Source organism: Heterodontus francisci, chromosome 3, assembly GCF_036365525.1.
Source record: "Heterodontus francisci isolate sHetFra1 chromosome 3, sHetFra1.hap1, whole genome shotgun sequence".
Taxonomy (NCBI): Eukaryota; Metazoa; Chordata; class Chondrichthyes; order Heterodontiformes; family Heterodontidae; genus Heterodontus; species Heterodontus francisci.
This window is the reverse complement of record NC_090373.1, coordinates 126,568,702-127,722,134: the sequence shown is the minus strand read 5'-3', so window position 1 is coordinate 127,722,134 and position 1,153,433 is coordinate 126,568,702. Positions and strand designations below refer to the sequence as shown.

The following is a 1,153,433-nucleotide window of genomic DNA, read 5'->3' as shown; positions in this document are numbered from 1 at the left end:
TTCCCTCTTGAATATGGCATCCATGACTTGCCTGATGGTGTGATGAGCTGCCGACTGTGAGACGCCACCTAGGTCCACAGCTGATGCCTAGAATGACCCAGTTGCATAGAATTGCAGGACGACAGCGACCTTGATGGCTACCGGTAACGGACTGCCATGGGGACCACGAGGCCTCAGGTCATTGTGGATCAGAGCACACAGGTCTGCGACCATCTGCCTGTATAGGCATAGGCTCCTACAGCACTGGTGCGCTGTCATTTGCAGGTTTCTGACTCTTGGGCAGTGGACCCAATGTCTTGTGTGGTGCCTTCTTCGCCTTGCAGCTCCCCCCACGCCACCGCTGCTATCCAGGAGGTTGCATCTGCTGAAGCTCATCTTAGCTGCTCTATTCAATGTCAGAGTAGCCTGTTCCCATCTTTGTGCGTTTATCAGGCCTTCCTCTGCCAACCCCAGCTCTCAAGTAATGCCAGTGGTCTCATGTCCATCTCCAGTTTCCTACCACTCACCACTGATAAAAGCAAGTCTTTCAGCTCCAGCAATGGTTACTCTGTGGCACTTTTAAAGCAGCTGAGCTTTATTTTAGACCTCTGCATTATGTTAATCAGCCTTTCCCATAACCCTCATGGTTCTCCTGTCCCCCACCCCCGGTGTTCACGACTTGTACAGACTGCATAGTCCAGACATGAAATTTTTCCTGTGCCCTTCTTTTGAAAATCCCAAACTACTGCTGACAAGCCTGTTAATGAGTTCCTCAATGAGCTCAACAGGCACTTAAGTGGCAGTGTACGGGGTTGCTATTCCCTTCCTCCAGGTGTCCTATTAAAATTGGTGTTGTTTTGCGGAGGCTGCAGGACCCAGTGCCAGCCTCCGAGAATGCCATCTTTAAATCGCATGTGCACCTGCACCCGCCCCCAGTGGGCTGTAAAATTCCAGCTATTGGTTATAGTTTAGACAAGCCTAAATTGTAATCACTGCAACCATGTCAGTTTAGAATTAAAGATAATGTGGGGTTGTTACCATAAACCACATTGGTGCAGGTTAGGGCTAGGGTTAATTGGGGGTGTCATGACTTCAGTTCTGATTTTTGCGCTGCTGGTGAAAATTAAATAAATACCTTAATAATGAATTTTTATTGTATCATAGGACTCAGAAGTGAGGCAAATAGAAAAAAAATGCCCAGCATTTCTGAAATGTCCATGATTTCCACTCAAAAAACAGCACTCTAATCCGCACTGTGGAGTTGCAATCACCAATAGTGATGAAAGCATGAATTTCCTATAAGCACTTAAAATTATAAATATTACAAGATAATTTCAAAATTATACTGTATAGAAGGAGGACTTAACTAATATTTTAAAAATGCTCCATATATTGATCACTTATTCATTGGTTCACAAGTAAAAAGTATAAAGATGCTTGGGGATAAATTTTCATCTTTACCTTCCAGGCAGTAATCTGGCAAAATGGATCGTCTGCCTATTGTTGAATGTGCCTCATTTAATCCTGTTGAAAATCAACAGAAGGATTGTCTGGGAATCACAAAATTAGGATTATTGTTCACCACTAAAGGGGAGAAGACAATTTTTCTGCTTTATACTGAATGGAGTTGCTGAAGCACTAACCTTGAGAAATGTATCTAATACATTGAAGATGAGCTGGAAGTCACCACTGGACAGGAGCGTGGTTTGCTATGTGGATTGTTGAACAAACTCACTAGTGGTCTATGATCAGTTATTACTTTAAATTTGCTTCCATATAGGTAGAGATTAAAATGTAAGATACCCCATGTGATTGAGAGTGCTTCTCTCTCTGTGAATAATGTTGCTCTATAGGCATTAATGATCTGCTTGCCATCACAATAATTGATGTGTTACCTGTCTTGTCTTTCAGTACAAGAACTGCACCTAATCCAACTGGGCTTGCACCCACAACTAGCTGGGTGGTTTTCTCAAGGTCAAAATAGGCATTTGTAAGACAGCCCGCCTATTCCAGGTATTAGTCTAGTAAACCTTCCCTGTACTGCCTCCAAAGCACTTACATCCTTCCTTAAATAAGGAGACCAGTACGGTACACAGTATTCCAGATGTGGTCTCACTAATGCCCTGTACAGCTGAGCATAATCTCCCTACTTTTGTAGGCTGCTGAAATAACTAAGATTTGATGATGACATTGGCCTCATAGTTTAATTAGAAGACTGCAGGACATAATGACAAAGGTGCATTCTCCAACACTTCAACAAGAGCAAATTGAAATAAAAGAAAAATACTGTAAATGCTGGAGATCTGAAACATAAACAAGAAATGCTGGAAATACTCAGCAGGTCTGGCAGCATCTGTGGAGAGAGATTTCAGGTCAGTGACCTTTCTACAGAACAGAGCAAAATGAAGACTTTTAAATTATTTATCTTTGATCTCAGGATATGGATGATACTAGCATTGTAGCATTTATGGACCATCTCTAACTGCCCTTAAAAATTGATGGTAGGCCTTATCCTTGAACCTTTGCAGTCTTTGTGGTTATGGTGCTCCCACAATTTTATTAGTTAAAGAATTCCAGGATATTGACCCAGCAATGATGAATGGGCAGTTTGGGACCCGAAGGGGAACATTGCAGGTGATGGTTTTCCCACAACATTGTTGCTCTTGTCCTTAATGGTAGAGGATATGGGTCTGGAAAGTGTTGTAGGAGTAAATGTGTTGAGTTTCTGCAATGCATCCTATAGCTCACACATTCTGTAACCACAGTGCACCAAAAATGGAAGTGGTGGATATTAAGTCCAATGTTCAGAGTACCAATTGAGTGTATTGTTCTGTTTTCATCTTTTTTGGTCATCCATGGCTCAGTTTGTAGCACTCTTACCTATGAGTCAGAGATTGTGGGTTTAAGTCCCACCCTAGGACTTGAGCACAACAATCTAGGCTTACAATCCAGTGCAATACTCGAGGGAGTACTGTACTATTAGAGGTGCTGTTTTTCAGATGGGATGTTAAACTGAGGCCCTGTCTGCTTCCTCAGGAGTGGATGTAAAAGATCCCATGGCACTATTTCGATGATGAATACAGGAGTTATTGCTGATGTCCTGCCAATATTTATCCCTCTATCAACATCACAAAAGAAAACATTGTCTGGTCATTATCACATTGCTGTTTGTGGGACCATGCTGTGCAAATTGATTGCTGCATTTCCTAAATTCCAAAAGAAAGCCCTTCATTTGCTGTAATGTGCTTTGGGATGTCTGGTGGTTATGAAAAACACAGTATAATTGTAAATCTTTGGGGATTTTTTGGATGATATTAGACTGCTTCAGTGTTGTTGTTGCTGTACCCAGTGGTGAACATTCTTGCAGCTTTGCAGATGATGGAGAAGCTTTGACGGCCCAAGAGATGACCCACCCATGACACAGTACCCAGCCTCTGCCTTGTTCTATTAGCCATTGTGTTGATATGGCTGGTTTGAAGTCGAGTAATTTTAGTATTTAGGCTCCACTAAAAAGCAAACAACTGAGGTTTGCATGATAGAATGTATAATTAATTTGAGTTTGACTGATGCTGGTACAGTAAACAAAGTAATAGAGAACAGAAAAGTCAACCTGTACAGGGTCCCCTCATGTCAGCAATGCTGAGCCCTCGGATACACTGTCAATGATTCAGCTTGGCAATCCTAGTTGGGTATAACAAAGCTTTATTGTAACATTAGCAGAATCAATCATACCAACAGTATTCATGCAACAATTAATAAAATCAAGGCCAGAATTACCAGGTCCAAGTCTCTGGACTGCAGTGTGATAGGTCTTGTTCAAATCTGCAGTATTTTGTTCTGTTCATGCTCTTTAATTTATATATCTTTCCTTGTGGCTCTGTTAAGCAAGCATGCCCCTGCACAGGCTGAAATTCAGTGGATCCACTCTGTCTGGTTTTAACCAATCTTAGAATCATAGAATAGTTCCAGCACAGAAGGAGGCCATTGGGCCTATCATATCCGTGCCAGTTCTCTGCAAGAGTAACTCAGCTAGTCCTATTGCCCCACATTTTCCCCTTAGCCCCGCAAATTTTTTCTGACCAGATAATCATCCAATTCCCTTTTGAAAGCTAGGATTGAATCTGCCTCCACCACACTCTCAGGCAGTGCATTCCAGATCCTAACCACACCCTGTGTAAAAACGTTTTTCCTCATGTCGCCTTTGGTTCTTTTGCCATTCACCTTAAATTGGTGTGCTCTGGTTTTCGACCCTTCCACCAATGGGAACAATTTCTACCTATCTACTGTGGCCAGAACACCTCTATCAAATCTCCTCTCAACCTTCTCTTCTTTAAGGAGATCAGCCTCAGCTTCTCTAATCTATCCTCATAACTGAAGTTCCTCATTCTTGGAATCATTCTTGGCAATCCTTTCTACACCCTCTCCAATACCTTCACATCCTTCCGAAAGTCTATATCTTCATTTCCCAGAATTAGGCATGACCTCCCTCCAAATCAACTGTCAAAGTACATAATCAATAAAATAAAAGCAAAATACTGCGGATGCTGGAAATCTGAAATAAAATAGAGTTCCGAAGGAGGGTCACTGACCCGAAACGTTAACTCTGCTTCTCTTTCCACAGATGCTGCCAGACCTGCTGAGTGGTTCCAGCATTTCTTGTTTTTATTACATAATCAATAAGTTGTTAACAATTAACAAGGTTAAGGCCATCCAATGGTGACTTAAAAAAGTTAGTTAACTATATTCAATGTACAAAAATGTTAAGTTCATCCTATTTCAACACAACCCAAGCTGAGCGATAAAAATCTCTTCCGGTACTTCACTATCGCCATTCCTTTAATAAAGTCACCATTTCATGTCTACCTAAGCCAACAGACTAAAATAAGTGTTACGACCAGGTGAGAAAGGTGTCTAGGGGTCCCTTTCAGCCTTCACCTGGTCTTATTGTAACAGGGTTTTATTTTTAAACACACTGTTTTTTGAGCTCCCACTTGGTGAATCTTCGTTCGCCGCTATCCAATTATAAGGGAAAGAAATGAGCACAAACAGGCTTTCTTAGGTTTAAAGAAGAAAAGTGAAATTTATTAAAATTTAAACTTAAACTCTAATTCGGTTAACGCCTATGGATACACGCCATGCTCCTCGCTAACATATATAGGCGATACGCACATGCAAATAGAGACAGAAAAGAGCAGAAGAAAAATAAGTGGAGAGGTTTGAGGCAATATCTGAAGAGTTTCTTGTTACTGTGCTTCGAGCTCACTGTACAGTCCTTATGTAGGTAGTTCATTCTTGTAGGTAATTCTTGCTTTTTGTTGGGGCCCAGCATTCTTCTTAAAACTTGTTCACTGTAGGAGATTTTTCTCTCGTGGGGTTCATGTGTCTTCAATGGATTCCAAAGCTGGTGAGAAAGAGATGGGAGCAGACAGGAGAGGCTGCAGCGAGCCAGCCATGAGAGGTCTTTTCAGTCCAGGAGCAAACAGCTTTCTGCCAGTTCAAAACTCTGTGGCAAATTCAAATTCCTGCAACAGCCAGTTAGTCATGTGACTAAACTGGTCTGACCATGTCTTCCGTGTATTGGGAGCAGGGACTGGTTTCTTTGTTCCAACACTGGCTGCTAGTATGCACAAAATGTCTTTTCAGAAAGGGGCTTGGCAACCCCTTGGAAAAGGCCTTCTTTTCTTCCCAGAAATGATTTGAAGTTTAATGTCCATGTGGCGAAATTAATGTGCCTCATTCTTGGCAGGTGGAGGCCTGCGTGACATAAGCAAAACCTCCAGTACAACAATCTGAGCGACAATTAAAGATTCAGATGACAAGTAGTACCACAGATGCTGGCCTGCATTATACACTGTCTACCACCATGAGCATTTTAAATTTGTCTCTCAGCTGCCTTATTGTCCTGAAGCATGTATAGGAGTTCTAGACGATATCTTACCGACCTGCCTAAAGAAAGAACTTACATTTATCTCGAGCTTTTCACAACCTCAGCACATCCCACAGCCAATTAAGTACTTTTGAAGTGCAGTGACTTATAGAGTCGGGAAGAATGGCAGCTGATTTGTGCACAACACAGTCCCAGAAAGAGCAATAAATTTTGGTGAGGACATTGGGCAATGATCCTGCTATTTCTCAATCAGTGCAATGGGACCTTTTACATCCACCTGAGGAAACAGATGAGGTCTTGGTTTAACGACTCATCTGAAAGATTGCACCTCTGATAGCATAGCACTTCCTTAGTACTGCAACGTCAACCTGGATTATGCATCTCTGGAATGGGACTATCTAATTCAGAGGCAAGAGCACTATCATTGGGCCAAGGCTGAACACTTCAAAGTAGCATATGAACATATTAAAGGCAATGGCTGGCTCATATTCTTCCATTAGATACAGATTATCCATCTAAGTTTGTGCATCAAAGTACACTTCTGGCCATATGACACCAAGGCAGATCAGGGGTCCAGTAGAGACAAGTGCATTCTTTAGGGAACTGGTTTGCACTGAACTGAAAGAGATAGTGAGAAGGTGTTATGTTTAGTTTGTACTAAGGAAATGGTTTAAGTGACATAGGGGCCCTGCAAATCAGCAAGGATGATGTAGTGCCATAATGTATCCACAAGAAACCTCTGTTGTCGACTCTGGAGACTTTCCAGAGTCAGGGGAGGGTCCCTCATTTTGATAATCTTGACAGCTACATACGCCACCAGCGGCATTTAGGGAACATTGATAATTCTAGTGTGGGGTGTCTGTTTCTATCTACCCTGTGCCATCTTTTCAAAACAATGCACATAGGAACAGGAGTAGGCCATTCCTGCCTCAAGCTTGTTTCGCCATTCAATGAGATCATGGCTGATCTGAAGCCAGAACTTCATCAACCTACCTTGGCTTCATATCCCTTAATACCCTTGGCTAACAAAAATCTATCAATCTCAGATTTTAACTGATTACTTAAGTTAATATCTACTGCTTTTTGTAGGAGAAGGTTCCACAATTCTACCACTCCTTGCCTGAAAAATTGTTTCCTAACTTCTCTCCTGAATGGCCTGGCTTTGATTTTAAGCTTATGTTCCCTTGTCTTAGACTCCCCCACTAGCAGAAAAAGTTTCTCTCTATTGACTCTTATCAATTCCTTTCACAATCCAAAAAACCTCAATCAAATCATCCCTTAATGATCTACATTCCTGAGAATATGTGTATTTTTAAAAATTGCTCCTTATAATGTAACCCTTAGAGCCCTGGTAACATTCAGGTGAATTTGTGCAGCACTCATTCCAGGGCCAATATATTCTAAGGTGCAGTATTCACAACCATACACAGTATTCCCACTTGTGGTTTAACCAGGGCTTTGGATAGTTGAAGCAAAATTTCCTCCTCTTTATATTCTAGCCCTCGACATATAAAGACTAACATTTCATTAGTCTTTTTGACTATTTTTTGTACTTGACCATTACATTTTAGTGAACTGTGGACATGGATCCCTTAATCTCTTTGCACCCCCAACATTCCAGCATTTCACCACTTAAAAAATTGCTTTAATCTATCCTTTTTGAGTCCAAAATGCACAACCTCATACTTATTGATGTTGAAATCCATCTGCCACAGTTTTGTCCACTCACTTAATCTTTTCTTTTTATTCGTTCGTAGGATTTGGCATTGCTGGCTGGGACAGTATCTATTATCCATCCCTAATTGTCCTTGAGAAGGTGGTGGGGAGCTGCCTTCTTGAACCGCTACAGTCCATGTGGGTTAGGTACACCCACAGTGCTGTTAGGAAGGGAGTTCCAGGAATTTAATCCAGCGACGGTGAAGGAACGGCGACATAATTCCAAGTCAGGATTGTGTGCGGCTTGGCGGGGAACTTGCAGGTGTGGTATTCCCATGCATCTGCTGCTCTTGTCCTTCTAGGTGGTAGAGGTCGTGGGTTTGGAAGGTGCTGTCTAAGGAGTCTTGGTGCATTGCTGCAGTGCAACTTGTAGATGGTACACACAGCTGCCACTGTGCGTCGATGGTGAAGGGAGTGAATGCTTGTGGATGGCGTGCCAATCAAGTGGGTTGTTTTGTCCTGGATGTTGTTGGAGCTGTACCCATCCAGGCAAGTGGAGGGTATTCCATCACACTCCTGACCTTGCCTTGTAGATGGTGGACAGGCTTTGGGGAGTCAGGAGACAAATTGCTCGCTGCAGGATTCCGAGCTTCTGACCTGCTCTTGTAGCCACAGTATTTATATGGCTACTCCAGTTCAGTTTCTGGTCAATGGTAACCCCCAGGATGTTGATAGTGGGAGATTCAGCAATCGTAATGCCACTGAATGTCAAGGGGAAATGTTTAGATAGGGGCAGAGAGAGGGAGGGAGATAGGGGGAGAGAAAGGAGAGGGAAAGGAGGGGGAGAGAGAGGAGAGGGAGGAGGGACGGGGTGGGAGGAGAGAGAGGGGAAGGAGGGAGAGAGAGGGGAAGGAAGGGGGGAGAGGGAGAAGGAGTGAGGGAGAGAGAGTGAGGGACAGGGAGAGAGAAGGAGGGAGAGGGAGAGGGAAGGAGAGAATGGGGAGAGAGATGGAGAGTGAGGGATAGAGGGAGAGAGGGAGATGGAGGGGGACAGAGAGGGAGAGGGTAAGGGGGGAGAGACGGAGGGAGATAGGGGGAGAGAGGGAGGAATATAGGGGAAGAGAGGGAGGGGGAGAGAGCGGGACGGAGAAAGATGGAGGGAGGGGGAGGGCCGGAGGGAGGGAGAGGCATGGAGAAAGAGGGAGAGGGAGGAATAGGGAGAGAGGGGGAGAGGGAGAAGCAGGGAGATAGAAAGCGAGAGGAAGGAAGGGATAGAGGGAGGGAGAGAGGGAGAGGAAGGGAGGGGGAAAGGGAGGGAGAGAGACGGAGTCAGAGACAGAGAGTGAGGGGGCAGAGAGAGGAAGGGAGAGAGAGTGAGGGATGGAGAGGGGGCAGAGAGAGGAAGGAAAAAGAGGAGAGCAGGAAGAGAGGCAGGCAGAGAGACAAGGGGGCATAGAGAGAGAGAGGGATGGAGGGAGAGAGAGGGAGGGAGGAAAAGAGAGGGGGCAGAGAGAGAGGGCAGAGAGAGATGAGGGCAGAGAGAAGAGGGGTAGAGAAAGAGAGAAGGGGCAGAGAGAGAGAAGGGGCAGAGAGAGAAGAGTGAGAGAGAAAGGCAGAGAGGGGGCATAGAGAGAGAGAGAAAGGGCAGAGAGTGAGAGAGAAGGGGCAGAGAGAGCGAGAGAGATAAGGGACAGAGAGCGAGAGAGAGAAGGAGCAGAGAGAGAGAGAGAGAAGGAGCAGAGAGAGAGAGAAAATAGGAGCGGGCAAGGGAGGGGGGGGAGGGAGAGAGGGGGGGAAGGAGAGAGGGAGAGGGAGAGAGCATGAGGGAGGGAGGGGAGAGAGGGACAGAGAGAGAATGAGAGAAGAGGGGAAGGGAGAGAGTGAGAGGAGAGGGGGAGGGAGAGGGGAAGGGGGAGAGAGATAGGGGAGAGAGATAGATTGGGAAGAGAGAGACTGGAGAGAGAGGGAGACACGGAAAGAGGGGCGGGCAGAGAAACAGAAAGGGGGCAGAGAGTGAGGGGCAGATGACAGAGAGGGGGGGGGGGATGCACAGAGAGGGAGGGACTGACAGACACAGAGAGAAGTGGGAGAGAGAGCGATCAAGATCACTGCTGACAATGGATATCTGTCCAGAATACTCCACATCGCTACAAGAAGTCTGCAAGCAAACATTGACTACTGTGCAAGCAAAAAAAGCCAGGTGTCTCACGAAATCAGTGTCCAACATGGTGACCAGAAAGTAAGTCAATACATTAGTCTTGTCATTTAAAGCTTCTTCACAAAAATGCACCTTTGTTGTTGTTTTGATTAATAGTAAGATACACTTTTAATGCCTTTATCATCCTGAAATTGTCTCACCGGCCCCCTATGCAAGATAAAAATTATAAGGTGGCCCCCCTCCATGCGAAAAGGTTGGGCACCCTTGCTTCAAACCTTTAACCTTGTGTTTTAAAATAACCTGGCAGCAAAAGTAATTTGCATTGCATACTATTTAGCAATAACCTGCTCAGTGACGCTCAGTTTGGGTTCCGCCAGGGCCACTCAGCTCCTGACCTCATTACAGCCTTGGTTCAAACATGGGCAAAAGAGCTGAACTCAAGAGGTGAGGTGAGAGTGACTGCCCTTGACATCAAGGCAGCATTTCACCGAGTATGGCATCAAGGAACCCTAGAAAAACTGAGGTCAATGGGAATCAGGGGAAAAACAGGGGGCTACCATTGACCAGAAACTGAACTGGAGTAGCCATATAAACACCGTGGCTACAAGAGCAGGTCAGAAGCTAGGAATCCTGAGGCGAGTAACTCACCTCCTGACTCCCCAAAGCCTGTCCACCATCTACAAGGCACAAGTCAGGATTGTGATGGAATACTCTCCACTTGCTTGGATGGGTGCAGCTCCAACAACACTCAAGAAGCTCGACAACATCCAGGACAAAGCAGCCCGCTTGATTGGCACCCCATCTACAAACATTCACTCCCTCCACCACCGACACACAGTGGCAGCAGTGTGTACCATCTACAAGATGCACTGCAGCAATGCACCAAGGCTCCTTAGACAGCACCTTCCAAACCCGCGACCTCTACCAACTAGAACACAAGGGCAGCAAATATATGGGAACACCACCACCTGCAAGTTCCCCTCCAAGTCACACACCATCCTGACTTGGAACTATATCGCCGTTCCTTCACTGTCGCTGGGTCAAAATCCTGGAACTTCCTTCCTAACAGCACTGTGGGTATACCTACCCCAAATGGACTGCAGCGGTTCAAGAAGGCAGCTCACCACCACCTTCTCAAGGGCAATACGGGATGGGCAATAAATGCTGGCCTGGCCAGCGTTGCCCACATCCCATGAATGAATTTAAAAAAAATGTTACTTGCTCGCTAGCTAATACAGTTGTGCTGCTTTTGATATTTGTATGTTAGCTATTTTACTTATCGGAAGAAATGTGTTTCACATTGGACTGTGTTTTGATGGCATTAGATTGGCTATATACTTTATATACAGATTAATCAGTCAAATGTTTTGTTAAATGTCCTTGGTGCAACATGTTGGTGCCTATCCTTGAGTGAGGCCATGGAGGGATTTGAAAATAAGGATGGGTTGGCAACCCTAACTAGCATGATCTGGTGGGATCACAGCCTAAGTTCTGGCATTTTCTTCACTGTTGATTAATATTCATTCAGAAGCTAAATACCTAATACCTGCTCATCAGAACTTTGAGCTTTTGCTCTACTTTTTCGAAATTTCTGGACAGTCCATACGAGTGAATTCTCTGGCGTGTAGCAGTTAGCTGGAAGATGTGTTATTAGGTTTGGGTACCTGTTTGCTGGTGGAGTTATCATTTTGAAAGAATAAAATAAAATGGGCTGGGGACTTTTTCCATGCGATTTATTACATACTACACCAAAAACCTTCCTTATCATCACGTCCATCGTCACAGCAGCTCAAGAACCTCTTTAAAAAAGGTGGGCTAAAAGACAAATCTTTGCAAATTGACGTTCTTTTGATATACATGTTCAAAAGAACAGACTCTCACACACACAAAGAAAATGCCCAGCTTTCAACTGCAGCTCCCCTTCCACTCTGTGCATGGCCAAGACTTCAACTCCCGCCATCCTTCGCCGTTGTTGCACGGAGTTCCCGGATGTAGGTGACATGTTTACATTACGGAGGGAGCAGAAAGCAAAAAAAAAGCAGCAAGTCTTGTGATTGAATAAAACATGGATATAACTTGCTTAATAAACACATCATCTGCTCTGCACGCAGATGCACAGCGTCTGTAATGCTGAGCGACAGGTACAAAGAAGGCGCATCTGTTTTGGGAGGGGGGAATCTGCTGTATTTGTAGCGTACCCCGAAAGGCCCCCAAAGCCTGGCTGCTTTCTTGAGAATATGTTTGGGAGCTGAAGCTGCGGGGGGAGGCGGGCAGACAGGTTAGTGGATGCAGCTGGAGTTTGGAACTCCGCGTTCCTTTTCTAGATTGTTTGCAACAATGGCCGTGTATCAAAGAGCGAGGCCGACATTCCACACAACGATTGTCCTCACAGTCTCTGCATTCTAAAGCGTCAGCTCCTGCACAATTCCTGTGCAGTAAGTAGCATCACGATCATCGGCAATAGATTAAAAAAAGCCACCGCCATTGGATTTTGAAAAGACTTCATTTTTCAGGGAGTCCTACCGATTTGCCAAAGTAAAAAAAAAGTCAGCTGTTTAATGTCCTTTATAAACAGCCTCAAGGCTCTAGTTCTGCCGCAAAAGTGGCAAAAACTAGAGAAGCCACTCAGCGGCCACACCTCCGCTCTTGAGGTGGCACTGTGAAGTATAACACCAGGTTTAATGTCAACGTATGATCGTGACAAGTGCACTTTACTTCTACTCGCGATGTAAGTCAGGTGATTTAAAGTTAGCTTTTATTATTTCCCCATTCGACAAGTTATTTTCATGTTTAAACGCTAGTATATTGTAAATTAAAGTTACTCGGATATTTGTCAATCTGGAGATATTTGGTGTTTTAAGACAATATTTATGTATTATAATTGAAGCTGTGTTAATAATGTTTGGTCAATAATTATACTCAGCAGGTGTGTGTCAGTTGGTAGGACTCGCCTCTGAGTCAGAAGGCTGTGGGTTTAAGTCACATTCCAGGACTTGAGTACAAAGTACAGGCTGACACTCCAATGCTTCTTAGTACTGATGAAGTTCTGATTTAAACTGCTTGATTATTGTGATACTGTAATATGTCATACTGATGGAAAAATGTTGTTATTTGCTTTACAATTTTTCAGTAGTTTCAGCACTTCTTTTAATTTCAGGATCATTTTTCATTTGGAACTGTAAAGGTTTATAGCATTGAAGGAGATCATTTAGCCCATTCTCGTTTTTCCAGATTTTTGCTAATCTCACTATCCTGCTCTTTCGCAGTAACCATGTGTATGCATCTGCTTTAAATATTTATCCAATCTTTCCTTACAAGATGTGATGATTTCTGCCTCAAACTCCCTGTGGCAAAACATTTCATGCTCCAACAATTTTGTTTAGGACATTTCTGGTAAACTCTGTCCTTGCCTCTGTCATAATTTGAAAATGATGACCTCTCATCACTGACATTAAAACCAGTCTTTTTCTATTCACTGCATCAAAACAAACTGTGTTAAATTTCATCATAACCTCTATGCTTCACTATAAATAGTCCCAGTATCTCAAGCGTCTCTTTATAACTGTAGTTTCCCATTCCTGGCATCAGCTTGGTAAATCTATACTGAATACTCTCTATGGCTTTAATGTGCTTTCTATAAAAGGTCACCCAAACTGGTCACTACTCTAATGTGGCCTAACCAATGTTTTGTACAAATTATTTATTACTTCTTTACTCATTTTACTCTGTGGCCAATTTATAAAACTCAAATGCTGTTGGCATTTTTTATGACGTTTACTATCTCCACCTGCACTTTCAGAGAATTACGTATTTGAACCTGTAGGTTTCTATGTTCTTCCACACTCTTCGGAGTTGTTCTATTTTAGAAAAAGTACAGATTATAAACAGTTTATGTAAGGTCATAATTTAATGTCTGGGTTCAGATGATGTCAGTAAAACACCTGAGCTTTGTTCTTGTGACTTATATCATCAGCTACCTATGATTAAATTATAGTTTTAATATTTACTCCAGGTGACCATAATTTTATTTATGGCAGAAGTATTCTATCCTTCTAATTCCAGAGGAAAATTCAGTAATTCAAATTTTCAAGGGTATGATCATTATAAATCGATCTACTTTAAAATTTGTGTATTGTTAACGACCAGGTGAGAAAGGGATCTCGGGTTCCCTCTCAGCTGTCACCTAGTCTTACCATAACAGGGTTTAATTTTAAATACACCGTTTTTTAGCCCCCCCTTAGTGAATCCTTGTTCACTAACTTCCAATTATAAGGCAAAGAAATTAGCCAAACAGGTTTTCTTAGGTTTAAAGAAAAAAGGTTGAACTTTATTAAGCTTAAACTCTAATTTGGTGAATGCCTACGGATATGCGTCGAGCCCACGCTAGTAGGCATACACGATACACACATGCAGACAGAGACAGAAAAGAGCAGAAGAAATAAAGTGGAAAAGTTTGAGGCAATATCTGAAGATGGTTTTAGTTACTGTTCTTCGAGCTCTCTGTAGAGTCCTTGATCGTACGTAGGTCTTGCTTTTTGTTGGGGCCCAGTATTCTTCTTAAACCTTGTTTGACATAGGAGACTTTTCTCTCTTGTGGTTCATGTGTCCTCAGTGGGTCCAGAGGCTTGTGAGAAAGAGATGGGAGCAGACAGGAGAGGTCTTCTCACTCCAGGAGCAAACAGTCTTTCTGAGTTCAAAAACTCTGTGTCTAGTTCAGAAAACCCTGGACCAGCCAGTTAGTGATGTGATCAGTCCTGGCTTTTGTGGATTGTATCATCTTAGCAGTCTTTTGGAATGCTCTTCTTTACACCTTCAACGTCTGGTGATCAAAATCCATTGTGTGTTGAATGTGTCAGGGAATGGTCCTTTTGTCTCCACAAGCACTGTCTGTTAGTATGCAAATGTTTTTCAGCTAAGCGTCTCACAGCACTTGTAACAGGCCTGCTCCTTCCCGGCAAGTTTAAAATCAATGTTCATATGACAAAATTAATATGCCTCATTCTTGGCAGGTGGGGGCCTGCATGACCGTATGCATTTTTTAAACTTACGTTATAGAATCATAGAATGTTTACAGCACAGAAGAAGGTCATTTGGCCTAACATCTCCATGATGGCTTTCTGCAAGAGCAACTCGGCTAGTTCCACTCTCCTGCCCTTTCCCTATAGCCCTGCAAATTTTCTCTCTTTAGGTGCTTATCCAATTCCGTTTTTGAACCCACAATTGAATCTGCTTCCACCAATCCCTCAGGCAGTGCATTCCAGATCCTAAACAGTTGCTGTGTAAAGAAAGTTTTTCCTCATGTCGCTGTTGGTTCTTTTGCCAATCACCTGAAATCAGTGTCCTCTGGCTTTCAACCCTTCCACCAAGGGGAATAATTTCTCTCCATTTGTCTACTCTGTCTAGGCCCTTCATGATTTTGAACACTTCTGTCAAATCTCCTCTAAACCTTCTCTAAGGAGAACAGCACCAGCTTCTCCAGTCTACCCAAGTAACTGAAATCCCTGGAATCATTCTCGTAAATCTCTGCACCCTCTCTAAAGCCTTCACATCCTTCTGAAAGTGCAATACTCAAAAGTGGACACAATACTCCAGATAGGGCAAACCAGTGTTTTATTAAGGTTCAACATAACTTCCTTACTTCCTTGAACCTTTAATTCTTTCCATGACTCTACTAAATGCACTTTGCCTTCTGCTTTATGTGTGTATGCTAATTTTTTTAAAATTTGATCTTGGGATGTGGACAATACTGGCAAGACATTATTGCCCATTCCTATTTGCTCTTAGGGCACCAAGAGTCAACCACATCGTGTATTTGAAGTCGTAAGTAGGATAGACTGGGTATGAGTAGCAGGCCTCCTTCTCTAAAGGACATTATTGAACTAAGAGTGCAAATGAGGTTCACCAGACTAATCCCTGGGATGGCAGGATTGTCTTATGAGGAGAGACTGAGGAAACTGGGCCTGTATTTTTTAGCGTTTTGAAGAATGAGAGGTGATCTCATTGAGCCATACAAAATTGTTACAAGGCGTGACAGAGTGGACGCAGATAGGATGTTTCCCCTGGCTGGTGAGTCTAGAACCAGGGGACTTAGTCTCAGACTAAGGGGCAGGCCCTTAGAGATGAGGAGGAATTTCTTCACTTAGAGGGTGGTGAATCTTTGGAATTCTTTACCCCAGAGGGTTGTGGAAGCTCAATCATTGAGCATGTTCAAAACAGAAATCGATAGATTTCTGGAGACTAAAGACATCAAGGGATATGGAGATACCGCGGGAAAGTATCGTTGAGGTAGATGATCAGCCATGATCTAATTGAATGGCGGAGCAGGCTCGACAGGCTAAATGGCCTACTTCTGTTCCTATGTTTCTACTTGGTTTTTATGACAATCCTGCAGTTTTTGTAGTTATTTTCCTGGTGCCAGGTCACAAATTACCAGATTTCTTGAATTTAATTTCATGGCTTGTTATTGTAAGATTTGAACTCACAAATCTTGTGGGTTGCTTGACTAATACCATAACCACTAGGCGACTGTACTCTTAATAAGTATTAAACTGCTTTTGAAAAGAAAATACTGCGGATAGACTGATGCGACAAGACTAAAAAGCAAAACTACCTTGCAAACAGGTAGTATCAGTTAGGATACTATTGGGGTTCTATTGTACAAGCACTTATTGTTCATGCAGAGAAATCATTGCTGAAACGTGCCTTTAACAGAATCATAGAAAAAGTATCTTTGAGTATATTATCTGTCTCTACGTTAAATTTATTTGCATTTGATTTAAATATTTATTGTGGCAAAATCAAATCAAGGGTTATGCTTTATTTTGTTTTAATTTTGAACATGGTAAGATCATGAGGCTCAACCAGCCTACCCCTTTTTGATACATCATTAACATTTTGTGTAGGACAAAAGTCGATATCGGGCTTGAGCTTGTTGTGGTTGCTCAACAATGTGTTTCACTTGAAAGGATAAAAAAAACATGCACTTTCTGACATGCTGTGCAAGAGGGAATTTTAAGGATAATTCAAGGGATAATCCTTGAAAAGAGTAATGGAATACTAATTATACCACTTTCTACAAATCAGTGGGAATTCTTATGACTCAAAGCAATGTTCTTCCATGTTAAAAGCTCCTGTCTTCAGCAATGATGAAATATGATCCATGCTAAATGTGATCACATTGACCATTATATTTTATGCCCTATAATAAATCATAGTGCCAGTGATTCTTGATTTTGTAGCTTCCTTGTGTCTAATTTGTTTATTTTTGTGTTTATTGGTAGTTAAACCTTAGTAAATAACAAAAACCTTGGTCATATTAAAATTTTTACCTTCTAAGGGGAATGATTAACAATAAAAAAAAATTTCAATGTAAATGTGATCTAAGAAACTTACTTTCTTCATAATTGTGCAAAAATTAACAGGTTGTTCAGTATCTAACTGGCCAGTTCTGCATTTAACACTAAAAGGTTTTATTAGTTGTTTTTCTCTTTTATTGCAGTTCACAAATGTGTAATTCAGTGGCTTCTAGAGTGTGCTCTAAATATAATGTGCATAGAGCTTTCAAATTGCACGTAGTTAGTTACTGTTGGTAACCCATGTGACCCTCGTGTAGCATTGCAAAGATTAAGTAATTACTAAAACAGATGTTCAGAAGATTCTGGACTTCGGGAGAAGAAAACCCAAGCATTGTCTCTGTACAATTTCCCAAACCTGTTTATTTTATGTTGTTCAGATATATTTGTGAAAATAATACTCCCTGTGATCACCTAACTCTGCACAACTGCAGCTCTCAGATTGGCATCAGTCTTAATACTCTTTAATATATTAAAGGAAAAAAGTTACTCAACTGTGCTCGTTCATGGAAGATTTTACATTTGTGATTACACGAATGAGTTTGTATCGAAGGATGAACCATAACTTCACTTCAGAAAACGAGCACAATTTTGCCAATTGTGAACAAAGTGAAAACTCTGTCCCTAGACCTTTGCCAAACAGTGAGAAGATCAGTGACGGGTCAAGTTTCTGGGATGTTGTTTTTCCATAAAGCTATTTAGAAAATATGCAGGACAAAATATGCATGGTCAGTGACTCAGGTGAAAAACGAGTTATCTCATTGTGATGTTCTGAGTGTTTAAGTTAACTAAACAATTAATCTTGTATATTTTTCTGAATATTCTTAAAGAGGAAGATGAATTTTAACTTTTGATTGCCATCCTGACAGCCTTTTTTCTGCTTCATACATACAGGGCTGAGCTTCATTAATCTGAATGAAGAAATAAAACACAGTGCTGAAGAAAAATAAGGCATCTGTCGTGCTGGGAGCACCCAAACTAACCTCAATGTATCCCATGTTAACATTTTTGAGCATGTTTTACTACATTTGCCTGCGACGTAGAGCCAGATCTGGTACAAGAGGAGAAATAATGAACAGTCGACGAGCTATTGAGTCGAGCAACCGCATCCTACCTCTCAGTGTTGAAGTGGTGCAGTATGCCAAAGAAGTGGTGGACTTCAGTTCTCAATATGGCAGTGAGAACAGCTTATCGTACACTATGTGGAATTTGTCTGGACTACCCAACGTTTACCCAAGTTCCGGCGATTTCACACAGACTGCTGTGTTTCGGACGTATGGGAGGTGGTGGGAAAAATGCCCAAGTTCACCTCCGCCATTCAGAAGGACTCCCCGAAGTTTTAATAGCCAGGAATATGTCGAACTGGTATTTGAGGAGCCCGTGTACCCAACAGCTATTGATGTATTGGAAACGTATCACCCTGGGGCCATTGTTAGGATCTTGGCTTGCTCAGCAAATCCTTACTCCCAGACTCCTCCATCAGAAATTAGGTAAAGGTAACTTTAGAAGTTGTGAAACTTGTTGATTATTTAAACTAACATGCGTTTTAATTGTGTGCAATATTTGCCCACAACACTTTTTTTTCCGTTTGGGTGGGCTCGGCCGGCCACATGTAATCTTCTGGCGACTGGCTAGTTAACAGTGGGGAGGTGCGGGAGCTGACCTCTGAAAGTGCGGACGCGGCATCAGGTGAGGCTGCGGCAGGTGCTGGCGCCATCTTTAAAGGGCTGCAGGCACTGCATGTAACGGGGACTGCCTGAAAACCTGAGAAGTTTAAGCAAACGTGCGGCCAGAATGGCCGAAGGAAGATGCTGGGTGGTCCCACGGTTCACCGATGCTTCCCTGCAGGCTTTCCTCCAGTTTGCAAAGGCAAGACGAGAGGTCCTTTTCCCCAGGAATGGGAGGAGGAGACCGGCTTGACTGACAAAGCAAGTCCAGAGGAAGATTGCAGAGGAGGTCAGCAGCCGTGGGGCCTCCACCAGCCTCCCCTTGATCCAGTGCCGCAGGCACATCAGTGACCTTATTCGATCTGCCAAGGTGAGTACTCCTTACTTCTTTTCCCTTTGGAACTTAGATGTGACAGTGAGAGAGGGTGAATTTGGTGGAGACAGAGTGGCCACCCAGTCGTTGGCAAAGGGATCAGACAGTAGTATATCCAGTCAGAGGCATGACTACATCTTGGTGAGAGGCACCTGTCTGTGATTGCTGACCCCCACAAGGTCCCTGGAGAGTGGCTGCTTGCAGGAAGCATTTGTGTGCCCCCATCATGGACCACTGGGATGCCACCAGCATCCTCTCCTTGAGGAGACTAATAGTGTTCTTCTCTCTGCTTGCAGGAGAAGACAGCCCATAACCTCAAGGAAAGGATGAAGACCGGTGGAGGCGTACCATTCATGTCCATCTTGACCCCCATGAAGCAGGAGGCCTTAGAACTGGCTTCATTTGCAGCTGCTCTCACTGCTCCACCCTCCCTGTTCTGTCTTGCTGGCTTTCAATGGCTGCTGGAGAGAGCCAGCACTGAGCTTCCTCTTGCTTGCTGCCTCCTTTTACTGGATGAGGCTGTGAAGCCCCATGGTTCCCGTGTGCTGTGTCCTTACAGGAAGCAGGGTGTAGGAAGTGTAGTCCAGGTAGCCTGGGAGTCAGTGGGCTTATAGTGAATATTTGTTGATTGTCTCCATTTCTGGGGATAGTCTTAAGAACTCAAGGAAGAGTCAGAGATGGACCATGTGAAGGTGAGAGAAGGGTGGAAATTGGAATCAAGGTCAATGAAATTTTCCAGTTCAGGGCAAGGGCAGGAAACAACGCTGATGCAGTCATAAATGTACCGCAGAAAGAGGTGAGGGAGGGGGCCTGAGTAGGACTGAAATAAGGAATGTTGCACATATCCCATAAAAAAGCAGACATAGCTAAGACCCAAGCAGGTACGCATTGCAACACCTTTTGGAGGAAGTGAGTGGAGTTGAAGGAGAAGTGGTTCACTGTGAGAACAAGTTTAGCCAGGCGGAGAATGGTGGTGGATGGCCCTAGATCTCAGTGATGTTTAGTCTCTTTACTGAACTCATGCTCATGTAAGAAATTTTACTTATTAATCGCTTATGGTTATTCCTTCCTATACTATAATTCTATCTCAAGGAGAATACTCTACAAACAACTGTAGCCTACCAACCTCCAGTATAAAATTCCACGATAGTAAATCCAGTTCACAAAGAAATCCTACAGTACATTTGTTACTGGATTTCAGAACTTTGATTCAAGGCTACATGCCACTAATCTCCTTCACCTTTTTCAAATTTAACCTGGCAATTGATATCCATCTTGGTCAGAGCATCAGGTAAAACATAGAGCTAAAATGTCTTAAAAGCACTAGGCCAAAGCAAGCAAAAACAGGCACCTTAATTCTGATGAGATTTCCAAGATACCAAATTCAGGCTCACCCATCATCCACTATCAACCAAAATAGGGTTTGAAATTACTGGTAAGCTACAGACAACAGAACAGTTGTTCAATAAGTGTTGAAGCGGGGGTGGGGGGGTGTGACATGCCATGCCTGTCGCCTACTTGCACACGCTAGTATTCTACCGGAGATGGGGGAGGGGGCAGGTGGTCTGCCCGTCCTTAGGCCAATTAATGGCCACTTCCCGCTGCCACTGGTATTTTACCAGCGGTGGATGGGCATGTCGCCTGGGGAGGCCGCCCAGTAATACTTGGCCACCTTGTGAGCTGTGGGGAGGAGGGCGGGGGGTGCCCTCCTGATCTGGCACCCTGTGCCCATGGAGGAACCCATCCAGTGGCACTGACTGCATCTGCTTGAACACGCCCCCCTCCCCCTCGATCGACAACCTTCCCCTCGCTGGAGCCTGGCTGATTTGCTCCAGTGAGTACTGACCCCACTTACCTTTTCCTCTGGCTCCACGCTGACTGGGTCTGGGGCCTGCTGCAGTTCCAGCAGTGGTCAACAGTCCTGGTGGCGCTACTGGGACTGAAGAACTGCCAGTTCTCTGATTGGCCAGCAGCTCTTGGGAAACAGGACATCTTGTCTCATGGGAGCAGAAGCCACAACTGCAGGCAATTAATTGCCTGAGCCTTGCAAAATGCCTCCTCTGGCCATAGTATATTTCACTTAAGTTTATTGCAGGGAGGATGTTCCCGATGGTGGGGGAGTCCAGAACCAGGGGTCAGAGTGGGAGCAAGGTGGAGAATTAAAATGACAGGCAACTGGAAGTTCGAAACCACGCCTGCAGACTGAATGGAGGTGTTTCACAAAGTGGTCATCTAGTCTGCGTTTGTTTTTTTTTCTCTTGTTTCTTTCGTGTCTCCTTCAATTTGTGTTTGGACGGCAGCGATCCTGCCATTCAAACCTCCTCTAGGCACAACTTTTGTTTCTTTACTTGTCCCATTACCACTCCCTGTGGTCTTGCACCATGAAACCTTTGTCATTAATCTCTCCTGCCCTCCACTCTATCACAGACCTGCCCTTCTGTTCTTCTTTCTATCTTCCCTCTCACTTGCTCAAAACCTATTACATTTCTAACTTTTTTCAGTTCTGATGAAAGGTCACAGACCTGAAATGTTAACCGTTTCTTTCTCCACAGATGCTACCAGACCTGCTGAGCATTTCTAGCATTTTCTGTTCTTTCAGATTTCCTGTATCCACAGTATTTTCCTTTTGTATCATGGGATCTAACCGGAATACAGTTACTCCCTTTGTGAGAAGTGTTTTGAAGTTTTGTTTGTACACCTCTTGTCTCACGGACCATAACTGTCCACCACGTTTGTTGGTAGCAGCAGGAATTCCAGTCTGTCTGCATGAGGTGAAAAGCCACTTTGTGTAAAGAAAATAATTCTACACCATTTAGTTGTACAGTATTAAGGGATTTGTTGGAAGAATTTACTGCCGAGGCCTCTTTACCAATAAATACGTCCACATAGAGATTCTGTCTTACTTGTGTTTTTTTTAAAGTTAAAGATTATTAAATTATAAAGTCGATCATTCTTTTATCTCCAAAAAATGATTCTAAAATGATTTAAAAAGAACTCTAAACTGTAATGAAGACATTTCAACAATGACTGATTGGAAAGAGACACCACTGTTCCTTACTAAATTGTTATACTATTGAATGTATAGATAGAATTTTGTAATCACCAACTGAATCGTAGTTACTCGTCAATTACGAAGAGACTAGGTGCCATTTTCAGGCAATCCAGGGTTAGAGGGTGGGGTGCAGGTATAATTCAAACCCTATTTTAAAGTCATACATTCAGTTATTATATTTCCATTGAAATGATAAATTTTGTATTTATTATGGAAGCTGCCTATGTAAGCTACAATAACACTCCCCCAGTAGAGGCCCATCGGACCAACCTATCCAAACATGGCAGATAATCCACTTGTTTTGGTCAGGAAATGCAAATTCAAGACTAAGTATGAACCTAAACTGCAAACACAGCTCATACAATCTCAAATATACAAGATTGCTGAGTAGTCATGACAAACATTAATGCATCAAAGGTTTGAATATCTATAGGGAGGGAGGGTCAGATGGCGAAAGTTGTATCTGCATCATCGTGCCTATATTTCACCAAAGAGCTACCTTTTTTTTCTATTTAATCAAAATTAAACAAGATGAGATTGGTGAAGAGGGTCAGAAATTTGGGTGGTGGGGGGGGAGGTGGGGAGAGAAACCGTAACGATACTGATTCATGGGCTTCACTGTTCTGGCAACGAGTACATTAGAACATTACAGCACAGTACAGGCCCTTCGGCCCTCGATGTTGCGCCGACCTGTGAAACCATCTGACCTACACTATTCCATTTTCATCCATATGTCTATCCAATGACCACTTAATGCCCTTAAAGTTGGCGAGTCTACTACTGTTGCAGGCAGGGCGTTCCACGCCCCTACTACTCTCTGATAAGAAATACCCTGGGTCTCTTGGTTACTAGTCCAGTGATAATACCACTATGCCACCGCCTACGAATACAAAAGCAAAATATGTGGATGCTGGAAATCAGAAATGAATACAGAAAATGCTGGAAATACTCAGCAGATCTTGGCAGCATCTGTGAGAGAGAAATAGAGGTATGTTTCCGGTCTGTGACCTATCATCGGAACTCGGTGTGCTACAGTATATGTCTAAATTAGCACCAGTGAGATTGGTTCCATTGCCTCGGAGGGTTATCACCCCATCTGTTCAAACAAAGTTGTATTCAGATATGCTGTCATACTTGTTAGCAATATCCAGAGAAAGATTCTGTCCGTGCTGCCAATGCTCTTGGACTAGTTGACAAATCAAAAGAAGTTTGAGGTGTTATTCTGAGAATATATTCCATACAAATTGCAAAACAGTGGGAAAAGTAGTCCGATGCAAGCTAGTTTGGAGCCACACAGACAAGAAAAGTTGCAGGTCTTGGCCCTACTCTGCTTAGTTAGCTCATCTCAGCTAAGGCAACTGTCAGGAGGATAGAGTCATAAGGGGAAAAGAAATAACCAAAGTTTGCACTCCTGATTGATATTCAGTCGCATGTACGAGAATGTATTAGTGGACATTGAGTCAGGTTAGAATTGAGATTGATTTTGATGATATTGGACTGTATGAAGTGGCCAGATAGCCTGATATAATTTCTGTGATGTGCTTCGCATTAGGTTTTATACGTTTCCTGCCCTTTTGTGTTATGGTGAGAGGCACAGGGCAAGGCTAGAATACTTAGAGTACTCTGTATTGGTGTTTACCAAGGAAGAGAAATCTGACAAATCTTTGGTAGAAGCAGAAAGAGTAGAGGCAATGGATAGTGTAAATATTGAGAGGGAGGAGGTACTGAAAAGGCTGGCTGTGCTTAGGGTAGATAAGTCACCTTGTCCAGATGGCTTGCATCCTAAGTTGCTCAAGGAAGTGGGGGTGGACTTAGCAGAGGGGCTTGCCATAATCTTCCAATCTTCCCCAGTTATTGGGGGAGGTGCAAGAGGATTGGAGAGTGGCAAATGTGACACCTTTATTCTTGAAAGGGTGTAAGGACAGTCCTAGCAACTACAGGCCAGTTAGTTTAACCTCAGTGGTGGGTAAGTTTTTAGAAACTGTAATCAGGGGAAAAAAATCAATAGGCACTTGGAGAGGTTTGAGTTAATTAAGGATAGCCAGCATGGATTTGTAAAAGGCAGGTCATGCTTGACTAATCTAATTGAATTTTTTGATGAAGGGAATGTGGTGAATGGATTTTATGGATTTTAAGAAAGAAATTGATAAAGCACCACATAAAAGGCTGGTTAACAAAATTGAGACTCATTCAATAGGAGGGTCAGTGTCCAACTGGATAAAAAAAATTGGCTTAAGGACAGAAAACAGCGAGTCATGGTAAATGGTTGTTTTTCAGACTGGAGGATGGTAGATAGTGGTGTTCCCCAAGGGTCAGTGCTGGGACCACTGCTTCTCTTGATATACATATATGACTTTAATCTTGGAATACAGAGTAAAATTGCAAAATTTGCCAATGATACCCAACTTTGGAGGAGTGGCAATCAGGATGATATGAACCATCTGCAACAGGACATAGATAGGCTAGCAGAATGGGTAGAGAGGTGGCAGATGTAATCTAATACAGACAAGTGCGAGGTGATGCATTTTGGCAGAAGGGATAGGGAGAGGCAATATAAACTTAATGGCACAGTTCTAAAGAGTGTACACGAACAGAGGGACCTGGGGGTGCACGTGCATAGATCTTTGAAGGTGGCAGGACATACTGAGAGAGTGGTTAGCAAAGCATAACGGATCTTGGACTTCATATATGTAGCGGCATAGAGTACAAAAGCAGGGAAATTATGCTGAGCCTTTATCAAGTTCTGGTTAGACCCCAACCAGAGTATGGCATCCACTTCTGGTCACACTGAAGGATGTGCGGGTCCTTCGGAGGGTGTAGAGGAGATTTACCAGAATGGTTCAAGGGCTGGGGGATTTTAGTTACAAGGTTAGGTTGGAAAAACTGGGGTTATTCTTCCTGGAACAATGGTAATTGAGGGGAGATTTGATGGAGGTGTACAAGATTATGACAAACTTGGGTAAGGTAGACAAAATAAAAACTGTTCCTATTAACTGATGGTACAATGACTAGGGGACACAAATTCAAGGTTTTGGGCAAGAGATGCAGGTGAATGTGAGGAAGAACTTTTTTATGCTGCTAGTGGTAATGACCTGGACTCTCTGTCTACAAGGATGGTGGAAGCAGAGATGATCAATAATTTCAAAAAAAATTGGATGGGCACTTGAAGAACAAAGACGTGCAGGGCTACATGGATCGAGTGGGTGAGTGGGACTGACTGGATACCTCCGCAGAGAGCTGGCATGGACTTGATGGGCCGAATGGCCTCCTCCTATGCCGCAAATGATTCTGATTCTCTGACTCTGTTATGATTTTTGTTTGATATGTATATTTTCTGTTTGTTTGTTTCGGTTTGTTTGCACTGGAGTGCTAACTTGGGTTGCATTAGAGTGTTAAAGTGGGAGTTTTGTGACTGAGGGTAATTAAGAGTTAGTTGTATCTAAAATCTAGTCTGTCTTTTAAGTAGCAAATTAACTTAACAGTTGCTGTTTGGGTTGGAGAAGGTGAGTTTTAGACCAGCTTTAAACAGAGTTCACTCAGGCTCTGCTTGCAGTTGCACCTTGTTAATTAGCTTAATTGGCTTAAACCAGTTTTCAGGGGCTATCTTACAGTGCTGATTTCGTTTGCACTGGAGTGCTGACATGGGTTGCATTAGAGTGCTAAAGTGGGAGTTTTGTGACTGAGGGGGTTCGGTGAGGAGGGAGCGAGGAGCTCCTCTCATTTCCTACCTGTCCTCAAAGAGCGTGAGGAGAGCCGAGAATTTCCACAGAGCACAGCTGACTGGGTAGGTCCTGCTGGGTATTTTTCAAAGTAGATTGAATTGTAAGTCATTGTTACAGCAAGACTTAGTTGATTTTTTTTTATTATAATAGTCTTCTAAAATTTTAAATTTAAAGAGTTTAGTCATGGCAGGAGAGCTTAAAGCCGTGGTTTGCTCCTCTTGCTGCATGTGGGAATCCGGGAACATTTCCAGTCCCCGGGACCAGCATGTGTGCAGGAAGTGTGTCCAGCTGCAGCTCCTGGAAGCTTGGGTTTCAGAGTTGGAATGGCAGCTGGAAACACTGTGGAGCATCCGTGAGTTTGAGAGCATCGTGGATAGCACGTATAGAGAGGTGGTCATACCGCAGCTGAAGGGAGTTGAAGGAAGGGAATGGGTGACCACCAGGCAGTCCAAGAGAATCAGGCAGGTAGTTCAGGAGTCCCCTGGGGTCCCACTTGCAAATCGGTATTCTGTTTTGGAGACTGATGAGGCTGGTTCCTCCAGGGAGTGCAGACAGAGCCAAGCTTCTGGGACCACAAGCAGCCTGTTTGCACCGGAAGGGGGAAAGAGAGGAAGAGCAATAGTAATAGGGGATTCTATAGTCAGGAGAACAGATAGGCGCTACTGTGGCCGTCACCGTGACTCCAGGATGGTGTGTTGCCTCCCTGCTGCCAGGATGTCACTGAACGGCTGCAGGGCATCCTGAAGGGGGAGGGTGATAAGGCAGAGGTCATGGCACATGTTGGTACCAATGATATAGGTAGAACGAGGGATGAGGTCTTGCATCAAGAATTCAGGGAGTTAGACAGCAGACTAAAAAGCAGGACCTCTCTGGTTGTAATCTCTGGATTGCTCCCAGTGCCACGTGCAAGGGCACCATCTGCAATTATCCAGATGCCTTACTAGAGAGAATGAATGTTGCAGATCACAGAGCTACAGATTCCCTGAAATTATGCTGTTGGATCTGAGTGTACAAATGTTTAACTTTTTTGTATGAAATTCATGTCTTTCTCATCAGCAGAGCAGCCAGATCCTTTATTTTAATTGAGTTAAAATAGTCAAGGGAGGAATTTTGTGCATGCTTTGCAACACAATTCCAGGGCTGAACTTCCACACAACTACTAGAAATAGCTAAATGAAGTTGCCAGTGGAGATGGTTTCCCTTTGGGCTGACCTCATGTCGCAATATGGTGTTCAAGTGTGCCTCACTGTTGAGTGCTTAAAATAACCTTCTCTCTTTTTGGTGCTTAATGACTGAATCTGAGAATGTTAATGCCCTCTGTCCTTCTCACCTGCTTCATAGCACTCGCTTTCCAGCTGACTATGATGATGTCATGTAGTAAAATATAAATAAAGGAAACTCTGGAAACAAGCACTAGTACAAAAGATTCAGCATGTTCCTGATGCATCATCAGGTCGGTTGTAGCGTTTTTAGCAAATTGAGGTGATGAACTAAAAGTATCACACGAGGCATAATATGGGGACATTAAAAAATTTTTTTGGTTAAAGTACAATGTTTCCCATAGCATATTGTCATGAAAGCCCTATATGCCAAATGGGAAATATTAATTTCATTGGTTGGAACCTTACATTAGACTTTTACTGAAAATTCTTATAAGTAACTTTTTAAAAAGTAAACTGGCAGCCAAGATGGCCACTGCAATTTACATTCGAAACACCAAAAGATCAAACTGGAGACGACAAGTCTGATTCAACCTAGCCAGAACAATGGGGTGCTCTCGGTAATTAAATTACCTGGAATGGCCTGATCAGCACTGACTTTGAAAGAGCTAGCCCTCTTCCTCCCAGTGTAACTGGACAGCTTGAGGTGAAGCACCTTGAATCTCAGAGAAGATTCCAGAAAACCTCATTAAAACAACAAAGGGCCTTGATGGTGTCATGTGACTGCCTGCGCAGCTCTGGAGAGACTGTAAACTTTGTCACACAGAAAGCAGACAGGCGTAACTGAAAAGCCATCAACAAAGCTGGTCTCTCTCTCTCTCTCTCCAGTAAAGATCAAGAAAAGACCTGGCTGCAACTGGAAAAGCCCTTCAAGCCTACAGACCGCCATAGCCGGCAACCAGGGGATAAGAATCAAACCCCTCTTCTGCCTTCAGGAGCCCTGAGAGAAGCAAGCCCACAACCATGCACATGACCCAGCAAGGACTTCAGGAATACACTTTCAACGAAGGACTCTGGGACTGAGATATCGTATTTAAATTCCATTTATTCTGGACTTTAATCTAGCCACCAAATCTGATTTCCCTCTGTAATCTATTTATGTGTGTGACTCTTGCGTGAATGTGTAGCGTATTTTAGTAATTTTAACTAGGTTAGAGTGTTAAGAGTAATAAACTTACATTGTTTTTGTTTAAACTCAAGAAAAACTGTCGGGTTCTTTTGAAATTATATTAGAGGAACAGGAGGTGGTAAGTTCAATCATTATGTTTAAAAAAGGATAAACCCTGTTGCAGTCAAACCAGAGAAGGGGCGAAAGGGGAACCTGAGACCCCTTCCTCACCTGGCTGTAACAGATTGATAATTTACTAAGCAAGCCTAGCATCAACCATTGCATCTTTTATTCTGTTATGCCATCATAGTGAAGAGGAAGCTAAATAAATGACTTCTGTTCTAGGAAACAAAACTATAGAGTTATAACTCTTGTAGGTTTGTTGATCTTGTTGACAAGGAGTCTGCCTTTCCTGTTGATCAATGTTAGTGAAAGACGGGACTGAATTTTACCAGCCTTCTGGAGATGAGTTGGGAGGCAGGAGGGCTCATAAAATGGCGGCGAAAGACATTAGGAGGAAAGTCCGACGTCTTCCTGCTGCCACAGGATATATCCAGGAGCGGGAACAACAGCGGCGCTGTCGCCTGCCAACCAAAGCTGGGCGGCAATTAATTCTATTAAGTAGTCAATTAATGGCCATTTTAGCACGATGCCAGGATTTTACCTGCATCAGCACAGCCTGCAGCTGCATGGGGAGACTGCCAGGTAAACCATGGCGGTCTCCCAGTGGGTCGTGGGGGTTGGGTGGGGTGGTGGTGGGTGAACTTCCTTTCTGGCCGCTCCATGGCCCACAAACGGGTGTCCCAGCGGCAATGACCACCCCCACGGCACCAACACAACTGCTGGACGGTTCATCCCTCCGATCACTGGGGCCGGTTTGATTGGCCCCGGCATGTTGAAAAATTTGTGTACCTGCCCTTTGAGGGTACCTCAATATGGAGGCGCCCTCTCCTCCTCTCTGCAACGTTAGCAGCGGCCACCTCTATCGGTGGTGCTGCCGAGCTGCTGTCTGGGCTGGCAGCTCTGAGAGGCAGGCCACCATCCTGAAATGGATGTCGGTTCCGTCAGTGGCCTCTTAAATGGCTGCCACCAGTAAAATCTCCCCGCAGTCCGCTGTCTGCCCGCGTGGGCACAGGATGTGCTTTTGATCCAGGCGACGGGACTTCCTACCTTGTGGTGAAGTTCAGTCTGCTGTGTTCTAATATTTCCTCAATTCAAAGTGCATTTTGGAAGAGGTATGCATAGCATGTGGAAGAAAAATAATCTAGAAGAAATACAATTTACTCATTGGTGGTCTAATAACTTTCATTTTTTTAAAGAAGTTTTCCTTCCTGCACGAGTCTTTGTGCTGTCTGAGTAGGTGGCTTCTATATAACATATTTATAAAAAAGGAATTCTATGCCTGTAGGGACAAACAGTGCAACTGTGTTCTTGGTAAGATTTGAAAGAGAACTTTTGGTAAGTTGGAGTGCTGATAAATGCAATTTTATTCGAAACAAATTGTTAGATTACAAAACCAGAGATGTCCCATCGAACAGAATTACAGATTTTTATTTTACAGAAGTGTTACAGGGCAGAAGGAGGCCATTCGGCTCATTGTGTCTGCACAGGCTCTCCGAATGAGCGTTTCACCGAGTGCCATTGCTCCACCTTCTCCCAGTAACCCTTCACATTTTCCTTTTCATATAACAATCTCATTCCCTTTTGAGTGTTTTAATTGAACCTGCCTCCACCACACTCTCAGGCAGTGCATTCCAGACATTAACCACTCGCTGTGTAAAAATGTTTTTCCTGTGCCACTGGGTGGCATGGTGGCGCAGTGGTTCGCACCGCAGCCTCACAGCTCCAGCAACCCGGGTTCAGTTCTGGGTACTGCCTGTGTGCAGGTTCTCCCTGTGACTGCGTGGGTTTCCGCCGGGTGCTCCGGTTTTCTCCCACAGCCAAAGACTTGCAGGTTGATAGGTAAATTCGCCATTGTAAAATTGCCCCTAGCGTAGGTAGGAGAATTGAGGGAAGGTGGGGATGTGGTAGGGAATATGGGGTTAATATAGGATTAGCATAAATGGGTGGTTGTTGGTCGGCACAGACTCGGTGGGCCGAAGGGCCTGTTTCAGTGCTGTATCTCTATGACTCATGCTGCTTTTGCTTCTTTTACCAATTACTTTAAATCTGTGCCCTCTCATTCTCGATCCTTTCACGAGTGGAAACAGTTTTTCCCTATCTACTCTGTCCAGACCCCTCTTAATTTTGAATACCTCTATCAAATCTCCTGCCAACCTTCTCTTCTCCAAGGAAGACAGTCCCACCTTATCCAGTCTATCTTCATAACTGAAGTTCCTCATTCCTGGAACCATTCTCGTGAATCTTTTCTGCACCCTGTATAACGCTTTCACATCCTTCCTAAAGCACGGCGCCCAGAAGTGGATGCAATACTCCAGCTGAGGCCAAACTAGTGTCTTATACAAATTCAACACAACCTCCTTGCTCTTGTACTCTATGCCCCTATTAACAAAGCCCAGGATACTATATGCTTTAATAACTGCATTCTCAACCTGTCCTGCCACCTTCAATTATTTATGCACATGTACACCCAGGTCCCTCTGCTCCTGCACCCCTTTTAGATTTGCACCCTTTATTTTATATTGTCTCTCCATGTTCTTCCTACCAAATTGTATCACTTCACATTTCTCCACATTGAACTTCATTTGCCACCTGTCTGCCCATTCCACCAACTTGTCCATGTCCTTTTGCAGTTCTACACTATCTTCCTCAAGGTTCACAATGCTTCCAAGTTTCTTATCATCTGCAAACTTTGAAATTGTGCCCTGTACACCAAGGTCTAGATCATTAATATATATCAGGAAAAGCAAGGATCCCAACACTGACCCTTGGGAAACTCCACTACAAACCTTCCTGCAGCCCAAAAAACATCCATTAACCACTCCTGTTTCTTTCCTGTCACTCTGTCAGTCTATCGTACTGTAACAACATCGTCACGTGGATTGTTCGCTTAGGAAATTACTGAGCAGTTTGTTGCACAATTTTTGTGAGATTCCAGTTAAAGCATCTTTTGTCACAATTTTAGTTAGTTGTATCAAAAAGCCTGGAATTTGAAAATATTGTATGAATAAATGCTTTCAGCTAATAGATTGAAGCTGATTTAATACTGACACCTTTTAATGTTTTGTGTGCCTACAGATGGGAGACACTATGGGCAGGTGACCCTGAGAAAGTGAATGTCTCACAGGCTCGCCAATTTACACCATGCATTAAACAACTTAACTTCATGACAAACTTGATTCGCTTGGAACTGAACAGTTCTCTCCTAGATTACTATACAGAGTTAGATGCTGTCCTGTTACATGGTGTTAGGGACAGGCTTCTTTCCCTGCACAAACCATCTATGTTAGATCTGGAAGATGATGACAAGGATGACCATAGTTTAGAGTTCTTCAATGGGCAATTCACTGGAATAACCTTGCTTGAATGCACCAAGAATGGCTACTTTGAAAAACTGCCTTATGAGGTAAGAAGTTGAATTAAACTGCAATTATTTAATGAAGATTTAATGCAGTATTATGTTAATAGATTTTTATATACATATTTAAATATTACACTTTTTTTGGTCTTTCTTGAGCACTTGAGTCTTGGCCATAAGAATGGATTAGTGACTTACTCCCAGGCCTTTTGCTGTATAATCCATGAGATATGAACTTCTCTGTTGTTGTGGATATGTGCTGTTTTTAATCATCTGCCTGTCACTCTGCATCTAGGTGGTTTAATGTACATCTTGGCTCATTGTGTATGGGATTTTTCCTTCAGCACTGGACATGGTTTCAAGTCACAGAACAGAATTGTCATTCTACCCTTAATGGTGTTTGACTATTGTTTTATTTTTGTAAAGTAGAAACTCCATGGTAATTTTTTAAATGTTTTGAAAAAAACTAGTAAAAGTCTTTGAAATCTCTTCATCAGTATAATAAAAATGAATTGTAATTATACCACTTATTATTATGATAGTATAACATTTACAGTGCCATTTCATTTATAAGTTGTGTGTATCTCTTCATATCTTCAGCTAAGTAGCTATCCATGCATTGGAACCTGGTGTGGGGTGAAAAAGCTGCTATAACTAGATTGTGTACATACCTTTAGGGATGAGTTAGTGCCTTTTTTCAATATTTCCAATCCCCAAACGTTGGAAATTTTCTTGCATGGATATTGCAGCCATCTGACCCCAGGTAAAATTCGACAAACATTTTGAATATGTATGTAAGCCTGTGTTATACACAGTAATTCAAATTGAATGTTTGTAATGCGAAAAGATGGTACAAAATTGTACACAAATAGAAATGTACATTTTGGAATGAGATCAGATTGGCTATTAACAATAATGAGGAAAAATCAGTTACCTTTCTATTTCAATGTTCTTCATTTCTGCTCGCTATCTTCAGGTGATTTCTTGACTGAAGCAGTGGGCAAGTAAGGAATTTTTTCCCTAGATTTTCCCAGTGTCAATCTGTGACTGGTTGATTTGAGGTGCTGTGCCTGACCTACAAGTGCTTGATGCTGATACTGATGAGATGAATTTCCACTCATCTGCCATAACCTCAGCAGAAGAGTCAGGGAAACCCTGGAAAAATAGAAATGCACCCTCTGAATACCCAGAGTGTAGCTGGGGCTGTGTTGATGCGCCCCACCCTGTATTACGAAGGATCATCCTTCAGGCATTTGGTGTCAGCACCAAGCACCCCAGATCAGGTTCAATATAACTGCAGAATCAAGTTTCGACACTGTAACTTAATCTCATCAGGCAGTAACCTGGAACTATATGGGTGCTTCAGGCTGAAGACAGAGGTTCTCAGAATCCTACTGTCAATATTTGTAATACTTTGTGCACAAGCAAAATACTGCAGATGGTGGAAATCTGAAATAAAAACAGAAAATGCTGGAAAGACTCAGCAGGTCTGGCAGCATCTGTGGAGAGACAAACAGAGTTAACGTTTCAGGTCTGTGACCTTTCATCAGAACTTTGATATACTCTTAGTTTGTATATGGGTGGATCAGTTTTAGATAATTTGCATTTGATAGTGAGTTAACTCACTAAAGACATACTACCTGCATATACAAAGTTTCCTGCTTGGCATAGCCTCCCACCAGGAACTGCTCAAACCCATTTAATGTTGGACTTTCTATAAATAGCAAAGAGGAACAACCTTTTCAACCCATCAGTGTAAGCTGCATTTGAACTTGGGAGAAAGGATACAGGCTGTTTCTCTTCCAGCTGTATGACTTTAAAGTTAAAGTTGCTTCCTTTGTTTTAAATCTGATGACTGCACAATTTTGTACAGCTCTGGGGATGAATTGAAGCTTCCTTTTATAGGACCACAGAAATACAATGGAATTTAATTTTAATTGCATCGAATGAGGAACTTGGACTTCACAAACAATTTTATTTTCTGGTCATTGGAGATGCATTCCTGTGAACTGTGACTGCAATACATATGGCTAGCACTGGGTTACAAACTAGTTCTTCCATTTCAGGGATTCACTGGATGCCATGAACTGTAGCAGCAAGCCTTGAGTGTTTACTTAGGTCATCAATCGTCATTTTTTGTAATGAAGTACACAAAATGAAGTATACAAGATTCTGTCTCTCAAAAAGAAAAAGGCATTACTGCTAAAAGTAAGAGTTTTATTTCACAGCCTGGCTGAACTCCATGACCATAAACATGTTAGAATCTGCTGAGTGGCTATAATTTAATCAGATTTCATATTGTGAATCCTTTGAGATATTTGGAAGCTTTTGAAAATGAGCATGCTGGGAACTATATGTGAATTTGTAATTGTGCCTGTTAATGGTAATTACCAGCTCATTCATGTTAAAATGCTGTATGATATTTTAATTGAACTTGATACAAATGTGAATTCTGGAAATCATGTTTGAACTTTTAATTCAGTGTTTACTAACCTGATCCTTGCCCACTGCAACTCTGCATTTTATACCACACATTGGGCTGGATGTTACCTTGACGGTGGGCTTCCTGGTAATGGTCTAGAAGGTAGGGGGTGTCCCTGCCTCGGCTCTGTTTTGGAACCCTGGCCAAATTCCACAACAGGCAGCCAATCAACTGGCAACCGTTGAGGTCCCAGTCCCTTTTAAGGACCCCCAAGAGCTACCGGAAGCTCAACAGTACCAGTAGCACCACTGGGAGCAGTTGCCACTGCTAGTACTATAGGAGGCCCAGGACCAGAAGCAGCACTGGAGCCCCAGACCTCAGGTAAGCGGGGCAAGCTCATTGGGGCTAATCTGGCAGGCCGCAGCGATGGGGGTGGGGGTTTCTTTGCGGAGGGGGGAGCCTTTGCTGCCAGGAACCCACAGATTGCCAACAGAGGAGGGCCCCTCCTACCCACCAGGAGGCCACCTGGTGTCTATGGCGGGACTCCCACCAGCTGCTGGTAAAATACCAGTGGTGGTGGGAAGACTCCCTTAAGTGGCCATTATTTGACCACTTAATAGCTTCAATTTGCCTTTGGGCAGGAAAGCTGTCTTTGGCCTGCCTCGCCCCTGACAAAATCGAAAGGCGTCGGGACAGCGACAGGCACTCCACCCCCCGCTTTCCCTTGCTATTTTATTGGCCCCCCCCAACTCTCCATCCCGCCTCCCAGCCCATCTCCCAAGGGCTGTGAAAATTCAACCCATTGTGTATGTATGGCTTTTCCTAAGATAGCTGGGGGTGGGGTTTCCTGAAGGTTCTCCCAACCTGCCTCTAAGTTCGGGAACCTCAGAGAAATGGTGTAAATGGCCATTTACACCATCAATCTTGCACTAAAGTTATGGCAGGTTATCAGGAGAACATCACAGAAATTCTACTGCCTGGTATTCAAAACATATTCTGAAGCCATTCTTTAATTTCATTCCACCATTAATTATCTTGACAATTGCTTTGATGTTTTATCCTGGCTAATTAACATCTTTGGTTCAGATGGATTTCAAATTTTTTTCTGCTTCCTTAAGGGTCATTTAGAAAGACCCATATTGAAATTTCCTGTTTTTTTAACAAAGTACAGCTTAGAATTTTTTTAATGCCTGCCACCTAGAAAATTCTACATCACCTCCTAACTCTGTTTCAGTGCTATATCTCTCTATGACTCTGGAGAAAACTAGGTACCAGCATTTTTTTAATGTTGTATTTGTTAGTGTTGTGAAATGGGTTTTTTTTCACTGTCACTGTTGCTTTCTTCCATGCTGTTGTTTTATTCTGTTGCATCTGTTTGTTGGCTTTACTGGTTCATTGATTTCAGTGAACATTCGTTTGTTAATTACAAGTTTAATAGTAGTAGTAAATGCTATCGTTCATAATTAAATGCGGATTTTCTTAAGAAAAAGCAACGAGGTGAGAACTTAAATCAGAAGATGTATGAAACGGTACAGGGCTAATTTTAACTTTGGACCACAGTGCTAACTGGGTGATACTGGGTCAACTTCCCATTATACACCTCTTCCTCTTTTTATTTCCATTGACTTCAATGGCCAGTCCAATTTTTGCCCCTTTTTACACAATTGCCAAAGGTCATAATTACCCTGGTACCTGTTATGGCCTCCTTTTGCATTCAGTGCAAAATGTGCTGGCAATGGACTGCTGTATCTCTCCTTCCTTCAACATGAATAAATTACTTTGTATTTCTTTTGTGCATTGTCAGTGGCAAAGAAGCCCAAGGGCATTGATGCAGATGGAGAATAGCGAATCGAGACAAACTGATAAATCAAATTGCCACGTGCCACTCAGTCAGGAGTGAAGATGGTGCGTTTGAGTTCAATGGAAGTGGTCATAGATAACTTGATTGAGATAAACTGAGGAGAAATTGAAAAATATGGAGGTGAAAGACACAAAATAGAAACTTTGAAGGACTGTTCTGTAGGGCGGAAAGTATGGAGTCTTTTCAAGAAGGTTAATATAGTAATCAGGTATAGTGCAGGAGACTGCAAAATATTTCTAAAGAGAGCAAGATTAAATATGAAATCATAAACTCATTGGGCTGAATTTTATGTGCTTGCCACCAATTTCGGCAGCAGGCAAAAGAAAAGGCAGCCGCATGTTGCAGAGCCACCGCAATCAACGTCTGGCGGCTCATTTAAATAGCCTGGGTGGGCTGCCCCCCCCCCCCCGATCACGCGAAGGGGGCGGGCTGTCCTTCCCCAGCAATGGCATCAGCTGCCAGTGCGCAGGTGCTGGTGCCATTTTTAAAGGGCTGTTGGCCCTACCGGGAAATTTAAATATTTGAAGGGAAATGGAATTTAAATAAATAAATACATCTCTTCCTCTCCCACGCCTCCCAATAACAATTAAATTAATTATTTGCCCTTTTTTCCCCCCCAAATCACTTATCTTTACCATCTGACCTTCCCCACCCACCCCACCCAAACTAAACACACTTTCAACGCCAACCTTTCCCACCATCCTCTGCACCCCTGACGTTAACGTGACCCCATTTTCCGTCCCCACTCCCTGGCACTGATAAACTTACCTTCTCCCCCCTCCACCCCAGTGTGGCGCCTCGTTTCCCCAGATGGGGATCTGAAGGTGCTGGAGTGCTGGCCACCGGGCCGAAGATCGCAGCAGGACATCAGACAACGACTGAGTGTCATTAATTCATTCATTTTAATTTATTTTAATATTCAAATTGGGGTCCCGTTGCCAACTGGCGGGGGGGTGCTGCCACGAGGCCTCGCACCCGCAGGTAATATTGGGCCGGGCTCTCCCAGCATCGGGTTCCGTGGCGGCCCTCTCCCAGAGGCATCTTCAGGCCCTTCCTGCCACAGTACCTGACGCCTGGGGGAGAACAGAATCTAGCCCATCGAGTCACTATTTGAAACATTTGTACTTTTAATTCATTTTTTCACAAAAAAAAAAGCTGTGAGCGTGGGCTGAATTCTCTGGGCCCCCGAGACGGGTTCATTTGTGGGGGGGGCCCATAGAATTGCAGCAGGGGGCAGAGGGCTGTTGTAATGCAATTTTGGGGGTGGGATAGACCAAAGGTAGTCTTCATGCCATTAATGCCTTATTTATTTTCCCATGTGTATTTCCTCCCACCTCCCCACCACCATCTTCCTCTCTATTGATCTACATAATGGCTGCCATCTTGCAACGAAGGCCCTCCACAACCGTGTCCTGCAGGAATGTTAAGTCTGCTTGATCAGCAGCTTTTCCACCATCTTAAACATCAGCACACTGTGCTTATCCATTATTTGTGTACTATCTAGGATGCTCTGCAGCAACTTGCCATGGTTTCTTTGATAACACCTCCCAAACCTGAGTCCTGTTTCATCTAAGGGAAGAAGTCGCATTGCAACACCATCACCTCCATGCTCCTCTCCAAGTCACACATCATCCTGACTTGGATATATATTGCCATTCCTTCAGTGTCACGGGGTCAAATTTCTGGAACTCCCTACCTAACAGCATTGTGGGAGTACCTTTACTTCAGTAGTTCAAGAAGAAGGTGGTTCACTACCATCTTCTCAAAGCCAACTAGGGTTGGGCAAAAATGCTGGCCTTGCTAACGATGCCCTTTTCCCAAGAATGAGTAATTTAAAAAAAAGAAATTCTAGACTTCACTAAAACCAGGTTTACCAGATGATTTTTTTTCTCCCTCAACAAGGCCGCCCTTTCCTCGCTTTCTTCATCCTGCTCTTTTCCGCCATCTTTTGCAACACTCTTGAGACATGTCTCTTCACTTGAAGGGGGAGGGTGAACAGCTAGCAGTCGTGGTCCATATCGGAACCAATGATATAGTTAGAAAGAGGGATGTGGTCCTCCAGTCAGAATTTAGGGAGATAAGTAAGAAATTAGCAAGCAGGACCTCAAAAGTAGTAACCCCTGGATTACTCACAATGCCACATGCAAGTGAGTGTAGAAATAGAAGGATAAGACAGATGAATGCGTGGCTGGAAAGATGGTGCAGGAGGGAGGGCTTTAGATTCTTGGGACATTGGGACCAGCTCTAGGGGAGATGGGACCTGTACAGGCCGGATGGGTTGCACCTGAACAGAGCCAGGAGTTAGTTCCTTGCAGGAGTTTTGTTACTGCTGTTGGGGAAGGTTTAAACTAGTTTGGTAGGGGGGTGAGGACCTGAGGGTAGACTCAGTTGGGACAAAATCAGAAATGAAAATGGAAGGCAGAAAATTAATGGATAAGTCAGGAAGACCGAGGAAACAAAGGTTAGACATAAAAATTTGGCAGTGCTCAAGGTTATCTGTTCAATGCAAGGACTATAGCAAATAAAGCAGATGAGCTGAGGGCACAGATAGACACATGATATCATAGCTATTACAGAAACATGGCTTAAGGAGGGACAGGAATGGCAGCTCAACGTTCCTGGTTACAGGGTTTTCAGACGCTATAGGGAGGGGGATAAGAAAGAAGGGGGAGTGGCAATTTTGGTCAAGGAATCTTTTATAGCTGTGAGGAGGGTTGACATGTTGGAAGGTTCATCAAATAAGGCCATATGGATTGAGCTAAGGAACAAAAAAGGGGCAATCACACTGCTGGGAGTGTACAATAGACTGCCAAACAGTCAGAGGGAGATAGAAGAGCAAATATGTAGGCAAATCTCTGAGAAGTGCAAGAACAATAGGGCAGTAATGGTGGGGGATTTTAACTACTGTAATATTAACTGGGATAGTTTGTGTGAAAGGAATTGAGGGAGCAGAATTCTTGAGGTGCATTCAGGAAAACTTTTTTGGCCAGTGTGTAGCAAGTCCAACAAGAGAGGGCACAGTTTTAGACTTAGTTTGAGGAAATGAAGATGGGCAGGTGGAAAGAGTGGCAGTGTGAGAGCATTTTGATGGTAGTGATCATAATTCAGTCAGTTTTGACATAATTATGGAAAAGGAAAAGGATAGAACAGGGGTTAGAGTTCTCAATTGGAGCAAGGCCAATTTTAGTAAACTGAGGAGTGATTTAGTGAAATTGGACTGGAAACAGCTACTTGAAGGTAAGTCCATGTCAGGCATTCAAAGGGCAGATTCAAGGGATTCAGAGTAAACATGTTCCCACAAAGATAAAGGGTGAGATGGCCAAATCGAGAGCCAATGGATGTCAAGGAGCCTACAGGGTAAGATGAGGCAGAAAATGAAAGCTTATGTCCAACACTGAGAACTCAATACTACAGAAAGCCGAGAGGAGTACAGAAAGTAGAGGGGTGAAATCTAAAAGGAAATTAGGAAAGCAGAGAGGGCATGAAAGAATATTGGCAAGGAAAATCAAGGTGAACCCAAAGATGTTTTATCAATGCATTAGGAGTAAAGGGATAACTGAGGAGAGAGTAGGGCCCATAAAAGACCAAAAAGGTAACCTATGTCTAGGGGCGGAAGATGTTGTTATGGTTCTTAATGAATACTTTGCGTCTGTCTTCACAAAAGAGGGGGACGATGACGATATTGTAGTTGAGGAGGAGTGTGAAGTGTTGGACGTGATAAAGATAGGGAGAGAGGAAGTATTAATGGGATTAGCATCCTTGAAAGTTGATAAATCACCTAGGCCAGATGAAATGTACCCTAGGCTGTTAAAAGAGGCAAGAGAGGAAATAGCAGAAGGTCTGACCATCATTTTCCAGTCCTCACTGGATACAGGTGTGGTGCTGGAGGATTGGAGAACTGCTGACATTGTACCTCTGTTTAAAAAGGGAGTGAAGGACAGAACAAATAATTACAGGCCAGTCTGTCCAATCTCAGCAGTGGCAAATTATTGGAATCTGTTCTGAGAGACAGGATAAGCTGTCACTTAGAAAGGCACAGGTTAATCAAGGATAGTCAGCATGGATTTGTTAAGAGAAGATCTTGTTTGACCAACTTGATTGAATTTTTTGAAGAAGTAACAAGGAAGATAGATGAGGGTAGTGCAGTTGATGTGGTCTGCATGGATTTTAGCAAGGCTTTTGACAAGGTCCCACATGGCAGACTGGTTAAAAAGCTAAAATCCCATGGGATCCGGGAAAATGCAGCAAATTGGATACAAAATTGGCTCAGTGGCAGGAAACAAAGGGTAATTGTTGACAGGTGTTTTAGCAACTGGAGGGTTGTTTCCAGTGGTGTTCCGCAGGGCTCAGTACTGGGTCCCCTGCTTTTTGTGGTGTATATTAACAATTTGGATGTAAGTGTGGGGGCATGATCAAGAAGTTTGCAGACGAGGTTATGCTGGAACTGTATAACTCATTGGTTAGGCCACAACTTGAGTACTGTGTGCAGTTCTGGTCACCTCATTACAGAAAGGATGTAATCGCACTGAGAGCGTACAGAGGAGATTTACGAGGCTGTTGCCAGGAAAAATGCAGCTATGATGAAAGATTGGATAGGCTGGTGTTGTTTTCCTTGGAACAGAAAAGACTGAGGGGCGATCTGATTGAAATGTACAAAATATTGAGGGGCCTGGATAGAGTGGAGGTGAAGGGTCAGTTCACCTTTGCAGAGAGGTCAGTGACGAGGGGGCATAGATTTAAAGTGATTGGTCGAAGAAATAGAGGGGAGATGAGGAAAAACTTTTTTCATCCAGAGGCTGGTTGGGGTCTGGAACTCACTGCCTGAAAGGGTAGTTGAGGCAGAAACCCTCAACTCATTCAAAAGGAGTCTGGATATGCACCTCCAGTGCCGTAAGCTGCAGGGCTACGGACCAAATGCTGGAAGGTGGGATTAGAATAGATAGATCGATTTTCGGCTGGCACAGAAATGATGGGCCAAGTGGCCTCTTTCTGTGCGTTAAACTTTCTATGATTCTATTTACCTGAGAAGCTGTGATTCTCGTGAAAAGTGCTAAGTTGCCAGAGCTGGTGGAACCATACCCCAGAATAAGTCAGCACCTTTAAGTGAGGGAAAGGAGACAAGTGTGGAAAATTGACAGGAAAGGTTCTTCCTTACGATAACAAAGAAAAAAAAATCAGGGATTTTAGTCAACACCTGAAGTTACATAATTGTCTTTTGTTAAGTGTCTAATTACTGTTCTGTTCCAGAAAGCCAGACGATGAAGGATCGAACTGAAGCCTAATCATTAAGCACTTTATAAGCACATTGCAAACGAGCATCTCCTAACCCAATCACAGTTTTAGTCTGCTTCACCTAAACAAAATTAAATTCTCAATTACTATACAATGAACAAATACATATTGTAATTGTTCTCCAAACTACAACATGAATCAACTAATTGTTCAGATGGTGACACAAACAATTTTTAAATGAAAACTTGCAAATTGTATTGATCAAGAAGTTCTGATGGAAATTATGAAACTGGCACAGTTTTCTTTTCACTGTTATGCAGAATGTTTTTATTTCCTCTCTGGTGGTGTGTGTGATAGTAGATGTGTGTATCAACTGATGTACCGACCACTCCCTGGTGTGCAGCAAGGTTAGACTCAAACCAAAGAAGCTGCATCACTCCAAGCAGAAGGGCCACCCGTGCATCAACACGAGCAGAATGTATGATGGCATTAAGAGAGATTTTGGGCCAACCATCAAGAAGATCGCCCCCCTCAAATCTAAATCAGGGGACACAATCAGTGACCAACGCAAGCCAACGGACCGCTGGGTTGAGCACTACCTAGAACTGTACTCCAGGGAGAATGTTGTCACTGAGACCACCCTCAATGCAGCCCAGCCTCTGCCAGTCATGGATGAGCTGGACGTACTGCCAACAAAATCGGAACTCAGTGATGCCATTGATTGTCTAGCCAGCGGAAAAGCCCCTGGGAAGGACGGCATTACCCCTGAAATAATCAAGAGTGCCAAGCCTGCTATACTCTCAGCACTCTACGAACTGCTTTGCCTGTGTTGGGACGAGGGAGCAGTACCACAGGACATGCACGATGCCAATATCATCACCCTCTATAAAAACAAAGGTGACCGCGGTGACTGCAACAACTACCGTGGAATCTCCCTGCTCAGCATAGTGGGGAAAGTCTTCGCTCGAGTCGCTTTAAACAGGCGCCAGAAGCTGGCCGAGCGTGTCTACCCTGAGGCACAGTGTGACTTTTGAGCAGAGAAATCGACCATTGAATGCTGTCTCCTTTCGTCAGCTACAGGAGAAATGCCGCGAACAACAGATGCCCCTCTACATTGCTTTCATTGATCTCACCAAAGCCTTTGACCTCGTCAGCAGACGTGGTCTCTTTAGACTACTAGAAGAGATTGGATGTCCACCAAAGCTACTAAGTATCATCACCTCATTCCATGACAATATGAAAGGCACAATTCAGCATAGTGGCGCCTCATCAGACCTCTTTCCTATCCTGAGTGGCATGAAACAGGGCTGTGTTCTCGTACCTACACTGTTTGGAATTTTCTTCCTGCTGCTCTCACACGCATTCAAGTCTTCAGAAAAAGGAATTTTCCTCCACACAAGATCAGATGGCAGGTTGTTCAACCTTGCCCACCTAAGAGCGAAGACCAAAGTACGGAAAGTCCTCATCAGGGAACTCCTCAATGCAGCATCGTCAGCAAAAAGATCTCGCACTGAAGTGTGTCTGCAGAGTCTTATCGACAGGTTTGCGGCTGCCTGCAACAAATTTGGCCCAACCATCAGCCTCAAGAAAATGAACATCATGGGACAGGACGTCAGAAATGATCCATCCATCAATATCGGCGACCACGCTCTGGAAGTGGTTCAAGAGTTCACCTACCTAGGCTCAACTATCACCAGTAACCTGTCTCTAGATGCAGAAATCAACAAGCGCATGGGAAAGGCTTCCACTGCTATGTCCAGACTGGCCAAGAGAGTGTGGAAAAATGGCGCACTGACACGGAACACAAAAGTCCGAGTGCATCAAGCCTGTGTCCTCCAGTACCTTGTTCTACGGCAGTGAAGCCTGGACAATGTATGTCAGCAAAGAGCGACGTCTCAATTCATTCCACCTTCGCTGCCTCCGGAGAATCCTTGGCATCAGGTGGCAGGACCGCATCTCCAACACAGTAGTCCTTGAGGCGGCCAACATCCCCAGCTTATACACACTACTGAGTCAACGGCGCTTGCGATGGCTTGGCCATGTGAGCCACATGGAAGATGGCAGGATCCCCAAGGACGTATTGAACAGCGAGCTCGCCACTGGTATCAGACCTACCGGCCGTCCATGTCTTCGCTTCAAAGACGCCTGCAAACGCGACATGAAGTCCTGTAACATTGATCACAAGTCGTGGGAGTCAGTTGCCAGCGATCGCCAGAGCTGGTGGGCAGCCATAAAGACGGGGCTAAAGTGTGGCGAGTCGAAGAGACTTAGCAGTTGGCAGGAAAAAAGACGGAAGCGCAAGGGGAGAGCCAACTGTGTAACAGCCCCGACAACCAATTTTTTCTGCAGCACCTGTGGAAGAGTCTGTCACTCTAGTATCGGCCTTTATAGCCACTCCAGGCGCTGCTCCACAAACCACTGACCACCTCCAGGCGCTTACACATTGTCTCCCAAGACAAGGAGGCTAAAGAAGACTCAAGTCTTTTTAAATTGTGAAATTTGCATAAATATGCATTTATTACAATTCACCAAACTTCTCTATTATTTTCAGTGGAAGGAGGGGGAGAGCTGTTGCCCAATTTTTCTGTTCCTTGTCAATTTGTATAGAAAACAAGACGAAATTTCTACAACTTTTATTTTTTGTCATCACGTCTTTGAAAGGCCTCATAAAGATCCCTGTCTTCAACAGCTTTCACTCTCATGTTTATATTTCCGGGGTCATCTTTGTGTGATAGACTGAAAATCTGCAGATCCATCATATGCCATGAAGATTCCTTCCTCTCGTGTCAACGATTTCTGATTATTGAAATGTTGCTATTTATTAGTTTCTCCATTTTTAATGCTGAGGATGGAGTTAAATGCAAATTCCATTCCTGGTTCTTGTAAACCAATGGCACTGAGGATCATGACACCAACATCCATGGAGAAGAGCTGCTGCATTTTTCATGGTGAGACCTGTTTCCTGGGGACAAGACTGTATATTGGATTCATAATCTACAGAATGTCTTTCATGTAAGAGTGCCTTTTGATTATGCTGTGATCATGAATCTAGCTCTTTTCATTTCATAATGGTCCGTGATATTTGAGAAAAGTGATAGAATGACATGTTTGACTTGAGGCTGTTGTTACTAGTTCACCGGACTTATTGAACTTCTGCAACCCCATCCAGTTGAAGACTTGTTCTTAGACTTCATAATTGCTTGTTCAGTCTAGCACCTATAGAGGTAAAGAAAAAAAAATCTAAAAACTGCTTTTACAAAAATTCTTGAAGGATTGGAGAAGTTGTTCATAGATTCCTGCTTCTGAATCCATTTCGTGTTGCATCTGGAAGGAGAATTGATCACATTTGCTTCACCTCATTAACACAAAGGGAATAAAAGAATTTTATATTTAGCTTGTGCATGATGAGAACACTTGCAAGTTGTGCAGCATTTATTAGTAATACAGTAACCATATTGTTCATATGCTTCTGGTTTCATATATTGAGATTTAATTTTGTTGTCCCAAGTTTCACTTAGTGATCTGTTTTACTAAGGACGATTTTTTTTAACTTGTTCTCAGGACGTGGGCAACACTGGCAAGGCTACATTTATTGCCCATGCTTCGTTACCCTGAGAGAGTGTTGGTGGGCCTGTTTAAATTGCCATAATCCTTTTATTGGTAGTATTCCTACAATGGTGTTAAGAAGGAAATTCCAAGACAGTGATCCAGTGACAATTAAGAAACTCTATGTCTATGTAAGGATGGTGTGTTACTTGGAGGTGATTGTGTTCCCATAACATTGCGACTCTAGTCTTTCTCCGTGGTAGAGGTCATGAGGAAGGAAGATGCTGTCAAAGTAACCTTGGTGAGTTGCTGCAATGCATCCTATAGGTTGTACTTACTGCAGCCATAGTATCTAAGTGGCGAAGTGTTTGGAAATTGAGTCCAGTGTCAAAGATGCCGATCATCGCTTTGCTACTATGCTAAAAGGTCTTCCTTATGAAGTATAGCAAAGAGACCATTAAGTCTTTCATAGTTGTTGCCTGTCTTTTGCAGGGTGGAAGTTACAGAATTTTCGCCAGTATCAATTTTGTGTTGATGCATAAATTGTCAGATTAGTTAAATTGGTAGTGCTCTTGTTTCTGAATCACAAAGTTTGAATGAAAACCCCAGTTGACTTGAATGCACAATCTAGGCTAACACGCCAATGTTGTACTGAGAGAGTGCCCCATAGTCAGAACTCAAGTCTTTTCATTGCGACATTAAATTGAGGTTTACTTGTTTAGACAGATGCAGAGATCTCATGGCACTATTTGATGAACTGTTGTGGATTTCACAGTGTGTTCTGGTTAACAGTTCTCCCTCAACGAACACATTCAGATGAAACAGATGAACTGGTCATTTTGCTTATTTGTTGTTTGTGGTTTTGTGCTCTCTCCAAATTAACTGCTGTATCTGTCTCTATGTAACAATATTGACTACACTTCCAGATGTCGTTCAGAAAGAGGATGAGAGTGAAGCACTATGTAAATGAAATGTTATTTCCTTCCCTTTTTTTCCTTCCCTCACCAGTTTCGTTCAACAGTTGGTCAGTTTGGGTTTCGCCAGTGCCACTCAGCTCCTGATCTCATTACAGTCTTAGTTCAAACATGGACAAAAGAGCTGAACTCAAGAGATGAGGTGAGAGTGACTGCCCTTGACATCAAGGCAGCATTTGACCAAGTATGGCATCGAGGAGCCCTAGTAAAACTGAAGTCAATAGGAATTGGTGGCAAAACTCTCAGCTGGTTAGAATCATACCTAGCGCAAAGGAAGGTGGTTGTGGTTGTTGGAGGTCAATCATCTCAGCTCCAGGATATCACTGCAGGAGTTTCTTGGGGTAGTGTCCTAGGCCCAACCATCTTCAGCTGCTTCATCAGTGACCTTCCTTCAATCATAAGGTCAGAAGTGGGGATGTTCGTTGATTGTGCAATGTTCAGCAACATTCGCAATTCCTCACATACTGAAGCAGCCCATGTAAAAATGCAGCAAGACCTGGACAATATCCAGGCTTGGGCTGAAAAGTGGCAAGTAATATTCGTGCCACACAAGTGTCCCGCAATAACCATCTCCAGCAGGAGAGAATCTAACCATCTCCCCTTGACATTCAATGGCATTACAATCGCTGAATCCCCCACTATCAACATCCTAGATGTTACCGTTGACCAGAAACTGAACTGGAGTAGCCATATAAATACCGTGGCTACAAGAGCAGGACAGAGGCTAGGAATCCTGCGGCAAGTAACTCGCCACCTGACTCCCCAAAGCCTGTCCACCATCTACAAGGCACAAGTCAGGGGTGTGATGGAATACTCTGCACTTGCCGGCATAGGTGCAGCTCCAACAACACTCAAGAAGCTCGACACCATCCAGGACTAAGCAGCCAGCTTGATTGGCACACCATCCACAAACATTCACTCCCTCCACCACCGACACACAGTGGCAGCAGTGTGCACCATCTGCAAGATGCACTGCAGCAACGCACCGAGACTGCTTAGACCAGTACCTTCCAAACCGCGACCTCTACCAACTAGGAGGACAAGGGCAGCAAATGCATGGAAACACCACCACGTGCAAGTTCCCCTCCAAGTCACACACCATCCTGTCATGGAACTATATCGCCGTTCCTTCACTGTCGCTGGGTCAAAATCCTGGAACTCCCTTCCTAACAGCACTGTGGGTGTGCCTACCCCACATGGACTGCAGCGGTTCAAGAAGGCAGCTCACCACCACCTTCTCAAGGGCAATTAGGGATGGGCAATAAATGCTGGCCTAGCCTGCGACGCCCACATCCCATGAATGAATTTTTAAAAATCTATATAGACCAATTTATCCATTTTAAATAATCCTGCTACAGTGATGGCTATGGTAATTAACCATTGCCCACATAACTGGTATTACTTTTGCTCTAGACCCTATTTCTTTGTCATTAATTTTTTATGATTTGTTCCTTTAAAATATCACAATTAGCATCAAATGATGTAGCATGCAACTAAATTACCTCCTCTCTACAGAAAATCAGCACTCTTCTTTGAAGAGGAAGCACTGTTATCTGTTGCTGTCCTACCAGAGGACAAGGAGGTAAAGGGTGTAATCTTTATTACAGCTGAGCTTTAGAACTAACATTAGCAGTTCTGTAAGGAGGTGTGCCGTCCAGACATGTCTCATGGTAAAAGAAGGTTAGCATAGGTGCACAAAGACTGCAAACAGGAACAAAATCGAGGACAGTGTTTTTTTTTAAAAGGATCAGCTTCACTTTGATTGTCTACATGAGATCTATGAAGTAAAGCTTTAATGATGTCTGAAAGTCTGGTATCATTGGTTTGAAATGTGTACAGAAAATGCAACTCACGTTCTGCACCTATGTTTGAGACTGTTGTGTGCCCTTCAATCCTGTTACGGAAAAAAAAATCATTTGGACTCATTCCTTTCTTTCCTATGACATGAAAGCATAGAATGACTTGTTTTTATTACATTGTGCAAGATGGGTGGTTTAAAACCAGTTTGGATAGTGAAATGCTTATGACCTTTTCCTATTTAAGGTGTCATTTAATGATTCCAGTGATGCTGCTACGACAACGTATCTCTATGAAGTGCATCATATTAATAAAAAATAGTCTGCTTCATGCTTTCTATTTGTCACCACAGCTGTCAAAATAGTCCAATTTAGGAACATAGCATTGAAAATTGGAAGGTGTTGCATTGTTGTAGACTTTGAACTGAAAAGATCAATAACATTACTGGCTGGAAGACTAAATTCTGTGTTTTTTTAAGGTTCTTCTTATATTGAACCATCATTTTATATTAATTTATCTACAAAATATTAATAAAATCTAACAAGATTTATCACACTAATTGGCACTGTAAATGTGAAATGATACACAGCTCTTCTGGCATTGTGGTTTTAAGGTTTGTCATTCTTTTCTTTACTGTAAGTATGACGTATACCTGTCTACCAAATTGTAAAGGTGGGCAAAACACTAGGCTCCCAGTATATATTGACAGGAATAAAGTTTGATTTTCCTTTTGGTACTACATATCTGGTAAGCTGGAAGGGTTGCTGTCATTTCATGTACAGATTGGTTACACCCTTACCCCCTGTTGCTGCACAAGATGGAATGTAGCTTGTGCTGCACAAATTTCAGAATGTGCTACTCCAGTGGAAGATCCTTACAATGCCACTTTGATTAGAATGTGCATTTTGTTTATTATAGTCGTCACAGACTTCTCTGATTTTGCATACTTTGATTTTCATATCTCACTTCTTTAAATTTGCATTTGCAGTAATATTGATGCACGTTGTAACATGTAACAGGGGGATCGGTCCTTTCTTGGTGAGGCTGGAGTGGTTGTTGGGGGGAGGGGGGCGTCTTGGATCCTGGGGGTGGGTTGGGAGGAGGGGGCAGCCCTTAATCGGGCACCCTGTGCCTGATTGCCATGCCCAACCCCCACCCTGGGGCGCAGAAAGGCCAGCAGCTATCGCTGGGTGGCCTTTCACGTCCCCAGCGCGCCCACTTGCCATGGGTAAAATACCCGTGGAGGCGGGCGAGGGCCCTTAAGTGGCTGTTAAGTGGCCACTTAAGGGCCTTGATTGGCCTTGGGCCGTTTCCCATATGTTTCGTATACTTGGCCAGAGGCGGAAGCATGTTTAAAGGAACCTTTGCATCAAATGGAGCAGTACTGATTCATCAGCTGAGGGAGGGCGGTAGGTGGTAATCAGCAGGAGGTTTCCTTGCCCATATTTAACCTGATGCCATGAGACTTCATGGGGTCCGGAGTCGATGTTGAGGACTCCCAGGGCAACTCCCTTCCGACTGTATACTACTGTGTTGCCACCTCTGTTGGGTCTGTCCTGCCAGTGGGGCAGGGCATACCCGAGGATGGTGATGGCGGTGTCTGGGACATTGTCTGTAAGGTATGATTCCGTGAGTATGACTATGTCAGGCTGTTGCTTGACTAGTCTGTGGGGCAGCTCTCCCGACTTTGGCACAAGCCCCCAGATGTTAGTAAGGAGGACTTTGCAGGGTCAACAGGGCTGGGTTTGCCGTTGTCGTTTCCGGTGCCTAGGTCGATGCCGGGTGGTCCGTCCGGTTTCATTTTTTATTGACTTCGTAGCGGTTAGATACAACTGAGTGTCTTGCTAGGCCGTTTCAGAGGGCATATAAGAGTGAACCACATTGCTGTAGGTCAGGAGTCACTTGTAGGCCAGACCAGGGAAGGATAGCAGATATCCTTCTGACCTGAACCAGATGGATTTTTACAACAATCGACATCATTAGACTGACTTTTAATTCCAGATTTATTAATTGAATTCCAATTCCATCTTCTGCTCTGGTGGGATTTGAGTTTATGTCCCCAAAGAAGTACCCTGGGTCTCTGGGTTGCTAGTCTAGTGAGAATACCACTACACCACCGCCACCAAAGGCAAAGCACAAACAAATATAAAAAAAGCATTCTTTTTGTAAACCATTGTGAAGCAGACATCACTATCCTGTTTTACTAATCTGTGTTTCTTTTGTCGTAAAATATTTTAAGTGGATATTCCGTTCTGTCAAAATTATGACAAAATAGCAGTAGTAATTGATTGCATTTGTGAGCATGTAAGTATTGAATTCGCTATTAACTCCTTTAATAATATTTTGTTCTGATTGCACTATATGATTTCTGTCATTTCACAGAATCGCAGAATTGTTCCAGTGCAGAAGGAGGCCATTCGGCCCATCGTGTCTGCACTGGCTCTCTGAAAGAGTAACTTCCTTAGTTCCATTCCCGTGCCGTCTCCCCATAACCCTGCACATTCTTTTCATATTGCAATGCACCTACAATCTGGTTGTTTTCTCCGAAAATGTAACCTGCTGTTATCAGGGTTAAGAGGATGTACTGGGGGAGAAATTGGCCTGTGTTGCACCTGATTTCTGAGAGCTAAATAGGTGTTTGGGGCAAGAACCTGGGGTGACAGTATCCTGTACTCGATCACATTCTTCCACCAGAGGTGTGCCTGCTTTAAGATTGGAAGCTGATGACTTGCAGGGGTCACCTGACACTGGCTTCAGGTTCCTTGAATATGCTAATCAGGGCTGAATGCCTGTTATAAGACTCTGCTCCCAAATTCGACAGAAATTGAGTGGAACATGCCGCACAGTTTTGCTGGTTCAATGCGGCCAAAACACTGGCGGGGACCAATATAAAGGTAAATAATTTTTTGTGTTACTGTTCGACATATGAGTTGTTATCCGTTGTGTTGGATAAAAGCAAAATACTGCGGATGCTGGAAATCTGAAATAAAAACAAGTGCTGGAAATACTCAGCAGGTCTGGCAGCATCTGTGGAGAGAGAAGCAGAGTTAATTTTTCAGGACAGTGACCCATCTTCGGAACAGGAATATCTTCGGAATATTCATTGTGTTGGATATGGGTGTTAAAAATGTATTCGATTTTCTTTTCCCTTCTACACCCAGCCACGCACACACACACACACGCTTGCACGCACGCACGCACACACACACACTCTAATTTCCCAAGTGCTGCCAAGTATTCTGCACTGTACTGGCTAGTGTATTTTCTAGAGTAAGCCCTTTATTCAGAAGTTAACTTGGGAAAAAGTTGTAAAATAAATTTCAAGATTTCTTTCTCCTCCCCAAAAAACGTCATGTTTATAGCTTGGAAATAATTGAAAGTGGTAGTATACATAAACACTAGTCCAAAATCATCTGCCAAAATCAGGAGAGTTGCCCCACAGACTAGTCAAGCAACAGCCTGACTTGGTCATATTCATAGAATCATACCTTGCAGACAATGTCCCAGACACCACCATCACCATCCCTGGGTATGTTCTGTCCCACTGACAGGACAGACTGACCAGAGGTGACAGGACAGACTGACCAGAGGTGGCAGCACAATCTTATCAATCTTGTACAGTCGGGAGGGAGTTACCCTGGGAGTCCTCAACATTGACTCCGGATCTCGTGAAGTCTCGTCTCATGGCATCAGGTCAGACTTGGGCATAGAAACCTCCTGCTGATTACCAACTACTCCCCCCCCCCCCCCTCCCCCACCCCTCCTCAGCTGATGAATCAATGCTTCTCTCTGTTGAACACCACTTGGAAGAAGCACTGAGGGTGGAAAGGGCACGGAATGTACTCTGGGTGGGGGACTTCAATGTCCTTTACCAAGGGTGACTCGATAACACCACTACTGATTGAGCTGGCTGAGTCCTAAAGGACATGGCTGCTCGACTGGGTCTGTGGCAGGTGGTGAGGGAGCCAGCAAGAGGGAACAACCTACTTGACCTCATCCTCACCAATCTACATGTTGTAGTTGCATCAGTCCATGACCGTATTGGCATGAGTACCACAAATTCCTTGTGGAGACGAAGTACCGTCTTCACATTAAGGGTGCCCTCCATCGTGTGGCACTACCACCGTGCGAAATGAGATAGATTTCGAACAGATCTAGCAACTCAAAACTGGGCATCCATGAGATGCTGTGAGCCATCAGCAGCAGAATTGTACTCGACCACACTGTGTAACCTCATGGCCCAGCATATCCCCCACTCTACTGTTAGCATCAAGTCGGGGATCAACTTTGGTTCAGTGAAGAGTGCAGGAGGGCGCGCCAGGAGCAGTACCAGGCACATCTAAAAATGAGGTGTCAACCTGGTGAAGTTACAACTTGCGTGCCAAAAGGCGGAAGCAGCATGTGATAGACAGAGCTAAGCGATCCCATAACCAACGGATCAAATCTAAGCTCTGCAGTCCTGCCATGTCCAGTCGTGAATGGTGGTGGACAATTAAACAACTAACTGGAGGAGGAAGCTCCACAAATATCCCCATCCTCAATGATGGGGGAGCCCAGCACATCAGTGTGAAAGATAAAGCTGAAGCATTTACAACAATCTTCAGTCAGAAGTGCTGAGTTGATGATCCATCTCTGCCTCCTCCTGAAGTCCCCAGCATCAGAGATGCCAGACTTCAGCCAATTCGATTCACTCTGCGTGATATCAAGAAATGACTGAAGGCACTGGATACTGCAAAGGCTATGGGCCCTGACAATATTCAAGCAATAGTACTGAAGACCTGTGCTCCAGAACTTGCAGTGCCCCTAGCCAAGCTGTTGCAGTACAGCTACAACACTGGCATCTACCCTGCAATGTGGAAAATTGTCCAGGTATGTCCTGTACACAAAAAGCAGGACAAGTGCAAACTGGCCAATTACCGCCCCATCAGCCGACTCTCAATCATCAGTAAAGTGATGGAAGGTGTCATCGACAGTGCATTCCAGTGACACTTGCTTAGCAATAACCTGCTCAGTGGCGCTCAGTTTGGGTTCCACCAGGGTCACTCAGCTCCTGACCTCACTACAGCCTTGGTTCAAAAGGACAAAAGAGCTGAACTCAAGAGGTGAGATGAGAGTGACTGCCCTTGACATCAAGGCAGCATTTGATTGAGTATGGCATCAAGGAGCCCTCGCAAAACTGAGGTCAATGGGAATCAGGGGGAAAACCCTCCACTGGCTGGAGTCATACCTAGCGCAAAGGAAGGTGATTGTGGTTGTTGGAGGTCAATCATCTGAGCTCCAGGACATCACTGCAGGAGTTCCTCAGGGTAGAGTCCTCGGCTCAACCATCTTCAGCTGCTTCATCAATGATCTTCCTTCAATCATAAGGTCAGAAGTGGGGATGTTTGCTGATGATTGCACAATGTTCACCATTCGTGACTCATCAGATACTGAAGCAGTCCGTGTAGAAATGCAGCAAGACCTGGACAATATCCAGGCTTGGGCTGAGAAGTGGCAAGTAACATTTGCACCACACAAGTGCCAGGCAATGACCATCTCCAACAAGAGAGAATTTAACCATCTCCCCTTGACATTCAATGGCATTCCCATCGCTGAATCCCCCACTATCAACATCCTCGGGGCTACCATTGACCAGAAACTGAACTGGAGTAGCCATATAAATACCGTGGCTACAAGAACAGGTCAGAGGCTGGGAATTCTGTGATGAGTAACTCACCTCCTGACTCCCCAAAGCCTGTCCACCATCTACAAGGTACGTCTGGAGTTTGATGGAATACTTTCCATTTGCCTTGATGAGTGCAGCTCCAACAACACTCAAGAAACTCGACACCATCCAAGACAAAGCAGCCCGCTTGATTGGCACCCCATCCACCACCTTCAACATTCACTCCCTCCACCACCGATGCACAGTGGCAGCAGTGTGGACCATCTACGAGATGCACTGCAGCAATTCACCAAGGCACCTTCGACAGCACCTTCCAAACCCGTGACTTCTACCACCTCGAAGGACAAGGGCAGCAGATGCATGGGAACACCCACCACCTGCAAGCTGCCCTGTAAGCCACACACCATCCTGTTTTGGAACTATATCGTTCCTTCAATGTCACTGGTTCAAAATCTGGAACTCCCTCCCTAACAGCACTGTAGGTGTACCTACACCACATGGACTGCAACGGTTCAAGAAGGCATCTCACCACCACCTTCTCAAGGGCAGTTAGTGATGGGTAATAAATGCTGTCCTGGCCAGTGATGCCCACAGCCTGTGAAAGAATAAAACCAGTTTGTCATATTTTCTGGGTTTCTGATTTGAGGTGTTTTGAGCTCCCCCATTGGTGAATCCTTGTTCACCGCTTTCCAATTGTAAGAAATGAGCACAAACAAGCTTTCTTAGGTTTAAAGAAGAAAAGTGAAATTTTTTTCAACTCTAATTCGGTTAACGCCTACGAATACATGACGTACCCACGCTAGCATGCATACGCAATACACACATGCAGATAGGGACAGAAAGGAGCAGAAGATAGATAAAGTAGAAAGATTTGAGGAAATATCTGAAGAGTTTGTTATGGTCCTTCGATCTCACTGTGGAGTCCTTTTGTAGGTTGATCTTGCTTTTTGTTGGGGCCCAGTATTCTTCTCGAACCTTGTTCACTGTAGGTGACTTTTCTCTCATTGGGTTTCATGTGTCTTCAGTGGGTTTCAGTCTCGTGAGAAAGAGATGGGAGCAGACAGGAGAGGGATGTTTTCAGTCCAGGAACCAGGAGCTTTCTGACTTTAAACACTGTTTCTCCAATTTAAAACTCTCAGTTTAAAACTCTGCAACAGTCAGTTAGTCATGTGACTAAACTGGTCTGACCACGTCGGTTCTGTGTATTGGGAGCAGCGACTGGTTCATTTGTTCCAACACTGTTTGCTAGTATACAAAAATGTCTTTCCGGCTAGAGTGCCTGGCAATTCCTTGTAACAGGCCCTCTTTTCTTCCCAGCAACAATTTGAAGTTTAGTGTCCATGTGGCAAAATTAATGTGCCTCATTCTTGGCAGGTGGGGGCCTGCATGACACTATTAGTGGATGGCTATTGTTATCTTCATTTTACACTGGTACATATTGCTGTGGATAGAATGTATTCTGTTTAAAATCGAGTAGAATATGCTACACTCGTTTTAATCATGCTATAATTGTATCCATTTTGTATGTAGTTTGCAGTACACTATTTTCATGACTTGCCCTAGTTACTGTGTAACTAAACTTTCATCCATCAGCCAAGGGTACAAAATGCTGCCATAAATTGAGATGACATAACATAAACAAAAGTACAGCAGACAAAATATACATAAAATCTGAGACTGGAAAGGATAATAGGGCTGCAGTTTTGTAGTGAAGGCATGCATGTATATGAAGAGGAAGTACTGTAGTTGGCAAATGAGCTGGGGCAGTATTTACCTCTATTGTGACACCCAGAAGTTAGTTGATGGATTTATGCCTTTTACAAAGAGCTGATATAGTGTTTCTCAAACTGGAGAGGAAATGGTGAATGTCTTTTTAAAACATAAAGACCATAAGGATGTCTGCTCTTTGTTTACTCAGTGAATGGAAGTATTTCAAGCTTTAAAAACTTCCTTCCAAAGTGCAGTAAAAATATGTCGCGTAACAGATCAAAGGCAGAGGGCAGTGTGTTCCTTCTGAGATCCTGCCTATGAACTTGTAGCATTTCATGGTTGCAGCAAAGACATTTATTCATTTCTGCCTACATCTATAGGAATTGAATGAGTCGCTTTGTGGTTAAAAGCTAATGTCACCACACAATCTTCACTTTTTGTTCTACGGAGCTAACGATAGGCAAATAACATTTCTTATCAGATCATCCATTTCATACTTCCATAACTCAAATTCACTCCCCTGTCGTCTCCAAAATGTTATTGATTTTTCTTCCAGTTCAACAGTCTGTGTGCACAAACGTTTTGAAGGGATTGGAAGCAATCCTGGACATACAAGACTGAACTTCTTTTCAATTCCCTTTACTTAGATGACTGTGGCACAAAAATAGTGTAATTGAATTAGTGAGGTCTCGACAATGTAAATTTTCTCGCTATTTCTATTGTCTCATGCCTTGCATTCAATATAGCTTTTCACTTTGTGTTTTTCCCTGATTAAATTCCTGTGAGTTGCTGTGGAAGATTTTGCTATATTTAAAGGTGCTATATGAATGTAAGTTGTTGGTGTATTTCTTTTTGTTGTTATTTCTACATATGAATATGCACTACAAACCTAAGGTGACACAGATGTAATGTCTAAAAAATCTGAGTTTACGTAAAATTACTTGAGATAGGCTGACGCAATTTAAAACTAATGCAGAATCAACAGCCCAAATCTTTCTGCACCTAGCTCTATTTTGTACACCCATGTATTCCAGCAGCAGCTGGTTGGGAGCATCAATTATTGTTATGCTTTATTATATTCTGTTCTTAATTAAACCCTGCTTCTTAATGAATTTTCCACCTGCATTTCATAGCAGCTATTAACAATGCAGGGATAAACAGTTTATTAGTCTGATTATCAAACTAAACTGAAAGTCAGGAGGACCAATATTGAATTATTTGAGTTAATTTGCCAAATACCTGTTTCCAGTAGTTCCCGAAGGGGGGCCCATGGATACAGTGTAAGAGATTTCATAGCAGAGAACAAGAGAATGTTAGATTAGGCTCTTTATCCATTCATGGGATGTGGGCGTCGCTGCTAGGCCAGCATTTATTGCCCATCCCTAATTGTCCTTGAGAAGGTGGTGGTGAGCTGCCTTCTTGAACCGCTGCAGTCCATGTGGGGTAGGCACACCCACAGTGCTGTTAGGAAGGGAGTTCCAGGATTTTGACCCAGCGACAGTGAAGGAACGGCGATATAGTTCCAAGACAAGATGGTGTGTGACTTGGAGGGGAACTTGCACGCGGTGGTGTTCCATGCATTTGCTGCCCTTGTCCTTCTAGTTGGTAGAGGTCGTGGTTTGGAAGGTGCTGTCTAAGGAGTCTTGGTGCAGGCTTGATAGGTGGTGAAAGAAAAGGAGAGTAAGATATGGGAACAGGATGGGTAAATGTGATCAGAACTATTTGCTCATAAGGGTAAATGCCAATATGGACTGGTTGAGATAAATAGGCTGTTTCCATGTTGAAACTTCTATTTTCTATATCTATGTATTAAATGCTGAAATTCCAATCCATTGCTAATATTGGTTAAACCTGCCTCTTTACAAAAATAAAATCCCCAAGATAAATATTCCCCTGAACAGGCTTTGTAGATAGCCCAGCATTGTAGATAACACGGAACTGCATGAATAACTGGATCCACAGACAGAGAAGTAGGTGCAAATTTGTTTTTGTTTTGGTAGTTAACATACTTTGAGTGAAAAAAAACTGATATTAATGGTGACCTGATTCTTGGTAGTTGTTGGAATATTTTAAGATGATTTAAAATGTCAGTCTATCCCAGCATTCCTTTCTTCTAGCATTTTTAATGGTAGAGCAAATGTGGGAGAAATGGAAACCTTTAATCTTGTCTCTCTGTATGAACTACGGACAGTTTGGAAATGCAAGGGCAGAGAATGAAAGCATCCAGGTCTTGGGAACGGGACAAGCATTTGGCTTAAGCACTTGCTGCATTATTAACAAAGCTTGTAGCTCAAAGGCTGAAAAGATTAGAAGCTGGGTAAGCACCTAAAAATGCAGCTTCAACTAAATATGCAGCCTACTTATTATTACCAATGTATTACGTAAGTACAGGCCAAGATTGTATTATAGTTTAAGAGTGGAAACTGTTTCCACTTTAAGGCAGAGTGCTCTCGAGGTGGTCAGAGCCTGGGAACCAGGTTGTATTATTTGCATGTCATTTAATATAAATGGAAGACTGAAGCAGTCAGTGTAATAAACTTGTTATTATAAAAAATGCTTGTGTGTGAATCACACGAGACTAACAACCCTTTGTTGCGACGGTAACCACAAAGAAATTTGCTAACAGTAGTCTAGTAGCTGTGTGTGCATTGATTTTATTTGGTGCTGTTGTTAAACTACTACATTGAGCCAGACCTGCATTCAGTTGCTTTAAAAGTGAACGTAGCCCATATTTTCCTCCGGCTTGTAATCACTGCAAGTGCTGCGGGACAGGGTGTGATGTAACGTCTTCCCACATGGGCACTGCCACCATGGATGTTTCTGGGGTTAGCCTAATTAGAATATTTTTGTGCAGGTTCCCAGTGTTGTTGATGCATTTGATTGGAAGCTCATCCATTTGGCATGCTGCTGCAGGATGTCAATGTCTGCAGTAGTTAAAAACCATGCATTGGCAAAGAAATGGCTTTGATCAAGTTGAATAAATGGGAGTCATGTGAGTTGAAATGCAGATAAATGTGGATAATGACATCTGTTGTACTGAAAAGGCAGAAGATATAGACAAGGCTATTCATGTAGATATAGTAAAAATTCCCACTCTCTGTCAGATTAGCATGCAATAATTTATAGAGAGATTTAGGGATCCAAGTACAGAAATCACTAAAAGGTAGTGGATAGGTACAAAAAAATTGAAATAATTTATAAATGGAATGTTGGTGTTGAATACTAAGAGGTGGAAGTAATGAGACAGCTGAACAGAGCTCTGGTTGGACCTCATCTGGAGTAATACATTCAGTTCTGGGCAAAACACTTCAGGAAGGTTATATTGGAATGGGAGGGTGTCCAGAATGATCACCGGGCTAAAAGGGTTAAATTATGAGGAAAGGTTGCATAGATTTGACTTGTATTCCCTTGAGGAGAGAAGATTAAAAGATAATCTAATTAAGGTATTTAAGATGATTAATAGGGTAGATACAGATAAACTATTTCCTCTGGTGGGTGTTAAAGGTTGCTGAATCAAGATGGAGTTAAAATACAGATCAGCCATGATCTAACTGAGTGGTGGAACAGGCTTGAGGGGCTGAATGGTCTATTCCTGATCCCATGTTCTCCACGTCCTCTTCAACCTGTTGCTGATCCCCTTGCTACCTTTGAGTGCATTCCTCCTCTTATGCTTCTGTGTTGATGCCTTTTGTATAGAAAAATTCTTCAGGTGGGACACCATCACAATACTTACCTGAGACTCCAGTTAGATTTTATAGTAGAACACCCGAAAGCAAAGGAGCTTCCTAAATTTCTACATACTTAAAGATAGCAATAAGCAGTGTGCAGTGATCTAGGAAATACTAACGGCCTATCCAAAAAAAAACTCTGTCAAGTACATGGAAACATCCATTATTTTCACTGCATAGAAGTAACAACAGAAACAATTCTGGAACAAGTAATGGAGGAATGCGCTGAGAATTACATAAATGTTGCTTGGAAGCTGGTGTACTGTTTTTGATTTCTTTTCACTGACAGTATTTTCACTATCCCTTCTTATTAATTTTGTCTGCTTACAAGTGCTTTGCTTCATATCTTATATTGATCTATTTCAGCGTTGTTTTTAAAATTGAAATGCTAAATGTTCTAACCAAGCTCACTAGAAACCTGCTGCAGGTTTCCACGGGCACCTACAGAAATTGTCACTTAGCCTTCCAACCCACTTACCATAATGTGTCAGATTACCATTGTACTCATTAGGCACAGGTAAAACAAGGAACAGTGGCAAATTAATGATAATTCAAGAAAAAAATACTGCTTATTAGATGTATCAAACATTATAAAACACTGCAGATACAATGAAATATTTTGTTATGAAGGAAATCACAGAAACTATTTGTGCACAACAAGATTTCCCAAACTGCATTGCCATTAAATCTGTTTTTGGTGATGGTGATTATCAGAGAACTGTTAGCTTGAAGAACTCCATAATTTCCAAATAGTGACATGGAATATTTAATGTCACTTTAAACCATTAAAACGGGCACATGGGACTTCATATTTTACATCTAGTTTGAAGATGGCATTTCTAGCACTGCAGTACTCAGTCCTGCACTGGAGTGTCAGACTAGATTATATGCTTAAAACTTGGAATGGTGTTTGCACCAATGACTTTCAAACTTCAAAGCCATCAAGTTAAAGCTGCAGGAAGTTAACAACACATATGCAGCTCCCCACTCTGCCTTGATTTCTCATGTGGGAATAAGCACCAAGTCTTTTTTTAAAAATAAAAGTTTTTAAAAATACTTTGTGCTGTTAACAATATACCAATTACAACAATTAAGCATTTCCAGTGCAGACAATTCTATCTTGGCATGACCACTGCTTTTAATTTTAAACTTGTTTAGGTTTTTCTGATATTATCAAGCTAAATCCTTTAATTTCCTAAAATATATAGTAGTGTAACTGTGATAACCTTAGTTTGCCAAGAGTAACCTTGGTAATAAGTGGCTCCCTCATTTAATTAAATTCTTTGGCCTATGGCCTCAGCTGTTAATGAGCTCAGGAGATGTGTACTACTTTGTACACCTGACAAATGGACATTATTGTTTAATTATAAGTGTAGATTGAAATTTTTCATTAAAAGTATTCATTGGTTTTGCAACCGTGCTAAGACTCCGGTGATGTTTTTAAAAGAATATCATTTTTCACTTAAAGGTGTGATTTTTTTTTTTAAGTTAAACATCTTTGCTCAAATCTTTATTTTGAAATGTCAGAAGCCCTATCAAAATTTCTGTTGGGTGATTGGGACTAGTTAATTTAGAGCATGTAGAGTGATACAACCTATTAGTTGACATAGTTAACCATACTGTTAGAAAATTTTGCGTTATTTATTCTCCACATATCAATGCTGCAGACAAATTTGCAATAATTAATTCCTGTGACAAGTTGCGAGTATTTTGAATTGTACTCCCTTTGTCCCATTATTTTCCACCAAGACCTTCTGTTACGGGTAAGCATTATATAGATTTTGTTCTCATTTACCCTGAAGGTGATGACTAAGATTAATGCCCGGGTACAATTCCATGGACTGGAGAGTTCCATCATACGTGACCATTTTTCATTTGTGATATTGGCAGTGAGTGTGGACTGATTATTTTTACCATTGACAAAATCAAAGCAGAGTCTTCACCTCATGTCCTCACAAATTTACTTTCATCAGAGATTACTAAGTATTGTTGGCGATGGGGGAAGTGGTGCTTTCTTGATCCTTGGGGCATTAATTCTGTCTATATTATTCTTGCTGAGATCAGCTAATTCAGTACAGTGGTTAGTTTATCCTAGCTTCAAATATAACAAAATTACCCATAGTCTGGTATGGCCAGTATTCAGAGTTAGTTGGTGCTTTTAAAATATTTTATCCTCTTAATGTATAAATTATTACAAATACTGTGTTTATATTCTCCTGACATTCAAAGACAAATACTCATGTATATGCTGACGGCGGTCAGCTTTACCTCTTCACTACCTCTCTTGACCCTTCTGTTGCCTCTGTGATGTCAGATTGCTTGTCCAACATCCAGTCTTGGATGAGCTGCAATTTCCTCTTTCGGTAAGACTGAAGCTATCGTCTTCAGTCCTCACACAAACTCCTTACCCTTGCCACTAATTCCATCCCCCACCCCGACCACCATTTCAGACTGAACCAATCACATCCTTAGCATTCTTTTCAACCTTGAGCTGAGATTACAACCCCTTATCCTCTCGAACATAAAGAATTCCAACTTCCACCTCCATAGCAGCGCATCTTGCCTCAGCTCATTTGCTGCTGAAATCTTCTCCAGACAGCTATTCCAGAGTTCTCTTGGCTGGTCTTCTATCGTCCTCGCTGCGTAACTTTCAGCTATTCCAAAACTCTTTTGCCTTTATCCTATCCTGCACCAAGTTCTGCCCACTGATAACCTCTGTCCTTGCTGACACACATTGGCTCCTACTTCACCCAAAGCCTCAAATTTTAAATTTTCATCCTTTATGTTTAAATTCCTTTCCCTATCTCCAGCTCTAAGCCCCAGAACTCTATATTCCTCTGACTCTGGCCTCTTGTGCACCTCGCTCCCCTGCCCCACCCCTCTCCCCCAGGCCCCAACCTTCCTCTCGCTGTTGGCAGCCAGGCATTCAGCTGGTTTGCTCTAGAATTTCCTCCCTAAACCCTGCCTCCTCTCCTTATTTAAGACCCTCCTTAAAACCCACTTCATTAACCAATTTTTCAGTCACCCCTCCCAATATCATCATCTTTGGCTCTGTGAAATACATTTTTTCTACGTTAGAGGTACTGTGAGGCAGTCTCTTGGTGATGAGCTGGTATGTGCCATTGTTTCCTGGTCCAGAACATACTCCAACACATTAATCTGGTAAGAAAAGTGTGACTTTACATTGCAGAAAATCCTTCTCTCTGTTCACAAATTCTGTCTCATAGCCAATACAAGCCATTCTGTGTGATACAACAACAGAGTGGAATAAATTGGAAACACAGAGCTTGGGGTGAGACATGTATTGTAAAATATGGAGCTGAATTTTACCATCCCTCTAGGGACAGGCGGGGAGGAGGGTATGTAAGATGGCAAGGGAAGGCATGGGGGTGGAGTGCCTGTCATCTTCCAGATTCCATAGAATTATATCTGTGACGGGGAAGGTTGAGGATGGCCTTCCAGCACAAAGGCCAATTGAAGCCCTTCATTTTCCAATTAAGGGCCACTTAAGGGCCTATTTCTGGCATTATCCCAGCGGCTGGTGGGCCCCGCTCCACAGGAGGGGAGACTGCCCAGTAAAACCTGGTGGCCTTTGTGGGGATGGTGGGGGTCCCTCCTGATCGGGCGTTCTGTGGCCCACAGAGAGGCCCCCGGTGGCAAGGGCTGCCCACCGGGGGAAACTCCCCCCCCCACCTCCCCCACCCCCCCCCCCCCCCCCCCCACAGGCCTACCACCCTCACTGGTGCCTGCTTGATTGACCCTGATGACATCTGACCCCACTTACCTTGTGTGGAGGTCGGTGTACATTTTTGACAGCTGCAGGCCCAGCAGTGGCCACCACTCCTGGTGGCGCTGCTGAGACTGATGAGGTGCCAGCTCTCAGATTGGCTGACAGCTCTTGGGGGCGGGCCTCTGGCTTTTAAAGGGATGGGAGCCCCGGCACCAGGCAGTTAAGTGCCCAAATGGCCGAGGCAGGGTTGCCCCTGGCTTTCCAGCCTGGCGTCGGGATCCCCACCGCACCAACAAAAATTCAGCCCATAGTATGGAGTTTGCACTTTTTGTGGTTGATTATATGCCATTTTGAATATACAGAAGACAGTTTTTTATCAGTTTGATTTATGGGATTAACCAAGATTGCAATTAAAAACAGAGAAGCTAATGCTGCACTGGAGTTTCAATTCAATGATTGGCATCTTCAGCAGTGGTGGTAGCATTATGGCTTGTATCAGTTATTGAGAAGAAAATTAAGCTGATTGTTTGATATTTCTGTGTTGCAGCAGACAAGCCTGTTGCACAACATGTGCACTGATTCTGAAATTGCTTAGCTTGCTTGTGAATTTCACCCATTTTATAGGTCGGCCATTAACCATTGGCAGGAAGAAAAACCCTTGCTTTGTTGTGTCTTGCATCCTGCTCTATAAGTCCCATGAAGATTTGAGCCCAAGGGTAATATTACTGGAATACCAATAAAGAAGATCAGGCAGAACAGGAATGTTTGCTTTTTATATTTATTAAAATTAATAATTACAAACAGTAAGATCTGTAGAACAAGTTATAGACATTACTTGGTTAGTATTGTACCTTTTTTTTTCTCTTCTGGTCATTATATATTGATTGTGCTGAGTATTTTACATAATAGCAAAATTATAACACACTATGTACAGCTTGCCACACTACGAGGAAGTTTAGAACTCAAATTAATCTGCACTTTTCAATAAAAATTGCTGTAGTTAATTTAATATAATCCACTATATAAATCACTAGCCAGTTTATAAAATATGTGAAGTAAATGCATAGCCAATGACCCGAGTGTATAAGTCTGGAGCATACAATGTTGCATAAATACAAGGATATGTCACAGGCCAGCAGTGAAATCTGATAAATATCTCCACAAATGAGGCTGACCAGATAACTCACGAGTGACAAATTTGTAAGTGAGTTATGATCATCCTCCTGAGTGAAGATATTTATCAGATCGCACTGCTAGTCGAGCTGTTTTCTGTCGATACTGAATGTTTTAAAGTAGAATTTTTAAAACTATTTTATGGCACATGTGATGGTGTGAAAAATACCTCATCTTTCTTTGCATGTCTGGTGTAGACATCTATATTACATTGTAGCTTCTGCTTAACCTGTAGTGAAGATTAATCAGAATCAGTGATAGACTCAAACCCTATTTACATTTTAGTTTGAGCATTCATAAATTCACTTTTGAAATTTTCGATTGGGTTCCCTGGAGGGATGGGGATGGAGTTGGGGGATGTGATGGTGGCGGCGGAGGCGGCGAATATGCGGTATCCTGTTCCATTACTTTTTAAACTACTTCATACTGTGGCACTAGTTTGAATAATTAAAGAATTGTAACTGAGGGATAAAGTTTTAAAACTGTACTGTACAGTCCATTGCATGGCATATGCTCGTTTTCAGTACTCTAGTTTGATCTTTAGTCCATCTCTTCGCTATATCTTACTAGTGTGCCATGGATTTTTTTTTTTTGCCAACTCACATCTGTTGCAGTTCTTAAGCTCACATGCTACAATTCTGTTTGCTTGAGCTGAAACAAAACTGCTTCTGTATTTCATTTATGATCTTTAAAAGCCATAATAAGAAGCAATCCTTATGTACGTTATGTTCAAGCTGCAGGGTTTTTTTTTTAAGTAATGTTTACATTTTAGAACTTCATATCTGCACAGTGCACTTTATTTGTTTAGAAATGGGAACTATGAGTAAGGAATTGGAGTCACATAGTAAAAGCTAGATTGATTTTACGGTGTTTTATTTATTGAATTAAAAATACTAGGCAAAGCACTTTTAGATAATTTTCAATGTAGAATTTAAGAGTCCACTGAAACAGTACTGTAAGTTTAAATACCAGATATGTAATTCAACTTCAATCTTCTGTTTTATAAGATACATTGTTTGAAAATATTACTGCTATGATTACTAAACTATTTCCTAATTATTTAGTATTTGCAAAAATTTTAAAAATCCATATTAGTGTGATTATCCTTCTGCAAAATTTGTGGCACTCTAGCATCCAGTACAATATTTTGTTTTCAGTGAACTGAGGAAAAGAGCTTGACAGGTCGAACTGTCAGGTTGTGTTATAGGCTTCTGCATATTTTTAGTGCCCCCTTGAGGTTTGCCCTTTGCCTAGGTCTAATACAAGCTGTTAGTGCTAACAGATCACCCAGTGTGAAAAGACTTAGCCTCTGGGAGCTCAGTTTGACACTTTAGTGACTCGCAGAACGTCACTTCTCAGTGTCACTGATGTGTGAAACTGCAACGCTGTTGAAATGATGAAATGTAGCTAAATTCAGAATGCATTATAGGAAAGGGAGTTACTGGAATGGAAAGAGAATCTGTCAGTAAGACCAGAGTGGTTTTATCTGCATGAGAGTGGACCTCATGCTCAAGTAATGGGTTTTGGTCCATTGCTTTAAATGAATAGGGTCACTATTTAAGCTATCTTCATATCCTGTTACTTCATTTCAGAATAGTGGATTATCTGATACACAGGTACATAGATTAAGAGAAACCTGCACTCATACCTGCAATTACGAATTGAGGTGTTCTAACCTTGGGGTACTTTTGGATATAGAGCAAAATGTACAATAAAGCAACTGCGCATAACATTTGTGATGTATTAGTTAGTTTCCTTCCTCCTGTTCTTGTCATTCTTAATTATAGGTGTGAAGCAGTGGGAAATATGCAATCTATAGCCAGCAATGGGAATTTTCACATTTTAAGTAAAGTTCAGCCTCTTTATTCCTCTTCCCACACACACACCCCTCCCCGCACCTCCCCCCCCCCCCCCCCACCCCAATCCCTGACTGTGAAAATTGATGTCCTTAAGACCACAGGCGTTTTGATTCCTATAAGTCAGTGCCATTGGGTCATTTTGCAAATATTCAGATTCCATGATTGCCACATCTAACATGAAAATGCGCAAGCTTTGTTTTGTATGCCTACTCACCCCCCCACAAAAACTTAAAATATGTTTGTGACATTCTTTTATTAAGCCTAAGAAAAGGGGGAAATGCCATTGTGCAGGACCCTACCACTGCAAGGTGGTGTTCTGGCAGGGTTGGTAGGGTTTCAAATGACTAGAGTTTAGAAGGTAAGGAAGACCAAGTGAGGGAAAGAGGTTAGAAAATCTGCTATTTTGAGTTCAGATAGGCGAGATTATAATGACCCTTAATTTCAACAAAGTGAGCCTGAAGAAGACATAGGATGGTATGTTTGCAATTAAAGAGCAGTGTACCAATAGACAGCCACTATCTTGCCTTCAGGTATTGTATTTCCTTGACACTTTTATTTTTAACCAGTAACCTGTAATTCTAGTACAACAAGAGCACAGACAGGAGTGTTTTCTTAAAACATTTTTTAAAAAACTCAGCAGTTTCTCATAAATGGCCAGATGACCCAGTAGACTGCCTGAGCACTCTTTAAACCTGCTTCATACCTCAGTGGAATTATATTCTGCACAGTGCCAAGCCCATGCAATGTGAGATAGCCTCCACAAAGCAGGGGTGGTGGGGGGAGGTAGGTGGCACACAGGCAGTGGTTCAAAACACTTGGGTTGAGTGCATTACACAGACAGATCTGGAAGTATACACTGCCAGTTATGCATTAATATGTAGCTTGACATTGATAGAAGTGACTATCATTGTAGTTTTAACCTTTCAACTTGTTTTTGATTTCTTTAAAAGCAAATAATGCCTGTCCGTTCAGATATTTTAGAGCACCTCGTGGAATTATGTGATCAAATCATGGTGATCAAGGAAAAAATGAAATCCTTGATGGAAGAGTTGTACAGTAGTTCCTTGTCTCTGTTGGTATGCATTCTGAAATAAAGTTTTAGACTTGGATTTTAAGTTTACAATTGTCATTGCAATTATTATTTTGGACTACTTTACTAATTATTTCCACACCTTTCCTGCTCTTTGTCCTCCTGGATGTATTTAATTCTTGCAATCTTCATTATTTGAAAAAAACCCAATCAGGAGTTTCACCTTTCTACTCAGCAGCACCAATTTGCTTTATACTTGTAAGTGTGAATGAAAAGTCAGTACTATAGTGCTGTAACAAAGCTTCACAGCTTTTGTTCTTAATCAGCAGTAGCTGGGCTCTGATTCCAGAAGGTCCAGTTCACAGCAATTCCAGTAATTCATATGTGTTCACCTCTCTGCTGTTGACAATATTGCTTGTTCTTGGAATCTCTGACCCTTGTGGTGATATTCCTTCCAGGCACAAGATGGCATTCAAATCTTTGGGTGCTCAGTATTCCATGCACCTGAAAGTCCCAAAATTAAACAAAAGTGAGTTGTTTTTCTTTAATTTGCCCTAAGGCTGCTATTATCATATGGATTCTTCTAGGTGAGCCTCACTGTACATCACACTCACACTAGCCTGGAGCGCGCTCTGCACATGCAGTTAGCTTTTTATGTTCTGAGGCAGTATGACAGGGGCACTCAGTTCTCTCAACATTAAAAAGGTTTCTAAGTATAAAATATTCCCTAGAGGTCCATTAGATTTCCTGGCCAGTATTTCAACTTGGCTTTATATCAGACTAAAGTTATACTGCACACAGGGCAAAGTCCAAATGATGTCTGACTACACATTGAAGGCTATCTCTCATCTCCTGCTTAAATGTACTCCGGAATTGGATCGCTGCCCAAGTCCCAAGTTATACTGCCACTTTTGTGTTGAGGCTCATCTAGTAACACTCTACATCAAAGTGAAATTGGTAGTTTAATGGCAATCTGATACATTCAGTACAACCTGCAGTCTGCTGTGTATTCTAAGGAAATCACAGAATTGTTACAGCACAGAAGGAGGCCATTTGGCCCGTCGTGCCTGCGCTGGCTGTCTGAAAGAACTTACCTAGTGCCGCTCTCGTGCCTTCTCCCTGTAGCCCTGCACATTCTTCCTTTTCAGATAACAATGCAATTCCCTCTTGAATGCCTCGATTGAACCTGCTTCCATCACACTCTCAGGCAGTGCATTCCAGATCCTAACCACTCACTGCGTGAAAATGTTTTTCCTCATATCACTATTGCTTCTTCTGCCAATTACCTTAAATCTGTACCCTCTGGTTCTCAATCCTTCCATCAATGGGAACAGTTTTTCCCTATCTGCTCTGTCCAGATCCTTCATGATTCTGAATACCTCTATCAAACGTCCTCTCAACCTTCTACTTCTCAACAGTCCCAACTTCTCCAATCTATCCACGTAACTGAAGTTCCTCATCCCTGGAACCATTCTCGTGAACCTTTTCTGCCCTCACGCCAATGCCCTCACATCTTTCTTAAAGTGTGACCCTTCCCCCAAGAACTGGATACAATACTCCAGTTGAGGCCAAACCAGTGTTCCAAGCAAGTTCAACATAACTTCCTTGCTTTTGTAATCTATCCCCCTATTAATGAAGCCTAAGATGCTGTATGCTCTATTAACCACTCTCTCAATCTGTCCTGCCACCTTTAGTGATTTATGCACAGATACACTCAGGTCCCTCTGCTCCTGCACCCTCTTTAGAATTACACCCTTAATTTTATATTGTCTCTCCGTGTTCTTCTTACCAAAATGAATCACTTCACACTTCTCTGTACTAACTTTCATCTGCCACTTGTCCGTCCATTCCCCCAACCTGTCTGTGAAGGTGGCAGGAAATATCGAGAGAGTAGTTAGCAAGGCATATTGGATCTTGGGTTTCATAAATATAGGCATTGTGTACAAAAGCAGGAAAGTTATGCTGAACCTTTATAAAGCTCTGGCTAGACCCCAACTAGAGTATTGCGTCCAGTTCTGGTCGTCACACTTTAGGAAGGATGTGAGGGCCCTTGAGAGGGTGCAGAAGAAATTTACCACAATGGATCCAGGGATGGGGGATTTTAGTTACAAGGTTAGGTTGGAAAAACTGGGTTTGTTCTCCTTAGAACAAAGGCGATTGAGGGGAGATTTAATAGAAATGTACAAGATTATGACGGGCTTAGATAAATTGGACAAGGAAAATCTATTCCCATTAACTAATGGCACAAGGACTAGGGGACACAGATTGAAGGTTTTGGGCAAGAGATGCAGGGAGAATGTGAGGAAGAAACCTTTTAACACAACGAATGGTAATGACCTGGAACTCACTGCCCACAAGGGTGGTGGAAGCAGAGACAATCAATGACTTCAAGGGGAAATTGGATGGGCACTTGAAGGAAATAAACTTGCAGGGATATGGGGATTGAGCGGGGGAGCGGGACTGACTGGATTATTCCACAGAGAGCCGGCATGGACTTGATGGGCTAAATGGCCTCCTTCTGTGCCATAAATGACTCTGACTCTATGTCCTTTTGATGTTTTGCACTATCCTCCTCACAGTTCACAATATTTCCAAATTTTGTATCATCCACAAATTTTGAAATTGTGTCCTGTACACCAAGGTTTAGGTCATTAATATGTATTAAGAACAACAAGGGTCCTAACACCGACCCTTGGGGATCTCCACTACAAACCTTCCTCCAGTCCGAAAAACATCCATTAACCACTACTCTCTGTTTCCTGTCACTCAGCTAATTTCTACTGGTCCACCGTCCAAAATTCAGCACCTTCGGGACCGAGACCGTGGCGGTTTCCAGATTTTCCAGGATTTTGGACACTAGACTGCCAAAACTAAGCTCCTCTAATCTTGCCCCTGAGTTAATCCCCTTTTGTACTTGGGATCATCTTTGTTGCTGCTCGCTCCTCCAATGCATGAACACCCCTTTTGAAGTCTGACCAGTACATTATACAACCTCAGCATAATCTTGAGAGACTTGTACTGTAATGTGCTGGTTATGTAATCATTTTAGCTTTAGGCTTGATTTAGTTATTCTTCATCAAAAATATGCTACATTTTAGTCTTATAATCACCATTTCTTCTACATGTTAACCCTTTTACATACTTTATGAAAAGTTTAAAAATAACAATTTATTTGAACATAATGGGTTTTGACTATTTTCAAAAATGTACAGTTTTTGGACAATTCCGGTTTTTGGACAGCCGGACTTTGGATGTCCAGCCTGTACTGTCCCTTTTATTCCATGAGCTATAACTTTGCTCATAAGTCTGTTGTGTGGCACTTTATCAAATGCTTTTTGGAATTCCATGTACATCACATCAAAAACATTGCCCTCAACCTTCTCTGTTACCTCATCAAAAAACTCTAGCAAGTTAGTTAAACGCGATTTGCCCTTCACAAATCCGTGCTGCCATTCCTTTATTAACCCGCATTTGCCTAAGTGACTATTAATTTTATCCAAAATTATTGTTTCTCGAAGCTTCCCCACCACTGAAGTTAAACTGACTGGCCTGTAGTTGCTGGGCTTATCTTTACACCCTTTTTTTGAACAAGGGTGTGAGATTTGCAATTCCTCAGTCCTCTGGCAACACCTCTCAGACAAAGGAAGACTGGAAAATTATGGCCAGTGCCTCTGCAATTTCCACTTTCACTTCTCTCAGTATCCTTGGATGCATCTCATTTGGTCCTGGTGTCTTATCAACTTTAAGTACAGCTAGCCTATCCAATATCTCCTCCTGATTAATTTTAAACCCTTCAAGTGTCTGAATTACCTCTTTCACCATGACCTGAGTAGCATCTTCTTGGTAATCACACATCATAGTCTTGAAATGGTCACAAATCATGAGAGCAGAGCATAAACCACTTTTAACATAATTTCACCCAGGAGATGCATCACTGTCTGCAGCCATGCTCCCAGAATGTTCAATACTTCATTGGCTGCGAAGTGCTTTGGGGAACTCTGAGGTTGTGAAAAGCAAGTCTTTGTCTTTCTTTCTTTCTGATAATTTAAAGCTATATAATTTTTGTGAAGTGGTTGGTTTACTAATTTGTTCATGTGTGTGCATTTGGTTTTGCTAGTGAGAGCATCATGATAGACAGTGCAAACAACATGCTTATATGACACATAGGGCGGAATTTTAGCATCTTAGTCTTTGGTGCAACAGTGGGACTATTTTCAGATTGCGGATCCTAGCTCCTGATTAGTGGTATGAAAACAGAAAATGCTGTAAATACTCAGCAGGTCTGGCAGCATCTGTGGAGAGAGAAACAGAATTAACATTTCAGTTGGTGACCCTTCATCAGAACTGGGAAAAGTTAGAAATATAATAGGTTTTAAGTAGGTCAAATGGGGAAGGATAGAAAAAGACAAAAGGGAAGGTCTTTGGTGGGCAGAAGATGGGAGACATTAAATGACAAAAGAATTGGTGGGGCAGAGCCAAAGGGAGTAATAATGGGACTAGTTTTATCTCAATGGCCAGACAATTCACTTGTAAATTATGTCTGTGTTTGATATTAAAAGTAATAATTGGGCCATCTGCTTAGTTTAATTCAGAACAACAACCTGGTTATCTCAGGAAATGGTGAATTCACACTGCAAGGTTAGCAGTGGTGCAAAGCCGTTTTGGCCACACACCGACACTAAATTTCTGGTATATAAATCAGGTATCAAACCCAGAATGAAGTGGAGTGAGACTGCCTCCTCCAGAGCGCTCTGGCTGATTTTTTGCATTGGTGGGGTGAGAACAGGAGCCAGGACTGTTTCCAGGTCCCCAACCTGCCCCCGAGGTGGGGGGCGGTGGTGGTGAGGAGAAGGGGTAAACAGTAACTGACCTGCCATGAGAGCCTGAGCCTCCTGAGGCACTGATACTCAGAGATGTCAAGAGGGCTGGTCCTCTGCTTGTAGATCCTGTGTTGGGGGGTCTTGCCTCCTGCTAGCTGCAACCCGGTGGCCATCCCCTCTGCCCTGTGGTGGGGCATGTGACCAATAAGAAGGCACCTAGTACTGCTGGAGCTGTTGGTTGTGGTAAGCCCCTTGCCCTTGGTCCTCAGCAGAGATGGACAGTGGAGCTGCATAGGCTACTCCTATGCTGCTGTAAAGACTGGCAGCAGGGAAGTGCATCTGAAGGTGGGTGAGGTGTTGGACAAGTAAAGTACCTTCCAAGCAATTGGCAATCACCTGTCAATTAGTGACAGCACTCTGTGACAGAAGAAGTGCTTTGAACAGCAGGCTCTCACCTGGCCATGGCTGGAACTCTTCATTGTGACTGATCAAAGCCTTCACTGCTTGTCAGTTTCATTGAGGAAGTTCTTCCCACTGTGCATTCGCCTTCTCCAAACTGCCGGTTGCAGGCGCAGTTGGGAGAGGGAATCCCTGTGCAAAATTTCTCCTAATTGCCTCCTTAGGTGCTTCAATTGACTTCGCACTTCAGCCACGGGGGTTCCCTGCTGCACTCCCAACCCACCCCTAGGAAAGGCAGAAGGGGGCGGGATCATGTTGGGATCCCGACATGACATCATCTGTACTTTTCCCACCTCCACCCATAGTCACTGCCCAAGCATTCATTTTGGTATTGGGAGTAATTGTTCAGTATAGACAATAACCGTTCTGAACTCTAAAAGATACCAAGAGAAAACATTCTGCTTCAGATTGGTGTTGAAGGTATTATCTTTTAATACAGCAAAAATGATACTGTTTTGGGCAGTATTGTGGTCATTACCAGCGCAGTGGTTTACTACTAATGCAAAGAAATCAAGTAGAGTTAAATGGTTAAGGATGGCCATTGTGTTTGAAAGATTTATTTTGTCATTATTGCAGTAACTTTTGAAACCAGTTTTATCTCAATGTCCAGACAATTCACTTGTAAATTATATCTGTGTTTGATATTAAAAGTAATAATTGGACCATCTGGTTAGTTTAATTCAGAACAACAACCTGGTGTTCTGTACAATTGCGCAGCAGGAATTGCATTTAAATGTGACTTCAAAGAACTTCAAGGACTGTAGGCTTCCACTGACAGGGAGGTATGAGCTATACATTTTACAATCTGATTTACATCTGTGCCATCTAAAACGACAGAACTGTCCAGATATATTCTGTTACACAGCAAGCTGGAGAACAACCTCAACAGCCCTACATCAGGGTGCACCGTAGTTTGTCAGAAGATTCGGGACATGCCAATATCCAATCCTCAGATGATATCAGGCAGAAAGTACTTTGTCATTTAAAAGGATATTCCACCAGAAACCGCACAACTGGTACTGTTTTCGCCGGAGAATTCCCAGCCTCTGACCTGCTCTTGTATCCACAGTATTTATGTGGCTGCTCCAGTTCAGTTTCTGGTCAATGATAACTCGCCAAAATACTCTGTTAAGGTTCAAAATCTAATCTTATTTGGGGCCCAAACTTTATTAAGCCTTAATGTTAAATCGGTCTGGGTGTTGAACACAAAGATTCAGTAGCTGCACTTGAGAACATGGTCAAATGTATTGCTTAGCTGTTTGTCCATGAATTTAGCTAGGACTGATATACTGCACCAACCTTAGAGTCTTTAAAATTTATCATTTATTCTGAAGTTTACAAATTTGGTCAATTTTCTCAAACTGTTTCTCAATAAAGCTCAATGTGGGTGATTTGGTTAACAGTGCTAACCATCAACAGCGTTTACAGCATTTCACCAATGAAAAGTACACTTACAATTAGAAATACATTCTGTAAAATCATTGTTTAAAGGATGGATTGCATAGACCAGCAATCACTAAGAAAATATTAATAATTTGGATTCACCCTTTGAAGTAAAACCAGAAATTAGTGTTTCCAAACCAGACTTGATTTAAGTTTGAACCCACTAATATTCAGATGCTTACCTTTACAGTAAAATTGACTCAGTTGGTGGTACATTTGTTTTTGAGTTTGGAGCTGTGGGTTCAAGCCCTATTCCAGTGTTTCATCACATAATCAAAGATTATAGCTCTAGTGCAATACTGAGGGAGTGCTGCATTGTTGGAGGTACTTCAGTTGAAACTTTAAACTAAGGCCCTATCTGCCTGTTCTAGTTGTTAGGTGGGTGTTACTGATCCCATAAGTCTATTTGAAGAAATGCAAGAAGTTCTCCTAGTGTCCTGGCTAACCTTTCTCCCTTACCCAGCACCATTAAAGACAGGTTAACTGATCATTAATCTCTGCTGTTTGTGTGATCCAGCTATGTACAAAATGGTTTCTGTATTCATCCACACAACAACGATGGCTGTACTTCAAAGTAATTCATTGTACATTGGGCACTTTGAGACATTTCTGAAGGATGTGTTATGATGTATAAAGGCAAGTTTGTTCTGTTTTATTGTTCATATGAAAGATTTTTTTGAGACCATGTATTTTCAGTTTTTGTATGTGGAATAATGTACAATTTTTAAAGTAGTGTTGCAGTCAGAAAGCATCCTTCTGGATCGCAGCCCATGGATTGAGAGTCACTGGTTGATGCCATTCCAGTTAACAGTACTTTTTTTTTCTTTGGCACATTGAAACTCCAGGTGCTGTTATTGAAGAGCAGCTATAATGTATAAAACCCGGCTTTTAGTTCTACCCCATACACCAATGCACTTGCGTAATGAAAATTCACTTAAAATCCTCTTTTGAACTCCAATATAAGAAAGAAGGACTTGCATTTATATAGTGCCTTTCACGATCACAGAATGTCCCAAAGCACTTTACAACCAAGGATGTAGTTTGAAAGAGTCGTCACTGTTGTAGGAAACACAACAGCCAATTTGTGCACAGCAAGCTCCCACAAACAATGTGATAATTACCAGATAATAGGCTGCATTTTATTCTTGCGATGGGGGTCCCGGAGGTGGGCCAGGAGGTGGGTGGAGATCCTGCCTTCTGTCGGACCTCGAAGCGATTTCACAGCGGGCAGCATCCCTTTAAGGGATGAGCTCCTGCCACCAGAGCTGCTGGCCGATCAGAAGCTCTGCGGCGCCAAAGAAGAAGGAGACACCAGGGCCATTCAGGCAGGCCTCAGCGACAGAGTGCGGAGGTGTGGTTGGTGAGGATGGGGAGGGTGACTTTCTGGGGGTGCGGCGATTGCTGCCGCGGTGGGGGTGGGGGCCCTCCGGAGGCCCTGGATTGCCCATAAAGGAGGGATCCCCCCCTCCGACCCCAGTAGGAGGTCGCCAGGTTTTACCTGGCAGCATCTCCCCATGGCGGCGGGCCACTCCCCCTCCCTCAAAACTGAGGACAGTCTTCCCCTCCCCAGACAAAATGGCGGGGGGCCCAGGCATGTTGGGAACGGTGCCCCCTGCCCTCTTGCTTGCCTCCCCTTGCCTCCGTGCCCTCCTTCAAGAATTTTATTCTGCCCAATCTGTTTCTTTGGTGTGGATTGAGGGATAAATATTGGCCAGGACACCAGGGATAACTCCCTGCTCCTCTTCAAAATAGTGCCAAGGGTTTTTTTTACGTCCACCTATGAGGGGCCTCAGTTTAATACCTTGTTTGAAAGACACCATCTCTGACAGTGCAACGCTCCCTCAGTATTGCAGTGCAGTGTCGAACTAGATTTTTGTGCTCAAGTCTTGGAGTGGTATTTGAATTTAGAACCTCCCAGTGCAGCAGGTAGAGTGCTACCAACTAAGCCGTGGCTAACAATGTAGTTCCTAAAGAGTTAATGAAACAGTGGAAGAAAGGAAAAAGAATGAATAAAAATGACATTTCCAGTAGACAACAAGAAAACAAAAGAAAGCCATAATCCAAGTCCCCTACATTTTTCAATTACAAAAGCAGTTTAGAAATGTTTCAGGCATGAAGACTAAGAAAGAAAGGAATTCTCTGTCATCAAAATAATGAACGCTGGGCTCTAATTTAAACATCACGTCCAGTTTTTGTCCCTGTATATTTGGCAAGTCCAGATAAATTGGCGTAGAAACTGGGCGCCACGGGTTGCCTTTGTCGGTGGGAGAGGTCATTGCACCTCACTGGACAGCTACCGCCCGCCTCAAACCGGGCAGCCCCCGGTCAATAAGGTTCTGTCCCGCCACAGTCTGCCTGCTTCAATGGGTGCTTGGAGCTCAGGGTCATTGCCCGAAAGGTGGACTGATACACCGCACCAAACAACATGAAAAAAGGAAAGAAGGTACCAGCCCTTCGCTTTGCAAGCTGGAACGTCAGAACTATGTGTCCTGGCCTGTCGGAAGACCTTACACAAATCAACGATTCTCGGAAGACCGCCATCATTAACAACGAGCTCAGTAGACTCAATGTGGACATTGCAGCACTTCAGGAGACTCGCCTCCCCGCGAGTAGCTCTCTAGCAGAGCAAGACTACACCTTCTTCTGGCAGGGCAGGGATCCTGAAGAACCAAGACAGCATGGAGTGGGCTTCGCCATCAGAAACTCCTTGCTCAGCATGATAGAGCCTCCCTCAAATGGCTCGGAACGCATACTGTCCATCCGACTGCTCACCACCTCTGGTCCAGTACACCTACTCAGCATCTATGCTCCAACACTCTGTTCCGCACCTGAAGCTAAAGACCAGTTCTATGAACAACTCCATAACATCATTAGCAGCATCCCCAACACCGAACACCTATTCCTGCTGGGGGACTTTAATGCCAGGGTTGGGGCCGACCATGACTGATGGCCCTCCTGCCTTGGGCGCTATGGCGTTGGAAGGATGAATGAGAACGGGCAGAGACTGCTTGAGTTGTGTGCCTATCATAACCTCTGCATCACCAACTCATTCTTTCACACTAAACCCTGTCACCAGGTTTCATGGAGGCACCCAAGATCACGTCGTTGGCACCAGCTAGACCTCATTGTCACAAGGCGAGCCGCCTTAAACAGTGTTCAAATCACACGCAGCTTCCACAGTGCGGACTGCGACACCGACCACTCCCTGGTGTGCAGCAAGGTTAGACTCAGACCAAAGAAGTTGCATCATTCCAAGCAGAAGGGCCACCCGCGCATCAACACGAGCAGAATTTCTCACCCACAGCTGTTACAAAAATTTCTAAATTCACTTGTAACAGCCCTTCAAAACACTCCCACAGGGGATGCTGAGACCAAGTGGGCCCACATCAGAGACGCCATCTATGAGTCAGCTTTGACCACCTACGGCAAAAGTGCGAAGAGAAATGCAGACTGGTTTCAATCTCATAATGAAGAGCTGGAACCTGTCATAGCCGCTAAGCGCATTGCACTTTTGAACTACAAGAAAGCCCCCAGCGATTTAACATCCGCAGCACTTAAAGCAGCCAGAAGTACTGCACAAAGAACAGCTAGGCGTTGCGCAAACGACTACTGGCAACACCTATGCAGTCATATTCAGCTGGCCTCAGACACCGGAAACATCAGAGGAATGTATGATGGCATGAAGAGAGCTCTTGGGCCAACCATCAAGAAGATCACCCCCCTCAAATCTAAATCGGGGGACATAATCACTGACCAACGCAAACAGATGGACCGCTGGGTTGAGCACTACCTAGAACTGTACTCCAGGGAGAATGCTGTCACTGAGACTGCCCTCAATGCAGCCCAGCCTCTACCAGTCATGGATGAGCTGGACATACAGCCAACCAAATCGGAACTCAGTGATGCCATTGATTCCCTAGCCAGCGGAAAAGCCCCTGGGAAGGACAGCATTACCCCTGAAATAATCAAGAGTGCCAAGCCTGCTATACTCTCAGCACTACATGAACTGCTATGCCTGTGCTGGGACGAGGGAGCAGTACCCCAGGACATGCGCGATGCCAACATCATCACCCTCTATAAAAACAAAGGTGACCGCGGTGACTGCAACAACTACCGTGGAATCTCCCTGCTCAGCATAGTGGGGAAAGTCTTTGCTCGAGTCGCTCTGAACAGGCTCCAGAAGCTGGCCGAGCGCGTCTACCCTGAGGCACAGTGTGGCTTTCGTGCAGAGAGATCGACTATTGACATGCTGTTCTCCCTTCGTCAGATACAGGAGAAATGCCGTGAACAACAGATGCCCCTCTACATTGCTTTCATTGATCTCACCAAAGCCTTTGACCTCGTCAGCAGACGTGGTCTCTTCAGACTACTAGAAAAGATCGGATGTCCACCAAAGCTACTAAGTATCATCACCTCATTCCATGACAATATGAAAGGCACAATTCAACATGGTGGCTCCTCATCAGAGCCCTTTCCTATCCTGAGTGGTGTGAAACAGGGCTGTGTTCTCGCACCCACACTTTTTGGGATTTTCTTCTCCCTGCTGCTTTCACATGCGTTCAAATCCTCTGAAGAAGGAATTTTCCTCCACACAAGATCAGGGGGCAGGTTGTTCAACCTTGCCCGTCTAAGAGCGAAGTCCAAAGTACGGAAAGTCCTCATCAGAGAACTCCTCTTTGCTGACGATGTTGCTTTAACATCTCACACTGAAGAATGCCTGCAGAGTCTCATCGACAGGTTTGCGTCTGCCTGCAATGAATTTGGCCTAACCATCAGCCTCAAGAAAACGAACATCATGGGGCAGGATGTCAGAAATGCTCCATCCATCAATATTGGCGACCACGCTCTGGAAGTGGTTCAAGAGTTCACCTACCTAGGCTCAACTATCACCAGTAACCTGTCTCTAGATGCAGAAATCAACAAGCGCATGGGTAAGGCTTCCACTGCTATGTTCAGACTGGCCAAGAGAGTGTGGGAAAATGGCGCACTGACACGGAACACAAAAGTCCGAGTGTATCAGGCCTATGTCCTCAGTACCTTGCTCTACGGCAGCGAGGCCTGGACAACGTATGCCAGCCAAGAGCGACGTCTCAATTCATTCCATCTTCGCTGCCTTCGGAGAATACTTGGCATCAGGTGGCAGGACTATATCTCCAACACAGAAGTCCTTGAAGCGGCCAACATCCCCAGCTTATACACACTACTGAGTCAGCGGCGCTTGAGATGGCTTGGCCATGTGAGCCGCATGGAAGATGGCAGGATCCCCAAAGACACATTGTACAGCGAGCTCGCCACTGGTATCAGACCCACCGGCCGTCCATGTCTCCGTTATAAAGACGTCTGCAAACGCGACATGAAATCGTGTGACATTGATCACAAGTCGTGGGAGTCAGTTGCCAGCATTCGCCAGAGCTGGCGGGCAGCCATAAAGACAGGGCTAAATTGTGGCGAGTCGAAGAGACTTAGTAGTTGGCAGGAAAAAAGACAGAGGCGCAAGGGGAGAGCCAACTGTGCAACAGCCCCAACAAACAAATTTCTCTGCAGCACCTGTGGAAGAGCCTGTCACTCCAGAATTGGCCTTTATAGCCACTCCAGGCGCTGCTTCACAAACCACTGACCACCTCCAGGCGCGTATCCATTGTCTCTCGAGATAAGGAGGCCCAAAAGAAAAAAAAGATATTTGGCAAAACATTAACTTAATTGATAATCAAAAAAATGTACAGAAATTGTCTCAATACAAGTCAACTGGATTTTCAGGGTATTTGTGCCAGAATGCAGTAATCACTGTGGTCAAGCCTTAATTCATCTTCTCTTGTAATTAGGATGGTTCCTGGTTAGATTGGAGTTGTTCCATGATAATTGTAGTTTCGACACATTGTCTTCTTCTTTGGCCTCCTTATTTCGAGAGACAATGGATAAGCGCCTGGAGGTGGTCAGTGGTTTGTGAAGCCGCGCCTGGAGTGGCTATAAAGGCCAATTCTAGAGTGACAGGCTCTTCCACAGGTGCTGCAGAGAAATTTGTTTGTCGGGGCTGTTACACAGTTGGCTCTCCCCTTGCCCCTCTGTCTTTTTTCCTGCCAACTACTAAGTCTCTTCGACTCGCCACACTTTGGCCCCGTCTTTATGGCTGCCCGCCAGCTCTGGCGAACGCTGGCAACTAACTCCCACGACTTGTGATCAATGTCACAGGATTTCATGTCGCGTTTGCAGACGTCTTTAAAGCGGAGACATGGACGGCCGGTGGGTCTGATACCAGTGGCGAGCTCTCTGTACAATGTGTCTTTGGGGATCCTGCCATCTTCCATGCGGCTCACATGGCCAAGTATGGTATGTTTAAGAAATCATTGGTTCTTAAAGCTGAGACTAATTCCAATAGTTCTCCTAAAATACTATTTTATGGATTTTCTTTTTTAATGATAATTTGATGTCTTAGTTCAGTTGGTTTTGCAGTCAGGGCATGACACTTTGTTTTCAGAAGATGACCAGAAATCACTGTTGATCTGAGACAGGCAGATAATATAGCATTTCTGGATTTGCAGTCCACATTCGATAACTTGAAGCCTGACTTCTTGTTGAGCAAGCTGAGGTGTTGATGCTAAGACAGTTGCTGGAGGATAAGGATTGATGAGGTGCTGCCCCTGTCAGAATAAGTAGTTAACACAGACTGCACAAAATCCAGTGCTTTTCTTAACTGGCAAGCCTTCCTTCTGATTTTATTTTTGTTCATGTGTCATATATGTGTGTATGTTCAATGTCAATATTTAGTAAACTATACAATCCACGGAAGCTGAAGAATTGACTGAAGAAATAACCTTGCTCATCCAAACAAAAATTGGAGTGCCGTAATGTTTGTAGGGATATAAATTAAATTAAAAGAAATTCATTGGGATAAAGCTTATTTACTGATGCATGGCGAGCCTCAGGAAATACTTTATGAACACAAATGCTCAAAGAATCAACTTATGGCACCCCAGTAGCTCAGTGTGAAAATACACTGAGTTAGATGGATAAGTACGGTCCTAGTTTCATGTTTGGCTTGTTCAGAGTCAGTTGACTTGTCACCGGGGACAAGAGTAGGGCTGCTACATGTGGCTTTAATGTCCCTAGGCTAGATAGAGGAAGAATGAAGCGAAGTTCCCACTCCCGATCATTATTCAGCAACTTCTGTTGGAAAGTGCTTCAGACCAGTTGAGTACTATCAGCACTTGCTGTCTTGGCTCTCAAATGAAAAATAGCCACTTACATAAACTACATCCATTTTTGTATAGATTTTTTTTTTTACACAGAATTGAAAATATTGCACATTTTTGCAAAATAATCCCTGCGGATTCTAACCAACTAATCTGCAGATTTCTTTTTCCCTTCTGGTGACATGTCAGCATTTCCTAATCATCTGAAATTGGGAATAATGGAATAGTTGTCAGAACTAATTATTTTGTAATCTATATTATGTATTATGTTTGATGAAACTTCTATTGATTTCATCACAGTGTTCACCACTTTGTCAATGTTTGGAGTTAATGACTCAATTTAGAACACTTTAAGATACTAGACACAGCAATTACTGTGTTAACTATATATGAATTTTCCACTCAGTAGATTAAAAGTTAACTGGACTTGTCAGAAAAGGGATGGGGGATGGCAAGAGGAGAAGAGACCAGGATAAGGAATCCTTTGCATTGGCCGTAATGGGTTTGTCCAGTGAATCTGGCAAGTTTCCATTGGTGCTACCACTTTTTAAGGCCAGTTTAAAAGCAGCTCATATATTATCTCTGGAAAGTAGCACCAATAACTATATCACATTCTCATTCTACTTTTGGAATTCAAACAGAATATTTCTACATTAATGTGCCTTGTAGGTATGTAATTTTTTTGGGCAGTGGAACCTGCAAGATGCAGTAGTCCTTTGGATGTTCGTTTTTCAGCTCCTTGTGGTTAAATTTGTTCCTGTGCTGCTTAAATGTAACCAAACAAGTTCTGATTTATCTATTTGTTCATCTATTACTTAATGTTCTGCATACAAACATTTTGAGGACGTGAATATTCCTCAATAATAATACATTATTTTTTTAAAAAGCTAATTGCAATTAAAATAAAGGGTTGCATTTTTATAGCACCTTTCATGTTCTCAAGATGTCATAGAGAGTTCACAGCCACTGAATTTGCCACAACTACTGCTCACATCCTATTCACCAGGACATTCTGCTTGCCCGCCCTCACTCACTTCCATCAACTACTTCTTCCACAGAGCCCCTCCCACCACCGATCTCTCCTTTCCTCTGATCATGGCTTCTTGTGTATCTCCCTCTCCTCTATCCCACAGTTGGCTGTGGCTTCAGCCATCTAGGCCTCATAATCTGGAATACCCTCCCTAAATATCTCCTAATACCCACTTCTTTGACCAAGCTTTTGATTATCCCTCCTAATATCACCTTTACCTCTTCAGCTAAGTGTTCATTTATTCCTTATGCCTCTGTGAAGTGCCTTGAGACTTTCCATATTAAAAGCATTGTATAAATGCAAGTTTCTGAAATAGTAGCAGAAGGGATGGACGAATCACTGTTGCTCTGTGGACAAATACAGCAGCCACATTGTATACAACAAAGTCTCACAAATGGTAAATGAACAATTATCTAACCCATTTTTAATGGTGTTGGTTGAGGGATAAATGTTCCCCAGCAAACTAGCAAACTGCCTGCTCTAATTCAAAATGCACAATGAGATTTTTTTTAACCTCCAGTTGAATAGGCAGATGGGGCCAAGATTTACCATCTTGAGGGGAGGTGGTGGCGTAGTGGTATTGTCACTGGACTAGTAATCCAGAGACCCAGGGTATTGCTCTGGGGACATGGGTTCAAATCCCACCACAGCAGAAGGTGGAATTTGAATTCAATTAATGCATCTGGAATTAAAAAGCTCGTTTAATGGTGGCCATGAAACCATTGTCGATTGTTGTAAAAACCCATCTGCTTCACTAATGTCCTTTAGGGAAGGAAATCTGCTGTCCTTATCTGGTCTGGCCTACATGTGACTCCAGACCCACAGCAATGTGGCTGATTCTTACATGCCCTCTGAAATGGCCTAGCAAGCCACTCAGTTGTATCTAACCACTAGCACTGTGGGTGTACCTACCCCACATGGACTGCAGCGGTTCAAGAAGGCAGCCCACCACCACCTTCTCAAGGGCAATTAGGGATGGGCAATAAATGCTGGCCTGGCCAGCGATGCCCACATCCCATGAATGAATTTAAAAAAAAAAATCTCATTTGAAGCCTAGATTATGGGCTCAAGTCCTGGAGCACAACTTGAACCCATGAAATCAGAACTTGCATTTCTACTACTGAGCTAAGCTGACAATTGTAACATATCCACTATCTGTTGCTGTTCGAATGCTCCTTCATAATGCAATGCTGCTGCCAACTGCAGCATAATTTCATGAAGTAGAGCTACTGTCACAAAGAAGAAAGAGAAACCTGCATTTAAATAGCACCTCCCATGATCTCAGGATGTCCCAAAGCGCCTTACAGCCAGTTAAGTCTTTTTGAATTGTGGCCGCTGTTGTACTGTAGGAAATGGGGCAGCCAGTTTGCGCACAGTAAGGTCCCACAAAAAAACAGATAATGACCAGACTCATCTGGAGACACAACTTGCAGATAAAAGTTAGTTCTCAGTCCACCAATATGAGCCAGCACTGCTGTACTGTTGAGGCTGCATTCTGGAAGGTCTGTTCCCAGTACCTTATACTATTATAAGTGCTTTATATTATTTGCTCTTAGGATCTGGACAGTGCTGGCAAAGTTGCAGTGAGAACGTGGTCTAGGCCAGTTCAGAGGGCTTTAAGAGTCAACAGATTGCCATATTTATTGTGTTTATTTGCTATGCTGGGATTTGAACTTATAATTTCTTGGTTACTAGTCCAGTATCATAAGCACTAGGCAACCATATCAGTGCATCATCCTATTGTGACTTTTGAATGGCTGTGGCTACCTGATCTTGTCTATTGGGGCGGCGCAGTGGTTAGTACCGCAGCCTCAAACTCCAGCGACCCGGGTTCGGTTCTGGGTACTGCCTGTGCGGAGTTTGCAAGTTCTCCCTGTGACCGCGTGGGTTTCCGCTGGGTGCACCAGTTTCCTCCCACAGACAAAGACTTGCAGGTTGATAGGTAAATTGGCCATTGTAATTGCCCCTAGTGTAGGTAGGTGGTAGGAGAATGGTGGGGATGTGGTAGGGAAAATGGGATTAATGTAAGATTGGTATAAATGGGTGGTTGTTGATCAGCACAGACTCGGTGGTCCGAAGGCCCTATTTCAGTGCTGTATCTCTCTATGACTATTGTACATTGCCTTTGACAGTTTTGTGGTGTTTCCTGTTATTAATTATGCTCTTTTTGATTTCCAGACTTTGTGAAAGTATGAGTCTTTTAGGTTTTTTAGGAGTAAAGGAATGTGCAGGCCTCAAAAAGGTCTTTCAGTCTTGAGTGCCTCCCCAGCAACCCATTTGGGACTGGAGGCGATTACAGAAAAAAGAAAGGGTGAGGCCATGGAGGGATTTGAAAACAAAGGATGAGAAATTTAAAATCAAAACTTTGCTTGACCGGGATCCACTGTAGATCAGCAAGCACAGGGGTGATAGGGGAATGGGACTTGGTGCGAGTTAAGACATGGGCAGCAGAGTTTTGGATGACCTCAAGTTTACTGAGAGTAGAATGTGGGAGACCAGCCAGCAGTGTGTTGGAATAGTTAAATTTAGAGGTAACAAAGGCATGAATGAGGGTTTCAGCAGCAGATGAGCTGAGACAGGGGTGAAGTCAGGTGATGTTATGGAGGTGGAAGTAGGCGGTCTTGGTGATGGCTTGAATATGAGGTTGGAAGTTCATCTCGGGGTCAAATGTGACAGCAAGCTTGCGAACAGACTAGCTTAATCTCAGGCTGTTGCCATGGAGAGGCAGGGAGTCGATAGCTAGGGAATGGAGTTTGAAGCAGGGACCGAAAACAATGGCTTAGTCTTCCCAATATTTAATTGGAGGAAATTTCTGCTCATCCAGTACTGGATGTCAGATAAGCAGTATGATAATTTAGCAATAGTAGAGGAGTCAAGAGAGGTGGTGGTGAGGTAGAGCTGTGTGTCGCCAGCATACCTGTGGAAGCTAATGCTGTGCTTTCGATGATGTTGCTGAGAGGCAGCATGTAGGGGGCCAAGGATAGATCCTTGGGGACACCAGAGGTAACGGTGTGGGAGCAGGAAGAGAAGGCGTTGCAAGTGATTCTTTGGCTATGATTAGGTAGATAAGAATGGAACCAGGTGAGAGCAGTCCCACCCAGCTGGGCGACAGTGGAGCGGTGTTGGAGGCGGATGCTGTGGTCAACCATGTCAAAGGCTGCAGACAGGTTGAGAAGGACGAGGAGGGAATATTTACCTTTGTCACAGTCACATAGGATGTCATTTGTGACTTTGATAAGAGCAGTTTTGTAACTGTGGCAGGGTTGGAGACCTGATTGGAGGGATTCAAAAATGGAATTCCAGGAATGATTGGATTGATTTGGGAGGCGACAACTTGTTCAAGGACTTTGGAGAGGAAAGACAGATTGGAGATGGGGCGGTAGTTTGCAAGGGCATGGGGTCAGGGGTTTTTTTTTGAGGAGATGGGCTATGACGGCAGATTTAAAGGAGAGAGAGACAACATCTGAAGAGAGAGAACCGTTCACAATATCAGCTAACATGAGGACCAGGAGGGGAAGTTGGGTGATCAGTTTAGTGGGGATAGGATTGAGGAAGCAGGAGGTGGGTCTCATGGGCAAGATGAGCTCAGTGAGGGCATGAGGGGAGATAGGAGAGAAACTGGAGAAAGGTGCGAGTTCAGGGAGCATTTGAGGAAGTTTGGCCAGGTGGGCTAGCGGAAGAGAGGGATGCGGCAGAAGCAGCTGATCGGATGGTCTCAATCTTAGTGACAAAGAAGTCCATGAGTTCCTCGCACTTATTGTTGGAAGTGAGGGTGGAAGGGACAGGAGAGAGGGGTTTAAGAAGACAGTTTGCAGTAGATAAAAGAAGCCGGGAGTTACCTTTGCATTCCAAGATGATCCTGGAATAGTGAGCAGTTTTATTGTTTTATGTGGAACAGCCAGATCTAGTGTGGATGGCAAAACCAGTTGTCTGCCATATCCTTGCAAGTCTGCGTCTCTTGAACATAAGGGAGCAGAGATGAGGGCCGTATCAGGGGAACAGCCAGGGTGAGAGAAACTGATCTCTTTATTGGGGACAAGGGCATCAAATGTTGAAGGTGAAGGTGCAGTTGAGCAAATCAGTAGCTGCAGAAATGTTGTGTCTCATCTAAATGAGGCCCTAAGCCCAACATCGTGTGATCCTCAGGCCTATCCATTCTGATGCAGAGACCATTTTTGAACCTAGTTAGTGCTGGCCTATCCAGGGCAGGGAAACTATTTACTTTGGTGGGGGTATCCAGAAAAAGAGGAAATAAACTTAACATTAGAGCGGGCCTCTTTGGATGAAATCAGGAAGCACCTTTTCAGACAAAGTGGAGCGGAAATCTGGAATTCGCTCCCTGAAGCGCTGTGGATGCTAGGCCAATTTAAGTTTTAAAGATCAATTGATTTTTGCTTGGTAAGGTTATCAAGAAGTATGGAGCAAAGATGGGTAAATGGCATTGTGGTACAGATCAGCCATGATCTAAATGAATGGCGGACACTCCTGAGGGGCTGAATGGTCTGCTTCTATACCTATGCCCTGTGTTCCTAAATGCTTGCTTTAGCTTCTTGTGCTTTGACTGTTGCAAATGGAATATGGTACAAAATGTTATAAGGATGCGAGTTTCCTCTTGACTAAGGCAAAAAAATTAACAATAAAAGAATGAGAAACGGTTTGCTCCAGTTGACTTGCTGTAGCTAACGTTCAAAACTTGTAGCTTCAATCTTTCAGCAGACTGTTGAGTTATGACTGATTATGATCATTCATTGATCGGCTGCTGGCTGTATGAAACAAAGAAAACTTACTACAGTTCCTAAATCTCTGCTGTACAGTTGGGCGACTGAATGTTTATCGACTTTACAGACGGTGCTGAGCGTATGCAAATTCTGAAGATAACCATTTAGTGTTCGTTGATGCCTTGATTCCAGTAGATTTTTTAAAAATGAACTGTTAGATTTTTTTCCCAATGTTTACTCTGATAAGGTTCTTATTTTCACTATTTTGTTTAAATGGGGAGTGTTCCTTGAGCTGGCCTACCAAACAGGTTCTATTACATAGATCAGGAGTGAGTGTACTCTTAACCATCTAGTGTTTTAAAGAAATACTGTTTGGTAGCTATAAATCCCAAGTGTATTTGGAATTGTTCTGTACTACACAATAGATATTGTGATGTAAGGGCTGCATTAAAGTCATGCTATCTAATCCTTTTTAAGGTGAAGACAGTGGGCTGCATTTTACATTTCCGCTGCCGAAATCTGCAGCGACGTAAACAATGGCGGTCCGCCTGCGCATAGCCGCCGTGATATTGAACGCAGTGGCTCATTTAAATAGCCAGGTGGACCGCCCCCCACCCCCCCAAATGACATGGAGGGGGCAGGTGGTCCGTCCCTCGCAATGGCGTCAGCAGTCTTTGCGCAGGCACTGACGCCATTTTTAAAGGGCTTCGAGCCCGAACATTCAATTTAATTATTTAAAGATATAGTGATTTAAAATTGATTCAAAAACATTAAATAAATGTTTCTCGTCCCTCTCCCACCACCCCAATAACCATAGAATTCATTCCTTGCCCTCTTCCCCGACCAAAAAACGTATCTTGTGCAGCTGACCTCCTCCCACCATGGTTCATATAAACTGTGCACTTTATCCCTTCCCACCATCCCCTACACCAATCACATAAGTTTGACCCCACTTTCCCCCTCACCCACCCCACCACCTTGAAGAACTTACCTGCTCCTCCCTTCCTACCAGTGTTCTGCCATGGATCTCCGGACGGGTGTCCAAAGGCGTGGGAGTGCCGGCCACCGGCAGCAATGTTGCTCCGGAACGGACGGCAGGAGCTGGTAGGTAATTTATTTTGTCATTAAAATTATTTTGCATATTTAAATTTTCCTTCTGTCGCCGAGCGGCGGGGGGGCCGCCACGAGGCCTTGCCACTGCCGGCAATATCGGGCCGGGCCTTCCCGGCATTGAAGCCCATGACGGGCCTCTGCCAGAGGCCACCCCTGCCACGACCCCCTACATGGGATGGCGGGGGAGGGGGTGGTGGCGGGCTGTAAAATCCAGCCCAGTAAATTTTGTTTTCATTTGTATTCTTTGTTTTTAGTTAAATAAAGGTGCTTTTACTTCAGAAGCAACTTTGGTCTTATGAGCAATGTTGCCTGAGGTAATGTTTATTTCTCAATGGCCATCACTGATCACAGAAGCTGAAATACAAGAAGTGCCTCATTAAATTAATAACGAATTTAAGATAAAATCTGATTTAAAATGAAATCTGATTCAGTCAGAAAAACAGGTTTTCCTGATCAGAGCCCTAATGGAATCTTATTGCTGCTCCCTTTCAGCGGACAGTAGCAAGATTCTATGTAATCACCATTGCTGCCACAGTGATTGTCTGATGGGGGCGACTGCAGCTCTGTGGAGTAGCAATTCTTCATAGTGAGAGTACCTATTCCATGGCCCAGTGGCACAAGGCCTGTCCAAATGACATTAGAAGCTGAGATAGTAACCAGCAGGCCTTTGAGTTTGGAGCTCGACCATTGGAACTGCTGGGAAAAGAAATATTCTTCAAATGTCTAATTGTAACAGCTAAACTCTAATAAATATTTAGATTTTATATTTCTTGAGGTTTTATGTCGGTTGTAGGGATTATGACAGACGCTGGCCAGCAAACTTCTTAGTTGATGCTCAATATTTTCACCATAGAGTTAACGAATGTGATCCAAAACCTTTGCTAACCATTGATTATGCCACAGCTAAAATATTAGGCGAAATCAAAACCCATTCACTTGCACAGAGTTAAAATTGGGCCCATTACATCCATGCCGATGATATAGAAGATTTACTAAGATTATACGGCAGGAAGAGACTTTAGTCATGAGGAGAGACTAGTTGACAGGTTAACGTTTCAGGCATGAGGTCTGATGAAGGGTTGTGGTGGAACATTTATTTGGCCCTTCTCTGCACAGATGCTTTGCCTGACTTGCTGAGCGTTCCCAGTATTTTGTGCTTTTGTTCCGTTCCTGCATGAATTGGCCGCGCCTGCAGTTGCCTAGGCTCCAAATTCTGGAGTACCTTCCCTAAACCTCTCCACCTCGCTTTCCTCCTTTAAGACACTCATTCAAAAAAACTACCTCTTTGACCAATGTCATGCTAAGCCCCCACTTGCCAAGAATGAGGCACATTAATATTGTCATGAACATTGATTTTAAGCTATTGCTGGAGCGTGGAAATGACTTGTTAAACAGATCAGCCATGTATGAAAAATACATTTGCATATTAACAGACAGTACTTGGAAGGACAAAGGACCATTCCCTGTCACATTCAACCCACAATGGACCTTGATCACCAGGTATTGTGTGTAAGAGGCACATTCAAAGATTGCTAAGGTGATATAATTCAGGACTGGTTAGACCAGCTGGTCACATGACTAACTGGCTGTTCCAGGGTTTTTTGAACTAGCCACAGAGTTTGAACTCAGAAAGACTGTTTGTTCCTGGACTGCGAATACCTCTCCTGTCTGCTCCCATTTCTTTCTGACGGAACTGAATCCACTAAAGACACATGAACCCCAAGAGAGAAAAGTCTCCTACAGCGAACAAGGTTTAAGAAGAATACTGAGCCCCAATGAAAAGTAAGATCTGCCTACAATCAAGGACTCTACAGAGCTTGAAGAACCGTAACAAGAACTCTTCAGCTATTGCCTCGAACACTTCCACTTTATTTTTCTTCTCTTTTCTGTTTCTATTTGCATGTATCGCATGCTAGTGTCGTGTATCTGTAGGCATCAACTGAATTAGAGTTTAAGTTCAAGTTTAAAAAATTTCAACTTTTCTTCTTTAAACCTAAGAAAACCTGTTTGTGCTGTTTTTTTTGCTTTATAATTGGAAAGCGGTGAACAAGGATACACCAAGGGGGAGCTAAAGACACAGTGTGTTTAAAATCAAACCCTGTCATGTAAGACCAGGTGAAGGCTGAGAGGGAACCCTAGGCACCTTTCTCACCTGGTCGTAGCACCAAGCTTTAGGTCATCTGACCTAATATCTCCTTTTGTTGTTCAGTGTCATACTTTGTTTTATAATGCTCCTTTGAGGTGCTTTGGGATGTTTTATTACATTAAAGGTGCTATATAAATATAAGTTGTTGTTGAGTTTTCTTTTAAGCTTAACTGTATATTTTCTCAGATATTTACATTGAAGTTCACAATGACCTACACACCAATGATGTATTGGGATAAGAGGTAAATTAAAGCTATTTTGGTCCCTGAAGTTTGAATTTGTAAGTGCAAAGAAGACAGAATTTTAATACAGCAGAAACCCTATACTGTAGTTAGATATTAGGTTGGAGATCAAACAAGGTATGATGTATGGGAATGGGGTGTGGGGTACGCTCTGGACACCAAATGGGGCATGAAATACTGGAGGCCACTGGAGGGAAAGGGGACAGCTGTGAACAAGAAGGGCAAACCCATCAGTCAATTTAAAAAAAAAAGTCTCATGGGTTGTTTTTCACATGAATAGTTTCTCTTTGGATCTGGACATAGTGAATTTGGATAGTTTTCAAAACCCAATATAGTCAATGCTGGTGTGCTAGAGGAATTGCATTTAAAGGAATCTGAAAAATACTCTTGACTGCTACAGGTGAAAACAAATGTGTTTTTAAGATAATAAAAGAAAGTCCTTGGATAAATCAAATTGCGGAACAGATGCTTGATCCTTGCTGCAGTGCATGTGTGATAACAGGCTTGCACTGACATGGTGTGCACGCCTTCAGTAACTAAGCAGCTGTTCCACATTTTCAGCACTAGGGCAAGCATTACCACAATACACTTTGCATTTGCTCTTGTCAGGGCACTTCCACGCTGTCAGGACTGCATTTTCATGTACAATTGGGTTTTCATTTCCTACCCTTCAGGAGAACAATATTCTCTGAAATTATGTATGACCAAATGATACAAAGTAGACTGAGAATCTGATTTTCTTACCCCTAGCCTCAGCTCAATGTCCCCTCCTCTGCCTTCCCCTCACCAAAAGAACAGGACGGGTTAAATTGGATAGCCCCCAAAAACGAGCATGTTCATTAGCTGCATGCATTGGAATGGGCCCCAAAATCGTAATTTCCTTGCATTGTGGCTAGAACAGGTGCTGAGAGCCATGCACCAAGTGAATCTGACCTGGAACACAGTGAAAAATGGCAAAACATGGGAGAGAGTGGGCTCCAAAGCTATCGGACATTGCACTAGAGGCCTTGGTCAAGGAGGTAGAAAGTAGGAAAGATGTCATCTGTTTGCAGGGAGCCAGGAGGCCCTCCAGACACAAGCTCAAAAAGCATTGGAAGCAGATAGCCATGGAGGTCAATGTCAGGAGTCTAGCCCCGAGGACCTGGATGCAGTGCTGCAAGCAGTTCAATGACCTCACATGAATGGTCAAGGTCATTGAATTCATCTTCCAATTCCATATCTTGCCAACTGCACTACTAGCCTCTGGCACTCCTAAATTCACCACACCACCATCACTCATCTATCAACAATCTCCATCAATCAGAACTCATACCTACATTCATAGCTTCACTTCACCCTCATACACTTAGCACTGCTGCAAACTCACACCCACATGTTACAGCTTTCACACACTGCCAGTTATTCACCCATGGCAGCCACATCACCCAAACAGTTTGCATGACGCTCATTGACATACTTCCCTTTCTCTTGTAGGACAAGATAGCACACAACCAGTTGCAGCAGGAGCTAACCAGAGAGGGACAGGCACGTCCACCCCCCATAGAGAGATGGTTCTGGCCATTATTTTAATGGCAGTTGCTGAGCTTGTGGCCAGCAGCAGGCTGAATCAATTGAAGATGATGGTATCCTCATACCTAGTCCTTCTCTCCACATCTCACTTCCTCCTCACCCCAAAATGTCATGACTTACAAGCTGCAGATGGTGTAAGCATGAATCTCTTTCTTTACCCACCACATCCCCTCACCGAGACCTTGCACTTGTGCCTTTCTTCTTTCACATACACAAGAAGTGCAGCCTGGCCAGGCAGTGAAGGAACGGCAACAAAACAGTGATGATGAAGATGCACCGCCACTCAATCTCATACTCGCAGCCATCAGCTCAGATCCTGACACTGCACATAATTTACAGCATAGCTTCAAGGTGGGATCTGCAGGTGGTGAGACACCGGGTACGAGTGGGCTACAGCCAAGGCAGGGGGCAAAGTTAGTGCCGGTGTCGCACATAAGCTTGGCTGCAGAGGACTCAGGTGAACACTTTGGGGCAGCAGACAGAAGGGCATAGATGGGTATGCACAATGCTCGGTGCATTGCCTGCCAGAAAGCATGTTCAATGTCAAGGAGCACGGAGGAGTCTGGCAACAGTGGGCACTGGACTTTGTCCAGAGCTTGGAGCCCATCCTTTCTAACACGGAAGTGGTGGCCAACTCCATTAGCACACTTGTGAACCCATCCATGATGCAGTGGGTGACAGCCAATGTCTCAGCTTCTACTGAAGCATAAGCAACATCGAGCCAATTTCTGAGTGCTGCAGTGGAAGATCAGACGGAAGTCATGTCGGTTCAGTTTTCTCTCCTGCAAACTCATACTGCCCTCCTGTAAGCTCAGCTTGCTACCATGAAAGGGATTAGGCTGCTGCCACCATAGCTGCGGATACCAGTTGTCAAGAAAACATGCTATGCTGAATGAGGATTTTTAATTCATCGGTTGGAATCCTACACTTAACTTTTAAAAAGCTGACAGCCAAGGTGGCCACCACAATTTGCATCGAAATACCTCACATTCCAGGACCTCTAAATGGAGACGCATGTCTAAAAAGGCTCCCATCCAGGACAATGGCTTGAACAGTTGAGTAAAATATCGAAGATCACCCTCTTTAGCAGGACAGTCAGTGGATCTTGGAGCATTCACTCGTGGAGGTGCACCTCCAGGGGAAAACATGGAAACAATACAACCTGAGAAAGAATTGGGATGCTTAGACTTTGGACCTCATTAAAGGAAAAAAAAGGCCATGTGACAGTTTCCGCCCAGCCCCCTCGCAGTCTGTGTAAACTTGGGAGTTTTTTATTACACACAGCAGACAAGCTTTGGGAGCTAACCTGTGCACGACCCCAGTGGGCTGTTTCTCTCTCTCTCTCTCTCCAGGTAACATCATAAGTTTTGAAATCTGTCTGTGACTGCGGAACAACCAAGTCTACCATTGCTACACTCAGAGACTTTGGGGAGTCACTGTCTCCAAGAAGACCCTGAACCAGGTGGACCAGCTGCACATGCACTTCTACCAGCCAGAGACATCAGAACCACAAATTCATCTGGAAGACAACTGAGTTACCAGACCCCATAGACTGTATATTATTTTTACTTGTTCTGGACTCTAATCCAACCCAAACTATTCTTCATCACTCTGTAACCTATTTGTTTGTGTGTGATTCACGTGTGTATGTGTGTGTGTAGTTTGTCATTTTTCTTAGATCAGGATTTGATTTTAATTGCAATAAACTAACCTCTTTCTTGATTAAACTTAAGAAAACCTGTCCGATTGGTTCTTTTATGATCATAGCACATAAAGGGTTAAATACTCGCTAAATTGGTAAACATATTCACTGTTTAAAAAAGGAATTAAACCCTGTTGCAGTCACACTACGAGAGGGACAAGAGGGGAGCCTTTCAACCCCTCCTCACCTGGATGTAACAGTGTTCAAAGGGGCTTGCAGGGTGCCACAGATTGCTGAGGCGTCACCCGGGGGAATGGCAGTGGTTTCATGGAGTACAAATCTGCTGTCCTCTCTCAGGATGACATAATTTGTGCTCCTGCCACTCTGCCAGTGCCCTTGCTATTGCCTGTCAGCCAGCCAGTCCAGACTGCTGCCCCCCCCCCCCCCCCCCCCCCCGCCATGCTGTGCTGGCGCAGTGTTCTCCAGTGAAATTTAGCAGCCTTCCAGTTGCCATGCTACAGCCACTGGTGTAGTACTGCGTAGGAGCACTAGGATAGGCAAAGGCACATGGAAGACGGGCACTAAAAAAATTACCAAGTGTAATTAGTTTATATTTGTATGCAATATGGTGCAATTACATTTCTAAATTTGGTTTTGAATCTTTATTTTGTGGTGGCTTTTATTTTTGCATTGTGACCAACACTGTGATGGTCAGTGTTGAGGTAGGCATGTGAGAATCTTGGTAAATGGGGAATTAGTGTTTCAGTGTTATGACCAGGTGAGAAAGGTGTTTAGGGGGTCCCTTTCAGCCTTCACCTGGTCTTACCGTAACAGGGTTTAATTTTTAAAACACCGTGTTTTTAGCTTGCCCTTGGTGAGTCCTTGTTCACTGCTTTCCAATTATCAAGCAAAGAAATCTTAGGTTTAAAGAAGAAAAGTTGAAATTTATTAAACTTGAACTTTAATTTGGTAGACGCCTACGGATAAACGACGCGCCCAAGCTAGCATGCATACGTGATACACACATGCAAATGGAGATAGAAAAGAGCAGAAGAAAAATAAAGGGCGGCGCAGTGGCTAGCACCACAGCCTCACAGCTCCAGCGACCCGGGTTCGGTTCTGGGTACTGTCTGTGCGGAGTTTGCAAGTTCTCCCTGTGACCGCGTGGGTTTCCTCCAGGTGCTCCGGTTTCCTCCCACATGCCAAAGACATGCGGGTTGATAGGTAAATTGGTCATTGTAAAAAAATTCCCCTCGTGTAGGTAGGTGGTAGGAGAATTGAGGGAAGGTGGGGATGTGAGAGGGAAAATGGGATTAATGTAGGATTGGTATAAATGAGTGGTTTATGGTCGGCGCGGACTCGGTGGGCTGCAGGGCCTGTTTTGGTGCTGTATCTCTCTATGACTCTAAAGTAGAAAAGATTGAGGCAATATCTGAAGAGTTTTTGTTACGGTTCTTCGAGCTCACTGTAGAGTCCTTGATTGTATGTCGATCTTGCTTTTCATTGGGTCCCAGTATTCTTCTTAAACCTTGTTTGCTGTAGAAGACTTTTCCCTCTTGGGTTTTCAGTGGATTCAGAGGCTTGTGAGAAAGAGTTGGGAGCAGACAGGAGAGATCTTTTCAGTTCAGGAGCAAACAGTCTTTTCTGAGTTCAAACTCTGTGCCTAATTCAAAAGACCCCTGGAACAGCCACGTAGTCATGTGACCAGCTGGTTCAACCAGTCCTGGCCCCTGTGGATTACATCACCCCAGTAGGCCCTGGAATGTGCTCCCCACCCCCTCACTGTCCGGTGATCAACATCCATTGCGGGTTGAATGTATCAGGGAATGGTTCTTTGTCTACGCAAGCATCGTCTGTTTCTCTGCAAATGTCTTTTCCAGCCACAGCTGATATGTTTAACAAGTCATTCCTCGCCCCAGTAACAGTTTAAAATCAATGTTCATGACAAAATTAATGTGCATCATTCTTGGCAGGTGGGGGCCTAGCATCACAATCGGTTACTGGTATTTCACTTGAAATTGTTCTTTGCATACATCCCATGCAGAAGATGCCTGTCTAGGTTCCCTCTGCTTCCTCCTTCTCTTCCTCCTCTCTTTTCCCCCCTCTTTCCCCTCCTTCTCCCCCCTCTTCCAGCAGCTTGTCCTGCTTTGTGTGGCCTCTGCTCATTGTCCTTGTTAGGCTCTATTCCAATGGGAATGCCTACTAGTGCACCCATAACTGGTCGCAGCCGGTTTGTGCGGAAACTTTGAAGTCAGGGAAAAGTCCTTCACTTGCCAGACCCCTCCCTGCAGACTTTTGCAACTTGAAACAAGTATTGAAAGTTCCAAACACTTATGGAATCATACCGACAGCCAGAAGAAATCAATCAGTAACTAACCTGTTAGTAACCTGTGCCTACCCGCTGTGTTTTTTTTTCATGTCTGTGCTTGTAGCTGTTCAGTTTTCAGTCCATTAACACCCTATCTGTACTAATGCTTTGTCTTTCAGCACACCATTAACATATTGTTTGCCTTTGATCCATGACCTTCTGGTCAGCTATTCTGTAACCTTGTCCTGTCAACACCTCTTTTGTTATATCTTCCCCACCTCTGCTTTCCTTGCTAAAAATCTTTTACATTTCTTATATCTGTCAGTTCTGAAGAAGGGTGACCGACCTGAAACGTTATCTCTGCTTCTCTCTCCACAGATGCTGCCAGACCTGCTGAGTATTTCCAGCGTTTCTTGTTTTTATTTCAGATTTCCAGCATCCGCAGTATTTTGCTTTTATATTACTAACCTGTTAGTAGTTGATAATATCATTAAGTAGAGCTGGTGGGGCAATCCTTCCTGCTTCTTAATATGTGCTGCGCTGTGTGAGTTTAAGAGAGGGCACTGGCTGGAGCTTGGAGCTGTAAATTGGCAGAGCTAGCATCAAATCAGCATGGTACACTGATTAATGTGATGATCTGCATACTATGTATACTTCTGCTGGGCGCGTGCTGATGCCTTCACCAATATGGAATAATATGTGCATCCAATGCCATATTGGTCCCCAAACAGCATCCTCGGTGACTAAACAGGCACTACTGAGCCTAATTTCGTGTCCCAGGTACCTTCTCAGCTTGATTGTGTGACCGTCTCAGACTCGGAGGGCAGAGTTCCAGAGCGGTAAGTATAAAAAACTTACCTCGGGGATTCTCGGAGCAGACTCGGAGGGCAGAGTTCCAGAGCGGTAAGTATAAAAAATTTACCTCGGAGATTCTCGGAGCAGACCCGGAGGGCGGAGTTCTAGAGCGGTAAGTTACCTTGGGTGGGGGATAAAAAAACTGAAAAAGTGACGTCACAGGAAAGCTGTGACCTGATTGGCTGGTAGGGAATCTGTACCGAATTTGAAAATAAAACTGATAAAAATTGATTAAAACACTAATTAACTAATTAATGAGCAGAGTAACTAAACCAGAGGGAGGAGATTACTGTATTTATTTAGCATTTAGTATTTATTGCAGAAATCTAGCACCAGGGACCACATAGTTAAGTGTATCATAATTTAGTAAGGATTTAATAAGTATGTATTTATTTTATATTAATTAACTAATTAGTGCTAAGAATGACAGTTAGAGGGGTGAAGTGCTTCACCTGTGAGATGTGGGAGGTCCGTGCCGCTTCCAGCGTTCCGGGCGACTACATCTGCAGGAAGTGTACCCAGTTGCAGCTCCTCACAGACCGCATGGATCGGTTGGAGCAGCAACTGGATGCACTTAGGAGCATGCAGGTGGCGGAAAGCGTCATAGACAGGAGTTTTAGAGAAGTGGTTACACCCAAGGTGCAGGCAGATAGATGGGTGACCGCTAGAAGGGACAGGCAGTCAGTGCAGGAATCCCCTGTGGCTATCCCCCTCTCTAACAAGTATACCGTTTTGGATACTGTTGGGGGGGATGGCCTATCAGGGGAAAATAGCAGCAGCCAGAGCAGTGGCACCACGGCTGGCACTGTTGTTCAGCAGGGAGGGACAAAGCACAGAAGAGCAATAATTATAGGGGACTCTATAGTCAGGGGCACAGATAGGCGCTTCTGTGGACATGAAAGAGACTCCAGGATGGTATGTTGCCTCCCTGGTGCCAGGGTCAAGGATGTCTCTGAACGGACAGGGGGCATTCTGAAGGGGGAGGGTGAACAGCCAGAGGTTGTGGTACACATCGGTACCAACGACATAGGCAGGAAGAGTGATGAGGTCTGCAGGGGGGTTTTAGGGAGTTAGGTAGTAAGTTAAAAGACAGGACCTCTAGGGTTGTAATCTCTGGATTACTCCCTGTGCCACGTGCCAGTGAGGCTAGAAATAGGAAGATAGTGCAGCTAAACACGTGGCTGAGCAGCTGGTGTAGAAGGGAGGGTTTCAAATATCTGGACCATTGGGCTCTCTTCAGGGACAGATGGGAGCTGTACAAGAAGGACGGATCGCATCTAAACTGGAGGGGCACTAATATCCTGGCTGCAAGGTTTGCTAGCGTCACTCGGGAGGGTTTAAATTAGTGTGGCAGGGGGGTGGGAACCATTGCAGTAGGACAGCTAGTGAAATAAATGAGGAGGACATAGTAAATAAGGCCAGTAGGACTAAAAGGAAGAGCAGGCAGGGAGATGTTGCTGAGCACAGCGGGACTGATGGTCTGGAGTGCATTTGTTTCAATGCGAGAAGTATAACAGGTAAGGCAGATGAACGTAGAGCTTGGATTAGTACTTGGAAATATGATGTTGCTATTACAGAGACTTAGTTGAGGGAAGGGCAGGATTGGCAGCTAAATGTTCCAGGCTTTAGAAGCTTCAGGCGGGATAGAGGGGGATGTAAAAGGGGTGGGGGAGTTGCATTACTGGTTAAGGAGAATATCACAGCTGTACTGCGGGAGGACACCTCAGAGGGGTCATGCAGCGAGGCTATGTGGGTGGAGTTCAGGAATAGGAAGGGTGCAGTCACGATGTTGGGGGTTTACTACAGGCCTCCCAACAGCCAGCGGGAGGTAGAGGAGCAGATTTGTAGACAGATTTTGGAAAGATGTAAAGGTAACAGGGTTGTGGCGGTGGGTGATTTTAACTTCCCCAATATTGACTGGGACTCACTTAGTGCTAGGGGCTTGGATGGGGCAGAATTTGTGAGGAGCATCCAGGAGGGCTTCTTGAAACAGTATGTAGATAGTCCAACTAGGGATGGGGCCATTCTGGACCTGGTATTGGGGAATGAGCCCGGCCAGGTGGTCGAAGTTTCAGTGGGGGAGCATTTCAGGAGCAGTGACCATAATTCCATAAGTTTTAAGGTACTTGTGGATAAGGAGAAGAGTAGTCCTCGGGTGAAGGTGCTAAATTGGGGGAAGGCTAATTATAACAATATTAGGCAGGAACTGAAGAATTTAGATTGGGGGCGGCTGTTTGAGGGTAAATCGACATTTGACATGTGGGAGTCTTTCAAACGTCTGCTGATTAGAATCCAGGACCAGCATGTTCCTGTGAGGAAGAAAGACAAGTTTGGCAAGTTTAGGGAAGCTTGGATAACACGGGATATTGTGAGCCGAGTCAAAAAGAAAAAGGAAGCATTTGTAAGGGCTGGAAGGCTAGGAACAGATGAAGCACTTGAGGAATATAAAGACAGTAGGGAGGAACTTAAGCAAGGAGTTAGGAGGGCTAAAAGGGTCATGAAAAGTCATTGGCAAACAGGATTAAGGAAAATCCCAAGGCTTTTTATACATATATAAAGAGCAAGAGGGTAACCAGGGCAAGGGTTGGCTCACTCAAGGACAGAGATGGGAATCTATGTGTGGAGCCAGATGAAATGGGCGAGGTGCTAAATGAGTACTTTGCATCAGTATTCACCAAAGAGAAGGACTTGGTGGATGATGAGCCGAGGGAAGGGAGTGCAGATAGTCTCAGTCATCTCATTATCAAAAAGGAGGAGGTGTTTGGTGTCTTGCAAAGCATTAAGGTAGATAAGTCTCCAGGGCCTCCAGGGCAAGGGAAGAAATTGCTGGGGCCTTGACAGAAATCTTTTCATCCTCATTGGCTACAGGTGAGGTCCCAGAGGACTGGAGAATAGCCAATGTTGTTCCTTTGTTTAAGAAGGGTAGCAAGGATAATCCAGGAAATTATAGGCCGGTGAGCCTTACGTCAGTGGTAGGGAAATTATTAGAGAGGATTCTTCGGGACAGGAATTACTCCCATTTGGAAACAAACAAACTTATTAGCGAGAGACAGCATGGTTTTGTGAAGGGGAGGTCGTGTCTTACTAATTTGATTGAGTTTTTTGAGGAAGTGACGAAGATGATTGATGAAGGAAGGGCAGTGGATGTTATCTATATGGACTTTAGTAAAGCCTTTGACAAGGTCCTGCATGGCAGACTGGTACAAAAGGTGAAGTCACACAGGATCAGAGGTGAGCTGGCAAGATGGATACAGAACTGGCTCGGTCATAGAAGACAGAGGGTATCAGTGGATGGGTGTTTTTCTGAATGGAGGAATGTGACTAGTGGTGTTCCGCAGGGATCAGTGCTGGGACCTTTGCTGTTTGTAGTATATATAAATGATTTGGAGGAAAATGTAGCTTGTCTGATTAGTAAGTTTGCGGACGACACAAAGGTTGGTGCAGTTGCGGAGAATGATGAGGATTGTCAGAGGATACAGCAGGATATCGATCGGTTGGAGACTTGGGCGGAAAAATGGCAGATGGAGTTTAATCCGGACAAATGTGAGGTAATGCATTTTGGAAGGTCTAATGCAGGTGGGAGGTATACAGTAAATGGCAGAACCCTTAGGAGTATTGACAGGCAGAGAGATCTGGGCGTACAGGTCCACGGGTCACTGAAAGTGGCAACGCAGGTGGATAAGGTAGTCAAGAAGGCATATGGCATGCTTGCCTTCATCGGTCGGGGCATAGAGTATAAAAATTGGCAAGTCATGTTGCAGCTGTACAGAACCTTAGTTATGCCACACTTAGAATATTGCGTGCAATTCTGGTCGCCACACTACCAGAAGGACGTGGAGGCTTTGGAGAGGGTACAGAGGAGGTTTACCAGGATGTTGCCTGGTCTGGAGGGCATTAGCTATGAGGGGAGGTTGGAAAAACTCGGATTGTTTTCACTCGAACGACGGAGGTGGAGGGGCGACATGATAGAGGTTTACAAAGTTATGAGCAGCATGGACAGAGTGGATAGTCAGAAGCTTTTTCCCAGGGTGGAAGAGTCAGTTACTAGGGGACATCGGTTTAAGGTGCGAGGGGCAAAGTTTAGAGGGGATGTGCGAGGCAAGTTTTTTACACAGAGGGTGGTGAGTGCCTGGAACTTGCTGCCAGGGGAGGTGGTGGAAGCAGATACGATAGCGACGTTTAAGAGACATCTTGACAAATATATGAAAAGGAAGGGAATAGAGGGATATGGGCCCCGGAAATGCAGAAGGTGTTAGTTTAGGCAGGCATCAAGATCGGCGTAGGCTTGGAGGGCCGAATGGCCTGTTCCTGTGCTGTACTGTTCTTTGTTCTTTGTCTCTATCTGTATTTCTCTCGCACGGATGCCTTAAATTGTATTTTGAAAGTAAGACTAAAAATCTTTTGACCGTTAATGGTAGTAACTTCACATATTTCTCTATAGAGTTCCCTTGATCACTTAGTGCATTTATTCATTTAATTGATAAGCCGCACAGGCTAAGAAGATGCCAGGTTTGATAGTCTGTGCTGAATTCACTAATCTCAACTGGAAAAGTGGTAGGATAGATGATCTAGTTAACCTGACACCCATTATATTGAGGTGTGAAAAATCAGCTGGGATTCCCACTCCTGATTGCTCTACAGTAATCGAGCTGAAAGTGTGGATGTTGAGTGAATACAGGATTGCATCAGACCGCGATGCACCTGCAGTCCAATAGCTACCAAAGTTTCCCAACAATAATAGCCACTTGGGTGATTTATTGGAACAGCGCTCTGAAAGGAATCAAAACCTTGAGATGAGGAAAACAAAGGGGGAAAAAAATTGTTCTCATAGCGCCACTTCACCGCATCACTACGCAAACTCTGTCAATTCCCCAGGGGCAGACAGCACTGCCGGCCATGCACTGTGCGAGCCTTCTCAATAGTATCAATGGTGAATGGCATGTGCGGGCTGTGCAGGTAGCCGCTGGCGGCCCTGCGTGTCCCGGCCAGGTGCGGTAACGTGCATAGTGCTGCTTTGAAACGGTGCTATGCGAGCAAAATCTTTTCCCCCTAAATGTTCAGATTTCCCCATAAGCAGAAATTCTAAAGTAATGTCCTATTTGATGACAGTATCTGTGTCCTCATGTGTAAGTATATATGGGAATAGAATGTTGTACCTGGTTTTCATTCTGTGTTTGTTTTTCCCACAGTTAATCCAGCTGATACTTAGTCACCTGACAGTGCCAGATCTTTGCCAGTTGGCACAGACCTGCAAGTTGCTGTACCAACATTGTTATGATCCTCTTCAGTATGTCCAGCTTAGTTTACAACCTTATTGGGCTGGCCTGGATGACACCTCTCTGGAGCACCTACAGTCACGCTGTGCTCTTGTACAGTGTTTAAATCTATCTTGGACTGGGAATAGGGGATCTATCTCCATGCAAGGATTCAGCAGGTCAGTGTTAATGTAATTCCTGAACAAAATTAATTTACGGCAGACACCAAGTGTGTTAATCATCCCAGTGTGTCATTAATGATCAGACACCATGGAGCTGATAATGTGGGCTTGGTGCAGCGGCTTGTGGTCGCTGAGTTGACCTCATCCGATGATGCATAGCAGCTCATTTAACTACGTTTGTGGTGTTTCTACTGCCTATCCGTGACACACTGGGAATAGCAAGTACCATTAGCTATTGAAAGGCTGCTGGCTGCTCTTAGAGTTTGTTTCTTCAACAGAAAATCAGTTTAGGAGAGGATGGCCCCTTGAGTCTTTAGAGCTCAAATAAGTGAAGTAAAGGAAGGAGATTTGACCCTATTGGGAAGAGAAGGCCACTCAGGAGAAAAAGTGATTTTTTTTTTAAACTGGCCTCCCCGAAAGCACTTATTCAAAATGGGCACTGGACTGCTGGAGCACCACAAAAGCAGTAAAGCTGCATTATGGGGAGCATCCCTGATTAATTAGCCTTGATAGGCCTGGTGCACAGTATGTATTCTGGTTCCCAATGCACTTCACGCTGCTCCAACACATGGACAAGTGCAACACAGATCCGAGGGTGATGGGCCTCAGCTCTCTGTGCTTGATAAAAAGGTGCCTCAAGAACTGAGACATTGCATGTCAGGTCATCAGCCTCCATTCGTTCCCTTTTAAAGTATATGAAGTATATCCTTTATTTAAAATGTATTTACTGTAATTGTTGTTTTAGGAGCTCTTTCCCAGCAAAAGAGTTAACTTTCTTTTAGATCATAAGAACTAGGAGCAGGAGTAGGCCGTCCGGCCCCTCGAGCCTTCTCCGTCATTCAATAAGATCATGGCTGATCTTTTCATGGACTCAGATCCACTTACCCGCGCTCCCACCGTATCCCTTAATTCCTTTATTGTTCAAAAAGATATCTACCTTAGCTTTAAAAACGTTTACTGAAGAAGCATCAACTACTTCACTGGGCAAGGAATTCCATAGATTAACAACCCTCTGGGTGAAGAAGTTCCTTCTTAATTCAGTCCTAAATCTGCTCCCTCTAATCTTGAGGCTATGCCCTCTTGTCCTAGCTTCACCTGCCAGTGGAAACATCCTCTCTACTTGTATCTTATCTATTCCCTTCATAATTTTATATGTTTCTATAAGATCCCCCCTCATTCTTCTGAATTCCAATGAATATAATCCCAATCTACTCAGTCTCTCCTCATAAGCCAACCCCCTCAACTCCGGAATCAACCTAGTGAACCTCCTCTGCACCCTCTCCAGTGCCAGTATATCCTTTCTCAAGTAAGGAGACCAAAACTGCACACACTACTCCAGGTGGGGCCTCACCAGTACCTTATACAGCTGCAACATAACCTCTCTGCTTTTAAACTCAATCCCTTTAGCAATGAAGGACAAAATTCCATTTGCCTTCCTAATTACTTGCTGTACCTGCAGACCAACCTTCTGCGATTCATGCACAAGGACACCCAGGTCCCTCTGCATAGCAGCATGCTGCAACTTTTTACCATTCAAGTAATAATCCTTTTTACTGTTACTCCTACCGAAATGAATGACTTCACATTTATTAACATTGTATTCCATCTGCCAGACCTTTGCCCACTCACTCAATGTATCTATGTTCCTCTGCAAAGTTTCACAGTTATCTGCACACTTTGCTCTGCCACTCATCTTAGTGTCATCTGCAAACTTTGACAACCTACACGTGGTCCCCAACTCCAAATCATCTACATAAATTGTAAATAATTGCGATCCCTGAGGCACATCACTAGTGACTGATTGCCAACCAGAATAGCGCTCATTTATTCCCACTCTCTGCTTCCTGTTAGTCAACCAATCCTCTATCCATGCTAATACTTTACCCCTAACGCCATGCATCCTTCTCTTGTGCGGCACCTTGTCGAAGGCCTTTTGGAAATCCAGGTACACCACATCCACTGGGTCCCCACTTTTGCAGTGCCTCTGACAATGACAGTGCCTTACTTACCTTTTGAGTGCTGGTGAATATTCTATCTACTTGAGTACTGAATATATTTACAATTATTAAATTTAATTTGGCACCTCCTTTTTTAAAATTTTTCCCTGATTTTTAATTTAGGATTTTATATCCCTTTTTATCCCTCTCCCTTTTGATCCCTATAAACAGGCCTTGCCAGGCCACATATCCCTTGTGACGAAGTGGTCAGGTGGGAAAACCAGCCGTTGCTGGTTGCTGTCATGCTCGCTGTTAGAAAAGTACATAACAAACAGTCAGGCTGAATTCTAATGTTCTGCAGTAGGGGGAATCATCTGCACAACCCTTATTAACTCCATTCTATAGTGTACTATGTTGGAGAATGCTGTGCGACCAGACTAACTCATCAAGAATTGTTTTAAAATATTTTTTATTACCAGCTCTTGGCTTCCTCCTTAATCCAAAGTGCACACATCATGATTACAGAGCGTTGATGTAATGGCTACAGAACTTACCATTTTCTAACATAGTATAAAAGCAGAAAATATTCTGATAACTGATTTGCAACTTAAGGGGAATTGGTGGTCAAACATTTGACTGAAAACAGCTTCTGACTTCCTGCAACAAACATTGATTAATACAGTCGTAATGTGTTAATTTTTCAAACTTTTTAAACAGTGGTTCTCTTCCCCTCCTTTCAAAATGTTAGAAAACCCATCAAATAGTGTGTTTTCTCTCAGTATTTTGCTGGTATTTGAATGTTAATATTGGATGCTGCATATTTTAGAGGTCTTGCCAAAATAAAAACTAACTTTTGTTTCATACTTTTTGTTATCTTACATTATGCTTTACAGATCACTTTAACTGTTCTTGTCTATGCTGTTAAAGAATGACGTTGACAGAGCCAGTCTTTCTTATAGTAGTTTGTTTATTTTCCTTCTAAATAAAGTGGTGTTGTGTATTTTACCTTCCATTTTATCTTGAAATAAAAACATGAAATGCAAAAAATGCACAATAGGTCAGTCAGCATCTGAAAGTGAAAGATGGGACAATGTTGCCGGTAGGACCGTTAATCATAATGTGGCATTTGCTTATGTACACCTGTTTTATTTCATATATGAACTGAATTTTCTAATTGACAGGTTAGATAATTTGAAAAAATGATGAGCAGCAGTTTTTGACTTCTTTAATTAAGGTGTCAGTTTACCTACTAGATGAACAATTCTGCAAGCAATAACCCATTTTCAGATCTGTTCCATATATTAATTCAGAGCTTTGCACCTTTTCACTTCCAGTGTAACATCTGCTGTTTTTCTATAGCTTAGTCCTGACGTTGCCTCTTTATGTGATGTCTGGCGCATACGCTCACAGCTTGACGCCTACTATTTTGACAGGATTTAACCCTATGATTGCTGTGCTTCCTGTGCAGATTCATGCAAGTGTGTGGATTTGAGCTGGTGTGTCTGGAGTTGGCCTGTTGCCACTTCCTGAATGAAACTTGCCTCGAGGTTATTGCTCAGATGTGCCCAAACCTCCAGGAGCTGAACCTTTCATCCTGTGATAAACTAAACACTCAGGCTTTCTGCCATATTGCTAAGATCTCAGGTCTCCGACGTCTGGTCGTTTACCGCACAAAAATTGAGGTAGGAACTCCTGTGGTGATTGGCACTGACAGAGAATTGCTTAACACTACTTGTGTATTTTTTAAATGAAAGAAGTACTTGCCTTAGAAATTGTACAACAAATTCAACACAATGTATTTCTGAAAGGATTTTACAGTCTTATTTGAGTGGTTCCATTACTTTTTGATTTTATTTTCTGTTTGATTTAAGACTGTGGATAGTCATACTTGTTTGACCTGTGGACATGCCCCTATTGTTGCAACTCCTCTGGAATCTGGACTGACATGCTAATTTTATTTGACTTCTTGGGATTTAGATGTGTCATTGGTAATAGTTAAGAATTAATAAGTATTTCACAAATGCTCATTGCATGTTCTACTTTTATCACAGGAGTGTAGAAAAGTAATTGAAGTTGTGTTTAAGCTGTGTTACGGGTCTGAGCTGCAGTGAGTGGTCTGCAGTGTGGAAGTTATATTTCTACCTAGCTGTGAATCTGCATTCTCACCATAAAGAGGAAGCTCTGTGCATGCAGATAAATTTTAAAAGTCTTGAGAGCATGTGTCGTGGTGTCCAAACTAAAAACGTTTTAGAAAAAAACTCCTATAGTTTATAAGTACATCAAAGTTGCAGCACATTTTCTCAGCACTTTCTTAACCCAACTTGACATTGTATTGCAGTTCTCTTCTAGGTGGTATGGACCTAATCATGGAGGAAATCCTCTGTTGCAATCTGATTCCTCAGCTGCACATAAGTTTATGACTACCCTTTACTGTAAAACAAAAAAATTGAAGCTGTTGATATAAAAAGGAAAAATCATAAAGTCTACATACATATTTTTATCCACCTGTTCCACAATACCAACCTTTCCCATTCAAAGTATAATTATTAACTTTTTTTTTAGCAAAATGTACCATCTTATACTTACTGACACTTTTTTGCCCAATGCGCTACCTAATCAATACCTTCTTGCAGCTTTCTTTTGTCCTCAGAATTATTTACTATGCCTCGTATTTTATTATTATCTACAAATTTGAAACCAGTCCCTCGAGGGCTATATCCAAATCAATGATATGCTCAGGAACAGAAGCTTTCCCAGAACAGAAGCCTATAGGATAGCGCTACCCACTTTCAACCACTTTGAGAACTGCCCTTTACGCCCACTCTCTGTTTTCTCCTTGTAGCCAGCTTTTAATCCAATTTGTTACTCTTCCCCTAATTCCATACCCCTTAATTCTCCCCAGTGGCTTCCTGTGTGGTACCTTCTCAAAAGCTTTCTCACAGCCCATGTACACCATATCGACTGCATTTCCTCCATCCACCAGAGCTGTCACCTCATCAAAGAACTATATCAAGTTTGTCAAGCACAATCTCCTTTCTGAAATCTGTGTTGACTGTTTCTAATTATTTTCTTTTACTCTTGATATTTAGTAATTTCATCCTTAATTAAAGACTCAAAAATTCAAACAAATGTTATGACCCAGATTAACTCTGTTTCCCATGTTGAAATCAGTGTTACATTGGCCAATCACCAATCCTCTCGCACGCATCTACTCTAAAAAGAATCCTGAAATAGCTTCTGCTATTTCTTTCCCAATTTCCCTCAGGATCTTTGAATGTATCTGTCACATCCTAGCACTTTATCCTCCTTTAGTTTAATTAACTTCGCTAATATTTTCTTTTTATTTATTGTAATATATCTCATTTCACTTGCAATAAATTCACAACTTACTTCCTCCCCAATATCCTTTTCCTCTGTAAATATTGACGCAAAGTACCTGTCATGTGCTCCTGCTAAATTTTGTTTATCTTTTACCCACTCACTATCATCTCCTCTGAGGGGTCTGACTTCACATTTAACAATTCTCTAATTACTGATATGTTTGTAGAATACTTTACTGTGTTTGTTAATATTCTTTGTGATTCTCTGCTCATACTCCTTATTTGATATCCTTATCCCTCTCATAATGACTGTCCTTATATTCATATGTTGGCTTGGAAATTTGGCTATGTGGTCCATGTTTCTCTGGCATTAAACAGCCTCCTAAGTCCCCAATAAGGCAAGTAGGAAATACACAAAGCTATAGACACAACCAATGGATCAGATCAAAGCCCAGCAGTGCTGCCACATCCCGTTATGAATGCTGGTGAACAATTAAACAACTAACTGGAGGAGGAGGCTCCAAAAACATCACCATCATCAATCATGGCAGAGCTTAGCACGTCAGTGCAAAAGACAAGGCTGAGACAGAAGTGCCAAGTGGATGATCCGTCTCTATCTCCTCCTGAAGTCTACACTGTCAAAGATGCAGGTATTCAGTCAATTTGATACGCTCCACGTGATATCAAGAAACGGCTGAAGGCGCTGGATACTGCAAAGGCTGTAGGCCCTGATAACATTCCGGCTGTAGTACTGAAGACCTGTGCTCCAGAACTTGCTGCGCCCCTAACCAAGCTGTTCCAGTACAGCTGCAATGCTGGTATCTACCTGACAATGTGGAAAATTGCCCAGGTATGTCCTGTACACAAAAATCAGGTGAATTCCAATCCAGCCAATTACCATCCCATCAGTCTACTCACAACCATCAGCAAAGTGATGGAAGGTGTCGTCGGCAGTGCTATCAAGCGGCACTTACATAGCAATATAAAACCAGATGGACCACCTGGCATCGACCGAGGCACCGGAAACGACAACAGCAAGCCCAGCCCTGTCGACCCTGCAAAGTCCTCCTTACTAACATCTGGGGGCTTGTGCCAAAATTGGGAGAGTTGTCCCACAGACTAGTCAAGCAGCAGCCTGACATAGTCATACTCACGGAATTACTTCTCTGTGAGATGGGAGGGAAAGTGTTATCCATTCTCAGAAGCAAAGCTGTTTGTTTATGGGTCTCGAAGGCTCCTTCTCAGTGCTTTCCAAGGAGATTCAAGTTATTTTGAGAGTCCTGCCTTGCTTCTCGTGGAGGTGGTCCGGGGTGGCGTGGGGGAGAGTGAACAGTGGCTTCGTTCAAGGAAGAAGTCTAAAGTGTTGCAAGATACAGGTTACAGATTTGATATATGGATGGGAATTTTAACCTGTCATCAAGGGAGGAACAGGCCACTTGGAGTTCACTGTGGCCCCTATCAGGGCTATTCCCAAAACAAGTCAATTGTTGGAAGGTCCTGACACTCAGGCTTGTTGCTACTGAAGTTCAGTTGAGGGAGATGATCACATGGGAGTGAATTTTTTTTTCAGAGCTGGCTGAATGGCATTGAGAGGTACAGGTTGAGATAGAGGAAGGATGAACAAGAGTTTCTAAGCACTGCTGCATGGAGGTCCCAGTCCACCCGCAATTAAATCCTGGTCATCTGGAAGCCTTATTAGCATGGGCAGGCTTTTGTGATAGGTTTTGGCACTGGCACCAGCCACTTCTGAAATGAAATGATCCTCGAGGTTATCAGTTTTCTTTTGCTGGATGGATGAGCAAAGCGGAAAATTTCTTAAGTCTATTCAATGACCCATTTCTCCCAACTTGGACACCAGTGCTCACGTGTTAATGAGAAGGATTTTGCAGGATTGGCAGAGTCCCGTTTTGCTCTGCTGACTGGGCCTTTGCCATTAGGTACATCTGATATTTCTGTTATAATTGTGCTCTGTAGTAACAGCCCCGACAATCACATTTTTCTGCAGCACCTGTGAAAGAGCCTGTCACTCTAGAATTGGCCTTTATAGCCACTCCAGGCACTGCTCTACACACCACTGACCACCTCCAGGCGCTTACCCATTGTCTCTCGAGATAAGGAGGCCAAAGATAAAGAGGGAAAAAGAAAGAAGTTATTTACAACTCAGTGGCTTGCTGCACCACTTCAGACAGCATTAAGACTCAACTACAGATTGTGGGAGTTTAGCTAGGTTCTTTCCTCCAAATAGTCATTTTTATGTGCTAGCTTAGATTATTACGTTCATTTTCACAACTGAGCTCTGAGTTTTTAATCCACTGCCATAACTACTACACTATCACACACTTAACTTCACAGAAGAGATCTTTCTTCACTGAGATTTTAAATACTTCATCTGAATCCAATCCACTTTGTGACCTGCTTAAAATAGAGTCATTCATCCTTGGTGTTGGGGGATTTTTGACAATATTTTACATTGCTCTAGCCTTGTGGTCAGTGAGCACTAATGACAAATTTGAGGTCATTTCACCCATTCTATGGCTGCCCCTAGACACTTTAAATCAGATCAAACAATTTGTTCATTGAGCACTGCTCATTAGGCTTGGTAATATCTTTGGTGGTATGGTCCTGTCAGCTGTTGAAAAAACTTAACTTCAATTCTCCCTTCTTGTTAGTTATACAACTTTTCCATCTGAAGAAGAAAATAGATTATTTATCGTAGACAAATCATCTTCATTCTACCAATAGAGAGATTTTTATCACACCATAATCCCATCCACCTATCCCCACTGGCCTTGATGAAAGATAAGGCATCTAGGTTCAGGGGAAAATCAGCAAGTCAGTTGCTGTAGCCTGGGTCAAATCAGAAATATGTGCAAGCATGGTGTTTGCCTTTTAAAATAAAGGAAACTGTCGATCACATTTCAGCAGTGGTATGGATGACCAGTTCATTGTGTGCCAGCTTGAAAGCATTGTTACAAATAATAGGGCAAAGCAAAAGGAGTAGGAATACACAAAGGGACCTGAGCCAGAAGAACAGAGAGTTTGAGGGGGTAGTTGGTCAGGATGCGATAACAGACCTTATCAATTTAAGTAATCTATCTTTCTGGAGTCCTCTTCACAATGGATGAGTGCTGGATTTTATAATCTTCTATGTGCAGTGATTGATGCTAGAGTTACATGACTAATTCCGCTGAGGTTTTCCAATGACAACAGAAACCACAAGAGCAAAGGTTAAGTGTTTTATGAGTGCCAGATGAATACTAACATTATTGAACTCCCTCCACAGCATCTGTTTATATTTTTATGTACTTTTAACAAATTAAATGTGTTATGTTTTACCATTGTATGCGCAATATGAAGTGAATAATTTTGTTTTGACATCTTCATTGTTTGTCAGCTGTTCAGATTGCATTAATTGTGTTTGTGACAGTTGAGTCTAGTGTCTTCTAACGGGTGTTCAAATGTACTGTGACTATTGCGAGATTGACAATAGAAACTGATTACATAGTGTTCTGCAGTAGGTTACTGGAGAATTTGACATTCAGTGCTTATTATATAGAAATTAATGGATACCTGGGAATCATTACAAGGAAGAAAAGGAATAGTGGAATTCAGATGATATACGAAACTATCAGAGAGAAGCTCGACTGGTTATAACAGCTCACAGAACCCCAAGTTAGCATTAAGGCCTTCACATGACTTCATGGCCTCCATATTTATAAAATGCACTTGTCATGTATGTGTTGTTCCTGTAAATTTATGTTTTAAGGGCTTTTTGTGCCTAACTGTTTGAATGGAAACTGTCAGTGTGCTTTTGGTGGTTGTTGCATGGTAAAATTATCACAGAGGATTCACTAATGCAATGCCATTCAGCTGAATTTTCCCAGGCCCTTGGAGGCAGGTATGGTCGATGAGGGAGAGGAGGTGTGCAAGCAAATTTTCATAAAAGGTATCAGGCACGTAGTTGTTCCATTGTTGGGAACCTCCCGCTACTCTGATTAATGTTTGTCATGGATAGTTCTTCATTGTTGGGTACCATTTCAATACTCCAGGGCTGGAGGGAGAATCTGTGTTTTTAAGTACACAGAAGAGGAACTGTTGGATGGCACCATGAGTCGCTGTCAACTGTTGCCAGTTTATAACCTGGTTCACAAAATTGTAAGTCAGGGTGACAGTGTTTCAGCTCCGAATATTTACTGCTCACTTGCAAGAGCCAGTCGATTCAAAAGAAGCTTTGCTGATCAGATTAATTTGCTTAAATAAAAACAAAAAGTGCTGGAAATACTCAGCAGGCCTGGCAACATCTATGGAGAGAGAAACAGAGATAACGTTTTAGGTCTGTGACCTTTCATCCATCTGATGAAGGGTCACAGAGCTGAAACGTTGAGCTGGATTTTACGTCAGGCGGACGGGAGCTGGCCACTGAGGTAAAAGTCGGCGGCGAACCCACTTCCACCTGGCCCGGGGATCTGACTCGCATTTTACGGGTCCCTGGGCTGTAATTGTTCCGCGGCGGGACTTCCACCCGCTTAAGGGAGGAAGTCCTGCCTCATTAGCTGCCGGCCAATCCGGGCCGGCAGCTCTAAATCCCAGCAGCGGCACCGGGAGCGGTGGCCACTGCTGTGACTGCAGCCCAGCCGAGGACATGGATCCAGGACTACAGGTAAGTTTGGTTTGCCTTGTCGGTGTGATAGGCACGTCCTGGCGAGGCAAGGGTGTTTGTTTGTGGGGGAGGGTGGGCGTCTTGGGTCCTGGGGGTGGTTGGGGAAGCGGGTGCGTCCCTAATTGGGCACCTTGTGCCCGTTCGTCAGGGTTCCCCCCCCGCACTACCCCCACCCCCCTTCCCGGTGTGCTGAGAGGCTGCCAACTTTCACTGGGCGGGCTTTTCACGTCTCCTGGACGCCCACTTGCCATGGGTAAAATATGGCCACTCAAGGGCCTTGATTAGCCTGGGGCGGGAAGCCTGTTTCTCGCCTCCCCCCCCCAGCCCACATAAATTGTGGTGGAGCCGGGAGTGGGCTGGGAAGGCCTCCTCGAACCTCCGACTCAATTTTACGCCAAAAACCCCCCCCTTCCCACCCCGCCACCAAATGGTTCGCTGGGGTGGCATAAAATTCCAGCCGTTAACTCTGTTTCCGTCTCCACAGATGCTGCAGGCCTGATGAATATTTCCAGCACTTGCTGTTTTTATTTCAGATTTCCAGCATCCGCAGTATTTAACTTTGAGATTAATTTGTTTCCCATGCTTCAGTAAAAAGGGAAGACCAAAATGTTAGTGTCAACACTATTGAGAAGAGAGTACCATTAAATTGCACCATTTAGTTTCTATTGCCTCTCCTCATTTTTCCTTCCAAATTGCATCACTTCGCACTTCTCTCCATTAAATTTCATTTGCCATGTGTCTGACAAAAACTTGTCTTTTTGTTTTCTACCAGTTTTATGCAAGAAAAAGGAAATATATCACAGTTTATAAATCTTAAGCTCAATAAGGAATCTCAAAATAAATCACAATTTTAAATGTCTGTGTTATTGATGGAAACCGTGGGAGCTAGCCTCAAGTTGTAAACTTTCATGGAAAATGGTTTGAGGAGTTATTCTGGTCCATTTGTACTTAGTGTGGAATTGAGCTTTGTAAGCTTAGAGATCGCAGGTTTGATCCTTTGCCTGTGTAAAGTTTTCTGATCTCACATGAGTGCTGTAGTAGGCTTTGGTGTCCCAGGGCTGGGGCGGAAAATCAGCCCAGGTTCTCGCACTTGATCGCTATCTAATGACCTTTTGCTGCAAATTGAGAACTTAGAGATTGGATGAAGACAAGATAAGCTCAGTTTTGTTGCTTTCACTTGAAAAATTGACAGTTGGCTGTGGTACTACAGCAGTCATTTGTGGAACTGTACCTTCGCATGAATCAGCACCTTGAAGAGAGAGCACAGACAACTTGCATTTATATAGTGCCTTTAATGCAGTAAAATCCCCCAAGGTGCTTCACAGGAATGTTATCCGATGCATTCTGACACCAAGTCACATAAGTAAATGTTAGAACAGGCAACCAAAAGCTTAGCGAAAGAGCAGCTTAAAAGAGGAGAGAGAGGAAGAGAGGCGGAGAGGTTTAGGGAGAAAATTCCGGAGCTCAGGGCCTCGGCAGCTGAAGGCACGGTTATAAAGGAAATCAGGGATGCAAAAGGGGTCTAAATTGGAGGAACGCAGAGTTCTCGGAGGTTTGTAGGGCTGGAGGAGGTTACAGAGGTAGGAAGGGCGAGGCCATGGAATAAAGAATGAGAAGGATATAAAATTACACAAAAGAAAACTGTTTGTTCTTTTGATATGAAACTAATTAAAGCTTGAAACCTTTTTAATTGATCTGCAAGATGATGTATGTAAAATAATAGAGGGAATTTTTAACTCCTCTTCTGAATTTTAATATAAACCATTCTGCGTTAGCTGGAGGCTGTTTGAGAAGATGTAAGTTCCACATTACGTTATCTCACCTGGTTGTCGGAAGTAGTTGATGTAAATGTTACAACTGAGAGTGTTGTGCTGCACATTAGACATTTGCACTTTAATGAAATGACCATTATCATTAAAAGACTGGAAATGACTACTTTACAGCGCTGTCATCTGCTTAAATAGTCATATTGCACAGGTATGAGCTAAGGGAAGAAGGTACATTGCAAAGGAGACTGGTAAATAACAATTTCTTTAGACTTTGCATGTTGCTTAAGTGAATGATTGGCTTTAAATTTAACTGTAGGTTTTGCTTTTCTTACAGACTAAGTTTACAAATTGATATACATTGAATATGTATTTTTAGATTTTTTGCAAGATGGAAAATACAGCACTTTCTGTGTATTTTTTTAAAAAATTGGAGTTTTGAAATTAATTGAATGGGTGATAATATGTGTGTGGAACTCTTCTGTTGCTGTTGATTTTTTCAAAAACTCTGTGTGGGTTAGATAAGTGTCTGTAATATGTCATTTGTAGGTTTTTCTTGTGAGAGAGGGTGAGAAGAGTGAAGCTATAATGGGAGATGAAAGGCAACCATAGTGTTAAAATGGAATAACAACATATGTGTAATAAGACAGTTACTTTTTCAGTTTTGTCATGGTGATATACATTTTATTATTTCAAAAACAGTCTGGCGAGATAAGATGCTAAACTTGAGAGTGTAGCTACCCGTGCTGCATTATCTCTTGGAATTGCTTACTCCAAAATAAAACATTGTCCCTTCTTTTTCCACGACGGCTAGGTTTGATTTATGTACTCATTTGTTTTATTTCACACAGTAATTTTACACTGTGGCATATCTTCCCAAATTCTGGGAGCTTGATTTTTCATATGAGAATACCTTATAAAGTGGCAGGATTTTTTACATCAGATTAACTAAATAGAGAATGAAAAGGAACCTGAATTGTATCCAGTATTAGGGGAGTTGTTGTTTATCTATTCAGTGATGTGCTTATCCAAGTCAGCCTCTGACACCAAATGAAAGAGATGAACAACCAAATTAAATCCTAATGATTTTGGTTTATTCTGCTGCCAGAAAAAGAAAATTATCAAAACGAGCTTCTTTTCCCACCTCCCTCCCTATCATTAAATAGATGCAAGTAGATAAATGAGTTCAGTGTTAACCCAAGAGAGTGTGAATAGTGAATGAAATTTTAAACCAATACAGAAAGGTACTGTGTGCTATCTAGCCTGGACCTTAACACCATCCATTAGAAATAAAATACAGTGGAATTCTTAGAGTGGAGTTATACTGCAAACCAGCTTTGGATTCTCATCAGTGCAAAAATAGCAGTATAACTAAGGAGACTATTGAATGCAGTAAAACTGTGAGTTGTAAGACCACCATCTCCCAGAAGAGACCATCTCACACCAGTTTGAATTCTCATCAAGTGTGGTAATACTCCAGCATTACTCCTCTTACTGGCTATTTGGTATTTATTGTGATGATGGCTCGTTGTACATGAATGTCGCTGTTAAGCTAATTGGCTAGCAACCTGCTATAAAAAATAGCTTTGTTACTGTATGTCCCTCTGCCAGGAATCTGACAATGTTGATCTGTAGTGATAGTGATCTTGGTGCATCAGTGAGTGACAAGAATAAGATGCATGGCTGCAGTCCTCCTAACCTGGTCAGTTTCTTAACTCAACCAAGCCAACAGAGAGAATTGGTGCGCCTAGCATTAGAATTTCTTTATTGGTCAAAGGCAAAATCTGAAGTTGCGTCACTTAGGGCCGCTCTTGTATAGCTCTCAGTTACTTGCAATGGAGCAGGAGCAGATCGCTTGGGTGATGTGCTGGAATACTTAAAACCCAAGAAAGGAAAAGGAAAAAATTACATTGGCACCAAGTCAGTGTTCACAAACCATAATTGGGTTTACCTGGAATAATATGGAGGGCTTCTTACTGTATATTTCCCTGAATTACACACATTAAGCAAAAATGTGGCAAAAATATAGAAATAAGGTAATTTCTGTGGCTTTTTTCCTAACTACTGAAGTAATATATCTGTTTAATTTTATGACCAATATTTCTTCAGTCTGGCTCATTTGAATGAAGCAGAAGTTCTGAAACTTGGGCAGCCATTTTAGAATGCAGCAGTAAATGGGATCCAGTGCCTCATTTATTCTGCAGTTTTCAATTTTCTATTCCATCTCCAATTTGGAATCCCTGTCGATCTGGGAATATTATAGAAACAAGGAGTAGTTAAGACGGATAGCAGAGAAGCATTTCGGGGAAGCTAGATAAGTACATGAAGGAGAAAAAAATAAGATATGTTGATGGGATTAGCTGAAGAAGAGTGGGAAGAGGCTTATGTATAGCATAAAAATTGGCATAGATCTATTAGGCTGAATGGCCTGTTTCTGTGCTGAGAATGCTTTTTGTAATACTTTGAAAACCGAATAATAATGTCAAGTGAATGTTAAAAACCTGAATATGTAAACAGCTGCTGTGGAGCTACCAATCTCAATTCCTCATTTCAACTTTAAGATTTAGTACACAGCCAATAAGGTTCTGATATTAAATTCTTAGATGATTAATTTTATTCTGTTCTGTATAAACCCAATGCTGTGCGGAAGATGAAATGATGTGACTAATTCTGAGTTCTGTAGCCGTAATCAGCAGTAGTTAATTGAATTGTACCTTTGTAGTTGCTTCCATAGTATACATTACTCTGTATGTTATGCATGCAGACACCCCAGTTAACTGTGACTAGAATCCTTTGACTGACAGTGGTCAGTGCTGTTCGATCCTGCCACTCTATGTGGTTTGCTATTGACAGTTTCTTCAGGTTGTCTGATCTGTGAATGTCACAGTTGCCACTTTATTTCTGGGACACCACTGATCTATTCTGGTGCCACACAGCAGCCTTGCATGTTACTGGAAGGTCTCAGCATTTTCAAGGTTTCTCCCTTAGGGAGAGGTGTTCAGAGGCACAGAGCCCCTGGTAACTGCGGTCTGTGCAGATTCACATCTAGAGGGAACTGCATTTTGAGCCTGTAATGATTTGTTTGGCCATGAGCTAATCGATGGTTTGAATACCTTGGGACTCATTAAACTGCATTTATGGTAGATGTAACCGAAGTTTAGAGCAGTATTTCGAGAAAGGCAGTGACAGGCTTTAATGCCTAATTGACCTCTTTTCCCTTTGTTTCTCTATCCACGTTGTCTCTGATGTGTCCCATAACGGCAGCAAACAGCACTGCTCAGCATTCTGAACTTCTGCTTAGAACTTCAGCACCTCAGCCTCGGCAGCTGTGTCATGGTAAGAACTTGGAGTTGCATGAACTAGTAATTTTCTTTTAAGGTCAAGTATGGTCTTATTTTGAGAGTACTGACATCATAATATCTCCAAAATCCCATTCCATTTCATAACATTTTTAAAAGGAAGCCTATAAAAAATTCATAATCAGACAAATGAAATATAATCACATTTAGAGTGTGCAGTAAAGAAACGTTAGCATAGACGTAGTGTTGTTACCTTAAATAATTTCAAACTGATGATTTTGTTCCAATTATGAATGAGAGGATGGACAATGAGTCAGTTAACTAAGCTTTTAGGCTTTGGTTACCAGCTCCCATATCTAGGTTTCTAATTTGTGTTGAGAAAAGTTGATCTATATTTTGTCAAAGCCAAATAACTCTAAAACTTCCAGGTACAAAGGAGTTCTATTATATGCAATAGGTGGGGGGAGATGTTTTTTAAATTTAACATTTTAATTATAACCTTGCACTTGAGAGAAGTAAATATAAAAAAATAAAAGGAGCTTGCTAAAGATTTGCAGTGATTAAAAATTAGATTTTTCTCAATTTGCATACTAATAGATTTGATAGTAATATATTTCTTTGTGCATTATTGATCATTTAAATGTAAAAGGTGGGTTTAAGTGCCACAAGAAAAGGATACAGGAAAAAATTCTTCATCACTAGAACATAAATTTTGATTTTATTTTTGATATTTAAAATTATAACACTGTCAATATCTTTACTTTTTATTATTCTCTTGCCTGTACCATCTTGTAGCTGCTCCTCTAAGCAAAACTTGTATATTTATACCTTAATAAATCAAGTTACTGTATTGGCCTGAGATCCTGTTGAGATTTTTTTTAAATGCATTATGTCTCATCACCTGTTCAGTGGCAATGATTATTTCAAAGTTAGCTTTTAAACACAACCTCCATGCTCACGAACAATAGCTGTATATGGGAAAAGGGTTGTGAAAATGGCCGACAGTCAGAACAAGTTTATTTACAATTATAGTCAAAGCTTGGTATGACGGAGTCAGCAAAGCAATTCCTTCAACAAATGCTCCTGTCTTCATATGTGCTTTTTCAATGACTATGAAGGAGCTCAATTAGAACAACTGGAAGGTTTGTTTTAACAGGTGTGCTATAATAAGTTTTGACTCCATATCTTTTAGGAATATGCAATACTCACATCTCAGGCAAAGATAGGTGTTGGTGAACTACCATAGTTTTTCTCATGAGGAGAAAATAACCCAAAACATTTTGTATTTGCAGCCGTTTTCTGTGAATATTGTTGACCTTGAGATTAAAATCCTCTCAGGATGAAGTCAGAAGTGTACACTATTTGATTGATGAGTTCACAATTAATTATTTTACTTTTCACGAGGGTAAAATATTATTTTCAGGCATTTTGAAAATAGCAGCAATTCCCTGGACTAAAGTATCTGATTTGCATTTTACCATCTATTCACCTTAATAGAATTTTCAACAAAATACTTTAACTTAACGAAAATAGTTTAGATTTTCAATTGCAATCTGAAGAGTTTTTTAACAGAAATATTTTTGTCACATCCCTGTAAACAGGAATTAGACTATCCTCTACCACCAATAAATAAATCAATTGAATCACTCTTAATACAAATAAAAGAAATTGAGTTTAGTTTAGTTTAGTTTAGTTTAGTTTAGAGATACAGCACTGAAACAGGCCCTTCGGCCCACCGAGTCTGTGCCGACCATCAACCACCCGTTTACACTAATCCTACACTAATCCCATATTCCTATCACATCCCCACCTATCCCTCTTTATATTTCCCTACCACCTACCTATACTAAGGGCAATTTCTAATGGCCAATTTACCTATCAACCTGCAAGTCTTTGGCATGTGGGAGGAAACCGGAGCACCCGGAGGAAACCCACGCAGACACAGGGAGAACTTGCAAACTCCACACAGGCAGTACCCGGAATTGAACCCGGGTCGCTGGAGCTGTGAGGCTGCGGTGCTAACCACTGCGCCACTGTGCCGCCCTAATTGACCTTGGTATTGTTCTGCCCGGAGAACTTCATTTGATTGAAGTTCCTCTTTCTGCTGTTCAGTGGAGATTTTAACATGTTTAAAATAAATGTGTAATGTATCTGCAGAGTGGAATTTCAAACAAATGTGTTAAATGCTTTTAAGTTATTATTCCACAGTGTGATTTCAAGTCTATTGAGTAGTAAACAATTAGACCCATAATTGTGAAAACTGTGTAGCAGCCTACAAAACAAATTTATATATCCTCTTTTTAAGAATATTCAAACATTCTGAGGCTTTTGTGATGTAACTAAGGTGTCAAGTCATGTACAATTAGTTGAGAAGGGATCCTTTTGATCAATATAATACAACAAAGCTTTTCAATTATGCATTTAATTTGGTTGTGGGTGAAAAGTTTGGGTATAAGAAAAGCATTTGCTCTTAATTTATGTAGCTCTGCATTTGTTTTTTAATAACTGCATCAGTTCTGTATTTCATAGACCTGTCCTTTGGATTAAGTCTAAAATATCCATTAACACACAAAATGGTGTTCTTTCGTACCATAATGACAAACAAAATGATGTAAAATATAGTCTTTTTTAAAGGGGAAGGAAAAGGAAGTGGAGGGAGAGTAATTTCTGCTTAAAATGCTCCATGTGTTTGTCTTTTGGGAAAAGAAGACTGTCTATCACAACTTTTTTTCTAGACGTGTGCTGACATTTTGTGTTTCCTACGTTGCAGAACTGTTCTGTTGATGTCACTGGCATTTGTGCCTGGAGCAGTTCCATTCATTGTATTGGGAGCGGCAACTTTGGATCTGCTTGGGAACTGCTGCAGAGCTGCCCAACTCCCACGAAAACGCTCAACTGGCTAAGGGCTGAATTTAATGATCCTGGTGGCTGTGCACAAAAAGATGGTGGTCCCACTTGTGATGTGAGCGGCTGTGCTACCGCGATTACTCAGTGGGTGTCCATTTTGCATAATGGCAGCAGCCGTTTCCCCCCCCCCCAATCATATGGCAGGGCAGCAATGGAGACGCCATTGACGTAATCACCTGATGCTCCCCCCGTTCACACACAAGCCCCTTGCAGAGCTCCCCCCATTCACACAAGTCCCTTGGATAATCAGCATAGCGGCAATGGCCGCTGTAAACCCCACTTCCCCTATGCTACTATGGTTAGGTTACCTACCCTTTCGTGGCACCGTGATCTTTTGCCTTTTCAAAGTGGCAAAACTGAAGGCACTTGAGTGCCACAAGTCAACCACAAAATTGAGAAACCTTCATTGAATCGCAGTGAATTAGATTCAAATTTATTTAAATCAGGATTTCAAACATTTAAATTATGGTGGTGTTGCATCGAGGCGTCAGTACTGCCACGGTACTTCCCCTCTGCGCCGGATTTCGTGGTGGAAGAGATGGGTGTATTATACTATTTGTCTAATGTACACTTTACATAAATCACCAGACTTGTTTTTAATGAAAAAGCATTTATTTTTCAGAATGCCATTCCTAAAGAGCATGAACTGCAGCATGAGATTTGGATCACTATTAATAGTTGACCTTCTCCTGTCTAGGTTGATGACTATGACCTTGTGGCTAGCGTGATTGGTGCCAAGTGTAAAAAGCTACGATCCCTAGATCTATGGAGATGTAAAAATATCACAGAAAATGGCATAGCTGCTATAGTATCAGGCTGTCGGCTCCTGGAAGAACTGGACCTGGGATGGTGCCCGACATTACAGAGCAGTACAGGATGCTTTATAAAGCTCGCTCGCAAACTACCCAACTTGCGCAAGATCTTCCTGACAGCCAATAGATCTGTTTGTGACACAGATATCGAGGAGCTGGCTACAAATTGCCCTCATCTATTCCATGTGGATATATTAGGTAAGAAAATTGTTTAGCAGACTAAGACTTTGCAGTCTGCAATTTTGCAGTCTATTGTGAGGCAAAAAAATGGTTTGTTTTCGAAAGTGTTCACTATTTCCCCTAGCAATCCATATTTTCCAGTTTCTTGGTCACACCTGTTAAATTTTTCACAAAACGTTCTTCTTTCATTTACTAAGCTCAGTATCAGTACTCCATCATGGAAATTGAGCATGTGGTAAACATACGAATTAGGAGCAGAAGTATTCCATTCGGCCCTCAAACCTGCTGCACCATTCAATAAGATCATGGCTGATCTGTTTGTGTCTCGAATTCCACACTCCCATTTACCCCCGATAACCCTTATTCCCTTGCCAAACAAGAATCTATCTATCTCTGCCTTAAAATATTTAATGACCCCGCCTCTGCCTCCTTCTGTGACAGAGTTCCAAAGTCGCACAACCCTCTGAGAGAAAAAAAATTCTCCTCATCTCTGTCCTAAAAGAGTGACCCCTAATTTTAAAACAGTACCCCCTTAGTTCTGGACTCACCCACAAGAGGAAACATCCTCTCCACATCCACCTTGTCTAGACTTTCAGGATCTTATAAACTTCAATCAAGTCTCCCCTCACTCTTCTAAACTCCAGTGAAAACAAGCCCAGTCTGTCTCAACTTCCTTCAATAAGGAGACCAAAACTGCACTCAGTATTTGGGATATGGCGGCGCAGTGGTTAGCACCGCAGCCTCACAGCTCCAGGGACCCGAGTTCAATTCTGGGTACTGCCTGTGCGGAGTTTGCAAGTTCTCCGTGACCGCGTGGGTTTTCGCCGGGTGCTCCGGTTTCCTCCCACCGCCAAAGACTTGCAGGTGATTGGTAAATTGGCCATTGTAAATTGCCCCTAATGTAGGTAGGTGGTAGGGAATATGGGATTGCTGTAGGGTTAGTATAAATGGGTGGTTGTTGGTCGACACAGACTCGGTGGGCCGAAGGGCCTGTTTCAGTGGTGTATCTCTAAAATATTAAAAAATATATTAAAAATATGGTCTTACCAATGCCCGTATGTATAACTGAAGCACAACATCCTTACTTTTATTTTCAATTCCTCTCATAATAAGGGATAGCATTCCATTACCCTTCTTTATTACCTGCTGTACCTGCATACTAACTTTTTGTGACTCCTGCACTAGAACACCTAGCTCCCTCTGCACTTCGGAATTTTGCAGTCATTCTCCATTTAAGTAATATTCTACTTTTTTTATTCTTCCTGCCAAAGTGAAGAACTTCTCATTTTCCCACATTATACTCCATCTGCCATATTTTTGCCCACTCACACAATCTATCTATATTAGTCTGCAACCTCCTTATGTCCTCATCACAACATACTTTCCTACCTATCTTTGTGTCATCTGCAAATTTAACTACCATGCCATTGCTCCCCTCAACTACGTTGTTGATATAAATTGTAAAAAGTTGAGGCCCCAGCACAGACCCCTGTGGGACTCCACTCGCAACATTCTGCCAATCAGAAAAGGACCCATTTATACATACTCTCTGTTTTCTGCTACCCAGCCAATTTTCTATCCATGCTAATTTGTCACCCCCTACACCATGAGCTCCTACTTTGTGCAATAACCTTTTATGTCACACCTTGTCAGATGCCTTCTGGAAATCCAAGTATAGTACGTCAACGGGTTCCCCTTTATCCACAGCACATGTCACTCCTTCAAAGAACTGCAACAAATTGGTTAACCATGATTTCTCTTTCACAAAACCATGCTGACTATTCCCGAATACCTTGAGTTTTTCTAAGTGCCCAACTACAACCTCCTTAATGATTGATTCTAACACCTTCCTCACGACAGACGTCAAGATAACTGGCCTATAGTTACCTGTTTTCTGCCGCTCCAACCCCCACCCCACAGCCTTCTTAAATAGACGGGTTCTTTTACTACTTTCCAGTCTGATGAGCCTTACCAGAATCTAGCGGATTTTCAAAGATTATCACCAACGCATCTACTACCTCATTAGCCACCTGACCCTAGGATGAAATCCATCAGGATCCGGGGACTTGTCAGCCCGCAGCTCCGTCAGTTTGGTCAGTACCGCTTCCCTGGTGATGGTAATTTCACCAAGTTCCTCCCTTCCTTCCACCTCCTGATTTACAGCTATTGCCGGAATGTTTTTTGTATCCTCTGTAGTGAAGACAGAAGCAAAATATTTGTTCATTGCACCCGCCATTTCCTTATTATCTACTATTGGCTCCCCATTCTCATTCTAGAGAACCAACACTCACTTTACTTACTCTTTACTTTTTAACTACCTGAAGAAACTCTTGCTATCCGTTTTTACATTTCTAGCTGTGGTATGGTTTCCAGAAAAAAACAGATTTCCACTTCTAAAATAGTTTTTTTTTAGTTTTTAATCCAACTTCCAGCCTATTTTTATAAATCCTGCATTGGAAAATCAGGAATTCATTATGTCTGATCTTATACCTAATCTCTGTACAATAAAATTAAGCCAGTTTGTATTCTTTGCAGTTTGTGACATTTTGAATAGTGCTTAGAGACTACAGTGTTATTTTAAAGCATTGCAGTTCTTGGTTATAATCCTCCCCTCCCCCATCCCTAATATACTGAGGGAAATAATCTTGTTAATTAAATGAATATTATCAGTAAAACTGATAATCCCCTGCCTCCAAGCACCCTAAGCAGCAGCTGTGTGCCAGTAGGGCAGGGAGAAAACTAATGGTAGTCTTACTAACCTCCATTTCTTGTTAACTTAGTGCTGTGTGACGTGTACACAGCATAATTCAGGAAACTTCCGCCAGTGAGAGAAATGAGCCATGTCCACTTGTGCTCTGTTCAAGCAAGCTGCCTCCGTAAAAAAAAAGTAGGAAAAGGCAAACATGTTAGATTGGAGTGAAGAAGGATGAGACGTGACTTGATAGAGGGGTACAAGATGATGAGAGGCATAGATAGAGTGGATAGTCAGAGACTTTTTCCCAGGGTGGAAAGGGCTATCACCAGGGGGCATAATTTTAAGGTGATTGGAGGAAGGTTTCGGGGAGATGTCAGAGTTAGGTTCTTTACACAGAGTGGTGGGTGCGTGGAATGCACTGCCAGCGGTGGTAGTAGAAGCAGATACATTAGGGGCATTTAAGCGACTCTTGGATAGGTACATGGATGATAGTAGAATGAAGGGTAGGTAGTTAGTTTGATCTTAGAGTAGGTTAAAGGTTCGGCACAACATCGTGGGCCGAAGGGCCTGTACTGTGCTGTACTGTTCTATGTTCTATATCAAACTGTTTTGTCTGCTAATTTCTTGAGCTATGTTGGTCTGTTGTAAGAGGCTTTATTGAACTTCATTGAAGTCAAGCCAGTGGCAAAGCATGTTATTTCTTGACTCTATTTTAAAGCAGCAATTCAACAGGAAGTGCCCCGTTCCTCTTGAGGATGATTTTATTTTAGTTCAATACTCAGTGTAAGAAAAGAAGCAAAAATCAAACCTGACAAAAAAAAAATCCAATTCCAGTTTAGTACTGCAGTATATGTAGTCTACATTAAAAATATGAATTGCCTCTAGACCAACAAAGTCCAGAGCCAGGACAATTTAGAGATCTGTACCAGTGAACTTGAGCATATAATTCAGACCAATGTTGTCCAATACATTAGACACTAGTCACATGAGGCTCATTGGGAATCCAGATGCCACTCATTGCGTTTCTGATTAGTAAGTACAAAAGAGTAATAGACATTGCTCCGGCCATGTGATGAAGGGTATGGGTGGTTCCCACTGTTCAACTCCCACCTGACTGCAGCAAGTGTTTTTGTTATTAAGGTTTTAACCCCTTTGTGTTTTATTTGTCAAATCAACAGACAACGACAGATTTTCTTGTAGGTTTAAAACAGAATATTATTTATTGAGAAATATGCCTTATCCTGAAATTGTTGCAACCGCATCCACTCGGGCATTCACTCGCGCACACAAACAAGAGACAGATAGAGAGGAAAAGGGGTAAGTGGTTTTCAAGTGAGGTAGCGTTTTGAGGTTCAGGGTAAACCTGTTGAATTCTCTCAGAAGTCAAGTTCTCGTTGGTTGCAGGCCTGAGGTGTTTGTAGATTTCTCTTTTGGTTGAAAGTTCAGTTTCAAGACAGAGGATCACTTCCAATTCACTGCTGAACATTTTGAAAATGTAGAATTTATAGCAGGACGCCTTTCTTTCTGGCTTGCTGGATTTTCTCCCAGCTCTTAGCTGGACAAGCTTTTTGGGCAAGCTTCTTTCTGGGTGTCTCTCTTCCTCTGCCTCAAGGCCTGCCTTTTTAAGGTAAAAAGTTTGTCACATCAGATTCTAGTAAGAGACACTTTGGTCTCTTCCCCCATGTTGATCACACAATGGCCCAAGGTGAAAATAATCTGGTTATTATGTTTCCACTTCATACCTTCTTTGTTTCAGTAGAACCCATTCATTTCAGGAATATTTCGGGATGGGTATAATTGACACTTCTCAACTTAGTTAGGCATCCTTTGTTCTAAACAGACAGTGTGGCAATGTTCGAATACAAATGCGGCCATCTTTTGCAGCATTGTCCATTTAAAAAAGGTAAAGTCAATTTTTTCTAACGCTTCAGTTTGTATATTTTCATTGTCGCACTTCTCGTAAGCGTAACATCATCATCCTTAAGCATGCGATCCTAATACCCATATTTGCACAGCATATACATATGTACTTTAACGGTTTTGTGCATTTGTTGGTAAAATGGTAAGATGAAAAGCAGAGTAGACAAGGGTTTTATTTTTGATGTGTCTTTGGTTACTGGTTACCTTCTAAAATGGTACGTAACATGGGTAAAAATGCCAGACTTCAGTACAATGGAAAACCAAAAACTTTATACGTATAAGGGACTGTGGTCATGGTCTACTCAACCAATTAATCCAGGCCACCAGAAGAAAGACAGCACAGCCAATAATAAGCAGCTCCAATGTAGCACATCATGGCAAGGGGCAACCAATATCCAACCATATTCTTGATATAGTGCAGGGCAGGTCTGGCGGGTATTGTACAAGTCAACACTTGCAGTCACTCTGATTAAGTGTTAAAGTACTGCTCACAGCTAATGAACAAAAACCTAGAAGCTGCAACAAGATATTGGGGTAAAGGCCAACATTCCATTGGCATATATGATTACTTTTTGTACTGTGCACTAGCTTTTAGTGATTTATGTACATGGACACCCAAATCCCTTTTGCTCCTTCACAGATACTAGTCGTCATTTAAGAAGTCTACCATTGCCTTATTATCTCTTATATTTTATCTACATCATTTTTTTTCTACATTCCTCTTTACCATTCTCTTCCACTTAAATTATTTCCAAAAGCCTTTTGCTGTTAGCTTTGTATTTTACCTTCTGTATTTTTTCATATTCCTTTTTTTGTATCTCTTGTTACTTTCTTTGTAGTCCTTTGTTGATTTTGATAGCTCTTCTAAAACTAACATGCCAATCATTTGAATTTACAAAAACAAGAGGAAAATAAAGCTGAAATGATTTGCTCTACATACAGCATAATTGACATTAAATAAATTAATTTCCAAATCATTAACTTTTTATAATAGTGCACTGATCCAGCCAGTAACACACAGCTATTGTGTAGCGCCTTCTATAATATAATCATGCGTCATGATACAGTTCAGGTTAAAAGCTGGCAACATTTCTACATTTCATTGCATTTGTGTAAACCTTTTCTTTTAGCTTGGTACTGTCTCTTAGCTCATTTGTTGGCGATGGTTGCTTAACTACACAAGTGAAGCCTTTGCCTCTTAGGGAGTTTTGTATTGTACCAGATATTTTATTTGAACACTTCCATTGCTTGTCTATAGGTTTATCCATTAATAGTTCAGCAGTTAATTTATCTCTCACGTCTCCAAAGTCTGCTTTCTTAAATTTAAAACGTTGGGGCTGGATTTTCGTTCCACGGTCAGGAACCCACCGGAACATTTCCGGTCCCAACCCCGCACCACGTCAGTGCTGTAGAGAGCCTAATTCGCCCAGGGGCGAATCCGGTACCCAATTAGAGGCACCGGAAGTGACCTGCAGGTGGGCTGGGTTACAGAGGCTGATGTTAAAATGCAAATGTCAGCCATGACTGAGCTTGCCATTGCCTGCAGGTATAGAGCAGCAGGGAGATCAGAGGGCTGGTGCTGGTATGGGCATGTATCTCCTGGCGGCACCACGATTTTCTGATGCCTTCCTTTAGGCGTTGATAGATGCAGTGGCAGAGAGGAATGAGGCGTTCTTTTCGGCCCGGAAGGAGAAATGCGCCCAGAGAGACCAAGAGGGCTTAGAGGGAAGTAGGGACAGAGGTCAGCAGCCAGGGACTCAACAGAAGGAAATGGAAGGAAGAGGTTCAATGACCTCTGGTAAGGTGAGAGGCCAGTGGCACCTGGATGATTGGTCACCATCTCTGTAAGCACCAGAATGCAAGTGAGCTGACTTCACAGAATTTCCATAGTTCTCCCTCACATTGTCAAAGTAAGTGAACAATGGCAACTGAGAGGGCAGCCAGCTCCACATTTGAGGCACCATTCAGATTGGGAAATCACTGAGAGGAACAACAGCCCACTGGTATGGCATGCTGGAAGAGATAAGGGAGGGCAGCCTACCCATGAATCATTCTCCTCTCATCCTGCAGGAGAGGAGAGCCCATAACGCTCGAGAGATGGCTGGAACAGGTTGTAGATTGGCCCAATTTCACAGCTTGACCCTGATGGTGGAATCAGTGCTGGAGATTGCCAAGGTGCCCTTGAGGCAGTTGATGGGAATGGTGAGACGGGAGGCTGTGAGCAGCAGGGTCATTGGATAGATCTTTCTTGAGGTGAAGGGCATGGAGGAGACTCCTGTCCAGTGCATGCTGTGGATCTTTGACAACTGTCATCTGAGGGGATGGTTGTGCTGGGGCACTTGCTGAGTAGGACGAGTTGTTATTTCCACTTTTTTGCATTTCCCACAGGGTCAGTTGCAGATGGTCAGATGCACCTGCCCAATTGGCGCTGCTGTCCTCAGCGGGGGTGGACTCCATGGAACCAGCACTATCACATCATTCATCAGCACTTTCCACCAGCACAGACACACTCACCTAGGTTGGGCCCCAGAGTAGTGTAGAAAGGGGAGTGCTGGGTGGACCTCACATCATGAATGAGGAGGAGGGGTGAGGATCAGCTGTACGTAGTTCCCCTCAGAGGATGGAGGACAGACACAGCGATGCTTCGCTGGGTAAAGATGCTGGGTCTTGGGTGTCACAGACAAGGAGGGTCTTCTCGCAAACCAGTAGCAGATAAGTTCCCATTTGTCAGAGTTCCCTGAGGCCTTGAGGAGCAATGGGTAGGCAGTGGGAGAGTCCATGCAGCACATGTGCTCTGTTATGACTCAGGGATTCAGCTGCATGAGCTCCTCCATTGAGAGACTGGGAAACCTCGGAGAGCCATATGCAGCACCACTCTGAGTGGATGCATGAGCAGCACGCTGATATGCAGAGAAAGAGTGAGACTCTCTGTAGCATTGATCGCTCAGTCTCGCTGATGGCTCAGAGATGCTCCGAGTGGATGCGTCCCAGTGGGTGGCCACTTCCAACATCCAAGGGTGCCAGGAAAGGGCTGAGACGGTCGAAGTGGCAGCTGAAGGAGCCACCCCTCGGGGCACTGGCTTCAACCTTTGGCCCCTTGCCCCGTCTGAATCAGGAACCATCTGTGCCATAAGGTCTAGTGACGAGGGGCAGCCCCTGCAATGGCGCAGGTGTGCCAGCCTGTAGAGGAGCTCCTGCAGGAATCTCCAAGACGAGGATGGAAGCCAAGGGCATCTCAGCCGGAAGTAGAGCCAAGGGAGCAGGCTACCTCCACCTCATCCTGTGCCAAAGTAGGAGCACTCTATAGAAGTGTTCTGCAAATTTGTATACTCTTTTGTTATCATCACAATATCACTCGTTTATGTGTCAATCTGATATGTGTGTTAATGATGTTTCACATCAGAAGCGGGAGGTAGTATTATGGGGTGAATGAGGGGGAGGTGGGGCCCTTGAAATGTTATATTCCCATGCCTTGTGATGTTGGATAATGTTGGCAGAGGAACGCTCATTGTCCATGCTCATGGATGGCAATGGGACCTATGGGCATAGGAGTATGATGACTCACTATGCTGTGAGGTGAGTTTTGGGGTCATCAGCCGTAAGTGCTCGGGGGCAATCAGGTGAAACGGTGCTGAATCAGTGTGGCCCTTGCTGCCACACCAGCCTGGCATTCACCCTGAGGTCTGTGATGGCGTCCCTGGGCATCCTCTGCTGGGCGTCCTCTTCATCCTCTCAGACCTCCTCTGAGCTAGAGTGACATTCCAGCTCCTCCTTTCCATCCATCTCCAGGCCTCTTTGCATTGTCATGTTGTGCTGGATGCTGCAGACAACCACGATATGGGACACTGGCTGGATCATATTGGAGGGCACCACCTGACTGGTCAAAACGACAGAAGCACATCTTCAAGATGCCAGTGCAGGTCTGTGTTAGGAGTTGGCTCTGATCGTAGTGCCTCTCTCCATCCATGTCTGGGTTTCAGATGGGTGTCTGAAGCCAAATCTTTAGGGGATAAGCCTTATTCCCCCAGCAGCCACCCATGGAGTCTTAATGTGGGCCTGAAGAGGTGCAGCACCTGGGGCTCTTGCAGGATAAAGGAGTCATGACAGCTGCCTGGGAACTGAGTGGAGACCTGCAAGGTTTGTTTTCTGTGGTCACAGACCAGTTGGACATTCATTGAGTGAAAACCCTTTCTACTGAGGAATCTGACTGGCTGGTCTGTCTGTGCCTTGATGGCTACGTGGGTGCAATCGATGCCCCCCTGGACCTGAGTCCTTGCCACCAATGGTGGCAAAACCCAAAGCCCTCTGTGCCTGCACTAGCCTATCTGCGTCAAAGTGGATGTGGTCCCCTGCCCTCCTGAATATGGCATCTATGACCTGCCTGATGGCGTGATGAGCTGCCAATTGCTAGATGCCACCTAGGTCTGAGCTGATCCCTAGAACAACCTGGTTGCATAGAAGTTTAGGGCAACAGTGATCTTGATGGCTGCAAGTAAGGGACTGCCATGGGCGCCTCGAGGCCTCAGGTCATTGTGGATCAGAGCACAAATGTCTGCGACAGTCAGCCTGAATAGGCGCAGCCTCCTATGGCACTGTGTTATTTGTAGTTAGCTGACTCTTGGGAGGTTTGGGCGCACATTTCTCCTCTTGCAGAATCCACTATGCTCCTCTGGCCTCCTCCTGTCCAGGAGGATGCATTTGCTGAAGTTTATCCTGGCTGGTCTATCCAATGTCAGAGTAGTCTGTTCCCATCTGACCTCCCTCAACTGGCGCACGTTTGCTCACCAGGCCTTCCCCTGCCACCCCCAGCTGCCCAAGTTACGTCCCTCTCCAGATTCCTACTACTCACCACTGAGAATTGCAAGTCTTTCAGCTCCAGCAATGGCTACTCTATGACACATTTGGAGCAGCTGACCTTTATTCTGGGCTTCTGCTTTATGTTAATCAGCCTTTCCAATAGCCCTCATGACACTCTGCATTGTTCACGGCTTCTACACCCTGCCATCTTCCAGACATGGCATTTTCCCCCTGCTCTTCTATTGAAACTCACAAACTGCTCCTGACCAGCTTCTTGATGAGTTTGTCAGTGAGTTCAACAGACAATTAATTGGAGGCATTCGCACTTCCCGGCATCCCTTTAAAAATTACTTTGTGTTCCAGAGGCAGCGAGACCCAGTGCCAACCTCCGAGAACGCGATCTTCCAATCTCGTGCGCACTTAGTCCCGCTCCCACTGGGCTTTTGAAATCCAGCCCTTGATTTGTGACTCTCCCTCTCAAATCTGATATGAGATTCAATCATATTATGGTCACTCTTTGCAAGGTTTTCTCTCCCTGTCACATTGTTAACTAATTCTGGTTTGTTGCTCATCACTAAATCCAGTATTGCCCTGTTCCTTTGTTGGTTCCAAAAAATATTGTTTAGAAAAATGACCTGAATACATTCAAGAAGTTCATTGCCTTTGCTACTTAAGCTGTTCTGATGCTCCCAATCTGTGAAAATTAAAATCTCCCATTATAACCATATCATTTTTTTCTACATGCTTCTCTCTTTTCCATATCTATACATCTAGAAAAGCAAAGGCTTAGGTCTTTAATATTATGAAGGGGTTTAATAGGATCTCTAATAATAGAGAAGATGTTTTCCTTTGTGGGGGAGGGAGGCCAAAATTAGGGTCCATAAGTATGATAGTTACCAATAAATCCAATAGGCAATTCAAGAGATGCCTCTCCAAAGAGTGGTAAGAATGCAGAACTTGCTACTACAAGGACCAGTTGAGGTGAATAGTATAGATTTAATATAATTAAATGTAATAGTATAGATGCTTTTAAGTATAAGTTAGATAAGCACATGAGGGAGAAAGAGATAGAAGGAATTACTGATTGGGGTTAGATGAAGAAGAGTGGCGAAGGCTCATGTGGAGCATAAACGTAGGTCAGTTGGGCTGAATGTACATAGGAACAGGAGTAGGCCATTAAGCCCCTTGAGCCTGTTCTGCCATTCAATAAGATCATGGCTGAACTGTGACCTAACTCCATAAAGCTGCCTTCGCTCAATATCCCTTAATACCTTTGGTTAACAAAAATCTATCAATTTCAAAATTAACAATTGACCTTGCATCAACGGTCATTTATGGAAAGGAGTTCCAAACTTCTTCTGCCCTTTGCTTGTAGGAGTGTTTCCTAACTTCATTCCTGGAGGGTCTGGCTTTGACTTTCAGGCTACGTTTCCTCGATTCTTCAACTTGCGGAAATAGTTTCTATCTACCCTATCAGTTCTCCTTTATATCTTGAAAACTTTGATTAAATCACACCTTAACCTTCGAAATTCCAGGGAATAGTTTGTAATCTCTCCTTGTAATTTAACCCTTGGAGTCCAGCTTTATTCTGCTGAACGATCGCTGCACCCCCTCTAAGGGCAAATCGTCTTTTTTAAGGTGTGGTGTCCAGAACTGTTCTCAGTACTTCAGGTGTGGTCTGACTATGGCTTTGTAGAGCTGTGGTATGACTTCTCCCCCCTTGTATTCTAGTCCTCTAGATATAAAGGCCAGCATTCCATTAGCCTTTTTGATCATCCTCTGTACCTGTCCATGATATTTTAATGATTTATGTACATGGACCTCCGAGTCTCTTTGGACCTCTACTGTTTCCAACTTTTTACCATTTAGAAAGCACTCAGGTCATCCATTTTGGACCTAAAAAGGATAGATCAAACACTTGCTGCACAATCTGTGTTATCATGTCCACTGCATCACCACTATTTGGAGGTCTTTACAGTTCCTTCCAGAGTCCTGTATTGTTTGCTGTTCCTTAGCTGTACCCATACATGGGTAATTTTATGAGCTCATGTTCCCTGGGGAGGGGAGGTTCACCCACCAGGTGCATACACTGCCCACAATTTTCAGGCCATTTATTAAATACTTAGCCTTTGCAATATGTACTTCAGTGGACAAGGCCTCTCACCAGAAGCACAGCTTTGTAAGATTACTCTCAAATGTACCAAAAAAGGCAGTGCAGTCATATATACGAATATGAACCTTACAGTGGTGGCACGAACTTAACTTTAAATTTCTCGAGCTACTTTACCAGCTCTAAAATTTATGTAGCCAAAATCCCTTCCAGCCAGGCACTAGAAAGTTATATATAGCAAAGAAACCAACCAATTAATGAATAGTTTGACTGCGGGACAGTTGTGTGTCGCAGTTCAGTTTAGTCAGGATCTCAACTCTAGTTTTTAAGTATCACTAGCCTTTTTACAGTTCTGTGAATTTATACATTAATCTTTTTCTTACCGCATCCCTTCTGTAATCTATCCCTGGACCATTAACCAAATAAAACAAAGAGCAGACATTTGCCTTCCAACCCCTTGAGAATCCCACTCTTTAGCTGGCTGCAGGAAAGTGCATCATAGTGCCCAAGTTCATCATAGAGACATGGAACAATATAGCTCAGAATGCCCATCGAGTCCACACATATAGCACAGACGGAAGCCATTTGGCCCATCGAGTCTGTGCCTGTTCTTTCAAAGAGCAATCCAGTTAGTCCCAGGCCCCACTCCCTGCAATTCTTTCTCCTTCAAGTATTTATCCAGTTAACTTTTGAATGCTACTATTGAATCTGTGTCCACTACCCTATCAGGCAGTGGATCCCAAATCCTAATCACTTGTTGCATTAAAAAAAATTATTTTCCTCCTGCCAGCTGTAGTTCTACTGTCAATCACCTTAAATCTGTGCCCTCTGGTTATTGACCAGTCATTGGAAACAGTCTCTCTTTATTTACCCTCTCGAAACCCTTCATGATTTTAAACACCTCTGTCAAATCTTCTCTTAGCCTTCTCTACTCAGGGGAGAACAACCCCAGCTTCTCCAGTCCATCCACAGAACTGTAATCCCTCATCCCTGGATCTTGCCCTCTAATTTTTGTATTATATTAAACATAGAGACATGGAAAATAGGAGCAGGAGTAGGCCATTCGGCCCTTCGAGCCTGCTCCGCCATTCATTATGATCATGACTGATCATCCCACTTAGTAGCCTGTTCCTGCTTTCGCCCCATACCCTTTGATCCCTTTAGACCCAAGAACTATATCTAACTCCTTCTTGAAAACATACAATATTTTGGCCTCAACTGCTTTCTGTTGTAGCGAATTCCACAGGATCGCCACTCTCTGGGTGAAGAAATTTCTCCTTGTCTCAGTCCTGAAAGGTTTACCCTGTATCCTTAGACTATGACCCCTGGTTCTGGACTCCCCCACCATTGGGAACATCCTTCCTGCATCTACCCTGTCAAGTCCTGTTAGAATTTTATAGGTTTCTATGAGGTCCCCCCCGCACTCTTCTGAACTCCAGTGAATATAATCCTAACCGACTCAATCTCTCCTCATACGTCGGTCCCGCCATCCCAGGAATCAGTCTGGTAAACCTTCACTGCACTCCCTCTATAGCAAGAACATCCTTGGATAAGGAGACCAAATCTGCACACAATATTCCAGGTGTGGCCTCACCAAGGCCCTGCATAATTGCAGCAAGACATCCCTGCTCCAGTACTCGAATCCTCTCGCTATGAAGACCAACATACCATTTGCCTTTTTTACCGCCTGTTGCACCTACATGCTTACCTTCAGCGACTGGTGTACGAGAACACCCAGGTCTCGCTGCATATTCCCCTCTCTTAGTTTATACCCGTTCAGATAATAATCTGCCTTCCTGTTTTTGCTACCGAAGTGGTTAACTTTACATTTATCCACATTATACTGCATCTGCCATGCATTAGCCCACTCACTCAACTTGTCCAAATCACCCTGAAACCTCTTAGCATCTCTGTATTTCTTGTATAAGCACCTAGCCCTCCAGTTGGTTTCTCCCCATTGATAGGACATATTTTGAGATGCATACCCAAGTCTTACTATTTAGTGGCATGGTACATTAAGACAGCACTACTTTGTCCTTCCAATTGTTTAGTACTTAATTGACGCAGTTCAGATTTTTCACAACGGCCACCTGATTTTGAGATTTTCTCACCTTGTTACAAGCCATTCTTTATTAACAAATATCTCGAATAAATTCTGAATCATTTGCTATTGTTAATATACTATACCTGTAGTTAACTTCTTCAGTGTGTTCAACAAAACTTCCAAAAATCTAAATGAATGGATGGTTATAAAATTTAATATGATTTGCATTTGTAACAGTGTACTTTATTTCAGTTCTGTTATGCTTGAAAGAGCCAATAAATTATTTCCGTAAATTTGTTAGTAGCAGGGTTTGTTCAGTTTGTGTGTGCCTGTGCACATTAATAGCAATATGAGGTCAATGTATTTGCCTGTCTGCATGCATGTGTTAATACCAGTTTGGGGTTGTTTGATGCGTCTGTGCGTATGCTAATAGCATTTTGAGTGTGTGTGAGACAGAGAGAAAGAGAGAGGTTTGGTTGGGTGTAATCCATAGTTTTATCTATTTTCTCATTCTCTTTATGTGAGGATTTAATGCAGCAAGTATTTTGATTGGTAAAATAAAGACAAATTACGATTCTGCCTTAAGAAAAATGTAGATTTTGAGCTAAATGGATTGGAAATATTTTGAATTATTCATATGCGTATCTTTCAAAATTATTAATAATTTGTGATTATAATTGAATAGTGCTTGTCATATTTAACAGGAAGGGAATTGTAAATGTTTTTCATGAACAGCAAATTTAGCTAGCAGCAGAATAACTGTTACCAGAAAGAGAGAAACTTTCTCAAAATCCCTGTTGCAGAAGAGGTATTCCGGTAGAAGATTTTAGAAATCTGTCAGAGGTGACGGATGAATGGAAATAAACACACTGGGCTAAAAATGTGTTTGTGTAGCGCTGCTTCAAAGCATCTTTCCTCAGTGATGTTAATGAGGAACACTGTGTGGCCCATGCAGGTAGCAGCTACATCGCTGCCTGCCCCCGGGGAATCAACGTATTCTATGTAGCACAGATTTTTAGCCTACTAACTTCTCAATATTGCTGCAAATAGAATTGCTTTTTATTTTACAGATTCTAAGATTCATTAGTTGCTTTTTTTCAGTTCTATTGGTGGTAGCATTAAGAAATAGAAAAGTAAACATTTTATCATGCAAAAGTATTGATACAAATGCAGTGATTATATTTTTATTTTTGGTAGTTTGTAAAATATTTAAACAAAGGTGCAAGAGAATTTACTTAACATTTCAGACTTTACATATGATTACATTGAACTGCTAAATTAAAATTATTCTATACTTTAAAAAGATACAAAGCAAATCATTTGGGAAACATTGCATTTTGTATGTGCTTACCAACATCTTCATCTTGTGCACTATCTTGTCAGTAATCTAAATGCAAGATGCTGTTCATCAGATATCGATACTCTATCCAAAGACAAGCGCATATTTCATTGCAGGGCAACCGAAAGGTTATTTGTGATGTTGTGGATTGTCCGTTCCTTACTTGTTATTCCCCTGTGTTCACATGGGTCATAGTATGCATCCTGTTAAGACCATTTTTGTAGTTGTGGAAATGTATTATGATGCTTTCTGAGATTATGGTATTGAAACCTTTAAATTTTGGAAGGCATCAATAAACAAATCATGAGGTTTAAGAAACATTCAATGACAGAAACTTCCTCATTTGTGGTTCTGCCCCACTGGTAACACTTGTTTTGCAATCAATTTCAAAGTGGGTTTTCTTCTCTTTCCTTTTCTGTCTTCTTGCTGTCCTACTTGTGTCCTCACTTTATGAAAAGAAGACTTGTTGCACTGTCTTGAAGGCCAACTCATTTTTTCTCATGTTCTGAAAATTCTATACATCGTCTAACCTTTCCTTTCCCTTAAATTTTCAGACTCTTAAAGCCAGAAATTGGCATCACCTATACACTACTTCCTCATTTCCTTAATTTTCCCCTCTACTTTTTTCCAACTTTACTGGTCATTTGCATTGTTGCCCTGGGCTCGCCCCTTAATTTTCTTAGTAAACATTACGCCGTTATGTTTCTGTTGAATAATAATCCAGAACATTCAAGCATCACCAAAATTGTCAAACAGGGTGTACAGTGTAATTTATTTTTAAAAATGAAAAGAAAGTAAAACAACCAAACCCTGTCTGGCATCAGCTTACTTTATAAATTCTTGCTTATTCAATATATCCAACATGTTTCATAATCATTTCACTTACATAGCATTTCTTCCACCTTTGCAGTTTACAATTATTTATCTAACAGGGAAATAGCATTTAACCAACATCTTGTGAATTTCTGATTCAAAGCATTTCTGAGTTAAGCAAACTAATAATCATGAGAGGATGCCCAACAGTTTCCCAGTATCCCATTTTAATAAAGAATCTTGGAAGCTGGTGGATGAGATTATTTGTTAGGCTTGGTACTGGAAACAAATTTGGTTTTCATGGATGTGCAGTTAGAACATTCCCTCAAATCTCTCTAAGTGTAAGTTCCTTCCACAACTCTAAGCAGACAAATATTTCATCAGATTAGATGCACTCTGCCATTGTTAGTGAATCTCACCAGTTTACTTGTCTACCAGAGAAATTGAAGATTGGCATAGCTTTTCTTCCTGGATGTCAAGCAGTCGTTCTCCTAAAGCATGATTGGGCCTGGGTTTTTGGCGTCTCCATAATCAACCAACAGTAAAAATCTAGTTATCACTGATGTGAACTGAACTCATCTATTGTGGTGAAATGTCAGTTGTAAATGTGTGGTTGGGTTCCCTCAATGGCCTAGTGACAAAAGCAACTACCTATGCCATGCTGAGCCAAGCAAGCCAGAAAATTCCACGTCCACTCTTGGTCTCTGCTAAATCTGTTGATTTTAGCAGGGTAGCAGTTGAAACAGTACAGTTGTCTTCAGTGCCTCTGGCGAGAACGAGGTACAATCAGCAGGGTTCCTGGTCCTTGTCACTATCTAGTGACCCCTGCTGGAAAACTTGCATGCTGACATCTGTTTAGGACATGATCAGGCTTGACTGTGATGTACTCGTGAAAATAGGCCACTTGGGCAAGATCCCCAAAGGCTTCTGGCACCTGTGGAATCAGAGAGGGGAGAACAAAATGATAGATGTGTGGAAAATGTACTTACCAGAAATATCTATTCAGTTGGAAAAATGAAAATAAAAATACTGCTGGATGTTAAATTTGACGAGCACCTTCCTTTTCTGAAGCTTCAAATAAAGGCATGCAGGAATCTGAGACATCGATAAGCACCAGCTTCTCAGCAGGCTTTATTAGGGTGCCACCAAATTCAGTAACTAAAGCCTAGCCAGTATTTTGAACCAACTAACAAGAGTAACTTTTAAAAAAAAAAAAAAGATTTTGACTTGTGTACATACTTTGATTCTTTTGTTTTGAAGCACAGAGGTTCTTGGTATGTACATTTCCCACAGATTTATTATTGTTCCTTCCCTTTCTATCTTCTGTTGCTGGCATGCAGTTTCACAGGTAGGAGCAGCCCTCCAGTACTTCACCCAAGTGATTGTTCTTCATGCCTGAATTCAGGCAGAGAATATTGATGGATGATTTTATTGTAAGGAGCATCATAGCCAAGCCTGATCCTGTTCTTCCTTCAACACTCACATTCTCCAGCAGAGATCACTCAATAAGAATCACGAGCAAGAGCTCTTGCTAATTTTCTTTTTACTCTCCCTATCAAGAAGCACGGAGGCCAATTATAGCATTTTTATTTTTCTATCCCTCTACCTAGACTGAGTTCATTGATATCTATAATATATTAAAAAAATCTTACATATGCATGTGATTCCTGTGAAATAAAATACTGCAGATGCTGGAAATCTGAAATAAAAACAGAAAGTGCTGGAAATACTCAGCAGGTCAGGCAGCATCTGTGGAGAGAGAAGTAGAGTTAACGTTTCAGGTCTGTGACCTTTCATCAGAACTGAGTTCTGCCTGACCTGCTGAGTATTTCCTGCATTTTCTGTTTTTATTTTGCTTCCTGTGAACATTTTTTCCATCATGAATTCCTATGGCCACATTTATATTGGGAACCCCTAGTGAACCCCCTAGTGAAGGTGTTGCAGGGCTGGAATCGCTGGTGGAATATTGTCAGATTGTAACCACATTACGTAGGCAGTTGCCATTATAAATATGTTCATAAGAATCTATAATTGAAATGGAAAAATAAGAATTAAATGTATGATCTTAAAATGGGGACTGAAGCATGTCTGCATGCCCTGGTCCATTTAGCGCCATGACGGGAATCCAACTTTACCTGAAGACTGCACTTTCTCTTGGTTCCCTGTGTGCAATGCCACAGGAGATCAATTTGTAGTATTTGAAATATTCTCAGGAAACCGGTTAGTGCTTTCAGTCTGGTGGCTTCCACCAAAGTCTGGTGGAAGAAGGTGGTTTATCGAGTTTTGAAAAAATTGAATGAAGCGTGTACTAATATTTTTAGATTGCTCTGTTAGGCTCGGCTGTCCAGGCCATGATGTGATAGTTCCTGCCATTTCTAGTCATGTAATCTGATTTAAAGAACACATTTTAAAGTTCAGAATCCTTAACAGATAAAATTAATCCAGAAGGATATGAACAGTTTTGTACCTGCATCCTGCTGCTTTATCTTAGGTTTGGAAAGCAAGTTCAGCCAGCAGGCTATGCTCTTAAGTAGGATACGATTGCTGAGAGTATGGCAGGCTTAGCACTCTTGATTATTTTCCATACTCTCAGCACTCTACGACCTGCTTTGCCTGTGCTGGGACGAGGGAGCAGTACCACAGGACATGCGTGATGCCAGTATCATCACCCTCTATAAAAACAAAGGTGACCGCGGTCACTGCAACAACTACCGTGGAATCTCCCTGCTCAGCATAGTGGGGAAAGTCTTCGCTCGAGTCGCTTTAAACAGGCTCCAGAAGCTGGCCGAGTGTGTCTACCCTGAGGCACAGTGTGGTTTTCAAGCAGAGAGATCGACCATTGACATGCTGTTCTCCCTTCGTCAGCTACAGGAGAAATGCCGCGAACAACAGATGCCCCTCTACATTGCTTCCATTGATCTCACCAAAGCCTTTGACCTCGTCAGCAGACGTGTTCTCTTCAGACTGCTAGAAAAGATCGGATGTCCACCAAAGCTACTAAGTATCATCACCTCATTCCATGACAATATAAAAGGCACAATTCAGCATAGCGGCGCCTCATCAGACCCCTTTCTTATCCTGAGTGGTGTGAAACAGGGCTGTGTTCTCGCACCTACACTGTTTGGGAATTTCTTCTCCCTGCTGCTCTCACACGCGTTCAAGTCTTCAGAAGAAGGAATTTTCCTCCACACAAGATCAGATGGCAGGTTGTTCAACCTTGCCCGTCTAAGAGCGAAGACCAAAGTACGGAAAGTCCTCATCAGGGAACTCTTCTTTGCTGATGATGCTGCATTAACATCTCACACTGAAGAGTGTCTGCAGAGTCTCATCGACAGGTTTGCGGCTGCCTGCAACGAATTTGGCCTAACCATCAGCCTCAAGAAAACGAACATCATGGGACAGGACGTCAGAAATGCTCCATCCATCAATATCGGCGACCACGCTCTGGAAGTGGTTCAAGAGTTCACCTACCTAGGCTCAACTAGCACCAGTAACCTGTCTCTCGATGCAGAAATCAACAAGCGCATGGGAAAGGCTTCCACTGCTATGTCCAGACTGGCCAAGAGAGTGTGGGAAAATGGCACACTGACACGGAACACAAAGTTCCGAGTGTATCAAGCCTGTGTCCTCAGTACCTTGCTCTACGGCAGCGAGGCCTGGACAATGTATGTCAGCCAAGAGCGACGTCTCAATTCATTCCATCTTCGCTGCCTCCGGAGAATCCTTGGCATCAGGTGGCAGGACCGTATCTCCAACACAGAAGTCCTCGAGGCGGCCAACATCCCCAGCTTATACACACTACTGAGTCAGCGGCGCTTGAGATGGCTTGGCCATGTGAGCCGCATGGAAGATGGCAGGATCCCCAAAGACACATTGTACAGCGAGCTCGCCACTGGTATCAGACCCACCATCCATCCATGTCTCCACTTTAAAGACGTCTGCAAACGCGACATGACGTCCTGTGACATTGATCACAAGTCGTGGTAGTCAGTTGCCAGCGATCGCCAGAGCTGGCGGGCAGCCATAAAGGCAGGACTAAAGTATGGCGAGTCGAAGAGACTTAGCAGTTGGCAGGAAAAAAGACAAACGCAAGGGGAGAGCCAACTGTGTAACAGCCCCGACAACCAATTTTTTTTTTCTGCAGCACCTGTGGAAGAGTCTGTCACTCTAGAATTGGCCTTTATAGCCACTCCAGGCACTGCTCCACAAACCACTGACCACCTCCAGGCGCTTACCCATTGTCTCCCGAGACAAGGATGCCAAAGAAGAAGAAGATGGATACGATTGTCATTATTTAGCGATACTCATTGCAGTACGCTATCCAGGTGCTGGGCTGGTGATTAATGAACCGTTTGAGTGTTCGCCCTGAATGGCATTTTCTGTTGAGATTTTTAAAAAATTAAAATTTAAGCTAAAAGGGTTGCATAGACTAGGCTTGTATTCCCTTGAATATAGAAGGTTAAGGGGTGATCTGATTGATGATTAAAGGATTTGGTGGGGTAGATTGAGAGAAGCTACTTCCTCTGATGGAGGAGTCCAGAACAAGGGAGCCTAACCTTAAATTAGAGCTAGGCCATTCAGGGGTGACGTCAGAAAGCACTTATTCATGCAGAGGGTAGTGGAAATCTGGTATCTCCCCTAAACATCTATTGAGACTAGGTCAATTGAAAATTTAAAAACTGAGGCAAATAGATTGTTGTTAGGCAAGAATTACAGAATTAAGAGTAACGGAACCCAGGTAGGTAGATGGAGTAAAGATACAGATCAGCCCTGATCTAGTTGAATGGTGGTACAGGCTCAAGGGGCTGAATGATGTACTCCAGTTCCTATGTTCCTGTAACCTCTCAGGAGTTAATTGCTCCATCATGGTTTTGCCAGAACACTAATTTTCTCATCAATAAATAAATGTTGTTGCAGATTCTAGTTCCAGACATTATACTGGCCTTATTTTTTGCACATCAAATAACTCCTCAAGATTATTTAACCTGTGACTTATTTTCCTTCCCAAATTTTCCTATAGGAACACGAATGGTGAGCCCTGGGGCCCTACGAAAGCTGCTACAGTACTGCAAGGAGCTCTGTCTGCTAGACGTTTCCTTCTGTTCCCAGATTGATAGTCGAGTGGTGCAAGAACTCAGTGCCAACTTCCCAAACGTGTCAATTAAGAAGAGTTACACCCAGTGACCAACCTTGCTGTTTCTCATTGCCCAAATTATTAATTAGCTCTCTTGTCTGTTTTTGGTTTCTGAGATTTAACAAAATGAATCTTAACTCGAAGCTTAATTCCTTCACCATTTGGCAGCATTCCCACGACGGTCCCTCATCCTGGGGAGGTGCCAAAAGGTGTAATTATTGCAATCATGCAGAGTGGATCTGGGCTCTCGCAACTAAATTAGTGATGACGAAATAAAGTGAATGAGTTAAAGTGGAGGCTTGCAAGGAACCAAACAGGTGTCTTTCTAATAACTCAGTAAGTATATAAAGGTAATGTAAGATGAACAACAGATCTGTCCTCAGCTGTATTCCGACTCCAAATTGCTCCAGTAAAAATGAGTAAAATTTCAAACTAGGTAAGGAATCTTTTTCTTCGCCAAACATATTTTTTAAATGCCACAAGGTTTTATACCTCTCCGTTATAGAGCAGCTGACTTTAGTGGAATGGGTGTAAAGCAGAGTTTATATAAAGGATCTTTGGACAGAAGACAGGGGTGCTTTGTTGCAAAGCTTGCATTTAAAATTTGTTTTGCATTCTGATATTTACATTGCTCACTGAGCAATGGGTCTCAAAAGTGGAGCTCCTACTACAAATTAAAACTTTCAGTGCACATTACAGTGCTGAAGGTGAGATGTTTTGATGTATATAGCAGACTTTTAAACAACCTTTGAGGGAAATCTTGGAATTTGGAAATGTCACTACACTGATATTTCTCACATTACTGATACAGTATTTCACATATCACATTATCCCTGTACAAACATCTTTTAGCCATGCTATGGGATGGAAAATTGCTAGAAAAATAAATTTATGCATGATATATTTTTCTTGTTAGTGCTTCAAAATAACTAAGTTTAATTTTCTTTATTTTAATGCAGATATAAAATCTGGTACAGGATTAGACGACAAGGAATTTGAATTAAAGACTTGATATGTTTTCGTAGAACAAGCTGAAATGTTCTTTTGGAAAGTATTTAGCTAATATTTAAAAAGAAGATAGTTTGTATTTTGATTCCCCTCCCCATTTTGATTATTAGTGAAAATGTGTTTTGCAGTGGATAAGAGTTGCTTAAAACCTGACTGCTGTATAAAATTATAGTTATATTAGCACTTGCTGTGTCAGGAACAAACTTTGGCTTTAAAAGAATAGCTTAAATCAGGAGCAAAATACTGCGGATGCTGGAAATCTGAAATGCAACCAGAAAATACTGGAAATACTCAGCAAGTCAGGCAGCATCTGTGCAGAGAGAAATAGAGTTAATGTTTCAAGTCGATGATAACAGGTCATTGACCTGAAACATTAACTCTGGCCGGAATTTTACAGCGGGCGGATGGGAGCCGGACTCTGCCTCGCCTGGAGATCCGTTCCGTATTTTACAGGTCCCCAGGCTTTAATTTTTCTGAGGCGGACTTCCACCCGCTTGAGGGAGAAAGTCCCACCTCATTGAGCCGAGAGTGGTGGCCACTGCTGGGACTGCAACCCAGCCGAAGATAGAAGAAGACGTGGAGCCAGGAGGAAAGGTAAGTTTTGGTTGCCTCACCAGGGGTAATCGGTCGGACCCCGGCAAGGCAAGGATGGTCGGTTCGGTGGAAGGGGGGCGTATTGGATGCTGGGCATAGTTGGGGTGGTGGGGCCGGCCCTCCAGAGCAGACCCCTTTCCCCACCCCCCCCCCCCGGCCTACGTAAAGGGCGGCAGAGGTGGGAGTGGGTTGGGAAAGCCTCCCACTCATTTTACGCACCCACCGCCCCGCCACCATCCCGCTCGTTGGGGTGGCATAAAATTCCGGCCTCTGTTTCTCTTTCCACAGATGCTGCCTGACCTGCTGAGTATTTCCAGAATTTTCTGTTTTTGTTATAGTTTAAATCAGGGATTTACTTATCAGATCTATATATTTCTGTATGTGTGCTTTAAAAAGAATTTCGTTTTCACTGAATATCAGCTTATTTGCACAATAAATGAGAAAAATGTGAAATATTCTTTAATATATGTTTTGGCCAACCTCTGATCTATATAATGCTCAGGTGTAAATTGTCCAATTTTCCATGGGAGTCCTCAAATTGTAGGCAATTACTTAAATGCAGAATCAAGGATACCTCTGAATGAAGACAAAGCAGTAATCCAATTTCAGATCACTTCCTGATATCTGTTTTGTTTACAATCCATGCTGTTGTAGTTCAGGTGGGTTTTTTCTTGCCTGACAGCTATTGTCCATGTGAATAGTAATCTTATTCTCCATGTATTTAATGTCTGTTACTGCTCACACAAGAGAATTAAGACTGTGATAGTGCAACTGCAGGTTTATGAAGAAATAAACTGAAATTGATTTCTGGGAAATTCAAAATCAAGTGCATTGGTATTTAGATGACCCACAAGTCACGTTATAATGACTTTAAATGTAGTGATAAGAGTAAATGTTGACATTTACATGACATCTTTAAATTGCCAGTAACCTTAAACTCTCTCAAAGCAGGTTTAAATGTTTAGATAAAGTTAAGAGATTTATTTTGAACTGCAAAAATAGAACCTTCCTTTCCTATTATCAGTAAATATTTGTACATAGTGCTAATAGGATATTGCCACCAAAATGATTTCTAAGTTACTTGTCATTAAAAACAATGCGAATGAAGAAGGACAGGAAAACTAGATTCTGTTCCCAAACTTTTTATGCATCCACTTGTACTAGCCTTGCTTTCAGTGGAAGTAACCAGTACAGATACTTAAACAACAGTCTTCTGGATCCATTTTGCATAAAACATGTTCCATGTTTTGAAATACTCTGTAAAATAATGTATTGTTCAACTGTTACTGCAATGTATTTTGGAAATCTGTGTAGCTTGTAGAGTGTTAAACTGCAATCTGTTCTCCAAATCAAGATACTACATACCATATTGCTGACAGCTACCATTTTCCTAGAGTGCTATTTGCATTAAGCAAAAAAAACCTTGTTTATAATTGTGGATCTGTACAAATAATCATTAATTTTACTTACTTGATCAACTTAATGTGTTCCCAGCACCGCCCCCCCCCCCCCCGGAAGATGTGTGCGAGTCTTAAAATGTATGGCCTGGCAAAATAATCAATCTATAATTTAATAGGATGCTGATTTTAATCCAACAAATGCACTAGCAATGGGTGTTGAAATGAACAAGCTATATGTTTGTTTTTTATTGGAAGAAAGAGGAGTGTTATGATCATTTGTCCACCCTTGTGAAATCATTGATGCATTGAAGAAGGCTTTTAGAGTGTGCTCTTTTTAAAGTTAATCCACAAGGTAAATGTCTGTAAGAGCAAATATTTTTAATTCTGGCACCTAATTGAGTCCCGTAAGAAATCTATAATGTTCCAAGCTAGAAAATCGTAAGATTTATCTTATATGTTGTCATTTATGTTGTTGCCCTTCCTCTCAAAGGCCACATAGTAAACTAGTTCAGAGTTGTCTCTTTGACCTGACATTTTTTGTTGTTTATTCAGCCTTTTATATGAGCCAGTGAAGTGACTAATTTGAAAAGGAAGGAGAGGATAGTTTTGTCAATTACCTTTGTAGTGTTAGTATTGCTTATCTACAACAACGCTGACCAGTGAGCTCTTGACTTGGAGATTGAAAATTAGCAAATTTGCTTTTCCTAATTAGATGAAGGGAAGGAAATCTGATTGGGAGGTGGATGATAGGAGGGACTATGGTCAGAGGTTATCCTCTGGACTGTTTGAGCATAGGGGCTTATGTTCCTATTGCAAGGAAGTAGACACTGAAAGAAAACCTTTTTAAAAATTAACAAGAATACTGCAGAATTAGACTTTGTAGGCTTTTATTTGTTTTCAGAATTCCAAAACTTTTCTTGTTCCTTTTAAAATTTCTGATACATCTGAGAAACCTGGTAAAAAAGTGATGGAATTAAGACATTTCTTTCACAGCATTGTGATCTAAATCTTCTCAAGACGAGTGACACACTGCAGGAGAATCAGTATGACAGGTGTTAACCGGCCACAGGGTATATTACAGCAGAAAATATGCCTTCTGTCCACCTCATCTTGCTGTCCATCTGCTTTCGGTTGGATGAGCCACAAATTTACATGGTTGTTGGAAATCATACAAGAGGTTGACAACCTGTTTTCTTACCCTCCCAATGCAGAAACAATGCAGAGAGGTGAAGAAAAATGAAGGCGAAAGAAATTCTTTCACTTAAACATTACATAAGTTATCACATCAGATGTATTTTCCAACCATTTTTAACATTAAAATACAGCTTTCTGTTGAATCTTTAGTTTACATGAGATTGCACTATATTGGTGAATGTGTTTTGTAGGAACAATTAATCCATTTTTTGACACAGTGACTTGTGCAGCGTGTTAACAAATATAACCACTTTTTAATGAATTGTATTTTTGAAGGCGTGTTACAATGCAGTACTATAATCTATAATTATTGATGTAAAAGAGAGCTTGTGTTTGATCGTTAAGAAGTCATTATTTTTATAAATGTTTCTTGTGTTAATAAAATCTTTCAGTGCTATCATCTACTTATATGAGTGCTATTTATTATTCCAAGGGTGCATTTTCAAATTCTCCGCTTGCCACTTTGCAGTTGTAATTGTTAATTGTGCCCTTGATTGTAAAGCTTTGTGGCCTAATATTAAGTGCAATAACAGTGTATTTCATTAAATAGGGGGTTTCAAAATAAATATAGCTAGGTGGATATTGGAAAAATGGGTCTGAAGATTGTTAACTTTTGAAGGAGTGTGCCAAGGAGGGGGTGAGGAGGGGGAGTTGCACTATTGATTAGGGAGGACATCACGGCAGTACTTAGAGAGGATATCCCGGGGGGAATGTCTGGCGAGGCCATATGGGTAGAACTTAGAAATAAGAAAGGGGTGATCACTTTGATGGGATTATACTATAGGCCCCCCAATAGTCAGAGGGAAGTGGAGGAGCATATAGGTATGGAAATCACAGATAGGTGTAGGAATTATAGGGTTGTAATAGTAGGTGATTTTAACTTCCCTAATATTGACTGGGACTGCCTTAGTGCTAAGGGATCAGATGGGGAAGAATTTGTTAAGTGTGTCCAGGCCAGTTTTCTGAAGCAGTATGTGGATGGCCCTACTAGAGAAGGGGCTACACTCAACCTCCTTTTAGGAAATGAGGATGGGCAGGTGGTTGATGTGTCAGTGGGGGAGCACTTTGGGACCAGTGACCATACTCTATTAGCTTCAAGATAGTTATGGAAAAGGATAGGACTAGTCCACAGGTTGAAGTCCTAAATTGGGGAAGGTTAATTTCGATGGCATCAGACAGGAACTCTCAGAAGTTGAATGGGAGAGGCTATTTGCAGGTAAAGGGGCGTCTGGCAAGTGGGAGGCTTTTAAAAGTAAGATAGGAGGAGTTCAGGGCCGGCATGTTCCTGTTAGATGGAAAGGCAAGGCTGACAAGTTTAGGGAACCTTGGTTGACAAGGGATATTGAGGGTCTGGTCAGGACAAAGAAGGAGGTATATGTCAGGTATAGGCAGCTGGGATCCTCCCTAGAGGAGTATAGAGGATGTAGGACTACACTTAAGAAGGAAATTGGGAGGGCGGAAAGGGGCCATGAGATTTCCCTGGCAGGTAAGATAAAGGAGAATCCTAAAAGATTCTATAAGTATATTAAGAGTAAAAGGGTAGCAAGGGAGAGAGTAGGTCCCCTTAAGGATCAGTGTGGTAATCTATGTGTGGATCCATGGGCGAGGTCTTAAATGAATACTTCTGATCTGTATTTACCATGGAGAAGGTCATGAAAGCTAGTGAGTTCAAGGGAGGGAACAGCGATATCTTGGAGCATATCAACATTACAAAGGAGGAGGTGTTGAAGTTTTTGAAATGCATTAGGGTGGATAAATCCCCAGGGCCTGACCAGGTGTATCCTAGGATGTTATGGGAAGCAAGGGAGGAGATTGCTGGGGCCCTGGCAGAGATTTTTGTATCATCGTTAGCCACGGGTGAGGTACCGGAAGACTGGAGGATAGCTAATGTTGTGCCTTTATTTAAGAAGGGCAGCAGGGATAAGCCAGGGAACTACAGGCCGGTGAGCCTTACATCAGTGGTGGGAAAGTTACTGGAAGGGATTCTGAGGGACAGGATTTATATGCATTTGGAAAGGCATGGTCTGATTAGGGATAGTCAGCATAGCTTTGTGTGTGGGAAATCATGTCTCACGAATTTATAGAGCATAGAACATTACAGCGCAGTACAGGCCCTTCGGCCCCCGATGTTGCTCCGACCTGTGAAACCATCTGACCTAAACTATTCCATTTTCATCCATATGTCTATCCAATGACCACTTAAACGCCCTTAAAGTTGGCGAGTCAATTTGATTGAGTTTTTCGAGAAGGTGACGAAGAGGATTGATGAGGGCAGGGCGATGGACGTTATCTACATGGACTTTAACAAGGCCTTTGACAAGGTCCCACATAGTAGGCTGGTCCAGAAAGTTCGAACACGTGGGATCCAGGGTGAGCTAGCAAATTGGATACAAAATTGGCTTGGTGATAGGAGGCAGAGGGTGGTAGTGGAGGGTTGTTTTTCAGATTGGAGGCCGGTGACCAGTGGTGTGCCGCAGGGATCGGTGCTGGGCCCTCTGTTGATGTCATATATATTAATGACTTGAATGTGAATGTAGGGGGCGTGATTATAAGTTTGCAGATGACACCAAACTTGGTGGTATCGTGGACAGTGAAGAAGGTTGTCTGAGGTTACAACAAGATATAGATAAAGTGGGCAAGGGATTGTCAAATGTAATTTAACGCAGACAAGTGCAAAGTGATGCATTTTGGGAGGTTAAACCAGGGCAGGACATATACAATGAATGGCAGGGCCCTGGGGAGTGTTGTTGAGCAGAGAGACCTTGGGGTGCAAGTACATAGTTCCCTGAAAGTGGCAACACAGGTAGACAGGGTGGTGAAGAAGGCGTATGGCGTGCTTGCCTTCATCGGCTGAGGTATTGAGTACAAGAGTTGGGACGTCATGTTACAGTTGTACATAACGTTGGTTCGGCCGCATTTGGAGTACTGTGTGCAGTTCTGGTTGCCACACTACAGGAAAGATGTGATTAAGCTAGAGAGGGTGCAGAAAAGATTCACAAGGATGTTGCCTGGTTTGGAGGGCTTGAGTTATAAAGAGAGATTGGATAGGCTGGGTCTGTTTTCCCTTGAGCGAAGGAGGCTGAGAGGGGACATGATAGAGGTATATAAAATTATGAGAGGCATAGATAGGGTAGATAGCCAGAGTCTGTTTCCCATGGTAGGGGTGACCAAACCTAGAGGGCATAGATTTAAGGTGAGAGGGAGGAGGTTTAAAGGGGATCAAAGGAGTAAATTTTTCACACAAAGCATAGTAGGTATCTGGAATGAGCTGCCAGAGGAGGTAGTGGAGGCAGGAACAATAGCAACATTTAAGAGGCATCTGGACAGGTACTTCAACGAGCAAGGCATAGAGGGATATGGTATTAATGCAGGCAGGTGGAATTTGTAGGCATTATGGTCGACATGGACACGGTGGGCCGAAGGGCCTGTTTCTATGCTGTATGATTCTAAAAGGTCTCACTCAAAAGTTGATAGCACCCATGATCAGAAGCTTTAAAATAAGCTTAAAATTAAAGACAGGTACTTTGATGTCAATGCAAATGAATTTCAGACATTCAGTGGCATGAAAGTGACATAACTCTGGAGTCAAGTACTGTCGAAAGTACAGTAAAGTATGAAGCCGGGTTTTAAAATTGGTCAGGCAGTCTCTTGGACCGTCTGAGCAATTTTTAGCCTTGCTATAATGTATTTTAATATTCTGAAAGTGTGGATATTTTTGCTCACAGTCCAAAAAGGTTCAATTTTCCTGCCTCAGCATTGGAAAGGACCAAAGTACCTAAAGGATACTGTGCCCGTAAGACCCACACTTATCAAAATTTCCTGTCCCAAGTTAAGCCCCAGCATTTCCCTGCACAAGGCACTCCTCTGACTGGCCCTGGTACCAGAAACCAGAGCACGAACAGCCATCCTTGGAGTCTTCTGGCTAAACAACAACAGCCTGCATGTCTGAAGACTCACTATGAAAGTTTTTCTTTAAATATTAAACTTACTTTGGGGCTCTTTAGCATGTTACCTTCCGTTGTCAAACCCTCTAACCAACTTTATAAGGTGTTCCACAATCGTAAGTCCAGGTGAAATAAACCAGGAATAGCTCTTCCTATTGTAGTCACAAGATATTGTCGTGCAGAACCCACCCCCACCGCCCCCCCCCCCCCCCCGCCCCTCAACTGCCAAGAATGAGGCACATTAATTTTGTCATATGAACATTGATTTGAAAACTGTTGCTGAAGTGAAGAAAGGACTTGTTTAAAAAAATAAATCACCAGGCCCTTGGCTGGAATGATATTTGCACATTAACAGACAGTTACTTCCCTTGTCCAGTTTACCCACATTGGACTTTGAGCACCAGACATTGAAGGTGAGAGAGCTCAAATTTCAGGATGACGGATGGCCAAATCCACAAACAGAGGTGGTCAGACCAACTGTTCACATGACTAGCCTGCTTGGAAACCTGACTTTTCTGAATTGTACAAAGAGTTTTGAACAGAGAAACTGCAGTATGCTCCTGCACTGAAGAAGACCTCTCCTGTCTGGCTCTCCCTCTCTTTCTCACGGAACTCCAGATCCACATGAACCCCAAGAGAGAAAGGTCTCCTCCAGCAAACGAGGTTTAAGAAGAATACTGGGTTCCAACGAAGAACAAGATCTACCTACAATCAAGCACTCGAAAGTGAGCTCCAAGAACCGTAACAACAACTCTGCAGATACTGCCTCAAACATTTCCACTTTATTTTTCTTCTGCTCTTTTCTGTCTGTATTTGCATGTGTGTATTGCATATGTATGTCAGCATGGTGCATGGCGTGTATCCGTAAGCGTTAACCGAATTAGAGTTTAAGTTTAATAAATATAAACTTTTTTTCTTTAAACCTGAGAGAGCCTGTTTTTGCTGGTTTCTTTGCCTTATAATTGGAAAGTGGTTAACAAGGATTCACCAAGAGTGAGCTAAAAACACAGTGGCCTGAATTTACTGAGTGCGCCACACTTCGCGACGTCACACTCTAAGAACGGCGTGCATCGCGGGCGGATGGGCCGTCCCTGAGCCCCTGCAATATTACTTGTGGGGGCACATTTAAACAGAGGGGGCCGAGCAGCCGCCCCGATGACGTAGAGTGGGCAGCCTCCACGACTCTGACAACGGCATCCGGCACCACCGCGCAGGCGCCAGCGCCATTTTTAAAGGGCTTTAAGCCCACACAAATAAGTTTAATTTTTAAAAGGTATAAAATAAAAGATTTTCAATACATTGAAAGACAAGTGATGGAAGCCCTTCCCCCCTCCCTCACCAATGGTCAATCCAGGCAATGAAATGACCATCAGTTGATTGTTCACATACCCGGACTTTCCCCCTCAACCTTCAATATTTTGCCCTTCAACCCCTTCCCACCATCCCCACAAACAACAAAGATCGATATCCCCGCTCATCCACCCCTCCCACCCTGAAAGTTTTATTACTTCCCCCTCCCCACCAGGTTATCGCCCAGAACTCTGTATGGAGTTCCCAAGGCGCGCGGAGCACCAATGGCGGCCATAATATTGGAGTGGGACGGCCGCCGCCTGCAGATAAGTTTATTCAAATATTTTACATGTTGATTTACATGTGCTGATGAAGGGCCTGCCGCCTCATGGCTGGGTGGGGTGGTGGTGGGTGCCGCACAGAGGTCCCGCTGCAGCCGGTAATATGTGGCAGACCCTTCTCAATGTCGTGGGTCGAGGCAGGCCTCTCCCCGCAGCATTTTACTGGCCGCCGCGTCGTGAACTGCAGCATTGAAGGGCCAGTCAAATTCAGTCCAGTGTGTTTAAAAATAAAACCCTGTTACAGTAAGTCCAGCTGAAAGGGAATCCCAGACCTCTTTTTCACCCTGGTCGTAACAGTCCCTTCTTTACTGAGCGGGTGTGCCCTGATTTTCCCTATAGGTTTTCCCTTTAGTTCCAGCTGTAAGCGCTTAAATGCCCTGCTTTGTTGCAATGGAACCACACAGATCTCTGGGGCTCACTCCTACATATACCACCTTCCTTTTTGGCTGGAGGAGGGCCCCCTGTGTCTCCTGCTTTTCTTCCCCTCCCAGGACTGCTTGAGCTTCTTTCATCTTCCCACCCTCTGTCCTTTTCGGATTTGTGGGGGTGATGAGGAAAGGTTTTCCCCTGGGAAGCTGACTTATAAATGAGAGCAAACTCATCAGCCAGGACTGCTGCCTGCCGGGCTTTATGAGCCTTTTGTTCCTCCACATGTGTCTTTATGGAGAGCGGGGGAGAGTTTTTCAATTCCTCTAACAAAATTACTTCTCTGAGATTCTCATAGCTGAGCTGTACTTTAAGAGCCCTCAGCCACTGGTCAAAAGCCAGCTGCTTATTTTTCTCAAATTCCAGGTAAGTTTGATCAGCTTGCTTGTGGAGGGTTCTAAACTTTTGGCAATGGACTTCCAGTACTAACTCATATGCCCTGAGGATAGCATTTTTTGTCAGTTCATAATTTGATGAACTCTCATCTGGCAACAGGGAATAAACCTCCTGGGTTTTTCCAACCAATATACTCTGTAACAGCAGAGTCCAAGCCTCAGCTGTCCACTTTAACTGCCTTGCCAGTTTTTCAAAAGACACAAAAAATGCTTCCATGTCTCCTTCATTAAATTTTGGGATCAGTTGGGAAAGTTTTAACAATTCTGTACCCAGCCCTGAATTACGCTCCTCCATATTGGCCATGCTTTCACTGGGGTTACTCTGTCACCACCTAGTTAAGTCATCTCAGCTCTCTTCGCATTCTTTCTGGAAGGTTCTTTCTCTTTCTCCCCTCTCACTCTTTCTCTTTCCCTGTCTTCTAATTCCAGCTTCCTCTGTTCCAATTGTATCTTTACTATCAATACCCTGTCAGAGTCTACTTCTAACCCTGTTTCTGCTTCTTCAATTCAAGGGAAAAATGGTTGGCTACTTGACTTAGGAGTTCAGACTTCCTGGCCTTGCCATGTACAATGATCCCACACTGCTCAACCATTTTCTTCAACTCCTCCATAAACAGGGCTTTTAACTTATTCCAAGTTACTTCACCCTGGCTTGGGGAGCTATTAGCTTCAGTCGCAGACATGTTAGTATTGTAGCACACACAACCAAAGAAAACCTGTATTGAAATCTTTTCTCTTTTTGAGTTTGGGATCAATTTGGTTTCCCACTTCCAATTTCCCATTTGTCTGTGGATCAAATCTCAGATGCTAGCCCCCAAATTTCTGTTACGACCAGGTGAGAAGGGGTCTGGGGGGGTTCCCTTTCAGCCATTGCCTGGTTTAATCGTAACAGGGTTTAATTTGAAAACACCGAGTTTTTAGCTCCCCCTTAGTGAATCCTTGTTCACTGCTCCAATTGTAAGGCAAAGAAATCAAACAGGTTTCCTTAGATTTAAACAAGAAAGGTAGAAGTTTATTAATCTTAAACTCTAATCCAGTTAATGATTACGAATATGCGACGCGACCGCGCTAGCATGCATACACGATAAACACACACGCAGATAGAGACAGAAAAGTAGAAGGAATAAAGGAGAAAGGTTTGAGGCAATATCTGGTAGTTACAGTCCTTTGAGTTCAATGTGGAGTCTTTGGTTGCCGGTAAGTCTTGCAATTCGTTGGGGCCCAGTTCATGCTTCAACTTATTCTGATGTAGGAGTCTTTTCTCGCTTGAGGTTTACATGTCTTCCTTGGGTCCGGTGGCTTGGGAGAAAGTGCAAGAGAGACACACAGCCAGGCGAGAGACTTGCTTGTTTCAGTTTCAGTTGCACACTGCCTTCTGAATTCAAACTGTCCTGTGGCTAGTTCAAAAAAACCTGGACCAGCCAGCTAATCATGTGACCAGCTGGTTTAACGAGTCCTGACTTTGTGGATTGTATCATCTTAGCAAGGCCTGGAATGTGCTTCCTTACACCTTCACTGTCTGGTGATCAAAATCCATTTGGGTTAATTGGAGCAGAGAATAGCCCTTTGTCTCCACAAGCAACATCTCTTAGTTTGCAAATGTCCTTCCAGCCCAGTGTCTGGTGATCTTCAAACAAGTAATTTCTTCACTCCAGCCACAGTTTAAAATCAATGTTCATATGGCAAAATTAATATGCCTCATTGTTGGCAGGTGGAGGTCTGCATGACAGGGTGTAAGGATAAACCCAGCAACTACAGGCCAGTCCGTTTAACCTTGGTGGTGGGAAAGCTTTTAGAAGTCAAAATTAACAGTCATTTAGACAAATGAGGATTAATTAAGGAAAGCCAGCGGGGATTTGTGAAAGGCTAATCATGTCTAACTAATTTTCTTGAGTTTTTTGATGAGGTAACAGAGAGGATTAATGGGGGTAATGCGGTTGATGTGGTGGACATGGACTTCCAAAAGGCATTTGATAAAGTGCCATATAATAGACCTGCCAGGAAAATTGAAACTCATAGAATAAAAGGAACAGTGGCAGCATAGATACAAAGTTGGCTGAGTGACAGAAACAGAGTAGTTGTAAATGGTGTTTTTTTTTGGACTGGAGGAAGGTATACAGTGGCATTCCCCAGGGATTGGTAGTAGAACCACTGTTTTTCTTGATTGATATATATATATCAATCAATCAAATAAATGACCTCGACTTGAATGTCCAGAGCATAATTTCAGAATTTGCAGATTACACAAAACTTGAAAGTATTGTGAACTATGAGGAGGATACTGAAAGACCTCAAGAGGGCATAGACAAGCTGGTTGAATGGGCAGGCACATAGTAGATGAAATATAGTGCAGAGAAATATGAAATGATACATTTTGGTAGGAAGAACGAAGAGGGGCAATATAAAATAAAGTGTGCAATTCTAAAGCAGGTGCAGGAACAGAGAGACCTGGGGGTATATGTGCACAAATCATTGAAGGTGGCAGGGCAGAGCTGAGAAAGTGGTTAAAAAGGTACATGGGATCCTGTGTTTTATAAATATAGGCATAGAGTACAATAGCAAGGAAGTTATGATGAACCTTTATAAAATACTGGTTCAGCCTCAACTGGAGTACTGTGTCTAATTTTGGGTATCACACTTTAGGAAGGATGGAAGGATCTGAGGCTTTAGAAAGGGTGCAGAAAAGATTTATGAAAGTTGTTTCAGAGATGAGGGACTTGAGTTACATGGATAGATTGGAGAAGCTGGGGCTGTTTTCCTTAGACAAGGGAAGGTTGAGAGGAGATTTGATAGAAATGTTCAAAATCATGAGTCTCGACAGAGTAGGTAGGGAGAAACTGTTCCCATTGGTGGAAGGGTTGAGAACAAGAGAACACCGAAGTGAATAGCAAAAGAACCAACGGCGACATGAGGAAAAACTTTCTTATGCAATAAATGGTTAGGATCTGGCATGCACTGCCTGGGGGTGTGGTGGAGGCAGATACAATTCTGGCTTTCAAAGGGGAATTGAATAAACACCTGAAGAGAAAAAATTTGCAGGGCTACAGTGAAAAGGCTGGGAGTGGGACTAGCTGATTTACTCTTGCAGAGAGCTGGCATGGACACGATGGGCTAAATAGCCTCCTTCAGTGCTGTAGCCATTGTATGATTCTGTGTGATCAAATACACCATGAACCAAAATTTCTGCCTTTGCTAATTTTAGCATTAAGTAGAGGTCATTAAAAAGTTATAGAATACCAGTTTCTAGGCACTTCTAGTTATCTACTACAATGTACGAAGCCAAGAATTTCTTCTTTCTACAAGGCCTAGTACTAAATCTTTTATAAATGTGTATGTTGATTCTGTCTTCTCTGTTATGATGTTTAACTGTCATCTGTATTGAGCCATTTCAATTTTCTTTTCAGTCCTTTCTAATTGATCTTTCATACAGTACAGCAACACATTTTATACAATCCAAATATAGCAAAATGAATTTTCTAACATGCAGCCACTGTGAAATTTCTGAACTTACTTCATTATATACACAGAAAAATAAAATTTAACACAGAATAAATATTTAAGATTCCAAGAAAGTAAATTTGCTCACAGGCTTTGTTCCCAGAAAGTCCTTTCACTTTGTTCCCATCCACCCTCAATTTAAGCAATGTGATAAAAGCTGTTGGACCATTGAATATCCTGGACACATTGTACGTACTTCCTACCCACCTCCCAAATTATTTACAAACCCTACCTGGGCAGCTGATTCGCATGTTTTGAGTCCATCTGTTGAATGGAATTACAAATTCCACAGGACACTGAATGACTATGGTGGCAGTGACTACATCAACTGGCTTCTGTCTCCTACCATTTGAAGGGCTCCTGATGTTTCCAATACACATAAAAACCAACTAGCTGATTCCTCACAGTGGATGTCTCCAGGTATTTCCAATGCATACATCAACAAGACCAGTCAGCTGACTCCCAATGAGATTACAACTACTAATACTTAAGTAAATCAGCCAGAGGGTTCCCAATGCCACCAGTGCTTAGGCAGGTCTAACAGCTGAATTCAGATGTTTTATTTTATGAAACACATGGTTAGAAAACAAGCTGAAAACAGAGCAGCAAAGCCAGAAATATATCTATAGAGCCAATCAAGCCATGGAGTGGAGAGGAGAAATTCTAAATAACACCAGAAAGGTCCAGAGTATAAGCTCAACAACAACAACTTATATTTATATAGCACTTTTAACGTAATGAAGTGTTCCAAGGCACTTTACAGGAGGATTATAAAACTAAGTTCAACACCGAGGCACTAAAGGAGATATTAGGTCAGATGACCAAAAGTTGCACAAGACCCCAGAATTAGAGGAGCACAGATATCTTGGAGGATGTGGGGCTGGAGGAGATTACAGAGATAGGGAGGGGCGAAGCTGTGGAGGGATTTGTAAATAAGGATGAGAATTTTAAAATCAAGACGTTGCTTGACCGGGAGCCAATGTAGGTCAGCGAGCATAGGGGTGATAGGAGAACAGGACTTGATGCAAGTTAAAACACTGGCAGCAGAGTTTTGGATGACCTCAAGCTTATGGAGAGTAGAATGTGGGAGACCAGCCAGAAGTGTAATGGAATGGTCAAGATTAGAGGTAATGTAGGTATGAATGAGGGTTTCAGCCACAGATGAACTGAGACAGGGGTGAAGTCCGGTGATGTTACAGAGATAAAAATAGGCAGTCTTAGTGATGGCACAAATATGATTTCAAAAGTTCATCTCAGGGTCAAATGTGACACCAAGGTTGTGAACAGACTGGCTTAAGCTCAGAATGTTGCCAGGGAGTGGAATGGTGTCGGTAGCTAGGGAATGGAGTTTGGAGTGGAGACCAAAAACAATGACTTCGGTCTTCCCAATATTTAGTTGGAAGACATTTCTGCTCATCCAGTACTGGATATCGGATAAGTAGTCTGATAATTTAACAACAGTGGAGGAGTCGAGAGAAATGGTGTTAAGGTAGAGCTGAGTGTCATCAGCATACATGTGAAAAATAATGCCATGCTTTTTGATGATGCTCACAAAGGAAAAGTGAAGGTTTGGGTGCTAAGTTTTTGAATAAACTGGGACAGCAAGGAATCCACTTACTGGGCTGGATTTTGTAGTCCCACCGCCGGGAGCGGCAGCAGACGCAGAACATGGTGGCTGTCCTCATGGGACCCACGCTGCCGCGATTACACACGCTATAATGCAGAGTTCACCCCTTTCCCCCACCCCATATCCATCCGAGTCCAGAGTTCACCCCTTTCCACTCCCACCCATCCGAGTCCAGAGTTCACCCCTTCCCATTCCCACCCATCCAAGTCCAGAGTTCACCCCTTCCCATTCCCACCCATCCGAGTCCAGAGTTCACCCCTTTCCACTCCCACCCATCTGAGTCCAGAGTTCACCCCTTCCCATTCCCACCCATCCGAGTCCAGAGTTCATCCCTTTCCACTCCCACCCATCCGAGTCCAGAGTTCACCCCTTTCCACTCCCACCCATCCGAGTCCAGAGTTCACCCCTTCCCACTCCCACCCATCAGAGTGCAGAGTTTACCCCTTCCCATTCCCACCCATCAGAGTGCAGAGTTCACCCCTTCCCACTCCCACCCATCAGAGTGCAGAGTTTACCCCTTCCCATTCCCACCCATCAGAGTGCAGAGTTCACCCCTTCCTCACCTCGGTGGTACCAGCTTTCTCTGGACAGGAAAGTGTGAGTGCCGCACGTCGTGCTGAAGATCAAGAACTGATGGTAAGATCGCTGCATTTTGCATTTTAATACATGCAAATATGTAATTTAAATATGCTAACTCGGGTCCCGTCATTAAGGGGCAGAGGGGCCACCACAGAGCTTCCCCACCGCCGGGAAGATCTGGCCCCGCAATCCCGGCGTCAGGTTCCATGGCGGCCGCTGGTGCTCCGATTCTCTGCCCCCCCCCCCCCCCCCTCCACGGAACCCGACATCAGCCTGGGAACAAAATCCAGTCCTACACTGTGATACATGAAGTACTGCCCACCACCAAGAGTGAAGAGAGGTAAGAGTTAAATTCAAATCTTAGATGAGATGGAAAACTCTGATGGAGAATGTTAATATTCCTGCAGATGCAAATTAATCTAAGCTGCCACATGGGAAGTAGCATTTTGCTGTTTCCTACAATATGCATATTTCCCCAAGGTTTTGTTTTTTTAAGCTTTTAAATGGAACAGTATTTTCCCCCTGAAATAAATAGATATAATTATCTCCATTTGTATCCCTAAAACACCCAGTCAAATTTAACAACTGCTGGCTTATTCTGAATTGCATGTGTGTGTTTGAGTGGGGAGAGGCAAGAGGGCTTCCTGTATAATTAAAAGTAAAACTGAAGTGATCAATTCATGTCCCAATTACAAAGAAACCTAATTGTAATAAAAGCCTTACTATATACTAGATTTGGGGACAAATGAACAAAGTATTGTAATTATTGTAAACAAAATAAAATCAATGTGCTGTCCACAGCCAATTTGGATTTGATCAATTTCTACCATATTTTAAAAGTAAATGAGGACTTGGGGTGATTTTGACATTTATCAGAGTCATTTTAGTGACCACAAGAAAATGAGTTATATTAGCAGCTGTCATAGATTTGGTTTGTTTGGAAAATAATTTTGAAAAATTGCATTAGTGCCTTACCACACCTTCCAAAACATCTTCAAGCATTGCACATGCAATAAAGCAAGTTTAAAGTTCCAAATTTTGTATTGGTAAAATGGATCAGTCATTTTTTGCCAATAATACCCACAAATAAGTTTAATGAAGGATACTGGGAGAAATAACTCTGAATAAATTATATATATATATATATATAAGTTGTTGTTACTCTTTGAAAAGCACCATGGGATCTTTAACATTCACCTGAACTATTGCAACAGACAGACAGGGCTTGGATTAATGTTTTATCCAAAGGATAGCACCTCCAGCAATGTAGTTCTCTGTGCTGTGCTGTGCTGTACTATACTGAATTGTCATTGCATGATGTAATTTATCCTACATGTTCAGCAGTAATGCAAAGCAATTTCTGCTTCATGCTTATGCTAAACGTACAATACACATCCAGAGTCAGGGCCCAACCCAGGAGTAAAGAGGAGGGACTCCCAGAGAAAAGTGGTTGGCACTGCTTGGATTGACACTGCACAGAAATTCAATACAACATCAAACCTGGTTTAAAAAGTACTTTGGGGTCCATTTGATCCATCTCACTTATTAGTCCCACCTGTCATTAATTAAATGCTTAGAGGCTGCTCCTTTATGGAGTCTCACTCGCTTGGTTGGGGAATCAGGTTAGGCCCTGACACTGGATTTAATAATCCTTTTACACGATAACTTCAGTATCCCTGCAAAGCAAAACCATTTTTCACTGATATTTGTGTTGGAGTACTGATGAGCAAACTTAGTCATTTCCACACCATGGCAGATGGAAGAAAGCTGCAGTTCTAACAAGACAAGCAGAAGAAAACCTCAATTCAACCAACACAGCAACTTGTATTTACATAGCTCCTTTAACCTAATAAAATGTCCAAGGTCCTTCAAAGGAGTGTTATAAAGCAAAATTTGATACCGAGACACATAAGGAGCTATTAGGACAGATGGCCAAAAGCTTGGTGAAAAAGGTAGGTTTTAAAGACTATCTTAAAGGAGGAAAGTGAGGCAGAGAGATTTCAAAAAGAAATTCCAGAGCTGAGACTCCAAGCAGTTGAAGGCACAGCCACCAATAGTAGAGCAATTAAAATGGGGATGCTCAAGAAGCCAGAATTGGATGAGTGCAGATATCTCAGAGGATTGAGGGTCTAGAGATTACAGATATTGGGAGGGGCAAGACCATGGAGGGATTTGAAAACCAGGACGAGAATTTTAAAATCGAGGTGTTGCTTGATGAGGAACCAATGTAGGGTGGATTGCCGAGATCAGAGTGCGTCGCCACGATATACTGTATGCTCATAAAATTCAGCCCAATGTTTCAGGCTGGTGACTTTTCACCTTTCTAATAAAAGGTCATCAACCAGCAACATTAATTCTGTTTCTCTCTCTAAAGATGCTGCCTGTACTTAGGATAGATGAATAGTTGGACTCATTTCATTTTTGCTATCGATTCACTGGAGGCTGCTGGAACATTTTCAATTGTAGGAAGAGTACGTTGACAGTCGCTTGGGATCAAGAGGAGTTATGGATTACTAGAGTTTTGGTTGGCTGCTTTAGGAAATCAGAGAGGAACTCCCAGAGATTTTCCTGAACTGGTTGCAGGAATGTCTCTTTTTACCTCTCCCAGTTGATTGCTTGGTGGGTCTACATTGTTGCACTGTGTCTGAATGGGTCAGCTTTAGACCTAATGGTTTTTCCCCACCTGTTTCATATGTTTGCATGTTCCCTCATAACTACCTGAGTGTTTTAAAATTGAATATTATTTATTTGTAATGTTCCTAGTTCATTTTCTCTGCCCCACATTTTTGGAATTAGACCAAAAAAATATATATTTCATGTGGAATTGTTGATGTGTGCAGATTAGACTAATCTTGATGCAATGCTATCTTTTGTCAGGATGGTTTAGCTTTTCCAATTGCCTATACTGTTGTTGGATTGATCAACAGGCAAATGGGCATGCATTCTATAGATGGAGATTTAGCATGCAGTCATACCCTCTGTTCCGAATTCAGATTTGCTCTTTGAAATGTCTTGGGCTGAATTTTACGCCGCTCCAGCAGGTTGGATGGTGGCGTGGGGGCAGCGTAATATTGAGCAGGAGGCTCCAGGAGGCCTATCTGCCCCACCGCCGCCTCCGGCCAAGTTTACGACGTCGGGTGGGGGGTGGGAAATGGCCTGCCTGCCTGAGGCCAATCAAGGCCCTTAAGTGGCCACAATGGCCACTTAAGGGCCCTCGTCTGCCTCCACGGGTATTTTACCAGTGGCAAGTGGGCGTGCTGGGGACATGAAAGGCCGCCCAGCAATAGCTGCTGGCCTTTCCGCGCCCCAGTGGGGGCTGATTGGCTGGCAGCTCACTGAGGTGGGACCTCCTCCCTTAAGCGGGTAGAAGTCCCGCCTTGGGACAATTAAAGCCCGGGGACCCTTAAAATGCGGGACGGATCCCCGGGCTAGGCGGAAGCGGGTTCGCCAACGACTTTCATGTCGGTGGCGAATTCCCATCCGCCTAAGGTAAAATCCAACCCCTTGAGTCCCCAGTGTGGTGGAGACTTATCCCATTTTGCATATTATCATGAAAGTCAAATGAAACATATTGCACTAAGTTTGTATATCTCTTTTTCCCTGTGGAACAACTTTGATATTCACCCTTCCATGTTTGAGTATTGCTGAAAATAGAGTAATGTTGTCAAAGCTTTTCGCCTTGCACTCATCAGGGCATTCCGCAAGAATAACCAACGTAAGGGAAAGCAACAACTTATACTGCATGAGAAGAGAGTGCTGATTGGTTGGCAAATGAACTCTGATTGTTAGAGGCGTTGCCATAGAGAAAGCACCAGTTTACGGTGACTGACCGTTCACAACTAACAGGATGCTGCTGTCAAGCCAAAAAGACGTCCTACCTATCACACAAATAAGTAATGTGATATATGAATTTCAATGCCAGTGTGATGCTAGGTATATAGGCCGTATGTCCCAAAGACTGGCAGATGCTATCAAACAACGTCCCTTCTGCTATTTGGAATGGACAAGGTATGGGTCTTACCCAACCAGCCCGTGCTTGCAAAACGCAAAACACAGTGCCCAACATTAAATGTGATTCTGCAATTGGACAACATTTGCTAAGTAATCCACAGTGTGCTAAGAATTACACTGACAACCAATTTAAGATTGTCAGTAGGGCTCGCAGTGTGGCGCATTTGCGCGTACTGGAAGCTACATATATTAATACAAAGGGCCCTGTTCTTTGCAGACAGAAAGAATATGTACAAAATTGTGCCTGTTTCAGGGCAATACCTTGACCAATCAGAGTCAGGCTGCCTGGTTTAAATTTCAAACAAAGTTTGGCAGTTAACTGTCAGTCACCGTAAACTGTTGCATTCTCCATGGCAATGCCTCTACCAATCAGAGTTCACTTGCCAACCAATCAGCGCTCTCTTGTCATGCAGTATAAGTTGTTGTTTTCCCTTACATTGTTATTCTTGCGGATTGTCCTGATGAGTGCAAGACGAAAAGCTTCGACAGCCTGTCTCTATTTTCAGCAATTCTCATGTTTCATGGCTCTCTCATTTGCTGCAGGCTGACTCAATCAAATCCTTCACTCTCCTATGAACCAAGTATTTTCTTAAAAATTATGACATTATTTTATCAAATTGGCAGATCTGCTGTTTGCTTTCTACACCACAAGCCATGCATTGAGTGTCTAGGCAGAGTTTGAGGCTGCAGTTGTTTTGCATGGATTGATTCCGGAAGGTGAGTTTATTTTAAGCTGTATTCTATTTTACTTTCTGTGGGCATGGTGAGCTTGTTTCACTTTGTTAATATAAAAGCAAAATACTGCAGATGCTGGAAATCTGAAATAAAAACAAGAAACGCTGAAAATACTCAGCAGGTCTGGCAGCATCTGTGGAGAGAGAAGCAGAGTTAACGTTTCGGGTCAGTTCTGATGAAGGGTCACTGAAAAGTTAACTCTATTTCTCTCTCCACAGATGCTGCCAGACCTGCTGAGTATTTCCAGCATTTCTTGTTTCACTTTATGTTTGATGAATGAGGAACTATTTGGGCTGCAATTGTCATATTATTAGCTAACAAATGTCTGTGAAATAAACAATTAAAACTTCTCTATTGTACCTACCTCACACCAGTGTAGTTGTATTGTTGGTCTGAGATTGCAGTTCAGTGTTTGAGAGGGTGCAGCAGAATTCACACCCACTTGTATATATTCTGGACTTGGTCCTTAGTCCATTCATATTCGACATGAAGCTACAGGCAATCAGGTCCACTGCAATTATCTTTATCACACTAAACCAACTGAATTAAGTCTTTGTTCTTCCTGTATATTTCCCATTAGGTTCCATAATAGGATTTTTAATTGACCTGTTTGTTGTTGCTTTCCAGTTCTTTGGGGGCTTCTGGTTATTCCACCTTGCTCAGTGTGAAAGGAGTAATTATAGAAGGTCGCTGAACAGGGAGAATGATGTATTCTTTTCATATACCCCAGATGAAACTTATTTGCAGAAGATCTCCCTTTTTTGATTTATTAAGTATGGAGACAGAGTGGATTGTGCTAGTCCCACTCTTCACAGTTGGTCCTTGGGTCTGTTCTGGCGCTGTAATTGGTGATGCCACAGTTCTAGAGGATTCTGTATTTTTCTGTCTCTTTCTCATTATGCAGTGGGAGGGGATATCTGCCACAAGCATTGTTCTGCTTGTTTTTGTCCCTTCTCCTCACCTCCCTTCCTCTGCCCTTCCCTCTAGATATTGCTATTTGCCCATTTTCCTCAGAATTTCATTCTCACACAGGTGATGCATCCACTTATGTTTCCAAATACTTGATGCCTCTTATTAGACTAGTCCTTTAGATGCCTGAAGATCCCTCCTAAGACATTTTCAAATGTAAATTCCCTGACCTAATGTATGGGTTCTAAGCAATCTGTCACTATCAAGTCTGAATGGATCTCCCAGGTTTCTTCTGAGCTCTCATCCATACTCTCATCATAATGTCTTAGTTTGTGACTTGTAACTTCAACTATGCTGTTGATGTACTTAATTTTGCCTCAGACATTTGATTGTTACTAACTCACAATTAGGCTTGTTATTTTTTAAATATTTATTCTTGGGATGTGAGCCTCACTGGCAAGGCTGGTATTTAATGCCTATCCCTAGTTACCGTGAAACGATGATGGTGGTGGACCGTCTTCTTTAACCATTGTAGTCCATATGATGTAGGTGCTGCCACATTGCTGTTCCAGGATTTTGACACAACAACTATGAAGGAATGCTGATATATATCCGAAATGTAATGGTATGTGACTTGGTGAGGAAATTGGAGGTGATGGTGTTTACAATGCATCTGCTGCCCATGTATTGTAGATTATAGAGGTTGTGTGTTTGGGAGGTGATACCAAAGAAGTCTTGGGGGTGAGTTGCTGCAGTGCATCCTGTAGATAATTAACACTGCAGGTATGATATACTGGCAGTTCATGTTTAGGTTAGTGGATGGGTTGCCAATCAAGTAAGCTACTTTATCCTGGAAGGTGTTGAGCTTCTTGAGTGCTGTTGGAACTGCACCTATCCAAGCAAGTGAAGTGTATTCCATCACCCTCCTGACTTGTGCCCTGTAAATTGGGGAGTGGCTTTGGGGAGTCAGGAAGTGAGTAGTATCAATTGTGTTATTCTGTCGTATATACGATAAGGCTCACTTTCAAAAAAATATTTTATCTTGCTTTATTTGTGTTTTGATTATCCCATCAAGGTGGGATGAATTAAATATCATAACATCCCTCTCTGGTAGATGCAGACGGTAGGCTCCGGTCTGTAAAATTAAACTCACAGTGGAAGGTTTCGTTCTTCTCCAAGAAAAAGGCAACTTGCTTCTTATTCAGATGTTCTGTGAGTATGGTCCAAGCAAAGAATCAAGACACCTGTTTCAATGACCACATGCAATTTTGGGTCAAGGTGCATGCCTAATTTAAAGGGATGGAGGTCTCTCCTCTATTAATAAATTAAATTTGATTAGTTTGGATTTGACATATTCCAATTCGAAAATGGGAACCAAGATCTAATAATGAAACTGAGCCATCATTTTAAGTGGTAACCCTTGACCTATTTTTTGTTTATATTTCAATCAATTGCTCAATCCAACCTCTCGTCAATTTTTCAGTTTTCAAGAACACAACACAAGAAATAGGAGCAGGAGTAGACCATGTGGCCCATCGAGCCTGCTCCACCATTCAAAATGATCATGGCTGATCTTAAGTTTCAACTTCACTTTCCTGCCCACCCACCATATCCCTTGACTCTCCGAGAGACCAAAAATCTATCTATCCCAGCCTTAAATGTATTCAATGATGGAGCATGCACAATCCTCTGGGGTAGAGATTTCCAAAGATTCACAACCCTTTGAATGAAGCAATTTCTCCTCATCTCAGACCTAAATGATCGGCCCCTTATCCTGAGACTGTGTCCCCGTGTTTCAGATTCCCCGACCAGCGGAAACAATCTCTCAGTGTCTACCCTATCCAGCCCCTTTAGCATCTTGTATGTTTCAATGAGATCACATCTCATTCTTCTGAACTCTAGAGAATATAGGCCCAACTTAGTCAGCCTATCATCAGAGGACAACCCCCTCATCCCAGGGACCAATTTACTGAACCTTTGCTGCACTGCCTCCAATGCAAGTATATCCTTTCTTAAATATGGAGACCAAAACTGCATGCAGTACTCCAGATGTGGTCTCACCAAATCCCTGTGCCATTGCAGCAAGACGTCTTTATTCCTGTACACCAATCCCCTTGCAATAAAGGCCAACATGCCTTTTGCCTTCCAAATTGCTTGCTGCACCTGCATGCTAACTTTCTACATTCCTTGTAAAAGTACACCCAAGTCTCTTTGAACATCAACACTTACAAGTTTCACACCTTTTAAAAAATATTCTGCTTTTCTAGTTTTGTGACCAAAGTGAATAACATCACTCTCCCCTGCATTATACTCCATCTGCCATCTTGTTGCCCATTCACTTAACCTGTCTATATTACTTTGCAGCCTCTCTGTGTCCTCCCCACAGCTTGGGCTGGATTTTATTCTCCTGCCACCAGGAGCAGTGGAGGGCAAAAAAAATGCGGGCTGCATGCCATCATGCCACCGCCATCTTACTCGTGGTAGCCCAGGATAATGCGTCGGTCAGGCCACCCCCACTACCCCCCACCCCGCAAACACATGGAAGAGGCGGGCTCTCCAACGCCAGCAATAATGTCAGCTGCCTGTGTGCAGGCACTGCCGCCATTTTTAAAGCACAGCCAGCCCTGCGGGTTATTTAAATTTTTAAAGGGCTAGCCCCACCCAATGTACCACCAATAAATCAATCGCCTCTTGCCCCCAATAACAATTAAATTCAGCATTTGCCCTCTTCCCCCACGCAAAAACACTTACCTTCAACGCTTGACCTTCCCCCCACCACACCACCAAACTGATCAAATTGCAGAGCTGCCCCCTACTCACCCTCCCCTACACTTATAATTTGCATCAGAGCCCATTCCCTCCCCCACTGCACTGATAATCCTATCTCCCCACCGCACCACCCCCCCGCTCCCCCCTCCCCCACCAGTGTGGCACCTCGTTTCCCCGGATGGGGATCCGAAGACACGGGAGTGCTGACCAGTGGCACAATGATCACAGCGGGACAGAAGGTGGTGGTGTAAGTATCATTTATTCATTCATTTTAATTTATTTACATATTCGAATGGGGGTCCCATTGCCAAGCGACGAGGGGCTGCCACAAGGCCTTGCCGCCGCTGGTTGTATCGGGCCGAGCCCTCCCAGCATTGGGGTGCTTGGAGGCCCTCTCCCGGAGGCATCTTCAGGCCTCCCCCCACCACGGACCCTGATGCCTTGGGGAAAACAAAATCCACCCCCTTTTGTGTGGCACCTTATGGAGTGCCTTTTGGAAATCCAGGTATACTACATCAACTGGTTCCCCTTTATCTACCCTACTAATTACATCCTCAAAAATCTCTAATAAATTTGTCAAACACGATTTCCCTTTAGTAAAACCATTTTGACTTGTTGTACTCATGCTGTGCTTTACTAAATGCATTGTTAAGACTATCTTAATAATAGATTCCAGCATTTTTCCAATGACTGATGTTGGGCTAACTGGCCTGTAGTTCACTCTTTTTTCTCTCCCTCCATTCTTGAAAAGTGATGTAACATTTGCCAAATTCCAATCTGATGGGACTGTTCCAAAATCTAAGGAATTTTGGAATATCATAGCTAGCACATCCCCTATCTCCAGAGCTCTCTTTTAGAACTCTAGGATGTAGACCATCAGATCCCTGGGATTTGTCAGATTTTAGTCCTTTAAGTTTCTCCAACACTTTTTCTCTGCTGATATTAATTTCCTTAATTTCCTCACTCCTTTTAGCCCCTAGGTTACTGTCTATTTCTGGTATGAAACTTGTGTCTTCTACTGTGAGGATAGAGACAAAATATTTGTTCAATACCTCTGCCATTTCCTCATTCCCCATGATAATTTCTCCTGTCTCTGCTTCTAAGGGATCAATGTTTACTTTAGCTACTCTCTTCCTTTTTATACACCTATAAAAGCTCTTAAAATCTGTTTTTATATTACTGGCTAGTTTACTCAAAAGACATTTAATTGTAGGGCAAATATATAGACAGTGAAAGAGCTAGCTAGTTAAAACTTAAATATTGTCACAGCCATAATTATGCAACTTATCACAGAGTATTAATCTTAAGAAATATGCCTGCACGGTGCAACACTTCTGTCAGGCGCAGCCTCACATTGCCTGTAACATGAAGATCTATTAAATCTGGAGAGTGCTTCTACATATTATCACATAGGATCTATTTGTTTCATGTATTTCAGCAGAACCTGTAATAAATTATGGAAAGTAACTTAGCGTGCCGTGTTAACCTAACAGGTATAGAATGAAAGCTGCATTTCTCCCAAGGCCAATCGAATGTATTGGGATGAGACTGTTTAATTAAGGCTTTAGCTTAACAGTGTACTTCTTACCAAGATATAAAATAGGACTTTTCATTGTGTCACGTACACCAGAAGTGTGATGATACAACAATCATGGACAAATTCTGAAGAGTTATGAAAATGGACTTTTTCCTGAAACAATAGAACCTTTATTTTAAAAAGTGTAAAATGGTCCAAAATAGCCGCCGAAGAAAAAAAGATTAGTCTTTCATGTATTCAAACTGTCTGACAAAGACAAAGGACCAATCTTCAAAGCTAAGCAGTGTCAATGGAACCCATCCTAAGGGAAGGATGTGATAACACTGGAAAGGGTGCAGAGGAGATTCACCAGGATGTTGCCTGGGCTGGAGCATTTCAGCTATGAAGAGAGACTGAGAAGGCTAGGGTTGTTTTCCTTAGAGCAGAGAAGGCTGAGGGGGAACCTGATTAAGGTATATAAAATTATGAGGGGCATAGATAGGGTAGATAGGAAGAAACCTTTTCCTTTAGCAGACGTGTCAATAACCAGGGGGCATAGATTTAAGGTAAAGGGCAGGAGGTTTAGAAGGGATTTGAGGAAAATTGTTTCACTCAGAGGGTGATTGGAATCTGGAACACACTGCCTGAAGGGGTGGTAGAGGCAGGAACCCTCGCAACATTTAAGAAGTATCTAGATGAGCACTTGAAATGCCATAGCATACAAGGCTACTGGCCAAGTGCTGGAAAATGGGATTAGAATATTTAGGTGCTTGATGGCTGGCATAGACACGATGGCTGAAGGGCCTATTGCTCTGCTGTATAACTCTATGATTGTAACATTGAAGAAGTATTTAGATGAGCACTTGAAATGCCATAGCATACAAGGTTATGGGCCAATGGGATTAGAATTGATAGGCTTGATGGCCGGCATGGACACGGTGGGCTGAAGGGCTTGTTTCTATTATGTATAACTCTATGACTCTATGACCTATCCTAAAAGATTCCAGAATTGAATGTCTTCTTCTGAAACAAAGGAGGTGTGAAGTAGCCATGTCCTGGGCCATTGTGTGATCACCATGAGGAAGAAAGCAGAGCGTGTCCTAACAGGAAGTGAGAGATAACAGCTTTTTCTTAAAAAGAGACAGCCAAGGTGAGAGAAAAAGACTCACCCAGGAGAGAAGCAGAACCTAACAGCTTGCATTCCAGCAAAGCCAGAAACCACATGCCCTGCTGAAAAATCTGCATTATACAGCAGTGAGAGCTGAGATGTAACCCACCATCTTCAAAGGAACCTTCAATCAAGAGAGATATTGACACTGTTCTCAGGCCTTCATCCATCTAGAACTTGATTTCCAAGAGAATTCAACAGGTTTATCATAACCTTTCCTCCCAATAAAAACCGCCTTCCTGTTTCCCTGCTATATCTGTTTTTTCTTGTTTGTGTGTGTGTGTATGTGCATGAGCAAATGCGTGTGTGGATGTGGTTGCAATAATTTCAGGGTAAGGTATATTGCTCAATAAACAATTGATTTTCTGTTTTTTAAAACCTATAAGTAAACCAGTGGTTGTCTGCTTATTTGAAAAAAAAACCACCAAGGGGCTAAACTCTAATACAAAATACACTTGCTGTGGTCAGGTGAGGAATTGAACAGTGGGACATCACAATACATGGTCATAGCAAATTGGAGGCTCAAATCCAGGATCTGAACTGCCAGAAAAATGAGAAATTTGGAAAACAGGAGGAAAATTGACCTCCAAAAATTGTGGAAAATAAGCAAATAGGTTTTCTTGTATTCTTCTGCTATTTTTCTCTATATTGCAAGAAACAAAGGAGATGGCCACATTTAATGCTGTGGAATTTGTAGAGCAGGGAGAGATGTTCCATGATAAGTTAAACAAATTAAGTGTTGAAGATTTAAAAAGCTTAGCTATAGAGTTGGGAATCACTTTCAGACAAATAGCAAAAAAACCTGAACTAGTGAAAATTCTAGCTAACCATTATAAACTTACCCCTGAACTTGAAGAGGACAGGATGGAACCAGAAACTGAAAAAAAAAATCATTCTAGCTAGAATCCAGTTGCAGAAGAAAAGAGAGGAAATACGGTTTCAGTTACAAAACGAAAAAGAGGAAAGAGAGTCTCAGTTATAAAAGGAAAGAGAGGATAAAGAATTTCAGTTCAAATGAGAGGAAATACAATTGCAAAGGGTTGAGTTACAGTAACTGTAAACCCAAAATGAAAATGCTCCAACCACTTAAACCTTATCCCCAATTCAGAGCAAAACTTTGATGTACTGAGACACTCAAGACTAGTGCCAAAATTTAATGAGGAGGAGTTTGAGATATTTTATCTCATTTAAGAAAATAGCCACCAGGCTAAAATGGCCAAAAGAATGTTGGACTCTCCTCTTACAAGGCAAGTTCATTGATAGGGCTTGTGAGGCTTTTTCTCTGTTATCAAAAGAACGTTCCTTTGATTATGAACAAACTAAAACTGCAATACTAAATGCATATGAGCTGTACTGGAAGCATATAAATGGAGATTCCAACACACCCGGAAAAGACCCACACAGACTTACATTGAATTCAGAAGAATCAAACATATGGCTTTTGATAAAGAACAAAAGAACAAAGAAAATTACAGCACAGGAACAGGCCCTTCGGCCCTCCAAGCCTGCGCCGATCCAGATCCTCTATCTAAACATGTCGCCTATTTTCTTAGGGTCTGTATCTCTTTGCTTCCTGCCCATTCATGTATCTGTCCAGATACATCTTAAAAGACGCTATCGTGCCCGCGTCTACCACCTCCGCTGGCAACGCGTTCCAGGCACCCACCACCCTCAATCATTGCATATAATCTCTCAAGCTAGAACCCTCATAATGAAAACTTGAGAGAAGTGATGTTGCTGGAAGAGTTCAAAAATAGCATCCCGAATAGTATTACCCACATCAAAGAACAAAGAGTCACATGAGTAAGGGAAGCAGCTAAAATGGCCGATGACTACAAATTAATACACAAATCCCTAACTCTGAATAAATTTGGATCTAGTAACTCCTTTAAGTTCAGAAGAGATAGTAGGGATGCAGAGGAAGCAGAAATAGACTTGAGAGAAAAGGAGAGCAGGGAAGGAAAATCCAACCAGTCTCCAACTTTTAAAATGAGGAACCCAGGGGATAAACCAATAGGGGTCCACCTGCCATGTTTCCAGAGTGGCAAATCTGGGCATGTCCAGGCCAATTGTTGGTATACCAAAAAACAGCAGAAGGCATTGCAGTCAAGCCTGTGTCTGTGGCTTTGAAAGTGTGATCTAATATCACTCAAGAGCACAGCATATATCAGAACTTTTTGCACAAAGGAAAATGACTCCTTTTGTGCACCAGGCACCAACCAAGGAGATAACCATCCTCAGGGATGCCAGTTTTTTCAAACTCTACTGGCAGGCAAGCTGACAGAAATGCCACCAGAAAGCAGAACAGTATTAGTAAAAGGGCTTACTGGCAAATGCTTGAAAATTCCCTTAGTTAAAATTTACCTACAGTGTAAGTTGGTCACCAGGGTAGTGATACTCAGAATCATTCCGAGCTTGCCTTTGCAGGAGATAGACATATTACTGGGCACTGACATGGCAGGAAGCAAAGTATTGTATCCAGAGGGCCCAGAGCTGTCCACAGAGACTGGAGAAACTGATAGGAGAAAACAAAACTCTGTACAACTGCAGAGGTCTGGGGAAGTCCCAAAAATTCCACATGGGGTGATCGAGCCAGAAGAATTTAAAAGGCCCAGATAGAGCCAAAACGATTTTAAAAAGCTGAGATAAAAGCCACAAAAGTTGAAGGAAAAGCAACCGAGATATGGTTAGCTGAAATCTAAATCTGAAATTTAAATAGGGTGGAGGAAAGTTCCCAAACATGAATGCCAAGAATGCAGGAGATGCCTCACCTAGTTGAAGTGCTACAGGGGAGTGATGTGGAAACTGGACAACCACCTGCGAGCAGTAATGCCCCAGAGGACATGGGGCAGATTAGGGAAACACCTATCTCTGAAGTACAAGGAAAAGGGAAGGTAACATACCCTAAAGTGAACCTCACTTGTGAAAATTGCAAGAAAACTAAAAGTGAGGCCAGCATGGATCTACCCACTGAAGAATCAGACAAACAGGATCCAAATCCAAAACTAATCAAACCCAACAATTTAGAGTCAGAATTCAGCAAGAACAAGGGGCAGGAAGAAAGCCCAGATGCTTCACAATGTATCACCCATTATCACCCTCAAAATAAAAACTATCAATGGGCCAGAACCTGAATGGTTAATGCCATGTAGGGTGGAAAAAATAGTTAAGGAGTTAAAGCTTGTAACAAACAGGGATCCTTGTCACAAGCAGTAATGGAAATTTGCATACTACAAGCTTCACCAACAATCACATGGTCCTGGAGATCAACATTCTTAAAGTAATACAGCCTGGTGTGAGAGAAACCATAACTCCATTTGGCAACATGTCATCAAATGAAATGCAATTTTTGATGGTACCTCATCCAAAGGAAGGATGTTGAAAAGACATAATCTTGAACCTCAAATGGCTGTCACAAGCAATATCAGCTGAAGCAGTTGTAAGATGGAGGAGTAAATGAAATGAATATGTACAGTGGTGTGACCCAAACTTTCTTACTGTTTCTTTTTTCCATCTTTCTGAATCAAAAAAAACATAAAAATGAAATCCAAGGAATTTCATTTCTTCCCATTTGTGGAAGGTGTCACACACACCAGAAGTGAGAAGATGCAACAAACATGGACTAATGCTGAAGAGTTATGAAAAACGGACTTTGTCCTAAAAAAAACTTTATTTTAAAAAGTGAAAAATGGCCAAAATGTCTGCTGAAGAAAAAGGAATTGGCCTTTTGTGTATTCAAACTGTCTGACAAAGACAAAGGACAAACCTTCAATGCTAAAAGTTGTCAATGGAACCCATCCTACACCTATCCTAAAACATTCCAGAATTGAATATCTTCTTCTGAAACTAAGGAGGTGTGAAATAGCCACATCATGGACCATTGTGTGATCACCATGTGAAAGAAACATGAAACTTCCTAACAGGAAGTGAGTGATAACAGCTTTTCCTTTTTAAAAAAGGACAGCCAGAGAGAGAGAGAGACTTACCCAGGAGAGAAGCAACCTCTGACAGCTTGCATTCAAAACCAGAAAGCATATGCCCAGCTGAAAAATCCAACATCTGCATTATACAGCAGAGAGTGCTAAGAAGTAACCCACCATCTTCAACAGAACCTTCAATCAAGAAAGGAATCTGCACTCATCTCAGGCCTGCATCCATCTAGAATTTGATTTGCAAGAGAATTCAACAGGTTTATTGTACATGGTTGTAACAATTGCAAAATATTTCTTTCTAATGATTAAACTGAAGCTTAAATTATTTAAATATATGTTTAAAACCTAGAAACTGGGTTGCAATATTATCGCGGTCTTTTTATTGCATGACCCATTTCCTTATCCACACCTCCATTGTTGCTTTTATTTCCCAAACAGGAGGAAATATGATAGCGCGAATTGCTCCCAATAAAATGAGTATCACAAACTGGAACAAATATCAATTTCATGTGTGTGTGTGTGCGTTTGGTCCAAAAGCATGGTGGGCTAGTTTCTATTATTCCTGAATTAAGTTGCTGATGGTAAAGTATTACACTTTTGACCTGTATTTGTGATTTTTATTTCTTGAATGGAAATTCTAGGAGTTGTAGCATCTGTTTTACCTGAAATATTGACTACTGAATTTGAGAAGATTGAATTGAAATGGACTGGGAAGGTAGCAAATTCTATGAATTGATATATTCTCGGCTTGTTTCTGCATAAAGATTGATCTTACAGCTTTCTAATAAACATTCTGACTTGATTTATGTTACAAATGATGTAAACAACAGTTTTGGGATAGTAACTTAAACGAATTTTGTAAATCAAAACCATTATTAAATTATTAAATAATCGGATAAGAACGAAGTTAATGGTCGGAATCAAATTGCAATGATTCAATATTTGCGGAAAAGTCGACGCAGGACTCAACAGAAGAAGTTGCATTCATCAGTGGGTCTGAGTCATCTGTATCTGTCTACGCGGTAACTATTCAAAAACTACCTGTAAAAATACACTTGGCATTTAGTATTTTCCAGCCGACATAATATTGTGCTAAGTGTTGAAACTATTGATATGACTTTATATAATATATACTCAAATGTTATATGAAAATTCGGATCTATTGCCATCTATCATTGAGTGACACGTTCTTTAAATGGTTGAAGAGAAATTCTGGGAAAAGTTTCTTGTACTATTGTATATCACTGGCCTTAGGTAACACCAAAACAATTTGCCTTTTTTGTTCAATGCCGCATCTTGCTGTCAAAGTGACATCTCCTGTCATCTCACTGATTGTAAAGTCCGAACTTTGCAATCGGACAGATCAAAATTTTCTCCACCTTAAGCTTATTCCCTCGCGGGAGCATTGGTGATTCAGGATTTTAAAGACAGCAAGAACTAGTTGAAAGTAAGGAGGTTGTTTAATTCAGGAATCGGTGCGTGTGTATGCTTTAACACTGCTGGCAGAAGGACCTGTGTGAAACTGGCTTCTTGGAACATTTTTTTAAATTTAAATGTATTTGTCAAGATTTGTTTTCTTTAGAGTGTTCCGTTCTTGTAACATTGATTTTGTGTCGGTTCCATTCTTTTATGTTGCCTTTTCGGGCAACCTAAGTAAAGAGTAAGGAGCATTTTACACAATGTGGCTGTTCTCTGTGTCCATGTCCCTCCGCCTGCACTTTGTATAAGCATGCTGTATTTCAGACCTGGAGTTTCTTTGATAGTCAATGCAGGGACAAAAATAGACAAATTTAGCAGAGGAATGTGTCAGGCTTCCGGAACATAGGTGCGGACAGGTCACTGGGTCCATGCGCTTAGTACTTAGAAAGAATGTAAGACTTGTATTTATTTAGCACCTTTCGCCACCTCAGGACGTCCCAAAGCTCTTTGCAACCAATGAAATACTTTTCAAGAGTAGTCGCGGGTGTAATGCAGGACATCGCTAATGTTGTATTTTTTTAACAGTTTGTGTCTTATGTATTTTGGGGGAAGGGTGAATTTTCTTTACACCAGACTTTAAGGCAGTGATACCTTAAAGTACTTTTGCATATAGTTGGAACAGATTGACTCAGTTCCAGTTTATAGATGATAATGTTCAAGTGGATACAAAACTGTGTATTAGATTTATTTTCTAAACTTTCTACATTAACATTTACCTAAGCAGGGATTGGCTGTATTGCAATGTTCCGACCGTTGTTTTCTCTGAACTTTTGCTTCATTGCTGTGGGCTCCATTTCGTTTTAACGTGCTCGCAATTATGTGAAAGGTTATGGGATTGTTTGTAAATCTGACTTCAGATTACTCATTCTAAAATAAATGAACAAAGTCTTTTCAGACTTCTTCTTATCGTTCAATTGTATACAATTTAAATCATTCGCTACATTAGGTTCCCCTATATAAAAAAAAACAAACTCATTCCCCAGACAGATGTTCCACCGATTTATGCGCCCAATAATTTGCCACACTCGTGTTTGGGAACTTAATTTTGTAATTATCGCGAAGGACGCTACGGGAAATATTTATACCTTTAAGGACAGCACAGCGAAACTTCCTCATTATCGAAATTCACAATAACGCACACATATAAATAACTATAAATATTGTAGCGTGTAAAAGTCAACGATTTACAGTATAAATAACAGCATCCCTTGGGTGGAAACGTTTGCCGTTTCCATTTTATTTGGAAGTATGAAATCGAAGGCTAATTCAACGTTAACCCCTTTCTCTGGTGTTGCTAGACTCCAACTAGCTTACTACAACAGCTTGGAACAGATCAATTTTCATGTTGACACCAAAGCACCGTAGCACTTTGGATATGTATTACTGTTTCGCATTTTTAACCTATACTGAGTCATTTCAATGTTTATAGTCAAACGTAAGTTAGACTTTGCGCAGTAAGAAAGCTGAAGGTGATGGAAATTAATGTTCGTGCATCTTTGTTCCAATTGGAATCTCACTCATTTGGTGCGAACCATAAGCTTGTATGCCTCTTTTAAAGAAGTATGAACTGTGCGAAGAGAAACAATTCGGTTAGAATGATGGTCTATCTCGTAAGTTTCTTCAAGCTTAAAACATATATAATTTTCTGTATTCAACTACTGTCTCCCGACGATGTACATTTTATATAAATACTTGCATGTATCGTTAAATTGTCATCGTTTTCCACAGACGTCAATAGTTCTCTCGTGTGTCTGCTGTGTAGTGCCATCCAGTATATTACTGAAATACCGGGCGACTTCATAGATTGTGCTCCGGTTTGGAAAGTTCAACTCCTGCCATGTAATCGCTAATCTTGCTATTAAAAGATGAACTGAGATTGTTCTGCTTTATATGATCGCAAACAAACACGCATGCATACAACTAACTTTTAAAGGGGCCACGATTGAGACACTTTTCTAAAGATAATAATTAGTCCTGTGATGTTCAACTCAAGCGTATGACAGTATTACAGTGTTGGACAGTATTATGTTTTATATTTTATGGGAGGCATCATGTTTGTGTGCTGCCAAGTAGGACTAATTCCATTCCACGTCAATGGATGCAATACAATATTAATTAACGTGCACATTTCTACTCCACCGGAACTAACAGGTATTGACCGCAATACAACATTTTGTTTGATTAATAATAAACATTGCAGGATGGTGTAACTAAACTGACACTTACCTTAAATTAACTAACATGCAAATTTGAGATGGCAATGTACTCCCTATCTGTTATTTCTGCCTGTGTTGTACATCACATATGAAACAACCGTCCCCTCTTTTTGATGGACTGATCAATGATTGATCAGAGAGTAATCATTCTGATCATAATAATCAGCCAATAATTTAGCGACACTCAATGTGTTACCGACTTTACAAATAAACCTCCATTTACCATCAACTTTTCACGCAATTCGGTTTCATTTTGTGCTTTTCAATGCAAGGTCTGTAATGATGTCGGGCGTAAAATTTCATAAAAGCCGTAATTTCAGGCACGTTTTTGTTGGTGTAAAGGAACCTGAAGGTTTCCAAAACCTTTGGAAGCTGTAATTGTCCATTCGAACCGATAGGGCGCGCCATTGTATCATGTTCAGACAGTCGGACGAACAGACAGCTTACACAAGCACAGAGACACACGGACTTTCAAAAGACTTCATATTTTGTGTGTATGTTAAGAGGTTTGGCTATGCTATTGAACGTATCGGTACTGGAAAATATTCAAATCAAGTTTCCTTTAAAGGCAAATGTCTCCATTGAAGCCATAGATAAACTGTATTTAACAACTGACAAAATATCCTATTTTTACCAGCTGAGCGTGCACTTGCCTGAATGTTTTCAGAAAGTTGCCAGTGTTGTTAGTAAACATTCGACAATGTGGCTAATAGCAGTGCTACTCCTTTCTTAATTCTGCTGGCGTACAAAACTATGCTGCAATATAAAAACTACATTTATTTCCTCGGATGAGCTACATTAGAGTTGCTGAACTAACTGAAATTTGTAGAATTAGTCTGGTTCGGTTGGCTTACAAGGCGGTGCCCAGAGATCAAACAGAGAACCTTTAAAGACATCTTAGAAATATATTTCTTTGACTGTTATATGCAACAAATCTTTTACGAGATGCCAGCGATTCTACAGTCTCTTTATTCAGTTGACGTGAGCTAGAATATTAAATATTTGTATAAATAAATGCTTTGTATTTTGTTTTACTTTCTTGTATTGCGTTTACCAAGGCTGATCGACGTAAGCACGGAATTGTTTGTGGCGCAAAATAGAATTAATTCTGATCATTAAAAAATCCACATTTCTCTATCATTTAGACTTCTCTGAACTGTTTTCCCTCGAAATTGGCTCAAACTGTCTATTAAGTGACAATTTATTCAATAAGAACATTAAGTTGCTAATAACGTTTCTCAGCATTTGAGTCATAATTTGCTATGGCACGGTACATTGATACCAGAACGGTATTATATACAGCATGCCGTCGAAAAAGTAATGAGTGCATTACCTGTCCGCTTGTTAACTCCGCACCCTTATTAAAGATGCACAGCAGCAGCTTCTTATCCTAATTCCACGAAAGTCAAAGATTTTGTAAATTAATTAATAATTGATCGTGTTTCCGCTCTATTCCTGTCTCCATTGCTTTGGGAACAGAAATTTTAAAAAGCCCAAATCATCGTGTATACTTCACAGTGCAGCAAGAAACTTTCTCACCTTACATGTGGACAGTCTTCTTTCATGTTATGTATGAAACAGGCTACTATCCTTCATTTTTACGTGATTGGCTTTTTTAAAATATCAAACCGGTCACTGCATTTCTAAAGGCACAAAACTGATGTAAAGGGAAATGTGGCCGAGACGTTTCCCCAAATTATTTTAACAATATGCCAATTTGCCAAGGCTTAATTTCTATTTATTAAAAATTCCATGTTTGAATTTTTTTTAAATCAACAGTATATTCCGACTTTTGTTTTTCCTGTGTTCAACTTTTGATTACTTTTAACGTCTCCTAACTTTTCCCCCACACATGCATGCAATCATGCCTACAGTTATTGTTCCTGCGATGAATTTCGTTCAGTATTAAACCATTTCTAATTGCAACGCCGCAATACGAATTAAGTGACTGCCAAGCCAACGAGTGCCAATGGCTAACCAAACAAGCCGCACTAACTCACAAGTAAATAGATGATATTTAAGTGCTGACACAGAAATGATCAATTCTATGTACGCATCTGCAGTAAAAAGAAAATCATTATTGCGAAGAAAGCTTCCAAAAGGGTCGAGCCGTGAATTTACTGTGGTAGAACATTAGGTTAAGCACAGCAAAAAGATTGCGGTGAGGTCGATCGCTGAACTGGTGTGCATGTTACGAACTTTCATTACATAAAATTAAGTCAAATTTACATTTTTAATTAAAAAACGTCAGCATCGTGGTTGAAAATGTACATTTGAACCATATTCATTAGGAAATCGTCGTTTCGTATTCTTTTATTATGCAATTGTAGTAATCGCAGTGGTGGTACGGGACTGCTGGTACTGAACATAGGAAATATTTTATTCGTTAATGGTTGGCGATCTATTGTCTCCTTTTATTGTGTATATTATGATCAGCGACATCTATAACCTCTGCCTCGAAAGCATAATTTCCAGGTATCAGTTACCTGCTCATAAACCGGCATTATACATTATTCATTTGCAGCCAGTGCGCATTATAATTTATGGGTCTTAGAATAACTTTCAATGTGCGGAATCAAAAATACATTGGCCTAAATTATTTCTTACTGCTGTGGGAAGGTGCGCCCTTTTCTACTTGCAACGACGTGCTGTGTTTTAATGGAGTGCTATACTGGATGTGGGTTCCTTTCCATTGTAGCCCTGATCATTTTCAGTCACACGAAGGAGCCGATGAACTGTGCTGTATAAACAAGATCGCTAACTTGAAATAATATTCAGTTAACCTTTTGAATACTTAACTCTCACTTTTTGCAAGACGCACGTGCTTTCTATAAGATAACAGCCACCAATACGATTTAGTTCTGGTACTGTTTTGGAAATAAGGAGCATTGGCTTGTCATTCCTGATTGTTTTATGTGCCTGCGCGTATGTGTTCACTTCTATGCAAAATGTAAACGTCGAAACATGAACAAATATCGTGCAAGATATCACCAGATAGTTTAGCTGCAACACCACACATACTATTGGAGGACAGGCATGGGGAATGTGACCGTCTGATCTGCAGAATAATTTACACACGTGTCTTTTTTTCGTTCCACGTCCTTTAAGAGACACCGCTTGCATATCTGTTACTGAGTGGATACTCGAGCTGTGTTCTGTGAATATAGATGGACTCCCAGGGATATATTTTGTTCAAAGTTAAATAAAATCATTACTAACCAATCACAATGCAATGTGATAAAGGGATTCCTACAAAACTTCCTTTCCACTGGTCCCTCATTATTTTCTCGCCCTTGTGGTCAATGATTGACATGAGACATCTCTATTGTAACTGCGAGAGGACCCCTCACCTTCTTATTGTGTATATGCGTGTGTTTTTATGTGCATGTGCGGAGGTGTTGAAGTGTACATTCGTGTTCGTGGAAACATGACTGGATCCACTTTCTACAACTTTCATTGTTTCAACCTTTCTGCATCATCTGTATTTTTGTTCGTCCGACTGGATATCCCAGTTGTGTGTGTACAGATGCAATCTTCTTTGTGCGCAAGATGGTTCATGCATTTTATATGCGTGTGCGTGCTCTTTTACTACTCTGCGCCACTTTTTCGTTTGTGCAAGCCATGGATTTCAACTTTCAATGTATATTTAAATAATTGGGTCTCTGACAGTTCTATCGTGGTGAGAACAGATTCTGCTTTCAAATCTATCCCACGATCTTTGCGTTCCTGTATTTGGGGAATCTGAACGTTTGGCTGGACAGTGCGTTGATTTAATATACAATTTGATTTTCGGTATTATTGAGTTCTCAGTTTCTAACGGTCCCGACGAGTTCACTGAATTCAATGCACAGAAAGTGTCGGTGTAGCTGTTTTTCTGTCCACATGTGTGCCTGGGGTGCGTGTGAAGAAATCTGCACTCCCACATGCGCAGAATAGTCGTTAATGTGAAAGAATGCAAAACAGGACAGTGCAAATATTAAATTAATTATATTATATGTCAGATTACTATTCTAACTTGGTCTTGCTTTATACGTTTGTGCCGGATTTGTTTGAGTCTTTCCTTCAATTAACTCCTGCGCAATTTTGTTCAAGTTTGTATCCTGCAAGCCCGTGTGCTTACTTTGGACATTAAAGTCGTGCCTTTGCTCGTGTATTTGCACACACCGGCCTCTAGTAGTTTCTACGTAAGTTTGCATTGTTTTGCAGCAAAGCGTGTGAACGCGCCCCTGATTTTGCCCTCAATGTGACTGGGAGTAAATAAACCGTCGATCCGTTCCCTCCCACCAATTAAATGAACCAGATAATTATACAACCGGAATTGTTTCAATTAAGAATTGAAACAAAAAGACTAAAAGTTCTAATTTAACTGATTTCGTTCCATGTCCTATTGGCTTCTTTTCTGAAACCCTGGGTTGAAATCTATTCTGTGTCTGGCGTTAATGACCTGTGGGTCGAGGCTCTGTCTGAATGCTTCATAGACGGCGGAGAAGGTTTGAACGCATCGAGATGTTAGTTTATAGATTGAAATGCGCCCAACAAGTAACGCACAGTTCTAAATGTATCCTTCACATGAGGTGAGCTCCAAATCATAACACCCGGGCACCAGCACGCATACAATCACAAGTGTCGTATATTCAATATATCTTTGTTAAAGATTGATAACGATTGTAAAACTTAATAGCATTGAGGTATGCCATCCTGGCTGATAAATATCTAAATATCGCAATGTTTAAAAAAATAATAATTTTATAATTATCACTATATATAAATAAAATGATATTATTGGGAACATTTGTTTACTGTAATTTACTCAAATCCTGACGGTATTTGAATATGTTAATTCTCTCGACATTTTTGCAAGAAGAGATTTGTAATATCTGATATATGTTAGCTGCTGGAATTCCACCCCCCCCCCCCACCCAGCAAAAAAAGTCTGGAAACCTCACAAAACACAATATTTTTTCGGTTACCGCACATTTTAGCTTCCAACACGGTAATATTTGGCCTCAAAATGTATTTTACCCCGATAGATATCACTTGAATGAATTTTCTATTTGAATCTATTTCAATTGTATTTATTTTTTTCTAATTAAATTAATTTTTAAGGGTAAAAACGGTTCCTGTTTTTAAGGAACTCGCTCGCTGCCACTCTACCAAGTTTTTGGAACAGAAAATAAATCTTCCATGCGCATAATACTCGTTAATTTGAAAAAATGCAAAACACGACAGTGCAAATATTATATTAAATTAATTATATTATATGTCAGATGACTATTTTAACTTGGTCTTGCTTCATAAATACTAGTCCATTCCACAATCCGGCCTTGAAGTCAAAAGCAATTTCTCTCTGGGAAAATCTACAGCATGACTCAAAAAGACAGACAGAATTAAAGTTAACCAATTTTATAAGTTGCCTCCAGTTTAGTTTGCTGTCACAGTGGATGGGGGAGACTGAAGATGGTGTTTCAAAACAGTATATGAAAACAAGTTATTGGGTATGTTACGTGAACCTAATTTAATAATTCTTCTTAATAGTGAAACGCACCTGAGACACCCCTTTTGCATTAGATGGAGGAGCTAATCCATTTAAAACAAGTTTTCTTTGTGCACGTCTTCATTTCACTTGTTGGTGTGAAACTAATTTAAAAGTGGATTAGAACATCAAACATTCAACATACAGGAAATTCGCCGAAGGAGATGGGGCTTATTCGACAAACTGAACAACGTTTAAGTAGCGATTGCATTCACAATAAGAACGGTGGATAATCTGGAAAGTCAGTATAATTTTTTTTAGAAGTTTGTGAATTTAAATTTGTAATGATTAAATAAATAAAATGTATTTACTAAAAGTTCTGTTATTATTCAATAGTCATTACAATTTTAGTCGCCTACATGCTGTGTTTAGGTTGGAGTAACTCACAATGGGCATCTATTATGTCAAAATATTTCAGCTGAAGTAACATATTTCTATATTAGCCACAATGACATAGTCACTTAATAGATATAGTTATCACTTTCCTAAAGTTTAACAATATAACGGGAACCACAATGCAAGGAAATGTTCAGTGGGAAAAGAATATTGGACATTTGTAGTTTCCCTCCAATTTACCCACTTCTTTCCCCGCAAAAAGCATATCCGTTAGGTAACTGTCGTAACGATACCTGGTCACAACTTTAAATAAATGCTCAGTCTACGAGATCAACAAATTATGTAAAGGCCAGCAGGTAAAATTGAACTGCTTTGGAGGAAAGTGGCGCCTGATCGTGAGCCTGTGTGGACCACTGGCCAGTAGAGGGCAATCACATTCCTTACAGATGATGTGGTGGCAGCTATTGAACAATGCACCCGGATCCATACCCAACTAAAACATTTCACCCGATCAGCACGTTTGTGGTCACAAAACACTTCTTCTTTCTGTCAAATTTCTCTTTGTATTGATAAGATAATTTAGCTGAATATGTTCTGTACGCGTGTAATATTGACTAAGCGCAGAGCGAACTGGTGTCCAGTCAGACAGCCGATCGGAGCTTTTAATTCTCAAAACAAATCGGATTTACCAAATATTGCAGCCAATTCAGAAAAAAGACACGCTGAAAGCGGTTATTTTAACTATGCATCAGTAGAATAAAATATTTTAGCATCCGAGAAACCCATATGTTTTACACCGCCGGTGAGGTAACACGTGCAGGATAAACGATTGTACTTGAAATGCCCACTATGGTATGTTAGTTCAAATATGCAATAATCTAAAATAATAAGCATATGTGGCACATATATAAAATGTGTGCATATCAATTTTAGTCAATATCTATTTACCAAATGTGTATGATTCCTATTATTTACCATGTATCATGTAATATATACCAAATTAACGTTTTAGGCTTTAAAATGTAAAAAGCTGATTCAGTAAGTAGACGATATGTGTGCGCGATTATAGCATTCAAACACACATATCTAATGTGCTAAATGATGATTTGAAAGCATATTCTGTTTTATACGCACATCATAAGTAAATAAAATACATATTCCTTACGAAATCAACATATTTTATAAGGCATATGTAAACATTTGTGTATATGTATATGTTTTTGTGTGCGTTTCTCAATATCTGTCCGATTATCTTTATAAGGTTAATGCCGTGTCTATGGAAATGAATATTATACTCATACCCTTACTGGAATAATAAAAGTGAGGCCATGATACGGATTTGGAAGACAAACGGCACGCTCTCGCCACCCGCTCAGAAATGTCATATCCCACAAAACCAAGACATAAGACTTCAAAATTGTGCGATTGCTTGTTTTATGTAAGTAATAAAATATTACTTTAACATAAATATATAAGGGACTCTGCGTTGTTTCCTTTATCTTCACAAGACACATTGAAATGTACCAAAAACAATCTTTTCAAGAGAAGGGGTAAAATAGCATAACGGAAAAATTTACATCCCACATAGAACATCTAATCAATTAAAGCTACAGAAGAAACAATTTCCAGAACTTCTTTTAAAGAAATAAATACATTGAGGCAGGCCACGTGAAAATGATATTAAAATTCCCTGGGCAGCAGTATGGAAAAAATGTATACAAGGAAAAAAATCATTCAGATAACGTTTTTTTCTTCTTCAGTTCAAAAGACAAATATATGCAACATATATACATAGTGGTATAAGATGTGCATGGTAACCGCTCTCCATAAACCTATGATAAAAGGTTCTAACAAAGTACTCCACGTTCAACTTCATGTTACTAAACGAACAGACACAAATTTACTTCGTGTCTCAGGATTTTTTTTTTCTGTATCAACCTATCTGACCCGGTGTTTTTTTTTATTTTTAAATGTTTTTCTAACCACTAAATTTTATTGTCTTTAGGAATCGCTATAACTGCGGTTAAATTACAATCATATCACCACATCAAAATATCTCAAATATGTACACATCTTTTCTAGAATTTTGAATGTTTGGATATGTTCTTTGTAAGAAAGCGCAATGTACTGGCATGTTTTACAAGGTTTTTGTCTCATTATATCCGGCTGTCAATTGTTTTATGTTAGATTGTAGGCGCATGTTTATTAAGTACAATGTTTTATACTGCAATATATCTTTTTCGAAAAAAATGTGGCAGGAACTACAACATTTTGACTCTGAGTTTTTATTTATTCATTATTGTACAGTGCTAATTCGGAGGCGTTCGGACGCTAGCTAGCAGATTTGTAATAGTCTAGTCGTATAAAAAAGTATTGCATTTCTTGCCACCGGAATTAAGTTTTTATTAAACATAGGGATAAAACTTTTAGTCGGTGATCCATAGTACTTTAAAGCGCCTGATATTTATCGATTTAATCTTTCATTTATTTACTTTTTGTTTGTTTGTGTGAATTGATCCCGTTTAGCTATTTCGCAGCTCCCAACTTCAGATCTTGGAGAGAATGGTGTCGTTCGAGCTGAGCCCCTCTCTGCCTGATTGACACAGCCTATTTTCTGCTCATACACAGCCTCTCGTCTCATACAATTCAGCGCCCAGGAGAAATATCTCCCACTCGGTTGAGATTTTTTTTTTAAACCCGCAAATGGCTAGGACTGTGGCTAGACCGGAGAGCAGTGTATTGGAATTTCCTTTTTTCCTCCTTTTGCCTTTTCCTCCAACAAACAAAACTGCAGATCGTGGCCAAATCCTCCTCTGCTTTCCTACAAAAAAATCCCTTTGCCCCCGCCTGTCACAGTGGATCTATACATTATCAATTATAGCAGCCTTTCAGGTCACATTCTATCTAGGCAGTTTTGTGTCTCTTTGCCACAGTTTTGTAAAGGTATGTATATCAGTGCCTCTGTTATTATTTATATACTCACTCCATTTGCCTGCGAGTTCCTTCTGTATAGGTCAAAACACATCATTAACATGTGCTATCGTAACGATAGTCCAGTGTTTTAAGCTGTTCGTTAAGAAAAGAACAAATAAAAGGAACAAAAAGTGAGAGAAGTGATCATTCACTGTACAGAAGTCTGAACCCCATGATGTGACGGTGGAGTGTCTCTGGCCCCATATACATCCTCGGCTCCGGGGTGAGCTCCTCCGGGAGGAGTCATTCGTTTCTCTTTTTGTCTTCTGTTACAAAACCAAACCCTGACCACCTCCTTCTCCAGCTGCAGACTGTCCGCCAGAGAGTTGATCTCCTGGGCCGAGGGCTTGGGGCACTTCAAAAAATGGCTCTCCAAAGCCCCCTTGACGCTCACCTCGATAGAGGTCCTCTTTTTCCTCTTCCTGCCCTGGGCAGCAATTTTGTCTATGCTGGTGGGGCTTCCAGACGAGGAGTCAGCCTCCTCCAGCCACTTGTTCAACAAGGGTTTGAGTTTGCACATGTTTTTAAAGCTCAGCTGCAGCGCTTCGAACCTGCAGATAGTGGTCTGCGAGAAGACGTTGCCATACAGCGTCCCAAGAGCTAGTCCCACATCGGCCTGGGTAAATCCAAGCTTGATCCTCCGCTGTTTGAACTGCTTGGCGAACTGCTCCAAATCGTCCGAGGTAGGGGTGTCCTCGTCCGAGTGATCGTGACCCTGATGCTGGTGATGATGGTGCTGTTGATGCTGCTGGTGGTGTTGACTATGGTCCCCGTGGTGTTCTTCGTGAGGTTCCCTGAGCCCATGGTGCATGCCTTGGCTCGTTGCTGGGTTGATCATGCCGTTGACCGTGAAGCCGGGCTGGGAATAGATGAGGCTCTGCCCGTTGGATGCCATGCTGGGGATGTGGGCTGACGTGCCGTTGCCCCATGCCCCGTGGTGGTTGCCGTGCTGATGGACCATGTGAGGGGGCCGGTGGTGCAGGGTGCCCCCGCTGTGGAGATCGTCCCTCCCCGACTGCACCGAGGGCTTGATGTCTTGCTGGCCGAGGGGACTGGCCGCCACACCGGCCGACCACGGAGAACCCTCGGCGTGAGAGAGAGCCGTTAACCATTGGTGAGCGTGGCTGAGAGGGTGTCCATTGCTTTGCATGTAATCATTCTGGACCAGTTTCTGTGCATCCCTGTAGGCTGTCCCTTGTTGCATGCTCCCCGGCTCGGCGTGCACCATGGAGTTGGAAGTGAGGATGTTGCCGCTCGTAATGTAATGATTAGATGCTGTGGTCGCCATGACTTGCTCAGCCGGAGTGATCTGACTTGTTAAACGAGCCGAGCCTTTGACAACTTGCACCGAGCTCGGATCATTGGCGGCACCGAGCAGGGGGAAGCCGAGGTTGTGCGCGCGCCGGCCCCGGCCTCCCATTGGCTGCTCGCCTCCTGATTGATGGGAGGAGCCATGGCAACCCCGGCCGGGGAACAGCATCCCAGGCAGGTGATTGGCTGCCCAGGCCTGGTGGGGAATTTCTTTCATTGCTCTGGAGCCATGCAGGCAGGGCAACCACGCGGAAGGAGAGGAGGAGGAGAGGAGCAGAGAGAGAGAGAAGCTCCTGCAAATAGAAAGCAAAACAAAAGCAGCAAAGTGAACAGCATGAGAGCTTCAGAGTCTGCCCCAATATAACAGGCGGAATGATAGGAGATGATACCGTGCAGCTTCAAACCAAAGTAAATCTGCAAAGCAGCAAGGCTGAGGAGAAAGAAAGTGAAAGTGTATTCAATACCAGGAAACATTAACAAACACTCGAGAAAAGCTGCCAAACATCTCAAGAGCTCCCTGCCTTTCAGAGTGGCTGCCCTATTGGGTTCAAAGAGAAATAAAAATGTTCACAAGTGATCCATGCTCCAACTTTCTTAGCACATTTCGTCCACCTTCCTGTCTATGTGTGAAAGAAACACACCCGACTTGCTCCCCGTACACAATTTTTTTTAACCATTTGTGGACTTTAGTTCTCAATTCATTTAATTTACAGTATCGATTTCACCACCGATTACTTTTTAAAAGTGTTTAATTTCCTGCTGCAGGAGCTTTTGGATCCACTGAGCGACCAGCTGATCAGGTCAGGATGGATCTCGATCTTTAGTAATTGATAAAACTGTAAGCTGCTGTAAGGACTCGGCGAGTTCGGCCAACCCTGTTTGTTCACGGTCGTTAAACTTTTAAAAAACGGTCTTTCAGATGTAACAATGTAGTGAAAACTATTCCCCATTCCGTTCATAGTTGTTCACGGGCACTATCGAGGGATTGAGGCGGCCTGGGCTGTTGCTGTGTGATCAGCTCTGTTTCATACATTGCCCCTTTTGGTCAGACCTCCTGCGCTGGAGTGTCAGAGAGCGGCGAGAACTACTGCCAGTCTCAGCGTCCATTCGTCCCAAGTTTGCCCGTCTCGGAAAGGCTGGCGTTTCCCCAATCCGCCTCCGTCAGCTGCTGGAGGCACTGTTCCCCCTCCCTCTTGTGTGATGCATCCCAGACTACTTTCCGAGACAGGGAACGGGTCTCAGACCGGACCAGAGGCCGGCACTGGGACTTCATATTGTCATTTGCAAACCGACGCGCTTCGCCTTTCCGATGCGATCTGCTTTAGAGCTATCAATGCAAGTGGCCCGGACTGCACTGGAAACACGTTCCGGCAGTCTTGTCATTGCTTGTGGACTGCAGAATCGACTACAGTTTAACCCGAAATGCAACCAAATCCTCCCAACCCTCAATTCAAGCCACAGTAAGCAGAGCCCTGGCCCTGGCCCAGGTTGGATATCGGGTCAGGCTTGTTCTCGGTTGATCTCAGTACCTGCCAAATCCATTCCGCCAATATTTACGCTGGAAATGGAACATGCTTCACTTTGCTAATGACAAAATAAAAGTGATCACGAGGACGAGTCAGATGCCGAACCAAAGACCAACAGTTATACTTTCAATTGCAATATTGAGCACTTCCCATTTCCGGTGCAATCTGGTTTGCAAATGACACTCCGGAGCTGTCAGACTTTTTGTAATGTAATAAGACACAGTGATACCGAACCTGAGTCTGACACCGAGAGCGCCTTTGTACTGCGAGATCTAGCTCCTCTTTCTGTTTAACACGACACTAAACCTCTCGTGTCAATCTGCAGCAAAGGCCAAACTCCCTCTAAAGAGAAGCGATCAGACACTCTTGGGGGCGGGGGACTTTAACACGCTTTGGTTTGCCACTACATTTAAACCTCAGGGCCTCCGCCGGACATACTTGGAAGCTATCGGAAGGTAATTTGAAAGTTTGGAGAGTGGGGATTCTTTTCCAAGTACCTTCTAAACATTTAAACGTTCACTACAGTGAGAGGTGCATTGTGAATCCATGCACAAAACTCTCTCCTTGGTCAGGACAGCTGGATATATAGCCGGACGAAGCACAGTGATACAGAATGCTGCATGGCTGGGAAAATAAGAGCACCGATTAATCTGAGACTTGGAGCTGCAGCATACTGTAAACGCAGACTAGACTCAAGGTACAAAAGCAAAATACTGCGGATGCTGGAAATCTGAAATAAGAACAAAGAATGCTGGAAATACTCAGCAGGTCAGGCAGCATCTGTGGAGAGAAAAGCAGTTAACGTTTCAGGACTGTGACCTTTCGACAGACGCAACCTCAGTGTCGCGGAAAAGCTTTGCAGTGATGCTAAAGATGGTTATATAGCACTTGATCGGGTAGCCCACCCAAAAACCCAAAGCCCAGCAGTGTGGGAACCTTGGAGGAGACGGTCTTCCACTGCTCGAGTTTGATGCTATATGGAACCAACCAAGAGCTCAGGGGGTTCTCATATGGAACTCTTGTGACGTTGCTTTAACCTACCAGAAGTTGAGTTAAATGCGGAGGAAGTACAGGTTCCTGTCCTCTGGAAACAGTTCGAAACTAACTGCTGGAAAAGGAATGTTGTGCGTATGTGTAAGCATTCAGGTGCAGCGCTCCCACCCTGGGCTGGGGAATTGCACTTTTAGCTAAGCAATGTAAATGGGCTGCTGCATGTCTGAAATTGAGAGTTAGATATGAATGCAGTATAACTCTAACAATAAACCCGAGATTTAAAAACAAAACACAGGAAATGCTGGAAATATACAGCAGGTTTAGAAACAACTGAGAAGAGAAACATTAGTTAGTACTGTTGACAGCTGGTATAGACACGAACAAATCACCACTTACCTTTTCATTTTATTTCATATTTCCAACATTATTTTTCTGCGTGTGATTGTATCTGAGAGTATGTTTATTTTGAACACGACTCAGGGACTGGCTCTACCATTCTTTCACTGATGCACAACAGTGTTTGACATGCTGTTGCACAGAAGCGTGAGTATAATGCTGAGTGAATCCAGCATTTCTTGTTTTTGTTTCAGATTTCCAGCATCCGCAGTATTTTGCTTTTAGTATAATTTAGGAGTCCGGTTGCTCCACTGAATGCTCTGACGCTGGAACGTGTGAGAGCACCTGTGATGTAACAGCATTTGGGTTTCGCAGTGGGCTTTGTAAAAAATTCCAAGCAGCCTGTTTGACTACCTGGGAACTTACTAAACCTTGTGTGGAATCTTTTTAATGTTAAGTTGTCAGATGGTGCTTCTGTTTGCTTTCTTTTAACATAAAGAATTAGCTGCCTGCAGAGCAGAGCTCTGTGCGTGTGTCCGAGCATATATATGCAGCGCTTCTTTGTTGCTGAACTCAGTGTGTGGTGCAGCCATCACTATAGCTCGGGAGTGCAGCTGTGTATCACACCATACAGATAATGATCTGAGTATAAAGGTAGTAATAATAGCATCCTAAATCTGATAGTGAATCTGAGACCGAGTCTGAGACCAAGGCCCTTCGTCTGAAATTGAGGCCAAGACTTAGTCATCGACCAAGAGAGAAATTAGATCTAAAACTGAATCTGCACCTGAAACTGAGGGTGTCTGATATCGAGCCTGGGCCTAATACAGCCCATTCTGTTCAATCTGGAACTTTAATCTGGAGCCTTGATTATCTGAATGTTAAGCAGAGAATGGTTTGCTGCAGTTTGTTTTGTTAATCCGGAAATCCTCTACTCTGAGTTTAAAATATTGATATTGGGAATAACCTTGTTTGTCAAAAACACTTCTCTTACTTGACAAGCTGGAATCCAAGATAGCTGACAATAAGAAGACACCTCGAGTTCGCTGCAAATGCATCTACTGGACGGCAGAAGAACTGCCTCGATGACACAGGCCAAACTGTCTACACTTGCAGAATCGAGATTTAAAATCCAGATTGGAAGATCAATGGTCTCTAATATTCTGAGAAAGTTCAAAGTGGCTGAACACGGCTGACAGCCACCTAAGGAACATTAGATTGTCGTCCTCAACGGGAAAAGCTACAGAAATTGCAGTTTACGAATCTGAGCCTGTAGCTTCACAGTCAGGGAAATGTTGTATTCACCTGTCAAAGATCTGGGAGAGAACTGAAAATGCAGAGACTTCAGGACCCAATGCGGAGTCAAGAACTGCAGAAGACGCGGAGAATTCACATCTGCAAATTCAATCTATGTTGGGGAGGGATTAAGGAGATTCTCATATAATGTGACGCTATCAACCTTTATGTGACGAGAGAGATGTTTTTCCTGATGGAGCCAATTGCGTATAAAAGAAGAAATGCAAAAATGAACTGATTGTCATATTGTTGCGACCGAGAACGTGGTTTTAAAAATGGTTGCTTGCCTCGATTCAAAACTCTTGATCCATGCAACATCATCGAAAGGGTGTGCAAAACATTATTCTTGAATAGTCAACATCACCTTTAGTGAATTGGTGCAATGTCTCATTTGAAATATGCATTTTGAGACTCAACATGTAATCTTGGTTTTGGAACGTAGTCAGTTATGTGGGCACCATATTTATCTGCTTTGGTTGCTACTCAATATGACAGATCACAACCAGCCCATGGAATCCTAGAATCATTTCAACATTCACTGTACTACCGATAGCAGCTGACGTTGACCTGGAATGTGCAGACCCCAAATACCCATTTTTTTTTTAGTTAGATGAGTTTCTACACGTCAGACACTCAACAGCAAAGATGAGACAATTGAAGCTGTTTAGCCATCTACTTGTCGACTTTCGGTTTGCCCAATATAGAGTGCTACCACTCTCACATACCCAAATCCAGAGAGTTTGGGTGCAGGTTGATAAAGCTAAGTCTCAGGGATCACCAAAGTAGATCATTGCTAATCTGCTTGTCCAGTTAGAACCATCTTTTTAATTAAGGGCTTGGGTTGCAGGATTATTTGAATTTGAGTAGGAAGAATAACAAACCCCAGAGGCAGGTCTCCTCAAAAACAAAGAACAAAGAAAATTACAGCACAGGAACAGGCCCTTCGGCCCTCCAAGCCTGCGCCGATCCAGATCCTCTATCTAAACATGTCGCCTATTTTCTAAGGGTCTGTATCTCTTTACTTCCTGCCCATTCATGTATCTGTCTAGATACATCTTAAAAGATGCCATCGTGCCCGCATCTACCACCTCCACTGGCAACGCATTCCAGGCACCCACCACCCTCTGCGTAAAGAACTTTCCACGCATATCCCCCCTAAACATTTCCCCTTTCACTTTGAACTCGTGTCCTCTAGTAATTGAATCCCCCACTCTGGGAAAAAGCCTCTTGCTATCCACCCTGTCTATACCTCTCATTATTTTGGACACCTCAATCAGGTCCCCCCTCAACCTCCGTCTTTCTAATGAAAATAATCCTAATCTACTCAACCTCTCTTCATAGCTAGCACCCTCCATACCAGGCAACATCCTGGTGAACCTCCTCTGCACCCTCTCCAAAGCATCCACATCCTTTTGGTAATGTGGCGACCAGAACTGCACGCAGTATTCCAAATGTGGCCGAACCAAAGTCCTATACAACTGTAACATGACCTGCCAACTCCTGTACTCAATACCCCGTCCGATGAAGGAAAGCATGCCGTATGCCTTCTTGACCACTCTATTGACCTGCGTTGCCACCTTCAGGGAACAATGGACCTGAACACCCAAATCTCTCTGGACATCAATTTTCCCCAGGACTTTTCCATTTACTGTATAGTTCACTCTTGAATTGGATCTTCAAAAATGCATCACCTCGCATTTGCCCTGATTGAACTCCATCTGCCATTTCTCTGCCCAACTCTCCAATCTATCTATATTCTGCTGTATTCTCTGACAGTCCCCTCCACTATCTGCTACTCCACCAATCTTAGTGTCATCTGCAAACTTGCTAATCAGACCACCTATACTTTCCTCCAAATCATTAATGTATATCACAAACAACAGTGGTCCCAGCACGGATCCCTGTGGAACACCACTGGTCACACGTCTCCATTTTGAGAAACTCCCTTCTACTGCTACTCTCTGTCTCCTGTTGCCCAGCCAGTTCTTTATCCATCTAGCTAGTACCTCTTGGACCCCATGCGCCTTCACTCTCTCCATCAGCCTGCCATGGGGAACCTTATCAAACGCCTTACTGAAGTCCATGTATATGGCATTGACAGCCCTTCCCTCATCAATCAACTTTGTCACTTCCTCAAAGAATTCTATTATATTGGTAAGACATGACCTTCCCTGCACAAAACCATGTCGCCTATCACTGATAAGCCCATTTTCTTCCAAATGGGAATAGATCCTATCCCTCAGTATCTTCTCCAGCAGCTTCCCTACCACTGACGTCAGGCTCACCGGTCTATAATTACCTGGATTATCCCTGCTACCCTTCTTAAACAAGGGAACAACATTAGCAATTCTCCAGTCCTCTGGGACCTCACCCGTGTTTAAGGATGCTGCAAAGATATCTGTTAAGGCCCCAGCTATTTCCTCTCTCGCTTCCCTCAGTAACCTGGGATAGATCCCATCCGGACCTGGGGACTTGTCCACCTTAATGCCCTTTAGAATACCCAACACTTCCTCCCTCCTTATGCCGACTTGACCTAGAGTAATCAAACATCTGTTCCTAACCTCAACATCCGTCATGTCCCTCTCCTCGGTGAATACCGATGCAAAGTACTCGTTTAGAATCTCACCCATTTTCTCGGACTCCAAGCATAACATTCCTCCTTTGTCCTTCAGTGGGCCAATCCTTTCTCTAGTTACCCTCTTTCTCCTTATATATGAATAAAAGGCTTTGGGATTTTCTTTAACCCTGTTTGCTAAAGATATTTCATGACCCCTCTTAGCCCTCTTAATTCCTCGTTTCAGATTGGTCCTACATTCCCGATATTCTTTCAAAGCTTCGTCTTTCATCAGCCGCCGAGACCTTATGTATGCTTCCTTTTTCCTTTTAGCTAGTTTCAGAATTTCACCTGTCATCCATGGTTCCCTAATCTTGCCATTTCTATCCCTCATTTTCACAGGAACATGTCTCTCCTGCACGCTAATCAACCTCTCTTTAAAAGCCTCCCACATATCACATGTGGATTTACCTTCAAACAGCTGCTCCCAATCTACATTCCCCAGCTCCTGCCGAATTTTGGTATAGTTGGCCTTCCCCCAATTTAGCACTCTTCCTTTAGGACCACTCTCGTCTTTGTCCATGAGTATTTTAAAGCTTACGGAATTGTGATCACTATTCCCAAAGTAGTCACCTACTGAAACTTCAAACACCTGGCCGGGCTCATTCCCCAACACCAGGTCCAGTATGGCCCCTTCCCGAGTTGGACTATTTACATACTGCTCTAGAAAACCCTCCTGGATGCTCCTTACAAATTCTGCTCCATCTGGACCTCTAACACTAAGTGAATCCCAGTCAATGTTGGGAAAATTAAAATCTCCTATCACCACCACCCTGTTGCTCCTACATCTTTCCATAATCTGTTTACATATTTGTACCTCTATCTCACGCTCGCTGTTGGGAGGCCTGTAGTACAGCCCCAACATTGTTACCGCACCCTTCCTATTTCTGAGTTCTGTCCATATTGCCTCACTGCTCGAGTCCTCCATAGTGCCCTCGTTCAGCACAGCTGTGATATCCTCTTTGACCAGTAATGCAACTCCTCCACCCCTTTTACCTCCCTCTGTATCCCGCCTGAAGCATCGATATCCTGGGATATTTAGTTGCCAATCATGCCCTTCCCTCAACCAAGTCTCAGTAATAGCAATAACATCATACTCCCAGGTACTAATCCAAGCCCTAAGTTCATCTGCCTTACCTACTACACTTCTTGCATTAAAACAAATGCACCTCAGACCACCAGTCCCTTTACAATCATCATCTGCTCCCTGCCTGCTCTTCCCCTTAGTCACACTGACTTCATTATCTAGTTCCTTACAGGCTTTTGTTACTACCTCCTTACTGTCAACTGACCTCCTCAATTGGTTCCCATCCCCCTGCCACATTAGTTTAAACCCTCCCCAACAGCGTTAGCAAAAGCACCCCCAAGGACATTGGTTCCAGTCCGGCCCAGGTGTAGACCATCCAATTTGTAATAGTCCCACCTCCCCCAGAACCGGTCCCAATGTCCCAAAAATCTGAACCCCTCCTTCCTGCGCCATCTCTCAAGCCATGCATTCATCCTGACTATTCTTTCATTTTTACTCTGACTATCACGTGGCACTGGTAGCAATCCTGAGATTACTACCTCTGAGGTCCTACTTTTTAACTTGGCTCCTAACTCCCTAAACTCTGCTTGTAGGACTTCATCCCTTTTTTTACCTATATCATTGGTGCCTATGTGCACAATGACAACTGGCTGTTCACCCTCCCCCTTTAGAATGTTCTGCAGCCGATCTGAGACATCCCTGACCCGTGCACCTGGGAGGCAACATACCATTCGGGAGTCTCGTTTTCGACCACAGAACCGCCTATCTACTCCCCTTACAATCAAATCCCCTATGATTATAGCCCTTCCACTCTTTTTCCCGCCCTTCTGAACAGCAGAGCCAGCCACGGTGCCATGAACTACTGCTGCCTTCCCCTGGTGAGCCATCTCTCTCAACAGTATCCAAAACGGTATACTTGTTTTGGAGGAAGATGACCGCAGGGGACTCCTGCGCTGCCTTCCTGCTCTTTCTCTGCCTTTTGGTCACCCATTCCCTTTCTGCCTCAGCAATCCTAATCTGCGGTGTGACCAATTCGCTAAACGTGCTATCCACGACCTCCTCAGCATCGCGCATGCTCCAAAGTGAGTCCATCTGCAGCTCGAGAGCCGTCATGCGGTCTAACAAGAGCTGCAGCTGGACACACTTCCAGCACGTGAAGGAGTCAGGGACATCAGCCGTGTCCCTGAGCTCCCACATTGAGCAAGAGGAGCATGACACGGGTCTGAGATCTCCTGCCATTTTTAATCTTAAGCTTAACTTAGTTAAATGAAAAAGGAACGAAAAGTTTTTACCAATCACGATAAAACAAGAGAAATAGAAAAAGCCTTACCTTATATACACCCCACCGAGACCTTTTTTTTGGTTAGAGGAGGAGGGCGGGTGGGAGACACTACAAGTGTGGTGTCTCGGGTTCAGAAACTGCCCAAATATATAGTGTTTTACTTACCCAGCAGCCCCCTGGCCTCCGCTGAAAAGAAAAGGAAATTAAGTTTACTTTCAAACTGACCTTCCCAGCTGCTCACTCGCTCGCACTCTCTGCTCCCGAAAAAGCTGCTGCAATGAAAGGAAAGTTATTTTAAACCACCCAAATATATAGTGTTTTACTTACGCAGCAGCCCCCTGGCCTCCGCCGAAAACAAAAGGAAATTAAGTTTACTTTCAAACTGACCTTCCCAGCTGCTCACTCGCTCGCACTCTCTGCTCCCGAAAAAGCCTCCTTCAAGTTCCATTAATTTTCAGCTGCGCTTTAGAGTACTAATCCAGTGTTTTCAGTATCATATTACTGAGCCTACTAGGGAGTGTCTACTTGGTTCTGAGCTTCCAAAAGCAGGCCTGTCATCATAGAGCCAAACTGGTCATTAGGCAACTGACAACCATAGGTTAGAGTCTTCATTGGGTGCACAGGAGGTGCTAGGAGCTTTGCACAAGCAAAACAGTGAGGAGCACAACACATATAAAATGTAAATACATTCCCACTGTCCTTCTGATGATATCATGGATACACAGCATTGATTGGTCATTGCACTGGTTCAATCGAATCTACTTATCTATCTGCATTCCAATAATCCTTGGGATGCATGTCCTCATTCCTAACTTGAATATAAAACAAGCTCTATTCTTCATTCATGCTGCATTGAATGAGATGAGATTGAAACTATTGCTAACTGTTGACACAATAAAGAACATTTCCACCACATCAAATATCAAGAGAAGGATGGACCGATGACATTAAAATTCAAGTGACAGTTCTCATTTGTTACTATGGAAACTCCAACAATGATATATATACGATGTGAGGAGCTGCTAACAGATTACCAAATCAGGGATATTGTAAACCCATCTAAAACTTGTGCAATGACAGGTAAAGTTGACATGATGAAGACAAAGATGATGACAGCAGTGAGTCACCGATTGTGTTTTCTGCTGACAGCAAGGAGATTTTATTACCCATGGTGCATTTCAGAGTGCAAAATATGGAAGTAATGACTGCATTGGAAGATATAAACAACATACTCACATCGCTACTACAAAGCATATGGACGTAGGAGAGACAGGACTGTGCTGCCTCAGTCCAGTATTAAGTCAAAATCTGAGTCTCAGACAAAGAGTGATAGAGTCTGAGACTGAATCGAAGCCTAATATTGCATCTGCATTTGAAAGTTATCCTGTCTAAACCTAAAGCAGGGACTGATGAGTTTGCTCTATTGGGATGTTCCTGCTGACCGACACAATTTACTTGTAAATGTGGTACAAAAAAATCATTGTATACATCCGCCAAGTCCACACAGCTCTTGATTATGTCATTTTTAACTGCGCCTATCCGAAGTGACAGCTTAACAGTAGAATGAAGGCAATGCCCAAAGTCCATTGTGCAATAAGTGAGGTTGACTAAGTCTGAGCCAGCCAGTGAATCTGAGATTAAAGCTGAGCCTGATAGTACAACTGAGCCAGAGCCTGATAGTGAGACACTGAATCTGATAGTGAGACTGAGATGGAGCCTGATACTGAGTGTGAGACTGAGGCGAATAGTGAGACTGAGACAGATAGTGAGACTGAGCCTGTTAGAGACTGAGCCTGAGGCTGATAGTGAGACTGAGACTGATCGTGAGACTGAGCCTGAGCCTTAGTGAGACTGAGACTGATAGTGAGACTGAGCCTGAGCCTGATAGTGAGCCTGAGCCTGCTAGAGACTGAGCCTGAGGCTGATAGTGAGACTGAGACAGATAGTGAGCCTGAGCCTGTTAGAGACTGAGCCTGAGGCTGATAGTGAGACTGAGACAGATAGTGAGCCTGAGCCTGCTAGAGACTGAGCCTGAGGCTGATAGTGAGACTGAGACAGATAGTGAGCCTGAGCCTGTTAGAGACTGAGCCTGAGGCTGATAGTGAGACTGAGACTGATAGTGAGACTGAGCCTGAGGCGAATAGTGAGACTGAGACTGATAGTGAGACTGAGCCTGCTAGAGACTGAGCCTGTTAAAGACTGAACCTGAGGCTGATAGTGAGACTGATACTGAACCTGATAGTGAACCTGAGCCTGATAGTGAGACTGAGGCTGATAGTGAGACAAAGAATGATAGTGAGACTGAGGCTGATAGCGAGAGTGAGCCTGAGAGTGAGACTGGGACGGAGGCTGATGGTGTGACTGAGATTGAGGCGGATAGTGTGACTGAGACTGATAGTGAGACAGATGCCAGTAGTGAGTCAGCGACTGCGGCTGATGGTGAGACTGAGGCTGAGAGTGAGACTGAGCCTGATAGTGAGTCAGAGACTGAGGCTGATAGTGAGACTGAGACTGAGCCTGAGTGAGACTGAGGTTGATAGTGAGACTGACTGAGCCTGATAGTGAGACTGAGATTGATAGTGAGACTGAGCCTCATAGTGAGCCTCAGTCTGATAGTGATTGAGGCTGATAGTGTGACTAAGCCTGATGGTGAGACTGAGCCTGAGCCTGTTAGTTAGACTGAGGCTGTGAGACTGAGGCTGATGCTGATGGTGAGACTGAGCCTGATAGTGAGACTAAACCTGATAGTGAGACTGAGCCTGATAGTGATACTGAGACTGATGCTCATGGTGAGACTGATGCTCATAGTGAGACTGAGACTGGGCCTGATAGTGAGACTGTCTGTCTGATAATGAAACAAAGCCTGATAGTGAGTCAGAGACTGAGTCTGAGAGAAACTGAGACGATATGAAACTGAGCCAGATAGTGAGACTGAGACTGAACCAGATAGTGACTGAGGATGATAGTGAGATTGAGGCTGATGGTGAGACTGAGCCTGCGCCTGTTAGTTAGACTGAGGCTGTGATACTGAGGCTGATAGTGAGACTAAACCCGATAGTGAGACTGAGCCTGATAGTGAGTCAGAGACTGAGTCTGAGAGAGACTGAGACGATATGAAACTGAGCCAGATAGTGACTAAGGATGATAGTGAGACTGAACCTGATAGTGAGACTGAGGCTGAGAGTGAGACTGGGACGGTGGTTGATGGTGTGACTGAGATTGAGGCGGATAGTGTGACTGAGACCGATAGTCAGACAGTTGCCGGTAGTGCGTCAGCGACTGAGGCTGATGGTGAGACTGAGGCTGAGAGTGAAACTGAGCCTGATAGTGAGACTGAGACTGAGCCTGAGTGAGACTGAGGTTGATTTTGAGACTGAGCCTGATAGTGAGACTGAGGCTGATGATGAATGAGCTTGAGCCTGATCGTGAGACTGAGCCTAATAGTGAGACTGAGGTTGATAGTGAGACTGAGCCTGATAGTGAGACTGAGGCTGATGGTGCGACTGAGGTTGATAGTGAGACTGAGCCTGATAGTGAGCCTGAGCCTGATAGTGAGACTGCCTGTGCCTGTTAGTGAGACTGAAGCTGTGAGACTGAGGCTGAGGGTTAGTCAGAGACTGAGCCTGAGTGAGACTGAGCCTGATAGTGATTCAGAGCCTGAGCCTGATTGTGACACTGAGCCTGATAGTGATACTGAGGCTGATTGTGAGTCAGAGGCTGATAGTGAGCCTGAAACCGATAGTGAGACTGCCTGTGCCTGTTAGTGAGACTGAAGCTGTGAGACTGAGGCTGAGGGTTAGTCAGAGACTGAGCCTGAGTGAGACTGAGCCTGATAGTGATTCAGAGCCTGAGCCTGATTGTGACACTGAGCCTGATAGTGATACTGAGGCTGATTGTGAGTCAGAGCCAGAGCCTGATAGAGGGACTGAGCCTGAGCCTGATAGTGAGACTGAACCTGAGCCTGATAGTGAGACTAAAGCTGATGGTGAGACTGAGCCTTTGAGAGAGACTGATGCTGAGTCTGACAGTGAGACTGAGCCTGATAGTGAGTCAGAGCCTGAGCCTGTTAATGAGACTGACAGAGACTGATAGTGATAGTGAGACTGAGACTGAGCCTGATAGTGACTGAGGGTGAGAGTGAGATTGAGACTGATAGCGAGACCCAGCCTGGAAGTGAGACTGAACCTGAGCCTGATAGTGAGACTAAAGCTGATAGTGAGAGTGAGACTGAGCCTGAGTGAGACTGAGGCTGAGCCTAATAATGAGACTGAGGCTGATAGTAAATGAGCCTCAGCCCGATAATGAGACTGAGGTTGATAGTGAGAGCGAGCCCGATAGTGAGTCAGAGACTGAGCCTGTTAATGAGACTGCGACAGAGACTGATAGTGATATTGAGGCTGATAGTGAGACTGACTGAGCCTGATAGTGAGACTGAGCCTGAGCCTGACAGTGAGAATGAACCTAATAGTGAGATTGAGCCTGAGCCTATAGTGAGACTGAGCCTGATAGTGTGACTGAGGCTGAGCCTGATAGTGAGCCTGAGACTAAGCCTGATAGTAAGACTGAGGCTGATCCTGATAGTGAGACTGAGGCTGAGCCTGATAGTGACTGAGACTTAGTGAGACTGATTGTGTGACTGAGGCTGTTAGTGAGACTGAGGCTGAGCCTGATAGTGAGCCTGAGACTGAGCCTGATAGTAAGACTGAGGCTGAGCCTGATAGTGAGCCTGAGACTGAGCCTGATAGTAAGACTGCTGATCCTGATAGTGAGACTGAGGCTGAGCCTGATAGTGAGACTGAGGCTTAGTGAGACTGATTGTGTGACTGAGGCTGTTAGTGAGACTGAGGCTGAGCCTGATTGTGAGACTGAGCCTGATCTTGAGAATGAGGCTGATAGTAAGTCGGAGACTGAGTCTGTTAGTGAAACTGAGACTGAGACTGATTGTGAGACTGAAGCTGATAGTGAGACTGAGCCTGATAGTGACTGAGCCTGAGCCTGATAATGAGACTGAGCTTGATAGTGAGAGCGAGCCCGATAGTCAGAGACTGAGCCTTTTAATGAGACTGAGACAGAGACTGATAGTGAGATTGAGGCTGATAGTGAGACTGAGCCTAATAGTGAGACTGAGGTTGATAGTGAGACTGCAATTGAGACTGAGTGAGACAGAGCCTGATAGTGAGACTGCAGCTGATAGTGAGCCTGAGCCTGAGGCTGATGGTGAACCTGAGCCTGATAGTGAAACTGAGGCTGATAGTGAGCCTGAGCCTGAGGCTGATGGTGAGACTGATGCTGATAGTGAGTCAGAGACTGAGCCTGATTGTGAGTCAGAGACTGAGCCTGATAGTGAGTAGGAGACTGAGCCTGTTAGTGAAACTGAGACTGATATTGAGACTGAGGCTGAAAGTGAGTTAGAGACTGAGCCTGATAGTGACTGAGCCTGAGGCTGATGGTGAGACTGAACCTGATAGAGAGACTGACTGAGCCTGCTTGTGAGACTGAGACTGAGCCTGATAGTGAGTCAGAGACTGAGCCTGTTAGTGAAACTGAGACGGAACCTGATAGTGAGACTGGGGCTGATAATGAGTTAGGAGACCTAGCCTAATAGTGAGACTTAGCCTGAGGCTGATAGTGAGACTGAACCTGATAATGAGACTGAGACTGAGCCTGTTTGTGAGACTGAGACTGAGCCTGATAGTGAGACTGACTGATAGTGAGACCGAGCCTAATAGTGAGACTGAGCCTGAGCCTGATAGTGTGACTGAACCTAATAGTGAGACTGAGGCTGAGCCTGATAGTGAGTCTGAGGCTGATAGTGAGACTGAGACTGAGCCTGAGTGAGACTGAGGCTGATAGTGAGTCAGAGACTGAACCTGATAGTGAGACTGAAGCTAATATGAGACTGTGACTGAGCCTGATAGTGAGACTGAGCCTGATAGTGAGACTGAGCCTTTGAGAGAGACTGAGCCTGAGTCTAATAGTGAGACTGAGCCGTATAGTGAGACTGAGCCTGATAGTGAGTCAGAGCCTGAGCCTGTTAATGAGACTGACAGAGACTGATAGTGAGACTGAGACTGAGCCTGATAGTGAGACTGAACCTGATAGTGAGACTGAACCTGATAGTGACTGAGGGTGAGAGTGAGATTGAGACTGATAGTGAGACCCAGCCTGATAGTGAGACTGAACCTGAGCCTGATAGTGAGACTAAAGCTGATAGTGGGACTGAGACTGAGCCTGAGTGAGACTGAGGCTGAGTGAGACTGAGACTTAGTGAGACTGAGGATTAGTGAGACTGAGGCTGAGCCTAATAATGAGACTGAGGCTGATAGTGAGACTGAGACTGATAGTGAGACTGAGCCTGATAGTGACTGAGCCTGAGCCCGATAATGAGACTGCTTGATAGTGAGAGCGAGCCCAATAGTGAGTCAGAGACTGAGCCTGTTATTGAGACTGAGACAGAGACTGATAGTGATATTGAGGCTGATAGTGAGATTGAGACTGAGCCTGAAAGTGAGACTGAGGCTGATAGTGAGACTGAGACTGATTGTGTGACTGAGGCTGATAGTGAGACTGAGACTGAGCCTGATAGTGAGCCTGATAGTGAGACTGAGGCTGAGCCTGATAGTGAGCCTGATAGTGAGACTGAGGCTGATCTTGAGAATGAGGCTGATAGTAAGTTGGAGACTGAGTCTGTTAGTGAAACTGAGACTGAGACTGATAGTGAGACTGAAGCTGATAGTGACTGAGACTGAGCCTGATAGTGAGCCTGAGCCTGATAGTGAGACTGAGACAGATAGCGAGACTGAGCCTTCTAGAGACTGAGCCTGAGGCTGATAGTGAGACTGAGACTGATAGTGAGACTGAGACTGATAGCGAGACTGAGACTGATAGTGAGACTGAGACAGTGAGTTGAGCCTGTTAGAGACTGAGCCTGAGGCTGATAGTGAGACTGAGACTGATAGTGAGACTGAGCCTGATAGTGAGACTGAGACAGATAGTGAGACTGAGACTGATAGTGAGACTGAGCCTGTTAGAGACTGAGACTGATAGTGTGACTGAGCCTGTTAGAGACTTAGCCTGAGGCTAACAGTGAGACTGAGACTGACAGTGAGCCTGAGGCTGATAGTGAGACTGAGACTGATAGTGAAACTGGGGCTGATCGGGAGACTGAGACTAAGCCTAATAGTGAGACTGAGCCTTGACGCTGAGCCTGAGGCTGATAGTGAGACTGAGGCTGAGCCTAATAGTGAGACCGAGCCTGACAGTGAGTCGGAGACTAAGCCTGATAGTGAGACTGAGCCTGGTGATGAGACTGAGCCTGTTTGTGAGCCTGATAGTGAGTCTGGCACTGATGCTGATAGTCAGTTGAAGATTAAACCTGAGTCTGAAAGTGAGTCTGCGTTTAAAGCTGAACCTGACAGTATATCTGAGACTAGAGCTGAACCTGATAGTGAGTCTCAAACTAAACCTGATACTGAGTCAGTGAAGTGATTTTCTGGGCCCACGCGTTAACTTGGCTGTGAATTCGGGAGCTCATGGTTTGCAATTGCAAACATACCCGACTCTGAATCGAAAACTGAACCTGAGACTAAACCTAAATCAAAGACTCATGAGTTTGTTCGAGTGGGAACTTCCTGCTAATCGACACAATTTACTTGTAAACGTGGTGCAAAAAATCATTCTGTACATCCACCATGTCCACACAGCTGTCGACTATGTCACTTTTAACAGCGCCTATCCTAAGTGACAGCTTAACATAAGGCTCTGGAAGAATAGATGCAGCGCCCATAGTCCATTGCACCGTAAATATGTCCGACCCCTGAGATCAGTAGATAATGTGCTGGTAAGTGTAAGGTGTACTGGCCAAGTTATATGGTTCTGGAATTGGACACAGCGTTCTTTGCGGTCATATCGGAAGTATCGGGAAAAAGTGGAAGCTGGGACCGCTGAAGTGCACCGAATAGTGTTTTTTTCGGGAATCTTCCCTTCCATTTAGAACAAAGACGTAATAAAGATTCGGAAGTTGACAGTGTGACTGAGGCCAAACCACGCTTTGAAATCGTATTGATGCAATTATACTCTACACCATGTGAGAAAGACAGTATCCTCAATTCTGATGTAGATGTGGTTTGCATATATGTAATATGTAAGTATAAAATATATGTGTCCGTGCATATATGTATTCACTTACACTAAACCTTTCATTTGCGTTTCAGTGTGTTTTGCCCATATTTATATATTGCATCTACATATGTGTGTATCTCTGTGTGCTGTGTGCACGCTTACGTACTGCCCATATTTGTGTTTGTTTTGGGTAGTTGAGGTCCAAGTGCCAATATATGCATATGGATATGACAGGCGCACGTGCAGCCCCTTATGATATCCCATTCCTCGGGCTCTCTGGATGTATCAAAGCTGTTGAGTGAGGGCTCAGTCTCTGGAAGAGCAGGTTGCAAGGCGTTTCAGCCAGTGCAGTTTCAGAGCCAGACTTTGCTGTGTTTGCTTCAGTTCAGCCCCCGAGCAGCTGTTCAAATACAAGAGCTGCTAACTGTGACGTGACGGGGGTTTTAAAAGGGCCCCAAACCTTTGAACTGCACAAAGATCTGTGATGTAGCCTTCTTTCCGATGCAGGAAGTTTCTCAGCTGGTTTATTTAAGAGCCTCCTGTCCTCGTTTAAATACATCCGCAGGCAATTGAAAGTGAACATAAAAATCTTTAAAAAATTATTTCCTCGAGCAACCGTTTAGCAGGTTTTGATCATTTTTAAAATTAATGTATTTACTTTATTTGTGACAATTTCTCGACTGAAGTAACGCAGCTTATACTTGCAGTTTGTGATACAAGAAACTTGTATCCATATTTATTTTCCTTTTTATCGTTAGCTTTCCATGGTTCTATCTTCCTATCTGCATAGCGATATAATCTAAGTATATATTAGCTATCTATCCAAAATTAATTGGTCTCATATTGGATGCCTGATTGGAAATGCCATATTAGATCCTCCGCCTGGACTGTACAAACCTTTCCCAAAGCGCCGACAACACCGAGACATTTCTTTTCAACACTTATTTATTGGGTGCATTTTAATAAAGTTTATGTCCATATCTATGTTATTTGTCTGTCTATCCATTTCCATTCAACCATTTATCTGTATCTACGTATATATGTAGCTGCCTCCTAAACCCACGGTTGTTGACAGACGCTGCTTTGGAAACCGTATTTGTAGTCTAGTCACTTTCACTTACATCACAGCTTGGGAGATGCTTTCAACACTGAACCGGAAGTGTTCAACGAGGCACATTCTTTTTTTTCAAAATATATACTTTGTATAATTTGTGAAAGTACATTACATAACAGTTCAAAATTGACAGTACATAAAGTGCAACACAGTTCCTTTACTCTGAATGCAGTATGCGACACTTTGAGATGCCTCACTAAAGTTACAACTGCAAGTTATATTTGCAATATACATTTCATGTCAAACGTGCAGCCTGAGGGCTTTTACATGGGTTCCGGCCCCTCGGTGTACTATAGCGAGAGGGCCTTAGACTGTGGCCTTTCTCCAGTGAAGCTCACATTTGTTAGACTTGCACCAATCGGACTCCCAAGAATAATGGAACAGGAGGTTTTTATGTCACTCCCATTCTATTCGAACTAGTAGTTGGAAAGACAATCTAATGAAATGCCAAATTGAAGAAGGACAAGTTAAAAGTGTTTACATTTTAACACTGAGCTGCTAACTTTGTATTTTGTACTGACGTAATTATTGTTTTGAACGGCTGTTGGCACTGTCCGTGTTCGCCCATTTTACTCCGTATGGGCTTTAACGCATTGTTAATTAAATCAGATTTTTTTTTGTCAGTGAAGGTTTCTTTGAAATCCAGTTTTCTAATGGAACCCACAGACAGTGGTGTTCGCCAATTAAAAGAACTTTTTTTTCTCCGCCTTTAAGCCGTAAAACACAACTCAATCACTTTCACATACCACCTATCTATTATGAATGGAGAGCAGAATCTGGTCAAAGCCCCACTTGTAAGGCGGGCTTTGCCTTTTCACTGATGATGTCATTCTTCCCAGTAGTTTGCATGGCAGAAGATGAAGCTGCATTTCTGTTTAGACTTTAAAACGGGCTCAAGTCTTTCTTCTTAACGAAATGTGTCCTTTACAGACAGCGAGGCTGTTTTCCTTTTTGCTCTGACCCAGTGCCCCGTACAGAAGGAGCGTCGCTTGCTTTGGGGCTCTATATTCGTTCTTTTAAAGCCACCGTACAGGGACAGTAATTTACTAACTTTTAATGATCTTCAAAACTCGCAAGATAACTCCCCTCAACCCATCTGATGCACCACAATCGGTTTTGGAGAGGCCTCAGCATAATTCGACACTAAGTCATTGAATAGTTACACTGACTTTTCTTAATGCATGTTTATTTGTATAAGCTATGTTGAACATGTTTTCTGGATCTTAAGAGGCAGAAAAATGCAGTGAAATTCGTCCGTTTCCCCGAGCTGGATGATGCAGCAATTTGAGAAATAAATGTAACAGATGCGTCTCTTTCTGGGCTCCGGCAGGATGTCCTATTGTCCCGAGAAGGTGCATTTTTGCCGAGACGCTCGGCGTTGCTATAGTGAGGCGCAGAAATGAAATAACAAAGCTCACACTAAAGCTGTGTTTGGGTGTCCTCGCACATCTGAAGGCTTCTTTTAAACTCTCTGAAAGTGGGCGAGCCTCAGCCAAAATAAAAGTCCAGTACAGCGGGACTAAATGAGTGGAGGAGGCCGGTGATGCGGCTTTCCTTTAGGCCAATGGGCAAAAATAAACACAGCAAATGATTTAAATAAACAAATCGGGTATGACTTCAGCAAGAGAATGAACTGGTTCTGCGTCGACTAACCGAATGCAATGAGCAAAATGATTTCTTTTAGATCTGTTGTCGACTCTGTGAGTTAGATCCAAGTTGGTGAAGATGTCACTGTCGACAGTGTTAATCAGTAACGGAAGGGTTCAGCTAATAATTCATTTAAAACAATGATTTAAAGTGGCAAGACCACTCCGGTTTCTTTTGAAAAAGCTGTAATCAGTGCTTTCATTTTTGGTAAATTATATGTGTTTTCTTATATTGCACATACACTTACACCAATATCATTGTCCTTTTCCCGAGGCACAAGATTTTTGTTTCAGGCTCTGATGAAATAACATTTCTGTACCTCCTTTAAATGTTCTCACATGTCAAAGCGGTGCACATTGCGAGTCAAACAATAAGGAGGACAGTGTTCAACACATGCATAGAGCGATGGCAACAAACTTGCGATAAATCGCGGACTCTTATTTTGCAAAGGGGATGCAATTAGCTTTGTATTGCAACTCTATGAAAGCTTGTAGAAAATAAGTAACCGCTGTGGGAGAAGTTCCAGTGGCGCATAAAACCGAAATAAAAATATATAGCAGAAAGCAGAAAGGAGGCTGCAGAGGGCATTCATCCTAAAGATTTTTCAAAGTCCAGAGATGATGGTTGTGAGCTGCTTTCCTATCAGTACTACATGGCTTCCAAAAGACTTAACGGTTAGTTCTGGTTATACTTCAAAAAAGTGAAATGGGAGTAAAAGAGAAAAGGAATGATGTGATCGACAAAGACCAAGGAAGAAAACAAACAGGGTATAATGACTATCTATCTATCTATCTATCTATTTTTCCCGCACTACTTACCTATTTATCTATTAGTGTGCATTACATATAAACTTGCACGCATGCAAACAGGTATCCAGCACAGAGGCTTACGTGCATGCACTTTCTGTATCGGTTTCATGATTTTTAAGTAAGTGAGTGAGAATTATGTGTTACAGGGTAGCTGAGATAGACAAATTAATTAGTAATGGATAACATCTATTTAATTATATATCCACTTGTTAGTTACTGTAGCTTTTACCTAGTAATACCATATCAAGCTACAAAAGAGTCATATTGACTAAAAAATAATACATTATTTGCAATGAAAATATCATGGCCTGCTGGGGACACAATTTTCTATTTGCCTTTTTAAATATTTCAGTCTTTTTCTCGGTATGAAACTATATGTTACTTAGTTTAATACCCCGTGCTAAAAAAAATGACTGGTCTTAATGTCTTTGGTGTAGGGAAGTAGCTAAAGCTATTTCTCAAAGAAGGAGCTAGATAATTGAATAATTGTTCTATTTTTCTCTGAAAAGATCAGCAGCAGCAAGAAATGCATGCAAAACAATTGATTCCGGAAAAGTGTACGTCACCAGCTACACTGTTAGGGGTTGAAAATGCAAAAATGTACGCCAAAAAAAATCCTCCAAATGAAGAGAACATTTACTCTAATTGGGTCATAATTATCAGAGTCACAAAATAGACGCGGAGGCTTAAACATTACGTGTTGGAAGAAAAGAAAACACATTATTTTAATAGTTTGATATGCAAACTATGGAACATTCAATTACATGGCTTAATAATGCATACATGATGTGATCTTGTTATTTGTATGGGTAGGGTTGCAATAATTCACTCTAAGGCCCACCGTGTTCACACATAAAGTAAAATCCATTGGTATGGATCACGGTTTCCTGCCAAACTACATTTAAGAGAATACAAATCAATGAAACATAATTTGGGCGTTAAATTAACAGTAATTATTTGACCTGCTCGCTGTAAAGATTAAATTTCTTACGCCCTAATTAGATAACATTTCCAGATGCATCGAGCAATCTATCTTTTCAATTTGCATATTTCTACATCGGTCTGTAGAAATAGTTAAAATGTCATTTTTTAACAGACTCTCCACGGATGCTTGGCAAGCAGAAACTAGTTGGCAGGAATCAGAGGCACGTACAGAACACAGACACGTGCAAGCAAAGGCAAACACAGATATCGGCAGAACACAGAGACACTCCGGCAGAGGCACACAGGCCCAAACATTCACATTCAGACACCGGCCATTCATGGGTTCAAAGTATCTTGTTAATAGCTCCCCATTAAGGACAGAAGCGATGGTTTAAAACTTTAGAAATACGTTTACCAGTTTTCAAGAAGCCATGGTATCTTCACTTAGTTGCTTCTACCAATACTGATCAATTCGATATGAAATAGCTCGTTTTCAAGTTCCCAAAAGAAAAAGTTTCCCAAGATTCATAATCTATAAATAGCCCTTTTCCCTCTATACAAGAGCATACATTGAAAAAGAGCTATTGTTCACAACGGACTGGCCACCTGCTGTCCTTTGGTTTTTTTTGGTGCAGGAGATACTTTCAGTTGATGTTACGTTGATGAAGCGTTAGATGGGGAAATTGCGAATGCAGCTGCTTTATTCAAAAAGGGAGGGAGACAGAAAGCAGGAAACTACAGGCCAGTTAGCTTAACATCTGTCTTAGGGACACTGTTAGAAGCTATTATTAAATACGTTACAGCAGGGCATTTAGAAAAATTCAAGGTAATCAGGCAGCGTCAACATGGTTTTGTGAAAGGGAATTCATGTTTAACTAATTTATTGGAGTTCTTTGTGGGAGTTACATGTGCTGTGGATAAAGGGGAACCGGTGGATGTATTGTACTTAGATTTCCAGAAGACATTTGATAAGGTGCCACATCAAAGGTTATTGCAGAAAATAAAAGCTCATGGTGTAGGGGGTAACATATTGGCATGGATAGAAGATTGGCTAGCTAACATGAAACAGAGAGTAGGCATAAATGGGTCATTTTCTGGTTGGCAAGATGTAATGCGTGGTTTGCCACACGGATCTGTGCTGGGACCTCAATTTTTTACAATTTATATACATGACTTGGATGAAGGGACAAAAGGTGTATCATTGCTAAATTTGCTTATGACACAAAGATAAATAGGAAAGTAACTTGTAAAAAGGACATAAGGGGACTAAAAAGGGATATAGATAGGTTAAGTGAGTGGGCAAAGACCTGGCAAATGGAGTATTATGTGGGAAAGTGCGAAATTGTCCACTTTGGCAGGAAGAATAAAAAAGAAGCATATTATCTAAATGGTGAGAGATTGCAGAGGTCTGACATGCAGACGGATGTGGGTGTCCTAGTGCATGAATCGCAAAAGGTTAGTATGCAGGTACAGCACATAATTAGGAAAGCAAATAGAATATTATTATTTATCGTGATGGGAATTGAATACAAAAATAGGGAGGTTATGCTTCAGCTATACAGGGCATTGGTGAGACCACATCTGGAGTACTGTGTACAGTACTGATCTCCTTATTTAAGGAAGGATGTAAATGCGTTGGAGGCAGTACAGAGAAGGTTCACTAGACTAATACCTGGAATGGGCAGGCTGTCTTATGAGGAAAGATTGGACAGGCTAGGCTTGTATCTGCTGGAATTTAGAAGAGTAAGAGGTGACTTGATTGAAACATATAAGATCCTGAGAGATCTTGACAGGGTGGATGTAGAAAGGATGTTTCCCCTTCTGGCAGAATATAGAACTGGACGTCACTGTTTAAAAATAAGGGGTCACCATTTAAGACAGAGATGAGGAGAATTTTATTTTCTCCCAGAGGGTCGTGAGTATTTTGAATTCTCTTCCTCAAAAGGCAGTGGAAGCAGAGTCTTTGAATATTTTGAAGGCAGAGGTAGATAGATTCTTGATAAGCAAGAGGGTGGAAGATTATTGGGCTAAGTGGAAATGTGGAGTAATCAGTTCAGCCATGAACGTATTGAATGGCGGAGCAGGCTCGAAGGGCTGAGTGGCCTACTCCTGCTCCTAATTCGTATGTTACATTAGTATATAGTCAACCGATAATAGAAAGAAAAGTGATGGATTACATTTTGAAACATTTTCACTGAAGCTCGTTTAATTCATTACAGTGCCGGATTTATAGTAGTTATAAAAAGTACTGTTGCTAGCAAGGACACATTGAAGTGTTTGAGAGTCAATGCCTTGCATACACTTGGAACACAGATAGTGTCAAAGCAACTGCTTTGCATTGTCTTTTACAAAATCATTAAGTACTTACCATCTCTTTTGCCATATCTAACTCGACCGCTCTGCTCTTGTCTTTTCTCGCCACTGTGCATGTTAAGTGCAGACTGATGCCAGTGTACATCGGCTGTTCGGCATTTAGAAATTGATTGCAAGTAAACAATTCGAATCATAAAAAAACATAACAATAGCCAATGGGTATACATTGCAAGCGATAAAGAAATACATGACATTTAAATATTCTAAGAACGCGTGAAAACAGTAATGATACAGATCTGTCACTTATGTGGTTCCTGTCATTGTATGGAGGGAATTAAAAACTAACGGCAAACAGGGAAAGAAGTCTTGTCGCTGCTTTTAAAAAAACGTGGCAGAATTGAGATTAAAAATGTAAAAATAGCCCCAATCTATTTCCACCTGAATGTCTGCTTTGTGCAATATTTACAAATGTGCTTTGCGAAGTGGACATCATTGGTTTGCTGCTGACATTGTAATCAATCAAAAGCAGCAGACAGCGCGCAACTCGTGAACAGATCTGTGCTAAGCATTTGATAGATACACCAGCGGAGAACGAAGTTGCATCACAGTTCAATCTGGCAGTCTCTTAACATATTTAAAAGTGAGATGTTTCCAGAGCTTTGAAAGTGCGGCTTGGCGAGCCATACTATCTGGCAAAGTCTAGTGCAAAATTCTGACGTCATGCAATCAGTATTGTCCTCCGGACATTTTCATTCTCTCTCTCTCATTCCCTGTATCTTTTTCTTTTCTCTCCCTCCTCCAATTCAGCACTCTTTCTCATTCTTTCTTTCTCTGACTACCTGTCTGTCGGTCTGCCATCCCAGTGTTGCGCTTTACTTCATGTGTTACATGTCAATTTTCTTCATATCTGTGTCGCATCATAATCTTTTTCTCATCTTATTCTCCGTTTTTCTTTGCCTCTCTCTCTGTCTCCACGTCCAATCTCTTGCTCAGTCTGCTAAATTATCTAAACTTCTCCGTTTTTCAGTCTGTCGCCGTCTTTCTCGCGGTCTCCTTCTATACCACTCTCTTTTCTCTGCCACTCGTCTCCCTACTTCTTTCTGTTTTCTATTTACTATTCCTTTTATCTTCCTTCCCCTTTTCTGTTTCTATCTGACTATCTATCCTCTTTTCCTTCTGCTTTTCTCTACCACTTTTTTGCATCTCTCCCCCCTTTTCTCTCCAGGTTATAAAGAACTAACAGATAGCAGCACTCATTCGCTTAGAAATCTCAGTATTTTAGTTGCAATGGATCAAATTGTGGTAAGCTTTAATTAGTTTCTCGTCAGAGCAGATTTTCATGGTATATTTGCAGAATTTGATAAGAAGGTAAGGAACCCGAGTTAATAGAGTACTGCCTCTACAATCAATCACATAACTGGACAGTTCAAACGTTATTACAGTGCGATAAGCGTTTAGTCATAATGTGATCACCACGTTTTAGATGAAGTCTCTTACTTGGGCGTGGCAAATTGTTATATTAATAAGATAGCTGAAGCCTTCTGAAAGCAGAACTAAGACTGAGTGCTGTGGTGTGATATATGAAACATGTTTGAAGTGGCTTTTAATGTATTTTAGTGCAATCCTTCTCCTTCAGATATTGCATTCTTACCTTGAGCAAGTGATACAATTATCCAAAGTATCGGTTAATGTTCGTTCGCAGTTTCAAAAACGCGAGCATATCTTCCCTGAAACAAAGGAATAACAACGATTAATTATTCCAATTTGAGACGCCTGGATAGTAAAGCTCTTTCCAGCATCAAAACCAATAAATAACAGGTTTAATATGACATTTACAAGGGGTTATTGTCACTTTCCTAACAGTTGACAATACTTTTGAAGATCGGATCCTAGCTCTTACTGCGTGTGTAATGGGAAACATATTGGTGCACCTTGGTTACAAAATCCCCCCAACTTAGTCCAACAGGAGTGAGCAGCTATCAGTAAAATAATAAGTCTCATCCAGTCTATTGCTTTTATATTTCCACATATGCTTTCTATTTAACGATTTGGGTGAAAGGGTTAATATTTTAACGAGTTCGAAATATTTCTACACTTTGTACGTTTCGACTTGAACATTTCTCCTAATTTGGAAACTGTGTCAGCTGGGTGGAGCCGAAGTTAATATTTTTAATATTTGTGTTGTTTATTTATTAACAGTCCAGCGAATGCATGACAACTACCGCGTGACCTGACGTACACGGTGGGATGAATAGAAAGTTAGTTATATTCCCATACTGTTATAATTTTAAAGAACCGTTTTGGCTCTTTGATAGCTTTAACGTAACTTTGTTAAGTTTGTGCAGTATTCATCAACCTTGATGTATTTGGATTGTGACAGGCTTATCTAATATCACAATCCTGGGATATGGTACGATATTGTAATAGTATGACCTCTACCTTGAGCTTCAGTAAATTAGGACACGCGTGTCAGTTTTTAAATTCTCTTGGGGAAGGATAACCCATAAAGTCCGTCAGCTATAGGATGCATGTATATAACCAGGCAACTTAAATTGATCAAAGATGTACTCATGCCAATAGCTGCGGGGTGGGTCTGGCTCATTACAATGCATTAAAACGTTTTAAACAAAGCTTTGTTAAACCATTTCCCCTCAGTCATTTGACCCTGTGTAAAGTGGGACGTTCCTACTTACTCAGCAATAATGAACATCAATAGGTTTATTTTCATTCAGGTTATTTCTAATGTTTTTTATATATATATATATATATATATATATATAAATGCATCTAGACTAGACACCATAGCAATATTAACCCCACCCCCACCCCCCGCCACATACACAGACTTGAATTCTAAATTTGTTAAGTAATTATCCTTCAAATGTCACTCTTTTATTGTATTACAGACAAGCTGAGCAGACCTTTGGTGAGTATTGCTAAAGTTAACCTGATTGTTTCGTATTTTCGAACTCAAATAAAAGAAAATGTCTTTTATTGCCTCAAGTAGCTACTGTAAAGTTATTCTGGCTCCGAGAATAAATGCCAATTGTACAGAAATGAGGCATAAGTAATAGAGGTAATAGCATATATATTGACTTTATGTAACGCTGTGAGCTGAAGTATCTCCTCGGAGAATTATGATTGGATTTTTATATGGTATATACATATTACATCCTATTATATAATGCAAATGAAAATGATGTCTTTTCGAATTCAAGGCCGACTTCAGCAGGGTATTTACCGACAAAGTACCTGGAAAACAAATGGCAAAAGAAGAATCACCGTGAGTCAAATAAATAAATCTGAGCACAAAAGGTTTTTATATCGGAGCGGCGAGGTGACCCGAGAGGCTTAATTTACACGTTATTTTTCCGCAGCTTGTAGCTCTAGTAAGTTGGTAGGAAAGTTTGCAGAAGTGAGGAACTACTCCAAAACAAGTCCGGGACCCTGTCAAAGCAACAATACGAAACCGTGCTGTGCAATACAAATCATTTGCTCACATTGATGATCTGAGCATTTACGTTTTCAAACCCAGCTCTTGTTTTACCCTACATAGGATCTAAAAATGATCCTCCGTAAATTTTCTCAGGCTAATGCTTGGACCACCCAAGTCACGATATTCTGAAAACAAACAAACAAATGATGACATTATATATATTTTTAGCGCAGTCCTGCCAAGATTTGAGGGGAGCCGCTAAGAATATAGTTTTACAGAATAAGTGAGAATATGGAACAAAATGTGCATTTTAAATTTTCAAAAGGGACTGGTTGAACTGACCAGGAGTAAAGGGACATTATTTTGTGGGATTGTGAACTTCTCCATTTCATGAATTAACACGCTCGCCTGTAAAAAGATGAAGTCAGAATACGCTAGACGTGATTTCATTGGGGAGCTAGTTCATTAACTCTTCTCTGACCAGCAATGAGATCTACAATCCTTATTACAGTTATTCCAAAAGCTAAGATTTAGGGGGCTTTATTCCCACTTCCAATGGCTTCTAGCAGTTGATTCATGTGGCATTTGAGATGTGGAATAATGAAACGTAGAGCAAAGTAATAGATTTGTTCTACTTTTGCTTTATCTCATTTTAGGTGAGGTGATTTATCTACAATCAATTACCGCTAAAGCGTATTAAAATGAAAAACAAAATGACCGATATGGGCGCTGCATCAGTAATTACAGTTTGTATCCCTCTATAAATCATAAAGTTGCACTAAATTACACACAAAAATCTAGCTGGAGTTTTCATGCATGTGGATTTGAACCACTACCTCTCTAAAAAATAGTTTGCAAACTGCACCTGAGTTTTAAGAAACTTGGGTGGGAATTGAAGTTAAATATATTAGCCATTTTTTTGAAGCGCCATTTAGATTTCTGCTTTTCAGAATTAATCCGATGATTTTTTAAATATGAGTTCTTAACAGAATACATTTAGGGTAGCGGCAAGGCATCATAAACGTAGATGACATTCAATGAACACTGAAGAAGCAGTAGTCAATGGAAATATATTCAACGTCATGATAGTTTTTTTAGTTTTGGAGCCACCCCAAAACTCTCGAAACATATCTATTTCAAATATCATCGGTGGTGTCCCTTTTATTTTCCATTCTACTATGTGCATAGTGGCGGCCCAGTGGCACAGTGGTTAGCACTGCGCCTGTGCCTGTGGGTTAGCACCTGTTTCAGTGCTGTATCGCTAAATAAATAAATAAATACATTTGTAAGGACCTTGCTCGCTTACCAAATTTGTGATGGCATAATTTAATCGAGAAAAATAACGATTCGTAGCTTGTGAGTGTAAAATCATACAATTTTTTTCTTCCGTAAAATTCAATTCTAGTGCTTCATCCCAGATTTGTTTGAGATATCTTTCTGTTTTAAAGTGTGTCTGGTGTGTAATTTTATAATGAATGGTACACACTGTATAACCTTCGATGTGTAGAACGCCTTTAATTTTCAACCGGTGCTGCTTGTGGTCCGTGCATGATATAAGGGTAGTTTTCTCTCTTCTCTATGTGATAATTATTGCCCAAATCCCAGTGAGTTGTGGGTTGTGTTGCTAGCTCTGACAGGCAGATCCCCTCCCCGGGGACGCGCACATGGCGAACACTGAGCTCTATAGAATTCCATTAATCACAGTCTCAGTTCCCCAAAGCTCCCAGTGCACAAATAATTATAAATCCAGGGGAAATTGGATTGACAAATTGTACAAAACCCGAATAATCTGTTGTTTGGGACAGAAAAGTAAACAGAATTCCTCTGGATTACATTACTAACTTTAAAAAGGCACATTTTTTGTCCAATTTTCAGTCCACAAGGAGAAATTATATTTCAATGAATATTTCTCGTTGCTTTTATAATGTAGTGACGTCTTTGTTTCATGAAAGGTGTCTGTTTTTCTTAAGTATCCACTTCGCATAGATCTCCTGTGTATTACGAGTTGTACTGGGGGTGGGGGGGGGGGGGGGGGGTGAGGAGAGTGGAGGAGGGGCAGCCCCATTGGGAGAAAGTATCGTGTATTCCAAACAACATTCCACACATCTGAAGACGAACAAATATCAATCATTAAATGTTAAACGCGACAAAACGTATTGAATGAGATTCAGTAGACTTAAGTTTCTGATTAACACTGTTTAAATAAATCAGAATGACGCTGTCAATTTATGGAATGCGGTGGCCTTTAAATAGTTGTGATTTTATTCATCATGCAACCGTGGACGTAATGAAGTTAAGATACAAACTCATAAAATGATTCAAAACCAGAAGCGCTTTTTTATGGCCTCGGATCTTGTTGGTGGTTACAAAAAGTCAAACAACAGAATTACCTTCCATGAGTCTACTCAAAACAATTGTCACCGTTCAACTCCACTATTAACCAGCTTAATTTACTAGTTATGGTGTAAGTTAGTGAATACTTGGCGGAACTCGAATAATGCTCTCCAGTTCGCACTCTATAGAACGCAAGCCCAGTCAGCTCCCGGAGAATTATTTGAACGCAGTTTTCATTCACAATGATCACTTTCCTTTTTATAAAAATTGGGAGAAGTTCAGCTGCTTTGAGTTAATATTTGCTGCTTTATTATTACCAGAAGTAGTTGATACTCACTGTCACCCACATCAATATAAAGAAATGACTACTAGTCAAGCATAGAACCAGCAACATAAGATGTCTGTTATTTTATGCAATAAGTAATATATGTAGTGAAAAAACTATAAACTCGGTACAAAATGGAATTCTGATTTAGGTAAAAGAAAGTGTGGTATTTTAATCTTAAATTTTGGCTTTACGCGTGGTAATATATTCAAGAATAAAACGAAGAATATTAAGTTGCAGTTAAGATAGGGTTGATTTTACAACTGTCCTTGTCCTTTCGTTCTGTGAGCAGCAGAGGAGATACATTACAGTACGACAATTACAAAGCAAAATGCGGTCGAGAGTTGACTGTTGCAAGTACACTGCAATTCGGCAGGTATTTTAGAGCCACAAGTACAGTATAATGTTCCAGCTGCAGAGCAATGCTGCTGCAGGTACTGTAGAGACGGGACAAAACTGTCGATACTGTACAATTCAATGCTGTAAGTACATCGTCCAGCTGCAGATGTGTACCTGTGTTACAGGAGGAAAGTATTACACATTGATATAGGCACAGTTCATTATTCTAGGTGCAGTTCACTGTTGTAGGTACATTCCACTGATATAGGTACAGTTCATTAAATCAGGTGTAATTTACTGTTGCAGGTACGGTTCATTATTTTCCATACAGTAGTGATGTACCGTTGCATTTTAGTCGCATGCCTTTCTATGAATGGGTTGTATTGATGCTTATATGCTTCCACAACATTTTCACCCTCGGTGGCATGTTCCAGCGCTTGGGGTCCAGGCTGAATGCACCATTACTCTGTTATCTGCGCAGCTAATAGAGGACACCCGACCAGAGCCGGAGCTACAGTTACCATCAGATAATTCCCATCTGTCGGAACACCCGGCTCCTGCAGTCACTCAGCGTCAAAGCAGGGGCCTGCAGCTCCACCAATGCGGCTACCCTGCCTCTCAACCCATTCAAACAGGATCTAACGACCTTTGGAGAGAAACATGAAACCCAAAGTGTGGACACTCATTGAGATATTATAATGCAATTAGCCTGCATAAAAAGCCTTGTTAAGTTAACCTTGTTCCTTTGATTTGTGAGTGAGCTGAACAATAACAGTGGTGGTCTGAGTAGGACATTGGCCATTGCAGTTTTCACTTTACATTGGATTATTTTGGCACGTGTTTTCTAAACGGAAATAGAAACATTTACTCAGTAAAGCCATTCGCTTTTGGGGACGGGGATTTACCCTTTCACTAAATACAGGTAATAAATGGCGAGTCATATGATTGCAACCTTGGTTTAACATATGAACTGGGTTCTATATAACTTGGCAACGAAATAGCGAAAAGCGCATATCAATCGCTGTCCTAAACTCTGTGATCACAGAAAGTTGCAGGCCTGTATGGATCAGTGACTGAGCGGTGGATAACACCCCTGTCTCCCGGGTACAACTCCAATCAATGCTTTCTCCTCCCAGATAAAACGAGACTCTCAGAAGCCGAGGATGAGATAAAAACTGATCAATTATTTCTAGACCGCTGTTGCAACGTGTGGGTTTCATAAAATTCTGCTTTTCAATACATTGTATTCAAAAGTGATCTAAATTTCACTCACAAATACGGCCGATGGTGAAAAAAAATGTGACTTTTAGAATGAACAAAATTGTAAGTGAAGCGAACCAAGTATGAAAGACGTAGTGGTGATCTCAGTCATATTGTCATGTGTAACATCTCTTTGAAAAGGGTCGAAGCGGAAGACGAGATTCAACAGCAAAACAAAGCAGGTCACAAATAATTTCACAGAAAAGATTGTCTCCTTGAGAAGTTTCTTTAAAACGAAAGAGCTACTCCCTCTGTTAAAAAAAAGAGAAACGCTATCGCACCCTTTAAAGAAACTAATTCAAGAGCCTCCCTATGGGCTTTCTGAAGAGTTTCAGTCTGAGAAGGGGCGGGGCGGGGGGAATCATTTTGCATGACATCGCTGTTCGGGAGGAAAGACTGAAAGCGAGTCTGTCGGTTGTTTCAGTGTGTTTAACGGTCCTGGCATAGCTTCGGGTGTTAAGAGCCACCCAACATGTTTGTACTTGACTATCAGCCGTTGCCGTACAAAGCCTCTTTTCTTCTGCCCTTGGCTGGGATCCAGGACAGTGTCGATCCCTTGACCCCGGAGCCATCATTAAGGAGAATGTTCATCTCACATCCTCACTTCCAAACGAACTTCAGCTAGTGCTAAGCTCACTGACCCGAAATGTCTAACGGACTGACGAAGGATGGAACATTTAAAAAAATGACATTCTTCGCCATCTTTCTCACAGAACTTGGTGTGTTTCGAATAATTATCGGAAACTCAGATGGAACCTATGTGATAAAGCCCAAATACATATTAGCATGACATATAGGCGATCCAAACTACCAAATATCACTGCGTCCTTCATAAGGCTTCATGTGATTTTGATCTCTACTCTCATCAAAAAAGATGATCCACTCCAAAGAACTATTTAATGAGAGTTCTTTTGATTTCATTTGAGCAAATGGTTTGGAACTTCTGCATAAAAAGGATGTTTTGAGCCTTTTTATATGTTTAATTCTTAACAAATTATGGAATGGAGTCTTTGTAGTGGGTGAGGCGACAGCAGAGGAAATGTTACTTAAGACCATGAAGATAGATGCAAACAACATATTCACTGCTGATTTTAAGACTGGTGCTATATGCAGCCTTGACTGGTAGCCAAGTAGCAGTAATTTAAACAATTCAATAGTAAATTCGGTGATATTATGCGAATTTACTGTCACAAATCAGCCAATCCTAGCAAAATCGCCACAAAGCCTAAACTCACCAAGGAGCCATACTTCAGGGAGACATATTTAAACATTTTGGTAAAGCAGCTTGTCAAGAGACAGGAGGGCATTATAGAGTGTTAAACAAGACTGTGCACTTCACCAAGGCATTGTCATTATTGGCTAAACTAAATTACAAAAAATATCAGACCACTATTGAAGGATGAGAGGATTCAAAGAAGAGCAGAAAACTGAGGGTGTTAGATATTTGTAATAAAACAGAAAATGCTGGAAGTACTCAGCAGGTCTGACAGCATCTGTGGAGAGAGAAACACAGTTAATGGGCTGGATTTTTGCCCAATAGCTCTACATCCTGATGGTGGGATCGTTTCTGGGTTGCACACCCACATGATTGGCTGGTGGGACTTCTGCAGCGATCTTCTGATATGCAGCTAATTAACAGCAGGACTGTGGAGAGGGTTGACCAATAACTGGTGGCAGGTGGGAGTTAGTGCCAGCAGGGAGCTTGAGAGCACCATTTTTAAGGAGAAGTCTCCAGCCTTCAGACCGGCTGCACACACACACACAACGCTGCAAAAGGGGTGGGGTGAGTGGGGTGATGGCTGGATGTGAGGAAGGGTAGTTCCACACTTCAATGATGCCTCCCTGAAGGTGCTCCTGCAGGCATATGGGGGAGGAGAGAGGCACTATTCCCAGAGGATGGGCGGAGGAGGCCAACCAGCCTCACAAAGAAGGCCTGGCTGCAGGTGGATGAAGAAATGAATAGCCACGGGATTGTGACATGCACATGGGTGCAGTGTCGGAAGTGCTTCAATGACCTAGCACGGGCTGGCAAGGTGAGTGACATGAATGCTGACAAGGTGGCAGGCCTGAATATGTAACATGGTGGCTATGACATTTACAACAACATGGATGCCCCATGTAGAGGAACTCAACAGGGGCCAATGTGTGCATCAAGACAGAGAGTAGAGTCACACCAGAGCATCGTGGGTAATCATTAGCACTTGATGCAGTGCCAAAATGGCTGAATGCATGCAGCAGGCCTCTCAGTGTCGCAGTGATGGCCTTGAAAGTGGTGCAGCCTTATCAGCAGTGCAGAGGCAGCAGAGTTGTGTCACACTCTTTCTTTGCATAGTTGCAGGAGAAGAGAGCTCATAATGCAAGGGGGTGGAGATGGACGAGTGATGGGGTGCCCTTCCTCACAAAGATAATGCAGATGGAGAAGGAGGCAAAGGAGATTGGCTGTCACAGAGGGCAAGGTAGGTTTGGAGCCCAGAGAGAGTGAGAGATGCGATGGCAACAAATGCAAATCCTTCTCATTTGTTTTTTCAGTATCGCCTCTGTGGTCCATGATGACCATATGAAGTTCATGAGCATGTACAGCCAGGAAGGGGTTGCAGAGGGATATTGTTAACTGTGCTCTTGTCTCTCTCGCAGGACCAGTGGTGGAGACAGCGCGGCAGAGTGCATTGGATCTAGCCGAGACCTCAGAGTAGGAGGGACCATCTGAGGATGCATTATCACATCAGAACAGCAGACCGTCCACCAGAGCAGATACTCTCACATTGGTGGGGCATGAAGTGTGGTTCGAACGAATGGCACCAGCAGGTGAGCATGGCATATGCACGCAGAAGCAGGTGACGGAGGCAGTGACTGCTGCAGCCATTCCCCATTGGAGGAATGATGACAGGCCCAGCAAAGCTCAGCTCCACACAGATGCTGAGCCTCGGGGGTCATCAGCGAAGTGAGTACTTATAAAGCAGCAATGGGAAATTTGTGGACATTTGTCAGAATTCCCAGAGGCTGTTCACTGCCATGGAGGCGTCCATCCATGCCAAGAGTGGTGCTACGTCTCTGAATTATGAGGGGACCAGTCTCCTCCATTGAGAGATTGATGATCCACATAGACAGCCACATGCGGCAGGCCACGGAATGCATGCAGGAGGCATGCACCGGCCTCCAAAATATAGTGTCAATCTTGAGCAGTGTTGAGCGCTGGGTTGGCTCGATGGCTCAAAGATGCATGGACCCATTGCGAGGTGGTGGAGAGCTCCTGGTAAGCTGGGGAGTGCAGGTGGGCAATGAAATTATCAAGGAACAGATGGCTGAAGGCATGGGTCTCTGCTCAAGGCAACCCCAGCGTTGACAGTGGCCCTTTGGTCCCCTCAACGTGACACTAATGCTACTCTTGCAACAATAACAGAGGCTTCCACTGCATTGATGCAGGTAGCACAGCCTGTGCCAAGTCTCTCAAGGGCCCCGCTACTCAGGCACTTAATGCACCAGAGCAGCAAGACCAGCAGACTGCCCCTGCATCAGCTTCAGGTGCAGGGGGAGCACAACATTGAAGCACTCAGAAGCGAACTCATAAACGCACCCCATTGCTCAATGGATATCATGGGTTTTCCTTTATTTCATGTATGGCACTGTATGTTTCATATGTGCACCAAACATATGTTTGATGCCTTACTTCAATGTGTTGTGTGACCCTTACTCCCCAGGAGGCCATTATCAGATGTAAGGACATGGAGATGGAGCCCACGTAAGGAGCGCCGATGACTGTAGGGCAAGGATGAATGATGGATGAGGGATCAGCTCCTCACAGGGAAAATGACATTATGATGGCGTGGCATCACATGCCACCCAGGTATCCACAGGGAGGGGAATGGCGGCATGGGTCATGTCAGATGAATCTAGTGAGGATGAGAGAGTTGCGGGTTTTCCTTCCAAGCGTGCCAGTTGCCGCTCCATTGGCGCCTCCTATGCATGGCCATTGCCCACTGGCTGTATCGCTGCTTCCCCCTTGTGCTCCTCATTGGAAGAGGCGGCGTGCTCAAGAGAATCACCCGGCACCTGTTCAACTCCTCTCTGCTGTGCCAGGTTGTGCAGAGCCTGGCAGACCACCATGATATGGGAGACCCTTGAGGGTCCATATTGGAGGGCTCCCCCAGAGTGGTCTAAATATCTGAAGCATGCTTTCAGTAGGCCAATTGCCTGCTGAATGGTCGCTCTTGTATTTAGATTTCTGTAGCTGTATGAATCCTGAACCTCAGTGTTGGGATTCCACACTGGTGTGAGTAGCCAAGTCCTAAGTGGATATCCCTTGTCATCCAAGATCCATTCACAAAGGCTTTTTGGTGTAGAAAACAATTGAGGCACGTGGGACTGTCTCAAAATGAAAGAGTCATGGCAGCTTCCAGGAATGTAGCACACACTTGCAAGATCCATTTGCCATGGCCATACATGATCTGCACATTGAGGGAGTGGAACACCAACCTTTTGACAAAAGCACCTGGTTGTTCTGAGGGTGTCTTGATGGCAACATGCATTCAGTCTATCACCCTGAACCTGAGGGAATTGTGCCATGGCACTGAAGCCGATTGCCCTCTTGGCCTGCCTTGCATTATTGGTCCTGGAACCTTATGTACTCCCCTGCCTTGCGAATGAGGCATTCATCACCTGCTTTATGCAATGATGGGCAATAGATTGTGAGATTCACAAATGTCCCCAGCCGATCCCTGGAATGATCCTCGAGTGAAAAAGCTGAGCACCAAAGTCACCTACACTGCCGCAGCCAATGGGTGGCCACCACATCCCAGTGGCCTCAACTCCTCCTCCAGCATTCTGCTACCACGTGTCTTGACAGATGCTGACTTTGGAGACACTGGCACTCCAAAAGGTCCATGAAGCTAAGCTGTTGTCTGTAGATCCTTAGCGCTGGGTAGCACCTTCTTCAAAAAGCCCTTACTGCCCTTATCCGCCCTCCATGTACATGTGCCAGCACAGCGTCATGCTGCTGGTGCGACTCTGCCCGCTGCAGCCCATTCCCATGTGGCTGCTGAAGTTCTTCCCTCTCACACTCCTTCTGACTAAAGGAGACAATCTGAGTACAGGGCACCCATCTTCCTTTGCAGAGTCAGTTTTCTTACGGTGAATGGAAACACATTTTGTCTCAGCCAGGACTTGACGTCAAACAGAGTCAGGAAATATGGCAAACATTTACAATTTAGAATTCTTAATGCAGAGCTTCTTGCAACAGAAAGGCTGTTGAAATGAATGGACAGAAGATTGTGTACATTGTAAATTGGGTGCACTAACCTCCATGCAAAAATTCCTAATATGTAAACTCATCACAAGAAGCAGTATGCCAGTAGTAAAATTGTTAAATATGTCCCTGGAGCTACAACCTTGGAGTTGTTGGTGGAGATGGAGGGATAGATTTGTGTGGCATATGTGTGTATATATATATATATATATATATATATATATATATATATGAATAGCTGACCTTGTGCTTGACATAATGTTGCTGAAAGTTAGCATGCAAGTGCTGAAGTGGAGAGGAGCAAGAATTGAGCCTTGGGGCACACTAGAGGTGAACATGGGGACCTTTTTGAGGTGTGTAATAATTGCTTTGGGACAGAACATCCTCAGACCAATAATCTTCCCACCATCATAAAGACAGCAGTGGGCTATGTACTGACAATACCATGGTGGAACATCTCCATTCATAACTCCTTCAATAATGAAACAACCCATGCCAGCCTACAGCAGAACTTGGACAACATTCAGGCTTGGGCTGAAAGTAGTAAGTAATGTTTATGCCTACAAGATCAGGGCAAAGACTGAGGTAATATGTGATAAATGATTCACCTCCTGAGGCTTTAAAGCCTTTCCAACATCCACAAGGCTCAAGTCAAGGAATACTTACTGCTTGCCAGAATGTGTACAGCCACTGCAACATTCAAGATGCTTAATACCATCCAGGTCAGAGCAGTTCATTTGAATGTCATCCCTATGTTACAATGTTTTTGTTTTTGTATTAAAAACTTAGAATGCTGTGTGTTGTAAAAAACTGAAAAAGCAAATAGCTGAAATTTTTGGATGTTTTGAAAGGAAACTGACTTTGTATATAAGGACAGGAAAGCAGGCAGTTTCAAGGAAACCAGCAAGGGATTTGACCTCCTCAGAGCAACTCTTTGAATGACAAGGGAGACTCTATGAATGAACATGTGACTTGTTTAGAAAGGGTTTTCTTTCATTTTGGACCCCTTAAAAAGCCAGTGAGTTGGACAAACAGCTGGCATTTGAAATTAGATTTTTGACCTGCCTGGAGATCAGAGAGGAAGACCCAGAAAAAGTGTTACTTCTCTCTGTAAAGGAATCCTGCACCGCTTGAGAAGAAACCTTATATTTCAAAGGTGGCAGATTCCTATTGCCTCCTGCCTCTGAAGAATCCCTGCACCAAGTGTGGTTCCTGTTGCCTCCTGTGTTTTAAAAAATCCTGAAATCTGAAGAAATCTTCCACTGCTCTCCTGTTGCTGTCAAACCTAAGAAGACTTGTTGCTACACCCCGATGAAAGACATATGTGAAGCCTGCTGCAGTTGAATTGCCTTGAATGTCTACCTCATCTGAAGAGACTTTGAGTGGCATCTGACTATTCGACTCTGGAACACCTCACCAAACCAAAGAACTTACTACCAGAATGTGACAACTTAAATTATTTTATTATTCCTTTCATTCCTATGAAACATCTGTAAACCAAAAATCCTTTCTCCCCAGTTAACCATTTTTTTTTTGAATGAATGTGTTTGTGCATGACGGCTAGGAGCTTTTTGTATATAGAGTTATCTCATTATTGGTTAAGACTTGTTTTTATAACAAATAGTTAATGCTGTTGTTGATTAAAGAAACCTAGTTGGTGTGCTTTATTCTGGGGGACAAATAGATAATGTTTTTTGGTAGGTGGGAAACTTTATTGATATGTTGTGACCCTTGGAGAAGTGGGACTGAATTAACAGTGCACTCTTCCCAACTCGGTTGTAACACCTACCACAGGACTCAACATTCAACTGCTCTATCACTGATGCACTGTGGTTGTCACATGTGCTATCTACAGAATGAAATGCAGCAACTCACCAAGATTACTTCAACCGCATGTCCCAGTCCCATGACCTCTACCTCCAAGAAAGAGAAGAGCGGCAATAGTGTTGAAAATCCATCAGTTCCAAAATCCCCTCCAAGTCACACATTTGTCCGGATTTTGTGTAGTAGGCGGGGCTTCTGGCACCAGCTCAAAAAGGTGGTGGGAACCCTGCCTCAGCATTTTCATGCACACCCCACCCCCCTCCCCGGAGTGATCCTCTGGTCTTTTTTCATCTACGTTTCATGAGCCATGATCCCCATCCCTTTTAAAGATGGGGATCCTGCCTTGACATGCTGCCAGCCAATCAGAGGGCTGGCAGCTCAGCAGTATCGGCAGCGCCACTACAAGTGGTGGCCACTGCCGGTACTGAACAAGCCTTGGATCCAGGCCCAGTGCTGGAGACCCGGACCTCAGGTAGGTGAGGCAGAGTCGCCAGGACCAGTCCAGAAGGCCCATGCAGTCCAGGGGAGGGGGGTTCCTAGCTGGTAAAGCTGTTCCTGGCGGGGGTCCTCCGTGGGTCACAGAATGCCCACAAAGGAGGAACCCCCCACCCCCCCACCAAGCCTGCAGGGATTGCACCTCATTTAAAAGGCACCCTCCCCATGTGGTGGAGGCAAACCCTGCCGTTGGTAAGATCCCAGCGGTGGTGGGAAGAGGCCTTTAATTGGCCATTAACTGGCCACTTAATGGCCTCAATTGGCCTCTGGGCAGGAAGGCCATCATTGGTCTATCCCACCCCCAGTAGGATTGTTAGGTGATGGGCCCTCTGCCCCCCGCCACTGGGTCAGGATGCTGGAATTCCCTACCGAACACCATCATAGGAGCACTATCACAAGTAGTTTAAAAAGCAGGTCCATCACCATATTTTTTATAATAAGTAGGGATAGGCAATGAATGCAGACTTGTCAGGGTGATCTGCAGCTCAAGAACAAATAAAAGGTATGAATGGAATCAAAAGTAGTAATTCTATGGAGATGGACGGCTAAATTCAAATTCCAAGGTTCAGAGGTAGTTGGCAGTCTCCTATCAATTGACTCCTCTGATAAGTATATTGAGCTTAAAATAACAATTACATATATAGTTGCTTGGTGGTACAGAACTTGAGTATTGCTGAAAAAAGAGCCAGGCTGTCAAAACTTTTCATCTTGCACTCATCAGGACAAATGTAAGAATGCCAAATTTCAAAGGGAGCAACAATTTATACTGCATGCAAACAGGGTGCTGATTGGTTGGCAATTCAACTCTGATTGGTTGAGACGTTGCCATGGAGAATGCACCAGGGAACTATTGTCCCCCAAACTTTTGTTTAATTCGAAAAATGTGCAATGCCTGGACATCTTCCTTTTGCCAGCAAAGAACAGGTCCCTGCTTATGGATATATGTAGCTTCTAGCAAGCGTAAGTGAGCCCAGCTGATAATCTTAAATTGGTTGTGAAAGCAATTCTTAGCACACTCAGGATTGTTCAGGAAGTGCTTTCCAATCACGGAATCACATCTAACGTTAGACATTGTGTTCTGAGTTTTGCAAGCACAGGCTGGTTGAGTACTCTGCCTATTGCAAACAGCCAAAATGGCGCTGTAAGATTACCTTATTGGCAATCTCGTAAATAGGGCCCGAGCCATTTGCTCACTGTGCAAGTTTGATGCCGAAATGGGGCGGGATAATGGCTATCCCAATCAGATCATTTCTTATTCTGTATCACGTATACTCACAATTGGGTCTAAGGCCATCACTTTCTGACCTGAAATGCGCCCAGTCTACCTCATTACCCTGGAAGGGTAAGGCATCTCAAAAATTTGAGCAACAGATGAAGCTAGCCGTTTTACACTGCTACTATGCAGTAGCAATACAAGTGGTATTTTCCACTAATAGGATGCTGTCATCAAACCAAAAGACGTTCTGCCTACCACACAAATGAGTAATGTGGTATATTAATTCTAGTGCCGGAGTGATGCCAGGTACGTAGTCTGTACATCCCAACGACTGGTGGATCGTATCAAACAGCGTGTCCCTTCGGCTATTCACCAAACAATCAGCACCCTTTTCTCATGTAGAATAAATTGTTGCTCTCTTTGAAATTTGGCGTTCTTGCTTCTGTCCTGATGCGTACAAGATGAAAAGCTTCGACAACATGACTCTTTTTTCAGCAATTACATATATAACACAAAAGACTTGTGTTTTCGACTAATTTGATGTAGATGGGTGTACCATTTGTGACATGTTGACAGTTTTAATCTCCATTGTCCTTTTGCATCTGTAATGCATAAATACGTAAAGACATATTTTTAAAAACATGTTTATATGATGTTCTGTGCAAAGATATATTTTCCTAATTTTTACATTCATATCTTCACAGGTGAATCTTTTCCATGGTATTCAACAGATGTCTCTTCAGGTGAAAGCCTAGTTGTATGTTTGAGGATGGGGAGTACCAGGATTCAGGCGATTCAGCAAAATAAAGGGAAAGAATCAGAATATTTGGGAGAATGAGCGCTCGTGGAGTCCAAGAGAACCTAAATGAGGTACAGATAGGAAGATAGGAAGACATCTCAATGCATGAAACCACCGCAGGCCATTCCAGAAAACATGCACAACATTCTGGAATGAGTTACAAGAGAGGAAGGACACATTCGCCTGAATGTCAGAAGACAATGATACTAACATTCAGAAATAGCAAGAGCTAGGAATACATTGAGGGCACAGGCACAGACGTGGCTGCCAAGTTCCAATATGCTTTGTATTGGCAGCATGATGACATTGTTTTCTTGTATCACAGTACTCAATAAACTTTGAGTAGTTCGTGAAATGAATAATCACTCAATAAAAGATTTATTGGCCTTGCCTATCTGTAACCATCCACTTTTCTCTGTGCAGATCAGGAATGCAACCAATCTCTCAGTCTTCTGGGGCAAAAAGCAAAATACTGCAGGTGCTAAAAATTCTGAATCAAAAAAATATAAACAGAAAATGCTGGAGATACTCAGCAGATCAGGTAGTATCTATTGTAATGTTTCAGGTATAAACCATTTCGCAGAACTGAAAATATTACAGATGAGTAGCATTTAAATAGGAACAAGGAAGAGGAATGGGGGAGCATACAATGCTGACACATAAGTACAGGAAAGATATTGAATGATCAGCAAAGGTGGGATCAGAAAATAGTTAAAGAGCAGGAGTGATATGCTCAGGAGGCAATAAGAGACATACTGAGATAAATTTAAAAAATAAAAGACATATATAAGACACTGAGAGTGTGTCACCAGCTAAAGGGAGATACGTAAGTAGAATGACAGGAATGAAAAATTGGAGCAGGTCCAGTGACCCAGGAGACTGATGGAAAAAAAAAGTAGATTGACACCAAAGATGTAAATATCACCTTGCGAGCAAACTGTTCTGACAGAGGCAGTCACCAACCTTAGCACCAACTCACTTACCATCTCCATTCCTTGAAAAAGTTCTTTTGAATTGGCTTACAATTCGGCAGGATTAAAGGTACTTTCTCGAAGTACCACTTCACTGTGGGACTGAGCCTGTGAAAGCTCCTTCAAATTTCATATGACTGAAGTACTGCTTATACCATTACTTTGATGTAGACGTAGGCAATTAAACCATTACTATCCTTGAACAATGTAAAATATACCCTAACATTTGTTACTACTTTTTTTTATTGATTAATTAAATATATAGTTGTTTTTCATCAATTGTGTATTGAGGTCCCTTTTCCTAAAAATTGGAGATCAATTCCCATTTTCCTCTAGTACTGTGGAGTACTGTGCACAGTTTTGGTCCCCTTATCTAAGGAAGGATATACTTGCCTTGGAGGCAGTGCAGTGAAGATTCACTAGATTGATTCCTGGGATGTGAGGGTTGTCCTATGATGAGAGTTGAATAGATGACGCCAATATTCACTGGAGTTTAGAAGAATGAGAGGTGATTTCAGTTAAACTTATAAGATTATGGGCTGAATTTTATTTGGGCGCCACGCTCCACGGCAGTGCCCTTTAAACTTGGTGGGGTGCCCACATTCAGTGGCTGCTGCAGAGCCCCCGCGATATTTCGTGTAGGGGCTCATTTAAATTGTGGGGTTGGAGCGCCTGCCCCCGATGACGTGTAGTGGCGGCGTCTGCATCCCCAGCAACGGCATCCGGCACCACCGCGCAAGCACCGGTGCCATTTTTAAAGGGCTTTAAGCCCTTAGAATTGCTTCAAATTGTTAAACGGGCAGCAGTATGAAATTTTTATTAAAAAATAAAAAATATGTGGATGGCCCTTCCCCGACCCGCCAATGGTCATTTCAATGCCCGAAATGACCGACACATTCCTTTTTCCCTACCCATACTTTACCCCCTAAACTTATAACATTTGGCCTATAACCCCTTCCCACCATCTCCACATTCAAGAAAAATTGGTTTCCCTGCTCCTCCACCCCTCCCGCCCTGAAATTTTTATTACTCCCCCCTCCCCACCAGGTTCTCACCTCGGACCTCCATGTGGCGTTCCAAAGGTGCACGAAGGCCAAATGGAGGCCATAAAATCGGCATGGGACGGCAGGTAAGTTAATTTGAATATGATTACTGTCGATTTAAATATGCAGATGAAGGGCCCACCGCTAGACAGCGGGGAGGCCGCACCGAGGTCCCTCCGCCACTGGTAATATGTGGCGGGCCCTACTCAACATCGCAGGTCGAGGTGGGCCTCTCCCCGCACATTTTACCAGCCCCCACGCCACGGCCTACGGCATTGAGGGGCTGGTAAAATGCAGCTCCATGAGGGGACTTGACAGGGTAGATGCGGAGATGTTGTTTCCTCTGGCTGGATAGTCTGGAACGAGGGAGCATAGTTTAGGATAAGGGGCCAATCGTTAAAGACTGAGATGAGGAGGAATTTCTTCACTCAGAGAGTTGTGAATCTTTGGAATTCTCTACCTCAGAAGGCTCTGGATGCTCAGTTGTTGAGTATATTCAAGGCTGAGCTAGATGGATTTTTTGATTCTAGGGCAATCAAGGGATTATGCGGAGCGGCTGGGAATTGAGTTCAAAGATCAGCCATGATCTTATTGAATGACAGAGCAGTCTCGAGGCACCAAATGTACTACTCCTGCTCCTATTTCTTACATTCTTATGTTCCTTTGCTGTTGCATGGATGACCCAATTATCTGTTTTTCATTACTAATCACCTCCTTAAATTTCCCTCTTTCATCTCCTTAATCATAGGAACAGGAGTAGGCTTTTCAGCCCCTCGATCCTGTTCCATCATTCAGTTAGATCATGGCCGATCTGTATCTTAACTCCATAAACCCATCTTGTTTCTGTAGCCTTTAAAACATTTCCTAACAAAAATTTGTCAATCCAGTTTTCAGATTTCCAACTGACCTAACCTCAACAATTTTTTTCAGGACAGAGTTCAGATTTTCATTACTCTTTGTGTGAAGAAAAGTACTTCCTGACATCATCTCCAAATGGCCTAGCTTTAATTTTAGGTTTATGCCCTCTTGTTCTGGATTGTCCTACCACAGTAAATAGTTTCTCTATCTCGACCGATCAGATTACTTAATCATTTTAAACACTTAATCAAATCGCCCCTTAATCTTCTATACTGAAGGGAATACAAACCTAGTCTGTACAACCTGTGTTCATTCACCCCAGTATGATTTCTAGTGAATCTGTGCTGCACCTGCTGCAAGGCCCAGATAGCCTTCCCGAAATGCAGTGTCCAGAAGTAAATGCAGTAGTTCAGATGGGGTCTAACCAGAGCTCTGAACGACTGTAACAGATATTTCACACCCTAATATTGCAGTCCACTTGAGATAAAGGCCATCATTCCATTAGCCTTTTAAATTATTTCTTGTACCTGTCCACTAGCTTTTTTGTGATTTCTGTCCTTGGAACCCTAAATTTCTCTGCTCATCTGCAGTTCCTAACAATTTGCCATTTAGGAAATACTCTCAACTTTCTTTCTTATATCCAAATTAGATGACCTCACATTTTCCCATATTAAACTCCATCTGTCACAGTCTTGCCCACTCACTTAATCATCACAGTGGAAGACAGATGTAAGGACTCATGCATTTCTTCATCTCCCAATTTAAGACTATTTATTCAGCTGCCTCAGCTTCCGTCTGTGTCACTGCCACCCCCAATCTTTTCCAGAACTCCAAATCCAGAAAACTCTGCTACGTTCCCCCTATCTTCACAACAGCACTCAGCAAACTCAGGTGGCGCAGTGGTTAGCACTGCAGCCTCACAGCTCCAGGGACCCGGGTTCAATTCTGGGTACTGCCTGTGTGGAGTTTGCAAGTTCTCCCTGTGTCTGCGTGGGTTTCCTCCCACATGCCAAAGACTTGCAGGTTGATAGGTAAATTGGCCATTATAAAATTGCCCCTAGTATAGGTAGGGAAATATAGGGACAGGTGGGGATGTGGTAGGAATATGGAATTAGTGTAGGATAAGTATAAATGGGTGATTGATGGTTGGCACAGACTCGGTGGGCTGAAGGGCCTGTTTCAGTGCTGTATCACTAACTAACTACTCCATGAGTCCCACCACCTGCTTCTGTAAAATACTACCAACCCAACTCTTTCCACTCTACTTTGTGCCCTTTGGTTCAGTGATCACTGATATTATTAATACCCTCATCTCCTAAGACACTGTTTCCCCTTTCAAAAGTACTGTCACCACTTTTCTCCTTAAAAGGTCTCTCTAACCCCAGCCCTATTTCTAAACTGTCTTTCCTCTCTAAGGTTATCAAATGCATCATTATCACCCAGCCTTGTGCCCACCTCTCCCACTATTTCCTATTGAATCCTTTTAGACCAATTTGCACCTGTCCACAGCGGCAGCATCACCATGATCAAAGTCACCAATGTTATCCTGTACAGCAATGTCCATTGTGTATTGTCCCTTTTTGGCAGGGGATTGTTGGCATCCCAGAGGAATGATGCAAAGGGCTATTTTCAGCCTTCTGTACCATTTCTATAGGCATTTTCCTGTCCAAGTTACAGTGGGAGTTTGGGACAACCTTGCGGACTTTCAGGATCTTACTGTTTTAGTCATTTAATGAAAATCTTTTAAGGCTGTTTAATATTATACAGAAAATATCAAGTTGCAGTATTTATCATAAGTAAGTGCAAGCTGTAGATCTTAGGTAACATTAACCCTCACAGGAAGCATATATCCTCGATCATAATGAGAAGTTTTGATAGACAGGCTGAGGGATAGAGGCAGAGAAAAATATACAAAGAATTAAAACACAACCAAGAAAGGCAGAAACAGACAATATGTGGTAATTAAATCACAAAGATGTTTATTCAAGCATTGTGTGATACATGGCTCAGGACACTGATCATATTTGTGAAAGTTTTATGTTAGGCATATTATATATAAATATTATTTAAAAAGTGTGTCTAATTCAAATTTCAATAAATACCAAAAGTACAAATTTCCATAGTGATTCTTCAATTTGTCAGCCATAACTTTGGTGAAAACCCTGGAAAAATGGAGGATGAGTGGAAGAACCCCTATAAAATTCATCTCCCATGTTTTCAACTAATCATGTCCGATATCAACACTTTCTGGTATCAAGTGCTGTTTTTCTATACAATGTGCAAAAGAATATAATTTCACATTTATTTACATTATGATTCTTGTACATTCCTTGTCAAAGAGATATGAATCATAAATTTCTGTGGGGATTACCCTGACCTCCTGTTGTAACTTCATGAGATCAGAGGAGCCCCTTAAAAATAACATAAATTACTTAAAACGACCACTTCTTCTGGGGTTCCACGAATCTCCTGGTCAAAGTTATGACAGATGATTGTGAGAACTGCCTGTGGAAATTCAGGGACAGAGTGATTTTGTAAGTTATAGACAATGCTGTTAATGTGAAAAGTACACTTTTAAGGTCAATCAAATTATTGACTGTCTTATGACTTTCTTTCTATACATATTGGTTGATATCCCGTGGCATTGCACATAGGGAGACAACATCAAGTGTACACCTCAAGTGAAGTGGGGTTATACAGCAAAGGATAATGGGATCAAGGCACGAAAGTTGTGCATTCTGTCTTTATTTCCTTATTTTTCCATTGTAAAATTGTAGGTCCACATTTATAATGAAAGCTGCCTTTGTAAATTTGTCATTACATCTTTCTGCCAGTGGTGGCATTGTAACATCTCTACTTGGAGGAGGGTGTAATACAAGTTTTATATTTTTTTTATTCGTTCTTTAGATGTAGGCATAACTGGCAGGGCCAGCATCTATTGCCCATTCCTGATTGCCTTTGAGAAGGTGGTGGTGAGCCGCCTTCTTGAACCGCTGTAGTCCATGTGGTGTAGGTGCACCCACAGTGCTATTAGGGAGGGAGTTCCAGGTTTTTGACTGAGCAACAGTGACGGAACGGTGATATAGTTCCGAGCCCGGATGGTGTGTAACTTGGAGGGGAACTTGCAGGTGGTGGTGTTCCCATGTGTCTGCTGCCCTTGTCCTTCTAGGTGGTAGAGGTCGTGTGTTTGGAAGGTGCTGTTGAAGGAGCCTTGGAGAGTTGCTGCAGTGCATCTTGTATATGGTACACACAGCTGCCACTGCGCATCAGTGGTAGGGGAGTGAATGTTTAAGGTGGTGGATAGGATGCTGATCAAGCGGGCTGCTTTGTCCTGGAGGGTATTGAGCTTCATGAGTGTTGTTGGAGCTGCACTCATCCAAGCAAGTGGAGAGTATTCCATCACACTCCTGCCTTGTGCCTTGTAGATGGTGGACAGGCTTTGAGGAGTCAGGAGGTGAGTTAGTCACCACAGAATTTCCAGCCTCTGACCTGCTCTTGTAGCCACAGTATTTACATAGCTGCTCCAGTTAAGCTTCTGATCAATATTAACCCTGAGAATGTTGATGGTGGGGGATTAAGCAATGGTAATGCTCTTGAATATCAAGGGGAGATGGTCAGATTTTCCCTTGTTAGATATGGTCATTGCCTGGCACTTGTATGGTGCTAATGTAACTTGCCACTTGTCAGCCCAAGCCTGGATGTTGTCTAGTTCTTGCTGCCATGGACTGCTTCAGTATCTGAGGAGTTGTGAATGGTACTGTACACTGTGCAATCATCAGTGAACATCCCTGTTTCTAACCCTATGATGGAGGTAAGGTCATTGATGAAACAGTTGAAGATGGTTGCCCTTTTCTCCTGCAGTGATGTCTGGGGGCTGAGGTGATTGGCAGCCAGCTATGACTCCAACCAGTGGAGAGTTTTCCCCCCTGATTCCCATTGACTTCAATTTTGCTAGGGCTCCTTGATGCCACACTCAGTCAAATGCTGCCTTGATGTCAAGGGCAATCTCTCATCTCACCTCTGGGATTCAGCTCTTTTGTCCATGTTTGGACCCAAGACTAATGAGTTCTGCAGCTGAATGACCCTGATGGAAGACAAACTGAGCACTGATGAGCAGGTTATTGCTGTGCAAGTGTTGCTTGATAGCAATGTCGACGACACTTTCCATCAGTTTTCTGATGATTGAAAGTAGACTGGTGAGGTTGTAATTTGCTCAGTTGGATTTGTCCTGCTTTTTGTGTACAGGACATACCTGGGCAATTTTCCACATTGCTGGGTAGATGCCAGTGTTGTAGCTGCACTGGAACAGCTTGGCTAGTTCTGGAGCACAAGTCTTCAGTGCTATATCTGAGATGTTGTCAGGTCTATAGCCTTTACTATATCCAGCGCGTTCAGCCATTTCTTGATATTACGCGGAGTGAATCAACATGGCTGAAAACTGGCATTCATGATGGTGGGGATTTCAGGAGGAGGCCTAAAGGAATCATCCATTGGTCACTTCTGGCTGAAGATTGTTGCAAATACTTCAGCTTTGTCTTTTGCACTGATGCGTGGGGTCCTGCATCATTGAGGATGGGGATGTTTTTGGAGCCTCCTCCTCTGGTTAGATATTTATTTTGTTGTGACCGGGTGAGGCAGGGTCTCAGGCTCCCCTCTTGCTCCTTTCCTGGTTTGGCCATAACAGGGTTTATCTTTTAAAACACAATGATTTTTGTTTACCACCTCAGTGAGTCTTTGCTCACTGCACTCTAATTGCAATTGCAAATGAACCAATCATACAGGTTTTCTTAGGTTTAAACAAGAAGGGTGTGTTTATTAGCCTTATCATTCTAATGGTTAAAGTTACAAAAATACATGACACAACCAAGCTAGCATGCATGTAAGATACACACACACACAAATAGATACAGAAGGAGAGAAAGAATTAGGGGGTGGTGGTTGAAGTAGGGTTTGTAATAAATGGAATTCAGTTACTGGGTGACAATGTCCTCAATTGAAGTTAACATCTTGGAGTTCTTGCTGGGGCATGGTGCACAATTTCAAGCTTGCTTCTCTGGTACCAGATAGGCTTGTCTGTAGTCTTGAAGCATAGAATCTGCCACCATGGCTTTCCTGGGACTTTGCTGGAGAGAGAGACAGAGAGAGGGAGACCTTCCTTCTCCTTTCTGTTGAAATTGCAGTCTGTTTCCTCTCTGTGTGCCACAATTAAAAAAAAACCCCAATCTCTTAGGTCATGTGACCCTCTATTTGTGTGAAACAGCAGTTTTGGGAGGGTCGTTGATTTCAAAGCTTTCCAGACACACTCGTTGGGGATTGGAGTTCTGGCTCTTAAACAGACAAAGAAGGTTGATTATCACTATTGTCCAGACCAACCTTGTTAATTGAATCAGTGAGCATTCCCATTATCTCTCCATTCAACTGTCTCTCAGAATGCAAATATGCAACCATGCTTTCAGCTGTTCAGCTCTGATATTTTTTTAAACAAGTTATGTGCAATGTCCAGTAAAAAATGTTCAAGTAGTGTCCCATATGACAAAATTAATATGTTTCCATCTGGCAGGTGTGACTTCCGTCACAAATTGTTCACCACAATTCACGACTGAATGTGGCAGGACTGTGGAGGTTTGATCTGGTCTGTTGGTTGTGGGATCGCTTAGATCTGTCTATAGCATGCTTCTTCTGCTGTTCAGCATGCAGGTTGTCCTATGTTATAGCAATATAGCAGTTTCCATTAGAAATGTGGACATACGAAATACGACATAATGGAAAGTGATAGGAAGTGCACACATTCTGAACTTCTGTCACCAATCTAGTTCAATGTAAGTTTAATAACTAAAAGCTGGTTCATTCCCAAGTAAGAGAAAGAAGCAGGGTGGTCAACATCCTGAGTTTTCTAATACAAAGTGGTAACACAGCTCACTTAAAACATATCAAGAAAGCAGCTTCTGCAACCATGTCCCTAGAGGTTCATTCAAAGGGAAAAGAGAAGAAATCACAGTCATGCTATCTTTGTCAGCAACACCAGGCAAATAGGAGGACTGGGTAATGTGAAAGTGATCTAATGATTTCTGTTTATTGACTGCAATCAACTGCATATCCAACAAGGTCACTGGTATTGATGCAATAGCCCTGACACACATATAAATGACTATTGACAGAAGGTCCCTGTAGAATTATTGCAACATATGACCCCATGTTATGTGTAATCCTAACCCAAAATTATAAAATTGGCACCAGCAACAGAAGAGAGACATTTTGATCAACAGACATAGAAGCATATGCCGAGGCTATTTCCTTTTACTTTTCAGATATATTCATCTATTCTGTCCAATCTATTTTCATTCTAGTTGAGGGGTGATGACACCTTGCCCCTTAATAAAGCCTTCCTGCCTGGCTACATCCTCCACCACTTGACCGGCAAAGACCATCACGGTGGCGGTGTGGTGCTTATCACCAGATTACACCTTGGCCTGACCGCCTAGTCCTCTGGCATCTTCTCCTTTGAGCAGCTAACCTTATTCCACCCCTCCCACCTCTCTTTCAAAATCATCATTCTCAACACCCTCCCAAGTGCTATAAAAGTTTTCTCACCGAGGTATCTTCACTGCTTTCCCCCCTCAGCCTCTGAACTGAATGACTTATCATCCTTGGTGATTTTTTAACTTCCATCTCAACTCATCATGTTCTCCCTCCTTTGAGTTCACTGCCTGTTATCCTCCCAAAATCTCTCCTGCCATGTAAACTCTCCAATCCATATTCACGGTCATTCCCTTGACGTTGCCATCTCATGCAGTCTTGCTAGTCCCATTGTATCAATTACAGATAGGACCATCTCTGATCATTTCCTAGTATCACTCACCACCCACATCCCCCTTCCATGCCCCAACCCTGCTTCCTTCTGTATCCGTCCCTGGAAATAAACTATCCTCTAATTCAATTACAACGACATTTTCAAAATCCCGACTGTCTAGCCTCTGGCCTTCCGTTTGCTACAACATTTTTGCAGCTACTGATTTGCTCAACCGCACCCTCATCTTCACCTTTGATGCACAAGTCCCCAATAAAACCATTACTCTAACTCACCCTGGCTCTTTCCCCCGGTACGGCCCTCATTGCCACATCCTTCCCTACCACTAGCCCACCTGGCCAAACCTCCTCTAATGCTCCCCCTGCCCTAGCCCTTTTGCATCTTTCTATAGTTTCTCTCCTATCTCCCCTCATGGCCTCTCTGAGCTCATCTTGTCCATGAGACCCGTTCCATTCTTATCTACGTAATCGTAGTCAGAGAATCACTTGCAATGACTTCTCTTCCAGTTCCTGTACTTTTACTTCTGGATGTCCTCCAAGGATTTATCCTTGACCCCCATCTATTTCTCATTTACATGCTTCTCCTCGGCAACATCATCCGAAAATACATGTATGCTGACGATACCCAGCTCGATCTCACCACCACCTCTCTCGATTCCTTCACTGTTGCTAAATTATCAGACTGTTTATCTTGACATCCAGTACTGAATAAGAAGAAACTTCCTCCAATTAAATATTGGGAAGATTGAAGGCATTGCTTTCAGTCCCCGCTCCAAACTCCGATCCCTAGTTACCGATTCTATCTTTTTTAAATTTTTTATTTCCAAAATATACTTTATTCATAAAAATCTGTAAAAAAATACATTACAAAACAGTTCCAAAAAGCACCAAGTCAAACAATACAAAGAGTGCAAAGCAGATCAGTTTCCTTCAATACAGGAGTGAGTTGCCTCACAACCGTTCCATTTCATTTTTCATGCCATGTACATTTTACAGCAAACAAATACTTTCCGGATACAGTTCGAGGAGTTTTCCATGGATCCAGCCCCTCAGTTCAGCTTGGTGATGGGACCTTACACTGTGGTCTTTCCCCACTGAGCCTTTGCTGCGGCTGCCCCAAGCTTTAGTGCGTCCCTCAGCACGTCGTCCTGGACCTTGGAATGTGCCAGTCTGCAACATTCAGTCATGGATAACTCTTTGCGCTGGAAGACTAGCAAATTTCGGGCAGACCAAAGGGCGTCTTTCACTTGATAGTCCTCCAACAGCAGTTGATGTTTATCTCGGTGTGCATCTCTGGGAACAGCCCGTAGAGCACAGACTCCTGTGTTACAGAGCTGCTTGGGATGAACCTCGACAAAAACCACTGCATCTCTTTCCACACCTGCTTTGCAAAGACACATTCCAGAAGGAGGTGGGCGACTGTCTCTTCCCCACCACAGCCACCTCGAGGGCATTGTGTGGAGGGGGTGAGACTTCGGGCATGCAGGAAGGATCTGACAGAGAGGGCTCTTCTCACCACCAGCCAAGCAACATCTTGGTGCTTTGAAAGTTCTGGTGATGAGGCATTCCGCCAAATGACTTTGGCGGTCTGCTCGGGGAACCATCCAACAGGATCCACCATCTCCTTTTCCCATAGGGCCTTGAGGACATTCCGTGCAGACCACTGCCTGATGGATTGGTGGTCAAAGGTGTTTTTCCGCAAAAACTGCTCCACGAAGGATAGGTGGTATGGCACGGTCCAACTGGATGGAGCATTCCGCGGCAATGTGACCAGGCCCATCCTTCGCAACACCAGGGACAGATGGAACCTCAGCACGTAGTGACACTTGAAGTTTGCGTACTGGAGGTCTACACACAGCTTGATGCAGCCACACACGACGGTAGTCATCATGATGAGGGCGATGTTGGGTACATTTTTCCTGCCCTTATCCAGAGGTTTGAACATCGTGTCCCTCCAGACCCAGTCCATTTTGGATTCCCACATGAAGTGGAAAATGGCTCGGGTTACTGCCACAGCGCAGGAGTGGGGTATGGGCCAGACCTGCGCCACGTACAGCAACAACATGAGCACCTCACACCTGATGACCATGTTCCTACCCATAATGGAGAGAGATCGCTGCCCCCACATGCTCAACTTTTGTTGTACCTTGGCTACTCGCTCCTCCCAGGTTTTGGTGCACGCCCCGGCCCTTCCGAACCATATCCCCAGCACCTTCAGGTAGTCTGACCTAACGGTGAAGGGGACAAAGGATCGGTCAGCCCAGTCCCCAAAGAACATGGCCTCGCTCTTGCCGTGGTTAACTTTGGCTCCCGAGGCCTGTTCGAACTGGTCACAGATGCTCATCAGTCTGCGCACGGACAGCGGGTCCGCGCAGAAGACGGCGACGTCATCCATGTACAGGAGGTTTTAACCTGAGTGCCTCTACTGCCTGGGATTGTCACTCTTCTTATGCTCGCATCCTTCCTAATAGACTCAGCAAAGGGTTCAATACAGCAAACAAACAAGACTGGGGAGAGAGGACAGCCCTGTCTGACTCCAGATTGGATCGGGAAACTTTCTGATTCCCACCCATTGATTGAGACTGCTTTACTGATGTTTGTGTAGAGCAGTTTGATCCAATTGCAGATTCCCTCCCCAAACCCCATTTTGGAAAGTACGTCCATCATGTAGGTGTGCGATATCCTGTCAAAAGACTTCTCCTGGTCCAGGCTGATGAGGCAGGTGTCCACTCTTTTGTCCCGTACATAGGCGATCGTATCCCTGAGTAGCGCACGACTATCAGAGATCTTCCTACCGGGTATAGTACAGGTCTGATCTGGGTGAATCACCAACTCCAGAGCAGACTTGACTCGACTGGCTATGACTTTTGACAGAATCTTGTAGTCAGCATTAAGCAGTGAGATGGGCCGCCAATTTTTGATTTCTGCCCTCTCCCCCTTCCGCTTGTAGATAAGGGTGATGATGCCTTTCCTCATGGATTCTGACATGCTGCCAGCCAGGAGCATACTCTCATATACTTCCAGCAGGTCTGGGCCAACCCAGTCCCACAGGGCCAAAACAATTCAACTGGTAAGCCATCGCTTCAGGGAGTTTTACTCATCTCGAAGGACTTGACGGCCTTTGTCAGCTCGTCCAGAGATAGCGGCTTGTCCAGTCTCTCCCTCATGTTGTCATCTAAGACCTCTGTGATGGAAGACAGGAAGGACTGGGAGGCCGTGCTGTCTGTGGGCTTCGCGTCATACAGCCCAGCATAAAAGGATTTGCTGATCCTTAGTATGTCGGACTGCAAAGACGTTACCGAGCCATCCTCTTACTTCAGGCTTCTGATTACAGAGCTCTCTCTGTGTACCTTTTGGAAGAAGTAACGCGAGCACTTGTTCCTGCTCAATGGAGCGGACTCTGGACCGGAAGATGATCTTGGAGGCCTTCGTGGCAAAGAGTGAGGCCTGCTGGCTCTTCACCTCATGGAGGTCCGCCTTGACCTCGACCCCCATCGACTGCAGCCGGAGCAGATTTTGCATACTTTCCTGGAGTCGGGACATTTCTCTCTGTCTCTCTCTCGCCCTCTGAACACCTTTGAAGATAAAGAATCTCCTGATGTTCTCCTTGATCGCCTCCCACCAGTGCACCGGAGACTCAAAGAGCGGTTTCACGGTTTCCAACCTTTGTAATCCCTTTTGAGTTCCTCAACGTTCTCTGGGGTCAGCAGTGTAGCATTGAGCTTCCACATCCCCCTGCCAACCCGCTGGTCGTCCTGTAAGTGACAGTCAGCCAGTAAGAGGCAATGGTCAGAGAAGAACACTGGCTTGACGCCGGTGGATCTGACTATGAGAGCATGGGACACAAACAGGAAGTCAATCCTGGAACGGGCAGACCCGTCCGATCTTGACCATGTGTATCTACGCTGTGCTCCATCTGCAGGTTTGCTGAAGACGTCGTGCAGTTTGGCATCTTTTACTGTTTCTATTAGGAATCTGGACGTAGCGTCCAGTTTGCTCTCGTCTCTGCTGGATTGTCCAGCTGCATCGATGATGCGGTTGAAGTCACCGCCTAGGATGACCGGCCTGGATGTCACCAGCAGCAGTGGGAGTTGCTGGAAGACGGTCAGCCGCTCGCTGCATTGAACCGGGGCGTACACGTTGATCAACTGGAGTAGAGCATTGTTGTACATTACATCTGCAATGAGGAGGCGACCGCCCACCACCTCCTTAACTTCTGAAATGGTGAAGTTACCTCCTCGCAGCAGAATACCCAGGCCGGAGGAATGGGAATCATTACCCCCCGACCAGATCGATGGCCCGTGGGACCACCATCGCAACCATTGCCTGTAGGCGTTGATGTGTGGTATTCCACACTCCTGCAGAAACAGTAGGTTGGCTTTGAGCTTGGCGAGGTAATCCAAGATTGAAACACATCGCGTAGCGGATTTAATGCAACGCACATTAATTGAAGCAATCATTATACCTATTTTTTAAGTTAGTTGTTGCTTCCCATACCATTTGTCCTTGCTAGTCCCAGTCCTTTGGGATGTTCCTGCATACCCATAGTGTTTGCAAGTTGTTTCACGATCGTTGGGCTCAGAAACCCCTCCTGGTTTTTTCACGCAGGGTTTGTTCTGCTGGGGTGACATCGGTGGGAGGGGGTCTTGTAGGCAGCAAGGATTGGGTTGTCCTCTGCTGTTCCCCTCTGTTCCTCCTTGAAAACATCACTGCTCCCGGCTTCCCGGAGCCGGGGTGCGCCAGATGTGTCGTTGCTCTCGGTGTCCCGGAGCTGGGATGCGCTGGGCATGTCGCTAGGCTTGGAGCTTTGGGTTTGGGGCGCGCTGGGCCCATCACAGCTTCCAGTGCCCGGGGGCTGGGGGCACTTTATCTTCCAGCTCCTTTGAGTTCTGCCGCCTCTTTTGAAGGTGTCATCATTCTGGCACTTCCTCATCCAATGAATAGGAGCTGCTGTAGTCTGTCTCAGACAGTAGCCTCCTCTTGCCACTGGTTTGGGTGGTAGCCTGTTCCGATTTTGGAGGTTTTTTCTTTGTGGTTATCCTTTGTACCACTTGCCACTGAACTGTTTGTCCATTTGCTGCCTCCTCCTCCATTGATTCTGTCTGTGGAGGAGGGGTTTCCAGGTGCAGGGTTGGTGCTGGGTCGTTAGTTTCAGCTGCCTGCGCTTTCTTCTCCTTTTCAGGTAAACTTTCCTCGCTGCGGAGAGGGTTGCTTGTCTCTTTTCCAGCACCAGACACCTTCGTCGTTCCTTCTCCGGGCCTTTTCTTGGACCTTTCCGCCTGAGCATAACTGAGGCAGCGTTTGGGGCAGGTTTTGTAGAGGTGGCCTGCCACACCACACAAGTTGCAACACTTAGTCTGCTTGCAGTCCTTGGTCTGATGGCCTTCCTTCTTGCAGTTCTTGCAGACAACGGTGCTGCAGTTAGCTGCCACATGACCAGATTTGCCACAGGTGCGACAAACTCTGGGCTGCCCAGCGTAGACCAAGAAGCCTCGACTTCCCCTGATAGCGAAGCTGGAGGGAGGGTGGATGATGGCTCCATTGGCATCAACCTTCAAGGTCACCTTGACCTGCTGCTTGCTGGTCCAAATCCCAAATGGGACCGATTCCAAATTACCAATTCTATCCCTCTGCCTGGCAACAGTCTGAGATTAAGCCAGTTTGTTTGCAATCTTGGAGTCATATTTGACCTGGACGTAAGCTTCCGACCTCCTATTCGCGCCATCACTATGACTGCCTATTTCCACCTCCATGACATCATGAGACATCACCCCATCTCAGCTCATCTTCTGCTGAAGCCCTCATTTATACCTTCATTACCTCTAGACTTGACTTTGCAAGTGCTTGTGATAAAGGGACAGCAATAATCATGGGTGATTTTAATCTACAAATAAACTAGAAAAGTCAGATTGGCAATGGTAGCCTGGATGAATGCTTTCAAGATAGTTTCTTCGAGCAGCGCATTCTGGCACCAACCAGAGAGCAGGTTATATTAGACTTGGTATTTTGTAATGTGACCGGATTAATTCATGACCTCAGAGTAAAGGCACTTCTAGGTAGCAGCGACCAAAATGTGATTGAAATTTACATTGATATTGAAAGAGAGAAGGGTGAGTCTCAGACTAGTATTTTAAACTTAAATAAGGGCAACTATGTGGGCATGAAAGCTGAGCTAGCTGAAGTGAACTGAGTTACTGGGCTCGGAGATAGATCAATAGAGAAGCAGTGGTAGACATTTAAGCGGATATTGCAGAATACTCAGAGTAAGTATATTCCGACTATAAAGAAAAATTCTCAGGGGAGGACCCACCATCCGTGGTTAACTAAAGAAGTTATGGAAAACATCAAATTTAAGGAAAAAGCATATAATTGCGCAAAGATGAGTGGCAGGTCAGATGATTGGTCAGAATATAAAGAATGGCAGAGAATGACTAAAATGTAAAATGGGAGAAAGAAATTAGAGTATGAAAGGAAGCTAGCTAGAAATGTAAAAATGGATAGCAGGTATTTAAAAAGGAAAAGAGTAAGTAAAGTGATGTTGGTCCTCTAGAGAGTGAGAATGGGGAGTTAATAGTAGACAATAAGGAAATGGCAGATGAAATTAACAAATATTTTGCTCTGTCTTCACTATAGATGATACAAAAAACATTCCAGTAATAGCTGTAAATCAGGAGGTGGAAGGAAGAGAGGAACTTGGTGAAATTACAATCACCAGGGAAATGGTACTGAGCAAACTGATGGAGCTGCAGGCTGACAAGTCCCTGGGTTCTGACAGACTTCATCCCAGGGTCTTAAAGAGGTGGCTAACGAGGTAGTAGATGCATTAGTATTAACTTTTCAAAATTCGCTAGATTCTGGAAAGGTTCCATCAGACTGGAAAGTAGCAAATATAACCGCTCTATTCAAGAAGTGGGTGGGGGGGGGTTGGGGAGGCAGAAAACAGGTAACTATAGGTCAGTTAGCTTGACATCTGTTGTGAGAAAAGTGTTAGAATTGATCATTAAGGAGGTTATAGCTGGGCACTTAGAAAAACTCAAGGTAAGCGGGAATAGGCAGCATGGTTTTGTGAAAGGGAAATCATGTTTAACCAAAGGTTATTGTGCAAAGTAGGAGCTCATGGTGTAGGGGGTAACATATTAGCATGGATAGAAGATTGGCTGCCTGGCAGAAAACAGAGAGTATGTATAAATGGGTCCTTTTCTGAGTGGAGTGGAGTCCCACAGGGGTCTGTGTTGGGGCCTCAACTTTTTACAATTTATATCAATGACTTAGATGAGGGGAGTGATGGCATGGTAACTAAATTTGCAGATGACACAAAGATAATTAGGAAAGTATGTTGTGATGAGGACATAAGGAGACCAATATAGATAGGTTGAGTGAGTTGGCAAAAATCTGGCAGATGGAGTGTAATGTGTGAAAATGTGAAGTTGCAGGAAGAATAAAAAAGCAGAGTATTACTTAAACGGGGAATGACTGCAGAATTCCGGAGTGCAGAGGGATCTAAGTATTCTAGTGCATGAGTCACAAAAAGTTAGTATGCAAGTACAGCAAGTAATAAAGAAGGCTAATGGAATGATATCCTTTATTATGAGAGGAATTGAAAATAAAAGTAAGGATTTTATGCTTCAATCATACATCTCAAATACTGTGTGCAGTTTTGGTCTCCTTATTTAAGGAAGGATGGAAATGCGCTGGAGGCGGTTCAGAGGAGGTTTACTAGATTGATACCTGGAATAAGCGGGTTATCTTATGAGGAAAGGTTGGACAGACTGGGCTTGTTTACACTGGAGTTTAGAAGAATGAGGAGAGACTTGATTGAAGTTTATAAGGTCCTGAACGGTTTTGACAAGGTGGATGTGAAAAGGATGTTTCCTCTTGTGGGTGAGCCCAGAACTAGGGGGTAATGTTTTAAAATTAGGGGTCATCCTTTTAGGGCAAAGGTGAGGAGAATTTTTTTCTCTCAGAGGGTTGTGCGACTTTGGAACTCTGCCTCTGAAGGTGGTGGAGGCGGGGACATTGAACAATTTTAAGACGGAGGTAGATAGATTCTTGTTCAGTAAGGGAATTAAAGGTTATCAAGGGTAGATGGTGATGTGGAATTCAAAACACAAACACATCAGCCATGATCTTATTGAGTGGTGGAGCAAGCTCGAGGGGCCAAATGGCTTATGTCTGCTCCTAATTCGTATGTTCATATGTTCATATTCCAACACACTCCTGGCTGGTCTCCCACATTCTACTCTCTGTAAACCTGAGGACAACCAAAACTCTGCTGCCTGTGTCTTAACTCGCACCAAGTCGCATTCACCTTTCACCGTGTGCTCACTGACCTACATTGGCTCCCGGTTAAGCAATGTCTTGATTTTAAAATCCTCATCCTTGTTTTCAAATCCCTCCATGGCCTTGCCCCTCCCTATCTCTATAATCTCCTTCATCCCCACAACCCTCCGAGATATTTGTGGTCCTCTAATTCTGGCCTCTTGAACATCTTCTATTGTTGGTCATGCCTTTTGTTGCCTAGGCCCTAAGCTCTGGAATACCCTCCCTACACCTCTCCACCTCTCTACCTTGCTTTTCTCCTTTAAGATATTTCTTCAAACCTACCTCTTTGTCCATGCTTTTGGTCATCTGATCTAATGTCTACTTGCCTGGCTTGGTGTCCTATTTTGTTTTATAACACTCCTTTAAAGTGCCTTGGAACATTTTATTATGTTAAAGTTGCTATATAAATATAATTTGTTGTTGTTTCTGTTGTTTAGTATCACTTCCAATCATTTTCCAATTTTAGCTCATTCCTTCTTGAAGTTCTAAATCTTGCTGGAGTACAGTTCAAAGCATCTGTCCAATTTTCCATCCTTTTGAATTGATAGAAGTAAAATTGAGTGGGGTCCGTTATGGATGTATGATCTTCTCTGCCAGATTTTCCTCTCTGTGCAGCAATATTTTCTTACTATTGGTAAAGTCAAAAATCTATCTCTTCTTTAGCTTTTAAAAAGTTATATGACAGGAATGAGTTTGATATTTGAACTAACTTTTAAAAAGAAATAACCCGCATTTATACAGCTCTTTTCAGACCTCAGGATGTCCCAAAACTTTGCAGTCAAGATGTATTTCGTACACTTGTCATGTGTGAAAATGCGGCAGCCGATTTACACACATTAAGGCCTCACATACAGCAATGAGATAAATGACCAGTTTTTTATTTGGTGGTGTTGGTTGTGGAATAAATATTGGTCAGGGCATTGGGAGAACTCCACTACTCTACTTTGAATAGTGTCATAGGATCTTTTATACACAGGACCTTGGCTTAATATCTCATCCGAAAGACAGTATCTTTGACCATGCATTCCTTCTGCTGCACTGAAGTGTCAACCTAGATTATGTGCTCAAGTCTCTATATTGGGGCTTGGACACACAGCTTTCTGACTCTGAGATGAGAGCTCTACCACGACTAAACCGAGTGCAAAGTGTGACAAACATGGCCTTATGAATGCACATTAATATGCCTGTTATCCTATATAATTTAAAAGCAAAATACTGCAGATGCTGGAAATCTGAAATAAAAACATAAAGTGCAAAAAATACTCAGCAGGTCTGGCAGCATCTATGGAGAGACAAGCAAAGTTAATGTTTCAGGTCAGTGACCTTCCATCAGATGAAAGATCACTGACCTGAAACGTTAACTTTGCTTGTCTCTCCACAGATGCTGCCAGACCTGCTGAGTATTTCCAACACTTTTTGTTTTTATCCTACATAATTTTTTTAGATGTGAAGTGAACAGGTGAAGTTGCCCAATATGTAATCACCTCGAGGAGATTGTCTTACACCACATCAGCTTTGCGCTCACCGCAGTATATTTGCAACTGGTAGAAAGCAAACTTTTTAAACTTCATCTCTAACTTCCTTAACATTGGACAGGTGATCGTACCATTGGCTGTATGGCGTTAAAATGTGCCAAGTTCTCTGTTTTACCTGATCAGATAGTGACATGAACTTCCAGTATAATTTTTGTCTGCAAGGTGTTATGAGAGTGCTTCTATTTTTTTTGTAAAACACATTTTTAAGGACTTATAGTTAAATTATGGACATTGATTCATCTGGAATCTTGAAGAGATGCTGAACTTTGTGTTTTCTTTTAAAAGAAGTCACCAGAAGATTCCTGGATTTGGCTTATAAGCAAGATCTTACTGGAAGGCACCTGTCTGTGGTAAATCACCCAACAGGGGTTCTTTTTGATTTGGTGAGATCTTTACGAAAAAGTGACAGGTCAAGATTTATAGAGGTCAGGAGGCTTGACTTCTGGACTGTTTTTAGTTTCAATTTGAACTGTTACAAAAGGCAGTTGGTTTTCACCTGTCAAAAAAAGACCCAGCTCATCTCTCTCTCTTGAAAATAAACCCTGCATGTAGTGTGTCAGTTTCCTATTTCCAGCTGTATTTGAAGAAACCCTGCATATTGAATGTATGGGAACTGAAATCCTTGTTGCTGCATTTCTGCTGTAAGACCCTATCTGAAGCCTCAGTAGCTGCATTTCTTGGAATGCCTACCCAAACTGATCTTCAACATCGCCTAGAAAGAACTCTTCTAGGAAGATCCCAGTGACAGCCATTTATATGTATTTGGGATGCCAAACCAAAACAAAGTACAAATTTCCATACATTCTTTTTTTACTTCAAGTGTGAACAAGTATTCAGCCTAAGTGTTTTTTTTCCTGTTTTTTTTTGGTATCAACGCTAAACAAAAATCCCTTTTATTTTTCCGGTTAATCGATGTATATGTGTGTTTGTGAGGGGCTAAGGTAAAAAAAAAAGGAGCTTTAATATTTCAGTCTGTGTGTTTATGTTTTAGTTCATTACCAGTTCAGACTTGTTTTATAATAAACTGATAATTTTGTTGTTTATTAAAGAAACCTGGTTGGTGTGTTTTATTCTGGGATAAAAATAGAGTATGATTGACTGTATCGGTAAGTGGGAAAAAAATTAAATATATGTTGTGACCCACGGAGAAGTGGAACTAGAATAAACAGTGCATTCCTCCCACCTCGGTCATAACATATAATTGGGGCTCGTCTGGATAAACCCAATGCCAACGACGTTCAATTGTAATTGGGGTAATAATAATGGATAAAAGGAAAAATAAAAAAGAACCAGGTTTCTTGTGTAATAGAGTAAAGTTAACACCAGCAGAATGTCTTTAACAGTTGCTGCGACTTTTCTGGGGACGGAGGATGTATCCCTGAGTGACTTGAGGAACTTAACCAAGGTTAAGCTAATAGCATTGGCAGCAAAATTGGGGTTAGAGTTAAAACCAGGAGCTAAGAAAGCAGATAAAATTGAAGTAATAATACAACATTTGAAATTGGAAGAAGAAGAAAGCAAACCAGAGGGTAGTGCAGTTGAATTAGTTAAAATATGGTTACAGATGAGGCAGCTTGAACTTGATATGGAAAAAGAAAAAGGAATAGAAATAAGAAAACTTGAACTAGAAAAAGAATTGACTATAAAAAAAACTTGAGCTAGAATTGCAAAGAGAAAGAGAAAGGGAAGGAAGGGAACTCGAACTTAAAAAGCTGGAACTAAGACAACAAGGTGTTCTTGACTCCAGTGAAGATTCTGGTGAGGAAAGATCTGACTACAGCCCAGGACCCAGCGGAAAGCTGTTTAAATTGATACAAGCCCTACCTAAGTTTGAGGTAAGGGACATAGAGGCATTTTTCATTTTTTTTGAAAAGATAGTCAAGTGAATGAAATGGCCAAAGTAAAACTGAACACTGATTATGCAAAGCAGGTTGATGGTCAGAGCTCATGAAGTTTATGCCATACTTTCTGAGGAGGCTGCTTCAGAGGAGACCAGAAACAGAGAGAGAAAACACAGTGGGAGCAGAGCTTTAAAAAGCGTGCCAAAAGGAACAGAGTCGGAGACCAGAGAGAGAGAGAGAGAGAGAGAGAGGGGGGGTATTTTAAGGGAGTAAAAACAGAGAGAAAAAAAACAAAGAGTGACAATACAGGAAAGCCATAAGTTCATTGGTTGGTAAGTAACTGCCAGTTGAATTACCTATTCTAAGTAGATTTCAGATTAAAGGTGAATAGGAGAAATATTTTACAGCTTAAAAACTAAAGACCAGTCGGAAATTTAAAAAACAAATTAAAATCTAATTAAATAAAATAGAGATGCAGGACCAGGCGATGTGTTGTACCTGCATGATGTGGGAGCTGGCGAACCCCATTGTGGTTCCTAGTAACCACATCTGTGGCAAGTGTTGGCTGTTTGAGGAACTCTGGCTCAGAGTTGATGAGCTGGAGTTTGAGCTTTGGACACTGCGACACATCAGGGAGGGGGAGAGTTACATGGACGCTGTCTTTCAGGAGACAGTCACACCCCTTAGATTAACTACCTTGAATTCGACCAGTGGTCAGGGACAGGAGAGTGTGACTATGAGTGAGGCAGGGAGAGGGATCCAGGAGGTAGTGTTGCAGGAGCCTCAGCCCTTGTCCTTGTCCAACAGGTTCCAGATTCTTGCTCCCTGTGTGGTCAAGAGCAGGGACTGTAGGGAGGATGAGCAAACTGACTGTAGCACATTGGTAAAGGGAGCCACTCAAGTTGGGGGCGAAAAGAGAAATGTAGTTGTAATCGGGGATAGTATAGTTAGGGGCATAGACACTGTTCTCTGTGGCCAGGATTGAGAGTCCCGAAGGCTGTGTTGCCTACCTGGTACCAGGGTTCAGGATATCTCATCTGGGCTGCAGCGGAACTTGGAGTGGGAAGGGAAAAATCAGTTGTCGTGGTCCAGGTAGGTACCAACGATATAGATAGAATGAGGATAGAGGTTTGCTGTGGGAATATGAGCAGCTAGGGGCTAAATTAAAAAGCAGAACCAAAAAGGTAATAATCTCCAGATTGCTACCTGAGCCATGAGCTAATTGGCACAGGATCAATAAGATTAAGGAGTAAATGCGTGGCTCAAAGATTGGTGTGGGAGAAATGGGTTTGAATTCATAGGGCATTGGCACCAGTACTGGGGAAGGAGGGAGCTGTTCCGATGGGACGGGCTCCACCTGAATCATGCTGGGACCAGTCCTGGCAAATCGCATAACTAGGGCTGTAGATAGGGCTTTCAACTGAATAGATCGGGGGGAGGGTTCAATTGCATGGAAAATTAGGAAGTCAAAGTTAAAGGAGAAGGTAGGAGTGCAGGTTAGTGATGAGGCTGATTGTTACCAGAAAATGAAAGGTAGGGACAGAACGTGTGAAACTCATATTGCACCAAGGAATCGTACATGAGTAGGGAAATAAGAAATAGCAAGGGAAAGAAGTCCCTGGTGGGAGTAATCTATAGGTCCCCAAACAGTAGTTCCGCAGTTGGGCACAGTAAAAACCAGAAAATACTGGGGGCTTGTAAGAAAGAACAGCAATAATCACGGGTGATTTTAATATGCATATAGATTGGATTAATCAAATTGGCAAGGATAGCCTCGAGGAAGAGTTAATTGAATGTATTAGAGATTGTTTTTTAGAGCAATATGTTGTGGAACCAACCAAGGAGCAAGCTATTCTAGATTTGATATTATATAATGAGGTGGGAATAATTAATGATCTCATAGTTAAGGATTCTCTAGGGAAGAGTGATCATAGCATGATAGAATTTGAAATTCAGTTTGAGGATGAGAAACTGGAGTCCCACACTAGTGTTCTGGAGTTAAACAAAGGTATTACATAGGCATGAGGACAGATTTGGCCCGAGTGGACTGGGCAGGAAGACTGAAAGGTAGGACAGTTGATGAGCAGTGGCAGATGTTCAAGGAGATATTCAATTCCTCCTAATTAAAATATATTCCAGAGAGGAAGAAAGATTGTAAGAGGGGGAAAAACATCCATGGCTAAGCAAGGAAGTTAAGGATAACATAAAGACAAAAACTAAGGCGTACCATATTGCAAAGGCCAGTGGCAGGCTGGAAGATTGGGAAACTTTTAAAGATCAACAAAGGGTTACTAAAAAAGTAATAAAAAAAGAGCAAAGGTAAATTATGAAAGATAACTAGCGCAAAATATAAAAACAGATAGCAAAAGCTTCTATAAATATATAAAAGGGAAGAGAGTAGCTAAAGTGACTGTTGGTCCCTTGGAGGATGAGACTGGGGAGTTAATAGTGTGGAAGATAGAAATGATGGAGACACTAAATCAGTATTTTGCCTCAGTTTTCACAGTGCAGGACACTAGTACCATGCCAATAGGAACAGGTAATGCAGAGGTTATGGAAAGGGAGGAACTTAGAACAATCATCATCACTAGGATAAAATTACTGAGCAAACTATTGGAATTGAAGGCAGACAAGTCCCCAGGGCCTGATGGCCTACATCCTAGGGTCTTAAAGGAAGTGGCAGCCGAGATAGTGGATCCATTAGTTATAATATTCCAAAATTCCCTGGATGCGGGAAAGGTTCCAGTGGATTGGAAAAAAGCTAATATAACGCCCTTATACAAAAACGGAGGTAGGCAGAAAGTAGTAAACTATAGACCAGTAAGTTTAACATCTGTCATTGGGAAATTGTTAGAATCCATTACTAAGGAAGTAATAACAGGACATTTAGAAAGTCAAAACGCAATCCAGCCATGTTTGTATTGAATGGCGGAGCAGGCTCGAGGGGCTGAATTGCCTACTCCTGCTCCTAGTTCTTATGTTCTTATGTTATAAGATGACAAAAAGGGCTATTGTCGCTGCGTATGAGTCAGTCTCTGAAGCTTACCAATAGAAATTTCGGAAACACCGGAGATTGGCTGGGCAGACTTATATAGAATTTGAGAGGATAAAGCAAATTAACTTTGATCATTGGATCCAGGCACTAAAGATGGAAGCCATGTATGAGAACCTTAGGGAACTAATTCTCCTAAAAGAATTTAAAAATTCACTCCCTCCATTAATAAGAACCCATGTAGAGAACCAGAAGGTTTCAACAGCCAGACAGGCAGTAGAAATTGTTAATGATTATGAGCAATATATAAGTCCGAACCCTTTGTCCGTCACCCCCACAAATCTGAGAAGGATAGAAGGTTAGAAGGTGGGCGGGTGAAAGGAAGGCAAGTAATCAGGGACAAGAAGGGACAGTTGGGAATGCCCCAGGATCTCCTTCTCAGGCCAGAAAGGAAGATGCTGTGGGTGGAAGTGAGGTCTGCAAACCTAAGCGTTATTGTTGTGCGGAATGCTGGAAGCTGTGGGGTAAACCCACGGGACTTATTGGGGTACACAAAGCCAACGCAGGGAAAGGGACCCTAACCGAGAGTACAGCAGATCAGGCTGTAGCTCTGACTGCAGCTGTAAGGCCAAGAACAAAAAACAATGTGAGTTCAGGGGTTGTGAATAAGATACTTGAGAGTTTTAGGGAATTCTTGTCAAAAGGAAAAGTAACTCCTTATCCCTCAAGTGAGGCAGGCAAATCTATAGTTATACTTAGGAATACAGGATCCACCCAAACTCTTTTGCTGGGGAAAGGCATAACATTTCCACCTGAGAATGCACTGAATGCTAAGGTTTTAGTGAATGGTATTGGTGGGGAGTAAATACCCGTACCTTTGTATCTGGTGTACCTAGAATGTGACCTAATGTCTGGAATGGTAACTGTAGGAGTTGTGCATAGTTTGCCAGTAGACAAAGTCAACCTACTCCCGGGGAATGATTTGGCCTGAGCGAAAGCAGTAGCTTCTCCAGTTGTCATGGAAAAACTAAGTGAAGTGAAAAAGACAGAACAGTTACAGGAGAAGTTTCCAGGAAATTTTCCTTCATGTGTAGTAACCCGAGCAATGGCTAAACAAGTTCCATTGTCGGAGGTAAAATTGGCACCACAGACAGATAGCCGAATATCTGAAACTTTCTTTGGTGATTTGGATAATCCAAAGGAAATGTTTAATAAGTCTTCTCTGATCAAGGCTCAGCAAGCTAATCCAGAGTTAAATAAAGTGGCACGGTCAGCTCCAACTGAAGCTGAGGCAAAAGGAGTTCCAGAAGGCTGCTATATTAAAAATGGGATTCTGATGGGGAAGTGGAGACCTCCTCACAGACCTGCGGATGAAAAATGGATGGCAGCTCATCAGATAGTGGTACCGCCCAAGTACCGCTGGGAACTATTAAGGATAGTCCATGAAATTCCTATGGCGGGACATGTGGGGATCTGGAAGAATAAATCACGTATAGGTCGACATTGTTACTGGTCAGGTCTTTCCAGGGATGTGGTGCAGTTTTGTAAAACATTCTGTACATTTCAGATTGTGGGAAAACAGCAACTTGCAATAAAACCGGTGCCTCTAATTCCCATACCAGTTATTGGAGAATCATTTAGTAGGGTGTCGGTGGACTGTGTAGGACCTTTACCGAAAACAAAAGCGAGACACCAATATATACTCACTATCATGGATATTGCTACTCGATTCCCAGAGGTCATTCCCTTGAGAACAATTTCTGCTAAGGTACAGGTAGAAAAGTTAACCCAGTTCTTCACTAGATATGGATTATCTAGTGATTGAGATTCAGTTGGATCAAGGTTCCAATTTTATGTCCAAAATTTTTCAGCAAGTTATGGGTAATTTGGGTAAAACATAGTTAAAGTCTTCAGCTTACCACCCACAGACACAGGGAGCTTTAGAACGGTACCATCAGACCCTGAAAACAATGATTCGGACATGCTGTCATGAATATCCCCATGATTGTGATAAAGGACTAGAATTTCTTTTGTTTGCCAATAGGGATTCACTTAATGAGTCTACAGACTTTAGTCCCTTTGAATTAGTTTACAGACCTGAGATAAGAGGTCCTCTAAAGCTAATTAAAGAAAGGTTTTTAGAACAGAGGGACGATTCTTCTGTTCTAGATTATGTATCCGTGTTCCGGGAATGGCTCACGAGAGCTTGCAAAGTGGCTCACAACACCTTAAAGCTCCAAAACAACTATGACAAAATGGGCAGACAAGCATGCCAAGACTCGAACATTTCAACCGGGGATGATGTTTTAGTATTACTACCTTTACAGGGCGAACAGTTGAAAGCATGGTTAAGTGGTCCATATAAAGTGTCAAGAGAATTGGTAAAGTAAATTATTTGATTGACAACCCAGACCGCTAGGAAAAGAGTCGGCTGTGTCATATCAATATGTTGAAACACTATCATCGCCGGGAGAAGGATAAGCAAGTACAGGTAAGTCAGGTAGTCGGGACAGTGAAGAATGAAAGGGATAGTGAGGATGTGGCAGAAGGAGGCCGAGACAATTCTCAAATTGAACCTCCTACTATCTGGTTAACTAATACTGAATTGCTAGGGAGATTAGAAATATAGAAACATAGAAAATAGGAGCAGGAGTAGGCCATTCAGCCCTTCGAGCCTGCTCCGCCATTCATTATGATCATGGCTGATCATCCAACTCAGTAACCTGTTTCAGTTTTCCCCCCATATCCTTTGATCCCTTTTGCTCCAAGAGCTATATCTAACTCCTTCTTGAAAACATACAATGTTTTGGCCTCAACTGCTTTCTATGGTCGCCAATTCCACAGGCTCACCACTCTCTGGGTGAAGAAATTTCTCCTCATCTCAGTCCTGTAAGGTTTACCCCGTATCCTTAGACTATGACCCCTGGTTCTGGACTCTCTCACCATCGGGAACATCCTTCCTGCATCTACCCTGTCAAGTTTTGTTAGAATTTTATAGGTTTCTATGAGAACCCCCTCACTCTTCTGAACACCAGCGAATATAATCCTAACTGACTCAATCTCTCCTCATACGTCAGTCCCGCCATCCCAGGAATCAGTCTGGTAAACCTTCGCTGCACTCCTTCTATAGCAAGAACATCCTTCCACAGATAAGGAGACCAAAACTGCACACAATATTCCAGGTGTGGCCTCACCAAGGCCCTGTATATTTGCAGCAATCCCTGCTCCTGTACTCGAATCCTCTTGCTATGAAGGCCAACATACCATTTGCCTTTTTTACCGCCTGTTGCCCCTGCATGCTTACCTTCAGCGACTGGTGTACGAGAACACCCAGGTCTTGTTGCATATTCCTCTCTCTCAGTTTATAGCTGTTCAGATAATAATATGCCTTCCTGTTTTTGCTACCAAAGTGGATAACCTCGCATTTATCCACATTATACTGCATCTGTCATGCTTTTGCCCACTCACTTAACTTGTCCAAATCACTCTGAAGCCTCTCTGCATCCTCCTCACAACTCACCCTCACACCCAGTTTTGTGTCATCTGCAAATTTGGAGATATTACATTTAGTTCCCTCATCTAAATCATTAATGTATATTGAGAATAGCTGGGGTCCTAGCACCGATCCCTGCGGTACCCCACTAGCCACTGCCTGCCATTCGGAAAAAGACCCGTTTATTCCTACACTTTGTTTCCTGTCTGTCAACCAATTTTCTATCCATCGCAATACATTACCCCCAATCCCATGCGCTTTCATTTTACATGCTAATCTCTTGTGTGGGTCTTTGTCGAAAGCCTTCTGAAAGTCCAAATAAATCACATCCACTGGCTCCCCCTCATCAACTCTACTAGTTACATCCTCGAAGAATTCGAGTAGATTTCTCAAGCACGATTTCCCTTTCATAAATCCATGCTGACTCTGCCCGATTCTACCACTGTTCTCCAAGTGCTCTGCTATAAAATCCTTGATAATGGACTCGAGAATTTTCCCCACTTCCGACATCGGGCTGACTGGTCTATAATTCCCTGTTTTCTCTCTACCTCCCTTTTTAAATAGTAGGGTTACATTAGCTACCCTCCAATCTGTAGGAACTGTTCCAGAGTCTATAGAATCTTGGAAGATGACCACCAATGCATCCACTATTTCTAGGGCCACTTCCTTAAGTACTCTGGGATGCATACCATCCGGCCCTGGGGATTTATCGGCCTTCAATCCCATCAATCTTTCAACACCATTTCTCTACTAATACTGTTTTCCTTCAGTTCCTCCCTCTCACTAAGCCCTGTGATCCCCAACATTTCTGGTATGATATTTGTGTCCTCCTTTGTGAAGACAGAACCAAAGTATGCATTTAGTTGGTCAGCCACTTCTTTGTTCCACATAATAAATTCCCCTGTTTCTGACTGTAAGGGACCTACATTTGTCTTCACCAATCTTTTTCTCTTCACATACATATAGAAACTTTTACAGTCAGTTTTTATGTTCCCCACAAGCTTACTCTCGTATTCTATTTTCTCCTTCCTAATCAATCCCTTCGTCCTCCTTTGCTGAATTCTAAACTGCTCCCAGTCCTCAGGTCTGTTGTTTTTTCTGCTGAATTTGTATGCTTCTTCCTTGGATCTAATGCTGTCTCTAATTTCCCTTTAAGCCATGGTTTGGCTACCTTTCCTGTTTTACTTTTGTGCCAGACAGGAATAAACAATTATTGCAGTTCATGCATGTGCTCTTTGAATGTTTGCCGTTGCTTATCCACCGTCATCCCTTTAAGTAAGATTTCCCAATCCATCATAGCCAACTCGCGCCTTCTACCTTCGTAGTTTCCTTTATTAAGATTCAAGACCTTAGTCTCAGAATCAACTACGCCACTCTCCATCGATGAAGAATTCTATCATATTATGGTCGCTCATCCCCAAGGGGTCTCGCACAACTAGATTGTCAATTATTCCTCTTTCATTACACAATACCCAGTCTAGGATGGCCTGTTCTCTAATTGGTTCCTCAACGTATTGGTCCAGAAAACCATCCCGTATACACTCCATAAATTCCTCCTCTATGGTATTGTAACCAATTTGATTTGCCCAATCTATATGTAGATTAAAGTCACCCATAATTACAGATGTTCCTTTATCGCATGCGCCTCTAATTTTTTGTTTAATGCCATTCCCAACATCACCACTACAGTTTGGGGGTTTATATACAACCCCCACTAATGTTTTTTGCCCTTTAGTGTTCCTCAGCTCTCCCCATACATATTCCACATCATCAGAGCTAATATCCTTCCTCACTATTGCATTAATTTCCTCTTTACCCAGCAATGTAACTCCACCGCCTTTTGCTTTTTGTCTGTCCGTCCTAAATACTGAATATCCTTGGATGTTCATTTCCTATCCCTGGTCACCCTGCAGCCATGTCTCCGTAATCCTGACTATATCGTACCCGTTTAAATCTATTTGCGCAATTAATTCATCCACTTTATTGCGAATGCTCCGCACGTTAAGGCACAAAGCCTCAAGACTTGTCTTTTTAGCATTACTTGTCCCCTTCCCACTACTTTTCACTGTGGCCTTGTTTGATTCTGGCCCTAGATTTCTCTGCCTATCACTTTTTTTATTCCCCTTACTGTCTTTTGTTCTTGTCTTTGATCCCCCCTCCTCTGACTCCTTGCAAAGGTTCCTATCCCCCTGCCATTTTAGTTTATACCCTCCCCAACCACTCTGGCAAATACTCCCCCTAGAACATCAGTCCTGGTCCTGCCCAGGTGTAACATGTTCAGTTTGTACTGGTCCCACCTCCCCCAGAACCGGTCCCAATACCCCAGGAATCTAAAACCCTCCCCCTCACACCATCTCTTCATCCACGTATTCATCCGATATATCTTGCTATTTCTACTCTGACTAGCACATGGCACTGGTAGTAATCTTGAGATCACTACCTTTGAGGTCCTACTTTTCAACTTACTTCCTAACTCCCTATATTCTGCTTTTAGGATGCCATCCATTTTTTTTACCTACGTCGTTTGTACCAATGTGCATCACAACCACTGGCTGTTCACCCTCCCCCTTCAGAATGTCCTGTAACCGCTTTGAGAAATCCTTGACCCTAGCACCAAGGAGGCAACATACCATCCTGGAGTCTCGTTTGCGGCCACAGAAACATCGATCTATTCCCCTTACAATTGAATCCCCTCTAACTATTGCATTCCCACACTTTTTACTCCTCCCCTGTGCAGCAGAGCCAACCATGGTGCAACGAATTGGGCTGTTGCTGCTGTAGCTTTCCCCTGAGAGGCCATTCCCCCCAACAGTATCCAAAGCAGTATATCTCTTTTGCAGGGGAATTGCCACAGGAGATTCCTGCACTGCCTGCCTAGTCCTTTTGCTCTGCCTTGTGGTCACCCATTCCCTTTCTGCCTGTTGAGTCTGAGACTGGGGTGTGACCACCTCTCTGTGCGTGTTATCCACGATACGCTCCACCTCGTGGATGCTGCACAGTGTCCCCAGCTTACGCTCCAGCTCTGAAACCCGGGCTTTCAGGAACTGCAGTTGGAGACACTTCCTGCACACATGCTGGCCCCGGGCACTGGAATTGTTCCCGGCTTCCCACATAGAGCATGAGGAGCACACCATGGCTTTGAGCTCTCCTGCCACGACTTAACCCTTTAAATTAACTTTTTGGAAGATGCTTAATATCAAATAATATCAAGTACTCTCGGGTCCTTCTTCCTTAGTCCTCATTACTACAGAGCTCCCTAAAAAACATTACTTACTATATATGAAAATAAACTATGGACCCTTCTTACCTTAGTTACTAAGCCAGTTATTTACAGCTATTCCCTAACAGCGGTTACTCACCAAGCAATCACCTTGCAGCTTTCCTCTGATGTCACTGTTGATGTTTTTTTCAAACACTCCAGACTGTGTCTGTGTTTATTCTCCCAGGTCCGCTCCACTCCGCTTTTCCAGGTAAGTACGAGCCTTGAGCCTCAGGCTGGATTTATCCTCTCCCTCTCTGATGCCAATTCCTCCCAGGTCCGCTCCGCTTCACTCTTCCAGAAAAGATTGGGCACTATGCATTCATATTTAGATGCAGAACAACAAGAAGACCTAAAAGGCTACTCACAGCATTTAAAAGAGTTTGTAGGGATAAGCCAGGATGTACAACTTTAGTCACACATGATATGGATGTAGAGGAATCCTTTCCTATAAAACAGCATTCTTACTGCTTACGTCCAGAGAAACAGGCCCAAGAAAAAGCAGAAATCCAATACATGCTGGAAAACCACCTAATTGAACCTAGTCAAAGCAGCTGGATTTCACCAGTAGTATTGGCGCCTTAACCTGATGGTTCAACTAGACTTTGCATAGACTACAGAAAAGTTAATGCAGTAAAAAGGCAGACTCCTATCCAATCCCTCTCTTGGAAGACTGTATTGACAGAGTGGTCAGTGCCATTTTTCTTACAAAAATAGATCTGTTAAAGGAATACTGGCACGTTCCTTTAACACCCCAAGCTAAAGAAATCGACTTTTTTCACACTGCATGTTTTTTTCCAGTGCCGAGTGATGCCATACAGGCTAAGGGGTGCCCCAGCCACTTTTCAGAGACTAGTGAATCAAGTGGTAGCCAGTGTTCCTAACTGTGTGGTTTACCTTGATGATGTGCTGGTCTACAGTGACACTTGGAAGGACCACTTGGAACAACTGGGGGGTTCTGTTTGGAAGGTTGCAGGTTGGCTGATTTGGTGATAACCTTTGTGGAAAAATTTAAAAACCAGAATGCCAGACGATTCTGATGGAGGTTACAATTACAGCCACATCCACATTGTGGGCAAAAATAGCGTTATTGCAGATGCTTTATTGAGAATTTAACTTTGTTTTGAGTTATGTGAGTGCAAAGATGGCAAAATCGTATTAACTACAGGTAAAGAGTGAATGGGAATGAGTATGAAAATGTGTTTTAAAATGTTTTCATCTTCTGTTTTTTACACATTGTAATGAAACACATTTAAAAATGGTGTTTCATTTCACCAAGGGTGGAAGTGTTACAAGAGTGCTTCTTTTTTTTTGTAAAATATCTTTTAAGGACTTATAGTTGAATTATGGACATTGATCCATCTGGAATCTTGAAGAGATGCTGAACTTTGTGGTTATTTTTAAAAGATATCACCAGAAGATTCCTGGATTTGGCTTGTAAACAGGATCTTACTGGAGGGCACCTGTCTGTGGATAATCACCCAGCAGGGGTTGTTTTTGACTTGGGGAGATCTTTACAAAAAAGTGACGGGTCAAGATTTAAAGAGGTCAGGAGGCTTGGCATCTGGACTGTTTTTAGTTTCAATTTGAACTGTTATAAAAGACAGCTGGTTTTTGCCTGCCAAGAGGAAGACCCAGCTCAGTTCTCTCTCCCTTGAAAAGAAACCCTGCATGCAGTTTTCTATTTCCAACTGTATTTGAAGAAACCCTACATTTCAAATGTGTTGGAACTGAAATCCTTGTTGCTGCATTTCTGCTGTAAGACTCTATCTGAAGCCACTGTGGTTGCATTTCTTGGAAAGCCTACCCAAACTGATCTTCAACATCGCCTGGAAAGAACTCTTCTAGGAAGATCCCAGTGTATTTGGACAAATTTCCATACCTTCTTTTTTTTCTTCAACTATGAGCATGTATTCAGTCTAAGTGTTTCTTTTTTTCTGTTTTCTTTAGTATCAACGTTAAACACCTTTATTTTTCCGATTAATCGATGTATGTGTGTATGTATGCATGTGAGGGGTTACGGTTAAAAAAAAAAAGCTGTAATATTTCAGTCTGTGTGTTTATGTTTTAATTCATTACTGGTTAAGACTTGTTTTATAATAAACTAATAATTCTGTTGTTTATTCCAGGATAAAAATAGCATCTATGATTGACCGTATTGGTAAGTGGGAAAAAAATTAAATATATGATGTGACCCATGGAGAAGTGGAACTAGAATAAACAGTGCACTCCTCCTGCATTGGTCGTAACAAAGGTGCTTGTTGCAAACTTGGGCCTGCTGGAAATACTTCTTGGGTCAGACACACCCATGGATAGTCCGAGTATTGTATGTTTGTGGAAGTTGACTCACACAGCCATGTACTAGTTGCATCAGTGTGCTACCCATTGGTTAACAATAGCGCTCCCTTGTGACTAGGATAGGTTATTCATATTTTTGCACGTGCTTTTCTTCAATTTCACAAAAAGTGGGCTGCGTACTTGTTTGGTGAGACAGTGCCTGATATGAATCTATAAGTTGCTTTATTTCACAGTAAGGTGAACATGCAGAATGGCAGTTATGATTAGACACAATTCAATCAGTACAACTTGTTTTCATGTGATAACAAAATATAAATAATGTGCCATATTTCCCTGTATCCGTCTGCTTTCTTACTTGCCCTAAGCAAGGTGACTTCTAACTATCATCCAGAAATTCTAACCGCTTAATGTTTTTTTTTATTCATTCATGGGATGTGGCCATCACTGGCCAGGCCAGCATTTATTGCCCTTCACTAATTGCCCTTGCGAAGGTGGTGGTGAACTGCCTTACTGAATCACTGCAGTCCATGTGGGGCAGGTACATGAACAGTGCTGTTAGGAAGTGAGTTCTAGGATTTTGACCGAGCAACAGTTAAGGAACGGCAATATAGATCCAAGTCAGGATGTTGTGTGGCTTGGAGGGGAACTTGCAATTGGTCGTGTTCCCATGCATCTGCTGCCCTTGTCCTTCTAGGTGGCAGAGGTCACAGGTTTGGAAGGTGCTGTCGAAGTAGCCTTGATGCATTGCTGCAGTGTATATTGTAGGTGATACACACTGCTGCCACTGTGCAGTGGTGGTGGAGGGAGTGAATATTTGTGGATGGGGTGCCAATCAAGCAGGCTGCTTTTTCCTGTTTGGTGTCGAGCTTCTTGAGTGTTGTTGAAGCTGCACCCATCTAGGCAAGTGCAGAGTATTCCATCACACTTCTGACTTGTGACTTGTAGATGGTGGACAGGCATTGGGGAGTCAGGAGGTGAGCTACTCGCCACAGGATTCCTAGCCTCTGACCTGCTCTTGTTGCCAGGGTATTTATGTGGCTACTCCTGTTCAGTTTCTGGTCAATGGTAATCCCAGGATGTTGATAGTGGGGGATTTAGCAATTGTAATACCATTGAATGCCAAGGGGAGATGGTTAGATTCTCTCTTGTTAAAGATGGTTATTGCTCGGCACTTGTGTGGCACGAATGTTACTTGCCACTTATCAGCCCAAATATGGATATTGTCCAGGTCTTACTGCATTTCTACACGGACAGCTTCAATATCTGAGGAGTCATGAATGATGCTGAACATTGTGCAATCATCAGTGAACATCCCTACTTCTGTCCTTATGATTGAAGTAAGGTCATTGATGAAGCAGCAAAAGATGGTTGGGCCTAGGACACTACCCTGAGGAACGCCTGCAGTGATGTCCTGGAGCTCAGATGATTGACCTCCAACAACTGCAAACATCTTCCTTTGTGCTAGGTATGACTCCAACCAGCAGAGAGTTTTCACCCTGATTCCCATTGACTTCAGTTTTGCTATGGCTCCTTGATTCCATACTTGTCAAATGCTGCCTTGATGTCAAGGGCAGTCACTCTCACCTCACCTCTTGAGTTCAGCTCTTTTTCCATGTTTGAACCAAGGCTGTAATGAGGTCAGGAGCTGAGTGGCCCTGGTGGAACCCAAACTGAGCGTCCCTGAGCAGGTTATTGCGAAGCAAATGCCCCTTGACAGCACTGTCGATGACACCGTCCATCACTTTACTGATGATTGAGAGTAGACTGATGGGGCGGTAATTGGTTGGGTTGGATTTGTCCCGCCTTTTGTGTACAGGACATACCTGGGCAATTTTCCACATTACTGGGTAGGTGCCTGTGTTGTAGCTGTACTGGAACAGCTGGGCTAGGGGCACGACATGTTCTAGAGCACGTCTTCAGTACAATTGTTGGAATATTGTCAGGGCCCATAGCCTTTGCAGTATCCAGTGCCTTCAGGCGTTTCTTGATATCACGTGTAGTGAATAGAATTGACTGAAGACTGGCATCTGTGATGTTGGGGACTTCAGGGGGAGGCTGATATGGGTCATTCACTTGGCACTTTTGGCTGAAGATTGTTGCAAATGCATCAGCCTTGTCTTTTGCATTGATGTGCTGGGCTCCCCCATCATCGAGGATGGGGATATTTGTGGAGCCACCATCTCCAGTTAGTTGTTTAATTGTCCACCACTATTCATGACTGGCTCAGATCTGATCCGTTGGTTGTGGGATCGTTTAGCTCTGTCTATCATATTCTTCTGCTATTTGGCACGCAAGTAGTCCTGGGTTGTAACTTCACCAGGTTTACACCTGATTTTGATGTGTGCCTGGTGCTGCTCCTGGCATGCCCTCCTGCACTCTTCATTGAACCAGGGTTTAACCCCTGGCTTGATGGTAATGGTAGAGTGGGGGATATGCCAGGCCATGAGGTTACAGATTGTGGTTGAATACAGTTCTGCTGCTGCTGATGGCCCACACCACCTCATGGATTCCCAGTTTTGCACTGTTAGATCTGTTCGAAATCTATCCCAGTTAGCATGGTGGTGGTACCAGACAACATGGTGGAGGGTATCCACAAAACGAAGATGGGATTTGTCTCCACAAGGACGGTGCAGTGGTCACTCCTACCAATACTGTCATGGACAGATGCATCTGCAACAGGCAGATTGGTAATTATGAGGTCAAGTATGTTTTTCCCTTTTGTCGGTTCCCCTCACCACCTGCCGCATACCTAATCTAGCAGCCAGCTCAGTCAGTAGTGGTGCTACTGAGCTACTTTTGGTGATGGACATTGAAGTCCCCTGCCCAGAATACATTCTGCGGCCTTGCCATCCTCAGTGCTTCCCCCAAGTGGTGTTCAACATGGAGGAGTACTGATTCATCAGCTGAGGGGGTGGGGGGTGGGGGTGGTGGCTGTAGGTGGTAATGAGCAGGAGGTTTCCTTGCCCATGCTTGACCTGATGACATGAGACTTCATGGGCCCTGGAGTCGATGTTGAGGACTCCCAGGGCAACTCCTTCCTTACAGTATACCACTGTGTCGCCACCGCTGCTGGGTCTGTCCTGCTGGTGGGATAGGATATAACTGGGGATGGTGATGGCGGTCTCTGGTTCATTGTCTGTAAGGTATGATCTGGTGAGTATGACTATGTCAGGCTGTTTCCTGAGTAGTCTGTGGTACAGCTCTCCCAACTTTGGCACAAGCCCCCAGATGTTAGTAAGGAGGACTTTGCAGGGTCGACAGGACTATGTCTAAAAGTCTTCACAGTTTCTCATTAAAAATACTTGACTTCTTTCATAGCTTTAGCTGGACTTCACTGTCTGCTTTATTTCTGTCTCTTCTTTTGTTTCCCAGCTGGAAGGGATGACTCACCAGACATCCTGTCAATGCCCAGGGACCAGGAGCTTCCTCATACAATGGGCTGTGCTTGGTTTCATAGCTTCACACTTCTCCTTTTGAAAATAGTGCAAAATAGTGGAAGGAATCACAGGCTGATTAACAGTCTGAAAAATCACATTGTGAACATTCCTTCAATGGTCATAACTATCTTCCTACCATCTGATAGGATGGTTAGTCCTCTGTGCTGGGAGGGTTTTATGGATTTTTGCAACCCATATGGTGACGTGAAAGACCATCTGTACCTATTGGATACCAAGTCAGAATTTAGGGCCACAGCTTTGGTCTCCAATCACTGGGACTGTATGGAACCCCATTTGAAACCTGCACCTTCTGACTTGTCGGCAAGTCAAAGGCTCACTCCAATACAATGGATATGAGAGATTTATTGCCTACTGAGAGAGGCTAACAAATTGACTTTTGCTTACAGTCTTTGTGGAAAACAATGACCATTAATCTATCAACTGTTTATCATCCCAATGCCCCTTTGTTTTAACTTGTGTGTGAATACATTATGCTTTTCATATTAATATTTAAAGTAACGTCCTTTCCAAATCCTTTTGTGGAAAAATGGTCAAAATTCCCAACATTACTGTGTTCCATTGGAATGCAAGAGAAGTTTTACTAAGAATCAATCTTTTTCTAGTGCAGAAAGTGAAAAGCACACCTTCTTCCAATATGAAATAATGATCAGGTTATTTTTGATACTCATACGTCAGGTTTATTCAACTTTTGAATGACCAGAAACATTTAATTTATAGTGGCAAACTAAAGTGTTTTCCTAATCATCTACTGAAATTTTGGCAAATGATCTGTGGAACCTGGAGGCATAATGGCCCAGAATTTGCTGGAGCGGGGCATCTCATGCCATGTCCTATTAGTTAGATGTTCTTTCACCCTTTAGCTCAAAAACATTTTGTCCACGAAGTGTAAGCTGATAATGGTGTGACAAGGGCAACAGGACATCTGGGACTTTAATGAACAATGATACAAACATGAGATTTAAGGACTGATAAATAAACAGAGAAAGAACTGAGAAGGAGGGTGAATTAAAGTGGGTGAATTCAATGTCAAATCAGGTACAGAAAGATAAATAAAGAGAGGGGAAGAAAGAGTGGATCAAAAGAGTGCAAAAAAAAGAAACGAAAAGAGAAAAAAAGTAAAACTTTTAAAATTTGCTTTTTAAAAAATCTCCAACAACAATTCACTACCTGAAGCAATGTGACTCCACACTTTTAATTGCTCACTTTTTGAACAAGAGAGGTTGATTGGCAGTCATTTCAATGATCACTTTGTTAAAAGGGTACTTATTCTATTAATTACTAGACTTAGCTTTTGATGGAAAGTTTTATAGAAAATTAATATGCAAATGAAAAACATGGGGAGATTAATGGTGAAATGCCATTTTCGTGAGGTTAACAACAGAGTGGGGTAAATAGGTCAGCAAATTGTAGCGATTCACAATTCACCGGGTAGCTCTTCCTGCTCACAAGTATCTGGCTGATTTGAACATTAATAACAGGGTGTGTCATTCAGACGCTGTTATTTTATCATCAAATTTTGGGCCAGTGTAAACAGTATTTGTGCTGTGTCTTCAGGGTTCTGTGGTTCTTGCGCTGAACGTGTAGCAGAACATTGAGAGAACCTTTGTAAATGATTAAACACCTAAGTACTGCACAAAGAACAGCTAGGCGTTGCGCAAACGACTACTGGCAACACCTATGTAGTCATATTCAGCTGGCCTCAGACACCGGAAACATCAGAGGAATGTATGATGGCATGAAGAGAGCTCTTGGGCCAACCATCAAGAAGAACGCCCCCCTCAAATCTAAATCGGGGGACATAATCACTGACCAACGCAAACAGATGGACCGCTGGGTTGAGCACTACCTAGAACTGTACTCCAGGGAGAATGCTGTCACTGAGACTGCCCTCAATGCAGCCCAGCCTCTACCAGTCATGGATGAGCTGGACATACAGCCAACCAAATCGGAACTCAGTGATGCCATTGATTCCCTAGCCAGCGGAAAAGCCCCTGGGAAGGACAGCATTACCCCTGAAATAATCAAGAGTGCCAAGCCTGCTATACTCTCAGCACTACATGAACTGCTATGCCTGTGCTGGGACGAGGGAGCAGTACCCCAGGACATGCGCGATGCCAACATCATCACCCTCTATAAAAACAAAGGTGACCGCGGTGACTGCAACAACTACCGTGGAATCTCCCTGCTCAGCATAGTGGGGAAAGTCTTTGCTCGAGTCGCTCTGAACAGGCTCCAGAAGCTGGCTGAGCGCGTCTACCCTGAGGCACAGTGTGGCTTTCGTGCAGAGAGATCGACCATTGACATGCTGTTCTCCCTTCGTCAGATACAGGAGAAATGCCGTGAACAACAGATGCCCCTCTACATTGCTTTCATTGATCTCACCAAAGCCTTTGACCTCATCAGCAGACATGGTCTCTTCAGACTACTAGAAAAGATCGGATGTCCACCAAAGCTACTAAGTATCATCACCTCATTCCATGACAATATGAAAGGCACAATTCAACATGGTGGCGCCTCATCAGAGCCCTTTCCTATCCTGAGTGGCGTGAAACAGGGCTGTGTTCTCGCACCCACACTTTTTGGGATTTTCTTCTCCCTGCTGCTTTCACATGCGTTCAAATCCTCTGAAGAAGGAATTTTCCTCCACACAAGATCAGGGGGCAGGTTGTTCAACCTTGCCCGTCTAAGAACGAAGTCCAAAGTACGGAAAGTCCTCATCAGAGAACTCCTCTTTGCTGACGATGCTGCTTTAACATCTCACACTGAAGAGTGCCTGCAGAGTCTCATCGACAGGTTTGCGTCTGCCTGCAATGAATTTGGCCTAACCATCAGCCTCAAGAAAACGAACATCATGGGGCAGGACGTCAGAAATGCTCCATCCATCAATATTGGCAACCACGCTCTGGAAGTGGTTCAAGAGTTCACCTACCTAGGCTCAACTATCACCAGTAACCTGTCTCTAGATGCAGAAATCAACAAGCGCATGGGAAAGGCTTCCACTGCTATGTCCAGACTGGCCAAGAGAGTGTGGGAAAATGGCGCACTGACACGGAACACAAAAGTCCGAGTGTATCAGGCCTGTGTCCTCAGTACCTTGCTCTACGGCAGCGAGGCCTGGACAACGTATGCCAGCCAAGAGCGACGTCTCAATTCATTCCATCTTCGCTGCCTTCGGAGAATACTTGGCATCAGGTGGCAGGACTATATCTCCAACACAGAAGTCCTTGAAGCGGCCAACACCCCCAGCTTATACACACTACTGAGTCAGCGGCGCTTGAGATGGCTTGGCCATGTGAGCCGCATGGAAGATGGCAGGATCCCCAAAGACACATTGTACAGCGAGCTCGCCACTGGTATCAGACCCACCGGCCATCCATGTCTCCGCTATAAAGACGTCTGCAAACGCGACATGAAATCGTGTGACATTGATCACAAGTCGTGGGAGTCAGTTGCCAGCATTCGCCAGAGCTGGCGGGCAGCCATAAAGACAGGGCTAAATTGTGGCGAGTTGAAGAGACTTAGTAGTTGGCAGGAAAAAAGACAGAGGCGCAAGGGGAGAGCCAACTGTGCAACAGCCCCGACAAACAAATTTCTCTGCAGCACCTGTGGAAGAGCCTGTCACTCCAGAATTGGCCTTTATAGCCACTCCAGGCGCTGCTTCACAAACCACTGACCGCCTCCAGGCGCGTATCCATTGTCTCTCGAGATAAGGAGGCCCAAAAGAAAAAAGAAAGAAAACACCTAAGTACTTGGAAAGAAAGAAAGAAAGTTAAGATACCATTCCATGATTTATTTTTTTATTATTCTTATCATTTAGGAGTTTTATGAACAGTGTTATGCCAATGTGTTTTGTTGAATGATAATTTTCTTTGGTCCACTGGCTGGGGATCTGAATTTGTATTTTTTAAGATATTTTTAAAAAGGCAAGCTGCCAGCAAAGTCATACTTTCAGCTTTAGATGATCGCCTAGTTTGCTACACTGTATCCTACATTGCAAAAGACTGTGAGGAGAGAGACAAAATGTCTGCATTTCCCAGCAAGAACCAAGACCCAGGAAGTTTAAAGGAACTTCTTGTTCTTCTTTGCAAGAGAGAATTACTGCTAATGGCTATGTTTTGAATCACTGAGTGACTGTCATGTGACAAGCCCCTCTCCATCTGTAGTTTTAGGCTGGTATTTTCTCTGCAGCAGGGGAGAAGCATCTGGACTTTGACATGAGCAGGCCCTAAGCTGGGGGTCCCCTCTCTCCCTCTCCATTCCAGCTTGAAAGCTTTCAAATTCTGTCTGTTGACCGACCACCTTTGAATACTCCGGTTACAATCTGAAACCGCGTTGGAGGAAATCATCTGCATCACTATCTCCAAGAGAATCATCAAACCAGTCATTTACCTCTTCAAACTAACAGCCTCAGGACCACTGAATTCAGCTAGAAACCGGCCGAATCACCAAACTCCAGTCTGTATACCTTTTTTATGGCCTCTAACTCAACCAATCTATCTTTCCCCACTCTGTAATCTATTGTGTGTGTGTAAACCTGTAGTGTGTGTGTGAGAGTGAAAGTTGGCACATTGTTTATTATTTTATTAGTTCTGTTTAGGTACAATAAAGTAAACCTCTTTCTTTGTTAACTCAAGAAAACCTGTCCGATTGGTTATTGTTCTGATCATAGCAAGTAAGTAATCAAACATTTACTGAATTGCCAGTACATCCACTTTAAGAAAGAATTAAAGGCTGTTATGATCTAACAAGGAGAGGGAAAAGAAGTAAACCTTTCAACCCCTCCTCACTTGACCGTAACAACAGTTAAAAGTCAGCAACAGAGATTCAAACACTGCCATGAAAACTAAATCAAATGTATCGCAACCAATAGCAGCAGCTCGTAGTACATTCTGGTGGTTAATGTCATTTCCTCTGATTATGTAATTTTTATAAAACAGTAAATTTAAAAGACTTTTATTGTTACATGCAAACGAAAATGATCTTCCCAGTGAGAAAGGGTCAGTAGCAATAATCAAGTGATCAAGCTCGGTGCAGTCTGATCAGGATTAGGGGTCTTGCAATAATACTTCCTCCACTATCCCACTTCATTCTGAAGTTCATGAACTGAGATAAATATTCTCTTGTAGTTCTTAGGAAATCTTATAATACAATTGAATCGTTATCTGAATGATTGTTACCGGTGGAAAGACCAGAATTCTCCATGTGCTCTAATAGTGATAAATTCTGTTTATCTGGGCAGCCCTGAGGAAAAAAAGTAACTCCTACACTTAGATTATATCCTGTGGACTTTAATCCTGGCATTTAATCACTGCAGGAGCTGTTTATTGCCTCATGCACTCCTGATAAATAGAAGATACAATTTTGTGAAACCACTGTTGAATCAATATCAATATTGTTACAGAATTATATAAACCCTGATATACTAACCCAGAGTTTTGACTTTAGAATGTAAACTAGATTCACTTGCCTAGCCATGAATAAAAGTGCGACTGCCCCTAGTAAAAGCCTCAGTGAAACTTGATAATGACATCCATTTAAATTTTCTGCTGAAATATGAGAAATTCTCTAAAATAAAAAGAATAATACTGCAGATGTTTGAAATATGAAATAAAAACAGAAAATGCTGGAAATGCCTAGTAAATCAGGCAGCGTCTGTCGTGAGAGGAAGATATGGTTAATGCTTCATGTCAATGACCTTTTGTCAGAATCCTGCATTCTCTGTTGTTATATGAAAAATTCTGTTTCGTTGTGAATGTAATGGCAATAATTACCACTAAAATATTCATTTATCAGGGATCTTGGCACACCAATGATTATGCTAACCTTTGCCTTTGCTTTCTGTTTAATCATTGATCCGTGTATGACTTCTCAGTGACTACCTCCTAATTAGAATATGGGAAAAGAGAAAGAGGATTATCATTGGCTGAAAATCAGTGTAAATGTCTCAATAGTCCTATAGTTTAACTCAGTACTAGATTCTTCAAATGCACCAGAGGTGTGATGGAGTTGCAAGAACTACAAACAACTGGAAAGAAATTCAACAATCCATTAAAATACAAACAAATGGTGCTCCTGTCCAAAGGTTAATGACAATATTCTGCTCAACTTTGTGTATTTAGTATGCCAGAGGCTGTTACAATTTGGCTCCGTCTCGAGCTTTTTGTTCATTGTTGCGACAATGCTTTTACGGAGTAGTGGAGTTTATTGCATCCTGCTGATCTTATTGCAAAGAGCAGGTGCTAATGGTATATTCTTTGAATTAACTCAATTATCATAATTCAATAGTTGTATCCCTTCTATACCAGAGTTCGGGACTTCAAGTTTGTCAAAGGAGACATAAAGGGATGGATTCATCAAGCCAGCATTTGCATTGAAGTGAGTGCCAGAAAATTACCCGTCATTTTCCATCCACTATGGACGGAAAAATATGGACAACATGCCCGCAATTTTTCACTATGTACTTGTGGTGAGAAAAGTGTCTGACGTCAGGAGTGGATATGGAAACTGCAGGCGGAATTTTCTGCACTTGGTCCCATCGTTTCAGCAGGGACTATTTCTGGGTCAGGACTTGATTTACTAAATGGTGAGTTTTGCCATGCCTCTTTCCCATGGCATTATCATTCCACCTCCAGGTTCCCTGACCAATCATGGAGGGTAGGCAGGATCATGTGCTGAAACAAGCAATGATGGAATACCCCACCCCCCTCAATGCACCGCATTATAATTTATTGCCCCTTCCCCCCAAAACACTTACCTGCGACATTTGACCTTCCCCCCCACTCCCCCCTAATCCCCCCCACCAAACTGATCAAAGTTCAAAGGTCAGCCGTACTCACCCGCCCCGACACTAGTAATTTACATGAGAGCCCGTTTCCACCCCCCCCCTCCAACCCCACTGCACTAAAAATCATAGGTTCCTCATAGAACAAAGAACAAAGAAAATTACAGCACAGGAACAGGCCCTTCGGCCCTCCAAGCCTGCGTCGATCCAGATCCTCTATCTAAACATGACGCCTATTTTCTAAGGGTCTGTATCTCTTTACTTCCTGCCCATTCATGTATCTGTCTAGATACATCTTAAAAAACGCTATCGTGCCCGCGTCTACCACCTCCGCTGGCAACGCGTTCCAGGCGCCCACCACCCTCTGCGTAAAGAACTTTCCACGCACATCCCCCCTAAACTTTTCCCCTTTCACTTTGAACTCGTGACCCCTAGTAATTGAATCCCCCACTCTGGGAAAAAGCTTTTTGCTATCCACCCTGTCTATACCTCTCATGATTTTGTACACCTCAATCAGGTCCCCCCTCAACCTCCGTCTTTCTAATGAAAATAATCCTAAACTACTCAACCTCTCTTCATAGCTAGTGCCCTCCATACCAGGCAACATCCTGGTGAACCTCCTCTGCACCCTCTCCAAAGCATCCACATCCTTTTGGTAATGTGGCGACCAGAACTGCATGCAGTATTCCAAATGTGGCCGAACCAAAGTCCTATACAACTGTAACATGACCTGCCAACTCTTTTACTCAATACCCCGTCCGATGAAGGAAAGCATGCCGTATGCCTTCTTGACCACTCTATTGACCTGCGTTGCCACCTTCAGGGAACAATGGACCTGAACACCCAAATCTCTCTGTACATCAATTTTCCCAGGACTTTTCCATTTACTGTATAGTTCACTCTTGAATTGGATCTTCCAAAATGCATCACCTTGCATTTGCCCTGATTGAACTCCATCTGCCATTTCTCTGCCCAACTCTCCAGTCTATCTATATTCTGCTGTATTCTCTGACAGTCCCCTTCACTATCTGCTACTCCACCAATCTTAGTGTCGTCTGCAAACTTGCTAATCAGACCACCTATACTTTCCTCCAAATCATTTACGTATATCACAAACAACAGTCCCAGCACGGATCCCTGTGGAACACCACTGGTCACACGTCTCCATTTTGAGAAACGCCCTTCCACTGCTACTCTCTGTCTCCTGTTGCCCAGCCAGTTCTTTATCCATCTAGCTAGTACACCCTGGACCCCATGCGACTTCACTTTCTCCATCAGCCTACCATGGGGAACCTTATCAAACGCCTTACTGAAGTCCATGTATATGACATCTACAACCCTTCCCTCATCAATCAACTTTGTCACTTCCTCAAAGAATTCTAATAAGTTGGTAAGACATGACCTTCCCTGCACAAAACCATGTTGCCTATCAATGATAAGCCCATTTTCTTCCAAATGAGAATAGATCCTATCCCTCAGTATCTTCTCCAGCAGCTTCCCTACCACTGACGTCAGGCTCACCGGTCTATAATTACCTGGATTATCCCTGCTACCCTTCTTAAACAAGGGGACAACATTAGCAATTCTCCAGTCCTCCGGGACCTCACCCGTGTTTAAGGAAGCTGCAAAGATATCTGTTAAGGCCCCAGCTATTTCCTCTCTCGCTTCCCTCAGTAACCTGGGATAGATCTCACCTGGACCTGGGGACTTGTCCACCTTAATGCCTTTTCGAATACCCAACACTTCCTCCATCTTTATGCCGACTTGACCTAGAGTAATCAAACATCTGTTCCTAACCTCAACATCCTTCATGTCCCTCTCCTCGGTGAATACCGAGTTCCCTCTTCCAAACTATGGTGGCACCTGCTTTTCCTGGACGAGAAAGTGAAGGCGCGTGAGTAGTGGCCAGTGCTCGGAAGATCGCGGCCCGAAGGTAAAATTGCTAACAATTTTATTTAAATGTATGATTATCTTAACTTAAATATGTTAAGCTGGGTCCCATTGCCCAGCGGCAAGGGGGCCACCAGGGAGCCTCACTGCCACTGGGAAGATTGGACCCGGCACACCTGGTGTCGGGCTCCATGGCGGGCTGCTGCCGGAACTATCTTACGGTGCCCCCCCACCACAACCCCCTGCCACGGAGCCTGACGTTGGGAGCTCAGTAAAATCTGTCTGCAAAGTCATTGTTAGTCCAACTGGTTGAAAAAGGCAGCCATTTACATTGAATGACCCCATTAGCATTTCTAATGCTCTCTCCAACACTTGACCGGACATAACGTCTGGTTCAGATTTCCAGCAGTTACCACATGTATTCGCAGTACAGGAGAGGTCACCTGACCTTTTACTCTATTTAGTCTCGCAGCAAACATGTAAGTTTTCGAATTTAATTCCTCAGTTCATTTTTATAGTGCATATTTGCTGCTTTTGTGATTGTGACAATCGTTACTTAGTTACCTCTTTATTATAAAGGGAGACATTTGTGCAGAACACATCTTCCTGCAACTTCATGAGTTCCATCCAATTGTATCATATATCAAACATTGTGGACAATATTCTCCACTTATGATGTCAATGGAGCAGAGCTTCATAATTTCATAAGAGATGCTGTTCTACATAAAGGGGTGAGTTTTGTGGATCTGTGCTCCCAGCACTGAGCTCCACATTTCAGGGGCGCTTCAGGATTTTTCACCTATTAAGTGAATGAATGCTAAATTCTTTGGGACTTCTGCCCTTCATACCTGAAATCCCAATACAGTGACTCTGTAAGCCTGCACCCACAGTGGTCAGCAGCGCTCAAAGAGTGTATCTCAGGATATTGTGGGTATTCAGGCCATGATTTTCCATGCATTTAAATAAATGGATGGGAAGTCATTGCTAAATACCTGCAGTTTCCAAATATGCACCGTCTGCAAGTGCTGCTGCCCTTGGGAGCCACCAATTCCTGAATCATTCTTGGTATGAACTCCTGGAACGTGAAGTTCTGTTGGACTGCAAATTTGTAAAATCTACTCGAAAATACCAGCTTTCTACCTGATTTCTATGTTAGCTGATATTATTAATGGTTCTCTCTCTTCAGGTACTGTTTCCCCTCCCCTTCAAATCTGTTGTCATCATCCCTTGCCTCATAAAAATAGTCCTTGACCCTTCTGTCCTTGCAAACTACCATCCCCATCTCCAACCTCCCTTTACTCTCCAAAGTCCTTGGACATGTTGTCAGCTCCCAAATCTGTGCCTATCTTTTCAGAACTTCCTCCAATCAGGTTTCTCCCCTGCCATAGCATTGAAACAGTTCTAAAAAAGTCACGAATGCCATCCTAGTTGACAGTGCCAAAGACAAACTATCCTTCCTCATCCTTCTCGGCCTGTCTGCAGCCTTTGACATGGGTGACCATAAAATTTTGCTCCAACGCTTCTCCACTGTCATCCGGCTGGGTGGGACAGCACTCACCTGATTCCGTTCTTACCTATCCTGCAATGGGTTCTTTTCTTGTTCTCACACTATTACCTCTGGTGTCCCCCAAGGACCTATCCTTGGTTCCCTCTTGTTTCTCATCTACATGCTGCCCCTCGGTGACATCCTCTGAAAACACAGCTTCATTTTCTACATGTATGCTGACGACACCCATCTCTACCTCACTCCACTTCTCTTGACCCCTCCTCTTGATCTCTAAACTGTTAGACCTCCTGTTTGACACCCAGTACTGGATGAGCAGAAGTCTCCTTCAACTAAATATTGGTAAGATAAAAGTTATTGTCTTCTGTACCCCTCACAAACACCTTGCCACTGACTCCATCCCTCTCTGCAACTGTCTAAGGCTGAACCAGACTGTTTGCAACCTTAGTGTTATATTTGATCCCAAGAAGAGTTTCCTACCACATATTTGCACCATTACTAAGACTGCCTATTTCCACCTGTGTAACATCATCTGACTCTGCCTTTGCCTCAGCTTATCTGCAGCTAAAACCCTCATCCATGCCTTTGTTACCTCTAGACTTGGCTATTTCAGTGCACTCTTGGCTGGCCTCCATAGTTCTACCCTTCATAAATGTGAGGTAATTCAAAACTCTGCTGCCCATGCTCTAACTTGCAGCAAGTTCTGTTCATCCATCACCCCTGTGCTCACAGATCTACATTGTTTAATCAATGCCTCGATTTTGAAATACTCATCCTTTCAAATCCCTCCATGGCCTCGCCCCTCACCATCTCTGTAATCTCCTCCATCCCTACAACCCCATTAAATCCCTCTGCTCTGCCAATTCCAATCTTTTGAGCATTCCCGATTTTAATCGCTCCACGATTGGTGGCCGTACCTTCAGCTGCCAAGGTCCTAAGCTCTGGCATTCCTTCCTAAACCTCTGCACCTTTCTTCCTTTCTTACCATGTTTAATATGCTCCTTAAAATCTACCTCTTGACCAAGTCATCTGGCCTAATAGAAAAGAAAGAAAGACTTGCAGTTATATATCAGCTTTTACAACCATTAGATGTCACAAAGTGCTTTGCAGCCAATGAAGTACTTTTGAAGTATAGTCGCTGTTGTAATGTAGGAAACGAGGCAGTCAATTTGCACGCAGCAAGCTCCCACAAACAGCAATGTGATAATGACCACATAATCTGTTCCTGTGATGTTGGTTGAGGCATAAATATTGGCCAGGACAATAAAGGCTCTTTATAAATGCAAGTTGTTATTGCAAACTTTCTCCAAGCAGTAGTTCCAATCCTGTTATCATGTTAACAAGGGAAGATTGGGAGTCATAGGGAAGCACATAAAGATCTCCATTTATGGTATTTAGGGGTCATGTGGTAATTTAAAAAAAATCATAGATGCATTTTAAAAACTCAATTACTTCTTGTGTTTTCATTAGCTCTCAGTCCCTCCATGTCCACATGAAATGCATTCTTCATTGTATTCTATTATGAAAATAATTATTAATTGTGAGGCCATAATAACTCCTTTGATATGATAAAGGTTGCCTTGTGACATAATAGGGCTATGAATTTTCAATGCTTTGTACACCACACCTTCAGTAGTATGAGTTATGAGACCTTTGTTACTCATGAAACTCTCATTCTTCCCCGTTATGCGTCGAATACTCATTCTTGGTCAATAATCTACAAGAAACCCCAAAGGCATGAGCAGATGAAATCCAGAGTTTCTTTATTAGATACTGCCTGTGAATTAGGAAAGCAACACTAATGCATTTCAATCAAGGTGCTCACAGCAGTATTGTACATTCTTCGCATGTTCTCAAGTTGTTAACCATCTGCCCTGTGGAAGCAAGGAAAGAATAATTAGCCATTTACCAGAAATGACAACATATTTCTAAGTTTAATTTCTTCAAAAACACAGACAATATGCTTTTAAATGTTAGGTAAATTGCATCACTAAAACCTTGTGTTTGTTAGCATGAATGTGTGAACATTTTTCAAAAACGTTAATGGCTCCATGCTTCTGAATAATCGAAAGTTGAACAGCAATGTTATCTTCCAAAATTTGGCACCCAAAGACCAAATAGGAAGATTAAATTTCTTGCTATCAGTTTGCTCTCTGCTTGCAGTGCTTTTGTCAACAGCAGATTGCTAGTTGAACTAACTAGGTTAGTAAATTAGCTTTAGTTTTGGGGTATTTTGGCTTCTGAGCTATTATCAATATCTGCTGACATTAATGTTTTGATACACTCATTCAAACAGTCAGGATAAGGCAGTATCATTCTAATGACCCTTAACAAATGGTAAATGATAAAGCAAGAAGTGCCCAAGATTCAGACCTAATTTAAACAAACATCTTGATATATATATAAAAAATATAAATTTCACAAAAATTGCTGAGAACCTCTGACTAGTATCCCATTCTCTCACTCCTATTTTTCAGAAGCTGCTGTATGTAATGTTGTCATGATTCTATCTAAATCCTATGTTAACTACACAAAGCCAGAACAAAAATTCATCTGTTAAATACATGTGAAAAGAATAACACCCAGCCATATCACACTTGTATCACACAACCCATTTACTGAGGTATATAAGAGAGAATGTAGGTTTGCAGTCCAATTGCAGTGGCAGCAGGAATACGGCTCCTTGTGTGCAAACAATGCCATTAGTACACTATCTTATCTTGCCATGTCTTCAAGGGCATCAGCAAAAAGGAGCCAGCTGTGATTCAGTTGTTAGCACTTTTGCCTCGAAATCAGAAGTTGTTGGTTCAAATCCCACCCCAGAGACAAGAGCACATAATCCAGGCTGACATTCCTTGTACAGTACTGAGAGAGTGCTGTACTGTTGGAATCATAGAATCATAGAAAGTTTAAGGCACAGAAAGAGGCCACTTGGCCCATGTGTCTATGCCAGTCGAAAAACTATGCACCTATTCTAATCCCACCTTCCAGCATTTGGTCCGTAGCCCTGCAGATTACGGCACTTGAGGCGCATTTCCAGACTCCTTATGAATGAGTTGAGGGTTTCTACCTCAACTACCCTTTCAGACAGTGAGTTCCAGACCCCCAGCATCCTCTGGGTGAAAGAGCTTTTCCTCATCTCACCTCTAATTTTTTGACCAATCACTAAATCTATGCCCCCTCATCACTGACCTCTCTGCTAAGGCCCCTCAAAATTTTTTCATTTCAATCAGATCTCCCCTCTGTCTTCTCTGTTCCAAGGAGAACAATGCCAGCCTATCCAATCTTTCCTCATAGCAGCATTTTTCCAGTCCTGGCAACATCCTTGTAAATCTCCTCTGTACCCTCTCTAGTGCAATTACATCCTTTCTGTAATGAGGTGACCAGAACTGCACACAGTGCTCAAGTTGTGGCCTAACCAATGAGTTCCAGCATAAGCTCCCTGCTTCAGCTAATAAAGGAAAGGATTCCAAATGCCTTCTTAACTTTATCGACCTGAAATCATGTATTCCTTTGCCTTGCTTGACCTCTCCAAATGCATCACCTCACACTTCTCCGGGTTGAATTTCATTTGCCACTTTTCTGCCCATCTGACCAGACCATTAATATCTTCCTGCAGTCTACAGCTATCCTCCTCGCTATCTACCACATGGCCAATCTTTGTGTCGTCTGCAAATGTCTTGATCGTGCTCCCTACATTTAGGTCCAAATCGTTAATGTATACCACAAAAAGCAGGGGATCCAGTACTGAGCCCTGCGGAATGCCACTGGAAATAGCCTCCCAGTCACAAAAACACCCATCAACAATTACCCTTTGTTTCCTGCCACTCAGCCAATTTTGTATCCATCTTGCTGCATTTCCATGGGATCCCATGGGATTTTATTTTTTCAACCAGTCTGCCATGTGGGACTTTGTCAAAAGCCTTGCTAAAATCCATGTAGACCACATCATCTGCACTACCCTCATCTATCTTCCTTGTTACTTCTTCAAAAAATTCGATCAAGTTGGTCAAACAAGATCTTCCCTTAACAAATCCATGTTGACTATCCTTGACTAACCTGTGCCTTTCTAACTGACAGTTTATCCTGTCTCTCAGAATAGATTCCAATAACGCACCCACTACTGAGGTTAGACTGACTGGCCTGTAATTATTCAGTCTATCCTTTGCTTCCTTTTTAAACAGAGGTACAACGTTAGCAGTTCTCCAATCCCCCAGCACCACACTTGTATCCAGTGTGGGCTGGAAAATGATTGTCAGACCCTCTGCTATTTCCTCTCTTGCTTCTTTTAACAGCCTGGGGTACATTTCATCTGGCCCTGGTGATTTATCAACTTTCAAGGATGCTAATTCCATTAATACTTCCTCTCTCCCTATGTTTATCACATCCAATACTTCACACTGCTCCTCCTTAAGTACAATATCTGCATCGTCCCCCTCTTTTGTGAAGACAGACGCCAAATATTGAATAAGAACTACTCCAACATCTTCCGCCCCTAGACATAAGTTACCTTTTTGGTCTTTTATGGGCCCTACTGTCTCCTTAGTTATCCTCTTACTCTTAATGTACTGATAAAACATCCTTGGGTTCACCTTGACTTTGCTTGCCAATATTTTTTCATGCCTTCTCTTTGCTTTCCTAATTTCATTTTTGATTTCACCCTCCACTTTCTATACTCCTCTCTGCTTTCTGTGTATTGAGTTCTCGGTGTCAGACATAAGCTTTCCTTTTCTGCCTTATCTTACCCTGTAGGCTCCTTGACATCCATGGGACTTTAGATTTGGCTGTCTCACCCTTTTTCTTCGTGGGAACATGTTTATTCTGAACCCCTTGAATCTCCCCTTTGAATGCCTCCCACTGCTCTGACACTGATTTACCTTCAAGTAGCTGTTTCCAATCCACTTTCGCTAAATCACTCCTCAGTTTAGTAAAATTGGCCTTGCTCCAATTGAGAACTCTAACTCCTGTTCTATCTCTGTCCTTTTCCATAATTATGTTAAAACTGACTGAACTGTGATCACTACCACCAAAATGCTCTCCCACCGCCAGTCCTTCCACCTGCCCATCTTCATTTTCTAAAACTAAGTCTAAAACTGCGCCCTCTCTTGTTGGACTTGCTACATACTGGGCAAAAAGGTTCTCCTGAATGCACCTCAAGAATTCTGCTCCCTCAATTCCTTTCACACTAAAACTGTCCCAGTTAATATTAGGGTAGATAAAATCCCCTACTATTACTGTCATATTTTTCTTGCACTTCTCATTGATTTGCCTACATATCTGTTCTTCTAACTCCCTCTGACTTCCAGCAGTGTGATTGCCGCTTTTTATTCCTTAGCTCAATCCTTATGGCCTCGTTTGATGAACCTTCCAACATATCATCCCTCCTCACAGCTGTAATAGTTTTCTTGACCAAAATTGCTACTCCCCCTCCTTTCTTATCCACCTCCCTATTGCGTCTGAAAACCCTGTAACCAGGAATGTTGAGTTGCCATTGCTATCTATCCTTATGCCATGTTTCTGTAATAGCTATGATATCATACTGCCATGTGTCAATCTGTGCCCTCAGCTCATCTGCTTCATTTGCTATACTCCTTGCCCTTGAGCACTGCCAAACATCTTTTAAAATTTTATAACCTTTGTTTCCTCCGTCTTCCTGATTCATGCATTAATTTTCTGCCTTCCATTTTCATTTCTGATTTTGTCCCAGCTGAGTCTACCCTTAGGTTCCAATCCCCCTGCCAAACTAGTTTAAACCTTCCCCAACAGCACTAGCAAAACGTCCCGCAAGGAACTCAGTCCCGGCTCTGTTCCCGTCCGGCCTGTACAGGTCCCATCTCCCCCAGAGCAGGTTCCAATGTCCCAGGAATCTAAAGCCCTCCCTCCTGCACCATCTTTCCAGCCACGCATTCATCTGTCTTATCCTTCTATTTCTATACTCACTTGCGCGTGGCACTGGGAGTAATCCGGAGATAACTACTTTTGAGGTCTGCTTGCTAATTTCTTACCTAGCTTCCTAAATTCTGACTACAGGACCACATCCCTCTTTCTACCTTTGTCGTTGGTTTTGATGTGGACCATGACTGCTGGCTGTTCACCCTCCCCCTTCAGGATGCTCTGCAACTGCTCAGTTCGATCCTTGACCCTGGCACCAGGGAGGCAACACACCATCCTGGATTCACGTCTGCAGCCACAGAAACGCCTGTCTGTTCCCATGACTCTCAAATCATGGAAACTGAATACCTGCTGGAGAATGAGATGCACTCAGGGGTCTCCTGCACTACCTGCCTGATTATTTTTGATTGCCTGGTGGTCACCCATTCCCTCTCTCCCTGCATACTCTTCAGTTGAAGCATGAACACATCTATAAATGTGCTATCCATGCAGCTCACATCTTCACGAATGCACCGCAGCGTTACCTGCTGCCGTTCAAGTTCAAAAACCCGAAGCTCAAGCTGCCGCAATTGACAACATTTCCTGCACAAATAGTTCTCCAGGATACGGGAAGCATCCTGGAGCTCCCACATAGCAAAGGAGATGCACTCTCGAGGTTGAAGCACCCCTACCATTCCTTTATTTATTAGTTGACTCTTTGCTACTGCTAAACAAAACCTTACCAATACTACAACACCTTAGAATTATTAATAAAACCTTACTAGTGCTGATAAATCCTACTAAAAATCAAAACAGTTCACTAGTTAAAATAAACCTTACTCAAAAAAACTCACCAGCTACTCACGTGTTCCTTATTATTAATACTCAATTATTTTGCTCTTTATTAGTCTGCCAGTTGTTGAGACGCTATAACCAAGCTTTTTACACACCCACCCTAACAGTAATGTACTAATCTAGCTATTTAGAGTTACTCCCTACCAGCAGTTACTCACCAACCAATCACCTTGCAGCTTTCCTGTAATGTCACTGTTGATTATGTTTTCAAACTCAGGAGTGCCTGGACTCCTCTCCACTGCTCTCCCAGAAGGTAAGTTCTCTGGGCTACGATCCTCGGGCTGTATTTATTGGCTCCCCGCTCCGTGTTCTTCCCACAGGTCCGCTCCTCTCTGCTGCTCTCCCAGAAGGTAAGTGCTCTAGGCTGCGATCCTCCAGCTGTATTTATTGGCTCCCCGCTCCGTGTTCTTCCCGCGGGTCCGCTCCGCTGCTCTCCTGGAAGATAAGTGCTCGAGGCCACGATCGTCGGGCTGTATTTATCGGCTCCCTGCTCCATGTTCTTCCCACAGCTCCGCTCCTCTCCGCTGCTCTCCCAGAAGTTAAGTGCTGTCGTCTTTTGGATAAGACGTTAAACCTAGGCCCTATCGGCCCTCTCAGGTGGATGTAAATGATTCCAAGCCATTATTACAAAGTGATGCAGTGGGGGCTTCCTAGTATCCTGGCCAATATTTATCCCTCAACTACATCACTAAAACACACTTCAAAAGCACTTAATTGGCTGTGAAGCACTTTGGGACACAGCAAACTCATGAAAGACATTACATAAATGCAAGTCTAACATCAATGACAACAACTTCTATTTATATAGTTCCTTAAATGTAGTAAAACTTAAAATGGAGCTTCACAGGAGCATTGTCAAACAAAATCTGACATTGAGACACATAAGCAGATAGTAGGCAGATGTCCAAAAGCTTGGTCAAAGAGGTAGATTTTAAGGAGCATCTTTAAGATGGTAAAGGAGGCAGAGAGACAGAGACATTTAGAAAAAATTTCCAGAGCAATTAACATTGGAAATGCTCAAGAGGCTAGAATTGGAGATTACAGAGATAGGGAAGGGTGAGGCCATGAAGGGATTTGAAAACAGGGACAAGAATTTCAAATTGTTTAATGGGGAGCCAGTGAGGGTGAGTAAGCATAGGGATGATGAGTGAATGGGATTTGTGCAAGTTAGGATATGGGAAACAGAGTTTTGGATGGCTTCAGTTTGTGGAGGGTAGCAAGTGTGAGCTGGCCAGGAGACTCTAGACTCAAGTCTCGAGTTTACAAAAGCATGGCTGAGGGTTTCTGCAGCAAATGAGCTAAGGCAAGGGCACAGTCGGGTGGTGTTACAGAGTTGGAAAGAGGAATTCTTATCGATGGTGTGGATATGTGGTATTTTGAAGTTAAATGTGACACTGCCATTGCAAACAGTCTGGTTCAGTTTCAGGCTGTTGCCAGGGAGAGTGATGGAGTCGGTGGCTAGGGAGTGGCGCTGGTGGCAGGCACTAATGGTAATGGCTTTGGTCTTCCCAATATTTCATTGGAGGAAATTTCTGCTTATCGAGTACTGGATGTCGAACTAGCAGTTAAACAATTTAGAAACAATGGAGGGGTCAAGAGAGGTGGTGGTGAGACAGAGCTGGGTGCTGACAATTTACATGTGGAAACTGATGCTGTTGTTATATCCATGTGGTGAGGGATATGGGTGGTTCTCACTGTTCACCTCCCACCTGACCGTAGCAAGTGTTTTTGTTTTGAGGGTTTAATTCCTTTGTGTTTTGTTTGTCAAATAAACAGATGATGACAGGTTTTCTTGTAGGTTTAAAACAGAAAATTAATTATTTATTGAGCAATATGCCTCATCCTGAAAATGTTCCACTCACACATTCAGTCATACACACACACACACACACGAGGCAGATAGAGGGGTAAAGGGGTGAGTGGTTTTTAAGTGAGATAGGGTTTCAGCCTTCACGGTTCACCTGTTGAATTCTCTCAGAAGTCAAGTTCTCATTGGTTGCAGGCCTGAGGTGTTTGTAGATTTCTCTCTTGGTTGAAAGTTCAGTTTCAAGACAGAGGATCACTTCCAATTCACTGCTGATCACGTTGAAAATGTAGAATTTACAGCGAGGCACCTTCCCTTCTGGCTTGCTGGATTTTCTCCCATTCTTAGCTCGACAAGCTTCTTAGTGATCCTTCTTTCAGGGTGTCTCTCTCTCTCTCTCTCCTTCTCTCTTCAAGGGCTGCCTTTTTAAAGGTAAAAGGGTTTTCACATTATTTTCTGGTAGGAGACGCTTTGGTCTCTACTCCATGGTGATCATACAATAGTCGAGGATGAGAATAATCCATTTATGACGTTTCCACTTCATACCTTTTCTTTTAAATAGAACCCATTCATTTCAGGAATGTTTCAGGATGGGTATAATTGACAGCTCTCAACCTAGTTAGGCATCTTTTGTTCCAAACAGACAGTGTGGCAATACTCGACTACACATGCGGCCATCTTCTGCAGCATTGTCCATTTTTTTTAAGAAAAGTCAATTTTTATAACTAATATAAAAGCAAAATACTGCAGATGCTGGAAATCTGAAATAAAAACAAGAAATGCTGGAAATACTCAGCAGGTCTGGCAGCATCTGTGGAGAGAGAAGCAGAGTTAACGTTTCAGGTCAGTGACCCTTCATCAGAACTGGCAAATGTTAGAAATGTGATAGGTTTTAAGCAAATAAAGCGGGGCTGGGGCAAGAGATAACAAAAGGCAAGGTGTTGATAGGACAGAGGGTCATAGAGAATAACTGACCAGAAGGTCATTTAGCAAAGGCAAACGGTATGTTAATGGTGTGCTGAAAGACAAAGTGTTAGTGCAGAGAGGGTATTAATTGACAGAAAAATGAACAGCTCTGGCCCAAAGCACAAACATGAAAAAAACAGTTGGTAGGCACATGGTAAAAAATGTATGATGAAACAAACTAAAATAAAATAAACAAATAAAAAAAAATAATAAAAAAGAAAAAAAAACTAAAAATAAAAAGAGGGGGGTGCCGTCACATTGAGATCCCCTCTCATTCTTCTGAACTCTAGTGAATATAGGCCTAGTCGACCCAATCTATCCTCATACGTCAATCCTGCCATCCCAGGAATAAGCCTAGTAAATCTTTTTTGCACTCCCTCCATGGCAAGAACATCCTCCCTCAGATAAGGAGACCAAAACTGCACACAATACTCCAGATGTGGTCTCACCAAGGCCCTGTATAACTGCAGTAAGACATCCTTGCTCCTGTACTCAAATCCTCTTGCAATGAAGGCCAACATTCACCTTTCTAACTGCTTGCTGCACCTGAATGCTTGCTTTCAGTGACTGGTGTACAAGGACACCCAAGTCTCGTTGCACCTCTCCCTTTCCCAATCTATCACTATTTAGATAATAATCCACCTTTCTGTTTTTACAACCAAAGTGGATAACCTCACATTTATCCATGTTATATTGCATCTGCTATGCATTTGCCCACTCACCCAACTTGTTTAAATCACATTGGAGCCTCTTTGCATCCTCCTCACAGCTCACATTCCCCCCCAGTTTTGTGTCATCTGCAAACTTGGAAATGTTACATTTAGTTCCCTCACCCAAGTCATTAATATATATTGTGAATAGCTGGGGCCCAAGCACTGATCCCTGCGGTACCCCACTAGTCACTGCCTGCCACCCAGAAAAAGATCCATTTATTCCTACTCTCAGTTGGTCTGTCAACCAATTCTCTGTGCACTAAAGCTGTCTTTCAGCACACCATTAATGTACCGTTTGCCTTTGCTCCATGAGTTATTCTCTGTGATCCTCTGTCCTATCAACACCTTGGCTTTTGTTATCTCTTGCCCCACCCCCACTTTACTTGCTTAAAACCTGTTACATTTCTCACATTTGCCAGTTCTGATGAAGGGTCACTGACCTGAAACGTTAACTCTGCTTCTCTCTCCGCAAATGCTGCCAGACCTGCTGAGTATTTCCAGCATTTCTTGTTTTTATTCCATTTTATAATTCTTCAGCTTGAGTTTATATTTTTTCATCATTGCACTTCCCGTAAGTGTGACACTGCATTTTCAGATGGTGTCACCGAGGGGCAGCATGTAGATGAAAAATAGGAGGAGGTCAAAGATAGATTCTGGGCAGATGCCAGAGTTATTGATGCTGCCTCCGGGGAAGAGAAACATTGCAGGTGATTCTTTGGTTACGATTGGGTAGATAAGAATGGAACCAGGTGAGTGCAGTTCCACCCAGTTGGATAACAGGGTTGGAGGAGGATGGTGTGGTCAACCAAGTCAAAGCCTGCAGATAGGTTAAGAAGGACAAGGAGGGAAAGTTTACTGTTGTCACCGTCACATAGGATATCGTTTGTGACTTTGATAAGAGCTGTTTCAGTCCTATGGCAAGGGTAGAAACCTGATTGAAGAGATTCAAACATGAAGTACTGGGAAAGATTGGAATGGATTTGGGAGGCGGCAGAACATTCAAGGAGTTCAGAGAGGAAAGGGAGGTTGGAGATGGGGTATTAGTTTGCAAGGATGGAGTGGCAAAGGGTTTATGGCAGATTCAAGGGAAAGGGGGACAGTACCCAAAGAGAGAGAACTGTTAACAATATCAGCTTACGTGAGAGCTAGGAAAGGAAGTTGGTTGGTCAGCAGTTTATTGGGAATAGGGTTAAGGGACCAAGAGGTGGGTCTCATGGGCAAGATGAACTTGAAGAGAGCATGAGGGTAGACAGGAAAGACACTAGAGAAAGATATGAGTTCAGGGTTAGGGAGGAAACTTAGAGGAAACTTGGTCTGGTGGGCTAGGGGAAGGGAGGGAAGCAGCAGAGGCAGCTCATTGGATGAGCTTAACCTTAGTGACAAAGAAGTCCACTGCTTGCACTTATTTTGGGAGCTGAGAGTGGAGAGGACAGGGGAGAGGGGTTTAAGAAGACTGTTTGCCATAGAGAAAAGAAGCAGGGATTTATCTTTGCATTCCAGGATGATCCTGGAATAGTGAGCAGTTGTAGCATACGAGGTCAGGGCTGATAGTGCTTTATGTTGTCTAGCCAGATCGACAGTGAATGGCTAAACCAGTTGTCCCATGAATGGAAGACCAAAGACTAGACAGTTGGGATTTTGAAAGTGCAGTTGTAAGCAAATTGAGGAAGAGTTTTTTCCTGGTCCGGACATAGAAGGAAATAGGATTGGGAGGGGGAGGGGGATGTGGGTGGAGAATAAAATAACAAAGTGATCAGAGATGGCCTCATCTGTGATTGTCATGATTTTTTTTATTCTATCATGGGATATGGTCATCGCTGGCAAAGCCAGCATTTGTTGCCCACCCCGAATTGCCATTGACAACTGAATGGCTTGCTAGGCTATTTCAGAGTGCAGTTAAGATTCAACTACATTGCTGTGTGTCTGCTGGAATCAGACCACATAAGGACAGCCGATTTCCTTCCCTAAAGGACATTTGTGAAACAGATGGGTTTTTATGACCATCGATGATTGATTCATGGCACCATTACTGAGACTAGCTTTCAATTCCAGATTTTTATAAATTCATTGAAGTTAAATTCCGTCGACTGCCATGGTGCAAATTGAACCTGTGTCCCCAGGACATTAGCCTGGGCCTTTGGATTACTATTTCCATTATCAAAACACCACTGTCTCCCTGATAGGAGTAGCGAGGCTATGTGAGATGGGAAGGTAAAAAGAGTGGCTGTGACTATGGGTTGGGGAGTTTATATGGAGGGAAGTACTAAGTGATCATAAGAGGGCAGTGAATTCAGAGGAGAGAGAACATGATGAAGTGAGATGGAGGTTGTACGTGAGTCTTTTATCAGCAGGCTCTCTGTTGCTGCCATTCCTTTCCTGGCAGTCCCTGAGATCTGTGGTGTCAGCAAAAGAAGGCAGGGAAATGTAATGGGTTTGAAGACTGTGTCTACCCACCATCATTTACATACAGTGGGATAGCGATTGGATAGCCTTCCCTCCTGGGGAAGGGGATAAAAACCCAGTTTTGGGATGGGATAGGCCTCCCTGTCCCAATTTCCTTTATTTTGCTCTGCTGATTTGGGCATTGTAGTGGTGAAAAATGGAGCCCCCAATTTCTTTATTTTTTTACATGAATCAGTGATGTAAAGCAGTATGAAGACACCAACGTGATCTAGAATTTAAAGTTCAAGTTCTAAAGTCAGTTGACGACTTCAGTTTACAGTTGTTATTCAATGCATAAAAGTCAAGTCCAAAAAGTTAGAACCTTTACAGAGAATTATAAAATTACATAGAAACTATAAGTCAGAAACAAGCTTTTTGGCACAACCGGTCTATATTTTTGTTTATCCTCCAAATGAGTAGAAGTACTAAGCCATGTTCCTGCCCTGTGCTCATATATCTTAGTCCCCCTTTCCTTCAATAACCTATGTAACATATTCTTAAATATCTGCTTCAATCACTTATGCTAGTACTGCATTCCATAGCCTCACAACCCTCTGTGTAAAAAGGTTTCTCCTGCTCTCACTCTTAAATCTCTTACACGCTCTAGGTCATTACGAGAGGACATTCATCAAAATGTTATTGCACTCAAAATGTAAATTTTAAGCGACTCCACTAATAAATGTGGAATCTTGCTGAATGGAATATGCCCTCCGTGCCTGATTGTCCGATCTCAGATCCTCTTAAGTGAGGATGTGTGCCTGGAGCAGCGTCTCTGAAAATTTACTGTCATATGTTGTGTTTGGTGTGAATTGTTGTTTCTAACTCTATTATTTAGAAAATGCTATTTGCAATTACTAAGAACAACATGTTAGCTGATTTTCTTTTTAGGGTACGTGATTCCCCTTGTACATAAAGGGTCATTTTCCAACTTCGCATTCCCAGCAAGAAGCCTTGCCCACTGGCAATGAAGATCGAAATTCAGGTGCGCACTGTGGATGATTTTCTAAATAAATGGTCACAAAATCACGCGCAGCACTGCTAGAATGTCCAATACGTCTTCTCAGCAGCCAACGCTTAGAACATTATCCCTATAGTGTTTGCACAGTTTGCTGAAGGTTTAGTAAAACATCATGTGCAGTTTAATATCCAATTCGGATCCACCCAGGGCACTCGGATATTTAAAAGAAACATTTTCTTAAAGCCTCACGAATATTACCTATAGCAATGAAACTATTAACTGGCTCATACTACTTTATTTCTGTAATCTTCTTGCTAGTAATATTCCACCAGATTCTTGCTCTGTCCAGTAAAATGCAAAAAAATCAAAAGATGTGTGAAGGTTATTAAGAAAATACTTCATGTACAAGTTATACAAAAATGGGTATAACGTAAAATTCTTAAACATGAATCCGCCATCAAGCTGTTAAGACTCAATTGCTTAGTAGATGATGTGGTGATGGTTTTAAAATAATTTTCTGTAATATAAATAGTAATCTTGTGTATAATGTAGAAAGCAATGGCATTTTATACTGGCAATGATAGTCATTTCAATGATTCTTATTAAAATTTTCACTTCTTGGCCAGAATTTAATGTTAAGGCAGTGGCCCTGCCCACAGGCTGAAAAGTCCGGAGAGCACGGCTGGAACCTGCGTTGCTATTTTACAGGGCCCAGGCCCTTGATTGGCCTAGGTCGGGACTTCTGCCCCTCTGGGGCAGGAAGTCCCGCCTCCAAAATCTGCCGGCCAATCAGAGCATGGTGGCCACTGCTGGGACTACACCCAACGAGAAGAAGAATGGTGGACGTCACCCTTCAAAGAGGTGTGGGGGTTGGGCCTCGCTGCAGACAATCAGCTAGGCTCCGGCAAGGGGGTGGGTGGGTCGCAGAGTAGTGTAAGGGGGGGTAGATTTGGTGGGGACTGGGGAGACCCTCCGTGGGGGCTCAGGGTGCCCGGTCATGAAGGCCACCCATCCCCCAGTCTGCAAGGAGGCCGCCAGTTATTATTGGGTGGCCTCCCCAGGTGCTGAAGTGCCCATCTGCCGCTAATAAAATACCAGCGGCAGGGGGAAGAGGCCCTTAAGTGGCAATTAATTGGGCACTTAAGGACCTCAATTAGCCTGGGGTGGGAAGGCCCTTTGCCACCTCCCCCACCTCTGGTAAAATAGCAGTGGTGGAAGGTAGGCAATGGGCATGACACCTCCCGCCTTGTAGCCCGCTCTCAGGGAGGTGGGGTGGGGGGGGGGCATTAAATTCCAGCCCTTATCTCTGTAGCACTGTTCCAAAAGTTTTACAGTAACAGAAATTTCATTGTTATCAAGTTTCGGGAACTGCTAAATTGTGGGAATAAATTGTGGGAATTAAGAGTGCTATATTCCACATTCTACAACATTGTCAGTACACACCAGGACTATCAGTCATTAGCATCTCTTCCCTTCCATTACTACTCATTTTCCCACTGTTTCTAGAAAGCAACATTGGTCCAATACAACAATCTAGTAGGATATTGACATGCTAACATATGTAATATAGTCAGTTTTTTACATTCCCATTGGCTTGCTGCCATACAGTAATATAAAGTTTGCTGGTTGGTGATTGGCTTAGTCTCTATGTATCCCTGCACAATATTGTCTTGCAAGTAGTGAGGGGTGAGTACTACAGATCCAGTTGCCAGATCCCACAGTGGCACTTAATAGCAACCAATAATGCCACAGGAAGATTTCAAGCCTCCAACCTCTTTTAAGCACTGGACATGATCCTTTTCCTTTGTAAGGCTGCAGATGGTTTTGACAAGCAAGATGTCTATGCACACAAGGTATGATATAATCTACCCGTACCCTAGGAGATAATTATGCATTGAATTAGCAAACAACTATGCATTAATTCTGTATCCTTACAGACAATTGTAATATTTCCCTATTTTACAATATACACAGCTTTGTTGAACATTTTGTTAATTATGCATGTATACAACGTACAGTTACTCTCACCATCAGACCTCTTGTTAGGGTGATTTTGAATCCTATTATGGAAGATATGCATTCACTGAAGAGGCAAGAATAAGTGGCCCAAGGGCAATATTTGAAGGGTAATTTTCAGACTGTGCACCCCCAGTCTTCAACTTTCACCCTCCAGTGCATATCAGAAATCCAGGAGAGCGCTGCCTCTGAATCTCAAACCATTAATATCAATGTTTGGAAAAAATATGCACAATGTGCACCTGCACAGTGAGCACAGCTTTCTGTAGATGAATCAAGTCAGAAATAACTTCTCAAACTTAAAAGGATATTCTCATTCACTAAGTTATCTTGCAATATAATTTACCCACCGGGATAACTAACAGAACGGCAATGTAATTTGTATCATAATATAGCATCTGGTTATCATTTTCATTCTTAGTTATAATACAAGCTAAGATTAAGAAAAAGACATTGTCAAAGTTCACAGTGGAACAGTCAGTGTCTGGTGCAGTGCAAATGCTCTGCAGTGGCTAGTGAGGCAATGCAGCAGCAGTGTTCTCAGAAAGTCTTGCTCCTGGAATTTTCATACAGCTACCTAGCATCCAAGCTTATTTCTTTACACTCCTTTGGCTACACCATGCTTTAAAAAAACCCAACATTAAAATTTTCCTCATCCTCCTTTGGAAAAATGGTCATAAAATCCCAAAATGTGAGAGTGTCCTTGCAGATAAGCACTTTGTTCTTTGTTTTAGTAAATTATTCATCACCAACTTTAAAATTAAGGACCAAAGCATGCCATATGAACATATTACATACCACATGCCCTTTCACAAAGAGATGTTTGATGGTTTACTGTGTAGCTTGTGATAAGTTAAAACAAGACCTTGTGCTGATCTGTACACTGATTTCAGGAGCTGACTGCATTCGTATTGTGAAAGCCATATTGTGATGAATTTAATGAAACAATAAAAGTCCTGGCAAAATCTGAGCTGGAGACTCCTAATCACCAGTGCTCAGTTAGCCTAAAGTGCACTGAGCTGATTGTGTACTCTCCCAGTACAGTTTTTGAACTTGCACCAGCAGGCAGTCCCTTGAGGAATGCTTAACGTCTCAAATTTAAAACGATTTGCCATTTAAGAAAAATGGTTGCAAATGGAAGCATATAACGTTTCTGCATTTTTAAAGTTGGAAAATGGATTTTAAATACTTGTTAGTCTCTGCTTGGCTATGTGTGGGGGATGAGGACAGTCGGGCGGGGGCGGGGGTGGGGGGAGGGAGGTGGTGGGTATGGGCCAGAACATGAGAGTGAAAGGAAACCCAGCTGGAGGCGTGAAATGAAGTTCGTGGGCAAGTAACGGAGTGGCATAGTACCAAACCCTCCGTTGTTGGCTGGCAAAGTTGTCATCCTGCAGCATGAAGTGGATGGAAAGAGGGGTGTCTTGTTTTGCATCCCAGGGTAGTGACCCAGTGGACAACAGTGCAACAGTAAATTGGAGCCATCGACAATACTCTGTGCTCTTTGGAATGTTATTACCAGGAGAAGTTCAGTGCACTGTTCTTCTGATGTCTCCTTCCATGAGGAGAATGAAAGACATGTTGGCCCTTGCACATAGGGGCACTGTTACTTTCTTGATGCATCTGTGGATAGCTTTCTGACTTTCTGAAGTGGGAGGGGCACAGATTGTCAGCTGTGGCTTGGAAGGATCAGATGTCATAAAAGTTTAACACAATTCACATTCAGTGAAGTCCTGTCCTGTGTACAAGTTGTCTGCTGGTTCTCCAGGAGATGGCATGATTACATGGCTGCCTGCTTTGGGAAGCAGTGCTGCAAAAGACAGTTTTCCTCTGACATGCCCAAGAAGCACTGTCTGGGCCAATAAATGCAGAGCGCAGGGTAAGCACCAGTGAATACATAACATGTGGGGTATTGTTGCATCTGCCTTCCTTGTCCCCTCAAGGACTGCTCTTCCTTTTCCAAATATAGGAGTGACATTGGAGCCTGCCCCCCCACCCCCAAAGAATTGTAATTGCTTCTTGATTGCTCAAGTGAAATAGCAGCTGGAAGCAAGACAGTTATAATTAAAGTTTTACAATGCAGAAAATCATGCCTAAGCAGTAACAAAAATTAGTGCACCAAGGAAAATGCAGGTAAAGTGATATAGTGAAGCAAAGAATGTAGCTTCCAACCAACAATTAAAAAGTGATACCTTCAGGAAGACAACTCCAATAGGCCAAGCCATATGGGTGAACAGTGAAGGGAGCCAAAGAAGCTGTTAAATCTAGTCTGGGACCCATTGAATAAAACTGTTAAGTAAAGAAAACTTGTATTTTAACTTGCTAAAAATGTAGCATTGTGCAAATTTGTTGCTCTCGCCTGAGCTCTCCGTAGTAAGTCTCTGTTCTACAAGGGCAGCCTTGCAGCATCAGAGCTTAAAGGAACACTACTGTGATTTTGGCTGTACTGGACATTTCTACCTTGAAAGCCAATTTACTTTTAGTTTAGTCAAAAATGGCAGAGAATAAAAAGACAAGAAAAGCAACTGATTGCAGACACTGCATTACAATTGTGACTGTTCAAAACTGTACACTATCAGCAATCAGCCATTAAGTATAACTCTTTATACTTAATATTATTCAAAAAACAAATTCTCTGATTATGGTATTTAGTGTTAATGAGACCAAAACTGAGGTCTGAATACTAAATCAATTATATGAAGTAGTTTATTTCAAGAGAAATTCACTTTTCTGAAGCCTATATTCATGTTAACCCTTGCTAATGAAATCGGGCTGGTCTAAATGAAAATGCATTTATTTGGTGAAACTTTATTTTTATTAATACTGCCCTTCTTTGCTTAAGAAAGTTAATGAGATTTTAAAAACGGTTAAAAATGGTTAAAAACTTAAATATGTGTATTTGATTTCTCAATTGAATAGAAGTGACTTGCACACTAATGAGATCAGTGTGTACATATGCAATGTGATTTTGGTTTCAACCCTGCCTTTAACACTCTGCAAATTTTTCCACGTGATTTCATCTTATTGCTTCAAGTCTTTCCTACTGAACTGAACTACAGTGAGAAGCCAATAAGACTAGAATCAAGAAGGCAACACTTTTTGGAAGATATTCCATACAAGACCGAAGATTTTATATTAATTTTCTTTCTAATTTTCTCCCCTTTTGTGCAGAAGACATTGGGGTAGAAATTAGACCCTGTTGCAACACTTTTACAGTGTAAAGAGGGAACAATTAGAGCCAATTTTGGAGACCAATGTTATGCGCCAAAAGATGCCTGCAAGATGTCCAAACCAATTTTGGTTTGAGCCATGTTTTAGGCATCCCTTGCAGCCACCTAAAACAGGTGGTGGGTGCCTTACATAGGTAAATAAAGAGCCTAACTCCTTGTTGAAAGTGCGATAAGGGAAGCAAGAATCTAACAGATTTGTGGGAGCACCTTCACCACATGAACTGCTGTGGTCTCAAGGGCAACTGGGGATAATCAAAACATACTGGCCTTGCCGGTGATGCTCACATCCCGTGAACGATAAAAGAAATATCCCTTTTTGCATAAAAGAAAATAATTTGATGACTGCAGTAGTCAGAATGTTTCTACCTGAAGCAGTTTCACATTAACATTTGAACCAATATAGATTCCCATTGTGGTGCACTATACTTTCTACCTAATGAATCTCTCTGTGTAATGCACTGTTTAGCCCACAGGGCTCCTCTACTCAGTGCTCCATTCTGTCTTGAACTTACCTGCGTAACATGATGCATTGTCCATACTAGAGTTAACAGCAGTGAAAGGATTGAAAGGACCTCAATGGAAACATGGACAAAATACAAGTGCTTTTATGTGTTGAACAGTCAATGCTCAACAGCCAAAGAACTAACAGGAAATATATTCTCAAAATTGTGTTTTCATAGAACTTTTACAGCAGTGATATATTATAGGAAAGTAATGCATCTGTGACATTTAAAGCAATATGATCTGAATGTAACATTTCAATAATGAAGTCTGCTGCTGAGGAAGCAATCAGGCAGTTCGTCTATCACTGAACCTTTCACCATGAGTCTCTTTTTATAGTCAGAAACAATTTCTTCTGTTGCCATCTTCTATAGTTTTAGCATATACTATGCATTCTTCACATTTTCTGTATTTTCCACAGGGGCAAGGAAATCTGGTATTCTGGGCTTTGACAACATCAAGTGTTGTCAATCTTTTACCCCTTCTCCCTCAGCCTTGCCTCTCATGAGACCAGAAGAGCAGAAATGTGGGGGTTGGCAGACATTCTCAAACAGTATGGCAAGGGCAATATTTTTGAGCTCGGCATTGAAAGTGCATCTTATCTCTTCAGCAGTAAAGGCTTTTAGATATATAATACAGGTTACATACTCTAAATAGTAACACTTGCCTTATCACATCAAAGCCTATTAGCACCATGGAATGGTTTTCTGTTTCTGTGTCTTTCTATATATGCACAATGTTGTTTTTATAAAGCATTTAAAACAATGAAATACTTTTCAAGTGCAGCATCTGTTATGTAAACAGACAATATATATAGTTAAATATATGTCAATCAATAGTGTTTACTACTTTTGGTACAAATGTTTTTTGTGTTATTAATATAATTACAAAATGTTTAAGAATGGTTTTGAGTGAAACTGTAAAATATTGTGAGTTGTTAGATACAATTAGGAAATGCGAGTAACAGTGATTTCCTCTGTTATAGACTCATTGGCCCTGAACATTCATGAGCCAGGGATTCTGGCAATAATACTGGGATTTTACTGTCTGGGAGCATTCATTGCAGATTTTCTGTGATAGTTGAGGGTGTAGGAGTGTGCGTTCTTAACTAAATAGTCACTGGAGGGTGCCCATAATACTTGGAATACATCTAAGGCTACTGCCATATTGGGAAACCTGGAAAATATAGTGGAGAGTATCAATCCTGGAGTTGTCAGGTTCGCCCCTCTCCAGAAACAACTTCATAGTGATCCTAGAGACACTTTTGGCAAGATATTGGGACTGTATTGAAAATTACCATTTATTAAGTGACTTATGATTTCATTGTATGTGAAGACTGTAATATCTGTACTATATAATGCTTAAGATTCTCGTTCTAACAGAGCGAGACAAAGGCTTGCTGGCAGTGCTGAGATAATAGGTACAGTGGATCTCAAATGGCAGTTCTGAAGAAAAGTTGCGATGTTCTCAAACCTCTGAAATTCAGACCTTGTTTTGATGGTTCTTCCTTTGCTCACCCTCTGAACTGAATTCACTGTGATGCTATAAAAACTGAGAAATCATCAAAATACTTTTGTGTACATAGATACTTTTTAATGTAATACACATGTACACCTTTATGCCGACATCAAGATATGTTTGGGTTTGTGTTAATAGGTTTATATTGTGCAAGCTGCTACTTGTTATGACATTTTATGAGGAGAGAACACATGAACCTGAGGTAGTTTAGACAGGCTATATATATTCAACATATTGTAACAATTCTGTCATAATAAAGAAAAGAAAACTAACTTCAAACCTCATTTTACTTGAGCCAGAATTGAATGCCATTGTTAAACTATTTTAGAAATCCTATATTGACAGTTGACAGGATGAAACACTTGAATGTATTAAAGCCCTTAAGCTAGGTTCCTGGTCTATCCCTTCTGTCTTCTCATATTCTAGTAGTGACCTAAGAATATTCTTTTCCACAGGCCAAACTTAACGTTATGAAACAATATGGTGGTAAAGTATCGTGGGATATTAAACTACCGATCTCACCAATGATCACAGTTGATTGAATACTGACTAGTAAAGTTAGGGCGAAAGATAATAGTATTTTTTAGTCAGCTAGCATCAAGTTGGAGCAATGTAAGTGAGGTTATTTGAATTCAATATGTGTTGCAATATACAATGAACTGTAGCACGCAACAGCTGGTAATGACTATGTACCAGAAGTACTTGTTAAAACAAAATGAAGGTGTAACATATGGTTCCAATTCTCAGCCAGATTGATAAAAATAAAATGGCTTCACCTAAAGAGACTGACATCGAAACAACATGAGAAGGATTAACACAATGAGTGACATGGGACTACACTCACCAGTATTGAATGGCAGAACGTTATTGGCAGTTTCTAGTCAGTATATTAGGTTGCAGGAACTGACGGCACCACTGACTCTGTCCTGCATATGAAGATAAGAATTCTGCTTCCAAAGAACGTTTCATGACATTGAATTATCTATCTTTAGATTAATTTTTCACTGGTCCAGACTAATAACAGCATAATTTATGCCTGTTTATACCAAATTCATTTGTGATTTGGATTTTTATTAATTGGTAGCAGTTTATTATTTGTGTTGATCCAATTATTTTATTTAGAAGCATCTATCTCCATGTGCGGGGAACTCCATTATGAAGACCTATTTCAGTGGTATGATGCTGGTTCAACCTTCCCTGTTGCTGAGATCCTGATAATAGTATGCTGCTGTGGGTGATGTTGAACAGGTATTTCCCCATGGAAGGAACAGTTAGCACCATATTATTCTCATCTACCTCTCAACAGCCAGTTCAGAATAGCATTGGAAAAGTCCTTTGGTGTAGATCGCCTAATGCCCTCTCAGTTATAGTTGGTTTATGATCTGGGGAGGTTGGCCAAAAGTGGAGACAATAAATTGAGAAAGTGATGGATAACTCAGTGGTTAAAGTAAATGTGCAGTATGGTACTGTGCCAATAGAAAGCAAAATAGAAGAACCTCCACTGACCCCAGAAAGGTTGCAGTAGTCAGCGTCAGAGGTTCCTGCTGGGTTGCGATTCCAGTCTAATTACTGAATTGTAGGCCCGTAAATTTTAGAGGCTAAAATAACACAATCATCACAAAGGCATCACTGCAATATGAAAAAGTTATCATGTTATTTATGTGTGACATCACTGTAAAGATTTGCTTATTCAGTTGATTTCAATATAAGAAATCTGATTTGTGAGAAAATTTCACTTTTGAGTTAATTTTGCATTTCACAGTAAAAATTCAAAGCAAGTGGGCATTCTTGCACAGATGGGCCTCATGTTCTTTCAGGGAGCACTGCAGGGGTGAGAACACTAAATTGCACAGTGCATCAGTTTAGTGCTGAGCAGCAACACAAAATGAAAAGAAATGGGTTAATTGTTGGGAGTTCACAAGAGTTCTTGGTTTTGGGAGAGATACCAGCAAATGTTCAGCCCCTCTTGTACCTCAGGGACATGCCACTCTGGATGATTCTTGCTACCTCACTGAAGTCATTCACAAAGTGATATTGGCAAGGGTCTGGGAGCATGAAATAGAAATGGTGGGAGTGAAATTGGTGTACACCACTTACGCAAAACTGGCTCATAGTGAATCAGCAGTATTGTTTACACTACGCCTATTGGCCACTAGGTTCAAAATTGATTCGAGCTAGTGGTTGCATTTGACCAGTGAAGAGAATCAAGTGTGGTGTAAAACAGGCTTCTGTTTTGCACTACCAATGTAGACCAATGTCATCCCAGGCTTGTGGCAAAAAGAGTCTCTTCTTAATGTGGCCAGTCAAAGGAAGGTGCATTGACTCAAGGCCCAATTATCTACACTGCATCTAATCCATGCTAGATTCTGCTGCATTAAGTCCACTCTAGCTGTTTAGACCTCAGTTGACATAACATTATTCTACCATGCTATCACCTGCAAGAGTGTATCTATATGAACTGAAATGAAATTCAGGTGCTCTGTAACATAATTTTCACATTGACCTTTACTCCATAACAGGTGTAAATTTGGTGTTAAAAGCTTAGCATAATGGGCTAAAAGAGGAGTGAAAATGGAATAATGAGCTTCCCCATTCAACAAACAGCAGGTTACATTTGAGCTTTGGATTTGCAAGGTATAAAAGTTAGAATGCCAAAAGCCTAATTTTAAATCCATCAGATGCTCATCTCTAGCTTATGTATGTGTGCACATATGCCCCTGTCTGTCCAAATATACACTTAGGTGACATCAAATATCATGGGGCCAAATATCCTTGACATATCAGCACTTGTTGACTGCAAATCAGATATAGAAGACTTGATCAAGGTAGGATTTCTTGCAGGACATGTGAATGCCAGATGTTCACTCAGAATAATGCATGCTATCAATTTACACAGGGACCTGGATGAATAGAACTTCCATCCAGCCCAAATGTAATATATTGTAATAGCTGAGCATTTTGTTTTGCTGGCCTGTCTGCTGTCCTCTCTGTTGGGGAGGTGTAAATAAAGTTAGTTCAATAATGGATCTTTGATGTGAGTCCATGGGTGGATTTTTATGCTCTCCTCCGTGGTGGGTTTGGAGGTGGGGAGAGCATAAAATCGGGTGGGGTGGTGAAGAGGGGGGACCCCGCCACCATCCTGCCTCCGCCAAAATTTATTCCGGGGTGGGAAGGCCTGTGTACGGTCATCCGGCAACCACCCCCCCCCCCCCACCAGCCAATTGACGCTCTTAACTTGGTAATTAACCCCCAAATAAGGGCCTCTCCCCACTGCAGCTGCAATTACCTATGCGGCAACGGCCCTTTCGCCACACGAGAAGCAGGGCACGAGAAACCGTGTGGGCTGCTTCCTGGCTCTGGGGTGGGGGGGTCCCTGATTTATAGGCACTGAGTGCCTGAACAAGGGACCTGGCATCAGGAAGTGGGGGGCCTGCTGAGGGTGACCTCCCTGCTCTTGCTTGACAATCCCCCTCCTGCTCCCCTGCAACCCCTCCCCCCACCCCATCCCGTGAGACCTCTCCCGCCCTGACCTACATTAAGCCTGGTTCCAGCATCTCTCCTCATTGTCTGGTCACTGCAGCTATAGCAGCAGCCACCGCTGTAGCTGCTGGCCTCTGATTGGCCAGCAGCTCTGCAAGGCTGTGACTTCCGGCAACAGCGACCTAAAGGCAGCGCAGTGGCTAACACCACAGCCTAATAGCTCTAGCGACCCAGGTTCGGTTCTGGGTACTGCCTATGCGGAGTTTGCAAGTTCTCCCTGTGACTGTGTGGGTTTCCTCCCACATGCCAAAGACTTGTGGATTGCCCCTAGTGTAGGTAGGTGGTAGGAGAATTGAGGGAAGGTGGGGATGTGAGAGGGAAAATGGGATTAATGTAGGATTAGTATAAATGGGTGGTTGATGGTCAGCACAGACTCGTTGGGCAAAAGGGCCTGTTTTGGTGCTCAATGACTCTAAATCCTATGGAAGGCCCACTGCTGTATAATTAAGTGCCTGATTGACACTATACTCGGCGGGCCTTCTGTAGAAAAGGCGACGTGGGGATCTCAGCTTCTGTTTCCCCTGACATTGAGACCCTGCTGCCAGCATAAAACTCGACCCCCAAATGTTAGTCTTATTCAGTGAAATACACAACAGAAAGATGAGGATGGGATTGAATACATTTTTACATTTTATTTGAGAAATTATGTCTGAAGAACATTGCGACACACTTTTTGGAACTCCCAACGTGGATTTTGAGGAAGTTTGTGGCGATTTAAAAGATTACTCCGTGTGGGTGCACATCATGTTCAGGTACAACTCAATGAGTCAGCACGGTACATAATTGGAAAAAAGACACTGAAGACATATTTTGGGACATTGGGGAAATTCAACCCTAACAAAGAGTACTGGGGTAATTACAAACAAAGGTTACACATTTGGCTGAAAGCAAACAAAATAGGAGATGAGAATAAAATAAATGTTTTCCTCACCATGATGGGGCCAGATGCTTTTGAGGTGGTGTCTAAACAATGTTGCCAGCGAGACCCCAGTACTATGGACTGTTCTGAAATTAATGAGATTCTGAACTCATATTATGGGAAAACTAAGAAGGAAATTGCACTGAGAGTTGCATTCCGTGAAAGGAAGCAGTTGCCAAGTGAGACTATTGCAGATTATATTCTCAAATTAAAGAAACTCTCTTGTCACTGTTAGCACAAAATTAGAAGTCAACCTTCGAGATACATTCGTTGGAGGTCGAAAGAACAGTAAAATCCAGACCAAGCTTTTGATTGAAGGCAATAAGCTGACATGAAAGGAGGCCTGTAATGAGGCCACAACCATGGAAATGGCAGGAAGAGGTAGCTGCAAATTGCAAGGAAGTTCTTTTCCTGAGCCGGCAGGGAAGGTTCACCAGATTTCAACGGGAACCAGGCTACGGCAGCCAGGTTCGCAGACTCAGAGTCAGAAATATAAATGCTACCATTGCCATGGTAGCCACCAACCACCTAAATGCTTCAATTTCCAGTCAAGTGCTATGCCTGTGGGAAAGACGGTCATATCCAGACGGCATGCAGGAATAGAAGAAACAGTAATGCTCCAGTTCGCGATAAAGCTTGAGTTGATGGTAGACTTAAAATTGGTACAGGAGTCCTCAAATGTGCATATGATAGATATGGAAACAGAAGTTGATGTTATCATGCAGAAATCTTGAGTTGTACTCAGTCAGACAGCAAGAAAACAGCACATGGAAGATGACAGTAAAAAGGCTGAAGATATAACTTCAGCACCCACAGTAAAAAAGAAAGTTGGAGATTCGCAACTTACTTTCATTGTTGATACAGCTGGAACAGTGTAAGTTCACAGAATCACAGAATCACAGAATTGTTACAGCGCAGGAGGCTATTCAGCCCATCGTGTCCACACTGGCTCTCCGAAAGAGCAATTCACTCAGTTCCATTGCCCCCGTCTTCTCCCCATAACTCTGCACATTCTTCCTTTTCATATAATTTCTAATTCCCTTTTGAATGCTTCAATTGAACCTGTCTCCACCATGTTCTCATGCAACGCATTCCAGACCTCAACCACACTCTGCGTGAAAAAGTTTTTCCTCATGTCGCTTTTGCTCCTCTTACCAATTACTTTAAATCTGTGCCCTCTCATTCTCGATCCTTTCACGAGTGGGAACAGTTTCTCTGTATCTACTCTGTCCAGACCCCTCATGATTTTGAATAACTCTATCAAATCACCTCTCAGCCTTCTCTTCTCCAAGGAAAACAGTCCTAACTTCTCCAATCTATCTCCATAACTGAAGTTCCTCATCCCTGGAACTACTCTCATGAATTTTTTCTGTACTCTCTCCAATGCCCTCACATCTTTTCTAAAGCACGCGCCCAGAACTGGACGCAACACTCCAGCTGAGGACGAGCTAGTGTCTTATAACAAGTTCAACATAACTTCCTTGCTATTGTACTCTATGCCCTATTAATAAAGCCCAGGATACTGTATGCTTTATTAACCACACTCTCAAACTGTCCTGCCACCTTCAATGACTTATGCACATTTACACCCAGGTCCTCTGCTCCTGCACCCACTTTAGAATTGTACCCTTTATTTTATATTGTCTCTCCATGTTCTTCCTACCAAAATGAATCACTTCACATTTCTCTGCATTGAACTTCATCTGCCACATGTCTGCCCATTCCACCAACTTGTCCATGTCCTTTTGCAGTTCTACACTATCCTCCTCACAGTTCACAATGCTTTCAAGTTTCATATCATCTGCAAATTTTGAAATTATGTCCTGTACACCAAGGACTAGGTCATTAATATATATCAGGAAAAGCAAGGGTCCCAACACTGACCCCTAGGGAGCTCCACTACGAACCTTGCTCCAGCCTGAAAAACATCCATTAACCACTACTCTTTCTTTCCTGTCAGTCAGCAAATTCCATATCCATGTTGTTACTATCCCTTTTATTCCATGAGCTACAGGTTTGCTCACAAGTCTGTCGTGTGGCACTGTATCAAATGCCTTTTGAAAGTCCATGTGCACCACATCAACAGCATTGCCCTCATCAACCCTCTCTGTTACCTCCTCAAAAAACTCCAGCAAGTTAGTTAAACATGATTTTCCCTTAAGAAATCCATGCTGGCTTTCCTTAATTAACCCGCATTTGTCCATGTAACTATAAATTTTGTCCCGAATTATTTTTTCTAGAAGATTTCCCACCACTGAAATTAAACTGACTGGCCTGTAGTTGCTGGTCTTATCTTTACACCCTTTTTTGAACAAGGGTGTAACATTTGCAATTCTCCAGTCCTCTGACACCACCCCCCCGAGTCTAAGGAAGACTGAAAAATTATGGCCAGCGCCTCCACGATTTCCACCCTCACTTCCCTCAGTATTCTTGGATGCATCTCATCTGGTCCTGGTGCTTTATCCACTTTAAGTACAGACAGCCTATCTAATACATCCTCTTTATCAATTTTAAACCCTTCTAATGTCTGACTTACCTCCTCTTTCAACATTGCCTGGGTTGCACCATCTTCCTTGGTAAAGACAGATGTAAAGTATTCATTTAATACCTCAGCTATGCCCTCTGCCTCCATGTGTAAATCCCCTTTATGGTCCTTAATTGGCCCCACTCCTCCTTTTACCACCCTTTTACTATTTATATATCCGAAGAAAACTTTGGGATTTCCTTTAATGCTAGCTGCCAGTCCCTTTTCATGTTCTCTCTTTGCTTCTCTTATTTGCTTTTTCACTTCCCCATGGGACCTTCTATATTCGGCCTGGTTCTCAATAGTATTTTCTACCTGGCTTCTGTCATAGCACACTTTTTCTTCTTTAACTTAATCTCTACCTCTTTTGTCATCCAGGGAGCTCTGGATTTGTTTGTCCTACCTTTCCCCTTCAGGGGGAACATACCTTGACTGTGCCCAAACTATTTCTTCTTTGAAGATAACCCATTGTTCAGCTGCCCGGACTCCCGGCCAACTTTTGACTCCAATTTATTCGCCTCAGCTCCATTCTACCCCATTAAAGTGGGCTTTCCCCCAGTTAATTATTCTTACTCTGGATTGTTCTTTGTCCTTTTTCATAGTCAGCCTAAACCTTTTGATACAATGATCACTGTCCCTTATATGCTCTCCTACTGATAGTGGATCCACTTGGCCAACCTCATTCCCAAGAACCAGGTCTAGCAGTGCCTCTTTCTTGCTAGACTAGCAACATAGATTAGATTAGAGATACAGCACTGAAACAGGCCCTTCGGCCCACCGAGTCTGTGCCGACCATCAACCACCCATTTATACTAATCCTACACTAATCCCATATTCCTACCAAACATCCCCACCTGTCCCTATATTTCCCTACCACCTACCTATACTAGTGACAATTTATAATGGCCAATTTACCTACCATCCTGCAAGTCTTTTGGCTTGTGGGAGGAAACCGGAGCACCCGGAGAAAACCCACGCAGACACAGGGAGAACTTGCAAACTCCACACAGGCAGTACCCAGAATCGAACCCGGGTCCCTGGAGCTGTGAGGCTGCAGTGCTAACCACTGCGCCACTGTGCCGCCCTAAACATACTGCTGTAGAAAACTATCTCGAACACACTCTAAGAGCTCTTGGCCCTCACTGCCCTTTACACAACTACTATCCCAGTCTATATTTGGATAATTAATGTCCCCAATTATAACTACCCTATAATTCTTGCACCTCTCTGTAATTTCCTTGCTAATTTGTTCCTCCACGTCCTTCCCATTAGCTGGTGGCCTATAGACAACACCGAGCAATGTAACTGCACCTTTTTTGTTCCTTAGCTCTAGCTAAATTGATTCTGTCCTCGACCCCTCTGGGACAAACTTTTTTTCCAGCACTGCAATGCTCTCCTGAAGTCAGAGGAAAGTACAAGAAGCCCCTAAGTCACATTCCCTTATGCAAAACGGGTGTGAAACTGACTAGTTATTCCAATAACAGTATTCCAGTGTTAGGCGAAGTTAGTGTTAGGGTGGAATGTGATGATGCATCTTATTACTTGCCATTGATAGTAGTAGGAGGGAACAAAGTCTCCCTGATGAGAAGGAATTGGCTTCAGAAAATACGGCTAAACTGTGCTGAGTTATTTACAGTGGGGATCAGTAAGAGTATGTCTGATATTGAGGAAGTGCTAAGAGAGCACAAAGTGGTTTTGAGCAAGGAGGACTAAATGATAAAATTAGGCATGAAAAGGCTGAAGTCAAGATAAAGGACAATATGCAGTCGACATTTTGCAAAGATCGGCCAGTGCTTTATGCACAGTTAGAAGCAGTAAGTAAAGAGTTGGATAGATTAGAAAGAACAGGGGCAATTAAAAAGCTGAAGAGCAGTGAATGGGCCACACCCATTGTGGTAGTTCAAAAAGCAGGCAGGTCTGTTTGAATTTGTGGGGATTATAAACTAATGGTAAATAAGGTGATTAAAAATGATACTTATCCACTGCCTACAGTGATGATTTGTTTTCTAATTTAGCAAATGGGAAGGTGTTCAGTGAGATAGATCTGTCAAATGCATACTTGAAATTAGAATCAATTGACAAGAGCAATGTATTGCTTACCATTCATACATACAAAGGGTTGTACCAGTACAAAAGTTTACTATTTGCATACTGCAGTGTTCCAGAGCATCATGGATCAGGTACTAAATAGGATGAAAGGAGAATGCTGCTTCTTGGATGACATTTTAATTAGCAATAAGACAGAGCACATTGTAAGGTTGAACGAAGTTCTAGATCGACTTCACGAGTATGGCATCTAAGCTAAAAAGCACAAGTGTTGCTTCATGGTGTCAAGTGTAATAGACTCAGGTCACCAAATTGTGCAGATAGTGCAGATATCCATCCAATGCAGGAGATGATTGAGGGGATTTTGAAAGCAAAGAGACCAGAGAACAAAGAAGAACTTAGAACATTCATAGAAATTGTTGTGTATTATTTTAAGTTCATCCTCGACTTAGTTAATACATTTCCTTCATTGCATCCACTGCTCAAAGATGGAATAGATTGGGAGTGGTCTGTGGAATGTCAGAAAGCCGCTGAAGAAGTGAAGAAAGTACTGACTAGTGATACTGTTTTGACCCGCTATGATCCCAAGAAACAATTGGTTTTGATGTGCGATACCACACCACAGGGGTCAGGTGTAGTGTTCTCTCACATCATGGAAGATGGGGTGGAAAAGCCTGTAGCATATGCTTCATGTACTTTAATGAATTGAGAGCAAAATTATTCACAAGTTGAGAAAGAGGCATTAGTGATCATATATGGTGTTACAAAGTTCCAGAAATACATGTACGGTAGGAAGTTCACTTTGTTAACTGACCACCAAGCCCTACTGTCATATTTGGTTCAAAGAAAGGAGTAATGTTTTGAGCGGTAGTACGGCTTCAGAGATGGACGTTGATTTTGATGGCTCATCAGTACCATATTAAATATCGTAAGTCAGCAGAATATGCAAATATGGACGTTCTTTTGAGATTTCCCATAAAGACCGATTCATTTTTAGCCAATGAGTTACCTGTGAATTACTTTACATACACAAATGACATGCCAGTATCTACCAGAGAAATTAGTGAAGAAACTCGCAAGTGCTCAGTAAAATACCCAATTATATTATGAATGGCTGGCCTAAAGAGTATGATGATGAAAAATTGCAGAAGTATTTCACATGTAGAAGTGAACTGAGTGTATATCAAGGCTGTCTCCTTTGGGGTTTAAGAGCCAATGACCTTTCATCAGAACTCTGAAATGTTAACTCTGTTTCTCTCCCCACAGATGCTGCCAGACCTGCTGAGTATTTCCAGCACTTGCTGTTTTTATTATGTTAAATTTCAGGTACTGTTATTGTATTCTGGGAAATTATGTACATGTACCATTTTACATTTTAATGTATAAGTTTTTTTTAAAGTGGGGAGGGAGTGTAGTATATTGCAAATATCTGAGCATTTTGTAGTACTGCCCTTTCTGCTGCTCCCTCTGTTGGGAAGGTGTAAATAAAGTTATTTCAATAACGGCTGCTTGCTGTGAGTCCACATGTTAGTCTTACTCAGTGCAATACATAACACTAAACACGGGCCCTGACATCAGAGGGGGCAGGGCTGAGGGGTGGGGAATTCACTTACTATGACTTTCTTAGGACCCAGTCTCCCTATTGCCAGTCGTCTGAATGCTGGGATGAGCATGATATACAAATCATTAGAGCGATGGAACTGTAGCCTAAACTAAGTGACTCCGCTCTGACTCCAGATTGGGTCAGGAGCAGAGGTCACAGACTCCTGCTCTGCCGCACTTCCACTGGCAGAGTGGGGCTAAGGATTTTCAGCCCCGTCTGTGCATGTGTCAATGTAGAAGATAGACATACAAATGAGAGGACTAGATTAGCAGATTGAAAGCATGAAACAGAATAAGAGAGAGAGACAAGGGCATGAGGGAGTTCCTTTGTACACAGAGTATTCTGCCATGATTTCAGAGTTATTCACATCTTCAATGTTTGTTAAAGGCTGATTTCTTCAGAGGGCTTCAGCCTGCAATTGCAATATTGACACAGATGATAAGTGCTCAAGAAGCTGACCTTTACCAAACACTGAAGGCGGATGTAACTAAAATCAATCACCTTTGTGTGAAGGTGAGTTTGTGTATGTGTGAGTTTGCGTATGTGAGTGTGAGTTTGTGTGTGCCTGTGTATGAGTTGGTGTGTGTCTGTGTGTGAGATTGTGTCTGTGTGTGAATTTCTATGTATGTCTGTGCATGTATACATGCTAGTTGCTATGTTTATGTATTTCTGTGCGAGGTTCTGGGCTGAATTTTATAAGCTTGCCACCATTCTCAGCAGCGAGCTTAAAAGAAGGCGCAGCGCACGCGCGATTTGCGCACCACTGAGCCTCCATGATATTTTGAGGGGGCTCATTTAAATGGAGGGGGCGGAATGGCTGCCCCCGATGACGTAGAGGGGGGCCACTTTTAAAGGGCTTCAAGCCTTAGGAAAAAATTAAATTTTTGAATTTTTAAAGTTGAATTTCTGTGTACTCTCATTAAAAAATAATTAAAAGCTGTAGGCCCTTTCCGAACCAATGCTGCCACCCCCCGAATGTTTTTTTTATTGGCCTACATCTTGAAAAATTACTTTAGTCCCAACCTGAACTTTCCCCTGCAACCTCGTTACATTTGCTCTTCAACCCCTTCCCACCATCCCCACAGCCGATAAAAAGTGTTTTTCCCACTCCTCCTCCCACCCTGATAATTTCACTCCTCCAACCTAATCCTAGGGAATGAAGCCAGACAAGTGATAGAAGTGTCAGTGGGGAAGCATTTCGGGGATAGTGACCATAACTCTGGAAGATTTAAGGTAGTTATGGAAAAGGACAAAGAGGGACTGGAAATAAAAGTACTGATTTGGGAGAAGGCCAATTTCAATATGATAATACAGGATCTGGCCAAACTGGACTGGGAGCAACTACTTGTAGGAAAGTCTACATCAGACCAGTGGGAGTCATTCAAAAAGGAAATAATGAGAGTTCAGGGCCAACAAGTTCCCAAAAAGGTGAAGGATAGGACCAATAAGTGCAGGGAACCGTGGATGTCAAGGGATATAGAGGATTGGATAAGGAAAAAAAGGAGGCTTATGGCAGATTTAGAACAAAGAACAAAGAACAAAGAAAATTACAGCACAGGAACAGGCCCTTCGGACCTCCAAGCCTGCGCCGATCCAGATCCTCTATCTAAACATGTCGCCTATTTTCTAAGGGTCTGTATCTCTTTGCTTCCTGCCCATTCATGTATCTGTCTAGATACATCTTAAAAGACGCTATCGTGCCCGCGTCTACCACCTCCGCTGGCAACGCGTTCCAGGCACCCACGACCCTCTGCGTAAAGAACTTTCCACGCATATCCCCCCTAAACTTTTCCCCTCTCACTTTGACCCCTAGTAATTGAATCCCCCACTCTGGGAAAAAGCTTCTTGCTATCCACCCTGTCTATACCTCTCATGATTTTATACACCTCAATCAGGTCCCCCCTCAACCTCCGTCTTTCTAATGAAAATAATCCTAATCTACTCAACCTCTCTCCATAGCTAGCGCCCTCCATACCAGGCAACATCCTGGTGAACCTCCTCTGCACCCTCTCCAAAGCAGCTCCATCCTTTTGGTAATGTGGCGACCAGAACTGCACGCAGTATTCCAAATGTGGCCGAACCAAAGTCTTATACAACTGTAACATGACCTGCCAACCCTTGTACTCAATACCCCGTCCGATGAAGGAAAGCATGCCGTATGCCTTCTTGACCACTCTATTGACCGGCGTTGCCACCTTCAGGGAACAATGGACCTGAACACCCAAATCTCTCTGGACATCAATTTTCCCCAGGACTTTTCCATTTACTGTATAGTTCACTCTTGAATTGGATCTTCCAAAATGCATCACCTTGCATTTGCCCTGATTGAACTCCATCTGCCATTTCTCTACCCAACTCTCCAATCTATCTATATTCTGCTGTATTCTCTGACAGTCCCCTTCAGTATCTGCTACTCCACCAATCTTAGTGTCATCTGCAAACTTGCTAATCAGACCACCTATACTTTCCTCCAAATCATTTACGTATATCACAAACAACAGTGGTCCCAGCACGGATCCCTGTGGAACACCACAGGTCACACGTCTCCATTTTGAGAAACTCCCTTCCACTGCTACTCCCTGTCTCCTGTTGCCCAGCCAGTTCTTTATCCATCTAGCTAGTACACCTTGGACCCCATGCGACTTCACTTAGACCGCTGAAAACAGCTGAGGCCCTGGAGGAGTATAGAAGGTGTAGGGGGATACTTAAAGTAATTAGGAAAGCAAAGAGGGGTCATGAAAAAACAATGGCGGGCAAGATAAAGGAAAATCCCAAGACGTTTTCTAAGTATATTAAGGGCAAGAGGATAACCAGGGAAAGAGTAGGGCCCATTAGGGACCAAAGTGGCAACTTGTGCGTGGAGCTGGAGGACATAGGTGAGATTTTAAATTATTACTTTTCATCTGTGTTCACTATGGCGAAGGACAATGTAGGTGTAGAAATAAGGGAGGGGAATTGTGATATAATTCAACAAATTAGCATTGAAAGGGAGGAAGTATTAGCTGTTTTAGCAGGCTTAAAAATAGATAAATTCCCAGGCCCAGATAAGATGTATCCCAGGCTGTTATGTGAGGCAAGGGAGGAGATAGCAGGGGCTCTGACACAAATTTTCAAATCCGCTCTGGCCACAGGAGAGGTGCCGGAGGACTGGAGGATAGTGAATGTGGTACCATTATTCAAGAAGGGTAGCAGGGATAAACCAGGTAATTACAGGCCAGTGAGTCTAACATCAGTGGTAGGGAAACTATTGGAAATAATTCTGAGGGACAGGATTAATCTCCACTTGGAGAGGCAGGGATTAATCAGGAATCGTCAGCATGGCTTTGTCAGGGGGAGATCGTGTCCAACAAACATGATTGAATTTTTCGAGGAGGTAAGTAGATGTGTAGAGGAGGGTAAGGCAGTTTATGTAGTCTACATGTACTTCAGTAAGGCTTTTGATAAGGTTCCGCATGGGCAATTGGTTAAGAAGGTAAGAGCCCATGGGATCCAGGGCAATTTGGCAAATTGGATCCAAAATTCGCTTCATGGCAGGAGGCAGAGAGTGATGGTCAAGGGTTGTTTTTGCAAGTGGAAGCCTGTGACCAGTGGTGTACTGCAGGGATCGGTGCTGGGACCTTGCTGTTTGTAGTGTACATTAATGATTTAGATGTGAATATAGGAGGTATGATCAGTAAGTTCGCAGATGACATGAAAATTAGTGGTGTCGTAAATAGTAGGAAATCCTTAGATTACAGGAAGATATAGATGGGCTGGTAAGATGGGCGAAGCAGTGGCAAATGGAATTTAATCCTGAGAAGTGTGAGGTGATGCATTTTGGGAGGACTAACAAGGCAAGGGAATATACAATGGAAGTACAAAGGGTCAGAGGGACCTTGGTGTGCTTGTCAATAGATCACTGAAGGCAGCATCACAGGTAGATAAGGTGGTTAGGAAGGCATATGGGATACTAGCCTTTATTAGTCGAGGCACAGAATATAAGAGCAGGGAGGTTACGATGGAGCTGTATAAAATGCTAGTTAGGCAACACCTGGAGTACTGTGTACAGTTCTGGGCACCACACTTTAGGAAGGTTGTGATTACACTGGAGAGGGTGCAGAGGAGATTCACCAGGATGTTGCCTGGGCTGGAGCATTTCAGCTATGAAGAGAGACTGGATAGGCTAGGGTTGTTTTCCTTAGAGCAGAGAAGGCTGAGTGGGGACCTGATTAAGGTATACAAAATTATGAGGGACATTGATAGAATAGGTAGGAAGAAACTTTTTTCCCTTAGCGGAGGGGTCAATAACCAGGGGGCATAGATTTAAGGTAAGGGGCAGGAGGTTTAGAGTGGATTTGAGGAAAATCTTTTCACCCAGAGGGTGGTTGGAATCTGCAACACACTGCCTGAAGGGGTGGTAGAGGCAGGAACCTTCACAACATTTAAGAAGTATTTAGATGAGCACTTGAAACACCATAGCATACAAGGCTATGGGCCGAGTGCTGGAAAATGGAATTAGAATAGATAGGTGCTTGATGTCTGGCACAGACACGATGGGTTGAAGGGCCTGTTTCTGTGCCGTATAACTCTTTGACTCTATGACTCCATGACATCCTTCCCACCAGTGTCTCGTCTTGAATCCCCAAACAGGAATCAGAAGGCACGGGATTTCCGGCCAGTGGCCGGAATATCAGCATGGGACTGCTGCCCGGTCCAGGTAAGGTAATTAACATTTTCTTGTATAAGTTTTATTAGACAAGTGAAGGCCCTGCCACTTGGCAGCGGTAAAATGCGGCAGGGCCTTCTCGGTGTCGGGGGTCGTCTTGCGCTTCTGCCGAAAGAATTTTCCGGGCCCCCCCGCCACGACCCCCGATGCCGGAGGCCTCATAAAATTCAGCCCTCTGTGTCTGTGCCGGGGTGGGTAGGGGGTGGGGTTGGTAGTTGATGGTGAATGTGGCTGAGTGATTTTCTGTACATTTCTTTGTGTCTGTGTGTGAGTTTTGTGACTGTGAATTTCTGTATTTCTAGATCTGCGTGTGAGTTTCTGGATGTATAAGTTCCTGTGTGCCTGTGTATGAATGTAAATGTGATTGTGAGTTTGCGTAAGTATTCCCTCCATGATCAAGGCTGATTGTGCTCTTTTGTGATTTACACATTGCCAGTGGTGGTCCAGGGGAATGTGTTGGGTGTGGCAACATGTCACTTATTAATTTTTGATGAATTGGCTCAAGCTAACTAACAGCGGCTGAGTCTGTTTGGCAGACTGTAGATTGCCGTCAGCATAAAGTGAGGACAAGACAACAATGCAGGGCAAAGAGTTTGAGCGTAGCACGAGGACAGCAGACGAGAAAGCCCTCCCCGGTTTCAAGGATTATTATTCCTTGGGAGGCAAAAGCAGTAAAAAAAAACAATTTCAGGAAGAACTCAGAGAAGCTATATATATTGGGCGTCTCAGTTTCCAACCCAGCAAGGAAAGAGGTAAGATGGGAGGGGATTACAATTACAAAGTGGGTGGTGGGTTGTCGAGAGTGGCAGAAACCAACATTATTCTTATGGTGTCCCAATGAATATTCCTGCTCTTCCTCGCCCCACAAAAATACTTTCCCCATTACCTTTTCTGATTTCTTCTGCTGTACCATCAGGTTTTACTATGCGAAGTGCCCATGCAACACATTCCGCACCATAGGTCATAGGATCTCGCTATCTGTACATTAATGAGGCTCTCACTTGATTCAGGTAGGTGCCACAGTCACCAATGGAGGCTCTGTGAAAAACGGAAGTGAAACAGGAATAGGGTGATAAGTCCACCACCTCCATTTTAACTCTACTATTGCAACATTTCTGCCTGACGCTAGGAGTTAAATGCGCCCCCCCTTGTGTGTTGCAGTGAAACCACAGTACCCCATTCTTGTGTTGCTTCCTGTAATTTTTCTCATTAATTTGGTGCTCTGAAATTAAGAATCCTGTAATTTACACTGGATGTGTGGCAGGACAAAACTTCCACCTGCCCAATAGGACTCTGACCTCAGAAGTCATGGAGTTGGCTATTTTAATATTGTTAGTTGGTAGAAAGATGCAAGCTAGCAAATACCGAGTTAGATGAGTTAGAAAACATGTGGGGGGAGGGGGTTGAGGAAGCACTTCTAAGGGCGTAGCTGCAGGATTTAAAGCTAGACATGCTCTTAAAGCAGAACCCACAGCAAACAAGCTTAAGACATGGCTCTAACAGAAGCAAGTAAAAAGAGATAAAAACAGAAACTGGTGGAAATACTCAGCAGGTCTGGCAGCAACTGTGGAGAGAGAAACAGCAGTAAGAAGAGAGTCTCAAAGAGCTGGGAAAGTGGCATAAATATTATTCTAAATGTAATTAAGTGTAGGAATACAGGGAATAGGTGGCAAGAGATCGATCATTAGATTAATCAAGATCATGTGGAAGGAGGTGGTAAATGTGTAAAGGTGGTGTCATGATGGCTGATTGTATGTGTGGGCTTGAGTATTAGAGACTATACGTACTTGGAAGAGAAACTCAAAGGAACTTTCTGTACTGTGGGGAGTCACCTGATCTGGGGGGTTGTTGTAAGGTTAGATAACACATGTAGCACCAGTAATAAGGATCTTCCATTAAACCTGGTTAAATCTTTGTTAAAGTTAAATCTGTGACTTCAAGTGTGATTCTTTCAGCCTGAGATGTAACATTGGTGACGAGGATAAAGAAAGAAAAAATACAGAGGTAAATGTAGAGATATTTAGGATTGTGTCATGGCATTTGCTGGAACTGATATGTCTGCAGTCCGGGGAATTGAGTCGTTTGATCTGATAGATGATGCCAGTACCGTCAGTGTGAAATAGAAATGGAGTTCCAAGTGTATGCTGACAGCCCTGGTTTTCTTTTGGACGGGGCGATGGAGGTGCAGAAAGCACAGCGGCGGGCCTTATTGCTGTTCAATGTGGGTGCTTCAGTGAGGGGGACTTACAGGAAATATAACAGAAAGTGCTGGAAATATTCAGCAGGTCTGGCAGCATCTGTGGGGAGAGAAACAGAGTTAAAGTTTCAGGTCTGTGACCTTTCATCAGAATCAGGCAAGATGTTTCCTGACACAGGAGATAAGGTGGATTATGAATATGCATTAAAAGCCTTTGAAGGACCATTATGTGGTGGCATCTAATGCCACATTCCAAAGGTATGTTTTCCATCAGATGAGACAGAAAGAGTGGGAAACAGTAGCCCAATTTGTGACTCGTTTGAGACTGGTGTCAGATGGATGCAATTATGTTGTGACGGATCTCAATAACCAGATAATGGATCAGATGGTCCAACACTGCAAGACAGATAAGTTGAGGTGCAGGCTGCTAGAAAGAGGAGGTGACAACGTTGAATGACACTTTGAAAATAGCGGCTGCATTGGAAACAGTGGATGGACAATTTCACAGCATGAAACTGGTCCCACTTCCGCCATCAGCACGACAAAATCTGAGGTTAACTGAATGGCGCAATGGAATCCAGGTACGTGTAAATGTAAACGACAAAAGTCTGAGAGACAGTATTTCAGATGCGGCTTTCCCTCTCAGACCGAAAGCTGTTCTGCATACAGGCTGAGCTATAGGCTTCACGTTCTCGTCAATGGTTAATCTCACTTGGCTGTCCTGAAACCTCTCAATTCCTTGTAGCATTGGTCCAAACTCCTCTTGAAGCTCCACATAGGATTTCACAGAATTCACTTTCAATTCAACGTGTAGCACCCCCAAGGCTTGGGCAGTTTCTTTGCTCAGAACAGGCTCACCATCCTCCTCAATCACTACGAATTCTGCCTCTACTTTCCAATCCCCAGCTCACACCCGCAGTGAAGCATTCAACAGTCTGAAGTGGGTTTTAGATGTGTAAGGATAAAGCTTTTTGACACTTTTTGGTCTGAGTTGGAAAGTTGAGGCAAAGATCAAGGAACTGGTTGACCAAGACATCATAGATCCAGTTGAAAGACCAACACCATGGGTGAGCCCTGTTGTGGTAGTGCCTAAACCAAATAGTGACATCAGATTCTGTGTTAATATGCGACAGGTGAATGAAGCGGTAGTGAGAGTACATCGCCCAATTCCCACTGTGGATGAAGTCTTTCAAGTGTCAGGCAAGCCCCCACTGGCCAAGACTGAGGTACACATTATTTCGCCACATGAACATTCAAACTTAAAATTGCAAGCCCCTGAATGGAAAAACATTTGCTTAGTAACAGACAGTGTTGGAACAAGGGATCCAGGTCTTTGCTTCCACAATATACAGAAGAAGTGGTCAGACCAGTTTAAGTCACATGACTAGCTGGCTGTTGGTTTTTTTGAATTTGCCACAGATTTGAACTCAGAAAGCACTTTTCTCCTGGACTGAGAAGATCTTTTTCCTGTCTGCTCTTATCTCGCTGTCACCAGCTTCAAAAACCATTAAAGACATATGAACACGAAGAGAGAAAAGTCTCCTACAGTGAACAAGGTTTAAGAAGAATACTGGGCCCCAATGAAAGGTAAGAGCTGTCTACAATCAAGGACTCAACAGCGATCTGTAAACACAGAAACAGTAACAAGAAACCCCCTTTCGAGACTGCCTCAAACCTCTCCATTTTATTTTTCTTCTGTTCTTGTCTGTCCCTATTTGCATGTGTGTATCGCATGTGCATGCTAGCGTGGGCGTGTCGTATATCCATAGGCATTAACCATATTAGAGTTTAAGTTTAAGGTTTAATAAATTTCACTATTACTTCTTTAAACTTAAGAAAACCTGATGTGCTCATTTATTTGCCTTATAATTGGAAAGATGTGAACAAGGATTCACAAAGGGGGAGCTCAAAACACAGTGCATTTAAAAAAATAAAACCCTATTACAATAAGACCAGGTGAAGACAGCAAAAGACCCCTAGACACCTTTCTCACCTGGTCGTAACACAAGAGTTGTCAACAAGCAAGGTATTCTCTAAATTAGACTTAAAATGGGGATACCACCAGCTGGAGCTTCATTTTGATTCACGAAGGTGGCAACTTTTGTCACTCATTGTGGGCTTTACCGATACAAGACGTTGCGATTTGGCATCAATGTGGCACATGAGATTTACCAACACAAAATTCATAAGATGGTACAAGGGATCCCAGGAACAGTTAATACCTCAGATGACATCATTATTCATGGAACCAATCGAGAGGAACATGACGAGAGGCTGAGATTAGTATTGGCTAGATTGCAGTCAGCAGGACTCACGGTAAATGCAGACAAGTGCTTGCTGGGCATGACAGAGCTAAAGTTCATGGGGCATAAACTCACAAGCAATGGAATCAATCAAGATAAAAGCAATAGCAGAGGCACATGAACCACAAACGCTAGTGGGACTTGTGAACTATTATGTGAGGAATATCCCGAACATCGCTACCCTGGCTGATCCATTGAGGAAGTTAACCAGAAAGAATGAACAGTTCAGATTTGATCAAGAACAGAAAGCTGCATTCAAAGCTTTGAAAGACAGCTTGACAAGTGCTCGAACCCTGGGATACTATGATCCAAATGCACCAATGAAAATCATTGCAGGTGCTAGTCCAGTAGGATTAGGAGCAGTGCTGGTGCAAATGAAGGCTGACGGCCTGAGAATCATTGCTTATGTGAACAGATCTCTGACAGATGTGGAGAAGAGATATTCTCAGATGAATAAAGAGGCCCTAGGATTGGTGTGGGCATGTGAAAGATTCCATGCATATTTGTTCGGCATCGAGTTTAAATTAGTGACAGATCACAAGCCATTACAGATGATTTATTCTGCTAGATCAAAACTACGTGCTAGAATCAAAAGATGTGTTTTGAAACTCCAGCAATACAAGTACAAGGTGGTTCACATTGCTGGAAAGATGAACATTGCTGACTCCTTGTCACAACTACTAAGGGAGGATCAAACACACAGATTTTCACTAGAGAAGGAAGCTGAATCATTTGTGCAGTTTGTGGCAGTTCATGCTACACCCAGAGCAATCACAACTACAGAGATTGAAAGAGAGTCAGACAAACATCCAGATTTGGATGACATCAGACAGAGAATCTAAGCTGGAAATTGGGAGAATTGCCCATTTAGCGCATACGTTGTTATATGAGATGAACTGTGCACAATTGGGAAATGAGTTCTCAGAGGTAACAGACTTACAGTGCCACAAAAGCTTAGGCCTAGACTGGTGACGAGGGTCACTTGGGAGTGGTTGGTACTAAGCAAAACTTACAAACCAAAGTATGGTGGCCAGGGATGAAGAAAGATGTGGAGCAGTTTGTCAAAACATGTCATGGACGTCAACTTGTCAATAGACCTAATCCACCAGACCCAGTACGCAACATACTGTTACCGGCTGGACTATGGGTGGATGTAGCAGTTGACATCTTAGGCCCACTTCCATCAGGAGAGTCCATACTAGTGGTGATTGATTATTACAGCTGTTATTATGAGAATGTGGTAATGAAGTCTACAATGGCAGAGAAAATGGTGTTTGCATTGACTGAAATATTTGCAAGGCAAGGTCTACCAGTCACTCTGTATTCAGACAATGGGCCACATATTTGGTAAGGGATGGAGTCTAAGCTACATACACCAAGCAGGAAAATGATGGACATGTTTTAGTCTGATGTCATGATGTCTGATTGTATGTGTGGGTTTGAGTATTAGAGACTCTGGTACTTGGAAGAGAAACTGAAAGAAACTCTCTGTACTTTGGGGAGTCACCTGACCTGGGAGGTTGTTGTAAGGTCAGATAGCACATGTAGCACCAGTAATAAGGATCTTCCATTAAAAGCTTGTTAAATCTTTGTTAAAGTTAAATCTATGACATCAAGTGCAATTATTTCAGCCTGAGATGTGACAGGTAGCAACTCTCCTACCCTCAGGAATATGCTTCAGGGAAGTTTTAATGATCTCACAAGGCCAATAAAAATAAAACAAGTTGTCATTCATCTATATTTTAAACTTTACAAACTATAGACTGATATTAACCTTAAAAGTGCAATAACAGACACAAGGGAACCAAATGAACTGTACAGACTCCTTCATGTAGAATAATTATAATGGGTTGGATTTTGCGATCAGCGGCGGAGCAATGAAGAAAGCTGCTCACAGATCTAGTGATCTTTGTGGCATGGATTTCCCCTTTCCCGACTTCTGTTTAAATGTGGCATCAAGTCAAGGGGTTCTCCAGGCATGCAGCAGTTGTGATGTCAGCAAGCAAGATAAGGAATCAATCACAGTGAAGTATTCTCACAGACAGCAAAATAGGAAGTTAAAGCACCTTGTCCTTCACTTACAAATTAAAATTTCAGATAACAAAATAAATGATTATCATTGGATTTAAATGGAAGCTAAAATATCAATATAAACATAAGAACATAAGAAGTAAGGGCAGGAGTAGGCTATTCGGCCCCTCTAGCCTGCTCTGCCATTCAATAAGATCATGGCTGATCTGATTGTGGCCTTAACTCAGCCTTGAATATATTCAATGACCCAGCCTCCACTGCTCTCTGGGCAAGAGAATTCCAAAGATTAACAACCCTCTTAGAGAAGAAATTTCTCATCTCTATCTTACAAGGGATACCCCAAATAAAAATTTAAAAAAAGAACTATTATTTTAAAATTATGCGTTTTTTTTTATCATAATGGAGAAAGTTGACATTCCACAAAATAAAATTAGCTTTTCAGGACTAGTGAGCGTGTTTAGCAGTAACTATGAAGTTAGTAGACCGTTAAAAACCCAGTTACACCTCATTCAACAAGGTACAACTTTTCATTGGTTTTTACAGCAAGACTAACAGTGTAAAAGACGAAATTTTCATGAATTTATTGATTGCCGAGGGACTGGACTCTGGGGGAACCTCAACACCACACCCTCTGGAGGAGTATTGAATCACTGACAGAAACTTTTGGATTTCCACATTATTCTGCACCATTTATAGATTCTTGAAGTTTCAGTGGAGTAATGATGGTGAATATTAATAGCTTTGCCGTCATTACCACAGCAAAATCTGGGCCACTATATTGCCGGAGGATCCTGCAGTCCTGCAAACCCTTTAAAGAATCATTTTCTCAGAGGGAACGCTACAGAGAAGTGTTCTGAATGTTTCAATAATCGTCAAATAAACTAGGTTGTGACTGAAAGTAATAAACATTCTATTCTCATGCATGAAACATGATTTTACATTGGTTATAGGAATGAGAAGCTACAGGAGAAGGAAGTGACATATTCATCTATTAACCCACAGAAGGAGGCACTCTATACTGGTATCATAATTGGCTGAGGCTAAAGGGAAGGAAACATAAGAAGTTTTGCATCCACAATTGGTTTGTTCAGAACAAGTGCCAATGTTCAAAGATCTGAAAAACATTTAAATTTTCTGACATTCATACTCTGTCATCCTTACACGAGCAGAGCAGTTAGGAAACAAGGGCTACCAGGAAACCCATAGCATTTCCCTGTCTTTTTTCTCTCCGTAGAGGCTGGAAACAGAAAGGAAGAATGACCCAATCACAGGTTACTTATCAGTAGGGATAGCCAGTAGAAATTCACCTACAGCATCATTCACCCTCTTGCTCACACTCACCAGACCAGATGGTTACTTGAGGGGATAGGAAATACAGATAATTCAGATGAGGCATAGCATCAGAGAGGGCTTTACAAAAATGCAAAACAGCTTGGAGTCAGTGGCAGCTGCAGGTATGTCTGCTTACATCCCATAAAATGCAGAGGCTCAGAAGCAAGTAATCATCTCCAACGTGCAGGCTTTAAGTGGAGGCATTTAGGCCTTGGGTGGCAGAATGGAAACAACAATAATGGATTCCGCGATCTCCAGGGTTCCATTGCAGAGGGTTTGCAGGATATTCAGAATACTTTCTCCCATGGAGTACAGGATATTAATAGTTCCATCAGGTCTTCTTCCTGCAGATTAGTGGCAACTAATATCCATTTCCTAGTGGGAAATTAAGAGATGGCACCAGCGATTCTGCCTTCCCTCAGGATGACAGCACCAGAAATTTCTGCATTCACATAATAAATGGGTAAAAAACAAATAACTACCTCTAAAAATCCTAGTGTAGAAACTAAAACTAAACTAAGCCAGTTAAAAGAGAATTCAGAATTATCTTTATGCACAAAGGGTTGTGAAAATGTGGGACACTGTCCCAGAAGGCCAAATATTCAGATGTTTAAAGGGTAATAGATACTTATTTTGGAAGAAAAGGTAATAACGGATGGTGAGAAAGGCAGGAAATCTGAATTAAGACAAGGGCCTACCATGGCTAGCTAAATAATGGAACAGGATGAATAGGCCAAATAACATACTCTTGCTTCGACATGCTCCAGACCAACAGGTAAAACCTCTCAATGGTCTTCTAAGTCACTGCACTCCACATTTCCTCAACCCTTTTGACAAAAAATCTGGGTTTGGTTTTAACAAGCTTTGTTTTAAGATTATGTCCATTTATTTTGGATTCCCCCACTGGAAGGAAGAATCTTTCGATATCTATTCAACAATTCCCTTCATTATTTTAAACACCTAAATAGCTCTTCCCTCAGCCTTGTCTTCTCTAGAAAATAGAACCATATTAGTTTGCAGTAGAGAAAGAGGCCATTCAGCCCATTATGTCTCTACCAGCTCTTTAATAAGGGATTCCAAAACTAGTCCCACTGTCCTGCTGTTGTCACATAGCCTGTACTTTCATATACTTTGTTTATCTACTCAATATAACCCAATGTAATCCACTTCTTTCAGAGATGCTGACAAATCTATATTAGAACTGTTTAATGGTTTGGATGGTACAACAATTGGAATGTTCAGTTTCAGGCCATAAGGACTGTTGTCCCTTTCTCTCTGCTATTATCACATTCTTTAGTTTAAGTTTTCTTAATGAGGACTGAATCACAGGCTTAGTCAATAAGAACATAGAAATTGCCAGATGAAAAAAATACCAAGATCCAACTAATTCGCCTTCTACCATCCTGATAGTCATGTGATATAACACTGAAGAGTGCCTGCAAAGTCTCATCGACAGGTTTGCAGCTGCCTGCAATGAATTTGGCCTAGCCATCAGCCTCAGGAAAACGAACATCATGGGGCAGGATGTCAGAAATGCTCCATCCATCAATATTGGTGACCACGCTCTGGAAGTGGTTCAAGAGTTCACCTACCTAGGCTCAACTATCACCAGTAACCTGTCTCCAGATGCAGAAATCAACAAGCGCATGGGAAAGGCTTCCACTGCTATGTCCAGACTGGCCAAAAGAGTGTGGGAAAATGGTGCACTGACACGGAAAACAAAAGTCCTAGTGTATCAAGCCTGTGTCTTCAGTACTTTGCTCTATGGCAGCGAGGCCTGGACAACGTATGTCAGCCAAGAGCGACGTCTTAATATATTCCATCTTTGCTGCCTCCGGAGAATACTTGGCATCAGGTGGCAGGACCGTATCTCCAACACAGAAGTCCTCGAGGCGGCCAACATCCCCAGCTTATACTCACTACTGAGTCAGCGGTGCTTGAGATGGCTTGGCCATGTGAGCAGCATGGAAGATGGCAGGATCCCCAAAGACACATTGTACAGCGAGCTCGCCACTGGTATCAGACCCACCGGCCGTCCATGTCTCCGCTTTAAAGACGTCTGCAAACGTGACATGAAGTCCTGTGACATTGATCACAAGTCGTGGGAGTCAGTTGCTAGCGTTTGCCAGAGCTGGCGGGCAGCCATAAAGGCGAGGCTAAAGTGTGGCGAGTCAAAGAGACTTAGCAGTTGGCAGGAAAAAAGACAAAAGCGCAAGGGGAGAGCCAACTGTGTAACTGCCCCGACAAACAATTTTTTCTGCAGCACCTGTGGAAGAGCCTGTCACTCTAGAATTGGCCTTTATAGCCACTCCAGGCGTTGCTCCACACACCACTGACCACCTCCAGGCGCTTACCCATTGTCTCTCGAGATAAGGAGGCCAAAGAAGATAATGATAATAGTGTTGTTGACTAATCATAGCAATAAATCTCTTTATCAACTAGTCGACAACACACCCAGCAATGAAAGAGGAAAACCCCAGTGGTAGAGAACTTTGGGAATGAGATGTCCAAGGTTACCTTTTTCCTCTCAAGCATTCAACACTTCCATATCAAGAGAGAGTTTTAGCATGCTGACGTGCTGGGAGAAGGGCAAGGGCAGGGAGGTGGCGTTCTAGTCACATGTGGGAAACCCAGAAGTCTGGGGTGCCCCATGTGCTCTGGAGATTTAACACCATAGTGTCAACCTTAGGCATTGACAGATTCCCCATTTGGTAATCAGCCTGATCAACAAGCTTGCTTCCAGTCGAGCAGGGAATGCTCTGCAGGAGGCTGCAGGACCAGGTTGGTCTGATCCCTGACTCTTGGGGGGGAAACTAGTGGCCAATCCAAAGAGGGGTCCAATCCCCGATCCCCGTGGTGTGTCTGATCCTAAAGGGAGTTCAATACCTGACACAAGGGTGTGGATTCTAATCCCAAGAAGGGTCCAATCCCTGATCCCGGGGAGGAGGTTTGCTTGTGATCCTGGATGGGGGTTTTGCATGAGGTGGGGGATATAATGGCGAGGGAGCTTCAGGGCCAGATGGAAGCACTCCTTCTCCTCCTGGCCCATTAGGAGTGCTCTTCAAGGCTGTCCTTTCCTTGCTGCAGCTGTCGGGTTTTCCAAGGCCCAGGAAACCCAGCCAACCCCAATTAAACCTGCAAAGCAGGTTAAATCTGAGCCTTTAAGCCTCACTTACATATTTAAAATGCCAATCCTCCACCTGGAGTGGGTTGACTGCCTGCCCCTTGTCAGCAGGTTGGAACCAGCTTCCCCTCACACTTCCATTTATTGCCCATTTAACTACTCCACTTGGACCAATCCAACCCACTAATCCTTGTTAAAACTCCCCCCCATCTCAAATTACTCAGATGCTGTATTCCAAAGGTTACTCTCCGAAAGAAAAGTCTCTAATTTACATTTGAATAAATAACTGCTATCTACTTCCACCATCTGACGTGGGAGATTGTTTCATAGATTGGTCACTGTAATATTCTTTCCACAGATTACTTTTGAATTTACCCCCTCTTCAAGAACAGACGGTGTCCTCTGATTCTACTGTTCCAGACAATTTGAAATATCAGTACACTATCTAATCCCTTTTAAACAGCAAACATATCACCTCTCAGCCTTTGCCTTTCCATTGAGAACGTACCCTATTTTTATAATTGCTCCTTATAATCCAATTTGTCCATCCATTAATCATTTTAGTTGAAAAATAATCCCAGAATTTATTGAAGTTATGAAGAGAGCAGATATTTCAGGCACACCTGCAGAAACAGGTTATTTTTCTATATATAAACTAAATGTCAGGATTGCACTACTGACAAGATATTTCACCTGTGTTATCACTGGAGACAGATTTTGTTAAACTAATGTGAGAATATGTACTGACTGTTGCCTCTCAGTACTTCCTGGAGTGCACCTGGGACAGGGTAGGGAATTGCAGTGAGCTATTTGTCTTTGGGCAGCAGCTGAATAGTGGAGATGAGTAACTTTTCTGCCGCTTTCCTTGATTGCTTTTGGGGTTCAGGGAATATTTATGTGAAACATTCGCTCAGAAGATTAAATACATTTAGTCGCTTGGTACTACAGAACTTGAGTATTGCTGAAAAAAGAGACATGCTGTCGAAGCTTTTCTTCTTGCACTCATTAGGACAAATGCAAGAATGCCAAATTTTAAAGGGAGCAACAATTTATACTTGCAAAACTCAGAACACGATGTCTAACGTTAGATGTGATTCCAAGATTCGTAAGCACTTACTGAACAATCCTGAGTGTGCTAAGAATTACACTAACAAACAATTTAAGATTATGCCAGATGCTGCCAGACCTGCTGAGTATTTCCAGCATTTCTTGTTTTTATTTCAGATTTCCAGCATCCACAGTATTTTGCTTTTAAGATTAGCAGTCGGGTTCATAATGTGGCTCACTTACACTTGCTAGAAGCTACATATATTCATATGCAAGGACCTGTCCTCTGCAGGTAAAAGGAACATGTCCAAGCATTGTGCCTTTTTTGAATGAAACAAAAGCGTGGGGGAAAATAGTTCCCGAGAACATTCTCCATGGCAATGTCTCAATCAATCAGAGTCAACTTGCCAACTGATCAGCACCCTTTTCTCATGCAGTATAAATTGTTGCTCCCTTTGAAATGTGGCATTCTTGTGAGTGCCTTGATGACTGCAAGACAAAAAGCTTCAACAGCATGACTCTTTTTTCAGCAATATTAAATACATTCTGTAGATTTCATCATAAATAAAACTCTAAAAATATCTATGGCAGAAGTGGGCCTGATGGGCCAGATGCCTTTCCCGTGTTCCATGCTGTCATATGTTTGTAATCGTGTGTGGTTTATCATCTGATATATCTATAGTAATGTTGAAATGGTTAATCCTTCAGTGATAATGCTATCATTTATTCACTACATAGGTATCAATTTAGTAGTATACTGCCTGCTGGCACCAGAAAAAAGAGGAGCAAAATTTTCCCTACTATTTCCCACCGATACCTCAGTGAATTTACATCATGAATGTTGCTGTCACGTGGATTAAGAAGCTTTCTAATTTGACAACCAATCTTTGCTGAGCTAGCAAATCTCAGCTAGGATGGCAGGCGTGGTGTTACAATTGGCCTCAACGTTCCGAGAAATTTCGACATGGTTTACTCTCTTGGTCACTGTCTTGTGACTCCTGCTGGAAAGATATGTCTGGAGATTGGTGATAACTGGATGAGGCTTGGCTGTGATGCCACTTTCCAGACAAATACTCAGTGTTGTGGTTAACGTCAATATTATTTCCTGGGCTACAGCTCCACAGGAACATTCTGGTCCAAGAGGATCTTCTTCTTCTTTGGCCTCCTGCTAACGAGAGGCAATGGGTAAGCGCCTGGAGGTGGTCAGTGGTTTGTAAAGCAGTGCCTGGATTGGCTATAAAGGCCAATTCTAGAGTGACAGACTCTTCCACAGGTGCTGCAGATAAAATTGGTTGTCAGGGCTGTTACACAGTTGGCTCTCCCCTTGCGCTTCTGTCTTTTTTCCTGCCAACTGCTAAGTCTCTTCGACTCGCCACATTTTAGCCCTGCCTTTATGGCTGCCCGCCAGCTCTGGCAATCACTGGCAACTGACTCCCACGACTTGTGATCAATGTCACAGGGCTTCATGTCGCATTTGCAGATATCTTTAAAGCGGAGACATGGACGGCCAGTGGGTCTGATACCAGTGACGAGCTCGCTGTACAATGTGTCCTTGGGGATCCTGCCATCTTCCATGCGGCCAACATGGCCAAGCCATCTCAAGCGCCGCTGGCTCAGTAGTGTGTATATGCTGGGGATGTTGGCCGCCTTGAGGACTTCTGTGTTGGAGATACGGTCCTGCCACCTGATGCCAAGGATTCTCCGGAGGCAGTGAAGATGGAATGAGTTGAGAAGTCGCTCTTGGCTGACATACGTTGTCCAGGCCTCGCTGCCGTACTGAAGGAAGGTACTGAAGACACAGGCTTAATACACTCGGACTTTTGTGTTCCGTGTCAGTGTGCCATTTTTCCACACTCTCTTGGCCAGTCTGGACATAGCAGTGGAATCTTTCCCCATGCGCTTGTTGATTTCTGCATCGAGAGACAGGTTACAGGTGATAGTTGAGCCTAGGTAGGTGAACTTTTGAACCACTTCCAGAGCGTGGTCGCCGATGTTGATGGGTGGAGCATCTCTGACGTCCTGTCCCATGATGTTCGTTTTCTTGAGGCTGATAGTTAGGCCAAATTCGTTGCAGGCAGCCGCAATCCTGTCGATGAGTCTCTGCAGACACTTTTCTGTGTGGGATGTTAATGCAGCATCATCAGCAAAGAGGAGTTCCCTGATGAGGACTTTCCATACTTTGGTCTTCGCTCTTAGACGGGCAAGGTTGAATAACCTGCCACCTGATCTTGTGTGGAGGTAAATTCCTTCTTCGAGACAAGGAGGCCAAAGAAGAAGAAGATCCTCTTGGACCAGAATGTTCCTGCGGAACTGTAGCCCAGGAAAGAGACAACGCTTACAGAACAGAAAATTGTAAGAGAAAAATGTGATCCCATCAACTCTCAATTGTATACATAATACAAAATGCATTGAGGGGAATGATGTTAAGGTTGTAATATCATCTCTGGATTTGGATGACAGTTGCAAATCATTATCCTTCACTGAGTATTTAATACACAATGTCACACATTGGACTGAGTATCTAGTATGTTATGCAGTTACAAATACTGATACATAACAAAAAATTGGCATGTTGCTCAAATATATATAGCAACAACATGATGTATTGTCTATGTAACAGGTAATCAAACAGCGTTTGTCTTATCTGATACCCATGTTACACAACACTAATGTAGTCAGTTTCACAACGTTATCTTTATAAAATCATTCCAAGCATGCGGATTCTGTTCTTATCATACTACAATATTTGTGACAAATTTACACCCATAGCAGAAAAACGCAGCATGATAATCACAGCATATAGCTGCCAAAACTCACTGTTGTGCTGCACTATCTCCGCCAAGAAAAACTGAAGGTGCTGGTCTGGCAGCGAAGAAATGCTGTCAGAACTAACATATTGCTGCAGAATCCATCCACATTATAAAACACACTGCCATGTGCCTATTCCCTGGGTGTGTGATTTTGAGTCTTTTGGTCAGTAAATGATATGTCAGCAGGCATGTGTGATGTGTCAAATTAAAACAGCATGCAGTGCTGTCCTGCAAATCACAGCACAAACTTGTGGATGAGAAGACATTAGAGGTCATGCTTGTGAACGGTGAAGCTAATTTTCAGAGATAGGAAGCTTGCTATTTGTGTGCAGCACAGCTATCTACTAGCATCAGTAAGGCAATATTATTTAATGCACCTTACTTAGATGGCCAGCTTAGTAAAATATGGAAATGAGTGCCAACTATCACATTAAAATTTCTGAAGCGGGTAAGAATAAGACTGGTTGCAGAGAGCTTCAGAAAGTATTCTTCACTCACTCAAAGTCAGCAATAAATACATTCTTGTCTGTTCCCCCATTTTATCAAATTATTCATAACTGTGAAAGGTTTATGAATGTGGAGATGAGTCTGTTTTCTTAATATAGAAATCTGCATATGTAAATTAATTCTAATTAGCACAATTATTAGCATTTTATCCCTAATAACATAAAGCTCATAGCCTCTAAGTTTTACAAAGATAGGCATTATGGTTGTTGAGTTTTGGATGAAACTCTATTTTCACAGTAGCCCAATTAGGCAATGCAAATTAGGTAGTATTAACATAATTGATTAATATACTAAAAGCACAGAAATAATAAGTTTGCAAATTTATGAAAATGCAATTTATGACTTTCACATGTTAAGGAAAAGTCTGTTTTCCAATTAACCTGATTTTCTTAGGCAAAGTAAAAACTGTACATATTGTGAAATATACCAGAAAGACAGGATAACGTTAATAGTGTAATCACAATTACAGGGTCCAGAAAGTGTGCTTTAAACACCAAAATTTTATTTAGGTTTTTTGATATTGTATTAACTGCGATTCAGCACCATTCGGCATGTGTGAGTTCTACAGTGCAGATAAATTGAGAAATAACACAATATACCACTGGATCAGATGGCAACATTGATTGATTGACAGCCCAATAAAGCTATTTTCTTCCACTCTCATTGTTACCTGATTAGAGTAATAATATTTCTGAAAATGTAATTCACGATAATCTACACAAGACAAATTCTCTTTTGATTATTCATGCACAATATGTGGGTGTTGCTGGCAAGGCCAGCATTTATTGCCCATTCCTAATTGCCTTTGAGCCCCCATTGTGGTGAAGGTACTTCGACAGAGCTGTTAGGTAGCGAGTAGTTGATACAGCAATGATGAAGTAATGCAATATATTTCTAAGTCAGGATGGTGTGTGGCTTGGAGGGGAACGTGGGGTGTTCCTATGTGTCTGCTGCCCTTGGCCTTCTAGGGGGTAATGGTTGCAGGTTTGGGAGGTGCTATTGTAGAAGCCTTGGTGAGTTGATGCAGTGCATCTCGTAGATATTTTTAAAATTCATTCATAGGATGTGGGCATTGCTGGCCAGGCCAGCATTTATTGCCCATCCCTAATTGCCCTTGAGAAGGTGGTGGTGACTTGCCTTCTTGAACTGCTGCAGTCCTTTTGGAGTAGGTACACCCACAGTGCTATTAGGAAGGGAGTTCCAGGATTTTGACCCAGCTGCAGTGAAGGAACGGCGATATAGTCCCAAGTCAGGATGGTGTGTGGCTTGGAGGGGAACTTGCAGGTGGTGGTGTTCCCATGCATTTGCTGCCCTTGTCTTTCTGGTTGGTAGACGTCGCGGGTTTGGAAGGTGCTGTCCAAGGAGCCTTGGTGCATTGCTGCAGTGCATCTTGTAGATGGTACACACTGCTGCCACTGTGCGTCGGTGGTTGAGGGAGTGAATGTTTGTAGATGGGGTGCCAATCAAGCGGACTGCTTTGTCCTGGATGGTGTCAAGCTTCTTGAGCGTTGTTGGAGTTGCCTCAGACTCCTGACTTGTGCCTTGTAGATGGTGGACAGGCTTTGGGGAGTCAGGAGGTGAGTTACTCGCCTCAGGATTCCTAGCCTGTGATCTGCTCTTGTAGCCACGGTATTTATATGGCTACTCCAGTTCAGTTTCTGGTCAATGGTAGCCCCTAGCATGTTGATAGCGGGGGATTAAGCAATGGTAATGCCATTGAATGTCAAGGGGAGATGGTTAGATTCTTTCTTGTTGGAGATGGTCATTGCCTGGCACTTGTGTGGCACGAATGTTACTTGCCACTTATCAGCCCAAGCCTGGATATTGTCCAGGTTTTGCTGCATTTCTACATGGACTGCTCCAGTATCTGAGGAGTCACGAATGGTGCTGAACATTGTGCAATCATCAGCGAACATCCCCACTTCTGACCTTATGATTGAAGGAAGGTCATTGATGAAGCAGCTGAAGATGGTTGGGCCTAAGACACTACCCTGAGGAACTCCTGCAGTGATGTCCCGGAGCTCAGATGATTGACCTCCAACAACCACAACCATCTTCCTTTGCGCTAGGTATGACTCCAACCAGCAGAGAGTTTTCCCCCTGATTCCCATTGACCTCAGTTTTGCTAGGGCTCCTTGATGCCATACTCGGTCAAATGCTGCCTTGATGTCAAGGGCAGTCACTCTCACCTCATCTCTTGAGTTCAGCTCTTTTGTCCATGTTTGAACCAAGGCTGTAATGAGGTCAGGAGCTGAGTGACCCTGGCGGAACCCAAACTGAGTGTCACTAAGCAGGTTATTGCTAAGCAAGTGCCGCTTGATGGCACTGTTGATGATATCTTCCATCACTTTATCGATGATTGAGAGTAGGCTGATGGGGCGGTAATTGGCCGGGTTGGACTTGTCCTGCTTTTTGTGTACTGGACATACCTGGGCAATTTTCCACATTGCAGGGTAGATGCCAGTGTTGTAGCTGTACTGTAACAGCTTGGCTAGGGGCACGGCAACTTCTGGAGCACAGGTCTTCAGTACTATTGCCAGAATATTGTCAGGGCCCATAGCCTTTGCAGTATCCAGTGCCTTCAGTCGTTTCTTGATATCATGCGGAGTGGATCGAATTGGCTGAAGTCTGGCATCTGTGATGCTGGGGACTTCAAATGCTTCAGCCTTATCTTTCGCACTGATGTGCTGGGCTCCCCCATCATTGAGGCTGGGGATATTTGTGGAGCCACCTCCTCCAGTTAGTTGCTTAATTGTCCACCACCATTCATGACTGGATGTGGCGGGACTGCAGAGCTTATATCTGATCCGTTGGTTATGGGATCGCTTAGCTCTGTCTATCGCATGCTGCTTACGCAGTTTGGCACGCAGATAGTCCTGGGTTGTAGCTTCACCAGGTTGACACCTCATTTTGAGGTATGCCTGGTGCTGCTCCTGGCATGCCCTCCTGCACTCTTCATTGAACCAGGGTTGGTCTCCTGGCTTGATGGTAATGGTAAAGTGGGGGATATGCCGGGCCATGAGGTTACAGATTGTGGTTGAGTACAATTCTGCTGCTGCTGATGGCTCATGGCGCCTCATGGATGCCCAGTTTTGCCTTGCTAGATCCAAGTTCAAAATCTATCCCATTCAGCAATTTGGTAGTGCCACACAACATGATGGAGGGTATCCTCAATGTGAAGGCGGGACTTCGTCTCCACAAGGACTGTGTGGTGGTTACTCCTACCAATACTGTCATGGACAGATGCATCTGCGGCAGGTGGATTGGTGAGGACGAGGTCAAGTATGTTTTCCCCTCTTGTTGGTAAACACTGTGTCAGCGGTGAAGGAGTGTATGTTTAAGGCAGTGGATGGGATGTCAATCAAGTGGGCTGCATTGTCTTGGATGGTGTCAAGCTTCTTGTGCATTGTTGGAGCTGCATTCACCCAGACAAGTGGAAGATATTCCTGATTTGAGCTTTGTAGGTAGGGGACAGGCTTTTGGGAGTCAGGAAGAGAGTCACTTGCCACAGAATACTCAGGCTCTTACCATAGTAAAAGTATTTATATGGCTGGTACAGATAGGTTTGTGGTTAATGGTGTCCCCACAGATGTTGATGATGGGGGATTCAACGATGGCAATGCCACTGAATGTCAAAGGGAGGTGGTTAGACTTTCTCTTGTTGGGGTGTGAATGATATTGAAAATAATGAAATCATCAGCAAACATCACCACCTCTGACTTTATGATTGTAACCTCAACTCCACATTCCTGCCTACCCCCAATAACCTTTCATCCCCTTGCTTATCAAGAATCTATCTACCTCTGTCTTAAAAATATTCAAAGACTCTGCTTCTACCGTCTTTTGAGGAATAAAATTCCAAAGACTCACGACCCTCTGAGAGAAACGATATCTCCTCATTTCTGTCTTAAATGGGCGACCCCTTATTTTTAAATAGTGACCCCTCGTTCTAGATTCTCCCACAAGAGAAAACATCCTTTCCACATCCACCCTGTCAAGACCCTTCAGGATCTTATATGTTTCAATCAAGTCACCTCTTACTCTTCTAAATTCCAGCAGATACAAGCCTAGCCTGTCCAATCTTTCCTCATAAGACAACCCGCCCATTCCAGGTATGAGTCTAGTAAACCTTCTCTGAACTGCTTCCAAAACATTTACATCTTTCCTTAAATAAGGAGACCAATACTGTACACAGTACTCCAGATGTGGTCTCACCAATGCCTGGTATAACTGAAGCATAACCTCCCTACTTTTGTATTAAATTCCCCTTGCAATAAATGATAACATTCTATTAGCTTTCCTAATTACTTGCTGTACCCGCATACTAACCATTTGCGATTCATGCACTAGGATACTCAGATCCCTCTGCATCTCAGAGCTCTGCAATCTCTCACCATTAGATAATATGCTTCTGTTTTATTCTTCCTGCCAAAATGGGCAATTTCACATTTTCCCACACTATACTTCATTTGCCAGATCTTTGTCCACTCACTTAACCTATCCCTTTGTTGCCTCCTTATGTCCGCTTCACAGCTTACCTTCCCACCTATCTTTGTGTCATCAGCAAATTTAGCAACCGCACACGGTCAAATGCTGCCTTGATGTCAAGGGCAGTCACTGTCACCTCACCTTCAGAAGTCAGCTCTTTTGTGCATGCTTGGACCAAGGCTGTAATGAGGTCTGGAGCTGAGCACTCCTGGTGGAACCCAAACTGAGCATCAGTGAGCAGGTTATTGGAGAGTAAGTGCCACCTGATAGACTGGTCTATGACACCTTTCATCATTTTGCTGATGATTGAGAGTAGACTGATGGGTCTGTAATTGGCCAGATTGGATTTGTCCTGCTTTCTGTGGTCAGGAAATACTTGGGCAATTTTTCACATTGGTGGGTAGATGTGGAACAGCTTGGCTAGGGGCACGGCTGTTCTGGAGCACATGACGTCAACACTACAGCCAAGATGTTGTCAGGGCCCACAGCCTTTGCTGCAGCTAGTGCGCTCAGCCATTTCTTGATATCTCATGCAGATAACCTCACATTTTCCCACATTGCATTTACAACAGATAGATTGCTGAGGACGAGGTCAAGTCTTTCAGGACTCAGTCAGCTCAGCCAGTGGTGGTGCTAACTAGCCATTCTTGGTGATGGACATTGAACTCCTCCACCAAGCATACATACTGTACCCTTGCTACCCTCAATGATTCTTCCATGTAGTGTTCAGTATGATTCATCAGCTGAGGAAGGGCGGTAGGTGGTAAACAACAGGAGGTTTCCTTGCCCATGTCTGACTTGATGCCATGAGACTTCATGGGGTCCGGAGTCAATATCGAGGACTCCCAAGGTCACTCTTCCTGACTGTATACAACCATGTTGCCACCTCTGCTGGTGGGATAGGATATACCTAGGAATGGTGATGGCGGAGTCTGGGATAGTGGCTGTAAGTTATGATTCGGTGAGTATGACCATTTCAGGCTGTTGGTTGACTAGTGTGTGGGACTAGGATAGGTGCGTCTTTGTCATGTTCAAATCTGGTGCCAACCTTTGAGTCATCTGGTTTTATTCTTATCATAAATTTTTGTAACAGTTTTGATAAAACTGGATGGCTTGCTAGACTATTTCAGGGGGCAGCTAAGGCTCAACCACATTGCTGTGTGTCTACAGTCACATATAGTCCAGACCAGGTAAGAATAGCCGATTTTCTTCCCCAAAGAATATTAGTAAACCAGATGAGTTTTTATGATGTCGTGGTAGTTTCTGGCTCACCATTACTGATACTAACTTTTTAATCCAGATTTATTTTTAATTAACTGCTGCTGTGGTGTGATTTGAACTCAGGTCTCTGGAAAAATAGTACAGGTCTCTGGATGACTGGACTGGATTTATTGCAGGCTGCAGGGTTCCTGCCGCCAGGGACGAAAGTGGGGCGGGGAGGAGGGCAACCCCGCTTTGGCGGGGGCAGGACCCGACGCCGCATTTTGCTGGTGGCAGCCAACTAAGCAGCTGCTGCCAGGACTGCTATCCCCATTAGGGACAGAGGCTCGCCTCCAAGAGCTGCTGGCCCAATCAGAGAGCTGGCAGCTCAGCAGCCTCAGCAGCGCCACTGATAGCAGTGGCCACTGCTGGGGCTGCACCTGGAGGATGAGGGCACATTGATGGCCGTGCCACTCAAAGTCAGGTAAGTGGAGTCTGCAGGTCCTGGTGAGTGGAGTGCTGATGACAGGTGATGCTGTTGCCGTGGAGGTGGCTATTGTCATCAGGGGACCTCTCCCATCTGGAGCCCGCTGGGAGGCTGCCAGTGTTTACCTGGCTCTCTCCTCATGCGGCAGCGGGCCCCCAACCCCTGGTAAAATGCCAGCGGAGGTGGGACGAAGCCCTTAATTGGCCACTTAAGTGGCTCAATTGAACTTCAGAAGGGCGGGCTTCTGCCAGCTTACCCACTGCTGGCAAAATGGCATAGTGGTGGGAAGACATCGGGCACACCACCCTATGCCTTCCCATGCCATTTTGCCATTCTTCCCACCACCCACCCTGTCCCTAAAGGGCTTGTAAAATCCAGCCCACTAATCCAGTAACATTACCACTATGCTATGCTGCCGCTTGTTCATTCTTCTGAGAACCAACTTCATACAAATTCAAATCTCATGCAATATGGCCAATGTTAATGTTGCTGTATACATTCATATGACTGTGAGTTTAGCTGTCTATATATATTTATGTTTTTGGCAGAAATTAAAACATATGGCAGGTTTTGTCCTGGGCTAAATAACCTTATGATGGCCAAAAGATGCCAGCTTATCTGGACTATTATGACTGCTCTTTATTATTCACATTCAGCCTGATGGGACTGTGTTTTGTAGCCTTCTTTCTAAGTAGGGTTGCATCCAGAGAGGCTCCCTGCAGGAAGCGCAGGCTGCATGAGTCAGCTCTGACTACTGTGCCCCTTTAAAGAGTTTTAAAATACTCTTCAATATTTTAAATAGAATCAAACCTTTAAGAGGAAGGGTTTCCCAGTATGTTATGTATAGAAAAACCATAAACATGCTTTTTATGTATGCATCTATGATTTTGTTAATAAATAGCTAAGGGTGGAAATCTTCCCCATAAGGAGGTACATGGATTACTTTCTGTACAACACGTATAACATTAAAAGGCACATTTTGTCGATGTGATAGGTCAGAAGATTATCTGGAGCAATTTTATAAAACAAATTCAGTCTGTGTAACTTTCAGTCATGAATGTTCTTTGTGGTTTTTAAAGTTGGTCTAATTTAATACAACAGCTGCATAAACAATTTCTTGAAGATTTCTAAAGCTGAAATTCATGACAGAATACAAAATGAACTGTAAAGAACTAAACATCACATTAATATTCACAGGCACAAATTGCGGGAGGGTGTAATTACAGCGTGACAAATTTACGTAGGTAGTTTCCATCATAAATGTGGCCACAGGAATTTATAATGGAACAAGTTGACAGGAAGTGCATGCAGACATTTTAATAAAATAAGATATAGATAGATAATAATATCAAACATGAAATTAAAATAACAAAATGTATGACTTTAAAATGGGGACATGAGTTATGTCTGCATGCCCTACGGAGATTATCACCTTATGCCCTTGGACCCTGCTTCATCAGAAGGCTATATTAATGGGGGATTTTAAGAAGATACAGTGGGACAGGGCAAGCATCAAACCATCCATCCCCAACCTCGTCAGTTTGAGGCTCGGACTATCTTAACCTTGGGCCTGATTAACATCCCACTGGCCAGCTGCTTGCTTAAAATGGATGTAAAGAGTAAGCTGGTAAAGACTGAATGCCCTCAAGGTTACCCAGATCAGTCATATTGGTGGAGGATGGGGCTTCAGCACAGTCTTTCACATGCAAAGGGAGAGCCTGGGGCCGCAGAGATCCACATTTTACTTGTGGAGGCTGGTGAAGAACTTCTGCTCTTTTTGGCTTCACTTAAGGGAAGTTTAATAATCACATGGCTTCTTCTTCACTGAATGGGCGGCACAGCGGCGCAGTGGTTAGCACCGCAGCCTCACAGCTCCAGGGACCCGGGTTCGATTCTGGGTACTGCCTGTGTGGAGTTTGCAAGTTCTCCCTGTGTCTGCGTGGGTTTTCGCCGGGTGCTCCGGTTTCCTCCCGCATCCAAAAGACTTGCAGGTGATAGGTAAATTGGCTGTTGTAAATTGCCCCTAGTGTAGGTAAGGTGATAGGGAATATGGGATTACTGTAGGGTTAGTATAAATGGGTGGTTGTTGGGCACAGACTCAGTGGGCTGAAGGACCTGTTTCAGTGCTGTATCTCTAAATAGAATGAGGCAGCTGTGGCAATTAAAATGGCATTGGGATCCTAATGACATCATAGAAGCCTGATTCGCTTGTATTAATGAGGTTCGCACTGATTCAAGGAGGTACCTCATCCACCTGAAAAAGGGACTCAGTAAAGGGCAGGAAGGAGGTGGTATATTTTTGGAGGCAATGCTAACTGCACGGTTGCCTCATTCCAGTCAGGAAGGGTGTGTTAAAAAATCACCTCCTTTGTCTTGACAGAAGATTGACTAGTTTCATTTCACATGGGAAATACATAAATGAATTCTGGCATGTGGGCAATTTCTTCTTATTAATAAGTGCTGACAGAGTAATCAGTTTAATTATTAAGAATTACAAGTTTACTGTTGTGTTGTCTTTGGATTAAGCACTTGATGACAAGTAAGCAGGAATGTCTATGGATGTCACCACTAGGACAACTGGGCCTTGCTGAAGGCAGATTGTTTGTTGTATAGTGGATGAGGAACTCAGGGGCTTGGGATGATGGCTATGGAAGGTATTGTCTGGAGTCTGGGTGTGAGAAGTTAGGCTCAGTGCCTGCCATCATGGGCCACAGAGAAGTGAACTGTCTTTTTTCAATGACAGCAAAGTTGCAAGACAGGATTAATCTCGTGATGTATAAGACGTGAATTGTTCTGCATGGTTCAAAACTCCTAGGCATGCAGCAGAAGGGCTTTTTCAGGCCGATGTGAAAGTTCCATAACCAATGTGTGAATTTGATTTGTTACACAGAGGAGAAATGGCTGCAGTGAGTAAGGGCTCCAATATACACTGACCTGTCATTGAGGGGAAGTCAGTCTCACATCAAATCCCATTTTCTGAGCAGCTGGATTAAACAGTTGATGATGAATAAATACATAGCATTGGATTTGCCTAGAATGTCAAGCTGGCTGGCAAGCTGTTCTTTGTAGGTCCTTCCACCATTCTGCAGTTAGGTGTCTATATAGCTAAAGAGGAAACTTAGTGGCTTGGGACATCAATTGCTGGAAGGTACTACCTGGAGGCTAGTTATGAGAACACTTGTTCACACATCTAGGGTTCAGTTCACACCAAGATTGGGTTGCAAAGAGATGAGCAGCTGCAACTGCAAAGTTACACTTCCAACTGGTAGCAGCATCACAGAGGAAAGTGCCAAGGGAAGAGGAGGTGACAGATAGTCTGAGTAGGTTCTCAGCATGGACCTAAAGGAAAGGACAAGTTAGATAGTCTGCACGGCCTTTTCACATTCTTGCTGTTACATGTTCCTGTGTTTTTGATAAGCCCATTTGTTCAAATGTATAATTTTAAAACTCTGCTGTTCTGAATAAAGATACAGCACTATAGATGCAAAAGGTCAAACTCCTTGACAAGAGTGAGGTTATACAATTCAAAAGGCTTCTGACACAATATGTTGACCAAGATATTAAAGTTTATTATTTGGACTAACAACCAACTGGCTTGCCTGGGACCATAGAGCAAACAGGTGAAGGACAAGAAAGTGCTCTAAAGATTAAATACTTCTGCCTGAATCTTTCATCTATTTTTGGCAAGCTTTCATTGTTTATACTTTATATGGTTTAATATTCGAAGGAAAGCAAATTAGCATGAATAAAATTTATCTTTATACTTAAAGTAGAAATATTGAACATATGGAACTGAATGCTGACAAACTGCTGATGCTGTGTTTAGACTGCCTTCCTGTTATCAATGTTGATGCTAACTCCAACGCTGAGGGCAATGCTGCATGGTGCAAGGCTAAAAGTCAATTCTAAACTGGAAATTAGTTTGACATATACAGATTTTGAATTTAAATTTAAATAGATTCATAGAGTCTTGCAGCACAGAACCAGGCCATTCGACCCATTATGCCTGTCCTGGCTCTTTGAAAGAGCTATCCAATTAGTTCTATTTCTCCCACTTGCTCTCCATAGCCCTGCAAATCTTTCCTTTTCAAGCAAACTTCTATAGCTTCCCTAATGGTTCAGCACTGTGCAGTAGGCAATTGTACCAAACAGCCCAATAAGATCCTATGTTTGATCGTTGGCCTGTGCTGAGTTAGCTGAACTAAGCTGAGGCAACAGTAGGAGGGCCACAGGAGGCTCCAACTCCTTTCTGTTAGACAGTGGTAAATCAGAATTCCACTCTTGACTGTTGTGTGTGCATGGGTAGAAGAGATTGCAGGGGATGGAGGTAACTGTTGGAATAACCTTGGTCAGTTGCTGCAGTACATCCTGTAAATTGTTTATTCTATAGCCACAGTGCTCCACTGAGTGGATATTGTCCAGCGACAATGGGGAAAGATCAAGCAACCTGCTCTTTCTTGGAGGCTTTAGAGCTTCCTGAGTGTTACTGTGACTGTACTCAACATGTCTGAGTGATAAGAATTCCTCTAAATGACTGATGAGCCTTGTAGATGGTGGAGAGGCTTTCAGAGGTTGGGAGGTGAGAAACTTGCTGCAAAGTCTCAAAGCTTCTCTAACATCTACAAGGCTGAAGTCATGCGTATGATAGAATTTTTACCACTTTCCTAAATGGTTGCTGCCACAGCAACACTCAAGAAGCTCAACACCATCCAAAGCAGAACAGTTTGCTTGCTCAACCCGGATCATTGGACTCAATATTCTTCAATGCACTGTGGCTCCAGTATGTCCAATTTATCAGTGGCACTGAAGCAGCATCTCCCTCCCGTGCAACTTCTACTACCAAGAAGGAATAGAGATGCAATATTGCTTGAATATCATAACTTTCACAAGGTTTGCAGCATTTGCTTTGTCCAGTGCACTCAGCTGCTTCTTAATGTCATGTGGAGTGAACTAAATTGGCTGGAAGCTAGCATTTATGATTGTGAGGAGGGTGAGTCGTATCGCTCAGCACTTTAAATATTATTAGAATAGGACATGGTGGTGCTAACTTGATAGTACTTTACTACTAACAAAACTTGTAGCCTTTAACATAGCTAAACACCTCAAGGCACTTCAAATGAGTATTATCAAACAAAATTTAACACTGAGCCACAGGAGCTATTAGGAAAGGTAGGCTTTAAGGAGTGTTTTAAACTATGAGGGGGGTAGGTAGGTGGATAGGTTTCATGAGGGAATTGCAGAGCTTAGGACCCGAATAGTTGAAGGCATAGCCACCAATGGTGGAATGATGAAAATCAAGGCTAGAATTGGAGGAGCGCAGAGATCTCTGAGGGTGGTAAGGCTGGAGGAGGTGACAGAGATAGGGAAGGGTGAGGCGATGGATCTTAGTAAATTATAAATTTAACATTTACAACCACTCCAGCCTTGTCTGCCACAGTTAAGTCCTGGGCTCCATCTTGGTTGAGAATGTGGATGGCTTTGAAGCTCTTTCCTATTGGGTATAGGTGACAGGCAAACCCCCCACCTGCCAAGACTGAGACACACATTATTTTGCCACATGAACAAAAACTTAAAATTGCAAGCCCTGGCTGGAAGGACATTTGCATAGTACCAGACAATGTTGAAACAATGGGGACCCAGTAGTTGCTTCCCCAATATACAGAAGTGGTCAGACCAGTTTTAGTCACATGACTGTCTGTTGCAGAGTTTTGAACTGAGAGTTTTAAATGGGAGAAAACAGGATTTCAACTGTGACAAAGCCATGTGCTCCTGGAGTAAAGATCTCTCCTGAAACTGAAGCAAGAATTACAACCTCTCCTGTCTGCCTGCTTCCATCTCCTTCCCACAGAGCTGAATCTTGTGAAAACATGTGAAACTCAAAGAGAGAAAAGTTTCCTATTTGAACAAGGTTTTAAGAAGACTACTGGGCCCCAATGAAAAGCAAGACCGTATCTTCAATCAAAGACTACAGAGAGCTCGAGAAACAGTAACAAGATATTGCCTCAAACGGTTCTACTTATTTTTTCTTCTGCTCTTTTCTGTCCCTATTTGCATGTGTGTATCGCGTATGCATGATAGCATGGGCGCGTCGTATATCTATAGGCATTAACCGTATTAGAGTTTAAGTTTAAGGTTTAATAAATTTCATCTTTCTTCTTTAAACCAAAGAAAGCCTGTTTGTGCTTATTTCTTTGCCTTATAATTGGAAAGTTGTGAACAAGGATCCACAAAGGTGTAGATCAAAACACAGTGTGTTTAAAATAAAACCCTATCACAAAAAGGCCAGGTGAAGATAGTAACAGACCCCTGGACACCTTTTGCACCTGGTTGTAATAATAGGGTTGTCCACCACCTCTCTAGACTGGATCAGCAAGATAAAAGTTAAATAAATCATATATTACTGATGCATTTCTGCTGGACTCTCCAAGGGAAGAAATGTACATTGAGCTGGTTCTTTAATGCAGGGTCTTAAAAAAAGATTTATTTTTAAAGTTGAAAGAGGCAGAAAGGCTAATTAGTTTCTTAGTGCCTTTGGTACTAGGGATATATATTTTATTTATTTTTATGCCACATTCACCATTGTTGCACCGCACCCAGGGCAGCATTATCATCAGTACAGGCAGGTCCTGCTAATTTTTTTTAAACAAAATATATAATGAGTTAGGAGTGGTGTTTCAGTAGTATATCTTATTGGACCACCAGTGTACAAAAGAACTGGTGAGGCACATGTTCAAGCCTCTATAACACTGAGTTCCTCATCTTAGCTGTGTCAATCCTGGAACTGCCAATCAGAGGGCAGTAACGTTCTTACAGGGTTAGGGTTAGAGTTAGTGCATCTCCTAACGGCCTGTATAGAAAGGTGTGATCAGAGGTCTGGGAGCATATGACCTGTTGACCATCCTGGAAGTTGATGCCTCACAGAAAGGGCTAGGAGCATGCATCCTACAGGATGGCAAACCAATTGCATTCAGGACACCATTTCGAAGATATTGTTTCCAGAGACTACCCTTCGACTTATCTATCATTCAAGATCTGTTTCAACAACATATGGACAGAATTATAGAAAACGTGCCTGGCTGCATATGCATTGCTGATGACATTGTGATAATGGGTCACCCATCCCATGCAGCGGCACATTTACCATTCAATGCAGCTATGGCAAGTCGGCATGGAAACCACAAACGTTTAACCTAGTAGACACGAGTGGACTAGCAGTGGCAGGACTACCAGCATGTAAGGATCTCAACATCACAACTACCCACGAGAGCATTGCCAAGAGCAAATCTCCGAGGACTGGAACCCGATTGCAGACTCTAGCCAGCGTCAAACAGTGCAGTTTTGAAACAAAGCAACAGTAAATTATGCCGCACCTTCAAAAATGCTCTATAGAGAACCACCAGCACCACAAAGAGCCAGAATGGACAGATATCTCCATGAGACCAAGTACTCTTCCCCCAACTAGTCCTTGACCTTGAGCCCCAAGCCATCAGATGCTGAGGATGAAGAGAGGCGAAGGACATGCAACGCCCTGATGAGGCAGAGAAAGAATGAGTTGAAGCATTGTCTATTGGCTCTTCAAGATGAGGTGCCGGAACTTTCCAAGAATGACATGTCCCCAAAAGTGGTCATCTTGAGAAAAGCAACAGATTATGTTAGCAGGCTGAAGGCAGAGCAACAGAAACTGAATTCAGAGAGGGAGAAACTTCAGAAAGAACGGCAACAGATGAGTCGCAAGTTGCCAAACCACAGAGATGATTTATGGACTTTTGAGCCTCTATATTTGTAAAGTTCATAATCTCTATACCTATGTAAATAATTTTGATATTTAATTTTGTGTCTTTCTTACTTTTAGCATACGAGACTTAACTTTGGAAAGAAAAGGGATATTGTGTGATTGCCTTTAAGAGCAATGTACCTTTAAGATCTTAGTATGCTAATCAGCCAAATACCAGTATGCAGTCATGCCAGTCTCACTCTGTAACTGTAACGCCAAGAGGCAAGTCCTGTAAGTGGTTAGCTCTGCACTGTATGTACTTGTCAGCTGTTTAAACCTGTTTGAGATTTTCAACAACCTAGACTCCATGCAACTCATTTAAGTTACATCAGACAACATAAAAAGCTTCTCATTTACATGACCGATAGACCCTTTTGGGGCCAGATTTTCAAAGAACTGCGGGATCGGGACCCGTTGTGGGTGTAATTTCAAAATTGGGGTCCCGGACGTCGTCCCGGGATTCCGTGCCTCTGGGACAGTTTGTCATTTTCAAAGGGCCGGCGGTGGGAGGGGAATGGGAAAGGGAACGGGAAACCTGCTCACTGCCAATTAACGGCTCTTTAAGCTCCTTTAGGAGCTTGTTCAGTGGCCTCTCTGGTGCAGAAAGTAATTTTAAAATTTTATTTCAGTGAACCCGAACAGTCTGGTGCACATAAGTGCACAGCTATTGGGTTTGCCACGTGGCCAAATAAAGTTTACTTGTCTTTGTTTTAAAACTGTTTTTTGATGGACCTTCTTGCGTTGGTGCTAGCGCAGGACCTTCATTGTTCCTGCATGGCCTCTTTCATCCTCATCAATGCTGCTGGTCCTGTAAGGATCTGCCTGCTCTCTTTGGCAAGGCAGCAGCAGCCCCCAACATGGCTGCTGCCTGACTTTGCTGCTGGCGCCAGGCAGACAGCTCCTTCTCCTGCCTCCTGGAGTAGCTCGGTGCCATTAGTTACCCAATTAAGGGTCATTTAAAAATAGTAAGAGCAATGCAGTTGAGGCACAGGATTGGGACCCAGAATTCACTTGGGCATTGGGTTCCCAACCCCGATTTGAAAATCTGGCCCTTGGTTTCTATTGCCATGTGGCTGAGTAATACCAAGAAAAATGCTGGAGGCAGTTTTACCCTGAAATTAAAAAAAAGAAAATGCCAGTGGCTCAGTAACACCTCAGAATTCTTGTCATGGGGGAAGGGATGAAAGTAAAATATGCTATGTTGTTTGCATGGCATTATATAGTGTTAATATAGGGCATGGTGGTGCTAACGCTGCTTAACAGCACTTTACTGGTAACAGAACTTTGGTCCATCTCTAATAACAGATCTTAGTAAACTTCAAATTCAACCCATTGGTTTTTCAAAGCCTTTATTTTAGGAATGTAGAAAGCCTGTGAGGCCTCACTTTCTACCAATACAAAGTACTCTTCTGCTGAATCTATGTCACAGGGCAAGCGTCACTGGCAGACATCAGTGGCCTTGCTCAAACATTGCATCTCTGCTCTAACATTCAGGAAAATAAAACATTTTGAACCATAGCATTCCCTGCACTTTCACCCCCACAGCTAGCAATGACACTGTCAACTTGGGTAACACACTCTAACGCACAGCTCTCCATTGAGGTGGCAAACTTTATTTTTCATTTTTTTTAATGGAGAGAACTTTCTTCACTCATTCTATGTGGTCTTTTTATAGCCAAGACTCAAGAGGTTATATATATATTACCTTAGGGTTTATTTGTATATACTTAGACAGGGATGATCAATCACATGAATGCATTTCAGACATGTTTTATGCTGGAATGGAGGCGAGATCAGCGACGTGTTTGATATGCTAGCTAGAAGCCGAAGGCTACTGAGTCTCAACCTTAATAAGGCCTTGGGTCTCAGGTCTCACTCCCATAATTCTGGTAAGCTGCTGATGCCAACTGGGTGCCCAAAGGCAGCTTTCCAGTTGGCTCCGTACCAATTTGGGCCAACTATGATGCAGGTACCTGTCCTCAGATAGGTCCCAGAGGGTGATGAATGCAAACCGGTGGCCGGTGTGGGGAGGGCGAGCATGGGAAGGTAGCAGCCCATCATGTTGCTCGTGAGTTGCGAGGAGCACTCATGCTCTGCCTGGTTCTGCGTTATGGTACATTAAAAACAAAACAAAAAAATACCATTTTGTTGGCAGCCTTCAGCGATCCCTTTAAGTCCACTGGTTAGGCTGCATAAGAATCAAAAACAATGAGCAGTGCAAGCTTGGTGCTTGGCCTGCTCAGTTCTGCTGAATTCCAGAACAGGGTCTTAAAACATGTTAGACCCCTCATTAGCAGTTTGGCAGATGGTGGTGGTTTTTGCCTCCATTTTACAGCCAGATGTCTAGTACATCTCTGCATCCAGGCCATTTGGTAATATCATGGGCCATGTTGGGATGGATGGGGGCTCTGCCCCAAATAGGGCCTGACAGAAATGTGTAACTTCTGCTGAAGCTTTGAGTATCCTGATCCAAGCTGATTTTTTACTGCACTCCTGGCTGACCTATGCTGGTGATACACCACGTAGTCTGCATTTTTTCAGGGCCATTGTGTAAATGCAAGTTGTTGTGTACTCCATTACCCTGGTGCTTCCCCTTTGTCAAAGGGCATGGTGCGTATTTTGTACAACCTGAGCTAGCGTTTCATTTCAGTGATTCCTCAATGAGAGGATAATGTATGGTGATTGGAGGGCGGAGGTCACTACATGCCTCTGGGCATGAATATGATCCTGTACCTCCTTATACTGAGTCATGAGATGGTCCTGCAGCTCCTTCTGCCAAATTTGATTCTGTGATGATAGACGTGCTATCTGGTTTACGTTGAGTCATTAGAGTGGGGTGGTTATATGGCATCCTCAAGAGACATATTTCATGTCAATTCCTGCCATGCCCTGCTGTTGACTATACCTGGACCTCTTCCAACGCATATCTAGTGATTTGGTACTGGCAACACTGAGGTTTTTGAAACCCTATATTGTGGCTTTCAGTCTGATCCATCAGTATGTTGAAACCAGACAGGAGAATATATTAGAATATATTAGAATCCAAGGTGTTGACATACCCTATTAGACTATGCATCGGAGAAACTGCACTGGGCACTGAGAGAGGTATTCAAAATCATGAGGGGTCTGGACAGAGTAGATAGAGAGAAACTATTCCCACTCGTGAAAGGATCAAGAACGAGAGGGGACAGATTTAAAGTATTCGGTAAGGGAAGTAAAAGGTGACATGAGAAAAAACTTTTTCACACAGCGAATGGTTAAGGTCTGGAATGCGCTGCCTGAGAACGTGGTGCAGGCAGGTTCAATTGATGCATTCAAAAGGAAATTATATGAAAAGGAAGAATGTGCAGAGTTATGGGGAGAAGGCAGGGGAATGGAACTGAGGGAATTTCTCTTTTAGAGGACCACTGCGGACACAATGGGCCGATTGGCCTCCTTCTGCACTGTCATGATTCTGTGATTAGGATCTTGCCTTTGCTGCCGATGTTCTTGTAGTGGCTCATCTCTCCACGGTGGTCTGAAATTTGGTTAGGTAATCCTGCAGTAGTGCAGATATGGCTAGTACTCCATAGCTGCTCCACCAGACTTTGCTGCTGGAGCAGAGATTTAGTGCAGTTTCTTCTATTCTTGTTCCCCTGTGATGTAATGCAGGGGAATGCTGTTAGGAAGTGAAGCTACACCGGAGTTTATGGCATAAGTGAAAGGGCCACTTAGCAGGACCCTACTGGGCATTGATTGACAACAAGAATTCATCAAGTAGGAAATTGTAGAAGTGGATTCCAGCACTCTGTGATACAACATATACCTTGGGGTGATATCAACAAACTACTGCTTTGGATTGTGTTTCTTCCTGAATGTGTCAATGAGTAATATGCCTGTAGAAAGCAACAACGCTGGTAATTTAGACTTGCTTTGCTTACTTTGACCTTTACATACTTAAGAAATAAAATGACATCTTCATTATGGATTCTTTGCAAAATCTAGTTCAATGTAGTCAGTGAGCATAATAGGAGTGACTTTGTATTCACACAGAAAATAAATCTCTACGTTAAAGAGGACCTTGGTCTTTGAGAACAGGTACAGTCAGCTCTAATTAAATAAAAACATAATAAGTGAATATTCCTGGTCAATGAATAGAAATGAAAGTTTAAATTCATTGTATGTGCTCTATTGCTTGTTCTCCCATTAATTTAGAATATGAGCTGTTAGTTCATGTTAAGTCAATACATTTTAACAGATTGCAAAGTTTGCTGCCTAATTTACAGACCTTAATTATAAACTGCATGAATTCAACTTCTGTAATCTGCTAAAAATACAAAAAATTAACTAACAATATGGAACAACTTACAGTCTGGAAACTTTTTACTACAGTTAATAATCTGTAAAAAGAAAAGACTACTCTACTTAAAAGAATGTGTAATCAGTTTGTATGGAAATACAAATTTTAATAATTCCTAGCACATGAACAAAACCTGATGAACAGGTTATTCAATGGACAAACTCATTCCATCTTCCTACACAAACATACTGGGTTGTCTGTTAGATTTCCTGACTGAGGAAGCATGGAACTCACAGCAATTCGTAAACCAGCAGTTACAGTGATCTACAAAATGATTCAATGTGTTCGCTGAAACTTCTAAGTGTTCCTACCTATTGGTTGTTATTTTTGACTGGATCAACTGATTTGTTGAAACTGAAGAACATTGATTTAAACAGTAGCAGAATAGTACTATGCATTCACAGCTTTCATGTATTAAGGTGATTTACTGATTACATTTCTCTTCTGGGCCCCACAAAAATAATCTGAGATGCTGCTGCCCCAGGAATCACCCTCTATGATCACGACCTCCAACCCACACTTACTTTTCTGCCAGTTGGTGCAGGCTGGTCTTGGTAGGGCTGTTTGGTGCCTTTGCTGTTAATTAGGACGTAGCCCAAAATCATTGTTTCTTTGAGTGTGGGTGACCATCCCTCAGAATCACAGAATCATAGAAATTTATAGCATGGAAGGAGGCCATTTGGCCCATTGTGCCTGCACCAGCCGACAAGTACCCATCCAATCTAATCTCACTTTCTTGCTCTTGGTCTATAGCCTTGTAGATTACGACACTTTGTGTGCATATCTAAGTACTTTATAAATGTTATGAGGGTTTCTGCCTCTACCACCTTTCAGGTAGTGAGTTCCAGGTACCCATCAGTCTCTGGGTGGAAGATTTCTCTTCTACTTTGCCTCTAAACCTCTTACCCTAAATTTGCACCCATGGTTATGGACCCCTCTACCAAGGGGAACAGGGCCTTCCAATCCACTCTATCTAGAACCCTCATAATTTTATGCACTTCAATTAGGTCTCCACTCAGCATCCTCTGTTCAACTCTGCTAAAACTCAAAATCTACCCCAAGCACTGAAGTCTGGGAGTGGAATTTCTTTTGGGCAGCAATGAAAAAGAAAATTGAGTAGAATGTAAGACAGGCTTCCAATGCCTTTTTTGCATTTCTGCCCAAGGCAAATTTCACTCCCTCCATCTCCTCTGTGATACAACTGTACAAATGGAAACCAATTTGGTATTGTACTTCAGGCAATTAAAAACAAAACCTTCTAAATCAGATGGCAATGTAACTCATACCTTGCGTTTGGAAATGGTATGTCATTGACACCCACTCTCACTTTATTCTCCAAAATGAATTGATCCTGAATTGTCCGCTTTACTTTGTTGTCCTGGAGATTTTCCCTCATTGTTCCAACAGTCAAATCTATGTAAAATCAAAAGGTCAGCATTAACACCCAGTTCCAAATCTTTTTACCACAGGATGTGGACACCGATCACCCACTCATTTTAGCAACAAAAATTGATTTATATATTGCCTTTAATGTAAAGAATATTGCAACATGATTCACAGATTGGGATAAAGAAAATGAATGTTGAGCTAGGAAGGGTTCAGTAGGAGGGTAGCTCAAGGCTTGTTCAAGAAGATTGATTTTGAGAACATTTTTAGAAGGGAGAGGTTGAGAGATAGAGACCCTTAGGAAGACAATTGCTGAGTGCAAGCCTCAGGCAGCTGAAATCTCTGCTGTAATAGTGGGACGAAGGAAGAGAGACCATAGCAGGATTTAAAGGTAAGGATGAGGATATAAACCTTTACACTTTGTGGATCAGGACCCAATGAGCGTGGTGGCTGAGCAGTACTTAGTGCAAACCAGATGCAGGTGGAGGGCTTTGCATAGGTTGGAGTTCATAAAAAGTGAAGGGAGAGGCTCAGGAAGAAGAGCATTGGAGTTGGTGTCTGGAGTTGAAAAAGGTACATGTCAATAGTGAAGGAATTGAGTTGTAGCTGAGATGCGGCAGAGGCAGAGAGTTGCAGAGACGGAACTAAGGTGTTTTTGAGGTGGGGAGCATAGGGAGTTTGAAACTAAGTTCAAGGGCGCCGTGTTTACAAACAGTGTGATTGAGCCTAAGGAAATGGTCAAGGAAGGAATTGGTGGCAAGGGATTGAAATTTGTATAGAGGTACAAAGACAAGGGCTTCAATCTTCCCAATCTTTAGCTGTAAGAAGTTATGACTCATCCAAGATTGGATTTTGGGACAAACAATATGATAGCTTAGAGGAAGCTGAGGGGCCAACGGAGCTGGTGGAGAGATCCAGCTGGATAAACACCAGCATACACGTGGAAGGTGACACCATGGAATAAAACAGGCATTTTTGGGTAAGTGGAGGGGTTAAAATCTTAAAAATCAGATTCCTGATGCAAACCCACCTCCAACGCATGCACTTCCAGCTTTAAATGAGGTGGGAAGGTGGGCGGGAGAACAACTCGCTCCAAGCAGGTGGGGTAGTACATTAAATATGATAATCAGTCTGCAGACCCTATGCCATTCAACTTTTTGAATGCAATTATTGTTGACTGGGTTTCCCGAGCCTCAGAAACCTGTCAGCTACATCCAGATGAGGACTTGGCAGACCAGGAGGTGAGTGCCTTTACACCTACCTCCTGGATCCAGTGTACCTTCCAGAGAAAGCCTGCAATTGGGCACGCCACCCCCAATCTTCCCCTTGAGACCGCCAATCACCCCCTCTCCCCTGCCACCCCGAGGCATTCGATCATCCCCCAGGCCTCCAAAAGCCCCCTACCCCTCAATAGACCTTTGGCCTCACCCCATCAGGCCTCCGATCCACACCCCTGGATGCTTTTAATAGCCGTCTCCCCACCCCACCCCAGGCCTGGCACCTCTCCCCTACCCCAGTCCTGTGAAGTTGGGCATCAAAGGAAGGAGAGGCTTTGGAGGAAGATGGTGTGTTCATCAGTATTGAATGCTGTAGAGAGCTTCAGTAGGCCAAAGCAGGGAGAAAGCACCATGGTCAGAGACACAGAGGATGTTGATTGCAACTTTGCTTAGGGTTAATATAAATATTGAACTTACAAATTACATTTGGGTCATTTTGTTGGTAAGGAAACATAAACTTTACATTGCTATCTGCTTTGTTTTTAATTTGTCTCTGTGATAAAGCAAAATGTTGGAAAAGAAAAGAAAGATCATAGTCTAAGCTGCCTATTTTCATTGAAGAATCAAAAACAACAAGGCTGGCTCTCTTGATGGGTTAACAGGTGCAGACAAATTGTAACAGTGTACAGCTAAGCAATACAGGCCAGGAATGTTCCAGGTTTATTCGCGTGACTGTGCTGAATTAGCTGATCTCAACTAAGGTGATGGTAGGGGAGTCATAATTGACGTCAGTGCCTCTGAGTTAGAAAGAAGAAAATTGTCCAGGAGTTTCCTCTCCTCATTGATACCCAATGACCCCTGATGGAAAGCACATATGTCTGCGAATATCAGGTGATGGCAGGTGAGGATTCAGATGTAGTGCCCCTAAGTTGAAGTATTGCCCCTATATTGTAGTATTGCCCCTATATTGAAGTATTGCCCCTATATTGAAGTAATGTGCTGGCCTTGCCAAGGCCAGTACATTAAGAGTAGCAAATGGATGGCAATTAATACTTTAAGAACTTAGCAACGAGTCAATTGTCATGCTTACAAGAAGTGCAACGATTCAAATTATAGACTAAACCTGAAAGAGTTATAAAAACTGACTTTGTCTTTTAAAAAATGGACCTTTCTTTTACTAAATACTCCAAAATGGCCACCGAAGAAAAAAGGGTTTGGCCTTTGTATATTCAAACTGTCTGACAGGGACAAAGGAAAATCTTCAAAGCTAAGAAGTATCAATTACACCCAACCTAAAACATTCTAGAATTGAATGTCTTCTTCTGAAACAAAGAAGATGTGAAGTAGCCATGTCCTGGGCCATTGCATGATCACCATGGAGTAGAAACCAGAGCGTCTGCTACCAGGAGGCCAGAAGTAATACAGCTTTACCTTAAAAACAGCCTAGAGAGAGACACCACAGAAAGAAGAAAAGCAGCAGCCAGCAGCTTGTTTCTAGCAAACCAGAAGGTACATGCACTGCTGCAGAATTCTGCATCTACACTCGACAGCGGTGAACTAGAAGTGATCCAGTGACTTCCACTGAACTTTCAACCAAGAGAGAAATCTACCATTTCCTCAGGTGTACACCCAACAAGAACTAGATTTCCAAGAGAATTCAACAGGGTTACTGTAATGTCCCGCTGAAACCTACCCCCAAATTATAACTGCTTTCACTTTTTTACCTCTCTATCTGTCTCTTCTTGTGTGTATTTGTGTGTGTGTGTGAGTGGATGCAGTTGTGACAACTTCGGGATAAGGTGTATTGAGCAATAAACAATTGATTTTCTGTTTTTAAACCTACAAGAAAACCTGTCACTGTCTGTTTATTTGAAAAATAGAACACCAAGGGGTTAAACCCTAATAACAAAATGCACTTGCCTAGGTCAGGTGGGGTTTGAACAGTGGGAACCACCCAAACCTCACCACATGGCCGTAACACAATGCATTGAGAGAAAAAGACTGAAAGGTAGAAAATGGTGCAGAAAATTAGTAAGGAGAAAGCCCCCTAAACAAGAATACATAACTTACAAAGTTTTAGTTGACGTAATCCTCCCACTGGCAAATCCTTAGTGAATTGAATATTATAATACATTATTAAAAAAAACCAGACTTTCAGTTCTGCATAAAGACCAATTTACTAAATTATCTCGGGGTAAGTACTTAACATTCAAGCAACTTGCCACAGGAGTAACCATTGCCTTAATAGGAATAAATTAATGATGGAAATGTTTTACTTGTTACAAGGATATTGCAACAGCTCTTCCCACTTTTCCCATTCTATAACAGATCAGTCAGCGGGTGGTTTTACAATCAACATGTTCAGATGACATCATCAACTTTGAGAGCCCTTTAAACATTTCGAATTCACTGCATGAGGCAGATGACATTATATAATGGGATCAGATTCACAATAAGAGATGAGAGTTACTAATCAGCAATCTATTCCAAATTCATTCTGGACCCGAGTACACCCTATACCAACAGTAGAATTATAAGAGTGCAAAATTCTGAACTGCTCCAGTGAGTTGGAGCATTTACACCAGGGTGACTTTGATATGCTTCATTCTGGTTATGCTGGATTTTTGATTGGAGAGTTCAATGAATGAACAGCACATTATAAACATGACTTGTAAGCTTGGAAATTACTGTGAGCAATGCTATTGTATAAACATTTAAGACCCTCCTATTACCACTATTTTAATAGAGCTTAACTCATTTAAAATAAATGAGTTAATGATTCCATAAATACAATGCAGAGAGAAATTTGAAATGAGTGTGTAAATTGTTTGTGTGGTGAGATGAGTAAATTCCTGGCTGTAGTGCCTTTGTAAGATACAATATTATGACGGAATTACTGCATGATAATGACATCATATGATCTACCATAGGTTTGCACTCCCCGTCCAGTGCTGTGGGTGACATCAGAAAGAGGCACGGCTGTGAGAATCAGTCTGCACTGTTCCACAGTGTTTTAGTAGTGCTGAAAATATTCAAAATAATGTGGGAATACACAGAGGATGAGAAATTGGGATCGTTTGTGCCTTCGAGGACCAAAATGGCATCCGCAGCATGTGTAATACTTGTGGGGTGAATAGCACCAGATGCCATAATGGTGAGGGTGTTAGCACGCACCCAATGAACGTCTGCCAGAAGTATGCAGCGCAGGCAGATCGTGGTGTCAATAGCATGGAAGGCTGATTTGACACCAGTGCTGCCATGTTGGAGCTCAACACTCCAGCCAATGCCCTCTCTTAACTTCCCCGACATGGATGTATAAGTAGACATTCCTCTTGGAATACAGATGGCTTGGAGATTGAGCAAAGGCAATTTAGAGCACGACAAGCTGCTGAAAGAGGGAGGCAGTGGGGAAGAAAGGCTCGCAACAGGAGGCCATATAAACCCAGGGTGTTCAGCGAGCAATTCTCCTACCTGAATCTCATCAGGGAACAATGTGTCAGAAGTCTGCACTTCAGTAAGAACGTTCTCACTGAAATCTTCCACCTGCTGCAGCCACAACTGCAGCCTCAGAGCAGGGTAAGGACCCCCAAGGCGATGATCTTGTCTGGCTCCTTCCAGGCTGGAATTGGAGATATTTGCAACATCTCCCAGCTTGCTGCCCACTGTTGTTTAAGGGACACCACTGAAGTTCCTTATCTTTTGCCAGGGAGAATCAGGCAGAGTGAGCACATGGCTTCACTCAGATTACAGACTTCCCCATGGTGCAAAATACCATTTGCTGTGTGCACATTGCTTTGTGGGAGGACCATGCCAGTTTTTGCATATATCGGAACTGAAAAGGATTCCACTCCTTCAATGTCCAACTGGTGTGCAACCATAGGCAGTGAATCATGCAGGTCAATGCCCAGTAACCTGGCAGCAGTCATGATGCCTTCATTCTGTGGCAGTCTGCTGTGCCAGCTGCATTTGAACAACCACAGCAAACCAAAGGGTGGCTACTGGGTGACAAGGGATACAGTTTGATGACAAAGCACATGATTCCGCTGCGCAACCCACGCACACGTGCTCAACATGCATACAATGACAGCCATGCTACTACACAAAATGTTATCGAGCAAGCCATTGGGGGTGCTTAAGCAATGCTTCACTGCCTGGGCCACTTCGAAGGAGCCCTGCAGTACATGGCAGAGCAGTGTCAATACTTTTTTTGGGGCTCTGTTGCATGTTGCACATGCTCACCATCATGAGGTGGCAAGCCCTTGAGGAGCAGCAGCGTGAAGGGGAGGAGGAACAGGAAGAGAGAAGGCAACGAGACAGTCCCTTACAGGCCGGGCTGTCTGTGAAGAACTCATCCAAATGCGATACCAGTAACCAGAACCTCAATATCCCATTCCCACCTCTTACTTTCCCTGTCACTGACCATCACAGTGTCTGCTTGGCAAAAAGACAAGCCATCACAAAATAAATATTCCAAGCCAAATTTCTAAATGAAATCATAGCATATTGCATGTAAAAGTCAACTCATCACTCTTGTGCATTCCCTTAGTGCCTGTCTTCCGTGTGCCTTTGCATGCCCAGTGCCCCTGCGCAGTGCTACGCCACTGGTTGCAGTATGGCTGCTGACTTTCAGTGGAGGGGACTATAAGTACCCTTGGAGGATCATCTGGAGCAGCTCTGGGCATTGAAGGCCAGGCTGCAGAGTGCACCATCTCAGCATGGGTGGCAGTAGTCTGGGCTGGCTGGTGGACAGGCAACAGCAAAAGGATTGGCAGAGTGGTGGGGTGGGATGATGAATGCTATCATCCTGAGAGAAGACAGTAGCTTCATGCTTCACGGAGCCATTGCTAATCCTCCAGGGTGGCACCTCAGCAATCCTAGTAATCTGTTGGAAGGCAGATTGATGGACTGAGTTGTCACCCTGCAAGCCCCTTTTCACATTGTAATCTACAGCCATGACAGTCTTGACAGCTGACCTTGTATGACAGCAGTCTGAGCTCCCACTGCAGCACTCAGACATTAAGTGGCTGCTGTTTGTGCTACAATGGAATTTGTGATATCAGCCATCAGATACTGCATCATCCAAAATTATGCAAACGGAGTTGGTTACCACTTCTATGCTGGAAAGGATGGACTCCAAGCTCTGTACAAAGCCCGGTGTCAAGTTGATGCTGGACTCCTCCATGCTCCTTGACTGGCTGCAGGCTTTCTGGTGGGCTTTCCAATGCACCAAGCATTTCATTGTGCATTCCCTTCAGCCTTCTTCTTTGAAGTGTCCAGCTGAGTCCCCTGCAGCAGAACTCGTGAGTGACCTCGCTCCCCGGTGAGCTGGCACCCATACTATCCCTGTCTCCTGTCCTATCTGCAGCCAGTGTATTACCACATGCAGATCCCGCCTCTAAATTACACGCAGTGTCAGTATCTGAGCTGGTGGCTGCGAGTGCAAAATCGAGTGTTGGTGCGTCTCCACCATTACTGTCCGTCCACTGCCTGACCAGGCTGCACTTCTTGGGCATCTGAAAAGGAAAAGGCACAAGGGTAAGATAGTGGTGCAGGGATGGAAGGAAAGTAAGAAGTGCATGCTTACGCTATTTGCAGCTTGTTAATCAGAAGAGAGTGTGGGATGTGGGGGAGGTGGGATGCGAGAGGAGGATTAGGTATGAAGGTATCTTTGATGGTTTCAGCCCCACCACTCACAATGGACACAGTAATGGGAATCCCAATAATGTCTCCTCTCTGGGGGTGTACTCGTACAAGGAACGTACAAAGTTAGCATTCAGGTGCAGCAGGCTATTAGGAAGGCAAATGACATGTTGGCCTTTATTGCAAGGGGATTGGAGTACAGGAATAAAGAAGTCTTGCAACAATTGTACAGGGCTTTGGCGAGACTGCACCTGGAATATTTTGTGCAGTTTTGGTCTCCACATTTAAGAAAGGATATACTTGCACTGGAGGCAGTGCAGCAAAGATTTACTAAATTGGTCCCTGGGATGAGGGGGTTGTCCTATGATGAGAGGCTGAGTAAATTGGGCCTATATTCTCTAGAGTTTAGAAGAATGAGAGGTGATCTAATAGAGACATACAAGATTCTGAAAGGGCTTGATAGGGTAGAAGCTGAGAGATTGTTCCCACTGGTCAGGGAATCTGGACCACAGGGATACAGTCTCAGGATAAAGGGTCAATCATTCAGGACTGAGATGAGGAGAAATTGCTTCACTCAAAGGGTTGTGAATCTTTGGAATTCTCCACCCCAGAGGGTTGTGGATGCCCCATCATTGAATATATTTCATGCTGGGATAGAAAGAGTTTTGGTCTCGCAGGGAATCAACGGATATGGGGAGCCGGCAGGAAAGTGGAATTGAAGCCCAAGATCAGCCATGATCGGATTGAATGGCGGAGCAGGCTCAATGTGCCATCTCGTCTATTTCTGCTCCTATTTCTTGTGTTCTTGTGAGGACATGCAGGCACACCCACCCCTACCGGTTAGCTGCTGCTGCCTTCTGTTGTGCACCACCTTGGCCTCCAAAAGAGAGAGAAAGGTGCCAGAAAGTGCCATGCAATCTGTTTGGGTGATGTGGCTGCCATGTCTGAATAACTAGCAGTGTGTCAACCTGTGAGGTCATAGAGTCATTTACGGCACAGAAGGAGGCCATTCGGCCCAAGGGATCCATGTTGGCTCTCCACAGAGATGTGCAGTCTGTCCCATTCCCGGCCTTGACCCCGTAGCCTTGCAAGCTTATTTCTCTCAGGTGGCCATCCAACTTCCTCTTGAAGTCATTGATTGTTTCTGCTACCACCAGCCTTGTGGGCAGCGAGTTCCAGGTCATTACCACCCGCTGCATAAAAAAGTGCTTCCTCATATTCCGCTGCATTTCTTGCCTAAAACTTTCAATCTGTGTTCCCTAGTCCTTGTATCATTAGTTAATGGGAGCAGTTTTTGCTTGTCTAACTTGTCTAAGTCTGTCATAATCTTGTCCACCTTTATTAAACATCCCCTCAATTTCCTTTGTTTTAAGGAGAACAAACCCAGCTTTTCCAACTTAACCTTGTAACTAAAATCCCCCATCTCTGGAACCATTCTGGTAAATCTCCTCTGCACCCTCTCAAGAACCCTCACATCCTTCCTGAAATGTGGTGACAATTGGTCACAATACTCCAGTTGGGGCCTAACCAGAGCCTTATAAAGAGTCAGCATAACTTCCCTGCTTTTGTACTCAATGAGTTAATGCCAGTCTTAAAATGGTAGATTCAGGACTATTGCACAAACACGTTAAACGTTTGTAAAATAATTACCACAGTCATTTTCCGACTGGAAACCTAAACTTGCCGTTTCACTTTCAGTCAGGAAAAGATCACATTTTTATGTCAATCTCTGATTTGACAGCATCTTTCCAGTATTCACTGTTGTTCCTAAGCACTGTGGTAAAGAAGCCTTCTGTTCCATGTCGGGGAGCTCTGAACCATGGAAGAAAGTGGCTGGGACACATTTCTTATACCAACCCTCGTTCAATGAAGAGTGCAGGAGGGCATGCCAGGAGCAGCACCAGGCATACCTCAAAATGAAGTGTCAACCTAGTGATGTGACAACCCAGGACTACTTGCATGCCAAACAGCACAAGGAGCATGCGATAGACAGAGCTAAGCGATCCCATAACCAACAGATCAGATCTAAGCTCCGCACTCTTGCCACATCCAGTCATGAATGGTGGTGGACAATTAAACAACTAACTGGAGATGGTGGCTCCACAAATATTCCCATCCACAATGATGGAGGAGCCCAGCACATCAGTGCAAAAGATAAGGCTGAAGCATTTGCAACAATATTTAGCCAGAAGTGTCGAGTTGATGATCCATCTCGGCCTTCTCCTGAAGTCCCCAGTATCACAGATGCCAGTCTTCAGCCAATTTGGTTCACTCTGTGTGATATCAAGAAATGACTGAAGGCACTGGATACTGCAAAGGCTATGGGCCCTGACAACATTCCAGCAACAGTACTGAAGACATGTGCTCCAGAGCTTGTCGCGCCCCTAGCCAAGCTGTTCCAGTACAGCTACAACACTGGCAACTACCCAGCAATGTGGAAAATTGCCCAGGTATGTCCTGTATGCAAAAAGCAGGGACATTTTCAACCCAACCAATTACCATCCCATCAGTCTACTATCAAGTGATGAAAGGTGTCATCGAGAGTGCTATCAAGCGGCACTTGCTCAGCAATAACCTGCTCAATGACGCTCAATTTGGGTTACGCCAGGGCCACTCAGCTCCTGACCTCATTATAGCCTTGGATCAAACATGGATAAAAGAGCTGAACTCAAGAGGTGAGGTGAGAGTGACGGTCCTTGACATCAAGGCAGCATTTTACCGAGTGTGGCATCACGGAGCCCTGATAAAATTGGAGTCAATGGGAATTGGGGGGTAAACTCAACGCTGGTTGGAGTCATACCTACCGCAAAGGAAGATTGTTAGTAACATAGAAAATAGGAGCAGGAGTAAGCCATTCGGCCCTTTGAGCCTGGTCCACCATTCATTATGATCATGGCTGATCATCCAACTCAGTAACCTGTTCCTGCTTTCGCCCCCATACCCTTTGATCCCTTTAGAACCAATATCTGACTCCTTCTTAAAAATATACAATGTTTTGGCCTCAACTGCTTTCTGTGGTAGCGAATTCCACAGGCTCACCACTCCCTGGGTGAAGAAATTTCTCCTCATCTCAGTCCTGAAAGGTTTACCCCATATCCTTAGACTATGACCCCTGGTTCTGGACTCCCCCACTCGGGAACATCCTTCCTGCATCTACCCTGTCAAGTCCTGTTAGAATTTTATAGGTTTCTATGAGATCCCCCCTCACTCTTCTGAACTCCAGCAAATATAATCCTAACCGACTCAATCTCTGCTCATACGTCAGTCCCACCATCCCAGGAATCAGTCTGGTAAACCTTCACTGCACTCCCTCTATAGCAAGAACATCCTTCCTCAGATAAGGAGACCAAAACTGCACACAATATTCCAGGTGTGGCCTCACCAAGGCCCTGTATAATTGCAGCAAGACATCCCTGCTCCTGTACTCGAATCCCCTCACTATGAAGGCCAACATACCATTGGCCTTTTTTAACGCCTGTTGCACCTGCATGCTTACCTTCAGCGACTGGTGTACGAGAACACCCAGGTCTCTCTGCATATTCCCCTCTCTCAGTTTATAGCCGTCCAGATAATAATATGCCTTCCTGTTTTTGCTACCAAAGTGGATAACATCACATTTATCCACATTATACTGCATCTGCCATGCATTAGCCCACTCACTCGAATTGTCCAAATCACCCTGAAGCATCTATGCATCCTCCTCCCAACTCACCCTCCCCCCCCAGTTTTGTGTCATCTGCAAATTTGGAGATATTACATTTAGTTCCCTCATCTAAATCATTAATGTATATTGAGAATAGCTGGGGTCCTAGCACCAATCCCTGCGGTACCCCACTAGTCACTGCCTGCATTCGGAAAAAGACTCATTTATCCCTACTCTTTGTTTCTTGTCCGCCAAACAATTTTCTATCCATCGCAATACACTACCCCCAATCCCATGCGCTTTAATTTTGCATGCTAATCTCTTATGTGGGACTTTGTGGAAAGCCTTCTGAAAGTCCAAATAAACCACATCCACTGGCTCCCCCTCATCAACTCTACTAGTTACATCCTCAAAGAATTCTAGTAGATTTCTCAAGCATGATTTCCCTTTCGTAAGTCCATGCTGACTCTGCCCAATTCTACCACATTTCTCTAAGTGCTCTGCACTAAAATCTTTGATAATGGACTCTAGAATTTTCACCACTACCGACATCAGGCTGACTGGTCTATAATTCCCTGCTTTCTCTCTACCTCCCTTTTTAAATAGTGGGGTTGCATTAGCTACCCTCCAATCTGTAGGAACTGTTCCAGAGTCTATAGAATCTTGGAAGATGACCACCAATGCATCCACTATTTCTAGGGCCACTTCCTTTAGTACTCTGGGATGCATACCATCAGGCCCTGGGGATTTATCGGCCTTCAATCCCATCAATTTCCCCAACACCATTTCTCTGCTCATACTGATTTCTTTCAGTTCCTGTCTCTCACTAAGCCCAGTGTTTCCCAACATTTCTGGTATGATATTTGTGTCCTCCTTTCTGAAGACAGAACCAAAGTATGCATTTAGTTGGTCAGCCATTTCTTTATTCCCCATAATAAATTCCCCTGTTTCTGACTGTAAGGAACCTACATTTGTCTTCACCAATCTTTTTCTCTTCACATACCTATAGAAACTTTTACAGTCAGTTTTTATGTTCCCTGTAAGCTTACTCTCGTACTCTATTTTCCCCTTCTTATTCAATCCCTTGGACCTCCTTTGCTGAATTCTAAACTGCTCCCAATCCTCAGGTCTGTTGTTTTTCCTGGCAAATTTATATGCCTCTTCCTTGGATCTAATGCTCTCTCTAATTTCCCTTGTAAGCCATGGTTTGGTTAACTTTCCCATTTTACTTTTGCACCAGACAGGGATAAACAATTGTTGCAGTTCATCCATGCGCTCGTTAAATGTTTGCCATTGCCTATCCACTGTCATCCCTTTAAGTAATGTTTCCCAATCTGTCATGGCCAACTCGCGCCTCATACCTTCTTAGTTTCCTTTACTAAGATTCAGGACCCTTGTCCCTTGTTGTTGTTGTTGGAGGTCAATCATCTCAGCTCCAGGACATCATTGCAGGAGTTCCTCAGGGTAGTGTCCTAGTCTCAACCATATTCAGCTGCTTCATCAATGACCTTCCTTCAATCATAAGGTTAGAAGTGGGGATGTTCGCTGATGATTGAACAATGTTCAGCACTATTCGCGACTCCTCAGATACTGAAGCAGTCCGTGAAGAAATGCAGCAAGACCTGGACAATATCCAGGCTTGGGCTGAGAAGTGGCAAGTAACATTCGCGCCACACAGGTGCCAGGTAATGACCATCTCCAACAAGAGAGAATCTCACGATCCTCCCTTGACATTCAACGGCATTACCATCACTGAAACCCCCACTATCAACAATCTGGGGGTTACAATTGACCAGAAACTGAACTGGAGTAGCCATATAAATACTGTGGCTACAAGAGAAGGTCACAGGTTAAGAATCCTGCGGCGAGTAACTCACCTCCTGACTCCCCAAAGCCTGTCCACCATCTGCAAGGCACAAGTCAAGAGTGTGATGGAATACTCTCCACTTGCCTGGATGGGTGCAGCTCCAACAACACTCAAGAAGCTCGACACCATCCAGCACAAAGCAGCCCACTTGATTGGCACCCCATCTACAAACATTCACTCCCTGCACTGCTGACGCACAGTGGCAGCAGTGTGTACCATCTACCAGATGCACTGCAGTAATCCATCAAGGCTCCTTAGACAACACCTTCCAAATCTGCCTCTACCACCTAGAAGGACAAGGGTGGCAGATGCATGGGAACACCACCACCTGCAAGTTCCCCTCCAAGTCACACACCATCCTGACGTGGAACTATATCGCTATTCCTTCACTGTCGCTGGGTCAAAATCCTGGAACTCCCTTCCTAACAGCACTGTAGGTGTACCTACCCCACATGCACTGCAGCGGTTCAAGAAGGAAGCTCACCACCAACTTCTCAAGGGCAATTAGGGGTGGGCAATAAATGCTGGCCTAGCAGCAATGCCCACATCTCCTCAATGAATTTTTTAAAAAGCTATATACAACCCCCTTACCGAGCCCCTGATATGTACAACCCCCTTGCAGTGCACCCTTAACCAAATTTTGAAGTCCATTTTTACCTTAGTCCCTTCACACTCTCACATACACATAACCATATACACTGGTTAACCGAAAAAATAAAAATGAGGGAGTTTTGGTTCAGAGCTCTGTTACAGACAAAAATCACTTGGGTTAACTACTTGCTCGTTTTTGAAGGAAACAGCAAATTAGATATATTCTTCCAAACTGGCATAAAGTATAACTTCCGGGTACATATTGACAGGTCACTAGAATCTCCCAGAGCAGTTCTTTTTAGGCGGCATTGAGAATTATTTTTAGCAGGCTTTCTTCAAATACAGGAAACAAGATGAATCAACACCATGGACTTCACAGGATCTTTCAGAGATATTGGAAAATGAAGCTGGGTTGTGGTCTTCTTTCTTGACCTCTTCTTCAGACTTGACTTTATCTCCTTCCAGAAAGTAAAATACCCACACACTGACCAACAACCAGAAAGCTTGTCAGTTTTCTCTGCCCTTCCAGGTGCTTTTCTACTACTGGGCTTGTCCAATCAAACGAGCACTTGTCAATTTTCTGCCCCTGTTACCAGGGTTTTGGCTCCAAGCCTAACCTGAGTCATGTGACAACCTGCAACACTGTTGCCAAATTAGTTCTTTCAGTGCCCTTTTGGTTAAAAAGAACCTTTATTCAGTTTAACCATATATTCCTTTAAAAACATTTTTAACAAAAAATAACAGAATCACTTTCATAACACAAGCCTTTCAATGAGCTCAACAGCCAATTAATTGGTAGTGTGTGGGCTTCCCATTCCCTTCTTCCAGGCGTCCCTTTCAAAATTGCTTTGCATTCCAGAGGTGGTGGAACCCAGTGTCGAACTCCGAGAACGCAATTTTTCAAATTTCACACACCCACGCTGCTGCACCCACCAGCATTTCAAAATTCAGCCCATTAAATTTAATCCCCAGAGACATTATAGAGAACACCTAACAGTATATTTTCCACAATCTGAAAATAAATCTTTTTATTTCAATTTAACATTTGCCATTGAATTTCAATAATCTTCCAAAGGAAAAATACATTTAACAGCTATTTACATTGCATGCAAATTAACAGAATGGGAGTATACATTCAGGAATATAACCGAATAGTCAAGCTAAAGATTAAGGGAAGCATTTTCAAGAGGATGTCAAACATAACAAGGCAGATCCAGAATAGTCATGCTTTGCTGTGGCTTCCTGGAGTACAATGTATTCCAATCTCTACAATAAATATTTCCGAAAGCCAGATAGTGATTCTATGAGATTAAGAATCAGTAATACCAGGTTTTTACTGAATTTATCAATGGCTCATGTTCTGTTACATATTTTTTTTCCTGAATCCCTTAGAAAAATAATGTTCTGAATCCTGAAATATCATAAATATTATTGTTAATTTTTTTCCACTGCTGTTAATTTCTCTCTCCCTCCTGCTCCCACTACCCCATACCTCTCCCCAACCTGATTAATTCCCTGCAACCACAATACAGCCTTTGGTCAAGAGAATAAAAATATCTATTCTGTTAATGTATCCATAGATACATTTTGTTGCCAACCAGAGGCGTGCTTGCAGGGAGCAGCTCACAATTTCTCAGGCCAACTTCTCTTCCATCGTTCAGATGACTCAGTTCAGAAGATGACATCTTTGAGGGGCAATTGGTGCAAACTGCGGGAATGAGGGACTATCAGAGATACTGACCTTTAGATGAGATATTAAACTGAGAAGGCGGTCTATCTCTAAGAGGTAATTGTAGGGCAAAAAATAAAGTGAGATGTAGTGACCATGCCTGAACCTGCATTTATAGACCCTCTCCATGTCTATATGGACATGTCATAGGGGACCTGCCTTCCCTGCCTCTGCTTTCCAAGACAGACAACCAAATAGCTGTGCCACTTAGTGAACAACGCGCAGTAGATAATATATGGATCAAAGAGGAATATCCCCACAGAAGTCAGGGTTACCACAGCATGAAACTGCATGCTACCGATGCACTGTGGTGGGAATGGTAAATTTTATCTCAATAGTTTCATTTGAAGAGCTGTAACTGGTTAATGTCTACAGGACATTCCACCACCTCCCCACCCCCATGAGTGGCAAGCCCTTATGTCTGAAGTGTGAGGCTTGCGATGGAAATTTCACTTGGGATTGGGTGTGTGTGTGTGTGTGTGTGTGTGTGTGTGTGTGTGTGTGTGTGTGTGTGTGTGTGTGTGTGTGTGTGTGTGTGTGTGTGTGTGTGATCATGAGTATTATATTTTTTACCACTTCCTCTTCAACTGCATTATAAATTTTGGCAGTCAGACTTAATGGGCTGAATTTTTCCAGCCCCTCAACACCACGGGTCACAGCGCGGGGGCGGTAAAATGCTGCGGGGAAAGGCCCGCCCAGACTCGCGACATGAAGAAGGGCCCGCCGCATATTACTGGCGGCGGGACCTCGGTGCGGCCCCCCTCCCCCACCGCTGCACAGCTTTGGCAGCACAATTAGCATATGGTAATGATTACTTAGCTTTGCTGATTATGCAGCCTGCTGCCTCTCCACCGGCACTGCTGGATTTTTCGTTGAACGGACGGCTGTCACGTGCCGTCCTGTTCACGATCTGAAAAGCCGGCAGGCCCTCACTCTGCATTATGGAAGAGAGGAGGGAGGGGGATACACAGGGGTCGAACTCTGCATTCTTAAATGGAGGAGGGGTCTAACTAACAGGGGTCTGCATTCTGGAAGGGCGGAGGGAGGGTGAATACACAGGGGTCTAACTCTGCATTCTGAAAGGAAGGGGGTCTGGGATTACTGGAGGAAAAGCTGTGCTGGCATGAAGGGAGGTTGTGTACCATCCCTCCATTAACAGTGTACGCTGTGTTTGTGAGGGGGCAATGGCACACTAGACACCCTGTGTGTGGGGAGGGTGCCAGAAAGGGCAGGAGCATTAAGGTTTAATGGATGGTGGGGGTAACCGATTCAGCCGATAGGATCTTGATGTGGTCATGCTGGGCCAGTCTGAGTGTTGGCCAAGATGGGCAATGCCATGGCACACCACATAGTTGATCCAGGAAAGCAGCTGATGCCCATCCCTAATTGCCCTTGAGAAGGTGGTGGTGAGCTGCCTTCTTGAACCGCTGCAGTCCATGTGGGGTAGGTACACCCACAGTGCTGTTTTTTTTTATTGACTTCGTAGCGGTTAGATACAACTGAGTGGCTTGCTAGGCCATTTCAAAGGGCATTTAAGAGTCAACCACATTGCTGTGGGTCTGGAGTCACATGTAGGCCAGACCAGGTAAGGACAGCAGATTTCCTTCCCCAAAGGACATTAGTGAACCAGATGGGTTTTTCTTCTGCTGTGGTGGTATTTGAACCCATGTCCCCAGAGCAATACCTGGGTCTCTGGGTCACTAGTCCAGTGACAATACCACTATGCCACCGCCTCCCCTCGGCTGAACTGGCTCAGATGGAGGGGTGGCTTCTTGGAGATAAGGGCAATCCTTTGCAGACATGGCTCCCGACACCAGTGAGAGACACCACCACTGCTGCAGAGGAGAGATACAACGCCAGCCACTGAGCTACATGAGCCACCATTGAGCAGGAGATCGGCACATTGAAAGAGCACCTCCAAGGCCTGTATGGATAGGGTGATGCCCTGTACTATGAGCCGAAAAAGCCAGCTCCTTTCTTTGCTGCTCTGCACAACAACGCACCCAATAGGGGCCAGGCCTGGCATGATGATGAGAGACGTTAACAGGATTCCTCCTCGGACTATGAAGACGCTGAGGACCTACAATATGAAAGGCGCAAGGGAGGGCAGTTGGCACCCAGGGTCTGCTCGCAAGGCTAACAGTGAGGTAGGGATGTACGGAAGTGGTTTATAAGACAAAGACTGTCTGCTCCATAGGAACCGACATGAGCTCTAGAAGCCACACATCACCCTCGCTCACCTGCTGTGCACCAGTCCACATCTGCAGCATCCCTGTGTAAAGCATTAGAGACAGCAGCTGACTGAGCCAATGTCCATGTCATTGCATCCGTGGAGACGCTCGTGTGTAATGGTGACATGGCAATGATGTTATTGCATACATTAGCTCTTCTGAAAAGCCAACAGTGCAAAGGGTTGTGACATTGGCACTACATGCTGGCACACATCATTCGCACAGAGAAAAGGACACACATGTTGGTGAGGAACATTTAGTGAAAGATGGATTTACATTGCTGTGGCACCTGTTCATTCCCATTTGTGTCAGTGTGTTCTCTGCAAAACTCTGTAATACCTTTTATGGTGTATTTAAGTCTCATGTCCTGGAATGTGCAAATTTAAGATTATTCACCCAGGTGCAGCACGCCTACAAGAAGGAATGTTACACTTGAGTGGAAGAAGAGGATCACAACTTCACAGGACACTGGGACACAGGGTAAGTATGTGGCAGCAAAGCGGAAAGTGCTGGGGTAACTCAGCAGGTCAGGCAGCATCTGCGGAGAGAGAAGCAGAGTTAACTTTCAGCTCTGTGAACTTGGACAAGTTAACTCTGCTTCTCTCTCCACAGATGCTGCCTGACCTGCTGGATTTCTGCAGGACTCTCTGCTTTGCTGCCAGATTGACAGCAGCCCCATTCTTCAGCAGTCAGGTAAGTATTCTTCGACAGCTGTCAGGAAGCAGGTGCTGGAGAGCTTAAAATAGGGCCCCAGCACCTGCTGCATGACTGTCAAAGGGTTCCTCACTGTGCCGAATGTCCCGCCTCTCCCCATGTAATAGCGGGAGGGAGGCTCGGCGCGGTGATGCTAATGAGCCCCCGCATGTAATATTGCGGAGGCTCTGCGGCGGCCGCTAAATGCAGGCACCGCACTGAGTTCAAAGGGTGCCACTGCAGATAGCGGCGCCCCAATAAAATTCAGCCCAATATCTACAAACAACTGCAAGGTATGGGCAACAGGGAATATAAACATATAGGTGAAGAAGATTTCATTTTTTACGGTATTTTGCAGCACACACTAACTGAGGCTTTATTCAGTTTTTATATAGGCTCATCATTACCTCTTGGCTTTTACATTCTGCACCTTTGAAAGAAAACCTAAAATCACATTATCTTTTCTGACAGTCTTATCAACCTGAGGTACTGCCTTTAATGTTCTGTGCACCTGTACTCACAAATCCCTCTACACTTCCACAGCATCAAGCCTACTTTCATTCATAGTATAATTACGACAGTTACTTGTTTACCAAAATGCATCACCCCATATTTTCTGACATTGAATTCCATTGGCTACTTACAGATCATTCCTCCATCCCAGCAATATTCTTTTGCAGCTTCTTTTGGTTTTCTAAAAAATTAACTATACCTCCTATTTGCTATCATCTGAAAATTTCGACATCAATTACCTTTATTCAAATTATTGATATATACTGTGAACAGAAGTGACCACAGAGCTGAACTCGATAGGTCACCATTTCTAACCACTCTGAAAAACTGCTCTTTACTCCTTCTCCCTGTTTTCTCCCTTGAAATTATGTTACGAATGTGCTTCCATTTTTGTTAAATTATTTGAAGACTCATATTCAAATGGAGGAAAGGGATTCAATTTTGGAAGGCTGAAAATTTCATAGATGCTGGACTTTGTTTTTTTTTAGATTAGAGATACAGCACTGAAACAGGCCCTTCGGCCCACCGAGTCTGTGCCGAACATCAACCACCCATTTATACTAATCCTACACTAATCCCATATTCCTACCAAACATCCCCACCTGTCCCTATATTTCCCTACCACCTACCTATACTAGTGACAATTTATAATGGCCAATTTACCTATCAACCTGCAAGTCTTTTGGCTTGTGGGAGGAAACCGGAGCACCCGGAGAAAAACCCACGCAGACACAGGGAGAACTTGCAAACTCCACACAGGCAGTACCCGGAATCGAACCCGGGTCCCTGGAGCTGTGAGGCTGCGGTGCTAACCACTGCGCCACTGTGCCGCCCTTGGCAGGTGGTGGGGGAACCAACACGAGGGAAAAACATACTTGACCTTCTCCTCACCAATCTTCCTGCTGCAGATGCATCTGTCCATGACTGTATTGGTAGGAGTGACCACCGCACAATCCTTGTAGAGAGAAGTCCCGTCTTCACATTGAGGATACCGTCCATCGTGTTGTGTGGCACTATCACCATGCTAAATGGGATAGATTTCAAACAGATCTAGCAATGCAAAACTGGGCATCCATGAGGCGCTGTGGACCATCAGCAGCAGCAGAACTGTACTCAACCACAATCGGTAATGTCATGGCCCGGCATATCCCCCACTCTACCATTACCATCAAGACAGGAGACCAACCCTCGTTCAATGAAGAGTGCAGGAGGGCATGCCAGAAGCAGCACCAGGCATACCTCAAAATGAGGTGTCAACCTGGTGAAGCTACAACCCAGGACTACTTGCATGCCGAACTGCATAAGCAGCATGCAATAGACAGAGCTAAGCGATCCCATAACCAATGGATCAGATCTACGTCCTGCCACATCCAGCCATGAATGGTGGTGGATAATTAAACAACTAACTGGAGGAGGTGGCTCCACAAATATCCCCATCCTCAATGATGGGGGAGCCCAGCACATCAGTGCGAAAGATAAGGCAGAAGCATTTGCAACAATCTTCAGCCAGAAGTGCAGAGTTGATGATCCATCTTGGGACCCTCCTGAAGTCCCCAGCATCACAAATGCCAGTCTTCAGCCAATTCGATTCACTCCGCGTGATATCAAGAAACGACTAAAGGCACTGGATACTGCAAAGGCTATGGGTCCTGACAATATTCTGGCAATAGTACTGAAGACCTGTGCTCCAGAACTTGCCGCACCCCTAGCCAAGCTGTTCCAGTACAGCTACAATACTGGCATCTACCGGCAATGTGGAAAATTGCCCAGGTATGTCCTGTACACAAAAAGCAGGACAAGTCCAACCTGGCCAATTACTGCCCCATCAGTCTCCTCTCAATCATGAGCAAAGTGATGGAAGGTGTCATCAACAGTGCCATCAAGCAGCACTTGCTTAGCAATAACCTGCTCAGTGATACTCAGTTTGGGTTCCGACAAGGCCACTCAGCACCTGACCTCATTACAGCCTTGGTTCAAACATGGACAAAAGAGCTGAACTCAAGAGATGAGGTGAGAGTGACTGCCCTTGACATCAAGGCAGCATTTGACCGAGTATGGCATCAAGGACCCCTAGTAAAACTGGAGTCAATGGGAATCAGGAGGAAAACTCTCTGCTTGTTAGAGTCATACCTAGCGCAAAGGAAGATGGTTGTGGTTGTTGGAGGTCAATCACCTGAGCTCTAGGACATCACTGTAGGAGTTCCACAGGGTAGTGTCCTCGGCCCAACCATCTTCAGCTGATTCTTCAATCACCTTCCTTCAATCATAAGCTCAGAAGTGGGGATGTTCGCTGATGATTGCACAATGTTCAGCACCATTTGCGACTCCTCAAATACCGAAGCAGTCCGTGTAGAAATGCAGCAAGACCTGGACAATATCCAGGCTTGGGCTGATAAGTAGCAAGTAACATTTGCGCCACACAAGTGCCAGGCAATGACCATCTCCAACAAGAGAGAATCTAACCATCTCCCCTTGACGTTCAATGGCATTACCATTGCTGAATCCCCCACTATCAACATCCTAGGCATTACCATTGACCAGAAACTGAACTGGAGTAGCCATATAAATACCATGGCTACAAGAGCAGGTCAGAAGCTAGGAATCCTGCGGCAAGTAACTCACTTCCTGACTCCCCAAAGCCTGTCCACCATCTACAAGGCACAAGCCAGGAGTGTGATGGAATACTCTCCACTTGTCTGGATGGGTGCAGCTCCAACAACACTCAAGGAGCTCAACACCATCCAGGACAAAGCAGCCCGATTGATTGGCACACCATCCATAAACGTTCACTCCCTCCACCACCGACACACAGTGGCAGCAGTGTGTACCATCTACAAGATGCACTGCAATAAAGGCTCCTTAGACAGCACCTTCCAAACCCATGACCTCTACCACCTCGAAGAACAAGAGCAACAGATGTGTAGGAACATCACCACCTGCAAGTTCCAATCCAAGTCACACACCATCCTGACTTGGAACTATATCGCCGTTCCTTCACTGTCACTGGGTCAAAATCCTGAAACTCCCTTCCTAATAGCACTGTGGATGTACCTACCTCATATGGACTGCAGCGGTTCAAGAAGGCAGCTCACCACCATCTTCTCAAGGACAATTAGGGATGGGCAATAAATGCTGGCCTAGCAGCGATGCCCACATCCCATGAATGAATTAAAAAAAACCTTGGTGACCTGGGGAAGATGTTTAGAGAGAAGTGACATGTTAAGATTTATCGTGGTCAGGCGGTTCTGAATGTTTGGGGTTTCACTTCTGAGATATTGTTTTGGTTCAGTTGGGGTGTGAACAGTGTTTGAAAAGCAGTTGAAGATCAACCTGCCAAGAAAGGAACCCCAGCTCATCTTTCCTGCACCTCTCTAAGAGACCCTGAGAGGTCCAGTGTCAGCTCCTCTTTCCTCCTGCCTTTGCAAAAAATTTCTGTGAAACCGGAGTGTTGTAGTGGAAGCCCCTGATGCCACATTTCACCTGGAAAGCCTACCAGATGATTTCCCGACATCTCCAGAATGAACTGCTTCTGAAAAGATCCCAGTGACCCGTCACCGTATACTCGGACACCAGACCAAAAGGGACAACTGACATTCTTCCTTATCTTCTCTTTTTTCTTCAAGAATTAGCAAGTATTTTGCCAAAATATTCTTTTTTGTCATTTTTGTGACAGAGCTCTGCAGAGAGAATTTGTTTATTTTTTCAGTGTGTGTGTGAGTTTGTTGGTGGCGTATTTTAAAAGGGAACTTTCATATTTCAATCTGTGTGTAATTGCTTTGCTTCATTGCTGGATAAGTTTTGTTTGATAGTAAACTGATAATTTTGTTGTTTATTAAAGAATCCTGATTGGTGTATTTTATTCTGGGATAAAGAGTTGAGTATATGATTGACTGCATCGGTAACTGGGTAAGCATTTAAATATATGTTGTGATCTGTGGAGAAGTGGAACTAGAAAAGACAGTGCATTCCTCCCACCTCGGTTGTAACAATTAATTCTTAATTCAGTTTGCTATCCTCCCATAATTCCATCCCCCTTAATCTTTTGTAGTAATCTCCTAATGTCCACATACACAACCTCCACTGCAATTCCCAATTTACCATTTCTGCTATCTCTTTGAGGTCTAAGTGGCAGTGGCGATTGCAGACAACATAACTTCAGCAAACATGCATTCGCAATTGATTTTAAAGGGTTTGTCGAGTATGATCATCCCTTTTGAAATCTGTGTTGGGAATATCAATATAATTTGTTTGTCTATTTATCTAAGGATGACAACAAATTATTGAAAGATATAAAGAGGAATACATTTTTAATTAAGTTGGCAAAACTACACTGACAAAATGTGAGCGTATCATATTTCATTTTAGTGAATAGAGTGAAAGTTTCATACATGTAATTAGTCGCTGTATAAAAGATTGAAGCTTATGCAGAAGAATTAATAGAACTAATTTCTTTCTTTCTTTCTTTCTTTCTTTCTTTCTTTCTTTCTTTCTTTCTTTCTCATCAGTCTACTACCATTTAGTCCTGGTTTGATGCCTCAGTTTTTGTATTTTGTGTATTATGGACAGGAAATTTTTTTCCATTCCTCTCGCGTGTAGCTCTATTATAGAAATACAGTGGAATTAAAAGAGAAACTAGAAAATAGTTATTTATATTAAAAAGCTCTCCAACCGTTCTTTGAGGTCCAAGCGGCAGTGGGATTGCAGTGACATAACTTCAGCAAACATGCATTCATCATTGATTTTAAAAGAGGTGTGGAGCTGTGTAAATTAGTTTATCAACCTTTTTGAAGAGAGTAACGGAGTTATGGTACAAAAGTTCCAAAAAATTATGGTGTGGTGTGAATCATGGTGTGGGGCCTTTGCACCATAAAATGGGCGCCACGAGGTAGATGAGCTATTAAACTGGCAGAAGTGATTTGTCAAATTCTGGGCCATAATTTCTGGTGCCTCTGTAAATTTTCTCCCCCAACTGCCTCAGAATCTTGGATGTATCTCATCAGGCTTTGGGACTTTGTCTTCTTTTACCTTAACTAACTTATCTAAAATGTTCTGTTTTTCCCTATTTCTTATCGTGCTTTCAACTACTTCAAGATTGACTCCTTGCCGATATGTGTTCGTTGAGTAAAGAGTAAAGTGGAGTACTTATTAAATACATTTGCCATTCTTTGACATTCATCTACATTTAACAATCCTCTCCTTTCAGGAGTTCCACCTAACCTTTAACATTTGTTTATTCTGCAGAACTCCAGAGCATCAGATATCTGTACCATGACAACCCAAGAACCAGCTAATGAGCCACTGATATTATCAACATTCCTTGTAGTTTTTGGACTCTCTCGGCTCCCTTTCTAAACAATCACTCTATCATATACACTTGCTTGAAGCAAACAATAACGTAGGGAAGTGTGAAGTTGTTCACTTTTGTCGTAAAAATAGAAAAGCAGAATATTTTTTTTAACGTGCAAAACTGGTAAGTGTTGATGTTCAGAGAGACTTGGGGGTACTCATACAAGGAACGCACAAAGTTAACGTACAGGTGCAGCAGGCTATTAGGAAGGCAAATGGCATGTTGGCCTTTATTGCAAAGGGATTGGAGTACAGGGATAAAGAAGTCTTACTAAAATTGTACAGGGCTTTGGTGAGACTGCACCTGGAATATTGTGTGCAGTTTTGGTCTCCACATATAAGAAAGGATATACTTGCACTGGAGGCAGTGCAGCGAAGATTTATTAAATTGGTCCCGGGGATGAGGGGGTTGTCCTATGATGAGAGGCTGAGTAAATTGGATTTATATTCTCTGGTGTTTAGAAGAATGAGAGATGATCTAATTGAGACATACAAGATTCTGAAAGGACTTGATAGGGTAGAAGCTGAGAGATTGTACCCACTGGTCAGAGAATCTAGAACATGGGGACACAGTCTCAGGATAAGGGGTCAATCGTTCAGGGTTGTGAATCTTGGAATTCTCTACCCCAGAGGTTTGTGGATGCTCCATCACTAAATACATTTAAGGCTAGAATAGATAGATTTTTGGTCTCACAGGGAATCAAAGGATATGGGGAGCCAGCAGGTAAGTGGAATTGAAGCCCAAGATCAGCCATGATCATATTGAATGGTGGAGCAGGCTCGATGGGCCATATGGTCTACTTCTGCTCCTATTTCTTGTGTTCTAAGCAAAAATATTCAGCTTATTTTTCTTTGGTGCAATCAAAGAACACACAAAAGTACAAACTTACCTTTACCGGGTTCAAATGTTCCCCAAAGGACAAGTTTAAACTGCAGCACTGCTCCAGCTTTCATTTCATAGTTAGGCCGAAAGCATTTGCTCACTTTATTTTTGTTGTCCACTACCTGCGAAAATGCACAAAATTGACAATTGTGAAGTGACAGTTTTTGTTCAGACAGGTCTTATGAATGTCATGCTATGGAGTTTATGGACATTGCATCACATTTAGTACACACAAGTGTTACTAAAGCAAGCATCAACACAGACCTTGAAACACTTACACCTATGTATGGTACTGTGTCACCACCATGTGAGCATGCAATATGTCTAATGGTTAAAATCAGATTAGAAAGTCCAGTTGTGGATAGAGGCATGACAGAATTAGGGGACATGTGCAGGAGCAACTGCTTTCAGATATCAATGAATCAGTCTTCAAGGTAGAACAGTCCATCAGTCACCATTTTATGTGCTGATGGAACTAAGTGCCAATTTGGTTTACATGCATTTTGGGATGAAAGCCTTGCCTGCTAGAAGAGTGCATTCAGAAAATTGGCCCCACAGCACCTTGTCCATATGGTATTAGGCCTCCATGACATGAGCATTCACTTGACTTGGAGGATACAGTCCTTCAATCTTTCAAGGAAAATTAGAGATGTCTTCACAAGCCTACTCGTCAAATATTTCAGTACTGTTATTTTCACAGCCAGAGGTGGCGTGGGTAGAAATAGCGAAAATCCCTTTAAATTAATTTCCAGCATTACATTCACCTCGAGCAGTTCCTGCATAGTTGAAAACCGTTAGCTTGTGAGCAAACAATGACACTCTGCACTCAAGTTTGTGCTTTTTGGGTTGCTGCAGAGGCAAAAACAGCTTTACCAAACTCACCCCATCACACCTCATGGGGCCCAGCTCTTCTGCATAAGTGTGACATCTGTGGAACTATAATTTGTCTCCGATTCCCAAGCCCAGGATATGTGTGTTTGTATTAGACCAGTACAAGGAATGAATAATTTACTGTCAGTTATAAGTCCGAGTGCTGGACTCGTTTAAAAGCAAATAAGCAGAGGAAAGCTGTGACTTAGAAAATCACCGCAAATAAGAGAACTGATAGTTTGAAGAGTTTCACTCACGACTGGAGCTGAACATAAGTCTGAAGTTCCTGTCAATATTTAACCTTTTTGAAAACAGTCAGAAAATACTTCTGAAGATTAAAAAAAATTAATTTAAGAAATGTGGGCACCGCTGGCTAGGCCAGCATTTATTTCCCATCCCTAATTGCCCTTGAGAAGGTGGTGGTGAGCTGCCTTCTTAAACTGTTGCAGTCCTTGGGGTGTAGGTACACCCAGAGGGCTGTTAGGAAGGGAGTTCCAGGACTTTGACCCAGCGACAATGGCAGAACAGTGATATAGTTCTAAATCAGGATGGTATGTGGCTTGGAGAGGAACTTATAGGCGGTGGTATTCCCATGCTGTGCTGCCCCTGTCCTTCGAGGTGGTAGAAGTCACGGGTTTGGAAGGTGCTGTTGAAGGAGCCTTGGTGAGTTGCTGCAGTGTAACTTGTAGATGGTACACACTACTGCCTCTATGCATTGGTGATGGAAAGGAGTGAATGTTGAAGGTGGTGGATGGGGTGGCAATCGAGTAGTTGCTTTGTCCTGGATGGTGTTGAGCTTCTTGAGTGTTGTTGGAGCTGCAACCATCCATGCAAGTGGAGAATATTCCATCACACTCCTGGCTTGTGCCTTGTACAGGCTTTGGGGAGTCAGGAATTGAGTTACTCGCCACACAATTCCCAGCCTCTCACCTACTCTTATAACCACAGTATTTATGTGGCTGCTCCAGTTCAGTTTCTGGTCAATGGTAATCCCAGAATGTTGATAGTGGGGGATTCAGCGATGGTAATGCCATTGAACATCAAGGCGAGATGGTTAGATTCTCTCTTGTTTGAGATGGTCATTGCCTGGCACTTGTGTGGCATGAATGTTACTTGCCACTTATCAGCCCAAGCCTGGATATTGTCCAGGTCTTGCTGCATTTCTACACGGACTGCTTCAGTATCTGAGAAGTCATGAATGGTGCAGAACATTGTGCAATCATCAGCGAACATCCCCACTTTTGACCTTATGATGGAGGGAAGGTGATTGAAGAAGCAGCTGAAGATGGTTGGACCTAGGATACCAGCCTGAGGAACCCCTGCTGTGATATCCTGGGACTGAGATGATTGACCTCCAAAACCATAACCATCTTCCTTTGTACTAGGTATGACTCCAACCATCGGCGAGTTTTCCCCCTGATTTCCATTGACTGCAGTTTTGCCAGAGCTCTTTGATGTCACGGGCAGTCACTCTCACCTCACATCTGGTGTTCAGCTCTTTTGTCAATGTTTGGACAAAGGCTGGAATGAGGTCAGGAGCTGAGTGGCCTTGGTGGAAACCAAACTGAGGCCAGAGGGGTTGCCAGTGATGAATGATGTTGCCAGCATCATTTTTCTGAGCTTTCCAAACAAGGGAAGAGGTTTATGATAACCAGATTGGAATGAATAAGCAAACCTACTCTATGTTTTAGCAAGTGTTACATTACCTATAAATAACATTTTGTTTTAATCATGTATAGTTAGTCCAAACTGCAACATCATTGTTTATTGTAGATATGTTTTTATCTTTGGAAAAAAAAAGGGGGGATGTTGTGGGATGACCTTAAGAGCAGACCATCTTAAGGAGCTGTAAGTGAAGATCACCAGAGGAAGTGATGTGTCAAACATGACGCGTTGGGTGGAGCAAGACGTGTTTAGATATAACTCGTGCAGTAACCATTTATATATATATATGTATGTTCCAGTTAAGGTATAATAAAACCTACATTTACTTTGGATATTACTTGTAGTCCTGTAAATTTTGCAAAAGATTATATTACAACTTAGGTCTTCCCAAAAGCCAAATTATAAGTAAGTCAATACTGAATATTCTATGGAAGTCAAGCATACTACATTATTTTAATATTCGGTAGCAGAAATAACACCTTTTGAAAACAAAAAAATACAAGTTAAGGATACAGCTATAGTCATTGTTTGTAGGCATTGTTTGTCCTTGGGGCAAGGACTTAAAAAGCTGACTTGTTGGCTCACATAGATTTACTTTGCATCAATAAAAATGTTTCACAACTCTCTTTGAATATTGCTCTGTGTTCAGCTGATACTCACTTATTAGCCTTACAATGTTGGCTAATGTTTGGATTACAATGGAAGGAATTCAGTACTCTTTGAACCAGCCAAAAAAAAATCTGCTTACATTCTATGAGGTTAAAGAATCACTTGATATTATTGTAATGATGCTGCAGAGTTACAGATGCTACATTACCTACAGATATAGGTAATGTTATTATGGAATGCAAATATTAATAAAAGTTAAGGGAGGAAAAATTGGATAAGGCCCGAAAAAGAGCATGTTCATTCCGATGCAGGCAGCACGTAAACTCTGTGCTGCCAGCTCATTATAATGATTACAGCATGCAGTCAGCACGAAGCATGCTATTGAGTATCTGCAAACCTTGAGAGGCTAACATGAGTTCCAGCTAGCCTGCACTACTTAGAGAGAGCCTGCACCTCTTAAAGGGGAGGTGCACTTTGGCTTGAGAAGGTGCTGAAATTCACTGCAGAAACAACTTGGGCCTAGGAAAGAAAAGGAAATGGCACAGCATGGCAGAGAATGGACTTCAAGGTTCTCCAATGCAGCGCTGGAGGCCTTGGTGCAGGAGGTGGACAGGAGGAGCGAGTTTCTCTATCCATAGGACACCAGGAGGTCCTATCGACAAACTCTGAGAAGGTACCAGGAGTAGATAGCTGCTGTGGTTCAATGCCATGAGTGCAGCACTAATGACTTGAACAGAGATTTTATGGGCCCCCCTGAGGCAGGTAAGGTGGTGGGGGTCATGGAGTAGCATGACAGGCCTGTCACCTCCCCATTGCCCAGCGATTTTCCTGGGTGTGGGATCAGCTGACGACAGCCTTCCCCGCCCAGAGGCCAGTTGAGGCCCTTATGTGGCCTATTAATGGCCAATTAAGGGCCTGGTCCCACAGCCGCTGGGATCTTACCAGGGGTGCACAGGGGAGGGGGGGGGGCCTCTGCCATGTGGGGAGGTCGCCTTGCAACATGAGGTTGCAATCCCTGCAGGCTTGGATGCCCTCCACCATGGGCAATTTGTGGCCCATGGAGGACCCTCACCGGGAAGAATGTTAGCCTCCCAGGACCCCCCACCACCCTCTGGACTTCATGATCACCACCCACCCACCCCCACCCTCCTTTGCCGGGGCCTTCCAGACTCCCGACCCTGCCTCATCTACCTCTTGTCCAGGGTTCCAGCGCTGGGCCTGGGTCCAAGACCTCTGCAGTACCAGCAATGGTCACTGCTCTACGTGGCGCTGCCAATCGTGCTGAGCTGCCAGCCCTCTGAATGGCCGGCAGCTCATGGAGGTGGTATCGCCGTCTTGAAAGGGACAGGGATCCCGGCCCGTGAATCTTTAATTGAAAGACACCGAAGGATTGATCCGGCGGGGGGCGGGGGGCCGCAAAAATGCAGAGGCGGGGTTCCCCCCGCCTTTTCGGCCCAGCACTGGGAACCCCTCCTCCTACACAAAATTCACCCCTTGGATGTAGTGACCAAAGAAGCTCAATCATCTCTCATAAATGGTCAAGGTTGGTGAGTGCATTCCACCAACTGCACCACTAGCCTCACACACTGCTCAATGCACCACATCCTCCTCACTCACCTACCAAAAATCTCCATCAATCAGGACTCATACCTTACATTCATAGCTTCATCTCACCCTAACACACTTAGAGCTGCTGTAAGCTTCACACCCACATCTTAAACCTTGCACACACAAGCAGATATTCAACCATGACAACACCTAAACACATTGCACCACACTCACTAACTCTCACTTGCAGGACACAGTGACGAAAAACTGATGGCGGCAGCGTGGGGGAATGGCATGGCTGCATGTCTTCACCCCAATGGAGGAGATGGTGCTCGCAATCATTAGAGTAGTTATGACTGAGGCCAGGGCCAGCTGAAAATGGTGTAAACAAGCTCCTCTTACGTCCCCCCTCCCACCACTCCCCTCACAACAAGCCTAGCCCTCTATCTTTCTCCTTTCAGATACCCAGGAACTGCCACCTAGCCAGGCAGTGGTGCAGGAGTGTGAAGGGCATGAGGAGGAACAGACAAATGGTGAAGAAACACTGACACCTGATCTCGCACTCGCAGCCACCAACTCAGATACTGGCACTGCAGATAATTTAGAGGATAGCAAAGAGGTGGGATCTGCATGTCGTTCACTGGGTATGAGTAGCCTGAAGCCAGTGTGAGGGGAAAGGGTCATGCAGATGCCAGTTCACTAGACAGCGAGGTCGCACACGAGTTCTGCTGCCGAGGACTCAGATGAGGACTTCGATGAGGTGGCATACAGAATATTGCCGATGAGCTCAGGCTCAGATACTGAAGCAGTCTGTGTCCATATGCAGCAAGACCCGGACAACATCCAGACTTGGGCTGATAAGTGGCAAGTAATATTCACACCACACAATGCCAGGCAACGACCATCTCAAACAAGAGCGAATCTAACCATCTCCCTTTGATGTTCAATGGCATCACCATCGCTGAATCCCCCACTATTGAAGGATTATAATTTTTAATCCAAGACTTTATTCGCTGGGGTAAAACCCCAGTTTTGGGAAAATGGCTGTGAAAAGGACCCTGTTTAAACATCAAAGGACAGGCTGTTGGTCTCAGACCAGGAAGGACAAGCTTTTCAAATGCTAAACCAAAACCCACCTCACCCAACAGAGACATTGCCTTCTGCTTTCAGCCAGCCATCCACGTCATCACTGGCTCCAAGCTGACTAAGAAGACAATGAAATCCATCGGTTGATATAATCAAGTCAATCGGTCTGGACAACAGAACCAATCGGAAACAGTTCACACCTTGTACAGCACTCAACTAGATGATGCAAGACCAGCAGTTCCCATTGTTCCCCCCCCCAATGCGCCCCAAAACCAGCCAGATGAGAGGCAGGAAAATACTACACATTCAAACAAAGCTTTCTCTCCAGGGACCAATCGAAGCATTTTCCACCATCTGACAAGATCAGTCAGAAAAACAGTAGTAGAACTGAAGCAGCCTGAGGAAGGAGAGGTGGGTCGAACAGTTGATGTCAAACGGACACCAACTACACAGCTCTACAGGACAGAAGATCAGAACACGCTGCTCTCTCTATAACCAGGACCAAAGGGAGTCACATGCCCTAAGGAATGGGTACTGCCACCAAGGACTTCGATCGTAGAAGACATGACCCGGCAGCCAAAGTCAGCAGGGTGAGCATTTCATCCGCAGCCTGAGAATATTCAACTCACAGCCGTGTGGAGAGTTACCTCTGCATGTCCCGACCAAACCTTAGAAAAGGGGGTTAGTGTAGTGTTGGGAGTTAACTGACCGTGAGTAAGGGAACATGGAGGGGCTTAGTTTAAGAAATCCAAGGGGAAGTAATCTATTTGTTGTTAGTCATATAGGAATGTTAGCATCGGTTTTGCCATATTGAGATTCGCTATACATATTTAACATACTTTTATTATTCGAAATCTAAAGCCTGTGTCGACTGTATTATTCATCATCTTTCAGTGTGATTCATAAGGGTAAGTCCAGAACTTCAGCCATAAATAAGTGGATTTAGTCGTGACCAGCAGGGCTAAATGACCCTCACATGATCGGAAACACCCTACACTATCAACATCCTGGGGTTTACCATTGACCAGAAACTGAACTGGAGCAGACACATAAATACTGTGGCTACAAGAGCAGGTCAGAAGCTGGAAATTGTGCGGCGAGTAACTCACCTCCTGACTCCCCAATGCCTGTCCACCATCTACAAAGTCAGGAGTGTGATGGAATACTCTCCACTTGCCTGGATGGTTGCAGCTCCAACAACACTCAAGAAGCTCAACACCATCCAGGATAAAGCAGCCCGCTTGATTGGCACACCATCCACCACCTTCAACATTCACTCCCTCCTCCACCACCAATACACAATGGCAGCAGTGTGTACCATCTATAAGATGCACTGCAGCAACTCACCAAGGCTCCTTCGACAGCACCTTCCAAACCCACAACCTCTACCACCTAGAAGGACAAGGGCAGCAAATGCATGGGAATACCACCACCTGCAAGTCTCCCTCCAAGCCACACACCATCCTGACTTGGAACTATATAACCGTTCCTTCACTGTCGCTGGGTCAAAATCCTGGAACTCTCTTCCTAACCGCACTGTGGGTGTACCCACCTTACATGCACTGCAGCAGTTCAAGAAGGCAGCTCACCACCACCTTCTCAAGGGCAATTAGGAATGGGCAATAAATGCTGTCCTAGCCAGCGACGCCCACATTCCACAAATGAATAAACAAAAAAGAGCACATATAATTAAATGCTTGCTGCATTGGTCCTCAGAATGACAGCCTTTGTGCTCTTGCCACTGCCACTTTGCCAGTGCCCTTGCTGTTGCCTGTCCACCAGACAGCCCATGTCGAAGTAGTGCATTCTGATATCGGGCCTTTTAGGGCCAGAGGTTGTCCTCTAAGACCATCTGCAGTCTTCCCATTGAAAGCATCAGTTTTCTGTCAGCCATACTGCACCCACTGAGGTAGCACTATGTAGGAGCACGAGGATAGGCAAAGGCACATGTAAGACAGGCACTAAGGGAATTCACAATGGTGATTAGTTCACTTTTGTATGGAATCTTGGATGGTTTTTTCAATAAAGTTGGTTTGGAATGGTTGCTTTGTGTTGTCTTTTATGTCAGCATTGTGGCAGAATGCTGTGTTATTTATTTACAGAGTGAAGGTAAGGTGTGGGGAATTGGGGTTGCCTTGACTGATACTGCCGTCACATGAGTTGATCACGAACTGCCCAGCTGGAATGGGATGTGTTGGTTGCTTCCTCCTTTCCTCCTTCTCCTCCTCAGCTCCTTGACGCATACCATACCGTATGCCCCTCATTGTGCCAAGGTTCAGGTTACAACAGACCACAACAAATCATGAGACGTGCTCTGGTGAGTAATACAGAGCTTCTCCAGAGTGGTCTGTGCAGTGGAAGCGTTACTTAAGCACCCCAATGGTCTGCTCGATGATGTTTCATGTGGCAGCATGGCTCTCATTACGTGCATTCTCCCTATATGTGGTTGGGTTGTGCACTGGAGTCATGAACCAGGCAGACAGCAGATAAGCCCTGTCACACAACAGCCATCCTTTGGTTAGACATGGTGGCTCAAATATTGATGTGGTAGAGCAGACTGGCATAGAGCCAAGGCACCATGACTGCTGCCTGGAGACCAGGCATTCACTTGCATGATGTGCTGAGCATGGTCACACAACAACTGCACATTCAGGGAGTGGAAACCTTTGTAGTTGCGGTTAGGTTCCATCTACAAAAGATGATGAACACACAGCAAACAATCCATTTAGCTGGGGTGTCTTCTCTTGGTGCACCTTTGTTGATGGCTGTGAAGGCCAGTCATTGACAGGCAGGTTCTGCCACAAGTGCTGCACGTGAAGCTGCCAAGTGACGCTGTGAGTTGTTGTTTTTGACGTTGCCGCCTGTTGCCAAGCTGCTGTAGCAATTGATTGTCATGATAGTGCACACCAGTCCACAGGATGTGTCATAATTTCCCTCTTTCACCAGCTAGTGACTCCCAGGTGCGATAGTTGACATTTAGGGCCTTCATATCACGCAGACAAGCATCCTTGAAGTGGAGCTTTGGGTGCCCCACTGGTCGTCTGGCCCTGGCAACCTCACCATACAGAAGGTCCTTGGGTATGCGACCGTCTTCCATCTTGCAGATGTGTCCGATCCATCAAAGCTGCCTCTGTTTGATTAGTGCTAACATGCTTAGGAGCTCTGCCTTTGAGAGGACTGCTGCGTTTGTGATATTGTCCTGCCAGTATATCTCTGCATTTAGATGAGGCACTCTCAATGCCACATGTGTGAAGTCAATTGCACCCCGCACCATAGGGATGTCAGCTATCCTGGTAAAGCACCAGAGAGAATGCAATGTACTCCCCTCTCCTGGCACAAAGAGCATCCAGTGGAGACCTTATGGGTGGAATTGAGGAACAGAAAAGGATCTAAAACTGTAATAGGTGTTGTGTATAGACCCCCTGATAGCAGTTCTGAGGTGTTAGATTGTATAAATGCACAAATTAGGCAAGTGTGCAACAAAGGCAGAGTAATATTAATGGGGGATTTTAACTTACACATAGATTGGGAGAGGCAGACTAGCACCTCTCAGAAAGGTAGTGAATTTCTGGAATGTGTCCGGGATAGTTTCCTACAGCAATATGTCCTAGATGTAACAAGGGGACAAGCAATTTTAGATTTAGTTATGAGTAATGAGCCAAATTTAATTAGTAGCCTAACTGTGCATGAACATTTATCAAATAGTGATCACAACATGATCGAATTCAAGGTAGCATTTGAAAGTGAAAAGCCCGAATCAGCTACTAGAATTTTAGACTTGGGTCAGGCTGACTTTACTGGGATGAGACAGAGACTGTGTACAGTAAACTGGGTAGATCTGTTAATGGGTCAAACGACTGAAGAACAGTGGAGAATATTTAAAGAAACATTGAATGAAATACAGAGTGAGTATATACCCCTGAGAGGAAAAAGCTCTACTTCACAGTAAAAACAGCCATTGACAACTAAAGAGATTAGGGACAGCATAAAACAAAAAGGCCTTTCAAAAATGCAAAACGCAGCACAGATCCGGCCGAATGGGATCGACACAAAGACCAGCAAAGGGTCACAAAGCAGCTTATAAGAGCTGCTAAAAGAGATTATGAAACGAAATCAATAAGAAGAAATTTTATAGTTACATAAAGGGAAAGTGGGTGGACAAGAGCAATGTAGGCCCACTAAAAGCTGAAAATGGAGATATTGTCATTGATAATGGGGAAATGGCAGACATGTTGAACAATTACTTTGCCTCAGTAATTACAGTTGAAAAGGAGGAGAACTTGCCAGAAGTCACGAAAAAAATTAATAGCTGATGGGGGACAGGGACTTAATACAACTAACGTAAGTAAAACATCAGTAACAAGAAATTAATGGAACTAAAGAGTGAGAAATCCCCAGGACCTGACGGTTTCCATCAGAGGGTGTTAAAGGAAGTAGGGGAGCACATTGTAGATGCCCTAACTATAGTTTTATTTTATTTTATTTTTATTATTTAGAGATACAGCACCGAAACAGGCCATTCGGCCCACCAAGTCTGTGCTGACCAACAACCACCCATTTATACTAACCCTACAGTAATCCCATAATCCTACACTAGGGGCAATTTACAATGGCCAATTTACCTATCACCTGCAAGTCTTTTGGCTGTGGGAGGAAACCGGAGCACCCGGCGAAAACCCACGCGCTCACAGGGAGAACTTGCAAACTCCACACAGGCAATACCCCAGAGTCTTTCAGAGTTCCCTAGAGTCAGGAGTGGTCCCTCTGGATTGGAAAGTTGCGCATGTCACTCCACTTTTGAAGAAGGATGAAAGGCGGAACCAAGGAAATTACAGACCAGTTAGCCTGACATCTGTGGTGGGAAAGTTGCTGGAGTCCATAATCAAGAATAGGGTAACTGAACACCTAGAAAAATTTCAGTTAATCAGGGACAGCCAGCATGGATTCATAATGGGAAGGTCATGCCTGACAAATCTCATTGAATTTTTTGAAGAAGTGACTAAGGTAGTGGACAGGGGAGTGTCCATGGATGTTATTTATATGAACTTCCAGAAGGCATTTGATAAGGTCCCACATAAGAGACTGTTAACTAAGGTAGAAGCCCATGGAGTTGAGGGCAAATTATTGACATGGTTAGGAAGTTGGTTGAGTGGTAGGCGACAGAGAGTGGGGATAATGGGTAAGTATTCCGATTGGCAGGATGTAACTAGTGGTGTCCCACAGGGATCTGTGTTGGGGCCTCAATTATTCACATTATTCATTAACGACTTGGATGATGGCATAGTAAGTCATATATCCAAATTTGCTGATGATACAAAGTTAGGTGGCATTGTAGACAGTCTAGATGATAGCATAAAATTGCAAAGAGATATTTACAGACTAGGTAAGTGGGCAAAACTGTGGCAGATGGATTTCAATGCGGGCAAGTGTGAGATTATCCATTTTGGACCAAAAAAGGATAGAGCAGGGTACTTTTTAAATGGGAAGAGGTTAAGTACAGTGGATGTCCAAAGAGACTTGGGGGTTCAGGTGCATAGATCTTTAAAATGCCATGAGCAAGTGCAGAAAATAATCAAAAAGGCTAATGGAATTCTAGCCTTTATATCTAGAGGATTGGAGTATAAAGACACTGAGGTTATGCTGCAGCTGTACAAAACCCTGGTTAGACCCCACTTACAGTACTGTGAGCAGTTCTGGGCACCACACCTTACGAAGGATATTTTGGCCTTGGAGGGAGTGCAACGTAGGTTTACAAGAATGATACCTGGACTACAGGGGTTAAGTTACGAGGAGAGATTACACAAATTAGGTCTGTTTTCGCTAGAATTTAGAAGGTCAAGGGGTGACCTGATCGAAGCCTTCAAGATATTAACAGGAAAAGACAGGCTAGATAAAGATAAACTATTTCCACTGGTTGGAGATTCTAAAACTAGGGGGCATAGTTTAAAAATTAGGACCAGACCGTTCAGGAGAGATGTTGGGAAGCACTTCTTCACGCAAAGGGTGGTAGAGGTTTGGAACTCTCTCCCACAAACTGCAGTTGAAGCTAGAACAGTTGTTAATTTTAAATCTGAGATAGATAGATTTTTGTTAAGAAAAGATATAAAGGAATATGGGCCAAAGGCAGGTATATGGAGTTAGGCCGCGGATCAGCCATGATCTCACTGAATGGCGGGACTGGCTCGAGGGGTTGAATGGCCTACTCCTGTTCCTATCTTTCTATGTTCCTATGTTTACATAGCAGTGGACAGAATTCTGGGAGACATTAGAGATATCACCTGTTCCAGCCTGGAAGGATCCCAATGCAATGAAGTTCACAGCCACGGTCACCTTCACAGCCAATGGCAAAGCTATCCTCACCCTGCTCAGAGGCTGCAGGTCTGTCTGCAAGAAGCGATAGATTTCATGGAACAGAGAAGTCATACACGCTGTTCCTGAGTGAGGTTGAGGTAAGGGAAATGCTCGTTGAAGAACCTTAGTAGATAAGACCTCCAGCTGAGAGCTCTTCCCCCACTCCTCCTCCCTCTGCGAGCAACTTGTCCTTCTCTGTGTTGTCTCTGCACAATCTCCCTGATATGCTGCAGGCCAAAGGGGATGGTAACTATAGCACCCATGACTGGGAGCAAGTGGTCTCTGCAGAATCATTGAATGAAAGCCTTCACCATGTGCAACACCACTCCCTGTTGACTTCAAAAACTCCAAAGAGCAGTAGAAGACTCACAAAACTTCTACAATCTCAGAAAGAACCAGTAGAAATCAATCAGCAACTAACTGACGATCCCTTTAAATAGTGATGGAGGGGGGTTCTTTCCTGTCGCTGAACACATGTTCAGCTGTGTGTATTTAAGGGAGAGTGTTAGCTGGAGCATTGAGGTTTAAAATAGCACTGCTGGCATCAAATTAGTGTGACATGCTGACTGACATCTCGATCCGTCTCCCTTGCATACTTTCAGCACACAATCCTAACATCCGTGCTCATGGCCTCACCAAAATATTGTCTGGCGCACGTGTGCACACATGGAACTGATGGAATTTTTCAGCCAAGAAGTTCCTGTATCACAAAAAAAAAGATACTGGGAGGGGGTGCGGAATTTTACGCTGGCAGCAGGGGTCTCGACGTCAGGGGAAACCGATGACAAGATCCCTGCATTGCCTCTTCGCCGGAAGGCCCGCCGAAATTAATGCCAATCAGCCACTTAAGTGGACAGCGGTGGGCTTTCCATGGGATTTAGGACCCCGTCACAGTCCCGCCCTTGAAGAGCTGCCGGCCAATCAGAGGCCGGTAGCTGCAGCGCCACTGTGGAGGTGATGATTGCAGCTGGAGGTGACCGTACAGGAAGCCGAGGAACTTCACTGGAGCCAGGCCTCAGGTAGTTCAGGGCGGGAGGGGTGTCACGGAATGGGGACTGTGGGGGGTTCCCACCCCCCGGAGCCGGGAAGCAGCCCGCACGGTTTTGTTCTGCCATGCTTCCAGTGCGGCGACAGGGCCGCCCACTGCACGGGCAATTGCGGCTGTGGCGGGAAGCGGCCCTTAATTGGGGGGTTAATTACCCAGTTAAGAGCCTCAATTGGCGGCGAGGCAGGAAAACCGTTCACAGGCTTTCCCGTTCCGGATTAAATTTTGGCTGAGGCGGGATGGTGGTGTCCCTCCACCCCCGTCACCATCCCACTGGATTTTATGCTCTCCCTGCCTCCAAACCTGCTGTGACCCTCTGCAGCCAAATGTTGTGGTCAAGAGTTCCAAAATTACTTCTCTTCAGCCAGGCTTCTCTTCAATGTGCATTCTCTATTATTTTACATCCATTTATCTCTGATCTGTATTGTCTATCTTATTCAATCAATCTGTTTAAAAATTATTCATATTTGAGCAAAGCTTACCTATTTGACCTTCACAGCTTGATGTGGCTTGATACTGGGAGGCACATCTGTCTCTGATTTGTGGGAACGCTCCCCCTGCAGCCATTCCAACTAAACTGACCACCCAATTTGCCTTCCTGGCCCTCACGCTAGCTGAAATGGTTTCCTATCTCCAGGTACTATGGTATTATCCCCCTTACTTTCAAACCCACCATCGTCACCACCCTCCTCAAAAAAAACACCCTCAACTCCCTGTCCTTGCAACTAACGCCCCATCTCTAACTCCATTTCCTCTCCAAACATCTCAAATGTATTGTCATTCCCCAAATCTATATCCATCATTCCTGCAACTCCATGTTTGAATCTCTCCAGTCAGATTTTCATTCCTGTCACAGCACTAAAGTGGCCCAAACAAAAATCACAAATGGCATCCTCCATAATTGTGACTGTGGTGCATTTTTACCCTTTGACCTCTTTGCAGCCTTTGACAGTCAACCACATAAATTCTCCTCCAATGCCTTATCTCTGTGCTGAGTGCAGCTGCTCTTGCTTGGTTCCATTCTTACTTATCCAATCGTAATCAGAGCATTGTCAGCAATGGCTTCTCTTCCCGCCCCCGGACCATTTCCTCTGTAGTCTTTTAGGATCTGTTCTTGGTCCCCACCTTTTCTTCATTTACATTGGCAGACATGAAATCATTTTTCAAATGTAAGCTGATGACACCCACTGACATCCACTGACTCCCAACTGTTTTGTCAAACTGTTTATCCAACATCCAGTCTTGGGTGAGTCACAATTTGTTCTAGTTAAATATTGGGAAAACTGAAGCTAATGTCTTTAGACAGCATCAGAAACTCTACTCTTGCCATTGATTCCATTTGCATCACTGACCATTTTCTCAGGCTGCACCCAGCTGTTAGCAATCTCAGAATTTTATTTCAGTCTGAATTAAACTTCCAAAATCAGATGCTTTCTATCTCAAAGACTTTCTACTTCCACCTTCTTAACATCATCCACCTTAGCCCACCTGCCATTGAAATCCCCAACCATGCATTTGTCAGCTCCAAACTCGACTGCTCCAATACACCCTGCCTGGGTTAACATCCTCCACCTCATATAAACTTCAGCTCATTCAAAATTCTGCTGCCCATATTCTACGCTACACCATGTTCATCTATCACCACTGTTCTTGCTGACCCATGTTGGTTCCTTGTTCCCAATGCATCTAGTACAAAATTCTCATCTGTGTGTTTTAATTCCTTCATGGCTGGAGGTAATTTAAATGTTCCTATACTCTGGAGTTTTCTCCCTAAACTCTTCCACCTCTGTACCTCCCTCTTTTCCATTAAGGCTCTCCTCAAAACTAACTCTTTGATTAAGCTCTTGGGTCACCCCTCCGAAGATCTCCTTCTTTGGCTTGGCATCCATCTTTATCTGATTACACCTATGCGAGGCACCTTGTGACATTTTCCCATTTTAAAGGCACAATGTAAATACAAATTGTTGTTGTGATTGCAGTCAATCAGGAGGAATATTTCTCAATTTGATCATGTTATTGGAGTGACTATCTAAACTTTCAATTTTGACTGATTCTGCTGAAACCAGAAACACATAGCTTTCTATTGGGGAAGTTATCTGCAGGCGAGAGCTGTACATATACTGAAAGCAATTGTGTCAGTGATGGTGTTAAAGAGTTAGAAGCACAATCTTACTATTTTCAATACCATTGCTAAAGCAAATCAGATTAAAAATAATAAATGACAGTGTGAGTATAATGTTGCTTTTATTAACTCATACCATGGAATTCTCAAATAATTTTAATCTTTGTCATGCTGCATTTGTGTGTTTATTAACACGGGTATCTAAGTGTGAGGCAACTAAACAAATTCACAGTATTACACACTCTCAATACAGATCAATAGCATGGATTGGTGTTAAGAAAAATGCCCTCTAGTCTTTCCTGATAATGTGCATTAACATAGCCACCAACTAATACACTTCCTGGTGTGGCACCATTGTGATATTTCTATTTCCCACAACAGTGACTTATGTCAGTAAAATTATTAACTACTTAGGCTGAATTGCTTCCATCCTGCAGGGAGAACGAAAAAGAAAGAAAATCATCAAATCATACAGCACAGATGGAGACCTTTCGTCCCTTAGTGCCTGTGCTGGCACTTTGAAAGAGCTATCCAATTAGTCCCAGTCCCCTGCTCTTTCCCCATATTATGGCAATTTTAATTTTAACCTTTTGAAGTATATATCCAGAAAGAGAGACAGAGAGAGGGAACTCTCATCCCATCAGTCCAGGTTTGATTTAAGTCTGTGCCCCAAGGGTATGTTATCCTACTTCATCGCCTGGTCTCTCCATAATTTCGATTTTCAAACTCATCTGTTCTGTTGCTGCATTCTGTAAAATTATTTGTAGATTAAACCAGGAGGCTAACAGAAACATAAACTGAACTATATCTACATTTTCTCTAATTATTACAGCTTTAAACTATGGTAAGATCTTTCATGCCATTCTCAAAAGAAACTTACACCTCAATTTAGCTGGAGGTAATTTAAATGTTTCCACATTATGAATGTTTATGTTGTTTTATCTTGACATTTAAATCTTAACCAGAAAGCTTTCTCTCAGATGTGGGCGTTCCAGTTGGAGTTAAAATGATAAATTTTAAACTCGCAAACTGGGTGCGAAACTGTTGCTGTATATTGGCCATTGCCCGAGTTTTGCTATTGATTTCAATAGGAATCAAGGGTTCCATACCAGCCAGACAATGGTTGCTGCCATTTTACTGTCCAGGCATTAACAATGATTTTAATTTTAACATGCTAAATCATCTTTTTAATCACCTCATAGTCTATTTTGAAAGTTATGAATAATCACTTATGCTGTCAATGCCACTTGTACTTTGCTTATTCCTTACCTACATTGTCCATTTTTTAACATCAATACAATGACCAGATGTAGCTATTTTATGTGATAAAAAGGTGATGCTACAAAAAAGATTGTTTAAAGAGGTAAGTTAGTGGCATAGCCTTTGGGAGTGACAATGACCTTTGCCACTGACAGGTATGATGTGGTAGAGCAACATAGGAACATAGGAAATAGGATCAGGAGTAGGCCAATCAGCCCCTCGAGCCTGCTCCACCATTCAACTATATCATGGCTGATCTTCTACCTCAGTGCCATTTTCCCACACTCTCTCCATATCTCTTGATATCTTTAATATCTAGAAATCTATCTATCTCTGTCATGAATATACTCAATGACTGTACCTCCACAGTCCTCTGGGGCAGAGAATTCCTAAGATTCACCACCCTTTCTGAGAAGAGATTTCTCCTCCTCTTAGTCCTAAATGTCCTACCCCTTATTCTGAGACAGTATCCACTGGTTCTAGACCCACCAGCCAGGGGAAACATCCTTCCTGTCTCAACCCTGTCAAACCCTGTAAGAATTTTGTATGCTTCAATGAGATCACCGTTCATTCTTCTAAACTCGAGAGAAAAGAGGACCAGTTTCTGCAATCTTTCCTCATAGGGCAATCTCGCCATCCAAGGCATCAGTCTGGTGAACCTTAGTTGCACTCCCTCTATGGCAAGTATATCCTTCCTTAGGTAAGGAGACCAGAACTGTACATAATACTCCAGGTGCAGTCTCACCAAGGCTCTATATAATTGCAGCAAGACATCTTTACCCCTGTACTCAAATCCTCTCACAAGAAAAGCCAAAATACCATTTGCTTTCCTAATTGCTTGATGCACCTGCATATTAGCTTTCAGTGACTTATGAACAAGGACACCCAGGCCCCTTTGGACAGCAACACTTCCCAATCTCTCGCCATTTAAGAAATACTCTGCATTTCTGTTTTTTTAATCAAAGTGGATAACTTCACATTTTTCCACATTATATTCCATCTATCATGTTCTTGCCCATTCGCTTAGCCTAGCTAAGTCCTCCTGAAGCCTCTTTGCATCCTCCTCACAACTCACATTCTCAACTAGTTTTGTGTCATGATGCCTGCAATTCCTCACATGGTGAATTCCCGACAGTGCAATCCTCAGGAAGAGGGTTGTGAATTTTCAAACAACCCAAGTGGATGGAAAAAGAAATGGAGGATCAATCCTTCGAGATGGCTCTTGTTCATCTCTTAACATGTACAGAAACCAAAAGGAAGAAAATTACCCTTCCCAAACAGTGAACGGTGCAAAGTATGGAGAAGGGAAAAGAGGGTGGTGAAAAATGAAAACAAAATATATTCTGCATGAAGATTGATGCTTACACAGCCACATTTCCACATCAAACATTTGGTTAACAGAATGAAACATTATAATTGCGAAAAACTATCTTATAGAGTTAAAAATACATCCTGCACTCCCCATACCAATAGCTTAAAAATAAAGCTATGATGTTTTTTGAAAGCATGCTGTGCTGAACTAATATTTAATGAGGCTAGAGTATGTGATTGAGTAGACGTCTATACTAGAAAAGGGGACAGAGGACTGATTAAAACACAAGGCAACTGCTGAATGCTTTAATTAACTTGAAGTCTCCTATTTCAGAGTGGAGCTTACTCAATCATACACAAAATTCATTACTAGATGGTTCAGAATAAACCAATTTTTAACTTGTTGGGTAAACATATTTGTTCTACTTTTTTTTTCAGTCTCCGATTGTTAGCTTGGCCCAGTTGGCCCAACTGTCACCTCTAATGTAAAGGGTGGTGAGCTCAAGATCCGCTGCTCAGGCTGGATTTCCCAGCCCTGTGGTTGTGAGATTGGAGACAGGGTAGCCTCGTTGGGATGGCTCCCTGATACATTTCCACCACTAGGGAAGTTTCCCAGGGGTGGCCTGGGAAGCAGATAGTCTGCCTGCTAAATGGAGGCAGGCAGGCAACTTAAATAGTTAAGGCCCCAATTAGGAGTGACTTTGTGGTGCCGGCTGTAGAGCAGCCCCCTCCCAAGCATATGGGGAGGCCGCCAGCTCCATGGAGGTGGCCTCCATCCAGCAGTCCCGGGGTCCATCGAGCCTGGAGGCTCCATCTCCCAAAGAGGGAGCTGCGTGCAAGAAAGGCATCCCCCATGGCCCCAAGGATTCAACTGGAGGGGTTTTCCCGCTGATCCAAGGGGTCTGTCGCCTTTCCCCCTTCTAAAATATATATTTATTTTTACGGCTCCGAGGGCACCGCCATTTGAAGCACCATTGTATTCTCAGATCTGCCTCAGCAGCACCCAGCTCTCCTGGATGGGGCTGCCGAGGCTCTAGAGCTGCCACCCTCTGATTGAGCTGGAGGGATCAGGAGCCCATTGACAAGTGCGGAGATGGCCAATTAGGAGTCCACCTCCCGGCAAGTGCGAGCTCGGGACCCCAATTTGGTTCAGGCCTCGGGGACCCAAAGCCCGTGGGAAAATCCTGCCCGAGGACTTTGGCAGATATTCGAGGCTGATACTCCAGTGCAGCACTCCCTCGGTACAGTACTATCAGAGGCACTATCATTTGGACAAGAATCTAAACCAAAATAAAAGCAAAATACTGCAGATGCTGGAAATCTGAGATAAAGTGCTTGAAATACTCAGCAGCTCAGGCACCGTCCATGGCGAGAGAAACAGGGTTAATGGGCTGGATTTTACTGGGCTCCCGACGCCAGGGGTGGTGACGGAAGATTATTCTGTAGAGGCCTGCCACGGAGTCCAATGCCAGGAGGGCCAGGCCCGATCTTCCCGCCAGCGGCGAGGCTCCGTGGCGGCCCACCTGCCACTGGGTGATGGGACCTGGCTTTGCATATTGAAATGAACACCATGAATACATTTAACTAAACTTACCTGGGATCTTACAGGCCCGCTGCGATCTTCGGCGCGGCGGCCGGCACTCACGTGCCTTTACTTCCCTGTTTGGGGAAAGCAGGCATGACACTGGTTGGGGGGTGGGGGGAATTAATATTTTTAGTGCCAGTGGGAGGGGTTGGGGGGGTCTGGGTCAAATAATCGTCATGAGTGTAGGTGATGTTGGGAAGGGGTGAACTTTAAACTTTGTACAGTATGGGGGGAGGGAAGGTCATATTTCAAAGGTAAGTGCTGGGTGGGGGGGGAGGGAAAACATTTAATTTTATTGGTAGTGAAGGGTGGGAAAGGGACGATAGAATTTTTATTACAACAGTGACGGGGTGGGGTGGGGGGTGTGGGGAGTTATGACTTTAAAAATTTAAATTTGCCAGCAGGGCTGGATGCCCTTTAAAAATGGTGCCAGCACCTGTGCAAAGGCAGCTGGCGCCATTGCCAATGTCGGACAGCCTGCCCCATCCACGGGATTGTGTGGGAGTGGGCCAACCCGGGTATTTAAATGAGCCGCCATGCGGTGGATCGCGGCGGCATGCGGGCTGCCATTTTAAAATCTAGCCCAACGTTTCAGGTCTCTGACCTGTGGGTCCTGATGAAAGGATCTAAACCAAACTAGTTAGGGTGATTGTTAAGGATTCCAAGGTGGTACTAAAAGCAAGGACCAATATCCCCCCCTCAATCAACACGAGTAAAAATAAATTAGCGGGTCATTCGTCTCATGCATATATGTCTTTTTATATCAGTGGTTAAAAAGTTGAAATGTCATATTCTTTTGTTTTTATTTCGGTTTTATTTCAGAATTCAGAATTTTTGTAGCAGATTTCCAGCTTATTCAAATATATTTTTCGGCTGTTTTTGCAATTTTGACCCCTGAGAGAGATGAGAAGAACTTGCTGGCAAAGAGGTGAACTGACCTCACAAAGAAAGAAGCTGGCTTATTCAAAGATACCCCATGCTTAGTTTGCTGGGCCACAGGGAGCAAAAGAATTGGTAGCAGGAAACATAGGTGCATCCTGGAGGCAGAAAGAAATGTGGGGATAACTACCCTCTCTGACAGCAACAACTGAGGAACATTACTTGATGAGCTGCAACAAAGGAGGGTAGCCATTATTTGTGCTGAAGGGCAGTCTCCTCTGTGAGCAAATGTGTAGAAGGTGTGGCATAAGGTGGCCCACTGAGTTAATGCTTCATCTGATGAAGAAGCACTGGGAGGATCAAGACCCATTAGACCTTTCTTAATGATCAATAGATTTATTCTTTCTACAGAGTAATCACATAAAAGGAATTCTAGGACAGGTATCAGAATGCTACATACTTATCTAGAGGAAGCAACAGGATGCCAAAAATTAGATCTACTTACACAATTCAACAACACCAACAATACACAATTAACTGTGTATTCAGATTCCCAACAGTATCTTTGGCACCCAAAGAACCACCCACAAAGTCTCCCTCCTCCTTCAAATAATGATGGTACTGAAGCATTATGAAAGCCTTACAGGGGCTATTGTTTTCTTCATTCATGGGATATCGATGTTGCTGGCAAGGCTAGCATTTATTGCCCATCCCTAATTGTTTTTGAGAAGGTGGTGAGCAACCTTCTTGACAACTGAGTGGCTAGCTAGGCCATTTCAGAGTGTAGTTGAGAGTCAACCACATTGCTGTGGGTCTAGAGTCACATAAGGCTGAGTCACATAAGGACCGGCTCAGCGATTTGACTACAGGCCGACTCCCTGTTAAGGATGGCAGACAGGCTCCTGATGCTGCTGGCTCAATCAAAGGGAAGGCAGCTCTGAAAGCCTCAGCAGCCCCACTAGGAGACCTCAAGGGTGTGTCCAGGTAAGTAAATTAAAGATAAAAAATTCAGGGGGTTGAGGGTCGGAGGGGAAACTCCTCCGGGAGAGTCGTTGGGGCCACGGGGGTTGCCTTCCTTGCCTGCGGCACCCAGACTGCTGCAGGGAGGCCATCTCTATTAAGTTGATGCTTAATAGGGCCTTTAAGTATGCAAATCAGCTGTTTGCCTCACTCCTCCCGCTGGGAAATTTCCTGGGTGGCAGGACTGCATTGGGGAGCAGCCCTGACGTGGGTACCCGCTATTTTACGAGTCTGCCCACCTCCATTCCTGCCATCCATTGAGGCCAGACCAGGGAAGGACAGCAGATTTCCTTTCCTGGAGGACGGTAGTGAAACAAAAGGCTTGTACAACAATCCAGTAGTTACATGGTTACCATTCTCATAATAGTTTTTTATTCCAGATTTATCTAAATAACCCAATTTAAATTCTCCAGCTGCCATGATGAGATTTGGAACTATGTCTCTGGGTCATTAGTCCAGGCCTCTGGATTAATAGTCCAGTAACATAAACACTGTGCTACTAAAGTATCAGATATTTATTTGTATGTTTTGGTTTATGTAGTCAGAGACAATCTGTACATTAATAAAATGGAACTTTTTCCTTTTCATTGAGACCATGGCATGGTATTGGCCTGGATGGTCATATATTTGTTTTCTATAATGTTCTGTATTTTTGGGAATGCTGCAGTATTCTAAAAGTGCTTTTTTTATTTAAAGATATACGGCACTGAAACAGGCCCTTTGGCCCACCGAGTCTGTGCCGACCATCAACCACCCATTTATACTAATCCCACATTCCTACCTTCCTATACTAGTGGCAATTTACCTATCAACTTGCAAGTCTTTGGCTGTGGGAGGAAACCGGAGCACCCAGTGAAAACCCACACAGTCACAGGGAGAACTTGCAAACTCCGCACAGGCAGTACCCAGAATTGAACGCGGGTCGCTGGAGCTGTGAGGCTGCGATGCTAGCCACTGCGCCACTGTACCACCCATTGCTTTCCATTGGGAAAATGTTGAACGTGTGGTTGTGCACAGCTAACGAATACATTCAGCAAATGTTCATTATGATAGCTTGGAAAGATCTCGTGGCACATAAATTTAATGCTGTGTTCATTTTCAGAGTCACAGACTGAACCATTCCTCTAAGAAAGATGTTCTCTGGTTGGGAAGGAGGACATGGAATAATTCAGTGATTATTTCTCTGCTGAAGTGTAGGCAGTGAGACTGGTCTCCTGCCACAGCTGGTCACATAAAATTACATCGATATTGTTCACACAGAGACAGGTCATTCATCGAAAGCAGTCCATGTTGGTGTTTTATCTTCCACAAGAGCTTATGTTTAGGTTTATAGAGGCAGTTCCTGGGCTAAGAATGGGTGTATTCAGAATGCTTCAGGTGTAACACACCTGCCTTTCTTGCTTCCTTGTAAATTTCTTTATCTCATTCAATATTGCCAATGCCATCAGAATGTTAAAAGGAATTCTTGTGATGAGCTATTTGGTTGCTGCAAGGGAAATGTCAGCAAGATTGCTGTTTGAAAAGAAGTGGGAAATAACAGTATTTTAATTTTTAAAAAGTCCTAAACAGAAAAAGAGTCTAATACAACAATATAAATGGAGAGAAAGGCACTCATTAAGCCACCTCCTCCAAAAAAAGAAACTGTAAAAAAGTCCAACGTATATTTAGCAGCTGGCTCTCAAAGGCCAGACCATCACATTGGCAATGCCTGTGCTTTGTGTAGGCAAACAATGCTGGAAATTGTTCATGTCAGCAATTACCAAGCATTCCTATGGAATAAGGTTTAATTGGGCTCCTGTGTACCCTTTGTGAGATATCTCAGAAGAGAGAACATTTCTGGAACACAAAGTTTGGAGAGCAGTAAATTGTGTGAGATAGCCTATCAAACCTGCACCCTACTTTCTCTTCATGGTGACTAGAGATCTGGTGCACAACACTGAAAAATCGATCCTTATATTCAGCATTGCTCCAGAGTGAATGTACAACAGAGGAAATCACTAGTTTTTATGTTGCAGTCCACAAACTCATTTGTTTGAGGTCAGCAAAGGCCAGCAATAAAACACGCCCATTTTGCTTATAAGCTCTGTTTCTTCACTCTCTCTTTTAACCATCCTGCTCATTTTGGTTGTTAATTGTGATGCAGAGTTATATGAAGCCACAGGTTTGCTGAGGGCCACTGGTGAAAGGGATTTGGCAGCAAATATCACCTTCCCAGGTTTGAGTACCATTGATAGAGAGGGTGAATTTTCTTAAGGTGTCTCCCTGCTCTGCTGCCAGAATGTCTGGTTTTCTGCCAAAGCTACAGCCATAGAGCAGGAGACAGCCAGAGGAAATTCAGTCCAAAGTTTTTGTAAAGCTATTGAGTTGAATTTTCCAGGCTCTTTGGGGATGGGCTTGAAAGGGGTGGAATATCGGGATGGAAAATGTTGGGATGGAAGCCTGACAGCTTCACGTCACAAACGAATATTGCAAATAGCAGCCAGCATGTCAGGAGGACATTGCACCTGAAAGCTGGGGCGGGGGGGGGGGGGGGGGGGGGGGCAGGGGGAGAAGGGGGAGTGGGGAGGGGCCAAGGTAATTAAGCTAATTAATTAGCGAATTGACAGCAATTTTAACAGGGGCATTTGGATTTTCCAAAGGGTGCCTGGGAAAGTCGGGGCTTCAGAGCTGCACCCGGTACAAAGAAGCAGCAAGAAAGCGGGAGCTCAGTGTTAGCTTCATCCAACAGCTATCATGAGAGCCAGCATGTCAGGGAGGGTGGAGCAGAGCAGGCATTGGGAATTGCGGGGGGGGGTGGTGTTGGGGGGGGCAACTTGCCTGCGTTGTGGAGGCATGCTGCCAGGGTCCCATCTGGGCACTGATACTTGTGCTCAATAAACGGGTTGAGGAAGAGTTGGGGGAAGTTGGATAAAGTAAACTAAGAGAGGCCACTTGCCATGGGCCTCATTCACTCAGGCTTTGGCAACTCTCGTGAGGAGACGGAGCAGAGAGAGGGAGCTGCAGCCACAGGCAGTGGGACAGCAGCACACTTAGGGCTAAGAAGAGGGCCTGCCTCCAGGTGGGGTCACAGGAGAAAAATGCAACCAGCCTCCTGTGTGCAGAAGAGGATATTCTCCAGAGAGGGTGTACCATCAGAGGCTCAGCTACCTTCAAATGTCCGAGCAGCACTGTCACCAAAGACTGCACCTCTCCAGGTAGGCCATGACTGATCTGTGTGCAATGATGGAGGACAAGTTGAGCCCCATGGGAGGTGGTGGCCATGCAATGCCACTGGTGCTGAACGTCACCTATGCCTTCAAATTTTTTCAGAGATCCACTGGAAATATGTGTGGGATCTCCCAGTTTGTGGCTCATCAATGCATCAAGGTGGTGACTGATGCCCTGTTCAAGAGGGCCAGCGAATATCTTCATTTTCGCACCAATCTGGACAGTCAAGCTGAGACAACCATTGGGTTTGGGGCCATCACTGAATTCCCCCAGAGCTAATGAAGGTGGTGATTGCATGCAGGTTTGCACACATCTCTGGTATCCACTGAGTGGTCTGCTCCATCTGGATCTCCATGAAGGTCGCCAATATCTCAATGGAGGAAGCCAAGCACGTACCCAACAGAAACATGGCAGCACTCAAGTCCTGGATGGACTCCTCCACTGTCCATGCCAGGGTGTGGATACCCTCTGGAAGCTCCACCAGATCTTCCTTACCTTACAGTGCAGCTCCAGAATTTGCCATCTTGCCAATAACCACAGAGGCACATCATCAGCCTGGGGCTCAGCATCACACTGACCTCTAACAGTCCTCCGAGTGTCACTGGCTTCGGCTGTCACAGTCTCTGTCAGCTACTCTGGCGTGTTTGTGCTGCGCTCACCAGGCTGTGACCCTGAATCTATGCACAAATGGATACCCACTGACGTGAAAGTATCTGCTTTGGTGGAGGGTGTGGGGGAATGATACGGTGCACCCTTTGAGGTCGCCTCCTCCTCCTCAGAGGTGGGCGGCTGTCTCCCGGTCACTGCAGCGCTCAGTTCTTCTTCCTGACCCACATGAGACAAAAGAAAGAATAAAGGTTTATGCGCTTGCCATTACGTCCTTCCAACTACTCCTAGTGTGGAGCTCCATGTGTCCAATGGTGGAAAAATGAGCTCTATGCCTCATGTGCTCCTGCACTCGGCTCCTCTCCCCCTTCTGTTTGCACTCCTGTCTGCAATGGCACTGCCCCCATGCTGCCCTGCCAATTTCAACTCCTCCTTCTCCATGGAGGTTAGGATGGCCAAGTATGGAACCCCTCCGCCGGTCTTACCCCATTCCTTAACATTGTGGGTTGTTTTCTGCAAGCACAAAGATGAACACTGTTAGTCACTCCCACAGAGACAAGCACAATGCTTATGCTGGTGGCAGCCCAGCTATCCATGATGGTGGCTGCTTTCAAGAGGCCTTGCAGGAGTCAGCAATCACAGACAGGCACCTCTCACCAAGGTACAGTCATTGCCTCTGACTGGATATGTTGCTTCCTGATCCTTTTGCCACTGACTGGGTGGCCACTCCCTCCCCACCAAACTCACCCTCTCATGTTGCCACATGGAAGCTCCAAAGGGAAAAGAAGTATGCAGTACTCACCTTGGCAGAACTAATAAGGTCGGTGATGCGTTTGCGGCACTGGAGCCAGGTTCTGGAGGTGACTCCACAACTGCTGACCTCCTCTGCAATCTACGTCCAGACTTGCTTGGTGAGTCAGGTCAGTCTCCTCCTCCTGTCCCTGGGGAAGAGGGCCTCCGGCCTTGCCCTTGCAGCCTGCAGGACAGCCTGCAGGGAGGCATCGTTGAACTGTGGGGCCACCCGGGGTCTTCCTTCCGCCATTGTCTCTGCCGATTTCCTTTACTTCTGCAGATGTCCTAGCAGTATGCATGATACTGAGTGCTGGCAACCCTTTAAATATGGCACCAGCAACTGTCACGCTGTGACCTCACGACACCTGCACTGCCTCTTTCCTGCCTCCGCTGCCTTTGTGGTTGGTTCCCGCACTTGCAGACTCTTAATTGGCTGGACGATCCCCGCCCAAGCGAAGTGGCTCCCACTTCCAGTCTCAATGGCGGGATATGGGGCCTAGCTGCAAAATTCAGCCCATTGATTCGGTCCTGCTGCGAGGGGAGGTAAAGGAAGTGGGTAGCAGGGAAAGGGAAGAAGTGTTTATTCATGATATACTAGTTATCTGGCTGTGGGACAGGCTTGATGGAACAGCTGGTCCTTTCCTGCATCAATTTGGTTTGATTATAATGAAATTCTGACTCGCAGGAAGGCACAACTAAACCAGAGAGTGATTCAGGGAGAGAGTTCATCTGTGTTCACCTTCTAGTGTGATGCTGAGGGATATGTAAACGGAATGGAAAGGATTTTCCAAAAAAATATGCAAATCAGATCTTTGGAGCATTTTGGAGGGCTGTGCATTCCAAAATGTGACAGTCAGTCCTATAAATATAGCAGTTATCAACTTTTTTTTAAGTGCGGTGGTTTATAGAACCAAGAGAGCCCTTTCCTGTGATTAGCTTAGGATTGTTGGCTTTTACCATAAACTAACATCCACGCTCTTGGGTAATCACATTGCTTGCTTCAAACAGTTTAATTACCAATAGATCTTACATAACACTTGCAAGTTATAGCAATTGGCTCCTTCCACTTGTTATTAACTTCCCACATGTACGGAATATTAGAATCTGCCATTTGTCGAAGATGGACAATCTGTGTTGTCAGATTCAGTCTACAAACACAATATCAGCTCTTGGAAGGATGACATGCTTTTAGGTTTGTGATACCAAAAACTTGAATGTTCCAATTTTACCGATTATTAAGAAAGATTAATATCTCTGTCCTCATCTTTCTCAGTCAAGCATGCACCAGGTGGCACTGCTCTGCACATTGAAGATAGAAACACCTAGTATATAAAATTCGCATTTTCTGCAAAGTTGCAAAATATTTCTCTTAGGGACATCATATGTAATAGATAACAAAATATGCTAGAAGTACTGCCGTGTTCCAATCAAACAATATCATGTGCAATATTCCACTGGAATGAGATGGGTAGGGAAAGGAAAGAGCACAACTCACAGAGTATATCTCCACTGTTCAATTAAAACACTATTTAATATTTGGTATGCTCAAATTAAGGCACAAAATAATGGTAAACAATGGTGACTGTGTTATTCACTGCCCCCCCCCCCCACAATACTTAGTGTATATGTTTGGAAAATTAATTTACATAATTAATTCATGGAACAAAATTACTCAATTGTTCAGTATGGTTTGATGCTTACAAGATTTTTAACATCGTAAAAACACAGCCCTTTTTTATTCAAATGCCCCCACACAGATGGTTGCAAGTGAACTGGCATGCTTGCCTTCATCGGTCGGGGCATAGAGTATAAAAATTGGCAAGTCATGCTGCAGCTGTACAGAACTTTAGTTAGGCCACACTTAGAATATTGCGTGCAATTCTGGTCACCACACGACCAGAAGGACGTGGAGGCTTTGGAGAGGGTACAGAAGAGGTTTACCAGGATGTTGCCTGGTCTGGAGGGCATTAGCTATGAGGAGAGGTTGGATAAACTCGGATTGTTTTCACTGGAACGACAGAGGTGGAGGGGTGACATGATAGAGGTTTACAAAGTTATGAGCGGCATGGACAGAGTGGATAGTCAGAAGCTTTTTCCCAGGGTGGAAGAGTCAGTTACTAGGGGACATAGGTTTAGGTGAGAGGGGCAAAGTTTAGAGGGGATGTGCGAGGCAAGTTCTTTATACAGAGGGTGGTGAGTGCCTGGAACTTGCCGCCGGGGGAGATGGTGGAAGCAGGTACGATAATGACGTTTAAGAGGCATCTTGACAAATACATGAATAGGATGGGAATAGAGGGATACGGTCCCCAGAAGTGCAGAAGGTTTTAGTTTAGGCAGGCATCAAGATCGGCGCAGGCTTGGAGGGCCGAATGGCCTGTTCCTGTGCTGTACTGTTCTTTGTTCTTTGAACATGGCTTGGTTTGGAAGTCAGTTCTCAAACCATTAATAACATTATTTCATTGATTGAGTATTGCTGAGAATAGAGACATGTTGTCGAAGTTTTTCGTCTTGCACTCATCAGAATAAACAATGTAAGGGAAAACACCAACTTATACTGCATGAGAAGAGAGTGCTGATTGGTTGGCAAGTTAACTTTGATTGGCAGAGGCATTGCCACGGAGAATGCACCAGTTTACAGTGGCTGACAGTTAACTGCCAGGTGTTGTTTGAAATTTAAATAAGGCAGCTTGACTCCGATTGGTCAAGGCATTGCCCTGAGGAATGAAGCAGCGAATGGCTGTCACTTATTTGGTTCAGCTGAAACAGGCGCAATGTGTGTCCATGTTCTTTCTGTCTGCAAAGAACAGGGCCCTGTGTATTACTCTATGTAGCTTCCAATACATGCAAATGCACCACACTGCGAGCCCTACTGACAATCTTAAATTGGTTGTCAGTGTAACAGTAATTTTTAGCACACTGTGGATTATTTAGCAAATGTTGTCCAATCGCGGAATAGTTCATTCCTCAGGGCAATGCCTTGACCAATCAGAGTCAAGCTGCCTGGTTTAAATTTCAAATAAAGCCTGGCAGTTAACTGGTAGTCACCGTAAACTGGTACATTCTCCATGGCAATGCCTCTACCAATCAGAGTTAACTTGCCAACCAATCAGCACTCTGTTCTCAAGCAGTATAATTTGTAATTGTCCCGTACATTGCTTATTCTTCTGGATTGTCCTGTTGAGTGCACGATGAAAAGCTTCGACAACATGTCTCTATTTTCAGCAATACTCAAGTTCTGTACTACTAAATGACTATTTATTCATTAACTGGTATTTTTATGCACTGAATACCATAGATTTACTTTGAAGTTTCACTTGGCTGTTGTTATGAAAGTGATTCTGTTTTGTTAAAAATATTTTTCTTCAAAAGTAATTTACAGTTACGCTAAATAAATGTTTTTTAATCCAGGGGACAGTGAGAGCTGGATTGGCAACAGTGTTGCTATTTGTCACATGGCTTGAGTTAAAGATGAGCAGAAACCCAGGCAACAGGGGCAGAAATTGACAAGCACTCCTTTGATTGGACAAGCCCAGGAGCAACAGAGAACATCTGGGTGGGCAGAGAACTGCCAAGCTGTTTGGTTGTTAGTCAGTGCGTGTTTGTGATAACTGCTGGAAGGAGACAAAAGTCAAGTCCTGCTAAAATGTCAAAAAAAGGACAGAAAAATGAGAGAATTCCAAAGAAGAACAGAAGACTACAACCCAGCTCATTTTCTCGCAATCCCCGAAAAGATTCTGTGAAGTTCAGTGTGTCAACTCATCTTGTTCCTACATTTCAAGAAGGCCTGCTAAATTGCTTTTCAACGCCGCCTGAAGAGAGCTAATTCTGGAAGATTCTTTAACAGGTGCTTGGAGGTTGGACTGTATGCTAGTTTGATACAGTGAGTCTCATTTGCTATTTTTTCAGGGGTGGGTAAGTGATCTACCTGAGTATGCTTTTTTGTCTGGAACAGAACTCTGATCTAAAAATCCTTTAAAAAAATTTTTTCAGTTAACTGGAATATATATGTGTATATATGTGAGTGTGAAGGGACTAAAGTAAAGGGAACTTTTTAAAATTTAATGTTGGATTTTCATAAAATTTGATCTATGTGATATTGTTTACTTCATTACTAGTTAAGACTCGTTTTTATAATAAACTGTTAATTTTGTTGTTCAGTAAATAAATCTGGTTAGTGTGTTCTATTCTGGGGAAAAATAGTGCATCTGATTGACTGTATCCACAAGTGGGAAAACTTTAAAGAATATGTTGTAACCTGTGGAGAAGTGGGACTGAATTAATAGTGCACTCCTCCCACCTCAGTCATAACACTGTGAACTTTCCAAGTCAGTAGACTTATGGATACATGCACAGAGATACTAGAAATGCAGCAGAGTTTAAAACAACTATTTTCATCACTATACAGCTCACACAAGATGAACTACAAATGTGTGGGTGGGCATATCCCGACACAAGTGTGTGCATGAAATTACTAGGGCCAGGCCCATAATACCAGGGCATTTGCCGTCTTGAGTTTACATCCATGGCATCCGTCCATCAACTGAAACCATACAGTGTGGTATGAGTGGGTCGGGGGTACCCTCTGGAAACAAAGTGATAATGAAAATTGGGAGAGATGTAAAATGTGCTGCTGATTCACTATCACCTATTTTACACATCACACAAAGTCAAAAATCTACTCTTTATTCTGAATCTTGAGATTGGATTGATCGCTGGACAAAAAAAATGAAGAACTACAAGTTGAAAATATATAAATGGGTTGAAGTCAAGTAGCACTAACCAGGAGAGAAAATGTAGAAAAGGAAAATCATTACCTTGCCTTGGACTGTGACCGGAATAGTTTCTGCTAGCATAAGTTAAAGAAGACTATTATGTTTAGAATTGTCATATTTTACAGAAACAACCTAGCCTACATACAAATTGCAAATTGCTAATTGAGCAAATATGTTAGGCCAAATTTTGCTGTAGTAGGGCATCTAATAGCATCCGTATGTTTCAGTTTTAAAATATTTTTGTGTGCTAAGTTGCTGAGAGTGTGAGCTGATAAAAGTGCAGTGAGGGAAACAGGGCATCTGGGACCTGAGTGAACAGGGTAAGCAACTAAAGGGAAACTAAACAGATTGAAGGATTGTGAAATTCACAGTGTAAGACTGAGAAGGCCGTGTAAATTAGAGTGGGTGAGTGCAATGCCAAATCAGACACTGAAAGAGAAATTGAATTAAGGGAAAAAATAAAGATGCATTTATATGGCACATTACACAACCACTGAACGTCCCAAAGCGCTTTACAGCCAATGAAGTACTTTTGAAGTGTAATTACGATTGTAATATAGGAACACAGCAACAACAATATAACAGGTACCTGAATGAGCAAAGCATAGAGGGATATGGAATTAATGCAGGCAGGTGGGATTAGTATAGTTAGGCATTATGGTCGGCATGGACGCGGTGGGCCGAAGGGCCTGTTTCTATGCTGTATGACTCTATGACTCTATAATGACCAGATAATCTGTTTTTGTGATGTTGATTGGGGGATAAATTTTGGCCGGGACATTGGGGGTAACTCCTCCCACTCCACTCTTCTTCAAAATAGTGCCATCGGATTACCTGAGAGCAAAGATGGGGCCTTTATTTAACATCTCATCTGAAGCAAGGGAAAGAAAGATTGGATTGAGAGAGAGAAAAAGAGACTGAAAGGGGAAGTAAAAAAAATGACATTTTTAAAATCTCCATCAATTAAAACCTATAAGAATGAGACTCCACTTTTGCAACCAAGTTGCCTCTAATGTCTTTTTGCTGAGCACAGCCTGTTTGTTGCACTGTGCAGTGCCTTTAAGATTGCCGGGTGACCGCAAATGTGTGCATCTTAAAGGGAATGCTGCTTGTGCACAACCTATTTTTCCTCTCCACGACACATTCCCAATTGCTGTGTGGCCACGCGCCCGCACAACTCAGAGGAAATGTTGTTTGTAACAGTTAATTTTCAGTGACAGAGAGGTTGATTGGCAGTAATTAACATTTAACACATTGTTATAAAGAGTACTTTGTCTGGAATGGACAAGACTCAACTCTCTGGCGAGTTTAGTTCATATCTACTGCACAAATACAGCAACTTCATGCTATTCAACGCATTTCAATGGTGGGCCAGACAGTGAGATGTCAATTTCGAGAAGTTAACAGTGGAATGGTGCAATTCAGACAGCAACCTTTGGATATTTGAGTCTAACCGTGCATCTGCTCCTTGCCTGAAGTTGCTGTGCTATTTGCGCATAAATAATGGCGACACCATTAGCCTCACCGTTATTTTGACAGAAAAATCTGGGTCGCTATTAACATTACAATGTCATCCTTTTCACAATATTTAGCTGAATTGAATATATAATACAAAATGATGATAACTGAAAACATAACAGTTATTTGAATATTTCAGCCCCCGATTATAGAGAATGCTGAATAGAAAACAAACACATATAGGACTCCCTGATGTGTACACTCAATGTACCATTGAGTTCTGCACAGATATGCATTCTTCATCTTTCATGTTTTTACAGTTAATGTTTTTATGATTGAGCATATCAAGATTGATTTGTATTTTAAGCATTGATGCTACATCAATTTTTGTACCCATTGCTAGTCTAACTGCAGTTTATTTCTTGTGTACAAAATTACTTTTAATTTTCCTCTCTTATAAAGGACTCTTGTTTCTGAAGGAAAAGAGCTTAACCATCAACCTTTAAGTTGTTCTGTTTAAAATTTTAAGTCTGCCTGTTCCTTACAAATATAATACATTGGGAAGGAAGCTTATGTTACTTGCTGTTACTGTGGGATGAATTTTATCAGCACTCTAAGGATGGGCAGGGAGGAGGTGGGTCCCATAAAATAGCGAGGGAAGGTGGGGGGTGGAGTGCCCATCGCCTCATTGATTCCATTAAATTTTGACTGGGTCCTGCACAGAGCCTAATTGAGGCCCTGAAGTGACTGCTTCCCACACAGTGGCTGGGATTTTGTGTGGCCCCCTGAGGCGGAATTGGAGGCTGGGGGGGGTGCATGGAGTATCACAACACGTGACGGGGGGGGGCGGAGGACTTGTTGCCAAGCGATCTTCCCATCTAGAGGCCAATTGAGGCCTTTACGTGGCCTATTAACGGCCAATTGAGGGCTTCTTCCCACAACCGCTGGGGTCTTGCCAGCAGCGGTGGTGGTGGGGGGGGGGGGGCCTCCGTGGGGCGGCCACTTTGTAACATGAGATGCTCTCCCTGCGGGCTTGGAGGGGGAGGATTCCTCCCTTGTGGGCAATTTATGGCCCACAAAGGACCGCCACCAGGAACCACTTTACCCCCCCCCCCTCCACCCCGGGACCAGCATCCCACTGGACTGCACAACCATTTACCGCCCCCTTGACGTGGCCTTCTGGGCTGGCCCCAGCAACCCTGCCTCACCTACCTCGAGACCAGGGTTCTAGCGCTGCACCTGAGTCCAAGGCCTCTGCAGTACTAGCAGTGGCCACCACTCCTGGTGGTGGTGCTGATACTGCTGAGCTACTGGCCCTCTGATTGGCCGGCAGCTCCTGGAGGCAGGATCCCTGTCTTTAAAGGGACAGGGATGTCGGCGCACAAAACTTGGAGGTTAAAAGACTGGAGGTTTGCACTGGAGGTGGATGGAGCGAAAAGGCTGAGACGGGCACCCCCCCGCCTATTCGGCCCGGTGCCAGTAGCCCTGCTTCCACCACAAATCCAGCCCAGTGAGGGCTCCAGAAACACAGTCTGAATTTTACTGGCCCCTCAACGCCGCAGGTCACGGCGCGAGGGCCGATAAAATTCTGCGGGAGAGGCCCACCTCGACCCGCAATGTCGAGAAGGGCACGCTGCAAATTACTGGTGGCGGGGGTCCTCGGTGTGGCCCCCCCCCCGCCACATAATGGCGGCACCCCAATTAGATTATGCAGCCTGCCACCTCTCCTGCACACTTCTGTATTTTACTTTGAATGGGCGGCCATCACGTTCATGATCAGAAAAGCCGGCAGGTCATTGGAGGCAGAAGGTTTCGCAACAGAAGGTAAGTTCCGTTTTCAGGTGTTCCACTCTGCATACTGGAAGGGAGGAGGGGGGGGGTGGGGATTCTCAGGGGTCTCACTCTGCATACTGGAAGGGAGGTACTGTGTATTCTCCTCCATAAACGGTGTTCCCTCTGCATTTGTTTGTGTTTGTGCAGGAGAAACAGCACTCTAGTCACCCAGTGTTTGGGAAGGATGCCAAAAAGGGTAGGAGCGTTAAGGTTATCAGGATGGTGGGGGCAATCTATGCAGCTGTTAGGATCTTGATGTGGTCATGCTGTGCCTCTCTCAATGTTGGCCAAGATGGGCAATGCCATGGCACGCCACATATTTGATCCATGTTAGCACCTGATGTACCCATCAACACCAATCCCTGCCCTGTTAGGAAGCTTCAAATTAATGAAGGATACAACTTCATTTATCACATGGAAATGGGTCTGGCTCATCCTACAGCACGCGATCCACTTCTCCTGAGGATCCGTATGCGCTGGAGGCAAGATTAACAGGTGGTGCGGTCCACGTAGAAGCCCCCAGTCGTGAGCTGCAGCCCGCAAAGGGAGCTCACCATTATGCTTGCCATGCATCTGCAGGCCCCACATGACATGCCATCGGATGTCAGAGCACCTGTTACCAATTTCAGAGATGATTGCACAAGTAGAAAGGGTGGTGATATGTCTCTGTGCCCTGCTCGATGATGACCTGCAGCCCATGGGCTTTGGTTGACATCCTATCCCTGTGATCCTCATAATGGCAACAGTTCTCAAGTTTGATGCCTATGCAGCTTTTCAGGGGCCCACCGGAGAACTTTGTGGGGTCACACAGTCAGCAGTGCACTGCTGCATCAGGGAGGTCACCGTTGCCCTGCCCCGGAGGGCCAGTGAGTCTGTCCGCTTCAGGATGGACCCTCACAGCCAGTCCCAGAGGGCCATTGGTCTCGACACCATTGCCGGAGAACCATAGACCTCAGGATTCATAGACTGCACCCATGTGGCCATCAGGCCTCCTGCCAGGCTATCATCTGTGGACGTTGCAATTAAAAGAATCCTCTCAATCTAGGTGCAGCTGGTATTTCATCACTGGAGATGCTTCATGCAAATCTGTGACCGCGTCTCAGGTAGCTGCCATGTTACCTCGGTCCTGTGCCAATCCCAGTTGACCACGCTTTTCAAAGAACTGGCTCAGATGGAGGGATGGCTTCTTGGAGACAAGGGCTATCCCTTGCAGACATGGCTCCCAACACCAGTGAGAGATCCCACCTCTGCTGAAGAGGAGAGATACAACGCCAGCTACTGAGCTGAAAGATTTGCCATTGAGCAGGCAATCTGCATATTCTAAATGCGCTCCCATTGCCTGGATAAATAGAGTGCTGTCCTGTACAATGGGCCAAAAATGACATGACCTTTCTTTCCTGCTCGCGGTGGTCTGCACAAATACGCACCCAATAGGGGGCACGCCTTGAATTATGAGGAGAGATGTCAACTGCACTCATCCTCAGTCTATGAGGACAATGAGGACCTATAACAGGAAGAGCTTGGGAGAGCAGATGCCAACCAGGCTCCTCATGCAGGGCGAGCAGGGATCTAGGGATGAATGGCAGTGCTTTAGCAGACAAAGGCTCTCTGCTCCATATGAGCCAACATGAGCTCTGGAAGTCACACATTGGCCCCACTCACCTGCTGTGCAAAAGTCCACATCTGCAGGATGTCGGTGTAAACCATTTGAGTCAGCAGCTGACTGGGCCAATTTCCATGTCACTGCATCCTATGAGAGGCTCATGAGTAACACTGAAATGGCAATGAGTCGATTGCATACATTAGAGTTCCTGGAGGGCCAACAGAGCAAGGGTCGCGACATTGGCGCTACATGCTGACACACATCATGCACACAGGAAAACAGGACACACATGTAGGTGAATAAGATTTAGTGCAACGATTATTTACATTGCTGTGACACCCATGCATTCCCATTTGTGTTAGTGTGTTCTCTGTAAATGTCTGTGAGTGCCTCTTTTCGGTGCAACCTCTGCACGAGCAGCCTGATTGGAGGAAGGCTGCTGATCTCATTGCTCTTTGGCTGTGGATGACTTTGGCGCTTGTACCCTGTGTGCATGAGGCCTAGAGGGCCCTGGCTGGCTGGGGGAAGTGCTCGTTCATCCCCTTCCAGTATTGGACCCTTAAGAAGCCGGATGACCCCACGGCTACTCACCTTCTCTGCCATCTTCAGACAGACTGCCTTGTTCAGGTGGGAGGGCCTCTTCTTACCATCGCTGGTGAAAAGGATTGCCTTGCCCGCACATCCTGGAGGAGAGTGAGCAGGGAGGCTTCGCTGCACTGTGGGGCCACCCTAGAGCACCCCTCTGCCATCCTTGGCTTTTGGTGTGATCCTTTAAATGCAAAGGTGACTCCACCATGTAACAGCTCTAACCTCTGGCTGCAAGGTTTGTCTTGCACATGTTTGAAAACCAATGCAGGACTAGTGAGGAAATCAGTGCTGTTGTCCTGGTTTTTCAACTATTACACCTCAACGCATTTTCACGAACACTTTGCTTCCGCAGCAGCTGATCATAATTTTTGATGTAATATTTCTAGTTGGCCAATGCAGCTAGAATATGAGCATATTTTCCTTTTTTTTTTAACAAAGATCGTTTAATTGCAGTTACATGTATTTTCATATAACAGTTGGCAGGGAAATGAATACAGATTCCAAATGCATATTAGTCTGCGGCTTTTCACAGTCAGATGATTAGAAGCCCACAGTATGTAGATATTCTTCAATTATGGTTTTATTTCTGTTGTGTATTTGCCTTTTATGGTATATTTAAGTCTCACGTCCTAGAATGTGCAAAATTAAGATTATTCACCCAGGTGCGGCACATTTACAAGAATCAATGTAATACTTGAGTGGAAGAAGAGGATCACAACTTCACAGGACACTGGGACACGGCAGGGTAAGTATGTGGCAGCAAAGCAGAAAATGCTGGGGTAACTCAGCAGGTCAGGCAGCATCTGTGTAGAGAGAAGCAGAGTTAACTTTCAGGTCTGTGAACTTGATCGAGTTAACTCTGCTTCTCCACAGATGTTGCCTGACCTGCTGAGTTTCTCCAGCACTTTCTGCTTTGCCGCCAGATTGACAGCAGCCTCACTCTTCAGCTGTCAGGTACGTATTTCTTTGACAGCTGTCAGGAAGTAGGTGCTGGGGCGCTTTAAATAGGGCCCCAGCACCTGCTTCACAGCTGTCAAAAAGTTCCTCAATGCGCCGGATGTCCTGCCTCTCCCCACGTAATATGGGTTGGGGGGGTGGTGGCTTTGCGCAGTGATGCTAATGAGCCCCCGCGCAAAATATCGCGGGAGCTCTGCTGCGGCCACTGAATGCGGGCACCCCGCTGAATTTAAAGGGCGCTACCACAGAGCGCTGCGCCTGAATAAAATTCAGCCCCACATTTCAGCCTGACGGTGGGGTTCAGAAGCCCACAGGAAAAATCCTGTCCTTAACTCTGTTTCTCTCTCCACAGATGCTGCCTGACCTGCTGAGTATTTCCTACATTTTCTGTTTTCATTTCAGATTTCCAGTATCCGCAGTATTCTGCTTTCATATTTGTGATATTTTTATCTTGTCATTTTTGAAAATGAGCCAACACAATAATAACACATACTTGCCAGATACTTAGTAGACGTATCCAGGACAGATCAGAACTTAGTTACAATGTTGATATTGTAGCTATCAAAGTGTGTTTAGTATCTAACTTTAAGCAATAAATCTATGCAACTGTTATCAGCTTCATTATTAAATAACACCAAGATGCAACTGACAGTGTAGGTCTGGAGAAATAGCATCATATTGCAATGCTGCTGCTGGGTCACACCGCTTGAAAGCAGGTACTGGTGTCAAAAGACAGTTGTACCTGCAGTACAACAGACAATTTACTTTTCCTGTAATTCACAGGCTTTCATCCTACTTTTAAAAAAATTGTTTCATCCTTATTAGATACCGCTCCAGGTTGCAATTTGGAAAGTTCAAAAAGCAGACAGGTGACCTCTTCTGAGGCATTCTGTCAATGTTAATCTATTACTGGTCACTACAGAGCATGTAAGAGAGAAGCCCGAGGTAAGTCGCTGACCATTGTGAACCTCAACCCTGCCACACGGTGGTTATAGTCCAAGTCTTGGCTCAGCTGCTTACTGCCAGTTTCTGCAAGATTACACAATCAAATCTTTGTCCTACATTCTGTGGTACCCTCATCCCTCTCTGCCTCTTTCCCAAGACTATTACATGTGCACACAATGCACATCCGATGTTAAATGACAAATTTGCTTAGATCCAAGATAAGTGAGAGATTTAACAGGGAAAGGGTTAATTAGCTAAGCAGTAGGGTTGTGCCAATGAATAGATTCTAGATGATTATTATTGACAGAAAAGCACTAATTGACAAATAATTGAATGCTCATCTAATCAGCTTGTCAATGAAGCAACTCATGCAGTCAGCGTATGGTAATACATACATAGCTGTCCAAATCACTCAGGTCACATTCTATGATAAGCAACTGATACTGTCTCCATCACAAAATACTCCATATTCAGTTTCGATCTATAATTACTTGGTGGGCTCCACTGGAATGGATCCAGAGCAATAACTAAGTGGGACAATCCCATGATAATATTTGTTTAATTAGACATGTTACTGGCTGCTTACTGTAAAGCCCTGATATAATATACATTGCTTATAAGGACACTGGTCCTGAAACTGTTTGGCCTTACTCCACCAATGTAAGTGCAATGGAGCAAGCACTACAAACATGGTTCCTGACCCTACCTAGAGTCATAAAGTCATAGAGTCATACAGCACAGAAACAGGCCCATCATGTCTGTGCCAGTCATCAAGCACCTACCTATTCTAATCCCATTTTCCTGCACTTGGCCTGTAGCCTTGTATGCTATGGCGTTTCAAGTGCTCATCTAAATACTTCTTACATATTGTGAGGGTTCCTGCCTCTACCACCTCTTCAGGCAGTGCGTTCCAGATTTCAACCACCCTCTGGGTGAAAATCTTTTTCCTCAAATCCCCTCTAAACCTTCTGCCCCTTACCTTAAATCTATGCCCCCTGGTTATTGACCCCTCCGCTAAGGGAAAAAGTATCTTCCTATCTAATCTATCGATTCCCCTCATAATTTTGTATACCTCAATCATATCCCCTCTCAGCCTTCTCTGCTCTAAAGAAAACAACCATAACCTTTTCACTCTCTCTTCATAGCTGAAATGCTCCAGCCCAGGCAACATCCTGGTGAATCTCCTCTGCACCCTCTCCAGTACAATCACATCCTTCCTATAGTGTGGTGACCAGAACTGTGCACAGTACTCCAACTGTGGCCTAACTAGAGTTTTATACAGCTCCATCATAACCTCCCTGCTCTTATATTCTATGCCTCGGCAGATAAAGGCAAGTATCTCATACGCTTTCCTAACCACCTTATCTACCTGTGCTGCTGCTTTCAGTGATCGATGGACAATTTACATGAGTATATTGTTTTCCATATATTACAAGTGGCTGCTCTGACTGAGTGGTAGCAGTCTTGTGTCTGAGTCAGAAAATCATGGGATTAAGCCTCACTAAGGGATTTGAGCAGAGAATCAAAACTGACCCTTCTGTCCAGTACTGAGAGTGCTCTGTGCTTTGTATTGTTTGAGGTACTATCTTTCAGAAAAGATGTTAAATTGAGACCCCATCAACCATTTGAAGTAGATGTAAAAGGTCGCATGGTGTAATTCAAAGAGCAGTGGATTTCTGCCGATTTCCTAGCCAACATTTATTGTTCAAGAAACACAGCCAAAACACAGACAAACTGATCATCTATTTCATTGCTGTTTGTGAGTCATGACTTTACCCAAATTGGCTTCTGCATTTGCCTGCAAAACAACAGTGACTATACTTAAAAAGTTAAGTCATTGGCTACAAAACACTTTGGAACGTCTTAAGAACATGAGAGGTGTTATAATGCAAGCTGTTTTCACTTCTTTCTACATGTATACTGCAAGTGTCAGCTTTGGTTTAGTGGTAGCTGTCTTGGCCTGGATTTTACACCACGGAGCTGCCGCAATATTATATGTGGCGGCTCATTTACATGGAAGGGGCAGACTGCACCACCTGATAATGTGGAGGGGGTGGGAGCTCCATCCCTGGCAACGGTGTCTGACACCACTGCGCAGGCGCCGGCACCATTTTTAAAGGGCTTCAAGCCCGCAATTGAATTTGAATTTTTAAAGTTATATGCATTATAAATTTAATGTAAAAAATTTAATAAAAGATTCAAGCCCCTCTCCCACCCCCCAATGACTATTACTTGCCCCCCACAAAAAAAATTTACCTTGCGATCCCGACCTTCCCCCCCCCAAAGTTTATAAACAATGACCTTTACTCCTTCCGACCATGCCCTAGACCAATCAAAAATGTTTAACCCTGCTACCCCAGCCCCTGCCCTGAAAACTTACCTGCTCCCCCCTCCCAACCAGTGTTCCGCCTCAGATCTCCGAACGGAGATCCAAAGGCGCGGAGTCCTGGCAATCTACCTCAATATCACAGCAGGACGGCCAGCGGGAGCAGGTAAGTCATTAATTCAGTAATTGTAATTAATTAACATATTTAAATTTCTGCCCCATTGCTGAGCAGTGGGGGGGCTGCCACGAGGCCTCACTGCCGCTGGCAATTTGGGAAAGGGCCTTTCCAGCATCAAGGCCCATGGCGGGTCTCTCCCAGAGGCATTTTCCGACACCCCCCCCCCCACCCCGCTACGATCCTCTACGTCTGGGGCCCAGTCTCTGAGTCAGAAAATCATGGGATTCTTCTCCTTCGAGCAGAGAAGGCGAAGAGGATATTTGATAGAGGCATTTAAAATCATGAAGGGTTTAAATAGCATAAACAAAGAGAAAATTGTTTCCAATGGCTAAAGGGTTAATGACCAGATGAAACAGATTTAAGCTGATTGATAAATGAACCAGAGGTGCTATGAGCAAAAGATTTTTATGCAATGAGTGGTCAGGATTTGGAATGTATTCTTTGATAGGGTGGTGGAAAGAAATTCAATAGTAACCTCAAAAGGCAATTGGATACATACTTGAAGGAGGGAAAGTTTCAGGAATGTGGAGAAAGAGCTGGGGAGTGAGACTAACAGCATTGCTCTTTGAAAGAGCTGGCATAGACTCAATGGGACGAATGACCTTCTATGCTGTACTATTCTATGGGCTGAATTTTATGCTCACTGCATGGGTCCTGATGATGGGCCGGAAAGCCGGGGGCGACCCCACCACAGCTGTTTGTGGCACCCTGGCCACATTTAACGGGGGTCAGCAACTAACTCGCTGTCATCAGGGCTGCCGCTCCTTCAAAGAAGAGCTGCCCACCCCCAGGAGCTGCCAGCCAATCAGAGGGTCGGCAGTGCAGCAGTCACAGCAGCGCCATCAGGAGCGGTGGCCACTGTTGCGAGTGCAAAGAGGACGCCATCGATGGACGCTGCTTTTCCAACCAGATAAATGGTGTCTGGAGGTTCTGGGGCCAGTCAGGCAGGCCCCAGTGAGGGGGTGCAGAGTTGATTGGTGAGGGTGGGGGGGTGTGGTGGCAGTTGCTGCGGGGGCGACCATTGCCGTTGGGAGAACATCCTCGGGCCAAAGAGTCTCCAATTAGGAGTGCTCTCCTCCCACCCTCCTGCAGGAAGGCTGCCAAGGTTCACCTGGCAGTTTTCCCATGTGGCAGAGGGCTCACACACTGCTGTAAAATGCCAGGGGTGGTGGGTAGAGGGCCCTTAATTGACCATGTAAGAGGCTCAATTGGGTGGGAGGGCCATTCCCCACGTTTCCCACCACTGACAAGTTGGGGTAGCAGGATGACGATGGGCACTCCACCCCACTCCTACCCTCACCATTTTACAGGCCCCTCCCCAACCTGCATCCCAGCCCATCCCCAGAGGGCTGGTAAATTCTAGTCCTATAATTCTATTCTATGACCCTCTGTTGGTTAGATACCTAAACCAGTATGTACACATCTTGGATACCCATTATTGGTGTGGGGGGGGAGGGGAGGGTGACTCAAATTTTTTTTTTAACCTTTATGCTTAATCCATCTGCTTTATAAGAGGACTGATATTGCCACTGGCAATTTTGGAGCTATCCTGGCCAGGACCCAGGTGAGCCTCACTTCCAATAGTTCAACAACCCCTACACTGGGGTCATTGTGATGTCCAGGGCACTGATGTCAGGGAAGACAGTGCTGAGAAAATTCCCAGCCTGGGAAATCCCTCCCTTCAGGCTCGCCTTATTTGATATCATGGGACATATTTGGAGGCCCATCGAGAATTGACTGCCAGCGTGATTCTGACAGAGAACCAGAGTTTCTAGGTCCCATTGGAATTCTCATGCCTATTGACCTGCTTCACCCGCCTCCCACTATTCATTTGTAAGCACTTCTACCTTGTTGAAGCACCACTGCATTATTGGTCAGAGATAGCATCTTGATGAGATCATGGCTGTGTTTCTCTAAAACCAAAAATATCGGCGGACATTTCTTTCCCTTTAAGGCATTGATACCGCCAACAAAGTTAAGCTATACAATTATGGAAGGGTTAAAAAAATATTCTGCTTTTGGGCTTGAGGATTTTCAGGCCTACTCTCTTCGTAGCACATCCCTTGCTATTCTGTGCTTCCAATGTTTTTTTTTTAGAGAGAAAGAAATCATATCATCCAATTAGTGCAGTAAATCTACATTATTTACAATCCAATTATTTACTTTCCCAATCCAACACAATTTTTTCAACACAAGGCCCAACACGAGATATTGAAATTATAATTTTTCTTTCTGTTATTAGTATTTTAATTGTCTTCATTCCCATGCCCAGTATGTAACTGCACTACATGTGTAAAGCAACATTTTGGGGACACTGAATTATCCACCAATTGTCATTGTTCACTGGGATAGTGGAGAGGTTCCATCAGAGAGCACACTGTGAAAGCTCCACTGTCATAACTTTATTGCTGAACCAACAGTTCTGTTCTTATACAAGGTGTAGAGGCTCATATACAATGTTACGATATTTCACACAAATTTCAATGGAGATAAGGCAATCGGGTTTCTGGAGTTTATTTTCAATTATAGATGAAGAGGAGCTATTGAAAATGAATTTCTTTACACTGCCACTTTGACCCTGTTAAATAAGAAAAAAAGAACAAAGCCCTCTCTTATTTTGATAGAGTTGAAGTCTACTGTGACACAGAACACGATCCACTTTGGATTGTACAGCTGGTAAATGTGCTGTTTAAGCATAAATATGCTTACTTATCAGTAAATGCTCACGCACCAGAATAGATATAACAAAAATCTATTTAGCGATTGTATTCCTAACGCATCTTTTAGTTCAGAACTACATCATTCCCTATTTGTTCTACTAGTTCACAACATATAGATTTATTAAATAAAAACAAAAATAAAATGGTGGAAAGGCACAGCAGGTCACACAGGCTCTAAACAGAGAAAAGGTGGATTCACATTTTGGATGATGACTGTTCGTCAGAAATGGGTCCGACAGAGGGTCTCCAACCAAAACACTGACTTATCTTTTTCTCATTTCCGATCCTAATGGATTTGCTGTATATTTTCAGAAATTTGTTTTTATTTCAGATTTCAGCCTTCAATTTTTCTTTTAATCTCGATCCATTTCTTAGCTATTTACATACATATGATTGATTGATTATTTTGATTTAGTGTCAATCTATGTAAGACCAATAACACAAAGGGATTATTTTCGAGTACTGCATGAACAGAATCCTCAATGTAAATATCTGCTACAAATGTAAAATGTCGTGAAAGGATATTAAAATCAGTGTTAATTCAGGTAAATGCTGAGGAAGGGAATATTATAAAGGGGATATATTAAAGAAGTACAATGCCTGCATCTTAAAAAGGTAAAGACAGAAACAGATTATTTTCATACTGTGTCTTAAACTTCATGTTTATTCCACACGGTGAGATTAGTAGGCCATGAGCTCTTCTATCATTTATTAAGTGGTGTCTTTTCTGGATGCAATATGTCATACCACTAGATGTTTCCCACCCAGTCCTTCAGGCACTGTCTGAAACCCAGAGAAAAATCAATATATACAACAGCATGTTTTAATATCGTCCGATAAATGAGTGACACTGTAATTAAAAGATCTTTGAAAGTGACTTATTACAATAAAAACTAGCACACATGTAGCTGCAATTTTTAATATTTTAAATATATCCTAAATTCATTTTAATGATGGAGCTCATTAAACAAGCTACAGCACTTTACAACAGAAAATCGGCTAACACAATGTTATGATCATTTTTCATTAAAAAATTTTTGAACAAAATTTTGTAGGAAAAATATTATCAAGTGTTTTGTTTTCCAATTTTCTTTCTTTTACTCCCTGTCTCTTGAAGGTGATGCCTCATGCAGAGTTGGCAGCTGTCTGGTACCTTGGTCAGGTTTGCATTCTATGGGCTGGATTGTCTCTGCCCCGTGGAGACGGGTTTGGAGGTGGGAAAATTGTGAGGCACCACGTTGGGATGGCTCCCTGACGCATTCCCGCCTCTGGGGGTCTTTCCCAGGGGCGGGCTGGGAACCGGGTCGTCTGCACGCTCCAAGTGACGGGCAGCCAATTAATCCAATTAAGGCCCCACTTAAGCACCATTTTGAGCTGTTGCCAGTAGTTTTCTGATGCCGGAATCTCTCCCCTGCTATGTGCTGAGGCCGCCAGCTCAATCTAAGCAGCTTCCCAGCAGCAGGCCAGGGGCCCATCAGAGTCAGAGGCTCCATGCCCCAAAGACGGGGCCGTGGGGCTGAAAGGCTGCAGCCTGGTCAGTGACTAGACTTGCGGAGGGTTTCCCCTCCATCCCCAGGCCCCTACCAGCTTTGGGAGTCCAAAGTGCAGCCCTTCTGTGTTGGTCAGTGTCTAGGCAACCCCACCTCTCCCAGTGGGGCTGCCGAGGCTCCAGAGCTGGCGGCCCTCTGATTAGACCTGCAACATCAGGAGCCCATCCGTCATCCTTAAATGGACAGTGAGTACAGAAGCGGCCAATTTAGAGGCTGTCTCCCAGAAGATTGTGACATCGGTCTTGCTGTTGGTATGTGCGGGCTTGGAACCCCCATTTGATCAAACATTGGGGTCCTGAAACCCACAGGAAAAGCCAATCCTTAGTGTATCAAATAGATAGTGAACAATGATGGCTATTTGGCCATGGAGGAAGGGATATAACATAGAATGCTGCTCTCAGCTGGCATATATACAGTAAGGATATTGACCAGGAACAGGAATTTTCCCCTCACTAGACAAGGACACAGAGGCCAAGTGTAATGCCCTCACCATCACATGACTGAACACAGCAAACCAGTGATTAAAGCTGGAGCCTTCCTAGTCTTAATGAGTCAGGCAGCCTACTTATCAAATTACCATTGAACATCATGCATACTTCAATGGCTTTACTGAAGCAATAGGCAGAGCAAAGATCTGATGAGTATAGGTTACAGAAAAATGTGATAATTGTGTGATTGATACATCTTGGGGTGAATAATGCAGTTCCAGAACAGTGTTTTCTATTCCATGGGAGTTGGAGGTGGTGAGTAATGGGTTCCTACAAAGCGAGGACCACACAGGAATAGAATTGAGAGACCATGAAGTTCCTGTATTGGGGAAAACAGTATATTTGCTTTCGTGGGACCAGCAATACCTGACAGGGCCATTTTTCACAGGGGTCCCACTGGATGTAAATTCTACCATAGGGCATAAATTGGGCTGGATTTTACCAAGCCCTTGACATCGTGATCCGTGGCAGAGGAGACCTGAAGATAGGTCTGGAAGGGGCCCGCCATGGAGGGTGACACTGGTGACACCTCCTGGTGGCAGCGAGGCTCAGTGGCGGCCCCATGGAGACGGGGTTGGAGGCGGGCCGTGTGCCAAAGAGCCGCCACGATCACAAGGAGGGGCCGGGCTGTCCGTCCGTGGCAATACATCAGCTGCCAGTGTGCAGGCGCTGGCGCCATTTTTATAGAGCAGCCAGCCCTGCTGGTCAATTTGAATTTTTAAAGATACAGCCCCCCAAAATTTATTTAATTAATTTCTAATGCCCCTTTCTCACCCCCCGATAACAATTACATGAACTATTTGCCCTTCCCCCCAAAACACTTACCTTTCAAAACTGACCTTCCCCACAGACCCCCAGACTGCACAAAGTTGAAAGTTCACTCCTTCCCACTATCCCCTACACCCATTATGTTTATTTGACCCCATTCTCCCCCTTCACTGAAAATCTTACCTCCTCCCCCTCCAGTGTCATGTTGGCTTTCCCCAGACGGGGAATTGGAGGCGCAGGAGGGGTGGCCACTGCTCTGAATATTGCGGCGGGCCTGTAAGATCCCATGTAATTGAATTTAAATGTATGCCTTTTATTCATTTAAATATTTAAATCAAGGTCCCGTCACTCAGTGGCGGGGGTGCTGCTACGGAGCCTCACCATCGCCGGGAGGATCGGGCCGGACCCTACTGGCATCGCCCTCCATGGCGGGCCTCTTCCAGAGCCATCTTCAGGTCTCCCCGTCACAGATCCAGCCAATTCTGTTAAATTTCAGGGTGCACTGAGGAAGTACCGAGCCTCACAGTGACAGCCACATGAAAATAATGTCACCAGGCCTGAATTCCATGGCTTCCACCTTTCCATCCACCCTTGAGAATGTGCACCATTGTTTAAGAGATGTAGTCCATCAAGGCAGAAGTACATGGTTAAAAGGGTATCACTCAAATGGGATTTCTTCTTGAGAATGAAACAACTTTCCGCAGAAGCCTTTGGGTTGGCAGGAGTAGGCTGCCAGGAAACCCAGGGCAAGATCAGCCGGTGCCATATCCATCCCAGGAATTAAGGATCCTGAAAGACATCAGGTGAGTAGTGTGTGGAGTATGCCTGCCCAATGTCACCGATAAGACACCCAGTCAATTCTCATGGTCAGGGCTTATCACAAAAAAAAGCACTTTAATTCGTGTATCTAGACCATCATCTGTGATTAACCACTGTCGCTGGGTCAAAATCCTGAAACTCCCTCCCTATCAGCACTGTGGGTGTACCTACCCCACATGGACTGCAGTGGTTCAAGAAGGCAGCTCACCATCAGCTTCTCAAGGGTAATTAGGGATGGGCAATAAATGCTGTCCTAGCAAGGCAACACTCACATCCCAAGAACAAATTAAAAATAAATAAATAACTGAAAATGACATTACACAGCGAGTGGTTAGGATCTGGAATGCACTACCTGACACAGTGCTGGAGGCAGTTTTAATCATGGCTTTCAAAAGGGAATTGGATAAGCACCTGAAGAGAAAGAAAAAATTGAAGGGCTGCGGGGAAAAAGTGGGGGATTGGGAATAACTGAGTTGCTCTTGCAGAAAACTGTCATGGACAGGATGGGTCAAATGGCCTCCTTCTGTTGGTGTCACCATTCTATGATTCTATGGTTCTAAAGAATCATTTACTAGTTACATTGGTGTACAGTAGTCAGTTTATTTGCAAATTATAAAAAAAATTCCATGACTTTTAAAACATGCCTATTAGTATGATACGCTCTTGAGAAGTGCAGCAATGAAAATGCAGAAACAAACTGACGAGTTATTAAAAGTCGACTTTTCCTTTAAAAAAGTGGACAATGTGCTGCATATGGCCATTGCAGGTCGAGTTGATTTGACCTGTATATTTAAACTGTCTCACTGTCTGTTAAGGACAAAAGGATACATTCTGGGCTTGGAGGTGTCAATTACACCCATCCTGAAACCATCAAGAGACATTCCTGAATTGAAAGGGTTCTTCTGAAACAAAGAAGGTGTGAAATAGCCACATCCTGGGCCATTGTGTGGTCAAAACAGGGAGGGGGCCATGCAGCTCCTAACAGAGGCTAATGTGAGAGATTCACCTTTAAAGGTAATCGCCTTAAGTAACAACGGGGGGTGTCTTTTCAGGACAGGACCAGACACAACATTAGTCTGGTCTATCCTCAGCTTTCATAGTACAACAATTCAAAAAGCCATTTTGAATTCCAGCAGGGCTAAGAGAGAGAGAGAGAGATCAATTCCAGCCAATACAGTTGAACCCTGCTGAGACAAGTTGGAAGCTAGCTACAGCAGAGACAAGAGAGTGCCTTTGCAAAAACAACTTTTCTACCAGTGAGAATTGACCCTAGACATCAGCACAGTCTTCAGCCTAAAGTGAACTGCCAGAGACTGCTACAGCCAAACAAATACCAGACAACCAGCAAAGGGGTCTCCAACTTTAAAAATTCACCTTCTGAGGAGGACAGACTTTTACAACCTGAAACAACAGACTTTTACAACCTGAACTCTGAATACCTCTTACTTTGTACTTATCTATCTATCTTCTCTTGCAGGTGCGTGTAAGAGTGAATGCATGCTCAAGTGGTGTTGCAATCATTTCGGGATTTGTTTAAAATAAATAGTTATTTTTTTTTTTAAACGACAAGAAAACCTGTCACTGTCTGGTTATTGGGCAAATAAAACACAAGGGTTAAAACACTAGTACAAAACCACTTTCTGTAGTCAGTTGGCAGGTGATCAGTGGGAACAAACCATGGTATCACCCACCTGGCCATAACAAATGTCTTTGCCCCTGGAAATTGTCTACTGGACACCAAAGTAACTAGTAAACCCATTTTCAGCTGTATTATTCAAACTGCACCAAGTTACCACTCCAAAATATATCAAGGATTCCTTTTTAAAGCAAGAACATTTAAAAAAAGATATATATTTTAAAACGCTGCCTGATTGTGCTGGTTTATGGCAAATTTTGCATCACATGATATACAAATGAGTTTGAGCAGGTCCTTGAGGGAAAACTAATACTTTTCAAAACTAATGCAATTTTGGATACAATTTGCACCCAGAGCAGTGATTACGCCTAAAGTAGAAACTCTACTCCTTATATATAAACTTTTCTTGTGCAACCTGTAGTGATCCCCTTAAAGACTGCTGGTTAGTCCACTCAGCACCATGCTGCACTCTCCACTCATTGGCACCTCAGAAATTGTACCATGGGTCTATTGACCAGGGGTTGACAACATGCACACAGACACCAGCGTCTGTGCTAAAGAATTTTGAGGTCTGTGGTTTCCAACCGGTCCGCCAATCTTCTGACAGACAACGGGCTGCCCGTGGTTCGGCTTTGATTGATGGCTCTCCTATTAAACTGTACATCAGACAGAGACAGGACCTGCGTCTGACAGGCGGCGGATGCCTGTCTGTGATTGGTTCCTGTCTGTGACTGACATCGAGTTGCCTGGGCAGGATGAGCGCAGATTGGCAGTTCATGGCACAGGCACACTGGAATCGATCACCCCTGCTATTTGCACGTGGTTCAGGGAGTGAGCGGGAATGGCTGTTGTCGTGGAGAGGGGGAGAGAGAGAGAGAGAGAGAGGCTGAGAGGCAGGAAGTGGGCTAGCACACAGGCAATGGCACGGTGTGGTGCGGTGCGAAGCTGAGCGTCAGAGAGCCCTTTAAACAAGCACCTGCCCAGGAAACAGAGAGAGATGGGGGGAAAGTGGGGGGGAAATGGGGAGAGAGACACAGGGAGGGGTGAGAGAGAGAGATACACAGGGAGAGAGATGGACACAAAGGGTGGAGAGAGAAACAGGGAGGGGAGAGAGATAATGATGCAGGGAGAGAGATGGGCACAGTGGGGAGAGAGAGGGGGAGAGAGCGACAGGTAAGGGAGAGAGAGAGACAGGGAGTGGGAAGAGAGACACAGGGAGAGAGATAGACACAGAGGGAGGGGAGAGAGAGAGAGACAGGGAGGGTAGAGAGAAAGGGACATAGGGAAAGAGATGGATATAGAAGAGGGAGAGAGAGACAGAAAGGGACACAGTGAGAGAGATGGACACAGACAGGGAGAGGGGGGAGAGAAAGACAGGGAGGGGAGAAAGAGACAAGGGGGGGAGAGGCGGACAGGGAGGGAGGAGAGAGGGGAGAGAAAGAGATAATAATCATTGTCCGAAATCTCTGCATCACTACATCAAGTGTGCAGGAAGACATTGAGTACTTGTACGCGCAAAATCAATGACAGGTATCTCACTAAATAAGGAGGAATATTCTTTAAATCGGACTGTGTTTTGATGGCATTAGATTGGCTATACACCTTATATACAGATTAATTGCCCCATGGTACGGACCAGGTTCTGGAAGGTGGGATTAGATTGGGCGGATAGTTTTGCAGATGGCGCAGGCATGATGGACTGAATGGCCTCCTTTTGTGCCATAACCTTTCTATGGTTCTATGTTCGTGGCTGAGTCAATAATTTTGTCAAATGTCCGTGGTGCAATGTTGGTGCCCATCCCTGCTACTGACATCAAAGGACCCTGATTTGTATGAGTTCGAGGTTCCACCTGTTTCTGGCAGGTGTCTGGGCTGCCCATATCAAGGACCCCACCAGAATGGTAGTAAAAATCATGCGCCATAATTTTAACTTGTAACCACCACGTTCCCATATGGTGAAAGGATGAAAATCGGCCTCATTATGTTAAATCAGAATGCAACATTGCCGTAGACAGTTGTATAGAATAAATGTGGTCTCCGCAAATACCGCTGGTCTTGTAGGTAAGCCTCGTACAACAATTGAGGCTGGTAATGCAAGAGACTTTTCGATCCAAATCAGTTTATTCTTTATAGGTGTAAGACACAATTCAGTAAGAAAGAAAATAAGCAAAATAGATGATGTATCATGAAAAGAAGCACGGATTAACAGCAGAGCATACATCTGGCATCTCCGTCATCATCGCTCCCCTTCACCCGGACACCCCACCATCCCCCCAACCCCACAAAGAGGTTTGACCAAGGGTGATATTAAAACCAACAGACAGTTAACCTGTTCTCCACCTTACAACAGGGAGGGATCGCGGGCCTTGGTTGTGGGGATCGCAGTGGGTGGCCAGGTAGGATGGAGCTCAGTGGCTGTGTGGTTGTGAACAGTTTATGCTGTTTTTGGTTCTCATTGCTTATATCTTCACATTTTTTGGCTGCTAACTTCACTTGTCTCTTTAAGGTCACTGCTTAAGCATTTCCTGTGGTGAAATGGTTTAATTAGATCTCAAGCTTAATTGTTTATGTTGGAAGGGTTTCTGGATTGGCTTCTCTCATCTTTATCTCCACATGTTTTCTAGTTTAGAAAAAAAGTTATGAAATAATGATGTTCATTCTCTGTTTGTACATCTATTTGTAAAGGTTGCTCATTTGTTGAATTGTTGATGTTTAATATGAGGTATGACAAACTTCACTGTGATGATTGCTTTCAAATATGCTATGTAGATAGATTACAGTTACACTACTGCTTCTGTTTAAGACAGATGACCTTCGTTCTAGGTTTATTTTGTAATGTGTAATGAAAGAACCTTCATTCTCAGCTCGAAGATGGCCTGATATTACTCAGAAAGTTAACTAAACACAACAGGGCCAAAATTTCTCAGTGGGTGGGAGGGTGGAGAAGATGATTAACATGAATCCCACCCAGAGAGTGCCAGGAATGTGAGGTGGAACCCTGATCCACTGGATTCTTGCTCCATTCTAAATTCCACTGTAGGATGGGGATGTGCAGGCGAGTCTTCAGCCCAGTCCACTGCCATCTGGCCGAGACTTTGGGGGTATGTCTGGGGCATCCCCAGGTGACTCTGGAACTGCAGCCAGTGTATCGTCCAATAAGCAATGTGGAACTTGTGCCAGATGAAAGCTAGTACTCCTGCTCCTAATTCATATGTTTGTATATTCTTGATAAGCAAGGGGGTGGAAGGTTATCGGGGGTAGGTGGAAATGTGGAGTAATCAGTTTAGCCATGAACTTATTGAATGGCGGAGCAGGCTCGAGGGGTTGACTGGCCTACTCCTGCTCCTAATTCATATGTTCGTATATTGTTGGTTTTGCCCTGGCCTTTATAGGAAGGCACCAAGACTGTCTTAAAGAAAGGTAATCAATCATGAGGGGATCAATTATCTGTAAGATATTGGGACATTGCTCCTTTTGTAGCCTTCTAAAAATAAACTTGATTGATTTTGGAAGCCTCTCTCAGGTCAGGAGACCCACCTGTTAGAGTGGCTGAGTGCTACTTTGACTTCTGTTGACATAAAGAGGTACCTGTAATGTACCTTATAGGTGCCCCCACCGTAGAGATGACCCTGTTCTCACTATTTGTCTGTCAGCAAACATGCAATCTGACCCATTGTAGTTCTGACACTGGCAGATGACTCACAAGAACACAAGAAATAACAGCAGGAGTAGACCATAGGGCCCGTCAAGCCTGCTCTGCCATTCAATAGGATCATGGCTGATCTTAAGCTAAACTCCCACTTTTCTGCCCACTCACCATACCCCTTGATTCCCTGAGAGACCAAAAATCTGTCTATCCCGCCTTAAATGGGTTCAACGATGGAGCATCCACAACCCTCTGGGATAGAGAATTCCAAAGATTCACAACCCTTTGAGTGAAGTAATTTCTCCTTATCACAGTCCTAAATGATCGGCCCCTTATCCTGAGTCTGTGCCCCCGTGTTTTAGATTCCCTGATCAGTGGATACAATTTCTCAGCGTCTACCCGATAAAGTTCATTCATAATCTTGTATGTTTCAATGAGATCATCTCTCATTCTTCTAAACTCCAGAGAATATAGGCCCAATTTACACGGCCTCTCATCATAGGACAACCCCCTCAACCCAGGGACCAATTTAGTGAACCTACTCTGTACCACCTCCAATGCAAGTATATCCTTTCTTAAATGTGGAGACAAAAACTGCACACAGTACTCCAGAGGTGGTCTCACTAAAACCCTATAAAATTGTAGCAAGACTTCTTTATTTCTGTACTCCAATCTCCTTGCAATAAAGGCCAACATGCTATTTGCCTTCCTAATTGCTTGCTGCACCTGCATGCTAACTTTTTGCGTTCCTTGTACGAGCACACCCAAGTCTCTTTGAACAGCAACATTTACAAGTTTCACACCTTTGAAAAAATATTCTGCTTTTCTATTCTTATGACTAAAGTGAATAACTTCACACTTCTCTACATTATACTCCGTCTGCCATTTTGTTGCCCACTCACTTAACTTGTCTATATCTGTTTGCAGCCTCTCTGTGTCCTCCCCACAGTTTACCTTTCCACCTAGCTTTGTATCATCAGCAAACTTTGATACCTTACACTTTATCTCTTCAACTAAGTCATTGATGTAGATTGTAAATAGCTGAGGCCCCAGCACTGATCCTTGCAGCATTCCACTATTTACTGTCTCCCAACTTGAAAAAGCCCACTCTTTGCTTCCTGTCTGTAACTGATCCTCTATCCACGACTATAGAATTTTGAGGCTCCAGTCTCCGAGAACACCAATTTGGTTGCTGCACTGACATTCTGCTTTAAACCCACTCAATTTCCAAGCTGAAATCACAAATGGAAACTCCCCGTTCTTAAGGAACAAGGCTGGTGCTGAATAACACATTTTTTGTCATTTGATTTTGACATGAAGCACCTTAATTAACATATAAACCTTCAGGCAATTAAATGGAACTAGTCAGGCCGGAATATTTACCTATTTTTGACAACAATCTTGTTCTATATCTTCAGACCTTCGAACTATAAAATACTGAAGGAAATAAAATGAGACAACCACAAAGATATGGAAAAAATGTTGGCTCAGCAAAAAAACAGGTCTTCACTCGGAACACATGATCAAAAGTTGAATTTCTTACAGATTTTATAATTACATGAGAAGATCCACACTGCAGTTTCTGGGTCTGACAATAACATCAGATTATGAGATCAATTTTAACCCATTCAATGCCCTGTTCAATTTCTCCTGATACCACAGGGGCAGCATGTACGCTGTGCTTTTATAGTATGTGAATGGTTCTTGCAGGTACATACAGAGGTTGTGCTTTTTGATTTGATTTGTTAAGTTGACGGTTAAAATTCACCTTTATTTTGCAATTCCAAATCTGATTGCTTCATATTTTCATTGGCCAGTTATGCAATTTGTCTTGTGGCAAACTGGCTTGGCAGTTTAGTGGCAACTGGTGTGTAGTCAGGTGATGTCTTCTATACTGACATTGAATATTAGTAAAGAGCTGGCAGCCATTAAATATTTTTACTGGTCTGTTAGAAGCAGAGACAGGAGAAATAATCATGGGGAATGAGGAAATGGCAGAGGCATTGAACAAATATTTTTTGTCTGTCTTCACAGTAGAAGACACAAGTTAAACACCAGAAATAGAGGGTAACCTAGGGGCTAATAAGAGTGAGGAAGTTATGGTAATTAACATCAGCAGAGAAAAAGTACTGGAGAAACTCAAGGGACTCAAATCAGACAAATCCCCAGGACCTGATGGCCTACATACTAGGGTTGTAAAAGAGATAGCTGCAGAGATAGTGGATGTGATGGTTGGTTATGATTTTCCCAAATTCCCTAGATTTTGGCACAGTCCTAGCAGTTTGGAAGTTAGAAAATGTAACACTGCTATTCAAGGAGGGAGAGAGAAAACAGGGAACTATGGGCCAGTTAGCCTGACATCAGTCATCAGAAAAATGCTGGAAACTATTATTAAGGAAGTCTTAACAATGCACTTAGAAAAGCATAGTATGATTAGAACAAGACAACATGGTTTTCATAGGATCATAGGAAATAGGAGCAGGAGTAGACCATTTGGCCCATCAAGCCTGCTCCACCATTCAAACAGATCATGGCTGATCATCTAACTTTACGCCATTTTCCCCACTATCCCCATGCCCCTTAATGTCATTAGTATCCAGAAATCTATCGATTTCTGTCTTGAACATGCTCACTGATTGAGCTTCCACAGCCCTCTGGGGTAGAGAATTCCACAGGTTCACCACCTGTGTAAAGAAATTTCTCCTCATCTCAGTCTTAATTGGCCTGCCCCTTATTCTGAGACTGTCTCCTGGTTCTAGACTCACCAGCCAGAGGAAACATCCTATCCACATCTACTTTGTCACGCCCTGTAAGAATTTTGTAAATTTCAATGAGATCACCTTTTATTCTTCAAAACTCTAGAGAATACAGGCTCAGTTTCTGCAATCTCTCCTCATAAGACAATCTTGCCATCCCAGGGATTAGTCTGGTGAACCTCTGTTGCACTCCCTCTATGGCAAGTATATCCTTCTTTAGATAAGAAGACCAAAACTGTACACAATACTCCAGGTGCGGTCTCACCAAGGCTTTATACAATTGCAGCAATACATCTTTACTCCTGTACTCAAATCCCCTTGCAATGAAGGCCAACATACCGTTTGCCTTCTTAATTGCTTGCTGCATCTGCATGCTAGCTTTTAGTGACTCATGAACAAGGACACCCAGGTCTTTTTCGACATCAACACTTCCCAACCTCTCAACATTTAAGAAATATTCTGCCTTTCTGTTTTTTCTACCAAAGTGGATCACAGGCCAAAGGGCCTGTTTCAGTGCTGTATCTCTAAATAAAATAAAAATAAATAAAATAAATAAGTAAACTTCACACTTATTCACATTATATTCCATCTGCCATGTTCTTGCCCATTCACTTAGCCTGTCTAAATCCTCTTGAAGTCTCCTTGAATCCTTCTCACAACTTACATTCCCTCCTAGTTTTGTGTCATCAGAAAATTTGGAAATATTACAATTGGTCCCTATATCCAAATCATTTATATAGATTGTGAACAGCAATAGCCCAAGCACTGATCCTTGCAGTACCCCATGAGTAACAGCCTGCCATCCTGAGAATGACCCATTTATTCCTACTCTCTGCTTTCTGTCTGTTAACCAATTCTCAATTCATTGCAGAATATTACCACTAATCCCACGTGCTCTAATTTTGTTTACTAATCTCCTGTGTGGGACCTTATCAAAACCCTTCTTAAAATCCAAATACACCACATTCACTGGTTCTCCTTTATCTATGCTACAAGTAACAGCCTCAAAAAACTCCAACAGGCTTGTCAGACATGATTTCCCTTTCACAAATCATGTTGACTCTGCCCAATCATATCATTATTTCCAAAGTGTTCAGTTATCTCATCCTTTATAATAGATTCTAACATTTTCCCTACTACTGATGTCAAACTAATAGGTCTGTAGTTCTCCGTTTTCTCTCTTTCTCCCTTCTTAAATAGTGGCGTTAAATTTGTATTGGGGTAACATTGGGGTTTTATGAAAGGGAAATCCTGTTGGACAAATTTGTTAGAGTTTTTAAGGATGTCACCAGTAGGGTAGATAAAGGGAACCAGTAGATGCAGTATACTTGGATTTCCAAAAGGCATTAACCAAGGTAGCATACAAGATAAGGTTTCATGGAGTTTGGGGTGATATATTAGCAATGGATAGAGGATTGGTTAATGGACAGGAAGCAGACAGTAGGGATAAATGGGGCATTTTCAAGTTGGCAGGCTGTGAATAGTGGAGTGTCACAAGAATCAGTGCTGAGACCTCAGCTATTTACAAACTATATTAATGACATAGACAAAGATTCAGAGAGTAATGTATCTAAGTTTGCTGATGATACAAAGATAGGTGGGAATGCAAGCTGTGAGGAGGACACAAAGAGGCTGCACAGAGATATAGACAGGTTAAGTGAGTAGGCAACAAGGTGGCACATGGAGTATAATGTGGGGAAGCATGAAGTTATTCACTTTGGTCGTAAGAATGGAAAAGCAGAATATTTTTAAAAGGTGTAAGACTTGTAAATGTTTATGTTCAGAGAGACTTGGGTGTACTCGTACAAGGAATACAAAAAGTTAGCATGTAGGTACAGCAAGTAATTAGGAAAGCAAATGGCATATTGGCCTTTATTGCAAAAGGATTGAAGTGCAGAAATAAAGACGTCTTGCTCCAATTGTGCAGGGTGTTGGTGAGACCACACCTGGAATAATACTGTGTGCAATTTTGGTGTCCATATATAAGGAAGGATATACTTTATTGGAGGTGGTACAGCGAAGGTTCACTATATTGTTCTCTGGAATGAGAAGGTTGTCCTATGATGAGACGCTGAGTAAATTAGGTCGATACTCTCTGGAGTTTAGAAGAATGAAAGGTCTCATTGAAACATACAAGATCTGAAGGGGCTTGACAGAGTAGACACTGAGAGGTTGTTTCCCCTGGCTGGGGAATCTAGAACAAGCAGGCACAGTTTCAGGATAAAGTGCCAATTATTTAGGACTTCTTTTTATATTCATGCATGGGATGTGGGCGTCGCTAGCAAGGCCAGCATTTATTGCCCATCCCTAACTGCCCTTGAGATGGTCGTGGTGAGCTGCCTTCTTGAACCGCTGTAGTCCTTGGGGTGTAGGTACACCCACAGTGCAGTTAGGAAGGGAGTTCCAGGATTTTGACCCAGCAACAGTGAAGGAATGGCGATATAGTTCCAAGTCAGAATGGTGTGTAACTTGGAGGGGAACTTGCAGGTGGTGGTGTTCTCATGCATCTGCTGCCCTTGGGCCTTCTAGTTGGTGGAGGTCGTGGGTTTGGAAGGTGCTGTCGAAGGTGAGTTGCTGCAGTGCATCTTGTAGATGGTACACACTGCTACCACTGTGCATTGGAGGTGAAGGTAGTGAATGTTGAAGGTGGTGGATGAGGTGCCAATCAAGCGGGCTGCTTTGTCCTGATGGTGTCGAGCTTCTTGAGGGCACTTGGAGTTGCACCCATCCAGGCAAGTGGAGAGTATTCCATCACACTCCTGATTTGTGCCTTGTAGATGGTGGACAGCATTGGGGAGACAGTAGGTAAGTTACTCACCATAGAATTCGCAGCCTCTGACCTACTCTTGTAGCCACAGTATTTATGTGGCCAGTCCAGTTCAGTTTCTGGTCAATGGTAACCCCCAGGATGTTGATAGTGGGGGATTCAGCGATGATAATGCCATTGAACGTCAAGGGGAGATGGTCAGAGTCTCTCTTGTTTGAGATGGCCATTGCCTGGCACTTGTGTGGCGCGATTTGCCACATATCAGTGCAAGCCTGAATGATGTCCAGGTCTTGCTGCATGTGGACACGGGCTGTTTCATTATCTGAGGAGTCGTGAATGGTGATGAACATTGTGCAATCATCGGTGAACATCCGCACTTCTGACCTTATGATGGCAGGAAGGCCATTGATGAAGCAGCTGAAGATGGTTGGACCTAGGACACTACCCTGAGGTACTCCTGCAATGATGTCCTGGGACTGAGATATTGATCTCCAACAACTACAACCATCTTCCTTTGCGCTCGGTATGACTCTAAACAGCAGAGAATTTTCCCTTGATTCCCATTGACTGCTGTTCTGCTAGGGTCCCTTGATGCCATGCTCAGTCAAATGCTGCCTTGATGTCAAGGGCAGTCGCTCTCACCTCATCCTTGGAGTTCAGCTCTTTTGTCCATGTTTGAACCAAGGCTGTAATGAGGTCTGGAGCTGAGTGGCCCTGGTGGAACCCAAACTGAGTGTAGTGAGCAGGGTATTGCTAACCAAGAGCTGCTTGATAGCAATGTCGGTGATCCCGACAATCACTTTGCTGATGATCGCGAGTAGACTGATAATTGGTGGTAATTGGCCGGGTTGGATTTTTCCTACTTCTTGTGTACAGGACATACTTGGGCAATTTTCCACATTGCCGGGTAGAATCCAATGTTGTAGCTGTACTGGAACAGCTTGGCTAGGGGGCGACTAGATTTGGAGCACAAGTCTTCAGTCCTATTGCCGGAATGTTGACAGGGCCTTTGCAGTATCCAGTGCCTTCAGCAGTTTCTTGATATCACATGGAATCAATCGGATTAGCTGAAGACTGGCATCTGTGATGCTGGGGACTTCAGGAGGAGGCCGAGATGGATCATCCACTCGGCACTTCTGGCTGAAGATTGTTGCAACTGCTTCAGCCTAGTCTTTTGCACTGATGTGCTGGCCTCCCCATCGTTGAGGATGTGTATACTGGTGGAGCTTCCTCCTCCTGTTAGTTGTTTAATTGTCCACCGCCATTCACGACTGGATATGGCAGGACTGCAGAGCTTAGATCTGATCCATTGGTTGTGGGATTGCTGAGATGAGGAGAAATTACTTCACTCAAATGGTTGTGAATCTTTGGAATTCTCTATCCTAGAGGGTTGTGGCTGCTCCATCACTGAATATATTTAATGCTGAGATAGACAAACTTTTGGTCTCTCAGGGAATCAAGGGATATGGGGAGTGGGCATGAACGTGAAGCTGAAGCTTAAGATTAGCCATGATCATATTGAATGGTAGAGTAGGCTTGACAGGCTGTATGGTCTACATCTGCTCCTGTTTATTATGTTCTTATGTTCTTATTCTAGTATTTGTACACTGGTTACCAGAGCTTTAAAGGGAACTGGTGGTATTAAACCTGTCTCTGGATTATGGAGGTGCCATTAAAGAAGCACTGGGGGGTCACTTTCAGCTTGGGCAGTGATGTGGGTGAGGGGATCACCCCTCCTTTACAGAACTAGAATGGGATGAACATTGGAGCATTCTATAATAGGTGGACAATCTGTGGGTTACCACCAGGGTGGCAAAGGTGAAATTTACCTCCACTGCCTGGGAAGGAGAACAACCGCATGGTTAGAAAAAAAGAGCTGGCATTTATATAATGCCATTCATCTCCTCAGGACATCCAAAAACTACTTCAGTGCCACACTGTTACTTTGTAGACAAGTGTGACAGTCAATTTGTACACAGCAAAGTCTCTCAAACAGTGATGTGTTGTCAGGTGATGTATTCTATACAGTCTTAGCAAAGGGTTGACAAAACAGCCACCACCTTACAACCATTAAATATTTTTACTGGTGTACTGACTGTGTGGCAGGCTCAATGGGTAGCACTCTATCCTACAACTGTGACTACACTTCAAAACTGCAACTGGCTTGAGTGAGAAATCTGAAATAGTCACCTTCAAAATCCAGACCAGGGTCAAGCAAGGCCATGTGATAGCCCTCATACTATTTACAATCTACCTGACAGTGACTATTCACCTCATGAAAGATCAGCTGCCCTCTGGTGTAAGTATTAAATACTACCTAGAAGGAAAATTGTTTAACCTCCGTGCCAAAACTAAACTGACCACCAAAAACATACATGATCTACAGTTTCCAGATGACTGCAGTGTCATTGCCCACTCTGCACCAGATTTCTAGTTGATCTCTTTAATTCTGCATACAAGAGACTCGGTCTGTCCTTGAATGTTGACAAAACAAAACTCATATCAACTCACACCTGGTCAGCCAAATATTCCACCTCCCGTATATGTTGAAGGAGAGACTTTGGAATATGTTGAGCACTTCCCATACCTTGGCAACCAGCTCTCTCAAAAGGCCACCATTGGCGAGGAGATTCAACACTGGATCAGCTGCACCAGCTCAGCCTTCTACAAACTACGGCAGTGAGTGTTTGCAAGAGACCTCTGCAAGTCAACAAAAGTCCTAGCATACAGAACAGTTGTTGTTACCATACTCCTGTACTGCATTGAGACCTGGACTGTGGATCAGCGACACATAAGAGCACGAGAGAAATTCCATCAGCTATGCCTCCGCTGCATCCTCCGGATTCAGTGGGAGGGCCATCGAACAAACACTAGTATCCTTCTTGAAGTCAGCTCCAGACGCATTGAGGCAAAACTCCTGCAAAACCAACTTCAGTGGACTGGACACTGTGTCTGGATGGACAAAAACTGTCTCCCCCACCAGGTCCTGTTTTCTCAACTCTCAAATGGCCAGCGTTCCAGGGGAGGACAAAGAAAATGCTTCAAAGACACTCTGAAGATCTCTTGGAAGCACAGCAGCATTGACATTGATGACTGGGAGGAGCTCACTTGCAATTGTTCAAAATGGAGACAACTTGTCCATCAAGCTGCATCATGTTTTGAGTCCAAACGCATTAATGATGAGGCAGAGCAGAGAAGGAGAGAAAAGGAAGCAAATCCTGCACTGCAGATCCCACTACTTCATAGGACATCCTGCCCCGTGTGCCCAAAGATCTGTGGGTCGAGAATCGGCCTCTTCAGTCACCTGAAGACCCATGGCAAAAACTCACGACCTTGAGTAGATGTTATCCTCGAATCGAGGGACAGCCGACGATGACGATAATTTAAAAAGTACTTCACTGGCTGTAAAGTGCTTTGGGACATCCTGAGGTCATGAAAGGTGCTATATAAATGCAAGCCTTTATTTCTTTCAATGAGATAAATGATCAATCCATTTTCCTGGTGTAGGTTGAAGGATAAATGTTGGACAAGGTACGAGGAGAACTCTCCTGCTCTTCTTTGAGTGGTGCATGGGAATTTTCACATCCACCTGAACAGGCGAATGTGACCTTGGTTTTGTGCCTCCTTCAAAAGACAGAACCTATGACAATGTGCCATTTCCTCAGTACGGCACAAAATGTCAGATTGGATCGTGTGCTCAAGTCCTGTAGCAGACTTGAACTTACAACATTTTGATTCAAAGGCAAAAGTGCCAGCCCACAGCTAAATCATTTTATCTCATGAGATGATGTTCAAATGTTGCAACAATGTCTATAATAAAATGGCACTATATCTGATTATCTGGCAAAGAAATTTTTTGTGAATAGCATTATTTTCCCAGTGCATCAATTTTCACTGGCTTTATTAAAATGTTATTTTAATTAAAAAAAATATTTGCCCCCATTTAGATGTTCAGACACCATAATATGACTAAGAAGGTAATTAGTGCACGTACCCATGTCTGTATCAACGTCACTTTTTGGACCATAGGAACGTACTGTAGTGGCAAAATACATTGTGATCCATCTGGCCAGTCTCAAAGAAATTTCTAAAACAAGCTTCTAAAACATTCATAGGATAGTGGTGATCCTCACTTTAACTTGCCTTATCTTCCTTGTTGTGGGGTAGCACTTCAACTCTGAGTATCATTTTTAGTTGGCTATCTACACTTTATTTAAAATCTTATGTCTACGTGTACTCCCAGTCTGTAAAAACTTAGTTCCTGCTGTGGTGATTTTGACAGATTCTAGTGTCATCTTTTTCCATTATAAATTGCTGTGTCCATATTCATAATGAAAACTGCCCATGTAAACTGGTCACACAGTAATTGTATCCTCTCACCAGTGGTGGTGCTGTAACACCTCAGTTTTGCATCTCCCAGCTCCTCAACCTGTTCAACAGAGAAACTCCTATGTTGCAGGCTTCTCTACTTTTCTGCTTTCCAAATTGCCAGCTTGTCTAGTTAATTGTAAATAATAACAAAAAGTAAAAAGATTATATAAAAATAAGAACTTAAAAATGAGGACAGAATACAAATATATTATGTATCTATATATTATTAAAAATCTTACATCTGCACAACCTGGCCTAAATATCCCCTGCCCTCTGACTCCACTTCACACGACAACTACACTTGGTCTTACTCCCATGTGCAATACCTTGAAAGATTGACTTTATAACTATAAATTCAGGTGGCATGACTAACATCAGAAACTCAGCTGCTGGGGAACAGCAACCATGAATGCAAAACATGGTTGAAAACCTCAATATGCTTCTTCAACTGGTTGCTGTCTCAATGTTTTTGTAAACCTTATTACTCTGTCTTTGCAGTGCATGAACTGTAAATATTTGGAATACTGTTACTACAGTTATTTTTCAGTGAACCAATAGTCAAAACCTTTGTTACTACTTTCAAAAAAACAATCGATAAAATAATTCTCCCTTTTAGAAAAAAAAATCTTCAATTCAAAGTCAGGATCCTGAAAATATTTCTGGCAATGCTTTCTATATTTCATATTGTATTGCATTTCATTTAATAAGAAATGACTGTTTCTTTAATAATATGAGGAATTCTGCAGCAGGCATTGAATACCAACTTATATCGCAAAGCATTTTTACCGGCTTTACATCTGGAAGGTTAATACTATCGACGGCATGCCTCTTTTGCAAATATTGCGATACTGAGAAACCTTTTGTGTTGCAGTGTAAATAATCTTTATTCCCAACATATAAACTATTAACAGTTTACAAATACATTTTATGGTGGTTCTGGTTTAGTCATTGGTTGATTAGAGTTGTTATTTTGAGGAAAAAAATAATGGAAGCACTGCAAGCAGTCCATAAGTTGAAACACTGGCAGTGAAGATCAAATCAGAGTTTTGATGGTGTGGTGAATTCACCAAACATAATTTCATTCCACTTAACCCGCGCACTACCCACCCCGCTCCCCCCGCACTGCCCCCCAGCTCTCCACATCAAAGAAAATATCAGTAAATATCTTATTAGTACAAGTTCTTTCTATGATTATTCTGATATAAAAGACAGCAAGGAAATGTTTTGGCATTTATTTGTTCTGGGTAAATTGTGAAAATGGTAGCAGGGAGGCAGTGCCTGCCTGAAGTGTGTGAAAATTAAAATTCCTATGTTAAAATGACTGCACTAAGTAACATAGCAATAGACGAAAATTTACAATTACCATGACATGAATGCAGCTCCTAAGAATGACTATAATGCCAGACATAATTGTGTGTAAACTTGTAAAAAGGTTTGCATGGATGAAGATGTTAAAATATGAGTGTTTCTTTGTGAGATGGGTGCTTTTTTAAACATATATTTTTAATTCAGTATTTTCCTTTCATAATATTGTAATTTTAAGACTCACTTTTTTGAACATATTATTAGTAATATTGAATGTAATCTGTCAGATTTGCTACCTGTAGAAATTTGGTCCCAATATTTTTGCCAAAACAATATTTTCGCCAAAACAATATTTTCCCAATGCCAGTGACAAAAAAGTATCCATTTATCATTGTTGCCACCTATGAATGTCAAGGAGACGAGTCACTCTCTTGATAAATGTTTATCTGCTTCCCTTTTAATACACAAATGGACTATGCATCAGGCATTTCATGTCCTCATATTGCTCTGTGCAAAAATCTTCTTCTAAACTCTCCCTTTACTCTTTGGCCATTCTTTTCTGTAGGTCATCCAAGATTTCAACTGTGAGCCATTACTTTTGAAAGAAATTGATAATTTCATCCCAGTTCCTCATTTAAGTCTTATATTGCAAAAGGCCAATAGAATGCCTCAAAAATGCCTCAAGAATTATCTGGGAATTTCCTTGGACTTCTCCCAATCTACTGCCTGAACATCAGCTATAGATTGCCATAAATAATATTTACGTGGTGTATCCAGGGCTTGTGTCAATATTTCACTGATGCGAAGGAAGCCAAATGGGAGAAGCCATGAGAAAATTCCAAGCATTAGGGTTTCGGTACATTTGCTAGCAATAGGCCTCGGCATGCTTTTCAGCCAGAAATAGGCAGCACACACAGAGCACCAGAAGCCAAAATTGGGCCTTGGCCACATTTTAATAATTGCAGCAGAAACAATTTGGGTTGGCTGCATTGTTGGCAGAAGTTGTCAGGCAACTCAAAGAATGGGGGTTGGGGTTTGTGGGGGTGAGGGGGAAGGAGTGCACAGGAGTGCGCGGGTGAGCCGAAGAAGATTCGCATGGGCCCAGAGCAGCTCTCAGGAGTGCTGTGGCGCTGGGAGAAGCACTGCTGCTTCTGATGGAGTTGCCCTGGGAGTCCTCAACATTGACTCAGGACCCCATGAAGTCTCATGGCATCAGGTCAAACATGGGCAAGGAAACCTCCTGCTGATGACCACCTACTGCCTACCCTCAGCTGATGAGTCAGTACTCCTCCATGTTGAACAACACTTGGAGGAAGTACTGAGGGTGGCAAGGGCACAGAATGTACTCAAGATGGGGGACTTCAATGTCCATCACCAACAGTGGCTCAGTAGCACCACTACTGACAGAGCTGGCCGAGTCCTAAAGGACATACCTGCTAGACGGAGTCTGCGGCAGGTGGTGAGGGAACCAACAAGAGGGAAAACATACTTGACCTCGTCCTCACGAGTCTGCCTGTTGCTGATGCATCTGCCCATGACAGTGTTGGTAAGAGTGACTACCGCACAGTCCTTGTGGAGGCAAAGTCCTGCCTTCACATTGAGGATACCCACCATCGTGTTGTGTGGCACTAACACCATACTAAAGGGGATAGACTTTGAACAGATCTAGCAACTCAAAACTGAGCATCCATGAGGTGGTGTGGGCCATCAGCCGCAGCACAATTGTACTCAACTACAATCTGTAACCTCATGGCCTGGCATATCCCCCACTCTACCATTACCATCAAGCCTTGGTTCAATGAAGAGTGCAGGAGGGCATGCCAGGAGCAGAAGCAGGCATACCTCAAAATGAGGTGTCAACCTGGTGAAGCTACAACACAGGACTATCTGCGTGCCAAACTGCGTAAGCAGCAGGATTTAGAAGCTTCAGGCAGGATAGAGGGGGATGTGAAAGGGGTGGGGCAGTTGCATTACTGGTTAAGGAGAATATCACAGCTGTACTGCGGGAGGACACCTCGGAGGGGTCATGCAGCGAGCCAATATGGGTGGAGCTCAGGAATAGGTAGGGTGCAGTCACGATGTTGGGGGTTTACTACAGGCCTCCCAACAGCCAGAGGGAGGTAGAGGATCAGATATGTAGACAGATTTTGGAAAGATATAAAGGTAACAGGGTTGTAGTGGTGGGTGATTTTAACTTCCCCTATATTGACTGGGACTCACTTAGTGCTAGGGGCTTGGATGGGGCAGAATTTGTAAGGAGCATCCAGGAGAGCTTCTTGAAACAATATGTAGATAGTCCAACTAGGGATGGGGCCGTACTGGACCGGGTATTGGGGAATGAGCCCGGCCAAGTGGTCGAAGTCTCAGTAGGGGAGCATTTCGTGAACAGTGACCATAATTCCGTAAGTTTTAAGGTCCCTGTGGATAAGGATAAGAGTAGTCCTCGGGTGAAGGTGCTAAATTGGGGGAAGGCTAATTATAACAATATTAGGCAGGAACTGGAGATTTTAGATTGGGGGCGGCTGTTTGAGGGTAAATCAACATCTGACATGTGGGAGTCTTTCAAATGTCAGTTGATTAGAATCCAGGACCGGCATGTTCCTGTGAGGAAGAAGGATAAGTTTGGCAAGTTTTGGGAACCTTGGATAACGAGGGATATTGTGAGCCTCGTCAAAAAGAAAAAGGAAGCATTCGTAAGGGCTAGAAGGTGGGGAACAGACGAAGCCCATGAGGAATATAAAGAAAGTAGGAAGGAAATTAAGCAAGGAGTCAGGAGGGCTAAGAGGGGTCATGAAAAGTCATTGGCAAACAGGATTAAGGAGAATCCCAAGGCTTTTTATACGTATATAAAGAGCAAGAGGGTAACCAGGGAAAGGGTTGGCCCACTCAAGGACAGAGGAGGGAATCTATGTGTGGAGCCAGAGGAAATGGGTGAGGTACTAAATGAGTACTTTGCTTCAGTATTCACTAAAGAGAAGGACTTGGTGGATTATGGGTCTAGGGAAGGGAGTGTAGATAGTCTGGGTCATGTCGTTATCAAAAAGGAGGAGGTGTTGGACGTCTTGCAAAGCATTAAGGTAGATAAGTCCCCAGGGCCTGATGGGATCTACCCCAGAATACTGAGGGAGGCAAGGGAAGAAATTGCTGGGGCCTTGACAGAAATCTTTGTATCCTCATTGGCTACAGGTGAGGTCCCAGAGGACTGAAGAATATCCAGTGTTGTTCCTTTGTTTAAGAAGGGTAGCAAGGATAATCCAGGAAATTATAGGCCGGTGAGCCTTAGGTCAGTGGTAGGGAAATTATGAGAGAGGATTCTTCGGGACAGGATTTACTCCCATTTGGAAACAAATGAACTTATTAGCGAGAGGCAGCATGGTTTTGTGAAGAGGAGGTCGTGTCTCACTAACTTGATCGAGTTTTTTGAGGAAGTGACAAAGATGATTGATGATGGAAGGGCAGTGGATGTTGTCTATATGGACTTCAGTAAAGCCTTTGACAAGGTCCCTCATGGCAGACTGGTACAAAAGGTGAAGTCATATGGGATCAGAGGTGAGCTGGCAAGATGGATACAGAACTGGCTCGGTCATAGAAGGCAGAGGCTAGCAGTGGAAGGGTGCATTTCTGAATGGAGGGCTGTGACTAGTGGTATTCCGCAGGGATCAGTGCTGGGACCTTTGCTGTAGCTGGTCTGATTAGTAAGTTTGTGGACGACACAAATGTTGGTAGAGTTGCGGATAGTGATGAGGATTGTCAGAGGATACAGCAGGATATAGATCGGTTGGAGACTTGGTCGGAGAAATGGCAGATGGAGTTTAATCTGGACAAATGTGAGGTAATGCATTTTGGAAGGTCTAATGCAGGTGGGAAGTATACAGTAAATGGCAGAACCCTTAGGAGTATTGACAGGCAGAGAGATCATGGCGTACAGGTCCACAGGTCACTGAAAGTGGCAACGCAGGTGGATAAGGTAGTCAAGAAGGCAAACGGCATGCTTGCCTTCATCGGTCGGGGCATAGATTATAAAAATTGGCAAGTCATGCTGCAGCTGTACAGAACCTTAGTTAGGCCACACTTAGAATATTGCGTGCAATTCTGGTCGCCACACTACCAGAAAGACGTGGAGGCTTTGGAGAGGGTACAGAAGAGGTTTACCAGGATTCTGCCTGGTCTGGAGGGCAGTAGCTATGAGGAGAAATTGGATAAACTCGGATTGTTTTCACTGGAACGACAGAGGTGGAGGAGCGACATGATAGAGGTTTACAAAGTTATAAGCGGCATGGACAGAGTGGATAGTCAGAAGCTTTTTCCCAGGGTGGAAGAGTCAGTTACTAGGGGACATAGGTTTAAGGTGCGAGGGGCAAAGTTTAGAGGGGATGTGCGAGGCAAGTTCTTTACACAGAGGATGGTGAGTGCCTGGAGCTTGCTGCTGGGGGAGGTGGTGGAAGCAGGTACGATAGCGACATTTAAGAGGCATCTTGACAAATACATGAATAGGATGGGAATAGAGGGATACGGTCCCCAGAAGTGCAGAAGGTTTTAGTTTAGACAGGCATCAAGATCGGCGCAGGCTTGGAGGGCTGAATGGCCTGTTCCTTTGCTGTACTGTTCTTTGTTCTTTGTTCATGCAATAGACACAGCCAAGTGATCCCACAACCAATGGATCAGAACTAAGCCCTGCGGTCCTGCCACATCCAGTGGTGAATGGTGGTGGACAATTAAACAACTAACAGGAGGAGGTGGCTCCACAAATATCCCCATCCTCAATAATGGGGGAGCCCAGCACATCAGTGCAAAAGATAAGCCTGAAGCATTTGCAACCAGGTAGAAATGCAGCAAGACCTGGACAACATCCAGGCTTGGGCTGAGAAGTGGCAAGTAACATTCGCGCCACATAAGTGCCAGGCAATGACTATCGCAAACAAGAGAGAATCTAACCATCTCCCCTTGACATTCAATGGCATTACGATTGCTGAATCCCCACTATCAACATCCGGGGGGGTTACCATTGGCCAGAAACTGAACTGGAGTAGCCATATAAACACCGTGGTTACAAGAGTGGGTCAGAGGCTAGGAATTCTGCGGCAAGTAACTCACTTCCTGACTCCCCAAAGCCAGTCAACCATCTATAAGGCACAAGTCAGGAGTGTGATGGAATACTCTCTATTTGCCTGGATGGATGCAGCTCCAACAACACTCAAGAAGCTCGACACCATCCAGGACAAAGCAGCCCACTTGATTGGCACCTAATCTACAAACATTCACTCCCTTCACCACCGACCCTCATTGGCAGCAGTGTGTACCATCTACAAGATGCACTGCAGCAATGCTCCAAGGCTCCTTAGACAGCACCTTCCAAACCCGCGACCTCTACCACCTAGAAGGACAAGGGCAGCAAATGCATGGAAACACCACCACCTGCAAGTTCCCCTCCAAGTCACACACCATCCTTACTTGAAACTATCTGGCTGTTCCTTCACTGACGCTGGGTCAAAATCCTGGAATTCTCTTCCTAACAGCACTGTGGACGTATCTACCCCAAATGAACTGCAGCAGTTCAAGAAGTCGGCTCACCACCACCTTTGCAAGGGCAATTAGGGATGGAGAATAAATGCTGTCCTAGCCAATGATGCCCACATCCCATGAATGAATTAAAAAAACATCTTCAGACAGAAGTGCCAAGTGGATGACCCATCTTGGCTTGCTCCTGAATTCCCCAGCATCACAGATGCCAGTCTTCAGCCAATTTGATTCACTCCATGTGATATTAAGAAACGGCTGAAGGCACTGGTTGCTGCAAAAGCTATGGGCCCTGACAACATTCTGGCAATAGTACTGAAGACCTGTACTCCAGAACCCTAGCCAAGCTGTTCCAGTACAGGTACAACACTGGATTCTACCCGGCAATGTGGAAAATTGTCCAGGTATGTCAAATACACAAAAAGCAAAACAAAATCCAACCTGGCCAATTACTGCCCCATTGGACTACTCTCGATCATCAGCAAAGTGATGGAAGGTGTCGTTTACAGTGCTATCAAGTGGCACTTGCTCAGCAATAACCTGCTCAATGATACTCAGTTTGGGTTCCGCCAGGGCCACTCAGCTCCTGACCTCATTAAAGCCTTGGTTCAAACATGGACAGAAGAGCTGAACTCAACAGGTGAAGTGAGAGTGACTGCCCTTGATATCAAGGTAGCATTTGACTGAGTATGACATCAAGGAGCCCTTGCAAAACTGGAGTCAATGGGAATCAGGGGAAAACTCTCTGCTGGTTGGGGACATACCTAGCACAAAGGTAAATGGTTGCGGTTGTTGGAGGTCAATCATCTCAGCTCCAGGACATCACTGCAGGAGTTCCTGAGGGTAGTGTCCTAGGCCCAACCATCTTCAGCTGCTTCATCAATGACCTTCCTTCAATCATAAGGTCAGAAGTGGGGATATTTGCTGATGATTGCACAATGTTCAGCACCATTTGTGACTCCTCAGATACTGAAGCAGTCCATGTAGAAATGCAGCAAGACCTGGACAATATCAAGGCTTGTGCTGGTAAGTGGCAAGTAACATTCGCGCCACACAAATGCCAGGCAATGATCATCTCCAACAAGAGAGAATCTAACCATCTCCCCATGACATTCAATGGCATTACCATCGCTGAATCCCCCACTATCAACATATTGGGGGTTACTATTGACCAGAAACTGAACTGGAGTAGCCATATAAATAGCATGGCTACCAGAGCAGGTCAGAGGCTAGGAATCCTGCAGTGAGTAACTCACCTCCTGACTCCCCAAAGCCTGTCCACCATCTACAAGGCACAAGCCAGAAGTGTGATGGAAAACTCTCCATTTGCCTGGATGGGTGCAGCTCTGACAACACTCAGGCAGTTTGACACCATCCAAGACAAAGCAGCCCGCTTGATTGGCACCCCATTCACCACCTTCAACATTCACTCCTTCCACCACGGACCCTTATTGGCAGCAGTGTGTACCATCTACAAGATGCACTGCAGCAATGCACCAAGGCTTCTTAGATAGCACCTTCCAAACCCACGGCCTCTACCACCTCGAAGGACAAGGGCAGTAATTGCATTGGAACACCACCACCTGCAAGTTCCCCTTCAAGCCACACACCATCCTGACTTGGAACTATATCGCTGTTCCTTCACTGTTGCTGGGTCAAAATCCTGGAACTCTCTTCCTAACAGAACTGTGGGTGTACCTACCCCACATGGACTGCAGCAGTTCATGAAGATGGCTCATCACCACCTTCTGAAGGGCAAGTAGGGATGGACAATAAATGCTGTCCTTGTCAGCGATGTCCACATCCCATGAATGAATAAAAAAATGAAAATATAAATCTCACCTGTTTCTTGTTGCTCAGCACTACCCAGCCACCTAATTTCTAGAAGGTGTCCTTTAACAGATGTCAGGCCCTCATTAACATATGTAAGGGCTTAATGCATGTTTAAGGTGACAAACCCTGAGAATGTGACACATTTGAGGAGTCCTTGGAACATAGCCCTGTGAAACTAGCCCTTCTTGCCCTATTTTCTACCTCGAACATGGGCATAATGAGGACAAAAGCAAAATACTGCGGATCTGTAATTCAGGATAAAAAACAGAAAATGCTGGAAATTCGCAGCAGGTCAGTGGAGAGAGAAACAGAGTTAATGTTTCAGGTCGATGACCTTTCATCAAAAGTGATTATAAGATTTGATAAGATGGGATGTTTTATACCCGCTTCTAAAGTGGGAACAGACTTGGCAGCACAAAGCTTGTTATTGAGATAAAGGTAAGGACAGGTTTGTTAAGTTTTCAGATAAACTATAGTCACAAACTCAGGCAGTAATTAACAGTCTAACACAGAAATTACCCGTATTAGAGACTGGACGGCAGAGCGCACAACTAGTTTCTTTTGCAGCTTTTGGTCTTCTAGTTTCCCTTGTCGGTCTCTGTCTCTCTCTCTTTTGTTTCTTGTTGTTGTTCTCTGCTGTACAGTAACAAGGACAGGACGCCTTTTATCCTGGCAGCTTTCCAGTTAACCCTCCCCTCTCCCAATCAGTGATTAGCCTTGTATTAAAGGATGCCTTTCTTAACCAACCAAGCATCATTTTGTGATGGTTGCTAACCTTTCGGATTTACGCAAGTATGACCCCTTTATCTCAATGCTTTTACATTTTGCGGTTCCTTATCTCATTACAAGACAAATCTACGCAGAAGCTGTTTTCACTGTCTGCTCTCAAGGTGTAACCCTTTTACTGCAAGTAAGCATTTTAAAACTTAATGTAACCTCACAGAATCCCTCTGCTTTGACATCTTGTCCATACTGTGCCTTATTTCTTAAGTTTTTCCACTTTACCATACTAAGAAGGGTTTTAATAAAGATAAATGTTAGATTATGATAACAAGTTAGTTGTTAGTTTATAATAGCTGGATTTTAACTATTAGTACGCTGGTTAGTAATTTTTAGTAACCTAATAATCTTACACAATGAAGGGTCATCGACCTGAAACTTAACTCTGGTGTAAGGAGGATCATTTACTTTCCCAAAAACATTTAAAATTCAGGGCAGGTTGATAACACTGTATACGTGCAAATAGAGTCCTAGGTTTACAAATATTGATGTAGATTGCAAAAGAAAAGTAGTGCTCGACCTGTATAAATCATTGGTTAGGCCACACTTCGGGCTGCATTTTATTCTGGAGAAGGGGCTCCCAGCAGTGGGCCAGAGGACGAGGGTTGGGGGTCGGAGACCCTGCCTCAGCCCTCTGTCAGACCCTCAAAGCCATTTAATAGTGGGCAGCCAATCGATTGCCCGCCGTTGGGGACGCTGTCCCTTTAAAGGATGAGTTCCCGCCTGGAGAGCTGCTGGCCAATCGGGAGTCTGGCAGGTCTGCAGTACCGGCAGTGCCACTGGGAGCAGTAGGCCCTACAGTACCGAAGACTGGAGAAGACCCTGGGATACCTCCTGACTCCCCAAAGCCTGTCCACCATCTACAAGGTACAAGTCAGGAGTGTGATGGAATACTCTCCACTTGCCTGGATTGGTGCAGCTCCAACAACACTCAAGAAGCTCGACACCATCCAGGACAAAGCAGCCCGCTTGATTGACACCCCATCTACAAACATTCACTCCCTCCACCACCGACGCACAGTGGCAGCAGTGAGTACCATCTATAAGATGCACTGCAGCAATGCACCAAGGCTCCTTAGACATCACCTTCCAAACCCGTGACCTCTACCAACTAGAAGGACAAGGGCAGCAAATGCATGGGAACACCACCACCTGCAAGTTCCCCTCCAAGTAACACACCATCCTGACTTGAAACTATATCGCAGTTCCTTCATTGTTGCTGGGTCAAAATCCTGGAACTCCCTTCCTAACAGCACTGTGGGTATACCTACCCAAAATGGACTGCAGTGGTTCAAGAAGGCAGCTCACCACCACCTTCTCAAGGGCAATACGGGATGGGCAATAAATGCTGGCCTGGCCAGCGACGCCCACATCCCATGAATGAATTTTTAAAAATGATGAGTGAGGGCGGATTTTCCAGGGCCATTCAGGCCTTGGCGATGGGGTGGGGAGGTCGGGGGCGGGTGTTTTCCGGGGAGGTGGCAATCGCTGCCGGGACAGCCCTCTAAGGGGCCCTGGATTGCCCACATAGGAGGGATCTTCCTCTTATCCCGCTAGGAAGCCGCCGGGCTTAACCTGGCAGCGTCTCCCTGCAGCTCCAGGCCACTCAGCCTGGCACAAAATTGAGTTGGAGGTGGGAAAAGGCCCTTAAGTGCCCATTATTGGTCATTTAAGGGCCTCAATTGGCCTGGCCTCAGCTTTCGCCGGCCTGGAAAAAATGGAAGGGGCCCGGGCTACATGGAATAAAATTCTGCCCTTAGAGAACTGTGTCCCGTTCTGGTTGCCTTGCTTTAGAAGAGATGTCAAGGCCATGGAGAGGGTGCAGAACAGATTTGTTAAGATGATCCCAGAGAATAGATGTTTGAATTATGAGGAGAGACTAGAGAAAATGGGGGCTTTAAGAATGTTAAGAAAAAATCCTTCAGATCAGAAGAGAGATTTATGTTAAGGAGATTCCTTTTAGTGCCATTTTGATGCTGGGAGTGGCAGTGGGCGAAGAAAATGGTGGCCCGCATGTGTGGGCTGTGTGCTGCTATAGCTCTGTGATCTTCCTTGCAGCGGCCCAGGATAATAAGCTGGTCGGGCTTTCCCCCTCCCCACCCTTCCACCCCCCTGCCCCCACCCCCACCAATTGTGCGGAGGAAGTGAGCTCTCCAATGCTGGCAATGGCATCAGCTGCCTGTGCGGAGGCACTGGCACCATTTTTAAAGGGCAGCCAGCCCTGCCGGGTCATTTAAATTTTTAAAGGGTTACCTCCCCAATGTACCACTGATAAATCAATCGCCCCTTCCCCTCCCCATAACAATTAAATGCAATATATGCCATTTCCCCATCCCCCCCCCAAACACTTACCTTCAACACTTCACCTTGCTCCACCCCAAACAATCAAAGTGCAGAAGTCTCCCCTTCCCACCCTCCCCTACATTAGTAATTTGCATTAGAGCCCGTCTCCCCCCCCCTCCCCACCGCACTAAAAATTTCCGCCTGAGTAATTAAGATCCCCAATCTGGTGTACCCAGTGTGGAGTCCTTGTGTACAGACTGTGTTCAGTTCAGCTGACCTGTTGGATGCTATGACTTTGGATTCAAAGCATGATATTTGAGACAGACCCTGATTTGGAAATGAAACGAAAAGCTTCAATGTGCTGGCAGGTTACAACCAAGTTAACAGAACCGTTTTTTTTTACCAGAAACATGTGATTGGAGCTTTGGTTTCAGTTTTAGAAGACGACCCTGGAATGTGGAAGCCAGTTGCAAAACTTGTATTTTCATGGGTCAGCTCCAGAAAACAGGTTCCAAAGAGCTTGACTTTTTAAAAGCAACAGCTCCCGGCTTATTTCAGTTCAGCAGCCTTGGGCAACTTTTTTATATGCTTTTAAAAAGTCAAGCGCTCTGGAACTTGTTTTCTGGAGCTGACCCATGAAAATACAAGTTGCTACTTTTGTTTTCGCTGCCTTAAAGAATTACATAAAGTGAGACTAGTGAAGCTACACTACCAGGACTGTTGTGGGCAAAACCTCGGAAGTTCTGGCAGTTTTGTTGGAGATGGTACCAGTGGAGTTCGATTGCAGAGAAACTTCCATTAAGTGGAAACTGGCAGTTGCATCTTAGAAGATGGATCTGGCAATCTGCTTGAAAAGTTCAAAGAACTGGACGACTTTGTGATGGTCCGGCATCATCCTACTGATAGGACTGCCAAAGGACTTGTAAAATATATCCTTGTTGCATCTGATAGCTATTGTGTAAACTTTAAGATACTTATATATATCGACTGTAATGTAATTGTTCATGTTCAATTTATGTTGGTTTTGGTTTAAGTGCGAAAGTATAATTTAGAAAAGCTGAAATCTTGTCTGTTTGCTTTATGTTCCCTAAATTGGGGTCAGTCAGTGGATTCAATTCTTTTGGTTTGTTGGTGATCTTCACAGGGATCATAACACCAGGATCCACTATTCACTCTGTGGAAGCTCATTCTGAGCAAAAATTGGTCTCATCAGGCATCAAAAGATCTCCCTGCAAAGATGAGATGATACTCCGGTAGTCTTCACTGATGTTGAAGATGTTGACGAACAAACAATGGGGTATTAGTGAAGTTATCTTTGTAGAGTTAAATAATTCGTTAAATAGAAAAAGTCAAACCAGAATATTACATTAAATCAAACTGCAGAAGTAGAACACTGGGACACGTGTTCAAATGATAGAAGTGCACTTTTAGGGCGGATATTGCAAAATTCTTATAATTCTGACTGTATGTGATAGTGAATTGGTTATTTCAGCTGTGTTGTAAACGAGGCTGCTGGTTCACTACTGCTCATTTTATACTTTCGTACAAAGTAAAAATTAGTTCTGAAGACTAATCAACACATAGAATAAACTTCCAGACTGATTAGATGAGGAAAAGTCCCTGGAATCATTTCAGAAACAATTGGATGTCACAATGGAGAGACATCAGGATCTTCCTGAGTGGATGAATTAAAATGGTCAGAATGATCTTCCTCATCCATACTTACTTTGTTAGGAGGGTTATTTAAAAAAGGATGGGATGTCACAATGGAAGAGTCAACTGGAAGGCTAGGCTTCAATGGTACACATGGCCTTTGCTCAGCAACGATTTTTTTTAATAAAAGCAAAATACTGCGGATGCTGGAAATCTGAAATAAAAACAAGAAATGCTGGAACCACTCAGCAGGTCTGGCAGCATCTGTGGAAAGAGAAGCAGAGTTAACGTTTCCGAAACAGATGCTGCCAGACCTGCTGAGTGGTTCCAACGATTTTTTTAACATGTTCTTATGTTTATGAACGATGCGGATCAGATCAGAAGCCTTGTGAAAATCTGCTCCACATCACTGTGCACTTATGCAGATAGTTGTCAATCAGACCACATTTTAAATGGGAAGCAATCCCATTTAAAAATAACACGGTAAACATATTGAAGAGTTTGTCTGATATAATAGCCCCGATGCCTTGCCTCCTCACCCCACAATTCCCCAGTGTGCTGCAAAATAAATGTGGCATTGAGGCAGCTGAATCTGTAATGAGCCTTCATTATGATTCAAATGTAACAAGACAAGGAAGTGGGAGGACTTCCAACATTGGCTAGGCTCAGTGAGGCAGCTCACGAACGTAGGTGGACTCTAATCTGTTCGATCCAATGCTGCAGAATTAAGCCTACTTCAAGGAGAGTCAGGTGCAGAGAGGGGCAGGAAAATGAAACAAAAGGAAACAATTTGTGGGTCTATGATGTGACAACAGATAGTCTCACTGGACTGTGACATTTGCAACTAGCAAGATAGTGAGAATAAAGGAGAGGAACCCTTCTCCTCCTCTCGCCCCACCCACTACCCCAGAACATTGAGACAACTGACACCTCCCACCAGTTCTTGAAGCATCCCAGGAATTAGAGAAGGATCAGAGGAGAAGAAACAAAGAGAAAAGCAGTGAAAAGGAAAACATTTTTGTTGCAATTTTTACACAACACTATTGGTTCTATTTTCATAGTGATGTTAGTGGGAGCCTAACATTCAGTACTTGCTTGCCTTGCTGTGATGTTGAGGAAGGCAGGCTTCCACAAATGAAATTCAAATAGATGTACAGAGCACTGACCTTGCACTGCCCTTGCATTTCTTCCAGTAGTTACCAGAGATATAACATAGTCACTGTAATAAAAAAACGTTGACGTGTAGCTGCTGCATCAACTTTAGCAGGTCAGCCAGTTTGGATTAAAACACAAACACGTGCCCTGAAGCCAGTGAACAAGCAACTTCATGCTTTTTAACTGAATTTATTTTGTTAGCACAAGGCAATGCCGCAGGTATATGACTGGCTTGTGATTGAAAATCTCACTCCTAGGATTTGCCTAGTGTTGACAGTTCTGCTTAACCATTGATTTTTCCATTTCCCCCATAAACAATCCTTATGGATCTTCTGCTAGAGATTGCCAGTTTAGTGCCAATTCATGCCGGAATATAGCCAGTTTCATACTTTTATTAGGAATTGGATTGAAACTGCTTAAACCCTTTTCACATAGGACTCTTAAGAGCTGGCAAAGAGAGCTGACTTTAATTTCATCAGTCTGGCTGGATTCAAAGTCACATCCCAGAGATAAAGGAAGAGTGCCATAACACTCAAATCCTCTCACAACCACAATCTTTAAAATATATTAAGACTGGCACACTGGCATTCCATGTGGTATGCCAACAGTCTGTACTACTGAATGGTAAGAGATGGGTTTGTGTAGGGTGGACTGATTTTATTCTTGTGTACTTCATGCACCGGGTGATGCTAGCTAGGACCTCGGAATCAGTTCCCAAGCCATTCTCTCAAGGGTGCATTGGATGGGAGTACCTAAAATATAGGAATAAAATAACAAATAACAAGAATTTTTTTTTCATTTCCAATTTAAATTGTTACCTGAATAAATAATGCATAACAGAAAGTTTACAGACAATTCGTAAAAGAAAAGACTCGTCTTGAAGTTGCTGCACTTGATGAATTGAAATGACTGTCAACGGTTCACTGAACTGTAACAGCAGGTAAAATTTTCCCCATTGATTGTGAATAAGTAAAATTCTACCTGATTCTGGATGTTCCCATATTTTGAAATCTTTGAATTCTTGTCTTGCTCTAATAATTTATAGAACCTGTCTATATTAGAACCATTTATTTCCAGTAAAAATAAACATATTAGTAGATATGAGACAACAGGATAAAGATTCTGAACATTTAATAAATAAACAGAACTTTTGAACCTTGCAACTCTTCTGATGCAACACAATAATGCAAACAGCTCCTTTAAGGAAAAGATTCATACACCATGTTACATATTTTCAAAAAGAAAGCCTTCAATAAAATCCCCAGTTTAAACAAGCAGTTCATGAGATTACTCAATAGTGCATTATAGCCCCATTAGAAGATTACAGAAAATAGTTTAATGCAGATGTTACATGATTTAAAATATGCATGCTCGAATTTCAAGGCTATGAATTTAGTATTCACTACAAGAGCTGAAGGATGTCCAAGCTTTTGTTATAATTAAGTATATGTTCAACAGATAGCATTGTTGTGCTTCAGTTTTGGTTGAATTCCAGCTGGAACATGGTACGAGTGCTTCAAGCAACTGCATTCAGCCCACCAGGTCACAGTCACTGTGCCTGCCAACAGGTGCATTTCCAATTGAAATTATTTTTCTTGGCACATAGGAAACCCTGCTGTAATTTTTTTTTAAAAAGACTGCACATTGCAATGAAAATGCTATATAATCAAACTTGAAAATTCCATTATTGGGTTAACTATCCACAATACTTCAACTGGTTATGAAAAGGATAATTCTATTCAGTTGTATGCATGCACTTTTCACACACACAATAAAATAGTGATGATGTGATATAAAAACAGAAAATGCTAGAAATACTCAGCAGGTCAGGCAGCATCTGTGGACAGAGAAAGTTACCATTTCAGAGGTCGACGACCTTTTGTCAGAACTCTCTGATGAACCTACAAGATGTCAATGACCTGAAACATTGGGCTTGATTTTCACCTCGGGGTCACGAACCCGATGCCTGGATAATTTTTGGGTCCCGATCCCATGCCACATCTGTGTCACTCACGCAATGCTATCTTTAAATGTAAATGCCCTAATTGGGCCAGAGGCGGGATCGGCATCTAATCAGTGGCGCCTAGTGGTACCAGGAGGTGGGAACTGCCTGAAAAGTGGCAAAGGAAAACGGCAGTCATGATGGGGCCTGCCGCTGCCTTGCAGAAGAGACCAGGCAGCACCTCGGACAGTCAGCAGCCTAACCACGCAGGAAAGTGACCGCATGGACAAATGAGTGGTAATGTGTATGAGCTGTCGCAAGATCCTCCAGGTCCTGAGGTTCTCTGTACTTTGAACCCGTTAGCTGTGCACCAGACTGTTTGGGTCTGCCGATTTCCCAATTGAAAAATTTCCTTCTCACCCTCCATTGCCCATTACCAACAAGGAGCTTAACAGGTTGTTAATTGGAAGGAAGAGGGTCCCAACTCCCTCCTGCTGCTCTGACTTTGAAAATTAGGGTGCATTGCGGAGGTGTTGGGATCCAGAGATGCCTTCCGGGAACGCGATCTTCAATCCGCACCTGCACCTGTGCTCGGCCCCGAAGCACTTTGAAAATCCGGCCATAAGCTCTGTTTTTCGTATCAAAGATGCTGCCTAGCCTACTGGGCATTTTCAGCATTCCCTGTTTTCATTTTTGATTTCCGGCACTGCAGTATTTTGATTTTGTATTCGTGACGATGTGATTCTTCAGTCTTGAAACATATAGGCCGGAATTTTACGTAGGGCGGGAGGCCCCGCTCATCGGCCAAAAAGTTAGGGGCGAGTCCGTCTCTGCCAAGCTTGGGGAGCCACACCAGGATTTTACGCTCCCCAGGGCCTTAATTGGCCTTGGGCAGGACTTACACCTCTCTGAGGCAGGAAGTCCCGCCTCCAAGAGCTGACAGCCAATCAGCGGGCAAGAGGGACGATGGCCCCGTAGGACAGGTAGGGTCTGAACCTTGAGCACTTCTAGCTCCTAGTGTCACACTACACAATGACTGAACCTCTGTGCACCAGCTTTATTTACCAGATGGGCATAATTGTCAAGTTGTAAAGTGAATACGGTTAATATGGTCTGAAGTCATGACTGTATTGCACCCAATAAACATTCTGAACCCTCCAAAGAAGAATGGGTTATTGATGCATATCTACTTGAAAAGTGACCATTGGGTTTCCAACAATGCATCGTGGCCAATATCGTGTCATGTAACAGTTTAGAGCACATGTATGGACTGAATGCTGTATTGTTCTGCAATGGCTTATTTCTAGCCTAGCATTTTTTTTGGCTTCTTAAATTGAGTGATGCATCACATGACAAACACATGCACATGCAAAATGATGGCAGTGGATTCAACTGTCCTCCCTCGCAAGAACCATAAATAATGGATTTCAGCACTCTCCACATCACCAGTACTATAGCAACTGTCACCAGCCAGTCAAAACCAGTTAATATCCCCTACTATAAAGATCTCAAATCTTCTCAAAACATAAATCACCTCAGAAGTGACAGAATTCAAAACAAAAAGCAACAGAGAAAAACTTTAACAATAGATATTATCTGTCTTTATTGTCCAAACTGACAGTTTTCCTCAGACTGTTATTACCTTCCAGACGGTCTGGAACAGGCCTCTTTTCTACATGTAGGAAACCACTCCAACAGGCAAGAATGATGTGTAAATTTCAGTACTGTCAGATGCTCCTCAAACACTAAGTACAACTCAAAACATAACATATCCTAGAAGACACTCAAAATCAGCAAATAAATTCTGTACAAACAGTCTTACTGATACAAAACATGACACGATCACTGCAGATACAAGACAGTTTTTTGGGACCTTCATGTCTTCAACATTCTCATCAAACAATCCATCATGAGAATGAAGCTTCTACCATGCAGAAGACGATAACAGAAGAAACCTCTTTTAAAAGCCAAATAACAAAAACAAATAAGAAGTGACATTACATTACTACAATTTCTGAGAAATCAGGTAAATCTACTCCTGTGGAACAAATTCCTGCTGAATAACGAGGCAAAACATCACAGCACCTCACAGCTTCCATCATAGAACTAGGTTATTCTGAATATGTACCTCATTCTTGACTGAAATAATACAGTATGAATGGATATGTAATACAACCGGCAATATCAATGTAACTGCAGCTCTCAAACATACGCAACACATTGCAATAAATATAAAAGAAAAAATATAGCTTGATAACAGCAGTAAATTGTGTGTTGTAGAGGAAGTAATTGTACAGAATTTACAGCATGATCTATGTTAATATTCATGCTCCACATGAGCTTCCAGCCACCCTACTTCGACTTAACATATCCCTCTATTGCTTTTTCCCTCGTGTACTTATCCAGTTTTCCTTTAAATGCATCTATGTTAAGCGCCACAGCTGCTGCTTTTGGAGCAAGTTCCACATTCTAACCACTCTTTGGTAATGAAGTTCCTCCTGAATTCCTGATTGGATTTATTAGTGATTATCCTATATTTATGATTCTCAGTTTTAGATTCCCCCATAAGTGGAAACATCTTCTCTACATCTGCCCAGTCAAACCCCCTACTAATTTTAAAAACCTCTAACAGGACACCACTGATTCCTGTCTTTCCAAATGAAAAAAGCCTCAGCTTCGTTCAGTTTTTTCTGATCAATGATGTATCATCCTTGTAAAGCTATTTTACACCTTCCAAAACGTCTCTATATCTTTCTTTGTAAAATGTATACTGGTGGAAGTATTGGTTGGGGCGGGGAGGTGTGGCAAGTTGAAGTGGAGCAGGGGATGTTACCAGTTCCTTTCCTGCCTCAATCTGCCCAATAACAAATTTTAAATTGCAGGCTGCAAGGACACCTGCTCCAAGCAGGGGGAACAGTGGTAGCTTCCCCACCTGGTCAAACCTGCTGGAAACAGGAATCAAGGCCATTAGAAGCCCAGTAAAGTTAGTTAATTTTTTAAAATAGTTTTCTTGTGGACCAAGAGGACCAAGAGTGCTTCCGGGCCCTACAGGAAACCTTTGAGCCTCCCTTGCTCTTAAAGTCTGCCTTCCCCTCAATGGGTTTCTTCCCCTGCTTATCCACTTACCTTAGTGCTAGGGCCCATTCCCTCTGGATCCAGCTACTGCCTCCAATTGGTACAGTTTTAACACCTGGGCAGCTGCTTTCTGCCGACTGTCTGCCAGTTGATCAGAAAGTCAGCAAGGGTCATGCAAATGAGATCTGGCCATTAAAATCAGCTGAACCTGCCAATTGTCACTCCTGGATGCGCACTCTGATAGCTTTGTTGTGTTCCCACCCAGGAGTAAAAATCAAGGCCACTGAGGCTGTCACCGACTTAAGTTTTGGTTAGCAGGACTCCACTGAACTGCATTTAATTAAACAGGGTGTTAATCATCTAAATAAAAAGGTGAAAATGGAATGCAATATCTGGAATATTCAATGAAAAATCGATCAAAACCCAAAATGGGACAGGTAAAACTGAAAGTATATCGGAGTAGATTCTCAAAATTTGCCGATGACACCAAACTTGGAGGTGTGACAAACAGTGAAGATGATATGAAATAAAAACAAGTGGTGCTGGAAATACTCAGCAGGTCTGGCAGCATCTGTGGAGAGAGAAGCAGAGTTAACGTTTCAGGTCAGTGACCTTTCCCTGGATGGTATGAACTGCCTGAAACTGGACATAGATGGACTAGCAAAATGGGGAGACAGGTGGCAGGATGGAATTTAATACTGACAAGTGTGAAATGATGCATTTTGGCAAAAGGAATAGGGAGATGCAAAATATACTTAATGTTGCAGTTCTAAAGAGTGTGCAGGAACAGAAGGATTTGGGGTGCATGTGCATAGATCTTTGAAGATGGCAGGACATATTGAGTGAGTGCTTAGTAAAGCAAATGGGATCTTGGGCTTCATAAATAGGGGCATTGAGTACAAAAGCAGGGAAGTTATGTTGAACCTTTATAAAGCTCTGGTTAGGCCCCAACTGGAGTATTGCATCCAGTTCTGGTCACCACAATTCAGGAAGGATGTGAGGGTCCTTGAGAGGGTGCAGAGATATTTACCAGAATAATTACAAAGTTAGGTTGGTAAAGCTGGGATTGTTTTCCTTAGAACAAAGGAGATTGAGGGGAGATCTAATACAAGTGTACAAGATGACAGACTTATATAAGTTAGACAAGGAAAAACTGTTCTCATGAAATAATGGCACAAGGACTAGAGGACACAGATTGAAAATTTTGGGCAAGAGATGCACACGGAATATGAACATATAATTGCGTAAAGATGAGTGGCAGGTCAGAAGATTGGACAGAATATAAAAGGCAGCAAAGAACGACTCAAAGATTAATAAGGAGGGAAAAATTAGAGTATGAGAGAAAGCTGGCAAGAAATACAAAGATAGATGGTAAGAGTTTCTATAGATATTTAGAAAAGAAAGGAATTAACGAAGTGAGCATTGGTCCTATAGAAAGTGAATCTGGAGAATTAATAAAGCAAAATAAGGAGATGGCAGATGAATTGAACAGGTATTTTACATCAGTCTTCACCATAGAGGATATAAGTAACATCCCAGAAATAGCTGTAAATCAGGAAATGGAAGGGAGGGAGGAACTCAAGAAAATTACAATCACCAGGGCAGTGGTACTGAGCAAATTGTTGCAGCTGCGGGCTGACAAGTCCCCGGGTCCTGATGGATTCAATCCTCGGGTCTTAAAAGAAGTGGCTAATGAGAGAGTTGATGTTTGGCTCTGATTTTCCAAAATTCCCTAGATTTGGGGAAGGTTCCATTCGATTGGAAAATAGCCAATGTAACTCTTTTATTCAAACAGGGAGGGAGACAGAAAGCAGGAAACTACAGGCCAGTTAGCTTAACATCTGTCATAGGGAAAATGTTAGGGGTGATTATTAAAGACATTATAGCAGGGCACTTAGCAAAATTCAAGGTAATCAAGCAGAGTCAACATGATTTTGTGAAAGGGAAATTATGTTTAACAAATTTATTGGAGTTCTTTGAAGAAGTAACATGTGCTGTGGATAAAGGGGAACCGGTGGACGTACTATACTTAGATTTCCAGAAGGCATTTATAAGGTGCCACATCAAAGGTTATTGCGGAAAATAAAAGCTCATGGTGTAGGGGGTAACATTTTGACAAGGATAGAAGATTGGCTAGCTAACAGGAAACAGAGAGTGGGCATAAATGGGTCATTTTCTGGTTGGCAAGATGTAACGAGTGGTGTGCCACAGGGATCAGTGTTGGGCCCTCAATTTTTTACAATTTATATAAATGACTTGAATGAAGGGACTGAAGGTATGGTTGCTAAATTTGCTGATAGTTAGGAAAGTAAATTATGAAGAGGGCATAAGGAGGCTATAAAGGGTTATAGATAGGTTAAGTGAGTGGAAAAAGATCTGGCAAATGGGGTATAATGTGGGAAAATGTGAAAATATCCATTTTGGCAGAAAGAATTAAAAAAAAGCATATTATCTAAATGGTGAGAGATTGCAGAGCTCTGAGATGCAGAGGATCTGGGTGTCTTAGTGCATGAATCACAAAGGTTAGTATGCAGGTACAGCAAGTAATTAGGAAAGCTAATAGAATGTTATCATTTATTGTGAGGGGAATTGAATACAAAAGTAGGGAAGTTATGCTTCAGCTATACAGGGCATTGGTGAGACCACATCTGGAGTACTGTGTACAGTACTGGTCTCCTTATTTAAGGAAGGATGTAAATGCTTTGGAAGTAGTTCAGAGAAGGTTTACTAGACTAATACCTGGAATGGGTGGGTTGTCTTATGAGGAAAGGCTGGACAGGCTAGGCTTGTATCCATTGGAGTTTAGAAGAGTAAGAGGCAACTTGATTGAAACATATTAGATCCTGAGGGGTCTTGACAGGGTGGATGTGGAAGGGATGTTTCCTCTTCTGGGAGAATCTAGAGCTAGGTGTCACTGTTTAAAAATAAGGGATCACCCATTTGAGACAGAGATGAGGAGAAATTTTTTCTCTCAGAGGGTCGTGAGTCTTTGGAACTCTCTTCCTCAAAAGGCGCTGGAAGCAGAGTCTTTAAATATTTTTAAGGCAGAGGTTGATAGATTCTTGATAAGCAAGGAGGTGAAAGGTTATCGGGGGTAGGCGGGAATGTGGAGTTGAGGTTACAATCAGATCAGCCATGATCTTATTGAATGGCGGAGCAGGCTTGTGGGGTCCAGTGGCCTACTCCTGCTCCTAATTTGTAAGTTCATATGTTTGTATGTTTGTAACAACATTTTTTTACGTGGCAGGTGGTAATGAATTGGAACTCACTTCTCACAAGAGTGGTGGAAGCAGAGACAGTCAATGACTTCAAAAGGAACTTGGATGGCCACCTGAGTGGGACTGACTGGATAGCTCCATGGAGAGCTGGCATGGACCCGATGGGCAAATGGTCTCCTTCTGTGCCGTAAATGACTCTACAACTCTATGGATGATTCTCATGCCATGTGGACAGTCGGTGTGATTGTGCCACCTGTACAACTTCCTTGACAGCAGGCCTGAACCATTCTGAGGCTGGGTCATATTTGCTTATAACTGGTGAATCAATGAGTGCTATTTCAGCACTCACAGGCAGCGTGCTGATCAGGGGAGGGGAAGCAGGAAATCTACTGTCTCCTCCACGAGGCTGAGCCAAAAGTAATGAGCTAGGGGAGACCCACCAAAACCTGGAATAATACTGTTTCTGAGTGGCCTGAAGTTGTCTCTTTAAGGACCACTGGATAGTCTGTTCAATGCCTGGTACCAGTGCATTTATCCTACACCCTCAATCCTGCCATTGTAGAAACAAATATACACTAAACTAATAATGAAAACCAAATTGAATAATTTCCCAATTATTTTTCAGTAATACACACATTACACAAGATACTGCAAATGTTGTAACTCAAAAAAGGGGTCCTTTAGCATATTACAATGGGTTTCCACCTGAAACAGTAACTACTGCACTATGATTTCTGCGATTTTAACGCTCTGTTCCTGCTGGGTAGAAGCCCCAAAATTACACTCTATTCTGTTGGAAATAACATTCATATAGTGTAACATGACAACAATATACAATGCCGACTCCAGGCCAAGCTTGCTATACATCACAACGAATGACAATAAATAGCATTGAAGACCCTTTTCTATTTATCCTGAACACTACAATGTCTTTCAGATGGGATGTTAAATCAAATCTCTCGCAGATGGGACATAAAAGCTTCCATGGGACTATTTTGAAGAACAGCAGGGCAGTTCTCCTTGCCAATATTTATCTCTTAACTAGCATAATTAAAAAAGCCGGTCATTTTCTCTTTGCTGTATGTAGAACCTTGCTTTGCCCAAATTGGCTGCTGCGTTTGCTACATTACAACAATGACTACACTTACTTCGTTCACTGTGAATTGCTTTGGGATGTCCTGTGAAAGCTGCTGTGTAAGTCCAAGTTCTTTATTTCTTTACAAAGTTAACACATGACAAAGGTTTGACCACTGATTCAGTCATCCAGATCTGATTCATAATCTGATGATGAGCAGATTGAACCAACTCATGCACTTATTAGGGCATACAATGTATATACCATTAACAGCTGGAGATTAATCCTCTATAAACAACTGCATTTATCCCACACACCCAGACACATGCCACCTTAATCCTTCCACTGTAGAAATAAATATACATGAAATTGGAACAAATGCCCAACTGTTTTTCAGCAATCCAAACATTACAAGCATATGGCAAGCATAAAATGTTATCAGTCCTCACTGACACATATCTCAAATCTTTTTCTTTTGGGCCTCCTTATCTCGAGAGACAATGGATACGCGCCTGGAGGTGGTCAGTGGTTTGTGAAGCAGCGCCTGGAGTGGCTATAAAGGCCAATTCTGGACCTCAAATACCTCACTCAAATGAACAAAATTAAACCCATCCGAACAATGATGTTTCATATGCAGATTAAAACTGTAAAATTAAAAATGTTACCATGTTTGTTTAAGTTATTACTGTTCATGTGTTAATATTTTTCTTTTGGGATTTTTGGAGATATTCTCGGACCCTTCAGTCTTCGAAGTAGACCAATGAGAAGGAAGTATAAAATGCTCTCTAAATATGATTTCTGAACCTGAACTTTTGCAACACTTTAATTATAAAAAAGGACTAAAGCAAACTGTGAATTCTCATGATCCTACAATGTGTATAAAAGTTCCACACCGAAGTCACCGACAATCACATAACTGCTTCACAGTATCAGGGAGCGTGCAGCAATCTTTCCTCTCAAGTTACATTTACTAGTTCATAAATTCAGCAATCCCGTTCAGCTGTGAACTGAACATCTTACTTCACACTTTTCCCATTACTGAGACCGCATTTTTTAATTTCTGCAATATTGCATGTTGACACCTTTACCTCTTCCCTGCTGATGCTGGAACCCTAATTCATGCCTTCATCGCCACAAGGATTAATTATCCAATAGTCCCCTCACTGGCTTGATGGTAGTGTGCTTTAAAAGTTTCAAACTAGGTGTTACATTTCAAAATACAGTGACTGCAGATTAAGCAGTGTGACAGTCCTGAAATGGAAGTTGAGAACTGTGATAAGCTGCCTTTCAGAGGGCAAAAGTTACTTAGGAATGGAGGTAAGGTGCACCAGATGGTATCGCACATAACTCTACTGTTAGGTGTTAATGGAGTGGTAGGAGGTGTGTTCACGCCCACAGTTCACCACATGGTGAGGTGTTGATCTCAGGTAGGCTGATATAGAACGGTGCTGAGTCGCGAAAAGGTGCTTCCATAAAGAGCAGAACGAATGTTTGGAAAGAAATCAAACCTAATAACTCCTAGGAACCACCTTGTGGCTGGTTTAAGCGAAGCCCTGGTACAACCTGAGTAATGACTGCCTGTTTACCCGTCCTGTTACCTAAGAAATGGTGGGCATGAAAGAATTTAATGTGTGAGAAATATAATTATAAATCAGGAGAAAAAGCATATTGAGGGAAAACTTGTGAGAAGCCAAAGCCCTTGAGTGCATCCCAGTTGAAAGCTAGGCAATGTGGAATCACCCCAATGTCATGAACTCTGACTCTGCTAGCATTTTTGGGGTTAGCTTCATTTCAGTGCTTCACCCAGGATGGGATGGCAGAAAGTAGCATGCCACTTGGACATTATTTGCTAGATCAAGGGCATCTAATAGTATTTGCCGTTAGTTAAACTTTCCCTTTTTTTGCGGCAAGTTGCTGAAGGTGCACACTGATAATGTCGCAATGAAGGAAATGGCAAAGTGGACCTTTTTATTATTTGTTCATGGAATGTGGACATCGCTGACTAGGCCAGCATTTATTGCACATCCCTAATTGCCCTTGAGAAGGTGGTGGTGGTGAGCTGCCTTCTTGAACCACTGCTGTCCTTGGGATGTAGTTAAAGCCACAGTGCTGTTAGGAAGGGAATTCCAGGATTTTGACCCAGCAACAGTGAAGGAATGGCGATATAGTTCCATCACACTCCTGACTTGTGCCTTGTGGATGGTGGACAGGCACTGGGGAGTCAGGAGGTGAGTTACTCGCCGCAGGATTCCTAGCCTTTGACCTGCTCCTGTAGTCACAGTATTTATGTGGCTGGTCCAGTTCATTTTCTGGTCAATGGTAACCCCCAGGATGTTGATAGTGTAGGATTCAGTGATGGTAATGCCATTGAATATCAAGGGGAGATGGTTAGATTCTCTCTTGTTTAAGATGGTCATTGACTGGCACTTGTGTGGTGTAAATGTTTCTTGCCATTTATCAGCCCAAGCCTGGATGCTGTGCAGGTCTTGCTGCATCTGGACACGGGCTGCTTCAGTATCTGAGGAGTCACGAATGGTGCCGAACATTGTGCAATCATCAGCGAACATCCCAACTTCTGACCTTATGATGGAGAAAAGGTCATTGATGAAGCAGCTGAAGATGGTTGGGCCTAGGACATGACCCTGAGGAACTCCTGCAGTCATGTCCTGGGACTGAGATGATTGATCTCCAACAACCATAACCATCTTCCTATGTGCTAGGTTTAACTCCAACCAGTGGAGAGTTTTCCCCCTGATTCCCATTGACTGCTGTTTTGCTAGGGCTCCTTGATGCCATACCCGATCACGTTAAAATCGTACTTAGTCAGAAATGGACAAGATGTAACTTTCTGTGGTAACTTTAACTTGTATCTACCACACAAATACAGCAACTTCATTCCAATTAATGTATTTCATTGGTGAGGCGGGCAGCAAGATGACGGTTTTGCAAAGCGAATAGAGGAGCAGCACATCCCAGACAGCAACTTTTGGATTTCTGCATGTAACAACGCATCTGCCCTTTCTGGATGTTGCCATAATATTTGCGCATAAATAATAGGAACAATAACACTTTGACAGCAAATTATGGGCCATGATTCTCATAAAATAATACAGTAGAGAAGGAGGCCATTAATCCTATCATCTCTGTGCCTGGTCTTTCAAAGAGCTAGATAATCAGTACCACTCAACTGCTCTTTCCCTATATCCTTTCCAATATGTTCTTTTCAAGTATCTATCCAATTCTCTTTGAAAGTTACTCCTGAATGTGCTTCCATCATCCTTTGCCACAGTGTATTCCAGATCATAACAACTCGTAAAATTTCTCCTCATCTCCCCTCTGGTTCTTTTGCCAATTGTCTTAAATCTTTGTCCTCAGGTTACTGACCCCTCTGCCAGTGGAAACAGTTTCACATTATTTATTTTATCAAAAAACCTTATGAAATTTCCCTTTAACCTTTGCTACTCCAAAGAAAACTATCTTGGCTTATCTCGTCTCTCCAAATAACGAAAGTCCTTTATCCCTGGTGTCATTCTGATTAAAAAAAGCAAAAGACTGCAGATGTTGAGAATCTGAAATAAAAACAGAAAATGCTGGACATACTCAGCAGGTCAGGCAGCATATGTGGAGAGAGAAAAAGAGTTAACATTTCAGGTCAATGATCTTTCATCAGAACTGGGAAATGTTAGAAATGTAAAAGGTTTTAAGCAAGTGAAAGAGGGAAGGGGGAAAAAAGAACAAAAGGGAAGGCCTACGATAGGGTGGAAGACAGAAGAGGTTAAATAACAAAAGATTTGATGGTGCAGGGCCAAAGAGAGTGGTAATGGGACAGGTAAACAAATAAATGATGTATCTACAGGAGGTGTGAATGCAGACTGATGAACAGCTGCCAACCAAAAGCAAACACAAGGGAAAAACAAGTCATCTCCCTCCACAACAGGTATACCGTTTTGGATACTGTTGAGGGAGATGGCTCACCAGGGGAAGGCAGCAGTAGCCAGGTTCATGGCACCGTGGCTGGCTCTGCTGTTCAGAAGGGCGGGAAAAAGAGTGGAAGGGCTATAGTCATAGGGGATTCGATTGTAAGGGGAGTAGATAGGCGGTTCTGTGGTCGAAAACGAGACTCCCGAATGGTATGTTGCCTCCCAGGTGCACGGGTCAGGGATGTCTCAGATCGGCTGCAGAACATTCTGAAGGGGGAGGGTGAACAGCCAGTTGTCGTTGTGCACATAGACACCAATGATATAGGTAAAAAACGGGATGAGGTCCGACAAGCAGAACTTAGGGAGTTAGGAGCCAAGTTAAAAAGTAGGACCTCAGAGGTAGTAATCTCCGGATTGCTACCAGTGCCACGTGATAGTCAGAGTAGAAATGAAAGAATAGTCAGGATGAATGCGTGGCTTGAGAGATGGTGCAGGAGGGAGGGGTTCAGATTTTTGGGACATTGGGACCGGTTCTGGGGGAGGTGGGACTATTACAAATTGGATGGTCTACACCTGGGCCGGACTGGAACCAATGTCCTTGGGGGTGCTTTTGCTAACGCTGTTGGGGAGGGTTTAAACTAATGTGGCAGGGGGATGGGAACCAAATGAGGTCAGTAGAGAGTAAGGATGTAGTAACTAAAGCCTGTAAGAAACTAGATAATGAAGTCAGCGTGACTAAGGGAAAGAGTAGGCAGGGAGCAGATGATGAAAGCAAAGGGACTGGTGGTCTGAGGTGTATTTGTTTTAATGCAAGAAGTGTAGTAGGTAAGGCAGATGAACTTAGGGCTTGGATTAGTACCTGGTTATTGCTATTACTGAGACTTGGTTAAGGGAAGGGCATGATTGGCAACTAAATATCCCAGGATACCGATGCTTCAGGCGGGATAGAGAGGGAGGTAAAAGGGGTGGAGGAGTTGCATTACTGGTCAAAGAGGATATCACAGCTGTGCTGAAGGAAGGCACTATGGAGGACACGAGCTGTGAGGCAATATGGGCAGAACTCAGAAATAGGAAGGGTGCGGTAACAATGTTGGGGCTGTACTACAGGCCTCCCAACAGCGAGCGTGAGATAGAGGTACAAATATGTAAACAGATTATGGAAAGCTGTAGGAGCAACAGGGTGGTGGTGATAGGAGATTTTAATTTTCCCAACATTGACTGGGATTCACTTAATGTTAGAGGTCTAGATGGAGCAGAATTTGTAAGGAGCATCCAGGAGGGTTTTCTAGAGCAGTATGTAAATAGTCCAACTCGGGAAGGGGCCATACTGGACCTTGTGTTGGGAAATGAGCCCGGCCAGGTGGTTGATGTTTCAGTAGGGGACTACTTTGGGAATAGTGATCACAATTCCGTAAGTTTTAGAATACTCATGGACAAAGACGAGAGTGGTCCTAAAGGAAGAGCGCTAAATTGGGGGAAGGCCAACTATACCAAAATTCGGCAGGAGCTGGGGAATGTAGATTGGGAGCAGCTGTTTGAAGGGAAATCCACATTTGATATGTGGGAGGCTTTTAAAGAGAGGTTGATTAGCGTGCAGGAGAGACATGTTCCTGTGAAAATGAGGGGTAGAAATGGCAAGATTAGGGAACCATGGATGACAGGTGAAATTGTGAGACTAGCTAAGAGGAAAAAGGAATCATACATAAGGTCGAGGCGGCTGAAGAAAGATGAAGCTTTGAAAGAATATCGGGATTGTAGGCACAATCTGAAACGAGGAATTAAGAGGGCTAAAAGGGGTCATGAAATATCTTTAGCAAACAGGGTTAAGGAAATTCCCAAAGCCTTTTATTCATATATAAGGAGCAAGAGGGTAACTAGAGAAAGGATTTGCCCACTCAAGGACAAAGGAGGAAAGTTATGCATGGAGTCAGAGAAAATGGGTGAGATTCTAAACGAGTACTTTGCATCGGTATTCACCGAGGAGAGGGACATGACGGATGTTGAAGTTAGGGACAGATGTTTGATTACTCTAGGTCAAGTCGGCATAAGGAGGGAGGAAGTGTTGGGTATTCTAAAAGGCATTAAGGTGGACAAGTCCCCAGGTCCGGATGGAATCTATCCCAGGTTACTGAGGGAAGCGAGAGAGGAAATAGTTGGGGTCTCAACAGATATCTTTGCAACATCCTTAAACACGGGTGAGGTCCCGGAGGACTGGAGAATTGCTAATGTTGTCCCCTTGTTTAAGAAGGGTAGCAGGGATAATCCAGGTAATTATAGACCGGTGAGCCTGACGTCAGTGGTAGGGAAGCTGCTGGAGAAGATACTGAGGGATAGGATCTATTCCCATCTGGAACAAAATGGGCTTATCAGTGATAGGCAACATGGTTTTGTGCAGGGAAGGTCATGTCTTACCAACTTAATAGAATTCTTTGAGGAAGTGACAAAGTTGATTGATGAGGGAAGGGCTGTAGATGTCATATACATGGACTTCAGTAAGGCGTTTGATAAGGTTTCCCATGGTAGGCTGATGGAGAAAGTGAAGGCGCATGGGGTCCAAGGTGTACTAGCTAGATGGATAAAGAACTGGCTGGGCAACAGGAGACAGAGAGTAGCAGTGGAAGGGAGTTTCTCAAAATGGAGACGTGTGACCAGTGGTGTTCCACAGGGATCCGTGCTGGGACCACTGTTGTTTGTGATATACATAAATGATTTGGAGGAAAGTATAGGTGGTCTGATTAGCAAGTTTGCAGACGACACTAAGATTGGTGGAGTAGCAGATACTGAAGGGGACTGTCAGAGAATACAGCAGAATATAGATATATTGGAGAGTTGGGCAGAGAAATGGCAGATGGAGTTCAATCAGGGCAAATGCGAGGTGATGCATTTTGGAAGATCCAATTCAAGAGTGAACTATACAGTAAATGGAAAAGTCCTGGGGAAAATTGATGTACAGAGAGATTTGGGTGTTCAGGTCTATTGTTCCCTGAAGGTGGCAACGCAGGTCAATAGAGTGGTCAAGAAGGCATACAGCATGCTTTCCTTCATCGGATGGGGTATTGAGTACAAGAGTTGGCAGGTCATGTTACAGTTGTATAGGACTTTGGTTCGGCCATATTTGGAATACTGCGTGCAGTTCTGGTCGCCACATTACCAAAAGGATGTTGATCCTTTGGAGAGGGTGCAGAGGAGGTTCACCAGTATGTTGCCTGGTATGGAGGGCGCTAGCTATGAAGAGAGGTTGAGTAGATTAGGATTATTTTCATTAGAAAGACGGAGGTTGAGGGGGGACCTGATTGAGGTGTATAAAATCATGAGAGGTATAGACAGGGTGGATAGCAAGAAGCTTTTTCCCAGAGTGGGGGATTCAATTACAAGGGGACACGAGTTCAAAGTGAAAGGGGAAAAGTTTAGGGGGGATATGCGTGGAAATTTCTTTACGCAGAGGGTGGTGGGTGCATGGAACGCTTTGCCAGCGGAGGTGGTAGACGCGGGCACGATAGCGTCTTTTAAGATGTATCTAGACAGATACATGAATGGGCAGGAAGTAAAGAGATACAGACCCTTAGAAAATAGGCGACAGGTTTAGATAGAGGATTTGGATCGGCGTAGGCTTGGAGGGCCGAAGGGCCTGTTCCTGTGCTGTAATTTTCTTTGTTCTTTGTTCTTTGAAAACTGGAACCTGCAAAGAAAAAGGAAACAAAAGGGTGGGTGGGGGAGAGCGGAGGGGGTGCAAAGATCACAATCTGAAATTGTTGAACCAGAAGGTAATCAAAAGATGAAGTTCTGTTCCTCAAACTTACATTGAGCTTCATTGGAACACAGGAGGAGGCCAAGGACAGAGAAGTCAGTGTGAGAGCAAGGTGGAGAATTAAAATGACAGGTGACCAGCAGCTCGGGGTCATGCTTGCAGATGGAATGGAGGTGTTCCACAAAGCGGTCACCCAATTTGCATTTGTTCTCCCCACTGTACAACAGACCGCATTGTGAGCAGCGAATACTGTACACTAAATTGAAAGAAGCACATATAAATCACTGTTTCACCTGGAAGGATTGTTTACCGTTTGGAGTCAACAGGAGAACAGGTGCAGATGACAGAAACCCTGTGGTTGAATTTCTGCTGCCTTCAAGACAGAAAGCAGAGAATAGGGGTAAAGGGTATTTATTCAGAGTGGCAGAAGATGGGAAGTTGTGTTCCACAAGGATCAGTGCTGGGCCAACTGTTGTTCACAACTTCTGTTAATGATTTAGATTTTGAATCAACTACATAGGCTGAATCTGTGGTCCTGCCACCGGGCGTGGCGGCGGGCGTACAAATTGGCAGCCGGTAAACATGAGCTGCTTGTTGCCACGCCGCCGTGATCTTGAGCCCGGCAGCTCATTATCATATGCAGGGCGGCCGCGCCCCCGCAATCATGTGGCGAGGACAGCCTCGGTGATGCCATGAATGACATCAACTGTTTCTATGCAGGCGACATTTATAAAGGGCTGCCCGCACTGCGAAGAAACTGCAGAGTTGCCCCCATCCTGTCCCCCACAACTACACCAAAAATGCATATTTGCCCCCACCAACTACACTACCAATGCAGAGTTGACCACTTCTCCCCCCAACTGCACTAAGTGCAGAGTTAACCCCTTCCCTCCGCCTCTACACTAAAAATGTAGAATTCACCCTGGCTCCCCCTCCCACGACACGACAAATGCAGAGCTCCCCCCTTCCCCACCTGGGTGGCACCAGCTTTCTCTAGACAGGACAGTGAATGCGCATGCGTGCTGCCCATCACGCTGAAGATCTGGAACTGCAGGTAAGATCGCTCCGATTTTCATTTTAATTCATGCAAACAGGTAATTTAAATATGTAAAGTCGGGTCCTGTTGCAGAGCGGTGGAGAGCCCACCACAGAGCTTCCCCGTCACCGGGATGATTGGGCCCGGCAATTCCGGCATCAGGTTCCGTGGTGGGCTGCTGCCGCTCCGATCTTCCAGGCCCTCCCCTGCCACAGAGCCTGATGCCATGAGGAGAACAAAATCCAGCCCATAATTTCTAAATTTGCAGACGACACCAAATTGGGAGGGACAGTAAATACTGAGGAGGACTTAAACAAATTACAAGAAGATATGAACAAATTTGCAGAATGGGCATATAATTGGCAAATGAATTTCAACGTAGATAAAGGTGCGATGGAGAGATTTTGGTTTTGGAAAGGGAAAATGTCCTTGAAGGGGCAAGGACAGAATCCATTTGGTTTGAGGAGCAAAAAGGGCATGATCACACGACTAGGGGTATTCTATTGCCTCCAAATAGTGAGAGAGAGAGAGATAGAGGAGCAAATCTGCAGGGAAATCATAGACATGCAAGACCTACAGAGTGGTGATATTGGGGGACTTAAATTACCCAAATATCGATTGGGATAATTTTAGAATAAAGGGTAAGGAGAGGGAGGAATTTCTGTAATGTGCTCAGGAGAACTTCCTTGATCAGTATATTCTGAGCCCAACTAGAAAAGAGGGATTACTTGGTCGGGTGCTGGGAAATGAGGTGGGCCAGGTGGACCAAGTATCTGTTGAGGAACACTTGGGTAAGAGTGATCATATTATCATAGGGTTCAGACTAATAATGCAGAAAAGCAAGGAACAAAATAAGGTAGAATATCTAGATTGGAAGAGGGTTAATGTCAACGTGATTAGAAGGGATCTAGCCAGAGTAGAATGGAACCAAAGACTGGCTGGAAGAGCTGTTTCATAACAATGGGTTATCTTTAAGGAAGATATGCTTCAGGTACAGGCTAGAAACATTCCAACAAGGGTGAAAGGTAGGGGAACAAAGAGCAGGGCTCCTTGGTTAAAGAGGGACATAGAAATGAGGGTGTATGATGCATGTCAGGTGAACTCATCAAGTGAGAGCCAGGCTATATATAATAAGTTGAGAAAGGAGGTGAAGAGGAAAATGAGACTGGCAAAGAAAGAATATGAAAATAGAATGGCAGTCAACATAAAAAGGAACCCAAATATCTTCCACTGGCATGTAAATAGTAAGCGAGTAATAAGAGGTGGATTGGGGTTTACTATTGACAAAGAGGGTAATGTATGCTTCGAGGTGCAGGACAAGCCTAATATACTTAATGAGTATGCCAATATCAGTGTTCACTAAGGAAGTGGAATCTGACAAAATATCAGTAGAAGCGGAGAGAGTAAATCAATGAATAGGATAAAAATTGAGAGGGTGGGCGGTGCTAAAAAGGCTGGCTGTGCTTAGGGTAGATAAGTCACCTGGTCCCTATGGCTTACATCCCAGGTTGCTAAAGTACATGAGAGTGGAGATAGCAGAAGGGATCTTTCAATCTTCCCTGAATAGGGGCAGGTGCCAGAGGATTGGAGAGTGGCAAATATGACACCCTTATTCAAGAAAGGGTACATGGATAGTCCAAGCAACTACAGGCCAGTTAGTTTAATGTCAGTGGTGCTAAGATTATAGAAACAATTATTAGGGAAAATATCAACAGACACTTAGAGAGGTTCAAGTTAATTAAGGATAGCCAGCACAGATTTATAAAAGGCAAATCATGCTTGACAAATGTACTTGAATATTTTGATGAAGTAACAGAGAAGGTTGATGAAGAGAATATGGTGGATGTTGTTTATATGGATTTTAAGGAAGCATTTGATAAGGTACCACATAAAAGGCTGGTTAACAAAATTGAGGCTCATGGAATAGGAGGATCAGTGTCCAACTGGATAAAATAATTGGATTAAGGACAGAAAACAGTGAATCGTAGTAAATGTTTGCTTTTCAGGCTGGAGGATGGTAAACAGTGGTGTTCCCCAAGGAGTGTTGGGACCACTGCTTTTTTGGCTATATATAAATGACTTGAATCTTGGAATACAGAGTAGAATCTCAAAATTTGCCATTGACACCAACTTTGGAGGTACAGAAAACAGTGAGGATGATATGAACAGCCTGCAACAGGACAGAGATAGGCTAGCAGAGTATGCAGAGAGGTGGCAGATGGAATTTAATACTGACAAGTGTGAGTTGATGCATTTTGGCAGAAGGAATAGGGAGAGACAATGTATACTTAAATGCATAGTTCTAAAGAGTGTGCAGGAACAGAGGGACCTGGGGTGCATGTGCCTAATCTTTGAAAGTGGCAGGACATACTGAGAGGTGGATTGGGGCTTATTATGGACAAGGAGGTTAATGTATGCTTCGAGGTGTAGGGCAAGCCTAATACACTTAATGAGTATGCCAATATCAGTGTTCACTAAGGAAGTGGAATCTGACAAAATAGCAGTAGAAGCGGAGAGAGTAGAGGCTAGTAGAGGTTACTAAAGCATATGGGATTTTGGGCTGCATAAATGGGGGCATTGAGTATAAAATCAGGGAAGTTATGCTGAACGTTTATAAAGCTCTGGTTAGGCCCCAAACGCATCTTCCCCTCTCTTCCCCTGTCAGCATTCCGAAGGGATCGTTCCCTCCGCGACACCCTGGTCTACTCCTCCATTACCCCCACCACCTCGCCCCCGTCCCATGACACCTTCCCCTGCAATCGCAGGAGGTGTAATACCTGCCCATTTACCTCCTCTCTCCTCACTATCCCAGGCCCCAAACACTCCTTTCAGGTGAAGCAGTGATTTACTTGTACTTCTTTCAATGTTGTATACTGTATTCGCTGCTCACAATGTGATCTGCTCTACATTGGGGAGACCAAACGCAGGCTGGGTGACCGCTTTGCGGAACACCTCCGCTCAGTCCGCAAGCAGGACCCTGAGCTTCTGGTTGCTTGCCATTTCAACACTCCCCCCTGCTCTCATGCCCACATCTCTGTCCTGGGATTGCTGCAGTGTTCCAGTGAACATCAACGCAAGCTCGAGGAACAGCATCTCATTTACCGATTAGGCACACTACAGCCTGCCGGACGGAACATTGAGTTCAATAATTTCAGAGCATGACGGGCCCCCCATTTTACTTTTATTTTTAGTTAGTTTTTCTTTATTTCTTTTTTACATTTTTTACAATTTTTTTATGTTTATTTCATTTCATCTTAGTTTGTTCAGTTTGCTTACCCACTTATTTTTTTCATGTTTGCACTTGCTGCTGTTCAATCTTCAGTCCGTTAACACCCTATCTGTACTAATGCTTTGTCTTTCAACACAGCATTAACATATCGTTTGCCTTTGCTCCATGACCTTTTGGTCAGCTATGTGGCCTTGTCCAATCTAAACCTTCTCCTTTGTTATCTCTTGCCCCACCCCTGCCTCACTTGCTTATAACCTTTGACAATTCTAATATTTGCCAGTTCTGAAGTAGGGTCACTACCCCGAAATGTTAACTCTGCTTCTCTTTCCATAGATGCTGCCAAATTTGACAGCAAGCCACATAAAGAGCTGTTAGGACATGATATGGAGGCACTGGAGTGGGTGCAAAAACGATTTACAAGGACAATACCAGAAATTCAGGGTATACCTATTCGGAAAGGATGAATAGACTAGGTCTCTTACCTCTTGAAAAAAAAGGCTCAGGGGTGAGGTGAGGTCTTTACAATTATTAAAGGTTTTGATAGAGTAGACACAGACAGAGTGGACTGCATTTTATGCGGCTGTGGGTGAAAAAAATGGCGGCCCGCATGTATGGCCCACGCACCGTCAGGCCACTACGACTTTCCTTGCAGCGGCCAACAATAATATGCCGATTGGGCTGCCTTCTGCCCAATCACATCGAGGGGGCGGGCACTCCGATGCTGGAGCTGACTATGCGCAGGCACTGGCACCATTTTTAAAGCCCTGCTGGCTAATTTGAATTTTTTAAGTTATACCCACCTCCCCCCGCACCCCGCCCCCCCACTGTAATGATTAAAAATCTGCTGCCCCTTTCCTACCCCCCACCCGCCTCAATAACAATAAAATTCACATTTGCCCTCTCCCTCCCACAAATCACTTACCTTCCACACTGGACCTTCCCCGCCCCAAACTGAACAAAGTGCACAGATCACCCCTTCCCACCATCCCCTACGCTAATAATGTAAATTTGACCCTGAGCAACCCCCCTCCCCCCGCACTAAAAATCATAAGTTCCCCCCCTTCCCCACCACTGCGGCGCCTGCTTTCCCCAGATGGGAAAGTGAAGGCGCGAGTGCCAGCCGCCGCTCAGAAGATCGCAGCCCGACGGTAATGTTGGAGTCAATTTTATTTAAATGTATGCATTCTGCTAATTTGAATATTTTAATCCGTGTTCTGTCACCCAGTGCGGGGGATGGGGGGGGGTGCGGTTGCTGCCATGGAGCCTCATCGCCGCTGGGAAGATTGAGCCTGGCTTTCCTGGTGTCAGACTCCATGGTGTGCTGCTGCCGAAACAATCTTTCGGCACCCCCACCATCCCCCCACACCCCTCATGGAGCCCAACGTCAGGAGCTTTGTAAAATCCCGATCAGTGTTTCCACTTGTGGGGAAGAGTAAAACTAGAGACCATCAATGTAAGATAGTTACAAAGAAATCAAATAGGTAATTCAGATGAAGTGGTTGAAGCAAATAGTATAGATGTATTGGCTGCCCCAGGGATCACTCCAACCCATAAAAGGGCCAGCGGGGAAAAGGGGGACTGGGCACTTGGCCAGGGATGCCCTTGACTCTGTACAGATGCCAGGGAGAGTGGGCACTCAGCGCTCAGCCTTCGAATGGGGTTGGCAATTGCCAAGGACAATTGGGAGGCCACCTACCCAGAGGGAAGGCTCCAGCTGGCAATGAGGGCATGACTGTCAGATTTTGGACCCCATGGTGATGAGGAGCAACACCCTTCACAGGAAGGGCAGAACCCCAGGCATCAGGAGGCATGGGGGAGGAAAGAGGGACAGGAAGGCAATGGAGGCCAAAGCCTCAACATAGGATCGACCGCCAAATGTGAAGCTACCTGGAGATGACCAAGAGCCAATGCCACAGGAGACTGTGACTCTCCAAGCAGATGGTCATGGACTGTGTCCTCACATCTGTGTCCTCATCGCCAAAGACCTTGCACCTCGCAGCACTGGTCACCGTACCCTGCCAGTGGCTGTCAAAGTCAGTGGGGCTTGAACTTCTTCCCTTCTGGCTCCTTACAAGGATCAGCTGCAGACTTTAGTGGCATATTGAAAACGGCCGCACACCACTGCATCTTGCTGGTTAGTGATGCCTCTTTGCCAGCACATTCATTTAATGACAGACATGGCCTCACAGGGACAGAGGGCACTGGGTTTCATTTCCATCGCTGGATTCTCCCAGCTGCAGGGCATCATTGATTGCACCCATGTGGCCATCAAGGCACCCAATGACCAGCCAGTGAGATCCATCAACAGGAAGGGCTTCCACTCCCTCAACATCCAACTGGTCTGTGACCACAGAAAGAGCATCCTGCATGTGTGTGCTAGCTCTCCTGGCAGCTTCCGTGACTCCTTCATCCTCTGGCAGTCCAGGCTGCCTCATAACTTCATTCCAACCCCAAAGTGTGTGGATGGACATGGCTACTGAGCCCTCTATAAGACTCCCCAGACAGAGGCACAGTGGTGATAAAACAATGCCACCTGCTCAGTAGTACAACCAATGAGTAGGCCATCGGGCTTCTGTAGATGCAATTCTGGTGCCAGGACCGGTCGGGTGGTACCCTCCAATACCCTTCTGCAATGGTTTTGATCATTGTGGTGGTCTGCTGCGCTCTCCATAACATGGCTCACCAGAGAGGTGTGGGCCTTGAGGATGGTGAGGCTCTGGAAGAGGACAGCACATCAGGGGAACATCGGGAGCAGGAGGTGAGAGAGGAGGAGGAAGAGGAGCTGGAGGGAGATGACACTGAACAGAGAGGTGCTCCTGCTGTACAACAGGTTGCTCTCCACCTGCTACCATCAGGAACAGGACCTCCCTCCTCTCCCTCACAGCCTCCAGCATTAGATCCAGGTTGGCATCGATGAAGCGAGGGGCAGCCCAGTCCCGGGTGTCAGGCCTCCACCTTCTCTGGGTCATCTCGCTTCCCTCTGGTACAGTGGAAGGCTTTGGCACAAACCACAGATCTCTCCCTCAGGACAACCAGCAGCCTCAGTGATGGCTGCCATGGGGTGACTAAATGAGTCCCACACTTTAGACTGGATTTTACCAGCTCCCTGACATTGGGGGTCGTGGAGGGGGGCCCGGAAAATATCTCTGGGAGTACCCACCATAGGGCCCGACGCTGGGAAGGCCCCACCCCATATTACTGGCAGCAGCGAGGCATCGTGGCGGCCCCACCACCGCTTGCCGATGGCAACTTCATTTAAATATTTACAAACGTTCTAATTAATGCATAATTACTTACCATGTCGCAATGGCCATCCCACGCTGATATTCCAGCCAGTTGCCGGAACTTTTGCGCCTTCAGATCTCTGTTTGGAGATCCGAGGCGGCACACTGGTGGGGAGGGGGGAGGAGTGAAGTTTTCACGGCGGAGGGGAGTGGGGAAAACACTCGCTTTTGGTTGAGGGGATGGTGGGAAGGGGTTGAAGGTCAAAGTTAATAAAGTTCGGGGGGAAAATTCAGAATCGGAAGAAAAGGTTTTTTTGGGGGGAAAGGGCAATTAATAAACTGATTAGTCATGAGGTGGGGAAGTGGGAAAGGGAATTAGAACGTTGAAGAAAATTTTAATGTTAATCTTTTAAAAAATATCCCTTTAAAAATTTAAATGCCTCCGAAGGATCTGAATCCCTGTAAAAATGGCACCTGTGCTTGCACGGTGGCACCGGACGTCATTGTCGGGAACGGAGCGCCTGCCCTCTATGTCACAGGGGGCGGTGTGTCCCCCCCCCCACTCCATGTAAATGAGCTAACACGGTAAATATCCCAGCGGCTCAGTGGTGCACATCTCGTGCATGTGCTTTGCCGTTTTGAAGCTCGCCACCGAGATTGGCGACAAGCTGTAAAAATTCAGCCCTTCATCTGACCCACCTCCATCCCGGCCCCAGGGCTCTAAGTAGGCAGGAAACCTGTCTCCATACCAATTAAGGGCTCACCCCCGTGTAAATCTGAACTTTAATCAGTTTCCCACCAAAGGTGCTTTTCTGACCGAAAAACAGACCCGACTTCTGTTTCCTGCATCAGTGGCAAAATTTCAGCCCTCTCTCTCTCGCCATTTAACTTCTAACCTGCAAGTTTCTATGCCCCTGCTAATAACTTCTGAGTATTGAAAGATAAAAATCATCTCCAGTTTTCCTTGATTTACTTCATGTCCCACACTAAAACAGGAGAGGCGACATGCTGTGAAGACAGAAAATGACACTTCGGACAATATGGGATGTTGGAAAACCCATTCAAAAGTGCAGAAATAATACAGCTTTCAATAAATTTGTGAAGCCTGATGAATTGAGACATTCAAATCATAGATCATGAGATGTGGGAAATTAAATTCACGATGAGCTATAGTCCTTTGGAAAATGGGTTTATATCTTTGCACACTATTTCAGCTCTTGTCCTATTTGATACTGCAGCAATATATTGGCTTCTAATTTTTGTGCTGTCATCAGATTGCTCCAGCAAAAATTACAGGGTGGGGCTGCTGTGATTTCTGTAGGCTCATTTTTCAATCTGACTGAAGGACCCAACGTAAGTCTGTACCCATGCACTAATCTCCACCCCGGCATAATGAAATTTAGTAGAGGACAGATTAAACGGGAATCAACAGTCAACCGCAGACCTCAAGGCAGAAACGACAGTTCTTGCCTGATGATGTAATTACAGAGAGTTGCAAAGAATCTTTTTTCCCCCTGATGTAATCAATCAATGAAAACTTGCGAACAGACTTTTTTTTCTGAAATGGTCATATCACCAGAGCTTCTTAAATCTGTTAAAAAAAAAATCCTATTTTCCCTGTTCCCTCCTCCCCACCACAAACAAACAATGGGCGGGATCAATGGCGTAGGGGGACGGAAAATCACTGCGAAGCTGGCCGCCCCGAAACCCAGCGCCATTCCGTAGTGTTCCGATTATGTCAGAGGCAGGGAACTACCATGACGCGATGCAATGGCAACCCAATTTAAATTGGTAAAAAGCTGTTTAGCAATTCTTTGGGCCTCCTTATCTCGAGAGACAGTGGATACGCGCCTGGAGGTGGTCAGTGGTTTGTGAAGCAGCGCCTGGAGTGGCTATAAAGGCCAATTCTAGAGTGACAGACTCTTCCACAGGTGCTGCAGATAAAATTTGTTTGTCGGGGCTGTTGCACAGTTGGCTCTCCCCTTGCGCCTCTGTCTTTTTTCCTGCCAACTACTAAGTCTCTTTGACTTGCCACATTTTAGCCCTGTCTTTATGGCTGCCCGCCAGCTCTGGTGAACGCTGGCAACTGACTCCCACGACTTGTGAACAATGTCATAGGATTTCATGTCACGTTTGCAGACGTCTTTAAAGCGGAGACATGGACGGCCGGTGGGTCTGATACCAGTGGCGAGCTCGCTGTACAATGTGTCTTTGGGGATCCTGCCATCTTCCATGTGGCTCACATGGCCAAGCCATCTCAAGCGCCGCTGACTCAGTAGTGTGTACATAATTTAAATATAATCATTCCTGTTTTAATGACTGGATCGTGATTTGTGGATGGTGTGTGGTACGCACATGTCTTCAACTGTGCGACCGTTAAAAGCTGGTGGGGAGGTATCCTGACCATTACAGCATGGGGGAAGTGTGGGGTTCTGCGGCCATTGCTGCTCTGCTGATTTCATGTCTGCATGAGGGCTGGGTGTCGCGGGGGGCTCTGCAAGGGGGCACTGTGTATCGGGGGCTCTGCCAGGGGTTGTATGTATCGGGGGCTGTTTTTTATAACCATTCCTATGATGTGGGCGTCGTTGGCTGGGCCAGCATTTATTGCCCATCCCTAATTGCCCTTGAGAAGGTGGTGGTGAGCTGACTTTTTGAACTGCTGCAGTCCATGTAAGGTAGGTACACCCACAGTGCTGTTAGGAAGGGAGTTCCAGGATTTTGACTCAGCGACAGTGAAGGAACGGCGATATAGTTCCAAGTCAGGATGGTGTGTGACTTGGACAGGAAATTGTTCCCATGTTCCCATGCATTTGCTGCCCTTGTCCTTCGAGGTGGTAGAGGTCATGGGTTTGGAAGGTGCTGTCTAAGGAGCCTTGGTGTGTTGCTGCCGTGCATCTTGTAGATGGAACACACTGCTGCCACTGTGCGTCGGTGGTGGAGGGAGTGAAGGTTTGTGGATGGTGTGCCAATCAAGTGGGCTGCTTTGTTCTGGATGGTGTTGAGCTTCTTGAGTGTTGTTGCAGCTGCACCCATCCAGGCAAGTGGAGAGTATTTCATCACACTCTTGATTTGTGCCTTGCAGATGGTGGACAGGCTTTGAGGAGTCAGGAGGTGAGTTACTCGCCGCAGGATTCCTAGCCTCTGACCTGCTCTTGTAGCCACGGTATTTATATGGCTACTTCATTTCAGTTTCTGGTCAATGGTAGCCCCTAGGATGTTGATAGTGGGGGATTCAGCGATGGTAATGCCATTGAATGCCAAGGGGAGATGGTTAGATTCTCTCGTGTTGGAGATGGTCATTGCCTGGCATTTGTGTGGCGCGAATGTTACTTGCCACTTACCAGCCCAAGCCTGGATATTGTCCAGGTCTTGCTGCATTTCCATACGGACTGCTTCAGTATTTGAGTCATCGTGAATGGAGCTGAGCATTGTGCAATCATCAGCGAACATCCCCACTTCTGACCTTATGATTGAAGGAAGGTCATTGATGAAGCAGCTGAAGATGGTCGGGCCTAGGACACTACCCTGAGGAACTCCTGTAGTGATGTCCTGGAGCTCAGATGATTGACCTCCAACAACCACAGCCATCTTCCTTTGCACTAGGTATGACTCCAACCAGCAGAGAGTTTTCCCCCTGATTCCCATTGACTCCAGTTTTGCTAGGGCTCCTTGATGCCATACTCGGTCAAATGCTGCCTTGATGTAAAGGGCAGTCACTCTCACCTCACCTCTTGAGTTCAGCTCTTTTGTCCATGTTAGAATCAAGGCTGTAATGAGGTCAGGTGCTGAGTGGCCCTGGCGGAACCCAAACTGAGCATCACTGAGCAGGGTATTGCGAAGCAAGTGCTGTTTGATGGCACTGTTGATGACACCTTCCATCACTTTACTGATGATTGAGAGTGGACTGATGTGGCGGTAATTGGCCAGGTTGAACATGTCCTGCTTTTTGTTTACAGGACATACCTGGGCAATTTTCCACATTGCCGGGTTGATGCCAGTGTTGTAGCTGTACTGGAACAGTTTGGTGAGGGGCGCGGCAAGTTCTGTCGCACAGGTCTTCAGTACTATTGCCAGAATATTGTCAGGACCCATAGCCTTTGCAGTATCCAGTGCCTTCAGTCGTTTCTTGATATCATTCGGCGTGAATCGAATTGGCTGAAGTCTGGCATCTGTAATGTTGGGGACTTCAGGAGAGGGCCGAGATGGATCATCAATTCGGCACTTCTGGCTGAAGATTGTTGCAAATGCTTCAGCCTTATCTTTCGCACTGATGTGCTGGGCTCCCCCATCATTGAGGATGGGGATATTTGTGGAGCCACCTCCTCCAATTAGTTGTTTAATTGTCCACCACCATTCACGACTGGATGTGGCAGGACTGCAGAGCTTAGATATGATCCGTTGGTTTTGGGATCGCTTAGCTCTGTCTATTGCATGCTGCTTATGCAGTTTGGCATGCAAGTAGTCCTGGGTTGTAGCTTCACCAGGTTGACACCTCATTTTGAGGTATGCCTGGTGCTGCTCCTGGCATGCCCTCCTGCACTCTTCATTGAATCAGGGTTGGTCTCCTGGCTTGATGGTAATGGTAGAGTGGGGGATATGCTGGGCCATGAGGTTACAGATTGTGGTTGAGTACAATTCTGCTGCTGCTGATGGTCCACAGCACCTCATGGATGCCCAGTTTTGCCATGCTAGATCTGTTCGAAATCTATCCCATTTAGCACGGTGATAGTGCCACACAACACGAAGGACGGTATCCTCAATGTGAAGGCGGGACTTCGTCTCCACAAGGACTGTGCGGCGGTCACTCCTCCCAATACAGTCTTGGACAGAAGCATCTGCAGTAGGCAGATTGGTGAGGACAAGGTCAAGTATGTTTTTCCCTTGTGTTGTTTCCCCCACCACCTGCCGCAGACCAGTCTAGCAGCTATGTCCTTTGGTACTCAGCGAGCTTGGTCAGTAGTGGTGCTACCGAGCCACTCTTGGTGATGGGCATTGAAGTCCCCCACCCAGAGTACATTTTGTGCCCTTGCCACCCTCAGTGCTTCCTCCAAGTGGTGTTCAACATGGAGGAGTACTGACTCATCAGCTGAGGGAGGGCGGTAGGTGGTAATCAGTAGGAGGTTTCCTTGCCCATGTTTGACCTGATGCCATGAGACTTCATGGGGTCCGGAGTCAATGTTGAGGACTCCCAGGGCAACTCCCTCCCTACTATAGACCACTGTCCCGCCACCTCTGCTGGGTCTGTTCTGCTGGTAGGACAGGACCTACCCAGGGATAGTGATTGCAGTGTCTGGGTCATTGTCTGTCAGGTATGATTCCGTGAGTATGACTATGTCAGGCTGTTGCTTGACCAGTCTGTGGGACAGCTCTCCCAACTTTGACAGAAGCCCCCAGATGTTAGTAAGGAGGACTTTGCAGGGTCGACAGGGTTGGGTTTGCCGTTGTCGTTTCTGGTGCCTGGGCCGATGCTGGGTGGTCCATGCGGTTTCATTCCTCTTCTTAGACTTTGTAGTGGTTTGATACATCTGAGTGGCTTACTAGGCCATTTCAGAGGGCAGTTAAGAGTCAACCACATTGCTGTGGGTCTGGAGTCACATATCGGCCAGACAAGGTAAGGACAGCAGATTTCCTTCCCGAAAAGGACATTAGTGAACCAGATGAGTTTTTACAACAATCGACAATGGTTTCATGGTCACCTTTAGACTCGCATTTTAATTCTAGATTTATTAATTGAATTTAAATTTCACCACCTGCTGTGGTGGGATTCGAACCCATGTCCCTAGAGCATTAGCCTGGGTCTCTGGGTTACTAATCTAGTGACAATACTACTACGCCAACGCCTCCCCGGAAGGCTCTGCACATGCGCTGTGTGTTTCAGGGGGCTCCGCAAGAGGGCTGTGTGTATCGGGGGGCTCTGAAAGGGTGTTATGTGTGTCAGAGGGCTCTGCAAGGGGGTTGTAGGTATTGGGGGGCTCAGCAAGGGTGCTCTGTGTATCTGGGGGCCATTCGAGGTTATCATAAATAATGTTATAATGGGTTTGGTGTCTCACACAGCTGGAAAGCTGGTAGCCCAACAGGAACCTTTAATTTTGAGGCACATCAGGCATTCGGACATGCAAAGATTGACAAGCATAGTTGCCTCAGCAAGCTTGTCTCTGCATCTAAAGCGATCCAAAGGCCCCAGGACACCTGCCATTGGTCTCATAGACCCTGCATTTATAGATGCCCTTGACATGTTGAGGTGCCTCCGATGGAGGCAGGGTAAAGACACAGCTGCGCCTGACCCTGAATCTCCACAATTAGAGCAGCAGCCGCCAGCCAAGCCAGGAAGCACCCAAGTATGCTAGGTAGTCTACAGGACTTGCATCGCCTATCTCCATGTCTTAGCTACACTGTTAGCAAATACTACAACTCTCCCGGGAGGCTGTCACTGACTTAAGTAGCCTTCTGCAGGACGATTTGAGACCTATGGCCCTAAAGACTACCATGGCACTAAACTTCTATGCATTTGGATCTTTCCAGGGATCCACCGGGGACATGTGTCGGGTCTCCCAGGCCACAGTGCACCGCAGCAACAAGGAGGTGACCAATGCCCTGTTCAAGTGGGCCGGCAACTATGTTCGCTAGCGGACCGACCCTGGCAGTCAGGCTGAGGAGGCCATCGGATTCGCGGCCATCGCTAGATTCCCACAGGTGCAAGATTGCAAGCACGATTGCAAAGCACCAACAGACCGGCCTCCATGGATACACCAGTGAGACCCAAAGTACGGCTAGGTGGTCTTTTAGTATATTATCGGCTGCTCCTATGCGGTGTGATCCCTGTGACAGCAGCTGTACTGGAGGTAGGCTGCTGATCCGGCTGCCCCTTGGCCTATGATGACTTTGGCAGGTGTCCTCTGGCTGTCTGCAGCCTGGAGGGCCCCAGATGCCTCGGGGTGTCCTGGACAGGTGCAGGACTCTCCTCAGGCATTGCAGCTGCTGGAGCTGGGCTCACTGGTGGAGGGGCTGAGGAGCTGGTGGCCACCCTCCCAGATGTGGCTGTCAGCCTCCTCACCTCCCTTTGAAGGCTCTCTTAAGCCTCGCTGCTCACCAGAGAAGGACCAGGAGCTGCAAAAGCATCCTGCCTCCTTGTTCTTGCCAAGCCACTGCTGCATCAAGCTCATGGCCAAGGCGAGGGTGTGCAGGTCTGCACGCACCTGTGGGATTTGGCTCTCCATGAAGATCGCCAACCTCTCGATCGAGGAAGCCATAGGCCTGAAACATGGCAGCAGTCATGACATGGATGGACTTCTCCATTGTCTGCTCATGGCTGCGCATGATCTCTGGCGTCTCTGCCAGATGTTGCCTTACTTCTCTCTGCAACTCCAGCATGCCCTGTGCCATTGACACCAGAGGCTCAACATCATCTTGGGGCTCAGAATGGGCCTGGCCATCCACTGTCGTCCGACTGTTGGAGGCCTCGGCTGTCTCAGCCTCACCCAGCTGCTCAGGCACGTGTGTGGTGCTCTCACCAGCTAGTGACCCTGATTCTAAAGCCAAGCAGAAACCCACCGAGGTGAAAGTATCTGCACTGGTGGAAGGCGCAGGAGAGTCATATGATGATGCATCCTCTGAATGGTCCTCCTCCTCAGAGATGGGCGACTGTCCCCCTATGGCTGTGGAACCTGTAGATCTCCTGTTGCCAACCATGCATGATGTGGGTCTCCAACATTGACGTGCTTGCCAATAGGAGGCAATCCTTACTCTCTTGCACAGGGACTCCAGTCTCCTCATTCAATATAGTGCGGCAGCCCCTGGGTCCTTGCCAGCTCCAATGCCTCTTCTTCGGCCGAGGTCAGAGGACATAGATATGGGAGTCCTCCAGTCCAGGCCATCTCCCTCCTATTGTGGGCCCTCTTATCCTGCAAGAGGAAAGATGGAGATAGTAGAGAATGGCAGACAGATCAACATGACATTTCTACTAATGTCAGCCCCTTGTCCCCTTCTCGGAGATCTGATGTATTTCATGCTGACACTCGCTGTCAGGGAAGTTAAGGGAGTGAGCTATGAAGGAAGGTGGCCTGTAGCCGAGATGTAACCATGAATCTGTCAGGATGAGATGAAACCCTAGCGTCTCAGCCATTGCCATTGCAGTACTCTTCTCCCTATGCCACGCACCATCCCGTGTAATCACATGCAATTCTCAAAAAGGCGAATGATATGAAGCTCTCACCTTGGCAGAATGCAGGAGGTCATCGACTCTTTTCCTGCAGAGGACCCAGTTGCGTTGGGTGACCCCACGGCTGCTGACCTCCTCTGTGATCTCCACCCAGTCTTGCTTGGTCAGGGCAAGGACATCTTCTTGCCATCGCTGGGGAAGAGAACCTCCCATCTTTCACCGGCAGCCTGGAGGACAATCTGCAGGGAGGCATCACTGAACCATGGGGGCCATCATGCATCTTGCCTTGGCCATTATTTTCTGCCCTCCTCGACGGGGCGCGGGAGTACAGGAACCAGTCACACAATGTTTAAAACTGCACAAAGCTGACAATGACTCTAAGGCAGGAGTGCATGCAGGACTGGCAGGCCTTTAAATATTGCACCAACACCTGCTCCAGAGTCACCTGTAATCACTGACTCACCTCCCACCTCTGCCATGTGACTGGGGGTGGGGGGGGGGGTTCCACGTCTCCATTATGCAAAATGGTCACCCACCGTGTAATTGCGATGGGTTGGCCACCCATGTGATGGATGGGAACGGCGCCCTTTTCTGGTCCCAGCGGCAGGTTGGTTAAATTCAGCCCAATGTGTGCAATTCCCCAGCACAGAGGAATACCATGGTAAAATGCACTGTCGTTATTAAGACATCACACAAAGTAGGAAATTAGTTGGTAGCATGTGATTTGTACATTGTACTGAGAATGCCTCTGTACAGAATAATATAGCAGCACAACAAAGAGTGGGAATTGATCACAATTCAGAAATTGCAGAGGACTGTTGCTGATTTAACTTTATTTTGTACAAGTAGACAGGATGATTTCTTAAAGGGGTAAATTAAGCATTTCATTTAAATCTTGAATGAGCATCTGGTGTATCATTCTTACCAGCATTCCAGGAGCCACCTTCTCATGGTGACTTCTTTTTTTCTTTTGGGCCTCCTTATCTCGAGAGACAATGGATCCGCGCCTGGAGGTGGTCAGTGGTTTGTGAAGCAGCGCCTGGAGTGGCTATAAAGGCCAATTCTGGAGTGACAGGCTCTTCCACAGGTGCTGCAGAGAAATTTGTTTGTTGGGGCTGTTGCACAGTTGGCTCTCCCCTTGCGCCTCTGTCTTTTTTCCTGCCAACTACTAAGTCTCTTCGACTCGCCACAATTTAGCCCTGTCTTTATGGCTGCCCGCCAGCTCTGGCGAATGCTGGCAACTGACTCCCACGACTTGTGATCAATGTCACACGATTTCATGTCGCGTTTGCAGACGTCTTTATAACGGAGACATGGACGGCCGGTGGGTCTGATACCAGTGGCGAGCTCACTGTACAATGTGTCTTTGGGGATCCTGCCATCTTCCATGCGGCTCACATGGCCAAGCCATCTCAAGCGCCGCTGACTCAGTAGTGTGTATAAGCTGGGGATGTTGGCCGCTTCAAGGACTTCTGTGTTGGAGATATAGTCCTGCCACCTGATGCCAAGTATTCTCCGAAGGCAGCGAAGATGGAATGAATTGAGACGTCGCTCCTGGCTGGCATACGTTGTCCAGGCCTCGCTGCCGTAGAGCAAGGTACTGAGGACACAGGCCTGATACACTCGGACTTTTGTGTTCCGTGTCAGTGCGCCATTTTCCCACACTCTCTTGGCCAGTCTGAACATAGCAGTGGAAGCCTTACCCATGCGCTTGTTGATTTCTGCATCTAGAGACAGGTTACTGGTGATAGTTGAGCCTAGGTAGGTGAACTCTTGAACCACTTCCAGAGCGTGGTCGCCAATATTGATGGATGGAGCATTTCTGACATCCTGCCCCATGATGTTCGTTTTCTTGAGGCTGATGGTTAGGCCAAATTCATTGCAGGCAGACGCAAACCTGTCGATGAGACTCTGCAGGCATTCTTCAGTGTGAGATGTTAAAGCAGCATCGTCAGCAAAGAGGAGTTCTCTGATGAGGACTTTCCGTACTTTGGACTTCGCTCTTAGACGGGCAAGGTTGAACAACCTGCCCCCTGATCTTGTGTGGAGGAAAATTCCTTCTTCAGAGGATTTGAACGCATGTGAAAGCAGCAGGGAGAAGAAAATCCCAAAAAGTGTGGGTGCGAGAACACAGCCCTGTTTCACACCACTCAGGATAGGAAAGGGCTCTGATGAGGAGCCACCATGTTGAATTGTGCCTTTCATATTGTCATGGAATGAGGTGATGATACTTAGTAGCTTTGGTGGACATCCGATCTTTTCTAGTAGTCTGAAGAGACCACGTCTGCTGACGAGGTCAAAGGCTTTGGTGAGATCAATGAAAGCAATGTAGAGGGGCATCTGTTGTTCACGGCATTTCTCCTGTATCTGACGAAGGGAGAACAGCATGTCAATAGTCGATCTCTCTGCACGAAAGCCACACTGTGCCTCAGGGTAGACGCGCTCGGCCAGCTTCTGGAGCCTGTTCAGAGCGACTCGAGCAAAGACTTTCCCCACTATGCTGAGCAGGGAGATTCCACGGTAGTTGTTGCAGTCACCGCGGTCACCTTTGTTTTTATAGAGGGTGATGATGTTGGCATCGCGCATGTCCTGGGGTACTGCTCCCTCGTCCCAGCACAGGCATAGCAGTTCATGTAGTGCTGAGAGTATAGCAGGCTTGGCACTCTTGATTATTTCAGGGGTAATGCTGTCCTTCCCAGGGGCTTTTCCGCTGGCTAGGGAATCAATGGCATCACTGAGTTCCGATTTGGTTGGCTGTATGTCCAGCTCATCCATGACTGGTAGAGGCTGGGCTGCATTGAGGGCAGTCTCAGTGACACCATTCTCCCTGGAGTACAGTTCTAGGTAGTGCTCAACCCAGCGGTCCATCTGTTTGCGTTGGTCAGTGATTATGTCCCCCGATTTAGATTTGAGGGGGGTGATCTTCTTGATGGTTGGCCCAAGAGCTCTCTTCATGCCATCATACATTCCTCTGATGTTTCCGGTGTCTGAGGCCAGCTGAATATGACTGCATAGGTGTTGCCAGTAGTCGTTTGCGCAACGCCTAGCTGTTCTTTGTGCAGTACTTCTGGCTGCTTTAAGTGCTGCGGATGTTAAATCGCTGGGGGCTTTCTTGTAGTTCAAAAGTGCAATGCGCTTAGCGGCTATGACAGGTTCCAGCTCTTCATTATGAGATTGAAACCAGTCTGCATTTCTCTTCGCACTTTTGCCGTAGGTGGTCAAAGCTGACTCATAGATGGCGTCTCTGATGTGGGCCCACTTGGTCTCAGCATCCCCTGTGGGAGTGTTTTGAAGGGCTGTTACAAGTGAATTTAGAAATTTTTGTAACAGCTGTGGGTGAGAAATTCTGCTCGTGTTGATGCGCGGGTGGCCCTTCTGCTTGGAATGATGCAACTTCTTTGGTCTGAGTCTAACCTTGCTGCATACCAGGGAGTGGTCGGTGTCGCAGTCCGCACTGTGGAAGCTGTGTGTGATTTGAACACTGTTTAAGGCGGCTCGCCTTGTGACAATGAGGTCTAGCTGGTGCCAACGACGTGATCTTGGGTGCCTCCATGAAACCTGGTGACAGGGTTTAGTGTGAAAGAACGAGTTGGTGATGCAGAGGTTATGATAGGTACACAACTCAAGCAGTCTCTGCCCGTTCTCATTCATCCTTCCAACGCCATAGCGCCCAAGGCAGGAGGGCCTTGGTGACTATCACTCTATTACTTTGGTGCGGGAGGTAGCTTCACCTGGACCTATAGATCTGATAGATGATGTGGCAGGAAATCTGAACAGTATCCTTTTGGTGCCACTTGATATCTTTGGCAGCCTTTCTTTGATTTTATGTATTTTCCTCTTCTAAGTACAGTACCAGGGATGCATTAAAAACAATTCTGAACGTAGTGAATTTTCTGTGCTCAGAAGTTCCATGAGACAAATTAAGCATCCCAACAAACAAGGCTTAGGTACAACTTGCAATGCATATAGGCACTGCAAATTAGAGTTAGATTTTGCTGTGGCAACTTTCAACCAAATCTACTTTTAATTCAAGGTTAGTACATTTAAATTATCTAATAATTCAACACAAATTAACACTAAGTTCCCACTTAGCAGTGATATTTACATTGCTTAATTCAAATTATTCGATAATTCAATTTCAGCATAAAAATGGCTTTGAATTCTCAGGACTGGACGATAGTTCTGTCAGTGTATATTTGAAAGTGTTCTGACTTTTATTTTGTGTTTTGAGTACTTAAAAAAAACTGTACCACATCTAATAGTAATGCCATATTGTCACAACTTATTAAGACCGTCATGCAGTGTGGCAAATTAGGAATGCAGTTAAGATAAGGAACGACCCTATTGTGTAACTATAGTTTCCAATATGCATTATACTGACTGTTAGAAATCAGTCCAGAACCAAATTCAAAGTCACTAAGTTAGAAAATCCTGGCGGCGGACTCATTAAATTCAGCCCAATGAGTGCCACAGAGGACTCCAAATATATGAAGTATTAGGCAATCTCTTATAAATCTCCTTCATTAACAAACCATGAAGTATTTCTGATTATTCAAAGAATCATTCTCCTCTTTACACATTTGACACCAGTCACAAACGGTCCTCGTGTTTGACATTCTGTAATGTACAATTTTTTTCATAGTATTGATAATGGAACATGGAACAACTTTTTCAATGGGTACAAATGACATCAATCAGTTCGAGCGCTGGTTAGAAAGCCACAGGCTTTCGCTGTATTTTCTCAATTTAAAAAAACAAGAACCCAGGCCTCAGACAGCCTCATCCTGTGGATCCATTACCATCCTGACCTTCTGATCTCCTAAAACAAACCTGACAAATGAATCACTCTGTTTCTGAGGAAGTTATTTACTGTGCACTGTTGTTCACTGGGAACTGAGTTTGGATGCCAAAATAGATTTAGTAGTCTTCAGAAAGAAGAGACCACCAACTCCCCTGTTTGGTCTTAATCTGAAACACAATCCCAGAAGTAAACAATAGCAATTTTTGAATCATTATCTAGAATATATTTTTGAAGTACGGTCAACTTAAATCATTCAGTAATACTGGCATGTTAAAGATGAAATGCTAATGAAAGGATCACACCAAGGTGCGTAAAGGATGCTGCCAGGAAGGTTGAGGTATGTCTGAGAGAGTCTGACTTGAAGTCAGAAATATTAATGTTATAGCAACTTTACAAGCTCAAGTTTCCTTCTCTACTGTTTATATTTAACCTATAATTACAATATGTTTGGAATAAATAAGCCCTTATATTAATCACATATGACATTGCATAATGTACTTTCAATATTAACCACAGTATCAACTGTTGTGATGGTTGTGGTAATTCTTTTGAAGATGAAACAATACTTGATTTGAAGACCCTTACTTTACACAAAGGGTCTGAATGTTCGCAGTTCTATTGAATTCTCTACATTAAAAAAAAACACACCTGGTGTATCATGGGAATCAGGTTCTTTGTCCCATTCAGTTATTGGAACAAACATCATTCCCATGATGAGTTGTGCAAACATGTTAGTCAGTTCACCTGCTTTTCCAAAAGCTCTGTTTGCTGGAAGTTCACATTGCATTTATGTCTAAAAGCACTGTTGAAAAAGTTACTATTGTTATTTACGATGAATACCAGATTTAGTGCATGAAAATAATCACAACTATTTAAAACAAATGGAAAAATAAGTAACTTCTTGCCATAGAGAGAGTGCAGCGAAGGTTTACCAGACTGATTCCTGGGATGGCGGGACTGATGTATGAGGAGAGATTGAGTCAGTTAGGATTATAGTCGCTGGAGTTCAGAAGAGTGAGGGGGGATCTCATAGAAACCTATAAAATTCTAACAGGTAGATGCAGGAAGGTGGGGGAGTCCAGAACCAGGGGTCATAGTCTAAGGATATGGAGTAAACCTTTCAGGACTGAGATGAGGAGAAATTTCTTCACCCAGAGAGTGGTGAGCCTGTGGAATTCGCTACCACAGAAAGCAGTTGAGGCCAAAACATTGTATGTTTTCAAGAAGGAGTTAGATATACCTCTTGGGTCTAAAGGGATAAAAGGGTATGTGGCGAAAGCAGGAACAGGTCACTGAGTTGGATGATCAGCCATGATCATAATGAATGGCGGAGCAGGCTCGAAGGGCCGAATGGCCTACTCCTGCTTCTATTTTCTATGTTTCTATGTAACTTCATTATTTGATTGTCTTGTTTCGATTGAAGATTGCAGAATAACTCACCAATTTGCCAAATAAACCTCTGCATGTTCAATTATTGTTTTAGAGGAAGCATTCTATAATGGATTTAATCTAACCAGCATGTTCATTAACCAAATAGTCATTTTTTCTGATTTGTAGGCAAGTTTATTAAGCAATATTATCCAAGAGCCAGCAATGAAGAATATCAAAATGGCACAGTCCCTTTAAAATTGTTTTTAATGTCAGAATAGTTGTCATGCAACACACATTTCCCATACCACATAAATACACCTTTACCGAGACTTTTTTATAGCTTGTTATTAAACCTGAGAGGCAAATTAATATTTATACATTAAGAATTATATCTAATCAATATTGTAGAGCCATATACATATGATTAATTTGAAAAATGAAGAAAGCTCTCCAAAGTGAGAGATTTTACTTCTTCATTCAGTATCCTTTATATCCCACAGGAATTTTACTCAATAGTTCCTAGAATGAGGACAGTGTGACTCCTAATCTGAATGAAACACATTGCAGTCAATGTTTTTGCCAACTCACATTTACAACACATGTGGTGGTACTTCTGCACTCCCTTGTTTTCAATTACTTATAACAAGAAATAGATGCATTGTAACGTATCACATGATAACATGAAGATAGAAATTGCAAAATAAAAATCATGTAATTCCAGCATAATTCTGTTTGGGGTCTGAAATAGTGCAGAACCTGGATTCCCCCAAATCATTCCCCTTTTTACACTGTGTAACAAATTGTGATTGGTGGCAGAAATTCAGGACACATCTGGGGGCATTCTTGGGATACCTTGAGAATTTTGCCATATCCAACTCTTATTGCCTCAGTGGAACCTACTTCAGATGAGAGCAGATGTGGAACCATAAAACCATAAAAGTTTACAGCACAGTAAGAGAACATCTGGCTCACTGGCTCCAACAAGAGCTAGCACAGACACAATCAAAAATAATCTAACTTCCCCCATTCTGACCAAAGACTTAGTCCTTCAAAGACTTAGCCAATTTTTTCTGAAAAGATTACAATCGTCTCTCTTTATAGAAAGTCATTCCTACTTTCAGAAAACCACTGTGTGAAGTAATTTCTCTTAATCTCTCTCTTCACTCCCTTAGTAAGACTTTTAAATTGATCATCCGGCATCACTGACTACCCAGAAGAAATGGGGGTAGATTTTGACTTTGTGCAATCGTGCAAAACCTGTGACAGCGAAGTGAATGGAAATAAAATTTGGGAGAGAAATAAAGCAGGCTGCTGACTCACTATCACCCATGTTACAATATCACACAAAATCAAGATTTACCCCTATAGTCTTTCCATAGTCACTGTATAAAGGCCCTTCCTAATTTTAAAACTTTCATTAAATCTTTTCAATCTTCTCTGTTCCAGAGGAAACAGCCCTAATATCTCAAATATTGGGGCAGCACAGTGGCGCAGTGGCTAGCACCGCAGCCTCACAGCTCCAGCGACCCGGGTTCGGTACTGCCTGTGTGGAGTTTGCAAGTTCTCCCTATGACCGCATGGGTCTCTGCTGGTTTCCTCCCACAGCCAAAGACTTGTGGGTAAATTGGCCATTGTAGATTGTCCCTAGTGTAGGTAGGTGGTAGGAGAATTGTTGGGATGTGGTAGGGAATATCGGGTTAATGTAGGATTAGTATAAATGGGTGGTTGTTGGTCAGCACAGACTCAGTGTGCCAAAGGGCCTGTTTCAGTGCTGTATCTCTCTATGATTCTAAATATCATCTAATAATGAGGGTTTCCCATCCCTGACATAACCCGAGTTGATATCGGCTGCAATTTTTCCAAGATTTTAATATCCTTTTCTATAATGTGATGCCAAAACTGCAGCTAAATATGATCAATGTAACCTTATGTGATCTTGTACAAACTCATCATTACTTCTTACTTTTGTACTCTAGTTCCCTAATTATAAAAATCCAAAATGCTATTGGCTCTTTCCATGGCTTTATCTATTTATATTTGCTTTTTCAGGGAATTATGCATTTAAACTCCTAGGTCTCTCTACATTAATGCTCTTCAGTATCATTCTTTGAGAGTATACACCCATTTGTTTTTCTCTCAAAATGTATTATTCCTCACTGAGAAAATTATTATTAAACAACATTTCCAGCTAACCTTTTGCTAATCTCTCCATGTTTTCCTGTAATCTTTTGCCATCCTTTTCATTGCCAAACAGCCTATTTTTATGCTAGCAGCAAATTTCAAGATTGTGTTTCTCTTTTCCCAAAAGCAGAAATGGATCCAGAACTGGCCCTGAAATTACACCAGCTCTAACACTTTCATTTTCACTGATTTAAAAAAAAAGTTCTCAGGGTATGGGAGATGCTGTCAAGGCCACGTTTATCACCAATTGGCCTTCTCCTTGAACAACTGCAATCCTTGTGAAGATGGTGCTCTCACAATGCTATTTTTATTATTGAACTTCATGGCAATGGGTTTCAAATTGGTGGCCTGCTAGGCTACTTCAGAGGGCATTCAGAGTCAACCACACAGTGTGGAACTGGAGTCAGATGTAGACCAGACCAAGTACTGATGCTCAATTTTGGTTCCGCCAGGGCCACTCAGCTCCTGACCTCATTACAGCCTTGATCCAAACAAGGGCAAAAGAATTGAACTTCAAAGGTGAGGTGAGAGTGACTGCCATTGACATCAGGGCAACATTTGACAGAGTATGGCATCAAGGAGACCTAGCAAAACTGGAGTCAATGGGAATCAGGGGGAAAACTCTCCGCTTGGAGTTGTAGCAGCACAAAGGGATATGGTGGTGGTTGTTGGAGGTCCTCAGGGTACTGTCCTAGGCCCAACCATGTTCAGCTGCTTCATCAATGACCATACCACCATCATAAGGTCAGAAATGGGGATGTTCGCTGATGATTGCACAATGTTCAGCACCATTTGCGATTCCTCAGATACTGAAGCAGCCCATGTCCATATGCAGCAAGACCTGGACAACACCCAGGCTTAGGCTGATAAGTGGCAAGTAACATTCGTGCCACACAAGTGCCAGGCAATGCCCATCTCAAACAAGAGAGAATCTAACCATCACTCCTTAACAACGGCATTACCATTGCTGAATCCCCCACAATCAACATTCTCGGGGCTACCATTCACCAGAGACTGAACTGGACCAGCCATAAATTCCGTGGCTACAAGAGCAGGTCAGAGGCGGGAAATTCTGTGGCAAGTAAGTCACCTCCTGACTTCCCAATGCCTGTCTACCATCTACAAAGCACAAGTTAGGAGTGTGATGGAATACTCTCCACTTGCCTGGATGAGTGCAGCTCCAACAACACTCAAGAAGATCAACATCATCAAGGACAAAGCAGCCCACTTGACTGGCACTCATCCACCACCTTCAACACTCACTGCCTCCACCACAGTTGCAGCAGTGTGTACCATCTACAAAATGCACTGCAGCAACTCACCAAGGCTCCTTCGACAGCATCTTCCAAACCCGCGACCTGTACCACCTAGAAGTCCAAGGGCAGCAGATGCATGGGAACGCCACCACTTGCAAGCTCCTCTCCAAGTCACACACCATCCTGACTTGGAACTATATCGCCGTTCTTTCACTGTCACTGGGACAAGATCCTGGAACTCCCTTGCTAACAGCACTGTAAATGTACCTACACCCCAAGGACTGCAGCAGCTCAAGACGGCAGCTCACCCCCACCTTCTCAATGGCAATTAAGGATGGGAAACAAATTCTGTCCTAGCCAGCGACCCCCACATACCCCGAATTAATTTTTTTAAAAAGTAGGGGTTACCAGTGAACAAGTTGGGTTTTTATAATGATATGCCAGCTTTCAAAGTCATGCTAAAGGGTTATGGGGGCAGGCAAGAATGATCTTATTTAATGGTGGAGCAGCCCTGAGGAGCCGAATGTCCAACTCCTCTCCTAGTTCTTATGTTTTTATGTTTTATGGGCCTGGGTTCTATGTTGCTGCTGCTGAGTACATAGTGAGTACTGAGTGATAGTCGGCAGCCTGCATGCGTGATCTTGTACACAGCGGCTCATTAACATGTCCGGGGCGGACTGCCCTCCCCCCTCCCCATGATGACATGGAGGGGCGGGTGCTCCATCCCCAGCAACGTCAACCGGCGCCACTGTGCAGGCGCCAGTGCCATTTTTAAAGGGCTTAGAGCCGTAACCTACAGTTTAAATTATTAAAGGGACAGTGCATGTGAACTTATTAAAAATAATTGCAGAAATATTCCCAGCTTCTCTCCCAACCCCCCAATAGCAATACGTTTCATTCCTGCCCTTCCCCCACCGAAATACTTAGCTTGAATATATGACCTTCCCCCCCCCCCTCTGCAAAGTTCAGAAACTTTTACCTTTATCCCTTCCCATCACCCTCTTGATCAATCAAGTAACCCCGCTGCCCCCCCCCCCACGCACTGGTAAACATACCTCCTCCCCCCTCCCCACAGGTGTTGTGCCTCATTTCCCCAGACGGGGATCCGAAGGCGTGTCAGTGCCGGCTGCCAGGATGAGGATTGTGGCGGCACATCAGGAGGCGACGGGAAATTCATTAATGCATAAGTTAATTATTTTACATATTTAAATTGAGGTCCCGTCACCTAGTGGCAGTGGGGCCACAATGAGGCCTTGCGCCTGTCGGCAAGATCGGGACCAGCCCTGTTGGTATCGAGGTCCATGGTGGGCCTCATCCGAGGCAATCTTCATGCCTCCCCCCCGCCATTGATGCTGACGTCGAGGCCCCTATAAAATCCAGCCCGTGGTGTCAGATTTACTGGTTTCAATTTTATACCTTGCCATGGTGAGATTTGAAACTCATAACCTCTGGGGTACTTGGCCAGTACCATAAGCACTAGCTTACTGTACCCTGTTTGTTTCTTGCTCATCAGCCAACGTTTTAGTCATGCTGCGACTTTTCCTTGCGAGATACCTTCTGAAAATCCATATAAATTACATCTGCTGCATTCTCTTCAAAAAGCTCTTAAATTTGTCAAACACAAATTGCCTTTAATAAATCTGTGCAGTCTGTGATTAACCCTTGCATTTCTAAATGCTCACTAATTTTATCTTGAATTATGGATTCTAAGAGTGTGCCAACAACTGACATTAGACTAACTGGTCTATAGCTAATTAGAGTCATATAGCACCAAAACAGACCCTTCGGCCCAACGAGTCTGCGCCAACCATCGACCACCCGTTTATACTAACCCTATATTAATCCCCTTTTTTCCCTCTCACATCCCCACCTTCCCTCAATTCTCCTACCACCTACCTACACTAGGGGCAATTTTTTTTTTACAATGGCCAATTTACCTATCAACCCGCAAGTCTTTGACATGTGGGAGGAAACCAGAGCACCGGGAGGAAACCCACGCGGTCACAGGGAGAACTTGAAAACTCTGCACAGGCAGTACCCAGAACTGAACCTGGGTCGCTGGAGCTGAGGCTGCGGTGCTGGCCACTGTGCTGTCCATAATTGACTTATCTTCCTCTCCACCTGTAAAGTGGAGAAAATATCCCACAGATAAAAAGGGGTGTCAAGCCAAATAAGGAGATACCAGCAGGATGACCAGAAACCTGAATGAAAAGTTGGGTTTCAAGGAGAATAGGTGGCTTTTAGGGAGGAGTGAGTGGTGGAGAGGGAGAGGGGTTTACAAAGAGGCCAGAGTTGGAGGAATGGGAAGCTTGAGGGAAATGGGAATTGTGGGGCTGGAGGAGGTTACAGATATAGAGGATCTTAGGGATTTAAACATGAGGTGCTGGAGACCTGGAGCCAATGTAAGTTGTGAACAGTCTGGTTAGACGACAAGGAATGAAGCATTGCTTGATTTAGATCTGGGAAATTAATTGGGACAAATATCTGATGCAGGAGTAGGGGCACAATTTGGAAGGAGTGATTACAATATAGTTCGATTCAATGTAAGAACAAAAATGGATAATGAAGTGTCAAAAATAATGGAAATGGACTACAAAAGTACAATTTTCAACAGGTTTGGGGTTTGGCCCAAATTAGCTGGACAGCAAACTTCACATATCAGCAGTGGAAAATTTTCAAATATGAGATGGTTCAAGTATAAAATAAATATATTCCTTTAAGGAAAAATGATGGTGCATTAATGAATAGAGCTTCATAGATAAATAGAAAGATTAAAACTGAACTGAAACTTAAAAGGCATATGATAAAATTAAGGCTAACAATACTAAAGATAATCATGAATAATGTAAAAAATGCTGTGCAAAGGTTAAGAGGGAGAATAGGAGAACTGAAAGGGAATAGAAAAAAGGCTAGTAGATAATATGAAATGAAATAGTAAGTACTTTTATATGCAGAAAAAAAGTAAAACAATAGTTAAAGAGAGTGCTGAGGGATGAAGGAGGGAGTCTAATTTTAGAGGTTGAAGATATGGCAGAGATATTAAATTGATGTATTGCATTGGGCTTTACAATCGACGGTGGAAGTGAGAATGCAAGTGTTCTTGAGGAAGACATGGAACAATCGTCAGAGATAACTGTAAGAAAGGATTTGGTTCTCCAAACAAATAGCACTACTCAAGGTGGATGTCATGAGGCCCTGAAGGCACACACATTAGGCTGTCAACAGAAGTCAGAAGCAATAGCAGAGACTCTACTATAATTGTTAAATCCTCCTTAAATATGCAAATTGTGCCACCGTTCATTTGCATGTAGATTTTGGCTGCTGCTCCACCTGAGCCTATTACTTCTTTCTCCTTCTATTCCTTTTAGGACCCTTTGGTCTTTCTCCTCTCTTGATCGTGACCACATATTTGCATCGCTCACCACCCACATCCTCCCACCCCCCCCCCCCCCCCCTTACACAACTTCTATTTCTGCATCTGTCCTAGGAAAAAGACTCCCCCGAATGATTTACAACTGCATTTTTTAAATCCCAATTATCCAGCCTTGGGCCTTTCATTCACTATCGTACATCAACAAATATTAATCTATTCAATAGCTCACTCACGTCCACCTTTGATGCTTTTATTCACAGCAAAGTCGATATTGCCTCTTTTTTTATTTGTTCGTCAGAGGTGGGCATCACTGGCCAGGCCAGCAATTATTGCCCATCCCTAATTGACCATGAGAAGGTGGTGGTGAGCTGCCTTCTTGAACTGCTGCAATCCATGAGGGGTAGGTACACCCACAGTGCTAATAGGAAGGGAGTTCCAGGATTTTGACCCAGCGACAATGAAGGAACAGTGATATGGTTTCAAGTCAGGACGGTGTCTGGCTTGGAGGGGAACTTGCAGATGCCAGTATTGTAGCTGTATTGGAACAGTTTGTCTGGGAGCACAGCTAGTCGAGTACTAATGCTGGAATGTTGTCAAGGCCCATAGCCTTTGCAGTATCCAATGTCTTCAGTTGTTTCTTGATATCACATGGAGTGAATCAGATTGGCTGAAGTCTGGCATCTCTGATGCTGGGAACTTCAGGAGAAGGCCGGGATGGATCATCCACTCGGCACTTCTGGCTGAAGATGGATGCAAATGCTTCAGCCTCGTCTTTTGCACTGATGTGCTGGGCTCCCCCATCATTGAGGATGGGGTTATTTGTGGAGCCTCCTCCTTCTGTCAGTTGTTTAATTGTCCACCACCATTCACGACTGGATGTGGCAGGACTGCAGAGCTTTGATCTGATCCGTTGGCTGTGGAATCGCTTAGCCCTGCCTATTGCATGCTTTTTCGCTGTTTGGCATGCAAGTAGTCCTGTTTTAGCTTCACCAGGTTGACACCTCATTTTTAGATATGCCTGGTGCTGCTCCTGGCATGACCTTCTACACTCTTCATTGAACTAGGATTGGTCTCCCGGCTTGATGGTAATGGTAGAGTGGGGGATATGCCGGGCCATGAGGTTACAGATTGTGGTTGAATACAGTTCTGCTGCTGATGATGACCCACAGCGCCTCATGGATGCCTAGTTTTGAGTTGCTAGATCTGTTCAAAATCTATCCCATTTAGCATGGCGGTAGTGGTTGTTTTCCTTAGAATAGAGGAAGCTGAGGGGTGACTTAATTGAGGTGTACAAAATTATGAGGGGCCTAGATAGAGTAGACAAGAATGACTTGTTACCCCTACCGGAGAGGTCAATTACAAGGGGGCACAGATTTAAGGTGATTGGTAGAAGTATTAGAGGGGACATGAGGAAAAACTTTTCACCCAGAGGGTGGTGGGTGTCTGGAATTCACTGTCAGGAACGGTGGTGGAGGCAGAAAGCCTGAACTCATTTAAAAGGTACCTGGACCTGCACCTGAAGTGCTGTAACCTGCAAGGCTACAGATCAGGTGCTGGAAGGTGGGATTAGATTGGGCAGTAATTTCTTTTTGGCCAGCGCAGATATGATGGGCTGAATGGCCTCCTTCTGTGCCGTAATTCTTCTATGGCTCTAACATGATGGTGGGCACCCTCAGTGTGAAGGTGGGATTTCGTCTCCAACAGGACTGTGCGGTGGTCACTCCTACCAATATTGTCATGGACAGATGCATCTGCGACAGGCAGATTGGTGAGGAGGAGATCAAGTAGATTGTTCCCTCTTGTTGGTTCCCTCACCACCTGCCGCAGACCCAGTCAAGCAGCCATGTACTTTAGGACTCAGCCAGCTCGGTCAGTAGTAGTGCTACCGAGCCAGTCTTGGTGATGGACATTGAAGTTCCCCGCCCAGAGTACATTTTATTTCCTTGCTAACCTCAGTGCTTTTTCCAATTGTGTTCAACATGGAGGAGCACTCATTTATCAGCTGAGGGGGGGGGGGGAGGGGGGGTGGGGGGGGTTGCGATAGGTGGTAATCAGTAGGAAGTTTCCTTGCCCATGTTTGACCTGATGCCTGTAACCAGGAATAGTAAGTTGCAAGGTTACTGGCATGAGAGGAGGTGGAACTAAGACTGGGAGGCTCTGTGTTCCTGACACATAGGGAGGTGCAGTGTAACATGATACCAAAGGATGCACTTGGGCTCCATCTCAGGATTTAGGCTGAATTTGTGGTCTGAGACCCTGAAGAAGATCTCCTACACCATTGCTTATGTATTATCAAGACCAAACTGCTTTTCAAGAGCTGAGAAGGGAAGCAGGAAGGAGAGGAGAGCAGAGGAGAAGTAGAGATTATATTTCAGGAGGAGAGAGGAGGGTCCAAGGAGGGCTAGGAGAGAAAGAAAGAGAGGAGGAGAGCAGAGGAAAGGAGTGAGAAGGGCAAGAGGAGAGGAAAGGGAAAAGTGAAAGGAGAGACCAAGAGGAAAGGGGAGAGAAGAAGGGGAAAGGAGGGAAGTAGTGAGTTGACTGGGGAAAGAGGAAGAAAGACGAGGAAGAAGGGTTGGTGTAAAGACATGAGCTAGGTGGGGAAGAGGAAGTCAGAGGAGGTTAAAGGAGAGAGAAAAGAGCAGATCAGAGAAGGTGAGGGGAGTGCAAAAGTTTAGGGAAAGAAGAGGGACTGCAGGAGAGGAGAGGGGCAAGAATAGAGAAGTGACAAGAGGAGAGGAGGGAGAGGGAGATGAGGAGAAGGTGAGAATGAATTGGGGGGCTGGGAACAGGGTGATGTGGAAAGGAGCAGAAGAGGAGACATGACATGAGAGAAGGGATAGGGGAGAGAGGAAAGTGAAAGTAAAAGTTATTGAGAGGAGAGGGTCCAGATAGTGGAGGGGATGGAGGAGGCAAGAAGTGGGAAGATAAAGAGGAGAGGAGTGGGAGGGAAGAGAAGGGAAGAAAGGAGCAGCAGAGAAGAAGAGCTAAGATCAGAGAAAGGGTGAGATAAAGAAAGAATCACCATCTATTCCATAGGCGATACCCTCATCCATGTTTTCACCACCTGCAGGTTTGCTTACCCCATCGCTGCCCTCACTAGCAATCCCACAACTAGCCTACAAAATTTCAACTCATCCAAAATGCTGTTGTCTGTATCCTGATTCAGGTAAAGCCATTGCTGCCTTTCATTATCAACCTTTACTGGCTCCATATCTGGCAGAACATCACTTTTAAATCCCCTTCCTTGTCTTCAAATTCTTCAGCTGTTCTGGCAGGAATGCAGTGGAGGGGCTGGAAAATAAACTATGACTTTGATGCAGCCTGGACTGGACGTTTCTGTGAGGCCTTGTAAAGGGCAAATTCTCTATTTGTTCCTAGGAAGATCTGAGTCCACTCAGAACAGATTTCTAACGAGAGGCCTGACAATCCCATAGTACTCAACGTCAACTATTTATAAAATAAATTACTTCCTACTAACTCTGAAACTCTAGCAGGAGCAGTGAGCACAGTGGTGCAGTGGCTAGCACTGCAGCCTCACAGCTCTGGCGACCTGGGTTTGGTTCTGGGTACTGCCTGTGTGGAGTTTGCAAGTTCTCCCTGTGACTGTATGGGTTTCTTTTGGGTGCTCTGGTTTCCTCCCACATGCCAAAGACTTGTGGGTTGATAGGTAAATTGGCCATTGTAAAAATTACCCCTCGTGTAGGTAGGTGAGAGGGAAAATGGGATTAATGTAGGATTAGTATAAATGGTGGTTGACGGTCAGTGCGGACTCAGTGGGCCGAAGGGCCTGTTTCAGTGCTGTATCTCTCTATGACTCTAATCCCTAAGTATTTTCTGGGCCATAGTCTCCAACTCTGGTTTTCAGCCGACAAAATCTCACTTTTTAGCAGGTGCTCTCAACTGCAAAGCAGATAACAGGAACAGAGGTAGAAGAAGTAATGTAAGTAAAGCATTTTGGGGGTGAATTCCCACATGGGTTTTACAACTTGTCTGCCATAATTTCCAAGAAAAAGTTACAGAAAGTCTGGGAAAACGGTGTAAAGAGCTATTTTACTGGGGCTTCCGTGGCATTTCCACCAAAGTTACGATAAGCAATCAAGAAAATCCCTGTGGAAATTCATCCTCTTTAAATCTAAAAAAAGTGAAGTACGTTATTCATTTACAGTCCAATGGAATAATTCTACAGGAATGATGCTGAACATGCAAGATAAATACATTCTTAAAACCAACAAACTCAACCTAAATAAACATGGTATTAACTAGGTTACAATAAAAATGAAGTATTTAGGAAAACTGATCTCTGCAAATTCTGCAGGGAGAAAGGTTAGAAAGGCTTTGCTAGAATGTATAGAATACGTAGAAAAATATTAGAAGGGTATCAGGGAGAAACCTAGAAAAGCAAGAGGCTAAACATTTAAATTTCCTTCAGCACTGTTGTTGCACCTACACCACAAGGACTGCAGCAGTTCAAGAAGGCAGCTCACCACCACCTTCTCAAGGTCAATTAGGGATGGGCAATAAATGCTGGCCTGGCCAGTGACGCCCACATCCCATGAACGAATAAAAAAAACACTACATCACACAGAACAGCCAGGGATCTTTTTTTATTCATTCATGGGATGTGAGAATCATTGGCTAGGCCAGCATTTATTGCCCATCCCTAATTGCCCTTGAGAAGGTGGTGGTGAGCTGCCTTCTTGAACCGCTGCAGTCCTTGGTGTGTAGGTACATCCACCATGCTGTTAGGAAGGGAGTTCGAGGTTTTGACTCAGCGATAGTGAAGGAACGGCGATATAGATCTAAGTCAGGATGATGTGAGACTTGGAGGGGAACTTGCAGGTGATGGTATTCCGATGAAACTGCTGCCCTTGTCCTTCCAGGTGGTACAGGGTTTGGAAGGTTCTGTCGAAAGAGGCTTGATGAGTTGCTGCAGTGCATCTTGTAGATGGTAAACACTGTTGCCACTGTGCACCAGTGATAGAGGGAGTGAATGTTTAAGGTGGTGGGTGGGGTGCCGATCAAGTGGGCTGCTTTGTCTTGGATTGTATTGATCTCCTTGAGTGTTGTTGGAGCTGCACTCATCCAGGCAAGTGGAGAATATTCTATTGCACTCCTGATAAGGTGGAAAAAAATGCAAATAGCCTTGAAATTGAGGCTGGATACCATACAATACGCATTCTATTTCCTCCAAGTATTAACAGGCAGCTGCTACCTGGATTGCCATAGGTAGAAAATTATGTTCTTTGTTATTGGTCCCCTTATAAAAAGAGCAGAGAGGACGCTGGTGGCTGCTTTCTGGTGGAGCTCTGACAGTGGCCTCCACTCAGCCCAGTGTATATCTGCTATAGTTTGTAACTTTTAGGGCATGTTAATGAAGGAACGTCCCTTGATCCTGTAAGTTTTTGTGGGCTTAGTGACAGATATCCTGTGTGGGCACATCATGGCATTTATACAGGGATACAGATGTCCTGCGGATTTTACACAAAGATGTGGATAAGATGTTGCAAATTTATACAATTAGAGCCAACAAAAAATGTGCGCAGGACAAAGTGTTATTTTGTATTTTTTGCGATTGCACAATTCTAATTCTCTAAATAATATGACTATTGCCACTCTTGAACTGCCTTTCTTCCCTGGCAGCCTTAAAAAGCCCACAAGAGGAAACTTCAATCCGCAGTTCTCAATTTGGAAATAACTTGAACATTTTGTTCCTAAAATTTGCAATGTGTCATCAAGGACTCTTATCCCACTTGGTTTCCAATTTCTTTCTCATGGTTTTTTGTGTTTAAAAATATGAGAAAATGAGGTAGTTGTGGCATTACATCATCCAAAAAGTGCACATTGAAAAATTAGCTGAAATGTGCTGCATCATTAACACTGAGAGGCTTTTTACCAAAGCACCCATGATATGACCGAGCTCTGAGGATGATCCAGTTGTTTAGGAACACATTTCATTGCCCAAATGAATATAGAGCAAATAATATCACATTCATAAAATCAAGTCTACACGATGTATACCTAGCTGTACAAAAACACAAGAACACAATAAATAGGAGTAGGAGTAGGGCCATTCAGCCCTTCAAGCCTGCTCTGCCATTCAATGAGATCATGGCTGATCTTCTACTTCAAGACCATTTTTCTGCACTATCCCTATTCCCTTAATGTTTTTAATGTGTAGAAATCTAGCAATCTCGGTCTTGCACATACTCAATGACTGAGCCTCCACAGCGCTCTGGGCAGAGAATTCCAAAGATTCACCACCCTCTGAGTGAAGAAATTTCTCCTCATCTCAGTCCTAAATGGCCTGCCCCTTGTTCTGAGACTGTGTCCCCTGGTTCTAGACTCCCCAGCCACGGAAAACATCCTTCCTGCATCTAACCTGTCGAGCCCTGTGTGAATTTTATATGTTTGAATGAGATCAACTCTCATTCTTCTAAGCTCCAGAGAATAAAGGCCTAGTCTATTTAATCTTTCCTCATAGGAAAATCCCTCCATCCCAGGAATTAGTTTGTTGAACCTTCATTGTACTCCCTCTATGGCAAGTATATATTTCCTTAGGTAAGGAAGCCAAAACTACACACAATACTCCAGGTGTGGTCTCACCAAGGCTCTTTATAATTGCAGCAAGACATTTTTACTCCTATACTCAAATCTCCTTGTAATAAGGGTCAATGTACCATTTGCTTTCTTAATTGCTTGCCATACCAGCATGTTAGCTTTCAGTGACTCATGAGCAAGGGCTCCTAAGTCCTTTTGAAGTTCAACACTTCCCAGCCTCTCACCATTTAAGAAATACTCTTTATTTCTGTTTTTTCTACCAAAGTAGATAACCTCACATTTCTCCACATTGTATTCCATCGGCCAAATTTTTGCCAACTTGCTCAGCCTCTCCAAATCCCCTTGAAGCATCTTTGTATCCTCCTCACAACTCACACTTACACCTAGTTTTGTGTCACCTGCAAACTTGGAAATATAACATTTAATCCTTGCATCCAAATCATTGACACAGATTGTTAAAAGCTGTGGCCCAAGCACTGATCCTTGCGATACCGCTCTAGTCACAGCCCACCAACCTGAAAATGGCCCATTTATTCCTACTCTCTGTTTTCTGTCCATTAACCAGTTCTCAATCTATGCCAGTATATTCCCTACAATCCCTTGTGCTCCAATTTTGTTTACTAACCTCTTGTGTGGCACCTTATCAAAATATTTCTGAAAATCTAAATATACGTCATCCACCAGTCTGCCTTACCTATTCTGCTAGTTATATCTTCAAAAAACTCTAACAGGTTTGTTAAACACGATTTCCTTTTCATGAATCCATGTTGACTCTGCCCAATTCCTACCATTATTTTCTAAGTGCCCTGTTATCACATCCTTTATTATGGATTCTTGCATTTTCCCTACAGCTGATGTTAGACTAACAAGGCTGTCGTTCCCCATTTTCTCTCTCCCTCCTTTCTTAAATAGTGGGGTTATGTTTGCTACCTTCCAGTCTGCAGGAACCATTCCAGAGTCTATAGAATTTTGAAAGATGACCACCAATGCATCTATCTCTACAGCCACTTCTTTCAACACTCTGGTATGTAGATCATCAAGTCCAGGGGATTTATCTACTTTAAGTCCCATTAATTTCTCTAGTACTTTTTTTTTAACGAATATTAATATCTTCCAGTTCCTCTTTTACACTAGTCCCTTGATTCTCGATTATTTAGTTTAGTTTAGTTTAGAGATACAGCACTGAAACAGGCCCTTCGGCCCACCGAGTCTGTGCCGACCATCAACCACCCATTTATACTAATCCTACACTAATCCCATATTCCTACCACATCCCCACCTGTCCCTATATTTCCCTACCACCTACCTATACTAGGGGCAATTTATAATGGCCAATTAACCTATCAACCTGCAAGTCTTTGGCATGTGGGAGGAAACCGGAGCACCCGGAGGAAACCCACGCAGACACAGGGAGAACTTGCAAACTCCACACAGGCAGTACCCAGAATTGAACCCTGGTCGCTGGAGCTGTGAGGCTGCAGTGCTAACCACTGTGCCACTGTGCCGCCCTATTTCTCGGATGTTTTTAGTATTTTCCTCTTTGAAGACAGACACAAAGTATTTGTTTAGTTTCTCTGTCATTCCCTATTCCCCATTATAAATTCTGCTGATTCTGCTTGTAATGGACCCACATTTGTTTTTGCTAATCTTTTCCTTTTACGTACCTATAGAAGCTTTAAAAGTCCATTTTTATGTTTCTCGCTAGATTACTCTCATATTTTATTTGCCCTTTTTTAAGCCTTTTCTTCATCCTCCTTTGCAGAATTCTGAAATGCTCCCAATCCTCAGGCTTACCATTTTCTTTTTGGTAACTTTATACGCCTCTTCCTTTGCTCTAATACAATCCTTGATTTCTTTTGTTAGCCATGGTTGGCACACTTTCCTTTAATGCACAAATACCCACCAAGGAATGTAATTTTGTTGTAAACTATGTATTAGTTCTTTAAATGTTAACCATTACCTGTCTACTGTCATACCTTTTAATGTGGTTTCCCAATCCACCATGGCCAATTTGCCCCGCATACCTTCATAGCTTCCTTTGGTTAGACTTAAGCCCCTAGTTTCAGATTGACAGTGTATGTATCCAGCCATACCTCATCATGGTGCCCATGTATTACTATTACTTCACAATTATAGCCTAGAAACATACTGTTGGTGATATTAGGAGATGAACATGTTTAAAGTTTAATGTTCCACTAAAATAGCAGACAGATGGGATGTCATACAAACATGTAAAGTGCTAATCAACTTATGTTGCCTATAGTAATTTCTAGACTTATATGCAGTCTCATTGCAGTCAGGCAAATATAAATGCAGCGACATATTCTTCCCCAGGATAAAAAATGTTAATTTTTGAAAGTTATTGTGTCAAAGAATAAATGGAGTGGTGTTGCATGTTCTTGTCAGATTTTCCCTTGATTAAAACAATGCTGAAATATAGCCTTTCAACACCTAAATAGATTGTTTTCATTATCAAGAGGTGGTATTGCTGAAGATTTTAATTGCTTTAAACATTTTTAAAAAATCTAGAAAGGAATGTTACCTAAATGAGAAAAAGAAATCCAACATACTATTCACTGATTTTAACTGATTATTGTAATAATCTTACCTTCAGTGTCCAGGTGCCTTGTGGATTCTCCCCCCATGAATGCACTGACATAAAGGTCCATTTACTCAAGCCGGCTCTAGACACATCAAACCTCCGCATCCCCAGAAGCCGTGACTGTGTTCCAAAGGGAGAGATCAGGTCAACACTGAGGTCACCCCTGCAGACGCTGGTGATGCTAACAACAGCCTGGCAGAAGATTAGATAGAAGCATTCATTCAATAATGTCAAATGGATTGTGTGTCCCTAAAGCTTTGAGTAAAATGAGTTTATGGGTAATTCCACTATTGTTTGCCCTCTGGCCATTAGCCTTTAACTCTTACAGTGGCAGTCTATCATCACTGAAATCTAGAAACATTTTATTGAAAATTGATCAAGTATTATGAACGTCAAGTGTTCAAAATTTGGATTTGAACTACCACGGACACTCTCACACATTTTAATACTTGCTTTTGCCGTCTGTTATTGTGTTTAATAAGCTTAGGTTGTCAGGCATAAAAAGGACAAAGATGTTCAATGATGAAAAAGATGCAACAGTATTTCTGCAGTGCATTACAAAATATGACACGATAGCAGTTTTTAGATTAGAAGCTGCCTTCAGCCAGAACAAAAAATATTCAGTGCATTCCCTAAATTTTATTTCAATTCACTGTGTTCATGGTAATAATTTGAGACACTACCCAATGGAATCCTGATAACATCATTGAAGATTGCCAGCACGTAAAATATCTGAGACCTTGCTGTTCCTTTTTGCTAAAACATTTTGTTTTATAATTACAATGTTCTAATGTGGCATGCAGGGCAGCACAAGTTCAGGTTCTAATACAAGAAGGTCAAAATCATTGAGTAAAATCCTACTTTTCAATTAGCCATGCATATACCTTCAGAAAGAGCACTGATGTGGCATGCCACGAATTGGGATAATAAACCACGAATTTTCTTTTTTCTTTTGGGCCTCCTTATCTCGAGAGACAATGGATACGCGCCTGGAGGTGGTCAGTGGTTTGTGAAGCAGCGCCTGGAGTGGCTATAAAGGCCAATTCTGGAGTGACAGGCTCTTCCACAGGTGCTGCAGAGAAATTTGTTTGTTGGGGCTGTTGCACAGTTGGCTCTCCCCTTGCGCCTCTGTCTTTTTTCCTGCCAACTACTAAGTCTCTTCGACTCGCCACAATTTAGCCCTGTCTTTATGGCTGCCCGCCAGCTCTGGCGAATGCTGGCAACTGACTCCCACGACTTGTGATCAATGTCACACGATTTCATGTCGCGTTTGCAGACGTCTTTATAACGGAGACATGGACGGCCGGTGGGTCTGATACCAGTGGCGAGCTCGCTGTACAATGTGTCTTTGGGGATCCTGCCATCTTCCATGCGGCTCACATGGCCAAGCCATCTCAAGCGCCGCTGACTCAGTAGTGTGTATAAGCTGGGGGTGTTGGCCGCTTCAAGGACTTCTGTGTTGGAGATATAGTCCTGCCACCTGATGCCAAGTATTCTCCGAAGGCAGCGAAGATGGAATGAATTGAGGCGTCGCTCTTGGCTGGCATACGTTGTCCAGGCCTCGCTGCCGTAGAGCAAGGTACTGAGGACACAGGCCTGATACACTCGGACTTTTGTGTTCCGTGTCAGTGCGCCATTTTCCCACACTCTCTTGGCCAGTCTGGACATAGCAGTGGAAGCCTTACCCATGCGCTTGTTGATTTCTGCATCTAGAGACCACGAATACAAAAGCGAAATACTGCAGATGCTGGAAATCTCAAATAAGAACAGAAAATGCCGGAAATATTCAGCAGGTCTGCCAGCATCTGTGGAGATAAAAACAAAGTTAATGTTTCAGGTCTGTGCCCTTTCATCAGAACTCGGTTTCTCTCTCCACAGATGCTGCCAGACCTGCTGAGCATTTCTAACATTTTCTGTTTTCATTTGGTATAATGAGAGTTTGGGCTCATGATTCTCCATGCAATGCCTTTGTAATCTCAACAGTGACTGCAGTGGGAGGAGAGATGAGAGGGGAATGGGAGGGGAAAGGGGAAGCATACAACAAAGATCAGGTACTTCTTAATAAGTGAAGAGAAAGAATGGGAGACACAGTCACCCAAAATCAAAGCAGCCGATTAAAGAGAAGCACTCACAGAGGCCTATAAGTAGTTTGCCTGCTGCTCCTCAAGGGAAAGGGGTCAGTATATAACATAAGAAGTTAGAAGCACAGGAAAAATAAATACTGGGAGTTTGCAAATGGCATTGAAGGCATGAAGCCAGAATCGCCATGACATGAGCCTTGCAGAAGACTGGGTCATCTTTGGAGACCAATATGCTGAGTGGAGGGCGAATAATGGTTTCAGAATCAACAGGCCCACTTTGGGGTCCAGGCCTATAATACAGACTAGACCTTCAAAAGCAGTTAATAAGTTTAATAATATTAATATTATAAGCCCCATTAAAAGGAGACTGAGGGGCATGTGAAAACCTATTGCCTGTTTGACAGTGGGGGGAGCTCTTAGTGGTGCAGGTGCCTGCCATGGATGTTTAAATAGCAGAATCCCTCCCCCGCTGACCCTAAATACACTGGAGGTTCCTGGCAGGCATGATCTATGCATAATTACCAGGATTGTTGCCCACAGATTTTTGCAGCCGAATAACTTATAGAAATTACAATGTAATTTAATTGTAATATCCAGTGTGCACCCGTCATTTCTTCATGTATGTCTTAATGAAATGACCAGTGAGGTATTTTTAAAAATAAAAAGTTCACTGATCTACATTTCAAAAAAATACAAAGAACTAACCACTTGGTTCAAACATTTATTTTTAATTTTAATCATTAAAGTTACATTTTATTAATATTTTGACTAACATTATTCCTTGAATTTCAACAGTATTTATGTACTGGTTCCCATTAATGCAAGGTAGTAAAGATGAATAAAGTCAGCTAGATGGGTGGATTTTACTGAGTGGGCTACTGGCACTGAAAAGCCGCTCAGTGTGACTGGCAGCTTCTGTGCAAGACTTCAGGCAAAATAAATGTATTTTTTTTATATTTAGGGCAAGCATATGTCACCCACCGGCAAGACATGGGTGCAGCTTGTTGCTATGACAACACAGTAAGAAATACCAAAGCTCTAAATATATGTAATATTTTCTTGTGATAAACAATGTTTTACTTTTATAATTTCTAGCGTAAAATTAAATATTTGGCTTGCATGTCTTATCGTAAGATGTACAGAGGGTTTAAATTGAAATCTTTTCGAGAGAACAAAAACTATTCTAACGGATCAACTATTAACTGAATGGGTATAAAAGCAATGTAAACATTGTATTAATGCAGAGCTAACATGAATGTAATTTCCTCTCTTAAGCATTATTGCATTGCAGAGGGACTGAAATGTTACTGCGTAGGATCAGTTTCAACTGGGGAGATTAGTGTATAAATGCTTAAATAACACTGCTCTTTACCCAATGTACTCAGTTATCTCCTATTTAAGTGGTATCCTACGTAGCGCAAGGTCGTCTCCTAATACAAACCACAAAATAAGAACAAAGTAGCAAATTTTCATTCTTCTGCTTACTATGAGAACTCAATTCCAAGCAATATTAATTTTTTTCTGAGCACACAGATTGTTTAGGAAAGAACAAATTATATTTCCTGTACAGCTGTAAGAGCATTGCAGTTCTGGTGAATAATAGTACCATTTAAATCAGTTTTTTGGGGAAGACGTGGCTTCTTTTGGTATTTTTAGAGTTCTCTCTTTTTTCAAATCTCCTTCATTATGCATCAATCCACCTTTGATAGATTGGGCAAGCAACCTGCTCTCAAGCTTCTTATAAAGCTGCTTTGAAGACCAGTTGATAGGAAATGTGTGAGAATTGGCCAGGATTACTATTCCTCTTGCCTTCTTACTGGGGAATAATTGTCATTTCCTTGCTATTTATGCATCTTAAACTAGCATTTGATACACATAGGATAATCAGTCACTAATTAAAGAATGAGAAAAGTTAAAGAATGAAAAAAATAAAGGGATGATTTAATCCTGCCCGAATGTGGAGAGCAGATGTTTTAAATCACTGAAAAGAACTTTCCCTTCGCTCCCACCAGCCGCTATTTTAACTGTGCAGCTTTTTCAATCAGACAAGGCGCCCAACAGAAACAGGTGAAGGACTTGTGAATTCATGCTAATCAGGGTCCTATGGCTGAATTCTGACTCCGGTGCGATTTTAATGCAAAAACATGGAAATGCGTCCAAGCGCCTAACCAGCTAATAAAACCTAGCTGGATTTCTCTCTCAAAGTTATTGAAGCAGTATTAAGAGAATCTGTGGGTCATTTGCGCTATTTGGATCATCAGTAGCGTTTACAGCTTTCAGATAATTTTTGCTGATACATTTTGCATTTCTTACCCTCAGTACACTCGACCTGCTTATCATGAGTATTATAATTTCCTGTTTCATTGGGATGGAAGAATGGTTGGAGGAAGAGGAAAAGAGGCAGAAGCAGCAGCAACCTGCACAAACAGCAGCCTTGCCTATTAGAGGACAGTAGATGAGTTGGACTGCTTGTATGAGTCCATACCCAGCACACGGCGTGTACAGGCTGAGTCAGTTTCTTGGACATATCTGGAGAGTAGTGGATCTGTAGGCTGAGCTTCTCCAATAGCTTCTTCATCTATTGCAGACCACTGCAGCCTCTTGCCATAGAATCTGCTGCCTGCTGGACTAGGATGTCATGCTTTGTCAGTGGCTGGCGAAGTCACCACAGTTCTCAACTTTGCCATTGCCTCCTTCCAGCCAACATCTCCCCAACCTCTCAAAGTTAGGTATACAGCTGCACTAAGCATGTTCACCAAGGCTAACCAGGACATCACCTTGACAACCATTTGAGCTTCCCCCAAAGTTACAAGGGTGACATTGACTCATTTTGGGAGAGCCTGGCTGCTAGGTCCGTGGAAGCAGTTACATTTTCCAAGGTGCAGAGTGCAGAGTCCTGATGTTGTGCAAAACGACACCACACAGGCTGAAAGTGAACTCCTCCATGTTTTCAACAATATTGCTAAAACTCCATGGCAGGCCTTCCAATCCCTGCTCTAACTACTTGTGGGAAGCAAGTAGTTTTCTTTTCATGGCTGGGCCCCTGAAATTCTCATCTCTGTTCTGCTCAGCAAACCTGGGAGAGAACTTCACCCTCCAACCATCTCTCTCTCAGGCTGTACCTGCCACCAGTACCTGTCACTGTTCATTTGTGCTGGGTGTTTCACCACATGCATACCCCTCTAGCACACTGTCTAACCCATGTGGAATGCCAATGTATGTATTTGTGATTGAGAGGGATGGAATGAATGATAGTGCATGCTTATGAGGGTAGCCAGCACCCCCATCCCCCAACCCCAGATGTCTTCTTCAGCAGGGTCCAAGTGCTGATAAGGATCTAGAGGAAAGAGAAAAGGGACAATAATTAGGATGGCATAGAGCTGTTGGACATTAACAAGTGACAGTCTTGGGTTTGCAGCTTGAAATTGTGAAGCTTGTTGAATATTTGTTGAGATGAATGAAGGCTTACACTTAATATGCAGGCACACTGCTCAGATAAACTGCCAGCTTCATCTTCCCCGATGCTCATGGCCTTTCCTAGGCCAATAATATCCAAGGCTTCCTGCTCTCTTTGGGTGAGAGCTATGCCTCCCCTGGTCTTGCTCCTCTCCCTGGCTTTATTTCCTGTAGAAAGGAAACTAGTGAATGACTGTTGAAAAGCTAAGTGAGCATGTGTCAGGCTTGTGCATATAGTGCATCTGCTGAGAGATGGAGAAAGAGCAAAATGGAATGAGGATGAGGAGATGATAAATGTAAAGCCAAGTGGGTAGTGTAAAGGGAGGAAGGAGTCCTGGGAGGAGTTGCTGGCTGTGCACATGCTACGATGTGAGATGTTAGTGCTGTGTGAAGAGAGCAAAAGTAAAAGGCAAGTGTGTTGGGAATGAGAACAATGGGTATTGCAATGTGTTCTTGTGATTGTATGCTGAAGGATGTGATGGAGGGTTGCAAATCATTGTCTGGTGAGGGAAGCAGTGAGAAAGATTCAGAGCTGTACTTACATTTGCTGCTCTTGTGAGGGCATTGAACCTTTTCCTACACTGTATCCAGGTCTTCGAGTTGACACTGACCCTCTCAACCATCGTTGTCCATACCTGCTGGATAGTCACTCTGGGTAATCTCCTGTGCGTGCTGGGGGACATTATACCTCTACCTTACCCTAACTTCCTTGACAAATATCTCCAGGCAGGCATTAGAAAACAGTAGCCATGTGAATCATTCTCCCAATAGTCCTACTTCCAGCAGTATAATGGTGAAACCTGGCATCAGGAAATTAACCTTGCTTCAAGAGGTACATTCTCATTTTAAAGAGGCTTCAAGCAGTCTGCCAGAAATAGCGCCACAAAATCAGCGGTTTGTCCGTTTCCCAGTGTGTTCAGGTAGGCAGCCTGTCAATCAATTTGAAATGAGGTCTGGGAGTTAAAATCATATGGGCTGCACACTGCTGATGCCATGTGGACTTGCCACTCACCCTAATTCCGCCTACCCAAGTTAAATTTCAGGTTTAAGTATACAAGATGTAACACAAGCAGCTACATACAATTACTTCCAATTTAGCAGCATTCTCATCTGTAGGTGAGGACTGCTCCGTGCTGTACTAAACTGCTGACCACCCAACCTCCCCTCCTGGTCCCTATGTTAGTTGATATTGTGAATGTTGCCCTTTCTTCAGGTGCTGCCCCTCTATCCTTTAAATCTGCTGTCATCACCCCCTTCTCAAAAAAAACATTGACCTCACTGTCCTTTCAAACTACTGCCCTATCTCCAACCTCCTGTTCCTCTCCAAAGTTCTTGAACGTGTTGTCACCTCCCACATTCGTGCCCATCTTCCCCCAAACTCCATGTTTGAACCCCTCCAATCAGGTTTCCGCTGCTGCCACAGTACCAAAACAGCTCTTATCAAAGTCACAAACGGCATGGTGTGTAACTGTGACACAGGTAAACTTTCCCTCCTCATCCTCAACCTATCTGCAACCTTTGCCACGGTTGACCACACCATTCTTCTCCAACACCTCTCCACTATCATCCAGCTGGATGTGACAACATTCACCTGGTCCCATTCTTATCTATCTAAATGTTGCCAGAGTATCACTTGCAATTGCTCCTCTTCCAGCTCTTGCACTGTTACCTCTGGTATCCCCCAAAGATCTATCCTTGGCCCCCTCCTATTTCTCATCTACATGCTGTCCCTCAATGACATTGTCCAAAAAACACCGCGTAGGTTTCCAAATGTACACTGACAACACCCAGCTCCACCTCACAACCATCTCTCTTGACTCCTCCACTATTGCTAAATTATCAGACTGCTTATCCAACTTCCACTACTGGATGAGCAGAAATTTTCTCCAATTAAATACTGGGAAAACAAAAGTTATTGTCTTCGATCCCTGTTCCAAACTCCGTTCCCTAGCTACTAATGCCATCCCTCTTCCTGACAACTGTCTGAGATTATGCCAGTCTGTTCACAACCTCGGTGTCACATTTGACCCCAAGATGAGCTTCCGATTACATATCCGGGCCATCACTAACACTGCCGAATTCCACCTCCATAACATCACCTAACTTCATCTCTGCCTCCGCTCATCTGTTGCTGAACCCTCATTCATGCCTCTAGACTTGACTATTGCAATATACACCTGGCCAGCCTCGCACCTTCTACACTCTGTAAACTTGAAGTCATTTAAAAAGTCTGTTCCTCATGTTCTAACTCGCACCAAGACCCATTCACCCATAACCCCTGTGCTCACTGACCGACATTGCCTCCCGATTAACCAATGCCTTGATTTTAAAATTCTCATTTTTGTTTTCAAACCCCTCCATGGCCTTGCCCCTTCCCATCTCTGTAACCTCCTCCAAGCCCACAACTCTCTGAGATATCTGCACTTATCTAATTCCAGCTTCTTGAGCATCCCCAATTTTAATGGCTCCACTAGTGTTGTTGTGTCTTTAGGTATCTAGGTCCAAAGCTCTGGAAGTCCCTCCATAAACCTCACCGCCTCTCTACCTCACTTTCCTACCTTAACACGCTCTTTAAAACCTACCTCTTGGACCAACCCTTTGATCATCTGTCTTATTATTGCTTTATGTGGCATGGTGTCAAATTTTGTTTTATCACACCCTGGTCTTAGGATGATTTATTACATTAATGATGCTATATAAATACAAGTATGGATGTTGTTGTTGCACAAGTCTAATAACGGCTAATAAATACTTATCTATGGTATCTATGGACAAACAAAATGATCATCACTGCAATGTTAAATAAATTTATTTTCCCAACCTGCACATGCTCCAATGTATTGATGGCTCTAGGTGTGCCCTCACAGGCACTTGTAGTCAGATTGAGTTTCACACTATCTCCAGCTGGGATGATTCTGTTGATATAAGGTGTGTAGAAATGAACAAGACAATCAGAGTAATTAAATTCATACTTTAGAGTAGAAGAAAATAATCCAATTAATTCTAGAAGACAAGAATATCAGGAAGGGTTGAAGGAAGGTCCTTTTTTTTTATCGTCCCTGCAATTATGTCAATCCCTCTGTTTCATTTTGGCATTTTTTGAAAAATTTCTACAGAAAGGGTTTACTTCCAATGTTTTTTCATATGAAGTAAAGTACATTTTCATAAGGTGCAAAAAAACAGGTTTCTCGGTGGCTCATGTGCTAATGGAGATCGTTTCCCCCAAAGCCTGTAGCAAGTAGCAATTCATTAGCTTATCTCAGTAACTGATAAACACTTCACACTTATTGGGCTGAATTTTCCTGGCTCTTTGGGCAGGCTCGTAGGTGGGAGGGGGTGGAAGATGGGAACGGAAGACTTCGCAAATGGAGGCTGGCATAGCGGGAGGACATTGTGCCTGAATGTGGCGGGAAGGTAATTAAGCCAATTTTTTAAAATGTTATTTTATTTAGAGATACAACACTGAAACAGGCCCTTCGGCCCACCGAGTCTGTGCCGACCATCAACCACCCATTTATACTAATCTTACACTAACCCGACATCCCTACCACATCTCAACCTGTCCCTATATTCCCCTACCACCTACCTATACTAGGGGCAATTTATAATGGCCAATTTACCTACCAGGCTTCAGTAGTGAGGAGAAGAAGGAGCAGAGAGAGGGAGATGCAGCCACAGGCAGTGGAAGAGCAGGGCCAACAGGAGGGTTGGCCTCCACGTGGGGTCACAGGAGAAAGGTGCAGAAGGGCACATGACTAGCCGCCTGTGTGCAGAAGAGGATACCCTCCAGGGAGTGATTGCCATCAGAGGCTCAGCTACCTTCAAATGTCCGAGCGGCAGCATTGTCAAAACTATGCCTCTCCAGGGGGCCGTCACTGATGGAGGACAAGGTGAACCCCATGGGAGGTGGTGGCCACCCAATGCCAGTGGCACTGAAGGTCGCCATGGCGCAGAGCTTCTATGCCTCCTGATCTTTCCAGGGATCCAGTAGTATGTGTGGCATCTCCTGGTCTGTGGCTCATCAGTGCATCAAGGTGACTGATGCCCTGTTCAAAAGAGCCAGCGAATTTGTACATTGTCGCATCAATCCAGACAGTCAAGCTGAGAGAGCCATTGGGTTTGGGGCCATCGCTGAATTCCCCCAGGTGCAGAGTGTGATCGACTGCACGCAAGTAGCCACTAAGGCTCCCACAGAAAAGCCCGTGGCCTTCATCAACAGGATAGGCTTCCTTTCTATCAATGTTTAACTGGTATGCGACCACCGCAAAGGGATCCTTCAGGTGTGTGCACAATTCCGGGGAAGCAGCCACAATGCATACATACCTCGGCAGTCCCAGGTGCCACAGCTTTTCTGGCCATCGGGGATGAATATTGGCAAACAAGGACTACCCACTGAAGACATGGCTGCTAACGCCTGTGAGGGACTCACACATGAATGCAGAGGAAAGGTACAACAACTACCACGGGTCAACCCGAGCGACCATTCAGCAGGCTATTCGTCCCCTAAAGATGTGATTCAGGTGCCTTGATCAATCTAATGGAGCCCTTCAGTACATGTTGAACAATGAGGATATCGTGGCTCACAATGCCTCCTCCGATGTTGAGGATGTGGAGGAGGCTGCTGACCAGACGATCCAAGGTAAGTGACCCCAGGGACCACAGGCAAGGTGCAATGAGATACACATAAAACACAGACATTTCAGATGACCCTTACAACATGTTAGAGCCTTACCAATAAAGCCTCATCTTTCTGCAGCCCTGTTGTCACCTCCTTCATTTACCAGCCCATTACCTTGCACCCAGCTGCACATCTTGCAGTGGCAAGTGTGAAGCATCAACCGGACACAGCATGGTTCCTCGCATCTAGCCCCTCGAGGGAGCTAGGGTATACCAAAAGTCCCAGAGGCCCACAATACATGGAAGGAAATGCTGTGCATTAAACCTTTATTAAATGGAACAAGAAATGCGAGGCTTCAAACTTTAAACTCTTCACCTGTGAACCAGAAGTGCAGCGAGGTGTTCCCCCTCACACCTTGTGCACTGTTGTATAGAGCTAATGAAGGTGACGATTGCATGCAGGTTTGCACACATCTCTGGTATCCACTGAGTGGTCTGCTCGATCTGGCTCTCCATGAAGGTCGCCAATCTCTCAGTGGAGGAAGCCAAGCACGTACTGATCAGAAACATGGCAGCACTCAAGGCCTGGATGGATTCCTCCACTGTCCATGCCAGGGTGTGTATACCCTCTGGAAGCTCCACCAGATCTTCCTTACCTTACAGTGCAGCTCCAGAATTTGCCATCTTGCCAACAACTGCAGAGGCACATCATCAGCCTGGGGCTCAGCATCACACTGACCTCTGACAGTCCTCCGAGTGTCACTGGCCTCAGCTGTCACAGTCTCTGTCAGCTGCTCTGGCGTGTCTGTGCTGCGCTCATTAGGCTGTGACCCTGAATCTATGCACAAATGGATACCCACCGACGTGAAAGTATCTGCGTTGGTGGAGGGTGTGGGGGAATGATGTGACGGTGCACCCTTTGAGGTTGCCTCCTCCTCCTCAGAGCTGGGCAACTGCCCCCCATGGTCACTGCAGCACTCAGTTCTTCTTCCTGACCCACATGAGACACAAGAAAGAATAAAGGTTTATGCACTTGCCATTACGTCCTTCCAACTACTCCTAGTGTGGAGCTCCATATGTCTAACGGTGGAAACATGTGCAGCACAGACACCCTTGTGCTCCTGCCACTCCCTTCTGTTTGCACTCCTGTCTGCAATGGCGTTGCCCCGGTGCTGCCCTGCCAATTTCAACACCTCCTACTCTATGGGGGTTAGGAACCCCTCCGCCACTCTTAGCCCATTCCTTAATGTTATGGGCTGTCTTCTCCTGCAAGCACAAAGATGCACACTCTTAGTCACCCCATGATGACAAATGCAATGACTACACTGGTGGCAACCCAGCTATTCATGATAGGGGCGGATGAATGCCTGCTGTAGGTGACCACTCTCGAGAGGCCTTGCAGGAGTCAGCAATAACAGACAGGCACTTCTCACCAAGATGCAGTCACGCCTCGAACTGGATATGCTGCTGCCTGATCCATTCACCACCGACTGGGTGGCTACTCCCTCTCCACCAAACTCACTCTGCCGCATTGCCACATAGAAGACCCAAAGGGGAAAGAGGTATGGAATACTCACCTTGGCAGAACTAATAAGGTCATTGATGCAGTTGCGGCACTGGAGTGAGGTTCTGGGTGTGACCTCCACAGATGCTGAACTATTCTGCACTCTCCATCCAGGCTTGCTTGGTGAGTCAGGCCGGTCTCCTCCTCCTTTCCCTTGGCCTTGCAGCCTGAAGGAAAGACTGCAGGGAGGTACTAGTGAACTGTGGGGCCACCTGGGGTCTTCCATCTGCCATTGTCTCTGCTGATTTCCTTTCCTTCTGCAGATGTCCTGGCAGTCCCCATGATACCCGCATTACGGAGCTGGAGCTGCAGGTGGATTCACAGTGGAGCATCTGCGATGCTGAGGACATCATGGATAGCACGTTTAGAGAGGTGGTCACACCGCAGGTAATGATTGCACAGGCAGAAAAGAGATGGGTGACCACCAGACGGAGTAGTAGGTGCAGGCAGGTAGTGCAGGGGTCCCCTGTGGCCATCCCCCTCTCAAACAGATATACTACTTTGGATACTGTTGGGGGGGAATGACCTCCCAGGGGAAAGCAGCAACAGCCAAGTTTGTGGCACCACGGAGGGCTCTGCTGCACAGCAGGGTAGGAAAAGGGTTGGAAGAGCTATAGTGATAGGGGATTCTATCGTAAGGTGTGCAGATAGGTGTTTCTGTGGCCACAAACGAGACTCCAGGATGGTATGTTGCCTCCCTGGTGCTAGGGTCAAGGATGTCTCGGAGTGGCTGCAGGACATTCTGAAAGGGGAGGGTGAGCAGCCAGAGGTCGTGGTCCATATTGGTACTAACTACATAGGCAGGAAGAGGGATGAGGTCCTGCAAACTGCATATGGGGAGTTAGGCAGAAGGTTAAAAAGCAGGACCTCTCGGGTTGTAATCTCAGGATTACTCCCTGTGCCACGTGCGAGTGAGGGTAGGAATAGGAGGATTAGGCAAATGAATGCGTGGCTGAAGAGCTGGTGTAGGCGGGAGGGCTTCAGCTACTTGGATCATTGGGATCTCTTCTGGTGCAGAGGTGACCTGTACAAGAGGGACGGGTTGCATTTAAACTGGAGGGGGACCAATATCCTTGCGGGGAGGTTTGCTAGTACTACTCGGGAGGGTTTAAACCTGTCTTGCAGTGGGGTGGGACCCAAAGTAGTAGTCTCTCAGATGAGTAATTGAGGCAAATGTAGAAGTTAAAGCAAACAAGTCCAGTGCGCCCCCCAATAGTCAGAGGGAAGTGGAGGAGCATATATGTAGGGAAATCGCAGATAGGTGTAGGAATCATAGGGTTGTAATAGTAATTAGGTTGTAATAGGTTGCAATAAAGGCTTCCTCTGCTATGTCCAGACTGGCCAAGAGAGTGTGGGAAAATGGCGCACTGACACAGAACACAAAAGTCCGAGTGTATCAAGCCTGTGTCCTCAGTACCTTGTCCAGGGAGCGAGGTCTGGACAACGTAGGTCAGCCAAGAGCGATGTCTCAATTCATTCCATCTTCGCTGCCTCCGGAATCCTTGGCATCAGGTGGCAGGACCGTATCTCCAACATAGAAGTCCTCGAGGCGGCCAACATCCCCAGCATATACACCCTACTAAGCCAGCAGCGCCTGAGATGGCTTGGCCATGTGAGCCGCATGGAAGATGGCAGGATCCCCAAAGACACATTGTACAGCGAACACGTCACTGGTACCAGACCCACCGTCAGTCCATGGCTCCGCTTTAAAGACGTCTGCAAACGTGACATGAAGTCCTGTGACATTGATCACAAGTCGTGGGAGTCAGTTGCCAGCAATCGCCAGAGCTGGCGGGCAACCATAAAGGTGGGGCTAAAGTGTGATGAGTCGAAGAGACTTAGCAGTTGGCAGGAAAAAAGACAGAAGAACAAGGAGAGAGCCAACTGTGTAACAGCCCCGACAACCAATTTTATCTGCAGCACCTGTGGAAGAGTCTGTCACTCTAGAATTGGCCTTTATAGCCACTCCAGGCGCTGCTGCACAAACCACTGACCACCTCCAGGCGCTTACCCATTGTCTCTCGAGACAAGGAGGCCAAAGAAGAACAGTAGGTGATTTTAACTTCCCTAATATTGACTGGGACTGCCTTAGTGATAAGGGATCAGATGGGGAAGAATTTGTTAAGTGTGTCCAGGATAGTTTTCTGAAGCAGAATGTGGATGGCCCTACTCGAGAAGGGGCTACATTCGACCTCCTCTTAGGAAATGAGGATGGGCGGGTGGTTGATTTGTCAGTGGGGGAGCACTTTGGGACCAGTGACCATAACTCTATTAGCTTCAAGATAGTTATGGAAAAGGATAGGACTGGTCCTCAGGTTGAAGTCCCAAATTGGGGAAGGCTAATTTTGATGGCATCAGATAGGAACTCTCAAAAGTTGAATGGGAGAGGCTGTTTACAGGTAAAGGGACATCTGGCAAGTAGGAGGCTTTTAAAAGTGAGATAGGAAGAGTTCAGGGCCAGCATGTTCCTGTTAGATGGAAGGAAAAGGCTGGCAAGTTTAGGGAACCTTGGTTGACGAGGGATATTGAGGGTCTGGTCAGGACAAAGAAGGAGGCATATGTCAGGTATAGGCAGCTGGGATCAAACGAGTCCCTTGAGGAGTATAGGGGATGTAGGACTACACTTAAGAAGGAAATTAGGAGGGCGAAAGGGGCCATGAGATTTCCCTGGCAGATAAGATAAAGGAGAATCCTAAAAGAATCGATAAGTATATTAAGAGTAAAAGGGTAGCTAGGGAGAGAGTAGGTCCCCTTAAGGATCAGTGTGGTAATCTATGTGTGGAGCCATGGGAAATGGGTGAGCTCTTAAATGAATATTTCTCGTCTGTATTTACCATGGAGAATGTCATGGAAGCCAGTGAGTTCAAGGGAGGGAACACCGATGTCCTGGAGCATATCAACATTACAAAGGAGGAGGTGTTGGAGGTTTTGAAGCGCATTAAGGTGGATAAATCCCCAGGGCCTGACCAGGTGTATCCTGGGATGCTATGGGAAGCAGGAAGGAGATTGCTTCGGCCCTGGCAGAGATTTTTGTATCATCGTTGCCCATGGGTGAAGCACCGGAAGACTGGAGGATAGCTAATGTTTATTTAAGAAGGGCAGCAGGGATAAGCCAGGGAACTACAGGCCGGTGAGCCTTACATCAGTGGTGGGAAAGTTATTGGAAGGGATTCTAAGAGACAGGATTTATATGCATTTGGAAAGGCATGGTCTGATTAGGGATAGTCAGCATGGCTTTGTGGGTGGGAAATCATGTCTCACGAATTTGATTGAGTTTTTTGAGGAGGTGACCAAAAGGATTGATGAGGGCAGGGCGATGGACGTTGTCTAAATGGACTTTAGCAAGGCCTTTGACAAGGTCCCGCATGGTAGGCTGGTCCTGAAGGTTCGAACACATGGGATCCAGGGTGAGCTCGCAAATTGGATCCAAAATTGGCTTGGTGATAGGAGGCAGAGGGTGGTAGCAGAGGGTTGTTTTTCAGATTGGAGGCTGATGACCAGTGGTATGCCGCAGGGCCCTCTGTTGTTTGTCATATATATTAATGACTTGGATGTGAATGTAAGGGGCATGATTAGTAAGTTTGCAGATGACACCAAAATTGGTGGTATAGTGGACAGTGAAGAAGGTTGTCTAAGGTTACAACAGGATATAGATCAACTGGGAAAGTGGGCAAGGGAGTGGCAAATGGAATTTAACGCACAAAAGTGTGAAGTGATGCATTTTGGGAAGTTAAGCCAGGGCAGGACATATACAGTGAATGGCAGGGCCCTGGGGAGTGTTCTTGAGCAGAGAGACATTGGGGTGTAAGTACATAGTTCCCTGAAAGTGGCAACACAGGTAGACAGGGTGGTGAAGAAGGTGTATGGCATGCTTGCCTTCATTGGCTGAGGCATTGAGTACAAGAGTTGGGACGTCATGTTACAGTTGTACATAACGTTGGTTAGGCTGCATTTGGAGTACTGTGTGCAGTTCTGGTTGCTGCACTACAGGATAGATGTGATTAAGCTAGAGAGGGTGCAGAAAAGATTCACAAGGATGTTGCCTGGTTTGGAGGGCTTGAGTTATAAAGAGAGATTGGATAGGCTGGGTCTGTTTTCCCTGGAGCGAAGGTGGCTGAGAGGGGACATGATAGAGGTATATAAAATTATGAGAGGCATAGATAGGGTAGATAGCCAGAGTCTGTTTGCCATGGTAGAGGTGACTAAAACCAGAGGGCATAAATTTAAGGTGAGGGGGAGGAGGTTTAAAGGGGATCAAAGGGGTAATTTTTTCACACAAAGAATAGTGGGTATCTGGAATGAGCTGCCTGAAGAGGTGGTGAAGGCAGGAACAGTCGCGACATTTAAGAGGCATCTGGACAGGTACTTGAATGAGCAAGGCATAGAGGAATATGGAATTAATGCAGGCAGGTGGGATTAGCATAGATAGGCATTATGGTCGGCATGGACGCGGTGGACCGAAGGGCCTGTTTCTATGCTGTACGACTCAATGACTCTATGATACTGAGTGCCGGCAACCCTTTAAATATGGCGCCAGCAACTGCCACGCCGTGACCTCACGCTGCCTTCGCCGCCTGTCTATCCACTCTGCTACCTTAGTGGTAGGCCCACACAAGCAGCAACAGCTCCCGCTTCTGGTCCCGACAGTGGGACCTGGCACCTAGCCACAAAATACTGCCCATTGTGTGGAAAGCCTCTGATCTCATTGTGGCTGTGAACAGCAAGAGATAAAACAGAAAGAAAACTGCAAGGTTTTCACTGAGACTAAAAGACTAGAAATGATGGAGGAGAGTTAGATGTTTTCTTGTTCAGGTAAAAAGTGGGGTAGCATTGTTGGTTATTTTGTATACTGATTGAAATAAGTGAATGCAATCATAAACATTGCTCTGAATGTTCATACACTGTGGAATAAAGCTGGATAGCCATTGTATCTGGCCTCCTCTCATCAAGTATTTCTTCATTTTGCCTTCAGCAATACTGAAAAAGCACTTGTGCAAAAGACACAAATATCCAGTTCTGATTACAAAAGAATACTACATTTACATGCAGGGTTAAACTCATGTGTAGTCAGATATTAGGCTCTACCTCACCACCGTGTCTCTTGATCCCTCCACTGTTTCTAAATTGTCAGACAGCTTGTCCAACATCCAGTGTTCAATGAGCAGAAATTTTCTCCAAATAAGTATTGAGGAAACCGAAGCCATTGTCTTCAGTCATCATCATAAACTCCATTCCCTGGCCACCAACTCTATCACTTTCCCTGGCAACTTCAGGTTGAATCAGACTGTTCGCAACCTGGGTGTCACATTTAATCTGAGATGACCACCTATTTCCACCTCTGTAACCTGCCTCAGCTCATCTGCTGCTGAAACCCTCACCACACCATTGTTACATCTAAACTTGACGCACTCCTGGCCGGCCTCCTGATTTCTACCCATTATAAACTTAAGCTCATCCAAAACTCTGCTGCCCATGTCCTAACTCGCACCACTTCCAGTTACCCATCACCCCTGTGTTTGCTGACTACTCCCAGTTAAGCAGCACCTCAATTTTAAAATGCTCATCCTTGATTACAAATCCTCCATGGTCTCGCCCCCCCCTCCCTATCTCTGTAATCTCCTTTGGCCTAATAGCCCTCCGATATAGCTGAGCTGCACCAATTCTGGCCACTTGAGCACCCCCAATTTTAATTGCTCCACTATTGGTGGCCAAGCCTTCAGCAGTAATTCGTAATTTGTAATTCCCTGCCTAAGCCTCTCAGACTCTCTACCTCTCTTTTTCTTTAATATTTTAATTAAAACCTATCTCTTCATTATTAAAACGCCCAAAGGCACTTCAAAGGCCTGTTCTAAAACAAAATTTGACACTGAGCCACAGAATGAGATATTAGGGCAGATGGCCAAAGCTTGGTCAATGAGGTAGTTTTTGAGTGGCTTCTTAAGGGAAGAAAGAGACGTTGGAAGTCGGCGAGGTTTCGAGAGGGAATTTCAGAGTTTAGGGCCGAGGCAGTTGAGAGCAAGGACACCGATGGTGGAGCAATTAAAACTGGGGATATTCAGGAGGCTAGAATTAGATGAGCACAGATATCTTGGAGGGTTGTGGGGCTTAAAATTTTAAATTTTAAAGCTTTGCCTCTCCCTATCTCTGTAATCACTTCTAGTCCCTCAACCCTCAACCCCTTGAGCGATCTATATCTTTCTTCTCGCTTGCGGAGAAAACACATCAGGCTGAATTTTAATTGGGCGCTGTGCTGCGCAGTTGCACCCTTTAAACTCAGCGGGGTACCCGCATTCAGTGGCCGCCGTAGACCCACCACGATATCATTAGCATCACTGCACTGAGCTGCTGCCACCCGCCCCCCTCCCCCCCACCCCCACTCCTCAATATTGCGGGGTGAGGTGGGACGTTCGGTGCAGTGAGGGACCTTTTGACAGCCGTGCAGCAGGTGCTGGGGCCCCATGTACAGTGCCCCAGCACTTGCTTCCTGACAGCTGTCAAAGAAATACTTAATTGACTGCTGAAGAGTGGGGCTGCTGTCAATCTGGCAGCAAAGCAGAGAGTGCTGCAGAAATCCAGAATGGTCAGGCAGCATCTGTGGAGAGAGATGCAGAGTTAACTTGATCAAGTTCACAGACCTGAAAGTTAACCCTGCTTCTCTCTCCACAGATGCTGCCTCACCTGCTGAGTTTCCCCAGCACTTTCTGCTTTGCTGCCACATACACATGCTGTGTCCCAGTGTCCTGTGAAGTTGCAATGCTCTCCTTCCACTCAAATGTTACATTGATTCTTGTAGGTGTGCCGCACCTGGGTGAATAATCTTAATTTTGCACATTCCAGGACGTGAGACTTAAATATACCATAAAAACCAAATACACAACAGAAATAAAACTACAACTGAAGAATATTTACATACTATGGGCTTCTAATCATCTGACTGTGAAAAGCCGCAGACCAATAAGCATTTGGAATCTGTATTCATTTCCCTGCCAACTGTTATGTGAAAATACATGTAACTGCAATTAAACGATCTTTGTTAAAAAAACATGGAAAATATGTTCATATTTTCTGCCTTGGCTGCCTTGCCAACTAGAAATATTACACCAGTAAATATGATCAGCTGCTGCAGAAGCAAAGTGTTCGTGAACATGTGTAATAGTTGAAAAACCAGGACAACAGAACAGATTTTCTTGCCAGTCCTGCATTGGTTTCAAATATGTGCAAGATAAACCTTGCAGCCAGAAGTTAGAACAGTTACATAGTGGAGTCACCTTTGCATTTAAAGGATCACACCAAAAGCCAAGGATGGCAGAGGGGTGCTCTAGGGTGCGCCACAGTGCAGCGAAGCCTCCCTGCTCACTCTCCTCCAGGATGTGCGGGCAAAGTGGGAGGTCCTGTTCACCAGAGACAGTAAGAAAAGGCCCTCCTGCCTGAGCAAAGCAGTCTGGCTGGAGAGGGCAGAGGAAGTGAGTAGCCATGGGACCATCTTCCGTCAAAGGGTCCAATGCCAGAACGGGATGAACGAGCACACCCCCAGCCAGCTGGGGCCCTCTAGTCCTCCTGCGAGCACGGTATGATCACCAAAGTCATCCACAGCCAAAGGGCAATCATATCAGCAGCTTTCCTCCAGTCAGGCTGCTCGCGCAGAGGTGGCACCGAGAACGGGCACCCACAAACATTTACAGAGAACACACTAACACAAATGGGAATGCATGGGTGTCACAGCAATGTAAATAATCATTGCACTAAATCTTATTCACCAACATGTGTGTCCTGTTTTCCTCTGTGCATGATGTTTGCCTGCATGTAGCGCTAATGTCACATGCCTTGCTCCACTGGCCCTCCAGGAATGTTAATATATGCAATCGACTCATTGCCATGCCACCATAACTCATGAGCCTCTCAACGGATGCAGTGACATGGAAATTGGCCCAGTCAGCTGCTGACTCAAATGGTTTACACCGACATGCTGCAGATGTGGACTGTTGCACAGCAGGTGAGCGGGGCCAATGTGTGACTTCCAGAGCTCATGTTGGCTCATATGGAGCAGAGAGCCTATGTCTGCTAAGGCACTGCTATTCATCCCTAGATCCCTGCTAGCCCTGCACGAGGAGCCTGGTTGGCATCTGCTCTCCCAAGCTCTTCCTGTTATAGGTCCTCCTTGTCCTCATAGACTGAGGATGAGTGCAGTTGACATCTCTCCTCATAATTCAAGGCATGCCCCCTATTGGGTGCGTATTTGTGAAGACCACCGCGAGCAGGAAAGAAAGGTCATGTCATTTTTGGCCCATTGTACAGGACAGCACCCTATCTATCCAGGGAACGGGAGCGTATTTAGAACATGAAGATGCTGCAGCTGTACAAAACTCTGGTGAGACCGCACCTAGAGTATTGCGTGCAGTTCTGGTCACCGCATTATAGGAAGGATGTGGAAGCTATGGAAAGGGTGCAGAGGAGATTTACTAGGATGTTGCCTGGTATGGAGGGAAGGTCTTACGAGGAAAGGCTGAGGGACTTGAGGTTGTTTTCGTTGGAGAGAAGGAGGAGGAGAGGTGACTTAATAGAGACATATAAGATAATCAGAGGGTTAGATAGGGTGGATAGTGAGAGTCTTTTTCCTCGGATGGTGATGGCAAACACGAGGGGACATAGCTTTAAGTTGAGGGGTGATAGATATAGGACAGATGTTAGAGGTAGTTTCTTTACTCAGAGAGTAGTAGGGGCGTGGAACGCCCTGCCTGCAACAGTAGTAGACTCGCCAACTTTAAGGGCATTTAAGTGGTCATTGGATAGACATATGGATGAAAATGGAATAGTGTAGGTCAGATGGTTTCACAGGTCGGCGCAACATCGAGGGCCGAAGGGCCTGTACTGCGCTGTAATGTTCTAATTCTAATTCTAAAGATTGCCTGCTCAATGGTAAATCTTTCAGCTCAGTGGATGGCGTTTTTTCTCTCCTCTGCAGCAGTAGTGGGGTCTCTCACTGGTGTTGGGAGCCATGTCTGCAAGAGATATCCCTTGTCTCCAAGAAGCCACCCCTCCATCTGAGCCAGTTCATTGAACAGCAGGGATTGGCGAAAGATCCAGGTGTCATGGCAGCTGCCTGAGAAGCAGTCACAGATTTGCCTGAAGCATCTCTGGTGATGAAATACCAGCTTCACCTAGATTGAGAGGATTCCTTTAATTGCAACGTCTGCAGTTGGTAGCTGGGTGGGAGGTCTAATGGCCACATGGGTGCAGTCTATGGACCCTGAAGACTATGGTTCTCTGGCAATGGTGCTGAGACCAATGGCCTTCTGGGCCTGGCTGTGAGGGTCTGTCCTAAAGCGGACATACTTACTGGCCCTCCGGTGCAGGGCATTGGTGACCTCCCTGATGCAGGGGTGCACTGCTGACTGTGTGACCCCACAATGGTCTCTGGTGGGCCCCTGAAATGTTGCAGAGGCATCAAGCTTAAGAATCACTGCCTCGATGAAGACTGCAGGCATAGGATGCCGACCGAAGCCCATGGGCTGCAGGTCATTGTCGAGCAGGGCAAAGAGACAAGTCACCACCCTCTCTACATGTGTAATGGCCTCTGAAACTGGTGCTCTGACATCCGTTGGCATGTCACGTGGCGTCTGCAGATGCACGGCGACCGTAATGGTGAGCTCCCCTTGGAGGTTGGTGCTCACGACTAGGAGCCTCTACATGGACTGCACCCGTCCGTTGATCTTGCTTCCAGCGCATACGCATCCTCAGGAGAAGTGGATCGCACACTGTAGGATGAGCCATACCCATTTCCATGTGATAAATGAAGTTCTATCATTCATTAATCCAAAGGTTCCTAACAGGGCAGGGATTGATGTTGACGGGTACATCTGGTGCTAACATGGATCAACTATGTGGCGTGCCATGGTATTGCCCATCTTGGCCAACACTAAGAGAGGCACAGCATGACCACATCAAGATCCTACCAGCAGCATCGATTTCCCCCACCATCCATATAACCTTAACGCTCCTACCCTTTCTGGCATCCTCCCCGAACACTGGGTGACTAGAGTGCTGTTCTCCTGCACAAACACAAACAAATGCAGAGGGTACAATGTTTACGGAGGGAGGGTACACAGTACCTCCCTTCCAGTATGCAGAGTGGGACCCCTAAAAACAGAAGTTACCTTCTGTTGCGAAACCATCTGCCTTCGATGATCCGCCGGCTTTTCAAATCATGAACGGGATGACACGTGACAGCCGCCCATTCAAAGTGAAATGGGGAAGTGTGCATGGAGAGGTGGCAGGCTGCATAATCTGCAGAAGTAAGTACCATTTAACATATTTTAATTGGGGTGCCACCGCTGTGCGGCGGGGAGGCTGCACCGAGGTCCCCCCTGCCGCCGGCAATTTGCAGCGCTCCCTTCTTGACATCGTGGGTCGAGGCAGGCCGCTCCCTGCAGAATTTTACCAGCCCCCACGCCGCGACCCGCAACATCGAGGGGCCGGTAAAATTCAGCCCATCATTTGTGTCAGAGAGCACTAAAACCCCAGTAAAAAACATGGTAGAAGTGCTGTAGAAGGGGACCTGAGGGTAGACTCAGGTGGGACAAAATCAGAAATGAACATGGAAGACAGAAAATTAGTGGATGAGTCTGGGGGCAGAAGAAACAAAAGTCAGAAAAAAAAAGTTTGGCAGTGCTGAAGGGTGTCTATTTCAATGCAAGGAGCATAGCAAATAAAGCAGGTGAGCTGAGGGCACAGATAGACACGTGGCAGTATGATATAGCTATTACAGAAACATGGCGTAAGGAGGGACAGGAATGACAGCTCAACGTTCCTGGTTATAGGGTTTTCAGATACGATAGAGGGGGATAAGAAAGGAAGGGGAGTAGCAATTTTGGCCAAAGAAACAATTCCAGCTGTCAGGAGGGATGATATTTTAGAAAGTTCATCAAATAAGGCCATATGGTTGAGCTAAGGAACAAAAAATGGGCAATCACACTGCTGGGAGTGTACTACAGACCCCAAACAGTCAGAGGGAGATAGAAGAGCAGATATGTAGGCAAGTCTCTGAGAAGTGCAAAAACAATAGGGCAGTAATAGGAGGGGATTTTAACTACCCCAATAATTAACTGGGATAGTTCTAGTGTTAAATGAATTGAGGGAGCAGAATTCAGGAGAAGGCCAGTATGTAGCAAGTCCAACAAGAGAGGTTTTGGACCTGGTTTTAAGAAATGAAGCTGGGCAGGTGGAAGGAGTGGCAATGGGAGAGCATTTTGGTGGTAGTGATCATAATTTAGTCCGTTTTAACATAATTATGGAAAAGGACAAGGACAGAACAGGAGTTAGAGTTCTCAATTGGGGCAAGGCCAATTTTACTAAACTGAGGAGTGATATAGCGAAAGTGTACTTGAAGGTAAGTCAGTCTCAGAGCAGTGGGAAGTATTCAAAGGGGAGATTCAAGAGGTTCAGAGTAAACGTGTTCCCACAAAGAAAAGTGGTGGGATGGCCAATTATAGAGCCTCATGGATGTCAAGGAGCTTACAGGGTAAGATAAGGCAAGAATAGGAAAGCTTATGTCCGACACCGAGAACACAATAACACAGAAAGCTGAGAGGGGTATAGAAAGTAGAGGGGTGAAATCAAAAAGGAAATTAGGAAAGCTAAGAGAGGGCATGAAATAATATTGGCAAGTAAAATCAAGGTGAACCCAAAGATGTTTTATCAATTCATTAAGAGTAAGAGGATAACTAAGGAAAGAATATGCCCCATGAAACACCAAAAAGGTAACCTATGTGTAGGGGCAGAAGATGTTGGTTGGTATGGTTCTTAATGAATACTTTGCATCTGTCTTCACACAAGAGGATAACAGTGCAGATTTTTTCGGTAAGGAAGAGGGGTGTGAAATATTGGATGTGATAAACATAGGGAGGGAGGAAGTATTAGAGTCATAGAGTTATACAGCGCAGAAACAGGCCCTTTGGCCCAACGTGTCTGTGCCGGTCATCAAGCACCCATCCAATCTAATCCCATTTTCCCACTATTGGCCCGTAGCCTTGTAAGCTATGGTGTTTCAAGTGCTCATCTAAATACTTCTTAAAGGTTGTGAGGGCTCCTGCCTCTACCACCCCTTCAGGCAGTGTGTTCCAGATTCCAACCACCCTCTGGGAGAAATTTTGTTTTCCTCAAATCCCCTCTAAACCTCCTGCTCCTTACCTTAAATCTATGCCCCCTGGTTATTGACCCCTCAGCTAAGGGAAAAAGTTTCTTCTTATCTATCCTATCAATGCCCCTCATAATTTTGTATACCTCAATTATGTCCCCCCCTTTCCTTCTTTGCTCCAAGGAAAACAACCCTAGCCTATCCAGTCTCTCTTCATAGCTGAAATGCTCCAGCCCAGGCAACATCCTTGTGAATCTCCTTTGCTCCCTCTCCGGTGCGATCACATCCTTCCTATAGTGTGGTGACTAGAACTGCACACAGTACTCCAGCTGTGGCATAACTAGAGTTTTATACAGCTTCTTTATAACCTCCCTGCTCTTATATTCTATGCCTTGGCTAATAAAGGCAAGTATCCCATATGCCTTCCTAACCACCTTATCTACCTGTGCTGCTGCCTTCAGTGATCTATGGACAGATACACCAAGGTCCCTCTGACCCTCTGTACTTCCTTGGGTCCTATCATCCATTGTATATTCCCTTGCCTTGTTAGTCCTCCCAAAGTGCATCACCTCACACTTCTCAGGATTAAATTCCATCTGCCACTGCTCCACCCATCTTATCAGCCCAACTATATCATCCTGGAATCTAAGGCTTTCTTGTTCACTATTTACGACACCACTAATTTTCGTGTCATCTGCGAATTTACTGATCATACCTCCTATATTCACGTCTAAATTATTAATGTACACTACAAACGATAAGGGTCCCAGCATCGATTCCTGCAGTACACCATTGGTCACAGGCCTCCATTCACAAAAACAACCCTCAACCATCACCCTCTGCCTCCTGTCACTAAGCCAATTTTGGATCCAATTTGCCAAATTGCCCTGGATCCCATGGGCTCTTACCTTCTTAACCAATCTCCCTTACGGGACCTTATCAAAAGCCTTACTGAAGTCCATGTAGACTACATCAACTGCTTTGCCCTCATCTACACATCTAGTCACCTCCTCAAAAAATTCAATCAAGTTTGTTAGACCTGATCTCCCCCTGACAAAGCCATGCTGACTATTCCTGATTAATCCCTGCCTCTCCAAGTGGAGATTAATCCCGTCCCTCAGAATTTTTTCCAATAGTTACCCTACCACTGACCTTAGACTTACTGGCCTGTAATTGCCTGGTTTATCCCTGCTACCCTTCTTGAATAATTGTACCACATTCGCTGTCCTCCAGTCCTCTGGTACCTCTCCTGTGGCCAGAGAGGATTTGAAAATTTGTGTCAGAGCCCCTGCTATCTCATCCCTTGCCTCACATAACGGCCTGGGATACATCTCATCTGAGCCTGGGGAGTTATTCACTTTTAAGCCCGCTGAAACAGCTAATACTTCCTCGTTTCAATGCTAATTTGTTCAAGTATATCACAATCGCCCTCCCTGATCTCTACACCTACATCGTCCTTCTCCATTGTGAACACAGATGAAAAGTAATCATTTAAAACCTCACCTATGTCCTCTGGCTCCACAAACAGATTGCCACTTTGTTCCTTAATGGGTCCTACTCTTTCCCTGATTATCCTCTTGCCCTTAATATGCTTATATAATGCCTTGGGATTTTCCTTTATCTTGTCTGCCAGTGTTTTTCATGCCCCCTCTTCGCTCTCCTAATTATCTTTTTAAGTGCCACCCTACACTTTCTATACTCCTTATTTTATTTATTTGGAGATACAGCACTGGAACAGGCCCTTCGGCCCACCAAGTCTATACCGACCATCAACCACCCATTTATACAAATCCTACATTAATCCCATTACCCTCTCACATCCCCACCTTCCCTCAATTCCCCTACCACCTACCTATACTAGGGGAAATTTATAATGGCCAATTTACCTATCAACCATGGGAGGAAACCGGAGCACCCGGCGAAAACCCACACGGTCACAGGGAGAACTTGCAAACTCCACAGGCAGTACCCAGAATCGAACCCGGGTCACTGGAGCTGTGAGGCTGCAGTGCTAACCACTGTGTCACTGTGCCGCCCTGGGCTCCTCTAGGGCCTCCGCTATTTTCAGCGCTTTGAATCTGCCATAAGCCTCCTTTTTTGTCCTTATCCAATCCTCTACATCCCTTGACATCCAGGGTTCCCTGGACTTGTTGGTCCTACCCTTCACCTTTACGGGAACATGTTGGTCCTGAACTCTCATTATCTCCTTTCTGAATGACTCCACTGGTCTGATGTAGACTTTCCTGCAAGAAGCTGCTCCCAGTCCACTTTAGCCAGATCCTGTTTTATCATATTGAAATCGGCCTTTCCCCAATTCAGTACCTTTATTTCTGGTCCATCTTTGTCCTTTTCCATAACCACCTTAAATCTTAGAGTGATGGTCACTATCCCCGAAATGCTCCCCCATTGACACTTCTACCAATTGTTCAGCTTCATTCCCTAGGATTAGGGATTAGCATTAGTATTAATTAGCATTAATTAATTAGCATTAACTAGTATTAATTATTAGCATCCTTGAAAGTGGATAAATCACCAGGGCCGGACAAAATGTACCCCAGGCAAGAAGTTGGGGAGGAAATAGGAAGCATCTATGTGTCATTTTCCAGTCCTCACTGGATGCAGGTATGGTGCCAGAGGATTGGAGGACTGCTAACATTGCATCTCTGTTTAAAAAGGGAGTGAGGGATAGACCAAATAATTACAGACCAGTCAGTCTAACCTCAGTAGTGGGCAAATTATTGGAATCAATTCAGAGAGACAAGATAAACTGTCAGTTGGAAGGGTATGGATTAATCAAGGCTAGTCAGCATGGACTAATTAAGGGAAGATCTTGTCTGACTAACTTGACTGAATTTTTTGAAGAAGTAACAAGGAGGATTGATGAAGGTAGTGCAGTTGATGTGGTCTACATGGATTTTAGCAAGGCCCGACATGGCAGACTGGTTAAAAACATAAAAGCCCATTGGAAATGTAGCAAGGTGGATACAAAATTGGCTCAGTGGCAGGAAACAAAGGGTAACTGTTGATGAGTGTTTTTTGTGACTGGAAGGCTGTTTCCAGGGGCGTTCTGCAGGGCTCAGTACTGGGTCCCTTGCTTTTTGATTTATATTAACGATCTGGATGCAAATGTAAGGGGCATGATCAAGAAGTTTACAGACGACACAAAAATTGGCCATGTGGTTAGTAGCGAGGAGGATAGCTGTAGACTGCAGGAAGATATTGATGGACTGGTCAGGTGGGCAGAAAAGTGGCAAATGGAATTCAACCAGGAGAAGGGTGAGGTGATGCATTTGGGGAGGTCAAACAAGACAAAGGAATACACGATTAATGGGAAAATACTGAGATGTACAGTAAGTGAGGGACCTTGGAGGGAATGTCCATAGATCCCTGAAGGTAGCAGGATAGGTCAATAAGATGGTTAAGAAGGAATATGGAATCCTTTCTTTATATCTGAGGTATAGAATACAAGAGCAGGGAGGTTATGCTGGAACTGTATAAATCATGGGTTTGGCCACAACTTGAGTACTGTGTGCAATCTGGTCACCTCATTACAGAAAGGATGTAATTGCACTAGAGAGGGTACAGAAGAGATTTAGGAGGATGTTGCTGGGACTGGAAAATGCAGCTATGAGGAAAGATTGGATAGGCTGGGGTTGTTCTCCTTGGAACAGAGAAGCCTGAGGGGAGATTTGATTGACAATGTACAAAATTGTGAGGGGCCTGGATAGAGTGGAGGTGAAGAGCCTATTTACCTTGCAAACGAGGTCAGTGACTCGGGCATAGATTTAAAGTGATTTGTAGAAAGATTAGAAGGGAGATGAGGAAACATTTTTCCACCCAGAAGGTGGTGGGGGTCTGGAACTCACTGCCTGAAAGGGTAGTAGAGGCAGAAACACTCAACTCATTTAAAAGGTGTCTGGATATGCACCTCAAGTGCCGTAACCTGCAGGGCTATGCACCAAATGCTGGAAGGTGGGATTAGGCTGAATGGCTCGTTTTTCAGTTGGCACAGACATGATGGGCCAAGTGGCCTCTTTCAGTGCCATTCATCTTCCATAATTCTAAAACTCCAAACATTTCTGTGACCAAGGAAGGCGGTTTCTTTAGAATACCCAATGACTGAAAATAAATCTTCTGACAGTGACTTTTCTCCTGGTTCCTATATTTGTGACATTGGCAAAATCTCAAACATCACTTTCAATTAATTGTGCATGAGAAAGACAGTGGGGGTTACTTTGGTGAGAGGGTGAACACAGGGGCTAAAAGGGTGTGGTGCTAATAAGATGCTTCTGTTTCAAAGTGTCAAGTTTGGGCTTGCAATTTTGGGGCTAAGTGATGATTACCATGACTTAAAGGTGACTGGAGGTGCTAAAACAAACACGTGCAGGTTTAGAACTCAAGCACTGTTTAGAAGTAATTTTCAGTGGAAAGAGGTGAAGAGCCAGCAGGCCTCGCTCTTTGCCAAGGAGGCCTCCAAGATCATCTTCCGGTCCAGAGTCCGCTCCATCGAGCAGGATGAGACGTGCTCGCGTTACTTCTTCCAAAAGGTACACAGAGAGAGCTCTGTTATCAGCAGCCTGAAGGAACAAGATGGCTCGGTAACGTCTTCGCAGCCCGACATACTCAGGATCAGCAAATCCTTTTATGCTGGGCTGTATGACGCGAAGCCCACAGACAGCAGAGCCTCCCAGTCCTTCCTGTCATCTATCACAGAGGTCTTAGATGACAGCAGGAGGGAGGGACTGGACAAGCCGCTAACTCTGGACGAGCTGACAAAGGCCGTCGAGTCTTTCGAGACGAGTAAAACTCCCGGGAGCGACGGCTTACCGGTCGAGTTGTACTCGGCCCTGTGGGACTGGGTTGGCCCAGACCTGCTGGAAGTATACGAGAGTATGCTCCTGGCCGGCAGCATGTCAGAATCCATGAGGAAAGGCATCATCACCCTCATTTACAAGCAGAAGGGGGAGAGGGCAGAAATCAGAAATTGCCGGCCCATCTCACTGCTTAATGTTGATTACAAGATTCTGTCCAAAGTCATAGCCAGTCGAGTCAAGTCTGCTCTGGAGTTGGTGATTCACCCCGATCAGACCTGTACTGTACCCGGCAGGAAGATCTCTGATAGTCTCGCGCTACTCAGGGATACGATCGCCTACGTACGGGACAGGAGGGTGGACACCTGCCTCATCAGCCTGGACCAGGAGAAGGCTTTTGACAGGATATCGCACACCTACATGATGGACGTGCTTTCCAAAATGGGGTTTGGGGAGGGAATCTGCAATTGGATCCAACTGCTCTACACAAACATCAGTAGCGCAGTGTCAATCAACGGGTGGGAATCTGAAAGTTTCCCGATCAAATCTGGAGTCAGACAGGGCTGTCCTCTGTCCCCGGTCTTGTTTGTTTGCTGTATTGAACCCTTTGCTGAGTCTATTAGGAAGGATGCGAGCATAAGAGGGGTGACAATCCCAGGCAGCGGAGGCACTCAGGTCAAAACCTCCCTGTACATGGATGACGTCGCTGTCTTCTGCTCGGATCCGCTGTCCGTGCGCAGACTGATGAGCATCTGCGACCAGTTCGAACTGGCCTCGGGAGCCAAAGTTAACCACGGCAAGAGCGAGGCCATGTTCTTTGGGAACTGGGCTGACCGATCCTTTGTCCCCTTCACCGTCAGGTCAGATTACCTGAAGGTGCTGGGGACATGGTTCGGAAGGGCCGGGGCATGCACCAAAACATGGGAGGAGCGAGTATCCAAGGTACAACAAAAGTTGGGCATGTGGGGGCAGCGATCTCTCTCCATTGTGGGTAAGAACCTGGTCATCAGGTGCGAGGCGCTCACGTTGTTGCTCTACGTGGCGCAGGTCTGGCCCATACCCCACTCCTGCGCCGTGGCAGTCACCCGAGCCATTTTCCGCTTCGTCTGGGGATCTAAAATGGACCGGGTCCGGAGGGACACGATGTTCAAATCTCTGGACATGGGCGGGAAAAATGTACCCAACGTGGCCCTCATCCTGATGACCACCTTCGTGTGCGGCTGCATCAAGCTATGTGTAGATCCCCAGTACGCAAACTCCAAGTGTCACTACGTGCTGAGGTTCTATCTGTCCCCGGTGTTGCGAAGGATGGGCCTGGTCACATTGCCGCGGAACGCTCCGTGCAGTTGGGCGGCGCCGTACCACCTATCCTTCGTGGAGCAGTTTCTGCGGAAAAACACCTTTGACCACCGGTCCATCAGGCAGTGGTCTGCACGGAATGTCCTCAAGGCCCTACGGGAAAAGGAAACGGTGGATCCTGTCGGATGGTTCCCCGAGCAGACCGTCAAAGTCATTTGGCGGAATGCCTCATCACCAGAACTTTCAAACAAGCACCAAGACGTAGCTTGGCTGGTGGTGAGAAGGGCCCTCCCCGTCAGATCCTTCATGCACACCCGAAGTCTCGCCCCCTCCGCACAGTGCCCCCGCGTTGGCTGTGGTGGGGAAGAGACGGTCGCCCACCTCCTCCTGGAATGTGCCTTTGCAAAGCAGGTGTGGAAAGAGATGCAGTGGTTTTTGTCAAGGTTCATCCCAAGCAGCTCTGTAACACAGGAGTCTGTGCTCTACGGGCTGTTCCCAGGGACGCACACCGAGACAAACATCAACTGCTGCTGGAGGACTATCAATTCGGTGAAAGACGCCCTTTGGTCTGCCCGAAACTTGCTGGTCTTCCAGCGCAAAGAGTTGTCCACCACCGAATGTTGCAGACTGGCACATTCCAAGGTCCAGGACTACGTGCTGAGGGACGCACTAAAGCTTGGGGCAGCCGCAGCAAAGGCTCAATGGGGAAAGACCACAGTGTAAGGTTCCCCCACCAAGCTGGACTGAGGGGCTGGAACCATGGGAAGCCCCTCGAACTGTATCGTTAATATTCTCAATTGCTGTAAATGTAAAACTGTAATTGACATGACAATTGTGAAACGGAAGGGTTGGGAAGAAACTCATGACATTATTGAAAGAAACTGATCTCTTTTGCAATGTTTGTATTTTTTCGTGCTGTTTGGAAACTGTTTGGCAATGTAATTTTTACAGATTTTTATGAATAAAGTATATTTTGTAAAAAAAAAGTCTTGCTTTTATATAGCACCTTTCATGACCACAGGACATCCCAAAGCACTGTATAGCCAATAAAGTAGTTTTGAAGTGCTGTAATGAGGAAACACGGCAGCCAATTTGTACACAGCAAGCTCCCACAAACAGCAATGTGATAATGGTCAGATAATCTGTTCTTATGATGCTAATTAAGAGATAATTATTGGCCAGGACACCGGGGATAGCTGCCCTGGTCGTCTTTGAAATGGTGCCATAGGATCCTTTGCATCCACTTGAGAGGGCAGAAGGGGTCTTGTTTTAATGTCTCATCCAAAAGACAGCATCTCCTCAGTACTGCAGTGAGTGTCAGCCTCGACTTTTGTGCTGATGTCCTTGAATGGGACTTGAGCCCATAACCTTCTGATTTAGAAACAAGGATGCTATCAACTGAGCCACTTTTAAACTGCAGATACAGGCTCCAGGCATCCACTTCCACTGAGGGTGTGCAGTACGTTGGATGACACACACTGAAACATTTCAGGACGGCTAAGGGACTGATTGAGAGGGTGCACAGGTTCTCAGATGTGGCACTGGAAGGAGGTCCTGGTGGAGGAGATCCAGAGGAGGAGGAATGTCCTGTACCCGCAGCAAGAAAAGAGTTTATCTCGTCTCGCTGTCCCTTCCTCCTGCAGCCGCTCATGCTGCTTTACTTTGCCTCATGTTTTCCTCCCTTTCCTACACTCGACTTAGGGGATCATGTAGCAAGATGCCCATGACCAAGCATTTCTTTTCTCCTGATAACTCATAAGGTCATACTACAGCTAGGTGAAGTCCTCAGCGAATGTCTAGAATAAATGTAGATCGTGTGTTGGTAAAGTTTTGACCAAGTGTCCCAGAAAATTTCACTATGTTTAAAAAGTCCTCTTTAAACCTCCAGCATCAAGTGAACAGTGAAAGGTGAGTGTGCCTTTAAGTGGCACTCTAAATCTTCAGCAACCACTTGTTTAATCTTGTTCAGCTGGTCGCTGTTTGGAGAGGTTATTAAATGAAGTGATAGCCCCTTTAGAGAGTGCGAGCAGGCAATTTAATTGTCAATTAGACCCTTCACGATCCTCCGGGTAGCTGTTCCTAGCACAAGCTTCAACTCCTTTACCAAGATATTGCCTTGTGCTAAAGGCAGGTTAAACCAGCATGACAACTCGAGACCCAATCTTGGGCCACCTTGGAGACTCTTAACTAACTGAAGTATCCAGGGAAAACCACCCCCAATTACTTTAACACTGTTGTAGTATAAGTAAGTGGATTCAGCAGCTGTGAAATGGCTTATATCGTAATATAAATGGGACACTAATTTGTAACAGCTTTTTGAATTAAGTGCTAACAGTTCAAAAGAACTGCAAGAATTCTGGATGGAATGTTTGTACTGTTTGCAAAGATCTCAAATCATTGTAAGTATGATCAATAATACAACAGGGGAGTGGACTAATGCACCTGCACAGTTCTTAACATCCTGGTCTGCTGCAACTTTACACTGGAAAGGACTTGCATTGGAAAGAGTTAAGAGACAATTTAAAATATACGGATTCACAAGAAACTAACAAGTGGGTTGTCCATGAGGCTTTGTATAGATGTTGTGACACAAGAACATTTCAAGGGGTCTTTTTTCTGTTGTTGAAACTTTTGATCTACACTGTCTCGCTGTGGTTACGCCTCTGCTATTTGATGCTTCTATAAACCTGCCACTACCATTAAAAAGCTGCTTAGGCAACAGTGTAGTAAATGGAGCCACAAGCTCAAAGTGTTTGCCTGGACGCATCTTTGTGTCAGTAACAGTACTTGATTATTACTTTTGCCTACCTTCCTTCCCTCTCTCTTTCCTCTCCTCCCCCTGCAATTCACATCTGCTTCCATTGATGATAATAGTGTTTTATGCATCAAATTTACATTTCAAAAAATGCCACATCACTGGTATTGATTAATTATTAATCATTCATCAGCCACTTCTGTAGATTTACTTCAACTTTGATTAGGCTGCACATCTCTAAAGGGCTTTAATCAAATTACTTTTCCACTGGGTTCCGCCCCCATACATATTGCCATTTGTAGTCGTACATTTTGTAGAATCTATCACAATAAAAAATGGCTAAGCATTGATCATTTTGATTTAGCGTTTGAACTTTAAAAAGCTGAATTCAAAAAAACAGGGTACGCACATCACAGGCTTGAGTGGCAATTCTTCAGAGCACATCTGCTGAGGTCTTACAGGGGTCCAGATAAGAGCTTGCTGTACCATTAAAGCAGCATCGATGAGTCCAAACCCATAGCTGTAATATAATCCACAACAAACAGATTCAAATTCACATTCAAAAACATCAGAACAAATTTAAATGTAATAAAAGCTTGAAATGCATTCCTTTCTACTGACACTACAGTTCAGTCGTGCCATTGACAAGGAAATGGGAAGATCTTTTGTAAGATATTAACATGTTTGTTACTCTGAAGAGCTGTAACAAAGAAAACAAAACATGCTGTATGCTATTTTGGTGCACTTAATGTCATGCAATAAGTACAAGTCAATACAAATTTCACAATACCTACTACTTCCATGGTGTCAATCTGAGATGCATACCATCTCACTCACTCCCCCAGCTCCCCACCCCTCAAAAGAAGTCCCTGAAATCAGACATTTACTTTTTTAACATTGAGAAAGCTAGGCAATGGGCCAAGGGCCAAAGAGCATGGTTGAAAAGAATAGGAGAAAACACAAAATAAGTTTTTTAAAAAATTACAATAGGTTGAATTTTAAAGTCCTGTAGATTGCTGATAGTAAAAACATATTTGCCATTTTCCTTTTGTGTTTGTGCTGAAACACAAGAAAACAGTGCAGAGGGACAAGTTAACAAGCTGGAAATTAAAAAATTAGAATCGCAAACCTGTAGACAAAGGTTCTCCCCCTACCAAAAAATATTTTGGTTTCATTTATCCAGCCCACATAAAATTATATCATTTTTTGATATTTGATGAAGTGACAGAGCAACTAAATGCAAAGAGAATTTTGAATTCTAGATGGGGTTAAGACTAATTATAGGAAAATAAAGATAACATCAAAGTGCGACAGTGGTGTTTGAATAATGACATCATACTATTTAATAAGCACAGCAAATTGAAAGAAAGCATAATTATGTCATCATTTCAGCATGTACACAGTATATATTATGAGCTAAAAACAGAAAAACTGGAAACACTCAGCAGGTCTGGCAACATTTGTGAAGAGAGAAGCAAAGTTAACAGCCGGAATTTTACATTGAGCGGCCCCGCCCACCGACCAAAAAGTCGGGGGTGAGCTCGCCTCTGCTGGGCCTGGGGAGTGTAAAATCCTGCACTTGGGCGGGACTTCCACCTCTCTGACGCAATCAGAGGACCGGCAGCTCTCAGTTCCAGCAGCGTCACTGGGAGCAGTGGCACTGCTGGGACTGCACCCAGCCAACTGTAGGATCGTGGACGTTGGCCCCAGAAGAGAGGTAAGTTTTGGGGCTTCGCCAGGCCCCAGTGAGGCAAGGGGGTGGGCAGTTGGGCTTTATTTCAGTGAGGGGAGTTGGGGCTTTGGGGGGGGGCCTCGATGGGACACAGGGTGCCCAATTAGGAGGGCTCCGCCCACCCAGCCTGCAAGGCACCCATCGGCTGCTGGTGGTGGGAAGAGGCCCTTAGGTGGCAGTTAATTGGCCACTTAAGGGCCTTGATTGGCCTGGGGGGGTGGGTGGACCATTTCTCACCGCCGCCACCCTGGTAACATTGCAGAGGGGGCGGGAAGGCATTGGGAACGATAACCCCGCCTCCCACAATTTTATGACTCCTCCCCCCCCCCCCCCCCGGCCACCAGCCCACTCCTGTGTGGGGGGGGGGGGGGGGGGGTGGGGGAGGGGGGGAGGCAGGTGGCGTAAAATTCGGGTCAACGTTTCAGGCCTGTGACCTTTCATTAGAACTGGGAAAAGTTAGAAATATAACAGGTTTAGGGTGAGTGAAGTGAGGTGGGGGTTGGGAAGAAGAACAAAAGGGAAGGTCTATGATAGGGCAGGAGAGATTAAGTGACAAAAGATTTCATGGTACAAACCAAAAGGAATGATAATGGGGCAAGTAAAGAAACAAAAGATGTTTCTAGATGAGGTGTGAATGGCAGGATAGCTGCCGTCCAAATGCAAAGTAAAGAAAATAAGAAAGAGACAAAAGAAAAACAAACCAGAGCTGAGCTTCATTGGAATACTGCAGCAGGCCAGGATAGAAAGGTCAGAGTGGGAGCAAGATAGAGATTTGAAATGACAAGTGACAGGAAGCTCAGGGTAGCACTTGTGGACTGAACAGAAGTGTTATGAAGAAGGGTCACTGACCTGAAATGTTAACTCTGCTTCTCTGCACACAGATGCTGCCAGACCTGCTGAGTATTTCCAGCATTTCTTGTTTTTATTTCAGATTTCCAGCATCTGCAGTATTTTGCTTTTATTATAGAGGTGTTTTGTAAAGCAGTCACCCAGTCTGCATTTGATTTCCCCCATGTAGAGGAGACCACATTGTGAACTGCGAATACAGTATATTAAATTGAAAGAAGTACAAGTAAATCACTTTTTACTTGGAGGGAGTGTTTGGGGCCTTGGACGGTGAGAAGAGGAGGTAAAAGGGCAGATGTTGCATCTCCCGTGCTTGCATGGAAAGGTACCCTGGAAGCGGAGGGGGTGTTGGGGGTAAGTGAGGAGTGTCGCAGAAGGAACGGTTCCTTCTGAATGCTGAAAGGGGAGGGGAGCAGAAGATGTGCTTGGTGGTGACATCACGTTGGAGGTGGCAGAAATGGCGGAGGATGATCCATTGAATACAGAGGCTGGGGGAGTGGAAGGTGAGGACAAGAGGGATCTTATTATAGTTCTGGGAGTTTCTCCCTCCAGCTGGACCCCTCACTCTGTGGCCCCTTACCCTCTCTTAATTTTTTCATTGAGAACTGCCAGTGTAACATCTGCTGTCTCAATTTCTCTGCTCCCTTCACTTACTCTAGCCTATTTCCCTCTGAACTTACTGCAATCCATTCACTCAGATCCAACCCTAACATTGTCATCAAACCTGCTGTTGTTGTCTGGTGTATTGACCTCTACCTAGGACAGGCCGAATGCCATCTCTCTGACACTTCCTCCTACCTACCCCTGGACAATGCTCCTACCACAAAACATCAAGCCATCGTATCCAGGACTGTCACTGACCTCATCTCCTCTTGGGGTCTTTCCTCCACGGCTTTTAAACATATAGTTCCCCCAACCCGTATATAAGAACATAATAAAAAGGACTCGGCCATTTAGCCCCTTGAGCCCACTCTGTCATTCAATAAGATCATGTCTGAGCTGATTGTGGCCTTAACTCCACTTTCCTGCCTGCCCCCCGACCCCTCAATAACCGTTTACACCCTTGTCGATCAAAGATCAGTCTAGCTCAGCCTTGAATATATTCAATGACCCAGCCTCCACTGCTCTCTGAGGTAGAGAACTCCAAAGATTAACGACTGCTGAGAGAATAAATTCCTCCTCATCTCCATCTTAAATGGGAGACTCCTTATTTTGAAACTGCCCCCTAGTTCTAGATTCCCACATGAGGGGAAACATCCTCTCAGCACTTACCCTGTTAAGCTCCCTCAGAATCTTATATGTTTCAATAAGATCATTTCTCAATCTTCAAAACTCCAATGATTATAGGGCCAACCTGCTCAACCTTTCCTCATATGAAAACCCCTTCATCCCAGGAATCAACCTAGTGAACCTTCTCTGAACTGCCTCCAATGCAAGTTTATCCTTCCTTAAATAAGGGGATCAAAACTGCATGCATTACTCTAGGTATCTCCAACGTCCTGTACAGTTGTAGCAAGACATCCCTACTTTTATACTCCATACCCCTTGCAATAAAGGCCAACATTCCATTTGCCTTCCTAATTATTTGCTGTACCTGGATGCTAACCTTTTGCGATTACTATACAAGGAGACCCAGATCCCTATGTATTGCAGCATTCTGCAGTCTCTCTCCATTTAACTAATATTAATTAAATTATGATGCGATTAGGCAAGATTTAGGATGCGTAGGATGGGGAAGGAAACTGCAGGGGATGGGAACAATCGAAATGTGGAGCTTATTCAAGGAGCAGCTACTGTGTGCCCTTGATAAGTATGTACCTGTGAGGCAGGGAGGAAGTTGTCGAGCGAGGGAGCTGTGGTTTACTAAAGAAGTTGAAGCGCTTGTCAAGAGGAAGAAGGCGGCTTATGTTAGGATGAGACATGAAGGCTCAGTTAGGGCGCTTGAGAGCTACAAGCTAGCCAGGAAGGATCTAAAGGGAGAGCTAAGAAGAGCAAGGAGAGGACACGAGAAGTTATTGGTGGATAGGATCAGGGAAAACCCTAAGGCTTTCTATAGGTATATCAGGAATAAAAGAATGACTAGAGTTAGATTAGGGCCAATCAAGGATAGTAGTGGGAAGTTGTGTGTGGAATCAGAGGAGATAGGGGAAGTGTTAAATGAATATTTTGCGTCAGTATTTACAGTAGAGAAAGAAAATGTTGTTGAGAATACTGAGATTCAGGCTACTAGGCTAGATGGGATTGAGGTTCACAAGGAGGAGGTGTTAGCAATTTTGGAAAGTGTGAAAATAGATAAGTCCCCTGGGCCAGATGGGATTTATCCTAGGATTCTCTGGGAAGCTAGGGAGGAGATTGCAGAGCCTTTGTCCTTGATCTTTATGTCGTCATTGTCGACAGGAATAGTGCCGGAAGACTGGAGGATAGCAAATGTTGTCCCCTTGTTCAAGAAGGGGAGTAGAGACAGCCCTGGTAATTATAGACCTGTGAGCCTTACTTCGGTTGTGGGTAAAATGTTGGAAAAGGTTATAAGAGACAGGATTTATAATCTTCTTGAAAAGAATAAGTTCATTAGAGATAGTCAGCACGGTTTTGTGACGGGTAGGTCGTGCCTCACAAACCTTATTGAGTTTTTCGAGAAGGTGACCAAACAGGTGGATGAGGGTAAAGCAGTGGATGTGGTGTATATGGATTTCAGTAAGGCGTTTGATAAGGTTCCCCACGGTAGGCTATTGCAGAAAATACGGAAGTATGGGGTTGAAGGTGATTTAGAGCTTTGGATCAGAAATTGGCTAGCTGAAAGAAGACAGAGGGTGGTGGTTGATGGCAAATGTTCATCCTGGAGTTTAGTTACTAGTGGTGTACCGCAAGGATCTGTTTTGGGGCCACTGCTGTTTGTCATTTTTATAAATGACCTGGAAGAGGGTGTAGAAGGGTGGGTTAGTAAATTTGCAGATGACACTAAGGTCGGTGGAGTTGTGGATAGTGCCGAAGGATGTTGTAGGGTACAGAGGGACATAGATAGGCTGCAGAGCTGGGCTGAGAGATGGCAAATGGAGTTTAATGCGGAAAAGTGTGAGGTGATTCACTTTGGAAGGAGTAACAGGAATGCAGAGTACTGGGCTAATGGGAAGATTCTTGGTAGTGTAGATGAACAGAGAGATCTTGGTGTCCAGTTGCATAAATCACTGAAGGTTGCTACCCAGGTTAATAGGGCTGTTAAGAAGGCATATGGTGTGTTAGCTTTTATTAGTAGGGGGATCGAGTTTCGGAGCCACGAGGTCATGCTGCAGCTGTACAAAACTCTGGTGAGACCGCACCTGGAGTATTGCGTGCAGTTCTGGTCACCGCATTATAGGAAGGATGTGGAAGCTTTGGAAAGGGTGCAGAGGAGATTTACTAGGATGTTGCCTGGTATGGAGGGAAGGTCTTACGAGGAAAGGCTGAGGGACTTGAGGTTGTTTTCATTGGAGAGAAGGAGGAGGAGAGGTGACTTAATAGAGACATATAAGATAATCAGAGGGTTAGATAGGGTGGATAGTGAGAGTCTTTTTCCTCGGATGGTGATGGCAAACATGAGGGGACATAGCTTCAAGTTGAGGGGTGATAGATATAGGACAGATGTGAGAGGTAGTTTCTTTACTCAGAGAGTATTAAGGGCGTGGAATGCCCTGCCTGCAGCAGTAGTAGATTCGCCAACTTTAAGGGCATTTAAGTGGTCATTGGATAGACATATGGATGAAAATGGAATAGTGTAGGTCAGATGGTTTCACAGGTCGGCGCAACATCGAGGGCCGAAGGGCCTGTACTGCGCTGTAATGTTCTAATTCTAATTCTTCCCACCAAAGTTGACAACCTCACATTTTCCCCACATAATACTCCATCTGCCAAATTTTCGCCCACTCACTTAACCTATTTATATCCCTTTGCAGACTCTTTGTGTTCTCCTCACAACTTGCTTTTCTGCCTATCTTTGTATCAACAACAAATTTGGCTACAATACACTTGGTCCATTCATCCACATCATTTATATAGATTGTAAATAGTTGAGGCGCCAGCACTGATCCCTGTGGCACTCCACTGGTTACAGCTTGCCAACCTGAAAATGACCAATTTATCCCGACTCTCTGTTTCCTATTAATTAGCCAATCCTCTATCCAATATATTACCCCCAACACCATGAGCTCTTATCTTGTGTAGTAACCTTTTATGTCACATCTTATTAAATGCCTTTTGGAAATCCAAATACACTACATCTACTGGTTCCCCTTTATCCACCCTGCTTGTTACATCTTGAAAGAACTCTAATAAATTTGTCAAATACGATTTTCCTTTCATAAAACCATGTTGAATATGTTTGATTGTATTATGATTTTCTACATGTCCTGCAACTACTTCCTTCAAAATGGATTCCAGCATTTTCCCAATGACAGATATTAGGCTAACTGGTCTATAGTTTCCTGCTTTCTGTCTCCCTCCTTTCTTGAATAGATGCACTCGGTCCTTTCCTGAATCGAAGGAATTCTGGAAGATTATAATCAATGCATCCACTTCCTTTAAGACCATAGGATGCAGGGACTCAGATCCAGGGGACTTGTCAGCTTTTAGTGCCATTAGTCTTCCAAGTACTTTTTCTCTAGTGATAGTGATTGTTTAAGTTCCTCCCTCCCTTTTCGGCCTTGATTTTCTACTATTCTTGGCATGTTTTTTATGGTTTCTTCTGTGAAGACAGATACAAAGTACCTGGGCAAAGTCTCTGCCATTTCCTTGTTTCCCATTATTAATTCTCCAGTCTAATCCCCGAAGGGACAAATACTTACTTTAGCTATCTCTTCCTTTTTATATACTTGCAAAAGCTCTTACAGTCTGTTTTTATATTTCTTGCTTTTTTACTCTTATATTCTAAATTCTCCCTCTTCTTTCAGCCATCCTCCACTGATTTCTAAAATGTTCCCAATCTTCTGGCCTACCACTAATCTTCGCAGCATTGTATACCTTTTCTTTCAATATGACACCATCTTTAATTTCCTTAGTTAGCCATGAATGGTGCATCCTTCTCAGAGTCTTTCTTTCTCAACAGAATATATTTGTGTTGAAAGTTATGAAATATCTCCTTAAATATCTGCCACTGTGTTACTTTTTAACAGTTCATTTCTACTTCCCTCCCAAAATCCACAAACAGGGCTGCCCTGGTAGACCAGCAGGCTGGGAAGTGGGTAGGGCGGCCAGAAAATGGCGTGGGAGGGCAGGGTGGTGTGCCCTTCGCCTTCCCGCCAGCATGGCATTTTACTAGCGTTGGGGAAAGTGGAGGACAGCCCTCCCGCCCAAAGGTCAATTATGCCACTTAAGTAGTCAATTAAGGGCTCCTTCCCACCGCTGCTGGCATTTTACCTGTGGCGGATAGGCTCTCCGCCCCGTGGGGAAATTGCCTGGTGAACCCTGGTGGCCTCTCTGCAGGCTGGAGGTCGAGGGGGTCTCCTAAGCGGGCACTCTGTGACCTATGAAAAGGCTCCCCACCCCCCACCTCTGGCGACAATGGCCACTCCTGTGGCAACACCAATCCATGTCTTCACTAACCACCAAACCCCCTCCCTTCGCTGGGACCTGCCTGACTCACCCTACCAACCCTCGACCCAACTTAGCTTGCTGCAAGGCCGGCATCCATCGCTGCATCACTCGGCTGGGTGCAGTCACAGCTGCGCCACTGGTTGGCCGGCAGCTCTTGGAGGTGCGCAATCGTCTGTTAAAGTGATGGGAGCCCCGGCAGGAGGCTCATTAGCTGCTAGATTGACATGGACTCCAGCTGGAGCTCCCCCAAGTGGCCGAGGCAGGGTTGCCCCCGGCTTTGCAAATAGTCATCAGGGCTACTGTCTCCCGACAAAATCCAGCCCATTGTTTCAGAGTTCCTGCCCCACTGAACTGATTTCTTCCTATCTCGACTCCATTTTTCTGTCCCCTTTTCCAGTCTCATCTTACCTAAATCCATGATTGTTCCGATCTCCTCCATCACTTCAACAGTGTCCAGTTTCCTGACCCTAACCATCTCCTTTTTATCATGGATGTCCAATATTTCTACACCTCCAATCCCCACCAGGATGGTCTTAGGGCTCTCCACTTCTTCCTTGAATGGAGGCCCAACCAGTCCCCATCCACCACCATCCTCTTCCACCTGCTAAACTTGTTCTCATATTGAACAACTTCTCCTTCAATTTCATTCCCTTCCTCCAAATAAAAGGTGTTGCTATGGGTACCCACATGGGTCCTAGCTATACCTGACTTTTTGTGGGATACATGGAACTTTCCTTGTTTCAGTTCTGCTCGGCTCCCTCCCTCATCTCTTCTGGTACATTGACTGAATCAGTGCCGCATCCTGCTCTTGTCTTGAACTGGAAAATTTAATAGACTTTGCTTCCAATTTCCACCTTCTTTCACCTTCGCGTGGTCCATCTCTGACCCTTCCCTTCCCTTTCTTGACTTCTCTGTCTCCATTTCAAGGATAAGCTATCAACCAATATAAGCCCACTAACCCCCATAGCTACCTCTACTACACTTCATCACACCCTGCTTCCTGTAAGGAGTCAATTCCATTCTCCCAGTTTTTACATCTTCATCACATCTGTTCGGATGATGCAACCTTCCACACTAGTGGTTCGGATATGTTTTCCTTTATTCTCAAATAAGGATTCCCCCCCACCATGATTGACAAGGCCCTTGAATGCGTCTGTTCTCTTTCCCGCACTTATACGCTCACCCCTTCCCCTCCCTCCCAGAATCATGATAGGCTCCCCTTGTCCTCACCTTCCACCCCACCAGCCTCTAATAATCCTCTGCCATTTTTGCCAGCTCCAGCGTGATGCCATCACTAAACCATCATCCCCTCTCCTTTCAGCATTCCGAAGGGACCATTCCCTCAGCAACACCCTGACCCACTCCTTAGTCACCCCCTCAACATCCCCTCCCTTTACTAAGTCACCTTTCCATAAACGCACAGGAGATGCAGCACCTGCCCTTTTACATCCTTCCTTCTCACTGTCCAAGGCCCCAAACACCCCATCCAAGTGAAACTGCGATTTACTTATACTTCTTTCAATTTAGTATATCGTAATTGCTGCTCATGATGTGGTCTCCTCTACATTGGGGAGACCAAACGCAGACTGGGTGACCGCTTTGCAGAACACCTCCATTCAGTCTGCAAGCGCGACCCCGAGTTTCCTGTCGCTTGTCATTTCAATTCTCCACCTTGCTCCCATTCTGACCTTTCTGTCTTTGGCCTGCTGCAGTGTTCCAATGACGCTCAACACAAGCTCGAGGTACAGCACCTCATCTATTGACTGGGCATTTCACAGCCTTCTGGACTCAAAATTGAGTTCAACAATTTTAGATCATAACCTCTGCCCCCATTTTATTTCGTGTTTTTTTTTTGGTAGTTTAGTTTTTTTCTCTTGCTTCTTTCTTAATTCCTTTACTTTGTGTTCAGACGGCTGCTATCCTGCCATTCTAACCTCCTCTAGTCACATCTTTTGCTTCATTACTGTCCCATTACCATATCCTTTGGCTTTATATCATGAAACCTTTTGTCCATTAATCTCTCTTAACCTCCATCCTATTGCAGACCTTCCCTTTTGTTCTTTTTCCCACCCTCCCCACTTACGCTTGCTCAAATTTTATTACATTACTAACTTTTCCCACTTCTGATGAAGTCATAGACCCCAAATGTTAACTGTTTCTCTTTCCACAGATGCTACCTGACCTGCTGAGTATTTCTAGCATTTTTTGTTTTTATTTCAGATTTCCATCATCCACAGTATTTTATTTTTACAATATATTGTGAATTTAGTATAAATAGAATGCATATGTTAATGAAGACTGTTCTATAGAAGAGCACTTGCCTAATTTAATTTCTTATTTCTGATTTGGGAATGGAGATTTTGTCGCTGGAGCACAAATGTCTGTTACTACTATTCACCTCGACTGAGCTCAGGAAGAGCTGAAGGTCTTTACTCACTGATAGCTGTTAACAGTGAGTTGACTGAGTGCTGACAGAGTCAGGTCCCAATTGTTACAGGACAGGAATAGTCCTGTGTTTGGCATTTGTCCAGCAATCTCATTTTAACAAGATTAACAGAACATTAAACAAAATGGAATGAAACCAGATTAAATCTAAACCACAATATGGATTCAATCCATGGCATTGGTTACACACCTACTTGACCTGCACAGAGTGGATAATTCTCTGGAGAAGCCAGTGTCAAATTTATAAGATCTGGGCGCCAAAAAATTTGGTTGCATAGTGTTTGTATTTTCAGCATTGCAGGAGCCATTTTGGGTCCAAAATGGTATCTGTGCCATTCGTGCACACTTATAGGATCATAGGAAATAGAAACATAGAATCATAGAATGTTTACTGCATGGAAAGAGGCCACTTGGCCCATTGTGTCAGCGCTGTCCGGAAAATGAGCCACCGAGTAGGCCATTCGGCCCGTCAAGCTATCTCTGCCATTCAAACAGATCATAGCTGATCATCTACCTATCCACCATTTTCCCCCACTATCCCCATATCCCTTGATGTCATTAGTATACAGAAATCTATCGATTTCTGTCTTGAACATGCTCAATGATTGAGCTTCCACAGCCCTTTGGGCTAGAGAATTCCACAGATTCACCACCCTCTGAGTAAAAAAATTCCTCCTCATCTCAGTCTTAAATAGCCTACCCCTTATTCTGACACTGTGTCCCCTGGTTCTAGACTCATCAGCCAGAGGAAACATCCTATCCACATCTACCCTGTCACGTCCTGTAAGAATTTTGTAAATTTCAATGAGATCACTTCTCTAGAGTTTCGAAGAATGAGACTACAGGCCCAGTTTCTGCAATCTCTCCTCATAAGACAATCCCACCATTCCAGATCTGGTGAACCTCTGCTGCACTCCCTCCAAGGCAATTGTATCCTTCCTTAGATAAGGAGACCAAAATGGTGCACAATACTCAGGTGCAGGCTGCGCTGAATGACATTTTGGGTTTGTTGTTAGCATGGGCGCTGGAAACATGTGGCAGAAGGATGCAGAGTAGGTAGGTTGTGTCGTCAGTCAGTGTGTAATACTGATTTGACGCAAGTGCTGCCATTTTTGATCTGAACACTACAGCTAATGACCTCTCTTAACCTTGCACAGCTGAACATGCATTCAGCGGCAGGTTCGGCCTCATCACCATTGCTATTTAAAGAGATCATCAACTGCTTTCAGATTAGTTGCTTATTGATTTCTACTGGCTGTTGCTGAGTTGATAGAAGTGTTTGGTGGTTTGTACTGCGAGTTGATGTTGCTGAAGTCTACAAGGAGTGGTGTGGCATGTGGTGAATTCCTTCAAGGGTTCTGTTCAGACCACTTGCTCCCAGTCATGGGTGCTGTCGTTTCCATCCTCCTAGGCCCGCAGCATGACAGGGAGAATAAGCAGAGGTGGCATAGAGAACAAGCTGCTTAAAGCGACGGAAGAATGACGGGGAGAAGGGCTCTCAGCAGAAGGTCATATCAATTCAGGGAGCTGTTGTATTACACCTTCAGGGGGGGTGTGGTTACATTTTCAGTACACCTTGCTAGAGAGGAAATGATGTAACATACCATGTGACTGAGTCTCTCTCACAGTCTGCTGCTGATCATCAGACAAGTAGAGATGTTCTCTTGCAATGTAATGCCATGTTACTGCCCTCAATAAAGGAACCCACTATTTAAGTGTTAACTGACCCCTGATATGTGGTTACTGCCTTGATGCCCAAAGTTTTAGTAAGCACAAGGAAAAGAAAACAAAAAGGAGCAATTCTCTAACCTTAACCTAAGTGAAGAAAAGAATGTGTGATGTCTCCATTTCACAAAGCTGGTGCTCAATTAAATCTGCCATCTGTTGCAGGCAGAGCTCTAACCTCAGAGCAGGGCAAGGATGACATTGTCAGTGGCTGTGAAGTTGCCTGCAGCCACAAACTTCTTCGCGTCGGGATCCTTCCAAGTTGCAACAGGTACCATTTCCAACATCTTGTAGTTTGCCATCCACTGTATAAGGCTGATGCTCTGTATGCAAAGAGGGGCAATACATTGCAGTCTCCCTTTCTAGAGAGTAGCAGGCGAAGAAAGCACTTGACTCCCCCAGTATAGCATGTTTCTCCATGGATCAGGGTGCCATAGACTGCACACATGTCACTTTGTGGGCACCCAGTGTAAATTCAGAGATGTACCACAACCGCAAAGGGTTCTACTCCCTCAATGTCCAGCTGGTGTGCAATCATATACAGTGCATCATGCAAGCCAATGCCCAATATCCTGGCAGCAGTCATGATGCCTTCATTCTGTGCCAGTCTGCTGTACCATTCGCATTTGAGCCACCATGAGAAACCAAAGGGCGGCGAGGGGTGAGAAGGGCTATCCGCTGACCACTTGGCTCATGACTCTGGTCCGCAACCCAGTTATACGTGGACAGCATTCATATAACGAGAGCCATGCTGTCACACAAAGTCATCAAGCAGACTATTTGCAATGCTTGAACAATACTTCTGCTGCCTGGACAGCTCTGGAGGAGCTCTTCAATACTTGCCAGAAAACAAGTTACGATTGATCCAGGTCTGCTTCATCCTGTTCTACCTTGACATCATGAGGGCACAACTCTTGTCACTGCGTATACAGCAAAAAACTGAAGAGGAGGAGGAGGCAATCAACACATCCTCTTTCTGACCAGGCTGTCTGTGATCGGCTCATCTGACTGCATTACCAGTAAACATAACCCCAATTCCCCATTCACCAACAGTCCTATACCTTCATAACCCCAATTCCCTATTCACCAACAGTTCTATACAAACTAGTATGCAGGTGTAGCAGGTAATAAGGAAGGCAAATGGAATTTTGGCATTTATTGCTAAAGGAATAGAGTATAAAAGTAGGGAAGTGTTGCTGCAACTGTACAAGGCATTAGTGAGACCGCAGCTGGAGTATTGCTTACAGTTTTGGTCCCCTTACTTGAGAAGGGATGTAGTTGCATTGGAGGTAGTTCAGAGGAGATTCACTAGATTGATTCCAGAGATGAGGGGTTTGCCTTATGAAGAGAGATTGAGCAGTTTAGGCCTTTACTCTCTAGAGTTTAGAAGAATGAGAGGAGATCTCATTGAGGTATATAAGATGATTAAGGGGATTGACAAAGTAGACGTAGAGAGGGTGTTTCCTGTGGTGGGGCAATCTAGAACAAGAGGTCATAGTTTTAGGATAAGGGGGTTGCAGATTTAAAACAAAGAAGAGGAGAAATTACTTTTCTCAAAGGGCCGTGAGTCTGTGGAATTCACTACCCCAGAGTGCGGTGGATGCCGGGACATTGAATAAATTTAAAGAGGAGATGGACAGATTTTTAATTAGTAATGGGTTGAAGGGTTATGGAGAATGGGCAGGAAAGTGGAGTTGAGGCCGAGGTGAGATCAGCCATGATCGTATTGAATGGCGGAGCAGGCTCGAGGGGCTGAATTGCCTACTCCTGCTCCTAGTTCTTATGTTCTTATGTACTCATGATTCCCCATTCATCAACTGTCCTATACCTTCCCTCTGTTACTCATAACACCCTCTTGGTCACAATGCAAAAATAGAAGTGACCAGAAAATAAACATTCCAAACCAACTTTATCAAACAAACCATCCAATATTCCATATAAAAATCAGCTAATCAACCTTGTGCACTCCTTTACTGCCTGTCTTCCCTGTACCTTTGCAAACTACATGATGTCTTCGTGCTCTGACGCAGTACGACCCCAGTGACTACAGCATGGCTGGTGGAAGGCTGCTGACCAAATAGCCTTGCAGGATGATCTCGAGCAGCTCTGACCTACACAGCCCGGCTTCAGACTGCACCATCGACATGGGCAGCAGCAGTTTGGGCTGGCTGGCTGACAGGCAACAGCAAGGGCACCGGCGGAGTGGCAAGATGATGAATGCTGTCATCCTGAGAGAGAAGGCAGGAGATCTGTGCACCTTGGAGCCAATCCCAATCCCCTGGGGTGGTGCTTCAGCAATCCTAGTAATCTATTGAAGGACAGATTGCTGGACTGCTGTGACACCCTGCAAACCACGTTGAACACTGATATCGACAACCATGATGGCAACAGTCAGAGCTTGCATGGCAACAAGCTGAGCTTGCATGACATCAGTCTGCGTTTCCACTGCAGCAATCAGATGTTGGCTTCTGCTTGTGTTGCAATGGAAGCTGAGACATTGGCCATCAGACACTGCATCTTGGTTGGATCCATGAGTTTGGTAATGGAACTGGCCATCACTTCCTCATTAGAAAGGATAGGCTCCACTCAGGACTACCAACGCACCAAGCATTTCTGTGTTCATACTCATCAGCTTTTTTCAGTACACTGCCCCATCGGAGTCCCCAGCTGAGTCCTCTGTAGCAGAACTTGGGTATGACTTTGCCCTCTGGCAACCTTGCGCCTGTGCTATCCTTTCCCCCTGCCCTGCTTGAAGGCTACTCATGCCCGGTGTCTCACCACATACAGATCCTGCCTCTAAGCTATCTTCTAAATGTGCGAGATGTCAGTCTGTATCTGAGCTGGTGGTTGTAAGGGTGACAGCGAGTGACACTGTTTCTTCATCAGTTTCTTCTTCCTCTTCCACTTTTTGCTAATACACCACTGCCTGGTCAGGTGGAAGTTCTTGAGTATCTCAAAGCAGAAAGGCACAGGGGTAAGGTTGTGGTGAGAGAAAGTGTGTAAGTAAGAGGTGCATGCATACATCATCTGCGACTTGTAAATCCAAAGAGATTGTGGAATGAAGGAGAAATGGGATGCGAGAAGGAGGATTAGGTACAGGCATACTGTCATCTTCAATGCTTTCAGCCCCACCACTGGCCACGGCCTCAATCATGGCTGCTGCAATGGTACTGAGCACCATCTCTTCCATGCAGTTGTGCATGTCCCCATCTGCCCCTCCCCACCCCTGCCAGTTACCTGCTGCTGCCTGCAGTTATGAGCCACCTTGTCCTGCAAGAAAGAGGGAAGTGTGTCAGTGAGTGTGGTGCAATGTGTTTGGGTGACTGTCCACTTCCTATACCAATGCCTCCAGTGCAGTGCTGGAGAACCTAGAAGCTTGTTCTCTGCCATGTTGTGCCATTCCCACCCACAGGCCAAAAAGTCAGGGACGAGCCTGCCTCCGCAAGGCCTGGAAACCATGCCATGATTATACATGGCCCAGGCCCTTAATTGACCTCAGGTGGGACTTCCGCTCCTCTGAGGCAGGAAGTTCCGTCTCCATGAGCTGCTGGCCAATCAGCGGACTGGCAGCTCTTCAGTCCCAGTAGCACCACCGGGAGCAGTGGCCACTGTTGGGACTGCAGCCAGCGAGAGAAGCAGCAATGGAGGAGGCCCCGGAATTAGGCTAATTGTGTGTGGTCTCACCAGGGACAATCGACTGAGCCCTGATGAGGCGGAGTGGGTTGGTTGAGTGGGGGGGGGTGGTGCTCCAGTGGGGGTGGCTTGTGCCATGGGGGGAGCCCTCCATGGGGCACAGGATGCCCAATCAGGAGGGCTCCCCGCAGCCCGCAAGGAGGCTGCCAGATTTTACTGGATGGCCTCATGAAGTCTTGAGCCGCCCATCTGCCTGCTGCTGGTAATATCCCAGCGGTGGTGGGAAGAGCCTTTAAGTGGCCTGGGGCAGGCAGGCCGTTTGTCACCTCCCCTGCCACTTGTAAAATTGCAGGGGCTGGAAAGGCCAAGGGAGCGGCAATGGCCCACCACACTTCCCACTCAATTTTAAGGGCCCCATTGCCTCCTGCCCGCTCCCGCAGGGGACATAAAATTCCAGCCAAAGTTTGTGTGCTGGCTGCATACTTTTGGGGCTGTTAAATTTTGCCACATGGCCTGTTTAATTTGGAGTTCTTTAAGTTTCTGGAGGGCAGTTTCTATTCTTCCACCATCCCTGCCTTAAGGTCCCAGAATTCCTGCTTCCACTTCCTGCCGTGGTTCTAACGCAAAGGCCAGCAATGTTGCTTTCAATGGTTCCTGGAGTCTCAAAGAATACAGAAGAAAAGACACTTAACTAATAAAGAAAAGTAGCACATACGCAAAAAAGAAAATGAACAACATTCACGCCAAACACTACAGACACAATTGGTGTTGTACACCACCCAATGCAAAATTCAGCTCATGTGGGTTCAGATTTGGACTGCAGTTAGATCTTTTGTATTGCTGCACACATGAAACTATTTTACATTGACGTGAATGTGGCAGAGTAAATGCAACTTATATTTACCTTCCCAGTTTACTGCTCACTATTGTTATTCATTAATGCTTTAGTTTCCAATTTGTTGATTTTTAGCTCTGTTTTCTCAGTATTATATTTCTCACATTTTTCTGTCATTTTTAAAAATTCTTTTTAAATTTCCAGCTTTTTATTTTAGAAATCAGTCTTTCGCTTCTATCATTTTGCTCTCGATTGCGTTCTGCTGTTTCTTTCTCATTCTGTGACCCAACTGTCCTCTCCTTTCCTGCACCTTCTAGTGCATCATTGGAAATGCTGAGTAAATCTTTGAGGGGATATAATCAGCAGAAACGCACACGGAGGAGCACTTTTGATATGTTAATTGTTGTACAAGAAATGTGGGCACGTACATACCTACCATTATATTACTGGCAGACCTACTGTGGAACTGCCAATAGTGTCAGAGGGTATGCTGAGGGTCATTGTCACCTTCAGTGGGTTGAAAATTGGACAGATTCTACAACGGATGGGTCATTTGTGCATGGATGAGAAAATGAGGGAGGGCTGCACATCTCCACTGAAACAAGTTTTTATGAAATCTTTCCAGGGATAGTATAAGATCTGGTTTTTGATTGACTTTTGAAAATAAATAAAAACGCTGAGTTTTTTTTAAACTTCATTTTTGAAGCTTTTCACTCCTGCTTCCCATTTGCTGACTTGTATAGTTTCTACATTTGCAGTGCCGATTGTTGCTTTATGGATATAAATTGTAAACTAATCAGGTGAAGTTATAACACAGGAAGTGTGATGCCTGAGATAGAAACATAGAAGATTACAACACAGGAGGTGACCATTCAGCCCATTGTGTTTGTGTCAGCCTTTTGCCAAAGCGATCCAAAACTCATCCATGACTATGCTCTCTCTCCATGGACTTCTATCTCCCTCTGCTTCAAATGTTTATCTACTCTTCCTTTAAAAGATGCAATGGTCTCTCATGATTACTCCTAAAGGACTGTAGCTGGACCTTAAATAGGAGACACTTTCATCAGGAGTTTGGAGCTGTAGCAGTAGGGAAGATGTCAGCTTTCAGCCCTGATCCTTTGGAGATGCTAATGAGGGAGGGAAATCAAAGGAGGAGGCAGAGGGATGTGAAAGAGGGAGGCAGAGCAAAGGTGTGTTCCTTTCTTTGGGGCAGAAATTTACATCTAACAACGACCACGCCTCCACCACCCGACCACCCCGACCAAATTCATAGGCTTAGCAGAGCTGAGAACACATGAGAAAATGTTTGTGGCATCACTAGAAATGGCAAACCAAGTGTACTCACTGAGTCATATGAACATACTCATTCGTCATACAAGGTATAACTGTCCATTTGCTGGACCTTCTGACAGTCCAGTTGCACAGCTTCTATGCTGTACTGCATAGTAACTTCCCTGCCTGGATGGTAACGTGCTGGAGCAGACTGCCTCCCTTTACAGTAAGCAGAGCTTATGCTTTCATTAATAGGATGAAAACCGGGCAATTTCTATAATAGACAGGCGATCTACTCTGTCACTGCCCAGGCATTGTAGTTGAAAATTATTTCTCGAGTGTTAAGAAAAGCATGTTAAAATCCTGTGATTGGCTTTTGGAATCCTACCATCCACAGATGCCCACAATAACAATCAACACCAGAAAAGAAAAAATATTTGATCAGAAATGGAATAACACTTTGCGCAAACATCACCTATATATGTGATATAGAATAGCACAGGCTGGATTGTGTTTCGAAGAACACATGGTCTAGAAATTGGTTTGTGCGGTAATGACTAGGCCCAAGGTCCACCCAATATTTGGCCGGTGAATCACCCTTGGAGTTTGGGCTGCTGCATGGTCGGTAATAGCTGTCAGGTCGGTTTTGGGAGGAGGGGGAAGTGATCAGGAGGCTTGGGGGGTTGGTGGTAATCAGGAAAGATAGGGGGAGGTGCCAGCAATTGTATTCGGCACTGCAGTAGAGCCAGGAAGAGAACTTCATCACCTCCTGGCTCCACTTTCAGACAAATAACTTTCAAGAAACTTACCTTTTTGGTAATGGCCTCCAGCAGTTCCCTTTAAGAGCCACTAGCTAAACCACAGGTAGGCCATATTTTCCTAAAAACAACCTATGCCAGGGCCCAAATTTAGGAAGAGGGCCTCAAATAGGTGCTGGAACCCCTACTTATATATGCAAAGAGCCTACCATCTGTTTCAGACACAGGATGTGGACGCCTGTTAGTCTGCCTTTACCAATAAAGCAAGTGATGAAATTCTGGCATGAAATGCATGCACTCAAGCATGGCCACCATACTGGACATTTTAGTGCTTATTTTCAACTGCAAAATTGCTGTGACATCAACTGATTTTTTTGAGGCTGACAAACTGTTTTCACTTCTGTCACAGTTAATAGTTTATAACACGCTTTAATCAATGCACTATCCTTACATACTAAACTCTATAGTATTAATAATATAACATATACTATAATTGCAATAAAATGAAGCTATACTAATAGGAGCTGAAGGTTGAGTTTCAGTGACATTGATTGAAGACTGTGAGAGGAGATTGTGATGCTATCACTGCAGAATAATGGTGTCACAAGATTGACAGGAATATACGATAGGAAATGGTTTTGCAGTTTTAAAGAACTATAAAGGAACTGATATTGGTATATGATATGGTAATTACAAATTCACTCTAATTTGTGTTAAATGCACTTTTTAAACTAAATTCTTCATATTCAAAGGAAAAGGGCACAGTTTAAGCATAGAAAAAAATAAATTTTGCAAGAAAATAATACAAAGAGAACTTAATGAGAGGCCTTCCTCCCTAGCATTAATAAAGGCTAGAAATAACTAGGTGAAAAGGTAATCCTTTTGTGGATGAAGCTCTATTCTGAAACATAAATCTCTCCATTTGAAAAGAAGCTGAAGCTATTTAAACATATATATTTTCCTGCAGGGTTCTAGCAAGTTCAAACTGGTATAAGCCATGTTCCAAAGAAGAGAAAATCAGTCATAATCTGCAGCTTGAAAATCAGGTACAGGTTGCAAATTGCACAGAAAGAAGTTTAAACATTTCAAACTATCTTTGTGGTTTTCTTGTATATGTGCAACAAGACATGTTTTCAAATTAGAGATCTAAAAATCCTGTCCATCACATGCATGTCTTCAAATGCAGTTTGCACAGAAAAAAGTGTCACAAATTAATGGAAAACTACAAAAGTCCAAAAATCAAATCTTTTTGTCTGTTATGAGGATCCATAATTGAATGGGTTATATAAGCCTGGTTTGATTTAGTTCCAGTTTTGCTGATCTTTAATGTCAGTGTTGAAAATTTCATACCTGCAGGCTGCTCTTTGACGTGTTAAACCAAGAAACCTAGTGACAGTATTTTTCCACTTGTATAAAGCAGAGGCAAGTTGAAATTTTTCAGGTTGTTGTTATGTGATCTTTGCAAATAAATATTCTTTATATATTGCTCTTTATTTCCAAATTCTTTATTTAGTATGTTAATCAAATGCATGGTGTTTAAAAATCTTTGCAATTATACTCCATGGCACATTGCATCTAATACTGTCTTTATGATGCACTGATATTTTGAATTGGTTTGGGATTCAAGAGCTGCTTTGGCCCCTGAAGCTCTCAAATGTCACAAACACTTCACTTATTCCATTTGACACAAAATATATCAGTAAACTAATAATAACTGCACGTATATTAAAAAATGGTTGCTCAGAGATAAATATTTCCTTGTCAAAATTAGAGTAATTTGGAAGGTCTATGAAAGTGCTATATAAATCTGCCACTGCAAGGCAGTAGTGACAGAGCAGGATATTTTTCAACAGGTGTGTATGCATTGTTTTTCCTTTTTGTCAGCAATTAGATAATTGGTTTGAAATCTGCATTTTTAAAAAATCTGTCAGTAGAGTGGCTACTTTAAGAAGTGTTTTTACTAATTTACTAATTGACCTGAGTATCGTGGCAGCTGCTGTCAGTTGCTAGAAATGAACCAAGTCAAAGCCTGGTAAACTGAGTTCAGAGATGTATCATCCTTGCTCCATAGCGAGTCACATTGCTCAGCAGATGCAGTGTGAAAACAGCAGAAGATAACAATTTTATGGTCCCTGAGGTAAAGAAGAATCCATGTAAAACATCCTCACTATAAAATCTCTTTTCTCCCACTGTCACTACATTCACCTTACTGTAAGGTTCCTACAACAGCCTCACAGGGATATTTACTGAACTGAAAATAGCAACAAAGTCGGAATATTGGGTGGTGCTAAGAAAACACAGTCCTTAAGGAGTTAATTGTAATTTACTTACCTTCGACACATCTTAATTATTATCTTTTCAATTCACAGCAAAATCCTTTAATTTGTACAACAGGAAAATAACATAGCTACTCTTTAGAATTACTAATATTTATTGTAATGCACATTGGGGTTTAATAACATGAACACAGAAAAGAACTTCAAAAGGTTGTAATTACATTTCCTTTCATATTGATAGGCTTCTCTGATCTGAGACATTTCATTTATTTCACTCATTATGGAAAGAAAAGTGGTTCATATTGATATAATTAAAACTAATTAAAGTAAACACGTATTCCACTGTGTCACTTCTTTTATCTTGGCAAATCATGCAAAATAAAAAGCATTTTAGTTGACAAAGACACTATGAATTTGTTCCCCACTCCTGGCTTTAATCAGATCCCTTAAGTATGAATTGCTGTGACCCATTGAAACTGTGTTCTTTTTTTCTCTCAAGTTAGACCCTCACTGTTTCATATAGTCTGGCTAAGTTCAGATGCAATACACAAGGAGCTGCTAAAAATATTGCATTAAAACAATTTAAAATATATGACATTCCTCCCTTGAGGCAGGTGCACCTGGAAAGAGGGCTGGATTCTGAGCTGCTCCAGATCAATACATGCCGCTGTCTCAACTTCACTAATGATTTAAAAAAGTAGCTGGCAATATCAGCCTGAGGTTTGTAGTTATGTCAAAAAATTCTACTGATGCTTAGCTCTTCGAGTGTTAGATGTCTTGATGCGTCATTGTCAGTACTTGATGCATTTGACAAACACAATATACGTTCAAATTGACAAGTTGTACAACTAAGGGTTTACTTTAGGCCTTTTTATCTGAATGCCCACAAACAGAATGCTGTCAAGTGGAAATCAGGGGCAGTTATGAAGGATGTGCCCTTAAAAAAAAGTCCCTTACCCGCACAAATAGAATGCTCTTGCTGTGCTCACTTATGAAAGGACAACATTGTTCATTTTCTACATTAAACTTAGGTAAATTAAAACATTTTCAAGTAAGAAGAAATGCTAATCCAGCAATATAACTAGCAATCTTATGAACCAGTAATACATAATATGCTAATGTGTTAAAACATCTTTGTTATACACCTATTATGATGTGAATTAGCTAAATTCTGATCTGGTTAGATTTTCATACATTCCTCAAGCTTACTCACCATAGATATGAAGATAAGCCATCTGCTCATTCCATGCAAAGCCAGTGATGAATAAAGCTAATTTCTACCATTATGAAATCTGGTTCTAAATTCAGATTCTAATTTCCAAATTATAACAGCTAGCACCTGAATCTAAAAATAACTGTTCAAATTAAGGAAATAAAAATAACATTCAGAATTGCAGTACAATTTGTCTAAGACTGAATACCAATTAAGATCATACCCTGAATATAGAATTAAATAATGTATAGCAGAATTTGAATTTGGATCCAAAATTAAAGCAATATAGATTAGAATCAGATTCTGAATTCAGTCAAATTTCAGCATGATAGAGATCAGAATCTGTTATTTTCTTTTATATTAAAACTGAATTTGAATTCAGGATCACAATCCAACGCATATGGTTTCAATATGAATCTAAATTCAGATGTAAAATGTTGATCTACATTATATTATCTCACTTTGATTCATATCTGAGACAAGAATAGTTTGGAATTTAATTCTGATTTCACACTTTCATTTTAAATAGGGTTTAAATATATAAATTGAGATTTGGTTTGTGAATAAGAAGATTCAGAATCTGAAAAGCAAGCCGCTCCTAAAATCAAGAGGTAAATTTTCATCTTCAGTGATCCTTACCATAATAAACTGAATTGGGGTTTAGGAAAGGAACATAGAAATGTATAGAGCAAGAAAAAAATTATCCATCTAGTTGGTCCCAAAAACTAATACCCCTCAATTGTACACTCCCTTAAATGTTTTTCCAGTTATCCCTTGAATGTTTCTACACTATCGCTAAAAGCATTCCTATGAAGAGAATTTTCTTTGCTACGACCAGGTGAGAAAGGTTTCTAGGGGTCCTTCTCAGTCTTCACCTGGTCTTACCATAACTTTAAATTACCGTAACAGGGTTTTATTTTGAAACCCACCGTGTTTTTAGAACCCCCTTGGTGAATCCTTGTTCACGGCTTTTCAATTATAAGGCAAAGAAACCAGCACAAACAGGCTTTCGTAGGCTTAAAGAAGAAAAGTTGAAATTTATTAAACTTGAACTTAAACTCTAATTCGATTGACATCTATGGATACATGACGCTAGCATGCATATGCGATACACACATGCAAACAGAGACAGAAAAGAGCAGAAGAAAAATAAAGTGGAAAAGTTTGAGGCAATATTGGAAGAGTTTTTTTACGGTTACTCAAGCTCACTGTACAGTCCTTGATTGTAGGTAGATCTTGCTTTTCGTTGGGGCCTAGTATTCTTCTTAAACCTTGTTCACTGTGGATGACTTTTCTCTCTTGGGGTCCATGTGTCTTCAGTGGATTCAGAGGCTTGTGAGAAAGAGATGTGAGCAGACAGGAGAGATCTTCTCAGTCCAGGAGCAAACAGACTTTCTGCTCAAACTCTCTGTGGCTAGTTCCAAAAACCCTGGAACAGCCAGTTAGTCACGTGACCAACTGGTCCAACCAGTCCTGGCCCTTGTGGATTGCATCACCCCAGCAGGCCCTGGAATGCACTTCCCCACCCCCTCACTGTCCGGTGATCAACATCCATTGTGAGTTGAATGTGTCAGGGAATGGTCCTTTGTCTACACAAGCACCATTTGTTAGTATGCAAATGTTTTTTCTAGCCACGGCTGATCTGTTCAACAAGTCATTTCCTTGCTTCAGCAACAGTTAAAAATCAATGTTCATATGACAAAACCAATGTACCTCATTCTTGGCAGGTGGGGGCCTGCATGACACTTTTAATCTGATCAGTCACTAACTTCAAAAAATGTGCAAACTGAACAGTGCATAATCCAATGAAACATCACTGGAAATGATTAATGTGTTTGGCATGGAGCAAGAATTTGACTGAAATCAGTAATTTCTTGACATTATTTACTAGATTGAAAATAACCGTTGATTGCAATGTTAATATTGCCCTCAGCTGCTGGTTTACAAGTTGCAAAAAAAATCAAATACCTTGAGTTATTTTTCAAATGGCATATAATAGTAACAAATGAGGATGGCAGTGGAATACATTTGTTCTGAAATTGGAATCTTTAAATGGGCAGAGAAATGTAAAATTCTTACAGTAATATTTGAAGACCCCCAATTTCAAGCCCTTGTTTTCTTTTCATTCACAAAAAGGCCAGGATAACTCATGAGCACTGCAGGCATGTTCACTTGGGAAGGACCCTTTGTACAGGTACAGTTTGGATGAGGGAGCAGATCTTTACAAAATAATGAGGATAGCAGTTTGCGATTAGCCTGACGTTTTTGAACAAATTTTGTCTTCAATTTCAAGCAAGAAGTGATAATGAACATTTTACCTGACAGCTCTCGTCCAGAAGATGCTTGAAAGCAACAAAGTGCAGTACTTCACTTTAATTGACTCTTCAATTGGAAGTTGACAAAGAACTTTGATCAGCTTGTGTGAGAAGGTGCAACAGAACAAGTGCTGCTGATGAGTGCACTTAGCAAAGTCTGGCACAGTGGAAGAGGTGACCCTGAATCCTTCAGAAGAGTAAATAATACAGATACATGAATCTCTAGGACTTTTTAACACATCTTGTGTGTACCATCCAGTTTATCTTCCTTATAAGGCTCATTCCACACTGGTCATTGGTAGAGATTAACAGATCAAAGTCACAAGTTGTGAATACAGCACAGGATGCAAGATTTATTCGTGTGCAACTCTTTTGTCTCCAATTGTTGAAATTCTGACCTGTAGCATTTTATTTTTCAAGTATTTGGAGCAGACAGAACCCAAGTCTTCAGAGTTTATCAACTCAAACAAGGATACAATGTTAGAACATTACATTCAGGAGCTCACACTTGACTTGTCCATGTAAAGGTCACAACAACATTAAATTGCTACTTCTTCAGTTTAGTTCAAGTACCAGTAAGGTTGGCAATGGGGACTTAGCTAGCGTTACACACATTGGGCTGAATTTTATGCGGCCTTTGGGGATGGAAACAAAGGCGGAAGGGGGGGCATCAAATCAGGATGGAAGACATCAGGCTGAATTTTATAAGTCCCCTGATGTCGGGGGTCATGGCGGGGGGGGCCTAGAAAATACTTCCGGGAGAGGCCCGCCATGATCTGCAACACTGGGTAGGTCCTGCCCCATTTTACCAGCGGCGGCAGGACCTCGGTGCGGCCCCCCCCCCCACCGCTCAGCAGCCGCACCCCAATTAACATACGTAAAGCGTTACTTACCTTGCCTGATTATGCATCCCGATGCTTCTTGCTCCATAGTTCTGCATTTTTCAGTGAATGGGCGGCTGTCACGTGCCGACCCATTCACGACTGAGAAAAGCCGGTGGGACAGCAGAAGTAGGAGTCATCAGACACAGTGCAGGTTAGTCTGGATAGACGGGTCTCAACTCTGCATACTTGAGGGAGGTGGGAGGAGGATGTTATTACTGGGGGCACAGCTCTGCAGGCATGAAAGGAGGTACTGAGTACCCTCCCTCCGTAAACGACGGCCGGTCTGTGCCATTGTTTGTTTGTGTGAGTGAAGGAGCAATGGCACTCCAGGAATCTTGTGTGTGGGGATAATGCCAGAAACGGTAGGCGTGTTGGCTGGTGGGGCAATCGATGCAGCTGTTATAATCTTAATGTGGTCATGCTGTGTCACTCTTTGTGGGAGCTAAGATGGGCAATGCCATGCCACGACACATAGTTGATGCATGAAAGCACCTGACATACTAGTCAACATCAATGGCTGCCCTGTTAGGAACCTTTGAAGAAGTGAAGGAACAGAATTTAATTGTCGCTTGGAGATGGGGATGGTTCATCCTATTTTATTTGATCTGCTTCTAGTGAGGATCCATATGCACCACGGGCAAAACCAGCAGGCAGGTGCAGCCCACGTAGAGGCCCCTGGTCGTGAGCAGCAGCAGCCCCCAGCAGAGCTCGCCATTACAGATCGCCGCGAATCTACAGATCCCACATGACATACCTGCAGATGTCAGAGCGTCAGTGTCAGAGGCGACTGCAGATGTCGAGAGAGGCAGTGACACATCTCTGTGCCCTGCTCAACGATGACTTGCACCCCGCGGTCTTTGAAATCATAGAAATCAGAGAAAGTTTAAGGCACAGAAAGAGGCCACTTGGCCCATCGTGTCTGTGCTGCCGAAAAACGATCCACCTATTCTAATCCCACCTTCCAGCATTTGGTCCATAGCCCTGCAGTTTACGGCACTTGAGGTGCATATCCAGACTCCTTTTGAATGAGTTGAGGGTCTCTGCCTCAACTACCCTTTCAGGCAGTGAGTTCCAGACTATCACCATCCTCAGAGTGAAAAAGATTTTCCGCATCTCCCCTCTAATTTTTCTACCAATCACTTTAAATCTATGACCCCTCGTCACTGACCTCTCTGCTATGGTGAATAGACCCTTCACCTCCACTCTCAAAATTTTGTACATTTCAGTCAGATCTCCCATCAGCCATCTCTGTTCCAAGGAGAACAACCCCAGCCTATCCAATCTGTCCTCATAGCTGCATTTTTCCAGTCCTGGCAATATCCTCGTAAATCTCATCTGTACCCTCTCCAGTACAATTACATCCTTTCTGTAATGAGGTGACCAGAACTGCACACAGTACTCAAGCTGTGGCCTAACCAATGAGTTATACAGTTCGAGCAGAACCTCCCTGCTCTTATATTCTATACCTCGGCTCACAAAGGAAAGGATTCCATATGCCTTCTTAACCACCTTATCGACCTGTCCTGCTACCTTCAGGAATCTGTGGACATTCACTCCAAGATTCCTCACTTCCTCTACACTTCTCAGTATTTTCCGATTAATTGTGTATTCCTTTGCCTTGTTTGACCTTCCCAAATGCATCACACTTCTTCAAGTTGAATTCCATTTGCCACTTTTCTGCCCATCTGACCAGACCATTAATATCTCACACGGCCAATCTTTGTGTCATCTGCAAACTTCTTGATCATGCCCCCTACATTTATGTCCAAATTGTTAATATACACCACAAAAAGCAGGAGACCCAGGACTGAGCCCTGCAGAACACCACTGGAAACAGCCCTCCAGTCGCTAAAACAGCCATCAATAATTACCCTTTGTTTTCTGCCATTGAGCCAATTTTGTATCCACCTTGCTGCATTTCCCTGGATCACATAGGATTTAAGCTTTTTAACCAGTCTGCCATGTGGGACCTTGTCAAAAGCCTTGCTAAAATCCATGTAGACATCAACTGCACTACCCTCATCTATCTTCCTTGTTACTTCTTCAAAAAATTCAATCAAGTTGGTCAAACAAGATCTTCCCTTAACAAATCCATGCTGACTATCCTTGATTAACCTATGCCTTTCCAAGTGACAGTTTATCCTGTCTCTCAGATAGATTCCAATAATTTTCCCACCACTGAGGTTAGACTGACTGGCCTGTAATTATTTGGTCTATCCTTCACTCCCTTTTTAAACAGGGGTACAACATTAGCCATTCTCCACTCCTCCAGCACCACACCTGTATCCAGTGAGGACTGGAAAATGATGGTCAGACCCTCTGCCATTTCCTCTCTTGCTTCTTTTAACATTTCATCTGGCCCTGGTGATTTATCAACTTTCAAGGATGCTAATCCCATTAATACTTCCTCTCTCCCTACGTTTATCACATCCAATACTTCACACTCTTCCTCCTTAACTATAATATCTACATCGTCCCCCACTTTTGTGAAGACGGAGCAAAGTATTCATTAAGAACATTACCACCATCTTCTGCTCATACATATCGGTTACCTTTTTGATCTTTTATTGGCCCTACTCTTTCTTTAGTTATCCTCTTACTCTTAATGTATTGATAAAACATCTTTGGGTTAACCTTGATTTTGCTTGCCAATATTCTTTCATGCCCTCTCTTTGCTTTCCTAATTTCCTTTTTGATTTCACCCCTCCACTTTCTATACTCCTCTTAGCTTTCTGTAGGGTTGAGCTCTCTCTGTTGGGCATAAGCTTTCCTTTTCTGCCTTATCTTACCCTGTAAGCTCCTTGACATCCATGGGGCCCTAGATTCGGCCATCCCACCCTTTTTCTTTGTGGGAACATGTTTACTCTGAACCTCTTAAATCTGCCCTTTGAATGCCTCCCACTGCTCTCACAGTGATTTATCTTCAAGTAGCTGCTTCCACTCCACTTTCACCAAATCACTCCTCAGCTTAGTAAAATTGGCTTTGCCCCAATTGAGAACTTTAACTCCTGTTCCATCTCTGTTCTTTTCCATAATTATGTTAAAACTGACTGATGATCCGGTGATTTGGTGGACACCCTATGCCTGCGGCTGTCAAAGTGGCAGCGGCTCTTAACTTTTACGCCTCTGCATCATTTCAGGGACCCACCGAAGATCTTTGTGGGGTCACTCAGTCAGCAGTGCACCGCTGCATCAGGGAGGTCACTGATACCCTGCACCGGAAGGCAGGTGACTATGACCACATCACGACCCTGGGAGCCAGGCCCAGAGGACCATCAGTTTCCGCTCCAGTGCAGGATTCCCACAGATGCACGTGGTCATAGATTGCACCCATGTGACATCAAGGCTCCCGCCGGACGACCAGTTGCATAAAGAAATCGTAAGGGCTTCCACTAGCTCATCGGGCAGTTAGTATGTGATTACCGGAACCAATTTATGCAAATCTGTGCCCGCTTTCCAGGCAGTTGCCATGACGCCTTCATCCTGCGCCAGTCTGAGCTGGTGTTGTTGTACACTGAACTCGCTCAGATGGAGGGGTGGCTTTTTGGCTACCCCTTGCAGACATGGCTCCTGACACCAGTGAGACACCCCACCACTGCTGCAGAGGAGAGATACAATGCCAGTCAGGGAGCTACAAGAGCCCCCATTGAGCAGGTGATCAGCATGCTGAAAATGCTCTTCTGCTGCCTGCATAGATCGGGTGGTGCCCTTCAGTATAAATCATAAAGGATAGCTCATATAGTTGCTGTTTGATGTCCTCTGCACAACTACGCACTCAATAGGGGGGAAGTCCTTGCAGGATGAGCCCAGATTTGAGCAGCTTTGGATGAAGACGCTGAGGACTTACAGCAGGAAGGGTGCATCAGAGAACAGAGAGCATACAAGCACCGCACGCAGAGCGAGCAGAGAGCCAGAGATGCACGGCAACGCCTTATTGATCTCAGGTTGTCCATGCCATAGAAACCGCCATGGCCTCTGCAAGCTACACAGCACCCTTGTTCACCTGTTGTGCAGCAGTCCGCATCTGCAACATCTTTGCATCCACCATTACTGGCAGCAGCTGACTGAATCTATGTGGAGATGCACATAAGTGATACTGGCAAAGCAATGATGTTATTCCATACATTGGCAGTTCTGAAAAGCTAATGATGTAATGGGAGGAGACACAATTGGTACATGCTGGCACACTTCATTCACACAGTAAAAGCAACACACGTTAGTGAAGAAGATTTAGAGATTGAACTTTTTACAATGTTGTGTCACCTGTGCAGACCCGTTTGTGTCACGGTGGTTTTTGGAAACACTTGCGGATGCTCCTTCGTGGTGCCACTTCTGCACTAGCAGCCTGACTGGAGGAAGGATGCTGATCAGATTGCCCATTGGCTGTGGATAACTTTGGCAGTCGTCCTCTGTGCGCATGAGCCATGGAGGACCCCGGCTGGCTGGGGGAATGATTTTACATCCTCTTCCGGCATCAGACCCTTTGATGCCAGATGGACCCACGGCTACTTACCTTCACTGTCACCTCCAGCCAGGCTGCCTTGGGCAGGTGGGAGGCCTCTTCTTACCATCGCTGGAGAAAAGGACCTCCCACCTTGCTCGCACAGCCTGGAGGTGAGTGAGCAGGGAGGCATCGCTGAACCTGGGGGCACCCTGGAGCGCCATCTTCGGTTTTTGGTCTAGTCCTTCAAATGCAAAGGTTATTCCACAGTGTAACTGCTCCAATTTCTGGCTGCAAGGTTTTTTTTGTACATTTTGTTTTATTCATTCATGGGATGTGGGCGTCACTGGCTATGCCAGCATTTATTGCCCATCCCTAATTGCCCTTGAGAAGATGATGGTGAGCTGCCTTCTTGAACCGCTGCAGTCCATGTGGGGTAGGTACACCCACAGTGCTGTTAGGAAGGGAGTTCCAAGTTTTTAACCCAGCGACAGTGAAGGAACGGCGATATATTTCCAAGTCAGGATTGTGTGTGACTTGGACGGGAACTTGCAGGTGGTGATGTTCCCATGCATCTGCTGCTCTTATCCTTCAAGGTGGTAGAGATCGTGGGTTTGGAAGGTGCTGTCTAAGGAGCATTGGTGCGTTGCTGCAGTGCATCATGTAGATGGTACACACTGCTGCCACTGTGCATCGGTGGTGGAGGGAGTGAAAGTTTGTGGATGGTGTGCCAATCAAGCGGGCTGCTTTGTTCTGGAAGGTGTCGAGCTTCTTGAGTTGTGACTTGTGCCTTGTAGATAGTGGACAGGCTTTGGGGAGTCAGGAGATGAGTTACTCACTGTAGGATTCCTAGCCTCTGGCCTGCTCTTGTAGCCACGATATTATATGGCTATTCCAGTTCAGTTTCTGGTCAATGGTAGCACCTAGGATGTTGATAGTGGGGGATTCAGTGATGGTAATGCCATTGAATGTCAAGGGGAGATGGTTAGATTCTCTCTTGTTGGAGATGGTCATTGCCCTGGCACTTGTGTGGTGCAAATGTTACTTGCCACGTATCAGCACAAGCCTGGATATTGTCCAGGTCTTGCTGCATTTCTACATGGCCTGCTTCAGTTTTTGAGGAGTCATGAATTGTGCTGAACATTGCGCAATCATCTGCCAACATCCCCACTTCTGACCTTATGATTGAAGGAAGGTCATTGATGAAGCAGCTAAAGATGGTTCGGCTTAGGTCACTACCCTGAGGAACTCTTGCAGTGATGTCCTGGCACTCAGATGATTGACCTCCAACAACCACAGCCATCTTCCTTCGCGCTCGGTATGACTCCAACCAGCGGGAGAGTTTTCCCCCAATTCCCATTGACTTCAGTTTTGTTAAGGCTCCTTGATGCCATACTCGGTCAAATGCTGCCTTGATGTCAAGGGCAGTCACTCTCACCTCACCTCTTGAGTTCAGCTCTTTTGTCTATGTTTGAACCAAGGCTGTAATGAGGTCAGGAGCTGAGTGGCCCTGGCGAAACCCAAACTGAGCATCACTGAGCAGGTTATTGCTAAGCAAGTGCTGCTTGATGGCACTGTTGATGACACCTTCCATCACTTTACTGATGATTGAGAGTAGGCTGATGGGGCGGTAAATCGCCGGATGGACTTGTCCTGCTTCTCGTGTACAGGACATACCCGGGCAACTTTCCACATTGCCGGGTAAATGCCAGTGTTGTTGCTATACTGGAACAGCTTGGCTAGGGGTGCGGCACGTTCTGGAGCACAGGTCTTCAGTACTTGTCTTTCTTTGGCCTCCTTATCTCGAGAGACAATGGATACGCGCCTGGAGGTGGTCAGTGGTTTGTGAAGCAGCGCCTGGAGTGGCTATAAAGGCCAATTCTAGAGTGACAGGGTCTTCCACAGGTGCTGCAGAGCAATTTGTTTGTCGGGGCTGTTGCACAGTTGGCTCTCCCCTTGCGCCTCTGTCTTTTTTCCTGCCAACTACTAAGTCTCTTTGACTCGCCACATTTTAGCACCGTTTTTATGGCTGCCCGCCAGCTCTGGCGAACGCTGGCGGGCAGTACTATTGCCAGAATATTGTTAGGGCCCATAGCCTTTGCAGTATCCAGTGCTTTCAGTCATTTCTCGATATCATGCAGAGTGAATCAAATTGGCTGAAGTCTGGCATCTGTGATGCTGGGGACTTCAGGAGAGGGCCGAGATGGATCATCAACTCGTCACTTCTGGCTGAAGATTGTTGCCAATGCTTCAGCTTTATCTTTCGCACTGATGTGCTGGGCTCCCCCATCATTGAGGATGGGGATATTTGTGGAGCCACCTCCTCCAGTTAGTTGTTTAATTGTCCACCACCATTCACGACTGGATGTGGCAGGACTGCAGAGCTTAGATCTGATCCGTTGGTTATGGGATCACTTAGCTCTGTCTATTGCACGCTGCTTATGCAGTTTGGCATGCAAGTAGTCCTGGGTTGTAGCTTCACCAGGTTGACACCTCATTTTAAGGTATGCCTGGTGCTGCTCCTGGCATACCCTCCTGCACTCTTTATTGAACCAGGGTTGGTCTCCTGGCTTGATGGTAATAGTAGAGTGGGGGATATGCCGGGCCATGAGGTTACGGATTGTGGTTGAGTACAATTCTGCTGCTGTTGATGGCCCACAGTGCCTCATGGGATGCCCAGTTTTGCAATGCTAGATCTGTTCGAAATCTATCCCATTTAGCACAGTGATAGTGCCACACAACACGAAGGACGGTATCCTCAATGTGAAGGCGGGACTTCGTCTCCACAAGGACTGTGCGGTGGTCACTGCTACCAATATTGTCATGGACAGATGCATCTGCGGCAGGCAGATTGGTGAGGACAAGGTCAAGTATGTTTTTCCCTCGTGTTGGTTCCCCCACCACCTGCCGTCGACCCAGTCTAGCAGCTATGTCCTTTAGAACTCGGCCAGCTCAGTCAGTAGTGGTGCTACTCTTGGTGATGGACATTGAAGTCTCCCACCCAGAGTACATTTTGCGCCCTTGCCACCCTCAGTGCTTCCTCCAAGTGGTGTTCAACATGGAGGATTATTGACTCATCAGCTGAGGGAGGGCGATAGGTGGTAATCAGTAGGAGGTTACCTCGCCCATGTTTGACCTGATGCCATGAGACCTCATAGGGTCCAGAGATGACGTTGAGGACTCCCAGGGCAACTCCCTCCCTATTGTGGACCACTATCCCGCCACCTCTGCTGGGTCTGTCCTGCCAATGGGACAGGTCATACCCAGGGATAGTGATTGCAGTGTCTGGGACATTGTCCGTAAGGTATGATTCTGTGAGTATGACTATGTCAGGCTGTTGCTTGACTAGTCTGTGGGACAGCTCTCCCAACTTTGACACAAGCCCCCAGATGTTAGTAAGGAGGACTTTGCAGGGTTTGCTGTCGTCGTTTCCGGGGGCTAGGTCGATGCCGGGTGGTCCGTCCGGTTTCATTCCTTTTTATTGTCTTCGTAGCGGTTAGGTACAACTGAGTGGCTTGCTAGGCCATTTCAGAGGGCATGTAAGAGTTAGCACATTGCTGTGATCTGGAGTCACATGTAGGCTAGTAGATTTCCTTCCCTAAAGGACATTAGTGAACCAGATGGGTTTTTTCAACAATAGACAATGGTTTCATGGCCATCGTTAGACTAGCTTTTTAATTCCAGATTTATTAATTGAATTCAAATTCTACCTTCTGCTGTGGTGGGATTTGAATCCATGTCTCCAGATTAATACCCTGGGTCTCTGGGTTACTAGTCCAGTGATAATACCACTATGCCACCGCATACACTTATTGTTTTAAAACTAATGCACAGCTAGTGAGGAAATCAGTGCTGTTGTCCTGATTTTTCATCTATGACAGATAGACACAGATATAGATGCTCACCTACACTTTGCTTCTGCACCAGTTGATCCTAATTATTGATGTCATATTTCAGGTTTGCAATGCAGCTAGAAGATTAACATAATTTCCTGGTTCTTTAAGAAATAGTTTCAATTCCAGTTACATGTCATTTCACTTAACAGTTAGCTACAAAATGAATACAGATTCCAAATGCATATTAGTCTGCAGCTTTTCACATTCAGGAAATTATAAGCCCATAGCATGTATATATTATTAAATGATGCTTTTATTTCTGAGAGTGTATTTGCCTTTTATGATACAGTTTAGTCTCACTTTCTGGTATGTGTAAAAGTAAGATTTTTCATCCAGGTGCAGCAAGCCTACAAAAACAAATGTTACATTTGAATGGAAGAAGAGGATCTCAACTGCACAGGACACTGGGACAAAGCAAAGTAAGTAGGTGGCAGAAAAGCAGAAAGTGCTGGAGAAACTCAGCAGGTCTGGCAGCATCTGTGGAGAGAGAAGCAGAGTTAACTTTCAGGGCTGTGACATCAAACGCTATCCTCTGTCATCAGGGATGAAGGTGGATCTGGCGTCACTGGAAGAGGAGCAGAGGAACTGCTGTCTGCACCAGGAGCACCCTGACAGGAGCCCTCAGCTGAGGAGGGCCAGCCATTCCTTGTCTCTTGCAAGGCACACTTGTGCCTCCCTGCTGACTGGAGAGGGTAGAGGACCTGGTGGTGACTCCAGGTCCCCCGTTCCCCTCTTGCCTTGCCACTGCTGCCTTGAGCTCATGGTCAAGATGAGGGTATGCAGGTCTGCACGACTATCCTGCAGACACTGAGTGCTTTGCTGGTTGTGGCTCTCTAGGAAAGCCTGTCAATGGAGGATGCCACTTGTGCACCAGTCAGAAAGAGTACAGCACTCAAGGTCAGGATGGACTCCTCCATCATCTGCACTTGTGTATGCACAGCCTCTGGCATCTCTACTAGATGTTACCGGATGTCTCGCTGCAGCTGCAGCATTTTCCATGATGCTGCTGACATCAGAGGCACATCATGAGCCTGGGGATCGGCATGGACCTGACCTCCCACCGTCAAAGGACCACTCGAGGCCTGGGCTGTCACAGCTTCCGTCAACTACTTAGGCGCATCTGTGCTGTGCTCAGCAGCTTGTGTGCCTGAATCTTTTTTTTATTCATTCATGGTATGTGGGCGGCGCCGGCTTGGTCAGCATTTATTGCCCTGCCCTAATTGCCCTTGAGAAGGTGGTGGTGAGCTGCCTTCTTGAACCGCTGCAGTCCATGTGAGGTAGGTACACCCACAGTGCTGTTAGGAAGGGTGTTCCAGGATTTTGACCCAGAGACAGTGAAGGAACGGTGATATAGTTCGAAGTCAGGATGTTGTGTGGCTTGGAGGGGAACTTGCAGGCGGTGGTGTTCCCATGCATTTGCTGCCAGTGTCCTTCTAGGTGGTAGAGGTCGCGGGTTTGGAAGGTGCTGTCTAAGGAGCCTTGGTGCGCTGCTGCAATGCATCTTGTACATGGTACACACTGCTGCCAGTGTGCGTCGGTGGTGGGGGGAGTGAATGTTTGTGGATGGGGTGCCAGTCAAGTGGGCTGCTTTGTCCTGGATGGTGTCCAGCTTCTTGAGTGTTGTTGGAGCTGCACCCATCCAGGCAAGTGGAGAGCATTCCATCACACTTCTGACTTGTGCCTTGTAGATGGCTTTGGGGAGTGAAGAGTTGAGTTCCTCACTGCAGAATTCCTAGCCTCTGACCTGCTTTTGTAGCCACGGTATTTATATGGCTACTCCAGTTCAATTTCTGGTCAATGGTAATCCCCAGGATGTTGATAGTGGGGGATTCAGCGATGGTAATGTCATTGAATGTCAAGGGGAAATGGTTAGATTTTCTCTTGTTGGAGATGGTCATTGTCTGGCACTTGTGTGGCGTGAATGTTACTTGCCACTTATCAGCCCAAGCCTGGATATTTTCCAGGTCTTGCTGCATTTCTACACGGACTGCTTCAGTATCTGAGGAGTCATGAATGGTGCTGAATATTATGCAATCATCAGCGAACATCCCCACTTCTAACCTTATGACTGAAAGAAGGTCATCGATGAAGCAGCTGAAGATGGTTGGGCCTGGGACACTACCCTGAGGAATTCCTGCAGTGATGTCCTGGAGCTGAGACGATTGACCTCCAACAACCACAATCATCTTCCTTTGTGCTAGGTATGATTCCAACCAGAGGAGAGTTTTCCCCCCGATTCCCATTGATTCCAGTTTTGCTCGGGCTCCTTGATGTAATACTAACAGCCAACCTAACTACGAGCATATACCCAACGATGTCAGAGTATCTGTGTGGTGGAGGGTGCAGGGGTATGAAGTGACAATGCACCCCTTTGGCTGCATTCTCCCCCTCAGAGGCAACAGGCTCTCCTACAGTCTCGATGGCTCTTCATTGATGTTCTGCATGACCTGAATAAGAGAACAGAGTCACTGAAGGTCCTCCCCTCCTGACATAGTAAACAACTCTACATTTCTCATAAGCAGCACAGCTCCATCACTGCTGATGCACCCATGTGCCCCACGGTGACCTTACTCACTGTCTTGGGAAGGTGCTCCATCTCTCCATCTGCAGTGCACCATCCGTCCTGCGGCCATGCCATGTCTGTGGCCTCTTCCTCCGTTGTGTTCAGACATGGAGATTTGGCAGTCCACCACCAGTATTGGCCTGCTCTCTGCCATTGTGTGTATCTTCTCCTACAGACACAAAGATGAATGTTGTTGGTCTCCTAATGGGGACCAGCCCAACACATATGCTGGTGGTAGTTCAGCTGTTACTGATGGGGGCACATGGATGCCTCTTGCAGGGACTTTGTGAGGGTCTCCACATGACAGAAGGCCACCTTTCAGCACCATTTTGCCATTCCTCAGGCAGCTTGTCTTTATGCCCTGACCCTTTGCCCACGTCTGGGTGGACACATCCTCTCCATCCAATGCACCCTCCTCTTCTGATAAATGCAAGGCCCAAAATGTCAAAGGTTTATGAGGTACTACACTGCCCGGATGAGTCATTCAGCCGCTTACGGCACTGAATCCAGGGTGACCCCATGGCTGCTGACCTGCTCTGTAATCTGCAGCCAGGCTTGCTTGGTCAGGTGCCCAGGTCTCTTCCTCCCATCCCTTGGGAAGAGGACCTCAAGCCTTTACCTGACAGCCTGTAAGAGAACCTGGAGGGTGGCAGCACTAAAGTGTGGGGCCACCCAGAGTCTTCCTTCTGCCATTGTTGTGAAGCCTCTCTCCCCTGAAGAGATCCTTACACTTTTCAATGAAACATTGAATGCAGGGTTGGCAGCCCTTTAAATATAGTGGCATCACCTGCCATGGTGTCAGCTGATGCCAGCGTCTCTATCTCTGCCCTGCCACCGTTAACTTTATTGGACAGCCAATGCACCTCATTAACCTTAATTGGCCGGCCGCCGCTTAATTACGTGCAGCCGGCTCCTCATGGCCCCAATGGAAGCCGTACCCATTTCCAGTCCTGGCATCGGGACCAGCGGTTTCAACATAAAATCTAACCCATTGAATATCTCTTGATAAATGTTGTTGCAAGATGCAACTAATTTTCTTAACCGGACTGCCTGACCACAATATTTCTGAAAAGCATCGTCTTACATTACTGTACTTTAAACCTGAGGCATATCACCTGAGCTGGGTGAGTGGGTAGTCTCCCTCTGCAATCTCATGGAACCAGGGATGGAGCAATCGGCGCAATCTCACCCAGATAATAAGACCAATAAGAATGACTCATTCATCAGTGATCATTATCGTTGGGGATGGTAGCATATTGGTAATGTTACTGGCCTAGTATTCAACAGGCCTACATGAATGCTCCAGAGACATAGGTTCACATCCCACCACAGCAGCTGGGGGGGGGGAATTTAAATTCAATTGATACTTGCTTATCCTTTCCACTTGCCCAAAAACAAATGGTGCGGCAAGGTCATAACCTACTTGCTAGCCAAATTCTTCAAGGCTGATGATAAAAAATTTATACATGAGACATTAATGGATACACAGCTCGTAATCTTGTGCATCACCGACATTGGGTTCAACAATTTTAGTTCATAACTCCTACCCCCATTTTGTTTTGTGTTTCTTTGCTATTTTTTCTGGTCTCTTTCTTATTTCCTTTACTTTGCATTCAGGCGGCTGCTATCCTGCCATTCACACCTCCTCTAGACACATCTTTTTCTTTACTTGCCCCATTACCACTCCCTTTGGCCTTGCACCATGAAACATTTCGTCATTTAATCTCTCCTGCCCTCCATTCGATCACGGACCTTTCCTTTTGTTCTTCCCACCCTCCCGCCTGCCACTCATTCAAAACTGATTACATTTCTAATTTTTCCCAGTCCTGATGAAAGGTCACAGACCTGAAAAGTTAACTCTGTTTCTGTCTGACAGATACTGTGGCTGGGTTATGACATAGAATTTTGGTCTGTAACATGTACATTTTTCTGACAAATATTGTTCCTAAAGTTGGATGTTTTCACTCAGCTTCAATATTTGTATTTGGTGTAAGCTTGTCATCCATAATTGTATGATTTCATGTGAGAAATTATTGTAGCCACATGGCAGAGGAACAGTGAAAGTGAAAGGTCAAGATGTCGCTCTGAAATGCAATTAGATGATCAACCATGATTTTTTTTGAATGGCGGAGAAGGCCCGAAGGGCAGAATGGCCTACTCCTGCTCCTATTTTCTATGTTTCTGTGACAAGGGATCATACCTGCCTTCCTCTCCACCATACAGAACTCAATCTCAGCCGAGTTGCTTTGCCTGGAGATAAAGTGGAGGGGGGTGACGAGGATGGAAAATTGAAAAGATAATCAATGTGACCATACTCCACCCAGTGACCAGCTGAGAACAAACTGTTTCCCTACTTTAGGTATGGATGGCCTGAGGAAATTGGTTAAAAACTAGTTCAGACAAAAATCCCAACAACAGTGCAGGTTATGTTCAAATAAATATGAAGCATTTAAAATTAATGTACAAAATATAGGACTGAATTTTGCTGAGCTCCTGACATCGGGCTCCGTGGCGGGGGCAGGGGTGGAAGATTGCTGAGACAGTGGCCCGCCACAGAGCCCGACGCCAGGATTGCCGGGACCAATCTTCCCAGCGGTGGTGAGGCTCCATGGCAGACCCACAGCCGCTCGGCGATGGGGCCCAACTTTAATATTTAAATAAAGAATGTGAATGAATTAACATACCTTTCACTGTGATCTTGCCAGCTGTCTGCAATCTTGCATGCGGCAGCCGGTACTCACGTGCCTTCACCTTCCCGCCCAGGGAAAGTTGCTGCCACCGAGGTGGGGAAGGGGGGAACTTAAGATTTTTAGTATAGTTGGGTGGTGGGGGGGGGGGGGTGTTCAAACCTGCATTTTTAGTGTGGGGAGGGGGAAAGGGGTGACCTCTGCACTTTGTGCAGTTTTGGGGGGTGGGGGGTAAGGTTACATATTAAATACAAGTGTTTTTGCGAGTTGGGGGAATGGGAAGCTATTTATTTTCTTTATATTGGGGGGGTGGGGGTGGGTATGGGACCAAAATTAATTCACAGTGTTTTTTTTGGAGGGGGGAGGTTACGGGCTTCAATTGAGCAGGTCTGGCTGCCCTTTAATAATGGTGCCAGCGCCTGCACAGAGGCAGCTGATGCCATTGCTGGCATCACAGAGCACACCCCTGCCACGTGATTGGAGAGGGGGGCGGACCGCCCAGCCTATGCAGATGAGCTGCCATGCGCTGGATCACGGTGGCATTGTGGTACGTGGCCCATCGCCTGCTGCCGTTCCCAGCGACAGAAGAAGAAAATTCAGCAGCCCATAGTGGGTAAAGTTCAGTTATATATTTGACACATACAATATAAGTATAGAAAACTTTGTTTCTTTTACATTATCAATATAATGTTCATTTAAGAATAAGTTGCTTCATCTTATCATAATCTAAGAATCTCTCTCAGTTAATTTCTTGCTCAGAATAAGATTATTCAACTGCAATTTCACCAACAATAGTTAATTGAATTAGATTTGCAGCAAGGACCAGCATTCTGCTTGCATCTCTAGAACATAACCCAGACTGTCAGAGCATGACCTCCTCATATGTTCTGCAGGGGTTAAGTCTGTAGGTAAGGCGTACATTTAGCTGAAACCATCTTGGAGACACAACCTTCCCTGTTACAATAAAGTTAAAGGTCACATCAATACAATCTCAGTATTAAGCAGTGTTGACAGTATGTGGACATCAGAGCTGTAATTAAAAAGCCATTCAGCTGACTAGGAGAAATGCAATTTGGACTACAGTCAGTCGCTGCTTCCCAGCAATTTATTTAGCTGGGGAACATCCTCAGGCAAAGACTGGAGATGGCAAAATGATCTGATTCCACTACTCTTCATGCATAGGAAATTCAGTTAAAATCCCTAATGTACAGACAAGTTAAATTGATGTTACGGCAGAGGTTGAAACACTCACTCGCACTGGAGGCAATGGTTCAGAAATAAATTACCTGAATTCTTAGTAGGATTTTCGAACTTATTTGTCACCAATTTCACTTTTAAAAAATTACACTTCAGGAAAGCTGGCTTCCCCTTTGTGTCATTGTAATTTTTTCCTAAGCTTAAACAATTTATCAGACATACAGTGTTGCATATGCAAGTGATCAACAGGGTCATTCTGACCTCTACGCTGCACATTGAAAGGGTTGTGATGTTCCAGACGCTCAGGACCAAAGATTGTTGGTATCTTTAGCCTTAGAAATTACAAAAGATTAAAGTGCGACAGATTTGTATTAACAATCTACATTTGTTGGAAGCTCGACAGAGGAAGCCAGAGCACTTCACTTGTGACCCATGAAGGGGGAATCTTAACCTCTGATGCGGAAACTTTCTCTTCTATTATATGCAATTGATTGTTATTGTTTTTGCTCAATAGATGAAAATGTTGTTAGCATTGCCAAAGAAAAATGAGACAGCAATTTTAAAACAAATTGCTAAGTGTATTGATAGTATAAGCATAAACTTTTCCACCAAAAAAATCATTTTGTTTACAATCTGTTGTTTTCATATATACCTTTTAAAATTCTGGCTATATTAAAATGCTGGTATTATTACATGAAGGCCTGGTGATATGGGTATGATACTATGAAATTGTTGTATCATTGATTATGCTTGCTGTTAAAAGTTTGTTTTAATGTAAGAAAACTGTTCCAGGAATTGAGTCTGTCTAAAGATTTCCTGTTGAGGGACTAGCGCCCCTTTAACAACTCATGAACATTACACATGGACACAAATGGCATCAATTGCACACACCAGCACTGAAAGGCAAGGCACCTCTGAGAAGGGTATAATTGATTTTCCATCTTTTTATATGCTTTAGGTTGACACACTTAGGAGAAGTATGCTGTGGTACAAAATTAATCAATAATACAAATATTAGAATATTACTTTAAGAACGTATTGTACAAGCTTTACATTGACTATTCAGAGCTATGTTTAAAACAGTGAAAATACTGTATGAGTTTCAATTTTTTATACTTATAAGGCACTTTCCTTATCTTTACATGCAATAGAATGGATCTCCATCCCAATGAACTGAAAAAAATCAGGCTTAAAAATAAACTTGGCATTTAACAAAACGTATAAGTTTAAGAGGTATAAGCTTGCATGGAGTCAAATATACATTCAGTACACTGTGAATTGCTAATATCTATTCCTCTCACAATCCAAAAGAAAATAGCCATTCAGATACTGTGTAAAAGAATTATCAACCATGATTAGCCACCAGTGAAGTATAAATGATATATAGCTTGATTAGGCTGACACCAGAGACTCTCAAAGATATGCTTGGTTTGTTGCATGTTCTCTTCCATTGTTGTTTTAGTTTTACCCAAGCAGTTTTTTTCTAATATGACTGAAAGCCTTTATTCAATTACTAAGAGACTTTTGGAAGACCTGGACAGGACTACTCGTCTGGGTTACTTTGTCACAGGTCTCCAAACAGATGACAATATTTCACAGTCAGTCTCTTGCTCAACCTAATGAGTCTGTCCTAGATGTTGAGTTCAAGACGGTGGATACATTTTTATGGGAGCTGGGCATGTCAGACATAGCTGACAATTTTCTTGTATTCACCTTTTCACCTTTTATCTACCTTTTCTTCAGATCTGATCACATATCTGCCTCAAATTCGGCCTTGTTGTTTGTATAGGCTTTTATCACTATGTAGAATTGGGAACTGAATATTATCAATGACTATTATCAATGACTAAATTATAGGTGCACCACTTTTGAGCCTGTTTGAGTATACATTCTTCTATCAGAGTATCATCCTAATACTTAATCCCATCGCAAATAGTATCCTTTATTTTGATTATAATCTCAACAGCTATGGAGTCTGTTGTCCTGTAGTCAGCAATTAGAGAAGGAATCTCAAGAGTAGTTGGTTTAGTCGCCTTTTTCTCTCCAGCCACAAGCTCTTCAAGGTTTTCAGTATCACAGCCTTCTGCCGATTAGCCAACAGTGCTGCCTCCCAGACTCCTGCTATGACTCTTTCTTGTTGGAGATGGGGTCATAACCTGACACTTGTGTGACACGAGTGAAACACGAGTGACATGAAAGGTCACAGACCTGGAATGTTAACTCTGCTTCTATCTCCAAAGATGCTACCTGACCTGCTGTGTATTTCCAGCACTTTCTGTTTTCACTTGTGTGACACGAATGCGCCTAGCCACTTATTAGCCCAAGCTTGAAAGTTTTCCAGGCCTTGCTGCATGTGGACATAGATGCTTTATTTTCTGTGGAATTACAAATGGAGCTGAACACTGCAATTGTTAGCCAGCAGCAATTAATTCAGGGAAGGTAGGGCTTCCTTTTCCTGAGTTCGTGTGCATCGGCTACCCCCCACTTTGAAAACGGTATTCCTTTGAAATATTCAAAACTGCAGTCGGAATTTAAATTTTCTTTTTGTGTCTAGTTCTAAGACAAACCAGTGCTAGATGCAGGCTTGGTACAAAGAAAGTAGTTTTTTATGTATATGAACTGGCTTTGTGCTTTTGGCAGGGGCTTGCAGCTTATATCAGTAATTTGGATGCAAACTGTATGGTTCTCCAGCTATTTAAAATGAATGGTTGGAAAATTATGTGCAACAGACACCCAAATTTCCAATATCTGTTTACATACAAAGAACAAAGAACAGTACAGCACAGGAAAAGGCCATTCGGCCCTCCAAGCCAGCCGATCTTGATGCTTGTCTAAACTAAAACCTTCTGCACTTTTGGGGTCCGTATCCCTCTATTCCCATTCTATTCATGTATTTGTCAAGATGCCTCTTAAACATCGCTATCGTACCTGCTTCCACCACCTCCCCCAGCAGCAAGTTCCAGGCACTCACCACCCTCTGTGTGAAGAACTTGCCTCGCACATCCCCTCTAAACTTTGCCCCTCGCATCTTAAACCTATGTCCCCCAGTAACTGACTCTTCCACCCTGGGAAAAAGCTTCTGACTATCCACTCTGTCCATGCCACTCATAACTTTGTAAACCTCTATCATGTCGCCACTCCACCTCCGTCGTTCCAGTGAAAACAATCAGAGTTTATCCAACCTCTCCTCATCGCTAATACCCTCCAGACCAGGCAATATCCTGGTAAACCTCTTCTGTACCCTCTCCAAAGCCTCCACATCCTTCTGGTCGTGTGGCGACCTGAATTGCATGCAATATTCCAAGTGTGCCCTAACTAAGGTTCTGTACAGGTGCAGCAATGACTTGCCAATTTTTACACTCTATACCCCGACCGATGAAGGCAAGCAATGCCGTATGCCTTCTTGACTACCTTATCCACCTGTGTTGTCACTTTCAGTGACCTGTGGACCTGTAGACCCAGATCTCTCTGCCTGTCAATACTCCTCAGGGTTCTGCCATTTACTGTATACTTCCCACCTGTATTAGATCTTCCAAAATGCATTACCTCACATTTGTCCGGATTAAACTCCATCTGCCATTTCTCCGCCCAAGTCTCCAACCGATCTATATTGTATTGTATCCTCTGACAATCCTCATCACCATCCGCAACTCCACCAACCTTTGTGTCGTCCACAAACTTACTAATAAGACCAGCTACATTTTCCTCCAAATCATTTATATATACTCCAAACAGCAAAGGTCCCAGCACTGATCCCTGCGGAACACCACTAGTCACATCCCTCCATTCAGAAAAGCACCCTTCCACTGCTACCTCTGTCTTCCATGACCGAGCCAGTTCTGTATCCATCTTGCCAGCTCACCTCTGATCCCCTATGACTTCACCTTTTGTACCAGTCTGCCATGAGGGACCTTGTCAAAGGCTTTACTGAAGTCCATGTAGACAACATCCACTGCCCTTCCTTCATCAATCATCTTCGTCACTTCCTCAAAAAACTCAATCAAGTTCGTGAGACACGACCTCCCCTTCACAAAACCATGCTGCCTCTCGCTAATAAGTTAATTTGTTTCCAAATAGGATTAAATCCTGCCCCGAAGAACCCTCTCCAATAATTTCCCTACCACTGACGTAAGGCTCACCGGCCTATAATTTCCTGGATTATCCTTGCTACCCTTCTTAAACAAAGGAAAAACATTGGCTATTCTCCAGTCCTCTGGGACCTCACCAATGCGGATACAAAGATTTCTGTCAAGGCCCCAGCAATTTCTTCCCTTGCCTCCCTCAGTATTCTGGGGTAGATCCCATCAGGCCCTGGGGACTTATCTACCTTAATGCTTTGCAAGACGACCAACACCTCCTCCTTTTTGATAACGACATGACCCAGACTATCTACACTCCCTCCCCTAGACTCATCATCCGCCAAGTCCTTCTCTTTGGTGAATACTGATGCAAAGTACTCATTCAGTACCTCGCCCATTTCCTCTGGCTCCATGCATAGATTCCCTCCTCTGTCCTTGAGTGGGCCAACCCTTTCCCTGGCTACCCTATTGCTCTTTATATACATATAAAAAGCCTTGGGATTCTCCTTAATCCTGTCTGCCAATGACTTTTCATGACCCCTTTTAGCCCTCCTGACTCCTTGCTTAAGTTCCTTCCTACTTTCTTTATATTTCTCAAGGGCTTCATTTGTTCCCAGCCTTCTAGCCCTTATGAATGCTTGCTCTTTCTTTTTGACTCAGCTCACAATATCCCTCGTTAGCCAAGGTTCCCAAAACTTGCCAAACTTATCCTTCTTCCTCACAGGAACATGCCGGTCCTGGATTCTAATCAACTGACGTTTCAGGGTCTCCCACATGTCAGATGTTGATTTACCCTCAAACAGCTGCCCCCAATCTAAATTCTTCAGTTCCTGCCTAATATTGTTATAATAAGCTTTCTCCCTATTTAGCATGTTCACCCGAGGACTACTCTTATCCTTTATCCACAAGTACCTTAAAACTTACAGAATTATGGTCACTGTTCCCGAAATGCTCCCCTACTGAGACTTCGGCCACCTGGCCGGGCTCATTCCCCAATACCAGGTCCAGTATGGCTCCTTCTCTCGTTGGACTATCTACATATTGTTTCAAGAAGCCCTCCTGGATGCTCCTTACAAATTCTGCCCCATTCAAGCCCCTCGCACTAAGTGAGTCCCAGTCAATATCGGGGAAGTTAAAATCACCCACCACCACAACCCTGTTACCTTTACATCTTTCCAAAATCTGTCTACAAATCTGCTCCTCTACCTCCTGCTGGCTGTTGGGAGGCCTGTAGTAAAGCCCCAACATCGTGACTGCACCCTTCCTATTCCTGAGCTCTACCCATATTGCCTCGCTGCATGACCCCTCCGAGGTGTCCTCCTGCAGTACAGCTGTGATATTCTCCTTAACCAGTAATGCAACTCCCCCACCCCTTTTACATCCCCCTCTATCCCGCCTGAAGCTTCTAAATCCCGGAACATTTAGCTGCCAATCCTGTCCTTCCCTCAACCAAGTCTCTGTAATAGCAACAACATCATAGTTCCAAGTACTAACCCAAGCTCTAAGTTCATCTGCCTTACCTGTTATACTTCTCGCATTGAAACAAATGCACTTCAGACCATCAGTCCCGCTGTGCTCAGCAACATCTCCCTGCCTGCTCTTCCTCTTAGTCTTACTGGCCTTATTTACTAGTTCCCCCTCAGTTATTTCACCTGCTGACCTACTGCTCTGGTTCACACCCTTCTGCCACACTAGTTTAAACCCTCCCGAGTGACGCTAGCAAACCTCGCAGCCAGGATATTTGTGCCCCTCCAGTTTAGATGCAACTCGTCCTTCTTGTACAGGTCCCACCTGTCCCGGAAGAGATCCCAATGATCCAGATATCTGAAACCCTCCCTCCTACACCAGCTGTTCAGCCACATGTTTAGCTGCACTATCTTCCTATTTCTAGCCTCACTGGCACGTGGCACAGGGAGTAATCCAGAGATTACAACCCTCGAGGTCCTGTCTTTTAACTTTCTACCTAACCCCTGAACTCCTCCTGCAGGACCTCATCACTCTTCCTGCCTATGTCGTTTGTACCAATGTGTACCACAACCTCTGGCTGTTCACCCTCCCCCTTCAGAATGCCCCCTGTCCCTTCAGAGACATCCTTGACTCTGGCACCAGGGAGGCAATATACCATCCTGGAGTCTCTTTCACGTCCACAGAAGTGCCTATCTGTGCCCCTGACTATAGAGTCCCCTATAACTATTGCTCTTCTGCGCTTTGCCCCTTCCTGCTGAACAACAGAGCCAGCCATGGTGCCACTGCTCTGGCTGCTGCTGTTGTTTTCCCCTGATAGTCCATTCCCCCAACAGTATCCAAAGCGATATACTTGTTAGAGAGGGGGATAGCCACAGGAGATTCCTGCACTGACTGCCTGCCCCTTCTAGCGGTCACTCATCTATTATGGTGGGCAAAATCCTCAACAGAAGAATTTAGTCAAGAAATTACTCCTGAAGTTCCCATTATGTGAAAATCTGAATGCAGTTCAGAACAAACAGAAGAAAACCATATCCACAAGACTGGGGTCATTTTATAATTTAAAAGAAAATTCAGTGATTCAGAAGTGGCTACCTGAATTGATTTTTCTGCATCTATCAAGATGAGAAATTTTAGCATTGGAGAATGCTACATATTTTCACTTTTTCTATCTTGTATTATCAAGCACTCCCAAGTTTGGCTTTGCAAAGCCTTGAACGAGTTGTCATGCACGCTCCCACCAGCCAAGAGTGAGGCATATTAATTTCGCCACATGGACATAAAATTTCAAATTGTTGCTGGGAAGAGGAGAAGGCCTGATGCAAGGGGTTGCCAAGCCCCTGGCTGGAAGGACATTTAGGTATATTAACAGACACTGCTTGGAAGAAAGGACCATTTCCTGACTCATCCAATACACAAAGCCAGAAGTGATTATACCAGTCATGTGACTACCCTGCCAACTTGGGGAGTTTTAAACTGTAGAGACAGTGTTTGAACTGGCAGAAAGCAGAATGCTCCTGGACTAAAGAAGACCTCCTCTCTACCTGTCTGCTCCTATCTCTTTCTCATGGAACCCCAAAAATCCATTGAAGATACATGAACCCCAAGAGAGAAATGTCTCCAACAGTGAACAAGGTTTAAGAAGAATACTGGGCCCCAACGAAAAGCAAGATCTACCTACAAGCAAGGACTGTACTGTGACTTTGAAGACCCGTAACAAAAACTCTTCAAATATTGCCTCAAACCTTTACATTTTATTTTTCTTCTGCTCTTTTCTGTCTCTACTTGCATGTATGTATTGCATATGCAAGCTAGCGTGGGCACATGGTGTATCCGTAGGCATTAACCAAATTAGAGTTTAAGTTTAAGTTTTAATAAAATTTCACCTTTCTTCTTTAAACCTAAGAAAGCCTGTTTGTGCTGGTTTCTTTACCTTATAATTGGAAAGCGGTGAACAAGGATTCACCAAGGGGGAGCTAAAAACAGTGTTTAAAAAATTAAACCCTGTTACAGTAAGACCAGGTGAAGGCTGAAAGGGAACCCTAGAACCCTTTCTCACCTGGTCATAACAGAGTAAATCTCTTTTTATTCTGTCCAATGAGAGCCTTCTGTTCAGCATCATAAAGCTACAGTTATACTGCCAAAATCACGTGCTTACATTCAAAATGTTCACTTACAGCATAGAGCAGAAGATTGCTTCTGGACCGGGAAAAAGATTGATGTTATTTATTAGACTTTTATTTTGCACAGAATTGCAGATAAGTTTTATTAATCTGCTTTTTGAGTTGCTTTGTGGGACTTCTCTTTAAGGTGTCAGAATTGGATTGTTAAATTTTCACTCAGGAGCCTGGGAAAAATGATGTTCCAGAAAAGGTGAACTGAAAAGCTAAGCAACTGGGCAGCTTGTGAAAAATGTCATCATCAGACAGGCAGCATCCTTCCATCTCCAACCTGTCATTGTTGTTTTTCTTGATTTTATGCTACATCCAAAGAACAAAGAACAGTACAGCACAGGAACAGGACATTCGGCCCTCCAAGCCTGCGCCGATCTTGATGCCTGCCTAAACTAAAACCTTCTGCACTTCCGGGGACCATATCCCTCTATTCCCATCCTATTCATGTATTTGTCAAGATGCCTCTTAAACGTCGCTATCGTACCTGCTTCCACCACCTCCCCCGGCAGCAAGTTCCAGGCACTCACCACCCTCCGTGTAAAGAACTTGCCTCACACATCCCCTCTAAACTTTGCCCCTCTCACCTTAAACCTATGTCCCCTGGTAACTGACTCTTCCACCCTAGGAAAAAGCACGTGGCAAAGGGAGTAATCCCGAGATTACAACCCTAGAGGTCCTGTCTTTTAACTTTCTACCTAACTCCCTAAACTCCCCCTGCAGGACCTCGTCACTCTTCCTGCCTATGTCGTTGGTACCGATGTGTACCACAACCTCTGGCTGTTCACCCTCCCCCTTCAGAATGCCCCCTGTCCGTTCAGAGACATCCTTGACCCTGGCACCAGGGAGGCAACATACCATCCTGGAGTCTCTTTCACGTCCACAGAAGCGCCTATCTGTGCCCCTGACTATAGAGTCCCCTATGACTATTGCTCTTCTGTGCTTTGTCCCTCCCTGCTGAACAACAGTGCCAGCCATGGTGCCACTGCTCTGGCTGCTGCTGTTTTCCCCTGATAGGCCATCCCCCCCAACAGTATCCAAAACAGTATACCTGTTAGAGAGGGGGATAGCCACAGGGGATTCCTGCACTGACTGCCTGCCCCTTCTAGCGGTCACCCATCACACCTTAGTAACCACTTCTCTAAAACTCCTGTCTATGACGCTTTCTGCCACCTGCATGCTCCTAAGTGCATCCAGTTGCCGCTCCAACCGATCCATGCGGTCTGTGAGGAGCTGCAACTGGGTACACTTCCTGCAGATGTAGTCGTCCGGAACGCTGGAAGCATCACGGACCTCCCACATCTCACAGGTGAAGCACTTCACCCCTCTAACTGTCATTTCTAGCACTAATGACTAAATTAATTTAAAATAAATAAATACTTATTAAATCCTTACTAAATTGTTATTAACTATATGGTCCCTAGTGCTAGATTCCTACTATAAATATTAAATGCTAACTAAATACAGTAATCTCCTCCCTCTGGTTTAGTTACTCTACTTATTAATTAGTTAATTAGGGTTTTAATCAATTTTTATCAATGTTTTATTTTCAAATTCAGTAAAAATTCCCTACCAGCCAATCAGGCCACAGCTTTCCTGTGACGTCACTTTCATTTTTTTTACCAGAGATAAGTTTTTTATACTTACCAGTCTGGAACTCCGCCCTCCGAGTCTTCCCCCAGTCAGCTGTGCTCTTTGGAAGCTCTCGGCTCCCCTCACTCTGAGGACAGGTAGGAAATGAAAGGAGCTCCTCACTCCCTCCTCACCGAACTTCCTCAGTTACCAAACTTCCACTATAGCACTCTAATGCAACCCAAGTTAGCACTCCAGTGCAAATAACCATAGCCCTGATTCAGCTCTTCTCTACCCAACTGATGTAACTACTCATCTGTACTAGAATTTTCTCTGAAGTAACTTCTTCAGGTAAAAGTTCAAGTAGTCATTTTTACACTGTATAACCTATATGAAAAACCCTTCTCAGAGGTAATCGTGTCATCTGGTGTGGTACATTTACTCACGTACAAACAATTTCCAGATTTGATCCCAGAGTTAGGTGATATCAGAAGGGGAACAAGAGTGTCTAAATTTGGCCTTACTCTCCCTAGACTAAGGCAGCATAAACAAAGACTTGATTCCATCTTTGTTGACCCACATTGGCTCTCGGTCCACAAATATCTCAATTTTGTTCAAAGCTGTCCATGGCATTATCTGTCCCTACCTCTGTAACCTTTTCCAGCCTTACAGCCTTCTGAGAGCTCCACATTCCTTCAGCTCTACCTCCTGTGCATCTCTCACTTCTTTCACCACGCTGGGCATCTCCTCTTCCTGAAGAACAGGAGCTGGAGCTTCCAACCACTATGGGCAGGTGGGCACGAGAAATGAATCCAAAGTGTGCACTGTCCTATGCTAATGAGATGCTGCCCAATTGGGGTCAGTACCGGGATGTGCAATACTGCAATCTGGGATCATGTTCCACTGAGTTTTGGCTACGCAGTCTTGCGTTGTTTTGGGAGAAGATATCCTGATTTGGGAAGGAATATGAAATCTTGATTGTAGTCATTTCTTATTCCATAATTTAACGGAACTTTTCCTGTCTGAATTCTTTTACCCATGGATAAAAAGATTTTTAAACATTATAATAATTAACAGAAAACTATCTCTGACAAGTATAAAGTGTAGCTGGAATGATATATAGATCAGTAAATGTAATGACAGGTTTTATCTGCTCTAAAGGAGAAGGCATATTTTACTTAGCTATCATTACACAGAGGTGGTGCTTGGGGGCTGAATGACAAACTATAACACAACCTTAACTGTGGTTCAAACTGACTGTTCATGTGATTTACATTCAACATGACGCCAAAACCCTTATTCTGTGGAGACTTTTCATCCAAGTTCATACTAATTAAAGGCTCTTTGTAGTGATGTGTGCAGGAGCTGCAAAAGGGGGAAGCAAAAGCCTGCAGGGAGGGGAAGGTCTATGATCAGTGGGGATGTTTAGTATAAAGTACTGAAAAATAAATTGCCACAATAAACGATTGGCATAAATTTGCTCAGTTTCAAAATGTGCCCAAAAAATTAAAATTAAAATTTAACCAAGTGAAAATTAGAAAATTGCCTAAATTTTACAAAAATATTGCAGATATGATGTTTGTATCTTTAGGAGGATATCTTTATTTGGAACTAAATTCAGATTTTCATTGGATGAAGGTGAACATGAAAGAAGTACTATCATTTGGGCCCAGTCTGCGTCCAGTGATCAATATACCCTTCAGGTCACTTTTGTTGGTTTTAATTCAGTTAAACAAAGGTATAATTAGAGAATCTTTAAGATGCAGAGAATATCAGGTAGAAGCTCATTTGGGGATCAAACAGGTCACCAAAATCGTGAGCCGTATGCTGCAGTGTGAGACAGTGGTCAGGAAAGGGGATGGAATCCGTGGATGGGTATAGAGTTTATAGCAGTGGCAGAAGACAATGGCCTGGACTTTCCACTAGATTGCGCTGGTTTTCTCAGTGAAATTTATCCAAAGTTGGCCAAACAAGTGCAAAAAATGAAGGAATTACGCAAACTATGTCCAGTGCAAATTGAGATTCTGCAATCTTTTGTGCTACTTTAAAAACCATTGTGCTGGAAGTTGGCCCGGCCCACAGAACAAGCCCCGCCCCCAGGTCGAATTAATTGCTAATCCAAGTTTCCGCTAATTGTGCCTGCTTGTGGGTCTTCAAAGAGGCCCTTAAAATTAAACTTTTCTTTTAGACACAAGGGCCAGGATTTTACCCTTGGTGGACAAGTGCCGTACACCGACTAAAAAGTCGGTGGCAAACCCGCTTCCGCCTGGCCTGGGGATCTGACCCACATTTTGCGGGTCCCCGTCCTTTAATTGTTCTGAGGCGGGACTTCCACCCACTTGAGGCAGGAAGTTCCGCCTAATAGCACCACCGGAAGCGGTGGCCACTGATGGGACTGCAACCCAGCTTCAAGACGAAGTTGTCGGGGAACCCGGAACCAAGGTAAGTTTGCCTCGCCGGGGGTTATCAGTTGGGCCTTGGCGAGGCAAGCATAGTCGATTGAGGGGAAGTGGGGGGGGGGCGTGTTGGGGGTGGTTGTGGCAGCAGGGGCAGCCCTCCATCGGGCACAGGGAAGAAAAGAAAAGGAAAGAAAAACTTTTGGTAGGGATGGTCTCTTTTTTGGAGATGAAGATATCCATGAGCTCCTTACACTTTGTTACTGTTGAGGGTGTGGGTGGTAATGGGAGAAGGATTTAAGGAGGCGATTGGTAATAGATTGAAGGATCTGGGATTACTATTGCTTCTCAAGTTGATTTTTAATATTGTGCAGTTTTGGAGGAAGAGAATGAGGCCTGATGGAACTTGAAGTGGTCAAGCCAAATTTGGTGATGGATGGCCAAGTCAGATGTGTATGAGGCATCCTCAAGTAAGCTTAAGTTTGTACTCCTTGAACTAGAAGAAGTGAAGATGAAGGCCATCCTGGGAGGAATGATTAGAATGAAAGAAGATGACACGGTGGGCTGAATTTTATTAGTGCGCCACTTATTGCCGCTGCGCGCTTTGAAGTCGGTGGTCCGCCTGCGTGCAGCAGCCGCTGCTGAGCCCCCGCGATATTTCGCACGGAGTCTCATTTAAATGGAGGGGGCAGAGCAGCTGCCCGTCCCAGGCAGCGGCATCCGGCGCCACAACACAGGTGCAGGCGCCATTTTTGAAGGGCTTCAGGCCTTCACTTTCATTTTCATTTCCATGTTTAAAGGTGCTGTTTCAGTAGAAAGTGCAGAAAATTTTTATTTATTTTTGATTACCCTCTTCCCCTCCCTCCCACTGAGTTCTCATTTCATAAAATGACATTTCTGCCCCAAAAACCACTTTGGAAAATGTCGACTTTTAACAACCCCCCCCCCCCCCCCCACCCCCCGCCACCTTCAGAACATATGACCTCAACCCCTTCCCACCATCCCCACAACCAATGAGAGCGATTTTCCCCGCTCCAACCCCCCAACCTGAAAATTAAACTCCTCCCCCTCCCCACCAGTGTCTCGCCTTGAAGCCCCAACCGGGCCACCAGTCGGAATATCGGTGTGGGATGGCTGTCCGGCCTTGCCGCCGCTGGTAAAATATGGTGGGGCCTTCTTGGCGTCAGGGGTCATGGCAGACCTCTCCCGGAAGAAATTTCCGGGCCAACCCGCCACTACTCTCGATGCCGGAGGGCTCATAAAATTCAGCCTGGTGTCAGAGGCCTAAAACAGATGGCATACCTGACAGTTCTGAAGGAAGTGAGGCCTGGCTGATTTTAATTTAGGAGCCACATTTGAATAATTAAGATTGGTGTCCTGCTCAAGGCCAATGGGTGGGAGAGGGAATTAAGGCAGGAATTGGCCACCTTTGGGAATCTATAGGAACAGGCCCTGGCATAGTGTAAACGTTGAGGGGATGTGGGGGGAATAGGAATCCTAAACAGATGTCAGTCTGGGGAGGGAGAGGGCTGCGTGTGGCAAGAGTTATAGGAGCATTGCCTCTTTAAATTATGTCCTTGCTTGCCTGCAGTGGGAGCCTTGGGCGACTTTAAAGTCAGTGAAGATATGATGTCATCTGACGGGAAATGTGTGGTTTCAGAACAGTCAGTGGACTTGGCCTGATCTTAACCACTTTCATGCACCATTCTTATTGGGCCAGGGAGTTCAAACCAAACCCTTGCTGTCTGGAGAGGGACTAAGTAATGGAAGAGAGAAAATTCAGAAGGTAGACTATTCTCAACACTCAAAAAACAATATTGGGACATATATGATTGGAGGAACAAAAGAGAAACAAAATATTTACAATGGGAAAAACTAGAGTGTCTATTATTGCTAGCAGCTATTTAATTTTAGAAGTATACACAAGATTGAATGAACTATATGTTGTTTTCCATCTGTCTCTATCTATCAAACAAAATATGGCTAAGAACTTATTTCTTCCATATTTGTCAGCCTTGGCATTAGTTTGAAATCTTTATGCAACTGTGCCAAGGCATATATTCAATCGTCTGATAAAGAATATGTATGCATATTTAGAGTTCAGGATATTTTTGGGAGATTACTACCCTGATACTGATGGTACAATGGAACAAACCAATGGCCGAACCTGAGTCCAGCACTGAAAACAATTATACTTCTCTCTGCCTTCCACTATTACAACAATTTAGAAAATAACAAAACCTGGGAGAACAGCAAATGCAGCAACCATTCTCAGAGACAAATAGAGTATTATGTTGGAATTTTCCATTTTTGGTATTCTAAACATGGACACAGTATTGACCCTGTAGCTATACCACCCCAGAAATAGTCATTCCTCTGCTGCTAGACAAGGCTTGTGTGATGCCATATATAAAACTACAGCCGACAGCACCTGGTGCATGGAATTAAAGAAGATTTTCTGCTCCACTCCATTTTCATAGCAGCACAATACAAGAATACAGTACCCTCATGAAGGAGGAAGGGGTGGGGGCGAGGCAGTAAAATCTGTAAATGTGCTTCCATACCAATAAATATCATTACCGCACGTCATGCCACAAACACTATTTAGTGATGGCACAATGGGAACGAATTCTTGTCTTATTTCTTTAAAAATATCTTCTGGAATTCTTTTGCACAGAGGTTCGAAGGGCCGAGTGGCCTACTCCTGCTCCTAATTCGTATGTTTGTATGTTCGTATAAATCAGGACAGGTAAGCGAGGAAAGCTTTCGTCAGATTTGCATATACTGTCAGACCAGAATATATTTGCATACACAGGAAAATATTAGCACATTAACCCTTTACTGTTGATAATGTGTATACAGATGACAGAGCAAGAAAATTAGCTACAGTCCCGAAAGTGGTGACAATTCAAAGGGGTTCATCACAAACAAAGCAGGACTTGGCAAAACCGTTATTTTTATCACATTAGCATACTGTAGCTGAATGTGTTTGAATTAATAAATGTGAGATCATCACTGGCAGTCATATACATTGCCAGGATGTTAAAGATAATTAAACTGAATCCTTCAGATTGCAGTAATGAAAATAAAAACTTATTTTTTGCTAAAATCCTGTGGCCTTTGGTTAACTGTCAGCGAATCTAGTAATAATACACTACCTTTTTTTATGGATGCCTTTCAGAAAATCCCAGTACTGAAATTCTAAATTCAAGAGATTCTAAGAGAGTTATGAAACACAAAACTGGATCCCAGAGTGGGATATTAGTGTAATTAAGCATTCTGTATTTTACAAGATGGATACCCTGGGACAATCTAGAATCTATAATAAATTCAGAAAATGCTGGAAATATTCAGCAGGGCAGGCAGCATCTGTGATGAAACAGAATTAAGGGGCAGAATCGTTTCACCTTGATCCTCATCAAACAGTTGATCTTTACGAGAGCAAACCAATTGTCATCCCACCTCATGTCTCCCTAACCCAATTAGAGAGTGTCGGTGGAATGAAGCATCCATTCTGTCAAAAGAAGAATTTCTAATTAAAGGGTCCAAAGCTTAGATCAGAAAAGTTCACCAGCACTTGACTTTTTGAGGCTGCAGCAACTACAGGAATGGAGAGCAGACCTGGGAAAGCTGCCCCCAACCCCGCCTCCCCCGGGTCTCTCACTTTTACCTGGAGGTCCTGCTTCAGGATCTGAGGGGCTGAAGTGAGGTGAGCTCTCCCAAGGATGGGAGGAAGAGGTGCTATGAACAGCTGTGTCTCAATGACCGTGGCTGGAGCTCTTCATTCTAACTGATATAAGCCTTCCCAGCTTATCAGTTTCACTAAAGAAGCTCTTCCTGCTGTGCACTGGCCTCAGTGACATTGACGAGTTGCTGACAGGTTGGGAAACAGGTTCCCTGGCTGGGAAATCCAGGATTCAGGGTTAAAAATAGCTCATAGTTGCCTTCCTAACTGCCTCAACCACTTTTTAATCAACTATCTGACAGATACAAGGGGGTTCTCCATTCTCCTTCAATCCCACCCTGAGGAAAGCCAGAAAGGTGGGGGGGGGGTGCGGGTGGTGGGGGGGGGAGGAATAATATCAGTAACTGAACTCAACGCCAATTCCTGGGACTTGCTCACCCCGCACGCTCCCAAACCCACCTCCACCAAGCTGGGAAAATTCTGCCCTTCAATTCAGGTCAATGACCTTTTGACATAATCTACGATGTTAATTTGTGCTAAAAGGGGCATTACAGCTTTATACTAGACTGGTTCCTGTGTCCTACGAGGAGAGATTGAGTAGACTAGGCCTATATTTCTTTGAGTTTAGTAAAATGAGAGGTAATTTCATTGAAATATATAAAATTCTTAAGGGACCTGACAGGGTAGATATTGAGAAAATGTTTCCCCTGGTTGGGAATCTAGAACACGGGGTCATGGCCTCAGAACAAGGGGTCAACCATTTAGGACTGAGATGACGAGAAATTTCTCCATGCAAAGGATTGTGAATCTTTGGAAATCTCTACCCCAGAGAACGAGGATGCTCAGTCAGTGATTAAATTCAAAACAGGGGTGAATAGCTTTTTGGGTACAAAGGGAATACAGGGATATAGGGATAGGATGGGAAGAGAGAGTTGAGGTAGACAATCAGCCATGATTTTAGTGAATGGTGAAGCAGGCTCAAAAGGCCAAATGGCCTACTTCAGCTCCTATTTTTCATGTTCTTATGTACAAAGTTTTGAGCTCTTGAGTATTTCTTAAATGTTAAGAGATTAGAAAGTGTAGCTGTACAAAGGGACCTGGGTGTCCTTGACAATAAGTCACTGAAAGCTAACATACAATTAGGAAACAATTAGTAAGGCGAATGGTATATTAGCCTTTATCGCAAAAGGTTTTGAGTACAGGAGTAGTGAAGTCTTCCTTCAGTTGTATACAACCTTGGTTAGATCGCACTTGGAGTGCTGTGTGCAGTTTTGGTCCCCTTACCTTAGGAAGGATATTATTGCCATAGAGGTAGTGTAACGAAGGTTCACCAGACTTGTTCCCGGGATGGCAAGACTGTCCTATGAAGAGAGGTTGGGGAAACTGGGCCTGTATTCTAGAGTTTCGAAGAATGAGAGGTAATCTCATTGAAACCTACAAAATACTTAAAGGGTACTTAAAGGGACAGGGTAGATGCAGGCAAGATGTTTCTCCTGGTTGGGGAGTCTAGAACCAGGTGACACAATTTCAAAATAAGGGGGAAGCCAGTTAGGACAGAGATGAGGAGAGATTTCTTTATTCAGAGGGTTGTGATTCTTTGGAATTCTCTACCCCAGAGGGCTGTGGAAGTTCAGTCATTGAGTATGTTTAAATCAGAGATTGACAGATTTCTAAATACAAATGACATAAGGGCATATGAGGATAGTGTGGGAAAAAGGCATTGAAGTGGATGCCATGATCATATTGAATAGCGGGGCAGGCTCGATGGGCTGAATAGCCTACTCCTGCTCCTATGTTCCTATAAAAATGTTTTAGAGTCCAAGTTTTAAATTAAATCATGGCACCATCCAAGGTGTGGGTTGGTATGCTGCCTTTACTGCATAGCACAGCGAATTGCAGTAGAGGTTCTCTCACCTTTCCCATTTGGGATGCAGAGAGGCAGCTTGTGATTGCCAAATATTGTTTTTGACATCAAGAGAAATCAATTCACTTGCCTTACCCTCTTATTGTACACAGGCTAACTTTCCTTATCATTTACCCAATAACAGTAGTTGTAGAAATCTTTTCCTCTTCAACTGTGAGGGATGTTTTTTCCAAGGAAAGCTGCAGCGAACATTTTCTTCTTTACAAGTTGCATGTGCATGATAAATCAAATGATAGTGCATCTATTACTAATTTAAAACTATGCTAGTCAACAGCACATGAGCAGGTTGAAGTACTTGTACAATTCTAGGTTGCATTTGCTGAACAGTCATTGAATTAGCTAAGGAAGGGGCTGCATAGCAAGTAAAGGGCTAATAATACAAGCAGATTGCAAAGCTGTCTGTGAGAGAGAGGCACAGCTAACTGTAAGATGAGCAGTTTAGAAGTCCCAGGGTATCCTACAGCATAAATAGCAGTTAAAACAGATATAATAACAACCCTGCCATGAAAAGTCCAAATCCTACACAATCCTTGTTGGTTGGGGGCTTTCCCCAGTACTATTCAGATTTGCTTTATGTGGGAAAAATAGAGTTCAAATAGTGGATAGCAGAAAATGCCAGCCTGAAGGAGTTACAGCACAGGACTACCTGTATGCCAAACAGCAGAAACAGCATGCTGTAGACAGAGTACTCAATCCCACAACCAATATATCAGATCGAGCCTCTGAAGTCCTGCCACATCCAGTTGTGAATGGTGGTGGACAATTAAACAACAAACCAGAGGAGGAGGCTCCACAAGTAACCCGATCCTCAATGATGGAGGAGCCCAGCACACCAGTGCAAAAGACAAAGTTGAAGCATTTGCAACCATCTTCAGCCAGAAGTGCTTAGTGGACGATCCATCTCGGTTCCTCTTGTGGTTCCCAGTATTGAAGATCCAGCCTTCAGACAATTTGACTCACACCATGTGATATCAAGAAATGGATGAAGGCACCGGATACAGTCACGCCCACGCAATCCAAACTTATGAACTATAAAATGAACTTATGAAATAAACCCAAAACAGACACTTTTCTTGTAAAACAAAATGGAGTTGAGGTCAGGTGATCTTTCCTTTCCTGCCAATACACATAGAACTACAAGAAACTGAGCTAATTTTTATGTCTGGACAAGTCTTGGGGAAGTCATTAAAATACAAACAATCTTTTTGCACACATCTCTGAGAAATTATTAAAATACAAACAATCCTTTCTGCTGTCATGGCTGTTTTTCTCCAACTGATTGGGTTAACAATGATATTGCAGACTTTTTGACTCCAAACTCAAATTCCAAAGAATGGGTGTCAAAAGCTTTTCCTTATCAAGAGAAGATGAGGATGAATGACAGCTGGACTCCATTGCCTAACCATCAGAAACCATTTATGAGGGTCATGGAAAGAGAAACTATGGTCACATGACAGAAACTAGGTTTCTGATAAGGAGCTTTTAGAAAGGTATATTCTAAAAAGACAGAGGAGATCCATCTATGCCATCAAAGAGAAAGGATCCTGCCTAAGATTAACAGCTTTGAACTATATGCAGCCAGAGACTGGGGTTTGGCCTTGAACTCCCTACCTGATAAATTGTACCAGATCTTCACTTCTGACCTTTGCCTGAAATATAACAAGAGCAGCCTGCAACAGCGCATCCATCTTCCTGAACCTCCCAAGTCTTTCTTCAGTGAACACAGAAAAAGATTACAGGCCTTCACTGTTTCAAGTCTTCATCCTCAGGAAAAGCAAGTTTAACAGAGAACTCTTTAAAAATCATCAGACCTAATGCATGCTTTCTTTATGATCTCTATCTTTTCTTGAAAGTGTTTGTATCTGTATGAGTATCAGAGTGGGTATGGTTGCATATATTTCGGATGTTGTATAACAAACATTTATCTTTCTTTTAAACTTATGGAAAACCTGTTGTTTGTCTGCTCTTGATAATTAAAGCTCTCATGCTGTCTTCGGTCAGTCGAGAGGTGAAAAAGGGGGAACCATCCCTATCATCTCTCACCTGTCCGTAACAATACAGCAAAGACTATGGGCCCTGATAACATCCAGTTATAGTGCTGAAGGTTTGTGCTCCAGAAACAGCCGTGCCCCAAGCAAAGTTCTTCCAGTACAGCAACAGCACTGGCATTTATCCGACAATGTGGAAAATTGACCAGGTATGTCCTGTTCACAAAAAGCAGGACAAAGCCTATCCAGACAATTACTGCCCCATCAGTCAACTCTCAATCATCAGAAAAGTGATGGAAGGTGCAGTTGACAGTGCCATCAAGTGGTACTTACTCAGCAATAACCTGCTCATTGATGCTCAGTTTGGATTCCACCAGGGCCACTGGGCTCCCAACCTCATTACACGGACATTACATGGACAAATTAGCTAAATTTCAGAGATGAGGTGAGAGTGACTGCCCTTGATATCAAGGCAGCATTTGACAAAGTGTGGCATCAAGGAGCCCTAGCAAAATTGAAGTCAATGGGAATCAGGGAGAAAATTCTCCGCTGGTTGGAGTCATACCTAGCACAAAGGAAGATGGCTGTGGTTGTTGGAGACCAATCATTTTAGCCCCAGGACATCACTGCAGGAGTTCCTCAGGGTACTGTCCTAGACCCAACCATCTTCAGCACTGGCCTTCCCTCCAAAATAAGGTCAGTCGTGAGTATGTTCACTGATGATTGCACGGAGTTCAGTACCATTCGCAACTCCTCAGATAATGAAGCAGTCCATGTCCACATGAAGCAAGACCTGAACAATAAAGGTCTGCAAAGGAAATCCAACCCGAGCCCGAATGCCAGACCCGGAAGTCCGACCCGACCTGAACCCGACACATATCGTCAGGTCCCATTGAGGTCGGGTCGGGTAGCAGGCCTTTACCCATGTATTGATGTAAAGGCCTGCTACTCGACCAGATCCCGACGGGTCCCGATGATGTGTCGGGTTCGGGTCGGGTCGGACTTCCGGATCCGGCATTCGGGTTCAGGTTGGGTTTCCTTTGCAGGCCTTTACTGAACAACATTCAGGCTTGGGCTGAGAAGTAGCAAGTGCCAGACAATGACAATCTCCAACAAGAGAGTGTCAAGAAAAATGATATGCCAAATAAGGAATATTAATTCGTCGATTGGAAACTTACATGAAACTTTTAATGGAAAAAATCTTGCAGTTAACTTTTTAAAAACTAGCAGCCAAAATGGCCACCACAATTTGCATCTGAAACACCTTTTCACATTCCAAGGCTCCAACTGGAGACAGACGTCTGAGGAGCATGGACCCAGAACAATGGCTTACTCTAAATTATTGAATTACCTAAAATTTCTTCATTAGCATAGCATTCAAGGCAATCCTAACACCTTAACTTTGAAAGAGCAAACCCCTCCAAGTGTACAAATTGACATCTTGGGGCCTGGGGAGCCAATTCCGAACCTTGAATCTCATTAGAAGGTTCCAAAGAATACCCTGAGGCAGTCCTGTGACCATCTATCCATATCTGTGAAAGCTGGGAGTTTCCTTGAGCAAAGAGTCAAGCCAGTAACTCAGACTGTGTAACAGTAGAAAGGCTGTGTGCCTCCCTCTCTCTCTCTCTTGCCAGATAACACCACAAGTTTGAAAATCGTCTGCGACTGTGGACCTTCCAAAACCTTTACAGACAGAGACCAGGGGAAGAGAGCCACCTTCAAGTCTGCCTCCAAGGAAGCCCTGAGCCAAGCGGGCTAGCCACAAATTGCACTTTGACCAGCCAAAGACTTCAAGAATACAACTTCAGCTGGAAGACCACCGAATCATCCAACCTCACAGACTGTGTATTTAATTTCCAGTTATTCTCGACTCTAATCCAACCACAAAATCTACTTTTCACTCTGTAATCTATTTGTGTGTGTGTGTGTGAGATTCTCATGTGAATGTGTGCATGAAAGTGTAGCATTTTTTTTAAAAAATCGGGTTTAGATTGTTAAGTATAATAAACTCACCTCTTTCTTGTTTAAACACAAGAAAATCTGTCAGATTGGTTCCTTCACAATCAAATAAAAGGTAAAAAGTCAAATAATCACTGAGGTGGTAAGCACAACCACTGTTTAAAAAAGAATAAATCCTGTTGCGGTCAAATAAGAGGAAGGGCAAAAGGGGAGCCTGTGATCCCCTCCTCACAAGAGAATCTAACAATCTCCCCTTAACATTCAATGGCATTACCATCGCTGAATTCCCCACCATCAACATCTTGGGGATACCATTGACCAGAAACTTAATTGGACCAGCCATATAAACACTGTGTCTACAAAGGCAGGTCAGAAACTAGAAAGTCTGCGGCAAGTAACTCCTCAAAGCCTGTCCATCATCTACAAGTCACAAGTCAGGAATGTGATGGAATACTTTCCACTTGTCTGGATGAATGCAGCTCCAACAACACTCAAGAAACTCAACACCATCCAGGACAAAGCAGTCCGCTTGATCGGCACCCCATCCATCACCTTCAACATTCATTCACACCACCACTGTCGCACAGTGGCAGCAGTGTTTACCATATACAAGATGCACTGCAACAACTCACTAAGGCTTCTTCGGCAGCACCTTCCAAACCCTCTATCACCTAGAAGAACAATGGTAGCATATGCATGGGAACACCACCACCTGCACGTTCTCCTCCAAGTCACACAGCATCCTGACTTGGAACTATATTGCTGTTCCTTCATTGTCTCTAGGTCAAAAATTTGTAACTCCCTTCCTATCAGCACTGTGGATGTACCGATACCACATGGACTGCAATGGTTCGAGAAGGCAGCTAACCCAACCTTCTGAAGGACAATTACGGATGGGCAGCAAATGCTGGCCCTGCCAATGACACTCACACCCCACAAATGAAGAAAAAAAATTATGCAACCCTAAGGCGTGAAGTAACTGAATCCTCAGCAGGATATAATGAAAAGGTTTGATGTGATAAAAACTGAAGAGGGTAGGTGTGCGACTGCCTCCTTCGCTGCATCATTGTTGTATTACTCGACTGAGAGGATAAAAGGAATTCTGCCCAAGTCACGGTGAAAGAGGAGGTGAGTTGAGACAGTGGATGGACTAAAAATTGATAAAGAGGAGGTATTAGATAGGCTGGTTGTACTTAAATTTGATAAGTCACCAAGACCGGATGAGATGCATCCAAGGATATTTACGGAAGTAAGGGTAGAAATTGTGGAGGTACTGGCCATAATTTTCCAATCCTCCTTAGATATAGGGGTAGTGCCAGAGGACTGGAGAATTGCGAATGTTACACCCTTGTTCAAAAAAGGATGTAAGGACAAGCCAAGCAACTACAGGCCAGTCAGTTTAACCTCTGTGATGGGAAATTTTTCAGAAACAATAATCCAGGACAAAATTTAACTCATTGGAGTTTTTTGATGAGGTAACAGAGAGGGTTGATGAGGGTAATGAGGTTGATGTCATGTACTTGGACTTCCAAAAGGCATTTGATAAAGTGCTACATAACAGACTTGTCAGCAAAGTTAGAGCCCATGGAATAAAAGGGACAGTAGTAGCATGGGTACAAAATTGACTGAGTGACAGGAAACAGAGTAGTTCTGAATGTTTGCTTTTCAAACATGGAGGTGTTACGACCGACCGCTCAAGACAAAGCCCCTAATCAAAATATACGATTCTGATGTGGTGGGAGCAGCGCACTGTCAAATCATTCCCGCCACTCCACAGATTGCCTAACATTTCACTGTAAACTTTCCAAATTAAAGAAAACCACAGCCAAATTGACCATCAATTAACCCTCAAATGAGGCTAACCAAACCAGGTGTCTTTAGATAAACAAATTAACTGTTTAATAAGAAAAGTTAAATTCTTAAACACTACTGAGATATAAACAACATTTAAAATAGAAAAGATTTGTGTCCTTGCTGATTTACGCTCCTGCCGAAGTGAAATCTTCCAATGTGGAAAATTCCAAGGTTGCTTGAAGCCCTCACAGCTGTCCGATGGGGTCAAGAAAGGTTCTTCAACAGTCAAACAGTCCGTAGTCTAGTTCAGTAGTTGAAGTGATGCTCTTCTTCCTCCAGTGATGAATTCAGCAATTACAGTTCAGTAGTTAAAGCAATTGGGTATTTTCTTTTAAGAAATTAATCTGGCATGACATCAGAATTCTGAGAGGATAACAAATAGGGTTTAAATAAACTGTGGGAGAGCTCTCTGTTCCTTCAGTGCATGCTGGCAGAACAGCTGTCTGTGTGTCTGTGTTAGAACAGTCTGTCTCAACTAAAAAGCCAGTTCAAAAGATAATTGCAACATTGTATATCCGGTCCTTGGTCTCTGAATGGGTGCTGCCAGGTAACCAGGATGCATTTTTGGAAGCTGGTTGGTTCCCTCTCCGTATGGTTGTATCCAACGGCAACCAAAATGCAATTTCTCTAACTCCTGAAGCTTGCTGGTTCTTAAAGTGGTACTGATCCTTTTACAGCCTTAAATGCATACCGCATACATCACGGAAAAGAAAAAAAAACTACAGGATCATAACAGAGGAAGGTAAAAATGGGGTTCCCCGGGGTTGATGTTGGGATCCTGTTTTCTTGATATTTATTAATGACATCGGTTTGGGTGTAAAGGGCACATTTTCAAAATTTGCAGATGACACAAAACTTGCAAGTATTGTGAACTATGAGGAGGATAGTGATAAACTTCAAGAGAACATAGCTGGTGGATAAGTGGCAGATGAAATTTAATGCAGAAAATTGTGAAGTGATTCTTATTGGTAGGAAGAACAAGGAGAGGCAGTATAAATTAAAGGGTACAATTCTAAAGCGGTGCAGGAGCAGAGGGACCGGGGGGTATCTGTGCACAAATCATTGAATGTTTCAGGGAAAGGGAAAGTGGTTAATAAAGCATATGGGATCCTGGGCTTTATAAATAGGGGTATAGAGTACAAAAACAAGGAAGTTATGATAAACCTGTATAAAACACTGGTTCAGCTTCAACTGGAGTATTGTGTCCAGTTCTGGGCACCACACTTTCAGAAGGATGTTAAGTCATTAGAGAGGGTGCAGAAAAAATTCACAAGAATGGTTCCAGGGATGAGAATCTTCAGTTACGTGAATAGGTTGGAGAAGTTGGGTCTGTTCCACCTAGAGAAGAGTAAGTGGAGATTTGATAGAGGTGTTCAAAATCATGAGTGGTCTGGACAGAATAGATAGGGAGAAACTGTTCCCATTGGCTGAAGGATCCAGAACTAGAGGACACTGATTCAAGGTGTTTGGAAAAAGAAACAACAGTCATAAGGTCATAAAAACTAGGAGCAGGAGTAGGCAATTCAGCCCCTCGAGCCTGCTCCGCCATTCAATATGATCATGGCTGATCTCATCTCGGCCTCAACCCCACTTTCCTGCCCGTTCTCCATAACCCTTCAGCCCATTACACATTAAAAATCTGTCTATCTCCTCCTTAAATTTACTCAATGACCCAGCATCCACTGCACTCTGGGGTAGTGAATTCCATAGACTCACGACCCTTTGAGAGAAGTAATTTTTCCTCATCTCTGTTTTCAATCTGCTACCCCTTATCTTAAAACTATGACCTCTTGTTCTAGAGGAACATGAGGGAAACATTTTTTATGCAGCTAGTGGTTAGGATCTGGAGTCCACTGCCTGAGACTGTGGTGGAAGCAGATTCAATCGAGGCCTTCAAAAGAGAACTGGATAATTAACTGAAGACAAAGAAAATTGTAGGACTACGGGGAAAGGCAGGGGAGTGAGACTAGGTGAGCTGCTCTTGCAGAAAGCCAGCATGGGCTAAATGGCTTTCTTCTGTGCTGTAACCATTCTTTGATTCTATAATTCTATGAAGTCAAAAAAGGCAAACATACAACTAGCTCAGAAGTTTCAAGTTCGGGAAACTGCCTTACAAACAGAATTCCAACAGCAAGTGGATAAGGAGGTCCAAGAAAAGGAAATTAACTTTGCTAAAAGAGAGGCAGAATTTAAGCAGAATTTTCTGAAAGAACTGGAGGTGACACAGCAGTTAAGCTAGAAAGTGTTAACCACATAGGAGGTTAGATCACAGTTAGCACAAAAGAAATTGTGAATTTTACCTCTAGAATCTTCTTTACCAGAAGCCAAACAAATAAAACAAATTGAGTGGCAAGTTGAGATGAAAGAAAAACAACAGGAGCTGGAACGAAGGGAGCTCCAGACACAAGAGATGCCCAAAACAACTCAACTACAACTTAAAATTTGCTTCTCTGAATTTTGCCATCTGAAACAGAGTTTGAGCTTTATGGAAAGGAATAGTGAAAGGCCACTAGCTGACATGAATGTGTTAAGGAAATTGCAGAGCTGTAATCAGGCTCAGTTGGGAGCTATTTTCAGGATTGAAAGGCGACCATTTTCTATCACTTTCACAAAAAAGACAAGCTAGATTTTCACTGATGGGCTTTTCTGAAAGGTAGTCTTCTTCCGATAAATGGAGCCAGCTGGCAGAGTACTGAAAAGCAAATAGTATTGCTCCAGTGAGCTGTGGACAGTGCGGTTCAGGGACTGCAGTTATAGTTGGTAGAAGATTGCAAGGAGAGAACAGAACCTGCAAGTGCTGATAAGGGGATGAAATCAGGCTAGAGAGGGTGACCACGTATGCAGAATTTGATGACCAAGTAGATAAACACGTCCAAAACACAGACATGCTAATATCTGAAGAGCAGCCTTAAGGCATGTGGCAGTTATTTTATGATATATTTATTAAGGACTCCTTGACAATCGAGAGACCAATACATGGATCCGAAGGTCCCACCTGTGTGTGTGAGATAATATTAACTGCCCAAAGGCGCTCATGAAGCAATCTATAACACCTCTAAAACCTTGTTGGAGCATAATATTATCCAAGAATGTAATTCTACTTATAACAGTCCCACCTGGCCATGTTAAAGTCAAATGGCAAGAATTAAAATTGACTAATGGCATTGAAGTGCCATGCCCCTGTCATGCTGGCTTATGGACTACTTAAATCAAAATCTATGTGGACTGACGGCATTACATTGTTTCACTACCCTGGATGAGGCGAGTGGGTACAGGAATAGGAGAGTGCACTCCATAAGGAATAAGCCTTTTTATTTAATAACAGTCATTATACAATGTCCGTTTAGCTACGCCATTTCCCTGCTGGAGATCAACATTTTCCTACTTCAAGCCATCCCTGCTGCTGAATAGAGAGGAAACCTTATAATATGTCAATGAGTCGTAGAGTCATTTACAGCACAGAAGGAGGCCATTTGGCCCATCAAGTCCTTGCCACCTCTCCACAGAGCAATTCGGTCAGTCCCACTCCCCTGTTAGATCCCCATAACCCTGCAAGTTTATTTCCTTTAAGTGCTCATCCAATTTCCTTTTGATTGTTTTTGCACTTCTGTAATTTTCCTGCAAATTTTCTCCTCTATATCTTTCCCACTAGTTGGTGACCATTAGAACACGCAGTAGTGTAATGGTACCTCTACTGTTGCTTAACTCTAACCAAATAGATTCTGTCCTTGAGCCCTCCAAGTCATCCCTTCTCTCCAGCATTGTAATATTCTGCTTAATCAAAACTGCCACCCCTCCTCCTTTCTTTCCTTTTCCTATCTTTCAGAACACCTTGTATCCAGAAATATTTAATACCAGGTCCTGCCCTTTTTGAGCCAGGTCCCCGTTATTGTCCTAACATTATCATATTCCCATGGTGGCTATCTGTGCCTATAACTGACTAACCTCATTTGCCACACTTCGTACATTTATGCACATGCATTGTAAACCTAATTTAGACCTCACTGCATTCCCTCTTAGTCTTACCTCACCTAACTCCTTTATATTTCTTACTCTAGTGCTATCTGTCTCTCCCAAATCTTGTTGTTGCTGTCAGGACAAGGAAGCCAACTTTATTAACACAAACTTGGGGATCCATTCCTGCACGTTTGCTGTCTTTTTTTTATTCGTTTGTGGGATATGGGCATCACTGGCTAGGCCAGCATTTATTGCCCATCCTTAATTGCCTTTGAGAAGGGGGTAGTGAGCTTCCTTCTTAAACCGCTGCAGTTCTTGTGGGTTAGGTACACCAACAGTGCATATGGGAAGGGAGTTCCAGGATTTTGATCCAGTGACAGTGAAGGAACGGTGATATACTTCCAAGTCAGGATGGAGTGTGGCTTGGAGGGGAACTTGCTGGTGTGGTGTTCCCATGCATCTTCTGCCCTTATCTTTCTAAGTGGTAGAGGTTGTGGGTTTGGAAGGTGCTATCGAAGGAGCCTTGGCCAGTTGCTGCAGTGCATCTTGTAGATGGTATACACTGATGCCACTGTGCGTCGGTGGTGGAGGGAGTGAATGTTGAAGGTGGTTGATGGGGTGCCAATCAAGCGGGCTTGATGATGTCGAGCTTCTTGAGTGTTGTTGGAGCTGCACCTATCCAAGAAAGTGGAGAGTATTCCATCACATTCCTGACTTGTGCCTTGTTGATAGTGGACAGGCATTGGGGAGACAGGAGGTGAGTTACTCGCCACAGAATTCCCAGCCTCTTGTAGCCACTGCATTTATGTGGCTGGTCCAATTCAGTTTCAGGTCAATGGTAAATCCCAGGATGTTGATAGTGAGGGATTCAGCAATGGTAATGCCATTGAACATCAGGGGCAGTTTTTAGTTTTAGTTTTAGAGATACAGCACTGAAACAGGCCCTTTGGCCCACCGAGTCTGTGCCGACCATCAACCATCCATTTATACTAGTCCTACACTAATTCCATATTCCTACCACATCCCCACCTGTCCCTATATTTCCCTACCACCTACCTATACTAGGGGCAATTGCTAATGGCCAATTTACCTAACAACCTGCAAGTCTTTGGCATGTGGGAGGAAACCGGAGCACCCGGAGGAAACCCACGCAAACACAGGGAGAACTTGCAAACTCCACACAGGCAGTACCCAGAATTGAACCCGGGTCGCTGGAGCTGTGAGGCTGCGGTGCTAACCGCAGATGGTTAGATTCTCTGTTGTTGGAGATGGTCATTTCCTGGCACTTGTGTGGCATGAATGTTACTTCCACTTATCAGCCCAAGCCTGGATGATGTCCAGGTCTTGCTGCATATGGACATGGGCTGTCTAAAGGGCTCTATATAAAAGCAGATCGAGTGAAATGTTTCCCTTTTGTCTAACATATTATTTTGGAAACTAAAAATTTCAGTTACTATGAGGAGGGGAAGTAAGAGAGACATGGATGGCTGGGGGAAAGGAAGAGGGAGAGAGCAAAAGAAAGATAGGGGGGAAAGGAAGGAAAGAGAGGTAGAGGGATGTTCTAACTGGTTCACTGCATCAAAATAGCTGATGGAATTAAGGCGGGTATTAGTTTAGCTAAAACAGACAGAGGTAAAAATAGCCATGATGAAAGGACAATGGTGTCACATCCAGGTGAAGTAAGTAAGATACACCACTGGGCCTGAAGAGCATCACACATAACAGGAAACAGTTGGATGACCTTACAGGAGTGTACACATGTTCTGTTATAAATAATGCAGATTAGCCAATAAAGCTTAATTGATTCCCTAGTCTGATTAGGTAAAGATATAAACATTTGTTTACTGGTTATATTACAACTATATGTTTTAAACTAAAGCCTCTGAAGACTCACATATCTAGTACTCGTAGTAAGGGTATCTAGAGTGAAGAACAAACTCCAAAAAGAACAAGCTCCAGCTTTGGCTCAGATGGCAGGCCAGAGATCAAATGAATAGCCAATTTGAAAAGTATTTCAGTTTGTTATAGCATTGAAGTACTAAAGAAGTATGAATCCACTGATGTTCTTCTAATTACAGTTTGTAATACACTCAACCATTCCACTTTTATAGGTAGTATAGCTTGGCCATAAAAACAAGAAATGCTGGAAATACTCAGCAGGTCTGGCAGCATCTGTGGAGAGAGAAGCAGAGTTAACGTTTCAGGTCAGTGACCCTTCATCTCTCTCCACAGATGCTGCCAGACCTGCTTCCAGCATTTCTTGTTTTTATTTCAGATTTCCAGCATCCGCAGTATTTTGCTTTTAGTATAGCTTGGCCAGTTGAGTTATTTATTCATAGTTGAGTGTATCCATTATGTTACATGTATCCCAGCACTATCATGTGTTATATGCAGCAGTAAGGTGACGCACATGTCAGATGTTTTATGTTAAGATATACTCCTTGCTAGATTGACTTGTCAGATCTCATCCTTCTAAGACGAAAGGGGCAAATGTGGGAATAGTGCCTGGTAAAATTGCCAAAGAGTCACCTTTAAGATTCGTAAGAGGAGTGCCGTGTAAACTGCCTGAGGATGCCCGTATAAGATAGAGTTTCGCTGTTGAACTGAACGCTGGGAAGGAAATAGTGAAAACAGGTTTTTAAGCAATTAGATCATAAAATTATTATCCCGGGCCCGAGTTTGGAGAAGAAGCACTTAGTGAATCGTAAATAGGTTATGCCTCCTCGTATTTGTGTGGGTCCCTTTGTTAAAAATAAGGTTGTAAGGTAGGTGGGGTTGTAAAAGTGAAGCCAACCTGTCTGGAAATCGTTTAGTATTGTGTCAGGCAAACCCCCACCTACCAAGACTGCAGCACACATTATTTTGCTACATGAACATTAAAACTTAAAAATTGCAAGCCCTGACTGGAAGGACATTTGCAAAGTCCAAGCAGTGTTGGAACAATGGGGACCCAGTCGTTGCTTCCCCACAGAAGAACTGGTCAGACCAGTTTTAGTCACATGATTAACTGGCTGTTGCAGAGAGTTTGAACTTCCAACAAAGGATTGTTGAACAGAGACAAAGTTGTGTGCTTATGGAGTGAAGATCTCTTCTGGAACTGAAGCAAGAAGACCTCTCTCCTGCCGGCTTCCATCTCCTTCCCACGGAACTGAATCTTGTGAAACCATGTGAAACTCAAAGAGAGAAAAGTTTCCTATGTGAACAAGGTTTTTAGAAGATTACTGGGCCCCAACGAAAAGCAAGACTACTTACAAAAGGATTACAGTGAGCTCGAAGTACCATAACAAGATATTGCCTCAAACCCCTCTCTGCTATATTTTCCTTTTCTCTTTTCTGTTCCTATCTGCATGTGTATATCGTGTGTGCATACTAGCGTGGGCGCATTGTACATCCGTAGGCATGAACCATATTAGAGTTTAAGTTTTAATAAAATTTCATCTTTCTTCTTTAAACCTGAGAAAGCCTGTGTGAATTGGTTTCTTTGTCTTATAATTGTAAAACTGTGAACAAGGATTCACAAAAAGGGGAGCTCAAAACACAGTGTGTTTAAAATTAAACCCTGTTAAACTAAGACCAGGTAAAGACAGCAAAAGACCCCTAGACACATTTCTCACCTGGTCGTAACAATTGACACGCTGACGATGGTTGCCACAAATAGGGGTGAACCTTTCTGACAAGTGGGTCACTCAGAAGTAGAGATTTCCTTCATCTTTGCTAGAAATAGCAGTCTTTCTTAGTCTCTCTGTGACAATCAGAAGACTTATATTTCCTTTATTCTTTATCTGTAAGAAGTTTTACTTAGTGGGTGTAGGAGCTGTCGTTATCAGAACAAGGTATCTTTAAAGACAGAGTGCCAGAGGTTAGGAGCTTAAATTGTCACTACACTAGCCTTCCAGGTAAAGCTGAGAGTGCCACGTAATTGCAAGCATGAGATCGAGAAGGTGAAAGGGAGGCCAAGTCAAATACTGTTACTCATATGTAAGGTGGATTCAGTCGGAACCGAAGATCCAAGTGGAATAGATAACCCCGACATGAAGGGATTCATCCACACATCAGGAGCTAACGCCTGTGTCACAGACAAAGAAAGAGATTGACTGAACCATACCTCTCATCAGGACAAAATCATGTAATCTCTGAACATTGTTTATCGCACATATAGCCTTGGGATATTTGATAGGCTAACTATTCAAAACTTGTCAGCTATCTAAGGAATTATTCTAAAAATAATATTCCCAATTTATAAACTCAGACTCTGGTCATTGCTATCGTTAATGGTCAGCATCCATTAATACTTGGATCAGTAATACACTGAATTTCCAGTTTAACCGTCTTTTTAAGTAACTATGTCCATTAATGATATTCTGTTCAAGTGCTAGGTAACTCTAATTACATTTATGCATGTCTATTTAATGTCTGTGCACCCAATTTCAACTTTAAGTTGTGATTTGTAACCAATGAATAGGGTATAGTGCATTACTTGTGGTTTGGGTTTTAGATGATTTGCCAAGAAAGAGTTAATTCATTCAGTCAGTAGCTTGAAGGTAATCTAATCAGGGTTGGTATATTAATTTCATTTTGATCCGAACACCATTAAATATAAGTCAGGCCAGTGAGCAGAGTCAGGCACTACCATCCCATGACCTACCCTGGGAGGTAAAACACCCAGATGGTTCCTTAGTGAGAAGTTCAAGGAGGGTGTTAAGGATTCATCTAGCTTCTTACAACTGACAGTCCTACCGGAAGAAATATTTTTTTCCCTAATAACTTCATCAAAAAATATATATTATTGTTATAGTCAGAAAAGAGAAAAGAAAACAAAGACGCAACTGACATATTTGAGCTCCCTTTCTGGCTAAGGAAATTTATCTAATCATAGTCATACTAATGAGAATCATCCCAATTTTGATCCAGGGCTATGCTGTATCTGATCTCAGTTGGGCCAGTGGTAGGGGTGCTACAATTGCTCTCAGTGCACCTGAGTTAGAGAGATGAAAATAAGCCAAGGTTCTGTTTCTGACTGCTTTCCTTGTCACCTGAATCTGAATCTGAATATAAGCAATATAATCCAATTCCCAATTGAGACAAACATGATATTTATGACTGACTATGCATGATCTCAGTATGAGGCTCATAATGAACTACAGAAATTACAGTTTCTCCATGAGATAAACGTATTTTCAACCTGAAAGTGGAAATCTCCAGTTCTCCATTTGTCCATTGGCATCTGTACATGTTCTACTTTATCTATTGGTACAGACGTTAACCAAGTCTCTGACAATAAACAATAGCTCCGGTGGCATCAGAGCAGCAGACCTTATGCTCCAGGCACCACAGGAAGGTTTTCTGAAGAAAAAGGTTTTAGACACTTATCTTCAGTAGACTGTGGGGGCAGGGGTGAGGTGGTGGTGGTCAGACCTAACATATGCCCTGCTCATTACTGACGGTTCTTGAAAAGGGGTCCTTTAATAGGCGTTAGGCCCTTAATTTATTTAAGGGATCTAACATCTGTTTTAATCTTCTGCTTGTGATGTATAAAGAAAGGGCCCCATGAATTTAGCAGTGGAATCAATGCTTGTTCAATTCGGGTGCAGGATTCCCACTGCTAAATTGTTACGCTTTGCGCGTAACATAGGTACAGCACGTTGGCTTTAGTTGTTTTTGTATTAGGTAGTGTTTCATGGTGTTCTAGAGAAAGTCTTAGACTCATGTGACTGTTACATCTTCGCTCATCCAGTGGCAGGAGACTCTCTCACTGTCTTAGGTATTAACCCTTTACATCCTTATACTACATCTCCTCCGAAAGTCTTTATCCAACATTTTTCCAAACATATATGCACTTATAACTTCTCCACTACTGTCTCTTCCCTCCTGCCTACACTCCCCCACCACCCCCACCACACTCCAAGTCTCTGACTTTACAGGTTTAGTCTCATTGGAGGTTTGATAACTCTCCCTGGTTTGGTTATAATCTGTCTGGGATGATCAGTAGTCTCCGTAGAAAGTCTGGGTTGATGATTTGGTTTTTCGTTTCTACGGGTTATCGTATTTCATTCAGTTTGGGTTTGTTCCTCTACATCTGGATCTTGCAGATGGATTACTGGCTGCTGTGTTATGGAATCGGAATGATATTCCTCCGATCCCTTTGTATGTTTGTATAACATACGATTGCTGATAGTCCTCATGTTTATGGATTACTGTATCTTCTCGTTTCAGGTCACGTATCCAAACTTTTTACCATTGTTTAATTTGGGTAAACTTCTCGCTCAAAATCTCCGATTGTAATTCCGGGTTCGTTTCCTTCTGTAAGAATTGTTCTGGAACTTTCTCGTAGTCTTGAGTCTTCAATCCAGGCATTAATTAGAAACATGGAAACAAAGAAAAATGGGAGCATGAGTAGGCCATTCGGCCCTTCGAGACTGCTCCGCCATTCAAAACGATCATGGCTGATCCTCCCACTTTCTCCCCATATCCCTTGATTCCATTAGCCCTAAGAACTATATCTAACTCTTTCTTGAATATTTTTAATGATTTGGCTTCAACTGCTTTCTGTGGCAGAGAATTCCACAGGTTCACCTCTCTCTGGGTGAAGAAATCCCTCCTCATTTCAGTCCTAAATAGCTTACCCCTTATCCTTAGATTGCAATATGACCAGCAATGCATCTACTATTTCCAGGGCCATTTCCTTAAGTACTTTGGGATGTAGATTATCAGGCCCTGGGGCTTTATCAGCCTTCAACCCCATCAATTTCCCTAACACCATTTCCCTACTAATACTGATTTCATACAGTTCCTCCTTTTCATTAGACCCTACATTCCCCAACATTTCTGGGAGGTAATTTGTGTCTTCCTTTGTGAAGACAGAACCAAAGTATGTATTTAATTGGTCTGCCATTTCTTTGTTCCCCATTATAAATTCCCCTGTTTCTAACTGTAAGGGTCCCACATTTGTCTTCACTAATCTTTTTCTCTTCACATATCTATAGAAGCTTGTACAGTCAGTTTATATGTTCTCTGCAAGCTTACTCTCATACTCTATTTTCCCCTTCTTAATCAATCCCTTTGTCCTCCTTTGCGGAATTCTGAACTGATCCCACTCCTCAGGTTTGCTGCTTGTTCTGGCCATTTTATATTTCTCTTTCTTGGATCTAATACTATCCCTAATTTCTTTTGTAAGCCACGGTTGAACCTCACTTCCTGTTATATTTTTGCACCAGACAGGAATGAACAATTGTTTTAATTCATCCATGCGCTCTTTAAATGCTAACCATTGCCTATCCACTGTCAACCCTTTATGTAATGTTGGCCAGTTTATCATAGCCAGCTCGCGCCTCATACCTTCATAGTTTCCTTTATCTAGATTGCTAAGGCAATACGGGAAACCGTGTTCTTAACTTCCTTCCCATGAGTAATTCTGCTAGTGATAATCTGCACAGCAGTGGGGTTGAATGATAAACTAAAGATTTTATGATTCTTGCACCTCGTTCTGCCGCGCCACTGGACTGCGGATACCTCGGTGAGCTCATAAGATGCTGAAAGCCCATCTTCATGGCAAACTGGGTAAAACATTCATTTGCGCACTGTGGTCTGTTGTCTGATAATATTTCATCCAGAATCCCATGTGCCACGAAGATGTTCGTAAAGGTTCTGATAACTTGGTGGTCGTAGGATGTAATCGTCGGACTTCTATCCAACTGGAAAAGCAGTCGATAATGATATATGAATACGAACATACATACGAATTAAGAGAAAGTAGGCCACTCGGCCCTTCGAGCCTGCTCCACCATTCAATAAGTTCATGGCAGAACTGATTACTCCACATTTCCACCTACCCCCGATAACTTTCCACCCCTTTGGTTATCAAGAATTTATCTACCTCTGCCTTAAAAATACTCAAAGACTCTGCTTCCACCACCTTTTGAGGAAGAGAATTCCAAAGACTCACAACTCTCTGAGACAAAAATTTTCTCATCCCTGTCTTAAATGGGCAACCCCTTGCCAACCAGAAAATGACCCATTTATGCATACTGTTTGTTTCCTGTTAGCTAGCCAATCTTCTATCCATGCCAATATGTTACCCCCTACACAATGAGCTTTTATTTTCTGCAATAACTTTTGATGTGGCACCTTATCAAATGCTTTCTGGAAATCTAAGTGCAATACATCCACCGGTTCCCCTTGCCAAGGTCTAGTTGGAAATTGGGTAGTCAACAGTGGTTCATGCTGTTCTGGCCTCTGTATCATGCATGTCTGACAGTTGTTGATAATGGCTCAATGTCCTTAGATATCCCAGGCCACCATACCAAAGATTGTGCCCTCGCCCTACACTTGGTTATACCCAAATGGCCTTGATGTAATCAATCCAAGTTATCAGATCTCATTGAAGTAGTAATAACAATTCTGTCATTGCAAACTAATAAGTCATCAATTATGGTAAAGTATTTCCGAGACTCATAGAATGTCTTCATTGTTCTCCCTCCTGGACTTCCTTGTGGCCACCCATGTGGCCTAATTGTCTAATATTGTCTAATGCGAATACACTCTTCATCATTCTTCTGTGCTTATCGTATTTCTCAGCAACTTCTATGTGCTTGCTGACCAACTGTGCTGGGTGTTGCAAGTATGTCACATACAAAATTCACGACTTCCTGTGATAGATGATCTATGGTTGCCCTCGATAACGCGTTGGCTGACGATTGGAAGGAATTGTTTACCTTTGCTTGCTTGTCTTCAGCTACCATTTCAAACAACTGCAGTTGTATGCATGCATTCCTGCTCAGTGAAGAAAATTCTTGATTGTGTAAGACATATAAGATCTCTACCATTTTTCTTCCTTTATGCTGAAGAGTTGCTTGCAGTTGGTGGTTTACTTGCAGTTGTGTCCCGCCTGGACCATGCAACTGTATATCTGTCGGTTGCAGGTAATGTCGCTTCACCCATGGCTCTTGGTCAGACAATCTCATGTGCTAGCCCTGTGTCAAGCTGAAAATTTGTGAGATGTCCATTCACGTAGATGACTGCTGTCCAGAAATCTTGGTCTGGATTCCTGATTTCTCCCAAGAAATCTCCTGGTTCTTTCTGCAGTTATACAGGGCCTTGGTGAGAGCATATCTGGAGTAGTGTGTGAAGTTTTGGTCTCCTTATCTGAGGAAGGATTTAAAAAAAAACTTTTTTATTCATTCATGGGATGTGGGCGTCGGTGGCTAGGCCACCATTTATTACCCATCCCTAATTGCCCTTGAGAAGTTGGTGGTGAGCTGCCTTCTTGAACCGCTGCAGTCCATGTGAGGTAGGTATACCCACAATGCTGTTAGGAAGGGAGTTCCAGAATTTTGACCCAGTGACAGTGAAGGACGGCGATATAGTTCCAAGTCAGGAAGGTGTGTGACTTGGAGGGGAAATTGCAGGTGGTGGTGTTCCCATGCATTTGCTGCCCTTGTCCTTCTAGTTGGTAGAGGTCGCGGGTTTGGAAGGTGCTGTCTAAGGAGCCTTGGTGCATTGCTGCAGTGCATCTTGTAGATGGTACACATTGCTGCCACTGTGCATCAGTGGTGGAGGGAGTGAATGTTTGTGGATGGGGTGCCAATCAAGCAGGCTACTTTCTCCTGGATGGTGTCGAGCTTCTAGAGTGTTGTTGGAGCTGCACCCATCCAGGCAACTGGACAGTATTCCATCACACTCCTGACTTGTACCTTTTAGATGGTGGACAGGCTTTGGGGAGTCAGGAGATGAGTTACTCGCTGCAGGATTCCTAGCCTCTGACCTGCTCTTGGAGCCACAGTATTTATATGGCTACACCAGTTCTGTTTCTGGTCAATGGTAGCCCCTAGGATGTTGATAGTGGGGGATTCAGTGATGGTAATGCCATTGAATGTCAAGGGGAGATGGTCATTGCCTGGCACTTGTGTGGCGCGAATGTTACTTGCCACTTATCAGCCCAAGCCTGGATATTGTCCAGGTCTTGCTGCATTTCTACATGGACTGCTTCAGTATTTGAGGAGTCACGAATGGTGCTGAACATTGTGCAATCATCAGCGAACATCCTCACTTCTGACCTTATGATTGCAGGAAGGTCATTGCTGAAGTAGCGGAAGATGATTGGGCCTCGGACACTACCTTGAGGAACTCCTGCAGTGATGTCCTGGAGCTCAGAAGATTGACCTCCAATAACCACAACCATCTTCCTTTGCGTTAGGTATGACTCCAACCAGTGGAGAGTTTTCCCCCTGATTCCCAACGACTCCAGTATTGCGAGGGCTCCTTGATGCCATACTCGGTCAAATGCAGCCTTGATGTCAAGGGCAGTGACTCTAACCTCGCCTCTTGAGTTCAGCTCTTTTGTCCATGTTTGAACCAAGGCTGTAATAAGGTCAGGAGCTGAGTGGCCCTGGCAGAACCCAAACTGAGTGTCACTGAGCAGGTTATTGCTAAGCAAGTGCTGCTTGATAGCACTGTTGATGATACCTTCCATCACTTTACTGATGATTGAGAGTAGACTGATGGGGCGGTAATTGGCCGGGTTGGACTTGTCCTGCTTTTTGCGTACAGGACATACCTGGGCAATTTTTCACTTTGCCGGTTTGATGCCAGTGTTGTAGCTGTACTGGAACAGTTTGGCTAGGAGTACGGCAATTTCTGGAGCACAGGTCTTCAGTACTATTGCTGGAATATTGTCAGGGCCCATAGCCTTTGCAGTATCCAGTGCCTTCAGTCGTTTCTTGATATCATGCAGAGTGAATTGAATTGGCTGATGTCTGGCATCTGTGATGCTGGGGACTTCAGGAGGAGGCCGAGATGGATCATCAACTCGGCACTTCTGGCTGAAGTTTGTTGCAAATGCTTCTACCTTATCTTTCGCATTGATGTGCGTGGCTCCCCCATCATTGAGGATGGGGATATTTGTGGAGCCACATCCTCCAGTTAGTTGTTTAATTGCCCACCACCATTCACGGCTGGATGTGGCAGTACTACAGAGTTTAGATCTGATCTATTGACAATGGGACAACTTAGCTCTGTCTATCGCATGCTGCTTACGCAGTTTGGCATGCAAATAGTCCTCTATTGTAGCTTAACCAGGTTGACACCTCATTTTGAGGTATGCCTGGTGCTGCTCCTGGCATGCCCTCCGGCACTCTTCATTGAACCAGGGTTGGTCTCCTGGCTTGATGGTAATGGTAGAGTGGGGGATATGCCGGGCCATGAGGTCATAGATTGTGGTTGAGTACAATTCTGTTGCTGCTGATGGCCCACAGCGCCTCACGGATGCCCAGTTTTGCCTTGCTAGATCTGTTCGAAATCTATCCCATTTAGCACGGTGATAATGCCACACAACACGATGGAGGGTATCCTCAAAGTGAAGGCGGGACTTAGTCTGCACAAGGACTGTGCAGTGGTCACTCCTACCAATATTGTCTATGAACAGATACATCTGTAGCAGGCAGATTGGTGAGGACGAGGTCAAGTATGTTTTTCCCTCTTGTTGGTTCCCTCACCACCTGCCACAGACCCAGTCTAGCAGCTATGTCCTTTAGGACTTGGCTAGCTCGGTCAGTAGTGGTGCTACCGAGCCATTCTTCGTGATGGACATTGAAGTCCCCTATCCAGAGTACATTCTGCGCCCTTGCCACCCTCAGTGCTTCCTGCAAGTGGTGTTCAACATGGAGGAGCACTGACTCATCAGCTGAGGGAGGGCAGTAGGTGGTAATCAGCTGGAGGTTTCCTTGCCCATGTTTGACCTGATGCCCCGAGACTTCATGGGGTCCGGAGTCGATGTTGAGGACTCCCAGGGCAACCTCCTCCCTACTGTATACCACTGTGCCACCACCTCTGCTGGGTCTGTCCTGCTGGTGGGACAGGCCATACCCGGAGATAGCGATGGTAGTGTCTGGGACATTGTAAGGTATGGTTCCGTGAGTATGACTATGTCAGGCTGTTGCTTGATTAGTCCGTGGGACAGCTCTCCCAACTTTGGCACCAGCCCCTAGATGTTAGTAAGGAGGACTTTGCAGGGTCGACAGGGCTGGATTTGCCCTAGTCGTTTCCGGTGCTGAGGTCGATGCTGGGTGGTCCGTCCGGTTTCATTCCATTTTATTGACTTCGTCGCGGTTAGATACAATTGAGTGGCTTGCTAGGCCATTTCAGAAGGCATGTAAGAGGCATGTTCTTGCCATGGAGGGAGTGCAAAGAAGATTTACAAGGCTGATTCCTGGGATGGCAGGATTGATGTATGAGGAGAGATTGGGTCGACTAGGCCTATATTCACTAGAGTTTAGAAGAATTGGGGGGGGGGGGGTCGCGTAGAAACCTATAAAATTCGAACAGGACTAGACAGGCTAGATGCAGGGAGGATGTTCCCGATGGCTGGGGAGTCCAGAACCAGGGGTCACAGTCTCAGGCTACGGGGTATGCTATTTAGAACCAAGATGAGGAGAAATTTCCTCACTCAGAGGTGAACCTGTGGAATTCTCTACCGCAGAAGGCAGTGGAGGCCAAGTCATTAAATATATTCAAGAAGGAGGTCGATATATTTCTTAATGCCAAAGGGATCAAGGGATATGGGGAGAAAGCGGAAACAGGGTACCAAATTAGACAATCAGCCACGATCTTTTTCGAATGGTGGAGCAGGCCCGAAGGGCTGAATGGCCTACTCCTGCTCTTATTTTCTATGTTTCTATGTTTCTCTTGTGGATATTGCTGTATTTGATTCACTGCTGTTTGCGTCAAGGTCTTCTGCTTGATACCTTTAAATGAAGACATTTTGCTGTGGCACATCTTTGCATAGCGTCCAGCTCTTCCACAATTAAATGACTCAGCTTTATTCGCTGGGCACTGCTCTCATCTGTGGGTCTTTTGGCTCCAAAATGTTGGCATGATTTTCCTGTTTCATGCACCTTCTCACCAGTATGTTTTTTCTGTTCCTCAAGGTGTTTCCCTGGCTTTGGCTTAACCAGTTGGATGGGCATTGGACTCCTCATCCACAGCTAGTCTTCAGCGCATAGGATGTCCCTATTCTGTTTGTAAACTTGAGCCTGTCTGACAATTTGAATGTCTTTTTCCAGTGTAAGGCCTTCCTTGGATTGCAACAGGTTTGACAAGGATTCATCCACGATGCTGATTATCCTGTCTCTGATTAGTTCTGCATTTAATTCGCCATATCCTCAACTTTCTGCCAATCTATACAGGTCATTAACATAGGATTCTACAGATTCATTGATCATCTGCACCCACTTATTAAATTTGGCTCTTTCCAAGATTTTATTGGTAAAGCGATTAAAATATTTATGAACGGCTTGGAGTACATAAGAACATAAGAACTAGAAGCAGGAGTAGGCAATTCAGCCCCTCGAGCCTGCTCCGCCATTCAATACGATCATGGCTGATCTCACCTCGGCCTCAACTCCACTTTCCTGCCCATTCTCCATAACCCTCCAACCCATTTCTAATTAAAAATCTGTCTATCTCCTCCTTAAATTTACTCAATGTCCCGGCATCCACTGCACTCTGGGGTAGTGAATTCCACAGACTCATGACCCTTTGAGAGAAGTAATTTCTCCTCATCTCTGTTTTAAATCTGCTACCCCTTATTCTAAAACTATGACCTCTCATTCTAGATTGCCCCAGCAGAGGAAATATCCTCTCTACATCTACTTTGTCAATCCTCTTAATCATTTTATATACCTCAATTAGATCTCCTCTCATTCTTCTAAACTCAAGAGAGCAAAGGCCTAAACTGCTCAGTCTCTCTTCATAAGACAAACCCCTCATTTCTGGAATCAATCTAGTGAACCTCCACTGAACTGCCTCCAATGCAACTACATCCCTTCTCAAGTAAAGGGACCAAAACTGTATGCAATACTCCAGGTGCGGTCTCACTAATGCCTTGTACAGTTGCAGCAACACTTCCCTACTTTTATACTCTATTCCTTTAGCAATAAATACCAAAATTCCATTTGCCTTCCTTATTATCTGCTGTACCTGTATACTAGTTTTCTGCAATTCATGCACGAGGACACCCAGATCCCTCTGCACCGAAGCACTCTGAAGTTTCTCTCCGTTTAGATAATAATTTGCCTTTCTATTCTTCTGACCAAAATGGATAACCTTGCACTTATCCACGTTAAACTCCATCTGCCAAATTTTGGCCCATTCACATAACCTATCCATATTCATTTGTAAATTTCTTATTTCTTTATTGCAACTGACTATCCCACCTATTTTAGTGTTATCTGCAGTTTTGGCTATAATACCTTCTATCCCTGCATCCAAGTCATAAATATAGATTGTAAATAGTTGGAGCCCGAGGACCAAACCCTGTGGCGTCCCACTAGTTACATCTTGCCAACCAGAAAAAGACCCATTTATCCCAACTCTGGGTTTTCTGTTGGTTAGCCAATCCTCTATCCAAGCTAATAAATTGCCCCTACCCCATGTGATCTTACCTTGTGTATTAACCTTTTGTGTGGCACCTTATCAAATGCCTTCTGAAAGTCCAGATATACTACATCTAAAGGATCCCCATTATCCACTTTGTTTGTTACAGCTTCAAAGAACTTTAGAAAATTAGTCAAACATGATTTATCCTTCATAAAACCATGCTGACTCTGATTGATTGCATTTTGACTTTCTAAATGTCCTGTTATTACTTCCTTAATGTTGGATTCTAACAATTTCCCAATGACAGATGTTAAAGTAACTGGTCTATAGTTTCCTACCTTCTGCCTCCCTCCCTTTTTGAATAAGGGTGTTATATTAGCTTTTTTCCAATCCACTGGAACCTTCCCGGAATCCAGGGAATTTTGGAATATTATAACCAATGGAGCCACTATCTCCTCTGCCACTTCCTTTAAGACCCTAGGATGTAGGCCATCAGGCCCTGGGGACTTGTCTGCCTTCAATCCCAATAGTTTGCTCAGTACTTTTTCCCTAGTGAAGATGATTGTTCGAAGTTCCTCCCTTTCTATAACCTCTGCATTACCTGTTACTATTGGGATGGTACTAGTCTCCTCCACTGTGAAAACTGAGGCAAAATACTGATTTAGTGTCTCTGCCATTTCTGTCTTCCCCTCTCCAGTCACATCCTCCTAGGGACCAACATTCACTTTAGCTACTCTCTTCCCTTTTTTATCCTTATAGAACCTTTTGCTATCCGTTTTTATATTTTGCACCAGTTTTCTTTCATAATTTACCTTTGCTCTTTTTATTACTTTTTTCATAACCCTTTGTTGATCTTTAAAAGTTTCACAATCTTCCAGCATGCCACTGGCCTTTGCAATATGGTATGCCTTAGTTTTTATCTTTATGTTATCATTAACGTCCTTGCTTAGCCATGGATGTTTTCCACCTCTTACAATCTTTCTTCTTCTCTGGAATATATTTTAGTTGGGAGGAATTGAATATCTCCTTAAACATCTGCCACTGCTCATCAACTGTCCTACCTTTTAGCCTTCCTGCCCAGTCACTCGGGCCAAATCTGTCCTCATGCCCATGTAATTACCTTTGTTTAACTCCAGAACGCTACTGTGGGACTCCAGTTTCTCATCCTCAAACTGAATTTAAAATTCTAGCATGCTATGATCACTCTTCCCGAGAGGATCCTTAACTGAGATCATAAATTAATCCCACCTCATTACAGAATACCAAATCTAGAATAGCCTGCTCCCTGTTTGGTTCCACAACATATTGCTCCAAAAAACAATCTCTAATACATTCAATGAACTCTCCCTCGAGGCTATCTTTGCCAAATTGATTAATCCAGTCTATATGCATATTACAATCACCCATGATTATTGCCGTACCTTTCTTACAAGCCCCCAGTATTTCCTGGTTTATACTGTGCCCCACTGCGGAACAACTGTTTGGGGACCTGTAGATTACTCCCACCAGGGACTTTGTTCCTTTGCTATTTCTTATTTCTACCCAGACTGATTCTACTTCTTGATCTCCAGTGCCTATTTCATTTCTCACTACAGCACTGATCTCTTCCTTTACTAACAATGCTACACCACCTCCTTTTCCTTCCTGCCTATCCTTCCGAAATACTGAGTACCCTTGGATATTCAATTCCCAAACCTGGTTTCCCTGCAACCACGTCTCAGTAAACACCACTAAATCATATCCATTTGTTTCTATTTATTTTATTCCGAATGCTTTGTGCATTCAGATACAAAGCCTTTAAGTTTGTTCGATTGTCAAATTTTCCTACTCTTGTACGATTCCTTGGTGCAATATGATGTTCAAACGTTCTGTCCCTTCCTTTTATTTTCTGGTAACAATCAGCCTCATCACGAACCTACACTTCCACTTTCTCCTTTAACTTTGACTTCCTAACTTTCCATGCAATTGAACCCTCCCCCCAACTATTTAGTTTAAAACCCTATCTACAGCCCTAGTTATGCGATTTGCCAGGACTGGTCCCAGCATGATTCAGGTGGAGCCCGTCCCATCGGAACTGCTCCCTCTTTCCCCAGTACTGGTGTCAATGTCCCATGAATTCAAACCCATTTCTCCTACACCAATCTTTGAGCCACGCATTTACCTCTTTAGTCTTATTGACATTGTGCCAATTAGCTCGTGGCTGAGGTAGTAATCTGGAGATTATTACCTTTTTGGCTCTGCTTTTTAATTTAGCCCCCTAGCTGCTCATATTCCCTCAGCAGAACCTCTATCCTCGTTCTACCTATATGTGGACCACGACAACTGGATCTTTCCCCTCCCACTCTAAGTTCCTCTGCAGCCCAGATGAGATATCCTGAACCCTGGGACCAGGTAGATAACACAGCCTTCGGGACTCTCGATCCTGGCCAGAGAGAACAGTGTCTATGTCCCTAACTATACTATCCCCGATTACGACGACATTTCTCTTTTCTCCCCCCACTTGAATGGCTCCATGTACCACCATGCTATAGCCAGTTTGCTCATCCTCCCTACAGTCCCTGCTCTCGTCCACACAGGGAGCAAGAATCTCAAACCTGTTGGAAAAGGACAAGGGCTGAGGTTCCTGCAACACTACCTCCTGGATCCCTCTACCTCCCTCACTCATAGTCACACCCTCCTGTCCCTGACCACTGGCCAAATTCAAGGTAGTTAATCCAAGGGGTGTGACTTTCTCCTGAAACACAGCGTCCAGGTAACTCTCCCCCTCCCTGATGTGTCGCAGTGTCCGAAGCTCAGACTCCAGCTCATCAACTCTGAGCCGGAGTTCCTTGAGCAGCCAACACTTGCTACAGATGTGGTCACTAGGAACCACAATAGGGTCCACCAGCTCCCACATCATGCAGGTACAACACATCACCTGGCCCTGCATCTCTACTGTATTTAATTAGATTTTAATCTGTTTTTTAAATTTACGACTGGTCTTTAGTTTTTTAACCTGCTTTAGTTTTTAGTTTATATACGAATAAATCAATCAAGCCTTACTCCATATTTGATTTCAATTAAATTAAATTAAAAGCTTACTGAATACTGACCCCAGCAGCTCTCTGTTTCCCTGCTCTCACGGTTGAATGTGACGTCACTCTGATGTCATTTTTTGATCTTTTCCAGGCTCCTCTCCTGCTGCTCCCACTGTGCTCCTGTCTCTCTCTCCCTCCAACTCTGGTTTGGCGTGCTTTTTGAACCTCCGCTCCTCGGGCTGTGCCCCTCTCTCTCTCTCTCCAACTCTGGTTTGGCGTGCTTTTTGAACCTCCACTCCTCGAGCTGTGCCCCTCTCTCTCTCTCTCTCTCTCGAATTTATCGGTAGCCTCGTTAATCCCTTAGAATCATAGAATGTTTATGGCACAGGATGAGGCCACTTGGCTGATCGTGTTTGTGCCAGCCAAAAAACGTTCCACCAATTCTTATCCCATCGTCCAGCATTTGGTCTGTAGTCCTGCAGATTACAGCACTTGAGGTGCATATCCTGACTCCTTTTGAATGAGTTGAGGGTTTCTGCCTCAACTATCCTTTCAGGCAGTGAGTTCCAGACCCCCACCACCCTCTGGGTGAAAAAGCTTTTCCTCATCTCCCCTCTAATCCTTCTGCCAATCACTTTAAATCTATGCCCCCCTTGTAACTGACCTCTCTGCTCAGGTCAATAGGCCCTTCAAATCAACTCTATCCAGGCTCCTTAAGATTTTGTATATCTCAATCAAATCTTCCCTTAGCCTTCTCTGTTCCAAGAAGAACAACCCCAGCCTATCCAATCTTTCCTCATAGCTGCATTTTTCCAGTCCCGGCAACATCCTGGTAAATCTCCTCTGTACCCTCTCTAGTGCAATTACATCCTTTCTGTAATGAGGTGACCAGAACTGCACACAGTACTCAAGTTTTGGCCTAACCAATGAGTTATACAGTTCCAGCATAACCTCCCTGCTCTTATATACTATACCTAGGCTAATAAAGGAAAGGATTCCATATGCCTTCTTAACCACCTTATCAACCTGTCCTGCTCCCTTCAGGGATCTGTGGACATTTACTCCAAGGTCCTTCACTTCCTCTACACCTCTCTGTATTTTCCCATTAATCTTGTATTCCTTTGCCTTGTTTGACCTTACACTTCTCTGGGTTGAATTCCATTTCCCACTTTTCTGCACATCTGACCAGACCATCAATATCTTCCTGCAGCCTTCAGCTATCCTCCTCACCAGCTACCACATGGCCAATCTTTGTGTCATCTGCAAACGTCTTGATCATGCCCCCCACATTTACATCCAAATTGTTAATATACACCACAAAAAGCAGGGGACACAGTACTGAGCCCTGCGGAACACCACTGGAAACAGCGCTCCAATCGCTAAAACAGCCGTCGACAATTACCCTTTGTTTCCTGCCACTGAGCCAATTTTCTATCCACCTTGCTCTATTTCCCTGGATCCCATGGGATTTTATTTTTTTAACCAGTCTGCCATGTGGGACCCTGTCAAAAGCCTTGCTAAAATCCATGTAGACCATATCAACTACACTATCCTCATCTATCTTCCTTGTTACTTCTTCAAAATATTCGATCAAGTTGGTCAGATAAGATCTTCCCTTAACAAATCCATGCTGCCTTGATTAATCTATGCCTTTCTAAGTGACAGTTTATCCTGTCTCTCAGAAAAGATTCCAATAATTTGCCCACTACTGAGGTTAGACTGACTGATCTGTAATTATTCTGTCTATCCCTCGTTCCATTTTAAACAGAGGTACAACGTTAGCAGTTCTCCAATCCTCCGGCACCACACCTGTATCCAGTGAGGACTGGAAAATGATGGTCAGACCTCCTGCTAATTCCTCTCTTGCTTCTTTTAACAGCCTGGGGTACATTTCATCTGGCCTTGGTGATTTATCAACTTTTAAGAATGCTAATCCCATTAATACTTTCTTTCTCCCTATGTTGATCACATCCAATACTTCACATCCCTCTTCCTACATATCTACAATATTTGCATCATCCACCTCTTTTGTGAAGACACAGCAAAGTATTCATTAAGAACCAGACCAACATCTTCCACCCATACACATAGGTTACCATTTTGGTCTTTTATTAGCCCTACTCTTTCTTTGGTTATCCTCTTAATGTATTGATAATACATCTTTGGGTTCACCTTGTTCTTGCTTGCCAATATTCTTTCATGCCCTCTCTTAGCTTTCCTAATTTCCTTTTTGATTTCACCCCTCCACTTTCTATACTCCTCTTAGCTTTCTGTAGTGTTGAGTTCTCTCTGTCGGGCAGAAGCTTTCCTTTTCTGCCTTATCTTACCCTATAAGCTCCTTGACATCCATGGGGGTCTAGATTTGGCCATCCCACCCTTTTTCTTTGTGGGAACATGTTTACTCTGAACCCCTTAAATCTCCCCTTTGAATGCCTCCCACTGCTCTGACACTGATTTATCTTCAAGTAGCTGCTTCCAGTCCACTTTCGCTAAATCACTCCTCAGCTTAGTAAAATTGGCCTTGCCCCAAGTGAGAACTCTAAATCCTGTTCTATCTCTGTTCTTTTCCATAATTATGTTAAAATTGACTGAATTATGATCATTACCACCAAAATGCTCTCCCACTGCCACTCCTTAAGCCTAAAACTGTGCCCTCTCTTGTTGGACTTGCTACATACTGGCCAAAAAGGTTCTCCTAAATGCACATCACGAATTCTGCTCCCTCAATTCCTTTCACAGTAAAACTATCCCAGTTAATATTGGGGTAGTTAAAATCCTCTACTATTACTGCCCTATTGTTCTTGCACTTCTCAGAGATTTGCCCACACATCTGCTCTTCTATCTCCCTCTGACTGGGGGTCTATAGCACCCTCCCAGCAGTGTGATTGCCCCTTTTTGTTCCTTATCTCAATCCATATGGCCTCATTTTATGAACCTTCCAACATATCATCCCTTCTCATTGTAATAGTTTCTTAGACCAAAATTGCCACTTCCCCTCCTTTCTTATCCCCCTTCCTATCGTGTCTGAAAACCCTGCAATCAGGAACATTGAGCTGCCATTCCTGTCCCTCCTTAAGCCATGTTTCTGTAATAGCTATGATATCATACTGCCACGTGTCTATCTGTGCCCTCAGCTCATCTGCTTTATTTGCTATACCCCTTGCATTGAAATAAATACCCTTGAGCACTGCCAAATTCTTTTTTTTTATTTTCTAACCTTTGTTTCCTCTGTCTTCCAGACTCATCCATTAATTTTCTGCCTTCCATTTCCATTTCTGATTTTGTCCCAACTGAGTCGACTCTCAGGTCCCCATGCCCCTGCCAAACTAGTTTAAACCCTCCCCAACAGCACGAGCAAAACGTCCCACAGGGAACTCCATCCCGGCTCTGTTCAGGTGCAACCCATCCGGCCTGTAGAAGCCCCATCTCCCCCAGAGCCGGTCCCAATGTCCCAGGAATCTAAGGCCCTCCCTTCTGCACCATCTTTCCAGCCATGTATTCATCTGTCTTATCCTTCTATTTCTATACTCACATGCGTGTTGCACTGGGCGCAATCTGGAAATTACTACTTTTGAGGTCCTGCTTGCTAATTTCTTACCTAGCTCCCCAAATTCTGACTGCAGGACCACATCCCTCTTTCTAGCTATGTTGTTCGTTCCAATGTGGACCACAACTGCCATCTGTTCACCCTCCCCCTTCAGGATGCTCTGGTGCTCAGTGACATCCTTTACCCTGGCACCAGGGAGGCAACGCACCATTCTGGATTCATGTTAGCAGCTACAGAAATGTCTGTTCCCCTGACTATTGAATCACCGATCACTATGGCTCTTCCAGTCTTCCCTGAACCCCACTGTGCAGCTGAGCCACCCGTGGTGCCATGGACTTGGCTCTGGCTGCACTCCTCAAATGAACCATCACTCTCATCAGCATTCAGAAGTGAATACCTGTTGGAGAGTAAGATGCAATCAGGGGTCTCCTGCACAACCTGCATGTTTCTTTTTGACTGCCTGGCAGTCACCCATTCCCTCTCTCCCTGCATAATCTTAAGCTGTGGGGTGACCACATCTATAAACATGCTATCCACGTAGCTCTCATCCTCATCAATGCATCACAGTGATGCCAGCTGCTGCTCAAGTTTCAAAACCCAGAGCTCAAGCTGCTTCAATAGACAACACTTCCTGCACAAATGGTTATCCAGGATATGGGAAGCACCCTGGAGCTCCCACATAGCACAGGAGATGCACTCTCAAGGTTGAAGCAAGCCTGCCATGCCTTTATTTATTAGTTGACCCTTTGATACCACTAAAATAAAGAAATGTTACCAATACTAAAACACCTTAGAACTATTCATAAAACCTTACTAGTACTGATAAATCCTACTACTAATCAATACAGTTCAGTAGTTAAAATAAACCTTACTAAAAAAAAACAGCTACTCACTTGTTCCTTAGTATTAATACTTAATATTTTTCTCATTTTTAGGCTGCCAGTTGTTGAGACAAAGTCCCTAAGCTGCAATACTCACCAGCCAATCACCTAGTTGCTTCCCTGTGATGTCACACCTCTTTTCTCTCTTTCTGAATGCGGGCTCTGATTGGTTACAGGCGATAGCGAACCCTGCTGATTCATTCTGTTTATAGCCCCGCTGGTCTCACTAATTTGCCCTGTTCCGACTGAGTGCAGTCAAATTTACCTTTTCTTAATTAATTTATAGTATCCCTCCTTACCAAACTCCCTTCTTCACAGCACTCAGTGCAGACAAGCAGCACTGAGAATCCCCTGAATTTATAATCTGAAAACAATGCTGTGTCAGCTCTGCTAGAGCTCAGAAACCAGTTTAAGCTGGCTACCTAATTAACTAGCTACAACTACTCTCAGAGAACTTACATACCCTTGTTTAAACTGTAAGAAATCTAACTTACCTCTTAACTTAAAGAAGAATTTCAATTAATTGCTAAATGTAAACAAAATAAAAACTAGACTTTAGTGAGATTAACCCTTAAAATCCACTCACTTACTAAACTCCCTTCTTCACACTCTATGCCCTCCAACAGCACTCAGTGCAGACTGATAATAAAACCTGAGTGAGGCAGTGAACTTGGCAGATTAGATAGTCTTTTCTTCCCTCTTCCTTTTCATGTTCTTTGGGAGAGATCAGTTTTATGTAACATTTGGTTTGTGTACCAACAATGCTGAATTCTACTTTTCACCTTGAGCTGCCAGTCGGAGATTCAGAACCCAGGATCATGAAGCAAAGGCCAGCACTATGTCTCTAAAATCAATCTCCACTCTAAACAGATAGAGTGAGGAGCACAGTCATTCAAAGCTTTCCTGTACATGGGGATACTTAGCTATGAAGCTGAGTATCTAATATCGAGTACTTGGCATATTGTATGATGCATACACACACAAAATCAAGTGGTATTGTATCTCAGACACTGTTTATAGGAGATCCTAGCTTTTCAATTGCCCACAGTGCTTTCACACACTGCTAAGCAGAGACAATTACAGTGTACCTGTACATACAGACAAGAATAAGCAGATGGCATGTAACAACAAGATGGCATGTGCATAAAGTGCACTAAGACTGCACTATCATTGCCAATTGCTCACATTTCATTTTTGATGACAAATAAGAACTTGTAGCTGTAGCTAATAATGGCAGCGTTGAATTATTGTTGTATTTAGAACTGCCAAATATCACTAAAGATTACACAGAATTACTGTAAGATCAAAAGTTAACTACTGGAGTGCATGGATTTCACTTTTGAGAATAGCTAAAAGGAAACTGCTTCATACAATGCTGTGGCATTGTCTACATTAAAAACAGGCCCTGCAACAGCAGCTCAAGATTAGGTACTTCTAGTCAAATTACAAATACCCTGTTACATGTTTTCTGATAGAGACATCAAAATGATTAGCTTAAGTATATCCCGTCCCACGCTTGGTGACAGATGTAGTGGGCTGAGTGATTGCGAAAGGAAGGAGGTCAGAGTCAGCTCTTCCACAGATAGGAGCACATGGCTGAGGAAAATAATACCATTTTCAGCATGTGCACAATAAACCAGAAAGGGGAGTCAATCTAAAATATTGCACAGATATATAGCAATATATACATGCATGGCAATATATAAAATAAACAAATAGCTAAGGGTAATTACAAGACTAATCGAATAGAAGAGGGGGCATGGGTGGTATAACCATGCAGGAGAATGAAGCACAAGTGATTTATAACTGTTTTCAGGAAAGCAAAATCAGATTATAGCCTAGTAATCACTTTCTGCTATTGATTATTTTTAAATAAAATGTAGGTTTAATTTTACGTGAAGGTTTTATTCAATTTAAGGCCCATTTCACTGTAGTAGTGATTATTCGTACCAAAGTGGAGTGCGCGATATCCAGTGATGTTCATTAACAATTAATGAATAATGATTGTGACATAATTACTCCAAGTTTGAGGAATAACCTCACTTGATTATAACAGATACAGCATGCACCAATTTCACAAGATTTACCAACGTGTGAATTTCACCCTTGTTCAGAAGGCATATCTCTCACTGAAAAGATTTTGATCCATCATAAATTCCAGAATTGGTGGTCAGTTATGAGTGAATTATGCTGGAGGTTTCAGACTTTTAACCAAGTTACAACTCTTATGATTCTCGTTGCCAGAAGATCTGACAATTTCATCATGCATTCACCTTTGCAAGATGAGATGGCCAAGTGTCACGTGTGGGTTTGGCTGTTTCCTTTTATAATTGAAGAGCAGAAAAGCACTTTGATCTAAAGATCAAAGTGGTTCATTTTATTAATTGATGGGAAATTATTAATTGTGTTTGGATCACTGCAGAAAGTTTTTTCCCCCTGCTGTGAATCCTGTTCAGTTTTATACTTTCACAAATAGTATGTGATCGTTTCAGTATTATATTAAGCAATATTCTTAGCTTGTCTGGAAAGCTTTATGTCAAAAGAATTAAGAGTCAAAGGCTGTAGTTTGTTTCAATTCAGGGATTCTCTTGAAATTCTGTGAATAACGAGGCAAAAGATTTTGATTCCCCACTCTATAGTGCTTTACAATAAGACACGCCAATACCAAAAGTCGTACAAGGAGACCATCGAATTAATTTTGCCAGAAGTCAGCGTCTTATTTAATGAATCCCCAGAAGCTAAAGGCTGTTGATATTTCACCAAAGGCATTTGAGATGGCTTTGGTGGGAGACATTGTGGAGCTCTGGTCTTAGATGGAGTTGGCTACAAACTGGTGGCGGCTAGGGCAGTTTGGCACCAACTCAGAAATTGGTTGAAGGGCTGTTGGCCGAACAGGCATGATGTCATCCAGACAGTGGACAGCATCTGCCTCTTCCATGGCACCACTGCCACAATCATGGAGCTACACCTCAGCACTTCCACTGATCTGTGAGAGAACAGAGTATAGGAATGATGTGACACTGGAATCTCCCATCTGTGAGTTCCTTCATCTCTCATCATGGCATGCATGACCTCATATGTGACCAGGCTCCATGACACTCCAAGGCTTGTAACATTATCCTCTCTTCCCCAAAGGAAAAAGGCACAAAACCAGAACTAGAGAAAGAGAAACAGAGGAGTAGGACCATCACAGAAAACCCTAAGTCTGCGCACTAGATATAATAGACAGATGCCCAGAAAGAGCTGTAAGAAAGTTCAAGGTTGAAGGTCAGCTGGTAAGAGAAGGTTGGACAAGACACAGTTTATTCAGTTTCAGTTTCTTGTGCTTTCTTCAAGTTTTCTTGGCTTTATCAATAGAGGAATAGAATACAAAAGCAAGGAAGTTGTGTAATCCTTCATAAAACATTGATTAGGCCTCAGCTGGACTGCCATGTTCAATTCTGGGCACCACACATCAGGAAGCTTGTCAAAGCCTCGGAGAGGGTGCGTAAGAGATTTACCAGAACAGTACCAGAATGTGGGAATTCAGTTATGTTTAGAAAATGGAAAAGCCAGGGTTGTTCTCCTTAGAGCAGAGAAGGTTAAGAGGAGATTGGATAGAGGTTTTCAAAATCTTAAATGAGTTTGATTGAGTAAATAGAAAGAAACAGTTTCAAGTGGCAGAAGGGTCAGCAACCAGAGGACACAAATTTAACAAGATTGGCAAAAGAATCAGAGGTGAGTTGAGGAAACTTTTTTTTTTACATAGTGAGTTATTGTGATGTGGAATGCACTACTTGAAAGGGTAGTGGAAACAGATTCAATACTAACATTCAAAAGAGAATTGGATAAGTACTTGAAAGGAAAAAAAATACAGGGCTAAGGGGAAAGAGCAAGGCTGTGAGATTAATTGGATAGCTCTACCAAAGAGCCAAGACAGGCATGATGGGCCCAAATGGCTTCCTTCCATGCTGCATCATTTTATAATTCTTAGTTCAGGCAATGGAGATAGTTCCCATGTATATGGTTGAGATGATGGATAAATGGGAGGAGTCCACTACCCACATTTGCAACACATTGTGAGAAGTTTCTCAAGACCTTCAGCACACCTGGCGACTATAAATGCCCTGAAACATGCTGCAGCACCAAGACACCAGGAAGAAATTCTAAGGTAGCTTCTAAATTTGTGATGACAGCAACCTAGAAACGGTGGGCATAGTCTCTCTGGAAAGCAGTAGAGAGTCCAATTCCTTAAGGCCCTATGAATGTTTTGACATGAGGGAGCTTCAGACATGGACCTGGAATTCTTTGATTTTGCAAGTGCTGGGTTCTCAGAAGCTGGTCCTTTGGGAAAGCAACTACCCAGAGGTGAAAGTGACCTCAAGTCACCTTTTTTTGTAGTGTGCAGCCGACTTGTTTAAGTGTAGCCTTTTAAATTTTTTGCACATATGCGCAGTACCTTAAAGAATGGACTTGTGTGTGACCTGTGTTGGGAACGTTCGGATAGCTACGCAGCCGTACAGCTTAGAGAGAACATTGACAATCACCTATTCTCATACCACACAGGCAGTACTTTGCAGAAGTATTAGATGAGAACTAGAGTAAATAAGTTGGCTGGCACAAAGCACAGTAATGATGTTAAGAAGTAGTTGTAGAAGCAGTTGTAGAAAGGGAGAAAATATTGGGCAGGATTTCCTGGCCCCGCCGAGATGGGCAGCCAATTAGATTTATCAAGAGCCTTGTTTTCCAGTCAGCCTCCAGTTTCCCGACCTGACTGGAGGAAGATCAACTGCCTGGAAGGGGGCACCCAGTGGCAGGCTGGGGTGCCAGTGCTCCAGGTAGGCCTACAGGTCCTCGCTGCCTGACTGGGTGTGGGCACAGCCAAAGGCCACCCCATAGGGGGATTTGACCCCATCTCCTTGGCATTTTTTAAAAAACGTAAATAAATTTCTAAAAAAGTTGCTGAAAGAACATCTTCATGTTGAAGTGCGCTCTTTGTTAGTTATCTTTCCAGCAGCCGGGTGCTGCTCTGAAGCTGGAAGGCCTCTGATTGGCCCTCCAGCTTTGAAAGCCCACCTACAACCCTTATTTGGACAGGGAATCTGTCTCCATGCCAATTAAAGGTGTACCTCAGTTAAAAAAAACAATCAGTGACTGTTTTCCCACCCCACCCCCGGGCAGGTTTGGGATCCAGAAAGAGTCCCAGCTCCTGTTTCTTGCCCCGAAGCAAAAATTCAGCCTATTGTTGGCATTTATTGTTGAATGTAAAGTAAAAATAGCTTGATCACATAGAACTGTGAATTTATTTCTGGCTTTGCTTTCAACTTTGGGAAGTTGGATGATGGTGGGGGAAATGTAGATTTCTGGATTATTAAGGATTTCACAGACATCTTTATAAGGGTAAATTTACTCAGTACATGATACCCGTGGGGAGCCACACTTGAAGAGAGGGAGAGTCAGAGGCATGGCTACAACATTGCAGATTTGTTTCTTGAACTCACATTCCCTTCAAGTCCAACTCCCCACTTGGAGCATGGAGTCAATGAATTTACCTTTATATCTACAATGGCAAGTTGTGCAGGGATAAACTGGCAATGCCCAGTCACATTGATCAGGATAAACAAAGTTGTAGAGACACTGCTAAAAAATGCAGAGTACACTAAATGAACAGTGTTGATAGGAACCAAGATGACTTCTAAAGAATGCAAAATCAATCATTTCCTATTGGCTGCATTGTAACAAACGCCATTGATGCACACTCCGGTACAACAGTATAATACTATTACTTGTCGCCATTGAGACAGTTGAATATGTTATGAACATTATTTCTGGCACTATTTCTCTGATCATCAGCTTCTTATCACAGCACTTTCTGTTTCAGAGAAAAAGACAACTGAAATTTTAATTACTTATGAACATTTGGATCATTTAAAAAAAAACTTGCATTTGGACTTTCGCTGCTCCAGAGACATAACAGTGATGAATTACAAACAGCAAAATGGGTTGTTGCTATGGAACGTTGCCAGGCTTTAAGTAGCCTAGGGTCCCATCATATTCAACAGGTGGCAGACAGAGGGTCCCAGGGCTATTTTCACGGTATGAAACTGCATTCTGAATAAGGACTAGAAAAAGAATTCATGTTTCATCGCAAACATATTGCAGCTTGTTTAACCCTATTTAAACCTTCGTACGGAACATTTTTCAGAGCTCACAGCCATGAGCCTTACAAATAATATAAGCCTCAAGGGAACTGGAAGATTTTGACACAGGTAATATAACAAAATGGCCTCCAATACTTCACAATGATAGAGAATTAGATCTGTAACAGCTGACAAAAACAGATGTGTTCAGTTCCATAACCAAATAGCAGACCAGTTGGTAGCTTTTAGGCACACACATACACAAACTCTGGGCTTGGCTGTGAGTGCCATTATTTTTTAGTCACATTTCAGAGGTGTTCTTCCTGACTGGCAGGCGGCCAGCTTTTCTGAAGCAGCATTATGATCTCAAATGTTCTTCACAAGTTCAAATGCAAATAAGGTGCTTCCTCTTTGCTTTACCAGATGACACAATGCTGGTGGGATGGGGGGGGGGTGGGGGGGGTGGGGGCGAGGGGGAGGAAAGGAAAAGTGGCGCACTTGCTTACTACTGGAAGATAATTGACCTTTGTGTGACAGTAGAGTGGAATCTCATGAGGCCATATGCAAGTATGGGCAGTGTTCAAGTCCACACCACATGCATGAAGAGGTTTCATTGTGACACTGAAATTACACAATTGTTTTATGTGATTTAAAAAAATACTTCTATATTAAATCACTGCAGGGGACACCTAGTAAATGTGTAAATCAGCTACTGCTACAATGGCTTCCGTTCAAAACTACTTGGCTACACCTCAACTTGTGTTATGCCAGTTGATCCATTTATGCCAGAGAGTTATTGACATGATAACATTTTAAATGACTTGTTACTTATTGCTTTAACTCACAGTGCTAGTGAATAACACTTGTACCTTGCAGATCAAAGACCTGGAGCTCACTTCTATGCTATTAACATTGGTGATAATGTAGATCTGAAGTAATCACATGCACCACAGCACAAAATAAAAATCTGTTCTATCTGGCAGCTTGGCATGGAGTGTTTCCGGATGAATATGTAAATTAGAATAGGGATGGTTTAGCGCCAAACATTTTTTTCACCCGAGGGTGCTCGGTGAGAAGGAAGGAAGGACTGTTGCGGTGCCAGCAGTTAAAAGGGCCATCCTCCTTTTCTCATGCTGATAATGAACTGTTAAGCAAAAGGAAGATTGATGCAAGACCTATTCGGAAACACCTGTAATATTGGTGGTGGTCAGGGTGAGACCAGAGGTGGAGGTTGCGGGTGGGGGTGGTGCGTGGGGTGATGAGGGTTGCAGTGAGATGGCATTTGTTACCAGCTGGAAGTGGTAGAATTACAACATGGCTACATGTTCTCCAAGATTTTCATATATGTGCAGATGTGCAGCACATGGAGGGTGACCGACCACTAGAGAAATAATTGAAACTTGCTGCTGGCACTGGATACAAGACATTCATTCATGTTTTCCCTGCCCTTGACCCCTCCTGGGGGAATGATCCACTACAACTGTCCAATAGAGCAAGAAAGGGGAAACATACAATTTTTTCTCTGTACTTTTGCAATTTTATATGCTCTATGTTGTGGCAGCAAATATATTTGGCAACATCATACAATTGCAAAGCTCTCATATGAAGATAACATAGGCAGATAAATCAACTTTTTGAAATTTGCATTCAATAATGAATTTTAAATTTTGACAAGGTTTTATCTTAAATGGCACTTTCTGGATAATCACTCCCGAGTTACAATTAAAGATAATATTAAAAGATATAGGTTTGTTGGATACCACAGAATATCAATAGTCTTTAATAGCTGTTCACTAAATTCTAATTACAGCCATCTGCTAGTCCCAGAGGAAGCTGCTCCAATTATCAGTAACAGTTTGTGCTGCAATCCTAAACCATTGGTTTTTAAAGCCTCTGTGTCATCTAGTTTCAGCTCCCATGCAGGAAAAGAGACAGAAAACAGTCAAGCAGAACAGCTTCATCAGTGAATGCCAATGTTATCCCATTGACGTCTGGACAGCACTGGGTGTACTTGTACTGTAGGTAAATTATTTCCAACATCATCCTACTAGAGACTGCTTCCAAAATAGCCGGTGGCAAGATCAATATTTTTGAGACCTTATTTCAACGCTAAAGAAATGTTTTCCTAAGGTGATATTAGTGCATCGACATGCCACACCATGACTTGGTAGCATAATTCTCCTGCATGAGTTCCCATAGGATGAGTGACCAATTTCAGCCTGGCTGTCTGGGGGAGGTACAAAACAGAAATAACGAGATTTCCCTGTGGTATGGAAGGAATGTAAAACAGCGAGTCAACTATTGCTTTTGTACTCTTCTTTAGGGGACGATTATGCAGCATCATCAGTAGAATTCTAGGAACAGGCCATACCTAACCCTTATCCATTGAATCAGAGAATGGCGAGTTGGTTAAGTGCATTTTTTACAATGTGTGCTATTTACCTCATTTATTGAATTAGATTCCAGCTGATATGTATAAAAATAGCATAAATGAGGGATATTCAACACTTGAGTAAGGTACACAAGTTAATGAGCTGTAAACTTTCTATTTTAATATTTTAAATGGGTAATGTTTTACATGGGGAATACAAATGATACTTTGACATTCATAGCTGCAGGCAGATAGGGGCCGGAAGTTAATGGCCCCCCAACAAGCGGACTGGTGGCCGGGGGGGTGGGGGGGGCGTAAAACTGAGTGGCAGGCAGAGGGGTCCATTCCTGCGCCTTCCCGCCCCTGCATTTTACCCTCGGTGGCCGGACGGCAAAGGCTCCAAAAACACTGCCAGATAAAACCTGGTGGTCTTCTTGCAGGCTTGAGGGGGGGGGGGGGGAATCCTGATCAGGCACCTGTGCCCCGCAGAGGGCTACCCCCGAAGTCCCAACAATCCCCCTTGCCTCGCCAGGGCCTGGCCAATTGTCCCTGGCGAAGCCCCAAAAACTTACCTTCGTTCCGGGGCCGTCCTTTCTCTTGCTGCTGTTGGCTGGGTGTAGTCCCGGCATTGGCCACCGCTCCTGGTGGCACTGCTCGGTCTAAGAGCTGCCAGCCCGCTGATTGGTCAGCAGCTGCATCAGGCGGGACTTCCTGCCTCAAGGAGGTGGAAGTCCTGCCCAAAGCCAATTAAGGGCCTTGGGAACGATAAGTCCCAACGTGGCTCCCCAGGCCCGGCGAAGGTGGGCTCACCACCAACTTTTCAGCTGGTGGGTGGGGCCTCCTGCCCATGTTAAATTCCGGCCATGGACTTCCTCAAGTAGCAATGAGCTACTCTATAGTAGCAACACTATACGCAGTCACTTAACGTGAAGGGAATGGCACAGATCAAATTCTTACTTGTGCTTTTGTGTTGTAATGCATTGGAACTAGTCTCATTATTATAAGATTGCACATCAATTATAATTTTGTGTGGTAACATAAAATCCAAAAATACCATACTTGCTATGGAAAATAAAGGAGTTGTAGACTCAGAGAGAACACTGGTAAATGCTGACTGAGACACGACTGAGAAACATATCACTATTTATCCTGCAGGCTGCTACTTCAAATAGTCATGACCCTGAGGAGAACCAGTCAACAAAAAAAGACAGACAACAGGAAGCAATTGGTATGCATCCCTGATCTTCTTCAAAACACCTTTGACCTTTAGCTTGACCTGCAAATGACAGCACAGTGCCTGCACCTGATCAGACAGTAAACTCACTTGAACTAGTCAGGAAGGACAATGAAGCCTTGCCACATCATATTAAACGGTTATTTAGAAAATAACAGATGTGGGGAGGCAAAAATGAAACAAAACAAAAAGAAAAGCTACTCTATATAACAGATACACAGCAAGTATAAACCAAAAAAGTGAACAAATCAATGCTGAAATTCCTAATGTTTGAAAGTACCACTAAGACATATCACTGGAATATATTACATAGAACGCTGTAATATAACTCATTAATGGCTTAAAATGGAATACATCAAATCAACTCAATGTACTTTCTACACTTTCATCATTTATTTTCATGTCTGACAATTATTTTAGTGTGATATTATTTTCGTGTTATATTCAACTATCTTACCATGTATTTTCTCAACTTGTTAATGTTGGAAAGTCTCTTTGCTTATATAGGCTATTATTTCTTTCTTATTGAAAACGGTGGCTGGTTATACTCCACTGAAATCTTAGTCTGTTACCAATATGTAGGTCATCTGAACATCCGCAGGTCCAGCAGTGCACTCCCATCCTAAGTCAGCCAGGAGTTCAGCAGAGTAGATGGGAAGTGGTCTTCAGTTTTAGTTGAGCCTTTTTGGAATGAAGCATTGGTTCACCCCAAGCACAGCCCATGGTGTCAGGGTGCGGGCGGAGGAGCGAGAGTCATGGGAATTCCCACACCAGCAACTCCTTTAGCCCTCCTCTCTCTAATGCCAAGTGACCTGGACGTTTTGATGGATCCAAAGTTCAGGTCTCTTCAGTAGTTGAAGTGGGGACCAAAGGGGTTTCCAGGCCTGTCTCTTAACCTGGATGCCCTATGAATCCCAATTGCACAATGCTTTTTGGCCTCTTCCATAAAAGGCTGATTAAGCAGTCAAATAGCTGCCATCTTTCCTCACCCGCATGACCAACACCCACCCCCCCCCCCCACCCCCAACCACACACCCCCAAACCCTCACTCCCCACTTTGAAGGGTTCTCACCACATCCATTTAAATATGGTGACCTTCCCCTGACTTTGGATACTCCAACAGGGTCAGGTGTGGAGATCACCAGTGCCTGCTTCACCACATGGTCCAAATGGATTTTCTGATGTATACATAACCTTTTAAACCATCAGTGACATGACTGCACACAGAAGAAAAAACATTACAAAAATCTCTAAGCTCGTATTCTCCTTGCATCATAAATATGTTTGTTGTGATCCCTTCTAAAAGTGTGGATGTATCTATATAAACAGACTGTAAAATACCAGAGATGGTGTCTTTAATTTGTTGCAATACTCATGTATTTAATGACGTTTTCTTTAAATCACCATTGATTTTATATTGGTATATTTGTATTTTTTAATAATAATTTTCTCTTCCTCCTTTTCTCTGCTTTTTTGGGGATGCTGACTCATGGGGAACATCACAACTAATTCTGGTTCTGTCTGCACTTTACAACCACCAACGATCAGGAATGGGACTGTTGGCTAATCCTTTTCCACCCTAAACCCAGGAAGCCAAACCAAACTGAATGCTACCCAAGCTGAAGTCATTTTATGCCACTGGCCCTTTGTAGTATCACCATTTTATACTGTTCTCTGTTTATTGTATCACTGCTTTTATAACAATCTACAAGGGTCGTTTTGACTTCAATGGAAAGAGAGATGTAAATCGAGCTGCCAATCCACTATCACCCGTTTTATCCTATTGCACAAAATCAAAATTACCTGCTATAATTTTAATGGTATGATTTTATCCCACTCCCGCTTTATATATCACCATCTGTATATCATTCTCTATTTATAATACCACTACCTTTGTGCCATGACTGTTTTTCACAATTGTTACAACAGATTTTATTCCATCTTATTTTACATTCTTTTTCATTTTCAGCTTTAGGTGCAATATGTTAGGTTTCATGGAAAGCATCCTTTCAGAAATCCTAATGTCAAAAAAGCACACCTCTACACACTTACACACACATATAAGATCTATTTATACTACAGGTGTGCAATACTATGTTATAATGTTCTGCCACAGCCACTGCTTTAAATAATTTATGCAGCTGCAGGGACTGGGGCAACTTTCCTGCCTGTCCCTTAGTCCCTGCAATGAGCACCCTCACAGCTTTAAAACAATACATTTGAATAATTTGTTACAGAGCTAGTTTTACTTTCTAGCTCCATGACTCATTGGGACTCTAAATATTTAAAGAGCTGTGAATAGATTTTAACATTATGGGCCTTACTGGCAAAGGTTCTGCCTTGAACAGGTCAGGGAAGGTCGCTGAGTGCAAGACTGAACCAAGAGTAGCAATGCAATTTAAAAACAAATGAGAGAATTTTGAATATGTCAGCCAAACACTTATGGGGAAAGGTGAACTGCTCACAGAAATACCAAGGACAATTAAAATGGCCTTCATGCTCATTACCATATTCAAAGATAAAGAATGCATATATATTCTTTTTAGCTAACACTTTATATCACATATACATTATGTATGTGTATATCTGTGGTTTCAAACTATTTGGTGTGTTGTTAATTCAAGACATTTCAGCTTGAAACTTAATCAGCTAACAATGATACAAATATGCTGTTGTAGACCAAATCTCTGATATAAATAACTGGTAAGCTAACAATAAAAAGGCAGAAAATTGTTGAAGACATTAGGAACATCCCTAATCGTCACCATTTTCATAAGAGTGCAAAGATTGCCCAGGGGTTGGCTAATGCTCCATGTACACATATTTATTATATGCATGTGAAACATTAGAGTTCCCATCATTTATTTAAAGTGCACTTGTGGGAGGGGAGATAAAGCGAAAGGGTACTTTTTGTACTATATTGCAAAAGATCACAATTACGGATTGCCAATTTGAAAATTTAAGAAGCAACAATTATTTTCTTTTATTAATAAAGTGTTGCCTGGCAGGACTGGGCAGTGTACAAGATGGGTTAAAAATTTCCTCTTGAGCACTGTGAAAGGTGAGATAAATTCGGTCCACCTACAATCCGATAAGAGTGAAGCTTTCAGGCAACTTTGGGTTTGCATTCAGATCTTTGAAATTCATGTTACTCATACCTGAAACCAATTTTTAAAATATCAGAACATGAATAAGGCAAATCCATGAGTTGTAGAGCCAGTAATTTATACAAGTTCTATAATTTATACAGTCTCTGCCCTGTCTCCGCTCATCTGCTGCTGAAACCCTCATTCGTGCATTTGTTACTTTTGGACTCGACTATTTCAAGACTCTCCTGGCCAGCCTCCCATTTTGCATCCTGGGCTCATCTAAATCCTTATGTGACTTGGCATCAAATTTTGTTCAATAACACTACTGTGAAGCACCTTGGGATGATTTACTACATTATAGGTGCTATATAAATGCAAGTTGTTGTTGACGATGAAGAAACAAAAGCTGAGTTTTGTGGCAGCTATTGGTCTGAGACTGCTAACTGTATTTCAGGCTCCCACCTGCTTTCACTGCTGATTCCTGCATGGTTGGAGCTTAAAATTTCCTGTCAAGGCAACAGTTCTGTGCATACCTGGATGGTTCCCAAAAGTCAAAAATATTAACATTTCGAGAGTAAGGATGAAAGAGTTCCCACTCCCTGAACATACAAATTAAAGTCAAGCAGGTTTCCAAGTGCCCTGAACAGTTTGCAAACCAGGTTTGACACAATACTGGATTTACACTCCTTTTGATGTCAAATTGAAGTGGTATATGCCTACATTCTTCATTACTCACTGCGGGGTTTGAGACCTAGGTTTATCCTGCCACTTTAAGGTCAATGTGAAGTGGAAATTGCTTTGCACTGATGCCAGCTGGCAGCCACGTAGTGTTTGGGTTTGAGATAGCCTGAGATTTCAAAACTGAAGAGTGCTTTTAGAAGAGTAACATGAACAAGGCAGGGTGTGACAATAAGAGGAGGCTCATTTAGTAAGGGCATCTCTCACAGAAAATATCACTATTGTACTGCATCATTCAGTTCTAATTTGAAACACATTTTAATTTTTGCATGTTTAATCATGCCATCATACTGATAAATGAATACATTGCAACACTCACATCTTTAAGTCTGTGATTCCTGATGTGGTGACTTTCTGACCTTGTCTAAGATAGACGGAATGGCTAAGGAAAAATCTCAGACCAAATCACCCTGTACTGCTCTCATGCGCCCCCTTGAGGCCTTCTATATCAGAGGGTGGTTACAGGCCATAGACAACGACCTTTTATTTGATTGGGAAACAGTTGAATAATGCACCTTAACACGAAGGAGAAAAATAATAAATGAAAGTACTGTAAACTATTACTTTAAAAATATTACTTGATTACCATTAAATTGAATACTGTGTATCAGCAGTATATCCTTAACACCTATTTTTCTTTTGTAATAACTAATAGATATTTAATAATAGATGACATTGTGTCCATGAAAGGATGTTGAATTTTGCCTTACTTATTTACATTTTAACATAAATTTAACAAAATGAATAATGAAATTCTGTTCAGCGCAAGGTTAATACATAAAGCCACAAGGCTCTGGATATTTTCTTAAAGTTACAAAATATTTATAAGTTGTCATGTTGTATTTTGGCAAAATATATTGTATAACATTGAAACCCAGCCTCTAATCATTTACCAACTGGGAGTTCAAGAACTGTTGCCAAGATGCTGTCTTGCACACTTCTGCCTGTGCGCTCCACACTCTATTGAATGCATTGACTGACAGTGCCTGTGCTGCCCCCGCACCATGACCCTGTTAAAACAAGGCGCCTCAGCTCCTTAAATACCACACCTGCAGCAAAGCGTCTCCTCTGGGAATCTCTGTTCATTAGTAAACACAACTCTGCCACATCAAAACTTTCCACTTTCCCCAGCTACATTTAACACATGGGTCCCTCCCCTCTCCCCAGGCTTCTTGCAACTATCTAGGGAATCTTTCACTTTTTGTCCTTTCCTGACCCTTCTGGACCACATTCTGAGTTCTTATTCACACCATCTGCTCACAACAGAGGTAAAACTTCCAGTCTAAAGGGAATTCTTTGTTTGTTTAACACTTATTTAACACTAGATAACATGTACTGTCCTGTGTCTGAATATATCTACTGGACTATTAATTACAGTTGTTTATATTTTGAAGATGACATTTCAAAAGAATATTATAAAAGCTTCCATCTGCAACCCCTTCCCCCCCAACCTCCCTCCTTCTCCCTAGCAATGGTACAATCTACTAATTCTTGACAGAAGTCCTTCTAAAGAACTGCTCAAGCCTCACTAAGCAGCTGTGAGTTAGGTCATTTTCCCATGAGTTTTACATGTGAAAACTGGGCATTAGCAGGACCTCAAAGGGACACCATCTGTCCCCAGCAAAAAAGGTTCGTGACACCTTCTGTGGTGCCAACAGACCCTGATGAACCATAAAGGAATGCAAGCAGAGTTTGTGATCCGATTGCTGATTCGCCCAACAATCACCTCAGCGACAGCTCAAACTATTCAACGCTGCTGCTGTTTTATCTAGCCACCAACATCACCATCACCCCCACCACCATCCCACCAACAGACAGAAAAAAACAAACACAATAGATTGCTCTCAGGGTGTATATTTAAAAATAAAGTAAGAATGTGGTTTGAAATTCCCCACTAAGACCAATGGCTCTCTGACTAAACATGTTGTGGTTAGCACTGCTATCTTAAGATGCTGTTTCAAGTCACTTTATGCATCCTTTCTCGAAAACTTCATGTATCTTTTGAATGAAGCGATATTAGCCATGAGTCTTTGTTGTTCTGTAGGTATGTGGGTAGAGTGAAGAGCAATTTTAATACGTTCAGTTTGTTAGTGTCGGAGCCTTTCATCCAGTCGACAGTGTATTTGCTATTAAATGGAACCTTAATATTAGACAGAGTGTGAGAGAGAGAAAAGACAGTACACTTAATTCCAGAAGTGGCATGTATAATGCTGTGCTGTCCTACTGTCTGCAGCTACTGGAAACTCTTCAATTCTACTGGGGTAAATTGCTGACGTTAGTGCAAAATACCAAGGAATAACTCATTATCACATCAGTTGAAGGATTATTTTGGGATATCAATGTAAGTCTGTACCTCTCCTCTTAAGGGCTGTAACTCATTAGGATTGAAGCTCAAGGTGCTCATTATTACCCTTGCACCAAAGTAGGTTCATTCCTGAGCACTGATACGGTGAAATAAAAGCAAAATACTGCAGATGCTGGAAATCTGAAATATAAACAGAAAGTGCTGGAAATATGGGCGGCACAGTGGCGCAGTGGATAGCACTGCAGCCTCACAGCTCCAGGGACCCGGGTTAGATTCTGGGTACTGCCTGTGCGGAGTTTGCAAGTTGTCCCTATGTCTGCGTGGGTTTTCGCCGGGTGCTCTGGTTTCCTCCCACATCCAAAGACTTGCAGGTGATAGGTAAATTGGCCGTTGTAAATTGCCCCTAGTGTAGGTAGTTGGTAGGGAATATGGGATTACTGTTCTTTTGGGCCTCCTTATCTCGAGAGACAATGGATACGCGCCTGGAGGTGGTCAGTGGTTTGTGAAGCAGCGCCTGGAGTGGCTATAAAGGCCAATTCTGGAGTGACAGGCTCTTCCACAGGTGCTGCAGAGAAATTTGTTTGTTGGGGCTGTTGCACAGTTGGCTCTCCCCTTGCGCCTCTGTCTTTTTTCCTGCCAACTACTAAGTCTCTTCGACTCGCCACAATTTAGCCCTGTCTTTATGGCTGCCCGCCAGCTCTGGCGAATGCTGGCAACTGACTCCCACGACTTGTGATCAATGTCACACGATTTCATGTCGCGTTTGCAGACGTCTTTATAACGGAGACATGGACGGCCGGTGGGTCTGATACCAGTGGCGAGCTCGCTGTACAATGTGTCTTTGGGGATCCTGCCATCTTCCATGCGGCTCACATGGCCAAGCCATCTCAAGCGCCGCTGACTCAGTAGTGTGTATAAGCTGGGGATGTTGGCCGCTTCAAGGACTTCTGTGTTGGAGATATAGTCCTGCCACCTGATGCCAAGTATTCTCCGAAGGCAGCGAAGATGGAATGAATTGAGACGTCGCTCTTGGCTGGCATACGTTGTCCAGGCCTCGCTGCCGTAGAGCAAGGTACTGAGGACACAGGCCTGATACACTCGGACTTTTGTGTTCCGTGTCAGTGCGCCATTTCCCACACTCTCTTGGCCAGTCTGAACATAGCAGTGGAAGCCTTACCCATGCGCTTGTTGATTTCTGCATCTAGAGACAGGTTACTGGTGATAGTTGAGCCTAGGTAGGTGAACTCTTGAACCACTTCCAGAGCGTGGTCGCCAATATTGATGGATGGAGCATTTCTGACATCCTGCCCCATGATGTTCGTTTTCTTGAGGCTGATGGTTAGGCCAAATTCATTGCAGGCAGACGCAAACCTGTCGATGAGACTCTGCAGGCATTCTTCAGTGTGAGATGTTAAAGCAGCATCGTCAGCAAAGAGGAGTTCTCTGATGAGGACTTTCCGTACTTTGGACTTCGCTCTTAGACGGGCAAGGTTGAACAACCTGCCCCCTGATCTTGTGTGGAGGAAAATTCCTTCTTCAGAGGATTTGAACGCATGTGAAAGCAGCAGGGAGAAGAAAATCCCAAAAAGTGTGGGTGCGAGAACACAGCCCTGTTTCACACCACTCAGGATAGGAAAGGGCTCTGATGAGGAGCCACCATGTTGAATTGTGCCTTTCATATTGTCATGGAATGAGGTGATGATACTTAGTAGCTTTGGTGGACATCTGATCTTTTCTAGTAGTCTGAAGAGACCACGTCTGCTGACGAGGTCAAAGGCTTTGGTGAGATCAATGAAAGCAATGTAGAGGGGCATCTGTTGTTCACGGCATTTCTCCTGTATCTGACGAAGGGAGAACAGCATGTCAATAGTCGATCTCTCTGCACGAAAGCCACACTGTGCCTCAGGGTAGACGCGCTCGGCCAGCTTCTGGAGCCTGTTCAGAGCGACTCGAGCAAAGACTTTCCCCACTATGCTGAGCAGGGAGATTCCACGGTAGTTGTTGCAGTCACCGCGGTCACCTTTGTTTTTATAGAGGGTGATGATGTTGGCATCGCGCATGTCCTGGGGTACTGCTCCCTCGTCCCAGCACAGGCATAGCAGTTCATGTAGTGCTGAGAGTATAGCAGGCTTGGCACTCTTGATTATTTCAGGGGTAATGCTGTCCTTCCCAGGGGCTTTTCCGCTGGCTAGGGAATCAATGGCATCACTGAGTTCCGATTTGGTTGGCTGTATGTCCAGCTCATCCATGACTGGTAGAGGCTGGGATGCATTGAGGGCAGTCTCAGTGACAGCATTCTCCCTGGAGTACAGTTCTAGGTAGTGCTCAACCCAGCGGTCCATCTGTTTGCGTTGGTCAGTGATTATGTCCCCCGATTTAGATTTGAGGGGGGTGATCTTCTTGATGGTTGGCCCAAGAGCTCTCTTCATGCCATCATACATTCCTCTGATGTTTCCGGTGTCTGAGGCCAGCTGAATATGACTGCATAGGTGTTGCCAGTAGTCGTTTGCGCAACGCCTAGCTGTTCTTTGTGCAGTACTTCTGGCTGCTTTAAGTGCTGCGGATGTTAAATCGCTGGGGGCTTTCTTGTAGTTCAAAAGTGCAATGCGCTTAGCGGCTATGACAGGTTCCAGCTCTTCATTATGAGATTGAAACCAGTCTGCATTTCTCTTCGCACTTTTGCCGTAGGTGGTCAAAGCTGACTCATAGATGGCGTCTCTGATGTGGGCCCACTTGGTCTCAGCATCCCCTGTGGGAGTGTTTTGAAGGGCTGTTACAAGTGAATTTAGAAATTTTTATAACAGCTGTGGATGAGAAATTCTGCTCGTGTTGATGCGCAGGTGGCCCTTCTGCTTGGAATGATGCAACTTCTTTGGTCTGAGTCTAACCTTGCTGCACACCAGGGAGTGGTCGGTGTCGCAGTCCGCACTGTGGAAGCTGCGTGTGATTTGAACACTGTTTAAGGCGGCTCGCCTTGTGACAATGAGGTCTAGCTGGTGCCAACGACGAGATCTTGGGTGCCTCCATGAAACCTGGTGACAGGGTTTAGTGTGAAAGAACGAGTTGGTGATGCAGAGGTTATGATAGGTACACAACTCAAGCAGTCTCTGCCCGTTCTCATTCATCCTTCCAACGCCATAGCGCCCAAGGCAGGAGGGCCATGAGTCATGGTCGGCCCCAACCCTGGCATTAAAGTCCCCCAGCAGGAATAGGTGTTCGGTGTTGGGGATGCTGCTAATGATGTTATGGAGTTGTTCATAGAACTGGTCTTTAGCTTCAGTTGCGGAACAGAGTGTTGGAGCATAGATGCTGAGTAGGTGTACTGGACCAGAGGTGGTGAGCAGTCGGATGGACAGTATGCGTTCCGAGCCATTTGAGGGAGGCTCTATCATGCTGAGCAAGGAGTTTCTGATGGCGAAGCCCACTCCATGCTGTCTTGGTTCTTCAGGATCCCTGCCCTGCCAGAAGAAGGTGTAGTCTTGCTCTGCTAGAGAGCCACTCGCGGGGAGGCGAGTCTCCTGAAGTGCTGCAATGTCCACATTGAGTCTACTGAGCTCGTTGTTAATGATGGCGGTCTTCCGAGAATCGTTGATTTGTGTAAGGTCTTCCGACAGGCCAGGACACATAGTTCTGACGTTCCAGCTTGCAAAGCGAAGGGCTGGTACCTTCTTTCCTTTTTTCATGTTGTTTGGTGCGGTGTATCAGTCCACCTTTTGGGCAATGACCCTGAGCTCCAAGCACCCATTGAAGCAGGCAGACTGTGGCGGGACAGAACCTTATTGACCGGGGGCTGCCCGGTTTGAGGCGGGCGGTAGCTGTCCAGTGAGGTGCAATGACCTCTCCCACCGACAAAGGCAACCCGTGGCGCCCAGTTTCTACGCCAATTTATCTGGACTTATAACCCGTAACTGCTGCCTTCCGTGTTGTTTCAGTCGCTGTGAGGCAACTATGGAGTGACCTCTCCATGGCGCATGCCTGGGCAAATTTATGGAGGTTGAGAGTTGCCCAGTCGTCAAAACCCCCCTCTCGGCCTTTCTGGTGGGGTCCAAAGGAGTGCAGGACACGACGTTTGGCACCAGTATGGCTGCAGGAACTGCCGGAAACATGCCAAAGGTGACACATGACCGCCTACGGGGTTCCGCTCCGGATTTTCTGTTAGGGTTTACTCCCTTAGCCTTGGTCTCTCCCGAGACGCCCACAAGGCAGTGGGGTTGTTGGGGCCCCTACACAGGTGTAGGATGGTGCCGGTGGGAGGAGGGGATGCAAGGGGGAGGTTTAGAGGGAGGGGGTGGGGGGGGGGTGCAGGGGAAGGGGGATTACTGTAGGGTTAGTATAAATGGGTGGTTGTTGGTCGGCACAGACTCGGTGGACTGAAGGGCCTGTTTCAGTGCTGTATCTCTAAATAAAATAAAAAATAAAATGCTCAGCAGGTCTGGCAGCATCTGTGGAGAGAGAAACAGATGTGATGAAAGATCACAGACTTGAAACGTTAACTCTGCTTCTCTCTCTACAGATGCTGCCAGATGTGCTGAATATTGCCTGCATTTTCTGTTTTTGTTCCTGATACATTGAGTTGCCTATTTCGGCCATCATACTGTGACGAATGCTAAATAAAGACTTGGCAGTTTCATACAAGAAAAATGGGAAAATCAAAGAGCAAGGTCACTTTGCCATACAATTCCTGCCCAGTGGTTATAAAACACAATCTGGTTGACTTTAACATACCCTCTGAAATGGCCTAGCAAGTCATTTAATTGTATCTAACCGCTACAAAGTCAATAAGGAATGAAACCGGACGGACCACCCAGCACTGACCTAGGCACCGGAAACAACAATGGCAAACCCAGCCCTGTCGACCCTGCAAAGTCCTCCTTACTAACATCTGGGTGCTTGTGCCGAAGTTGGGAGAGCTGCCCCACAGACTAGTCAAGCAACAGCCTGACATAGTCATACTCATGGAATCATATATTACAGACAATGTCCCAAACACCATTATCACCATCACCGGGTATGTCCTGTCCCACCAGCAGGACAGCCCCAGCAGAGGTGGCGGCACAGTGGTATATAGTCAGGAGGGAGTTGCCCTGGGAGTCCTCAACATTGACTCCGGACCCCATGAAGTCTCATGGCATCAGGTCAAAAATGGGCAAGGAAACCTCCAGCTGATTACCACCTACTGCCCTCCCTCAGCTGATGAATCAGTACTCCTCCATGTTGAACAACACTTGGAGGGAGCACAGAGGGTGGCAAGGGCACAGAATGCACTCTGGGTGCGGGACTTCAATGTCCATCACCAAGAGTGGCTCGGTAGCACCACTAATGACTGAGCTGGCCGAGTCCTAAAGGACATAGCTGCTAGACTGGGTATGCGGCAGGTGGTGAGGGAACCAACAAGAGGGAACAACATACCTCACCTCTTCCTCACCAATCTGCCTGTTGCAGATGCATCTGGCCATGACAGTATTGGCAGGAGTGACCACCGCACAGTCCTTGTGGAGACAAAGTCCCATCTTCACATTGAGAATACCCTCCAGCGTGTTGTATGACACTACCACTGTGCTAAATGGGATAGACTTTGAACAGATCTAACAACTCAAAACAAGGCATCCATGAGGCACTGTGGGCCATCAGCAGCAGCAGAATTGTACTCAACCACAATCTGTAACCTCAGGGCCCAGCGTATCCCCCACTCTACCATTACCATCAAGCCGGGGGATCAACCCTGGTTCAAAGAAGAGTGCAGGAAGACATGCCAGGAGCAGCACCAGGCCTACCTCAAAATGAGGGGTCAACCTGGTAAAGCTACAACCCAGGACTACTTGCATGCCAAACAGCATACGGAATGTGCGATAGGCAGAGCTAAGTGATCCCACAACCAACGGATCAGATCTAAGCTCTGCAGTCCTGCCACATCCAGTCGTGAATGATGGTGGACAATTAAACAACTAACTGGAGGAGGAGGCTCCACAAATATCCCCATCCTCAATGATGGGGGAGCCCAGCACATTCGTGCAAAAGAAAATGCTGAAGCATTTGCAACAAACTTCAGCCAGAAGTGCCGAGTTGATGATCCATCTCGGCCTCCTCCTGAAGTTCCCAGCATCACAGATACCAGTATTCAGCCAATTCGATTAATTCTACATGATATCACAGTGGCGCAGTGGTTAGCACCGCAGCCTCACAGCTCCAGCGACCCGGGTTCAATTCTGGGTACTGCCTGTGTGGAGTTTGCAAGTTGTCCCTGTGTCTGCGTGGGTTTCCTCCAGGTGCTCCGGTTTCCTCCCACATGCCAAAGACTTGCAGGTTGATAGGTAAATTGGCCATTATAAATTGTCCCTAGTATAGGTTATTGATAGGGAAGTATAGGGATAGGTGGGGATGTGGTAGGAATATGGGATTACTGTAGGATTAGTATAAATGGGTGGTTGATGGTCGGCACAGACTCGGTGGGCCGAAGGGCCTGTTTCAGTGCTGTATCTCTAAATCTAAATCTAAATCAAATGGCTGAAGACACTGGATACTGCAAAGGCTATGGTCCCTGACAACATTCCAGCAACAGTACTGAAGACAAGTGCTCCAGAACATGCCACGCAATGTGGAAAATTGCCCAGGTATATCTTGTACATAAAAAGCAGGGTAAATCCAACCCAGCCAATTACCGCTCCATCAGTCTACTCTCGATCATCAGTAAAGTGATGGAAGGTGTCGTCAACAATGCTATCAAGCGGCACTTGCTTCGCAATAACCTGCTCAGTGATGCTCAGTTTGGGTTCCGCCAGGGCCACTCAGCTCCTGACCTCATTACAGCATTGGTCCAAACATGGACAAAAGAGCTGAACTCAAGAGGTGAGGTGAAAGTGACTGTCCTTGACATCAAGGCAGCATTTGACTGAGTATGGCATCAAGGAGCCCGAGCAAAACTGGAGTCAATGGGAATCAGGGGGAACACACTCTGCTGGTTGGAGTCATACCTAGCACAAAGGAAGATGGCTTTGTGGTTACTGGAGGTCAATCATCTGAGCTCCAGGACATCACTGTAGGAGTTCGTCAGGGTAGTGTCCTAGGCCCAATCATCTTCAGCTGCTTCATCAATGACCTTCCGTCAATCATAAGGTCAGAAGTGGGGATGTTTGCTGATGATTGCACAATGTTCAGCACCATTCGCAACTCCTCAGATACTGAAGCAGTCCGTGTAGAAATGCAGCAGGACCTGGACAATATCCAGGCTTGGGCTGATAAGTGGAAAGTAACATTCGAGCCACACAAGTGCCAGGGAATGACTATCTTAAACAAGAGAGAATCTAATAATTTCCCCTTGACATTCATTGGCATTACCTTCGCTGAATCTCCCACTATCAACATCCTGGGGGTCACCACTGACCAGAAGCTGAACTGGAGTAGCCATATAAATACTGTGGCTACCAGAGCAGGTCAGAGGCTAGGAATCCTGCAGTGAGTAACTCACCTCCTGACTCCCCGAATCCTGTCCACCATCTACAAGGCACAAGTCAGGAGTGTGATAGAATACTGTCCACTTGACTGGATGGGTGCAGCTCCAACAACACTCAAGGAGCTCAACACCATCCAGGACAAAGCAGCCCACTTGATTGGTACCCCATCCATAAACATTCACTCCCTCCACCACTGATGCACAGTGGCAGCAGTGTGTGCCATCTACAAGATGCACTGCAGCAACGCACGAAGGCTCCTTAGACAGCACCTTCCAAACCAATGTCGTCTACCACCTTGAAGGACTAGAGAAGCAGTTGCATGGGAACACCACCACCTGCAACTTCCCCTCCAAGCCACACACCATCCTGACTTGGAACTATATTGCTGTTCCTTCACTGTTGCTGGGTCAAAATCCTGGAACTCCCTTCCTCACAATACTCTTGGTGTACTTGCTCCACATGGACTGCAGCGGTTCAAGAAGGCAACTCACCACCACCTTCTCAAAGGTAATTAGAGATGGGCAATAAATGCTGTCCTAGCCAGTGATGCCCACATCCCATGAATGAATAAAAAAATAAATCCTAGCTCTTGGAGCAGGTTTGACTGCTGGATTGAGGGGAATGGGGTGTGGAGGAATATGTGGTGCAAGGAGTCTTCAAATGGGAAAGCAATGGAAAACCTAAAAGCATTTAGCAAGAAGGAAAAGACTGAAACTCAGACTAATGGGGAAACATTAAGAATTAAGCTCCCAGTGAGCATCACTTACTCTGCATGTCTCCATATTTGTCAGGCACAGAGTATTTTTTTAATTTAGTGTAATGTTCGTCCAAAAATGGAAAAGACAGAATGACAAATTTTAATTTATGTGCACAGTTTCGATTGTTGAGAATATAAATGACTGCTGGATGCATGCTTGTGCAAGCAAGGATCTAGCTTTCCTTCATGTATGTACTGTACTGTCCAACATGTCACGTGAGGGAACTTACTAAAAATTCCAATTAATGGCAGTTCAAACCATTCCTGGTATCACAAGCTCCCTTATAGTCCTATCTGGAATATGCTGTGCTATCCTCACTTGATTATGAATGGACAGTCAATAACCAATCAAAATCAAAGAATGTGACAAGTATAATGAGTGCTGGATGATAGGCTGTCGGGAGTACTGTCTGTTGATTGAAAAGTACAATTCAATTTTTCTTCCTCACTAAAATGTTCTGTGTACGTACAAAAACACAGTTAAATGCTGGATTTTATGACTGTAAGAAACATTTTTATGTTTAGGAATTACAAAGGGCTGAATTTTCTCCAGAGGCAGGAATCAGGAGTTGGGTTTGTTTTCGGGTCAGAAACTGATTAAAGTTAAGCTTTTCACGCAGGTTATCCCTTAACTGGAGTGGAGTCCAGTTCGAGTCAGTGCAGCAGGAACGGAGGTGCGTCAGATTAAGTGTGGGACTCATTTAGTCTCCCCACTGCAGCCATCACTGAGGCTGCTGGTTGTCCTAAGGGAGAGATCTGCTGATTGTACCAAAGCCGTCCACAGCACCAGAGGAAAGCGAGATGCCACAGGGAAGCCAGAGGCCTGGGACCCGGGGCAGGGCAGCCCCTCACTTCATCAATGCTGACCTGGATCTAATGAGTTCATGAGGGAGAAGAAGGTGGTCCTCTTCCCGGAGGGTGACAGGAGGAGGCCACCTCATTGTGCAGCATCTGTTCAGCATCATCTCCCTTCGCCTCCTCTTCATTCTCCTCTCTCACCTCCTGCTTCTGCTCCTCCCCTGATGAGCTGTCTCCTTCCAGGGCCTCACTATCCTCAAGGTCCACATCACTCTGCAGGGCCACATTATGGAGAGTGCAGCAGACCACCCTATTGACCGAGACCCTTGCAGGAGATTATTTGAGGGCATCACCCGACCAGTCCAGGCACCAGAATCGCATCTTCAGAAACCCAATGATCTGCTCAATAGTTGTCCTAGTGAGCAGGTGGCATTGGTTGCATCGCTTCTGTGCCTTTGTCTGGGGCTTCCATAGAGGAGTGAGTAGCCATGACTTCAAGGGATGTCCCCTAGGATCCATCCATACATTTTGAATGTTCAAATGAAGATCTGAGGCAGCTTGCATTGTCAGAGGATGAAGGAGTTGTGGCAGCTGCCAGGAAAGTGAGCGCACATATAGAGGAAGCTCTTTTTCTGGTCACGGAGCAGTTAAGGGAGTGGAAACCCTTCCTGTTGATGTATCTGAGTGGCCAGTTGCTGGGTGCCTTGATGGCCACGTGGGTGCAATCGATGATGCCTTGCATCTTGGAGAATCCAGCGATGGAGGCAAAGCCCAATGCCCTCAATCCCTGAGAGGCCATATCTGTCATGAAATGAATGTACTGTTCAGCCCTGGTAAAGAGGGCATCAGTGCCAAGCTAGAAGCAGTGGTGTGCAGCCACTTTGTGAGATGCCATGAAGGTCCGCAGCTAATCCTTGGAAGGAGCCAGAAGTGAAGACGTTCAAGGCCACAGTGACTTTGAAAGCCACTGGCAAAGCATGGCGACCACTGCTGCGAGGTGCAATGTCCTCCATGACGAGAACACTGATGTCTGCGACCATCTGCCTGGAGAGTCGCAGTCTTCTGCGGCATAGGTTCTTGGTCATCTGCAGGTAGCTCTGTCTTCGGCAGTAGATCCTCTGTTGAGGGTATGGCCTCTGTTGCCTTCCTGACCCTCTTTCCTCTCTCGTGACCTCCTGCTGCTCAGGGCTCTGCCCTTCCTGCAGAGGATGCTTCCCCTCATTGCCACTGGGCCCGCAAATAGACAGTTGCGCCCCCATTCCTGGCTGTAGCTTTCCTTTTGGACAGGTGGCCACCAAATTGTTCTTGGCAGCCTTTCCCCTGCTTTTCTGCCCTGTGGTGACCCCGTTCACTGTCCGAATGCTGGGTGCCCACTCTCCCCATCACCTGCGTAGCACCAGGGAAAGCTCCTTAGCAAATGCCAAGCCCACTTTGCCCCGTTGACCCTCTTTCGGCACTGAGGTGATGCCCTGGGGCAGCCATGACTGGCTCCCCACTCTGTACCTGCCTCCCTTCAGCTGATTTGCAACAGCCACCTCCTGAAACCCATGCACATCCTTCAAAATTCCACCCTCCCCTCCAACAAGCTCTTAATGAGCCTTTTAAATACTTTAATTTGCCTCAATGGAGGAGCACGGGATCCCTGTCCCGCCCTCCAGCTGCCCTGGTTAACACTGCCAGTGTTGGGAATAGCGTGCTGAAACTGACACACTAGCTGGTGCCAGTATTTTCGGGCCTTTGCCTGCCTCCATTCCTGACTGGGTGAGTCCAAAAATTCAGCCCAAAGTGTTTGAATTTAAGTCCATCATAAAATAAAGTTTAATTATACTATAGGTGAATGGTTTTTCTCAGACACAGCTGCGTTATTGAATACTTCACATTTGGAGTAGAGGTTAAATCATGGCAAAAGAGAGATATCCTTGATGGTGCTGAAGCAGCCTTTTCCCGTTGTCTTAAGAGGAAGTAGATTACCCTAGGCTGGGGTCCTTTGCTATTCCTGGAATGCTTCTAATCGTAACTATGGTGATGGACATAGGAAGAGCATGCAGTAGGGTAAATAGTTTTTGGCAAGTACTTTCTTGACAAGGTTGAATTGCCTGAGTGTTGGCTTTTTCTTTTAGGCAATACCATCTGGGTAAACCAGCCTGCAATTAAAGATGCAATTTAAAACCCCTTCCTCCTCTTCTATTTAATCCATGTGATAGTATGCAGGTTTTTGCAGTTTTACCTTCTTGTGACTCATTACCCAGAGCTTTGGATCTTATAAAACAGCTGATTACAGTTTCTCAACTTTGAATGAATAAAAAACATGTTGCATGTTGCATTTGTAAAAGCTTACAGTACGTTGTGACGAACAAACCCAGACACACTTGGCAGACTCATTTTACTGCTGAATACAATCAATTCCTATTTGATGCAGGATTGGTGTGGATTTTAAGTAGTAATGATTTAAACATCAGAACACAAGAAATCGGAGCAGTAGTACACCATATGGCCAGCTGAGCTTGCTCCACCATTCAATACGATCATGGTTGATCTTCTGCCTCAACTCTACTTTCCCGCCCACTCCCCATATCCCTTGATTCCCCGAGAGACCAGAAATCTGTCCATCTCAGCCTTAAATATATTCAACGATGGAGCGTTCACAACTCTCTGGGGTAGAGAATTCCACAGATTCGGAACCCTTTGAGTGAAGAAATTTCTCCTCATCTCAGTCCTAAATGATCATTCCCCCTATCCTGAAACTGTGTCCCCATGTTCTTGATTCCCCAGCCAGGGGAAACAACCTCTCAGTGTCTCCCCTGTCAAGCCCCTTCAGAATCTTGTATATTTCAGTGAGATCACCTCTCATTCTTCTAAACTGCAGAGAATATAGACCCAATTTACTTACCCTCTCATCATGGGACAACCCTCTCAACCCAGAGACCAATCTAGTGAACCTTCACTGTACCGCCTCCAATGCAAGTAGATCCTTCCTTAAATATGAAGAGCAAAACTGCTCACAGTATTCCAGGTGTGGTCTCACCAAAGCCCTTAACACTTGTAGCAAGACCTCTTTATTCTCTTACTCCATTCCCCTTGCAATAAAGGCCAACATGCCATTTGCCTTCCTAATTGCTTGCTATATCTGCATGCTAACTTTCTGTGTTCCTTCTAGCCTGCCAATTTGTAAATGCCCTCTCTTGAAAATCCCTACTCTTTGCTTCCATTAACCAATCCTCTATCCATGTCAATATATTACCCCCAACTCCACGAGCCCTTATCTTGCATATTAACCTTTTGTGAGGCACCTTATTGAATGCCTTTTCGAAATCCTAGTATGCTACATCTACTAGTTCCCCTTTATCTGCCATACTAGTTTAATCCTCAAAACCTCAAATTTGTCAAACATGATTTCCCTTTTGTAAAACCATGTTGACTTTGTCTGATCATACTATGATTTTCTAAACACATTGTTAAGACTACCTTAGTAATAGATTCCAGCATTTTCCAAATAACTGATGTTCCCTGTTTTCTCTCTCCCTCCTTTCTTGAGTGGTGGTGTCACATTTGCTAACTTTCAATCTGCTGGGACCATTCTAGAATCCAGGGAATTTTAGAAACTAATAACCAGCGCATCCACTATCTCCGCAGCTATCTCTTTTAGAACCCTAGAATGTCAGCCATCAGGGCCTGGGGCTTTGTCAGATTTTAGTTCCTTAAGTTTCTCTAGTATTTTTTCCCTGCTGATACCAATTACTTTAATTTCCTCACTCTTATTAGCCCCTAGGTTATCCTCTATTTCTGGTGTCTTGTAACTTGTGTCTTCTACTGTGAGGACAGACACAAAATATTTATTCAATGTCTCTGCTGTTTCCTCATTTTCCATGATAATTTCTCCTGTCTCTGCCTCTAAGGGACCAACGTTTACTTTAGCTACTCTCTTTATATAATTGTAAAAGCTCTTACAATCTGTTTTTTATATTCTTGGCTAGTTTACTCATTCTATTTTTTCCCCTTTTTATCAACATTTTGGTGGCCCTTTCCTGGTTTCTAAATCATTCCCAATCTTCAGGCTTACTATTATTCTTTGCAACATTATAAGCCTCCTCTTTTAATCTAATACTACCCTTAACTTCCTTAGTAAGCCATGCATGAATCTTTTAGTTTTTTAATGCAACGTACTTTTAGGATAGGTCTGATTCAGTCCTACTGTCACAGCATTAAGAAGTCCTTTCACTTGACTACAGAACAGCATTTCAAAACTCAGCTCCAAAAAAACATATTTTGTATCCCCAAAAGGATTTATTTTAACACCATTTCAAATGCAACAACCTCTGTTTATAACAGCTGCTTTGGAAATTAACTTCAAATCCTGCAATCATTGCTTATAACCTGTAAGATCATGGCAACTAATTTTTGCACCAGTACAATACAATCCGAATTTGATGTACGTTGGTATTATTTTTATTTCAAATGCAATCCTTGCATTCGGTAGTTGAATTCCACACAGAGAGATCTTCAGGATGAACTGTTCTCTAATAAATCTCATTGTTTTCTGAAGATTGTGGTTTCATTACCAATTAAAGGGAAGTGTACAGCAAGAATTGACAGAAAAGAAAGTGCTACTGACAGATAAACTCTACAAAATAATTAATGGAGACCCAGTGAATAGAAGTAAAACTCTGGGAAACAAATAAAAATAGAATAGCTGACAAATATCTGTGTCTGTGGCTGGGCGCACGCCTGCCAAACAGCACTTTTCAAAGATGTTTAGACTATGGGCTGTCCTGCCCAACCCATCAGATAATACAGTCAGAAGATATGATATTCACACAGCATCCCTTTTCCCCTTCCTTATATGGGTACACAAGGTCACACTGCTGATTTAAACTCCAGCAGCTGTTCGCAAAGCATCCACGTGCTACAGAACAAATGTTGCCTTGACAACCCCACAGACACTAGTGAATGCACTGCAAAATTTTGCATGACATCACTTGCGACTGCATCATATCAATTCCCCAAAAAGTCTGCCAGTATTTTTCACACTGATTTCTAATATTTTAAAATTTCTTTAGTATCTTTTTCTCTGTCCTTTCTTCAAATGTTCATCCACCACTATTCTCACGTGGTTAACTCCTTAATTGTTATGGTTCTATGGGTGGCAGTTCACCTCCATTGCTCAAATAGCCATTCTTCATGTGTGAGTCTAGATAGTGACTGTCAACATGCTAATTAGGGGCATCAGAGTTGAACCCGACCTTGTCCTCACCCTACACTCACACACGTAATCATTTCCATCAGAGACGGTTGGACAGCAATCAGGAGGGGGAATCCTGCCTCATTTTCACCTTCCTAGTCCAGAGTAGCTAAGTCCAATTGCAGTGCCCTTTTTATTACCACCCAGCCTTGGATCCTACTAATCCAGCAAAGATCAAGATTTGAGTTTAGTCTGCATGGACCAGCTACCTTCACCAAATTAGCCACCAAGGTGCGGTAATGCCTTTTTTATGTATAAAGTAAAATCTGTCAAATATGATGAGCATCTATTGGATGCAATGTTTATCTAGTTGTTAACTGATATATAATTTTGCAAACAGTGATATTGTTATGACATGCCCTGACAGCAGACACATGGGAGCACCACCACCTGCAAGTTCCCCTCCAAGTCACACACCATCCTGACTTGGAACTATATCGCCGTTCCTTCACTGTCGCTGGGTTAAAACCTGGAACTCCCTTCCTAACAGCACTGTGGGTGTACCTACACCACATGGACTGCAGTGGTACAAGAAGACATTTCACCACCACCTTCTCAAAGGCAGTTAGGGATGGGCAATAAATGCTGGCCTTGCTAGCGATGCCCACATCCCATGAAAGAATGAAAAAATTACCTCCATTCCTGGTGGATAAGAGAAATTGGCAGATAATTGTCCTACAAATTTAGCCCTACACACATGGTGCAGCGTTTCCCAGGTGTGGGAGTGATGGCTAGCCCAATATGAATAAAACAAGTTGAGTTTAATCACTGATCAGCTATCAAGTTCATTTGTTTCAAATATGAAGAAGTTTGTGTTAGCATTTTGATCAAGGAGGTGATGCTCCATGCAAGATTTTGTCCTGTAAAAATTCTGACAACTGATTGGGAAGGTAAAAAATATTTTTCACTATGTTTACATTTCTTAGTACATACACTTAATACATACACTTATTAGGATCATAGAATTGTATAACACAGGAGGCCATTTGGCCCATCGTGCCTGTGCCACCTCTTTTAAAGAGCCATCCAAATAGTTCCACTCCCATGTTCATTCCTCATAACCGTACAAATTTTTCCTGAAAGGATACTTAAGTTTTAAGGTAGATATTTGTTGTACAGCACATAGAGTAGAATACAAATCATAGGCATGGGTTGTGCCTAACTGAAATACTGAAGTATCATTGCAGCTTTTGCTCACCATATTCCATTAAAAGGTTCAGCAAAGGACGATTTGTCTAACACATGGCATCGACACCTCAGCTACACAAAGAGACTGTAGAACTGAATTTGTTTACACTAGAGAAAACTGAGAGTATCTTATTGAAGTATTCAAGATCCTTACGATTATTGACACATTGAACTGTGAGAAATTGTTTACCATGACTGAGACTGACAAAAAGGGGACATGGGATGATGTTCAGCAGTGGGAAAATGAAAGGGCAGATCATGTGAATGTGAATCTTTGGAATGGATTGTACAGGAGGTCATTAAGCCTGACAACATCAGCAATGTTAGGGAGAGTTGGAGAATCATTGTGGGAGAAAAAACAATTAAAATTACAGGTGGCATCTTCTATTTTTAAACCCTGAGGTTGGCCAGATGGACAAAAATGGTCTTTTCTGGTCCTGTTCTTTCCTGTGTTCCTATGATTAACATTTTCATGTTTATTTGTGGTTTTCTGTTGTTAAACTTGTTTAAAAAAACAATGATTATTTTCTATTTATATTTGTAAGGATGCTTAAAGTAAGAAAGAAAAAATACAATCAATTAAAATTAATCTATTTTTGAAAGAAAGAACTTGCATTTATGCAGTGCCTTTCCTGACCTCAGGACTTCCCAAAGTATGCACAGCTCATGAAGTATTTTTGAGGTATGGTCACTATTGTAACATAGGGAAACATGACAGCCGAATTGTGCACAGCAAGGCCCCACTCATAACAATAAGATAAATGACTACATAAAACTGTTTTTCGGTCTCATTGGTTTGCCAGGACATGGGGAGAACTCCCCTGCTCTTCTTCAAATAGTGCCCTAGAATATTTAATTCCTGAGAGGGAAGATTGGGCTTCGATTTAACATTTCATATGAAAGTAGGTGCTTCTGGCAACACAACACTCTCTCAGTACTGCAGCTAAGTATCAGCCTAGATTATGTCCTCGAGTCTCTGGACTAAGGCATAAATCTATGACCTTCTGACTCAAGCATAAAACTGCAACCATTAAGCCAAGGTTGGTACCATTTATTGTTTCCATCTCTCTCAATAAGTTTATTTAACTTTTTCTGCTCTAATACTACATTAGGTTCATAGAAAATCAATCTAAAAAACAGTTCCTTGCACGGCCTTTCCCATTAAATTAGCATTGAAATCTGATGAACTGGACATCTATGCAAGTATAGAATATGGAATGGAAGCATCTGAATCCTTGGTGATTTCTGTTGTTATCAATCTTTGCCCCACAACAGCATAGTACAGCCTACTACTACTAAATACAAGTATTCCATTGAGATTTCACACAAAGATTGTCATTCCCACTGTAGGTATTGGAAGATCCGGAAAAATCAACATGACTGTTCTGAGCCAAGATGCTTGAGATGTGATCCCACTTTGGAGGATCTAGCTTATGAGCAAAATCAACAGTATTAAGTAAAGGAATTTGCTTGCTTACAGAAAACAAAGTTTAGGCAGTTGATCAGTAACTCAGGCAATAAATAAGTAAGGCTTGCATAGGATTCTATGGGATAGTCTCTTCCAAATATAACACTTTAGGATAAGACCTGACTGCTTGCAGAATTAGTTGATTGCAATACTGCTTTCTACCACTCGGAAAAGCAAAGTTTCATAGCAGCAGTATAAACTCGAGCACCAATTTGAATCATTGGCTATACACCATAAGTTGAGGGTGACCCAAATTTCCAATGCTGGCTATGCCACTGATTCTTCACAAATTGTTTGGTTTGAAATGCTGTGGCTATGTAACCACTGCCAAGATTAAACAGGGACTTTTGTATTACTCACATTACAAACTAGTATAACCTTGTCACATATGGAACATAAATAGACAGCTAGAGGAATATGCCAAGGATTTCTTTGGGGCTTCTGCTGCTCCATCGCCAATGTCTGGCGGAAATCCTGTTTAGGTGTGTAAAATGCGGCTTCTGCTGAAATTACTGTGGTGGAATGGAAGACACCACATAGAAATACATTCAGAGATAACAACCCTGTAAACTGACTGGGGAGGGTCCACCCCAGCTGGATACAACTGCCCAGGACTTGCGTTATTGATCCAGCCAAAGTTTGCAGGGCTAGCAGAAAGTCCCTTGAGTGTAATACTAATATCAAGCACTGACACAACTAGGGGCTGACACCTTTGTCAGAGGCCAGAATGTCCAGAAGAGATTGCTGGTTTCAGGGGCTGCCATGCTCCCACAGACTGAAAAGAACTTAAAAGTCCCCTTTGTGGTCTTTCTTAGTAAGAGGGCTGCATTGAACCTTTTGTAAAATTCCTTTTTCTTCAAGCCATCAGGCTACAATCCCAAAATTGACTCCCAGGTGCCCTATCTCAGCTGCTCACTAGTTAAGTGTACTTGTTTTCAGCTGGCATACCACCACTAACTCTATGAGAAATCCCTCTGGGGCCAGGAAAAGAACAACACCCCAAATAGGAAGCCACTGCTCCCAGCACTACCCTTACTTATGCCAAGGACATTGGTGACAGTGGGAATGGAAGCAGGGTGGAGGTGGGGAAGGTTAGAGACTGCACTGCCACAAAATCAATTTGGAACACCAGTGTAAGGCCAGGTCTAGTGTGTTGGGTCCCGGCCGAATGTGTGGCCTTTCTAGTGGACTCCTGCTGAAGTTATTGCAAGAATGCACCAGAAGAATCATGGATTTTGTGGGCTTACATAAACTCGAAGAACAATTAAAACTAAATTTGCTTTCATACACCTGCACAAAAATACAACATATAAAGTATTACTATATTAAATGCCACTAATTCAAACAAGGAACTAGTAACATTAGAATAAAATATTGTATCACATATGCTCATGATAAAGTACAGTTAAATGTACACATTTGACAGTACAGGGAGTTCCCAGACCCTTAAGAGAAATTCACTGCAACATTCACACTGCTTATTTTATTGCTCTTAAGAGACTAGCTTATCTTTAAATTAAAGATAAAAATTTGAAGGTGAGAGAGAGAGAGAGAGATGTGAATAGACCAACAACAGCCTTCAGATGCCTTCACACCACAGTGTGTAACGTAATAATCCCATTCATGTGAATTACATCCTAGGCCGTTGCCTCTGTGGGATCGCATTACAAAGCAGGCAACCTCACAGGGTGATGAGAACTTGTAGTACAGCCATTTACAGCACAATACTCGGCCCATCAGCTGAGATCAATACACAACAAGCAAGCAAAGAGTGTTTAAAAGAAGAAAGAATATGCATGGAGAGAAAGGTGTTGGATATCAATAGCAGGATTTCACATTGAAAGCAACACTAAGACTTGCAGGAGGAAGCCTTTAATTATTACCAGAAACACTATGGGATAGCACCTGGCATGCAGCATATTATTCAATGTATTCAATTCATAGTTGTTCATAATTGATAAAAAGAATTCATTACATTAGCAAAATACAAAACCTACTGTGCAGTTAACTGCAGATTATTTGTAGGCCTGATCCAATTATAGAATTCCAATACAAGAAATGATTTTTCATTCAATTCTGTGGCACAACGTTTGTGATACATATGCAAAAGTTAAATACAAATTCCTGAGGTAAACACAAAATTATTGTCCCCACATTTAGCTTTTAATGGAGTAAATCAACTGCCAAATTTCATCTGTCAACACATTACAGAATCCTAATCCCTTCTATGTAAAATGTCCATTTCTGTTCAGTGTCTTGTTTCTGTTTGGACTGAAGTGCTGAATGAATGATTACATGGACTGCTGTACAAGATGTGCAAATTGGCTTCTTTTATCTAAAGTTTTATAGGAATCTTCTTCAAAGCATCATCCTGAGCCAGCTACAAGTTTTTTTGGCAAATTACTAATGGGTTTAATCAGGGTTCCATTGTATTTTATTTAGACCCAGAAATGATCCCTCTTCTCATTATGACAATCCGTCTTCCCTTTAGCACAGGAGTATCTAAATGTTAGTCTTTGTGGGCCACAGAAGTTTCTTTCAAGGAGTACATTTAAAGTTTAAATCTATGTACCATTAATTTACATATAAAGAAATAACTTGCATTATATGCCATCTTTCATGACGTCAGGATGTCCCATTTTACTTTACAACCAAGGAAGCACTTTTGAATGATAGCCTCTGTTGTAATGTAGGAAATATATCTCAGACTGCTCATACTGACCAATGCAAGTGTTCATATTTAAGATTTATCCACCAATGAAGCAACATCATTAAAACAACTCTTTCCAAATCTACAGAACCTAGAATTAACAAAAAAGAACTACAAGTGCAAAGGAGAATTGCATGGGTTTGGAGGCCTAGAGTGCCAGTGCCCAGGAGCTACAAGTGAACACCAGGGCCACAAGTTGGACACTCCTGCTTGAGGTGATAATTCTGATACATGAACTGCAAGCTCCTCTGTGACTCTCAATGCCAAGTCATGCTGCCATGTCTCAGCATTAGGAACCACACTGGTAGCCAAGACCAATAGGTGAACTATGAGGTTTATTTTGTTAAAGTGCAAGTGCAGCAGTTGACACACATGGATGGCAGTATGGGATGTCAGCTATTATTGGGACTCTGGCCACCACTATGTAGGTGTGCAACAAATAGCCAAACGTTTACATTTACATGGCTTTTAGCAGTCCTCGTACCTTCCCCAAATGACCAATGTGCGTTTGTGAGCTGATACCGCAACTGTTGGTGTATCAAACTGTAAGGAGCATAATAGCAGAGATATAACCACATATAAGGTGTTATTGGGAGGTTGTGGGGATGGTGGAAAACATCAGGGACAATTCCACAATTTGGGCAGGAGAGATAAGGGAACAAAATCCCATGCCAAAAAATTTGGAGAGTACAATTGTTCTCATTCTCCTTTCTCCACAACCTTCAGCTCCCTGCTCCTCAAACAATGGTTGTGCCTAAGCAGCACAGTTGTGCACTTTTCAGCAGGAGGTCTCTGAATAGTGATCGGTGGTGAGAACTGTGGCTGATCTTTCTCTCTTTATTCTGGGCTGCTAAGGACAATTATAGCTCCCCCATCAATACCCTAAGTGAGATAAGCTAGCTCAGCAGAGGCTAGGGACTTTTTCAAACGATTGCTTGATTTTTCAGGTAACTGTGCATGCCTTAAGATATACCACAACTAAAAAGAAAGACCTGCATTTATATAGTGCCTTTCATGACCACTGGATGTCTCAAAGTGCTTTACAGCCAATGAAGTACTTTTGAAGGGAGGTCAAGAGCAATATCTAAGTCAATAGGTCATGTTTAACCCGGCAGTAATGCTGAAATCAGCTTCAAATTACATTTCTCACCAGCCATACCGATTAAAAATGAATTAGTTTACTTTATTAGTAGTCCATATAAAAGGCATAAATAACATTACCAAACTGGAACCGAAAATACTCCTATCCTTGATTCCTAGATGACAGACCTGTGAGTTCTATCCTCACAATATTTCCCAGTGAATTAATTTTCTATATCCGATTATTTTCTAATGGTACAGATGTAAAAATACTAACTCTAGACCTATCCTTAATTTGCACAAGCTGCCTACTATAGGCCAGGAAAACCAGGTCATATTAGTTGTACCAATGCTGGCAAATTAGATTTAATCACAGGTCGGCAGGAGCAAGATGTAAATCAAGACCACAGAATATTGAAAGAAAAGCTAAACTAAAGAAATTGGAGCTGGAATACAAAAGTACATACGAACATACGAGTTAGGAGCAGGGGTAGGCCATTTGGCCCCTCGAACCTACTCTGCCATTCGATAAGATCATAGCTGATCTGATTGTGGCTTCAACTCTACTTTCCTGTCTACCTGCTAAAACCAGTGAATCCCCTGTCAATTAAGAACGTATCTGACTGAGCCTTAAAAATATTCAATGACCCTGCCTGCACTGCTCTCTGGGGAAGAGAATTTCACTGACTCACAACCCTCAGAGAAAAAATTTCTCCTTATCTCCATCTTAAATGGGAGATCCCTTGGGCTGAATTTTACCTGCGGCGTGGGGACCGGTAAAATTTTGCAGGGAGAGGCCTGCCTTGACCTGTGACATCGAGAAGGGTCCGCCGCATATTACTGGTGGCAGGGGGACCTTGGTGTGGACCCGCCGTTGCCTGGCAGCAGGCCCTACATATACATATGGAAATGAACTTAAATGAGATGCAAATAAACTTACCTGCAGGCGGCGGATGTCGAAGCCGATCTTACCGACTCCGAACGCAGCTCGCATTCCTTCGGAACTCCGCATGGAGGTCCGAGGCGAGAAACTGGTGGGGAGGGGGGAGGAATCACATTTTTAGGGAGGGAGCAGTGGCGGAGCAGGGAAATCAATTTTTATTGGATGTGGGGATGGTGGGAAGGGGTTATAGGCCAAATGTTAGAAATTTAGGGGGTAAAGTTTGAGTAGCGAAAAAGGCACGTGTTGGTCATTTCGGACATTGAAATGACCATTGGAGGGGGTTGGGGAAGGGCCATCCACATCTTCCTTATTTTTTAATAAAACTTTAACAATGTTGCACCTTTAAAATTTAAAAGTAATTTAAATCCCTTTAGAAATGGTGCCTGCGCAGTAGGACCGGACGCTGTTGCCGGGGATGCGGAGGCTGCCCCCTCTACATCATCGAGGGCGGCCTCTCCGCCCTCTCTATTTAAATGAGACCCTGCGTGTAATATTGCGGGGGCTCCTCGGCGGCCCTTCCTGCCAAAGTGGACAAATTCACATTTTCTCACATTATAGTCCATTTATGCCCATTCACTTAATCTACCTATATCCCTTTGCAGACTCTTTATATCCTCTTCACAACTTACTCTCCTACCTATCTTTGTGTCATCTGCAAATTTAGCAACCATACATTCGATCATACAGTCTTTAAAATGTGACAGAATAGCAATAACGACCATGCACATGCACTGCCTTATCATAGGATGGGTAGTCTGGACAGTGACAGACTTGACCTTTGGTCCCGTCCCTTAATCATTCAGCCTATGCTCAGTTTGGCGAGACAGTACACGTGTGCAGCCATTATTGCTTAATTAATGTACTACTGTTCTCAGCTGAAGCATTCGACCCTTTTTAGCCACACAGGTCACAGGCATTCTCATGTGTATTGGTCAACTGTCTGAAAAAAGACACAATGTTTTTGCTAGGTAAAAAAAAATCAAGTTTAATCTATATAGTAATTTAAACTCCATGAAAAGCTGATTATCAGTACAACAAAGAATGGGTTAACGAGGCAGTTTCATTAGAAATTAATGACTTGCAAGTCAGAAATGCCCAATGTAAACAAGCTAGAATTTTTGGAAGGAGTTTTAAGTGTCCAATCTTCACCTAGAGATTTTAAAGGATTAAACTTTTCACAATCAGCATTTTTGAGCATATAGTGTCAATCTTGTAATGTTATATAGCTTTGGTTGTTTTAGCTGCTACTATAATTGCTCATTTCCTCAACTGAACAGCAGTCTCCCTTTACACAGGCTGTCAAAGAATACACTACTATACTGAAGGCAGGCTTGCTCCAGAAAATCTTGCTTCTTGAATCAGAAACCGTTATGGACAAGAGAATTTCCCAATTGTCAACTAATCTATTCCTTGAAAAAGTTACAACAGTGATGGCTCAGTTTTGAATCCTGCCATATAAATACTGTGTCCATGACACAGACCACACTGGATATCAGCACCAATCCCAACAACGTCCTGCTGTCGGCATCGAAAATAAACCAAAAACTGAAGGGAAACAAACTTTACAATACATATAATTAAAGATAACAAATGTCTTGAAGTGATGATAAGGCAGTAAATCATTAAGAATTTAAGTTGGGGGTTCAGACAATGGCTCTTAAATGCTTAAGCTTCATTTTTAAGATTTTTGATTCACCTGAACCCACTCCTGGGTATCGAGTAATTACTCAATGTGGATTTACAGGAAAAAATTTTTTCGAATCATTAGTTTTATAGATATCCTCAACAATAGGACACCCCCGTGGTAAAACACAATAGGCTAGAAATTCCAGTCCAGGGGAGGAGACAAAAGCTGTGACATAATTCTGTCGTGTGCCCCAATATGGGGGAAGCTTGGATCTGCTGGAGTTCTACCCCACGTAAATGCACCATTGAGTTGCACACCAGGAGGGGGCAAGTACTGTTCAGACTCACCTCCATTATATACACAGTTTTAGGGCTTTGTCTAGCTTGCTCCTGGTCTACTCTGGGATTTACAAGCAGCTTGCCCTGAAGAGGCCTACTGGAACCTACCCTATCTGAGAGCAGGTGCAGGTTCCGTCTTGGGAATACCTGCATGCCCAAGACTGGAGAGCATATAGGTAATCAATCATAGAGGGATCAATTGCTATCCATTCTCTGCAAGGATTGAATGTGCTTTTGGACCCTTATCTTTGGTCTTTGGTGAAGCAGCAGGACGTTGCTCTCAGTTCTGCTTTCTCAGCAAAGCTAGTGTCTCTGTTGCACCATTACAGGCATGGGACACCCAAATGAATATTTAAATGACCCTGTCTCCAGCTGGCATTTTCATCTCCTCTAAAGGTTCCATAGAAACTTAAGGCTAATAAATTAAAGAAGAAAAGCTTTTTTGAAGCTATGTAATTGGTCTGTAAACTCAGTGAGGCCACTGATTCCAGTTATTGAGTCTGATATGGACAAAAATGGAAAATTCCACAGATGCTAGAAATGAAGGGCTGCATTTTATTCTGGCGACAGGGGTCCCGGTGGCAGGCCGGAGAGGGGGGTGGGGGCTGGACCCCACCTCAGCCCTCTGTCAGATCCCCAAAACCATTTGACAGTAGGCAGGCAATTAACTGCCCGCTATCAGGGACACCATCCCTTTAAGGGACGAGCTCCCAAGTCCAGAGCTACTGGCCAATTGGAAGGCTGGCAGCTCCACTGGAAGCAATGGCAACAGCCAGTACTGGAGGAAGGCCCTGCAGTACCAAAGAAGGAGAAGACCCTGGGACAGGTGAATGGGGTTGGGGTCGCTAAGGTCAATGAGGTAGGCCCGAACGACAGAGTGAGGGGTTGGGTTTTATGAGGATGGGGGGTCTTCCCAGGTGGGCAGTGATCACCACCAGGTGGGAGCGGGGCAGATAGGTGGGGGGGCCTCCAAGGGCCCTGAATGGCTCCAAAGGAAGGACCCTAGCAACCCCACTAGGAGGCCACCAGGTTTTATCTGGTGGTGTCTCCCCATGCGGACCCCTTGCCTTCCAGAAAATTGAGGTGGAGGCAGGAAGAGGCCCTTAAATGACCATTAAGTGGCCATCACAATGTCGGGAATGGTGCCCCCTGCCATTTTGTTTGCCCCCTCACGTCTGTGCCCACCTCCAAGGCCAGAATAAAATTCTGCCCAAAATGTGAAACACTGAAAATGCTCAGCAGATCAGTCAGCACCTGTGAAGAGAACAGGCAAGTTAATGTGTGGGATACAAACTCTATGATAAACATTAATTTGTCTGTTTTCTCCACTGATTCTGCCCAAGTGTTTGCCAAATTTTCTTTTTAGTTACTGAGCGTGGTGTACTGCTTTGAATCCTATCTTCACAAATCATCCTAATGACATCTCCTCCTGTGAAATGGTGATATGTAAGGCTACATGGAGCAATTCCACAAGTGAGGATTCAAAATAAGTTGACTTTTATTTTATTTCCAAAATATACTTTATTCATAAAAATCTGTAAAAAAAATACATTACAAAACAGTTCAAAAACAGCACCAAGTCAAACAATACAAAGAGTGCAAAGGAGATCCGTTTCCTTCAATACAGAAGTGAGTTGCCTCACAACCCTTCCATTTCATTTTTCATGCCATGTACATTTTACAGCAAACAAATATTTTCCGGATACAGTTCGAGGAGTTTCCCATGGACCCAGCCCCTCAGTTCAGCTTGGTGGGGGACCTTGCACTGTGGTCTTTCCCCATTGATCCTTTGCCGCAGCTGCCCCAAGCCTTAGTGCGTCCCTCAGCACATAGTCCTGGATCTTGGAATGTGCCAGTCTGCAACATTCGGTCGTGGACAACTCTTTGCGCTGGAAGACCAGCAAGTTTCGGGCAGACCAAAGGGTGTCTTTCACCGAATTGATAGTCCTCCAGCAGCAGTTGATGTTTGTCTTGGTGTGCGTCCCTGGGAACAGCCTGTAGAGCACAGATTCCTGTGTTACAGAGCTGCTTGGGATGAACCTCAACAAAAACCACTGCATCTCTTTCCACACCTGCCTTGCAAAGACACATTCCTGAAGGAGGTGGGCAACCGTCTCTTCCCCACCACAGCCACCTCGAGGACATTGTGCGGAGGGGGTGAGACTTCGGGCGTGCAGGAAGGATCTGATGGAGAGGGCTCTTCTCACCACCAGCCAAGCTACATCTTGGTGCTTGTTTGAAAGTTCTGGTGATGAGGCATTCCGCCAAATGACTTTGGCAGTCTGCTCGGGGAACCATCCGACAGGATCCGCCATCTCCTTTTCCCATAGGGCCTTGAGGACATTCCATGCAGACCACTGCCTGATGGATCGGTGGTCAAAGGTGTTTTCTGCAGAAACTTTTCCACGAAGGATAGGTGGTATGGCACGGTCCAACTGGATGGAGCGTTCCGCGGCAATGTGACCAGACCCATCCTTCACAACACCAGGGACAGATAAAACCTCAGTACGTCGTGATACTTGGTGTTTGCGTACTGGAGGTCGACACACAGCTTGATGCAGCCGCACACGAAGGTAGTCATCAGGATGAGGGCGATTTTTCCCGCCCTTACCCAGAGGTTTGAACATCGTGTCCCTCCGGACCCGGTCCATTTTGGATCCCCAGATGAAGCGGAAAATGGCTCAGGTGACTGCCACAGCGCAGGAGTGGGGTATGGGCCAGACCTGCGCCACGTACAGCAACAACGTGAGCGCCTCGCACCTGATGACCAGGTTCTTACCCATAATGGAGAGAGATCGCTGCTCCCACATGCTCAGCTTGTGTTGTACCCTGGCTACTCGCTCCTTCCAGGTTTTGGTGCACGCCGCGGCCCTTCTGAACCATATCCCCAGCACCTTCAGGTAATCTGACCTAACGGTGAAGGGGACAAAGGATCGGTCAGCCCAGTTCCCAAAGAACATGGCCTCGCTCTTGCTGTGGTTAACTTTGGCTCCCGAGGCCAGTTCGAACTGTCACAGATGCTCATCAGTCTGCGCACAGACAGCGAGTCCGAGCAGAAGACGGCGACATCATTCATGTACAGGGAAGTTTTAACCTGAGTGCCTCTACTGCCTGGGATTGTCACTCCTCTTATGCTCACATCCTTCCTAATAGACTCAGCAAAGGGTTCAATACAGCAAACAAACAAGACAGGGGAGAGAGGACAGCCCTGTCTGACTCCAGATTGGATCGGGAAACTTTCTGATTCCCATCCATTGATTGAAACTACGTTACTGATGTTTGTGTAGAGCAGTTTGATCCAATTGCAGATTTCCTCGCCAAACCCCATTTTGGAAAGCACGTCCATCATGTAGGTGTGCGATATCCTGTCAAAAGCCTTCTCCTGGTCCAGGCTGATGAGGCAGGTATCCACTCTCTTGTCCCGTACATAGGCGATCGTATCCCTGAGTAGCGCGAGACTATCAGAGATCTTCCTGCCGGGTACAGTACAGGTCTGATCGGGGTGAATCACCAACTCCAGAGCAGACTTGACTCGACTGGCTATGACTTTTGACAGGACCTCGTAGTCAACATTAAGCAGTGAGATGGGCCGCCAATTTCTGATTTCTGCCCTCTCCCCCTTCCGCTTGTAGATGAGGGTGATGATGCCTTTCCTCATGGATTCTGACATGTTGCTGGCCAGGAGCATACTCTCGTATACTTCCAGCAGGTCCGGGCCGACCCAGTCCCACAGGTCCGAATACAAATCAACCGGTAAGCCATCGCTTCCGGGAGTTTTACTCATCTCGAAGGACTTGATGGCTTTTGTCAGCTCGTCCAGAGTTAGCGACTTGTCCTGAGCAGATCAAGGGGTGGGTACTTACCCATCACAACACTGACCCCTGATTTCCCTGCTCCTTTAAACAAACTACATACTTTTTAACACTTTCTAACCATTTTTAGCAGATCTTAGATTCAACCTTAAACTTAAACTAATGAGCACAAAATTCCAAATGTGCATCCACTTTCATCAGTTATTCCCAAAATGGAAAGGGGCCTAGTTCCTGCCCTGCTTTAAAATGGAAACCCAATTAACTGTTCTTTAAAAGGCCATTGTTCATTGATTAGATTATTCATCAACTGTCACACATCAGTCTATGTATAATCACTATACAGGTCTAGGTCAAAGGTCATGTTAAAAAAGGGTGGAGATCTTGTAAGTTATTGGTTCACATTCTGAGAGAACCAACTTAACTGCAATGACCATTTCCCTCCTGCAGAATCAGCCCACAAGCCAAAGCACTAGCAAGTCTCGTCATTGTCTATCACCACTTCTGTCAGCATCAATCAAGCTGATGACTTAACAGTCCGGTAGCTGAAAAAGAAAAAAAATCTTGTCACCAACTTGTATGAGTCCACATCAGCTGAAGGCGTCATCTGAGCAATAAGAGTATGTTCTCAGGCTGCTTGCCCCCTTGTTCCAAAGTAATTAATGGGAAGGAAAATAAGGGCTAATGAACAGCTGAAGGCGAGAATTCACAGCTGCCACTGACGCTGCACTCAGTGCTCCTATGCATAGCTTCACACACCCAGCAGCCTGGAAACCAGGCTCTCACCTGCCCAGCTTTGTTCCTCTCCAATAGGTCTGTTGACAAAACAGTGGAACATGCCAGTGCTAAGTATTAAACTGTTCCATCCATCATAGGGATCGTTCTCTCGTAATAAATCATTTCATACAGTCCAGCTGCAGGCTGCATCACAAAGCTTTCTTTTTTTAAAAAAAGGAGCACACATGAGGCTTGCACTGCACTGACACCACATCTAGTGGTGTATGATATTAATAGGTTATTGACTAAATGTGTATTGAGAGGGCGGGGGTAGTTGCGGGGTCATGTGGCTCAGTCACTGCAATTCACCTGAGGACTCTTCCATTGATCACACTTTTAATCCTGCAAGGCATAAGGTAGACCTTTTGCATTTTAGTTTGAACACACACATGCATAAAAATCAGTGCAAAGTATTTATGCAATATTTCCTTAAATTAGTTTTATGGGCTCTCAGCACTGGATTGAATGCAACATGCAGTAATGATGTAACATGAAGGAGATATACAGTGCTTAACTATTTGTTTCATGAAAGGGTTTGATACAAGTGGACATAAAAGATTTCATCGCACTATTCAAACAAGAGCAGGGGAATTCTCTTTGGTGTTCTGGCCAATACTTATCCTTCAGCCAATGTCACGAAAAATAGACTTTTTATTCGTTCATGGGATGTGGGCGTCACTGGCCAGGCCAGCATTTATTGCCCATCCCTAATTGCCCTTGAGAAGGTGATGGTGAGCTGCCTTCTTGATCCGTTGCAGTCCACAGTGCTGTTAGGAAGGGAGTTCCAGGATTTTAACCCAGCGACAGTGAAGGAATGCCAATATATGTTAGAATGGTGTGTGGCTTAGAGGGCAACTTGCAGGTAGTGGCGTTCCCATGCAGCTGCTGTCCTTGTCCTTCTAGGGAGTAGAAGTCGCAGGTTTGGAAGGTGCTGTTGAAGGAGCCTTGGCCAGTTGCTGCAGTGCATCTTCTAGATGGTACACACTGCTGCCACTGTGCGTCAGTGGTGAAGGGAGTGAATGTTGAAGGTGGTAGATGGGATGCCAATCAAGCCGGCTGCTTTGTCCTGGATGGTTTCGAGCTTCTTGAGTGTTGTTGGAGTTGCACCCATCCAGGCAAGTGGACAGTATTCCATCACACTCCTGACTTGTACCTTGTAGATGGTGGACAGGCATTGGGGACTCAGGAGGTGAGTTATTCGCTGCAGAATTCCCAGCCTTTGACCTGCTCTTGTAGCCACAGTATTTATGTGACTGGTCCAGTTCAGTTTCTGGTCAATGGTACCCCAGGATGTTGATAGTGAGGGATTCAGCGATCGTAATGCCATTGAAAATTAAGGGGAAATGGTTAGATTCTCTCTTGTTGAGCTGGTCATTGCCTGGCACTTGTGTGGCGCGAATGTTACTTGCCACTTATCAGTCCAAGCCTGGATGTTGTCCAGGTCTTGCTGCATCTGTTTCAGTATCTGAGGAGTTGCGAATGGTGCTGAACATTGTGCAATCATTAGCGAACATCCCCACTTCTGACCTTATGATTGAAGGAAGGTCATTGATGAAGCAGCTGAAGATAGTTGGGCCTAGGACACGACCCTGAGGAACTCCTGCATGATGGCACTGAGATGATTGACCTCCAACAACCACAACTTCTTCATTTGTGCTCGGTGTGATTCCAACCAGCGGACAGTTTTCCCCCGATACCCATTGACTCTGGTTTGGCTAGGGCTCCTTGATGCCATACGTGGTCAAATGCTGCCATGATGTCAAAGGCAGTCACTCTCATCTCACCTCTGGAGTTCAGCTCTTTTGTCCATGTTTGGGCCAAACTGAGTGTCCCTGGTGGAACCCAAACTGAGCGTCAGTGAGCAGGTTATTGCTGAGCAAGTGCTGATTGTTAGCACAGTCGACAACCCCTTCCATCACTTTGCTGATGATCGAGAGTAGACTGATAGGATGGTAATTGGCCATGTTGGATTTGTCCTGCTTTTTGTGTACAGGACATACCTGGGCAATTTTCCACATTGCCAGGTAGATGCCAGTGTTGTAGCTGTACTGGAACAGCTTGGCTAGGGTCGCGGTGCACAGGTCTTCAGCACTATTGCCGGAATGTTGTCAGGGCCCATAGTCTTTGCAGTATCCAGTGCCTTCAGTCATTTCTTGATTGCACGTGGAGTGAATTGGATTCGCTGAAGACTGTGATGCTGGGGACCTCAGGAGGAGGCTAAGATGAATTATCCACTCAGCACTTGTGGCTGAAGATGGATGCAAATGCTTCAGCCTTGTCTTTTACACTGATGTGCTGGGCTCCCGCATCGTTGAGGATGGGGATATTTGTGGAGCTTCCTTCTCCTGTCAGTTGTTTAATTGTCCACCACCATTCACGACTGGATGTGACAGTGCTTAGATTTGATCCGTTGGTTGTAGGATTGCTTAGCCTTGTCTATCACATGCTGCTTATTACTATATAAGTTCTGAAGAAGGGTCACTGACCTGAAACATTAACTCAGCTTCTCTCTCCACAGATGGTGACAGACCTGCTGAGTATTTCCAGTGATTCTTGTTTTTATTTCAGATTTCCAGCATCCTCAGTATTTTGCTTTTATTTTACTGCTTATTACTTATGTCGGGTTAAAATTATAGAGCTACCTTTTTATAAATTCCCTCAATTTTTCCTGCTTCTTTCCTAAAATCACCAACACTGATGGGATAAGATTCCACTGACAGTGGCCATACTAATCAACATTGTCGTTCACATAAACACATGCTAACACATAAAGACTATTCAACTGTGGGGGCAGGCACCACAGCTGTGCCCAAACCAGTCCTAAATTGGCCATGGTAGAGGCTAAGCACTGTCCTGCTGAAGTTATACAAGTTTTAATGTTATACTTTTTTCTTTTTGAAAGGTAAGTCTATGCAATATAAATGGTATTAAACAAACTAATTGTAAGATGGTAGCTGTCTTGCCCTGTGGGTCACATGGGGCAGATAATATGATGGCAGATGCCCAATGTACCTACTTCCTGGAAAATCAGGCATGGGCGCCTGAGATCTACAACACACCTGAGATACTCAGTGTGCCCCAATACAGGCAGCAAGTGCAGCAGGCTCTGGTAGTTTGTTCACAAGGTGCGTACTAGATTTATTAGGCCCTCTGAGTTCCTTCCAAATAATATGACTGGTGCACCTGAGAAATGCTCAAGATATATAATCTGATGGGCTCCGGATAGCCCAGATGCTGAAGAAGAGGTGGCTAGTCAATTTTTTTAAAAAGTGACCATCCACGCCCTTTGCCACCGACACCCAACATCCACCACCCACCCCCCCACCCCGCCCAGCACTGAGCCCTGTACTTCTGGTTCCTTGTCAGTTGCCCCTTGTGAACTCTCATCCCAGGCCCAGAGCCCCCTCCGCACACCGTTCATTGACTACTGGCTCAGTCACTCGTGGTACATCATGGGACCTGCCTGGAGCCTGAGAAAATAATGCAGATTGGCTGGCCTTGCTTTATCTGATGAGATCAGTTTGTCTGTGCATAAGTACATCTTTCTTTGGCCTCCTTGTCTCGAGAGACAATGGGTAAGCGCCTGGAGGTGGTCAGTGGTTTGTGAAGCAGCGCCTGGAGTGGCTATAAAGGCCAATTTTAGAGTGACAGACTCTTCCACAGGTGCTGCAGATAAGGTTCGTTGTCGGGGCTGTTCATCTAATGCCTGTGCAACACCACCACTGACAGCATGGCACATGGACTGCAATTATTGGCTCCCCTGTGTTATACCATAGCTGATGGAGGGTTCACAGAGGACAAGGCAGATACTTTAATTTCCAGTCAGCCTGTATGTGGAGGACTGTTCCCAAGACTAATCTGAATCATCCCCGTCAAAGCATTAATTGGATATATGAGCCCAGGATGAGGAGCAAACATTTGGTTGACAAGTGCCTCTATGCTCCAGACACTCCATTGTGTATTTGATCTGTCTGAGTGACAGTTCTGTCTGCAGCTCACTCAGGCTAACTATATCAGTAGATCCCTGCAGAGAGACCAAACTCGATGAGCGTAAAGGTGCCTGCTTACAGAAAAAGTTAATGTAAAGGATTATAACAACCATGAAATGATTTGTGTTGGAATTAGAAACACTTGAAAGTTCTCGTGCAAACACTACTGCACTATTTTTATTCACAGATTTAACTTGCTTCTATATAAATTTAGTTGTTGTAATAAGAAATTGGTAGTTTAGGAATCGAAACATTTTGTCTGCTGGCTTTTTCCACCCATGGGAGAAATCAAGAGCATATGATGAGCAAATCCACACTATATCTGCTACAATTCCATATTAAAAAGGCAGATTATTATCTTTGAGACATACCGCATACACAGTAAAAAGTGTTCAGAGATGGCTCAAACCGTAACACTGACATCCACACAAGTGGACTTTGTAATAATTGGAAGCTTATTCCCCCACAACCCTAGCTATATTGCTAATGCCAATTGCAGCAACCTGCCATCACACCATGTGTGATCAGTTCATTCGGCACAGGCCTGGGATGAAACCTTCCTTTTTTTCCTTTTAAGTCTATTGTCTGAATATCAGGTTTGGCTGTGGTGCATCCTACGAGTGGATAGTCTACAATGATGGGTAAAATACGTCCAACTAGAGAGCTGTGGGCATCAATAGAACTGAAACCCAACATGCAAATATCCTTAAAAAAAAATGGGTAGAAAAGGGGTGTGGAGTGGGGGGGGGGGAACCAATGAAATAAATGGAGGAGGCATATTTGGAGAAATCTAGACAGTGTTAAAATGACACTGAAGCGCGCTTTGGATATTAATCCTTAATGTGCAAACCTCATCATTCACTGTGCTAACTGTACAGAGTTACTACTTATTCATCAGAATAACATGAATCAAGTGTATATTCAGCAGTTATCCAAGAAAACATAATGTTATCAATAATCCTGAAGTGGAATAATCGCCCATCATCTGACATCTTATTTGTTATTATTACAGTTTTACTATACAGAGTGGCTCAAGTATTGGTCCGACAACTTGAGCAGATAATGAAGTACATTTTCTGACAAGGTAATGTTTACTCTGGCAGGGAAATGTGTTTCACTGATCATCTGTACCATCGCATGCTATAATTTCATTTTTGAACAAATTAAATAAGATTTTACTTGCAACTTGAGAAATGGAAGAAGAAGCTCTTTTCTACTCGGGCTTCATGGCCAAAACTTGGGAGAAATGGACAAGGTTCAACTTTACTGTTGGGAATTTTTCTGCCTTCCATATCCACCCATGGGGGTGGAATTTTATGGGCCTGTAAGAGTGGGAAACATGGCGGGTGGGGTGACTTAATAAGGCGGGAGTTGAAATTTCTTTTTCACAACGGCATGTTGAGAATCAGAGATTCAGTCAGTGGCCTGTTTGTGGTGGGTCGGTTTTCACGCCGTCCCATGGGGGTTCCAACTTTAAATACATTTGCATGCAATGAATACTCATTAGCTTATAATTAATTGCAAGTAAGTCCTACCTTCCAGATTAACTGAGGGGCACACAGGAATTGTGTGGCACCCGCGTCACTATCATTTCAAGGTAGCGTACAACAGTTGCGTTTGTGCAGCTGTGTCTGAAGTCAGTGGTATAGTTTGTTGAACTCAGTGGCACAAGGAAGGGCAACAGGAAGATGGCTGTTTGGCTGAAACAGGAGTGGGGGGGAAGGTTGGGTTTGGGTGAATGCAGGAGTGGCAGAGGGATCCAAGGGAAGACAGAAGGAGAGGTTAGTTAAACGGAAGAGTGAAGTGGGAGGGCCTGGCACCTGGGTGTGGTGTTTTGGTGGTGGGGGGGGGGGGGGTGGGTTTCAGTTGGTCAAGGTAATGGAAATGAGGGGACTAAATGGAGGGCTCAGTAGTGTCCACATTGGGGTCCTGTGGGTCAAACTCAGGGTGTTGGCTGGCAGAGGGAATGATCACACACAGGGGAGTTCAATTCGGTAGGGGAGCAGGTCCAGTTTGAGTTTGGGGGAATCAAAGGTCTCGTAGGGTGGGTCAGGGGATCTAACAAGCACTTTCAGGATATTATGGAGATTAGGATTAGAAGGGGCATGTTGACAGGGATGGCTAATGGGGTTTGGTTGAAGGGTTAAAGAGGGAAGGCGCAGGTGATGTTGGGCGGGTCAAGGGTGATGGGTACAAGCGTGAGGGTGACAGGTGGAGGATGGAGGCTCAAGGCCTTGAGCTGAAAGCTCACATGCACTATATTCTCACAGTATCTCAAGACGCGCATGGGGCTACAAGGATTGCAGATTGAATTGGGAGAAGGCCAGGTTAGGGTGGGTGATGTTGTGTGTTGTGTGGACAATGGGAGAAATTTAGCAACTCACTGCTCATCAATTCTATGGATGAAAGTAATAGACAAGGATGTTTTCCTATCCCTGTCTGCCTGATGAACACAGTTACATTGTTAGCATAACCTGATACTCATGTATCCAATTTTCGTGGAACCTCAGGAGCAGGTGGAGAGGATGCTGCTAAGGAGAGTTCTTGTCACTCAACAACTGAATCCGCAATGCCAGTAGCAGGCGGCACGGCAGTGCACAAATGGGTGTGCCGGCTGGGCATGTATGTACAGCCATGTCCCACAGACTGTCAAGTACAAAACTGGACAGTAATATGAACATTCATTGAAGTTTGATTGCTGAAACTCTACATCATGACTTACTTCCACATTAAATGCACTGTCCGCACCTCCTCTGCAACCATCAAACAGTGCCAACCACAAGGCATGTCACTGCATTTAGCTCTCCCACTAAGCTAGCCCAAACAAAATGAAGATAATACATACATGACTGATTTAAAACAGATATATTGTAAAAAAAAAACTTAATTTGGCAAATATAGTTGAAGTATACCCGTGCCACCTTCATGCTCTCAATAACTCTTATGTTTATGCTTACGATCAAAGGAATGTATGATGGCATTAAGACAGCTTTTGGGCCAACCATCAAGAAGATCACCCCCCCTCAAGTCTAAATCAGGGGACACTATCACTGACCAACGCAAGCAAATGAACCGCTGGGTGGAGCACTACCTAGAACTGTACTCGAGGGAAAATGTTGTCACTGAGACCACCCTCAATGCAGCCCAGCCTCTGCCAGTCATGGATGAGCGGAACGAACATGCAACAAAATCGGAACTCAGTGATGCCATTGATTCTCTAGCCAGTGGAAAAGCCCCTGGAAAGGATGGCATTACCCCTGAAATAATCAAGAATGCAAAGCCTGCTATACTTTCAGCACTACATGAACTGCTTTGCCTGTGCTGGGATGAGGGAGCAGTACCACAGGACATGCGCAATGCCAATATCATCACCCTCTATAAGAACAAGGGTGACCGCGGTGACTGCAACAACTACCGTGGAATCTCCCAGCTCAGCATAGTGGGGAAAGTCTTCGCTCGAGTCACTTTAAACAGACTCCAGAAGCTGGCTGAGCGTGTCTACCCTGAGGCACAGGGTGGCTTTCGAGCAGAGAGATCCACCATTGACATGCTGTTCTCCCTTCGCCAACTACAGGAGAAATGCCGCAAACAACAGATGCCCCTCTACGTTGCCTTCATAGATCTCACCAAAGCCTTTGACCTTGTCAGCAGACGTGGTTTCTTCAGACTATTAGCAAAGATCGGATGTCCACCAAAGCTACTAAGTGTCATCACCTCATTCCATGACAATATGAAAGGCACAATTCAGCATAGTGGTGCCTCATCGGACCCCTTTCCTATCCTGAGTGGTGTGAAACAGGGCTCTGTTCTCGCACTTACACTGTTTGGGATCTTCTTCTCACTGCTGCTCTCACATGCGTTCAAGTCTTCAGAAAAAGGAATTTTCCTCCACAAAAGATCAGATAGCAGGTTGTTCAACCTTGCCCATCTTAGAGCGAAGACCAAAGTACGGAAGGCCCTCATCAGGGAACTCCTCTTTGCTGACGATGCTGCAGTAACATCCCACACAGAACATTGTCTGCAGGGACTCATCGACAGGATTGCAGCTGCCTGCAACGAATTTGGCCTAACCATCAGCCTCAAGAAAATGAACATCATGGGACAGGACGTCAGAAATGCTCCATCCATCAATATCGGTGACCACGTTCTGGAAGTGGTTCAAGAGTTCACCTACCTAGGCTCAACTATCACCAGTAACCTGTCTCTCAATGCAGAAATCAACAAGCGCATGGGAAAGGCGTCCGCTGCTATGTCCAGACTGGCCAAGAGGGTATGGGAAAATGGCGCACTGACACTGAACACAAAAGTCCGAGTGTACCAAGCCTGTGTCCTCAGTACCTTGCTCTACGGCAGCGAGGCCTGGACAACAAATGTCAACCAAGAGCGACGTCTCAACTCATTCCATCTTCGCTGCCTCCGAAGAATCCTTGGCATCAGGTGGCAGGACCGTATCTCCAACACAGAAGTCCTTGAGGCGGCCAACATCCCCATCATATACACCCTACTGAGCCAGCGGCGCTTAAAATGGCATGGCCATGTGAGCCGCATGGAAGATGGCAGGATCCCCAAGGACACATTGTACAGCGAGCTCGTCACTGGTATCAGACCCAACGGCTGTCCATGTCTCCACTTTAAAGACGTCTGCAAACGCGTCATGAAATCCTGTGACATTGATCACAAGTCGTGGGAGTCAGTTGCCAGCATTCGCCAGAGCTGGCGGACAGCCATAAAGGTGGGGCTAAAGAGTGGCGAATCGAAGGGACTTAGCAGTTGGCAGGAAAAAAGAGAGAAGCGCAAGGGGAGAGCCAACTGTGTAACAGCCCCGACAACCAATTTTTTTTTTCTGCAGCGCCTGTGGAAGAGTCTGCCACTCTAGAATTGGCCTTTATAGCCACTCCAGGCGCTGCTGCACAAACCACTGACCACCTCCAGGCATGCAGTTCTGGTCACCGCATTATAGGAAGGATGTGGAAGCTTTGGAAAAGGTGCAGAGGAGATTTACTAGGATGTTGCCGGGTATGGAGGGAAGGTCGTACGAGGAAAGGCTGAGGGACTTGAGGTTGTTTTCGTTAGAGAGAAGGAGGAGAAGAGGTGACTTAATAGAGACATATAAGATAATCAGAGGGTTGGACAGGGTGGATAGTGAGAGTCTTTTTCCTCGGATGGTGATGGCAAACACGAGGGGACATAGCTTTAAGTTGAGGGGTGATAGATATAGGACAGATGTCAGAGGTAGTTTCTTTACACAGAGAGTAGTAGGGGCGTGGAACGCCCTGCCTGCAACAGTAGTAGACTCGCCAACTTTAAGGGCATTTAAGTGGTCATTGGATAGACATATGGATGAAAATGGAATAGTGTAGGTCAGATGGTTTCACAGGTCGGCGCAACATCGAGGGCTGAAGGGCTTGTACTGCGCTGTAATGTTCTATGTTCTATGTTCTATGTCTCTCGAGACAAGGAGGCCAAAGAAGAAGAAGACTGCATCTTGGGGGTGAAGGACAAGAACTGCTGCTCAGAAAAAATAGATACTTGAATAAGGTTATGGGGAGCTAGCCAGGAATGTTGTGGTTGTGATGCAGAGCATCCCTGTTTGTCCAGGTGGCTGTTTTATAGCCCAGACGTACCTTCTGTTAAATGACAGTGGCTCTCGCTGATGAAAAGCTTCCTCTGAAGTGTGATCACATGTTTCTCCCGTGGCTGGCCAATGATATTTTGATTTTAATTGCGTGGGAACCGGCTCCCAACACAAAAGCAGAAGTGCTGCCCACTTCCGCTTCTGCCATCATGGACGGCATGCCACTAATAAAATACCGTCCATAGATTACTGGCTAAAGTGTGGCATACTCACTTCTAGTGCTTGTGACATCAGGTACAAGGTCCAAAGAATTACTTCAGTGTAAAATGAAGAGCAACAGAACAAGCCAGCATATAACGATCCCCAATTATTAGGTAGCAAATGATGTCCCCTTCAGTGGAACAGGACCTATGTGCTAATAAGGCCTGCAACTTTAAGAATCAGGCAGATATTTTCCACAGCACTTGTTTGCTTATTGTAACTTTCCAGTTATTGAGTTGATGCACAAAGACCCTCTTCCACTGGGCTGTAGGTGATAAACAACTTACATTTATATAGTGCCATTAACATGGAAAAACACCTCAAAGAACATCACTGAGGCATAATCAGAAAAAAGCTCCATTTAAAATCCCAGCTTTTATTCGGGAAGCAAAACCGCACTTAAAGTCCTTGCATCATACTTACAAATATTTTCCTATTCCTTCTTGCCTACTGTCCATGATTGTAACTATGGGGTCAGTGCAGTGTCAACCCAGAGTAAATCTATCATTTGCATCTGCCTTGCTTCTGGATTTTTTGGTGATCCTTTTCCAATGAAAAGATCTTGATTTGGGTTATTCTAAAATCTTATTTTAAGTTAAATCTTGCTTTCAAAGGATTACATTTACAGGATAACAGGATTTTCAAGTAAGTTTTGGGTTTCAGACAGATTCTCCAAACTAGCATCCTGGAGACAATTGAAGATATTCTAGCAACAGTTTACAGTCAGTGCTGCTGGGACAATTCTATTCATTTGGACTCAACAGGGGTCATTGCCAAGTTAGGCTGGGGGATTCCTATCTCGGGGAATGGTGAGAGGGGTGATTGTCAGTTTTGACTTAAAGTTGACACTGCAGTCAAGCTTTGCATAAAGGAGATATCGACACCAAAGGGCAGTCTTGCTTTTGGGTACTGCATGCTGCACAGTAAGACAGCAACTGACCCTGTAGAGACAGTAGGTTCTGTCCTGACATCATAGGGCAGAATGCAGAGGGATTATTCTGTTTAAATTAAGCAAAACAACCTATCAACCTGACAGAGCATCATGCATTTTATCATTTTTATAGCTTTACATGAAGCCAAGTTGTATTGATTGAAGTAAGCAATTTTGATCATCACTATTTCTCTGTATATTTCACCTCACTGTTAAAAAAGCAGCTTATGATTCAAACCAAACTTTGCCTCATCTGGTGTTAACTTAGTTTGACTTTGGAGAGATTGAAGAAATGCACACACAAAAGACATGGAGATCCTTAAATTGCAAGGAGAAGCTAATATTACATCACAGGGCTGTGCTATCGTAAAAAAACATATAGGACAATGTCAGTTAACCTCCACAAAAGTTAAAACACTAAAGAAACTGACAACGTCTCTTAACCAGAGAAGGTACCAATTACAGCTCAGAAATTGGGGACAATCAGCATGGAGAGATTGCATGACTTGGTTTTTCATGCTAATTTCATACATTCTACACTGAAACATGCAGGAGAAGAAATCCTCAGAATTGTTTATCTTATGACACAGACATGGGCCCAACCAAGTCTGCTCTTCCTCTAGCAAAGAATGAGAGCATTTGGTCCATTGCTTGCTCTTTGTGAAAGCAATCCAAAACTAGTCTCACAGCCCTGTGCTCTTCCCATACCCTTTTATCCACCTCTGCTTCAAATGCTTTCATACAAAAAATACAACGGCTTTTGGGCTGAATTTTAACTTTCAGACCTGCTCATAACAGGGGAGATGGCAACGCATCGGAACCCTAGACGTTTCCCCAGTGCACTTGGCAGTGGCTTCTTAACTCAGTCACCATATTTGCATCTGACCTGATTGCATTTGCATCTAATTGGTTTCCCAACCAATTAGAGTGAGCGGGTGTGATGATGACCCACATCAGTCTAATTCAGCTCCAATATTTAAAGGGACCCTGTGAGAATTAGAATTGTTGAAGTGTCATGTTATAGCCAGGAACTTCACAGATTGAGGCTCAACGTGGAAAGGCAGCACCACACTTCTCCGATGCGTCCCTGGTCGTGATGTGGGCTGTAAGAGCCCACAGGGCGATTCTGTTCCCCACAGACTGGAGGAAGAAGGCGGCCTCAGAGAACAAGCAGACATAAATGGAGGTGGCCGAGGAGGTCAGTAGTAAGAGTGTGGTGCCTCACACTTGGGTACAGTGCTACTTGAGTTTTAATGATCTAATCACATACAAACCCCCTCACTTTGCCTTCACCAACCTTCTCTTGCACATCACTCCTCAGACCTTGCAGGAACACCCATCCCTCTCTGTCGAGGCATGCCCTCACATCCCATCTGACCACCCACAACTGGCACACACCCTCCTCAATTGCAATGTTTCATACACCTATTCCTTACAGTGACCCTGCACAAATGTTGTCCTTCCATTTTCTCAAAACATGTCACAGCTCATGTTCACAAACAAAAACAAGAAATGCTGGATTCACTCAGCAGGTCTGGCAGCATCTCATGTTCATGTGCCCCTTCTTTCGCTCCTTGCAGATGAAGAGAGCATATAACAGGGAGAGGCACAGAACTGGAGGTGGCTCTCCAGTCATCTTCACCCTGACAGTTGTGGAGGAGGAGGCGTGGGTCACTGAATATCTGACCTTTTGGCGATGGAGAGATGGCGTTCTCCCAGATTCCTGGTGACAGAATTAAATATAGCACAGCCACATGGCATTAGATTAGATTAGAGATACAGCACTGAAACAGGCCCTTCGGCCCACCGAGTCTGTGCCGACCATCAACTACCCATTTATACTAATCCTACACTAATCCCATATTCCTACTAGACATCCCCACCTGTACCTATATTTCCCTACCACCTACCTATACTAGTGACAATTTATAATGGCCAATTTACCTACCAACCTGCAAGTCTTTTGGCTTGTGGGAGGAAACCGGAGCACCCGGAGAAAACCCACGCAGACACAAGGAGAACTTGCAAACTCCACACAGGCAGTACCCAGAATCAAACCCGGGTCCCTGCAGCTGTGAGGCTGCAGTGCTAACCACTGCGCCACTGTGCCGCCCATTCAAAAGTCATTCATGTTGACTTGATGATAGCAGCCACTGAAATATAATGAACTGCACATGATTAAGGTCACTCACTCTGAGAATTCACCATCACCAGACTCATGCGTACCCTCCACCAGCTCTGATATGCATACCTTGGTGCGACTAGCATGACAGGTAGTTGGGTTGTCACATGGTGAATCACAGACCACAAGCAAGCAGGAGCAGCTGCATGAGACAGGCACTGGAGTGAAAAGTCGCCGTCAGAGAATGTAGGATCCTCCAAGCTCTGCTCAGCTGGATGCAGATGTCAAACCTGTGAGGTCATTGCCAAGAGGATTCTTTTGAAGCTGCAGCAGAAAATGTATGAGGTTCTGTGAGCTTTTTCACTGGAGAGAGATTGGAGGAGACAGGGTTTAACTTTTAAAACACAATGCTTTTAGCTTCCCCTCAGTGAGTTCTTGCTCACTGCCCTCTAATGGTATTGCAAAGTAATCAACCAGACAGGTTTTCTCAGATTTGGACAAAAAAGGTGTAAATTTATTAACCTTTAAACTCTAATTCAGCTAAAACTAGTAAAAATACATGACACAACCACACTAGCATGCAGACGCGATAAACACACATGCAAACAGAGACAGAGGAGGAGAAAGAATCAAAGGGGAAGCGAAGGTTTGAAGTAGTAGATGGAATTTAGTTACTGGTTTTAGATTGGATGTAAAGTCTTTGCTTGAAGTTAAGTCTTGCAGTTCTCATTGGAGCCCACTGCACACTTTCAAACTTGCTTCGCTGGTCTTCTGTCTTGAGGCTTAAGTTACATCCATGGGTCCCTGGAACTTTGTGTGTGAGAGAGAGATGGTCTCTTCTTGAAGTTAAGTTGCAATCTCTTCCAAAAACTGTTCTGTGTCAGGCACAATTCAAAAAACCCCAGGTTGGCCAACAGGTTAGTCATGTGACTAGCTCCTTGTTTGGCGCAGCCTCTCCTGCGAGATTTGTGGATTCCTCCAAACTTACCAAACACTCTCAGTGGGGGTTGGGGGGGGGGGTTGGTGGAATGGTAGCTCAATGACTCAATGTCTCTTGATCATCACTATTGACAAAACCCATGTGGCTAATTGAATCAGGGAGCACTCCCATTGTCTCTTCATGCCACTGTCCTTTAGAAAACAAATGTGCAGCCATGTTTTCAGCCACTGTGCTGTGGTCTTTTTAAACGAGTTATTTCAATGTCCAGTAACAGTTCAAAAATAATGTTCCACATGACAAAATTAATATGGTTCATTTTGGCAGGTGTGGTTTCCATTACATAGGCAATGACCATCTCCCCTTGACATTCAACAGTATTACCATCATTGAATCTCCCACCATCAATATCCTGGGGGAGTTACAATTGACCAGAAACTTAACTGGACCAGCCATATAAATGTTGTGACTACAAGAACATGTCAGAGGCTGGGAATTCTGCAGTGAATAACTCACCTCCTGACTCCTCAAAGCCTGTCCACATCTACCAGGCACAAGTCAGGAGTGTGATGGAATACTCTTCATTTGCCTGGATGATTGCAGCTGCAACAACACTCAAGAATCTCGACACCATTCAAGACAAAGAAGCCTGCTTGATTGACACCCAATCCACATCTTAAATATTCACTCCCTCCACCAATGACGCACAGTGGCAGCAGTGTGTACCATCTACAAGATGCACTGCATCAACTCACCAAGGTTCCTTCGACAGCACCTTCCAAACCCACAACCTCTACCACCTAAAAGAACAAGGGCAGCAGATGCATGGGAACACCACCACTTTCAAGTTCCCCTCCAAGTCACACACCATCCTGACTTGGAATTATATCACTGTTACTTCACTGTCAGTGGGTCAAAATCCTGGAACTCCTTCCTTAACAGCATTGTGGGTGTACCTTCACCGCATGGACCGCAGTGCTTCAATAGGGCGGCTCATCACCACCTTCTCAAGGGCAATTAGGGATGGGCAACAAATGCTGGCCTTGCCAGTGATGCTCACATCCCAGAAACAAATGACCACTGTGGTGGTCACAGTGGTTCAGAATTGATATGTTAAATCGCTGCACTGCCTCAGATTAACTGAAGGTGTGCCTGAATCAGACCATCCTGAAAATCCCTGACAGCTAAGTGTGTGGCTGCAGGTGACCTCGCCACCACAGACTCCTCCTTCTCCTCCTGTCTCTCCTCCTCTTCCTCTGAAGATACAGATCACGCATCACCTTCGTCTTCCTGCAGTTCCATCCTCGCTGCTGCATAATGTTGTGCAAGGCACAGCAGACCATGACCATTCTGGAAACCCTGGCTGATACAAACTGAAGGTCGCCCAAAAATCTGTCCAAGCACCTTTTCTTTTTAATTCATTCATGGGATGTGGGCGACGCTGGCCAGGCCAGCATTTATTGCCCATCCCTAATTGCCTTTGAGAAGGTGGTGGTGAGCTGCCTTCTTGAACCGCTGCAGTCCATTTGGGGTAGTTATACCCACAGTGCTGTTCGGAAGGGAGTTCCAAGATTTTGACCCAGCGACAGTGAAGGGACGGCGATATAGTTCCAAATCAGGATGGTGTGTGACTTGGAGGGGAATTTGCAGGTGGTGGTGTTCCCATGTATTTGCTGCCCTTGTCCTTCTTGTTGGTAGAGGTCGCGGGTTCGGAAGGTGCTGTCTAAGGAGCCTTGGTGCAGTGCTGCAGTGCATCTTGTAGATGGTACACACTGCTGCCAATGTGCGTCGGTGGTGGAGGGAGTGAATGTTTGTAGATGGGGTGCCAATCAAGCGGGCTGCTTTGTCCTGGATGGTGTCGAGCCTCTTGAGTGTTGTTGGAGCTGCACCCATCCAGGCAAGTGGAGAGTATTCCATCACACTCCTGACTTTATTTATTTTATTTTATTTAGAGATACAGCACTGAAACAGGCCCTTGGCCCACCGAGTCTGTGCCGAACATCAACGTCCCATTTATACTAATCATACACTAATCCCATATTCCTACCACATCCCCACCTGTCCCTATATTCCCCTACCACCTACCTATACTAGGGGCAATTTATAATGGCCAATTTACCTATCAACCTGCAGGTCTTTTTGGTGGTGGGAGGAAACCGGAGTACCCGGCAAAAACCCACGCAGACACAGGGAGAACTTGCAAACTCCACACAGGCAGTACCCAGAATTGAACCCGGGTCGCTGGAGCTGTGAGGCTGCGGTGCTAACCACTGAGCCACTGTGCCGCCCTTGTGATTTGTGCCTTGTAGATGGTGGACAGGCTTTGGGGAGTCAGGAGGTGAGCTACTCACCTCAGGATTCCTAGCCTCTGACCTGCTCTTGTTGCCACGGTATTTATATGGCTACTCCAGTTCAGTTCCTGGTCAATGGTAGCCCCTAGCATGTTGATAGTGGGGGATTCAGCGATGGTAATGCCGTTGAATGTCAAGGGGAGATGGTTAGATTCTCTCTTGTTGGAGATGGTCATTGCCTGGCACTTGTGTGGCATGAATATTACTTGCCACTTATCAGCCCAAGCCTGGATATTGTCCAGGTCTTGCTGCATTTCTACACAGACTGCTTCAGTATCTGAGGAGTCACGAATGGTGCTGAACATTGTGCAATCATCAGCGAACATCCCCACTTCTGACTTTATGATTGAAGGAAGGTCATTGATGAAGCAGCTGAAGATGGGTGGGCCCAGGACACTACCCTGAGGAACTCCTGCAGTGATGTCCTGGAGCTCAGATGATTGACCTCCAACAACCATAACCATCTTTCTTTGCGCTAGGTATGACTCCAGCCAGCAGAGGGCTTTCCCCGATTCCCATTGACCTCAGTTTTGAATCACCTGAATCACATCTTCAGCATCCTGATTGCTTGTTCAATTACAACTCTGGTGCTCATGTGATTTTTGTTGTACTTTTCCTGGGCTTCTCACAGGTGTCATCAGCCACGTCTTCAAAGGGTAGCCCTTGTCTCCAAGAACCCATCCGTTGACTCTGCTTCGAGGTGTGAATATCTCTGGGAGATGTGACTGGTGCAGGATGAACACATGGCTGTTCCCTGAGAATCTTGGACCGTCATGTATGATGATCTTTTGGTGATTGCAGACCAGCTCAACATTAATGGAATGGAACAAAAGCAAAATACTGCGGATGCTGGAATTAATGGAATGGAATCCCTTTCGGCTGAGGAAGATTCCAGGGTGATCTGAGGGAAGTCAGCTAGCTAAAGCAGCAAATCCAAGTGCCCGCTCATTCTGACTGGCCTCATAGGTTGCAAAGTGCACATCAATGCCAAACTCTGGCAAACATGGCATTCATCGCCTGGGAGAGGCACTTGTGTGCATTTTATAAATATCACCTGCAGATCCTTAGAAGGAGTCAGAGATGAAGAAATTCAGAGATGTGGTGACCTTGACAATCACTGGCAATGCATGCCCACCCTCGTCCACTTGGGAAGAGGTCTTCTTCCGACAACTGCAAATGTCAGTGACTACCTGATGGGAAAGTCTGTGCCTCCTGAGGCACTGGTGCTTAGTCATGTCCAAGAAGCTTATGCTCTGCCTGTATAACCAGTGTTGGGGGTTTCACCTTCTGTGAGCTGGAGCTCTGTGATTATCCCCTCTGTCCCGTGGAGCGGCAGCTGGTTGAGGAGAAGGCTGCTGCTGCTCTTTTTGGTGCTGCTCCTGCTGCTGGTGCTGCCCATACTACTGTTGCTACTGCTGATCTACTTGTTCCTCATCAGCTGAATAATGCGGCTGTGAATGCTGACATCTGGGACATGCAGATCAAGGGCAAAAAAACTCCAAGGTGGTAGAAACAACCTCTAAAGTATTGGAAATCACCTCCAAAGCAGTGCAGAAACACTCTATAACAAGTCCTGTAAACAAAAGCATTTCACATAGGCAAGGAAGCAGGTATCATATGTCAGTATTTAAAGCCTTTCTTGCCTGTCAAATGCACAGCCCTGATAATTCCCCCTGCCCTCTTGCCTTATTTTACCTGGCAGGTTCCAAGCAGCCCAGGAAATTCATCCGCACAGAGTTAAAAGCAGAATTCTTGGTTAAAACTGCAGTTAATTACCATTTAACATACTTAAGTATCAGAATCATCTGTCTCACGGGGTTTTCCTGCACACTGAAGGACATGCTCAAGTTACCTGTCGGCTTCCTGATATGACAGCAGTTTTACGCTGCTTCCTGTACAGAAACCCACCTACCTTGGCAAGTTAAAATTCCCACGTTTGCCTCAAGTACTCCCTGTGGCAAAACAGTTCATGCTCTAACAAATTACTCCTGAATCTCGCTCCTCACTCTCTGTGATAATTTTAAGTTGTAATTACCTTGTGACTAACTCCCCAATCACAGGAAATATTCCATTTCTATTCACCCTATCAAAACCCTTTATCATTTTACATCTTCTCTTCGCCTTCTCTACTCAAATAGAAATAGTTCCAGTATTTCAGGTCTCTCCATAACTAGAGTTTTTCATGCATGGTATTATCCCTGAGAAATGTTATTGATGAGCTGGTTCTCTGAAGCCCTAACTTGACTCCCAAGAATGCTAATTAGCTGCCAACTTTGACCTCGCAAACCCTAACCCCATACAATGACAGACAAATCCTCCATGACCACAGAAAGATACTAACTATTCACAAATCATCAGAGTGTCAAATTATTTATTATTTATGCAGAACTGCCTGATGCACAGGCACTGCTGAAGGAAAAAAAATCACGCAAATCTTCAAAAGCGCCCTGCATCTTTAAAAGGCAGTTTGAGGGCAGTGGAAGAAAGGTACAAGCCGCATCACTCATTTCTTTCCTGTGTCAGAGATGGTTAGGTGCAACCGCAGCGTAGGTAGATTGAAAATAATAAGAGAAAGCAAATATATGAAACCCTGTTTAGGACAGTCATATTTTTTTTTTGTTAATTGGTGAACAACATAAATTAACTTCAGAGGAAAGCAAAAATAAGGATCCTTATTTATGAATTTCTTAGATTTCTTTACCCCCAGCCAAACAACTAAATTGCTACTTAACATAAATTATTTATTAGCCCCTAGCTCAGAAGCATCCAGCACCAACCCCAGAGGTATGGGAGATATAAAAGATTTAACACCAAGATACGCAGTCACCGAGCCATGTTTCTTTCCAGAAGGGCCCACTTTATTTTTCTGTAAATAAATGTGGCCTGAAATGCAGAGGAGGTGAAACTATCTCCCAGCGGGACTGTGCAGCACTGTGCACTGGGCACTATTCTGCCTTCACTAGATCTGTCATCATAACTCAATGAACCCATCTGTGATGGCCTAGTGCACTACATGAACTGATGACAAACTGGTCATGGTAGCTTTAACCCTTTCATTGGCACAAAGCTATAATTATGTCTGAACACTATATCCTCTGTATTGCATTAATCTATATTACTGTTTACACCATTTTCCCCATTCACTCAATAGTAGCATTTTACTCCCTGAATCAAATGTATAGAACACAAATGTTTGAATAGGATATTTGTTAAAATTACAAGATAATTCCCACAGAATTAAAAATAGCTACATTCAAAGGGTGCTGATCAACAACAGAACCAGAAGCAGACATGCTACCTGTCATTCATTATGAGCAGCAGTCACTCAAATCACCTTCCTGTCAGTCACTTGACTGGCATTAATTGTCCTTCACCTTTGAGGAAGGGTGACAACCTTTTGCCAAATTCAAAACGAGACAGGGGTAGAGCTTAACACTGGAGTGCTGTCCTTAAATACCACATATTCTAATTAAACAGTTTTACATACCACTCATAATAATATATACATTTTGCCTTGATCTGTATGCCTACCATGGATTTTCAAATTCCATTAAAATATTACAAATAAATAATGACAACGGCTCACAAATGCTACCCTTTAGCATGAAGAAAAACCTTGAATGTACTTTTAAACCAAGTTTAAACTTTGCCAACAGTTCTGTCCAGTCGGCACACCACGTGACACACCAGAATATCTGTACAGCAGCACGGCACAGCAGCAAGACTGAAGTATTTGTGCATAGATTTTCATTCAGTGAGACTTACAATTTTACAACTGAGATCCTAGAAGTCAGCTTGTCAGCTAGGAAAGGGTTAGGAAAAGGTGAAAAGGCAGAGAGAAAGTAAATGCAACATCTTGAAAGGAGAGATAATGATAGAAAAAGAGAGAGAGAGAGAGAATGATGGAAAGTTATTCCAACGCAGGCAGTTAAAGCAAATTCTAGTTATGTCAAGTAGTTGGAAGGTTTCTGAGCGTTAATTTAACAACCAATGGATCAGATCAAAGCTCTGAAGTCCTGTCACATCCAGTCCTGCATGGTTGTGGACAATTAAACAGCTAACAGGAGGAGGATACTCCACAAATATCCCCATCCTCAATGATGGAGGAGCCCAGCACATCAGTGAAAAAGAAAAGGCTGAAGCATTTGTGACCACCTCAGTCAGGTGCCGAGTGGATGATCCATCTCAGCCTCTTCCTGAAGTCCCCAGCATCGCAGATGTCAGTCTCTGCCAAATCGATTCACTCCATGTGATATCAAGAAATGGCTGAGGGCACTGGATACTTCAAGGCCTATAGGTCCTGACAACATCCCAGCTGTAGTACTGAAACCTTGTGCTGCAGAACTAGTCGCACCCCTAGCCAAGCTGTTCCAGTACAGGTACAACACCGGCATCTACCCGACAATGTGGAAAATTGCCCTGTTATATACTGTCCACAAAAAGCAGGGCAAATCCAATCCAGCCAATTGCTGCCCCATCAGTCTACTCTCGATCATAAGCAAAGTGATGGAAGGTGTCGTCGAAAGCTCACCGATGCTAATTTTGGGTTCCACCAGGACCACTTGGCTCTTGACCTCATTACAGCCTTGGTCCAAACATGGACAAAAGAGCTGAACCCAAGAGGTGAGGTGAGAGTAATTGCCCTGGACATCAAGGCAGCATTTGACCAAGTGTGGCATCAAGGGGCCCATTCAAACTGAAGTCAATGGGATTTGAGGGGAAAACTCTCCACTGGTTAGAGTCATACCTAGCACAAAGGAAGATGGTTGTGGTTGTCGGAGGTCAATCATCTCAGTCCCAGGACATTGCTGCAGGAGTTCCTCAGGGTAGTAACCTAGGCCCAACCATCTTCAGCTGCTTCATCAATGATCTTCCCTCCGTCATAAGGTCAGAAGTGGAGATGTTCATTGATGATTGTACAATGCTCAGCACCATTCGCAAGTCCTCAGATACTGAAGTGTCCACATGCAGAAAGACCTGGACAACATTCAGGCTTGGGCTGATAAGTGGCAAGTAGCATTTGCACCACACAAGTGCCAGGTAATGACCATCTCCAATAAGAGAGAATCTAACCATCTCCCCTTGACATTCAAAGGCATTACCATCACTGGATCCCCCACTATCAACAACCTGGGGGTTACTGAATTGGAGCAGCCACATAAATACTGAGGCTACAACAGCAGGTCAGAGACTGGGAATTCTGCAGTGAGTAACCCACCTCCTGACTCCTCAAAGCCTGTTCACCATCTAGAAGGCATAAGTCAGGAGTGTGATGGAATACTGTCCACTTTCTTGTATGAGTGCGGCTCCAACAACACTCAGGAAGCTCAACACCACCCAGGCCAAAGCAGCGCACTTAATCGGCACCCCATCTACCATCTTCAACATTCATTCCCTCCACCACCGATGAACAGTGGCTGCAGCGTGTACCATACGCAAGATGCACTGCAGCAATTCACCATACCTCCTTCGACAGCACCTTCCAAACCCACAACCTCTTCCACCTAGAAGGACAAGGACAGCAGACACATGGGAAAACCACAACCTGCAAGTTCCCCTCTAAGTCACACACCATCTTGACGGAAATATATCGCTGTTCCTTCACTGTCAGTAGTCAAAATCCTGGAATTCCCTCCCTAACAGCACTGTGGGTGTACCCGCACCAAATGGACTGCAGCGGTTCAAGAAGGCAGCTCACCACCATCTTCTCAAGGGAAAGTAGGAATGGGCAACAAATGCTGGCCTTGCCAGTGCCGCCCACATCCCATGAAAGAATAAAAAAAATTATTTTGCCCACTCAACCCACCTCAATTTTATTCCGCATCAATAAATCCATTTCAAACAATTTTTAAACCGAAAATGAGCTTCATTTGGAAAAGCCAGTCCCGAACAATTACCACTTTGGTGCAGTAATAAATTGAATTTAGTTGCAATACTGGTTTAAATCTGTCGTTTCTGTGTCTAAAGAGGAAAAATTAGATAATGATAAAAACATACCAATGCATATCAATTTTTGTATCACATCAAGTATGACTGTTGTAAGAGGGCAAACAGGTAGAAAGCAGATATATCTGAGCATTAAACTGGCAGCATTTCACACAATGTTTTCATCCAATCTCATGCTTTGACCATGGAGTAAGCAAATGATACTGGTTTTGGATTTACATAGTATTGTATGCAGCATTTCTGTAGGTTTCATTTAAAATGGCTCTGGTGCAATATTAAAAATTTTGTTCACCCCCAAATTCCAAAGAAGCTCAAAATAATTTTTTAAATAAATACTAGAAAAATATCTATTCATGCTGTGTCACTTTCATAAAGTGCTGTTGATGTAGATGCACTATTCCCCTGCCATCAATAATACTCACAAACATGAAGGAGGTGACCTACTGAGTTCCAACAGCAGATCTAGATTTGCATAGGTCTAGAAATCTGCTACATGTCAGACATTTCTGTTCTAGTCCTGCGAAACATGGAAAGCTAGTTCTGTACATACTCATAATTGCATTGTGACGCTACTTTACGTCAAGACACTAACGTGCAGCCACAAAGAATTGGCTCAGTGTTGATTCGCATATTCCAACTGCTGTTTCACATTGGCATTATCTATTACATAAAATTACACATAATTGCCAAAGTGTATTTTTATACACATGATACTTTGAACAATATTTCTATACTAAAAATGGTTTATCTTTCTGCTGTGACTTTTTTTGGTAACAACGATATTTGTGGTATGGGATACAATACAATGATTCCCCACATGTTCTTTGAACTTGTTACACAGCAGATCCCTATGGGTGGCAACAGACTGCATTGTAGATCGGGGAGAGTGAGGAAAGAGGTTGTGGATTTCTGTTTTAGCTCTGCTCTCTCAGGTGCAAGCATAAGTAAAAGTGGATTCAGCCTGGTGGGAGTTGATGCAGCGAGCTTCAACAAGCTCCAGGCCATTACTGACTCAGAGTTAGCAATAAATATATTCCTCTGTTTATTCCCCCTTTGTAATAATTTATTCAAAATCATTTAAATATGTAAGTTTTTCGGTTACCAGGGAGAGCTGGTACTCTAATTACCATAATTAGCATATTCAAAATCAGCATGATTATCATAATTAATATATTGTACTTATTAGCACATTAGTTACACTATGCATTTTATATATATTGTACAAGATTTATTTTTTTTCAGCAATGGGAGGTGGGGGACAGTTTTCAAAGTGGGCAGCCTGACAGGTGGGAAGAGTGAATCAACAAACTATGGACAACTATGGATCTCTTCTTTTATTATTATGGGCACAGTGAAGAACTATATCTGTTTTCTTACACACAAGAGATGTGTCCGCTGTGAGTTGATTCCTATTTTCAAACTTAAAATTGTAAATATCCAGACTTTATACCATTTTGATACCAAATTCGTAAGAATGAGTAAGAAATTTAATTTTTGCCACTTATTATTGATTTATCAGTACCTCAATGGAGATGTTCAAGTATTCTCAGAGTGCTAATTTGATATCTAATCAGCTGGCTTACTGAGAGATCACTCCATATAAGAACATAAAATAAAGAACAGAATAAGGACAGACCAATATGCTGCTTAAGCCTGATCATTTTACGGACCATATACAATTGACTCCATTCAGGATTCCACCTTTCTGGGGAAGAATTTCTGAAGGGTCCTCCTCATCTCCCACTATGATGGTGGTGGAATCAAAAGAGAACTGGCATAAGCGGCTGTTTGCGCCATTTTCATGAATAGGGGTGGGGCACGTCGTTTAGGGGTGGGGAGTCCACTGATTTCCTGCCAGAGTTCCACAGCAGATTTGGAGAAACCCCATGGAACATCCAGTCGTACATGTTCAATCTCTTGAGTGGGTTTATTGGCCCAGATTTTGCGGTCAGCCGAGAAGCCAGGTGCTCAATGCTGACCTCGAAAAAATTTGCCCACAAAGATCTAGCAATCTCTCTGGCGTGTTTTTCCCCTTTCCCGAGTCCAGTTTAAATCTGGCATCCAGTCAAGGGGATGTCTTGGTGTGCAGCAGCAGTGATGTCAGCAAGCAGGTGAGGAATCAATCATACTGAAGTATTCTCAAACAGCAAATCAGGAAGTTAAAGCACTTAATATCCTTCACTTTTAATTTAAATTTTCAGATAGTGAAATAAATGATTATGATTGGATTAAGACAGAAACTAAAATAAAGATAAATAAACAAAAAAAAAAATTATGGAGAAATTTTACATTCCACAAATATAAAATTAGCTTTTCAGGGCTGGTGAGCATGTTTAGCAGTAATTATGAAGTTAGTATGCTATTAAAAACCCAGTTACAACTCATTCAATAAGGTTTAACTTTTTCAAGGAAATTTACCACGAGATGAATTGCATAGAAGTGGAAGTTCTCATCAATTCATGATTACAATAGAGATTGCGGACTCTGATAACCTTCACACCACATCCCATGGAAGAGCATTGACAGGATTTCCGCATTATTCTGCACATCTGCAGACTCCTGAAGTTGCTGTGAGCTTAAGTGGAGTATTGACAATGAACGCTAACAGTTTCATTGTCATTGCCACTGCAAAATCCAGGTCAATATCATTGTATCCTGATCCTTGATTGAAACCAAGCAAACTTCCACAATATTTGTTTGGCTGTACATCTTCACTGTTTGAACCTGCTCAGTTGTTTGAAGCAGCAGAGGAACCATCATGCTCCACTGATATGCCTAGAATCTTAAACCCTATCCTGAACCAGATATTTCTCTAACTCTTTTCTGATGGAATTAATCAATACAAAATGAGCTGTTTCTGATAGGACATGTACAGTATGGTAGGAGGGGGAAGAGATGGAAAAGGTTTCTTTGAAACTCCTTGCTTGCTTGAAGCTAGTTGAATTTTGTAGTTGTGTCTTTTGTTTCTGCTCTCATAGTCCAAGTCAATTAAGTTGCTTGGGTCTATAATATTTTAGCTTTTCAGGATTTGAAAAGATTTGTCAATGACATAAAGATAGGTGGCCTAGTAAGTAATGAGGGCGGGGGCATAAAATTACAAAGAGATGTGACGCATTAAGTGAGTGGGAAAAACTATGGTGGATGGTTTTCAATGCAGCTAAGAGTGAGTTCGTCCATTTTTGACCAAAAAAAGGATAGATCTGGGTGCTTTTTTAAATGGTGAAAAGTTAGGAACAGTGGAGGTCCAAAACAATTTACGGCTAATGTACACAGATCACTACAATGTAGTGGTCAGGTGCAAAAAATAATCAAAAAAGCTAATGGAATGTTAGACTTTATAACTAGAAGGATAGAATGTAAAGAGGAGGAATTTTGCAACAGCTATACAAAGCCCTGGTTAGACCATATCTGAAATAATGTGGACAGTTCTGGGCACCATAGAAAGGGTATACTACGGCACAGATTCACCTGACTGTTCCCAGGAACAGGATTTTGCCCTTTGGGTTGTGACCCAGATGTTGGGGTCAAAGAGAGGTGACAACCCTGCACTGTGTGGGGCACCGTCACCCAACAGTGATTTTCCCTAAATTGACCAATTAGTAACTAGAGGACAGACTCGCTATCCAATTAAGGACGGTGGGTGGGATCTCGAAGCTGGAAGGCCAATAGATGAAGCAGCAGCTTGCAGTTCAGGTGAGCGAGAGGGAACCTCCATTTTGAAATTTTAAATTTAAAAGTGGCTTCAGTGGCTGGGGCACCATTGTGGAGGTGAGTCCCCTCCACTGGGTGGCCTGTGGTTGAAACTTTGGCCAGGTAGGCGGGGAGGGCTACAAAACATGCCTGGAGTGCTGGCTTCCTGGTCTGCCACTGGGAGGCCACCTCAAGGCCCTGGCCTAGTTCACAAAGCCTTGGGAGGTCAGCGGTTGAATGGAATTTCCTTAATAGGCCTTTAACTGCCATTAATTGGCTACCTGCCACTTGCGGTGCTGACAAACTGGCATGTTAGCGCAAAATTCACCCCATCGGGGTCTAAAGATCCTGTCCCAGGTTTCCAAGAGTTAAATTGTGAGAGATTACATAAACTAGGGTTGTATTCCCTGTAAATATAGAAGTTTAATGGATGATTTTATTGAGGTTTCTAGGATTTTGAAAGGAATTGATAAGAAAAATCGAGAGAAACATTTTCCACAGTCTAGGCAGTCTAGGACAAGGGGACATAACCTTGAACTTAGAGCCAAGTCATTCAGGAGAGAAGTTGGCAAACACTTTCTTCACACAAAGGGTAGTCAATGTGTGGAACTCCATCCCACAGTAGTAGATACTAGCTCCATGAATAATTTAAAATCTGAAATCAGTAGATTTTTGTTAGCCCAGGGTATTACGAGATATGAAGCTAAGGTGGTAAAATGGAGCTAGGGTACAGATTAGCCAGGATCTCATTGAATGGCAGATCATACTCGTGGAGTGAAATGGCCTCCTCATGTTCCTTTGTTTCTACATGGATCAGATTTCTCCCACTCCTCCCCCACATGTGCAAAATAATTAGAATAATGGGAAAAATAAAACATTTGAGAGGAACAGTAGAGTGACAGTAATAAGAGATCAAGATGAGAAAAATATATGGAAATAATAAAACAGACCAGTTGGAACCTGGAAGTAGGAAAGAGAATTCCGATAGTTTAAGGTAATTACTTTGGAAGTCAGAAAACTGCAACTTTCTTTGAAATGTTACAACTTCTGGCAAGGTTGCTTCGTTGAGAATTTTTCAATAACATCACTCTCCTGATTTCTGGTCAGCAATTTTAATGAATGTTTCCTTTGGGTTTTTGCTGAGCAAGCAGCTAAAATTCAGATATTCTTTATAGATTCTGTTTCACAGAATGAGCAAAAAAGCCCCAGCAGTTTCTTTCAACTGCATTGCTACCACAAGTGGGTGGCCAAAATGGCTGACACTGCAGAATGATTGCATTGAGTGAATGATTGATCTCTATCGTCACATTTTGAACTGAATCTGTATTGCCCCAAAATTCCTGGGCAGTCTTCTGTTGGCAGGAGAAAAGCAAAGCTGAACCCCTCCCTGACCAATCCTGAATCTCGGGGACTGGATTACTTGCATGGCTGGGATGGGCCACTGGTGCCAGCAAGGATGCATCAGCAATTGCCATGCAATCGGCTCTTGTATGTCAAGTGGATTACAAGGGGCAGGATTTTCCATTCGGGCTCCAGGTCCTGACCCCACTCTGGCAGTTGGGGGGAGTGGTGGGGGAGGGGGGGGGGGTGGGTGGGGAGAGTGGTGGGAAGTAGTCATAGGCCGCGATTGTGTCCGAGGTCAACCTGAATTGGCTGGAGGGTGGGTTTGGTGGCCAATTAGCAGAGGCAGGCATGGGATGGAGGTGAGACTCTGAAAGTGAGGGCCTGATTTAAAGGGATGACTGCAGCCATTATAATGGCAGCCATCTTGCAAATCAATGCAAGGTAGAAGTCAGCAGGAGGAGAGGCACAGTACTGGTACATGAAAACACAAGAACTAGGACCAGGAATAGACCATACAGCCAGTTGAGCTTGCTCCACCATTCAATATGATCATGGCTGATCTTCAGCTTCAATTCCACTTTCCCGCCTGCTCCCCATTCCCTTGATTTCCTGCGATACCAAAAATGTGTCGATCCCAGCCTCAAATGTATTCAACGATGGAGCATCCTCAACTCTCTGGGGTAGAGAATTCCAAAGATTTACAACCCTTTGAGGGAAGTAATTTCTCCTCATCTCAGTCTTGAATGATCATCCCCTTATCCTGAGACTGTGCCCCTTGTTCTAGATTCCCCAGCCAGGGGAAACAACATCTCTACCCTGTCAAGCTGCTTCATAATTTTGTGTGTTTCAATTCAACCTCTCATTCTTCTAAACTCTAGAGAATATGGACCCAATTTACTTAGTCATCATAGGACAACCCTTTCATCCCAGGGACCAATCGAGTGAACCTCTGCTGGACCGCCTCCAATGCAAGTATATCCTTCCTGAAATATGGAGACTGAAATTGCACACAGTATTTCAGGTGTGGTCTCACCAAAGCCCTGTACTATTGTAGCAAGATCTTTTTATTCTTGTACTCCAATCCCCTTGCAATAAAGGTCAAGGTAATTACTGACCTGGCAGCAAGACTCACAGCCCTAGTGCTGTTGAGGACTTGGCAAAACTGATACATGCAGTTTCTTATTTAAATGAGCCACTGGCATTGATGAGAGAGGGCAGCATTGCTGTATCTCTCTCTCTTTTGTCCTTGCAGGAGAAAAGGGCACAGAATGCTAGGGAGAGGGCATGCACAGGAGGAGGAGTGCCCCAGCTTGCCATCCTAACAGCTGTGGAAGACGTGACAATGGACATCACAAGGGTGGCATTGCATGAGCAAGTGGGCGAAGGAGAGATGGGAATACCTGTAGGAGAGGGTGAAAAGATACTGAATTCGGTAGATGAAGGGGATGGAGTGCACTCCTCCCCATACAACAGCAAGGTAAAATTTCAGCTGCTTTGGGAAGCCTCCTTCTCATGTTGTGGAGGGGGAGCATGCCAGTGCTACTGCAGCATCATAGGGAGCCTTGAACAAAACGGAAATAACAGACCCAGTACCATCACATCATTCAAGCGCACCCTGCAACAGCGCAGATACATTCATATCAATAGGTCTTCGCATACGATTAGAAAGGGTGACACTTTGTGAGGAGCATGTCATGAGTAAGTAGGAGAAGGTGGCAGAGGCAGAGGCAACTGTGGACAGTCCCCCTCAGAGGATGGAGGACAAACGCAGCCATGCTCAGCTGTGTGCAGATGCAGGGCCTCAGGAGTCATAAGAAAGGCGACTCTACTTTTACACACAGCATGAGATGTGTGCCCACATGTTGGAGTTCCCTGAGACAATGCGGAGTCATGGGCTGAGAATGGAGGAGTCCATTCAGCTCAGGGTTTTGAACACATGAGCTCCTCCATTGAGAGAGTGGCTAACCTCATGGAGAACCATCTGCGGAAGCGCACTCATTGGATGCAGGACCACTGCACTGACCTGCACAAAATGCTACATTGCCAGTGAGTGGCATTGATGTTGCAAAGATGCATGGATGCCAGTTGTGCCCCAGCTGGTGATCCCGTCTAGCAATCCAGAGCGCCATCAAAGGGCTGAGGCAGTCACTTCCCTCATGGGGTGCCATCATCATCAGCCTCCTTGGCCCCTCTGACTGAGGGACCATCTAAGCAGCAGGGCCCTTTGACGGAGGCTGCCCTTGCAATGACACCGGCGCAGTCGCCTCTGGAGATGCCCCCCCTGGCACCTCCACGACAACTGCCACTTGCATCTCAGCTGTAAGCAGACACATGTAAGCAGGCTACCTCCAAACCATCTGAGGGAACAAAGGGAGCACAATGTAGAAGTGGCCAAGAGCGAAATCCACTGCTTCAGTCATTGCACTGAGTTGTTCACTTGGGTTAATTTCATTTGTGATTGAGCACATTGTAATTTATTAATAACATTGGAGATGCTGAGCCAGGTGTGCGAGATTTCATTCTTTAACGATAAGACTGGATAAAAAGGAAGAAGTGGTGAAGGGGAGCAGGCTCTTGGTCTTTGATTGGGGACCCTGAGACTGCTGGAAACGTGTACTCTGCATTGCCAGTAAGAATAAATCTATGCAAAGATGTATGTTTAATGTATGTGTTCTCACAGGCAGATCAAGATGAGTGGCAGAGCATGCAGTCCTGCTGGAAGAGGTGATGCGTGCCTGGATCAGATCTGCCCTGATGTTGACACCATCCTGATGATTGCTTTGACTCCTCAGCCAGACCCAACCAACGCCCTGCACAGCATCAGCGCTGTTCTGCTCTGCATCTTCCTCCCCCTCTTTCTGCTCCTTCTCTGATGAACTGCGTCAATCTAACACATCACCCTCTTCAAGGTCCACACTTCTCCATTCTCTCCATGCAACTGAAGTTCCTCATCATTGGAACCATTCTCATGAACATTTTTTCACTCTTTCCAATGCCTTTACATCTTTCCTAAAGTGTGATGCCCAGTACTGGGCACAATACTTCAGTTGAGGCCAAACCAGTGTTCTATACAAGTTTAACACAACTTCCTTGCTTTTGTACTCAATACCCATATTAATGAAGCCTAGGATGGTGTTTGCTCTATTAATTGCTCTCTTAAACTGTTCTGCCACCTTCAATAATTTATGCACATGTGCACCAGGTCCCTCTGCTCCTGTTACCCCTTTAAAATTGCACCTTTTATTTTATATTGTCTCTCCGCGTTGTTCATACCAAATTGAATCGCTTCACGCTTCTCTGCATTAAATTTCATCTGCCACTCGTCCGCCCATTCCACCAACTTGTCTATGTCCTTTTGAAATTCTACACTATCCTCCTCACATTTCACAATGTTTCCAAGTTTTGTATCATCTACAAATTTTGAAATTGTGCCCTTTACAACAAGGTCTAGGTCATTAATATATACCAGGAACAGCAAGGGCCCTAACACTGAGCCTTGGGGATCTCCACTACAAACCTTCCTGCAGTCTGAAAAACATCAATTAACCACTACTCTCTGTTTCCTGTCACTCGACCAATTTCATAACCATGTTGCTACTGTCCCTTTTATTCCATGAGCTGTATCTTTGCTCACAAGTCTGTTGTGCAGCACTTTATCAAATGCTTTTAGGAAATCCATGTACACTACATCAACAGCATTGCCCTGATCAACCCTCTCTGTTACCTCATAAAAAAAAACTCCTGCAGGTTAGTTAAACATAATTTGCCCTTGACAAATCCATGCTGGCTTTCCCTAATTAACCCGCATTTGTCCAAGTGACTATTAATTTTGTCCCACATTACTGTTTCTAGAAGCTTCCCCACCACAGAGGTTAAAGTGACTGGCCTGTAGTTGCTGGGCTTATCTTTACACCCTTTTTTGAACAAGGGTGTAACATTTGCAATTCTCTGGTCCTCTCGCACCACCCCTGAAAAGCTTTTGTATATAATCAACTATTAATATGCCCATAGAAGACTTTTGGATTCCCTTTTATATTAGTTGTCAGTCTCTTTTCATGCTCTCTCTTTGCTTCTCTTACTTGCTTTTTTCACTTCCCCTCTAAACCTTCTTTATTCAGCCTGGTTCTCGATTGTGTTATCCACCTGACATCTGTCATAAGCCCACTTTTTCTTCTTCATCTTAATATCTGTCTCTTTCGTCATCCAGGGAGCTCTGGAGTTGTTTGCCCTACCTTTCCCCTTTATGGGAATATACTTTGACTGTGCCCAAAACTATCTCTTCTTTAAAGGCAACCCATTGTTCAGTTACCATTTTGCCTGACAACCTTTGATTCCAATTTATCTCGGTCAGATCCATTCTTACCCCACTGAGGTTGGCTTTCCTCCAGTTTGTTATTCCTACTCTGGATTGTTCCTGGTCCTTTCCCATTGCTAACTTAAACCTTATGAAACAATGATCACTGTCTCCTAAATGTTCCCTGACTGACACTTGATCCACTTGGCCCACCTTATTCCCAAGAACTAGGTCTCACAGTGCCTTCTTTCTCGTTCGACTGGAAACATATTACTGCAGAAAATTCTCCTGAACACACTCTAGGAACTCTTGCCCCTCTCTCCCCTTTACACTACTACTATCCCAGTCTATATTCGGATAATTAAAGTCCCATGCTTAAAAAGATACACTCTCTTTAAATGTGGCGATAATAGAATAAAAGAATGCTTCCATGTGATGAGAAATAGATGTGTACAGAGAGGCAAGCCATAAATCAATTATGCATTGACCTGACCTGACCCTTAAGAACAGCAAATAATCACACTTTCCTTTACTCAACATCCTTCATGCTACCATTGCTGCCTGATGACATACGTTCCACAAAAGGAAACCTACATCCGACTAGGAAACAATATAAAAGGTTAAGTTTCTGCTTTGGGCACAATTGGCAATCCAGGCACAAATTGTGCGTGAAATTACAGGAGTTTTGAGAAGTCTATTTTCCCTCAAGTTTCTGTTCAAACATATTTGCATATCACCAAATGTAAAATCTGCCATGAACCAACACAATCAGGCAGTGTTTTAGGAAATAATTAAAACAAAATTGTTCTATAAAATATTTTGTGATATATTTCAGAGTGGTAACTTGGTACAGTTTTATTATAAACAAAAGCTTTTAAAACATGCCTATTAGTGTCCATGTACCGAATAAAAGTAGCTTAATTTTAAGAGTCTCCTCAAAGGATCGCAAAAGCGTACAATTAGCAGAAACTCGTCATGGTGATTAATTCGTTCTGGGGTGTTTTGCGAGTGGGATCAGCTTCTATTGCGATGGTTTTTAAACTAGTGCAAAAGAGCATGAAAACCTGATTTGTGCTAGAAGTAACTTTCACTAGGTAGTGCTCAACCCAGCGGTCCATTTGTTTGCGTTGGTCAGTGATTATGTCCCCTGATTTAGATTTGAGGGGGGCGATCTTCTTGATGGTTGGCACAAGAGTTCTCTTCATGCCATCATACATTCCTCTGATGTTTCCAGTGTCTGAGGCCAGCTGGATATAACTGCATAGGTGTTGCCAGTAGTCATTTGCGCAGCGCCTGGCTGTTCTTTGTGCGGTGCTTCTGGCTGCTTTAAGTGCTACGGATGTTAAATCGCTGGGGGCTTTCTTGTAGTTCAACAGTGCAATGCGCTTAGCGGCGATGACAGGTTCCAGCTCTTCATTATGAGATTGAAACCAGTCTGCATTTCTCCTCGCACTTTTGCCGCAGGTGGTCTAAGCTGACTCATAGATGGCGTCTCTGATGTGGGCCCACTTGGTCTCAGCATCCCCTGTGGGAGTGTTTTGAAGGGCTGTTACAAGGGAATTTAGAAATTTTTGTAACAGCTGTGGATGAGAAATTCTGCTCGTGTTGATGCGCGGGTGGCCCTTCTGCTTGGAATGATGCAACTTCTTTGGTCTGAGTCTAACCTTGCTGCACACCAGGGAGTGGTCGGTGTCGCAGTCCAACACAAACAAATGGACCGCTGGGTTGAGCACTACCGAGAACTGTACTCCAGGGAGAATGCTGTCACTGAGACTGCCCTCAATGCAGCCCAGCCTCCATCAGTCATGGATGAGCTGGACATACAGCCAACCAAATCGGAACTCAGTGATGCCATTGATTCTCTAGCCAGCGGAAAAGCCCCGGGAAGGACGGCATTACCCCTGAAATAATCAAGAGTGCCAAGCATGCTATACTCTCAGCACTACATGAAGTGCTATGCCTGTGCTGGGACGAGGGAGCAGTACCTCAGGACATGCGCGATGCCAATATCATCACCCTCCATAAAAACAAAGGTGACCGCGGTGACTGCAACAACTACCGTAGAATCTCCCTGCACAGCATAGTGGGGAAAGTCTTTGCTCGAGTCGCTCTGAACAGGCTCCAAAAGCTGGCCGAGCACGTCTACCCTGAGGCACAGTGTGGCTTTCGTGCAGAGCGATCGACCATTGACATGCTGTTTTCCCTTTGTCAGATACAGGAGAAATGCCGTGAACAACAGATGCCCCTCTACATTGCTTTCATTGATCTCACCAAAGCCTTTGACCTCGTCAGCAGACGTGGTCTCTTCAGACTACTAGAAAAGATCGGATGCCCACCAAAGCTACTAAGTATCATCACCTCATTCCATGACAATATGAAAGGCACAATTCAACATGGTGGCTCCTCATCAGAGCCCTTTCCTATCCTGAGTGGCATGAAACAGGGCTATGTTCTCGCACCCACACTTTTTGGGATTTTCTTCTCCCTGTTGCTTTCACATGCGTTCAAGTCCTCTGAAGAAGGAATTTTTCTCCACACAAGATCAGGGGGCAGGTTGTTCAACCTTGCCCATCTAAGAGCGAAGTCCAAAGTACGGAAAGTCCTCATCAGGGAACTCCTCTTTGCTGACGATGCTGCTTTAACATCTCACACTGAAGAGTGCCTGCAGAGTCTCATCGACAGGTTTGCGGCTGCCTGCAATGAATTTGGCCTAACCATCAGCCTCAAGAAAATGAACATCATGGGGCAGGACATCAGAAATGCTCCATCCATTAATATTGGCGACCACGCTCTGGAAGTGGTTCAAGAGTTCACCTACCTAGGCTCAACTATCACCAGTAACCTGTCTCTAGATGCAGAAATCAACAAGCGCATGGGAAAGGCTTCCACTGCTATGTCCAGACTGGCCAAGAGAGTGTGGGAAAATGGCGCACTGACACGGAACACAAAAGTCCGAGTGTATCAGGCCTGTGTCCTCAGTACCTTGCTCTATGGCAGCGAGGCCTGGACAACATATGTCAGCCAAGAGCGACGTCTCAATTCATTCCATCTTCGCTGCCTCCGGAGAATACTTGGCATCAGGTGGCAGGACCGTATCTCCAACACAGAAGTCCTCAAAGGTGGCCAACATCCCCAGCTTGTACACACTACTGAGTCAGCGGCGCTTGAGATGGCTTGGCCATGTGAGCCGCATGGAAGATGGCAGGATCCCCAAAGACACATTGTACAGCGAGCTCGCCACTGGTATCAGACCCACCGGCCATCCATGTCTCCGCTTTAAAGACGTCTGCAAACGCGACATGAAATCCTGTGACATTGATCACAAGTCATGGGAGTCAGTTGCAAGCGTTCGCCAGAGCTGGCGGGCAGCCATAAAGACAGGGCTAAAATGTGGCGAGTCGAAGAGACTTAGTAGTTGGCAGGAAAAAAGACAGAGGCGCAAGGGGAGAGCCAACTGTGCAACAGCCCCGAAAAACAAATTTCTCTGCAGCACCTGTGGAAGAGGCTGCCACTCTAGAATTGGCCTTTATAGCCACTCCAGGCGCTGCTTCACAAACCACTGACCACCTCCAGGCGCGTATCCATTGTCTCTCGAGATACGAAGGCCCAAAAGAAAAAAAATAAACTTTCACTTGAATTTGTCAATCTCTTGCGCTGGTTTGGCCAGTTTCTGAAAAATTATGTTGAAGAAAAAAAGCACAACCTTGTAGAAACTCCAACCCCCATATTTATGATATTAATACAGTACCTGAGATTCCCGGGAGCAGAGAGAACAGAAAGAAATTTCTGTCAGGGTGCAGGCACCTTAGGCAGTTCATCCACCTCTCACCTCCATCCCAAGTATCGATGTTGGAGGGAATTCCTGTGCTTCCCTAAGAATTAGAGTCATAGAGTTATACAGCACAGAAACAGGCTCTTCAGCCCATCGTGTCTGTGCTGGCCATCAAGCACCTAACTACTCTACTTTTGGTTGCAGCAACTTTGACAGAAGCGGAGGTGCGGAGCGAACTTGCAGCTGGGAGGTCAGTTTCAGTGTAAGTTAAAGTTAATTCCCTTTTGTTTTCGGAGAACCAGGGGACTGCTGGGTAAGTAAAAACTATATATTTGGGCGGTTTAAAATCACTTTCTTTTGGTTGCAACAGCTTTGACAGAAGCGGAGGTACAGAGCGAACTTGCAGCTGGGAGGTCAGTTTCAGTGTAAGTTAAAGTTAATTCCCTTTTGTTTTCAGAGGACCAGGGGTCTGCTGGGTAAGTAAAAACTATATATTTGGGAGGTGGCTGTACCCGAGACACTACACGTGTAGTGTCTCCCACCCACCCTCCTCCTCTAACCAAAAAGAAAAGGACTCTGGTTTGTTGATAAGGTAAGCTTTTTATTTTAAAAATTCTGTCCGTCGGATTGCTAAGCTAACAAGTTTTGACTTTTTTTTTTGGTTTTTCAGTAGATTTGTTGGGAATTTAGAATAGTGGGAATGGAGGTTAAGGCAGTTGAATGTTCCTCCTGCAAAATGTGGGAGGTAAGGGTCGCCAAGAGTGTCCCTGCTGACTGCATCTGCGGGAAGTGCACCCAACTCCAGCTCCTCGAGAACCGTGTTAGGGAACTGGAGCTGGAGCTGGATGAACTTCGGATCATTCGGGAGGCGGAGGGGGTTATTGAGAGGAGTTATGGGGAGGTAGTCACACCTCAGGTAAAAGAAGTAGGTAGATGGGTTACTGTCAGGGGAAGGAGAGGGAACCAGCAGGCAGTGCAGGGATCCCCTGTGGCCATTTCCCTCAACAACAGGTATACCGTTTTGGATACTGTTGCGGGGGACGACTTACCAGGGGTAAGCAATGGGGTACAGGTCTCTGGCACAGAGTCTGTCCCTGTTGCTCAGAAGGGAAGGGGGAAGAGGAGCAACGCATTAGTCATTGGGGACTCCATAGTTAGGGGAACAGATAGGAGGTTCTGTGGGAACGAGAGAGACTCACGGTTGGTGTGTTGCCTCCCAGGTGCCAGGGTTCGTGATGTCTCGGATCGTGTTTTTGGGATCCTTAAGGGGGAGGGGGAGCAGCCCCAAGTCGTGGTCCACATAGGCACCAACGACATAGGTAGGAAGAGAGATGGGGATTTAAGGCAGAAATTCAGGGAGCTAGGGTGGAAGCTTAGAGCGAGAACAAACAGAGTTGTTATCTCTGGGTTGTTGCCCGTGCCACGTGCTAGCGAACCGAGGAATAGGGAGAGAGAGGAGTTGAACACGTGGCTGCAGGGATGGTGTAGGAGGGAGGGTTTTGGTTTCCTGGATAATTGGGGCTCCTTCTGGGGTAGGTGGGATCTCCACAAACAGGATGGTCTTCACCTGAACCAGAGGGGTACCAATATCCTGGGGGGTAGATTTGCTAGTGCTCTTCGGGGGGGTTTAAACTAATTCAGCAGGGGGATGGGAACCTAAATTGTAGTTTTAGTGTACAGGATGTTGAGAGTAGTGAGGTCAGGGATAAGGTTACAAGGACGCAAGAGGGCACTGGCAAGCAAGAACTTGGTTTAAAGTGTGTCTACTTCAACGCCAGGAGCATCCGGAATAAGGTGGGTGAGCTTGCAGCATGGGTTGGTACCTGGGATCTCGATGTTGTGGCCATTTCGGAGACATGGGTAGAGCAGGGACAGGAATGGATGTTGCAGGTTCCGGGATTTAGATGTTTCAGTAAGAACAGAGAAGATGGTAAAAGAGGGGGGGGGTGTGGCATTGTTAATCAAGGAGAGTATTACAGTGGCAGAAAGGATGTTTGAGAACTCGTCTACTGAGGTAGTATGGGCCGAGGTTAGAAACAGAAGAGGAGAGGTCACCCTGTTGGGAGTTTTCTATAGACCTCCGAATAGTTCCAGAGATGTAGAGGAAAGGATAGCGAAGATGATTCTCGACAGGAGCGAGAGTAACAGGGTAGTTGTTATGGGGGACTTTAACTTTCCAAATATTGACTGGAAATACTATAGTTCGAGTACTTTAGATGGGTCAGTTTTTGTCCAGTGTGTGCAGGAGGGTTTTCTGACACAGTATGTAGACAGGCCAACCAGGGGCGATGCCACATTGGATTTGGTACTGGGTAATGAACCCGGTCAGGTGTTAGATTTAGATGTAGGTGGGCACTTTGGTGATAGTGATCACAATTCGGTTAGGTTTACCTTAGCGATGGGCAGGGACAGGTATACACCGCAGGGCAAGAATTATAGCTGGGGGAAAGGAAATTATGATGCGATTAGGCAAGATTTAGGATGCGTAGGATGGGGAAGGAAACTGCAGGGGATGGGCACAATTGAAATGTGGAGCTTATTCAAGGAGCAGCTACTGCGTGTCCTTGATAAGTATGTACCTGTCAGGCAGAGAGGAAGTTGTCGAGCGAGGGAGCCGTGGTTTACTAAAGAAGTTGAAGCGCTTGTCAAGAGGAAGAAGAAGGCTTATGTTAGGATGAGACGTGAAGGCTCAGTTAGGGCGCTTGAGAGTTACAAGCTAGCCAGGAAGGATCTAAAGGGAAAGCTAAGAAGAGCAAGGAGAGGACACGAGAAGTCATTGGCGGATAGGATCAAGGAAAACCCTAAGGCTTTCTATAGGTACATCAGGAATAAAAGAATGACTAGAGTTAGATTAGGGCCAATCAAGGATAGTAGTGGGAAGTTGTGTGTGGAATCAGAGGAGATAGGGGAAGCGTTAAATGAATATTTTTCGTCAGTATTTACAGGAGAGAAGGAAAATGTTGTCGAGGAGAATACTGAGATTCAGGCTACGAGGCTAGATGGGATTGAGGTTCACAAGGAGGAGGTGTTAGCAATTTTGGAAAGTGTGAAAATAGATAAGTCCCCTGGGCCAGATGGGATTTATCCTAGGATTCTCTGGGAAGCCAGGGAGGAGATTGCAGAGCCTTTGTCCTTGATCTTTATGTCGTCATTGTCGACACGAATAGTGCCGGAAGACTGGAGGATAGCAAATGTTGTCCCCTTGTTCAAGAAGGGGAGTAGAGACAGCCCTGGTAATTATAGACCTGTGAGCCTTACTTCGGTTGTGGGTAAAATGTTGGAAAAGGTTAGAAGAGATAAGATTTATAATCATCTTGAAAAGAATAAGTTCATTAGCGATAGTCAGCACGGTTTTGTGAAGGGTAGGTCGTGCCTCACAAACCTTATTGAGTTTTTCGAGAAGGTGACCAAACAGGTGGATGAGGAAAAAGCAGTGGATGTGGTGTATATGGATTTCAGTAAGGCGTTTGATAAGGTTCCCCACGGTAGGCTATTGCAGAAAATACGGAAGTATGGGGTTGAAGGTGATTTAGAGCTTTGGATCAGAAATTGGCTAGCTGAAAGAAGACAGAGGGTGGTGGTTGATGGCAAATGTTCATCCTGGAGTTTAGTTACTAGTGGTGTACCGCAAGGATCTGTTTTGGGGCCACTGCTGTTTGTCATTTTTATAAATGACCTGGATGAGGGTGTAGAAGGGTGGGTTTGTAAATTTGCGGATGACACGAAGGTCGGTGGAGTTGTGGATAGTGCCGAAGGATGTTGTAGGTTACAGAGGGACATAGATAGGCTGCAGAGCTGGGCTGAGAGATGGCAAATGGAGTTTAATGCGGAAAAGTGTGAGTTGATTCACTTTGGAAGGAGTAACAGGAATGCAGAGTACTGGGCTAATGGGAAGATTCTTGGTAGTGTAGATGAGCAGAGAAATCTTGGTGTCCAGGTACATAAATCCCTGAAAGTTGCTACCCAGGTTAATAGGGCTGTTAAAAAGGCATATGGTGTGTTTGCTTTTATTAGTAGGGGGATCGAGTTTCGGAGCCACGAGGTCATGCTGCAGCTGTACAAAACTCTGGTGAGGCTGCACCTGGAGTATTGCGTGCAGTTCTGGTCACCGCATTATAGGAAGGATGTGGAAGCTTTGGCAAGGGTGCAGAGGAGATTTACTAGGATGTTGCCTGGTATGGAGGGAAGGTCTTACGAGGAAAGGCTGAGGGACTTGAGGTTGTTTTCGTTGGAGAGAAGGAGGAGGAGAGGTGACTTAATAGAGACATATAAGATAATCAGAGGGTTAGATAGGGTGCATAGTGAGAGTCTTTTTCCTCGGATGGTGATGGCAAACACGAGGGGACATAGCTTTAAGTTGAGGGGTGATAGATATAGGACAGATGTTAGAGGTAGTTTCTTTACTCAGAGAGTAGTAGGGGCATGGAACGCCCTGCCTGCAGCAGTAGTAGACGCGCCAACTTTAAGGGCATTTAAGTGGTCATTGGATAGACATATGGATGAAAATGGAATAGTGTAGGTCAGATGGTTTCACAGGTCGGCGCAACATCGAGGGCCGAAGGGCCTGTACTGCGCTGTAATGTTCTAATGTTCTAATCCCATTTTACTGCACTTGGCCCGTAGCCTTGTATGCTGTGGCATTTCAAGTGCTCATCTAAATACTTCTTAAATGTTGTGAGGGTTCCTGCCTCTACCACCCACTTCAGGCATTGCGTTCCAGATTCCAACCACTCTCTGGATTAAATTTTTTTTCCTCAAATCCCCTCTAAACCTCCTGCCCCTTACCTTAAAACTATGCCCCCTGGTTATTGACCCCTCCGCTAAGGGAAAAAGTTTCTTCCTATCTAACCTATCAATGCCCCTCATAATTTTGTATACCTCAATCATATCTCCCCTCAGCCTTCTCTGCTCTAAGGAAAACAACCCTAGCCTTTTCAGTCTCTCTTCATAACAGAAATGCTCCAGCCCAGGAAACATCCTGGTGAATCTCCTCTGCACCCTCTCCAGTGCAATCACATCCTTCCTATAGTGTGGTGACCAGAACTGCACACAGTACTCCAGCTGTGGCCTAACTAGCATTTTATACAACTCCATCATAACCTCCCTGCTCTTATATTCTATGCCTCAGCTAATAAAGCCAAGTATCCCATATGTTTTCCTAACCACCTTATCTACCTGTGCTGCTGCCTTCAGTGATCTATGGACAAATACACTAAGATCCCTTTGACCCTCTGTACCTCCTAGGGTCCTACCATTCATTGTATATTCCCTTACCTTGTTAGTCCTCCCAAAATGCATCATCTCACACTTCTCAGGATTAAATTCCATTTGCCACAGCTCCGCCCATCTTACCAGCCCATCTATATCGTCCTGTAATCTAAGGCATTCCTCCTCACTATTTAGGACACCACCAATTTTCGTGTCATCTGCGAACTTACTGATCATACCTCCTATATTCACGTCTAAATCATTAATGTACACTACAAACAGTCCATTACAACAGTCTAATTCTGCCAATTAGACCCTCCGCAGCTTCAGCAAAGCTCACATTAGCTGAGAGCAGGATGAGTTCAATTAAGGCCTTTAAGGAGGCTCCAAAACCTTTTCTATACGAAAGTAATAGATTCTTTGGCATTGCCCAATACAATAAGCATTGGCAAAATGTGACGAATTGCATTTTTGATGAGTAAATAATTTATCTTTTGCTATGTGATCTCGATACTCATATTCACATGCTGTTGGCATGTGTACTTTAACCTTTTGTATATTGTTGCTAACATGCTAAGATAAAAAGCAGAGTGTGTGAGTCTTTCCTGATCATTGTGTTTGCTTTACTTCCTGGGCTTGTACTTTTCTGTTATCTGCTGAAGTGATATATAACATGGATGAAATGTCAAACTTCAGCACCATGGTAAGACAGAAACATTGGGCTGGATTTTGAGTAGGAGGCAGGTCCCCTGGTGCCGGGCTTACAAAGGCGAGGGGAGCTCCACCCCTGCATTTTTACGCACCCCCCACTCCTCCGCCCCATGGGAGCCATCCTCCGATGTTTTTCAAATTAAGATGCATAAGTTAGGATCCCCGTCCCTTTAAAGGTGGGGATCTGCCTCTTTGAGCTGCCGGTCAATCAAAGGGCTGGCAGCTCAGCAGTATGGGCAGCGTCACTGGGAGCGGCGGCCACTGCTGGTACTGCAGAGGCCTCGGACCCAGACCCAGAGGTAGGTGAGGCAGGGTTGCCAGGGCTAGTCCGGAAGGACCCGCCAAGAAGGGGAGGTGGGGGTGTGGTCGTGAGGTCCAGGAAAATGGGGGTCCAGGAGGTAAAGTAGTTCCCGGTGGGGGTCCTTAAATTGCCTACTGGGGAGGGATGCCCCTGCCCCGCAAGCCCGCAGCGTGTGCGCCTCGTGTCGCAAGGCATCCTCCCAGCGTGGCGTTAATAGGCCACTTTAGGGCCTCAATTGGCCTCTGAGCGGAAAGGCCGTCATCAGCCTATCCCGCCCCTGGGAAGATTGCTCAGCGACAGAGAGGCGACAGGCCCTCCGCTCCCCTGCCTCTCCAACCCCCATTGCGATACTCTGTGCCCCCCTCCCCAGCCTCCGACCCCACCTCAGGGGGGCTCATAAAATCCTGGCAATACATGGAAGGAGGAGCTGTTTTGTGGTCACCTTGACCTATCAAAATAACTGCTATAGGCCAACAGAAGAAAGCAAGCCCAGCCAATGTTGATCAGCTTGAATGGGGTACATCATGGCAAAGGACTAGCAGCTTCCATCTGCACCCTGGATGGAGTGCAGTGTGGGACTATCACCTCTTCAGAGTCAACATTCCCAACCATCACTTTGATGAAGTCACAACTGCTGGGCAAAGACCTAGAAGCTGTACAAAGATGTGCTGTGTCTGATATATTCAAGCTAGAATTCTAATCTTTGACGAAAGAGAAAGACTGCAAAATTTCACAATGAATGGTGGTAGATATTTATAACATAACAATACATGTAGGCCAAGCATTTTAGGCGTTCTGGGTACAAATGGCACTTGCTTTGCAAAGTGAAGTTTTTGCTTCTGTTTCCGCTCAAACTTATTTGCATATCACTGAACACAAAATCTCCCATGAGCTAGTGCGATTGTGCAGTGCTTTAGAATGTAAATTTTAGAAATAAACTGCATTAAAAACATTCCTTGATATATCTAAGAGTGGAAAACTGGTGCAATTTTATTAATACAGCTAAAAATAGGTTTATCACAAAAAAAAAGCATTTTTAATCAGAGCGTCTAGTCCAGCAGCTGCAATTTGCCTGATTTTAAATAACTGAAAATGACTTTAAAAAATGATATAAAACCATTTAATAGTTACATTGGTGTACAGTAGTCAGTTTCTTACTAAATTAAAACAAAAATTAGCATTTAAAAGCCTATAAAATGTGCCTATTTGTGCTCGTGCTTAATTTTAAAAGCCTCCTCAAAGGTCCTCCAACAGCACCATTAACGGAAAGTCTCTACGCTCATTAATTCGAACTGGAGGCATCGCCAGTTTTGTGGGTGGGGCCGGCTTTCCACGTGCTTTGTTTAAGCTAGCGCAGACAATTGCAGAAACTGTATTTGTGCTGGGTGTAATTTACAGTTGAAATAAGATCTTCTGCAATGGTTTGGTCAACTTAGGGTGTATTGCACTGGAAATTGCAGCAATTCCACATCATGAATTATTTTTACCTGTATTGTGCATGATGTGTTCGACTAAAATTACTGCATGTGGCTAAAATGGTGTAGCTATAACCACACCTGCAGCTACTTGGTGATTCCTATTGGTCAACAAGGACAGAAACTCCACTGGGAACAAAGACTTTTCACTTGCTCAGTAGGGCCTGTGGCTATCTCAGGTGGAGTGGGGGGATGGGATGGTGGTGAGTGTTTCTGTCTTCCTGACGGTGTATTAGGGTGGGTTACTGAAATGTCTTTGCTAGCCCAGATCCTTCACATGACCCCTTCCCTGGGATTGAGATGGGATCTCAGGCTTTGGGCTAAGATGAATGGAGTTTCCTTTACATTGCAATTACGTGAGCGGAATAGGGCCCCACCAGTTTCAAGGCTTTAGGTTTGTAAGTATTGCCATAAAATTATATAAAACTGTCTTGTGGCATCCAAAACAACAAGAGGAAATGATTTGTCCCTCAAAATGACCATATAAGTTATATTTACACCATATAGCTGCTAGATTCAAGAAGTGATGCACTTTGAAGGGAAAAAAAACAAGTAAAAATAGACTGAAAATATGACTGGCAGGTTCTCTGTGGAGTTCAGTAATACAGCTTTATTTGCACTCTCTTCAGGACCACTAAAATGGGAATCAGTAACTGTGACGCTTTCATCACCCTGGAGTAGCTATCCCACAATGCATCTTTGTTTCTTGGCAACAAAGATACTAATGTGTGATGTTGTGCATTCCTGACATGTATTGATTTGAAACTGGCCTAGGGGTTAAACCTTTGCCGGTCTCACATTCATTACAAAGCCAACCTGCTGTGCCATTTACAATAACCATGTACCTTGCCTACCCTGTCCCAAAAAAAGGTTGTATTTAAATTGTGGGGGGTTTCAAAGTATCTGAATGGGTTAAAATCTAACTGCGTTGTGAGATTAAAGCCCAAAACATGAACTTGAATCTCGCAGTAATTGCTTATACCTATTTAACGCATAAAGCCCAACTAGTAATTAGCTCAGATATTTCCTCTTGATTGGCACTGTTCTACATTTCCCTCCTATTAGGATCACTTGCTTCTCTTTCACTTGGGAAGGTGTTCGAATGGCTGAGAATTGAACTTGGTCATGAATACTGTGCACTGAGTGAGATGATGCAAAGTCAGTTTTCACTGCCTGCCTCACCCAGGGGACTGCTCATCTCCTGCATGGGAATTCTGGTCAGCAAAACTAGGAGCTAAAGATACTTAGCTCACCACTAATGGCCAGTAGTTCAAGCAGCAGTCACTGGCTACTTAAATCGTTCCGAAAAATCCAGTCAGCTCTTGAAGGAACACCGTCGTAAAGAAGAATGAACAGTTAAAAAAAAGAAAAAAATTGATTTATTTGGACAACAATCAAATTCAGTCAATTTTTTATCATAATTAATTTTTAAAAATCTTCCTATCAGTCACAAAATAAAACTAGCGAACCTTTCAAAAATGACTGATTTTTATTTGACTTCCATGTCTCTCTGTATTATGTAACAATTAACAATGATTTGATGGCTAATTTTTTTGGAACTGTTCCTGCTTCCATTACTCAATGACTTGATCGACCACTGAATATGAATCATATCTTTAATTAGCTCCTGCTTTTCAGTACCATATACAAGCTAAGGGCATAAAGTAATTGGCATAAAAGTTTTCTTAATTAATTTATCTGTCCATGTGAGTAACCAAGAGTGGAGTCCAGGGATCATTTATAATTCCAGGAAGCACGTTATATATAAAAAACATTCAGCAATGTCAAGGGGAATTTATAACAGTAAATTATGATCTCAACAACCAGCCACAAAATTACATTGTTTTCAAATAAGAACAAATGCACCCAATAATAACTGGATCAGGTTTAATCCTGATGGTAAGGAAAATGTTGTTGACCCAATTCATTTTCATCATATTCTCCAGTGAGTCTTTGAAACCTCTTTTGCCATTTACTTGTTCTAATTTCTAACAGTAATCAAGCACTTCATTAAACAATGGCCCCTGTGTATGGTGAATTCTGCAGCGTACAGTCATTAGAAAAACTGTGCCTTCTTCAAGATGATATAAAAATACAGGCACAAAAATAAATATACAAGTGCATAGATTAGCAATACAAAGTCCCCCAAACTTTTTGAAGTACTATTTAAGGTAGATAGATAATGAAAATTTTCGATATATTTTACACCGTATGAAAAAAAATGCATTACTGAGTTTTATCACAATCATACAGATAATGTTATAATTCGACCAACATGATGCACATCATTTAGTAAACAATAATGGTAAAGTGAGTTGCCTGATTAGCTGAGTGGTACATGCACTGCACATTGTAGAAATGAGCCACAGAGTCCAGAAACGTCCTAAGTTCAATCACTAAGCCTCTGCTGACCTAGATGTTCTCAGCCAAGGTAGCACTAGGGATAATTCGATTGGTTTCAGTGCTCTTTGAGCTAGTGAGAGAAACATGTTCAATCAGTTGTGATTCTTTTTTTTCTTTCCTTTTTCTTTTGGGCCTCCTTATCTCGAGAGACAATGGATACGCGCCTGGAGGTGGTCAGTGGTTTGTGAAGCAGCGCCTGGAGTGGCTATAAAGGCCAATTCTGGAGTAACAGGCTCTTCCACAGGTGCTGCAGAGAAATTTGTTTGTTGGGGCTGTTGCACAGTTGGCTCTCCCCTTTCGCCTCTGTCTTTTTTCCTGCCAACTACTAAGTCTCTTCGACTCGCCACAATTTAGCCCTGTCTTTATGGCTGCCCGCCAGCTCTGGCGAATGCTGGCAACTGACTCCCACGACTTGTGATCAATGTCACACGATTTCATGTCGCGTTTGCAGACGTCTTTATAACGGAGACATGGACGGCCGGTGGGTCTGATACCAGTGGCGAGCTCGCTGTACAATGTGTCTTTGGGGATCCTGCCATCTTCCATGCGGCTCACATGGCCAAGCCATCTCAAGCGCCGCTGACTCAGTAGTGTGTATAAGCTGGGGATGTTGGCCGCTTCAAGGACTTCTGTGTTGGAGATATAGTCCTGCCACCTGATGCCAAGTATTCTCCGAAGGCAGCGAAGATGGAATGAATTGAGACGTCGCTCTTGGCTGGCATACGTTGTCCAGGCCTCGCTGCCGTAGAGCAAGGTGCTGAGGACACAGGCCTGATACACTCGGACTTTTGTGTTCCGTGTCAGTGCGCCATTTTCCCACACTCTCTTGGCCAGTCTGAACATAGCAGTGGAAGCCTTACCCATGCGCTTGTTGATTTCTGCATCTAGAGACAGGTTACTGGTGATAGTTGAGCCTAGGTAGGTGAACTCTTGAACCACTTCCAGAGCGTGGTCGCCAATATTGATGGATGGAGCATTTCTGACATCCTGCCCCATGATGTTCGTTTTCTTGAGGCTGATGGTTAGGCCAAATTCATTGCAGGCAGACGCAAACCTGTCGATGAGACTCTGCAGGCATTCTTCAGTGTGAGATGTTAAAGCAGCATCGTCAGCAAAGAGGAGTTCTCTGATGAGGACTTTCCGTACTTTGGACTTCGCTCTTAGACGGGCAAGGTTGAACAACCTGCCCCCTGATCTTGTGTGGAGGAAAATTCCTTCTTCAGAGGATTTGAACGCATGTGAAAGCAGCAGGGAGAAGAAAATCCCAAAAAGTGTGGGTGCGAGAACACAGCCCTGTTTCACACCACTCAGGATAGGAAAGGGCTCTGATGAGGAGCCACCATGTTGAATTGTGCCTTTCATATTGTCATGGAATGAGGTGATGATACTTAGTAGCTTTGGTGGACATCCGATCTTTTCTAGTAGTCTGAAGAGACCACGTCTGCTGACGAGGTCAAAGGCTTTGGTGAGATCAATGAAAGCAATGTAGAGGGGCATCTGTTGTTCACGGCATTTCTCCTGTATCTGACGAAGGGAGAACAGCATGTCAATAGTCGATCTTTCTGCACGAAAGCCACACTGTGCCTCAGGGTAGACGCCATCATCAGTTGTGATAGTTCTCTAGTAACTACAGTAGTAAGTGCATGTGCAGTCGGGAGACCAGAACCGGGTCAGGCTGGAATGGTCTACCAGCTTATCAATACTTACAGTCTAATGATGACCACTTAAGATGAAGTACTGGAAGGTTAATTAGGTTACTTGTGTGGAGAAACTGTAAACTAGTCTGATAGGGCTGATTTTCCTCAGCTTTCTATCCTAGGAATGCACATGTCACTGTTGCAACACAGAAGAAAAATGAATGGAGAGCCAGTGCACCAGTCCTTCAATCCCTTTGCACTTCACATGCACTTCCAGGAGTTTTCCCTGAGGTGTGGAGGGAGGCCGCAGGGGTGCTGGTGGTGGTGCAGTTTTTATACAGAACAAGCTAGAGCCTTCAAATGCAGCACTCATGAGGAGAGAGTGACATCAACATGGCTCCATCTTGTTTCCTTAGTTGCTATTTAGCAGAGGCCCAAACATGTCATTGCCAATTGCAAAGGGATCTTTAAGATTGTTAAATTTAACCCAACATCTGCAACAAATACAAGTTGTGAAGTGTAATGGAACCAGATCTTAACACTTTGCAGTGAATTGCCTGGCATGAAGAGAGCCATCAATTGATCCTTCCCTCAAACCATTCTCATCACAAAGCTTTTAGAGCAATTTTCACCCAAGGAATGAATTTCCATTGGGCGTTTCCTACTGGTCCACTGTAACTTTAGCAAAACAGCTGTGGAAACCCCGGGAAAATGGCACAAACACCATTTACCACTCTTTCTGTGTTAGAATGGATGAGTGAGAAAACCCTTGTGGAAACTCATCACCCTCCCTTATCTTATGTTCAGCCAAGACACCAGTTGGAATGTTTTGTGAGCTTGCACATTCCACCTCAGGAAAAACTATTGGGTCTCAAAATTACAAGTTTGGTGTAATTTACAATTATGGTGTCGGGACCATAATTTGGAGCATAAATCAGATGTACTAGAGTTGCATTCATTCTAAAAGTACACCCCAAATTCTGTAAACTTGGTCGCAGGCAGATGATGTGCTCGCCCCAAAATCATAAATAACAAAGTCAGGGACACCATGTTGCTTGGCTGCTCTGTTGTATCATTGGCTTTCTAAACCGTTATCTCAAGAGTTCTTGGAAGACTCTTGAGTAGGTTGCATTGCCATTGCACATGTAAGAACAGATTTGGCCTTGTATTCTGACACTGGTAGAAGTAGGCATTTAAGAGTTTTGGTTGGAAACGTCACATCATCTGTCATCAAGAGAGAGGATGGCACTGCCAAGGCAGACAATAGCCATGCTGCTTATGTTGGGTCCTGAACTGCATGGCAACTGATCAGCAGAAGGGCAGACCTGACGAGATGCTGCAGACCCTGCAAAGAGGTGACCCTGAACTCTCAAAAGTATTTTCCATTATTCATGTCAAACAATCTCATGCAGTCTGAAGGTTAGTGGTCAAAGTATCCACTTTCAATCTTCCCCAAAATGTTTCCCAATTAAAACTTCTGCTGATCGTGATGTGTGTTCTTTGTGAGTGGGATCTCTGAGTTGTTTGCTAAATAACTAGCAACTGTAGGTCTTCTACATTAAGTCATAGTTTATGAGTATGTGGTGACTCAGACTGTAAATATATCACAACGTATACAGTATCTCTATCTATGATTGCTACTGAGTTAGAGTGGGAGTGGAGCAAATCAATATAAGTGACATTTGTCTACTGAATATATGCATGAGAGGGATAGACTTTTGACATAAAAGAATGCTGTAGGTGTGAGTTGGGATGGCGTTCTTGCCATGAACATTTAACAATTTTATTCTAATGTAAGTATTCACTGTGCTTAAGACACTTATTTCATTGTGTGGTAAAATGCCACCCACTAACCACTAGACACAAGTACCTAACTATTTAAAACTAGCCCCACATTTTACCAGAGAGCCAGTTTTTCACATTAGGTGTGTTTTGTCTGCTCAAGTCATGAATACCACCTGCCAATGGGGGAAAAAGCCATTATATTCTCCTTGATAGCTGAATCCTTTTTTTAACTTGCATTAAATTAACTTAGAGGCCTAAACATTAGATCAATTAGGATTTAAATTTGAAATAACCTTACATTCAGATATGTGATTAATATATCAGTGATAAAAAAAATCCCTGAAACCAGTGGGGAACATAAAGAAAACAAAATCTTTTTCTACTTGACTGTACAGAAATTCAGAGACATAGGAGGTAATTTTAACTTTGGATGATGGTGTAAAATAGCTGCTATCGAATTAGCCATCATACTTCCTGCCTGATTTTCTTTTAAATCGGGCGAGATGTATAATGGATGGTTAATTCAATATCAAGCCGATTGTACTGGGACTTGGCTTGCCTTCCTCCAGAACATCTGGAGAAAGAGAAAAGACAGATAACCATGAGCAACCTTCACACAGAGCTTGCAGTTGAAGGAATGGCATGGTAAATAACTGCAGTATATGCTTTGTTTGCAGTTAGTGAATGAGGGAATATGATTTGAAGGAAGACCAGCAGAAGTTAGTAACAAACCCTAGGCTTGCAGCTTTCCTCTTATTTCTGCTTCTCCAGCACCCGTTACAGCTTTCCTCCTGGGGATTTTGAGGGTTTCTTTTTCACATGACATAAGTGATCTAAAGGTGAGGGATCCTCTTTCTGTAGGCCATCTCTTATTTTGCTTGCATTCAGAAGTGAGAAGTTCCAATTGTTAAAATGACTTATAGTAGTACTTAAATGTCACCCGGCAGCCTATAGTAAATATGAGAACATGCTTATGCATCAATCAACTAAGGGTTACAGAAACTTACAGTATTGTCCTGGTGTCTCCAAGAATTAAACATTAAAGCACACATCCTGATAGGTTGCTGAAACAACATTGTTAATGGGACCTGTAGAGTGGACATTAATGCACGTCTGTAGGAATACAAAGCTCTCTTGGCTTCTGTAACTCTGGGAAGTGAGAGGTGATAGCTTCAGGCCTCAAATGTGTGGCTGAGTTAGAAGCAGTGCAGACAGAGCTTTGTGTAGAAGCAGCAGCATCGGCACTCAGGTAGGTGGATAGATTAGAAGTGGCCTCTGTGTATGAGGTATAATGGTAAGGGATGCTAGTTACTCTGCCATTTGCTGTGGGAAGGGTCTGTTACTATCTAGGTTGGGAGCCAATTGTGTGAAGGGCACAGGCATTGGCAACATCAGGATCAGTCTTAGTGAGTCTGATCAGCCTCTTGCAGCAAAGTGATTTATTCTTCTGCTCACACATGCATAGAGACCCACAGATAAGTGAGGTGTGTACTATTCACAAGAAGCACTCACCTCTGAAAAACCCAACTGATTTGCTGGTTACCTCATGGGAATTTAAAAGAAAACTGAGGCAGCAATCTGGTTTTGTCAGGAGGAGTGCACTGGAGAGACATGCAGCTCCCATTCCCAGCAGCACAGCCTTCCCTCTACACTTGGAACCAGCCTCAGGATTCCACAATACTACAGGCCTGTAGAAGCTGGAGGTGGGCCTTGCACCTGAGATCGGAGGGTCTGACAACAAAGTAAACATAGAAACATAGAAAGTAGGAGCAGGAGTAGGCCATTCAGCCCTTCGAGCCTGCTCCGCCATTCATTATGATCATGGCTGATCATCCAACTCAGTAACCTGTTCCCACTTTCCCCCCATATCCTTTGATCCCTTTCGCCCCAAGAGCTATATCTAACTCCTTCTTGAAAATATGCAATGTTTTGGCCTCAACTGCTTTCTGTGGTAGCGAAGTCCGGAGGCTCACCACTCTCTGGGTGAAGAAATTTCCACTCATCTCAGTCCTGAAAGGTTTACCCTGTATCCTTAGACTATGACTCCTGGTTCTGGATTCCCCCACCATCGGGAACATCCTTCCTGCATCTACCGTCAAGTCCTGTTAGAATTTTAGCGGTTTCTATGAGATTCCCCCCTCACTCTTCTGAACTCCAGCAAATATAATCCTAACCAACTCAATCTCTCCTCACATGTCAGTCCTGCCATCCCAGGAATCAGTCTGATAAACCTTTGCTGCACTCCCTCTACAGCAAGAACATCCTTCCTCAGATAAGACCAAAACTGCACACAATATTCCAGGTGTGGCATTACCAAGGCCCTGTATAATTGCAGCAAGACATCCCTGCTCCTGTACTCGAATCCTCTCACTATGAAGGCCTACACACCATTTGCCCTTTTTACCACCTGTTGCACCTGCATGCTTACCTTCAGCGACTGGTGTACGAGAACACCCAGGTCTCGTTGCATATTCCCCTCTCTCAGTTTATAGCTGTTCAGATAATAATCTGCCTTCCTGTTTTGGCTACCGAAGTGGATAACCTCACATTTATCCACATTTTACTGCATCTGCCATGCATTTGCCCTCTCACTCAACTTGTCCAAATCACCCTGAAGCCTCTCTGCATCCTCCTCACAACTCACTCTCCCATCCAGTTTTGTGTCATCTGCAAACCTGGAGATATTACATTTAGTTCCCTCATCTAAATCATTAATATATATATTGTGAATAGCTGGGGTCCTAGCACTGATCCCTGCGGTACCCCACTAGTCACTGCCTGCCATTCGGAAAAAGACCCGTTTATTCCTATTCTTTGTTTCCTGTCTGCCAACCAATTTTCTATCCATCGCAAGTCACTACCCCTGATCCCATGCGCTTTAATTTTACACGCCAACCTCTTATGTGGGACTTTGTGGAAAGCCTTCTGAAAGTCCAAATAAACCACATCCACTGGCTCCCCCTCATCAACTCTGTTAGTTATATCCTCGAAGAATTCTACTAGATTTGTCAAGCATGATTTCCCTTCCGTAAATCCATGCTGACTCTGCCCGATTCTACCACTGTTCTCCAGGTGCTCTGCTATAAAATCTTTGATAATGTACTCTAGAATTTTCCCCACTACTGACGTCAGGCTGACTGGTCTATAATTCCTTGTTTTCTCTCTACCTCCCTTTTTAAATAGTGGGGTTACATTAGCTACGCTCCAATCTGTAGGAACTGTTCCAAAGTCTATAGAATCTTGGAAGATGACCACCAATGCATCCACTATTTCTAGGGCCACTTCCTTAAGTACTCTGGGATATAGGCCTCAAGGAGGTCTCAAAGGTAAGAACACCTTTTACAACCAGATGGTCTGAGACTTTGGTCAGTCCCGTAGCTGCAGTCCTTTCAAGCCTGAAGATACACTTCTGTTCCTGTCCTAGTTTTCCTCTGCTAGGTGTGGGCATGCAACAGAGCTGCAACTGGGTCATTTAATGATCCATCTCTTTAAATTTGGGTGTTCTGACACCTGAACAGGGGAAGCACACAGGAGCAGTTTTCCTGTCCAGGCCAGAGAGAGGGGAGGGTGAGTGGGGGGTGGGGTGGCGAAAAGGTCAGAAAGTAAGTCCTAAATGCTCTTTAGCACAATGGGAATGCCAGTTGGGTTACTATATTTCTGTTAGTTGATGTATCCCAAAAGCAGCTGTTTCAAGTTTATCATTGTGAACAGTGAATTGTTCTCCATACTTCAAACAGACTTCACCAGCATCATAATGGCCTTTGAATATCAGCAAAGCAGCCACCTCTTCTGTGTATATCGTGCAGCTACGGGTTTGTGGGGAATGCATGAAAGTTGGCATTTATGAAAATCTTTATTTTTTTAAAAAAGGATCAGCAACCATAAATGGGCAAATAAGGAAGCTAATCCAAACTATCAAATTACCATGTACACCATTGAGTGCATTGGCATCTCAACAGAAAGGAGAAAATATTGATTCAGTGTAGACACTGGATAACACACACATTTCAAGACAGTAACATGCCAAGGGTGAAAATTACATCGTGGACTCACAGTAGGTGAACCTTAACTTCAGATTGTGTTACTGTCTTGGAAACATCTTCCTGTCTGTGGCATTCTTTAGATCGTAGAGGAATTTATCAATGCTTTTGAAAATTTATATTATAAATTCATAGACCAAGATCATTCTGTTGCAATGAACTGGAGAGTCCATAATTAATTCAAAAATTATTGATATTGTACTATATGGCAGTGATACCTAGCTTTATTTCACAGCACATTATTTCACTGTGTATCATTGCTCACTCAGCGGGACTCTACCTTACAAGCCTTTACTTCAATTCCAAGTTCTCACCAGTTCACCCCCATGGAAGAGTTGAACCTGAACTATTGTCTTGTGTGGGAGCCTGACTTTCCTTTTCTTTTGAACCTGGAATCCAACTGAGCTTAATTTGATGCTTGTCCAATAATTCCTTAACTTTCCCTGATGTGAAATAAATTTATTCTGATGCAATACTGCATCTACACTCTTCAATACTGCAGCTTCTCTTCTTCCCCCATAATCTTCCCACTCCATGTCATAATTTTCTTGTTAAAATAACTAACATATATTTAAACTGTTTCAATACTCAAGGGACAGAGCATAGCGCACTAGCAAGAAGAGTTTTAACTATAGAAAACATCCAAATCCAAATAGTGATCTCACATTAGGATTGGTTCACCAAATTATATTTTCTACAGAATAACTTCAGGATTCATGCTCAGTGATCCAGAAAACTGGATTGCTTCTACCAGGAGTTCAGTTAGGCCTGTTTATGGACCCAAAATTGTCAGGGCACTTGTAAGTGCATGCCAAAAGCCAGGGGTCCAAGTCTTTTTCAAAACTGGGCCTTGGACCTGATCAGCATAATTCAAGCACGTTGCAGGCACCAATTAGACATCCAGCCCACCAATGTGGGGGGCTGCAACACCAGCAGAGACCCTCAGATAGACCGTGAGTGGGGAAGGAAGAGAACAGCAGATTGGGTGTGTGTGGGCAAGCAACAGCCCACAGTAGTGCTGGGGAACTAGGAGGTAACCCACATTAAGGTAAGTTAAAATTACTTGAAGAACTTTTTGTTGATGTCCAATGGAATTCCTTGAAGGACCTTTGGTTAGACACACAGGAAAAACCTGGAAAACTGCGGGCAGTATGCTGAGCGCGTTCACCACCCAGTGCCGACAAATTTCTAAGAGGAGTTCTAAAACAAATATTAGGCCTATTAGCATATGCAAAAAGATCCAATGTCTGTTTCAGGCAGCCAGCAAGAATATCACCCAAGCCAATATGGTATTTCATGTATTTTGAACCCTTTGGATGTAGGATATCAGCCTAAGAAATTTGTCATCCAACCTCAATTTATACCCAAAAAATAAAGAAAATTGGGTCCAATTGCTCTCTCCATCAGCTCCAGCTTAAAAACTAGGTGATTTGCCTACAAAAATCAGAATCCATTTGTGTTTGATCTACTGGACCAATGGGGGTAAAATTTCTGACTGCGTAAGCCTGTAAAAAGCCCTGCCCTATGAGAGTGAGTATATCAGAAATTGTGGGCTGGATTTTACTGTAGGCGGACCCACTTCGAAACTGACGTAAAAGTCGGTGGCGAACCCGCTTCCACTAAACCTGGGGATCTGATCCGCATTTTATGGGTCCCCGGGCTTTAATTGTCCCCAGGTGGGACTTTCACCCGCTTGAGGGAGGAGGTCCTGCCTCAGTGAACTGCCGGCCAATCAGTGGGTCAGCAGCTCTTAGTCCCAGCAGCGCCACCAAGAACAGTGGCAACTGCTGGGACTGCAACCCAGCTGACGCTATGGTGTCAGGACTTCAGATAAGTTGGGGTTGCCTCGCCGGGGGGTGGGGAGGGGGGGGGGGGGGTGATTGGTCATGGCGGTGAGGCAAGGATAGTCATTTGGAGGGAGTTGGGGGGGGTGCGTCTTGGGTCCTGGGGGTGGGCTGGGAGAGAGGCGCGGCCCTCGATCAGGCACCCTGTGCCCGACTGCTACGGCACCCCCCCCCCCCCCCCACCCCCACCCAGTGCGTGGAAAGGCTGGCAGCTATTGCTGGGCTGCCTTTCACATCCCCAGCAAGCCCGCTTGCCATGGGTAAAATACCCTTGGAGGTAGGCGAGGACCCGTAAGTGCTGTTAGTGGCCACTTAAGGGCCTTGGTTGGCCACGGGCTGCCGTAAAGTTGGCTGGAGGCAGGAGCAGGGCAGGAAGGCCTCTTGGAGCCTCCCGCTGAAGTTTACACCGCCCCACACGTCACCATCCGCCCCGCCGGGGCAGCATAAAATTCAGCCCTGTGTGTGTGCAGCCTATGATTCATTTCAGTCATTAGTCTTAATGGACAGAAAACTAGGTGCTGTGCAGCCACAATTTCCCAATATATGGTTATGGCAGGTGAGCTCTGGACCATGAGTGCACAACTGAAAATCCTATCCTATTAAATCGACACAAAACGAGGCAAAACCCTGTTCTCAACCTGACAAAAATGTCAACATTTTTAATTACTCAACATCAAGGTTTCTAACATATTCTCCACATTACTAATATTTTGTCCCTAAAATTCCAATGATGCTCTTGCCTGCCAGCAATAAGTCAGGGTAGGATTTTCACCCGCGACGAGGTCCCAGTGCTGATCCAGTCCTAAATAATGAAGTCAGGTCAATGCTTCAGATATACCAGGAAGCTAGCAGTAGCAGTGTCATGGGCCTCAAAAGTGACTTGATTGGTTGGCTGGAGGAGAGGTGCTGGAGAGGGGGAGGAACACAGAAGGGACAGGAGAAAGAGCTGGGAGAGGCAGAGATCTTGTGCAGCAGCAGAAAGTTTTATAACAGTGCTGGAGCAAGTCCCACTCTGCCACACCTTTGGCAGAGAATTGATCTCCAGGAATTTCTGGGCTAAAATGTTTTACCAAAGCATTCTGTTTAAATTTAACTACTTGGTAAAGAAGGGAGATGAAAATAATGTATTAAACTAAAGTCATATATCAACTTGTCTTCACGTTCAGCTGCTCCATCGCCGACTCTTCCCTTTCTCGATTTCTCTATCTCCATTTCTGGGGATAGACTATCGACCAATAATCACTGTTGGCCCACTGACTCCAACTGCAACCTTGACTACATTTCCTACCATTCCTATTCCTGTATGAGCTCTATTCCATTCTCCAAGTTTCTCCATCTCTGTTGCATCTATTCTGACGATAACACCTTCTATAGCTGTGCTTCCAATATGTCTTCCTTTTCCTCAACCAAAGATTCCCCTCCACTGTGGTTGACAGGGCCTTCAACTATATCTGTTCCTTTTCCTGCAGTTCTGCTCTCACCCTTCCTCTCCTTCCCAGAGCCACGATTAGGGTTTTCGTTGTCCTCACCTTTCACCCCATCAGTCTTCTCATTCAACAGATCATCCTCCACCATTTCCCCCACTTCCAGCATGATGCACAACCAAACAAATCTTCTCATCCCCTCCCCTTTTAGCATTCTGAAGGGGCTATTTCCTCCGTGACACCCTGGTCCCTCTTCAATCACCCCCAATACCCATTCCCCTTCTCAATGCGCCTTCCTGTCCAAGCACAGGAGATGCAACACTTTCCCTTTTACCTCCTCCCTTCCCACCATCCAGAGCCCTAAACAACCTTTCCATGTGAATCAGTGATTTACTATTACTTCTTTCAGTTTCGTATACTGTACTTGCTGCTCACGATGGAGTCTCCTCCACACTGGGGAGCTCAAATGCAGATTGACTGATTGCTTTTTGGAATGTCTCCATTCAGTCCATAAGCATGATCCTGAGCTTCCAGTCTCCTGTCATTTTAATTCTTCACCCCACTGCCACTCTGACATTTATGTCCCTGACCTTCTACACTGTTCCAATGAAACTCAACGTAAGTTAAAGAAATAACACCTCATCCTTTGATTAGGCACTTTACAGCTTTCTGGACTCAACATTGTGTTCAACAATTTCAGATCTTAACCTTCTCCCCTATTTTTTTGGAGAGCAACTATTGGTGTTTTTTTAAAATATATTTTAGAGATACAGCACTGAAACAAGCCCTTTGGCCTACCAAGTCTGTGCCGACCAACAACCACCCATTTATACTAACCCTCTATTAATCCCATATTCCCTACCACATCCCCACCATTCTCCTCCCTACACTAGGGGCAATTTACCTATCAACCTGCAAGTCTTTGGCTGTGGGAAGAAACCAGAGCACCCAGTGGAAACCCACGTGGTCACAGGGAGAACTTGCAAACTCCACACAGGCAGTACCCAGAACTGAACCCGGGTTCGCTGGAGCTGTGAGGCTGCGGTGCTAACCACTGCGCCGCCCACTGATGCTTCAGCTATTCCCATTTCCACTTCCCCTAGACCCATCTTTTGTTTTAGTTACTTGTCTCATTACCATCCCCTTTTGCCTTGCACCATCATCCCTTTTGTCATTTAATCTCTTCTGCCTTCCACCCTATCACAGATCTTCTCTTTTGTTCTTTCATCCCCTCCCATGCTTCCCTGCCTCTGTACTTGCTTATTACCTTTACATCTCTAACTTTTCCCAGTTCTGATGTAAGATCATCAACCTGAAACATTAACTTGGTTTCTCTCTCCACAGATGCTGCCTGACCTGCTGAATATTTCCAAGATTTTCTGTTTTTCTTTCAGATTTCCAGCATCCACTGTATTTTGCTTTTATAGTTATTTTGTTGGCTTTTGCTATAAAGATACTGACAGTAAACAGTTGGACAATAAAGCTAAATAGTTGTCTACCATGTTACATACAGAAATGTGTTTAGGTGTTCTATAAGAAACAAACAAAGCTATACATAAATCTATCTGGAGACAGGAATGAAAGAAAGACTTGCATTTATATAGCGTCTTTCACAATCACCAGGTGTCTCAAAGCGCTTTACAGCCAATGAAGTTCTTTTGAAGTGTCATCACTGTTGTAATGTAGGAAACACAGCAGCCAATTTGCAAACTGAAAACTCCCACAAACATGATAATGACCAGATAATCTGATTTCATTTGTGTAATGTTGATTGAGGGATAACTATTGTTCAGGATACCCGGGGATAACTCCTCTGCTCTTGTTCAACATAGTGCCAAGAGATTTTTTATATCCACCTGAGGGCAGACAGAGTCTTGATTTCACATCTCATCTGAAAGATGGCACCTCCAACAGTGCAGCACTCCCTCAGTACTCCACTGGAGTGAAAGCCTTGATCTTTGTGCTCCTGGTGTGGAACGTGAACCCACAATCATGTGACTCAGAGGGGAGACCGCTACTAACTGAGCCACTGCTGACACATATTACTTATTTATGTTCCAGAAATGAATCAAAAAACATTGATTTAATTGTCTCCGGGGAGATCACTTACAAACTTCAAATTCTTTCACTCAGGATGTACACTGTTCCTCCATTTCCAAACCCTTGCATTCGTCCTCTTTGCTACAGCATAATCTCTGACTCACTGTCAGAGAAGTCATGGGTGATCTACTAGAATGTCTAATTTTTCGAGATAACTAAGTTGTAAGTAAAAGCTGAGGTTAAAATTGGCAATGTTCCTTCAACCCTCGCTAAAAGATTAAGTGTACTTCCACTTCATCTCCCCATAATGCCATCGGTTCAGAATGTACATAATATTCAAAAACTCACACAAGGAGCATAAACTGACCAGCCACCATCATAAAACAATAAATTTATGAATAAAAAAGAATATGATTTGTCTATGAACTCATCAGCAGGTTGAATTACTCAAAGATAACACTCAGATTTTGTTTAAAATTAAAAATGATAACTAGCTCCCAAGGGACCAGTAATCTATTGGCTGGAGTTTTACGGCCTCCCAACGAGCGGACTGGTAGCTGGGGGGCATAAAATCGAGTGCGAGGTTGAGGGGGGGGGGTGCCGTTCCTTACCCCCTCCTGCCCCCACTGCAATTTTATACGGGTTGGCAGAGAAAAACGGCCCACCCTCCCCAGGCCAATCAAAGCCCTTAAATGGCCAATTAACTGCCACTTAAGGGTCTCCTCCCTCCACCATGGGTATGTTATCCTCGGCGGCTGGACGACAAAGGCCCCAAGAACCCTGACTGGTAAAAACCAGGAGGCCTTCTTGCGTGCTGGAGGTGGGGCCCTCCTCATCGGGCACCCTGTATCACACAAAGCGCCGCCCCCGAATCCCCAACCACCCCCAACACACAACAGTCCTCCCCCACCGCCCCCACCCCCCCCACCAACCAACCCCCCCTTGCCTAAAGGCCCTAAAAATTTAGCTGTGTTCCAGTCCGTCCTTCCTGTTGCCTTTGATGACTGGGTGCAGTCCCAGCAGTGGCCACTGCTCCCGGTGACACTGCTGGGACTAAGAGCTGCCAGCCCGCTGATTGGCCAGCAGCTCCATTAGGTGGGACTTCCTGCCTCAAGAAGGTGGAAGTCCCACCTACGACCAATTAAGGGCCCGGGGAGCTAAAAATCCCATCCTGGCTCCCCAGGCCCAATGGAGGTGGGCTGTAAAATTCCAGCCATTATATCCATATCCATATCTTGCCCTTAGCAGCCCAGCAATTTGATATTGGGTTGAAAGTAAAGAAAGGGTTAATTTCCATCACTGTGCACATAATGTAAGCTCACAATCTACATTATTTTGCACGTCAAGCTTGCAATTTAACTGACAAATGATTCACTTCCCTCTGCACTATACCGTCCCCTCCCCCAGAATCACTGTGCTACAATTCTTGCTGGAAAAATAAAAAATAAATAAAATGCAGTTGGCCTTAAACCAAATAAGCCCCTAAATGCAGGCAAATAAGGATAAATTAAAGTGACAGGGTCTCAGCAGTGGAAATCGGTGCAACTCTTCTAATTGCATGTCTAGCCTGAATGATGGGATACTTAATTCTTACACATCCTAGACAATTGCTTTATGCTAACATGAGCCTTGGGAAAAAAGGCAGATTCCAGAGACATATGGAGCAGTAGATGGAGTGGAAAAATAAATTAAAGGCCTTCCGCTGCACTGAATAAAAGCTTTAACTACACCACTAACGAAAGGTGTTGCCACCATTAAACTTGGACTGATAAAATCTACATCTTCAGTCAATCTTGTGATAAAAATAGGATGTTAAGTGCTTCCTATGCCTGTTGGCTAAACCACTTTCAGCTGTATTTATTACTGCTTTAAAAAAGAAGCCTTTTAGGTCAGAAGGTTGTAGCCCTGTAGTTAGTGCAATTGACCCAGTAATGTGCTCCCCAGAGATGCAGGTTTAGGTTGAATTTAATGGTTTATACCTTCTCCAATCACACATATCATAATGAATGTTAAACAAAAGACTACCAAACTCACATGAGCTCTGATTTCCATTTAAGCTTTGACCTGTGCAGTAAAGGGCAGTTGGTTAAGTAGAGAGTGAAAGCACATCTACATTCTACTACCAAGCCATGTAGCTGGAGCTAGGTTAAATGTTTGGTGTCTTCACTGCCTGAGGCCATCCAAACACATTTAGAGATGATTAACTACCATGGCCTAGCGAGGACCTGTCCAGAGTGTTCATTTCTGACTTCCCATAGAAAGGCAAGGCTGGCAATGACTGAAGCAGATAGATGAGTCTCATTAGTATAGCTATGCAGTGAACCAGACTGCCTTTGCAGTACTGCTACAGAACAGTGAAAATTACAGGAGGAACTGTGAATGCTGCACAGTGCAACTTTTAACTCCTTCAAAGCCCATTTCCCTGAAGGATGGGATTGCTTCCCATTGGCTGAATACGTAATACTCTAATATTATTGTTTTCCCCATTTTCATGACTGTAAAGATGGGGGTTGGGGAGGGGGACAGCACAGAGATGGAGAAGAAGACGTCTCAAGCAAACGTTGAAATGGTAGATTTGAAGAATGTACAGTGAGAACAGATTGAGAAGGAAGGAAATGGAATATAAACCAGGAAGTTGGGTGCAAACCTGACCACAAAAAACAAACGAGATATGCAAAAAGAAAAATGTTTGAAGGAAATAATATAAAACAATAGAACAAAAAAAGCAAAAAAAATTAAAGAAAATAGATGTATAGATTTTAAGAGGACATCAACAGGCTGGTGGAATGGGCGGACGAGTGGCAGATAAAATTTGATGTGGAGAATTGTGAAGTGATACATTTTGGTAGGAAGGTTGAGGAGACTCAATATAAAATAAAAGGCACAATTCTAAAGGGGGTGCAGGAACAGAGACACCTGGGAGTATATGTGCACAAATCATTGAAGGTGGCGGGGCAGGTTGAGAAAGTAGTTAAAAAGGCATACAGGATCCTGGGCTTTATAAGTAAAGGCATAGAGTACAGAAGCAAGGAAGTTAATGATGAACCTTTATAAAATAATGGTTCGGTCTCAAATGGAGCATTGTGTCCAATTCTGGGCACTACACTTTAGGAATGAGGTGAAGGCTTTAGAGAGGGTGCAAATAAGGTTTACAAGAATGAGTCACGTATGAGGGACTACAGTTGCGTGGATAGATTGGAGAAGCTGGGGCTATTCTCCTTAGAGAAGTTTGAGAGGAGCTTTGATAGAAGTGTTCAAAATCTTGAAAGGTCTAGACAGAGCAGTTAGAGAGAAACTGTTCTTATAGGCGGAAGGGTTAAGAACCAAAGGGCACTGATTTAACATGATTGGCAAAAGAACCAAAGGCGACATGAGGAAAAACTTCTTTATGCAATGAGGGGTTAAGATCTGACAGTGTGGTGGAGGCAGATTCAATTGGGACTTTCAAAAAGGAATTGGATAAGCACCTGAAGAGAAAAACAATTTGCAGGGATGAGGATAAATGGTGGTGGTGGGGGGGGGCGGTTGGTGGGTACATGGGACAAGCTGAGCTGCTCTTGCAGAGGGCTGGCATGTACACGATGGGCCTAATGGCCATCTTCTGCACTGTAACCATTCTATGATTCCATGATTCTTGAAAGTAAACTGAGGAAATTGACTTCAAACAGAAACAAGAAAAAGACTGAAATCAAACTGATGTGCAAAGGAAAATACATGAGAAGTAATACAAAATGATGAAAATAAACAAAGTGCCAAAGATGAGATGGAAAGAAGATACAATTAAAAATAAAATAGTAAAAGTAATAAAAAGTAATCAACAGTCAACCTCTTCAGCTAATCCTACATGCCAAGTAAGTGACAAACAACAAAGAGCAGACCCGATATCAGAACTCTGTCCTCTTTTAATTTACAAGTGACATTAAATATTGAAGAATTTTGAAGAATATTGAAGAAGTTGATAATATAGTAAGTATGGTATGGAATCTGCCTCTGCTTGGGAACTTTCCCATTGGTGAGGTGGGAGGCAGGAGTTGATGGCCACAAAATCCAGGTGCATAGTGATGGATTTTTCAGTGCTATGGCTGCAATATTGCTTCCAAAATGGTCTCTGCGGCGTGGGTTTATGCTTCTGGTGCTGGCCGTGAGATGTCATTTTGATGAGGGTGATAGTGGACACAGGGAGTGCCCACCAGAACAATGCAGAGTAGGCAGATCATGACACCAATCTGTGTGTACCCTTGAACTGATGGAAATCTACTGGCTCTTGCTGCAATTATAAAAGTATTTGGTGGTTTCCAGAGTTGTGAAAAGTTGCAGAAGTCAACAGAGAGTGGTGTAGCATATGCTGAAAATCTTGGTCCTGACTTCAAGAATTCTGTGCAGACCATTTGGTCCCACTCATAGGTGCAGTAGTTTGCATCCACCTTGATCTGCAGCATGACAGAGAGGATGCACAGAGGTGCTACAGAGCAGGACAAGCTGCTGGAAGAGGGAGGAGGGGGAGGACTCTTAGCAGGAGGCTATATCCATCCTAGAACCTGCTGCAACCACAGCTACAGCTTCAGAGCAGGGCGAGGACCATATTGGCAGTGGCTGTGAAGGTGACCATGGCCATGAACTTTCCTGTGTTTGGCTCCAACCAGGCTGGAGCAGGTGATATTTACAACTTCTCCCAGTTTTCTGTCCACTGTCGTATAACGGAGGTCACTGAGGCTCTGCATACAAGGAGTGCTGAATACATTTCCAGATAGAAGTTGGTGGAACGAGCATGTGACTCCACCAGGATTACGGCTTCTTATGGTGCAGGGTACTATCGATTACACACAGGTCACTTTGCAGGTGCCACATGTCAATTCTGAGATGTATCACAACTGCAAAGGATTCCACTCCTCTTTGTCCAGCTGGCGTGCGACCATACTTAATCCATCATGCGGGTCCTGGCAGCAATCATGATGCCTTCATTCTGCAACAGTCCACTGTGCCAGTTCAGTTGTACAAAACCGTTACACAAAAGTTGAAAAGGAATAAAACTGAACCAATAACCTGGCATTGACCTCGGCACGGGAAATTACAATGGAAAACCCAGCCCTGCCAACCCTGCAAAGTCCTCCTTACTAACATCTGGGGGCTTGTGCCAAAAGTGGGAGAGCTGTCCCACAGACTGGTCAAGCAACAGCCTGACATGGAAACATACCTTACATGCAATGTCCCAAACAGCATCATCACCATCCCTGGGTATGTCCTGTCCCACTAGCAGGACAGACCCACCAGAGGTGGTGCCACAGTCGTACACTGTCAGCAGGGAGTTGCCCTGGGAGTCCTCAACATTGACTCTGGACGCCATTAAGTCTTCTGGCATCAGGTCAAATATGGGCGAAACCTCCTGCTGATTTCCACCTACCGCCCTCACTCAGCTGATGAATCAGTGCTCTTCCATGTTGAATGCCACTTGGAAGAAGCACTGAGGGTAGCAACGGCCCAGAATGTGCTCTGGGTGGGGAACTTCAATGTCCATCACCAAGAGTGGATCAGTAGCACCTCTACTGACTGAATCTTGAAGGACATATCTACTAGAATGGGCCTGCAGCAGGTGGTGAGGGAACCAATAAGAGGGAAAAACCTATTATGACCATGTCCTTACCAATCGACCTGTTGCAGATGCATGTGTCCATGACAGTATTGGCAGGAGTGACCACTGCACAATCCTTGAGAAAACACAGTCCTGTCTTCACACAGAGGATATCCTCCATCGTGTATTGTGGCACTACCACTGTGCTAAATGGGATAGATTTCAAACAGATCCAACAGCTCAAAACTGGGTATCCATGAGGTGTTGTGGGCCATCAGCAGCAGCAGAATTGTACTCAATCACAATCTGTAATCTCATGATCCAGCATATCCCTCACTTTACCATTATCATCACACTAAGGTTCAATAAAAAGTACAGGAGAGTATGCCTGGAGCAGCATCAGGTATATCTAAAAATGAGGTGTCAACCTGGTGAAGGAACAACACAGAATCACTTGCATGCCAAAAAGCAGAAGCAGCATGCAATAGACAGAGCAAAGTGATCCCACAACCAATTGATCATATCAAAGCTTTGCAGTCCTGCCACATCCAGTTGTGAATGGTGGTGGACAATTAAACAACTAGCCAGAGGAGGAAGCTCCACAAATATCCCCATCCTCAATGATGGAGGAGCACAGCAAATCAGTGCAAAAGAAAAGACTGAAGCATTTGCGACCGCCTTCAGCTAGAAGTGCCGAGTGGACGATCCATCACGGCCTCCACCTGAGGTCCCCAACATCACAGATACAAGTCTTCAGCCAATCCGATTCACTTCACATGATATCAAGAAATGGCTGAAGGCACTGGATGCTCCAAAGGCTATGGGTCATGACAACAACCCAGCTGTAGTACTGAAGACTTGTGCTGCAGAACGAGCTGTACTCCCAGCCAAGGTGTTCCAGTACAGCTACAATACTGGCATCTTCCCGATGTAGAAAATTGCCCAGGTATGTCCTGTCCACAAAAAACAGGACAAATCCAACCCGGCCAATTACCGCCCCATCAGTCTACACTCGATCATCAGCAAAGTGATGGAAAGGTGTCATCGACTGTGCTATCAAGTGGCACTTAAACTACAACAACCTGTTCACCGATGCTCAGTTGGGTTCTGCCAGGGCCACTCAGCTCCAGACCTCATTACAGCCTCGATCCAAACATGGACAAAAGAGCTGAACTCAAGAGGTGAGGTGAGAGTGATTGCCCTTGACATCAAGGCAGCATTTGACCAAATGTGGCATCAAGGAGCCCTAGCCAAATTGAAGTCAATGGGAATCAGAGGGAAAACTCTCCGCTGGTTGGAATCATACCTGGCACAAAGGAAAATTGTTATGGCTGTTGGAGGTCAATCATTTCAGCCCCAGGACATCACTGCATGAGTTCCTCAGGGTAGTGTCCTAGTCCCAACCATCTTCAGCTGTTGCATCAATGAACTTCCTTCTATCATAAAGTCTGAAGTGGGGATATTCGTTGATGATTGTACAAAGGTCAGTAATATTCACGACTCCTCATATACTGAAGCGGTCTGTGTCCATATCTAGCAACACCTGGACAACATTTAGGCTTGGGCTGATAAGTGGCAAGTAACATTCTTGCGCACAAGTGCCAGGCAATGATGCTCTCCAACAAGAGAGAATCTAACCATCTCCCCTTGACACTCAATGGCATTATGATCACTGAATCCCCGACTATCAACATCCTGGGGATTACCATTGTCCAGAAACTGAACTAGAGCAGCCACATAAATACTATGGCTACAAGAGCAGGTCAGAGGCTGGGAATTCCGCGGCGAGTAACTCACCTCCTGACTCCCCAAAGCCTGTCCACCATCTACAAGGCACAAGTCAGGAGTATGATGGAATATTCTCCACTTGTCTAGATGAGTGCCACTCCAACAACATTCAAGAAGCTCGACGCCATCCAGGACAAAGCAGACCACTTGATTGGCACCCCATCCGCCAACTTAAACATTGACTCCCTCTGCCACTGCTGCACAGCGGCAGCAGTTGTGCCATCTACAAGATGCACTGCAGCAACTTGCCAAGCCTCCTTCGAGAGCACCTTCCAAACCCACAACCTCTACTACCTAGAAGGACAAAGGCAGCAGATGCATGGGAACACCACCAGTGTTAAGTTCCCTTCCAAATCACACACTATCCTGACTTGAAACGATATCGCCGTTCCTTCACTGTCACTGGATCAAAATCCTGAAGCTCCCTCCCTAACAGCACTGTGGGAGTACCCGCACCAGATGGACTGCAGCAAAGAAAGAAGAACAAAGAAAATTACAGCACAGGAACAGGCCCTTCGGCCCTCCAAGCCTGCGCCGATCCATATCCTCTATCTAAACATGTCGCCTATTTTCTGAGGGTCTGTATCTCCTTGCTTCCTGCCCATTCATGTATCTGTCTAGATACATCTTAAAAGACGCTATCGTGCCCGCGTCTACCACCTCCGCTGGCAACGCATTCCAGGCACCCACCACCCTCTGCGTAAAGAACTTTCCACGCATATCCCCCCTAAACTTTTCCCCTCTCACTTTGAACTCGTGACCCCTAGTAATTGAATACCCCACTCTGTGAAAAAGCTTCTTGCTATCCAGCCTGTCTATACCTCTCATGATTTTGTACACCTCAATCAGGTCCCCCCTCAACCTCCGTCTTTCTAATGAAAATAATCCTAATCTACTCAACCTCTCTTCATAGCTAGCGCCCTCCATACCAGGCAACATCCTGGTGAACCTCCTCTGCACCCTCTCCAAAGCATCTACATCCTTTTGGTAATGTGGCGACCAGAACTGCACGCAGTATTCCAAATGTGGCCGAACCAAAGTCCTATACAACTGTAACATGACCTGCCAACTCTTGTACTCAATACCCCGTCCGATGAAGGAAAGCATGCCGTATGCCTTCTTGACCACTCTATTGACCTGCGTTGCCACCTTCAGGGAACAATAGACCTGAACACCCAAATCTCTCTGTACATCAATTTTCCCCAGGACTTTTCCATTTACTGTATAGTTCACTCTTGAATTGGATCTTCCAAAATGCATCACCTCGCGTTTGCCCTGTTTGAACTCCATCTGCCATTTCTCTGCCCAACTCTCCAATCTATCTATATTCTGCTGTATTCTCTGACAGTCCCCTTCACTATCTGCTACTCCACCAATCTTAGTGTCATCTGCAAACTTGCTAATCAGACCACCTATACTTTCCTCCAAATCATTTATGTATATCACAAACAACAGTGGTCCCAGCACGGATCCCTGTGGAACACCACTGGTCACACGTCTCCATTTTGAGAAACTCCCTTCCACTGCTACTCTCTGTCTCCTGTTGCCCAGCCAGTTCTTTATCCATCTAGCTAGTACACTCTGGACCCCATGCGACTTCACTTTCTCCATCAGCCTACCATGGGGAACCTTATCAAACGCCTTACTGAAGTCCATGTATATGACATCTACAGCCCTTCCCTCATCAATCAACTTTGTCACTTCCTCAAAGAATTCTATTAAGTTGGTAAGACATGACCTTCCCTGCACAAAACCATGTTGCCTATCACTGAAAAGCTCATTTTCTTCCAAATGGGAATAGATCCTATCCCTCAGTATCTTCTCCAGCAGCTTCCCTACCACTGACGTCAGACTCACCGGTCTATAATTACCTGGATTTTCCCTGCTACCCTTCTTAAACAAGGGGACAACATTAACAATTCTCCAGTCCTCCGGGACCTCACCCATGTTTAAGGATGCTGCAAAGATATCTGTTAAGGCCCCAGCTATTTCCTCTCTCGCTTCCCTCAGTAACCTGGGATAGATCCCATCCGGACCTGGGGACTTGTCCACCTTAATGCCTTTTAGAATACCCAACACTTCCTCCCTCCTTATGCCGACTTGACCTAGAGTAATCAAACATCTGTCCCTAACCTCAACATCCGTCATGTCCCTCTCCTCGGTGAATACCGATGCAAAGTACTCGTTTAAAACCTCACCCATTTTCTCTGACTCCACGCATAACTTTCCTCCTTTGTCCTTGAGTGGGCCAATCCTTTCTCTTGTTACCCTCTTGCTCCTTATGAATGAATAAAAGGCTTTGGGATTTTCCTTAACCCTGTTTACTAAAGATATTTCATGACCCCTTTTAGCCCTCTTAATTCCGCATTTCAGATTGGTCCTACATTCCCGATATTCTTTCAAAGCTTCGTCTTTCTTCAGCCTGCCAGACCTTATGTATGCTTCCTTTTTCCTCTTAGCTAGTCTCACAATTTCACCTGTCATCCATGGTTCCCTAATCTTGCCATTTCTATCCCTCATTTTCACAGGAACATGTCTCTCCTGCACGCTAATCAACCTCTCTTTAAAAGCCTCCCACATATCAAATGTGGATTTATCTTCAAACAGCTGCTCCCAATCTACATTCCCCAGCTCCTGCCGAATTTTGGTATAGTTGGCCTTCCCCCAATTTAGCACTCTTCCTTTAGGACCACTCTCGTCTTTGTCCATGAGTATTCTAAAACTTACGGAATTGTGATCACTATTCCCAAAGTAGTCCCCTACTGAAACTTCAACCACCTGGCCGGGCTCATTCCCCAACACCAGGTCCAGTATGGCCCCTTCCCGAGTTGGACTATTTACATACTGCTCTAGAAAACCCTCCTGGATGCTCCTGACAAATTCTGCTCCATCGAGACCTCTAACACTAAGTGAATCCCAGTCAATGTTAGGAAAATTAAAATCTCCTATCACCACCACCCTGTTGCTCCTACATCTTTCCATAATCTGTTTACATATTTGTACCTCTATCTCACGCTCGCTGTTGGGAGGCCTGTAGTACAGCCCCAACATTGTTACCGCACCCTTCCTATTTCTGAGTTCTGCCCATATTGCCTCACTGCTCGAGTCCTCCATAGTGCCCTCCTTCAGCACAGCTGTGATATCCTCTTTGACCAGTAATGCAACTCCTCCACCCCTTTTACCTCCCTCTCTATCCCGCCTGAAGCATCGATATTCTGGGATATTTAGTTGCCAATCATGCCCTTCCCTCAACCAAGTCTCAGTAATAGCAATAACATCATACTCCCAGGTACTAATCCAAGCCCTAAGTTCATCTGCCTTACCTACTACACTTCTTGCATTAAAACAAATGCACCTCAGACCACCAGTCCCTTTGCGTACATCATCTGCTCTCTGCCTACTCTTTCCCTTAGTCACGCTGACTTCATTATTTAGTTCCTTACAGGCTTTAGTTACTACCTCCTTACTGTCCACTGACCTCCTCATTTGGTTCCCATCCCCCTGCCACATTAGTTTAAACCCTCCCCAACAGCGTTAGCAAAAGCACCCCCAAGGACATTGGTTCCAGTCCGGCCCAGGTGTAGACCGTCCAATTTGTAATTGTCCCACCTCCCCCAGAACCGGTCCCAATGTCCCAAAAATCTGAACCCCTCCCTCCTGCACCATCTCTCAAGCCACGCATTCATCCTGACTATTCTTTCATTTCTACTCTGACTATCACGTGGCGCTGGTAGCAATCCTGAGATTACTACCTCTGAGGTCCTACTTTTTAACTTGGCTCCTAACTCCCTAAATTCTGCATGTAGGATCTCATCCCGTTTTTTACCTATATCATTGGTGCCTATGTGCACAACGACAACTGGCTGTTCACCCTCCCCCTTCAGAATGTTCTGCAGCCGATCTGAGACATCCCTGACCCGTGCACCTGGGAGGCAACATACCATTCGGGAGTCTCGTTTTCGACCGCAGAACCACCTATCTACTCCCCTTACAATCGAATCCCCTATGACTATAGCCCTTCCACTCTTTTTCCTGCCCTTCCGAACAGCAGAGCCAGCCACGGTGCCATGAACCTGGCTACTGCTGCTTTCCCCTGGTGAGCCATCTCCCTCAACAGTATCCAAAACGGTATATCTGTTTTGGAGGGAGATGACCGCAGGGGACACCTGCACTGCCTTCCTGCTCTTTCTCTGCCTTTTGGTCACCCATTCCCTTTCTCCCTCAGCAATCCTAATCTGCGGTGTGACCAATTCGCTAAACATGCTATCCACGACCTCCTCAGCATCGCTCCAAAGTGAGTCCATCCGCAGCTCCAGAGCCGTCATGCGGTCTAACAAGAGCTGCAGCTGGACACACTTCCTGCACATGAAGAAGTCAGGGACATCAGCCGTGTCCCTGAGCTCCCACAAGAGGAGCATAACACGGGTCTGAGATCTCCTGCCATTTTTAATCTGAAGCTAACTTAGTCTTAACTTAGATAAAAAAAATATGCACAACACAGCAGTTAAAGAAAGCGGCTCACCATCACCTTCTCAAGGGCAATTATTGATGGGCTATAAATGCTGGTCTTGCCTGTGATGCCCACATCCCATGAAACGAATAAAAAAAAAATTCACTTTCTGGTCAGGCTGGGACCTGGACCCCTGGCACTGACCACCTCAGCTATTTGGTCCCACTGCTGGAGAGTTTGTCTGGAGGGCCTCCTTGCTTGCTGTGGATAGGTGACACCTCTTCTCCTCTGCACCTCCTCGACCAAGGTCTCCAGCGCAGCATCTTGGATTTCACTCTCTGCTATATTGTGCTATCATTTCTGCTTGCTTACACTTTTTTTCTGCAACTAGTTTCATGATTGTTATCTAAAGTTTGGTCACTGATAAGCCAGGATCTCATTGAACAGGCTTGAGGGGCTATATGTTCCTATGTTCCATGACCTGATCCAGTCATAATGAATCTCCCATTTAAGTCGTGCAGGCTATCTTTAAGTGTTCTAACTTACTGTGATTTTGTGTCCCCTTTCAAGCATGCAGCCAATCAACAGCGCATTTAGCACTGGCTTTGCTCTACAATTATTTAAATGAGCAGCCAGCATGAAGTTTGCATGCTGTCAAGATCAGATGAACCAGGTGCAGGTTAATCATCCATAGTGATCCCCACATCCTTTTTTGTGTCTCATCACATTTTGAGGTATATGTGCTGCTGCAGTATTTAAAGTCCTGCAGCAGCTAAAGGTATGAGGAACATGATCATTCAAACTTTGATAACATGCTTCTTTTTCTAAAAAAAGGAAAGGCTGGAAGGAAAGAAATAATCCACAGAGCGGCCTAGTTCTCTAATGGGGCCATAGGGATTCATCTGGAGAAAGAGACACGAGGAAGGAGACCTCTCTTTGGCAGCAAGCACTGAAGGTCACCAAGTGGAGTGGGAGAATGGGAAGGGAGATGTTAGGCTCTTTCTGGATGGATGAATTAAGATCAGTTGAAGGCACTCCTCATCTCAAAATATCTTGTGATCTTCCGAGATGGTTATCAGTGCTTCTGCCTTCTCCAAAACTCCACTCTCATGGAAGCAGCGCAGGGTTACAAAAAAAATGTTCAGTGACTTCATCATGATAATCTAGTTTGGAGAACTTAATTAGTATAGTGCAGCAACTAATATTTGGCATTTACAATATCCTTCTGTTCACAATTAAAAGCTCTATTATCAAAGGTCAAGAAACTGCCTCCTGGATCCCCTTTATAGGGAGGCTACTTTAAAAATATTTACTTTTCACAAAGCTTCAGGATTCCAGGATATGATCCACAGCCTTGATCCCAAGGTAGGACCAACTACTTCCAGTCAGCGATCTTGTACACTTGGTAATGCCACCAATGACATGGTGTGAACCTGTGTTTTAGAAATGCCTGGTGTTGGGTGTCTTTGATTCCCACCCTCTCCTACATTACTGATGTTGCACTACCATCAGTAAATTGTACAGTGTTATATTAAACTGGATCACCATCTCACTTTTCAGTCCACCCCATTTTCCATCGAGATTTCCAATGACTACAGGTACCACTGTTCATTTCTCGGTGTTAAATTATTAATGAGGTGAAAATTATGTCATGCACTCGATTTTCTGACATTCTACCTCATTTGTGCCGTCCCCTCTCATTACCTATGTGAATTGGTCGCCTGACACTAGCAAATAGACAGAAGTGAATTTACTGGAGCTTTGCAGAATCTTACAGCACAGCTGGAGACCATTCAGCCTATCATGTCTATGCCAGCCCATTGAAAGAGCTATCTGATTAGTCCAACTTCTCCTGCAAATATTTCCTTTTAAACCCTTTTGAACGTTTCTATTGAATCTGTTTCCGCCACCTTTTAAGCCAGATCATGACAAATTACTGCATAAAAAATAACTCCTTATCCCTTTTCTGGTTCTTTTGCCAATTATCTTAAATCTGCATTGTCTTGTCACTGATCCTTCTGCCAGTGGAAACAGTTTCTTATTATCATTTATCCTGTTGGCTAGGGTTTCCGTGAATTGTCTGGTGAAGTTCTGGCAAATGATCGGGACAGCCTTGATGAAAATGCATCCCAATAGGTGATAGACAGAAGTCTTCATGCTGCAGCCTCAGTAGACTCAGCTCACCTTCTAGACCAGCCTAAAACTTTAAAGCACACAGTTGGTGGCTGCGAGTCTGAAACTGATTGTAGACTGACTATTGAGCTGCACGTGGCCCACTATAACATATACTTAGAGACCTCTGACCATCGAATTGTCTATCAAGAAGAACTACACCCAAGCAATGATGCTGATCCCTTCTCAACTGCCTCAAATACAGCTGTCAATCAAACCCGCTACCGCAGGCTAGGGTCTGATTCTTTGATCAATGTCAAGATGAGATGGGTTTACCGCTGCAGCTATAATGGAAAGAAAAGGCAGTTGATGACTGAATCTCTCACAATTACATCAGATCAACCAATCATTCATTAGCATGGAATGAATAACCAACCTTTGTCAATGGCAAAACAGTTTGTCGTGAAATGATGGTCCAAGGTATGTTAAACAATTAATGCTTTCGTCTCTTTCAACTTGTGGAGCTCTTTCCAACCAATTTCTGTTGTCTCAGTTTTTGACTTTACTGGTGAAAAACATTTAGTGTGATTTTGGGTGTTAAACCCATACATGCCATTCATACAAGTGATACAAAATACACGTTAAAAATTCAACACAGCTAAAAAAGTACATTTTTGCCAGAAAGTTGAACGTGATGAGAAAGATTGCAATAGAAAAAGAAAGGTTGGAGGCTAGAGGTGAGGGATGAGGTCTATCAAATAACATGGGGTTATTTTTGTATCCTGTCCAAGGCCTACTCCCTGGCTGGGCCTTGCACCAAAAAAATTGAACAGGAAATAGAAGCGCAGCTGCAGCCCTTCCGGCTGTTCTAGAAGCTCATAGAGTCAGCATATGCTCTGTTCACTGGCAATTTGATGCAATCTCTAATTTTAAACAATTCCAGCGAGCTAATCGTTTGCTTACAGCATGGAAAACTGTTAGAGTAACAAGCTGAAATCCCACTTCAATGTTAAGTGGGCTGAGAGAGGGAAGAAATGGGTATTTTAAAAGATGCTGCTGATTAAAATTGGATTTATTGTTCACTCTCTCATTTTCTCTCACTGTGCAAAAACAGAGCTCCATCTGCCTTAAGCAAGACACATCTTTACTTTTTTAGATGGACAGACCAATGAAATTTGAAGATTGGCTTTGGGCATCTGTATTCTAAATAGTTATTTGCTCTTTATAGAGAGAAAAACAATACACAAAGCTGTCTTAAAATATCCACATTTCCAATATGAACTATGTGGCCTAGTCAGTTCCTCGCAATGATATTGTTGCTTGCCTTCATAAGATAACTGCACCCAAAACTCATTCATTTCTTTGAAATATTAGGATGTGCAAATTTGCAAAGTAATGACAGACATTGCGAAAAATGCTTCACTGGACCCAGTATGGCTGTGAAGCAGGAATTGTCATGCAGCAGTGTCCAGCACTTCTGATCCATAGAAACATAGAAAATAGGAGCAGGAGTAGGCCATTTGGCCCTTCGAGCCTGCTCCGCCATTCATAATGATCATGGCTGATCATCCAACTCAGTAACCTGTTCCCGCTTTCGCCCCATACCCTTTGATCCCTTTCGACCCAAGAGGTATATCTAACTCCTTCTTGAAAACATACAATGTTTTGGCCTCACATGCCTTCTGTGGTAGCAAATTCCACACGCTTACCACTCTCTGGGTGAAGAAATTTCACCTCATCTCAGTCCTGATCCCACAGGAGTCAGAAAAAATTGGGTTGATCTTCATGGAAAACTTATCCTTGGAATTCCCCAAAATTGTTTAAAAATATTGTAGATTTCAACCATGTAACAGAGACTCAGTTAAAAAGATTCCAGGAAGACAAGAGGGTGTTGGGCTGCAGAGTTTGGTTACATAGTGCTCATATTTCCAGTGCTATGCATGTCGTTTCAGGTTCAAAATGAAATCTGTATCACATGCGTCCACTTCTGGGAAGGGCATTAATGTGGGCGCAGGATAGGCAGATGGTGATATCAGTTAGCGTGTAGCAGCGGTGCCATTTTCAACATGGACATTCCAACTACTTAACCTCACTCAGCGGCAAGAGGATCCCCAACCAGTGTTATTTAAAGGGATCATCAAATATTTTCAGGTTAGTTATTGATTGATTTCTATGGGCTGTTGCTGAGTTAGTAGAAATGTTTGGAAATTTATACTGATGCTTAAAGTTGCTGAAGACAACAGCGAGTGATGTGACATGTGGTGAAGACCATGGTTCTGACTTCAAGGGTTCTGCACAGACCACTTACTCCCAGTAATAATTTCTATCCCGCTTGGTCTGCAACATGACAAGGAGAATGAACAGAGGTGATGCAGAAAAGGACAAGATGTTCAAAGAGGGAGGAGCAGGATGAGGAGAAGAGCTCTCACTAGGAGGCCATATCAGCCCAGGGTCTTTAGGGAGCAATTTTCCTATCTCAACATCAGCGAGAAACAGTGTCTCTGCTTCAACAAGGAGGTGCTCATTGATAGCAGCCACCTGTTGCCGCCTGAACTGCAGCCTCAGAGCAGGGTGAGGATGGCATCATCAGTGACTGTGGAGGTGACACTGTCCATGAACTTTTATCTGTTGGGCTCCTTCCAAGCTAGAGCAGGTGATATTTGCAACCTCTCCCAGTTCACCGTCCACTGTTGCACAAGGGAGGTCATTGAGGCTCTGTATGCAAAGACAGCTGAATACATTTTATTCTCTCTTGCCAGAGAACAGTAGGCAGAGTAAGCATATGGCTTCGCCAGGATTGCAGGCTTCCCCATGGTGTGGGTTGCCATTGACTGCATGCATGTCACTTTGCAGGCATTGCATGTCAATTCTCAAAAGAGATTCCACCCCCTCAATGACCAGCTGGTGATTGACTATACTCAGCACATCATGCAGGCCGAGCAGACAGCAGCGATCATAATATGATTAAATTTTACATTCAGTTTGAGAGAGAGAAGAGTGGGTCCAAGACTAGTATTTTAAACATAAATAAGGGCAATTATGAGGGCATGACAGCAAAGTTAGCTAAGGTGAACGGGAAAATCAGGTTAAGGGATAGGTCAATAGAGATGCAGTGGCAGACATTTAAGGGGATATTTCAGAATACACAGAATAGATACATTTCAACGAAAAAGAAAAATTCCAAGGGCGGGACCCACTATCCATGATTAACTAAAACAGTTAAAGATAGTATCAAACTTAAAGAAAAAGCCTATAATTGCGCGAAGATGGGAGGCAGGTCAGAAGATTGGACAGAATGTAAAAAACAGCAAAGAATGACTAAAAGATTGATAAGGAAGGTAAAATTAGAGTAAAAGAGCTAGAAATATAAAGACAAATAGTAAGAGTTTCTATAGATATTAAAAAAAGAAAATAGTTAACCAAGTGAGCGTTGGTCCTATAGAAAGTAAGTCTGAGGAATTAATAATGGTAATAAGGAGATGGCAGATGAATTGAACAGATATTTTGCATTGGTCTTCACTATCGAGGATACAAGTAACATCCTAGTATTAGCTGTACGTCAGGAAATGGAAGGGAGGGAGGAACTCAAGAAAATTACAATCACCAGGGAAGTGGTACTGAACAAATTGTTGCAGCTGCGAGCTAACAAGTCCCCGGGTCCTGATGGACTTTATCCTAGGGTGTTAAAAGAAGTGGCTAGTGAGATAATTGATGCATTAGTTTTAATTTTCCAAAATTCCCTAGATTCAGGGAAGGTTCCGTTAGCTTGGAAAATAGCGACTGTAACTCCTTTATTCAAAAAGGGAGGGAGACAGAAAGCAGGAAACTACAGGCCAGTTAGCTTAACATCTGTCTGAGAGAAAATGTTAGAAGCTATTATTAAAGACGTTATAGCAGGGCATTTAGAAAAAAATCAAGGTAATCGGGCAGAGCCAACATGGTTTTGTGAAAGGGAAATCATGTTTAAACAATTTATTGGAGTTCTTTGAGGGAGTTACATGTGCTGTGGTTAAAGGGGAACCGGTGGATGTATTGTAACTAGATTTCCAGAAGGCATTTGATAAGGTGCCACATCAAAGGTTATTACAGAAAATAAAAGCTCATGGTGTAGGGGGTAACATATTGGCATGGATAGAAGATTGGCTAGCTAACAGGAAGAGAGTAAGCATAAATGGGTCATTTTCTGGTTGGCAAGATGTAACGAGTGGTCTGCCACAGGGATCTGTGCTGGGGCCTCAACTTTTTACAATTTATATAAATGACTTAGATGAAGGTATGGTTGCTAAATTTGCTGATGACACAAAGATAGGTAGGAAAGTTACTTGTGAAGAGGACATAAGGGGGCTACAAAGGGATACAGATAGGTTAGGTGAGTGGGCAAATGGAGTATAATGTGGGAAAGTTTGAAATTATCCACTTTGGCAGGAAGAATAAAAAAGCATATTATCGAAATGTTGAGAGATTGCAGAGCTCTGAGATGCAGAGGGATCTGGGTGTCCTAGTTTTTTTTAGATTAGAGATACAGCACTGAAACAGGCCCTTCAGCCCACCGAGTCTGTGCCGAACATCAACCACCCATTTATACTAATCCTACACTAATCCCATATTCCTACCAAACATCCCCACCTGTCCCTATATTTCCCTACCACCTACCTATACTAGTGACAATTTATAATGGCCAATTTACCTATCAACCTGCAAGTCTTTTGGCTTGTGGGAGGAAACCGGAGCACCCGGAGAAAACCCACGCAGACACAGGGAGAACTTGCAAACTCCACAAAAGGTTAGTATGCAGGTGCAGCACGTAATTAGGAAAGCTAATAGAATGTTATCATTTATCGCGAGGAAAATTGAATACAAAAGTAGGGAGGTTATGCGTCAGCTATACTGGACATTGGTGACAGCACATCTGGAGTACTGGTCTCCTTTTTTAAGGAAGGATATAAATGCATTGGAGGCAATACAGAGTAGGCTTACTAGACTATTACCTGAAATGGGCGGGCTGCCTTACGAGGAAAGATTGGACAGGCTAGGCTTGTATCCGCTGGAATTTAGAAGAGTAAGAGGTGACATGATGAAACATATAAGATCCTGAGGGGTCTTGACAGGGTGGATGTCGAAAGGATATTACCCCTTGTGGGAGAATCTCAAACTAGGGGTCGCTGTACAGAGATGGGGAGAAATTTTTTCTCCCAAAGGGTCGTGAGTCTTTGGAATTCTCTTCCTCAAAAGGCAGTGGAAGCAGAGTTTTTGAATATTTTTAAGGCAGAGGTAGATAGTTTCTTGATAAGCAAGAGGGTGGAAGGTTATCAGGGGTAGGTGGAAATGTGAAGTAATCAGTTCTGCCATGAACTTATTGAATGGTGGAGCAGGCTCGAAGGGCCGAGTGGCCTACTTTCTCTTAATTCGTATGTATGTTCGTATTCATATATCATTATCGACTGCTTTTCCAGTTGGATAGAAGTCCGACGATTACATCCTACGACCGCCAAGTTATCAGAATCTTTACGAACATCTTCGTTGCACATGGGATTCTGGGTGAAATATTATCAGACAACAGACCACAGTGCGCAAATGAATGTTTTACCCAGTTTGCCATGAAGATGGGCTTTCAGCATCTTATGAGCTCACCGAGGTATCCGCAGTCCAGTGGCGAGGCAGAATGAGGTGCAAGAATCATAAAATCTTCAGTTTAGCCATGAACTCATTGAATAGTGGAGTAGGCTTGAAGGGCCGAGTGGCCTACTCCTGATCCTAATTTGTATGTTCATATGTCCAGTATCCTGGCAGCAGTCATAAACCAGTGGATGGCTACTGGGAGACAAGTGCTATCTGCTGACCATGTGACTGACTCTTGTGCACAAGCCAAGCACACGTGCAGCATTCATTTAATAAAAGCCATGCTGCCACATGGAATGTCATCGAGCAGACCATTGGGATGCTTAAACAACACTTCCACAACTTGGACCACTCTAGAGGAGCCCTGGAGTACTTTGCCGGGCATGTGTCAAGATTTGTGGTGGTCTGCTGCGTGCTGCACAAACACGCAGCTATATGGTGAGAAGCTGGGGACGGGGAGAAGGAGGAGGGAGGGGAAGGAGGAGGGAGGGGAAGGAGAAAGGGAGGAAGCAACCAACAAATCCCCTTTCTGGCCAGGTTGTCCATGATTGACTCATCCGAAAGCGGTACCAGTGAACACAACCTAACTCCCCATTCACCAACAATCTCATACTTACCTTCCCTCTGTTATGGGCCATCACAGCATCCTCTTACCCACAGTACTGAAATAAAAGCCACCAGTAAACAAGAATTAGGAGCCAACTTTATCAATCAAACCATCCGATATTCCATACAAACGTCAACGCATCCTTGTGCATTCCCTTAGTGCCTGTCTTACCTTTGCCTGTCCGCGTGCTCCTAAGGAATTCTACCCCAGTGGCTGCAGCATGGTTGGTGGAAGGCTACTGAGTTTCACTAGGGGAGACTGCAGGTGGCCTTGCAGGACAACCTTTAGCAGCTCTGACTCGAGGAGGTTTGGCTTCGGACTGCACCTCCTTGGCAAGGGAGGGCAGCAGTCTGGGCTGGCTGGTTGATAAGGAACAGCAAGTGATGGTTGAACGTGTGATGTCATTCTGAGAGAGGACGACAGGCTTGTGCTCCATGGAGCCACTGGCACTCCAACGGAATGTTGCCTCAGCAATGTTCGCAATATATTGGAGAACAGAATGCTAGGCTGCTGTGACATTCTGCTAGTCCCTTTGTACACTGGTATCCACAGTTATGATAGTAGCAGTCCGAGCCTGAGTGGCAGCAAGCTAAGCTTGCATGACTGCAGTCTGAGCTTCTGCTTGTGCTGCAATGGAAGTTGAATCATGTTGGATCCACAGTGTGCTAATGGAGTTGGCCACCACTTACACGCTGGAAAGGATGGGCTCCAAGCTCTGCACAAGCCCTGTGCCATGTTAGTGCAGGACTCCTCCATATTCCTTGACAGTGATCAGAGGCTTTCTGGCAGGCCTGCCAATGCACCCAGCACTTCGGTGTGCATACTCATCAAACTTTTTCTGTAGGCCGCACCATCGAAGTCCTCATCTAAGTCATCTTCAACTCATGTGTGACCTCACCCTCTGGCAAACTGGCACTTGCCCTTCTTTTGTCCCCTTCCCTTATTGCAAGCCAATTGTGCCCAATGTCTCACCATGCACAGATCCTGCCTCTAAACTATCCTCTACAGTACATGCAGTGTCAGTATCTGAGATGTTGGCTGTGAGTGCAAGATCGAGTGACACTGTTTCTTTATCATCCCTGTCTTATTGATCTTCCAACTGCTTCTCTTCTACCACTGCCTTGTCAGGTCAGAGTTCCTGGGTATCTAAAAGGAGAAAAGTACAAGGGTAGCATTGTGGAGAGGGAAAGGGTTAAGCAAGAGGATGGAAGCATGCTTACACTAGCTTGCCAATCAGAAGAGATTGTGGGATGAGGGGGAAGTGAAATGTGAGAAGGAGGATTCAGTATGAGGATGCTGTCATCTTCAGTGGTTTCAGTGCCATTGCTCGCCACAGCTTCAGTCATGGCCATTCCAATGATGTGTGCACCGACTCCTCCATGGGTATGAGGCCATGCAGGCATGTCTGTGCCCTGCTGCTTATGAAAGGAAAGGGTGTCAGTGAATGTGGTGCATTGTGTTTGGGTGATGTGACTCTCATGTTTGAATTGGATGTACTAGCTGTGAGATGTGAGTGTGATGCAGTGCTAAGTGTATGAGGGTTAGGTGAGGCATATGAACTTTAGGTTTGAATTATGATTGATAGAGATTGCTGGTAGGTGAGTGATGGTGGTGTGGTACATTGAGCAGTGAGTAAGGCTGGCAATGCCGTTGGTAGGAAATAGCGTTTGAAGATATATTTACTTACTTTGACCTCTCGAGTGAGGTCATTGAACCTCTTTTGGCACTGCATCCAGGTCCTCGGGACTACACTCCTGCCATTGACCACCACAGCTATCTGGTCCCTCTAGCTTGAGAGTTTGTCTGGTGGGCCTTCTGCTCCCTGTTAATAGATGGCATCTCTCTTACTCTGCACCTCCTCCACAAAAGCCTCCAGTGCAGAGTCGTAAATCTTGGAGCCCGCTGCCTGCAATGTTGTGTCATCATTTGGTGTTTTTCTTGCTCACACATTCTTCTACACCAGCTCCAGCACTTGCTTCAACCAGAATGCATTCCTCCATTATGAGGTGTAGCCTGACTTTAAATAGTGCAGGCTAGCTTTACGTGATGCTATCCTTTCACGATTCTGTGCCCCGTGCTGAGGCATGCAGCCACTCAATAGCATGCTTAGTGCTGGCCTGCATGCATCAATCACTTAAATGAGCAGGTAGCACAAATTTTGCATGCTGCCTGCATCGGAAACACTAAGCGTAGGTTAGTCGTACTTCATGATCCCCATGTCTGTTTTCAGACCTTATCGAATTTCACAGCCTTGGAATTTTTCTTATGTTAAGAATAATTTAACAAAGTCAATTATTATATTACTAGAAATGTTGTCTGTTTTCTGCTTTTGTGTAATGATCTCATTTATAAATACATTTGATTGCAAGATTTAGCCAGAATGATAGAATCTGGCTGAATGATATTTACCACCTTTCATTATGGACAGACGTTCATGGTGGGCAAACCATGTAATCCACGGTGTGGGAAAAAACTCAGATTGTAACAGTTCTCTGTCAATTTTTCTCTCCTTTCGAGTATGTCTTCCCTTCATTTGTCTCCCCTTTTCTATACATATTTGACACAAGTTCTATATCGCTCTCTCTTTCTCTGTGGGTGTCTTTCTTGCATTATGCCTCTTGTACACTTTCTGTCTGTTTCCCTTTGTCTCTTGTCCTCACTGAGTGGGTGATTAGTGACCCTTCCTTCCACAATGGGAATGGGGCAAATATGCCCCAAAAATGGTGAGATATGACTTACAGTACCACTCCATTTGACAGTTTGGCCATCCATATCCTACCCTGGGCAGCCAGAGCACATAGGACCCCATTTGCAATTTTAGGACTCAACCAAGAGGAACATGCATGTGCATGCTCCACAAAGTGTTTCGAGTGCTTTGATTTGTTCACTTTGTTCAACTTCACAGTTTCTAATAAATTCACATATGGTTGAATTACAATGAATAAGTTTGAATTAAAGTTCATAGGTTTGCATATCAGTCAATTAGATGAACAAAAAGAACTTGCATTAACATAGGACCTTTCAGACACACGCCACAATTACCCTTTGCTGTTAGGTAGGCAAATGGCAAGTGAAAAAAAATTTGAACAGAATTTCAATGACAATTAACAAATAAACAAGTCTGTATGTCAGGTGGAAGAAATTTGAACTGTCATGCATACAAGGAGTGTGATGATGAGACCAAAACTGAAGATAAAAATTGACTTAACCTTTCTCAAAAATTGACAATGCTGCTAAAAATGGCCACCAAAGGCCTTTGTATATTTAAACTGTCTGACAGGGACAAAGGAATACCTTTTGAGCTGGGAGGTGTCAATTACATCCATCCTGAAACTTTTCTGAATTGAAAGGGTTCTTCTGAAACAAAGAAGGTATAAAACGGAAACATCATAATTGGATTATTCTCATCCTGAACCCATTAAGAGACACTTCTGAATTGAATGAGTTCTTCTGAAACAAAGAAGATGTGAAGTAGCCACATCCTTGGCCATTATTGGTCACCACAGGGAGGGAGATCCACATCTCCCAGCATAGGCAAAGGTGTGAAACCATTTTTGAACTTAAACGTAGCTCCCTAAAGAGACAGCGAGAGAGAGAGACCCAGAAAGAAGCATCATCAAAAAGCTTGTTTCCAGCTAAGGGGCTGGGAGAATTCCAGCAAGCTAGCAAGGAAGCACCCTGTTGTAGAACTCTACAACTTTACTTATGCAGAAGTGAATTAGATGTGATCCACTGTCTTCAACTGAACTTGCAACCAAGAGAGAAACCTACAAACACCTCAGGCCTGCAACCAATGAAACATGACCTAGAGAATTCAACATTTTCGAGAAATCTGAAATAAAAACAGAAAATGCTGGAAATACTCTGCAGGTCTGGCAGCATCTGTGGTGAGTGTTACAACCGAGGCAGGAGGAGTGCACTGTTTATTCTAGTTCCTCTTCTCCACAGGCCACAACATATATTAAAATTTTCCCACTTACTGATACGGTCAATCATACTTTATTTTTCCCAGAATAAAACACACCAACCAGGTTTCTTGAATTAGCAACAAAATCATCAGTTTATTAGAAAACAAGTCTTAACCAGTAATGAAGTAAAGCATAAATACACAGATTGAAATATTACAGTTCCCTTTTACCTTAGCCCCTCACACTCACACTCACACACACACACGCTGGTTAACTGGAAAAATAAAAGGGATTTTTGTTTAGAGCTCTGTTATAGACAGAAAAAAAAACATTTGGTCTGAATACTTGTTTATTTTTGAAGAAACAGCTAATGTGATGTGTTGTGTACCAAAACTGGCATACAGTCTGGTCTCCGAGTACATGTAAATGGGTCACTGAGATCTTTTAGAACAGTTCTTTTCAGGCAGTGTTGAGAATTAATTTAGCAGGCCTTTCTTCAAAGACAGGAGACAAGATGAATTGACATAGTGGACTTCTCAGGGTCTTTCAGAGGTGCTGGAAAGCTGAGCTGGGGTCGTGGTCTTCTTTCTTTCCTTGGGAATTATCTTCTCTCCTTGGAAGTTCTCTTCTTCTTCAGGCTTTTTAAAGAGATGGAACCAGCTGGGCTGAACTGGGGTTCTGTCCTTCAGTTTTATTTTTTAAAACTCCAACCCCTTTTAAACAGTTTATTCCCAACTCCAAACAATTCAAAAGTGAAGCTGGAAACCCAAAGTCCATTTTCTGACCTGTCATTTCTTTGCACACATCTTCCCCCAGTTACCAGTGTTTCTGTTCTATTTTTAACTTGAGTCATGTGACAACCAGTAAATGTTGCTGTCAAACAAGTCCTTTCAGTGTTTTTTTGGATGACCCTCTTGGAAAAAAACTGGTCCAACATTTCTTCAGTTTGACTATGAATTCTCAAAAATATTTTTACCAAAAACAGAAGCACTTTCGTAACAAGAGAAACAAAATTAATGTTTCAGGGATGTGACCTTTCATCAGAACTGCAGAATGTTACCAACTGCTGCAAAAAGAAAGCACTGTCAGTCAAGTCCAGCACTGCCCTTAACTTCTTTTTTGCCTCTGACTCATCCCAACTTCTGTATTTGCTAATGTGTAAGAAAGGGTGCAAGATATGAAAGCAGGGCAGTAACAGCTTGAGTAAGATCTGCAGCTTCAGCTTCTCCTGTTTCCTCCATGCTCTTATAGACAAAAGCTGTCCAAGGTGTCCTTCTCCAAGGTAAACATCCAAATTTAGAGCAATTTCCTTTGTATTAGGCAATCAACTATGCCACAAGACCAGATGGCAATAAAGTTGACACCCAGTGTATCTGGATCCAGCCTAATTTGTGACCTTTCTGTCGCAGTCCTGTGAGAGCTAGGGCAGGAATGCAAAGGAAAGGTTGGGGAACTGTGGCCTAACAGTGATGATTCTCCACCCTCACCCCACCCTAGCTCCCGCCATCATACACCCCAAGAAAAGATTAATTATTTTCCAGGAACCAATCAAAGAATCTTAATTTACAGTCTCTGAAGAGATCTCTTACAAACTTCTTTCCTCATCCTTTCAGTATACCCATACCCACTTCCTAACAATGTAACTTGTGATTCGCTGTGATCAAAACTGTGGGAAATCTACTGGATTGTATTTTACATGGCCAAATGCTATTCACAAAATCTGATGAGTGACAGACACATATTTTGTGATAATGTTAACTCTTGTACACCTTCAAAAATGGTTACTGCTATCAATATTCTTTAAAAGCTCCAAAATGATCTAAAGCTTTACTTTTTATATCACTGAATGGGGCTATTCTGGGAAATTTGTTATACCTTCCTCAATCCACAGTGTATGCACAGAGAAATTTTACATTCCACATGGGGAAGTGATGAATAATACAGATTAATACAGGTAGCTACAATGAGGTCTAAACCTTTTGAGATGATACTGAAGCCATAAATTTTTTTAAGACACAAAGACAAAGCCTGATACAAATCTAATTTTCTTTCTTATCGTCATTGATACAACAAAATATTCAAAGGGCTATTCCTAATCTTGCACAACTGAGCAAAATAAAAAGATTAATTGGTCATGCATTGGATTGGGGCCATGTCCCATCAATAGAATGCTTCATCATAACAGAATATTCCAATAGTTTTGATAATTCAATTAATCATAATTTATTGACCCGTCCATTCATTCCAATTCCCTTCATTTGATGACATCATCCATTAAGTGTTCCATGTGAATATTATTTACTTTTTCACAATATTAATGAAAACATTTCTGGGTGCCCATTTCATATGGTCATTCTTTGCAAATTGCAGAATGATACTATACAGAAGGAGGCCATTGATCCATGATGTCTGTGCCTCGTGTCCTACAGACTGAGTGTGGAGAAATGTTGCACAGGATGTCCCTGTTTGGAAAGAATATTAAAATGAAGCTCCAGCCTGTCTGAGGTGGATGCTTCCAATGCCAATATTCCTGGCCCCCTGGAGACTCAGCACAAAGGTGGCAGCATTCCAGTGGGATGGAACCCCTGCTGTCTTCTGTTTTTGGCCACCTGATTGATGCTGATCATTCGGGTGGTTGTAAATGTTATATATTGTTGCTAGCACTTAAGATGCTAGGTCAAGCTTTGTTTACAGAGATCTCGGAGTCTTTGTATGTCTAAATAGTAACTTGTTTATGATATTTATACAACTATATGGACTCTCCTTAAGCATGTCTAGCTAGCATCTCTCATGATGTTTCTTGTTTCTTCCAAGCCTATTACCCATGTGGCTATTACATCATCACCATCACAGTGGGAGGAGTTACACTCATTGGGCTGAAGTTTACCTTAGGCAGACGGGAATTCACCGTCGATGTAAAACTCAGTGGCAAACCCGCTTCTGCCTAGCCCGGGGATCCGTCCCGCATTTTACGGGTCCCCAGGCTTTAATTGTCCCGAGGCAGGACTTCCACCCGCTTGAGGGAGGAGGTCTCGCCTCAGAGAGCTGCCAGCCAATCAGGGGGCCTGCAGCTCTTAGTCCCAGCAGGGCCACCAGGAGCGGTGGCCACTGCTGGGACTGCAGCCCAGCTGAACAGATGGATCCATGAATAAAGGTAAGTTGGGCATGCCTCACCAGGCAGATCGGTCCTTCCCTGGTGAGGCTGGAGTGGTCGTTTGGGGGAAGGGAGGGTGCACCTTGGGTCCCGTGGGTGGGTTGGGAGGCGAGGCGGCCCTCAATCGGGCACCCTGTGCCCTACTGCCAATGGCCACCCCACAGGGGGCGGAAAGGCCGGCAGCTATTGTTGGGTGGCCTTTCACATCCTCAGCACACCCTCTTGGCACAGGTAAAATACTCGTGGAGGTGGGTGCGTGCCCTTAAGTGGCCATTAAGTGGCCACTTAAGGGTCTTGATCGACATCGGGCAGGTGGGCTGTTTCCCCCCGCTCCCTGCCCGACCGCCATAAAGGCAACCTTAGGCGGGAGCGGGGCAGATAGGCCTCCTGGAGCCTCCCACTCAATTTTACGCTGCCCCACGCCACCAACCGACCCACTGGGGCAGTGTAAAATTCAGCCCATTGTCTCAAATATTAACCCTTTCAGACCTTAATACCACAGGGAGCAAGAAATCTAGACAGTATTTTGTAAACTGAAAGGAGAGTTCTAGTATCAGATGGATGAAAAAGTCATTTGCTGTCACCCCCAGTATTCCAAAGCCAGCTAGGGTCAGATTGTGGAAATACCTCTATTGTGTAGACTTGTTTGCTTATTTTTCCGATCCAAACCAAAACAAGCTTCATTCTGGTTTTCTGATAATTGCCAGGAGTGTTGCATCAGTTAACTGACTGTCTTTGAGTTCACCAGTAATGAACTTTACCAAATTAATAAGAAACTTTCTTTTCACATGTTTTTACTCTTTTTTTAAAACTCCTTTTTGAAATGGTAGGAATGCTTAGAACAAGGCTGCACAAAGACAATTTGGACCTGAAAATCTGTGGGCCATCTTTCCAATGTAAGTGCTGCCACAAGCCTCTGTTCTTGATCTGGCCAAAGTACCCAGGGTTGGTGCAAGGATCAGGATAATTTGAAAACGGTTGGCAAGGCAGGTGCCACTAGGGGCATATATTGAAGGGATGGGTGATAATATGGTACTGGGTAGATGCTCACAGTCTATGGACAAGGAAATTCCTGAGCTGGGAATCTTTCTCCCTGGCCCCACCTGCCAGAACGTGAAGGCCAATGTTTTGGAACAAGCAGAGCTTCTTCCCCAAACATGTAAACTCTCTGATGAAGCAGTTTACCTGGATCCCAAACTAATTACCAGACTCCATCACACCTCTGCTGGATTTACATCAGGAGTGTACCAGTGGGGCTTATGGATTTTCACAAGCATCATCAGTTAGCTCTTTCTCTGAACACTGCATCACTCTCTTCTTGGATAACATTATCAAATACAGTAATGTTGGGCCCAATATTCTTTTGGCTGACAGAATAATGCTTTCAGAAATAATTGCAATCAATCCAGAACATGTAAATTTTAAAGCGATAATAAATTCGCCATAAGTACTTTAACATGAGTCTAAATTGTAGGACAATGAAAATTATAAATTATAATAGCTTCTATACAAAGATGGATTAGAAGGGCTATTTTAACCTCGAGGCAGCAGACAGTATTAACTCCTTTGAGGAGAATGGCAATTTTTCTGTACTGCATTCACATCCGGCACTACAGTAAGATTTTTCTTTTTTAATCAGAGGCTTTTTGAATGTATGTCTATAAGTGTTCACCTGGTGTAATATGCAACATCAACAATCCCATTCATGTAATCTTTAAACCAGCCACATTCTATCACCCTGAATATTTAACTTAATAACTGTTCAATTTTGGGATACAATTTAGGAAGCCTTGGGGCTGGGAATTTTTCTTAAATGACACAAAAGGCAACAAAGTAAGTAATCAAGACTCCCAAATGAGAGCACATGTAACCACACATACAGTACATAAACAATAATAACAGCTTGCATTTATATACGGCTTCATTTTAAGAGTCTGCCGCTGAAGTAGGCGGCGGAAGTAAAAAAATGCAGACCGTGCGCACGGCCGCTACCTTATGTAGCTTCTACGATTTTAAATGCTGTGGCTCATTTACATGGCCGCGATGCCCACCCCCTGTGATGACACGGAGGGTGTGGGCAAGCCGTCGTCGGCAACTGCGGCCAGTGCCAATGTGCAGGCGCCACCACCATTTTTAAAGGGCTTAAAGCCCTCAATGGAGATTTAAAAATTAAAGGGCCAGGTCAGTTTAATTAACAAAAAACAGAATTAAATTACCATTAAATTCATTTTCCCACTCCCCCAATGGCATTTCCAGACATCCATGCCCTTTTCTCCCCCGGAAATCGAACAATGAGAAGTTGACCCTCCCCCCACAAAGTTAGGCAATTTTGCCCTTTACCCCTTCCCATCACCCCCCCCGTGTCGTTGTTACCCCACTCCCCCCATCCTGCACAGAGAAAAAATACTCCTCCCCCCTCCCCACAGGTGTCGTGCCGTGTATCCCCAAAAAGGGATTTGAAGGCATGGCATTGTATACCGCCCGAATGAAAATCGGTGAGGCGATTAAGGAGGCGACAGGACCCTCATTAAATCAGGTATGCAAATGAGTTTATATATTGAAATAGGAGTCCCGTCGCCAAGCAACGGGGCAGCCACCACGAAGCCTCGCTGCCGCCGCTGAGATTGCATGGGGCCTGCCACCATCCAGGTAAGTGGTGTACCTCCACTGCACCGATCTTCATTGCTCCCCCCCTGCCACCGTTCCTGATGACGTAGGGGCTTTAAAATCCAGCCCATAGTATCTTTACCATAGGAAAAACATCCTGGGGCACTTCGCAGAGGTATAGCCAGATACAAATGCACACTGAGCCAAAGAAGAAGCAGTAACTAAAAGCTTGATCAAAGAGATGTGTTTTAATGAGGCTCTTAAAGGAGGAGAGGGAGTTGAAGGGACATAGGGGTCTAGGGAAGGAATTCCAGAGCATGAAGCCTGGAGGGCTGAAGACATGGTTGTCAATTTGGGGCAGAGGGAGTGGGGGACACACAAAAGACCAGAACCAGAATCAGGGACAGAGAGTTCAGCGTGGTTAAAGAGCTATCAGAGATTACAGAGCGATTGAGGTGTGAGGCCATTTAGGACTTTATACTTAACAATGCAAATTTTAAATTGGAGGTGTTGGGGGAACCAGGAGCCATAAGGACAGGAGTGATAGGTGAGCAGGTACTTGTGCAGTATAGAGTCATAGAGTAAAACAGCACAGAAACAGGCCCTTCGGCCCATCGTGTCCGTGCCAGCCATCAAGCACCTAACTCTTCTAATCCCATTTTTCAGCACTTGGCCCGTAGCCTTGTATGCCTTGGAGTTTCAAGTGCTCATCTAAATACATCTTAAATGCTGTGACGGTTAGATATACCACTTCTTCAGGCAGTGTGCTCCAGATTCCAACCACCCTCTGGGTGAATTTTTTTTTCCTCAAATCCCCGCTAAACCTCCAGCCCCTTAACTTAAATCTATGCCCCCTGGTTATTGACCCATCCACTAAGGGAAAAAGTTTCTTCCTATCGAACCAATCTATGTCCCTCATAATTTTGTATACCTCAATCATGTCCCCCCTTAGCCTTCTCTGCTCTAAGGAAAACAACCCTAGCCTTTCCAGTCTCTCTTCATAGCTGAAATGCTCCAGCCCAAGGCAACATCCTGGTGAATCTCCTCTGCACCCTCTCCAGTGCAATCGCATCCTTCCTATGGTGTGGTGACCAGAACTGTACACAGTACTCCAGCGGTGGTCTAACTAGCATTTTATCCAGCTCCATCATAACCTCCCTGCTCTTATATTCCATGGTTCGGCTGATAAAGGCAGGTATCCCATATGCCTTCCTAACCACCTTATCTACCTGTGCTTCTGCCTTCAGTGATCTATGGACAAGTACACCAAAAGTCCCTTTGACCCTCTGTACTTCCTAGGGTCCTACCCTCCATTGTATATTCCCTTGCCTTGTTAGTCCTCCCAAAATGCATCACCTCACACTTCTCAAGATTAAATTCCATTTGCCACCGCTCTGCCCATCTTACCAGCCCATCAATATCATCCTGTAATCTAAAGCTTTCCTCCTCACTATTTAGGACACCACCAATTTTCGTGTCATCTGCAAACTTACTTATCAGACTTCCTATATCCATGTCTAAATTATTAATGTACACTACAAACAGCAAGGGTCCCAACACCAATTCCTGCGGTACACCACTGGTCACAGATTTCCACTCCCAAAAACAACCTTTAACCATTACCTTCTGCCTCCTTCCACTAAGCCAATTTTGGATCCAATTTGCCAAATTGCCCTGGATCCCATGGGCTCTTACCTTCTTAACCAATCTCCCATGCTGGACTTTATCAAAAGCATTACTGAAGTCCATGTTGACTACATCTACTGCTTTACCCTCATCGACACATCTAGTCACCGCCTCGAAAAATTCAATCACGTTAGTTAGACACGATCTCCCCCTGACAAAGCCATGCTGATGATCCCTGATTAATCCCTGCCTCTCCAAGTGGAGATTAATCCTGTCCCTCAGAAATTTTTCCAATAGTTTCCCAACCACTGATGTTAGACTCATTGGCCTGTAATTACCTGGTTTATCCCTGCTACCCTTCTTGAATAATAGTACCACATTCACTGTCCTCCAGTCCTATGGTACCTCTCCTGTGGCCAGAGAGGATTTGAAAATTTGTGTCAGAGCTCCTGCTATCTCCTCCCTTGTCTCACATAACAGCCTTGGATACATCTCATCTGAGCCTGGGGATTTATCCACTTCTAAGTCCTCTAAAACAGCTAATACTTCCTCCTTTTCTACGTTAATATGTTCAAGTATATCACAATCCCCCTCCCTGATCTCTACACCTACATCGTCCTTCTCCATAGTGAACACAGATGAAAAGTAATCATTTAAAACCTCACCTACATCCTTCGGCTCCACACACAGATTGCCCCTAATGGGCCCTACTCTTTCCCTTAACATACTTATAAATCGCCTTAGGATTTTCCTTTATCTTGCCCACCGGTGTTCTTTCATGTCCCCTCTTCTCTCTCCTAATTACTTTTTTTAAGTAGCCCCCTACACTTTCTATACTCCTCTAGTGCCTCCGCTGTTTTCAGTGATCCGAATCTGCTATAAGCCTCCTTTTTTTTCATGATCCAATCCTCTAAGTCCCTTGACATCCAGGGTTCCCTGGACTTTTGGTCCTACCCTTCACCTTAACGGGTACATGTTGGCTCTGAACCCTCATGATTTCCTCTTTGAATGATGCCCACTGATCTGATGTAGAATTTCTTACAAGTAGCTGCTCCCAGTCCACTTTGGCCAGATCCTGTTTTATCATATTGAAATCGGTCTTCCCCCAATTCAGTACCTTTATTTACGGCCCATTTTTGTCTTTTTCCACAACTACCTTAAATCTTATAGGATGCAAGAAGCAGAGTTTTCAATGAGCTAATGTTTATGGAGGCTGGACAAGGAAAAGCCAGCCAGGAGAGCACTGGAATAGTCCAGTCTGGAAATGACAAAGGCATAGATGAGAATTTCAGCAGCAAATGGGTTGAGGTGGGGTGGACCATATATAAAAGGCACATACAAAAAATACAACTATGGTACATACCATAATTGTTTTCTCGTTCGTGGGATGTGGGCATCGCTGGCTAGGCCAGTATTTATTGCCCATCCTAATTGCCCTTGAGAAGGGTGGTGAGCTGCCTTCTTGAACTGCTGCAGTACTTGGGGTGCAGGTACATCAACAGTGCTGTTAGGAAGGGAATTCCAGGATTTTGACCCAGCGACAGTGGAGAAATGGCAATATAGTTCTAAGTCAGGATAGTGTGTGCCTTAGAGGGGAACTTTCAGGTGGTAGTGTTCCAATGCATCTGCTGCCCTTGTCCTTCTAGGTGGTAGAGGTCGCAGGTTTGGATGATGCTGTCGTAGGAGTCTTGCTGAGTTGCTGCAGTGCATCTTGTAGATGGTACACACTGCTGCCACTGTATGTCGGTGGTGGAGCGAGCGAATATTGAAGCTGGTGGACAGGGTGCCAATCAAGTGGGCTGCTTTGTCTTGGATGGTGTCGAGCTTCTTGAGTGTTGTTGGAGCTGCACCCATCCAGTCAAGTGCAGAGTATTCCATCACACTCCTGACTTGTGCCTTGTAGATGGTGGACAGTCACTGGGGAGACAGGAGGTGAGTTACTTGCCGCAGAATTCCCAGCCTCTGACCTCCATTCAGCGATGGTAATGCTGTTGAATGTTAAAGGGAGACGGTAGATTCACTCTTGTTTGAGATGGTCATTGCCTGGCACTTGTGTGGTGCAAATGTTACTTGCCCAAGCCTGAATGTTGTCCAAGTCTTGCTGCATATGGACATGACCTGCTTCAGTATCTGAGGAGGCGCGAATGGTGCTGAACATTGTGCAGTCATCAGCAAACATTCCCACTTCTGACCTTATGATGGAGGGAAGGTCATTGGTGAAGCAGCTGAAGATGGTTGGGCCTAGAGCACACGTGAATTAATTAAGGAAAGCTAGCACAGATTTTTAAAGGGCAAATCATGCTTAACTATCTCACTGGAGTTTTTTGATGAGGTAACAGAGAGGGTTAATGAGGATAGTGTGGTTGAAGTGGTGTACATGGACTTCCAAAAGCCGTTTGATAAAGTGCCACATAACAGGCTTGTCGGCAAAGTTAGAGCCCATGGATTAAATGGGACAGCAGTATAGATATGAATTTGACTGAGTGACAGAAAGCACAGAGTAGTTGTGAACGGTTGCTTTTCCAGCCTGGAGAAAGGGATATAGTGGGGTTCCCCAGGGGTTGGTGTTGGGACCCCTGCTTTTCTTGATATGTATTAATGACCTAGACTTGGGTGTACAGGGCACAATTTCAAAATTTGTGGGTGATAAGCTTTAAGAGGACATAGACAGGCTGGTGACAGATGAAATTTAATGTAGAAAAGTGTGAAGCGATTCATTTTGGCAGGAAGTATGACGAAAGGGTACAATTCTAAAGGAGCTGCTGGAGCAGAGGGACCTATGCACAAATCATTGAAGGTTGCAGGGCAGGTTGAGAAAGTGGTTCATAAAACATATGGGATCCTGGGCTTTATAAATAGGGGCATAGAGTACAAAAACAAGGAAGTTTATGATAAACCTGTATTAAACACTGGTTCGGCCTCAACTGGAGTATTTTGTCCAGTTCTGGGCACAACATTTTTGGAAGGATATTAAGGCATTAGAGAGGGTGCACAAAAGATTCACAAGAATGGTTCCAGGGATGAGGAAGTTCAGTTATGCGGATAGGTTGGAGAAGCTGGGTCTGTTCTCCTTGGTGAAGAGAAGATTAAGAGGCGATTTGATAAAGGTGTTCAAAATCATGAGTGGTCTGGGTAGATAGGGAGAAACTGTTCCCATTGGCCGAAGGATACAGAACCAGACGACATCGATTTAAGGCAAAAGAACTAAAGGCGACATGAGGAAAAACATTTTTATGTAGTGAGTGGTTAGGGTCTGGAATGCACTGCCTGAGAGTGTGGTGGAGGCAGATTCAATTGAGGCCTTCAAAAAAGAACTGGATAATTACCTGAAGACAAAAAATTTGCAGGACTATAGGGAAAAGGCAGAGGAGTGAGATTAGGTGAGTTGCTCTTGCAGAATGCCAGCATGGACAGTACAGACGACACACTGAATGGCCTCCTTCCGTGCTGTAACCATTCTAAGATGTACTTGTGCCAACAAGGAGCCTCCCCATTGCCAGCAGATTTCAGAAATGTAAGCAATGTACACCCACATTTCTGATAAGTGCTACTAGCAGGTTCAGCTCCCTGCCAGCAGAACAGACTTATAAAATTATCCCTAGAATGTATACATATACAAATATGACATGTAAAAATCAATTGTGTCCCTTCATCATACCAGGTACCTGCTGCTTGCTCAGTCACAACAGTGGCTTAGTCAGAATAACTGGAACAGCTTGCAAATGATAATTTGTAAACTATTGTTTGAGTATAATTGCCAGAATACATGTTCTGTAGCAGCTAACCTACAGTTCATTCAGGGCTTGTGGTACACACTCCTGCATTTATATTAATTGATGGATCTTGGATTTTGAATATTTCCTGAAAGATTTCCCGTAATAGTTTCTCAATTGAATTTTGGTGAACCAGTAATGGGGGGAGGGGAGGGGGGTCATTGTTCTTGGAAAAAAACAAGTTTAATTCATTTGGAGTTTTTTTCACAGACAAACCTCTCCCTCATATAAAAGTTCATATATGTAGCCAAGAGATCTCAGTGAGGGTAAATTTGCTTTACATTCAAGTTCCATTAGTTTGTGCATGGCCAGAGATCAGTGCTTGTAAATCAATGCCTGGACATGGACAACAGTTCCATCAGTACTCTCTAATGAGGCAGATCAAAAAGAAATGAAAACAGCAGGACATTCAGATTTACTCGGCAAGGAGAGTAAAGGAAAGGAGCTTCTACTCAGAAAGTGGTGTGCTTACTGCAACATAAAACTACAGGCTATGCTGCATTATCTGTAGTAAAGGAATTATTGATTTACGTAGGGCTTTTTAAAGCTGCAGAATCTGTCTGACAAAAAAAAGTATTTCTATTTTTAAGATGTGGTATAAAAAGCCTATTTTTCTGCTTTTAACTATATAATGAAAATATTAGCTAAATAAATGGATTAACACCTTTAATCACGTGCCATATTTTAGATCTAAGATGAACATCTCCAAATTGCCAAATAGCAATTATCTCAGTTATTTATCTACATTGTTGCTGTCTCAAAATAATGTGGTTTCATCAGCCTGGATTCAATAGTCGCCTTCAAAACGGAACTGGATAAATACTTGAAATAGAAAAATTTGTAGGGATATGGGTAAAGAGCGGGAGAGTGGGACTAACTAACTCTTCGAAAGAGTCGGTGCAGACACGATAGGCCGAATGGCCTTCCTCTGTTATGTAGTGTTCTTTGATTCCACGATCCTTCTGTTTCATCTTCTGCAGTTGACCCATTTACTTTCTTTTTGACTGCTCTGTAATCCTGTGACTTACAGATCCTATTTTATCATCAGAGCTGCATAGATTCAGTATTGTCATCACAAATGGATAAAGGCTCACATCTGATACTTGTATTGCTTATATTAGAACTTGCGTAGACTAAGAAATAATGCTGCTGGCACTGCTGGCAGTGATACTCCACCAGGTAATGATATCCAGATAATGGCAGCATCATGAGATACCCTGGATATTTGCCACTTGTCACTATATAAATCGGGTATTGGTCATTTGAACACTGACAATAGTACACATCAGATAGTTCTATCTTTGTTATTAGTAACAGATGTGGAGCTGGGCTATTCACCCCGATGCACACCCCTCCCTGCTGACAGCCTGGCCCTCAATCTTTGAGCAAGTGAAAAGGGGAAGGGGAAGAAGAAGAATAAAAGGGAAGGTGTGTGATAGGGCAGAGGAAAGGAGAGAACACCACAAGCATTAACACATTCTTTGCCTTTGTCCCAGGACAGCTTTGTTATTTAATCTCTCCTGCCCTCTGCCCTAAATTCCTTTTAGTTCTTTTCCCCACCAACCCCCATTGCACCACCCCACCCGCCACCCACTTCACTTGCTTAAAACCTAATACTTTTCTCACCTTTGCCAGTTCTGATGAAAGGTCACAGACCTGAAATGTTAACTCTGCTTCTCTCTCCACAGATGTTGCCTGACCTGCTGAGTATTTCCAGCACTTCCTGTTTTTATTAAAAACAAATTGGAGATGGGCCCATGGTAAAAAATGGAACAAAGCAAAACAAAATAAAATAAAATAAAATAAAATAAAAAAAGCAGTTGTACTGTGAAATTGTTGAACTCAATGTTGAGTCCAGAAGGCTGTAGAGTGCCTAATTGGACGATGAGGTGCTGTTCCTCGAGTTTGTGTTGATGTTCACTGGAACACCGCAGCAGGCCAAGGACAGAAATGTGAGCATGAGAGCAGGGTGGAGGATTTAAATTTCAAGCAACCGGAAGCTCGGGGTCAGGCGTGTGGACTGAGTGGACGTGTTCTGCAAAGCGGCCACCGAATCTGTGTTTGGTCTTCTTGGAGATGTGTGGAAGAGGGGAATCTTTCAATTTGTGGGAAAAAGTCACCACTTGTTTTCGAATCATAGCAGCACAGAAGGAGGCCATTTGGCCAGTAAATTATCTTGTGAGGATATCTGTATTTGGATTTGATTAGATTATTTTTTGATTAGAGATACAGCACTGAAACAGGCCCTTCGGCCCACCGAGTCTGTGCCGACCATCAACCACCCATTTATACTAATCCTACACTAATCCCATATTCCTACCAAACATCCCCACCTGTCCCTATATTTCCCTACCACCTACCTATACTAGTGACAATTTATAATGTAAGTGTAGGAGTGATAGATGTTTACCATGTAAATAACATTGAGATGGGGTAGTAGAAGGATAATTTTAGATGTGCTGAATGTTATTTTTCCTTCCTTGACTTCTCTTACGTGGAGCAGATATAAGATAAATTGTCTTGAACCATTGGTATGTAGAGTTGATGCTGAAGCTGGCTTTTATCAAACAGAAATGACAGGAGTTCTATTGTCCAGCTTGTGTTGTGTTGAATGTCCCAAGGTGACCATTCAATTCACGAGAGTATCAGATAATTATAGATAAAATGGGCCATCCATTAGTTATCTATCCACTGTACAGCCCACCTATTGCAGCATCATTTTTTTCCTGAAATGTTTCTAAAGATGTCACCTCCATTATTCTACATGGATGTCCATTCTGCATACTTATCACTTTTTAGATCAAGAACACTTCCTGCATCTGTCCCAAATTTTCCTTTGTCTGGTTTGAACCTGTGCTCCCTTGCTCTACTGTCGCAATTAGTATTAAGTGGTATGTCTGATTTATCTTTTCCATACTATTTACTATTTTACAAACTTCCACTACATTACCTTTCAGTCTCTACTGCAGGCTGAAAAGTCTAGAGAGCTGCTTTCTGGGGCCCTTATTGATGAGCAATGTGCCTGGGCAGTATACTGAAACAAGCCTGAGGTCACATTCCTGTGTCTGATAACTTGTCAGGCTAATGATAATATGGTAGGCACTCCAGGGGAGGGGCTGGGGCTCTTTATTGTGTGCAGTATGAGGCCGCAGGAAATTACAGTGTTATTTCAGGTTTTAAAGACCTATGGTTGCTTAAATAGATTTGTGCATCTTGGGTGGAAGAAACACCAGAGCTTTAAAAACTGAACAGTTTCAAAGGCTTCAACTTATACTGAAATATCCTAGAATGCTTCTCAAAAGTTATTTCTGTCAGCTGATCCTTTTTAAACTGAAAGTACCAACAGGAAGATTTCATGGCTGTATTATAATCATTTAGAATGCCAATCAGCAGGGCTGGTTGCATCAAGGCATGCTGCTTTAATACTGAGGCAATTCAGCAGCCGCTGCAAGAAGTTGAGCAAAGGAGGGAATGCTCTGTTTCCCTGACATGGAAAGGAGGCACCAAAGAGACTGTGAGTAGGGATAGCTACTCATTTGGCAGGATGTGACTAGTTGTGTCCTGCAAGGATCTGTGTTCCAGCCTCAACCGTTCATCGTATTTATTAATGACTTAGGTGATGGGAAAGAAAGCCACATTTCTAAACTTGCTGATGACGCAAAGACAGGTGGCAGTGTAAGCTGCGTAGATGGAAGCATAAAGTTACCGAGAGATATTAATAGATTAAGTGAATGGGCAAAACTGTGGCAAATGGATTTCAATCTAGGCAAATGTGAAATCATCCACATTAGAGCTAAAAAGGATAGAACAGGGTACCTTCTATTTGGGGAAAGAGACTTAAGGATCTAGATACATAGATCATTAAAATGCCATGAACAGATGCAGAAAATAATCAAAAGGACTAATGGAATGCTGGCCTTTATACCGAGAGGAATAGAGTACGAGAGGGTAGAAGTCATGTTTCAGCTGTACAAAACCCTGGTTAGACCAGAACTGGAGCACTGGGAGCAGTTCTGAGCGCCACACATTAGGAAGGATATATTGGCCTTGGAGGGAGTGCAGTGTGGTTTTACTAGAATGATACCTGGACTTTGAGGGTCAAGCTACAAGGAGAGACTGAACAATCTAGTATTGTATTCCCTGGAATTTAGAAAGTTAAGGGGTGATTTTAAGATATTAAGGGTAACAGATAGTGTAGATTGAGAGAAAATGTTTCCACTTGTTGGGGAGTCTAGGACTAGGGGGCACAGTCAAAATATTACAGCCAGACCTTTCAGGAGTGAAATTAGGAAACAATTATTCATGGAAAGGGCAGTAGAAGTTTGAAACTCCCTTCTGAAAACAACAATTGTTGATAGATCAATTATTTATTTGAAGTATAAAGGCATTGTGTCTTTAATGTGCGGAGCATTCGCATTAAGGTAGATGAATTAACAACGCAAATAGATATAAACGGTTAATCTAGTTGCGATTACGGAGACATGTCTGCAGGGTGACCAAGGATGGGAACTGAACATCCAGGGGTATTCAATATATAGGAAGGACAGGCAAAAAGGGAAAGGAGGTCGGGTAGCATTGTTAGTAAAGGAGAAAATCAATGCACTAGTGAGGAAGGATATTGGCTCGGAAAATCATGATGTGAAATCTGTATGGGTGGAGCTAAGAAACACCAAGGGCCAGAAAACGTTGGTGGTGGTTGTCTGTAGGCCCCCAAACAGTAGTGGAGATGTAAGGGATGGCATTAAACAGGAAATTAGAGATGCATGCAATAAGGGTACAACTGTAATCATGGGTGATTTTAATCTACATATAGATTGGTCAAACCAACTTAGCAATAATACTGTGGAGGAGGATTTCCAGGAGCGTGAGCGTGATTGTTTTTTAGACCAATACGTTGAAGAACCAACTAGAGAACAGGCTATGCTAGACTGGTTAGTGTGAAATGAGAAAGGATTAATTAACAATCTTGTTGTGTGGGGTCCCTTAGGGAGGAGCGACCATAACATGATTGAATTCTTCATTAAGACGGAGAGTGAACTAGTTTAATCCGAAACTAGGGTCCTGAATCTAAATAAAGGAAACTACGAAGGTATGAGGCGCGAGTTGGCTATGGTGGATTGGGGAACTTTACTAAAAGGGTTGACAGTGGATAGGCAATGGATAATATTTAAAGAACATGTGTATGAATTACATCAATTATTCATTCCTGTCTGGCACAAAAATAAAACCGGAAAGGTGGCTCAACCATGGTTTACAAAAGAAATTAGGGACAGTATTAGATCCAAAGAGGAGGCATATAAAACTGCCAGAAAAAGCAGCAAATCTGAGGATTGGGAGTGGTTTAGAATTGATTAAGGTTGATTAAGCGGGGGAAAATAGAGTATGAGAGTAAACTTGCGGGGAACATAAAAACTGACTGTAAAAGCTTCTATAAATATGTGAAGAGAAAAAGATTAGTGAAGATAATGTAGGTCCCTTACAGTCAGAAACGGGGGAAATTATAATGGCAGAACAATTAAGTGCATACTTTGGTTCTGTCTTCACAAAGGAGGACGCAAATAACCTCCCAGAAATGTTTGGGAACCAAGGGTCTAATGAGAGGGAGGAACTGAAGGAAATCAGTATTAGTAAAAAAAATAGCGCTAGGGAAATTAATGGGGGTTAAAGGCTGACAAATCCCCAGGGCATGATAATCTACATCATGGAGTACTAAAGGAAGTGGCCCTGGAAATAGTGGATGCATTGGTGGTCATCTTCCAAAATTCTATGGACTCTGGAGCAGTTCCTACAGATTGGAGGGTGGCAAATGTAACCCCACTTTTTTTTTTAAAAAGGAGGGAGAGAAAAAACAGGGAATTACAGTCCAGTTAGCCTTACATCAGTAGTGTGGAAAATGCTAGAGTCTATTATAAAGGATGTGATACCAGAACACCTGGAAAGCATAAACGGGATTGAACAAAGTCTGCATGGATTTACAAAAGGGAAATCATGCTTGATAAATCTACTGGAGTTTTTTTGAGGATGTAACTAGTAGAATAAATAAGGGAGAACCAGTGGATGTGGTGTATTTGGATTTTCAGAAGTAATATACTGGCATGGATTGAGAATTGGTTGACAGACAGGAAACAGAGAGAGTAGGAATAAACGGGTCTTTTTCCAGGTGGCAGGCAGTGACTAGTGGGGTACCGCAGGGATCAGTACTTGGACCCTAGTTGTTCACAATATATATTAATGACTTGGGTGAGGGAATTAAATGTAACATTTCCAAGTTTGCAGATGACACAAAGCTGGGGGGGAATGTGAGCTGTGAGGAGGATGCAAAGAGACTCCAATGTGATTTGGACAAGTTGGGTGAGCGGGTAAATGCATGGCAGATGCAGTAAAATGTGGATAAATGTGAGGTTATCCACTTTGGTTGTAAAAACAGAAAGGCAGATTATTATTTGAATAATAGATTGGGAAATGGGGAGGTGCAACGAGACCAGGGTGTCCTTGTACACCAGTGACTGAAAGCAAGCATTCAGGTGCAGCAAGCAGTTAGGAAGGCGAATGGTATGTTGGCCTTCATTGCAAGAGGATTTGAGTACAGTAGCAAGGCTGTCTTACTGCAGTTATACAGGGCCTTGGTGAGAGCACATCTAGAGTACTGTGATAAAAGCAAAATACTGCAGATGCTGGAAATCTGAAATAAAAACAAGAAATGCTGGAACCACTCAGCAGGTCTGGCAGCATCTGTGGAAAGAGAAGCAGAGTCAACGTTTCGGGTCAGTGACCCTTCTTCGGAACCAAAGAAAGGTCACTGACCCGAAACGTTAACTCTGCTTCTCTTTCCACAGATGCTGCCAGACCTGCTGAGTGGTTCCAGCATTTCTTGTTTTTATGTATAGAGTACTGTGTGTAGTTTTGGTCTCCTTATCTGAGGAAGGATGTTTTTGCCATGGAGGGAGCGCAAAGAAGATTTACTAGGCTGATTCCTGGGATGGCAGGATTGACGTATGAGGAGAGATTGGGTCGACTAGGCCTATATTCACTCGAGTTTAAAAGAATGAGAGAGGATCTCATAGAAACCTATAAAATTCTAACATGACTGGACAGGCTAGATGCAGGGAGGATGTTCCCGATGGCTGGGGAGTCCAGAACCAAGGGTCACAGTCTCAGGATATGGGGTATTTAGAACCGAGATGAGGAGCAATTTCTTCACTCAGAGGGTGGTGAACCTGTGGAATTCTCTATCGCAGAAGGCAGTGGAGGCCAAGCCATTAAATATATTCAAGAAGGAGATAGATACATTTCTTAATGCCAAAGGGATCAAGGGATATGGGGAGAAAGCGGGAACAGGGTACTGAATTAGACAATCAGCCACGATCCTTTTTGAATGGCGGAGCAGGCCCGAACAGCCAAATGGCCTACTCCTGCTCCTATTTTCTACGTTTCTATGTTTATATGTTAAAACCTCGATTGATAGATTTTAGTTAGCCAAAGGTATTAAGAGATGTGGGACAAGGTGAGTATATGGAGTTAGGTTGCAGATCAGCCACAATGTCATGGAATGGAGGAAAGAGCTCAAGAAGCTAAATGATCTACTCCAGTTCCTAGGTTCCTAATGCTTTGGCCTACAAATCATGGCAAGAGGTGAGAGAGGGAATCACCAGCAGCAGCACTGTCCAAAGGAGACAGATGTAATGCCAAATGAAATGTCATAACTGCACCAGGTATAATGGGGATATGGAATATGAGGGGAGTAGGAACATAGGAACAGGAGTAAGCCATTTAGCCCATCGCACCTGCTCCGCCATTCAGTTAGATTCTGGCTGGTCATCTACCTCAATCCCACTTTCCCATGCTATCTCCATATCCCTTGATGTCATTAGTATCCAGAAATCTATCAATTTCTGTCTTGAACATGCTTAATGATTGAGCTTCCACAGCACTCTGGGTTAGAGAATTCCACAGGTTCACCACCCTCTGAATGAATAAATTCCTCCTCATCTCAGTCTTTAATAGCCAACCCCTTATTCTGAGGTTACGCCCCCTGGTTCTCGACTCACCACCCAGGGGACACGTCCTATCTACAACCACCCTGTCACGCCCTGTAAGAATTTTGTAAGTTTCAATGAGATCACCTCTCATTCTTTGAAACTCTAGAGAATACAAGCTCAGCTTCCTCAACCTCTCCTCATAAGACAATCCTGCCATGTCAGGGATTAGTCTGGTGAACCTGCATTGCACTCCCTCTATGGCAAGTATATCCTTCCTGAGATAAGGAGACCAAAACTGTACACAATACTCCAGATGCAGTCTCACCAGGGCTCTATATAAGTGCAGCAAGACATCTTTACTTCTGTGCTCAAATCCCCTTGTGATGAAGGCCAACATATCACTTGCCTTCCTTATTGATTGTTGCACCTGCATGCTAAGGCAGGATCATTAAGCACTGGAAAGCAGAAGCCAGAAGAAAAAGAGCTCCCTCAAAATTGGAGGAGAGAACCATAGGTGAGAACAGGGCAGTGAGATTGCCTAGAAAAGAGCTAGCTCAACACACTGGGCCAAATGGCCTCTTTCTGTGCTGTAAATTTCCATTGTTCAGTGGTTCAGTTCACAAAGTATAATTATAACAAGTATAAGGGAGCCATTATAAGGTTCTCATTGTGTCAGGACCACCTTAGCTGATAAGAGCATGTGATCATTCTTTTCTTGTATAGGTTATCTTTTCTAACACATTCTGGAATCATTAGTGCACCATTAGAAATCAATTCTTATTTTCACTAGCATTTTTGTAATTACTACTTTCACCAATATTTCACGATTTATTGGATCAGTGAAAAATTCCTGACACCTATATTACACCACACAGCTCGATTGGAAGGCGATGATCCATCCTTAATGTTCTTTTTTTTTTACATCCTATGAATTGTATCTGTATAAGCATAGGGATAATATACAGTAACTTCGAAGAATAACATCCAGGAAACCCAGATCAACCATCAGTCTGATTTTACAGCCAATTCTGCAAGTTTTATGGGAGGCATGCAATCCCAGAAGCCTTTGCTATTAATCTGCACCCTGATGAATGTTGCCTGCCAAAGCGAATACCAAAATCCTCTGTTACCCACTCTTTAATCTTATTACTCTTAGACTGACCTCCAACCTCTGCTAAAATGAGGACAAGGATGACTTTGTGTTTCATGGGTCCAACAATTTATGAGCAATTAAAAGCAAAGAGACATGGAGCATCCATCATAGCAGCAGTTGGACTGGCAGCAGAGGTCAGGAGTCTCAGCGATGAAGTGCGCACAATATATTTTTATTTCTGTTTGGGCTCTGCAGAGAACAGGTTAGCTGAAAATTATGGTACACAGACTACAGTTCAGAAAAGCCGTAGTTCATCTTGAAAAAGGATACATGTTTGACCAGATAGGATGTGACAGGAAACAAAACATGATACTCTTGAGAAAAATACCTGCTACTAACTATTTGTTATATTTGACTTTAAAATAAAAGAAAATGGCTTATTCATTTCGTATTTCACATGGGGGGTGGTGGGGGTGGGCGGGGGGGGGGGGGGGGAGATTTTCTCTGTTTGCTATTTGTAATAAAATCTTAAACATGTGTGTAAAGAACATAAATACCATTTTCACAATTAGCATATGGGTGAAATCCACCCTCGACCCCTTCCAAAGATGCATTTTGAATTGTGAGATTTAAACTCAAATTAATCTTTGGCGCCCAAGATAATGTTTTCTATCATTTTATATCAGGACTTCTTTGAGAGCTAAGAAACCTTAATATTCTTAAAGTACAAATATCTTTTACTTAAATATAAATAAATAATAAATAAGTAAAAACTTTTTTTCATATTATTTCAACAGGATAGAAGTGTCACCATGGTGTAAAAGGCTTTATAGCGACAACAGTTGTCATCATGGCAATAAATGTTTCAAATATCTGAAGGTGCTATGCTAGCCAACAGATCTTAAATTTTGTGCCAGATAGTTGCAACCTGCATTGTAGTAGATTATTTTGGGTGAGGGAGTTGAGTTACACCTAGTGACATGGGCAGTCATATGATACCACATGTTTCACACTCGTCAAACCTGACACTGCTGGGCACCTCTATCCTAAAAGCACATTAATGAGTGGTATAATTCAGATAAATAGCATGTGCTTTACTGAAAAATAAACCAACTGTCGACACCGAGGACTAAATAACCCAAGAATCTGAAGGTTGAACATGTTATGTACGTCTCAACATATTTTGTGATTTATTCTTTAGTTAAGCACAATTCCACATCATTTACCTTATGTAATACTGGGAAATATAGCGAGCAACACCTCGTTTAAGCCCTATAGAAGCTGATTATATCATTCCACCTGACACATAGGAAATATTTTGTTAGCACAACCATTACATTGGGTTGCTGAGTACCTCAGAAGAAAACTGACGTCCTGCTATTCACCACCTCCCCACGCCACCCACACGCTACCAACAGCCACCCCCTCCCCCCCACCCCCGTCATGTGGAGTAATCAGTTCAGCAATGAACTTATTGAATGGCGGAGCAGGCTGGAAGGGCTGAGTGTCCGACTCCTGCTCCTAATTCGTATGCTCATATTTCTCCACATCCCCCACCCTCCACCTTCTCTCTTATGAGGACAGTATTCCATGTTGCCTGTTTTGGGGTTGGGAATTGTGACCATGAATCTTCATTCTACCGCTGTGTGGTGTCGGGCACTGGATTATCTCTGAGATGAACCTTGGAGTCAATTTCATTTCAATGGCATCTTTACTTAGGAAGGTTTCAAAAGAAAAGAGGAAATAATGTAGGTTTGGATCTACTGTAATTTCACACTCTCTAGCCTGAAGCATCTAGAATAACCAATACTTAATAAAAGGCCAGTCTTTAAGTCAAAAATTCCTGCTAGTAAAGGCATTACAGTCTGTTAATCGAAGGTCTCAGCTTCAAATCTCTTCAGGAACAGTCCAACTGTAGAGAACCATTTGAGACTCAAACAAATGTCATCACTAGAGGCTATTTTAAATGGTAATCATATTTTCACTGCCTAACCAGTCCCCATCCTTCCCATGGGATGATGCAAGGCCTTCAATGGTTCTTTGATCCTTTCAACTCTGAGCAGACGTCTGAATGCAAGGAAGCATTTTTCATTCACTTTCCTATAGATTTATAACATGTGCCACAATAACAGAAAAAAAACTGCCACGGAATAGCTCAATAAATACAAACTAAGGACTTCAGGCAGTTAAAATGTAGTAGACTTACCAAATCCCTTTCCACGCCAATCTGACCGACCGCAATTTTAAATTGCCTGCCCCAAGCCTGAAGGTTCCTCTTTAAATATGTGGATCGGTCCCCAATGACATCACTGGGGCCTGATCTGTGATTTCAACCTGAGGCCCGAATGGGGGGAAGCAATAGCAGCTTTCTCAACCCTGCTGGGAGCTGGACTGAGGGCCAGTAGAGGCCCAGCAAGGTAATTTTAGAATTTTTTGAACTTGAAATCCTGCCCTGACTTAAAATCAAGGCCCATGTCTTTACTGTCTGAGGTTATTTCTTACAAAAAATAAAGTGCAAATGTGAACATGATGGAGGAGAGGTTCAAGAGAACAGTTCATTCCTTTTCAGAATGTTGAAGTTCAATTCTATACTCAGAACTGAATCTTCTGACCATTCTATTAATCTGCATTGTAGAGAAATTCAGCTTATTGCACTGCCTCTGATCGCAACATGGGTGGTAACATTTTATCATCTTTCTGCTTGCTGGCTGACTTCATTGTGGCTTTCTCACTTGAAATGATCCCAGGTGGGTCACATTATTTGAAGCACTTGACTGCAACACCATTTTGCAAGTCAATATTCTTGTAGATATCCTGCAACAGCATTAAATTGGCAATCTCATTCTGAGCGACCGTGAGGATAGGTGTTGCAGGAAAGGGAAAATATCACAGCCTTGCAGTCGGAATTGCTCTTCTGAGATCGGAGGTTAAGGCACATAGTTAAACAGAATAAATGAAGCTTGACTTTACGTCTGACAACTCCACACTTGACCTAAGAGCACAAAAAGTAAATAAGTATTCCAACACTTTGTACTTACGTCCCTCACTTGAATGAACATAGGAATTCACTAATATAGCTCAAGGTAAGTTCTGAACAAAGCTAATAGATTAAGATAGCTGATCCTCCAATCTCAAACTATTGATATCCTGCAAATAGGTTGATTTCAAAACACGACCTACAGGCTTGTTATTGGCCCTTTCGAATGACCGAGAAGGAAACAAACACTGCTGCAATGAATCCTGAAGGTCATATGTGCTTGCACCTAAAGAATGTACTTTATAAACAGCTTTTTAAATATACTGACTGTCATGCAGACTCCCCACCTGTCAAGAATGAGGCAGATTAATTTTGTCATATGAACATTGATTTTAAACTGTTGCTGGAGTGAAGAAATTACTTGTTTGAAGATCAACAGACATTGGGCTGGAAGGATATTTGCATACTAAGAGATGCTGTTTGTGGAGTCAAAGGACTATTCCCTGCTCCAATTAACCCAAATGGATTTTGATCACCAGACATTGAAGGTACAAGGAAGCACATTCCAGAGACTGCTAAGGTAATCCAATCCACAAACCACAATAGCGACTGTTCCAAATAAGGAGCTCGTCACATGACTAACCTGCTGGGCAACCTGGTTTTTTAAAAATTGTGCCACAGAGAAAGACCCAGAAGGTAGTGTGCAACTGAAGCTGAAACAAGCAAGTCTCTCGCCTGGCTATGTCTCTCACTTTCTCCCAGCCACTGGACCCATGGAAGACACATAAACCTGAAGAGAGAAAAGACTCCTACACTGGAACAAGTCGAAGTGTGAACTGGGCCCCACTGAATTGCAAGACTTACCGGCAACAAAAGACTCCACATTGAACTTAAAGGATTGTAACTACCAGATAGTGCCTCAAACTTTTCCCCTTTATTCCTTCTACTTTTTCTGTCTTTATCTGCGTGTGTGTTTATCATGTATGCATGCTAGCGCGGTCGTGTCGCGTATTCGTAATCGTTAACCGGATTAGAGTTTAAGATTAATAAACTTCTACCTTTCTTGTTTAAACCTGAGGAAACCTGTTTGATTTCTTTGCCTTACAATTGGAGCAGTGAACAAGGATTAACTAAGGAGGAGCTAAAAACACGGCGTTTCTAAAATTAAACCCTGTTACGGTTAAACCAGGCAAAGGCCGAGACGGAAACCCTAGACTCCTTCTCACCTGGTCGTAACACTGACAAATTATTAAATTAATTTAATGTATTTATGCTCACCACTGCAATGATCATGATGATAACCTGCTTATGGAGCATTCACTGCCTCGTGCAAAATGTCAAACTACAATGCACATCCAGCAGTTCAAGGGTTGACCCTCTCCTCTACAACCTGAAATGGTTATATTGCAGTTTCTGCCATCTCAAGATGCAGTGACACCAAACACTGGTGCAAATTTGGGATTTATCCTAGGATTCTCTGGGAAGCTAGGGAGGAGATTGCAGAGCCTTTGTCCTTGATCTTTATGTCGTCATTGTCAACAGGAATAGTGCCGGAAGACTGGAGGATAGCAAATGTTGTCCCCTTGTTCAAGAAGGGGAGTAGAGACAGCCCTGGTAATTATAGACCTGTGAGCCTTACTTCGGTTGTGGGTAAAATGTTGGAAAAGGTTAGAAGAGACAGGATTTATAATCATCTTGAAAAGAATAAGTTCATTAGAGATAGTCAGCACGGTTTTGTGACGGGTAGGTCGTGCCTCACAAACCTTATTGAGTTTTTCGAGAAGGTGACCAAACAGGTGGATGAGGGTAAAGCAGTGGATGTGGTGTATATGGATTTCAGTAAGGCGTTTGATAAGGTTCCCCATGGTAGGCTATTGCAGAAAATACGGAAGTATGGGGTTGAAGGTGATTTAGAGCTTTGGATCAGAAATTGGCTAGCTGAAAGAAGACAGAGGGTGGTGGTTGATGGCAAATGTTCATCCTGGAGTTTAGTTACTAGTGGTGTACCGCAAGGATCTGTTTTGGGGCCACTGCTGTTTGTCATTTTTATAAATGACCTGGAAAAGGGTGTAGAAGGGTGGGTTAGTAAATTTGCGGATGACACTAAGGTCGGTGGAGTTGTGGATAGTGCCGAAGGATGTTGTAGGGTACAGAGGGACATAGATAGGCTGCAGAGCTAGGCTGAGAGATGGCAAATGGAGTTTAATGCAGAAAAGTGCGAGGTGATTCACTTTGGAAGGAGTAACAGGAATTCAGAGTACTGGGCTAATGGGAAGATTCTTGGTAGTGTAGATGAACAGAGAAATCTTGGTGTCCAGGTGCATAAATCCCTGAAGGTTGCTACCCAGGTTAATAGGGCTGTTAAGAAGGCATATGGTGTGTTAGCTTTTATTAGTAGGGGGATCGAGTTTCGGAGCCACGAGGTCATGCTGCAGCTGTACAAAACTCTGGTGAGACCGCACCTGGAGTATTGCGTGCAGTTCTGGTCACCGCATTATAGGAAGGATGTGGAAGCTATGGAAAGGGTGCAGAGGAGATTTACTAGGATGTTGCCTGGTATGGAGGGAAGGTCTTACGAGGAAAGGCTGAGGGACTTGAGGTTGTTTTCGTTGGAGAGAAGGAGGAGGAGAGGTGACTTAATAGAGACATATAAGATAATCAGAGGTTTAGATAGGGTGGATAGTGAGAGTCTTTTTCCTCGGATGGTGATGGCAAACACGAGGGGACATAGCTTTAAGTTGAGGGGTGATAGATATAGGACAGATGTCAGAGGTAGTTTCTTTACTCAGAGAGTAGTAGGGGCGTGGAACGCCCTGCCTGCAACAGTAGTAGACTCGCCAACTTTAAGAGCATTTAAGTGGTCATTGGATAGACATATGGATGAAAATGGAATAGTGTAGGTCAGATGGTTTCGCAGGTCGACGCAACATCGAGGGCTGTACTGCGCTGTAATGTTCTAATTCTAAAAAAAAATGCAGGGCTGGATTTTGTGCTGGAGCTGAGGCTTCCGGCGCCAGACCGAAAAGGCAGGGAAAGCCTGCCTCTCCCTTTTCGTGCCCCCCACTCCCCGCCCCCTGGAGAAATCCTCCGGTCTTTTAACTGTGAAGCTTCACGAGTGTGGATCCCTGTCCCTTTAAAGGCAGCGATCGCGCCTCCAAAAGCTACCAGCCAATTAGAGGGCTGGCAGCTCAGCAGTATCGGCAGCACCACCGGGATTGGTGGCCGTTGCCTGTATTGCACAGGCTTCGGACCCAGGCCCAGCGCTGGAACCCCAGACCAGAAGTAGGTGAGGTGGGGTTGCCGGGGCAAGTCTGGAAGACCCCAGCGAGGTGGGTGCTGGAGGGTGCTCGTGCAGTCCATGGGGAGTGGGGTCCCGGGGGGTAAAGTGGTTCCTGATGGGGTCCTCCATGGGCCACAAATTGCCCACGAAGAAGAGATCCCCCTCACAAGCCCACAGGGAGGGCGCCTTATGTTACGAGGCATCCTCCCCACGTGGCAGAGGCACACCCTGCCGCTGGCAAGATCCCAGCGGCGGCAGGAAGAGGCCCTTAATTGGCTATTAGTAGGCCAATTAAGGGCCTCAATTGGCCTCTGGGTGGGAAGCCTGTCGTCAGCTTATCTTGCCCCCAGGAAGATCACTTGGTGAAGGGAAGCCAATGGGTCCTCCGGCCCCTACCCTCTCCAGCCGCCACCTGTCGCGATACTCCATTCCCCCCCCCCCACCCCCACCCCCCAGCCTCCGACCCCGTCTCAGGGGGCCACACAAAATCCTGGCCGCAGAGTGAGATTGACAAACTGACAAGTGTGTTGCATTTTGGACTTTCCATCACTCTCTTGCCATGAATTGCAGTACAACTGCAACCAATGCAAAGAGAATTTTGACAGGTCTCATAGTAGTTTTTTGGAATTTTTAAAATCATATTTTAACTTTTTAATGCTAGCTGAGAGCTACTTACATATATATTTTAAAAAATCAGCATTTGGATGGTCATGTGCAGACTTAAGCTGTGCTTTCTCAACCAGAGAACAATGTGAAGCCAGCAATTAACAAAACACTACCAGTTGATCATTACTGTAAGTAGGTTCTGGTCTCAAACAGGTAGCTGAAATATAACAGTTCCATTCATGGCTCAGAATAGGTAACTGAGCCACACATACCAACAAGGTTTGATCCCTGGTTCTGGCCAAGTTAGCTAGAAGTGCATATGTGTGAATATCAGCTAAAGACAAAATCATGCTTGACTGTGATTTCCCTCATGACCAAATCCATTAGCACTGATCATCTAGACTTATACATGAATAATAACAGCACTTGAGGAAAGATACCAGAGGTCTCTGTGGAACCAATGTCCAGCAAGGAATTAAAATGGTGAGGAGGGGAGTACGTTGGTGAGAAAAATGTTTTCCCGCAACTAAATCCTTTTCTGTACCTAATGGTAACCATGCATGTTTTTTTAATCCGTTCAGGGGATGTAGACATTGCTGGCTAGGCCAGCATTTATTGCCCATCCCTAATTGCCCTTGGGAAGGTGTTGATGAGCTGCCTTCTTGATCTGTTGCAGTCCTTGGTGTGTGGGTACACCCACAGTGCTGTTAGGAAGGAACAGCGATATAGTTCCAAGTCAGGATGGTATGTGGCTTGGAAAGAAACGTGAAAGTGGTGGTGTTCCCATGCATCTGCTGCCCTTGTCCTTCTAGGTGGTAGAGGTGGCGGGTTTGGAAGGTGCTGTTGACGGAATCTTGGTGAGTTGCTGCAGTACATCTTGTAGATGGTACACACTGCTGCCACTGTGCATCGGTGGTGGAGGGAGTGAACGTTGAAGGTGGTGGATGAGGTGTTAATCAAGCGGGCTGCTTTGTTTTGTTTAGTTTAGTTTAGAGATACAGCACTGAAACAGGCCCTTCGGCCCACCGAGTCTGTGCCGACCATCAACCACCCATTTATACTAATCCTACCCTAATTCTGTATTCCTACCACATCCCCACCTGTCCCTATCACCTACCTATACTAGGGGCAATTTATAATGGCCAATTAACCTATCACCCTGCAAGTCTTTGGCATGTGGGAGGAAACCGGAGCACCCGGAGGAAACCCACGCAGACACAGGGAGAACTTGCAAACTCCACACAGGCAGTACCCAGAATTGAACCCGGGTCGCTGGAGCTGTGAGGCTGCGGTGCTAACCACTGCGCCACTGTGCTGCCCTTTGGTGTCGAGCTTCTTGAGTGTTGTTGGAGCTGCATCCATCCAGGCAAGTGGAGAGTATTCCATCACACTCCTGACTTGTGCCTTGTAGATGGTGAACAGGCATTGGGGAGTCAGGAGGTGAGTTACTCACTGCAGAATTCCTAGCCTCTGATCTGTTCTTGTAGCGACAGTATTTATATGGCTGGTCCAGTTCAGTTTCTGGTCAATGCTGATCCCCAGGATGTTGATGGTGGGGGATTCAGCGATGGTAATGCCATTGAACATCCAGGGTAATGGTTAGATTCTCTCTTATCAGAGATGGTCATTGCCTGGCACTTGTGTGGCGTGAATGTTACTTGCCACTTATCAGCCTCTGACAGGGTTAAAGACATGCATCTTTCTATGGAATGCTTCTCTCCAATAATGCACTTGACAAGATATCTCATGGCATTTCCTGTTTGCATCAAATGGAGTCATCTGCATTAGTCAAACAACTTATGCCACATGAACTATCCTATTTACAAACAGTTGATTTTTGAACGTCTTGTGAAATCTATCTGTCAAGATCTTAAATCATCATATTGGCTGCAAATTTTGCATTCTTTATCTTTGCAGATCTCGAAGGGGAGGCAGTGGCATAGTGGTAATGACACTGAACTAGTAATCCAGATGCCCAGGATAATGACCTGGGGACATGGGCTCAAATCCCACCAGAGCAATTGATGGTATTTATATTCAATTAATTAATAAATTCAATTATTTAATAAAAATCTGGAATTGAAAACTAGTCTCAGTAATGGTGCCTTGAAACTATCATCAATTGTTGTAAAAACCCATCTGGTTCACTAATGTCCTTCAGGGAAGGAAATCTGCTGTCCTTACCTGGTCTGGCCTACATGTGACTCCAGACCCAGACCCACAGCAATGTGGTTGACTATTAACTGCCCTCTGCAACGGCCTAGCAAGCCACTCAGGTGTCAAGGATAATTAGGGATCAGCAACAAATGCTGGCCTTTCCGGCAATGCCCACATTTCATGCAAGAATAAAAAGAAGCATGGTAAAAGCACTGAATAGGAAGAGTGGAGGCAACCAGGTGGTGCAGTGGGTGGAGGTGCTACCTACTGTACCACAGATTGGTAAAATACATGCTGGCACTTGTAGTTTCACAGATGGTGAATCCTGGTCTCAAGATATGCTGTCAAAGCACAAGCTCTCCTCCATGTGAAGAAAGGGAGTGAACCAACAGGCAGTTTGACAGCGGCAATGACAAAATCCTCAGTTCAGGTTGGCCACGCATCCTTTAGTCTGGTAAATGGCACATGGCATACATTAGGGGGTAGGAATTTTGACATAAGGGAACAAGTCACTCTTTTATCTAAAGGATTGTTTTTGGCATAGGAGGGCTACAAGGAGGGGGAAAACTACTTTAAAATATATTAATAAAGTGTAAATAAAAAGACAGATTATTTAGCAACATACGAAGCAAGTTACATAAGCTAATAACATTGCAATTGGTTGCAGACATAACAACAGTCACTGCCCTTCAAAAGTAATTCATCATGTGGAGTGCTTAAGATATTACAATGAGAAGGTGCTGCATAAATGGAAATTAATAAAATGGTTATAAATTATTTATTTTTTATTTAGAGGTACAGCACTGAAACAGGCCCTTCGGCCCACTGAGTCTGTGCCGACCAACAACCACCCATTTATACTAACCCTACAGTAATCCCATATTCCCTATGACCTCCCTACACTAGGAGCAATTTACAACAGCCAATTTACCTATCACCTGCAAGGAAACCGGAGCACCCAGCGAAAACCCACGCAGACACAGGGAGAACTTGCAAACTCCACACAGGCAGTACCCGGAATTGAACACAGGTCCCTGGAGGCTGCGGTGCTAACCACTGCGCCACTGTGCCGCCCATACCTCAATGAGTATGTTTATTTGGTAATGTCTACTTCATAAACAATACAAGACCAATGTGGAGAAGCTACAATACTGAATATTATATTATATTATAATTAAAAAGACCAGACCAATAAATGCAGTGAGACAGCAGTCAACAGATAGATGTTAATCAGAGGTAAGGGGATTAATTTTCACCTTTATTGCTTCTATAAACTAGCAGAGTGTTTGCCTTCCCAATCTTCATCTCTGTAGTAGGTGGGTAATCAGCTCTGCAAGTTTATCGGCCAAGCAGTGAAGGTGAAAATTATCTCTGATGACTCCCCCAGGCACTCTTATTTACTTACCAATGGCCACCCAGAATAACATAAGGGGTTAGGGAGCCCACTCTACCGCCTTGGATGTAGACAGTATCACTGCGGAGGGACAGCTGCTAGATCGGCCAGTGAAGGAACCAAATTGGAAATAAAAGATACAGTGCCTTCGTAAAAAGATACATAGCATCACAACATTGTTCCAAGTGTAAAAATCCAGTCAAACTACACATTTTTCTTGGATTTATTTTGAATAAAATATTAATCATGTTATGTAAATTCATACCCCATATCTCTTCCCATCCCTTTGTGTAGCATGTGATGACAGAGTGGCACCTTGTGGAACAGCACCCAACAAGGGCTGCACGTAGCACAGAGAATAAGCCTTGAAGGTAAAAGCAGGAACATAACAGAAAATAAACTTCGGCTCAATCTTATTATAGTCACACTGCATAATAAGTTTAAAGGGATCATTCTTGCTGTCGATTTTTTTATTACAGCGAGATGTCACTATGTATCATGGAGTACAAATGATTAAAAATTAGAATCAAGGGAGCTTCAGTGATATAATTGGCTAAACCATTTGTAAAGTTACCGACAGTCACTTAAAGTATCATTTTCAGATTGAGACTATCTTGTCAGTGTTGCTTATGTTGATGTTCCATTTTGCTGCTGAGCCTAACATTGAGCACAGTTTAAATGATTAAAACATCAAACACATCTTAATCAGGCTGTATTCGTGTAATATCAGGCTGCATCAGTATAAATTTTAAATAAAATGTAATCTAATGGAAAAAATAGATGCCAAAGTGCACGTGCATCATGAAGGTTTTCCCACACCAGTGATAATCTTAACATTCACCCGAGTCATGCATTAAAATCCTATTGTTAAAAAAATTATAAACTCGGAAATAAAACAATAGGCATTTTTGGCTAGATTAGAGCTGCATGTTTCTCACTGGGCAGGAGGTGGATTTTGACCTTTGGTGGCCAACTGCTGAAACATGGGCAGCCTGCCTCAGGGCCAGTGGAAAGGCCTGGGCCATTTTGAGGCTCAGGCCTCATTAGTATGGCCCTATCAAGCTGCAAATGGGTGTACCAGTTGGATAGTGCCGCATTCTGGCCAGTGAGGTGCAAGCTGGATGGCAGGGAGGTAGGTCCATAGGGAAAGAGTTGGTGGGGGTAGGGGTGGGGGAGGGGGCGGGGGCGGGAGGTGGGGGCGTGATCTCAGAGGTCTCAATCCTGCTTCTCCTAGCCCCACAAAAATGAAATCAAAAAATATTTGGCACTATTGTTTTGAAATTATTGCCTCGCACAAGTATGCACAGGGCATACTACAACCATATGTACCATTGTAATGGGGCTCCAAAGTAAGTCATAGAACTGCAATTTGCCTATTAAAGAGGCCTACCCCTACAAACAGGCAGGTGATCAGTTGACCTATCAATAGAAGCCAACCAAGAGTGCCACTGTAAATGGAACAGTAAGTGATCTGACACCATTTTGGGGCCATTACTGCCCCTCAAATGCCAAATGTTCTGACTTAAAATCAATTCTACATATTTTCCACAAATCGAGATGACCGATTGAATTCCACAGACATCGCCTAAAAGCTATATATAATGCTTCAATACAAATCAACCAACCCCCTAACAAGAAGAATGCGCTTTTTGAACTACAGATGAAGATACAACAACAAATAAATCTTAAGGCACTTGTATAGCATAAATATGTTGTAAAATGATAAAAAAAAGTTATCTTTTCAAAGATCACATTCCACAGAAATTATAAGTCAACATGTCGAGCATGTAAGCAAATCCTGGCAAAAAGGAAAACAATGTGGCTTTTCATATTGGAGGTATTAGCAGTGGATATAGTTTATCTCCCCACCAATGCTGAGAGTCCAGAAACACTTTTACTTTATGTAAGTCTGGCAACTTCAAATAAATTATGAGTGGCATGTATTTGAACCAATAAAAGTAGCACCATATTTTATGTGCAGTAAATTTAATTCCAGATTGCACTTCACCCTGCCAGTGCGACATGTTTATTGCCAGTGAAAGATGAAAGCGCTCAGAGTTGGCTGTGAGCGTCAGCAGTTCTAGTGGGCACTAGGAAAATGAAGACTTTTGACAGATTGGTGGCTGAGACCTTGAAATTAAATGCCAGATCTCATTTTCAGCCCAAAAGAATTGCATGCATCGTCAGGGTCAGAGTTTTCAGCAATAAGAAAGTCAGCTGCTGAGAAGCACCGTTTCAAAGTGGTATCTCGAAGTAACTAATGGTGCTGAGAAAAGACATTAGATAAACAGTTTGGAGACTTTGCCTAGAATATTTAAGTGTTTAAATCATAATTGGGTAATAGTACGTTTCCCTTTTGTAGTAACATTTCTGCTCTTTATCCCTATTTATTCATTTTTTATGACTGTTTAATAGCACCCCCCCCCCCACACACACACACATATGTACAAGTCACAAGTGTGAATTTCTGTGCCACACAAATAAAGATAGCCTGACATTTAAATGAGATGATGATCTACCATTTAGCTCAAGTAGCTGTGTGAAAGCTCAGAAATTGCAACTCATAGCCTTAAAAGGACTAAATTAAACACAGCTTCACTTCTGCAGCAGAATAATATATTATGTATTACATATTATAACTTATTTTGCTACTAAAGTGCAGCTGTGTATCTTCAGAGCTACTGCGAGCAGTGCCATGGAATATTTGCTAGTAATATACAATTTGTATTGATCCAAATCCATTGCTTCTCATAGATGCAAGTGGTATGGTACAATTTGCGATGAAAACAGAAAATGCTAGAAATACTCAGCAGTTCAGGCAGCACCAGTGGAGAGAGATTTAATGTTTCAAGTCAATGACTTTTCATCAGTATAGTATAATTTGGGTGTGGTTACCCAGTAAGAAGCTTGAGACCACCTCCAGGATGGAGTATCTCACCACCCTTACTCCACACCCGCTGTAGTATAACTGCAAAAATTCAATGAGCAGGATTTTCCAAACCCGGAGTGGTGGGATGAGAGGCCTGGGAAAATAGCAGGGAGCCGTGTTGGCACAGCTCCCAGTGGAGGTTTCCCATTGAGAGGACTGGATTTTTAAAATTATTTGTTCATGGGACATGGGCAGCACTGGCTAGGCCAGCATTTATTGCCCATCCTTATTTGAGAAAGTGAGTGGCTTGCTAGGCCATTTCAGAGTCAACCACATTGCTGTGAGTCTGGAGTTACATGTAGGCCAGACCAGGTAGGGATGGCAGATTTCCTTCCCTAAAGGACATGAGTGAACGAGATGGGTTTTTACAACAATCAACAATGGTTTCACGGTCACCACAGGATTAGCTTTTTAATTCAGATTTATTAATTGCATTCAAATTCCACCATCTGCCATGGTGGGATTCGAACCCATGTCCCTCAGAGCATTAGCCTTGGCCTCTGGATTACGAGTCCAGTGAAACATTATCACAATGCCACTGCCCCCCCTGTGGATTGGCTTCCCCCAAAAAAGATGTGGGCAGCCAATATAAATCTTTAAAAGCCCTAAGGACCATTTTCCCAGCCCAATGGACAGCCCCTGCCATGTGGGGAGGCTGCCAGCTTCATGTAGCCGTCTGGTGGGCCATTTAAGTTTAAGGCTCCAGGCCCTAAAGAAGGGGTTGTGGGCAGGGAAGGCTGCCCCCACGGCCCTGTGGTCCATCTGGAGGGGCCTGCCCCTGCTTGAGCCTCTGATTTTAAATCCATGTTGAGGCAGCCTCTCGATCCCTGACCTGCATCAGCGGTGTCCACCTCTCCCGGTGGGTCTGCCAAGGCTTCAGTGCTGTCAGCCCTCTGATTGGGCCTTTATTGAATGGTGAGCCTCTGGTAAAATTGCTGAGTTGGTCCCACTGCCGGCAAGTGCAGGTTCCAGATCCTATTTGGTCCTGATGTCGGGGTCCCAAATCCTCCAGTAAAATCCTGCCCAATATGTTTCAATAGTAGCAGAATGTATAACTTGGATCTACCAGCACCACATTACTGTTATAAGGTACCTCAAGTATAATAGCCAAACAGTGCAGATACTGGCAATCTGAAATAAAAACAGAAAATGCTGAAATACTCAGCAGCTCTGGCAGCAATGAAGGGTCACCGAACAGAAACATTAACCCTATTTCTCTCACCACAGATGCTGTCTGATCCGCTGAGTATTCATGTCAAAATACGAACATACGAATTAGGAGCAGAAGTAGGCCATTCGGCCCCCTAGCCTGCTCTGCCATTCAATAAGATCATGGCTGATCTGTTTGTGTCTCAAATTCCACACTCCCATCTACCCCTAATAACCTTTGATTCCTTTGCCTCACAAGAATCTACCTACCCCACCTTAAAATTATTCAATGACCCCGCCTCCACCACCTTCTGAGGCAGAGAGTTCCAAAGCCGCACAACCCTCTGAGAGAAAGAAATTCTCCTCATCTCTGTCCTAAAAGGGCAATATCTAATTTTAAAACAGTGCCCCCTAGTTCTGGACTCCCCCACAAGAGGAAACATCAGCCGGAATTTTACGCTGGGCGGTCGGGAGCCGGACTCCGATGTAAATGGCGGTGCCGATCCTGCTCCCGCCTAGCCTGGGGATCCATCCCGTATTTTACGGATCCCCAGGCTTCAATTGGCCCGAGGCGGGACTTGCACCCACTTGAGGGAGGAGGTCCCGCCTCAGTGAGCTGGCAGCCAATCAGCGGGCCAGCAGTTTTTAGTCTCAGCAGCGCCAACGGGAGCGGTGGCCACTGCTGGGACTTCAGCCCAGCCGACGCAGGAGGACGCAATGGAACCGGGACAGAAGGTAAGTTCGGGCAGCCTCACCAGGGGAATCGGTCGTGCGCTGGTGAGGCTAGGGTGGTCGTTTTGGGGGAGGGGGGCATCTTGGATCCTGGGGTTGGGTTGGGAGGCGGGGGCGGCCCTCAATCAGGCACCCTATGCCCGATTGCCAGGCTCCCCACCCGACCACTCCCCGGGGTGCGGAAAGGCCGACAGCTATGGCTGGGTGGCCTTTCACGTCCCCGGCACACCCGCTTGCAACGGGTAAAATAACCCGTGGAGGCGGGCGAGGGCCCTTAAGTGGCCGTTAAGTGGACACTTAAGGGTCTTGATTGGCCTTGGGCAGGCAGACCACTTCTCACCCCCCCACCGGACCTCCGTAAACTTGGTCGGAAGCGGAATTGGGGCGGTTAGGCCTCCCGGAGCCTGCCGCTCAATTTTACGCCGCCCCCACGCCACCATCCGACCCGCTGGGGCGGCGTAAAATTCCGGCCATCCTTTCCACATCCACCTTGCCAAGACCGTTCAGGATTTTATATACTTCAATCAAGACTCCCCTCACTCTTCTAAACTCTGGTGAAAACGAGCCCAGTCTGTCCAACCTTTCCTCATAAGACAACCCGCTCATTCCAGGTATCAATCTAATAAACCTCCTCTGAACCGGCTCCAACACATTTACATCCTTCTTTAAATAAGGAGACTAAAGCTGCACACTGTATTTGACATGTGGTCTCACCAATGCCCTGTATAACTGAAGCATAACATCCTTTCTTTTATTTTCAATTCCTCTCGTAATAAAGGATAAGATTTCCAGCATTTTCTGTTTTTACCTCAAGTATAATCTGCCTTAAGGAAACAGAATAGTTAAAAACAAAATAATTTAACCAGTCAATCCCAAAAATAATTTTCTTCACTCCTGGTGAAGCCACAGGATTAAAATGGGCTTTCACATGACAGTTTCTCTTGCAGTGAACTAAATGCCACATATGTATCGATACCATATGCTTTAGCAAAGATGGTGTGACGAGGGACTGGAGATTTATTTGTTGTCTTGGATTAAGCAACATAAAAGGAATACTGCCATTTTCCCAGTTCCCTGCTGTGTAAACTCTGTGTGATAAGTAGCCCACTAAACAATAAATACAGAATAATGGATGGGTCAGAATGATGAGGCTGTAGTTCATTCGAGAAGTCCAGCCAGCTTGCTAAAACCCCAGATCTCAGGCTAAGATGTGTGAACCCCAGGGTTAAATGGCAGCCATGCATCTCATTTACAATTATTCATCTGAAAATATGTTGCAAACTTGGATCCTAAAATTAAACTAAACATATATGAAAGATGCCCCCAGTTGCTCGGTGAGAAATCATGCCACTTTGTGTGTTATCAAGGCCTCAGGTTCTACCCTGGGTCTATCTGATATTATTTGATTTTAACCGTTATGGCAGTGGATACAACAGAATGGACCTCAGTACCTGTGGGCTGGACAGAAGATAAAGATATTAGCAAGGGTTTCCTGATTACTATTCAGCAGATTCCTGCTGGAATATGTACATATATATGTGGACATTGGATGAGAACAGGTCCAGGCTCAATTGTGCTGACCATGTCAAATAACACGTGGCACTCGCTGAGCGGAATTTAAGGCGGCTTTTTAACGCATGGAGGAAGATACTCGTCACAACAGTCAGCCTGGAAATCCAGCATCATGATATCTGTTTTGGATTTTGTCAGCAATGGGAAAGCACCAAGGCAGTGGGAAGCTATTTCAAATAGCTGAGAGGTTGTTTATAATGCATTTACATATAATTTTTTGGGATTTAATGATTGAGTCTTGATTTAGTGGATGGCAAGATGCACTCACATCCCTTCGGTTTTAATGCTGTCAAAACTTGACAGCACCAAGGCGACAGGCTTCAGAGACTCGATGGGGAGGCAGACCTAGGCATTGCTGCATAGGTGACGCGGGGAGTTAGCAAGGCACTGCAGGATTGTGTTGCGGTGTGCTCTGCAAGGGGGCTCGGGTCTTGGGGGCTCTGCAAGGGGGCTCGGAGGCTCTGCAAGGGGGATTGGGGTCTTGGGGGCTCTGCAAGGGGGATCGGGGTCTTGGGGGCTCAGCAAGGGGGCTCGGGGTCTAGGGAGATGTGCAAGGGGGCTCGGGGTCTAGGGGGGTGTGTAAGGGGGATCGGGGTCTTAGAGGCTCTGTAAGGAGGCTCAGGGTCGGAGGATGTGCAAGGGGACTCGGGCTGTAGGGGGGAATGTGCAAGGGGGATTGGGGTCTAGGGGGATGTGCAAGGGGGATCTAGAAGGGGGTTTGGGGTCTGGGGGATGTGCAAGGGGGATCGGGGTCTGGGGGATGCGCAAAAGAAATTGGGGTCTGGGGAATGTGCAAGAGGGATTGGGGTCTAGAGGGATGTGCAAGGGGGATCAGGGTATGGGGGATGTACAAGAGGGATCAGGGTCTTGGGGACTCTGATAGAAGGATTGGGGTCTTGGGGGCTCTATAAGGGGGATTGGGGTCTGGGGGCTCTGCTAGGGGGGATCAGGGACTTGTGGGTTCCACAAGGGGGGGTTGGGATCTTGGGTGTTCTGCTAGAAGGATTGGGGTCTTGGGGGCTCTACAAGGGGGATTGGGGTCTGGGGCTCTGATGGAGGGGTTTCAGGGTCTTGGGGGTTCTACAAAGGGGGTTGGGTTCATGGGGCTCTGCTAGGGGGGAATCAGGGTCGGGGGTTCTACAAAGGGGCCTGGGATCTTGGGGGCTCTGCTAGGGTGATCGGGGTTGGCCCCTGAGTACCATCAGGGACTCTGCCGAGAGATTTCTCAAATGTTCAGTTGCCTAGGCAAGGTTATTTCTGCATTGACAGCGCACTGTAGGCCCACAAGTCAAATGGCATGGGTCACAAACACCCTTTTGGACCCCCATGGCAGATGATGCACCTCCAATGGAGGGAGGGCCAACAGGCTACTGCGACTGTCTGTGAAGCTCCATGACAGGAGTGGCAGCAGCCGGCAAAGCCAAGAAGGGCCCACCTGCACCAGAGTTTGTACTGGACTCGTATCAGCTACCTCCAAATGTCTGATCAGCATGGTCAATGAAGACTGTGTCTCTCACGGGAGGTTGTCACCGACTTATGCGCCCTGCTGCAGGATGAGTTGTGACCTATGGGCTTTGAGGAACCCCTGAAGTGGCGCTGAAGATCACAGTGACATTAAAACTTCTGGCCCTTTCCAGGGATCCAATGGGGATATGTGTGGGGTCTCACAGGCAGCAGCCCACCGCTGCATCAAGGAGGTCCCAATGTCCTGTTTAAGAAGGCCAGTGACTATGTATGTTACCAGACCGACCCTGACAGTCAGACTGAGAGGGTATCAGATTCGCAGCCATCGCTGGAGTTCCCGGGGTGCAAGGTGTAATAGTTTTTTTAAAATTCATTCATGGGACGTGGGCATCGCTGGCAAGGCCAGCATTTATTGCTCATCTCTAATTGTCTTTGAGAAGGTGGTGGTGAGCTGCCTTCTTGAACCGCTGCAGTCCATGTGGTGTAGGTACACCCACTGTACTGTTAGGAAGGGAGTTCCAGGATTTTGACCCAGTGACAGTGAAGGAACGACGATATAGTTCCAAGTCAGAATGGTGGTGATGTTCCCATGCATTTGCTACCCTTGTCCTTTTAGGTGGTAGAGGTCACAGGTTTGGAAGGTGCTGTCGAAGGAGCCTTGGTGCATTGCTGCAGTGCATCTTGTAGATGGTACACACTGCTGCCACTGTGTGTCGGTGGTGGAAGGAGTGAATGTTTGTGAATGGGGTGCCAATCAAGTGGGCTGCTTTGTCCTGGATGGTGTCGAGCTTCTTGAGTGTTGTTGGAGCTGCACCCATCTAGGCAAGTGGAGAGTATTCCATCACACTCCTGACTTATGCCTTGTAGATGGTAGACAGGCTTTGGGGAGTCAGGAGGTGAGTTACTTGCCTCAGGATTCCTAGCCTCTGTCCTGCCCTTGTAGCCACAGTATTTATATGGCTACTCCAGTTCTGTTTCTGGTCAATGGTAGCCCCGAGGATGTTGATAGTGGGGGATTCAGCGATTGTAATGCCATTGAATGTCAAGGGGAGATGGTTAGATTCTCTCTAGTTGGAGATGGTCATTGCCTGGCACTTGTGTGGCGCGAATGTTACTTGCCACTTGTCAACCCAAGCTTGGATATTGTCCAAGTCTTGCTGCATTTCTACACGGACTGCTTCAGTATCTGAGGAGTCGCGAATGGTGCTGAACATTGTGCAATCATCAGCGAACATCCCCACTTCTGACCTTATGATTGAAGGAAGGTCATTGATGAAGCAGCTGAAGATGGTTGGGCCTAGGACACTATCCTGAGGAACTCCTGCAGTGATGTCCTGGAGCTCTATCGCCGTTCCTTCACTGTCGCTGGGTCAAAATCCTGGAACTCCCTTCCTAACAGCACTGTGGGTATACCTACCCCAAATGGACTGCAGCGGTTCAGGAAGGCAGCTCACCATCACCTTCTCAAGGGCAATTAGGGATGGGCAATAAATGCTGGCCTGGCCAGCGTCGCCCACATCCCATGAATGAATTTTTAAAAAAATGATTGTTAATGATTGTAATAATATAACTTTTAATTAATCAATAAGTTGTATATGTTTTACATCCATGAATCCTCAGATGTGCCTCAGTGCATTTCTTAATACGTTTGCGAATGCTCCTACATGATGTCATCCCTACAATATCAGCTGGACTGGAGACAGGCTGCTGATCAGGCTGCTCCTTGGCCTTTGATGACTTTGGCAGACGTCCTCTGGGTGTCTGAGGGTTTCCTGCACTGGTGCAGGACTCTCCTCAGGCATCACGGCTGCTGGAGCTGGGCTTACTGGCAGAGGATCCCTCTTCCTGTATGAGAGAACACAAATTTGTATGGGTTAGGATGAGCAGATCTAGTCATGCCAACCAAGCATGATGCGGTCTCCATAGCTTGTTCATGGAAGTCAATCCTCACTCTCTTGCATGGAGACTCCAATCTCACCACTATGGAATAGCAAAGAACTGTGACAAAAATGAGCCAAATGGACTCCTACTGTCCTGGAAACCTCTAAAATTTTAAATGGCCTTCTGCCAGATTTATGTCAAGGGTGCTAGAAGGACCATGGCTTTCCACACCCCAGAAGTGGAAATCTTGCTGATTTTCCTCATTGAGCAATAATTTGGTAATGCAGATCCTGTGAGGTCTGTCCTAACATAAAGAACATATAATTTTTAAGAGGACAAGAGGCTGAACTCTTTCTATTCAAAGCCAAGGCATTTTGTTCATATTGAGATCTGTGTTATACTGAATTACAGGATATTCCATGTAACACACACCTCATTTGAACATTCAAGATGCTTGCTTCACAGCAACCATGCTTTCATGAAGGTGGTGTGTACCTTCAAAGAAAATCACAGAGGAGTACAAGACTTGAGTCTTTGAATTAGTATGAGGACTAACATACTCCCAGCCTTTGAAGGTTTTTGAGTTTCTTTCAATTTTGTCTGAAGGAGGTTGGTTTTGTTCTATGGCCTGAAAGCAAACTGCCCTACTAATGTTTGTGCTGATATATAATTATGCGCTATAATACAGCAAAGCTCCTTATTATTAGACTGTTTTGCATCATAATCCACTTATTAACATAGAATTCAGAAACACTAAATCACTTGGCATACATTTCCATTTCTTCATTGTATAATTTTCGTCATTCAGCATTTAACCCTCTTTCTGTCGACCACATCTTATCTTGATTTAGAGACGGGCTCTGCCCACTTCAGCCCATGAATATTGTCTTGGACAACATGTCACTTCCCATTCAGCCAATGGATAGTTCCCTAGATTGTATTGGACTCTTCACTTCTTCACTCCAGCCATTGGATATTGTCATATGTGGGGAGGTATAACCCCAAAGAAACAGGCAGGTTTGAGGGGGAGGGGGAGTTGTGTGTGGGGTGGTGTGTGGGGTGGTGGTTGTGGTTAAAGTGTGTAAAGTCTGAAACGTGATCCCAACCTGCCTACTTCCAATTTTAATGGAGGCAGAATGGGAGGGAGGCAGGCAACCAACCAAGGAGGCGGGTTAGCATGTTAAATATTATAATGAGCCTGTGTGCCTTATTTGTATTCACCATTTGAAATTTAACTGTGGCCAGCTGAGTTTGCCAGGCTGCTGGGAAACCCACCAACCAAACTGAGATGAGGTTCTGCTGGATCAGGAGATAACTGTCTTTCCACTTATCTGCTGGATCCAGCGTGCCTGCCTGGTGAACTTCCCTTGAATGGACACCCTCCCAGATCTGATCTTCCCCATGAAGCCTCTGATTCACCCTTGAGCCCTCTGATTCCCACTTCTTGAGGCCTGCGACCCTGCCACCCAGGCCAATGACATCCCTACCCCCAACCTCCCCCAACAAGGCCTCCAGCTGACCCCCCCCACCCCCGAGGCTTCCGACCTCCCCACCAACCTCGGGAGGCTGGCATGGCGACAAGTGATGGTATAAATGCTAGGATCAGCCATCACCATAGATGCTGTCTGACCTGCTGAGCGATTGCAGCATTTTTTGTTCTGATTTCAAAGTTCCAGCAACTGCAGTATTTTCATTTTGTTATATAAGATATTGTTCTTATTTTATGTCATACCGAATGCCTTTTCATGTCAGAAATGTCTCTGGATAAAAACTGCCACAAAAGTTAAAGCACAAGAGTTAAACACAATTAATGTGGATTCGATGCCAGATCTCTTCGTACTCTGTCCTGGTGTCACAGTTGCTGTTGCCCGCTCCATAATTTGGTCTCTAATTTATTTTAATGCTCACAGGTCCCATGCATCCTCGTTACTTTCATTTATTTTCTTACTTCTGATTTATCCTTCCTGACAGAACTTTACCCCAAAGTATCAAATTTGACAGTATACTGGGTATTCAACAAGGACTGCATTGCACTGAAGCAAGCATCCCCATGAAATGCATTGTTAGATTGTTTGTTCAGGAATTTGCCATCAGTCATTTTCATGAAGTAATATTACTTTCTCCATAACTACTTGTGAATCATTTTCAATGCAACATCCCTGCTGGAGGGTCCTTATGACATTTGACAAATACAGCAACAATGTGACAAAATAAGTGACCGTTTTTATTAGAGGAGAAGTGTCAACAGGAAGAGCCAGATCAGCTTCACGTCATTAATTTGTGATAGTCACGCATAATTGCAACAGAAACAAAAGCGCCATTGCCATTGGCATATTGCCATTACAATATACATCATTTCACCATGGGTTTGGCAGACAAAATGGATTGGTAAACATTTTTGCATGATTTAAGCAGCAATTGCTGGAAATGCATGCTCGAATCAGTCAGCAGCCAAAGGAAAAACATGGTATTCCACGTGAAAGATTCACCTTTTTAGCAGAACACAAAGTTCTTAAGCTACAGATGCCAAGTGACCGTCTGCATTTTTTGAAGAGTATCGGTTTTTGTTTCAGACTGCTAGTTGTGATATTTTGCTTTGGCAAGGTTCCCAACATAGCTCCCAGTCTGGTATGCATGAAGTGTCCCACCGAAAAAAACTAACCTTCTTTCTTTCGAATGCAGATTACTAACTATTCATCTGCAGCTGTTCATTTCTATTTCTAATTTTCAGCTCTCACAATTTATATTTCCAGGGAGAAATTGGTCCATCATTACTGTTTTTTTGGGCAACCAATTCGATTTAGATCAACCAATTTCTGGGCACCATATTAAAGGCCTGCGCTCCCCGGGAAGCTGGTGACTCACGACTTCCAAGTGTCCAGGATGCCCACTTAAAACATACGTTAGACCCCTTGGACATGCTAATCACAGGCCTCACAGTAGTTTTAACTCCTATTGCCAATAGCACTGCATGCCTTAAAGATCACACCTCTCACAAAACATCACTCCCTCAGCACTGTACTGGAGTATCAGCCTGGATAATGGACTCCAGACTCTAGAATGGGATTTGAACCCATGACCTTCAGATTAAGAGGCAAGAGTGCTACAACTAAGCCACAGCAGACAGTGGATATGATCGTCACAGAAAGGCAACTCCAAGAAAAATGGAGGGAGCAGCAGCGACCTTTATACCTTTGACCTCACAAAAGCCTTTGCCTCTACCAACCGGGAGGGATTGTAGAACATCCTCCTCAAATTTGGCTGCTCAGAGAAATTCGTCACCATCCTCTGCCTGCTGCACGACATCATGCAAGCTGCAATCCTTGCCAACGGATCTGTCACTGACCCAATCCGCGTGCAAACTCGGGTCAAGCAAGGCTGTGTCATCGCACCAACACTCTTTCCATTTTTTTTGCCGCAACACTCCACCTCAACTCCTTGAAGCTCCCTGCCGGAGTAGATCTCCTCTACAGGATGAGCAGCAAACTATTTAATCTACATGTCCTCCAGTCCAGAACCAAGGTCACCCCAACCTCTGTCATCGAGCTGCAGTACACTGACGATGTTGCATATGCGCACACACAGAGGCTGAGCTTCAAACCCCTCGATGCATTCATCGAGGCATATGAAAGAATGGGCCTTAAGATAAACATCCGGAAGAAAAAGGTCCTCTACCAGGCTGCTCCACTGCCCCCCTGCCCACCCCGACTATCAAGACCCACGGCAAACCACTGGACAATGTGGATCATTTCTCATACCTTGAAAGTCTCCTCTCAGCAAGGGCAGACATAGATGATGACACTCAGCATTGCCTCCAGTGTGCCAGCGCAGCCTTTGGTCGTCTGAGGAAAAGAGTGTTTGACAACAAAGACCTCAAACCTGGCACCAAGCTCATGGTCTACAGGGCCGCAGTGTTATCTGCCCTCCTGTATGCGTTGGAAACATGGTCACTGTACAGCAGACATCTCAAAGCCCTGGAGAGATATCACCAGCGGTGCCTCTGCAACATCCTGCAAATTCAGTGACAGGACAGGCGCTCCAATATTTCAGGCCAACACCCCTAGTATTGTGACACTGGTCATGGCTAGTCAGTTATGTTGGGTGAGCCCACATCATCTGCATGCCTGACACAAGGCTCCTAAGACAAGCTTTCTACTCTGAGCTCTGTCACGACAAGAGGTTACCAGGAGGGTAGAGGAAACGCTACAAGGATGTCCTTAAAGCCTCCCTGAAAAAATGTGACATCGCCACTGATTCGTGGGAATCCCTTGTCCGAGACCGCCCAAAATAGAGAAGCATCTGCTAAGGTGCCAGCCAGTTCGAACAACATTGACATGCCCAGGCAGCGACCAAGCACTAACAGCAGAAGGACCTTTCAGAAATTTGAGCATCCCATCCACTCGTCTCATCATACACCACCTGTCCCACCTGTGGCAGAGTGTGCAGATCCAGAATTGGCCTATTCAGTCACCTAAGGATCCATACCCCTGGAGTGGAAGTCAGGTCATCCCGAGGGACTGCCTCAGAAGTAAGGAGATGCCTTAAAGGGACCACTGTAGACCATCGACGGAAAAGTATTGGCACAGCGAGCATAGTTTGATGCAATTCTCCTGTCATTGTGTCTGTGCTTTGTCCTGCAGTGCCCTTTGTGAGCAGGTTGATGTCACATATCAGTACTGGCTCTCAGCTGTGATTATTATATTTTTGAATGAATTGTGTAAGCCGTTACACTCCTTCTACAAGAAAAGGTGTTGGATACCTTAAAACAAATTCACACAACAAAGTGCGATTAACTAGTCAAATATAATGTTCCAATTCAATTTCCACTTCTGTTAAATATGCTTTTTAAATGTTGATCTGCTTAGATTTCAGCTGCTCTATAAAAGCCTCTTATGCCCATTACAAATATCACTTAGGTTTGTTTATTCCTTTGTAAATGTATTGAAAGGATTAAATTATATTGTTCCGCCACGCTGAAGGTAAATGGTTTTGTCCTCGGCACACAGGCATTTAAGAGCTATTTTATTTTCATCGTGGTTTGAGGCTGAGGGCAGTAAATTGCATCTCCTGGTCCTGAAAATCTTCTGGATACATTCAAGGCTCCAATGAAAGTTGAAAGGATGTTAAAGGCCTTCTTAGCTCTTTAAATTAGAATCCAGGAGATTGCCACCTTTGTTACCTGAGCTGGTGGTGTGGAGCCTGGTTTGTTCTCATACACTAACAGCCTTCTCAAATGGAGTAGGAGCTACTGAAAATGTGGGAGGGATAAAACTGTTATTGCTTACCTTTGATCTTGTGCTGAAATTTCTTTCGGAAGTCAGACGGTGTTAATCACATCTCAACAATGTGAGAACTAATCAATTACTTGAAAAGAAATATTAGAACATTACGCTACTTCCATTGTAATATTGTTATTTTTACTGGGGTGGTGGGGTGGAGGGTGCAATTCAGTAAATATTCATTTGCAACTGACAATATTTTGGTACAGAGCCTCCAACATGTAAGCTTTAATGGATTAGATGTGGCATCATATTTGCTACAATTGTGACACGTGTGTATGTCTTGATGGCACACTTACATTTTTGTCGAATTTGCAAGTTTCTATATTCTATTGAGCATGATTTCTTTTGCGTTGTGGGATATATTTTCACAACCAATAAAGAAAAAAGGAAAAGTTACTGTACTCAACAGACCCTGTCAAGTATTTACTGTAAAAAAAAATGTGTGCAGAGATAGGTTCATGACCCTTTGCTGAACACTTGTGACAAGTCTTAGGACTAAAAATTCCACGATGCCCTTTTACAGGCATCGGGATTGTGAGGTGTGAGCAGTCTAGGTCCAGGTCAGCTTCTGTTGAGGCAGGCAACAAACATGCTGCTGCCTCCTCACTTAAATAGCAGCCACTGGGTCAAGTGGGATTCCAGTTGCTGGTTGGCTGGCTGAGCACTCAGCAGGCGGCCCAGCAGGGTGCACTGGTAGCACATGGTGCAGCTACTCTGCATCTCTTAAAGGTAGCCTGCCCCTCATAAAGAGGAGTTCCGCTCCTTGGAAGGGAGCTGCTGCGGACTGCCTGTACTGACACTAACTACAAGTAGAAGCTGCACAAATGGAGCACAAGAGAAGGGCGAGGGCTCCTAAGTTCACAGATATGGTGGTGGAGGCATAAAAACAAGAAATGCTGGAACCACTCAGCAGGTCTGGCAGCATCTGTGAAAAGAGAAGCAGAGTTAACGCTTCGGGTCAGTGACCCTTCATCGGAACTGGTGTTGGAGGCCTTTTGAAGGTCAACAGGAGGAGAGAGGTTTTGTTACCATAGGAGTCCAGGAGGCCCTCATGGAACACTCACCAAAAGGAATGGGAGCAGGTGACCATGGAGGTCGATGTGAGGCATTTGGCCCTGAGAACCTGGCAGTGCTACAAGAAATTCAATAACCTCACATGGGTGGCCAAGGACAGTGAATGCATCTTCACATGGCATTTCCTATCCATTGCACCACCAACCTTTCATGTTGTTGATTGCACGACATCCCCAATCACCCAACAGCAGTCCCTGGTACTCGGGACTCAGGCCTAACATTCAAATGCTCCAACGCACCCTCATACACCTGCCAATGATGGCAGTTGCACATTCACTTCCCGCTGTTTCCACATACCTCCAACGACTCAGCAGTGGCAGACACATCACCCAAACACAGTGCAACGTACTCACTGACATTCTTATGTCTCTCTTGCAGAACCAGCTGGCCCATAACTGTTGAGAACAGAGCAGAACCACCTGCATCTTCTGACCCCTACAGAGAAAATGGTTATCTTCATATTGAAATACCAGAGAAGCTGAAATTTTTTTCAGAGCAGAGAAGTTTGTGGAAAGACTTAAAAGCAGCGTCCAAAAGTATTAGAGGTGTAGAAAGAGCAGATAGGGAGAAACAATTGACACTAATGTGTGGATTGTTGACCAGGGCAAAAATTTATGGGAATTTATAGGAAAAGAGTGGGGGAGTGGGATGAATTGGACAACTCTTTCAAAGAGGCAAGATGGGGTGAATGGCCTCCTTCTGTGCTGTATGATTCTATAATCAAGGGGCTGGCTGTGACACAGCCTGTGGCATCCAGGATTGCTGAGAGCATTGAGGATGACGGTATGCTCCTGCCATATGCTCCTTCTCACCTCCCAGTTCACCCTCATCCTGAGATCTGGCATGATGAGCAAGCTGCTGATGGTGTGACTATCGTCTTCATCCCCCGTTCACTCACCTCAACCTTCCCATTCTGATTTCCTGCTTTCAGACACCCAAGAACTGCCACCTGCCCAGCCACAGCAGCCTCGAGGAAGAGAGAGAGCAACACCATAGCACAGATGAAGAAGCATCGCCACTTGATCTGATACTCACAGCTACCAGCTCAGATATTGGCAGTGAGTATCTTAGAGGCTTATATAGAATTGGGGTGCATGTGGTGAGTCATTAGGTAACAGTAGACTTCAGACTGGCCAGGGGAAAAGGATATTTCTTGTCAGGTCACTGAAGGTCACAGGCGAGTTCTGCTGCTGGGCCCTCAAATGTGGACCTCAATGGGACAAAGCCAATGGCAATGCACACCGAGATGCTGAGTGCATTGACATGCCTGCCACATAGTCTCTTGTCACTATCTAGGTGCAAGGAGGAGTCTGGCTCCAATGTGAGTGTTGTGCAAGTGATAGCCAGCCACATGACAGAACTTGAGAACCCACCCATGATGCAGTGTCTGGTGACCGGTGCCTCAGCTTCCATTACAGCATAGGCAGAAGCCATCCAGTGTCTGAGTGCTGCAGTCGAAGCTCAGATTGCAGTCATGAGATTCGTGCCTGCTGCCATGCAGGCTCAGACTGCTGCTGTCATGGCTTGGGACTGGCTCCATGGAGGACAAACCTGCTGTCCTCTCAGGATGATAGTATTCGTGCTCCCACCACTACCACTCCATCAATGCCTTTGTTGTTGCCTGTCAGCCAGCCAGCCCAGACTGTTGCCGCCCATGCCAAGGTGGTGCAGTCCAAAGCTGGGGCTCTCACTAGAGGGCATCCTGCAAGGCCATCTGTAGTCTCCCCCACTGAAAGTCAGCAGTTTCCACCAGCCATGCTGAAGTCACTTGAGTAGCACTGTGTAGGAGTGCTGGGACAGGTAAGGGCACTTTCGTGGTATAACTGGACGTTACGGCCAGATTTTTGTTGGTGGCTTTTATTGCTAGATTTTGGCCAAGAGAATGATGTTATGCGATGTCATAGATGGATGAGAAGGTGGGGAATAGTGGGGCAATAGTGCTGAAAGAATGTTGTCCAAAGGGAATTGGAGTCTAAGTAGGCACTCCTGGGCAGCCCGTCTGAAGTGAAAGTGACCTAGATGTCTTCTGCCTGCATCCTCCTCTTCCTCCTTGATCTCTCTCCCCAGCCTCTGCTTCATCTCCCTGTGATGTTCTAGGCCCCATACCTGTTGCAGCCTTTGTGTGCACATATTACCAAATTCTCTACACTCTCTGAGAGGATACACCAACACTCCCTACCAAATCCAGCAACTCATCACAGCACCTCCAAAAACATTCTACAGTACGTCTACAAACTTTGCAATAGCAGAAATTAGTCAAAGTCACATTTCCTGCAAGTTGGATGGCTGGCCCTTTAAATAACTGTAGTTGGGGTGCTGTGCAGACCACTCCGGAGGTAGAAATAAAGGGCAGCGCTTCCATAAGAGTTTCTTCAGATTGTCACATATCCAAGAATAGGATCATTTGATTAGGACAAATATTCAAAGCATTTATATACGACTGGGTCTTCCTCTGAATAAAATTATGGTAAAATGCCAAGCAGGGTAGCATTTTGTTGATAAAATTAAGATGGTCAATAAAGTAACATATGTCTTCATTTTCATGTAAAATAAATAACCATGTAGTGATACCTGTGGTGGACGTGGTAATTTCCACCATTGATGTGCCAGCCTGGTTGGAAAGGGTTGGGTATCTTTGCAGTTTTTGCAATCAGGTGTTGTATATCTCTCCAGCTTAGTTGTGGGCTGCAAAACAAAGGGAAACAAAGACAATGGGATCCACCTTACAATTCTGAAGAATATTTTTGGTAACTTTACCACCAAAAAAAATGCTGCTGCTAATAGTAGCCTCTGAAAAACAGCCATTGTAAAGCATTAACTTTGACTCTTGTCTGTTTTAGCTAATATAGCAGAAAACATGTCTCTTTAAAATAAGGGAGCCAACGCATACTCGGGAGAAGTGGCTTGGATGAGTTACTCTGCGTAAAAACCTACTCCTCATTGATATCTCCCACCATATGTCAATTCTAAAGGTTCCAGCAAAAGATTGGTATTCGTAACAGGATCCAGGAAGTTCTCCACATCACCAATGATAGAATGTCATATTAAAGAAGGAGTGAGCTGAAAGCCCAATAAGCAATGTCTTGAAGAGGTGCATTGAGAGTGCTGATTAATATCAACGACTAATACTGGTTTAGGGTGTTTTCAAGTACGAATATTGCTGTGATACAGTGACGCTGCAAGGACGCTGAGTCATCCCACAGTGTTTCAGGTGATGTAGTGTATGTGCACTTATCAGGATTGATGCAGAGTGAGCAATGCTAACTAACATCAAATATAGTTACGCATGTGAGAGATCAGTACCCTGGCTTGCCCTTATGTAGTTATAACTCAACTCTAATGCTCCTAAGGCCATTAAGAATTTAGTCTTATCACCAGATGTGTGAAAATGTATTTTAAACCAAAACAAAAGATTGAGAAACAATGAACACATTTTGCAATGAAAACAGACACCACGATTAAAAATACAGATGGCATGCCCACCATGAGGAACAGCCTTGGCTCAATCCCCCTGTGGGGACAATCAGTTGAATGGCATCTCTGATAAAGCTATATGATTATTGTGTCTGGGTGCCTGTGTTGCTAATTTTATCAGCATCTGTTTCAATATGGCTACCTTCACTGAAATGGAAAATGCAGAAATTGAAATTAAAGTGCAATGATATTGCATTGTGTTTTACATCTCAAATTATCATCTTTCTGTATATGGTGATGCCAATCATTAAGCCATTACACATGCTGTACCTCTGATAGAAGATGCAAGTCAACATATTAAATTTCCCACACATTCCCCTTACAGGAACATGTGATTTCCCCATATAATAGTGCAGATGCATTATAAACATGTTCTCAGACTTAATGATTGTGATCAAACTCATGACGGATTGTCGCAGGGAATTTTGCAAAAATGCAAAAATATAATAATATAACTCAGTACCAAAAATTGAGAACAAACCAGTTAAATAAAGATCAAAATATTTCAACCCCTTCATCAATGCTGTCACAAAATTCAGCAAACAACAGCAGAAATCACCAGTGATAGCTCTACTGTGCTGCTTGCAATTCACTTTACCAAAGCTCCAGTGTGGCCTTTGAAAGGCAGGGAAGTGTGAAGAAGTGTTCCAATGTCTGAGTTCTCCACCATTTTGTTTTCAATCATTTCATGGAAATAAATGGAAACAATTGGGAAAACAAAGAAAACATAAACTCATTCTCATCAACAGTTTGCTCCGACATTTGTTCTCAGAACAGTATGACAACGCCCTGGCCAAAAGCTTCCATTTTGGGTGCCAATGGCGATCTAGGTGCTAACTGCACTCAAAATTGTGCTGGTTCGAAGAAGGTTTTATTGCTCAAGTTTCTGCTGAAACTCATTTGCATATTGCCATATGTAAAATTTCCTATGAACCAGCACAATCAGGCAGCTGATTCAGAATGTAATTTTTTTTTTTAAAGTTCAAAATATTCCTTGATATATTTGTGACGTAACCTTGTGCAGCTTTATTAATACAGCCGAAAATGGGATCATTACAAAAATAAGCATTATTAATAAGAATGTCTACCATCTGTGAGTAATATGATTCTAAATAACTAAGCATGACTTGAAAAAATACTATACAGAACAATTTACTAATTAAATTGATTTTTTTTTAAAACCATACCTATTGGTTCTCTTGTGCCTAAAAATCCAGCTTAATTTTAAGAGCCCACTCAAACACTTGCAAATTAGCACAATTAGTGGAAACTCACAACAGTGATTCATTTGATCTGGGGTTGTGGCCAGTTTTGGGGGTGGGGGCACAACTTCCAGCATGTTTTTTTTAAACTGGCAGAAAAGATTGTGGAAACTCAATTTGCACTTGGAATTCCTCAATCTTTTGCATTGGTTTGGATGATTTTGTACAAACTGTGCTGAAAAAAGCAGTGCAACTGGGTGGAAGCTCCTGCTGCTTATGTCCAACCATAAGTAAAATAGAAGAAAGACAACTTAGAAAAGCTATACTCCTATTGCAAGCTAACCATCATGTCATCTGAAATCCCCTCCTTACAATGGTCAATTTATGAGAGAAAATAACACATGAATAGTAGAAACCTTTAAAACAATAATTGCTGGAAACGTGCAGTTAGGTCAGTTTGAAAGAGAAAGGCAAATTAGATAGAAACGATTATAAGTCATGAAGTGTTCCACGTGAAACATTAACCTGTCTTACTCTTTCAGATATTGATTTATCTGCTTTACGCTTCCAGCATTTTATGCTTTTATATTTTAGGCAGTTAATCTGCTTGCCTCCACAACTTGTTGGAAAAGGTTTCTGGGACATGTGATTATCAAGTCAAATAATAGTAACAATTAGGTCCACACCTGAAGACATACTTTACACACTGCTCATATTGGATGGATATTTTATAAAGAGCCTGCCAGAAGTATGCAAACCATCAACTTACAATTCATTACATTTTAAACAGATCTTTTTCTTTAGAAATAAATATATTATTTTTACTTCTTTCTTCATAAATTGTTTGATCTGCATGTCTCAAAGAACACCCGAAAGTGACAGTGAAGGGTGCAGACATTCAGCACTTCATTTTCCAGTAAATAATTGTAATGTTGCAACACAGTTAATTACTGTCAACCACCCCCAATCAGGAGGGGTTTGGTGATGCTGTCAGCAGAAGTGTGCTGCTGACAAAATAAGGCATTGTCTTGCATGTGGGAATGAGGCAAGAATGGCTGGGAGCTAGTGACACTGTAGTCTGAAATGATTGTGATGAAATTATAAATTTGGCAATTGACAGTGATACCTGATCTAATTCAAATTCTACCTTCTTACTGAAAACAAAAAGAGAAATGTGGCATTGCAGAAAATGTAACTTCTAAAGCATTAGCCTTATAATTTGATCCACAGGATTTTACCAGGGCTTTGTAATTGGAAGAAAAGAGGGCACTGTTATTTAAATTCTAAACCAAATGTGAAACCATGTTCATTTCTGTTTTAATGCAAGAGACTTAATTTGATTTTTTAAGACCCTTCTTGTTCAACTTTTTTTGCTTACCAAAAGTAAGAACATTAGCATTACTTAGGAAATGAGGGAGCTCCCATGTGAGGTACTCAGTGTCCATATTAAAAGCCCCGAGGTCAGGTGTAGCCATGTTAACTGTTTCTACTGTGGGCACAAATGTGTCAGGAACGTAACATGAAGTGCCCAACATCTGTTTTAACTAGATGGCAGGGCTAAAATCAGCCCAAGGGATCAACTTTGTTGCCCTTCTCTGCATGTCTTCTAGGGCTTTTTCCCTTAGCTTTTGACAATCAGAACAAAACAGGTTACTCAAGAAACAGCCTGACCAGAGCACTATGCAGCTTCATAACGACATCCACAAAAGCTTGGTACAGTCTTGGCCATTTCTCTTTCTATGTTCTTATGCATTATATGACTGTGGGACTTAATAATAAAACAGAAATTAGAGGTATGTCATCATTAAATCACCATTTGCTGCTTGTTTGAAAATAAGCAGCAAATAATTTCCTGGTTTAAAGAACTTACATGTGGTACTGAATACAGACTTCTCACTGACAGATGTGAATTAAACTGTACAACAGTATGATGGAGAAATTGGTCGAGTTTGCTATCAGTCCAGGTCCCTCAGAGCCCCTCCTCTACCTGATTCAAAGTAATTAATTAATTAATTAAAAAATACCTTGCAATTTTTTTTGTATTGGATTTCCTTTGCCTGTTTTACCCATTTGCAAATTTCATCTAGAGCTGTCTGTAATTTCTTAACTTCTCCAGCAAACATGACAGTCTCCTCCAAAGTTTAGTATCACCTGTGAATTTGATTAACTTACACTAACTTTCTCAAGTTTGCATCATGTTTCTGAACGTTTTTTTAGATTAGCAACAGTGGGTCCCAGCACTGAGTATATCTTCCAGCACATCACATCCTTAACTAGTCACCACCGATTCTCTGTTTTTAGCTGATTCCTTATCCACCTCCACGTTTTATTTAGCAGACCTATTGCCATAAGATTGTGTGGAACTTTATCAAAGGTTTTTTGGAAAGCTCTCTGTGAATTACATTATGGAACTTTCAATATCCAGTTAGGATGTCAGTTCCTCAAACTAATATCTCTGATTTTCCTGAGGCTTGATTCCACCAGCCACACTGTGATGCTTTTTGGTATCTCTTGGTTTGGCTGATAGAAGTAATGTTGCACTTGGATGAAAAATCCCTGTCTGAGAAGTTAAAAAAACGCTTGCCTTGTGGAAATGCAGGTGAACCTCCCTTAGCCTGTTACACAACGTAATTCACATCAATCAGTAAAACATCTGTACAGTCAGCGAGAAGTCTGCACAGTCAGCGAGAAGTCTGCACAGTCGGCGAGAAGCCTATACAGTCAGCGAGAAGTCTACACAGTCAGCGAGAAGTCTACACAGTCAGCGAGAAGCCTATACAGTCAGCGAGAAGTCTGCACAGTCAGCAAGAACTCTGCACAGTCGGCGAGAAGTCTGCACAGTCGGCGAGAAGCCTGCACAGTCAGCGAGAAGCCTATACAGTCAGCGAGAAGTCTACACAGGCAGCGAGAAGACTGTATTCAATATCACACAAATGATCTTTAAACCAGGAAATTACTCATTGCTTATTTTCATCCAAGAAGCATTAAATGATGATTTAATGGTGACATACTAAGAAGTTTTGTTTTGTCAAACCACACAATCATGCAAAGGTAGAAAGAGAAAGCCATTCAGTCTATCACATTCATCCCATCATTTAATCTATGTCCAAATTTAAGTGCATAGCGAATTTCCATTTTCCTCTTGTACTGGGAAGAAGCCTATATCTCTCCTTGCTGTATTATCATTATTTTTCTTCGACAGCTTCTTTGAATATATCAATAGGTCTACAATTACTGCTCTACTGGGCAAGTAACTTTCAAGCAGCAAGTCTTGCAACCTGATGAAATCTGAACTAACTAATGAACTTGGAGCTACACAGACTCAGGCCCCATTAATGGCGAGGCAGGAAGGATGTGGGAGAAGCTTATTCAAATAATTCATGCAGACTCCTGCTCGACCACTGACCAGGTTGCTTTAGTGGCAACAGGCCACAACCGCGGCACAGTGGCGCAATGGTTAGCACCGCAGCCTCACAGCTCCAGCGACCCGGGTTCAATTCTGGGTACTGCCTGTGTGGAGTTTGCAAGTTCTCCCTGTGTCTGCATGGGTTTCCTCCGGGTGCTCCGGTTACCTCCCACATGCCAAAGACTTGCAGGTTGATAAGTTAATTGGCCATTATAAATTGCCCCTAGTATAGGTAGGTGGTAGGGAAGTATAGGGACAGGTGGGGATGTGGTGGGGATATGGGTTTAGTGTAGGATTAGTATAAATGGGTGGTTGATGGTCGGCACAGACTCGGTGGGCCGAAGGGCCTGTTTCAGTGCTGTATCTCTAAACTAAACTAAACCGGCTGGCTGGGGACCTGAGTGAACGGCCCCGGCAGTCAGTAGGTGGGGTAAAGCCTCAGGTCACAATCAGGAGGGGGAGGAGGAAAGCTGAGGCTGTGATCAGGGGAGGAGGAGGGGGAGGGGGGAGCAGTGCTGCTGGCAGCAATATGGAAGGGCTGGAGATGTCTGGTGGGGGAGCACTCCTGCTCCTCCTGAGCTATAAGGAGCTTTAAGCTAGGCAAAGTTCTAAAATATACCTGGGCCTATTCTGGCCAGTCAGCTACTTCTGTTTTGCTACTGCCAGGCTTGAGCCAACCCAGGACTCCCAGTGTTGAGGTTAAAAAAAAGTTGTGATGCCAATGACATTTTCAGGTCGTGGCTTTTGCATGTTAAGTAGGCCCCCACCTGCTTTTAGCTGGAACTTCATCCAGGGCCTGAATTTCCGCCGTAAATATTACTCCATTGGGGCTGAGCTCCTCGATTCTGATATTTAGTTATCCTCCCCGACCCTCTCCTACCCATCGGGAGTTCAGATCAAGGCCATAGAGTCACCAAGAGGGTTTATTTTCAGTGATTTCCTCTCAATGCTAGTTAAACCCTAAATAATGTGTGCAACATATTTTACCCCCTCATTTTTAATTATATCCCTGTTCACTGACCATTTTTCTGTCATTTCACTTTCAACATCAAAGATCCACCATTCTCTTCAACTGGCAATGTCACCCACCCATTATTCTTCATCAGTAACAGCCTCTTTTCCTGCACAGCCAGCACATTCAGACGCACACTAGGAGAGCTTCTTGTTAATTAATGGCGGGATTTTACACATATTCTAATCCACCATTTAACAGTTCATTAGCTTGTAGATCCACTTCATTCCAACTGCACAGGGGTTACAGGGAAGATAAAACTGCAAGGGAAGGGGGTGGTGAGGGACTCATACAAAATGTAACAGGAGATGAGGAAATATATTTTTAACACAGCTAGTTGTTGTGATCTGGACTTCACTGCTTGAAAGCGTGGTTGAAGCAGATAGAATAATAACTTTCAAAAAGGAATTGGAATAGTACTTGAAACAGAAAAAAATTGCAGGGCTATGGGGAAAGAGGAGGGGAGTGGGAACACAAGAACACAAGAAATAGGAGCAGGAGTAAAGCATATGGCCATTGAGCCTGCTCTGCCCTTCAATATGATCATGGCTGATCTTAGGCTTCAACTCCACTTTCCTGCCTGCTCCCCAGATCCACAGATTCCTTGAGACACAAAAATCTGTCTATCCCAGCCTTAAATGTATTCAACAATGGAGCATCCACAACCCTCTCAGGTAAAGAATTACAAAGATTCACAAGTGCGCTCAGTATTTCAGATGTAGTCTCACCAAAGCTCTGTACAGTTGTAGCAAGACTTCTTTATTCCTGTACTCCAATCCCCTTGCATTAAAGGCCAACTTGCCATTGCCTTCCTAATTGCTTGCTGTACCTGCATGCTAACTTTCTGTGTGCCTTGTACAAGCACATCTAAGTCTCTCAGAACATCAACATTTAAACATTTAACACCTTTCAAAAATATTCTGCTTTTCCATTCTTATGACCCAAAGTGAATAATTTCACACTTCCCCACATTATAGTCCATCTGCCACCTTGTTGCCCATTCACTTAACTTGTCCATATCTCTTTGCAACCTAATTGAATAGCTCTTCCAAAGAGCTGGCACAACGCTGATAGGCTGAGTGGCCTCTTTCTGTGTAGTATCATTCTATGATTATATGACAAAGATGCAAAGGTCTTAAGCCTTTTTAAGCAACTTTTTTTTCCCCCAGAGTAACAAGTGCCAAATTAGAAGACATCATTGCATCTCATAACAGCAACAATACTTAGAGTTAAGGGTGGACACCCCCAAATTGTCAATCATTATTAATGCCATTCCTCTTTACCTGCTGAATGATTTATAGTCATCTATCCCTGAGGATATCCTGTACCAACAAATGCTCCTACAAGTTTACCAGACCATGTATGGTACTCTGGAGAAATTGCTACATTTCAAGCAGCATAAGGTGAGTAAGCAGAACATAAGAAAATGTCGAGATTTACATTTTTTCTTGTAATGTTACAGTATTTTTTATTTTTCATGTTCAATTCTTGCCTGAGGTGGTGCTATGAAATGGGCACTGACAACACAAGATTACTTAGTTCAGCTTCTATGTTCCTGTCTTTCAATTGCAGTGCTCTGTTTACTTGTAGTAGAGATGAAGGAGTGAGGTTGGGGGAGGTTGGGGGATGTTGGGTTGGGGTTGAGTGGGGTGGGGTGGGGGGGGGGGAGGTGGATGGTGGTGGAGATGAGGAAAGGCTCATCTTTGTTGACAAAGCCACGATGTTACATCCAGTAAACCAAGATAGGCCATACATTGTTGATGAGAGATCAGATCACCGACTGAACTATTCAGCAACAATGAATCATTTCTCTTCTGCATGATGTAACAAAGAGGTAGAATGTTCCGCATATTGTTCATCAGCTGTGGTAACTAATTAGAAATAGAAGCTAACTCATGACAGAGTTACATTGAGGATCTTTCTCAAGTCAAAGAGAACTACAAGTGTCCGAAAGCTGCTCATATGATGAAAGAATTCTATATTCACTCCGTGGATGGGTAAGCTGGAATCTTTAGTGCGAGACCTCATGTGCCGTCTTTGTTATTCACAACCAGGCAAATCCTGGTGTTGTGTTGATATTTCAGTCGCTGCAGTTTTTAAAATTATTTTATAGGTACTTCTAATGTTGCTCGCCACATCTTCCCCTTCCAGGTTTACCGATCCTGTAACCGTCATGCACTTGGGTTTTTATTTTATTTGTTCAAGGATTGTGGGCAAGGCCAGCATTCATTACCCATCCCTAATTGCCCTTGAGAAGGTGGTGGTGAGCCGCCTTCTTGAACCACTGCAGTGAAGGAAGGGTGATATAGCTCCAAGCCAGGATGGTGTGTGACTTGAAGGGGAACTTGCAGGTGATGGTGTTCCCATGCATCTGCCATCTTTGTTCTTCTAGGCATTTGAGGCCAAAGGTTTACAAGGTGCTGTCGAAGGAGCCTTGGTGAGTTTCTGCAGTGGATCTCGTTGATGGTACACACTGCTGCCACACTGCACAGTGATGGAGGGAGTAAATGCTTAAGGTAATGAATGAGGTGCCATTCAAGTGGGCTGCTTTGTTCTGGATGATGTTGAGCTTCCTGAATGATGTTGCAGCTGCACTCATCCAGGCAAGTGGACGGTATTCCATCACACACCTGACTTGTGCCTGGTAAATGGTGGATAGGCTCTGGGGAGTCAGGAGATGAGTTACTCACTACAGAATATCCAGTCTCTGACCTGCTCTTGTCGTCACAGTAGGCTGCATTTTCCTGACCCATTGAGGTCAGGCTGGGAAACAAGAGGGCAGGCAATATGGTGGAAGAAGGTGTCGGAGGGGAGCCCAGCATCTTCCTGCCGCCATGGCATATTGTCAGCAGCAAGCACCTCAGTGGCTGGGCAACCGATTGAGCCACGTCAGGGCCCAAATTAGAGCCACTTCCCACTCCCACAGGCATTTTGTTCACATTGAGAGGGCCTGCTGCTGCGTGGAGAGACCGCCAGGTAAACTCTGATGACCTCCCACCAGGTTTCCCTGGGGGGACCCTCCTTGATGGGCATCCCATGACCCATGGAGGGGACCCCTGTGACAACAGCCACCTCCGTGGCAATGGTGCTGCTGGGGCACCACAACCCCTCCACCCACCCCCTCTGATCACCAGGGCCTGCTTCTCTGGCCCCAGCTTGCCCACAGAAACCTACCTCCTCTTCAAGGGCTCCGTGCCATTGAGGCACCCTCATCCTGGAGCTGCAGCCTCAGCAGTGGCCATCGCTAGCAGTGATTCTCTAGGAAGCGAGTTGCCCTCCTCAACTGGCCAGTGGCTTGGCCACCACCAACAAATGCTGCCCCAGGATTCCACTGCTTGCCGGAGTGGGGTCAACCCTCACTTTCAGTCCTGGCGCCGGGACTTCAGCCTTCACCAAAAAATTTCTATGGCTGGTCCAGTTAAGTTTCTGGACAATGGTAACCCCCAGGATGTTGATGGTGGAGGTTCAGTGATGGTAATATCATTGAATGTCAAGGGAGGTGGTTAGATTCTCTCTTGTCAGTGATGGTCATTGCCTATCACTTGTGTGGCATGAGTTTACATGCCACTTATCAGCCCAAGTCTGAATGTTATCTAGGTCTTGCTGCAGCAGGCCTTGACTGCTTGATTACCAGAAGAGTTGTAAATAGAACTGAACGCTGCAATCATCAGCAAATGTTTTACATTGTGGTGGTCATTGATAAAGCAGCTGAAGTTGGTTGGGCATCTGGACAAACTTCTGTAGCGATATCCTGGGGTTGAGATGATTGGCCCCCGAAAATCACAGCCATCTTCCTTAGTGCTAAACATGATTCCAGCCAAGGAAAGCTTTCCTACTGATTCCCACTGATTCAATTTTGCTAGGGCTCCTTGATGCTACACTCAGTCAAATGCTGCCTCAATGTCAAGAGCAGTTACTTTCACCTCACCTCTGGAATTCAGCTCTTTTGTCCATGTTTAGAGCAAGGCTGTAATGTGGTCTGGAGCCAAGTGGCCCTGGCAGAACCCAAACTAAGCATCAGTGAGTAGGTTATTGCTGAGTAAGTGCTGCTTGGTAGCACTATCAATGACACCTTCCATCACTTTGTTGATGAGTGAGAGTAGAATGATGGGACAATAATTGGCCAGATTGAATTTGTTCTGCTTTTTGTCGACAGGGCCTACCTGGATAAATTTCCACTTTGTTGGGTAGTTGCCAGTGTTGTAGCTGAATTGGAACAGCCTGACTAGGGACGCAGCAAGTTTTGAAGCACAAGTCTTCAATAACACAGCCAGGATGCTGTTCGGATCCAAGATCTTTGCTGTATTCAGTGTGTTTAGTCGTTTTTTGATATCATGTGGAGTGATGCGGGGCTCCTTAAGGCGATGGATGTTTCATGATTGGATTAGGATCATGTCCTTTGTGGATAAATTTACTTCCTTAAAGCCAATAAAGGAACCACTCCCAATTCAACCTTGTCTGTGTTTCATTTGGAAATTTTTTGTGAAACATGCACAAAGTGCTTTAACTCCTCAATCCCATCCAGTATTGATTTGGATGTGCAGGCTGCTGTTTAATATTATTGATGTGATTCTATGTTAGGGTTGTCCAGGTTAACAGTTGAATTAATATTTTTATCCCTTTATTGAATTGACATTTGACTGGAAAAGACTGACAGTAAAGCTGTGAAACCTGGTTATATGGTGGTCAGGGAAATCATATATTTGAGTTTGGATTGGACAGCTTGGTTCGCAAATGGGCTGTCTGGAAATTTCTAAAATGTAACTAAGATATAAAGGCTAGAGGTTGTTGTGCATTGCACCCATTTTCATGATGCAAGATGGGTGTAAAGCATACCAAATTAGCAGTAGAACGACCTGCTCCCAATCTGCCTAAGCACTTTCACTTCAAACTCATCGGGCCCAGTTTCTAGGTGTCCGGAGCAGATGTTTAAAACCTGCATTAGGCCCTTTGAATACGCATTTTGGGGCCTAACGCAAGGTAAAGAGCCCCTTTGACAAATCTGTCACTGATGAACAGGACAGGCCTTACCCAACTCAGTGTTCTTTAGTGACCCCAACAGCTGTTTTAATGGTGTTTTAATTACTTTTTTTTTAAGAAACTAGTCTTCTCCCCTGGACTCCATAGGAGTCATGATCACACCCAGCCTGCTCCAACCCCACCTCCCTGCCTCAGGACTCACCTGAAGGTTGCAGCCAACAAGGCAAGGAACCCAAAACTGATATTTCCCATCAGGTGAGCTGCTTGGAGAGGTGGGACCAGCACTGGCGGTCACCCCAATTATTCAGATGAGGACTAATTCCCATCAATCTGTGAGCTTCTTGTTTCAGGCTCAGTGCTGTTTCTACCCCTGATTGTCTTATTGTCACCTCTCTTTAACTGACATTACTTCCAGTTCTGCTGCAATAATTTCTCACAATAGCCAAATCAGCCAATGCTCAGTGATCCAGTGCGGGTCACAGATCTCTGGTGGTAAGATGTTAATATTTGCCCTGACAATAAAGAATAGCTCTCCCATTATGTATCAGGCCCTAAAAGTTCATCTTTAATGCTTAATGCTTACTATTGTAATGATTTCTAAAATTTATAGGCCTTAAAAAGTCTGCATGGCTTTGTTCTTTTTAAATACTTATGATTTATTCATTATAATAACACCTTGTATGACTTTTATGCTTGGGATGGAAAACACAGTATAAAAATAGCAACATTGCCTGAGGATTCAGCTTCAGTTCACAAGTAGCGGTCGTGAACCTGCCAGTTATAAATGGCAGTCAGGGAGAGAAGACTGACAGTTGTCTCTCAGCTATTAGGTGCAAGTGAAGGAAGCTTGACTGTGTATGCAGAGCGAGTTTGCATGGACTTTCTTTATTCCCTCTTCAATGATTGAGATAGCTCTGTCTCAACACTACTGGGTGAACAAAATGAAAAAAGACTTGTGTTTCTCCCACACTCTGGGCTTTGTTAGATGAACAAAAGGGGCAGTCACCTGCATTGAGTTGTAGAGGTTGATTTGATGTAAGCCAAGAATATTAGAGTTGTAATAATATTATGTTGAAAATTATTTGTACAGAATACCAGACAAGTTGTGGAGTAATAGTATATTTAAGCAGCACATGGACCCTACTGTGTCGCACAAAACTGACACAAGTTACAAGTCTGTTCCCTCTGGTCAGATTTGGGAACTATTTAAATATGGTATAACAGCCGAAACAAGGTGATTTTCTACCTTTACAATAAATAAATACAAAAGGAATGTATTTTATTCTGGCAACATTTGTTCAAACAAAGAAAATGTAGAGAAAGTGAGGAGCTATTTTATGTTCACAGTCAGGAGAAATACTACAGTTCTGTGCTGTAACAGGCGAGGATGTGTGATACTGAGGATTATGGAGGGAGTCGCAATGCTGCTACTGAAGGAATTGTCTTGGGTTACAATTTTTGAAAGATGTTTCAATAATGTTTTCAGTTTTGAGTATTTTATTACTGCGATGCTTATGCTTCCTTAAACTTAATTTTCTTCTTGTGAAAGATGAATGCAGAAGAAAGGAGAGCAGCAATGGAATATTACATACTGCTTGTAAATAACCTCACAGAAAAGTGGCATATCACAGTGCTCCTGAGGACATGCCTATGAAGATTACTTTAAAATTACAGAAATGGTCTTAGGTGATTGACAGATTCTCACTGAATTGTTTGATGTCACCAACTGCCATTAAAGTCAGTTGTGACACTAAGAAAAGCTGTACTGCACTGAAATAATGCACACAACAGAGTTCTAATAATGCATACAGAATTTGCAAGAGATTTGGACTTGAATGAGGCTTTGAACAGGATTCAGATAAAATATGGATAAAAAGAGCTATTAACAGCTTTTATCCTATGTTCCATTTAATCATTCATTCAAGAGTACAGTCTAAACAAAAACAACAAGGCACTTAACAAAAACCTAAATTTTACACTGAAGGGATTAGACTTTTGAAATGCGTTCTGTCTCTAGGTGAAATTTGGCAGCACAGCAACTATATTTAGCATGCTGAGCATTAGAAAACAGATAATTGAGAGACATTTTATGCTTGGTTCAGGATTTTGAACTTAAATATTATGCGTGGCTCACGATATTTAAACAAATGTTCTTTGATCCAGTTATTTGTATAAGAAAACTGTACCACATTTACTAAATTGAAGGAGCTTTCATATAAGGTGAGTCATTGTGCACAAACCAATATATTTTCCATTGTAGATAAGATTGAACCATTTAAAAAAGAAATAATTTGTCATTGGTTGATAATGACAACATTATAAGGCAGTTCCAGTAAACTTCACACAAATTATCTGCTCATTTATCTCATTGCTGTTGTGGGACCTTGCTGTGTGCAAGTTGGCTGCAGTGTTTTCCTACATTGCAACAGTGACTACAGTTAAAAAGTACTTAACTAGCTGTTTAGTGCTTTGGGAAGTCCTGAGGTTGTGAAAGCCTTTATATACACATGCAAGTTTCATTTTTAGATGGCAGAGTTCAATGAGAAAATGGCGATGGAATGCCAGTCAATAGTGTGTGAACAGAATACTCCGTATATAACTGATGTCAAGCTCAAACTAATATATCCTTACTGTGCTAAAATTGCTCGAAGCAAAATATTTAACAGCATTTGTTGAAATGTTCTTTGCTTGAAGAAGAATAATTTTCAGTGGCGCCTTCTCCCCACATGTAAAATAACAAATCAATCCAATCACATCATAAACCTGAGACCCAGCCAGATCCGCTCATGAGATGTGTAATATAAGTTCTAATGTTCTCAACACTCCTACCACAATCAGCTGCATATTACGGGTTCTTGAAAGGCAATCCCACATTTAAGTCTCACAGTGTGATGGAAGACTCTCCACTTGCCTGGATGAATGTGGCTCAACAACACTCAAGAAGCTTGACACCATCCAGGACAGCAGCCTGCTTGATCGGCACCCCATTCACCACCTTCAACATTCACTCCCTCCACCACCGACACACAGTGACAGCAGTGTGTACCATCTACTAGATGCACTGCAGCAACTCGCCACGCCTCTTTCCACAGCACCTTCCAAAACCACGACTTCTTCCACCTAGAAGGACAAGGGCAGCAGATGTGTTGGAACACCACCACCGCCAACCTCCCTTTCAAGCCCCACACCATTCTGACTTGGAACTATATCGCCATTCCTTCACTGTGTCATGAACGTGCTTCCATTACGAATATTTATTTGAGGACTCGTGTTTCAAAGATTGTGAAATTTGGTTCATTTAAAAGACTGAGGAGACGCCTGGATTTTATTTCTTTTTAAAAGATTACTGGAAGGACACTTTGGATCTTAAAAAAACACTTACGAGAAGAGACAATGAAGAGCTAAATAAACAGAAGGAGCCTTGCTGGCTATTGGAGTTGAAAATCCAGTGTGATAACTGAAACCACTCGTGCAGCAATTCTCCCGAAAAGCCTGCAAGACTACTCCTCGATGTCTCCTGAACAGAACTGCTCCAGAAAGATCCCAGTGACAGTTGTCTACGTGTACCTGGATGCCAGACCAAAAGCCATCTGGAACATTCCATATGTTATCCTTTTTCTTCAAGATTTGACAATAATTTGGCCAAAGTTTTTTTTAAAGTTGATCTCTGCAGAGCAAGTTTTTTCATTTTTCTTTATTTTTTTCTTTAACCAGTGTGTGTGCGCGCGTTAGTATAAATATCTACCCTTCTAAATTAACCTTTCATATTTCAAATTGTGTGTTAATAAGCTTTGCATATTTATTGAATATGTCTTGTTTGATAATAAATAAACAATTTTGTTGTTTATTAAAGAAACCTGGTTGGTGGATATTTATTCTGAAAATAATACAAAGAATATCATTGGTTGAATCGGTAACTGGGTAAAACATTTAAACATATATTGTGACCAGTGAAACTAAATTAAGACAGTGCATTCCTCCAGCCTTGAACATAACATATAATTGGGGGTTGGTTCAGGATAACCCAAATCCGATGAATTGCAATTGTAAGTGGGGTAATAATAATTAAAAAGGGGAAAAGCAAAATGCCAGGTTTCTTGTGCATCATTACACTTCTGGAATGGCTACTTCTGATGCAAGTGCGTTTGTGCAGCAGTCTGGAATAAATTATGATTCCGCTGGCGAGCTGTTAAGTGTGGTGGATCACTTGAGGATAGATATTAGATCAAAAATCAGGAGACCTGAAATTCAGGGACCAGTGATGAGACAGCTGAAGATTGAAGTGAAAGGGCCAAAGGGATGAGTAGAATCGGAAGACAACAAGGTAACACTGGCACCGATTCAGTTGGAGAGGAAGACATTAGAGCTAGAATTTCAGAGAGTGGAAAAAGGGCATTTCGAAGGGAGCAAGCAGAGCAACAGGAGAGAGAAAGGGAAAAAGAAAGAGAAGAAAAGGAAAAAGAAAGGGCATTTCAAAGGGATCAAGCAGAGTGGCAGGAGAAAGGGCAAGATAAAGAGAAAGAGAAGAAAAAAGGGCAAGAGAAAGAGATGAAAAAGGAGAGAGAAAGGGAATACCAGCTTAAAAGGCTGGAACTAAAAAAAAAAGGTGACCTTGACTTCAGGGAAAATTCTGATGAGGAAGAATCTAACTCAGACCCAGGACCCAGTTGGGAGCTGTTTAAATTTGTACAAGCCCTCCAGAAGTTTGAGGAAAGGGGCGTAGATGCATTTTTTCCTTTCTTTTGAAAAGCTAGCTAAATAGGTGAGGTGTCCAAAAGAAAACTGGACACTGCTCATGCAAAGCAGATTGATAGGCAGAGCTCATGAAGTTTATGCTATGCTTTCTGTGGAGGCTTCTGCAGATTATGAGACTGCAGAAAAGGCTGTCCTTGCTGCTTATGGGTTGGTCCCTGATGCTTACAGGCAGAAATTTCGGAACCTCCAGAAACAGCCAGGGCAGACTTATATAGAATTTGAGAGGGTAAAGCAAATTAACTTTGATCATTGAATGCAGGCGCTAAAGGTAGAGGCCACGTAGAACCTTAGGGAAATAGTTCTTCTGGAGGAATTTAAAAATTTACTCCCTCCATTAGTTAGAACCTATGTAGAGAACCAGAAGGTTTTAACAGCCAGACAGGAAGCTGAGATGGCTGATGATTATGAGCTTGTCTACAAGTCCAAACACATTTTCCATCAGCCCCACAAACCCGAGAAGGATAGAAGGTGGGAGGGTGAAAGGAAGGCAAGTAGCCAGGGATGATAAGGGACAGCTGGGAATATACCTGGATCTCCTCCTCAGGCAATAAAGGAAAGTGCTGAGGGTGGGAGTGAAGTCTGGAGGACTAAGTGTTACCGTTGCCACAAGGTCGGACACCTTCATATGGAATGCTAGAAGTTACGGGGAAACCCATGGGACTTATTGAGGTTCACAGGGCCAATGCAAAGAAAGGGGCCCTGACTGAGAGTACGACAGATCAAGCTGCAGCTGGACCCAGGACTGGAAAAAATGCAGCTATGAGGAAAGATTGGATAGGCTGGGGTTGTTCTCCATGGAACAGAGAAGGCTGAGGGGAGATCTGATTGAAATGTACAAAATTTTGAGCAGCCTGGATAGAGTGGAGGTGAAGGATCTATTCACCTTAGCAGAGTGGTCAGTGACGAGATTTAAAGCGATTAGTAGAAAAATTAGAGGGGAGATGAGGAAAATCTTTTTCACCCAGAGGGTGGTGATGATCTGGAACTCACTGCCTGAAAGGGTAGTTGAGGCAGAGACCCTCAACTCATTCAAAAGGAGTCTGGATATGCACCTCAAGTGCCATAATCTGCAGGGCTACGGACCAAATGCTGGAAGATGGGATTAGACTAGGTGGATCGTTTTTCGGCCGGCACAGACATGATGGGCCAAGTGGCCTCTTTCTGTGCCTTAAACTTTCTATAATTCTATGTAAGGGCAAGTAAAAAAACTGCTGAGAGTGCAGGGAATGTGAAAATGGGCTTTAGAACAGTACCAACAGACCCTCAAAACGATGATCAGGGCATACTGTCATGAATATCCCCATGATTGGGACAAGGTAAAAGGTCCTCGAAAACTAATTAAAGAAAGATTTTTAGAACAGAGGGACAAATCTTCCGTGTTAGATTATGTATCCGTGTTGCAGGAGTGGCTCACAAGAGACTGCAAAGTGGCTCAGGAACACCTTAAAACTTCCCAAACAAGCATGAAGAAATTGGCAGACAAACATGCCAAGGCCCAAACATTTCAACCAGGGGATGATGTATTGGTATTACTTCCTTTACAGGTTGAACCACTGAAAGCACAGTTCAGTGGTCCATATAGAGTCGTCAGAAGGATTGGTAAGGTAAATTATTTGATTGACTCCCCAGATTGCTGGAAAAAGAATCGGCTGTGTCACGTCAATATGTTGAAACAATATCATTGCTGGGAGGATGATAAGCAAGCACAGGTTTGTCAGGTAGTAAGGACAGTGAAGGACGAAAGGGATAGTGAGAATGAGGCAGAGAAGGCCTAGACAATTCCTAAATTGAACCTCTTACTATCTGGTTAGCTAACACTGAATTGTTATGGAGATTAGACACTATACTTTCATATTTAGATGCAGAACAATGAGAAGACCTAATAAGGCTACTCATGGCATTTAAAGAAGTCTGTAGGGACAAGCCAGGTTGTACAATCTTAGCCATACATGGGGCTGGATTTTACAACCCCCTTGACGTCGGGGATCATGGCAGGGGAGGGGGGGGTCTGGAAAATGCCTCCAGGAGAGGCCCACCATGGGCTTCGATGCCGGTGGCGGCGAGGCCACATGGCGGCCACTCTGCCACTCAATGACGGGCCCAAAATTTATATAGGCAAATTTACTGAAATAAATGACAATGACTTACCCACTGCCGTCATCTGTTCCGGTGATGGTGTCCGGAACTCCTGCGCCTTCAGATACCCAGCCGGGATCCAAGGCGGGACACTGGTGGGGAGGGTGGAATAGGTAAGTATCTCAGTGCGAGATGGGTGGGAGTGGGGCCAACCCCATCCAATTGGTGTAGGGGATGGTGGCAAAGGGTAAAGATTAAAGTTTGTGAACTGTGGGGGGGTAGTGGTGGTGGGGAGAAGGTCAAGTGCACAAGGTAAGTATTTTTGGGGGGGCAAGGGATGAATTCTGTGCTTACTGGGGGGTGGGAGAGGGACTAGAAACATTAATTTTGTTGATTCCATTTTAGTAAACTATATCTTTCAATATTTAAATGAAGTGGAAGGCTTGAAGTCCTTTAAAAATGGCACCAGTTCCCACGCAGTGGCGCCTGACGCAGTTGCCGGGGATGGAATGCCCACCCACTCCACGTCATGGGGGGGGGGGTGCGGGGGGGCGGTCTGTCCCGGCCATTTAAATGAGCCGCCATGTTTAATATCGTGGCAGCTCCACGAATCTTGGCCCGCACGTGCCCGCCACCGTTGTTTACAGCAGTGGCAACATAAATTTCAGTCCATCATGTGGATGTAGGAGAATCCTCTCCTATAAAACAGCATCCTTATCACTTAGGTCGAGAGAAATACGCCCAGGTGAAAGCAGAAATCCAATACATGTTGGAAAACCACCTAATTGAACCCAGTCAAAGCAGCTGGTGTTCCCCAGTCCTGTTATTGCCTAAACCTGATGGTTCAACTAGATTTTGCAGAGACTATAGAAAGGTTAATGCAGTAACAAAGGAAGACTCCTACCCAATTCCTCTCTTGGAAGACTGTATTGACAGAGTTGGCAGTGCCACGTTTGTTACCAAAATAAATTTGTTAAAGGGATACTGACGGGTTCCTTTAACACCCCAAGCTAAAGAAATATCAGCCTTTGTCACACCAGATGGTCTTTTCCAATGTAGAGTGATACCATTTGGGCTAAAAATCCCCCAGTAACTTTCCAGAGACTAATGGACCAAGTGGGAGCCAGTGTTCCTAACTGTGTGGTTTACCTTGATGATGTGGTGGTATACAGTGACACTTGGAACAACTAGAAGCTCTCTTTGAAAAATTACAGTTGGCTGATTTGGTGATACACCTTGCAAAAAGTGAATTTGCAAAAGCGCGTGTAACCTACCTAGGGCATATTGTAGGGCAAGGACAAGTGTTGCCAAGAACAGTAAAAATACAAGCATTGGTAGAATTCCATGCCCCTAAGACATCATGAGATATCATGAGGTTTTTGTGGATGTGTGGTTTGTACCAGATTTCAGCTTATAGCTGCTCCACTGATGGATTTACTACAAAAGAAAGCCAAAGTAGTGTGGTCAGGGGAATGCCAAGCATCTTTTGAGAGGCTGAAAGCAATTTTGATGTATGAACCAGTGTTGGCTGCCCTAAATTTCACTAATCCCTTCAAGGTAGCAATTGATACTAGTGACCTGGGGGTAGGTGCAGTCCTGTTACAAGATGATGAATCAGGCATAGAAAAGCCAGTGGGATACTTTTCCAAAAGGCTAAATCAACACCAAAAGAGATACTCTACCGTGGAAAAAGAAGCCCTAGGCTTACTAATAGCTCTTAAACATTTTGAAGTATATATCTGCCACAGCTACAGGGAGACCCTGATATTTTCTGATCATAACCCCCTAGGCTTTGCGTAAAAATTCAAAAACCAGATTGCCAGACTAATCTGATGGAGTTTACTATTGCTGCCCTATCACTTAAAGATTATCAACATTGTGGGGGAAAAAAACAATGTTATTGCTGATGCTTTGTCTAGAATTTAACTTTGCTTTGAGTTATCTGAGTACAAAGATGGTACAGGACATAACTGTATTAGTTACAGGTAAAGAGTGAATGAGTGTGTAAATGTGTTTAAATTTTTTTTAGATATATTGTTTTTTTGCCCACACTTTATAATGAAATGCATTTAAAATGACATTTCATTCCTCCAAGGGTTGAGGTGTCATGAAGGTGCTTCCACTATTAATAATTTTTTGAGGACTTGTGTTTCAAAGATTGTTATAATTGGTTCATTTGAAAGATTGAGGAGATGCCTGGATTTGTTTTTTTTTAAGGTTACTGGAAGGACACTGTGGATTTTTTTTTAAAAAACACTTACTGGAATAGACAATAAAGGGCTAAATAAATATAAGGAGACTTGCTGGCTATTGAAGGTGTTTATAGAGAAGTCACTTGTCGAGGTTTATGGTTATCAGGAGTTTATAGCTTTCCAATTTAGTGTGGTGTGGACTGTTAGAATGCTGAGCTGATGTGTATCCTGCTAAGAGAGAAGTCACCCAACTCATCCTTTACCACCTGTTTTGAAAATCGTCTGAAAATCCAGTGTGATAGTTGAAACCACTCATGCAGTAATTCTCCTGAAAATCCTGCAAGACTACTCCTCAACGTCCTCCTGAACAGAACTGCTCTAGAAAGATCTCAGTGACAGCCTTCTACGTGTACCTGGATGCCAGACCAAAAGTCACCTGGAACATTCCATATCTTATCCTTTTTCTTCAAGAGTTGACAATAACTTGGCCAAAGTGCTTTTTAAAAATGCTGATCTCTGCAGAGCCAGTTTTTTCATTTTTCTTTATTTTTTCTTTAACCAGTATCTGTGTGTGTGTGTGTATATGCGTGCATTAGGTTATTTTAGAAGGGTAGATATTTATACTTTCATACAGCCCCGACAAACAAATTTATCTGCAGCACCTGTGGAAGAGTCTGTCACTCTAGAATTGGCCTTTATAGCCACTCCAGGCGCTGCTCCACACACCACTGACCACCTCCAGGCGCTTACCCATTGTCTCTCGAGATAAGGAGGCCAAAGAGAGAAGAGATATTTATACTTTCATATTTCAAATTGTCTTTATAAGCTTTGCATTGTTATTGAATCCGTCTTGTTTTATAATAAATAAACAATTTTGTTGTTTATTAAAGAAACCTGGTAGGTGGATATTTATTCTGAAACTAATATAGATAAAGTATATAATTGGCTGTATCAGTAACTGGGTAAAACATTTAAATATATGTTGTGACCAGTGGAGTAATGGAACTAGAGAAAGACAGTGCATTCCTCCAACCTCGGTCATAACAACTGTCACTGGATCAAAATCCTGGAATGCCCTCCCTAACAGCACTGTGGATGTACCCACTCCAGATGGACTGCAGCTGTTCAAGAAAGCAGCTCAGCTCCTTCTCAAGGGCAATTAGGAATGGGCAACAAATGCTGGCCTTGCCAGCGATACGCACATCCATGAAATGAATTAAAAAAGGAAGCTGTAATGCTGGTTACTCATGCTACTAAAAGGAGATACAACATTTGCTGACACTCCAGTCCCATACTGAGGGAGTGCTGCACTGTTGGAGGTGCTGCCTTTTGGATGAGACATTAAACTGAGGCCCCGTCTGCCCTCTCAGGTGGTCGTAAAAGATCCCATGACACTATTTCGAAGAAAAGCAGGGGAGAATTCCCTGGTGTCCTGGTCAATATTCATCCCTCAACCGACATCACAAAAACAAATTATCTGTTCATTATCATATTGTTGTTTGTGGGAGTTTGCTTTGTGCACATTTTTCTTCTTTGGCCTCCTAATCTCGAGAGACAATGGGTAAGCACCTGGAGGTGGTCAGTGGTGTGTGGAGCAGCGCCTGGAGTGGCTATAAAGGCCAATACTAGAGTGACAGGCTCTTCCACAGGTGCTGCAGAAAAATTTGTTTGTTGGGGCTGTTACACCGTTGGCTCTCCCCTTGCGCTTCTGTCTTTTTTCCTGACAACTGCTAAGTCTCTTCGACTCGCCACACTTTAGCCCCGCCTTTATGGCTGCCCACCAGCTCTGGCGATCGTTGGCAACTGACTCCCACGACTTGTGATCAATGTCACAGGACTTCATGTCGCGTTTGCAGACGTCTTTAAAGCGGAGACATGGACGGCCGGTGGGTCTGATACCAGTGGCGAGTTCGCTGTACAATGTGTCTTTGGGGATCCTGCCATCTTCCATGTGGCTCACATGGCCAAGCCATCTTAAGCGCCGCTGACTCAGTCGTGTGTATAAGCTGGGGATGCTGGCCGCCTCGAGGATTTCTGTGTTGGAGATACGGTCCTGCCACCTGATGCCAAGAATTCTCCGGAGGCAGCGAAGATGGAATGAATTGAGACGTCGCTCTTGGCTGACATACGTTGTCCAGGCCTCGCTGCCATAGAGCAAGGTACTGAGGACACAGGCTTGATACACTCGGACTTTTGTGTTCCGTGTCAGTGCGCCATTTTCCCACACTCTCTTGGCCTGTCTGGACATAGCAGTGGAAGCCTTTCCCATGCGCATTACTTCCTGCATTACAACAGTGACTACACTCAATAAAGTAATTCGTTGGCTGTAAAGTGGTCATGAAAAGCAAATGCAATTCTTTCCTTTTTTTAAATCAAACAAGCTAATGAAAGAAGAAGGGTCGCTGACCTGAGACATTAACTCTGCTTCTCTCTTCACAGATGCTGCCAGACCTGCTGAGTATTTCCAGCATTTCTTGTTTTTATTTCAGATTTCCAGCATCTGCAGTATTTTGCTTTTATTTAAGCTCATGAGATATATTGATATGGTTCCCATTTTAACATATTGGGCACCTTTGTGTGTAACTGTTGCTGAAAACCCTCTTTTATCCACCTCTCGTTTGATGCATATCAGTGCTTTAGTCAGAACATATTAAAGCATCCAGCTAATGGGCCAATCAGTAACTTCCTATAAAGATCTTTCTCAACAGGTTTTCTGGGACAAATGAGTCATCACCGTGACCTCAGTTTAAATCCAATTCAGACCGATGAATTGGAAGTCTGCTCCCTATGTTGGTCATAGGACATCCTGCAGTAAGTAGGTTTGGGTTAGATTCACCCTAGTTTCAAGTTGACTTGAACTCATGATAGGAAATTTATTTACATTTTCTCACAAAACAGCATTTTGGAAACAGGAAGTGTACATTGGTATGGTAGGAATGCTATTCTGTAGTTAAATGTGCTGAGTAGGTGGAGGGAGCTTTAGTCTGCATCTGCACATTGCTTGACCTGATAGTATATTATGTTGTTACTGAAGGCACAAAATGTAAAATGGTCCTTTCCCCATTGTGGCACAGAAAAAATTGAAAAAGAAAGGTAAAGAAATTGATACATGCAATCTGTAGGAAAGAATAACCCATGTTTCTTCCTCTAACTTTGCCCATTGATAGTTTTTGGGACTAAGAACGGCTTATAGTATATGCAGAAGGAAAATGTTATGGATTTCCCCTGCCACTACAGAGTTTCATCAGCTACATGTGCAAATTCATAAAATTTACCCTATAGTGTGATCTTTCCTTATTGAATTAAATTCCAATATTATTACAATTCAAATTATATGACACTACTGGAAAAAATAATTTCACTAAAACAGAATTCAACTTTCCAAATGAACTCCACGTGTATATATTAGAAAAATAAAACAGGTTGTTTCAATGGCATATCCTAACTTGGGGTTCACATAATGATGAGAAGCTGCAAGAATACAGTCATCAGAGTCTCTTATTATATCACTGCCTAGTAACTCACTTCAACCAATGGTTTATTCTGTATAAAATGCACTTCAAGTTGTGTGTTCTAAGTGGTGCACTCCAAGCTATTTGCTATTCTCTATGTAACATACTCCAATGTTCAGTAAAAAAGAAATAATTTTATTTGCATAGTGCCCTTCAAGTTCCCCAGATGTTCCAAAGTGCTGAGCAGACAATTAGTTTTGACATGCAGCCTATTCTAGGCAAACTTGGCAGAGAATTTGTACACAGCAAAGCCCCACAAACTGGAAATGAGATAAATGACCACTTTATCTGTTTTGGTGGTTATGTTTGACAGATAAATTTTGACCAGGGCATCAGGAGAACTCACTGCTCTCTTTTGAGTAGTGCCCTGGGAATGTCTATGTTCACCTGAATGGACAGTCAGGGTTTTGGCTTGATATCTCATCTGAAAAATGGCACTCTCTTGACATTGCACAGAAGTGTCAGCGTCAATTGTGTGCTCAAGTCCTGGAATGCAGCTTGAGAGTTCATGACATTCTGACTCAGAGCCAATAATGTGGTCAACTGCACCAAGCAGATATTTAAGAATGCATTCCAAGCTATGTGTTATTTTGTTTGTAACTCTTCAAATGACATATTCTGTACATAGCACACTTATACTTCTGAGTTATTCTACAATCCAGTCACCATCCCGATTTTATCTTTTGTCTCTGCCAAAACAGTCCTTTACTCAGCAAGATAGAATTTAGTCTTTTTAAACAATATATAGCATTGGTATAATGCAACATTTTAGAATTGCAAATCTTAAATACTGTAATTAATTAGCAGTTGATTGCACAGTGCAGTAGATCGGCGTTGTCCTGCTGCACTTCCTCCTGCACCCATCTCAAGGCATTTATGTCAATTAAATTGAATTTATTAAAAATACTTTCTCTCCCTTTGATTGGTAAAGTTCATGCTTTTCTAAACATTGTAGAGTGAATCATTGCTCTTAATATGCAAAGATTCCTCTTAATCTTCTTGAAATTGGCAGTGGCCGTGGAAATATTGTGCTACGACCAGGTGAGAAAGGGGTCTGGGCTCCCCCCTCAGCCTCTTCCTGGTTTGGCTGTAACAGGGTTTAACTTTTAAAACCTTGTGTTTTAGCTTCCCTCTTAGTGACAGGGGATTCAATTGTAAGGGGAACAGACAGGAGTTTCCGTGGCCGCAAAAGAGACTTCAGGATGGTATGTTACCTCCTTGGTGCAAGGGTCAAGGATTTCTCTGAGCAGTTGTAGGGCATTCTGAGGGAGGAGGGCGAGCAGCCAGTTGTCATGGTACATATCAGTACCAACGACGTAGGTTAAAAAAAGGGATGAGGTCCTACAAGCTGAATATAGGGAGCTAGGATGAAAATTAAAAAGTAGCACCTCAAAGGTGATAATCTCAGGATTACTACCAGGGCCGCGTGCTAGTGAGAGCAGAAATAGCAGGATATAGCAGAAGAATACATGGCTGGAGAAATGGTGCAGGGGGGAGGGTTTCAGATTCCTGGAACATTGGGACCGGTTCTGGGGAAGGTGGGACCAGTACAAGCTGGACTGGTTGCAGCAGGGCAGGACCGGGACCAATTTCCTCAGGGGGTGCTTTTTTGTGCTGTTGGGGAGGGTTTAAACTAGAATGGCAGGGGGATGGGAATATGAGGAGGGAGACAGAGGAAAGGGAAACAAGGAAAGAAATGAAAGGCAGAAAGGTAAGAAGCAAAAGTGGAAGGCAGAGAAATCAAGGGTGAGAAACAAATAGGGCCGTCGTGTAAAATAAAGCTGAGATGACTAACAATGTTAAAAAGACAAGTCTAAAGGCATTGTGTCTTAATGCGTGGAGCATTCGCAATAAGGTAGATGAATTAACAGTGCAAATAGATATAAATGGTTACGATTTAGTAGCGATTACGGAGGCATAGCTGCAAGTGACCAGGGATAGGAACTAAACATCCAGGGGTATTAAGTATTTAGGAAGGACAAGCAAAAAAGGAAAGGAGGTGGAGTAGCATTGTTAGTAAAGGAGGAAATCAATGCAATAGTGAGGAAGGATATTGGCTCGGAAAATCATGATGTGAAATCTGTATGGGTGAAGCTAAGAAACACCAAAGGGCAGAAAACATTGGTGGGGGTTGTCTATAGGCCCCCAAACAGTAGTGGAGATGTAAGGGATGGCATTAAACAGGAAATTAGAGATGCATGCAATAAGGGTACAACTGTAATCATGGCTGACTTTAATCTACATACAGATTGGTCAAACCAAATTAACAATAATACTGTGAGGAGGATTTCCTGGAGTGTGTATGTGATGGTTTTTTAGACCAATACGTTGAGGAACCAAGTAGAGAACAGGCTATCCTAGACTGGATATTGTGAAATGACAAAGGATTAATTAACAATCTTGTTGTGTGGAGTCTCTTGGGGAGGAGCAACCATAACATGACAGAATTCTTCATTCAGATGGAGAGTGAACTAGTTTAATCCGAAACTAGGTCCTGAATCTAAACAAAGGAAAAGGAAACTGTGAAGGTATGAGGCGCGAGTTGACCATGGTAGATTGGGGAACTTTACTAAAAGGGTTGACGGTGGAAAGGCAATGGATAATCTTTAAAGAACGTGTGCATGAATTACAACAATTATTCATTCCTGTCTGGCGCGAAAATAAAACTGGAAAGGTGGCTCAGCCTGGCTTACAAAAGAAATTAGGGATAGAATTAGATCCAAAGAGGAGGCATATAAAATTGCCAGAAAGATCAGCAAGTCTGAGGATTGGGAGCAATTTAGAATTCAGCAAATAAGGAAAAAGAGGTTGATTAAGCGGGGGGAAATAGAGTATGAGAGTAAACTTGCAGGGAACATAAAAACTAACTGTAAAAGCTTCTATAAATATGTGAAGAGAGAAAGATTAGTGAAGCCAAATGTAGGTCCCTTACAGTCAGAAATGGGGGAAATTATAATGGGGAACAAAGAAATGGCAGAACAATTAAGTGCATACTTTGGTTCTGTCTTCACAAAGGACACAAATAACCTTCCAGAAATGTATGGGAACTAAGGGTCTAATGAGAGGGAAGGACTGCAGGAAATCAGTATTAGTAAAAAAAATAGTGCAAGGGAAATTAATGGGGTTAAAGGCTGACAAATCCCCAGGGCCTGATAATCTACATCCCAGAGTACGAAAGGAAGTGGCCCTGGGAATAGTGGATGCATTGGTGGTCATCTTCCAAAATTCTATAGACTCTGGAGCAGTTCCTATAGATTGGAGGTTGGCAAATGGGTAACACCACTATTTAAAAAATGAGGGAGATAAAAAACAGGGAACTACAGACCAGTGAGCCTTACATCAGTAGTAGGGAAAATGCTAGAGTTTATTATAATGGATGTGATAGCAGAACACCTGGAAAGCGTTAATGGGATTGAGCAAAGTCAGCATGGGTTTACGAACGGGAAATCATGCTTAACAAATCTACTGGAGTTTTTTGAGGGTGTAACGAGTAGAATAGATAAGGGAGAACCAGAGGATGTGGTGTATTTGGATTTTCAGAAGGCTTTTGATAAGGTCCCACATAAGAGGTAAGTGTGCAAAATTAAAGCACATGGGATTGGGGGTAATATACTGGCATGGATTGAGAATTGGTTGACAGACAGGAAACAGAGAGAGTAGGAATAAACGGGTCGTTTTCCGGGTGGCAGGCACTGACTAGTGGGGTACCGCAGGGATCAGTGCTTGGGCCCCAGCTATTCACAATATATATTCATGGCTTGGGTGAGGGAACTAAATGCAACGTTGCCAAGTTTGCAGACGACACAAAGCTGGGGGGGAATGTGAGCTGTGAGGAGGATGCAAAGAGGCTTCAATATGATTTAGAAAAGTTGGGTGAGTGGGCAAATGCCTGGCAGATACAGGATAACGTGGATAAATGTGAGGTTATCCACTTTGGTTGTAAAAACAGAAAGGTGGATTATCTGAATGCTGATAGATTGGGAAAAGGGGGAGGTGCGACGAAACCTGGGTGTCCTTGTTTGCTTTAAGTGACTGGTGTACATTCAGGTGCAGCAAGCAATTAGGAAGGCGAATGGTATGTTGACCTTTATTGCAAGAGGATTTGAGTATAGGAGCAAGGCTGTCTTACTGCAGTTATACAGGGCATTGGTGAAACCACATCTGGAGTATTGTGTGCAGTTTTGGTCTCCTTATCTGAGGAAGGATGTTCTTGCCATGGAGGGAGTGCAAAGAAGATTTACCAGGCTGATTCCTGGGATGACAGGATTGACGTATGAGGAGAGATTGGGTCGACTAGGTCTATATTCACTCGAGTTTAGAAGATTGAGAGGGGATCTCATGGAAACCTATAACATTCTAGCAGGACTAGACAGGCTAGATGCAGGGCGGATGTTCCCGGTGCTGGGGAGTCCAGAACCAGGGGTCATAGTCTCAGGATATGGGGTATGCCATTTAGAACCGAGATGAGGAGAAATTTCTTCACTCAGAGGGTGGTGAACCTGTGGAATTCTCTACCGCAGAAGATCAGTGGAGGCCAAGTCATTAAATATATTCAAGAAGGTGATAGATATATTTCTTAATGCCAAAGGGATCAAGGGATATGGGGAAAAAGCAGTAACAGGGTACTGAATTAGACGATCAGCCATGATCTTTTTTGAATGGTGGAACAGGCCCGAAGGGCCGAATGGCCTACTCCTGCTCCAATTTTCTCTGTTTCTATGAAACTACAGTGGCACTGGGTTTCAACCAGCTTTTTGTGGTTTTTACTTAAAATTATTTTACAATCAAGTGAAAATTGATGATAATGTACAGAATGTGGTCATTCTGTGGATCAGGGAGATCGTTAATTGTGAAATCCTGTTCTGATAACATGCATACCAACCTGGAACATTAGCAAAACTGACTAACAACTTTAAAAGAGCCGTCATGCCTCAAAAAAGCTGACAACTTGAGAATAGAACTGATTATAAGCCAATTACATATATGAAAACAAATAGTTACATAGTTTTTGTAACATTCCTTCATCTGTAATGCAGGAAAAATAAGTGTATGAAAGAGTAAGGTAAAGACACAAATTTGATGGCATGCTCCCCAAGAAAATGTTGAATATTTACATTAAAAATTGAAGCCTCTGGTTAATTTGAAGTTCTTTTATATCTCATAAATTAACAGATTTTTAAACAAATAGATGTAAGTAAAACAAAGGGCCATTTGGTGAGCTGGATTCAGTCATTAGCTGGGGGAGTCAATGGCATAGTGGGAAGATTGGGAGGCAGCACTCAAGGGAGCATGGTCTGGTCTGGGCTGAATTTTATCCATAGATACTGGCGCATGCATTCTAGAATTCTGTCAAGGTCAAATATTAGTACGCGTAGATTAATTCACATTTTAAACGGCTCAAAAGCAGCTGTCCCCAAGCAAGCCAGGAATCTCCAATAGCACAAAAGCAAAATACCGGAGATGCTGGAAATATGAAATAACAACAGAAAGTGCTGGGAATACTCAGCAGGTCTGGCAGCATCTGTGGAAAGAGAAACAGAGTTAACATTTCAGGTCTGTGTGACATTTCATCAGAACACATGAAAAGGTCACATCCTGAAATGCTAACTCGGTTTCTCTCTCTAAAGATGCTGCTAGACCTGCTGAGGATCTCCAATGGCACTTGGACTTCAACCATTTTAAAAGCATGGTATCACATTGAAACAAAACAGAAATACAACAATCGTAGGTTTTTCACTTCTGTTTATGAATGGTGTGAATAGAAAGAGGCTCCACATCTTCAAATGTTTCCTTGTGACTATTGCCTTTCTAGATTTTGGGTGTTCGGCTGTCTCTTTCTGTAGTGTGAAGTGAATCATATTTTTTTTTTCTTTCTGTAGTGTGAAGTGAATCATATTTTTTTTTTCTTTTTGTATAGGTTTATGGTTTTTCTACACATAACATACAGAGTAAATCTTCTTGTTACATGGTGGAAGCTGTATGCATAATTTGAAACTTACTATGGAATTGCAGTACTCTTAAGGGTGAAGAAACCAACATGTTGAAGTGATGTTTTTGATTTGTATCATCAACTCTATTATATGCACAACAGATATATGACATAGAAATTTTGAAAGAAACTTCAATGGATCTCTCATTTCAAAAACATATCACATCCCTAATAACAAATTTAAAACATAATTATGTGCTGTAAGGGGTATTAAATACTTCAAAAGAATAAAAGCATCCACTGTGTAAAGTGAGAGATCTTTACTTTAACTCTATGAGTACTGGAAGACTAGGTCATTCTATTCCTAATAAGGTAACCTCACCTGCAACAACTGTGGAAAAGTGCTGAAGATCAACTGAACAAAAAGTGAACCGCTATTCAAACACAATTTTCCTTATGTTTGTATTAATGCATCTTATAAAGCAGAATAAGAGAGGGATTGGTGGTGAAGTGTATTATTACACTGTCCTATCTTTCTGAATTTGTATTTTGAATCCAGCCTAAAGTCTGCTTTGTCTACTGTCTGTAAGAGTCATGCATGAAATCAGTTTGGACAATTGCTATTTAATCCTAGTGGTCTTACAATGCAAAACTAGCCACAATTTGGAACAGATTTAGAATCTCACTTAAGGAACCTAGAAGTTATTCGAAGAGTGCTTAACATTCTTATGGTAGTCCTCTGCTTGCTATCTCAACAAAGGCTCTAATCTGTTTACTTTAAATGGATTAACACTTCCAGCACTTTATGAACAAGTTAATCGTTCATCTATTAATATGAGCAACAGTAATTTCTGAAATGGGTGGCAAATTTCTTGTCTCGTGCAGTGGTAACGGATCTGCAGTGAGGCGAGACTTCTGGCCACCTCTTGCCACCATTCCTGACCCAATTAGGATGAGTGAGAACAGGATTGGCCTCAGCCGTGATGTCACCATGTTTGAGTAGTCTACTGACAGGCTTGTAAATGAAAAATTGCCTCTTATTTGAGCTACTGGGGCTGGTAGAACCAAAGGAACTGTATCCCAGCATGAATCAGAACTTGCAGAACCACAGGAGAGAAAAAATTTAAAAAGAATAATAGTTCATGATCAGAATCTGTGTTTTTTTAAAAGAGGCATGGCTTGATGACACCCCCTTGAAAGGGGAATTGTTATGAGAAAAATGTGGCTGGTATACATCTGTGACATGCTCTGTTTGTCTAACATACACTACAATAATGTGCCTTGTGTTGAAAATGTCACAGCACCATGAAAAATTATGTTAAATCTTCATGAGGACAGATTGACCCTTCTTTCTCAAAACTGCAGTGAACCTCCTTTTAATTTATAGCATCGTTTCTAAAATCTGTGGGGACACCACACTGGTGCACAAGATCTGTCCAGGTGGGGTTCACAAGCAAAATCAGGTGGTGCACGACCAGGACTTGGGAACAGCCAGAATTAAAGCTCTTTTGTTTCTCATCTGAGTGATGCCACAGTGGCACTGCAGTCATTCCTGGTAATTGGCTCTAGTCCACATCAATCACAATTCTTATGCTTGTTCGGTTCAGCAACTCATGACCTCTTGTCCTCTGCGTTTGCCTTCCTCTGAGAAAGTGTCTGCCTCCTGTGGACAATCAACTCTAATCCCTGACAGATGTGCCGTAAAATTAAAGCTGCCTTTGCTAAAAATTATAGCATGAAACAGAAGTGGTGGAGAAGCCGAATCCAAATCTCCTGACCTGCTGCCATCTTTCACCCAGGGCATGAAAGGCTTTTAGTTGCAAGAAAATGCAAGATTCAGTGGCTTGCATCCTCTTGCTTGTTCAGTTCAGCAATCTACCTGCTCTTCATCCTGTCCATAGATAGCGGTAGCACTTCAGAAAATACTTAGAAAGGTATTGCAGAGACAAATAGGAAAGCGTGGCAAAACAGAAAAGGGGTGGGGGGGGGGGGGTGGGGTGGGGGAAGAATGGACTTTGAAGAGAATATAGGAGAGAGTGACAGAAGCAAAGGAGTGGGACAGGCAAGAGACAGTTTAATTACCATACATTTGGAAGCAGACTATAAATGTTACGAATGGATGGGGGAGAGAGAGAAAGAGAAATGGAAGGAGAATGCAAAATTAAATTACCACAACAGACACAATTCACAGTTATATTCATTCCAAAATGCTGTAAAATACACTCACATTTTCTTCTGGGAAATGCATGTTTGAGACCACCATCCCCTAGATTAGAAAATAAACTGAATGGGATGTCACAAGCTACTGGGGTTTTTGCTGGTGTGGACGTGCAAAAATTTGAGAAACTAAAACAAAGTAAAACCTATAATCTAGTTACCTGTTTTTGTGTTGATGTTGGCATATTACATGACTTCTCAAAAGGCTATAAGTGTTTCTGATACAGTATTGACAGAATCTAAGCCTAATAGTTTCAAGCCCATGCCCTGAATATTCTAATGACCCTATCTGTAAGATGTGGGACAAAATCAGCAGGCAGAAGTTCCACCCAACGCATTTCCTTTCATTTAAAAAGGCTTACTGAATTTTCAGTTCCTATTTTTAAACAACTCTTGTCGTTTGCTTAGCACAATGAATTAGGATAGGGGCAGAATTCTTCTTAATTTTGAAGAGATGACTGACAGCTGTGTGGGCACTTTTTCTCTTGAAATCAACGCTCTACACTTTCTCCTATAGTCAATAGCTTTTGTTTTAAAAAAGATGCTTGGCATCACCTAACCACTAGTTATCAATTTATATCGGTGATGTCCTGCACTATGGGCCTTGGCCCTTCATGTAGGTTTCTCAATTTAAAAGAGAGATCTGCACCCTCCCACTTTTCCTTCTATTGTCAGTGACCACAGTACACAATACTGGGTCGTACAATATATTCTGATACACTGCATCATATGCTAATGAAAAGGTTTACTAGATCTTGGGATTTTTTTGATACAAGAACTTATCAGTACATCAAAGAGCTGCATACCTTTACAGGAGAGGAGCGCACATGACTAGAATATTTTTCAAACTCATCTACTCAGTATCATCCAGCTAAATTAAATATGTGCACGAGGCCGGTGCTCCCACAGCATAAATTTCTGCACATCCCATTTGTCTGCATATCACCCTTCAGAGAAATCAGAGTGAGCAGCAGCTCCTCGGGTTTGCATAAAGCAAACAAAATTAGATTTGCTTTGCCAAATCAAAGCTCGCAAGGGATTCTGGGTCTCTCTCAAAGGGACAAATTACTTCAAACAACCCCTTTGTACTGACCAAATCAAAAAATACAGGTCTATAAACAAGTCTAGGAACCCCAAACATGGTAATTAATAATTAAACTTGTCCCTTAGCCTCTTTTCTGCTGTGTTAGAGATCAATTTATCATTCTGACATTCACTTTCAAGGGGGCTATATTTTCCTCTTTTGTCTAAAAATTAGTTAAATACCTACTTTCATTTTCACTTATGCCCTGTGAACAAATTGGTGGAAGCATACAGTTTTGCAATGTGCAAGTTAATTATGTGGCAATAATAAAATGTAACCAATGGTAATGCTCTTGTCATGGTTCTTTTAATATTTTTCAACTAGTTAACAAGCTGCTTAACCAGCATATATGTCAAAAGATTCAATAAACCAGCTGTGCAGTGCGCAACATCTTTATGAAATGACTACGAGGCAAGTTCAAAAAGTCATGTTTTTCCTATGATGCCCAGCATGAGCTCATCTGCTGTCTGATGGAGAAATGGCAGCAATATTTTGCTGCGGAAGGAAGTCCTCCTCCCCAACGGAGGAAACAAGTGTTACAATGTGTCACACAGATTGTGTATCTACTACTTCAAACACCTGACAGAAACTATGCAAAAAGTCGCATGACATGAAAAAGCACAAAAATAAAGCAATAATATTGATGTAAAGAAGCAGCATAAGACATGTGTTGTTGCAGTCAAGTTATAGCTGTTAATATATGCAAATAATTCTGTATTGACACAGATACATTTTTGCAGTGATGCAGCAATGAAGGTATGGTAAGTGTAAATAGCAAAATTGTGCAAATTACATAATAAATGCTATGACGGCAATGAGAATGCATGACAGGAAGAAATCTGCACAGTCAAATCACCTTGTGTTACTTACACTGCTCTTATATTTAATAGCTAAATCTTTACATAACTACATTTCCACATACCCATCGATACACAGACATATATGGACAAAGAAACTGGTCATTTTTCAACTCTTAAGGATTAAAGATGTCCAATTTCTTCTTTTCTAATTTATTTTTTATCTGTTGAAATATTTAGTCTTTTATTCAAAAGACCATTTAGGAAACCCATATTTTTGTTTCTTTTTAAGGTCATTATTAAAGACAAAGAAAAAAGAAAGACTTGCATTTATATAGCACCTTTTAAAATCTCAGGACATCCCAAAGTGCTTTACAGCCTGTAAAGCACTTTACTAAAGTGCAGCCATTGCTGTAATTGTTGGAAACATAGCACCTCAATCAGCCTACAGTAAAGTTTCAGAAAAAGGCTAAGTAACCAGATAACCTGTTTCAGGAATTTTTGTTGAGAGATAAATATGAGCCAGAACACAGGAGAGTCTTTGAATAGCATCATGGGATCTTTTACATACACCTGAAAGGGAAAGCGTGCCCTCAGTTTAATGTCTCATCCAAAAATGCCAGTTTGGGCTTCTCAGAAAGATAACTGCCCAATTAAAGTATTTTCCTTTACTTTGGAGAATTTACTAATAAAAAAAATGTTTCACATTAAAAGTTTAGCGTGACAGACTGTGGTATGTCTGTGCACACAGATCATTAAATTGTCATGGGTAGCTCCAAACAAAATCAAAAAGGCAAATTAAATGTTTGCCTTTTTATCTTGAGGATTAGGAGTTAGAAGTCATGCATCAGCAATACAAAGCCTTGATTAGACCAGACCTGTAGTACTGCTAGCAGTTCTGGGTACCACACTTTAGGAAGGATATATTGCCCTAGAAGGGAATGCAGCATAGATTTACTAGAATGATACCTGGATTCCAAGGGTTAAATTATGAAGAGAGATTACATAAACAAGGATTGTATTCTATGGAATTTAGATGATTAAGGGGTGATTTGATCGAAGTTGTCAAGATAGTAAGGTGAATTAATAGGATAGATAGAGAGAAATTATTTCCACCGGTTGGGGAATCTAGGGTTAGGGGACATAGTCTAAAGAATTAGAGCCAGGCCTTTCAGTAATGAGTGAGGAAAAACTTCTACATGCAAAGGTTGGTAGAAGCTTGGAACTCTCTTCTGCAAATAGCATTTGATGCCAGATCAATTGTTATCGTTCTATCTGAGATTGATAGATTTCACAGCAAGTCAGGCAGCATTTGTGCCAAGAGAAACAGAGCTAACGTTTCAGGCTTATGACCTTTCATCAGAATTCTGATGAAAGGTCATCGACCTGAAATGTTAACTCTGTTTCTCTCTCCACAGAAGATGCCAGACCTGCTGAGTCTCTCCAGCATTTTATGTTTTCATTTTAGATTTCCAGCATCCACAGTATTTTGCTTTTACATTGATAGATTTCTGTTAGCCAAGGTATTAAAGGATTAAGGCAAAAAGCATTCTGTTCACCAAAGGTATTAAGGCAAAGTTAGGTCACAGATCCGCCATGATCTTATTGCATGGCAGAACAGGCTTGAGAGGCTAAATGGCCTACTCCTGTTCCAATGTTCTTAATAACACTCAGATAAACCTAAGTATTTTCCCTTCAAAGGATTCAATAGTTCATATGGATATTTGCGAAGTAAACTTTGGCATTTTCAAAAGCTTTGGTTTCTTTTGCTGCACGTCATGGTGCTGTCACATGCAAGTAACAGAGAAATATTTATGACCCAAACAGCAACATTAAGTATTGGGATTCTAAAGAAACATTTCCACAATTTTACTTCACACCTTTGCAGCTGCAATGGTGGCTCTGTGACACACATTGTACCTGGATATCTTGTCCCTTTCTCCATCACAAAACATTCACATCTCATACATTTGACAACCAATATGAAAGGGGCAATCACAAGGTGGATTCCCTTGGAATGAGAACACTACCACAGTTGCCAATAAATTATCACGCATTAGATCTTAACCTCCAAAATCTTTTAGCTACAGTAAGATCTATGGATTGACACACTAATCCAGTGATTTTCAACTTGCCACTCAGGCGTAATACTGGTATGGTTCAGCTGCCCGTTGTAGAAATCGATGGACATGATAATCGAGTGGTTTCTATATTAGGCGGCTGATCCACAAATGAAAGCATTGGTTTCTATTGCTTTGTGTCATGACGATGTCACAGACAAGTGACAAAGATATTTATGGCCCAAACAGTGTCACCGGCTATTTGGATTCTATGAAACATTTCCACATTTCTACTTCACACCTTTGCAGCTGTATGTCATGTTGAAAATTCGATTCTATTGCTTTATTGTGACTAGAAATAAACCAATGGAAATATATATAACTCTTCATTACTTCAGCAATGAGCAAAACAATATGATGACAAAAATTAGATAAATGCCATTTCTAATTAAAGCATTGCAGTGGGTAATTCTGGTGATGAAGTAATAGTCAGACCTGGTTTAACAATGTTGCACTCTGCCACTGATACAATTTATGTAATTAATATGAATGGAATTAAATATGTTGCGCAAAAATTACAGCTTTAGAATTAAAAATAACAAAAGTCAGAACAATATATTACCAGCACCTTACAAAGCAGTGCATTCACCCATACAACGAAAAAGCCATTTCATCTTAAAGGAAGGTCAGCATGTGTTCATGAGGTATTGTATAAATTTAAATTTCAATAATTCAGGAAGATAGCCGATTTAGGCTGATGAAAGTTGTCTCTCTTTGTTACTGCAGTATGTTATTGCTACCATATGCTGTGAGCTGGACAGCACAGAGAGTGGGATAAAGATATATAAAATATCAAAATTAATTTGGGGTGAAGAGAAACAAATTGCAGTCCATGATTGCAGCTAATTAAGGTATCTTCTGCTAATCTGCACGATCTGCACTTTTTGGGGTGAAGGAAAAATGTTGAAGTAATAATTCTTTGTCAGAAAACAGCAACAAATGACTCAGGAAAATGCTGAAATCCTTACTCTGCTCTTTTCATTACATCACAAATTGAAGTTCTGAAAATGTCCAAACTGTAACAAAAAATGGAGCAATTCATTTTTCAATTAGGTCTGTTACAATTTACAATGTGACGAGATAATAACACCAACACCTAGGCTTAAAGTTTCTTTCTTTATAAGAAAAATGAGTGGGTAGGAAACGATTCGTTAATGTTTCGTCTTCCTTAAGCAGACCAACAATTGCAGAACTACAAAAGTAAAATATTGTAGATGCTGGCAATCTGAAACAAATACTGAAAATGCTGGAAATACTCAGCAAGTCGTCAGCATCTGTGGAGAGAAAAACAGAATTAACATTTCAGCTCCGTGACTTTTCATCATAACTGAGAAAAGTTAGAAATGTAATAGGTATTAAGCAAGTAAAGGGGGGAGGGTGGGAAGAAGGAAATAAGTGAAGGTCTATAATCGGGTGGAGGGCAGGACAGATTAAATGAAAAAGGTTTCAAGGTTTAATCTGGCAGGCACAACCATGTACAACCAGCACACAGGGTTGCAAGGTGCTGGGAAAATAAATAAATTTAAAGAGTAAACTGCAGAAATTTAAAAACTTTGCATAATTATGCTTTCTCTACTGAATTTGGAATTTTTGCTTTTTGGATTTTGTTTTTGCTCCTATCAATACTTTACCATCAGTTTTCTGTCATATATTATGGGGTGGCTTTGCACACCCTCCCCCCTTTGACTAGACACTGGGAAAGAAATCCATTCATGTAGCATCACTTCAAGTGGTGCTATGCAGACTACGTTGATTCCCTGATGGAAGTCGTGCTAGGCGAATAAATTTCTCCCCCACTACAGGTATTCCCCTCTACCATTCCTTCCTAGGTGAAGAGGAAGAGGAGGAGAAACCTAGGTAACACAGCCTGGTGAGGCTCCATTGGAGACACATGGCACTCACCCATCAATATTCCCCACCAGAGGATACTGGCAGAGGTCCTCCTGTTTACGTTTGCTGAAGGTACAGGAGAAGTAGCCTGAATAGGCTGCAGATAACAATCTGTTGCCATCTGCAAGGCATATTCATGTCACACTTATTCAGGAAACCTATACTTGCCTACCACATTTGCTCACTGCATTCACAGTCCAGTGTGTAGTACAGGGGCCTGAAAAGGTTAATGTTTGAGACCATGAGAGTCAACCCTTCCCACTGAAGTGATGATGATGTAATAATCACATGGATATTAGGCTGAGAAGAAGCTGGAAGTAGCACAAGGTATGCTGGCTAGACAGGCTTGTGGAGATTGTGTAAATAGTTATATCTGTATATAATAAATGAATTATTCTTTAGCCCTACAAAGAACCTGAGACTTCTTTAGAAAACACTCGACCGACGCTACAACATTACACAATATAAGGCAGTGGTAAACAACCAAAGAATTTTAACAAAAATACTTGCTGGTACAGTAGAGCCTGAAGACTAAAGAAAACTGTTTACCTGCAGAAGAGGCTGTGAAGCGCTCCAGAGCTGCTTTGACATGGACAGTCGGGGAGTCAGTGCACAGAAATACAGGCTGCACCATAGAAGCATGGACGCCTGCAAGAAGAATCCAGCGATTGGGCGAGTCACGGTACCGACGGTCGGGGATCAATAAGAAGCCTTTTGAAAAGGTTGAAGTAATTTTAAAAGAGTGGAAAATCACCGAAAAGCATGCAAACTTCCGAAATGAGCGGGGATACCTCTATTAAAGCAAGCAAGAAGAAACAGAATTTCTTAAAGAAAGGTGAACACCCTAAATAAAAAATGTCTAGCAAAGAATGGATTTGAACATATGATGCCTGAAAGCTTCCAGATTTGGGAAAGACTCAATCAGATACAGAATTGGTCAATGTGGAGAAAAAGATTTCTAAGATTAAGAATAGCTTCTCAGCTACACACTAAATCAGAGACTGAGCGAGTTAATACTCTTTTATATTCTGTGGGTGCCATTGCTGATGGCGTGATGGTGAAGCAAGGCATAAGTGAAGCTTCAAACAAATTTGAAGACTTGTTACAAGCATTCAACAAATATTTTAATTTGAGGAGTAATAAGACCCTGGAAAAAGCAAAATTTAATGAGAGTCCACAAGATAGATGAATCCATGGATGCTTTCATTAATGATTTGCACAGATTGGCTGAATCACAAAATCACAGAATTATGACAGCGCAGAAGGAGGCCATTCGGCCCATCGTGTCCGCACTGGCTCTCCAAAAGTGCCATTCCCCCACCTTACTGCCATTTTAACTGTGGCAAGAGGGTGTCTGGGAGAAGTGGAAGGCCGCCCAGTGAAACCTGGCAGCCTCTCAACGCACCGGGGGTGCCCGATTGAGGGCCACCTCCACTTCCCCAACCACCCCCAGGACCCGTGACTCCTCCCTTCCTTTAGTTTTGGCTGCACCCCTGCCACCATGTCCTTGGCTGAGCTGCAGTCCCAGCAGTGGCCACCGCTCTCAGTGGCGTTGCTGGGACTAAGAGCTGCCGGCCTGATGATTGACCAGCAGCTCAATGAGGTGGGACTTCCTCCCTCAAGCGGGTGGAAGTCCCGCCTCGGAACACTTAAAGCCCGGGGACCTGTAAAACGTGGGTCGGATCCCCGGGCCAGGCAGAAGTGGGTTCGCCACCGACTTTTACGTCAATGGCCAGCTCCCATTCGCCTGATGTAAAATCCAGCCCATTATCTCTCCATGTTCTTCCTACCAAAATGAATCACTTTACATTTCTCGGAATTGAACTTCATCTGCCACCTATCCGCCCATTCCACCAACTTGTTTACGTCCTTCGGCAGCTCTGCACTATTCCCCCTCACAGTTCACAATGCTTCCTAGTTTCGTATCATCTGCAAATTTTCAAATTGTACCCTGTATACCAAGGTCTAGGTCATTAATATATATCTGGAAAAGCAAGGGTCCCAACACTGATCCCTGGGGAACTCCACTACAAACCTTCCTCCAGCCCAAAAATCATCCATTAACCACTATTCTTTGTTTCTTGTCACTCAGCCAATTCCATATCAATGTTGCTACTGTCCCATTTATTCTATGAGCTATAATTTTGCTCATAAGTCTGTTGTGTGGCACTGTATCGAACGCCTTTTGAAAGTCCATGTACACCACATCAACAGAATTGCCCTCATCAACCCTCTCTGTTACCTCCTTAAAAAACTCCAGCAAGTTGGTTAAACATGATTTTCCATTAAGAAATTTCTTGCTGGCTTTCTTTTATTAACCCCCATTTGTCAATGTGACTATTAATTTTGTCCCGAATTATTCTTTCTAGAAAGTGAGGAATGCAAGTACAGAGAACTGAAATCTGAGTTGATCAGGGACTCAATAATAGTGGGAATAGCTGTCGGTCCTTGTCAGACTTATTGCAGTCCAAAGACAACCTCACACTCGAGAAAGCGATTCAGGTGGTGTGACAGGCAGAAGTCCGAAGACAAAGCAGAGTTACTCTGAGGCCTGAAGAGAGACCTTGGATCAGAAAAAATCCTTCAGATTCTGAAGCCGAGAATGGAAAGGCTATCTCCAGATAAAAAGGTGGGAGGGTACAAGACATCGGGAAACCGTGCCAGCGCTGTGGAGCCAGAAAGACCAGTGTCCTGGTAATAAAGCAGAATGCTTTAACTGCAAAAAGACAGGCCACTTCAGAAAGATGTGCCAGAGCAAGACCTCTTCTCACAAATTTACAAAACAAATATCCTTCACGCATAGGGCTGAATTTTACCAGCCCTCTGACGTCGGTGGTCGTGGCGGGGGTGGGAGGCCTGGAAAATTCTTCTGGGAGAGGCCCGACACAACTCCCAACGCTGAGAAGGCACCACCACATTTTCCTGGCAGCGGTGAGGCATCGGTGGGGCCCCCTCACCACTCTGTTGTGTGGCCTTCATTTTAATATTAAAATTAATTAAAACATGCAAATCAACTCACCTTGTCCCAACGGCCGTCCCACACCGATATTCCAGCCAGTGGCCAGGTGTCCCACGCCTTCGGATCTCTGTACGGACATCTGAGGCATGACACTAGTGGAGTGGGGGGGAGGAATGAGATTCTCAGGGTGGGGGATCTGCGCGGGCAGACAGCCAACTTCAAAGCGGGCCACCGCAATTTGTGGTGCGCTCGTAAAATTCAGGCGACAGAATAGTGAATGAGGTGGAGCTACTTCCAGTAGAATGTAACCCAGGAGACCTCCTAGGGGAAATTAATGACGCCAATCAAGGATGTTGGATGGCAGACATCTCGGTCAATGGACGTATTACTAATGGACACAGGTGCAAGTGTCACAGTTCTGTCAGACCAAGAGCCATGGTTGATGAGACATTGCTTATAACCAGTGGAAACACAGTTGAATGGTCCAGGAGGGCTCCAATTGAAAGTGAAGGGTAAGCTTCAAGTAACTCACCAATATAAAGGAAGATAGATTGTGGAAACCCTATATGTTTTGAAAAACTATGAATTATTCCTGTTAAGCAGAAAAACATGTTTAGACTTACATCTACTCAAAAAGGTGGATGAAGTCAAACAGCCAAAGTCAAACAGTTGCCTTCATGCAGACTGTACGTTCAGGGAAAGATGCAAAGTTCTGCTGATGCGCCGTCAAGAGCAATGGTAGACTATCCAATTCAACAGGACATGAACTTTGTGGACTAGATAGAGTCATAGTCACAATATACTCCACAACAGTGGCCAGCAGGTATAAAGAAACTTCTAGAAATTTGTCAAACCCAAAAGCAGGATGAAGAATGTACTCAAATATGTAAATACTGCACATTGGGTTGGCCTCAAGAATGTCCTCGTGGTAAGAGCATGAAAATTTTCTACGAATTCAGAAAACACTTTACAATCATCAATGATTTGCTGGTGTATAATGACAGACTAGTCATTCCGAGTTCACTCAGATTGGATATCTTGGAACATCTATATCAGGGCCACATGGGCATAACTAAGTGTGGAGCCTGGGCTCAGTCATCACTGTGGTGGCCAGGAATATCCAAAGACATAGAAAACATGGTCCGGAACTGCCAAGTATGTGCAATACATAGACCGGAACAGAGATAACCTCTGATTAAAACAAAATTTCCAACTGGACCTCGGGAATGGCTAGGGATAGATTTATTTATGCCCAACGGAAAATCCTTTTTAATCATGATCGATTATTTCTCATGATGGATTGAAGTGAGAAGGTTGTACTCAATAAGAATCTGTAATCCAAAATTTGCAGGAGACCTTTGCAACATCTGGTATCCCTGACGACATCATGTCAGACAATGGACCACAGTTCGCAAATGAATACTTCACATAATTTGCAAGAAAATGGGGATTTGAACATCTCATGAGTTCACCACGATATCTTCAGTCAAACGGCGAGGCTGAAAGAGTAAGAACCATAAAGGCATTGTTGAAGAAGGACGAGGATCTTCCAACCGCATTGATTAACTATCGATCTACTCCATTGTTATGTAGACTATCACCTTCTGAGCTGTTGATGGGGAGGAAGATAAAAATCCAACTCCCCATTTTGCCTAGAAAACTTCTGCCGGGGCTAGACGTCAAAGACTACTGGAAAGTCCAAGACAGAGAGAAATACTACAGAGAGAAATACTACAGGAACCAACAAGCTCACAATTACAACAAAAGCTTTCATACCAGAAACATACCTCAGCTAAAGGAAGGTGAGAAGATATACGGGAGATCTAGAATGGGAAGGTGTTGTTATCCACAAAAATGAAAGTTATCAGAGATAGTATCGAGTACGCACGGCAGAGAGTGCTACACAACAAAATAGGAGAAACATAATCACTATTCCACAAAAGCAACAATCAATCATTTATCTGGATGAACCAGATGATGATCAAGAAACCCAGAGTCAACAGGATACTACAAACATTGGTCAAGGCCATCCTAGTCATCCAAAAACTCTTTCAAACAAGGCTACCGTACCGATCTTCCGAACCTAATAAGTACATGATGGGCTGAATGGGTGGGCTGAATGGGAGGGACAGAGACTTGGGAGATACGGTAGATAGTAAAGTCAAAAATGAATGAGTATATATATATTAAAAATAGATAGGGGCAAAGACGAGGGTGAGATGTAGTATAAGACCCTGAAGGGTCTAATGTTTGAGACAGTGAGAGTAAACCCTTCCCACAGTAGTGATGATGTAATAGTCACATGGGTATTAGGCTGAGAAGAAGCTGGAAGCAGCACGGCGTATGCTGGCTAGACAGGCTGTTGAGAGTGTGAATAGTTATACAGTATATAATAAATGAGTTATTCTTTAGCCCTACAAAGAACCCGAGAATTCTTTAGACAACACTCAACCTACGCTACAACAATACACAACGGTGTACATCTTCCCATTCCCACCATTAACAAGTTATCATCTACTGAGTCTTTCCTGTGCCCAGGATTCGCAACAGGGTCACGGCTGGGCTATATTGGTCGACAGAAGTCAGGCTCCACCACATTTCCTCCAAACTAGAATTCTTGTACTCCTGTTTTCCAGTTTACCCTCACATTCTTGAAATGGGAAGAGCTCAGCAGCCTGCTGCCTGGTGAACAATGATATGTTGGCCTTCATAGCAAGAGGATTTGAGTACAGGAGCAAGGATGTCTTGCTGCAATTATACAAGACCTTGGTGAGACCACATCCAGAGTATTGTGTGCAGTTTTGGTCTCCTTATCTGTGGAAGGATGTTCTTGCTATGGAGGGAGTGCAGTGAAGGTTCACCAGACTGAATCCTGGGATGCAGGGCTGACGTATGAATAGAGATTGGGTCGATTAGGCTTGTATTCGCTAAAGTTTAGAAGAATGAGAGGGGATCTCATAGAAAACTACAAAATTCTATCAGGACTGGACAGACTAGATGCAGGAAGGATGTTCCCAATGGCGGGGGAGTCCAGGACCAAGGGTTACAGTCAAAGGATAAGGGGTAAGCCATTTAGGACTGAGATGAGGAGGGATTTCATCACAGAGTGGTGAACCTGTGGAATTTTCTACCACAGAAAGCAGTTGAAGCCAAATCATTAAATATATTCAAGAAAGAGTTAGATATAGTTCTTAGGGCTAATGGAATCAAGGGATATGGGGAGAAACTGGGAACAGGGTACTGAGTTTGGACGATCAGCCATCACCGTATCCAATGGCGGTGCAGGTTTGAATGGCCTACTCCTGCTCCTATTTTCTATGTTTCAATGAATTCCTGTCATGCCAACCGAGCACTGCATACTCCAACCCTTTACACCACTTGTAAACTGAACAGCCCCAAATTGTCCAGGAACATTTGCAAAAAACATTTGTTTCTTCACATCATTGTCTCTTCGAGATCATACATTTGTGCAATTGAGAAGGCGGACAAGGTGATCTGCTACCAGACTGAGAATACAAAGACAGTCAGAGAGCTGGGGAATCAAAACGGAAGCCTTCTACAGTGCCCCCCTTTATTCCTAATAGTTGTAAAGATTAGGTTCAAAGCCTTCAAAGTGATCGAAGGATGGGTGTTTCTGTGTGCTAAACTGCTGAGCTTTACCAATCTTTATGGGTTTAGCAAATGAGGTTCACATTTAAGCAGATTTGCATTGGTAACACAATGGTTAGAAAGATATCTGAGTGGTTGGCAAACAGACAACCACCGCAGTAAGCCTTTTCTTCAGGCCTTGCACCACAGAAGGGCTTAGTAATTATTTTATTGCTTTATTTTACTGATATGATGTTGTCGTGGTGTAAACAAATGTAATTGTGGGTTTTGGTTCCCTAGCCATCATCCTGAGGGTCAATGGAAGGTTTGTGGCACAAAGGTTCATTTTATTCACCAATTTTCTCTCCTCGATCCCTCCCCATTGAAGATATTGACTGTTTGCTGGATTATGGCCCCAGATGTCCTGGCCACTGTCCACTATCCCAGCCAAGTTGCCATTATTCAGATTTAAATCTTGAAAGTGAGTGGTGGTAGAGTATTTAAATTACAGTTCATGACAATAAGCAAAATATTTACTTTACAAAGAATGAAAAAATTATGCTTTGTTTTTCCCTCAAGGCCAACTTTATGGAAACTGCAAGAGGTAAACTTTTTGAACTCTTCAGTCCTCATAGCTGATGCATGAATCTACCTGTATGAATCCTATTTGTAACCGTATTGTTTTATCGACTGCATTTCTGTAAGCTATTTTTAAAAATGTGTAGAATCTAGTGTCAGGAATCCTTCCAATATATTTTAGGGAACCACTTGATAAAGGCCAGCTACGCGACCCGAACCCGACGACATGTGTCGGGTTCAGGTCGCACTTCCAGGTCCAGCATTTGGGCTCGAGTCAGGTCGGGCCGGGTTGGATATGCTCTATCACAACCTCCGTAAGTGGCTCCAATGTCAATGTAATTTTTGGACTAGAAAGGTGGTTTTGTTACAGTTATTTTAAGCTCATGCAGATCAGCAACAAAGTGAAAAATGGAAGGTAGGTTAACAGATGGTTTGGGTCGGGTCGGGTCAGGCGCGGGAAAAAATGGAAGGACTTGGGCTGGGTTGGGCTCGGGTCGGGTTTCATTTGCAGACCAGAGCCGGCTTTACCATCAATAACAAGGAGATCTAAACAGAGGCACATGCAGAAATAATGTTTAAAATTCATTTTATGGGATGTGGGCATCGCTGGCCAGGCCAGCATTTGTCACCCATCCTGAATTGCCCTCGAGAAGGTGGTGGTGATCTGCCTTCTTGAACCACTGCAGTCCATCTGGTGTAGGTACACCAACAGTACTGTTCGGGAGGGAGTTTCAGGATTTTGATCCAGTGACATTGAAGGAACGCCACTATACTTCCAAGTTAGGAAGGTGTGTGGCTTTGAGGGGAACTTGCAGATGGTGGTGTTCCCATGTGTCTGCTGCCCTTGACATTCTAGGTGGAAGAGGTCACGAGTTTGGAAGGTGCTGTGGAAGGAGGTGTGGTGAGTTACACTCCTGACTTGTGACTTGTAGATGGTGCACAGGCTTTGAAGATTCAGGAGTATCTCGCCACAGAATTCCTAGCCTCTGACCTGCTCTTGTAGCTATGGTATTTATGTGGCTGCTCCAGTTCAGTTTCTGGTTAATGGTAACTCCCAGGATGTTGATACTGGGGAATTTAGCAATGGTAATGCCATTGAATGTCAAGGGGAGATGGTTAGATTCGCTCTTGCTGGAGATCATCATTGCCTGGCATTTGTGTGGCGCAAATATTACTTGCCACTTATCAGCCCAAGCCTGAATGTTGACACGTTAACAACGCACACAGTTAATAATGCACAAATCATGCAGTAAATTCAGGGGATTAAGAGATATGGGGCTGTACTTGACAAGCTCGCTGCCAAGTACGGCGGCAAATTTCAAAGATGGCGGTGCGCATGCCCGGGATTTACTCCACAGAGCCGCCGCTATATTAAATGCGGTGGCTCACTTACATGGCCGGGGTAGACTGCCCTCCCCGATGAGGTGGAGGGGGCGGGCGCTCCATTCCCGGCAATGGTGTCCGGCACCAATGTGCAGGCGCCAATGCCATTTTTAAAGGGCTTCAAGCCCTTACATGTAATTTGAATTTTTAAAGGCATAGAGATGTAGACTTTATTTGCAAAAAATTAATAAAAGTTTCAAGCCCCTCTCCTACTCCCCCCAATGATCAAACAATTAATTCCTTGTCCCCTCCCCCAAAATACATACATTTCCCATCTGACCTTCCCCCCCACCCCCACAAAGGTCACAAACATTAACCTTTACCCCTTTCCACAATGCCCTATATCAATTAAAATATTTTGACCCCGCTCCCTCCACCCCGCACTGAGGAACTTACCTGCTCCCCCCTCCACACCAGTGTTCCTTACATCACTAGTCGGAGATCCAACGGTGCAGGTGTGCTAGCCACTGACCGCAAAATCAGAGCGGAATGGCTGGCAGGACCAGGTAATTCACTAATTCGTTAATTTACATTTATTACCATATTTAAATGACGGTCCCGTCGCCGTGCGGCGGGGGGCTGCCACGAGGTCTCGCTGCTGCCGGCATTATGGGGTCAGGCCTTACTGACGTTGAGGCTCATGGTGGGTGTCTCCTGGAGGCATTTTGCGTTCCCCGCCCACCCCGCCACAACCCCTGAAGTCGGGGGGTGCGGTAGGGGGTGGTCGGTAAAATTCAGCCCACCATATCAGTTGAAACTCTCCAGGACTTGTTGCTTAATTTATATTGCTCCACTATTTGCTTCACACAAATGGCATTTCACCCTCAGCCTTTTTATTATTTTCAAGAACTTGCTGGATTTGCTCATTAATTGGCCATTAAAGTCACGACAGAAAGCAAGTCCTAATTAATAGTGTTAAGTACCTTTTTAACAACATAACAATTATTAATGACTGCAAATCAACAATTCTGGCCCAAAAAGTGAATAGTTTGAAGTGTGGTGTCTCATTCCTTTCAGTACTGAATTGTTGTTGGAGATTTTAAAAATGTCACATTTTTAAAACTTTAATTTTAGTTCTTAATTTTCCTTTCTGTCTCTTTTTTCTCCCTTAATCCAATCTGCCTTTTCCTCTCCTTATTTCTATTTGATGTTGAATTCACCCACTCTAATTCAATCTCCTTCTCAGTCCTTCCTCTGTTTATTTCTCAGTCCTTAAAGCTCATTGGTTAAGGAGATACATTGTTGGTCACACCATTCAGTGAGGTTCCAGATGATTGGTTGCCCACACTGGGTCATTATCAGCTCGCACTTTCAGCAAGTTAGGGTACCAAAAATGTTTGAGCTGAAAGTCTTCGTAACCATGCACGCTGTGAGATGCCCACACCAAGAAGTTCTGGCACAATGTCTAAAATTAAATTTACACTTGAATAATGGCAAATTTGGTGTGATAGTGGACAGTGACCAGTATGTCCAGAATTATAATTAATTAATTACGTGATGGATAGATTAACACAAGTTAGACCCAGGTGGTGTTAAATAAGTCAGGTGTCATCATCCTGAACCACGTTTTGTTCCATCCCTTCACCTTCAACTCAACACTGAAACATGTGAGCACTAATTTTATATTCACCTATCTGCCAAAGCAAGATTTTTAGCAAGAGGTCCAAGAGATAAAAGGACAGAGTGTTCCCAATATGACAATTAGTTCCAAGGTTTGGCTATTGAAATTCAGGGAGGGAGAGAGGGAAGGAGGAAGGAAGTAACTGATATTTATGTAACACCTTTCATGTCCTCAGGATGGCCTAAAGCACTTCACAGTCAATAAAGTATTTTTGAAGCGTAGTTAGGAAATGTGACCAACAATTTGCACTCAAGGTCCCACAAACGGCAATGTAATAAATGAACAAATAATCTACTTTAGTGACGCTGATTGAGGGATAAATGATGCTTTTCTTTGAATAGTGCCATGAGATCTTTAATGTGCACCTCAGAAGGTAGATGAGGCCTCGGTTTAATGTCTTATCTAAAAAATATCACTTCTGGCAGGTCCTGAGTACTTCACTGAAGTATCAGCCTGGAACACATGTTCAAGGGTCTAGATGGGTCTTCAATCAGTAACCTTCTGATTTATAGGCAAGAGTGCTGCCACTGAGCTAAGGCTAACACCCACACAGAGCATAAAACTGCCCATAATTTGTTTCTAGTTGACATTAGGTTATCAGTCGTACTCAGGAATATCAAAAGGTTGGCTGGATTGAGATGTTAAATGATTGCACTGGTACAATTGGAGTTCTTAGAGTCATAGAGTCATTTAGGGCACACAAGGCGGCCATTTGGCCCATCAGGTCCATGCTAACTCTCCATGGAGCTATTCAGTCAGTCCCACCTCCCCACTTGCAAGCCCTGCAAGTCTATTTCCTTCAAGTGCCATCCAATTTCCTTTTGAAGTCATTTATTGTCACTGCTTCCACCACCCTTGTGGGCAGCGAGTTCCAGCTCATTATCATCCGCTGCGCAAAAAAGTTCTTCCTCATATTCCCCTGCATCTTTTGCCCAAAACATTCAATCGGTGTCTTCTCGTCCTTGTATCATAAGTTAATGGGAACAGTTTTTCCTTGTCTAACTTTTCTAAGCCTGTCATAAGTTTGTACACTTCTATTAAATCTCCCCTCAATCTCTTTTGTTCCAAGGAGCGCAAACCCAGTTTTTCCATCCTAACTTTGTAGCTAAATTCCCCATCCCTCGGGCCATTCTGGTAAATCTCCTCTGCACACTCTCAAGGACACTCACATCCTTCCTAAAGTGTAGTGACCAGAACTGGACACAATACTCCAGTTGGGGCCTAAACCAGAGCTTTATAAAGGTTCAGAATAACTTCCCTGCTTTTGTACTCTATGCCTCTGTTTATGAAGCCCAAGATCCCATATGCAATACTAACCACTCTCTCAATATGTCCTGCTACCTTCAAAGATCAATGCACATGCAACCCCAGGTCCCTCTGTTCCTGTACCCTCTTGAGAACTGTGCCATTAAGAATATATTGCCTCTTCCTATTCCTTGTGCCAAAATGCATCACCTCACACTTGGAGTATTAAATTCCATGTGCCACCTCTCTACCCATTCTGTGAGCCTGTCTATGTCTTGTTGTAGGCAGTTCGTATCATCCTCACTGTTTGCCACACCTCCAAGTTTGGTGTCATCAGCAAATTTTGAGATTCTGCTCTGTATTCCAAGGCCCAAGTCATTTGTATATAGCAAAAACAGCAGTGGTTCCAGCACTGACCCTTGGGGAACACCACCATCTACCATCCTCCAGTTTGAAAAACAACCATTTACTACAACTTGCTGTTTTCTGTCCTTAAGCCAATTTTTTTTTTTCCAATTCGACACTGACTTTCCTATTCCTTGAGCTTCTATGTTGTTAACTAGCCTTTTATGTGGTACCTTATCAAACGTTTTCCTAAAATCCATATAAACCCACTGCATTCCCTTCACGAAGTGTCTCTGTTATTTCATCAAAAAATTCAATTAGATTAGTCAAGCACAATCTGCCTTTTATAAAGCTGTGCTGGCTATCCACAATGAACTTGAAACTCTCCAAGTCATAGAGTCATTGAGTTATACAGCACAGAAACAGGCCCTTCGGCCCATCGTGTCTATGCCGGCCATCAAGCACCTATTCTAACCCCATTTTCCAGCACCTAGCCTGTAGCCTTGTACGCTATGGCGTTTCAAGTGCTCATCTAAATACTTCTTAAATGTTGTGAGGGTTCCTGCCTCTACCACCCCTTCAGGCAGTGCGTTCTAGATTCCAACCACCCTCTGGGTGAAATTGTTTTTCCTCAAATCCACTTTCAACCTCCTCCACCTTACCTTAAATCTATGCCCCTTGGTTATTGACCCCTCCGCTAAGGGAAAAAGTTTCTTCCTATCTAACCTATCAATGCCCCTCATAATTTTGTATACCTCAATCATATCTCCCCTCAGCCTTCTCTGCTCTAAGGAAAACAACCCTAGCCTTTTCAGTCTCTCTTCATAGCTGAAATGCTCCAGCCCAGGCAACATCCTGGTGAATCTCCTCTGTACCCTCTCCAGTGCAATCACATCCTTCCTATAGTGTGGTGCCCAGAATTGTACACAGTACTCCAGCTGTGGCCTAACTAGCCTTTCATACAGCTCCATCATGACCTCGCTGCTCTTATATTCTATGCCTCAGCTAATAAAGCCAAGTATCCCATATGCTTTCCTAACCACCTTATCTACCTGTGCTGCTGCCTTCAGTGATCTATGGACAAGTACACCAAGGTCCCTCTGACCCTCTGTACTTGCTAGGGGCCTAACATCCATTGTATATTCCCTTGCCTTGTTAGTCCTCCCAAAATGCATCACCTCACACTTCTCAGAATTAAATTCCATTTGCCACAGCTCTGCCCATCTTACCAGCCCATCTATATCGCCCTGTAATCTCAGGCTTTCCTCCTCCTCATTTACGACACCACCAATTTTCGTGTCATCTGCGAACTTACTGATCATACCTCCTATATTCACATCTAAATCATTAATGTACACTACAAACAGCAAGGGTGCCAGCACTGATCCCTGCGGTACACTGGTCACAGGCAAAAACAACCCTCGACCATTTCCCTCTACCTCCTGCCACGAAGCCAATTTTGGATCTAATTTGCCAAATTGTCTTGGATCCCATGGGCTCTTACCTTCTTAACCAATCTCCCATGCGGGACCTTATCAAAAGCCTTACTGAAGTCCATGTAGACTACATCAACTGCTTTACCCTCATCTACACATTTCGTCACCGCCTCAAAAAATTCAATCAAGTTAGTCAAACACGATCTCCCCCTGACAAAGCCATGCTGACTATCCCTGATTAATCCCTGCCTCTCCAAGTGGAGATTAATCCTGTCCCTCAGAACTTTTTCCAATAGTTTCCCTACCACTGATGTTAGACTCACCGGCCTGTAATTACCTGGTTTATCCCTGCTACCCTTCTTGAATAATGGTACCACATTCGTTGACCTCCAATCCTCTGGACATCTCTCCTGTGGCCAGAGAGGATTTGAAAATTTGTGTCAGAGCCCCTGCTATCTCCTCCCTTGCCTTACATAACAGCCAGGGATACATCTAATCCGGGCCTGGGGATTTATCCACTTTTAAGCCCATGTGTGTTGATTCTTTTCCCTGATTTATTGTTTCTAAAAGCTTATCCACCACTGATGTTAAACTAACTATAGTTGCTGGACTGTCCTTACATCCTTTCTTGAATAAGGGTGCCACATTTGTCACTCTCTAAACCTCTGACACATCGCCCATATCAAGGGATTATGACAAGCCCTTCTGTTAACTCCATCCCCACTTCCTTCAGCAACCTGGGATACAAGCCATCTGGACCAGGTGACTTATCTACCCTAAGCAAAGCCAGCTGTTTTATTATCTCCTCCCTCTCAATTCTTAACCTATCCATTGCCTCTACTTTCTCCGCTTCTACTGATATTTTGTCAGATTCCACTTCCTTAGTGAACACTGATACAACATAATCATTAAGTATATTAGCCTGGCCCTGCACCTCTAAGCATATAATACCCTCTTTGACCCAAATGGGCCCCACTCCACCTCTCACTGCCTGTTTACTATTTACATGTCGGTAGAAGGTTTTTGGGTTCCCTTTTGTGTTGACTGCCATTTTATTCTCATGTTTTCTCTTTACATGTCTAATTTTCCTCCTCACCTCCTCTCTCAACTTATAGTATATGGCCTGGTTCTCACTTGAAAAATTCACTTGACATGCATCATACACCCTCTTTTTTTGTTTCATTATAATCTCTATTTCCCTCGTCATCCAAGGAGCCCTGTTATTGGTTCCCTTACCTTTCGCTCTTGTTGGAATGTTCCTAGCCTGTACCTGAAGCATCTCTTCCTTAAAGATAACCCATTGTTCCAATACAGCTATTCCTGTCAGTCTTTGCTTCCATTCTACCCTGGCTAGATCCCTTCTCATCGCATTGAAATTAGCCCTCTTTGAATCTAGACATTCTACTTTTATTTGTTCCTCGCTTTTCTTCATTACGATTTAGACCTTCTGAGATGATTGTCACCCTTAATCAAGTGCTCCCCACTTGACTCACCTCATTTCCCAGTATCAGTTCCAGCAATGCCTCCTCTCTGGGGAGGATTTAAACTAAAATGGCAGGGGATGGGAACCTGAGCGGGGAGACTGAGGAGGAGGAAACAAGGATAGAAACGAAAGATAGGACACAAAAAGGCAAAAGTGGAAGGCACAGAAATCAAGGGCAAAAAACAAATAGGGCCATAGTGCGAAATAATTCTAAGATGACTAAGAATGTTCAAAAGACAATGCCTAAAGGCATTGTGTCTCAATGCGCGGAGTATTCGCAATAAGGTAGGCGAATTAACCATGCAAATAGATGTAAATGGATACGATATAGTTGTGATTACATGGCTGCAGAGTGACCAAGGATGGGAACTGAACATCCAAGGGTATTCAACATTTAGGAAGGACAGTCAAAAAGGGAAAGGAGGTGGAGTAGCATTGTTAGTAAAAGAGGAAATCAATACCATAGTGAGGAAGGATATTAGCTCAGAGAATCCTGATGTGAAATCTGTATGGGTGGAGCTAAGAAACACCAAGGGTCAGAAAACGTTGGTGGGGGTTATATATAGACCCCCAAACAGCAGTGGTGATGTAGAGGATGACATTAAACAGGAAATTAGAGATGCATGCAATAAAGGTGCAACTGTAATTATGGGTCAGTTTAATCTACATATAGATTGGCAAACCAAATTAGCAATAATATTGTAGAGGAGGAATTCCTGAAGTGCGTACAATTTGTTTTTTTGGACCAATACGTTGAGGAACCAACTAGAGAACAGGTAATCCTAGACTGGGTATTATGTACTGAGAAGGATTAGTTAACAATCTTGTTGTGCGAGGTCCCTTGGGGAAGAGCGACCATAACATGATAGGATTCCTCATTCAGATGGAGAGAGAGAGAGAGTTGATTCTGAGACTAGGATCCTGAATCTAAATAAAAGAAACTGAAGTTATGAGGCGTGAGTTGGCTATGATAGATTGGGGAACGTTTCTTAAAAGGTTGACAGTGGATAGGCAATGGCTAGCATTTAAAGAGCGCATGGATGAATTACAACAATTGTTCATTCCTATCTGGCGCAAAAATAAAACAGCCGTGGCTTACAAAAGAAATTAGGGATAGTATTAGATCCAAGGAGGAGAAATATAAAATGGCCAGAACAAGCAGAAAACCTGAGGACTGGAAGCAGTTTAGAATTCAGCAAAGGAGGTCAAAGGGATTGATTAAGAAGCGGAAAATAGAGTATAAGAGTAAGCTTGCAGAGAACACAAAAACTGACTGTAAAAGCTTCTATAAATATGTGAAGAGAAAAAGATTAATGAAGACAAATGTGGCTCCCTTACTGTCAGAAATAGGCGAATTTATAATGGGGAACAAAGAAATGGCAGACCAATTAAATACATACTTTGGTTCTGTCTTCACAAAGCAGGACACAAATTACCTCCCAGAAATGTTGGGGAACACAGGGTCTAGTGAGAAGGAGGAACTGTATGAAATCAGTATTAGTAGGGAAATGGTGTTAAGGAAATTGATGGGATTGAAGGCTGATAAATCCCCAAGGCCTGATAATCTACATCCCAGAGTACTTAAGGAAGTGGCCCTAGAAATAGTAGATGCATTGCTGGTCATTTTTCAAAATTCTATAGAATCTGGAACAGTTCCAATGGATTGGAGGGTAGCTAATGTAACCCCACTATTTAAAAAAGGAGGCCGAGAGAAAACAGGGAATTATAGACCGGCTAGCCTGACATCAGTAGTGGGGAAAATGCGAGAGTCCATTATAAAAGATGTAATAGTAGAGCACTTGGAAAACAGTGTCAGGATCGGACAAAGTCAACATGGATTTACGAAAGGGAAATCATGCTTGACAAATCTACTGGAATTTTTTGAAGATGTAACTAGTAGAATAGATAAGGGAGAACCAGTGGACGTGGTGTATATGGACTTTCAGAAGGCTTTTGATAAGGTCCCACATTAGAGATTAGCATGCAAAATTAAAGCACATGGGATTGGGGGTAAGGTACTGACATGGATAGAGAACTGCTTGGTAGACAGGAAACCAAGAGAAGGAATAAACGGGTCTTTTTCCGAGTGACCGGCAGTGACTAGTTGGGTACCGCAGGGATCAGTGCTAGGACCCCAGTTATTCACAATATATATTAATGATATAGATGAGGGAATTAAATGTAAAATATCCAAGTTTGCAGACGACACAAAACTGGGTGGGAGTGTGAGCTGTGAGGAGGATGCAGAGAAGCTCCAGTGTGATTTGAACATGTTGAGTGAGTGGGCAAATACATGGCAGATGCAATATAATGTGAATAAATGTGAGGTTATCCACTTTGGTGGCAAAAACAGAATGGCAGACTATTATCTGAATGGTGATAGATTGGGAAAGGGGAAGGTGCAGCGAAACCTGGGTGCCCTTGTGCACCAGTCGCTGAAAGTAAGCATGCAGGTGCACCAGGCAGTTAAGAAGGCAAATAGTATGTTGGCCTTCATAGCGAGAGGATTCAAGTACAGGAAGCAAGGATGTCTTGCTGCAATTATACAAGGCCTTGGTGAGACCACATCCGGAGTACCGTGTGCAGTTTTGGTCTCCTTATCTGTGGAAGGATGTTCTTGCTATAGAGGGAGTGCAGTGAAGGTTCACCAGACTGAATCCTGGGATGGCAGGACTGACGTATGAGGAGAGATTGGGTCGATTAGGCTTGTATTCGCTAAAGTTTAGAAGAATGAGAGGGGATCTCATAGAAACCTACAAAGTTCTAACAGGACTGGACAGACTAGATGCAAGAAGGATGTTCCCAATGGCGGGGAAGTCCAGGAGCAGGGGTCACAATCTAAGGATAAAGGGGTGAGCCATTTAGGACTGAGATGAGGAGAGATTTCTTCACCCAGAGAGTGGTGAACCTGTGGAATTCTCTACCGCGGAAAGCAGTTGAAGCCAAATCATTAAATGTATTCAAGAAAGGATTAGATATAGTTCTTGGGGCTAAAGGGATCAAGGGATACGGGGAGAAAGCAGGAAGAGGTTACTGAGTTTGGATGATCAGCCATGATCGTATTGAATGGCAGAGCAGGCTCGAAGGGCCGAATGGCCTACTCCTGCTCCTATTTTTCTATGTTTCTACTGCCACCCCACCTCCCTTTTTCTCATCTCTATCTTTTCTGAACACTTTATATCCTTGTATATTAAGTGCCCAGGCCTCTCCATTTTTAAGCCATGTTTCTGTTATTTTGACTACATCATATCCCCACAAGGCTATTTGTGCTTGTAGCTCACCAACCTTATTCACCACACATTGTGTGTTTACACACATGCATGGTAACTCTGTCTTTGCATTCCTCGTAGTCCTTCTCAGTCTGCTCCCATCTAATACAGAACTGCTCCCTTCTCTAGAACTGTCCAACACACTACCTTGTGCACCTTATTCCTCTTTTCTACTTTTATAAGCTGGTGCCCATCCCCCTGCCAATTTAGTTTAAACCCTCTCCAACCACACTCGTGAACCTCTCCCTGAGGACATTGGTCCCAATCCTGTTGAGGTGCAACCTTTCCCTTTTGAATAGGTGCCTCCTGCCCCAGAACTAGTTCCAATGCCCCAAGAATCTGAAGCCCCCCTTTCTGTACCAAGCTTCAAGCCACGCATTGATCCTCCCTATCTTCCTATTTCTACTTTCGCTAGCATGCAGTACTGAGAATAATCTAGAAATTACTACCCTCCAGGTTCTCCCAGCTCCTGAAAATCTGACCATAGGACTTCAATACCTGCCCTTGCTATGTCGTTGGTACCAATGTGTACCACAACTTCTGGCTCACTCCCTTCCCCCTGCAGAATATCCTGCACCCTCTCCGTGATGTCCTTTACCCTGGCACCAGGGAGGCAACACACCATGCAGGACTCAAAATAACGGATACAGAAATGCCTATCTGTCCCCATGACTATGGAATCACCTATAACAACTACATTTATGCTCCCTCCTCTACAGTCCTATGCCCATTGATGCCATAGTTTGGACTGCACTCCTTCAAGGTGTTGTCACTCTCAGCAGTCTCCAAAGCTGAGTACCGGTTTAAGAATGGCACACACCCTGAAGATTCCTCTACTTCCTGCCTCTTCCGGACAGCCACCCACCTACTATCCTGAACTCTTAGTGTCTGTGGGGTGATGCACAATCCAGGAAACTGTCCTGCTCCCTGATGCTCTACAGTGATTCCAGCTGCCCCTCAAGTTCGGAAATCCTGAGCTCAAGTTGAAGAAATGAGGTAACAAGTGTTTTTAGAGCAGTGTGGAGATTTAGGGGGTTAATACGGATAGCCCTGAAAACCAGTGTGGGTATCGTTGTGTTTGATTAACCTGCAACCATTAAGTGTAATGCAGGCAGCATGCCAACTTTGTGCTGTTTGCTCATGATAATGATTTCTGCAGGCAGCCAGCACTCCCAACACAGGTTACTGGTTGCACACATCAGCAAGAGGTCCAATATCATTACTGACTTGCACTACTTAAAGCTAGCCTGCACCTTTTAAAGGGGAGTCCAGCACAGGGCTTTATGTGGAGCTTAGGGCCCATCCTTTCCAACATAAAACAGGTGGCCACCTACATCAATACACCTGTGGAACCAATCATAGAAAGATACAGCACTGAAACAGGCCCTTCAGCCCACCGAGTCTGTGCTGACCATCAACCACCCATTTATACTAATCCTACATTAATCCCATATTCCCTACCACATCCCCACCTTCTCTCAATTCTCCTACCACCTACCTACACTAGGGGCAATTTACAATGGCCAATTTACCTATCAACCTGCAAGTCTTTGGCTGTGGGAGGAAACCAGAGCACCCAGCAGAAACCCACGCGGCAGAAACCCACGCGGTCACAGAGAACCTGCAAACTCCGCACAGGCAGTACGCAGAACCGAACCTGGGTCGCTGGAGCTGTGAGGCTGCGGTGCCAACCACTGCACCACTGTGCCACCTCATGATGGGGGCTCTGATAATCGATGTCTCAGTTTTCACTACAGCACAAGCAGCATCCATTCACTGTCTGAGTGCTTTAGCAGCAGCTCAGACTGCTGAAATGCAATCTCAACTTGCTGCCAGGGAAGCTCAGACTGTCATCATGGCTCTGGATATGAGTCTGCAATGTGGCTTCCAAGACTTCACAGTCCTCCAGCAATTTGTTCTCCAACAGAAGTGCTCCCTAAAGATGCTCTGTTGATATATCCTCTTGCTTAGAGGCCTTCTCCCCCCACCCACTCTCTCTTCTAGCAACTTGTCCGTTTTTTATATATTCTTTCATGGGATGTGAGCATTGCTGGCAAGGCCAGCATTTACTGCCCATCCCTAATTGCCCTCGAGAAGGTGGTGGTGAGCCGCCTTCCTGAACCGCTGCAGTCCTGGGGGTGTAGGTACATCAACAGTGCCGTTAGGAAAGGAGCTCCAGGATTTTGAACCAGTGACAGTGAAGGAGAGGTGATATATTTCTAAGTCAGGATGGTGTGTGACTTGGAGAGGAACTTGCAGGTGGTGACGTTCCCATGCATCTGCTGCCCTTGTCCATCTAGGTGGTAGAGGTCGCGGGTTTGGAAGGTGCTATTGAAGGAGTCTTGGTGACTTGCTGCTATATATCTTGTAGATGGTAAACACTGCTGCCGCTGTGTGCCGGTGATGAAGTGAGTGATTGCTGAAGGTGGTGGATGGGGTGACAATCAAAGCAGGCTGCTTTGTCTTGGATGGTATCGAGCTTTTGAATGTTGATGAAGCTGCACTCATCCGGGCAAGTGGAGAATATTCCATCACATTCCTGATTTATCCCTTGTAGATGGTGGACAGGCTTTGGGAAGACTGGAGGTGACTTAGTTGCTGCAGAAATCCAAGCCTCTGACCCGCTGTTGTAGCCACAGTATTTATGTGGACGATCCAGTTCTGTTTCTGGTCAATGGTAACCCCCAGGATGTTGATAGTGGGGGATTCAGTGATGGTAATGTCATTTAACGTCAAGGGGAGATGCTTAGATTCTCTTTTGTTTGAGATGGTCATTGCCTGGCACTTCAGTGGAGCAAATCCAACTTGCCACTTATCAGCCCAAGCCTGGATATTGTCCAGGTCTCGCTGCATTTGGACATGAACTGCTTCGATATCTGAGGCATCGCGAATGGTGCTGAACATTGTGCAATCATCAGTGAACATCCCCACTTCCGACCTTATGGCAGAGAGAAGATCTTTGATGAAGCAGCTGAAGATGGTTGGGCCTGGGACACTACCCTGTGGAACTCCTGCAGTGATGTCCTGGGACTGAGATGATTGACCTCCAACAACCACAGCCATCTTCCTTTGTGCTGGTATGACTCCAACCAGTGGAGAGTTTTCCCCCTGATTCCCATTGACTTCAGTTTTGCCAGGGCTCCTGGATGCCATACTCGGTCAAATGCTGCCTTGATGTCAAGGGCAGTCACTCTCATCTCACCTCTGGAGTTCAGCTCTTTTGTCCATGTTTGGACCAAGGCTGTAATGAGGTCAGGAGCTGAGTGGCCCTGGCGGAACCCAAATTGAGTGTCACTGAGCAGGTTATTGCAGAGTAAGTGCTGCTTGATAGCACTGTCGACGACACCTTCCATCACTTTGCTGATGATCAAGAGTAGAGTTGAGGTGATAATTGGCCCAGTTGTATTTGTCCTGCACATACCTGGGCAATTTTCCACATTGCTGGGTAGATGCCAGTGTTGTAGCTGTACTGGAACAGCTTGGCTAGTTCTGGAGCACAGGTCTTCAGTACTGTTGCCGGAATGTTGTCAGGGCCCATAACCTTTGCAGTAACCTGCTCTAAGTAGCCTCTGTTCATTTGCCCACTCATACTCAATGCCAACAGAAAGACCCATTAGGTCACCTATGAAGCAACTGGTTTGCATACAGGCCTGGGAGGTCAACCGATTGCGGGAGGTTGCGAGATCTTGGCCGGCTGCTTGAGGGACAGGGGTAAATACTCCTGTTCCTCTTGGCCCACAGGCACAATGCTGGAAAGGCACCTCACTCTCTTCAACTGTCGGGTTTTCCATGCCCTGGGAAACTCATCCCAGAGACGTTAATTGTAAATCATTGACAAAATCTGAGGCACAGAGCCTAATTCAAATATTATTATTTCCGATCCATCTCACCACAGTGGGTTACTCAATCGACCCCAAACCTATGTGGTAAAGCAGGAAGCAGGTGTGCTTGCAGTTAGTTGAGGTCAGTTTTCCCCCTTTTAACAATTTAACACCCCCCCACTTCCAATACAGTCCCACCTGTCCTGGAGTGGTGGTGGGGGCGGTGGTGGGGGGGGGGGGGACGGTGCAAGGGAAGGTTAAAATTCTTTCTCGAGTTCAAGTATATATTGGGAGGTAACTTTAAGCTTTGGAATCAGACAGGTATAGGAGAAAAATGAGAATCACCTATTGAGAAAGAGTGAGAGAGACATCGTCCCTTTAAGGATAGAGGAATTCCACCTCCAAGAGCAATGACCTCTGCTGGAACTGCAGCAGTCACCGGACCCGGAGCAGCCATGGAGTCCCGGACTACAGGTAAGCGGGGGGCAGGCTCACCAGGGCCAGTCAGGGAGGCCCAACCGAGGGGTTGAGGGATGGGTAGTGGACGGCAGGGGTGGGTTGTGGCACAGGGCAGTCTTTCCCACTCGAGGCCCTCCATCAGTTACAGATTGCTCATGGAAGAGTGCCCCGCCCTCCCTCAACAACCCACACGGAGGCCGCCTGGAGTTACTGGGCGGCCTTCTCACGTGGCGGAAGGCCCCTCTGCCACTGGTAAACTGCCAGCGGCAGTGAGAAGAGGTCCTTAAGTGGCCATTAACTGGCCAGTTAAGAGCGTCAATTGGTCTCTGGGCGGGAAGGTCGTCCTTGACTTCCCCCACCCCACCCGCCCCCAGATAAAATTCAATGACATCAGGAAGGTGATGAGCACCCCACCCACTGCCTTCCCTCGCAATTTATGGCACCCCCCTCCCCCCCACCCCAACCAGCCTGCCCATTCCTAGAGGGCTCATAAAATTCATTTCAGAATGTAAGAAAAGGAGCACACATGCATACTAAAGGAAAAACTGACCAAAGGGTGGAGCAGATAGCAAAAATCGCTATCAATAGATCAAACTTAATATTACTTGCGTGCTCTACTGATACAACATATATTTCAGCAGAAGTCTTACTGCTCAGCAGGGCAATATATAAAAATGTAATTAATTTACTAAACATTTTATTATATACTACTCCCTAAAGATTAAACTGGGAAGCCATTCCCTGCACTTTGCAAATTTACTGAAAGCTTGTGGATCCCTTGTGCCATTGTTGACAATAAGTCGGATGATTTTTTTAAAGAAGGCAATCATGTAATATGCCCTAAATGTTTCTATTGCTAATGGGGAGTTGTGCATAACCTAACCTGTCACAATGTCTTACTGATAAAAATAAGCCCACCCTAAGATTCTGTTGCTTCAAAGCCAATAAAAAGTGGTGGTCTTTCTTTTCTATTATTCCTATTTTAATTTGATGTAACAAGGTGTGATGTCTGAAGTGTGATGACTGCATCTCAAACTAAAACATTACACAGATGAATAGCTAGACAGATAGATGGACAGAGCAGATACATAGATCTTACTAACTGTAGAATTGGGGGAAATGTATTTTTCGAGTAACTTATTTGCATATACAAATTGTGCTCAATTAGTATAATTGTTTAATGTGTTAGTTCCTAATTCCATAATAAACATTCAGTTTTATGAATTTAATAATGATAGCTAAATTATTTAATTAAGTAACAGAGAGGATTGATTAATTTAGTGCAGTCCTTGATGCATATATGGACCGTCAGCAGGCATTTGATAACATACCACATTACAGTCTTACTCTGAAAATAAATGCACATCATATTAAAGAGATTCTGATAACTTGGGTAGTTAACTGACGAAGGAATAGGAGGCAGTGGGATACCCCACAGGTTAGTATTAGGTTCATTGGCTTTCTTGTTACAGTTAAATGGCCTGAGCTTGTGCTATGAAGTTTGTGAATGGATACAACACTTGGCAAGGTGATAAATAGTGAGCAGAATAGTAACAGATTTCAGGAGGATATAGAACAGATGAGTGAAATGGGCAGACATGTGGGAGATACTGTTTAATGCAGATTAAGTGTGAAGCGATGCACTTTGGGATGTGGAAAGGCAGTATAAACTAAATGGTACAAAAACAAAATACTGCAGAAGCTGGAAATCTGAAACAAAAACAGAACATGCTGGAAATACTCAGCAGCTCAGGCAGCATCTGTGGAGAGAGAAACAGAGTGAATGTTTCAGGTCTGTGTGACTTTTCATCAGAACTAGCAAAAGTTAGAAATGTAATAGGTTTTGAGCAAGTGAAACAGGGTAGGGGCAAGGAGAACAAAAGGGAAGGTCTGTGATAGGTTGGAGGGTAGGAGAGATTAAATGACAAAAGGTTTCATGGTACAAAGCTGAAGTAGGTATTAATGGGACAAGTGAAGGAACAAAAGATTAGTCTGGGTGAGATGTAAATGACAGGATAGCAGCCATCTGAATACAAAGAAAAGAGGTTAAAAAAGAAACAAAAGTGCAGGACAAAAACTAAACAGCAAAAAAAATACCAAAAAAGAAAAAAATGGAGGCTGAGGTTATCATCTAACATTATTTAACTCAATGTTGAGTTTGTAAGGCTGTAAAGTGCTCAGGTGGAGGATGAAGTACTGTTCTTCGAGCTTGCGTGTTGAGATTCACTGGAACACTGTAGCAGGCCAAGAACAGAAAAGTCAGTGTGGGAGCCAGATGGAGAACTGAAATGAAAAGTGACAGGAAGCTTGAGGTCGTGCTTGCAGACTGAATGGAGGTATTCTGCAAAGTCCACATCATGAGCACTGAATACAGTATACTAAATTGAAAGAAGGACAAGTAAATCACTGTTTCACTTGGAAGAAGTGTTTGGGGCCCTGGCCGGTGAGAAGGGAGGAGGTAAAAGGGTAGGTCTTGCATCTCCTGTGCTTGCATGGAACGGTACCGTAGGAAAGTAGGGAGATGTTGGGGATGACTGAGGAGTGGACCAGGGTGTCGCAGAGGGAACAATCCCTACGGAATGCTGAAAGGGGTGGGGAAGATGTGTTTGGTGGTGGCATCATGCTGGAGGTGACAGAAATGGCGGAGGATAATCTGTTGAAGATAGAGGCAGGTGGAATGGAAGGTGCTAAACTAAATGGTACTATTTCGAGGGGTTGCAAGAGCAGAACAACCTGGGGATGCATCTTCACAAATCTTTGAAGGTAGAAGGGCAAGTTGATAAGGTGGTTAAGAAATCTTATGACATTCTTGGCTTTGTAAATAGAAGCATTGAATACAAAAACAATGTAGACGGCCCTTACAAATCACTGGTTAGGTCTCAGTTATGGTATTGTGTATAATTTTGGGTACCACACTTTAGGAATGATGTCAAGCCCCTTGGAGAGGGTACAGAGCAGGTATTTTTTTTTTAATTCATTCGTGGGGCGTGGGCATCACTTGCTAGGCCAGCATTTATTGCCCATCACTAATTGCCCTTGAGAAGGTGGTGGTGAGCTGCCTTCTTGAACCGCTGCAGTCCTTGCAGTGTCGGTTCACCCACAGTGCTGTTAGGAAGGAAGTTCCCAGTTTTTGACCCAGCGACAGTGAAGGAACGGTGATATAGTTCTAAGTCAGGATGGTGTGTGGCTTGGAGGGGAACCTGCAAGTGGTGGTGTTCCCATGCATCTGCTGCCCTTGTCCTTCTAGGTGGTAGAGATTGTGGGTTTGGAAGGTGCTCTCAAAGGTGCCTTGGTGAGTTGCTGCAATGCATGTTACAGATGGTACACACTGCTGCCACTGTGTGTTAGTGGTGAAGGGAGTGAATGTTGAAGTTGGTGGATGGGGTGCCAATCAAGCAGGCTGCTTTGTCCTGGATGGTGCCAAACCTCTCGATTGTGATTGGAGCTGCATCCATCCAGGCAAGTGGACAGTATTCCATCACACTCCTGATTTGTGCCTGATAGCTGGGGCGACAGGAGGTGAGTTACTTACCGTAGAATTCCCAGCCTCTGACCTGCTCTTGTAGCCACAGCATTTATGTGGCTGCTCCAGTTCAGTTTCTGGTCAATGATAACCCCTAGGATAGTGAGGGATTCAGCGATGGTAATGCCATTGAACGTCAAGGGGAGATGGTTCGATTCTCTCGTTTGAGATGGTCATTATCTGGCATTTGTGTCCCACGAATGTTACTTGCCATTTGTCAGACCAAGCTTGGACGTTGTCCAAGTCTTACTGCATATGGATAAGGGCTGCTTCAGTATCTGAGGAGTCGGAATGGTTCTGAACATTGTGCAATCATCAGCAAATATCCCCACTTCTGACCTTATGATTGAAGGAAGGTCATTGATGAAGCAGCTGAAGATGGTTGGGCCTAGGACACTATCCTGTGGAACTCCTGCAATGATGTCCTGGGACTGAGATGATTGACCTCCAACAACCACAACCATCTTCCTTTGCGCTAGGTATGACTCCAGGCAGCGGGGGGTTTTCCCCGATTCTCATTGACCTCAGTTTTGCGAGGGCTCCTTGATGCCATACTCGGTCAAATGCTGCCTTGATGTCAAGGGCAGTCACTCTCACCTCACCTCACCTCTGGAGTTCAGCTCTTTTGTCCATGTTTGCTTCAAGGCTGTAATGAGGGTACCAGGATGATACCAGGGATAAGGGATTTCAGTTACGTGGACAGATTGGAGAAGCTGAGATTGTTGTCCTTACAGCAGAGAAAGTTGAGGGGAGACCTCATAAAAGCATTCAAAATGATGAGGGGTTGTGATAGAGTAAGTTGGGAGAAACTGTTTCCTCTGACAAATAAGTGGGTTGGTAACCAAAGGCCACAGATTTAGTACAAATGTCAAAAGAACTAAATGAGGAGAATTTTTTAACACCGGGTTGTTAAGATCAGGGATGGACTATCTGAAAGAGTGGTAGAAACAGATTCTGTGGGAACTTTCAAAAGGCAATTGCACATGCACTTGAAGAGGATTAATTTACATAACTATGGAGCATTTCAAAGAGCTGGCATAGGCACGACGGGCCAAATGGCGTCTTTCTGTGTTGTAAGATTCCATGAAATTCAAAGAAGGTTGATTTTTTAAATTAAATTAATTTGCATGAGTAATTTGGATTGAATTAGCATAATTAAAGTTATCTAATAGCATAATGATTACACTTCTAAATTTTGATAAAACTAAATATTCTAAAATATATTTTTAATTATTGGAGATAATAACTGCTTCAATTGTCTATTTTGGATATGTAAAATAAATAGGAATTATTTAAGTGCTGTCCTTGATAGTATGATAATCCCATTTTCATGAAAGTTATTGGCCAAGAAAATCATAAATATTCTTGCAGATAGAGAAAGTGAAAATGAATGGAGAAAGAAAAATGAATCGGTGAGGTTGAAGGGAAATTGAAATAACGGGAGAGGTTAATGGTTGCTGTCGGAAACAAGCAATATCAAAATAGAAGGAAAATACTGCGGATGCTGGAAATCTGAAATAGAAACAAGAAATGCTGGAAATACTCAGCAGGTCTGGCAGCATCTGTGGAGAGAGAAGCAGAGTTAACGTTTCAGGTCAGTGACCCTTCTTCAGAACTAGCAGATATTAGAAATGTGAAAGGTTTTAAGCAAGTAAAGCGGGGGAGGGGCAAGAGATAACAGAGGAAAAGGTGGAGATAGGACAAGGTCACAGAGATAGGCTGTCTACTAATATCCATTATAAGCCTACCGACTCCCACAGCTACCTCGACTACACTTCTTCACACCCTGCCTCCTGTAAGGACTCCATTCCATTCTCCCAGTTTCTCCGTCTCCGATGCATCTGATCTGATGATGCTACCTTCCAGGACAGCGCTTCTGATATGTCTTTCTTTTTCCTCAACCGAGGATTCCCCCCCACAGTGGTTGACAGGGCCCTCAACCGTGTCCGGCACATTTCCCGCACCTCTACCCTCACCCCTTCCCCTTCCTCCACCCTCACCCCTTCCCCTTCCTCCCAGAACTGCAACAGGGTGCCCCTTGCCCTCACTTTTCACCCCATCAGCCTCCATATCCAAAGGATCATCCTACGTAATTTCCGTCACCTCCAGCTTGATGCTACTACCAAACGCATCTTCCCCTCCCTTCCCCGGTCAGCATTCCGAAGGGATTGTTCCCTCCACGACACCCTGGTCCACTCCTCCATTACCCCCACCACCTCGTCCTCTTCCCACGACACCTTCCCCTGCAATCGCAGGAGGTGTAATACCTGCCCATTTACTTCCTCTCTCCTCACTATCCCAAGCCCCAAACACTTCTTTCAGGTGAAGCAGCGATTTACTTGTACTTCTTTCAATGTAGTATACTGTATTCACTGCTCACTCCTCTACATTGGGGAGACCAAACGCAGACTGGGTGACGGCTTTGCCGAACAACTCCGCTCAGTCCGAAAGCATGACCCCGAGTTTCCGGTTGCTTGCCATTTCAACACTTCCCCCTGCTCTCATGTTCCCATCTCTGTCCTGGGATTGCTGCAGTGTTCCAGTGAAAATCAACACAAGCTCGAGGAACAGCATCTCATTTACCAATTAGGCACACTACAGCCTGCCGGACTGAACATTGAGTTCAATCATTTCAGGGCATGACGGGCCCCCCATTTTACTTTTATTTTTATTTATTTATTTATTTATGTGTGTATTTATTTTGTCTTAGTTCAGTTTGCTTACCCACTGTTTTTTCATGGTTGTGCTTGTGGCTGTTCAGTTTTCAGTCCATTAACACCCTATCTGTACTAATGCTTTGTCTTTCAACACACCATTAACATATTGTTTGCCTTCGTTGCATGACCTTCTGGTCGGCTATTCTTTGTGACCTTGTCCTATCTACACCTTCTCCTTTGTTATCTCTTGCCCCACCACGCTTTACTTGTTTAAAACCTTTCACATTTCTAATATCTGCTAGTTCTGAAGAAGGTTCACTGACCTGAAATGCTAACTCTGCTTCTCACTCCACAGATGCTGCCAGACCTGCTGAGTATTTCCAGCATTTCTTGTTTTTAATATCAAAATCGAAGTTGGTGATATTAATTACCTCTTGAACAATGTCAATAAAGCAATAGATGTGTGTCGTGCACAGAGAGAGAGAGAGAGAGAGAGAGAGAGAGAGAGAGAGAGGTCTGAGAAACAAAATACTATAGTCATGGAGAGGGACAGGAGCAGACGGGATGGGAAAATATGTAATTGGGGGAGGGGAAATTACAATGCTATTAGGCAGGAATTGGGGAGCATAAATTGGGAACAGATGTTCTCAGGGAAATGCACGACAGAAATGTGGAGGTTGTTTAGGGAGCACTTGCTGCGACTGCTGGATAGGTTTGTCCCGATGAGGCAAGGAAGGGATGGTAGGGTGAAGGAACCTTGGATGACAAGAGATGTGGAACAGCTAGTCAAGAGGAAGAAGGAAGCTTACTTAAGGTTGAGGAAGCAAGGATCAGACAGGGCTCTAGAGGGTTACAAGGTAGCCAGGAAGGAACTGAAGAATGGACTTAGGAGAGCGAGAAGGGGACATGAGAAAGTCTTGGCGGGTAGGATTAAGGAAAATCCCAAGGCGTTCTACACTTATGTGAGGAACAAGAGGATGGCCAGAGTGAGGGTAGGGCCGATCAGGGATAGTGGAGGGAACTTGTGCCTGGAGTCGGAGGAGGTAGGGGAGGTCCTAAATGAATACTTTGCTTCAGTATTCACTAGTGAGAGGGACCTGGTCGTTTGTGAGAACAGCGTGAAACAGGCTGATATGCTCGAACAGGTTGATGTTAAGAGGGAGGATGTGCTGGAAGTTTTGAAAGACATGAGGACAGATAAGTCCCCGGGGCCAGACTGGATATACCCAAGGATATTACAGGAAGCGAGGGAAGAGATTGCCGCGCCTTTGGCGATGATCTTTGCGTCCTCACTGTCCACTGGAGTAGTACCAGATGATTGGAGGGTGGCAAATGTTGTCCCCTTGTTCAAGAAAGGGAATAGGGATAACCCTGGGAATTATAGACCAGTCAGTCTTAAGTCGGTAGTGGGCAAATTATTGGAGAGGATTCTGAGAGACAGGATTTCTGATTATTTGGAAAAGCATAATTTGATTAGAGACAGTCAGCATGGCTTTGTGAGGGGCAGGTCATGCCTCACAAGCCTTATTGAATTCTTTGAAGATGTGACAAAACACGTTGATGAAGGAAGAGCAGTGGATGTGGTGTATATGGATTTTAGCAAGGCGTTTGATAAGGTTCCCCATGGTAGGCTCATTCAGAAAGTAAGGAGGCATGGGATACAGGGAAAGTTGGCTGTCTGGATACAGAATTGGCTGGCCCATAGAAGACAGAGGGTGGTAGTAGATGGAAAGTATTCGGCCTGGAGCTCGGTGACCAGTGGTGTTCCGCAGGGATCTGTTCTGGGACCTCTGCTCTTTGTGATTTTTATAAATGACTTGGATGAGGAAGTGGAAGGCTGGGTTAGCAAGTTTGCCGATGGCACGAAGGTTGCTGGAGTTGTGGATAGTGTGGAAGGCTGTTGTAGGTTGCAACGGGACATTGACAGGATGCAGAGCTGGGCTGAGAAGTGGCAGATGGAGTTCAACCTGGAAAAGTGTGAAGTGATTCATTTTGGAAGGTCGAATTTGAATGCAGAATACAGGCTTAAAGACAGGATTCTTGGTAGTGTGGAGGAACAGAGGGATCTTGGGGTCCATGTCCATAGATCGCTCAAAGTTGCCACCCAAGTTGATAGGGTTGTTAAGAAAGCGTATGGTGTGTTGGCTTTCATTAACAGGGGGATTGAGTTTAAGAGCCACGAGGTTATGCTGCAGCTCTATAAAGCCCTGGTTAGACCACACTTGGAATATTGTGTTCAGTTCTGGTCGCCTCATTATAGGAAGGATGTGGAAGCTTTAGAGAGGGTGCAGAGGAGATTTACCAGGATGCTGCCTGGACTGGAGGGCATGTCTTACGAAGAAAGGTTGAGGGCGCTAGGTCTTTTCTCATTGGAGCGAAGAAGGATGAGAGTTGACTTGATAGAGGGGTACAAGATGATGAGAGGCATAGATAGAGTGGATAGTCAGAGACTTTTTCCCAGGGTGGAAAGGGCTATCACCAGGGGGCATAATTTTAAGGTGATTGGAGGAAGGTTTCGGGGAGATGTCAGAGGTAGGTTCTTTGCACAGAGACTGGTGGGTGCGTGGAATGCACTGCCAGCGGTGGTAGTAGAAGCAGATACATTAGGGACATTTAAGCGACTCTTGGATAGGTACATGGATGATAGTAGTATGAATGGTATGTAGGTAGTTTGATCCTAGAGTAGGTTAAAGGTTCGGCACAACATTGTGGGCCGAAGGGCCTGTACTGTGCTGTACTGTTCTATGTTCTAAAATAACCGACAATAACAGCAGGGAACAGGATTCACTGTGAGCATTAAATATGGCATTCCTTGTATGTGTGCACTTCAGATCAAAAATGGCACTGAACTCTCCCAGATAACTTTGTGCTTCAAAAATTTGAAAAGTGACTTCATTTGGGAATAGTGCAAAGATTTATGTAAATTAATTTAGTCTTTTGCGGTGGAACAGAGAGGAGGGGTAAGTATGAACAGGCTCAAATTCTTGCAATGTCACACTGCCTTGTCCTGTTAATGCTGGAGTTTCAAATTCTTTTCCTCAGTCCAGCTTCAATTTTACACATCTCACCTGTGATGACGTCAAGTAAACATAGCTGAAGGGAAAAGCCTTCACTGATTGAAAAGCTTGAACTGTCAGTCAATGATCAGGATTACCCAAGGCTTATAGCAATACAAACACTCTGAAAATGGCATTGCAAAAGTGTGCCAACAACTCAGCCGGTTTTCAGAAATTAAACCAAAGATTTATTGCAGAGCAAGAAGCGTTTCCCTAGCAACAACTCCTGGATTGTAAAAGTTGACTTGTTTTCTCATTTTATCTCTTATTTTTGCGTTTGGAATATCTTTCACTCATTATGGTATTCTTCCAACCACCCAGGATACCTGCTATTCATCAACTGATAGATAAGTCTTGTCAAAGAAGCCTGAAGAATTACACAGCAATAAATAGGAACACAAACACCTTCAGCTCAAGTGTGTCCACAGTCAGCTTGCCTGTCCAGTCCACTTGCCGGAGACCATTTCTCTTATTAAACATGTCTTATGATTAAGTATTAATGTAATCCACTCGACCCTCAGATAAAATTCTTTTCCATTGTTCTTGGTAGTTAAAAGGAAGATTGCTTTCTGACTGCAATCAGATATCTAAATCAGAAATATATTTGGAGTTTGTGGCACTCAAACACATGTTCCAGCACATAATGCTGCATGATCTATTTTACACTTTATTTTTTAATATAACCTCAATAGTTTATTTCAGAATGTTGAAAAGTGATTCTTTCAGGTGAATGTGCACAGATGCATATGATATTGCCAGTTTTTCTACAACTTGTCTTGAATCACACAGTCAGCTGCCCAGGCGTCCCAGTCAACAATGTGCATGGGAACAAATATACATGCGATCATATGAATTCGGCCCTTCGAGCCTGCTCTGCCATTTGATAAGATCATGGCTGATCTGATTGTGGCCTCAACTCTACTTTCCTGTATACCTGCTATAACCTTTGACTAACTTTGACTAATTTAGGGGAGGTGGTGGCGTACTGGTATTGTCACTGGACTAGCAACCCAGAGACCCAGCTATTGCTCTGGGGACATGGGTTCGAATCCCACCACAGCAGAAGGTGGAATTTGAATTCAATGAATAAATCTGGAATTTAAAGCTAGTCTAATGATGGCCATGAAACCATTGTCGATTGTTGTAAAAACCCATCTGGTTCACTAATGTCCTTTAGGGAAGGAAATCTACTGTCCTTACCTGGTCTGGCCTACATGTGACACCAGATCCACAGCAATGTGGTTGTTACATGCCCTCGAAATGGCCTAGCAAGCCACTCAGTTCAAGGGCAATTAGGGATGGGCAATAAATGCTGGCCTGGCCTGCGACGCCCACATCCCATGAAAGAATAAAATAAAAGAATCTATCTAACTCAGTCTTAAAAATATTCAATGACCCTGCCTCCACTGCTGTCTGGGAAGAGAATTCCACAGACTAACAATCTTCTGAGAGAAAAAATGTCTCCTTACCCCTGTCTTAAATGGGAGACCCCTTATTTTAAAAGTGTGTCCCCTAGTTCTAGTCTCTCCCACAAGGGGAAACATCCTTTCAGCATCTACCCTGTCAAGCCCACTCAGGATCTTGTATGTTTCAATAAGATCACCTCTCATTCTTCCAAACTCCAATGGAGACATGCCCAACCTGTCCAACCTTTCCTCATAAGATAACCCCTTCATCCCAGCAATCAGTTGAGTGAAGCTTCTCTGAACTGCTTCCAATACAATTATATCCTTTCTAAAGTAAGGAGACCAAAACTGTAAGCAGTACTCCAGATGTGGTCTCACCAATGCCCTGTACAACTGTAGCAAAACTTCCCTACTTTTATATTCCAGTCCTCTTGCAATAAACGACAACATTCCATTTGTCTTCACTGCATACTAACTTTTTGTGAATCATACACCAGGACACACAGATCCCTCTGTACTGCAGAGTTCTGCAATCTCTCTCCATTTAATTGAATGTACTGCTTTTCTATTCTTTCTGCCAAAGTGGACAAGTTCACGTTTTCCCACATTATACTCCATCTGCCAAATTTTTGCCCACTCACTTAACCAATCTATATCCCTTTGAAAACTATTTATGTTCTCTTCAGAACTTACTCTCCTACCTATCTTTGTGTCATCAGCAAATTTAGCAACATGCATTTGGTCTCTTCATCCAAATCATTGATATAATTTATAAATAGTTGAGGCCCCAGCACTGATCCCTGTGGCACATCACAAGTTACAGATTGCCAGCCTGAAAAAGACCCATTTATCCCTACTCTCTGTTTCCTGTTAGCTAACCAATCCTCTATCCATACATTACCCCCTACACCATGAGCTCCTATTTCGTGTAGTAGCCTTTGACAAAACCTCAAAATTCCCATTAATGCCCAAAGGACACTCTAAATTCTGTAGAATGGAACTCAAAACAATTTTCACTGTCTCCTGAATGCAGCAGCTGGTCAGAGGTAACAGACCATGGGCTCTGTGACAGTATTGTTGAATTTCTACAGATAAGTTAGTGTACTTCATTCTTGGTGGCTAATTTTAACTCTTGCCAATAGCTTATATTGAATGATGTCAGAGTAGCTGTCCATCATACGATGCCTGATATCCCCCATTTCACACTACTGCCAAAAGTTAAAATTACCCTCAGACTCAAGATGAGTATAAACATTATTTGTGTTTGTTAATTGTCTACAAGGTTTGTTTTACAAAGAACAAGTTATGAGAACATATAATGCTTTATCACAAGAGGCAGAATGTATCATTTAAAAGGGGATTGGATAAATATTTGAAATGGAAGAATATAAAAGAATACAGGGAAATGGTGTTACATTTGAGAGCTGCAGTTGAAGAGTTAACACTGTTATGATGGTACTTCTAAATTTTTTGTTAAGTTTTTTTTGAGGACTCGTATTTTAGAATTATGGACATTATTTTATTTGGGAAAACTGAAAAGGATTCCATGGATTATTTTTCTCACTGGGATCATTGTAGGGACACTGGGAGGTCTTGTTTGTAAACATTTGCTGGAAGTCACCTGGCTTCAGATAAATACTCAGCAGGGGGATTTTTTGACCTGGGAAGATGTTTACTGGGAAGTGACAGGTCAAGATTTATAAGAGTCAGGAAGCTTGACTCTTGAGATATTGTTTTGGCTTCACTTTGGACAGGCAGTTGGGGTATGGACAGGTTTTTGAAAAGAGCTGAAAAATCAACCTGCCAAGGACAAACCCCCAACTCAGCCTTTTCCATTTCTTTGAAAACCTGGCCAGCTTTTCCATCTCTTTGAGAAGCTCCTTGAAGCGAGTATAAGAAATAGTGAAATTGATGCTGCATTCCTCCTGAAAGGCCCACTAGAAACCCCTGATGCTGCATTTCACCCGGAAAACCTGTCAGATTGATCTTCAACATCTCCTGAAAAGAACTATTCTTGAAAGATCCCAGTGACTGCCATCTACGCATATTTGGGATGCCAAACCAAAAATGGGACAACTGATATCTTTCCATATCTTTTTTTTTTCTTCAAGAATTAGCAAGTATTTGGCCAAAGTATTCTTTTTTGCCTTTATTTTTGTAATAGAGCTCTAAAAAGAAAATCTCTTTTTTTGGTTAACTGGTGTGTGTGTGTGTGTGTGTGTTTGGGGGGCTAAGGTAAAAAAGAACTTTACGATTTCACTCTGTATAGTTAATGCTTTGCTTCGATACTGGTTATGTCTTGTTTTATAATAAACTGATAATTTTGTTGTTTATTAAAGAAACCTGGTTGGTGTATTTCCTTCTGGGATAAAAATAGAGTCTATGATTGACCATATTGGTAACTGATTAAACATTTAAATATATGCTGTGACCTGTGGAGAAGTGGACCTAGAAATAACAGTGAACTCCTCCTGCTTTGTTCCTAATATATAACTGGGGACTCGTCCGGGATAACCCAATGCCGATGATGTGCAATTGTAAATGGGGCAATAATAATTGAAAAGAGGAAAAGTAAAAACACAGGTTTCTTGTGTATTTGAGTAAAGTTTATACTACCGGACTGTCTGTTTCAGTTGCTACGACTTTTCTGGGGAAGGTGGATGTATCCCTGAGTGATTTGAGAAACTTAACCAAGGCTAGGCTAAAGGAATTGGCAGAAAAATTGGGGTTAGAATTAAAACTAGGAGCTAAGAAAGAAGATATAATTGCAATTTGCAATTAGAAGGCGGCAAGCCACATGGTAGTACAACTGCATTAGTTAAAATTCAGTTGCAGATGAGACAGCTTGAAATTGACAAATAAAAAGAATTGGAAAAACCCAAGCTTGAATTTCAAAGAGAAAGAAGGGAATTCAAATTAAAAAAGATGGAACTAAGGCAAAGGGATGGTACTAGCTCCAGTGAAAGTTCTGGAGAGGAGAAATCTGACTCTAGTGGAGAGCTGTTTAAATTTGTACAAGCCTTCCATAAATTTGAAGATAGGGGCGTAGAGGCATTTATCATTTCTTTTGAAAAGATAGCCAGCCAGATGAAGTGGCAGAAGGTTAGCTGGACACTGCTTGTGCAGTTTATGCCATGTTTTCTGAGGAAGCATCTGCAGATTATGAGATGGCAAAAAAGGCCATTCTCACTGCTAATGAGTTGGTCCCTGAAGCATACAGGCAGAAACTCTGGAGACAGTCTGGGCAGAACTTATATAGACTTTGAAAGGGTGAAGCAAATTAATTTTGATTGTTGGATGCGGGCACTAAAGGTAGAGGTCGCATATGAGAACCTTCGGGAACTAATTCTCCTCGAAGAATTAAACAAATTCGCCCCCTGCATTAGCAAGAACCCATGTAGAGGACGAAAGTGTTTCAACAGCCAGACAGGCAGCAGAAATCGCTAATGATTATGAGTCTGTTTATAAGCCCAAACCCTTTGTCTGCCACCCCTACAAACTCAAGAAGGATAGAAGGTAGGAGGGTGAAAGGAAGGCAAGTTGCCAGGGATAAGAAGGGACAGTTGCGAATGCCCTGGAATCTCCTCCTCGGGCCTGAAAGAAAGATGTTGAGGGTGGAAGTGAGGTCTGCAAGCATAAATGTTACCATTGTCACATGGTGGGACACCTCCGTGCAGATTGCTGGAAGTTGCAGGGTAAACCCATGGGACTTATTGGGTACACAAAGCCAATGTAGAGAAAGGGGCCCTGACTGAGAGTACAGCAGATCAGGCTGTAGCTCTGACTACAGCTGCAAGGCCAAGTACAAAAACCGTTGTGAGTGCGGGGGTCATGAGTAGCATACCTGAGAGTTATAGAGAATTCTTATCAAAAGGAAAAGTAACTCCGTATCCCTCAGGTGAGACAGGTAAACCTATAGTTATACTTAGGAATACAGGAACCACCCAAACTCTTTTGCTGGGGAAAGGCATAACTTTTTCACCAAAGAGTGCACACAATGCCAATGTTTTTGTGGTGGTATTGGTGGGGAGTATACACCTGTACCTTTGTATCAGATGCACCTAGAATGTTACCTAATGTTTGGAACGGTAACTGTAGGAGTTGTCCATAGTTTGCCTGTAGACGAAGTTGACCTATTCCTGGGGAATGATTTGGCAAGATCAAAGGTAGTACCTTCTCCAGTAGTCACAGCAAGACCATGTGAATTCAAAAAGACAGAAAAGTTGCAGGAAACAGTTCCAGGAAATTTTCCTTCACGTAAGGCGACCCAAGCAATGGCGAAACAAGTTCCATTGTTGGAGGTAAAATTGGCACCACAGACAAAGCCGAATATTTAAAACTTTCTTCGGGGATTTGGATAATCCAAAGGAAATGTTCATTAAATCTTCTCTGATCAAGGCTCAGCAAGCCGATCCAGAGTTAAATAATGTGGCAAAATTGGCTCTAACGGAAGCTGAGGCAAAGGGAGTTCCAGAAGGCAACTATATTAAAAATGGGATTCTGATGAGGAAGTGGAGATCTCCTCACAGATCTGCAGTCGAAGAATGGACAGTTGTTCACCAGATAGTGCTACTGCCCAAGTATCGTCGGGAAATATTAAGGATGGCCTATGAAATTTCTCGATTGAGTCATGTGGGGATCCAGAAGATCCAATCACAAATAGGTCGACCTTTTCCCGGGCCAGGTCTTTCCAAGGACGTGGTGCAGTTTTGTAAAACGTGCCATACATGCCAGATTGTGGGAAAACCACAACCTTCCATAAAACCGGCACTTCTAATTCCCATATTACTTTTGGGGGAACCATTTAGCAAGGTGTTGGTAGACTCTGTAGGACCTTTACCGAAAACAAAAGCGGGACACCAATATATACTCACTATCATGGATATTGCTACTCAGTTCCCAGAGGCCATTCCCTTGAGAACAATTTCTGCTGAGGTAGTGGTAGAGAAGTTAACCCAGTTCTTCACTAACTATGGATTACCGATTGAGATCCAGTCGGATCAAGGTTCCAATTTTATGTCTAAAAATGTTCAGGAAGTTATGGGTAATTTGAGTATAACACAGTTAAAGTTTTCAGCATACCACCCACAGACACAAGGGGCTTAAGAAAGATACCATCAGACCCTCAAAATGATGATCAGGGTATGAATATCCCCATGATTGGGATAAAGGGCTAGAATTTCTTTGTTTGCCACTAGGGATTCACCTAGTGAGTCTAGTGGTTTTAGTCCTTTCAAATTAGTTTATGGATATGAGAGAAGAGGTCCTCTAAAACTAATTAAAGAAAGGTTTTTAAAATAGAGGGACAAATCTTCTGTACTAGATTATCTATCAGTGTTCTGGGAGCGGCTCACAAGAGTCTGCAAAGTGGCTCAGGAACACCTTAAATTTTCCCAAATAACCATGAAGAAATGGGCAGACAAGCATGCCGAGGCCCGAATGTTTCAATCTGGGGATGAGGTGTTAGTATTACTGCATTTACAGGGTGAGTCACCGAAAGCATGGGTGAGTGGACCATATAGAATAGTCAAAAGGATTGAGAAAGTAAATTATTAGATTGACACCCCAGATCGCTGGAAAAAGAATCAGCTGTTTCATATCAATATGTTGAAACAATATCATCGCTGGGAGCAGGATAAGCAAGCACAGGTATGTCAGGTAGTAGGGGCATTGAAGAATGAAAGGGATAGTGAGGATGAGGCAGAAGTAGGCCTAGACAATTTTCAAATTGAACCTCCTACTATCCGGTTAGCTAATACTGAATTGCTGGGAGATTAGACACTATGCTTTCGTATTTAGATGCAGAACAATGAGAAGACCTAAGGCGGCTACTCACAGTATGTAAAGGAGTCCGTAGGGACAAGCCCGGATGTACAACCTTAGAGTCATAGAGAGATACTGCACCGAAACAGGCCCTTCAGCCCACTGAGTCTGTGCTGACCATCAACCACCCATTTATACTAAACCTATATTAATCCCATTTTTCCCTCTCACATCCCCACCTTCCCTCAATTCTCCTACCACCTACCTACACTAGGGGCAATTTTTTTTTTTTTACAATGGCCAATTTACCTATCAACCCACAAGTCTTTGGCATGTGGGAGGAAACTAGTGCACCCGGAGGAAACCCACATGGTCACAGGGAGAACTTGCAAACTCCGCACAGGCAGTACCCAGAACCGAATGTGGGTTGCAGGAGCTGTGAGGTTGCGGTGCTAGCCACTGCGTCATTGTGCCACCCATACACGATGTGGATGTAGGGGAATCCTTTCCTATAAAACAGCATCCTTATCACTTAAGTCCAGAGGAACAGGCCCAGGTAAAAGCAGAAATCCAATACATGCTGGCGAACCACCTAATTGAACCCAGTCAAAGCAGCTGGAGAACCCCAGTCCTGTTAGTGCCTAAACCTAATGGTTCAACTAGATTCTGCGTAGACTACAGAAAAGTTAATGCAGTAACAAAGGCAGACTCCTACCCAATTCCTCACTTGGAAGACTGTATTGACAGAGTGGGCAGTGCCACATTTCTTACAAAAAAAGATTTGTTAAGGGGATACTGGCAGGTTCCTTTAACACCCCGAGCTAAAGAAATATCGACCTTTCTCACACCAGATGATCTTTTCCAATGCTGAGTGATGTCATTATGGCTAAAAAAATGCCCCAGACACTTATCAGAAACTAATGAATCAAGTGGTAGCCAGTGTTCCTAACTGTGTGTTTTACCTTGATGATGTGCTGGTATACGGTGACACTTGCAAGGAGCACTTGGAACAACTAGAAGCTCTGCTTAGAAAATTAAAATCGCCTGATTTAGTGATAAACCTTGCCAAAAATGAATTTGCAAAAACCAGAGTAACCTACCTCAGGCATATAGTAGGGCAAGGACAAGTGTTGCCAAGAACAGTGGAAGTACAAGCACTGGTGGAGTTCCCCACCCCTAGGACTAAATGAGAAATCATGAGGTTCTTGGGGAGGAGTGTTTGCTACCACAAGTTTGTGCCAAATTTTAGTACTATAGCTGCTCCACTGACAGATTTGCTACAAAAGAAGAAAAACAAGGTAGTGCGGTCAGGGGAGTGTCAGGCATCTTTTGAGAATCTGAAAGCCATTTTGATTCATGAAACAGTGTTGGCTGCTCCAAATTTCACTAAGCCCTTCAAAGTAGCAATTGATGCTAGTGAGCTGGGGGTCAGTGCTGTCCTGTTACAAGACAATGAATCAAGCATATAAAGGCTAGTGGGTTACTTTTCCAAAAAGCCAAATGGACACCAAAAAGATATTCAAGAGAGGAAAAAGAAACCCTATGCTTATTACTAGCTCTTAAGCATTTTGAGGTCTATGTCCATCACAACTAGAGAGAGAGACTGGTATATACTGATCATAACTTTGTGGAAAAATTCAAAATACCAGACTATTCTGATGGAGTTTACTATTGCAACCATATCACTTAAAGATTATCCACATTATGGGAAATGGGGATGGGCAATAAGTGCTATCCTAGCCAGCGTCCACATCACATGAATGAATATTTAAAAAAAATTTAATTGCGGCTGCTTTGTCTAGGATTTAACTTTGCTTTGAGTGCAAAGATGGTACAAAGCAGAACTATATTAGCTACAGGTAAAGAGTGAATGAGTATAAGTGTGAAAATGTGTTTTAAAATATTTTTCATCTTCTGTTTTTTTCCCCCACTCTGTAATGAAACACATTTGAATACGACGTTTCATTCCTCCAAGGATGGAGATGTTATGACGGTACTTCTATATTTTTTGTTCAGTTTTTTTTTGAGGACTCATGTATTTTAGAATTATGGACATAGTTTTATTTGGGAAAACTGAAAAGGATTTATTTATTTAATTTAGAGATACAGCACTGAAACAGGCCCTTCAGCCCACCAAGTCTGTGCTGACCAACAACCACCCATTTATACTTTCTTTTGGGCCTCCTTATCTCGAGAGACAATGGATATGCACCTGGAGGTGGTCAGTGGTTTGTGAAGCAGCGCCTGGAGTGGCTATAAAGGCCAATTCTAGAGTGACAGGCTCTTCCACAGGTGCTGCAGAGAAATTTGTTTGTCGGGGCTGTTGCACAGTTGGCTCTCCCCTTGCGCTTCTGTCTTTTTTCCTGCCAACTACTAAGTCTCTTCGACTCGCCACATTTTAGCCCTGTCTTTATGGCTGCCTGCCAGCTCTGGCGAACGCTGGCAAATTACTCCCACGACTTGTGATCAATGTCACAGGATTTCATGTCGCGTTTGCAGACGTCTTTAAAGCGGAGACGTGGACGGCCGGTGGGTCTGATAACAGTGGTGAGCTCGCTGTACAATGTGTCTTTGGGGATCCTGCCATCTTCCATGCGGCTCACGTGGCCAAATCCTACATTAATCCCACATTCCCTATCACATCCCCACCATTCTCCTACCACATACCTACACTAGGGGCAATTTACAATGGCCAATTTACCTATCAACCTGCAAGTCTTTGGCTGTGGGAGGAAACCGGAGCACCTGCCAGAAACCCACGCGGTCACAGGGAGAACTTGCAAACTCCACACAGGCAGTACCCAGAACTGAACCCGGGTCGCTGGAGCTGTGAGGCTGTCGTGCTAACCACTCCACCACTGTGCTTGCATGGATTTTTTTCACTGGGATCATTGTAGGGACACTGAGAGGTCTTGTTTGAAAACAACATTTACTGGAAGTCATCTGTCTTCAGGTAAATACCCAGCAGGGAGCTTTTATGACCTGGGGAAGATGTTTACAGAGAAGTGACAGGTTAAGATTGGAGTCTGGAGGCTTGACTCTTGAGATAATGTTCTGGTTTTGCTTTAGACAGGCAGATGGGATATGGACAGTTTTTTGAAAATGAATTGAAAAAAATCAACCTGCCAAGGACAAACCCTCAACTCAGCCTTTTCCATCTCTTTGAGAAGCTCTTTGAAGCGAGTGTAAGAAATAGAGAACTTGACGCTGCATTCCTCCTGAAAGGCCTGCCAGAAACCCCTGATGCTGCATTTCAACCAGAAAACCTGTGAAACTGATCTTCAACATCGCCTGAAAAGAACTGTTTTCGAAAGATCCCAGTGACGCGTATTTGGGATGCCAAATCAAAAAAGGGACAACTGACATCTTTCCATATCTTCTCTTCTTTTCTTCACGAATTTGCAAGTATTTGGCCAAAGTATTCGTTTTTGTCTTTTTTTTTTGTAACAGAGCTCTAAAAACAAAATCTCTATTTTTTTCGGTGTGTTTGTGTGATGTGAGGGGCTAAGGTAAAAGGGAACTTTCATATTTCACTCTGTGTTAATGCTTTCCTTCATTACTGGTTATGTCTTATTTTATAATAAACTGATAATTCTGTTGCATATTAAAGAAACCTGGTTGGTGTATTTTATTCTGGGATAAAAATAGAGTCTATGATTGACCATATTGGTAACTGGGTAAACACTTAATATATGTTGTGACCTGTGGAGAAGTGGAACTAGGAAAAACAGTGCACTCTTCCCACCTCAGTTGTAACATACTGTCACAGGCATAATGGAAGAAATGGCCTCCCTCTGTACTTGAATTTCTATGAAGAATCTATTGTATCTAACTTGATCTTCAATGAATAACTTCTGCTGCCCCACTAGGAAATCTATTAAAAATGTTCATCACTCTTTGTGCCAAGAAATTCTTTAAGATCGATGTCAGAATAACTATTGAGGTAATAGGGAGAATCTGTAAGACTTTTTTCCCTCTAAATGGATGAGCTAAGAAGGGTCTCATGTTTCCAAATCTATATAGGTTGATAGGTAAATTGGCCATTAGCAATTGCTCCTAGTGTAGGTAGGTGGTAGGGAAATATAGGGACAGGTGGGGATGTGGTAGGAATATGGGATTAGTGTAGCATTTGTATAAATGGGTGGTTCATGGTCGGCACAGACTCGGTGGGCCGAAGGGCCTGTTTCAGTGCTGTATCTCTAAACTAAACTAAACATATTACTAATACTGATGTTATTCTTTAACCTTCTTGTGAGTTAAATTAGATCACAAGGAGAGTGTGCGGAAGAGGGAGATCTGAAATGGAACTTTTCAAAATTTACTGTGCTGAGGAGGGAAGCATTGGTTTGGGTGATGGGAACAACAATACGTTATTGGGAGAGCAAACAATGAAACAATTGTCCAGTTGGTGGTGATGCAGGGATTTAAAAGCCCTGATGGTAATGTGATAAGATTTCTTTATGAGCATCTTTCAAGCAAGTGATGGCTATACCCTGTGAAGCCTACCGACCCAAATCAAAGATTGTACAGTGGAAAATATAACAAAACACCAATTGAACTCTCACAAAATATGGTGACCATGAACAGAGTTGGTTTGGCTCCACCAATTATAGGGGGTATTTGCTACAAACCAACTTTAGTGAACATCATAAGATAATTCAGATCTATATTTTACTGGGATCTGAGAGAAACTGGACCTAAACATTTTATGCCCCTGATATTCCTACTTTGAAGGGTCAAACAAAAACATCCCTTTTTCATTTACTAACTACCCATCCAGCTTTCATCATCAATCTTTAAAAATTGCATATTTCTATTTTAAGCATCTGAAATAGTAAAAACAAGTTTTTTTCACAACAGTTTAAAATATATGATTATAGCAAAAATTAATATTGTTTTGTGTTTGGTTGTTGAAATAAATTAAAAGAAGAAGGAATGAACAGAGATTTGAAGGAGGTCATAGAAAAAGATGTTTAGCAAGAACAGACTGAATTAATTCAGTTTCACAAAGTTTATTGTTCACGCAGTCTTAATCTGAGGTAGACATTAATCCTACAGCAAAACGTTACTGCACAACATTGCAATGTGTCTTCTAAATGCATGATAAAATCTGTATGTGCTTTGAGATATTGACCCCCCTACCCCATACTCTAGCTCTACAAGTGATTTCAGCCATTTTCATTTGGAAATGTCTGGTTAATTCTAACATGATTTCCACAAATTAGTTTAATTAATGATGCATTGAGATTACTTATTGTCCAATGGTGTTAGTTACTGTGCCACCGCATTTACTGAAAAATACTCAATATGGTTCAATAGATGAAAGCATCAGTTTCACATGACCCCTGGTTAAACCAGTTTAAAGTGACCTTAACTTATTTTGAAGTGACTGCCTCCCATTTACACTGATTGCCCTCCCAAACATTTCCTCAACATCATTCACTTTTGTTCTAAAATTGTTTTGGTCACCAAGCCATTACAGGCCATTAGATCATTCTTTAGATTTTCCCAAGGCTGTGATCCATCTTGTCATGACAGATATATTAGTTAATAAGGACTGTTTTGACCCTGTTCAGAACACCATTGAGATTATTTAGTGAGGAATATTGGTACATCAGCATTTTTAACTAGAGCTTGAATGATAAAAATTGCATCTTACACAGGTTCTATGAAATTGCACAGTTATCATAAGGAACAAGTGGAGCAAAAAAGCACAAGTACATATATCTGTGCTTAAAAATCATTTCACAAGAGAGCTGAAAGGATACAGCTACTCGAAGATATCAAGTGGAAAAAATAATTCTTCTACATCAAGGGTACATCGTTCCAGATTATACTGTGACTGGCGCCCAATCATTACTTAATCAGTTTGTACAGAAACTCTGATGTATATACTCCAGGATTGCACATTGATGTAGAAACTAATTAAATAGCAATGAAACTATCAGATATTCCATTGCCAAGCACACTGGAGCTGCTATTTAGTGCACCATTGAAAAACATCTCAAACAGTTGCACAGAACAACAAATGGTTACCTTTGAGTTATGTTTGATACAACATGCTGCCCTGAGCAGCAAAAAGTATTGGCTCTGCCAATTGGTTTGTTCATAATTGTAGCATGTAACTGTCCCATAAAAAAGGTCCTGGGTTCAATTTCTAGTGCTGAGTTTACTGATCTCAGCTGAGATGCCAGTGTAGTCCCTACAATTGACTTCAGTGCCCTTGGGCTCAGGAGGGAAAATGAGCTTGAGTTCCTGTCCTGATTGGTATCTGGTGATTCCCACTAGGAACTCTGTGGCAATGAAAATTGGGTGCGAATAGGATTGAGCACAGTTTAATAGGATTGAGCACAGCCCCTTAGGTCAATTGGCTTGATGGTACTCATCATCTAAGCTCATACATTATGAATTATAGAATGATACAGCATAGAAGGAGGCCATTTGGCCCATCATACTTGTGCTGACTCTTTGAAAGAGCTATCCAATTAGTTCCATTTCCCCGCTCTTTCCCCATAGCCCTGCAATTTTTTCTGATTCAAGTATTTATCCACTTCCTTTTGAAAGTTATCACTGAATCTGCTTTTCAGCATGCTTTCTGGCAGTGCATTTCAGATTTAAAAAATCTCATCTTGCCTCTGGTTCCTTTGCTAATTACCTTAAATAAAAGTTCTCTGGTTACCAAACCTCTGCCTTTGGATCCAGCTTCTCCTTATTTACTCTATCAAAATTCTTCATGATTTGGTACACTCCTGTAAATCTTAACCTTCTCTGCTTTAAGGAGATCAACCTCAGCTTCTCTCGTCTCTCCACATAACTGAAGTCCTGTATCCTTGGTACCATTCCAGTAATTCTCCTCTGCACCTTCTCTACGGCCTTTCTAAAGTATAGCGCCCAAAACTGGACACAATTCTCCAGCTGGGGCCCAACCAGTGTTTCAAAAATCATTAACATGACTTCCTTATTTATGTACTCTATTTCTCTCGCTATAAAGAACCACCTTTGGTGAGGGGGATTATTGCCTATGAGATCATGGCCTCAATATTTAACAGCAAGACGCCTTTTAAATTTTTTTCAGTAGTTTCCCGCTCAACAGCCAGTCTGATTGACGGGCTAGTTGATGAGTGGCAGGGTGGGTTGGGGAGAAGGTGACCGCATGATAGGGGGGAGTCCCGGGGTGGAGGGAGTCAGAAATAGTGTGGGAGTCAAATATCGCGGCTGGGTAGTTGGAGATAGCAGGGAAGTTAAAGAATGGTGGTGTCAGCATTCAGCAGCCGCCAAAGAGCCCCCACGATATTTTGAGGCAAGGCTCATTTCAATAGTGGGGCGGAGCGCCCACCCCCGATGACGTAAGGGGCCGGTGCCATTTTTAAAGTGCTTTAAGCCCTTACCAATAAGTGTACTTTTTAAAGGGATAATAGACATGATTTTTATTACAGATAAAAATAAGTGATGGAGGCCCTTCCCCAACCTCCGCCACCCACCCCCGCCATGGTTATTTCAGGCAGTGAAATGACCATCAATTGCTTGTTCAAATACCCAAACTGCAGCCCCCAACCATCGGACTGGGACGGCCACCGCCTGCAGGTAAGTTTATTTAAATACTTTAAAATTTCATCTACATATGCTGATGAAGGGACCGCTGCCAGGCGGCGGGGAGGCTGCCCCGAAGTCCCACTGCTGCTGGTAATATGCGACGGGTCCTTCTCGATGTTGACCCGCGGCATCGAGGGGCCGGTAAAATTCAGCCCAATGTGTGTAAAAAGGTTAGCTTGTTGTGCCTGGAGGAAATATCCCTGTACCTCTGGTGTTGTAAATGTACTTGGCTCTTGGATCCAGCCCTTATCGACTCCTTTCTACCTGCCGGGATTCCCGAGTCCCAGGAAATCTGGCTTCCTTGACATTTTACTGCCTGCTGAGTCCGGATTGGTCACCCACCCACTGACCCGCTTCCAGAAGCGGGTGAGTTAGTGTCGGGTTTGAGATTTAAACATTTCATCACCTCTCACCTGTCCCCAAGCCACCACTTAAAATTCCCACTTCCCCAATATCTCTGCAGGAATCATTTCCTTCAAAGGGATGAACATTGGTAAGAACAGTGTACTGAGCGCAGAACTTTTTTTTGAACTGTTTGCGCTCAGTTTCAGCAGCAAGTATTGAGATTAGGTGTGAGCTGTTCCAAAGATCCTTCTAATCTGCATCCAACAACGCGGGTCATTTTCAAATTTGGCGGAGGAGGAGAAAACTGTCGATTAACTTCAATGAAAAGGAAAATCAGGCGTCGATAATAAGCAGCTGATCCACTACTGCCAACCTTCCCCCAAAGTTGAAAATTACCCCAAAGTTGAAAATTACCCCCAATGTGCCTTCCTTTAATCCTCAGTAAATTATCCCCCACCTCCTTTCACCAAAGTGAAATTTCCATTTCTTATGCCAGCTATTCTTATGACCTCCTTAAGTAACACTCGCAATTTAAGAGCTAGTTCTGTGATCCCCTGCTCCCAGTGAGGAGCCATGCTCACAGAGATTGTGGTCTGACAATCAAGGCTACAATATTGAGCATTGATTAAGGCTTCCCTGTGGTAGTGGGCAGTTCCCTTTTTGGCGCCAAATACCACCAAATTAGGAACAGTTTTCTGCTGTGGTTTCACGCTTCTTGGATGAGTGTCTAGACTGGTCAAAACCTTACAACAAATAGACACGGGAGACTTTAGGCCCATTGGTCTGGAGTGAATTCAAGCCTGGCTCCCGAGGCGGAACCAGCAGTGTGTTAACCCATTAAAACAGTACATGCCCTAAGTGAACAGTAGTTCTGAATTTGAGAGCTAGACTGAATTAAGACCAGCCAAGAATAATAAGAAAATAAAATCATTGTCCCACTAATTCTAAGATCAGTATTAAAGAAGCTCTTTCAGTGACAATGTTTTCTTTTGAGAAACACACAGTGCAGCTAATTGTAGCCTTGATTTATACTATAAATGTAAAAACAATGTAGCTCTCATTGTCTAATATGTCTTACCCTGGACACATACTAATTGTTAATTATTAGGGACTAACTAACTCACTGAAGCGAGTCGCCTGATTGACATCAGGATGTATGTGTACGGGCTGCTGCAGTCATTTACTACACAAATCAGCCTGGTGATAGAGTGTCTTTAAATTAAGTTACAACCGTGCAGTTATTGGACAGGGAGTAATTGATAAAACCATTAGTAACACTTGTAGAGATAAAAGCCAGCAAAATCATGCAGCCATAATTATTCCTAATGGATACATGCAGTAAATTGTGGCTGAAAAATTCTTACATTATCTTTCAATCAATTCTGACAGACCTGGAAGATTATTACTGACTTAACTGTTCAGAGATAGAAAGAAAAATGACCATTCTGGATTTCTCTCCCATTTGTACTTTTTTTTTGCTGAACTGATTACCTGATCTTTGTGGAGCAACAGTGCTTTTTACAGTTCAGTTGAATGTTACCCATCGCTGCCATGTTTTCCGGTCTTGTATTAAATGGGTAAAGATTTAAAGGGGCATTGCCTTCATGCAAGAGTGCTGTGGTAAACCTTTATTTACTTGTTTGTAAACACACAGCACAGTGATGTAATTCCCAGTGAAATTTATCATTGTGTCACTTACACAAAAGGCATAATGATGGAAATGATCCACAGATCTTTTGGCTCTGGGCTCTCCCTGAACAAAAGGATGCTCGTCAAATAAATTTTCCACAAATACGTGCTCTATTAAACCTTAAAAGCTAATGAAATAAGATCAGATCCTCTGTTCTGGCTTTTCTATTTGTATTCAATTATCCCAATAGGAACGGAAATGCTTTTCAATTTTCAGTATGCAGAGTGTTTGCCCATTGCAGGACACTGAGTCAACTCGTGGGACATGTCTGGTGATGATCATTGTCAAACAGAACGAGAGGAAACTATACAAACAAGCATCCAGCAACATTCCTGAACTTTGAACATTTTCAAAACAAAATGAAACACCACACAATGTCAATAATGGTTTGGCAAAAACATCAATGCAATCCTCAAAAGATCTTAATAAACTGAATGAAGGAAACATGATTTTTGTTTTGTACACAGTAAAAATGGGTGTTACAAATTTACCATTCTTCAGGTTATATAATAATCTTTGCCTGTTCCTCCCTCTCCTCCCCTCTTCTCCTTGTTCACTCTGAACAACAGTATGATGAGTTATCATCTAGACATTTCCAGGCTCTGGGGACCAATAACAAGACAACTCAGCCAGTGGCAGTCCTTCCTAGTTTGACACATTTTTACTCACCAAAGATTGATCTGGGTGATATCTGTGAAATAGTCATGTTGATCTTTATACTTTTTGGCTTCAGTTGGCTGACAAAACATCCTTTAAAAACATAGCCACAGCATCTCTAGAAATGGCTTCTCTTTCTGCCCCACACTGTTAGATCCATAGTTTCTCCAAGGATCCATCGTTGGTCCCTCACCTCTTCCTTATCTACTTCCTGCCCCTTGATGTCATAATTCAGAGACATGGCGCTGAATCTTGCCATTGTGGTTTTTGCATGAGCAGCAGGGTGCTTCATGGGTCAGGAACCAGGATGCGCAGGTAGCAGGCCTTCGAGCTGAACATACTGAAAAGGGGTACAATTAGGAGCCCATCTCCGGGATCGCTGTCCAATTAGAAATTGCGGGCTGGGGAATGAGTCATGATGGTGATGGAGCACACAGGATTTAAAGGGCTACAAGCAGCCTTTACAATGGCTGCACAGAGATTTGTGCTGTGGTGACTTGAAGGAGCTACCACTGAAGAAAATGGAAGGGAGACATGGTGTCCCATTGAGTTGTGAAAGTCTCCTGCAGGAATTGCCAGCAATTTCCTTACCTAGACCACTATCATTAATATCAGCCTCAAGGATCTACGCCTGTCATTGCAAGCCTCTGCCTGTGGCTGACCTCAGGCTTGTCACTTACCCCCTTCTAGCACTGAGTGCATGTCAGTTGCAGGCCTCAATAACCTCCTCTAAGCTGCCATGTTCCAGATGCTGCGTGTGACCTGTCCGCTCTGGGTAAACAGTCATTGCAGGTGCAAAATTTGTCTTGATTGCCTCCTAAATACTTTAATTGCCTTCCCGCCATTGTCACGTGGGTTCCCAACAAAAGTCCCAACCGTCCCCTGGGAAATACAGAAGGAGGCGGAAATATTTTGGGATAATGGCTAGCTGTTTTCCTGATATTCCCGCCCCGCACCCCCCAACCTCCAAACCCACCTCCAATGGCCTCAGAAAATTCTTCCCATGGTGTCGCCTTTTGCACACATGTTGATAACATCTAGCTCTACATTTCCATCACCTCTCAGCCCTTGCATTGCCTCTGCTTTTTAAGGTAGTATGTTTGACATCCAAACTCGATTTTACCCTAACCTGTCCAGTAAGAAAGGGACAGGGTCCAGTCAGATGCCTGATTTAATCCCTGCCCAATTTTGTGCTCCATTGACTTTGGGCAGATTAGGTTAAAATTGGAGCAGCAGTCTCGCATAAGGTGCAATTTCCTCTAACCAAACACTGGGATGACCAATGCACATCATAATTATCTCCTGCCAGAAACTTCATTCCTTATGATTCACTTCATCTCCCTTTGCACCTATTGTATCAGGCTGTACCAGACTGTTCAGAGTGGCAGTCTTCTTCAAATCACTACCTCTGTAACCTCCTCCAGCTTTATAGCCTGCCCTTGTATGTGAGAATTCTCTGTTACTCTAGCTCTGGCCTCTTATACACGGCCCCCACTTTCCTTCCATCATTGCTAGCCATGTAGGCCCATGCTCTGCAATTCCATCTCCTTCTTAAAACCCACCTCTTTGGCCAAGTTTTCATTTACCTTTTCTAATATTTCCTTTGGTTCATTTTTTAAAAATTCTGCCCCTGTGAAGCACCTTTTCTATATTAAAGCCGCGACATAAAGGCAATTTTTTGTTGTTCTTTCTTTCAACTCATCACAGGCCACTGTTTTAATAATTCATACAAGCTCCAAATGCATTGTGGGATTTGGAAGGAAGAAGAAAATTGACCAATAAAAAGTTTCTTTTTTTTTTAAGATGTATGTTTGGAAGATATTAGATAGGAAAAATAAAAATAAAGTTAAAACAATGGTGAATTGCACAGCTGGACGAAAAAAGACAGCATGTACAGCAACAGAGAAAACATTGAAATGAAATAAAGGAGGTGAATTTCCAGAGGCATTCTCTCGCCTGTCCACTTTAATTTTGGTGGAGGACTCATAGAAATCCCAGTAAGCTGATGCTGTTTCTCCAGGATTTTTGTACCACTTGCACTAAAGTTACAGTGGATGAGCAGGAAGCGCCAGTGGAAATTCACCCACAAAGCTTATAGTAACTCAAACCTAGAATTCTGTCAGGGTTGTTTTAACTTATTGTAATAAAGGCTGGGATTTTACACTTACAAAATGGATGTAGATGATTGGGGGGGGGGCGGTGGTGTGTGTGGGGGGGGCAGCGGGTGTGTGGGGTGGCAGTGGGGGCGCGGGGTGGCAGTGGGGGCGCCGTAAAATTGCATGGGACGGCATTGGGTTGGCACACCCACATCATCATGCCGAGGCCGCATTTTACAAGCAGCAGACGGAAAACCAGGTGGGGACATTGCTCATGTTTTCAGAATGAGCAATTGACAGCCATTTAAGATAGTTAACAAGGCAATAGACCACAACTTTACAGACTCCTCCGGATTTAACGGTAAGCGCATGGGGTCCATGGGGCGTAGGAGCCTTGACAAGCTTTAAAGGGCGGCAATATGGTGGCAGCTGTTATCATTGCTGCATTTGGCAGCCGTGGAGTGATGAATTTTTCATCTAGGAGGTAGGAAGAAGTTGGGAAGCCATTGATCTGGAATTGAACCCCCCATGACACCATTGTGGTCCTGGCAGGGGGATCATTTGAGAGGGGCTTGAGAGGGGGATGGGGGGGCCGCATTGCAGTCTTTCCTGGCAGAGTGACAGTCAGACCAGCAGTGCCCTCGTGCCATGGGCAACCTTTGTTCAGGAGGAGGGTCCTCCAGCATGGAGGAGAACCAGCGAGGGAGTGAGGTGCCGATTTCTTCTGAGGATGCTGGAGCTTTCAGTTTCCAACGATGCTGGAGGATTCAATGTTCAAAAGATGATGGAGGGTTCAGTGTTCTGAGAATGATGGAGGGTTCAGTGTTCTGAGAATGATGGAGGGTTCAGTGTTCTGAGAATCATGGAGGGTTCAGTGTTCTGAGGATGATGGAGGGTTCAGTGTTCTGAGAATGATGGAGGGTTCAGTGTTCTGAGAATGATGGAGGGTTCAATGTTCTGAGGATGATGGAGGGTTCAGTGTTGTGAGAATGATGGAGGGTTCAATGTTCTGAGGATGATGGAGGGTTCAGTGTTCTGAGAATGATGGAGGGTTCAGTGTTCTGAGAATGATGGAGGGTTCAGTGTTCGGAGGATGATGGAGGGTTCAGTGTTCGGAGGATGATGGAGGGTTCAGTGTTCGGAGTATGATGGAGCTTTCAGTTTCCAAGGATGCTGAAGGATTCAATGTTCAAAAGATGATGGAGGGTTCAGTGTTCTGAGAATGATGGAGGGTTCAGTGTTCGGAGGATGATGGTGGGTTCAGTGTTCGGAGGATGATGGTGGGTTCAGTGTTTGGAGGATGATGGAGGGTTCAGTGTTCGGAGGATGATGGAGGGTTCAGTTTTCTGAGGATGATGGAGGGTTCAGTGTTTGAAGGATGATGGAGGGTTCAGTGTTTTGAGGATGATGGAGGGTTCAGTGTTTTGAGGATGATGGAGGGTTCAGTGTTTGGAGGATGATGGAGGGTTCAGTGTTTGGAGAATGATGGAGGGTTCAGTGTTCTGAGAATGATGGAGGGTTCAGTGTTCGGAGGATGATGGAGGGTTCAGTGTTCGGAGTATGCTGGAGCTTTCAGTTTCCAAGGATGCTGAAGGATTCAATGTTCAAAAGATGATGGAGGGTTCAGTGTTCTGAGAATGATGGAGGGTTCAGTGTTCGGAGGATGATGGAGCTTTCAGTGTTTGGAGGATGATGGAGGGTTCAGTGTTTGGAGGATGATGGAGGGTTCAGTGTTTGGAGGATGATGGAGGGTTCAGTGTTCGGAGGATGATGGAGGGTTCAGTGTTCTGAGAATGATGGAGGGTTCAGTGTTCTGAGAATGATGGAGGGTTCAGTTTTTGGAGGATGATGGAGGGTTCAGTGTTTGGAGGATGATGGAGGGTTCAGTGTTTGGAGGATGATGGAGGGTTCAGTGTTTGCAGGATGATGGAGGGTTCAGTGTTCTGAGAATGATGGAGGGTTCAGTGTTCGGAGGATGATGGAGGGTTCAGTGTTCGGAGTATGATGGAGCTTTCAGTTTCCAAGGATGCTGAAGGATTCAATGTTCAAAAGATGATGGAGGGTTCAGTGTTCTGAGAATGATGGAGGGTTCAGTGTTCGGAGGATGATGGTGGGTTCAGTGTTTGGAGGATGATGGAGGGTTCAGTGTTCTGAGAATGATGGAGGGTTCAGTTTTTGGAGGATGATGGAGGGTTCAGTGTTCGGAGGATGATGGAGGGTTCAGTGTTTGGAGTATGCTGGAGCTTTCAGTTTCCAAGGATGCTGAAGGATTCAATGTTCAAAAGATGATGGAGGGTTCAGTGTTCTGAGAATGATGGAGGGTTCAGTGTTCGGAGGATGATGGAGCTTTCAGTGTTTGGAGGATGATGGAGGGTTCAGTGTTTGGAGGATGATGGAGGGTTCAGTGTTTGGAGGATGATGGAGGGTTCAGTGTTTGGAGGATGATGGAGGGTTCAGTGTTCGGAGGATGATGGAGGGTTCAGTGTTCTGAGAATGATGGAGGGTTCAGTGTTCTGAGAATGATGGAGGGTTCAGTTTTTGGAGGATGATGGAGGGTTCAGTGTTTGGAGGATGATGGAGGGTTCAGTGTTTGGAGGATGATGGAGGGTTCAGTGTTTGGAGGATGATGGAGGGTTCAGTGTTCTGAGAATGATGGAGGGTTCAGTGTTCTGAGAATGATGGAGGGTTCAGTTTTTGGAGGATGATGGAGGGTTCAGTGTTTGGAGGATGATGGAGGGTTCAGTGTTTGGAGGATGATGGAGGGTTCAGTGTTCTGAGAATGATGGAGGGTTCAGTGTTCTGAGAATGATGGAGGGTTCAGTGTTCGGAGGATGATGGAGGGTTCAGTGTTCGGAGTATGATGGAGCTTTCAGTTTCCAAGGATGCTGAAGGATTCAATGTTCAAAAGATGATGGAGGGTTCAGTGTTCTGAGAATGATGGAGGGTTCAGTGTTCGGAGGATGATGGTGGGTTCAGTGTTTGGAGGATGATGGAGGGTTCAGTGTTCTGAGAATGATGGAGGGTTCAGTTTTTGGAGGATGATGGAGGGTTCAGTGTTTGGAGGATGATGGAGGGTTCAGTGTTTGGAGGATGATGGAGGGTTCAGTGTTCGGAGGATGATGGAGGGTTCAGTGTTCTGAGAATGATGGAGGGTTCAGTGTTCTGAGAATGATGGAGGGTTCAGTGTTCGGAGGATGATGGAGGGTTCAGTGTTCGGAGGATGATGGAGCTTTCAGTTTCCAAGGATGCTGAAGGATTCAATGTTCAAAAGATGATGGAGGGTTCAGTGTTCTGAGAATGATGGAGGGTTCAGTGTTCGGAGGATGATGGAGGGTTCAGTTTTTGGAGGATGATGGAGGGTTCAGTGTTCGGATGATGATGGTGGGTTCAGTGTTTGGAGGATGATGGTGGGTTCAGTGTTTGGAGGATGATGGAGGGTTCAGTGTTCTGAGGATGATGGAGGGTTCAGTGTTTGAAGGATGATGGAGGGTTCAGTGTTTTGAGGATGATGGAGGGTTCAGTGTTTTGAGGATGATGGAGGGTTCAGTGTTTTGAGGATGATGGAGGGATCAGTGTTTTGAGGGTGATGGAGGGTTCAGTGTTCGGAGGATGATGGAGGGATCAGTGTTTTGAGGGTGATGGAGGGTTCAGTGTTCGGAGGATGATGGAGGGATCAGTGTTTTGAGGGTGATGGAGGGTTCAGTGTTCGGAGGATGATGGAGGGATCAGTGTTTTGTGGGTGATGGAGGGTTCAGTGTTCGTAGGATGATGGAGGGATCAGTGTTTTGAGGGTGATGGAGGGTTCAGTGTTCGCAGGATGATGGAGGGATCAGTGTTTTGAGGGTGATGGAGGGTTCAGTGTTCGGAGGATGATGGAGGGTTCAGTGTTTTGAGGGTGATGGAGGGTTCAGTGTTCGGAGGATGATGGAGGGTTCAGTGTTTTGAGGATGGATCCAAGAATGAGTGCTGATGCAAAGGATGTTTGTATCAGAGTTCGGGTTATGGTGCCCTTTAAAGATGGCACAAAGACTTCCTTCTGCCTCAGGTGATGACCTGGGCCTCGCGTCAATGCCTGCCTCCGGTCACTGAGCGGACAGCCACCCCGCCTGATGGCCATTAAGTCACCTGCCAGTGTGAGATCAATACTGAATGGGAGTCAGTGTGGGAGGGTCTTCGTCACCCGCTTCTGGTTCCACTTTCCCTTTCCCGCCCGTCCCGTAAAATCCCAGCCAAGGTTTCTCAGATTTGACGAATGTTTGTTTCAGTGTCACAAATGCATGGACTGAAAGTTGGAGAAGCTCATCATTTACTACACTTGACAGCAACCTAAGGGTTAACAACTATTGTAACATATTATTGAAGAGACAACTTAATCATATTGTGCGCTTTGCAATTGCAAGATGCTCTGTAACACTGCACACAGTCAATTTACTAATGATCTGTGCAAGAGGGCATGCTGAAGGGCTAACTGAAGGAACAGAAATGTATTTACAAAGGAAGCCCTTCACATGGGAAGATGTAATGGATATATGTTGCTCCACATACACAATCAACAATACGCTGCTAAACAAAAATGTCTCAAGCAAGAGATCAGAGATCAGGCCCTCAGAAAACCTGACCAGAAGACCAATGAGAGACTATCTGTATCAGCCATGAATTTGGGTTCCTTCTCCTTCTACCTCAATCCTCACCAGATTATTAGAAAGCTCAATTGTATCCACCCTCTACTTGATTGGCCAGAAACATCGACTATGCTGCTCTGTGCAAAACTGCCAGAGAGCTTGGAGATACCTCCTTCAGAATACTTGGATTTACATTTCAACCTTTCTACCACCTTCAAAGTGCACAGCGGAAACAAAACAAATTCCTTGCAATCTGCCAGCATCAGCAGGGATCTCAACGCAATCCCCGCTGCCATTAGTTCATTAGAGAACTTAGACATGTTACTGAGCTCTCCACTTCCTTCATTTACTCACATCAGTTTAAAAAAAGAAATTCTTGCATTTCCTATAGTACCTTATCACATCTCTCAGACACATCTCAAAAATGCTTCACAGTCAATTAATTATTTTGAAATGCAGGAATTGTTCGTGAATACGAAAACAGGGCAGTCATTTTGCACACAGCCCGGTCCGACAAACAGCAAGGAGGCGAATGACTAATTGATGTGTTTTTCGTGGTTTTTCATTGAGAGAGCTCATTGACGAGGAAGGCAGGATAAGTTCCTACGAATATTTGAGTAGTACCAGGGGTGGCTTATCAGAGAATCATGGGTGTATTTCCCACAATTTTCCTCTATTAATGCCAATCCAGTCTCTACCCAGCGACTAGCAGGCGTGGGACAACAATACAAAACAGGCATGTTGCTGGGGAACAGAATCTGACTGGGAATTGATCAACTTGATGCTGATATCAGGTGACCAACATGATCACATTCCATTGCCCCAACCTTAACCTTGCTGAGTACAAAAGAAAAATTATAAAAATATATTTTAATCCATTCTCTGCTGATGTGACAATAAAGCTAAATTTGTCACTAACATTCGCAAATGGAGGGAAATATAGGTATGTAATATTATATACTGAGTGTATTATTTCTCAGTAGCCAGCTGTTGATTATCAATAATTAAATAATTCTACAGTGTTGGTGCAATGTGACACAAGCAACATGGAACACACTAATTGCCAAGACAGCCACCATCAGCAAAAAAAAAGATCTAAAACTGATTGAAATAACACCTATGAATTGCAAGTGTATATTTTTTACTTAATAAAATATTTTGGAAAAATTTCAAGGCTTTAGTCTGACCTCAGAGTTCATGTGAGTTATTAAACATCAGTCTCGCAATTCATTACTTCATCTGAGCCCTGCAAATGTTTTACTACCTTGAAATCAGTACTGTGTATCCATTGTTCCTTCTGTAATATGCAGAAAACTCTGCAACACAAATGTATAATTTCTCAGTAAAATTACTCTTCCTGCTAAATGATACTGCCATTGCCATGGCCTAGTGTCAAGACTTTTCAAATCTGTTCTTTTTCCTCACATGTAACAGAATTGTATTGCTAAACTTACAAGTCTTGTTTGCTGTAGGTAGCAAGAGGGTAAGAGGCCTAGAAATTGATTGATGCCACGCCCATTTTACAGGCTTAATATATGCACCAAAATGTCCAATGTGGTCACAGAAATGCTACTTCAACCATATTTGTAAAGGTAAAAAAGAGAGGCATCCAGAGTCCGTGCCCGAAACAGTCATTAATTATGGGCTTCAAGCCTGTTTGAGACCCATTTAGCAAAAATGGGCTGTCATGAACGCATTCTGGTCCAGCCATACTCAGGAAAATGTCGTCTACATATGACCTAACCACTGGTCCTTAATGAGACCAATGAAAACTGTCATCAGAAAGATGAGTTTGTTGATGTTATGGTCAAATGAGGAGGGGTCGAAGGGCTTCCCTCTTTTCCCTCTCCTTGTCTGACCACAACAGGTTTAATTCTTTTTTAAAGTGGATGTACTGGCCAATTCAGTAGGTGTTTGATTACTTACTTGCTATGATCACAACAAGAACTAACCAGACATGTTTTCTTGTGTTAACAAAGAAAGAGGTTAACTTTATTGCACCTAAACTGAACTAATAGAATAATAAACAATGCACCAACTTTCACTCGCACACACACACTCTGGAGGTTTACACACACAAAAATAGGTTACAGAATGGGGAAAGGTAGACTGGTTGAATTAGAGTCCATAAAAAAGGTATACAGTCTGTTGGCTTTGGTTATTCGGCTGGCTTCTAGCTGAATTCAGTGGTCCTGAGGCTTTTAGTTTGAAGAGGTAGATGCCTGGTTCAGCAGGTCTCTTTGGAGACAGTGCTGCAGATGATTTACTCCAACGGGGTTTCTGATTGTAGCCTGAGTATGCAAAGATAGTCAGTCAACAGGCAGGATTTGAAAGCTTTCAAGCTGGATTGGAGAGAGAGAGAGACCCCTACTTAGGGTCTGCTCATGTCAGAGTCCAGTTGCTTCTCCTCTGCTGCAGAGAAAACACTAGCTTAAAACCATAGATGGGGAGGGGCTTGTCACATGACACTCTGTCATCCAAACATGGCAGGTAGCAGTATTTCTCTGCTTGCTGAGAGGACAGGTTTTTAAAAATTTTATTTAGAGATACAGCACTGAAACAGGCCCTTTGGCTCACTGAGTCTGTGCCGACCTACAACCACCCATTTATACTAATCCTACATTAATCCCATATTCCCTACCACATCTCCACCATTCTCCTACCACCTACCTACACTAGGGACAATTTACAATGGCCAATTTACCTATCAACCTGCAAGTCTTTGGTTGTGGGAGGAAACCAGAGCACCCGGCGGAAACCGACATTGTTACAGGGAGAACTTGCAAACTCCACACAGGCAGTACCCAGAACTGAACCCGGGTCGCTGGAGCTGTGAGGCTGCGGTGCTACCCATTGCGCCACTGTGCCGCCCGCACAAGTAGTTCCTTTAAACTTCTTAGGTCTTGGTTCTTACTGGGATATTAGCAGCCATTTCAGCTCTCTCCTCACAAGCATTGCAGTGCAGGATACAGTATTGAAAACTAGGTGAAACATCTTAAACTGAAAGGATGACTTTGCTGGCAGTTTATCTCTTTAAAATGTCTTTTTAAAAAAATATAAATTAAGATCTCCAGTCAGCGGACCAAAGAAAATTATCATTCAACAGAACACATTGGCATTACAGTTGAATATTATTTACCTGAAAGTGGAGCCAGGAAGTGATGGAGTGCTCCTCCCAACTGCACTAGTGCTGAAGAGTGCTGCCAGCTCCTGCTCCCCCTGCCAAGCAGTTTTCCCCCTCTCCCAATCGCCCCACTTCCTCCCAACTAATTGCTTGCATACTTCCTAATTACCTTCCCATGACCTATCTGAGAGTGGCTGCATAACTCATAAGGGAGACCTCCCCAGCTGATGAAGATCCAAGTGACTGTCAAATCTGTTCCACCATTACAGACCCCCTTTGGCAAATAAGGTACTTACAGACATTGAGCTCAGATTCATCCATAAGCTGCTTGGGCACACCCAACATGCGCCTGCAGTTTATGGGTTTCATTTCAATGAGAGCTGAGGCCCAATATTAGATGTACCTTGGGCCTACCTGTCATTCCCAGGCAACTCTGTTCCAATTGCTTCCCTGTCTCTCCAGTTCGTTTTCTTGGCCAGTTTCATTAGCAAAAGTAATCAATTCCAGAAAGGGATCAGTTACCTCAAAATGAATTGTTGTGTTTCCTTTTTGAAAGGAAGTCCAGACCTCTTCTTCATCATGGTACCACTCCAACTTTCAGGCTGACAGTCAGTGTGAGCAGCTCTCATGTCCGCATATGTACAGGCTGCACAGCCTGACTATGGGAATGACCCTGTCCCTGCAATTTAGGCCAAGGTCAATACTGACCTCTGACGGTAGACATAAGACAAAGTGCAGCAGAGCAGGGTCCCCAGAATTACATTGTCTGGCATCCCCAATGGCAGGTAGAGTGGCTGTTGAATTGACATTGCATCTGGCCAATTATAATGTTGATAAGAAGCTCCACCCTCCCTACATACTTCCTGCACCAGTGCAAATGTCTACTGCAAAAGTAGATCATGGCCTTTCAATTTATATAATTATGGGACAAACATTGAACCTTCACTGTCCAGCTTTGCACATGAAGGATATAATCAGGATTGTAACACACTCATAGAATTTAGATCACTGTGCATACTACTTGAGCTATGTTCATGGTGACATTCAAACCCCCTCAGTGAGTAAAAGCCCTGTGATAGACTGCCAACCATTATATCTATATTTCTTCCCCTGATTCAAATAATGTGATGGTAATAATTCACATTTCATTCGTCCTATCAAGTCACATTCCACAGTGGGCTCACTTTAAATAAACCTTCCTGTGGAACAAACTCACTGCACTGGAGTTTTTTTTACTTGTACACCTGCAGCACCTGTGAATACTGTGTCTTTTGCAAGATCTATTGAAACTTTTCACCATCTTAGTACAGAATCCTATACTCCATTGAATACCTGATCACTGTAGAACGTCTATGTATGACAAGCCTACATAAGGAAGACGAAGTACAATAAAGACAGAATTTTATGGTGTACCATTATGCGGTAAGTGTCAACCAAGTGCTCTCACATATGAGTGAGAATTTTACAGGTTCAAGTCCCACTCCAGAGACTTGGGCACAAAATCTAAGGTGACACTTCAGTGCAGCCCTGAGAGGGTGATGCACTTTTGGAGGTGCCATCTTTCAGATGAGACATTAAATTGAGGCCTTACCTGAACTCCCAGGTGGACATAAAAGATCCCATGACATCTTTTCAAAGATGAGCAGGAGAATTCTCCCTGGTGTTCTGGCCAATATTTATGCCTCAACCAATATCAATAAAAACAGATTATTTGGTCATTCATTGGCACTGTGGGTACTGTGCACAAATTGTCTGCTTCATTTTCGATGTTACAACTTCATTGGCTGCAAAGCACCTTGTGACCTCCTAAGGTCATGAAAGGCGCCATCTAAGTGCAAGTTGTTTGTCTATTTTATACAAAGATGCCACATTGTGATGAAATAACATTTCCCCTTAATGGCACTTAGGTCTCCAAGTTCTGCGAAGTTATCAAAGACTCAGGAAGACATTCCTGATAATGTAGACATTTTTCTGACAAGTTTCTTTTAAAACAATCACTGAACTAAGCAGGAAAATGTGTATTACAGAGTTAGGCAAGAGTCTCTCCTCAATCTGGCAATACAAACTTAGAAAGTACTCCACGTCACAACAATTCAACAGCCTGGGCTGACTCTGGTCAGCTGTTTTTTTTGTTCATTTATTAAATAAAGATATTGTTGCAGGATATCCCAGCAATGCTTGAGAGCCTGCTTCCAGTGGGTTCCTGCCCAGGGGCAGTTCAGCGATACAGTGTATGAGACAGAACAGATACATCATAGATCAACACAGTAGTCTCTGACATTTCAAATTCCTTAGCTCATTGCTGCTGCCAGTTCATAACTGGCAAATAACAACTGAACCTAATCAGTCCAGACTGCAGTATGCTCCTCCAAACCCTTGCTTTTTTCCTTAGCCTTTCACCCTTTCTTTCACACAATAGCCTAGTTTCCTGATCAAGCATAAGCCCGAAAGTTGGGAGGCACAGAAATTCCACTTGCATCAATCATGTGCAAATCTCTGGGGTTGACCAAATTATATTATGAAGGGCAAGCACAGGGGAAATACTTCTGATTGGGACCTCGGCTGCTGGGGGTGGGGGGAGGAGAGCAGAAAATTATGCGCTGTTTTAAAATTTAAAGGCCTGCAACAGCTTAAAGGGACAAGCATCCAGAAATCTCACACAGAAAAAAAAACAAGCAAAGGTTTTGTGTCAAAGATGTCTTGAATGAGTTAAGTGGGCCTACTTTTCTGGTGGGACAATAGAGTATTTTAGAAGAAGTGAGGCAAAGGAGAAGATCTCTTTCTGTTGCGGTGAGCACTACCTGTCTCCAAGATGAGTAGCCCAGAATTCTGAACACCCCATCCACAACAACAGGGAAATGGAATTAGTGTCAGCTGTGACTCAGTTGGTGGCACTCTTTCTACTACGTCATAAAGTTCTGGGTTCAAGTCCCAGTCCAGGACGTAATTGAGCACAAAAACCAAGGCTGACACTCCAGTGCAGTATTTAGGGTGTGCTACTTTTGGAGTACTGTCTCTCAGATGAGACATTAAACAAGGGTTGTCCAACATACAGCCCACGGATGTATTTCAGAGATGAGAAATTTCCCATTGGCTTCTTCTTCCAGACTGGCTTTAAAAAAATAGTCAGTTTCACAGCTGACAGGTGCTGGGAGTGGAAACAACGCTTCTGAACTTCAAACAGGTTTAGTGTTTTCCAGTGAGCTTTTAAAAAAAAGACAGAACCCGCACAAAAGCCCCAGATCTGTCTGAATTTGGGAAACTGCTGTCCCACTCCCAACACCTGTCAGCTGTGAAACTGACACGATTTTAAAAAAACTGACCAACCACACCGTGTTCCCGCTTTCTGCAACTGTCAGAGAGAAAGATAGTTTTTTGGGCAGCACATTATGGGATCAGCCAGAGAGCAGGTTATATTAGACTTGGTATTTTGTAATGTGACAGGATTAATTAATGACCTCAGTGTAAAGGCACCTCTAGGTAGCAGCGACCACAATACGTTTGAATTTTACAGCCAGTTTGAAAGAGAGAGAAGTGTTTCTAAGACTAGTATTTTAAACTTAAATAAGGGCAACTATGTGGGCACGAAAGCTGAGCTAGCTGAAGTGAACGGTTACTAGGCTAGGAGATAGATCAATAGAAAAGCAGTGGCAGACATTTAAGGGGATATTTCAGAATACTCAGAATAAGTATATTCCTTATAGAAAGAAAAATTCTAAGGGGAGGACCCACCATCCGTGGTTAACTAAAGAAATTAAGGAAAGCTTTAAACTTAAGGAAAAAGCATATAATTGTGCAAAGATGAGTGACAGGTCAGATGATTGGTCAGAATATAAAGAATGGCAGAGAATGACTAAAAGGTTAATCAGGAGAAAGAAACTAGAGTATGAGAGGAAGCTAGCTAGAAATGTAAAAATGGATAGCAAGAGTTTCTACAGGTATTTAAAACGGAAAAAAAGTAGTGAGTATTGGTCCTCCAGAGAGTGAGAATGGTGAGTTAATAATAGATAATAAAGAAATGGCAGATAAAATAAACAAATATTTTGCTTCTGTCTTCACTAAAGAGGATACAAAAAAATTCCAGTAATAGCTGTAAATCAGGAGGTGGAAGAAAGAGAGGAACTTGCTGAAATTATAATCACCAGGGGAGCAGTACTGAGCAAACTGATGGAACTGCGGGCTGACAAGTTTCCGGGTCCTGATGGGCTTCATCCTAGGGTCTTAAAAGAAGAGGTGGCTAATGAGGTAGAAGATGCGCTGGTGTTAATTTTTCAAAATTCACTAGAGTCTGGAAAGGTTCGATCAGATTGAAAAGTAGCAAATATAACCCCTCTATTCAAGAAGGTGGGGGAGGAGGTAGAAAACAGGTAAATATAGGCCAGTTAGCTTGATGTCTGTTGTGGGGAAGGTGTTAGAATCAATCATTAAGGAAGCTATAGCTGGGCACCGGGAAAAACTCAAGGTAATCAGGAATAGTCAGCATGGTTTCACGAAAGGGAAATCATGTTTAGCCAATTTATTGGAGTTCTTTGAAGGAGTAGCATGTGCTGTGGATAAAGGGGAGCCTGTTGAAGCACTGTATTTGGATTTCCAGAAGGCATTTGACAAGGTGCCACAAAAAGGGTTATTGCGTGAAGTAGGAGCTCATGATGTAGGGGGTAACATATTAGCATGGATAGAAGATTGGCTGGCTGGCTGGCAGGCAGAAAACAGAGAGTATGCATAAATGGGTCCTTTTCTGATTGGCAGGATGTGACAAGTGGAGTCCTGCAGGGGTCTGTGCTGGGGCCTCAACTTTTTACAATTTATATCAATCACTTAAATGAGAGGGTTGATGGCATGGTAGCTAAATTTGCAGATGACACAAAAATAGGTAGGAAAGTATGTTGTGAAGAGGACATAAGGAGGTTGCAGACCGATACAGATGGATTGAGTGAGTGGGCAAAAATCTGGCAGATGGAGTATAATGTGGAAAAATGTGAAGTTGTTCACTTTGGCAGGAAGAATAAAAAAACAGAGTACTACTTAAATGGGGACTACTGCAGATTTCTGAGGTGCAAAGGGATCGAGGTGTTCCAGTGCATGTATCACAAAAAGTTAGTATGCAGGTACAGCAAGTAATAAAGGGGGCTAATGCAATGCTATCCTTTATTCGGAGAGGAATTGAAAATAAAAGCTTCAGTTATACAGGGCATTGGTGAGCACATCTTGAATACTGTGTGTAGTTTTCGTCTCCTTATTTAAGGAAGGATATTTTTTTTTATTCATTCAGGGATGTGGGTATCGCTGGCTAGGCCAGCATTTATTGCCCATCCCTAATTGCCCTTGAGAAGGTGGTGGTGAGCTGCCTTCTTGAACCGCTGCAGTCCATTTGGGGTAGGTACACCCACAGTGCTGTTAGGAAGGGAGTTCCAGGATTTTGACCCAGCGACAGTGAAGGAACGGCGATATAGTTCCAAGTCAGGATGGTGTGTGACTTGGAGGGAAACTTGCAGCTGCTGGTGTACCCATGTATTTGCTGCCCTTGTCCTTCTAGTTGGTAGAGGTCGCGGGTTTGGAAGGTGCTGTCTAAGGAGCCTTGGTGCGTTGCTGAAGTGCATCGTGTAGATGGTACACACCGCTGCCACTGTGCGTCGGTGGTGGAGGGAGTGAATGTTTGTAGATGGGGTGCCAATCAAGCGGGCTGCTTTGTCCTGGATGGTGTCTAGCTTCTTGAGTGTTGTTGGAGCTGCACCCATCCAGGCAAATGGAAAGTATTCCATCACACTCGTCACTTGTGCCTTGTAGATGGTGAATAGGCTTTGGGGAGTCAGGAGGTGAGTTACTTGCCTCAGGATTCCTAGCCTCTGACCTGCTCTTGTAGCCACGGTATTTATGTGGCTATTCCAGTTCAGTTTCTGGTCAATGGTGGCCCCTAGGATGTTGATAGTGGGGGATTCAGCGATGGTAATGCCGTTGAATGTCAAGGGGAGATGGTTAGATTCTCTCTTGTTGGAGATGGTTATTGCCTGGCACTTGTGTGGCGCGAATGTTACTTGCCACTTATCAGCCCAAGCCTGGATATTGTCCAGGTCTTGCTGCATTTCTACACGGACTGTTTCAGTATCTGAGGAGTCACTAATGGTGCTGAACATTGTGCAATCATCAACGAACATCCCCACTTCTGACCTTATGAATGAAGGTAGATCATTGATGAAGCAGCTGAAGATGGTTGGGCCTAGGGCACTACCCTGAGGAACTCCTGCAGTGGTGTCCTGGAGCTCAGATGATTGGCTTCCAACAACCACAACCATCTTCCTTTGTGCTAGGTATGACTCCAGCCAGCGGAGGGTTTTCCCCCTGATTCCCCTTGACCTCAGTTTCGCTAGGGCTCCTTGATGCCATACTCGGTCAAATGCTGCCTTGATGTCAAGGGCAGTCACTCTCACCTCACCTCTTGAGTTCAGCTCTTTTGTCCATGTTTGAACCAAGGCTGTAATGAGGTCAGGAGCGGAGTGGCCCTGGCGGAACCCAAACTGAGCGTCACTGAGCAGGTGATTGCTAAGCAAGTGCCGCTTGATGGCACTGTTGATGACACCTTCCATCACTTTACTGATGATTGAGAGTAGGCTGATGGGGCGGTAATTGGCCGGGTTGGACTTGTCCTGCTTTTTGTGTACAGAACATACCTGGGCAATTTTCCACATTGCTGGGTAGATGCCAGTGTGTAGCTGTACTGGAACAGCTTGGCTAGGGGCGCGGCACGTTCTGGAGCATAGGTCTTCAGTACTATTGCCGTAATATTGTCAGGGCCCATAGCTTTTGCAGTATCCAGTGCCTTCAGTCGTTTCTTGATATCACGCGGAGTGAATCGAATTGGCTGAAGTCTGGCATCTGTGATGCTGGGGACTTCAGGAGGAGGCCGAGATGGATCATCAACTTGTCACTTCTGGCCGAAGATTGTTGCAAATGCTTCAGCCTTATCTTTCGCACTGATGTGCGTGGCTCCCCCATCATTGAGGATGCCACTGTCTACCCCTGTGTGAATGCGTTGGAGGCGGGTCAGAAGAGGTTTACTAGATTGATACCTGGAATGAGCAGGTTGTCTTATGAGGAAAGATTGGACAGACAGGGCTTGTTTTCACTGGAGTTTAGAAGAGTGAGGGGAGACCTGATTGAAGTTTATAGGATCCTGAACAGTCTTGACAAGGAGGATGTGGAAAGGATGTTTCCTCTTGTGGGTGAGTCCAGAACAAGGAGGCACTGTTTTAAAATTAGGGGTTGCCCTTTTAGGACAAAGACAAGGAGAAATTCTTTCTCTTAGAGGGTTGTGCGACTTTGGAACTCTCTGTCTCAGAAGGTGGTGGAGCCGGGTTCATCGAATATTTTTAAGGTGGAGGTAGATAGATTCTTGTTGGGCAGGGGAATCAAAGATTATCGGGGATAGATGTGGAATTCGAGACAGAAACAGATCAGCCATGATCTGAATCAATAGGGGAGAAGGCTAGAGGGCTGAATGGCCTACTTCTGCTCCTAATTCATATGTTTGTATATTCTGGCCTACATGTGACTCCAGACCCATAGTAATGTGGTTGACTCTTAACTGCCCTCTTAAATGGTCTAGCAAGCCACTCAGGTGTCAACGGCAATTAGGAAAGGGCAACAAATGTTGGATTTGCCAGCGACGCCCACATCCCATGAAAGAAAAATAAAAAAATGGCGAGATGGTGGTTAGAGAGGCAATGTGCTCATTAAGGGGGTGCACTGCACTCCACCCCATTCATGCTAAACACTGAGGTGCATTGGGAAGCCTCAGCACTGCAGAGCTTTCTGCTCACTAAGGCTACCTCTCATGATCTCTTCTTGTGTTGCCCACAGGTGCAGATGTCGAGTCAAGGAGACCATCTCCCTCACCATCTCCAGGCCAAAAGCAGAAGCAGCAAAGCTCTGAAGAAGCACCATCATACCTTACAAGCACACTATCTACTAGAACAGATGCAGTCACTTCAGTGGGTCCTCGTGGGCAGTAAGATGGGGTGACACTGGGTGAGAAGCATGGCATTAATGTGCAGGAAGTGGTGCCAGAGGTAGAGGCAGCTGTGGGCTGTTCCCCTCAGACGTGGGAGGACAGACACAGCCCTGATCAGCCGGGCACCGATGCCAGGCCTTAGGAGTCACTGGAAAGGAGGGTGTACCTAGACCAGCGCCAGCATATGTGCACCCACATGTTGGAGTTCCCTAAGCAGTGGGTGGGGTGGGGGGGGGGGGGGGGGAGGGTCATGTTCTTAGATTAGATTTAGATTTTAGATTAGATTAGAGATACAGCACTGAAACAGGCCCTTCGGCCCACCGAGTCTGTGCCGACCATCAACCACCCATTTATACTAATCCTACACTAATCCCATATTCCTACCAAACATCCCCATCTGTCCCTATATTTCCCTACCACCTACCTATACTAGTGACAATTTATAATGGCCAATTTACCTACCAACCTGCAAGTCTTTAGAATGGAGGAGTCCAGCCAGCTCATGTGCTCTATAATGACTCAGAGCTTTAAGCGCATGAGCTCCTCCATTGAGAGAGAGTGGCCAACCACATGGACAGTCATATGCAGCAGCACTTGGAGTGCATGCAGGAACTGCACACTTGCATTCACAGGATGCATTCCACACTATGTAGCCTGGACCAGTCAGTGGCGCTGGTGGCTTGTACCCCAGCTGGCGCTCCCATCCAGCCATCCAGACCGCCAGCCAAAGTTTGAGGCTGACACCAAGGAGGATGAGGGTGCCGCCCCTCAAAGGGTGCCACCATCACCTTTGGCCTCCTTGGCCCCTCTGACAGTAGGAGCATTTGTGCAGCAGGGCTCACTGACGGAGGCTGCAGCTACAGGTAGAGACATGTGAGTAGCTTGACTCCACCTCCTCAGAGGCCACAAGGGGAGCACTGCATAGAAGTGACGGAGCAGGGAGATCACCGTGTCGTGCAGAGCTCTGAGTAGGTCACTGGGGTGTCTTCATCCTGTAACTGTGTATTGTTTTCCTTTCTGAGCACCATGTAATAAACTACACTTGAAGCCAGACATGTAAGCCTCCTTTTATTAGTGGCAGGACAAAAAAAGAGTCATGAGTGATGAAGGAGAACAAAGGTTCCCTAACGATGAGGTGAAACCTCCAGGGAGATGTACATCCTTCATTGGTAATAAGAGTTTACATGTTCCAGGCTACATCTTCAATGGAAGTGCTCGCACAGGCAGCTCACTGTGAGTTCCATATCATGTCATTACTACTTGGTCAGAGGGATTTAGTTGAAACATTCCTAAATCAGATGATCCCTGATATTCATGGCATCTTGACGAGACCTTCGAGCCCTGTGTCGGGCCCATTCACCTCCCTGAGCAGTCGGAGCAGCTCGGTGTTTTGCATTTTCCACCTCCACCTCCTCTGATGAACTGTGTCCTTCCAGGGCCTCACTGCCCTCAGGGTCTACACCTCTCTCTAGGGCCAAGATATGAGTGCACAGCAGACCAGCACATTGAGTGAGACCCGTGCAGGTGTGTATTGCAAGGTGCAACCCAACAGGTCCAGACACCGAAAATACATCTCCAGAAGCCCAATGGCCTGCTCAATGGGTGGTCATAGTGAGCATTTGGCTTTGGTTGTATCATCTCTATGCGTCTGTTTGGGGCTGTTGTGGAAGGGTAAGTAGCCATCTCTTCAAGGGATATCACTCGTCTCCTGGGATCCATCCACAGACTTTGCGGGGTGGAGTGAAGATCTGAGGCAGTCTGGACTGACAGAGGATGAAGGAGTCATGGAAACTGCCAGGAAATCAAATGCACACATGGAGGAAGCTCTTGTTATGGACGCAGACCAGCTGATCATCGAGGGAGTGGAAGACCTTCCTGTTGATAAATTTGACCGGCCGGCCACTGGGTGCCTTGATGGCCACAGGGGTACAATTGATGATGCTTTGCATCTGGAAGAATCCAGCGATGGAGGCAAAACACAATGCCTTCTGTGTCTGCGTGGCCTCTTCTGTCTGGAATTGAATGTACTGTTCAGCTCTGACAAATAGGGCATCTGTGACCTGTGAAATGCAGTGTGTGCAACCATTTTGCGAGATGCCACCAAGGTCCGCAGCTGATCCCTAGAAGAAGCCAGAAGCGAAGAAATTCTAGGCCACAGTGACTTTGACAGCTTCTGGCAGAACATGGCACCAGTGCTGTGCGGTGTGAGGTCTTCTGCGATGAGGGCACAGATGTCTTGAAAACATTTGCCTGGATAGTGACGGTCTCCTGTGGCACTGGGTCTACCTCAATGAGTAGCTTCACTTCCACCAGTAGATCCTATGCTAAGGCTATGGCCTCTGTTGTCTGCCTGCCCCTTGTTCCTCTCCCCTGCCCTCCTGATGCCCGGGGCTCTGCCCTTCTTCTGGAGGGTGTTGCTCCTCTTTGCCACTGGGCCCGAAGTCTAAGAGTCATGCACCCATTGTCATCTGCAGCCTTCCTTGTGTTCAGCTGGCCTCCCAATTGTGTTTACAGCCTTGCTCCTCCTATGCCCTACAATGCCAAGAGGGTGATGACTCCCTGCACTGCCTGAGCACCTACTGCCCACTCTCCCCGCCATCTGCACCGAGTCGATGGCACCTGTCTCCCAACGGGAAAGTCCCCTCTGCACTGTTTACCCTTTTATGGGGCCCATCTAAATAATCGGTGCAGCCATGACTGGCTTCCCACTGAGTTTCAATGAGCTGTCTAACCATCTCAATTGGCCTTCGTAATGGATCGGCTGGGATTACGGGGCCGCCCTCTTCCCTGTCCTTGCTGGCTGGTGCCGGGAACAGCATCGGGAAACCGGCTTGGCGGCTGTTGCCATTATTTACAACCCCTGCCCGCCTTCATTCCCACCCCAGGTGGATCCAGAAAATTCAGTCCCCTAAGTCTGCTGTAGAGGCCGATGATTTCAGAGAGCAAAGGGGGCGGGACCATCATTTGCGCCCATTCAAGGCACACCTGTGCAACTAGGCACTACCTCATCATTGCCGCTGATCAGCATGATAGCCAAAATCATGGCACCAATTAAATCAGTGAAGCCCTACTTTAGAGTTTGTGTTTTAGAGGATACTGGGGCAGATTCCCCAGTTGGGCAATCTGGGCATGGAATGAACTGGCAAGAAATCAGGGCCCACAATACCTGAATTCTATCCCTCAAGTTTAAAATGTTAGGAAATCAGACTCTGTGAGCCTTCTGCCAACACACCCTGCAAATTCCACTCCATTCCTGGGATGATCCAAACCCACTGTCCCAAAGAGAAAGCACGTTAGTAGAAAACGGTGGACACATACACCACATTCGGATATTAAAAATACAGTTGCATTACAGCTGTAGCTTGTTCAGAGACCTAGAGACTTGGGGCAGGTTTCATCAGGCATTTCTATAAATTTATTAAAGTCTATGCAAAGATATTATTATGTTTGCACAAAAATGAGAATTCGGGAACAAATGCTTATAAAATAAAAAAGGAATAACCATTAAGCTGCACAATCTGCCATTTATTTGAGCTAAAGATTCACTATAAAAGAAACTGGGCACTTATAGTGGATTAATAAACTTCGATTGAAATATTGCATTTTATTTTAGGGAGAAGAAAACATGAAAATGAATGAAGTTCTAGTTGTGAGTTGCGTGTTCTCAAAAAGAAATAGTGATGGATACCTGAGAGTGATTACAATGCATTAATCTCATCAATAGAGACTCAAATAATGCAACAAAAGGCAAGAGTGCTGTTTGAACATTTTTAAACCGATATTTGTCTGCTCCATGCTGTGTAAGCCAATCTCAGCCCAGATGGCAATGAAATATTGCAATTGGTCTCCATCCCAAGATGAGGAGTGAGGAGAAAATATATTTAGCCAGATTTTTACTGCTGCCACTATCAGTGCAGGGCAATAACACCTGCTAGAAACCATGGGGAGGGGGATTTTCTTCTCCAAGTTGAGAATGGCTGGGATGTGGTTGGGACAAGAGCAATGGCTGGCCAGAGGAGTAAGTGGAGCACCCATCACATTTTCTTGGTCACCCCTCATGTGCATAATAATGGCACATTATAGCTCCCCACAGGCAGGTCATCAACTAGGAGGCAGGGAATTAGGATGGAAATCTTCTTGCCATGAACATCTGTCTGTACCTCCACTGTATTGCTACCTACTTTGCATAGTTTGCAGACGACACTAAGATTGGTGGAGTAGCAGATAGTGAAGGGGACTGTCAGAGAATACAGCAGAATATCGATAGATTGGAGAGTTGGGCAGAGAAATGGCAGATGGAGTTCAATCAGGGTAAATGCGAGGTGATGCATTTTGGAAGATCCAATTCAAGAGTGAACTATACAGTAAATGGAAAAGTCCTGGGGAAAATTGATGTACAGAGAGATTTGGGTGTTCAGGTCCATTGTTCCCTGAAGGTGGCAACGCAGGTCAATAGAGTGGTCAAGAAGGCATACGGCATGCTTTCCTTCATCGGACGGGGTATTGAGTACAAGAGTTGGCAGGTCATGTTACAGTTGTATAGGACTTTGGTTCGGCCACATTTGGAATACTGCGTGCAGTTCTGGTCGCCACATTACCAAAAGGATGTAGATGCTTTGGAGAGGGTGCAGAGGAGGTTCACCAGGATGTTGCCTAGTACGGAGGGCGCTAGCTATGAAGAGAGGTTGAGTAGATTAGGATTATTTTCATTAGAAAGACGGAGGTTGAGGGGGGACCTGATTGAGGTGTACAAAATCATGAGAGGTATAGACAAGGTGGATAGCAAGAAGCTTTTTCCCAGAGTGGGGGATTCAAATACTAGGGGTCACGAGTTCAAAGTGAGAGGGGAAAAGTTTAGGGGGGATATGCGTGGAAAGTTCTTTACGCAGAGGGTGGTGGGTGCCTGGAACGTGTTGCCAGCGGAGGTGGTAGATGCGAACACGATAGCGTCTTTTAAGATGTATCTAGACAGATACATGAATGGGCAGGAAGCAAAGAGATACAGACCCTTCGAAAATAGGCGACATGTTTAGGTAGAGGATCTGGATCGGCGCAGGCTTGGAGGGCCGAAGGGCCTGTTCCTGTGCTGTAATTTTCTTTGTTCTTTGTACTTTGAGCTGGAGGTTCTTAAGTGCTTGGAGGCACAGAAAGATGTCTGGGAGCAAGAACAATTCCAGCAGGGCCCTAAGGTTTTCAGATGCACTTGTGAAGATGCTGGTGGAGCAAGTTCACAACAGAAAAGAAATCCACTTGCCCATGGGTACTTTGGCAAATCAGTGAACAGGCATGGTGATAAGTGGCACAACACATGCACGCCATCATCATCATTGTCATCTCTAAGACATGGCTGCAGTGCCACAAGACACTTAATGATCTCACTTAATGTCCATCACACCTCTCATACTTTCTGAATAGGCCTTGAGAACCTGATCTTTGCCTTGTCACTATCACTCCTTCCCCTCCCTGCTTGCCAATGCTCTCTGTAATTCAGCAGGGATCTGAAGACTGTACTCTACCCATCTTCTATTTTCACTCACACACTCGAAAGCTGCTAATGTCCTGACAGTTATTTCTCCCTCTTGGACACACTTGCTGCTTCTTCATGCCATCATTCATACTATGCTGAGCTGCCTCTTACATGTCAAATGCCCTTGCTGCCCAAGGTTGGTGGGTGGGTGCAGGAAGAGGTGTTAGTAAGGTGGTAAGGTTAGAAAATGGAATTAGTATCATAATGATGTCACCAGATCCTGATTTTAATTTGGAACAGATGTTTTATTTTATGCCTGCTACTGTACCAGTTTTGAGCACAAGGGAGGTGGTAAAGAAACAAAAATTGCCCCATGCATATTTCGATAATGAATTGAACAGGCTTAGGCCTGCCTAATAGGAGCAAAATTGAAGCAGGAAAAGAAAACCAGCATTTGAACTCCAAAAAGGAGATTACAGCTTGGAAATGACTCCCTGGGTATCCATTTCTTGCATATATATGGTAGCGTCTGTAAAGTTGGTGTTACCCCATTTTGCGTCTTCTTTTTTGTGCCAGCTGTGGATGAAATGGCAGGTACTGATAACCAGCAAGCTCCAGAAGGATGCAGCGATATGCACAGCGAAGGATTAAACAAGTATGACCTCATCACGGCACGTGATAAGCAAATGATCACAAGGAAATATTGGATTATTCAGCTTCCAAAGGATATATATATATATATATATATATATATATATATATATATACACACACACATACACAGGCATTATATATATATATTATATATATTCTATCTATTTATCTATCTATATATATATATATATAAGAATTATGTTGCAAGATTTCATGTTTTAAACAAACATTTTACATAAAGAGCTAAACAAAGGAAAACACTACTAAACACTACAACTTGAGACATTTATATTTGAAACAAAATCTTACAGAGCACATCCATTTGACTTTTACTTCCACCCCAGGAGTTTTCCTATAGGATACAGGATCTTGGTGGCTTGTTCACTACTCTTGGGATCAATCCAAAGTGTACCACAGCTCTTAGGAATTCACTGATTTTCTTAATTTCTTAGCTGTCTTCCGAGGTATGAGATCACCTCCCGAATCTGGACTTCACAGCTTGAGCACAGGCCTTCCTCAAAACAGAAACATCCCTGGTTCACGATGGCCTCTTTGTTCCTAAGTCCAACTGACTTCCAAAAGCCAACAGCTTTCCAAAAGGTAACCTGCTTTTCCAAAAGCTGACGGCTTGTCTGAAGCCAACAGTTTTCCAAAAGCCAACAGTTTGTCCAAAAGCCAACGGACTGATTGCATAAGCAAGCACACAGATCAAAAACCCAACAAGCACCCCGACATCATCTATCTCCATAGCATGTGGTACATGTGGGATGTCCCAGGTAGCAAGTTAAACTACTTATTTCAAACTCCAAATCTTCTCTTTGATTCCTGATACCCACATGAATAAGTTAAACCCCTGACTGAGGTACCTGCAGACACCCCATCTCCATTAACAAGTTAAAAGGGGGTTCCATTGTGTAAGGTGACCTTATTAAATAAACATGGGCAACCCTTTGATTGGTAAACACTTGGTAAACACTGGCTTGTTTGCCAGCTTCTCAAACCAGGTATTTTCATTTATCTTGCATTAAAAAAAATCAATCCCCAAATTAAATGTTACACCTAGAAAATTATTACAAACCATGAACCAGGTGATTGTAACACAAGTACACATTAAAAAAAGCATTACAATTAAAATTGATAGTCGTACATACCCGAACGTGGTTAGCTACTATTTGACAAAGGAAGACAGGCTAATCTTTTGGAATGAGATCCTTCATCACTTCTGACAAACAGTTCTACCTCAATGTCTAATTTGTTTTCCTCTTTCAGCTGAAATGTATTTCCAGCATTTTCTATTTTTCTTTTCAAATTTCCAATCTTTACAATTTTTATTTTTATCTCGGCACATAATAAGCCAGACATTTTAGCTTTTATAATCAACACTATTTTGTGAAGAGAAAAGGCAGGGATTTAAACAGGAGGAGATGTGGTAATACTGATTCTGTTTCCTAAAGGAATATTTAAAACTGTGAATGAACTAGACACAATCTTTTAACAGGATACTCATCTTTTTAATGAGCTGCAAAGCTCTGTATCATTGAATGACTGAAGGCGCTACCATTTACAGCAGTGCTCTTAATCAAACTATTCAACTGTTAAATGTTTCCAAACAAAACTAGCAGCATTAGCTGTGGCATGAAGGGCAATGTGCTCCAATGTCAACAGAACAATCCTCAAACATTACCGTGCCAAACATTAACAGGCCATTTGTAGAATGTGTTAAGCATTTAGGTATTATGGATGTGAAAAGACAAATAACTGGATGATAATGACGATTAAATATTTATTTCACTCGGTGATATTCAGTTTGGTTGGAGTGCCAATTTATCTGAATGATGTCTACTGGCTATGAGATGATTTCAGATTGTTATTTGTGAATACAGAAAGTGAATATGTATTTGAAGGCATAAGGTAGAGCAATGAATGATGTCAGGAAAACAGACAGCTATGCTGAGGGTGGAAGCAAGGTGTTACATCAACCAAACAGCTGTTATATTTCCCATGTTTGCATGTCATGGGTCAGACCTTTTCACTAATTGATTAACACCTCTTGGATATGATATTTGGCATCATTCTTTTAATCCTTGTTATGATCAGATGACCATCAATCCAAGTGAAATGAACTGCCAAATGTGCTAACAGTTCAGAAGAGTCATTCCAGGCCAGCATGCCATACAAAGCACTTCTTCCCTATGACACCTTAAGAAAGTGTGACTATAGTGGGTAGCTCAGTATATTGAATATCCTCTCACACATGTTAATCCCATAATTAACTTTAAAAAACACACAATGAACTATATAAACAGGTACATTTATTCAACAAGTAGATCCAAAAGTGAGTTACAAACTTGTTCACTCATTTGACAAACAACTCTATCCAATGTGTGGCTCTCCTTTATGCTACCTGTGGGAATTAAATCCATTAAATTCCTTTCCAACAATCTTCCTGCCAACGTTGGATCAATTTTAGATATTCACAATCGACTAATCCATTGATTGCTATGTACATGCCCTGATGTTTAGTTTGTTAGAATATTTATGCAGGGAAGAATCCATTACTCAAATGCACTACACATACATATTGGAACAGTAAAATGGGAAACCCAAGTCAGTCATTAAAAAACAGTTAATACCAGGGCCCTGCTGTGAAGGAAAAATTCTAAATGTAGAGGCAGAACGATGATGTGAGCCCTAAGCTAAATGTATATAACTCTTGCTGGTAACATTTTACCCAGACGAGTTGAATATGTACATATAGAAAAATCTGCTTAGATGACTCACTGACATATAAAATTCCCTAATATAATCAAAGCTGTAAAAGTCCCAAATTGTCTCTTATTTAGTCAGATGTTCCACATACATGCAAGGTGCATTGAAATTATACACCTAAATTACACCCTGAAATGATTGGTCACTAATTACCTCCTTATATTTTCTCTTGCACTCCATGTATGGTAAAAGAACTGATTATTCACATCTCTTTTCAGTTAAGGCAAGGAGTCAGGCAGAAATGTGCCTTACTACCACTTGCTGTGTGATGTAGCAATCATCACACAGCAATACCAAGTTACACAGCTAGGAACACAGAGCCAATGTATCTGATTCAGCACGAACTGTACTTGGACAATGATTTGGTAATCACCAGACAGCGTTACCAGGCAGCATACTTAAAAGGTGAGGTCATTTAAGAGGGAAAAATGTGAAACATGCAAAATCCAGTTCAGGATTATTAAAGTGAGTATTTGAAGGAATAAGACATCAACACAAATATCAATTATAGATAGGCGCCATGAATAGCCCAAAGTAATGTTTTGGGGAACAAGTGAATTCTTGTTCATATTCTTCAGGCTTAAGGTGGATCGATAGCATTTAAACAGATCTAGACCAACTGGCTTTATTCGCATTCTGTAGTTGTGCTGGCAGAAGTGAGGTGGATATGCATTTCTGATGATCACTGAGATAATCTCATCTCCAGCTGATTGTCAATATTGGGGTGAGCACACACCAGATGTATATATCCTAGCCTTCGCTGAGAGGTTGTGCCAGTGTCTGGATAGAAACTGCAACTGCAGGCCCAAGAAGCCCTCTGGCAACAAAAAAGAGGTGGCTATTGTTTTCCTACTACCACTAAATTTCTGTCTCTCAGCCGAGGAGGCTGAGTGAATTCCTTTTATGTCAGTTTTGAACTAGTCTGGCAACTCCAGTCATCTGCATTCTTTTCTGCAACACGTCATTCAACATTGTCTACCCAGTAACTTCTTGGTCTTTCTCAGCTACTGGCTCCATTTACCACTGTATAAGGGCCATGAATGGTATTCTAGCTACTTCCATTCCTGAAACGTGCCCAAACCAGCACAGTCATCTTTCTTGGATCTTCTGTATAAGTGTTGTTTCCTGTCCAGGCCATGTTCTTATTATATCATTCTTGACTCTTTGCATCCAGGATACTCCCAGTATTCCTCTCAATCAGCTCAACCCTGCTGTTAGAATCATTTGCTTACATTGCGCTGCCTACTAATAATTTTTTTTTTTTTATTTTTTTTTTTATTTCCAAAATATACTTTATTCATAAAAATCTGTAAAAATTACATTGCCAAACAGTTTCCAAACAGCACCAAAAAATACAAACATTGCAAGGGAGATCAGTTTCCTTCAATACTGTCATGAGTTTCTTCCCAACCCTTCCGTTTCTCAATTGTCATGTCAATTACAGTTTTACATTTACAGCAATTCAGAATATTAACGATACAGTTCGAGGGGTTTCCCATGGATCCAGCCCCTCAGTCTAGCTTGGTGGGGGAACCTTACACTGTGGTCTTTCCCCATTGAGCCTTTGCTGCGGCTGCCCCAAGCTTTAGTGCGTCCCTCAGCACGTAGTCCTGGACCTTGGAATGTGCCAGTCTGCAACATTCGGTGGTGGACAACTCTTTGCGCTGGAAGACCAGCAAGTTTCGGGCAGACCAAAGGGCGTCTTTCACCGAATTGATAGTCCTCCAGCAGCAGTTGATGTTTGTCTCGGTGTGCGTCCCTGGGAACAGCCCGTAGAGCACAGACTCCTGTGTTACAGAGCTGCTTGGGATGAACCTTGACAAAAACCACTGCATCTCTTTCCACACCTGCTTTGCAAAGCCACATTCCAGGAGGAGGTGGGCGACCGTCTCTTCCCGCTGCCTACTAATAATGTTTGAAAAATTAAAATGAAATCTCCTCCTTTCACAATGGAGCCTGTGTAGGGCCGTGTTGTCAGAGCACTTGCACAGATCCATCTTCAAGGTCAGCCTGGAAACCCTCTACTGACTTCTGAATGCTGGATATGTCACAGCCTTAAGGGCAGCCCTATGCCTAGCATTTCTGAATGGCAGAGAACACCCTGGAGACTGTTTTCCCTTCGTTTGTATTTTGTCAGCATGTGTCCATGTACATACAGGCAGGCACAGTTTCTCAGATCACAACTGACCAGCAGAAAGTAGAAGTGGGGGACACAGCCCAGTGCTCCCCCAAATTACTGTCTGCTCAAGATCTGCCACAAAATCAATGTTTGGGTGTGGGAGGTGGAAAGCCCAGCCCAATAAGTGGAGAAGCCAAGGAATAGGGGATGAATTTTAATTAAAGTGAAGATGAAGCATAGTGAGTAGGGAACATGACACATATACAGAACTAAGGGGTGTTCATTAGCAAAGGTGGAAAGGAAAAAGATTTGTGCCTGATCATTAAGCATTCACAGCAACTAAAAAAAAATGAGGCTATTACCAACTGAGTTAATCTAATATATTCTATGAAAAAAGATGCAAAGAACTACACTTTTTTTTCTGCTGGTCAGTATTCTTCTTTCAGTCAACATCACAAAAAATAGATTAGTTGGTCATTTGTCTTGTTGCTGTTTCTGCAGCATTCCTGCCTGCAAAATGGCTGCTATGTTCACCCACAAAGCAGGCTCAACTTCCAAGAAGTTCGCAGCATCTGAAGCACTTTGGGACATTTCTGAGGATTGGATACACTCTATATAAATGCAAGCTATTTCTTGTTTTAAAGTAAAGACGAATGGGGAGGTGGGGTATGTGATGCAAATTTTAAAATGATACCAGAATTATCAATAACGTAAATATAAGCAGGTTATTTAACCTGGGACTGTGGCTGCAGCATTAGAGGACACAAATGGAGAATTAGTGGACCTATACAAAGTACGAAGATTGGAAGAATTTTTTTCTAATAATCGAGCAATAAACATGTTGAATATATAGTAACTACGGCAGTGTTGACCTGAGGACGCTGAAGGAAATTACAGGAAAGAACCATTCTGAATATATATAAGGATTTATTTCCCTCTGTACCCTGCACTGGGGTGCTAGCAGGTGATGGGCACCCAAGATGTGATTCACCATCAATAACTTGAACTTGCCTCGTGCAATCAGGTCAAATTGCTCAGACACTCCCCAAGTACAGGCATGTCTTTTGGCAGAGCATAGTGTCTGGAAGTGGGCGAGCAACTATGACTGGAGCCTCTGATTGATGTCCAAAAATTAGCAGTCTGAAAGTTTTCAACACAGATCCCTGTCTGATGACCCTGTAAAAAAGGGACTCTTGGGAAATCCTGAGGCAACTGAATAGTTTCAAGAAAGCTTGCATCACAAGTCCTTATCCACTTTCTGTGCTTAGCGTCCAGGAAGCAAGCGTTCCCCAGGCACTAAGCATAGGAAAGTTTGCCTTCTAGTTTCTGGCACAGGTACGATGTGTCACATGGGCTCCTTCTGTGCTGTAACCTCTATGATTCTCTGAGAGTTGCTACATTGAAGCTGATTATTCATGAAGTTATTGTTTATCTTCTCACATTAGTTCAGATGTTTTCTTGGGCATTTTAACTACTGATCAGATATCTGTTTTATTGAAAGTGCTACAAGATGTGAGGAGGTTGCACCGAAAAAATGTCACTAACTATCTCCATGGATTTTACCTCAGCAGCACTTAGTAAAATCATCTGCTAATTTCTGTCCACACTGTGGATAACTGGTGAAATATACCCAAGGAAGCAGTGTGAGTTTGAAAGCTAAATATAGTTGTAACTTTAATCCAATCCTGTAAGAGAGAGAACTACAAGACCACGCCATTGTCATTTCAGATGTCTCTGGACCAAATAATTGATCCTAATTCTCTTCCAACAAATAGGCCCAATTCTCCACACACTCTTACTTGGAATGACTCTACTTCTACCATGAAAACAATGCAGCATAGAAAGATATTAGCAGCAAGACAAGCTGTGCTGATTGGTATAAATTAAAAGATCATTTGTTAGATATTGTGTTCTATATTGCTGCCAGTACCAAATGGATGCAATTAGGATAAAATGGGCCCCTGCAGCTTGTGCAATTGAGGGGTTAATAAATGATGAATTCATAATGACTTTTTTCATTAATTATAAAGACATTTAGAAAACACTCCTCAAACAGATGGTCACCAAATCAATTCTGAGTTTCTTTCTCTTTTAATTGCATGAAAATATTTCAAAATATCAGGGGTTTTTTCAATTAAACCTCAAGGTCCGGGGCACTGTTAACTTACAATAGTAGAAAAACTTTCCCCAGTAATGAGTGAATGGTTGGAAACCATTTTCAAAATATTGTAGTTCCATTCTGGATACCATTACTTGTTCCGAACAAAACAAGCAATGGCTGTGTTCTAGTCACTACAAAACCCAAGAATGTGCATGTTAATAGCTGTTGACAGGCCAACATCATTTGGGGTGCTCGCCAGGCAGTGTTCACAATCCAACAGTTGAGCCCGAGTGGGAAAATCCATGGAAATGTGCAATTTAGTACCTTTACTCAATGGCTGCTGACCTGAGTTTTCCTTCCACCCAAATTCTATTGTCTTTCTTTGCCACAGTAATAAGAAAGTGATTTTTTTTTTGCAGTGCATCATTTTATCATTAACCTTCTCTGCTGTTTATAACAATTAATTGAATTTATATAACACATCTAACACTGAAAAAAAATCCCATAGAGATGTGAAGAGAAGTGGACGCTGAGTAAAGAAGTAGATATTAGGAGGCAGGACCCTTCCTCAGTCAAAAAGGTACATTTTAAGAATGGTCTTAAAGGAGGGAGAGAAAAGGAGAGAGGTGGATTGGTTCAGGGAGAGAATTCCAGAAGATAGAATTTGTGGGGAAATTCTCATCCTGTGTTCAAATCCCTTTTCGACCTTAGTCCTTCCTATCTCTGTACCATCCTCTAGTCCTACAACCCTGCAAGAACTCTATGTTCCTCCAACTTTGGATTCTCATGCATCCTTCACTCTCCTCATCCCACTATTGGTGGCTGTGCCTTCAACCATCTAGATCCTAAGCTTTGGAATTCCATCCCTAAACCTCTCCTCCTTAAATCCTATCTCTTTGGCCGAGCTTTTAGTCACCCATCCTAATATCTTCTTCTTTGGCTGGGTGTCAGTTCCTGTCTGATAATACTTCTGTGAAGCAACTTGAAATGTTTTCCTATGTGAAACACAATTTGTTGCTATTGTTAAAGGCGCTTTATGAATGAAAGTTGTTGTTGATTATGAGTGGAAGGTGAAGGCATATTACTAATATTTGGCTGAAGAAGTATGGTAGATTAATGGATCTATTACTATATAATAATCTGCCACTTTGATGTTAATGAAGTAGAGGTCTGAATACATTTAGGAGCTGAAGACCATTAAATTCCTGAGACAGATGAATGATACGCCAGGAAACTGTCGAGAGGCAAGGGAAGAAACTTGTGAAGCAGTGACACTTCTTTTGAGGGAGTCAGTAAATGCTGGGAATATTTCAACAGACTGGAAACTTTCAAATGTGGATCCCATTTTCAAAATGTGTGACTACAGACCCATCACGCTGAGCTCGATAATCAGAAAATTAATGGAATCCATAATTGGAAAACTGGAGGACTCCGCTATAAGAAAATAGTTGAATAAAGGACAGCTTTGGAAGGGGTCGATCTTGCCTGACCTGTCTTAGGCCTTTATCCGAGGAGGAAAACCATATGACATTGAATACATTCGCCTTTTACCAAAGTACCATGTGACACACTCCTTTAGAAATCTGTAAGTGGGAATTTGTGATAAGTCATGATTTGAAATAGACTAAAGAGAAGAAACCAGAAGGCAATCATAACAGAAGATAGATCATGATGTGGAAGATAATGAGGGAGTAACACTCAGGTGCCCTCTGTTCCTGATATACATAAATGACAATGCAATGTGGACTCAGAGGAAGCTGTGAAGATCTGATAAAATGAGCTCGGAAAGATTACCACTTGCATCGGTCAATACCAAATAAAAACAACTTGCATTTCATGTAGTGCCTTTCATGATCTCAGAACATCCCAAATACTTCACAACCAATAAAATACTTTTGAATTGTAGTCATTGTTCTTTTCATTCATAAGACGTGAGTGCCACTGGCAAAGCAAGCAGTTACTACCCATCCCTAATGGCCTCGAGAAGCTGGGATAAGCCACCTTCTTGAAGGCAACTGAATAGCTTTCTAAACCATTTCAGAGGGCAGATAAGATTAAAACACGTTGTTGTGGGTCTGGAACCCCATATAGACCAGACTAGGTAAGGACAGCAGATTTCCCTCCTGAAAGGACAGTAGTGTTCTTTGTTTTTTATTCATTCATGGCATGTGGGTGTCGCTGGCTAGGCCAGCATTTATTGCCCATCCCTAATTGTCCTTGAGAAGGTGGTGGTGAGCTGCCTTCTTGAACTGCTGCAGTCCATGTGGGGTAGGTACATCCACAGTGCTATTAGGAAGGGAGGTCCAGGATTTTGACCCAGTGACAGTGAAGGAACGGCAATGTAATTCCAAGTCAGGATGGTGTGTGGCTTGGAGGGGAACTTGCAGGCGATGGTGTTCCCATGCATTTGCTGCCCTTGCCCTTCTCGGTGGTAGAGGTCACGTGTTTGGAAGGTGCTGTCTAAGGAGCCTTGGTGCGTTGCTGCAATGCATGTTGTTAATGGTACATGCTGCTGCCACTGTGTGTCGGTGGTGGAGGAAGTGAATGTTTGTGGTTCAGGTGCCAATCAAGTGGGCTGCTTTGTCTTGGATAGTATCGGGCTTCTTGAGTATTGCTGGAGCTGCACCCATCCAGGTAAGTGGAGAGTATTCCATCACTCTCTTGACTTGCGCCTTGTAGATGATAGACAGGCTGTGGGGAGTCAGGTGGTGAGGTACTCGCCATAGGATTCCTAGCCTCTGACCTGCTCTTGTGGCCACGGGATTTATATAACTACTCCATTCAGTTTCTGGTCAATGGTAACTCCCAGGATGTTGATAGTGGGGGATTCAGCAATGGTAATGCCATTGAATGACAAGGGGAGATGGTTAGATTCTCTCTTTTTGGAGATGGTCATTGCCTGGCACTTGTGTGGTGCGAATCTTCTTTTCTTTCTTTTTCTTTGGCCTCCTTGTCTTGAGTGACAATGGAGGTGGTCAGTGGTTTGTGAAGCAGCACCTGGAGTGGCTATAAAGGCCAATTCTAGACTGACAGACTCTTCCACAGATGCTGCAGATAAAATTGGTTGTCAGGGCTGTTACACAGTCGGCTCTCCCCTTGCGCTTCTGTCTTTTTTCCTGCCACCTGCTAAGTCTTACTTGCCACTTATCAGCCCAAGCCTGGATATTGTCCAGGTCTTGCTGCATTTCTACACGGACTGCTTCAGTATCTGAGGAGTCATGAATGGTGCTGAACATTGCACAATCAGCAGCAAACATCCCCACTTCTGACCTTATGATTGAAGGAAGGTCATTGATGAAGCAGCTGAAGATGGTTGGGCCTAGGACACTACCCGGAGGAACTCCAGCAGTGATGTCCTGGAGCTGAGATGATTGACCTCCAACAACCACAACCATCTTCCTTTGTGCTAGGTATGACTCCAACCAGCGGAGAGTTTTCCCCCCCCGATTCCCATTGACTCCATTTTTGCTAGGGCTCATTGATGCCATACTCGGTCCAATGTTGCCTTGATGTCAAGGGCAGTCACTCTCACCTCACCTCTGGAGTTCAGCTGTTTTGTCCATGTTTGAACCAAGGCTCTAATGAGGTCAGGAGCGGAGTGGCCCTGGCGGAACCCAAACTGAGCACTTCTGAGCAGGTTATTGCTAAGCACGTGCCATTTGATAGCACTCCCTATGAGACCTTCCATCATTTTACTGATGATCGAGAGTAGACTAATGGGGTGGTAATTGGCTGGGTTGGATTTGTCCTGCTTTTTGTGCACAGGCCATACCTGGGCAACTTTCCACATTGCTGGGTGGATGCTCGTGTTGTAGCTGTGCTGGAACAGCTTGGCTAGGGGTGCAGCAAGTTCTGGAGCACAGGCCTTCAGTACTATTGCTGGAATGTTGCCAGGGCCCATAGCCTCTGCAGTATCCAGTGCCTTCAGTTGTTTCTTGATATCACGTAGAGTGAATCAAATTGGCTGAAGCCTGGCATCTGTGATGCTGGGGACATCAGGAGGAGACCAAGATGAATAATCCACTCGGCAGTTTTGGCTGAAGATTGTTGCAAATGCTTCAGCCTTATCTGTTGCACTAATGTGCTGGGCTCCCCCATCATTGAGGATGGGAATATTTGTGGAGCTACCTCCTCCGGTTAGTTGTTTAATTGTCCACCACCATTCACGACTGGATGTGGCAGGACTGCAGAGCTTAGATCTGATCCGTTGGTTGTGGGTTCGCTCAGCTCTGTCTTTCGCATGCTGTTTACTGTTTGGACGCAAGTAGTCCTGGGTTGTAGCTCCGCCAGGTTGACACCTCATTTTGAGGTATGCCTGGTGCTACTCCTGGCATGCCCGCCTATACTCTTCATTGAACCAGGGTTGATCCTCCGGTTTGAGGGTAATGGTCGAGTGGGGGATATGCCGGGTCATGAGGTTACAGATGGTGGTTGAGTACAATGCTGGTGGCCCACAGCGCCTCATGGATGCCCAGTTTTGCATTGCTAGATCTGTTCACAATCTATCCCATTTAGCACGGTGGTAGTGTCACACAACACAATGAAGGGTATCCTCAATGTGAAGACGGGACTTTGTCTCCACAAGGACTATGCAGTGGTCACTCCTACCAAAACTGTCAATATAGATGCATCTGCAGCAGGAAGATTGGTGAGGATTTGGTCAAGTATGTTTTTCCCTCTTGTTGGTTCCCTCGCCACCTGCTGCAGACCCAGTCTAGCAGCTATGTCCTTTAGGACTCTGCCAGCTCGGTCAGTAGTGGTGCTACTGAGCCACTCTTGGTGATGGACATTGAAGTCCCCCACCCAGAGTACATTCTGCACCCTTGCCACCCTCAGTGCTTCCTCCAAGTGGTGTTCAACATGGAGGAGTACTGAGTCATTGGCTGAGGGGGAGGGGGAGGGGAGATGTAGGTGGTAATCAGCAGGAGGTTTCCTTACCCATGTTTGACCTGATGACATGATATTTCATGGTGTCTGGAGTCGATGTTGAGGACTGCCAGGGCAACTCCCTCCCGACCACTGTGCCGCCATCTCTGCTGGATCTGTCCTGCCGGTGGAACAGGACATAACCCGGGATGGTGATGGTGTCTGGGACATTGTCTGTAAGATATGATTCGGTGAGTATGACTATGTCAGGCTGTTGCTTGACTAGTCTGTGGGACAGCTTTCCCAACTTTGGCTCAAGCCCCCACATGTTAGTAAGAAGAACTTTGCAGGGTCGACAGGGCTGGATTTGCCATTGTCGTTGTCTCGGTCGATGCCGGGTGATCCATCCAGTTTCTTTCCTCATCGACTTCGTAGCGGTTAGATACAACTGAGTAGCTTGCTAGGCCATTTCAGAGGGCATGTAAGAGTCAAACACATTGCTGTGGGTCTGGAGTCACATGTAGGTGCTGTAAAGAACCCGGTAAGGACAGCAAATTTCCTTCCCTGAAGGACATTAGTGAACCAAATGGGTTTTTACAATTGACAATGGTTTCATCGCCACCATTAGACTAGCTTTTAATTCCAGATTTATTAATTGAATTCAAATTCCACCTTCTGCTGTGGTGGGATTTGAACCCATGTCCCCAGAGCAATACCCTGGGTCTCTGGGTTACTAGTCCAGTGATAATACCACTACGCCACCACCTCCCCCAAGATGGGTTTTACAACAATCCAATAATTACAAGGTCACCATCACTCAAACTAGCTTTTTATACAATTAACTGAATTTAAATACTCCAGAGGTTACGGTGGGATTTGAACTCACCTTGGAGTCATTAGCCTAGGTCACTGGATTACTAGTCCAATAGCAAAACTACTGTACTACTGTAATAAAAGCAAAATACTGCGGATACTGGAAATCTGAAACAAAAACAAGAAATGCCGGATTCACTCAGCAGGTCTGGCAGCATCTGTGGAAAGAGAAGCAGAGTTAACGTTTCGGGTCAGTGACCCTTCTTCGGAACTGAACTGTACTACTGTACCTGTTACACTGGAAGCGAACACGGTGACCAAATGCACTGCGAGAACTCTATTTCAAATAGTGCCACAGGATGTTTTATGACCACCTGAGAGGGCAGACAGGGTCTCAGTACAATATGCATCTGAAAGGTGGCACTTTCAACAGTTCAGCTCTCAGTACTCCTCTGAAGTGTTAACTTAGGTGATGTGCTTAGGGCTCGAACACAGGTCATAAAGTAAGGGTGCTACCACTGAACTAGGCTGACTGCTTGAGTCAATATAGGCAAATATAAGCTACTGTATGGAAGCAGAAATAGGAGCACATGTATGCCACTGGCAAGGTGGAAATTGCCAAGGGGCAAGCTGAAAGTGACCTAATGATGATAGTTAACTTGCTGCTCACCATGTCTAAAAAGTGCAATGTAATAAAAAGGTACAATTCAAGATTATACAGCCATATTAATTCACTTCAAGGACCCCGATCAGGCACACCTGGAGTTCTGCACATCCTTCTGATCACCATGACATAAGGAATCTATCCAGACCCTGGAAGCAGTGCAAGAGAGTAATGAGACTAATCCCCAGTGTCAGAGCTATGTGGAAAAATTTAATAAGATAGGAATCCTTCATCTTGAACTTTAAAGCATTACACAAAAATATTGAACTGAATAGAAAAAGGAAATCTGAATTCATACTGACAGACATTCCAGGGCAGGAGAACAAGAGCATTCTGGGTTATGAAAGCTGATTGCACGTTAAAAGTACCAACACAGACATCTAGGGGGAGAAATTTGTTTAAGTGCAATGCTAGAAGACATATATTAATTCCCTGGGGCAGGCAGCGCTGCGGTCACTACTGCATGGCCCTCTTCAAAGATATGCAGAAGAGTAGTGGCCTGTGGAGCTGCCTGCTCCTGGGAATCAACAAGTGGCACTACGCGAATGATCTTTTCCTCCCCAGTTTCTTTATACATAGCATGATGTGCAGCTGTAATATTTGACAAAGAAGAGCATTTGAGTCCAAGATTCTGAACTGATTTGTGAAACAGTTTGATGTTGTAATAGAAAGGCAGTAGTGTTGGTACTCTGGAAGCATGAGATCAAATTTGCCGAAGGGCCTTCTTAATCTGTTGTGATCTTGCAAACTGCACAAAAAATGTCAAGCAAAATTTGCTTTGTGTATGTACAATCTTCCCACTGCTGATCCAGATCAGTTCTCTTAGTGGGTGCCAATGCTCCAGTTCAGAAGCTGAGCAATGAAAGAAAGGGGGTATTTCTCCTGTACAATTTTACTGAGAACAAATTATTAATTATGAAAACAGACAGCGATTACATATAATTCAGCAAAACAGCATCATAACTGCAATATTTCAAGTTTTTAAGATGCTTTCGTCTTCTGCCAATTTAACATCAAGATATTCAAAGCAAAACTAGAATCAGAACTACAATTAGAAGGCACCCATGCAAATGTTGAATTAAGTCTGTAATAGGCTAGAAATTATTGTTAATAATGATAGGGGAAGAATGTTTAATGCATTTGCGTACATTCTTCTGTTTGCTTTTTAATGGAAATGTTAACCCCTATTGGTTAATACCTCTCAGTAACAATGGGCGGATGTACTGACAGGTTAAGCATTAATCCACAATTACAGCCCAAAGTAATTTCTAGCCCTATACTTTAAAAAAAAGAGTTTGCTGCTGCTTTTCTTAAATATGTTTCCATTCTCATGGTTTATCATACCTTTTGCATGCCTCATCTGTTGCAAACTTATAATACATGCCTTACCCATTGTTTATACTGTATGTTACCATAACAGAGTGCACAATCTGTGTATAAAGCATGTGCTGATTTTACGTGACAATTAGTAAATCGTGTCCATTCTTTCCTCACACCAGACAGTCATCCCAGAATTCAGAGGCGTCTTTTCACTTGTATTTTCATGGAAAATTCAATTGGGTGCATAGATTTATTGAAGGGCTATAGCTAAAAGCCACTCAAGAGATGCTAATGCTATTGTGATACTTGAATGTGTGTTACCTATTCCCTCAAAATAACATAACTGTCCTCCCTTCGCACCATTTAAGTGGGAGACTCTATTTAGAGTCTCCACTATGAATGGATTCACTTACAGCCAGCCATTAAAAACCGCAATGGAGTGATTCTACATTTTTTCGCAAACAAAAAAGGCCATTTAAAACTACACTAGGCCCCTTTATTTGGCTCTTCATACAACAATATCTTAGTGTAACGATGCTATTCAGTGCGCCCAATTTTCCCTTTCATCTTCTGTAAAACAGATCTGCATTAGAAGATCAAAGGAAGCATTTAGATCAAAACTATGGTGGTGGTATAAGTGAGAGCTATTTGTGTGCATTACAATTTAATGCAGGAAAGTACATCAAAAACATAGTCCGATTTGTCTCTTTTTCCTAAATTAATGTGCCAGTTTTATAGTTACACGAACATAGTGAGTGACTTATGAGTAGGTCATTCAGCCCCTCGAGTCTGCTCTGCCAGTCAATTATATCATAGCTGATCTGCACCCTCAAATTCATTCACCTGTCTTTCTTCTATATCCCTTGATATCCTTGCCCAACAAAAATCTATCGACCTTAGTATTCAAAATTGAACATTTTAGCAGTGGGAAAGTTCCAGATTTCCACCACACTTTGCATAAAAAATGGACATTTCATTCCTAAATGCTTTAATTTTATGTTCTGGATGCCTCCACCAGAAAATAGTTTCTTTGTATCTACCATATCAATTCCCTTTATTATTTTCAAACCTTGATTAGATCACCTCTCAACCTCCAAAAATCCAGGGAATTCAGGCCAAGTTCATGCACTTCAGATAATTTAACCCTTTAAGCTATGGCAATATTCTGAAGAATCTGTGCTGTACCCCTTCGAAAGCCAACATCTCTTTCCTAAGTTCAGTGCCCAAAATTGAATGCAGTAACCAGATAGCCTGATCAAGACTCTGCACAACTGAAACTTAACTTTATCAATTTTGAATTCCAACACCCTTGACACAAAAGCTTTTTTGATTACTTTTGTATCTGTCCACTAACTTTGAACATTTTGTGTTACATGAACACTAAAATTCCGTTGCTCCTGCACAGCTCTGAGTCACTCACCATTCAGGAAATATTCTGATTTGTGTTTTTCAAATCTGAAGTGGATGACCTTACACTACTGCACATTGAACTGCATTTGCTTCAATTTTGCCTACCTATTTAATCTGTCAATGTCCCTTTATAACATTCTGCTCTCATCCACACGAACTACTGTACCTCCTATCCTCATGTCATCTGAAAACTTGGATATACAATGCTCTATTCCTTGATCCAAGTAATTATGTGTGTGTGTGTGTATATATATCTATATATATATATATATATATATATCTATATGGTGAAAAGGTGAGGCATCAGTCCAGATCCCTGGGTTTAACACTTGTCACACCCAATCAGGGAACATTCTCTTTCCACTATTCCCTTTTCAATATCTGTACTCCCTTATCCACCATGCTAGTGACCGCCCTAAAAAAAAAATCAACTAATTTCGTCATACACTACTTATCTTTCACAGTTCCAAGATGAATCTCTGATCATCTCATACTTATTCAAGTGTTTAACCACTATCTCTGATGATCTTCCCACAATTGACGCTAAGCTGAAAGGTATGCAGTTACCTGGTTCCTCCCTCCCTTCTTAAATAATGGATTGGTATTGCAATTCTTCAGTGCAACACTATAATTGCTGAATCTACAGAGTTTTGAAAAATAATCGCCAATGCATTTGCAATTTCCTCATCAAAGAAGAACATAAGATCATAAGAAATAGGAGTGGGAGTAGGCCATTTGGCCCCTCGAGCCTGCTCCGCCATTCAATAAGATCATGGCTGATCTGATTTTGGCCTGAACTCCACTTTCCTGCATGCCCCCCATAATCCTGGACTCCCTTGTCAATCGAAAATCTGGATAACTCAGCCTCGAACATATTCAATGATTCAGTCTGCACAGTTTGCTGAGGAAGAGAATTCCAAACACTAACAACCCTCTGAGAGAAGAAATTCCTTCTCATCTCCATCTTAAATGGGAGAACTCGTAATTTGAAACTGTGCCCCCTAGTTCTAGATTCCCCCATGATGGGAAATATCCTCTCAGCATCTATCCTGTCAAGCCCTCTCAGAATCATAAATGTTTCAATAAGATCACCTCTCAATCTTCTAAACTCCAATGACTATAGGCCCAACCTGCTCAACCTTTCCTTAATGGAAAAACTTCTCATCCCAGGAATCAGCTTAGTGAACCTTCTCTGAACTGCTTCCAATACAAGTATGTCGCTTTGTAAATAAGGTGACCAAAACTGTACACAGTACTCCAGGTGCCGTCTCACCAATGCCCTGTACATTAGTAGCAAGACTTCCCTACTTTTATACATCATCCCCCCTGCAATAAAGGCCAGCATTCCCTTACCCTTCCAAACTACTTGCTGTACCTGCCTGCTGACTTTTTGTGATTCACATACAAGGACATCCAGGTAATAATTAATGACAGTCGCTCAATCTCTCTTATCAGAAAGTGAACAATCAAAAATTTGGAGTCTCATTCTTGCATTGTTGTCCAAGATTTTAAAAATGTCAGATTTTAAATTATTTCTTAATCTAGAAGATAGCTCCTTGTAATCCCTTTGCAGAATCTCAAACCTACTCCGATCCAAATCATTTGGGCCCCACATGTTCTGCAACCTCCGGCTGCTCACCCTCCCATACCTTTTGTAATTGCTTTGTGTTGTCCCAAACTTTGGTGCCTGAGAAGCAACATATCACTGAGACTTTGGATCATGTCTACAAAAGAAATTATCTAGCACCCTGACTACAGAATGCCCCGCAATAGCCACTTGCCTATTCTTACAGCCTATGCTGTTTCCTCCATAGGTAACCATTCGTTCCTCAGTTCCATGTAGTCACACATTGTTACCTTCCTCTGTTAAACCTTTTTGGTTCACATCATTGGTCGCTAAACAAATATACCTATCAGATAAATCCAGCTGCACAAATGATCCCACCTACACTCATCTGTTGCCTCCTGCCCTGTCAGGAGTTTGCTTGCCAAGATTCTCCTAGCAACCTGTGGGATGACCAACATTTGGAACATCTGCTCCAGAAAATGTTCTCCCTCCTAAAGGTTGCAGAAAGACTCGAGTTAAATCTCAAGCTGTGCAAACCTCTGTCTGAGGAGTGCAACTTTGTACATATCATACACATTAAATAAAAATAAAGTTTCATTTATAGAGACTCTTTCAAGACCTTGGGATGTCCCAAAGTACTTTTCAGCTAGTAAATTACTTTAAAAATATAGTCACTGTTGCAATGTTGATTGTATTCACCCTGCATGGTATGAGAGTCCAGGCAGGCTCACATCTTGCATGCCGCACAGCTTGATAGGAAAATATACATTTCCACATTGTAAATATATATCAGTAGAAATCTTTTTTAAAATTCTATAAAGTAAGACTTCACGATGAAAAAGGGGCAGCATCACAAAGTGGCTTGAAGTGATTTGGTTTGTCTTGAAAATGATTCACAATAGAAGTGCTCTGAAAAGAATGCTGACAGTGGACTCAAAGGATTGGGATCAGAACACCAAGTTGTCAGCATTGCTAATTTGTCAAAAAAATTTATCAAATGATTTTTGTTGTTTTCTATTTCTGGCAATTTATTGAAGGTTTTGTTTTACCAAAAAGTACTGATGTTATCAAAGAACCCTTGAGCCCAATGATGCAAGAGAACTCCATTAAAATGAGGATCACTGAAGCATCATGGGTTAAGTATTATACCAATTAGAATCAAACCTCCAGCAAATCAATCCCTTCTGCAAATCGTTAACATTCAGTAAATGTTCAGAAATAGAAAAAGTATATTTTTAACTGATTCTTTGAAAATGGGTATCTTGTTAAACTTTTGCTTTATTTATAGCTCGCCTTGCCATCAGCATATCTTTATCAAAATTCTTTAGCAGTGAAAAGGAATTTTGACTACTTCATCAACCATTCTCCTGTTAGGTTGTTGAATATTTTTGCTTAACCAATGAATGTTGAAATTTACAGGGAAATGAGCTTGGAGTTCTTACTGACTCTGACAAAAATGACTGATGCGTCCAGAATTAATAGCTTGGAGTGAGCACCAAACTAAATTTCAAAACTGAAGCAACCTAAACTGGGCTAGTCTATTGTGCTGAATAACTGAATTTGGACCAATCAAAATCCTGTAAAACTCTGAGTACAATAAGCATCCTTCACCTTGGTCCACATTGGCACCAATGATATAGGTAGGGAGGGGAATGAGGTCCTCAAAGCAGATTTTAGGGAGCTAGGAATGAGATTAAAAAGCAGAACCTCAAAAGCAGTAATCTCAGGATTACTCCCAATCCCATTTGTGAGTGAGCACAGGAATAGGAGAACTGAGCAATTGAACACGTGGCTGGAGAACTGGTGTTGGAGGCTTCAGATTTCTGAGGCATTGGGACCAGTTCTGGGTCAGGTGGGACCTGTACAAGATGAATGGGTTGCATCTTAGCAGGACTGGGACTGATATCCTTGCAGGGAGATTTGCTAGTGCTGTTGGGGAGGATTTAAACGAGATTAGAAGGGGGATGGGAACCTGAGAGGGAGTTCAGATCGGAGGGAAGCAAAACTGGTAACTTGTCAGGGGTGTGGGAACCAGGAGCAAATATCAGAGAGGAATACCAAGGTGCACAGAATACTGAGAAAGATAGATAGCACTAGAGTAGGGAATAGTAAGTTATTAGGTGGGGTCAGAGTAAGGGAGAAAGTAATAAAATCTAAACCAGGGTTAATGTGCATGTATGTGAATGCACTGAGTGGGATTAATAAGATTGGTGAGATACAGGCGCAGATTGCTATGTGGAAATATGGTGTTGTGGCTATAACAGAGACCTGGCTCAAAGAAGGGCAGGACTGGGTGTTAAATATTGATGGATACAAGGTGTTCAGGAAACATAGGAACGGGAGAAAAGGGGAAGGGTGATGGTATTGATTAAGGAGAGCATTGCAGTTCCAGAGAAAAAGGATGTCCCAGAGGGGTCGAGGACAGAATCAATTTGGCAAGAGCTATGGAACAAAAAAGGTGCGGTTACATTGCTCGATGTTGTCTACAGGCCACCAGCTAGTGGGAAGGACGTGGAGGAACAAATTTGCAAGGAAATTACAGAGAGATGCAAAAATTATAGGGTAGTTATAATGGGGGAGTTTAATTATCCAAATATAGACTGGGATAGTAGTTGTGTAAAGAGCAGTGACGGGCAAGAGTTCCTAGAGTGTGTTCAGGAAAATTTTCTACAACAGTATGTTGCTAGTCCAATGAGAAAGGAGGCACTGCTAGACCTGGTTCTTGGGAATGAGGTGGGCCAAGTGGATCAAGTATTTAGGGGACAGTGATCATTGTATCATAAGGTTTTGGCTAACTATGGAAAAGGACAAAGAACAAATCAGAGTAAGAATAATTAACTGGGGGAATGCCAGCTTCAATGGGGTAAGAATGGAGCTGAGGCAAATAAATTGGAGTCAAAAGTTGGCAGGAAAACCAGTAGCTGAACAATGGGCTACCTTCAAAGAAGAGAATAGTTCAGGCACAGTCAAAGTATGTTTCCCCAAAGGGGAAAGGTAGGGCAAACAAATCCAGAGCTCCTGGGATGACAAAAGAGGTAGAGATCAAGATAAAGAAGAAAAAGTGTGCTTATGACAGATGCCAGGTAGAAAATACTATTGAGAACCAGGCTGAATATAAAAAGTCCAAAGGGGAAGTGAAAAAGCAAATAAGAGAAGCAAAGAGAGAACATGAAAAGAGACTAGCAGCTCACATTAAAAGAAATCCCAAAGTTTCCTATGGACATAAAAATAGTAAACAGATGGTAAAAGGAGGAGTGGGGCCTATTAGGGACCATAAAGGGGACTTACACATGGAGGCAGAGGGCATAGCTGAGGTATTAAATGAATACTTTGCATCTGTCTTTACCAAGGAAGAAGATGCAACCCAGACAGTGGTGAAAGAGGAGGTAATTCAGACACTAAAGGGGTTTAAAATTGATAAAGAGGATGCATTAGATAGGCTGTCTGTACTTTATTTTTTTATTTTATTTAGAGATACAGCACTGAAACAGGCCCTTCGGTCAACCGAGTCTGTGCCGACCATCAACCACCCATTTATACTAATGCTACACTAATCCCATATTCCTACCACATCCCCACCTTCCCTATCTTCACCTACCACCTACCTATACTAGGGGCAATTTACAATGGCCAATTTACCTATCAACCTGCAAGTCTTTGGCTGTGGGAGGAAACCGGAGCACCCGGCGAAAACCCACGCGGTCACAGGGAGAACTTGCAAACTCTGCACAGGCAGTACCAGAATTGAACCCGGGTCGCTGGAGCTGTGAGGCTGTGGTGCTAACCACTGCGCCACTATGCTGCCCCTACTTAAAGTGGATAAAGCACCAGGACTGGCATCCAAGGAAACTGAGGGAAGTGAGGGTGCAAATCACAGAGGCACTGGTCATAATATTTGAGTCTTCCTTAGACTCAGGGGTGGCTCCAGAGGACAGGAGAATTGCAAAGGTTACACCCTTGTTCAAAAAAGGGTGTAAAGATAAGCCCAGCAACTACAAACCAGTCAGTTTAACTTAGGTGGTGGGGGAACTTCCAGAAAAAATAATTCAGCACAAAATTAATTGCCACATGGACAAATGTGGGTTATTAAGGAAAGCCAGCATGGCTTTCCAAAGGGAAAATCATGTATAACTAACTTGCTAGAGTTTTTTGAGCAAGTAATAGAGAGGGTTGATGAGGACAATGTGATGTGGTATACATGGACTTTCAAAAGGCATTTGATACAGTGCCACACAACAGACTTGTAAGCAAACTTATAGCTCATGGAATAAAAGGGACAGTAGCAACATGGATATGGAATTCGCTGAGTGACAGGAAAGAAAGAGTAGTGGTTAATAGATGTTTTTCAGGCTGGAGGAAGGTTTATAGTGGAGTTCCCCAGGGGTCGGTGTTGGGACCCTTGCTTTTCCTGATATATATTCATGACCTATACCTTGGTGTACAGGGCACAATTTGAAGAAGAGAGTGGTGAATAAAGCATACAGTATCCTGGGCTTTATTAATAGGAGCATAGAGTACAGGAGCAAGGAAGTTATGTTGAACTTGTGTAAGACACTAGCTTGGCCTCAACAGGAGTACTGTGTCCAGTTCTGGGTGCTGCACTCGCAGAAAGATGTGAAGGCATTGGAGAGAGTACAGAAAAGATTCACGAGAATGGTTCCAGGGATGAGGAACTTCAGTTATGAAGATAGATTGGAGAAGTTAGGACTGTTTTCCTTGGAGAAGAGAAGGCGGAGAGGTGATTTGAGAGAGGTATTCAAAATCATGAGGGGTGTGGACAGAGTAGATACAGAGAAACTGTTTCCACTTGTGAAAGGATCGAGAAAGTATTTGGTAAAAGAAGCAAAAGTGACATGAGGAAAAACTTTTTCACGCAGCAAGTGGTTAAGGTTTGGAATGCACTGCCCAACAGTGTGACGGAGGCAGCTTCATTGAAACATTCAGAAGGGAATTAGACTGTTACATGCAAAGGAAGAATATGCAGGGTTACAGGGAGAAGGCTGGGGAATGGAACGGAGTATATTGCTCTTTCGGAGAGCCCGTATGGACACGATGGGCTGAATGGCCTCCTTCTGCATTGGAATAATTCTGTGATTCTGTGAAATCTTTTTGTATCCTGTATAATACGTTCCACCTACTTTTGGTGAAAGAGTGCACATTTTTGTTCATTAGTGGCCCATTCCCTTTTAAATCATTGGTACCACTGTTTTACATAAGTTATGAGAAATTTCCCCATTTTAATAATAATGAGTGAAGGGCTGCCCAAACCATAACCCCAATAGCAACTTAGATGTGAGCACATTTCATTTGATTTTTGCAAATTATTTTTAAGGCTGTGTGTCTGTAATATGGTTTCATAAAGTTGAGCATCTTTTAGCTACTGTCTTACTTTTCAGTTCTTTTTTTCTTCTGACTTTATTTGGGATATTGTTTGATTAATTTTTAATATCAAGCTCTCCCACTTTTCTGGCTTCTCATCACTGCTGTGCTGTTATGTGTGATCATCAAATCTCTCTCAGTTGCTTTCTTTCCCCCTTAATGTTGTATGCTTCTCAATATTAATTGTTTAATCTGGCTACTTTCTGTTAAGCTCCTTGGCACTTTCCTTCTGCTCTTTATTTGAAATCACATCATGCGGAAGCCTAACTGTAACCAAAAATGTAAACACAAGGAGGCTGGGGACCTGAAGCTAACAAACCACAGAAGTCACTGACAGCTTGTCCCTCTCAATTAAGCTTTTTTCTTTTAATACACTGTTACAATATTTAAACGAAAAACCACAAACACTTTCAGAGAATTTATCTAATGGAATTTAACTTAGACAAGTGCCATGCTTTGCAGGACCATATACTTATACAGGGGGCAGAGCTATAACCTGTGAATATAGGAAAAGATCTCGGTGTCATAGTTCACAACTTTTCATAGTTTTACGATCAATGCCGTGAAGCTAAATCTAAAGTAATTAGGGAACTCGGCTATATTCACAGCTAAAATGAAACGTACAATTTTGTCCTTGCACAAGATCTAGGCTGGGTCTCAGCTGGAATACTGGGCAGAATTTAATGTGGCTGTTTAAAGCGGGAACGGTAGCATGGGGGAAACGGAGAATCGCATTAGAACCATCCGCCGGGAAATCCGGCGTCGTGACATCGGTTTCGGATTTTGTTGGCGGCAGGAAAGCAGCCTGGTGGCATTGATGTCCTGATGCGACAGGAAAGGGTTGATTAAGAAGGGGAAAATAGAGTATGAGAGTAAGCTTGCGGGGAACATAAAAACTGACTGTAAAGGTTTCTATAGGTATGTGAAGAGAAAAAGATTGGTGAAGACAAATGTAGGTCTCTTACAGTCAGAAACAGGGGAATTTAGTATGGGGAACAAAGAAACGGCTGACCAACTAAATGCATAATTTTGGTTCTGTCTTCACAAAGGAGGACACAAGTATCATACCAGAAATGTTGGGGAACACAAGGCTTAGTGAGAGGGAGGAACTGAAGGAAAACAGTATTAGTAGAGAAATGGTGTTGAAAAATTGATGGGATTGAAGGCCGATAAATCCCCAGGGCCTGATCATCTACATCCCAGAGTATTTAAGGAAGTGGCCCTAGAAATAGTGGATGCATTGGTGGTCATCTTCCAAGATTCTATAGACTCTGGAACAGTTCCTACAGATTGGAGGGTAGCTCATGTAACCCCACTATTTAAAAAGGGGGGTAGAGAGAAAACAGGGAAGTATAGACCAGTCAGCCTGACATCGGTAGTGGGGAAAATTCTAGAGTCCGTTATCAAAGATTTTATAGCAGAGCACTTGGAGAACAGTGGTAGAATTGGACAGAGTCAGCATGGATTTACGAAAGGGAAATCATGCTTGACAAATCTACGAGAACTCTTCGAGGATGTAACTAGTAGAGTTGATGAGGGGGAGCCAGTGGATGTGGTTTATTTGGACTTTCAGAAGGCTTTCGACAAAGTCCCACATAAGAGATTAGCGTGTAAAATTAAAGCATGCGATTGGGGGTAGTGTATTGCGAGGGACAGAAAATTGGTTGGCAGATAGGAAACAAAGAGTAGGAATAAACGGGTCTTTTTTTCGAATGGCAGGCAGTGGCTAGTTGGACTAGTACCGCAGGGATTGGTGCTAAGACCCCAGCTATTCACAATATATATTAATGATTTAGATGAAGGAACTAAATGTAATATCTCCAAATTTGCAGATGACACAAAACTGGGTGGGAGGGTGAGTTGGGAGGAGGATGCAGAGAGGTTTTAGGGTGATTTGGACAAGTTAAGTGAGTGGGCAAATGCATGGGAGATGCAGTATAATGTGGATAAATGTGAGGTTATCCACTTTGGTAGCAAAAACAGGAAGGCAGATTATTATCTGAACAGCTGTAAACTGAGAGAGGGGAATATGCAACGAGTCCTGGGTGTTCTCGTACACCAATCACTGAAGGTAAGCATGCCGGTGCAACAGGCGGTAAAAAAGGCAAATGGTATGTTGGCCTTCATAGCGAGAGGATTCGAGTACAAGAGCAGGGGTGTCTTGCTGCAATTATACAGGGCTTTGGTGAGGCCACACCTGGAATATTGTGTGCAGTTTTGGTCTCCTTATCTGAGGAAGGATGTTCTTGCTATAGAGGGAGTGCAGCAAAAGTTTACTAGACTGATTCCTGGGATGGCGGGGACTGACGTATGAGCAGAGATTGAGTCGGTTAGGATTATATTCGCTGAAATTCAGAAGAGTGAGGGGGGTTTTCAAAGAAACCTATAAAATTCTAACAGGACTTGACAGGCTAGAAGCAGGAAGATGTTCCTGATGGTGGGGGAGTCCAGAACCAGGGGTCATAGTCTAAGGATATGGGGTAAACCTTTCAGGACCGAGATAAGGAGAAATTACTTCACCCAGAGAGTGGTGAGCCGGTGGAATTCACTACCACAGAAAGCAGTTGAGGCCAAAACATTGTATGTTTTCAAGGAGGAGTTAGATATAGCTCTTGGGGCGAAAGGGATCAAAGGACAAGGGGAGAAAGCGGGAACAGATTACTGAGTTGGATGATCAGCTATGATCAGAATGAATTGCGGAGCAGGCTCAAAGGGCCGAATGGCCTACTCCTGCTCCTATTTTCTATGTTTCTATGTTTCTGTGAAGCAATTTTTAATTGTTGAGCAGACTATTTAAATGCATTTAAATCTAATTATTTACGATTTAATGATTAGCCCTCGATTTTGTGAATGTCCATTAAACCCTGGAGGTACCGAGGTGAGGCCACTTTGCCATGATGGGGAGGCAGCCCTGAGCATCGCTGCATAGGGGAAGGGGGTGTTTGAGGCCACTGTTGGACTATGTTGCTGTGTGCTCTGCAAGGGGGTTCTGGGTCTTGGAGGCTCTGCAAGGGAATTTGAGGTCTTGGGGGCTCCGCTGGGGATTTGGCATCTTGGGGGTTCTCCAAAGGGGCTTAGAAACATAGAAACATAGAAAAACGAGCAGGATTGGGCCATTTGGACCTTTGGGTCTGCTCCGCCATTCAAAAAAGATCATGGCTGATCGTCTAATTCAGTACCCTGTTCCCGCTTGGGCTCTAGGGGGCTCTGCATGGGGGTTCTGGGTCTCAGGAGCTCAACAAGGGCATTTGGGGTGTCGGGGTCTCTGCAAGGCGGTTCAGGGTCTCGGAGGCTCTGCAAGGGGGCTCGGGATCTAGGGGGCTCTACAAGGGTTTAGTGTGGATTTGGGGGGCTGTATTGGGTTATCAAACTGCTGTGTGATATGTTTGGTCGCTCACATTGCTGCAACAGAAGAGGGGGGTCATCAGCAACGTTGGGCTCTGAGGTCTATCATGAAGTCCACCGAGAGAATTGTCAAAGGCTCAGTTGACAAGGCAGGGTCATCTCTGTATTGACAGCAATCTTCAGGCCCACAGGTCACCTGGCATGGGTCTCATACACCCTGTAGTTTTGGACCCCCGAGGCATGATGCAGTGCCTCTGACAGTGGGAGGGCCAAGAGGCAACTGCACTTGTCCGTGAGGTTCCATGACAAGAGCAGCAGCAGCCAGCCATGCCAAGAAGGGGCCACATTTGCCAGAGAATGTACCGGACTTGGATCAGTAAGAGTACGTCTGATATTGAGGAAGTGCTAAGAGAGCACAAAGTGGTCTTTGAGCAAGGAGGAGCAAATGATCCAACCAAGGTTCCTTTCACTCCATCGCAAAACACAAGAAAACCATGAGAACAAGTCACATGTTGATTTATTTGAAGTGGAAGGGAATGAGTATTTTATTCTGGTCGAAAGCTATAGGGTGTGGATAAATGTTGAGTCAATGCCTAATACCACAAATGTCAAACTACACAGTGTAAAGTGGGAGTTTGGTGTGTGAGGAAGGGGCTCCTTTCTTTCTTTCTTTCTTTTACCTTTTTTCAGCCTCCAGTAGCTGCCTCTCTCTTCGGTACAGGGGAAGAAGTTGATTGGTTAGTGACTGGTAAGTTATTTTACTTCTCATTGTAATAAAAAGTTTTTAAAGTTACATTATGGCAGCTCAGCTAAGTGGAATGTCCATCCTGTGGTATGTGGGACCTCATGGACGCACCACATGTCCTAGACGAACACATCTGCAGGAAGTGTCACCGGCTGCAGAAGCTTGAGTTCTGGGTTTCGGAACTGGAGCAATGGCTGGAGTTACTGCTGTGCATCCGTGAGGCAGAGGACTACGTGGATAGCATGTTTAGGGAGGTGGTCACACCGCAGGTTCAGAGCATGCAGGCAGAGAGGGAATGGGTGACCGGCAGGCAGTCTAAGAGAACCAGGCAGGCAGTGCAGGAGTCCCCTGAGTCTACCTTGCTTGCTAATCGGTTTTCCATTTTGGATACTGGTGAGAGCGATGGTTCCTTGGGGGAGTGCAGCCAAAGCAAAGTCCGTGGCACCAAGGGTGGCTCAGCTGCACAGGAGGGGATGAAGAAAAGTGGAAGAGCAATTGTGATAGGGGATTCAATAGTCAGGGAATCAGACAGGTGATTCTGCGGCAGTAAACATGACTCCAGAAGGGTGTGTTGCCACCCTGCTGCCAGGGTCAAGGATGTCATGGAGCGGCTGCAGGACATCCTTCTGTGGGAGGATGAACAGCCAGAGGTTGTGGTACATGCTGGTACCAATAACATAGGTAGGAAGAGGGATGAGATCCTGAAAGCAGATTTTAGGGAGTTAGGAAGGAAATTAAAAAGCAGGACCTCCAAAGCAGTAATCTCAGGATTACTCCCAGGGCCATGTGCTAGTGAGCATAGGAATAGGAGGATTGATCGATTGAACATGTGGGAGAATTGGTGTAGGAGGGAAGGCATCAGACTTCTAAGGCATTGGGACCGGTTCTGGGGTAGATGGGACCTGTACGAGATGGACAGGCTACACCTTAACTGGACTGGAACTAATATCCTCGCAGGGAGATTTGCTAGTGTTGTTGGGGAGGGTTTAAATTAGCTTGTCAGGGGGATGGGAACCTGAGGGGTAGCTCAAATTGGTAACAAGAGATAGAAAAGTAGCAAGTGACATTAGAAGGCAGGCGAAACAAAGGCGAGCATCAACTAGGCTTAGAATGCAGAATGTCAAGACGACAAGGTTAAGGGCACTCTAACTGAATGCACACAGCATTCACAACAAGGTGGACGATGTAAGGGCCCAAATAGAGGTAAATGGTTATGATCTAATTGCCATAACAGAAACAGGATGACTAAGACTGGGAACTGAATATTCAAGGATATTCGATATTTAGGAAGGACAGACAAAAAGGAAAAGGAAGTGGTGTTGCACTGATAGTAAGGAATGGGATCAGTGCATTAGTAAGGGAGGATCTCAGATTGGAAGAACTAAATGTGGAATCTGTTTGGGTGGAGCTAAGAAACAGCAAGGGGCAGCAAACATTGTTAGGAGTTGTTTATAGGCCACCAAACTGTGGTGGTAGTGTGGGGCATGGTATTAATCAGGAGATTAGAGAAGCATGTAGTATGGGTAATACAGTAATAATGGGTGATTTCAATCTGCATATAGACTGGGTAAACCTAATGAGCACTAATGCTGTAGAGGACGAGTTTCTGGAATGTGTTTGGGATGGTTTTCTAGAGCAGTATGTTGAGGAACTGACTAGAGAACAGGCTATTTAAGATCTAATGTTATGGAATGAGAAAGGGCTAATTAATAATCTTGTTGTAAAATAACCTCTCGGGATGAGTGACCATAATATGATAGAATTTTACATTATGTTTGAAAGTGAGGTAGTTCAAACTGAAGCCGGAGTGTTAAATTTGAACAAAGGAAATTATGAAGGTATGAAGGACAAATTGGCTGAGGTGGATTGGGAAAATACATTAAAAGGTATGACAGTACATCGGCAATGGATAGTATTTAAAGAAATATTACATAGTTTACTGCAACTATACATTCCTTCAAGGTACAAAAACCCCAAAAGTAAAGGCAGTCAACCGTGGATAACAAAGGAAGTTAAGGATTATGTAAGATTAAAAGAAAAGGCCTATAAAGTTGCCAGAAATAGTAGTAAACCTGAGGATTGGGAGGATTTCAGAATACAGCATAGAAGGACCAAGAAACTGTTAAAGAAAGGGAGAACAGAATATGAATGTAAGTTAGCAAAAAATATAATCGGACTGTAAAAGCCTCGATTGGTACGTAAAATGGAAATGTTTGGCTAAGACAAATGTGAGTCCATTACAGGCAGAGTCAGGAGAATTTATAATGGGGAATAGAGAAATGGCAGAGAAGCTAAATGATTACTTTGTGTTTGTCTTCACTGAGGAAGATACAAGAAATCTCCCAGAACTAGAGATCCAAGGGATTAGGGGGAATGAGAAATTGAAGGAAATTATTATTAGTAAGAAGGTTGTATTGGGAAAATTAATGGGGCTGAAGGTTGATAAGTCCCCAGGACCTGACATTCTACAGCCCAGAGTGTTGAAAGAGGTAGCTATGGAGATAGTGGCTGCATTGATCATCTTCCAAAATTCCATAGATTCTGGAGTGGTTCCTGCAGATTGGAAGGTCGCAAATGTCACCCCATTATTTAAGAAGGGAGGGAGAGAGAAAACAGGGAATTACAGACCTGTTAGCTTTACATCAGTCATTGGGAAAATGCTAGAATCTATTCTAAAGAATGTGATAAATGGATGCTTGGATAATAATGACCTGATTGGGCATAGTCAACATAGATTTATGGATGGGAAATCATGTTTGATAAACCTGTTGGAGTTTTTTGAGGATGTCACGAACAGAATTGTTAGAGAGTAGGAATAAATGGGTCATTCTTGTGTTGGCAAGCTATGACTAGTGGGATAACGTAGGGATCAGAGCTTGGGCCCCAGCTGTTCACAATATATATCAATAACATCGATGTGGGGACCAAATGTAGTATTTTCAAGCTTGTGGATGACACAAAACTAAGTGGGAATGTGTGTTGTAAGGAAGATGCAAAGCAGCTTCAAGGGGATTTGGAAAGGCTTAGTGAATGGGCAAGTATGTGGCAGATGGAATATAATGTGAAAAAATGTGAGGTTATCCACTTTGGTAGGAGGAATAGATGTGCAGAGTATTTCTTAAATGATAAGAGATTAGAAAGTGTAGATGTACAAAGGGACCTGGGTGTCCTTGTCAATAAGTCACTGAAGGCTAACATGCAGGTGCAGCAAGCAATTAAGAAGACTAATGGTATGTTCGCCTTTATCAAAGAACAAAGAAAATTACAGCACAGGAACAGGCCCTTCGGCCCTCCAAGCCTACGCCGATCCAAATCCTCTATCTAAACCTGTCGCCTATTTTCTAAGGGTCTGTATCTCTTTACTTCCTGCCCATTCATGTATCTGTCTAGATACATCTTAAAAGACGCTATCGTGCCCGCGTCTACCACCTCCGCTGGCAAAGCGTTCCATGCACCCACCACCCTCTGCGTAAAGAAATTTCCATGCATATCCCCCCTAAACTTTTCCCCTTTCACTTTGAACTCGTGTCCCCTTGTAATTGAATCCCCCACTCTGGGAAAAAGCTTCTTGCTATCCACTCTGTCTATACCTCTCATGATTTTGTACACCTCAATCAGGTCCCCCCTCAACCTCCGTCTTTCTAATGAAAATAATCCTAATCTACTCAACCTCTCTTCATAGCTAGTGCCCTCCATACCAGGCAACATCCTGGTGAATCTCCTCTGCACCCTCTCCAAAGCATCCACATCCTTTTGGTAATGTGGCGACCAGAACTGCACGCAGTATTCCAAATGTGGCCGAACCAAAGTCTTATACAACTGTAACATGACCTGCCAACTCTTGTACTCAATACCCCGTCCGATGAAGGAAAGCATGCCGTATGCCTTCTTGACCAGTCTATTGACCTGCGTTGCCACCTTCAGGGAACAATGGACCTGAACACCCAAATCTCTCTGTACATCAATTTTCCCAGGACTTTTCCATTTACTGTGTAGTTCACTCTTGAATTGGATCTTCCAAAATGCATCACCTCGCATTTGCCCTGATTGAACTCCATCTGCCATTTTTCTGCCCAACTCTCCAATCTATCTATATTCTGCTGTATTCTCTGACAGTCCCCTTCAGTATCTGCTACTCCACCAATCTTAGTGTCGTCTGCAAACTTGCTAATCAGACCACCTATACTTTCCTCCAAATCATTTATGTATATCACAAACAACAGTGGTCCCAGCACAGATCCCTGTGGAACACCACTGGTCACACGTCTCCATTTTGAGAAACTCCCTTCTACTGCTACTCTCTGTCTCCTGTTGCCCAGCCAGTTCTTTATCCATCTAGCTAGTACACCTTGGACCCCATTCGCCTTCACTTTCTCCATCAGCCTACCATGGGGAACCTTATCAAACGCCTTACTGAAGTCCATGTATATGACATCTACAGCCCTTCCCTCATCAATCAACTTTGTCACTTCCTCAAAGAATTCTATTAAGTTGGTAAGACATGACCTTCCCTGCACAAAACCATGTTGCCTATCACTGATAAGCCCATTTTCTTCCAGATGGGAATAGATCCTATCCCTCAGTATCTTCTCCAGCAGCTTCCCTACCACTGACGTCAGGCTCACCGGTCTATAATTACCTGGATTATCCCTGCTACCCTTCTTAAACAAGGGGACAACATTAGCAATTCTCCAGTCCTCCGGGACCTCACCCGTGTTTAAGGATGTTGCAAAGATATCTGTTAAGGCCCCAACTATTTCCTCTCTCGCTTCCCACATTAACCTGGGATAGATTCCATCCGGACCTGGGGACTTGTCCACCTTAATGCCTTTTAGAATACCCAACACTTTCTCCCTCCTTATGCCGACTTGACCTAGAGTAATCAAACATCTGTCCCTAACCTCAACATCTGTCATGTCCCTCTCCTCGGTGAATACCGATGCAAAGTACTCGTTTAGAATCTCACCCATTTTCTCTGACTCCACGCATAACTTTCCTCCTTTGTCCTTGAGTGGGCCAATCCTTTCTCTAGTTACTCTCTTGCTCCTTATATATGAATAAAAGGCTTTGGGATTTTCCTTAACCCTGTTTGCTAAAGATATTTCATGACCCCTTTTAGCCCTCTTAATTCCTCGTTTCAGATTGTGCCTACAATCCCGATATTCTTTCAAAGCTTCGTCTTTCTGCAGCCGCCTAGACCTTATGTATGCTTCCTTTTTCCTCTTAGCTAGTCTCACAATTTCACCTGTCATCCATGGTTCCATAATCTTGCCATTTCTACCCCTCATTTTCACAGGAACATGTTTCTCCTGCATGCTAATCAACCTCTCTTTAAAAGCCTCCCACATATCAAATGTGGATTTACCTTCAAACAGCTGCTCCCAATCTACATTCCCCAGCTCCTGCCGAATTTTGGTATAGTTGGCCTTCCCCCAATTTAGCACTCTTCCTTTAGGACCACTCTCGTCTTTGTCCATGAGTATTCTAAAACTTACGGAATTGTGATCACTATTCCCAAAGTAGTCCCCTACTGAAACATCAACCACCTGGCCCGGCTCATTTCCCAACACCAGGTCCAGTATGGCCCCTTCCCGAGTTGGACTATTTACATACTGCTCTAGAAAACCCTCCTGGATGCTCCTTACAAATTCTGCTCCATCTAGACCTCTAACACTAAGTGAATCCCAGTCAATGTTGGGAAAATTAAAATCTCCTATCACCACCACCCTGTTGCTCCCACAGCTTTCCATAATCTGTTTACATATTTGTACCTCTATCTCACGCTTGCTGTTGGGAGGCCTGTAGTACAGCCCCAACATTGTTACCGCACCCTTCCTATTTCTGAGTTCTGCCCATATTGCCTCACAGCTCGAGTCCTCCATAGTGCCTTCCTTCAGCACAGCTGTGATATCCTCTTTGACCAGTAATGCAACTCCTCCACCCCTTTTACCTCCCTCTCTATCCCGCCTGAAGCATCGGTATTCTGGGATATTTAGTTGCCAATCATGCCCTTCCCTTAACCAAGTCTCAGTAATAGCAATAACATCATACTCCCAGGTACTAATCCAAGCCCTAAGTTCATCTGACTTACCTAATACACTTCTTGCATTAAAACAAATACACCTCAGACCACCAGTCCCTTTGCTTTCATCATCTGCTCCCTGCCTACTCTTTCCCTTAGTCACGCTGACTTCATTATCTAGTTCCTTACAGGCTTTAGTTACTACATCCTTACTCTCTACTGACCTCTTTTGGTTCCCATCCCCCTGTCACATTAGTTTAAACCCTCCCCAACAGCGTTAGCAAAAGCACCCCCAAGGACATTGGTTCCAGTCCGGCCCAGGTGTAGACCGTCCAATTTGTAATAGTCCCACCTCCCCCAGAACCGGTCCCAATGTCCCAAAAATCTGAACCCCTCCCTCCTGCACCATCTCTCAAGCCACGCATTCATCCTGACTATTCTTTCATTTCTACTCTGACTATCACGTGGCACTGGTAGCAATCCGGAGATTACTACCTCTGAGGTCCTACTTTTTAACTTGGCTCCTAATTCCCTAAATTCTGCTTGTAGGACCTCATCCTGTTTTTTACCTATATCATTGGTGCCTATGTGCACAACGACAACTGGCTGTTCACCCTCCCCCTTCAGAATGTTCTGCAGCCGATCTGAGACATCCCTGACCCGTGCACCTGGGAGGCAACATACCATTCGGGAGTCTCGTTTTCGACCACAGAACCGCCTATCTACTCCCCTTACAATCGAATCCCCTATGACTATAGCCCTTCCACTCTTTTTCCCGCCCTTCTGAACAGCAAGAGGATTTGAGTACAGGAGTAAGTGAAGTCTTGCTTCAATTGTATAGAATCTTGGTTAGACCGCACCTGGAGTACTGTGTGCAGTTTTGGACCCCTTACCTTAGGAAGGATATTATTGCCATAGAGGGAGTGCATCGAAGGTTCACCAGATTTGTTCTCGGGATGGTGGGACTGTCCTATGAAGAGAGATTGGGGAAACTGGGTTCTCCTGAGTTTCGAAGAACGAGAGATAATAGACAAAGTAAGATGTTTCCCCAGGTTGGGGAGTCTGGAACCAGGAGACACAATTTCAAAATAAGAGGGAAGCCACTTAGGACAGAGATCAGGAGAAATTTCTTTACTCAGAGGGTTATGAATCTTTGGAATACTCTACCCCAGAGGGCTGTGTTGAAGCTCAGTCATTGACAACGTTTAAAGCAGAGATTGACAGATGGAGTCAAACACATTCTAATACCACCAAATTATCCAGCATCGAATGGCGCTGCAGAAAAAAGTATAAATTGTGATGAGGTCTTCCCTAAAGTATTTGCTCGGCGACAAGCCTAGGCAGTAAATTTCCATGTTTTATCTTTGATACAGGCTATACAATTTTCGATTCTCTTACAGAATAACCCCACCGTCTACAACAGGTTCTCACCTTAAGAGTTAGTACTTAAACACACTCCTAGGACCAGGTTCTTTTGCTTAAGCCTGATGTCAATAGCAAAGTAAGAGAAAAGCAAGACAAAGTGAAGATGAGTCATGATACCTGAGGCATGAAACTTAGAGAGTTCAGTGCTAGTCAAAAGGTCATGGTGAAAAAGCACCAAGGTGATAAGGAGAAGTATGAGTTCAGAGTTGTTGTAAAAAGAATAGGTGCATTCACACATCTGATGAAGATTTGAAAGAGATTCTGTCAGTGTCATTCAGATCATTTGCTTGAAAGAGGAAATCTCCTGTGGTCCAAATTCCTACAGTTCCAAGTGAAAGTCACAAAGAAACTGAAAGTTTGTCGGTATCTCAGAATCCACCGGTAGAGCAAAGTGAATCAGGGTCTTTGACTAAGACTAATTAATCAATTTCACAGGCTCAACCATTAAGTGGAGTTGGCAGTCAAAGTTCAGGGTTGACACATATGTAGCTTCCAGTACGTGTAAATGCGCCACACTGCGAGCCCTACTGACAATCTTAAATTGGTTGTCAGCGTAATTCTTAGCACACTGTGGATTATTTAGCAAATGTTGTCCAATCATGGAATCACATCTAATGTTGGACACTGTGTTTTGAGTTTTGCAAGCATGGGCTGGTTGGGTACGGCCTGTATCTTGCCCGTTGCGAACAGCAGAAAGGACGTGTTGTTCGATACGATCCTCCAGTCTTTGGGACATACTGCCTATATACCTAGCATCACACTGGCATTGAAATTCATATATCAGTGTGGCGCATTTGCATGGACTGGAAGCTACATATATTAATACACAGAGCCCTGTTCTTTGCAGACAGAAAGAACAGGTACACACATTGCGCCTGTTTCAGCTGAACAAGAAGTTACAGCCATTCGCTGGTTCATTCCTCAGGGCAATGCCTTAACCAATCGGAGTCAAGGTTTAAATTTCAAACAAAGCTTGGCAGTTAACTGTCGGTCGCTGTAAACTGGTGCATTCTCCATGGCAACGCCTCTACCAGAGTTCACTTGCCTACCAATCAGCTGACTCCAGATTTGATGGGAAAGCTCTCCGATTCCCACCCAGTGACTGAAACTTCACTACTGATGTTTGTGTAGAGCAGTTGGATCCAATTGCGGATTCCCTCCCAATCCCCATTTTGGAGAGCATATCCATCATGCAGGTGTGAGGCATTCTCTCAGTTCCAAAGAAGGGTCACTGACCCGAAACGTTAACTCTGCTTCTCTTTTCACAGATGCTGCCAGACCTGCAGTTCCGAAGAAGGGTCATTGACCCGAAACGTTAACTCTGCTTCTCTTTTCACAGATGCTGAGTGGTTCCAGCATTTCTTGTTTTTATTTCAGATTTCCAGCATCCGCAGTATTTTGCTTTTATTCTCTCAAAGACCTTCATTTTATCCAAGCTGCTGAGGCAGGTATCCATCCTCCTGTCTTGTACGTAGGTGACGTAAACCCTGAGTAGCGCAAAGCTATCAGAGATCTTCCTGCCGGGAACAATGCAGCTCTGAACAGGATGGATTACCAACTCCAGAGCAGACTTGATCCGATTGCCTTGGACAGAATTTTGTAGTTCACAATAAGCACTTAAATGAGTCGCCAATTTCTGATTTCCTCCCTCTCCCCAATCTGCCTGTAAATGAGGGTGATGATGCCTTTCCTCATGGATTCTGACATGCTGCTGGCTCTCATACACTTCAAGCAGGTCTGGGCCAATCCAGTCCCACCAACTGAGCCGGTAAATCGCTGCTCCTGGGAGTTTTGCTCTTCTCGAAGAACCTGACGGCTTTTGTCAGTTCATGCAGAGTTAATGGTTTGTCCAGACTCTCCCGCATACTGTTGTCTAAGACTGCCGTGATAGAGGACAGGAAGTACTGGGAGGCCGTGATGTCTGTGGGGTTCAGGTCATACAGTCCAGCATAAAAGGATTTTCTGATTCTTGGTATGTTAAGCTGTGATAATGTTACTAAGCCATCTTCTTCCTTCAGGCTGCTGATCACAGAGCTTTCTCTCTGTACCTTCGGGAAGAAGAAATGTGGGCACATCTCATCCTGCTCCATGGAGTGGACTCAACCGGAAGATGATCTTTGAGGCCTCCAAGCCAAAGAGCAAGGCCTGCTGGCTCTTCACCTCTCGGAGATCTTCCAGGACATTGACCCTCATCTGAAGCAGCAGAAGCAGATTCTGCACGCTTTCCAGGTGTCAGGACATTTCTATCTATCTCTCTGTCACACCTCCTGAACACCTTTGAGAATGAAGAACCTCTTGATGTTCACCTTGATCACATCCCACCAGCGCATCGGAGACTCAAAGAGGGGTTTCATGGTTCTCCAGCCTTTGTAATCCCTTTGGAGTTCCTCAATGTTTCTGGGATCAACAGTTTCAATTTCAGCTTCCGTGTCCCCCTGCCAACCTTCTGGTCTTCCTGCAGGTGATAGTCAGCCTGTAGGAGGCAGTGATCAGAAAAGAACTTCTTTGGAACAAGTTGCCAGCTTTTGCGGTGAGTGCTGATTCGCTGGACTGGATTGTTAGGTAACAAGTAAAACAAGTTGTGGTTAAGGTGATCTCCTGGACTCGTTTTGTTCACCGAGGTGGCTAGAAAGGAATTTTCCAGATTTTTTTTTGCCCATTTGGCCTTAGTTTTTTAAATCTGTTTTTTGCTTCTCCCTGGTGGGTAGGGAGCATCTGAATCATAATGCATAATGCATGACGAATCCAGTGCACAGGCTGGACAGACCAGCTATTTTTTTCTTGTCCAACATTTTTGTTTCTTTGTAGAAAAAAAAGGCATGAAATGAATTTTAAACAGAACTCACTATGATGCCCGTCATATTCTGACAAACTTCTCCAGCTCTCACTACTTGCTTCTCATTGTGTTTTCAGTATCACGTGTATCTTTATAATGTGCTGTTTGGCTATTCTCAACTAACATGTTACTTCAAGACTACATAGAGAAAAAATATCTTGAACCATCAATGACATTTAAGATCCATATAAGCGAACTGTCATAAATGATACATCTGTTAAGTTAGTGCCGACACCCTGAGCTATGCAATGCAGGTCAGGTTTAAAGTCAATGAATATAAATTAACTCATTCCGCTTCTGTTTCTAACCAAAGCAGCCAGATAAAGATACCAATGGGTGATTATAAAGTAGTAATCAAATCAATGCACTCAGTCAACTCCATAAACCGCTAATGGTTTATATGTGTCATGTGAATACCAAGATTAGATTATCAATTTAAAATCATCCGGGGGTATCTCTTACATGTATTTCATGGGTGTAGTAATTCAATTATGGAACTTTTTTGTGGTGGCAGCAGCTACCGGTGCAGACAATGTTAACAATGCATATTCATATTCACATTGAACAATCACTGATGGTGATGTTATTATTCTGGGTTTATCTAGAAATAATTTTCAGTTGCTTACTAAGATATGTATGTTACACAAAAATGATGCACCCACGTGTAAGAGCAGATTTTCTGTTAATATGCTTGGCATAAAGAATCATCTGAGTACAAGGCACAGAGGAATATCAAGTGGAGTGAGCATGTCTGTAATTCTTCTTTGGCCTCCTTGTCTCGAGAGACAATGGGTAAGCGCCTGGAGGTGGTCAGTGGTGTGTGGAGCAGCACCTGGAGTGGCTATAACGGCCAATTCTAGAGTGACAGACTCTTCCACAGGTGTTGGAGAAAAATTTGTTTGTCGGGGCTGTTACACAGTTGGCTCTCCCCTTGCACTTCTGTCTTTTTTCCTGCCAACTGCTAAGTCTCTTCGACTCACCACACTTTAGCCCCGCCTTTATGGCTGCCCGCCAGCTCTGGCGAACGCTGGCAACTGACTCCCACGACTTGTGATCAATGTCACAGGACTTCATGTCGCGTTTGCAGACGTCTTTAAAGTGGAAACATGGACGGCCGGTGGGTCTGATACCAGTGGCGAGCTCGCTGTACAATGTGTCTTTGGGGATCCTGCCATCTTCCATGTGGCTCGGCCAAGCTATCTCAAGCGCCGCTGACTCAGTAGTGTGTATAAGCTGGGGATGTTGGCCGCCTCGAGGACTTCTGTGTTGGAGATACAGTCCTGCCACCTGATGCCAAGTATTCTCCGGAGGCAGCGAAGATGGAATGAATTGAGACATCGCTCTTGGCTAACATACGTTGTCCAGGCCTCGCTGCCATAGAGCAAGGTACTGAGGACACAGGCTTGATACACTCGGACTTTTGTGTTCCGTGTCAGTGTGCCATTTTCCCACACTCTCTTGGCCAGTCTGGACATAGCAGTGGAAGCCTTTCCCATGCGCTTGTTGATTTCTGCATCTAGAGACAAGTTACTGGTGATAGTTGAGCCTAGGTAGGTGAACTCTTGAACCACTTCCAGAGCGTGGTCGCCAATATTGATGGATGGAGCATTTCTGACATCCTGCCCCATGATGTTCGTTTTCTTGAGGCTGATGGTTAGGCCAAACTCATTGCAGGCAGCCGCAAACCTGTCGATGAGACTCTGCAGGCACTCTTCAGTGTGAGATGTTAAAGCAGCATCGTCAGCAAAGAGGAGTTCCCTGATGAGGACTTTCCATACTTTGGACTTCGCTCTTAGATGGGCAAGGTTGAACAACCTGTCCCCTGATCTTGTGTGGAGGAAAATTCCTTCTTCAGAAGACTTGAACGCATGTGAAAGCAGCAGGGAGAAGAAAATCCCAAAAAGTGTGGGTGCGAGAACACAGCCCTGTTTCACGCCACTCAGGATAGGAAAGGGGTCTGTAATGGAACCTGTCTAATTTACTGTCCATTTAAATGAATAGATGGAAAATTAGGTGGGCTGCATTAGGGGCTTGAGATCCTCCTTCCTAATTTTCCTCCAGGTGCTGTACTAAGATGATCCTTTACGCCTAAAGTAAGAACAGGAAAATCTCTCCCCATACATTGGTCTGGTATATGTATACAGCTCCTAGAAAGTCAAACACTGCATATTTGTAAATTGTCACTGATGGGACACAGTCCTCCTGACAAAATACTTACCAACCCTTCCCTGTTTATTTGAGAGCAGGCCTAGGCTTTATTCTTGGCCTAAAGTGTGCTTTGGTTAGCTCAGTTGGCTACATGCCTACAGTGTGCTATAGAATAATATCAATAGCATGGTTTCAAGCCCTGTATTGGCTGAAGTAGTTCTTGGGGCCTGCCTCCTTGTGTTGCCCCATCGCGATATCATGGCATAAGCCATGATTAGCATCCCTTGGAGCACAAGGCCACCACAAAGTGAAAGAGGAAAAAGTATGCTTCACCATTGGAGAATGGAATGGTAATCGATCCCAGAATGATTGAACCTACCTTCATTGTCTGCCCTCTTGGAGTGATATGGTGCTACTCCAAGATTATGCTGGCTCCATGGGGTGGACACCACTACAGGCATGGGTGCAAACTTCTGCTATTTAAATAGCCCTGTGATTTGGATCAGGATCTCAGTGAGTTCAAAGTGGTGAGTGAAAGCTCCACTCCATCATTACTTCCAACAGTATAATGAAATGCTCTAGTGCATTTTCTGTCCTGTGTTACACTGTGTAATTCACAAAAGGTTCCACAATATTTTCTAAAATTTCATGTTCATAAAGCAGCAACAAATCACAATGGAACAAGTCCAAACACAACAACCAACAAGTGGCAAGCAGGAATGAAAATGACCAATCAGTAATTTTAAAAACCTCCCAACCAAAAATTGGCAGTTAGCAAGAAGCAGAAGGTGATCCAATGAAATAATTCCAAATATGTGTTGATAATCCTTTAGGCTCTCATTAGGTGAGATATTAAGTACTGGAAATAAGTCTTAGCCCCTCCAGCCGATCCAGATTAATTTTGTTCTGTCCAGTTTACTGCCAGCCCATTCCTCCCAAAGCCAGTTTTTTTTTGGCTTGTCCACTTTATTTGTTGACTAAATTGGTAAATGTAATTGGAAAATATAATAGACAAGTCCAACACAGTGGTAAAACTCCCTTGGAGCATGGAGCAAACAGGAGACAGGCACAATAATTGTTCCTTCAGCCAGCTATTCCTCTCTCTAGTATTTGCTTCTTGCTCCACATAATTCCTCCTTTCAGATCTTTCCTCTAACCCCCCCCCCCCCCCCCCACACCTATGCCCTTCAATTTGGTTCTTGGCCTACTTGCTCACTTTCAGTCAATTTCTTATCCATTCTCAGATCACCCCTGAATCTTCACTTTTTTTTTTACTTGAGAGTCTTTCACGCAGAATATTATCAAATGTTTATTGAAATCTGGGTGTAGCATATCGCAGATCTCTGGAGATCAAATGGGATAACACTACCTCAAAAATGTCAAAGAGTTTGGTCACGCAAAATTATTCCTTTCTGACTCAAAGTTGACTGCTAAATTACTAAGTTATTCAAGTGAACCTCAATTTCATTATTTAGTCAATACTGAAGCAAATCAAATGCACATGCGATTGCTTGATTCTGCTTTGTTACCTTTTTTGAAATACTCTTTATAATCCCTAAGCATTTTTTTTTAGCCCCTTTAGCCTGTTTTGCATCTGCATCTCATTAATATTGAAGACATGATGTCTACTTCCCTCTATCTTGGGAGGCCATGTTCTTCATGTCTTATGTGAATACTTGGCAGAAATAATCGTTTCATATATTAAATATCTGTTCCTTATTTTCAATTTTATTCCTCTTTCAGGCAGCTCACCTCTTGTCCGATTGTCCTCCTACTGTTTTTCTCTTTGTTTTTGATCCTATTTTAATTCCCTTATTCTCTTTTTCAGTTAAACTCCGATCTGGAGGGTGGAATAATATATACTACAGGCTATACCATAAATGCTGCTTCATAATTGGCCAAGAGATAGTTTGCTGCTGGAAAGTGGGATTCCATTTGCCAATTTTCTTTTCTCATTTCAGCCAAAAAAAAGCTGAAACTTTCCACAGACACTTATCAAGTTTGAGTACCAGTTAAGCCCAAGATTCAAATTGAAGACCATTGTATCTAATACTGCATCTACCATTAAAATAAGTTTACAGACAGCATACACCTTTATTACCTCTAAACTGCAGGGCCCACAATGGATTGAACAGTTTTTTGTTATTATAGCTTCTGACCATCTTCTACTTAAAAAAGCTATGTGATACATAAGCGCAAATAAAAGGTGTGATAGTCATTCAGATGCCACTTTGCCTACAGACAGCAGAGCTTTAGATAAACCCGACAGTGAAGACTTCCATGGAAAGAGCGACTGCTAGCCTAAGGGAAAAACAACACAATTCTTTTATGAAATATGCCTCTGTGCACAGCTCACGGATAACAAAAATATGTTTTCCAAAGCTTTGAAATAATATTCACATAAATATATGAGTATCACAAAGTACGGAAAGTCCTCATCAGAGAACTCCTCTTTGCTGACGATGCTGCTTTAACATCTCACACTGAAGAATGCCTGCAGAGTCTCATCGACAGGTTTGCGTCTGCCTGCAATGAATTTGGCCTAACCATCAGCCTCAAGAAAACGAACATCATGGGGCAGGATGTCAGAAATGCTCCATCCATCAATATTGGCGACCACGCTCTGGAAGTGGTTCAAGAGTTCACCTACCTAGGCTCAACTATCACCAGTAACCTGTCTCTAGATGCAGAAATCAACAAGCGCATGGGTAAGGCTTCCACTGCTATGTTCAGACTGGCCAAGAGAGTGTGGGAAAATGGCGCACTGACACGGAACACAAAAGTCCGAGTGTATCAGGCCTGTGTCCTCAGTACCTTGCTCTACGGCAGCGAGGCCTGGACAACGTATGCCAGCCAAGAGCGACGTCTCAATTCATTCCATCTTCGCTGCCTTCGGAGAATACTTGGCATCAGGTGGCAGGACTATATCTCCAACACAGAAGTCCTTGAAGCGGCCAACATCCCCAGCTTATACACACTACTGAGTCAGCGGCGCTTGAGATGGCTTGGCCATGTGAGCCGCATGGAAGATGGCAGGATCCCCAAAGACACATTGTACAGCGAGCTCGCCACTGGTATCAGACCCACCGGCCGTCCATGTCTCCGTTATAAAGACGTCTGCAAACGCGACATGAAATCGTGTGACATTGATCACAAGTCGTGGGAGTCAGTTGCCAGCATTCGCCAGAGCTGGCGGGCAGCCATAAAGACAGGGCTAAATTGTGGCGAGTCGAAGAGACTTAGTAGTTGGCAGGAAAAAAGACAGAGGCGCAAGGGGAGAGCCAACTGTGCAACAGCCCCAACAAACAAATTTCTCTGCAGCACCTGTGGAAGAGCCTGTCACTCCAGAATTGGCCTTTATAGCCACTCCAGGCGCTGCTTCACAAACCACTGACCACCTCCAGGCGCGTATCCATTGTCTCTCGAGATAAGGAGGCCCAAAAGAAAAGACATGTAATAATTTATTGGAGGTTGAGGTGGAGCTAATGGGGGGGAAAGAGTTCTGATTTACAAATGAAGATTATTTTCCAAGTAAACTTATTTGATTAAGAACATGAAGATAATCTTTGTTGTGTCTGATGTTTTGATGAGGAGTTAGAGGAGTTCAATGGAAAAGTTTGTGGTTTCTTCAGGGATTTATCCATTCTACCCTGATGTTTTTTGCCACTGGAAGATGGCTTGATTTCAAACAGTTTAATATAACAACAACTATTTATATTTATATAGTGCCTTTAACAAAATAAAATGTCCCAAGATGCTTCAGAGGAGCATTATAAAACAAAATATGACACTGAGCCACATAACACGATATTAGGCCAGATGACCAAAAGCTTGGTCAAAGAGGTAGTTTTTAAGGAGTGTCTTAGAGGAGGCAAGCAAGGTAGAGAGGCGGAGAGGTAATGGGACGGTATTCTGGAGCTTAGGGCCTGCGCAACTGCAAGTGCAGCTACCAGTGGTGGAGTGATTAAAATCAGGGATGCTCAAGAGGCCAGAATTAGAGGAGCGCAGGTATCTCGAAGGGTTGTGGGACTGGAGGAGATTACAAATTTAGGAAGGGATGAGGCCATGGAGGGATTTGAAAACAAGGACGAGAATTTTAAATCAAGACGTTGCTTGACTGGGAGCCAATGTAGGTCAGCGAGCACAGCACAATAAAAGGAATCAGAGATTTGCTTAGTAATGCTTGCCACTACATCCATAAAAGAATATACAGTCATGTTGTTTGTCATTAGCGCATTAATCATCTTTGACTACTTGCAGTGCCAGGATAGGATGGGCACAGCAAGGATTTGTTGACTGAGAAAAATCCTTTGTGAGGTTTCTGACTTTGTTTCAGTGCTGGATGTAGCTGATACCAGAACCCTGTGGAATATAAATCAAATCAAAACCAGCTTATACAAACGGTAATTTACCTTCAGCGTTCTTTGTAGTAACAATGTTCCTTCTTTCAGGGAGACTAGGCTGGATTTGCAACCTGCCTATTAACTCTTAAAAGCTTATCTGTCTTTGTAAAGTGAGCAGCCCACAGCCACTTCACCTGCAGTCCCCCAAGGCCCAACATCATGTATTGTTTTGTCCAAATAAACACTCAAATTGGATACTAATGACATCAAAGGATATGGGGGTAGCACGGGAAAGTGGCGTTGAGGTAGATGATCGGCTATGATCTAATTGAATGGTGGAGCAGGCTCGATGGGCTGAATGGCCTACTCCTTCTCTATATTCCTATGTTCCTTTGTTCTTATGGTGTGGTAATAACTAGTTGCTTTTAGTTACAGACCTTCTGGAGTATTCGGTCAAAGAATAATAAAGTCATACAAGAGAAGACATTGGAATGTATTTGCTACAAGTGCTTACTCCCATCAATAGCCTACCTAGTGTTCTCTTAACAATGTACAAGTACGACACAGCACAGATCACTTTTCTGCAGTCTCCAACTTCAAATGGAGCCACCCTGCCTCCAGACAAGATTTGCAATCCCAACTGGGATTGATTACATCAATCTAATAAAGCTCTAGACCTTTTAGAATGCCTCAAACAGAATCCTGCCACCTCTTAGCTGGCATGAGAGCTGATGAAGCCTTAAGGTTGTAAAGGGTAGAATTTTTTGCGGTAGATCAGGAAACCCCTCTGCCACTATTTTTTGATGGGGGGTAGTGGGAGGAAGATGGGCAGAGGATGCCCCCATGCTCCCTTCACCAGGATTTCAAAGGCCAGAGCAAACAGGGCAGAATCCCAGTGGAACATGCTTTCTGTCCCAAATTCCAGCCCCCGCCTCTGGGCACAAATAAGGCTTTTGGCATTCTCTATCCTCAGGGATTTGGGGGCCTTAAATTGTAGGTGTTTGCTCCTCATGGATACCTCTAGATACCCATTAATAGCACAAAACTAAATTTATAATGGTTGCACAGTATGAAATAGCATTGTGCTTGTGATGCAGCACTAACACTATGGGCAGGATTTTATGCTATCCCCCACGGTGGGTTTGGAAGCAGGGAGAGCATTTAATTGAGCAGGATGGTGGCGGATGGGGACCCCGCCTCCACCCCAATTAAATCCTTGGTGGGAAGGCCCGTGGACAGCCTTCCCACCCCACTGCCAATTGAGGCCCTTAAATAGGCAATTATTGCCCAATTAAGGCCCTCATCCACCTCAGCTGGTATTAGCCCAATGGTACATGGCCTATCAGGGAGCATGCCAAGCAAATGCATGCGGGTTGCTTGCTGGCTCGGGGGGGTCGTCCCTTGTTCAAAGGCACTTAGTACACGGTCGAAGGACCCAGCATTGGGGTGAGGGGGGTGGGGGGTGAGTGGGGGGGGGGGGGCGGCTGCTAACAGCCACCCCCCTTGCCCTTGTTGCCGTCCTCCCTACAACACCTTCCCCCACGACCCCCACCCCGTGAAACCCCTCGCACTATGACTCACCTGTGCTCTGGGTCCCTTGACGATCCTAGGCGCTGCTCAGTAAAAGAACTGCCAGCCTCTCAGCTGGCAGGACTTCCATTGCCTGGGTACATATTCCCATGGAAGGTCTGCCGCTGTACACTTAAGTGCCTAATTGGCACATAATGCAGTGAGCCTTCCCCAAAGGAGGTGATGCGGGGCTCTCACCAGCTCTTCAGCTAGTGGCTGAGACCCCCATTGCCAACATAAAATCCCCCCCTATGTGTGGTGGAGTATATTCGAATTTTTTTTTATGTGCTCTAAACAAGATGCCACTATAACACAGGTAAGGACACAGAAATCATATTATCACCAAATGCAATTAAATGCTTTTCAGAATAGGCAATGCCTGGACCAATGACCCATGCTGCTTGTCCCTGATCTCATTATATTTGTGAAAATAAGAGAGCAAACATTCACTTACAGCCCCCTTGAGCCTGATGATTCAGTTTTGAATTTTTTTTAATCCAGTGTTGAAGGCGTCAGCTTCTAAACCTCATATATAGATATGCACACGCGCAGCTACTGTACTGTGCAAGTGAGCCTGTATAAGCCTCAATAAGAATGTGAAAATAATCATTAAAAGGTCAAGGAAACAAGTAAACAACTGAAATGGACCTTTAAGAACACAACTAAATATTTGTCTCTCAAAGTCCTGCCCTCATCATATGGTGCACAGCCTCAGTGCCTTACAACCATATAGACAGACAAATTAGGAGCAGGTGTAGGCCATTCGGTCCCTCAAGTCTGCTCTGCCATTCAAGAAGATCATGGCTGATCTGACTGAAACCTCAACTCCACATTCCTAGCTGCCCCCGATAACCTTTCACCCCCTTGCTTATCAAGAATCTATCTACCTCTGCCTTAAAAATAGTCAAAGACTCTGCTTCCACTGCCTTTTGAGGAAGAGAATTCCAAAGACTCACAACCCTCTGGGAGAGAAAAATAACTCCTCATCTCTGTCTTAAATGGGCGACCCCTTATTTTTAAACAGTTCTAGATTCTCCCACAAAAAGAAACATCCTTTCCACATCCACCCTGTCAAGACCCCTCACAATTTTATATGTTTCAATCAAATCGCCTCTTACTCTTCTAAACTCGAGCAGATACAAGCCTAATCTGTCTAACTTTTCCTCTGAGCTCAGCATCAAACCACATGGCCTAGAAATTTGATTGCACAGGGGGAACAGGGATCAATCCCGGCACCTAAATGATGGGGCCTGAGACAACCCCGATTTGGGTTTCAGCCTCATTTCCATGGAGCTATGAAGAACAACAGGCAAAACACGATGGAAGATCAGGCCACTGCTAACATCATCTATTAGGCAGCATAGGCCTTATTTTCCTGAGTGCAGCCAGAGACAGCTGCTTAACGACACACCAATCTTGCAGTGAGGGCCTCATCAGGTAGAAGGTCCCTTATTTTGATGTGAAAGAGCCTAACCCCTATTTCAGGCGTCGGCAGGCACACAATTTTTTTGGCCTTCACCAATATGGTGGGTGGCATATTTCCTGTTTGTATTGAGTGCATGCTTCCTGTCAAGTACATTGGAGGCCAATGATTCCATTTAGCTCCCAGAAAATGGGCGCTGTGCAGCTAAATTTCTAGACCCATAACTTTGCCACCACCAAGACATAACGTCCACATTGCTTTTGATCCCAACAATAGAGATGCTTCTCCATGCCCAATTACTCCAAAGTCTTCTTTGCCATTCTTACATATTCAATTTTCCACAAATTGCAGCTCATCCAAAACTCTGCTATCGACATCCTCTCTTCTACTAAATTCCATGCCTCTATTAGTTCGGTGCTCACCAGCCTTCATTAGCTTACTATGTGCCTAAAGATTAACTTTAAAATCCATGTCCTCATCTACAAGTCTGTCATGGCCTCACCCTCCCTACTACCTACATTCCTGTATTGGCCACACCCTTTGCTCAGCTTTTGGCTGCAGAGTCATCAGCTAGTTCAGCCCACAACCGGGAACATTCTACTTGCTTTCCCCTGTCTTTTCCAATGTTCAAAGCCATTCTCAAAATTTACCTCTTCAATCTTGCTTTGGTCACCTCCCCTCACCCTTCTTTCTTCATTTCTCAGTCTCATGTTTTGCTCCCCCTTTGTGAAGTGCTTTGGAATGTACTATGATGTTAAGGAACTAATTAAGTGTAAGATATTGTTGCCTCTGTCAAAACTGAGTATTGATGATGACATGACAACTCCATCAAAATCAGAAAAAAAGATGCATTGTCAACAGACTTTTCGAAGCTGCAACCTTGCACAAAATAAAGTAGATTGAACATCAGTCCATCAATAAAATATTGTTTTCTAGGACACCTCTGGCACTGGGTATTGCGAGCACTTTTTTCCCTGGCACTAAATTATGCGAGCCCGTTCTGTCTAACATTTAATATTTGCTTACTTCCTCCTTACTGAGTATATATATCAAAATAGTTAATCTTCCATCTATTTTATTAAAAATCTTGCGCTTATGGGTGTATGGTACTTCATAACTGCCTGGTCATGGTGATTCCCTAACATTGCTGATTGGTCCTTGTTAACAATATGACAGACCAATTAGATCCCAATACAGGCCTATGCTAACCACTTGGCATCACAGACCAAATCACTGGGAAAAAAAATCAAATCATTTTTATCCACAACAATAGTTCCCTCTTTCATTACTCCTCCACCTTGGGAATTTTGCCCAGGCTCTGCTCCCTCCCAGATACCCGCTTTATCTCCTTTACATTCCCCTTGTTCTCAACCTGAGTACTCCAGGTTTATGTCCACATTGTCCTTCCCACCCTTCCTTCAATGCACGCAAGTGTTTCATTCCTCCCTCTTACCTACAATCTAAATTCACTCTGAGGAGTCAGAAGAAAATGAATTGAACTGTTTGGGAAACAGCAGAGAACTAAAATATTAATCCAAATAGAAGCATAAAATTTTGTTTATGTTCCTCATTTACTGAATACATCAACTCAGTGTCGTCACTTTCCCATTAATTTCTTCCACATTGTCTCGTTATCTCAGCTTTGGTCTTCCATGTGGTCTTTCCCCAATTGAAGCATATGTAATAACCTTCTGAAAGTCCCCATCTTCAGCTATGTGGCATACTAGCCCTGCTTGTAACAATTCTTTTGCTGTGGCATGCTGTGTTACTTCATAGAGACCACTCCGCACCATTTTAATGTTGAAACCTTGCCCACCTGTCTGATGCCCATCGTCCTGCCTGATGCCTACCATCCAGCCTGCTCAGAACATTGCTAAAGCATCTGATCAGTGCAAAGGAATGAAAAATACATTGCATCATCATTTTTGCTATTTGAAACTGGTTTTAAAAGGTATCACACGGACATGAAGCATAAGCTTTCTGATGGAGTAAGCTTCCTGGAATCAGGCATGGGAAATGATCAAAAATGGACAAAGATACTGCAGGTTGGCCTGGCTGGGATCAGCAACTCAATTCGAGTTATTACTTTGAAGGGCACAACAATAAAGGAACCTCATAAATCAGTAAATGCAAAGATTAATTGGTCAGGTTCTATAGGAACTTGATTGCTCAGGGCATGCTACAACAGAACTAACTGCTATCCAGTAGGTTACCAAATTCATTATTTATAAAGTTGTTTTAGATGCTTCCCAGTGTTAAGTTTGTGAAGGGTTAACTATTTGAATTATTAGCTGTAACCCAAACTGAAACAGTTTCACTTTCATTTTTGTCCACGGTCAGTGACATTGATTGAAGTGAAACATGACCTTGGAAAGTGTGCTGTCAAAGTTGTGTCCTAACCCAGCTGATCCCATTAAAGGTGATTGTCACTAGGGATACGTCTGTCTGTGATGCACGTTCTGTGTCTGCTTTTCATATCACATTTGACTGCTGTAATGGCATATGTATAAGTTTGATCTTGTGTAAGATATATACCAGTCAGTGTTATTTTAGAGCTAAAGAGGAATGTAGGAAGTAGGAATGGTGGGATGAGTGAGAAGCATTCCTCTTAATGGATAATCTACAGCCTTGGGAATAAATCAAATGCTGGACATCGAAATATGCATTTATCTGGTTTCTGGACTGCAACTGCTAGTTTTTCTTTCATGACCAGATATTTTTTATTTGTTCAGTGGATGTAGCCGTTGCTGGCTAGGCCAGCATCTATTGTCCTTCCCTAATTGTCCTTGAGCTGCTTCTTGAACCACTTCAGTCCTTGGGGTGTGGGTACACCAACAGTGCTGTTAGGAAGGGAGTTCCAGGACTTTGACCCAGCAACAGCGAAGGAGTGGCGATATAGTTCCAAGTCAGGATGATGTATGTCCTGGAGGGGAACTTGCAGGTGGTGGTGTTCCCATGCATCTGCTGCTGTTATCTTTCCAGGTGGTAGAGGGTTGGACGGTGCTGTCGAAGGAGCCTTGGTGAGTTGCTGCAGTGCATCTTGTAGATGGTACACACTGCTGCCACTGGTGGTAGAGGAAGTGAATGTTGAAGATGCTGGATGGGGTGCCAATCAAGCAGGCTGCTTTGTCTTGGATGGTGTTGAGCTTCTTGAGTGTTATTGGAGCTGCACCCATCCAGGCAAGTGGAGAATATTCCATCACACTCCTGACTGGTGGACAGGCATTGGGGAGACAGGAGGTGAGTTACTCACTGCAGAATTCCCAGCCACTGACCTGCTCATCTAGGCACAGCACTTATGTGGCTGATCCAGTTCAGTTTCTGGCTACTGGTGACCCCCAGGATGTTGGATTCAGTGATGGTAATGCCACTGAACATCAAAGGGAGATGGTTAGATTCTCTCTTGTTTGAAATGGCCATTGCTTGGAACTTGTGTGGTGCAAATGTCACTTGCCGCTTATCAGCCCAAGCCTCGATGTTGTCCAGGCTTTGTGCATATGGATACAGGTTGCTTCAGTATCTGAGGAGTTGCGAATAGTGCTGAACATTTAGTGTCTAATAAGTTACATTAACGGATGTTAAATACCTAGCGGTTGAAGGTGGCTACAGGGTGGCTAAGACTGGGAACTGAATATTCAAGGATATTCAACATTTAGGAAGGACAGACAAAAAGGAAAAGGAGGTGGTGTTGCATTGATAATAAGGGATGGGATCAATACATTAGTTAGGGAGAATCTCAGATTGGAAAAACAAAATGTGGAGCTAAGAAACAGCAAGGGGCGCAAACATTGGTAGGAGTTGTTTATAGGCCACCAAACAGTAGTGGTAGTGTGGGGCATGGTATTAATCAGGAGATTAGAGAAGCATGTGGCATGGGTAATACAGTAATCATGGGTGATTTCAATCTGCATATAGACTGGGTAAGTCTAATGAGCACCAATGCTGTGGAGGAGGAGTTTCTGGAGTGTGTTCGGGATGGTTTTCTAGAGCAGTATGCTGAGGAACCGACTAGAGAACAGGCTAATTAAGATCCAGTATTATGTAATGAAAAAGGGCTAACTTATAAATTGTTGTAAAAGGAACTTTAGGGATGAGTGACCATAATATGATAGAATTTTACATTATGTTTGAAAGTGAGGTAGTTTAATCTGAAGCCAGGGTGTTAAATTTGAACAAAGGAAATTATGAAGGTATGAGGGGCAAATTGGCTGAGGTAGATTGGGAAAATACATTAAAAGGTATGACAGTACATAGGCAATGGATAGTATTTAAAGAAATATTACATAGTTTACAGCAACTATACATTCCTTCAAGGCACAAAAAACCCAAAGGTAAAGGCAGTCAACGGTGGATAACAAAGGAAGTTAAGGATTGTATAAGAGTAAAAGAAAAGACCTATAAAGTTGCCAGAAATAGTAGTAAACCTGAGGATTGGGAGCATTTTAGAATACAGCAAAGGAAGACGAAGAAACTGATAAAGAAAGGGAGAATAGAATATGAATGTAAGCTAGCAAAAAATATAAAAACAGACTGTAAAAGCTTCTACAGATACACAAAAATAAAAGGTTTGGCCAAGACAAATGTGGGTCCATTACTGGCAGAGTCAGGAGAATTTATAACGGGGAATGGCGAAATGGCAGAGAAGCTAAATGACTACTTTATGTCTGTCTTCACTGAGGAAGATACAAGAAATCTCCAGAATTAAAAAATAATGGATTAAAGGGAATGAGGAATTGAAGGAATTTAGTATTAGTAAGAAGGTTGTATTGGAGAAATTAATGAGGCTGAAGGTTGATAAGTCCCCAGGACCTGATATTCTACATCCCAAAGTGTTGAAAGAGGTAGCTATGGACATAATGAATGCATTGGTGATCATCTTCCAAAATTCTATAGATTCTGGAGTGGTTCCTGCAGATTGGAAGGTTGCAAATGTCACCCCATTATTTAAGAAGGGAGGGAGAGAGAAAACAGGGAATTACAGACCTCTTAGATTTACATCAGTCATTGGGAAAATGCTAGAATCTATTCTAAAGAATGTGATAAATGGACGCTTGGATAATAATGACCTGATTGGGCATAGTCAACATGGATTTCTGAATGGGAAATCATGTTTGACGAACGTGTTGGAGTTTTTTTTGAGGATGTTACGAACAGAATTGTACAGAAACAAAACGTGGTACACTTGGATTTTCAGAAGGCTTTTGATAAAGTTCCCTACAGGAGTTGGTCAGCAAAATTAAAGCACATTAACACACATCTGTGCGGGGTTGGGGAGAGCGGGGTCATACCCATCACATTGGTGTAGGGGATGGTTAGAGTTTAAGGTTTATGTACTTTGTGGGGGGTGGGGGGGGGGAAGGTCAGGTGGGCAGGGGAGGTGTTTTGGGGGGGAAAGGGCAAGTGAGTAATTTAATGGTTTTTGGGGGGGAGTGGGAGAGGGGCAATTTAAATGTATTTAAATTTTTTTATTAAAGTTATCTTTAAACATTTAAATTGAATGTTAGGGCTCGGAGCCCTTTAAAAATGGCATCACGCATGCACAAAGGCGGCTGATGCCATTGCCAGGGATGGACCACCCGCCCCCTTCACGTCATCAGGGTGGGCAATCCGCTTTGGCTATTTAAATGAGCCACAGCGCTGAATAACACGGCAGCTCCGCCATATGTGGTCCGCATGGGTGGACTGCCATTGTTTTCATCTGCCAGTATAAATTACAGCCCAGCGAGTTTAACAGTAATAGCGCATCAGTGAATAAGGTCCATGTAAAGAATAAGAGTGAAAAAAATTAAAGGCTCTTTATCTGAATACGCAAAGCATTCACAGTAAGATGGATGAACTAATAGCATAAATAAAAATGGTTTAGATTTAATCTCCATTACAACTATGCCTGTGCTGGGACGAGGGAGCAGTACCCCAGGACATGCGCGATGCCAATATCATCACCCTCTATAAAAACAAAGGTGACCGCGGTGACTGCAACAACTACCGTGGAATCTCCCTGCTCAGCATAGTGGGGAAAGTCTTTGCTCGAGTCGCTCTGAACAGGCTCCAGAAGCTGGCCGAGCGCGTCTACCCTGAGGCACAGTTTGGCTTTCGTGCAGAGAGATCGACCATTGACATGCTGTTCTCCCTTCGTCAGATACAGGAGAAATGCCGTGAACAACAGATGCCCCTCTACATTGCTTTCATTGATCTCACCAAAGCCTTTGACCTCGTCAGCAGACGTGGTCTCTTCAGACTACTAGAAAAGATCGGATGTCCACCAAAGCTACTAAGTATCATCACCTCATTCCATGACAATATGAAAGGCACAATTCAACATGGTGGCTCCTCATCAGAGCCCTTTCCTATCCTGAGTGGTGTGAAACAGGGCTGTGTTCTCGCACCCACACTTTTTGGGATTTTCTTCTCGCTGCTGCTTTCACATGCGTTCAAATCCTCTGAAGAAGGAATTTTCCTCCACACAAGATCAGGGGGCAGGTTGTTCAACCTTGCCCGTCTAAGAGCGAAGTCCAAAGTACGGAAAGTCCTCATCAGAGAACTCCTCTTTGCTGACGATGCTGCTTTAACATCTCACACTGAAGAGTGCCTGCAGAGTCTCATCGACAGGTTTGCGGCTGCCTGCAATGAATTTGGCCTAACCATCAGCCTCAAGAAAACGAACATCATGGGGCAGGACGTCAGAAATGCTCCATCCATCAATATTGGCGACCACGCTCTGGAAGTGGTTCAAGAGTTCACCTACCTAGGCTCAACTATCACCAGTAACCTGTCTCTAGATGCAGAAATCAACAAGCGCATGGGTAAGGCTTCCACTGCTATGTCCAGACTGGCCAAGAGAGTGTGGGAAAATGGCGCACTGACACGGAACACAAAAGTCCGAGTGTATCAGGCCTGTGTCCTCAGTACCTTGCTCTACGGCAGCGAGGCCTGGACAACGTATGCCAGCCAAGAGCGACGTCTCAATTCATTCCATCTTCGCTGCCTTCGGAGAATACTTGGCATCAGGTGGCAGGACTATATCTCCAACACAGAAGTCCTTGAAGCGGCCAACACCCCCAGCTTATACACACTACTGAGTCAGCGGCGCTTGAGATGGCTTGGCCATGTGTGCCGCATGGAAGATGGCAGGATCCCCAAAGACACATTGTACAGCGAGCTCGCCACTGGTATCAGACCCACCGGCCGTCCATGTCTCCGCTATAAAGACGTCTGCAAACGCGACATGAAATCGTGTGACATTGATCACAAGTCGTGGGAGTCAGTTGCCAGCATTCGCCAGAGCTGGCGGGCAGCCATAAAGACAGGGCTAAATTGTGGCGAGTCGAAGAGACTTAGTAGTTGGCAGGAAAAAAGACAGAGGCGCAAGGGGAGAGCCAACTGTGCAACAGCCCCGACAAACAAATTTCTCTGCAGCACCTGTGGAAGAGCCTGTCACTCCAGAATTGGCCTTTATAGCCACTCCAGGCGCTGCTTCACAAACCACTGACCACCTCCAGGCGCGTATCCATTGTCTCTCGAGATAAGGAGGCCCAAAGAAAAGAAAACAACGACAAAAATTTGGCAGATGGAACATTATGTGGGGAAAATGTGAGGTTGTCCACTTTGGTCGGAAGAATAGAAAATCAGAATATTATTTAAATGAAGAAAGACTGCAGAATGCTGCAGTACAGAGGGATCTGGGTGTCCCTGTATATAAATCACTAAATGTTAGTATGCAGATATAGCAAGTAATTAGGGAAGCAAATGGAATGTTGACATTTATTGCAAGGGGTATGAAGTATAAAAATATGGAAGTCTTGCGACAAATGTATAGGGCACTGGTGAGACCACACCGAGAGTGCTACATACAGTTCCGGTTTCCTTATTTAAGGAGGGATATACTTGCATTAGAAGCAGTTCAGAGAAGGTTTACTAGGCTGATTCTTGGGATGAAGGCATTGTCTTGTGTGGAAAGGTTGAGCAGGTTGGGCCTATGCTCATTGGAGTTTAGAAGAATGAGAGGTGATCTTATTGAAACATATACGATCCTGAGGGGGTTTGACAGGTTAGCTGCTGAGAGGATGTTTCCCCTCACGGGGGAATCTAGAACGAAGGGGCACAGTTTCAAAATAAGGGGTGTCACTTTGAAGACAAAAATGAGGAGGAATTTCTTCTCGGTGGGTCATTAATCTTTGGAATACTCGAACGAGTAGTGGAGGCTGGATCATTGAATATATTCAGAGCTGCATTAGACAGATTTTTGATCTGCAAGGGAGACGAGTTATGGTGGGCAGGCAGGAAAGTGGAGTTCAGGCCACACTCAGATTAGACATGATATTATTGAATGGCGGTGCAGACTCGACGGGCTGAATGGCCTACTCCTGCTCCTATTTCTTATGATCTTATGATATGGTTACAAGGTGACCAAGATTAGGAAATAAATATTCCAGGGCACACAACATTTTGAAAAGACAGAGAGAATGGAAAAGGAGGAGGAGTAGCCCTGATAATAAAGGATGACATAAGGACAGTAATGAGAAAGGATCTTGGCTCAGAAGATGAGGAAGGAGAATCAGTATGGATAGAGATTAGGAATAACAAGCATCAGAAAACGCTGGTGGGAGTAGTTTATAGCCCCCTAACAGCCATTATACAATTAGATAGACCATTTATTGAGAAATAATTGGAGCTTGTAACAAAGAAAATGTAATAATTGTGGGGAGATTTAATCTTCATATAGACTGGACAAATGAAATTGACAAAGGTAGTCTGGAAGATGAGTTGGTAGAATGCTTTCGCAACATTTTCCTGATACAATGGGCTGGATTTGTGAAGGCGGGGTTCCCGGCACCGGGCTGAAAAGGTGGGAGGAACAGCGCCTTGGCCTTTTTGCACCACCACCATCCCATCCCTGGGCGCGATCTGGAAGTTGAGGCTTCCCGCGCCAGAATCCCCATCCCTTTAAAGACAGGGATCCCGTCTCCAAAAGCTGCTGGCCCTGTGATGGGCCGGCAGCTCAGCAGTATGGGCAGCACCACAGAGAGCGGTGGCCACTGCCGGTAGTGCAGATGCCTCGGACCCATGCCCAATGCTGGAACCCTGGACCTCAGGCAAGTGAGACGGAGTCCAGAAGGACCTGCTGAGGGGGGGTTGGGGGGGGTGGTCATAAAGACCGGGGGAGGTGCGTCCTGGGAGGTGCATTGTTTCTTGGCCAGAGCCCTCCATGGGCCACAGATTGCCCATGGAGGAGGGACACCCCCATCCAAGGCTGCAGGGAGGGCAGCTCCCTTTACATGCCATTCTACCTGCGTGGCGGAGGCACCCCCTGCCATTGGTTAGATCCCAGCGGCGGCGGGAAGAGTCCTTTAAGTGGCCATCAATAAGCCACTTAAAGGCCTCAATTGACCTCTGGGTGGGAAGGCCATCATTGGCCTATCCTGCCCCTGGCAAGATCTCTTGGCGATGGGGCAGTGATGGACCCTCTGCACCCCCGCCATCCGTTGTGATTCTATGGGCCCCCCGCCTCCAACCTCACCTCAGGGCCCATAAAATCCAGCCCAATATATTGTGGACCAAGTAGGGATAAAACTATTTAGATCTAGTATTGTGCAATGGGGTAGGGTTAATTAATGATCTCATAGTGAAAGCTCTACAGGGAAAAGTGATCATAATACAACTGCATTCCATATTAATTTTTAAAGTGACATACTGCAGTCCCAAATAAGAATCTAATTACAGAGACATAAGAGGAGCGCTGGCTGAGGTTGATTGGGCAAATCGACTCAAAGGTATGGCAGTAAATAAACATGGGAAGCATTTAAAAAAACAATTAAAAATGTTCAACAAAAATAAATTCCATTACAAAACAAAAACTCAGCAAGAATGATCCATCCGTGGCTTACGAAGGAAGCTAAAGATTATATTAGATTAAATGAAGAGCCTTATAATGTTGCAAGGAATAGTAGTATGTCTGAGTATTGGGAGTATTTTAGAAATGAGCAAAGGCCAACCAAAAAATTGATAAAAAGGGAAAAAATAGATTATGAGAGTAAGGTAGCCAGTAATATATAAATAGATTGTAAGAGCTTTTACAAGTATATAAAAAGGAGTGTAACTAAAGTAAACATTGGTCACTTAGAGGCAGAGACAGGAGAAATTATCATGGGGAAATGGGAAATAGCAGAGACATTTTGTGTCTGTCTTCACAGTCGAAGACATAAATTACATATCAGAAATGCAAGGTAACCAAGGGGCTAATAAGAGTGAGGAACGTAAAGTAATTAGTATCAGCAGAGAAAAAGTATTAAAGAAACTTAAGGGACTAAAAGCCAACAAATCCCCAGGACCTAATGGCCTACATCCTAGGGTTCTAAAAGAGATATCTGCAGAGATAGTGGATGTGCTGGTTATGATTTTCCAAAATTCTCTAGATTCTAGAACATTCCCAGTGGATTGGAAGTTAGCAAATGTAACACTGCTATTCAAGAAAGCAGGGAGAAAGAAAACAAGCAACTACAGGCCAGTTAGTCTGACATCAGTTGTCGGGAAAATGCTGGAATCTATTATTAGGGAAGTCTTAACAATACACTTGGAAAATCAGAGTATGATCAGACAAAGTCAACATGGTTCTAAGAAAGAGAAATAGTGTTTGACAAATTTATCAAAGTTTTTTGATGATGTAACTAGTCGGCTAGATAAACGGGAATCAGTTGATGTAGTATACTTGGATTTCCCAAAGGTATTCAATAAGGTGCCACACAAAAGGATAATATTCAAGATCAGGGCGCATGGAGTTAGGGATAATATATTAGCATGGATAAAGGATTGGCTAACAGACAGGATGCAAAGAGTAGGGGTAAACAGGGCATTTTCAAGTTGGCAGGTTGTAACTAGTGGAGTGCCGCTAGGATTGGTGATGGGGCCTCAGCTATTAACAACCTACATTAATGACTTAGACGAAGAGACAGACAGTAATGTATCTAAGTTTGCTAATAATACAAAGCTATGTGGGAATGCAAGCTGTGAGAAGTGCACAAAGAGGCTGCAAGGAGATATAGACAGGTTAAGTGAGTGGGCAACAAGGTGGCAGATGAAGTATAATGTGGGGAAGTGTGAGGTTGCTCACTTTGGTAGTAAGAAAAGAAAAGCAGATTTTTTTTTTTTAAAAGGCATGGAACTTCTAAATGTTGATGTTCAGGGGGACTTGGGTGTACTTGTAAAAGAAACACAGAAATTTAGCATGCAGGTTCAGCAAGCCATTAGGAAGACAAATATCATGTTAGCCTTTATTGCAAGGAGATTGGAGTGCAAGCATAAAGAGGTCTTGCTACAATTGTACAGGGCTTTGGTGAAGCCACACCTAGAATACTGTGTGCAGTTTTGGTCTCCATATCCAAGGAAGTATAGACTTGCCTTGGAGGTGGTACAGCGAAGGTTCATTATATTAGTTCCTGGGATGAGAGGGCTGTCTTATGATGAGAGGTTGAGTAAATTGGGCTTATACTCTCTCAAGTTTCAAAGAATGAGAGGAGATCTCATTGAAATATATAAGATTCTGAAGAGGCTTGACAGATAGACATTGAGAGGTTGTTTCCCCTGGCTGGGGACTCGAACATGGGGGCACAGTCTCAGGATAAGGGGACGATCATTTAGGACTGAGATGAGCAGAAATTTCTTCACTCACAGGGTTGTGAATCTTTGGAATTCTCTACCCCAGAGGGTTGTGGATGCTCCATTGTTGAATATATTTAAGGGTGAGAGACAGATTTTTGGTCTCGCAGTAATCAATGGATATGGGAAGTGGACAGCAAAGTGGAATTGAGGTAGAAGATCAGTCATGATCGTACCGAATGGTAGAGCAGGCTCAAAGGGCCATTCGGTCCACTGGTGCTCCTATATCTTATGTTCTTATATTCTTAATTATTTCCAGCATTTTCTGTTTATATTTTTGATTTCCAGCATCCACAGTATTTTGCCTGTTACACTTCCCATTTTTATTAATGTTTTGATCTCAATTCAGGCCCATGTGATGCTATAGTATGGTGTGCAATATCTACCAGCTCGCTGGAAACTTCCTGTGATCAGTGCGCGTCAAACCTGAGCTCATTGTATCTGAAGATATTGGGCTGAATTTTACGAGTGTGCCGCAGTTCGCGGCGGTGCACTCTGATGGCGGTGTGCATCCCATGCGGATGTGTCGCCCGAGCCCCCGCGATATTACGTGGGGAACTCATTTAAATAGAGGGGGCAGAGTGGCCTCCCCTGATGATGTAGAGGGGGCAGCTGATGCGTCCCCAGCAACAGCATCCGGCGCCACCTCGCAGGCGTCAGCGCCATTTTTAAAGGGCTTTAAACCCTTACAATTAATTTTAATTTTTAAAGGTGTATTATTTTAAATTTTATTAAATAAAAAGTTTTGTGATGGTGGACTTTCCCCAACCACCCCAGTGGTCATTTAATTGCCTGGGATAACAAAAATACGCCGTTTTCCCTCCCTGAAATTTACCCCCCAACCTTCAAGCTTTTGCCCTTTCACCCCTTCCCATCATCCCCGCATCCAATCAAGATTGTTTTCCCCGCTCCCTCACCCCTCCTGCCCTGAAAATTTTATTCCTCCCCCCTCCCCACCAGGTTCCCACCTCAGAACTCCATATGGCATGACTGGCGGCCATAATGTCAGCGTGGGATGGCCGCCGCCTGCAGGTAAGTTTATTTCCATATTATTTTTGTTAATTTAGATGAAGGGCCCACCACAGGTGGCGTGGGGGTTGCACCGAGCTCCCCCCACCGCCAGTGATATGCGGCGGGTCCTTCTCGACGTCACGGGTCAAGGTGGGCCTCTCCTTTCAGAATTTTACCGGCCCCACCCTGCGACTCGCGGCGTCGAGGGGCCGGTAAAATTCTGAAATCTTTTACTTTCATCTCAAAATGTTAGTTTGGGCATGCCCCACTTTACATTAAACTATTTTTGTTGCCTCCATGTAAAATAAACAAGGCATTTGTGGCATAATCTTACCAGTTACTGTTCTGTCAAAGTAGACCCTGTAGCTCTGATGTAAGAAAAATAATTCCCAAGTAGGAAAGATATGGGAGCAGACTTTTTTTAACTGAACATTTAGCACATTGACCATTTAAATGAGTTGGTGTGTTTTTATTTACTTTTGGCAATTATTTTTTATTCGTTCATGGGATGTGAGTATTGCTGGCAAGGCCAACATTTGTTGCCCATCCCTAATTTCCCTTGACAAGATGGTGGTCAGCCATTTTCTTGAATCGCTACAGTCCATGTGGTTTAGGTACACCCATAGTGCAGTTAGGGAGGAAGTTATAAATTCTGACCCAGCAACTGGGAACAAATGGCGATTTTTTTCCAAGTCAGGATGTTAAGTGACTTGGAGGGGAACTTACAGGTGGCATTGTTCCCATGTGTCTGCTGCCCTTGTCCTTCTAGCTGGTAGGGGTTGTGGGTTTGGAAGATGCTACGGTGCATCTTGTAAATGGTACATGCTGCTGCCACTGTGCAGTGGTGAAGGGATTGGATGTTTAAAGTAGTGGATGGGGTGCCGAACAAGTGGGCTACTTTGCCCTGGATGGTGTCAAGCCCCTTGAGTGTTATTGGAGCTACACGTATCCAGGCAAGTGGAGAGCATTCCATCAAATTCCTGAGTTGTGCCTTGTAGATGAGGGACAAGATTTGGCAAGTCAGGAGATGAGTTACTTGCTGCTGAATTTCCAGCCTCTGACCTGCTCTTGTAGCCACAGTATTTATATGGCTAGTCAAGTTAAGTTTCTGGTCAATGGTAATCCCCAGGATGTTGATGGTGTGGGATTCAGAAATGATAATGCATTTGAATGCCAACAGGAGATGGTTAGATTCTTTTTGGAGATGGTCATTGTCTGGTACTCATGTGGCGCAAGTATTACTTGCCATTTATCAGCCCAAGCCTGAATGTTGTCCAGATCTTGCTGCATGTGGGCATGGACTGCATTGTGCTTAAACCAGGTAAGATGAAATAAACACTAAGAAATAGAACACTCTTCCACTTTTGTCACTCAGTGTTAGCATCAAGCACTGCAAGATCATAGATAACTCAGTCAGCTGCAACAGAAAGCTCCAACACTTTGCCTAAATAACATCCTCTCATTCCTCACAGGAGCATCCTTATTTATAGCTCACACCAGCAATTATTTTGGCATCGCAAGGATAAATTTTCATCTTTAGCTCCCCATATGAGCGAAGCATAACAACAATTCAAGCATACATCTGATTTATAGGTCCACATTTTTCAATGGATGTACTATTGTGGCCTGTTGATAAGAACTTACAAATTCCCAATGTGTGCTCCTTGTGCATAAAACTTTGTACCAGGAATGCTGAAGATGGAAATTCACCGCTCAAATTGAGATGAATATTTTATTCAGTGGAGCATGTACCCTCTAGCAACAGATAATATATAAACAGTCTCATTATGATGTTTACAATATTCTTTTCTCTTGTACAATGCACATGCATTATGGAGACACATGTTTGATTTCCCAGACTTTCAATGTTGTGCTCTATTACCTATATCATGCTCTGGCTTACAGCAGTTAAGCCGAGTCTTTGTATGGAAGTTGGTTGGCATCCTTCCATCTACAAAAGACGATGGACGCGTAGCAAACATTCCATTTAGGTGGGGTGTCTTCTTTGCTGCTCCTTGAGCGGCAGGTTCTGCCACAAGTGCTGCATGTGAAGCTGCCAAATAACACTGTCAGTTGTTGTTTTTGATGTTGGTGCCTGTTGCCAAGCTGCTGTAGCAACTGGTCATCATGGTAGTGCACACCAGACCACAGGATGTGTCACCTTTCCCTCTTTCACCAGCTAGTGACGCCCAAGTGAGATAGTCGACATTTAGGGCCTTCATGTCACGCTTGCAAGCATCCTTGAAGTGTAGCTTTGGGTACCCCACTGGTTGTCTGGTCCCACCATACAGAAAGTCCTTGGGTATGCGATAGTCTTCCATCCTGCGAACATGTCTGATCCACCAAAGCTGCCTCTGTTTGATTAGTGCCAACATACTTGGGAACGCTGCCTTTGCAAGGACTGCCGCATTTGTGATTTTGTCTTGCCAGGATATACCCATAATGCGCCCCAGACAGCAAAGACAGAAATTAATGAGCTTCTTTTCCTAGTAGCTGTAAGTCACCCATGTTTCACATGGAGGAATAGTTAACAAAATAACTTACTTAGCAGGATGTGGCTGTTTAAATGGGGACTGACAACCTTTTCTCCTTCCCAAACAATACTGGGTTTGCATCCCAGCAATGCCAAGGAATGGGAAGCTTGAATGTCAAAAAGAGCAAAGCTAACCACTTGGTTGCCCTTCCTTGTGTCCAAGCCAGTTAATGGAATTTGGGACCAATAGATCCAACTGTTATGATAAGAGCAGATTTTATAATTCACCTTCCCAGTATGGAGCTTCAAGTGTCAAGTGCACAAATTTGTAAAATCTACCCTTTCGTATCAATTTATAAATTCTTCTCTACAAATTGATCTTATCAATGATGAAATAGCTTAATACTAATTGGAGCTACCAAATATCATTAGCCTAAATGGAATGTAATTATAACAGAAGTAACCATCCCTTTAATCAAAATATATGTGAACAAATTGTTTTATGGTATATTTTCAATTTTTATTTAATATGTCTGAGGATGTGGCACACCATATACAATGCTGTTTGTCAGCTTATTTATCTCTTTCTCTAGCTTATTTTCTTTGAGTAGATGTTACTGTGCTGCTTGCATTTCACATTCAAGAAATGTCTCTATGTAATAGATCTCTCATGGTGGTGAGGGGAGGCTGACTCTTTTCATATCGGTGTGAGATATTATTGATCCTTGCTGAACATGTGAATGGAAAATAACACGCAGTACGAATCAGAAAGTTAGGCAGAACTTTAAATATATTCAGTTGTTTTGGCATAAAACTTTTTATCGATAAGTTGGAGGGGGAGAAATTGATCTTGGCAGTAACACAAAACAGACGACAGCAAATTGGTCACTTGGTTTACGCATCCCCTGATTTATTTTTCCATTGATTTCAACCTTACCCCCAAATGTTCTCTTTTCAGTTGTGTTCAATACTGACATCTGCTCTCAATCTCACTCAAAACGATACAATAGTATAACCCAGGATGTAACAATAGAATCCCCTTGGAAATCCCTCCTCCAGCAGTAAGTTTTACCAGCAGAACCCTTTGAAACAGAAATCAAACTTAACAATGGCAAATTGAATAATTTTGTTTATCGATTGAAGATATATTTAGCTGGTAAAAATGAAATGATCATGGGTTGGGAGAACAGACTGCTAAAAAAAAGTTTGCTGGCCCAATTCTTTAAGGGGTATGAATATCAAGCACAATTCAAAGGATGCAATTTCTAAACCATCCAAGATTAAAGATTGCATCTCTGCTGATGAAGGATGGATCAATTTCTCTAAGCCAATTTAGAACTCAATAATTAAATATTTTTATCAAATATAAAGAAGTAAGCCAAAAAGATTAAACATGATTCCTTGCAATCATTTGTTGTTTAGCTGATTATTAAATTATTTTCTTCAGTCACACTCTTTAAGCCCCCACTGCACATGTGCATTCAAAGCCAAGGTCACTCTGCCATCCTGGGTCTCAGCTTCCGCTGCTCCCGAGTCAAATATGTAACAGTGACATAAGATGACCTGTTGTCCCATTTTTCCTCCCAACCTATGATAGTCAAGAGTTATTTGGCCACCAGTCTCTGATAGGAAGCATCTACATATATACCGCTTAAATTATACAGGGGAGATTGATTTCATTTTGAGATAGGTAGTGGCCATCAATATGGACTTCAACAGTCAATGTATTCCATGCTACTGATTCAAGATGACATCCCCACAAGAGGATTAACACTTGTGACATCATTACTATGAGCTTATTGAAAAACTGCAGGTGATTACTGGGAAACTCGAAGCCTGGTTTATATTTATGTATCCCAAAGCAAAAACAGAGTTTAAGTATAATCAAGTTATTCATGCAAGAAAAAGTAATTAAATATTAACAACAGCAAAACCACACGATTACCAAATAGATACTGTATAAAGCTATATTGACTTGACCTTGCAAGCATTTACACACAGTGCAAGATTAAACGAGCAAAAATTGAACTGAAATATATGAATCAGAAAGGATATTTGTTTAAATTTAATAAATAACAATATGCATACACATGGAGCAAAACTGAGGAGGGAGGAACTTGATCAAAACGGCACAGAGTCCAGCTTCTTAGTCAAACACTTCGCTAGTACTTGCTATGTTAGTAGCTGAACACATAAGGAAATGCCACTTCCATGCATGACTGATGACAGCCACTACGGCTGGAACTGCAGCCCATCAATCACTTTAAAAGCACAGCAGCAGCTTTCCTAATAAACAAACAGTGTCAACGTACAGTACTTTAAACAGCACCTCAAACTCCTCAAGCACAACATGAACATTCTTACTGACTGCACTTTATTTCTCATAGATACTGTTTATCACAATACCTGTGATCACTTATATTTATTAAACCATGGGTTCCGTGGCAAATCCAATTAAACAGATTGGAGCAAGAATAGTGGCAGCAGGCAGATTAACTGTTACCGAACTGAACATTTTAAGTTACTGATTACAATTTGAAATGAGAAACTTAAGGGTTTGAGCTGCAACTTTTGTTATGCAGCCAGAAATATGTTTCATTCACAAATATTACAGAAGGAGGATTGAAACTATTCAATAACTTTGAGAATGACCAGTTTCAGATCTCATGTTATTGGCTATCTTAAACACACAGGAGCACCTTTGATCTGATATTAGAGCAGTTGGATTACAGATCAGCAATGGAAGAAAAATAAACAATACAGTAATATAAGAGATATGACCGCAGGCCACCTGTTGGAGGACCAGGAAGGGTTTCTAATGAAAGGTCATCGACCTGAAACGTTAACTCGGTTTCTTTCTCCACAGATGCTGCCAACCTGCTGAGTATTTCCAGCATTTTCTGTTTTTATTACTGGAGAACCATGTCTGTTGTTACTCATTAGAGGTAGTCAACACTTGAGGTAATTAATAATTCTCTAAAGAATAAGCACTTTATGGCAAATGCTACACTATGGATTGGTTCAAAGTTTTTTTGGGGGTTAAGCGGGAGAGGCATAAACCATGCATTATAAACCACGAGTGAGCAATTAAGTTGGAGAGCACAGTCCTGCATTTACAATTCCCCCTATAACTTGTCACCAAAGGTCGACATTAGCTATGGGTCACATGCAGAGCATCAAATTTCACAACAATGCTTCAGGCAGCTAAAGAAAGGGATCAACCATTTATGGAACTGTCTCCCTTATAGATCTTATTGTGAAATTAAATTAAGAATTTCTTTACATATAAAACTGTGGAATAATAAACTTCTGATATACATACTTTAGCAAACAAGCCTGAGGACATATGAGCCCTTGAGGTCCAAACGGAAAAGCCTAAGCCGAAATTTTACTTCCCCCACTCACCTCCACCCCCCCCACACCCCACCAAAAGAGCAGGAAAGTGGCGGGAGGGGGGGGAAGGGGTGTAAAATGAAGCTGGAGGCTTGGGGGGCCCTTCCTGAGCCAATCCCGTCTCCGCCACCACTTTACGCAGGGCGGGGGAGGCGTAAAATGGCCCGCCTGCCCCCGGCTAATCAAGGCCCATAGGTGGCCACTTGAGGGCCTCTGCCCACTGCCACGAGGATTTTATCCCTGGCTGGTCGGGTGGCCCAGGCCCGAGAAAAGCCGCCTGACAAAAGCAGGTGTTTCCCTGCCGGCCTTCGGGCGGGGGCGGGGGTGGCACCCATGATCAGGCACCCTGTGCCCGACGGAGGGCTGTCCCGAATGACCCAATCACCCCAACACCCAACATGCCTCCCCATCCCCCCAACTGACCACCCTTGTCTCGCTGGGGGCCAGACTGATCACCTCGGCGAGGCCCCGCTCCTGGTGGCGCTGCTGGGACAGACAGCTGCTGACCCGCTGACTAGCTGGCAGCTCCATTAGGCGGGACTTCCTGCCTCAATGAGGTGGAAGTCCCACCTAAGATCAATTAAAGGCCTGGAGACTACAAAATGCAGATCAGATCCCCAGGCCAGGTGGAGGCGGGTCTGCCACTGACTTTTCAGTCGGTGGACGGCTCCCATCCACCTAGGGGAAAATTCCGGTAATGAGATCTGGCCTCAAGATTGCCCATAACCTGAATCCTTCCAGTTACTTGTCTTCTCTTTTGGATACTCACAGACGAGTAATTTTGAAAACCCCTGCCTCAAATGTTTCTGCTTCCTATCTGGAGGAAGAAAAATGTAGACGATTTCCCTGAAAATTTCAGTTTCAGGTCATGAGATCCTTCAGAGAGATTTTTTAGCGGCTACATTGTACAAAAAGATCCACAGCACCCCTTTTCCTTTCTTACTGGTTTGAAAACTATAAAAATGAATAGTCAGCATGAATTTCAAAAGGGAAGATCTTGCTTGGCCAACCTGATTGAATTTTTTGAGCAGTGACAGAAAGAGTAGACAATCATACTACAGTAGATGTAATTTATCTGGATTTCAAAAGGCTTTCAATAAGGTGCCCCATAATAGACTAATGAATAAGGTCAGAGAATGCAGTCAGGGGACAAATGTCTGAATGAATTGCTAGCTGACTTCAAGATAGAAAACAGAGAGTGAGAGAAAAAGTTAGCTATTCAGAGTGGCAGTAGGTGGGTAGTGGTAATCCAGAAACAGTGCTGGGACCACTGCTGTTCACAGTTTACATTAACCTTCAGTTACACTTACCTTCTGGGACAGCAGCAGAGAAGAGTCCAAGGCAGCCGGAGTATGAAAACAAAGTGAACAGTGACATCACAGGAAAGCTGCAAGGTGATTGGTTGGTGAGTAACTGCTGTTAGGAAGTATCAGTAAATAGCCGGGTTAGTGCATTACTGTTAGGGTGCGTGTGTAAAAAGCTTAATAATAAGGAACAAGTGAGTAGCTGTTTTTTTTTAATAAGGTTTATTTTAACTAGTGAACTGTATTGATTTTTAGTAGGATTTATCAGTACTAGTAAGGTTTTATTAATAATTCTAAGCTGTTGTCGTATTGGTAAGATTTTGTTTTAGCAGTAGCAAAGGGTCAACTAATAAATAAAGGTATGGCAGGGTTGCTTCAACCTCGAGAATGCACTTCTTGTGCTATATGGGAGCTCCAGGATACTTCCTGTATCCTGGAGAACCATTTGTGCAGGAAGTGTTGTCAGTTGCAGCAGCTTGAGCTCTGGGTTTTGGAACTTGATTGGCAGCAGCCGATACTGCAGTGCATTCATGAGGATGAGAGCTATGTGGATAGCACATTTACAGATATGATCACCCCACAGCTTAAGCGCATGCAGGGAGAGAGGGAATGGGTGACCACCAGGCAGTCAAAAAGAATCAGGCAGGTAGTGCAGGAGACCCCTGAGTGCTTCTCACTCTCCCACAGGTATTCAGTTCTGAATACGGAGGAAAGTGATACTTCACCTGGGCAGTGCAGTCAGAGCCAAGTCCATGGCACCGCAGGTGGCTCAGATGCACAGAGGGGTACAGGGAAGACTGGAAGAGCCATAGTGATAAGTGATTCAATAGTCAGGGGAACAGACAGGTATTTCTGTGTTTTCTTTTGTACCATCATTCATTTTTCTTACCAGATGCCTGCCCACTGTTTTTTTCATATTTGTGCTTTGGGCCAGTGCTGTTCATTTTTCTGTCCATTAACACCCTCTCTGCACTAATGCTTTGTCTTTCAGCGTACCATTAACATACCGTTTGCCTTTGCACCATGACCTTCTGGTCAGTTATTCTCTGTGACCCTGTCCTGTCAACACTTACCTTTTGTTACCTCTTGCTCCACCCCCGCTTTATTTGCTTAAAACCTATTATATTTCTAACCTTTGCCAGTTCTGATGAAAGGTCAGTGACCTGAAACGTTAACTGTGTTTCTTTCTCCACAGATACTGCCAGACCTGCTGAGTATTTCCAGCATTTCTTTTTTTATTTCAGATTTCCAGCATCTGCAGTATTTTGCTTTTATTAATTTAATAGATGAGTCTGGAAGACAGAAGAAACGAGGGTTAGAAAATAAAAAAAAGAGTTTGGCAGTGCTCAAGGGTATCTATTTCAATGCAAGGAGTATAGCAAATAAAGTAGATGAGCTGAGGACACAGATAGGCATGTGGCAGTATGATATCATAGCTATTACAGAAATATGGCTTAAGGACAGACAGGAATGGTAGCTCAATGTTCCTGGTACCAGGGCTTTCAGATCCGATAGGGAGGGGGATAAGAAAGGAGGGGAGTGGAAATTTTGGTCAAGAAAACTATTACAGCTGTGAGCAGGGATGATATGTTGGAAGGTTCATCAAATGAGGCCATATGTATTGAGCTAAGGAACAAAAAAGGGGTAATCACACTGCTGGGAGTGTACGACAGACTTCCAAACAGTCAGAGGGAGATAGAAGAGCAGATATGCAGGCAAATCTCTGAGAAGTGCAAAATAGGGCAGTAATAGTAATGGATTTGAACTACCCCATTATTAACTGGGATAGGTTTAATGTGAAAGGAATTGAGGAAGCAGAATTCTTGAGGTGCATTCAGAACTTTTTTGGCCAGTATGTAGCAAGTCCAACAAGAGAGGGCACAGTTTTAGACTTAGTTTTCGGAAATGAAAATGGGCAGATGGAAGGGGTGGCAGTGGGAGAGCACTTTGGTAGTAGTGATCATAATTCAGTCAGTTTTAACATAATTATGGAAAAGAACAGAGATAGAACAGGAGTTTGAGTTCTCAACTGCGGCAAGGCCAATTTTACAAAACTGAGGAGTGATTTAGCGAAAGTGGACAGGAAACAGCTACTTGAAGGTAAATCAGTGACAGAACGTGGGAGGCATTCAAAGGGGAGATTCAAGGGGTTCAGAGTAAACATGTTCCCACAAAGAAAAAGGGTGAGATGGCCAAATCTAGAGCCCCATGGATGTCAAGGAGCCTACAGGGTAAAATAAGGCAGAAAATGAAAGCTTATGTCCGATACCGAGAACTCAATACTACAGAAAGCCGAGAGGAGTAGAGAAAGTGGAGGGGTGAAATCAAAAAGGAAATTAGGAAAGCAAAGAGAGGGCATGAAAGAATATTGGCAAGCAAAATCAAGGTGAACCCAAAGATGTTTTATCAATACATTAACAGTAAGATGATAATTAAGGAGAGAATAGGGCCAATAAAAGACCAAAAAGGTAACCTATGTGTAGGGGCAGAAGATATTGGTATGGTTCCTAATGAATACTTTGCATCTGTCTTCACAAAAGAGGGGGACAATGCAGATATTGTAGTTAAGGAGGAATAGTGTGAAGTCTTGGATGTGATAAACATAGGGAGAGAGGAAGTATTAATGGAATTAGCATCCTTGAAAGTGGATAAATCACCAGGGCCAGATGAAATGTACCCCAGGCTGTAAAAAGAAGCAAGAGAGGAAATAGCAGAGGGTCTGACCATCATTTTCCAGTCCTCACTGGATACAATTGTGGTGACAGAGGATTGGAGAACTGCTAGCATTGTACCTCTGTTTAAAAAGAGAACGAAGGATAGACTGAATAATTACAGGCCAGTCAGTCTAACCTCAGTAGTGGGCAAATTATTGGAATCTACTCTGAGAGACAGGATAAACTGTCACTTAGAAAGGCACAGGTTAATCAAGGATAGTCAGCATCGATTTGTTAAGGGAAGATCTTGTTTGACTAACTTGTTTGAATTTTTTGAAGTAACAAGGAAGGTAATGAGGGTAATGCAGTTGGTGTGGTCTACATGGATTTTAGCAAGGCTTTTGACAAGGTCCCACACGGCAGACTGATTAAAAAAATAAAATCCCATGGGATCCAGGGAAATGCAGCAAGGTGGAAACAAAAGTGGCTCAGTGGCAGGAAAAAAGGGTAATTGTTGACGGGTGTTTTTGCAACTGGCAGGCTGTTTCCAGTGGCGTTCCGCAGGGCTCAGTACTGGGTCCCCTGCTTTTTGTGGTATAAATTAATAATTTGGACATAAATGTAGAGGGCATGATCAAGAAGTTTGCAGACGACACAAAGATTGGCCTGTGGTAGATAGCAAAGAGGATAGCAGTAGGCTGCGGGAAGATATTGATGGTCTGGTCAGATGGGCAGGAAAGTGGCAAATGGAATTCAACTTGGAGAAGTGTGAGGTGATGCATTTAGGGAGATCAAATAAGGCAAAGGAATGCACGGTTAATGGGAAAATACTGACAAGTACAGAGGAAGTGAGAGACCATGGAGTGAATATCCACAGATCCCTGAAGGTAGGAGGACAAGTCGATAAGGTGGTGAAGAAGGCATATGGAATCCTTTCCTTTATTAGCCGAGGTATAAAATACAAAAGCAGGGAGGTTATGCTGGAACTGTATAACTCATTGGTCAGGCCACAACTTAAGTACTGTGTGCAGTTCTGGTCACCTCATTACAGAAAGAATGTAATTGCACTAGAGAAGGTACAGAGGAGATTTACTAGGATGTTGCCAGGACTAGAAAAATGCAGCTATGAGGAAAGATTGGATAGGCTGGGGCTGTTCTCCTTGGAACAGAGAAGGCAAAGGGGAGATCTGATTGAAATGTACAACATTTTGAGGGGCCTGGAAAGAATGGAGGTGAAGGGTTTATTCACCTGAGCAGAGAGGTCAGTGACGAGGGGGTATAGATTTAAAGTGATTGGTAGAAAAATTAGAGGGGAGATGAGGAAAAACTTTTTCATCCAGAGGGTCGTGGGGGTCTGGAACACATTGCCTGAAAGGGTAGTTGAGGCAGAGACCCTCAACTCATTCAAAAGGAGTCTGGATATGCACCTCAAGTGCCATAATCTGCACGGCTACGGACCAAATGCTGCAAGGTGGGATTAGAATAGGTGGATCATTTTTCAGCCGGCACAGACACGATGGGCCAAGTGGTCTTTTTCTGTGCCTCATACTTTCTATGATTCCATGATTCTAATGATTTGGACTTTGTAATCAAAAACACAATTTTTAAATTTGTGGATGACAATCAAACTGAGTGGGATAGTAAACAGGGAGGAGAACTGCAACAAATTACAGGAGGACTTTAATAAACATACAGAATGGACAAATAATTGGCAAATTAATTTCAACAGAGGTAAAAGCGAGTTAGTACATATTGATAGGAATATGGAGGCCACTTACTACTTGAAGGTGCGAGTCCAGGTGGGGTAGAGGAACAAAGGGATCTCGGAGTACAAATATACCAATCACTAAAAGTTGCACCATAGTTAGAAAGGTCATAAAAAAGCAAACCAAACACTAGGGGCTATTTCCAGAGCCTGAGCATTGAAAAGTAAGGAGGTTGTGCTAAACCTGTATCAATCCTTGGTTAGACCACACTAACAGTCCTGTGTGCAGTTCTGGTCGCCATATTATAAAAAGGATATAGAGGCATTGGTGACGGTGCAGAGAATATATACAAGGATGATACGAGAAATGTGAGTGAAAAAGTCTTGGCGGGTAGGATTAAGGAAAATCCCAAGGCGTTCTACACTTATGTGAGGAACAAGAGGATGGCCAGAGTGAGGGTAGGGCCGATCAGGGATAGTGGAGGGAACCTGTGCCTGGGGTCGGAGGAGGTCGGGAGGTCCTAAATGAATACTTTGCTTCAGTATTCACTAGTGAGAGGGACCTGGTTGTTTGTGAGAACAGCGTGAAACAGGCTGATATGCTCGAACAGGTTGATGTTAAGAGGGAGGATGTGCTGGAAGTTTTGAAAGACATGAGGACAGATAAGTCCCCGGGGCCAGACTGGATATACCCAAGGATATTACAGGAAGCGAGGGAAGAGATTGCCGCGCCTTTGGCGATGATCTTTGCGTCCTCACTGTCCACTGGAGTAGTACCAGATGATTGGAGGGTGGCAAATGTTGTCCCCTTGTTCAAGAAAGGGAATAGGGATAACCCTGGGAATTATAGACCAGTCAGTCTTACGTCGGTAGTGGGCAAATTATTGGAGAGGATTCTGAGAGACAGGATTTATGATTATTTGGAAAAGCATAGTTTGATTAGAGATAGTCAGCATGGCTTTGTGAAGGTCAGGTCATGCCTCACAAGCCTTATTGAATTCTTTGAAGATGTGACAAAACACATTGATGAAGGAAGAGCAGTGGATGTGGTGCAAATGGATTTTAGCAAGGTGTTTGATAAGGTTCCCCATGGTAGGCTCATTCAGAAAGTGAGGAGGCATGGGATACAGGGAAAGTTGGCTGTCTGGATACAAAATTGGCTGGCCCATAGAAGACAGAGGGTGGTAGTAGATGGAAAGTATTCAGCATGGAGCTCGGTGACCAGTGGTGTTCCGCAGGGATCTGTTCTGAGACCTCTGCTCTCTATGATTTTTACAAATGACTTGGATGAGGAAGTGGAAGGCTGGGTTAGCAAGTTTGCCGATGACACGAAGGTTGCTGGAGTTGTGGATAGTGTGGAAGGCTGTTGTAGCTTGCAACGGGACATTGACAGGATGCAGAGCTGGGCTGAGAAGTGGCAGATGGAGTTCAACCTGGAAAAGTGTGAAGTGATTCATTTTGGAAGGTCAAATTTGAATGCAGAATACAGGCTTAAAGACAGGATTCTTGGCAGTGTGGAGGAACAGAGGGATCTTGGGGTCCACGTCCATAGATCCCTCAAAGTTGCCACCCAAGTTGATAGGGTTGTTAAGAAGGCGTATGGTGTGTTGGCTTTCATTAACAGGGGTATTGAGTTTAAGAGCCGCGAGGCTATGCTGCAGCTCTATAAAGCCCTGGTTAGACCACACCTGGAATATTGTGTTCAGTTCTGGTCGCCTCATTATAGGAAGGATGTGGAAGCTTTAGAGAGGGTCCAGAGGAGATTTGCCAGGATGCTGCCTGGACTGGAGGGCATGTCTTACGAAGAAAGATTGAGGCAGCTAGGGCTTTTCTCACTGGAGCGAAGAAGGATGAGAGGTGACTTGATAGAGGGGTACAAGATGATGAGAGGCACAGATAGAGTGGATAGCCAGAGACTTTTTCCCAGGGTGGAAAGGACTATCACCAGGGGGCATAATTTTAAGGTGATTAGAGGAAGGTTTCGGGGAGATGTCAGAGGTAGGTTCTTTACACAGAGAGTGGTGGGTGCGTGGAATGCGCTGGCAGCGGTGGTAGTAGGGACATTTAAGCGACTCTTGGATAGGTACATGGATGATAGTAGAATGAAGGGTAGGTAGTTAGTTTGATCTTAGAGTAGGTTAAAGGTTCGGCACAACATCGTGGGCCGAAGGGCCTGTACTGAGCTGTACTGTTCTGTGTTCTATGTTCTATGTTCTATGTTCTAAACACATCAGTAAAAGATGAACAGGGTGGGTTTATTTTCTCTTGAAAAAAGGTTGAGGGGTGACCGAATGGAGGCCTTGAAAATTATGAAAGGTTTTGATAGACACAGAGAGAATGGGCTGAATTTTATGGGCCCCCCTGAGACGGGTTCGGAGGCGGGGTGGTGGGGGGGCTCATAGAATTGTTATGGGAGGTGGGGCACAGAAGGCCCGTCGCAATGCAATTTTGTCGGGAGCGGGTTAGGCCAACGATGGCCTTCCTGCGCAGAGGCCAATTGAGGCCCTTAAGAGGCCTTTTAACAGCCACTTAAGGGCCTCTTCCCCTTACCATTGGTGGTGGGGGCTCGAACCATGCAGGGAGGTTTCCCAGTAAAATTAGGTGATCACCCTGCGGGCTTGGAGGGGGCCCTCCTCCATGGGCAATCTGTGGCCCAAGGAGGGCCCCTGCCAGCAAAATAAAATCTCTCTGTACCCCCTCCCTATGTATTCAACCGTCACCCTTTCCCCTGCCCCAACCCCCCCCATCGCCAGGGCATGCCAGACTGGCCCCAGTAATCCTGCCTTACTCACCTGAGGTTCGGGTCTCTAGCATTGGGACTGGGTCCAAGCCCTCTGCAGTACTGGCAATGGCCACCGCTCCCAGTGACGCTGTCGATACACCTGAGTTGCCAGCCCTGTGATTGGCTGATTGGTTGGCAGCTCTTGGAGGCGGGATCCCTTTCTATAAAGGGACAGGATCCCGGCGTTGGGCTGTTAATTAGCCTGGCACTGTAGAATCGCTCCCGGGGATTGGGGGATAGGGCTGCTCTCGCTGGCCAAGGTGAAAGAAGCCCCACCATGGGCAGAAAATTCCGCCCCATGTTTCGACTTGCGGGGAAGAGCATAAGTAGACCATTAATATAAGATAGTCACCAAGAAGTCCAGTAAGGAATTCAGAAGAAACTTCTTTACCCAAACAGTGGTGATATTATAAAATTCGCTACCTCAGAGAGTGGTTGAAACGAATAATATAGATGCATTTAAGGAGAGACGAGTCTCGCATATAAGGGAGAAGGGAGTAGGGGGTTATGCTGATAGATGTAGATGAGGAAAAACGGGAGGAGGCTCGATTGGAGCATAAATGCTGGCATGGACTGGTTGGGCTGAATGGCCTGTTTCTGTGCTATATCCTATATAATCCTATGAAAAACTGAATTTTATACAAGATTTGTGTAATTGTAGCCTCGAATATAATACAAAAATTGTATAATTTTAGGTTAAAGAGGCACTGTCTTCTGATTTAAAAAAGTATCCTGCAAAGGCTGTTTCTTTGTCATGGACTGAGAGAAACTAAAGCTATGCATCATTTTCCTTATAGTAACACATACATAAACAATATGATTGTGAAACCATCACATGATTGTAAATGAAAGTGAAAAACTTTGCAAATATACTACCCCTTCAACAAGATAATTTACATTTGATTTTCCTCTCCCAGGCATCACACTGATGTCATGGAATCATGACGGCACAGAAGGAGGCCATTTGGCCCATCGAGTTCATGCTGGCTCTCTGTAGAGAAATCCAGTCAGTCTCCTTCCCCTGCTCTATCCCCCTAGCCCTGCAAGTTTATTTCCTTCAAGTGCATATCCAATTTCCTTTTGAAATTATTAATTGTCTCCACTTCCACCACCCTTGTAGACAGCGAGTTCCAGGTCATTACCACTCACTGCATAAAATAGTCTTCCTCACATCCCCCCTGCATCTTTTGTCCATAACTTTAAATCTGTGTCCCCTAGTTCTTGTTCTTCTTTCTTTTTCTTTTGGGCCTCCTTATCTCGAGAGACAATGGATACGCGCCTGGAGGTGGTCAGTGGTTTGTGAAGCAGCGCCTGGAGTGGCTATAAAGGCCAATTCTGGAGTGACAGGCTCTTCCACAGGTGCTGCAGAGAAATTTGTTTGTTGGGGCTGCTGCACAGTTGGCTCTCCCCTTGCGCCTCTGTCTTTTTTCCTGCCAACTACTAAGTCTCTTCGACTCGCCACAATTTAGCCCTGTCTTTATGGCTGCCCGCCAGCTCTGGCGAATGCTGGCAACTGACTCCCACGACTTGTGATCAATGTCACACGATTTCATGTTGCGTTTGCAGACGTCTTTATAACGGAGACATGGACGGCCGGTGGGTCTGATACCAGTGGCGAGCTCGCTGTACAATGTGTCTTTGGGGATCCTGCCATCTTCCATGCGGCTCACATGGCCAAGCCATCTCAAGCGCCGCTGACTCAGTAGTGTGTATAAGCTGGGGGTGTTGGCCGCTTCAAGGACTTCTGTGTTGGAGATATAGTCCTGCCACCTGATGCCAAGTATTCTCCGAAGGCAGCGAAGATGGAATGAATTGAGACGTCGCTCTTGGCTGGCATACGTTGTCCAGGCCTCGCTGCCGTAGAGCAAGGTACTGAGGACACAGGCCTGATACACTCGGACTTTTGTGTTCCGTGTCAGTGCGCCATTTTCCCACACTCTCTTGGCCAGTCTGGACATAGCAGTGGAAGCCTTACCCATGCGCTTGTTGATTTCTGCATCTAGAGACAGGTTACTGGTGATAGTTGAGCCTAGGTAGGTGAACTCTTGAACCACTTCCAGAGCGTGGTCGCCAATATTGATGGATGGAGCATTTCTGACATCCTGCCCCATGATGTTCGTTTTCTTGAGGCTGATGGTTAGGCCAAATTCATTGCAGGCAGACGCAAACCTGTCGATGAGACTCTGCAGGCATTCTTCAGTGTGAGATGTTAAAGCAGCATCGTCAGCAAAGAGGAGTTCTCTGATGAGGACTTTCCGTACTTTGGACTTCGCTCTTAGACGGGCAAGGTTGAACAACCTGCCCCCTGATCTTGTGTGGAGGAAAATTCCTTCTTCAGAGGATTTGAACGCATGTGAAAGCAGCAGGGAGAAGAAAATCCCAAAAAGTGTGGGTGCGAGAACACAGCCCTGTTTCACACCACTCAGGATAGGAAAGGGCTCTGATGAGGAGCCACCATGTTGAATTGTGCCTTTCATATTGTCATGGAATGAGGTGATGATACTTAGTAGCTTTGGTGGACATCCGATCTTTTCTAGTAGTCTGAAGAGACCACGTCTGCTGACGAGGTCAAAGGCTTTGGTGAGATCAATGAAAGCAATGTAGAGGGGCATCTGTTGTTCACGGCATTTCTCCTGTATCTGACGAAGGGAGAACAGCATGTCAATAGTCAATCTCTCTGCACGAAAGCCACACTGTGCCTCAGGGTAGACGCGCTCGGCCAGCTTCTGGAGCCTGTTCAGAGCGACTCGAGCAAAGACTTTCCCCACTATGCTGAGCAGGGAGATTCCACGGTAGTTGTTGCAGTCACCGCGGTCACCTTTGTTTTTATAGAGGGTGATGATGTTGGCATCGCGCATGTCCTGGGGTACTGCTCCCTCGTCCCAGCACAGGCATAGCAGTTCATGTAGTGCTGAGAGTATAGCAGGCTTGGCACTCTTGATTATTTCAGGGGTAATGCTGTCCTTCCCAGGGGCTTTTCCATTGGCTAGAGAATCAATGGCATCACTGAGTTCCGATTTGGTTGGCTGTATGTCCAGCTCATCCATGACTGGTAGAGGCTGGGCTGCATTGAGGGCAGTCTCAGTGACAGCATTCTCCCTGGAGTACAGTAAAATAGTCTTCCTCACATCCCCCCTGCATCTTTTGTCCATAACTTTAAATCTGTGTCCCCTAGTTCTTGTACCATCAGCTAATGGGTACAGCCTTGCTTGGTCTACCTTACCTCATGTCATCATTAAATGCACCAGCTTCCTGTACTGCGGTGCCAGAACTTCATCCCATTGACTTGCGGCTGAGCCTCTTAAATATATTACTCATGCTATTTGTGAAATCCTCCTATTTTTCCTACATAATCATAGCAATTGCACTGCAAAGGTACTTTGTGTGAATAACTTGGACATATTTCTCAGAGATGTGACAAGGCAGTATAGAAATGCAAGTCTTTCTTCTCTATTGAAACATTATCCACGTTACTGCCACATACACAAAACAGCAAGATGGATGACAATGATTTTAAAGGCAAATAATGTTTCAATGTGTGTATGATATTTCCTACATTTAAGGGAAACTATTGCAGCTTTTTTCTTAACGGCCAGGTAATTGTGGGCACCACTGATACAGCTGATGATATACATTGATCAAGAGACTAAAAGACATTTCAGTTGAAATGATTCATCAGCGGTCTTATCTGCACTTTTGACTTTCTCAAGTCTCAATGACTCTGCCTACCAGTAAATGATAGGATGATTAAAATGGAAGATTAATTTCCATTGTGGAAGAAAATGAGACAAAAACAATGAAATGCAAATATTAGTCCTGCTACTATATGCACAGACCTGGAACATTTGGATGTATAATGTACAACACACTTTCTCTTTCTTCTCTACATTTTCTGGCAGAAAAGTATGGAAACAATTCTATTACTAGTCCTTCCTGAGACCCATGTTAGAGTGCAGAGAAAATAGATGTGCCAATTTATGCTTGTAAAACACAAATATTAATGATCTCACATATTTTAAATATGTCATTAATGGTATTTTATGGGATACTTTGATAAGCCAGCTAATTTATGAGGCAATGTCACTGCAGAGTTCTTTTGAGCATGGCTGATTTTAATATTATAGTATTGACTATCTCTGTGCCAGTTCACACAGTTCACCCAAGAATTATCAGAAATTTTAAATATCTTATCCTTCTTTCTTTTTGCCATCCACTCTCCAGGATCTTGTTTATAACTTGCCCCTTTAAAATGTAAAACTTACAGTAACATCACTCGAGTGATAAACTGGCCTCATCCATCAGAATAGAGGAGGAAGAGAACAAAAAAACAAAAAATTAGGATGGTGGGAATTCTATGCTTGGATCAGGCACATGTCAATCTTGCTTCAAGCTCTAATTCTAATTTAGATTATGCATTTGTAAAGGAAAAATAAACTAATATACTACAAGAAAGGAGTAAAAGAGGTGATTATACATTAGGTATTAATAGCACAGGAAACCTATGGGTAATGAAATAGGTGCAGCAGCACCCACTTACACACTGATTGGACTCCTTACAATTGCTTTTCACTTGCAACCGTTCCCCACCACTCAGTCTCCTCCAGGTAATAGATAGAACGAATTAGAATGGTGCAGTACAATGTCCAACCCTCAACAAGGTTAATGGATTAGTTCCATCTCACTGCCCAATATACTGTTTTGTTCCCACATACCTCAGTCTTGTGCTTCTCTTTCTTTCTTCCCTGAGTCTCCGGGCTGGATTTTAAGAGTCCGCTGCCAATCTCGCTGCAATCTCCCGCACAGCGGCTCATTTAAATAGCCCGGGTGGCCCGCACCCCACCCCCACCCCCAGTCATGAGGAGGGGGCAAGCTGTCCGTCCCCACCAATGGGGTCAGCTGCGTGTGCACAGGGGCTGGCAACATTGTTAAAGGGCAGCCAGCCCTGCTGGCAGATTTAAATTTTTAAAGCTACACTCCCCCAAAGGTTCTCAAATAAATTTTGAATGCCCCTTTCCCACCCTCCAAAAACAATTACATTAACTATTTGCCCTTTCTCTCCCCCAAAACACTTACCTCATAAATGTGAACTTCCCCACCACAGATTGCAGAAAGTTTAAAGTTCACCCCTTCCCTCCATCCCTGTTGTGTGATTGCCTTTAAGAGTAATGTACCTTTAAGATCTTAGTAGGCTAATGAACCAAGTATCAGTGATCTTGTGACTACATGCTAGAGTCACTCTGCTACTGAAACACCAAGAGGCAAGCCCTGTAAATAGCTAGCTGTGCACTGTATATAGTTGTTAGCTGTTAATAAACCTGTTTGAGATCTTCAATCTACTGAACTCCATGCATCTCATTTATGTTGCATCAGACAACATAAAAAGCTTCTCATTACAATCCCCTACACTCATAATGTTCATTTGATCCCATTTCCCCTCTCCCCCCCCCCCCCCCTCACAGTGAGAATATTACCTCCTCTCTCCTCCCCACCAGTGTTAAGCCAGCTTTCCCCAGATGAGGAATTGAAGGCAGGGGAGTGACGGCTGCTGCACTGAGGATCGCGGCATGCCTGGAAGATGGAAGGTAAATTTATTCAAATGTATTCATTTTATTGATTTAAATATTGCAATTCAGGACCCGTCGCCCAGTGGCGGGGTGTGGGGGTGCGAGCAGCCACGGAGCCTCGCCGCTGCTGGGAATATCGGGCCGGGTCCTCCCAGTGTCGGCCTCCATGGCAGGCTGCTGCCAGACCCATATTCCGGCCCACCCCCCCCAACCACAGAACTTTACATCATGGGCTTAGTAAAAGTAGAGAGATTTCAGTTACAATTTGAGGGATTTTTCTGAGTACATTAATCAAAAAAATAAGTAAAAATATCACAATTCTTCCAGTACATGGATGAAGAATATGCACATCATAATTTCCATTCATGCCAAAAGTATCAATATGTGCATCTTACAAACCAATCTTCCTTATTTTTACCTATGTGCAACATTTTTCTGCATTAAGTGAAAATACATTGGATATTTCCTCTTGTTTACATTCCTATGAAATCAGTAAGTTAATGCAAAGAAATATTTTGAAAAATATTGTATACATTTTTGTAGGGAAAACTATGCTGATACTTGGGAGAGGTATAACACAGATTGGTATTTCTCTATTTTCAGAGAAACAGGTAATTCATGTTTAGCCAGTTGGTGAGCAATAAGTTCCCTCCCAGCTTAATGGAAAACTGCATTATTAACTCACAGCTGGTGTTTTGGCTGGAGAAACTTGTCCAGCTGACAGGAATGACTCCAGTCACAGGTAGTCCAAATCCTTTTGAGTTGCGAGTTGAGAGCTTCACCAGCCATGTTCAAATAAGTGCAGATTTTATTTAAAGGAGAAAGGCAGGCTAGTGGCAATATATTTGGTTCAAAGGACTCCTTTTTATCTGGATGAGTTCCCAAGCCAATTGTCTCATTCAGTGATGGCAGTGGAGAAGACAAGGATGGTTGAAATGATAGGTCAGCACTTGAACTAGAAAAGTGACTTTTTTAAATGTCAAGTAATATCTCTTAGAAATGGACATTTTAAAATAAAATGGTGGAGTACTTCAAAGAAAATTTACTTCCCTTGACGATTCCCCCCTTCGAACATACTCCATTCCGTTTATATTATGTGTGTGACTGCTAATAATATCTGTCTTTTCAATCCAGCTATAAAATGTCTGTAATTTAATTTGTTTTGATATAAAAACTACATGTATCTGATCTCCTCACTAACCATCCGGTAGTTTTTCTCATAAGCTTTATGAAAAGGTCAAAATACTATAATAGCAATGAAAGGGGAAATGTACTCATCCCTTTCTGAATATTTGATTAAGTAGATCATGTTGTGCAGAATACATTGGTGGCAAACATGTTCGTTACATAGGGCTGAATTTTACAAGCCTCTCGACGCAGGGGGTCATGGTGGGGGGGGCCCGTAAAATTCTGCTGGGAGAGGCCTGCCTCAACCCCTGACGTCAAGAAGGCCCCGTCGCATATTACCGGTAGCGGCAGGACCTCAGTGCGGCCCCCCGCCGCTCAACAGCAGCATCCCAATTACCATATGTAAAGCGCTACTTACCTCTCCTGATTATGCATCCCGCCGCCTCTCGCTCCACACTTCCGCATTTTACGTTGAACGGGCGGCCGCTACATGCCGTCCCGTTCACGAACATAAAAGCAGTTGGGACATCAGAAGCAGGAGTACTCGACAGTGAAGGTAAGTCCAGATATACAGGGGTCTGAACTCAGCATACTGGAAGGGAGGTGGGAAGGGATTACAGGGGCCACTTCTGCAGATGTGTAGGGAGCCAATGCGACTCCGCCCTCCATAAAGATTGTGCGTTCTGTGCCATTGATTGCCTCTGTCAGTGAAGGAGCAATGGCACTCCAGTCACCCTGTATGTGAGGAGAGTGCCAGCAACAGTTGGTATGTGAAGCTTATATGTCTGGTGGGCCAATCGATGCAGCTTGTACAATCTTTATGTGGTCATGCGGTACCACTCTTACTGGGAGCTAAGAGGGGCAATGCCATGCCATGCCACATAGCTGCTGCATGAAAGCACCTGATGTACCACTCAACATCAATCTCTGCCCTGTCAGGAACCTTCGAAGAAGTGAAGAAACTGCATTTAATTACAACAGAAATGGGGATGGTTCACCTATATTAATTGATCTGCTTCTTCTGAGGATCCATACGCGCCGCAGGCAAAACCAACAGGCAGTTGCAGCCCACGTAGAGGCCCCCAGTCTTAAGCAGCAGCACCCAAGGGGAGTTCGCCACTGCAGATCGCCGTGCATCTACAGGTCCCGCATGACATACCTGCAGATGTCACAGCGCCAGTGTCAGAGGCGACTGCGAATGTCGAGAGAGATAGTGACACATCTCTGTGCCCTGCTGAACAATGACCTGCAGCCCAGGGGTTTCGGGGGACATCCTATGCCTATGACCCTCAAAGTGACAGCAACTCTCAATTTTTACACCTCTGCATCATTTCGGCAGCCCACCGGAGAGTTTTGTGGGGTCACACAGTCAGCAGTGCACCACTGCATATGGGTGGTCGATGCCCTGTTCTGGAGGGCTGGTGAGTATAACTGCTTCACGATGGACCTTGAAAGCCAAGCCCAGAGGGCCAACAGTTTCGGCTCCATTGCGGGATTCCCACAGGTGCAAGGGGTCATAGATTGCACCAATGTGGTCATCAAGGCTCCCGCCAGGCGACCAGCTGAATACATAAACCGTAAAGGCTTCCACTCAATCAATGTGCAGCTCGTATGTGATCACCAGAAAAGATTCATGCAAATCTGTGCCCGCTTTCCAGGCAGCTGCCATGATACCTTCATCCTACGTCAGTCCTTGCTGCCATTGCTGTTTATTGAAATGTATCAGATGGAGGGGTGGCTTCTTGGAGACAAGGGCTACTCCTTGCAGATATGGCTCCTGACACCAATGAGACACCCCACCACTGCTGCAGGAGAGACACAACACCAGCCATGGGGCTACAAGAGCCACCATTGAGCAGGCAATCAGCATGCTGAACATGCGATTCTGCTGCCTGGATAGATTGGGTGGTATCCTGCAGTATGAGCCGGAAAAGGTAGCTCACATCATTGCTGTCTGCTGTGCTCTGCATAACTACACAATCAATACGGGGGGAGGCCTTGCAGAATGAGGAGAGACATGAGCAGGACTCATCCTTGGACAATGATGACGCTGAGGACTTACAGCAGGAAATGTGCATGGGAGGACAGACAGCATCCAGGCACTGCATGCAGGGCGAGCAGCGAGCTAGTGCCTCTTTGATCAAAGGTTCTCCATACCACAGGAACCACCGTGCGCTCTGAAAGCCACATAGCACCCTCGTTCACCTGTTGTGCAGCAGGTCACATCTGCAACACCTTTGCATCCACCATTACTGGCAGCAGCTGACTGAGCCATTGTCCATTGTGGAGATGCACATGAGTGATACTGGCATGGCAATGATGTTATTCCATACATTGGAAGTTCTGAAAGGCCAATGATGTAATGGGAGGAGACACGATCGGTACATGCTAGCACACTTCAGTCACACAGTAAAAGCAACACACATGTTAGTGAAGAAGATTTTGATTTTGGCCTTTCTACATTGTTGTGCTATGCATGCAGACCCTTTTATGTCATGGTGCTTTTTGGAAATGCTTGCGGATTCTCCTACGCGGTGCCACTTCTGTGAAAGCAGCCTGAGTGGAGGAAGGCTACTGATCTGATTGCCCTTTGGCTGTGGATGACTTTGGTGCTCGTGGCCTGTGCGCACGAGGCCTAGAGGGCTCCGGCTGGCTGGGGGAGTGATCATTCATCCTCTTCCGGCATTGGGCCCTTTGATGCCAGATAGTTCCATGGCTACTCACCTCCTCTGCCATCTCCAGCCAGGCTGCCTTGGTTAGGCGGGATGGCCTCTTCTTACCATGGCTGGGGAAAAGGACCTTGCCCACACAGCCAGGAGGAGAGTGAGCAGGGAGGCTTCGCTAAACTGTGGGGCCACCCTAGAGCACCCCTCTGCCATCCTCAGTTTTTGGTGTGATCCTTTAAATGCAAAGGTGACTCCACCATGTAACTGCTCTAACTTCTGGCTGCAAGGTTGTTCTTGCAGATATTTGAAAACCAATGCAGGACTAGTGAGGAAATCTGTGCTGTTGTCCTGGTTTTTCAACTATTACGCATCAACACATGTTCACGTACACTTTGCTTCTGCAGCTGCTGATCATAATTATTGATGTAATATTTCTAGTTGGCAGCGCAGCTAGAATATGAACATATTTTCCTGGTTCATTACAAAGATCATTTAATCGCGGTTACATGTATTTTCACATAACAGTTAGCAGAGAAATGAATACAGATTCCAAATGCATATTAGTCAGCAGCTTTTCACAGTCAGATGATTAGAAGCCCATAGTATGTAGATATTCTTCAATTATGGTTTTATTTCTGTTGTGTATTTGCCTTTTATGGTACATTTAAGTCTCATGTCCTGGAATGTGCAAAATTACGATTATTCACCCAGGTGCAGCACGCCTACAAGAAGGAATGTTACACTTGAGTGGAAGAAGAGGAGTGCAAATTCACGGGACACTGGGACACGGCAGGGTAAGTATGTGGCAGTAAAGCAGAAAGTACTGGGGTAACTCAGCAGGTCAGGCAGCATCTGTGGAGAGAGAAGCAGAGTTAACTTTCAGATCTGTGAACTTGGTCAAGTTAACTCTGCTTTTCTCTCCACAGATGCTGTCTGACCTGCTGAGTTTCTCCAGCACTTTCTGCTTTGCTGCCAGATTGACAGCAGCCCCACTCTTCAACAGTGAGGTAAGTATTTCTTTGACAGTTGTCAGGAGGCAGGTGCTGGGTCACTTTAAATAGGGCCCCAGCACCTGCTAGACAGCTGTCAAAAGGTCCCTCACTGCGCCGGATGTCCCACCTCTCCCTATGTAATATGGGGGGGACGGCATGTTGCAGTGATGCTAATGAGCCCCCACGGGCCGCACACCAAAGAGCCGCCATGATTCCAAGCATAGCAGCTCATTTAAATAGCCGGGGCAAGTTGCAATCCCCCCCAACCCCCTGTCACGTGGAGAGGGCGAGCTGTCTGTCCATTCAGCCCATAATTGGAAGAATCAATATTTCTGAGGTGAAGCCAGTTTGTAAATATAAAACAGATAAGACTTTAAACAAACATTTTCAAAGGTTCAGACAACTTCAAAGACTTGACTTCAAGTCAGTAACCGTGTTCAAACAATGGCATAGGGTAAGCAACTAAACTTCAGAGACATGAACACAATGGCCGGAATTTTACGCTCCCCCCAAAGAGCAGGGGGTGGTAAAATGGTGGTGGTGGGGGGCGTAAAATGGAGTGGGAGGCTTGGGGGGCCCTTCCTGACCCTCTCCCGCTCCCGCCTCCACCACCATTTTATGCATGGTGGCAGCAGTGAAAACTGGCCCGCCTGCCCGAGGCCAATCGAGGCCCTTACGTGGCCAGTTAATGGCCAATTAAGGGCCTCCGCCACTGCCACGGGGATTTTACCCTTGGCCAGTCGGGCGACCCAGGCCTGAAAAATGCCACCTAACAAAAGCAGGCAGCTTTCTGACTGCCTGGGAGAGGTGCCCTCATGATCAGGCACCCTGTGCCTGACGGAGGGCTGCCACCGACGTCCCAATTATACCCAACACTCAACACCACCTCATCCCCCCAATCGACCCACATTGCCTTTCTGGGGCCCGACCGATCACCCCTGGTGAGGCCCCAAAAAAATACTTTTTCCTGGGGCCGTCCCTCCTCTTCATCTTGAAGCTGCGTTGCATTCCCAGCAGTGGCTACCACTCCCGGTGGCGCTGCTGGGACTAAGAGCTGCCGGCCCGCAGCTCCATTAGGCAGGATTTCTTGCCTTAATGAGGTGGAAGTCCCGCCTCAGACTAATTAAGGGACTGGGGACCGTAAAATGCTGTCCGGATCCCAAGGCCAGGCGGAGATGGGATTGCCACCGACTTTTCAGTTGGTGGATGGCTCCCGTCCAACAAAATTAAAATTCTGGCCATAATCCAGGCTGATATGTCAGTGCTGCACTTTCAGAGATATGGGCTGCATTTTATAAGCCCACCGTAGCGATAAAAAAGACAGCCCGCCTGTGCGGGCCGCATGCCAAAGAGCTGCTACGATTCCAAGCGCACCAGCTCATTTAAATAGCTGAGGCAATCTGCCCCCACAGCCACCCCCCGATCACGTGGAGGCGGGCGTGCAGTCCATCCCCGACAATGGCGTCAGCTGCCTGTGCGCAGGCCCTGACACCATTTTTAAAGAGCTGTCAGCCCTACCTGGAAATATAGCTATTTAAAGTCAAATGGAATTTTAAAAAATACATCTCTCGTGCCCCTCTCCCACAGTCCAATAAGAATTAAATTAATTATTTGCCCTCTCCCCCGCAAAAACACTTACCTATACCATGTGAACTTTCCCCCTCAAACTGCACAAACTTTCATCTACAACCCTTCCTACCATTCCCTACACCTATTCTGCTAATTAGACTCTGTTACCCCCGCCCCTGCATTGACAAACTTACCTCCCCACCCCCTCCCCACAGTGTTTCTCCTTGTTTTCCCTTATGGGGATCCGAAGGCACGGCAGTGCCGGCCGTCAGGCTAAAAGTCACGGTGGGACATTAGGAGGTGATATGATATTAATTAATTCAGGTATTTTAATTTATTTAAATATTTAAATTGCGGTCCCATCACCGAGCAGCAGGGGTGCTGCCACAAAGCCTCGCCACTGCCTGGAGGATTGGGCCAGGCAATGCATTCCCAGCAGGCCTGCTTTAAGTTGGGAGCAGAAATTAGATATAAATGACTGCCTTTCGCTTGTGGGAATGGTGTACATGCCCCCTAACAGTAGCCACATGGTAGAATGGGGTATAAAGGAAGAAATAATGGGTGCTTGTCAGAAAGGTAAGGTGATAATCATGGGGGATTTTAATCTACATATAGACTGGAAAAATCAGATGGGCAAAGGTGGCCTAGATGAGGAGTTCATAGAATGTTTTTGGGATAGTTTCTTAGAATAGCATGTTCCGGTGCCAACCAGAGAGCAGGGTATACTCGACCTGGTATTGTGCGATGAGATAGGAATAATTAGTGACCTCATAGTGAAGGCACCCCCAGGCAGCAGTGATCATAATGTCACGGACCTGTAATTATTTTTCTCCTCTGATTAAAAACAGTGTGTGTGCCTTTAAGACATTGTTAAAAACAGGGCATCTTTAAGGGAAAGAACATTCTGGAGAGACAGTGTGCCACAGCTGCAATTTATGTTACCCTGGGTAACAGCAGAAGAGAGGTCACATGGTAATGTTGCCACTTGGCTGTGTGTGCAACTGGCAGAAACTGGCTGAAACCAGTTAGGTCTGAGAGACTTTCCAGTGAGGGGAACTGAAGAGAAAGAAAGCTGTCTATTTCCTATCAGCAAAAATTCTACAAGGAGCTACAAGCTGAGTTAATTCTCTGAGTGAGGAAGAAAAGCCTTCTTTTTCAAGAAAACTTTTTGTATTGCTGTGCTCATCGTTCACAGAACTGATTAATGCTTGCTGCAGTCAAAGAGTTGAATGCCTATCTTCTGAAGGACAATTTTCATCCAATCCATATTAGAAGATCTCATCCACCAGGAATATAACCTAAAACAATTTACTTATTTTATTTATTCTTAAGAGACAGCTAATTTTAAAAACTCCACTTTTAAAACCGATTAACTGTTAGTTTTTGAATGTATGTGTATGAGTGTGTGAGTTAGGTTAAAATAAGAAGTTATAAGGTCTTTAGACAGAGGTTTATCTTAATAGTGTTCAAGATTTAGTTTTATTAAATAAATAGTTAATTTGTTGTTGCCTAAAAATACCTGGTTTGGTTTGTTTTATTCTGGGGGATCCTAGAGTCTTTAATTTGGCTGTTTTCCGATTGGGTGTGAAAGCTTTATAATATGCTGCGACCTGTGGAGTGACAGGACTGAATTGACAGTGCATTGCTCCCGCCGCAGTCGTAACAATAATATGATTGAATTTTACATTCAGTTTGAGGGAGAGAGGAATGGGTCTAAGAATAGTATTTTAAACTTTAAATAAGGGCAATTATGAGGGCATGAAAGCAGAGCTAGCAAAAGTGAATTGGCAAAGTAGGTTAAGGGATAGGTCAATAATGATGCAGTGGCTGAAATTTAAAGGGATATTTCAGAATATACAAAATAGATACATTACAATGAGAAAGAAAAATTCCAAGGGGAGGACTCACCATCTGTGGTTAACTAAAAAAGTTAAAGATAGTATCAAACTTAAAGAAAAAGCATATAATTGTGCAAAGATGGGTGGCAGCTCAGAAGATTGGACAGAATATAAAAAGCAGCAAAAAAGATGAACAAGGAGGGAAAAATTAGAGTATGAGGGAAAACTGGTGAGAAATATAAAGACAGATATTTTAAAAAGAGAAGAGTTAACAAAGTGAGCGTTGGCCCTATAGAAGTGAGTCTGAGGAATTAATAAGGGAAAATAAGGAGATGGCAGATGACTTGAACAGGTATTTTGCACTGGTCTTCACCATAGAGGATATAAGTAACATCCCAGAAATAGCTGTACACCAGGAAATGAAAATGAGGGAGGAACTCAAGAAAATTACAATCACCAGGGAAGTGGTACTGAGCAAATTGTTGGAGCTGCGGGCTGACAAGTACCCAGGTCCTGATGGACTTCATCCAAGGGTCTTAAAAGAAGTGGCTAGTGAGATAGTTGATGCATTGGTTTTGATTTTCCAAAATTCCCTAGCTTCGGGGAAGGTTCCATTAGATTGAAAAATAGCCAATGTAACTCCTTTATTCAAAAGGGAGGGAGACAGAAAGCAGGTCAGGTAGATTAACATATGTCATAGGGAAAATGTTAGAAGCTATTATTAAAGAGGTTATAGCAGGGCACTTAAAAAAATTTGCGGCAGAGTCAACATGGTTTTGTGAAAGGAAAATCATGTTTAACAAATTTATTGGAATTCTTTGAAGAAGTAACACGTGCTGTGGATAAAGGTGAGCTGGTGGATGTACTCTACTTAGATTTCCAGAAGGCATTTGATAAGGTGCCAAAGGTTATTGCGAAAAATAAATGGGTCATTTGCTGGTTGGCAAAATGTAACGAGTGGTGTGCCACAGGGATCAGTGCTGGGGCCTCAATCTTTTTACAATGTATATAAATGACTTAGATTAAGGGAACGAAGGTATGTGGGTTGCTAAATCTGCTGATGACACAAAGGTAGGTAGGAAAGTAGATTGTGAAGAGGTCATAAGGATGCTACAAACAGATATAGATAGGGTAAGTGAGTGGGCAAAGATCGGGCAAATGGAGTATAAGGTGGGAAAATGTGAAATTGTCCATTTTGGCAGGAAGAATAAAAAAGTATACTATCCCCATGGTGAGAGATTGCAGAGCTCTGAGATGCAGAGGGATCTGGGTGTCCTAATGCATGAATCGCAAAAGGTTAGAATGCAGGTACAGCAAGTAATTAGGAAAGCTAATAGAATGTTATCATTTATTGCGAGGGGAATTGAATACAAAACTAGGGTGGTTATGCTTCAGCTATACAGGGCATTGGTGAGACCACATCTGTAGTATTGTGTACAGTATTGGTCTCCTTATTTAAGGAAGGATGTAAATGTGTTGAAATCAGTTCAGAGAAGGTTTACTAGACTAATACCTGGAATGGGTGGGTTGTCTTATGAGGAAAGGTTGGACAGGCTAGGCTTGTATCTGCTGGAGTTTAGAAGAGTAAGAGGCGACTTGATTGAAACATATAAGATTCTGAGGGGTCTTGATAGGGTGGATGTGGAAAGGATGTTTCCTCTTGTGGGAGGATCTAGAACTAGGTGTCACTGTTTAAAAATAAGGGGTCGCCCATTTAAGACAGAGATGAGGAGAAATGTTTTCTCTCAGAGGGTCGTGAGTCTTTGGAACTCTCTTCTTCAAAAGGCAGTGGAAGCAGAGTCTTTGAATATTTTTAAGGCAGAGGTAGATAGATTCTTGATAAGAAAGGGGGTGAAAGGTTATCGGGGGTAGGCGGGAATGTGGAGTTGAGGTTACAATCAGATCAGTCATCAGCTCGAGGGGCCAACTGGCCTACTCCTGCTCCTAATTCATATCTTCGTATGTTCGTATTTACAGATACTACCTCCTTGCAAACAAAATAGGCTTTATAAATGACACAATTTGTGATGTGAGTTCTGCAGCTGCTTTTTTTGTTGTTCTTTTAATTCAGATTCCTAGAGCCCAACATCTGTAAACCAGCTCCCACTGTTTATGCTGTCGAATATATCTTGCTGATCTTGACGGCACACTTGTCGAGACAGTTTTACAAAAAGTAATGAAGGCCAAATCGGAAAGAGAACGCATGTTCAAAACAGGAAAAGGCAAATTTAGGTAGTCATATTCATCGATCGTGGTGAAACTGAAAAGTTTCTTTGAATTTACTATTGCTCATGTGAGGAGCTAGTGGCACAAGCATGTTCCTAAACCCAATACAACAGCAGCTAGTGAAGCAGTTCAATGCCATGGTGAGGGGTTTCATGGAGGGACGAGCTAAGATGAACCAAATGGCTTCACTCAACTGAATGCATCTTGGCAATCTTATGATGAATTTTCAGCCAATCATGCTCAGTGTTTCAGCCTACAAGTATAATAATCACAAATACATTTGAACCATTCAACTCCAGGATTGCAGACATAAAACTTGAATGATTTATCACACCATCAGTAAGACATCACACTTGGGTACTAATCCATATACAGAACACACAAAAATAAAGAGATTGAAAAATAAGATGGAAATCTTGAAATTACAAATAACAGAAAAATGCTGAAAATACACAGCAGGCTCATCAACCTAAGTAAACATTATCATAGGAACTCTTCAACAGGACTATATCCTTCCAGCAATTTCTGACCTTATATGTTTGAAATAACTAGTTCAATAAAAACTTTAGAACAAATACATACATTAACATCAAATAATGAACATAACCAAATGCCAAATGCAATGTCTTGCCAAATTGTACGGTACAAAGAGCTTTCCAATGTATAGAACATGCTGGTGAAGTAGTTGGCACAAGAGGGACTAGTACTACAGTTGAATCCTGATAAATGTTCAATAAATTTGCCAAGAAATGTTGTGCTTGGATCAGGGATTCAGTAAACTCTGGATAAATATAGTCAGCTGGCAAACCTTTGGACTACAGCTCATTTATTCACTCATTCAGCAATTTAGTCTGAACAAAAATGAAGTACAAAAACACTTAACAATATGATAGATTTTAACCAAAGTCATGAGATTTTCTGTCTCTCAGTACACAGTGTCAGCAAAAGACTGTATTGAATGTGCTGAGCATATGTCTTGAGAACGTAATATGTTTCAATCAGTATTCTGCATTGAAAAGTTTTGCTTATACAATCAATAATTCTACACAATATTGGTAAATGCAAAATGGGTGAATATCATATGTATGTTTCTGGAACTGATCAGACTGAATTTGATACTTAAACAATTGGTGCAGTGAGGTTGGAAAGATTTTTCTTGTGGTAAAAGAAAATAACCTGTCAGTATCCTAAAGTCAAGAGCACTATATATAAGGTGATCAATGCAGTGAATGAAGACTTCTCCCCTTCAAACAAACCTGTGTTCAACAATATTTCTCTCTGACCCTTCATCCTTTCAATTCATACGAGAGGAGTCATCCAAATGAGCTCTTCAATTCATTAGGCTTATCCTCCGGGATAAGCCACTGGCCTCAAAGAAAGCTGTGCAGAGACTTCTAGTGATCTCTGTGCCGAGAACTTTAACTCTCTCAACCTGCAATTGATTGCAGCATTCTTTGATGGGGATTCTAAGCGTCAAGCTGCAGTGATGTCATCAAGCTGTCCAAGCAGCCAATCACATTAAAGAATTCTCACAGCCAGCCAACCAGGAAATGAAAATCACTAATAATAAACCTACTTTAAAAAAAAAATCACAGAGAGCGAAATAAATATTGGGACATTCACATAGGGCTAAGGTGGAAGCTGAAATATCATGAATAAACATTATTTAATTACCTAAAAAAGCTAGTAATTAATCATTATGGAGACATTTAACAATATTGCACAAATATAAAATTAGTTTTCAGCACCAGATCAGTTGTTCTGCAGTAGTTATTACTCAGATCACTGTTAAAAACCTGGTTACACCTCATAGAGTCATAGGCTGGAATTTTTTGTTGGGCGGGAGGCCTCCATATCGGTCGAAAAGTCCAAGGCAAGCCCACTTCCGCTGAATTGGTCTTGGGCGGGACTTTCATCTTCTTGAAGCAGGAGGTCCTGCCTAATGGAGCTGCTGGCCAATCAGTGGGCCAGCAGCTCTTAGTCCCAGCAGCGCCACCGGGAGCAGTAGCCACTGCTGGAACTGCACCCAGCCATCACAAGCAAGGTGAAGGACAGCCTGGAAGACAGGTAAGTTTTTTGGGCCTCGCTGGGGACAATCAGCTGGGCCCTGGTGAGGCAAGAGGGGTCGGTAATGGGGCAGGGGAGTGTTGTGCATTGGGGCTTCAGGGTGGCCCTCCATGGGGCACTGGGTGCCCGATCAGGAGGGCACCCTCCCAGCCCACAAGAAGGCTTCCTGGTTTTACCAGGCGGGGTTCTTGAGGCTTTTGCTGTCTGGCTGCTGAGGGTAAAATAACGCAGCGGCGGGAGGGGGCCCTTAAGTGCCAGTTATTTGGCCACTTAAGGGCCTTGTCTGGCCTGGGGTGGGTGGGCCATTTCTCACTGCCACTGCCCCACGTAAAATTACAGCGGGGATTGACGGGGGTCGGGAACGGCTTCCCCCACCACCTCCCACTCAGTTGTACACCCCACCCCCTCACCCCAGCCATCACCAGCCTGCTCATTTGGGGGCCATAAAATTTTGGCCATTGAATCATCTACGGCACAGCAGGAGGCCTTTCAGCCCATTGAGTCCAAGCTGGCTCTCCACGGAGCTATGCAGTCAGTCCCACTCCCTGGCTCAATCCCTGCAGCCCTACAAGTCTATTTCTCTCAGGTGGCCATCCAACTTTCTCTTGAAGTCATTGGTTGTCTCCGCATCCAACACCATTCTGAGCAGTGAGTTCCAGGTCATTACCACCCGCTGCGTAAAAAAGTGATTCCTCAAATTCCCCATCTTTTTCCCAAAACTTTTTGATCTATGTCCCCTAGTCCTTGTACTATTTGTTAATGGGAGAAGTTTTTCCTTGTCTAACTTATCTAAGCCCATCAAATCTTGTACATTTCTATTAAATCTCCCCTCAGTCGCCTTTGTTCTAAGGAAAACAAACCCAGCTTTTCCAACCTAACTTTGTTAGGAAAAATCCTTCATCCCTGGAACCATTCTGGTAAACCTCCTCTGCACCCTCTCAAGGACCCTCACATCCTTCCTGAAGTGTGGTGACTAGAACTGGATGCAATACTCCAGTTTTGGCTGAACCAGAGCTTTATAAAGGTTCAACCTAACTTCAGAAAGTGCTGGAAATACTCAGCAGGTCTGGCAGCATCTGTGGAGAGAGAAGCAAAATTAACGTTTCAGGTCAGTGACCCTTCATCAGAACCTTTCTGATGAGGTGCTGCCTGACCTGCTAAGTATTTCCAGCACTTTCTGTTTTTATTTCAGATTTCCAGCATCTGCAGTATTTTATTCAGCATAACTTCCCTTCTTTTGTACTCAATGCCTATATTTATGAAGCCCAAGAACCCATATGCTTTACTAACCACTCTGTCACTATGTCCTGCTACCTTCAAAGATTAGACACATGCACGTCCAGGTCCCTCTGCTCCTGCACATTCTTTAGAACTGTGCCATTAAGTGTATACTGCCTCTCCCTATTCCTTCTGCCAAAATGCATCATCTCACACTATTCAGTATTAAATTCCATCTGCCACCTCTCTGCCCACTCCGCTAGCCTATCTATGTCTTGTTGCAGGCTGTTCATATCATCCTCACTGTTTGTCGCACCTCTAAGGTTGGTGTCAATGGCAAATTTTGAGATTCTACTCTGTATTTCAAAACCAAGTGATTTATATATATCAAAAAAGCAGTGCTCCCAGCATTGGCCCTTGGGGAACACCACTGTTTACCATCCTCCAGTCTGAAAAGCAACCATTTACTACGACTCGCTGTATTTTGTCCTTAAGCAGATTTTTTATCCAACTGGGCACTGATCCTCCTATTCCATGAGCCTCAATATTGTTACCCAGCCTTTTATGTGGTATCTAATCAAATGCTTTCTTAAAATCCATATAAATAACATCCACCACATTCCCTTCATCAACCTTCCCTGTTACTTCATCCAAAAATTCAATTAGATTATTCTGTTGAGCCTCAATTAACTCAAACCTGTCTAAGTGTCCACTGATATTTTTCCTGATTATTGTTTCTAAAATCTTTCCCACCACTGATGCTAAACTAACTGGCCTGTAATTGCTAGGACTGTTCTTACATCTTTTCTTGAATAAGGGTGTCACATTTGCCACTCTCCAATCCTCTGGCAATTCCCCTGTATCCAGGGAAGATTGGAAGATTGTGGCAAGCCCTTCCAATATCTTCATCCCCACCTCCTTTAGCAACCTGGGATGCAAGCCATCTGGATCTATCTACCCTAAGCATAGCCAGCCTTTTTAGTACCTCCACCCTCTCTATTTTTATCCTATCCAATGCCTTTACTCTCTCTGCTTCTGCTGATATTTTGTCAGCCTCCACTTCCTTAGTGAACACTGATACAAAGTACTCATTAAGTATATTAGCCTTGCCCTGCTCCTCTAAGCATATATCATCCTCTCTGTCCCTAATAGACCCCACTCCTCCACTTATTACTCACTTACAATTTACATACGGGTAGAAGATCTTTCAGTTCCCTGTTATGTTGACTGCCATTCTATTTTCATACTCTCTCTTTGTCAGTCTTATTTTCCTCTTCACCACCCCTCTCAATTTATTGTATATGGCCTGGCTCTCACTTGATCAGAACCTCATTGAAAAAGGCTTAACTTTTTTTATGGGTTTCTAACAGCAATATGAGTGGAAAAGGGGAAGTTCTCGGCAGATTAACAATTTCATCCCCCATTGCCGGCTCTGGTGTGGGCGTCAAAATGCAGCCTGTGGCAGAGCAGTGACTCTCAGACCACAACTTCAAGATTTCTGCATTAATCTGTGCTTGCACAAGTTCCTGAAATTGCGGTCAGTTTCCAAGGTGTAACACTGACAGTTTGCCATCAAAAACCCAACAAATTCTGGGGCAAATGATTGTAGTAGACTGACAATGTTTTTTAAGCTGTGATTGTTTAACTTGTCTATTTGCACCATGTTTCACCATGTGACTGTGATTTATAACATCATGTGTAAAATCATCGAGCTCTTATATTGAGAGATAAACTATTTAAAATTATTGTAAACTATTGAATAAATTGGCACATTTATTAATGTGTCTTCATAGCATTTTGACAAAGTATGATGACATAAAATATTCATTGGAGTTCAAGTGTAAACGTATTTTTGTGTGATATACTCTTAATTTAAACTATGCATTAATTCAAGACTTTTTACTAGCAGAAAAGATCTTCTGTGTCGTTTCACTTGTAGATGTTTTTCTGTGAGGTTCTATAATTAGTGGCTCGGTACTTGAAAGTTTATTACTGGAGATGATGTTTTGCAGGGTTTTGAAGATCAACAAACTATCAGATATTGGTTTTATGAAATTCACTAACCACGGCAACAGAACACACCATCCTCAGTTCAGGAGTCTATTGTAGTGAAGTGTGAGTCAGTAATCCAATTGAGGAGCTCGAGTGTTGCCACAACGCATGACAGTATTGCTCTCAAGCTCTGTTTGTCAGATCAACCTGAGATTGAATTACTGCCCATAAATCACAGACAGCCATCAGCTTTATTTGTATTATAGAGGTTTATATGGAGAGCTTTATATCTGCCCTTCCCCTCCAGTTTCTCCCATTGAGAATGCAGATTTATTTTTGGGTAGTTTCTCAACCTGCTGAAAACCCTTCGACAACTCTGGCAAGTCACCAGTCTTCAAGTGTGAACCTAGAATGTTGACTGCCGAATCAACAACTAGAGGCAACGCACTAAAGCTTGGGGCAGCCGCAGCAAAGGCTCAATGGGGAAAGACCACAGTGTAAGGTCCCCCCACCAAGTTGAACTGAGGGGCTGGGTCCATGGGAAACCCCTCGAACTGTATCGGAAAAATTTTCATTTGCTGTAAAATGTAAAAATGTTAATGGCATGACAAATGAAATGGAAGGGTTGTGAGGCAACTCATGATTGTATTGAAGGAATCAGATCACCTTTGCACTGTTTGTATTTTTTGACTTGATGCTGTTTTAAACTGTTTGGGAATGTATTTTTTACAGATTTTTATGAATAAAGTATATCTTGGAAATAATTAAAAAAAAACTAGAGGCAACGTAACTAAACCCAATCTTGTTCTGGTCTGTGGAAATATTTTTCTTCATTAATTGTGGGAGGCAAACTTGCAAACAAATTTGGAAGTGTTTCCTCTGGTCAATTTCTATCAAAACGGTAAACATGTTTTAAAAAAAATTAGCTCATGATTTTACCAGAAATACCCAACCAGAGGATATCCTTCCGAATTTGTCTATGATGTTACTACATATGGAGACCAAAATAGATCATTTCCAATACTATCTGCACAAATGCACTTGCAGTATGGATAGTGATCGAGAGGAAGAATTCAGGTTGATTCTTCCCCTTCCTAGCTCTGTGACTTCCACTTTAATTGTAATGTCTTACCCACAACTGAAATCACCTCAGAAGGGAGATTGAACGTGGTACTATACAGGACTACGCCACATGCTTGTTACTCAATGACTCAGCAGACTTTAAGGGAAAGTGAAGGAAGAGGAAACCATGGATGGGGGCAGAGACACTCAGATGGCTGAGGACCACAATCTGCATGTGGTTGCCCATTTCCACAATATGTTAGAAATGGTTGTGGGCATGGGGAGCAGCAACAGGGTGGTAGGCTCAGCAATGCAAAGGAGTGCTACTGACTCATTCTTAGCCAGTGTATGCCAAGAAAATTTACCCCACATCATTCTCACTAATGCCTGCCTCATTTAAATACACCCAACCAATTTACGCTGAGCATTTGTGACGTTGGCTGGTAGTGAGATGGGTAAATCAGGCAGGTGAAACAGTGAGTGAAGATACAGCAAAAGGATTCCCACCCAAATACCTGCCCTCACCACCACTTAGAGAGAGTAGAGAGTTATACAGCACAGAAACAGGCCCTTCGGCCAATTGTGTCTGTGCCGGCCATCAGGTACCTAACTATTCTAATCCCATTTTACAGCACTTGGCCCGTAGCCTTGTATGCTACAGTGTTTCAAGTGCTCATCTAAATACTTTTTAAATGTTGTGATGGTTCCTGCCTCTACCACCCCTTCAGGCAGTGCGTTCCAGATTCCAAACACCCTTCGGGTGAAAATTTTTTTCCTCAAATCCCCTCTAAACCTCCTGCCCCTTACCTTAAATCTATGCCCCCTGGTTATTTACCCCTCCGCTAAAGGAAAAAGCTTCTTCCTATCTAACCTATCAATGTCCCTCATAATTTTGCATACCTCAATCATGTCCCCCCCTCAGCCTTCTCTGCTCTAAAGAAAACACCCTAGCCTTTTCAGTCTCTCTTCATAGCTGAAATGCTCCAGCCCAGGGCAATATTCTGGTGAATCCCCTCTGCACCTTCTCCAGTGCAATCACATCCTTCCTATAGTGTGGTGCCCAGAACTGTACACAGTACTCCAGCTGTGGCCTAACTAGCGTTTTATACAGCTCCATCATAACCTCCCTGCTCTTTTATTCTATGCCTCGGCTAATAAAGGCAAGTATCCCATATGACTTCCTAACCACCTTATCTACCTGTGCTGCTGCCTTCAGTGATCTATGGACAAGTACACCAAGGTCCCTCTGACCCTTTGTACTTCCTAGGGTCCTACCATCCATTGTATATTCCCTTGCCTTGTTAGTCCTCCCAAAATGCATCACCTCACACTTCTCAGGATTAAATTCCATTTTCCACAGCTCCGTCCATCTTACCAGCCCATCTATATCGTCCTGTAAACTAAGGCTTTCCTCCTCACTATTTACACCACCAATTTTCGTGTCATCTGTGAATTTACTGATCATTCCTCCAATATTCACGTCTAAATCGTGAATGTACACTGCAAACAGCAAGGGTCCCAGCACCGATCCCTGCGGTACACCATTTGTCACAGGCTTCCACTCGCAAAAACAGCCCTCGACCATTACCCTCTGCCTCCTGCTACTAAGCCAATCTTGGATCCAATTTACCAAATTGCCCTGGATCCCATGGGCTCTTAACTTCTTAACCAATCTCCCATGCAGAACCTTTTCAAAAGCCTTACTGAGGTCCATGTAGACGACATCAACTGCTTAACTGAGAAAATCCAGGTTTTAGTGCTCACAGACCTTGTGTAATATTTTCCCTTAATTACAATCTATCCTGGTTTTTCTCCTACATTTTTATTCAACTCTTATGTTTTTGGCTTGGCTAGGAACAAGGATGGTTACCAAACAACGATGTGTGAAGAGTGAGCAAATATTTAGAATATCAATCACACTGATTTCAGCCAGGTTGATGTTCTTCAAATCATGGCTGTTCTTCAAATCCTTCTATAGTTTGATCTCAAAACTCGTGGACAGAATAAGAGCTCTCTGCTCAATGATCTGCCTCTGATTGTGCCAGTTTTAAGCCACTAATCATTTCAAAACTATAACAAAAGCCCTCCTGCCCCAACCCACCAGCTCCTCCCTCCTCTGAGGGACAATAACAGCAGTTATTAGCACTGTTCCATCTATCAGCCCCATCTAATGCTCTCATTGGTTTTTTTGGATGTGTTCAGCTCCTCCTCCCATGGTGTCAGCCTACAATGATCCCATTGGTTTGCCTGCCATTCTTAGTCTGCTCTTCATTGCTATTCACTTTTGCCCACAGCATCCATGATGCTGTGTTCAATCACGAACCAATTTCTGAAATGAGAGGGGTCTGATGATGGTACAATGGGCTCCTTCTGTGCTGTATCATTCTATGATTCTATGATGCGGCGGGGCCTGATGCTGTGAATGAGATTGGTTTGATGCTCAGGGGGACACCACTCAGTAGTTATTTTGTGAATTCCCTATGATTTCTGTCCCAGGTTGTTTAAAGCCGTGTCCGGGAAATTAATCTTTAATTCTTGGCAACTCCAGCACCATCGGAGAGGGCTCGCAAGCCTGCTTCAAACTGTTCATTAACCTATACTTGATTGCCTTAATTTTTCTTTTTGTGGTGAGAAATCACAGTTCAAAAACAATGGCTTAACTGCTGAGAGCATTTGGAGAAAAGGAACTTTTTCTGACATCATAATAAGCAACAGACTATGTCTGGTGCCTTCAGAGAAGTAGGCATTATAAACAGCATTAAGATAAGTGCAATGAAACAATGGAAGAGAATGAAGTCAATGAGTGGGCTGTGCAAACTGTAAGCTCAGTCTTTTGGGAATAAATTACATGTAAGACTCTACTTCCGTACAATCTACTTCATGGTGTCTTAAGGTATTATTTACAACAAAAAATAGAGTTACATTATATAAGAAACCTCAGCTGTTGTTCTGAAGCTTTGCTAACATTATGTGTCTCAGGAGGAAATTATACCATCTTGAATGAAAGGGTATGTGTAGCTGCATGGTCATAAAAGCTGCTAGATTGCTATCAAAACCCATTGGTCCACTAATGCCATTGAGGGAAGGGATTCTGTCACCACTATCCAGTCTGACTACAATAGCTCCAGTCCCACACTTTCTGGTTGACTCAGAGCCCTTAAGGCAACTAAAGATGGGTCAGAAATACTGCTTTACCAGTGCCACCGCATCACAAGAAAAACTTGAGAAAATTTCTCCAATCATTTTTCTCAACAAAAAGTGGATCAGGACACACAAGTATAGTGTCATGCTCAACCTCAGCATCAAAGTGCAGATAAACAGCAAAACAATGTTAGTTTCGTCACGTGACAAGCGCATCAATGTCAACAGTAGCATAGGCTATCTTGAAGTCATCTAGAAAGGGCCACATCTATCACTTTGACCTAGCTGCTTCTTTCAGATTCGCTGCTCCCACTGCGAGGAAGGCACCTGCCATGGGCAGGCGGGGCCTCGTCAGTATGTAAGTTCAGGTTCTATTGACGCCACTTGACACAAATGAGATTTTAACCCCAGGTTGGGCAAGTTTCAGACCGGACCCACCAGTGAAACCTGGCTCAAAAAGGCCCAGGTGAGTGTAAATTTAGAATTATTTTAAGGTCTCCTTGCAGACCATGAGGAGCAGAGTGCTTCTCTGGGTCACGCAAGTGAGCCTTGTGCCTCCCCTGCCCTGGGTTTTCCTCTTGCTCCTCTGACCTCGATTGCCTTTGGGCTGTCATTCCAAGGTCCAGGACTACGTGTTGAGAGATGCACTAAAGCTTGGGGCATTCGCCGCTAAGGCTCAATGAGGAAAGGCCACCGTGTAAGGTCCTCCCGACATAGTATACTGAGGGGCAGGAACCCGTGTAAAATCCTTCGGGCTGTATGCAACAAAATGTTTTTTACTATGTAATACCAATATACATTGCATTTAAAATGGAATGGCAAGAATTGTGAGGCACTTCATGTTTTCTGCATCGAACAAATCTGATCTCTATTGTACTTCCCAAAATGTAAAATTTGAACTTTTTTGAACTGTTTTGTAATGTACTTTTGCAAATTTTTATGAATAAAGTATAGTTTTGGGGGGCAAAAAGCCTTTAGGCTGTCCACTCACCACTTACCTTATGCTGTGGACCATTTCCCAGGGTCTCCAGTGGAAGCCTGATGCTGAAAAATATTTCACTTCCACCCTCTGACCACATAGTCACTTCCACCATGTTTGAGTGGGAGACCATCCTCCAAAATGGTGATAAGGCCCAAGAGTTATAAATAGCCTGAGCTTCACACCGGTACCAACAAGAGTCCCGGCACGCACCACCCCCGCAACCCCCCCACCCCGACACCATGCAATAGTGCCGTAATAGTGATTAGAATAGAGTTTATCAACATTTATTTTATTTCTTACCATTTTATTTCTGCCTGTGGGGGAGTGCAAAACCAAGGGCCAGAAATATAAGACAATCACAACTGAATCTAATAAGGAATTTGAAAGAAAAGAAACCTCTAGAGCTAGTATGTGGAACTCATTACCACAAGGAGTAGTTGAGGCCAATAATATAGGTGCATTTAAGGGGATGCTAAGAAAAGTACATGAGGGAGATGGGATCAGAAAGATATGTTAATAACGGGAGATGAGTAAACAGCGTCGGAAAAGGCTCATGTGGAACATAAACACTGGCGTATTCTGGTTGGGCTGAACATCCTGTTTCTATGTTGTAAATTCTATGCAAAACACAAACCTGATATAAGGCCTGGATTCTCCTTCAACAAATCACTTAAAATCAGGCAGAAAAATTGAAAAAAAAGGCAAATAATTCAGGAGGTATGGTCTACGAGCCCAACCTGGATTTCCCTCTCCTCGGCCTCACTTTCTCAAGTCCTTGGTAGAATTTCCTTGACCCAGAGCTGCTGGGGAGGTATTGGGAGGTAAGGGATTTTAAAGAGAGAGCCTTGTAGAGACCTATTCTTCCTTCAATTCAGCCCAGCAGTTACTTGAAGACCACAGCTTCAGCCGAGGTCTTCATTGGGTGCTTTAACAGTCTCGCGGGCTCTTCTACATGATTAAAAGATGTTCCTGCCTTTTCTTGTGCTGTTCCACATCAGCAACAATCTCCTCTCACATTGGTGGAGAATCCAACCTTTGCTTTTGTTACCTCCTGAATTGACTATTCCAATTCAATCCTGGCCGGCCTCCCACATTCTACCCTCACAACGTTTAAGAAGTATTTAGATGAGCACTTGAAACGTCATATCATACAAGGCTACGGGCCAAGTGCTGGAAAATGGGATTAGGATAGGTGCTTGATGGCCGGCATGGACACGATGGGCCAAAGGGCCTGTTTCTGTGCTGTATAACTTTATGACTCTAGGATAAACTTGAGGCCATTTAAAACTCTGCTGCCCCTGTCCTTACCTGTGCCAAGTCCTGTTCACCCATCACCCCTGTGCTTGCTGGCCTATATTGGCTCCCAGTCAAATAATGCTTCCACTTTAAAATTCACATCCTTGTTTTCAAATCTCCCCTCCCTAGCTCTGTAATCTCCTCCAGTGCCATAATCCTTTGAGATATCTGCATTCATCTAATTTCGGCCTCTTGACCATCCCCGATTTTAATTGCTCCACCATTGATGGCCATGCCTTCAGCTGCCAATGCCCTAAGCTCCGGAATTCCCTCTCTAAACCTCTCTTCATCTCTTACCTCCTTTAAGACGTCCCTGAAAATCTACCTCTTTGACCAAGCTTTAGTCATCTGCCCTAATGGCCTAATATTTGGCTCAATGTCAAATTTTGCTTTATACCACTCCCGGTGAAGTGCCTTGAGACATTAGAGGTGAATTCTGTCAGGAGCATGCTGTGTGTAATGAATGATTATTGACCCAGGAAAATAAGCCAGGCGCATTTAGAGGTTGCATCCTCCCCCACAGAAGAGAAATCAGTCTCGAATATATTGGACACAATTTATTCATATTTCTACATTATTTCAAAGAGGTCACCTGTAATTTAAAATGGTATAGGAATATCTCTGCTGCCTTTATGGAAGGTCTGGGAGGTGGTGGAAGCAGATACGATAGCGACGTTTAAGAGGCATCTTGACAAATATATGAATAGGATGGGAATAGAGGGATATGGGCCCTGGAAGTGCAGAAGGTTTTAGTTTAGGCAGGCATCAAGATCGGCGCAGGCTTGGAGGGCCGAATGGCTTGTTCCTGTGCTGTACTGTTCTTTGTTCTTTGTTCTTTTGACGCTGCAGCAACATAAATCAGCCAGCTGGGCTGATATTTTGGGCAGGATCTGGTTCTGCTAACTCGTTGCCCCTTTATTTTAAATGTAGTGAAATTCAAACAGGAGTGGGGATGAATGCTTCTTACATCCACACCAAAAAAGATGATATCTACTGCCAGGAATCCAGAAGGTTCCACACCAAAGTATGTCTGCTAACTCATGTGCACTCTGCAGAAAAGCAAAGAAGTGATTGCCATTGGGATAGCAGCAACTTCAAAATCTAATACTTTTAATGACATTTTCAGATGTTTTTCACCATAAATAGACAGTAGCTCCCCCATCAACCACCCCCACCCAATTACCCCAAACATGGTGGAACATGCTACCCATAAATTCTGCATACCCCACTTAGTGGATGCCCAGAGAACGGAAGAAATGCCCTCCCCTTTCATGCAAATGAGCTGAACCCAGATAGTGCCTGTATTCACTCGTGCTTGGGAATTTTGGTTGCAGTGAGCCAATATTATGGGTCCTAATTGGCAGCAGGTCTGTGGCTGCTCCGAATCAGAACATAAGAAATAAGAGCATTTGGCTCTTTGAGCCTTCTCTGCCATTCAATAAAGTCATGGCTGATTTTATTGAATGGCGGAGTAAAAAGCGCGCAAAAGCCCAGAGTCGGATACTGGAGACAGAGGCAGAACAAGAGAGAGGAGCACGGTGGGAGTGAAGGTTTAAAAAGTGTACCAAAAGCCCAGAGTTGGAGACAGAGACAGAGGGAGAGACAGAGAGGAGCATGGCGGGAGCAGAGAGAGAATGGAGCATGGCGGGAAAGGAGAGAGAGAGAGGAGCACGGTGGGAGCAGAGAGAGAGAGAGAGAGAGAGAGGAGCATGGCGGGAGCAGAGAGAGAGAGAGAGGAGCATGGCGGGAGCAGAGAGAGAGAAAGAGAGAGACAGGAGCATGACGGGAGCAGAGAGAGAGAGAGAGAGAGAGAGGAGCATGGCGGGAGCAGAGAGAGAGAGAGAGAGAGGAGCATGGCGGGAGCAGAGAGAGAGAGAGAGGAGCATGGCGGGAGCAGAGAGAGAGAGAGAGAGGAGCATGGCGGGAGCAGAGAGAGAGAGAGAGAGAGGAGCATGGCGGGAGCAGAGAGAGAGAGAGAGGAGCATGGCGGGAGCAGAGAGAGAGAGAGAGAGGAGCATGGCGGGAGCAGAGAGTGAGAGAGAGAGAGGAGCATGGCGGGAGCAGAGAGAGAGAGAGAGAGGAGCACGGCGGGAGCAGAGAGAGAGAGAGAGGAGCACGGCGGGAGCAGAGAGAGAGAGAGAGGAGCACGGCGGGAGCAGAGAGAGAGAGAGAGAGAGAGAGAGAGAGGAGCACGGCGGGAGCAGAGAGAGAGAGAGAGAGAGGAGCATGGCGGGAGCAGAGAGAGAGAGGCGCATGGCGGGAGCAGAGCGAGAGAGAGAGAGAGGAGCACGGCGGGAGCAGAGAGAGAGAGAGAGAGGAGCATGGCGGGAGCAGAGAGAGAGAGATAGAGGAGCATGGCGGGAGCAGAGAGAGAAAGAGAGAGAGAGAGGAGCATGGCGGGAGCAGAGAGAGAGAGAGAAAGAGGAACACGGTGGGAGCAGAGAGAGAGAGAGAGAGGAGCATGGCAGGAGCAGAGAGAGAGAGAGAGGAGCATGGCGGGAGCAGAGAGAGAGAGTGAGGGGCATGGCGGGAGCAGAGAGAGAGAGAGGAACACGGCAGGAGCAGAGAGAGAGAGAGGGAGGAGCATGGCGGGAGCAGAGAGAGAGAGAGGGGCATGGCAGGAGCAGAGAGAAAGAGAGAGAGAGAGGAGCATGGCAGGAGCAGAGAGAGAGAGGAGCAAGGCGGGAGCAGAGAGAGAGAGAGAGTGGAGCATGGCGGGAGCAGAGAGAGAGAGAGAGGAGCATGGCGGGAGCAGAGAGAGAGAGAGAGAGAGGAGCATGGCGGGAGCAGAGACAGAGAGAGAGAGAGAGGAGCACGGCGGGAGCAGAGAGAGAGAGAGAGAGAGGAGCACGGTGGGAGCAGAGAGAGAGAGAGAGAGAGAGGAGCATGGCGGGAGCAGAGAGAGAGAGAGAGGAGCATGGCGGGAACAGAGAGAGAGAGAAAGAGGAGCATGGTGGGAGGAGAGAGAGAGAGCGAGAGGAGCACGGTGGGAGCAGAGAGAGAGAGAGAAGGAGGAGCACGGCGGGAACAGATAGAGAGAGAGAGAGAGGAGCATGGCGGGAGCAGAGAGAGAGAGAGAGAGGAGCACGGTGGGAGCAGACAGAGAGAGAGAGAGAGGAGCATGGCGGGAGCAGAGAGAGAGAGAGAGAGAGAGAGAGGAGCAGGGCGGGATCAGAAAGAGAGAGAGAGAGGAGCATGGCAGGAGCAGAGAGAGAGAGAGGAGCATGGCGGGAGCAGAGAGAGAGAGAGAGAGAGGAGCATGGCGGGAGCAGAGAGAGAGAGAGAGAGAGGAGCAAGGCGGGAGCAGAGAGAGAGAGAGAGAGGAGCATGGCGGGAGCAGAGAGAGAGAGAAAGAGAGGAGCATGGCGGGAGCAGAGAGAGAGAGAGAGCGAGAGGGACACGGCGGGAGCAGAGAGAGAGAGAGAGAGAGGAACACGGCGGGAGCAGAGAGAGAGAGAGAGGAGCACGGCGGGAGCAGAGAGAGAGAGAGAGAGGAGCATGGCGGGAACAGAGAGAGAGAGAGGAGCATGGCAGGAGCAGAGAGAGAGAGAGTGAGGAGCACGGCGGGAGCAGAGAGAGAGAGGAGCATGGCGGGAGCAGAGAGAGAGAGAGAGGAGCACGGCGGGAGCAGAGAGAGAGAGAGGAGCATGGCGGGAGCAGAGAGAGAGAGAGAGAGAGGAGCAGGGCGGGAGCAGAGAGAGAGAGGGAGAGGAGCATAGTGGGAACAGAGAGAGAGAGAGAGAGGAGCATGGTGGGAGCAGAGAGAGAGAGAGAGGAGCATGGCAGGAGCAGAGAGAGAGAGAGAGAGGGGAGCATGTCGGGAGCAGAGAGAGAGAGGGAGAGGAGCATGGTGGGAACAGAGAGAGAGAGAGAGAGGAGCATGGCGGGAGCAGAGAGAGAGAGAGAGAGGAGCATGGCAGGAGCAGAGAGAGAGAGAGGAGCATGGCGGGAGCAGAGAGAGAGAGAGAGGGGCATGGCGGGAGCAGAGAGAGAGAGAGAGAGAGAGGAACACGGCAGGAGCAGTGAGAGAGAGACAGAGAGAGAGGAGCATGGCGGGAGCAGAGAGAGAGAGAGGGGCATGGCAGGAGCAGACAGAAAGAGAGAGAGAGAGGAGCATGGCAGGAGCAGAGAGAGAGAGAGAGGAGCAAGGCGGGAGCAGAGAGAGAGAGAGAGTGGAGCATGGCGGGAGCAGAGAGAGAGAGAGAGAGAGAGAGAGAGAGAGGAGCATGGCGGGAGCAGAGAGAGAGAGAGAGGAGCATGGCGGGAGCAGAGAGAGAGAGAGAGAGAGGAGCATGGCGGGAGCAGAGAGAGAGAGAGAGAGAGGAGCACGGCGGGAGCAGAGAGAGAGAGAGAGCGAGAGGAGCACGGTGGGAGGAGAGAGAGAGAGAGAGGAGCACGGCGGGAGCAGAGAGAGAGAGAGAGGAGCATGGCAGGAGCAGAGAGAGAGAGAGAGGAGCATGGCGGGAGCAGAGAGAGAGAGAGAGGAGCACGGCGGGAGCAGAGAGAGAGAGAGAGAGAGGGGAGCACGGCGGGAGCAGAGAAAGAGAGTGAGAGGTGCATGGCGGGAGCAGAGAGAGAGAGAGAGAGAGGAGCATGGCGGGAGCGGAGAGAGAGAGAGCGAGAGGAGCATGGCGGGAGCAGCAGCAGCAGAGCAGGGAAAAATTGAGAAGTGACATCACAGTGATATCACAATCAACAGAGAGATCAGGGAAGCAGAGAGCCACCGGGGTGAGTTTACAGGTAAGCTTTTAATTTAATTTAAATCAAACATAGCATGAAACATCACAGGCAAGCAGGTAGGTGATTGGTTTGGGAAGAAGCTAACTGTTTGGTGAGTATCTGGTGAGTGATTAAGATCCATTCTAATCCTTTTGTTTAGAATAGTAAAGGAACTAGTGGTAAGCTTCATAAAATAGATATATAAACAAAGGAAAATAAAATAAATAATTGAATAAAACAATTAAGTAGTTAATTAAAACACATTAAGGATGGCAGGACAGATGATGTGTCATGGCTGCAGCATGTGGGAGCTCCTGGATGCCAGTGTGGTCCAGGGCAAACACGTCTGCAGTAAGTGTTTGCAGCTCGAAGAGCTTCGGCTCAGAGTCATTGAACTGGAGTCTGAGCTGCAGACACTGCAACACATCACGAAGGGGGAAAGTTACCTGGACATTTTGTACCAGGAGGCGGTCACACCTCTTAGGATAGGGTCTTCTGATTTGGTCAGTGGTCAGGGACATGAGAATGTGACTGCAGCTGAGGCAGGTCAGGGGATCCAGAGGGCAGGAGTGTAGGAGCCTCAACCTTTGCGATTGTCCAACAGGTTTGAGGTTCTTTCAGCTTGTTTGGATGAGAGTGAGTCTGCAGGGTAGACTTAGATTTAGATTTAGAGATACAGCACTGAAACAGGCCCTTCGGCCCACCGAGTCTGTGCCGACCATTAACCACCCATTTATACTAATCCTTTACTAATCCCATATTCCTACCACATCCTCACCTGTCCCTATATTCCCCTACCACCTACCTATACCAGGGGCAATTTATAATGGCCAATTTACCTATCAACCTGCAAGTCTTTTGGCTATGGGAGGAAACCGGAGCACCCGGAGGAAACCCACGCAGACACAGGGAGAACTTGCAAACTCCACACAGGCAGTACCCAGAATTGAACCCAGGTCGCTGGAGCTGTGAGGCTGCGATGGTAACCACTGCGCCACTGTGCCGCAGCCTGACCGTGGCACCACTGTACAGGAAGCCATTCAAGTGGAGGGAGAAAAAAGGAATGTAGTGGTAGTAAGGGACAGTATAGTTAGGGGAATTGACACTGTTCTCTGCAGCAAAGAGCAGGAGTCCAGATGGCTGTGTTGCCTGCCCGGTGCCAAGGTTCGGGACATCTGCTCAGGGCTGGAGAGGAACATACAGTAGGAGGGGAAGGATCCAGTCGTCGGCGTCCGTGTAGGTACCAATGACATAGGCAGGACAAGGAAAGAGGTTCTGTGTAATCAGTATGAGGACCTAGGCACCAAATTAAGAAGCAGAACCTCAAAGGTAATAATCTCTGGATTATTACCTGAGCCACATGCAAACTGGCATAGGGCAAATAAGATTAGCGAAATTAATGCGTAACTCAAAGGCTGGTGTGGTACAAGTGGGTTCCGGTCCGTGGGGCACTGGCACCAGTACCAGGGAAAGCGGTGGCTTTACCGTTGCGACGGACTACACCTGAACCATGCAGGATCTGGTTCTGCTAGGTGTTTGCCCCTTTATTTTAAATGTAGTAAAATGCAAACGGGAGTGGGGATGAATGCTTCTTGCATCCACACCAAAAAGGATGATATCTACTGCCAGGAATCCAGAAGGTTCCACACCAAAGTATGCCTGCTAACTCATGAGCACTCTGCAGAAAAGCAGAGAAGTGATTGCCATTGGGATAGCAGCAACTTCAAAATCTAATACTTTTAATGACATTTTCAGATGTTTTTCACCATAAATAGACAGTAGCTCCCCCATCAACCACCCCCACCCAATCACCCCAAACATGGTGGCACATGCTGCCCAGAAATTCTGCATACCCCACTTAGTTGATGTCCAGAGAACACAGGAAAATAAAAGCTTATGGTGTAGGGGGTAACATATTGGCATGGATAGAAGATTGACTAGCTAACAGAAAATAGGCATAAATGGGTCATTTTCTGGTTGGCAAGATGCACCGAGTGGTGTGCAACAGGGATCTGTGCTGGGGCCTCAATCTTTTACAATTTATATAAATGACTTAGATGAAGGGACTGAAGGTATGGTTGCTAAATTTGCTGATGACACAAAGATAGGTAGGAAAGTAACATTTGAAGAGGACATGAGGAGGCTACAAAGGGATATAGATAGGTTAAGTGATTGGCAAAGACTTGGCAAATGGAGTATAATGTGGGAAAGTGGGAAATTTTCCACTTTGGCTGGAGAATAAAAAAGAAGCATATTATCTAAATGGTGAGAGTTTGCAGAGCTCTGAGATGCAGAGGGATCTTGGTGTCCTAGTGCATGAATTACGAAACGTTAGTATGCAGGTACAGCAAGTAATTAGGAAAGCTAATAGTACGTTATTGTTTATTGCAAGAAGAATTGAATATAAAAGTAGGGAGGTTATGATTCAGCTATACAGGGCATTGGTGAGACCACATCTGGAGTACTGTGTACAGTACTGGTCTCCTTATTTAAGGAGAGATGTAAATGCCTTGGAGGCAGTACACATAGGTTTACTGGACTAATTCCTGGAATGGGCAGGCTGTCTTACGAGGAAAGATTGGACAGGTTCGGCTTGTATCCGCTGGAATTTAGAAGAGTAAGAGGCGACTTGATTGAAACATATAAGATCCTGAGGGGTCTTGACAGGGTGGATGTGGAAAGGATGTTTCCCCTTGTGGGAGAATCTAGAACTAGGCGTCACTGTTTAAAAATAAGGGGTCACCCATTTAAGACTGAGACGAGGAGAAATTTTTTCTCTCAGAGGGTCGTGAGTATTTGGAATTTTCTTCCTCAAAAGGTGGTGGAAGCAGAGTCTTTGAATATTTTTAAGGCAGAGGTAGATACATTCTTGATAAGCAAGGGGCTGGAAGGATATCGGGGGTAGGTGGTAATGTGGAGTAATCAGTTCAGCCATGAACTTATTGAATGGCCGAGCAGGCTCAAAGGGCCAAGTGCCTGCTCTTGCTCCTAATTCGTATGTTCTATCTCAACTAGTCCATTCCACACTATCCTTATATCTCTTGATTCCCTAAATAAGAACACCTGGCTTTGGAAACCTCCACCTCAGCTTGGCTCCACCCATCCTCTATCTCATTAGCCTTTGAGGGCAGGTGGAGGCTCCATGAACAAAGAACAGTACAGCACAGGAACAGGCCATTCGGCCCTCCAAGCCTGCGCCGATCTTGATGCCTGCCTAAACTAAAACCTTCTGCACTTCCGGGGTCTGTATCCCACTATTCCCAACCTATTCGTGTATTTGTCAAGATGCTCACAAAGCCGTCGCAGAAACTTTGCACCGTGGTCAAGATCTGATGTATCTGGTCCTGGCAGAGTTTTTACTGTTCAGACAGGCCATCGCCAAAGTGGTGGCAGAACTCCACCAAACGGCTGTGCATTTTGGTCCCACTATTTTCAGCACACTGAGGAAGGTTGCCTTGGGTACCGATTGATATAGGGACATTCCTTCATACTTGTATATATGCAAATATGCAATTGCTGGTAACCAATATTGCATTCTCAAATCATGACACACGCCACACATGTGCTAAATAGTGCAAGCCGGCACAAAATAAAAAATTGTAAATCTGCACAGCTGTCAACCACTCCTCTGGTTCAATTATACTGATAGTTGGAGGCATTGTAACCTTGATGGCAAGCATGTCTTTAACATCATTCACCACCACGGGATGGTATAAAAATAAAGCAATCTACAAAAAACTGAAGATGAGAGTGCTGGAAGGGAACACTTAAAAATTGCAATGATGGTCAGTGATTGTTTTATAGATGCCCGCCCCAATCTTGATTAAAGTTTCACAGATAAAGCCATATTTCTTGCTGTGAAGCTCCTGGACCATGCCTCTGAACTTTTTCCATTATATTTTGTGCTATGGAATCCTCTCTGCAGCGCACACCTCATTATAACATGAAAAACATTCAGCTTCCCAGGACAATGCTCTATTGGGGTGGAGCACGTTCACTGGCCATACTGAATACATTCCAGTCATTGCAGGCTGGAAAAGTAATAGTATCTTTAAATCTTTGCCTTGTATTGATTATCTTACAAATTTAGTACAAGGATTGTATATAAAGTGAAAACTTGAATTGTTTCTGTATTGATGCATTGAAAAACAGCCATATCATGTCTCGTCCTACACTGTAACCACTTATTGTGTTACCCTTGGGACAGAAAAATAAAAAAAAGCACAACAATAATATATAAATATATACCAGTTCTAGGAAACTTTTACATTTTTAACATTTAACATCAAAATGCAGTAATCTTTTCTCCAGGACGATTCCAATCGGCATGTCAATTTTTGTGTGAAATGTTTGAGTGGGAAAAGGCTAATTGTTATTACTTGTCAGGCAGCCATTAAGAAGAAAAGCGGAGATGATTATCTGTGACTGCTGACACTTGCCAATTACATTTCACTACATCAAAAAATCTTTCATTTACAGCCAGGCAAATCATGTAAAAAGTCTGCTCATACACCAATACGCAGTGCTACTTGGCTTCAAACAACTGACAGTTGCCGTGAAACAGTCATTAAGCTGCCTCTACAAGAGACTCATCAGCAGCTGCCCCCAGGTGAAGGAGAGAAAGCTGAGAGAGTGAAGGAGAGTCTTACATCGTGGCAGGACTGAATCAGGCAACACATTATGCTGATTTTCTTTCCTGTTTAAAAAGGCACTGTTGACGGGGGGGCTTGGAGGGAGCTGGTGGGGAAGAGTAATCTATATTCTTGTTTCCTTTAATGGAACAATTCTGTCAGGCACTTAAAATGTAAAAAGATGTGTATCATTGCAATCCTTTACAAGCTCATATTTTTTTTGCCAGGCCAATACAAAGCTGTACATTGTAAAATACAATGTGAAAAATAATGACAATCCTAACAAGTATATCAAAAGGAGAAAAATGAAAGGGTAGTGTCACAGATTTATTTTATATAATGATTTAATTTTGAAATCTTAAATAATGTGAAATATAATTAATATCTAAATATTGATTTTATTTTATCTATAACAACATTTAACATGAATATATAATCTATATAAATGCTTCTTGCCTGAGGTGTTTATGTTATTGAACTTGTTATTGAGTATTACTAACCTAAGTGTAACCTTGTGACATACTTCCTAAAGTTCGCTCATTGTCAATGAGGCTCCATAACAGTCTTTTTGTATTGCAGGGAGCACTTGTCTGACCTCTGAACCTTAAAAAGAATTCCAAGTATAATTTTCAGCTTTAACAGGCTAAAGCCTCCATAGTCACACAATCTTTGATGATCTGCTAAGCAGCAGTTCCTGCATTTCTTCCTGCACTTCCCAACAATCCCCTTCTGAAAACAATAAACACTTGGGAATAGAACCCAAGCAAAAATGATTTGTCTTTGTTAATTTTTTTTTTGTAAATCAAACTGCAATCTTGGTACATTTATATAACTTGGCAGTATTCAGTTCACTTATCATTTTTACATCTTTTAAAAAAAATATAATTTCCATTCAAGGTCTTACATTGAAATCTAACTCCTGATCCAAATAAAGCAGATTGTTCCTCTCTAAAACAAATTCCAGACTTTGACCTGTAATATGCCTGTTGGTTTTCATCCATAAATATTCGGGTACTTATGCTTGTAGTAATGACATGTGTGATATGGCTGGAGGGCCACTTGTGACACAGCTTCCCTCTCACTAGTGGTCCTCAGTAGATTTGCTGCTCCTTATGTCTGTGCACCTCACTTCACAGTCACAAGCTCTGGCATGTTACTTCAGCCAGGATTAAAGGGAAAAAAAAAGTAAAAGAGAACGGCCAAGAAATAGATTGACACTGCACGCATTTTCCAGCTATTAACAGGTGCCTAGACATCCAGTATGGCAGGCAGCGCTCATGTGCACGTATTCCATGGCAAAAGTGCACCACCCACCATATTGTTCAAGACAGAAAAAAATGATTCCAGTGCTTGAAACAGAAGTTAAGCTCTTTGCATTTGCAAATTATGGACCCAATGTCTGTTTGAGGCCCATTTACAAAATAGCTCTGTCCTGAATTTGGGCTGTCTGCTTTCAGGAAAATATGGCCTACAAGCAGTCTAACCAGCCATCTTTAATGGGACACTGGAGGCCATCAACAAAATGATAATTTTGTTAAACAGTAGTTACCAAAATGCAGGAGTGCTGCACCCAGATCCAGTGCAGTGCAGAAGATTTATACTGGCTCCTGCTCGGCCCCCAGCTGATCACCTCCCCACCCCCCCATGACCTACCTGAGGGACGTTGTTGGGTTGTTGCAGTGAAGTGACCAAAGATCTGGGCCTTGCCCCGACCAGTTTAGGTGCAGTGATTGTTTGCTGTGCCCAGTTCATAGTGGCAGGCCAGCATGTTATCAAAAGAATGGCATTCTATAACCCACAAATATTTCACAAGCTAAACCCTCCCTGCAAATCCATTTTGCAGAGACTGCAACTAGAATGTTTATTAAACCATTTGAGAAGCAGACTAGAAGGTCACAGAGAACATGACAGACCTCACAGTTCCTGCAGACTCAGGTCTGTGCCTGCTGCACCTATTCCTCAGAGAGTGATCTCCACCCCACCCCATCCCCCACAACACCACCGCCCCCCCCCCCCCACCCCAGGTAGTCTAATGCAAGTGAAACTGATTACAACAAGACACTGCATTCCTCACTCTCCTGCCTAACCTCCATGGCAAAGAGCAGCCATCTGCATGATAAACCTGAGAGTGACATATTTTGAGGCTTATGTTTGTTGAAACTGGTAACTGTTTGAGTCTGCCTGAAGCTCTGGAGGTACCAGGCGATCTGGAGCCCCTTCCTGAGAACCCACCTCTTTTATCTTCAAAAGCCAGATCACAGAAGAGCACACTGTGTGTCAATAAGTCACATATGGGCAGTGGCCAGTAATAAAGGCACACAAATATTAGGATTAAGATTGTAACTTCATCAACAGTGAGATTGGCTGCGCTGTCTGGAAGTCAATGCTAAAGAGTGGTATGCTTAGGCCATTCACCTATGACTTGTCTTCAAGGTAAAAGAAGGAGTCCTATGCTGACCTGTGTCATTAAAGTTCAGGGCATTAAGACCAAAGACAGCATGTCACAAAGTCAGAGTACACACATGTGTTTGCCTATTGATGTCATGAGACTATGAAGTGTCATGAGTTCATGGTGAGGCTCTGCAAGTGCTGAATCCACATTGGCACTTTTACTGGAGCCCTGGTGGTAACTGCAAAGTTAAATTAAAGAGTCTAGTCACTCACTGGCTGAAGTAAATTGAGTAGGCTTACACTGAGATTGCCAACTATGACATGAGACTTGGAAGCCTGCAGAATTAGATCAATAAAAGCAACTTGAGAATGGGCCAGTTCAGAATACAGTCACAAGCTAACAATTGCCATCTCTTAATGCCCCACAAAGAGCAACGACCAACCATGATGAGGCCATCTCCATGGGCATGACCCTTTGTATCACAATAACCCAGATAAATCCCAGGAATCATTGTCAAATTGTCTTGCTCCCCAAAGAGAGCGTTGTCCCCAGCACATGAACAAGCATACCAGTAGCCCTAAAGTATCAGTTTACTCGCCTATAAGTAGCTCACACAATTATATCCCTAATACAGTATGCCATTTTTAATTTTTATTCAAAAAGAATAGAAAGTAAATAAGTGCAGAGTTGCTTGGTGGTAATTCTCTGAAAGTAGCCCTCAAGCAAATCATAGCTTGAATTGGACCCTTAACTAAAAGTTATCAGTACCCTTAGTTTCTAATCTAATATAATTCAGCTTCAGTAAATTTATATTTAGGTCACTATGTATAAAGACTGCTGCATCCTTGTGTAAAACAAAAGTGCTCTGTAATTTTCCTGCAAATTTTCCCTATGCTGCCTTGCAGTCATTTGCACAGAAAAATTCATATAATTTTTAAAAACTGAAATCAGTACAAAAATTTTGTGACAAGTGATCTGAGCCTCAATGTTAAGTTTTGACACTAATTCAACAAAACCAGCCTGCAGACTGCTTGCGTTCACTTAAGTGTCACTTATGGTGAAAATGAAAATGTTAATTTGTCCTTTTACGAAAGATAAAATTATGGAGTCCAGACTTCTGATACTAAAAACAGCTTCCACAGAAGGTAAGCTGGACACACAGCCCCATTCTAAATGTTACACAGGCATTTGTGAAATGACTGCACTTGGTGGGGTGGCTGTGTTTAAGTAATGCATAAGCACTTGGGAATAGCACTCAGACTGTTCTCAGACACCAGGAGGTAATGTTTAGAACACTAGTGACTCTTTTATGTAGTTCATGCATTTGCATATTTAAGCTATTGCAGTGAAATACGCAAACAAATTGGAATACGATAGACATGCATGAATATGGACAAAGAGGTTTACTATGGAAACACTGTGGCACACATCCATTGGGCCTAACCTTCCCCATTCACTCCACTATCTTTACAGGGAGTATTACCATTATGATCGCTTTTAAAATATCAAAGTATTCTGAAGAATTCTGATTAACTTTAACACTCTTTTGTGCTTTTTTGTGTCTGGTAAATTTCTTTGAATACATTTAAAGCGACAGTATTGATGACATCATCAGGATGCCGGTTTAGAAGAGTCTCTGAGCTCAATAGAGTCGAGGCTGAAGTACCATTATTAAACACAATCTTCAGCAACACAATGGCGTGATGAGGAGGTGGGCTTTTCAATTTTAACTCTGTATGTTAAATCAGCTCTCTTACTGGGCTAAGTAACACATTGTTAACATAACATTTAAACTTAAGTATTCAATAATAGTGAGAGCCAGGAAATAAGAATAACAATGTTATAGTAATGTTATAGTAATCAATTTTTTAATGGCTCGTGATGGTCAGACTTTCATTTCGATCTGGACCTGTTTTTATTCACAGAGACTGCAGGCTGGTGGAGCACTCCCACTATTTTTGTTGTTACACTGATGAAGCTGCTGAATCTTACTCTTATTAGTCCTCACAATAGATGATTATTCATAATTAATCTAAATAAATACACAGGTGTACTTGCAAGCCTATGAAGGGTAGAAGTGCTACAGCTCAATGGACTAGAACTGTCACCAACTGCACTTTACTTCTAAGGTGTAGGAACCCCATTACTAGATGATTGTTGCTATACTGAATTCAAATTATCAGCATACTTTATCATGAATGACTGCATAGTGCTTCCAAATTTGCACCAAGATAGAAATTCATCTTGGGCGGTGCCATTAAACAGGTGGTAGAACATTGGACAGAGTGTAAACTGGACTGTTGATTCACCAGCACCTGTTTTACTCTACCCACTGAGATGAATTTCTATCCCACTGTGTTAGTGACATGGGCACTGACTGGGTTAGTGCATCAGTGTCAATTGAAGAGTCGCTAATGCTGTCCCTGATGCAGTTCATAGACAGCTTTAGCTAACTTTAACCATATAAAAATGGAATTGGTTCAGTAAGTGTAAGAGACTTGCTTATGATATCACTTTCATTCAGTGTTTAATCCACTGGCTGCAGAATGGTAGGACGTGCTTTTGCACCTGCAATGGCTCAGCCAGCGTGCTCCCAATTTCAGCAATGCCATTGAGGAGAGCTTAGTGGGAATTGGGCACCTTATAAAAGAGAAAAATCATTTACTTTTATATGGTGAAAATGTCATCCAGGTTTGAACTTATCTGATAAATAGCAGCACTTTAGATTTAGATTTAGAGATACAGCACTGAAACAGGCCCTTTGGCCCACCGAGTCTGTGCCGACCATTAACCACCCATTTATACTAATCCTACACTAATCCCATATTCCTACCACATCCTCACCTGTCCCTATATTCCCCTACCACCTACCTATACCAGGGGCAATTTATAATGGCCAATTTACCTATCAACCTGCAAGTCCTTTGGCTGTGGGAAGAAACCGGAGCACCCAGAGGAAACCCACGCAGACACAGGGAGAACTTGCAAACTCCACACAGGCAGTACCCAGAATTGAACCTGGGTCGCTGGAGCTGTGAGGCTGCAGTGCTAACCACTGCGCCACTGTGCCGCCCCTGCCCCTTGCAGAGGCCTGGGAGAAAGTTCCTTAGCTGCTCAGGTGACGTTTGCTAAAGAAACATCCAAATAGAGATAAGGAGAGCATTTTAATGATATTACCAAAAATAAAGTTTTTAGCAAGGGTTATGCTGTTGGAAAGCCAGCCAAGTTTGCTCACCGTGTTTCCAAATACACATCACAATAATGCAATTCATGACAAATGATGTTACAACATGATAAAAATATTATTCTATTACTTCTGGCTCCTTAACAATAATGATGCTGAGATACTGCAGGTACTTCCTCTTCTAAAACAGCAACAACATTCTAAATAATAGTGAAGGCGACAGAATTTCCAGCTATTACTGCTAAAAAAAACTGATTGAGAGAGATTTCTAACTCAGAAATTCACAAGTGCAAGGGAACAAAAAGACCATTTGACAGACAGTGAGAGACTTCCCCTCTGCTCCCAGCCCACAATACACTCAACTTACCATGGAGAACAAAAACAACGTAACATCACTTCGTTTATTTGCCCAAAACTGTCCGTTCACCTAACAATAAAATCTATTCAAAATAAAATTCATTACTAATAACGGGTCAACAATTTCATAGAAATATAATAATTATTACAATTTGAAAAGAAATCCCCAAAGTACAAAATAATGCTTCAAACAGGAACAGAGGGGGGAAATCTGTTTCGGTTTCTTCAATGATATCAATGATAAACATCGCGCGGCCCACGCAGGTAGCGATCCGAGGTAACTTTGGTAGATTGTCCCCAGATAATCTACGTCGTCTGCATAATGTTGCTTTGAAGCAGTGCTAAAAGTAATAATGCTCAACTTTTTTGAGCCTAAGGAGCGATGCTACATTTTACATTGCAGGATGCATGTTACATTACAATTTGAAAATAATTTTCTCTTGTTGATGTCAATTCAGCCACAGAGGGCAGCAGTTCACCTGTCACTATACGTTACAGGGGTAAATTGACATTAAGACAAAATAGTGGCACATGTGCAGGTTGTGCCTCTGTATAAAATTTTGTGGGGTGTTGGGGCTGCAGAGGGGTGTAGATCTTGTTTTTATCCAAAAAAATACTCAAATCATACTAATATGTTTATCTGGGTATGTTTCTTATTCCAAAATATTCATTCCTGACAAAGTCAAAGAGATGGGATCCTGTCTGACAAGATTGACTTTTTGTTGGGGAAAGAGAAACAACGTCAGGGCTGGCAGTATCTTTTTCTGCCTATCCAGGGAAGTATAAGTCTTGGATGCTGGGATCGCTGTAATTCATGAACCTCAAAATATTTTCTAAATTCTATTGCTTCCAATGAACAATCAAGGAAATAAAGGGTCTTGACAGATCTTGGGGCTCTGGCATAATCATCTAGCTACAAAATTAGCCCTGAGAAACACCTATTTGAAAGTAGTTCCGCCCTCTGACCATGTTCCAGTACAGTAGAGGCTAATCCCTTTCTGTAACATTATCATTGGCAGCCACACAAAAGCAGTCCTATAACCCAGGAACACAGAATCACTGAATTTACAGGGAGGGTATTTTCTCTATTAACAAAGAAGCCATAAACAGTGCATGTTGTAACAGAAGGACACACTACATCAGAGAATATTTTAATGAGGAGTGACTATATTTCTAACAAACCTTAATCAAGACTACGACAGACAGCTGGCATTTAAAAAATATCAAACAAAATAATTTATTATAACACCAGAAAAACAAAACAAAAGAGATAAAAAGCCACTTTATTGAAAGCTTGTAGTTTGTTCAAGTTTATGTTGGGAGGATTACATTTTATTAGTCACACAAAATACTCGTGTTGGCCAATAAATAGAAAGCTGTCAGATTAAATTTGAGGTTTTAATATATTTGTAAGACACTGACACAGCACAGAAGGAGTGGAACATGCTAAACTGATATTTATCAAGCTCTTACTCTGCTGAGAATTAAAGAGAGGAAATAAAAAGGGGGGAATGATTACATAAAACCTAAAACTAAATAGGGTGGACATCACCCTGTTTTAAGTGTAACGGCAATCTGGGTGAACAGGGCTCATGGCATTACTATTTTTAAATCTGCTGTCTATGATATGAAACGATATGTTTCAGCGTGATTTTTTTTGTGCTGGTGGTGCTTGTAGGCAGATGAGTGTTTCTCACTGTGGCGTCCATCATTCGTTGCCAGTCTTGTCTATTAACAAGCACTATCATCCCATCTCAGGATGACAGCTGCAACACTTACTCTGGCGCAATAAACAGCTAAATGAGGCGCACAGCAATTTTGCTTGTCACCAGGGCCCTCGGCACGACTGGCTGCACAGCTTGATGCATAAATTCATGAGGCTGTTGCATATGATGGAGCATGCCCAGCTGAGAGAAGTGATGGATAACCGGGTGGCTAAAATTGGCCATCACCTTGACTGTGTCAGGACTTTAAAAAAAGACTAGGGGAAGCTGGGGGTGGGGGTGAACTTCCTTACATTGTGTGTACAGTACACTCTCTTGTGGCAGACCTTATTGTTCTTATTTAAAGAACAACCATTTTTACCCACTAGAAATTGAATCTATGAAACTTTTAGCAGTCTTCCTTTAAGCCTTTAAACTGTGAGATATTATTGTTGTAAAGTTCCACGTAAAACAGCTGGTTTAGTGACTTTTCTTGGGAAGTTTTATTACAAAGACCAGGTTATTCATTGTTGAAAATATTGTCATAAAGGCACACTGTTTAGCCCTTAGATCACTGAAAGCTCGAGGATATTTTAATCTCCCTCAGTTATCTATTTTTGTAAATTCTAGTTTAACATTTTGTTGCTGCTGGTTTAACGTTAAACTATGTAAATATTAGGAATAGTCTTGTTACTACAATACAGACCCCAAACTACTCAAATAAATAATTCAAATACAATTTTGATGTAAAAACATTGCAAAATATTGATTCTGCTCACCCTGTTGTTCATTTTTCCCTCTTTATCTTTTGTTATTTATTTTTCTGATTTATTTTAACTTTTTGTCTTACCTTATTCTGTTCAACCTCTTGTTTCATACCTTACATTCCTGACACACTAATTTTGGAACTTTTTTTACTTACTGTACTTTGTTCCTCCTGACTCCCTATTTTGGTTTGTATCCAACATCAAAAGCAATGGGGCTTTCATTTGTAGAAAAGTGATTTCTGAGTCCTTATGTCACAAGACCATACTTCGGCAAGCAAATGTGTATCAAACATAAATGGACCCTTTTTACATTTAGGGAAGTAAACTGGTCCATGGTGCTGGAAGAATTAAATCTGGTTGGTTGTTACAGGAATGACATAGAAGGGTAGTTAGATTGTTGCTGTGTCAACATGCAAGACCATGGAATGGCAATACACAAGTTTAATCCCTTCATTTCACTGAGTTCCCAACCTCAGTAGTGCTGCTGTGTGGAAATGCAGAGATGAAACCAAGGGAATTCCTGAATTCACATTCATGCACCCTTATCAATCACATTTGCATTTATGTAGTGCCTTTAACATAGTGAAATGTCCCGAGGCACTTCACTGGAGCATTATCAAACAACATATGGCACTGCTCCACATAGAGATATTAGGAACAAAGAGATTTGTTTTGAGGAGCAGAGGAGGAGACACAGGTTGCAAGATGGAGAGATTTTGGGAGGGAATTGCAGAATACAGGACCTAGGTGGCTATTGGCATGGCTGCCAATGGTGGAGAATTGAAAATTGGGGATGCATAAGAGGCCAGAATTGGAGGAGTGCCGATATCTCAGAGGGTAGTAAGGCTGGAGGAGATTACAGAGATAGGGAGGAGTAAGATCATGGAGGAATTTGAAAACAAGGATGAGAATTTTAAAATTGAGGTGTTGTTGGATTGGGAGCCAAAGTAGATCAGCGAGCACAGGGGTGATGACTGAATGGGATTTTGTGCAAGATAGGATACAAACAGCAGATTTTGGATGAGCTCAAGGTTACTGAAGTTTAACGAGAAGCATTGGTGTAGACCTGGAGGCAGACCATCCATCCACTTTCAGCTGCAGTCAATGTATGTCCTGGGGATATCAGTGGACTGAACAATATACTCTGATATTTAAAGTTGGCTCTTGGTTATAATTGATTGGGCACATTGCTACTTTTAATTCAAGTAGGTGAGAAATAAACTGTTATCAATCTCTGTTATAGACTTATACAAATAGAGAGACAACCAAATTAAGTTAAGCAAACAAAGATCAATAATTTTTTTCAACATGACTGTTTCTACAGTGTTCTCTACCATTTTATTTTTGTCTAATTTACAGGTTCTCTAGGTTTACAAATATTGCCTAAATTTTGCTCTAATTGGCACTGACAAGCTTCAGCAATACTGCTACACATCAGCATTAAAATGTCCACCCAGTTTATTTCTGGTTGTACAGTGGCCATATTTTCTTGGAAACCTCTGATGGCATGCAGAGCCCCTTTGCTGATTATGCTCTGTCCTTGCTTTAGCCACAACCATAGAGTTAAAAGAGATCTAAACATAAGAAATTTAATTTGGGGCATACATAGGGAGTGATCTTGAACTGTCGCCCACCCATTTCTCACCTTAAAAATGGATGGCCAGCTATGGAAAATCAGGGTGGGGGAATGGGGGAGAGTTTAGCCACCCCTTTTGTTATGTTTATGTCAGGTTGCTGGATATTATATATCTGATTTATCTCAGACCAATGCAGACATCACACATGTATTAAATCACCGACTGGTTTATTTACAGTACTTTCAAATATCTCAGCACTTACAAGATTTCAGTACAATGCCTTCTCAGAACAGGCTCTGTCTCTCTCTTTTACTTTCAGTTTCAACTAGGTTTAAACAATCAAGCACAGTGAACACTGGAAAGTGGACAGACTAATACAATCAAATCCTGATCAATCAAACAATCAACCTTTGACGCTCAAGGCCTGCCTGATACAATTTTCAGACGAGTCTATAAATGGACACACACCTAAGATAGGCAGTCTGCTTACATATGCAACCTAGGGTCAGCTGTTGGGACAATTTGCATTTTTCAGTACATGCTCTGTTCATTACCAGGCAGTGAGCAGCTGAACCAACAGTCCCTACAAGGTTGACTGGAGGCTGCTCCAAAAACAGCCCGGGTCATTTCAGGGGGATTATTTGTCGGGCCAGAAGCTGCAGAAATGCCGACTGCAAGGCATTTTGTAAGCCATCCCTCTGAATGAGCCCCCCCCCCCCCCCCACCTCCTTTTAGTACCAATATCCAGCTCAACATTCTCATTGAGCTGTCAGATTTTTGGCCCTCCTGTGTATGTGTGGAGGGTGGGGTCAGGGGTAAGTGGGGGGTGGCAGTGGTGTCTTTATCCCAGTAGCTCATTGCCTGCTTGGTATCTTGGCAGTTGACCTGAGTTAAGCTGATGGAGGACTAAAATCCTCTTCCAACATGCGACGTACACTGGATTGCACCTTCAACTTCCTCAGCCTCAAATGCAGTGTTAGCCCCACCTTAATATATGCACCTTTGATGAGAAAGCAGAGGGTGAACTCTATTCATTATTTTGGAGCTGCTGGCAGAGGATACAGAGACATAAGGCAGATAGTAAAAAAAAAGCAGCCTAATATCAATAGAAATTATTTTTATAAAATTAAAACCAGTAAAATAGAAATTCACTCATTAAAATATTGGTTTCAAATGAGTCTAACACTATCTTTCATCTGTTGTTAGAACAATATGGTTAAGGAATTCCTCTTCAGCAATAAATTTGAGAGATGTGCTTTTGCTTGCTAATCACGAACTGCTTGTGAAAATGTGCAATTTTAGTGAAAATGGTCTTGTTAGCGTAAAAATCAGTATGTCAATCACAATGTACTTACAAAAATAATATTCAAACTGCTAACAAACCAGCAAACTGGTATAAATCTCCCAAACATTTTAATGCAGCTTTGAAATGCACAACTGCATAAGATGGCTGAATGACAGCATGCTTCTGAGATGAAGGCCTTCAAGTTCTGTAATGGATTATTGCAATGATGTGTATGGGGGTTGAGAAAGGGCAGTATCTCCAGGCTTAAAGATATCTGACAGGAAATTAGAAACAAATTGTATGACTTAAGGAAAAGCACGTGGGTAAGGCTAAATTTAATTTTAAATTAGCAGCATTAGAAAAATATACACCTGATGGAAATTTGGACAAGATATCCAAATTTCATATCCAAAATGTTTTAGTGACAGTGAGAAAGCTGGAGCGTGTCATGCATTGCAGGTTAAAACACAGGGTTATGCAAATTGCCCAATCTATACCTTAATGAGAAGGTGAAGGTTCAACAGGAAGAACTGTCCATAATCCAGATCCTCCTGTCTCAATCCCTACTGCTCTAGTGTTTAAAGACAACACCGGAATACATGTGCATAAAATGCAACAGTTGGTGTGTAACTTTAGGAGAAACATCTAAAGACATTGCAATAAGCTAAAGTTGTTAGCAAAGTTTGGAAGGAATTACAAAAGAGTTGGTAGCTGGAGGACAGCTGGTGATGTGTGCCACATTATTCTGATGTTCTCCGATTTGTACTGTGTGTTACATGATCATATGCAGTCTCTGCAAAACAAAGTGAATCAAACAGCACGTCCATGATTGTAAACATGTCTGTTAATTGTGTATCAGTTGTTTAATTATATGCAGGTGGAGGGTATTAATTGGGGTCTTTCTTGAGCACTTAAAAGTAGACACTTACAGAGACTGGTGGAGGTTTTTGAGTGAGGAGCTACATGTTAGTAATCCTTTTATTCTGCACAATCAATGTGAAACTGAGTAAAGATAGGCTCCAGCATCATCCTTCCACAACAAGCTTTCTGGAATTCAACAATGTCCACTAGAAAATAATAGTGCCCAGTTACATAGCTCACTTGATGAACTAGGTAATTCTAAATTCATGCAAACATCTCCTGTCTGTAGTTTTGGAAAGTATAACCAGGAGACAGATCAACCAATACCTTTAGTAGGGGAGTGGAGGAGGAAAAGAAGGCAGCAGATTGATAATAAAAAGGATAAAAAAAAGGAACATGTTCAATACTTGTGTGACTTGTACCAGGAGGGAAAGTGGAATAAAAATGAATTAAGTATGCTACTAGAAAGAAGAAAATGCAAAATGATTCCACTGTTGTGGCTGAGATCAAAACAAAGCGAGATTCCTGAATACTATGGTTTCTAGTTTGACTGTGAATGATGGAGACATTGACTACAAGTTTATAATGACATATTTAGAAAATTTCAACTGGAGTTTTACCATAAATGAAGTACAGATCACAGGTTAAATACAAATGTGGATGGCCATTCAGCCCTTTTTAGCTAATCAATAGAACAAAAAGAAATTGCAGTTCCACATTGCATTGTCCAACTGGATCTTTACTGCATCTAAGGCTTTTGACTCCACCACCCTACACAGAAGATTGAAAAATATTTTCCCAACTTCAGTCTAAAAATCAGCTGTCACATTCTCCTCTTGTATTTCAACTGACCTTCCCAGTGTAAACTCAAAGCATCAAGTTTTAAAACTTTGTTTCTGATGAACTGAAAGCCAAGAGTGTCAGCTATGCTTAGGGGGTAGCACTCTGACCTCTGAATCATCAAGATTCTAAATTCAAATCCCAATCCAGGGCTTGAGCATAAAAATCAAGGCTGATGCTCCAGGGTAATAGTGAGGGAGTATGACACTGGCTTTTGGAAGCAATGTTAAATTGAGGCCCCATTTGCCTGCTCAGATGGATGTAAAAGATCCCATAGCACTATGTTGAAGAAGAGCAGGGGAGTTATCCCTAGTATCCTGTGCAATTTGTATGCCTCAATCAACAGATTATCTGGTTAGTATCTTCACATTGAGAATACCCTCCATTGTGTTGTATGGCACTATTATCGTGCTAAATGGGATAGATTTAGAACAGATCTAGCAACGCAAAACTGAGCATCCATGAGGCTCTGTGGAACATCAGCAGCAGCAAAATCATATTCAACCACAATCTGTAACCCCATGGCCTGGCATATCTCCCACCTGACCATTACTATCGAGCCGGGGGATCAACCCTGGTACAATAAAGAATGCAGGAGGGCATGCCAGAAGCAGAACCAGGCATACCTCAAAATGAGGTGTCAACCTGGTGAGGTTACAACCCAGGACTACTTGCATGCCTTTCCTAACAGCACTGTGGATGTACCAACCCCAAATGGACTGCAGCGGTTCAAGAAGGCAGCTCACCACCACCTTCTCAAGGGCAATTAGGGGTAGGCAGTAAATGCTGGTCTTGTCTGTGATGCCCCGACCCCATGAACAAATTAAAAAAAAAATCACATTGCACTTTGTAGGTGTTTGTTGTGGGCAAATTGGCTGCCGTGTTTCTTATATTACAACAGTGACTACACTTCAAAAATACTTTATTGGCAATAAGGTGCTTTGAGATGTCCGGTGGTCATGAAAAGTGCTATATAAATGCAAGTCTTATCTTGCCAGGGTCAGGCTATACACACTAAAATAAAAGCAAAATATGGCAGATGCTGGAAATCTGAAATAAAAGCAGCAAGTGCTGGAAATACTCAGCAGGTCTGGCAGCATTTGTGGAACGAGAAACATAGTTAACGCTTCAAGTCTGTGACCTTTCATCGGAATGTTCTGTTTCGCTCTCCACAAATGCTGCCAGACCTGCTGTGAAAGGTCACAGACCTGAAACATTAACAGTTTCATTCTCCACAGATGCTTCCAGACCTGCTGAGTATTTCCAGCACTTTCTGTTTTTATTAAGGCTATACACGGTTCACACATTAGAAAAAAGTTTAAAGACCACGTACAAAAAATGACTGAATTCCTCGAGAAAATGGTTAAATAGAAGGAGCAGCCAGCAGGAGCTCTATTAATACCAGTAACAGTGTTTAAAATGAGCAGCATCAATTGTAGCTAATGGTGCGCTAATACAGAGATCGCTAGTTGGAGCCATTCGAGTCCCAAGAGAGAGTGCACCAGTAGGAACAGCTGGGGATAATGCTTTACCAGTAGAGCACTGATTCAGATTTGCTTTTATTGATACATATACATTTCTTTTCTATATTACAAAGTGATACATGATGCATTTCTGTACTTCTAATAGTTTAACAGAGATTTAGAGAAATTTTGGTATATAGAATATTAGCATGCAATATTCTAAGAAAAGATTCTAAGAATAAATGTTAAAATTTCAATATGTACAGGCTTGTGCATTTCTACTGAAACAAAGTCCAATATCACCACAATTCCAATTATGGTACATCTGAATTCTAGTTCAAACCATATATTTTAACCTGCCATCTATCACTGCAAACTGCAACCTCAGCTGCTAAATACTAAATTCCCCCAAATTTCATTCATATATGAAGAATAATATGTTGGAGTGTGTTACAAGGGCATAATTCATCTCAGAGTTGGGGTGGTACTGACAAATTGACTTAATTTTGCTCAATTTACGATGTCCTCAGAATTATAATTCATAAACACACTATAGCCTGTGCATTATGTAATATGTACAAAACTCAAAAAAGGAAGGCATTTGAGCTATTAAGTCCTTTGCATCAATTTGTTAGCTATAGCAACTCTACCCTTTTAATTCCAATTTTGCATCCTTTCTCCATATCCCTTAATGCTCTTACAATGACCTCTGTTCCTTGGAAACAGCTCAAGTGACTTTGCATCTAGAGCCTTCTGAAGCAATGCATTCCATGATCCCCACCATGGGGCTGGAATTTGTTGTCCTGCTGCCATCTATACACAGAATGCAGAGTTGACCCCTCCCCCTCATATATACACAGTATGCAGAGTTGACCCCTCCCCCTCATATATACACAGAATGCAGAGTTGACCCCTCCCCCCATCTATACATAGAATGCAGAGTTGACCCCTCCCCCTCATATATACACAGTATGCAGAGTTGACCCCTCCCCCCATCTATACATAGAATGCAGAGTTGACCCCTCCCCACCATATATACACAGAATGCAGAGTTGACCCCTCCCCCCATCTATACATAGAATGCAGAGTTGATCCCTCCCCCTCATATATACACAGAATGCAGAGTTGACCCCTCCCCCCATCTATACATAGAATGCAGAGTTGACCCCTCCCCACCATATATACACAGAATGCAGAGTTGACTCGTTCCCCGCATCTATACACAGAATGTAGAGTTGACCCTTTCCCCTCTTCGGTGGTGCTGCTTCTTGTGGATGGGAAAGCAAAGGCGCATGAGTGCCGCACATTGAGTACAAGATCGGGAATGGATGGGAAGATCGCGGCGGATTAAATTTATGGTATTTTAAATATTTAAACTAGGGTCCTGTCTCAGAGTGGCAGAGGTGCCGCCACGGAGCTTCCCTGCCCCAGCAAAATTGGACCCGGCAATCCCGGCGTCAGGTTCCATGGCAGCTGCTGCTGCTCCGATTCTCCGGCACCCCCACGCCACGGAACCCGATGTCGGACCGAGCACAAGATCCAGCCCATGTATGAAGAAGCTTCGCTTGAGTTTATGTTTAGCTAGCGCAGCCCAAATTCTAAGATTATGGCCATGAAATTCCATCGGCGTTGCCCAGTTCTACCAGGAGAGTGGCGTATAGCTGCCTCCACCCGCCTCCACCCCACAAAACAAAATGGAGTTACAACAGGAGACTGGGATGACTCCCAAGAAATTTCAGGACCTATGTCTTTGGTTCACTTGTAATTCTGCTTTCGAACTGCAAAAGCATTTACTTACAATAGTTAAGTTTTATTTTTTTAATAGTTCTTGGCAGATTGATTTCCAGTAATCTTGCAGTGATTTCACATTGAATTTATTTGCTTCAAGCTGACAGTGAATGGCGGATGTGGTCTGCTATAACACTTGCCAGCAGAAAAAGATAAACTTTTTTACAAGAACTGGAAAAGGTTATTATAGTATGTGTACTCTCAACAAAAGACGGATGAGTTGAAGTGACTATCGTGAAAATAATCGCATCAAGCAATTTGGACAATGGCATAAACCACCAGAGCAATGTTCAGTCAACTTATCGTCAAAAAAGTCCAGAAATGAAATTACAACTTGTACCTCCCAATTCATCTCTATATTATTGAGTAATGATAACTTCATAGTCCCTCTTTAATTGAAGCAATCACTTTTGCTGCATTTCATGAGCTGAGAGACAATGTGACATATCCTAACTTAAATTCCGCTCCCAGCAGCTCCCATCCACTGTTCACCAATTTCAGTGAGCAGCAGGAGTTACTTGTAGCTAAGATTAGGCACAAATGAGGCATAGCCTTGGAAACAGAGGGAATGGTGACTCCATTCAGGAGATCACTTTATGATGAAGTTCAAAAATAATTCTTTTACCTTTTGTATGTACAGAAAGGGCTGTATTTTTTACAACATAACTCAATGTTAAGGCTACAGTAGGGTCTTATCCTAACATATTATTTCCACTTCCATTGTTCCTGCAAAGAAGCAAATCAGCAATGTAAACTTCCCAATTCTCTCTCCCTTCCTCTGCCCCAATCATTAAAATAGTTACTAATAGCAGTTTCTGGCTTTATACTGTACTTCGCATTAGCCTTCAGATGCAACTAGTGATAATTGACAAAATATTTGTAAATCCTAATTCATTTATTTAGAAAAATCCAAAATCTTCTTGTCTAATTAAAATTTTTATGCTGAGACATTAAGAACATGTTACTTGTGAGTAGTGAAAGGTGCATATAAACACCAGTTTTAACAATATTATAATACTACTGCTGAGTCAAGGCTCACTACATTGTGCAGATTAAATGTGAAGAAAATTGTCAAATAAAACTGTTACTCAGCAATGGGAAATATTTAAACATGAAATGAAAAGGGTACAAATCAAATATATTCTTGCAAGGTGAAAGGAAAATATATTGAAAACTATGGTTCCATAAATCACTAGTAGATTAGATCAAAGTTCAAATTTAAAAAAGTGTTCAGCATGTTTAGGACAGATAAAACAAAAACAATGCAAATGTAAAGAATATAGAAAAGCTACAAGAAAGATGAAAGGCTATGAGGAAATTAGAGAAAATTAACAATAAAACTATGAAAGGCAATCAAAAACCTTCCTATTAGCACATTGGTAGCAAAAAGATCATTAAGGTTTTGTTTAGGACTGCTACGAGATTAAGGAAATGAATGAAGAAATAATTGAGAGTGAGGAAATGACAGAAATATTAAATATTTTGCTTTTCACAGAGGAAGTAGATATTAAAACTGTAGAATCACTATAGGTACATGTAAAACAGTTAGTGGGGTTTTTTATTCAAAAAGAGATGGTATTAAAGAAGTTACTTAAACTAAAGGTAGACAGATTACTGGGACCTGACAAATTACATCCTCGGATCCTGAAGGAAGTGAAGGAAGAATTACTGACTATAATTTTTTAAAAATTCATTGGAAAGAAAAATTGTGTCAGAGAACTAGAGAGTGGCAAATAAAAGATAATTAAAGGCCTGTTAATCTTGCATATATTGTTGGCAAACCACAAAAATCTTTAATGTGAGATGAAATTACTAAGCTCTTCATTTGAGGCACATAGATAACATTGCTTTACATCACTTTTCCGTGTTGCCCACTCTTGGTTGCTGGTTGACAAGTGGCCTTTTCAGTTGTTGGATGGTGAATGGTAAGACCTGAATTGATGCCAACCAATGGAGGACTGTAAAAGGATGCAAAAGTAGCTTTTGCATGTGGTTGTTAGGTTCAGTTAGGTTCTAACAGCGCTTCGATCTAAGTGAACCTCACAATAATCAGCGCTTCCTGGGCAGCAATGTGCACTGCTGCTGGTGAATTGTCCTCATCACCTTTTCCTCCTCTTCATCCTTGTCTTCCTCTTCCTTGGAATCTTCCAAAGAGGCTCTGTGCCTTGCGCCTTGGTCCTCCTGCAGGTTCAAACTTTGCTGCTGCGCAATATTATGCAGGATGCAGCAGACCATGACCATTCTGGAGACCTTGGCTGCTGCTTATTGAAGGGCGCCTCCAGATCTGCCCAGGCATCTGAAGCATACCTGAAGCATGTTGGTGCCTTGTTCAGTGACAAATCTGGTGGTGATATGTCTTTCATTGTAGTGCTGTTGGTCTTCATTCCTTACGTTTCTGAGAGATGTCAGCAGCCACGTTTTAAGTATATCCCACATCTTCCAGCAAACAGCCAATACATTTCCTTCCAGGTGCAAAGACGTTTGGGAGGGTGAACTGCCACAGGGTAAAAACATCATGTCAGCTGACTGTGAATCGTGTGCACACCCGCATAAAGATCTTTTGGTGATTGCAAATTGGTGGACTGGGTGCCCTTGCTGTTGACGACTGGTCCTGGGTGATTTATGGTTGCCTTAATTGCCACATGTGCAGTCAATGACATCCTGCACCTGTGGGAAATCAACCAGAGGTGCAAATCCGAGTGCTCACTCATTCTGACTGGCGTCATCACAGGCAAAGTTGACATAATTGGCAGGGGCCCTGGCAAACAAGGCATCAGTCAAATGTCTTATGCATTTGTGTGCCACCAACTGGGAGAACATGCAAATATCTCTGGATGGCACGAGAAGGATCTAGGAGCAAAAAGGTGGGTGGTGACTTTGGCAGCCACTGGTAAAGCACAGCCACCAGATCCAGCCGGCAACAGGTCTTGTTCCAGCAGGTCTCTGATGCAAAATCCTCAGCCTGCTGAGGCACTGATGTTCATGTTGTGCTTTGCCCCTGCCTGTTGTCCCTATGTGCCAGGTATGGCTACTTGCGAGCTGCAACTCTCTGTTGCTCCCCTCTCTCCTGTGGAACTATAGGTCTGTGCCAGCAGATTGCTGTTATCACTGTTGCCGCTGCTGTTGAGGTCATCTTGGTCCTGATCTGATGTACAATCTAAGGCAGTCTGAGCGGCACAGATCCTGAGCTGATAGATCAGAGATCCAAAGTGAAGATCAGATCTCCAAACTTCCAAACTGTAGATGACACCTCCGGATGGACCACCCGGCATCGACCTAGGCACCGGAAACGACAACGGCAAACCCAGCTCCGTCGACCCTGCAAAGTCCTCTTTACTAACATCTGGGGGCTTGTGCCAAAGTTGGGAGAGCTGTCCCACAGACAAGTCAAGCAACAGCCTGATATAGTCATACTCATGGAATCATACCTTACAGACAATGTCCCAGACACTGCAATCACTATCCCTGGGTATGTCCTGTCCCACCGGCAGGACAGACCCAGCAGAGGTGGTGGCACCGTGGTATACAGTAGGGAGGGAGTTGCCCTGGGAGTCCTCAACATCGACTCTGGACCCCATGAATTCTCATGGCATCAGGTCAAACATGGGCAAGGTAACCTCCTACAGATTAGCACCTACCGCCCTCCCTCAGCTGATGACTCAGTACTCCACCATGTTGAACACCACTTGGAGGAAGCACTGAGTGTGGCAAGGGCACAAAATGTACTCTGGGTGGGGGACTTCAATGTCCATCACCAAGAGTGGCTCGGTAGCACCACTACTGACCGAGCTGGCCGAGTCCTAAAGGACATAGCTGCTAGACTGGGTCTGCAGCAGGTGGTGGGGGAACCAACAAGAGGGAAAAACATACTTGACCTCGTCCTCACCAATCTGCCTGCTGCAGATGCTTCTGTCCATGACTGTATTGGTAGGAGTGACCACCGCACAGTCCTTGTGGAGACGATGTCCCGCCTTTACATGGAGGATACCGTCCAGCGTGTTGTGTGGCACTATCACCGTGCTAAATGGGATAGATTTCGAACAGATCTAGCAATGCAAAACTGGGCATCCATGAGGCGCTGTGGGCCATCAGCAGCAGCAGAATTGTACTCAACCACAATCTGTAACCTCATGGCCCGGCATATTCCCCACGCTACCATTACCATCAAGCCAGGAGACCAACCCTGGTTCAATGAAGAGTGCAGGAGGGCATTCCAGGAGCAGAACCAGGCATACCTCAAAATGAGGTGTCAACCTAGTGAAGCTACAACACAGGACTATCTGTGTACCAAACTGCGTAAGCAGCATGCGATAGAGAGAGCTAAGCGATCCCATAACCAACAGATCAGATCTAAGCTCTGCAGTCCTGCCACATCCAGCCGTGAATGGTGGTGGACAATTAAATAACTAACTGGAGGAGGTGGCTCAACAAATATCCCCATCCTCAATGATGGGGGAGCCCAGCACATCAGTGCGAAAGATAAGGCTGAAGCATTTGCAACAATATTCAGCCAGAAGTGCCGAGTTGATGATCCATCTCGGCCTCCTCCTAAAGTCCCCAGCATCACAGATGCCAGAATTCAGCCAATTCAATTCACTCCGCGTGATATCAAGAAATGACTGAAGGCACTGGATATTGCAAAGGCTATGGGCCCTGACAATACTCCGGCAATAGTACTGAAGACCTGTGCTCCAGAACTTGCCACACCCCTAGCCAAGCTGTTCCAGTACAGCTACAACACTGGCATCTACCCTGCAAGGTGGAAAATTGCCCAGGTATGTCCTGTACACAAAAAGCAGGACAAATCCAACCCGGCCAATTACCACCCCATCAGCCTACTCTCTATCATCAGTAAAGTGATGGAAGGTGTCATCAACAGTGCCATCAAGCGGCACTTGCTTAGCAATAACCTGCCCAGTGATGCTCAGTTTGGGTTCCGCCAGGGCCACTCAGCTCCTGACCTCATTACAGCCTTGGTTCAAACATGGACTAAAGAGCTGAACTCCAGAGGTGAGGTGAGAGTGACTGCCCTTGACAAAAAAAAAAATCAAGGCAGCATTTGACCGAGTATGGCATGAAGGAGCCCTAGCAAAACTGAGGTCAATGGGAATCAGTGGGAAAACCCTCCGCTGGCAGGAGTCATACCTAGCGCTAAGGAAGATGGCTGTGGTTGTTGGAGGTCAATCATCTGAGCTCCAGGACATCACTGCAGGAGTTCCTCAGGGTAGTGTCCTAGGCCCAACCATCTTCAGCTGCTTCATCAATGACCTTCCTTCAATCATAAGGTCAGAAGTGGGGATGTTCGCAGATGATTGCACAATGTTCAGCACCATTCGTGACTCCTCAGATACTGAAGCAGTCCGTGTAGAAATGCAACAAGACCTGGACAATATTAGGGCTTGGGCTCATCAGTGGCAAGTAACATTCGCGCCACACAAGTGCCAGGCAATGACCATCTCCAACAAGAGAGAATTTAACCATCTCCCCCTGACATTCAACAGTATTACCATCATTGAATCCCCCACTATCAACATCCTAGGGGTTACCATTGACCAGAAACTGAACTGGAGTAGCCATTTAAATACCATGGCTACAAGAGCAGGTCAGAGGCTAGGAATCCTGAGGCGAGTAACTCACCTCCTGACTCCCCAAAGCCTGTCCACCATCTACAAGGCACAAGTCAGGAGTGTGATGGAATACTCTCCACTTGCCTGGATGGGTGCAGCTCCAACAACACTCAAGAAGCTCGATACCATCCAGGACAAAGCAGCCCGCTTGATTGGCACCCCAGCTACAAACATTCACTCCCTCCACCACCGATGCACAGTGGCAGCAGTGTGTACCATCTACAAGATGCACTGCAGAAATGCACCAAGGCTCATTAGACAGCACCTTCCAAACCCACGACCTCTACCACCTATAAGGACAAGGGCAGCAAATACATGGGAACACCACCACCTGCAAATTCCCCTCCAATGCACACACCATCCTGACTTGGAACTATATCGCTGTTCCTTCACTGTCGCTGGGTCAAAATCCTGGACCTCCCTTCCTAACAGCACTGTGGGTATACCGACCCCAAATGGACTGCAGTGGTTCAAGAAGGCAGCTCACCATCACCTTCTCAAGTGAAATTAGGGATGGGCAATAAATGCTGGCCTGGCCAGCGTTGCCCACATCCCATGAATAAATTAAAAAAAATGTGACTGAATAGTTCAATTCTGGATCCGCACACTCTGCCACAGGTGGGGCAGGTGGTATTTGGTGAGGTGAGTGAATGGGATGCTCATATTTCTAAGAGCTCCTTCCACTGTTTGCGTTTGGTCACTGCCTGGGCATGTCGACATTGTTCGACCTCGCTGGCACCTTCGCAGATGATTCTTCTCCATTTTGGGCGGTCGCGGGCAAGAGATTCAGTGGAGATGTCACATTTTTTCAGGGAGGCTTTTTTTGTATCAAGTAACCACTGTGAAAAAACCCTTTCTCACAAGCAGGTAAGAAAACAGCTGTGAGTACTGAGTACTTATTGACATATTTCCCAGACATGGCGTCAGCCCCTCACTTGCCATTGTGATCTCACCATGCTTTCACTGGCGAGTTTCAGGAAGCCTGGAAAACCCATGGACCAAAAATTTAGCTTAAAAATGTATGTCAATATTGCTTTAATTGAGCGATTAATATATGTAACCTGCCTCTCAAGAGGAGATTTCTCACACGCAGCCTAAAGCATTGAAGAGAAACCCAGAATCGGCAGGTTTCAGCTGGCTTCAGGATGTGCTGTCAATTTTGACAGTTTTAACCCCCCCCACCCCCTCCCAAACCCATGCACTCCTGGAAATTAAAATCCAGCCCCACAATTCAAGCAGGGTCCATAAATTGTTTTGAAAGGCAATTGGATAGTTGCCAGGAAAGGAAGAATATTAAAAGATTTGGGGAGTGAGCAGCAAAGTGTGATTTGACTCGATGGCTCATGTCGGAAAATACACTAATACAAATTATTGGGCCAAATGGCCTGTTTCCCTGCTGTAACATACTATCATTCTGTCCATGCTATGCGAAAGATTAATGTCAATTGTAATAATGAATCAACATGTAGTACCTGTAAGAGCCATCAATAAAATTATTACTGATTTTAGCCACCAATGATAGGGCAGAACCTTTCCCACCCAAAGGTATATATATGTATTCGATTGGCAAAGCATTTTGAGTTTCAGAAATGTAGATTTAAGTTTTGATTGTTACATTGCTTTTTAAAAAGTATTTCTTAGCCTGTTGTATAAAAATTATGTAAATTATATAAAATCCATCTGATGCCATCAGAAGGAGATAGTTAGGTCAGAGATTCTCCATGGACAATGAGGCACAAAAACATTAATATTCAGGCATCCTCTGTCTGGTTTGTATTGCAGTTTAGAACAGCAATTACGTCTGTTTGCTATTTGTCTATCTTCTGGGGAGAATTAGTTTAAGTCTACAATTACAATAAATCGAGAGTGTCATTCCATCTGTTCACATCTATTTATGGTTCAGTCATTTATAGTCTAAATCACAATGGTGTTGTGAAGTATTTATTCCATCGCCTTCCATAGTCAAGGAAGACCTTGTGAGGATGCATGACATAATCATAGTCAAAATAGAGTAACAAGAGCTTCCTAGTCAATTACCGGACTCACTGCAAAGGTACTGGGCAAGAAAATGCACATTCATAGGAAACTAGGGCTCATCTATGGGATTGGTCCACAATGTTGAATCCAAGGAAAATATCAAGAGTAAAATCACAACAGTTCAACAGAGCTAATGGCTTAATGTAATAGCAGTTAAAAAAATAAACTGTTAGGGCAGGATTTTCCCTCCGGGTGCAGTAAATAGAGGTCAGGACTTCTTCCGGGTCCTGAACTGGCCCCAGGTGGGTAACAGTCTTGGGCCTTGATTTTCACAGGGACGGCCAATTAATGGTCAGAGGATGGGCCCACCATCCAACTAAGGATGGCAGGTGGGCTCTCAAAGTTGGAGTGCCAATCAGTGGGCTTTCAGCTTGAAAGGAGCAGCAGGCTGCAATAGAGGGTAAGTAAGGGAGAGGGTGCTTCAAAATGGATGTGCCCTCTCTCCAACATTTTTAAACTTAAATTAAAAACTGGATCTTGCAGCCAGATCACCAGTGTGGGGGTGATGGGGCAGAGCCCTCTACAGAGTTGCCTGCAGCTGCTCCTGCACCCAGGTATGCATTTGGAGCACTGGCTCCCCGATCTGCCACTGGGAGGTTGCCTCCAGGCAGTTAAACTGGCCCCTGCCACCTGCAGGGGTGGGGGGGCGGGGTGATCCTGGAGGCTGACTGGTAAATCCCTGGCCGGCCTCCTTTAATTGGCTTTGATCGGCTCTTAATGAGCCGTAACAGTCACCTGCCGCGTGCAAGAACTAGCACTCCGGCCGCCAGGGCAATTTTTAGCATTTGCCCACCTCTGATCCTGGTGGTGGGGGCTGAAAATCAAGCCCTTACTGTTTTCTTACAAATAGATGATCCAATGATGTAAATCATTGGACAAAGGAGCATAACCTTAAAATCAGAGTCAGGCCATTCAGGAGACAAGTTAGTCAATACTTCTTCATGCAAAGCGTGGTAGAAGTGTGGAATACTCACCCACAAAAAGCATTAGATGCTAGCTCAATTAATAATGTTACATCTGAGATTGATAGATTTTTACTAGCTGAGGGTATAAAAAGACATGAAGCCAGGCAAATGGATGTTCTTTTTTTTATTCTTTCTTGGGATGCAGACCAGCATTTGTTGTCCTTAATTGTCCTTGACCTGAGTGGCTTGTTTGGCCATTTCAGAAAGCAGTTAAGAGTCAACCACATTGCTTTGGGTCTGGAGTCATATGTATGTCTGACCAGGTAAGGACAGCAGATTTCCTTCCCTAAAGGACATTAGTGAAGCAGATGGGTTTTTATGACAATTGATGATAGTTTCATGGCACTATTACTGAGACTAGCTTGCAATTATAAATTTTTAATTAATTGAATTTAAAGTCCACCAGCTGCCAAGGTGGGATTTAAACCCCTATCCTCAAGCATTAGCCCAGCCCTCTGGATTACTAGTCCAGTGACATTACCACTACACCACCATCTCCTTAAGTTACAAATCAGCTATGATCGTACGATCTTATTGAATGGCAAAACAGCCTCAAGGGGATAAATGGCCTACTCCTGTTCTTATGTTCCTAAATCACAGCAAATGAATCGTTTGGTTACTTGGACATAATGGGGATGAAACTGGACATGGCCAGGGATGCAAAACAGGCAATTTGGTATTGGTCGCTTGTTAAACACTCTGCTCGATATTCAGTTCCAAAGAACAAATGTCAGGCATGTTGCATAATTGTCGACAAATGTGATTCTGCCTCTTTTGCACCCTCACGCATGTGAGTCTGGGGACAGGAGTGAAGTTTAGCCAAGTTTAGTAGAAGATATGTGAGGCAGCAATTGAGATAGAAGCAGCAAGCTGTTGAATATAATGGTGTCTTCTTTATCTTATTTTACTTTCACTTTCCCTTTGCTAGCATGTGAGTTCTACAGCAGCCCCAAATGTACACAAGACACAATGCAATTGCAATTTCAAAACACTACAGCACTACTGTACATGTTCTATTTCACCCATAATCTGATTACACAAGGCACTTACTCCTCCCTGAGAAATAAAGAGGTTTGCCAAACAGGGCAAACAGGAAGCCTCTATCCCTTTATTAGTCAGAATGATTTAACACAATTCCTAAATGTATGGACAAATATAGCACTTCTATAGTCCCAGTGTGAGCCTTGCTTGAAGTGAAAATGAGTCAGAGGTAGGCTACAATAGTGCATTACTGATTTTCAGACCTGCATGCCCTTCCCACTAGGAGCACAGAATTTGTTGAATTTACCCTGTTGTCTCCCCTAATCTATTTGACTTTAAGAAATGGCATGTGTTTAAGAAGCCCAGATACAAAACAACAAGAGACCTCCAACACTATACTGCTAATGCCAACTGTGAGATTTGTCAGTTCTCCTCCAGACCCTTGGGAAGTAGTTGTTGATGGTAGGGCCATAGCAAAACCTTGGGTTTGGCTACTTCATCTTTTCAGGTGAGCGAGGATTTCAGAAGCAAATGACCATGTCAAGACAAAAAGGAGAAACGCGGGAACCAAGAAGAAAAAGAATAATCAAATGATACTTACTTAGCTTCTAAAACCAGTGCCAGGATTCCTGCGGCCATTGGCGTAGCACTGGATGTGCCACGGAAATGTGAATTACACCCCTTCACACTGTTAGTGGCTGACACCTGAAAATGACAAATGCAGTGAGCAACAAAATTAATGAGGCAGATTCTGAAAAAAGCAACAGGCATAAATCTCTATCATATTTTTTATACCATCAACAAAGAGAGCGTTACTGCTTTTTTTTTCTTTTAATTCAACAAAAGTCATAAAACTAGGTCATTACTACTAGAATGAGACAGCTGTACTTGTCCTTTGGGAAAATCTTAATAGTAAGCAACAGGAAATAAAATGAAATGGCTTTCATATTCTGCTGTTACTGCTCAACAAGAAATGAAATGGGGTCTTTAAAATTACTTTTTGGGGTGTGTTATTTAGCATGAAGTTGTTCTATTGTTACAAACAACATAAAATTGAATGCTTAGGTGACCAGTTAAACCTCTTCTTCCTTTTAAAGTAAATTTGACTTAAATCATTTATAGATATGATTGACGTGTTCAGGGTATTTACAATACTAAAAACCAGGCAGAACATGAAAACTGGACAACTCCCTTGCTGAGTAAGGCAAGGAGGGTCTGTTTTCCTGGTTTGTTTTTTATTTGATAACCTTGCCTTTCTTTTCTTATTCAAACTTTCAGACACAAAACCTGAGATATATATCCCATTTAAATATCTGTCTTATTCACATTGACAGAGAGCGACTCAATAATATCACACAGACAGCAACAGAACAAATATACAGTAAATCTTAGTCCTTTCAAAGATCTTATGTTTCTGCATTTCCAAAGCTCAGATGACTAGCATTATCCTCCTCTGTTAACCAGGAACAAACAGTAGTGTTGTCAACTTATAGGGGATCTTCCATCAACAAGTACTGTGTGTGAAATTTGCTTCTGTTTGTGAGCCACCTCAGTGTGTGTGAATTGGTAAGTGAGAAAAATAACAAACATCTGCTTTGGCTCAATGTACCTTCATAGAAAATACAAGGACTGGATAATGATCCATATCCTAAAGAAATCTGAGTTTTAGAGTTGTATGTCTCTTGTGACATTTGGACTTTATTATGTTTATAATGAATGCTTCAGGATGTTTTATGCTGGAATGGGGGCTGAGCATTTCATGATTTAATCAGCTCTCTGCCCCCTATTCCAATATAAAACACATTGGAATGCTCCTTAAGATTTGGAGGAAAATAAAAGGAACTGTATAATTGAAAACAGAAAAATTGTAGGGCTATAGGTAAAGTGCAGAGGATTGGGACTAATTGGGTAGCTCTTTCAAAGAACCAGCACAGACACAATGGGCTGAATGGCCCCCTTCTGTGCTGCACGATTTAATGCTTACTAGGGACGGATAGATAACATCCAGCTTTAGCAGTTGAGCTCATTCTCAATATGTAGGATCTTCCTACCTGTTAATACCAAGACCTAGTATTCAGTGTGTATCTATTAATTATAAATAGGCTGACATATGTCTTTACATCTGGGTAAGGAGAGAATTTTTATGGCCCTTTACCGAAAGCATAACTGATGACGCGCTTCCAGCACACGTCTGAATTGGGAGGTTTGAGGCCTGCCAAAAATTGGACCTTGGACCTCATTGTGATAATTGAATTGAACAGTCAGCAACTGCCATACCGCCACAGGCTACTTAACCATGTGGCTGGCTCAAATTTGGGCTGCTTGCCTCACTGGCCGATCAAGTGTGGGACATTGTGTCTCTAAACTGATCATTTTGTGCCCATTTTACAGGCATAAAATGAGCACAAAAGAGATCAAATTTTACCTCAGGATTTTAATTCCATCTCATAGCCTCCCATAATAATTTTCCACTTTACGCATGTCTCCTTTGCTTATCTATTGATATGACTGTTTTTAGGGCTTGTACCTTATTCTTCATTCATGCAATGTTAATGCATCTATCAATAATAAGATGCATCCTGAGAAAGGGCCAAGTTTCATCCGATTATTGTAACATTATAATTCTTTCAACTTCAAAGCATATGATTATTTAGTAAATTCTAACTTGCATAAGTCATTTACCATGTTTCCTGACTCACATATATAAGCAGCTATAAAAATTTAACATATGAATATAGGGCCCGAATTTCCTTACAGAGCTCACCTTTCTTTAACTATAACGGTTACTGTTATGACACATAAAGTTGTTGTTCATTCTAATTGGTAAGTAGACAACATCACAATCTCATTAAAGGTGACTAGATATAAATGTCCAAAGTCTAAATTTTAGAAAATGAAATCATTTCCGAGTGATCTGTAGTCATTTCCTCTATATAGTATTTCAGCTCATTTGTATGGCCAGCAAAACCATTTAGGATATTTTTGCCCCCTAAGTTACACAGAGTCACATATTACACATACCTTTTTATTCTCAGAGCATTCTTCAATCTGTTACTATTTGCATTCCCACCTCATTCTTTCCATTACCATGTTAACCTGATTGCACTGTTTGCTATTTTCATTAAAATAAGCAAAGGAAATTCATATGAATGTATCAACCCATTCATTACTAATAACCAAACACTGCAATTCCAATCACTAAGCCTGTCTCAATTTTTTTCTTTTTCTGTAACTATGGTGCTTTACCTTATTAATATTTCAAGATGTGAAAATAATTCAGATCTCATACATCCTTGTAAACTCATCTGATACAATGTGCTGGATTTTGGAAACCTGCTGGAGGTGGGAACAGAGGCAGGAAGGCCTGGAATTTCCCAGCGCCGCCCAGCAGGCCGGTTTGCCTTCATCTTCCTGCCTTTGGCCCATTTTTAAGGAGATAGGTTGGGCAGGGTGATGGCTACCAGCCTCCAAGAAGCAGGTAGCTGGTCAACATAATTAAAAGGTCTATTAAGGCCAACGATCAGAACCTGACTGGAATTTTCCAGTCAACCAGCAGCAGCCCCACCCCAACTACGCATCTGGAGCATGGAAGATGCCTGGAGGCGGCCTCCCAGTGGCAAACCACGGGATCAGTACTCCAGGATCAATCTGAGGCCCCCTCACCCACTGCACATCCTCCCCACCCTGCAGCTGCCATACATAGCCACAGCTGTGCCACCTAGTGGAGGGTTCCCCCTCCACAATAGTGATCCTGCAACTGTGGTCATTTCCTTTTTAAACGCTTGTAAAAAGTGCTGAGAGGGTGCCTCCATCTTAAAGTGCCATCTCTCTCCCTTACTTTAATCGGCAAGCTGCAGATTCTTCTGTGCTGGAGAGCCTCCTTTTGGCCCTCCAACTTCCAGAGCCAGCCTGCCATCCAATTAAGGAGCATGCCCTTTGGGCATTAATTGGCCTTTCATTCAAAAATTGCAGCATCTGTGTCACACTGATGCTGTGCAGGGTCGGGACACAGAAATTATCCCAACATCTGAGTCCCGACCCTAAAATGAAAATCTTGTCCAATAATTTTGATCTGTTCAAATCGCCAGAGATATGTTGGCTAGAGCCTGCTGTCTTCGTTCTGATTTCAAATGTTTCTTTAAAGGCAAATCACTCTAAAATGAACAAACAATTTTTTTTTAAGAACACATAATATCTTTATTAAACTTAGTCCCCAATTCTTACATAAGGATCATGCCTGCTAATCCCCTCCAGCACTGACCCTTCTGGAGTTTGTGAGGTCAGTGGGAAAGAAACTAATTTCCACAGGCCTGCAGGCACAGCTGTGGCACTAAAGGCTCATCTCCAGCACCTATGTGTAGTATACAACTGGAAAATCTGGTGCCATTCTACCATTTAGGAAGGAATTGCCCAAGAACCCTATTCCCCACCCCAAACCCTGCAATCATGACAATCATGAGCAGTCTTATGGAAAGAAAGAAACAACTTGCATTCATATAGCGCCTTACACAATCCCAGGCAATCCGAAGAGGCTTTATAGCCAATTAGGTACTTTTGAAGTTTAGTCATTGTTGTAATGTAGGCAACCCAGCAACCAATCTGCACCCAGTAAGGTACCACAAACAGTAATGTGATAACGAGCAAATAACTCTATTTTTTAAGTAATGTTGGTTGAGGGATGAGGAATTCACATGCTGTTATTGAAAATAGTATCATTGGATCTTTTACAATAACATGAGAGGAGAGACAGGGCATTGATATAACATCACATCTGAAAGTCAGCACCTCTAACAATGCAGCACTCCCTCAGCAGTGCACGAACATGTTATTTTTGATTATAATCTCTAGTCTCTGAGGTGGGAATTAAACTCAGAGTTAAGAGTGCTACTGCTGAGCCAGGCTGACACATGCATTTGTCTCTACTACCTTAGGTAATTCCAAATCCTTTGAGAAAAAGCTTATCACTTCCTTTTATCTCTCTTTATATAGAACATGGAACATAGAACAGTACAGCACAGTACAGGCCCTTCGGCCCACGATGTTGTGCCGAACCTTTAACCTACTCTTAGATCAAACTAACTACCGACCCTTCATTCCACTATCATCCATGTACCTATCCAAGAGTCGCTTAAACGTCCCTAATGTATCTGCTTCTACCACCACCGCTGGCAGCGCATTCCATGCACCCACCACTCTCTGTGTAAAGAACCTACCTCTGACATCTCCCCGAAACCTTCCTCCAATCACCTTAAAATTATGCCCCCTGGTGATAGCCCTTTCCACCCTGGGAAAAGTCTCTGGCTATCCACTCTATCTGTCAATTGTATTTGCTTTAATTTTTTTTATTCGCATAAGGTTAGTGTGCAGGCACAGCAAGTAATTAGGAAAGCTAATAGAATGTTATCATTTATTGTGAGGGGAACTGAATACAAAAGTAGGGAGGTTATGCTTCCATTATACAGGGCTTTGGTGAGACCATATCTGGAGTACTGTGTACGGTACTGGTCTCCTTATTTAAGGAAGGATGTAAATGCATTGGAAGCAGGTCAGAGAAAGTTTATTAGACTAATATCTGGAATGGGCCGGTTGGCTTATGAGGAAAGGTTGGACAGGCAGGTTCATATCCGCTGGAGTTTAGAAGAGTAAGAGGCGACTTGATTGAAACATATAAGATTCTGAGGGGTCTTGACAGGATGGATGTGAAAAGGATGTTTCCTCTTGTGGGAGAATCTAGAGCTATGGATCACTGTTTAAAAATAAGGGGTCGCCCATTTAAGACAGAGATGAGGAGAAATTTTCTCTCACTGAGGGTCGTGAGTCTTTGGAACTCTCTTTCTCAAAAGGCAGTGGAAGCAGAGTCTTTAAATATTTTTAAGGCAGAGGTAGATAGTTTCTTGATAAGCAAGGGGGTGAAAGGTTATTGGGGGTAGGCGAGAATGTGGGGTAATCAGTTCATCCATGAACTTACTGAATGGCGGAGCAGGCTTGAGGGGCCGAGTGGCCTACTCCTGCTCCTAATTCGTATGTTCATGTGTATATTCGTATGTTTTGTTTTTCCCTTATACCTTCAGTTTAGATATTCTAGCTTCGATTTTCCACTGTGGAAGAAACCTGTCATGAAGTCAGTGTGATAGGCTTTGTACCCACCCAACATGAGGGGCACAAATTGAAGGTTTTGGGCAAGAGATGCAGGAGCAATATGAGGAAGGACTTCTTTAAGTAGCAGGTGATAATGACCTGCAACTCACTGCCCACAGGGGTGGAGGAAGCAGAGGTAATAAATGACTTCCAAAAGAAATTGGATGGCCACTTGAATAAAATAAACTTGCATGGCTATGGGGATTGAGCAGGGGAGTGGAACTGACTGGATAGTTCCGTGGAGAGCTGGCATGGATTTGATAGGCTGAATGGCCGCCTTCTGTAACATAAATGACTCTATAACAATAACCAACACTGACTCTGATGGATTTTTGTAATGAGTGGGGGATGTCATTGGCAAAATGAAAGTGGATGGACTAGGAAAATGGAAAATTCTTCAGAACCTATAAGCCAATGGTTAGACTGGAATTTCACTAGACTCCCTTTGAGGATAGAGATCAGAGGGAAATTTTGCAGAGTTTCTTCTTGGGAGTACTACCTGTACTTATTCACCTTCCTCAGCAGATTATATAAGATTGTGAAGATTAATGACCATGCAGTTGTGCATGTTTTATTGAAAAGAGTCGGCTGAATGGACCGAAAGACCTCATTGTCTGAGTGATTCTATGATACGGTATTTTCCGTGGGCAGCAGTTTGAATGGAAAATGATGAGCTGTGCACCAGTAGCTCCTGAAATGCACTCCCTCCAGGTGTCCCTCTCACTGCGAGCTCCAGATGAATTTTAATAATATCGCTATTTCTTAACACTGTTCAAATCTAAATATATTAAAAATCTCACTTAACTACTTAAGGACAGGCAGCACAATAGGAGGGAAAATTGGGCATCAATGTGCCTGTTTATTGGGCGTAAAATAGGCAAAATGGGGTTCAAAATCAGGTTGCGATCTCCCACAGCTGATTGACACTGGAAGTGTGCTTCATGTGAAAATGAATCAGGTGACTCTTAGTAATTCAGAATGCCCACCTAAACATGTGGCAGGCTCAAATGTTATTCAAATTGGGGTCCTACTACAGTGGTAGGTTCCCAATGTAAAACTGGACAGAAACTAAGTGGAGCTGGCACTTCAGGGTCCAGAACAGCCTTTAACTGGAAAAAGGCCCAAAAACTGCAATTTTGTTTTATTTTATGGAGTTAAAAGGAACAGGTGTGCTCCTGGCTCCAGTAAAAAGATGAAGGCTGCTGCTGGCCTGGGCCCGCTACCTCTCAGGGCCACCCAGCTCAATCTGTTGCCATTGGTACTAGCGAGATACTACCTGATGCCCGCTGGACACCCACAGCTCGCTAGTCAAATGCAGGTGCATGCTGGGGCCGAATTCAGCATGGGTCTTGCAGGGCAATTATTTTGCTGACTTGCGAACCATTGACATGCAGTGCTTTCAGGGGAGATGTGCCGGTTCAAATCCACAGAGAGATCAGATAAAACTCTTGTATTGTTGTTAGCTGTTAAAGATCCCCATGAAGTGAACTTAGTCAATTTTAAACCAGTTTGCAGTGAACGGCAGTCTAAAGAATACAAATGCCTGTGAATTTAGCAATTGTTCCCAGGCACGTCTCCAGTACAGGCAGTACAGGAAATGGAAATGCAGTGTGCTGTCATACAGTTAATTTCTGATGTTGAGGTTGGGATTGAGGTTCAGACACATTAGATATTTCTAAATTATTTATCAGAACATGGATAGGATTGGGTAGAGCGCTCATGAACACTGTTAACTGGGATATGCGTGAAGCCTAACCAACACTGTAAATCAATAAAAGCCCCTGGCTGATGTGTAAAGAGTCATGAGTATAACAACTAAACCACCATCCTCGAGGATACCTGCTTCTGTTTCTCAATACTATCTCGTAAAGGAAGATACTGTCCTGTGTTATGCTGATTCATCAACAGCATGGTAAAACATTGTGGCAACAAAGTTAAGCTCTGTAGTGCCACTGGTGTCAGTGCTAGAAAGGCCTGAGTCCAGATATTCTCTGCCGACGAGGTCTGTGCGGCACCATGCTTGTAAGAGCAATAACATGGGCATGCCATGCATGCACCAGAAGCATGCAGAGTGGGCAAATTGTGACATCACTTAGTGTATAATGCTTATTTGATGCCCAACCTGCCATTTTAGATTTTGCAGATCCTGCTAACGTCAGCTGTTAAAAACTCTCAGCAGAAAATGCCTTCAGCTACATAACGAACCGCACCCCCGCTTATCTTCAGGGATCAGCACAGGACTTTTAGGTGAAGTGCTTTTGTCTTTCTTTTGCTGCTGCAGACTTAGTGAAAGTACTGCGTTCTGTGTTGTTGGAGTCGTTCTGAAAAGTTGTTGGAGTCAGAAGGGAGTAGTACTGGACTTTTCCAAGGAGTTGGGTGGAGTTTGAAGGCCTGTCAGCAAAAAGCTGGGGGCTTTTGGTTCCTCTTGGTTTGCAGCACGGCAGGGACATAGAGAGGCCACGCAGCAGAGAGGGGAAATTGTTCGCCGAGGGAGAAGGAGGACTCTTAATAGAAGGCCATACCAACTTTCATTCTGCGCCAGTCAGCCGTTCCTGCTATATTTGAGCCACCATGGTGAACCAGAGGCTGGCTGCTTGGTGGCCAAGGCTTGGTGACCAAAGTTACCCTCTCTGGACATGGCTCATGTCTCCCGCCGCCATCTGAACATACATGAACACTCTATGTATGACAAGACCCAGACTGCCATGGAGCAAACCATTGGTATTCCAAAACAATGGTTCCACTGCACTCAGGGGGATCCTTACAATACTCTCTGGAGCACGTCTCCAAATTTGTAATGATCTGCTGTGTGCTACACAAGCTGGCTATCATAAGGGCACAGCCCTTGCCACCAGGCATTCAGTGAGGACCTTGGGAGGAGGAAGAGGAGGAGGAGGAATGATTAATCAGACTCCGGTTCCAGTAATTAGAATTAGAACATTACAGCGCAGTACAGGCCCTTCGGCCCTCGATGTTGCGCCGACCTGTGAAACCATCTGACCTACACTATTCCATTTTCATCCATATGTCTATCCAATGACCACTTAAATGCCCTTAAAGTTGGCGAGTCTACTACTGTTGCAGGCAGGGCGTTCCACGCCCCTACTACTCTCTGAGTAAAGAAACTACCTCTGACATCTGTCCTATATCTATCACCCCTCAACTTAAAGCTATGTCCCCTCGTGTTTGCCATCACCATCCGAGGAAAAAGACTCTCACTATCCACCCTATCTAACCCTCTGATTATCTTATATGTCTCTATTAAGTCACCTCTCCTCCTCCTTCTCTCCAACGAAAACAACCTCAAGTCCCTCAGCCTTTCCTCGTAAGACCTTCCCTCCATACCAGGCAACATCCTAGTAAATCTCCTCTGCACCCTTTCCATAGCTTCCACATCCTTCCTATAATGCGGTGACCAGAACTGCACGCAATATTCCAGGTGCGGTCTCACAAGAGTTTTGTACAGCTGCAGCATGACCTCGTGGCTCCGAAACTCGATCCCCCTACTAATAAAAGCTAACACACAATATGCCTTCTTAACAGCCCTATTAACCTGGGTAGCAACCTTCAGGGATTTATGCACCTGGACACCAAGATCTCTCTGTTCATCTACACTACCAAGAATCGTCCCATTAGCCCAGTACTCTGCATTCCTGTTACTCCTTCCAAAGTGAATCACCTCACACTTTTCCGCATTGAACTCCATTTGCCATCTCTCAGCCCAGCCCTGCAGCCTATCTATGTCCCTCTGTACCCTGCAACATCCTTCGGCACTATCCACAACTCCACCGACCTTCGTGTCATCCGCAAATTTACTAACCCACCCTTCTACACCCTCTTCCAGGTCATTTATAAAAATGACAAACAGCAGTGGCCCCAAAACAGATCCTTGCGGTACACCACTAGTAACTAAACTCCAGGATGAACATTTGCCATCAACCACCACCCTCTGTCTTCTTTCAGCTAGCCAATTTCTGATCCAAAGCTCCAAATCACCTTCAACCCCATACTTCCGTATTTTCTGCAATAGCCTACCATGGGGAACCTTATCAAACGCCTTACTGAAATCCATATACACCACATCCACTGCTTTACCCTCATCCACCTGTTTGGTCACCTTCTCGAAAAACTCAATAAGGTTTGTGAGGCACGACCTACCCTTCACAAAACCGTGCTGACTATCTCTAATGAACTTATTCTTTTCAAGATGATTATAAATCCTGTCTCTTCTAACCTTTTCCAACATTTTACCCACAACCGAAGTAAGGCTCACAGGTCTATAATTACCAGGGCTGTCTCTACTCCCCTTCTTGAACAAGGGGACAACATTTGCTATCCTCCAGTCTTCCGGCACTATTCCTGTCGACAATGACATAAAGATCAAGGACAAAGGCTCTGCAATCTCCTCCCTAGCTTCCCAGAGAATCCTAGGATAAATCCCATCTGGCCCAGGGGACTTATCTATTTTCACACTTTCCAAAATTGCTAACACCTCCTCCTTGTGAACCTCAATCCCATCTAGCCTAGTAGCCTGAATCTCAGTATTCTCCTCGACAACATTTTCTTTCTCTACTGTAAATACTGACGCAAAATATTCATTTAACACTTCCCCTACCTCCTCTGATTCCACACACAACTTCCCACTACTATCCTTGATTGGCCCTAATCTAACTCTAGTCATTCTTTTATTCCTGATATACCTACAGAAAGCCTTAGGGTTTTCCCTGATCCTATCCGCCAATGACTTCTCGTGTCCTCTCCTTGCTCGTCTTAGCTCTCCCTTTAGATCCTTCCTGGCTAGCTTGTACCTCTCAAGCGCCCTAACTGAGCCTTCACATCTCATCCTAACATAAGCCTTCTTCTTCCTCTTGACAAGTGCTTCAACTTCTTTAGTAAACCACGGGTCCCTCGCTCGACAACTTCCTCCCTGCCTCACAGGTACATACTTATCAAGGACACGCAGTAGCTGCTCCTTGAATAAGCTCCACATTTCGATTGTTCCCATCCCCTGCAGTTTCCTTTCCCATCCTACACATCCTAAATCTTGCCTAATCGCATCATAATTTCCTTTCCCCCAGCTATAATTTTTGCCCTGCGGTATAGACCTGTCCCTGCCCATCGCTAAGGTAAACCTAACCGAATTGTGATCACTATCACCAAAGTGCTCACCTACATCTAAATCTAACACCTGGCCGGGTTCATTACCCAGTACCAAATCCAATGTGGCATCGCCCCTGGTTGGCCTGTCTACATACTGTGTCAGAAAACCCTCCTGCACACACTGGACAAAAACTGACCCATCTAAAGTACTTGAACTATAGTATTTCCAGTCGATATTTGGAAAGTTAAAGTCCCCCATAACAACTACCCTGTTACTCTTGCCCCTGTCGAGAATCATCTTCGCTATCCTTTCCTCTACATCTCTGGAACTATTTGGAGGTCTATAAAAGACTCCCAACAGGGTGACCTCACCTCTCCTGTTTCTAACCTCGGCCCATACTACCTCAGTAGACGTGTCCTCAAACGTCCTTTCTGTTGCTGTAATACTCTCCTTGATTAACAATGCCACACCCCCCCCTCTTTTACCATCTTCTCTGTTCTTACTGAAACATCTAAATCCCGGAACCTGCAACATCCATTCCTGCCCCTGCTCTACCCATGTCTCCGAAATGGCCACGACATCGAGATCCTAGGTACCAACCCATGCTGCAAGCTCACCCACCTTATTCCGGATGCTCCTGGCGTTGAAGTAGACACATTTTAAACCAGGTTCTTGCTTGCCCTCTCGCGTCCTTGTAACCTTATCCCTGACCTCACTACTCTCAACATCCTGTACACTGGCACTACATTTTAGGTTCCCATTCCCCTGCTGAAATCAAACCCACATCACTGCTGCTTTCCAATTCCCCATCTATCCATCCCTTTGCGATAGACTATCACAGCGTCCTCTTGGCCAAATTCCTGCAATAAAAGAGAACCCCCCAAAAAAATTCCATTACAACTTAATCCAACAACACTTCCAATAATACAGATAAAATTGAACTATTCACCCTGGTGCATGTGGGTGCCTTTGCTGTGCCTAGTGCTCCTGCAACATGCTACCTTTGTGGCTGCTGTATGGTTGGTGGAATGTTGTTGACTTTCACTGGTGAACCTGCAGGTGGCGTTGCAAGACGCCCTCAAGGAACTCTGGGCCTTGTGGGCCAGACCTTGGACTGCAAAACCTCGGCATTGGCGGCAGTGATGTGGGCTGGCTGGCTGGCTGGGAGGCAACAGCAAGAGTACTGGCAGAGTGGCAGCGGTGGGAGCATAAATGCTGTCATCCTAATCAAGGACAGCAGGCTGGTGCACTACAGAGTCACTTCTACACACTGGGACAACACCTCAGAAAGCCTAGTAATCTGCTGGAGCACAGATTGCTCGACTGCTATGAGAGTCAGCATGCCACTTTGAGCACTGCATCCATAGCCATGATGGTAGCAGTCTGAGCCCGCTTGGCACCAAGCTGGCTTGCATGGCGACAGACATGGGTCTCATCAGGCAGGATTTTATTTTGCCCTTGGAGACAGGCACAGAGGCTGGGGGGTGTGGGGGGAGGCAAGCAAAATGGCAGGGGGAGCTGTTCCCAATGTTGCTGGAGTCCCTTCCCACTTTGTCTGGGGTGGGGAAAGCTGAGGATAGCCTTCCCACCCAAGGCCAATTGAAGCTCTTAAGTGGTGAATTAATGGCCTCTTCCAGCCTCCACCTCAAATTTGAGGGAGCCAGAGTGGCCCACCACCGCTGGGAGCAGCACCAGGTTTTACCTAGTGGCCTGCTAGCACTGTCGGGAGGGGGCGGGGGGGTGGGGAATCACCAGGGCCCACGCAGCGCCTCCCCTCCCCGGTGGTAATTGGCACCTCCAGCAACCCCCTCACCCGGGAAGACACCCCCCCACACACTCACCAACCCCCACCCCCTCGTCAGGGGCTGTCTTAATGGCCCCCACACACCGACCCCACTCACTTGTCCTCGGCTCTTCTTCTTTGGTACTACAGGAGGCCAGTTACGATTGGCCGGCAGCTCTGGAGGCAGGAGCACATCTATAAAAGGGACAGTGTCCTCAATGGCAGGCAGTTCATTGGCAGCCCTCTGTGGCTTTGGGGGCCTAACAGAGGGCTGAGGCAGGATATCCCCCCCCACCACCCCCCCACTGCTGGGATCCCTGTTGCAATAATAAAATTCAGCCAATGATCTCTGGCTTCTGCTTGTGCTGCAATGGAAGCTGAGACATCAGCCACCAGATGCTGCAACACAGCTGAGTCTGCCAGTGCTGTCATGTCCACCACTTCAACACTGGAAAGGATGGGCTTCAAATTCTGCACGATGCCCTGTGCCATGTTGAAGCCTAATTCCTCCATGCATGTTGACAGTGACAATTGGCTCTGTGGCAGGTCTGCCAGTACATCACGCATGCCCATCATCGCTCTTCTCCACACCGTCCCATCAAAGTCCTCATCTGAGTCTCCTCCAGAAGAATTTGTCCATGACCATGCTCCCTGGCCTGGCAGCAGTCCATTTGTGTGTGATGACTCGCCACCTGCAAATCCCATCTCTATACTTTAAATTACGCACAGTGCCAGCATCTAAGCTGGTGGCTGTGAGTGTCACATCAGTGATGGTGTTTCGTCATCAGATGTGTGTTGTTGCTCTTGCCTTTCATTGTGAAGCTGCTTTATTCAAAAAGGGAGGGAGACAGAAAGCAGGAAACTACAGGCAGGTCAGCTTAACATCTGTCTTAGAGAAAATGTTAGAAGCTATTATTAAAGATGTTATAGCAGGGCATTTCGAAAAATTCAAGGTAATCAGGCAGTGTCAACATGATTTTGTGAAATTGTTTAAAAAATTTATTGGAGTTATTTGAGAGAGTTACATGTGCTGTGAATAAAGGGGAACTGGTGGATATATTGTACATAGATTTCCAGAAGGCATTTGATAAGGTGCCACATCAAAGGTTACTGCAGAAAATAAAAGCTCATGGTGTAGGGGGTAACATATTGTCATGGACAGAAGATTGGTTAGCTGACAGGAAACAGACAGTAGGCATAAATGGATCATTTTCTGGTTGGCAAGATGTACCGAGTGGTGTGCCACAGGAATCTGTGCTGGGGCCTCAACCTTTTACAATTTATATAAATGACTTAGATGAAGGGACTGAAGGTATGGTTGCTAAATTTGCTGATGACACAAAGATAGGTAGGAAAGTAACTTGTGAAGAGGACATGAGGAGGCTACAAAGGGATATAAATAGGTTAGGTGAATAGGCAAAGATCTGGCAAATGGAATATAATGTGGGAAAGTGGGAAATTGCCCACTTTGACAGGAAGAATAAAAAAGAAGCATATTATCTAAGTTGTGAGACACTATGGAGCTCTGAGATGCAGAGGGATCTGGGTGTCCTAGTGCATGAATCGCAAAAGGCTAGTTTGCAGGTTCAGCACGTAATTAGGAAAGCTAATAGAATGTAATCATTTATCGTGAGGGGAATTGAATACAAAAGTAGGGAAGTTATGCTTCAGCTGTACAGGTCATTGGTGAGACCACATCTGGAGTACTGTGTACAGTACTGGTCTCCTTATTTAAAGAATCTCCAATTAATGCATTGGAGGCGGTACAGAGAAAGTTTACTCGACTAATAGCTGGAATGGGTGGACTGTCTTACGAGGAAAGATTGGACAGGCTAGGTTTTGTATCCGCTGGAATTTAGAAGAGTAAGAGGCGACCTGATTGAAACATAGAAGATCCTGAGGGGTCTTGACAGGGTGGATGTGGAAAGGATGTTTCCTCTTGTGGGAGAACCTAGAACTAGGCGTCACTGTTTAAAAATAAAGGGTCGCCCATTTACGACAGAGATGAGGAGAAATTTTTTCTCTCAGAGGGTTGTGAGTCTTTGGAATTCTCTTCCTCAAAAGGCAGTGGAAGCAGAGTCTTTGAATATTTTGAAGGCAGAGGTGGTAGATAGATTCTTGATAAGCAAAGGGGTGGAAGGTTATCGGGGGTAGGTGGAAATGTGGTGCAATCAGTTCAGTCATGAACTTATTGAATGGCGGAGCAGGCTCGACGGGTTGAGTGCCCTACTCCTGCTCCGAATTCCTATGTTTGTATGCATTGGCTGGCCAGGTGGGAGTTCTTGGATATATAAAAGCATAAATGCAGAAGAGGAAGCTTGTCGTGAGGGAAGTGGGGAGGGAGGGGGGTGGGGTGGGGGAGGTCAAGTGAAAAGCAAGAGGTCCATTGTCACACCACCTCCAGGTTGTACTTCATGACGAATTGCGGGATGAGGGTGAAGTGGGATTTGAGAAGGGGCATAAAGCAGGAACATACCGGATGTTCTTAGTTGTAATGGCCTCAGTGATTGACGGCTCAAATATTTGCAACATCCTTTCCTCCAAGGGGCTCAGGAAATGTAGCCAGCCTGTCTGTTGGCAGTTCTCTGCTGCTCCCTCCTGTTATAGGCCACCTCATCCTGTAAGAAGGAGGGAAGAGTGACACTGAGTGTGTTGCAATGTGTTTGAGTGATATGCCTTTTACAGCTGAATACCTGGAAGCATGTGGTAGCTGTAAGATGTGGTGCAGCAGTGCTAAGTGTTTGAGGGTGAGTTGGAGCATCTGAATGTTACGGATGAGTCCTAATTGTTAGAGATTGCCGATGGGTGAGTGATGGGAGTGTGAAGCATTGAGCAGTGTGTACAGCTCATGGTGCAGTGGGTAGGAGATGGCATTTGAAGATGCATTCACTGACCTTGACTGCTCATTGAGCTTCTTCCAGTACTGCAGCCAGGTTCTCAGGGTCAGACTCCTTGAATTGACCTCCATGGTTAGCTGCCCCCGTTCCCTTTGCAGCTTGTGTCTGGAAGGCCTCGGCTCCCGGCAGAAACATAACCTCTCTCCTCCTTTCCATCTCCTGGACAAAGGCCTCCAGTGCCGCATCAGAGAACCTGGGAACCCTCTTTCTGGCCTGCTGCTCCATTAGTAGTCTTGTTCCTTCCCTGAAACACTTTTGGATGCAGTTCCACCAGCTGCTGCAGCCAAAGTGTACCTTCCCTTTAAGAGATGCTAATAATAATGGGCCTAATCACATTTTTAGCCCCGTATTTCCAGCATAGTTATCCCTCCACTCAGTAAGAATATAAAATAAATAAAGTTATTTCAAACAAATGGCAATTGATGCATTGATTGATTCAATAAAACACATCTTGAGCAAAGATGCGAAAGGCCTTAATTCCCTTGAGTTTTCCAGTGCACTTGGGGAGGAGTGGCAGTGGAGGCCTCATTGCAATGGCGCAAATTGGAATAGTACTCATTTTCAGGCTGACACAATTTTTTGTTCAGATAGCCAGGATGGGGGTGTTTGTTTTCTTCACCTACTCCTTCAGCAACAATGATATTTCAAGTATATGGCATGATAGAGTTATGACACACATTATAATTTCTATTGTTCATACCTGGTTGTGCTGTCTAATTTACGGCTGCATATATGCCAAGATCAGCTGATCCTAAGAGAAGTGCTGCATTCAAAAGAGCTCACTGGAGAACTTCGGCCACACCTCAGAAGTGCCTGCATATTTTTCATTTTCTTTCATTGTAAAGCTACTGAGATAGCTCACAGCGAAACAGCAGAGGTAATCATCTGGAACCCAACATCAGGAGGATCTTGACTTGGAGCAGGCTATCATCCCAGCTGCCAGATAAAAGTCTCGGCAGATTATTGGTAAAATATTCCCATTAGATAAACAGGACTCCCTTGATTATGTATTGATTGTACTTAGCCTTCCTGGATATTCCAATTCTAGTGGAAGCATTTGTCTTTTTGTCCCATCTGACAGTTCACTCCAAACAGATCTCACAAACCTAATGAGCTCATTGAGAAACAGCACCAGTGCATAAATAAACATCTTTTTTTAAATGAGCACCAAGTTCGCATTCTGAGAGGAAGAGACACTAACTTGATTCTGCACCACTTCTGTGGGAGGGGAAATAGAAATGGTTGGAGACTGCAATGAGGCTGCCACATGCTCCATTAATATCAGTAACAAGGAAAATGCTTCCCCAATGTTGTTGTGTATGACAGAATTAGACTCCACTGAGACTCCTGCCTGTATGCAGTTCACCAAACATCTTTCTTTCATAGGGATCTGTGAGATCTGAGTCTACTGGTTCCTCAGCAAGGGCAGCCATCTCCCCACATCTGCTAGGGAAGTGCAGAGTGCTCTCCACTCCTCAGTCCCCCCATCTCCCTTGTTCTTTATGAATCACCCTGGGCTTATTCTTCAATCCCACTCCCTTTCTCCCCCAGCTTTAAGTCTCTGACATGGTAAGAGAGAGAGCAAAGAGCCCAGGGTGGTTGGGGAGGGGTGGGGGGGAGGGGGGGTGGGGGGTGGAATCAGTAGCTGTGGCCTGAAGCAGAGAAAACAGTTTTATCATCATCTGCCTAATCCTCCTCCTCCTCTTTTTCTTCATCTGCTCCCTTGACCGTGATTAACTGTGGAAGGAGACGAAAGGGGTTAAGAATAGATGTGCACCACTCAGTGGGTCAAGACACAGACAGCAGTGAGTTGGACTTTCCTGGACCCTCTACCTCTCCCACTCAATGGCCTGCAGTTCCAAGATATTCTGTACCATTTTCTCTTGGAATAAAACTAACAGCGTTATCAGAAGTGTAGCTCCCAGGTGCCAGCTGATGTAAGAGGGAGGACCAGAAAGAGAAGGTTCTTGTAACATGAAAGGATGGAGTTATAAGGACTGTGTCCAAGAAATCCTTGCAATGTCTTTTCAAAATGCAGGTTCCAGATGGGAGCCATTGAATCACAGTGCATGAGATTCAGCACTGAAGAAATTAGAGTGAGGATAGGATGGGGTCCTATGATGCCAAAGTGAAAAGGTTAGGATGGCAGTTCTCTTGTCTGCCATCATCAGGTCACTGATCTTTTACCAGCACTGGTCTGGTGTCCTGGAAATTAGAGAGGTAACATTCAGTGCCAATGCCTCCTCCCTCCACGTTGATCTGGCTACTCTTTTTAATAACTTACTCCCATGTGAGCCCAGCAACCATTTCTTGTGAATCATTATCTGCTCTATTAAGACTTCAATTTCTGCATCAGAAAAATTGTAATCTCTGTGCTTTGGCCATTTTGGCGCAAGGAATGGACTAGGATTGCTGATACATGACCTGATATGGCTGCTGAGAAATCACTTGACACCTGGCTTGTAATTCCGGCAGCAACTGGTACCCCACTTCCTTGAGTATTTTGCTTTTATTTTACATGGAATTTACACTACTGGCCAGCCACACAGGAAATACAAAAGCAAAATACTGCTGATGCTGGAAATCAGAAATAAAAACAGAAAATGCTGGAAATACTCACCAGGCCAGGAATCATCAGTGGAGACAGAAACAGAGTTAATGCTTCAGGTCTTCGACCTGTCATCAGAATTGGAAAAATTTAGAAATGTAATAGGTTTTAAGCAGGTGATGGGGGGAGAGTGGGGAAAGAGCAAAAGGGAAGGTCTGTGGAAGGTAGAGTGGAAGACAGGAGACAATGAATGACAAAAGAGTTGGTGGTGCAAGGCCAGAGGGAGTGGTAATGGGACAAGTAAAAAAACAAGAGGAGGTGTCTAGAGGAGGTGTGAATGGCAGAATGATGAACAGCTGCTATCTGAAAGCAAAAACAAGAAAAAAATAAGAGTAAAACCAAAATCTGCAAAGAAAAAGGAAACAAAATGGGGGCAGAGATTATGAACTGAAATTGTTGAACTCAGTGGAAAGTCCAGAAGGCTGTGAGGTGCCTAATGAAAGATAAGGTGCTGTTCGTCGAGCTTATGTTGAGCTTCATTGGAACACTGCAGCAGGCCGAGGACAGAGAGGTCAGCATGAGAGCAATGTGGAGAATTAAAAAGGTAAGTGAGCTGACCCAAAGAATTCTGACAGAGCCAGCAACATACATCACCTGAAATCCTCCCCCAGTGGCATTACAACTTTCCCAGAGGCCCCAAGGAAATCCAAGGAAAATTTGAATCCTTAAAGGGCTCAAATGAAATGGAGTGTGTTACTGAACATTGTGCCTCCAATATTGCTGTCATGTTAAAATCCTTTCCCACCCAGGTCAATCAAGTAATTCGATCTTGGCCTTTTCCTGAGGTTCCTAGCATCACAGATGCCAGTCTTCAGCCAATCCGATTCACTCCATGTGATATCACAAAACAGCTGAAGGCACTGGATACTGCAAAGGCTGTGGGCCCTGACAACATTCTGGCAAATGTACTGAAGACTTGTGCTCCAGAACTTGCTGCGCCCCTAGCCAAGCTGTTCCAGTACAGCTGCAACACTGGGATCTACCCAGCAATGTGGAAAATTTCCCAGGTATGTCCTGTACACAAAAAGCAGGACAAATCCAACCTGGCCAATTACCACCCCATTAGTCTAATCTTGATCATCAGCAAAGTGATGGAGGGTCGACAGTGCTATCAAGGGACACTTGCTTAGCAATAAGCTGCTTGATGACGCTCAGTTTAGGTTCCTCCAGGGCCACTCAGCTCCTGTCCTCATTACAGCCTTGGTCCGAAAATGGAGAAAAGAGCTGAACTCCGGAGGTGAAGTGAGAGTGACTGCCCTTGACATCAAGGCAGCATTTAACCAAGTATGGAATTAATGAGCGCTAACAAAACTGGAGTCAATGGGAATCAGGGGAAAACTCTAGCACAAAGGAAGATGGTTGTGGTTGTTGGAGATCAATCATCTCAGTCCCAGGACATCACTGCAGGAGTTCCTCAGGGTAGTGTCCTTGGTCCAACCATCTTCAACTGCTTCATCAATGACCTTCCCTCCAACATAAGGTCAGAAGTGGGGATGTTCGCTGATGATTGCACAATGTTCAGCACCACTCCTCACATACTGAAGCAGCCCGTGTCCAGATGCAACAGGAAACACAAGTGCCAGGCAATGACCATCTCAAACAAGAGAGAATCTAACCATCTCCCCTTGATGTTCAACAGAATTACCATCAACGGATCCCCCACTATCAACATCCTAAGGTTATCATTGACCAGAAACTGAACTGGACGAGCCACATAAATGCCATGGCTACAAGAGCAAATCAGAGGCTAGGAATTCTGTGGCGGGTAACTCACCTCCTGTCTCCCCAAAGCCTGTCCACCACCTACACCATCACAAATCAGGAGTGTGATGGAATACTCTCCACTTGGCTGAATGAGTGCAGCTTCAACAACACTCAAGAAGCTCAACTTCTTGGCACGCCATTCACCACCTTCAACATTCACTCCGTCCATCACCGACCCACCGTGGCAGCAGTGTGTACCATCTGCAAGATGCACTGCAGCAACGCACCAAGGCTCCTTAGACAGCACCTTCCAAACCCGTGACCGCTACCACATAGAAGGACAAAGACAGCAGATGCATGGGAACACCACCACCTGCAAGTTCCCCTCCAAGCCATACATCATCCTGACTTGGAACTATAACACCTTTCCTTCACTGCCACTGGGTCAAAATCCTGGAACTCCCTTCCGAACAGTGTACCTACACTGTAGTGTACACTGTTGGTGTACCTACCCCACAAGGACTGCAGCAGTTCAAGAAGGCAATTCACCACTACCTTCTCAAGGGCAATTAGGGATGGGCAATAAATGCTGGCCTAGCCAGAAACGCCTAAATCCCATGAACAAATAAAAAAAAAATTCATCAGCAATTCACAGCCCACTTGTATTTGGGAAGGATTGAAGCACTAATTAGGTAAAGAAAAATTGACTGCATATCATCATATTTATACTTTTCTGCTTGTAATTAATATAGAGCAGTGTGTTGTCTTTGATCACCTACATAATACTTTATCATGTACTTCAAGCAAAGGGAACATCTACAAGTAGAGAAACTGTGTAAATGAAATGACAGCCGACTTACACATTAGTATTAGACTGCTATAATAATAGATTAATGGACAGCAGTTATTACCTGAATACATGCATCACCAGCATTGTGCCAATGGTTGCTAAATGCATAGAAACATCAAATTAAAAAATTATACCCTGATTTTATGTTAATGGTAAAAATTAACATGAAATAGCCAATCTAGCTCGTGCGCTCGTGATGGCAGCTCAGTAAGTGGGTTGAACCAAATTTTCCAATGGGAGTTGTCACAACCAGGTGAGAAAGGTGTCTAGGGGTCTTTCTCAGGCTTCACCTGGTCTTATTGTAACAGGGTTTAATTTTAAACACACAGTGTTTTGAGCTACCCATTTCTGAATCCTTGTTCACAGCTTTCCAATTATAAGGCAAAGAAATGAGCATAAACAGGCTTTCTTCAGTTTAAAGGAGAAAAGTGAAATTTATTAAACCATAAACTTAAACTCTAATACGGTTCATGCCTACGGATATACGACGTGTCCAGACAAGCATGCACATGCGATATGTACATGCAGATAGGGACAGAAAAGTGGAGAAGAAAGTATAAGGTGAAAGATTTGAGGCAGTCTCTGAAAGGGGTTTCGGGTTACTGTTTCTGTGGTTCCAGCTCGCTGTAGAGTCTTTGATTGCAGGCAGCTCTTACTTTTCGTTGGGGCCCAGTATTCTTCTTAAACCTTGTTCAACTTAGGAAGCTTTTCTTTTTTTGAGGTTCTCGTGTCCTCAATGGTTTCTGAAGCTGGTGTGAGCAAGATGAGAGCAGACAGAAGAGAGATGTTCTCAAACCAGGAGCGGGGAGCTTTCTGATTTCAAACTCTATTTTCTCCAATTTAAAACTCTCAGTTCAAACCTCTGCAACAGCCTGTTAGTCATGTGACTAAAACTAGTCTGACCACTTCTTCTGTGCATTGGGAAGCAACGACTGGGTCCCCATTGTTCCAACACTGTCTGTTACTATGCAAATGTCTTTCCAGTCAGGGGCTTGCAATTCTAAGTTTTAATGGGGTGGGGGGGGGGGGCTTGCCTGACAGCTCCAAACCCAGGGGACTGAAGTGCGATTTGAAGAAAAACAGCACATTTCATTACAGAGTTTGAGTGAAATATAAGATACAGAAAGAAAAATCATGCATTTCTGTCATTCATTTCCATTCATTCACCAATCGTAAAGCTTATTAAAAATGGTCTGTTCTGGGTGCCAGGGCTGTTTTAATTTTCTCTTTTTTTCTCAGAGTTAGTAGGGGGTGGGTCTATCCTGAACTCTGAGTCATGCTGAGACATTTGAATCAGGGAATGGGTGGTTCCCTTTTCCTCTGACTGTGGGAGAGGAGTCTTTGTTACTCTCCCATTTCTTCTCTGGGATACTTCTACCTGTAGGTATTTATGCAGACTTGGCTGTACGCTTCTGTGGCACTTCGACTGGATGAGGCAATACCCTCACAGTTTCTGTGCCCCCTAGAGGTCTCTCTTTGTCTCTGCAGGTTCCTGTAAATGCTGTTAGAAACTCTAGAGGGGTGCTTCTAGAATCAGCATTTACATAGAAGGATGTGGGATCTAACTTTTCACATTTTCGGGGTTGGTTGACCAGACAGTAGGGATATTCATTCAGGATTCCTCCCGGACTTCCTTTAACCTGCCCTCTTGGTCACTCTTTCCCCTTCCCTTTCTAAACTTTTGCCAGCCGTGTGCCTGCCTGTCCCCTTTTGTTCTCGGCAGGGATCCCTTACCAGCCCTGTTCTGGAGGGTCCTCATAACACTGGTACAGGACTTAGGGGTGCATGCTTCACTGTACGTTGGGGTTTCCCCTCAACCTGGCACATGTGGCAACTCCTGCAGTACTCCACCACATCTTTGTGGAGTTTTGGCCAGTCAAACTGCTGTCTTATGCGGGCTTTGGTCTTTCATATACTGGCATGTACAGCCACTGTAGTCTCATGGGCCCTTCTTAATATTTTCCCCCTGTACCTCTGTGGCACCACTAACTGGTGAACTACTGTCCACTCCTTGCCCTCAGGTCTGTGAGGAGAACTCCATTCCCTCGTCAGTACCGCATTCTTTAAATAGTAGCAGTCAAGGACTCCCTCTGCTTCACTTTCAGATTGGGCAGCCTGTGCTAACCCTCGGAATACTGGGTCGGCTCGCTGAGCCTCACCGAAGGAAAATCCATTTAATTCATTCCCTGGGTCTCTTAACCTTCGGACAGGCATTCCTCATGGTCATCTGCCTGCCGTGCCAATGCAGTCTCCTCTGGAGGAGCTGGTTTGATCATGGCTTGATCCATTACACATTCAGGGACTCTGCAGGGGACCGTCTCCTGCCACTGCCGTCTCTCTGACTCCTGCGATCTTTCTTTCACTACTGGCGGGGCTACCACCTTCACCCCCGCCAGATCATTACCTAGGAGCAGGTCATCCCCATCCACAGCCAAACGAGGGACAATCCCTACAGTCAATAGTCCCGAAATTAGGTCGCACTCCAGGTGCACCCGGTGTATAGGAACAAACATACACCGCCCTCCAATATCATTCACCACCATTTTGGGGTTCACTGCACTCTCTGGGGAAAAGGTCAGGCCTTTTCCCAGTAAAAGGGATCTGGTGGCCCCTGTGTCCCTGAGAATCACTATGGGCTTGCTTGCCCTACTCGATGGATATGGGGTTACTTTACCTTCAAATACAAACCCTGATAACCTTCAGGAATCCTATTAAATTTTCCTGTACATGCAACCGTAAGCTTCCTGGGTTGCACTCTTACTGCAGTTAAAGCCACAGCTTGTTTTGCTGTGCTTTCCATCAGGTTCCCATCTTCACTGAGCATGTGTGCCCTGATTAACCCTATCGGTGGCCCCTTTAATTTCCAGCAGTCAGCTTTTAAATGCCCTGCTTTATTACAATGAAAGCACACAGATCTCCAGGTCTCACTCTTGCTCACAGCACCTTCCTTTTTGGCTGGAGGAGGGCCCCCTGTGTCTACTGCTTTCCTTTCTCTTCCACGACTGCCTGGGCGGATATCACCTTCCCACCCTTTGTGCTTTTCGGATTTGTGGGGGTGATTAGTAAAGGTTCTTCCTGGGAAACCCACTTATAAATTAAAGCAAACTCATCGGCCAGAACGGCCATTTGCCGGTCTCCCTGAACTCGCTGATCCTCTACATGGGTCTTTATTGAGAATGGGAGAGAGTTTTTAAATTCCACTAACAGGATTAGTTCTCTGAGATTCACATAGCTGAGCTGTATTTTCAGAGCCCTCAGCCACTGGTCAAAAGCCAGCTGCTTGCTTCTTTCAAACTCCAGATAAGTTTGATTAGCCTGCTTTTTGAGAGTTCTAAACTTTTGGCGATATGCTTCAGGTATTAATTCATATGCCCCGAGGATAGCATTTTAGGTCCGTTCATAATTTGATGAACTCTCATCTGGCAACAAGGAATAAACCTCATGGGCTTTTTCGGTTAGTTTGCTTTGCCATAAGAGAGAGCAGGTCTCAGCTGGCCATTTTAGCTGCCTTGCCAGTTTCTCAAAAGACACAAAAAACGCTTCCACATCTTCCTCATTGAATTTTGGAATTAATTGAGTGAATTTTAGCAACCTTGTACCCAGCCCTGAATTCTGCTCCTTCATATTGGCCATGCTTTCACTGGGGTTACTCTGTCGCCCCCAAGCGAACTCAAGCCGCCTTAACTCTCTTCGCATTCTTTCCAGAATACTCTTTCTCTCTATCTCTCCTCTCCCTCTCATTCTTTCTTCTGTCTTTCTTTCTCTTCATGTTCCTTTTGGAAGGCTCTCTCTTTCTCCCTCTTCTGCCTCTCTCTCTAATTCTCCTATCTCTCCCTTTCTCTTTCCCTGTCTTCTAATTCAAGTCAATTCTAATCTTTTTGTTCTAATTGTATCTTTGCTAGCAGTATCCTGTCTGGGTCTACTTCTAACACTGCTTCTGCTTCTTCAGATTCAAGGAGAAAATGGTTGGCCACTAGCCTTAGGAGTTCAGACTTCCTAGCCTTGCTACGTACAGTGATCCCACACTGCTTAGCCATTTTTTTCAGCTCCTCCATAGACAGTGCTTTTAACTTATCCCAAGTTACTTCACTCTGGCATGGAGAGCTACTCGCTTCAGTTGTAGACATGTTAGTTTTCAATCACACAGAACCACAAGAATACCTTTTTCAAAACCCTGCTCTTTTTGATTGGGAACAATTTGGCATCCCACTTCCAATTTCACTCATTTAAAATCGGTAAAATCCCAGATACTAGCACCCAAATTTCTGTTATGACCAGGTGAGAAAGGTGTCTAGGGGTCTGTTTCTGTCTTCACCTGGTCTTATTGTAACAGGGTTTAATTTTAAACACACTATGTTTTGTGCTCCCCCTTTGTGAATCCTTATTCACAGCTTTCCAATTATAAAGCAAAGAAATTAGCATAAACAGGCTTTCTTTGGTTTAAAGGAGAAAAGTGAAATTTATTAAACTATAAACTTAAACTCTAATATGGTTAACGCGTACGGATATACAATGCGCCCACACTAGCATGCACGCGCGATACGCTCATACAGATAGGGACTGAAAAGAGGAGAGGAAAGTATAAGGTGAAAGGTTTGAGGCAGTCTCAGAAAGGGGGTTTCTGGTTACTGCAGAGTCTTTGATTGTAGGCAGCTCTTACTTTTTGTTGGGGCCCAGTATTCTTCTTAAACCTTGTTCAATGTAGGAGACTTTTCTCTCTTTGGGATTCTCATGTCCTTAATGGTTTCTGAAGTTGGTGTGAATGAGATGAGAGCAGACAGGAAAGAGATGTTCTCAAACTAGGAGCTTTCTGATTTCAAACACTGTTTTCTCCAATTTAAAACTCTCAGTTCAAATCTCTGCAACAGCCAGTTAGTCATGTGACTAAAACTGCTCTGACCACTTCATCTGTGTATTGGGGAAGCAATGACTGGGTCCCCATTGTTCCAACACTGTCGGTTACTATGCAAATGTCTTTCCAGTCAGGGGCTTGCAATTTTAAGTCTTAATGTTCATGTGCTGAAATGATGTGTGCCTCAGTCTTGGCAGGTGGGGGGTTTGCCTAACAGAGTCTTTCCCCCTAATTTTGAATAGGTTACTAGCTGGAACAAACTGGTCCAAGAGAGCTTGGCCTGTAGCACAATTGGCAAGATTGGAAACAAGTCCTGGCTGGCCTCTTACTTTCTATCCTTCAGATTATCCAAAACTCTGCTGCCCTTGTCCTAACTCGAGCCAAGTCCCTTTCGCCTGTCACCCCTGTGCTCGCTGACATATGTTGGTTACCGGTTAAGCAATGCTTCAATTTTAAAATTCTCATCCTTGTTTTCAAATTCCTCCATGGCCTTGCCCCTCCCAATCTTGTAATCTCCTCCAGTCCTACAACCCTTCGAGATATCTGTACTCCTCCAACTCTGGCCTCTTGAGCATCCCCAATTTTAATTGCTCCACCACTGGTGGCGATGCCTTCAGTTGCCAAAGCTCTAAGCTCTAGACTTCCCTCCCTAAACTGCTCATCCTCTCCCTCTCCTTTAAGATGCTCCTTGAGACCTACCTCTTTGAGCAAGCTTTTGGTCATCTGCCCTAAATATCTCCTTATGTGGCTTGGTGTCAAGTTTTGTTCTTTAACACTCCTTTGAAGCACATTGGGATATTTTTTTAATTTTATTTAGAGATACAGCACTGTGCCGACCATCAACCACCCATTTATACTAATCCTACATTTGGCATGTTTCCGGCAGTTCCTGCAGCCATACTGGTGCCAAACGTCGTGTCCTGCACTCCTTTGGACCCCACCAGAAAGGCCGAGAGGGGGGTTTTGACGACTGGGCAACTCTCAACCTCCATAAATTTGCCCAGGCATGCGCCATGGAGAGGTCACTCCATAGTTGCCTCACAGCGAATGAAACAACACGGAAGGCAGCAGTTACGGGTTATAAGTCCAGATAACCAGCACCTGTGGAAGAGCCTGTCACTCCAGAATTGGCCTTTATAGCCACTCCAGGCGCTGCTTCACAAACCACTGACCACCTCCAGGCGCATATCCATTGTCTCTCGAGATAAGGAGGCCCAAAAGAAAGAAAGAAAGAAGAACATTAATCCCATATTCCTACCACATCCCCACCTTCCCTCAATTTCCCTACCACCTACCTATACTAGGGGCAATTTATAATGGCCAATTTACCTATTAACCTGCAAGTCTTTGGCTGTGGGAGGAAACCGGAGCACCCAGTGAAAACCCACGCGGTCACAGGGAGAACTTGCAAACTCCACACAGGCAGTACCCAGAATCAAACCCGGGTCGCTGGAGCTGTGAGGCTGCGGTGCTAACCACTGCGCCACTGTGCCGCCCACACTCACACCAACTTCAGAAACCATTGAGGACATCTTACAAAGTTAAAGGCACTATACAAATACAAGATGCTGTTGTTGTCATTGAAGGCCACCTTCCAGTAAAAGCAAAGGAAAAGCTTAATGTCATCACCCAGGTGCCTTGTACATGGCTCCAAATGAAAAAAAAGTTTTTTGATATCAAAGAGAAGGCCAAGGTAACTGTAGCCCTTAATTTTCTTCACATTTCCTGTGGAGCCCTATTAGAACAAAGAAAGAACAAAGAACAGTACAGCACAGGAACGGGCCATTCGGCCCTCCAAGCCTGCGCCAATCTTGATGCCTGCCTAAACTAAAACCTTCTCCACTTCCGGGGTCCGTATCCCTCTATTCCCATCCTATTCATGTATTTGTCAAGATGCCTCTTAAACGTCTCTATGGTACCTGCTATTAATCATGGCAATAACCCAAGCTGGGACTCCCTCACTCTTTGGAAGTTACTATTTGAAACATTGTACAGGATTATTGACCTTTTTTAAAGACTCCTTCACTGTGTCAAAGTTGCAGAGCACACTTTTCTTGAAGGTGCAGATTAGAGTTGAGGAATAGCTAAATGGCAATGAGGTGTTCAAGACAAGGTGTTTTTCTGTTGTCAGCGAGTTTCTCAGTGGGGTAGGCAGCCATCGATGGAGAGAACAGCCCTTGTCTTCTAAGAGCCACCACGCACAGTTTCTGCTCTCATGAATAATGCAAGCATCGTGTTAAGCTGCATAATGAAAAGTCCGCTTGGCTCAGTTGGTAGCACTCTTGCCTGGGACTTCTGCTATCCTAGCCAACAGTCCACCCTGGACAAACATCACTTAAATCAAGTAACAGTTCATTCATCTATTTGTTGGGCCTTGTTGTGTAGAAACTAGCTCCTGTGCTTTGCCCAATTAACAACAGTAACTAAATTTGAAAAATAATTCATTGACTGTGAAATACTTTGAAATGTCCTAAACAGCTGGAAGTGATGATATAAATGCAAGCTCTTTGTTTCTTATCGTGGCTATTTCCTGGATAATGGCCAACAATGTGCATAATGATGTTTCTGTGGTTACACACCAATTGAACAGGTAGATCATGGGTTTTGTAGGAAGAACCTTGATGCCCATACCTTTTGCAATGTCCAAAGAAACACTGCCACCCAGTGAAATTTGCAGCCTGACCAAATGATGCCTTGTTTCCAAGTTTGCCACTTGCTTCATAGATTTGTGCATAGCAGGCTACCTGTGGCAGATGCTCCTTGGGATAGTTTGGAAGGATGTGGCAGCATGAAAATTTACTCCTGTCTAAATCTTTAACTTCTAAAAGAAGAGGCTTGCCTATAGCAAATGCTGTCTGGAGGTTATTCAGTAGCAGATAGTATAACCCTGGGAAGTGGAAGCAGTGAGGACAGCTCTCCTCAAACCTATCCACGTTTGTGTGGAGAGATCCATAAATGCGAGTCCAGGGTAGTGCGGTGAATTTCTAAATGTACTGCCCTGTGTTTCAAAATTGCATCCAGTGAGGTGATTGGAAAGGAACAGCATATAAAATAAAGATACAATTTGAACGTGTTGGACAACATAATATAAATGATTTTCTGTGACATCAGATCTTTGATCATTATCCGTCCACCATAAGTTGGAGACAATCCACCTTTTCTATCTTAGCCACACCACTGGATGTAAATGTGACAGAGTCAAACTTTCATGCACCCTAGCCCAAAGCCAAAGAACCCATTCCAAATCTTGTTTAATGGAATCATTTTCATGTGTGGAGCAGGCACATCCTTGGTACCCACCCAGAACTGTACTGATTGCAGAGAAGGGGCTTAGCAAGGCCACAAACAAAATTCTCTTCCTTGGCTTCTCTGCCCTCAATGAAACAAGCAGGTCTCGTTGGTAAGGATCCCTTTCAGGATTGACCACCTTTTCTTAGAAAAGACTTGAGGTCTCTTACTGCCCTCAGCCGGACTCACACTGGAGAGAGTGCACTGAGGCCCAAAGAGAGCACAAAGAGTGGAATTCCCAAAGATGTGTCTACTCAATGTGACTAGGGAGATGCGTGGGCAGAGGTTCCGCCCATGGTCTCGACGACCAAAATGTAATGGGCTACAGCTTTTAAAATCCACTTGTCTAAGAGAAAGGAACATAGGAGCATATAAAGAGCAAAAGAGACCATTATAATTGGTCAGACGAATCTCATCTTCTAAATATACCATACAATACTCAATCTCTCGTACCTCTCAATTGGTTTCTCAAGTATCTATCCAGTTCCCTCTTAAATTTGCCATTATATTGAAGTGATCATCAACCCATCATATCAAAATTTAATTTTAAAAAGTTATCTTTTCATTTATACTCTCTATTGACGGACAGTGGTGTGCAAAAATGTGGCACAGACTGCAGATACATTTTGGCTTTATGCTGCCAGTGTTGTGCCATTGTGGGTAAAACTCTTCCAGGTAAAAATGCATATTATTCCTCAAACATGATTACCATGGATACCAAAATCAAATCCACTTATTTAAAATGCAACATACCAGAGGTAAGTCCATCAGGATTCTTTTGCCAGCACCAGTGAATGTAACAGCCATGAGAGCTGGACAAGGTTCTCCATAATAGGCTGGGAGGCCTTGATGTGTAATTGCACCAATGGGAATTGTATAGATGCTGTTAACGAATCCATCAGCTCCACAGTGATCATTCATCAGACCGCCATTGCCAGATGCCCAGACAAAAATGCTGCCCTTGCCTTTTCGCCCCTAACATCAATAAAGAAGCAGACATAAAGAACATTGTTAATACTCTGCCCTATGTAGAGTTCACATGAAATGATTACAGAGAAATGTTCTTTAGGCGTTGTCTTATCAATTAATTTGGATTATGAATTTAAATTATGAGGCAACATAAGCATAACATGAATGCTCAACTGCAGACAAAATCAGGGCTGAGGAGATCATTGTCCCAGTGCATCAATGGAAAAGACTGAAATCAGATTGATTTTGGTTTAAGAAGCTGGGGCTGGCTTTCACAGCCATTACAATGAGTTTTTCTTCTAGCTCTATGCTGGACTATAATGCAACAGATTTTAACATCTACACCAGGTCAAACTTGTGATAAAGTTTCCAGCATTAATGAACTTGTGTTCAATTCAGCTTGATTTGAAAGTATTAAGCTTATCCTATATGGTACCTATATTATGCAACATGTTAAGCAACATATAATAGTGGTTACTTTTACCCATATATACTTTGACGAGCTTTGAAGGAAAATTTTCCATCCATATTGTCCTACTTTTCTTTGGGTCAGTGAGACCTCAACAAAGGCACACAGCTAAGCACATGAACACGCAACACCTCATGTACCAACATTTTATTTTATTTTCCTTGAAAACAACTAACTGCCTGGCCAGCTCTTTTCACTCAGAGTAGCAGGAGGCTTCCAATGAAAATTGCAGGTGTAGATGAGGCAGGTGTGAATGCCTCACCTCAGGAAATCAAGAACTAGTACTGTACTAATATAACAAAGGATGTTAAGGCTGCAGCTATCCTGTAGCTATCAAATGATTCGCAGCTGGCAACAAATTGTTTATTCTGCCTGTCTGCAAATCCAATTCTCCAATTGAGGAGAGAGTTTTACGCATACGTGCTGATTATATACATGCTCAGATATCCACGCCTGCTCAGTAAATTTTAATTGAGAGCGTGGGTAATACCATCTGCTTTCTTAAAATATTTAAATAAACTTTGATTCAGTTTATAAAGTGTCCTGGAGGTTAACATTTTAAATTGGGGTTTGACACTTCACTGGAGTTGTACTTCATGTGATGTTAAAATCAGGTGGTGTTTGATTGCCTCCTTCTGTGGGTCTCACACCAGTCTGCTATGATGTCAAGTCAGCACCAGCCCTGTAGGTACGGAAGGCCATTTTCCAAGTATGAGTTGATGGCAATGAATTTCAGCCTCAGTGCAGGCTCAGAAAATTTACACAACCAATTTTGCTTTGTGCCAAAGCACTTTCCACTTTGCAGCATTGCAGAAATGGCAGTATAATTCCAGCCTTAGAAACTGCACTTACATTGCTTTGCAAATTTAACCTGTGCTGTGACTGGGAGACTGGATGGTGCACTGTGTTGGAAAAGTATCTTTTCTGCTCCTAGACAACTTTAAATATAGCTAAGACTGATAGTCTGCAGACAAAATGTTTCTTAGGTGTATCCAGGTTGGGCTGCTTATCTCAGTTTCTTATGGTACAGGTCCCCAACAAATAAAAACTTACAATGAGGCACATCCACACAGTCAATAGTGATGTTGAACTGTAACTGGTTTTTGCTGCCATTATGAATTTATACACAGAATCAAAATTTTCACCTTCATTTTAAATATCTTGGAAATGACCTCAAAATAAACAAAATAAATATCAGATTTTGTTCTGGAGCAATGATGCACAGGTATAATTTCAGGCTAGTACTTCAATTAATATGCAAGTTATTTGAAATCAATACAAATGCTTTCATATGAAAGGGAGAAAAACACTAGGCATTATGACTGCAAATGTCACTAAGTAAGTCTAGTTTAAAAGAGTAATTTTCTGTCAGTACTGAGGAACTAAATTACCTTTGTTGCTCCCAGTTGCAATGCTTTTCGGCCTAGTTTTTTTGGTCCAGCCATTTTCTTGCCATTATCTGTTGGTCCCCAGCAGCAGATGTAGATATCAATGTAGTCATTGTTATAGGTGAAAGCGGTAGCTTCCATAGCATCAGTAACATGTCCATCCAATAACAGAATACCTGCCATTTAAATCATGCAGCTCTTTAATTTCACATCTTACAGTTGTAAGCATAACATACGTTGACACCAAGAGGACTTGAGGATCTCATTTGAAGTGAACCCTTTCACCCAGCCCCTCAGAGAGGTGACTTTATGCCCACTGCACAGTATAACACATATATCCCTGAACAGTATTGCCTTGTGTTTTGGTCATCCTTCTGTTTTGGAATGATCACCAGTCTACCTAAAGCCTGCTAAGCTGCATGATAAGATCAACATTAATGTGAAAATGAATTAAAAGCTCCCTGGTTCATGCTAACAAGACAGCACACAGGTTTTCTTTTCTGAGTTATTCAGATGGTTTGTGCTATTACTGTTTGACAAGTGTACTTAGTGACCATTCAATTAACACATAGACTGCTCCAAGTTGTTGGAATCATCATTTATATGATAATGAATGCATACTTTATGCTAATATGTTGACCATTCATACAGATCATGTGGCAGGAAAAAAGGAATGGTTGCAAATGATTGGGAAATTGCCCATTTCCGTCTATTGTGATTAGTTACTCGTTGCCCTTGAGCATTTAAAAACGAACTACAATAGCATAGTCCCACTCAGTAATACATTGATATTGTCCCAATGTGTGTCCTGCACTGTGATGTACAACCATATACTGGCCAATGCAGCTGTTGGAATTTATAGTACAATATAAAATGTCTAATACTCAGATCACAGTTCAGAAGGAATTAATTCATTTCGCAATGTTTACCAATGAACATGAGAACAACAATACCATTACAATCCCACGGTAAAAATGCAAGTTTGAGATTGGGAACAAAAAGGCCATTTTAAGAATAAGTGGAATTATAATTTCTGCCCAGTGTGAATCAAGTGAACTGATGCAAAGGTTGGTCGCTTGGATAAACTTCAAGGTTGCTTAGATGATATATATATATTGGATGCATACTAGTTATCAACTGCACATAATTTCTCAGGAACACTACAGCAACATTATTAGGAACCCTGCAGTAATGATGTCAAAAGCATAGGTATGTTTCTTTTTGTACACGTTGTATTTTTAGCATTTCTACGAGATCATGCACCATTTCTCTCCCAAAGGCTCCTTCGCCTCTGTCACTAAATAGATGCATGAAACCAGCTCAGCATATCTTGTCCACTATTTTTAATTCTATTCTAATAGAAAAGCATCTTAGCCCTAGCGAGGCTCCTTCCACTGATGAGATGATTCACTGTGCGGGGGATTACAGACTGAAATATCCATCCAGGTACAGTGCATTAGAGCAATGCCTTCCATCACAGCTTCATAAATGCCTTTAACACCTTTCTGTAAATGTCATATTGCATTGCTCACAGCTGCCAGGATTGCCATAGAAACGAGTTTTCAAAAAATGATACCTTAAAAACTCTTGCATTAAAAATGACAATCTTTTATCCTAATATTACCAGCACAAGTAGCACAGAGGGCAGTTCTTGTGTCCTTTCCAGATTTAGAATACACTTCCAGCACATAGTAGCCCAGCTGCAAGGAGGGGCTTTATGCATGTGTGGGACATCCTGTACAAGCAGATTTTAAAGGGCTGCTGTGAAAATTTAAAAGCATTTGAGGATAAAAAATATTTTAGCTTTTCTAAGCATTGAAAATAGTATTTGGATATTTGTCAGCCTTTCCAAAGATTGCATAGGGGTAAATGACAAGGGAAGTCGAAACCAACGTGAGAGCACAAAACGCAACTGAATGTAATTTCTACCTTATGATATCATTTAAGACCACAGTCTTCAAATCACTCCCAGGTATCCATAATTTTGAATATTTTCAGTGAATGCAGCAGAAGTAGAGCAACTATCCACTCTGACCACTATAGAATTCTATTGCCAGTATATATAGAAAATATTTTATTTTAAATTAAGGTTACAGGAAATTATGCATCCAATATCCTGTATAGTGTATTTCTTGAATGATTGAGAAAATAGAAAAAAGCATGAAGCGGACAAAGGTCCTTCTTACCTCGCTGCATGCTGACAATGAATACTTACCCCCAATCCGAGCATTGTAAGCGATGCCCACACCACAAAACGAGTTGTTGGCGTCCATTGCAATCACGCTGGCACACTGGGTCCCATGTCTGTGTGACAGAACAATAGGTTTACTAAAGAAGCAACTCTTGTTTGCCACTTGGTGTTAAAGGTTGTCCTTAAATGTGTGCGGAGGCAATTTTCACTGAATACATTAGGTGCTAAAGAGATCCGAGGTGCCCGAGGAAGGGTCTTAAGCTGCAAAGCTGGTTTAGTCCATGTTAGGCATATCTTGGTAAAGGAGTTGAAGGCAGCACTAGAAACAACTGCCTGGAGACTCATTAAACAGCAGATTGCCACTTAAAATGTCGCTAGTGCTTGTTAAAGAGGCTTGTTATGAAGATGCTTCTATATTTTTGTAAAATTTTTTTTGAGGACTCATATTTAAATTATGGAGATGGATTCATTGGAAGACTGCAGATTGCATCAATGTTGGACTTTGCATAGTTGTTGACAGTTCACTGAAAGGACATGGAGATGTTGTTTTAAAACAACCTGTCCCAGGAATCATGCTTCAAGCTCAGTAAACAACAGAAACTTTGGTGACCTGGGGAAGATGTTTACAAAGAAGCCACATGTAAAGGTTTATGGAGGTCAGGAGGTTTACTTCCTATTTTGGGGTTTGAATATTGTTTTTCAAGTCAGTTGGGGTGTGAACTGTTTTGAAGACAGTTGGCATTTTGCCTGCCAAGGAAAAAGAAACCACCCAGCTCACCTCTTTCTCTACTTCTTTGAAGAAACCCTGCAATGATCCAGTGTGGGAGAACTAAAACCCCTGGGAAGCTGGAAAAACCTGCCAGATTAATTCTCAATGCCGCCTGAAAAGAACTGCTTTAGAACAGATCCCAGTGACCTGCCTCCATATACCCGGATGCCAGACCAAAAGGAACAACTGACTTCCTTCCATATCTTCTCTTTTTTCTTCAAGAATTAGCAAGTATTTGGCCAAAGTATTCTTTCTTTGTCTATTTTTGTAACAGACCTCTGCAGAGAGAATTTCTGTATTTTTTTTTCAGTATATGTGGAGAATTTAAAAAGGGAACTTTCATATTTCAATCTATGAGTTAATGCTTTGCTTCATTACTGGATAAGTCTTGTTTGATAATAAACTGATAATGTTGTTGTTTATTCAACCTGGTTGGTGTATTTTATTTTGGGATAAAGAGTAGAATATATAATTGACCGCATTGGTAAATGGGTAAACATTTAAATTTATGGTGTGACCTGTGGAGAAGTGGAACTAAAAGAGACAGTGCTCTCCTCCTATCTTGGTCCTAACATACTGTACTGTATTTTGGTGGCTAGCACCTCAACTAATGCCCTCTCCTAATAGCGACCAGCTGTTGGGAGTAAACACGGAGCTGATGTTGATTGCACAATATTTCACGTTCATTGCTGCTGAAGCTGTGAAGAGGACCTCTGAAACACCTGTGGAAACTTTCTGGGACACTGGGTGGAATTTTATACTCTCCCCCGTGGCAGGTTTGGAGGTGGGAGCACATAAAATCAGGTGGGATGGTGGGGAGGGAGTTCCTCAGGGTAGTGTCCTGGGCCCAACCATCTTCAGCTGCTTCATGAATGATCTTGTCTCCATCATAAGGTCAGATCGAGGGATATTTTCTAATGATTGCACAGTGTTTTGTACAATTTGCAGCTCCTCAGATATTGGAGCAGTCCATGTTCGCATGCAGCAAGACCAGGGCAACTTTCAGACTTAGCTGAGAAGTGGCAAGTTACATTCGTGCTACACAAGCGCCAGGCAATGATCATAGAATTAGAGAAATGTTACGGCACAGGTAGAGGCCACTTGCCCATCATGTCTGTGCCAGCCGAAAAAGGAGCCACCCAGTCTAATCCCACCTTCCAGCATTTGGTCCGTAGCCCTGCAGGTTACAGCACTTGAGGTGCATATCCAGACACCTTTTAAAGGAGGTGAGGGTTTCTGCCTCTACTACCCTATCAGGCATTGAGTTCCAAACCCCCACTACCTTCTGGGTAAACACATTTTTCCTCATCTCCCCTCTAAACTTTCTACCAATCACTTTAAATCTATGTCCCCTAGTCGTCACTGACCTCTCCGTTAATGTAAATCGGCCCTTCACATCCACTCTATCCAGGCCCCTCACAATTTTGTACATTTCAATCAGATCTTCCCTCAGCCTCCTCTGTTCCAAGGAGAACATCCCAGCCGATCCAATCTTTTCTCATAGCTGCATTTTTACAGTCCTGGCAGTATCCTAGTAAACCTCCTCTGTACCCTGTCTAGTGCAATTACATCCTTTCTGTAATGAGGTGACCAGAACTGCACACAGTACTCAAGTTGTGGCCTAACCAATGATTTATATAGTTCCAGCATAACCTCCCTGCTCTTACATTCTATACCTCCGCTAATAAACGACAGGATTCCATATGCCTTCGTAACCATCTTATTGACCTGTCCTGTTACCTTCAGGGATCTGTGGACATTCACTCCAAGATCCCTCACTTCCTCTACACCTCTCAATATTCTCCCATTAATCGTGTATTCCTTTGCCTTGTTTGACCTCCCCAAATGCATCACCTCACACTTTTCCAGGTTGAATTCCATTTGTGCCACTTTTCTGCCCACCTGACCAGTCCATTGATATCTCCCTGAAGTCTACGGCTATCTTCCTCATTATCAACCACATGGCCAATTTTTGTGTTGTCTGCAAACATCTTGATTATGCCCCCTACATTTATGTCCAAATAGTTAATATATGGCACAAAAAGCAGGGGACCTAGTATTGAGCCCTGCGGAAAGCCACTGGAAACAGCCTTCTAGTCGCAAAAACCCCCGTCAACAATTACCCATTGTTTCCTGCCACTGAGCCAATTTTGTATCAAGCTGACTACATTTCCCTGAATCCCATGTGCTTTAATTTTTTTAACCAGTCTGCCATGTGGGACCTTGTCAAAAGCCTTGCTAAAATCCAGGTAGGCCACATCAACTGCAGTACCTTCACCAATCCTCCTTGTTACTTCTTCAGAAAATTCTATCAAGTTAATCAGACAAGATCTTCCCTTAACAAATCCACGCTGACTCTCCTTGCTTAATCTGTGCCCTTCCATGTGACAGTTTATCCTGTCTCTCAGAACTGATTTCAATAATTTGCCCACTACTGAGGTAAGACTGGCTTGTAATTATTCGGTCGATCCCTTACTCCCTTTTTAAACAAACGTATGACATTCGCACTCCCCCAATCCTCCAGCTCCACACCTGTATCCAGTGAGGACTGCGAAATAATGGGCAGACCATCCGCTATTTCCTCCCTGGCTTCTTTTAACAGCCTGGGGTACATTTCATCTGACCCTGGTGATTTATCCACTTTCAAGGATGCTAATCCCATTAATACTTGCTCTCTCACTATGTCCCAGTCAAAAAGAAAAAGGAAGCATTCATAAGGGCGAGAAGGCTGGGAACAAACAAAGCCCTTGAGGAATATAAAGAAAGTAGGAAGGAACTTAAGCAAGGAGTCAGGAGGGCTAAAAAGGGTCATGAAAAGTCATTGGCAAACAAGATTAAGGAGAATCCCAAGGCTTTTCATACATATATAAAGAGCAAGAGGGTAACCAGGGAAAGGGTTGGCCCACTCCAGGACAGAGGAGGGAATCTATGTGCGGAGCCAGAGGAACTGGGCGAGGTACTAAATGAGTACTTTGCATCAGTATTCACCAAAGAGAAGGACTTGGTGGATGATGAGTCTAGGGAAGGGAGTGTAGATAGTCTGGGTCATGTCGTTATCAAAAAGGAGGAGGTGTTGGGCGTCTTGCAAAGCATTAAGGTAGATAAGTCCCCAGGGCCGGATGAGATCTACCCCAGAATACTGAGGGAGGCAAGGGAAGAAATTGCTGGGGCCTTGACAGAAATCTTTGTATCCTCATTGGCTACAGGTGAGGTCTCAGAGGACTGGAGAAGAGCCAATGTTGTTCCTTTGTTTAAAAAGGGTAGCAAGGATAATCCAGGAAATTATAGGCCGGTGAGCCTTACGTCAGTTGCAGGGAAATTATTAGAGAGGATTCTTCGGGACAGGATTTACTCCCATTTGGAAACAAATGAACTTATTAGCGAGAGGCAGCATGGTTTTGTGAAGGGGAGGTCGTGTCTCAATAATTTGATTGAGTTTTTTGAGGAAGTGACGAAGATGATTGATGAAGGAAGGGCAGTGGATGTTGTCTATATGGACTTCAGTAAAGCCTTTGACAAGGTCCCTCATGGCAGACTGGTACAAATGGTGAAGTCACACGGGATCAGAGGTGAGCTGGCAAGATGGATACAGAACTGGCTCGGTCATAGAAGACAGAGGGTAGCAGTGGAAGGGTGCTTTTCTGAATGGAGGGATGTGACTAGTGGTGTTCCACAGGGATCAGTGCTGGAACCTTTGCTGTTTGCATTATATATAAATGATTTGGAGGAAAATGTAGCTGGTCTGATTAGCAAGTTTGCGGACGACACAAAGGTTGGTGGAGTTGCGGATAGTGATGAGGATTGTCAGAGGATATAGCAGGATATAGAACGGTTGAAGACTTGGGCAGAGAAATGACAGATGGAGTTTAATCTGGACAAATGTGAGGTAATGCATTTTGGAAGATCTAATACAGGTGGGAAATATACAGTAAATGGCAGAACCCTTAGGGGTATTGACAGGCAGAGAGATCTGGGCATACAGGTCCACAGGTCACTGAAAGTGGCAACGCAGGTGGATAAGGTAGTCAAGAAGACATACGGCATGCTTGCCTTCATCGGTCAGGGCATGGAGTATAAAAATTGGCAAGTCATGCTGCAGCTGTACCGAACCTTAGCTAGGCCACACTTAGAATATTGTGTGCAATTCTGGTCGCCACACTACCAGAAGGACGTGGAGGCTTTGGAGAGGGTACAGAAGAGGTTTACCAGGATGTTGCCTGGTCTGGAGGGCATTAGCTATGAGCAGAGTTTGGATAAACTCGGATTGTTTTCGCTGGAACGACGGAGGTGGAGGGGCAACATGATAGAGGTTTACAAAGTTATGAGCGGCATGGACAGAGTGGATAGTCAGAAGCTTTTTCCCAGGGTGGAAGAGTCAGTTACTAGGGGACATTGGTTTAAGGTGCGAGGGGCAAAGTTTAGAGGGGATGTGCGAGGCAAGTTCTTCACACAGAGGGTGGTGAGTGCCTGGAACTTGCTGCCGGGGGAGGTGGTGGAAGCAGGTATGATAGTGACGTTTAAGAGGCATCTTGACAAATACATGAATAGGATGGGAATAGAGGGATATGGTCCCCGGAAGTGCAGAAGGTTTTAGTTTCGACAGGCATCAAGATCGGCGCAGACTTGGAGGGCCGAATGACCTGTTCCTGTGCTGTACTGTTCTTTGTTCTCACATCCAATACTTCACACTCCTCCTCCTTAACTACAATATCTGCATTGTCCCCCTCTTTTGTGAAGACAGAAGCAAAGGTTGGATTTTAAAGCCCCTCTGCCGTCTAGAACGGTGGCGGGTTGGGGCAATGAAGATCGGTACAGCGGAGGCCCGCCATCGACCATGACGGCGGCAGGCCCCGTACCAATCTCAGCGGCGGCAGAGACGTTCAGCGACGGGACCCACATTTCAATATGTAAACTAATTTACATACCTGATTTAATGAGGGTCCCGTCGCCTCCTTAATCGCCTCACCAATCTTCATTCGGGCAGCCAACAATGCCGTGCCTTCAAAGCCCCATTCGGAGAAACGCGGTGCGACAACTGTGGGGAGGGGGAGGGAGCATTTTTTTCCCTGTATGGGGGGCAGGGAGCGGGGTAACAACAATGGGGATTGGTTGTCGGCGGGGGTTAAGGGGAAGTGATGGGAAGGGGTAAAGTGCAAAGGTGTCGAACTTTGGTGGGGGGGGGAAGGTCAAATTCTCAATATTCGAATTTGGTGGAGGGGGACGGGCAGGAATTTCTGCAATGTCATTGTGAGGGGGGGGGTGGAAAAATGCTTGGGAAGGTAATTTACTTGATTTTTGCGAAACTTTCACTTACCTGGCCCTTTAAATTTTAATGTCCATTGAGGGCTGTAAGCCCTTTAAATACGGCACCATCGCCTGCGCATTGGCGCCGGACGCCGTTGCTGGTGACGGCTCGCCTGCCCTCGCCACGTCATCGCATGGGGCAGGCGCCGTGGACATGGTCATGAGCCGCCACATTTGAAATTGCGGCGGATCCGTCATGTGGTGCCAGTGCGCACGGGCCAAATTCTTTTATGGTCGCCACCTACTTTGGCTACTTAAAATGCAGCCCAAAGTATTCATTAAGAACCATACCACCATCTTCCGCCCCAGCACATAGGTTACCTTTTTGGTCTTTTATGGGCCCTACTCTTTCCTTAGTTATCCTCTTACTCTTAATGTATTGATAAAACATCTTTGGGTTCACCTTGATTTTGCTTGCCAATATTTCAACTCAATATATTTCAACTCAATAAATTTCAACTCAATATTTCAATTCTTTATTCCAACAAGAGAGAATCTAACCATCTCCCCTTGACATTCAATGGCATTACCATTGCTGAATGCCCCAACATCAATATCCTGGGGGTTCACATTGATCCGAAACTTCACTGGAATAGCCAGGTAAATACTATGGCTACAACAGCAGGTCAGAGCTGGGAATTCTGCAGTGAGTAACTTATCTCCCGACTCCCCAAAGCCTATCTGCCATCTACAAGGCACAAGTCAGGAGTATGACGGATTACTCCCCACTAGCCTTGATGAGTGCAGCTTCAACGACACTCAAGAAGCTTGACACCATACAGGGCAAAGAAGCCTGCTTGATAGGCACCCCATCACCGCTTTCAACATTCACACCCTTCACCATCGGTACATTGTGGCAGCAGTGTGTATCATCTACAAGATGCACTTCAGAGGCTTGCCAAGGCTCCTTCAACTGCATCTTCCAAACCCATGACCTCTACCACCTAGAAGAACAAGGAAGAAGGCACATAGGAACACCACCACAATCTTGACTTGGAACTATATCACCGTTCCTTCACTGTCGCTGGGTCAAAGTCCTGGAACTCCCTCCCTAACAGCACTGTGGGTGTACTTACACCACAAAGACTGTTGCGTTCAAGAAGGTAGCTCACCACCACCTTCTCAGCAGAAATTAGGGATAGGCAATAAATGTTGGCCTAGCCAGCGATGGCCATATCTCATGAATGAATTAAAAACATTCACCAAAATTTGGGAAAGATGATTTGGGCTGGATGGATACTTTGTGAATACTCTTTCTCATGTAATCATCACACATTTTCCTTTGGACCATGAGGTAGCAGAAAGTATCTTAACATGTGGCCTGCTGTGGTAAAGCATTCATATAAATTAACCATGCATTTTTAGATAATTTCTTTAACACATAAAATGTCCTGAAATGTTTTACAAAGGGGAAGAAAAACTAAAAGAGGTACAAGAATGGGCATCAAACCATGGTACAAGAGTTGGAAAAGAGCAGAGATGACAAAAAAAACTTGGTTGAAAAGTTGAGGTTTGAGAAGGTCTTTAAAGATGAAGAATGAAGTAGAAGGATGGAGGGAATTAGGGACTAAGCTCCATTGAATAGGGCCAATGTAGCAACAGACTCTACCACCAATCATGGGTTAAAGAGAGGGTGTGATGGACAAGAGGTCAGATTTGAATGATCAAAAGGGGTGGAAGGGGATTTAAGGAATGGAGGAATGTGGCGGCCGGAGACCACGGAGTGATTTGAAGATAAGGATGAGGATTTTAAATTCAATGGATTGGGGAACAGAGAGCAACAGTTGAGCCTGGGTGATGAGTGACTGCCACACAGTGGGACAGGATATAGGTGGTTGGGTTTTGGGCAGTTTTGGAAGGTGGAAATTGGAAGCCTGCCAAGGAGAATATTGGAGAAATTGGGTCAAGGTGATAAGGAGGGTTGGAAGTTTCAATTGCAGTGGGGTTAAGGCAGGTAATGTGCAGAGGTGGAAGTAAGCAGTCTTGATAATGGATAGACATGGGATTTAAAACTCAGCTGTTAATCGAAGTTTTGCATGGTCTGGTTCAGCCTGAGCACATGGCCATGGAGGGAAATAGTTAGTGGTAAGTTTATGATGGAGGCCAAAAACAATGGCTTTGATCTTCCTGAGATTCCCCTGGAGGATATTTTGACTTATCTGGTTCCTCACGTTGAACAGGCAACCTGAAAGTTCAAAGAGGTTCAGTTAAGCAAGGAATATGGTGGAAAGATAGAGCTGGGTATTAAAATGATATGTATGAATATTGACCCTACGTATATGAATGATGTCAGCATTTAGAGGAGGAAGAAGAGGTGGCCAAGGATAAATCCCTGAGGACTCTTGAAGTGACTGTACAGGGTTGGGAAGCAAAGCCATTGCTGGGGATGCACTACTGTATTTGGACAAATAGGCGTGGTGTTTTTGCATCCAACGGCGTCTCTTACGGCGGATCCGGAAGTTGGCGGTACATCTGTTTCCGCTCCTTTTGCCGGTTCCCATGTGATTATGTATTTAAATTTAAGTGCCAGCGGTGGGCATGGGAGACCTGTGCAATCATGCGGCGGGGACAGATTCTCATTGGTGGAACCTGTCGTCTTTCTGCAAAGCACCATTAACTCCACGGCTATAAATCATTCGCAGTGCAAGCCTGGAGGTTCATCAGCCTGACCGATCTTGAATCTTCCTTGGGACATCTTTATTCATATTGCTTAATTCAAGTATTTTTTTTCCCCCCTTCATCCCTTACAATCTCTCCCACCCCAGCACCAACCCCCCTTTATATCTGACTCCTCACACCCACACCAGCACCATCATTGCAGCCAGCAAGCAGTGTCCCTCCCCATGGTCAAGTGATGCCTCCCTGCAGGTTCATCTTCAGGCCATCAGGGAAAGGCAGGACGTGCTCTTGCCAAGGGATGGACTCAGAAGACCCTCCCACCTGACCAAGCTAGCCTGGATGGAGGTGGCAGAAGAGGTCTCGAACTGTGGAGTCACCCGTAAAACCGTACAGTGTCAGAAATGTGTCACTGACTTGCTTAGATCTGCGAGGGTAAGTGATGTTGCCCAAGCTGTACAAATGTCTTGCACCTTGGCATGGGCAGTCATGGAATGCGTGATCAGCCTTGGTGCCAAATATCAAATGATTGTGCAGAATGTGTAAATGTGGCATATATTTACACTTGGATGCAATGTGCGAATGAAAGTCCAGAAAGAATGATTTTTTTATTGGCTATCCCTTGCAAGCAAGGATGATTGTCTTCCATGAGTCCAAAGATGGCTGATGAGGCCAATTTGGGATCTACAGACTTTATGGCATGTGGGGCATTTGTTGGCATGTGGGATGTTTGGTCGTGTATTATTAGTTCGGGTCATGGCTTGCTCTTATCGCCGCTCTCGCTTTTCCTCTTCATTTTGTCATCGTTGGGTCTCAAAATGCTGGGATCTTTCCCACAGACGCTGCCTCCATCTGGTTCAGTCTAGGGCAATGGTCTTCTAGGAGCTGATGTCAATGTTGTATTTATTCAAGTTGGCTTTCAGCAAATTCTTGAATCGCTTCTTTTGTCCTCCTCTGGTGCGTCTGCCCTGACTGAGCTGGAAGAAGACCATCTGCTTTGGGAGCCTGGTATCTGAGCTATATGAGCAACCCAATGAAGCCGATGGCAGATAAGCATAGCCTCAAGGCCTGTGGTGCCTGCTTGTGAGAGGACACTGATGTTGGTGGACCTGTCCTCCCACTTGATATGGTAGGATCTTCCACAGTCAGCGTTGGTGAAATGACTCCCGTGCTTTGAAGTGCCTCCTGTCCATGCTTCAACCCTGTACTGCAAGGTAGAGATCACGACCTCATGGTAGATCATGAGCTTGATTTCAGTTTTGATGTCACGATCTTCAAACACTCGCTACCTCAGGTGTTCAAAGGCTGTGCCAGCAGATTTCAGGTGATGCTGGATTTCTTCATCAATGTCAGCCTTCTGTGAAAGATACTGGATGAGTTCCCCATTTTCCAGGCACTCATCATGAATCCTAATCAATGGGGCTGGGGCATGTACATTTTGGAGCTTGCTGATAGAGGACTTTGGTCTCCTGAATATTGAGTGTAAGTCTCATCTTCTCATTTGCTTCCGTAAATACATCGACAATTCTCTGAAGATTCGTTTCTGACACAGCACTTACTGCAGCATCACCAATATTTTGGAGCTCAATGACTGATGTCGGGGTGGTCTTACTTTTTGATTGGAGTCATCTGAGATTAAATAGTTTCCCGTCCATTCGATAAATAAGCTGCACTCCATCAGGGAGCTCATCTCTAGTCAGACGGAGCATGGCAGCTAGCAAGACAGAAAAAAAGGGTTGGGGGCAATATCACAACCTTGTTTAACTCCTGTCTTAACCTCAAAAGGGTCTGTAATGGATCCATTGCTCAGGATCCCGGCTCACATATCACCATGAAGCAGGTGAAGGATGATGACGAATTTTGGAGGACATCCATACTTCAACAATAATCTTTCAGGGTGCCTCACAATTTAAAGAGTCGAAGGCCTTTGTCAAGTCAAGATCAGGAGGTTGATGTTGTTCACAATATTTTTCTTGTCGTTGGCGAGCTGTGAAAATCATGTCAGCAGTGCCTCTTGATGGTCTAAACCCAACCCAAGTCGGGGAGTAGCTCTGCAGCAAATGTAATGAGTGGTTCAGAATGGTTCTTGTAATGATCTTTCCTGCAAGATGCCTCTGTAATTTCCAGAGTTGGATGTGTCCCAATCTTGAAGATTGTCACAATAATAGCATCCTTGAGATCATTTGGGACTTTACATTCCAGATCTGTAGGATGAGGGTGTGGAGCTATAATGTTAGTTCCTCTTCTCCATTCCATGCTTAAAGATTTCAGTGGGGATTCCATCACCTCCTGCTGCTTTGCTGTTCTCCATTTGTGTGATGGCTTTCATCACCTCCATAGGCATTGGTGGAGGTCCTAGCTTGGCTCTAACTGAATGTTGTGGGATGGAGTTGGAAACACTCTCAGCAACAATGGATTCTTGATTGAAAAGGTCTTCAAAATGCTCCCTCCATTGGCAGCTTCCCTTTCCTTGATCAGATCTCCCCCATCCTTAGGCCTCAAAGGAGCTGGTCCTTGAGTACTTCGGCCATAAATGGTCTATGTGTCAGTGAAGAAGCCATGGATTTCATTCATGTTGGTGAGATGCTGAATTTCCTTTCCCTTGTCTGCCCACCACCTATTCTGGACTTAAGGACATCCCAAGCACTGTGGACACTCTTCCTCTGTTGTTGATTGAAGTTTGAAAGCTTTTCCCTCAGGCATTGTTGGAATTGATCTCTTGATTGGATCCTTCAGAGCTTCGATGTTGATCTTTCGTGAACATCTCTTCTGCTGCATCCGTCATCTGGGAGCCAGTTTGATGGACATGACTGAACGAATAAGTCGGTGATCGGTCCAGCTCCTGTCATTGCTCTGGTGGTGCGAACATCTTTTCCTGGGCACAGACGATGACATAATCAATCAGGTGCCAGTGTTAGGACCGTGGGTGTTACCATGACGTTTTGTATTTGTTCTTCTGACGGAATAGGGTTTGGTGATGATAAGCCCATGTTCTGCACGTTTGGTAAGGAGAAGAATGCCGTTGGAGTTGACATTTCCAATTCCTTCCCTGCCAATGGTTCCATTCCAGAAATTAGAATCTCTTCCAACTCTGGCATTGAAGTCTCTGAGACGAATAAGCCTGTCCTCTTTCATGCATGTCAGGGAGATGCTGAATTTCCTTTCCCTTGTCTGCCCACCACCTGTTCATCATGTTGCAGGTGGTCCTTTGTATCTCTGCCTTTGCTTGTTGGTAAGCCAGTTCCTTTTGCTTTGAGTTTGGGTCATTCTGCCAGGCACAGAAAGTCTTGCGCTTGCAATCAATCAGTTCATTGATATCCTGATCATTTTCATCATTGAAATCCATGGCTTGGTCAAGTTTGGCATCGAAATCTTCCTTGGTTTTGTCATCAGTGTCTGGAGTTGGGGCATATGCACTGATCACGCTGTATTGGCTCCTTGCCAGTTTGAGACAAAGAGTCATGAGTTGCTCATTGTTTCCAAGAGGGAACTTATGAAGCTGGTTGACAAGTTCATTCTTGATGGCAAATCCAACTCCGTGAATCTTGCGTTCTTCTGACTTTCCCTTCTAGAAGAAAGTATAGCCAGCTCGGTGGTCGTTGAGCTGTCCCTCTCCAACTTGCCTGGTCTCACTCAGAGCGGCAATGTCAATGTCATATGAACGGAGTTATTGGGTGTCAAACGCAATGCGAAACTCCGGGCATTCACTCACAGGTGTGTCCATTAGGGTCCTTATGTTCCAGGACCCAAACTTGACTACTTGTGTCTTTTGTGTGTTTCTACCGCAGAAGTTGATCCCTCTGGATGCAGCTATCCAGTCAGGAGAGGTGAGGCAGACTATGTTTCGGATACTTTTTCTAGCCCCCTTCCCAATAAGGGGTGAGCAGAGTGGAGGGCTGCTCAGTCACAGTTACAGCTGCCAAAAGGCACACCTGTCTCATTCAAGTGCTAGATGACCATCTTGTAACTGCCACCTCCGTGCCAGATCATGACTGGAAGCTTCCAGACATCACAATCCTGCTCCCATCACCATTTGCTGATCGCCGAAGGGCTTGGAGGATGCACTCGGAAAGGAAGAAGCCTGAGCGTGGCATCTTTTAATGTGATGAAACTGCTGCACATCAGTTTCCACATGTATCTTGCCGGAACAACGCCTTGATCCAATGGCAAGAAAACCAAGACAATTGGGAGGTTTTGTTCTGCTGCAGCCTTCATCCACGAACAGCCATTGAGATATTTCAGATGGCACATCTTCTCCGCCTGTTCTACCGTTGAGGACTTGTTTGCCAGACCCCCATCTGCTGAGTATGTCTAGAGTTCCTAACAGGCCTTCACGGTAACCGAAGTGGCCCAGGACATAGAGAGTCCCACAATACCTCACCCTGTTTTGCTTGACTCTTTCTCACTCATTGTCCAGGTTCTGCGGCGAGGACGAAGGGGTGGACTTTGGAACCCAATCAATGATGATGATGTATGTGGACAATGGGTCTGAGGAATCCTTTGACATTTCATTAAATCAGCACTTTCTCCTACAGGATTAACAGTCCGATAATCAACAGGAGTGGACCAAAACAAATGGAGGAGTGTCCAATTTAAGAATCCTGACCCTAGCAGAGGAGGAGGCAGTAGACGTGGCTAGAGATCGAACAATTGCTGACAGCAAGGCAGAATCGTCAAGGCGTAAGGGTGAAGTGTTCTATTACTGTTGTTGCTTGATGTGAACACGGAGGAATGTGTGAAAAAGTGGTGACCTCATGATGTAATGATGCTTAAAGTGCCTCTGTTTGTGTTGCCACTGCAGGTGCCTGCACTTGACCAGCGGAATGCTGCAAGGCAAAACCACCATCTCTGGGGATGATGCCACCAATACCCCAGAGGGTGCATTGTCACCTGCCTCTTCTTCTACCTCTGCCAGCGCAGATACATCCACACGGTCCATGGGGGGTTTGAGATTCTAATCTGGGTCACAAGCTGGTGTTCATGACACAGACACATCCTAGCAGCTGAGGGAGCATGTGCCAGCCGGGTCCCCTGACAATCGGAGGACTGCTGGGGATCAGGCCCCTGCTCAGCCCTATGCTCATGATGGTCTGCTGTTTGAGGCTACAAGAGATCTGCAGAGAAATCATGGGGAAAGTATGTCGGAGATGCCTGAGGTCATGCGTGGCTTTGCACATGCCATGGAGGATTCCATGCAAGCCATGACGTCTGCCATGTCCCAGGCATATTCTCAATGGAGGGTTTGGCAAGCTCCATGGCGCGTCTGGTTGAGCGCTCGACACCTATGCATTCTGACCTGCACTCCATTGCTGTAGCCATGGGTTTGATGCAGCAGAGTCTAAGCAAGAGGGGGACAAAGAACCTGAACCTCACTCCAGGTGCTCCTTCCCCTTATTGAGAGAGGCAGGTGCCATCATGCACACAGATGGAGAAGGAGCACATGCCAGTTGGACCAGAGCCTTCCTCTCAGGACATCCTCAGGGTAATGGCATTTCATCTTCCCCTCCCCCCTGACATTGACCCCCCCCCCCCCACCTCCAGTAGCTCAGCCCACAGGGGATGCTAAAGCACCCAGTAGGATGGAACTCTAAGGCCCCATACTCCAGAGGATGCTGGCCACAGTCATCCAGGACAACGGGGCAGCACAATGAGCAAACTGCCTCAACCTCAGCTGCTAATGTTGGGGTGGCACCAAGACGTAGTGGAAGAAGAAGAAAAAGAAAAATTAAGGAATTATGAGCACAAAGATGGCACAGGTGGTTATAATAGCGTACATTCAAAGTATAATAGTGTGAAATACATTTATTTGATTCACTTTTCATACATTTCTAGTATGTCATTTAAAGTTTGCGATCGGAAAAGGAGAATGATTATTCTCGCCTAATGGCTGGCACGCATTTATGTTTTCAAAGGATTTTGGAGAATGACCGTTGTGTTGTTACAGTTGACGTTTGTGCCTTCAGTCTTCAATGACAGCTGCTTGCTTCATGAAGATTTTTCGCAGTATTCCATAGCGATATGCCTTCCAAAGTAAGTTCTGTAGGCCCTCTCTTACAAGACTGGTATAGAAGCTGCTGCAGCACCATTGCAACTCGGATCGGTTTTGATGTGCAGGTATAATCTAAGCGCTGTAACGGTGTAGCATCTTATGTTTCAGGGGTTATGCCTGGATGCAAGACACTATTACCATGGAGAAACAGGTAGTTTTCAACAAAGTTCATAACAGACAGGACGTCAAGCTCATCTCCACTGCAGGTGCAATTGTTCATGTTCCTCGAGGCGTGTTTCTACATTACAACAATGATTCAGGTCACAGGGTTATTTGAACATTCTGTGAAATTGAAGTTTCTAATGTTTGAGCTTCACTTACGTAAGTGCAAAAGTCCAAAGATAAGGTTCTCTCTGATGTCCCTTGCACGTCTCTCCATGGCTCTAACATCCATAACATTCTCCATCACATTATTGTCCTCCACCTCATGCTCACCATATTCATCCTCATCTGAGGAGGACTGCTGCTCCTCCTGTTACTCTGCATGCAAATATGTCCCTGTTGCATTGCCAGGTTGTGCAGTGCAGAGCAGACAATGATCATTTGTGAAACCTTCTGTGGTACATACTGCAGAGCCCCTCCAGAACGGTCAAGGCAGTGGAAGTGCATTTTCAGCAAGCCATGATGATGGCTCTGGTGGATACGTGAGCAGCACTGTATCTCTTCAGCTGCGCTTTGGGGATGCCGCACTGGTGTCATTAAACATCTCCAAAGGGGGTAACCCTTGTCACCCAGGATCCAGCCGTCAACTTGGCCTGGTGCTTTAAAAATCCCTGGTAGCTGTGAGTCTCACAAGACATATGAGTCGTGACGGCTCCCTGGGAAGCAAGCACAGATCTGCATGATTTTTCACCCATGGTTGCAAACTAGTTGAACGTTCAAAGCATGAAAGCCTTTGTGATTCACAAATGCAGCTGACTGGTCCCAAGGAGCTGTAAAGGCCACATGAGTGCAGTCGATCACCCCTTGCACTCTATTGAAACGAGCGATGGCACAGAAGGCTGCAGACCCTGCTGCCTGGCTTTCTGCATCTACTATGAAATAGATGAAATCATTGGCATGATGGAATAGGGTATTGGTCACCTCTTTGATGCACTTATGAGTAGCAGCCTGGGAGATGCCATGTATGTCAGACATTGAGCCCTGTAAAGCACTGCTAACAAAGAAATTGAGTGCAGCAGTAATCTTGAGGGCAACTGGCATGGGATTCCCACCAAAACTATGCAGTTGTAGGTCATGCTGAATGATTGCACAAATTTCAGTGACCATCTCACATGACATCCTCAAACGTCTCTGGCATTGACTCTTGGACATCTGAAGTTAGTTTGTCCTTGTTGGGTGGTTGCACTGATGCACCAGCACCCATCTTCTGTAATGCCTTCCCTGGATGGCCTTGTTCTGAGCAGCTTCCCCCTCTTGTGCTGCCTGCTGCTGGTGTTGCGGCATCAGCCGTTGAGCTGCAAGAGCCATCCCCAGTCACATCCTCTGCTTTTCTTCCCATGGTAGGAGACCCATTCCTTTGCAGCTTTGCAACTGTTAAAATGAGACCAGTGCTAAAACTCACCCACGTTTTGCCATGGAGCTTTACCATTGAAATAATGAGCAGATAGCTTGTATGTGACTCACATTGGTCTCCTCCCAACTGATTTGTAATCCTTGAACGGCCACATAGTTTCCAGTATCATTTGGCAAAACGGTGCATGTGACAATCAAGGTGAGTTTCCCCACCTCCCAACCGCCTCCTGCCACCTTCCAGCATCACCCTTGACTCACCAAATGTTACCTTACACCTTCCCTCTTTGATTCTTTACCTTGGGCCGGATAACTATAAACCAGATAACATGCCATCCCTCGTCCCTATTCCTACACCTGTGACCATCGAAGTGCCGACTCTAACCCTTGATCCTCGAAAAATCCACCTCGAAGTAACTGCCGAGTCCCATTCCCCTCCCTATGATGATATTGAATACCCAACCCTTAGTCTCGACCTTCCCCCTAACCGAATTCAACTGCTCCCTGTGACTGAGACCGTACCCTCCACCAGCCAGTACCCTGTGTTCAGCCCATAGCACCTTGACGTGGACAGGACTCACCCTTCCCTTTAGGCCCGTCATGACCATCACTCTAATCTTCTGCTCAGAATAACCCCCCGGCCCACCAGTTAGATGCAGCATCAACAACACCGAGTACACACCCTGGATGCAACAATTTTCCCTTCCCTGCACCTCCAGACACTTAAGACCCCATCCTGTGTCCCGCCCCCCTCCCCCCCCCCCCACCCCCATGCCTTCCTCTCCATTCCTGCTGGTCTCAAGCCTGGAGTCAAACAGCCATTCCAATGTTAATCTTCTTTGTGCCGAAGAGTTCAAGAAAGAAAACCACTGACCTCAGACACAACTGTACAAAGCTGACTTGTGCACACCACCTTTAAACAAGCGTGAACTGGGTGCCACGAGATTCCCATTCGCCACTAACTTAATCTGGCAGGCAGGACTTAATTTGAAATAATTGTAGGGTATTGAGTATTCATGTTATACAAATGCATGGAAAGCTGGACTCCACCACAGTACAGGGTGAACCCCGGACTGCTGCAAACATACTACTGACTTACTTCCAAAACAAAATCCGTCATCAGGAATACAAAATTTCAACTCATGCCTAATTAAGTCACCTTGCCCGCCATGAAAGTCACTCTTGCAGGCCCCATAAAATTTCCTCCTAGGAGTGGAACCATGTGAGGATTGTCATGCAGATCCCCACCTGCCAAGAATGAGGCACATTGGTTTTGTCATATGAACATTGATTTTTAACTGTTGCTGGAGCGAGGAAATGACTTGTTGAACAGATCAGCCGTGGCTGGAAAAAACATTTGCATACTAACAGATGGTGCTTGTGCATGTAAAGGACCATTCCCTGACACATTCAACCCACAATAGATGTTGATCACCGGACAGTGGGGGGGGGGGGGGGGGGGGTGGGGGGGGTGGTGGGGGGGGAGCGCATTCCAGAGCCTGCTGGGGTGATGCAATTCACAGAGGCCAGGACTGGTTGGACCAGCTGGTCACATGACTAACTGGATGCTCCAGGGTTTTTTGAACTAGCCACAGAGAGTTTGTACAAAAAAAAGATTGTTTGCTCCTGGACTGAGAAGATCTCTCTCGTCTGCTCCCATCTCTTTCTCACAAGCCTTTGAATCCACTGAAGACACATAAACCGCTAGAGAGAAAAGTCTCCTACAGCGAACAAGGTTTAAAAAGAATACTGTGCCCGAACGAAAAGCAAGAACTACCTATAATCAAGGACTCTACAGTGAGCTCAAAGAACCATAACAAAATCTCTTTAGATATTGCCTCTAACTTTTTCCACTTTATTTTTCTTCTGCTGTTTTCTGTCGCTGTTTGCATGTGTGTATCGCATATGTATACTAGCGTGGGTGGGTCATGTATCCGTAGGCTTCAACCAAATTAGAGTTTAAGTTTAATAAATATCAACCTTTCATCTTCAAACCTAAGACAACCTGTTTGTGCTGGTTTCTTTGCCTTATAATTGGAAGTTAATGAACAAGGATTCACCAAGAGGGAGCTTTAAACACGCTGTGTTTAAAATTAAACCCTGTTACGGTAAGACCAGGTGAAGGCTGAGAGGGACCCCTAGACACCTTTCTCACCTGGATGTTAGAGTGGTTGGCTGTATCAGATGCTGCAAAGCAAGGCATGAAGTTTCCCAACACCCCATCTCCGTTTGAGAAAGCTAGTGAAAATCTTCTCCAAAGATTCTAAATGTCACATGCTAACCTGCTGAGTGCTACGAAAAAAAACCAACTTAAAAAAAAAACTTCTATCATTATAACTGTTTTTTTATATTTTACTTCAGGGCCAATGTAAAGGGAGATATCATATTGGTTAATGAAAGGCAATCAAACAGATAAGATATTTGATAAATGATTGGCTAAGGGGAAACACCATTCACTTTTATGTACGGCAACCAACAAAACCCAGCCCATTAAACTTTTAAAAAGTCACAACAAAATTTAATAGGCAGTTGACCGTTTGAAATCTCATTAAGAAAATCTTTCACAGTCTGTGTGCTACTGAAGTGAGATGGCACATCTGCCCTTTCTCACCTTTTAACCCATAAAGTGTTAGTTCCAGCATTTGTTATGCTAACCATATGGGGTTACTGTTTATTTATTGGGAATGTCTTAAGAATAATCTATTAACATGGTCTGAGCTTTGCGCTGTGACTATGGGTCATTAGTAGATGATTAATGGTGAAGGTTGCAGAGCAAAAGGGCACATAGTCATCAGAACACTGGGCGCACTTTAGCCAAAAAGAGCAGCAGTTCACACTTAACAGCAATTCAATGATGTCAAATGAATGGCAGCCTTTTTTTATATACATGGATCAAATTTACCCTGAAGAAACCTCAACAGACTTGTTCACTAGTGACCTAACCCACATTTACAGCCTGTTTATAAAATGAGGAACCTTCCCTTCTGAAAAAATAAATGACCAAATGAGATTTTATTTCTGTTCACCTCCATTAAATCTTTATGTTTGATCTATGAGTGTCAATAACATTACCTGGTAGTTGGATCAGATGAGTTATTAAGCCTGGGCATAAGAGGAAGATGATGAAATATGCATAGTTAAGTTGAAAATAAAAAGTAAAACACTGCCTGTACTATAAATCTGAAGCAAAAATGTAAAATATTGCAAATCCACAGCATACCAAGCAGCATCTGTGGAGAGAACAAAACAGTTAATATTTCGGGTGCAGACCTTCAAAACTGGAAATACTTTGTGAGATACAATCTTGGAGCTGTCCCAGGGTACTCTGAGAATTATTGTAGGATATGCACCTGAAACATTACTTTAACTTGTCTTTTCTCTTTACAGATGTTTGCTGACACAAGTGATTCCAGCATTTTCTGTTTTTATTTCAATGCTGTGTATAGAGTCGCCAACTCTGGTTAGATGTGTCCCTGGAGGTTTGATCATGTGGCACAAAATCACGTGATATTTGCCCGTAGTATGCAACCTTTATTTGCTTTAAAAAGCTAGGCCACACAAACCATTTCATCCAAGAGTACACCTTTGCACTCTATTTCTTCATCTGGAAAGTCCTCAGCTGCCTGTCACATTTATCAGAAACCCCTGTCTGCTTCCCTGCGTGCGCTCACATGCACGCACACACACGCACATACATATATCTTGGAGCTTCACTCCGATCTCACAGCTGCAAAGGCACTTGAAAATCAAATTCTTCGAAATAATGTGTAAATTATGCTAATATATCCAACGAAGCATTAAACTTCTAAAGACCTATGTCTGAGCAGTCACGTTAATTGAAAAACATACGTATTGAAATAATTTCTTGTGGAACTAACTGACAGCTCTATCACTAGCATTTCCAGATTTCAAGACACAATCTGCATTAAACATTTATTTTACCATATCCTTTGTAAACAATTGCATAAAAGGAGTGTTCTCTTACATATAAAAGAAACTTTCCAAAAGCACTAAAAGTACACTGGAGGAAAATGCAAATGCAAAGTATTTGTTCCTGATTGCTGGCAGCAGTGCTTGTGAGCTCAACCCTCCATTCCTGGAGACTCCAGGACCTTCCAGAAGGGTTGGAAAACCAGCCACTGAGAGGCACTGAGAGCTGAAGGGTGGGAATATAGAAATAAGAGTAGGCCATTCAGCCCCTCAAGCCTGTTCCTCATTCAATTAGATTATGGCTGATTGAGTATCAGCAGGCTGCATGGCATGCTCCAATCCTCTCCCAACTTGATATCCACAAATATATCACAAGAATTGGGAATGAGAATGTTGTCTTTCTTCCTATTGTAGCCCAGGACCAATGTCACTTTCGATCAGATCAGCTAATTCAGCATGAACCAGATCATGGGACCTCCTTAGTTTATATGATTGAGTACCAAACCTGGTGGAGCAATTACCCACAAAATATCAGTGGTGCTAAAGCCACAGATCATTAACACTTTAGAGATGTGCTTCTGCTCACTTACAATATTAGATTCTGAAAATGATTGAACTTACATAGAGGCAAAGCAGTGAAGAACAATTTATAACGGATTCAGATAATGCATTTTCAGTTTTAGGTGAACCCACACTAGCAGATTTATGTGAGCACTCCATTCTTCATTCTTTTCACATCTGTACTAAATTTTCCCTGGTGATCCTAACTATATTTACTGCTAATTACCCCCTTAAAGCACATATTTATAGGCAACATTTTTGTACAGTACATCACTGTAATACCCCACCCTCCCAAACTGATAGGTAATACATCTCCAGCACACAGGGGCCAGACTCCAAAGCACATCTGTGATCATTTCTTCCTCTTAATCATTCATTTTCCAGTCATGAGCAATAAATAAATTAGTCTCAGCTTTATTTCGAGAACTTAATTTTAGATTTCTGGCCTTAATGCTTGTCTTGTAGTTAAGTGGTTCACAATCAGAGGTAATGACTAACAATCAGCTTTCTAAAATATAAGTGACTGTCGGTTAAGTGAATAGAATGTCATGCACAGTTTTGTAAAATTTTTGTTCAGGTTACACATTTTGGCATGCTTCGAGTTCAAATTATCACACGCTGCCTTTTAATGTCTCATGACTTATTTTAAAAATTTAGCAAGTTCAAAGTACTAATCACATCCATTACTGAGGACTTCAGCAAAGCTTCTACCATAATTTAGAACACACAAGTAATAGACTTAACTGTAATTCTTGCAAAAATTTCACTAGGAGTTCCTAAAACCAAAGAATCATACAACACAGGAGACCATTTGATCCATCATGTCTATGCTGACTCTTTGAAAGAACTATCCAATTAGTCCTGCTCTTTCCCCCATAGCCCTGTAGCCTTTTCCTTTTCAAGTATATATCCAATTTCCTTTTGAAAGTTACTTATTGAATCTTCTTCATTATCCTTTCAGGCAGTATATTTCAGATCATAACAACACATTATCTAAAATAAAACTCATCTCAACTCTGGTTTGTTTGCTAATTATCTTAAATCTGTGTCCTCTGGTTATCAATCCATCTGCCAGTGAAACAGTTTGCCCCTATTTACTCTATCTTCATAATTTTGAACATCTTTATTAAATCGCCACTTAAACTTCTCTGCTTTCAAGAGTTCTAATGTGAATTGTTTGCAAATTGAACAAAACATTGCAGCAAAAAGGTTACATGTTGAATCAAGTCTTATTTTTAATTATTATTACTGATTAAAGGGTAATGTTAAAAAACGACTGAATTGATGACCAACAATATCTGATAAAGCTGTGGTGATGATGACACAAAGGAGCACAACTGGATTCTATAGTTGTCATTCAGACAGTGCTGAGACTCCGAAAGCTCCTCAAAAATGGTAAAATAGTAAGAAGCATCAGAACTTCCAGTGAATGGTAAAACTCTGCACATATTGTCGGGAGAAAATAGGTACCAGGAAATGTGTTAAACACTCAGAGATGGCACTTTTCAATCAGTTGCTGCAGAAGTTACTCAGGAAAGTGTCCTCCGCCCAATCATCTTCAGTTGCTTCATCAATGACCTTCACTCAAACATAAGTTCACTGATGATTCCAAATCTTCTGATAATGAAGCAGCATATGCCATCCCATAGTAGGACTTGGACAACACCAGGCTTGAGGTTAACAAGTGACAGGTAACATTTGCACCTCACAAGTGCTTAGTAAGGGTTACCTCAGGTAAAACAAATATCAGCTATCTCTGCTGACCATTAATGGCACCACCATGGTTGAGATCCCCATCAATATGTTTAGGGTCACCTTTGGCAAGAAGATTACCTGGCCCATACAACAGCTAGAACAGCTGGCAGAGGTTTAGGATACTGTGATGAGTGACACATTTTCTGACCTCTAAAAGCCTCGCCCACTACCTACAAGGCTAAAGTGAGGATTGCAATGCATAGTGGCTGCAGTATGCACCATTTACTGGATACATTGAAGAAACTCATCAAGGTTATTACAAGAGTTCCTCCCTTCCCTGCGACATCTACCAGCAAGTCTAGCAAGAGCAGCAACATCATAGGAACACCAGCACTTGAAATGTCCATTTGAATTACACAACATCCTGACTTGGTTGCAGATCACTTTTCTTTCATTGTCACTGACTCAAAATTCTGGAATAGTCTACCCAATACTATCGTGGGAGCACCATCACCATAAAAGGTTGCATTTATTTGAGGAGAAGACTTCCCACCATCTTCTCAGGGCAACTAGGGATGGATAATAAATGTGGCATTGCAAATGTCGACCACATCCCAAGAACAAATAGAAACAGTCTTTGCTCAGCCAATTTATAACAACCCAGAATTTCTTCACAGTCTTCAGCGCTTAGACCATTATTACACTATTATGGCACCTTATATTGTGCTAACAAAACCAGGAAACTTGCATTCCGTGCATTATGCCATTTAAACGCTGCAAATGTATTTGATGCAAATATCCACAATCACGTTAACTCTGCTTCTCTTTCCACAGATGCTGCCAGACCTGCTGAGTGGTTCCAGCATTTCTTGTTTTTATTCCACAATCTTCTTGGCAGATTTGATGACCCATGTGCCTAAGCTTTGTGTGGTTTATTTGCATAGGAGCATTATTCACCTTTTTTATTCCTCCACTGGATGTGGGTGTTGTTACCAGGCCAGCATTTATTGCCCATCCCTAATTGCCCTTGAAAAGGTGGTGGTGAGCCACCTTCTTGAACCGCTGCAGTCCATATGATGTAGGTACACCCACACGGCTGTTAGGAAGGGAGTTCCAGGATTTTGACCCAGCGACAGTAAAGGAACGGGTGATATAGTTCCAAGTCAGGATGGTGTGTGAATTGGAGGGGAACTTACAGGTGATGGTGTTCCTGTGCATCTGCTGCCCTTGGCTTTCTAGGTGATAGAGGTCGCGGGTTTGGAAGGTGCTGTAAAAGGAGCCTTGGTGAGATGCTGCAGTGCATTTTGTATTCGGTACACACTGCAGCCACTGTGTGCCGGTGGTGGAGGGAGTGAATGTTTAAGGTGGTGGATGGGGTGCCAATCCAGCGGACTGCTTTGTCCTGGATTGTATTTAGCTTCTTGATGGAGCTGCACTCGTCCAGGCAAGTGGAGAGTATTCAATCACATTCCTGACTTGTGCCTTGTAGATGATGGACAGGCATTGTGGAGTCAAGGGATGAGTTACTCACTGCAGAATTCTTAGCCTCTGACCTGCTCTTGTAGCCACAGTAATTTTATGGCTGGTCCAGTTCAGTTTCTGGTCAATGGTAAACCCCCAGGATGTTGATAGTGGGGGAATCAGTGATGGTAATGTCATTGAATGTCAAGAGTAGATGGTTAGATTCTCTCTTATAGGAGATGGTCATTGCCTGGTATTTGAGTGGCACGAATGTAGCTTGTCACTTATCAGCTCAAGCCTGGATATTGTCCAGGTCTTGCTGCAGATCTGACACCACTACTGCACTCTGGGTAAGTTAGACACAAAGGAATTATGTGCAGCCAATGCTCCAGTTACCTGATTTAAGCGGAAGTGAGGAATTTGAGAACTTTGAAGACTTTACGTGCTGACTTCTGGCTTTACAGACATTTATGCAACCAATTTTTTTCACAGTTTTTCTTACTAAGGCTCACAGTTCACCTTCACAGTACTACAATCCCATTTCACCCCTACAACATTCAACTTTCCAACATCCCCCCTCAACTCCTGGCATTCCTACATACTCAGAATGGCTCTGGAGATGATATGGACATACGTCATGCTTATGGAGGTGGAGGAACAGCAGTAAACGGTGGTGAGGAGAAGGCGGCAGCATGGCAGTAGATATGCCAGAATCACCACCCTCCACATGGCAAGACTGAGACTCCAGGTTGGCTTGCTATCTGGGACATCAGGGAGTCAGTCCATCCTGTCTTCTACCTCTTTCAGGAGGGTTTGAAGGTCTTCCTGTGAAAAATTCACAGTCCCATTGGTGAGATGTTGTACTGACGTAGCGCCCCAAGGCTACAGCTGGCCTGTGATTGCTCATGGTTCTGGCAAGCGGTGCTACTGTCGAGGTTTGGAGATGCCAGAATAGATGCAGAGCAGTCGAGAAAAGAATCTCGGCAGCCTCCCCTTTCTCTCCCAAAGTGCTTTAATGAAGACTTACAAAGGCTGCATTAAATCTGCACTCAAGTTCCCTGGGGCATGAGCTGCTCAGTGAACTGTTGGAATGTAATTACGGCAGAAGTTACACCATTTCATATGCAAATTAACCCACCCAGGATACTTGCATGCAACTCCCTCTGCTGGTGAATGACTTAATTTTCCTTTGCAACAACATTGAGGAAATTAAGCACCAACGTTATTTGTAGTAGTGGACCAGATTGTGTTTTTTCAACTCACTTTTAGGTATCTGCTATTGACAATATTGCAGTTGAACCTCTGTTATCCGAGATCCAGAGTGGATAATGAAAATTGGTGGGAATTCAACAGTCCCTGTAATCTGACCTAACACATAAGGTCCAACAACACCCCGCTGCAGGAATAAAGACGAATACAAGACAAACAATATAAACTGAATGTAATCTTTCTTGGGTTATGAGGCTGATTTATGTTAAAACTGAGATTACTGACTGTGCAATGAGGCAATATATCATACGAGGCTTTGTCCTGTGAAAATCCGACCAGATAATTAGGAAGGCAGATAATTCATACACAGATAACTGAAGATTCATTGTAAACAAGATAAAACTTTGGAAATTTTGATTGTTTATATAACTTCAAACAGAATATTTTAATGACATGTCAAAACTTTATTCACTTGTAAGTATCATTCAGCCTCAGATTTTCCTGTTGAAGGAACAAATATTCAGCAATAGGGAAACATACCGATAAATCTTCTTATTGTGGGATACTCCATGAGCTTTACGGAGATCGAAACTGGCATTTAAGTCCTGAAAAGTAATTAAACAACTTTTATGTCTTTATATTGGTAATGAAAAATACAATGGTTCAGTAATCGCAAAAATCACAATAAATATTAACTCACATGCCCATTTTTGCCAAACTCCAGACCTGAGCCCATTAATTCTACCTCCCTTTTCCTTTCTCCTCTTTACCCTGCTTGGGCCCTTCTCTCCCATTTCATCCCCTTCCTGTCATCTAGCCACACCTCTTCCATTGCTCTTCTCTCAGCTACTTTGCCCCCTCTAATCTGTACCCCAACCCTATGCTGTGACTCTGCCATCCTACTCTCAATTAAATATTTTGAAGTCCTAAGCCATTGGTTTCAGCACCCATTACAAATTCTGTTCCCTCACTACGATTTAATCCCATGCCCAACCTGTCTCAAGCTCAAATAGACTGTTCACAATTTTGGTGTCCTATTTGACTTTGAGATGACCTGTGGCACCATCGACTTTCCATTACAAAGATCGTCAATTTCCATCTCTACACTTGCCTCAGCCAAACTGCTGCTGCAACCTTCATTATTGCTTTTGTTACCTCCAGACTCAAATATTCCAGTGCTCTGCTGGCTCAGATCTCTCATTCTCCACACTGTGTAAACTTGAACTCCTCCAGAACTCTGCTGCCTGCACCCCATTGTACACCAAGTCCCATTCACCCCTGTGCTCACTGGCACCCAGCCCACTGACACCTCCAATTTAAAATTCTCATTCTTGTTTTCAAATCTCTCAATGTCCTTTTTCTGCCCTATCTCTGTGAACTCAACCAGCCCTACAATCCTCCAAGAACTCTGTGTTCCACTAACTCTGGCCTCTTACGCATCCCTGACTCTATTTTCCCCATTGGTAGATGCGCCTTCAGTCGTCTGGACCCAAAACACCAGAATTCCCTCCCTGAACCTCACATCTCTGTACCTCTTTATCCTCCTTTCAGACCATCCTTAAAACCTAGCAATTTGACAAGCTTTTAATTGCCATTCCTAATATCTTACTCTTTGGTTTAGTGTAATTTTTGTCTGATTAAGCTCTTGTTAAGTGCCTTGGGACATTTTCCTACATTAAAGGTGTTATATAAATGCAAGTTGTTGTTGTTACTGAAAACTAGAACAGAATTATCTGCTTGTGCAAGACTTTTCCATGCAGTGATTTATTGGCCTTTGTTTTCACAGGAAGCTTTTAGAAGTCCCTCTTTACTGTTTTAAATTAATTACCTGGAGAATCATATATTTTTCAACACTGGAATACCGTAAATATTTAGGACCACAATATGACAGATTCATTGTTCTGCAGACTTACAAATATGAAACACCATTTCCTATCTTGTTCAGTCAAACAAGCAAATAGAAAACTGATAAAAACATAAAGTGCTAGAAATACACAGTGGGTCACATTATCTGAAAAAAGAAATGATAGGTCAATATAATAATAGGTTAATGTAATGATAGGTTAATGGCAATCTTCAAGACAAGAAGTAGAATTCCAAATCTCTTTATGGGACATAAGTAGGCAAATTGGGAGGGGGGAACAGGTAAAAAAATTTACTTAATGGCCTGGATTTTGCAAATGAATGAATGGCAAAAGCTGCCCGCAGACCTCTGGTGGGCTTTTGTGTAGCAACTTACTGTCATTAGCATGCCATTTAGTGTGGCAGCAGATCGGGACCTGCGTAAACAGGGAAAAAGCGGCACAGTGGCACAGTGGTTAGCACCGCAGCCTCACAGCTCCAGGGACCCGGGTTCGATTCCGGGTACTGCCTGTGTGGAGTTTGCAAGTTCTCCCTGTGACTGCGTGGGTTTTCTCCGGGTGCTCCGGTTTCCTCCCACAAGCCAAAAGACTTGCAGGTTGATAGGTAAATTGGCCATTATAAATTGTCACTAGTATAGGTAGGTGGTAGGGAAATATAGGGACAGGTGGGGATGTTTGGTAGGAATATGGGATTAGTGTAGGATTAGTATAAATGGGTGGTTGATGTTCGGCACAGATTCGGTGGGCCGAAGGGCCTGTTTCAGTGCTGTATCTCTAATCTAAAAAAAAAATCTAAACATGTCTCTTCAACCAATCAGGTTGAAGAATCCTTATGGAAACATGCAGTCTAAACAATTTGCCTACTCATGGGTGGCACAGTGGCGCAGTGGTTAGCACCGCAGCCTCACAGCTCCAGGGACCCGGGTTCGATTCTGGGTACTGCCTGTGTGGAGTTTGCAAGTTCTCCCTGTGTCTGCGTGGGTTTTTGCCGGGTGCTCCAGTTTCCTCCCACATCCAAAAGACTTGCAGGTGATAGGTAAATTGGCCGTTGTAAATTGCCCCTAGTGTAGGGAGGTGATAGGGAATATGGGATTACTGTAGGGTTAGTATAAATGGGTGGTTGTTGGTCGGCACAGACTCGGTGGGCCGAAGGGCCTGTTTCAGTGCTGTATCTCTAAATAAATAAATAAATAAAAATAAAAAACACTGCACACGCAGATAACAGAAGTTGCTGTCCAATTTACTCCATAAAAACAATGAGTGCTGATCGCTTCATCATTATGCCTACTGCAAATTCTGGGCCATTATTTCCTCCTCCTCCTCACTCACACCATTGATTCACCTCTCTCTGCTCTACCTCTAGAGATTCATCCCTCATCACTCTGATTCCTGATGGCTCTACAGTATTGGGAAGTGTGGAAATTGCAACCTCCAATCTGTTGTGAACCTGATCTACTATCTCCACTGGCTTTGAGAGGGAGATTAGGAAAGCTCCACATCCCAAAAGCATTCCCTGAATCTCTCACCTCGGAGAAAAAAGTAGTCACATTATGAATGTTCATCAGTCAACCAGGAGATGGAAATATCAGGTGGTTGGAAAGGGAACTAAAACATGCATGGGGCAGCATAGGGATCTGGTTACATGTCATGAGGATCACATCAAATAGTCAAGAAAGAAAGACTGATTAAAAAAAAGTCTGGCAATTAGGGTAAGGGTTTTAATTAGTCCAGCTCCATGTGAACACTATCCAGAAGGTACAAAATTTGTCAAGGTCTGTTTTCATGTTCAGCTGGAGAGGGCATTAACTGGACCTGCGTGGTTGAAAATGGCAGGTTATGCACCATATCAGCATTTAGAAGCTGTTTGACATCACAATCCGCCCACTCTGAATGCTTCTGGTGCACACACAGCATGCCTACACTAGTGACCTATCAGTCAGGCTGCGCCAGTGCATCGGATGTGGCCGAAAGCATTCTGGCTGTCATTTTTTGACTTCAGCAATTCCATAGTGCCAGAAACATCAGCATTATGGATCCCAATTTCATGGCCAGAGGGTCTTTTATTTTGGTCTTCTTTTGAGTTGAATTTCAAAGTGTTTAGCAGTGTTTTCATAGGCAGTTAGCAGTGTGCTTAAAAGTGTTCAGGAGTGTATTTAAAAGTGTTTAGAGGTGTGTTTAAAAGTGTTTAGGAGTGTGTTTAAAGGTTTAGGAGCTTGAGGCGGGGGATGAGGGAATTGCTGGTGTTAGGAGTCCCTGCTTCTGTTCTCCCTTCCCCCTCACCCCTTCTTAAACCACTGGCAGTGTCCCTTATAAGGCCTTACAAAAACTCCAACAGAAGGCTGGGCCTGGTCTAATTTGTGGTCCTTCTGCCACTCTCTTGCCAGGGCTGTGGTAGGACTGCAGATTTTCATCCCTAGAGTTTTTGCACTGCCTTTTTCTTCTGTGCTCTTGATACTGAGGCAAGTGTACTTACTAACAGTACCTGCAATATTACCTGAACATACATTTGCCAACCATATTTATGACCAGCACAGTTGGCAATTGCAGTGAACAGCAGCTAAACACACGGATATGTATTTCTTTCCCATTGCCAAAAGCATGATCTTTCCAGTCTGTGACTGTGAAAAATTGTGTTGTATTTTGGATTCCATTTACTAACTTAGTCAATGAAAGCAAATCGTTTTAGTTGATGAGGGATGAGAAACATGCAGCTTTACCGAGCATGGTGTTTAGGGTTCTCTTGCTCATGTACAGAGAAGCAGCAGTGTAATGGACACGTGCTATGCCAAATGATGATTTATAATCCATGGGTTGGAAACCTGAATTACACTTAAAAAGAAAGCAGGAGCCGAAGAACTTGAATTAAACTTTAAAAAGAAAGCAGCTAAAATAGCCACCGCAATTTGCATCAAAATACCTCACATACCAAGGTATCAACATGGAGATGAATGTCTGGATAGCCTCACTTCCATTAACAAGAAATTCAAAGCCATCTTGGAACATTAACACTGGTGGAGACAAATCTCAAAGGGAAGCAGTGAAACAATGGGACCCTGACAGACTAGAATTCTTAGACTTGAACTAATTAAATTGCAAAAGAGAGAATATACTGGTCAATCATGTGACAGACTCTCCATCTGTGTGAAAACTGGCAGTTTCTTTTGGCTACAGCAGATAAGCACCTAAGTTTGACCAAGTGGGGACTTGTCTCTCTCTCTTTCCAGGCAATGCTGTAAGTTTGAACCCTACCTGCGGGCTGCAAAATATCCAAGTCTATCATTGCTGCAAACTGAGACCCCGGGGAGAAAGCCATCTACATCACTGTCTCCAAGAATATCCTGAACCAGTTGGCCACCTCTACTAGCCAGAAACTTCAGGATCATGTGTTTAGTCAGAAGGCAATTGAATTATCAGACTCCACAGACTATATATCCTTTTATTTGTTCTGGACTCTAATCCAACCAAACTGTTCTTCTTCACTCTGTAACATATTTGTTTGTGTGTGTGTGATACTCGTGTGTGCATGAAAGTTGCGGCGTAGCTTATTATTTTACTTAGATAGGTGTTATGACCAGGTGAGAAAGGTGTCTAGGGGTCTCTTTCAGCCTTCACCTGGTCTTACTGTAACAGGATTTAATTTTTAACTCCCCCTTTGGTGAATCCTTGTTCACCACTTTCCAATTATAAGGCAACGAAATGAGCACAAGAAGGTTTAAAGAAGAAAAGTAAAATCTATTAAAACTTAAACTCTAATTCGGTTAACACCTCTGGATACACACCGCACCCCATGCTAGCATATACAGCCACTGTAGTCTCGTGGGCCCTTCTTAATATTTTTCCCGAGTACCTCTGCAGAACCACTAACTGGTGAACTACTGTCCACTCCTTGCCCTCAGGTCTGTGTGGAGAACTCAATTTCCTCATCAGTACCTCATTCTTTAAGTAGTAGCAATCAGGGACTCCCTCTGCTTCACTTTCAGACTGGGCAGCCTGTGCTAACTCTCGCAATACTGGGTCGGCTCACTGAGCCTCGGCTAGGAAAATCCATTTAATTAATTCTCTGGATCTCCTAACTTTACAAAGAAAGTCTCGGACAGGCAGACCTCATGGTCAACTGCCTGCAGTGCCAAAGCAGTCTCCTCTTGGGGAGCTGGTTTGATCATGGCCTGAATCACTACACATTCAGGGACACTGCAGGGGACCATCTCCTGCCACTGCCCTGTCTCTCTGATCTTCTTCGGTCTTTCTTTAACTACTGGGGGGCTACCACCTTCACCTCCACCAGATCATTACCTAGGAGCAGGTCAACACTATCCACAGGCAAACTAGAGACAATCCCTACGGTCACCGGTTCCGAAACCAGATCGCACTCCAGGTGCACCCGGTGTACAGGTACAGGCATACACTGCCTCCAATGCCCTTCACCACCAGTTTGGTTTTCACTGCACTCTCTGGGGGAAAGATCAGGCCTTTTCCCAGTAAAAAGGATCTAGTCGCCCTGTGTCCCTGAGAATCACTATGGGCTCGCTTGCCCCACTCGAGTGGTATGGGATTACTTTCCCTTCAGACACAAAACCCTGATAACCCTCAGGAATCCTGTGGCGAAATTAATATGGCTCATTCTTGGCTGGTGGGGGCCTGCATGAGAATCGGGTTTTGATTTTAAGTACAATAAACTAACCTCTTTCTTGTTTAAACTCAATAAAACTTGTCTGATTGCTTTTTTTATGATTATAGTACCTAAAAGGGTTAAACTCACTGAATTGGGAAGCAGAAATAAACCCTGTTGTGGTCAAACAAGGAAAGGGACAAAAGGGGTGCCTTTCGACCCCTCCTCACCTGATTGTAACAGTTATTTGTGACATTGGCTGGAATTTTGCGCTTAGAAAGAACCATAGATAAATTGTGGCACAGAAGGAGGCCATTCAGCCCATCATGTCTGTGCCAGCCGAAAAAAACTAGCTACCCAATCTAATCCCACCTTCCAGCACCTGTTCCGCAGCCTTGCTGGTTACAGCACTTCAGGTGCATGTCCAGGTACCTTTTAAATGAGTTGAGGGTTTCTGCCTCCACCACCATTCCTAGTGGTGAGTTCCAGACAAGCACCACCCTCTGGGTGAAAAAGTTTTTCCTCATGTCCCCTCATATATGATATCATTCTGGAGTCTATAGCTATCCTCTTCACTATCAACTACATGGTCAATCTTTGTGTCAACAGCAAATTTCCCAATCATGCCTCCCACATTTAAGTCCAAATCATTAATATATATTACAAACAGCAAGGGACCCAACACTGAACCCTGTGGAATGCCACTGGAAACTGCTTTCCGTTTGCAAAAACAATCCTTCTGTTTCCTGTCACTGAGCCGGCTTATCAGACGGGAGTCATCACCGGGAGCGGTGGCCACTGCTGGGACTGCAACCCAGCTTCAAGATCAAGATGACAAAAGGGACAGAAAAGAGGTAAGTTTTTGGGGCCTCGCCAGGGGGGTCGGTTGGGCCCCAGTGAGGCAAGGGGGGTCGATTGGGGAAGCGAGGGACGTGTTGGGCATTGGGGGTAGTTGGAGCATCGGGGGCGGCCCTTCATTTGGGCACATGATGCCCGTTCAGGAGGGCCCCCTCCCCCAGGCTGCCAGAAGGCCGCTTACTTTTTACAGGCAGCTTTTTTCAGGTCTGGGATGCCCGCCTGCCAATGGTAAAATCCCCATGGCGGCAGGCAGAGGCCCTTAAGTGGCTGCTAACTGGACACTTAAGGGCCTTGATTGGCCTGGGGCAGGCGGGCCATTTCTTGTCACCGCCGTCCCGTGTAGTCCTTTGTGCACGAACTATGAGATACCTTGAAATGCTAAAAAAGACAGTCAAATCCAGAATGATTTGCTTGGATGTTCTGCGACTTGGAGTTTAGTGCTCGCTACATCTTGTCCTCTCTTGAACTCCTGGAGAACCAAAGCCCCCTCTGCTTTTCTGATAGTTTGCCGGAAAATCTATATCATCGAGCTGCAGCATTTAGTTGGCTTGTTGCAGAAATTGAAGTGGAACAAAATTCTAGTGGGCCTATTCATGGGACCATAACTGGTCTTGAACATTTAACCAGCTTTACACACAGCTTAACAGGTGGGACATGTGGTAGGGACAGGTGGGGATGTGGTAGGAATATGGAATTAGTGCAGGATTAGTATAAATGGGTGGTTGATGGTCGGCACAGACTTGGTGGGCCGAAGGGCCCGTTTCAGTGCTGTATCTCTAAAACTAAAAAAAAAACTAAAACAAAAAGAATGTCCTTCTTACAGCTAGCCACAGTGAGCCTTGAGCGGAATAGGCTGGATGCGCTTTCTCATTCCTACACCGTATGTTCCTATGGCTTGCAAACATCTCAGTGCCAAATCCTGTATATGTACAATTCAATCCCATCTGGTGCTGTGTGCCTCACATTTGTCAAAGTGCTATCTCCTGTATATATGACGTCAACTGGGTGAGTTGTGTGCCCACCACAGCAGATGAACCCATAATTTGTGATGAGGGAGCTCAGGATCTCCTGGCTCATTTGCCTCACTAACACACTGCGACTTTGCCTGTTGCAGTTACACATCGCATCATACATTATCTTCTTCTGGCTGTGCTTACACTGAAAATTCACAGCAAGGTTTCTATCTTTGCTGCTGTTTGTTCAGGCATGCTCTATGAAATGATCCCCTAGAGCCAGAAATGATCACAAATTCATCTTGCAATGTTGATCACAAAAATACATTCAAGATGACCTGGAAATATGGCAGTATGGTGATGCCGCATGCTGATGCTGAAGCACTTTACACCACAGGGTGCAGGATATGGGTGTAAGGCCACAATTCCCCACACAGCATGATTTAAATCTTATGAGCGAGGAAGCGAGATTGAGAAAGCGAGAGAAAGACAGAGAGAGAGAGAGAGAGACATCCCATAAAGTGTGAAGGGTAAGATACACCACAGGATGTAGGATACAGATATAAGGCCACAATTCCCCACACAGCATCCTTTAAATCTTAGGAGAAAGAGAGAGAGAGAGAGATTGAGGGAAAAAGTGAGAGAGAGAGACAGAGAGAGATTGTGAACAACAAGATACACCATAGGACGTAGGATATGGGTGTAAGGTCACAATTCCCCACACAGTATGATTTAAATCTCACCAAAGCGAGAGAGAGAGAGAGAGAGATGTCCCCATAAATTGAGAAGGGAATTCAGAGGATGAGATTCCCTGACTGCTCCATGCTCTGTGTCTGCCTTAGCAGCAGCACTAGCAGTGAACTCAGAATAAATTAGATTTACCTAACCACAATACATGTGACAAGGTACAAGAAAAAAGGGGAAAGGCAGAAAGGCACCTCCCCAAGAAGAACGTAAAACCCTCTATAATGAGGATTTAGATTCACAACATAATCAATAGGGTTCTTTACAGATCAATGTCTTTTTCATCTTTGACAGTCTGCTTCACAAAGGGTGGTGTTGTGATAATGTTACTGGACTAGTTACAGGGCAAGATGGGAGTTCACATCCCACGTCAGTTTGAGAATTAGAATTTTGTTTCAAAATTTTGGAATTAATAAATGCCGTATCAGGACAAGTGCTCAAGAATCTGTTGGATTGTCCTAAAAATCTAACTGGTTCACCAATGTCTTTTAGGGAAGACCCTGCTGTCTTTTTCCAGTCTGACCTTTAATGTGACTCCAGTTCCTCACCATCTAGTTGACTCTGAAGTGACCTGGCGAACCATTCACTTGCAGCAAACCTCAGGTCAACCAAGGATAAGCAATAAATGCATATCCCAAGAATAAGTTTTTAAAAAATGCAATCTAACACATTGTTGTAGTAATTTATGAGTTTTCGCTCCACCCGTCAGGAATGTATAATGGGAATTATAATGCACAGAATGTCATGATGAGCATGTGCCTGAAGTTCCACGGTACATTTCCAGTGAGAGCACAAACCTGTAAAGTTGTGCCTGTTGAACTGGTTCAAACAAACTTTGTAATTAAATTCAGTAAAGACTGGATTTTGGTTGAGCAGTCTGAAAGCACAGTGGTTATTGAGGAGTCAAGAGAAGCAGTGGAGTGGGAAATCTGGGTGGCATCATTGTGCATGGCAAAACTGACCTTGCGTTTGTTTTATTCATAAAAATCTGTAAAATAAAATACATTACAAAACAGTTGACATTCCAAAAAGTGCAAAGGAAATCAGTTTTCTTCAATACAGGAGTGAATTGCCTCACAACCCATCCATTCCATTTTGTATGCCATGCACATTTTACAGCAAACCCATATTTGGTGTACACAGCCCGAGGAGTTTCCCATGTGTCCAGCCCCTCAGTTTACTATGGTGGGAGGACCTTACACAGTGGTCTTTCCCCATTGAGCCTTTGCAACGGTTTCCCCAAGCTTTAGTGCGTCCCTCAGCATGTAGTCCTGGACCTTGGATTGTGCCAACCTGCAACACTCGGCCATGGACAACTCTTTGCGCTGGAAGAGCAGTAAGTTTCGGGCAGACCAAAGAGCATCTTTCACCAAATTGATGGTCCTCCAGCAAAAGTTGTTGTTTATCTCAGTGTGCGTCCCTGGGAACAGCCTGTAGAGCACATACTCCTGTGTTACACAGCTGCTTGGGATGAACCTCGACAAAAACCACTGCGTCTCTTTCCACACCTGCTTTGCAAAGACACGTTCCAGAAGGAGGTGGGTAACTGTCTCTTCCCTACCACAGCCACCTCGAGGGCAGCGTGTGGAGGGGGTGAGACTCCGGGCATGCAGGAAGGATCTGATGGGGAGGCCCCTTCTCACCACCAGCCAAGCTACGTTTTGGTGCTTGTTTGAAAGTTCTGGTGATGAGGCATTCCGCCAAATGGCCTTGTCAGTCTGCTCGGGGAACCATCTGACAGGATCCACCATCTCCTTTTCCCGTAGGGCCTTGAGGACAGTCCGTGCAGCCCATTGCCTGATGGATTGGTGGTGAAAGATGTTTTTCCGCAGAAAGTTTCCCACGAAGGATAGGTGGTATGGCACGGTCCAACTGGATGGAGCATTCCGTGGCAATGTGACCTGACCCATCCTTCGCAAAACCAGGGACCGATAGAACCTCAGCACGTAGTGACACTTGATGTTTGCGTACTGGGGCTCTATGCACAGCTTGATGCAGCCACACACGAAGGTGGTCATCAGGATGCGGGCGACGTTGGGTACATTTTTCCCACCTTATCCAGAGGTTTGAACATTGTGTCCCTCTGGACCCGGTCCATTCTGCATCTCCAGATAAAGCGGAAAATGGCTCGGGTGACCGCCATGGCGCAGGAGTGGGGTATGGGCCAGACCTGTGTCACATACAGCAACAACGTGAGCACCTCACACCTGATGACCAGGTTCTTACTCACAATGGAGAGAGAATGGTGCTCCCACATGTTCAGTTTATGTTGTACCCTGGCTACTCGCTCCTCCCAGGTTTTGGTGCACACCCCAGCCCTTCCGAACCATATCCCCAGCACCTTCAGGGAGACTAACCTGACGGTGAAGGGGACAAGGTATCGGTCGGCCCAGTTCCCAAAGAACATGGCTTCACTCTTGCCGTGGTTTACTTTGGCTCCCGAGGCCAGTTCAAAATGGTCGCAGATGCTCATCAGTCTGCGAACGGACAGTGGATCCGAACAGAAGACGGCAACATCATCCATGTACAGGGAGGCTTTGAAGTGAGTACCTCCACTGCCTGGGATTGTCACTCCTCTTATGCCCGCATCCTTCCTAATGGACTCAACACAAGGTTCGATACAGCAAACAAACAAGACAGGGGAGAGAGGACAGCCCTGTCTGTCTCTAGATTGGTTCAGGAAACCTTCTGATTCCCACCCATTGACTGAGACTGCGCTACTGATGTTTGTGTAGAGCAGTTTGATCCAATTGCAGATTCCCTCCCCAAACCCCATTTTGGAGAGCACATCCATCATGTATGTGCGTGATATCCTGTCAAAAGCCTTCTCCTGGTCCAAGCTGATGTGGAAGGTGTCCACTCTGCTGTCCCGTACATAGGCAATAGTATCCCTGAGTAGCGCGAGACTATCAGAGATTTTCCTGCTGGGTACAGTGCAGATCTGGTCAGTTTGAATCACCAACTCCAGAACAGACTTGTCCTGACTGGCGATAACTTTGGACAGAATCTTGTAGTCAACATTAAGCAGTGAGATGGCCGCCAATTTCTGATTTCCGCCCTCTCCCCCTTCCACTTGTAGATGAGGGTGATGATGCCTTTCCTCATGGATTCTGACATGCTGCTGGCCAGAAGCATACTCTCATATAATTCCAGCAGGTCTGGGCCAATCCAGTCCCACAGAGTCGAATGCAACTCAACCAGTAAGCCATTGCTTCAGGGAGTTTTACTCATCTCGAATGACCTGACGGCGTTTGTCAGCTCATCCAGAGTTAGCGGTTTGTCCAGTCTCTCCCGCATGCTGTCATCTAAGACCTCCGTGATAGATGACAGGCAAGACCGGGAGGCCATGCTGTCCGTGGGCTTCACGTCGTACAGACCAGCATAAAAGGATTTGCTGATCCTTAGTATGTCAGACTGCGAAGATGTTACCGAGCCATCCTCTGCCTTCAGGCTGCAGTTCACAGTGCTCTCTCTGTGTACCTTTTGGAAGAAGTAACGCAAGCACGTCTCATCCTGCTTCAACGGAGCGGACTCTGGACCGAAGATGATCTTGGAGTCCTCCGTGACAAAGAGCGAGGCCTGCTGGCTCTTCACCTCTTGGAGATCCTCCTTGACCTCGACTACCATCGACTGCAGCAAGAGCAGATTTTGCATTCTTTTCTGGAGTCGGGACATTTCCCTCTGTCTCTCTCTCGCCCTCTGAACACTTTGAAGATAAAGAACCTCTTGATGTTCTCCTTGATCGCCTCCCACCAGTGCACCAGAGACTCAAAGAAGGGTTTCACGGTTCTCCAACCTTTTGAGTTCCTCAACGTTCTCTGGGGTTAACAGTGTAACATTGAGCTTCCATGTCCCCCTGCCAACCAGCTGGTCTTCCTGTATGTGACAGTGTAAGAGGCAATGGTCGGAGAAGAACACCGGCTTGACGTCAGTGGATCTTACCGTGAAAGCACGGGACACAAACAGGAAGTCAATCCTGGAATGAGCAGACCTGTCCTGTCTTGATCGGATGTATCTACGCTGCACTCCATCTTCAGGGTTGCTGAGGACGTCGTGCAGCTTGGCGTCTTTTGCTGTTTTCATTAGCAATCTGGACGTAGCATCCAGTTTGCTGTCGTCCCTGCTGGATTGTCCAGTTGCGTTAATGATGCAGTTGAAGTCACCGCCTAGAATGACCGGTCTGGATGTTGCCAGCAGCAGTGGGAGCTGCTGGAGGACCATCAGTTGCTCACTGCATTGAATCGGGGCATACACGTTGACCAACCAGAGCGGAGCATTGTTGTACATTACATCTGCTACGAGGATGCAACCGCCCAACACCTCCTTAACTTCGGAGATGGTGAGGTTGCCTCCCCGAAGCAGAATACCCAGGCAGGAGGAAAGGGAATAATTTCCTCCTGACCGGATCGATGGCCCATGGGACCACCATCGCGACCATTGTCTGTAGGTGCTGAGATGTGGTATTCCACACTCTTGCAGAAACAGCAGGTCGGCTTTGACTTTGGCGAGGTAGTCCAAGGTTGAAACACATTGTGTAGTGGATTTAATGCTACGCACATTAATCAAAGCAATCTTTATACCCATTTTAAATTTGGGTGTTGCTTCCCACACCAGTTGTCCTTGTTAGTCCCAGTCCTTGGGTATATTCCTGTATACCCATAGTGTACACAAACTGTTTCACATTCGTTGGGCTCAGAAACCCCTCCTGGTTACTCATGTGGGGTTCGTTCTGCTGGGGTGACATCAGGGGGGTCTTGTAGGCAGCAAGGTTCGGGCTGTCCTCTGCTGTTGGTGTCTTTCCCCTCTGTTCCTCCTTGACGACATCACTTACCGCACAAGTTGCAGCACTTACTCTGCTTACAGTCCTTGGTCTGATGGCCTTCCTTCTTGCAGTTCTTGCAGACGACTGTGCTGCATTTAGCTGCCAAATGACCAGATTTGCCACAGGTGCGACAAACTCTGGGCTGCCCCACATAGACCAAGAAGCCTCGACTTCCCCCGATAGCGAACCTGGAGGGAGGATGGATGATGGCATCAACCTTCAAGGTCACCTTGACATGCCGCTTGCTGGTCCAAATCCCAAATGGGTCCTTGACATCAGTGCTGCTGCAGGCTACATCGACATACCTGGCAAGGAAGGTGAGTACATCCACGACATGGGAGTTATAGAGGTGAATTGTCACCACCTGGACATGTTGCGATGGCAGCAGGAACAGTGGCTCCACTGTGAGGATCGACAGCAGGGCCTGGTTTCCCTTCTCCTTGAACACCTTCAGGAACTTGATGCATCCCGTCACACTCTTGAACGTCACGTCGAAATATCCACTGCTGGGGAAGTCCTGCAGCTTAGAATCCACAGCAATCAATAAAGATTTTCTTAATGAAGAAGGTACAGTCAACAGGTGCACCTCCTTCCTTATCCTTCACTACCACCCGAACGGTGTTACGCACTCCCTGGCCTGAAGCTCTAGAATTGGTTACAGCCATTTTACTCAAAACTTACCTGGAACAGGATCAAAGGCCACCGATCATTGTTTCTCCCCTGCGTCTGTAGATAATGTCATCAAGGGATAGCACATAAATGAGAAATGATGGATCCTCGGGGGACTTCCAGGTGATGAAGAGAGTACGCTAACATAGTGGTTATGTTTCTGGACTAGTAATCCAAAGATCCGGACTAATGATCTACAGACACGAATTCAAATCCCACCATGGTAGCTGGGGAATTTAAATTCAATTAGGTAAATGAAAACTGGAATAAAAAGCTAGTCTCAGTAATGGTGACCATGAAGCTACCGATTGTCTTAAAAACCCATTCAGTTCACTAATGTCCTTGAGAGCAGGAAATCTGCTGTCCCGACCCGTTCTGGCCTACATGAGACTCCAGATCCACAGCAACGTGGTTGATTCTAAACTGCCCTCTGAAATTGCCTAGCAAGTCATTCAGTTGTATGAATGAAGGCGACTCACCACCACTTTCTCGAGGGTAATTGGGGATGGGCAATAAATGCTGGCCTTGCCAGCAACACCCACATCCTGTGAATGAACAAAAGAAAATATGCAGAGATCAAAGGAGAAGCCATTGTTTGAACTACACTAGCTTCATCAGATAAAGTGGAACTAAATGAGAGCAATCACTTAAACCAGGACAGTAGAGAAGAGGTGTTGGAGGAGGACAGACCATGTCAAAGGCTATATTCTTTCTTTTTTCTTTTCTTTTGGGCCTCCTTATCTCGAGAGACAATGGATACGCGCCTGGAGGTGGTCAGTGGTTTGTGAAGCAGCGCCTGGAGTGGCTATAAAGGCCAATTCTGGAGTGACAGGCTCTTCCACAGGTGCTGCAGAGAAATTTGTTTGTTGGGGCTGTTGCACAGTTGGCTCTCCCCTTGCGCCTCTGTCTATATAAAGGCTATATACAGGTCAAGAAAGACTAAGGAGGATAATGCGCCACAGTCACAGAGCATATCATTGAGGAATTTGAGTCAGGTTGTTTTGGTGCTACGGGTGAGGCAGGATCCACATTCATCTATATATTACATATTTTTGTGGGTTCATTTTTTCCCTCCTAAATGCTATTATTATTAATTTGGGTTGATAACTGGATAACAATAAATGATTTACAGCCCACAAATTGATTTATCCCCATCTATTGCTCAAGGCTAGCTTCTGATTAATGATTTGGGCCCTTCTCATCCTGGAAGGCAAGACTCTCACAAGATTTTTTTTAGATGAAATGGTATCGTATTGCAGTGATATCACTGACTCACTTTTAAGTCTGATCAAACCCCCTTGGGGCAGAATGAAGGGGCAGAATAAAGACTTGATGAAGAATAAAGAGAATTAATAGTAAAACCAACAGCTAAGATTTCCCACTTCTTTGCTTTTCAGTATGTGATTTTCTGCCCATTAACTTCAACCTTTGGAAAGTTATGGACTGGTGAGTGCAGAAGTAGAAATTCCTGGCCTTTGTATCTGTCTTCACAATAGAAGATACAAAAGCCACTCTGAAAATAATGGGGAACCAAGGGTCAAATGAAAGTAAGATATTAAAAAAATCAGTATTAGTAAAGAAATAGTACTGGAGAAATTAATGGGACTAAAATCCATTGAATCCCCTGTACCTGATAGCCTATACCCTAGGGTTTTATATGAGGAAGCTACAGAGATAGTGGATGCAATGGTTTTGATTTTCCAGAATTCTTCAGCTTGCAGAATGGGTCCCTGCAGATTGGAAGGCAGTAAATGTAACATGCTATTCAAGAAAGGAGAGAGAGATAAAACAGGGAACTATAACCCAATTTGCCTGACATCAATAGTTGGGAAAATACTAGAATCTAATATTCTTTCTTTTCTTTTGGCCTACTTGTCTCGAGAGACAATGGGTAAGTGCCTGGAGGTGGTCAGTGGTGTGTGGAGCAGCGCCTGGAGTAGCTATAAAGGCCAATTCTAGAGTGACAGACTCTTCCACAGGTGCTGCAGAAAAATTTGTTTGTCGGGGCTGTTACACAGTTGGCTCTCTCCTTGCGCCTGTCTTTTTTCCTGCCAACTGCTAAGTCTCTTCGACTCGCCAAACTTTAGCCCCACCTTTATGGCTGCCCGCCAGCTCTGGCGAACGCTGGCAACTGACTCCCACGACTTGTGATCAATGTCACAGGACTTCATGTCGCGTTTGCAGACGTCTTTAAAGCGGAGACATGGACGGCCGGTGGGTCTGATACCAGTGGCGAGCTCGCTGTACAATGTGTCTTTGGGGATCCTGCCATCTTCCATGCGGCTCACATGGCCAAGCCATCTCAAGCGCCGCTGACTCAGTAGTGTGTATAAGCTGGGGATGTTGGCCGCCTCGAGGACTTCTGTGTTGGAGATACGGTCCTGCCACCTGATGCCAAGTATTCTCCAGAGGCAGCGAAGATGGAATGAATTGAGACGTCGCTCTTGGCTGACATATGCTGTCCAGGCCTCGCTGCCATAGAGCAAGGTACTGAGGACACAGGCTTGATACACTCGGACTTTTGTGTTCCGTGTCAGTGCGCCATTTTCCCACACTCTCTTGGCCAGTCTGGACATAGCAGTAGAAACCTTTCCCGTGCGCTTGTTGATTTCTGCATCTAGAGACAGGTTACTGGTGATAGTTGAGCCTAGGTAGGTGAACTCTTGAACCACTTCCAGAGCGTGGTCGCCAATATTGATGGATGGAGCATTTCTGACGTCCTGCCCCATGATGTTCGTTTTCTTGAGGCTGATGGTTAGGCTAAATTCATTGCAGGCAGCCGCAAACCTGTCGATGAGACTCTGCAGGCACTCTTCAGTGTGAGATGTTAAAGCAGCATCGTCAGCAAAAAGGAGTTCCCTGATGAGGACTTTCCGTACTTTGGACTTCGCTCTTAGACGGGCAAGGTTGAACAACCTGCCCCCTGATCTTGTGTGGAGGAAAATTCCTTCTTCAGAGGACTTGAACGCATGTGAAAGCAGCAGGGAGAAGAAAATCCCAAAAAGTGTGGGTGCGAGAACACAGCCCTGTTTCACGCCACTCAGGATAGGAAAGGGGTCTGATGAGGAATCTAATATTAGAGAATCTAATATTAGAGGCATGGTAACAGGGAACCTGGAAAATCATAATAGGACTGGGCAGAGTTAACACAGATTTCCAAAGGGCGATCATGTTTGATGAATCTATTACAAGTTTTTAAAGTTATAACTTGCAAGGTAGATAAGGGATAACCAGTGGATATAATGTATTTGGATTTTCAAAAAGCATTTGATAATGTGCCACAAAAGAGGTTATTACACAAAATTAGGACTCTAAGTATTTGTTTACTGTCTCTGTCATTATTAAGGAAGAAATAGCAGGACATTTAGAAAAGCTTAATGCAATCAAACAGAGTCAACATGGTTTTGTGAAAGGGAAATCATGTTTGACAAATTTGCTAGAGTTCTTTGAGTATATAACAAGCAGAGTTGATAAAGGGGAACTGGTAGATGTAGTGTATTTGGATTTCCAGAAGGCATTTGATAAGATGCCACATAAAGGATTATTGCACAAGATAGGAGCTCACGGTATTGGGGGTAATGTATTAGTATGGATTGAGGATTGGTAAATACACAGAAGACAGAGAGTCGGGATTAATGGGTCTTTTTCAGGTTGGAAAGACATAACTAGTGGAGTGCCACAAGGATCAGTCCTAGGGCCTCAATTATTTACTAGCTATATTAATGACTTGGAGGAGGGGGCAGAGTGTAATATATCCAAATTTGCTGACGATACAAAAATAGGTGGGCGGGCATATTGCGATGAGGACCTAAGGAATCTGCAAGGGGATATGGATAGGTTGAGTGAGTGGGCAAAAACTTGGCAGATGGAGTTTAATGTAGGAAAGTGTGAGGTCATGCACTTTGGTAGGAAGAATCAAAAGGCAGACTATTATTTAAATGGAGAGAGACTCCAAAAAAAAGTGCAGCACAGAGGGATCTGGGTGTTCTTGTGCATGAAACACAAAAAGTTAGCATGCAGGTGCAGCAAGTAATTAAGAAGGCAAATGGAATTTTGGCCTTTATTGCTAGGGAGTTGGAGTTTAAAAATAGGGAAGTCTGGTCACAACTGTACAGGGTGTTGGTGAGGCCGCATCTGGTGTACTATGAAAGGATATACTGGCATTGGAGACAGTTCAAAAGAGATATACTAGGCTGATTCCTGGGATGAAGGGGTTGACTTATCAAGAACGGCTAAATGGGTTAGGCCTTTATTTGTTAGGGTTTAGAAGAATGAGGGGTGATCTTATTGAAATGTACAAGATTCTGAGGGGGCTTGACAGGGTAGATGTTGAGAAGATGTTTCCACTAGTGGGGGAAATCTCGAACTAGGGGACATAGTTACAGAATAAGGAGACACTCATTTAGAACTGAGATGCGAAGGAATCTCTTCTCTCAGAGGATAGTCCTACTCCTGCTTCTATTTCTTATGTTCTACCATCATATTGTTTAATCTAGTTTCCCAATCTACCTTAGCTAATTTGCCTCTCATACCTCAGTAATTTTTTTGTTCAGATTAAAGCGCCTAGTTTTATACTTAACCAAATCACTCTCAAACTCAATATAAAATTCTAGCAGATTATGATCACTCTTCCCAAGAGGCTCCTTTACTACAATGTTATTAATTAACCCAGTCTCACTGCACAATGCTATACCTGAAATAGCCTGTTCCCTAGTCAGTTCCTCGACATACTGATCTAGTCATCTTATATACATTCCATGAACTCATCCTCCATACTGTTACTGCAAATTTGGTTTGCCCAGTCTATATAAAGACTTAAGTCCCCAGTGATGACTGTATTACCCTTGTCCTATGCGTGCCTTATTTTCTGAGTTATACTCTGCCTGACATTATAAATACTGTTAGGGCTCCTATAAGTTACCCTTCAAAGGTGATTTTTCCCCTTGTTATTTCATAGCTCCACCCGAACTGATCTTACATCTTGATTTTCCAAACTAAGATCCTTTCTCTCTACTGTCCTTATCTCGCCCTCAGCCATAATTGTCTACATATTATCAGTGACTCTTAAAGTAATCCTAAGAATGTCATGGGGCCTTATATAAATCCATTTCTTTCTTCTTACTGAATATGCAAACTCTGAATCCAGGGTGCAGACAGTTTAATTGTAATTAGTTAATTCAAAATTAATTAAATTCAAGAAATAATGAATATGTTCCACTAAAACTGAAAAACACCTTAGTTGACGAATCTGAAAGCTTCAGGAGTAATTTTATAAAATTGTGTTCCCAGTGGTTGAAGCTCCATGCTCAAGCATGGTTTTGTAAAATTACCCCACTCATGCCATCTTCGAGGCCATTTGTATCATTGTTAGATTACACAAAGCTGCTCCACAGTACGCATATCATTTTTTAAACATTACTTACAGCTTGTAGCTATACATGTCCGATGACACAGTTTGATTTGTCACCTTGTTATGTTGCATTACAGTATTTTCTAGCCTGCCTAGTTAATCCTGCACATAGGAGATGGGGTGGTCTTTATGAATGCCTCTCCCTTTACTATTTCCCTACTATGAAAATCAGACCATTTCCCTGATAAAATGCCCAATGATGCCCTCTGGCACTGACCCTGCTAGGGTATGGTGGGCCAATGGGAGGATACCTCATTTGCATGGAGCTGTAGGATACTCACAGCACTACAGGTGCATCTTAGGGGTCTGGCAGCCCTACATTGTTAGAAACATTGGCACCTGATTGCCAACCTAGTTGGAAGGGATGTCACTTGAGCATCTCATCCCTCTCATCGCTGCATCATGTGATCTGCTTACCAAATGGGTCAATACAATTTATTTTTGATTATCATTTTCTTTGGAGATCCAGGCCACACCCCTAAGCTGGACCCCTCCTCTATCCCACCCCCTCACTTGTGTATTTTTGAGGGTTAGTATGCCTCATCTCACTGGGTGTACCAGCTGTCAGACATACACTGGGTCCCATAGAGAAAGAAGAAGCATCTCGCTCCAGCACCTCCACATCAATAGTCTTCTAAGTGACAGTTGGAGGCTGCATCTCATACAAGACCAAGTGGGAAATCACTGATTATGTACCGATCTGGTGTACCTAGGCCCCGACCTATTTCCAAGCCATTCCTTTGAGCACCCACCAGACATACAGCAAAACTCTGCTGTAAGAGCCAAATAAATTCAGCCCTTATGTATTTCGAGGATTGTGGTAACAATATATTGAACAAACCTTGGTCAGATATGGTATAACCTATAATAATATTTGGAGCTCCCTTTTACTTCCTTCCACAGTATAGTCTCAACCTAAGCCTTTCAAAGGCAGATAACATTACATATTACCATAAGGATTTTCATTAGCATAGCTTCAGAGCTGGAGCTGCATGTCAAATAGTTTTTAGCTTTGCTGTTGCAGCTCCATGTATACAGGGATTAAACACGAACTGACAGCAGCATATTTCACTTGTAATCATTAATTGCCTTCAGTAAGAGTTCACCTGCATCGATTCCTCTTGGGATACTGTGCCTTGACCTTAGACCTCCGGAAGTTAAAGGTAGTGACTCAGCACCTCATCCTTCAAACAGAATCAATGAAATTAAAAGCGACTAACTGGGAAAGCCATGAAGCGTTTAGATGACCAGAGTCTCTCTGGATTTAAAGGAGTTTTTTAACTTCACTTGTGGATTCTTATGGTGGTTGTGTATATGTGTGTATTCAAGGTGGTGGGGAGCGGTGGGGTTGAGGGGGGGGGGGGGCGGGGCGGGGAGGGAGTTTTATTGGGAAAGTGTCAATTTGTTATTCTGTCAAAATCTTCAAAAATGATCAAAAACAAACCTTGTGTACTTGTACAACAGCCCCAGGCAATTTTATGTAACAAAAACAACAAACCCTGCAGAGTGCATTACATATTGGATAAATAATTGACTAAATTCCAAAATAAATAAAATACTTGCCAGTCTCTATTTCTTTTAACTATGCTCTGATTGGAAGAAGACAAAAATTTATGAAACAGAAGGTGGGGGTGGTGGTATGGGGAGTAGTGCCATGGAGAGCTTCAGAAAACTCACCTCTGAGCACAGAGGGGCCCTTGGATCACAGACGGAAATCTATACCTCAACAAGCTAAGCATAACTTTATCAAAAGAATACTTCGAACTCCAATAAAGTAGGAGAGAAGAGAAGGGACTGTTAGGAGACATGGTAAGGAGATGAATGAAATTCTTGCCTTCATTAACTTGCAAAAAAAAAGCCTGGGTACAAAGCAATCTTCATAAAACATGTGTTTTTTTCGTTTTAAAGTAAGTATATGGGAATTTCACCCCCTAGTTGATGTTTGCAAACTAAAACATCCACAGTTGCATTTCTGTAGCTTTTGAATTTTGACATAGACTTGAATGTACCTGGTGCACAACTGGCCGAGCCATTCATCTGGTTGGCCCAAATCAAGCTCGACTAGGCTCTCTCTGCTCTTCCAAAACAATCCATTATTCCAGGATCATCAGGAGAGCAAAGATAATTCAGGGCTTTATTCTCCACGACCAACCCTGTCAACTTCCAACAGTGCCTCTAATAAAAGGGGAGAGGAGCTCTTGGATATTTTTGTCACCAATATAGAGCTAAGGGATCCCACAACCAAGGGATCAGATCTAAGCTCTGCAGTCCTGCCACATCCAGTCGTGAATGGTGGTGGACAATTAAACAACTAACAGAAAGAGGAGGCTACATAAATATCCCCATCCTCAGTGATGGGGTGCGCAACACATCAGTGCAAAAGATAAGGCTAGAGCTTTTGCAACAATCTTCAGCCAGAAGTGCTGAGTTGATGATCCATCTCTGCCTTCTCCTGAAGTCCCCAGCATCACAGATGCCAATCTTCAGACAATTTGATTCACTCCACATGATATCAAGAAACAACTGAAGGCACTGGATACTGCAAAAGCTATGGGCCCTGACAACATTTCAGCAATAGTACTGAAGACCTGTGCTCCAGAACTTGCCACGCCCCTAGCCAAGCTGTTTCAGTACAGTTACAACACTGGCATCTACCCGACAATGTGGAAAATTTCCCAGGTTTGTCCTGTACACAAAACACAGGACACATCCAACCCGACCAATTACCGCCCCATTAGTCTACTCTCGATCATCGGTAAAGTGATGGAAGGTGTCATTGACAATGCTACCAAGTGCACTTGCTTCGCAATAACCTGCTCAGTGACACTCAGTTTGGGTACTGCCAGGTCCACTCAGCTCCTCACCTCATTACAGCATTGGTTCAAACACGGACAAAAGAGCTGAACTCAAGAGACGAGGTGAGAGTGACTGCCTTTGACATCAAGGCAGCATTTGACCGAGAATGACATCAAGGAGCCCTAGCAAAACTGGAGTCAATGGGAATCAGGGGGAAAACTCTCCACTGGTTAGAGTCCTACCTAACGCAAAGGAAGATGGTTGTGGTTGTTGGAGGTCAATCATCCGACCTCCAGGACATCATTGCAGGAGTTCCTCAGGGTAGTGTCCTAGGCCCAACCATCTTCAGCTGCTTCGTCAATGACCTTTCTTCAATCATAAGGTCAGAAATGGGGATGTTCGCTGATGATTGCACAATGTTCAGCACCATTTGCAACTCCTCAGATACTGAAGCAGTCTGTGTCCACATGCAGCAAGACCTGGACAATATCCAGGCTTGGACTGATAAGTGGCAAGTAACATTCGCACCATACAAGTACCAGTCAATGACCATTCCAACAAGAGAAAATCTAACCATCTCCCCTTGACATTCAACGGTATTATGATCACTGAATCCCCCACTATTAACATCCTGGGGGTTACCATTGACCAGAAACTGAACTGAAGTAGCCATATAAATACCATGGCTACAAGAGCAGGTCAGAGGCTAGGAATTCTGTGGTGAGTAACTTGCCTCCTGACTCCCCAAAGCCATCTACAAGGCACAAGTTAGGAGTGTAATGAAATACTCTCCAGTTGCCTGGATGGATGCAGCTCCAACAACACTGAAGAAGCTCGACACCAACCAGGACAAAGCAGTTCACTTGATTGGCATCCCATTCACAAAAACATTCACTCCCTCCACCACCGATGCACAGTGGCAGCAGTGTGTACCATCTACAAGATGCACTGCAGCAACACACCAAGACTCCTTAATCAGCACACCTTCCAAACCCGCGACCTCTACCACCTAGAAGGACAAGGGCAGCTGATGCTTGGGAACACCACCACCTGCAAGTTCCCCTCCAAGCCACACATCATCCTGACTTGGAACTATATCACCGTTCCTTCACTGTCACTGGGTCAAAATCCTGGAACTCCCGAACAGCAATATGGGTGTACCTACACCATATGGCCTGCATTGGTTCAAGAAGGCAGTTCACCACCACCTTCTCAAAGGCAATTAGGGATGGGCAATAAATGCTGGCCTGGTCAATGATACTCACATCCCATGAAATGAATTAAAAAAATAGAGACTATCTAGTCAGCTGGTTCGCACCTTTCATTTTCCCACCCACCCAAATGTCCTCTCATGCCTCCTTGCCACAGTGAAGACTCCTTGTTTCTCTCTAGTTTTTCTCCTATCTCCCTCTATGGCCCCTCCAAGCTCATTTCATCCATGAAGCCAAACCCTTCTGCTCCCTTAACCCCAATGCCACTAAACCAGTGACCTCCCAACTTCACTTCCTGACACCCATTCTAGCTGACATGGTTAATGGTTCTGACTCCTCAGTTACTGTCTCCCTCTTTTTCAAAATCATCTTCATCAATCCTTCCTCAAAATACTTTCAACCCCACACCACACCAACCCCGTCCTCGCAAACTACTATTCCATCTGCAACCTTCCTTTCCTCTCCAAAGTTCTTAAGCATGCTGTGACCTCTCAAATACGTACCCATCTGTCCTGCAGCTCCTTAGTTAAACCTCTACAATCAGGTTTCCCCCCTTCTCACAGCACCGAAACATCACTAACCAAACTTAAAAATGACACTATCTGTGACTGATTATGATGCGTCATTCCTTCTCATTTCCCTTGCCCTCTCTGCAACCTTTAATACGGTGGACCACAGTTTCAATTTTCAACATCCTCCACTGTCTAGCTCGGTGAGACTGCCCTCACTTGATTCCAGCAGACAGCAGCCATCCTGAATACTAGCATCGCTTGGTAGGGAGGGTGGGACAGTGCGGGCATTGGCATTGTCCTGGCTGTCTCTCTCTCTCGCTTTCTCCCAAGCCACTGGACCCACCGAAGACACGTAAACCTCAAAAGAGAAAAGACTCCGACATCGAAACAAGTTGAAGCATGAACTGGGCCCCAACAAACAGCAGGACTTAGCGGCAACCAAAGACTCCACAATGAACTTAAAGGACTGTAATTATAACCCAGCCATTGCCTCAAACTTTTCTCCTTTATTCCTTCTACTTTTTCTGTCTCTATCTGCGTGTGTGTTTATCGCGTATGTATGATAGCATGGTCGCGTCGCACATTCGTAGTTGCTAACCAGATTAGAGTTTAAGATGAATAAACTTCCACCTTTCTTGTTTAAATGTAAAGATATCTGTCTGATTTCTTTGCCTTACAATTGGAGCAGTGAACAGGATTCACTGAGGGGGAGCTAAAAACATGGTGTTTCTAAAATTAAACCTTGTTACGGTTAAACCAGGCAGAGGCCTTCGACCCCTTCTCACCTGGTTGTAACAGAACCCAACAAAGATGTTTGGGAGAGCTGGGTCTAGAGGGGATCCCATGGCGACACCATCTATTTGGGCATACATGGTGTCGTTAAAACTGAACTCAACTGCACGAGTTGTGAGTTCATAAGTTCAATGAATACTGATTCATGTAATGGTGGTGGGTCTAGGTCACCATGATATAGTACTGTAGCACAAATATCTATGGCTTCCTTCAGTGGTACATTGGTGAATAGACTAGCAATGTCAAATGAGCACATAGATATGACATTGCTGTCGATATGCAAGTCCTGTATGGTCTTTGCAAATGTGAAGGAATCCTTCACCGTGTATGTGGCAAACTTTCTCAAAACTGGTTGTGACAATTTGCCCAACCATTTGGCCAATTCATGTTGTGCAGAACCAGTCATAGATAAAATAGGGTGTAGAGGGACATCACCACTCCCCATCCCTGGAAGGGTAATGTATTCCAAAAATTTGAGCAACAGGTAAAGCTGGCTGTTTCACGCTGCTACTATGCAGTAGAAACACGTGTGGTGTTTGCCACTAACAGGATGCTGCCATCAAGCCAAAAAGACTTCCTGCCTATCACACAAATGAGTAATGTGATATATGAGTTTCAATGCCAGTATGATGCTAGGTATATAGGCCGTACATTCCAAAGACTGGTGGATCGTATCAAATAACATGTCACTTCCGCAGTTCGCAATGGGCAAGGTACAGGCTGTACCCAACCAGCCCGTGCTTGCAAAACTCAAAACATAGTGTCCAACATTAGATGTGATTCCGCTATTGAACAACATTTGCTAAATCATCCTCAGTGTGCTAAGAATTACGCTGATAACCTATTTAAGATTGTCAGTAGGGCTCGCAGTGTGGCTCATTTGCACGTACTGGAAGCTACATATATTAATACACAGGGCCCTGAACATTGCTGTCAGAAAGAATATGTGCAAACATTGCGCCTGTTCCAGCTACATAAACTAAGTGACAACCACTCGCTGGTTCATTCCTCAGGCCAATGCCTTGACCAATCAGAGTCAAGCTGCCTGGTTTAAATTTCAAACAAAGCTTGGCAGTTAACTGTCAGCCACTATAAACAGATGCATTCTCCATGGCAATGCCTCTACCAATCAGAGTTCACTTGCCAACCAATCAGCATTCTCTTCTCATACAGTATAAGTTGTTGTTTTCCCTTACATTGTTTATTTTTGCAGGTTGTCCTGTGATGAGTGCAAGACGAAAAGCTTCGACAACGTGTCTCTATTTTCAACAATACTCTAATAAATACTGAAAATTAATTCACAATGTCCAATAGACATCATCATATTTTATTCAAATTACCCTTGCAGTATGCTGGTTGAAGTCATCTGCTCCCAACACACTTTTTTTTTTATTACAGTGAGCTGCCCTTGAAATTAATTTCTTCCCCATTTTAACTGAATTCATATTTTGGCTGTAAAATGGGGAGAGGGCAGCTTGCCCCATGTTAGCAGCCTCCTTCAGTTCCTTCAAACTTCCAACTGGAAAAAGATATTCTTCTTCAAATCTCACATCTACTACAATCATTAGAAAAAGACAGTAGCTGCAGCTAAACTCTTGGCAGTTCCCCTGATGGACTCGCTGTAGTAGCTACCGTGTATCAGGCCACTCAACATTCCTTCCCTCGATGTTTTATTGTGCTAAACGTGCTTTTTAAATGCAAGTTGTTGTTGTTATTGTTGCCCCGTTTGTTGCACTGTCACATCTGTATGCTTTTCTTCAATAGAAGTTTAGATTCATTTTTCTGATCTATAGTATTAAATATTTGCCATGCAGAAATCACAGCCTCCCAGGCACGTTCAGCATTTCAATCATATTGATGATAGTCACAGAGAGTGGTTCAAGTCTTCCAACTGGAAGACATATGTGGTCAGTGTAGTGTTCAATGGTTTGATTGATCTTGGTTTGAATATGTTAGACTGTTTACTGATCAGTGTTCACGGTGCTTGATTGCTTAAGCTTAGAATTGATGAAACTGAAACTAAAAAGAGAGGCTGGAATGTTCTAGTAAAAGCAGAGACTGTGTTCTGAAAGACATTATACTGAAATCTTGTAAGTACTGTAAATAAACTAGCATCATATCTGCATTGCTCTGACAGAAATCAGACATATCAAATATCCAGCAAACCAGCGAGTACCTAGCAGTCAGAGTTTCATGAAACAACTCAAATTTCATTCACAAGAACACAAGAAATAGGAGCAGAAGTGGACCATATGGCCCATTGAGCCTGCTCCGCCATTTAATACGATCATAGCTGATCTTGAGCTTCAATTCCACTTTCCTGCCCACTCCCCATATCCCTTGATTCTCTGCTAGACCAAAAATCTATCTATCCTTGCCTTAAATGATGGAGCATCCACAACCCTCTGGGATAGAGAATTCCAAAGATTCAGAACCTTTGAGTGTAGTAATTTCCCCTCATCTCAGTCCTGAATGATTGACCCCTTATCCTGAGATTGTGTCCCCATGTTCTAGATTCCCCGACCAGTGGGAACAATCTCTCAGCTTCTACCCTCCCATGACGTTCACTTGACTTAAGACATCAGCTGACCCTCTGGACTGCGTTTCAGTCTCGTAACTTACCATTAATCTATCATTTATGATACTCAACCTAAGCTTTAAAGAATTCAGATAAGGATGTGGCTCACTCTCATAGGAAATGCTGCCTTATCAGTCTGCAATGAACTTCCAAAATTATAGCCAGAGTATTACATTGCCGGGAAGATGGTAAACTGAAAATGCTGTCACTAATATTAACCTTCATTATGAATAAATTCTAATAAAGACTGTGCACCAGAAAATCCTTTAACCTTCATTATGAATAAATTCTAATAAAGACTGTGCACCAGAAAATCCTTTACACTTCTCAACTGTTGGATTTGCCACACGCAGAAACCGAGGAGGTCAAGCAGTGAGTGAAAAGCAAGAGCTGAACCATGGTGTTGTGGGCGGGGGGGGAGGGGGAGGAGGAGGAGTGGGGGGGGGGGGGTGACACTTTTTAAAAATGTTATTTATGGTCAATGCACGATATTTATAACAACTCCTGGCATGACAGCAGCAAGCCTTTTCCACCAAGAGCAACTCGGGGCATTTGATGCAAGAGGACTAATTCACCCTCTGCTTGCAATCAGTTCCCTTTTTGGCAAAAGCATCGATGAAAAAAATACCACCTTAACCTGTGATATGACAAGCCCTCAATTTGTGACTATGCTGGGCACAAAAAATATGTGAGCAGCATTGGCACCATTGTGCCAGTCGCAACTTTTTGGCTCATTGTTTGAAAATGCTGATATATTTTAATAGCTCAATTAGCTCAACAACAAATGGAAACACTAAAGTAGAACATTGGTGTTGTTTGGCTATTCAATACAAAAGCTCCAACCTGATTTGAGTTCTGCAGCTTTGCCAACATTTGCAATTACATTAATGATTCATTGATTTTGCACTATTGTTTCAATGTGCCCCTTCATTGTGATCGAAGGGAGATAGAAGATTCTCTCTTCTTCTATTCCCATGAATTGCGGCAAGTTAAGTGGTTAAAAGTCAATAAATCATTCACAAAATATTGAGTGTTCACACAGTGGTTCAGCTTACAAAATGAAAATCAATTGACAACAGAAATTAAAAGTGAGACAACATTCTTAATTATAAGAGTGACAGTAGAATGTATAGGAAGTACACCCTCTACCCCAGCCATAATCACAAGTTTTAGATACAGTCACTGATTTCATCTTATAATTCTACCCAAATAAATACTTGTATCCACCCTCTTTCCCAAATCTTTACTGTATTCCTGAGATATTTTGTATAACTATATCTTAAAAAACTGATAAATATAATATAATTTTAAAGGTAAACAGGACAAAATGTTGCAAAGGATCATGTCAGAAGAATAAATAAGCAATCTATAATGTAAATGCACTTGGTGCATGGGAAAATATTATCCTACCCACTCCACAGGGCATAGCAGATGTTGTTGCGAGGAACAGAGAGATCTGTCAATCAAGAGTTTTACCGGGGGCTGTGCTGGAGAGACAAGGCACAGCCACAACAATCTGCCATAGCTGACTGGTATCAATAAACCCTGGAAAAGGAGCTGAGTGGCTTCGTGAAATCACACTACCCTGGTGACCAGCTGCTTTGCAAGTTAACAAGCTATCTTGCGCCAAAGTCTCAATGATAACAATCCAACTAATTGATCACAGTGGAAGAATTCTCATCAATCTCTCTGCCTTATGCTGCTAATGTCACTGCCTTTTCTCCCTTTTTGTATTCGGCTGTCATTTTCATTCAGCGTTGTACTTTGCCTACTTTTGATTTATTTTGTCCCCGGCCTTATTGTTTTGTGTGTGTTCTTTATTTTGCACACAATCTGTCCTGCAATGGAACAACAAGCATTTTTACAGCTCAAGGGACAAATGGGAACATTTGAAGTTTTAATTTTTTTTAAACGGTAGTTGGCCATATTATCAATAGCAGTTGCAATATTGTGCGGTTGTGTTTCTTGCATTGTTTTAATCTGGTCTTTTAATAAATCTTTCCATTATCATTATCTTTGGGCATATTGTTCACTCGCATCTTGCACATGTTCCAGTGACAAAGGTTAGCGTTTCTAAAGAAGGGAGTGAACTTTCCATAATGGACCTCAGTCTAAGAATACAAAACATTGCATATATTGTGACTGTTGGATTTCCTTTTGATAAGAACCTTTCTGTACAGGTTGACAAAGGTTTTCAAAGTGATATTGTGTGGAGTCAATGCAAGGCTAATGCAATTAACCTACTTCAGCACAAGGTGTAGGGTGTAAGTCAAGATTCTGTGTGAGCAAGTGAGATCAAGTAGATTTCATCTCAGTAAGGTGTGCTATTTTCAAACAAAAACTTGATTTCTAGTAGTTTACAGATGAGCATCAATTCAAGATCTGTAATGGTCTGATTATGGCCAGTTCAGAGGTTATTTGCCAAATATTTTGCCCAAAAGAGACATTGGGCTAAAAATTGGTTTACGTCATTATTCAGGTGCAGGGGTTACATTTCCTGACCTGCCCACATTGGTTCCTGGGGAGGTAGGCAGCACTCAAATTTGGTGCTGCCACCTCATTTACCTGATTGTAGCATAGGGCCAAGGGAGTCTGCTGTTTTACTGGTTGTCACTGCGCTCAGCAGAGACCAGAGCAGGGTTTCCTGATAGCACATGGCGCAGCTAACCTTCTGTTCTTAAAGGAGCTCTGTTCCTCTCAAAGGGAAGCTGCACTGAATTACAGGAGGCTGCTGCTGATTGCTACTGCTGCAATTCTCAACAAGAAAAATGGAACACCAGGGCAGGGAGAGGGTTCCAGAGTGACAGCTAAGGTGCTGGAGGCCTTAGTGGGGGAGGTAGCCAAGAGGTGAGGAGCCATGGTTCCATGGGGGCCAAGAAGGCGCTCCAGGGTAACCCCCAGAAGGGTTTGGGAGCAGATGGCCAGTGAGGTTAATTCCCAGCGTCTGGGCCCAAGGACCTGGCAGCAGTGCCACAAGAAGTCTAATGATCTCAACGCTGCTGATCAAGGTCAGTGAATGCATGTTCACATGACGTCTCCTACCCACCACACCACCAACCTCTCATGCTGCTTAATGCACCACACCCCCATTACTCCCTGGCATTTCAGCAGAAAACAGACTTGATGGGCCAAATGGCCTCCTTCTGTGCTGTAAATTTCTGAGGTTTTTTCTTTTTTTATTCATTTGTGTGATTTGCGTGCAGTGGCAAGGCCAGGATTTATTGCCCACCCCAATGCCCTTTTGAGAAGGTGGTGGTAAGCCGCCTTCATGAACCGTTGCAGTCCATATGGTGTAGGTACACCCACAATGCTGCTACAAGGGAGTTCCAGAATTTTGACCCAGTGGCAGTGAAGGAACGGCAATATAGTTCCAAGTCAGGATGGTGTGTGGCTTGGAGGGGAACTTGCAGGTGGTGGCGTTCCCATGTATCTGCTGCCCTTGTTCTTCTAGGTGGTAGAGGTCATGGATTTGGAAGGTGCTGTTGAAGCAGCCTTGGCAAGTTACTGCAATGCATCTTGTAGATGGTTCACACTGCTCCCACTGCGCACTGGTGGTGGTGGGAGTGAAAGTTGAAGGTGATGGATGGTGTGCCAATCAAGCGGCTGATTTGTTCTGGATGGTGTGGAGCTTCTTGAGTGTTGTTGGAGCTGCACTCATCCAGGCAAGTGGAGAGTATTCCATCACACTCCCGACTTGTGCCTTGTAGATGGTGGACAGGCATTGGGGAGTCGGGAGATGAATTGCTTGCCACAGAATTCCCAGCCTCTGTCCTGCTCTTATAGCCATAGTATTCATGTGCTGGTCCAGTTAAATTTCTGGTCAATGGTGGCCCCCCAGCATGTTGATGTTCATTCTATGATTCAGCTCCCAGCTCACCTTTATAGTTCTATCTGGCATGATGAGATGATGAACAAGCTGCAGATGGTGTGACCATGAACCTGTTGCTTTCCAGCCAACCCCCTTCCCTCAACCCAACCTTCCCCTTATGATTTTCTGCCTTCAGACACCCTAGAACTGCCACCTGCCCAGCCACAGTAGCTCCAGCTCCAGATAGAGCAACAGTACAGCACTGATGAAGAGGTGTGATCACTTGATCTGACACTTGCAGCACCAGCTCAGATACAGATACCTTAAAAACTAGTATAGATTTGGATAGCATGTTTCCTGTAAGATTTCACTCTGTCTTGAACTCTCTGATAATCCTGGACATTTATTTATTTCGAGATACAGCACTGAAACAGGCCCTTCGGCCCACTGAGTCTGTGCCGATCAACAACCACCCATTTATACTAATCCTATGTTGATCCCATATTCCCTACCACATCCCCACCTTCCCTCAATTCTCCTACCACCTACCTACACTCGGGGCAATTTACAATGGCCAATTTACCTATCAACCTGCATGTCTTTGGCTGTGGGACGAAACCAGAGCACCCGACAGAAACCCACGTAGATACAGGGAGAACTTGCAAACTCCACACAGGCAGTACCCAGAACGGAACCTGTGTCGCTGGAGCTGTGAGGCTGCGGTGCTAACCACTGCGCCACTATGTCGCCCAGTGATGTGATGAGTGACTGGGCACTGGTGGGCTGCAGCCAGGTTTGCGTGCCAGCTCACTTGAGGGCGGGGTCACAGAGGAGTCCTGCTATAGAGGACTCAGATGAGAACTTTGATGGGGTGTCATACAGGAGAACACAGATAGGCATGGACACCGAGATGCTGTGTGCATTGGCTGATCTGCCAGACCAGTTACTGTCAAGGAGCATGAAGCAGCCCAGCTCCAAGTTGGCAGAGCTTGCTCTTTCTGCAGCCTCTGCTCAATCACCCTGTTCAGCTGTAAACCCACAGATACTGCAAACTGCAACCCCTCTTTCTGTTGAAGCCTCTGGTTGGTCGGTGCCTTATTCTAAAAATAGCAGCATCATAAGCCTATGGAAACAGAATGATATCCACATGCATTTTCAGTGTCTTATCCAATTCCATTGCAGGTTTCACTGCTGGAATTGTGAGTAGCCTTTATCTGCAGAAATTATTGGCAAGATTTAAATGCCACGTTTCATTACTTGATGCCCGGCAGCAAATGTCTGACAGTCTGGGTGATTATTAATGATACTGGTCAATTCTGATCCATTTTTATATGTTAGTAGAACTATTCAAATGCTTTCTTTTAACCTTGATAATTTAATCGAGAAAGAAATCTTCAGCCTTGTAGAAGTTAAGCATCTCATTGAGCTTCGCTAACCTGATGAAATGGGGGGATGCAGTCTTGTGGTGATTACAAGTTCATTTGATCCCTGGTAATCTAATGATCTGGTGTTCCAGATGGCCTACACCCTAGGGTTCTAAAAGAGATAGCAGCAGAGAGAGTGGATGCGTGGCTATGATTTTCCAGAATTCCTTAGATTCAGGAACGGTCCCGTCAGATTGGAAGTTGGCAAATGTTACACTGCTTTTCAAGAAAGGAGGTAGAGAGAAAACAGGCAACTACAGGCCAGTTAGCCTAACATCAGCCGTTGGATAAATGCTGGGAACTGTTATTAAAGAAGTCTTAACATTGCGCTTGGAAAAGCATAGTATGATTCGAACAAGTCAGCATGGTTTTACTAAAGGGAGATCTTATTTGACAAATTTATTAGAGTTTTTTGAGGATGTAACTCATAGGGTAGATAAAGGGGAATCAGTAGATGTAGCATACCTGGATTTTCAAAAGGCATTCGATAAGGTGTCACATAAAAGATTAATAGGCAAGGTAAGGGCTCATGGTGTTGAGGGTAATATATTAGCATGGATAGAGGATTGGTTAACAGACAGTAGGCAGAGAGTGGGCATAAATGGGGCATTTTCAAGTTGGAAGGCAGTGAATAGTGGGGTACCACAAGGATCAGTGCTGGGGCCTCAGCTATTTACACTCTATATTAATGACATGGATGAAGAGACAGAGAGTAATGTATCTAAGTTTGCTGATGATACAAAGCTTGGTGGAAAGGTAAGCTGCGGGGAGGATGTAGCGAAGCTGCAAAGAGATATAGACAAGTTAAGTGAGTGGGCAATAAGATGGGAAATGGAGTATAATGTCGGGAAGTGTGAAGTTGTTCACTTTGGTTGTAAAAATAGAAAAGCAGAATATTTTTAAAAAGGTGTGCAACTGGTAAGTGTTGATGTTGGAGAGACTTGGGGGTAATCGTACAAGTAACGCACAAAGTTAAGATGCAGGTGCAGCAGGCTAATAGAAAAGCAAATGGCTGTTGGCCTTTAGTGCAAGAGGATTGGAATACAGGAATAAAGGAGTCTTATTAAAATTGTACAGGGCTTTGGTGAGACCACACCTGGAATACTATGTCCAGTTTTGGTCTCCACAATTAAGAAAGGATATACTTGCACTGGAGGCAGTGAAGCCAAGATTTACTAAGTTGATCCCTGGGATGAGGGGATTGTCCTATGATGAGAGGCTGAGTAAACTAGGCCGATATTCTCTGGAGTTTAGAAGAATGAGAAGCGATCTAATTGAAACATACAAGAAGGGCTTGATAGGGTAGAAGCTGAGAGAATGTTCCCACTGGTCAGAGAATCTAGAACATGGGGACGCAGTCTCAGGATAAGGGGTCAATCATTCAGGACTGAGATGAGGAGAAATTGCTTCACTGAAAGGGTTGTGAATCTTTGGAATTCTCTATCCCAGAGGGTTGTGGATGCTTCATCATTGAACACATTTAAGGCAAGGATAGATAGATTTTTGGTCTCGTAGGGAATCAAGGGATATGGGGAGTGGGCAGGAAAGTGGAATTGAAGTCCAAGATCAGCCATGATCAAATTCAGTGGTGGAGCAGGCTCGATGGGCCATATGGTCTACTTCTGCTCCGATTTCTTGTGTTCTTGTGTTTGAATGTAATTGTGAGGGATGGGGGCGTGTTTTTCTTGTGCTCATGTGAGTACTGTGTTCATCTGAACCCTGGCACTCTGGTAGGGAAAGGGCAAGTGATGTAATTTCCATGACTCTGAACTTTGCTAAGCTTCTGAACAAAATATGTAAATAACTTATTGTGTGAGAAATTCAAAATTGAATACATTAACAATTACATCCTTAATCAATGAAGAATTCCAAGGCACTTCACAGAGAGACTGATTGGACTCCAAGCAGCATTAAGAGAAGGGTTAAGAAGTGACCAAAGTTGTGGCTGACAAGCTAGTTTTTGAGAAGGTGTCTGAAGGTAAGGGAAAGAAGTTTAGGGAAGAGAACTCCAGAGTGCTAGATTGGAATGACCGGTGATGGGAAGACTGTACATTGACTGAGCAGAAGTGTAAGCTGGGAAACAGAGAGGAATATATTGTGGAGGTGGGGTGGAGCTAAAAATATGAGGAATTTGTAAATGAGGATTTTGAAATCAATGCTTTTGCCACCATGGAGCTTGCGGGGAACATACGAACTAAGAGCAGGAGTAGGCTATTTGGCCCTTCGAGTCTGCTCCGCCATTCTATAAGAGCAGGGCTAATCTTTTTGTGGACTCTACTCTTTCCTTCCTACCCCCAATATCCTTTGGCTCCTTTGTTTGTCAAGAATCTGTCTACCTCTGCCTTAAAAACATTCAATGACCCTGCCTCCACCGTTCTCTGGGTAAGAGGGTTCCATAGACTCATGACCCGCTGAGAGAAAAAATGTCTCCTCACCTCTGTCTTAAATGGGAGATCCCTTATATTTAAACTGTGTTCCCTATTTTAGTCTCTCCCATTAGGGGAAACATCCTTTCAACATCCACCCTGTCAAGTCCCCTCAGAATCTTATCCGTTTCAATAAGATCACCTCTCATCCTTCTAAACCCCAACCTGTCCAACCTCTCCTCATAAGATAACCCTCTCATCCCAGGAATCAGTCAACAGAACCTTCTCTGAACTGCTTCCAATGCAATTATAAGGAGACCAAAACTGTACACAATAGACTAGACGTGGTCTCACCAATGCCCTGTACAACTGTGCAGTAAAACATCTCTACTTTTATGTTCCATTCTCCTTGCAATAAATGACAACATTGCATTTGCCTTCTTAATCACTTGCTGTACCTGCATACTAACATTTTGTGTTTCGTGTATTAGGGCATCAGATCCCTCTGCGTTTCAGAGTTCTGCAATCTCTCTCCATTTAAATAATATGTTGCTTTTCTATTTTTCTGGCCAAAGTGGACAAGTTCACACTTTCCCACATCATACCCTATCTGCCAAATTTGGACCACTCACTTAACCCTATCTGCATCCCTTTGTAGACTCATTATGTCCTCTTCACAACTTACTCTCCTACCTGTCTTTGGGCCATCAGCGAATTTAGCAGCCATGCATTCTGTCCCTTCATCCAAGTCATTGATATAGATTGTAAATAGTTGAGGCCCCAGAACAGGATGGACTAGGGTGAAAGTTGAATGGCACAGAATGTGGGCAGTTGAGTTCTGGATGAGCTGAAGCTTGTATCATGTGCAACTTAGAAAGTGGTCTGGAAGCACATGAAAAAGTCAAGCCAGAAGGTGATAATGGCTGTGTATCATTTCTTCCCGTGTGCCTCATTTCTTTTTTAGTTTTGTTGAAATGACAGTTGAAAGTATACTTACTCTTATCTGTGTCAGAAGGTTGTGGGTTCAAATCCCACTCCAAGGCCCTGAAAACAAAATCTAGGCTAAAACTGCAGTGCAATACTGATAGAGTGCTGCAAAGTGGGAGGTGCCATCTTTTGGATGAGACATTAAACACATCTGCCCTACAAGAAGAATGTAAAAGATCCTGTATGGCGCTGTTCAAAGAAGAGGAAAATTCTCCCCGGTGTCCTGGCCTATACTTATCCCTCAACCAACATCATAAAAATAGTCACATTGCTGGTTGTGAGTGTTTGCTGTGTGCAAATTGACTGCCATGTTTCCTACATTACAACAGTAACTACACTTCAAAAGTACTTCATTGGCTGTAAAGTGCTGTCAGACATCTGGCAGTTGTGAAAAGTGCTATATAAATGCATAAATCCTCATCCTCAATTATGGGGGAAGTCAAGCACATCATTGCAAAATAAAAGGCTGAAACATTTGCATCCAACTTCAGCCAGAAGTGCCGAGTGGATGATCCATCTCAGCTTCCTCCTGAGGTCCCCGGTAGCACAGATGCCAGTCTTCAGCCAATCCAATTCACTCTACCTGATATCAAGAAATGACTGAAGGTACTGGATACTGCAAAGGCTACGGGCCCTGACAACATTCCGGCAATAGTACGGAAGACTTGTGCTCCAGAACTTGCTGTGCCCCTAGCCAAGCTGTTCCAGTACAGCTACAACACTGGCATCTACCTGGAAATGTGGAAAATTGCAGAGGTATATCCTGTATACAAAAAGCACAACAAATCCAATCAGGCTAATTACTGCCCCATCAGTCTACTCTCGATGAACAGCAAAGTGATGGAAGGGGTCATCAACAGTGATATCAAGCAGTACTTGCTCAGCAATAACCTGTTCACTGATGCTCAGTTTGGGTACTGCCAGGGCCACTCAGCTCCTGACCTCATTACAGCATTGGTTCAAATATGGACAAAAGAGCTGAACTCAAGAGGTGAGGTGAGAGTGACTGCCTTTGACATTAAGGCAGCATTTGACCGAGTATGACATCAAGGAGCCCTAGCAAAACTGGAGTCAATGGGAATCAGGGGGAAAACTCTTCACTGGTTGGAATCATACCTAGTGCAAAGGAAGATGGTTGTGGTTGTTGGAGATCAATCATCTCAGTCCCAGGACATCACTGCAGGAGTTCCTCCGGGTAGTGTCCTCGGCCCAACCATCTTCAGTTGCTTCACCAATGACCTTCCCTCCAACATAAGGTCAGAAGTGGGGATGCTCGCTGATGATTGCACAATGTACAGTGCCATTTGCGAGTCCTCAGATAATGAAAGAGCCCGTGTCCAGTGCAGCAAGACCTGGATAATATCCAGGCTTGGGCTGATAAGTGGCAAGTTAAATTTGCGCCACAAAAGTGTCAGGCAATGACCATCTCAAGCAAGAGAGAATCTAACCATCTCCCCTTAATGTTCAATGACATTACCATTGCTGAATCCCCCACTATCAACATCCTGGGGGTTACCATTGACCAGAAACTAAACCGGAACAGCCACATAAATGCTGTGGCTACAAGAGCAGGTCAGAGACTGGGAATTCTGCAGCGAGTAACTCACCTCCTGACTCTCCACAGCCTGTCCACCAGCAACAAGGCACAATTCAGGAGTGTGGTGGAATACTCTCAACTTGCCTGGATGAGTGCATCTCCAACAACACTCAAGATGCGTGACACCATCTAGGACAAAGCAGCTCACTTGATTGACACCCCATCCACCACCTTCAACATTCAATCCCATCACCACCATGCATAGTGGCAGCAGTGTGTCTACAAGATACACTGCAGCAACTCACCAAGGCTCCTTCGACAGCACCTTCCAAACCCACAAACCCTACCACCTAGAAGGACATGGACAGCAATTGCATGGGAACACCACCACCTGCAAGTTCCCCTCCAAGCCACACACCATCCTGACTTGGAACTGTATCGCCATTCCTGCACTGTCGCTGGGTCAAAATCCTGGAACTCCCTTCCTAACAGCAGTGGGTTTACCTACCCCCCTCCACAAGGACTGCAGCGATTCAAGAAGGCAGCTCACCACCACCTTCTCAAGGGCAATTAGGGATGGGCAATAAATGCTGGCCTAGCCAGCGACGCCCACATCCCATGAACAAATAAAGAAAAAGTATTTATTTCTTTATTGACATCACTGACATTTTGCTGAATAAAGAAGGGAAATGAAGACCTCTTTAAATATGCTCAATTTCAATCAAGATGAATAATACTGTTTACACCTACTTCACTAGTATCTACAATTCTACATTGGCTGCAATTAGGCATTCTTTGGACTCCTCAAAATCTCAGAATACATTGCATTAATTCAAGCAAGTATGCAACAAGTCTTGCATATTTTGCATGTCTTTGGAGATGGGTATTGGCTCTCCAGACTTCAGAGGAGATCTGAGCAGTGAGTAAGTGAATTTGCACACACGCACTTAAGCTACTTTTGTGTTCTTTTGCATTTACAAAGTGTGCAACCAGACTTCATATGAACTAATTACCAAGCAAATCCTGATCAGTAGCACATGCATAGAAACTGGCCTAGTTCCTCCAGTTCACATGTGCGAAGTATTGGCATCATAATATCAGCAAGAATTTTCATGATTCACAGACATCCAAGGTTTGTGTCATGTCATCACTATTGAGAATTGTGCAGCTGTCAGGGCAGCACATTTAATGGAACCAGATAGACCATTGGCAGGAGCGAATGCTCAGTAAAAATAGCAGCCAATCTTAACTAATCTGCTGTGTTTACTTTACATTTGCCATGGTTGCACAGGACCCATGTTTAATGAGCCACGAGCACATGAACAATATAAAAGCACAAAGTGGGGCCGTGGTGATGTCGGGGGTAGGGGTGGGAGGGGGTCTGGGGGAAGGGGTGTCAGATTCTCAGTGATTAGTCACTGCAACACTTTCAAAGTGTGCCATAAACATCCTGCCGTACCTTTATTGTTTTATAGTTTAACTGGGCTAAAACATCTGAACAAAGAGAGATGAGGTTATGAAGTTTAAAATAAAACTTACAAGGTTTTTCTTCAGATCACAATTAGAGGGATCCACACCTGAATAGATAGAAAAGACAACAATTAGATAAATAGATAGCTTCATGCCATCAAATAGTAGATTTTGAAAACTATAATAAAAGATAAAATGGTAATCCCCAATGGCTTGAGGGAAGGGAGGATAAATATACCACAACGGATACTGAACATCAAGTTCACAGGTTCCTTGTGCCTGGTTTGTGCTGAAGTTAGCAGATCCTGGTTGTAGTAACAGTGAGAGCTGGTGAGTGACAATTGGCTCCACAGACCCCGAGTTAGCGAGGGTAAAAATCAGCCTTTCCGATATCTAATAGCGCTTGGAAATGCAAATAAACAGGAGACCGGGATTGTGCTGGGCACTGACACTTTCTCTGATCAGATACCTTACTGACACAAGCCTCGCACAAGAAAACAGATACCTAGATGCAGTACTACCATTACTGTACCCCAGAGTGAGTCGGTGACTTCAGGGGAGGAAGAGACAAAAGGGAGAAGATTGAAAATTTATAGTAACATAATGAGAGAGACTCTGCAGGGAACAAAAGTCAGGAGCAGGTCACCTCTCCAGGAGAAATAGCAGCTTCAAATCAAATTAAACAAATCTCTAGAATCTTCCAAGGCAACAAAATGTCATTCCATGTAAAACACCTTTTAATCATTTGAACTCCTGCTATTCATTCGCCTTCTTTGAAAGTAGGCCTATCACTTAATGGTTTGTAACCCCTTCAGTTCATTACAAATCTTGTGACTATCATTAATACTGTCCTTCATTTTAAAACTGAAAGGTGCACAGCTTCTTTGCAGCACACACTTTGAACCAGCTGCTCATGTGATAGTTAAATCTTGCAAGATGCCAGCATATAATCTTAGTATATGACCTGCAGATCTCTGCTTCTCATGTACACGAGAAATGTCAAGGGTAGAGCCACAAAGTATGAGGCTAAGGAGGATGAGGGAGGGCGTCTTGTTGTGACCTCCTGACAGAGAAGAGTTTTTTTTTAAATTCTTCTGGCTCTAAAGAGAATGGAGGGGAATCACAAGATCCTGAGCATCCGAAGGCAGGTTTCCATTCTTTTCTCCTGCAATGCTGACAAAACTCTAAAAAACTCTTTAATGCCGGTTATTTTTTTGTTGCCTGAGATCCAAGGATTTTCTGCTGCTTCTACAACCATGTGCTCATACCTGTCTACATTGCTTTAGATAACACTATAATAATGTGGAGTGAAAGGAAAACAAATCTCCATCAAATCATAAAAGCAAAATACTGCGGATGCTGGAAATCTGAAATCCCTTCCTGGACTTCTCTGTCTCCATCTCTGGGGATAGGTTGTCTACCAATATCCATTATAAGCCCACTGACTCCCACAGCTACCTCGACTACACTTCTTCACACCCTACCTCCTGTAAGGACTCCATTCCATTCTCCCAGTTTCTCCGTCTCCGACGCATCTGCTCTGATGATGCTACCTTCCATGACGGTGCTTCTGATATGACCTCCTTTTTCCTCAACCGAGGATTTCCCCCCACTGTGGTTGACAGGGCCCTCAACCGTGTCCGACCCATTCCCCGCACCTCTACCCTCACCCCTTCCCCTCCCTCCCAGAACCGTGACAGGGTTCCCCTTGTCCTCACTTTTCATCCCACCAGCCTCCATATCCAAAGGATCATCCTCCGCCATTTTCGACACCTCCAGCATGATGCCACTACCAGTCGCATCTTCCCCTCCCTTCCCCTGTCAGCATTCCGAAGGGATCGTTCCCTCCGCGACACCCTGGTCCACTCCTCCATTACCCCCACCACCTCGACCCCGTCCCAGGGCACCTACCCCTGCAATCGCAGGAGGTGTAATACCTGCCCATTTACCTCCTCTCTCCTCACTATCCCAGGCCCCAAACACTCCTTTCAGGTGAAGCAGCGATTTACTTGTACTTCTTTCAATGTAGTATACTGTATTCGCTGCTCACAGTGTGGTCTCCTCTACATTGGGGAGACCATGCGCAGACTGGGTGACCGCTTTGCGGAACATCTCCGCTCAGTCCGCAAGCAGGACCCTGAGCTTCCGGTTGCTTGCCATTTCAACACTCCCCCCTGCTCTCATGCTCACATCTCTGTCCTGGGATTGCTGCAGTGTTCCAGTGAACATCAACGCAAGCTCGAGGAACAGCATCTCATCTATCGATTAGGCACACTACAGCCTGCCAGACTGAACATTGAGTTCAATAATTTCAGAGCATAACAGCCCCCCCATTTTACTTTCATTTTTAGTTATTTTTTCTTCCTTTTTTTTTTACATTCCTTTTTACATTTTTTACAATCTTTTTTTGCATTTATTTCATTTCATCTTAGTTTGTTCAGTTTGCTTACCCACTGTTTTTTTCAGGTTGTTTTTCTTCAGGTTTGCACTTGCTGCTGTTCAATGTTCAGTGTATTCACACCTAATCTGTACTAATGCTTTGTCTTTCAACACACCATTAACATATTGTTTGCCTTTGCTCCGTGACCTTTTGGTCAGCTATGTGGCCTGGTCCAATCTGCACCTTCTCCTTTGTTATCTCTTGCCCCACCCCCACCTCACTTGTTTATAATCTGTGACTTTTCTAATATTTGTCAGTTCCAAAGAAGGGTCACTGACCCGAAACGTTAACTCTGCTTCTCTTTCCACAGATGCTGCCAGACCTGCTGAGTGATTCCAGCATTTCTTGTTTTTGTTCCATCAAATCATAGATGGCTGGAATTTTTGGAAGTTTTCTCTGGCGGGAGATTGGTAGAAAGCCTGAAGAAATGGTATAAAGGGCTAAAAGAAATGGTCATTGATGTTGTTGCTTGGGGTGATCTGCCAACCTCCATTGGCAAACAGCAGAAAAACAAAGAAGACCTCAGTTAGAGCAGGAGATAAGGAAAGCCCAATAGAAATTCAGGACCAGAACACTTTTTAATTCAGTAAGGATAAATATAGCAGTATTCAATAGTCATCTAATTAAAGTGGAAAATGTATTTTACCAAATTATCACAAATCTGAATTACATTTATACACTTCTCAGGTTCTCTTAGTTGTTCCTTGTTTTCATGGTTTGAGCTGTATGTCTGTAGATTTGATGCGGTCTTGGGCATCGAACATTTCCAGATGGGATATTATAAAGTTTCGCTCCAGCGAGCTGCCCCCAGCTCAGTGTTCCCATTCATGTCACTGCAGCAGAACTTAATGATATTGCAAGTGTGTGGGGGGCCGGGGTGGGGGGTTGTACACAAGATGGCTGGAGATTTTAACTATGCAATATGTGTAGCAAAATCAGAAATGCATCTATAAATATTTCACTAAATGTAGTGAACTGAGGAATTTTTCCCCATTGTCTGTTCCCTAGTTAGATCTGATCATTAGTTTTAAAGCCCCACACACAGGGCTGCATTTTGCATTGTCTCTGCCACGTAAACAATGGCAGTCCGCCTGCACGGATCATACATCGCGGAGCGGCCACAATATTAAACACAGTGGCTCATTTAAATGGCAGGGTGCACCGCCATCTAGGGGCGGGCAGACCGTCCCCAGCAATGGCGTCAGCAGCCTTGGCGCAGGCGTTAACGCTATTTTTAAAGGGTTTCGAGCCCTAACATTTAATTTAATTGTTTAAAGGGATAGAGTTTTAAAACAATAAAATAAATTGATCCTGATCCTCCCCCACACTGCCCCCCCCCATAACCATAGAATTAATTACCTGCCCTCTCCCACTCTCAAAATACTTACCTTGGGCAGCTGATGTTTGGCTAAGACAAGGAAACGTTTGGCTAAGACAAATGTGGGTCCATTACAGGCAAAATCAGGAGAAGTTATAATGGGGAATAGAGAAATAGCAGAGAAGCTAAATGATTACTTTGTGTCTGTCTTCACTGTGGAAGATACAAGAAATCTCCCAGAATTAGGGATCCAAGGAATTAGGGAGAATGAGGAATTGAAGGAAATCAGTATTAGTAAGAAGGTTGTATTGGAGAAACTAATCGGGCTGAAGGTTGATAAGTCCCCAGGACCTGATATTCTACATCCCAGAGTGTTGAAAAAGGTAGCTATGGAGATAGTGGATGCATTGGTGATCATCTTCCAAAATGCTATAGATTCTGGAACGGTTCCTGTAGATTGGAAGGTAGCAAATGTCATCCCATTATTTAAGAAGGGAGGGAGAGGGAATTACATACCTGTTAGCCTTAAATCAGCAGTAGGAAAAATGTTAGAATCTATTCTAAATGGACACTTGGATAATAATGATCTGATTGGGCATAGTCAACATGGATTTATGAATGGGAATTCATGTTTGACGAACAGGTTGGAGTTTTTTGAGGATGTTATGAACAGAATTGATAAAGGGGAGTCGGTAGACGTGGTATACTTGGATTTTCAGAAGGCTTTTGATAAAGTCCCACACAGGAGGTTGGCTAGCAAAGTTAAAGCGCATGGGATAGGAGGTAATAAACGGGCATGGATTAAGGATTAGTTAACAGGCAGAAAATAGAGAGTAGGAATAAACGGGTCATTCTCACATTGGCAGGCTGTGACTAGTGGGGTACCACAAGAATCAGTACTTGGGCCTCAGCTGTTCACAATATATGTCAACGATTTGGATGTGGAGACCAAATGTAATATTTCCAAGTTCACGGATGACACAAAACTAGGTGGGAATGTATGTTGCGAGGAAGATGAACAGCAGTTTCAAGGGGATTTGGAAAGACTTAGTGAGTGGGCAAGAACGTGGCAGATGGAATATAATGTGGAAAAATGTGAGGTTATCCATTTTGGTAGACGGAATAGATGTGCAGAGAATTCTTAAATGGTAAGAGATTAGAAAGTGTAGATATACAAAGGAACCTGGGTGTCCTTGTCAATAAATCATTGAAAGCTAACATGCAGGTGCAGAAAGCAATTAGGAAGGCTAATGGTATGTTAGCCTTTATTGCAAGTGGATTTGAGTAAAGGAGTAGTGAAGTCTTGCTTCATTTGGATAGAACCTTGGTTAGACCGCACTTGGAGTACTGTGTGAAGTTTTGGTCCCGTTACCTTAGGAAGGATATTATTGCCATAGAGGGAGTGCAACGAAGGTTCACCAGACTTGTTCCCAGGATGGCAGGACTGTCCTATGAAGGGGAAACCGGGCCTTTATTCTCTAGAGTTTTGAAGAATGAGAGGTGATCTCAATGAAACCTGCAAAATACTTAAAGGGATAGACAGGGTAGATGCAGGTAAGATGATTCCCCTAGTTGGGGAGTCTCGAACCAGGTGACACAATTTCAAAATAAGGGGGAAGCCACTTAGGACAGAGATGAGGAGAAATTTCTTTACTCAGAGGGTTGTGAATCTTTGGAATCTTTGGCTGTGGAAGCTCAGTCATTGAGTATGTTTAAAATAGACATTGTCAGATTTCTAAATACTAATGACATAAAGGGATATGGGGATAATGTGGGAAAAAGGCATTGAAGTGAATGATCAGTATTGAATGGCTCGATGGACTGAATGGCCTTCTCCTGCTTCTACGTTCATATGTTCCTATGTTCCTGACCTTCCCCTCCCCAAAGTTCATAAACTTTAAACTTTACCCCTTCCCACCATCCCCTAGACCAATGAAATGAGCCTGACGCTGCTCCCCCACCTCCCACACTGAAAAGCTTACCTGCTCTCCCCTCCCCACCAGTGTTCTGCTTCGGATCCCCGGACGGGGAGTGGGAGTGCCGGCTACCGGCACCTATATTACTCTGGGATGGACGGCAGGACAGGAAAGGTAATCAATTCATTTATTTAAATAAATTTAAATATTTAAATGTAGCACCCGTTGCTGAGCAGCAGGGAGGCTGCCACGAGGCCTCGTCGCCGCCGGCAATATCGGGCCGGGCCTTCCTGGCGTCGAGGCCTGTGGCGGGACTCTGCTGGTGGCATTTTCCGCTCTCCCCAACCCCCGCCATGACCCCCAAAGTTAGGGGGGGGGCTGTAAAATTTAGCCCACAGTAACCATGTATAATGGATAAAATCTGGCATTAAGTCATATTTCAGCTGAATGCAAATTCCCTTCAGCACAACCAAAGTTAAAGAACTAAGAGAGCAAATGCAGTGTAATGTCTTTGCTGAAAGGTTCCCCAGTATTTGCTTGTAATATTGTATACCGTGTAATGTTATCAGATTTTCTACCAAACAAAAATATTTGTAGAGCTAAAAACTGGAAACTAGAAACAATTTGTTCTTTCTTTCAGATTAGATATTAAACTGAGGCCCTACCTGCCTATTCAAATGAATGTAAAAGATTCTCTGGTACTATTTAAAAAACAGTGGAGTGTTCCCAGTGTTATGGTCAACCGTTCTTTCTCAACCAATAGTGTGACATTGGCCCTGACATTTAGGGGGAGGCGGGAAGGGAATGGGCATGGGTGGGGCGGTGTGGCCAGGAAACCCGGAAATATGGGTAATGCAGAGGTCCTACCAAATTTAACGGCAGGTCCTCATTTAATTTTCTTCTCCATTTCCTGGAAAGCAGCCAGGCTGGTTGAGAGGCTAGCAGCGGGAAAGCTTCCATTGGAAGGCTGCAGTCAGGAGGCAGAGAGGAGAGGGCAAAGAGATCATGGATGAGGGTCGGAGGGAGATCGTGGACGGAGGACCGGTGGGGAAGATCGTGATGGAAGGCCGAGAGAGATCATGGAGGTGGTGAGAGAGATCAGATCGCTGCAGTGATGGAGGCTGATAATGATGAGGGAGGCAGTTTGCTTGAGGGATAGAGGGAAGCATTCCTCTTCCTCCTGGCCCACAAGCATTGCTGAAAAGGCACTTAACTGCTGGGTGCAGTCCTTTTCACCTCCAGTCAGCTGCCGGGTTTCCTGAGCCCCAGGAAATCTGTGCTGGAGACATTAAGTTTAAAGGGAGGTAAAATTCAATGCAAAAAGGCCTCATTAACATCTCATCGGGAATTTAATTCCTGCAATAAGTACCAGCCCACCTGCACTAATTAATATCCCGATTGTGATGTGTAGGTTACACTCAGGATTGAAACGCACCTCTGTTATACCCAGAAGTGGATGCATTGGAGCTGGGTTATGGTCACAGTCTGAAAATAATTTATTTTAACTACACACCCACCCCCAACTCATCTGTTCCTGGGATTTAAACTCCTCCCATAAAATCTACAGTACAGAAACAGACCATTTAGTCCAACTGATCTTTGCCACCGTTTATACTCCACACAAGTTTCTTACCATTCTAACTACCTCATCACATTATGCCCCATATCCCTGTATTCCTTGCTTCCTTGTGTATTTTGTTTAATTCATACTTAAAATGTGGGTGTCACTGGCAAGGCCAGCATTTATTGCTCATCCCTAGTTGCCTAGTGAGATGGTGGTGGCTGGCATTCTTCTTCAACCACTGCAGTCTGTGCAGTGATGGTACTCCCACAGTGCTATTGGATAGGATATTAGACAGGAAGTTCCAGGATTTCAACCCAGTGACAATAAGGGAATAGACATGTATCAAGCTTCCACTTCAATGTATCAATATCTGCTTCAATCACTCTATATGGCAGCAAGTTCTGGGTTAATTTCATTTGTTATTTGCAGGACCTTGCTGGGTACAAATTGCCTGCCACCCATTGTCCATGGTGAAAGTGATGAAAGTGTTTGTTCTAGCGAACATGGCACCAGTCACCTGCTCATTGCAAACATGAACTGCAGACTGAGTGATGTTATTTACAACCCCAATGCAAAGAGGTGCAGAGCTGCAGTGACAGCCAGTTGGATTCATGTCTTGTTGCAGAAGGTGACACAACTCTGTGATAATCTCCTGAGAGAAGCATAGCCCTCCTTATGCACTGCTCCTCAGAGGTCATAGAGTCATACAGCATAGAAACAGGCCGTTCGGCCCACCGCATCCATGTCGACCATAATGCCTATCTATACTAATTCCACCTGCCTGCATTAATTCCATATCCCTCTATGCCTTGCTCATTC

At 43.7% G+C, this 1,153,433-nt stretch overlaps 3 protein-coding genes across 6 annotated transcripts; 1 reads left to right on the top strand and 2 right to left on the bottom strand.

Annotated features, from left to right (window-relative positions):
• The first annotated feature begins 11,669 nt into the window (after positions 1 to 11,669).
• fbxl4 (F-box and leucine-rich repeat protein 4) lies at positions 11,670 to 145,680 on the top strand. 4 transcript variants are annotated; one of them, XM_068025930.1, is made up of 8 exons: positions 11,670 to 11,821; positions 17,927 to 18,522; positions 31,373 to 31,700; positions 101,104 to 101,348; positions 104,757 to 104,970; positions 116,299 to 116,370; positions 119,938 to 120,250; positions 140,971 to 145,680. In XM_068025930.1, the coding sequence occupies exons 2-8, from the start codon at positions 18,020 to 18,022 to the stop codon at positions 141,132 to 141,134; spliced, it is 1,839 nt and encodes a 612-aa protein (XP_067882031.1). In that variant the 5' UTR covers positions 11,670 to 11,821; positions 17,927 to 18,019; the 3' UTR covers positions 141,135 to 145,680. The 4 variants fall into 4 exon arrangements, with proteins under 4 accessions (XP_067882031.1, XP_067882043.1, XP_067882032.1 ...); XM_068025942.1 differs by lacking the exon at positions 11,670 to 11,821 and adding an exon at positions 11,829 to 11,958; XM_068025931.1 differs by lacking the exon at positions 11,670 to 11,821 and adding an exon at positions 11,829 to 12,408.
• Positions 145,681 to 185,105: 39,425 nt separating this feature from the next.
• On the bottom strand, positions 185,106 to 186,260 carry pou3f2b (POU class 3 homeobox 2b). The gene has a single exon (XM_068018693.1). It carries the CDS (start codon positions 186,243 to 186,245, stop codon positions 185,106 to 185,108), a length of 1,140 nt encoding a protein of 379 aa, XP_067874794.1. The 5' UTR covers positions 186,246 to 186,260.
• A 315,105-nt stretch (positions 186,261 to 501,365) lies between these two features.
• On the bottom strand, positions 501,366 to 1,151,405 carry LOC137367139 (PC3-like endoprotease variant B). Its single transcript, XM_068028579.1, has 12 exons — positions 1,151,273 to 1,151,405; positions 1,145,446 to 1,145,483; positions 1,106,509 to 1,106,573; positions 1,080,887 to 1,080,975; positions 1,078,675 to 1,078,847; positions 1,076,599 to 1,076,820; positions 1,047,226 to 1,047,329; positions 798,945 to 799,058; positions 534,734 to 534,844; positions 509,967 to 510,060; positions 501,615 to 501,800; positions 501,366 to 501,494 (listed from the first exon to the last, which is right to left on the bottom strand). The coding sequence occupies exons 1-12, from the start codon at positions 1,151,403 to 1,151,405 to the stop codon at positions 501,366 to 501,368; spliced, it is 1,458 nt and encodes a 485-aa protein (XP_067884680.1).
• Positions 1,151,406 to 1,153,433: the final 2,028 nt, after the last annotated feature.

Bases quoted from the DNA above. Each gene is read 5' to 3' on its own strand.
- fbxl4 (XM_068025930.1), top strand. From the start codon at position 18,020: ATGTATCCCATGTTAACATTTTTGAGCATGTTTTACTACATTTGCCTG. The intron at 18,523-31,372 runs GTAAAGGTAACT...GTGTGCCTACAG, and splicing joins ACTCCTCCATCAGAAATTAG to ATGGGAGACACTATGGGCAG. The intron at 120,251-140,970 runs GTAAGAAAATTG...ATTTTCCTATAG, and splicing joins ATTCCATGTGGATATATTAG to GAACACGAATGGTGAGCCCT.
- pou3f2b (XM_068018693.1), bottom strand. From the start codon at position 186,245: ATGGCGACCACAGCATCTAATCATTACATTACGAGCGGCAACATCCTC.
- LOC137367139 (XM_068028579.1), bottom strand. From the start codon at position 1,151,405: ATGGCGGGGGTTGGGGAGAGCGGAAAATGCCACCAGCAGAGTCCCGCC. The intron at 1,080,976-1,106,508 runs GTATGTTTCCCT...TCTGTCACACAG, and splicing joins CACAATAAGAAGATTTATCG to ACATGGGACCCAGTGTGCCA. The intron at 799,059-1,047,225 runs GTAAGTATCATT...TTTGTTTTGCAG, and splicing joins GCACTGGTTTTAGAAGCTAA to CCCACAACTAAGCTGGAGAG.